General features: G+C 39.5%; 11 protein-coding genes and 1 long non-coding RNA gene across 22 annotated transcripts; 7 read left to right on the top strand and 5 right to left on the bottom strand.

Annotated features, from left to right (window-relative positions):
- The first annotated feature begins 19,454 nt into the window (after nucleotides 1-19,454).
- On the top strand, nucleotides 19,455-22,857 carry BID (BH3 interacting domain death agonist). The gene is made up of 3 exons (XM_058190528.1): nucleotides 19,455-19,619; nucleotides 20,588-20,788; nucleotides 22,051-22,857. The coding sequence occupies exons 1-3, from the start codon at nucleotides 19,470-19,472 to the stop codon at nucleotides 22,054-22,056; spliced, it is 357 nt and encodes a 118-aa protein (XP_058046511.1). The 5' UTR covers nucleotides 19,455-19,469; the 3' UTR covers nucleotides 22,057-22,857.
- A 346-nt stretch (nucleotides 22,858-23,203) lies between these two features.
- On the bottom strand, nucleotides 23,204-51,559 carry BCL2L13 (BCL2 like 13). Of its 5 annotated transcripts, XM_058190527.1 has the most exons (8): nucleotides 49,387-49,427; nucleotides 47,180-47,361; nucleotides 44,493-44,594; nucleotides 43,905-44,061; nucleotides 38,981-39,050; nucleotides 37,751-37,894; nucleotides 33,090-33,147; nucleotides 28,310-28,462 (listed from the first exon to the last, which is right to left on the bottom strand). In XM_058190527.1, exons 2-8 carry the CDS (start codon nucleotides 47,298-47,300, stop codon nucleotides 28,449-28,451), a joined length of 666 nt encoding a protein of 221 aa, XP_058046510.1. In that variant the 5' UTR covers nucleotides 47,301-47,361; nucleotides 49,387-49,427; the 3' UTR covers nucleotides 28,310-28,448. The 5 variants fall into 5 exon arrangements, with proteins under 5 accessions (XP_058046506.1, XP_058046508.1, XP_058046509.1 ...); XM_058190523.1 differs by lacking the exons at nucleotides 33,090-33,147; nucleotides 49,387-49,427 and adding an exon at nucleotides 51,426-51,559 and having other exon boundaries at nucleotides 23,204-28,462; XM_058190525.1 differs by lacking the exons at nucleotides 33,090-33,147; nucleotides 49,387-49,427 and adding an exon at nucleotides 51,333-51,418 and having other exon boundaries at nucleotides 23,204-28,462.
- Nucleotides 51,560-53,575: 2,016 nt separating this feature from the next.
- Nucleotides 53,576-64,943, top strand: ATP6V1E1 (ATPase H+ transporting V1 subunit E1). The gene is made up of 9 exons (XM_058190098.1): nucleotides 53,576-53,766; nucleotides 57,872-57,937; nucleotides 58,672-58,781; nucleotides 59,623-59,689; nucleotides 60,911-61,000; nucleotides 61,468-61,536; nucleotides 62,472-62,566; nucleotides 63,730-63,817; nucleotides 64,304-64,943. Exons 1-9 carry the CDS (start codon nucleotides 53,734-53,736, stop codon nucleotides 64,364-64,366), a joined length of 681 nt encoding a protein of 226 aa, XP_058046081.1. The 5' UTR covers nucleotides 53,576-53,733; the 3' UTR covers nucleotides 64,367-64,943.
- Nucleotides 64,944-66,141: 1,198 nt separating this feature from the next.
- SLC25A18 (solute carrier family 25 member 18) lies at nucleotides 66,142-83,430 on the bottom strand. Of its 2 annotated transcripts, none has more exons than XM_058190096.1 (10): nucleotides 83,365-83,430; nucleotides 80,748-80,850; nucleotides 79,553-79,675; nucleotides 78,731-78,786; nucleotides 74,476-74,566; nucleotides 74,247-74,365; nucleotides 70,965-71,157; nucleotides 69,424-69,578; nucleotides 69,019-69,094; nucleotides 66,142-68,169 (listed from the first exon to the last, which is right to left on the bottom strand). In XM_058190096.1, the coding sequence occupies exons 2-10, from the start codon at nucleotides 80,765-80,767 to the stop codon at nucleotides 68,028-68,030; spliced, it is 975 nt and encodes a 324-aa protein (XP_058046079.1). In that variant the 5' UTR covers nucleotides 80,768-80,850; nucleotides 83,365-83,430; the 3' UTR covers nucleotides 66,142-68,027. The 2 variants fall into 2 exon arrangements, with proteins under 2 accessions (XP_058046079.1, XP_058046080.1); XM_058190097.1 differs by having other exon boundaries at nucleotides 80,714-80,850; nucleotides 83,365-83,409.
- Nucleotides 83,431-87,964: 4,534 nt separating this feature from the next.
- On the bottom strand, nucleotides 87,965-189,762 carry LOC131202522 (chromatin remodeling regulator CECR2). Its single transcript, XM_058191619.1, has 19 exons — nucleotides 189,508-189,762; nucleotides 126,341-126,435; nucleotides 121,015-121,198; nucleotides 118,909-119,042; nucleotides 117,470-117,571; nucleotides 115,239-115,288; nucleotides 112,658-112,827; nucleotides 110,385-110,462; nucleotides 104,400-104,556; nucleotides 103,709-103,835; nucleotides 103,114-103,151; nucleotides 102,917-103,008; nucleotides 102,689-102,815; nucleotides 101,806-102,224; nucleotides 101,351-101,479; nucleotides 99,089-99,896; nucleotides 96,948-98,340; nucleotides 95,693-95,798; nucleotides 87,965-93,570 (listed from the first exon to the last, which is right to left on the bottom strand). The coding sequence occupies exons 1-19, from the start codon at nucleotides 189,760-189,762 to the stop codon at nucleotides 93,565-93,567; spliced, it is 4,470 nt and encodes a 1,489-aa protein (XP_058047602.1). The 3' UTR covers nucleotides 87,965-93,564.
- A 26,754-nt stretch (nucleotides 189,763-216,516) lies between these two features.
- Nucleotides 216,517-260,346, top strand: ADA2 (adenosine deaminase 2). 2 transcript variants are annotated; one of them, XM_058191612.1, is made up of 10 exons: nucleotides 216,517-216,636; nucleotides 229,391-229,716; nucleotides 233,570-233,789; nucleotides 244,601-244,811; nucleotides 245,357-245,484; nucleotides 248,265-248,355; nucleotides 250,087-250,195; nucleotides 252,832-252,989; nucleotides 255,484-255,686; nucleotides 258,385-260,346. In XM_058191612.1, the coding sequence occupies exons 2-10, from the start codon at nucleotides 229,407-229,409 to the stop codon at nucleotides 258,494-258,496; spliced, it is 1,542 nt and encodes a 513-aa protein (XP_058047595.1). In that variant the 5' UTR covers nucleotides 216,517-216,636; nucleotides 229,391-229,406; the 3' UTR covers nucleotides 258,497-260,346. The 2 variants fall into 2 exon arrangements, with proteins under 2 accessions (XP_058047595.1, XP_058047596.1); XM_058191613.1 differs by lacking the exon at nucleotides 216,517-216,636 and adding an exon at nucleotides 228,237-228,456.
- A 14,333-nt stretch (nucleotides 260,347-274,679) lies between these two features.
- HDHD5 (haloacid dehalogenase like hydrolase domain containing 5) lies at nucleotides 274,680-290,964 on the top strand. Of its 2 annotated transcripts, XM_058191258.1 has the most exons (8): nucleotides 274,687-274,946; nucleotides 280,434-280,640; nucleotides 283,542-283,654; nucleotides 285,614-285,707; nucleotides 286,863-286,896; nucleotides 287,127-287,301; nucleotides 289,641-289,829; nucleotides 290,292-290,964. In XM_058191258.1, exons 1-8 carry the CDS (start codon nucleotides 274,797-274,799, stop codon nucleotides 290,647-290,649), a joined length of 1,320 nt encoding a protein of 439 aa, XP_058047241.1. In that variant the 5' UTR covers nucleotides 274,687-274,796; the 3' UTR covers nucleotides 290,650-290,964. The 2 variants fall into 2 exon arrangements, with proteins under 2 accessions (XP_058047242.1, XP_058047241.1); XM_058191259.1 differs by lacking the exon at nucleotides 289,641-289,829 and having other exon boundaries at nucleotides 274,680-274,946.
- A 6,442-nt stretch (nucleotides 290,965-297,406) lies between these two features.
- Nucleotides 297,407-304,299, top strand: TMEM121B (transmembrane protein 121B). The gene is made up of 2 exons (XM_058190258.1): nucleotides 297,407-298,084; nucleotides 298,195-304,299. Exon 2 carries the CDS (start codon nucleotides 299,373-299,375, stop codon nucleotides 301,026-301,028), a length of 1,656 nt encoding a protein of 551 aa, XP_058046241.1. The 5' UTR covers nucleotides 297,407-298,084; nucleotides 298,195-299,372; the 3' UTR covers nucleotides 301,029-304,299.
- Nucleotides 304,300-304,303: 4 nt separating this feature from the next.
- Nucleotides 304,304-336,892, bottom strand: IL17RA (interleukin 17 receptor A). Its single transcript, XM_058190259.1, has 12 exons — nucleotides 336,661-336,892; nucleotides 328,805-328,829; nucleotides 327,664-327,810; nucleotides 323,277-323,404; nucleotides 321,615-321,741; nucleotides 320,067-320,114; nucleotides 319,830-319,990; nucleotides 317,407-317,484; nucleotides 314,912-315,020; nucleotides 314,183-314,284; nucleotides 312,598-312,639; nucleotides 304,304-312,084 (listed from the first exon to the last, which is right to left on the bottom strand). The coding sequence occupies exons 1-12, from the start codon at nucleotides 336,769-336,771 to the stop codon at nucleotides 310,646-310,648; spliced, it is 2,517 nt and encodes an 838-aa protein (XP_058046242.1). The 5' UTR covers nucleotides 336,772-336,892; the 3' UTR covers nucleotides 304,304-310,645.
- A 237-nt stretch (nucleotides 336,893-337,129) lies between these two features.
- On the top strand, nucleotides 337,130-481,858 carry LOC131202698 (uncharacterized). Of its 4 annotated transcripts, none has more exons than XR_009156200.1 (5): nucleotides 337,130-337,540; nucleotides 339,411-339,495; nucleotides 422,052-422,153; nucleotides 470,805-470,992; nucleotides 479,962-481,858. It is a non-coding gene; the product is annotated as an uncharacterized LOC131202698 (long non-coding RNA). The 4 variants fall into 4 exon arrangements; XR_009156199.1 differs by lacking the exons at nucleotides 470,805-470,992; nucleotides 479,962-481,858 and adding exons at nucleotides 424,551-424,674; nucleotides 426,377-427,415; XR_009156201.1 differs by lacking the exon at nucleotides 339,411-339,495.
- Nucleotides 339,831-953,915, bottom strand: CACNA1C (calcium voltage-gated channel subunit alpha1 C). Its single transcript, XM_058191893.1, has 46 exons — nucleotides 953,079-953,915; nucleotides 881,077-881,413; nucleotides 875,835-875,940; nucleotides 580,307-580,446; nucleotides 578,772-578,911; nucleotides 567,070-567,228; nucleotides 563,858-564,054; nucleotides 544,909-545,012; nucleotides 541,874-542,046; nucleotides 523,206-523,296; nucleotides 505,475-505,501; nucleotides 501,131-501,291; nucleotides 500,373-500,598; nucleotides 494,516-494,723; nucleotides 492,938-493,058; nucleotides 490,055-490,169; nucleotides 483,592-483,712; nucleotides 483,416-483,485; nucleotides 472,136-472,271; nucleotides 470,912-471,041; nucleotides 466,479-466,538; nucleotides 460,438-460,544; nucleotides 457,666-457,753; nucleotides 456,510-456,617; nucleotides 454,249-454,301; nucleotides 453,994-454,140; nucleotides 453,451-453,652; nucleotides 452,515-452,673; nucleotides 450,876-450,986; nucleotides 424,691-424,774; nucleotides 388,526-388,654; nucleotides 385,960-386,025; nucleotides 381,320-381,411; nucleotides 380,471-380,639; nucleotides 380,077-380,204; nucleotides 377,907-378,003; nucleotides 376,595-376,697; nucleotides 374,644-374,745; nucleotides 374,312-374,439; nucleotides 372,787-372,921; nucleotides 371,148-371,500; nucleotides 363,615-363,746; nucleotides 362,702-362,805; nucleotides 361,350-361,453; nucleotides 357,390-357,710; nucleotides 339,831-352,434 (listed from the first exon to the last, which is right to left on the bottom strand). The coding sequence occupies exons 1-46, from the start codon at nucleotides 953,125-953,127 to the stop codon at nucleotides 352,138-352,140; spliced, it is 6,390 nt and encodes a 2,129-aa protein (XP_058047876.1). The 5' UTR covers nucleotides 953,128-953,915; the 3' UTR covers nucleotides 339,831-352,137.
- An 80,014-nt stretch (nucleotides 953,916-1,033,929) lies between these two features.
- DCP1B (decapping mRNA 1B) lies at nucleotides 1,033,930-1,096,093 on the top strand. Its single transcript, XM_058191894.1, has 9 exons — nucleotides 1,033,930-1,034,144; nucleotides 1,039,070-1,039,110; nucleotides 1,048,087-1,048,214; nucleotides 1,064,102-1,064,168; nucleotides 1,068,123-1,068,258; nucleotides 1,076,164-1,076,274; nucleotides 1,077,092-1,077,922; nucleotides 1,091,403-1,091,651; nucleotides 1,093,332-1,096,093. The coding sequence occupies exons 1-9, from the start codon at nucleotides 1,033,992-1,033,994 to the stop codon at nucleotides 1,093,410-1,093,412; spliced, it is 1,797 nt and encodes a 598-aa protein (XP_058047877.1). The 5' UTR covers nucleotides 1,033,930-1,033,991; the 3' UTR covers nucleotides 1,093,413-1,096,093.
- The last annotated feature ends 19,319 nt before the right edge of the window (nucleotides 1,096,094-1,115,412 follow it).

Below are 1,115,412 nucleotides of genomic sequence, written 5' to 3'. Positions count from 1 at the left end.
CTTAAAATCCTGTCCCTGTAAAATTTAGATGAATAATTATAAAAATACTTTTTTTACCTGTTTATTTGCATCTCAAAACAATATGCTTCTTGGTTGCTGGCATACATAATATTAATGCATTTTATTAGTGTTTGTGGAATTAATTTGGATGCTAAGTATATATGAAGCAAATTGTAGATGGCTGATATGGGCATTTTATTTTGTAGAATTTTATTTTAAAATGGTCATTCTGTATTTCGAATGGTTATTTGTCACTTGTTTTGCTTTTGGCATTACTGTTTTTTGAAGAGTAGCAACTGGCAACATTTTGTGTTGGTGTGTATGAACACGTGCATCTTCAAGACAACGCTGACTTGGCAAATGCCTGAACAAATTCCTGGGGTTTTTTTTGGCAAGGATTTTCAGAAGTGGTTTGCCATTGCCTCCTTTTTAGTGCTGAGAGGAAGTGGCTGGCCTGAGATCACTCACCTGACTTCAGCGTAAGCCGGACTAGAACTCAGTGTCCTGGTTTCTAGCCTGATGCCTTTAACCACTACAGATAGTCTTTGAGTTATGATTTTGACTTACGACTTTTAAAGACCATTTGAAGCTGTGAAGCTCAGAAAGGTCTCTAAAGCAGGGCTCCCCAACCTTTCAGACCTCAGGGACCACTAAATTCCTAATTTTAAAACCCTCGGACCACTAATATGACCTGCCTAATGACCGCCTGGGTGAGTATGGTCAACTCAATGTCCAACTTGATGTCACTCATGGTGAGGGGTGCCTCGCCAGCCACTACTCGCCTCTCCCCTCCCAGCCCCTCCTCAACTGCCTGCCTGGGCCCCTTAGGGCCCCAACAGGAAGCAGTTGTTGGAGCTAAGCAGCTACCACGAGAAAGAGTTGGCAAAACAGCTGGCTCAGTTCAAATTGGATCTGACCGAGAAGGAGGCTCATTGAGGACTGGGAGCATAGGCTTTCTAAACAGAGGGAAGACCTGCGGGAGTGCAAGGCCAGATATGGGCACCTGGAGGCTCAGCAGGCTGAGATGGTCAGCCAGTTCCAGGCCATGATGCAGTCCCACTGGAACAAGGCCCTCCGGATCCTTGCCACCAGCAGCACTTCCCTCCAGCCTTCGCCCAAAGCCCCCCACCACGAGGCTAAAACAGACCCCAAGTTAGAATTTCTGCCCTCCTCTGACCCACACAAAAGATCCCGAAAGGGGAGACTTTATGCAGCAGTATATCTGTTCCAGGGGCTGTAGTTTGAGGACCCCTGATTTAGTGCAATATAAAAAAATGCAAGTAATTTTTCTGCGAACCACCAAAATGTTCTTGTCAACCACCAGTTGGTGACCACTGATCTAAAGCATTCTGCCCATTGTAAAGTATTGCACTACCTCCCCTTGCTCTACACAATCATATGAGTGGGATTTGGGTGCTTGGTTAACTTATTACTGGTTGTCAGTGCCCCCACGATCATGTGATCTTCCTTTGCAATCTTTTTCCCCTGTATTCCCCAGAAAGTCAATGGCGAACCCAGCAGGGAATGTTGCAAGCTTCTCCTGCCTTCTGAAGAATTTCCTTTCCCCTCCATAAATAGGGGGAAGGAGAAGCTTTTGTCAGGCTGCAGAAATGAAACTCAGGCCTTTCAGATCCCCATTTCATCTCCCACAAAAGTTCCCTTCCACACACACAGAGGGAAGCTGATTGCCCTCCTTCAGCAGGCATCTGTCTCATTCTATCTACTTAATGACCCAAGCAATCATTTAACAATTGCAACTGGGAGATTTGGCATTGCTGTCCTTCAACAAAGCAGTCAAAATTTGTATACCAAACCCTCCCTTGGCATCTACCGGTAACTCAGTGGTGAAATCCAAATTTTTTACTACCCGTTCTATGGGCTTGGCTTGGTGGACGTGGCAGGGAAGGATACTGCAAAATCTCCATTCCCCCCCCCACTCCTGGGGGAAAGATATTGCAAAATCTCCATTCCCACCCCACTCTGGGGCCAGCCAGAGGTGGTATTTGCTGGTTCTGCAAACTACTCAAAAATTTTCGCTATCGGTTCTCCAGAACCTGCTGGATTTCACCCCTGATCTAACTAGCTAAAGTAAAAAATATTGGTAATATATATCTTGCAAAAGAAAAAAATTCAATGGGTGAACTTGCCTCAGTGTTTAATTGTAGTTGTAGAATTGCCTACCACTTAAAAAAATTGAAAATTGTGGTTTTTTCCCTTTGAATAAAAATAGTATACACTATTTTTTGATATAATGATTAAGATGCTGTCCTAGAAGCTGGATGACTTGAGTTCCAGTCCATTAGGCATGAAAGTCAATTGAGTGTGGGTCAGTCCCTTTTTTTAAGTCCGAACCACCTCACAGAAGCAGGAGTATTAGTTGTGTTTGTTGCCTTGAATTACATGTGAAAAAGATGGGGTAAAAAACAGTACAGGTATTCTTCATGAAACAACAGCAACTGGGACCAGAATTTGTCATTAAGCAGCACAATAATAAAATACAGTTGTCCAGTAACTTTATTTCTGAATAAATCTTTAATAAAATTTATAATTATTTTTTAATATAACTTGTCCCTTAATTCTGTTTGGTTTTATAATTGTATTACTTTATTGACTTATTAACCCTTCGCTATTTTGGAATAGATAGTCATCAAAACCCCAAAGAAACAATGATTTAAGACAGCAATTGTGGCTTAGCTACAGCTTTTATCTATCATAGTGATTTCCTATGACTATGGCAAGTTTAATTGGGTAAAATTTGCTGAGCCAAAATTCCCCAGTCTTGCTTAAGAAAATTTAAGGAACTAAAATAATAAACTTTTGCATAGAGTTTTGAAAATAATTCCTTGTAAGATAGCTGTACTAAGAGCATTTAGCTCTCTTAGCCACTTTCAATTTTACTTCCAGGAATAATTTTTCTGGTACTTAGAAACTGAATCTTAGTGTAATTCTTACAGTTTATTTCCTTCATAAATCTGGTCTTTGCTACCTGAGTCATGCCGTGGAGTTTCTGATTACGATGACAAGTATGGTGACAGATTTTGCACTGTTGTCTCACTTACGTGGCCTAGCTTAATATCTGCCCTATACGATTTGCAATGTTTAGAATTGCTTAGAAAATAATGCCTGCAAAAAAAAAACACAGCAAAATTAGATGACAACAGATTATGGTGGTATTTTAAGTATTGAGGATAAAATAAATATTAAAGTTTTAATACATTTTGCTTGACTTACTGCTTTATTTTTTAAAACCATTTAAGCCAACCAACAATTAATTGAAACATCAGTAATGATAGCACTGTAAATCAAAAATAAAAAAGATCAGCAAGTTCTCATAAATAAAAGCAGGAAAAGTACCAAGAGAGAATACAAACAATCTATATATTTCTAAGTCTCATGTCTATGACTTTTAATTGGGTGATACAGTGCATTATGAGACAGCAATTTTTGAACTAAGGTACCTCCAATGGGCTAAATTACAGAATGCGTCAAAAATTTGAGACCCATGGCTCCTATGGGACTGAAATTTGGAAAATTTGTGGTCGCTTCAGTTCTGCCACACTGCCACCTGGACGTTCAGTAGACCAGACCTGGACCAGCCCTCTGGAGGTCGGATAAACTGGCCTTTCCTTTGGCCCCTGGAGATCAGGTAGACTGGTCTGTCTCTCACCTTCCACAGCCCAGATAAACTACTCCCACCATTTGCTGCTAAAGAGCAGTTATGGTCAATCTGGCAGGAAGTCAGAAGTCACTTCTGCAGCATGTAAATATTCATGAAGTAAGTTTCTTATTTACTTCTTAATTCTTTGTTCATGAAGTACAGTAGAATGATAGATAGATGGACACAAGAGGTCTTTCAGGATTTTTGTTTGAATTTGCCGGTGACCACTAGCAAGAACATCTTTTGCTATAGTAGCTAAGATTGATTTTTCAGGCCAACACCATATGATGTACTACATTGCACTTTTAGATTTTTCAGCATTCTTCATGTACAATACATTATTTTTACAACCTTGTGAAGTTACTTCTGTGAAGTTTTTTTTAAAAAAGTGACCCAGACTATGAAAACAGTTGATGTCTGGGAATTGATAATTGAGGGAGATTCAAATTGAGAGTTCCCATTTCATGCTGTAGCTTCTGCTTGAGTGACACCTTGTTCTAGCTGTTATAGTATGACTGGTTTTCTTTTCTATGAACTGCTGATTTCTTATAAGCTCCTAGGGTTTCTTTCTTGAGGACTGATTACAAATTTAAATTATTATTATTATTTATTATTTATTCGATTTTTATACCGCCCTTCTCCCGAAGGACTCAGGGCAGTGTACAGCCAAAAGTAAAAACAGACAATACAATATACAATTTAAAATACAAATTAAAAAACTTATTTTATAATTGGCCTAAAAACTTTAAAATATAAAACTAAAACCCCATTAAAATTAATATTAAAAAATTTAACCTCGATAAAATTTAAAATCGATAAAATTTAAGCCAGCCCCGCGCGAATGAAAAGATGTGTCTTCAGTTCGCGGCGGAAGGTCCGAAGGTCAGGTATTTGGCGTAAACCCGGGGGAAGCTCGTTTCAGAGTGTGGGAGCCCCCACAGAGAAGGACCTTCCCCTGGGGGCCGCCAGCCGACATTGCTTGGCGGACGGCACCCTGAGAAGTCCCTCTCTGTGAGAGCGTACGGGTCGGTGGGAGGCATGCGGTAGCAGCAGGCGGTCCCGTAAGTACCCAGGCCCTAAGCCATGGAGCGCTCTAAAGGTAATAACCAAAACCTTAAAGTGCACTCGAAAGGCCACAGGTAGCCAGTGCAGTCTGCGCAGGAGCGGTGTTACATGGGAGCTACGCGTAGCTCCCTCTATCACCCGCGCAGCTGCATTCTGGACTAACTGAAGCCTCCGAGTGCACCTCAAGGGGAGCCCCATGTAGAGAGCATTACAATAATCCAAGCGAGAGGTAACGAGCGCATGAGTGACTGTGCACAAGGCATCCCGATCAAGGAAGGGGCGCAACTGCTGAACCAGGCGAACCTGGTGGAAGGCCCTCCTGGAGACGGCTGTCAAATGATCTTCAAACGACAGCCGTTCATCCAGGAGGACACCTAAGTTGCACACCCTATCCTTTGGGGCCAATAATTCGCCTCCAACAGTCAGCCGCGGCTGCAGCTGACTGAATCGGGGTGCCGGCATCCACAGCCACTCCGTCTTGGAGGGATTAAGCTTGAGCCTGTTTCTCCCCATCCAGACCCGTACGGCATCCAAACACCGGGACAGCACTTTGACAACTTCACTGGGGTGGCCCGGGGTGGAAAAGTACAGCTGGGTGTCATGAGCGTACAGCTGGTATCTCACCCCAAAGCCACTGATGATCTCACCCAACGGCTTCATATAGATGTTGAACAGAAGGGCCGAGAGGATCGACCCCTGCGGCACCCCACAAGTGAGGCACCTCGCGGTCGACCTCTGCCCCCCTGTCAACACCATCTGCGACCGGTCAGAGAGATAGGAGGAGAACCACCGGTACACGGTGCCTCCCACTCCCAGTCCCTCCAACCGGCGCAGCAAGATACCATGGTCGATGGTATCAAAAGCCGCTGAGAGGTCTAATAGGACGAGGGCAGAGGAGTAACCCCTGTCCCTGGCCCTCCAGAGATCATCCACCAATGCGACCAAAGCTGTCTCCGTGCTGTATCCGGGTCGGAAGCCGGACTGGAACGGGTCTAGATAGACGGCTTCATCCAGGTATTGGGGTAGCTGTCGCGCCACAGCACTCTCTACAACCTTCGCAACGAAGCGAAGGTTGGAGACTGGATGATAATTACCCAAAATAGCTGGGTCCAGGGAGGGCTTCTTGAGGAGGGGCCTCACCACCGCCTCTTTCAAGGCGGCAGGGAAAACCCCTTCCAACAAAGAAGCGTTGATAATCCCCTGGAGCCAGCCTCGTGTCACCTCCTGAGTGGCCAGTACCAGCCAGGAAGGACACGGGTCCAGTAAACATGTAGTGGCGTGAAGCCTCCCCAACAACCTGTCCACGTCCTCAGGAGCCACAGGGTCAAACAAATGACCCTATTGCATTTTTATTCTAGTCTTTTTCCAAGGATTTTAAGATAGTAGATAGTGATCCTTTTTTCTCTGTCTGCTTTATCTTTGGAAGAGGGTGGCTAATTACCCCAATAAATCTCGTGACAAGGGTATGAACACTTCTAGTTTCGTTCCTCTAACCACTTTGTTATATTATTTGTGAAAGTGTGTAACCGAACAAGAAACTTAACGTTTTTTAGTAATGTGTCATTCAGGTTGTGACTTTGTGTACAATTCCTAGAAAAAGGGAATGAATGAATCACAATCTTATTGTAATACAGTATTAATTCCATATAGCTACAGTAGCAGAGTAAATAAATCCTCTGATTTGTTCTGAGTTTATTTAGGCTTGTGGGAAAAAATGAGTCAACATCTTAGAGACCTGACTCATTTTATGTAGGGTTGGTTGGTCCTAAATATCCATATTCTTGACTGAGTTTACTATGATTTTTTTCCATTGTTTCTCAAATATTTATTTATTTATTTATTTATTTTATTAGATTTTTATACCGCCCTTCTCCTGAAGGACTCAGGGCGGTGTACAGCCAAAAGATAAAAACCCAATATATATACAATTAAAACAAAAAAATTTAAAACAAAGCATATTACAAAATGGCCAACATTAAAATTTAAAATTTAAAACCCTAAAATAATAAAACCCCAATTAAAATTTAATAAAACTGTTAAGCCAGTCCCGCTTGAATAAATAAGTGTGTTTTTAGCTCACGGCGAAAGGTCCGAAGGTCGGGCACTTGGCGTAAGCCAGGGGGAAGTTCGTTCCAGAGCGTAGAAATAATGTTTCTATTCCAGGTGTGAAAGTACTTAGAACTCCCAGTCTGTTTCCCTCAATCCCACTTAGAGAATTAATAAAGCGATAGCAATAGCTCCTATTGTATATACTGCTTTATAATGTTTTACAGTCCTTTCAAGTGGTTTCTATGCATCTTCATCCAAATGACTATAGACTCCAACCATCACCCTAATTTTCATTTATATGAGAGCCAGTGTGATGTGGTTAAGGTACTGGTTTAGGAATAGGGTGAACAATTCTAGTTCTCCTTTGACATACAAGTCAGTTGGGTGACCCTGGACCTACTCTTAGTCCTACTCAGCATCTGGCTCTGGGACTTGTCTGTTGATTAAAAAAGACACTTTGCATCATGCATCGATAGCTGTAGAACTAGTGGTAAGTGCAGTAGAAGAACACATGGGCCCTCAACGAAGCAGGACAAATGCAAAAACAATAAAATGAAATGAAAAGATGAAATGAACACAAAGCAACCCTATTTCTCACATGTTGGCTTCAATGTACACATTACTCCTTTAGTTTAAAATTGTGCCTTTATGTTGATTAATCCTATTTCAAAAAGAAAATACAAATTTGGATAATTCTAGCACTTTTTTTCTAATAAGTGTGACCTTACTAATACACAGCAAATGTATTTCAACATTGTGCTAATTTGTGATTGCTTTACTTTTAAAAAAAATTCTAATTTAGAGCGATAGCTGAGAACTTCCCATAAATTCTTACTTAGAAATATAGTTCTTTGGAGAGAAGGAATTTATTCCATGTAATGCAAAACATGGTTTGTTTCTGTTTGGTTTAGCTTAATATGAATACCCATTCACTATGGTTTGTGAAGTGTGGTTTCTTTGAAAGAGGCTGCATTTTAAGCTAAACCATATTGTGGATTTGTCTGGCATAATAACTAGCTTTGGTGAGTACAATTTTGCTTTTTATAACTATTCCATGCATCATCCATTTCCTGTATCTGTATTGGTTTAGTTTCCTTTGTTAGCAATTTGTCTGTTCTGTGATGAACTGAACATGAGATACATAGCAGCAAATGGGATCAAAATGAAGCTTTGAAATACAACTTTGTTTAGAAAACTACATGCTAAATGCTGAGAGTTCAAAATTTCTAAAATTCCAAGTTTTCCATAAGAAAAGATTAGTCACATAAAGAAAATTGCAATCTCTGGAGATGTTCATTCTTACTCACTCAAAAAAATCTATCCACAGAATATTGACTAATGCTTCTCCTTCAAGTTACTTATGTTAAACAATTATTTGTGCTTTTGTTTCTTCACTTAAAAATTGTATATTTTCAGCTTTATTTGAATTTCAGGCAGTATAGACTATTGACTGCATATGATGGTTTCCTCCAGTAATTTCACTTGGAGAATTTGCAAGTCTATAAATTAGACACCTTGGGTGTATCCCAGCTTTTTCAGTTAGCTTCTTTCCATTTTTTAATGTAAAGTATTTGTGCCTATCTCATGCATACATGGAAACTCGCTGGCAAACACAGGCATATCCTATAATAATCCCTGGGCTGGATTTAGAGTTGTTATTTCTGTTATATTTATTGAGGTTTTTCTGGCATTTGGTTGGCATTCTCCTACAGATATTACACAATGCTTATACTCAAAATTAGTATTTGTGGAATTTAACAAGTAGTCTGAAGTTCTGAAATGCTGACTTCATTTTCTGATGCTTGCCATATATGCAAAGCAATCCACTGAACAAAGTAGTTGTAAACCCCTGAATTGTCAGAGGAAGTCTTTCTAAGCCATATCTTGATGATTGGAATACTCCTCTCCTTTGGTTCTCAGTATCCGCAGAGGTGCATTTAACACCTGTTCAATTACTTTACATTCCTTCTTGATTTAATTACCTCCGATTTCTTACCCTTGGGGATGAGCCTGTTAGAGTTACTGAACAATTTGGTTCTGTCAGTAAGAACTTCGTGGAATAAAAGCTATCGAAGGATGTTAGTCTGAGGGCCATTTTTTTCATTTTTTCCCCTTCAGAGTAGAGTAGAATAGAATCTTTATCGTCACTTTAAATGTACACTAATCAGCATACATTAAAATGAAATTTCATTGCATTTAGTTCTCAAAAGGTAACCATTATGCATATATCCACATACTCACACATATATGACACAAATATCACAGTCTAGTTCGGATGTTTACATATACAAGAATCCTGCGAGTTTACAAGACGGATGGCATAAAAAAAAAAAAAGCTACAGCACTGTCAAATAATTTACTATCAAATAATTTCAAAAAATTTAAACACTAAAAAATTATTTAAAAATAAAAAAACACTGTCAAATAATTTCAAAAACATCCCACAACACTGTCAAATAATTTACTAAGACTGTATTACTAATATTCTTTTCCTTACTAGTATCTATCTCTTCCCACTTATTACTGTAACCATGTTGCTTGTATCTTTCAATTTATATTGTTTTTATTTGTTTCCTAGTACGATTTGATAGCTTATTAGTAACCTTGACTATCACTAAGTGTTGTATCTTTTTATTCTTGATGAATGTATTTTATTCTCCTTATGTACACTGAGAGCATATAAACCTAAGACAAATTCCTTGTGTGTCCAATCACACTTGGCCAATAAAGAATTCTATTCTATTCTATTCTATTCTATTCTATTCTATTCTATTCTATTCTATTCTATTCTATTCTATTCTAGTCTTCCATTCCATTCTAAAGAATTCTATTCCAGAATCTAGTAGTCCTGCTATAGATACTTGAAAACCTCCTCCCAGGGTGGAGCAACAGAAACAGACCATGAAATGGGTGTGTGGGGTCTCTAACAATACTTCGAGCTCTAAGCACATAGCACTTATAAGTACTGGTAGTAAGTATCCTGAATAACAGGAAGTGACCTTCCTATAATCTTCTCGGCTGTCCTTACCAGTCTCTGTATGGATCTTGTAGCTGAGGCACTGCTGCCCCCAACAAAACAGCGATGCAGTTTGTTAAAATGCTCTCAATCGTGCCTTTTTAAAAAGTGGCCACAACAGAAGGAGAAAGATCTGCTCTCCTCATCCGATGCAGGAAATGCAAATCAGTTTTGACTCCTGGGCAAGATCCTGCAGCTTTCTTGGCAATGTTTTCAGAAGTGATTTGCTGTACCTTTCACTCTTCTGAACGAGAGTACCTGGCCCAAAGTCACCCAGCTGGATTCATGTCTAAGGCAGGACCTCAGGGTTTCCTAGAAATTTCTTTCTAATTTATATTACTTCTTTAGGGTTTTTAAATGTTTTTATAATTAATATTGATAAAAGGTAGGAGGTAAAGGAGTCCCTGAGGATTTTACTTCGCTTGTCATTGTCGACTATAGGGGCGGTGCTCATTTCTGTTTCAAGGCAGAGCCAGCACTGTCCAAATTTCCACAGTCACGTGGCCAGCATGATGTCACGGAGCACTGTTACCTTCTCACCAAAGTGGTACCTATTTATCTATTTGCATTCATATGCTTTCAAACTGCTGGTATGGCAGGAGCTGGGGTGAGGACAGGTGCTCATCCTGTCATGTGGTGCTTGGGTCTTGAACCTGAGCTGCTGGCTCTCCAGCGACAAGCCCAGCATTTTAAGACAACATGGACGTTTTTTAATTCTGATTATTGATTATTATTAATATATTTATTATTACTGATAAGTGGTTTTAGATATTTTATTCACTTTTAGCCTTATAATAATAATAATAATATTTTAATTTGTATACCGCCCTTCTCCCAAAGGACTTGGGGCGGTGAACAGCCAAATAAAATACAAACAGAAACATACACAATATTAAAAACAACCCTTAAGAAACTTATTCAATTAGCCAAAGAAATTTAAAATAACATTACACCCTGTAAAATTACAGAAAATTTAAAACCCATTAAATTCAATTAAAATTTAAAAATCAGGCCAGTCCAGCCATGCGAAATAAATAGGTTTTAAGTTCACGGCGAAAGGTCCTAAGGTCAGGTAATTGTCGAAGCCCAAGGGGAAGCTCGTTCCACAGGGTAGGAGCCCCCACAGAGAAGGCCCTCCCCCTGCAGGCCGCCAGTCGACACTGTTTGGCTGACGGCACCCTGAGGAGTCCCTCTCTGTGGGAACGCACCGGACGCTGGGAGTTAGAAGACGGCGGTGGATGGTCCCGTAAGTAACCCGGTCCTAAGCCATGGAGCACTTTAAAGGTGGTAACCAATACCTTGAAGCGCACCCGGAAAACAACAGGTAGCCAGTGCAGTCTGTGCAGGATAGGTGTTACGTGGGAGCTCCAAACCGCTCCCTCAATAACCCGCGCAGCCGCATTCTGGACTAGCTGAAGTCTCTGAGTGCTCTTCAAGGGGAGCCCCATGTAGAGAGCATTGCAGTAGTCCAAGCGAGAGGTAACGAGAGCATGAGTGACCGTGCATAGGGCATAGGGAAGGGATGCAACTGGTGGATCAGGCGAACCTGATAAAAAGCTCTCCTGGAGACGGTCGTCAGATGTTCTTCAAAGGACAACCGCCCATCCAGGAGCACGCCCAAGTTGCGTACCCTCTCCATCCAATGACTCGCCCCCGACAGACAGCCGCATCTGCAGCTGACTGTACCGGGGTGCTGGCATCCACAGCCACTCCATCTTGGAGGGATTAAGTTTGAGCCTGTTCCTCCCCATCCAGACCCGTACGGCTTCCAAACACCGGGACAGCACTTCGACAGCTTCACTGGGGTGGCAGTGAATTCCGGATGAGAAGAAAGGAAAGTGCTTGTAATCACTCCTTTTATGGCTCATAATCTTGAGAGTGAGGAAGACAACTTCTTGGAGAGGTCTTTGGATCAAAGAAATTTAAGAGGCACATTGAAAGCCAGACAAGCTTTTCCAGAGTAGCATTCTGCAGGTAGATGGCACTGTTTAAAATGATCTTCTCCAAGATATTTATAGATCATTTTTAAATGGAACACTTAGAAGAGAGCCTAGAAGGCAAGGTAGGTAAATATGGGAAAGGTTGTCATCTGCATCTCTGTAACTGTCTGGTTTGGTTCTGCAACCCAACAAGACAGACACAGACTTCAGAGGATAATTAGAACTGCAGAAAAAACAATGGCTACCAACCTGCCTTCCATTGAGGACCTATATAATCCACGAATCAAAAAGAGGGCTGTGAAAATATTTACAGACCCCTCACATCCTCGACATAAACTATTTTAACTCCTATCCTCAAAATGACGCTATAGAGCACTGTACCCCAAAACAACTAGACACAAGAACAGTTTCTTCCCGAACGCCATCACTCTGCTAAATAGATAACTCCCTCAACACTGTCAAACTATTTACTAAGTCTGCATTACTATTAATCTTCTCATCGTTCCCATCATCCATCTCCTTCCATTTATGACTGTATGACTGTAACTTTGTTACTTATATCCTTGCTATTTATATTTATATTGATTGTTTCCTAGTATGATTTGATTGCTTATTGTACCGTATGACTGTCACTGAGTGTTGTACCTTGTGATTCTTGATGAATGTATCTTTTTTTCTATGTACACTGAGATATGCACTAAAGACAAATTCCTTGTGTGTCTAATCACACTTGGCCAATGAAGAATTCTATTCTTCACTTCTTACTCTCATTTGAGGGATTGAAAGAAAAGTGTGGTTTTTTAAGCCACTTTCTACTTTGCCCATTGGGATATTCTCAGGGTACAGCCAAAACAGTCAAGATGGCAGCCACAATAATGTAATTGAATCTCCACTCATTTTTAATGTACATCCTGTATATCAGGGATCTCCAATCTTGGCCACTTTAAGACTTGTGGATTTAAACTCCCAGAATTCCTCAGCCAGCTTTCTGGGAGTTGAAGTCCACAAGTTTTAAAGTGGCCAAGGTTGGAGACCCCTGCTGTATATTCTTTATGTGAATCTTCACCTTTTTAGTAAATACTGTAGCATGCTCTTATATAGAGCCAATTATAAGACCTGAAGGTAGATTTGGAGGCGTTTGACTCACTACCATTTACCTGACGGGTTTTATCCCCTTTTCTTCTAAAATTTGTGGAAACGTGTCCCCTTATCAGCATTTTCACAGCAACACTTTTTGTTTGTAATTTCTCTTTTCCAGATAGATGATATACGGCTTTTGCAAATCAAAGATAATCCGGTTGCCTTGTTTCAGCAGCTACAATGTATCAGGTTGGATTCAAAATTACTAAGGAATATCACATGGGTTTGTCCTTTGATTCAATGCTTATTGTTTATTCAGGAGGAATTTTCTTTTTAAAAGTTGCCCAGTTTGCTTTCTTCTCAATGTCCAAGTGTTAGTGGTACTACCAGGGAACATCCCTTCCCACTAGGAACCAGTTTAACAAAGACTGAGTACATTTGGTAGCTAGGAAATGAAGAATTAAATACTAGCTGATGTGATAGTAGGGGGAAAGGAACTATTAATGTTCAAATTCAAAATTATCCCAAACCACCTCAACAAGACGGGTCTCGGAACTCTCGCCTGGATCTACCCAATTTTGATCCAATCCGTCCCGAAGCTGAACGATTTTATCGTATAGATAACCGTTAAACTCCTCGGCACGCCCTTGTAGGGGGTCCTCCCGCCCCTCCTGTTGAAGGAGAGAGCGGGTCACCCGAAACAGGGCGGCCGGGCGGTTATCTGCCGACGCAATGAGGGAGGAAACGTAGGAACGTTTCGCATCCCTCAATGCCACTAGGTAGGTCCTGCTATAGGACCTAACTAGTGTCCGGTCAGCCTCAGAACGGCTGGATCTCCAGACACTCTCTAGGCGTCTTCTCCGGCATTTCATCTCCCTCAGCTCCTCGGAGAACCAAGGAGCTGGTTGAGACCGACGCCGGGTCAGAGGCCGCAAAGGCACAACACGGTCCAAAGCTCCAGCCGGGGCCTGTTCCCAGGCCGCGACTAGTTCTTCAGTCGTGTCGTGGGCCAGATTCTTGGGAAACGGCCCACGCTCCGTCAGGAACCTCTCTGGGTCCATCAGGCGCCTGGGACGGAACCAACACATTGGTTCTATCTCCCTGCGGTGGTGGGTAGCGGTCAGAAAGTCTAGGCGAAGGAGAAAATGATCTGACCATGACAAAGGTTCGACAACTAAATCATTTAAAACCAGATCATTCAACCACTGGCCAGAGATCTAGGGTGCCTCCCCCGACGTGGGTAGGGCCGTCAATTAATTGAATCAGGTCCATGGCCGTCATGGAAGCCATGAACTCCCGAGCTGCCGAGGATGCCACGCCGGTTGATGGCAGATTGAAATCCCCCATGACCAACAGTCTAGGGGTTTCAACTGCCAACCCGGTCAGCAACTCCAACAGCTCGGGCAGGGCTGTTGTCACACAGCAAGGAGCCAGGTACGTGATCAGCAAGCCCACCTGAGTCCTACGACCCCACTTCACGTAGAGGGATTCAAACCCAGCTATCTGAGGCACAGTGGTCTCCCTCGGCTCAAGACTCTCTTTAATAATAACCGCCACCCCTACCTTCGGCCCTCGGCTGATGGAATGCTCGGAAACCTGGTGGGCAAATCTCCACTAGGGGAACCCCCCCTTCGGTGCCCAACCAGGTTTCCGTGATGCCCATAACGTCCGCGGTCCCTTCCTGAATTAGATCTGAAATCAGGGGGGCTTTATTAACCACGGACCTGGCATTACATAACATCAGCCGAAGGCCCAAGTCCTGAGTACTCTGGCCACTCGGGGCACCGGAAAATCCTGGGGGGCCAGAGCACGCAATCGCTCTTAAACAGCGAGAGCGAACCCCTGAAACCTGATGTGCCCCCCCCCTTCCGTCATATCTGCCTCTCCCACTTACCGTATTAATAGCTCGACCCTGATAAGCTGAAACGACATCCCTCCCCGCTACCTTTGGACCTATTAAGTTACTCCCGTGAACACATGTTGGACTTAGCACCTTCCCTGACGGGTTCCCCCCCATCTACCCCCCCAACCCAAACCCGACAGTTTCCCTCCCCCCCTTAAAATTCCCATTAAAACTCCCCCGTAAAAAACGATTAAAACAGTTCGTTTAAAATCCCCTAAGCCTCCTAGATTTAGCATGCCAACTCTCGGGGTTCCAAAACCCGTCCTCAAGATGTGCCCTCGATAGTGTGGAGGGCCAGACCTGCAAGAGAGGGGAATCTCGTAGGGCAAGAAGGTCCGCAGTTGAAAATCTTCGCATAAACAAAAAGTACAGTACGGTTAGCAGTCCATCCAAGCCGGTCAAGATGTCACTACAGCAGGACTAGGCTCCCTGGCTGCGAGATAGACCGTGGACTTCCAGGACTCCGTGGGGCCGTTACTCTACAAACGGCCACCACTTGCCCCAGGTCCAGATGAAACCAGCCATTCTCCTCCAAGCCAGTCCATTCGGCCTTGATGTTAAAAGTCGATATGGACCTTGATGTAAAAAGTTGATATAGGTCAGGGACTCCATACCCGGCAACTCCGGCTCTTCAGGCCTAACCTTCGTGAGGGCCTCGACCCTCCAGAATAAACCCAACAGGTGAAAAGGCCGTCGCGCCGCCAATGGCCGGGACTCCAAGCCGCCACCGCCGCCATCTTGGGCAATCCTGGGCCGAACTGCAGAGGGTCTGAAAGAGGGCCAGCCTCGTCTCCAACTCCTTCCTCGACGGGCCGGACCCTCCAGATGACTCGTCCGACCCTCTGCCTCTGCCACTCAACGACCGATATTCTCCTCTCTCCTCTCCTCTCTGGCATTGATGGAAAAAAACAACAACCCTCAGGCGTTGATAGAAAAGCCCTCAGCCCCTAGGAATGGGGGGGGCGCCGCTGCCGGCGGAACCCAGAAGCCAAGCCGCGACCACCGCGGCCATCGCCCCAACCAAAGGCCCAACAGAAGGCCAAAGGAAACGCCGAAGGAAGCGCCGAGCGCCGAGGGAAAACATCCAGCCATTCCTTCTCCGACGTCGATGGAAAAGCCCTCAGCCCCTGGGGGAGGCCTCCGCCGGCGCCACTGCCAGGACCCGGAAGCAGCAGGCCGAGGGAAACACCGAGAGAAACGCCGAGCCTACCGCACGTCCCGAGGCTCTCAACTCGGCTGGCCTCATTCTAATCGCTGCATTCTTGTATGCCAAGAAAGACCTTTGGCAGTTTGCCTAATTGGATCAAGGTTTGCAATAGGACTGAGGAATTTGTGTTGGGAGGAATTTGTTTTAATTTGAGTTGAACGACGCTGGGAATGAAATAATTCCCGAATAAAGTTTTTTTTTTCCATGGACTGAGTTTCCTACTACCTATTTCGGCCTGGGTCACAACATACAGGTAGTCCTTAGCATGCAACCATTTGTTTAGTGACCGTTTGAAGTTACAATGGCACAGAAAAAAGTAATTTACAATCAGTCCTCATACTTACAAACATTGCAGCATCTCCACAGTTATGTGGTTAAAAACTCAAGTCCTTGGCAACCAGCATGTATTTACAATGGTTGCAACATCCAAGGGTCAGGCGATCACTATCTGGGACCTTCCCAGCTGGCTTTTGAGAAGCCTGATTCACCGAATGTGACCACATGATTTACTTAAAACAACTGTAGCGATTCATGTAACAATTGTGCCAGAAATGGTCATAAAATCAGGCACAACTCAATAACCAATAGAAATTCTGGTCCCCAATTGTGGTTGTAAGTCGAGGACTACCTGTATATTTCTGCAGATGTCTTGAATTCCCAACTAATGTGTTCCTTCCAAAATATGTGACTTCCAAATGTGATGAACTAAATGCTTCTTTCCGTCTTGTGGGTGGGAATTAAGAGTCCATCACAACTAGAGGACACTATTATTATTATTTTTTGCAAGGGATGGCATTATAATTCCTTTGTCTCCTTCCAAAATGAAATTAATTTAAAAGCTATCTAATTAATCTAAGCATTCTCATTAGGTTGTCCATCACTGCAATTTAATTCATTTGCTAATGTTGGAGGGTCTTTAGCTAATGCAAAGCATCAGTGCACTTCCAGCCGAACGCCTGGTTTAAAGCTGGGATGGGCTTTAAAACATCTCCGTGTATTCTGACGTAGAAATCATATGCAGTGTCCAATCTTGTCCTAAATCCAGCGTTCTAACATTAGCTATGATCTATAGGTTGCACAATGTTCTTGCATGCTTGAAAGCCAATTTGTTCTGTGTCTTTTTCATTCATGGATTTAAATTCAGTGGCCAATGAGGAAACTTTCCGGAAAATAGGAGCGCAGTTGGCTGCAATCGGTGATAAACTGGCTAATGAGATTGACGACTCATTGGTGAACAATCTGGCACAACAATTCATAATGGGAAATGTGTCCAGTCAGGTGAGAAAGAGAAGAAACTTAGGGGTTAATAAGATAACACTGGAGGACTTTAATGAGAAAACCAGTATTTGTGTGGTTTTTTTTGAGGTTGTTTTCTTTTTGTCAGTCATGACTTCTTTTTCCAATTACCACATGTGTACCTAGTAAATGGCATTAGGTGATTGGAACTAGCTCAGTGTTCTGCAACTTAATTGAAGAATGGATTTGGAGGGCAGTTGTGTTGCTGAATACAGCTAAAAATAAAAGTTGAATTTGGATGATCTTTGAAGTCTCTCCTTATCTGATAAAAAAAGGATAGAAGACACAAAAGTTCAGTGAAGGCATGAGGATACATCCCTCAATTCATACAAGCTGGAATGGTACAATTAACTCTTAATTGTTACACTTCGTACATAATTAAGGCTTCTCTCATAGTTAATAAGGCTTCTCTCATAGTTAAGTGACCATTAATTTACATTTTATTTGTAATGTTTTTTAGTTGTAGTCTTTATCACAGCCAGGAGAAAAATCTAGCATCTGACTGGATTAGAGTTCAAGGGGCTGGAAGAGCAGCCGCTCGGTGCGCATGCGGGGTTTTGTTACTGGGGAAATGCTTATATTTGTTGTTTTAAAGAATTTTTTTTAATGTGGCCCTCTTTAGTGAAAGTGTTTGATCAGTACTGCTTTTAGGGGACACACAGTGAAAAGTGAATTGGGAGGAGGAGGAGGAAGGAAACAATCTTTACATTATATTGATAGACATTAAAAAGACTTTATTCTGCCCAACTCCTTTTAACTGCCTTCTGATTTGGAGTCAGAGAAGCCCACCTCCACTCATAAAATAAAGTGTTTCCTTAAAGGCAATAGAACAACTGAAATCTAATCAACATTTAAAAGGCTCCGGAATTTAGCACCTCAGCCCCTAGGAATGGGGGCCGCTGCGCGGAACCCAGAAGCCAAGCCGCGACCACCGCGGCCATCGCCCCAACCAAAGGCCCAACAGAAGGCCAAAGGAAACGCCGAAGGAAGCGCCGAGCGCCGAGGGAAAACATCCAGCCATTCCTTCTCCGACGTCGATGGAAAAGCCCTCAGCCCCTGGGGGAGGCCTCCGCCGGCGCCACTGCCAGGACCCGGAAGCAGCAGGCCGAGGGAAACACCGAGAGAAACGCCGAGCCTACCGCACGTCCCGAGGCTCTCAACTCGGCTGGCCTCATTCTAATCGCTGCATTCTTGTATGCCAAGAAAGACCTTAGGCAATTTGCCTAATTGGACCAAGGTTTGCGATAGGACTGAGGAATTTGTGTTGGGAGAAATTTGTTTTAATTTGAGTTGAACGACGCTGGGAATGAAATAATTCCCGAATAAAGTTTTTTTTTTCCATGGACTAAGTTTCCTACTACCTATTTCGGCCTGGGTCACAACATACAGGTAGTCCTTAGCATGCAACCATTCGTTTAGTGACCGTTTGAAGTGCACAGAAAAAAGTAATTTACAATCAGTCCTCATACTTACAAACATTGCAGCATCTCCACAGTTATGTGGTTAAAAACTCAAGTCCTTGGCAACCAGCATGTATTTACAATGGTTGCAACATCCAAGGGTCAGGCGATCACTATCTGGGACCTTCCCAGCTGGCTTCTGAGAAGCCTGATTCACTGAATGACCACATGATTTACTTAAAACAACTGTAGCGATTCATGTAACAATTGTGCCAGAAATGGTCATAAAATCAGGCACAACTCAATAACCAAGAGAAATTCTGGTCCCCAATTGTGGTTGTAAGTCGAGGACTACCTGTATATTTCTGCAGATGTCTTGAATTCCCAACTAATGTGTTCCTTACAAAATATGTGACTTCCAAATGTGATGAACTAAATGCTTCTTTCCGTCTTGTGGGTGGGAATTAAGAGTCCATCACAACTAGAGGACACTATTATTATTATTTTTTGCAAGGGATGGCATTATAATTCCTTTGTCTCCTTCCAAAATGAAATTAATTTAAAAGCTATCTAATTAATCTAAGCATTCTCATTAGGTTGTCCATCACTGCAATTTAATTCATTTGCTAATGTTGGAGGGTCTTTAGCTAATGCAAAGCATCAGTGCACTTCCAGCCGAACGCCTGGTTTAAAGCTGGGATGGGCTTTAAAACATCTCCGTGTATTCTGACGTAGAAATCATATGCAGTGTCCAATCTTGTCCTAAATCCAACGTTCTAACATTAGCTATGATCTATAGGTTGCACAATGTTCTTGCATGCTTGAAAGCCAATTTGTTCTGTGTCTTTTTCATTCATGGATTTAAATTCAGTGGCCAATGAGGAAACTTTCCGGAAAATAGGAGCGCAGTTGGCTGCAATCGGTGATAAACTGGCTAATGAGATTGACGACTCATTGGTGAACAATCTGGCACAACAATTCATAATGGGAAATGTGTCCAGTCAGGTGAGAAAGAGAAGAAACTTAGGGGTTAATAAGATAACACTGGAGGACTTTAATGAGAAAACCTGTATTTGTGTGGTTTTTTTGAGGTTGTTTTCTTTTTGTCAGTCATGACTTCTTTTTCCAATTACCACATGTGTACCTAGTAAATGGCATTAGGTGATTGGAACTAGCTCAGTGTTCTGCAACTTAATTGAAGAATGGATTTGGAGGGCAGTTGTGTTGCTGAATACAGCTAAAAATAAAAGTTGAATTTGGATGATCTTTGAAGTCTCTCCTTATCTGATAAAAAAAGGATAGAAGACACAAAAGTCCAGTGAAGGCATAAGGATACATCCCTCAATTCATACAAGCTGGAATGGTACAATTAACTCTTAATTGTTACACTTCGTACATAATTAAGGCTTCTCTCATAGTTAATAAGGCTTCTCTCATAGTTAAGTGACCATTAATTTACATTTTATTTGTAATGTTTTTTAGTTGTAGTCTTTATCACAGCCAGGAGAAAAATCTAGCATCTGACTGGATTAGAGTTCAAGGGGCTGGAAGAGCAGCATTTTAGAGAGAAGTTCTTCTGCTTATGCAGGTGATCACAACTAGACACAAGAACAATTTTCCCCCGAATGCCATCATTCTGCTAAACAAATAATTCCCTCAACACTGTCAAACTAGTTTTTAAGTCTGCATTACTATTAATCTTCCATCGTTCCTATCACCCATCTCTTCCCACTTACGACTGTATGACTGTAACCTTGTTGGTGGTATCCTTAAAATTTATATTGACTGTTTCCTAATATGATTTGATTATTTGTTTCCTATGACTATCGTTAAGTGTTGTACCTTGTCATTCTTGACGAATGTATCTTTTCTTTTTGTGTACACTGAAAGCATATGCACCAAGACAAATTCCTTGTGTGTCCAATGATACTTGGCCGATAAAGAAATCTATTCTATTCTATTTTATCACCCAGCATCTGTCTGACACCGTGAGGAATGCCATGGCAAGGATGCCTCCGGAAATGGGACAGGAAAAAGCCATGTTAATGGCCACAATGATTTTGGCCAAGAAAGTAGCCAACGTAGTCCCTATGTTGTTGCAGCAGGTGTTCAACACAACAGTGAATTATATCAACGAGAACCTCCACGATTATGTGAACAATTTGGGACCTGAGGTGATTATAGATCAAATCACAGCATTGCATTCTAGTTATATTTATCTCCAAATCAGAGGAGATTAAGTGAATTTTGTGACCTCTGCATAATTGTTAAGTGAATCACTACAGTTAAATTAATAACACAGTTAAGTGAACCTGGCTTCCTCAATGACTTTGCTTGTCAAAAGGTCACAAAAAGTGATCAAATGACCCCAGGACATTGCAACCATCATAAATATATGCCACTTGCCATTTTGATCATGTGACCATGGGGATGTTGCAATGGCCATAAGTCACTTTTTTCAGTGCTGTTGTAACTTTCAATGATCACTAAACAAATGTAAATCAAGGACTACCTGTATATGACTCCATGAGAACTCTTTGAGGCCAAGAAGTGGTTCCAATCCCTGTTAAAAGCAGATCCAATACTGTATTGTATTTTTAAAAGGCTAATTCTGTAGCTGTAAGTGGTATCCTTACATGACCTAAAACATGTCCTGAATTCGTTGAGAATTAACATTTTATGCAAAACCTCTTCAATACATTCTTAATTAGATCAGGGAGTGATGGACAAAGGTCACAGATTAAACATGGTTTATTCAGTTAATTCAACTCAATGAATTATACACCAACTATGTGAACTAGGCTTGTACTATGTCCTAGGCTCATGATGGCGAACCTTTGGCATTCCCGCGTGCCGGCCTGTGTGCACGTGAAACCATCCCGCGAGGTATGCACGGCCGTGCGGGAGTGGCGATACCCGGAAGAGCGGCAGTCCATCTCGCATGCGCAAGCCGGCACCCAAATACCCAGATACCGGCATGGAAGTGCACCCGACGAACAGCTGGCCATTGCGCATGCACACATCAACCTGGAAGGTCAGGTGCCGACCTGTGCATGTGTGCCGGAACGCCGCTCTTCTGGGTTCCACTGTTCCCATGCGCGCAACAGCCAACTGACCGACACGTTTGATCACAGGAACACGGAAGAGGAGCCGGCAAGGCCGCACATTCTTCGCAGGATGGTTTCACATGCCACAGGTTCGCTGACACTGTCCTAGGCTATAATGCAGTTGTCTATGTCTATTGTGTGATATCTAAGCACAATACAATATATTGGATCTTACAGGGGGACAGAATGTGCAATCTTGTGCCGATTTTCAGCTTGTCTTGATATATTCTTGGTTAGCTAGTTTAGAAAATATCTGAAGAACTATTTTCTTAACGTAACAATTGTAGTGGATACACCTAATTATCTCTCTCTCTCTCTCCCTTTTCTAGAACTGAACAAAAGGGATGCACATCTGCATGCATGAACTAATTTTTTTAAAAAAGTTTTTAAAGATTAAGAAAAATTGTGTCATTTTGGAATTTTTGAACTTTTCAAATTTTTGAACTTTTTTATCAACAGTAATTTACTTCATTATTCTACATAGTTGACTGAAATATGAATTGGCAACTCTCCTTTTCTACTTGAAATCTTAGGCCATTTTTTATGTCCCTTGTAGGAGAAAAGCAAAGTGGTTTATTATTCTCAGGATTGTGGTGTTATGACATCTCTCTTTGAAAAGAGGACTAGAAACTAGTCTGTTCTGCCACTTGCTATTTAAGTGAATTGTTGATGGAATATGCTTGATTTATAGTTAGAGTTGTGAATTTTTTTTAAAAAGAATGCATGTTATTCTGTTCCATTTATCTGCCATCTAAAAATTGCCATAATATAAAGTCTTAAAAAATTAAAATGTGTATTGTTTTTCATATTTAATAGACAATCAGCATTAATGCATGAGCCAGGAACAATTGGTGTTCTCAACTGAGACTGATTATCTTTACCATGGGTTTTGTGGACATTTAGGAAAGGAAATTGCCTATTTTGAAACGACACCAATACAGTAAAGGTCAATTATAATATTTGTAATTCTTTCTGCTTTGGGTTTGGGCCATTGCTGGAATACAGATTTTAATGGGGAAAAAGTAAGTGATAGCCATTGTACAATTTTTAAAGATTTGATGAAGGTCTCTGTATTTAAGTTAGGTATGAAGTTGGAAGTCAAATTGTTTATAAAAATATTACATTTTATCAACTGACTTGAAAGGTTTATATGCTTGTTTTTGACACTGTGATTTGGACTGATGTTTGAAAAGCAATCTGAAAAATTCTAGCTTATACTGGCAAGAACAATGGAATCTCACTGTTTATTGGTTGAGATATTGGGTCATTTGAATGAAATAACTCTAAATATTTAAATAGATATGGCTGTCTTTTTTGTGCTTTGATTTTTCAGCTGTGCAGGCTTTCTGATCCGAGTATGGATTATATCTGAGGAAAAACGCAACTTGTGGAAGGCTACTACGTTATATAGCCGTTCTTTTTTTACAGCTAATAAATTTTTTAAATAGTATATTTTGCTCCAGCTAATAAAAACCCACACACTTTTTCTTCAAAATTTAACTTTAATAAAATACAAATAAGGGCGTAGTCTTACTTGAGATTGGTCAAGCAAAAATACACATAATCTTTTATAAACAGTAGGAACACTTTTTTTAACACTGGAGGCAGCATTTTTCAGTTCATATAGTAGAAGCCTGTAACAGTAAGATGGTGATTATGTCTGCCCTCCTCATCGTGTTTCTTAAAATAGCTCCAGGAAAATAATTATGGTCATACAGCTTACATAACACTCTGCCTCAACACGTCCAATGCTAAGAAGAAGAGTTGTGCATCCTGATGAAACTGTTAGCACAAAGTAAAAATAGTACTGTAGTTCAAGAAGAAATCGTCAAATGGCTTACTTTTTTAACTAGCATGGGTTATTTTAGGGTTCTATGAATTCTTGGAAAGGTTTTCAAGCCATAAATACAGGCAAATCTCTTTTCCTGCGTCAATGTACAAACAAGGTCAGACAGGCAGCTTTCCAACCAGATTAAAAGTCACAATGTAGAAATGCTTCAGATATGCACAAGCAGATTCTGAAGCATCTATTTGGTAAAATAGTTGCCCAGCTCCAGCTTATTGTGCAAAACACTAAGCAAGCATGACACTTATTTTGTTTTCAAAAACTCTTGCAGGACACCCACAGCAGGTAGTTCAGGAACCAAAGGTATATTCACATGAAGGAAACGAGTATTTCAGTAGGCAGCAAAACTCTGCTTTTGCTGCATCTCAAGCCTTTTTCCCCAATGGAAACAGCAGGAAGGAGAAAGTAAGTGTAGTTTGCAGCGTTTAGTCCAACAACATTGTAGAACTTCTATTGCAGAACTACAAACTATTTTGAAGTGACAGTTATACAATGCATATAATTGAAATCCTACTGGTATACCTTTACTTTGTCTTCATTTTATTAGCACTGGGAAGGATATGGTAATGTGTTCTACAGAATTAATGACTGCAGTTCCAAAAAACCAAATACAAGTTTTCCCATCTTAACCAAGGTCTAGTCCATTATGAAGCACCAATAGTCAAACTGGAGAATTTGTCCCTTAAATTCAGAAATTAGGTAATCTATGATCAAGTTGTAATATATCAGTATTTGAAAGGGTTAATTCATAATTCCCCCTAATTCTAATCATTAGCACTCTAGCATTTTAAGTATATCATCTCACTGTTTATTGGTTGAGATATTGGATCACTTGAATGAGCATAGCTATAACTCTTAAGTAATCATCCTGGAAATGAAAGAGAAGGTATCTCAGATGTTCTGTCACCTTCTGTTCAAATAGACACGGCTGAAATTGGACAAAATGGATTGATATTTAACCTTACACTGATTAGTAGTGCTCAACTTACGACCACAATTGAGTTCAAAATCTCTGTTACCGAGACATTTGTTAAGTGAGTTTTGCCCTATTTAACGATCTTTTTTACGACAGTTCTTAGGTGAATCAACTGCAGTCAAGTAACCTGGTTGTTAAGTGAATCTGACTTCCGCATTGACTTTGCTTTGTCAGGTCTCAAAAGGTCCATCATTGCATGATCCCAGGGTACTGCAACCGTCATAAATATGAGTCAGTCTCCAAGTGTCTGGATTTTGACCATGTGACCACGGGGGTGCTCCAACAGTCATAATGTGAAAAATGGTCATACGTCACTTTTTTTCAGCGCTGTTGTCACTAAACAGTCACTAAATGAACTACTGTAAGTTGAGGACTACCTGTATTTCCTCCGTAATTTACTGTAGAAATCTGTGTAAGTTTATTTCAGAGGATGAAGATAGAGGATAAGCTGCAGCTGAAATCTATAACAATCTTTTAGCGACAATGCTTGTATCAGAACACAATTATTCAATATGTCCAATATCAGTTTCCTCTCCCCCCACACAAATCCATTAAAAAAAGTAACTTGTGGTTACAGCCAGATTTTTTTTATTTTGGGGCAGAAAACAAAGGGGGCAGTTAAACCCCATTGGAACATACTGAGGCACTTCATTCTGAAAAATGCATAATAAAGAGTACTATGGAAAAGTGCAAGTATATTTAAACAAGACTTCCCTGTAAATACTTATATATTACACCAAGTGTCCTATAGCATGTGAACACAAATGTTTAGGTGTAGCCTCTCATACATGCATATTGATGGGATGTAACTAAAACACTCCCAACTCTATCATCAAATTTGATTTTTTTACTAGTAGGTTTAATGGACAGGGAAAGGGAAAATTGTAGCTCATCTCCAAAATATGTAAAAAAGCGGCTGCTGCCATGTTATTGTTCAAGTAAAAACCTGTGAAACTTATGTTACTGATGACAATGTCACCATCAGAGCTTTCCAACACACACAAAATAACAATTTGACATAAATGATCAATTTTATTTTTTCCTGGGCCCAATTATAGCTGATGGAATAAAAAGGAATTGTCTACACATAGAAAGAAGTTACCTGAAAAGTTACATGAGCTATACAAGACATGATTTCAAATAATTTTTCCTCCAGTGGCCAGGAAACTGGAAATTGGAAACAAATGCTATTTCATGTCTATGGACATTCTCAATCATCCAGGTCATGGTTGCCCCAAAGGTGATTTCCAAAAGGCAGCTGGACTTCCTTGGTTTTTTTCCTTGAAAATGTTTTGCTTCTCATCCAAGAACTGAAGAAGTTTGGATGAAGCAAAACATTTTCAAGGAAAAAAATAACAAAGTCCAGTTGCTTTTTGAAAAAAGCATCTTTGAGACAAATGCTATTTCAGTTAACTGCCGAGTCATTTCCTTGAAGATTTTGAATTCATTATAACGAAAAAAGTAAACTAAGTGTTCCAATCTTGCAACTGAATTAACAAATTAGATTTAATCTATAAGTAATCAGATTTTAATCTATTAAATACTGGAATTTCATAGGGCCATAGTGCTTCAAGTTTAGATGCAAAAAGTGGTTTTGGAACTTGCAGAAGTGCATCACAGCACCTGTTTTCAACTTTCTAAAGCAACTTATCTTTTTCTGAGAAATAGCAAATATAGAGGGCAATCATCCATATTGCTTTAAAGCACAAGTGCTTTAAAAGAGTTGCAGACAAGTCTATTTATACTTCATGCATTTTGAAAAACAATTTTTGAATTAAATCTGTAGAAGTAGTACTCAACATACGACCGTAACTGAGCCCAAAATTTATGATGCTAAGCAAAACACGAGTTTTGCCCCATTTTATGACCTTTCTTGCCACAGTTGTTAAATAAATCACTGCAGTTCTTAGGTTAGTAAATTGTTGCTAAATGAATCTTGCTTCCCCATTGACTTTGCTTGTCAGAAGGTCGCAAAAGGTGATCACATGACCCTAGGACACTGCAACCGTCATAATACATGCTAGCTGCCAAGCACCCAAATTTTTATCATATGACCCTGGGGATGCTGCAATGGTCGGAACTGTGAAAAAATGGTCATAAGTAACTTTTCCCAGTATATTGTAACTTTGAACAGTCACTAAAGAAATGGTTGTCAGGTCAAGGACTACCTATACAGCAGTAGTGGGTTTCAATTTCGGCCACTACTGTTTTGCTTGCGTGTGACCCTTCTGCACATGTGCAGAGGTTTATGCGCATGTGCACAGATGTCCGGGTGGGTGGGCAGAGCCTCCTGCCACTGCAGCTACCAATTTGCCCGAACCGCTAGCACCCCACCACTGCTATAAAGTATTCAACTCTTGACCTTGTACTTTTTTGCTTATTACATGGAAATATTTTCTTTTTTTTTTGCATTCATCAAAATGGTGATAGGTACTTACATGAAAGGAGTGTATCTTTGATAACTAAACTGACACAATAAAGCTGGATGAATGAGGGGATAGGGACAGAGACATAACAACAGCAGATCACCAAAATGCTTAATGTACAATGAGGGAAAAAAACCATTACCTTTCTCCAAAATGCATTATACTTTCATCCTTACACAGAAGGCTTTCATTTCATAGCTTTAGCAGTTTAATCAAAAAATTTGGGAGCAATGTAGTACCTGAGGAAGCTGAGACAAAGGGGTACGAAGTAGCCTCATGCTACATGATTAGAAAACCTCTCATTCAAGAGGTGGAGGCGAACAAAGAAGCTGCAATAGCAGCTACATAAAGGAATTTTCCAGGGTTAACCATTAACTTTTCCATTGCCCTGGGATTTCCTGATCCAATTTCCAGTGTATAAGCAACATCCCCCACACACCACACCCCATTTTTTTCAGATATATTGAGATACTTAAATGTGTAAGGGAGTTCCAATATTACCCCTATAATTAAAGAGGAAGATGCAGTCCCAGGCCACTAAAAAACATGATTGTCCTAGAATTAGCAGTAAACTCATGCCCCATCTTCCTGTCACGTTACACGGATTTCTCATTTAACAGGAGGCATAGCAAACCTTAGTCAATGCAACTAATTCAGGCAGTATCTCTGAATAGAAGAGTTGACTACTTCTTCCTCAGCGTCAGCACTACACCTACGGCAACAGCCAGGATAGCTACTGCAGCAGCCCCACCGTAGAGCAGAAGTGATTTGCCTTCTGGCAAAAGAATGGGTTTCTCCTCTCCATCAGGGGACTTCTCTTCAGAATAGCTCTCTCTCGGTAATTTTGCTTCTTCTTCTGGTAGCTGTATTTTCTCAGGCTTGGGGGATTCCTTTTCACTTGAAGGAGTTAGTTGTTTGGCAGTTTTACTCAACATCAAAGGTTCAGGATCAGGATATTCCACTACGCTCCCCTCTTTGTGACCCTCAGTGGGCAAAGGTGCAGAAGGGCTTAGTCTTTTAATCAACAAGCTTTCAGCCTCTGACTCCGTTTTCAGCAATGCAGCTGGAACTTCCGGCAAGCTCAATTTTTTAGCACTTGCTTGCAGGCCCACTTCTGACACTGCTGCCTCCTCAACACTCTCTTGTATCTCTTCCTTTTCAACATGTACAATATCTGAATTTGAAGAGTTGTTTTCACTCCTTTCTTCACCACCTCCATTGCTGTCCAAGCTTTTCACTTCTTCAGGATCCATAGCTACTTGCTGCCACGATTCGGGCCCCAACGAAACTGGCAAGCTCTCTGTGTGCCAGCTCTGGCTGGCTGACAAGGAAACAGGTAAGCTCTCCGACTGCCAAGATGTTGTTACTGTGGGTGACTCAGGTGGGCTCACCTGGCCTGAGTTGTCACTAGTTAGGATGTAGATGTCATTGCTGTCTTCAGCAATGATTCCATGGAACTCTTCCTCTTCAGAATCCAAACTAAAAACAGTTCCCTGGGTGGAGGGAAAATAGCAGTCATCAAAACCATCAGAGTTCAGAACATATACTTTTAAGCAATATATATTATTTAACAGCTAGAGGAATCTGAAATACTGGTAGTACTCGCTTGGCAGTCCCAGAAGTCCTGATTTTGGTCATTTGGTGAGGACTGAACCATATTTAGATGAAGATCTCAAGCTTCTCCAGCCTTGTGCAAATGAGGCCTGGCAGCCTTGCCTCAGCTGCCTCTGCTTCAACTTTCCCCGCTCCCATCTTCCCTCCTCATCTCTTCCCTTTTGCCCACCCCACCCTCTGACCTTCATTGTCTCCTTCCTCCCACTGCTGGCCCAGGATCCAGGCACTGGGCGAAGCTGCAGCCAATGGATGTGGGTAGGGAGCACAACGGCAGAGGTTCCCTGGAAAACGATAGCAGCAAGCCCCTGCCTCCTCTGCTAGCTCCACCCTTGCACAGCGCCTGGATCCCAGGCCAGCAGCAGGAAGATGGCAACAGTCAGCTAGGAATGGCAGGGGTGGGTGACTGTAGCAGAGTATAGAGTGGAGATAAGGGGAGACAGCAGGTGCGGAGAGTTGAAGTGCTGCACTTGTAAATGAGGGCTGTTTTTTTTATCATGTGACCAACAGGAGCACTGCAACCACTTCTAAGCACTGGCCACAACTATCATTCATTCAGCGCCATCAGAACTCTGAATAATCACTGGTCAAATGGTTGTTAAGCGAAGACTAACTGTATGCAGTAGCACTTACTGATATTACAACCAAGTTCTGAATTTTAATAAACAAATTAGAAGAAAACAGTAATGTTACTACTGAATAGGCAATTTATATTCATAGAGAAAGTGATAAAACTTTGGAACAATTTTTTATGTTGCAGTGCATTTATGCAAACTCCATGATATGGCATTTAAACATAAGAATAACTTATTTGTTCTATTTGGGTCAGTACCAGATTTTCAAATCCAACCGTGTTTTAATTCTATTTACCGATCAACACATTTGAAGTGTTTTATTGGTTAACAGAGGATTAGAGGAATGCAATAATAATGCTCAAAAGCTTTAGCTGAAAAGACAAAAGCAGGTTTTTGAAGCACACAGCTTCAAAGAGCCAGGAAAAGAGCTGGATTGGTTAGAAATCCTGTGGTAGACTTTAAAGCAAATTTATCTTTTCCTAAGCTTACAGTGCTGCCCTCCACTGTTCATATGCAATCCTGAAAAAAAATCTTAATTTGTACAAGTTATTTCCAATATATACTATGTGCATGCTTAAATTTTATCCTCCACAAATTCATCTTTGCCCAGCTCTACGTTCTAATACCTTCCAAAATTAATGATAACCTCATGATCAAACAAAAAAGTAACAATGTTTCCTGTTTATTTTTTCTCAATTCTAGAAACCTATTATAAAACTTAATCACAGTTTTTAAAAGTTTTATTTACTTTATTTGAATTAAGAGAACTTAAATAATTATTATGCCAATGTAGAAAAATAAGCTAAATACACAAACTAGGCAGTCTTGTTTGCCATTAGGACAGAAACATTCATCCATTATTCAGGGAAAGCTCTTAGAACTTCCACCGATGGCCACTTTTCACATCCATCCATCTGTGCTAATAGAATGTAGCACATTCAGACAGTTGCACTGGGACTGGCCGGCAGCCATCCAGCAAGCATTTATTCGCAAATCCCCTATCATTCCTTTTCAGTGATCAAGTTGTCATATGGGCTGAATGGCCTAATAGAGAAAAGTACACATTATTCACTCATGAACGGTTCCTTTTCCTCTGCGCTCTACATGTTTCTAGGGCTGGCTTCCTCTACTCTCCCCCCACCCTTGCTTCGGCACAGAAAAATATAAAACGAATGAAGTGCGCAGTAGCATTTATAATTGTGAAAGCACCTTGTGGGTAAAAGTTCCCATATTTCTCTTTACTTTAGGACATGGCATGGTTAGATTTTCCCATCAGATATTACTTTTATTAAGGAAAACTTAAGAGATCAGAAAAAAACTCAGGAGGGATATGGATAATACATCAGGATAAAACCTTTTCCTGGAAGGGATATTCTACCACTCTCCTTTACTGAATCAGATATGCCAGGACATCAAATTCATCCTTCGGAAGAAGTGCAAATGTTTCATAAAGTAGAGTTACATGTTTAATTTGTAAATGTATGTAAATCTAGCTATTTTTTAAATTCCACATATCTACTGAAATAGAGGACCACTACAAAGAAGCTTAAAAACAGGTTAATTTTTCAGTACCACTATTTATGTTTTGTAAACAACACAATTCAATATCCCTAGGAGAACAGTACAGGTAATTCGTTTAATTGTTATACATTTTAGAAGCCAAGTTCTTGGGAAAATAGCTTTTTACTATACTAGTAAAAATATAGACATAGACATTTATTTCTATGAGATTTATTGCAAAAAATTGCAATAATGTATTTGGTATTTGACAATTTATATACATTTAATTAGAATCTCAAATACTCAAATACTTTGGCCACCTAATGAGAAGAAAGGACCTGGAGAAGAGCCTAATGCTGGGAAAGATTGAAGGCAAAAGAAGAAGAGGACGATAGAGAACAAAGGTGGCTAGATGGAGTCACTGAAGTAGTTGGCATGAGCTTAAATAGACTCCAGAGGATGGTAGATGGCAAGAAGGCCTGGAGGAACATTGTCCATGGAGTCGTAATGCGTCGTACATGACTTCGCAACTAACAACAGATCAGAATCTAATGACTGCACTCCATTTGTTGATGGGATCCCAACAGACTACTGTACGTTTACTGTAAAATCCTCTCTCAATGTCCAAAAATAAAAAAAAAAGACTGTAAAGAGGCATGGTGATAAAACAGACCTAACTGCAATTCTTATATGCAAATTTGCAGGTTTCATGGCAAGAAATTGAGGAAAATAAGGATGGGAACACAATCACCTATTCCTTATAGGTACAATATCCCACAAAATGAGGTTCTATAGGCAGTTAAAGTTTGCTAAGGAATCTAAAGCCTTTTCTACACAAGTATGCCCAAAGTTTAGAACATTAAAATATGTGTACAACAGATGTGCATGAAACCTAAAGCTGAGTAATTTAATGCAAATTCTATTTTTGAGCTCATAGACGAAGGTTGTGCAGTTCTTCCATTTCAGTTAAAGCTGCATCAAAGGCAACAGGAACCTAAATGAACCAAACTACAGGCTTTTTATTGTCTCTTAAGATGCCAGTAAAACAAGATACTGCATCCAGAGATGCCCACGGTAATGTTGCTATCTATTAAATGCAAAAAAGTATCTGTAGACTCCAGCATTAAACTGTAGCTTAACATCAGGAACTGACTATCAGCAAGACCCAGTAGGATCCATACATTTACATATCCATACATTTACATAATTGTATTATTGTCATTTCAAGTTATTTATTTTATATCCTATATTACATTTTTACCTCAATGTTTTGTTTTTAGTATTCTTAATCAACATTTCTTTATAAAAATGAATGTAAGGCAATTAACAAAAGCATAAATATTGTATTTTTAAAAAGCAGTATGTTGATCCAATCTCAGGTTGCCATTAGAATTTTCTAAGCAATTTCAGAAGTGCTGTAATCAACAATAAGAGTGATAAACATGAGAAATATCTAAATTTATTTAATATTTGCAAATTATCTTACTAAAAAACAGGGTTTTTCATATAAGTCCGCACAAGAATAAGCTATAATATAGACTTCTTTCTGTCAAATACGATACATCAAGTTGATTAAGTTCCACTATCTTCCATTTTAAATCACTGTGGTGAAAGAACAAACTAAAAAAATAAATCAATCCCTGAAAAACACAAGTAGCTGTTGGAAATATGTAGTATAAAATATTTCACATGCCAAATGAGTCAGGTTTCATACCAATTGTTTCGTAACAATATACCAATTTTCCAGAAATAAGTATCTCATTTCCATAGCCAAATTAAATTTCAGTGCATATTATTATTCTACTAGTAAGCGCACACTATCGTATCTAAATATCTTCAAAGTATATTGCTATCTTGGTTTAGCATTACTTCTAATAATTTTTGTGGTGTCATTTAGAATCAAAATCTTAAAATTAAGTCTCAAAAAACCCATAGTATTTTTAGACCCTGGAAAGTAACACAGATAGAAATAGTAATCAAGCAATTATGGTTTAAGTGGAAAATAAATGTTCTCCTTATAATTTACTTACCAGAATTTTAAACACTGCCAATTTTAGAACCAAAACAAACTAAAATAACACATCATATTTAACAATCAACCATAAAATCATATACCAGTGAAGGAATCTTGCAGATCATTCTACGAACTTTCATCCAAAAACAAAAAATACTGAATTATGCACTGCCAATTCAATTTTGTCTTTTAAATTCAAATATATTTAAATGTTCCAAAGATTTTAATGTTGCAAAGATCTGAAAAGCAGTACAACCCACGGATACCTGACAGTAGAAAAATAATGTTCAAGTAACAATATTTAGTCATTTTCACTCCTGTGATAATTCCACATGTCCTTTTCCAAAAGTCTTTGCAGCACTGAAAATGAGGAAAAGGGTGATATTTAAAGCATATATCACCTCAGTAGAAAAACCTTACCCAAGCTTATTGTTCCTATTCTGTAGTTTTCCAAGAGAAGCTTCTCATGAAACAGATGCTGCCCACAGAGGAGAGAGAGAGAGAGTGAATGGAATAAGGGAAAGGGAGTGTACATACATCAGCTTGTGCCTTAATACTGCTTTGGGGCATCTGTGAAGCTAAGCTGCTGCCAAATTAGAGTGGACATTTTTTAATTTAACCCAGGGAGAAATACTAAACCTTTCCCTTTCTAAGCACTGCTTGCAAAATAACCTTTGTCTATAAAAATGCTAAAGGGCAGGTCTCTATCTATTAAAAACATACGTTTCATCTCTGAAAATACTTGCATGCTACCTTAAGAAAAACAAACAAGATGAATGAGTCAACAGAAATCACTCCCCTTCTCTGCTTTTTAAAATATATATTTTATATATATATTTTATATATTGAGCCTCTGGTGGCTCAACAGGCTAATGCAGCCTATTATTAACAGCAACTGCCTGCAATATTGCAGGTTCAAGTCCCACCAGGCCCAAGGTTGACTCAGCCTTCCATCCTTTATAAGGTAGGTAAAATGAGGACCCAGATTGTTGGGGGGCAATAAGTTGACTTTGTATATAGTATACAAATGGATGAAGACTATTGCCTGACATAGTGTAAGCCGCCCTGAGTCTTCGGAGAAGGGCGGGATATAAATGCAAATAAAATAAAATAAATAAAATAAAAATAAATATAATGTTTGGTAACAGAATGGATTAGTGGACACATTAATTTAGGTCAATACCTACTGCTTACATAGACATGACTGAATTGCAACTACATCTCTGTTGCCCTTCAATATGTAGAAATAGTTTTAAAACCTTAATGCTGGTTTATCCTTATTGCTGACTGTTTCTCACTCTTTATGCAACTGTTATTTCGGTTCAAAAAATTAAAAGCAAAGCATTTCAGTATAAAGAAACCAATTACAAAGAAAACAAAATGAGTATATTGTCCATCTTCTGTGAGCTGAGGCCAATCTTGATTGACCTACTATTCCTCCCTTGCCAATTAAAATTAGTTAAGCATGTGGAAAGTACTAGTAGAAATAGTCTTATTTATTTACTTTTTATATCACCACACTTCCAATAAGACTCTTGGGGTATACAGCCTAAAACCATTAATTATGGTATCTTAAAATACCAAAATCGTACTATTATAAGCATCTTCAATAAAATATAACTATTAAAAGGTCTTCTAAACAGCATTTCTGACTACCCTTCTAAATATCAGCACACAATAGGGAACACTGCTGAAAAGAATTAGCTTCTGAGTCCTTCCATCTTTTGCTGAGAAAAACACCTTCAACTTCCCCATATGTGACATTTAAACTGAACAATTATGTTGTTTCAAGATGGTTCTTAAAGTACAAGCCATCTAGGCCATCATAGGTCAAAAATGGCACTTTGAACTGTACCTGAAAGCTTACTATAACCAAAGCAGAATCTGTAACACTGGTGTTGGGAGAAGCAGTTCTCACCCATCAATAAGAGTACTACTGAGTTTTGTCACCAACTACAGCTTCCTAGTAGAGCAAATTGAAATAATTTATACAGAAGGTGACAAGGTCATGAATCACTGTTATCAGGAAAGGCTGTAACTGGCACATTAGACATAGCTGAACAAAGGTCTGTCTGGCCATGGCCTCCAACTATATATCTAATAATAGCCAGAGAGTATAGATTGACAATGTCCCATGTTGTGAGTCTACTTCAGAAAATGTTACCTCATCACATTACCAATGGAGTAGACAGAGAATTAGATAGTTAATGTCAGGCCCAAAGAAACAAGAACAATACATGGAGTTACTTCTGAGTAGTTTCTTTAGTGTTGTTTGCCTACAGACAGAATCTTACCATCAACTATCTGCATAACTACAGATATGCTCTGGGAATTTCTAGGAATGGTCCATCCTTGCTCACTTCCTGCCTACCAGACATTCCCCAACTCCAATGTCTCTTTGTCCTCTGAGAAAGAGCGCCCCCCAGTCCTGTAACCCCAGACAACATTCCACCACAGTTGGGTTTTTGCATAAACAGCAACTTAGTCTTGCTTGGATGGAGCTTTCTCTAGTTTCTTCTCATTCAGACCTCAACAGCCCCTATATGAGGGATCAAAAGTTCCACTGCATCAGTGGCCTGGCCCAAAGTGAAGATCTAAGTAAATGTCAAAAGATAGTGAGAAAAAGAAAAGCCTCACAGCAAGCCACATTTGGCACAATCTCCAAACCAACCTCCCTCTTGTCACGCTAACTACTAAAACTCCCATTTAGTAAGGAATAGAACTGCTACGTCAGCACCACCAAGCCTCACAAATAATCCATAAAGTCCAGAAGATTTAGTAATGATAGTCAATTCAGAAGGATTGATTCCACCTCAGTCCTTGAATTGAAGCAAGATTTGCTCCCTTTTTCTATTCCAACATTACTTTTAGCATTTCTAAGCAGCACTATCAGTTTAAAGTCCTAATTTACAGAAGAGTTTTAGCAAAAGTAGTTATATTCAAAAAGCTTTAATAATTTCAAAAATTCTGTGAAGCAGTTATTTCTTTCAGGCATCCAACGTTTTATGAGAATGAAAAAAGTGTGTTTAGAGCTGATAACAAGTTTACTCCTTTCCAGTTAACTAAACTTGACAAGATTGTCCAGATGCTCCAAGCCCAAGTGATAGTAACATCTGTGCGCTTTGTTTATGCTTTGGCTCTACTAACTCTTTATCGTACATCTATCCATGCTGGTACAGATGCAGACCAACCCAGCACCTTTGGAAAAGGATTATCTTTAACTACAAGATGAGACTTTTGAGCTCACAACTCTTCTGGAAAGTCTGTCTGACTTGCTAGCTATCTATCCCAGTATAAACAGTCAGTTCATAAAGACAATAAGCAACCCTTGTATTTGAGTGAATGACTAAGCACTGAGATTTAATAATTAAAATAATTAAAACCAGTCATTATAAACAACGTTCCACAGTAAACCTTCCTAACTTCTTAGAAGCAGAAGTCCCTAAATTTTCATGAACAGCTATTGTGCTATATTTGTATAGCACAAATATAAATACTATATCAAATATATTGAGGAATGAAAGCGACCTGTAATCCCATCAAAATGAATTATTGAATGGGAGATATAACTGGACAATCACAACTTACAGCCAGAACTCCCTTCACTAAGTGATGTGGTTGTTAAATGATTTGTAAGTCAAGAACTGCCTGGATGGCTAAAAAGTCTTACAAATGACCCACAGCTGATGAAATAGAGCTTCGAATTACTCACTTCTAATCCAGTAGCAATTGAGTATATCATCTAATTGCAGACTTATACTGCATGTAGTAAATTAGTTCAGTGCTAAATTTTAGTGACCACACAGATTTTCTCTGATATGATTTGTCCCTGGTCTGGTCCTTTGGGATGCTCCAATGGCGAACCTAAAATAGCCATACTGCTAACCACAGCATGATTTGCTTCTGTTGGAAATAGTGTGTGACCTGCATTTATATTAGAAGCTGCATCTCTCCAACAATTTGTGGAAAAAGCTAGTAGACATTAGGATTGCTAAAATAGTATATTGGCTGCCTAATAATTCCACTGTTAACTATGGCATGAACATACAAGCAAGCCTAAAGTTTTATTTGCCTGCCAAAGGCAAACTGGAAACTAACTTTCATCAAATTTAAAATTTAAGATTGTAGCTGGATATGAATCCTGCTTCAAACTTCAGGGGTAGTTCAAAAAATGAAATTAAATCATTTGTTATACCAAGGCAGGGGAAAAAGGGAGGAAGAGGAGAGAATGAGAAAGAAATGTGTAACAAATCAAATAGAACATAACCTACATAATAGCATAATCTATATTATCAAATATAGAGAGGTTTTAAAACTACTTGGGAGATAATTTCACTAATCCCAGATTAATTCTGTTTAAATCTAGTGTTGTTCTGCCTCCCAGTAAGGAATAATCTGGGTGCCCTAAGCTCCACTTCACAACTTTTGCAAAAATAGAAGAGAAAAAGGAGGAAATGAACTGTGTTTTAAGCAGGCTTCATTATACACTCAACATTACTTTAAATAACATTTTAAATGAAACTGATTTCTTGCAGAACAATAACTATCCAATTTTTAGAAGGGTAATTTCCTAATATTTAATGGTTAATAAAATTGAGGAAAGAAAATCTTATGATGCTTAAAAGAAAATACAATTAAACCAAGGAGTTTTCCGCTCAGAATAGTATAAATATCAAATGTAAAAATGGGGAGGAAAACTCTAGAAAATATCAATCATTAGAAAATAAAAAATGAAAAAGAATTTATAGAATTTATCACATTCACAAAAGTTGGATAAACGGATAAAATGGATAAAATGGAATTGCTTCTTGCTGTTTGATACTTCTTCTAAAATCTGAAGATTAGATTAGGTTAAACGCCACAAGAAAAAAAAATTATTTAGGAATAAGCTTTGTCTCATGCAGAGACCAGTGAGAATTTTTAAAGTCAGTTTTAACAAAATCTTTGATCATTCTCTGGTATTTTCACAAAGAAAGAAAGCTATATGCTTTATGTTAAAGCCATTGTCACACTAAAATAAACATATCTGAAGCTGTCATTTCAGAAGAAATATATAGTCAAATATTTATTATCTGTCTTACCCATCCACCTTGCTGGATGATGTAATCTGCAACATAATCTTCAAGGTAGGTCACTCCAAAGTTCAGAAGTGCACCAAGTGGTTCTTGGCCCTGTCTGGACAGCTCTACCAAGAACCTCTGAAGAATCACCAGGGGAACTAAAACCTAGAAAAAGTAAGGACCAGGAACTGTAACATTGTGGCATAATGACAAGATTTTCTACATTTAAAATATTTTATGCATGTTATGCATTTGTGTGTGGGCATACAGTATTCATGCAAGCATCCCCATTATACTTATATGAAGAAAAGCCCATCAAAAATATACATATATTATTTATAAGAGGAGCAAAAGTTAAGACCTTAACATGTTCAAATCTGAAACAATATTAGAATAATACTTAATAGAATACTTGTCAATTATGTTATTGTCCAGAAGGCTAATTTATCTCATAATAAGTTTCTTCATTCATTGTTTATCAAAATTAAGTTTTTTGGTTTTTTTACATTATCTCAGAATTTCCTCCAGGCATTTGTTTTGAGTTTTGCAGGATTATTGGGTTAAAAATAGCCCCCATTTTTAAGATTACTAAATGGAAAGAAGAGTAGGTCTACATCTAATCAAAATATTATTGACACTTTAACCTAAATGACCTAGATTATTTCTCCAGTCATTTCATGAAGAAAATGAAACAATATTGCCCAAAAGTTGTTTCATTTGTTTTCTGCCACTAATGCAATGAGGTGTAGGTGAAAGCTACAGCCAACTTACAATTTTTGGGTCAGAAAGCAACAGTAATATTTCTTTGTTGATAAGGCAGTAGACTGAAAGCCTTGCCTTAAAAAAAAATGCTACTGGAATCAAACAGGACCTTTTCTGGATCATAATTTTTAGTTTGCATTACTGATTTCTGTTAATCCTTCATATCATGTACTCCAATGTCTTTACACTTCATATACATGCATTAATATGCACTGTAAACAAAACATATTAAATATGTAATGTACTTACTCAACAATAATTATTTTTCCCAACTAATTATTAGTGAATCGGAGTTGTCTCAAAGAAGATGTCCCTGAAAAGGAATGCTGTAGACATCACTAGCTAACCAAGTTAAATAAAACTGTCTGTCCATCCATCCTGAATCTAACTATGAATTAAGAAATTGGGTATTTTATGTTTCAGGTAATTCAACTGGCACTGACTCAATAGCCAGTGAAAATAAGTTTTAAAAAATGAGCTGGTCATTACCTTGCTCCATCCACTAGCATGATTTGCTGCTTCCTGCGTCCTCTCTTTATATTCCTGATAATTCACTGGTCTGAATGAGAGAAACCAAAAGGAAGATAATGAAACTAAAGAAAGGCAAAATATAACATTTTTCATGATACCTGTACACTACTAAATTAACCATATTAACCCAATCAAAAAGGCCAAAGCAGTTCTTTGGTTTCAAGAAGTTGGTCCAATCTATTAACAGCTTAAACCACACAACTGATGATAAAAATTACACAGACTTTGAAAAGCAAACAGCAAAAGCATAACACCATGTTAACTAAATTTTGCCACACTTCATGTTTTGAGCAGGTGTGAAACTGCCCTCCATTCATAAACGGACATTGTCAAAATCCTAAATATTTTAATTTGCATCCCATCATTATACAGAATTCAGGGTGCAATGACTTCCTAAGAAAAGTTAAATAGTTCACAAGTGTCTTTTTATACTCCTCAGGAAAAAAATGGAAGATTCAAATTCTGTTTTTAATAGATGGTATTTTATGTAACCTAGATTGAATTAGCTACCTTTAAAATCCATTATTTAACCACTATACACTCTAGTTAATTAAAAATCAGGTTCAAATTGTATATTTAGAAGCTGGCTTATTTACCTCCCTCAGAGAAGCCCAAATTTTCTGATTTGTATGATAAATCACAGGTATTAATACAGTTTAATAACAGAAGCAAACCACTTTGAACTCCTCCAATCATTTACATTTTTGTTATAAAAATGGATATAATTCTGCAAGCAACAATTTTATTACTTCTACAATATTAACTATCCACCACATTGTTTTCAAGGTTCTCACAGAATGACCACTTCATGATAATCTATAGAACTTCCCAAGTATCAGTATCACATGCTCCCTTGTATGAAGATAGGGACAATTCCCACCGCTCATTTCCCACAATTCATTGATTTTTCTCTACAATACAGAAGTGTTTAACCAGACCAACAGCATTTCTTCCATGCTGCAGAATGCAATTCATTTTTCCTCAAGGATTTAAACTCATTCAAAATAAACAAGCATGTCTTGACTGTATTTTTGTTAACTTCAAATTACAATTCTGCCTCCTTGTACTAAGCTTCACACATTCCTATGGGAAGACAACAATCTCATAGTACAGGAATATATAATACATGAGTGAACAAAGATGTTTCAGTTAAAATTCAATTTAGATGCATCCTTTAAAGACACAGGACACACCAGAAGGAATGCATTGAGCGTAATGTGTGGATTTGTATATCAGACATTTTTTGCTTAGAGCAATCAGTTATCAATTTAAATTCCACCATTGCTGTGAATCAGCTTTAAGCAATACTGAATCTGGATTAAGCTAACTGAACCACAGTGTTATGGCTTCCAACTTGTAGCTTGACACAACCTTCTTCTGGAATATTTTTTCCAGCTTCCCAGTCTAACCTTCTGTCCTGGGACTTCCTCCTCAGTTCTCCTCTAATAACTAAGTGGCTCTGACATTGCTTAGATTTTCCAGATTAATCAAGTTTAGATAGGTGTTGCATCGGCTGTAACATTGTATTAAATAGGTGCAGTCCTAATTAAATAAACCAAGTTTACAGCACCACCATGTATGTGTCCCAGATTATCTCGACAGCCATAGGTTTAATTATAACATCTAGTTGACATCAAGAAATGAAATATTTAGCCCTAAATTACAGTATAATTGCTGTTTTTCCAACATAGGGCTTTATGGAATACTGGAGAACATCATTTTCAGCTGTGGAAAGTATTTTTCTGACCAACTATGTTTTTCAGAAATTCTTTTTCTAAGTTATGGAAACTGGCTGTATTACAGGTAGTCCTCAGGCTACAATAGCAATTGGGACAGGAATTTCCATCACAAACTGATGTGGTCATCAACTGTGATCTCATGTGACTGAATCACTTAATGACAGCAATCCTGGCAGTCCTTGTTATTGTTGTTATTAAGCAAGAACTGTTAGGGTTGTTAAGCAAGGACTTCAATGTGGGACGAGGTACTGAAATTGTTTCCCAGGCAAGCAGACCAGTAGGTGAGAGCTATGGGCAGGTACTGTGGATGGGCACTACAGAGGGCTGGTGCTGTAGGCAGGTAGACCCAACCAAGTATGAATTCTCTATGCCACCTGGGGCTCCCCAGGATTAAAAATAGCAGGAGCAAGAGCAAAAGCAACCTATGACCTCTTGCCAGCTTCTCAACTGACTTTGTTTGTGGGAAGGTGGCAGAGAACCTTGTAAAGGACACTTAAGTCATCAGAGAATGCTGCAACCACTACAATTGCGAATTGGTTGCCAAGTGCTACAATTGCAATCACAAGACCACAGAGATGCTTGACAGCTGCATCTTTGAGGACTGATCGAAAGTCCCCCTTACACAGCACCAGCATAACTTTGAACAGTTGCTGAACAAGTGGCATAACCTGAGAACTATCTTTACTTTTTTAATTTTTTTTCCTAGAAACAATTTATGAAGACAATGTTACCTTAGCGCATCTGAGAACTTAATGAGGGAAATAAAATGCCACTTATACTACATAAATATTAATCTATATTATACAATAGCTACTATATATCAAACACTAGAGACAGGCTTTTGCTGTCTCAACAAGCTGACAGAAAGCATATATTCTTATCTGAAATCTGTCAAGCAGTTATTGTATTGTAAATCACACAGAGCCATTTGGAATTGAGCAGAATATAAATTAGGGTTTCTTCACTCTAGTGACAGTTATCAGCCAATAATTCTATTGTGATTTATTTATGTACCTGATTTTACATGAATAATGCTAATAGAGAATTACCCTAAAGTCATTTGTATGACGAAGAAGGAATTACTATAAAATGAAAAATTGTGTTGATGATCTGTTCTTAAATGTAATAAAAAGGTAAAGGTTCCCCTCGCACATTTGTGCTAGTCGTTCCCGACTCTAGGAGACGGTGCTCATCTCCGTTTCAAAGCTGAAGAGCCAGTGCCGTCCGAAGATGTCTCCGTGGTCATGTGGCCGGCATGACTCAATGCCAAAGGCGCATGGATCACTGTTACCTTCCTACCAAAGCTGGTCCCTATTTTTCTACTAGCATTTTTTACCTGCTTTAGAACTGCTAGGTTGGCAGAAGCTGGGACAAATAATGGGAGCTCACCCCATTATGCGGCACTAGGGATTCGAACTGCTGAACTGCCGACCTTTCGATCGACAAGCTCAGTGTCTTACCCACTAAGCCACCGCGTCCCTATTAAATGCAATACCATTTCTCAAATTTTCATATCATGTTTTTCAGGATAATCAGAGCAATCTCAACTCTAAATCTTCCCCTGCCATATTTGGTTCTACAGATGCTTTATAGATTGCAAAGCTTGTTTAAGAAAGACAAGAATAGTTTTTCTAGATAGAATAAAACTCCAATGCCTTTTAAAATTCTTTCTTTTACAAATTACTGCAGTTTGAAATTCCATACACTGCTGTATCTACCTCACAGACCAAAATAAAATGGAATTGAATTTGTAATCTATAGTATTATATAACACAGAGGGGTATCACATATAGCAAGTTATTGTGATACTCTTTATCTTATATTAACATTGATAGTATTAATGCACAATATGAATGCTCAGTTTTATAATATCTCAGTTTTACATATCAATTTTTTCAACAACCCAATCGAAGTACAACCAGTGTACTATATCTGATCATGCTTTGCTTTCTGAGACCAATTTGCCAACTTGTTATAACTTCTTTAATAAAGTTAGATAAAGATATCAGGCAGGAAAAGGAAACCAACAAATATGTCCTGTATATATGACAGGTTCTTGTATATGTAAAGTTTAATAGAACACTTCAATGACTGTATTATCATTGTTTATACCTGATCTATGCAAGCATAAGTAACTGATAAACAGTGTAGTTTTAGCAAAGGGATCAATTTCCTACCTAACATTAACACCTATTCATGACCTACATTACAGCAAGTTCCACTTTTCTACTTGATACCTTATTAAATGTCAGGAATGCTTCCCCTATGAAAATAGAGAAGCAATTTTAATAGAAAACGTACACCCACTATGTGTTTGGCAACATTTGTGGTTCGTAAAATACAAAGATATCAGTATTAGCCCTATAGTATAGCATCCAGTATATATTGGGGGGGGGGCGGTGCGGGGAGTCTGCGTGTGGCCCCCTTGCACCTGGTTTTCACTCTCCATGGCTTCCTGCAGCACTCTGCTGGGGCTGTTTTTGGCTTGTTTTTCAGGCCATTATAAGCTGTTTTTCAGACCATTTTTCAGGCTGTTTTTGGCTCATTTTTGGAGCCATTTTCAGCTGACAGAATGCTGTAGGAGGCCATAGAGGGTGAAAACGAGGCATAGGGGGGCTGCATGCAGCCTGTTTTAGGCACCAGAGGCACCGCAGGCCAGTCCTTTCATATTTTCAGGCCAGCCTCGCAGGCCAGATTTAAGCACCCCAGTGGCCGGATCCAGCCCACGGGCCTTGAGTTTGATACCCCTCTTCTAGACATTGATATTTGAACATAGATCTTTTAAACATTTATATTTTACTGGGTTGTACTTATAGTTGAAACATTAATATATATTGCTAGTCCATGTATGATATGTCATATGTTAATAAATAAATAACCTTTCATTTTGTTGGCCATTTTATTTTGTTGGCCACTGGGTATGAAAAATGTGCTTTCTTTGTGTTGGATCAAAATTCCAGGTTTAAATAATAGAAAAAGTGCTAGTTCATTTCCTGCAATAATCAGCAAGCACATACTTTTGAGAGCAAATCAATTAAGGTAACAAAAAGCTGTAGCAAAATTCAGTCACATCAGCATTATCAAAATTGTGAGAATTTTAAGAGCAAGTACCTTCCTGCTGAGCAAAGCAAATGAGAACTCACTTGCTAAGTAGGATCTCTAATGCCTTTTCAATGGGTTCTTTCAATTCTTGGAATACTTTCTCTCCGAGATGAGCTAAGCAGTCTTCAATTGAAGTCTCTGGGTTTGCAGGACTAAATACTGGAGATGTGTGGCAGTCAAAGCCAGTTGTAGTGAAAGCTGAAAATAAACAGCAGAATTCATTTGGCAAGAATTTATATCACAAGTGAAAACAATATATTATAAAAAGAGGAATTCATTAAAGTGTACATTATTCAGAATACAACTCAGGAAGAATACAATAAAGGTACAGAAAAATAAAAGGTAACCCATCATATAATACTAAAATAAACAGAGTAATAATACGTAGGATTTCTATTTTTATTCATGCCCGCTCAACCTCCAATGAAAATTGTCAAAACAGTTAATTTAAATCTTGTTGGATTATACCTTTATAGCAAATATTTCAAAAGCTGTGATTAACAAGGTAAATGAGTGGTCAAATCATGGTAGTGATGTTTGCTTTAAGAGTCTTTTTGGGAAGAAGGAAAAATAATACTCTTTCATAGCATTAATAATACAGGAAAAAAAGTATACCAATATGTACAGACCTTCCAATATTTCTTCATCAAGATGTTTCAATTCTTCCTCAATTTCGGCTTTAACTTTCTCCAAGACCTCTTTTTCTACAGCTTGTGAGAACGTAGATGGATCTGTGCACGGATGAGCAGCGAAGATCAATCACTAGTACATATATTTGCACTAAAGCAAATGTACTCTATTTTATCATAAACTTAGAAAGTCAAGGTTGTTTACTTAATACATGGAAAAATTTAAGCAAACTTTTCAAACAGCAAAGCATAACTGAAGAGAACTAATCATAAGGAACACTACACCTATTATTGAATCCTTTTACATTTACATTAGTGGGATAGTGCTGTAAATACATATTTAATAATGAAAACTGGAAGAAAACTAAGACTAATTAAAGTGAGGTCTTTGGGGATCAATACCTATAAATATCCGCAAAGCTGAGATATTTAATTTCCAGGAAGATTATTTATTTTTATTTATTATTAAATTTTTATGCCATCCACCTCACCAAAGCAACTCTAGGCCGCTTACAGTCCTACAATTAAAATACCATATAAAAAAATTAAAACAATAAATACAAACCATACATCTGAAATTCATTTAATCAAGATAGAAAGGAAGGGAGCAATGTGTGCATGGGGAAGGGGTGGGGTCTGGCTAAATCCATTAACCAACTCCAAGATACCACTTGTCAATTTGGGCTCCAAGTCAGCTAACAGAACCAGATCTTCAAGCCCTTCCGGAAGGCCAGAAGGAAGGGTATAAATCTCACTCAGGGGGCAGGGAGGGGAATGGGGGGACGATGACAGGATGTTCTAGAGTCAGCCTTCCATCCTTTATAAGGTAGGTAAAATGAGGACCCAGATTGTTGGGGGGGCAATAAGTTGACTTTGTAAATATACAAATAGAATGAGACTATTGCCTTATACACTGTAAGCCGCCCTGAGTCTTCGGAGAAGGGCGGGATATAAATGTAAATAAATAAATAAATAAATAAATAGAGGGCAGGTGCCACAGCCGAAAAGGCTCTTCTCCTGGACTTTTGTCAGCCAAAATTCCTTGATCGATGGGGGCCTGCAGTATGCCTTTTCTGTCAATTTGGGTGGGGCAGACTAATCCCATCAGGATGAGCTGGTTTCTCAGATAACCTGGGCTCATGCCACAAAGGGCAGGGTGTTGGCATTAAAGGCTTCCAATACCCTGAAGTAGACCCGGAAGCAAACTGGCAGTCAATGCAGCTCACAACAATGGTGTAACATGGGCAGCCCTAGGAGCACCAAGAACTGCCTGCACAACTGTGTTCTATACCAGCTAAAGTTTCCAGATATTCTTCAAGGGCAGCTCCATGTAGAGTGTGCTGCAATTGTCCAACTCAAGAGATGAAGAGGACTTGAGTGACTGAGCGCAAGGACATTCTTAGAATAATGCACATATTAATTCTTAGAACAGTTTTATTTACATTTACTATTTAAATAGTATACTCTCTTAACTAGAATATTATATTATTGTTATTTTTTCCTTCTTATTCATGAAGCTGTTTGCAGAAGAAAACATGCTCCCCACCTCTAGAAAATTAAAGTGAAAGTTTCACTAATCCAAGTGAAACTTTCTGACTGCCGCAGACTGGTGCATATATGGCAGTGTCTCATTTCACAAAAAGTGCTTTTTTTTTTTTGCTATGAAGAAGAAACACTGATTCTTACGTAACTACAAATTTCTGCAACAGTACTTCCATTTTAGGAGGTCAGTGAGAAGACTGAGACTACAAAGTACCCTTTTTCCATCATGGCACCAATGCTCTAGAAAGGTTTTCCTCTAGAACACAGATTGGCTCCTCAGTGGTTGATTTCTGGAAGTTACTAAGATCAAACTTTTCTGCAGGACTTCAAGGAATGGCCATCAGCATTTGGATACTTATTCATTCATTTATGTCCCAAAGGTGCTTTTTCAGGAGGCAACTGGACTTTCTTGTTTTTTGTTTTGAGGATGTTTCACTTCTCATTCAAGAAGCTTCTTTAACGGAGAATCTCCACAGACATACTATACATTCACATACTTATTCTTTGTGCATTAATTGCTGTTTTTGGTTATGAACCTGAGGTGTTCTATTCTTTACAACAAGTGTTATTGTGTTTTGCTATGTTATCTGCTGCCATGATTCTATAAAGATTTGGCACCATACAGGTAAAATAATATATAGAACAACATGCCCTGTTTCAAGGGGTTTATAAAATTTCTTATTGTAGAGCGGTACTAAAATAACATTCACATGCACAATACTGTCCAAAAAACTGGAAATGAACTGTTAATGTTCCAGAATTGTTTGATGGTTCACATTTACAAAATATGTATTAAGGATATTTTTTTCTCTAGAGATAAAGCTAACTCTTATGATTACTACCATAAATGATTTAATAAGTTACACATTACTCATATGCTTAACATTTAGAATTAGTATTAAAATTAAATGTTGATGACCAGTCCCAATGGGAATGAATTACTTACTAAAAGTAAAATTAAGACCCTTTCAAATATACACAATGCTACTTAAGTTAAAAATACCTATAACTACCTTTTTTTCTCAGCACCAGACTTTGGTGTATTACCTTATCATTCAGTAAACAGTGTTCACAATTTACATTTTAAAAATATTTTAAAATTCCATTTATTACATATTTAACTGCAACTGAACTGAATATCTTACCTTGAGTAGACAGAGAGGGCTGTTCCTGAGGCTTTTCCTGTGACAAGAGACCCAAATAACTGAGGACAACATATTTTGTTTCATAATGAAAACCTACAGGTACAGCAGTAGAGGATGCCATTGAGTTGGCTTCCAAAGTTCCGTAGGATTATGGTCCACGTAATGTTTTCTTCGTTTATAGTCTAAGGGAAAATACAATTTAATTTTTGAAATTTGCAATTATATCCTGATTATTTTCATAAGCACAATTATGTCAGCACACATTTATTATTAAACTGCAGGTTCACATATCAACATAAATATCTAAGGAAATAAAAAGTTATATAAACTTTATAGCAAGTTGTCAAATTTATCATTATATGTATTTTAGGATCACCTGATTTGCTAACAGGACTTGTGAAAAAAGATCTTGGAATAGCAGTAATAGACTGCAAACTGAATATGACTCATAGGTGTGACAATGGTTTAGAAAAAGCAAATGCAATGTTAGATTATATTAAAAGAAGTATTTTATTCCGCATTGGTCAGACTTTATTCCAATAAGACTGAACTACCTGTAATAAATAAATGAAAAAAAATAGAGTTTAGGATGAACTGTTTATTGAGCTGGAACATCCCTTCATTACCATGTTTTTCCGAAAATAAGACCCTGTCTTATATTTGTTTGAACCCTGAAATAAGTGCTTGGCCTTATTGCCATGCGCTCAAAAGCCGGATTGGGCTTATTATCAGGGAATGTCTTATTTGTGGGGAAACAGGGTAAATATGTTCAGTCAGGGGCTGGACATCTACGAGTCATGGATACTTTAATTTGGATTTCTGCATGGAATGTTATAATGTAAACAGCTCCTTTGAACTCTATTCTACTATAAAATCCTCTACAGATTGACATAGCTTTACTAAGCTGAATAACGTAACAAGAAATTCCATCACAGATTTCTGTTTAGAAATTGATAAACAGGAAAAACATACAAATAGTATGAAAGTCACTTTTTTATGTTTACTATTTCTAATATTCACACTTTCTTACTGTGGGATTTTTTTAACTGCAATAACATGAAATATAGAAGCACTGGAAAAAATGTGCATTCAGTTCAAATAGCCTTCTTGAAAATTAATAAGCAACTTGAGATCTGAAATGGTCCTTGGCAAAGTATACTAGTGGATTTCCTAATTTGGTTTTTTGCACCTATACCAGCCTCTAAAATAATACTTCATTACAGAAATTGTAATAGATATTAGGGTCCTTGTAGATGATTAATGGTCTTTCCCCACTTGCCTTTCAATATTGTACAAACAATTCCTACTGTACTTAATTTTGCCATATTTCCATGTTTCTCTTATCCTCAACCGTGGTAAGCAACCTTATATTGTGGTTACAAGTATTGGTGTTAAAGAGTTTTTCTAACAGCAACTGATGACAATTTGCAGATGTACACAATCTGCCTTGCTTTGCCACAGATGAGAGTTACATGACCTATAAGGAACAGGGTAAGTTCAACCCACTGATCACTTTGGGATTGTCTATTCATATCTGCATTCTCTTCTCTTTAGATTTTAGGTGTTTGCCTCTGACTCATTCCTTCCCCCCCCCACCTCCCCGATAGGGGCACAGAGGGCACAACTTCATTGTATCTCAGTGTTCCCCAAAGCCTGCTGAATAGTTGATCAACAACTAGAGGAACTAAATAGGAAAGCAGGAAAGTCAGCTCTCTGATCAGTGCTTGAGAAAGCCCTTTACAGCAATTAGCTGCCTGGAAATGTTGGTTTAGACAGTCTGTACAACTGATAAATTGCAAACAGCCCAAGAATTCCCTGCCAAAATACATTTAAAAAACAGATGTTATGTGAACTATATTTCAAATTTCTAATTAAATGGACAGCATAATATATTTCAATAACACTATCAGCTATTATTCAAGTTATTTTGAAATTTTGTAAAGATAAATCTAATCTAGCCATGTTTGTCATTCTATCACTTATTTTACAGAAACAGTCTTTAGATACAGACGCTCCTACCATAATTTGTACTATAAAATATGCAAATAAATTGATCAGCTGTCTATTTTTCTATAGGAAGTAAATTAGTAATCTGTCTGCAGCTTTAATCTTAGTAAGACTGCTTTCTCTTCTAGCCCTTAAAGCAGTTATCTTTTTCCCAGAATTGTGTATCTATCCTCCACATATAGACTGAGTTCTAGCCTCACCTTAACATGAAGTCAGCTAGGCGACCTCTTACCAGTCACTCTCTTTCAACCCTAGAAAGCAGTCAATGGCAAACAGTTTGTGAAATCTTGCTAAGAAAACTGCATGAACTAGTCCAGTCAGTTGCCAGAGGTCAACACTGATTTGAAGGCATGCATAAACTTATGTGCAGACACATAGTTAACTATTTTATAACACAGAAGTAGTCCTCAGTTAATGACACCAATTGGGACTGGAATTTTTGTCACTATATGTGATTGTAAAGCAACATACCATGTAATCACATGACTTAGCAGTCAGTCATTTGAGTTTAAACCAAAAATCATGGATAATCAGATTGACAACTCCAGAAGTTGAAAAGAGTTCCAATACCTAAATAATTCAATTAGTGTAAGTTAAAAAAAACCCTATCTGCTAGTTCTCAGTTTAATAGTGTATATAATTTTCCTATATGACTATATAAAGCTAATTAACATTATGAAGGAAAGTGAGGTAGGCAAAAAAACCCTTTAATGTCTAAAGGATCAATTTAAATATATCAAACAGTTTGAGAAGAGAAATCTGTTGCATGTTTTACAATGATTGTAAAATGATTTGTTACAATTGTAACAACTTTTGGGATGTTACAAAATGACTACAATAGGGAAATGGCCAATCACAAAAAAAAATCTATTTATAAGAAAGCAAATATATGAAGTTACTTCCCACAACACCTCTAGATTTTTTAACTCACTTCTTCTTGGGATAGGTGGCCTTATATTGTTCATCATTTTTATTTAGGCTGAGCACGAGAGCTCAGCCTCTATTCCATTCAAAACTTTATACCCACATTCAGTTATCAAGTCACAAACAGCAGTCCTATTGGTTTTTGTCCCTTTTCTGCCCATGCAATTTTATTTTTTTTTTGCCTGCAAGAGTGTTCTGTATCCAACTAATTATGGTCAATTATTTTGTCTGTCTTGTGCTTTCTTCTAACTAAATGGGTTAGAGTTGTTAAAGAGATAAGGAAGATTACTTTTAGGGAACCTGAAAAAATTGTTATTTAGGCAAAAGGGTGGACAATGGAGGAGGAAACCAGCAAAATCAGACTTGCAAAGTTCTGTTATTATGGCCAATAGGGTTTTTCCCCCCTTTCTTTCTGCTGATTTCTTGGTCTGGTCTACCTGGAGGCCTTGATTAATGGTTAACAGTAACCTCTGCAAAGGTATGTACTGTATATACTCCCAGCATAATCACCAGGATATCCCAACCACCTGATTCTGTCTCTGCCAGACAAAAACTTTTAGGCCACAATATTTTTAATCCTTGTGGCAGGCAAAAGAAGGAACAAGAGCTGTCCTATCAGCCCACAAAGTGGACCGTACCCACCTAACCAGATGATAGACTATGTACCCCCTTTTCCATTCCATTCCTTCCCTTTAAGTAAAAAAAGATATTTTTTTGGGGGGGGCTCCAAAGTCTCCCAAATGGCTGCAGCTCACAGAAACCCGGCGGGGGGGTGTGACTAAGAGGAACCCCGCCCTTCCCACCGAGGCCCACTGAAGGCCCCAGGCCGGGCCAAATTCCACCTGCTGAGCCCAAACGATGCTCCCACCCTCAGCACAGAACCGTGACTACTAAACCCATGCTCCCCAGCTAGCTCTGAGGAGACCGGGGGCGCACAAGAAATGAAGAGAAGCGTTTGGTGACTGGGAAGGAAGTGGGGGTCTCAGTGGCCCTCGTAGGGCGACCTGAGTAAAAGTTGGGAGGGGGAAAAGTGGGGGGGGGGAGAGAAAGGGAGAAAGATGATAAGGGAGTAGCCCTCTCCAACGCACCCGCCTATGTGGGCTCCGACCTCCCACCACGGCCTCCTCCTCCCTCCCGGGTCAGTCACCCCCTGAGCGCGCGACTAACCGCCCAGCACCCTCGGGACAGCACGCGACCAAAGAGGAACCACGCGCGAACGAACCCTGAGGCAGCTTTTCCTTCCACTCCCCTTCTGGGAAGTGAACCGAGGGGGGGGGAGGTAGGATGAGGCTTTCCTGCCCGTTCGGCTTCTTACCTGAGTCTCGCGAGGATAAGACCAATTTAAAAAAAAAAAAGAGGCAGAGGTCAAAGCGAGGGAGGGCGCGCGCGTCGCTCCCTCGAAAGTGACCCTTGCCGCCTGTCGGGGCTGCGCGCGCAGCAACATCCTCCCCTCCCCTCCCCCCCACCCCCGTCACTCCTCCAGAAAAGCAGCTGCCGTGGCCGCCATGCCGGGCGAGGGCAAAAGAAGGGTTTTTGAAGGCGGCGGGCGCGCACGAGGGCGTGTGACGTCACCCGTGGTGTAGCGGAGGAGGTGACTAAGCAGATTCACGCCGGGACCTCTCGCTTGACGAGAGGATTTTGAGATCGACGTGGTTAAACGCTCGGACATAGAGATAGGAAATAAATAGAGTTGTACAGTGCGGTACTTCCCCCCCCCAATAGTCTCAACGGGCCAGCTTCATACTTGGACGATTTGTTGGTTTATGTCATAGTTTTTGTAGCCTATTCCTACCTTTAGATTTTGCGTCGTGGACAATAAGGTGCAAACGCAGTATAGAAGCTAAAAGAAAAGATATGCAATTAACACACAAACACACACATACCATGACACTCCTGGTTACAGGCAAAATTGTTGTAAAGCAGTGGTTCTTGAACTTGACAACATTAAGATGTTTGGATTTCAAATCCCAGAATTCTCCATGGTTGAAATCTACATATCTTAAAGTTGCCAAATTTGAGAAACACTGCTAAGTTTTTCAGGTTTTTGGAATAGAAAGGCTACTCAAACCTACAGAAGCAAGACCTCTGAGTCCCCAGGTTATCTTCTGGCCTACGGTGTCTCTTCAATGCTCCACAATTTGGGAAACCTGCAGTTTCCTGACCATCCCCAAGGATTGCCCCACTCTAAACATATTAGCAATCCAGCCCAGGAGCCTCCTGGTTCAAAATGGGTTATAAGTGGTGTGCCAGCCAATACGGGAAAACCACTCATGACAGCAATCTAAGTGTGCAGCTTAAGTGCTATCTGGGAAGACCTCCAGATCACACCACCTCTCCTCCATTCAGAGGAAGAGGGTTGAAGTTTTGCTGCTTACTGACAAAAGACAACCAGGGCTTGGAGTGATTCAGTGTATTTCATCCCATCCGGACCATGACTGACTCTGGATGAAGGTTCAAACTTTCATAGTATTCCTGCTATATGACCTGCATCTGCCTTTCTATTATTCAGGCATTAAAAAGCAACAGATGGTTTTTTTCTACTTTCCTCCTACAACAAATCTACATATCTCACAAGGGGCTAATTTTAATGGATTTTAGATTTTGAAAAGTTTTTAGAAGAATCCATTCCTCAAGCAATTAACAGAGCCTTTACAATTTCCCTATTTATTTCCCCCCCTTAATTATGAAACTTGGGGGCATCTTGGAAAGTTGGTAATTAGCAACAGTTTTGCCAATCAACTTGCACTACTGTAGCCCGATTCAATCTTAAAAAAAATAAAGGTGGGGGAGCGAGGAACTTTTGGACAGCCTTTCATCGCTTTCCTTAATCGAGACAGGTTATCCGACATGAGCTGGAAAGGATCTGTATACTGCACGAATCAAAAAGAGGGCTGTGAAAATATCTACAGACCTTTCACATCCTGGACATAAATTGTTTCAACTTCTACCCTCAAAAAGACTCTATAAGACACTGCACACCAAAACAACTAGACACAAGGACAGTTTTTCCCTGAATGCCATCACTCTGCTTAACAACTAATTCCCACAACACTGTCAAATAATTTACTAAGATTGTATTACTATTATTCTCTTCCTTACTAGTATCTATCTATCTATTACTATAACCATGTCGCTTGTATCTTTCAATTTATATTTTTTTTATTTGTTTCCTAGTACGACTTGGTAGCTTATTAGTAACCTTGACTATCACTAAGTGTTGTATCTTTTTATTCTCGATGAATGTATTTTATTCTCCTTGCGTACACTGAGAGCATATGGACCAAAGACAAATTTCTTGTGTGCCCAATCACACTTGGCCAATAAAGAATTCTATCCTATCCTAAGGCGCGCTCTTCCTTATGACAATTCCGATGTCCCTGAGTGAAAGATGCCCCTTCCGCGTTGATGACGTCACTGAGCTCGTCCCATTGGTGTAACGCGAGCAAATGAGGGGGCGGGGCCGGGAGGACGTAGAATGTCAGCTGCCTCAACGCCCGAGAGTGACCTAAACCGGATCTGATTGGGGCCTTCAATCCCTTCAGCCTGCGGGAGTGCCGGTTCGAGCGGACGCTTCTCCTTCTCTTCCCCCCCGCGAGCCTTCGCTTCTCTAGCCCGCGTTCAACATGGCGCTGAGCGATGCCGATGTTCAGAAGCAGGTACGGCGGAGGGTGGGGGTGGGTCCCGGGGGACGGGGGGAGCCACCTGCGGTTCTCAAGATAAAGCGGGACCGCAGCGCGGGCGGTGGTCGTAACCGGTCAATGGGCTTGTAAAGCAGCCCATCCGGCTGGGCTCGGCTGACGGGACGCCGGAGAGGTCCTGCAGCCTGGATCGCAGGCAAGGAGGAGCGGAGAGTCAGCCGAGGAGGGTGCCCGTTAGCCAAGCGCAGTTGCTGCACAGGGATCCCCCTCGGGAAGGGGCATCGTTTGGGAGCCCGGCTCTATCCCAGATCCGTCTATGATTTGAGGAGAGAAAGAGAAAATCTTCCGCTGCGAAATGTCTGTGGAGATTCTCGGTCACCCAGGTCAGGAGTCTGCAAACTTGGCTCTTTTAAGACTTGTGGACTTCAACTCCCAGAGTTCCTCAGCCATCTTTGCTGGCTGAGGAACTCTGGGAGTTGAAGTCCACAAGACTTAAAAGAGCCAAGTTTGCAGACCCCTGACCGAGGTCATGTTTGTCCCTAAGGTGCTTTTCCAAAGGCAATTGGACCTCCTTGGGTTTTCCTTGAAAGCTAAGAATCGATGACCTTCACAATGATAACGAGCAAGAGGACAGCAAAGAATATAAACCCATCTATATTCCCCACCATTCAGTCAGAACTAAGGAGCTTCTTGGATGAGAAGCCAAATGTTTTCCAAGAAAAAAAAAAAGCCCAGAAAGTCCAGTTGCTTTTTGAAAAACACTTTTTGAGACTTTCCCGTTGTAAGCTCTGCATAAGGACAAAGATGTATTATATTTGACTCCATTTGGAAATGAGCAAAGTTAGTTTTAAGTCTCATTTGGGTTTCATCCTTTGGGATTGGCTTCTGAATAAAAAAAATGCAGCATTTAATGCATTATATGTGCCATGTAATTTTGGTTATATTTTCACAGGAGCACAACACGTGATTCAGAAGTGATTTAAGAGTTTGTTCCCAAATTCTGTGCACAAAATTGAGAGATTTCCTTTTTAACGTTTTGGGACTCTTAAAGTAAAAAAAATTTTTTACAGCATTGTCACAAAATTTATTTTCTTGAAACAGATACCTGTTGATGAGAATAGACTGAGAAGAAAATAGTACAACACTAGACTTTTCTGTGCCTATCAATTAACCGGCAATATCATGCCGGTTAATTCTGCAAATTGATATAGTTGAGCAATGGCTTCTCTAATTGAATCCAAATAACCTTGTTAATTCTGCTAAGTTTTTGACCCACATGGAAAGTGACTGCATTTTATTGTCATGATTGTGAGTTATAGAAGTTTGATGCTAATGGATACTGTCCAACATCTGACCTTGAATTTATGTCCTTGGAGAGTGAAGGATTGTTTTAGAAGAAGACATCCCAAGAATGTCTTTTGGGCAAGGCTGGGAGAATAGATAGAATGTCAACAACTATTTGAATTCAATCCTAATTACTTTTTTAAAAAATTATCTGGTGTTCTATTCAGAATTGTCAATATGGAGTTCTGTATGCTATGAAGGTTAGAATGAAATTTTGAGATGAGGGGAGATGGAAATAGAGATATTCCTTCTGAGTGGCTTAGATTATATATAAATCTGGAAAGATATAAGAAATATATAAGGTAAAGATTGCTTCTGTTAGGGATTATACTTTCATTAGAAGGGACACACTAGAATTCCAGTAGCGATTTATTTCACAATAAAGAACCCCCGTAAGGAAAACAAATGAGGGTTGATTGATATTAGATACGTTTGTTGTGGAATCTTGATAAGCACAGGGAGAACTGTAAAGGGTTAATTATCTTGCAGTTAACTTGGACCTAAACTGTGCAATATTTTGTACACCCAAATGGACACCTTGAACTGGGCTTGGAAAGCAACTGGCAACCAATACAGTTGTTTATACATAAAGATGATAGACACTTCCACCTGATCGGCATGGGTTTTAGGGCAATTTTGGACCATCAATAACCCATTCTTGAGATTAAGAAGTTTCAGCATCAACTATATATATTTGTAAACCATCCAGAGGCATGCAAGTATGATGGGTGGTATAGAAATTTGATAAATATTCCTGTAATGTTATATATGGGTTTGATGCTCATTTGTAAGATGTTTCAATAACAGTGACTTTATATGGAGCATAATTATATTACTTCTGAATATAATATTTGATTAATATATAAAACTAGAAGTGACTGGAGTAAATCTTGTCCTAACAATTTACCAGGAGAGAGCTAAACTGCAAAAGAGCAATGAAGGATCCTCATAGCATGGAAAGGAAGAATTGAAAAAGCTAATAATGATTAATGTTCACATTCATGAGAAAACAGGAAGTTCTGTCTCCACTGAAGGGTTGAGAGAAGAACAATCTTGTGAAATTCTGGCATTCTGTTTTTAATTGGTCCCACTGAAGCATTGTTTGATACCAGTATTTATCATTACTAATGCAAATGTTGATAAAAATTTAATACTGTAACTGCATATGTGTGTTACTTCATGGCATATAGAAAACAAAAAGGTACTGCAGGAAGGAAAACATAGTTTAACATGTGAATATGTGTAGGTGCAACTGTCCCTTCATAGGAATGAACTTGAAAATTCAGGCCATAACATAACTGCTAATTATTAAAACATACTGAAAAAAAATAATGGTTTTTGCTTAATTAAGAATGTTGAGGACATCTGCAAGAATATCACTTTTAAATTCATACTGGCAGGCTATTTTTTAAAAAAGTTGTAATTTCCCTGCAATATGGTGGAATTTTACATGATACAATACTGCATGTGTGATTTGGTTGTCCTTTAAAGCTTATCTTGTTGACTGTAAATAATGTCCTTTAGAGTAAAACCAGCCTGAGCTGGGTTTGAGTTGGAATAGTTCACCGACTGTTGCAATGAGCCGGCTGATACTGGTAAAGCAATGTTCCCTTGCAGTCCATGAACTGGCCGTACTTGGTTTGCATAAATGTCTTCCTCCTTAGAACTGTTGATGTCTCTTTACTCTCACTGAGTTTTTTAACCTGCACATGGAAGATTCTAAACAGATCAGGCTATTTATCCATCAAATAATTAAATCCTTTGAAAGCAAAATGGAAATATTTTGTACCCCTAAATTCCTCAGGGAATTTAAGTATACCTGAGTAGTAATCATTATTTGCTTGTAATATTTACAACAGGGTAGATATTGTCTGTTCCAAAAACATAAATGCCTGCCTATGATGTACCAACCCACACCGTCTTTATGTGTTTAGTAAATGCCACCTAGAATCGTGTACCAGGCCACAGTATGTAATTTTTGTTTCCCACTTTTATTTATTTATTAATTATTTTTACAAGGATCTCAACATATCCAACACAACTTCCTCCTCCTATTGTCCACACAACCTCTTTGTGAGGTGAGTCAGGCTGAGAGGGTTACTGGTCTAAGGTCATCCAGCTGGCTTTCATGGCTAAGATGGGACCTGAATTCATGGTCTCCTGCTTTCCAGCTTGGTGCCTTAACCACTAGACCAAAATGGCTCTCTTTAATTGTGAGTCGCATTCATCTTTAGGGCCCTGTTGCTGGCAAGTGGAAGTAGGCTGGTAACTACAGCAAGTATTTCCTGCTTAAGAACTTCTCATCAGTGGTGGGTTGCTACTGTTTCACCCCGGATCGGGTGAAGTGGTAGCGGCGGCAGGAGGCTCCGCCCAGTACGCAGAAGCATCGGGCGCGAGCACCCATGAGCAAACCAGTAGCAATGGGTTTTGAAACCCGCCCCTGCTTCTCATCTCTGGAAACTGATGAATCTGTTGTTGAAAGGTTATGTTACAGGATGAATTTGGTTTCCCCTGTTCTTTTCCTATAAAATATTAAATTAACTGCCAGCTGAAATAATAACCCTATCTCTAAAACTGTAAAGCAATAGTTTCAGTTCTTGAGCTTCTGTGAACAATAAATACCTATAACTACAAGGTATCCAGTTAATAACAAATTGGGATTGGAAAGTCTTTTTATTATTTTTAAAAAAATACACCGCTTGTGAACTGGGAAATTCTGTAATGTTCAGCAACAAAATACATCTGCTAATTTCCATGAAAAATACCATTTTTCTTACAGATTAAACACATGATGGCTTTCATTGAGCAGGAAGCCAATGAAAAGGCAGAAGAAATAGATGCTAAGGTAAATGAAAAGCATTCCAATGTTTCCTGTGTGAAAAATCCCATAGAGGGCCTGTGTGGTTTCTTCAAATACCTAAAATTTGATTGTGCCCTGCCAAGTTATAACTTTAAAAAAAATCATTTTATTTAGCTAATATGTACTTAAAGCAATTATATTGTATTTCAACATAAGTGAAGGATATTTGTTTTAAAAACTCATTCTGTTCTGTCCCATGTATTAACCTCGCCAAGTATTTATTCCAAACTAATATGCATGAAATTGCAATTTAATTGATTACTTTGTCTTTTTGGAAGGCAGAACTTATTCTATATCAGGGGTCTCCAACCTTGGCAACTTTAAGCCTGGAGGACTTCAACTCCCAGAATACCCCAGCCAGCTTCCTGGGAGTTGAAGTCCACCAGGCTTAAAGTTGCCAAGGTTGGGGATCCCTGTTCTATATCACTAATGGTAACAATTTGAAGCCAGCATTTTAAAAAAGCATTAAAATGTGACTTTATATTAGCTAAGCAAACTTGCTGGTGTGAACTTCTAAATCTACCTTAGGATATATAACTATTGTAAAATTATTCCTATTGGGGTTTAGTTTGTTGGAACTGATTTTGATTGCTAGCACACTGTATATTGTTAATGAATATTAATTACTATTCCATTCTTTCAGAATTCTAGTCAATGCTTTAGGTTCTTCATATGACTAAATCTGTGGGGTTTGCTTGAACCTGTCTGCTTCCTTGTAGGCTGAAGAAGAATTCAACATTGAGAAAGGTCGACTTGTTCAGACACAAAGGTTGAAGATCATGGAGTACTATGAAAAGAAAGAAAAACAAATAGAACAGCAAAAGAAAATGTATGTAATGGAAGATGTCAAAGCTGATTTTAGACTGGAAAAAAATAAAAAGAACTAGCCTTGAGTTTAAACTGATTAGTGAAAGCATGCAAAAATTTGTTTATTGCTGCCCATTTCCAATGTTTACTGGTTTATATGATTTTTTTTCTTTTGCTTAAGACATTTTTTTAAAAAATGGTGACTGTGTGGTGCAGGGGTGTCAAACTCACGTCATGGCAGCATCATGTGACGTATTGGGATTTTTTCCCCCTTCACTAAACCGAGCTTGACCAGTGTGTGATGCATCAGACGTGCGGGGCGGGAGTTTGACAGCCTTGATGTAGCCAATGATGTAGAAAATAACTTGAGGTAAATGCTTTCAAAAGACTATTTGTATATCACTTGTATAAACAGAATGTTGTTGTTTACACTTTATGGCTTGATAAGTTGATAAGTTACAGACAATAAAAGTTGATAAGTTCCCACAATAAAAAAAATGAGATTTTTTTTTTCACCGCAGAAACAGTAATATTTCAGGGTACAATTTAGGTTTGCAAGGTTTCTTCATCAGCAGTACGCACTGTTGATTAAACCAGAATGTAGAATGATCATTTGGGGGATTGAGTGGGAACTGAGAGTTTTTAAAAATAGAATAAAGAAGGAAGGCTGGCAGCAAGGTTTTAGGAAAGGCTACTTCCGGTCACCACATAGTACTCACACGAGGCCTACTAAACAGGCTTTGCTGCTTGAGCATTTTGGGAGTTAGCCTGGCACGTGCTTGTGAGAATCCATACTTCGTGTCTGGTGCTTCATTCTCTGAGCCCTCTTGTACTCGGTTTCATTTTTTCCATCTGTCTTATAGTCAGATGTCCAACCTGATGAATCAGGCAAGACTGAAGGTTCTCAAAGCAAGAGACGATCTTATTGCAGTAAGTCTGGCCGTCTCTTTATAAGAATTTTTTTCATTGTTTGCTTGAAAAATACACTGTAATATTTACTTTTCTTTTTTCTTCTATCTTTCAAGAAAATATTTGTAATATATGTATTATTGTGGAGGGCAGATGTGCCAGAAATATAGAATAGTGAAATTATCTCTGCATCATTCCTTTGTTGAAGAAGGGCAATAGTTAATATCTTTTTCAGCCTATTATTAGCCAGATAGTGACAAATGTTTCCACTGAATAAATATTAGATGTTGCACAAAGGGAAAATTAAGGTTTGGGAATATTAACTCTTTGTACAGGGTATGTTCTAGTTCTCACTGAGGTTACCTACATTGTACCACTTCAGGCTAGATTTTTATATGCCTGATTGCTTTACTCTCAAAACAATTCTTTGCCTATAGAAAATATTGCTTAACACCTATATTTACTCAAGTGAAGACATAGCATTGTAATTGTAATTACCAGCACTCTTGAGTGCAACCCAATTAATTGTATGGGGACATATTAAGATGTGCAAGTTGAAGGAAAAAGATTAAGACTGCAAAATAATCCCAAATTATGCTCTACTAGAGGCATTGTCATATAGTAATAGTCACAAGCCATTGACGTAAGCAGTACTTAGGCTTTCACTTTTTAAGCTAACCCTAACCATATGTTACAAACCACCACTTAGAGAAGTAGCTATGTGCAAAAATACAACATCTGATATTTAAATAATGGCATCCATTTAATTTAAGGCATAAAGGATAAGTAAATTCGGTCTGCTGGATAACATACAGTAAATTCAAGAGACATCACGAATATGCTAATAGTAATACTAATAATCCTAATTGGAGCCAGAATTGCTGTTGCTCAGCAAAGCAATTATTAGACAAAACTTCATGTGGCCACACTGCTTTGCAACGGCAGTTCTGGTAATCCCATTTGTGATCATTAGGTGAGGACTGCACCACAAAGTCATGTCACCAGAGAATGTTGTGACTGGTTGTAAAGCTGATCTGTCCAATATGCAGTCATGTGACTAAGTAACAGTTGACCTATGGTCATGAGGTTCGTGCTTCTTCCAACCTCGGTTCTATTAGTATCATGGTTCCCCGAGAGATGTTACATTCATAAGTATCAATTGCAATGAAATTTCTCACTTAAGGCCAGAGAGAAAATAAATTTTTTCTCACTTGATTTTTCCCCCCCCTTCCCATAATATAGGACTTGCTGAGCGAAGCCAAGCAGAGACTGGCTAAAGTAGTGAAGGATACAGGCAGGTACCAAACCCTGCTGGATGGCTTAGTACTACAGGTAATGGGATCCTAGACATATAGCAATAGCCTTTAGACTTATATACCGCTTCACAGCGCTTTACAGCCCTCTCTAAGTGGTTTACAGAGTTAGCACATTGCCTCCAATAATTGGGGTCCTCATTTTACCAACCTCAGAAGACTGGGTGGCTGAGTCAACCTTGAGCCACTAAGACTCAAACTGCCAAACTGCAGTCAGGCGGCAGTCAGCAGAAGTAGCCTGCAGTATTGCATTGTAACCACTGGGCCACCATGGCTCCTATGTCAATATCGCTAGATGAAACTTATACTGTTTCTGTGGAGTTCTCTAACTGGATGTTAGTTATATCTGCCTTTACTACAGTATTCTTTAATAGTTCGTATTTGTAAAATGGCAAGCTAAAATTTGTAGAACACCTTACTGTGTATGTATTTTAAACTACGTTGAGCTTTCCAATGAAGACATAAATTCTGTTCTCTTTTATAAAGGGATTATATCAATTACTTGAGCCTAGAATGACTATCCGTTGCAAGAAACAGGATCTTCCCTTAGTAAAGGTAAGGATTTTATGTATATTAGACAAAACGGAAATGAAATAGCATTTGACACCCACCTCCCAAAAAAATCCTTATATTACGAAAACCACAGAATCAGATATCCTATTATTTCTAAATTTTGTTAAAATAACTAAATGGCGATGGTCCTGTGGTGATGCCCAGGGCTTGATCAAAGCAGCAACACAGGTTGTATTGTTCCCATGTGAGGTGCTTGATGCTCACTGAGCTTGATTATTTTCTTGCAGATATTTCATTACCCAACTAGGTAACCTCATCAGTGCTAGCAAGGAATGGGGTTTGCTCTCACTTTATATTATATTGTATCCATCCTCCAAATGTTGCTTATTCTGCTAAATGAAAACACACCAATAGGCACACAGTTCTGGTTCTCTTGGTCTCTGTAGATGTAGTATGTGCTACATCTAGCTCCCATTGGGACCTCATCAACAATGTATGTTTTATCTGCAATGCGAACAGCATGTGTTAAAAACTGAATTGGATAACCTTACTCTGTTAGATCAGTTCTCTCTCCCCCTGGCAATGGCATTCAAAAATGTTTCTTCATCATCATATGCATGTGTTGTTTTACTGGAAATATTGACAAGTGATTCTAAGCCTGCAAGGAATGATACAAAGTAGGTGTTCGTTTGCTGACCTACAAATATTTATTATTCTTACATCCCAATCCTTTTGAGAGATCAATGAATAGTTGCTGTCGAACTTTGGAACTTCCATACCAAGAGACATCAAGCTAACTCTTCTGCCTGTTGACAGGAATAAAGTTAGCAGTTTCTAACTGTTGGAGCTGGGAGCATGTGGGGTGTATGTTGAATTGACAGTAGTAGAGCTTTAGATAAATCAAATCATTTGTATACTTTTAGGAACTGGAATATAATCAAATAATTTTTTGTATATATGTATGAATCCTGTTTCAGAATGCAGTCCAGAAGAGTATCCCAATGTACAAAACTGCCACCAAAAAAGATGTTGATGTTCAAGTTGATCAGGACAATTTTCTTCCAGAAGACATGTAAGAAAGAAGCACAGCTAGGAAAAATAACTTGCTGAAACTGTTTAATATAGTGGTGGTCATTGCTTTAAATAGGGCTTGCATAAAGTAAATGAACTTGGGATTTTTTCATATGAAATGTAGTTTTGTGGGAATTTGCACTGTCCTGTACTTATTTATTTTATTTATTTATTATTTAGATTTTTATACCGCCCTTCTCCCGAAGGACTCAGAGCGGTGTACAGCCATAATAAAAACAGTACAATATACAAATTAAGACAAAAGTTAAAATAACATATTCTATAAATGGCTGAAAATTTAAAACCGTCAAATTTGACCCATAAAATTCATAAAAATACCCCAATTACAATTATTAAAATTCAAAAAGTTTAAAAATTAAGCGTATATTGGGCAGACCCAGTGGCCTTGGTCTTTCAATTAGGTTAAATCAACCATGTAGGTAGAATTGTCTGTTCTGGTCTTCATAACTCCTACCCTCAAAACGACGCTATAGAGCACTGCACACAATTAGACACGAGAACAACTAGACACAAAAGTTTGTTCCCTAACGCCATCACTCTACTAAACAAATAATTCCCTCAACACTGTCAAACTATTCACTAAGTCTGCATTACTATTACTATTAATCTTCCAATCATTCCTATCACCCATCTCCTCCAACTTACGACTGTAACTTGTTGCTGTATCCTTACTATTTATATTGTTTCCTAGTATGATTTGATTGCTTATTGTACTCTATGACTATCATTAAGTGTTGTACCTTATGATTCTTGACAAATGTATCTTGTCTTTTTATGTACACTGAGAGCTTATGCACCAAAGACAAATTCCTTGTGTGTCCAATCACACTTGGCCAATAAAGAATTGTAATCTAATCTAATCTAATCTAATCTAAAAAATTGAAACAATGATATTTAGATATTTAGGGCATCCTATTTTGGATTACTGGTCTTACTTATATACCATTGTTTCTCTTTTATTTTGGTTTTAATTCTCTGCCTACGTCCCAGATTCACTACTGTGAGATGGGGAGCTTCATAAATTGCCTTCCTCCTCTCTCTCCCTCCCTCCCATCAGACTTCTAACTGTCATAATGAATGACAGAATAGTGGGAGTGATTTCATGTGCCAGCATGTTCATTAGCATGTATTTTTCTCTTCTAGAGCTGGAGGTGTTGAAATTTATAACAGTGACAATAAAATTAAGGTATCCAATACACTGGAAAGTCGCCTGGATCTCATTGCTCAGCAGGTAACCCTAGAGATTTTTCTCTTGTATGAATGAAATGTTTTCCATTTAATTGTGCAGTCAACTCATCCAATTCTTGGGTCAGTCATGGTTTTGCTATGGGACATCATGGCAACTTGAGTATTGGGGTCTACAAGTCCACTACTACCATCAAACAACCGAAACACCGAGAAAAGCTATCTGGGGGCTACTTAATTTAGAAACCCTCCTCAGTCATGGATTTCAACCTTTTCTCTTATGTAAGCTCTTGGTCCACTATATAGCCATTTCTGGAAAGACTGTGAGATGTGAGTCTTGGCTCGGCTGTGGTTTCTACCATAAGCATTCTTCAGTATTTAGAAGTAGAAGATCTTATTGCCATCTTTTTCTAAGGTGTATGCCTTTTAGCCTACTTTTGACTGAATGACTGTTAAGCATGTTCTAGAAATTTGCTGGATCATCAAGGAATACACAGAACTTTTCTTTTTCTTCTTTTTCCTCCCTCAACAGATGATGCCAGAGATCCGGACAGCACTTTTTGGTGCCAACAGTAACAGGAAGTTCATGGACTAAATTCCCTGGAACGCTGGTGGAATTCTCTTCCACCGTTGTGCTGAGGGGAAATGCTGGAGCATTTCCAATAAAACCATGTCCCTTCCCCTAAAATGTACTACATGCTCTCTATTGTGTTACCTGAATATGTTAAATTATTAACTTTTGCATACTTGCTGTGCTTAGTCTGAGAGAAAGGCAGGAAGAACTTTTTCCAGAGAGTAGTGGTACGGCATCCAAAAAATGAAGGCATTTGCACCCTTTGAGCCAGACCAATGGGAGAAATAATTTGGGAGCTCTGTTGTCATTCTCCAGTATTGTTCTTTCCCCTCAAAGCATACCACTAGTCTGTGCTCCTTATCTATTTTATTCCTTTCCAAAGCTTACACTTCATGTGCCGATGACTGCAAACCCCACAACATCCCCAATCTGGTGCTTCCCAGGCCGGGAAAAAAGCAAGTCATGTTAACTTGGTTTTAGTCCCAGAATTTTGTTCTGTATATGTGATTGAAACTATATATATATGTGTATGTGTGTGTGTGTGTATATATACGCACTCTCATTGTGCTGAAGTTTATTAAAAATGAAAAGCATGCAATCTTGTGTTTGATTTTTTGTTGTTGTTAGAGCAGAGGACAGAGGGTTACAACCACATGCAGTTTATGAAAAAAAATGCACGGCAACTTTAGTTTGTTAGATATGGGAAGAGATTGGGGCAACCTGATGTGGAGTTAGTTCCTCGTGGAATTAAAAGCTTCACATTGACATTAGGAAAAAGTGTATTTCTGAATGTAAATGTTGACTAATTTTCTGGGAATTTGAAGAATAATCATATTTTACAAACTTTAAGAAGCTCAAACTATATGCTAAAGTACTAGATCGTTTATATCCATCTCTCTCAACTGTTTTCTAAGTACAATGTAATCCTCTTAACTCAAATTAGGATGAGAGTGTTCTGCCAGAATCACTAAGACGACAAGACCAGGTTAAATATCTTGTGCAAACCAGGTCATAATGTAAGCTATAGGAATGGGTTTAAATTTATCAGTCTTAAATAAAGCCATAACAGGATTATCTCGGTGAATTGGGCAGGTTCGTCTGTCAATAGACTGGGGATATTTCTCAAAATTTGCTGTAATTTTTGAACAGATTGAAGCTATTGCTCTTCAGACAATAACCATCATTGTTTTTCAAATTACATCCACTGAAGCAAAATTGAACTGAAAGTAGGAGTAAGATCTTTACCCCCTGAGGAGGACTAGAAAAATGAATGCTTCCCAAAAGGAGAAGATGAATTCAATTAAAGATATGCAGTCACTCATAGATAACCAGGCAGCTGAAAATAAGCTGGTTTATTTTGAGATATTGGTACAGTGTTTCCAAGTTATTAAGTGAAAATGAGAAAATAAACTATGAATGTAGTAAAACCAAGAAAACATTGGTGTGCCTTTTTGAAATCTTTTGAAGTTGAAGAGAAGTTTGATAGTATTGAATTTATTGATACATTCTGACTATGACTATCATTAAGTGTTGTAATTATGATTCTTGACGAACATATATTTTCTTTTATGTACTCCAAGAGCGTATGCACCTAGACAAATTCCTTGTGTGTCAATCACACTTAGCCAATAAAAAATTCTATTCTATTCTATTTTATTCTATTCTATATTTTATACTTTAATAATAAATATCAAACCTTATGGATGGCTATAGGATAATAGTTTTCAAGTTATTCAATTAATCGTTATGAATTTAATCTTTGTCTATAAAATATCTTGAATTTTTTAAAGCTTGATGTCTTACATATTAAAGTTTCTTAATTTAACTTAATGACTCTGATAAAATGAATATTACTCTAAAACTGAAGCATATTTTTGAGGGGGAATCTTACCTTGTTAAAATAGACTGACAGAGCGACAGACATTTTAGTGAAGAGAACCCCAGGTTTCCTTTAAGGTACGTCTTTCTTATGAAGAAAGAGGTTTTTAATTTTTCAGGTATTCAGCCTTATCGCTGGGCTTATATTTGATCTTTATCTCTCTTCACAGAATTTAAATTATTCTTTTTAAAGGTTGTTATGTATATAACTGGACAGTGAATATTAGTCTCCTTTCCTAGCCAATTCTTTACAGAGATTGATTTGACCCTAGCTTTGTTCCCCCAATCGGTTGCCGTTCCTCTATTAAAGGCTGCTGGAGGAGCAAGTTTAACTTTGGTCCAAATTCTAGGGTAACTCCAGTTTGAAAACTTGAAATAAACATTTAAAAAAAACCATTCATGGACAAAAAAACTAGCAGTAATATTCTGGATCAGCTTGTATTTAATATCCTTTTAAAAAACAGGCAGTGCTGCAGGAAGACTTTGTGTCCAATATTGGTGAATGGTAATCTGTGCAACTAAAACTTCTATACATTTTGCACCAGGCACAAATAAAGAGGTATAAAGCTTATGCATACAGTGATAGAAAGGCATAATATATAAAAACGCTTGTTCAAGTCAAATGTGGCTCCACATGAATATAAACACACAGTTTTTCTCAGCAACAGTATTGAAATGGTTTGCCGTTGCTGTCTTACAGGATGTTTTTCTGACTTCCAGTCTAGCCTAAAGCTCCTTTTGGTGGTGGTGGGAAACTATTCACAATTGGACAGGAACTGATTAGGGGTCGCAATGATGCGGCCTAGATGCATCCTTGGAGAAACCTAAAAAAAATACCATAAAGGCAACCTTGTGCTAATGTCAGATGCCTGTAGCGGGCTCCATTTGTTTTTGTTTTTTTTACAGAGGCTCTAATTTTGGAGAGTGTTTTTAGAACCTTCTTTAAAATGGAGCCCCCCCACCCACACATGGGCTCGCAACAATAGTGCCTGCTTGCAGAAAATACTGTAGCACAGGGTTGACGTGGGTCACCTCAGCTGGGAGCCTTTGCGGGGGGGAGGGGGGAGCAGATAACTTGGGTGCTGCTGGTCCCTGGAGTTGGCTAAGGAACAGGCAGAGAGTCCTGCAAGTACCTTGGGTGACTGAGTGAAAAGAAGGCCTCACAGCCCCTGCGTGCCGGTTTGGATAATGCCCCTTTGGGTGAGAAGCAGACCATGGGATGCCTCGGGGTAGGGGAGACTTGGAAAGCCTAGGGCAGGTGGGCCTGAGCCTGTCCTAGGTCTCTCCTCCCATCCTTGAGGTATCCGTGCTCTGTTTAACAACTCATGCATTCATTTAATGGCCTCATCAAGGCAAGCAGATAGTGGAAGTTATTAAGCAAGGCCACCTCACTTAACAGCTGTCACCACTTGCAACTATAATGGGCAGGCCCCATTATGGTCTTAAGTTGAATACTACTTGTATTGCATTTGCTATTTCAGTTGTTTTTACAGATACGATAGCTTTCAAATATGCTTACAGTCAAAGAATGCTCTATTAGATGTAATTAATCCAATGAAGATTTACCCAGAATGTGTGTATTTAGAAGCACAATGTCTTATCTTCTAGTTCGCCGAAAGTCATCTGCTGAATAAAAAAAAAGAAGTAATGGTGAATTGCTGGGATTGGTATTCCTTCTAGGCCATCTTCCTGGATGGTGGTTTATGAACCACAAAAATGCTCACAAGATGGTTCGGTTGATTTTTCAAGTGATTGGCACTTGAGCAAATTGAACCCAGAGTCTTCTTCAATTGCAAGATGGCCATTATTGGAAAAAACTCATGATCCATTCTCCAATGCCAACGAAATAGACTCCTTGGGCTATGCCAAAGAGGGGAGCTATCACCAGGGCACGACATCCTGCTCCTTTCATAAAAGCCAAAGGACCCTCATGAATCCAGATCTTCCTGCAGGTTAAATCACACAATGAGAGAATTTCAGTAAAGATATCCTGAGTAGCAGCTGTTGTTCTCAGAGACAGAAGTGCATCAAACATTAGTGCTTTTCATATTTCAAAAATTATTTAGGATAGGTATTCTGGAACCCAGAGCATCACATGTGCAGCACTTCTCTTTAAAGCAGCTGTGTCTCTTTTTCAGACTTCCAAGTGAATCTGAACAAAGGTGCACCTTTTAAAATGAGTTGACTCATTAAATCAGGCCTGTCTTTTTTAAAGGCTCCCACAGACGTCTGAAAAGGGCAGTAACCACATTGAAGTGATATCATTGCTTTTGCTCCTATGCATTCCAAAAGTGCCACAGCATTTGTGCAGAAAGGCAGAGATTAATTTTGGTGAATTTCCATCACAGTTTTGCTTTTTTGCAGGCAACAGTTGGGATTTGGGGCATGGAAGATGCAATATCTGTTGTTTAAGGAATGGCATTAAGAGTTTTAAGGATAGCACAGAACTATCTTTGGAAACATGCCCTCCACCTCCCATCTCCACCCCAAAGTAAATGTAAACTCAAGGGCAGATTCAAGAATATTCTGTGTGAATTGTACGGTTAGGAAAAAAAACACATCTTTATCAGTTAACGTTTCGTCAAATGATACTGAGTGATTGCTCACACCCAGTTGCAGCCATTTTGTGAACCAACAGAACATCCACAGCTTATTTGTTAAATTCCAAATGTACCCACTAGTCCAGACAAGTTGCAATTTCCAGCCTTGGTGTAAGGGGAATATTTTTCAGAGATCAAGTGTTTAATGCTTAAGCAATGGTTCACAGAAAAGGAATCCTATTTAATTCTGTTTACCTGGCACAGTCAATGATTCCATTGTAGGTATCTTCTCCCAGTCCCTTCTGCAGAGTTTGGATGCGAGTTTTTAGAACTGTAACAAGATAAGTTTGTTAAATCTACGCAGAGAAAATTGATCTAAAGATTTACACATCTTTACAGATACTGCATAGCAATATCTTCAAGATTCAGATTTTATTATTGGCTTATTTTTTTTTCTGGACAAAAGCTGCCCAATTAAACAAACCTGCAAAAATGCTCATCTCCGATTAGAATTTTACTACAGTAGTAACTATGTGGTGCTCTCTTTTCCTGAACTGCCCCAAACTCTTCGTTTTAGATATACTAGCTGCTAATAATTTGTGATAGGATGAAGATAAGCCTTTTTTTTTTTTTTGGGTAGTAGCATCATCTAATACTCACCATCCAATGGTGTTACTGCAACTGCAGCCAGAGATCCCGCTGCACAGCCAGACAGAAACGAATGAAAAAAAGATGCTTTTTCTTCAGAGGTCCTTTGTCCCAACTTGTTAAGGTTGGCAAAGAGTGGAAAATAAATGATGGAAAAAGGGACATCCCTATTGAGAGAAGTAGAATATTTTAGGTAAGCCTTGGGAGAGATTTTCATATTTCTCACTGAAACAAGTTGCTAATTTTGCTTCATTAGTAACTCAAGAAATTAAGACTAACTTTATATTTATGAAATGTAATTTCCAAGCCACTGATATAGCAAGAATATTGGGGTTTTATTGCCTACTTTCTTGGAAGCATGTAATCCAGTGTGTTTTCAAATCATGTGCTTCCCCTCATTTCAGTGACTCAAGTTACAGTTCTTCCTCAGACAGGTAAAGATTTTATGCTATTCTCAGTGGAGACTTATTTCATTGGCTAATATAGATGCCAAGATTTTAACAGCCCCTTTAGCACTTAAGCTACACCTTGTTTCTTCAGCTATTATACATCCATTTCAAGACGGATTTATGTACGACCCACACATTTCCCATAATATAAAATGTCCAATGTTTACATGTGCTTTAAATAATATATATTGATGATGAGAAGGCTTTTGATAGGTTTTCTTATAAATTACTAAAATAAATTTTGACTTGCATTGGATTTCTTCAAAAGGTTATATTTAGTATTAACCTATTTTATTCAATCCCAAAATCATGTATGATTACTGATGGGTGATCATCTTATTGATAGAATTTATGTTACAGTATATAACAAGGGTTCCCTTTTCATCTTTTCCTTTGTAATTTGGCTAGCATATATTACAAACTTTGAAAATATCAAAGAATAACTTGGGAAGACAAAGCATAAAATCTCAGGTACATTTTATAGACAAACTTGAAAATCAGACTTGATGCCTTTTGATTTTACCAATACTTTTGAAAAACATAAAGATCACCATCATGTACTGTGTAATAAAGGGCTATGTTTGGAAGACTGAGAGACTACTGAAAATTTTAATGAAGGCATTTATTTAGACTTCTTCGCAGAAAAAGAAGGAAGCATAATAAACTGCCCAAATATTAAATTGTTTAACAGTAACAGAATTGGAAGGGACCTTGGAGGTCATCTAGTCAAACCCCCTGCTCATGCAGGAGACCTATACTAGGGATTCAACTATCGAACTGCCGACCTTTCTGATCAACAAACTCAGCGTCTTAGCTGCTGAGCCACCTAGCCAGGCTATTGTGAATTGTTATAAAAGATCCAAAGCTCACATAAAACTTTACAAAGCAGTCGGTCAAGTTTCATGTGTAAATTTGGATCCTATTCATTCCCATCATCCAAACCAGTTCTCCAAAAGCCAGTTGTAGGGAAACGGGACTCCAATTCTGAGGTGAATGAGAGGTTTTTACGAGTGTAAAAGATAATGTTGAACCCAATTGAGTTAGACCATTAGAAGTTGCTACCATAGAACTTATTGAAAATGGAGATTCACACACACTTTTCACCTGAGTAGGGTGGCCCCAAGCCCTTTATACAGGCCTGCTATCCCCTGGGTGCGCAGCAGTTCACTTGCAATCCTAGTGGCAGAAGGGCGTTTGGAGGCCGCCATATTTCCAGTGGTGTAAGGCTGTCCTTGTGGCGGATGAGAAGAGGCAGCGGTTGTTTCCTCCAGCCCCAGGGCTTTCTGCTGATGAACAGCTGAAAGGCAGAAAGACCTATCTTTTACCCTACCAATAGGCAACTCTCTTTCATCTTCTGCTGAATTCTTTGAAACAGAAGATGGTTTCATATTGTTTCTGCACCACGTTTGCAAAAGTTTTCATAAAAATTCTCTCCAAAAATTATACATATATCAAATCATGAACCCTGAAGGCTGGATTATTAAAAATTGTGGGTCTTACACAAGCAGATCTTCAACATTTCTGTTGTGTCTCGTCCGAACTCACCACAGCCGGGGCCTTCTTATCTGCTTCCGAACACGGAGAAATGTCCTAGTATGCCTCCCGGCCCCAGCCCTGGCTCCATGCCCAGACAGGCTGAAGAGGAGGAAGTATCTCCAGCCCCCAGCTCTGGCTCCATGCCCAGGCAAACGGAGCAACTAGACCCCTCGCCCTCCTCCACAGCATGTGAGCCTGAGGGAGGTCAATTGCCAACAGCTGCAGACTGGAGTGACCCTCGCGTCAGAAGACTTGATAGACGGAGGCAACAGAAGGAAGGGAGGGGCAGGCCTGGATAAGTGCTGAGTCATAGAGCCACACCCCATGGCCTATATAAAGGACCTGCTTTCTGGCATTCTCTGAGTCAGGCAAAGTCTAAACATATCTTGCTGAAGTCACTTTCTGGTCTCCTGCTTGCCCTGAGGACTTTGCTAGGACTTTGGCAGAGCTGCAGAGGCACGCCTGATTCGGATTTCCCAGACCCGGCCGTCAGCGGAGGAGTGGGACACGACAATTTCATGGGTAAAAATAAGGAAAATAAAGTCTTGGTTGAGCTAAATGCAATTCTTGGTGCGGTCCCATGGGTTTCCCCAGCAATAACATAGACGTAGTTTCTCAGTTTTTAAAAACCTCTCAGTCTAATCTATAGTTAAAAAAATTCTAAGTGATTGTTTGTTCGTATACTAAGCACATGACTCTGCTTAGTTCCCAAAGTCAAATAAGTTCAACCATCTGTTCCCATTCCTTCAGGCAGTTGCATATTCCTATTTGCCTACAAGCTTCATTATGCAGTGTTCAATCCCCTGGTCTATCTGTCTCAAACTGCCATATTTTTTGGTGTATAAAATGCACCTTTCCCCCCACCAAAAAGGTGAAAATCTGGGTGCGTCTTATACTTCGAATGTAGCCATGCCCAGCTTCTCAAATGGAGGTTTCAGAGGCAGAAAAAAGCATCAGAAAAGAAGCTTCAGAGGCTTTTTTTCTGAAGCTGTTTCGGAGGCTTTCAGAGGCAGAAAAACAAGTTTTTTCTGAAACAGAGTTTCAGAAGTTTCAGAGGCAGAAAAAAAAAGCAAAAAAAAAAAAAAAGCAAGGCACAGAGCTCACAACCAAGGAACCTGTTGCTAAAATTCACCTCTGGGAACAGCTGATTGGGGGTATTCCAGGAGGCCGATCCACCTGCCAATCAGCTTTTTTCTTATTTTCCTCCCAAAAAACTAAGGTCCTCCGAAAAATATGGTATATTAATTTGCTGCCTGTCCACCCTGAAAATTTAAAGACAGATGTTTTTCTAACAGTAGCTAAGACAGACACCATGTCTGACAATATGTCATTTAGGATCAGTTAGACTTCACCTGGAGATGTGAAATGGGAAGTTGTGCTCCATAAAAAACAGTCTGTCTCAACCTGGTGCCCTCAGATGTGTTGAACTTCAGTTCCCAGAATCCCTAGCCAAGATGAGAAAGGTTGATGTAGAGTCTGTTTTTATCACATGTATCACTTATACGTGCATGTACTAAAAACAGCAGTGCCTTCCTCTGGGATTTAACTTTTAATAACCCAACAGAAGGAAATGAGCGCTGGGAAACAGCCTCCCCCAAATTGCTGCCTTCTAGTTGTGTTTGACTGTAAGTCCCATCTTTCATGCCAAGATAACCCCTCATCATTGGCATTTGGTTATATCGTATAACCTTCTGGTCTCTCCAAAAGTAACTCTGTAACTGTACAATTGCAGGAACTGATACTGTTCTCAGACAGCTTCTGTGCATTAGAAATGGCAAAAGGCAATGTTTGCCATTTGTAGTGATGAAGCTCTATAGAGCTTGGTGGATGAGTTATTTTATCACTTGTAGGAAAGTACTTCTTTCTACCTCCTAGCTTTTGGTTCGGATCAGACTGTTGTGGTTCGCCAGCAGCCTGCGGAGCTTGTAACGGAGTCGGACAGCGATGAGGCTGGGGAAGGCCCAGATGAGGGCTCTGCGTCGGAGGCTGAGGTGGGGCCAGGGCCATCGGGGAGTGAGGTGGGGACTCCAGAGCCTCCAGAGACTGATAGTAGTGAGGCAAAGGAACAGGTGAAGCCCATGAGAAGAGCTGCCAGAAGGCAAGAGCAGCTCAAGCAAAGAGGACGACGTGGGAGTAGGGCCAAGAGATGATTGGCCCCTCCCATAAGGCTTAAAACAGACCAGCAACGGTGTTTGGGCTTTGCCAGAAAACAATGTTGTAGCTGCGTCTTCTTGCATTTATTTTGGTATCGGTGTCTTCTGAATGTTTGCCAAGAAAGGCCTTTGACAGTTTGCCTAATTGGACCAAGGTTTGCGATAGGACTGAGGAATTTATGTTGGGAGGAATTTGCTTTAATTTAGTTGAACTACACTGAGAATGAAATAATTCTCACCTGTTCGAATAAAGTTTGTTTTTTCACTGACTGAGTTTCCTACTACCTGCTTGGGCCTGGGTCACAACACCCATTGCCCATAGAGGTTTGGCTACAGTGGCATCATGATGAGATGTTTTAATTTTTTGAGTCTTTCTTAAGCATAACAGAGGGATAAATGCAAGACTTACATCTCCCTCCATGATAACAATTTTTTTTTGGGTCTCTCTGGAATTCAAAGGGCAAATATTAGAAACATGAAATGGGATATTGACTGGCTGCCATTTTTTTCCATTCTCAGTTGGGAAGGTGACCTGGTTGGCTCACTTTTTGTTGGTATTTCTGTGGCTGGCAGATAAGAAGATAAAAACTGCCCTAGCAAATATGTACATTTATGTATGCCACAAGCAATTTTGCTACAAATATGAAGCCAAATTGGGTTTTGTAACTTTTACAGTTTATAGTATTGAGGTACTCACCTAGCCGTCCAGCATCCTGAAGCTGAATTTTCAACATTTCCATTGGGGATGTGACCACCACCTGGCATGTCCCAGCTCCGCAGCCAGCCAGCATTTCCCTGGCCAATGACAATTCTTTTCTGTTAAGAATAGCACAAATGTACAGGACCAGTTCAAAAGCGCAGATGGAAACGATGCTCAGACTGGAGCAAGATTATAAACAAGAGAACAAATGCTCTTTTCCCCATACCCATCCACGGAGAGCAACTGTCGGAAGAAATCATTGGCTGCCAACTTGATCGCTTTTTCAGGAGTGACAAGAGTGAGGTTTACAGCAGCTCCTTGGAGAGAACAAAAGAGGCATTAAGGAGCCTTGATAATGACTTTGCTGGCTCATCCCTACTTCAACAGGAAATGCTGATCACTTTCTCTTGCACACAAGGATCCACAAAAGCAAAATTGTTTAAATAATACAAGTTTCAGTTATTACTTGATATATATATATATGTCGTCTACATATCTGAGCCAGAGTTTGGGTTTGTGATCAGATTTTTCTAGAGCTTGGGTTTCAAAGTGTTCCATGTAGAGATTGGCAATGACAGGTGAGAGGGGTGATATATATATTTGTTTTCTGAGGTTTTCACGGGTGTTTGTATGTAGGTCTTTGGTTGTTCGGGTTTTCTCCCGTGTAAAATTGGAAATGTCTTGGCAACGTTTCGACGAAGTCTCATTCGTCATCTTCAGGCTTCAGCTTCGTGCTTCTGGGAGCAATGTGTGATCGCAGCTGTTTCTTCCTTTTAACTGCTACTGGGGGTTTGAACTGATTGGGTGGGAGCTTGGCTGTGCTCTGATTGGATGGAGGTTTTTTTGTGCTCTGATTGGCTGGGGGTGTGTCCTGTTTGGGTGGGGGTTTGGTTGTGCTGAATTTAGTCTGTGTTGCAGGGGGGATATGAGCTGGTGAGCTGCATAGCTGTTGTTTGGCTTTGTGGTCGTGCTACATCTTCATAGTGGGTGTCAGTCTGCTGCATGTATGGATTGGAGGGGTTTGAAATGGCTAATGTTGCAGCTGCGGTCTGGCTTCTGGTCCTTGGTCGTGCTTCATGATCAGTGTGGGTTTGGGTCTGCTTTCTGGGTGGATGTGCGGTGGTGACATCCTGTGTGGACCTCGTGAGTGTGGGTCTGGTGTCATTCCTCGTGTTAGGGACTCGTTTGTCAATAAGGACGGGTTTCCAAATGGCTGGTAGGCGGGAGGTATCATCTCGTTTGTTCATGCTGTGTGGGCGTTTTTCTATCTCAATGGCTTCTCTGATTATTCTGTTGTTAAAGTGTTCAGTTTTGGCGATAGTTCTGGTCTTTTTAAAGTCAATATCATGTCCTGTGTCTTTAAAGTGTTGGACCAGGGGAGAAGTTGGGTGCTCTTTTTGAATGAGTTCTTGTGTTCTTCAATCGTGCACTTATTCTTCTGTTGGTTTGTCCAATGTATGTGGTGGGGCAGGCGGTGCATGGGATTTCATATACTCCTTGATTTTCTAACTCAATTTTGTCTTTGGGGTTTCTTAGGATGGTGGATATTTTTTGGTTTGTGCAGAATGCTGTCTTGATGTTGTGTTTGTGGAGGATCTTGCTGATTCTGTCTGTGGTGCCTTTTATATATGGGAGGAGGGCTGTGCCGTTTTCTTGTTCTCTGTCTTGGATTTTAGTGGGGGGTTCTTTTTGGATTAGCTTGGTAATCTTATTTCTTTGGAATCCATTGGATGTTAGTACGTTAGTGAGAGTGTCTAGTTAGGTTTTTAGGTGTTGTTCGTCAGCTAAGCATTTTGTTCTGGAGATGAGTGTCTTGGCTCTGAGTTGATCTGTGCTGGGTGGTGGTGTGAGAGTGCGTGCAGATAGCGGTTTGTGTGTGTTTTCTTCTGGTAGATGGTGTGTCCTAGGGAGCCATTGGGTTTCTGTAGACTAAGACATCCAGGAAGGAAGTTGGTTGTTAACTTCTGTTTCCATGGTGAACTGTATTTTGGGGTGTAGGCTATTGAGGTGTGTGAGGAAGTTGTCAAGTTTTTCTTTCCCGTGTGGCCAGATTATGAAGGTGTCGTCTACATATCTGAGCCAGAGTTTGGGTTTGTGATCAGATTTTTCTAGAGCTTGGGTTTCAAAGTGTTCCATGTAGAGATTGGCAATGACAGGTGAGAGGGTGATCCCATGGGTGCTCCTTCTACTTGTTTGTATTTTTGTCCATTATAGATGAAGTATGTGTTGGATAGGCAGTGGTTGGTCAGATCTAGGATGTGCTTGGGGGGGTTATATTTGTTTTGGATAGCTGTCAAGGCTTCTTTGATTGGCACTTGGGTGAAGAGGGATATGACATCAAAGCTCACGAGTAGGTCGCTGGGCTGTAAGTTTTGTTTCTTTATGATCTCTATGAACTGGAATGAGTTTTTTACGTGTGAGGTGATGGATTCTGCATAGGGCTGTAGTTGTTTGGCGAGAAATTTGGCTAGGTTTTGTAGAGGTGAGCCTATGGAGCTGACTATGGGTCTAAGTGGGGTTCCTTCTTTGTGTATTTTCGGGAGACCATAGAGCTTAGGGCATCTGGATGATTTCTCTCTGGGAATGGATTTCTTCGCTGATGGGGGAGGCTTTTATATATATATATATATAGGAGCAATTTGCTCCTAGAAGCACGAAGCTGAAGCCTGAAGATGACGAATGAGACGTCGTTGAAACGTCGCCGAGACACTTCCAATTTTACGTGGGAGAAAACCCGAATAACCAAAGACCTACATACAAACACCCGCGAAAACCTCAGAAAACACACACACACACACACACACACACACACACATACATACCCATCTTTGTATATTCCAATCTTAAATAAACATACCACCACAATAATAAGCCAAATGCAACACTTAATATCACTTATTCAGAAACATTAAGTCTCTGAGTCTAATGCAACTCCTAGAGTTTTCCATCTGGTTTTCTTCCCAACAATTCAAAAATACCATTGTCATCTTGTTTCAGTTCCCAGTGTAGCCCTAGGATTTGTGGGTGGTCTCTCATCCAAGTATTAACCCTTAGTTTTGGAGATCAGATCACCGAAATGCAACTAAGTGTTATCCTCTTAGGGCTTCAGGAATTTTTTTTTTTTAAATAAGTACCAATTCTATAATAACTGTTTAAAAAGGTCTTGCAGCATGTCCAGATTTTTTTCATGTTTCCAATTCAGTCTTGAAGAATGGAGATAGGTTCAACTCAATCAACTCAGTCAACTTTGTATGGATTGTCTGTGTTGAGTAGCAAAGAGAAGTTGGCAGGGGTGAGAGCTAGAGCATTCCTATTTGATGATTGTGAGCTTTCTGAATGCTGTTGGTTTGGCACTTACAAGATACAAGATGGCCTGCTGGCCTTACCCAGCCAGGTCCTCTGTGAGTTCTTAGAACTACTCCCTTTCCTTACCAAAGCAAGCTTTCTATACTTCTGAAAATGTTGCACAGGTTGGCTTTAGAGATCATGGGGAACCTTCTCATCATTCATGTCTTACACCTACAATTATTTTTTTCTTTGCTGCCCCAAAGATAGTCTGAAACAGTGAAGTCTAAAAGGGATTATCTCAGATGACAGTCCACGTGCTCTAAGACGTAAGGCTGTCAAATTTTTATGAAAGGAACCAAGAGATTTAAAAAAGGAAGACAATGAATGGCATAAAGCTAGTTTCCAGAATATATTCTCAGAAATGATGGATGGTGGCCAATGATCCTAGTACCAGAACAAGCCCGAAACTCCCAATGAAATACTGTTTGGAAGATTAACTCTTGAACTGTACAGCATTTGTCTTTGAATAAACTTTAATAGAATGCAGCATGTACTTTTATAGTACTTTTTTCTTGAAGCTACCTTTAATTACTACACCGGAATTGGCAACCTAGAATCTTCCAGATGCTCTTGAACTAAAGTTTCCAAAGGTTCACCAGATGAGCTGGAATTGACAGGAATTAAGAAAAAACATTCTATATATGTTATTTTTAAATTCATGCAATGTTATTATTTCATTTCCAATTTTCAACCATCATATATATATAAGGTAAAGGTAAAGGTTCCCCTCGCACATTCGTGCTAGTCGTTCCCAACTCTAGGGGGCGGTGTTCATCTCCATTTCAAAGCTGAAGAGCCAGCATTGTCCGAAGACGTCTCCATGGTCATGTGGCTGGCATGACTCAACGCCAAAGGCGCATGGAACACTGTTACCTTCCCACTAAAGGCGGTTCCTATTTTTCTACTTGCATTTTTTATGTGCTTTCGAACTGCTAGGTTGGCAGAAGCTGGGACAAGTAACGGGAGCTCACCCCGTTATGTGGCACTAGGGATTCGAACTGCTGAATTGCCGACACACATATACACAGACCACATTTCAAATCACGTGTTTTACTTTAAATTGAGATATTGTAAAAAACAAACTATTAAAATTTCAAAGCAAAGTAAAGCCCTTCCATTTCTATAGGAATTACCTCTATAAATGCCAAACAACCCTTCTGAACGTATTGTCTTCACCAAACAATCTTGCCTAGAATATGAGAGGGAGAAACAATTACAAAAACTAATTCAAAGTTGGGGTTCATGTGTGTAATTATTTCTTGTTCACTGTTCTTCCATAATGTTTAGAATAGAACAGAATTCTTTATTGGCCAAGTATGATTGGACATATAAGGAATTTGTCTTTGGTGCATAGGCTCTCAGTGTACATAAAAGAAAAGTTACATTCGTCAAGAATTATAAGGTACAACACTTAATGTTAGTCATAAGCTACAAATAAGCAATCAGGAAACAATATCAATATAAATTGTAAGGATACAAGCAACAAAGTTACAGTCATACAGTCATAAATTGGAGGAGATGGGTGATAGGATATTCTCCTTAGGGTAGCAAGACCTTCTTAGCTATGGACCAAGACTGTTGAAAAGCTCAATTACATTCAGCTTTTAGTAAATATGCAGCAGGATTATTTTTCATTATTGATTTTATTTCTGAATGATGGCAACATTATATCATTGACACTCAGTTAATGAGACTTGCTAGCAACTGTGGGAAATGTAATTTTCCCCATCAACTCTACCATTTTTCCCAATCTTGTGCTTTTCAGAATTGCTGGGTCTGCAAAATACAGGTTAGAAATTTTGAGTGTTGCTGCTTTATAAGATATATTAAAAACATTATGGGTAAAGAAAATGGAATTTTGAGGGATACTCAGTAGTGTTAGGAAATGCATCAATAGAACTCATTTTCATTCCTTTCAGCTCAAAGTGTACTATTCTGTACCATCACTCACGCACATGCCTGTGTAGACTGCTCGTCCTTGCTGATTCTGGAGACGGGTTTTGGCCAAATCAATGGGGAATACACAAGTCACCCCCACAAGGCCAGCTATACCTCCATTGATTAATTTTGCTGGAAGGCTGGGAAGAAAGAGGAGATATAGTTACCAACATTTGTTAAAAAGCATGAGAATGCTTTCAAATCCCATTCCTCTTCTGTGATGTTCACGGAGGCATACTTTGCAGATTTTGATGATGGTATAGTAAAAAACAGACATATTTAAACATACATAGGGGGAGAGCCTTCTCTGTGGGGGCACCTACCCTCTGTAATGAGCTTCCTCCTGGACTCCGTCAACTTCCCGACCTCCGGACCTTTCGCCGTGAGCTGAAGACGTATCTATTCTTTCGAGCAGGACTGGCATAACATGGGTTTTAAATTTGGATTTTAAACGGGGTTTTATATCAGGTCTTTTATAATTTTAATTTGGCCATATTGAATAAGTTTTTTAAATGGGTTTTATTGTATATTGTATTGTATTTTATCTGGCTGTTAACCGCCCTGAGTCCTTCGGGAGAAGGGCGGTATAAAAATTAAAATATTATTATTATTATAATAAATGCAACATAAATGGTAAAGGTTTCCCTCGCACATATGTGTTAGTCGTTCCCGGTGCTCATCTCCGTTTCAAAGCCAAAGAGCCACTGCTGTCAGAAGACGTCTCCATGGTCATGTGGCCGGCATGACTCAATGCCAAAGGCACACGGAACGCTGTTACCTTCCCACCAAAGGTGGTTCCTATTTTCTACTTGCATTTTTTATGTGCTTTCGAACTGCTAGGTTGGTAGAAGCTGGGACAAGTAACAGGAGCTCACCCAGTTACATGGCACTAGGGATTCGAACCACTGAACTGCCAACCTTTCAATCGACAAGCTCAGCATCTTATCCACTAAGTCACCGCGTCCCTCAAATGCAACATAAATATTATCAAATATTATAGAACGGGAGAATGTTGGCCAAAGCAGTTCCAATCATTGCAGATATTATTAATTTCCATTCTTAGGAAATTTACAGTAGATTGTGAACCCTTTGCGCTCCTTCAGTTAAATTTTGCTCTTTATCTTCAACAACTTATTTCTCTCAATAGTGACAAACATCACATGAACAGAATCACTGACCTTTGAAAACCAAGCATCCGAAGGCACTACTGACCTGATCTTCTTGCTTGTCATTTTCCTTGGCTGGTGGCTGCTGCTACTACAAACCCAGGAAATCCTTTGGCATTAGGGAACACTGTCTTTGCTGTCTTTATTCACTGGGGACAGAAAACAATTCCTCTTTCTTTATTGGATAACAAATCGCACAGTTCAAGAATAGAATTCGATGTTCATCGCTCGATCAAGTTCCGGGGATTTTCAGGAAAGTTTGCTGAAGAAATGTGGTTCTTTTCTCTCATTCTTTCCCCTAACCAGCCAGTTTATACTAGATACTTTCCCTGTCTCCTAACGACCTTCCCTCACGCTTACGTATGAATGCATCTGAGGTCTATGGAGCTGAAAAATAAGCGCTCAGTAACATTAGAGCAAAATAAGTTGTGATCTTCAGTTAGTTTACTCAAGGTAACGTCAAGTAGGCTTCCGCTCTGCAAGAGGGATGCAAACACCAAAAATTTCAAGTAGTTACAATTCAGTAACATCTGTTGAAAAAGACATTTCAGGGAACCTCAAGCCACTGTAGGATTTCCCTGTGAAGCAGTGGAAGGGGAAGTAGACAAGCATCCATCTGAAAAAAGAGCAGAAGGCTTGCAACTATTACTCAAGCGTGGCTTTTACCTACCATGGTAGTTAATGCAAAAATAAGAACTAGAACAGCTAAAATATTTAAAATATTAATATGAGTCCTTCGGGAGAAGGGCGGTATAAAAATCGAATAAAATAAATAAATATTTGTGGTTTGTGATTTTTTTTTAAAAAAAGACTAAATTATTTAAAATTCTCTAAGTCTATCCTTCTACATATTTCCCAAATCACTGGAATTAATAAACTGGATCACACCCAACTCTAATTCATGCTAGGTTTTTGGCTAACGTGTTCTGTACCTCCAGACGTTGCATTTATTATACCACATTTATAGTCCAGTGTACTATTTAGCTAATTATAGTTTAAGCATGGTTGACATCTGAACTGAGTTGGTGACAGTGTTCATATTTGTAAATTATGATTATGATCTATTCACCATTGTCGATCGAAAGGCCAACTCTTGTATAATCAAGGTTTAAATATTTTTTTAAAAAACTAGGCTAAATAACTTTGGTTAGGCAATGTTTTTGTGCTTTTTCCTTTCTTTTTTATTAATTCAAAGGTTGAAATTGTGGTTCATTAGATAAGTCATTAACAGCTGGATTTACAAACAGTCATAAAACATGATTTCTAAGCCATAAAGATGGAGTTCTATAAAACAGCTTTGCTGGCTGAGGAATTCAGGGAGTTGAAGTCCACAAGTCTTAAAGTTGCCAAGGTTGGAGACCCCTGCTATAAAACATATTAAGCTAGAACCAAACAACCTACCATAAATGGGTGCAAAAATCTATGCAATCTGTGTTGCATTCTCTGAAACCAACCAGTGTGCTAAATGTAGAGTTGAATAAGTATTTTTGTTTCAGACAAAAAATAGCATCAAGAGAAAATGATGGTATTTTTCTGGTTTCAACTGGATATGGTACAGCTAAAACAAACAAACTCACCCCGGGTTTATTTATAAACTTTACTATGCTGTTCAGTCATTATATAATTTTTTTCCAGCAGCCCTACAAAAGGTGTTTTTTTTTGCAAAGATAGTACAACATATACAAAGGATGAATCATATAACAGAAAAAATGTCACCAATAGTTGTACAATTAGTCATAATTCTTATGTAAGCATTTTATATAGCTTTGGAATTGCAATACTAACACTGAAAAAGTAAGTTTGCATGATGCGTATTATTGAAGTTTTAAACTTCTAGAGCAATCCATCTCCATGCAACTGTGCAAAAAAAAATAATTCATAGCCAGCCCTCATATACATTAGTTGTGGCAAAACAAACTATCTTTACATATTTTGAGTGTTATTAAAAATGGTAATGCCAAACCTACAAAAAGTATTAAAATATAACTACTCAATTAAAAATATGAAATGTCCATCTGCAATATAAACTTTAAAAAATAGAAATATCATAAACCATTCCTGTGAAATTGACCTGATTTCTCAAATCCACAATCTTTTCCTCTACTGTAAAAAAAACCTTATTCAAATGTCAAAAATCATACATAAAGTATCCACTGCATTAATCAGATATAAATGCATCCTAACTTTCTGGAAGCTGTTATTATTAGCTGCTGCTCACTCATTCACATGCATTTCCTCATCTATAGAAAACTTCAAAATAAAAGAGTTTCAGTATTTGGTTGGCAGAATACTTACAACCCTTAGTGCAAATATATCCATACAGTGCTTTATAGAGCACAAATGCAGTTTTAATTATACATATAATACACTTCAGACACAAATGTTTAGAAACTACACGAAGTTTTTGAAGTAATTATCCCTGTAGCAATGTTAGAAATACATGGCTATAAACTATCTCCTCCTAATTCACATTAATTTCACTGAAGAAATGGACTCTCCCTCTCCACTTACACTAATTAGCATTCTCACTAGTTTGAGTAGACCATTCATCCCCAAATTCATTTGCACAAAGAATGCCATGAATTTGTAGATTGCTTTTGGAATGATACATACTGAAATACCTTATGAGTGAAATGTAAAGTCAGTAAAGTTGGGAAGCTTACCTTCCTTATTTTCAAGCAGTTGGGTTCCTCCCTTCCTCCTCTCTCATTTTTAAGCATCTGACTCACATCTGGAATCCTTAAAAAAAACCACCACTCATGCCTCTTTTAAGGGATTGTCCACAAATTCCCAGTATTATTATCTGAATATACATAGGAAACCATTTTTTTCTTTCTCGCTGTTCATCTTATTTTAGGTCCAGCAAAAAAAGGAACAAACTCCAGCTCAAGCTTTTTCCATCAGATGAGGACAGTTTTAAAAAACTGCTGTACATTTCAGTTCATTTGGTCAAGCTCCAATTTCTCAAGCAAGGTTGTATCGACTGATAACATTATATTCCATTAATGTGGTATCATGCAATAAGATTTCATATCCCCAAATCAATTACAGATCAGTGAACAATTAGGGGTCTTCCTTGACTCTTAGTGGGCAAGTACAGCCAAGGAACATCTATGATCAGTAAGACTTTTACATAAGATTCATTAAGACCATTTCTAGACCAGGAGCTTCTTTACATGGTGACTCATGCCACATCCTGCATGTGGGCAAATGCAATAGGCCTAAACTTGAAGACTACTCAAAAATAGCTAGTCCACAATGCGGCCTCCCACTGCAAGCTGTACTAGTGACCAGTAGACTTCCAGATACAAGTCAAGGTGCTAGTTGTCACCTATAAGGCATATACTGTAGCTTAACTATTGGAGGGACAGTCTCTCTTCTCTTTCTACTTATGCAATAAGCTTGGACAGAATTTAGCAATGTCACCTGATGAGAACCAGGAAATGTACCTTTGCTGTCATAGTTCCTAGTAATTTAGGTATACCTTAAAGACCAAGCTTTTGCTCCTGTATCTGATCTAGAGTGGGAGGTTACAGGTTTTTTTTAGTGGATGTTTGTTCCACAGGAATGACTTTCCTTTTCTGATATTTGATGTTTTATATCCTTGTTTTTATTTTGCATATACCCAAAGCCAAGGGGTTGCGCAGCCTTTGAAATATGAAAAAGGTGGAAACCAAATTTGTAATATACAGTACAACCAACCCCCTTCAACTGGTGGATTTAGAAAGTCAGTGCTTCCAAACTTGGCTCTCCATCAGCATTAAGAATAGTAATGCATTACAATTTTAGCAACATTTAAGAAACACAGCAGTGTTTAAAAGGTAGAGAAGATACCAGCCACTGCATCAGCCAGTCTGCATAGAATACAGGTTTTAATTATATGGTATGTTTGGGTATGATGTATCCAAAATGTTTTGGGCTATGAGTATCCCAACCTGCCCTTCCCCCATCTAGCAGGATCTGTTCTCAAAATCAATCCAGTCTTTCAAGAGGCTAAACACTTTATTTTTGTTTACTATACCTTGTGGCACAATTGAAATATTTCATTTTAAAAGTGTTTTGGGATTTTAGTTACCATAGTTTTAATTTTGTAAATTTATTTAAAATATTTTTAAAATGCTTTGAAATGAGATGTTGAAGTATAAGGTTATCCAAGGGCATGTTTTAACTACTTCCTCCTCAGCTCACAAAGATTCAAGGCCAAAGTAGATTAATTACTAAAACCCTTTTGAAACTGATACACAATCTTACCACTTTCAAATATATTTCAGTTGAAGTTATCCTTTTAAAAATTTCTCAAGTAATTTTGTCTTTCTTGAATAGATTTTGTTGCTTAAAGGCCATTGTGAAAAGGAATAGTATGAGTTTAATCAGTAATGTTTAAATGAGATAAGATGGATTACTTTGGATATTTGTTTTTGAAATTATTTTCCGTCTAGTAAACACAAAAATCTTTTTTTTAAAAAAATCCATGTCAATTTTATATTACATTTTGCTATATCCATAACATTACAAAATGCTGTTTATCAATTTACTGCCATTAAAATAATATGGGGTAGAAACTGGGAAAAGCTTTGCCTTCAAAAATGACTTTGGAAACAAAAGAAGCAAATGGATATTTTGACAAAATGTATTAAATGCAAAAACTAGTAAAATATACAGTACACAAATAGTCTATGTTTTATTTACTGGGGAACTGAAAGCATGCCCAATTAAACAGACTTCATTTAGCTATTAACAGATGTATCTAAGATTTTCCTTCTGTATTTAGTGTATGTATTGTAAGTATTTTTAAAAAAATGAAAATGAGGGTGAGAAAACAAAACCTTTTTAAAATTAATTCATGAGAATCATTTACAAAAAGTTAGAATTTTAAGATTAACAACAAACTGGTCAGCATAAATGTGACCCTTATCTGACAATTGAAGAATAGTCTAGCTGTCTAAAATAACTTGGGGTAGATTTTAATCAGTTTTCTGGTAAAGGCCAAAAGTTTTTCTCTTAAAATTGCTAATCTAGGACTTGGAACCTATGAATCTTCCTTTCATAATGTTAAGTCACATATTTATGCATACATACATGTTATTTAAAATTGTCCTTTTTTTCTCCTTCCAGAGATTGATTCTCAGAGATTGCCTGGACAAGTACCTGCAGTTATGCAGGTAATATGTAAGAATAGCAGTAAGTCATAAATTTGAAAAAAAAATGTAAAAAAAAACAAGCAACATCTCTGCAAGACCCCAGGAAAAAAAAAGCTAAAATTTGTGACACCAATGTAACATGAATACCCTTGTAGTAACTCTCCCCACTCCCTAAAAAATACGGTCCTAGAGTACAAAACAGTTGTAAGCACTAAACAGTTGTCCAATGCAGTTTTAAAGCTAATTGTTTCCTGTCATCTCCTATTAATCATAGTAATTGGATAAGAACTTGGTATTAGTAATTGGACAAGAACTGAAAGTTTGGCAAGTGTTTTGATCTTAACTAATAATAGGAAGCATCTGATGGAATGGAGAGAATTGCTATAGTGAACATTTTCACGTAACAACCTGGCTGGAAAAGCCAATGCAGAACTTTCTCATTGTTACCAGCTGCTATGTGGGTGCAAAGGAAATTTGCAGTAGAATCTTTTTGAAGCTTTTTGTACTGATTGCATAGATAGAAGAGCAGGCCAGTCTGGGGTTCCACTTCAGTAAGTGATCTTCAGCAACAACAGATCCCAAGTGATCTTAAGCGTTTTGTAAAAGTAGTCCTTACAGGCACAGCGTAGACGCCTTTTAACAGCAGCTAATATTAATATCAGTGCATGGGAAATGCATTCATTGGCAAGACTTCTTTTGAAGAAAAAGACCCTTTGAGAACAACTGGTGATTGCATGCAGCCTGCTCTATGCTAATGAAGAGCTATGGAACACTCCTATGTTATGCCAGGCAGGCACAGAATTCTTGAACCGGCAAAAAAAGATTGCAAACTTTTTACAGTCCCTAGACGCGAAGGCTTTACAATGGAGAGGGAAAAAGGAGACAGCACGTGATTTGCTGGCTGGGCTGCTGAAGAAAGGGGGGCAGAGGCTGCTCCACCCAACAGGAAAGGAATCACTGCCATAGGCAACTTTGCCAAGGCACTTGAATATTACAGATCTCTTTGGTTACTTTACACAGATGTTACGGCTCTGGCTTTTTAAACAATCATCACTCCCGTTCCTTCCTCATTAAGTCTTCCTGAATGGATGCTGGGTGCTGTTTCTCCAGAGTAAAAAAACAAAACAAAAAACACCTCATGTTTAATATTAGTTTCTCAGATGTGATCCAGGATTCCTGTTGTGGTGGATTTTTTCCCTCAAAATGTCCCCCTCCTTTTCTTTATTCTGCAGGAACTTTCCAACTGAGAGCACTTTGGTTTTTTTGCAAACTGGTATAATTATCTATTTGTCACACAAATCTGCTGAAATTAAAGATTTTTCATATGATATTTTATAAACAACTCAACATAATTGCTAAAAGAATATATTTTGAAGGACAACCAAAGTACTAACTGAAACAAAGACTCTATAGGCATATATAGTTGGGTCAGCTTTGCTATTCTGGCCTCAGTAATTTGCACCATTTTACCTCCTGGAAAGGGCAAAACTAATAATTCCCTAAAATCGAAAACAGTAACATCCAAATCTATGTCTGATGAGAAGAAAATAATGCCTCGATCCATTGTAGAAAACAGCTCCAGTTGCTCTCTTGCAAATCCTGCATTAAGTTGATTTGACAATGTTAAGAAATGTCCAATTTACTCTAAAATTATTAACACTATACCTCCTACATTTTGTAAGACAGAAATTAATAAGAATCTTGTAGCAGGATTTTATCACTCAAGTGGCCAAATAAAATTTCCCAGTAATACAGATCTGTTAGCTCAGTGGTAAGTCGCATGGTTTTGTTTTTAAAAAAATTCCCAGATTTAATTCTCAGCCTTTCCAGGCAAAATTGTCTAAAGTAACTATTTTAGGAAAGGCTACTGCCTGAAAATCTAGAGACTGTGCCAGTCTCTAGAGATAAAGGTGAGACAAACTATTGCTCTGATTTACATAAAGCTATTGTTTAATATTCCTAGAGATTCTCATTCCCATTCCCCACACACACTCTCAGATACACACAGACCAAATACTATTTTAAGAACATATTTTATACAAAATAACACATTCTTATGGAAATAAAATCTAAAGATCTCTAAAGATCAAAACTCTTTTTTTTAAAAAAGGAACCTTTAAAAATGATCCAAACACACATTATTAAACTAGCTATTGAGGTAACAGTCACTGCCAGGGAATCAGTAGGACAAGAGAAAATATAAACAATATAAAAATAAATAGTATTCCCTTTTCCAGTATTGACCAGGAAAGTTCAAACCTAGCTCTTTGCAGTTTCCAAAGAGGAAAGAAAGGATCCCTGATACTATAGTCCATGGACAAGGGAATTGACCAGGGCTTTTCAAGAGCAATGAGCTCCAGGTGATAAATAAAGAGGATGATATGTGGATCGTTGCTTTTATCCATGGTGTTGTCTCTAAACAATGGGCTGATGGTAGCTTCTGCAACACAAGTTCACTCTGTGCTGGGTGGAAAGTTCATTGTTGTGCATAGCCCAGACTATGTCAGTCTCTTGCCAGGGTTTGTTAGATATTTTCACAGCTTGATGGTGAGAGATCTCTTACAATAATGACTCATAGTTCTGTAGACTTAAAATTGTATTGATGCTTCATGGAGACTGGGATTTGATGTGCAAGGCTTCCAAGACCAAAAATATTATCTAGACGCTAGCATTCATAAAAAGAAACATTCCCTTTCTCTGACTTTAACAGACAAATTACATTCTTTACAATCTTAATTACAATAAAATAGCTCCTTTCTACCCATACAATACTTGACCCAAGACACAATATTTTAGGAATGGTTATGACTGATAAAACATTGCCAGCTCAAAATCAGAATATTGACATATTTATACCACAAATATTTTCCAACAGCTGGCCTCCATTTGTTTTTTCCTCCCAATTAGATAACCTTTTTTCCTTTTATTTAGGATGGAAAAATTCAGCTGTGTAGATAAAAAATAAACAGGGCAATTAACAATGGAACAATTGGATACTTTAAAATGTAGAAAGTTTGGAGAAAAAATATTTCTATTCCAGCATTATTATTTTCAATGAGGTTCAACTAACAACTGGCAAGTCTAATTTGTAACCTTAGGAATCTTACAAAATGCTTCCCATTTAAATTTTTGGGTACCTAAGTAAAAAAAGGAGAAATCAACCTTATTATTGTGCTTTGTTGCTAAGTAATTCTTCTAGGATCTAGCATCAAACTATTATGAAAAAGCAAAATACCAGAATAAGCAGGTCATATAGTGAGTTATTATCTCTAACTTGCAATTTATACTTCTTGGGAGAATGAATAATTGTCACAACATCTAGAATATGATATAATTTAAATAAAATTGCAGCTTAGTGAAAAATTTACATTTTATGCTCAGCTAAGATGATGGCTAAATGTAAAGTTTATATAAAGGACAAAAAGCTTTTGTTTTATTTTGATGGCATAATTGATCATGTAGTACAGCCTTCCTCCAAATTGGTACTTTTGGCCATGTCAATTGAGAAATTATTGGAATAGTAGCTCCATAAATCTGGAGAACATCAGTTAGGAAAGTCTGCCTTAGAGGTAACGGCTATTCTCTTGATATCCAGGACTGAATGAATTCTGCACTATAGGACCCGCCAATTACACCTGGCAGATCTGTGCTCAAGTCACATAATTGTTCTACCTTTTTACAGCTTATCAGCATCTCAATTCTCTTTAAAAGTATGACAAAGCAAACTGTTGACAAAATCTTTCTTAATAAAAACTCCTCTGACTCAAAAGATTATCATCTGGTTCTAAGATGGCTTTAGCAGCTAAAATATGTCTTTGAAACTCAGTGTGAAGAGCAGGCTAACCTATAGCTTTTCTTTCAGATTCACAGTACGGTGAGGAAATTATGTATTCAGATATGCTAGGCTTTCAAACCCATCACTGCTTTCAAGCACCCTTGAAGCTCGCCTTTCTCTTACTTGCACTCATTAAATTATCTTTGTCACTGGCATACGTATTCATGCAGACCTGCTACTAAAGTCTCCTTATTGGAATCTCGTATCTTCCATTTTCTAGGTATAATTTAAACATCCCATTTTGATGTGCTTCTACATATCTATTGCTACTTCTTCCCCAGAGTGCCTGCCTAGTCTGACATTATAAACTGTCAACTTCTATCACTGCCTCATAATTTCACCACTGCAAATTTATACATATAGGAAGTTACGTCCAAATCAGGGGAAATAGTTTATATTTTCTTTAAAAACTGAACATAGTAGTAAAAGTGAGTATTAAAAGATGCTTTATACAATGCTCACACTTCATTGTGAGGAAAGAAAGTCCAGCTTCCTTAACTCTTATAAAGGCCACTACAGGGCATAATTTGGTGAAAACTCAGAGAACCCAGAAGTTGGGCCTTCTTCCTAGTTCCTTCCACCTGTGCTAGATAGAATTTGAATTCAAGCAAAAAACTAATTACATTCTCTGGTGATTAAGAACTCTTTTCTTAAGGCTGTTTACTTAAAATTTGTTTGAAGAAAAATGCAGTGGGACTAATTACATAGAACATATTGTAACATTGACTTACACTGAGAAAATGTTTTTAGTAAAATGGTAATAAATCTTAAGTAGGTTCAGAATGATATACTAACAAAGGAGTAACCTGTCTTTCCATCTATATAACATAATAATTCTTCTTCTTTGAAAGCCAAAAAATCCTGATTTGGGATCAAAGAAAAGTAAACTATCTTACCATTATTCTCTTCCATCAAGGTGTAGAATTCCGAAGCTCATTAAATTAACAGCTACCTCTTGATAAAAGAGAACTTTTAACTTGCTGTTAAAACAATAATCACTATTGAATAGGAAACACCAGTTGGAGTAAAATATATATAACTAACAAAATACTAATGCTAGTAAATAATACCAAAGGTTTATTTTAAAATTCTAACCATGAGTAAGGAGGAAAAACCCTCAAAATACTAATATGTAAGTAGTTATTTTGGGGAGCAGAGGCAAAACACATTTCAAGTAGTGATTACATGAGTCAACTTTAAACACCAAGACTTTTCATTTTGAAAAGCATTATTCTAAGTGATCCCACAATCTTATTTTCTACCATACTCTATTCGCAAAGGTTTAGAGAAAAGCAAACAGGATTTAAAAAAAAATATTTCCACATGAAAAGCAAAGATCTTGCACAGGTGAAATATTCTGCGCCCCATCTAACTGGTAAGCAGACAAAGATAGGTTGGAGTAAGAAGATTATTGCGTTAGATGGCTCTTTCATCACAGCAAGCATTAAGGCCTGAACCCATGATCAGACAAGCTCTAGCTGTGTTATTCATTGATCTTGACTGTACAAAATAATTTATTATTTGAAAAGCAAACCTTTTTTAATGAAATAAAGCCAAAATCCTAATTCATTGGCTCCTTAGGAGTAATTAGAAATCACATGCTTATAGATATGACAGATTACACTGTAACCCTAAATGCTTATGGAGGGATGGTTTTAAGTTCATCCAAATAAGCTGATTGCAGACTTTTTACAGCAAAAAACCCTGCTTCCTTGTTTTGAACAGTTGGGTCTTCCCTTTCTAAGCATGCCCCATAATCAACCAATTTGTTTCAAAGACTAAAATACAATGCCTTTGAAATGTGTTTCCAAACTAACATACTAGAAGAGATGAAGAGGAAGAATAGGATGCTTCAGAATGCTAACTAAAGATGGGCTTTTTAAAATCTTACATCGATTTTATACATTCTTTGCCTACCAGTTTATAAAATTAGGTTATTCTCTTTAGTTTCTTAAAACTAAAAAATAATTAAAAATAATTTGTATGCCGAAGTTACATGGATGAATAAGGTATATGTAAGAAAAGACATCTGTCTTTTCTTTCAATATGTTTCTTAGGAAAATTACTGCCCTTAATAGTTGTATTAGCGGCTTAGCAGACAAGATGCTAGCTGTTCTTAACTGCATCAGGTCATCTGAAATGGTTTTGACTGTGAATCTGCTTGTCTTTAATTTGGTTTTGGGACTGCAACAGGGATGGGACAAAGAACATTTTTCTCATTTCTGCATTGCTTGATATGTTTGGTATGAAGTCACTCCAGGTAGAACACAGCAGAGAAATTTAAATAAATATTGGAACTTTTCTATTTAGTCACAAACAATGGGAGGAGTAGGGGCTAAGGGATGAGGACAAGCACTGTCTTACCCCGTATCTTTATACAAAATCCAATTAACAATGGAAAAATTATATGTCAATAGAACATTTTAACAATCTCTGGGAGAAGTGTTTACCTTTTCAGATTCATTAAGTTAGAGCAAAGCACCATATTAGACCAATCCAAGCGATCACACTGAAATGTAAATATTTTTGTAACAAATTCAAGTATTATCATATAAATCTGCAATGCTACTTTCATTATTTTTGCTTATAGCATGATGTATTTGGCAGATTTTCTATAAGCCGTTTGCAAGTAGGTTTGTTATTATTTATTTACTTAGATTTGTTGGCCACCAAACTCCAATTCATTGGTTGATTCAGAAACTTATTTGTGAAGGACTGAGCTAATATGTAAGTTGTCCTATGATACCTGAAATTATTAAATGAATTGTGTGAATGTATAGGTGATTTCATAGTTTCATTTTCATCTCTTCTAGCATACATGCTTCAATAACCATATATAGAATCAAATGCTGTCTGTCCCCAAGAACATATTTGGATCCTCTTATAATGCTCAAATTTAAATGGAGGAGATCTATTTCTGAGTTGCACTAATCAGAGCATGGGGCCAATGATGCTCAGATAGTTTAATATGCATCATTTCTTGTCTAATATTAATATCCCTGGGCTTTACTAAAGATGCTTCTGTAAGATTTCTTCCTATCTTAGGATTTTAGAGACAATGGTTTCAATATTGACTGACATATGGGTGAATCTCGGAAATGATGAAACAAATGCTACATCTTACATAAAAATCCCAATATTCTGAAAATTCCAGTTCCTTTCATCCTACAGCAGTACTGCACACGATCCACGGGCAGGAGATCTAACACTGTGCTTTCTCCTGAATAAATGTGATCCATTAGTAAGTATTCCTCAAATCCAAACTACCAGTAGGCAGCACTATCACATTGTAGAGGAAGAATTTTGCCGTTTCTACATCTACCTTCTTAAAAACAAAAACAGTGTGACATGATTGTAAACATCTTCTGATCATCGCAGTGCTATGCTTGCACATGTTGAGTCTACAACCTCAATCCTAATCATGTACAATACATTCACAAACAGAATTTTTTCTTTTGTTTTTTTTAAAGGCAATAGGTTAAAAGGTTAAAAAAAATTGTAAACTGGATTCCATCCCAAGCACACATATTAATACAAGTATTATCCTCTATCTCCAGTCTTTCACCCTGAAAAATATACCTGAGTTTTAGCAGTTAATGAAAGTTTCAAGTCCTTCAAACTTTCCTTAAACCCTGAATGAAATAAACCCTCTGATCAGAAACAAAGCCCTAATTTGAGACCCTCTCTCTTGATTCGCTGTGGGACTGTTTGTGACAAGGCATACTGCTGGCTCAGATTCGGGACAATTCCACTGTCAATTGGACTCTGTGTTGCACAGTACCATGGAAGCCAGATGATGCTAGGAAAGAAGGTAAGAATAGAAAGGATGCTCCCTTTGTCCATATCTATTCATATGTGGCTCTATCTTCTGTGTATTCTTCCTTAGATTAGCTCTAGAAAAGATAAATGAAAGCAATTAGTACAAGTTTCAGAAAGGTTAAAAACATGAAAATAAAAAAACAATTAAAAGGATACTACATAATATCACAAATATGTGAGTTTTTGACTTGTCCAGTTTTGGCTTGTAAAACAGGAGCTTCAGATGCATATGAGGAGGATAGCATTACAGACTTCCTTTATAGGGGATGCAAACAGCAGTGTTAGGGTTTGAGTTTAGTGGCATCCCATTTATTAGAGGAAAAGCTGCTAACCTGGCTAACTATTTGCATATTTCCAACAAAAGAGGTTCAGTAAATGTACTCAGGTATTTAAGGCAGATATCCTAAAAATTAGCCCTACCGATCTCAGGTATAAAATTATATTGTTATTGTACAATCCAGATGGCTTTCAGACCAACAATAAATCTAACATGGCATTAGATTATTTTATACCAATTTAACTCAAAGTCCTTGACAAATCACACAGCAGCAAAATCATTACCCTGGAAAGAAATATGTTGAGAATGGCCCAACAGCAATTTTTTATTGATTCAATAGTAGGCTGGATAATTGTAATTCAAGCCTTGCTTTTGTCAGCAGCTTATCAAGTTTCTTTTAAGCATGCTACAGGCTCACTCTTTCTGTCTGCTTTAGCTTTACTCTAAAACTTGTAACTATGATATAAGGATTCTAATGATAGGTTGCCTTACAAATTTGCTATGTGGATTATCAAGAGGCACTGTGAATAATCGGAAATGCAATATCAACTCGAAGATTTACTGTTCCTCAGTAGGATGTTGAGGATGGATAAGCGATGAACATTGGCAGTGTATGCCAAGAGTAGATAATCCCAGAGGGTCACCTAAGGCATGCAAGGCACTTCAACTGCCCAGTTAAACGAGCAGGTGCCTATGTTGACTTGCAATGATACAGAAGATGCTGGGCATGGAAGATTACTTTACTGATAACAGTAAAAGCATAATTTTACAAAACAGTAAATCACTCCTGTTCATTACCAAGAAAAAACATGGATAGGAAATACGATTACTGTATTTTTTGGAATATAAGACGCACCTTTCCCCCCAAAAAAGAGGTTGAAAATCTGGGTGCGTCTTATACTCCGAATGTAGCCCCTCCCAGCTTCTCAAATGGAGGTTTGAGAGGCTGAAAAAAAGGATCAAAAACGAAGCTTCAGAAAAGAAGCCCCCAAACAGAGCTTCAGAGGGTTTTTTTCTGACGCTCTGTTTGGGGGCTTTTCTGCTGTTTCGGAGGCTTACAGAGGTAGAAAAAAGTTTTTTCTGAAACAGGGTTTCAGAGGCAGAAAAAAAAAAGCAACCAAGCAACCTGCTGCTAAAATTCACCTCTGGGAACAGCTGATTAGGGGTATTCTGGGAGGCTGATCCACCTGCCAATCATCTTTTTTCTTATTTTCCTCCCCAAAAACTAAGGTGCATCTTACACTCCGGTGTGTCTTATAATCCGAAAAATATGGTAATAATGACACAAAATTATGGGCTCCTCAGTTTGGATGGCAACATGCTGCTGAGGAAGGACTGAGGGCCTAATGCTATTTATGATGAGGCTAAATTAAAACTTTTGGGATGTCTAGTTGATGATGTTACCATGCAAGGAAATAAAATCCAAAGCTGCGAAATGGGAAATGGAACATAAGAAGCACAAACATAGAAATGCTCCACAGAGAGAAAGATCATGTGAATCAACTATGCAGGGACATCTTAAGCATCAGTGAACTGAGATGGACTGCAATCACATACAAATGTATAACTTTGGCTTTGGATCATTTACCCCAATAAATAAATGAACAAGTACAATGTTTTTAATTCATTTAACTGGGTTCTCATGTTTTCAGTCATATTTAGCAGAAATAATGAAAATTCAAAAAACTTTTAAGCATCACTGCATAAGGTAGTTGAGAGTCAACTGGATGATGCATTCAATCAATCAATCAATCAATCAATCGCATATGATCTTTCTAGAAAGCATCTTATTTACTAGATTAATAACCTTAGCAAAATGCATGCAAGTTGACCTTTACTTCCCACTTAGAGAACTAGAAATCTCAGATCTTTCATAAGACGACACTATCTTCTAAATGCTATTGTTTATTTGTACTTACCTGATCTAGAGGCAATGCTGGTGGTTTTCGTGGTTGCAGCTCTTCCAGAGTTGAAGTTGATGTAGGCACCTTTGGGAATGGAGTTTGTGGCTGATGTATGTGCATTCTGAAATCACAGAAATACAGAGAAAGAACTATACCACAAAGCTTTTCACATACCTTTTCATAAACATCTTTAATCCAAAAATAATTAAGGCATGGCCACATGTTAAGATTTCATGCAGAAGACAGACAGCTAACCTGTTTGATTGCTCATCTGTTTTTAATTCATGTGTCAAGATATTCTCTTGAACTTTCTTTACAAGTGGAGGACACTGTATTTAGTGGTTCCACTGCAACTTCTAAGGATAGTCTCAATAAACAGTGTTTTATCAGTATGACTTTGAATCCTGGCAGCTATGCTGCAAGCTGCCCCAAGGCTCCATTTTGTCTCCAATGTTATTTAACATCCCACACAAAACCTGAGAAGGCCATTGGAGTTCTGGAGCTAGACAACATTAAAATGTTGAACACCCATCTTCATAAGACAGACTATATTTCTGAAGCAAAATATGAACACACTTGTAGAATAAATGAAGATTGTTTAAGGGGCCTCTGGTGGCTCAGACTGGTAAGACAGTCTGTTATTAACAGCAGCTGCTTGCAATTACTGCAGGTTCAAGTCCCACCAGGCCCAAGGTTGACTCAGCCTTCCATCCTTTATAAGGTACGTAAAATGAGGACCCAGATTGTTGGGGGCAATAAGTTGACTTTGTATATAATATACAAAAGGATGAAGACTATTGCTTGACATAGTGTAAGCCGCCCTGAGTCTTCGGAGAAGGGCGGGATATAAATGCAAATTAAAAAAAAAAAAGTGACCTCTGTACAGGTAATCCTCAACTTTAGACCACAATAGGGACCTGAAAATTTGTTGTTAAACCTTGTGGTCATTAAGTGAGGCGTCATGTAACCACTTTCAATTTTACAATCTTTTACATTATGTGACCACAACTTGTGACCTCCTGCTGGTGATGATGCCTATAATTACATTGTTTAGTTCTTTTTAAAAACCTCTCTTTTAACAAGGCCTTCCCTGTATGAATATTTTTGGCTTCATTTTTGTTTAGTTTCTCTCACTTTTTAAATTATGTTTTTGAAAATACTGTTTTAACTTACTGGTAGCATTTTAATAATTCATTATAAATAACTGAAATTTAAAAAAATGAGAGTTTATATAAGATTATATTTAGTAACAACACAATTCCACACTTACCCTGGTGTTCTGTACATATCTGTACGTTGCCTTCCCAGGTTAGTTCCACATCCTGCTTGTTCCATCATTAAGGCCTGAAAGTGTCCTACATTCTCATCTTGGCAACGGTACAGAGGTCCTTCATGCGCAAGGCCATTGGGCTGACTGGTAGCTTGATGATGTGACAAGTGAGCATTCACTGTTGACCCATAACCTCTGGCCTGGAAGTGGGCAGCTGGATGTCGTGGTGCATATGGTGATGCTGTCTGCAGCATGATGCCATGGGGTGCGAAAGGGCCAAATCCAAATGCAGAAGAACTCACAGACGGCAGGGAGGTGCCGTACAAATACTCTCCTGCCGCAACTGACCTTTGCCTCTTGGTTGTGGCGTTATGGTTGTCCAAATCAAGGAATTCTTTGGGACTCTCAGGCCTTTCTTGGGGCTCCTCTGCTTTCTCAGATTCAAGGGACAGTTCTTGTCCGTTGGCTGAATCCTCTTTGGTGCCTGCTATGTCTATTTGATTTGGGGAAGCCAAAGTGGCGCTAAGCACTTCACAGTTCTGCATGCCACTGCCCACTGTCCCTCTGTCTGAGAAAGGTGGTCTGGCCATAGGGGACTGGGTAGGTGAATGCCCAGTGGGGCTTGATGGGTGAGGGAAAGGCTTCTGCCAGTCTGAATAGCTTTGTGGACAAGTATAGTAAGGAGGCTGCTGGTAGTGATGATAAGGAGGTGGCTGAGGATGGTAAGGGTATGGCACTCCCTGGTGAGAACGATAGCGAGGGTAAGTGCCATGGGAACTGTTGCTAGCATGAAAGCCCCGAGCAGAAAAACGCGAATGTGATATAGAAAGGGGTTTTGCTCCCATTATAGCACTAAAACCCTGAAATCCAGAACTGATGTGGTATTGTGTGGCTGAATTTGGATATTCCATGTTGGGCATATAAAGAGGGGCAAATTGGCTAGAAGTGCCCCCTATTGGATTTCCATCCATACTAGCAGGGCTACTTGTACTCTGTCCCATGCAAGCCACAGTTGCTTCTAGCAGATTTCCACCTCCAGTGCAACCAGGCTTTTCTATTATATTAGCAGGTACACCTTTCTCTTCAGTATCACCAGATGACCCTTCACCTATAGCATCATTTTCAGGCATTGGTCCTCTCTCCATAACTGTTACAATATCACCTAGACAACTCTGAGATACAGAACTTGTATAGTTATTCTCTGCTGGCCATGTGCCCTTGTTTTGCGTTGCTTTTGAGCTGTTCTTAGCATCAGAATTATTTCCCTCCACTTCCTGTGTTAAATTTTGCCGGGAACAGTCCATTTGCAATGGGACTTTAGAATGAGGTAGAAGCTTGGGGTATGTCTCTTCTGGAAGACACTCCGCTTTCTGATTCACTTCTGCTGGAAGCTCTAATGCACAAAGAAAACAGAGGCAGTTTAGAGGAAAAGATTTAATTCAATCTTCTTTTATCATATGAATTGACACCTCTAGCATATATACGGGGTTCTAATTCTCAGTATCTGAGGCACAATATTAATTTAGGAATTAATATACTTCACAATTTGTTTAGGAAACAAATTTACAAGCTTTTCCAGTTTATTATTAATGTGCATGCATATGCGTACATGCAATGCTACACTGTAATAAAGAGGGGCAGGGAAATTTAATGTGAAACTGCCTTAGTGGATATCAGAACCAAAAGCCTAATTCCATTTCTTCAGTTAATATCACATTTGCATGCTGCTGAGTGTCATACTATCACCAGTTGTAGAAAGTTGTAAGTAGAACAAGAATATAAGGAATATAATATATAATATATCTCCCAAATTTCTTTCACAAGAACAGCAGATAAAAAGGAAAGGTCTTATACAAGTCTTACCCAAATTATAGCTCTCCAAGTGTGTTAGAACTATAGTTTCCATGGACTATGCTGCTCAGCTCAATTTGCTTCATTCCAATGGGGGAATTAGTAGCATATTAATATTCAATCAGTATTTATGCATGGTAAAGCATCAAAGCTGACAAATCCCAAAGAAAATCCAAAGGACAACAGCAGTTTCTAAATAGATCCACCACATTATATAACAGAGCAAATACCCCCAAAACAGCATGCAATAGTCACCATTTAGCCTCAATGAAGCAAGAATATATAATTACCTTGATTGTTCTCTGAATTAATTGTCTGGCTGCCATCTTCAGAATTCCCATTCCTTAATACTGGTTTTGGAAGCTGAATATTAGCAGTTGCTGCATGAGTTAATTGTGGGAATGGTCCAGATAAATGTGAGGAAGGAGGCTGATGTGGGTGATAAGGCACGCCGGGTGGGCATACCCGGGAGGACAGCTGCTGCATGGCAATCATCTCTGGACTGTCCATCATGGAATCCCCACCCTGGGCTCCTCTCTGAATCTGAGCGATAGATCCAAATAATGAGGCAGGAAGCTGCTGCTGTATTCTTTGACTGGAGGCTTTTCCTGGATGACGGATATATCCTGAGGGGGGAACTCCATGAGGTAGGAAATTAGACTGCTCAGACCACTGATTTGGGGGCAAAGGTTGTCTCACGGTCCGAGGATCCATTATGTGGCTCAAAGCATGGGGCAATATAGGAGAGCAAGGGCCGACAGGAGATTTCTTGTCTATTCCCAGGGCTATCTGATTTGTTGCATCATGGTTTCCGTTCCATACAGCAGGATATTTATAGGATCTGTATATATGGCCAGGGGGAAGCTCTGAGGTCTCTCCTTGTCTCATAGGAGGTCCATTGTGTCTTGAAGAAATAAATCCAGGCTGGAATTGCCCAGAAGAATACATATTGGCATCTGAGGGTGGGCCACTCATTCGACCAAGTTGCAAAGATGTAGAATGTGGTCCTACTGTGGAAACATGCATTGGTGCAGCACATCCTTGCTTCTCTGGAGCTGGAAGCCGAGATCCTCTATGATCATTCAGACCAACTGTAGGCTGGAAAGAAATATCATTCTTACCACGGGCATATTGCACAATGAATTTAAAACATAGACATTTCAAAAAAATACAGAGTAGATTGGACATCTGTTATACTCAGTATTATGCAAGGAATAGTTATATACAGCCTCTAAACCTGAGCTTTAGAATAGCTAATGTACCCATACATACTCAAGCAGCAGTTGTTACCAAAAAGAATGAGAATGTTCTTTACATAGGTCTGTCTATGTAGAGACCTTCAGCTGCCCAGCTTTTCCTGGAGTCAGGAAAACTGAAAATTTAGTGTCATACATTGGCCATTAATACATTTCCAAGCCTGATTAAGCTTCAGTATTAAATTTTAATTGGCTTGAAATCAAGTTATCTTAGATGCAACCATTATTTGTGTGATCTTCAATGTATACTTGTAGTCCAGTTAGTATGTCCATCAGTAACATCTTAAGTTATTAAAACCAGGATTCCCCCAGAAGGTTAAAAAAAATAAGAATTTGAAACCTTTAAAATTATAAGCAAAGCTTCCAGAATCTGAGAGGATAAGAAAACCCCAATCAATGGATAGAATATAACTTGCAGAGGCCTTTCATCCATCTCAGAAACTCTAGTGTCATCCACTTCTCACAGCAATAATATTTTTCTATTTCTAATTGCAGAGCAGGTGCAGATGAACAATTATGCAGCATCACAATTAGTGTTCGGGATGGACTTGTTATTTCTACCCATCCAACCTGTAGATGTTTGTAAAATGTCATCCCTAAGACTTCCAAATCTATGGTAACTTGGAGGAATCTAGGCATGTATATGCATGCATTGTGTGTATGAGTCTGAGAATGAATGAAGTGGTCTACCATTAAACCTGCCCACTCCTGTGTAAGTCCCTCAGAAGATTTCCTTAAAAAAACAAACTCCTCATACTGGAAAAACATCCTCCATCCATCCTATACACCTTGAAAAATCTTTCTATCCTTCTTCCTCCTGCCCTTTGTTCATTTATTTTGGTACATTAAAAACATACAACTTTAGAAAAAAGAAAGAGATCTACAAGCAGTATAAAATTGAATAAAATTAGATCAGTACTGCAAACAACATTTATTACACTGATTTTAAAACCAGTATTAAGATCAAGTCACTTAAAAAGCCAGTATAATATGAATGAACAATCGATAAAAGGTTTTGTCCAGCTTCAAAATTCTATCTTCATTAACAAATCAAGCAGAAGCTAATGTATTGAATTCTTATACTAAGAGAAACCCAAATTTTGGATGTCCTTAATGTTGATTGTCTGACTTGCCTTCACACACTCATCCCAAAATCTTGTAAATATAAAGAAATATGCAATTATTATAAAACCATAATTAGCGAAGTAGTCGTTTCTCACTTGTAAACATAAAATAGATAATTACTTATCAGAGACTTACGTTTTCAGACAGAAGCTTGGCTCACATGTTTCTTACCTGCATGGCAAAGTGCTGGTGCTGCTGACTTGGCTCACCAGGATGTGGTTCTGGTACTCGTGGTGATCCATATGGTTTTGCTGGATCAGATCCATGCAGAGAATCAAATGTTCCTGGAATAGGTGGTCTCTGGACAGGAAAATAAAATTGTCTATGAGACTTGACAGGAGATAAAACAGAAGCAGCAAAAAATGAAACAGATACAGAAAAATAGATGCATTCCATCTTAAAACATTTTTTTCTGATGCTTCAGCTGCTGTACCTACGATCTTCTTCCATTCTTCCAAAGCAATAAAGATTACCTCATTTTTAGATAGCAATGGAAATACTAAAAGACTGTGGTAAAAAAGGATAATATAACAAGCAAATGGAAAAACTGAAGTTAAGATTGGGTGCCAAATATTATTTCCTCTGTGCAAAGGGGTATTTTCTTCTCTTGCTAGACTGATACTTACTATGTGCCCAGAATGGGATACACAACTGGGCATTCCACCATAGTGATGTGAATGCAGAAAGCCTCGGCCATTAGAAGATGGCATCTTTCCAGACAATTGAACTGACTGACTACTTGAATCTTCTGCTGAGGAAGAAACGGATAATGAGGAAGAAATGGGAACACGATGTTTTGCTTTATGAGGTGGAAGTTTTCCTCCATTTTGTACATGTGGTTGTTTTCTGCCTGATCCTTCGGAATCTCTGGATCGAGTCCAAACATTTCCTGTACTGGAACGTATGGTCCGACGGCATCTTTTCTCACGCTTCACATCCTCTCTGATCCAAAACTCATCATCTGTGTCTCCATCTTCTCCAGGAAAGTGCTTCATCATTGCCCGATGAAAGCACCTCTCTAAGTTATAAGCCATTTTAGTATAATCTGTATTTAAAAAAGCGAATGAATAGTCACATGGGTACAAGTTTCTTGGTGTTGACATTTCTAATTAGACACTACACACAGAATCTAGATTATTCGCTATTTGTTGGGAGGAAAAATAAAGACTAATGCCTGGTGAAAAGCATATAGGAATAAATGGTCAGGATATAAATATTTATTACCATCACAGTTCCCAATCCCTTTTGTAATGGTAAGTCAGTGGTTTCCTATTTCTACTTTACTTTCTGTCACTCTATCCACATCATTGATATCAGCTAAAGAGAAAAAATTTTTTTGGAAGTAGTTTATTTTTATAGTATATGTACAACATGCATATTTTATTTTTTCATATATTTATTGTGAATGAATACTTATGAGCTTCCTCCTCTCCTATCTATGACATTATATGGGGTGTTTTCCAACTTACAGGCATCTAAGTGAGATAATTTGTATTTCTATATTCTTACCACTATTTTCACCATTGTATTTAAGGCAGTTCCTGAACATAGTTTTCATATCACCCACAAATTCCTCTTTGGTGTAGTATTGGCCTCCATTTAGCTTTTTCTCTATACTGGAAATATCCATAGGAGCCTGAAAAATATCACATAGGGAAATATACATCCTCATATTTTATCAGATTATTATTATGGCAGATTCTATGCTATCCATTTATAAGAAAATGTATTGTTTACCTTAATGATCTGGTAGTAATTTGGAGCATATGATTCATCAACTGGCTCTAGGAATGGCCAGGAGTCCTTGTGAGCTTTTACAATATCTAACACTGTCAAGAAATAAAATGGAATACTGTGTTATTCATACAAACAGGAAGTCCATATTTTATGAATAAACAGATTTTCAGAAGCTTAAATCTGGATTTGGAGCTGACCTTTGTACATGGCAGTGAATTCATCATCCAATTCAAAGCTGTGAAGATGAAATGCAAAAATAAATACAAAGAACCTAATCTTTCTGTCAACTCTGGAATTTGATAAAAATTAAGCATTAAATATTCAACTCCAGGCAACATCAATTGCCTTTTCAATACAAATAATTCCATTCATTTTCTATAACTCTTCCTTCCTGTCTGTTCTTCTTTGACTATAAACTAAGACTATAAACCATGAAAAATGAAAAACCCATAATCAAATAAAAGTATGATTAGTAATATACAAATAAGTAAACTGGGTGTGTAACATATCATGGAACTTACAGTTGTTTAGTGCAGGGGTCTCCAACCTTGGCAACTTTCAGCCTGGAGGACTTCAACTCCCAGAATTCCCCAGCCAGCAAAGCTGGCTGGGGCATTCTGAGAGTTGAAGTCCTCCAGGCTGAAAGTTGTCAAGGTTGAAGACCCCTGGTTTAGTGTATCCTTAGTTACTTAAGTTACTTAAGCTTAAGACATTCTTTCCTGTCTCTAACATAAGAAGTGATGATTGCTTTATAGATGATTATATATTTGTATTTGTATTCAATATACTTACAAGTCCTTAGTTTTCTCTTCCCTAGCTGGTGAACTGGGATCTAAATGGGAAAGCTCAAGGGGAAGCTCCTTTCCCTGGGCCAGCAGCCATGCCCTCTCTTCTCGAAGTTTCCTTCTCTTGGCTCGTTCTGCTCATGGAGAAGAAAGTCATTACATTCCTAAAGAAGCTTTCTTGCCCAAAAATCCAAGGGGCTGCTCAACTGCAGGAAGGCAAATTTAGGATTAACAGTAACTTACTTTCTTTTCTTCCTATAGAAAAAAAAGTCTACAAATACTATATATGCTAAGTAGGCTATTTTATGGAATAAAGAGATATGTTAAAAGAACAATAGAAAATAAATGTAGGAAAAATGATTAAAACTGGATGATTTATCTCAATGGTAAAAAAAAAGTTAAAATTCTTGTCTCCTAGGGAGACAACAAATCATATTTTGATCTTACCACTTGCTATACTGAAAAGGACCCATAAAAATCTCTTGAATAGAGCAGTGAGTAATAAAATAGGATAATGAGGCCAGTAACGTAAGAAAGTAAAGGAGTCGAGTCTGTTTAAGTCTTTCACCTTCACACCTCACAACTTCAGCATAAGTGGTTGAAAGCCTACTTTTCCCTACCCACGACAGATGTTTTCAAGCTCTCCTTTAAAAAAAAAAAGGAATGCACATTTTATTTCAATAAGCTGATCCACATGCCTTCAACAGCCTTGACTTTTTCTTCCATTTCTCGTTTCCTCTCCTCCTTCAGCATTTGCTCTTGTTCCTTTTTCTGAACTGCCAAAAGGATCTGACGTTCTTCCTCTTCTTCTCGACGTCTCTGCTTCTCCATTCTACTAAACACGACTGGGGTCATCTGAAGAAAGTCATGCATCTATTTAGTTATTTTATTCCTATTTTGTTGCTGTCCAAAGAAGTGATGGTGAGGTATATAGTTCACTGAATTTTATCCTTAAAATAAAACTGTGAGGAAGGTTAGATGTTAATATGCCAAGATTAGTTCTAAAGTACCTCAAAGCCACTTCTGCCCTTGCATCCAATATCCTAACCCAATATCCCACTGATTTTTTCTGTCACTAAAAGCAATTAGAGTTGGTATAACAGTTTCAATTATTACCTCAAGAAAGTCTCAAAGTTGCTTATTTTCAAAAGGCAACTGGACTTTCTTGTTTTTTCTTTTGAAGACGTTTTACTTCTCATCCAAGAACCTTCTTTGGTTCTGACAGAATAGTGGGGAATGCAAGGATTGTGGGAAAGGAAGCTCTGACAGTATTCTCTCAGAGCTAAAGAAGCTTCTTGGATTAGAAGCAAAACATTTTCAAAAGGAAAAACAAGACAGTCCAGTTGCCTCCTGAAATAAAAGCACCTTTGGGACAACCATGACCTGGATGAATGAGAATCTCTACACATTTTTATTTCAAGAAAAATTAGCAGATTTCAGTGATCCATAATTTGAAAATGACTTAAAGACAGCAGGGTCTTTGAAAATAGGACAGAAACTTCAAGTACTATATTCAGAATGTGGTAACAAATGTATGACCTGGGTAGAGGTATTATTAACAGTAGTAGGTCACCAGCAAATTGCTGGTTTTGAATAGTAGAGCTCTTTAGATTTTGACTCTTAATATATTTTTCCTTTATGCATCCGCTCATACCTGAAGCATTCTTGTGTATGATTTCCTTGCCAAATGGGATAGCTATCTTGAAAGGCTTTTTCAGTGGGCCTTTCACTGTATTTATAGAAAATATTCTACAGAGATCCTGGTAGTAACAAATTTTAAATGCAGTTTTTTTATCGTTTTCTCTGGTCTTTTAAATGATGTAATGAGTAAATAAAATTGTAGTTATATGCTTTTAATTCCTTTCGTCTGCAGTTGTTATTCTGCTTGAATTGTTCTTATTTTTTAAAAAAAGAGTGCTATATATGATTCCATTCTATTTATTTTTCTTTAAATTTGCTGTTTTGTCTTCTTCTTCTGCGCATGTCCAAGATGGCGGCTTGCTGAGATCTCGGAGCGGCAGGATGAGAGACTCCCGGCCGACGGAACATCTTGGCCGTCGACCTGGCCGAGTCTTCCCCCAGGTCCAGTGATAAGATCATTGTGGCAGCCGCGGGAGATTTTTCGTCCTCTCAGAGTCCGCGGCTGCCGAGAACGAGGCTGGGGGAGCGAATGGTGACTGGCGGTGGCCATTTTGGCGCAGGGCCTGGATGGGGCGGCGTCTCGGCCGAGAACTGCCGCAACGGAGTTGTTTCCTGGCATTTTTGTCGGGAACGACGAATGGTGCCCTCTGGTCCACCGTGGAGGGCTGCAGCGGGGGAGTCGGCGGAGGAGACAAAAGAGGCTGAGTACTGCCGCAGCAGTGTTGTTTCCCGGCTTCTTTGCCGGCAACGACGACGGCGCCCTCCGGTCCAGCATGGAGGGTAGCAGCGACGGATTCAGTGGAAGAGGCAGGCCCAGTAAGGTCCCCCACGTGGAGAGATTGTCTGAGGGGGGGTGCCGAGGCCACAGCTGGGGTGGTGAAGATGGCCGCGGCATCATCCGGGTGATTATCCTCTGGGTGATGATGGTGGCGATGGAACTCCCTCGGCGGTGGATTCGACTAACCACCTCCTCTTCTCCCTTTCTCCTCGATATTTTTTTTTCCATCTGGACCTTATGTGCTGTCTGCTTGCCTGAGGTCCGGACTTTTGGACCAAATGGACCAGGTTGGGAGGGAGGTGATAAGAATTGGTGTGCTCAGCCATGGAGTATTTTCCCTTCCTTCCTCCCCCTGGACTCTGGATTCTAGACTCTGTTTTTGGCGTCTGGACTCTGGGGCTTGGGGGGGGGGTTAGACGGTCAGGACTGCCAGTTCAGGGTCGTGTGATCTGTAGGACCCGGTTGAGGCTGGATTACTCCCTGGGGCCTGCCTGGACCTGCTCCCCTCCCCCTTCATGTGGAGCAGTTTGTAGGGTGGAGAATGCTGGTGGCAATGACTTTTTTCCATCAGCCTGAAGGGGGCCTGCCACGGAGGAGCTGCTATCCTAATGACATCAGACGCCGGTTCTTTTAAGATTGGCTCAATCCGGACTGTTGTAACATCGAGGTCGACTGGGATGAGCTCATTCATATGCCGATTCGCTTTATATGCGTTATTCTCCGACCGAACTTCTTGGCCTGCGGGATTCCCCCATCTCGCGGGAATGGCCTTCCTTTTTATCGAGGGCCTACCTCAACGAGGGGTCTTGGGACCCGGAGAGGTGGCATGCGTCCAAGAAGAACCTTTGGGGGTTTTTAAAGGTTTTTTAAGGGGGGGAGGGTAGTAACGGGTGTTGGGGGGAACCCGTCGGGGAGGGAGCCAGTTCCTGCGTGCATTTCTTCAATAGGTCCGAAGGTAATGGGGGAGGGTTATGTTCCTATTATTGAGGGTGGTTCCATCTGCACGGTAAGTGGGAGGGGCAGATATGGCGGAAGTGGGAGACCATATCATTCTCCGGGGGGGTGCATTCGCTGTTTAAAAGCGATCGCTCGCTCTGGCCTCCCAGACTTTTCCCGTTCCCTGAGTGGCCAGAATCCCCTGGGCTTGGGCCTTCGGCTGATGCTGTGCAATGCACGGTCCATCGTTAATAAAGCCCCCCTGATTCATGATCTTTTACAGGGGGGGTTGGCGGACTTTATGGGCATCACGGAAACCTGGTTGAGCATGGAAGGGGGAGTTCCCCTTGTCAAAATGTGCCCACCGGGTTTCCGGGCATTTCATCAGCCAAGGGCCCAAGGAAGGGGTGGCGGGGTGGCGGTTGTTATTAAAGAAAGTCTAGAACTGAAGGAGACCACTGTACCTCATATAGCCGGTTGCGAATCCCTCTTTGTGAAGTGGGGTCATAGGGCTCAGATGGGCTTGTTGATCGCGTACCTGGCTCCTTGCTGCGTGACAACAGCCCTGCCCGAGCTGTTGGAGGTGTTTGCCAGGGTGGTGGTGGAGACCCCCAGACTTATGGTCTTGGGGGACTTCAACTTGCCATCGACTGGCTTGTCATCAATGACGGCTCGGGAGTTCATGGCCTCCATGACGGCCTTGGACCTGATTCAAGTAGTTGATGGCCCTACTCACATTGGGGGAAGCACACTGGATCTGATTTTTATCTCTGGACAGTGGTTGAATGATCTGGACTTAGGAGATCTAGTCATTGAGCCTTTGTCATGGTCAGATCATTCTCTCCTTCGCCTGGACTTTGGGACCGCCACTCAACACCGCAGGGAGACGGGACCAATACGTTGGTTCCGTCCCAGGCGCCTGATGGACCCGGAGAGGTTTCTGATGGAGCTTGGGCCGTTCCCCGAGGATCTGGCCCATGGCACGGCTGAAGAACTAGTCGCGGCCTGGAAACTGGCCGCGGCTGGGGCTCTAGACCGTGTCGTGCCTTTGCGGCCTCTGACCCGGCGTAGGTCTCAACCAGCTCCTTGGTTCTCCGAGGAGCTGAGGGAGATGAAACGCCGGAGAAGACGCCTAGAGAGTGCCTGGAGATCCAGTCGTTCAGAGGATGACCGAACATTAGTTAGGTCATATAGTAGGACCTACCTAGTGGCATTGAGGGAAGGGAAGCGTTTATACATTTCCTCCCTCATTGCGTCGGCAGATAACCGCCCGGCCGCCCTGTTTCGGGTGACCCGCTCTCTCCTTTATCAGGAGGAGCGGGAGGACCCCTTACAAGGGCGGGCTGAGGAGTTTAGTGGTTATCTACACGATAAAATCATTCAGCTTCGGGACGGGTTGGATCAAGATTGGGTAGATCCAGGGGAGAGGTCGGAGACTCGTCTTGTTGAGACTGTTTGGGATGAATTTGACCCTGTGACTCCTGAGGACATGGACAGGTTGTTGGGGAGGTTGAATGCCACCACATGTTTACTGGACCCGTGCCCCTCCTGGCTGGTGCTGGCCATGCAGGAGGTGACACGAGGCTGGCTCCGAGGGATTATAAATGCTTCTTTGTTGGAAGGGGTTTTCCCTGCTGCCTTGAAAGAGGCGGTGGTGAGACCCCTCCTCAAGAAGCCTTCCCTGGACCCAGCTGTTTTAGGAAACTATCGTCCGGTCTCCAACCTTCGCTTTGTGGCAAAGGTTGTAGAGAGTGTGGTGGCATGTCAATTACCACAATACCTGGATGAAACTGTCTATCTAGACCCGTTCCAGTCCGGCTTTCGGCCCGGATACAGTACGGAGACGGCTTTGGTCGCGTTGGTTGATGATCTCTGGAGGGACAGGGACAGGGGTTATTCCTCAGCCCTGGTCCTATTAGACCTCTCAGCGGCTTTTGATACCATCGACCATGGTATCCTGCTGCGCCGGTTGGGGAGTTTGGGAGTGGGAGGCACCGTTTATTGGTGGTTCTCCTCCTATCTCTCTGACCAGCTGCAGACGGTGTTGGCAGGGAGGCAGAGATCGACCGCGAGGCGCCTCATATGTGGGGTGCCGCAGGGGTCGATTCTCTCGCCTCTCCTGTTTAACATCTATATGAAGCCGCTGGGTGAGATCATCAGTGGTTTTGGGGTGAGGTACCAACTGTACGCTGATGATACGCAGCTGTACTTCTCCAACCCAGGCCACCCCAACGAAGCGGTTGAAGTACTGTCCCGGTGTCTGGAAGCCGTACGGGTCTGGATGGGGAGAAACAGGCTCAAGCTCAATCCCTCCAAGACGGAGTGGCTGTGGATGCCGGCACCCCGGTACAGTCAGCTGCAGCCACGGCTGACTGTTGGGGGCGAGTCATTGGCCCTGATGGAAAGGGTGAGCAACTTGGGCGTTCTTCTGGATGGGCGGTTGTCTTTTGAAGATCACTTGACGACCATCTCCAGGAGAGCATTTTATCAGGTTCGCCTAATTCACCAGTTGCGCCCCTTCCTGGACCGGGGTGCCCTATGCACGGTCACTCATGCTCTGGTTACCTCTCGCTTGGATTACTGCAATGCTCTCTACATGGGGCTCCCCATGAAGAGCACCCGGAGGCTCCAGTTGGTTCAGAATTCAGCTGCGCGGGTGATAGAGGGAGCCGTTCGTGGCTCCCATATAACACCGCTCCTGCGCAGACTGCACTGGCTACTTGTGGTCTTTCGGGTGCACTTCAAGGTTTTGATTACTACCTTCAAAGCGCTCCATGGCTTAGGACCGGGTTACTTACGGGACCGCCTACTGCTACCGATTACCTCCCACTGACCCGTGCGCTGTCACAGAGAGGGACTCCTCAGGGTGCTGTCCGCCAAACAATGTCGGCTGGCGGCCCCTAGGGAAAGGGCCTTCTCTGTGGGGGCTCCCACCCTTTGGAATGAACTTCCCCCGGACTACGACAACTACCTGACCTTCGGACCTTTCGCCGCAAGTTGAAGACCTACCTATTTATTCACACAGGACTGGCGTAGAAATTTTTAAATAAATTTTTAGCAATTTTAATATTCTGATTTAATTTGGGGTTTTTATGTTCTTAATAGTTTTAATCTGACCTGATGTTTAATAAGATTTTTATAATTGTTTTTACTATGTACATTGTATTATTTTTATTATGGCTGTGAACCGCCCTGAGTCCTTTGGGAGAAGGGTGGTATAAAAATCTAAATAAACTAAACTAAACTAAACTTTTGGGGTGGTCTATACAAAGCATACACAAATAAAACCCATTATACTGGGCATTCCCATTGTAAAGAGATTTCTTACCTCTGGATGTATTGGCTTGATGTTTTGACTATCACATATCCACCTGGGAGTAAATTCTGTCTGCTGCAGACGCTTCTCCTAAAAGGCAGTAAAATTAGGACCAGATCAGAAAAGTCCCTGCTATAGTTTATTACAGGATTCTAGAGTATAGAAATAACTTCAAAATTCAATCTTTGTCTATCAGAAATGATAGATCTAATATTTCTGAAAACAGATAAAGAGCAAAGTCCAAAATACCACTGGTTTAAAATACTGCTAGGATTGGCAAATATCTTCCACAACTAATGTGCACCAAGATATCCTGCAGTCTAGTCACATGCTGTAAGGCAGGTCTCTTTGCCCATCTACTGTATTTCTTAATTATTACATTTATTACTATGAAAGAATGTGTCAAAACAAGAAAAATACATTTTGCAGATATGCATCTGACAACAACAAAAAAGCATGCTCCCTTTGTCCAATAATTGATATTAAGGAAATGGGTCTGGGGGGGATAATGCAATTATCCACCAAGAATGCACAGTATTATTTACAGGAGGTTATATAATGCTTATTCCTCAAAATATCTTTATATCATTTATTATATACACTTTTAAAGACCTTCTACTTTAAGGCTAGGGAGAAAAGTCTAAAGACGTATTAGCTGAGTATTTATTGATGTTTCTGAAATTCAGAGTGCTGGTATATAAATACTCCATGAACCAAATGTTATTTATTAATTACTTACATTTTCTGTTTCTCTTCAAAAAACTCAATCCTCTATCTTTTTCTCTACTGAGTGCATATAGCAGATTCTGTGAACCCTATACTAGCTATTAATCTTTTGATATAGGTAGTAGTTGACAGTCATTTAACAAAAGTTCAGAGTTACAAGAACACTGAAAAAAGTGACTTAAGACTTGTCATCAAAATTATGACTGTCACACCATTCCTTGTAGACATGCAATCGCAATTTCAGTGTTTGATAACTGGCTCACATTTATGAGTGGTTGCAGCATCCTGTGGTCACAATTGCAATTTACTACCTTCCCAGCCGGCTTTTAACAAGCAAATCCAATGGGAGGGTGCCAAATTCACTTAAAGATCATGTGACTTACTTAATGACTGAGTGTGTCAGGGTTCCAAGGAACACCCCCAATGAAATAATACTCCGAGGCCTGAGGTTCCTCAAAGTTCCAATTTATTAGAGATGTCATGCTGGCACATCTGGGAAAACCCGAATTTGAAAGTTTCCAGGTTTTCTCCACCCAGCTAACAGTTCACAGCCCTGCCCCACACTCACAAGTTCATCACATAACCCAATCAACTCTCCAGGCAGTCTCCAGCAGATGCAGGCAAAAGTGTTCTTGAATACAGAATGTTGTTAAGACTAACTTTCTACCGCTCCAACAAACCACCCCTCCCAATTAGTCAGGCTAAAATATATGGCAGTTAGGAACTGTCCTCCAAAACTGACAGAGAGATTTACTTAACAGCCATGGTAAAAGGGTGGTAAAATCAGGTCCAGTCACAAGAGGACTCACTTAATGACCACACTGCTTCACAACCAAAATTCTGGTCCCAACTGTATTCATAAATTGAGAACTATCTGTACAAGGTGATGGTTCTGACCTCTAAAGCCCTTTACAGTTCGTGCCAAAATTCCTACAGGATGACCTTCTCCAATATCAGCCTGAGCTATTAGAACATCTAGGAAAACACTACATATAGTCCCACATTTCAATGCTTTGGAGCTGAAGCTAAAGACATGCTTTCTTTTGGCAGCACTGGTGCTTTAGAATATCTTCCCAACAACGATACCAAGCTAGCTGACTCCCAGCTAGTTTTTAAGGAAACATTAAAATTTGAATTATTTGAAAAGCTTTTTTTCCCTTAGATTTATATTTATTTATTTTTCCTTATTCCTGATTCATTATTCTTACTTTTATTATTATATTGCATGGTTTTTGACTGTTTTAGACTATTACTGTTGTGACTGAAATTGATTTTAATCTGTTCATGTATATGTTATTTTTTCTTTGCTACATAGTATGTAAGCTGAAAGTCATTTAATTATAGCAGAGTAAAAGTTTATCAATAAACTTTATTAACCGTGCTGCCACTCCAATATTATGTATACACTGGACATTTTCCTTCATTTAACTATTTGTGCAAAAAATACTACAAATTGGGAAAATTAATATCATGTGAATAATTTAGCAAAACTTTATATTGGTTGTCTAATCTGATTCCCAGCTACTTCACAAATATATATTTAAAAAAATATTTCTTACCTTTTGTGTAATCATATTGCAAATCTCTGGTAGGAAATCTTCACTCAGGAGTTTATAAAGCTGCCTTTCTCTTAAAGATGTTCTCTCTCGGAAGCTTTCTGTAACCTGCCTCCACTCCTCTTCTGTCTGGCATATTAACCACCATGTTCCATGGCCCAATCCTTGAGAAACTTTCATAATGGGATAATTTTCTATTAATCTGACCATATGATTAATCATATGATTTATATAATTATAATTCAAATTCCTCTCTCTCACATTTTGCAAATTCATTTTATACTTTTGTGTACAGGTGGTCCTCACCAATCACGATTTAGACTGGCAACTGTCACTAAAGAGAACAATCATTAGTGTGATGTCATGTAGTTGCACTGATTTACGACATCAGTTCTGGTGGTGGTCATTAAGTGAATCACCATAGACTGTTAAGTGAAATGCCACATGACTGCAACTTCTGTTGACTTGGCTTACCAGAGGACAACTGCAAAGGCCACAAAAGGTGATCATATGACTGTAGAGAGGTTGCAATGACCATAGCCTTGGGAGCTGGTCATAGGTCTTGTTTTTCAGTGCTGGGATAATTTTGAACAGTCACTGGACAAAGATCCATAGAATTTCTCATGACAAATGGAACTGAATTCAGAATTTTGTTTTGATCATTCCACTCCAAGTGTGAGCATACATGAATTCATTTTCATAGCACTAATGATACACAACTTTAACATGGGCATAATGAAAACAATCTGGGGATCTCAACTGATGAGCTGTTTAAGGGAGTTAGATTATTGCCTCCAAGAGTCAGAAGCTCCACTAGCAAAGGATGAATTCAGCTGAAAGGGATAAGGATTCTTCTTTCTCAATGACATAAAAGGCAAAAATAACATGCTCATATATATTTTGCCTCTTGAAAGAAAGTACAGGTAGTCCTCAATTTACATTTAGTGATCGTTCAAAGTTACAACATCACTGAAAAAAGTGATTATTCACACTTATGACCTTTGCAGTATCCCCGTGGTCATATAATCAAAATTCAGACACTCGGCAACTGATTCATATTTATGACCTTTGAAGTGTCCTGGAATCATGTGATCACCTTTTAAGATTTAGTGACAAGCAAAGTCAATGGGGAAACTGGATTCACTTAACAAACGTGTGGTTAACTTAACAACTGCAGTGATCCAGTTAATAACTCTGGCAAGAAAAGTCGTAAAATGGGACAAAACTCACTTAACAAATGTCTCACTTAGCAACATAAATTTTGGGTTCAATTGTGGTCATAAGTCAAAGACTACCTGTATTGTAACATTAAACAAATGAATATTTTTAGTAATAGAGCAAGCAAAACAGCCTGCATCTTTTCACTGTCAATTTCCTTTTTTTTAAAAGTGGCAAGAACTTTATTACTAAACATCCAAGAAATACTTTTCAACTTATTTTCTAACTGTAAAGGTAAAGGTAAAGGTTCCCCTCGCACATATGTGCTAGTCATTGCCAACTCTAGGGGGCGGTGCTCATCTCCGTTTTAAAGCCGAAGAGCCAGCGCTGTCCGAAGACGTCTCCGTGGTCATGTGGCCGGCATGACTCAACACCAAAGGCACACAGAACGCTGTTACCTTCCCACCAAGGTGGTCCCTATTTTTTCTACTTGCATTTTTATGTTCTTTCGAAACCGCTAGATTGGCAGAAGCTGGGACAAGTAACGGGAGCTCACCCCATTACACAGCAGCACTAGGGATTCGAACCGCTGAGCTGCCGACGTTTCGATTGACAAGCTCAACATCCTAGCCCCTGAGCCACCGCATCCCTTTTTTTTAACTGTACAGAATGAAATGAAGAGAACAAAGAAGGCCTCTCTTCCAAGCTGCATTTTTTATTACTGTATTTTTCGGGGTATAAGATGCACTCCCCCCCACCCAAAAGTGGGTGGAAATGTCTGTGCATCTTATACAGCGAATGTTGCCAAAGCCCTGCCACCCACGGCCCCCACCCTTCTGCCTCTACCTCCCAGCAATTTGCCCCATTGTAGCAAACAGCCTGGTCAGCTTCAGCAAAGCCTGATTTAGCACGAGCAGCTGATTGGCGGTTGAATCTGCCTCCCGGAATACCGCCTATCAGCTGTTCCAGACTACGGGGATTGTCGCCGCCCATTGATGCTGCCGCCTATTGCCGCCTCCGCATGTCCCATTTTCAGCCCATTCCAGGCAGCGGGGATCGCCGCCACCTATCCCTGTCACCTGGAATGGGCCAAAAATGGGACACGCGGACCCTGAAAATGGGACACACGGAGGTAGCAATAGGCGGCACGGCGATGGGCGGCGATGATCCCTGCAGCCTGGAACAGCTGATAGGCGGTACTCTGGGAGGCAGATCCAACTGCCAATTAGCTGCTCCTGTTAAATCAGGCTGTGCTAAAGCTGACCAGGCTGTTTGCTATAAGGAGGCAAATTGCTGGGAGGCAGAGGCAGATATTTTTTTCTTGTTTTCCTCCTCAAAAGTTAGGTGAGTCTTATAGTCCGAAGCGTTTTATAGTCTGAAAAATACGGTAATAAGAACTCAACTATAACCCACGCATTCTACTCACAATTTCTGGACTGTGCTTCATGAACAAGTGCATTCGCTTCTTCTTTCTCTCTGCAAAAAAAGGAAAAAAATGCAAAAATTATAAAGAGCAACCTTCAACAAAGGACTATACCCAGGACTAGAATAAATTACACTGATACTAAAAGCCCACAGCAGCTTGTAGTTATATTTTAGCTGTAGAAGACAAAACACTTAGACTCTAATCCTATGGAACTCAATATTCATTATAAGTCTTTCATAGTCTTTAAAAAACAGTAGTTATAATGGATTAGAACAAATTTTGAAAATGTAGGGGTGCTTTTCTTTCAAATAAATTCAACCTCAGAAACAAAACCTGAGACAAGCATGATAGGACAATAGTAATGTAATGCTATGAAAAAGTTCCATTAACATCCTTGCCATTGCTTTCTGGGTTAGGTGAAATTGAGAAAATGTCCAAACTACTCAATTATTCAGCTGGTCAACTCATAAAAGATTGATTGATTATGAGTCCATCCACATTGCTGCTGGTCACCTTTTTCCTTTTCCCTTTCCTGATTATTGACTATGTTTCTGCATAATGTTTCCAAGTTTTATAATTTAAGCCATGTGATTTTCTGCCCAAAGTGAGAAATTTGAATTGATTTGTTCAATAATCCATGTATTTGTTTCCTGGCTAATCACTGTATTTTCAGTAGTCTTCTCAACACCAAAGTTCAAAAGCATCAGTACACTTTCTGTTTTGTAATTTCAACATTCTCTTCAATGGAATGTCACAGGCAAAACCACTGCATACACAATTCTGTTTTTTGTAGGTGTAAACATAACCCTGAATCTGAATACCTTTTGCAAGACCTTCATGACTAATCTAGCAAATAGTAGTCTGTGGTCTACTTTCTTGAGTGTTGGTTCCTTTGCTGTCAATAGATGATCTTAGAAGGAAAAAGCAATCCACCACTCCAGTATCTTTATTGTCAATTCTGATTGCTGAATCGTTTATCAAGTTTGCTTTTCTTTATATTTTGGTTCCATTTTTTCATCATGTTCCTCGAGTTTCTTTAATTAGAACTTGTAGTTCACTTGCATATTCGACTATAGGAACAGTGTCATCAGCTTTGGATGACCCTGCTAGGATTATATATTCTTGAAATATACTCTGAGTATTATTTACTCATCCCCCCACCCCAGAAATAGCCCCTTGTCACAAGGAGGCAGCATAGGAGAATCTGAGGGCATATGGCAGATGCCTATGGAATCTATGGGATGGAAAAGTATTCTTACTTGCCATAGCTGCCTGAGAGGAAAGGGGAGATTAGGGAGGAAGAAAGGGAAAATATTACTTACTTAAATTACAAAAATGGCATACTTTCTTTCATTCATTTATTATACCTTAATGAAGGTTATCTTTTCTTTTATGTACACTGAGATCATATGCACCAAGACAAATTCCTTGTGTGTCCAATCACATTTGGCCAATAAAATTCTATTCTATTCTATTCTATTCTATTCTATTCTATTCTATTCTATTCTATTCTATTCTATTCTATTCTATTCTATTCTATTCCACCACTAACTTTCTACATATATCCTCCAACTTTGCCACAAATATTTAATTATAAGAGCTGAAAAGTATACCGTATTTTTTGGAGTATAAGACGCACCAGAGTATAAGACACACTTCAGTTTTTGGGGAGGAAAATAAGAAAAAAACTGATTGGCAGGTGGATCGGCCTCCTGGAATATCCCCAATCAGCTATTCCCAGAGGTGAATTTTAGCAAAAGGTTCCTTGGTTGTGAGCTCTGTGCCTTGCTTTTTTTGTCTTTTTTTTCCTGCCTCTGAAACTCTGTTTCAGAAAAAACTTTTTTCTGCCTCTGAAAGCCTCCAAAACAGAACTTCAGAAAAAAAAGCCTCTGAAGCTCTGTTTGGGAGCTTCTTTTCTGAAGCTCTATTTGGGGGCTTTTTTTCTGAAGCTCTGTTTGGGGCTTCTTTTCTGAAGCTCCGTTTCTGATGCTTTTTTCAGCCTTTGAAACCTCTGCTTGATAAGCTGGGTGGAGCTGCATTCGGAGTATAAGACGCACCCAGATTTTCATCCTCTTTTTAGGGGGGAAAAAGGTGCTTCTTATATTCCGAAAAATACGGTAATTTATTTTGTTCTGTGATTTGTATACAGTATAAATGTACTTTGATGAAGCAAGCATTGTTTTTATTACTGAGGTGTGCAAATTAATATTCCAATTATAATATTCATTTACCTTAAGATGTTCTCCACCATTTTTTTTCGTTTTGGAGGTCGCCCCCGTTTTTTTACCACCTTTTCAGTAATGTCTGGAATATTTTTGTGTATCCCGCATTCCCTGGAATATATTGAAATGATACATAAAGTAGCTTAATACATAATAATGGGCCTAGCAAAGCAAGAAGATAAGAAGTGATCACTGACAATGAAAAGGATTGAAGTAGCAGCTGTGAGCCAAGCTAGGAGACAATAACTCTAAAGAGGAGAAAGTATACAGCCAGATTTGGTGAAAAGTTAATTTGAGCATAACCCAACATTATGTTACCTTTAAAAAATTGCTTCCTTGGAAGGAAGTACAGGTGCTATCCCATTCAAATAGCAACTTTCTTTTGTGCTACAACAGACTGTGTTTGAAATTAGTTACTCTAAATCAGGGGTAGTCAACCTTTTTATACCTACCGCCCACTTTTGTATCTCTGTTAGTAGTAAAATTTTCTAACCGCCCACCGGTTCCACAGTAATGCGCCGTGCATCGTTGTCTGCGTATGCCTCTCACGCATTGTGGATTGGGTTGGGGGGGCACCGGCTACCAGCTCTGCTTGTCTGTTAAAGTTGGGTGGTGTAGGGGGAGATTCGCGAGCTATTCTGGGACGAGGCTCTTTTGTTTGCCGTTGCACTATAGCGCCATTTAGTTTCCCTTACGTAACGTGAACTAGACTTATGCGTGGGCGATACAAATAGTATATTTTCAGAAATTTAAATTGTCATGGAGAATTTTATGAAAACCTAATGAAAATGTTTTTAAATAATGCTATGAATTTTTTTTAAAAAGTCAATTAAATTAAAAAAAGGAAAGTGCTTCAGTATTGGACAAAACCCCTACCGCCCACCATGAAAGCTGGAGCGCCCACTAGTGGGCGGTAGGGACCAGGTTGACTACCACTGCTCTAAAACATGGGTGTCAAACTCGCCACATCACGTTGCCATCACATGACATTTCGCAATGTTTTCCCCATTCGCGGAGCTGGGCATGGTCTGCGCTTGACTCATCTGGCCCGCGAGCTGCCAGTTTGACACCCCTACCCTAAAAGGACCAGAGTACTTTAGTGGCTACAGTTGAGCTTAAATTAGGAAACATGGATTCTAGCTCTACCATAGTTTCATTCATTCTTCACTCATTCAAGAGTGAGCAGACTTGGGATGGTAACTTTTCAAGCTTTAGTTCCCAATCTGGAACTGAAATGGAACTAAGAGTGGGCTAATTCGGAAGTTGTTGGGAAAATAAGCAATACAAAATGGTGAAGAATTTTGAAAACTGTACTACTCTAAAGATAAGAAATTTCATAAATATTTGTATACTTGTTGCCTTTGCAAAAAATAGTTTCTTTTTAAATGTTTCTTTTTCCTGGTATTCCGATCCCCCCTGTTTTCCTGCAAGCAAGAACAAATCTGTACCTGTCAGTTATTAGGTCTCCATTTGATTTCACAGGTTCCTCTTTGTACATTCGTGTGCCATAAAAATACCAGTAGAGGGCACCATTACTATCCTCACCCAACGGTTCCACTCGGAGGCTGTCTGCATCTAAGCCCTGTGTTTGAAAATAAAGTAATAAATGTAAGAGTTTAGAAGTTTCTTGTATTCATGTTACTCCTCACCACCGGTCTTTGGAGTAGTAGTTATAAAGATTCAGATCTCGGCTTGTCCCCAAAAATGATCAACTGTTCAACTGACAATGAGAGTTATGTGCTTTAAACTATTCATGAGAAAGAAACTAATTTAAACTTGCTAATGCCTAACAAAAAGTAGCCTCTTATACCTTTAATAGTGAAGCAGCAGGTGGGTGCTCTCTCTTCAAGTGGCAGAATTCTAAAGTTCCACAAAGGCAAAACCAGGCTTCACGCTGCAAGCAGGTGCATCTTTTCCTACCACAGCTTGGCAGTAACAAGAGAAGCCACACCTGCTTAACTTATCCCTCCAAAAGCTTTGAAAGGGTCTCTCCCGATATAATGGTTGCCTGCAGAAGTCTGTTTTAGGGATTATTTCCACTGAAGCATTATGCATAAGGAAACAGTCAGGCAGAAGTGGTTACACTTGTATTTTTTTTTAAAAGATAGTATTCTCCAAACTGAATTCCTACTGAAAATGTACAAGGATATTGAAAATGTCCCATTCTGTTTTTCATGTAGATTATATTTAGAGGCAAAATTTTAAGTGTTGCTAAACTAGTACCCGTGGATGTGATATCTAGCTAATAAACTCACTGTCATCTGTAGAATGTAGAAACATGCAAGACAAGCATTATAGCTCTCTAGCCGCCACAAACATCTCCATGTAGTTCATACTACTCTAAATACCTCAAGGGCTATAATCCTCTAAATTAGTATTTGGATAGCAAACAAATGCTATGCTCACATGTTTGCTTCTTCATTCTCGTCACTATTTTCATGCACAGGGTTTGGTACTATATACTTCCTACTTTAATCAAGCCATGCGCCTTGTCATTTCATCTGATCTCCCAATACAGGATTCAAATAACAGTTTGCCTATTGCAACGTTACAGCAAATTAGAAAAAGATGTTTTAAGCTCAAATTAGAGAGAGGGTATGAATATAGCACTCATTCATGATCTTCCAAATTACATTCTGAAGCCATGGTGAGTTTATAAGCAGATATCTCAATACATATGCCATTCTGGAACCAGCCTCAACAATGTTAGAGCTTTAGAAATGGTATTAACTCACAAAAACATTTTTTCCAAAGAAAGTTATTATCTTCAAAAGCTATGTCTCTTTATGCAAATGTCATTAATTAATTGCACAGTTGAAGGCTAAAACTGTTACCTTGAGTCTACTTGTTATTACAACTCTAAAAACCATTTACGGTAGATCTTTTTAAAAGGCTCACTTCAAGCTTTATAAGCATTAGCAACAATGACTGTGTTATACTAAAGAGAGTTCTTCAGGTCATTGGCATATCTCAATGGGTAACTAGCTCTCAAGGACAATAGCAGTTCAATCTCCTCAATTCAAACCAGATTATAAATATGTTTCACCTCCCTCACCCTAGGAGTTCAGTTTGAAAGAATGACCCAATACATACACAAAAAATATAATTAGAGGCTATAAGGAGACAGGAACAGAGATTTCCAATGTCCAATGTCAGGTATGGTCATTACTAATTATATACAATGGGGGATCCAAAACTGTTGCAATGGATCTTATCTGATAACCCAAAGAATGTTATCAAAGATCCTTGAATGTTATTGAAATACATAAATCCTTTGACTAAAACAATACTTGGGACACCAACACAAACCACTGAGCTGGCTAAATACACTAACTAAACTTTACTATTACTATAGTATTTTAAAGCATAACTTAAAATTTAAATCCCCAGAAAACACTTAAAACGTTTACAATCAGCTTCTCTACATTGTCCAACTTGGAAAATAATAGACACCCAAAATAATCTAACCTTTTAAATAAGGTTATTGGCACAAAGGAACATGGAACATTGTTATACTGTATGTATAATCCAGCATCTGTCATCATCCAACATACCTTAAGCAGGTCAAAAACATCATCAGCATCAAGTCGGTAATCACAAAGACGATGTAGTATCTCCACACGGGTACGTAAGGGAAGTTCCTGAAAAGTACATTCTCGCAAGGGGTTGGGTTTTCCTTCTTCCAATTCCCAGCGATAATTGATTATATCTTCAAGATAGCCATGAAATGTCTGGGTTCTAATAAAGATAACAAATGGTCATACAATTACTATACAGAATTTGACCTATCCATCATTTCACAGATGATTGCACATAGAAGGCAAGGAAAATACTTCCAGGTTATTCCAGTTCTTTGTGCAAAATTAAACAACACGTTTGAGATTTTTTTGAAGAATAATTTATCTAAAGTATGATACAATTTATCTTTAAGGAAGCAGAAAGATCTAAAGCTCATATAAACTATTTGATAAACTGAAGTTACCAATGATAAATGACTGGATTACATAGTCTATAAAATATTATTAGGAAATAAATTCTAAAAAAAATACTTCATCAGAAAGAAAAAATAGTGAAAATAATTAATTTATATAATATTTAAAACTGATTATCTTAAGAATTAAACTAAATAATTCAGAAAAAAGCTTTCTATTTGATTCCTCTACATATTATACCTATTAATGAATTTTGACTTTAGGATGCAAAATAAATAAGCCAAAAAAATGATAGCAATTCAAGGAAAATAAGATAAAATTCTTACATTTAGCCATTTGAATATTGTTCCATGACAAGAGAACAGAGCTTGCAAATGATGTTGAAAGGTTTTTAAACTAATTGTTTATAATAAGAAAGAAGGTGCTAAAATATTGTGTAAACACTGGGATACAGAGAGGACCTTAGATACTTAAGAGCTAAAATTACAGATTGACTTATCTGTTAAATAAATATTCTCCTTACTGAATGGTAATATACCTAAAAAACCAGTTAAACTTTGACTTACTATAATCTCTCTCTCTGTGTGTCTCTCCCTGTCTCTCTCTGTCTCTCTCCCTCACTCACTCCCTCTCTTTTTTTTCCTGGAAACATATGCCTTTGGGGGGACATATTAAATTTTTAAAATTATTTTAGTACAATTTATAATACCTACTTGTGCTTTTCTGTACATTAAATCTATACCTCTCTCTAGTTTCTAAGATTTCTCTCCTCTAAGCTCACTTTTGCTATCAAAACCAAGATCTGAGAGGAAATAGTGGGCTTTTCCTTTTTTTAATTGTTGAACAGACTGATAGGCTTAAACAAAGAGATGTGCTATTTTCTTTAGTTTAGCTCCTAGAAGTAAGCTGTGATATTAGTATGACCTGTTTAATTTTTATTACATTATATGGATTATAGCATAGGTGTCATTATTTAATAGGACATCTCCATACTTTTTCAAATAAAACTAAATCAAATAGAACTTTTCATCATTTCTGCAACTCTCAGAAACATCACTATATAATATGAATTAATTTGGAGCACACTCCTATTCTAAACCATGATATTATTGTTCTAATGTTTATTCAATAGTGACCAGTCAAAATGTTTCCCTTTCTCATCTTTTGAACATGCTGAATTTTTAAATCCAAACAAATAACAGAAACAATGTTTGCACAAGCATGATTAACTTTAAATTCATATAACAGGATCAATCAAAGCAACTAAAAAATTACGAAGTATATTTGGTATGTGGTACTTCTGGCAGGAGGAATTCATCAGTTCACATTTTCAGCTATCGTCCTCAATTGTTATTTTTTCATTAGAATAAAACTAGATAATAAGAGAGAAGGTGCTATAGAATTGGAATTTTAAATTTACACTTTCATTTAAGTAAAATAATCTATATTTTAAAGGCAGCACTGCACTCTTCTTATTACTAAACGTCATTTTCACAAAAATGAAAGAGTCACACTTCCATAAACAGTAACATTTTTCTACATATAAAATTCAGTGATTTATTATCCTCTGAAACTGCTGACATCAGCAATCCAATTAAGACACTCCAGGTGATTTCCTCAAAATTTCAAAACCCTCAATGATAAATGACATACACTCTTTCCAAAGCTACTATACTAGTTAAGGGGGTCATCAATGTGATTGATCTAAAAAGAAATCTAATTACAGGACCATTTTTAACTTGGAATCCTTATGTAACCAATTAATTAAAACATTGCTTCCATGTGTTAGGATAGCATTAATGCTCCCGCCCATGAGTTGATCAAACTGCAAACTATTTATGTATTGTTCTTAGTTGCACCTGGAGCAACAATCAATGGACATTTTTATTTTAGTTAAATGTGTTTTAAAATCCAATTAATTCATTAAATTTAAATTATATTATAAAACCGCATGAACAAACAAAATGCAGAAAGGAAAAAAAATACAATATATTGCAACAACCAATTGCAAGAAATAAGTTTATATTAATCAAAAATCCTTAATAGCGCTTTTTAAAACATGGAATTCCCATCCCCATTTTAATAATTCCTGAGAAAAAGCACATCCTTTTGTTAACCTTGTTTTTAACCTTTTTATAATCTTTTAATTTCCCCACGTTTTATAAGAGCAAGTTTAATCAACTGAGGTAGACTAAGACAACAGCTGAATAAGCACATTGCTTTCATATATATATCATTTCAGAAGTTTCTACTGGAATAGAAAAAAAATCTTAATTCAAATAATATATCCCTTGAAATTAGAAGAAGATACATATAACATGTCTCTCTCTAAAGGAAGAGTGTTTTTCAAGTAACAACAATGGTCAAAAATGCTTTATTCTGATGTGCTTGGCAATATTTTTTAGGAATTAGAATACAAGAGTTTAAGTGACCTAAGTCAGATATCATTAGTAGGTCAGAAGAAGCGACAACTGAATCAGGAAAAGGGGAAAAATCTAAGGACTGGTTCATACTCTCTTCCCTACAGCAATCCATCAAGCATTGTCAAAAAAAACAGCCTGCTTCTGATTAAGGTCAACCTAATCTGAGTTACTGCCACAGGTCTGACCTCAAAGAGCAACAATGGAGTTATTTTCTTATCTTTGGTTGGGGGTGGTAGTGTTAGGGTTGCCAAATGGAATTTCACACAGAAATGATTTATAAAGATGAATATAGAAAAGATTTCCCTAACATGCCATTGTAGGTACAACTAAGAAAGAACAGGTGTTTAATTGATGAACATGTGTTCACATGCTCTTCAGGGTCTTCATAAAAACTACCTTTACTTTAGTTTTTAACTTTTAAAGGATTCTGAGATGCCACTCTGTGCCTCAGTAATAATCCTTTATTACTAAATGAAAATAATCCATTTTCCTTTAGAGAAGCCATGAGTTAAACAAGGTTGCTCCCTTAGACTCAGAGAAGAGAATCATTTACACTGTAGATACAGTAAACAGACAGTCTTTTACTTACAACCATTTGTTTAATGACTGTTCAAAGTTACGATGACACTGTAAATAGTGACTTATTACTATTTTTTTACACGACCTTTGCAGCATCCCTAAGGTCACATGATCAAAATTCAGCCTCTTGGCAAACAGCATGTATTTATGACAGTTGCAGTGTCCTGGAGTCATGTGATCACCATTTGTAACTTTCCCAGCCGGCTTCCGATGAACAAAATCAAAGGGGGAAGCCAGATTCACTTAACCACCACATGATTCAGTTAACAACTACAGTGATTCACTTAACAACTGTGGCAAAACCCATTTAACAACTGCCTTGCTTAGCAAGATAAATTTTGGGCTCAGTTGTCATTGTAAGTTGAGCGCTACCTGTATTACATCATAGATGCTATCTATTTCCAATGTATATATTCATTCACTCACTTACGGCTCACTCACTAGATAGAGGAAATCTTGGCAAATGGAATTTTGGATTCATAAACATTTTCACTATTCCTTTTTGTTCTACAATGCTCTTTATCTAAACTATTCTGTCACCATCAGATACTAATGCCTGAACACAATTGTCAGCAAAACAAAAAGCGGAATCAGCATCACATATGAGGCTGATTCTTTAACTAGTAAAAGTCCAGATAGAGTAGTTTAGAAAAGTCAACTATCAGTCCATAAATATTTGAAAACTGCCATTTTCAGTGAACACTGCCACTTACTAAAAGGATGAAAAGAGTCTCTTTCATCTTCCCTCTCCCTTATTTATCCTCCCTTAAACAGCAGCCAAGAAGTTTCTAATTGAGCTGTACTACTATGGTACAGAATATACAAGCAAGACAAATCTCACATACCTGTTACTTTGAAGTGAATTAACAATTTCCTTTCAGACTTAGATCTACGTATAAGCATAAAGCTTTTCTATTTGCATAGCATTAAACAAGGAAAAGCCATATAATAACAGCAGATATCTGAGGAGACTTAGAGTAGGCTTTGTGCTACTTATCATACACATAGCAATCATCTTTTCAAATTTTTAGAAATATTAATTAATTTACTCATCTGATGGATGATTATGGACCAGAATCAATAGAATTGTTAAATAATTAAAGAAAAAAACTGCGAACAGCGGCATTTAATATACAGCAAAGTCCAGTACGATGTTGTTAAATTAATGTCAACAGAGGCAAAAGAATATTAAAGCAGGTGGTAAGTTTTCATATCTGGATTAATACAAAAGCTAAGAATGGAAGGGTCAACAAATGAAATAGTGAATGGATAGAAAAAAATTGGATTGATCTGATTATAAACAGTTCTTAGCAGATTGCGTGTGTTATGTATGTTTAAATTAGGTCCAATAAATTTAAGATTTCCAGTCTAAGTATTGCTCCAAGGGTTCCAACCACAATTGGTATAATAACAGATTTCTTTTCCATAAGGAATCAACTTCAATCTGTAAGTCCCAATATTTCAATATTTTTCCCAATTGTTATTCCTCAATCCTAGCATCACCTGAGATGGCAAAATCAATGAACCGGGCTTTATTCTTTTCAATAACTGTTATATCAGGCATTATTTTTACAATAGATTCCAGGCACAACTGAGACAAACTTATGCAACATCTGTCTTTTCACAGACTGCAAATGGATGATCAGCAACAGGGGGAAGCCCTATATTTATTTGATGGTCTGGTTGTTTAATTCTAGACAGCCAGAACTAAAAGAAGCTTGTTGAAAGCATCCAAATATTTCAGACCTGTCTGAAAGTAGCAGACAGAATCAAAGTAAAACAGTAGTTCTCCATATTCTAGGGGGGGGAAGCTAGAATTCTCTTTATACTTTTATTTAGAAGTGAAGTCTGCAAAAGGCTTATCTATTTTTTCCAGAAGCATACAATTGGGACGGGGGGAGGGGATATTTCTTAATTTTAGGAATCTGTAGAATGAGACTACTCACGTAATATCACTGCGCTGGTAGCAGCCCTGAAGAAGACTAGCAATCAGGTCACTGATGAATTCCACATCATCATTGTAAAGAGCTGCTTCAAGTTCCTAATGAGAAAAAAAATGATTAAATAAATTTCTAAATTCCTGGTTGGCTGGTGAAAAAGGATTGGACAATTACATGCAACTACAATAATTAGTGTAAGAATCATAATTTTTATTGTTTTTATACTTTGCACAACATTTCTTTATCCTCAGTATCAACATCAAGAGAAGAACCTGGGGGAAAAATGGAAATGGAAGAAAAAAAGCATTGAAACATGAATGAAAACAGAAGGATTGCAAAGAAAGAAAATCTGAAAATTACATACAGTATTAGAAAAGAGGTCTCAAACATCACAGTGTAGAATACATTACTATTGTACATTAGGCAACATATATTTATATTCATTAACCATTAATAATGTAATTTTAATTTATTAATTATGTTATTAAGTTAATTATTCATAAGTACCATATTAACATTTGTTGCATTATTGTATGTGAATAAATGTGGTCTATCAATCAGTATATTTTATATAATGTGGCCCACAGATACAGTTGAGAGTTTGATATCAGTGTTTTAGAAAACAGATTAATCTCCCAGCATGATTAATGGAAATGAATATGAATATGGAATTGAAATATTAAATTTATATACTGTTCAACTCCTAGCAACTCTAGACAGTTTACATATTGTTAAAAACATTTCAAAAAAAGTACCAGTACAAGAAACAAAGGAACAAAGATGGCAGACAAAATAAACCCAGATGAGTACAAGGAAAAGGAAGAAAAGGGGTGTCTACTATCTCTCCAAAAGCCTGTGAAAAGAGCCACATCTTCAGGGCTTTTTGAAATGCCAGTAAGGTAGGGCTTTCAAATTACAGTGGAAACCTCATTCCGGGGCTGGGGGGTATGCATAGAGAAAGTATGCTTCTGGGATCTGAAACGGTGGCACTCTTTAATTGATGGAACAAATGTGATAAGAGTGGTATAACAGGAAGAAAAAATGCATGAAAATAAGTAGAATGTTTACTGAAAGTTCAGCATTGAGCAGCGAATAAGATACCCTTGTATACTTATGGATAAATGTATAAAGAATGCTTGTAGCCTTATGGGTTGGTTAACAACATGCAATAACATAATTCTGCAAGCAGATTATGCTGTATTGTAGCTGGAAAACCTGAATGATTTGATCATATGACGGAAAAGATGTATCTAAAAATAATATATCGAAGACCATCTTTGCATTTATGCCAACAAAAATGGAGTAAGAAAAAGCAAAATGCTGAATAATCAGAGTGGGTGAATCTACTTTGGTAGATTATCTACAAAAAGGATGAGGAAGTGGTTGGAAAAACTTTTAAGAAGAGAATATGATTCTGCATACTTTGTTACATAGAAATGAGAGTTGGTATGATAGGAAAAATCATCCTAAAATTTGGTAGCGGAAATGATAAAACCAAAAGGAAAAAATAAAAAATGAATTGGTAATCAATTAATATGGACAGAATATAAAAGTGAGTAATTAATGTCAAAGAAGGATGTCAAGATGTTCAAAGAAATGAAAGAGCATCAATTTGCAGAACAAGTGCAATAGCCTGAGAATTAAAAATAGACCAAGAAGGTTTTGGGTGTACAGTGTTGATGAGAGTCTGAAAAAAGAGTGGCATGAATTATAAAGAACAGAAAATAATATATGAATGTAGGAAGATGGACATAGAGAAATAAAAAATGATTTGCAAGCATAACTGAACAAGGATAGAATGGAATGAAAAGTATAGTGAATGCTCTAAATAGATTTGGTTAATGTGTTTTTTTCTCTTTTATTTCTTGCCCTATTTTGCTTCTTTTAAATATTGTTTTTCTGTGTCTTGCACAATATTGCTTTATTTGAAAGAGATTAACATGAGAGGTATGTAAATTTGTTATTGTTGATATTACTGTTTTATGTTAAAATATCCAGTTTTATAGACATTGAGGCCAGTAGTGGGTTTTGTTACCGGTTCACTCGGGCGCGCACATGCATGCGCAGAAACGTCGAGGCAAGTGGGTGGAGCTTCCCGCTGCCGCCACTACTGGATTGCCCGATCCAGGGCGAACCAGTAGCAACCCACCACTGGTTGAGGCATTCAGTTAGAAACCTGGAGACCATGAGTTCTAGTCCCACACCTTGGACACGAAAATCAGCTGGGTAACTTTGTCCAATCAGTCTCTCAGCCCAACCCACCTCACAGGTTTGTTGTTGTGGGAAAAATAGGAGGAGGAAGGAGTATGAGTATGTTCACCACTTTGGGTTATTTATAAAAATAATAATAAAAGTGTAATTTTTAAATATGTGTAATTATAAAAATAATAATAAAAGTGTAAGAAAAAGTAAATAAACATAATAAATTATTACTACGCATGTCTTTAAAGTTTTCATCCTATTTATCTTCAAATCAATAAAGTTTCTCTTGCATTGTGTTTTTTCATTGCTTTCATTTTGCCTTCCCAATGTCCCATGTTAAACTTCGTTTGTTTAAGGATGTTTTATAAGCATATGCATGAACAAAAAACAGCTCATACATACGCTTTCTAAAATGATCTTCCTCTTCCCATCCCTCTAAGCCAGGGATCTCCAACTCCTGGGCCACAGCCTGTTAGAAAACAGGCCACATAGCTGGAGGTGAGTGGAAGGTGGATGAGCAAGCAAAACCAAAACCAAAACCACCACCACCACCAGTCCATGAAAAAATTGTCTTCCATGAAACCAGTGCCTGGTGCCAAAAAAGTTTTGGACCACTGCACTAAGGAAATACACTTGAAAAACACTGAGGAAAAAACTCTAAAACTATCTGTGGCCAGATTTACTCCCATTCTTTTCCTAAACTTATGGATTCTAGCGTATGTTTGCAGTTATTTTTAAAGAATACTTAATGACAGATATTTGGTTGCAGATGTCCCACTGAAAAATATGGCATATATAATTCTGTAAATCTGATTTTTAAAATAGAAAATTCTAGACTTTAGGACAGGGGGTGTCAAACTCGTGGCGTCACATTATCATGTGATGTATCATGACTTTTCCCTTCACTAAACCGGGGGTGGGCGTGGCCAGCACGTAACGCATCCAGCTTGTGGGCCACAAGTTTGAAACCCCTGCTTTAGGATATACATGTGATATGTGGGTAATATTTAAATCTCAGAAGCCAAGAGTTTCTCACCCAATGCCAGATGTCAGATTTCAGTGCTTTTAAAAGTCATCATGTTCTCAGCATGATCAAAAAGTCAGAATGCTTACCTGCAACCGTAGTTCTTCAAGTGGTCATCTGTGCATTCATACAGATGGTTGGTGCACCTGTGCACATCAGAATCTTCTAGAGCTGTGCAGACCATTTTAGCAGAAGCTCACTCTCTAGCACACATGCTCCTGGATATTGTTTCCATCCGTCCCCTCAGTTTTTCAAGTTCATCAGAGCTGCTCTTAGGAAAAAAGGCTCCTTAGCAGAAGTATCTGCAGAGGGGAAGTCGTGTGAATTATGTAAATGCCAGATGACCACTCAAAAACTACAGTTACAGTTATGCAACCTGGTTTTTCTTCTTCTTCATGATCTTTGTGCATCAGGCATTTGACCCTCAACCATTGTAGCCAAGTTGACAGGAGTTCCTGCCTGGAGGGCTATAATATGAATATGAGTTCTCAATTGCCCAATCACTTTTGTAGCTGCTTTTAATTACATTGTTTACTTTTGACTGTATGCTGTGCAGAGTGATGATTGTTTGATTGGACAGCCATATAAATCTTAAAAATAAATAGATAATCACAATGGTGGTATGAACAAAGTTTTAATCATGTGAGATTAGAGGACTTTCCTGCTAATGTAAGAATTCACTCTTAATCTGATATGTTGCGTGAAAAAATATGATTGTGACTAAGTTACAGCAAGTAAGAAAACACTTGACATAAGAGAAGGTCCAAGAGTGGAGTTAAAAGAGAGATCAGCTTAGAATCCCTACGTAGCCACAACTGGACTAGATCCAACCCTCCTTGAATTTCGTTGACCCTTACTTAGAGTTGGGAAGATTCCTGTGCATAGGCTTTTTAGCAATAAATCATTTTAATTGGATGTGTGGATTTGATCTGTCATACCTGACAGCTACAAGAAAGGCTGCTAAAAAATATTGGAACCTGGATAGATCTGAATATAAGGAATTCCCTCTCTTGGAAACTGAGATAAGAATGGACATATTTCCTAATGATCCAGGAAATAGAGAAAAGACATATGAAATTATAAAAGTGAGCAGTCTATATTAAAGCAGCCTATATTAAAAACTCAAATTTTATGCATTTCAAATGTGTAGATAATAAAGTATTTCAATAATTTTAGATGGAGTTGAGTAGAAAGTAGCAAACGCAATAGGTATAAAATTCTGAAACAATTTTAGGAAATAAATTGATTCTGATGCTAAGCATCTGTTTCTATGTTAAGTATGAAAAAAAGATTGAACAACTATAACAGTGTTTATCTCATTGGCCTGACAAGCCAAAGGGATTTTAACAAGGGAAGCAGCATCGAAAGTCAGTAGGCAATATGTATCTGTCAGAAGAGCAAACATTTGCTAGTAAGTATGGCTTATCATGTATTTTCCTATTCATGCTGAATAGGAAAATACAGATTTAGTATTCTTTTTTAGATGAGCGAGGAAGTATCAGAAAATGGGAGAGAACTGGATGATAAAAAGTAACAAATATTGCGAAAAACAATAGGAGGACTACAAGACAGTGAAACACTGGAAAATCTACTGTAAGAGATAGTTCTTTGAGCAAACAAATAGATCAAAAGCTCAGATCAGCAACACAGCGTAACAACTTTCATGTTTATTAAGTGCACAAAAAAATTGTAGTTTCCTGCTAATTCTTTGGGTGACAAATTTATTGCAAAGAACAGTCCTCTGTGTGTGATTTTATAGTTTTATATATTACTAAATATCTCCATCTGCTCAGACAATCAAGTGAATGACCTTGATGATGTTGGTTAAAAATTGGAGGAACAAATAAAAACAATACTGCTGTTGATGCCAACCTAACCAAAAAGACATGATTGATACTTTCCAGAAGAACGTTCAAGGAAGCAATAAGTAGTAGTGATGTAAGATTTTAAATTCCCCCAACATCTTGCTGAGAGACAGTATGCCAAGCATAGTCTAGAGGTCCTTTCCTTCTAGATAACATGGACTTAATTATTCATGGGGATTACATTCTAGTATACTGTACAATTATGGATAACTGAACAGCCTGAATTGAAGGGTTAAGTATAAAGCCTCAAAAATGCTTGGAAAAAAAAATCACAAAAAATAAAAACCAAAATCAAAATTGAGAATGGTGTGCTGCCTTGGCCACCTCAGATGTTGTGCTTCCCTTCTTCTTTTAGCCAAAATAAAGAATACAGAATAAAGAAACATACATTTTCTTAACTCCACTGCTGGAGTTAGCTGGCCTTTGTTCTTTCTTTTCAGGACATGTGCAATCCATGTTCAATATAGGCTTGATCATTCAATCTCCTGTAGTATTGCTGAACATCAAAAAGTGAAGCTTCCTTGGTTATTTTGAAATTCAAAATGTTTCTCATTTCTGATGAGGAAATGACGTACATTTGCTTCTAGAACAGACTTATTCATGAGCATTGAAGACTTGCTATTTTTTTGTTTGTTGGCCACCCATCACCATGACAGTTTTGGGTAGTTAGCAATTATTAAAAACATAATAATGGTTAAAAAAAAATCTAAAAAAAAATCAATCTCTCTAGAGTTTAACAACTTCACAAGTTCCAGCTAATGATCCCATGCTTGGGAACACATTCCTCTCTTTAGGGCTTTCCAAAAAACAGTACTGCTGGGGCTAACATAATCTTGGAAGGAATGGTCTTCCAACAGAAAAGGCTCCTTTTAAGATCCCCAAGGGGAATGTTATACTTTATACTTTTTGGATTCAGCAACTGTTAAGATTCAGTGATATATGTGCCTTCTCACGCCCAATGGTATTTCTCTCCTGCTCATGTGATACTGTAGAGGCTGTAATAATTTTTGAATACTTGAAACCAGACTTTGATGACTTGTAAACCAACACCTTCCATTACAAATCACTTGTATAGTGGCAGTGTTTTTCAGTGATTACTTAATGACTCTGGGCTTGGTTTTCCTTCAAAAGGCTGAGGGTCTTTTCCATCCATTTCAAACTAAGATACTAATGTTACTTTTCTTTATGAAGTAGACATGGATTCATAATAACATAGAATAGATACTGTACAATCCAGACACTTTGCATTCTCTCTCAGGGACAAAACTTTATGTAAATATTTACCACTTCCCCCAGTAGGGATTTCAGTGTGTGTTTGCTCATTTTCACTGCGGAGGAAGTAATATCAAGTAATATTAGAATGTTATAGATCACTTTGCTTTTGTTTATTTTATTTATTTTATTAAATAGATTTATATGGCTGCCGAATTCACACAGGGTGACTCCAAGGTAATTCAGTGATTATTGTGAAATGGGGATGGACAACTCCAGCTGCATATTTCTGCATATATACAAAATGATGGATCAGAATCATGCATGGAAAGCAGTGGACACACCAATCTATTTACTAACTAATTGTGGTCCATATTTATCAAGCACAAATATGTGAAACCATGGAAAATAAGATACAGATACACCTGGATCTTTTACTTCCTAATGAGAGGACGTTGTTTGGATTTATCATTTAACTTTTTGAAAGCTGATGGCACTTAGACGATAGGCCTTAGACGATAGGCCTTAGACGAGAATGCATTGTTGGCATTGAAGCTGTTTCAAATGAGTGCTATGCCACAGATAGCTTATTGACCAAAAGCAAGAAATAATCATTTTTTAATATATTTATTTATTGCCAAACTCCATCATGAGTTTGCACTTTTTTTTATAAATCCAGAACCATCAATTCAGCCCTATAATATTCTGCAATTTCTTGTTTCTGCCTCCCTAAAGTAAATAAAACAAAGTGTCCATTCATTAGTGCCACTTGCTACCACATGAGGAAATATCCTCCTACACTAGACAAAATTCATAATAATGAAAAACTGAAGTGAGGTACCCAGGAACTCTTCTGCTAAATAAAGGAAATTTATGGAAATTAGCTGAAATGAAACTGAGGGGACAGGTGGGAACAAATGTGTGCTAGAGGTGACAGTTCTTCACAGCTCTAAAAAGTTCCAGTGTGGGCTCTGCAGAGGCACATCGTCCATGTGTGATGCACAGAGACTATGAAGAAGAACCAGAAGTAATTATAAAAACAAATTAAAAACAATTAAATTTGTGTAATTTATACAGGATGCATTTTTGATGGTACACAGACACTTTTCTTTTAGGATAGCCATTCTTATAGTTTCATATATTCAGTGGTGTTTCACAAGCAATGCATGCCATCTAAAGACAAATATTAAGGGTGCACAGAAATACCCAACCAAAGCCTATATATGCACATACACCTCAAGGAGTCATTAATTTGCACTCCTTCCAATTTCTTTCACCATTTATGGAGCTTCAAATTATAAATAAGTAAATATCTCTTTTTAGCAGCTGGCTATAAAGGCACAATTGCTTTTCCACTTCTAGTCTAACTAGTTGTTCTTTTTAGGATTTGTCCCACATGGTTGTGGGCCCCCCAGTTCTTTTTGCACCACAATCGCCTAGTTCTTATTGCAAAGCTAACAACATTAATCAGCTGGATTTTTGCAAAGCCTGATGCTGATTAGGGCTGAGAGGAAGTGATTGGTCCAGCTGGTGTCATTGCCTAAGGAAAGAGTAAAACCTGGCTTGCCCCGCTCCTAGTCCACCACTTAACCATTACACACCATGATGGCACTCTTATTCTAGTATACAGGTGTCAAACTCACCACGTCACATTGCCGTCACATGACGTCTTTCCCATTTGTGGAGCTGGGGTGGGCATGGCCTGGGTGTGACACATCCGGCCCATGGGCCGCCAGTTTGAGACCCCTGTTCTAGTACTACCTCATAATCCTTGGGTAATCACCTACTCAGATGCTCCAGTTTATTCATGCACTTTGTCAGATAAAATAAGGGACAGAAATATTCTGCTTTCTAAACTTCCCGATGGAGTCAGGGGGAAAAAGAAAGATATTGTGAACACGGCTATTAATATAAAATTTATGACTTACATTCCCATGCATTCTTGTGGTTTGCTTGTTTCTTTAGTACATGAGTAATTCAGTCTCAATGGGACCAGAAATCTTTAAAATGTTTTCAAGAAACAAATTTTGAAATTCCTTTTCATTTTTAGGAAGGATGGCTAGGAGCAGAGGAAGCCCATTCAAATGGACACTGCCTACTCTAAATGGCAGGAAGACGATGAAACAAATTTACATGGTTCCTGTACAGCAGCGAGGTAGTAAGTCACTGCATGTCTATGTTGTCACTGGACTCTTTCTCACAATAGACACAACATAGGCCTTGGAAAAATAAAGCAAACCCTGCGAACATAACATCCAATTTATGCTGCCCTGGTTCTCCCACCCCCCCACCCCCCCCCCACCCGCTAGCATTCTACAGGTGTTTATTCAAACCTTCCAAACAGGTCCTCAGAAAGCACCTCTATTGCACAGGTTGGGATTCCAAGCTCAGCATGGCAAGAGTCACTGGGTAATTGATTCCAACAAGCGCATATAAAGTCCAGTTCACAATTCAAACAGGTCAGCACACAAGGCACCAAATTGGACATGTTGCTCCAGCAAAGCTCAAGTCCTCAGGGTGGGATTAAGTAGGCAACGTGGTGTGGTGCAGTCCTTTATAAAAGGCAAGGTTGCCTCCTCATGAGTAGCTTAGCTAACCGGCATTGTGCCCATCACGTCTCTGCCCTACATGTCCTTGGATCAGGAGGAGATGTGGACTCCATCTCCTCCTCATTGCTAATGGGTGACAGCTGCTTTCAGTCCTTGCCTTGAGCCTCCTGGCCAACTTACTGCAGCTGTGGTTCACCTAGCTCAGGCTCAGCCTGTTCCTCAGATCAATCCAGCTGAGGCTGCTCCGTCAGGCTAGCACTCTCCAAGCTCCAATGCCGACCAACACTCAGCTCTGGGCTTTCCTCTGCCAATTCAGACTCATTCCCCAAATTCTAGAGACAGGTCCAGGGCGGATCCATGACACATTTTATACAAGTGTGTCTTCTTGTCACCTTGAAACCATGCATGGTAGGAAAAGAAGACAGTCTGGGTTACTTTCCCAGTGGGAGATTAGTAGACTAGAAGTATGTGACAGGCTCCCTCCGTTTTCTGAAAGCTTGGCACTTAGAAATCAGGTAAATACCAGAAAAACATATCAAATATTCAGAAAATTTGATCTAATACACAAATATTATCATCTTAGAAAATATAAAAATATCACAATATATGAATATGCAGAATATGCTAACCACTGCAAAAGCAAATTTAGCACAACATTGGAAAAGAGCCTTGCCAATAATACCAGATTGGATGATCAAAATTGGAGAATATACTGCAACAGTAAAATTAACAGTATATATCCACAGCAAAAGTCTAACCAAATTTAAGCAAGCATTACACACCAGGGCAAATATAGGCATTGGGAATATGTGGGGGGGGGGGGAAATATGAAACCAATGGTTTATTCTATTGCCACTATCTAATATAATCTTTTCTTCCTTGTATTTCAATATTGTAATAATAAAATGTATTTTAAAATAGAAAAAGAAAAAACAATCTCAGGTAAAAGGATGTCTTTGGGGTTTTTGTAGAAAATCATGTCTGAGTAAGAGTGAGGGAGAGATGACCCCACCCCAAGAAGTGGGGTAGACTCTCATCAATCCTTTGTTTTTCCCCTCTTCCCCCTTGAACACTAAGCTATGAGCTCAAAAATGTAAACCTTGCCAAAATGCTTTGAGGTAATAGCAGAAAAGTACAGGAATCAGCGCAGGATGTATAAAGTACCGAAGTGGTAGAATGAGGTCCAAAGTGGACATATGTAATCTCTCTTCCACTCCTCTATATACTATTCACAGAGCAGTAGCCAGGAGAAAAAAGCCACATTCTTTCTTTCTTTCTCCAGCTGGCGTCACAGGTCATTAAGGAAAAGCCTGTTTAATGTCTCTCCTTCCCCCCTTTTCTTCATGACAATTCACTTGAAGATTTCCAATGGCTATTGGGAAAACATATACTGTTGATCCACCTGTCCAAAGAAAAGAATGGCCTGCAACATAGCTAAGATAAAGATAGAAAATACAGTAAAAGCAGCAAAAACAATTATTAACCATGTGATAAATTTAAAATCCATAACAGAGTAATAACTTTGTCATTTATTTGGGATAAACCCAATAATTACTCAGCTATAAAAAGGTGTATACAAGGTTGTAGGGTAAAGAAGCTATTTACAGTTTATTGCTTATTAAATTATGACTACACTGATTCCCTAACTGTGGTTCAGGAGCAATCCCTATCCGTATTTTAGAGTTGAGAATTTACAGGAAGTACTTCAGTGAACAAGAAAATTAAAATGAATGCCTAATGAAATTACTACACATGATGAGTTAGAATTAGATTGACATTTAAATATTTCTAAAAATGTCCCAGAATGATACAGAATGGCAACAATCAATTTGTACATGTCATGCTGAGTATTAAAGAAGTTGAAATCTGAGGGTACTGATGTGGGAAAAACTAGTATAGTGAAATAGCAGTATAATGTAGTAGTGGTCTGGATCTTCATATCCTGGTCCTACTTCCTGCTTTGGAATAGCAGCATGATGATTCCTGCTGACACCATCTTCCAGGGACTGCCTCATTGGATGTCCCCTCTTTTACTGGTGAAAAAAAAGGGCACTTCCAGCCTGCTAATTAATTGATTAAATATGCTCCCCCCTTGTAAGGTCCTGGCCATATAGCTATGTAAGCCTATGGAAAGAACAAATCCCTAGATTTTCTTTAGCTTAATTATGGCTGTCAGTTATTGCAGAAGAATTAACTTTTCTTTGTCATTGGTCATGCATTTTAACTATTATTAATTTGTAGCATTCAGATGTTTAGGTGAAACCACTATAAGTACAATTAGAAAGTTTCCATCCCTTTAACAATATGGCAGGGGCTAGGTTATTCTTCAAGTCAAACGTTACTATATTTCCAATACTAAAAGCTTGAAAACACATTTGGGAAACAATGGGATAGAAATTTAATTGAAAATGTGATACATGATACTTTTGAACAGTGGTTCTCAATCTTTATAGTGCTGCGACCCCTTTAATACAATTCCCCATGATCTGGCGACCCTTTTAATACAATTCCCCACGATACGGTTGGCGACCCCAACCGTAAAATTATTTTCGTTTTGAATTTATAGCGCCTGAAGCCATATTGGCTAGCGATCTGAACCACTTGCGATTGCCTTGAGGACGGAGGCATTAAAGCGGAGACTCCTCCCCTGTTAAGTTTATCGTGCCTGAAGCCAGATTAGGCTAGCGATTGGGAGTGATGGCAGCTGGCTTGAGAGGGAGACATCAGAGCAAAGATTTCTCTTTTTTAATTCATCGCGCCTGAAGTCGAATTCGGCTAGCGATTTGAAGAGCCTGCAGCTGGCTTGTGGAATCAACCATTGGAGCGCGATTCTTCGACTCACAAGTATACTTCCCATATTTCCGATGGTCTTAGGCAACCCCTGGCAAATCGTCATTCGACCTCGAATGGGGTCGCGACCCACAGGTGGAGAACCGCTGCTTTTGAATAATCCCAGTCTGAAAACTACAAATAAGTCTCTTCTCTTTTTTGAATGAATGGATGAATAGGGATTTCAATCACATCACTACAAATCACAATTTTTTAAGCTACCATATTTGAATTATAACAAAAGGAATTTGGACTGACAAAGTTTAGGGCAGGAGTGTCAAACTCGTGGGCCAGATGCATCATGTGCTGAACTGGCCCATGCCCGGTTTAGCGAATGGGAAAAAAGCTGAAATACGTCACACTACCATGATGATGCGAGTTTGACATCCCTGGTTTAGGGTGTCAAGATATCCCATTACAACAACATCTAATTTCACAACTTGGTTCAGACACGTCAGCTATGATGAAAACTCATGACTTATAATTAATACAGAAATGCATATTGATGACTCCAAACTTACAAATTGTTTTAATAAATACTGTTAAGCTGAATAGCAATTAATTGCAAGAGCTTTGCTATAAACAAAGTTGAAATGTTCCATACTGACAATCCAATGACATAACTGCAGTATCCCAACTTCCTCAGTTGTTGGGGAGTGAAACAGAAGTTGGTACTTGTATTTAGAATCCCAAATTATCTCTTAAAGTAGGAACAATCCACAGGAAGCTCAATTTGCAATAGTTTTCTCTTCTAAATTTATCTCGTTTTCAGATAAATTTAACCATACTGTATTAGCTGCTTTCAATAAAAGTGCTTTATGGCTTCCTGAAAAAGAAAATTCCTCTGCTGTTTCCACTAGAACAATACATTACTATCTCAACACCAAGGATAGAAAGTGATACAGACATTTAAATCTATTGTCATTTCAAGAAAACTGTTTCTTGGCATCTTTTCCATGAAGAACAAGTGATGCTGAAGAATCACTCATTACCTTACAGAAAAAAACTCAAAATTGTTCTAAAAGGCAACATACATATATATGTTTATTACATATTACAATATACGCATATTATTAGAAACCAAATAGAAGTTGAAAAAGGAAGAAAACTGTTTCTTGTTGGATTTACTTTTAATGACATGTCTATTTCCAAATTTCACAGCTTTGATTCCTTCCCCTAGCCTTTTTTAAACTACTCATGCGAGGCTATTTAGATTGCATTAGATCAAGGGCATAATATTACAATGGGGCTTAGCTGAGGTGTGAGGTAATTGCTTTGAGACAAAGAGAAGGTTATAAACGGAAAGCAGAAACCAAGAATTTCCCCCCACTCAAGGATATGCAAGACTTTTTTTTATAACAGAATGTTGCTTGTTATCATGAATGATAAGGAGAATGAAATGACTTAGCTAGTCTCTTTCGAAGAGTAATACAATTGTATTGAAGTTTTTTTAAAAAACTTGAACACTTGACATGAAACAGCTAAAATAGAATCCTTTATTGGCCAAACTGCCTCACCTAGAAAAGCTACTGCACCAAGTGTACTGATCATTAATGTGCCCAAGGACACACTTCTTTTAGCCTACAGACAAGATGTGAGTTCTACTTTTTCCTTCATATTTTTTCTATTATCTTTCTCAACTATTATCTTTCTCAACTGTATACTGCACGAATCAAGAAGAGGGCCGTGAAAATATTTACAGACCCCTCGCATCCTGGACATAAACTGTTTCAACTCCTACCCTCAAAACGACGCTATAGAGCACTGCACACCAGAACAACTAGACACAAGAACAGTTTTTTCCCGAAGGCCATCACTCTGCTAAACAAATAATTCCCTCAACACTGTCAGACTATTTACTGAATCTGCACTACTATTAATCGTTTCATAGTTCCCATCACCAATCTCTTTCCACTTATGACTGTATGACTATAACTTGTTGCTGGCAATCCTTATGATTTATATTGATATATTGATCATCAATTGTGTTGTAAATGTTGTACCTTGATGAACGTATCTTTTCTTTTATGTACACTGAGAGCATATGCACCAAGACAAATTCCTTGTGTGTCCAATCACACTTGGCCAATAAAATTCTATTCTATTCTATTCTATTCTATTCTAAAGAGATGTGAGATATGGTTTCCAAAAAAATAAACTACAGCTCTTTCAAAGAAGCATGAAGTAATACTGATGGGAGTTTTTAATTATCCTCACACCTCTTGAGGGACAATCTATCAAAAGTGCACTTTCTAAGAAACTCCCTGACCTATTATGCTAACAAGTTTTTAGTCAGAGAATGGAGGAAAGCACAAAGGAATTAACTATCCTTGAATTGATCAGACTCTAGCCAGCAGAAAATATCAGGTAAATTCTATAATTTATTACACCCATTCCTATAATGTTAGAGAATATTTAATGAAGTATCCCATGATATTCTGATTAATAAATACAACTTTAAACTGTATGGCATATCCATTGCAGGTATAAATACAAAACAGATGATCCCAGGATCTTTCCAATTTCTATACTTAGATGCCTCCTGGGTATCTAGTAGAAGTTTTCCTAAGCTTTTAAGCCCACTGGCAACATGTAAATAGGATCAAAGCTATAATATTTTGGAAAATTACACTTCCTAGCATGGCAAATGAAGAAAACAAAGTGGCAATGTTTTCATTGTGCTGCTGGATTGTCTGTGGCTTCCATTTTATGAGCACAAAAAACAACTTTCTAATCTGAACCCAAACATTCAAAAATTCCTGTAATTTGTTTTCCAAAAATTCTATTTCAAGACTATATTAATCTTCCTCACATATTCAAACCAGATAAAAAGTATTTTCAAATTTGAATAATTCAATGAGATTATCCATTATAAGCAATAAAATTAGTTATAACCTGAGTTGGTATGAATATATTCTAGTGTACACAAATAATCCAGAATCTATTATTTAACCATTTGTTTTAATAAGACAGATATATATAGTCACTGAAGATTGTTTGCATTATGTAATAAACTAAAGGAAAGATCACAACCATTTGATCATTCCCACTGAAATTTCAGAGTTCATATTTTGCATCTAACAAGCCCTCACTAATTTAGCTAGCATTTCCAGAAACAGATAGTCTTCAACTTACAACAGTTCATTCAGTGACTGTTTGAAGTTCCAAGGCGCTGAAAAAGTGATTTATGACCATTGCAGTGTCCCCATGGTTACGTGATTTACATTTGGATGCTTGACAACTGGTTTGTATTTTCAAAAGTTGTCCTGGGATCATGTGATCTCCCTTTTGCAACCCTCTGACAAGCAAATCAATGGGGAAGCCAGATTCACTTAACAATTCTGTTACTAACTTATCAACTGCATTGATTCACTTAACAAATGTATGAGAGAGGTCCTAAATTGGGGCAAAATTCACTTAACAAATTTCTCACTTAGCAACATAAATTCTGGACTCAATTGTGATCATAAGTCGAGGACTACCTGCACAGAACCATAAGTTACTTCAGACTTAAGTATAAAACCAGTGGCATGCTGGAGTCAGCTTGGATCAGCTCATGAGAGTCAATTGACGAATTGTCTGGAATTTAGTAAACAAATGGATCCCAGAGGTGAGTCTCAATACCTAGTACACCAATTGCTGCAGCTTGGTGGCAACAATGTGAATTTAGCAGCATAGTATTGTATAAAACTTTAAGGTATTAAAGCTAGTGTGAACTTTAAGGTATTATCATTGATTTTTGTTCCTTTATTCAAGGGATATTTTGGGCATGGTGTCTAGAGATGCCTCCCACTCAGAAAATTGAGAGTTCAATTCTAGGAGTTTATCAGGGCACTAAGAGAAAATATCTGCTGTAAACTCCAACTCCATTCAATCATGCTGACTTCACCCCAATAAAGAGGGATTGCAGGATTGCAAGAGAAAAAAAAATCAAGTATGACATAATATTCTCCAGCTATTTTCCATATAGCCCAACATTTGCAACTTTTGTTCATTTAGTTCATCTATAAAGAAAATGCTCTGAACAAAAATATAAAAATCTACAGTAGATTTTTATATCACAATTCAATCACTAAAAACAAACCTAGGGCTGGAATACAACTGTCTTTTTCATCCTTACAAAATAATGGCTTTTATACACAAGCTGTTGTACATAGTTGACAAATTATTATGAAGCCTTGTACAAAGAATTGTATAATTATTTCACTCATTATGCTAAGCTGTTCTAGTTTCTAATAGTACTGTGCATTTTCATACAAATTTGGCACAGACAAACTGCTGGATAGAAAGCTACTAGTTGAAAACCAAACACTAAATCTTAAAGTAAGAAAATTTAAGTATCTAAATATATTCAAATTAATAAGTTCCAGGGACATTAAACTGATATTCAAGAATATAAAAAGTATGAACAAAGTTATCTTTCTGTATATTAAAGAGCAGTTTTTATTTTATTCTAAGAAATAATAATGACTTAAAGAATGTTTTGCAGACTTTCTATGAAATCCAGATATCAAAGGTATCCTAGCAAACATATAAGATCTATTAAGCCATCAGCAAAAACAGGAATTAAAATGATTTTTTAAAAATTCAGTATCAGCACTTCTATCTGAAAGATGGACCAGCTAAGCTTTTGATAAAAATGATGCAAGTATCTTTTATGATCAATTAGATACTATGTTTCTAATGCTGGTTTCTTAATTCCAAGTAAGATTTACTATTTCCTGTTTTCCTGATGCTCCTATAGTACTGCTTTGCTTCACTGAGCCATCATGCTACACAGGATGCTAGTAAAATAAAACCAAACAAACCCCAACCCTGTTGCTTAGTGACCAATACCATGCTCTCACAGCAGCTGACAGAAAAAGCAGGATTCTCATAGGAGTCATATTCTGCTAATCATAGCTGGGAAAAACATGCTTGTAAGGAACTGTTTGGAACTGTATAGAAACTGAGGCAACCAGGACACAGTTGACTATCAGAAATGTCCCTGGAAAGGTGAAACTGACATACCAGATTAAGTTGTATAAAGCTTCAGCTGTCACCTGCTCTTCAAGCAGGAGCTCAAGTCCAGAAGGACTCCCAAATTGTGCACCTTGAAGGGAGAAGTGCTACCCCAATCAAGATCAAAGAAGGAATATCCCCAGATGTGGGTGGTCCAAATACCCACAGTCACTTAAGGTTGATTTAGACTTACCCACAACTGCCTGTAGCTGTTGCTGCACACCTATGTTGTGACAGGGTTGATGTGTAAGTGGAGATTGCAGAGGTCTACAAGAGGGCTGACACAAACAACTCCTGAATCCCAACTGTGCATTGTGTGAAGGTACATGCCTGGCAAGCTGATTGGTTCTGATTTCTTGCTGGGAGGCAGGGGAAGGTAAAGCATTGAAGCATGAAACCCTAAAATTTGCTGACATATAAAAGGAACTCCTATGCAACCATCCCCAAATGACAGATACATATGACAGACACATATGTTCGCTCAGGTACAGTGTTGTAGAAGTTTGCTCCAACTTTCAGTCCTGGTAGGTTTAAGTTGGAGAAGGTTTCTCTCTACTAAAATCCTTACAGCCTCCAGACACTGGGGCAGAGCCGTTATAGCATCATCTTCACTTGGCTGGCTCAGAATTGAAAGTTATAATTGGGTCCACCTGATGATACCAAATCCCAAACTGTAGATGTTGAAACTGAGGGGAAGAGAGTAGAACCTGAAGGTCTCCTCGCAGGAGGGGCCAAGAGAATGATCTCTCCCCTGCAAACAGCATATACAGGAACCAGTCCTACAGAAGAAAGACAATTACTATAAAATGATGCTCCCAATCGTGAACTTATGGAGCTGGCTCAAGAGGATACCATAGTCATCAATATCAAAAACCACTGAGAGATCAAGGAGCACAAGAATGAATACACAACCTCAATCCTAGCTCCTTCATAGGTCTTCAACAAGCCAAGGTTGGCTAAGTACTAAATCCCAGCCTGACACCCAACTGAAACAGATCTGGATAATCTGTATCCTCCAGGATTCTCCTCAATTGCAAACAAATTAGCTTCTTAATAATCTTTCCCGAAAAGAGAAGGGCCTCTTGTAGAAGGGGCACACTACCACATCTTTCAAGGCAGGAGCTATCAAGAGAAATTGACATTAAAGTCTCAGATCAAATGCGGGTTACCTCCCTGGCTGCTATTTATGATCCAGGAGAGGCCCAGTTAATAGGTGGCAAACTGACAGCGCAAATAACCGTTGTCCATTTTCCCAGAGTCACTAACCCAAAGTAAGATCACATTCCAGGCACCTCAGGCTGCCCTACCTATTCAGAATCCAAGCTGGAGTGAATCTGAGTGACTTTATCCATGCCTGAATCCTCACAGTGGCCCAACAGATATTCCAAGAGGTCCTCCCTATCTGAAACAAACCCCCTGAATGGCTAACAGCGGACTCAGAGATGGAGAAATGTTTATCTCCTTATTACCACAAAGTAATCTCTAAAATGGGCTATTTGCCTGTTAAGACTCACTTCCTCAAATGGTACCCCAGGAATCTCTCGACACTTCATTTGTCAGAGGCCATTGCTTTAGAGCCTTTCAAGGAGCCTGGGGTGTGTGTGTGTGTGTGTGTGTGTGTGTGTGTGTGTGTGTGTGTGAAAATGGCCTTTTCCCTCCCACCCCCAGGCCCTCCGGAGGTCGAAAATGGCCTGTTTGCCAACTTCTGATGGGACCAAAAGGCCCGTTTTTTGCTCTCCTCAGGCTCCAGAGCCTTTCTAGGATCCTTGGGAGGACCAAAACGGCCTTCCCCACACACACCAGGAGGTCCTCCAGAGGCCGGAAACGGCCCATTTGCCAACTTCCTGTGGGACCGGAAGTTGGCACATGGGCTGTTTTCGGCCTCGGGGGGTGGGGGTGGGGAAGGCTGTTTTGGTCCTCCCAAGGATCCTAGAAAGGCTCTGGAGCCTGAGGAGAGCAAAAGACAAGCCTTCCCCACCCCCACCAGGCCCTCCGGAGGTAGGAAACAGCCTCCAGAAGGACCGAAAATCAGCTGGCCAGCGCAGCATGAGTGCCGGAGCTGAGCTCACGTGCCCACCAATATGGCTATGCATGCCACTTGTGGCACGCGTGCCATAGGTTCGCCATCATGGGACTAGGGCCTTGGTTGAATTACTATCCTCAGGAAATGCTCCAAGTTCTCTCTGGAACCCTGCTGGATTAATTAATCATTGGAAGGAAATATTGAACAGGGCCTGTCTCCCTACAAGTGTGACACCAGTGGGTTGAAAGGTAACTAGCAAGTCATCTGTCCATAGCAGCCTCTGGTATATGTTAAGCCCCTGATGACTTGGGATAGATAACCATGGAGGGCATGAATTCTATGTCACTGGATAGCAGATAGAAATCACCATGGACCAACCAACAATCTGGCAGCTGGGGTAGGGATGCCACTGAGCAACATGGAGTGTGGTACACCAGCAACTATCCCAACTGTTTCCTTAAGCCCAATTTCAGTCAGAGCATCTCCTGTTTGGCTATCTGCAGAGTCAAGCCCCTGAAAGCCTAATGATGAAAAGGGTCTTCTCTTCTGTCCCTCCCCATGGCTCTCAGCTGTATAGAAGATGTGGCTGTATAGGCACATTTATGAGAGATGTCCCCCATCCAAGCCTAATGAGGTTTCAATAAGCCATGCCAGGTGAGTGTTGTCATTCTAGATAAGATCATGGATGAAGACAACTTGATTATACAATAGATTGATTTTATATCTACCTGGCATTTAGAAACAACAGTCAAAATCTAGGGTCATGAAGAATCTGGTTGCCAGGCATTAAGAGTAGAAGTCAAAGGCCAGACAGGATTGCTTTCAAAAACCAGGAGCATTGTTGCCAAGTACAGTCTGGCCTTGGATTCTCACCATATCTCTTTCCCCATCTCTGTTGAGATGGTCATGCTTGTGCCCTCAGCTCCCTTCTTCCCACCTTCTCTGCTACACTTCCTTCACAGGCACAACGTTGCACATACACATGTGAGCCCCCAGCAGCCCACCCCTGATTTAAATCTTAAAATAAACAATTTTGAGAGGTTAAAGAAATGTACTTTAAAATAGACAAATAAAAAGAGTTATGGAAGATTTTTTTTTATACATGATAACTGCTGCAAAATTATGCACAAAAATGAAAGACTTTGAAATACCACAGTGGAGTCTGGTAAAGATTACAGAATTAGCAGAGAAGGCAAAATTGACTTGTTTGATTAGAGAAAGGACAATTACTACAATTACTGAGACTGGAAACCCTTATAGAGTTTTTATTAAAAAAAGAAAAAATGAACTTGTGATTTCTTGTACTTTTCTTATTTCTTTCTTTCAAAATTGGGGACCCCTAGTCTAGGGATTTTAAAGTCTAATGGGAGTATTTTAAGCTGGCTTACTTAACAAGTCAAACCCAAAGTTTTGACACAATATTGTAAAAACACTACATTCAGCTACTTCAGCACTATCATTTCTTTAATCCTAGTAATAAAGCAATTTATGGAAGTAACGTTTTTAATTAATAGATTCTCTACACTGTGAACTAAAGAACTGGAATTCTTTGCATTCTGGGCTATAAAATTTTCCAGAGTCAATCAAACTAAACTATGTTGTTAGACCACATTTTTCATGGAATTTCAAGCAGGTTTCATCATTCCAAGGTTTATAAGGTTTGTTTTTCAGTGTGATTATTGAAAAACAGGAAATTTATAGCTTTCCCTGACTGGTTCCAATGATTTTTTATTTATGTTTTTTTTTTGGTGGGGAGGGGAGAGCAGAATGAGAAATTATAGTGAAATGAGAGACAAGCATTTCTTGTTCTTCACTATACCCCTAGGTGGCCAGACTTCCTCCTGTGAAGTGAACAGACAGGAAGAGCAAGAAACAGTTTTGCATTGCATGTGCACTGTTTTGTTCCTGGCCTCTCAGGGCTTGTGAACTGTTGATCCTGTGTATATTACACTGTGTAGGATCGGTATGAAGCCATTGAAGATAACAAGGAAATTGCCAACTATTATGTACTGATGGCAGGAATATAACAACGCTATAAAAATAAACATTTATTGCAGTGCTTAAGCTTTCCTTAAAAATAAAAAGAATTTATAGAAAGCTTAAAAGGAGGAAAATAAAGTGATGAAGCACCATCATCTACCTTAGGAATTCCATGTCTGGAATACCAACTAGTTTCTACTAAGTTTGTATTTAAATTTCTCTGCTTTCAGTAAGCAGTGGCCAGAGACAACCCAACTGATTTATAAAAAGATTTAACAGGTAAGAAATTATATAGATTATAAAATTAACTGTGAAGTCACTATATTTTATGGAGCTGGCTGGTACAGTACTTACTTCCAAAAGGAATATTTTAGTTGTATTTTAGTCTCTTCATTTCTGCCCATTCTTGAATAGGCTTTAATGCCTCCTCATGTTAACGTCACTATATATTTACAAAACTGGTTTCTTTGGATAGAATCTGCCTATCTAGTAAGATCTAATTGGGTGGGAGGGGTTGCAATGGATCCTGAACCTATGGGATGTCAGTGCCATAGACTAACAGGTTAGCCTTCTCTGCATCAGCCCCCTCTTCTCAAACAGCATGTTCCTTCAAATAAAGAAAACCCTTTCATTGTTACTGCCTTGGCAGGCCATTAGGACTTGGCTTTTCAAACAGGCTTCTGGATGTAAAATTGGTAATTGAATTACTCTTGCAATTGTTGGAGTTGTTTAAAAATCTTACACAAATTATAGATGCAAAGACTGAAAATTATTTATTAAATTTTATAGTCACCCACCTCACATTCATTAACTTTTCTCACAAAAACTGTCGTATTATTATACAAAATTAAACTATTCCTTACTTCTAAACTTGATTATTTTATGCTTGTTTCTATTTTGCTACCTAGCTTGATCTCTCCCCCCCACCCCATTTTTTTTCTGTTCAAATCAATCATGTCTGAATTTCAGAGATAGCCTGACAAGTCTGCAATTTTCTTTGCTGGTTTTTCATAAGTGGTTTGCCATTGCCTCCTTTCTATGGTTTAGATTTTAGAGAAAGTGAGTAGCCCAAGGTGACCCAACTAGGTTTGTGCGTAAGGGACTAGAACTCAGTGTCTCCTAGTTTCTAGGATGCCTTGATTATTATACCAAATTGGCTCTCAGCTTAATCTAAAGTCTTTCTATTACTATTAAGATTACTATTAATCCATTACTACAAATTTATAAGTATTTCTGTTTTCTATAAATCTCTACTTCTGTGTTTGTATCACTATATGTGTTATACTATGTCTTGCCAGCTTGGCTATTTATCAAATTTCTATACCATTTCTATACTATTTATCAAATTTCTATACCTACATCCCATAGGTTCAGGATAGACACAAATCTTATTTTCCCCGATCTTCAGCATTTGTAGCCAATCTCAGTCCATTTGCATTTGAAAACCCTTTTCACTTCTCTACAGACTTGCGAAAAGGGCTCTCCCCCCCCCCAAGTACTCACAGCCCTCTCTCTTTCTGAAGTTGGTTTGTGGAGATGTGAGCCTAGACTGCTGCAGGCAATGGGCTTGTTTTGGGTCACTTCTTTTGCAGACTCTGGTTAGTTTTGCAGTTCTAAAACTTACAGTTTTGTTCCATTGACCTGGGACTGGCAATTGAATTGACGTTTCTTCCTCCCCCACCCCTCTCTGTTGTCTTCCAGGCTTCACCACTTTTATACCTTGTTTGGTTTTTGTTCCTTTATAATGGAACAAAATCTCCAGTTGAGGAGAGGTTGGACCCGTTTTAACTCTTCCCAGCAACACCAAAACTCTGAATTCCAGGAGAGAAGAGAAAGACAATAGCTGTGTAACAGCTCCAGGAACTTTGGAAGATGCAGCTTATCTTGACCCCTTTCAGTCAGGATTCAGACCCTAGTATTAGACCTAGTATGGATTATACTTCTAGGTGACCTATGACAAAAGGGGGATGTAAGTGATGTGTCCAACGTTGCTCCTCTTGATCTCTTTCAATACCATCTATCTTGGTACTCTTCCTGACCAGCTCTAGAGGCCTGGGGTTGATGGCACTGTTTTGTGCTACTTTCCTCCTCCTTCTGGGTTATTTTTTAATCAGTGGCTTCTGCTTTATATGGTGCTGCAGGGCTGGGTGCTCTCTCTTCTCCTGTTTACAATCTACAGAAGCAGCTAGGTGAGATTTCATCAGTATGCTAATGATCGCTGTTAGTTGTGAAGTTGGGACCCATGGACAATGTTCCTCCAGGCCTTCCTATCCACTACCATCCTCTGGAGTCCATTTAAGTTCATGCCTACTACTTGTGACTCCATCCAGCCACCTCATTCTCTGTTGTCCCCTTTTTCTTTTGCCCTCAATCTTTCGCAGCATTAGGCTCTTCTCCAGTGAGTCCTTCCTTCTCATTAGGTGTTCAAAGTATTTGAGTTTCATCTTCAGGATCTGGCCTTCTAAAGAGCAGTCAGGGTTGATCTTCTCTAGAACTGACCGGTTTGATCGCCTTGCCGTCCAAGAGACTCACAGTCATCTTCTCCAGCACCATAGTTCAAAGGCTCAATTCTTTGGCACTCAGCCTTTCTTATGGTCCAACTTTCGCAGCCATACATTGCAACTGGGGAAACCATAGCCTTGAATATATGCACTTTTGTTGGCAGGGGGATGTCTCTGCTTTTTAGTATGCTGTCTAGATTTGTCATAGCTTTCCTCCCCAGGAGCAAGTGTCTTTTAATTTCTTGACTGCAGTCCTCATCTGTGGTAATCTTGAAGTCCAGGAAAATAAAATCTGTCACTACCTCCATTTCTTCCCCTTTTATCTGCCAGGAATTGAGAGGTCCGGATGCCATGATCTTAATTTTCTTAATGTTGAGTTTCAAGCTAACTTTTGCACTCTCCTCCTTCACCTGCATCAAGAGGCTCTTTAGTTTCTCTTCACTTTCTGCCATTAAAGTGGTATCATCTCCATATCTGAGGTTGTTGATATTTCTCCCGTCAACTCCAACTTTTGATTCCATCTAGCCCCACCTTTCTCATGATGTTAAACAGGCATGGCGACAGTTTACAGCCTTGCCAGACTCCTTTCCCAATTTTGAACCAATCAGTGGTTCCGTTTGCAACAATAATGATAATGATACCCAACTTTATATTTTCACCCCAAGTGTCCTAGAGGTCCTGTCTCATTGTCTGGATGGTAAACAAAAAGCTTCAGCTCAGCCATAGCAAGATCTACTGGCTTTGGGTATTGAGCACCCTAGTTCTGAAGGCCTTCCATCTCTTATTCTGTATGGAGCTGCATTACTCCAGATAGCAGGTGGCAACTGTGGTTAGGAAGACTTTTGAACGGTGTACAACTGTGTTGGTCCCAAGAATGAAAGCCCTTGCTCAGTCATTCATGCCCTGGTCACCTTCAAATAGCACTCCCGCAACACACACTACATACGGCTGCTCTTACAGAGCATCCAAAAGCTGAAGCTGGTGCAATATCAAGTGGCAATGGCATGGATAGTTATGGATGTCTGTTGCTTGGCACATGTGACACCTATGTTTTGTGAACTGCACTGATTGTCAATATGCTTCTGGGTTCAATTCAAGGTGCTTGTAGTAACTTATGGAGCCTTTCAAGCTATGGAGCTTGGTTATTTGTGGGCTTGCCTCTTCCTCAATGTATCTACCCATCCTGTAATATCAAGCAAGAGAAGCATGTTACAGGTCCTGTCTATTAGAAAATGTCATTTCATTGAACATAATTCCCCTAGAGATTAGACTTGACTTGATCCTACTTTCTTTACGTAAGGTGTTTGCAAATTGGTTCTGTTGCCAAACCTAGATCCCCAGAGTGAATGGTTGAGCCCATATCTTGGATAAGTTAATTGTATTGGTTGATTTTATCTTTGCTCCTATACAGCAGTCCCCAGGTTAAGAACATCAGACTTAAGAAAAATTCCTAGGTATGAATGGGCTTCCTGCTATTAAAAATGATAGACAACTTAGTCATTCGAGCTGATTAAACACTGAAGTTATGCAATGCTTTATGGAATTACTGAAGCCGCACGTTTTAATATACAGCCCGTTTTCAGCAGTTCCTGAAAGCATTGGATGGCTTCAATGTTTCATTGGCTCGAAGCACAATGCTACCCACCATTTTTAGTAATAGGCAGACCATTGGTAAGTACAAAACAGACTCCATTTATAGTCTTATTTTTACTGACTACATTGAAACTCCTAACAAGAAATGTGTGTATGTACTGACAGTAGTATATACCTGATAAATATTCCTGAATCCCTTCTATTAATTCTAGGAAAGAAAATCTTAAATTCATACCAGAGAAGGGGCCAGAATCCACTAAATAGTGTATTTTTTCATTTTGTTTTTAAACTATCACTCTTTTCATTGTAGGATAGTCATGAAAGACCAGAGTTTGCATCTTGCATTCACCCAGCCCCTCAACTGGCCATAATATTCAAATAAGGCAAGTTCCCTCTTATGTTTGTTAGACATCTCCATTTCCACCATTCCTTGACACTGCAATCATTTATCAAGTTGCTTCATGTATTGTTAGGGAGAAGAACTCATGGGGTGGGAGTTTGCTTCATCCTTTTGTTAGAGCTCCACAGGATCATCCTATAGTCTCCAGCCAACTGCTGAGAATTGACAGAGTATGGAGTAAAAATTCAACAGGCCATCTTTCATCTATATGCTGATCTTGCTACTTGTTAATGATATTCTCCAGTGAACAAAACATATACATGCCCTTATCATCAATCTGGATGCATAGGTATGAAGGAATTTTTGCTTTATTGTCACCATTTACACCACACACCTATTTTTCCAGCCAAACTTCCAATTCTCTATTTAGAAAGAGATGCCGTTGACAGCCGTTTCCTGCTTTAGTTTTAGATATAAGAGAAGTGATCCTACTCCAGCAAATAGTTTATTTCCGCTACATTAATTCAAAGTACTTGTTCATATATTAACTATATAAAAGATAAAAGCTTAATTGATTATCTAGAACTAGTATTCTTTTCAAACTAATGTAGTGCTCATTTTGATACACATTATTTCTCCGCTGATCTTCCTCATAATTTGAACAAATTATTCACAAGTTATTATGTTATTTACAAGCTTAACTAGTAAACACTGAAATAAAAACAAATATATGTCACAGTTTACAATACAAGATAGTTTTAGATAAAAGAAAAAAAAATTAACATACAGATGTTTTAATGTTGTGAGAACGGGCAACCTGTCAGCAAGAAAGGCTGAGCCTTAATAGAAGATACTGGTACAGTTCAGACACCAACAATACTGGCCTCTTTATTGTTGTTCAGTGTTTGTACAAACATATTAGATAGAGACAAATCCCCAACATTTATATCTGTGGAAGAGGAATAAATAATAAATTTAACTTGGTTTAAAAATCCATCTGATCAGTCATAGATATTTACTTAACACATCTCACCCTTTATTACCTATATTAATTTGACCAATTTACTAAGAAGAAATTATGTCTTTTCAAATACTTTATTTTTAAACTGATTATGGCAGCTCACAAGGAAAAGTATAGGGGAAAAAACCCCAGCTAGATTAAATGCATTAATTACTAAAAGCAAACAAAACTGCTTTTAAAGCTTGCTGCTAGAAAATGAAATAGAAGCACTAGTTTAAATAATATGGAAACACATTGTTAGGTGAACTGTTGAGTCCCCAGCTGATTAAAGAGGACCATCAGCTCCTTGAAGCATCTACTGGCAGTATATTGTATGCTGGCTATACCTTCAACAAGAGAAGACTTTGAAACTGGGAGGATGAGGAATGTGCATTGGCAGGACTGCAGGAGATGTTTTCCTCACAAACCGATGCAACTGGTTGCGGAGGCAACCGAGGTGGAGAAAATTTGATTTCCCTCTGAATGACAGGTGTGGGGGGAGGTGGGCAATCCTTCTCAGACCCAATCTGGAGCCTGGGATTGAGATGGGTAACTGGGTAACAACCCAACTGAGGTGGGTGAATACTGTGATATCTGCAGAGAGGGGAACCTGACCTGTTTGTAGAAGCTGCTAAATCCTGAGGCAGAAGTGGCTCAAAGGACTCTGGCTAATTAGACAGCTAGGCACTGGATGTTGAATATCTGGGAGTTGGGGACTGATTTATCTCTTTTTTCCAGAACCAGTTCCTGTGTTTGTAGGGGTGGGAGTGGGGCATCTAGGCCTTAGGCTCTTGCTTTATGGAAGTGCCCCAGGGCTCATTCCTTTTCCTGCTCCTATTTGACATCTACATAAAGCCACTGGGTAAATTTATCCTTTGGCATGAAATAAAGTATCATTGGTATGCTAATGATACCCATTTATATATCTCTACCCTCAACTGCCCAAGTAATGCCATTAAGCTTCTGCCCCAATACTTGTAGTCTGCAGAAGAATAACCTTAGCAGTCAGAAGACATGGCAAAAACTTCTTAATCTGACAACATATAAACAATAGTTACAATTAGTCCAACCAACTGACTAAACGAAACCCCAAAATGCTATAGAATTCCCAGAAGCTTGGTATTCAGCCATCAAAAGTCACATACAGGTAGTCCTTGACTTATGACCATAATTGAGCCCAAACTTAAGGTTGTAGCTCATGACTATTGTTAAGCGGGTCACTATGTGACTGTGTTCAATGTTTTTTTGTGATGGTCATTACAAATGCTGTGGTCTTAAGAAAAAGCTGTGGTTACTAAGCTAGCACATGGTGTTTAAACGAATCTGTTATGGGCATTTTCTGTTCGAAATCAGAAATAAACTGCAATTTCTGGCAAAAAAATGTCATAAATCAGAGTCACATGGCCATAGGATATTGCAAATGGCCATAGTTCCATGGGAACTTCAAAACCAAATCATAAGTAGTCCTGGATAAGTCTGTCATGTCAAATGGTCGCTAAGAAACTGATCATAAAGAAAGAGTATCTCTAGAGATAAATCACATTTATACAACATTCAAAAGTGACAATAAAAGACCTTGGGAGAAAACAAAAAGACTAGAACACATCCCCTCTAGCAGCCAGCATTCAGATAACATTAACAACCTTAACACTGTGATGATTCGCTTAATGATCGCCATAAAAATTATTGTAAAATAAGGTGCAAACTGACTTATGATTACAACAATTACAATAGAAATTTGGATCCCAATTGTGGTCATGAGCCAAGAACTACTTGTACTCTAATCAAGAAGAAAAATAACCAAATCAAAGCTACTATATATACACAGGTAACAAGCCCCAAGGTCACTCATATGGATGATGTTACCACATTGGCTAATGAAACAACTGAAAGTAAATAACCAAAGTTCAAAGAGCAGCAAAAACTCCAAAACGTAGGCTTTACCCTAGTAACAAGTATCTGTTTGGAGTCCTCCATCTGGAGAGTTTTCATCGCTGATTCTGGATGAGATTATACTGCCTCACCAACCAGGTAGGAGGCCAGAAAGACAAATTGCACAACTCCATCTTGGGTCCATTTCTGGACTATGAGGCCTTATTCATAGCCATTTGTGCCTTTGTTACCTTTTACCTGAAATATCCAACCATACTCTGTCCTGAAATATCACTCAGAAGCCACAACTGTTCCAGTATAAAGCAGTGTAAGTAGTTATGAGTACATCTCATTACACCTATAGAACACTGCCAGTGGGCTCCTGATCATATCGTGGGCTCCTGATATCATATCGCAAGATCTCAAATGGACAGCTAACATCAAAAACATCATTAAAAAAGGACAACAAAGAATGTTCTTTCTGCGCCAACTCAGTAAGCTCAAACTGCCCAAGGAGCTGCTGATCCAGTTCTACAGAGGAATTATTGAGTCTGTCATTTGCACCTCTATAACTGTCTGGTTCGGTTCTGCAACCCAACAAGAAAAACACAGACTTCAGAGGATAATTAGAACTGCAGAAAAAATAATTGCTACCAACCTGCCTTCCATTGAGGACCTGTATACTGCACGAATCAAGAAGAGGGCCGTGAAAATATTTGCAGATCCCTCGCATCCTGGACATAAACTGTTTCAACTCCTACCCTCAAAACGACGCTATAGAGCACTGCACACCAGAACAACTAGACACAAGAACAGTTTTTTCCCGAAGGCCATCACTCTGCTAAACAAATAATTCCCTCAACACTGTCAGACTATTTACTGAATCTGCACTACTATTAATCGTTTCATAGTTCCCATCACCAATCTCTTTCCACTTATGACTGTATGACTATAACTTGTTGCTGGCAATCCTTATGATTTATATTGATATATTGATCATCAATTGTGTTGTAAATGTTGTACCTTGATGAACGTATCTTTTCTTTTATGTACACTGAGAGCATATGCAGCAAGACAAATTCCTTGTGTGTCCAATCACACTTGGCCACTAAAATTCTATTCTATTCTATTCTATTCTATTCTATTCTATTCTATTCTATTCTATTCTATTCTATTCTATTCTATTCTATTCTGAATGCAATTAAGTGTGTTGGTGATCACCCAACAGGGCCTGACTATTTAATCATACTGTTTGCCTGCACTTGTCTCCATTAGTGCAGTAAAATCTCGGAAAATTAATTCTGATCCAGCTATTAAGAAGCTAATCAAGGAAAGAAGCAACTTAGAACTAAGGAGAAATTTCCTGACAGAACAATTAATCAGTGGACAGTGATGTAATGAAACGCCCCCCCACCAACCTGCCATAAGCAACCAGTAAACGATTGGGACAGATAGGCCGAATGTAATTCCGGAAACTGAGATCCCCAAACCTGGTCCCGGAAATAGGGAGAGTGCCTGTCGGACCTGTCCCAACAGGAGAGTCTCAGTCAGGTCCCCATAGGTGAGAGAACCAGCAGATCTTAGGCCCTGCCTGAACCGACAGTCACTAGTTGTCTTAACCACTGTCCGGAACGTGTGTGTGTGTGTGCGTGTCAAGACTCCAGGAGACCGCACCTTTCCGTCGCTCCAGAGGTACATATGCTGATGCTGAAATGGAAGAAGAAGCCCCTCCGTCTTGTCAAGGGCAATCCACGTCCACTCCCAGTCAAGGATGCAGAGCAGAAGCTCCCGAGGCTAGAACAGAAACCTGTGGGCCGGCAAGGCCAAATCCGAACGCCCCGTGGGACCCTCCGGCAGCCATTGTTACCTGTTGACATAACGGCCCTCCAAGGGCGGTGATGTTCGGAAGTACCCCGAAGGGAACAGCTCCGCCCAGGGTCCAAATGCTGTACAGGTGGCCAGGACCAACCTTGTTCCTTGAATGGATCTGGAACTCAGGTGAGCAGGAGAGGAAGTAAAAGGGCGTCCTGTGGGACTTTGGCGATGGACTGAGGTAATAGCCAAGAGCTGGAAGAGAACCTAACGAAGGCGTCACCCTGACTGACTCCCCATGTGTGGCAACCAGAATGTCAGAGTGGTGGAGCTCAATAGCCTTGGACATCTCAGAGGCCAAAGGGATGCTGACTGCAGAGTTCCCAGGCTCCGGCCTCCTGCCTGGGAATGGGACCAGGGAAGTGTGATGGGCTAGCCTGGAGCTGTGGACATCCTGAGGCCCTAGCGTTTCTACACCTCACTCCAGCCCCCTGCAGAATGTATAAAGTATTTGAGCTTTCTGGCCAAGCTGAAGACTTGAGATGGCTGCCTGTGTCCAGCTAAGTAAGGTAAGAATAAAAGCCTTCGGAAGGGATGGGCATGGCCGTAAGGTCACAGCCATATCATCCAAGGGGACCTACCCAAGAAGGTAGGACCTGAATGACTGCAAAGCCGTAAAGGCTGGAGACCAATACTGGGAACGATACCCTACCCCAGTAATGGGCAGCTAGATTCAAGGAGAATCTCGAATGGGAACACTGACCATCTTTCATGCCTAGTGAGGATGTCCTGTACAGGAATATGGCTACAGTTTTGTAATGCATGGGCTGTTGGCAGGCTCAAACGGTCTCAAACCACTGGAATCTCCCCCCAGTCGGGCCAAGTGGTCCAAGAGCATGCCAATGGTATCAGTGGTGCATGAAGCAGCATACTAACTGAAGGACTGAGGCCTCAGTTCCAATAGATCCTCAACCTTAAGGGGAAGATCAATTCCAAACATCAGCCTGTCCCCCAAACAGAAAGGTCAGTGCAAGGCCTCCAATCCTTGCTACCATTAAGGGCTAACATCAGGCCCTCGAGGAAGGAGGGAAGTGAAGATAGCATCGGTGGCCACCGTCCTGTTCCAGTTGTCAAGCAGGACTGGACAAGCACTTTCTCCCAAGGTGGATTCAAGGAGTAGCTGTTGGATAAGCACTGATAGCTCAAGACCTCCCAGACGCAGTTGGAAATCTGCTAGAAGTTGCATTCCAAACTGAATTGTATAACTGGCCCAATTATCTGACAAGTTGCCGCCTACTTAATGGTTAAAAAGGAGTGCCAATGTTCCTACCATTTTTATTTTTCAGAAGGAAAATCTGTTCTTGAAATCTGGCCAACTGGCTCATATCGCGCCTGTCCTGGCGACCTGTATTCATATGCACCTCAGCCTAAGGGAGACTGGCCCAGATTTAATGTAACATTCCCGCCAAACTCTGGCACTGCTCTTGGGGAAACTGGGAAGACCTGCTCGAAAGGAGCTGTCCTGTGCAGCTGCAATAGTGCTGGCATTGCCATTGATGAAACGAGGCAGACTGGCTTGGAAGGAGTTCTCCTGTCTTGGCTGCAACGGCGCTGGTGTTGCCGTTGATGAAACTAGGCAGACTGGCTCAGAAGGAGCTCTCCTGCCGCAACTGTCCTGGTGCTGCCATTAATAAAAAAAGGCAGACTGGCTCAAATGAGCTTCCTTGCCACCCTGGTGCTAGGTGCTGCCAGAAATAATGATAGGCAAACCGGTTCTATGAGCTCTCTTGCCACCGCTGTTGGGGCAGTGAATGCAGACTTTGAAACTGGTGTGCAGATTGGCTCAAAGGGAGTTCTCCTGCCTCAGCTGTCAGGGCTCTAGTGTAGCCGATGGAGGTGATTGGCAGACTGGCTCTAAGGGAGCTCAGCAGTTGCAGCTGTGATGGTGTGTTAGCGCGTTAACTTCCTGCAATTCAAAGGAGCCCTCCTGTCGCTCCTGCAATGCTGCCCGGCTGCCCCGTTACCTGTATAGATGGGCAGACTGGCTCATGTGAGCACTCCTGCCGAAGCCACCATGGCGCTGAGTGTCGACACCACTGAAGTGAGCGGATAAGACAGACTGGCTCGGATAGAGCATTCCTGCCGCGGCTGTAACAGCGCTGGGCGGTCCCCTGCTCACAGAGCTGGAAGGGAGGCCCTCTGTCGTGGCTGTATGGAGCCAAGCGCTATGCCACTTCTGTCAGTAGAAACAGGCGAACTGGCTCTCAAAGAGCACTCCTGCAGCAGTGATAATGGTGCCAAATTCCTCAGCCACTATCCACTTCAATTCAGGCAGACTGGCTCATCATGAGCACTTCTGCTGCGGCTCTTGAATGCACCCATGCGCTTGCCGCTATCAGTATGCCTGGATGATACCAGGCAGGGACTGAGTCCCCCTCTGCCTCCGCAGAGTAGTGCCAGGGGCAGCCCACCGAAGGCCATGCCCTCTCCGCTGAGCGCAGGATTGGCAGGGACCTCGGCTGATAATCAAGCCGGCAGGATCAGTAACCTCCAATATCGCTTCCTGCGATCTTTGAGCCTCGCTTGGTAAATTATTTCCATTGACTTGATTGAAGTAGCTGAGCCTCATATTTCTCTGTCTTACTTGTTGGAAGACTGAGTCGAAACGGGGGAGGACCCAGACAGAGAAAGCATGGCCAAGAAAGATTGAAGTGAATCAGAGTATTACCCATTCCTGGATGATCTTCCCCGACACAATGGAGAACAACGCAGACCACACAGAAAATATTTTACCATTTGGAACTGGGAACATAATCTTTTAAAGCATGATGAACTTTAAACCATAGAAAGATAACACCTCCACTTAACTGACATTGACTTTTGGCAACATGATTGTACAGTTTTCAAGCAATAATGAAAAATTATTTGCCTAGCCTCAGATTTCCTCATCTACGTTCTCTGTTTCCCCAAAAATAAGACATCCCCTGATAATGACTGAGATGGTGTAGGGTTTCCTGCCTGGGCAGGGAGTTGGACTAGAAGGCCTCCAAGGTCCTTTCCAACTCTGTTGTTATATTATATATTATATATAATAAGCCCAATCGAGCTTTTGAGCGCATGTGCTAAAATAAGCCTCCTCCCGAAAATAAGCCCTTCCCAAAAATATTTAAACGCAGAGCTGGAAATCAGGTAAGACGGCAAAAAGAGCCGCATTTTTCTCCATGCACCCCAAAATAATAAGACCTCCCAAAAAATAAGGCCAAGCGCTTATTTCAGGGTTCAAAAAAATATAAGACAGGGTCTTATTTTTGGGGAAACACTGTATGTATTAAACACTTCCAATCTTGTTCAGCTTTTTAAAATCAATCATGGTGGGTTGAAATATATATATATATATATATATATATATGTATGTATGTATGTATGTATGTATGTATGTATGTATGTATGTATGTATGTATGATGTATGTATGTATGTATGTATATATATATATATATATATATATATATATATATATATATATATATATATATATATATATATATATATATATATATTCTGCCTATTTTTTAAAACACAAAACTAAGATTTAACAATTGCAAATAAGAGTTTAAGTTGCGGCCTCATATTTTTCTCTCTGCAACATAACCTAATTCTTGAGTCCAGGACTGGCAATGAGACCTATTAAAATATATGGGGCATGACTACCACCCATGTAGGGAATGAGTTACATAAAGCCATTAAAACTCTCAGAATGAAGCCAGAAAGCCTTCAACTTCTCACCCCCACCACCTTGCACATCATTATTTTCCTTGGCTTACTTCCAAACAGAGGGAAAGTACCAACTGGCAGCTGTCACACCGAAGCAAGGTTTCAGCATCCCCTCCTCCCACTACCCTTTTACCAGGGATTTTGGATCCAAATGACCCATTACAATTTGACACAGCTGCAAGAAATGGGACACTTCTACACAGCATGACAGAGAAGTTGGGGGCAGGGAGGAAATGAAAGCTATTTGGAAGCTCAGAGCTCCAAAATTTGGCATCAGAGTCTCTTAAGTATTCTGCCAAAGCAGTAGCTCCATATATTTTTTGCTGCCTTACTACTTTTCAGTCCTTCTGCAATCCAGCCATATAAACAGTTTAAGCCATCATACCCGAACAATCCATTTTCAAGTCACAATGCACAATGTTTCTAAATAATTTGTCAATTTCATTTCAAAAACTATGGCCTCAGTACCGAAAATATAACAGGCAAGCTAGTTTCCAATATAATAGTTGAAGTTTTATAAACTACTAGCTGGATACCTGTACTTCGCTACGAAACTATGTGATGGGGCTTGATAAATCGACACTTACAGCTTCACAATTAATGAGTAGTTACTATCGACCTCTCCTCTCCTTCTGCCCCTTGGCCTTGTCCCACAGAACCCTATCTTATCCTATCCCCCTTTTCTCCCTCAGCCTTGCCCACAGAAACCTCCCCTATACTATCCCCTGGTTGCTGCTGTGAAAGTAAAACTGAAAGTGAAACTCCTCTGCTTATATTTTGCATTTGGAACAGATTTCTTTTCAGGTGGGGAGGGGGAGTATAACTCTTTAGCATCAGAGCATGGAATAAATTTCTTTTTAGGTGGGGAGGGACAGTAGAACTCCTTAGTATCAGAGCGTGTTAATAATAATATAGGAAATACTAATGCTCTGATGGTCATTTCGAAAAATACTTTCTTAATGAGCACCTCAAAGCCAAGAGGAACATATGTGGCAAATTTCAAGTTTGTAGGCTTCTTCGGTTCTGGAGATTTCGTGATTATAGCATGAGTGGTTTTTGCTTTTATATATATAGATACTACCTAGAATATAAAGATAGATGACACCTTGGGTGTGGGAGGGGAGATTACAAATGTTTTCCATCTTTAGCATTTCATGGCCTTCTATAGCTAGGCTTGTATCTTTTGGAACCAGTTTTCAGGGGAAATGATGCAGTTAATGAACAGAGAAGGCAATTGGTGGTAAATTTACTAGAATTTCAAACCAAACTATTATTTTACATAGAAAACAAAATTTATCTTCTCTTCCAAAACAATTTGTATTCAGAAATGTAGGCCAGTGGCCCTCAACCTTTTGGGCATGTTTTGGGGACAGAGGTTTTCCGCGGACACTTCACCTGCATCCTGTACGCTCATTTGCGCGGACCAGTTTCTAGCACACTGCAGTTAGTGCCAGTCCGCAGCCTGGGAGTTGGGGACCCTTGATCTAAGCTATACCAAGAATAATGTACGTTTAACTGCATATTCAGAAGTTACAAGTATGTGATAAACCTTGGAGATAAATCCATTAGAATGTAAAGTTTTTAAACAGTTACATCTGGCTAAAGTTATTCTCAATAAAGTAGAATAGGATCTACTAAGCCAGGGGTCGGCAACCCATAGCTCCGGAGCCACAAGTGGCTCTTTGGGCCCTCTGCCAGGGCTCCCTGTCCCATCACTGGTTCGCCCTGCCCCTCTTATTTCTTTTTGGACTCCAGCCCGAAGCGGCAGGAAGCGAAGGCTGCCTTACGCGTAAATGTGGCATGAAGGTAGGTACAGGGCAGCTTCGCTCCTGCACTTTCCTCCCCCTCTCCTCTTGTAACCCCCTGGCCCGCTGTGGCTGAGCTGGGACCGTGTGCACGCACAGAGAGACCCTCCGTAAGCGAGCTGCTACACACCCCATGGGCGCCTTTCGTGAGCTTTGGCGCTCGCTTGAGGAGGGTCTCCCTGAGCATCCACACGCTCCCGGCTCAGCCACAGCTGTCCCGGCCATTCTGAGAGGAGGAGGGGGAAGAGGGTCACTGGAGAGTGCAGGAGTGAAGCTGCCCTGTACCTGCCTTCGTGCCATAATTGCACATAAGGCAGCCTTTGCTTCCTGACACTTCAGGCTGGAGTTTCCCTGTGCGTGCAAACACTCCTGGCTCAGCCACAGTCGGCCAGGGAGTTACAAGAGGAGGGGGGAGGAGAGGCACCCGAAGGGAGAGGGGAGAGAGGGACACACACACAGAGAAACATACAGAGTGATACACAGAGAGGGGGGGAGAGAGGGGGGAGAGGGAGAGAGACACAGAGGGGAGAGAGAGGGGGAGATAGGGAGAGGGAGAGACAGAGAATAGTTTTGTGGCTGGGTAGGCATGGCTAGGTGATCATGTGACTGGGTGGGAGTGAGTGACATCGAGTTGGTCATGCCCACCCAGGTTTTGTGGCTCTCAGTGTGTTTTTTTTCCCTGTAGAAAACAGGTCCAAGTGGCTCTTTGAGTGTTTATGGTTGCCAACCCCTGTACTAGGCAATCATTCTGATAAACTCAGGAAAAGAAAAGTGTATTCTTCATACTATCTCACCAGCTTTTCACAATGAAAAGTTTTTTTGAAAAGTATCAAAGTCCATCGTTAATGATGCTAGAACAGTCTTAATTGAAAAACAAAAAAATAAACAAGCAAGTATATAAAATCTCAGCCTTAAGTTCTTCCAAAGATTTGCCAAAGGTTTTTTTTTTATTTCCAATCGGAACTGTCTTGAATAACTTAGAATTAATCAACAAATTTCTATAATTTATTTCTACAAATATCATTGGTATTTAACACCAGAAAGGTTGTCAAGAATGTATAAAGGTACTTCAAATGAATGCTAGAAATGCAAATGTAAAGGAATTTTTATCATTTATGGTGGACATGAAATATTGGAGTAGGATTCATATCCTAGTGCAGGAGATAAAACCAGAAACTTTTCTTTTGGGTTTAATGGAAAAAGACTTGGGGGAAAATTTGGAACTTTGATGTTATATATGTTGCCGGAAGCAAGACTACTTTATGCACAAAAATGGAAGGACATTTCGATCTCCACAATGGACAAATGGCTGCAAAAGTTGATGGAGTTAGCAAAGATGGCTAAATTGTCTGCTTTGATCAAAGATCTACTTGGAAACCATTTCTGGACTTTGTGCGGTGGGAAAAAAACCTTTGATTTTGGGTTCACTGATTAGATAGATTGGTTGTTATAGAAATGGCTACTTTATACTATTATGTAAAAGTAAAAATTGAGATTTGATGTTACCTTATTTTACTGCACCAAAGGTAGTTGGAAGACAATGCCTTTTCTTTCTTTTTCCCTTTTTTTCTTTTCCCTTTCCTTTCCCCTCCCCTATTTTTCCTATTATTTGCTTTTGTATTTTTGTACCTTATATTATAAAACTAATAAAAAAATTTAAGTTGTTAAAAATTATGTTCCTAGACCAGTTATATATGATCCCAAAGGTTAAAGACATGATAGAAATGAGATATAAAATGTATGTCCCTTTCACTCTTTCAAAAAATATTCAGTATGAAGTAGAGCTTTATTTGTATATTTGCACACTTAGGGACCATTTGTGCAATCCATCCACTATAAAGATTTGATAGACCTGCTTGATGATAAGGGCTCCACATCTGGATGAGTAACTAACCTTTGCCCCCAGGCTCTTTCTTGAAACCTTGAGACCTATTTAATGATACTACCAAAGCTCAGTAGCACAACAGTCATTTGTCTAACCTAAAAGCAGCATAACAACAAATATATAATCAGCAGCTAAGATAATACTATAAATCAACACTGAATACAACTTCAATAAAGAATCTAACAAGCTCTGTCATATTCTGAGACTCCCATGCCCAATGACACTGTCATGTCTTCAAGGCCTTATGAAAAGCCAACAGGGTTGAACTAGTCCGATTTCCACGGAGATGATGTTCCAAGGATATGTGTCAGGAAGAAAAGGCTTTCTTCCTGGATCCTATCAGATGGCACTTTCTAATGGAGAGGATCCATAGCACATTTCACTTGCCAGATCTGATGGGATGGATATGCACAATCAGGGAGAGGGGTTTCCTCAAATAACCTAGTCTTATGCCACAAAAGTCATTATAGGTAACTAACAGTATCTTGAATTCAATCTGGAAGCAAAGCTACAACTCGTGGAGCATAAGTATAACACCCACTGCTTGGGGATCGCTTGTAGCTTCCAGATGCTCATGCACATTGAAGTAGTCTACTCAAGATTAAAACATGAGTGACTATGGGCCTGCCAGTTGAGGAACAAGCACAATAAGATCATAAAACTGCAAATTTGAGCAGAACATGGCTGTGCCCTGTTCAGCTAACATAAGTCCTCAGTCCAGGAAGATTCCCAAATTATGCAGTGGTTTTGTTTGGGAAATTAGAACCAAAGATTGAAAGTTCGCAGAACAAATTTGGAGGCCTTAGAAGTCAGAGCTATTCAGTCTTGCTAGATTTAAGCTGAACCCTGTTTTTTCCCATCCCAAACACCACAACCTCTAAACACTGAGACAGAATATGCACAGCAATACAGGGACGTCAAGATGAAAAATATATGAAAATATATTTTTGAAATATATGGACACAACCAATGAAGTACACAGAAATCAAACTGATTATGATATATTATTGATAGATGACTTCAGTTATTTGAGCTAAAACATGTCCATGGGCTTACTGTGAAACAGATCACAAAATTCTCATGTGCAAGTTCCAAATTAAGCTAAAGCACATGAACAAAGCCAGCCAGTACCCACAATATGATCTTGAACTCACCACTTTTAAGGGGAATGTCAGGAATCATTTATGAAATCCCAAATCTCACTGATAGAAAAACAGAGAAAAAAATCAATGGAACTCTTGAAGTTGGATGTGAAAACATTGCCAAAGACCAAAATAAAGAACAAATCAAACTAGATGTCAGAACAAACAATGGAAAAGAAAGGAAGAGCCAAAGCCAAAACAGACAAAAATGTGCCTCATTGACCATAGAAAGGCCTTCAGTTGTGTTGACGAGCTCAACTTGTGGAATGTCAGGAAAATGGAAATAAGAATATAAAATAACCTTTATTGTCATTTTTTCCTGTGAACACACTGGCACACATTAAAAATGAAATTCTGATGCCTGCTCTCAAAAGAAAATAAGCCGAAAAGTTGAAAATCCATCCAAGCTAATAGCAGTATCGACAGAAAGTTTTAACCAAGTTTCCGTTGCACGGATGACACAGCAGTTTCTCACCTGCTGGTTTGTTATTAACTCTAGCTTTCATGTAAACCATTTTAGGCTCTTAGGAGCACATTAGCAAACAAAATAGATGGTAGTGACAATCTATATGGATTAGTCTTTAGCCCAAATGTTAGCCCTCCACGTTTGCCTTGTTTCTTCTTTCGATCACATCACCTCCACCTCAGAAGACACTCAGCACGGGAGAGAGACTTCCCTGTTTCAAAGGTGGCTGTCCCCACTGCTTCTGCTGCCCAAAACGTCATAGAGCACAGCTGATTGCAGCTGATCTCACACCTTCAAACCCATCAATACTTCTGCTGCTGGCACCTTCAACCAAAGCAATGCAGACTCTGCAGAACTGCTTTAACAATAGTTCTTCTCTTGCTAAATATTACCAAATCCAATATAAACTGATGGCCATGTAACAGTTTGGTAATACATTTCCACTTTCTTGTCACAATTCCCAAAGTATCACTTAAACCGGGTGGCACTTTCATCTCCCAAACCCCAACACTCTTGAGAGTCGAAATAGCCACAGACAAGGAAGAATGCTGCCATTTTAGAATAAATCTCATTATCTTCATCCAAAATTTATACAAGAAACCACAGTCTACTCAAAACATAATGAAACAAATTGGTTTCAGGTCAGCAAAGGTGTAAGGTAAAACTGTACAGCAGACTTTCTCCTTATTTATACTATGTTGAGGGATGATGGATTGAGTCTGATTTTAAAACTGGAAGAAGTAGTAATCTGTGTGATGCTCATGATACTACTCTGATAGTTGAAAATGAACACAGTGAAAAAAGTGGTCATAAAATTAAATATAAAGATCAAAATAGTGACAACAACTACAGAAAGTAGTCTTAGAATTGACAAGAAAATGCTACAGTGGTGCAAAGCTCCCTTTTACCAACAAGAGTAAAAGAGAGAGAGAGAAAAAAGCCAGACTAGCATGGGTAGGATCACAATCACAGTCATCACTACTTGTAGGTTATTTAGTGGAGTTAGAAATGTATTAAGAATGTTATTTTCTAACTGTTAGAGTGATTATGATCATGAATAAGACTGTGTGAAAGTTAGAATATGTTTATAATTGTAATGAAGATTGGATTTATAAGTTGGTCATGGATATTTGTATTAGTTTTAATAGAATACTGAATTTATGGATCATTAGACTAAGAATTGTCTGATACAAGAATAAGGCCAGAATTATAATCATAAGTCATGCTGGTCATTAAGCAGGTCACCACATCACATTTTATGACCTTTTTACAGAACTTGTTAACTGAATCACCACAGTTGTTAAGAGAATCCATTGTCTTGAAGCAACACTGGTTTCCAACATCAACAACAAAACCTGCTGTAAAATGCAGTCACATGATGCGGGAGGGGAACCATCAGAACTTTGAATCCAGGTTTTAAGTAGACCTGGAGAGATCTGTCATATGTTTTGAATGGTCATTACACAAACAGTTGTAAGTCGAGGTCTACCTGTATTGGAGAAACTTTAATTAATGCATCTAGTACGGTGAACTGGGCTCATGGGCTTAATAGTCACTGTTACTCTTAATTTTCTATAAAATTCATAACTGTTTCAAAAACTGCATTATACAAAGTCTCACTAAATCAATTTTATTTTTGATTTTTTTTAAAAAAATGAAATATTTCTATGGGGCTATTATTTTGATTAACAAATATCTGTTAACAGCCACAATCTTGCTTTTAAAAACTTCCAGAAAGCTTTTAATTACAGAGGCACCCTTTCAAGCATATTCTGATAACACTGCTTTCCAGTAAACCAAAAGAAATTGACCACATTAGAGAAACTTGCTACAGTGAATGGATCTGTTAAATTAACATATTTTCTGTCAACCAAATCAGCTGCCTCTAGTACCATTGTTGCCAAGACAATAGAGACCCCGGGAATGGGCACCCATTTTAAAAGGAACACGTCTATTGAAAAGGGTACACTCTGGAGGAATGAGCTTGTGTGTTTAGCTGGATTCATTACTGTAAGGAAGAAAGCTAGTTGCATTGTTCTCACAGGGAACATAGATGCAATCATACTACGCAGCTGGAAAAATATAAAAGCAATATATTACAGTGTTTTTTACCTATATCTTTATAACCTAAGTTTAAATGTATCTCTTATCAAAGTAATTTGTAATAATTTCCTCTCAAAAGATTTATGAAAACATCTTTAGACACTATGAAGAGTAGTCTTCCCCCTCCCCCATGTCCTACCAAACAGGCACTGAACAGATGCCAAGCGTGGAGTGCCATCAATATACAATTGCCATGTTAGGGAGAACAGAACCCTTAAGAATTAGGCTTGCTCAGCAAACAAAGCTTGACTGCCTTAACCCAATATATTATTTTGTACTGAATTAGACCTTCTCTGAGCTCTTGTTTGAGGTAGTTGTTTGATTCACATACAACTTTGCTAAAAATTATGTATATCTAAAAATAATGCAAATTTACAAATTTTAATGTGGGTTTTAATTGTCAAAAATTAAACTGGAGATTCTGTGCTGAAGTTTCATTAACTCAATGTATTTCAGCATTGAAGTTTAACTTTTATTATCCAAACTGATATTTCATACTAAAGTTCAATGAAAATCTATCGCAATATTTTCATTCTTATTATATCTAATGGGATATCATTTGTCAATTGAGTTAATAAAATTACAAGTAGAGCCTTCACACAATTCTCAATGTAGCATTACTCAGTGAGAGAGAATGCATTCTATGTATGCTTAAAGACACATTTCTTATCTTCCATTTCCAAGTCTTATCTGCATCATAATTTTCATATAATAACTGGCAACATAGTAGCTCAGCGGTTAAGATGCTGGGCTTGTCAGCTGGAAAGTCCGGAACACAAGTTTGAGTTCACAGTACCACAAGGGAAGAGTTCCCATCCCCGTCCCAGCTCCTGCCAACCTAGCAGTTTGAAAGCATGCAAATGCCAGTAAATAGGTACCACTTCAGTGGGAAGGTACAAGTGCTCCATGATGTCATGCTGACCACATGATCACAGAAATGTCTTTGGACAACTCTGGCTCAATAGCCTTGAAAAGGAGATGAGCACTGCCCCCTAAAGTTGGCAATGACTAGCAGAGTAAAATCCACAGGGACTCCTTTTACCATAAAATGACTAGCCCATATACCTGTGATGGCAAACCTATGGCACATGTGCTACAGGTGGCACACGAAGCCATATCAGTGGGAATGCGAGCTCAGCTCCGGTGCACATCCATGCCGGCCAGCTGATTTTCAGGCCTTCTGGGCCGACCAGAAGTAGGGAAACAGGCCTTTTCCTGCCTCCGGAGGACCTCGGGGGTGGGAGGAGGCCCGTTTTTCTCTCTCCCCAGCCTCTAGAGCCTTTCTAGTAGTCTGGGGAGGGCGAAAACAGCCTTCCCCACCCCCGGAGGCCCTCCAGAAGTTGGCAAATGGGCCGTTTCTGGCCTCCGGGGTGAGGCCATTTTCACCCTCCCCAGACTCCTAGAAAGGCTCTGGAGGCTGGGGAGAGCAAAACATGGGCCTACCATGCCACTGCATGCCAGGAGCAGGGGGGGTCGTGCGCGCACACATGGGGCAGGGTGCATAGAATTATGGGTTGGGCACATGTGCACGCAACCCCCCCCCCAGCTCCTGGCATGCGATGGCAAAAAGGTTAGCCATCACTGCCATATACTATTTCTGAGTTATGGGAAGCCAGCATTAGATCTTTCATGACAATGACAAGACAATATCAAGAATGTCTAAACCCCTGGGAAGCGAGAAATATTGCAAGTATATGTAGTTCTGATTTTCTTCAAACATATATTGTGTATAACTTTAAAATTTAAAATGATAGAAATTTATTGTTAAATATGTAAACCAGTCATTGATGTTAAAGATGGAACTATATAGAGTATCTCCAGGATAAAATATATATATATAAAGAAGATATTTTTTGGAAGACTTGGAAACCATTCGTGGACTATGCGCTTGGAAAATTGGACGCTTCGGTACCTGTACCTCGAGAACGGGGATTTTGGCAATCATGAGGACATATCCGAAGACCCAAATCTTCCTTTTTTTTATGTATAGCACAAGGGTGATATAATGTATTTTCTTTTTTGTTTGTTGGAAAAAAGTAATTAAAAAATTATATATATATATATATATATATATATATATATATATATATATATATATATATATATATATATATATATATATATATATATATATATATATTTTATCCTGGAGATACTCTATATAGTTCCATCTTTAACATCAATGACTGGTGAAAAGTACAGCTGCGTGTCGTCAGCATACAGTTGGTATCTCACCCCAAAGCCACTGATGACCTCGCCCAGCGGCTTCATATAGATGTTGAACAGGAAAGGCGAGAGAATCGACCCTTGAGGCACCCCACAAGTAAGGCGCCTCGCGGTCGATCTCTGCCCCCCTGTCAACACCGTCTGCGACCAGTCAGAGAGATAGGAGGAGAACCACCGATAAACGGTGCCTCCCACTCCCAAACTCTCCAACCAGTGCAGCAAGATACCATGGTCGATGGTATCAAAAGCCGCTGAGAGATCTAATAGGACCAGGGCAGAGGAACAACCCCTGTCCCTGGCCCTCCAGAGGTCATCCACCAATGCGACCAAAGCTGTCTCCGTACTATATCCAGACTGGAAACCAGACTGGAACGGGTTTAGATAGACAGCTTCATCCAGGTATTGGGGTAGCTGCCATGCCACCACACTCTCTACAATCTTCGCAACAAAGCGAAGGTTGGAGACCGGACGATAATTTCCCAAAATAGCTGGGTCCAGGGAAGGCTTCTTGAGGAGGGGTCTCACCACCGCCTCTTTCAAGGCGGCGGGGAAAACCCCTTCCAACAAGGAAGCATTAATAATTCCCCGGAGCTAGTCTCATGTCACTTCCTGTGTGGCCAGCACCAACCAGGAGGGACACGGGTCCAGTAAACATGTGGTGGCATGTAACCTCCCCAACAGCCTGTCCACGTCCTCGAGAGCCACAGGGTCAAACTCATCCCAAACAATCTCAACAAGACGCGTCTCCGTCCTTTCACCTGGATCATCGCAATTTTGGTCCAAACTATCCCGAAGCTGAACAATTTTATCGTATAGATAACCACTAAACTCCTCAGCACGTCCCTGCAAGGGGTCATCCCGCCCCTCCTGATGAAGGAGAGAGCGGGTCACCCGAAACAGGGCGGCTGGGCGGTTATCTGCCGACGCAATGAGGGTGGAAACGTAGGAGCGCTTCGCCTCCCTCAGTGCCACTAGGTAGGTCTTAGAATAAGACCTAACTACTGTCCGGTCAGCTTCGGAACGGCTGGACCTCCAGGTACTCTCTAGGCGTCTTCTCCGGCGTTTCATATAATTTATCATTTGTTAACTGAGAAAATATATTTAACGTAGAACCAAAACAACAAACAAAAGCAAAACTTTATTACCTAATATTAAACACTGTTTTATTAAATGAAGGTGTATTCCATCTCATCACAGAACTTTTCACCTTCATTTGATTTATCTACCAACGCTATTCTCCTTCATACCAAATTAACTCAGTATCTTTTTATAGAAATTTAAAGTATAACTATGTTGAAAGTATTTAGTAATGGGAAAAGATAATCAAATCCAAATAAATCATACTGCAGTTCTGATATAGTAACACATTATTTACCCACTAATACTATACTCTGATTCATATAAACTGAAATTTGCAAGTCTTAAAGTAAACGCTTCTACTCTAAAATGAAAAGAAAAGAAATACTCAGGCATAAATTAATACTTAAGAGCTACATGCCTCTGTGAAAGCTTGGATCATTGTAAATTTCACTGTGAAAGAATCTAGCATAATACTAGAAACTATATTTAAATATTGCTAATAAAATCACATATAATTTTAACCTAACTCCATAAATGTGACTTGCCAAGAAGAAAAAAGGGAATAGGGATATTTTTTAAATTTAAAATGTAAAAAATAAAAAATAAAGAATCTGGAAAGAAAAGCACACAAAAAATTATTAGTCAAAGATTTGGGAAAAGTATACAGCAACACAGATTTCTCAGATTATTTTTACTACTGTGTTTTCCCGAAAATAAGACCCTGTCTTATATTTTTTTGAACCCCAAAATAAGGACTTGGCCTTATTATCAGGGGGGTCTTATTGTTTTGGGGTGCAGGGGGCAATGAGCGTGGCCACCTCATGGCTGCTGCTGTATTGTGCTGCTGTGGCAGCCCAACACAGCTGCTCATCAGCTGTTCGCTGGGGCAACCAAAGGTGGGAATCTCCCCGGCATTCTTGGCACTCACCCGCCTTCCATCCATCCATCCATCCATCCATCCATCCCCCTTGCCTGCAAACTCCCACCCCGCTCCCACCTTTCTGCCGGGCAACCCCCAGCAGCCCAAAATGCCCAAACCCTGCACCCGCCTGGCGCCCTTTTCCATAGCACCTCTTTAACAAGGGGGTGGCATTTGGGATGGGGGAGGAGCAAGAGGCGTGGAGCGAGACGGGGCTCGCTCCTCTTGCCGTATCTTCTCCCCCCGTTGTCGGGGGCCAAGGAGACGCGAAATGCACGTCTTACCTGCCTTGAAGCTCCGTCGTGTGTCTCGCTGTTGTCTGCAGGCAAACACACAGGGTTAAAAAAAAACCCTTCGCACATGTTCAATCAAACTTCTCAATCTCACAAGTATTTTTTTTACTCTATGTGTTTGCCTGCAGACAACGGTGAGACACGTGACAGAGCAGGTAAGACGGATCCACACACCCCTATGGTACCATAACAGCAGTTTGGCTGCTTCCCTTCCCCGCCGTCTCTTTGTCGAGTGGGGTGGCAGGTGGGGCAGGTCCTCTTGCAGTCTCTTCTCCCCCACCTCGCTGGGCATGGCAGGGCTTCCTGCCCCAGCCCAAACTGGATGCAATTTGATGGTGGCAGGTGGGGAGGGCAGGGGCCGGGGAGATCTTACTTGCCTTGCAGCTCTGTCGCATCTCACCATTGTCTGCAAGCAAACATGTTGTAGGATAAAAAAAAAACTTCTGAATTCAATCAAAAACTTCTCAAACTGCCAAGAAGTTTTTTTTTACCCTATAAGACACGCGACGGAGCTGCAAGGCAGGTAGGACACATCTCACATCTCCCCAACCCACTCCTCCCCACCTGCCATTCTTAAATTGCATCCAATTTGGGTAGGGGCAAGAAGCCCTTCCATGCCCAGCGAGAGGGGGAGAAGAGATGGCAAGAGGAGCGAGCCCTGTCTCGCTCCATGCGTCTTGCTTCTCCCCCATCCCACCGGCCACTCCCCTCGATAAAGAACTGGGCACTTTGGAAAAGGGAGCCAGGCGGGCACGGGCATTGGGCATCTGGGGCTGCCAGGGGTCACCCGGGGGAGACGCAGGAGCAGGGCGGGAGTTTGCAAGCGATCGCTTCTCCTTGCCTTCTCTTCCAAAAGTGCTCCTCAGGTGCAGCCACTTCTGCAGCAGGAGACTCACGCCCCGCGCTGGCCTTCCAAAGAGTACTGTAGCAGCAGCTATCCACAATTTTTTAACCCTTATTTCATCCCGACTCACATGGCCTAGTACGGTCGGGATAAAATAAAGGTAAAAAAAATTGTGGCTAGCTGCTACTACAGTACCCTACGGAAGGCCGGCGCAAGGCATATGGGGCACATCACTTGGCCTCCTGCTGCAGAAGTGGCCGCAATTGATGGCAAAAGTGGCCGCGCTTGTTGGAGGCGCCAGCCAGAGCAGCACTCATGAGGCAGCTGTTCTGTGGACGGAACCGCCTGCTATGACTGTCACCATTAGGTAAGGAGGGTGCGAGGTGTGTAGGGTGCATCGCTTGGCTTTCAGCTTCTTTGGCAGCCGTAATTGGCTGCAAAAACGGCCGTGCTTGCTGGAGGAGGCCTGAGCAGCACCCGCGAATCAGCTGTTTCGTGAATGGTGGCCAGAGTGGCTCAGCTAATATGATTAAGGGGCCGAGAAGCTGAGGTGACCAGGGAAGGGAAGGGCTGCTTCCTGTGCTGGCCATGCCCACTCCTTTACTAGGGCTTGTTTTCAAGGGAGGGGATATAATTACGCCCACCCCAAAAATCAGGCTTGGCCTTATTTTTGGGACATGTCGTATTTTTGGGGGAACATAGTATAATTTATTCTTCTTTTACAAATATTAACCAGTTTATAGATCACAAGAGAAGGGAGAACACAGATATATGGAAATCAAGTTCTTGAATGTACTATTTATTGTGAGTTTCTTGATACAGATGAATCAGATGAAAAGATCTACTTAATCTGAGACTACAGTCTACTGCAGTGGTTCCCAACCTTTTCTTGTTTGAGGCACAACCTTTTCTTGTTTGAGGCACCCTTGGAAAGCCTTTCAAAAGTTCCCGGCACCCTTATAAGGAAATAGATATTTAAAATCTCCGTAGCTCAAAAGTTCCCGGCACCCTCAAAAGATCTCACGGCACCCCTTAGTGCCGCGGCACACTGGTTGGGAACCACTGGTCTACTGCCTTTTAAGGGAAAAACTATTCCTTTTCCACAACATTTTGGTCTCCATTTATCTTAGACCTCTTACTATTTTTACAACAGGCCATCAACCAGGTGACTTTCTCCTGCAATCTGATCATACTGCAGATTGTGCACAACACAGTTGATCCATGTAAAATCAATTTTACCTTAAAATGGAATGTCCTGTACATGCACTCTGTACATAACTACCGTACTAACAAATTAGTATCAAAGTTCAGATGTGCTTACACCCAGGACAATAGGTAGACCATACAGCTTTAGTTAGCTGCCTGATATCAAAATTAAAGCTGAATCAAAAGTTATCTATTTTGGCTGAAATTGAAGAGTGGCCGAGAAATTGTCTACAATGAATGAAATCTTAGAAGCAATATTCTATTATCAACCAGTGTTCTTTGCAGTAGATAACAGCTATTATTTCGCCATACCCAAAACACAATGATACAATTTTGATGGGAGCTTCATTAAATAATTGCAGCCCTTATGATTTCGATAGAAGCCACAATTGCTACAATATCAAATAATAAAGCAATATTCTATTCTTTAAAACAAATTGACAACATTCATGATAGCCAATACTTTAGTAAAGGCAGGTATGGAATCTGTATTGTAAAGTATGTATTTCCTATTCCTATTTCCCTACCCAATGATCTGGAGTGCTATAAATGTTTTAAGGAACCTGATTTTTTAAGACTTTGGAGTCTTGGAGATGGATCTCCAATCTTCATTAAACATTTTTTCCAAGCATTCTAAACTATCAAGGGAAAAGGTCCCTAATGGCTCACAGCAACATGAAACAATGCATGAAATTAGGAATAGGAAAGTACAAATTTCCTAACCCAAATTCTCTCCCTGTTTGTTCCACATACCAAAAAGATAGGGGACAATCACCTTTTTTTCTACATTTTATTTATTTATTTATTTATTTATTTATTTATTTATTTATTATTCATATTTGTATACCGCCCTATCTCCCGAAGGACTCAGGGCGGTTCACAGGCATATAAAACACTTATATACAAATTAAAATAAACATTAAAAAACTTATTCTAATGCCCAATTATTAAAAATAGAAATATAAATATTAAAACCAATTTAAAACCCCTATAAATTTAAAATCTAAGCCAGTCCTGCACAGATGAATAAATGTGTCTTTTATTTTGTGTTTAACCTCAATGGTTTTAATTCAATAGGTTCATGTTATGAAATGGTAAATTAAAAAATCAGTTTTGGGGGTCCTTTATAAACCTTATCATGGAAATAAATGGAATACAGGTAATCCTCAACTGACAGCCATTCATTTAGTGACTGTCGAAAGTTACAAGAGCACTGAAAAAAGTAACTTGTGACCGTTTTTCACATTTACAATTGTTGCAGCGTCCCCATGGTCACATGATTAAAATTCAGATGCTCAGCAATTGGTTCATATTTATGAGAGTGGCAGGCTGGGCCAGGCGATCACCTATTGTGACCTTCTAGAATAGAATAGAATAGAATAGAATTTTATTGGCCAAGTGTGATTGGACACACAAGGAATTTGTCTTGGTGCATATGCTCTCAGTGTACATAAAAGAAAAGATACGTTCATCAAGGTACAACATTTACAACACAATTGATGATCAATATATCAATATAAATCATAAGGATTGCCAGCAACAAGTTATAGTCATACAGTCATAAGTGGAAAGAGATTGGTGATGGGAACTATGAAACGATTAATAGTAGTGCAGATTCAGTAAATAGTCTGACAGTGTTGAGGGAATTATTTGTTTAGCAGAGTGATGGCCTTCGGGAAAAAACTGTTTTTGTGTCTAGTTGTTCTGGTGTGCAGTGCTCTATAGCGTCGTTTTGAGGGTAGGAGTTGAAACAGTTTATGTCCAGGATGCGAGGGATCTGCAAATATTTTCACGGCTCTCTTCTTGATTCGTGCAGTATACAGGTCCTCAATGGAAGGCAAGTTGGTAGCAATTATTTTTTCTGCAGTTCTAATTATCCTCTGAAGTCTGTGTTTTTCTTGTTGGGTTGCAGAACCGAACCAGACAGTTATAGAGGTGCAAATGACAGACTCAATAATTCCTCTGTAGAACTGGATCAGCAGCTCCTTGGGCAGTTTGAGCTTACTGAGTTGGCGCAGAAAGAACATTCTTTGTTGTCCTTTTTTAATGATGTTTTGATGTTAGCTGTCCATTTGAGATCTTGCGATATGATAGAACCCAGAAATTTGAAGGTTTCTACTGTTGATACTGTGTTGTCAAGTATTGTGAGAGGTGGAAGTATGGAAGGGTTTTTCCTAAAATCTACCACCATTTCTACGGTTTTGAGTGTGTTCAGTTCCAGATTGTTTTGGTTGCACCACAAGGCTAGTCCTTCGACCTCTCGTCTATATGCGGATTCGTCATTGTCTCGAATGAGACCAATCACTGTTGTGTCATCTGCGAACTTCAGTAGCTTAACAAATGGATCATTGGAGATGCAGTCATTGGTATACAGAGAGAAGAGAAGTGGGGAGAGCACACAGCCTTGGGGGGGCCCTGTGCTAATTGTACAGGTATTTGATGTGATCTTGCTTAGCTTCACCTGCTGCTTCCTGTTTGTTAGGAAGCTTGTGATCCACTTACAAGTCTGTTCCGGTACCTGTAGCTGGTTTAGCTTAGTTAGAAGAATGTCTGGAATGATGGTATTGAATGCTGAACTAAAGTCTACAAAAAGGACCCTTGCATAGGTCTTTGGAGACTCAAGATGTTGTAGGATGTAGTGCAGAGCCATATTAACAGCATCATCTGTTGATCTATTTGCTCGGTATGCAAATTGCAAGGGGTCTAACAGCGGATTCGTGATGGTTTTCAGGTAGGAAAGCACTAGCCTTTCAAAGGTTTTCATGACTACAGATGTTAGAGCAACTGGTCTGTAGTCATTTAGTTCCTTGATGGTGGGCTTCTTCGGCACTGGGATGATGGTAGAGCGTTTGAAGCAAGAAGGAACATAGCACATCTCTAGTGATTTATTGAAAATATGGGTGAAGATGGGGGCCAATTGGTCAGCACAGACTTTTAAGCAAGAAGGAGTTATCTTGTCTGGGCCTGGCGCTTTTCCTGGCTTTTGTCTGTGAAATAGGTCCTGCACTTCCTTTTCTGTGATCACTAGGGGTTGTGAACCCAATGAAATGGGGTCAGTTGTAGGAGGCTTGACTGTTCTGACAAGCAAAGCCAATGGGGAAGCCAGATTCACCTAACAACCGTGTTATTAAACAACTGCAATGATTCGCTTAACAACTGTGGTAAGAAGGGTCATAAAATGGGGCAAAGTTCACTTAAAAACTCTCACTTAGCTACCCAAATTTTGGGCTCAATTGTGGTTTGAGGATTACCTGTAATCTAATGAAACTTTGTAAAAAATGGTTTTATTGTAATAATATAACTAAAAGTTTCTTCACCTCCCTGGACTCTGCCTGCACCTCCCCAAGGGAGGTATACTGCTTGGGAAAGGCTGCAATAGGCAGTATACTCCTGTAAACTACAAGATGCTCCATTTACAAATGAAAAACCTCTTTGGTTCAGCTTCAAGAAGCAGTAAAGTAGTCACAGCCAATTGAGGCTTGGGCTGATTGTAATGGGCATGCCCAAAATGTACTTTTCCCAGGATAGCAGCAAAGTAAAGCAAAATATATTATGGAGTATTTAATAAAAGCCCACTAACTATGATAGCATTCAATTGTTGCATATTTCTGTGTTTCCAACTACTGCCTAGTAGTGTGTAGTTCCACATAATCCAAGGGAACTATTTTGTTATGAAAGGCTACACATATTGTTTGAATCTGTGGTGGATTTCAAAAATTTTCGCTACTGGTTCAGTGGGCATGGCTAGGTGGGGGATGTGACTGAGTGGGTGTGGCCAAATTGATGTCACTCATGCCCACTCAGTCACATGACACCCCCCACTAGCCATGGCCACTGAACCGGTAGCGAATTTTTTTGGGAATTTCCACCTATCTACCTCTGCTCTCCCTTCGCCAGTCGCCGTTTCCCCTCCTTTAGCGGCCCCGCCCTAGCCCCGCTTACTCCCCCACCACCGCCTCTTTGTTCAGGCTGCTTACCTTCCACGGCAGCTGGTCTACAGTCCGAAAGGCAAGCTGACCGGAGTTTTCAGCAGCCCTCAGCCAGCCACCGCTGCTGCAAAGCAGCTGGCAAAGAAGCCTCCCAGCTGCTGCCCCTTTGAGAGCCGCTTTGTGGCTGTGGCGGCTAGCCACAGGCCACCAAAAAATACCAAAGGTTGTGGAAAAAGCTGCTGTTGTCGCCATGTTCTTCGCGCATGTGCATCCCATTGGACTTCAAGGTAATGGGATGCGCATGCGTCAATGAACATGGTGGGCAGGGCAAGCGAGTGGCAACTGGGGGACCGGTTCGGGGGCGTGGCTAGCCGACTATCGCTACCAGTTCAGCAACCTTGGCCAAATTTCCACCAACGGTTCGCGCAAAGTAGTGCGAACTGGCTGAATACCACCTCTGGTTTGAATGGAAAACCAAGATGAGACACTGATGCAAAATAAGACGAGCTGATGCACATGGACATGGACCAGTATTGGCTCTAGCTGTCTTTCGGACAGGCGTTTTGAATTTCTGAACTGTGCTGGTTTTTTTAGCCTGTATGTTTCACCACAAATTAAAGGGAAACTATGGTAAAAAGTTTCAGCTGTGGTGTTTAACGATAGCTTAGTGCAGGGGTGTCCAAACTACGGCCCGCGGGCCAACTGCGGCCCGCGGGTCAGTTTTTATTGGCCCGCAGCAAATTCTGAAAATATAATTGAATATGGCCCGCCGCCTTCACCATTCTGCCCGGCTTCCCAGGTGGGGTGGCCTGGTGCAATAGAAGGTTGCGCAACGTCTCGGGTAAAATATGTAATAAAAATCGTAGATGGCTCCTGTTTCTGTCCGTGCCTCTCCCGCCCCGGCGGGGGGCTGTTGCAAAGGGGGTGGGGGCAGTCCAGCCGCCGAGCAGCAGGGGGAGCTCGCGCAGCAACGGAAAGGTGGCGCCTGCGTAGCTGCGCCGCCAAAATGGGCGACTCTGAGGATGAATTTCGGTGGCGGGATCCGCTGGGGCGGGGGGGGGGGGGAGCGGTGCGCGGGATAGGCACAGGCGCTGCTCCCGCCGCCGCCCCGTCCCCCGTCCCCCCGGAGTGCGGACTGAAGCGAGGCGGTGCCCCTCGGCTGCCCGGGCGGGAGGGGCAGGCGGAGGGGGACGGGGGGGCGCTGGTGGTTCCGGGCAAGTTCCGCTGGAGGCCGGGCCAGGCGGGAGGCGGCCCAGGGCTGGTGAGTCAGGCGGGAGGCGGGAGTGGGGGAAGAGGCTGAGGATCGCCGCCTGGGAGCCACTGACTGCCACCTGCTCTCCGCCTAGAGACGGCGGCCACGGAGGCCGCCGCCCCGGTGCTCCTTCAAGGGCCGGAGGCCACCACCCGCGGCCCCAAGGTCCGGGCGGCCCTACTCCTTTTGGAGGCCCCGGCCGCGCCCCGCACGCCCCCGCTGCCCACCAGCTGCTGGAAAGGGGCCCCGGCTAATGCGAGGCCGGGCTGGCTGTGGGAGCTGAGCTCGTTTACGGGCACCCCGGGCGTAGCTGCGCCGCCAAAATGGGCGACTCTGTGGATGAATTTCGGTGGCGGGATCCGCTGGGGCGGCGGGGAAGCGCGCTGGATAGGCACAGGCGCTGCTCCCGCCACCGCCCCCGCCCCCGGAGTGCGGACTGAAGCGAGGCGGTGCCCTCGGCTGCCCGGGAGGAAGAGGCAGCGGAGGCGGACGGAGAGCCGCTGGTGGTTCCGCCAAGTTCCGCTGGAGGCCGGGCCAGGTGGGAGGCGGCCCAGGGCTGGTGAGTCAGGCGGGAGGCGGGAGTGGGGGAAGAGGCTGAGGATCGCCGCCTGGGAGCCACTGACTGCCACCTGCTCTCCGCCTAGAGACGGCGGCCACGGGAGGCCGCCGCCCCCGCTGCTGCTTCAAGGGCCGGAGGACGCCAGCCGCGGACTCAAGGCCTGGGCGGCCCTACTGCTTTTGGAGGCCCCGGCCGCGCCCCGCATGCCCCCGCTGCCCACCAGCTGCTGGAAAGGGGCCCCGGCTAATGCGAGGCCGGGCTGGCTGTGGGGGCTGAGCTCGTTGACGGGCACCCCGGCCGTAGCTCCTGGGAGGCCGATCAGGTGCGTGGCTGCGGCGAAGCGTCGGGCTCTTCTCCGGGGTCCTCCCTTCCCCTTGGGGGCAGCTGAGCCGTCGCTCTTTTGCGGCGTTTCTGTCCCCGGAGCATCCCGAGGCCGAGTTCGCCTTCAATCCAAATATTACATTAAAAATCAACATAACACAAACACACACGTACACAAACATAGAGATACACATGCACATATATATAACTCACACATATAGTATACTTAAGCCTAAACTGTGCATAGGGACTACCCAAGTGATTTCTGACAGGTTCTCACACTTTTGACTGGTCCTCACACGTACAACTATCTTTACATTTTGCACCCTATCTTGTAACCGTGGTGAAGAGAAGCAGTTGTGAAATGAGTGATATGGTTGTTAAAAATGCTGCAATGGGCATAAATGTGAGGATGGTCATAAGTGTGAGGACTGGTCAAAAATTACTTTTTTTAGCCCTCTGAGTAGTTTCTATGCCCATAGCCACATCCACTCAGTCACATGAGCAGTTAGCCACGCCCACCAGTCACATGACCACCAAGCCACACCCCAAAATAAGCCACGCCCATCCCCCCCCCCCCCCCGTGGCCCGGGCCTTTGCTTATTTTTCTGTATTTGGCCCTCACTCAAAAAAGTTTGGACACCCCTGGCTTAGTGGTTACAAAAAGAATTGGGGGAGGAGGAGAATGAGGGTTCTGTTTTTTCTTAAGACTACCAGTCTAGACTAATACAATAACAATTGTTCCACCTACTTAACAAGGGTTTATGTCTGAAGAACATTATCCAAGCATTCTTAAATTTACAATATTTCCTATGTCCTACATACACAATGGAACAAAAAAAAAACCTCATTGGGGGAATTTATCAGCAAGAAGTCTACTAAGAACTATGGGTCCAGAAATTAGGCCTTATAACAATTCCAAGTGTTAATTCTGTATTATCTCATGTAATATTTACAAATTATGGTAGTATCAGTGGTTAATACACTTGCTTATTTTGTAATATGCTATAGGCTAGTGATCTCAGTTAACGTAGGATGAAAAACCAATCTCTGCAAAAGAAGGTAAACACATACAAATGTGCCTTATAATATAGCAGCAAATCAGATAATATTAGAAGTCAATCAGTTGTGCAGGACATTCTGGTTCTAAACTCATAAGTTACCATAACATATACAAAAAAAAAAAGGCACCAAATGTGTGTTGTTTTCCTATTAGCAGCAAGAAATCTGTACCTTCAAATTAAAGGTGTTAGATTTATTAGAATTAGAAGGCAGACTTACTCCAGAATGACTTGAGGCAGCCTAGGTAATTTAAAGAAACACAATAATTAGCATATCATAGTAAAATATACATGGTATTACTGTGGTATCTGCTGTCATAATAAGCAGATCATACCATTCCTATCCAGCATACTTTGACTCTTCGGGAAACACAATTAACACACAATTTTATGATTTTCAGTTAGGCTTTCTTTAACTAGTAACTAGTAACTGAGAATACTAGTAACTAGTAACTGAGAATAACACTTCATGTTTTTATAGAGTCCATTTCAAAACACTAATAATTCTATAAACTTGGTAATATTGAACATACAATTCCTATTGATATTGCCATATTAAGATGATAAAGAGTTATTCTAATACTATACAAGCCAGGAAAAACTAAATAGGCCAGTAGAGCAATATAAAGAAAAAAATAAAGTAAAAAGGTTCCAGGAGGCAAACAAAAACTCAGGTGCGTATAAAAATTTTTGCAAACCAGGAAGACATAGCATTTAAAATTAGGTACAAGTAATAGAAGCAATAAATCACTGAAATGATATCACTAATGGCCATTTTTTAAAAAAATATTTAATGGTTTTCCAAAAAAAAATCCTCCCTGTTTCTGACAATCCCATACATCATTCCTATTTTCTCATCTTGATTAGGATGTTACTACCGGTATATCTTAAATAAATATCCTTGAAATTCGGAAGTATTCAATGTTTGGGTTTCTTCTGGGAATTTTCTGAAACATATAATATTTTTTTTAATATGCAATATTCTTTTTGCACATGCATCTCTCTCATGTCCCACTGAACTTTTGACCTGGTCAGAGCTGAACCACCTCCTCCCCTCCAAACCCACAGCTGCGATGTCTTGAAAAAAGGGATCCTGAGTCGCGTGAGGCAGCTGCCTCTGCTAAAGCCAGCATGGGGGCTTGGCTGTTCAACATTTTCTTCCCATAACAATACCCAGAGCCTTGTCTGATGGATGCACTGCTTTATTTAAGCCAACCAGCTTCGTAAATCCATTCCCTTCTTCAGCCTGTCTTTAAAGAGTAGTCCAGGAAAAGAAAAAAAGGACATCTGCTTCACACATTCTGAGATATCCAGCTGGTGGATGAAGTGCACATCTGGAAAGATCACCATCTACTAGTCTAGTAAGCATAATGTTGTGGACTGAGAATGAAAAAGACAAAAACCTGGACAGCACAGATGAAAATCCATGTCAAGTTTCTTCTCTAAAAAGAACAATGAAGCATATCAGTATATAGACTACTAGTAATCATCTCATCTGGGGTAAAACTTATAAATTCAGAACCATATTTTTTTTAAAAAGTCCTTTGTGTCTTACGACTGCAAAGAAATGTGACAGTTTACTTTCCTTTCATACTGACATTTAGAATTAGAAATAAATTGTTTTTAAAAATTGGCAAAAGAGTTCAAAAACATCTAAATTATTATATGCATGTGCTACCAATAACTGATGTGAAATATACTATCTGTGCATTATTCTTTTCAAGCTCATGTTTTCTGAAAATAAATTAGTGCAACACTTAAGTCTATTAGGGTAGGTGATGGTTGCAACATTTTCACTGTACCTTCCATCTAACTGTTTTGCATTTCTATATATTGCTATATATACAAACTAGTTTGTTTTTTGTTCATCCCTTTTTCTTATATTATCTATTTTTCCTAAACTGGAACACAGCAGTTATGCCCAGGTTGTAACTTCCAGCATTCCTAGCAAGCAGTGATTGTAGAGCTTCAGGTTAATTCTGGAAGAGTCAAGCTCATTATATTATACTTGGCAGGACAAGTCAGATGTTTAAAAGTGGAACATCAAAAGATGGGTTGGCTCATTCAGGGAACAGCAACAACTAGCTAACCTTGTCTGGGCTTGGAAGCTAAGCAAGGTCAAGTATGGTTGGTGCTTGGAAAGACGACAAACAGGGAATCTTAGGATTCTACACTCAAATAGACTGGTAAAGCCAGAAAAGGTGGAAGGTAAACCACCTACATATTTCTGCCCCTCCAGAATCTTCTACTTTGACATATGGAAACAAAGCATAAAAGTATATTTGCTTAACTCTCTGATCATAAATCTACGAAATAAATGTTGCAATTGATCATCGTTTGACAAGGCAATTGCCCATCTTTAAAATTTAAGGATTAAAAATTGTCCATCTTTAAAATGCTTTCTTCTGATAAAAAATTGTGGATATATTAATGTTAATTTGTGGGGGGTGGGTTTCCTATGGCTCCCTTTTTGGTGTAATTTAAAGGTTGCTATTTAGCCCAAGATAGCAGTATGAGGTATAAGAATCAGGAAGTAAGGCACTTTTCTGAGAAAGTTGCATGGATCAGATCAGACTACAGACCATGCTATTTTTGTTTCACAATACTAAAAAACCTAATGAAAACAATGGCAAAAGATTGTGAGATTACCCTCATTGTCCTACATAATTTATCAAGTATGTGCTCTGGAAACTAGTATAAAATTCATGCTGATTATGTGAGGGTACATCTCACAGAATACAAATGAGGAATTCAGAAAAACAGTATACATGCATGGGCAAAACACTCTGGAAATGTCCAGGTACTGAATTTCTAAGCCCCGAGTTCAAAAGGTACAATTCTGAAGATAACACTCCTAGGCTGGACAAACAAATCGGGAAACACTTTAAGCCTACACAAATACTACAAACCTCTTAGTAGTATTTAGCAGTGCCCATAATCTAAAGCCACCTCAAATTATCAACTACTAAGAATGTGCATGGGTAGGTTATAATTGTCCACATTGATTGCTTTTATTGTCAAACTTCCCATGCATCTTCCTAACATTCTTAAGCTATGGAACAACACGATCAAAATCTCTTACAAATCAATATGCATATCACATATAGAAAAACTATGACTCATACATATTTGTTGAGAAGAAATTGTGCATATAAATGACGTGTCCTCTATCTCAAGAAAATAGGTCAGCAACTGATAATTAATCAAAATTTATATGAAAATAACATATCTTGATATATAACCAATGTTTCTTCTGATAATACTGAATGCAAGTTTACAAAAGGTAAAAAACCATCAAAGTTGCTTAAAACTCTTGAAAACATGTCACAATGAAAAAAAATCTTATACAGATAGTCCTCAACTTACACCAACTGAGCCTAAATTTCTGTTGTGAAGTGAGACAGTTAAGTGAATTTTGTCCCATTTTACGACCGTTCTTGTCACAATTGTTAAGCAAAGCATAAAAGTATATTTGCTTAACTCTCTGATCATAAATCTACGAAATAAATGTTGCAATTGATCATCGTTTGACAAGGCAATTGCCCATCTTTAAAATTTAAGGATTAAAAATTGTCCATCTTTAAAATGCTTTCTTCTGATAAAAAATTGTGGATATATTAATGTTAATTTGTGGGGGGTGGGTTTCCTATGGCTCCCTTTTTGGTGTAATTTAAAGGTTGCTATTTAGCCCAAGATAGCAGTATGAGGTATAAGAATCAGGAAGTAAGGCACTTTTCTGAGAAAGTTGCATGGATCAGATCAGACTACAGACCATGCTATTTTTGTTTCACAATACTAAAAAACCTAATGAAAACAATGGCAAAAGATTGTGAGATTACCCTCATTGTCCTACATAATTTATCAAGTATGTGCTCTGGAAACTAGTATAAAATTCATGCTGATTATGTGAGGGTACATCTCACAGAATACAAATGAGGAATTCAGAAAAACAGTATACATGCATGGGCAAAACACTCTGGAAATGTCCAGGTACTGAATTTCTAAGCCCCGAGTTCAAAAGGTACAATTCTGAAGATAACACTCCTAGGCTGGACAAACAAATCGGGAAACACTTTAAGCCTACACAAATACTACAAACCTCTTAGTAGTATTTAGCAGTGCCCATAATCTAAAGCCACCTCAAATTATCAACTACTAAGAATGTGCATGGGTAGGTTATAATTGTCCACATTGATTGCTTTTATTGTCAAACTTCCCATGCATCTTCCTAACATTCTTAAGCTATGGAACAACACGATCAAAATCTCTTACAAATCAATATGCATATCACATATAGAAAAACTATGACTCATACATATTTGTTGAGAAGAAATTGTGCATATAAATGACGTGTCCTCTATCTCAAGAAAATAGGTCAGCAACTGATAATTAATCAAAATTTATATGAAAATAACATATCTTGATATATAACCAATGTTTCTTCTGATAATACTGAATGCAAGTTTACAAAAGGTAAAAAACCATCAAAGTTGCTTAAAACTCTTGAAAACATGTCACAATGAAAAAAAATCTTATACAGATAGTCCTCAACTTACACCAACTGAGCCTAAATTTCTGTTGTGAAGTGAGACAGTTAAGTGAATTTTGTCCCATTTTACGACCGTTCTTGTCACAATTGTTAAGCAAAGCATTGCAGTCGTTAAATGAATCTAGCTCTGGTTGTCAGAAGGTCACAAAAATCCCCTGGCCCCAGAACACTGTAACGAATCATAAATATAAATCAGTTCCCATGCATCTGAATTTTGATCATATGACCGTGGGGATGCTACAAGGTTGCAAGTGTGAAAACTAGTCGTAAAGTCACTTTTTTCAGTGCTGTTGTAACTTTGAATGGTCACTAAATGAATAGTTATAAGCTGAGGATTACCCATATTACATTTATTTTCCTGATAAGATATATATTCAAATTGTTCAATACAAAAATGTTTATTTTCTAGAACTTTAACCATGAAATAAGAGAGTTGTATAATGAAATAACATTATCCACAGCTGAAGTTCTTGAAGCAAATAACGATATTGTAAAAACATATGTAATTTTTCAGTATGCTGATCCTTAACAAAAAAAAATGCAACTCTTTCCATCTTCAACATATAAATTATGATGGATCACGTAAAGATATTAATTGATCAAGTGGTGATGTGAAGCTTTAGTCTGACAATCTTCCAACAGTAATTCAGTCCTTCACTCCATTACTTTCCAAGTATTTGTACGCTTGTCCCATCTATATATTTTCCAGGAAGAATTCACAACTGAATTCTCCTAGTACCCTCTTTTCAAATCATTCTCTTATATTACCCCAATATATTTCAATATAGAAAACCAGCATAAAACTCTATTCATTACTTTGTCTCAACTTAGTTTCATTAATAACAGCTATTTCACAGAGCTCTTATTTTAAAAATATTATATTCAATATAAGCAAATATAGATCTGTAGGTATGTTTTTAATAAAAGTGAATCAAATAAGAACTGAAGAGGTGCACCACAAATCTTCCTTCTTCATCTCCCTCTGAAATGCATAATCCCTCCAGACCACTTTAAATGTTCCCACTTGGTATGGAAGTTGAGGAACTAGAATCCAAACTGACTTATTTGTGAAACAAACCAGATGCCACTTCAGCCTCCAAAGGTGAAAGGCTAGTACAATTGCCTTTTATCATTGTAAATTCAAGATCTTTCCCCTTGCTTCGTATGCTTGTACAGGGAAATTTCTTTTAAGAGTCCACATCAATAGGTGAAGGAGGAGCTCTTTTTGCTAAGGAGTACTATCACTGGAAGATAATTTACTCTTTCAGAAATTTAGCACTGCATAAGGGATTCTCTCCTCCCTCTACATTCACATCCTGTTAAAGGGGTTGTAGGAATTCTCACATCCTGCTGTACTCAGTATCTTGGGAAAGAAGATTCAGACTACCTTTGAAAATCACAAACATGTCACAGCAATACTTAACTCACCAAAGATGAACTCAAGCCAAAACTAATATTTAAGGCCACAATAAAATTAAACCTGAACATACATCCTTGTATCTACATTCAAAATACACAGCAAGACATTATACTCACAATCATTAACTATACCTTACTGCTGAGTCTGACTATGTCAATCACAATTACACAGGTTACAAGACAAAATAGATTTTAAAATTAGACGTAAAAATACTGTGCTAATATAATTCTAACAGTATATTTTATTCCCTGCACTAAATTTTGAAAATTAGCTTACTATTAGTACATACATGTGCTGCTCAAACACATTTCAGCAGGGACACATGAAACACGTGTGCTACAATAACTAAACATTAGAATGTATTGTAGCTTTTATAAATAGCTTATGCCTGATAACACACAACTAACAAGGGAAAGTTACAAAAAAACCCAACCCTGAATATATTCTTTATGTGCATAAACAAGGTAACCCAGCCTCAACTTTCTATGTTGCTTTTCTTATCATTCAACTAAGAATAATTTTTCTATAGATCACAGATCTGAGCCTCTAGTAAAGCTACAATTTTAAACAACCTTTAGGGGAGTAATTCTTATCTTTATTCCAAATGCTATCCATAGAGTACATACAGTATAATGCTAGTTTAATAAATAGCTATGTTAAAATAGCAATTTTATAAATATGTTTACATTTCACTGACTTTGTCTTAGGCTATGAAGAGAGCCTAACAGGATTTTATCATACACATTTTAAAAGTTGAAAAGAAAATGAGACACTAAAGTTATTGCATCTGTTATAAACAGATGGTTAATCACATTGGCCTAAGCTACTTAAGATCTTGGAAAATGACACAAGGCCTCTGGGAGGTCTGCATACACATATCCTGGTCATATTCTTCCATTTGACCTAATTACTTTTGGTATTGTTAAAATTGTTCAACAAATCAAATAAAACCACTGCCTCAAGCTCATATACTTTCTACAAGTCAAATTAAGTGCACAGTGTTATATTTTTAAGACTGTATACTGGACAAACATCTGAGCAATGCTGGAAAAACACCCTTTCTGAACCCTGGAATAGTAATATTGGATAAGACAAAATTCCAGGTGGTTTTTTTTTAAGAAAAAAAGCAATAGGTAAAAGTAACTTATCTAATGTAAAACTTGCAGTAATTCACTATTAAATAATTGTGGTTATGCATCTTATTAGCTGCTAAGCAGATTTCCCAACTTCAACTGAATGAATTTATTTCAATGTGCTCCTTTCCTCTGAAAATGAAGTGTAAACTCCAGAGAACCTTAAAAGAGAGAAAAGGAAGAGAAACACACCGCCTGCTCAATTGCCACAAAGCCTACAGCTTGATTGTCACAAAACCTGGAGGGAGCTTATAGCACCACCCTAGCAGGCATGGAGAAACAAAACTCTCCTCCCTCTTGCCCATCTTTTCCCTGCAGGAATAATGGAAGCAAAGCAAACGCTTTTCAAACCCCTTGGACTGATCTCAGGCCACCAGAGAGATAAGATGGAAACTTTCTATCTTTTGAAATGGAAGCCTCCTTTTAAATACCTGGTAGCAAAACTTTTTTTAAAAAAAGCAAGAGCAGCAAAATGGAAGACTTTAGAATCAGAGCCAGTCTCCTCGTCTCTACAGCTTGCTCAGTGAACTGATAAAGAAGAGATAATCAAGATACACACACAGAGGCATTACTTTGCTTTTCAAAAGGCGGCTGAAGTCTCCACATCGCTCCCACACATCCTGGCTCCGAACAAATAAGGATCCCTTGGGGTTATAAAGAAAGGATCCTCCTCGCCAACTCTGACACTTCATTGGTGGGGGGGAGAACCGATGGGATCAAAACCTCTCCCAACCAAGAAATAAGCTTTAAAGAAAGAAAAAAAGAAGCGATACAGTAATACAAAACAGAAGGGAAACTATTGTTTGGCGCTGCTCCGTATCTGCGAGAGGAGGTTTTCCCTCTCTCCATCCGACTGCCATAAAACGACTTGCCCACTTTATAGCGTTTCGCAGGTCAGTGTTTCCGCACGTTTTCTCGGGAGCAAGGCACCCTCCCCTCCCCCTTCCTTCCTTCGGGGGGAAGAGAGTCTTTCGGCTACCCTCTTGTCATTGTTCACACCGACAACGACGACGCCTCGGCGGCACCACTTTTTAAAAAGGCGTTCCAAAAGAAAAAAAGAAAAACCCCACTGAAGAAAAGGAAGACCACAACTTTTGGGAAGAAGCAGCCCTCCCTCCCTTACCTACCCGCCTGATCCCACGCCGCAGGGTGGGGGAGGGGGTGGAAATGTCCGCGATCCTGACCCTCCCCTCCCCCACCGCGCGGCATGGGGACAGGCGGGCAGGCGTTTCAGGAGCCCCCCCCCATCCCCATCCCCCCCTCTTGCGCCGCGAGAAGGGCAGAGAGTATTGATTGTCCTGCCCTGTCGCTTCTCCTTCGGCAGAGAGGCCGGCGGGTCGCTCTGTGGGCCGGCCGCTTCTACCGAGCACGCGCCCGGCTCCCTTCCCTTCGGAGCCCGACTCACCTCAATCTCGAAATCCGGCAGGCGGAAAGCGGTCCTGAAAAGCGAGCAGAAGTGAGCGATGGCCGGCACTTCCCACCAGGAGCGGAGTTCGCTCAGGGCGCTCGTCTCGGCGGCCGATCCGGCGGCGCCGGCCGTCACCGTCGAGCCCTCAGCTCCTCCGACCGCGGCTGAAGTAATAGTCGCTGCCACCGCCGCTGCCGCTGAAGAGACCCCTCCAGCTCCATCGCCGCAGCCTCCGTCCTCCTCCGGACACATCTCGCTCCGGGCCGGCGGCGCGAGATGCTTTCCTCCCCCGTCCTGCGACCGAACTGCCCTCTTTTCACCCCCTCAGCGGCCACGGCTGCCCGCTCTGCGCCCGCTTCTCGGCATGGGGTTCCTCCGGGTTGGCGCCTCCTCGCCCTCCGCTGCTCCTCCTCCTCCACCCCGCTCGCTTGTGGGGTCTCTAGGGCAGGCGAAGGCGGCGCTGCTCTCGGCGGGGGCTGCCGCCGCAACGACCCATTTCTTCTCGCCCCCCCGCCTTTGACCTCAGCTCGCTGCCGCTGCAACTGTTGCCTGGTCCGGGCAACGGTTTAAAAAACAAGCGCGCACTCGGCTAAGCATTCGACGCCGGAGAAACAGATGGGGCTCCGGGGAGGGGGGAGGGGCGCGAGCGGCGGCGGAGGAAAGGGGCGGGGCGGGGCTCCTACGGGCGGGGCGTCGTGAGGAAAAGGGATCTTCGACTCCTGAGGAGGACCAGCTCGGCCTTAGATCAAGCCCCTTAATCCTGAGGAGGCGGGGGGGGCGCGAGGGGGTGAATGGGAGAGAAGGGGACCGGACGTCTTCGAGTAGATAAAGGGGCGGAGCCTGGGAGCTAACTTTTTTTTTTAAGCGGCCGCACGAGCCCTGGAGGAAAAAGGCGGGGCCTGGGATGTAAATAAGGTTTCCGCGAGAGCCGTTTAAAGAGTGCTGAGCGCGAGAGAAAACAAGGAACCGGCTCGGCGAAACCCTTCGCCCACGAGGCGGAGGCGGAGTCGCTCTTTATCATAACAACAGCCCGGCTCCGCCTTTTTCACCGGAGCTGCCAATGGCGGAGCTCGTGGTGGGCGGGGCCAGCACGATGCGGGATTTCTATGGCTGCGGAGCAGGAAGGGCGGACCTACCGTCGGCAAAAGGGAACGAAGGGACTGGCTGGGCTTCGGCTCCCGGAGAGCACGTGGCGGCCCCGGCTTTGCAGTATGGGTGGAAAAAGTCTCTGGATGCCAGTTTGCGCAGAAATTCATTGGGATTCGCTTGCAAGTGAACGTGCCTGTTTAGATACGGAGCAACCGTGTGAACAGCGTTCCTGAAGCCCGCTGGTTCTTTCCTGGATGTAAAAAAAAGCAACTTGATTCCAGGATTCTCGGCTGCTTAAAATGAAACTGCGAAATTGCACGATGTCCGAAGACGTCCTCGCTGCTTCCGCCGGGCTTATTTATTTATTTATTTAAAAATTACCCGGACATTTGCAACGTCTTTATTTTCCTCCTTTGAATTGTCTTCGCATTTTACCTTGTTTGAACTACATGCTGCGCTCATCCTCTCGCTCCGTTTGCAATAATGGGCGCTGCTTACAGCGAACTGTGTTTTATACAACTACGGTCGGGAAAGTGGATAAAAGGTAGATTTAAAAAAAAAAAAATCTGATCTTTACTTTTTTCACTTTAGGGACCCCCTTCTCCCCCACCCACCCGCTTGCGGATTATAATCCAAGATGGGATCGCCCAACGCGACTCTTGGATAGTGTTTCCTTTTGTACCGATTGAAGTGAACTCTCGGGGCGTAAAGAAGTCTAAATAGAAAATAAAAGTATTAAACTGACAAGTAGTGAGAGCCGAAACTCACTCGTTGATTGAAGTGGATTTCAGCGCTTTTTACTGCTGTGTTGTGATCTGATGCTCAATTCTGCAAATGTGAGAATTAAAGTTCCATCACTGTGTTAAAACATACATTTTTACCTATATTCAGAGATCTGAATTTCCTGTAAAGCTAGTTTGTTACTTGTTTATAATCATTTTACTCCAGAAACTATTTGCTGGAAACCAATTTACTGGTTTATAGTAGCTTCAATGCACCAAACTTTGATTCTTTAAAAAAAAATTTCCTTTGTAGTGTAGTGTACATTTGAATTTTAAGTATGTTTAAGTGGTTTTTTTTTAATTGATTGAAAATAATGCTCCAGGGTTTCAATTTGTACCTTAGTTCTCCAGATAATCGGTGTAAAATTGCGTTAGTTTTTTGAAAAATCAACATTCCTCTATATCCAGCAAAGTCAATATGTGACACTGCTGAGAAGACTTTGAACTAGAAAAATGAGTATATATTTTCGGAAGTAAATCTATGAGGTTAATTCAGATTAAAGATTAAAAACTCACACAAACAATCCAGAAGAAAGCAGTAAGAAAGTACTGGTCTTTATGTGAAGAAAACTAAATAGATATGTTCCTTTAAATTACCAGGAGCCAAGCTCAACTTGATGTAAACTATATTACTGTACAGATTCTTTCATTGGGTTGCTTGACAAATTATACTTTAAAAACAAACAACCTCAACTTTCCAGTGTTGATAATAGTCTCCATTATCTTTGACAAATTGTGTGAAATGGGCAAAGTACAACATGACTAGAGGACAACAAACATCCTACCCAGGGGGAAACAATGACCCTGGGACTACAGGCCAATCAATCCTATATTGATTCCTAGAAGATTCCCGAGCAGTAAAGTAATTAATCAGTATGCATTTGGAGAACAATGAAGTGATTAACAGACATTGAAGTTGTCAAGCACAAGTTTTTCCTGACTCAATCTTTTCTCCTTTCCTTGGCAGACTATGGACAAATTTTAGACAAAATGCAAAGCATCTGATGGAATGCCCCCATGACATTCTGATTAGCAAGCCTGTCCATTACACATGACCTGGATGATATGACCATTAAATAAGTTAAATAACTTCTTAAGGGGCATAAAAATTATAAGTGAAGGACATTCCTCAAGAATTTTTCACCAACTTGGGGAGCTATCCCATGGAATGCCACATATTTATGTTAATAATGTAGATGCAGAAGTGGCAACAATAGTCACATGTTTGGTAGATGAGACAAAAGTGGGTAGAATATCTATTAGAATATCTAATCTTGATGGGTCAAAAATAGACTGCAAATAAAAACAAAAGACAAGTGCAGAGGTATTTAGTTAGGAAACTGAAATAAAATACGTAACTTTAACATGGAGCAGATTTGACTAGGTAACAATAGTTCTCAAAAAGATTTTAAAATAGTCAACCGCACGTAGTCTTCAACTTAACAACCACTATTTCTGTTTTTAAGGGAGACATTTGTTAAACGAGTTTTGCCCCATTTTACAATCTTTGTTGCCACAGTTGTTAAGTTAGTATCTTGGTTGTTAAGTGAATCTGGCTTCCCCAATGACTTTGCTTATCAAAAGGTCACAAATGATCGCATGACCTTGGGATACAAATATGAACCAGTTGCCAAGCGTCTGAATTTTGATCACATGATCATTGTGATGCTGGAAAGGTCATAAGTGTGAAAAATGATCATAAGTCATTTTTTTCAGTGCCGTTGTAAGTTTGGTCACTAAATTAACTGTTGTAAGTCAAGGACTACATGTATTCATATTCTCTATAGTATGGTTTGGCTGCAGAAATGGGCAAAGTTGGTTTTTAAGCTGCATTCAAATGATATTAAGGTTTGAGAAATGGGTTGGAAGTAACAAAATGAAATGTAATAGAGGCAAATACATCAGATCAAATGCACATTGTGCAAAAATGAACAGTGTGATATGATTGAAGCTCCACCCTCCCCTGTAGCCAAATATTGTATCATTAAAAATCTAGTTTCCAAAATAAAAATATAATCCACTATATTCTGCCTTGGTTATCTCCACGTCTTTGTTTTTTGTATATAATTTTTATTTAAATTTTTTATATTTCATGAAAAGATTAAAGGATTATGGAAACGGAAAAAGAAAAGAAAAAATAAGGATTTTAAAGAATAAAAGAAAAATGAAAGACAACAAAAGTCAAGGGGAAAAAATCTAAAACTTCTTTGCAGCAGTTACAATTATGATAATTTCCATTTCCATTTTTCCAATATCATGGTTCCTTTCTTCCCATAACCCGCCCCCCCTTTTGATGAATAAATCCCCAATTCATTTTATTCAATTTTGGCAAAAAGTTCATAAAGAAGTTCCAGTTTTTTACAAAAACAACTCTTGTTTTTTTCTTGCAAAAGGTGATAAGATGACCACGGGAGGCTGCAACCATCATAAATACATGCGAGTTGCCAAGTGGCTGAATTTTTATCACGTGATCACAGAGATGCTACAACAGTCACAATTGTGAAAAATGATTATAAGATTTTCAGTGCTGTTGTAACTTCAAGCAGTCACTAAAGTGTTGCAAGTCAAGAACTACCTGTAATACGGTAACTGTGCTGTAGTTACCATATATAAAACCAATTTGTCCATGAGTGTTTTGTAATTGACTTTCCATAAGTACTAATAAAAAAAAATTGATTTCATCTGAATATTGACTTTAAAATTTCATCATCATATTTGTGTCTCAAGCACTTTCCAAGTGCTTACCTCCCAACTCCAGTATTGAGTCCAGTTCTGGGCAACCATACTTTGAAGGAAGAGCGAGACACATTACAACAATTTCATAGAGTTATAGGGTATAAAAATCAAGAGTATTAGAAATTAATTTCACAAAGGGAGTTGGAAGGAATTGGGCATACTGAAAAGAGGGAGGAGTAAAATATAATTGCCTTTTCCAGTACTTGAAAGGATGTCTAAGATCTGTTCTCACATTCTAGAGCAGTGTGTCTCAACCTCAGCAACTTTTAAGAAGTTTGGACTTCAACTCCCAGAATTCCCCAACCAACATGGAGAATGGCCAATTACATATTGCCCACTTAAATATAAGTCTGAGGCATTAATTCTGTTCTTCCATTGGCAGGATTGTAATCCTGCTTTACTTTGAAATATTTTTCTAATAAGGTATTTGAAAACTTTATAATTTTATATCCTGGCAGAGATGAAGTTTGTTTGACTAAGCTCCATGAAAAAGTTTTCAATACGTATTTTATCTGGAAAGTTATTTTTAATGAAATAAGCCTTTCTCCTGGAAGTACTTTTTATTTCAGTACAATGTAGCTCTTTGGAGCACCATTGCAACTTGTTTCATACATTTATTTCTTCCAATTATTGCCTTTATAGCATCGGTGATAATTAAAAAGTAAACAGGTGTTTTACTCGGGTGTTAGCAAACTGGGTAACTGAGGTGAGATGCAGATACCATTGGTTTCAAATAATATTGGGGGCATATGCATAGTCTGAAACAAAATAAATGCTTAAATTTGCTGTAGTCATATCAATAATGCTTTTTCCCCCTTCCTCTGCTTTTGAATCCAGTGAATGTCAACAGATATAACAGGTGAGATTATACCTAATAGAGATTTAGCTTGTCAGACGAATGCATGTTATATTATCTATTCAGCCTTGCAAATGTCAGAATAATAATAGGGTAGATCCTTCTGAGAGATGGAATGAGGTGGTGAATATGAACATGGTCATAATATTTAAAATAAATGATGACATACTCTAGTAGGAAAGACCTTCTCAAAATGTAAGATGAAAGGGTAATCCAATGGTATTGAAAAGCAGCAAATTTTTAAAAAAGAAAATCACACAATATATAATTACCATGTGGAATTCATTATTCGAAGATATTGTCAAGGCCAAGAGTTTAGTAGGTTTGGGGGGAAAAGCAGACATTTTTATGGCTATTGAGACCATCTGTGGCTAGATGGGATGAGAATCCTTTTTGTTCAAGGGAAATAAAAGGGAAATAAAATTTCCCCTCTTTTAAAGCACAGAATAACAATTTACTGATGGTAAGGATTAGAAAGCAACTTCCATTTTCATGCAGATTATTCAGTAATTGTCCATCGGGATATGTCAAGCACTTTTTAAAAATAATCTGTGTGATCCTGGCAGCTGGCCGCAAAGGGATGCTAAATTAGCTGGACCATTGCACTGCCATATGATGTTCCTATTATGATAAGATATATTTGTGCTGGTCTGGGGATGTGGATAAACAATTTTATTTATTTGCAGCTATTATTCTGCCACTGTTTCTCACTGATTATATACACGGCATGTGTTTGTTTGTGTGTGTGTGTCTTTTATCCCAGAACAATCCAGCTTGAGACAAGTGATTTGTTGGTCACATGCACACAAAATGACAGGCTGAAGTGATCATGTCCCTATTTCAGGAAACAGTTGACTGGCATTCAACCATAGTCTGGAAGGCAGTTGCTCTCTTGAGTATTTGTATTTGCCTGTTCTGAATTAAGCCAGCTGTGGCTATAGTAAGTGAAGTATATATACACTGCCTGTTACAATATGGGGAAAAATTACTGCCTAAGAAAAATATGGTAGGGAAAGAACCTGAAAGGAAGAAAGAAAACAGGATGGACACAAAGAAGAAATTCAGAGATCTCCCTTCTCTCTTACTAATTTTGTTTCTTTCTTTATGTCTGCCTTTATTATTTTTACAAATAGATCAAGGTGGCGAACATATGCAGCATGCCTTCCTCTTCCCATTTTAATATGTGCAGTCCTTGACTTATGACCATAATGGAGCCTGTCCATCATGGTTTTAGGTTGTGATGATCATAAAATTACAATTATGTGAGAACTGAGTCACAGGAAAATAGAACTAATCTTGCTTACTGAGGCAGTAGATATAGCAAAGGATATGAATATAACAGGTTGCTGGAGTTAGGGGTCTTACCAACCTCTTTAACATTTTAAATCAGTAATTCGCATATAAAAGTCAGCTGAGCCAAAAGTTGAAATTAATTCTAGGATTCCTTTATTTACTGAACCCCACAGCCTGCTGTAATGATAATCTCTATGATTACTATAGATAGCAGATGTGGGTTTCTGGAGAACCGGTAGCGGAAATTTTGAGCAGTTCGGAGAAGCAGCAAATGCCACCTCTGGCTGGCCCCGTCCACAATCTATTCTCTTCCTCCCGAGTCCCAGCTGATCAGGAGGAAATAGGGATTTTGCAGTATCCTTCCCCTGCCGCGCCTGCCAAGCTAAGTCAAGCCATGCCCACAGAACTGGTAGTAAAAAAAAATTAATCCCACCACTGATAGATAGGTACTGTAGTTCCAGCCTAAAGTAGCTGAGGAGATACTTTCTGTTTTTGTCATCCTTTTAACTTCCTAGATAAGAGAGCTCTCTAGGAAGTTTGCTTCTCAGGCATTTAGAATTCAGACTTCAGTCACTTCCCCCATCTCCCTTTCTTTGCCAGACAAGGAATATGATTTCTTGGCAGAGTCTCCCTGTCTTTCACATCCATCCAAATATTTTAGCTTCTTCCCCAGCTCCATTTCCTGTGCATGCTCTATGTTACTCCACATGGTTTAAAGAGATGGGAAAGTTCAAAATTGCCCACACTTTCTACACTCACAATTAAAGACCAAGAAGGCAGATTTTTACAGATTAATTTTGGTCCTAACTGCATCCACTCTTTTACCTTTCATTAAAATGAATAGCCCATTTTTCCTCTGCAGCAGAGTGCACATAACTGTTGATATGGATGGCTCATTTTTCAGTATAAGGATAAAGTTAAACCTTAAGACAAGGTTTAAGACAAGCAAGGAAGTGCAATTTCATAACTGCTTTGTACCGCAAGCAATTCTAAAGTTGCAAGTGTACTATCTCTGGGGAAAATAGAGTATTTAACATAAAAGCTTCTGTCATTGTGGTTTTGTGTTGAATAGCAAATATCAGATAGGAAATGTGTCCCACTGTATCTACTTCAAATTGATCTCCAGAGTGAAAAATAGTTCATGTAAGCAGTGGTAAAACTATAAATTAAGAGCGAGAAGCTTAGGGGGATTTGGGACTGACTGTGTTTGTCTGATTCATGGTGAAAAGGGATTTAACTCTAGTTCCATAGGGAAGAATAGTGACTAATCTGCTTAATCATCTACAGGTTCTTCCTGGAATCAACTTATTTTATTTATTTATTTTTGTCACACAGTATATATAAGCATAAGCCTGAGATAATTATATAATATATAAGCATATATATGAGTATAAGTATGTAATAACTATATTAATTGGATATAACGAAGAAAAACAATAGGAGAGGAATGGTAGGCACATTTGTTCTCTTATGCACACCCCTTACAGACCTCTTAGGAATGGGATGAGGTCAATGGTAGATAGTTTTTGGTTGAAGCTTTTGGGATTTTGGGAAGAGACCACAGAGTCAGGTAGTTTATTCCAAGCATTAACAACTCTGTTACTGAAATCATATTTTCTGCAATCAAGATTGGAGCAGTTAACATTAAGCTTAAATCTATTGTGTGCTTGTGTATTGTTGCAATTGAAGCTGAAGTAGTCTTCGACAGGAAGGACATTGTAATAGATGATTCTATGAGTTAAACTCAGGTCATGTCGAAGGCGGCATAGTTCTAAATTTTCTAAACCCAGGATTTCAAGTCTGGTGGCATAAAGGTGATAAAATGCTGTACAATCAGGCCAGAAATGCACTAACAAGGGAGATAAGAGCAGCAAAAAGAAGCTACTCTGAAAAGCTAAAGAATCAATTTTCAGCAAATGAACCAGCAAACATGTGGAAAACTCTTAAAAATATCACCGGCTATGGCAAACCTCCTTCCCAGGCTGAAGGTAATCAACAACTGGCAGATGACCTGAATGAGTTTTACTGCAGGTTTGAAAGGAAATTACAGCCACCTATCTCCACAACCCTCATCTCAGACACACCAACAACAGCCAAGCCTCCTACAACTGACCCCATTTCATTGGGTTCACAACCCCTAGTGATCACAGAAAAGGAAGTGCAGGACCTATTTCACAGACAAAAGCCAGGAAAAGCTCCAGGCCCAGACAAGATAACTCCTTCTTGCTTAAAAATCTGTGCTGACCAATTGGCCCCCATCTTCACCCATTTTTTCAATAAATCACTAGAGATGTGCTATGTTCCTTCTTGCTTCAAACGCTCTACCATCATCCCAGTGCCGAAGAAGCCCACCATCAAGGAACTGAATGACTACAGACCAGTTGCTCTAACATCTGTAGTCATGAAAACCTTTGAAAGGCTAGTGCTTTCCTACCTGAAAACCATCACGAATCCGCTCTTAGACCCTTGCAATTTGCATACCGAGCAAATAGATCAACAGATGATGCTGTTAATATGGCTCTGCACTACATCCTACAACATCTTGAGTCTCCAAAGACCTATGCAAGGGTCCTTTTGTATACTTTAGTCCAGCATTCAATCCCATCATTCCAGACATTCTTCTAACTAAGCTAAACCAGCTACAGGTACCGGAACAGACTTGTAAGTGGATCACAAGCTACCTAACAAACAGGAAGCAGCAGGTGAAGCTAAGCAAGATCACAACAAATACCTGTACAATTAGCACAGAGCCCCCAAGGCTGTGTGCTCTCCCACTTCTCTTCTCTCTGTATACCAATGACTGCATCTCCAATGATCCATTTGTTAAGCTACTGAAGTTCAGATGACACAACAGTGATTGGTCTCATTCGAGACAATGACGAATCCGCATATAGGCGAGAGGTCGAACGACTAGCCGTGTGGTGCAACCAAAACAATCTGGAACTGAACACACTCAAAACCGTAGAAATGGTGGTAGACTTTAGGAAAAACCCTTCCATACTTCCACCTCTCACAATACTTGACAACACAGTATCAACAGTAGAAACCTTCAAATTTCTGGGTTCTATCATATAAGATCTCAAATGGACAGCTAACATCAAAACATCATTAAAAAGGACAACAAAGAATGTTCTTTCTGCGCCAACTCAGTAAGCTCAAACTGCCCAAGGAGCTGCTGATCCAATTCTACAGAGGAATTATTGAGTCTGTCATTTGCACCTCTATAACTGTCTGGTTCGGTTCTGCAACCCAACAAGAAAAACACAGACTTCAGAGGATAATTAGAACTGCAGAAAAAATAATTGCTACCAACCTGCCTTCCATTGAGGACCTGTATACTGCACAAATCAAGAAGAGGGCCGTGAAAATATTTGCAGATCCCTCGCATCCTGGACATAACTGTTTCAACTCCTACCCTCAAAACGACGCTATAGAGCACTGCACATCAGAACAACTAGACACAAGAACAGTTTTTTCCCGAAGGCCATCACTCTGCTAAACAAATAATTCCCTCAACACTGTCAGACTATTTACTGAATCTGCACTACTATTAATCGTTTCATAGTTCCCATCACCAATCTCTTTCCACTTATGACTGTATGACTATAACTTGTTGCTGGCAATCCTTATGATTTATATTGATATATTGATCATCAATTGTGTTGTAAATGTTGTACCTTGATGAACGTATCTTTTCTTTTATGTACACTGAGAGCATATGCACCAAGACAAATTCCTTGTGTGTCCAATCACACTTGGCCAATAAAATTCTATTCTATTCTATTCTATTCTATTCTATTCTATTCTATTCTATTCTATTCTATTCTATTCTATAAGGTATTTTGCTGTATTCGGAGGAGTGGAGTACTCTTCTTGTAAAATATTTCTGGACACGTTCAATTGTATTGATGTCAGAAATGTGGTATGGGTTCCAAACAGTCGAGCTGTATTCAAGAATTGGTCTAGTAAATGTTTTATATGCTCTGGTTAGTAGTGTAGTGTTTTTGGAGAAGAAGCTACGCAAGATTAGATTTACAACTTTTAAAGCCTTTTTTGCGATGTAGTTACAGTGGGCTTTGGCACTTAGATCTTTTGATATGAAAACTTCAAGATCTTTAACAAGGTGGGGGTAATCAGTAAGTAATGTCCATCAAGCTTGTACTTAGTGTTTAGGTTCTTTTTTCCAATATGTAAGACTGAGCATTTGCTGGTTGAGATTTGGAGCTGCCAAATTTTAGACCATTCAGATAAGAAGTCCAGGTCTTTTTGGAGGATAACTGTATTGTTGGTGGTGTTAAATAGTTTGACATCGTTAGCAAACAGAACACAATTACTTGTAATATGGTCGCAGAGATTATTAATGTATAATATGAAGAGTGTTGGTCCAAGAACACTGCCTTGGGGAACGCCACTTTTAACAGGAACAGAGTTTGATAGAGCATTGCCAATTTTGACCACTTGTTGTCTGTTTGATAGAAAAGCTGTTATCCAATTGTGGAGGGGTCCTGAGATGCCGTAGGATTTTAGTTTTAGGAGAAGTTTATCATGTACTACTGAGTCAAAAGCTTTACAGAAGTCTATGTAGATTGCATCTATTGCTTTGCCCTGATCAAGATTTGTAGTCCATATGTTTTTGCAATGAAGAAGTTGTAAATTACATGATAAATTTTTTTTGAAACTAAATTGTTTATTAGAGAGTAGGTTGTTTCTAGATGGAGGCTAATGGATTGGTTGATGATAGATTCCATTACTTTGCAGGTGACACAACAAATAGAGATAGGTCTGTAATTTTCAGCTAGGCTGGGGTCTCCTTTTTTGAAGATAGCGATGATCGTGGCAAGTGACCAAAGTTTGGGAAGGGAACTTCCTTGTAGAGATGGGACTACAGAACATGATGGCGTTCCCCAACCAAAGAATTTATACTAGTATTGATGTTGCTAGTTTGTGATTGGGATTTATGAAAAACTCTTTCCGTGCTGCCAAAATTTAAGAATGCATTTGCCTTTCTAATATTCCCATAAAGCACTAGGCTGTCATTCTACTGAAATAAATAAACAGTTGCAGCGGGGTTTGAAGCTTTTAAGTTGGACTGGGTGTGTCGATTTTTGCTTCTGCTTTCTATTTCTGCTTCTATTTAGATAGTGCGATAATGGGAGGGGGGATATAAATTTAATACATATATACCATGTTTTCCTGAAAATAAGCCCCAGTCTGTTTTTATTTGACTAATATAAGCCCTACCCCAAAAATAAGCCCTAGTGAAGGGGGTTGGTCGTGGCCAGCATAGTCGTTGAGCTTCTGTGGGCCACCAGTGTCTGGCTGCAGTCCACACAGCACAGGTATGTTGAGTATCTGTGCAAACAGCAGGTGAAAGAAGAGTGGGGGAGGCAGGTGATCCGGATGCACCATACAGGTTGCGGGAAAGCCAAGTGGTGGTGGGCTGGAGCAGTGACCGGCCATGGGAGGCTTACTTTGGAGCCCAAAAGAAAATAAGACCTGGTCTTATTTTCGGGGAATACAGTACATTTTTCGATAGAGATTGCATCCCCCAACCTAAAATCCCCAGCCTTACTGTTAGGCATCATGGGAACTATATGCCATCTCATCTATAGTATCAAACTGGGGAAGGTAGATGAAATTCTGATATCTGATAATTATAAAGCAATGATGTTGATCTCATATAGATCATCCCTCCTTGGAGTTGGTGACAACAGATGTTTTGAATCTGAAGGGAGAAATTTTATATAAAAATCCATGCTCTTTGGTATTAGCCTTTCAATACATGAAGGTATGGTTTCTGTTATAGTTACCAGATGGAATAAGGCATAAGGATGTAAGTTGAAGTGTCTAAACGATTACCCTTGTAATTTAAAAAAATAATAGCTACTAAATTATGGCCCATGTACTTCTTTCTGCTTTGTAGACTGACCCTTTGAAGATGATACTGACTTGTTACATGAAAAAGCAATATGTCATTATCCCTCCTCTGAAAAAAACAAATTTTGCCTAAAGGGAGACAATGGAGTGACACGGGATGGAACTTATAAAACATCAGAAGGAACTAATTTCCAAGCCTTTCATTCACTCTTTTTTGGTATTTACAGTTACCAGAACACTAGTTATATACTGCTTAAAGGTAAAGGTAAAGGTTCCCCTCGCACATACGTGCTAGTCGTTGCCGACTCTAGGGGGCGGTGCTCATCTCCGTTTCAAAGCCAAAGAGCCAGCACTGTCCGAAGACGTCTCCGTGGTCATGTGGTCTGCATGACTCAACGCCAAAGGCGCACGGAACGCTGTTACCTTCCCACCAAAGGTGGTCCCTATTTTTTCTACTTGCATTTTTATGTGCTTTCGAAACTGCTAGGTTGGCAGAAGCTGGGACAAGTCACGGGAACTTACCCCGTTACATGGCAGCACTAGGGATTCGAACCGCTGACCTGCCGACCTTTTGATCGACAAGCTCAACGTTCTAGCCCCTGAAACACCGCATCCCAATGATACACCTGCACAATTTTCTTCCATATTTTCCCTTGGTACATCCACCCATGTATCAATTCAACCAATTACATGCATCTTTCCTTCATTCAAAAATTGAAAGTATGATAGAAAGAGGGAAAGGCTGTTCAGCCCACACGCACACATTTCTTTCAGAATTGAATTTTATCTTCGTGTCATTCTATCCACTTTCGATATTTTCTCTGGCTCCTTCTGTCTCTATTTTTGACTTCTTTCCTCTTTGTGGTTCTCTATGCCCTGCAATGCCCTACCATCCACATATTTCTAAAGACAATTTCTTCAAGTTGTTTATATTATTTGTTAGAATAACTGATTACAAGCTGGTTTAGGGAAAGCAACAAGAAAAGCTTGGGAGAGGCTAAAACAATGGAGAGTAGTAAAAACAATAAAGAGTATTTGGGACAAAATGAATATTCAGATTCTGCTTAGGTTCACTAAATATATACATTTGTAGGTGTTTAAAAAAAAAAAAAGATCCAGTTTGGTGTAGTGATTAGAAGCATCAGGCTATGTAGCAGAAGACATTTATTGTAAAGTCTCTCTCAGGGATTTTGGGCCAGTCACTTTCTCTTAGTCCTACAAAGAAGGCTGTGGCAAAGCCCTTCTGAAAACTGAAAAATGTTGCCCAGAAAACTGTAGGGACTTTGCCTAGGCAACTGCCAGGAGGCAATATGGACTTGAAGGCACACACACAAGAAAAAGGGTATTTGAAACCTCTAGCTATAATAATGTGTTTGTATAAAATTATTTCCCACTCTTCCGTGAATATTTATTTATTTTTATTTATTTATTTATTATTCATATTTGTATACCGCCCTATCTCCCGAAAGACTCAGGGCGGTTCACAGGCATATAAAACACTTATATACAAATTAAAATAAACATTAAAAAACTTATTCTAATGCCCAATTATTAAAAATAGAAATATAAATATTAAAACCAATTTAAAACCCCTATAAATTTAAAATCTAAGCCAGTCCTGCACAGATGAATAAATGTGTCTTGAGCTCGCGACGGAAGGTACGGAGGTCCGGAAGTCGACGGAGTCCTGGGGGGAGTTCGTTCCAGAGGGTGGGAGCCCCCACAGAGAAAGCCCTTCCCCTGGGCGTCGCCCTGAGGAGTCCCTCTCTGTGAGAGCGCACGGGTCGGTGAGAGGTATCCGGTAGCAGTAGGCGGTCCCGTAAATAACCCGGCCCTATGCCATGGAGCGCTTTGAAGGTGGTTACCAAAACCAAAAAAAAATATTGTATGAAAACCAGTACAGAATACTATCAATTTAAAATTCAGTTGTGTACTTTACTATATACGGAAAGAACATCTGTACAGTAGAAATAGTTAAGTTAAAATTAAAGCATGGGATGAAATTTACGCTCTCTGTGAAGTAAATGTCTACGTAAATTAGGAGCAGAGAATTCCTCAATTTAATGCAGATTGTTATCTCCACAGCCAGTTCTGAAACAGAAAAAACTTCACTGCCAGATATAAAATGCAGCTGGATGCCTTCTCCCTTTCATCTTGTATGGATAGGCAGAAAGCCTGCTATCCCAAGTTGAGGAACCAATTTTACTTATAAAAAAAACCTTTGAGACCTCCTGTCTAAACTCTCAGAAAAGAGGTCTTGGAGAAAAAGCCCAAGCTGATCTGAGGCAAGAACAAAGTTCCATCATAAGTACAACTGGGACAATAGAGTATTTTCCATTTCTATGTGTTGTATTCTAAATGTGACATATAAATTGAAAGGCATCATCATATGTGGCAGATGTTTGATGCTGCCTGAGGATGCAGAAAGACTATGGCCTTTATAGCATGCATTAAGCATTATGTTGCACTTTCTTCTGAGCCTGAAACATCTGGACTGAATTTGACCTAGACCCGTGATGGCGAACCTATGGTAAGCATGCCACAGCTGGCACGCAAAGCCCTTTCTGCGGGCACCTGAACCATCACCCAGGTTAGCTCCACTGCTCATGCGCGTGTGTGCCTCCCACCGGCCAGCTTTTCGGAATGCAAGGGGGGGGCGTATGTGGGATATGTTTTTGGGCCCATGAGGCTGCACAACCCCCCCGCCTGTTTTTGGGCCCGAGAGGGCTGCTAGGCCAAAAACGGAACATGGGGCGCAGCACGTCCCCCCCATATCCAGTTAGATATGACAGGATTTAAAAATGGAACTTTCCCTCCCTACTGAAAAACCCAGTTCCACATTTACTCTTATTCATTTTGTAATCCAACTATGGTATTTGTTTCCTAGGCTAACCATGATAATCTCAGGAGTCTTCTCTTAAGACCAGAGTCACTACATTGCCAATTTGGACCCAATCTGTTTCACCATGTTCTACCTATACTACAGATACTATTGTATATAGGTTTTGCATGAAGACCATGAGATATTCCAGGACGGGGTGTCAAACTGGCGGCTTGCAGGTCGGATTCTGTCGTGTCCCACTCCTCCGCTGACGGCCGGGTCAGGGAAATCCGAATCAGGTGTGCCTCTGCAGCTCTGCCAAAGTCCTAGCAAAGTCCTCAGGGCAGGCAGGAGACCAGAAAGTGACTTCAGCAAGATATGTTTAGACTTTGCCTGACTCAGAGAATGCCAGAAAGTAGATCCTTTATATAGGCCATGGGGTGTGGCTCCATGACTCAGCACTTATCCAGGCCTGCCCCTCCCTTCCTTCTGTTGCCTCCGCCTATCAAGTCTTCTGACGCGAGGGTCACTCCAGTCAGCAGCTGTTGGTAATAGACCTCCCTCAGGCTCACATGCTGTGGAGGAGGGGGAGGGGTCTAGTTGCTCCGTTTGCCTGGGCATGGAGCCAGAGCTGGGGGCTGGAGGTATTTCTTCCTCTTCAGCCTGTCTGGGCATGGAGCCAGGGCTGGGGCCGGGAGGCATACTAGAACATTCCTCCATGTTCGGAAGCAGATAAGAAGACCCCGGCTGAGGTGAGATTGGACGAGACACAACAGATTCTTCACATGCAGGCCATGCCCAACCCAGCTCTGCAAAGGCAAAAAAGTCATGATAACATCACGTGACGCGACCAAGTTTGACACCCATGTTCTAGGATTCCCATTTTTCTAACCACATTTCACATTGGGATGGGATCAGTGCAATCAAATGTCTTTCTATAATCAATAAAGCACATTCTGACTTTTTTATATTCTTGGGCTTTCTCAGCTATCCAGCATGGATCAGCAATAATGTCCTTATCCTTTTCTAAAGCCAATTTGAACATCTGGTATTTCTTTTTCCATGTAGGGTTGTAATCTGTGTTGGATGAATCTAAGTATTATCTTACTAGCTTTTGAAATTAATAACGTACGATAGTTTCTACACTGTGTGAAGTCTCTTTTTGGCATTGCAATGTAGATTTACCTCCTTTAAATTGTTGGCTGCTCTACTCTTTCTACAGCTTACTTATGGGCTTCCTCACCCAGGCATTCATTCACATACAAAATACTACACAACCAGAAGAAGCAGCCACAACAATGCCACTCACAAATACAACAAATCATTCTCATTACCCTTAATTACCAAGCTCAGATAAACATGACTGAGCTTGCTTGCTGCATAAAAAATAAAAAGGGGGATTCAAATGAACATCTCTCATGCTGAGTCTATGAAAAGGATAGACCCATTATATGGCTATTTAAGCCCCAGTCCCAAAGGTCTACCTCCCTTATCAAATAGGTGGAAAATATGCATGGAATGATTACAATTCACACTCTTAAAAAAGCATTTTCTCCTGTTCAATTGAATTAATCAGGGGTACCATATATAGACTGAAGAAATCCAGATAGTCATTAGATGGCAGCAAAGAGAGACAGAAAAGTGATCTTTTTTTTCCTATCTAATAGTCATGTGGATTTCTTCAATCCATATACAGTTCAGGTAGTCCTCAATTTACCATCACAATTGGGTCCGGAACTTCTATTGCTATGCAAAGCAGTCATTAAAAGTCAGATGCATCAAATTTTATAATCTTTTTGCCACAGTTGTTAAACAAATCATACAGTCATTAAAGAAATCCAGTTTTCCTCATCGATTTTGCTTGTCAGGAGCCAAAATGGGAAAGTTGCAAATGGCAATGCTACAGCCATTGTAAACACATGGTGGTTGCCAAGTGCCCAAGTTATGATCAAATGACCGTAGGAATGCTGCATCAGTCATAAGGTGAGGACCGGTTATCAATGACTTTTTTCAGCACAATCGTAATTTCACATGGTTGTTAAGCTGAGGGCAACCTGTACCAAGCAGTCTGTTCAAACACCTCCTAAGGCTTGCACATCTTAATCCACTCAGGAACCTTAGAATAAATTGGATGTGGTGATCACAAGGGCTCTCTTGGAAATGAAGCATGACTGATAATATAGTTCTTCTCGTTGTGTATCTCTATCAGGTTGTCTTAGTCAAAAAAATTTTTATAGGTGCTTTGTAGCCCAGTGTTGTCATCCTCAGCAACTTTACAATGGGTAGACTTCAACTCCCAGAATTCCTCAACCCATCTACTAGCTGGGAAATTCTAGAAGTTAATGTCCACTATTTTAAAGTTGCTAGATGACCAATGTCATTGCAGCCTGCCACAAGCAGATTTGTTTTACCTTTAGAAAAGATCTGAAGGCCTGGCTTGGCCTCCTTCATCTGTGGCCTCAAAAGGAATTGCTTTCACGACATTTATATCACTTGTCTATGTTGTGAAAGTGGTCAACAATGCCCAGGCTGTCCCATCATGCCATGTCTATGATCTGAAAGAAAATATGTGCCGTTGGGCTTTCTAGCATTTGGTTGGATTTACTTTGTGGCTTTAAAGAGACAAGATGCTGAAAGCTGGCCTTGCCAGCCTCAGTCTTGGAATAGGTTGCTGGCATAGCTACTAGCGCTGTTATTCCCAAACGGCCTTCTGCATTCCGCCTACATGGGTACAATAATTGCTGACCATAACTAGCTTCTGTAACAGGCTCCTGCTTAGCATATCTTTTATTCTGAAGCCTGGCCCCCAGAAAAGTTGAGGATTTAAGCCTCCCTTTTCTCCGCCTGCTTGTCCATCCCTTATTAATTAACTCTTCTGTCTGCAGGATTTCCCAGCATGCTGGCCTAGCCTCTCCTTTAAGCCAGAGAGACAAAACCAGCTGCTGCCCCAAGGTGGTCTGGGCTCTCTTACAATCTGTGCTGTTTTCTAGCAGTTATTTAGTGCCTCTCTTGGGTTTTGTGCGCCTCCCCCCCAAGCCTTTTTCTCCTTTGTCTCTTTATCTAAAAGGGGGAAGCCACAAAGTGCCTTCCCTTGTGTGAGGATCTGCCGATCCTTGTTGGTCCATCTCAAGATTCACGATGGGGGCAGGGAGAAGACAGGAGCTAATCAATTCAGAAAATCATTTGGGTGGCAACTTCACACGTGACAGGCTATTTTCTCCTGCTCCACTGTTATCCAACTGGCTGAGCAAAGCTCTGGGGAAGAAGGGCCGCTCCTGTGTAACCACAACTGGATCTTTCATCAGCTGGGCTTAGGGAATAACCACTAACTGGAGGGAGGAAGAGCTTTGAGAGGGGATTGGCTCCTGCTATTCCCTCTGATTAACACTTGCCTAGCACTAGGGAACACTTTCCCTGAGATTCTTCTGTTGAGATGTATTGAGAATATGTGAAGCTTGCAGGGCAAACCAAATAGAAAACACAATCAGATGAACTAAGTCTACTTACAAACGAACCAGCAATGACTATGATGATTTAACTCATATAGATTTCACAGAAGACAACGTTGGTAAAGCTCTTCACAACTTAAAACCATCACTTTCTATTGGACCTGACGGTCTATGTGCATATTTCTTAAAAAAACTTTCCATTAATATAGCTGAACCCCTAAGTATTATCTTTGATAAAGCTTTCACTACCAGTTCTCTTCCCAAACTTTGGTCACTAGCCACAGTCATCCCCATCTTCAAAAAAGGAGACCCCAGCTTAGTCGAAAACTACAGACCGATCTCCCTTTGCTGCGTCACCTGCAAAGTCATGGAATCTATCATCAATCAATCCATTACCTCACACTTAGAAACTAACAACCTACTCTCCAACAAACAATTTGGTTTCAGGAAAAAGTTATCATGTAACTTACAACTTCTCCACTGCAAAAACATATGGACTTCAAATCTAGATCAAGGCAAATCAATAGATGCAATCTACATAGACTTCTGCAAAGCTTTTGACTCAGTAGTACACGATAAACTTCTCCTTAAACTAACATCCTATGGCATCTCAGGACCCCTCCACAAATGGATATCTGCTTTTCTGTCTAACAGACAACAAGTGGTCAAAATTGGCAATGCTTTATCAAATCCTGTTCCTGTCAAGAGTGGCGTTCCTCAAGGCAGCGTCCTTGGACCAACACTCTTTATTCTATACATTAATGATCTTTGTGACCATATCTCAAGTAATTGTGTTCTCTTTGCTGACGATGTCAAACTATTTAACACCACAGACAACACTTCTATCATTCAAAACGACCTTGACCATCTAACCGCTTGGTCTAAAATTGGCAGCTCAAATTTCAACCAGCAAATGCTCAGTCTTACATATAGGAAAAAAGAACTCTAAAACTAAGTACATACTAGATGGACATTACCTTACAGACGACCCCCATCCCGTTAAAGACCTTGGAGTTTTCATGTCAAATGATCTAAGTGCCAAAGCCCACTGCAACTACATAGCAAAAAAAGCTCTAAGAGTTGTAAACCTAATTTTGTAGCTTCTTTTCCAAAACACCACACTACTAACCAGAGCATATAAAACATTTGCTAGACCAATTCTAGAATACAGCTCACCTGTTTGGAACCCTCACCACATCTCTGACATCAATACAATTGAACGTGTCCAGAAATATTTTACAAGAAGAGTTCTCCATTCCTCTGAAAACAACAAAATACCTTATCCCACCAGACTTGAAATCCTAGGCTTAGAAAACTTGGAACTCCGTCGCCTTGACAAGACCTAAGTTTAACTCACAGAATCATCTATTGTAATGTCCTTCCTGTCAAAGACTACTTCAGCTTTAATTGCAATAATACAAGGGCAACCAATAGATTTAAACTTAATGTAAACCGCTTTAATCTAGATTGCAGAAAATATGACTTCTGCAACAGAATCATCAGTGCTTGGAATACTTTACCTGACTCTGTGGTCTCTTCCCATAATCCTAACAGCTTTAACCAAAAACTTTCTACTATTGACCTCACCCCATTCCTAAGAGGACCATAAGGGGCGTGCATAAGCGCACAAACGTGCCTACCGTTCCTGTCCTATTGTTTTTCTTTTCTTCTTCCTATATATGTTTATATGTGTATATACTATATAATCTTTTTGTATGATGTTGTGACAAAATAAATAAATAAATAAATAAATAAATACTTAATTATCAACTACATTTTTAGAATCCTGCAAGCCTGAAAGTACGAGTCTTGCTGTGTCATTTACACTCTGAGAAATCCTCTCTGAACTTCTTTCTCTGCCTATTATCTAGTTTTGGCTATGCCAGGGGTCTGCAAATTTGGATCTTTTAACAAAGCTGAAGTCCACAAGTCTTAAAAAAGCCAAGTCTAAAGAGCCCTGGGCAATGCTTTCTTGTCTGACTATTCCCTAGGCCAGGGGTGTCAAACTTGCAGCCCACAGGCCAGATGCATCACACGCTGGCCACGCCTACCCCCGTTTTAGCAAAGCGGGGAAGTTGCGATACTTCACCCCAGGAATTTGACACCCCTGCCCTAGGCAGTATTTCTTTACTCCCAACTTTCCAGTTTGGGTCACCACAATATAAATAAGATGTTGGGACTCTAGAAAAGATGCAGAGAAGATCTGCAATGGGGAGTAGGGGGCTGGAGGCTAAAACACATGAAGAACGGTTGCAGAAATCGGGTGTGCCTAGTCTAGTGAAAAGAAGGACCAGGGGTGATATTATAGCAGTGTTCCAATATTTGAAGGGCTGCCAAAGATGAGATCTAGTTGGAAACCTAGTTTCCAAAGCACCTGAAGGAAGGCAAGACAAGAAGCAAGGTTGGAAACTTATCAACAAGATGTTCAGCTTAGAACTAAGGAGAAATTCCCTGACAGTGAGAACAATTAACCAGTAAAATGGCTTGCCTCCAGAAGTTGCAGATGCTCCATCACTGGGAAATTTTTAAGAAGAGATTGTACAGCTTTTTGTCTGACATGGTATAGGGTCTCCTTCTTGAACAGGGGGTTGGGCTACAAGACCTCTGAGGTACCTTCCAACTCTGTTATTCAAAAGCTTTCTCACATACCATTACATGCCCCACCCACTATTCAGCTGCAAACAATACCGTCTCTGATCTGACCAGTTTCTTTGACTGTCACTTAAGGTCCTTCCCATATGCCATTACATGGTGGCTCTGGTGGCAAATCTTGCCCCGGGGGCGTATAATACACTAAGGTGCAAAAGGCCATTGCAACTACCCATTTCTTGGCTGAGCAGGAACATTGGCATCAGTTTTCCCTGGTGTAAAGAACAACCCTCAGTCTTCCTATTGCGGTAACACCTATATTTCTTTATTTCTATGATTTTTATCCTGCCTTTATTACTTATAAGTAACTCAAGACAGCAACCATACATCATAATTTTTCCTCCTCATCTTTTTCTCCACAACGGACAACCCTGTGAGGTGGGTTGGGCTGAAGGAGAGTGACACTAACTCAAAGTTACCTAGGCAGCTTTCATGTCTAAAATGGGTTTAGAACTCATAGTTTCCTGCTTTCTAGACCAGCACCTCAACTGCCGTGCCAAAATCTAGAAAACAATTAGAGACAGCTGACTACATATAACCCAACTAAAAGTAATTTCATTATTCTGATGTTGCCCACAGGCCTTTAGATCCAACCCACAGGAAAATCTGTCCCCATACTAAATTAGAAATGGTATATTTTTGATAAGCACGGTTACTAGGATGGAGGGGGGAGGGGCTTTGTGAATGAATTCCAAATGGCAATTCTAAGCACAAAACCAGCTCACATTAATGTGAATTTATAATTTTTTTTCCTTAGGCCTAAGTACTACATCAAGAATGGATTTTAGGGCTCTTCTCTTATACCTCCACCACCTACCCCCCCCCACCTCTGCCCATCACCATAATCCCTGCAGGCCAATTTGCCTGAATGGTAGGGCACATGATTTGAAGGATGGGAGAAGATGACAGCTTGGAAAGGATTTCTTCTCACAAATCCCCCAAGGGCAGGGAAGAAATGCCCACTCAGCCTCTTTTGAGGTGGGCTCACAGGCAGAATATTCTCAAATAATTATCTGGAATCATCTTGTATCTGTTATAATTCAGACAAAGGGAAAACTGAACAATGCTGGATTCCTCTTCCCCCCCCCCCTAGGTAAAGGATTAAAAAGAGTAAAGACTGTAATGTTGAGCCCCATTATTTGAAAATAAGCTTCACAAAAATCCAGGATAACAGCTATTATTTATCAATAATGGGACAAACAAGAATAAATAAAATTTTGACCAAGTCCAATAGTAAAACCAACATGGCTGCATGGTCTTTTAACAACAAATGTTTGATGTAAAACTCTGGATGACCACTAAATGGCAGCACACATACAAAAAAAGCTCCCTAATTCTTTGCCGCCATCTGGTGATTGTTCTCAGTTTGCAGTCCAGTTTTAATAAGCCCTAGTTAGTAACAACACAACTTTGTTTCTTCTTAGAAGTAGATCAGTCGTTTCATCCTGTGAAACCAAGTCATCTTGTGTTTATTTGGGTTTGGCACCCATGAACAACAACTAGCAGTCAGAAGATATGATGAAAGCTTCTTAATTTTACAATACATGGACAGATTCAACCATCATTTTAACTGGGAAACTGAGCATCTTAGATCAAGCCAAGTTCAAAAAAAGCACCAAAGAATTCCTAGAAGCCTGGCACTTAGACAAATCAGCCGACAACAGGCACATAGAGATAAATGATACCTACATACCACTCAAAAGAGACACTCAAAAAGTCAAAAAGGAAACAAAAAGACTAAAACGTCTTCCCACTAGCAATCAGCACCCATATGAGCTGAGATTAATAGTAAAATAAAATTAGACCAACAATCAAGAACTAAACAATGGTTGATAGTTCCAGTCAAGGAACTACCAATGTAAACAAACTAACAGCAAACAACTTAATCAACCTAATCCCATCAACCCGACAGGGCAAGCCACTAGTATATAGAATAAGAACAAACGCTACTCCTTTGTAGCACTGATGATGTTACCTACTTTGGTAATGAAACATCTGCAAGAAAACCACAAGCTGAGAGAGCACCAAAGACCCCACAGTTACTTCGGTTTGGAAGTCCCTTTGAAAATTTAATTCCTGTTAAAGCAACTAAAAGCAATTGAATGTTTCACTGCTTGCAGCCCATGGGAACAAGCCGTCTTGTCACATTTGGAGAGGCTGGTGCATCACATTAATTGCTCCCTTTGGAGACCAGAAGCCCATATCCATGCAAGGTCATCATTTGGCTGACTGACAGGGAAGTGTCAAGTTTATGTGGGCTAATCCCTTTTAGCCTTGTGCAGATGAGACGGTGAATGTGCCATTGTTCATTGTTACGGAGTGCAAAAGCCATTTGCTTCCATGAAACTCCTACTCAGAATTACTTGAAAGATCTGCCCCACACTTAAAAATAAAAATGCACTCTGAAAACGGGCCACAGGAAGAAAGGACAGGCCTGTGCTATGCGCTTCGACAATTCGCTTTGTTTTTTCAAACTTTCTTGGGAATTGTAAGGCACGCCTATGTACAGATAGTTCTCGACTTACAAGCACAATTGAGGCCAAAAGGTATGTTGCTAAGTGAGGCATTTGTTAAGCGAGTTTTGCATCATGTTACAACCTTGCTTGCCACAGTTGTTAAGTGAATCATTGCAGTTGTTAAGTTAGTAACATGGTTGTTAAGTGAATCTGGCTTCCCCATTGACTTTACTTATAAGGGGATCACCTGACTGGTCACTGCAGCCATCATAAATATAAGTCAGTTGTCAAGCATCTGAATTTTGATCACATGACCACGGGGATGCTTGCAACAGTCATAAGTGTGAAAAACGGTCATAAATCACTTTTTTCAGTGCCTTTGTAACTTTGAACGGTCACTAAATGAACTGTTGTAAATCAAGGACTATCTGTGTATTCTCAGTTCCACCCAAAGTATAATTCCTGTTATTTTACCCCAGTCGTATAGAAACTAGTAAATGTTTGTAGTGTAAAATGCTATTATTTCCAGAAAACATGGATTTTTAGGTTGAACTTACTCTCATTCTGTTCTATTAGCTTCTCTCAGAGATTATTTTCATGAACGGAAGTCTGTTTGCTGTAGGATTCCTGAACACATTGGGATCAAGGATAATTAATCTGCTGATCATACTGCTAGAGTGGCAGTTTGTCCAACTATTATACATTCAAAAATCTTTCCGGTGGCCTTATCTTCTCCGCCACCAATGCTCATTTGATGACACAACAGTGCAACCCCTGAGAACACAGAATATTATTATTTTTCATCCTTTAAAAACAGCAACTGGGAAGCTGTTCCTATTAAATGTATTTTACACAAATAAACCAGAATAGTTTGAGTATTGATTCTTTTGAACCTTGGTATTGGAGAAGACCCCTGGGAATTCTGTGGACTGCTAAGAAAACAAACAAATGGATTGTTGAATGAATCTAGGTAGAGTTCTCATTCATGGCACAAATGACCAGACTATCCTACTTTGGGTCAAAGTTTTCTGGAGAAAGTTCTAATTCTGGGAAAGGTAGAAGGAAAAGAGAAGGAGACAACCATCAGCAAGATGGATGGACTGCATTACAGTGGCAATGGCTGCATCATTAGAAGATCTGAAGGACCAGGCTAGGAAGTGATGCTCATGGAAAAAATCGTTTATCTATATGGTTGCTAGCAGTCAAACAGCAATTGATGACATATAATCGATAAAATAAACATGATGAAAAGAAAGTTCCACTGATCACGTCTGCACAAATCTGGAAGCATAAATATGGAGGGGAGGAGCATGCAGGGGTGAAATCCAGCAGGTTCTGACAGGTTCTGGAGAACTGGTAGCAGAAATTTTGAGCAGTTCGGAGAACTGGAAAATGCCACCTCTGGCTGGCCCCAGAGTGGGGTGGGAATGGAGATTTTACAGTATCCTTCCCCTGCCACGCCCACAAGCCACACCCTGCCCACCAAGCCACACCCACAGAACTGGTAGTAAAAAAAATTGGATTTCACCAATGGGAGCATGTCATTTATTTATTTAAAACATTTATATAGCCACACATCTTATCACAAACTGAGTAACTCCCAATAAAAAAAATAAGATAAAAATAACATTAAAAGTCATAAAACTAAACACATAAATCAAACCTGGCACTGAAACAAGTTTTATGGCATTATTTGTGTAATTATATCATGGCTTTGTGATACAATTGTGTTTTTGCCTCCGTAGGATCTCTGTTTGGGGAACTCTATATTAAAAGGAAAAAATTATCTGGTGCTTTAATACTTTTATAATTGCCTTGAATAAAGTAACTTTACTTAAAACCACTTCCTCTTTTTATAGATGCTTGTGAAAATCCAACTGATTTATTTCAAAAAATGTCATAGATTTAGTCTGTTTTTAAAACACAGAAGAAATTATTTTATGTTAATTTTAGTAATTATTTTTCCCTATAATTTAATTGGGGAACCTTTCTATAGACAGCCAATTATTGTCTGGTTGATGTACTCTTGATGGCTACCAGCACAATTATCCAGTGCTATGTATTTTTTGTATCTTTAAAACTACGGTAATTCAAAAGCTACTGATCTACCTAGCTCACACATGGACTTGTTTGTTACAAATATTACGTCTGTCTCCAGTATATTTTGATATTCATCTCCATAACAATCTTGCGATGTAGACTGGGAGTTCCGGTGACCAGGGAGAGGATTGTAAACCTGGTTCCCTCCAATAACAGGCAGGCATTGATCTAACATCTTTGGCTTTCAAGGTAAAACCATGCGTGTCGCATCATTTTATCTCTGCTGCATGTAAACTCTTCCATTGTGGTTTCAAGGTCTATTGATCATATTTAGAGAGATGCTGCAATTTATATACATTTCATAGATCGGATTTTAATTAAAGTCATGATGGTCCTTTCAGATAAAAAAAATAATAAAGCAAACCTGGAATTCCCATTCAATAGCTAGTCAGAATTCAATTGTTTCTCCCATTTTTATCCATCTTTGGTTCTGAACTTTTGAATGGACGTCAAAGGCATGAAATCCTATCAGGTCCAAAATGATTTATTGCCTGAAGTTTGCAAATCAGGCTTGTGTTTGACAACACAAATCTGAAGCTGAATAAGTTATCGTCATGTAGACATGCAATTAGTTCAATATCTTGTGTGAACACTTATGCCGGATTCAGTCAATAACCCTCTGTTGCTAACAGGTGAATAGTCTGCCAGGAGAAAGACCCTGAACTGCCACCTTGAACAGAAACAAATTGCTTACTGCTGGACCAGATTCTCATGGCGGTTCTTGCAGTTAGAAATAAGGAAAGTGCAGCAAGAGAAAAAGACTGGCAGGGGCACATTTGGAGAAATGCAGCAGATCTGTAGAGGAGGCGGGGTTGGAAGTGGGAGCAGGTGGAAGTTGTTTACAGTATCTGCTCTGCTGTTAAGGGTGGCCCAACAGACTGAAAAAAGCAGCTGGCTGCAGGAGGAAGGAGATCCAGAGGCTTTCTCAAGCAGTACTTTTCAGGTTTGTAACCATAGTACAGCCAGGCAACCAGAGGACGCAATCTTCACTTGGGGAATAATCCTCAAAAAACCCAGGGTATGTTTGTGTGTGTGTATGTTTGTGTGTGTGTGTGAGCCTTTTGCCTCTGGTAGAGCTTACCAAGTATCTGAAGATGTGCAAGACTCAGCACATAAATATATTCTTGGGCAACAAACTTTGTTGGAGGAGGCAGAGATCCAACACTTAACATTCACACACGCTTTGTTAATTGTAATCCAAAATTAGATTGGTAGGTTTTTGGAAGGCTTTTTTTTGGGGGGGGCGTTTTAAGATGTTAGGATGAGTCAGCTGTTCAGCCTATTTATAATTTGGGGGGATTGTGAGAGACCAAGATCAATAGGCAGTTAATTTATAACATTGTGTGATGAACACGGTGTGCCCATATTCTACGTGTGGCCAAAATGCACAGGCATGCCCCAGCAGAAGCTTTGATAAGTTGTTTGCAGGAGGAACGTAAATCCCTGCTTGTTCAAAGAGGCAGATCACACCTTTTTATAGATAGAAATGATCTTCAAGCTTGAGATTCTCTAAATCAAATTTTGTTATCTGTCCATTTAAGTACCATTGTCACAGTGGTGGGTTTCAAATTTTTTTACCACCGGTTCTGTGGATGTGGCTTGGTGGGCATGGCATGGCTAGGTGGGTTTGGCTTGGTTGCGTGGCAGGGGAAGGATACTGTATAAAATCTCCATTCCCTCCCCACTCCAGGGGAAGGTTACTGCAAAATCCCCATTTCCTCCCGATCAGCTGGGACTCGGGAGGCAGAGGTGGTATTTACCTGTTCTCTGAAGTACTCAAAATTTCCGCTACTGGTTCTCCAGAACTGGTCAGAACCTGCTGAAACCCACCTCTGCTTGGTCAAATTAGTTGGTAATGCTTAAAAATTCACGCCTTGGTTTAGATTTGACAGAATGGTGCCACCTCTAGCATTCCAAGCTAATTAACTTTTCACTTTGACTAGCTGATGTTGAAATATAAATATAAATATACAAATAGGATGAAGACTATTGCTAACATAGTGTAAGCCGCCCTGAGTCTTCGGAGAAGGGCAGAATATAAATGCAAATTTAAAAAAAATGAGTACAGGTAATCCTTTTTCAGCGATTACTCGTTCAGCAACCATTCCAGGGGTGAAATGCTCCCAGTTCGGTCTGGATCGGCCGATCTGGTAGCGATGGCAGCGGGTGGTTCGGAGAACCGGTAGCAAAAATCCCTGCCCCCACCCACCCATGCCCACCCAATCACCTGGTCGCCCGCTTGTCACTTCTTTCCGGCTCGCTCGCTTTTCCCACCTGAATGGTAGGAATAGGTTGTAAAAAATGCTTTTAAAAGGTAAAAAAAGGCTCTGACGATCACAGCTGAGCCACGAGATCGTCAGAGCCTTTTTTTTTTACTTTTAAAAGCATTTTAAACACATCACAGTGTTCCTGCATGTCACGTGATTGGGATTCAATAACTTGGCTACTGGCTCACAATTATGATGGTCATCACGTCCCATGGCTTCTGACAAGCAGCTAATGGGAGACCCAGCAGAAGGCTGCAAGTGGCAATCAAGTGACCAGGGAAGAGGTGACCGAATGGGCTTTGTCTAACAGCTACAACTGGAACTGTTGCAACTCCTGTCACAAGTTAGTGCGGTCATGAGATGTTGCACTTTACAACCATCTACTATAATTGATCTGTTTGATACTAGATTGGTACGGAAAAGCGAAGTAGTAAAATAAAGATTTCCTAAGACAGCCTTTAGCAATTGCAGCTCCACAGATGAATTAGAGTTCCAGCTATGTGAATGGCCAGCCAAAGAGCATGCAGTAAAGTCTCATTTATGGTAGGTTATATGTTCCATAAAGTTGCTGTAAATACTAAATTAGCAAATACTGAACCCCTTCTCCTAGAGCATAGGTCTTCGAACCTGGCAGCTTTAAGCCTTGTGGACTTCAACTCCCAGAATTCTCCAGCCAGCTATGGATTCTGGGAATTGAAGTCCACAAGTCTTAAAGCTGCCAAGTTTGGGGACCCCTGCCCTAGAGAGAATTCAGGGTTAGGTTCCTGTGTGATCATACCATTTTTGTCAATCAATCAACCACTCACCGTGTTTTCTGTATGGAGTCTAGTCAATTGTCTTTTTTTGCAATGAAATTGCTATAGTAAAAGTAGTTTCCTGCCACGACTGCCCCCATTTTCTAAATTTAAGTAATTGAATAACAAATGAGTTTTTTTCCGTACATACAAATAATAATTGTTTAGAATGTCCCTAACTTCCAGACTTTAAATATCACTCAACTCAAAAAAAAGTAGATTTTCCGCGAGAGACATTTTCTGGTATGTGTGTGCTATAGCGTCCCTCAGCAAGGTCACTAAGAAAAACAGTGACTCAGGTCCCTGGAACTAGGTGGCGGGTTATTACCTGTTTCCAAGCTACATGTGATGCAACTAGGTTGTCATTCTAAGTTTTGCAGCTGACGTCTTATCTGATTGAGATAGGTAATGAGACCAGAAATTGTAGAGTCTAAATAAATGGGGTTGTAATTGAGGGATTTTCAGCTTGAATCCGTAAAAATTTTCACATCTAAGGCTGATGTACAAACCCCATGCAGTGAAGACCAAGGTACCATTTTGGTATCTAAACGAGATGATCATAAGGCAATGTGGGTGACATTTTTAAACTTAGGCCATCAATACCTGTCTCCTTTTAATTTTAATTTAAGTGTTTGATTTGCATTTGTAAGGGGCCAGTCTATGATCAAAAATTATCTCAGGTAACCATAAGATGTTGGAAGAACCTTGAGTGTACTCACATAATTCACTGAACTACTAGCAAATAGCCACATGTTAGCCTTGCATATTGTGTGAACCCAGCCTGTGTAATCAATTTGTAGTGCAATGTACTAACTTGGAAAGTTTGCTAAGCTGAGCAAGATATAGGTTACCCATGGATGCATTGTGTGAATATTGATACTGATTGATACTGGGAAAAACTTGTTTTTACTTCCACTTTGTGTCCCCAATCTGATCTACCCTCTCTTATTCCCATGTCTACTTTTAATCTGAAAAATGTTGGCCACATCCTGATTATCAGACTTCTATAGCCAGCTAACATAGCATATAAAGCAGGATTATTGTTGACAAATTTATTCAAAAGGCTGTTAGATTATTGTTTCCAATACTGTTTCAATTACAGATATTTGTACTGTGGTTTGTTTTTCTTTTTAGGCAAACAGAACATTCACCTATGCCCAAATTTATGAGTGGCAAAAGGCAAGAGATTTTAACAGCACTCAAGAATATGTTGTGAAATACAAACAGATTTTCACTAAAAAGCTATTTCATTGTTCACCATGCATAATCCTACTCAGCAAGTATAGTGAAAGGCCAAGGGCAGATTGCTGTAACCTTTTGAAGAGATTCAGGATGGATTAGTAAACTTTTGTTTATTTACATAGATAATGTTGGTTTGCTTTAGAACTTACTCTAAAAAGATAAGTCACCAAGAATGACTTATCGGATATGATTCTAATTAAAATTACCATTTTTTTTAAACTTCCTAAATGGCGCTTTTACATTTTTGGTTTCTGCTTTCCGGGGTTTTGTTTGATTTCTTTTTAGTTTACTGTAGGGATTCATATTTTCATACGTAGCTCACTACCCTGAACTGGTAATCGGAGGAGCAGATTTAACTCAAAGAGAGTAACTTTAAATTCATGAAATTAGCCTGACCATCTTATGGTTATGACCGTGAGACTGATATAAAGAGGTAAATATAAGATGGGGATAAGAGATTGAATTTGATTTGCCAGACTTGCCCATTCAGTTTCAAAAAGGCAGATGATAGTTTTCTCATTTTATCTGATGGCCATCTGAAGTTATCTCACTGGGAATTGCGTTTAATGACTGCCTAAAGAGTTTGGTTAGCATTTGCCTTTTTTTTTTTGATCTGCAGTCTAACTTGTCCTGGTCTGAAAAATGTTTTAGTGTCCTGGTGAAAGAACTGGAGAAATTGCTAAAAAAAATAAGGAAAATGATCGGGTGGGTGGAATTAGTTCCCATTTGAAGGATTGTTTAAACTATAATGTTAAATTATAATCATGTCTTAACCAGACCAAGAAAACCATGGTTTGTTGTTGATTTTTACAAAGTCCCAATTTTTATCAGGAAAATGGAAAGAAGAATCATTCCATTAATAGCAGGTCTCCAAATTGATGCTATCCAGATATATTGCAACTCCCATAATTCCCAGATAACAGGGGCATTTTGGCGGTGGGTGATTGAGCTGTATTACTAGATATCTTGGAGGTACCTGGTTAGGAAACATTACTTCATTGAAGTGTTTCTCAACTTTGGCAACTTGAAGATGTGTGGACTTCAGCTCCAAAAATTCCTCAGCCAAAATGTGTGGATTTTATCTCCCAGAATTCCCCAGTTGGCCAGGGGACTTCTGGGAGTTGAAGTCCACATATATTTTCAAATTCCCAAGGTTGAGAAACCATGCTTTAGTGCAAGGGTCTCCAACCGTAGTAACTTTAAGACTTGTGGACTCTGGGAGTTGAAGTTCACAAACCTTAAAGTTACTAAGGTTGGAGACCCCTGCTTTAGTGTGCACAGGTAGTCCTTGACATACAACAGTTCATTTAGTGACCGTTCAAAGTTACAACAGCAATGAAAAAAGGTGACTTATTTCACAGTTACACCCTTTGTAACGTCCCCATGATCATGTGATCAAATTTCAGAAGCTTGGCAACTGGTTCATACTTATGACTGTTGCTGCGTCCCAAAGTCATGTGATCACTTTTTGAGACTTTCTGACAGGCAAAGTCAATCGGGGAAGCCAGATTCACGTTAACAATCAGGTTACTAGCTTGTCAGCTGCAGTGGTAAGGAAGGTCATAAAATGAGGCAAAATTCACTTAACAAATGTTTCATTTAACAACAAATTTTGGGCTCAATGGTGGTCGTAATTCGAGGATTTTAATTTGTATCCATATTCTTTCCTCCCAAATGCTCATAAATTACTACTGCAAAGAGAAAAGATTTCTCCTGTTTCTCTTTCTGTGAGTATCCATTTCCTTTCATGTGCTACTGGTGGCCAGTGGTGGGCAGGTAGGCTGTAAGTCCCATGGTGCAGAGAACAGCAGAGAATGGGGATTGCAAAGTGATTGTTGGCTTTGATTGAAATGCAAAGTGGTTGGACAGAGGGGCTTGGAGGGGGGTAGGAAAACTGCTCACTCTGCCTTCTCCAAGCCTGGCTGCTTTAGGGTAAAACCCCTCATCTGAAAGAGGCCTTTTGTGCCCAGCCCCCTGGCCCTCTTGTGTTGCATGCCAGCAGGTAGCAATTGTTAAGATCAACAGTGCAAGGTCAGAGTGGAAGGAGGCAAAAATGACTTCTGTTGTCATACAGAACAAGAATCTTCAGAGGTCTTGTCTACGGCTGGCTTTCCCAGCTTCAAAAGGGACTTTTCTGCTCATTGTTAGCTCCTTTTTGGAGGAGTTAAGATGCCCGTATCAGCAGAGAAGGAGGAATGCAGAATAAGAAAAGGAAATAGGCTTATCTAGTCCTGTTTGCTATCCTTCCTGCCATGGATTTGATCTTATTGAGTTTCATGACATCTCTCTGGTCTATTTGGATTTTTAGGTTAAGACTTCTCATTCCCTCTCTTTGGTACTCATAATCTCTGCATAGGTGAACATATAATTATAACCTCATACAAATTTAGGATCATGATTAAATGCTTGGCTTGCCCAGCATCTATATCTGGAGTGCTGTAGCAATTGCTTTAATAGTTCTATCAGAAAGTAAAATCCAGCATTCCTGCAAATAACAATAATTAGTAGTTGTCTTATGCTTTAATTATATCTTATCTGGTGCTATAAGAGATTTTGCTGGTAGTTCATCCCAAATTGTTACATTGCCTTCATTATTTAATTTTAAGTTTCACAGTATGGCCCTCCAACTCATGCTTTCTAAGAGGCTAGAGATCTTGTCATCTACCGGTATCTTAGATACATTGTTTGTTGTTTGAAGATGATTCCATACTGCAATACTGTCTAAGATTCTATTTAAAATACTTCATTTTCTCTAGGCCTTCTTTAAGAATGGGTTACCCATCTGCCTAGGCAGGCAGATCAGGAAATGCTGGTGATTGCAGATTTAGTCAACTAGTAATATTGGAGCAGTGGTACAGATCAGCTAAAAATGCGTTTGGGAAATGACATCTTTAAAGTCACTTTTTTACTAAATCATTCTGCTTTGGGAAAGTTTATGTACTCAGAAAAGATGTTTTTGAGGGCTCATTCCAAAGAGCAAAACGTAAGCCCTCTAATGGTTCCTTACCGTGAACTATTTTAATTAAATAAGCATGCAAATCTTTTGTTGCAAAGTTTGTTGACAAGATGATATCATGAACCCAAGATGTTTGAATAAATGTTCCATAGGTATTTGAGCTAAAGAAACAATTGGAAAGATATGCCTAAAAACAGTGGCCGTTTTAGATTGATAAATGTCTAAAATGTATGATTTCAATTTTGGCTGACATTTAGGTAGTGTAAAGGCCTATTTCAGTAAACCTAATCCAGCCCACTGAAGTTTTTCCTATTAATTGCTGCTATTTTTTTCTAGCTTACTAAGCCATGACATGATTTTACCTTCAGGATAAATGGACAGCTGCTGCAAACGGTGTGATAATGTATCCAGATTCCTTCTCTTCAGGAAATACAGGTAGTTCTCAACTTGTGACCACAATTGAGCCGCAGATTTTGGTTGCTAAGCAAGAGAGTTGTAAGTAAATTTTGCCCCATTTTACAATCTTTCTTGCCACAGTCGTTAAATGAATCACCGTATTTGTTAAGTCAGTAACGTGGTTTTAAGTGAATCTGGCTTCCTCATTGACTTTGCTTGTGCCAAAGTTTGCAACAGGTGATCCCACAACCTGCAACCGTCATAAATATGAGTCAGTTGCCAAGCATCTGAATTTTGATCACGTAACCATGAGGATGTCATGAGTGTGAAAAATATCACAAGTCACCTGTTTCATTGTAACTTTGAATTGTGGGAAGTGTACCCCAGGGGTCAGTGCCAGGGACCTCATAGCACCAGAAACCTCAGAAAAGAGTGCCAAGAGACTCAAGCCAGCCCTTCCCCCTTTAAGAAAACCAAGAAGCACCAGCTGAAAGAAAAACACAGAGCAGCCCTGCTAACAGAGCTTGGACAATAGAAATACTTAAGTAGAGCCATTAAGATAAGGGGAATCAGGCTAAAAATAACTCACCTGGAACTCCCCTTTTCCTCTTTCTTGGCAGAATTAACCCCCAGGATAGGAAAGACAAAGCCCCAGGAACAAGATTAACCCATTAGATGGACATTTCTTCCAGCAGAATGGTCACTAAATGTACTGTTATAAGTCGAGGATTATCTGTACTTCTTTTTTGGAATTTTATTTCCCAGCACTTAAAATAGAACATAGACTCATAGGGCTGGAAAGGATCTCGGAGATCTTCTATTCCAACCATGGGTGAAATGCTCCCGGTTTAGACCGGATCGCATGATCCGATAGCGATGGTGGTGGGTGGTTCAGAGAACCGGTAGCAAAAATCCCTGGGGGCCCCATGCCCGGCTGACCCGCGCGATCATCAGAGGGTTTTTGTTTTTTTTTACTTTTAAAAGCATTTTTTCTTCGGCCGAAAAAATGCTTTTAAAAGTAAAAAAAAAAAGCCTCTGATGATCGCGCGGCTCAGCTGGGATCGTCAGAGGCTTTTAAAAGCATTTTTTCTACAACCTCTTCGGCCAAAGAAGTTGTAGAAAAAATGCTTTTAAAAGTAAAAAAAAAAAAGTTGGCCACGCCCAACTGGTCACATTACCCCACCACCACCAAACCATGCCCACAGAACCGGTAGTAACAAATTTTACATTTCACCCCTGATTCCAACCCCCAGACCTTATACCATTCTGGTCAAATGGTTGTCCAGAATTCTGGGAGCTGAAGTCTGCCAGGCTTAAAGTGGCCAAGGTTGGAGACCCCTGCTTTGGAGAATAAGTCAGCCCCACTCTTCTCTGTGACAGCTGGTTAAGTACTGGAAGACAGTTATCTTGTCCACTCTAATCCTTCTCTTCGATAGACTAGACCAGGGGCCTAAAACCAGCTTTGCTGGTGGTGGAACTCTGGGAGTTGAAGTCCACAAGTTTTAAAACAGCCAAGTCTGCAGACCCCTGGGCTAGACATACCTAGCTCCTCAAATGTTCATTATATGTATCTTTTCTTTTATGGAGCGTATGCACCAAGACAAATTCCTTGAGTGTCCAATCACACTTGGCCAATAAAGAATTCTATTCTATTCTATACGATTATATATTGTACAATACACATGTTGAGACCTTGGAAAAAGTTCAGAGAAGAACAATTAAGATGATCAAAGGCCTGGAGACTAAAACATAGGAAGAATGGATGCAGGATTTGGGTTTGGCTAGTCTAAAAGAAAAGAAGAATTAGGGGTGACATAATAGCAGTATTTCAATATTTGAGAGGCTACTACAAAGAAGAGGGGGATCAGATTATTCTACAAAGCTCCAGAGGGCAGGACAAGAAACAGCAGTTGGAAACTAACCAAAGAGAGAAGAAACCTGGAATTAAGGAGAAACTTCCTAACTGTGAGGACAGTTAACCAGAAGAAACTAGACAGCCACTTATCTGAAATAGTATAGGTTCTCCTGCTCAAGTAGGGGGCTGGACTAGAAGTCGCTCCAAGGTCGTTTCCAGCTCTATTCCTATTCCATTCCATTCCATTCCATTCTATTCTGCCTCCAGACCCTTTATTATCTTCTCTGAACAATTTCAAGGGTCTCGACATTGTGGTGACCTTTACACATTATTTCAGGCGTGGACTCGTTACTGTGGTATAAAATGGTATTATCACTTCTTGTGATCTTGATGCTATCCTTCTATGGATACAGCCTAGGAATACATTGACTTTTTTGGCAGCTGTAGCACATGGCTGGCTCATGCTTAACCGGTGATCTGGTAGGACACCTAGCTCTCTCACACACACAATTACTAATGTTGAGTCGGGTACTGCTTATTCTGTACTCTACATTGTTTTTTCCGGGCTAAGTACAGGACCTTCCTTTCCTCACCACTGAACTGTATCTTGTTAGATAGGGCCTAATGCTCAAGTCTTATCAAGATCCTTTGGAATCTTGAGTCTATCTTCCAAAATGTTAGCAGTTCCCCCTCCACTTAGTGAAATTCGTTGAGTTCCCCTTAAAACTATATTTTTTCTTCTACTAGATTTTTTGTGTCTGAGATGATTGGACAATAATTGTGTAGGCATCACTGCTTCATGTTGCCTGATGCCTATGATAGCTCTTGTAATGTAAGAAATGGGTTTGTCCTCTATTCCACTCAGCTTACTATTCCCCCCATTAAGGGCTTGCATGAGGCTTTACTACTTTCTTAAATATTATAAATCAGTAAACATGCATCTGAATATAGGTAGGTCCTTGACTTACAACAGTTCATTTAGTGATCATTTGAAGTTTCAACAGCTCTGAAAAAAGAGATTTATATCCATTTTACATGCTTACAATCGATGCAGCATCCCCACGGTCACAGGATTTACATTTGGATGCTTGACAACTGCTTCATGTGATGGTTGCAGCGTCCTGGGGTCATGTGATCACCTTCTGCGACCTTCTGACAAGCAAAGTCAGTGGGGAAGCCAGATTCACTTAACAACCGTATTACTAACTTAACAATGGCAATGATTCACTTAACAAATATGGCAAGAAAAATCGTAAACTGGGACGTAAAAATTCACTTAACAAATTTCTGACTTAGCAACATAAAGTTTGGGCTCTATTGTGATTGTAAGTCGAGGACTACCTGTAAGCAGCCTATTCAACACAGTCCATTCAAAATGTTATTTTTACTTCTATATCCTTTATATAACTGAACTGTTAGATGTCCATTGTGTTAGATTCGGGCAATAACGAGGCAGGAGACCAGATGAGTGACAACAGCTCTTCAGTTTATAGTGAACCCAGCAAGCATATGCGGCAAAACCCCTCTTTATATACAGTTCTAGTCGAGGCTTCAACCAATCAGCATCGTGCTATTTCCCGCCCAAGTTTCCCTCCAAAACTTTTAAAGATACATTACACTCCTTCCCTCCCAGAACGCATTGTACCCATATTTACATAATTTTAGCATCTTATTTCTCTACGTAGTCACGCAAGTAGACAGGGCGTCTCCTAACTCTTTCGGACCTGCGCAATTCATTCTCTGGGAGTGAGTCGAGCTGGCCGGAGGGACTGTGAGTTCCTCCCAGCTCCTCCTCTAGGCCATCCGGCCCTGGATTATTGGCAGCGTCGTCCCTGCGGTCGTCAGGAGGAACCGGTTGGTGTCGCTGGACTTCATCGGACCCAGATAAGTCCCGCGTTTTTTCCGGGTTTGAGTCAGCTGTGGATTCAAACATGTGGTAGTCAGGGCCTGACTGATCTGTTTCTGGCTTATTTATTATCCGTCTCCTTATTTGGTCTATGTGGCGCTTCCAAACCCGGCCATCCTCCATATCTACCAGATATGATTTGGGCCCGGTTATTTCAAGGATTGTCCCCTTTAACCACGTTGGGCCCTCACTATAATTGTGTGCCCATACTGAGTCGCCTACTGTCATTTCTCTCATTTTACCGTGTGCCCCCTTGTACCCGTCTGGGGTATAGGCTGGGTTTAGGCGGTCTAATGGGCACCTCAGCTTCCTTCCCATTAATAACTCCGCCGGGCTGCGGCCAGTTGTCACACAGGGGGTTCTGTGTTGGACGGCTAGGAATGTGTCTATTTTTGTTTGCCAGTCGCCTGGCCTTATCCTGGATAATGCTTCTTTTCGCTCCGAGCAAGCGTTCTGCAAGTCCGTTCGTCGCCGGGTGGAAAGGCGCCGAGAGGACATGTCTGATGCCCTCCTCCGCCAAGTACCCCTCAAACTGGGTTGCCGTGAATTGCGGGCCGTTGTCGGAAACTAGGGTGTCAAGCAATCCATGGGTTACAAACAGGTGTCTCAGGACTGAGATCACGAACTCGGCCGTCGTGGATCTCATGAGAATGATTTCTAGCCATTTGGAGTAGGCATCTACTACCACTAGAAAGGTTTGCCCGTGGAACGGGCCGGCAAAATCGATGTGAATCCTAGACCATGGCCCCTGGGGTTTCTCCCACTCTCGGATTGGGGCCGTAGGGGGTAGTGGCCTAGACTCCTGGCAGGCTTGGCATTTCCCTACCCTGTCGCTAATTTCCTTCTGACAAGCAAAGTCAGTGGGGAAGCCAGATTCACTTAACAACCGTATTACTAACTTAACAACGGCAATGATTCACTTAACAAATATGGCAAGAAAAATCGTAAACTGGGACGTAAAAATTCACTTAACAAATTTCTGACTTAGCAACATAAAGTTTGGGCTCTATTGTGATTGTAAGTCGAGGACTACCTGTAAGCAGCCTATTCAACACAGTCCATTCAAAATGTTATTTTTACTTCTATATCCTTTATAAAACTGAACTGTTAGATGTCCATTGCATCAAGACTCCTTGTGCTGAATTGGGTCCAAGGCCGTGAAGCACTAATGCTAATGTAGTTGAGAGGCAGAGAGGCGGTGATCTATAAAAGTCTAGGTGATCCAGTTCTGTGGATGTATAAGGTAAACGTAAAGGTTCCCCTCTCACATATGTGTGCTAGTCGTTCCCGACTCTAGAGGACAGTGCTCATCACTTTTTCAAAGCCGAAGAGCCAGCGCTGTCCGAAGACGTCTCCGTGGTCATGTGGCCGGCATGACTAAACACCAAAGGCGCATGGAACGCTGTTACCTTCCCACCAAAGGTTATCCCTGTTTTTCTACTTGCATTTTTTATGCGCTTTTGAACTGCTAGGTTGGCAGAAGCTGGGACAAGTAACGGGAGCTCACCCTGTTGCGCAGCACTAGGGTTTCGAACCGCTGAACTGCGGACCTTTCGATTGACATGTATACTTCTAAATAAATCATAGTGAATAATACTAATTTTTGCTTAAGTAAGCATGACAATTGTAGTTTTTCCATAATTCATTACCATTTTCATGGCTTCCTCCTTTATTTAAAGAGTGAACAGGAATTCTATGGTCTGATTGAAACAGTAAAGGCATTGCAACTGCTAGTATATCTACTACTTCATTCTATGTTGGAAGATTAGTTTTCACACACAGCCTACCTATATGTTCTTGAGAAGCTCTTTTGGCTTGTGAAAGAGCTTTTGCCAAGCTCAAGGAAGGAAAAAAATCACCCGTAAGTAAATTGTGGGGGTGTCTCCCAAGTGAGTTTTTAAGGACCCTTTGTTAGAAAGGCGCATTATTGTGGGCTGGAAAATCCCTTGGAGAAATTATTAAACCCTTAAATTAAGATTTGAATCTCCTTTAGTTTAGTCCTTTAGTTTCAAGCAGAGAACATGTTTTTGAAAAGAGGTTTCTCTCGGACTTTTCCAGTTGTTTCCTACCATGTTTCCTCGAAAATAAGATCTCCCCTGAAAATATTTAACCGCATGCACAGTTGGTCCCCGTCATTTCCTCTGGTTAGGGTTAGGGAGACAGAGCTGGAAATCAGGTAAGACTGCAAGAGGAGCCCTGTCTTGCTCTGCAGGCCCTAAAACAGTAAGACCTCCCCCAAAATAAGGCCAAGTGCTTATTTCGGGGTTCAAAAGGGTCTTATTTTCGGGAAACACGGTATACTTAAGAAAATTTAGATTTAAAAAAAAAAATTGCATTTGTGTCCATGTTTTTCTAGGTGTACCCCTGTAGCAATGAAAGTGGTTGTTCAGAGTTTCGGAGGTTGGCTGATCCTCTTTTTCAGTTGTGTTTCCTTATGTGTAACCGTCACAATGACTAAAAGAGAGGAGCTGCTTCATATGGAGGACACCCGGCGTACAGGTGGCAACCTTCTCCTAAGTCAACAGGAAGAAAATTTCAACCACAAGCTCATGCAACTGAAAGAAAGAGAAATAATGAACGCTATGGATACTGGGAAATTTCCACCGGCTATGCATTTCTTCAAGGCTAAAAAACTCATTGAAAAAAGTGCTGTGTTCCGCATCTTGAAAAATATGCCCAAAGGTAAATCATTCCTGATTTCCTTAGTATCTCCATGAATTTCATGCTAAGTAGATAATTTGGTTGGTTATATTGTTGACCGTGGACTAAAATCAACTCTACAAAGCAGGGGTCTCCAACCTTGGTCCCTTTAAGACTTGTGGACTTCCATTCCCAGAGTCCCTCAGCCAGCAAAGCTGGCTGAGGAACTCTAGGGGTTGAAGTCCACAAGTCTTAAAGGGACCAAGGTTGGAGACCCCTGCTACAAAGTAAAGGAATAGCGACTATTATAGATAATCCGCTTCTTTCCAACTATAAATCTTTTGCTTTAAAAAAGCATCTTATCAAAATTAGTTGCAGAGTTGGGTTTTTTTTCTTTTTCTTTTTTTTTTACAATTTTAGGTAAAATTATTATTCCAGCTTCTTTGAGTGTTCCAGTTAAGCTACAAACTAGGGACTCAAATACTGAATCTTTTCTTTTGATATTTACATGACGTTAGTTTATTATGCAAAACAAAAAATAGAGAACTATTAAAAAAGATGCTGAGACTCTAGAAAGAGTACGGAGAAGAGCAACAAAGATGATTAGGGGACTGGAGGCTAAAACAGGAAGAACGGTTGCAGGAACTGGGTATGTCTAGTTTAATAAAAAGAAGGACATGATAGCAGTGTTCCAATATCTCAGGGGTTGCCACAAAGAAGAGGGAGTCGGGCTGTTCTCCAAAGCACCTGAGGGTAGAACAAGAAGCAATGGGTGGAAACTGATCAAGGAAAGAAGCAACTTAGAACTAAGGAGAAATTTCCTGACAGTTAGAACGATTAATAAGTGGAACGACTTGCCTGTAGAAGTTGTGAATGCTCCAACACTGGAAATTTTTAAGAAAATGTTGGATAGCCGTCTGTCTGAGATGGTGTAGGGTTTCCTGCCTGGGCAGGGGGTTGGACTAGAAGGCCTTCAAGGTCCCTTCCAACTCTGTTGTTATTATTATTATTAGAACTAATCTACTTCTCTGTGCCTAATTATATTCACAAGTGATAATGGCATAGTGATAAGTGACAATATTTGACAGTTACAGATTTCCTTCTCCCCCTCCCTCCATTTACAGCAATGAAGACTATTCATTTATTTATTTAGTGAATGGCATATATCAGGCCTGTCAAACTGGCGGCCCGTGGGCCGGATGCGTCGTGCCCAGACCACACCCACCCCAGCTCCGCAAAGGCAAAAAACATCGCGATACGTCATGTGACGCGATTGAGTTTGACACCCCGTGGTATATATGGATTAGCAATAAAAACAATATTCTCACATCTTTTCGTGGGATTGTACTTGACCCCTTTTACTGCTTGTCTTGCTTTCAGTCTTTATCAGTTCATAGGAATTAAATACAGTTACTTTTTGATGGCTGATTGTAGCTGATCTGCATCTTTGGAAGGCTTATGAGGCATTTGCTTCCAACAAGCAAAGTCAGTGGGGGGTGGGGTGGGGCGGCAGAAACCAGGTTCATTTAACAACTGCAGTGATTTGCTTAACAACTGTGGCAAACGCTGATACCTACCCTCTGGGACTTTAGCATTTCTCTTATATCTCTCTGTAATACAGGTAAGGGTCTTTGCTGTCTTAAAATCCCAGGGAACAGTTCATAAGGATGGAGTGCAATGAATAAGGAAGTCTTTTTACTCCGTGGCTTGGCCTTTCCATACAGCAGGATTTTATAAAGTTGGTTATCAGATAACGTATGCCAAAGGTCCACAAACATTTTGAAGACATATTAATCCCAAATGATAAATAAAGATCCTGGATCATTTTAGTATCTAAACTGGAACATTCTCTATTTAACCAGGCAATTTCCCCATTACTAGTTATTTCATATAGACATTGGATTTGTTTAAGAACTATACTATATATCAGGGGAGGGGCAACATATAACTTGTGGACTGAGCCAGCCTTGCTAGGAATTTTGAGAGTTGCAATCCACAGGTTACAAACTTGCCATAGTTGCCTACCCCTGCTATATATTCTCTGGGTGATTCACCGAACAAGTTCTAATTTTCACCTTTGTTCCTGGCAAACTGGCTTGAGAATTCTGGGAGTCAAAGTCCATATATCTTAAAATTGCTAAGGTTGAGTCCAGAAATGCTATTTTGAAATTATGTTTGTTTATTGGAATGGGCACACAGCCATCCATTTACCAAGATACTCTGTTTGGGAACAATAGTCTCAACAATAACTTTCTGCCCTGCTTTTCCTCATGCATGATCCTACCGATATACTACCCTATTCCCCTGAAAATAAGACCTCCCCTGATAATAAGCCCAAATGGGTTTTTGAGTGTATGTGCTAAAATAAGCCTCCCCCAAAAATAAGCCCTTCCCAAAAATATTTAAATGCAGAGCTGGAAATCAGGTAAGATGGCAAGAGGAGCCCCATCTTGCTCCACGCACCCCAAAATAATAAGACCTCCCCAAAAATAAGGCCAAGCGCTTATTTTGGGGTTCAAAAAAAATATAAGACAGGGTCTTATTTTCTGGGAAACACGGTACGAAGATTTTGCATAGTAAGTATTTGCGTTATGACCACTGACCGTGATTGTTGTCATTTTTTGTTTAAAATGTTTACTTTAAGACACATCTATTCATGTGCGCGGGACTGGACTAGGGTTTTAAATTTTTAAATGACTAAATTTTAGCTTTGGTTTTAAATTGGGTTTTATTATTTATATCTTATTTTAAATATTTGGCCTTTATAATAAGTTTTTTAGATGAATGTTTTATTTTGTATATTTGTGTGTTTTTATATGGCTGTACACCGCCCTGAGTCCTTAGGGAGATAGGGCGGTATAGAAATACGAATAAATAAATAAATAAATAAATAAATAAATAAATAAATAAATAAATAAATAAATAAATAAATAAACTTTACTTTTTGTTAGTTGTAGAATCACTAAACGTAAGATTCTGAGATAACTTTGCAGATCTAATAGTCCAACTTCCAGCCCAATGTAGTGATCTACTATTACAGCATCTCAATAGATGCTATCCAATTCCCAAAGCATTCAATTCTATTGATAAATTTTACCCTGAAAAATATCCAGGTTTGAGTTACCAGAACTCGTGATAGTTCATGGTAGTTTTAAAAATGTGGTTTTCTTGCATTCTTGTCTCACATTTGAAACATGATTGCCTTCATATACATTTTATCCAAGCCTTTCATGAAATCTGTTTTTCAGTAAACTTGTAGTGAGATCACAACTTATGAAGAAACTAAGCAGGAAAGTAAAATCTTAGAGACAATAGCAATAGCACTTAGACTTATATACTGCTTCACAGTGCTTTTACAGGCCTCTCTAAGCAGTTTAAAGATTGCCCCCAACAATCTGGGTCCTCATTTTACCCACTTCGGAAGGATGGAAGACTGAGTCAACCTTGAGCTGGGCGAGATTCAATCTGCACTCTAACCACTGCGCCACCACAGCTCAACACCATGAAAGCTGTTCCTGCACCATCATTCGTTCACTGCCTACAGTTAGATAGGCAAATATTGCTTATTTTAAATAAATACAGCCTTTGTTTGGTAAAGACGAAATCTTTTGGACAATGGTGCAATCTAAGCATTGTAGCCTTTGCACAGTGTTATTGGCTAAGGTTTGTGTTTGTCATTTCAATTTAGACTTGTACTGGGCCAATTTAGCTTTACGCAGTATTCCTCTTCCTAGCTTTCTACTGTTTGAGACAATTCAGCTAGTCACTTATAGGCTTCCTCACCCACACTGGTCAGATCACTATATTGCACTGTGTATAGATAGCTTCTTTGTCTTGACAAAGCAATTCAGTGGTCTTGTTTTCCTTTGTCCACTTGCTTCTTCCTTGCTGACAGGTGGCCTTTTGCATGTTCACGACTATGCTATCCTGAATGCTGAGTGGCTGATATTCAAGGCGACTTACCTGCCTAACTGTTACATCTGCTTCTGTCCGAATGAGACTGTTCAATTCAAGTTTTCAGAGTCCACTCCTATAAAAAAACCTTCTTGCTCCACCTGGTCTTTGCTCAAGACCTACCGCAAGAACCTGAAGGATGTGCGTGGATTTGATAAGAGGTGGGTGAAAATATTTCTGATTGATTAGAAGCATATTTACACTATTATGTTGCTTCTTCCTTCCCTAAATTGCCTCTTCCAGATGTGCTGGGACTGCAACTCCCTGAATGTGTAGCTAATATGTGTCAATCTGAAATACAAGAGATTGAAGAAAACTGGTCTGGAGCACTATCTGCATAATTTTAAAGATGGAATAGTTGTTCTGCATGTTTATTCCATCAGGGCCTCTTCTTTTAATCTAGAAGCCATCATAGTGCTTCAGTGGAGCAAACATTAAGTTGAAGTTGTTTTAACCATAATACTTAACTTTTGTACAATGTGTTCCCTGATTGCTCAGGGTGCCTTACCTGATCTTTACTATGACCCTACAATTAAAAAAATGTGGAGTTGGGTTGGCTGATAAGACCATATGTTAATCATCCATCTAAAACGTCTTAGTGAATTAATGAGTGAAGACAGAAAATTCAACCAGCACTTCTTTGTAAATATGTATCTTGCACCCCAAGCACATACTTTACATGTAGAAGATTAAACGTTCAGATCTTGGTATCTCCAGTAAACCTATCTAAAACTCTGGGTAGTCATTGCCATTCAGGATCAATATTATTGGACTAGGTCAGGGGTCTGCAAACTTGGCTCTTTTAAGACTTGTGGACTTCAACTCCCAGAGTTCCTCAGCCAGCTTTGCTGAGTTGAAGTCCACAAGTTTTAAAAGAGCCAAGTTTGTAGACCCCTGGATTAGGTGAATTACTATTCTGACTCACGATAGTGGTTTAGATGTATTAGTTCTTTATTTTTTCAATATAAGGAGTATTGTTCATAAAAAAGCTTCATTTGGAAGGCATGGAAGTAGATCTGTTTCAAAATCCAACCAGCATTCAGATAATACCAATAGAGGAATCAATCTTAAGGCTGCTGGGACAGATATGTGGTTTTAATTGCCGATACTAGAAAACCTAATAATGAAGAAGCAACCAAGCCTTTCATAATGCCTTATGTTTATTTACTATGTGAAAATGGATTTTTGGCTGTCTTGTTTCTCAACCTTGGTTGTGGAGGGCATCTGCACCATGTTTTGAAGACTCTCCTACCATGCCAGCTTCAGCCCTCCCTCCAAGACCTACATGGTTATTGAATACTCTGGATTCTGCATTACTGTCGTCAAATTTCATTTCCAGTTCCGTGGCCAGATTTCATCATCTTATTTTAAGAATGATTCCTAAAAACTACAGATTGATGGAACTGTGTATGTTTTAAACAAGGAAAAAGTTGATAAATCTCATTTCTGTCTGTGATGCAGATCAAAGCTAATTGTGTACCCATCCCATGTACAAACACAAAATGATACATTAAGTTACAGAATGGGAGATTTTACTTAGAAGCAATATCTACAGTTTATATGTAGTAAGCACGGGTAGGTTCCGAAGCAGGGGTGAAATGCTCCTGGTTCGGACTGGATTGCCGGATCCGGTAGCGATGGTGGTGGGTGGTTCGGAGAACTGGTAGCAAAGATCCCTGTCCCCCCCATGCCCATATGAGCTGCGCGATCATCAGAGGTTTTTTAAAAAATTTTAAAAGCATTTTTTCTTCAGCCAAAAAATGCTTTTAAAAGTAAAAAAAAAAGCCTCTGATGATAGTGCGGCTCAGCTGGGATCATCAGAGGCTTTTAAAAGCATTTTTTCTACAATCTCTTTGGCCGAAGAGGTTGTAAAAAAAATGCTTTTAAAAGTAAAAAAAAAAAGTTGGCCACACCCACCCAGTCACATTACCCCCCCTCCAAACCACGCCCATAGAACTGGTAGTAACAAATTTTATATTTCACCCTCTCCGAAGTTATTGCTTGATGGGTTAAGGGGCAAAAATATAAGTAGGAAGTGAGTCAAGGACCTGCTGCAAATGAAAGTCTTTCATGTTTCTGCCTATTGAATCTCAGTTACTTGATTTATGAACAGGGTAGACAACATATGTCTTCCAGAACAGGGGTCTCCAACCTTGGCAACTTTAAGCCTGGAGGACTTTGCTGGCTGGGGAATTCTGGGAGTTGAAGTCCTCCAGGCTTAAAGTTGCCAAGGTTGGAGACCCCTGTTCCAGAAGACCTTTGAGTTTCCTTATTGCACCTTTTATAATTTACAGAGATTCTATAATTTACAGAGATTCGACCGTTGCATTTGATAGCAAACTGCTAATTCGCAAATATACATTTCTCTCTCTTTTCAAAAGGATTTAATTAATGTATTTAAGCCTTTAATTAAGCCTCATTAAAAATTAAACCTTAAAAAAAAGAAGAGACCGACCACTGTTACATCAAATATGCAACATGCATTTTGCATGAAAGTTGGAGCTGAGAAAATGGCGTGTCGTTTCCCACACCCATCAGAATCTGCTGACTCTGGCAAGTATTTCACATTAGCTGAAATCAAGCAAGAATAGCCAATTTATTCATTCCTGCGAAAGCCAATTTACATTCATATATACATACCCATCATGCAGTTTCTTTGTTTGGATAAGCAACTTAATCCAAAACACAGGGAAGGAATAATAAATAGTAAGCAAAGGGAACGAAAGGCATGAAATGAGGAAAAGGAAAAGTAGTACACTTCAATCCAATATATAGGAACATGAATTTCCCCTCCCCATATTTTCTTATCTTTGTAACTCATCCCATCCTTGATTTCATGCTGCACCTTCGAAATGTTGCCTTTTAGTTTTCAAGGTTCTCTCGTCTTGAAGATCTTACCAACTCCATCCAGCCATGTTTCTGTTTCTTCTTCCTCCCAAGGAATTTGTCTTTGGTGCATACCAAAGTATACATAAAAAGACAAGATACACTCATCAAGAATCACAGGGCACAACACCCAGTGACAGTAATACGGTACAATAAGCAATCAATACATTCTTCCTTCGTGTATTTGTTTTGCAATTCAGTTCTCGTTCATTCTTACTGTGTGGCCAAGCCATATCAACACACTCCTTTCACACTGATCTGTTTTCAGTCTACATTCATTCTTCAGCCATTCATTCTTGACCCTATATCTCTTTTTGTTTTATCCCACACCCTTCTTAAGTACCCCATTCCTGCTTCATTCAACTTTAGAATAGCTGCATTCAACTTTAGAATAGAATAGTACTTCTTTATTGGCCAAATGTGACTGGACACCCAAGGAATTTGTCTTTGGTGCATACCAAAGTATACATAAAAAGACAAGATACACTCATCAAGAATCACAGGGCACAACACCCAGTGACAGTCATATGGTACAATAAGCAATCAAATCATACTAGGAAACAATCAACATCAATATAAATCGCAAGGATATAAGCAACAAGTTACAGTCATGCCGTCACAAGTGGGAGGAGATGGGCGACAGGAATAATGAGAAGACCAATAGCAATAGCAATGCAGCTTTAGTGAATAATTTGACCGTGCGGAGGGAATTATTTGTTTAGCAGAGTGATGGCGTTCGGGAAAAAACTGTTCTTGTGTCTAGTTGTTCTGGTATGCAGTGCTCTGTAGCGTCATTTTGAGGGTAGGAGTTGAAACGGTTTATGTCCAGGATGCGAGCGGTCTATAAATATTTTCACAGCCCTCTTTTTGATTCGTGCAATATACAGGTCCTCAATGGAAGGCAGGTTGGTAGTAATTGTTTTTTCTTTTACGCATCTGCTGGTATTTCCAGCTCTCATGCTCATGTACCCAGCCAGTTTTGCTTCTACTGACAAACAGGAATTCCTCGCAGCAAGGCTGTATATCATCTACTCACTTTCTGCCAGCATTTGATTGTCTTCAAATTTCCCCATCCATTTTCCTGCCCATAGTAAACATTCTGTGAAGGAATTAAAAACCCATCATATCTGTTTGGTTCATTTTATCTCAGAGACACTTTCTCTTTTCTGAAGAGAGAAAGGAGAACCAGGGCAGCTTGCTTCTGCAAGGATAAAATTTTGCTGAGATTAAAATGTTAATAGAAAAACAGGTAGTCCTTGACTTATGGCCAGTGGTGGGATTCAGCCAGTTCTCACCACTTTGGTTGTTAACTTTCTGAGCAGTTTGGTGAACTGGTTGTTGGAAGAAATCATTAGGGCAGAGAACTGGTTGTTAAATTATTTGAATCCCACCACTGCTTATGAACACAATTGAGTCCAAAAGTTCTGTTAAGTGACAGTTGTTAAGTGACTTTTGCCAATTTATGATCTTTCTTGTTAAGAAAGTTGTTAAGTGTATCACTGCAGTGGTTGAGTTAGTAACATGGTTGTTAAGTGAATCTGGCTTTTCTTATGACTTTGTCAGAAGTTTGCAAAAGAGGATCACATGACCCTGGGCCATTATGCAACGGTGATAAATATGAGTCAGTTGCCTAGCATCTGAATTTTGATGACGTGACCATGGGGATGCTGCGACAGCTGTAAGTGTGAAAAATGGTCATAAGTTAGTTCCTTTTTCCAGTGCTATTGTAACTTTGAACAGTCACTAAATGAACTGTTGCAAGTGGAGGACTATCTGTACTATCATACTGAACACATATATAGGTCTTTAAAATGCAATTCTATGCTATTTTAGTGAGGTTTAGATACTGGTATAATATGACTTACTTTGAATAAATATTATCAAGTTGCCCAAAATTGTGTTCATTTTTTTAATTAGAAAAAACCTGTAGTTTAAAATTCTCTCCGATTTTTTGTTTTGTTTTGTTTTGTTTGCCAAATCTTGTGGTATCTCCTTGCTGAACTGAAGGAGAACTGTCTTTTAAAACTATCCTTCTTGGCCTTTCCTTGTAGCTTATACTTCAGATAACTTTGTAAAAGATGCCTCTCTTCCTTTCATCCATTCCTGGTTTCTAGGGTGATGTTTGCTATGTCCACTACATAAACAGTTCTTCTCAGAATAGACCTGAAATGGCAGTTACTACCACATATAAACTAGTAGAAAATGCTGCTGTGCCTGCTATGGTTCATTTCCTTCCTATTATGTTGCATTGTTTATGGAGTAGTTTCTTGCATTGCCTAATCTTTTGTCTGCTAATGTAACGAAAGACCCCCATTGTCATGCACAAGAGGGCAGAGTTAAGGTTGCTGTGGAAACCTTAAATTTGAGTTCCTTGACTGGTGGACACTTAAGAAAGAAAGAAAGAAAGAAAGAAAGAAAGAAAGAAAGAAAGAAAGAAAGAAAGAAAGAACCCTGAGCAAATTAGGGCTATTGGATTTTTAGCTTCCTTCCCCACTCTTTTAATCTAGTCCTCCCATCCAACTTAATAAGGGAATGAAACGTTACCTGCAGTTGAAAGCATAGGCAGGACTTCTTGGGCAGGGAAACAGCAGCTGACCCTTTAAATGTGTGGCAAAGAGAATTCATTTTGTGCTATCCCATCCTGTCTGTTTGATCAGACCCAGTGCTGCCTCCATTTGTGATAATTGACAGTGCTATTTTTTGTAAATTGTAGGAGCACAAATATTATTACAATTCATAATAATGACGGACATGATGGGGGAATTCAATCTAGATCTTGCTTGCTTGTGAAAAATGTATATTTTTCATCAGTCAAGCTCTGATTAGGAAAGGAACCAAGCATGAACTACTTATAGCAGGGGCCACCAACCTTTCGGACTTCAAGGATCACTAAATTCATAATTTTAAATCCCATGGACCACTAATATGATCTGCCTAATGACCAGCTGGATGGGCGTGGCTAGGTGATCATGTGACTGGGTGGGCGTGGCCAACTCAATGTCACTCATGTTGAAGGGCATCTCGCCAGCTTCTACTCACCCCTCCCAGCCACTCCTTGCCTCCCTGCTCGGGCTCCTTAGGGACCCAACAGGAAGCAGTTGTTGGAGCTAAGCAGCCACCATGAGAAAGAGTTGGCAAAACAGCTGGCTCAGTTCAAATTGGATCTGACCGAGAAAGAGGCTCAGCAGAAGCACATCACTGAGGACTATAAGCATAGGCTTTCCAAACAGAGGGAAGACCTGCAGGAGTGCAAGGCCAGGTACCGGCGCCTGGGGGCTCAGCGGGCTGAGATGGTCAGCCAGTTCCAGGCCATGATGCAGTCCCACTGGATCAAGGCCCTCCAGCTTTTTGCCACCAGTGGCCCTTCCCTCCAGCCTTTGCCCAAAGCCCCATACCAGGAGGCTGAAGCAGACCCCAGGTCGGAATTTCTGCCCCTCTCTGACCTGCACAAGAAGACCCGACGGGAGAGACTCTCTGCAGTAACACAACTGTTCATTGCACTTATACGGCCCGGGGCCATAGTTTGAGGATCCCTGATTTAGTGCAATATAAAAAATGCAAATAATTTTTCTGTGGACCACCAAAAATTTTCTCATGGACCACCAGTGGTCCACGGACCACCAGTTGGTGACCACTGTTAGATTCGGGCAATAACGAGGCAGGAGACCAGGATAGTGACAACAGCTCTTTACTATATGGTGAACCCAGCAGCCAGTGCTGGGAAAAACCCCTCTTTATATACAGTTTAGCCGGAGGCTTCAACCAATCAGCAACGTGCTATTTTCCCGCCAAAACTTTTAAAGATACATTACAACCACTGACTGATAGGACCTGGTCACAGTTGTCATAGTGAAGGAATGGTGGTCTAGGCCCTGGATGAAGCCCTGGTTTATTGTGAAAGGCTTGGATGGAGCGACAGCATGAGCCAAACTTGATTTGCATATTTCTCTGTCATATAATGAGCATATTTGCATGTTATTCACTGGTAGGAGATGATAATAAGTCAAAAGACACTAGACTGGCACTTCTTATGATGAAATAAACTGAAATTACTCATTCCAAAGAAAATGATGAAAATTGAACACTGAAATCTGTATCAAAACAATTTAGAGGCCTTAGAACAAATATTTATGAGTGTAGAAATTGTTCAGTATTCAAATTCATTTTCGGTAATAGAATCTTATGTTTAGAAGGGATGTTAGAGGTCATCCAGTCCAGTTGCTTTCTCAGAGGACGATCCACTCCAGCATTTCCGACAGCCCATCCAGCCTTTCTCTACCTGAAAACTTGCAAATGAACTTACCACCTCATGTGGCAGCCCTTTGGGCTTACAACTAATATAGTCAAGATGTTCTTATTATCTAAATTTGACAATAAGATTGCTAAATATCAAGATATAAATTGAAATGAAATGTGGTGTATTTAATGGCACAATCAAGTTAGTTGAAGAGTTAGTGGGTCCATGTGCACACTGACCTTCCATATATTTCTGTGGCACAATGTGTTTTTATGAATCTAGCCTGTATTTCTAATTTATGTGAACTATATATATAACTTATATATCATTATGTGAATCGGGTGAAATGTAAAAATTTTTACTACCGGTTCTGTGGGCGTGGGAGGGTAATGTGACTGGGTGGGCGTGACCAACTTTTTTTTTTTACTTTTAAAAGCATTTTTTCTACAACCTCTTCAGCCAAAGAGGTTGTAGAAAAAATGCTTTGAAAGGATTCTGACGATCCCAGCTTAGTTGCCTAATCGCCAGAACCTTTTAAAAGCTTTTTTTTACAGCCTCTTTGGCCAAAGAGTTTGTAGAAAAAATGCTTTGAAAGGGTTCTGACAATCCCAGCTGAACCATGCAATCATTAGAGGCATTTTTTTTTTAATTTTAAAAGCATTTTTTCGGCTGAAGAAAAAATGTTTTAAAAAGTAAAAAAAACACCTCTGATGATCGCTCAGCTCAGCTGGGCATGCGGGGGGTGGGGAGAGGGGGGCAGGGATTTTTGCTACCGGTTCTCCAAACCACCCACCGCCATCACTACTGGATTGGGCGATTCGGTCCGAACCGGGAGCATTTCACCCCGATGTGAATCCAAAATGTAGAGTAACCCAATAGCTAAGTTTTACTGAATGTTTCCGAGGCAGCTTTCAGAAAGCAGACATTAGTGCTATCTGCATTTTTACACCCTGATGCTAATCTCATGAAATGCTAATTCTTGCAAAAGAAGAATTAACCAAGTGAGGGAGAAGCAGTCCCTGGATTAAGTAGTTGGTGCCTTCTTCATAATGTCTTCTAAGGCAGGGGTCTCCAACCTTGGCAACTTTACGACTTGTAGACTTTAACTCCCAGAATTCCAATGGCTGAGGAATTCTGGGAGCTGGCTGAGGAATTCTGGGTGGTGAAGTCCACAAGTCGTAAAGTTGCCAAGGTTGGAGACCCCTGTTCTAAGGCTTCCCAGGTGAAGGGCAGAAATGCTGGATCTGGGATACCGATCAGAGGTGGACTTCCTGCTGACCTGGTACCAGTTGGATCCTAAGCATTTCAGCTGCTGCAGCAAGGCCCATGAATCTGGCCAGTGGTTTCTTCTAGGGTTCCACTTTTAGTTGTACAATTCTCAGTTTTAGCAAATCTTGATTGCTAAACTTCGCTCTGAACATGCTGTCTTCTCCCTTCTCTATAATTGTATGATATAATATGATTGTTAGCTGTAATAACAAATCAGCACCCCAGTTTATTTGTTTGCAACATAATCATCTTTTCTTTGGATTCTCATGTTCTTCTTTGGATCCGAGTATGGTTATGGCAATTGATCCACGTGGAAAGGATTCCTTCCCATATTCAGCATCGGAGCGTTTACGATCATTGAAGACAGCTACCATACAGTACTGTATTTTCTCTCTCTCCAGATTAAGCACAGCCAAGGTTTCCAATCTTTCCTTATAATCTTTTCTTACCAGGCCAGTGCTCTTCATGAGTGTTCTCCTTTGGACAAAGTCCAGTGCCCAGAACTAGACACAATGTTCTAGATACTGTACATTATAGAATGAGCAGAATGGAATGGAACAATGATTTCTCATGATCTTGACCTTGTATTTAACACTGACATATTGTTGGCTCATATTCAACTGGTGCTCCATCAAAACACCTTTCGCAAATACCACGTTGCCCAGCTTGGTGCCCTACATCCCATAATCATGCATTTCCTACCTAGATGAAGGAACTTTTCTGCCCATTATTCCAGTTTGCCAAGATTTTCCTGAATCTTGAGGTTACTCCCATCTACTTTATTCCACCTTGACAAATTAGATCCAATCCTGTTTATCTTTTCAAGATCATATTTTCTCTCCCCACATGAAAGTCATTAATAAATAAACTGAAAAACACAGAGCCTAGATAGTGTTAAGCTGACAAAATGGATGCCACTGAGTGCTTGGAAAATCTAATTCTTGTACACAGCTATCTTTAAAATGCCTCAAAAGAGAATATTAAGGACTGTATGGTAGCTCAGTGGCTAAGACTCTGAGTTTGTTGATCGAAAGGTCAACAGTTCAGCGGTTTGAATCCCTAGTGCCGTGTAACAGGGTAAGCTCTTGTTACTTGTCCCAGCTTCTGCCAACCTAGCAGAAGCTAGATTCGAAAGCACATAAAAATGCAAGTAAAAATAGGGAACACCTTTGGTGGGAAGGTAACAACGTTCCATGCGCCTTTGGCATTTAGTCATGCCGGCCACATGACCACAGAGACATCTTCTGACAGCGCTGGCTCTTCAGCTTTGAAATGGAGATGAGCACCACCCCCTAGAGTCGGGAACAACTAGCACATATATGTGTGAAGGGAACCTTTACTTTATACACCTTCCCAGTTTTTTTTTCCTTTTAATTAATAAGGATCACAATAGCTGCAGCACTAGCAAATCTTGAAAAGATAAACTGGATTGGGTCTGGCTAATGCTTGGATGAGAAATTACCAGGAAATACCAGAGTTATAAACTGCACTGGGAAGTAAAAAAAGTCATATCCCCTTTTTGAATCTTTGCACCTGTTTTGTGGCTAGTTCAGTTTTGGTTTAGCATATTCTGGTTCTTGGCCATCGTTTATGGATTATAGTGAATCTAGTAATTGTGATTAATTCACTAAAACAAGTTAAGTAACCTGAAATAGTGGGATGAATGAATTTATTATTCAGTCCAAATATACATAGGACAGAATCCTAGCCATAACACCTGAAGCAAACATGCTAAATGTCCACTGGAATTTATGGCAGGGGGGGAGAAGGGCAGTTAAGAACTATAAAACATAAATAAAGATTAAAGAATATATATGCTTAGTGATTCTGAAAATGGAAATTTGTTATAACTCCAAACTTCAAGGAATGGTTGTTGGAAAGGTGTCATTTATTTCTTTGGGAAATTATTTTCAGATTATTTATTTGATTATTTTCTACCATCAAAAGATGCAGATGTATGTGCTACTATGGCAGAGCCAGAGATGTAATATTTTGCAATAATATTTTCTGTTGAACATATTATGTAATGTATTCATTAGTAAATCAATGACTATTGATAAGTATAATATTTAAGAGATATTTTTCTTCATTTTACTTTTCCTTATTAGTATATATTTTAATTTGTTTGCAGTTGTCTTTATTTGTTTCTTCTAGGTTTGAAGTTTATTAATTGTGTCTGCATAAAATATTTTTTTTTTAAAAAGTGATTGTGCAAGAAACTGATCTTCAGAGTATCTAAAAGATTACTTGTAGGGGTAAAATTCACTTATTTTCCCTACCGGTTCGCAAATATGTGAATGTCATCTGCGCATGCGCAAAGCCTTCTGCGCATGCGCAGAGGCTGAAAATCGTCGCTAAAAAAGGGATGTCATGACATCTGCATGGGTGGGCAGGGCTTCGCGCAGTCGGCCCTACCATATCATGCGATCCAGTAGGAACCGGCTGAATTTCACCCCTGGTTACTTGATCTTAAGCTTGTGTCCAAGAACAAGAGATTTTGTGATGATTCTTCAAGTCAGAAGTCAAGCTTTTTGTGCGCGTTGTTAAACTGCCGCTTTCCCTTTCTCTCTCCCTCTCCAGTTTACTGAGGAACCTAACACTAGTAACAGATACTCCAGAGGAGACCTACCAAACTCAAGCTATCATCTGGCAGAAATTCGAAAATATCTTTAAGACCGCTTCTGGCATTATTAATTATGCACCTGTGTTTAAATCCTATTGGTATCAAGGGCTGATGGAGCTCTATACAGATAATGTGCAATATGTTGAAATCAGAGTTATCCTGCCACCGGTAATACATACATTTCTTCTTCTTCTCCTCCTCTTCCCCCTCCCCTTCTACATCTCCTGCTTTTCTTCCTGTCCCCCTTTCTTTCTCCTCTTCCTTCCTTTTCCTCTTTCCCTCCCCTACCCCCTTCCCCTTCCCCTTCCTCCTCCTCCTTTGATCTGCGGGGAGGAGAAGAGAGAGAGGGAGAGAGAGATGGATGTTACATCACATATGTGAATTCTACTACCCTTCTTGGAGAAGGGGAAATCTATTTTTACAATATAACATGTACAATGTACCCTATCTAGTGCTTTTATTTCCAGGAGGCAGTAGATAACTGGTTTTGTCTTATACTGGGACTCATCATACCTGATCTTATTCTGTGATTGGAATAAGAATAAGAGTCACCAGTAGCTACATACATCCAGTGAGTCCAGATTTACCATGAAATTAGTCGTATACTGCCTCCTGGTGATCTGTGTTAGCAAGTGGTTACGTATGGTGTATATGGTTTTCCTGTAAGAGCTTTTTTCACATGGTTTAAACTTTTGTTCTTGTTTTGCCCACAGATATATGAGCTGGATGGAAGGGTCCATGATAAATTTTGGTCTGTGGCAGTTTTTGAAGAAGTGGCTCAGAAATTTGTAAAACTTCATCCTGGTTTTGTGGGTGCAAAACTTATATATACGACCCTCCGGTAAGGGATGTCTAGGTAGCTTTGCAACTGGGGCAGGTCCATACATTTGAATTTAAGTAACTAATATTAACCAGCAAGGTAGAAGAGCACAATTATACTGGCACTGAAAGGCCTGAAGGACCAGCTGAGATTAGATCCTTTTGGAAAAAAACATCTGTGTGGCTGACTCCAGCTTGATGGCACATAATTAATCAATCAACCAATCTTTTTTTTTTAAATTAAAATACCTTTGGGTAATGACTAAAAATCCCACCATACTCTTTATAGCTATCAACCCAATGAGTATCTAGAGATATGTTTCTTCCTGATGCCCACTAGGACTGTGAATCCATAAATCCCGAATTACAGAACACCCATATCATTGTGGCCAGTGGGAAGGGAAATGGGCAACATTAGGGGTATCACAGCTTCCCTGTTCTACCATAGCTCTTTTCTGGATGAATTTTTAAGGCCTACCAGTCTCCTGCCTTCCTTTCCTCCAACTTACTTCTTATTCCCCTAGAATAGAAACTAGGAACTAGATTAATGGATGGAATTTGTGCGTTTGATGGAGAATGTTAAAGCAGGGGTGAAATTGAGCAGTTCTGCAGGTTCTCAAGAACCTATAGCGGAAATTTTGAGCGGTTCGGAGAACTGGCAAATGCCACCTCTGACTGGCCCCAGAGTGTGGTGGGAATGGAGATTTTGCAATATCCTTCCCCCAGGAGTGCATGGCTTGGTGGGCGTGGCCCACAGAACTGGTAGTAAAAAAAATTGAATTTCACCACTGTATTAAAGGGAAGAAGCTTGATGGCATCACAATGAGCATGTAGAAGAATTTCAGGTGTGAACTAGGTGTTTGGTCCTATAAAAAGAAGCCCTTTGGCATGTTTCTCCAATTTGGTATCCTCAAAGTTATTTGTGAGATTTATAGTCTAACACAGGGGTGTCAAACTTGATTTCATTGAGGGCCACATCAGGGTGGTGCCTGACCTCGGGGGTGGGCATGGTCAGCTCAACGTCACTCGTGTGGGGGGGCGCCTGTGGAGGCCTGAGCGCTCTGCCAACGAAAACGGGCTCCTGAGCTTTGTTTTCGGCCATGACGGCTTCCTGCAGCCCTCTGCCACAAAAAACAGAGCTCCAGTGGTGGGGGAGCATTTTCGCTGATAGAGGCACCTCAGGCCGGTCCTTTGCTGTTTCCAGGCCGGCCCTGCAGGCCACGTTTAAGATGCGGACCTCAGGCCTTGAGTTTGACACCCCTGGTCTAACACGTCAGGGGCACCAATATTGATTGACAAGGCTGATGTGAGTTAAGTATTCTGTTCCAAAGGGAGCCTGATTAAATATACAGTCACATCTTTAATAATAATAATAATAATAATAATAATAATAATAATAATAATAATAATAATAATAATAATAATAATAATAATAATAATAATAATAATAATAATATTTTAATTTATAGACCGCCCTTCTCCCAAAGGACTCAGGGCGGTGAACAGCCAGTTAAAATACAGAAAACAAACCCATACAATCTTAAGAACTACCCATAAAAAACTTATTCAATTGGCCAAGCTAAAATACAATTACACCCTATAAAATAACTAAAATTTAAAAACCCCAATAAATCAATTTAAAAGTTTAAAAAATTAAGCCAGTCCAGCAAGACGAAACAAATAGGTTTTAAGTTCGCGGCGAAAGGTCCTAAGGTCGGGCAGTTGTCGGAGTCCAGGGGGAAGCTCGTTCCACAGGGTAGGAGCCCCCACAGAGAAGGCCCTCCCCCTGGGGGCCGCCAGTCGACATTGTTTGGCTGACGGCACCCTAAGGAGTCCCTCTCTGTGAGAACGCACCGGTCGCTGGGAGATTGAAGCTGGCAGAAGACGGTCCCGTAAATATCCCGGTCCTAAGCCATGGAGCGCTTTAAAGGTCGTCACCAATACCTTGAAGCGGACCCGGAAGACCACAGGTAGCCAGTGCAGTCTGCGCAGGATAGGTTCTTAGGATCTTAGGTGGTAAGGGAACTAATTCCTGTCTGAGGAATTCTGGGAGTTGAAGTCTACAAATCTTAAAGTTGCCAGGTTTGCAGACCCCTAAGTTAGACCACTCCTGGGGTGAATGCATTAGTATACAAGTATTGCCTGCAGATGGGATTATCCCTGAGTATATACCCTATAGATCAGGGGTGAAATGTAAAATTTGTTACTACCGGTTCTGTGGGCGTGGCTTGGTGGGGGAGTGTAATGTGACTGGGTGGGCATGACCAACTTTTTTTTTACTTTTAAAAGCATTTTTTCTACAACCTCTTCCGCTGGGAGGTTGTAAAAATGCTTTTAAAAGCCTCTGATGATCAGGCAACTCAGCTGGGATTGCCAGAGGAGCTTTTTAAAAGCATTTTTTTACAGCCTCTTTGGCCGAAGAGGTTGTAGAAAAAATGCTTTTAAAAGTAAAAAAAACCCCAAACCTCTGATGATCACGCAGCTCTGCTGGGCATGCGGGGGCGGGGGTTTAGGGATTTTTGCTACCAGTTCTCCGAACCACCCACCGCCATCGCTACTGGATCAGGTGATCTGGTCCAAACTGGGAGCATTTCAACACTGCTATAGACGTAACTAAATAAATAAAAAGCCCTTGTCTTGTGACATTTTTCTCCCTGTTGTTGGAGAACTGGTTAGGTATTTATTCTGTTTTTCAGGCATCATATGTGCTTAGCCAAATATTTGCTCAGCACTTTTTAATCAAAGCAACAGCATCCACAACCATTTTTTTTCTTGATATTTTTTCCTGCTTTTGCCTTGCAGAAAGCAAAACAATTCTGTGATCGAAGAAGCCATTCTTACAGCCATGGACCTCAGAGCTAAGTTCCCAAAAACTGTGGCAGGGTTTGATCTGGTAATTCCTGATATTTCTCATAGGTTTTATGTTTTATTTCAGAAGGACTAGGCAAGGGGATGAAATAATGGGGAGCTAAAGTATTTAAACTGCATCACACGACTACCTTAACCCTGCATTGAAGCCCAGACCCAAAGCTCAACCAGAAAATCCACTTTTTCTTTATTGTTAGATTACATTAACACAACCTTGCAAGACTGAAAATGTTTCTCTCCTTCTTCCCTTTTACATGTCATCCTTGACTTACAACCACTTGCTTAGTGACTGTTTGAAGTTCCAACCGCACTGACCATTTTTCACACTTGTGGCCTTTGCGGCAGTAGTGAAATATAAAATTTGTTACTACTGGTTCTGTGGGCGTGGCTTGGTGATGGGGTAATGTGACTGGGTGGGCGTGGCCAACTTTAATTTTTTTTACTTTTAAAAGCATTTTTTCTACAACCTCTTCAGCCGAAGAGGTTGTAGAAAAAATGCTTTTAAAATGTTCTGACGATCCCAGCTGAGCCATACGACCATCAGATGCTTTTTTTTTTTTTACTTTTAAAAGCATTTTTTTGGCTGAAAATGATCGCGCAGCTCAGCTGATTTTTGCTACCGGTTCTCTGAACCACCCGCCGCCATCGCTACCAGATCGGGCGATCCGGTTCGAACCGGGAGCATTTCACCCCTGCTTTGCAGCCTCTCTCTGGTCACGTGATCAAAATTCAGGTGCTTGGCAACTGGCATATGTTTATGACAGTTGCACTATCCCAGGGTTATGTAATCACAATTCATGACCTTCCCAGCTGGCTTTCAACAAGCAAAATCAATGAGGGCAGCCAGATTCACTTAACTGAAGTGATTTGCTTAATAACTGTGGCAAAAAGATCATAAAATGGGACAAAACCTACTTAACAATTGCCTTGCTTAGCAACAAAAATTTTGAGCTCGATTGTAGTCATATGTTCAGGATGACCTGTACTCTCTGAAAAACTAGGGAGGGTCCCTAATTTCCAGTGCCAGTTGTTTGCAACTGATGCCATACTACAGGTAGTCCTTGATTTACAACAGCTCATTGCATGACCATTCGAAGTTACAACAGCACCGAAAAAAGTGACTTATGACCGTTTTCCACACTTATGACCAAATTTACATTTGGATGCTTGACAACATATTTATGACGGTTGGGGCGTCCCAAGGACATGTGATCATCTTTTCTGACCTTCTGGCATGCAAAGTCAATGTGGAAGCCAGATTCACTTAACAACCATATTTAACAACTGCAGTGATTCACTTAACAAATGTGGCAAGAAAAGTTGTAGAATGGGGCAAAACTCACTTAACACATTTCTCACTAGCAACATAAATTCTGGGCTCATTTGTGATCATAATAGCAATAGCACTTAGACTTATATACCACTTTACAGTGCTTTACAGCCCTCTCTAAATGGTTCACAGAATCAGCCTCTTGCCCCCAACAATCTGGGTCTTCATTTTACCTACCTCAGAAGGATGGAGGGCTGAGTCAATCTTGAGCCAGTGAGGATTGAACTGCCAAATTGCTGGCAGCCAGCAGTCAGCAGAACTAGCCTGCAGGACTGCATTCTAACAAGTGCGCCACCACTGCTCATTATAAATCAAAGATTATTTGTATTAATAGAGTAGATCTGTTTGGTTTTTTTAATGGTAGTTATTGATACATTAATAATATCTAAGTATTGAATGCTGATCCAGAGCACTGCTCTTTTTCAGGTTGGTTGGGAAGATGCTGGAAAGTCTCTCTTGGAGCTGAAAGAAGTTTTAAATTTGCCAGGAACTAAAGGAATTGAGTTGCCATATTTCTTTCATGCTGGTGAGACAGGTAAGCACAAATACATCACAGTGCACCTTTGAAGTGCAATAAATAACTAGGAAATGAATTTTGCAAACTTCTTTGTAATTACCTCTGAGGCAGAGGTGAAATTCAGCAGGTTCTGACAGTTTCTGGAAAACTGGTAGCGAAAATTTTGAGTAGTTCACAGAATTGGCAAATACTATCTCTGGCTGGCCCCAGAGTTGGGTGGGAATGGAGGTTTTGCAGTATCCTTCCCCTGCCATGCCCACCAAGCCACACCACGCCCACCAAGCCACGCCTACAGAACCGTTAGGGTAAAAAATTGAATTTCACCTCTCCTCTGAGGTGAATCTTTTGAACACAGCAGAAGGTTATTTTAAGTAAATATACATCAGTTGTTATGTCCTCCTTGCCTCCGTCCGAACGATGGCTTAATTAGCCGGCTCTTATCAGCTCTGGCAGCAAAAGAGCCAGTGTCTGCCAAGAGCCCTCGTTAGCTGCCAAGACGCTGGTGAGTCACAACCTTCAGCTCTAGTCAATCCGTGGATTTGCCTGATACAAAGAGACACACCAGCTCTTGATGCCTTTTATATCCTGTGGGGTGTGGCTTTTATATCCTGTGGGGTGTGACTTCCTAGGCCTGCTCCTCCCCTGCTTCTGTTGTTCCGTTCTCTCCTGCCTACGAAACCTGGGATTGAGCCAAGCCTGATTGCTGTCAGCTGGGTCTGCAGGCGTGGCCTGGGGGGGGAAGAGTCAGGAGAAGGAGGCCTCGTTATCTCTTTCACTTGGCCTGCTTCTGGTTCCTGGAGCTGATCCAGGGAGGCCTGTGCTTCCGAGGTAAGTCCTGACGGCCCTTCCCCCTCACTGTCCAAGTCACTTTCTGGCAGCAGGTCCGGCTCTGAGTCACTTTCTGGCAGCAGGCCTGGCTCCAAGGCACTTTCGGGCATGGGGTCAGGTTCGGGGGCGGGAGCCACAACATCAGTATATGACAGTGGTTTCAAACCTGTGGTCCCTAGACACCTGGGGGGGCCAAGATGTTGTCACAAGGGATCTGTGAAGGCTTGAAGAAATGTTATGATTTAAATCTTGGGAGTCAAGGGCAGGGGTGAAATGCTTCTGGTAGCGATGGCAGCAGGTGGTTTGAAGAACCGGTAGCAAAAATCCCTGCACCACCACCCCGCACTCTGCCCATGCCCAGCTGAGCCAAGCGATCATCAAAGGTGGTTTTTTTTACTTTTAAAAGCATTTTTCCTTCAACCAAAAAAATGCTTTAAAAAGTAAAAAAAAAAAAGGCTCTGATGATCGCGCAGCTCAGCTGGGATCGTCAGAACCTTTTAAAAGCATTTTTCCTTTAACCTCTTTGGCCGAAGAGGCTGTAAAAAGTGGTTTTAAAGGGTCCTGGCGATCAGGCAACTCAGCTGGGATCGTCAGAACCCTTTAGAAGCATTTTTTCTACAGCCTCTTCAGCCGAAGTGGTTGTAGAAAAATGCTTTTAAAAGTTAAAAAAAAAGAGTTGGCCACGCCCACCCAGTCAAATTCCCACCACACCAAAGCCACACCCACAGAACCTGTAGTAACAAATTTTACATTTCACCCCTGGTCCAGCATGGTCCATGGCCACAAAAGATATTTAAAAGGGATCTGTGCTGAACTCATCAATGCTAAGCATCAGATTGCTCTTCCCAGAAATTCTCGCACACTTTCCTCTCCAAAATACAGAAGGATATAAGAAATCCAGGGTGACAAAGAAGACAGGACAAGTATGGGGATCTTAATAGGTTGATCTTGGAAAAATAAAAATGGAGATTGAGGAACATTCTGGATGTTAGGATTAAAAATTATATCTGATGGCAGAAAACTATAGGTAAAACATGGAGTTAACTCTGGTTGGCAACCTTACTTAGCAGACTATATATGTGCAATTAGCCCATTGCAGCAGTCCTCAATTTATGACCTTAACCCTGCCTGGAATTTTCAGAGTAAGTCATGATGGTCATAAATTGAGACTTGACTTGAGTTTATGCTTCTTCTTTTTTTGCACAGTCATTAAGCAAATGCTTAATGTTTGACAACTTGGAGCAGAGGTGGGTTTCAGCAGGTTCTGACCAGTTCTGGAGAACCAATAGCGGAAATTTTGACTAGTTCGGAGAACCGGTAGTAAAAATTCTGACTGGGCCCGCCCCTGTCTATTCTCTGCCTCCCGAGTCCCAGCTGATTGAGAGGAAATGGGGATTTTACAGTATCCTTCTCCTGCCACGCCCACCAAGCCACGCCCACCAAGCCACGCCACGCCTACCAAGCCACGCCTACCAAGCCATGCCACACCCACCAAGCCACGCCCACAGAACCAGTAGTAAAAAAATTTGAAACCTGCCACTGACTTGGAGCATATGACTTCAGCTGAGTTTCATGAAGAGTCTGGCTCCATGGATAAAATAGGTATATGATACCATTGTGATTTAGTTTGAGTCCCTGAGACGCTAAAAACCATACACCTTGTGAGAATTGTTCATGCTCCTCTTCAGAGAATGCCACAAGGCTTTTCCACATTGCGTTGGCGTTTTTTCTTTCAGAATAAAATTTTGAGAGAGTTCTACCATGATGGCCATCCTTTTGTAAAGTCATATAATAACTCTTCTTTTTTTTTCTTCTATATTACTCAGACTGGGAAGGCACTTCGATAGACCAAAATTTGTTGGATGCTGTGCTAATGAACACCAAGCGGATTGGTCACGGATTTGCCCTTGCCAAGCACTCAGAAACTAGGAGGTGGGCATTGAAGGAGAATATTGCTGTAGAAGTCTGTCCTATTTCTAATCAGGTATTGTTCAAGAAAAAGAGTGCTGAGCTTTGCTCTAGAATATTCTGGGATAGGAAGAAACGGGGAGATTACTTCATGTATTATTTCCAATCCTTTTACAGATCTCACAGGCTTCCATAGAAAATGAAAAATACTAGGTTTGATTTGGAAATATTCCTGTCAGCCCAGAAAAAAAAAGAAAGATAAAAAGACGGAGACTGAGGAATGTTCTAGATGTTAGGAATAAGTTACTTCTCAGACAATCTATGTGCAAATAGCTCAATTCAGCAGTCCTCGACTTAGAACCTTAATGGAGCCTCAGAATTTTCATTGTTAAGTCATGATGGCCATAAGTCAAGGCACCTGTGTGACCTGACCCAAATTTGTGACTTTTTTTGTGGCAGGCATTAAGCCAGAATAAAAGAATATAAAGAAGAAAAGGCCAGAAACCAGCAAAAATGTTGTAAATAGTGGTCACATGACTGCAGGAACACTAAAGATGAGCTGGTTGCCAAGCACATGAAATGCCAAGTCATGTGACCGCAAGGGGTTTGTGCAGCCACCCAAACTGGGTCGTAAGAAACCTTTGGGGGGATCTGTCATAACTTTAAACAGTTGCTAAGTGAGTACACCAACAAGATATTAACAGACACATATTGTTGGCTAAAAGGAGCAGTTAACTTTAATAAGGATATTGTATTCATGGTGGAATCCACTCTACATGGTGGAATACAGAAACGGGAAGGAAAAAAACACTCGTCATCCTATAATAAGGAGATTAGAGTACCAGTTTTGCAATCATGGAAGATCAGATTAGAGTTAGAAACAAAATACCACTTTTACCCATGCTGTCTTTGTTTATTTATTTATTTATTTATTTATTTATTTCGATTTTTATACCGCCCTTCTCCCGAAGGACTCAGGGCAGTGTACAGCCAAGTAAAAATCAATATATAAGCATTAAAAAGAAGTTAAAAAGAAATATTATAATGTGGCCGGAATTTTAAAACCATTTAAAATCTTAAAACATAAATACTCCAATAAAATTTCAATCCAGTCCCGCTTGAATAAATAGGTGCATTTTCAGCTCACGCCGAAAGGTCCCAAGATCAGGCAATTGACGTAAACCGGGGGGGAAGTTCATTCCAGAGCGTAGGAGCTCCAACAGAGAAGGCCCTTCCCCTGGGGGCTGCCAGCCGACATTGCTTGGCGGACGGCACCCTGAGAAGGCCCTCTCTGTGTGAGCGTACGGGTCGGTGGGAGGCACAAGGTAACAGCAGGCGGTCCCGTAAGTACCCGGGTCCTAAGCCATGGAGCGCTTTAAAGGTGGTAACCAAAATCTTGAAGCGCACCCGAAAGACCACAGGAAGCCAGTGCAAGCTGCGCAGGATTGGTGTTACATGGGAGCAACGAGTTGCCCCCACTATTACCCGCGCAGCTGCATTCTGGACTAGCTGCAGCCTCTGGGTGCACTTCAAGGGCAGCCCCATGTAGAGAGCATTGCAATAGTCCAAGCGGGAAGTGACAAGGGCATGAGTGACCGTGCATAAGGCATCCCGGTCAAGAAAGGGGCGCAACTGGCGCACCAAGCGCACTTGGTGGAAGGCCCTCTTGGAGACGGCCGCCAAATGATCATCAAACGACAGTCGCCCATCCAAGAGGACACCCAAGTTGCGCACCCTCTCCGTTGGGGCCAATAACTCGCCCCCCACAGCCAGCTCCTAGCACTCAGTGGGATAAAAGAGGCAAAGAGTAGAAGTCACTGAGGGCAGCTGGATTTGCTTAACAATCGCATGATTCATTTAACAACTGCAGTGATTTGCCAAACCACCATGGCAAAAAAGGTCATAAAATTGGACATGACTCACTTAACAACTGCCTTGCTTAGCAAAGGAAATTCTGGTCCCAATTGTCATAAATCAAGGACTATCTGTAAAGAAGAACTGAGAAGAAGAGAAAAAAACCAAGAATCTGAGAAAATAAAGAAAAAAGTCCAGAAGGTATAAAATATCTATCTAAGATACGTTGATTCACTTACAGTTGTTTCCCGAGTACTGGTTAATTTTCTGGAGAGATTTTTACTGCTCTCTTACTACTGGTTGAATAAACTCAACCATTTACAAAAGTAAGTATTTTTGTTGCTGACCATATTCAAATAGCAGCTCTTTTGTGCAGAGACAAGCCCTCCAGTAGTGGGTTTCACTTACCTTCGTTACCGGTTTGGAACTGTGAGCACGCAGTTAACCCTAACCCTAACCTTCGGTGAATGCGCAGAGCATCTGTGATGCTGTCTGGGCAGGTGGGCGGAGCCTTCCGCCACCAGCACCGCTACCAGTTTGCCCGAACCGGGGCAAACCAGTAGAAACCCACCATTGAAGCCCTCCTTGTGACAGTGATTTTGTGTCGATCTAAATAAGTTCTCAGAATTCTGAATGTTTCTTTGTGCCAATGGCCTCACAACCAAATGCAGGCTTCAATAAAATAACTCTTGGCTTACGTGTTCTTCTTCTTCAAGGTCCTGAAACTAGTATCAGATCTGAGAAACCATCCTGCTGCTTTTCTGTTATCAGAGGGTCATCCGATAGTGGTTGCCTCCGATGATCCGTCCATCTTTGGAGCAAAGGGATTATCCTACGACTTCTATGAGATGTTTATGGGTATAGGAGGGATGAGTACCGATTTGAGAACTCTGAAGCAACTGGTGCTAAACTCTTTCAGGTAAGTGCATGGCTTTTGTATGCTGAAATTTATGGACAGACAAAAAAAACCCCCATCATCTATGTACAAACATATGTCCAAACAGAGCAATAAATAGGGACAATTTTTAGAGCCAGCTGAACTTTTCATATATATCACAACCCTAGTGTTGTGTCTGCGGGGGAAGGGCCATCTGGACTTACCTCAGGAGCACCGGCTTCCCTGGCTGAGCTCCAGGAGCCAGAGGCAGGCCAGGTGGAGGAGATAACGAGGCCTCCGTCCCCTGACTCTTCCCCCCCTCAGGCCATGCCTCCAGACCCAGCTGATGGCAATCAGGCCTGGCTGGACCCTAAGTTTCGTAGGCAGGAGAAGCGAGAACAACAGAAGCAGGGGTGGGGCAGGCCTAGGAAGTGCTGAGTCATGGAGCCACACCCCACAGGATATAAAAGCAGCGAGGGCTGCTATGCCTCTTCATAGCAGGCAAATCAACTGCTTAACTAGAGCTGAAGTACTGTTTGTTGACTCATCGGCATGAAGGGAGATAACAGAGACACTTGGCAGACGCTCGCTAGTTTGCTGCCAGAACTGATAGTGCCGGCTAATTAAATCATCGCTCGGACGGAGGCGAGTGGGACAGAACACCTAGTTTATATCAACATTGAATTTAGAATCAACAAAATTTGGATAGGAAGCCCAAATATGAAACCACATCTATCCTGCCACAATAGGGTTGTTGTTTTTTTGCATAACCCCGCTTTTTGTGTTTATTGTGCCCATCACCTTCCTAGAGTGCCAGTCCTACTAAAAGTCCTATTAAATTCAGTAAGATTTATTTTTTATTACATCTGCCAAAGCATAATGGTGCACATATTCCCCTTCTCTGTCTCTCTCCTGTTGGTACGGTACCATCTCTGCTTCTGCTCCTCACTCTCTGAACCTCCGAAGCCTATACTTAGGTAAAGTTTTAGAATGAACAGGGCATTGCTCTCTGTTCCTTCTAGATTCTATTTACCTAAAGTATGTGTGAATCCTCAACAGGCCAACCTTTTGTCTTGAAGGCAAGGGATTTTTTAACCTTTTGGGGCCTCCATCTGCCACACATCCTTTTAGCAAAAACAATAGAATGGATGGACTCAGCAAGGGCATCTAAAGGATCTTGGATCAATTCCTGAAGGCTGCTGGCTCAAGCCCAGCATCAGAACAAATGTACGTGTCCCAGGATAACCTTGCAGGATCCAATCTGGGTCGGTCACCAGGACCAGAGGTTTAGTCTTCCAAGCTTTTGGACTTGTGCTGGAGCCCATCCTCATGGAACGTGTCTCTAGCAGACACTAGACACTCAGTTAGAGAGAGAAGCTTATTTATTTATTTATTTATTTAATCATATTTTTATACCGCCCTATCTCCCAGGGGACTTAGGGCGGTTTACAGCCAAGTAAAACATACATATAAATACAAGTTAAAACCCCAATTTAAAAAACTTATTAAATACGGCCGAATATTAAAACCACAATAAAATAATAAAACCCCATTAAAACCAAATTTAAAATTTAAAATTCTAATCCAGTCCTGCACAGATAAATAGATGTGTCTTAAGCTCGCGGCGAAAGGTTCGAAGGTCAGGAAGTTGACGAAGTCCTGGGGGAAGTTCGTTCCAGAGGGTGGGAGCCCCCACAGAAAAGGCCCTTCCCCTGGGCGTCGCCAGCCGGCACTGCCTGGCTGACAGCACCCTGAGGAGTCCTTCCCTGTGAGAGCGCACGGGTCGGTGGGAGGCAATCGGTGGCAGTAGACGGTCCCGTAAGTAACCTGGCCCAATGCCATGGAGCGCTTTGAAGATAGTTACCAAAACCTTGAAGCGCACCCGAAAGGCCACAGGTAGCCAGTGCAGTCTGCGCAGGAGAGGTGTCACATGGGAGCCACGAGGGGCTCCCTCCATCACCCGCGCAGCCGCATTCTGGACCAACTGGAGCCTCCGGGTGCTCTTCAAGGGGAGCCCCATGTAGAGAGCATTGCAGTAATCCAGACAAGATGTCACGAGCGCATGAGTGACCGTGCATAGGGCATCCCGGTCTAGAAAGTTCCATGAGGATGGGCTCCAGCATGAGTCCAAACCTCACAAGACCCCCTTGGTCCCGGTGACCGACCCAGCTTGGGTCCTGCACCAGCATCAGAAATCTGATCAGCCTTATAGACAGTAGTACAACAATGACTCAAACTTTTCGTCCTGAGGCTGGGGCCATAACAGCTACTTTATTAAGAACTTCTGCCGAGTTATAATCTACACTCTTTAGTCAGGGACAAAATATTGGCATTTGTTGTTCCATTATTTATCCCTGTCCTGCTTCTTTATCTTTTTTCCCAGTTCTAAAAGACACCTCACTGTCTGTCCATCTATCCCCCCCAAAAAAAGGGTTATGGGTAATGGATTCTAGCAGATTTGAGGGGAGAAATCTACATTAAGTGGTACAGTTAAGGATGGCTTCATTTTTCCTCATTCACATGAGTAGGCAGAAAAAAGAAAAAAAAAAGAGAATTGGCTTTAATGTGCCATATTCTGCCATATTCTGTCATATTCTGCCATATTCTGTTTATTCAGTATCTTCTATTTGAATACAAATGTGTTGAGTTTTAAGATTATGACTTTCGGGGCGGGAGGCAGGGGGGCTGCATTTGGTTCTTCAAGAGTATCTTGCTATCTTTGAGTCTTTTCCGTTTGTAGATACAGTAGCATGAAACTTTATGAGAAGAAAAAAGCCATGGCCGTTTGGCAAAAAAACTGGGACCAGTTCATAACCAATTCTATAGTTTTGTGGAGAGAGGTTGCTTTGTAAAAAGCCACAGTAGAGGTTCTATACAAAATCTTGCTTCTCCCAGGCAATTTGATCAGATCATTGCTCATTTAACAAGCCAGCAAAAATAATTGAAATCAGAATATACTCCATAAAGGTGGATTTTATTGTACTGAAATTGAATAGAAGATGTGTTCCTTTCCCCACTAACAGAAGAAAGTTCTCTAATTTTTAGTTATATTGCTAATTGTTGTAGAATTGTTGTGGGTAAACAGGAGGCAGGAGTATTGGGTACAGGTAGTCCTCAACTTATAACCATTCCTTTAGTGACCATTCAAAATTACAACAGCACTGAAAATTGTGTCTTACAACCAGCCCTCACACAACCAACAGAACATCTCCACAGTCACATGATCATAACTTGGTTGCTTGGCATCCATGGGGGTCATGTGATCACCATTGGGGACTTTCCCAGGTGGCTATGGCAAACAAAGTCAATAGGAAAAAGCAGAATTCGCTTAAAGATTGTGTGAGTCACTTAACAACCATGGCAGAAAGGTTGTATAATTGGGCATGAGTCACTTCAAAACCACCTTGCTTAACAACAGGGATCCTGGTCTCAATTGCGGCTATAAGTCAAGGACTACAGTACCTGTACAGTATTTTTATAATCTTGACCAATTATTTACCTTTTTAAAATTATGAAGGATAAAAATCTAACGATAATATTGATTTTTATTATATTAGCTCTGTATTGTTCAGAGTGGCTCACGATGGGAACCGCCCTAAATCCCAGTAAAATAAATAAAAGAATGAAGGAATGATCAATCGCCTATAGATATTTAACACAGATTAATATGCTTGGCTCTAATGGTAACAATTGCTGCTTATTACTTTTGTTTATCAAACATGTATCCTATGAATTATCAGAAGAGAAATGATTACCTGCATTTTTGGGGCTAGAAAAATGCAGAAATACAATTAAATGCTTACACATATGCTTCATTTTAAAAAGCCAATGTTTAAAAAATATGCAGCCTAGTTTTACAGCATAGAAAAGGTAAGAACCTTGTTGACTTTCAGACAATTAGTGATGTTTGCAGTTTAATTCAGATATATCTGAATGATCACACATTTCTCCCAACAATTATACAGGTGTAATATCAGTGGTAGGATTCAAGTAATTTAACCACCGCTTCTCTGCCCTAATGATTTCTTCCAACAACCAGTTTGCCAAATTGCTCAGAAAGTTAACAACTGGTTCTCCCGAAGTGGTGCGAACTGGTTGAATCCCACCTTGTAATATCATTTATTGAATGTATCTATTTCACTTTATACATAATCCAGGTGATTTTCAAAAGTTTAATAGAGTGCAGTATAGGAATATTAGACACACTACTGTCTAACAATATTTCTATCAGGACACAATACCATTAAGATAAAGAAAAACTTTGGTATATTGACCAAGTCAATCAGTGAGAATAGTAGCTATTAGAAACAAGAGTTGAATATGAACTACCAGTATATTTGTTTTTTTCCTTTAGCAGCAATACAATTTTTTAAAAAAATATTTTCTTAATTTATTGATTACCAAATTCAGGATTTATATATATGTTTGATGACTATGAGAAGACTTGATCTATAATTAATATCTTCTTGAATTCTGTTTAACTAATCAGATTTGATTTCACTATAAGTACATACATAAAGCACATTTTTTTTCTAGAGGAAAAATATTGGTAAAATAGTAACAGCAGAAAGTTTTAGGCATTCTTTTTTTTATGTATCAGAGATGAATGCTATTCATGTGGTGTCTGTTTATACTTTATATATATTTTATAAATATTTATTTTAAATCTTCCTTTGTTAAAATGCTGATAATTATGAATTCATTAAACATGTAATGGAGCATGTAATTAATCATGTAATGGAACATATATGAATCTATGAATCTTACTCTAATAAATACTTCTACCATATACTGTGCTGTGAAAATTACTGTGAATTAATTTTCTCCATGCAAGCAATAAAATTGGACTTTTGGAACAAACTGAATCATAAACTAATGCTGTTTTCTAGATTTGCAAAAGATAAATTTATGCAAAAACCAGGAATTTACAATTTAGGTTAATTAATATGCTGTGCAAATACAGCTTTTGGAACTATCATGGAACAAAATGGGATCTTTGCTATTATAAATGTTAAGCCATGATTTGTACAATGATGGTTTATTAAACAGATCACCTTTGATTAGATTAGAGCCAGTTCTACAAGGGAATTATTGAGTCTGCCATCTGCACCTCTATAACTGTCTGGTTTGGTTCTGCAACCCAACAAGACAGACACAGACTTCAGAGGATCATTAGAACTGCAGAAAAAACAATGGCTACCAACCTGCCTTCCATTGAGGACCTGTATACTGCACGAATCAAAAAGAGGGCTTTGAAAATATTTACAGATATCTCACATCCTGGACATAAACTGTTTCAACTCCTACCCTCGAAATGCTAAAAATATAGAGCACTGCACATCAGAACAACTAGACACAAGAACAGGTTTTTCCCAAACACCATCACTCTGCTAAACAAATAATTCCCACATCACTGTCAAACTATTTACTAAATTTGCACTACTATTAATCTTCTCATCGTTCCCATCACCCATCATTCCCATCACCCTTCCACTAAAGACTGTAACTTTGTTGCTTGTATCCTTATGATTTATACTGATATTGTTTCCTGATTGCTTATTTGTACCCTATGACTATCATTAAGTGTTATATCATTAAGAGTTAAATTTGTACCCTATAACTATCATTAAGTATTGTAAGTGTTGTACCGTGATGAAAGTATCTTTTGTTTTATGTACACTGAGAGCATATACACCAAGACAAATTCCTTGTGTGTCCAATCACACTTGGCCAATAATAATTCTATTATATTCTATTAATAGAATATGCTAAGCAATAAACATGAGTTCGCCTACCCCAATGCTTAAGATTTTGCCAAGAACAGCCAAAAACCATGATGGCATCAATACAATAAAACCCCTCCAATGTTCTCTAAAACCAAGATTTTAGTACTAATTCAAATCATGTAATTACAAGTTTTTGCTTCTTTAATCTATTATTACAAAATTACATCTGTGAATCATGATTTTGTTGGAAGAAATATCCATCTGGTTCCGTTCCAAGCTGGGAGAAAGACACTGGAAACATGGAGGCTGATTGGAAAGATGGTTTATTGATAAAACAGAACCACATGGGTTTATGGTTCTGGGCAGCTGACAAAATGGAGTTGAGTGTGGGGGGTTTTTTATGCCTTCTTTTGGGCTTTGCACTTGAGCTTCCTGTTCCTATGCAAGAACATATATTCTATTGGCTGTAGTCAGATTCCTATGGAGCAGTGGTGAAATGCTCCCAGTTCGGACTGGATCACGCGATCCAGTAGCGATGGGGGCGGGTAGTTCAGAGAACTGGTAGCAAAAATCCCTGCCCCCACCACCACCCACGCCTTGCTGTTTCTCTTCTCTGTCCCTGAAGCTCTCGGTGGTGATACAGCTGCAAACGGCCTTAAATGACTGCCGTGGCACTTCAAAGGGCCGCACTACAGCTGATCAGCGCTTTAGGTGGCTAGTAGACTGGTGCCTCTATTTTTAAAGAAGGTAAACTGCTGCGCTCCAAAAAAAAGGCAATTAGTAGACCAGTGCCTCTATTTTTAAAAAAGGTAGACCAGTGAACTCCCCAAAAAGGCAAGTAAACCAGTATGGCTCTGCTAGACTAAAGCAAGCCTGGTAGACCGGTATATTTCCTGATTAGAAAAAAGAAATTTTTTGGTCAAAAAATTTACAGTGACTCTGAAAGAATCGAACAGAAATGGGCTGGAAGCCAGATTGGGTGAGATGCAGCTGCTTTTACATTGTGTGTGAGTCAGTTGTGTTGTGCTGTGTTGTGTGCGCATAAAGTGTGAAAGTTGGTTTTTGGTACCTCTTATTGTTTTGTATACTTTATTATTTTTATTATTTAGTGTTATTGGCCACACCCACCCAGTCATCTGACCACCAAGCCACACCCACCAATTAAGCCATGCCCACAGAACCGGTAGGGGAAATTTTTAGATTTCACCCCTGCTATGGAGTCATGTACGGGTTATGTAGGGGTCATAGCTCTAGAGGCAAAACGCAAATCCTAGATGTTTGTCTGAGTTCCCAGGTTTGGTTGAAGTTTGGACTGCTCTGGGGGCGATGCAGGGAAGGGGCTTGTGTTCTGAAAGGGTGTTGGGCAATTCCTATTGTGGCTTAATAGCTTTCATTCTTTTTTGGATCCTTTGTTCAGATTTTGCTGCAGGGAGTTTCAAAATATCCTGTCTTGAATGGATTACCAAATCTGCAGCCTCCTCAGTTTCTGCTTGGGAGCAGGGAGATTGGGGCTGTTTCTGAATAGGCTGGGCCAATCTTTCTTAATGGGCACAAAATATCTGCCGGGGTTATTAAGAAAGACTGAGTCTGCTTCCTGCCTCTAAAAAAAACCCCCATGTTTCTCCATTTCTCATTTAGGGAAATATAATATGCTGCCTTTTTTTCAATATTCCTCAAAATATTTCATTCTTCTAGGAGGGGTAGGCGCTGACTTTCTACACTTCAGTCTGAAAATTTAATGTGTCAGAATCAGAATCCATTTTTGATGAGGCTTCCCTGAAAACAGCAATCCAGTATGCATCATAGTGATAACTGTGATGTGCAGTGATTATTACACATATAATCCCCCTTTCAAAACATTGTTCATTACAACCAATCACAGTCTAGTATGCAAATAAGCTAGATAGGTCAGGAAAAGGAACAACTATTTCATGTCTCAAGATAGCATGGAAGAGAAAACTGAATTAGATCAAAAGGTAAGTTGGAATCATAGTTTCACTATAAGTAAGGGAAGGACTTGGAATTGTAGGCAAAAAATGGCTGCAAATTAGAATGAGTCAGTTAGATAAACCATAGGTGAAGGTAAAGGTTCCCCTCGCACATACGTGCTAGTCGTTGCCAACTCTAGGGGGTGGTGCTCATCTCCGTTTCAAAGCTGAAGAGCCAGCGCTGTCCGAAGATGTCTCCGTGGTTATGTGGCCGGCATGATTCAACGCCAAAGGCGCACGGAACACTATTACCTTCCCTCCAAAGGTGGTCCCTGTTTTTTCTACTTGCATTTTTTATGTTTGTTTGTTTGTTTACATTTATACCCCGCCCTTCTCCGAAGACTCAGGGCGGCTTACAATGTATAAGGCAATAGTCTCATTCTATTTGTATATATATATATATATATTTTACAAAGTCAACTTATTGCCCCCCCAACAATCTGGGTCCTCATTTTACCTACCTTATAAAGGATGGAAGGCTGAGTCAACCTTGGGCCGGGCTCGAACCTGCAGTAATTGCAGGCTCTGTGTTCTAATAACAGGCTTCTCTACTGCCTGAGCTATCCCGGCCCCTAAATGTGCTTTCAAAACTGCTAGGTTGGCAGAAGCTGGGACAAGTAACGGGAGCTCACCCCATTATACGGCAGCACTAGGGATTCGAACCGCTGAGCTGCCGACCTTTCAATCGACAAGCTCAACGTCCTAGCCCCTGAGCCACCGCGTCCCTAGATAAACCTTAGTAAGATACTTTTCAGGATGTTTTTTCGATCTGATCTGCTTTTAGTCCCAACCTCCTTGCTGTTCTATACCCCCCAATTCTTTCAACTGTAACTGATGAAAATTGCAGATACAATAATTTCATATTTTGATAGATGTTACAAAAGTCATACATTATGTTCTACTAGTTCATAATCAATATATGCTCATGTTCCTTAGGACAAGAAATATTGATTATTGGTACTGCCTGATTTTTCAAAATTTTATCTTGGATAAGGGAAAAATAGAATGAGACTATTGCCTTATACACTGTAAGCCGCCCTGAGTCTTCGGAGAAGGGCAGGGTATAAATGTAAATAAAAATAAATAAAAATAAAATAAAATAAAATAAAAAAATAAAACCATTTTGTTAAGAAAACCACTGGCTGATCTAATCTGCCAAACTAAACCTCCAACCTGCTAGCAGAATGTAAGATTCCTAATTTATAGGTCCCCAGAATCAAGTATATCTATGAGGATCCTCCAGCTTGCTATTGTGGATATTGAGGTCTTCTGCTGATTTATACCACAGTTGGTAAACATGAGATCCCAGAACAGTTTGCTATTCCTGGAACGGCAAAGGTTGTTCAAAAATTGCCTTCAAGTTGTAGTCTTCAAATTGAGAGAAGATGAACAGTTGTACAGGTAATCCTCAATTTATGGCCATTATGTTCGGCGACTGTTCGAACTTACAGAGATGCTGAATGAAGGCCAGTCCTCAAAGTTCTGGGCGTTGCAGTGCCTTCATGATCAAAATTTGGGCCCGTGGCAGCCCACCCTCAAAACGGCGAGGCAGTTCAAGTCCCCCTACCCACTTATTTTCCCTGCCCTTTTGCCCCCTTGCACTCCATGGCTCCTGTCAACCTAACTGACCTTTGCCATCTTCTTGCTTCATTGCTGACCCAACATGCTGGCCTGGCCTTTGAAAGGTCGTTGCTGGCTGCATGAGTCTTTTTTCCTCAGGTGCACAGTGGTTTCCTTGTGAGACCTGAGGAAATGGCCTCACGTGGTCAGCAGTTGTTCCACCAACAGCCAAGGTGGGCCAGTCTTAGCAGCAGTAGGAGAAAGGACACAGCAAAGATTAGTTGATGTGTGTGTGTGTGTGTGTGTGTGTGTGTGTGTGTGTGCAAAGCAGTAGGGATCTCAAAAGTGAGGGGGGCTGGGGTGATTGGGGCTTCCTGTAAATGTCAGCTTCACATGGCACTCCTGGGAATTTGGTCCCAGGGCGGCTGGAGTTTCCTGGGGCGGCTGCTTGCTTTGTGTTGCTGGTCTAGGGTTGGGCTTTGCTCTGTGAAATGGCTTTGACGGGACAGAGCTTTCTGCTGTGATGCAGCTCATGGGCTTGTTGGAGCCCCACAACAGCAACATGCAAGAAGTCCCCAAACAATAATGTGTCAAATCACAGACACAAGGTTCTGGGGCAGCTTGTCACCACACAAGGCAGGGCAAATGTGCCCAAAAGGCAGAGATGGAGGAGAGATAGGATAGGTGGGCGGGTGGGAGTTGGAAAGGAGGCAGTCCCTTACCTTGAGGCTTGGGCCTGTGAGGAACCAAGCCTGAAATGACTTAGAATGGGGTGGGTACTTGTTTAGTGACCCACGACTATTAGTTAATGACAGCAATGGGCAGCTCATGGGCTTGTTGGAGCCCCACAACAGCAATATGCAAGAAGTCCCCAAACAACAATATGTCAAATAAATCCACAGACACAAGGTTCTGGGGCTGCTTGTCACCCGACAAAGCAGGGTACAATGTGGCCAAAAGGCAGAGATGGAGGAGAAGTAGGGTGGGTGGACGGGTGGGAGTTGGAGTGGAGGCAGTCCCTTACCTTGAGGCTTGGGTCTGTGAGGAACCAAGCCTGAAATGACTTAGAATGGGGTGGGTACTTGTTTAATGACCCACGATTGTTAGTTAATGACAGCAATGGGGAGTGGCACTGTTGGTAAGTAATTCAGCCACATGATATCACACTTTACAACTGTCTTGTTAGCGACAAATTCCGGCCCCAGTTGTGGTCGTAAGTCAAGGATTACCTGTACACGTTAAGAGAGAAACGTCCCCAACACCAAGAGTCGCCCCCAATCTGAAAAATAAAATGCGAACCCCACTAAGCCTATATGCTTTTATAGATAGCAACAAAAACAAATAGCTACTCCTTCCTTCTGCTTTATTAGGAGAATCTACTCTGTAGATGTAAAAATAACAAATTGTTTGAAATTACCGCCTGGCCCAGTGTGTGCCCTTTAGATTTTGGTAGCGATATTTTGTGTTCTCTCCTAATCTTGTCTCTTCAAGATGCTTTAGTTTTGTGCTTTCTTGCTCTTTCTGCCTCTTCAAGATGCTTTATCCCTAATTTTAGAGCCCAGCAGGGTGAATAGTTATATTGTCAAAGGGCCCTGCGGTGTTTTGCCAACCATATTGTGTTAACCCACTCTACCGCGAGAGTAGAGATCGCTTGACTGCATATCTTCTTGTCTATGTTTTCAAAATTGATACCTTGCCTCACAGGGGCAGCTTTATTTTGATAATAAATAAATGCAGTCTCCTTTCCTCAGTATTATAAGTAAGCTGTTCTGGGGCCTGATTTCAGGGTGAATATGATTTGTGTGAGCTCCTTCAAATGAAATCCTTCTGCAGGGAATGATGTCCCTTTGCTGAATGGCTCTGACCTCCATTACGAAGGAAGCTGAACTCTTTACTAGCCATGTGAAGAAATGGGAATGAAATTGGTCTGATCCTGAAAGTACAAAAGGTTTTATTTATTCCCTGGAACATCAAAGAAATCCTCCCAGAATGATATTCTGAGATAACCCAAGGAGGGTTACCTCATGCCATTTTCACTTTTTTTTTAATATCGATGTGATCCATGGGCAGTAAATGCTTGAGGCAATATGTGCCGAACAGAATGGTTTTATAGGAAGGAAATATGCATCTGGAACTCTTATTATCAAGAATTGATTAATTCATTAAATTTGTATAGTTTGAAGGCCTGGAATTATGGAAGTATTGATAAAAGATTTCCTTTCCTGCTACTGCATTTAACATTTGGCAAAAAAAGAAGGGAGAACTGGAAGACACATGGAATAAAAAAACAGTAAATAGAAAAATCCATGTCATTAAAAAAATAGAATACTGAAAAAGAATCCTAAATTTATTCTGTAAGCTATTGTTTCTTAACCTCAGCAATTTTAACAGAATTCTGAGAATTAAAGTCCGCACACTGTTGTAGACGGTTTTTTCTTCATTTATAACATTTAAAACTGGCAGTGCTTCTGATAGGAAATTATTTTATGGATTTTCTATAACTTTATATACACTATTCAGTTAAACATTTTAATTCAATATGTGTGTCAGGCACAGTTACACATTTACAACTACCTTGGATCTAAAAGGCGCAGTTATAGTGCAAGCATGTATATGCTAAATACCATTAATTTCAGCAGTGTTTATTATGCCACAGAGACACAGGGTGAAGCCTGCTGAATTCAGAAGCATTTTTATCTGAGTAATGAGATGCAGAAGAGTGCTTCAAAGCATTTTATTCACTAAGATGTTCAAAAGGCTTAACTTTGGATAAATTCTTACAGCAACTAAAATGTGCTAACTTCTTTTGAGCACCTCCTTTGCAAGTAACATACAACATTTATTGTAAAAATGAATATATAACTTTAATTTAAAATTAACAAAATGACTTTCTGATTAAGTTGTATATTTGCTACTAGCATTTCCATTTTTTCAGTGAAATATCATTAGTTTTCAATAGTATCAGTTGTTCCTTTTCAGTATTCACTATTTTGTCCTTTAAGTCTATAGAATAGAATAGAATAGAATTTTTATTGGCCAAGTGTGATTGGACACACAAGGAATTTGTTTTGGTGCATATGCTCTCAGTGTACATAAAAGAAAAGAAAAAGGAAAAAAAATACCTTCATCAAAAGTACAACATTTACAACACAAATGATGGTCATAGGTTGCAATTTAACCCTTAATGATAGCAACAAAAAGTTACAGTCATATACGTGTTCCTAGGAGCTGACACCAAGTTAATGACACAATCAATTTACTGTAGTTCTTTACATGAAGGAGCAAAGGTTTATTCATGAGACTGGTCCTTACTAGCTTATAAAAACACTTGGCCAGTAGCAGAGTGCTAATTTATATTGTACTGCACTTTGGTATCAATAAATTCATGTTTATGGCACAAAAGTGACCTCTTCTGGATGAGCAGAAGAACTTTGGGACTGAATATCTAAATTACTGCACTTTAAGGTTGGTATCCCACATACAATTTACAACCATTTAACCACCGCTCAAAGTTACAATGGTACTGTTCTTGTAGTTAGAGGACTGTCATAGCATCCACATGGTCATGTAACCCAAATTCAGGCACTTGGCAGGTGTTTGATAGGTGCAGCATCCTTGGTCATGTGGTTATGCCATTGGCAACCTTCCCAGCCAACATTCCACAAGCAAAGTCTATGTGAGTGGGGGAAGCTGGATTTGCTTAAAGACTGCATGATTCACTTAACTGCACTGATTTACTAAACTGTGGCAAAAAAAGGTCATAAAATCAGATGCAACTCTCTAAAAAGAAAAACTGGCTTTAGCAATGGAAATTCTGTTCCCAATTGTGGTAATAAATCAAGCATTACCTGTATATAGTAATCAAAACAATAGCTTCACCTGAATTAATGCAGGAGGATTAACAAGAACAGAAGAAAACACCACATCCACACCAAGAATTATAATCTAAGAATTATGATCCTAAGAAGTATTTAGATTTGCTGACACTTCAGAATGATTAGGTTTGAATAACCAGTGATATTCCTGCAAGATAGTGTAGATCCAAATGAATCTGATACTTGGCACCTGTTCAATACAATTCTCCAACTTCTGAGCTATTTAAGTGAACTTCTGATGGCTACTTTTTGGGTCCAAACTAATACTTGCAATTTTCCTTTTCTTGTTCCGGACATTTACTGGTTTACTCAATTTACATGGCTACCCCCAAGTTACAGGTGGGACCCTCTAGGTATCTTAAACTGGATTAAAACTGACAATTTAAAAAAGTGCTCAAAACAACATAAAAATAAGACATTTTATCTCAATCAATCCCATTTATAACTTTGTTTAAACTTTGTTTAACTTTGACTGTAATTTTATTACATGTATCCTTATGATTTATACTGATAGTTTCCTGATTGCTTAATTGTACGCTATGAGTATCATTAAGTGTTGTATCATTAGGTGTTAAATTTGTACCCTATGAGTATCATTAAGTGTTTTAAGTGTTATACCTTGATAAAGGTATCTTTTCTTTTATGTACACGAGAGCATATGCACCAAAGACAAATTCCTTGTGTGTCCAATCACACTTGGCCAATAAAAAAAATCTATTCTATTCTATTCTATATACTCCAGAGCAAACTTTTTCAACCTTTTGAGCTCAGAGGAACCTTTAAAATATTTTTTCAGGTCTTGGGGAAGCCCTGAACACTCCAGCTCAAATCTAAGACAGAAGTTACAAAATTATCACATTTCATACGTTGTCCTCTACAAATGTATTAACAGTTAAACTGAAAGTATCAAACATACTCTTTTCTGACTCCTTTCCCCACCCCTTGCCTGCTCTGTGGATTGATTCTGCTTCTGGCAAGCCCTGGATCTCTGGCATCCACCTCAAGGCAAAACAGCCCCCTGGGCTGCTGCGCCTGCAGAAAGACAGGTGTGCACCTGTTCCTGTTAGTACAGAGCCCAAACCTCCTGTGCTCACCCCTCCTGAGATGGAGCCCCCTCCCCTCACCACTGGATTTGCAGAAAGGTGGGCAACATCTCAGCAAGGAGAGCCCCAGTATGAAGTTCCTGGCAGCATCTCGCACTCTTTGTCGGTGCTGTTTCACCATCTGCTGCTCCATCCCCTCCTTTCCTCCTCCTCTTATCTTCGTGGCTTTCTTAGCTCCCTTTTAGAAGCCAGACACAGGCACGGACAATATTAAAGATAGAACTCGAGGATTTTTTAAAAGAAAACTTTTTTCAGTGCCATTGTAACTTCCAACAGTCACTAAATGAACTGTTGTAAGTCGAGGACTACCTGTAAAGTATTATCTCCCTGGGAATGCTTAGTGACCTCTCGTGGAACCCCAGTTGTGAAATCCAGTTTTAAATTCAATTTAATTTCCACATAGATTAAATAAACTTATTCTTAAATTCATATGCCTGACAGAGCCACCATCTTTTAATTACTATTATTAGCTCTGGGCTCTCCTTATCTTCTTGTTGTTGTTAGTTGCGAAGTCATGTCCGACCCTCACGACCCCATGGACAATGTTCCTCCAGGCCTTCTTATCCTCTACCATCCTCTGGAGTCCATTTAAGCTCACACCAACTGCTTCAATGACTCCGTCCAGCCACCTCATTCTCTGTTGTTCCCTTCTTCTTTTGCCCTCAATCTTTTCCAGCATTAGGCTCTTCTCCAGTGAGTCCGTCCTTCTCATTAGGTGGCCAAAGTATTTGAGTTTCATCTTCAGGATCTGGCCTTCTAAAGAGCAGTCAGGGTTGATCGTCTCTAGGACTGACTTGTTTGTTCCCCTTGCAGTCCAAGGGACTCGCAAGAATCTTCTCCAGCACCAGAGTTCAAAGCCCTCAATTCTTTGGCACTCAGCCTTTCTTATGGTCCACCTTTCACAGCCATACATTGCAACTGGGAAAACCATAGCCCTGACTATATGCACTTTTGTTGGCAGGGTGATGTCTCTGCTTTTTAGTATGCTGTCTAGATTTGCCATAGCTTTTCTCCCCAGAAGCAAGCGCCTTTTAATTTCTTGGCTGCAGTCCCCATCTGCTGTGATCTTGGAGCTCAGGAAAATAAAATCTGTCACTACCTCCATTTCTTCCCCTTCTATCTGCCAGGAATTGAGAGGGCCAGATGCCATGATCTTAGTTTTGTTAATGTTGAGTTTCAAGCTAACTTTTGCACTCTCCTTCTTCACCCGCATCAAGAGGCTTTTTAGTTCCTCTTCGCTTTCTGCCATTAGAGTGGTATCATCTGCATATCTGAGGTTGTTGATATTTCTCCCAGCAATCTTAATTCTTAATTTTAATCCTTATCTAGATATGTCCAATAAAAGACTAGAATATTAACTATAACCAGAATAATAACCAGTATAGGGTTGCTTGAGTTTGGATTCCTGCACCAAAGAATGCTGGATTCAAAAGCATAGACAATGTTAAAGATAGAACTCGAGGACGTGTTTCAAACAGGTGGGTGGCAAGAGAGCTGAGAAAAATGTAAAGGCAGAAAAATGATTTGCAGATAAGAGCTTAGCTGAGCAAAGGTGAATTTCAAGTCGAGCTGTCCAAGGTCAAGCTGAAGATGTACGATAATGCCAAGTCAAGGGAAAGACAAAGTCTTTGTTAATTAACATGCCAGGGTCATACATAACTGGATTCCAGGCAAGAGTCACAGAACGTAAAGGCAGGTGCTCAAGTTTCTTGCAGCAAGGGAAAAGTTTCTGAGAGGCTTAAATATCCCTGCCTGACATGCACAGCTGTTGCCAATCTTCCCTTAAGCTTCGCTGCTTAGTTCAATATCTTGCTGTTTACTTGTGAGTTGCACACTTCAGCGGAATGCAGAGATCCTAGGAGGAATTGCCAGGAAATTGGAGGGGGCCCCCCGCAAATGAGTGACTGAAGTAGCCTGCAGCTGACTCTGAGGGTATGATATCCTCACTCCTTTGCTCTTGCTTTGCTCAATAGAATAGAATAGAATTCTTTATTGGCCAAGTGTGATTGGACACACAAGGAATTTGTCTTGGTACATATGCTCTCAGTGAACATAAAAGAAAAAATATGATGTTAAAGGGAAGTGAGCTATTTTTCATACAGTATTATTTTACCAAAAATATACATATTTTATTGAACATTTATTTTCTAGTTACCGTCTTTTGAAATTCAAAAAATCCCAACTAGCAAGTGCCACTTTTTTCTGCCCAAATAATTCACATTTTGAATTTTAATTTGGGGGTGCGGGGATTATATCATTGTATGCTTCCCGGTTTATGTTTTAGTGAGAAACCTAGATCCTAAATCTTCCTTTAGTCTGAATCACGATTAGATTTCTGAAACTGGGTAATTTATATTGCCGCCAGCGTTAAAAACAAACTAACCAAAACAGCTCTACGTAAATAACTAATTATAGCCGGAGCTCTTCCGGAATGACTTTGCATTCTGGGAGATGTAGTTTGGGGTTAGCCAATCAGGAACGCATAGCGTTGAAGGACATTAGAACTACAAGCTCCAAAATGCATCAGACAAACTACAATTTGCAGGCGTCTGCGCTCTCAAACGAATTGTGCACAAATTTGTGAAAGCTCTTGGAGAGGAAGGAAGACTGCTCGATTTCTTGTCTGCAAAGACCGTTTGTTTGTTTGTTTGTGTTTCTTTCTTTCTTTCTTTCTTTCTTTCTTTCTTTCTTTCTTTCTTTCTTTCTTTCTTTCTCTTTCTTCCCTTCTCTCTCTCTCTCTCTCTCTCTCTTTCTTTCTTTCTTGGGGTGTCACTAAAAATGTACTAATGTCCCCTATGTGATGTGCATTGCCTGGTCGTGCGCTGGTTGTAGAGTTGTGCAGAACGGTGGGAAGCCGGGAATAATTAATAAAAAAAAATAGTTCCCATCGCCAATCTCTTTCCACTTATGACTGTACGACTGTAACTTTGTTGCTGGCAATCCTTATGATTTATATTGATACATTGACCATCATTTGTGTTGTAAATGTTGTACCTTGATGAAGGTATCTTTTCTTTTATGTACACTGAGAGCATATGCACCAAGACAAATTCCTTGTTTGTCCAATCACACTTGGCCAATAAAAAATTCTATTCTATTCTATTCTAAAGGGAACTTGGAAAAGACATTGATCTAGTGCAAGGGTCTCCAACCTTGTCAACTTTAAAGACTTGTGGACTTCAACTCCCAGAATTGTCCACAAGTCTTAAAGTTGACAAGGTTGGAGACCCCCTGGTCTAGTGACTTTCTCAACCTTTATTTTTAGTGGGAGAGAACAAACGTTTCCACACCAATCTGGAGAAAAAAGTCCTGGGAAATAATGCATTATTTTATTGTGCAAAAAAATATAAATTGATAGTAAAGTTATTTCTTTCTTCCCTGTTACTCCAAAGTAGGGGTCTCCAACCTTGGGCACTTTAAGATTTGTGAACTTCAACTCCCAGAATTCCCCAGGCACGCTGGCTGGGGAATTCTTGGAGTTGAAGTTCACAAGTCTTAAAGTGCCCAAAGTTGGAGACCCCTGCTCCAAAGGATACATTTGCGGGTGGACTTTAGTTATTAAAAGATGCTGTGCATGCAAATCCTTTTTTTTAATTTCTGCCAACCCTTCACCCCTTTTCCCCAGGCTTGGCCTGCAGATTTTTCTTTGAATCCAGAGTTTCTCAAACTTGGGTGGACACTTCAACTCCCAGAATCCTCCCAGCGAGCAGGGCAGCGGCTAGCTAAACACATCTTAGGGTTTAGGACCTGTATACTGCAGGATCAAAAAGAGGGCTGTGAAAATATTTACAGACCCCTCACATCCTGGACATAAACTATTTCAACTCCTACCCTCAAAATGACACTACAGAACACTGCACACCAAAACAACTAGACACAAGAACAGTTTTTCCCGAAGGCCATCACTCTGCTAAACAAATAATTCCCTCAACACTGTCAAACTATTTACTAAATCTGCACTACTATTAGTCTTCTCATCGTTCCGATCACCCATCTCCTTCCACTTATGACTGTATGACTGTAATTTTGTTGCTTGTATCTTTACGATTTATATTGATATTGATCGTTTCCTGATTGCTTATTTGTTCCCTATGACTATCATTAAGTGTTGTACCATGATGAAGGTATCTTTTATGTACGTGAGAGCAAATGCACCAAGACAAATTCTATTCTATTCTATTCTATTCTGAACGTATATTTTCTTTTTTGTACGCTGAAAGCATATGCACCAAGACAAACTCCTTGTATGTCCAATCACACTTGGCCAATAAAAAAAAAATCTATTCTATTAAAAGTTTGACAAGTTTATTTATTTATTTATTTTATTTATTTTATTTTGTCATAACAATATATGTAGGTATGGTACAAAAAGATTATATAATATATAAACACATATATGAGTAAATATAAGGAGGTATAAGCATGTCATAACAATATATATATATATAGGAAGAAGAAAAGAAAAACAATAGGACAGGAACGGTAGGCACGTTTGTGCGCTTATGCACGCCCCTTGTCAAACCCTGTTTGTTGTTTTAAATTCCACTGGGTTTTGAAGTCGACGATTCAGACGCAAAAGCCTTGGATCAGAGGGGGCTCCTTTTGGGTGGCTCGTGAGATCCATCCAGCGATCGGATCTCAGATTCTGCGGAACCCCTTTCTAGGGATCCTGCCTGGCGGGATTCAAAAGAGCCGCTACGGGGCGAACCCTCGTCCACGTTCCCCTGCTTAAACCCCTACCCTCCCTCGGCCCGCGAGCAGCGGAGCCTGGGAACTGTAGTTCCTGGCTCCTCCCAGCGCCTCCGGCTCCCTGCGATCCATGTGATCTGGGGCGGCCCGGGCTCCCCCCAGCCCCGGGCAGGGACGGTCGGCTGGGCAAGGAAGCGAGGCGGGCGGGCGGATGGCTTTGCGCTGCTGCTGGCGCCCTGCGAGCAGAGCCGCACTGGGAAGGGCGCTGCGAGCCGGTGTAGCGGAGCAAAGCAAGGCCGGGTCCGGCCGCTTGTCCAGCCTTAGCCGCGGCTTTGCGACCGCAGCCTCCGGGCTCCATCAGGTGAGCGCGGAGCCTCCCGGGCGTCCTCCCGACCGCTTGTGCCTTCGGGTTGTTTTTGTGGTTTTTTTGGGGCCGGTGACCTTTCCAAGGAGAGCCAGCCGTGCAAAAAGGCGCAAGGTCTTCCCCACTTTGGCCTGCCGGGCTTCTCTTTCCCAGCTTTGACGTGGTGGTGGGGGGATTCCCTGGCCAGGATTGTAATAAAGGGGGATTCCCTCTGAAACTCAGCTCAATCGTAGTTGTTTGGTGACCTCCAAATGCTATTGGCCATTGCACTCACACGGCCAACCTGGAAAGGGGATAGATAGATAGATGATTAGAGAGAGAGAGAAAGAGAGAGATAGAGAGAGAGATAGAAGGAAGCCGGTCCTGTTACAGGTAGTCCTCGACTTAACAGCGGTTTGTGGAGTGACCCTTCAGTTTACAACAGTGGTAGTCAATCTGGCCCCTACCGCCCACTAGTGGGCGTTCCCAGCTTTCATGGTGGGCGTTAGGGGTTTTGTCCGATACTGAAGCACTTTCCTTTTTTTTAATTTAATTGACTTTTTAAAAAAAATTTCATAGCATTATTTAAAAACATTTTCATTAGGTTTTCATAAAATTCCCCGTGACAATTTAAATTTCTGAAAATATACTATTTGTATCGCCTGCGCATAAGTTTAGTTCACGTTATGCAAGTGAAACTAAATGGTGCTATAGTGCGACCGCAAAGAGCCTCGTCCCCGAATAGCTCGCTCATCTCCCTCCACACCACCCAGCTGTAACAGACAAGCAGAGCTGGTAGCTGGCACCCCCAAACAAAACCCAATCCACGATGCACGAGAGGCATGCACAGATGACCATACACGGCTCATTACTGTGGAACTGGTGGGCGGTTAGAAAATGTTACTACTAACAGAGATACAAAAGTGGGCGGTAGGTATAAAAAGGTTATATAAAAAAAATCCTGGTTTACAACATCAATGGAGGAAAAAAAGAAAAACCGACCTGTGACCGTTTTTCACACTTTGCAACCCTTGACAGCAACCCCAGGCCCGTGGACCGACATCGGTCCGCCGCAGGCCAGCAACCGGTCCACGCAAACCAGGGTAGTCCCATCCGTGGGATGCAGGTGGCATGAAAATCTGGTCCCTGGTGCCAAAAAGGTTGGGGCGGGCTTTTAGAGCCATCTCCCTGCTTGTGTGATCAAAGTGCAGGCGCTTGGTCACGGACTCATATTTATGACGGTTTGCGGTGTGGGGAGACGTGATCCCCTTTTGCGACCTTCCGACAAGCAAAAAGTCTTTGGGGAAACCAGATACACTTAACAATTGTGTTACTAATTTAACAAGTGCATGGATTCACTTAACAGCTGGGAGCGGGAAAAGTTGTAAAAATGAGGCAAAACTCACTTAACAAGCGTCTCACTTAGCAACAGAAATTTGGGGCCTTGGTTGTGGTGGTAAATCGAGGACTATCTGTATTAAGTGGGTTGGCTTAAAATTCACTTTCGTGGCAAGACGGGTGGAAAGGAATGGTTAACTCTGAGTAACTGTGAGTTTCTTATTGTAGGGGTCTCCAATCTTGGCAACTTTAAGCCTGGAGGACTTCAATTCCCAGAATTCCCCAGCCAGCAAAGCTGGCTGGGGAATTCTGGGAGTTGAAGTCCTCCAGGCTTAAAATTGCCAAGATTGGAGACCCCTGTCTTATTGTGTCTGCCTTGTTAATAATGCATCCAGCTGGTCTTAAGAGCAGCCTGAGCAGTTGAAGGTGATTCTGGTGTCAAGATTCCTTGTTTCACTTTGACTGTGATTCTCAACTGTAATAGTGTGAAGGTTACTGGAAGATCATCTTGTAAAACGCTGTCAGATATGCTTCCCCGATCTGTATTTCAAGAGACAACAGCCCATATTCCTTGGCTTTCCTGTGGCCCTTGGGTTCTCTTCTCTCTGTATACCAATGACTGCATCTCCAATGATCCATCTGTTAAGCTACTGAAGTTCGCAGATGACACAACAGTGATTGGTCTCATTCGAGACAATGACGAATCCGCATATAGACGAGAGGTCGAATGACTAGCCTTGTGGTGCAACCAAAACAATCTGGAACTGAACACACTCAAAACCGTAGAAATGGTGGTAGACTTTAGGACAGGGGTGTCCAAACTTTTTTGAGTGAGGGCCAAATACAGAAAAATAAGCAAAGGCCCGGGCCACGGGGGGGGGGGGATGGCGTGGCTTATTTTGGGGTGTGGCTTGGTGGTCATGTGACTGGTGGGCGTGGCTAACTGCTCATGTGACTGAGTGGATGTGGCTATGGGCATAGAAACTACTCAGAGGGCTAAAAAAAGTAATTTTTGACCAGTCCTCACACTTATGACCATCCTCACATTTATGCCCATTGCAGCATTTTTAACAACCATATCACTCATTTCACAACTGCTTCTCTTCACCACGGTTACAAGATAGGGTGCAAAATGTAAAGATAGTTGTACGTGTGAGGACCAGTCAAAAGTGTGAGAACCTGTCAGAAATCACTTTTTTCAGCCGTCTGGGTAGTCCCTATGCACAGTTTAGGCTTAAGTATACTATATGTGTGTGAGTTATATATATGTGCATGTGTATCTCTATGTTTGTGTACGTGTGTGTTTGTGTTATGTTGATTTTTAATGTAATATTTGGATTGAAGGCGAACTCGGCCTCGGGATGCTCCGGGGACAGAAACGCCGCAAAAGAGCGACGGCTCAGCTGCCCCCAAGGGGAAGGGAGGACCCCGGAGAAGAGCCCAACGCTTCGCCGCAGCCACGCACCTGATCGGCCTCCCAAGGAGCTACGGCCGGGGTGCCCGTCAACGAGCTCAGCTCCCACAGCCAGCCCGGCCTCGCATTAGCCGGGGCCCCTTTCCAGCAGCTGGTGGGCAGCGGGGGCGTGCGGGGCGCGGCCGGGGCCTCCAAAAGCAGTAGGGCCGCCCGGACCTTGAGTCCGCGGCTGGCGTCCTCCGGCCCTTGAAGCAGCAGCGGGGGCGGTGGCCTCCCGTGGCCCTTCGTCTCTAGGCGGAGAGCAGGTGGCAGTCAGTGGCTCCCAGGCGGCGATCCCCTCAGCCTCTTCCCCCCCACTCCCCGCCTCCCGCCTGACTCACCAGCCCTGGGCCGCCTCCCGCCTGGCCCGGCCTCCGAGCGGAACTTGGCCGGAACCACCAGCGGCTCTCCGTCCGCCTCCCGCTGCCTCTTCCTCCCGGGCAGCCGAGGGGCACCGCCTCGCTTCAGTCCGCACTCCGGGGGGACGGGGCGGCGGCGGGAGCAGCGCCTGTGCCTATCCCGCGCGCCGCTTCCCCCCGCCGCCGCCCCAGCGGATCCCGCCACCGAAATTCATCCTCAGAGTCGCCCATTTTGGCGGCGCAGCTACGCAGGCGCCACCTTTCCGTTGCTGCGCGAGCTCCCCCTGCTGCTCGGCGGCTGAACTGCCCCAACCCTCTTTGCAACAGCGCAGAATGGTGAAGGCGGCGGGCCATATTCAATTATATTTTCAGAATTTGCTGCGGGCCAATAAAAACTGACCCGCGGGCCGCAGTTGGCCCGCGGGCCATAGTTTGGACACCCCTGCTTTAGGAGAAACCCTTCCATACTTCCACCTTTCACAATACTAGACAACACAGTATCAACAGTAGAAACCTTCAAATTTCTAGGTTCTATCATATCGCAATATCTAAAATGGACAGCTAACATCAAAAGCATCATTAAAAAAGGACAGCAAAGAATGTTCTTTCTGCGCCAACTCAGTAAGCTCAAACTGCCCAAGGAGCTGCTGATTCAGTTCTACAGAGGAATTATTGAGTCTGTCGTTTGCACCTCTATAACGGTCTGGTTCGGTTCTGCAACCCAACAAGAAAAACACAGACTTCAGAGGATAATTAGAACTGCAGAAAAAATAATTTCCACCAACCTGCCTTCCATTGAGGACCTGTATACTGCACAAATCAAGAAGAGGGCCGTGAAAATATTTACAGACTCCTCGCATCCAGGACATAAACTGTTTCAACTCCTACCCTCAAAACGACGCTATAGAGCACTGCACACCAGAACAACTAGACACAAGAACAGTTTTTTCCCAAAGGCCATCACTCTGCTAAACAAATAATTCCATCAACACTGTCAAACTATTTACTGAATCTGCACTACTATTAATCTTCTCATAGTTCCCATCACCAATCTCTTTCCATTTATGACTGTATGACTATAACTTGTTGCTGGCAATCCTTATGATTTATATTGATATATTGACCATCAATTGTGTTGTAAATGTTGTACCTTGATGAACATATCTTTTCTTTTATGTACACTGAGAGCATATGCAGCAAGACAAATTCCTTGTGTGTCCAATCACACTTGGCCAATAAAAATTCTATTCTATTCTATTCTATTCTATTCTATTCTATTCTATTCTATTCTATTCTATTCTATTCTATTCTATTCTATTCTGCTCACCCCCGCCCCACTTGGTGATTTGGTTATGGAGGCTATTCTGCCCTGTTGATAGGAGCTGAGAAGCACTAAGCTGAAGAAATAATTGCTAGGAAGAGAAATAAAAACTATAATTTTTATTCTCATGTCCACACTCCCTTCTGAAGTTACTCTACAGATTTCTGGAGTTACTACACAGATACCTCCAAGTGACTTCCTTACAAAGATCTGTTACCTAAATGTAAAGGTTCCCCTCGCACATATGTGCTAGTCGTTCCCGACTCTAGGGGGCAGTGCTCATCTCCATTTCAAAGCTGAAGAGCCAGCACTGTCTGAAGACATATCCGTGGTCATGTGGCCAGCATGACTCAATGCCAAAGGCACATGGAATGCAGCTACCTTCCCACCAAAGGTGGTCCCTATTTTTCTACTTGCATTTTGCACGTGCTTTCAAACTGCTAGGCTGGCAGAAGCTGGGAAAAGTAACGGGAGCTCACCCCATCAGGCGGCACTAGGGATGCAAACAGCTGAACTGGCAACCTTTCAATCGACAAGCTCAGCGTCTTAGCCACTGAGCCACCGTGTCCCTTACCTACTGATACTTCGAGGTCCCAAACTATATTGTGAACATGAATGGGCCTGGGTTTCTGGAATAATTTACTGGACCTTAACATATGTATCTCATGCTTGACTTTTTTTAAAAAAAAAAAAATCAAGAACAGCCCATTTCTTTGGAAATGAATTGGTTCCTTGAGAAGCTACTGTTTTAATAATCAGGGGTACTTTCTACATCAGCTTTTTATTGACTCTGCATGAATTTTTAGTGTTAACTTTTAAGTAGCATTCTTGATCGCTTCCTTGAATGTATGCTAGAGAACGGCTGAAATGTATTAATTAAATAAATGATTGGAAATGTTTAACTTGACCTTGTTTATCTTTTCTTGGAAACGTAGCCTTGATAAAGTTCTTAAGGCAACTTATTCTCACTGTTGTTCTTTAAAACTTAACATTGCACCTAATCCCAATTCCCTTTGAAATTTTGTCTACTGCAGCTGAAATCTCCTTCATTTGGATTCCTTTTTGATATTGATGGAGTGCTTTTACGGGGCCGGTTAGTCATTCCCGCTGCGAAGAAGGCATTCCAGAAACTAACAAATGTGAAGGGCCACTTCCGTGTGCCAGTTGGATTTTTAACCAATGCCGGGAATTGTTCTCGGGATAGCAAGGCTGAGGAACTGACAGAAGCCCTTGGATTTAAGGTATCAAGATTTATTTATTGTTTGAATTTATTGTTTGAAGATGACCTATGTTATATCAAGTCAATGGCTGACTACAAGAGTAGAGTTCTGAAGTTCTAAGAAGATCATTCTCTAAGTCTTGTGCAGGATTTTTGTAAGGAAAAAGAAACCCATAGTGTCTGATTCTAAACTTAGAGCAAGAACGGACAACTGATTGCATCAACTTATTTTGGACTGCAGGTTTTCTCTTCCCTTGTAATTGGCCATTGGTATCTGAAGTTGGTAAGACTTGATCCCAAACTCATAGGCTCAACTAACAGAAGCTCACTATAGAATTGGTTTAGTACAACTAATGCTGCATATATTAGTTTGATCTAGTGCTTAAGTTACCAGGCTAGAAATTGGAGATCATGAGTTCTAATTCCGCTTTAGGATAAAAGCTGGTGGGGTGACCTTGGGCCAGTCACTCTCTCTCTCAGCCCAAACCACTTCGCTGGGTTGCTATTAGGGGGAAAATAGGAGGAGGAAGGTATGTTGGATATGTTTACCGCCTCGAGTTATTTGTAAAATTAATAAAGGTGGGATACAAATAAACAAACAAACAAGCAAATAAATAAATAAATGATAGTCCATTTTTTGGATATTATTCCTATTTATTTGTTTATTTTATTTAATTCATTTATTTTATTTAATTGTATCCCTACATTATTATTTTTAGAATAATAGACTCAAGATGGCGAAGATACCTACAGTAATACTCCTTCCTCTTCTGATTTTCCCCACAACAGCAACCCTGTGAGATGGGTTGAGATGAGAGAGAGAGAGAGTGACTGGCTGGTTTAAAGTCATCAAGATGGTTTTCATGCCCCAAGTGGGACTTGAACTCACAGTCCCCTGATGTCTAGCCTGGTGCCTTAACCACTAGACCAAACTGGCTCTTTCTTATTTACAAGTTGATGCATAAATAGTATAGGTAGTACTCAACTTACAACCATTTGGTTAGTGACTGAAGTTTCAATGGCACTGGAAAAAGTGATTTAGGATCGTTTTTCACACTTATGACCATTGCAGCATCTCCATGGTCATATGATCAAAATTCAAAAGCTTGCCAACTGGCTCATATTTATAACATTGAAATGTCCTGGGGTCACCTGATTACTTTTTGTGACCTTCTGACAAGCAAAGTCAATGAAGACTAACGTAACAACCTCAGTGATTCACGTAACAACTGTGCCAAGAAAGGTCATAAAATAGGGCGAAACTTGCTTAACCTCTCTTGCTTACCGGTAGCAGTGAAATTTTGGGGCTTAATCGAGGACTACCTGTAGGTACATTTTTTCCCCTACTTCTGGATAGATTAAAAGTTAAAAGAAATAAAAATATGAAATATGTCAGGGTATTCTTTCAGGTGAAATTTAGCTATGCAAGGTCATAAAGAGATCCGTATTGGGAGTGTAATGTGTATTTGGGATTCTCTTTCCATCACTAAAATCTTCATCAAAAATTGAGCAGTCTGCCCTGTTTAGATGTTGCGCTGAAGTTCTAACATAATATTTCCATGGAACTTCATTTTGTGCTGGATCTGATAATGGTTCAGTTCTGTAAAATAATCTCATTAACCTGAATTTGAAGTCTAGGAAAAATAAATAAAGTATGTGTGCCAGAAAAAAAAAGGGAAGAATATACTGTAGTTAATCAAGTTTATGCATGTTTTCTGTTCCTATTTATTATTATTTTTCATTTCAATGGACCAAGAGTTCTCCAAGGAGATTATAAAGCCAGATATATAAATTCATGCATGCATGAAAGATAATAAAACCTTAAAAGTCCTCCATAAATTACACAACAAAAAGAGCCATCATGCTAACATAATAACAGGCACATCAGCCCAAAATTGCCCCACATCTCATATTGCTGGAAGAAGAGGAATAATTTATTCCAGTCCTAAACAAATAATAGTGTAAGCACCAGGTTAGCTTTTGAGGAAGAATATTTGAAAAGTGGGTTGCCAGGAATAGAAATGCTTTCTTTCTTGTAACTAAGAAGGAACGCACATATAGGGAAAGATCTATGATGGTGATTCAAATGTCTGCATATAGGAAGAAAAGTTCCTTGAGATAATCTGGCTTCAAATTGTTCAAGACTTTAAATGGCAGCATCAATACTTTGCATTGGCTTGGGGAAAAAATTGGCACCCAATAAAGTTGATGAAATAGTGACATTGCATAATCATATTAGCCAGTCCCGAATTTGGATAAGCATAAATTTCTGAGCGACCTTTAAAGGAAGCTCTATGGTCAATGTGTTATACTAAGTCCGTGATGGCGAACCTATGACGAACCGTGCCAGAGGTGGCACACACAGAGACCTCTCTGTGGGCATGTGTACTGTCGCCAGCTGCTCTTCCGGGTTCCGTCGTGTGCATGCGCGCTGGCCAGCTGCTCTCTTCCAGGCTCTGGCGCATGCATGCGCGCCCTGTGTGCAAGCATGTGACGGAGCCCGGAAGAGAGCAGCTGGCTAGCACGCATGCGCGCCGGAACCCGGAAGAACAGGTGGCCACTGCATGCACTCCAGTTTCGGCACTTGGTGTCGAAAAGGTTAACCATCACTGTGCTAAGTCAACCAAAAGATAACGGCAACATGTGTATCTAGACCTATCTAGGGGCAGCTAGTAACTAGAGTATCTCCTATTTATGTATCTATTTATTTAAACAAATGTATAAGGATGCCCAATTCTATAATTGGGTGGGTTATCTTTCCGTCAGTTAAAATGTTGGATCTAGGAGTCTTTCAGTTTTGAAGCTGGTTTTTTCAGTCCACTTTAGAATGGGATGGAAATAATCTGGGCATTAACCAGGCAAATTATTTATGATGGCAGTCTTTGGTTGGTTAGCTATCGTGTCCTTTGCCTTTCTTTTTCAGGTATCTCCCGAATGGGTAATCCTTTCCCATAGCCCACTGCAACTTTTCCACCATCTCCATGACAGGTGTGTGCTCGTGTGTGGACAAGGTCCTGTGGAACAAAATGCCAGGGAGTATCCTTTTCGGTTTCCAAAATCTTTCTGTTCCTTTTCCTCCCACTTCCTTAGTTATATGTTGAGAAGCACTGTTGCATAATGGGTACAACTGCATGTATTTGTTCGGTTTCTATCAGGGGTGAAATCCAGCAGGTTCTGACAGGTTCTAGAGAACTGGTAGCGGAAATTTTGAGCAGTTCGGAGAACTGGCAAATACCACCTTTGGCTGGCCCCAGAGTGGGGTAGGAATGGAGATTTTACAGTATCCTTCCCCTACCATGCCCACCAAGCCACGCTCACCAAGCGACACCCACAGAACCGGTAGTAAAAAAATTTGGATTTCACCACTGATTTCTAGCCTGTTTTCCCATGGAGAGTTCAGAACAGCAGACATGAAAATTTCCCTTTAATGTTCTCCACACAAAAACAAGTAAGTTGGGGGCAATACAGTGAGAGGCGCAAATCATGCAATTAACTCCATGGAGGAATGGCAACTTAAACCTAGACCTCACTGGTTCTGGGCCAATACTGTAGCCCCTGTGCTACTTTGGAATGTGGGATATAGTGAGGAGAAGAGGCTGAAGTCCCATCTCACTCAATAAGATTCAAATACTCTTGTGGCCTCATCCGTCATATGGACATGAGGAAGAAATAAGATAACAGTGTGAAGGTTTGAAGAACATAGTTTTGCATAACTTGATTGGTTGATTGGTTTTGTGCCATCAAATTGTTGTCAACTCTTAGTGACAACGTAGATTTTTTCCATGGTGATCTGTCCTTGGCTGGTCTTTCAGATCTTGCACTCTTTGCCACTATAACTTTGGGTAGCCATTTTGCTTTTGGTCATCTTCCCTTTCCTTTCTACTGTACATTCCCAGTATTGGAGTCTTATCTAAGGTGGATTATTATATCTCCTCTGTCCCTAATAACGGGACAATTTTCACCGAATTAGTGATTGTTGATGGTAATTGATTAATCTATACATCACTTCTATGTAATCATGAGGGAATCATTATTGAAATACACATCAATCCCAAAACAATCGTGAAAGAAATGGTCATGTATCTCTCCTTCCAAATGGGGTGTTAAGTTCAAAATAGGTCGTGGTCTGCTTGTAAATTGAAAAATGGTGCACAGTTTGCATCAACTGAAAAGTCTTGTCAGTTGAAATTGACAACAAATGGCAACCCAGCAAGAATAATTATACGAGGTAAACAAAGTTGGATTGTGGGACTTTGGTTACCATTTAATGCATTTTAAATGAATTCTGGAATGAAAGGATTTCAGAAGCAATGATTGCAAAGCAGTGGTGGAATTCAGATTTTTTTTACTACCGGTTCTGTGGGCATGGCTTGGTGGGCGTAGCTTGGTGGGCGTGGCAGAGGAAGGATACTGCAAAATCTCCATTGCCACCTCAGTCCTGGGGGAAGGATATTGCAAAATCCCCATTCCTATCCCACTCCTGGGGGAAGGGTATTGCAAAATCTCCATTCCCACCCCTTTCTGGGGCCAGCCAGAGATGGTATTTGCCAGTTCTGTGTACTACTCAAAATTTCTGCTACTGGTTCTCCAGAACCTGTCAGAACCTCCTGAATAACACCCCTAGTTCAAAGATACTGAATTAAAACTTACAACCATTTTTATCACGGTTGCTCTATGGACATGGTTCCTAAGCAAATCTGGCTTCCTTAAATGACTTTGCTTGTCAGAAGCCAAATGGGAAGGTCACAAATTACAACCACTTGACTACAAGATGAAGTAACCATTGTAAATGTTGCCAAGTGCCTGAATTGCAGTCATAAGACTGGATGGATGGTGCAATGGTTGTAATTTTGAGGATGGTTCATAACAAGTTTTTTCAAGGCTGTCTTAACTTCAAGCTGTTGTTAAACAAGTGGTTGTAAGTCAAGGACTACCTGTATTTCTGATAATTTTTCTTTGGGGGAAAAAGTGCTATTCCTTGACCATCTGAAATAGCTTGGGATTTCAGCATATTCTCACCATTGAAGACATCAGGAAAGCATTTCCTTTGTTGGATATGGTTGATCAGAAGCGGCGGCCTAAAGAACTGGCAAGTATTAACCTGGGCATAGAAAAAAAGTGATGTAGGGGCGAAATATAGATAAACTTTATGTCCCTATAAAATTTACAACGTAATAATATGTGTAAGGTAGATAGCATTCTAAAAAGCAGAGACATCACCCTGCCAACAAAAGTACGTATAGTCAATGCCACAGTTTTCCCAGTTGCAATGTATGGCTGTGAAAGTTGGACCATAAGAAAGGCTGAACGTCAAAGAATTGAGGCCTTTGAACTCTGGTGCTGGAGAAGACTCCTGCAAGTCCCTTGGACTGCAAGGTGATCAAACCGGTCAGTCCTAGAGATGATCAACCCTGATTGCTCTTTAGAAGGCCAGATCCTGAAGATGAAACTCAAATTCTTTGGCCATCTAATGAAAAGGAAGGACTCACTGGAGAAGAGCCTAATGCTGGGAAAGATTGAGGGCAAAAGAAGAACGGGATGACAGAGAACGAGGTGGCTGGATGGAGTCACTGAAGCAGTAGGCGTGAGCTTAAATAGGACAGGAAGGCCTGGAGGAACGTTGTCCATGGGGTCACGATGGGTCGGACACGACTTCGCAACTAACAACAAAGGTAGTTTCAACTATCTTATTTCCACATGGACAAATTCATTCTGCTGGGAGAATTTTATTATACCTAATTTGAAGCAGTGCTGATAGAAGAACATTATCTGCCTTTAGACAAAGTTAGCTTTTTCAGATAACATGCACTCCTATTTGTCCGTATTCTGTCAAGTCGAGACAGCCTGCTGACCTCCCTCAGAAATTAATTGGTTGGTTTGATCCCAGCCTATAGATATCATAAATTATAGAGGAAGCCCATACGAAGCCAATTAATGCCGTTCCTTTGTATCTATGGTATAAGAAAAGCTCTTAATGAGATCAGGGTTAAGGTTCTGGAACAATGAAGTCTCAGCTGAGTTGAAGCTAAGTCTTCTGCTATCTTCACTGTGTCATTTCTCATAGAATGGAAGTCTTTTGTTCAGAAAAAGGAAATGTTGGGGATGGAATTTCTGGGAGGGAAATAAGATCCAGCTGGACCTCTCTTGCTTTATGGACAATATAATTTGTTTCTAAATTTGATTATTTTCTCTGGCAATACCTTGGCTCATTTGCTTAAAATTTATTTCTTTTTTTTTTTAATAGCCTCCTCCAACCATTGACTTTCCCACCATAGAAGGTAACTATTGTTGGACACCTTTGCAGTTTTAAGGATACAGTTTTAAGGATACAGTTTGTTCTTCTTAGGTCAGACGTAATTTATGGTCTTGATCAGGCTAAAAATAGCACTAGAAAAATAGAAAAAAAAGTTGTGGACAATCTAATGAATACCATTGTAAAAAATTTAGAACATGTGCCATGCAGACATGCCTTTTTTAAAAAAAGTTGTTTGGCTTTCTCCAACTTTAGGAATAATTCTGTTGGGGGAGCCAGTAAGGTGGGAAACTTGTCTTCAGTTGATTATTGACATACTCCTGAGCAATGGGAATCCAGGAGTAGATTTCGCTTCTGCGCCATATCCACATATACCCATCGTTGCTTGCAACATGGACCTCTTATGGATGGCAGAAGCCAAGATGCCAAGGTAAGCAAAATAACTTGTGGGGGGTGTATGTCTCAATTACATTTTTAAATCTTTTTCTCCCACCCATCCAAATATTATTAGCATTCTTGATAAATCTCTTGCAGAATTGGCCAGTCTCAATTAGCTTGCATGAGTTGGGAGCTGACTGTTATGCATTAGACGTTGTAATTTAGCATTATTTTAGGAAGGGAGCTTTTTTTTGATCCTTTATTTTTTATATTTATTATATAAAAATAAATAAAATAAATAAAAATAAAATATATTTATATTTTATTATACATCTCAGTCAAATAGACCTGCTAGTGCCATTCTATGGTGGAAGCCCTGCACGTAGTGGAAACCACTGAAATGTCTCCATTTCACCTTTGACTGAGCAACAATAGCAATTTTATATGATTAATAAGTATTGAAGATTGCTGAGGGAGCCAGAGAAACTAACATAATAGTATTTCCTAAGCTTCTCCTATTATATCCAGTCTTGAAACATGACTGATGGCCATCAAGGGTAGATAATTCCGTTTCTCTTATTTCTTGCTATGTTTACATTCCTCTCTCAATTTAGCTGCTATTCTACCGCCAAAATTTTTTTTTTTTTTTTGCCAATTTCAAAATAAAGTATTTTCTTGTGAGTTGGTGTTCGTTCACCCGGCTTCAACATACAGCAGTCCAAATCACTGCTCCTGCTCTAAATCTTGGTCTGGTTGCCCCAGCTTAATGATGGCCATTATGGCCCCTGCCTCCGCTGCCGAGTCGAACCTCTCCTTCTTCACCGTCTCTACAGGACAGATCTGGTTCAAAGACCCCTCAACAGCGGTTTATCAGCCCGGGAATTCACAAAGCTTGGCAGAGCTCGCTCTTCCCCGATTGTCTTGCTGCGACGCTTCCAGTCGAATCCCTATTATATCCAGTCTTGAAACACGACTGATGGCCATCAATTCTCTAGTATCTCACTTAAGAAAATAATACTTGCAACAATGTAGTTGGCAAGAACTTTTAAGAGTTGAAGGAAAAACCTAGCCTAGACTCTTAGGATCTTTGATCTTCCAGTTTCTCTTTATTTGTTTGTTGCAATTTGTGGCTTGCTTAAATCCAGGAGATACAACTAGAACAGAATATGGCTGCCTAATTTTTAACTGGGGCTATATAATTATGGGCCTGAAAGTACTATACTCTTAGCACCTGTGAACCGGCAGGCTCAACTTAAGGGGTTGATGTTTGTCTATAAAATCATTATAGTTTAGAATTCTAGTATTGAAAATATCGCTTTCCTTTATATCATTCAACTTGTGCAGTTAGATTGCTTGGTGGGCCTTGCTTATGGACATACCAATAATGGTTCACAATGTGGTAGCCAGGAGTTGGGATTTTGGAGTAATAGCCCCATTATGATGCCTTTATGTCCAGGCATTTATGAGTTAACAAATTGTTGGAAACTTTCTCCTTCCTCTGGAGAAATCCTAAATTTTATATATTGGGAGGGGGGGAGTTCTGAGAGAACGTTTTTGTTGTAGCCTAAAGGTAACAGAGCAAATCACTAACAAGGGAGCACCAGCAAATCTTGAATTTTGCAAGAGCAAATGTCAGTGACAGGTGAACATCCCGGTGTATGCCACTTGATAAGTAAAAACAAAAACACCCTGGAGTTTGCCAACAGTATCTAAGCTATCTTCTAGGCCAGTGGTGTCAAACTCTTACTTCATTGAGGGCCGTATCAGGGTTGTGTTTGACCTTGGGGGCACAGGGGGTGGGCGTGGCCAGAGTGGGTGTGGCCAGTTCGACATCACTTGTGTCACGACGACTTCCTGCAGCTCTCTGCCAGTGAAAACAGAGCCCGGGGGTACGCATAGCCCCCCAATTCCATTTTCAATCACAGTGGCCTCCTGCAGCCCTCTGTGAGCGAAAGCAGAGCTCAAGGGGCGGCGCATACAACCCCCCTCTCCCCGAGCTCCATTTTTGCTAGCAGAGGCATTGCGGGCCAATCCTTCGCTGCTTCCAGGGCGGCCCCATGGACCAGATCTAAGCACCCCATGAGGCATAGCAAGGCCTTGAGTTTGATACCCCTGTTATAGGCAGTGTGATGGAAGTAGTTTGCTTTTTTAGTTATTTTCGTCCCAGTTTAGCCAATAGTTCTGGGATTCTTAGCTGATTCTCCCTGGAAGTACTAATTAGGGCTGATCCTGCCTCCATTCCAGTTGCTGTGGCCAGTGCTTGGACATTGAAATATGGTATCTTAAATCCAGAATACATATAAGGCAAACTGTTGTACTCCAGTCAGTCAGTCAGTCAGCATCTATGTTGACTTCCTTTCTCCCTGCCCCACTATCTTTTCCATTGGCAAGGTTTGGCCATGGCACCTTTCTTGTCTGCTTGGAGAACATCTACAAGAAAATGACTGGGAAAGAATTGAAGTACGAGGCCCTGTTAGGCAAGCCCAGCACTGTTACTTACCGCTATGCTGAACACGTCCTTAAGCAGCAGATGGAGAATTGTGGCTGGTCATCCCCTCTTCACCAACTCTATGCTGTTGGGTAAGCAGGCCTCCTATTTTTAGCTTGGAAAGAGGAAGGTTTTGCCACAGTGCAAAGACCAGTGAGAAGTATTGTGTTGCTCACTGTTGGTTTGGGTTGAGAAAACTATATGCATCCAGCCATTGTTTGTAAACCATGGCTTGCGGCTAAGCACAACGCACAGCCTGTCAGTGTGAGAACCTAGTCTCTGTTCCTGCTGCTGATCTTGAACGGAGTATCTAAGCAGTAAAGTGCATGGTTAGGGTATGGAGAATTGTCTCAGGTGGAGACAAGTCTACTAATGAGGTTTTTCCCTTTGTAAATATGTTAATGGCTGTTATTGGAATTGGGGAGTTTTGGTTACAACACAACTGGAAGATAATATGTTGGAGAAGAATGATTTAATGGTTGGCCAAAATCATATATTAACTACTATTTCTCCCGTCCTCACTACTGTGTTCTTATATCTTGACTCTACTATAGGGACAATCCAATGGCTGATATTTATGGTGCCAACCTCTACCACCGCTACCTCCAGGCTCAGGCTGAAGTCAATGTAACTGCTATGGCAGCCGAGAGGGAGAAACATCTGGAGACCCAGAGAGACTGCAATATCTCGGTCAGCTCTGTAAAGAGCTGCCACTCTATACTAGTTTGCACCGGGGTCTACAATCCTCATGGAGACATCCCTACTGACCCTCAGGACCTCCTGAAGACTCTGTCCCATGGGCATCGTGATTTCCATTTTGATCCATCCTTGGTGGAAGCTTCTTACGTTGTTCATGATGTGAATGATGCTGTGGAACTTGTATTTCAAAAAGAGAATTGGAAACAAGAGTGACCAATCTATTGCCAACAGCATCTGATGCAGGGATGCAAGAAAACTTGGATCTTTTTCTTGTTTTAACACGTGCCAAAATGAAAAAAAAATTCTCCAATTCCTTTTTTCTTTTTGGAGGGATTGTACTAAACAATTTTTCGAACCCTGAAATTATCAACCATTTAGTTTAAAATTAATCTCCTTTGCTAATGTTGACTTGGCCATAGAGGTATAAAGACTTCTTAATTGAATGGATCACTTGGTGATCCCATAGGATTGCACTGTGAGATTTTAAAACTCTTCTTTTTGTCTGAAATACAATCAGCCGTTGAATAATCCCTTTGTGACTTTGTTTCCTCCATTTTATTATTGGAATGGGGGATCCTATCTGAATACTGTAATCCAGTATCATGAGCGCTGCTACAGGAAGTCCTTGGATTACAACAGTGATTGAGACTGGAATTCCATTGCTAAACATTGTTAAACATTGCTAAACATACAGTCCCAGCTGCTGCTGTTAAGTGAGGATCACATGGGTCATTTAGTGAGGACGTCACATGATTGCGACTTCTAACTTCCTGCCAGCTTCCCCATTGATTTTTCCTGTGGGAAGCCATCAGGTAAAGTTATAAATTGCAATCACATGACCACAGGATTGTTGGTCAGAACCCTGAGGACCTGTCATATGTCCCCCTGCTTCAGTGCCATTGCAAGTTTGAACAGTTGTTGACCAGCAGTCATAACCTGATGACCGCCTGTACACTTTTTTGGTGTGCCTTTTTTCCACACAATTTAATATGACTATCATGTTAAATGTGCATCGTAAGTTCATTTATAATAGATGGGGTGCTTGGAAGCTATGGAACTTCTTGTCACAGTGGGAATGCTACTTTATGCCATACAAATTAGAGGATCATAATAGGTAGGTACCATAGTAATCAATTCAGACTTTCTTCATGACTACCCCATTTTACTAGTCCTTAAATATTTAACTCTACTTGCCATAAGGGGACTAAGACAGAGGTGGGTTTCAGCAGGTTCTGACCAGTTCTGGAAAACCAGTAGTGGAAATTTTGAGTAGTTTGGAGAACCGATAGTAAAAATTCTGACTGGCCCCAGCCCCATCTATTCTCTGCCTCCCAAGTCCCAGTTAATTGGGAGGAAATGGGGATTTTGCAGTATCCTTCCCCTGGAGTGGGGAAGGAATGGAGATTTTACAGTATCCTTCCCCTGCCACACCCACCAAGCCACGCCCGCCATGCCCACCAAGCCACACCCACAGAACCGGTAGTAAAAAAATTTGAAACTCACCACTGGACTAAGCCCTCCAAATTGTACTTTTGAAGGTCTTACATGTATGCTCTTATAGACCTATCATTTCTTACAAAAGATAAGGTAGCAAAAATGTGAGAAGTGCATCTTTAAAAAACAACACTTAATTTAAATAAGTTGGAAAAGAAATTTATCCAGGATCATCTTTTTAAGAGTAATTTACCTTTTTAAAGAGTATTTTCTATGGAAAGATTATTCTAGATATAATGGTTGCATCTAAAACTAATAAAATTGTATGTATTTGTACAAACATTTATATATATATAAATATATATGTAACTCTTGGCACACGAAAACAAATATATATATGTATATATATGAATATATATATATATCTATATGTAGGTCTTTGGTTATTCAGGTTTTCTCCCGCGTAAAATTGGAAGTGCCTTGGCGATGTTTCGCCGAAGTTTCGACGTTTCGACGAAGAATGAGACTTCGTCGAAACGTCGCCAAGACACTTCCAATTTTACACGGGAGAAAACCCGAATAACCAAAGACACACACACACACACACACACACACACACACACACACATATATATATATATATATAAACACACACAAACACACACACACACACACACACACCATGTTTTCCCGAAAATAAGACCCTGTCTTATATTTTTTTTGAACCCTGAAATAAGTGCTTGGCCTTATTTTTAGGGAGGTCTTATTATTTTGGGGTGCGTGGAGCAAGACGGGGCTCCTCTTGCCATCTTACCTGATTTCCAGCTCTGTCCCTAACCCTAACTAGAGGAAATAGTGGGGACCGGCTGCGCATGCGGTTAAATATTTTTGGGAAGGGCTTATTTTGGGGGGGGGCTTATTTTAGTGCATGCACTCAAAAGTCTGATTATTTATTATTATTATTATTATTTATTTGATTTTTATACCGCCCTTCTCCCGAAGGACTCAGGGCGGTGTACAGGCAGAATAAAACAAGCAATACAAAATACAATTAAAATGCAATTTAAAAAACTTATTAAATTAGCCTGAGAATTAAAAAAATTACCTTACACTAAAAACCCCATTTAAAATTAATAAAAATTTACCATTTAAAATTCAATTCAAGCCAGCCCGCGAATAAAAGGTGTGTCTTCAGTTCGCGGAAAGTCCGAAGGTCAGGTATTTGGCGTAAGCCTGGGGGAAGCTCGTTCCAGAGTGTGGGAGCCCCCACAGAGAAGGCCCTTCCCCTGGGGGCCGCCAGCCGACATTGTTTGGCGGATGGCACCCTGAGAAGTCCCTCTCTGTGAGAGCGTATGGGTCGGTGGGAGGCATGTGGTAACAGCAGGCGGTCCCGTAAGTACCCGGGCCCTAAGCCATGGAGCGCTTTAAAGATCGTAACCAACACCTTAAAGTGCACCCGGAAGGCCACAGGTAGCCAGTGCAGTCTGCGCAGGAGCGGTGTTACATGGGAGCTACGCGGAGCTCCCTCTATCACCCGCGCAGCTGCATTCTGGACTAACTGAAGCCTCCGAGTGCACTTCAGGGGGAGCCCCATGTAGAGAGCATTACAATAATCCAAGCGAGAGGTAACGAGCGCATGAGTGACTGTGCACAAGGCATCCCGATCAAGGAAGGGGCGCAACTGCCGAACCAGGCGAACCTGGTGGAAGGCCCTCCTGGAGACGGCCATCAAATGATCTGATTGGGCTTATGATCAGGGGATGTCTTAACGTATATATCCATATATATATGTATGTATGTGTGTGTATATATATGTATGTGTATATATATGTGTGTGTATATATATGTGTGTGTGTATGCAAAAAACCCCTACCTTTATTATTTTTACAAAAAACTCAAGGTGGTGAACATATCCAACACACTTTATAATAGTTATGAGGATAGTAATAGTCGTAGGAGCATGTTGCTGGGGGAAGATCTGGATATTTTCCGAGCTTGCTTTTACCATCCTTTCTCCATATTACGTTGATCAGTAATTGGTCATTTAGTTTAAAAAATATTCAAATTTGGGCATGTACACCAATACTTTATTTTCAATAGAAGGAATAAGAAAATAAGAGAAACTTACACTGTGGAATTCAAGATGGCTACACCAGGTTTCTATTTTCCTACTGTGCCTGGGACAAAGGAAGTTTGGTGTTATCTTTTAATACAGACCTCCTGTCTGCTCCTAAGACCAGGGGTGAAATGCTCCTGGTTCGGACCAGATTGCCCGATCTGGTAGCAATGGCGGTGGGTGGTTTGGGGAACTGGTAGCAAAAATCACTGCCCCCCCCAATGCCCAACTGAGCCGCACAATCATCAAAGGTGTTTTTTTTAACTTTTAAAAGCATTTTTTCTTCGGCTGATCGCCTGCCTCAGCTGGGATCATCAGAGGCTTTTAAAAGCATTTTTTTTTACAATTTCTTCGGCCGAAGAGGTTGTAGAAAAAATGCTTTTAAAAGGCTCCTCTGGCGATCCCAGCTGAGTTCCCTGACCGTCAGAGGCTTTTTTTTCTTTTAAAAGCAAAAAAAAGCTTTTAAAAGAAAAGAAAAGCCTCTGACGATCAGGTAACTCAGCTGGGATCATCAGAGCCTTTTAATAGCATTTTTTCTACAACCTCTTCAACCAAAGAGGTTGTAGAAAAAATGCTTTTAAAAGTAAAAAAAAAAAATTGGCCACACCCACCTAGTCGCACTACCCCCACCACCAAGCCACGGCCACAGAACCGGTTGTAACAAATTTTACATTTCACCGCTGCCCGAGACCCATCCCTTGCGTCTTCATCCCCCATTTCCAGCTGTTCAGGTATATTGGTATAACTGATTGAGTCATCAAACTGGAATCTGATTTACTTCATTGGCGAATCCTGTCATTCACAAGCCCCTCCCCCAAAGCAAGTGAGGGATGGAAAGATCACAAGGATCTCTTAGTGAAAATTGAAATAATGGGGGAATAGAGAAAAATACCTCAAGAGATAGATGCTCTTACCCAATATTAAGGGCTAATGTATAATTTATGGGGTTAATTGTCTCCCAAATAGACCTTCCCTTTCAGAGCTTGTAATATTTGTATGAAGTGTCAACACCCTTTTAAATCAGGGATTGCTTACCACAATCTTCCCTCTAAGCCTCTTGCTTCCTGTAAGAAATTTCTAGTCGTGTATGTACTTAGGTCACCCTATAAGGAAGGGTATATAACATAATAAGAGTTGGAAGGGACCTTGGAGGTCTTCTAGTCCAACCCCTGCCCAGGCAGGAAACCCTATACCATTTCAGACAAATGGCTATCCAACATTTTCTTAAAAATTTCCAGTGTTGGAGCATTCACAACTTCTGCAGGCAAGTTGTTCCACTTATTGATTTTTCTAACTGTCAGGAAATTTCTCCTTAGTTCTAAGTTGCTTCTCTCCTTGATTAGTTTCCACCCATTGCTTCTTGTTCTACCCTCAGGTGCTTTGGAGAACAGCCCGACTCCCTCTTCTTTGTGGCAACCCCTGAGATATTGGAAGACTGCTATCATGTTCCCCTAGTCCTTCTTTTCATTAAATTATAATCTACAAGGAAGAACATGCAGATAGTCCTTGAATTACAACCATTTGTTTAGCGACCATTCAAAATGACAATGGCACTGGAAAAAGTAAGAAATAGTCTTCCCATTTATATTGACCTGCCGAATTTTGTAACCAGCATGTATTTAAAACAGTTGCAGCATCTCGGGTCATGTGATCACCATTTGCAACCTTCCCCAGTTGCTTTCAACAAGCAAAATAAATGGGGGAAACTGGATTAATTTAATAACTATGATTCACTAAATTGCAGTGATTTGCTTAATCAAAAAATTAATCAAAAAAAATGTAAGATTGATCATGACTTACTGTATTTTTTGGAGTATAAAGCGTACTGGAGTATAAAAACCTTAGTTTTTGGGGAGGAAAATAAGAAAAAAGCTGATTGGCAGATGGATTGGCCTCCCGGAATACCCCCAATCAGCTGTTCAGAGGTGAATTTTAGCAACAGGTTGCTTAGTTGTGAGCTCTGTGCCTTGCTTTTTTTTTTTTTGCTTTTTTTCCCTGCTTCTGAAAAAGGCATTAAAACTTTTTTTTAATGCCTCTGAAAGCCTCTGAAACAGCTTCAGAAAAAAAACCTCTGAAGCTCTGTTTAGGGGCTTTTTTCTGAAGCTCCGTTTGGAGGCTTTTTTTCTGAAGCTCTGTTTTGGGGCTTCTTTTCTGAAGTTTCATTTCTGATGCTTTTTCCAGCCTCCGAAACCTCTGTTTGAGAAGCTGGGTGGAGTATAAGACGCACCCAGATTTTCACCCTCTTTTTTTGGGGGGGGAAAAAGGTGCGTCTTATACTCCAAAAAATACGGTACTTAAGAATCACCTTGCTTAGCAACAAAAATTCTGGTCGTAATTGAGGTTGTAAGTCAAGGACTACCTTGTCATGTTTTAGAGTACAGGACTTGGAATTATGGGTTTAAATTACAGAACAGTAGATTCCAACCTAAATTTCTCAGAATACAATCCAAGGATAAGATGGACAAGACAAGGTGGCCACAACCTCTCTCTCTGGTCCTGCAATTCTGGGGAGCTGCCGCAAGTCCTTTGAGCATAGGAGGAGGTCTGTAAAACATGGCCGGGTGTTGTGTTCTGGTGTTGAATAAAAGGAACCAGTGAAAAGGCAGAAGAGGGGCAAAAGTGATACAAGCTGAACAAAATGGAAAATAGGAATCGGCGATTGGAGAGCAGTGCTTGGAAAATCAGCAAGATGAGAGCTATTGAGCTTGAGAGAGTGTTCAGCAACCATCTTGGCATGTTAATTCTGGCTTTGCGAAGCCGCTTAGTTGTCTCTGGAGTGTCATCCATCCACTCCCCCTGAAACAGCTATTTGCACTTTTAAAGAGGAATCCAATTGTCTTACTCTCTTTGTCTCCCTCCTGCACCTGCTACCTCCTGACAGATTTTGTGAGGCATAATTGTGGGCTTCGGAGTGTTTTATTTAAAACACCACCCCCCTTCTTCAGTCTCTCTCTTCTAAAGAAAGATGGCTCTTGATCAACTGGAGAATAAAATTTTCACCCGCTGAGAGAGAGAGAGAGAGAGAGAGAGAGAGAGAGAGAGAGAGAGAGAGAGAGGTCTGTTTTTACTATTTGTTAACAACATTTTGGCTTAGAGTTTCTGTTCTGCTGTCCAGCAGTCCCAATTTTTTAAAAGCATGACTGATATTAGAAGAATAATTACGATGCATTATACCAAATAATTTAGATAATAAAAGACATTCTCATCTTACTGTCATTTAATATATTACCTCTGGACCAAAAAGTTAGAATCTAGACCTTATTTTTTTTCTTTTTAGTTTGCATTAGTTTTTATTGTTATACATTGTAATATTTAATAAAATGACTATTACAAAATCGGTAGAAAAGCCCACATATGGGCCATGACATTGTGAGGTAAGTTTTTCTTAACCTTGTTTTTTTGGCAGATAGCCCTGCCTGATGTCACTTTGCAGCAGATTCTTTCCAGATATGAATTTTGTACTGAAGCATTTGAACACATTACAAAGCCACATTTGCGTTTTGGGGGTGTTAGTCTAGCAATGCAAGCTTCTACAGCAGGGGTGTCAAACTGGATTTCTTCAAGGGCCGGATCAGTATTGTAGTTCTCTGCAGGCCGGTTGGGGTGGCATGGGGAGAAGGGACGGATGCCTTCTGCAGCACTTTGCCAGCCAAAACAGGGCACAGGGTGCCACGCATGGCTCCCCCGTGTGGCTCCTTGCCAGAGGCACCGTGGGCCGGTCCTTTGCTATTTCCAGGCCAGCCCCGCAGGCCAGATTTAAGCACCCCAGATGCAGCCCATGGGCCTTGAGTTTGACACCCCTGTTCTACAGAGTCCAGTTAGATCTGAACTTTTTTTTTTTGCTTCTATTAAGGTATGTTCATGAGGGGTTACCTAGCCCAATCCCAGAGCAAGAATAAGTCTCCTCCCTTTGAAGCTAAACAATCAGAAAGAAGTTTGCTGGAAGCTTTTGTTCTGCTGAAGAGCATTGGGCTGTCTGTGGGGAAGAAAATAGAAGCCCCACCTCAGATTGTAGGATGCCAAACTTCTAACTACAGAGATTAATTACATAGCCTGGTGTTAAAGTTTGGTTTTATTCTATTGTGCTCTGGACCAGGGGTCTCCAACCTTGGCAACTTTAAGACTTGTGGACAGCTGGCTGAGGAATTCTGGGAGTTGAAGTCCACAAGTCTTAAAGTTGCCAAGGTTGGAGACCCCTGCCATAGAAGGCCTAAATTTCTCCTGACTGATTTCCAGATGCTGGGCTTTCTTAAAGGGCCAAAAGGATGCTGCAAAAAATAGCAGCTCAGGATGATTGATATTGCATCACGCCAGACTGTCCCGGCTAGGTGAAGACATGGTGATAAAGACTTCTGCCCAAAGCCAAGGGCAGGAATAAATGTCCTTCTCAGAGAACGTGAGAAGGTGGAAGAAGCCCCTTTTGGACCCTTGGGCTTAAAGTGTGTGAAGTAGAAGGCATCTAATGTAAAAGTCACCCTTCTCCATCTGATACCCCCCTCCTCCCCGACTTTCTCTGAAGATGACCTAGGAACTGTAGTCCGATCTTGGAGAGACAGGTGTAGTGCTTTAAGTCATCAGGCTAGCAACCTGGAAGACTGTGAGTTCTAGTCCTGCCTTAGGCACAAGGCCAGGTGGAAGACCTCGGACCAACCAACGGCTCTAGGAAATTCCCTTGTTAAGAAAACTGCAGGGACAAGTTCAGATAGTTGCCAGAAGTCACAGTTTGACTTGAAAGCACATGTGCGCACGCCCATGCACCCAAAAACCAATTGGGGGTGGGGGAGGGGTCCATGTTGGACAAGAGTCTGTCCCAACAACCCTTCTTTAATTCCCAAAGTCATGGGGGGGGGCATACTCAGGGTCTCAGACTTCCTTTCTAGCTAGGCAACGGTTTTCTTGCCCCCTCCAGCAAGTGACTCATGTGCTGCTGTCACAGGCCGCCCACCCAGTTGTTGCCAAGAAGAGCTCTGGAAGAGGAGGGGGGGGCTTTGCTCCCAAGTGTCCTCCTACCTGCGGCCCGCCCCTGCCCGCGTCCCTCGGCGGCTCGGCAGCGGCTTCCTCAGAGCAGAGCCAGCCCTCGCTTCGCTCGCCCACGACCCCCAAAGGCCGCCTCTCTCTCTATCCGTCGGCTCTGCCTCCTTTTTCCCCCCTGCCTTCTCTTCCTCTTCCGCGCGGATCCGCTCCGGGTTTCCCCGGATCCCGACGATCCAGGCCGGGTCTCCGCTTTCGCTCAGCCTCGCCCGCCCAGCGCTCGGGCTCCCCGAGACTCGACTGCGCCTGGCAGGGTCGCTGCTTTTTTTTTTTTTTTTTTTTGTGGCCGCCCGGGCGGGAGGGCTGTGGCCCGCCGGCCGGCCCGTTCGCCTTGGGCCGCGGGGTCAGGCCGACCATGCACCGGGTGGTCTCCAACCAGCGCTCGGTCTCCTCCTCCTCCGGCTCCTTCCAGGCTCCCCCGCCGCCTCCCCCCGCCGCTGCCGGGGATCTGCAGCCGCTCTTTCTGGGCGGCGGCGGCGGCGGCGGCGTCAGCAGCACCAGCAGCTCCAGCGGCGGCACCCGGAGGGGCAGGCGGGGCTCGGTTTCCAATTCGGCTTCGACCCGGACCCGGAGCAGCAGCAGCAGCGGCGGCGCCAGCAGCAGCCGCGCCCCCACCACCAACAGCAGCAGCAGCAGCAGCAGCGACCGGAGCAGCGAGGAGGACGAGGACGGCGAAGGGGAAGAAGCCAAGCCGCTGGTGCCGGCGCAGGACCCCGCTTCGCCGGTGGCCGTCGTTGCCATTCCCGCCGCCGCCGCCGCCGCCGCCGCCGCCTCAGCCTGCCCCTCGTCAGGCTTCAGCAGTTCCTCGTCGTCGGGCTGCACCATGACCGCCGGCGAGCTGTACGGGGCTCCGCTGGCCGGGCCGGGGGCGGCGGCGGGCCCGGCGGCCGGCCTGCTGTGGGCTGGGGGCTTCGGCGCCGGTCCGACGGGGCCGCGTTGGGGCTACCAGGCGCTGTCCTTGGTGCTGCTGCTGGGCCAGGGGGCGCTGCTGGACATCTACCTGATCGCCGTCACCGACTTGTACTGGTGCAGCTGGATCGCCACCGACCTGGTGCTGGCGGCCGGCTGGAGCATCTTCTTCTGCCGCAACAGCCGCGCCCGTCGGCGGGAGCGCCCGTTGGGGGCCGGAGGAGGCCACCCGCCGCCCCCGCCCTTGCACCCGCTGCTGAGCCACGGGCCCTACGGCGGCAGAGGCGGCGGGGCGGGCTCGGGGGGCAAGACGGGGGCCACTCCGCGAAGCGGGGACTTCGCCTACGCCCACTTGGCCTGGCTGATCTACGCCATCGCCTTCACGCCCAAGGCGGCCCTCATCCTGGGCACCTCCATCCTGGAGCTGGTCGAGCTGCGCCTGCCGCTGGGCGCCACGGGCTTCCGCATCACCCTGGCGCTCTCGGCTCCGCTGCTCTATTGCCTCCTGCGCGCCATCAGCACCGACCCCGGCGGCGGCCAGCTGCTCCTGCCGCCCCAGCCGCCCCCCCAGCACCGCGCCTCCGCCGCTTTCCTGGCCACGTGCTTGGACCTGCTGGACAGCTTCACCCTCCTGGAGCTGCTGCTCCTGCAGCCGGCCCGGCCCGCCTTGCCCCTGCCGCCGCCCGTCCGGTACGTGCTGATCGCCGTCTATTTCTTGTGCCTGGCCTCGCCCGTGCTCTGGCTGTATGAGCTGAGCGCGCCGCGGGCCCCCGGCGCCGGCCGCCTGGCCTTACACTGGCTGCTCCCCGCCGGACTCCTGGATGCGCCGCTGCTGGCCCTGCGTTGCCTCCTGCTGGTCCGCTACCAGCAGCCGCTCTCCATCTTCATGCTCAAGAACCTCTTCTTCCTGGCCTGCCGGGCCTTGGAGGCCATGGAGACCTGCTACCTTCTCCACTCTGCCAGCGGGCAGGGCGGCAAGGGCAAGAACGTGCCCGTCCTTTCCACAGGCGTCGGGGCTGGCCAGCTCAGCCACTGCATCTCAGAGAACGACATGGGGCCCCATGGTTACGTCAACACACTGGCGGTCACTGCCCAGAGCTGAGGACAACACGAAGGGGTTTCGAAGTCAGACTGGGGGAGGGGGCTTCCTTCATCCTGCCCATCCATCCTCTATAAACTGTATTCCTTCTTAATCCAGTTTAGGTACCCAGCCCTCTCTGGTTATTTTGTGTTTATAGCTGTCCAGTTATTTAGACCTCCTTAAGGAGATGGCATCCATTCAGTTGTTCCACTAAATGTACTACTTCTCCATGACTGTGTTGGTCACCTACTGAATGCAACTGGAAAGTGGTTGTTCTTCCAACCTGTATTTACTTTGTAGTCTTTATACCTTTCTTCCCCCACATATTTGTGAAGTTTCCTTTTGGTCGTCTTAATTATGAGCTCTCCTTGTCATTGTTCACAAATCCACTCCCTATCTCAGTTGGCTTTCTGAAGACTCTGCCACACAAGTACTTCCCTGTAGATACTTGGCTGATAATGTGAACATTGGCTTATGGTGATTCCATCAGGGCAAGGATGCCCACGCAGCAGTAGTCAAGATGGGTAGAATGCTTTATGAGAAGCAGAGAACCCATGTAATTTGGATCTCTTGTTGCATTCTTCATGCTATTCTTGCTTCACTCTCTTCTCTACTCAACCATTTATAATCATAGGCATATATAACTTTTGGAAATGTATACAGAAATCTCTTCTCCAAGGGAATAGGTGCATTCCCATCCCATTCCCAATTAATCCCAGTAATGAATCCACTAAGCCTAATGATGGCAGCAATAAGCTTTTTCATCAAAAACAAAATCATCCCCACATTTAGATTCCCAGGTCCTAAATATTTTCTTTCCAACCCTGACCCTATTTATTCTATAGATTCTAACATGTGGTTTATGTGCTGTGCTACGGACTCCTTTTTGCTCATCTCCTATAATTTCAAAGAGGAGGAGGCAGCGACTTAGTCTTATCCTCCAAAGAAAGGGGGAAATGTACATTATTTCCATTTCTTCACCTTGTCAGGTTTCCCACTCACCTGTCCTTGCTGAGGTGCCTCCTGCCATCAATGCCTACAATGAAGGGAGAACTGGGGACAAGCCAACCATCCTGTGGCATGCTGTGGCAAGATCATGAAGCTTTGCCTGATATGTTCTTCTAAACTGTTCAAATTGTCCATATGTACAGTATTTTAGAGTGTCCCTCCTGCAGCAGTGGCTAAAATCTATTTTGGGTTGAGTCAGACTCTTGGTAACATCATGACTGTATCTACGTAGTTCTCTTGGCAACCAAACAAATGCAGCTTCCACATTGCCTTCTTCCTGGTTTTTTTTAAAACACTTCCCAATCTAGCCTACCTGCCTGGATTTCCTAATGGACTTAAGCATTGATGGCAGTGCTGACTAATGAAAGAAAATAATTATTTTTTGCTGATGCTATATTGGAATAGTTCTATGAATAAGGATATGGAGGGGATTTTCCAACTGAAAAAGTGGAAGATCCTGATCAGATGGTCCTCTGATATAAACATTATTTCTATGTCAGGCATGTGAATTTTAGCAATTTCCCTGCTAAATTTCTACCCGTAGATTCTAGGGTTTGTGCGGGTGGGGGTCTTATGGATGTGAGTTATCACCTGCAGACGGAACAACCTGGGCACAAAAATACCATCTCCTTGAGAGTTAAGCCATTTTTCTTTCTAAATGTGCCTCTCCTCAGCATTGCTGCTCTAAGGTGCTCTAGTTGTACCAGCTGCTTTGACCAAGGGCAAATCAAGGACACAATTTTTTTTCTTAACAATTGTTTCCTTTTCTACATGCCCTTGGCTAACAGTGTGGAGGAAAAATTCAGCATTGAGATCCCAAACATCTATAAGAATAAATCAGTAAGATTCACCTCTCAGGAATCTATTGCAGGTTCCTTTTTTTCTTATGGTGTCAAAGGATTCAGCCACATATGTACTGTAGGCTTTTTTTTTTGCACAGTGCCCTTTATTGCTTTTATCTTGTCCTCTCCTCTTGAATGATAAGATTCCAAAGTGTTTCAGACTGTATGATACCCTTGATCATTGTAACTGACTGTCCTGGACCTTGCCTTCCTCAGCATGCCTGCCTTTTGAACCCCTGGCTCTCTCTCTCTTGTGCCGCCTTTTAAAGAAGTTTTTCTTTAAAATCACCAATACCTACTGTTCTCCTTCCTCACAGAGATAAGAGTCCATTTGGGGAAAGTTCCTGGAATTAGGGTGCTGCCTACACTCTTATAAGAAAGGTGTTCCCCTTTCCTTTGCTGATGTCTACCTCTGTGCTTGAAACTTATTGCATCTAGAGAGTGGCCTGAATGTCCATCTCTCGATTAACAGCTAACTCACCGGTGATAACAGGGTCTCTTAACAACCTCCAACTGAGGCTTTCGGGTCTCTTGGAATAAGCCTTGTATGATTTCAATAAATTGGTGCTCTGTTTTGAGGACAGCCTTCATTCAGGTCTATTAAGTTCTACTTGCTAAAATGTCCATTCGAGGCAGGCCAAATAAATTGGGATTAGTCTTTTTGTACTTGATAATCCATGAGTGTGACATAGCTTCTTCATACCTTCAAACTAATTTGATAAAGGATTAACCTGCAAAGATCACTAGTGAGAACTTGGATGTCTTAGCAAGAGTTCTAACGTTTCATAATGCAGTCAGGTTTCAACAGGGCTAGATAAAGCTCCAAATTTGGATGAGGCCCCAAAGTGGATTTAGAATAACCTGTTTTTCAGTCACCCATGTTTTTTAAACATTTTCTTGCACACTAAAGGCTTAGAAATGGTGGTAGGTGCAGTGATTGGCAAGAAAGAAAATTATTCACCTACTTACTTTTTCTTAATACCTACTTTTTCAGAGAATCAAATTATTGGACATAATATGGAAGAAATGTAAAGTTACATCTTTCTCCCTATAAACTGGCTTGATCAAGACTATTCCACAAAAAGATGTAAAATGTCTATGATGGTGTGTAGGGGAAGCACTGGTTTCTCCCTAATTCAGTAATGTTCTTTGCAATTAAATTATCAATTATGAAAAAATGAATAAAGGACCTGATCCTCCAATATAGTTTTAAAACTACACTTTATTTTTTCTTCTATAATTTATGAATAAAGGTTTCTATTGGGTGTTTCATTATGTAATCCTATACAACAACTCTTAGAATGTTTGCTAAACTTATTATTACAGGATTGAAAATGGTTTAACTCTCTCACTAGTGCTTTATTCTGGTCTCAAAGCAGAGCTTTTGAAAAACAGTGGTGTAAAATTTTGGCCAGAGGCCTTCCCTTTAGTATTTCCTTTCTATTTGTCTGGACAATCTTGGTGCTGTGATTGTGATTGTGAAGCTTAAGTACTGTGCACTCTTTCCCCTGCCCTTTCCTGAACTATGTGATATTTTAAATGGGGATGCTAGTTGCCTACTAAAGAAATACCACATTTTATTTGCTCCCCCAAATATCATTAGAAAACAACACAATATCATCATGCAACTGCTGCCTTTTGAAGCAGTTGGGCTAATCTTTTGTAGCATCAATCACTTCATATTTCATAGCACTGGAAATAAGTATTAAACCTCAGCCCATATTGTACCTTTTACAATGATACACACTTATTAACTGAAATAACAATGACTGCAAGTTGTTATGTTTAAGTTTAAGTAGGCATTATTGAAATGATAGCTGACTGCAAGCTAGCATTCACATTTGAACTAGAGTTACCTGTAGGAAGCTATGTCCCATACCCTTTTTAAGGGTTTTAAGCAGCAAACTTCCAGTGTATGACAAGGGCAGCTATACAAGCAACAATACCATAGAAAGTAAAACAGTTATATAGCCCAGGAAACTTAGCATCCCCATACACTTAACAGAGTATTAAAAATAAAAATAAAGATTTTGTTCTTAAAATAAAAAGAACGTATTTTGGCTGATATCTGGTTAAATATTTGCAATTCAGGTATGATAAAAATGTATCACTTATCCTCCCAATTTTAAATTAGCAAAACGTCAGAATTCAGGCAATTCCAAATCTTGTATCAAATACAATACAACATGGAGACAAGATGCTGACTTATAGTTGGCAATAGGCTGGATATTTATTGGCTCTATTGTTTTCTTTTTCGCTGGCAGATTTAAAAACATCTCTTATGCCCTGGATACCTATCAAAACATGCATTGGGAATTTTCAGTTCTTCAAAATTTGAGGAGGTAGCTGGTGTGCAGTTTTCCATATGTATATTTCTTTACTATCCACCTGCCAGGATGACTTTGGACTATGAGAAATCTTGTGCATTACCTCTACAACTTGACAAGATAAAATGTTTGCTTTGTGGCTTAAGATAACATGTAGACCTAGCCATTTTCACTGCAATGGATGCATACCAGTCAAGGTCTTATCATTTTGTAATGGTACAAATCTTAATTAGAGCTTGTGCTAATCTCCACTGCAGTGAGTAGAGGTTAAAGCTTCACTTGAATCATGATCTTAGTTTGAAGGCCACAAAAGAGCTTCAAATTCTTAACTTTTTATATAGCTACAGAAAAGATAGAAAGGTACTGAGGATAGATGCATTTAGAAAACTCAGAGGGAGTCCAGTTTAGCTGTTGCAACAGATACACATGGTATTTCTAACATTCCACTGGTTATTTCAGATTTTAACTGTATAATTACAGGTAGTCCTCGACTTACGGCCACAACCGAGCCCAATTGTTAAGTGAGATAACTGTCACTGCAGTTGTTAAGTTAGTATTAAGGTTATTAAGCAAACCTGGCTTCTCCATTGACTTTGCCTGTCAGAAGGTCACAAAAGGGGATCACATGACCTTAGGACATAACAGCAGAAAGTTGAACCAGTTGCTAAGCTTCTAAATTTTGAACGCATGATCATGGGGATGCTGCAAAGGTTGTAACTGTGAAAAACGGTCATAAGTCACTTTTGTCAGTGCTATTGTAGCTTTGAATGGTCACTAAATGAACCATTGTAAATCAAGGACAACCTGTAGTTTCTGGGCAATGATCATCAGAGCAGATTACATTAAATATATAACAAAGTTTAATGTTTCAAGATAAATTTTGCATCTTTTAACAGCTATTTAAATTTGATATGAAACTTGCTAACAGCTACAACCATGTAAAACTGGTTATGAAATACTGCCCTAACAAAGAAAATGAAGAATACTCTTGTATTCCATCATTTCAGGGCTACTGTAAGAAAAGAATTGTTACATAAAATATTCTAAACTTTGTTTAGAATAACATTCTGTTATTGTGAACTGTCCATTGATATACAGTATCTCTGAAACGCAAAGTACTTGGAGTATTAATCATTCCATTGATTCTTCCTATTTCTAATATATAGATAATTCAGCCACAATGGTATGTCGACTTATGAGCAACTATGAGTTAGCCATAGTTTTTTTGACTTAGCTAACTGACACTTGCTCTTTAAATATTTAGGTAAAAAATGAAACAGGTTTAGCATCTGTTCAGCATCCTGTAACTACTCATTTCCAAGCAGTAGCAAACATGCAAATGCAAAACAAAACAATCTGATTAATGCATGACTAAAAATATGGTTACATTTATTTGCAAATTTAAATTAAGCCAGCAACGCTGAAAAATATAGTACACAATTTAATTGTATAATAGAAGCTACACTGGAAAAGACAGAATGTAAAATTAAAATAACCAGCTTGAACATCAGTGATAAACATTGAAAGATACTGCAGACTAATTTCCAGTAGGCTAGAAGGTCATTAGTTGAAAAACACAACAGTCCTGCTCATTTGCCTTAATATATTGATGTAATTAGCAAGAAAGCAGGTTTCCCAATGTATGAAGAGCATAAGGTAATCAAGTTGGGAAATTACTTTTCCCAAATCCTCCACAGCGGCTGCTATTTAACTGAGTTTGAACTGAATTAACCCCATGTACTTGGATCTTTTAATAGCCTTTTCAATTCCTATATAGGCAGTTGGGTGTTAAAGTTGCAATGTAAGAGTATTCAACAGTATAGGTAGTCCTTAATTTACAACCCTTCGTTTAGTGACCGTTCAAAACTGCAATAGCACTGGGCCCCACACTTAAAATTGTTGCAGCATCCCCACAGTCACATGATCAAAATTTGGGCACTTGGCAACTGGCATGTATTTACGATGGTTGCAGCATCCCAAGTCATGTGATTGCCACCTGCATGCGACCTTCCCAGTCAGCATTCAACAAACAAAGTCAATGGGGGCAGGGGTAGCTGTATTCACTTAATGATGGCTGTGATTCCCTTAACAACTGCAGTGATTTGCTTTACCAAAAAAAGCAAAAAAAGGCTGTAAAATTGAGCATGACTCACTTAACAATTGCCTTGCTTGGCAGTGGAAATTCTGATCCCAATTTTTAGAATAGAATAGAATAGAATTTATTGGCCAAGTGTGATTGGACACACAAGGAATTTGTTTTGGTGCATATGCTCTCAGTGTACATAAAAGAAAAGAAAAAGGAAAAAAACCTTCATCAAAGATACAACATTTACAACACAAATGATGGTCATAGGTTGCAATTTAACCCTTGGTGATAGCAACAAAAAGTTAGTCATACGGTCATATTGTGTTCTTAATTGCAAAGAATTGTGTTGCAAGTTGAGATCCACCTATATCTGAAGAACCTATGCAAAAACAAAGAGTTTCTCTGGATTCTTGAAGCTAATTTTAAAAACAAGTCTAAATTTTGAATCAAGCGATAGATGTGTTTTCTGCACACTAAATAATTTCTGGCAGAGAAGCCTCCAACTCCCTCTCTCATCTATGCACTTGTACACTCACGCACACACATACATACACCCTTTTAACAACTATTTGCTTTAACTTGTCAGGGCAACTGTCAAGTTTGGGAACCATGCATGTTTTTATTTGTTTCAGAGGCAACAGACTTTTGCTATGAAATGCTGTCTCTGTTGCTGCAAATAACATTCCATGGAGAATCCAAAAAGGTAAAATTGAAAGCCACAGCATCCGCACAATTGCAGCTATTTCCTATATCTGACTTTTACTTTTTAAAATTAAATTTATATGCCACCCATCTCCCTGAGTAGGGCGACTCTGGGTGGTTTATAGAACATAAAAAGATAAATAGAAAAGCAATTAAAGATTTAAAACTCTGCAAAAAAACTGGAACCAAGGAGGTGGATGACATGGGATTGAGGTCTTCTTACCAGGTCAAACAACCCCGTTGGGGCCCCAGGCCAACTAGTAAAACCAAATTTAAATGCCCTTCTGGAATGCCAAAAGGCTGGGAGTAGTTTTCACCTTCAGTGGTACAGTACAGGTAATCAATTTACAACCACAGTTGAGCCCAAAATTTATGTTGTTAAATGAGACATTTAAGTGAATTTTACCCCATTTTACAACCTTTCTTGCCATGGTTGTTAAGTGAATCACAGCAGTTGATTAGTTAGTAACCCGGTTAAGTGAATCTGGCTTCCTGATTGACTTTGCTTGTCAGAGGGTTGCAAAAGGGGATCACATGATTTTGCAACTGTCGTAAATATGAACCAGATGCCAAGTGTTTGAATTTTGATCACATGATCATTGAGATGTTGCAAACGTCGTAACTGTGAAAAACGGTCATGTCACTTTTTTCACTTTTGTTGTTGTTGTAACTTTGAACGGTCACTAAACGAATTGTTGTAAGTTGAGGACTACCCGTATTCCACAGGGTTGGGATCACAGTAGAAAAAAGCTCTTCTTTAGCCCACCTGCTTAAATTCCTTAGCAGACGGAGTCTGTAGCAGGCCTCTTTCGCTGACACAAGTGGGCTGGGCTAGTCACACTGGGCTGGATCCATGCCATATAAGGCTTTGGTAATAACCAACACCATGAACTGGACCTGGAAGCAAACTGGTAACGAATACAGCTTGTGCAAATAGCAGTGTTATACATGTCACCTAAAGGCCCTCAGAACTGTCCAGGTCGCTGCTTTCTGCATCAGTTGTAGCTTCTAAATACTCCTCAAAGGTAGCCCCATGTAGAGAGCATTGCAGTAATCCAACTGAGATGACTAGGGCATGACTGACTGTGGCCTCAGGATCCAAATAAAGGGGCAACTGGTGCACAACTCAAGAGGCTCTCCTAGATACGTCTGTCACCTGCTGTTCGAGCATGAGTTGCGATTCTAGGAGAACTTCCAGGTTGTGCACCATGTCTGTCTGGAGTAGTATAACCACATACAGAACTAAAGATGATAAATAACCAGATCCTGAGGTCCCCTGCCTTCACAGCCACTCCGTCTTGACAGTAATAAGATAAATGCAGATAATACTATGAAATTAAATGACAGAGGTGATAGAAAACACTTCTTTGTATAGGGCAAAACTGGCTGACAAAATTCACTGCTATAAATTGTGACTAGAGTTACTAAACTGAATACTTATAAAAAGAGACTGGCAATTCTTGCTGATTTGACTTACAAAACTACAAAATTCACAGATAATCTGCTATCAGCCACAATGGAAAAAATGGTACTGGGCTAGACAGTCTTTTTCATGTCATCTAAAGCTAAAGTTTTTTCTATTTTAATACTTGCTACTTTCAGAATATTTGGCAAATTCTCCTGATCTTCTATGGCTATGCCTGTATTCTTAAGAGGCAATTTATATCATTATAGCACACTGCTATTTAGCTTAGATCAGATGTTGCACAATCCAACAAACAGCCATTAACTTATATACAGTACTACAGTAAAACTCTTGTGACTGTTTGATACTTTGTGGCCTTCAATTGGGCAAAATGGTGCATCATAGAGCAATAATTTTTGAATCAACGTACTTTAAATGGACCAATTTACAGAATGCATCCAAAATCTGGGATCCATGATTCCCTGGGATTGAAATTTGACGTTTTAATGCCATACTTTCCTGACTGTACTTTTCAGGAAACTATGGGTTGCATGACACAAGGAAAGATGGGAGGGGCACATACTTACCCTCTTTCCAGCCTCCCTCTGGCCCCTACGCCCAATTGGCTGGTAGCAAGACCTGACAGACAAGTGATCACTGGCAGCTTTGAAACCATGGTCAAAATTTTAAATCTCTTAATGGCAGTGGCTAGTAAGGGTAAGAATGAGAGGGTAAGTTGGATGCCTGCTGGTAAAATAAGGTTGGTTGAGGTGAGCCTTCTTCCTCCCTGGAGAGAGGGATCCCTTGGGGATATGGCAGAATGAGGAGGGTGCAGTTTTCCTTGTGGTCCATGACTCCCATAGTTCTCCCTCTCCACAACAAAGTGGCAGGCAGTTCCACATGTCAGATGAGGGCAGGAGGAGGGGTTCTTCTGACAATTGTGAACGGAAGGGAAAGGTGCAAGGCTATATTATATTTGGACAGGACAAAGGAGAGACTGGGATGCCTGCCTCTGGTGTGCCAGTGATAGTTGAGCCCTTGAGCCCCCTTCCTCTCTTTGTTCTCCCTCCCTCTAGCAAAGTGACAGGTTCATGAATCAGCTGAGAAAGAGGAGGGAGGAGCTTCACCAGGGCTCTCAAAGGTCACAAGGGGAGGGGAAACAATGCAGGTCTATATTACATACTGAAAGAAGAATGATCCCATCAGTCATGGATTGTCTAGTTGTTTCAAAAAGAGAACCAATTCCCCCTTCCCTCTCCCAAGTGACCTTAGCTACAGTTTTTCTGGATATCCTGGAAAAGCAACTGCTGCTGAAGACTTTTTAGACTACTTAAGACATCTGCAGTAAGATGCCCAGCAGACCAATATCCTTCCTGTTCTTGGTTCTCTTCTTCCTCCGGTTCAACAGCGCTATCAGAAGGGAAAGAAGAACATCTGGAGATGTAACCCTGATCGGACTGTACCGACTGTCTCTGAACTTTGGAAGCCTCATCAAACAACAGCTGTTGCTGCTCATTAACACCTTCTTGGCAAAGGGGCATATCAGAGGGGATGACACTTTGTTGATAGAGGGAATACATCAATCCCTCCAGTTGTTGCCTCACATCAGCTGGCAAGGCCTGGGGATCTGAGGATAAATGCTCTTGAAGAATGACATGATTTCTTCTTGGGACGCTAGCTTCTATCATGGGCACGCTTTGTAGCCAATCTTCATTGGTCAACAGTTTATGACTGAGTATCTCATTTTCTTCTGCAAGGGCAGCTGGCTTGACCACCTGAACAGAAGGTATCTCAGCAGGAGTGACCAGAGTGTGGAATGCTAGATCTTCTTGTGACAGATGCTGAGGTGTCAATTTATATGCTCCCAAGTCATCTTCATTAACCAGAAGATTGACTAAGCAACAGTTATTGGGGTCAGGTTCCTTTGGAAGCAGTTGCTTCTTAAGAATTCCTTTTCCAGGGGATATTAATTCTTCAGTGAGTTCCCCACTCAGAGGTTGTAGATCATCTTCATCCTCACTGCAGACACATTCACTTGTAAACCAATCTGGATGCTCAGCCTGCCATGTCTGGAATTTCTGCAAAGCCTCCTTTAGCTGTTTGCCACAGGGGCTTTCAGTGTACTTTTCAGGTGAGATGGCTGGAATCTGATGCATTCGCCCTGGCTCAAATTTTTCAAGATCCTGGATTAAGAAGTAAATTTCCTCAAACTTATCCATCAGCTGATATTTGGAGATGACGTGGAAAGGGTCTGGAATGTCACTCTCATTGCTTATGCCCTCAAAGTAGCAAATTAAATACAGTCCAAAGCAAGCTGGCTGCTTAAAGTCTGGTAAAATCAGATTCAGTGCTGGAGTGAACAAGTCCCCTGTTGGCAGCAGATTATCTTGCTTCAGATGTACACTGGATTCCTTGTGCCCAAGCATAGCCTGCCACTTGGCTCGAGTACCCCGGGAACACAAGATGATGATCTTCGAAGACAGCGCTTCCATTTTCTGTTTCTGCCGAGTAAGCCAGCACACTGCTCCCATCTCAGATATCTGGTGTTCATCTAGCAGGTCTAGGATGACCTCCGTACCACACACGGTGATCATGAACTGAGCAAATTTCAACACAATGTCTACATAGAGTTTGTGATCAGCAGAATACACAATCCAAACGGTACGTGGCTTGAGGGGTGGAGAAGGTTGTAACATAGGGGTGACATCTGGAAAGTCAAAAAGTTAAATATATAAAAGTGTAATATTACAGTTACTGGCCCCCCCACCATACATGGAAAACAAAGAGTACAAGAAATAGGATTGTTCATGTATACATTACTGCACTTAATATTAAAACAATGTTCAAGATCATTAGCTTCAATTTAGCCAACTAAACTTTATCTGCAGTACCAGTGATATAGATGAGAGGTATTTTATTTCAGAAAATTGCAATCCTTGATGTAGAAATTTATTTCTCCTGCAAAAGAAGTTGTTTCAAAGCAGTAGTCCTTGACATTAATATAAACATTGCCCAGATGATATTCAACCACAGAAATAGATGAACAGTTAATAACTCTATAAGAATTGACTTTGTCTGTGTTTGTGTGCATGTGACTGAAAGCACATACAACACTTTTAAGAAAATAAAAAGTCAATACTGCCCCCTCTAAGAGCTGAATCTAACCCATGTATCTAGATTATAATCAATGCTGAGTAATAAAAAATAAAGGTTCTCTTACCTTGGAGTTCAAAATCACAGTTTTTTGCTGCAGAATTTAATTCTAGGAGGGAAAGAAGAATATAGCAAATGTTAAAGAATATAACTTTGATTAAAAACATTTAGATACTTTTGAAAAAGAAGGGATAACAATTCAATGACCTTCATCTGAGACTCAAGTGCAAGCAAAGAAAAGCAGAATCTTGAATAAGAATTTAAGCTTTCCTTGACAGAACTGGGGAAAACATAAATGAAATGCTAAAAAAATGGTGTCAGATTGACCATGAAATTAAGATGATTGGCTCTAATTAACAATGGGTAGGATAAAACTTTCCAACTGAATCACTGAATCAGTGCTGGGATTCAATCGGTTCTGTCCGGATCGCGTGAACTGGTAGTGGCGACTGTGGGAGGCTCCGCCCACCCACCCAGACGTAATGTGTGACTACTGCACATGTGCAGAAGGCTGTGCGCATGTGCAGAGGTGGCGCGTGCGAGTGAGCGCACTCACATTTGCGAACCGGTAGGGAAGGTAAGTGAATCCCACCTCTACTTTATATTAATAGGCTAGCTAAATTTCCCCAAAAGGGCTGAAATTGAGCTTGAATTTAAGCCAACACAGGTGTAAGAGCGCTGCTAATTTCCTCTTCTTCCTTGGCAGTTTCCCCAGTGTCAGGTGTGCCTCCTTTCAGTACTCAAGAAAGAAAAACCCCAACTCCATTTTCATAGAGAAGGTACTTTTACTAAGTATGAACTGAATGCAAGCAAAGTAAAGCAAGATCTGAGAGAATAGGTGCAAAATTCACATATAAGAAATATCCCCCAAACCCTCTTCCCTTAGTTCTGGTTAGTAATGTCCAAGCCACGTTCCTTCAGAGGAACACGTGGTGTGCATCTTCAGATGGCTCCATCCCTATGCACGGACGGTTGGTCTTGACCATTATCTGCACGCTTCCCCACTGCCGAAGAATGCAGAGGGAAACTTCTAATCCTCTTCTTGTCATAAGTACATAAGTGCACTTATGACAAGAAGTGCATAAGTGCACAAAAATGCGTACCGTTCCTGTCCTATTGTTTCCTTTCAATATATGTTCCTGTATATAATGTTGTGACAAATAAATAAATAAATAAAATAAGTGTCTCCACCAGCTTGCTTCCTATAGCCAAGACAATCCCCCCCCCCGTTTCCATGACAGCCGTAGCTAGCAGACCAATAAATGCATAAATCAGTAGAGAGTAAACAGAGTAATAAAGTAGCAGCATGCGGAGGCTGACACCCAGACTCTATCCTGTTCCTTCCCTGTGGATTAACATGGGTTAACAGGAGGGGAGACAAAGGGCAAAGGAAGGAATACTTGAAAATTAAGCAGAAAATTAAAACTCTGACCTGATTTTTTCCCAGAGGTTAGATTCTTCCCAGCCTGCAGTGCTTTACAAGATTCAGCTTGTCTGCCAAACCTTGAAAGTTTTTTTGGGGGAATCTTCCAGGGTGAGAAATTTAAGGTCTGCTGCCCCTCTGCACAAATTTGGTCCAACTCTACACCATTCCAAGAAAATTATTCTGAAGACAAAACACCACTAAGCCCCATTTGTAGAACCCACCTTACCTTTTTGTCTTCGAGTAAGGCAGATTGCGGAACCAATAGCTGAACCAATTAACAAAATGCAGATGATGGTGTGGATCCAAGGTAGTCCCACTGAAAATGTATCTGAAAAATAGTAATCATAATAAACAATGATAGGTACAAGTCATCAAAGCAGGTAATACTGTGAAGCAAGGGTCTCCAACCGTAGCAACTTTAAGACTTGTGGCTGAGGAATTCTGGGAGTTGAAGTCCACAAGTCTTAAAGTTGCCAAGGTTGGAGAGCCCTGCTGTGAAAAATGTCTTGATGGTAGGAAAGGCCACATTTTTAACAATAATGGACCAGGAAATAGTAGAACGATTTATTTTATTGGTTCTGCACAGAAGCTTTTGTGATATTTAACATTTCAAATTCCAGTCTTCAGCTCAGTGCACTCTCAATGTGGTATAACAGAGGGCACATGTATCACACAACCTGTTACTGTATCCACCAAAACATTAACTTTCAAAAGAAAGTTCCTTTTGACAGGGCTACAGTAGGGCAAGTTTATGCAAACAAATTTTTTCTTGGTTCTGCTCAGGGCGCTCAACCCTAAATCCACATTTTGTAGTACAAAAGCAACAACATACTCTGAAGTTAGATATATTTCCATACATGAATTAGGTGAGGATCTCCAGTTCTTAAGATCCTAATCTGTACAAAAATCGACTCTTTTCTAACTACATCAGATCACTTTAAGAGTATATATGTACCATTTATTTCAGGTTGATCAGTAAGACTTAAGGCATCAGCAGAAGAACATGGGATTAAAAATGAGTCCCTCTTACAGTCTGTAGCACAATCAGGAAAGAGTGGCTGGATCTGGTGAAAAAAGAAAAGAGAAGATAATTATAGCAACTAGTTCAGTGCACAATCAGCCACCAGATTTAAAAAGTAAAAACAAAAGCTTATGTAGGACTATTTTCTCTTCATTACATTATATAAATAAAATGTAATATATTATACATTATTAGACAATACAATGTACACTAATATATTAATATAATTATATTACTATACAGTATAATGTAATATATTATTATATACTATAATATATATATATAATATATTATATATTGTTATACAATATAAGGAAACTTTTCTTTTTATTATTTTTTGTCCCTTCGGGTCAGTTTTGAATGCTTGTGATTGCTTGGATGGGTCTCTGCAGTTTTCTTGGCAAGATTTTGATAGTAATAATAATAATAATAATAATATTTTTATTTATAGACCGCCCTTCTCCCAAAGGACTCAGGGCAGTGTACAGCCACAAATAAAATACAAAAAGAAAACAACAATACAAAACTAAAAACAACCCTTAAAAAACCTATTTAATTTGGCTACTTATAGATAAAAATATTCCCTCTAAAATTTACTAAAAAATTTAAAACCCATGAATCAATTTAATAATATAAAATTTAAGCGAGTCCAGCAAGACGAAATAAGTAGGTTTTAAGTCTGCCAATGCCTGCTTCTTCCTAGGACTCAGGGAGAGGGACTAGCCAAGGTCACCCAGCTGGCTTTGTGCCCAAGGAGGGACTAGAACTCTCAGTCTCCTGACTTCTATCCTGGTGCCTTAACTGGTACATCAAATATGTTCTCAATATAAATAATACAATATTTATTATTACTATTATTGATGATTTCTGAATAAAAGGTGATAAAGATAATACACCAAATATAACTGTAGTTGAAAAAAAAAGAAAATGCGGATAATTGACATGAAAATACCAGGGAATTGTAAAACAGAAAGAATTGGAGATGATTAAGGCCTTTTTCAAGGCCTGAAAAATTGAAATTGAAAGATTATGGTATGGCCTGTCATCGTTGCAGAGGTTATTGGCACAATGGATGCCATACCCCCCAAAAAATCTTAAGATAACACTTAGAAGATCTGTACACCGACAAAATTTTGATTTGTCAATTACAAAAGACCATCTTGCTTGGATCTGTACATCTACTATGCCGATACATTATGATTATCCTAGGTTCTTGGGAAGGATTTGAAGCATATGGAGGGAGGGTAAGCATAACCTGAAGAACTGGCAAATGTAACTGTAAAACCAACTTAGCATCTGGATGCAACAAAGTTCTGTAGAGTTAATACTAGATTAACATCTGCCAGTCTGCTTTTAATTAAAAAAAAAGCCTTTAAAACCATTAAAATTGAGTGGGACAGTGATCTGGCAGATGCCAAGAGAAACATCCACAGGCACACTGATGTTCATGAGCTACTCCTAGCTAAGAGTCAAGCAGATGTTGTCTGAAGCAAAGAGGAGCATGCAGCTAATTTTCCCTTAATTCAGTTCTGAAATGAAAGGACTCTTTCTCTTTTTGATGTTTCTCCTCCAGTTTCTACCACTTCAAAGGAACATTTCTTACTTTAAAAGACTACAGATGCCTAAAGAGATAAAAGGAAGGAGATCTCTAAAATAAGTAAACCAACACTATCATCTATATTGCCACATGTTAACAACTCAGGATTCTATTGACTAAGTCATGAGTACCCATATCCTGATGTTTTAGCAGGTGGATTAAAAAGCTAAGCAGTGGAGGGCCTACTCAGTATTTGGATGGGAGGTTATTAGAAAATCCCAGCACTGGAGATAAAATTGGGTACTCAAAAAAAAAAAAAATTATCCACAGAAGAAAGCAAACCAGTTTTTTTTTACTGTTGTTTCAATGGATTTGTCTATTTGGTCACCAGGAATTGAGCTTGACTTTTGGAGAACATCCTTATCTCTACTTTTCTCCCCTAACCACCAAGGTAATCTTTGACCTTGAGGCTAAAATTTCTGTTGTTAAGCAACATGGCTGTTAAGTGAGTTTCACCCCACTTTACAATCTTTTGTGCCACAGTTGTTAAGTGAACAACTGCAGTTGTTAAGGGAATCATACATTTGTTAAGCAAATCTGGCTTCCCACATTGAACTTCGCTTGTTGGAAGCCAGCTGGGAAGATAACAAATGATAAACACACTGGACAGTGCAACTGTAATAAATACATGCCAGTTGCCAAGCACCCAAATTGTGATCATGTGACCATGCAGATGCTGCAACGGTCGTAAATATGAAAAATGGTCATTAAGTCACTTTTTTCAGCTTCGAATGGTTACTGAACAAATGTTTGTAAATCACCTGTAACTGAATGTGACTATTAACATGGAAGAAATTATTCTTTTGTCAGAAGCCAATAAAGCCAAACCTACCTCCACTTTGTATTTGCAACAAATCTTCAAGTTCCTTTCCAGCTTGACTGTTACATTAAGGCGCTGCTGCAGACCCTTCTGCAGAAATCAAGAGGCACAGTTGAGACAGGACCAGCAACAGCAGTGTGATCTATCTAAATATATTGTACCTTTGGGGTAACTAAGCGGGCTCAGAAATAGAAATCAAGGGGCCAATTGCGTGTTATCATAAAGCAGTGAATGGATTCAGGACAGCTCCTGTGTGGATGTGAGGGGCAGCTGTTGTAGTTGTGATGCACTGGTGCATTTTTCAATAGCTATGCTAACATGAAATCAAGTAGCACAGCATAATCTGGAGTGGTTGATCACATACAAGCTACTTGACTATAGTTCTGCTGCTTCTTTCACATGACTAGGAAGAAAAAGCAAGAAATTGCAGCTTCTTCTATTCCATTATTCTGAAGTGGTTTCTTCTTTTCCAATAAAAAGCAACACAATTTCCTTGTTTGCTTGGAAGCAGTTCTGGTTTAAAGGAATATTAAGAAAGCAGATTTTTGCCCAGCACACCTTTCAAACCACTTAAACAAAATTCCCTTAAAGGAAAAAAAAAGTAGCATAAAATTCTAGATTCTGACATGGTAGAAATGCAAAAGCTGTCTCAGTCTTGTAAATAAGCAGATGTCTAGCTCTCATAATTTGCTATTTATATAGAATTCACATTTTGTAGTAAACCATGTTTTTTTAAAAAGGCTCAAATTCCAGACATGCTAGCTGTTGGGCTTTTGTTACTGGGAAGACAAGGGTTCTGAAGTAAGTAAGTAAGTAATGGTAATGAGGAATTGCTAAAATAAAATTAAATGCCTGGAGGAGAAAACAGAGTGGAGCAAAACTGATTACCTCTGAAATGTTTTCCGTGGCCTTCTTGCACTCCTTTTCATCTTCCCGAACACTGATTACGTGGATAAAATAGGTGGCTGGTATCTCTGCAGGGTCAAAGCTCACCAACACAGAATGATCATCTAGACTTGTTCCATTGATTCTGGGTTCCCACAAACTCCCTAAATGCAGAAAACTCATCAATGACATCAAATGGCACTGCTCATGGATGCACCCAAACACCTGAAAAAAGCGTACCTATTCGCAGACAAGGTTCTGTTGTTTTCATGATAGGATGCGAGCAATCTGCAATGGAAAAAATAATAATAATCCAGACTGCATCTGTGTTCTGAAAGACAATACTGGCTAAACTGACTACTTCAACTTGCAAGTAGTTCAAAAAGAATTATGTTGAAACGTACGCAAGCCAACTGTGATAAGATTATTGGGCTAAAACTATTACTTTACATCACTAGAAAAAAATGCATTAAAGTTACAGAAGATGTAATGCAATTTTTTAAGAAAGCACATTTCATATAGCTTCAAAACGTTCATGCCACAGGCTCGCATTGCATCATCCAGCAACTTCAACAAACCTCCAGCAATGTAGTACAGGCTTTTTTATCCCTGCTTGGCACCCCAGGTCCCAGCGCTATTGTGGATTCAGATAAGCCAGGCTTAGTGCAGCTGGAGGAAGTTTAAGAGCTATGGATGTGCAGAGACAAAATGACAGTAGTGACAATACTACTCTTGCCTCTACTCCATCCCTTCATAGGCTTCCCAGCTGAGTGGCTTTAAACCACTCTAAACACTTTAAAGTGGCTTTAAACCATTTTAAGCAGGGAGGTGTTCTGAAATAAGCAGCAGGTTTCTTTTATCTGGTTCCGCTCTGCTCAGAACTAGTTTGTTCTCCAATTCCCTAATTTTTTTTTTTTTTGGAGTAGCAGCATTTTTCTCACTGTGTTTCCTTTAAGCACTGCAAACTGCAACTTTGGATGTGCAATTTTCACACTATGTAGGCTTTGTTTATCAGTAAGCTCTTCTTCATATCCTGGAAGTGCAGGATATCCTAGTGTCAATTGGCGCAACCAAGGATTCTTCATTTACATCTCTTTCGATTCCATTATTCTGAAGTGGTTTCTTCTTTTCCAATAAAAAGCAACACAATTTCCTTGTTTGCTTGGAAGCAGTTCTGGTTTAAAGGAATATTAAGAAAGCAGATTTTTGCCCAGCACACCTTTCAAACCACTTAAACAAAATTCCCTTAAAGGAAAAAAAAAAGTAGCATAAAATTCTAGATTCTGACATGGTAGAAATGCAAAAGCTGTCTCAGTCTTGTAAATAAGCAGGTGTCTAGCTCTCATAATTTGCTATTTATATAGAATTCACATTTTGTAGTAAACCATGTTTTTTTAAAAAGGCTCAAATTCCAGACATGCTAGCTGTTGGGCTTTTGTTACTGGGAAGACAAGGGTTCTGAAGTAAGTAAGTAAGTAATGGTAATGAGGAATTGCTAAAATAAAATTAAATGCCTGGAGGAGAAAACAGAGTGGAGCAAAACTGATTACCTCTGAAATGTTTTCCGTGGCCTTCTTGCACTCCTTTTCATCTTCCCGAACACTGATTACGTGGATAAAATAGGTGGCTGGTATCTCTGCAGGGTCAAAGCTCACCAACACAGAATGATCATCTAGACTTGTTCCATTGATTCTGGGTTCCCACAAACTCCCTAAATGCAGAAAACTCATCAATGACATCAAATGGCACTGCTCATGGATGCACCCAAACACCTGAAAAAAGCGTACCTATTCGCAGACAAGGTTCTGTTGTTTTCATGATAGGATGCGAGCAATCTGCAACGGAAAAAAAAATAATAATCCAGAAAGACTGCATCTGTGTTCTGAAAGACAATACTGGCTAAACTGACTACTTCAACTTGCAAGTAGTTCAAAAAGAATTATGTTGAAACGTACGCAAGCCAACTGTGATAAGATTATTGGGCTAAAACTATTACTTTACATCACTAGAAAAAAATGCATTAAAGTTACAGAAGATGTAATGCAATTTTTTAAGAAAGCACATTTCATATAGCTTCAAAACGTTCATGCCACAGGCTCGCATTGCATCATCCAGCAACTTCAACAAACCTCCAGCAATGTAGTACAGGCTTTTTTATCCCTGCTTGGCACCCCAGGTCCCAGCGCTATTGTGGATTCAGATAAGCCAGGCTTAGTGCAGCTGGAGGAAGTTTAAGAGCTATGGATGTGCAGAGACAAAATGACAGTAGTGACAATACTACTCTTGCCTCTACTCCATCCCTTCATAGGCTTCCCAGCTGAGTGGCTTTAAACCACTCTAAACACTTTAAAGTGGCTTTAAACCATTTTAAGCAGGGAGGTGTTCTGAAATAAGCAGCAGGTTTCTTTTATCTGGTTCCGCTCTGCTCAGAACTAGTTTGTTCTCCAATTCCCTAATTTTTTTTTTTTTTGGAGTAGCAGCATTTTTCTCACTGTGTTTCCTTTAAGCACTGCAAACTGCAACTTTGGATGTGCAATTTTCACACTATGTAGGCTTTGTTTATCAGTAAGCTCTTCTTCATATCCTGGAAGTGCAGGATATCCTAGTGTCAATTGGCGCAACCAAGGATTCTTCATTTACATCTCTTTCGATTCCATTTTTTAAATTCTTTCAGATGAGCTTCAGATTGCCTATATTTTTCCCCCCCAAGCAGGTAAGTGCCAAGCACCTAAATTTTGATCATGTGACCACAGGGGTGCTGCAATGGCTGTAACTTGGTGGTTTGGATATAAGGACCATTATGTCAATGCTGCTGTAACTTTGAACAGTTGCTGAACTGAACTGGTCATTAATTGAGGATCTGAACAGACATGAGGTGGCCCCTGTAATGGTTACCCATTGCTTACCACCTCCCAGATCAAGTACTGCAATGTACCGCAGTATATAGGGCTGTCTTTAAAGACTAAAGAGAAGATACAGTTGGACAGAATGCAGTGATCTGCTTCTTAGCAGGTTGGCAATATAACATTGGCTCTGTAGGTATACATTAACTTCCATTAAGCCTCCTGGTAATATTCAAAGTGCTGTTTTGATATATAAAACCCATTATGGCTCAAAAACCAGATATCTGCACGATTGCCACCTTCAGCTAGAATCAAGCTATCTGGTGCTTTCATCCTCAACACTGACAGGTGTTGAGAGTCATGCCCATCAAGTTGGGAATTTATGTCCATACATTTTAAAGTAGCTGAAGTTGGAAAGCACTGATCTAGAAGTTGGATTGTCAGTAAAAAAAAATAATCTGTAAATAAATATATCATAAAAGTGTCCCTTACTTGGTACTGTGAATGGCTTTGATCTCCTGTTATAGTCCCCTGGAGTACTTAATTTGGGCAAATGATAGACAGTTACTTGGTATATTTCGCCTGGTTGTACCTCAAAACGGTTAAAAGAGAAATTCCACTGAAACAATATAAGGAGAAATATTTTTAAAAGCATGGAGTGAATCAATGCAGTGATTTATAATACTGACCTTGTATGAAATTCTGTACTTAGGTCTCCTATACAGAAAAAAAAATTCACAAGCCAGATCTATACAAACACTTAGGCAGAGTAATTCATTTTGTTCAGATCTAGTTATTTGGACTTGAATGATCCCTTTCATCACAAGCATTTTCCCTGATTTGGGGAAAGAAAAGTAAGGAGTTGTTTCTCCATAGAAATTTTCCTCATAGAAATTCATTCCTTTCACCAAATGTGGAAACATAACATATTCTAACACAGGTATTTTTTCTTCTGATTTCTTATAATGAAAGGGAAAGGAGGATTCTCTTCACAATGCAGAATCTTGTAAACAGGAATTCATATTATTTTATGTACAAGGTACCTAATAGAGCTCTATCCTAAACAAATGTTAGCTTTTAAAAATAGTCTAAAATAGCGGTCTCCAAACTTTCTGGCTTGGCAGGCCAGCGGATGGGAGGAGGGGATGGTTCCATGTGAGTGGTACATGCACACATCTGCCACTTGCGCAAATGGAACTGTGAGCATGAATGCCCACCACTCATGCAAGTGGAGCTGTGTGCCCACACGCACTCAACTGCCACTTGCCCGGCCTGATTGCAAATGGGCTGTGGCCCAGTAATGGGCTGCAGCCAGAGGTGGGTTTCAAAATCTGTTGCTACTAGTTTGCTCGTAGGCACGTGCGTCCGGGAGGGTGGGCGGAGCCTCCTGCTGCCACTGCTATGGTTTGCCCAATCCAGAATGAACTGGTAGCAACCCACCACTGGCTGCGACCCTGGAGTTGGGGACCCTTGGTCTAGGAAGTGAATTCAGACATCACACTCTCTTTCCCATATTTCTGATAAAACACAATGGACAGTGACAAAACTATGATGTTAAACAATGGATTAAAAGATTTATAGGCTGGCAACAGGAGTCATGAGAGAGAAGAGCATTCTGAGGTAACCAATTATATTTGCTTCCCATGAATTTTTTTCAGTCTGTGTGACCTCTTATTCCAGGATATCCAGAAATATTTAATCTATGCTGTTAAAAGAGAAGTTGCAGCACTGTGTTCTAATACCTCCTTAAGTTGAGGAACATAACATAGTTGGTGCTTTTACACCAAGCAGAAATAGAAGTAACAATAACCAAATGTATAAATTTAATTGTTTCCCTGCTTGAAGCCTGGCCTTTTCTCATCTCTTCTCCTGGAACAAGTCATATTTATTTTTTCTGCACTGCAGCATAAAGTTATTCATATAGTTATTCCAACACTGGCATTTTACACATAGTAGAGTCACCAAGTCATCTATGCTTGTTGTACGTAATTCTGTCCATGTTATTCTTTGGCTAGCAAATGTCATACTTTCTTTAGCCAGTATACTGTTATTTATTTACTTTACTAAATGCACCAGGCTGCCCAAGTCCATTACAATTCTATTGGATACTAAGAAGGCAAAGTATAAATCTGTAAAACTTTCATGATCGCTTACCCGGCCTCCATTGTCTGGACGGACTTGGAATGTCAAGTTATTTCGAAAGTCAAATTGAGCACAAATCTGGCGGTTATTGCTTAATTGTACTACAGCCAATTCCGCTCCTCTGAGGTATATGATGCTTGCTATTGTTGAAGAGAATGAGAGACATAAAAACATTGGTAGAGATCTCTCTTTGTATCCTTTGATTATGCTGCAAGCTAAACCATAAGATAATTTATAATTTAGAAGCAGCGTGCAAGAGGTCAGAAAAAACTTTTAAAAAAGTATTTCTCCCCTCCACCCACTGTGCAAAATTATGTTATAGTGTTCAGTCCAGGAGATGGAGAATCATGGATTAGAAAGACCAATATCACAATCAGCATAAAGAAAACAAAGATTTGTTCAAACATTTTGATTTTATTCTATGAAAAGAAAACAATAGATACTGACATGCTATACAGGCATTTTAATATTCATCTCCAAATTACTCTAAATTATTCTGAACTGTTGTTATCCCAAAGGAAAATTAACCCCTTCCCCAATAATTTACCTTTAAAATTGGAAAGTACGGGGCTTCCGGTGGCTCCGCTTCGTTAATGGCGGGCTATTTTAGTCCGCCAGTTCTGTGTGATTCTGTAGAGCTGTTTAGACAGCGTTAATCTGCTGTCAGCAGCTTGTAAATCTCTAACCTCGGGCAAAGAGGGGGAGGTGAGCATTCGGGCTGAAGTAGAGCCCTCAAGGAAAGCCCCAGGAAGATTTCTGGTGGTTTGTTGGGAACGCTCCTCCTATAGCTCGAAAAAAGCTCCAGAATCCAAAACGCTTCTGCAGATGGCAGAACAAAACGCAGCGTCCATCTCCGTGACTGATGGATTACTGAAGGATTGCTAACACGGACAGAGCTGAAAACAGGAGTGCTGGCATTTGATTGTAAGATGATTTTAACTCCCTGACAGAGAAGGTATTTGTATTCAAGCGTGGAGATGATGAAAGATGGCGTTTTGTGTATTGAAAGTGAAAACTAAGCTAAGCGAAAGCTAAGGAAATGCTTATTATAATTGCTGGCGTGGAACCTTTAAGAAGAATATAACAAGATATTTTTTTTTAAAAAAATGGATTTTTTTTAAAATCTCTTTTTTTTAATTATCTTTTTCTTACAGTGTTTAAGAAGAAAAGCTTATTGAAATTTTTTTTCTTTTCTTTTCTTTTTTTTTTCCTCTCTCTCCTTTTCTTCTTCTTGGTATTACTTAGTTTTAAAATGGCCTTCAAGCAAAGAGATTTAACCACTTCTAAAATATTGGAAATTTCCTCACTTCAGATACGGAAATTGAAAGAAGATATTAAAGACAGTCTAAGGAATTTTTTACAGGAGCTTATGGAGGCTCATCTTTCAGAAATAGATCAAAAATTTAATGAAATGGAGAAAGAAATACTGGATTTTAAAGATATGGTGGAAGAGCAGAGGAGGGAGATGAAAAAATTAAAGGAATCAATTACCCCATTATTGTTATCTAGTATTCAGACAGAAGAAAGACTGGATGAACTTAACCAAATTAATTTAGATTTGCAAAGGAAAATAGATGAAGTTCAAATTAATTTGAATTTAGAAAATAAAATAGATGATATTCAGGTTAAGGTAGATAAGGCAGATGAAGAAAGGGTTATATTACAATATAAATTAATGGAATATGCTATAAGGGTAAGAGAATCTAAAGAGGAAAATTTGAAAGAGATTTTTATTCAGGCCTTTGCTCAGATAGAGGGAGTGGGACCAGAAGATTTTGAAGTTAATATTGAAAAAATTTATCGTGTTAATTCTTGGTTAGCAAGGCAGAAGTGTTTACCGAGAGATGTGATTATTTATTTTACAAATAAGAAGATTAGGTATGGAATTTTGCAAGCATTTTATAAAAATAAATTTCAAATATTAGGACAAGATATAATAATGATGAAGGAAATTCCTCCTAAAATGTTAAGAAAGAGAAAAGAATTTGCCTTTTTAGTGGATGAGCTTAAGAAACATCAGATATATTTTAAATGGGAGGTTCCAGCGGGTTTAACAGTGAATTATAAAGGAAGAAAGTATTTTCTCAATACAGTTTGTAAAGCACGAGATTTCTACACTAATGTATTAAAGATTGGGAACTCTTTATTAATAGATGTTAAGTTGAATGGTGAATAGATGATGGAAAAAGTGTAAGACAGAAAAGGGAGGAGAATGTTTAATTCTATTATATATGATTATGATTAATTTTTGTAAATGGTTTATTTTGGATATAAATGTGTAATTTTAGGGGTACTATTTGATATATTTCAGGTATAAAGGAATAGGAAGATGGAATATTGTTTAACTTTGGAGGATAGATAGTAAAATTTAGGAATTTGGATTAAATATTATATTTAAGAGATGTATGTAATGTTGTTATATGGCTAATTAGAATTTAATTGTTATAATAGATATATTTTGGATAAGTTATAGGTGTAATTTTAATAATGTTATTTGATATAAGCAAGGTAAAGTGAAGATTTTAATTATTACAATTGATATATTGGATATTTGTAATATTATTTGATGTATATAAATGTCAAAGATGTGAAAAGATGGACTATTGTTTACCCTTGAAGGTTGGACAGAAAAATTTAAGAAATTAAGTTGGAAATATGAACTATTTTTGAGAGACTGCTTAAGGAAGAAAGACATTTTAGAAGAACCCTTGGTGAATATTGGAAGATGGAACGTTGTTTTGATATTGATTGATGAAGGTTGGATATTAAAAACTATGTACTTTATTCAAGAACAAACACTAACTCAATCGGAAATTTCTGAGAACTCTAGGAGTGGAATGGTCTGATATATAATGGATTGGAAGAAATGTATTTTCTTTGTTTCTGGAAGGGGAGTTGAGGTTTTAAGGAGTGACTATGGATTATGATTTGTGTTATATTTTAATTTTGTTGTTAGTTTTATACCCTGTATTCGGTTCTGGGAAGTCCCGGGTGTGGGGAGGAAGGGAAGGAGGAGGGGGATGAGGTAGAAAATGGATTGATGGTCAATGTACAAAGATGATCGAAGACGTATAATTAATGTAAGATCGGAGCTGCCTGGCTACCACTTCAGAATGATGGGAAAGAAGGAAGTAGAAGAGAGAAGGAGGTAGGAAAGAGAAGAGGAGGAAGAGGAAAAGAAGGAAGAGGGATAGAAGAGGGATAAGAAAGGAGTAGGGAGGAAGGAGGAGAGGATGTAGATAAGAGAGGGGGAGGATGGTTGTGGAAAGTAGAAGAAGGTAGAGAAGGGAAGAGAATTAAAGGAAGGGGTTGGTGACCGGGCAGGTCCGATTAATTGTATATGATGGTACATTAAATATGTTATTGAATATGAATGTTAAAATAAAACTTTTTTAATAAAAAAAAATTGGAAAGTACAATGGATTCACCACAAACATAGTAATACCGTGTTCCCCTGAAAATGACCAGGTCTTATATATATTTTTTTGGGGGGGGGAACTAAAATACCCACTAGGTCTTATTTTCGGGGATGTCTTATTTTGCGCCTGCCTGCCCACCCGCTTCCTCCCACCATCTGCTTGCCTTCAGCCACAACGACTTACAGGGCTTCCCAGAACAGACTCACTTTTTGCCGGATGGAGAAATGACGAAGGATGGAAACATCATCTATTTGCAAATGGGACATTTTGAAACGGAGCAATTAGTTCCATTTCAAAGTGTCCCATTTGCAAGCAGATAAAGTTTCGCCTTCCTATGGGCGAGAAGTGCGTGGTGGAGCCAGGGGCACAGAGGGCAGGCAGCCAATCCCAATCCACTGCCCACTCTGTCCCACCATCTATTGGCTTGCCTGCGGACAAGCCAGGGCAGGCACCAGTGTCGAGCATCAGGATCACGTACCTCCCCCTTCTGCCTCTGCTATTGCCTTCTGCCGAACAAACCTCCCATGAGCCTCCCATGAGCTAGGCAGCTGTGCAGCATGTCCAGATCGCCCGTCTCCTCCCCCGCCTCTGCCTCCGTGCTCAGACTTATCTGCGCTGTGCCAAGGGGTTGGTGGCCTGCAGCTGCTGCTGGAATCCATCCTCCCAGGCTTATTTTTGAGGTAGGGTTTATATTAGGTCCAGCCCAAAAAAATCAGGCTAGGGCTTATTTTCAGGGAAACATGGTAGCTTTTTCTCTGATTTATAAGGAAGTATCTGAAAATCAAGGTTATTTTTCTTTTGAGTAACTATTAAATAAATTTTTTAAAACATCACCAGTTCATATTATTACTAAACTCCCAAACCAGCCTCTAAAACATGATGGAGATAGTTTTAGCTACTATAACTTGTCTAATAGATAATGCTACATTTTTTACATGCTATAAACAGTGCAGTTCTATATTGATTTCTTCCTCACTTACCATCAGTAGCCACTTTCCACTCTATCTTCAGCACAGGGACCAATTTCCCATCTTCAGCCAAAAATGTATCAATAAATACATCAACAGAACTTGGGGCTGAAGGAGTCCATTTCCAAGAAAGGAGCCAGCTCTCATCCACACAGTAATCTACAAGTTTGATGGAAATTAATTCAGTCCCACTTTTGAGATAACAACTGACTTTCCTTTGGACTATAACATTCTAGCTATGGTGCCTCCTCTCAAACTTTCAGTGCAGCACAAGCTATCAAATACTATCTGTTGCATTACAATACTCTTTAGAAAAGCTAAGAGAAATAGAATTAAAGGATGAACCAAAATGAGTTTACACATTATAAATGTCCACACTGAATAGTCAACACTCCACATAAGTTTCTATGCTTCTTAGCAAAATGTGTCTTCTAATATTGACTAAACTTCTAACCTAAATTATCTCCAGATGCGCATTTCCTAGAATTTCTAGCCAGTTCTGATAACTCTGGAAGATACCAGGTTGAGAAAGCCTACTGTAAAAAATATAGATAAAAAATATGTAAGATGTAGCTGGACACATGCTATTTAGATTAAGAATTCCATAATAGGTATAAATATGGATCATTTAGAATATTGTTACATTTTATTCCAGACAAAAATATACACTTTAGATTAATTTTTGGAAAAACAAGCTTATTGTATATTTCTTGATTTAGAGAAAGCATATGATAACAGAATAGAATTATGGAACATTTTATATGAATATGGAGTTGGCTTCATGCAGTAAAAGTAATGTATGAGAAAAATAAACCATACATGTAAATAAATAGAATGGTTAACATTAAATGGGAAGACACAGATGTGAGAGATATTCTCGTTTGTTTTAATATATTTGTAGATTCATGTATAACAAACACTTGTGGTGGATATTAGAGGTGGTTGGGGATTTGAATGTATGTGTCTTTTCATATGCAAATTATATTGATCCTGAATTCAATTGAACTAAACATGAGACATAGCTACCTCATACTAGCATTCCTCCTATTGAAATATCAGTCAATTATAAAATGTTGCACAGAACAGAATTAGTATTACAGTTCTAAAATAAGCAAAATTAATTAAGGGGAAAACAAAAAAAAAGTGCACCTACTGTTTCTCACAAGGCAGCGTAAACCCTACAGGAGAGAACATAAAATATGTTATAAAAAAAAAGTCTTAAGAGTAATGGAGATTATGAATGTTGCTTCACCTCAAAATGGTATTAAATTTTATCTGTAGTTTTTCTCACATATATTTTCAACTCAAAAAGTCCCATCCCCCATTTAACAGATGCTAAGCTTAACAGACACTTATTTATTAGTCTACTAAGCTGGGTATTTATTAAATGAATTTTCACCTGCAACCACTTTAACATATTTAAAAAGAATGTATTTTTCTTTGTCATACATGTGATAATAAATGTATTCTAATTTAATATGAGAAACAAATGTAACAAGCTATGTTTCTGAATCATTATATACAAGGAAAGTATTATCTTGTTTATATGCAAATACTCCTATAAAAATAGGCAGAATAGTTAACATAGATCACAAAGATAAAAATGGTTGACATTTATTTTCCTGTTAATTCTATTTCTGTATGATTTAACTGTATATTGAAAGTATTTTTTTCCCCAAACAGATTAGGGTGACATCTTCCCCTTTTAAATTCTAAGGGTTCAGATAAGTAGCAGAAAAGTAATCAAAATGTTTTATCGTAGGAACAAAGAATGACAAACATAAGAAATATAGGTACTTTTAAAAGGGATGGTGTTTTGATTGCTTGGTTGCAATTACCATTTTGATATTGTTGATTCCCCCGCCCCTTATGGTGCCCAAATTCCTAGGGTAATTTTATGCAAAATACTAAAATCTTTAGCTTTTCTATCCTTAGGAAATATTGAGTGTGGCTGAAATGATTATTTAGTCAATCTGTGCATAGCCCCCTAACCATTAAAAAAAAAAGCAAAGTTACCAGGACACCATATTTTAATATGTCAGTAAGATCCTATTTTGGTCTTAGTATATGTAGGGAATGTTTGCTTCCTTGACAAAATTTCCCAATTGTCATTTCATGAAAAAATCTATACTGGAAGAATCATTCGCAGATATATGGAGGGTCAACCTAAAATACCACGTCTCCAATAACGTTCTGTCACTACTTCTACTATAGTGGTGTTCAAAGTAAACATACAGTTATGATGAATATGATTTTGAGAGCTTATTCTGTAAATGAGGTCCTATAACTGTTACTGTTCTGTATTGACACATACTTCCTGTATGTTGCGCCAGCTTTTCAAAACTGTGGTTAGGGATGTTTGCATATCTGGCCTTAGTCAGTCGCGTCATTGCTGTGTGATTTCATCCAGAATAAGAAGAAAGAAAGAAAGAAAGAAAGAAAGAAAGAAAGAAAGAAAGAAAGAAAGAAAGAAAGAAAGAGGGGGGGGATAATGGAAGGGAGGGAGGGCGAGAGGGAAAGAAGGAAGGGAAAAGAATTGTATAAGCTTCTGTATGTGGTTGAGAAAAGTGTCAATGCATCTTCTTCACAATCTGTTTTAGGATAGGCTTGGCAGATAAACAATAAAATAACAGAAGTTAGAGTTTATATACACTGAGCACATAGGTGTTCTTATATGCTTTTATCTATATTCTGAAATTCCCAGTTTGTGCTAGATTCCTCCTAGAATTCTCACACTAGTATATAAAATACTCAAAGTTAGAATCAAATTATAGAATTTTAGAATCAAATATTTGGGCTATTATTTCAAAGCTAAAAAACTACCCCGACCATTAAATGGAGGTGTAGTCTACTGTAGTTTGTATCTCTTTATTGCTGTCCAGTGGTTCTCTGCCTTCCTATAGCTCTAAAAGGCAGTAATATTTCTTTAAAAAGGAATGCAAAACAATGTAGTTACATGTATGTGTGTGTATACACACACACACACACAAACGCAAATAATACTGCATGCAAGTTATTTTGAGGAGTTTGATTTTTATGTTTGTACAGAACACCTTTGATAATAACTATAATAATACAGACTCAGGCATGCAATGTTATCTTTTGGTTTAGTATTAAGATCCTTATTATGAAATGCAAACACATATGGAGAAGTCACACGCTTGCAGGGCAGTTAAATATGTTACTTTGGGAGGGGTCATTTCCTGGAGTGGTGGTTTATTCTAGGATCCCTCAACTCCTTTTACCACCATTACCAGCAGCACAAGAAGCTAGAGAACTATTTCCATAGCACTTATCTGCTATAGATGAACTTGTTAAATATGCGAAAATGAATTGTATTTTAAAAAGATCAAATAACACTTGTTCAGATTGATTATGATTTATTCAAATAATAAAAAATGCAGCTATTGTATATACACCAAAGATAAATTCCTTGTGTGTCCAATCACACTTGACCAATAAAGAATAAAGAATAATTAGATTGAGTCATATAAGAAAACTTTAAATCTTCCTGAAATTTCTCAAATCTTTAAAAATTACTTAAAGAAATATAAGACGTTGTTCTAGCAGGAGTCCTTTAAGAAAAAAAACCCATTTGTTTTATAGTTTATTTTAATTTTTAGAAATTTGCAGATCAAGCTATTATTTAAAAAGTTTTATTGACTAGCTTTGAATTCTGGAAGATTTTAAGGAATGTTAAAATCTTAAAAATAAATTAAAGTTACTATCGATTTTAAAAAAGGTAGTCCTCAAGTTATGACCATTTGTTTAATGAGTACGAAGCCTCATTAAAAAGTGACTTATGACCACTTTTGTGATCATGTGATTGCAATTTGGGCAGTTGGCAACCATCTCGCATTTATGAAAGGTTGAAGCATTCTGTGATCATGATCTGCAACTATTTTTGCAATTTTCTGGCAAAAAAAACAACACAACACCATTGGGAAAGCTGGATTCACTTAACTGTGTGATTTGCTTAATAACCTCTGATTTGCTTAACAATCTTGGGAGTCATTTAATAAACTGTTGCAAAAATTGTCATAAAATCAGGTCTGATTCAACTTAATGACCATAATAAGATGGAAATTCCAGTCCCACTTGTGGTTATAAGCTGTGGTCTATTTGTACATTTCATTTGCTCTTCTTAAGAATCAATTCAGTCTGTATCAAATCAGTTAATTCAGTCTATATTTAAATGTAATATGGGAATAATTTAATTTAGCCATTTTCATCCTCAAAATTATAAAAGGCATTCTTCATTATTAAAATTATTGTGATTATTTTTCCAATAATTCACTGGTTACGATACTCTGAAGCTTATTTTTGTTAATAGGTGCTACTAATAGGCCACTTACATGAGTAAACATAATGTTGGAGGAAGTAATTTACAATCTTACTGATGAATATTTGCAACCCTGAATTCATACTGTGAACTCATGTGAATACTGAAGCCATATTTACTAAAATATTAAATCCTTTTATTTTTAATTAAATATATTTAACTTAATTATATATATTAATTTCAATAAAACTGAGTGTAAATGTATATATTTGTCATGAAGTAATTGGAGAAACATGACATTAAGCAATATTACTCTAACTAGATCACTCCATTTACTGAGGGTATGAAAAAATGTTAAGGTCATAATTAATCACACAATCACTATCTCTACTTTCTATATACATTTTCTTCTGACACAATTGTTCCCTTCTCACCATATACATTCAACATAGATGGTCATGCAAGAAAAACATGGACAAACTGCACTATCATCATTGGTTAAGAAATTTACTATGTCTGCATCCGGAAGTTAATAATCTTGGTTTCCTACTATCGTACAATTCATAACAGATGTGTTGACTGCTGTTTTGTGGAACAACTTTTAACTGCTTGAATGAATTAGTCTTGCCTCATTTTAGAAGACTTACTTTTTCGGGTGTGCATTACATTCTCAATATTCTAAGCACAGGTAGCCCTCAATATAAGACCAAAGTTATGACAACACTGAAAAAAATGATTTACAACTGTTCCTTGCATTTACAACTATTGTAGATGCATGCCTTCTATGAATTAGTGAAGAGCTGGCTTTCCCCTCAGGCACTAAAGTTGGAGCCCAGGGATTGAAAAGATTAATGGGTTTATTTATGGACCGAGCACCTGGTTTTTCTCAATTTTTCTCCTTTTCTTTTCTTTGTGAATTACTGTAGTTCTAATATTTGTGTTTTTATCACTGTTGATAGCCCCCCAGAATTGTGTGCTACAAGATAGGTGGCCATATAAATCTTTTAAAGAAATAAATAATGCAGAGTTAGTAAAAACATGAGGACTATACGAAACAAAAAACTGAACAGAATATCCGAAGTACATTTCAGCTGTATTATTAGAGTTTATCCTGCTCAGGACATGGCTATACAAATAAGTCCTCGATTTACAACTTTGACTGTTCAAAGTTACACCATCACTGAAAAAAGTGACTAATAACCATTTTTCACACTTACGACCATTACAGCATCCCCATGGTCATGTGATCAAAATTCAGACACTTGGTAACTGATTCATATTTATGATGGTTGCAGTGTCTGTGTGTGTGTGTGTCACCTTTTCTGACCTTCCAACAAGCAAAATCAATGGGGAAGGCAGGTTTACTTAACAACTATGTTACTAATTTAACAGTGCAGTGATTCACTTAACAACTGCGGCAAGAAAGGTTGTAAAATGGGGCAAAACTCACTTAACAAGTGTATTGTTTAGCAATAGAAATTTGGGCTCAGTTGTGGTCATATGTCAACTACCTGTATGATGATCCCCAATCAAAATAAAACAAATTAAATACATGTTTTGTTTCTGAAGACTTTTACATAAGCTGTATTTTACATAACTGATTAATTTTATTGGCATTTTTACTGAACACAGACATACATGTGTCTATGTGCATTGAATGTATGCTGGATATTTGTTTATATTAATTTTTTGAAATGCTATTGCTTGTATTTTTGTACTAGAAATGTAGAAGAAATCCATTTTCAGTCAAAATAATTTCCCCCCCAAAAAATATGGTGAACAAGGAATATATTTTTAATACATCTCTTTACAGCTGCTAAAAAGAAGCCTTCCCTGGACCCGGCTGTTTTAGGTAATTATCGTCCGGTCTCCAACCTTCGCTTCGCGGCGAAGGTTGTAGAGAGTATGGTGGCATATCAGTTTCCCTTACACCTGGATGAAACTGTCTATCTAGACCCGTTCCAGTCCGGTTTCCGGCCCGGTTACAGCACTGAGACGGCTTTGGTCGCGTTGGTGGATGATCTCTGGAGGGCCAGGGATAGGGGTTGTTCCTCTGCCCTGGTCCTATTAGACCTCTCAGCGGCTTTCGATACCATCGACCATGGTATCCTGCTGCGCCGGTTGGGGGGATTGGGAGTGGGAGGCACTGTTTATCGGTGGTTCTCCTCCTATCTCTCCGACCGGTCGCAGACGGTGTTGACAGGGGGGCAGAGGTCGGCTCCGAGGTGCCTCACTTGTGGGGTGCCGCAGGGGTCGATCCTCTCGCCCCTTCTGTTCAACATCTATATGAAACCGCTGGGTGAGATCATCAGTGGCTTCGGTGTGAGGTACCAGCTGTACGCTGATGACACCCAGCTGTACTTTTCCACACCGGGCCACCCCAACGAAGCTATCGAAGTGCTGTCCCGGTGCTTGGAAGCCGTACGGGTCTGGATGGGGAGAAACAGGCTCAAGCTCAATCCCTCCAAGACAGAGTGGCTGTGGATGCCGGCATCCCGGTACAGTCAGCTGAGTCCACGGCTGACTGTTGGGGGCGAGTCATTGGCCCCGATGGAGAGGGTGCGCAACTTGGGCGTCCTCCTGGATGAACGGCTGTCTTTTGAAGATCATTTGACGGCCGTCTCCAGGAGAGCTTTTTACCAGGTTTGCCTGGTGCGCCAGTTGCACCCCTTTCTAGACTGGGATGCCCTATGCACGGTCACTCACGCCCTCGTGACGTCTCGCCTGGATTACTGCAATGCTCTCTACATGGGGCTCCCCTTGAAGGGCATCCGGAGACTGCAGTTAGTTCAGAATGCGGCTGCGCGGGTTAGAGAGGGAGCCCCTCGTGGCTCCCATATGACACCTATCCTGCGCAGGCTGCACTGGCTACCTGTGGCCTTCCGGGTGCGCTTCAAGGTTTTGGTAACCACCTTTAAAGCGCTCCATGGCATAGGGCCGGGTTACTTACGGGACCGCCTACTGCTACCGAATGCCTCTCACCGACCCGTGCGCTCTCACAGAGAGGGACTCCTCAGGGTGCCGTCAGCTAGGCAGTGCCGTCTGGCGACACCCAGGGGAAGGGCCTTCTCTGTGGGGGCTCCCACCCTCTGGAACGAACTCCCCCCAGGACTTCGTCAACTTCCGGACCTCCGAACCTTCCGTCGTGAGCTTAAAACACATTTATTCATCTGTGCAGGACTGGACTAGATTTTAAATTTATAGGGGTTTTAAACTGGTTTTAATATTTATATTATTTTTAATAATTTGGCTTTTAGAATAAGTTTTTTAATGGTTATTTTAATTTGTACATAAATGTTTTTTATTTGCCTGTGAACCGCCCTGAGTCCTTCGGGAGATAGGGTGGTATACAAATATGAATAAATAAAATAATAAAATAAATAAATAAAAGGCAAATATTATCCTGGGATGCAATTAACAGCAAAACAAAGTCCAGGTAATGAGAAGTAATCGTTCGCTGCTCAGACCCAATTGGAAATACCGGACATCAGCTCTGGATACTGTAGTTTAAAAAACAAGTAATAATTGAAGCAAGTTCAAAGGAGTGCACCTAAGGATGAACATCTGAAAACTGCACAAATAGAAACAATAAAAGGATCTGTTCATTATTTGACTGAAGAGTCGCCAGATAGCAGTCTTCAAATATTTAAGGGTATGTTATAGGGGAGGGAATAGATTTCTTTATTGCTCCAGAATAGAACTACAGCAGTAGATTACCAAATTAAATGTTTATTATGCTCCTAGACCAACATAAATAATGGATTAAAACTGCAAAGGAAGCAGTTTCAAGCTAAGCATTCCTGAGTGATTTATTTGGGAGCCTGTGCAACAGTCACCAACGGGTAGTGAGTTTTCCTTCTAGTGGGTTAACTTTCATTGGAGGTCTTTAGAACACTGTCACAAGTGTTCTAGTGAATTTTATAAAGGGTTGGACCAGATGACCTGTAATTTCCTTTCCAGCATTCAAACAACACCTATGGCCGAAATCAGAAATAATAGCACCCTCTATGTCAGGGGTCTCCAACTTTGGGAACTTTAAGCCTGGCGGACTTCAATTCCCAGCAAAGCTGGCTGGGGAATTCTGGGAGTTGAAGTCCGCCAGGCTTAAAGTTCCCAAGGTTGGAGATCCCTGCTCTATGTCACAGGTGTCTAATCTTGGCAACTTTAAGACCTTTAGGACTTCAACTCCCAAAATCCCCCAGTCACCCATGCTTAAAGTATACATCTTAAAAGTAGCCCAGGTTGGACATCCCTGTTCTATGGTATTATTGTACCAATGAAAATAATAATTTTAAAAAAATGGTATATGGTGTTGTTATACCAAAGGGAAACAGATTGAAAAAAAAAAAAAAAGGCAAAGAGCAAAACTGCAAGATCCGGAACCCCTGGACAAATCAAAGATCAAAGGCCTGATCCACAAAAACACTTCAGAAATAAACCTGGCACCGTCACCTGCAGTCAACGCAAAGGGACCCGAGACAACCTTGCCAAGGGAGTTCAAGGCAGGATCCGAGTTCCGGAACAGCCCCAAACGTTCCCCAACCGGGTGCCCGCCAAACGTTCACCGCCGAAGGTGAGAAAGGCTGCTTATGACACGCGTCTTCTCCCCTGAATCACAGCGAGTTTCGCTTGGGTGGCAAGACGCGCGTCTCTCCCCGCCCTTGCTTGCTTCCCACGCGCATCAAGCAGCACTTAACCAGCTGTGCGGTCGCCCGGGCCCGACTTACCGGCTGGGAACAGTTGAAAAGTGGCGGGGCGCTGAGGAGAAGCCTTAGCCCTGAAAGCCCAGGGAACAGCCCCGCCACCAGCACCAAGGACCACCAAGCATCTCCCTTCATCCTCCTCGCCGCCCTGTTCCCGAAGCGGGACCACCGGCCTCATCGACCTGGCCCCGCCCGTCTCTGGCTTCCGGGACCAAACTCGAAACGGGACGTTGGGGAGGAGTCTGAGGAAGCTCACCTGAGGCGGGGCCTAGGCGGGCGGGGCGTGGTCTCCCAGAGAAGGAGGGGCTTCTCTCGGTGAGGAGGTCTGCGAACGCGCGTTACCTTGAGGCGAGGATGTATGTGTGGGAGGGGCTTGCAGGGAAAGGTGGGCGGGGCTCCCCCTCCTCGGGACCATCGGTGAGGAGACAAGCTGAGGAAAGGAGGGCGTGGCCGAGCGCGAGCGGTGGCCGTTAGTTAGCGCGAGTCTGTGGGCGCCGGTTAGCTTTTCATAGGGCGTCGGTGCGAGCGCATATTGGGGGGGGGGGGGGAAGAGGCGAGGGCGGTTGACAGAGAGATTATTGCCAGTATTGGTTTGTGTGGGTTGCTGCTTTGATATTGATGCTTTTGCAGTGGAAGCTTCAGGCCGGGGAAACTTAAGCCTTCCTTTCTTCCCCGCCAGACCCCACCGTCTCCTTCCTTTGCTAGCCCTCATGCCTGACAGAAAAGCCGCCACCCCCCCCCGCGCCCCCAGTCCTTCTGGAGTTCAAAAGCTAAAAAAGATAAAGAGTTAAAATCGAAAACAACTGAACTAAGCCCGATTTCCTGAGAAAGAAGTAAACTTTTTAAGAAGAAGCCGTAGAAGAAAGCCCCGAGAAGTACTAAAGAAAACAGTCCTTAAGATAAGGTTAGTCCGCTACAAATGAGTGCTTTGTCCTGTGGGAAGGGGACGATATGATTTAGTGTGTAAGTTACCAAAAACATCTTCCTAATCAGCCTGAATAATGGGCCGGAAAGTACTGTCATAGTGCTATTTTGCGTACAGAGAATTAACAACAGCAGCAAGTGTCCCTTAACAGACAAATGGGTGTAAAAAGAAAAACGGTATGAAGCAAATTCTGACCAGACTATATACCCTTTTCTACAGAAAAAGTCCCCCCCCCCACTTGAAGCAGACATTCTCTGCTTTTTTTAAAATTAGGATTTATCTTTCTTTTGGAAATTCCAGTTGTGAGGCTGTGGGGAACAATATTTTTCCTCTTTATTTCAGCCTGTTTTCCTTCAATGCCCTCTCCCAGTTTTGCCTTTTTTCTGTAAAAGATCAGTGTGGTAAGTTATTTTATTAACAGGCATAATCTTTTATGAGCTGCAGGTCACATTTGCATTTCATGGAGGCTACAGTTATTGGTGTCTAGCATTCAGCATTCACGATTTTGTATTATCTCCAGTATCAGTTATGATGGTTATGTGCCACTTCAGGTATCAAAGTAAATTATTCAGAACAAACATGAAGGTGGTCTCTTTTCAGAGCTTTTTATAATCAGCTAGTTGTCTATACAGCGCTAGTGATTTTTACAGTTTTATGTATTTGTAACAGGAGTTTTTAAGTAAGAAAAATATTATTAAGACAAGGCACAATAGAAATATATAAAATTCTGCATGGTAGAAAGACAATGGAAAAGAAGATTTTTTTCCTCCTGATATAAAAGTAATATCCATGATTATCCAATTAATCAATGAAGCAGAATTTTCAGATGTTGGACAAATAAGGATTTACTTTTCTTACAACATTTAGTTAAATTATGATTTTCATATTGATCATTGCCAACCTGAATGGCTTCCATATATTCATGGTATTTACATTTATTAGTAACTACTACATATATGGCTATGTATTATTTTCATTGTCTGGCATTGTGTCTCACCATACAAATTGCTAGGCAATCAAAGAACGAGTACACTGTTGTGCTGATATCTGGCTGGTTGTGATCTTCATAGACATCTGATTGATCAATATGGAAACAGAATGCTAGCTGAAATATGCCTTTGATCTTGATCCAGCTAAGTTCTTCTTATGTTCTTTGGCAAATTGAAAGAAGTCCAATACTGACTGATACCTTACTTACCTCAATGACCAACATAGAATATATACATTAATTATTTTAAATGATAACATGTATTTGGAAACAAACCAAACTCCGTGTGTTTCTTACAATGCTACAGATAAGACTATTAAATCTACACATTTCACTAATCTAGAACAAGAATTGGTTTTGATTTACTATATAAACTTTTTATTGGGTCCTCAAATTATTAATAGAGTATTCACATACTTTAAACTAGCATTTCAGGAGTCTTTAAATATAGGAATATATAAGTAAGACTATTTCTTATGCAATAATTCTATCAAAGTAATATCAAAACATATTTCATATTTTTTATAAATGTAGAGTTAGAAGCGGGCATTTTCTCCATTGTGCCCAATCCATTTGAGAGATGACCTTCTTTTGCTTGAACAAGGTTGTGAAGGAAGACTCTCCTTAACTGTATAATTGGTTCCATTATTTGATATTTTTTGCTCTTAGGAATTTTTTTTCCAATAATCAACTGGAGTCTGGCTTCTTGTAGCTTAATTCATTACAGCTGTCTTCAAATTATGGATGTGTGATTCATTTCTTTAAAGATAAATGCTATTGAATTTTATTTTTTTCCTGCCCCTTTCAGTTTTACATTCTTATAATAACTTGCATCTTTCATGTAATTTTTTCTTAATTCAGTGAATAGCATTTAGGACTGTAAACATCTTGATGGCCATATGATATGTTCCATGTAGAAAATTCCCTGAAGTGTTTATATAAACAGGTATGTACAATTGAGCATATTTTCCTGCAGTATAGCTATTCTGAACAACAGGGAAGTTTGTTGCTTAGTGGATGTTTTAGGTTCAGTTTTTAAATGTAGCCTTTAGCATTTTAAATAGAAAACTATGGGAAATAGTTTTGTTAAATTTTGAAGAGTTCTTATAAATCAAGATCCTTGATATCTGATTCTGATTTATCTCAAATTATTACTTCTAATAATCTCTCTCTCTCTCTCTCTCTCTCTCTGTGTGTGTGTGTATGATAATGTCTTCTATTGTGACTGTTGAATTGCCTTTTACCTGCAATAATTATATTTTTGGTGGTAGCCAATTAAAACTGATTCTGTTTGCATTGATGGGACTATTATAGATAAGAGTGGGGTGAATACGTTTATAAATAGGTGACAATATCAGGCAAATTGGTCAGTTTGCAGTAGATTCCAAGAGGAAAGATTATATTTAGAAACGGTTAGGATAAACCAATAATGACATAGTTAAAAAATTTATTAGTAATTTTTAAAATAACATAATTCCTTAAATAAAAATGCAGTCTTACAGATATATACATTTGTCTCACACCAAGGCAATTCTCTGGCTCACTTCTTAACAATTAATTCTGTTTATTTAAAATATTTGAAAAGAGGGTGAGACTTTGTTTTTCACCTATGGCAGGATTGCATGGTTACAAAGTATACACTTTTATTTTACATGGGCAGTGCAGCCTTCTTGATTTCAGTTAAGTTCTTTAAAATTCTGAAATTGTATGTGTGGTAAACAGTTATACCTGGGCACATCTCTAAAACAGTATGAGCATTTCAGGTTAGAGAAAAGGGAAATGTGGAATAGACATATATCTCTTAACTGACTTACATTTTGAGAATCCAGTTAATTCACAAATCCAGACACTGAGAAAAAACTACATGCAAAAGGCTGTATCATGTAAATAAATATTTATAACTGATGGTCCGAAAGGCAGACCTTCAAAATTATTCTCCAGCCTACCTTACAATGAAATTAGAAAAGGTGGCTAATATTTTTTTTCAGGATCAACTCTCTTAGCTTAATGGGGTAAGGATAAATATGGCTCTTCCTGTACTGTGCTAAGCTGAAATCAGAGACAGTGATCTATAGGTATAATACCCTACATTATGTAGTTTTTAAAGTAAAATTACATAAATTGTTATTTCAAAAATTCTTATCTTTCTAAATTACATTCATTTAGGAATAAATCTTCCCATCCTCTATACATACATATTGAAGAAAGGCACAAGGTAGCCTCATCATCCAGACACTTTGAGATAATCAAACATATCTGCAATAGAGGCATCTTTGACATAGAGATAGTATTATAAATATTAAAATATCTATTGGTAGAGACATGCAGCATGTTTATTTTATGGAAGAATGTTGATATGGAAGCTCTGGGTATGTGAGGTTATAATATGCCTTATTTATGTATGAATCTCAAATTCATAATTATAGAATCTAGAAATGTTTTCTTTTTTAGATGTACAGGCCTTGTAGGACACCTTTTATCCAGTAATGTTATAGGAACTAGTTGGAAGAATTCAGTTATTCTAATTCTAATGTAGTTGTAATATAGAAGATTAATAAAATAAATATTGTTTTATCAACTTGCCCCTATTGACATAAATTTACAAAATGATAGCTTATTGATAACAATGGGTCAAGAACTTCAAATTGTCCTAAAATAGAAGACCACATTATTAGTCTAATTGTTTAATGTAATATGAGGATTTTCTTGGAATAGATCCATGGTATATACACTGAAAAGGAAGCTGAGATCTATTTTGTATTGTGCTTGTTGTTTTTAAGCCTTTGATTCTGGTTAAGCTAGTGCAAACACTAAGTCATGAACATTTTGAATTGCCCAGGTACTTATATTAGAACTATGTCCAGAGAAGAGATAGGAAATTAAGGCAAAAAAGGGGAATGAAAACAACTTAATTATATTTAAGGATATGATCATGCACATCTTCTTGAGTTTCTTGGAGGAACATAATTAAAGTGTAATGAATAAAGTCAGAAAAAATATATGTTTAATTTTGCATGCACAGGGAGAAAAGAGAACACAAGCAAACTTCTATTTGGCCACGTTTTAATCATTCAGAGAAGTTACCACTATGTTTTTTTCACTGTTCTCCAGAGCCTGTTTGCCCTCAGCCCACTTCTCCACTTTTAGGGATCTGGAAGACAACAAACAGATCCTTTTTTTGTCCTTTTCCAAAAAGTTCTGGAATGGTTATAGGCTTTGATTGCCAAGTATGCAGTGGTGAGTTGCTCCTGGTTCTGACCAGTTCTTGCGAACCGGTAGTAAAAGTGGTGGGAGGCTCTGCCTACCCGCCTGGAGGTCATAATTGACAATCTGTGCATGTGTGCGCTCTGGGTTGCGAAGCAGTAGTAAAGATAAGTAGAACCCACCCCTGCAAGTATGCCTAACAAAGTTATGGGAGAAGAGGACCTATTTGTGTATCTTGGTCAACCATACACATTCAGTTACACATAGAGAGGAAATGGGCAGCCTTGGGTTTTGCCTTCCCATCTAAATATTTTATGGAAGTTGTTTCTAATTGGACTACAACATTAGCAGTTGTAGCTAACTAGTTTGCCTGGGAACAATTTATAGTTCAATTTATAGTAAAAGTTCTCAGAAAATGTAATTGGAGGATTTTTTTATTTTTTTTTTCATTTTGGAATTGGTCTCACATCCATTTATCAGTCAGCAATGATGTAAGATGATAAATCTTCTCTAGTGATTGAAAAATGAAAATGTGAGATTTGTTCATCTGCAGCTTTGGTCCATAGCACATATGTGCCCACTATAATTAATAAGTAAGCCAGCAATTAAATATATAAATAAATATTCTAGACGGTTCTTCAATAGGTTTTTCTGGGTTGTAGGATTCTGTATTTAGCCCCTGCAACTGTGAAATGCCTGTCCGAAATAAATTGTCACCAGAAGCAGAGAAATAATATAGATTGTCTGCTGTGAGCAGAAGTAGGTGGAAAAGGGAAAAGCAGTATTGGAAAGCACATGCTAGGATCTCAAGGGGACAGAGTTTGCTTTGTCTACAATTCAGATGTTTACATGCTTCTTTCTTCTTTTTGTCAGCTTGGTCTTTTTATTTTTATTTCATTATTAAAATCTGTGAGAATTCTATACCTCAATAGGTTTTTTGTTTTTAATAAGCTGGAATGGCTTGTCTGTGCTGGAAGTATACATTACTGATCTAAATTTTCTTCTTAATAAGTACTTGGGCCAAATACATATAAAAATCAGCTTTTTTATTTATTTTATTATCTTCAAAAACGTAACTATTTTCATTTTTAAGTGGAGATTTAAGTTTGTAAGCCGTTTAGGAAGATTATTTTTGAATAATTAATGCATTTTCTGTCATAATGAATAATTTGTTTTATCTAGATTTACATGCTTAATTCAAAGTAGGAAGGGGGATTCAATAAATTAGTAAATTCATACCAATAGCATGATTTGAATGGTATTTTTGAGTATTGGTAGTACAAAATGTAACAAAGAATGTGCATGCCTATAGCACAAGATAGTGAAACAGCATGTTAAAATCTATACAGTGATGTAAGAAGCTGAGGTGAAATAACTTATTTGATTTCAGTTTTAAATATTATTAAATGGAATAACCAGCATATATATCTCAACTAGGCTCTTTTTCTGTACTAATCTCCACTTTCAACTTGATTTTGGCAGAAGATTATGATAGAAAGTGCCTGGTAGTCTTAATAGTCATTAGTTAAGAGTTTGGGAGAGGAAGTTATCTGATAGGACTACCAGATCTAATGAAATCTGAAATCTACCAGAAATCTGATGACTGCTAGATATGAGCAAATAATTTGAAAATTCTGTGTCTGCTGAATCTGGTGGTTTTCCTATTTTCTGACAATAAAACCATTTCAAAATGGCATTATTGATATTAGACTCCAAAACTTTCTGAACAAGTGCTGAATAAATGGGATTTAAAAAAAAACCTAGTTTAGAAATACCAGTAGTTAAACCTAGACAGTGATAAAAGTGGGGAGAGGGAGCAGCCTGAATGGTGAATATAAGAAAAGAAATAACTTTTGTTTTTAAAGAAATTCTCCACTCTTTGGTACTTTGGGGGTGTGCTATTACACCTGATCTTGTACAACATCTTGTCAGCGTTACTGTAATAGGAGCAGGACTGATTTTTCAGAGTTGGCTATTCATCAACCTGCACTATTTGATATGGTACAGGATAAGCCGCATGTAAAGACATACTGTGTGCTGTAGTCCCTGTAGCATATGCTAAACCAGGAGCCAGTTTCTCTGAAAAAATATCTGTCTTTGTGTTTAGGTTACATTATCATTCTCCCTTCCATATTTCTCTGTGCAGCAGTCATTTCAGAGGAAGAAGGGGATCTGATCCAATCTCATGTGTTCATGAACTCTTGATTTTTATCATATTTCAGACTTGTAACATGTATCAATACATAAAATGTGGATAAATTTCTTTTCCATTGTAAGTTAAAGGTGACTATATCCAGTCAATTTTGGTATAGGAAATTGTAAGATATTCAGTAACCTTATGTACTGTATTTTGAAACCCTAATTTAATCCAGAATATTGTTTCATTATATCATTTAGCAATAGCACTTAGATTTATATATCGCTTCACAGTGCTTTACAGCCCTATCTAAGCAGTTTACAGAGTCAGCGTATTGCCCCCAACAATTTGAGTCCTCATTTTACCGACCTCGGAAAAATGGAAGTCTGTGTCAACCTTGAGTCAACCTTGAGCCAGTGAGATTTGAAATGCTGACAGTCGGCAGTCAGCAGTCATGATAGCAGCACCAATATATTTTTGATCCCAGACCTCTCCCTACCACTTACATTTCCTGATTTCTATTGAACAAATAATAATAGAAGTACCTTCCAGAAATATAATTCTGATTATAATTTTATATCCCTTCATGCAATAAATACCTTTGGTTACCATGGCTTGCAATGCCTATTAGATCAATAGTTAATGTTCTCTATTCTTGTAACAGTTCCCTATATACATTTCTGTTAGCATCTCATCTTTTTCTGCAAAAGGATTTTGAAGGCCTATATAAATATTAAACTATAATCTGTTTTCTAGACATTGTAAAATATTATTTTAATTGTGAAATATAGTCATTCATGTGTAATAGGCTCAGTTGTTCAGTTCCATAATTGTTTCATAGTTTTTTTAATGAAAAATCTTATTCTTTGTGTGTGTGTGTATACACACACATATTTTAATCTTTTAACACAAATATATAGAAAGCAGTGTAGAACATGGTTCATATACGAGGGCGTTAGAGGATAGTGTGTGTTGATTTTTAAGTAAGTATCTAAGAAACTTTGATTTATCTTAGTAACTCTGATCAGTTAGTGGAGTTTGTATTATCTAAAAGTTTCTTCTGGGTTGTCAAATTATATTTGTAGATAAATATGAATTTTTCACAGAAAGATCTCAAACTCTAAGTCAGAAAAAGACACAGGAGGCTGGCTGAGACCCATACAATTGTTATATTGGCATCAATTTAAAGAAAGCAATGATACATTGCTTTGAAAATTATCAAGAAATGTAAAAAAATGCATTTGCCCTTTTTTGTTGTTGTCTTCATAGTCATCAATGATATGGGGCCAGGGGTAGAAAACAAACCAGAATAGATGCAATCCTGTACATAGTGCTCCTTTGGCTGCTTCCTCAGACAGTGGGAGTTTGGTTAATAAAGCAGATTGGATCCCTTGCAGTAGCAGCAGTATCTGCATCATCATAATCAGAAACTTCTTCATCATGTGTGTTCACCTGAAGAGGTAGACGATGCAGAGAAATTCTGGGGCTAAGGGAACTCCTGCTCTGGATCATTAATCCCTGTTCCCTCCCATCATTTAAATCATACAGCAGAAGGAAGAAAAAGAAAAATAGATCCAAAATAATTGATCTGGTGGAATTACCAAGCTGGCTGGGGAAGATGGAAATCTTGGTATTTGCAATCAATGTCTTTAGTTGTTGCACAAGTAGACAAACTCAAGAGTGATGCTTGCATTTTCCCTTCTAAGAAACAGCCCAGTCTTTAGATTCTGTAAAGCTTCCAGCTGCAGTGCAATGATTGTATCCAGCATATAAGCTCAATACGAAGGGAAAAGAGAACATGTTATAAAGTCAAATCTTTTTTTCTACTGTGCCCCAAACTTTGCCCCGCTTAAAGGAGGCAGTAGCTCTTTGCTCATACCCATTTGAAGTTTCTCTCTTTCTAAATTACAGCCATGTGAGCTGAACTGCCAACTACCCACCAGCAAAATGTGCTGGCACCAGCAAACTTCCCTTTTATCCACCAATTTCTTATTTAGATACAGGATACAGTTTTATTTTTACTGATCAATATCTGAAAGGGTACAAATTGGGACTAATATGTTAGTGTTCATATATACTGATAATTTTCAGAAATGAACCAAGTGTTGCTACCAAGCTGAGTATTGAATTGTTTTTCTTTAATTGGAGATGTAACTAATATCCCAAATGCATAATCATGGCAAAATAACTTACCCTAAATATTATCCCTTTTCAGATCTTTGAGCTCTCATAGTTCTTTTTTTTTTTTACATAAGCACAAAATAAGCACCGTACCTTATGTAAAGAGTTTATTAATGCTCTTCCCTAGGCTTTTGGAATGTTATCACTTATTTTGACTGTAACTTGCATAAAAATCATTATGCATATTCGTATATTAGAGAATATACACAAATGAATAGTTCAGATAAGAGCCTTAGCAAATATGCAGAAATTGGCGATATAAATAGACCCTATGCTACTCGATCAGTATAGAAATTATTCCTTTTGATCAATTCATAAATGACATATTCTTCACTATCATCTGGAGAATATGCTTCTTTATTCTTTTTGTATAGATCTGGCACTGTTCAATAGTCGTTACTTATGCCATCACTTATTGCAGCTATGTTTTACCTGAATGTGCAATGTCATAATTTTATTCTTATACCAAGTAAATAAAGCAATTTGGCATTTGCAAAGACTGGGCAAAAGGTGCTTATATACCACAGGAGATAAGGAACTAGCACCATATATGACCAGTTACACTGGTACTATGCTACCTGTGGATTTCAATTTTGTAAATAAAAGATCCTGGCAACACCTAGCTGACCTTGACTGATCTAGGAAGCTAAGGAGGAAAACCTTGGAAGTATTACTGGGAAGTTAAAAATATTCTTGAAAGAAGGCATTGGCAAACCACTTGCTTATCACATAAAAATATGTGTGTATCCATGTAAGTCACCAGTAGCTGAGCTTGACCTGAAAACATCTTGATGTTGGTAAACAGAACGTTATCACAAGTAATAATTTTGTAATTGCATATTTTAACCCTTTTCACAGCTGGTAAAAAATAATTCAGCTAGTTGTTTTTAATCTTTTTCCTTGTTCATCAGAATTTGTAATATATATTTATATTGGGAATGAGGATTAGTATACATTTTAGGACTAATGCATATACTATGCATTATATACTATGCGTTAATATATGTGTATATATTACAATTTCTTGCCAATTGAGTGCTTATACAATTGAACTAATTAATGTGAACTAATTCTGGTGAAAAACTTTAAGCTGTTTCTGAGATATCTAAGTAGCAATAGAGATTTTTTAATATGCTATCAATGCAATATTAAAAGCCCCAGAAAATTTGGGAAAAGTTCATGATGATCTGAAATAAATTTGTACACAAACATTAACCTTTTCTAGCCCTACAGTATGCTTCTATGGGAATATTATATTCAATAAAAATCTACAATAAGCCATATTGTAGATTCATAGCATTTGGTCTTGAGATTCATATTGTTCATATTCTACACAATGTAATGTATCTTTGAGCTTTAGATAATGTGAAGTTTTACTTCTTTTACTTTGTGAAGTTGTGATGTTTCATCTATTGTAGTTGAACAATAAATTAATTCTCTCAGTTAGTGGGTGCTTGTGGAATTCTTTATTATAGCCAAAAGTCAGCAATTTAAATTAACCCACAAGAACATGTCTGCTTTGGCTCATATGCTTTTGCAATTTCTTTACCCAAGGTCAAAATTACAAATAGCACAGTTGTATTTAGAAGTATTTCTCATTAAGTTTGAATTTACTCCAAGGCACTGCAACCTAGTAATCAAGATGCTGATATGAACTAGCCCCCCATGATGATATCAAGGGGAAAACTAGACAAATAACTAGAAGGAAAGAAGGAATTTAATACTCAGGCAGATTTTGTATCTTTGTGTTATAGGCAATATATTTATTGACTGATAGTTCAGGGAAACTATTTTATGATTAACATGCACAAAGATTTTAGTGCAAGAGTTATCAATAATTATGAATGTTTTGGATATTTAAAAACATTTTGCAGGGCTTTTGAAACTTTCAATAGCTAAATTAATGACTATTATGCTCATAGTAAAGGTAGGGTTTGTTTGACTTTGAAGAACGGAGTATAAGTACCCTAAAGAAAAAGAATAGGTACATTGCAGAAAAGAAAAGAAAAGGAATGTTCAGATTCTACTACTTTAATATAGTAGAAGAAATTTAGTTTTGTACTGTGAAGATAGAAAAAGATGTGTAGTATGGCACATTGATGCTAAGTATCTAAAATTATTTATTGTAGGATATTTTTGAAAGACTGCCGTTTAAAGAAATCTCAGTAAACTGATATGCTTTCACACTTCTAAATGTACTATCATTTAGAAACAAATGGTAAAATGAATATGTCAGATTATGAGAATAATGTATTTTGATTTCAGAATATATTTATCAAAGTTTATAGGCTTAAGTTTAGGCTGGATGGCATATGAATGGATACAGAGCTGGCTTGAACATGATACTCAACAGTGGTTCCTTCAGATTGGAGTAAAATATTGTATAGGGTAACTCAGAAAGATTGGTGGAGGACTATAGATGGCCTTAGGAAAAAACAACTTAATAGGAATATAACGGCACTCTTCAAATACCTGAAAGAACACCACATAAAAAAACTCTGGATCAGTTTTCTCATTTCAGAGTGCAACAGATGATATAATAGATTTAAGCTATAGGAAGACAGATTCAAAATAAATTTTAGTAAGAATATCCTAACTGTTAAGAGCTGTTTGATGATGAAACCAACTACCCAGAAAGATAGTTGCTTCTTCGGATGTGTTCCAGTAGATAAATAAAAACATCCATTTTTCTGAAACAGTTTAATTTGGATGTCTGCATTAACCAAAGGTTATAATGATTTCAATGTTCAACTTTATAATTCTGAAGGGGGCTCTATATGGTGTATAAAGAGTACTCTAAAAAGCACTCTAGAGTAGATTTTACTTGATTTAGAAGAAATCTGAATTTCAGTATTCAGAGAATCAAAGATTATTATTAACATGTTGGATTCCTACTGACTGACCTTTGTTTCTTGCAAAATAACATTTCCTATGAGTAGCATCTCCAAAAACTATTCATCTTCTGTGAAGGAAAGTTGCTTCTGTTAGAAACTGTATTTGAAATATTTACGTCAAATTGCCTTTGGCCTGTGATTTATGTATGTTTTCCTCATCAATGAATATACATCATGATGCATGTACCCCCTCCCCTTTTGAGACCTGTGTGGTATAGAGGATTATATTATATTGAGCATGTGGGCCTGCAGAAGAGTTTCCAAATTTTGAATTGCAAACTATGTCTATAGTTTTAATCCTGAGCAGCATATAATTACAATATTAATCTACTCAAATTATTCTGCTAATTCTCAAACAAGTGGTTGATGTTGAATTATGCCAAAATGCTTTCCTTATGATCAGGAGGTAGGTAGTAATAGATATGCTCAAACATTTCCAAGTACTAAATTGTTGCATGTATGAATCTGTGAACTGAGGCTACAGAAGCGCCTGGCGCCTGTTTTTAAATATTTGAAAGGAGTCAACATTTCTTCCTTTTTTTTTTTGTATGCTACCATATCAGGTCTTTCTGTGTTTGTTTTTTGTAATTTTATGAATTATTCTCATTCATTAAGGACTTGTAAATTCAGTTCTGGAAAATGGTAATTATATTCTAAGTTTTTCAATCAGTTCATATAATACAATATAAAATTCTTGTCTTATTTATTCATTATGAGATTTTTGACTTATATCAGACTTTTAATCACAATCTCTAAATACTTCTTGGCATGTAACAGTTATTATGTTATTCTTCATTTTATAGTTATGCATATTCCTGTTTCATATTGGCCATGTGTTACAATAAATGTTACATTCTTATTTATTTTCTTTAATCTGTTTCTTTCCCTTTTATTTTACCATGAAAAATATTTAACTAGACTTCTGAGGTACACAAGTGAAGCTTCTCTACACATACAAATTTGGTTAAAGGTATACTATGCCCTACTGAATTTATAGAAATTATTCAACAAACTGCTGACAATCATTATTTGATGTCATAACAATAATCTCTGTAATATTTGCGGCATATAATAAAAAGAAGATACTCCCGTCCCAGGTTGCTGATGCCAGCTCAGTTTACAGGATTGGATATATTTGATTATCCTAGCATATGGAATTATTCACCTTTTTAATTAGGAGAATCACTGAGAGAAACTATGCAAAAGAAGAAAGTGGATAAGAATCCAAGCTTCAAAATGCAAGATAGTCTTCCCAATTCATTATCATGCATGTTTAAGAAAGTGCAGACTAAGGAAAATGAACACAAGATATGCAAAATCAGTTAATGTTCAACCTATCAGTGGGTTGCAGGATAATTACTTAGCACTAGGTACACTTTGTTCATTATACAAATTAAAAATGAAAAAAAATAGTATACCCTTTCCCCCAACCACATGTAGAAAAGCACTTAAAGTTCAAAGGTAAAGCTTGGCACACTCCAAATACGAAATGATTTACTTTACATGCAGCAAAATATACAAGAATTGTTATTTTTTCCCCTTAAACAAACTTAATTCATATTATATTTGCTTGGCACAATTGCTATTCAGTTTAAAAAAATAGTTGAAAAATACTGAAACTGACCTGAATTCAAGTATTACGGTTTCTTCAACAGAAACATTATCAATGCAATAAAACATCACACGGAATATATTGAAATATAACTCCTTCTCACTTGGTTGTTTTTGTTTGTTTTTAATCCCCTTGTTTTGTTTTTCTATACAGTTTTAATGCCAGCACAATTCACACATTTTATTCAAAATTAATATTATTGCATTGTTTTTGCATATCTTGTGGAACAGAAAATGCAAAGAGTTACTGATTCCCCTTTCAAAAGCAGAGACAGTGATTTATTTTTGCACTCAAATCACCCCAGATAAAGCTCTCCTTCAGTTATAACCAGGAAATGGAGAACTGTATCAAGTTGCACACTTTCAGGTGTGTATTCACTTGCTCACTCATTCACCCAGTCCTGCTCATTCGTTCACACATTGCAAATATACCTAGTACTATAAAGAATCCAAATCAATCATTCATATGTGCAAGATTATATCAAGTGCATTGCCTACTATCTTTAAATTATAAAACAACAACAAAAAAGGAAAATTTCATTACTTCAAATAAAATTACAAAGTCTGGTATACATTATGATTGGCAAAACTCCTAATATCATTAGCTTCTACCAAATGTCAGTGGAGGAAAACAAAACCAAAAAAACCAAAATCAATGTTAAACATTTGTGAAGGTGAAAACAAAAAGGCAGGTGATTACAAACTCTGTAAACACTCCATCCCTCTCCCTTAAAAAATAAAATACAATAAAATAAAATATCCAAAAATAAAAATTGGAACATGCTTTCAAGAAAATATTAAATAGCAAGAACAAGGAGAGATCTACATATAAGCCCATCACCACCTCTCTTAGAAATGGGCGGGTTGCCTGAACTCCTTTTGACAGAGCTGGCTTCATGCTCTTGGAGCCATTGGCACAGCTATCTGTCTTGAACTCAATTTGGCAGAGATGACTGCCTGAGCTCTGATTGGTTGGCAGAGAAAACTGCCTGGGAGTCTCTGCATTTCCATCAAGAAACATCTGCAATATTGCCACCTGCATCTCCTATCTTGCAACTTCTGCTTCCTTCTCCTCAGCAATGTGTGGGATCTGTTGCAGAAGTCTATTCCACTTGTAGATCAGAAGGGTCTTGGCTTTATGGAGACAGTGAGGCTCATACAGAACATGTGCAAAATGATTCCTATTTGTACAAGCAGAATTGAAAGACACCCGCTTGATACAGTGTCCTTTTGGCTACGGCCATCCATAGGAAGTTGAGGTTTTCCTTCACATTCAGGAAGCAGCTGTTGTTCCTTGTGCAGGGACTGAAAAAAGAAGGGAGCTGACACACTGCCTTTTATTTCTCCTGATTCTTCCTTCACGGACACATGCTGGGGTTCCATATTCACTCCTGAAAAGCTCTTTTATACCACCCAACTCTGCAATTCTTCCCGACAGAAATAAATGAAGAATGCTGTTCTGGTTACTCCTGGTCACGAGAACAGTGAGGCACTTCTGAAACAAACCCATTAGGAACATTGAAACAAATTAAAAAACCAGCATCACTTTCAGCTTCAGCAACTACAGGCTGCTGATATAAATCCTGGTATCCTTAGATTCCTCTGGACTTTTCCTAGAATCTGGGTTTTGGGCTGCTTCTGTTTCTTCGCCCATACAGTCCTGCCCTGGGTCCCTGCAGTTAACAAAAGGCAAGAGGTTGCCATTGGGGCTTGGTTTGCTGTTACCATTGAGAATGTTGTCCGCAGCATTCTCCATCTCTTCTATTGTCAAGTCACAGGCATCAGCTAGTTCTTGGGTGGTAACCTCAATGAACTTTGGATCTTGAGCAAACTGCATCAGTCCTTCCGAAATCAAGACCTTTGATAATCCAGGACATCAAAAACAAGGAACAAAAGTGGATATCAGTATTAATATCACTTTTATAGAAAGGATCAAAGAAATCAGTGAAAGAAAAAAAGATACAAAACACTTGATAAAATTTGGGGAAATGAATTTATATCTGAAAATTCAAAAAAGTCCAGTGAGATTGTTTTATATATAAAATCACAATTGAATCCATGTCTTTAATTGACAGATGCTGGATCTGTGGCTGTGAAAGGGGAGATGCAAAAGATTAAATCTATTTGTATTGGGTTATATGTACCACATGATGAAAAAGAGACATTTTTTAGATACTTGGTGGATCAATTGTTTTTGTTTTCATACCAGAATTGGTATACATTGGGGGATTGGAATGGGTACCCCTTCTTCAGTTAGATAGAACATATACTAAGGGAATTAAATCTAATCAGGATAAATTATAAATATATATATATTTGATTGACAATTTGGCATTGATAGAGTCACAAAAAAATGAAAAATTCAAGCGAATGTACTTTTTTTCAGAAAAACAAATCTTTTTCAATAATTGATTTGCTACGGATTTTTTAAAAAGTGGCTAAAATATAGTCCAAGTAGACATGTTATTAAAAACTTTTTCTGACCACAATCCAGTTAAGTTTATACTAAAGGCAAAATCTACCATTTTCAGATGGAGATTAAATGAAGCATTAATTCAAGAAGACTGGGTAGTAGAAACATGTAAAAGAAATAAAATGAGGTTTTTAATAGCAACCTTGACAAAAATACAGAATTAAAGACTGCCTGAGATGCAAGTAAAGCTGCAATGAGGTGTTTTGTTTAATATAATTCTGAAATAAAAAAATCACAAGAAAAATGTAAACTACTCTAGAGGAAATTCAAAAAAAAGTTGAACTGCAGAAAGCACCAATAGATTCCCCCATTGTATATCGAAGAAAACTTTTATAGCAACAACTACGGATGTTAACTACACAAGAAATAGAAACCAAATTAATGAAATTACTGAAACAGAAAAAAATTGAATTTTGCCAACATACTAGAAGATGGCTGGCTTATAAACTGAGAAAACGGGAAAAAGATTCAAGAAGATAATACAACTCTAGTAGATAATGCATTATTCAAATGTATGTAAGAGACAGGAAATCTCCTTGGAAGTATCAGAGATGGATAATTATTTGAAGAAACAGAATTTACCAAATCTTACACAAGCTCAGAAACAAATTATGAATAGCCCAATAACAACTTTTGAAATCTCAGAAAATGAAAATTAAAACAGTGTAAACAGATTTTTGAGTTTATGCTGGAAATGTTTTGAGGATCAACTTTTAATTCCACTTAAAAAAGTGATGCAACTAAAAACTTTAATATATAACTTGCAGTGCCAGATTCCTGGAAAGAGGCAAATCTTGTTCTATTACCAAGGAAGGACAAGATTTGGTTTCTAATAAGATTTATAGACCAATTTCTTTCTTGAATAATGACTATAAAACTTTTACAACAATATTGGAAGAGAAAGTAAAAGATTTTAATGAAAAACACTGATTTTAAAATTGAGGGTAAGGTTAAAAATACTAGGGATTATACTAACAACATGAATTGTATGTTGTTTCAGAATAACTATTAAAGTATGGAATGACATTCAGAAAGACTTGGGAGATAGGATAAACTACAGTTCTCACTATTGGGTTATTAAGATGAAGTTTTAATTAGGATGTTATTTTTATTTCAAACTATATCAGTATTGACAACTGATTCACCCTTTAAACAATGGAACAAAGACATTTCTAGAGTTTTTTTTTTATTTGCATTTATATCCCACCCTTCTCCGAAGACTCAGGGCGGCTTACACTATGTTAGCAATAGTCTTCATCCTATTTGTATATTTATATACAAAGTCAACTTATTGCCCCCAACAATCTGGGTCCTCATTTTACCTACCTTATAAAGGATGGAAGGCTGAGTCAACCTTGGGCCTGATGGGGCTTGAACCTGCAGTAATTGCAAGCAGCTGCTGTTAATAACAGACTGCATTATATTGTATGACAAGGTAAGAAATCAAATATAAATTGTTGCAAGATCTGAAAGAAAGAGATGGTTTAGGACTACCGGACTTAAAATTGTATTTTGAGGTATTTTGTTTGGTGTCTATGAAGGAATGGGTGACTTTACGGAATAGGTTTATTGGAATTAGAAGAACATGAGATGAAATCTGGGCGGCACAGCTATCTTTGGTCTGGTAAGGGTTAATATAAATTTTAAAAATCACTTTATTAGGCATGTCATATTGAGAGTTTGGAATAGGTGTAAAGTAAAAATGTGCCCTAAAATCTCTTTATGGCTGTCACCACCAGAAGCCTTTTTTAGAAGAGATATTTTAGTTATACTAACTTCATTTTAGTTATGCTGATTTATTGGTTGTTACTGAAAGAGAACCAAGATTAAAAACAAGAGAAAAGTTGAAAAAGAAAGGATATATTTGTCAATAGTTTGCCTATGCCAGTTGGCAGAAAGATTTAAACTGGATAAAAAAAATGTTTTTGTAGATGAAAAAACAGACTGAAAGCAATTACTGATTTCTCATTGCCAAGTTATATAAATAGTTGTTGAAAATGGACCAGTAGGATAAAGATAAAATGTATGTGATTAAATAGGCAAAAACTATGGATATAACACTATGCTTGATTAATGGTAAAATATGTGGACTAAAGGATTGAAATTTTATTGAAGTATAATTTTAAAGAATTTTTTAATAAAATGACATATTGATGGTATTTAACTTCTGAAAAATTATCAAAGATGTTTAAGGGAATATCAAATAAGTATTGGAAAGGTAATCAGTGTAAAGTTACCTTTTATCACCTTTGGTGGACATGTAAGACTGCCAAGAAGTATTGGGATCAGATATGTTATTTGATTCAGAAAATATAAAAAATGGCTGTAAAATTGAAATCTGAAGCTTTTTTTAGGTATCGTGGATAAACATTTTGAAAGAAAACATGGGATAGATGACAACAGCATTGATATATCAAAGATGGAAAGATACACAAATTCCCACAACTGAATTGATAGAGATGGCTAAACTGACTACTTTGATGAAAGACAAAACCTATCTAGTTTGTTTCCTAGTTTTGCACTTCTTGTTTAAGAAAGATAAAAATGAAGATTTGATTTTAGGATTTGATAGTTAGATCTGTTATGATTATGGAAATAATGCCTACTCTTATTGTTATTATTAGACATATGTACTGTATATTATTTTATATTTATATTTAAATTTAAAGTAATAGGTTATTTTGTCATATAATTCTAGTATTATTTTGATTGTTTAACTTGTATATTTTAATATGTTTTTGTGTTTTTTTTCAGCCTAGCCCTAGAGTTAGCAGTTGCTTTATTATATGTTTATATCTGTACTGAAGAGATTTGGAAGACAACTTTTCCTTGTTCTGATTTTTTTTCCTTGTCACTTTTTAACATTATTTCCTTTTTGGTCCCTTCCCCCTATATTACTTTTCTGCTCTTGTATTTTATCTCTCTTTGAAACATAATAAAGTTGATAAAAATAATTAGTGATAAACTTTGGCAATTATACAGCCTTTGTTCTGAAGCCTACTCCTCTTCCAAAAATTATTTGAAGAATGGGGACTTCTGGAAATAAGGTCAGAAATCATTTGAATGAGATCATAAAAACGAAGACATCACTTGGGATCTTTAGTCCACTTGCTAGGTTTAAAAAAAAAATCACTTGTGTTGGTTAGAAGTTACCGTATATACTCGAGTATAAGCCGAGTTTTCATACGTTTTTGTGCTGAACTTATCTTCTCTCGAGTTTTTTTTCGTTTTCACATTATACCGGCGGTAGCGAACTTGGCGGGCTTTGCTTTAGCTGGGAAGCCCTGCGGTGCAGTGAGAGGGCGGGCGGAGAGCCGCCAGCCTTCTCGGCCGAGGGAGGGAGGGTTTCGCCGACCGGTAGGTGCCTCATTTCCCACCCTCGGCTTATACTCGAGTCCCCAGTTTTACCCCAGTTTTTGGGGTAAAATTGGGGACCTCGGCTTATACTCGGATCGGCTTATATTCGAGTATATACGGTATATGTTTTGGGTCCCCCCCCCAATTTTTATAGTAGGGACTGAGAAGAATCCATTTTTTTTCACAGTGTAAACTAATGTAACACCAAGAAACCTTCCGGCTGTAGTAAAAGTGCAGTTGTTAATTCACTAGTTCTACGCCATCCAATTAGACTGGTGTGTATTGGGGATTTTGCTTTAATTGACAAAGATAAAATATATTAATCAAATCAATTATTTACCTTGGACTAGTCTTCCCATTTCTATCAGCAAGCATCCTCTCTGTACTGAATTATTTCTTTCCATATATTTATTGTTAATGCTATTAGGAAAAAAATAGCTATCAGGTAAAAACTGAAGGTTCTATCTGATGAATGGGACTATGAATCTTGCCTTTCAACTATGATTGTAGTCCTATATATCTGGCCACTTTGATCTTGCAGACTTAGCATGCTCTGTGTTCTTTTGATTAAACAATAACATCTCAGAACAACGAAAGCATGCCTTCTCTGTAGCAGCACCACTGTGCTTTTGCTCTCTCCCAGGCCCATAATGAGGAAAAGTGAGACCTCTTGCTTCATTCCATTTGGTCTTCAGGTTTGTCAACTTTTATCTTTTATTATCTTATTGTAATTTCTTTGGTTGATCAGTCAGCTGCCCAGAAACTTGGTGAGTCAGGCAGCATACATGTTTGATAAGAAGCCTATCATTAAAGTTACCAACTTAAGAAATAATTAGCTAAGTATATCTTACTGTTGTCTATATTTGCATCATATATATTTATATGAGTGTGTACAAATACATAATTATTAATTAGTGCTTATCTAAAAATTCACATGTGGGAGCTTGCTCTTCTGTTTACAACTATAACTGACATCAACTTACCGCTTCAACAAGGCTGTTGGCACTACCGTGGAATTGCCTGCCACACTCTCTTGTCTGACTGGGAACTATAAGGGAGACTGGCCTGGCTTTTCGGGTGCTGCTAGAGCTGGTGCTATCACAATATGAGGAGCTGCAGTATATTGATGGGAAGCTATTATTGAGTTTCTCATTGGATTCCTCCTTATCAGGCCACAATCCTTTATCGTGTTGTTGTGGCCAGTCTTGTGTACAATGTGTTGCAGAGGGTGTGGAACAGGGTCGAGAAGATCTAATTGATGAATGACTACTTTGAAGAGGAGTCCGATCTGCAACTGCTAGTGCCTGTAGACAGAAAACATGATAAATTAGTATGTCAGCAGCATGGTGATTCAGAATATAGGTGAAAATGACCCAAATATTTTTGAAAAAAAGTTCAGTTTAACTTGGGAGCTGGTTGTAGTTGGATAATGATATTCCTTTAACTATATTTCATACTGACAACATCCTCAATCTTACAGAAAACTAGAATACGGATCAAAAAGAAACTTTTAACAAAAATGAATGAATGTCTGCTCTTCACCTATTTGTAACTTGAAACTTGCTAATTGAACAAGGATAATACATGGTTCTCATCGTTCTTGTGTATACCATAATGCCATTTAGAATTTGATGGACAGTTTAATGGATTTTAAGATAATTTATGTATACTTTATACATAGGAGTGATTCTATCATTGTTTTGGGAATAGAGAAGAGTGCCATTCATTTGAAGCTCTAGTGTGCTTGCTGGAAAGTTGTGTTTGGATAAAGTAGCACCTCTATTTAATATATAGATAGTCACCATGATTTTTGTGACAGATTATTATAACAGATATTTCTCACTGTATTGTTTTAGAACATTATAACATCATGCCCTATTTTAAATTATCCAGTTCCATGATTTTATTATACCCTTTGGCCAATATAAAGTAAAATTATGTCTGAGTGAAAATTGTAGCACAAAATTTGCCCATATAAAATGACAGATGAATTACTTGCATTTAGTAAAAATTAAGCCATATTAGATATTGCATTTCTGTATCAATAATTATTATCTAGTAATTTGAGAAGTAAAAAACTCAGTGGCAGGTAGTTTAGTTTAAACCAATAGTTGACTAATAAAAGTCAAACTTAGACTTCAACTTTGATCGGACCTGTTTGAAATCATAGTGTTGTGTTAATGGAGCTATATAGGAGTTAGGCTGGAGTTTAGCCTCCAAAAAATTTTGATGACTGCTGGGATCCAACATCTGTCTTTAGCTCAAATACACACACACACACACACACACACACACACACACACACACACACACATATATATATATTTGTTTTCTGAGGTTTTCACGGGTGTTTGTATATAGGTCTTTGGTTGTTCGGGTTTTCTCCCGTGTAAAATTGGAAGTGTCTTGGCGACGTTTCGACGAAGTCTCATTCGTCATCTTCAGGCTTCAGCTTCGTGCTTCTGGGAGCAATGTGTGATCGCAGCTGTTTCTTCCTTTTAACTGCTAGTGGGGGTTTGAACTGATTGGATGGGAGCTTGGCTGTGCTCTGATTGGATGGGGGTTTTTTTGTGCTCTGATTGGCTGGGGGTGTGTCCTGTGTTGGTGGGGGCTTGGTTGTGCTCAGTTTAGTCTGTGTTGCAGGGGGATTTGAGCTGGTGAGCTGCATAGCTGTTGTTTGGCTTTGTGGTCGTGCTACATCTTCATAGTGGGTGTCAGTCTGCTGCATGTATGGATTGGAGGGGTTTGAAATGGCTAATGTTGCAGCTGCGGTCTGGCTTCTGGTCCTTGGTCGTGTTTCATGATCAGTGTAGGTTTGGGTCTGCTTTCTGGGTGGATGTGCGGTGGTGACATCCTGTGTGGACCTCGTGAGTGTGGGTCTGGTGTCATTCCTCGTGTTAGGGACTTCTTCCCTGGTCCAACACTTTAAAGTCACAGGACATGATATTGACTTTAAAAAGACCAGAACTATCGCCAAAACTGAACACTTTAACAATAGAATAATCAAAGAAGCCATTGAGATAGAAAAACGCCCACACAGCATGAACAAACGAGATGACACCTCCCGCCTACCAGCCATTTGGAAACCCGCCCTTATTGACAAAAGAGTCCCTAACACGAGGAATGACACCAGACCCACACTCACGAGGTCCACACAGGATGTCACCACCGCACATCCACCCAGAAAGCAGACCCAAACCCACACTGATCATGAAGCACGACCAAGGACCAGAAGCCAGACCGCAGCTGCAACATTAGCCATTTCAAACCCCTCCAATCCATACATGCAGCAGACTGACACCCACTATGAAGATGTAGCACGACCACAAAGCCAAACAACAGCTATGCAGCTCACCAGCTCAAATCCCCCTGCAACACAGACTAAACTGAGCACAACCAAGCCCCCACCAACACAGGACACACCCCCAGCCAATCAGAGCACAAAAAAAACCCCATCCAATCAGAGCACAGCCAAGCTCCCACCCAATCAGTTCAAACCCCCACTAGCAGTTAAAAGGAAGAAACAGCTGCGATCACACATTGCTCCCAGAAGCACGAAGCTGAAGCCTGAAGATGACGAATGAGACTTCATCGAAACGTTGCCAAGACACTTCCAATTTTACGCGGGAGAAAACCCAAATAACCAAAGACACACACACACACACACACACATATATATATATATATATATATATATATATATATATATATATATATATATATATATATATATATATATATATATATATATATATATATTTTCTGAGGTTTTCACGGTGTTTGTATATAGGTCTTTGGTTGTTCGGTTTTCTCCCGTAAAATTGGAAGTGTCTTGGCGACGTTTCAACGAAGTCTCATTTGTCATCTACAGGCTTCAGCTTCGTGCTTCACGAAGCTGAAGCCTGAAGGTGACGAATGAGACTTCGTCGGAACGTCGCCAAGACACTTCCAATTTTATGCGGGAGAAAACCCGAATAACCAAAGACCTACATATATATATATATATATATATATGTATATATATGTATATATATATATATATATATATCACACACACACACACACACACATACATACATATATACATACATATATATATATATGGACATTGTTAATGACATCCTTATGCCACTCATGAATCTGTTACAAGGCAGGTTAATCTGCAAAATCTGGGAAAGATTATATTACAGTGTTAAAATATGGTGTTATCAGATTTGGTAGCTGGAAGAGAAAATTATCACTTCAAAAGCAGACTTTTTCTTTTTTTCCCCTTCTTCACTGTGTAAAATCCACTGTGCAAAATCCCACCCAAACCCTGATTTGGGTTTTATAAAATAAACACCCTTTATATTTTTCTTCATGAGCTATAGTAAACTTTGTCTCTGAAAACATCTCAGTCTTCCAGGTGGGTGACATTTTTTAGATAAGTGATTCAGTTAAATCTGTTGTATTAAGAAATGAAAACACCTTTAAGATGCTTGTAATACTTTATCAAGGAACAAATATATTATGGCATGGGTGTTTGTAGCTACAGTCCATTTTATCACATGCAGTTGATACCATAATAATTTGTTTGTTTTCAATTTTTGATAACTCTTGTGCTGTTGGGAATTTGCTTTAGGAAAGTATGTCATCAAATATAAAGGAAGATCTTACGCTCTAAACAGTCTTCAACTACTTTTCCAATTCTGTAGAACAGAATCCAGTAGTGATATTTTAAGCAGATAGCTTATTATTTATAATATTAATTTGATGTTATTTTCACTAATAATCTTTTTATTAGATGTATACATTGTACATTAGATACATATATCTTATTAAATGCATACATTCAGGTCAGAAAATTAACCATACCATTTATGATCAAAAGATCAGATTGTGTACCTTATTTTTTAAATGCAATATGATTCAAAGGATAGCAGTTTCTAGATGCAAATAATCACCTGGCGATGTACTAGATGCAAAGGTAATATTGTTTTCTGGGGAACACCTGCAATCTGATTTCTCTGTCTCTTTAGACACTCCAGATGGAAGGATGCTCTTCGACCTAGAAAGCCAATTGCACAGTATGAAAATAGATTAGTCCAACTGCATAATCACTGAAAAGAGAGCATTAGCCTATGAAGCAGACACAGATACCAAATATAGGTAGCCCTTGACTTATGACTAGTCACTTAAGCGACTGTTTGAAATTACAATGGACCTTCACAGAGCTATTATGATACAATTTCAAAGTTCTGATGGCTGCCTCCTCCCCCACAATCATCTGATTGCATTTTGGGTGCTTGACAACTAGCCTTCATTTAGGACTGTTTGCAGTGTCCTGTGTCTTGTGACTGAAATCAGCATTTACTCCTAATTGCTGACAAAAATGGCCACTGGGTACAATGAGTTTGCTTAATGACCATGGAGTTTGTTTAATAACCACAATGTTTGCTTAATGATCACAGCAAAAACATTGTAAAATTGTTTGGTGACCTATTTAACAACCAGCATGATTTATAACTATAATCCTGGGCTCAATTATGATCTCATGTTGAAGTATCACTGATAGGACTCTGTTACTTGTAGTAAGGACTTGTCAACTAGAAGAGTATTGCCATGTTCTGCAATTAAGGCTCCTGTTTATATTTTTAGCCCAACTCTGTGAGTCGAGGCAAAATAGTTCTCTCTGTGTGTATGTGGGGGGGGGGGGAGAATATGGCATTTGTAGAAGAAAATCACAGGCATAGAAAAGATTATGAATTTCTCCTCAGCTATTGGGTTTTTATGTTAAGCTGACAAACACAAAATTTGGGTTTACACAGTTCTTAATTAAACATCGTATATATTTATATGGTCTATTTGTCATTTGGATAATAAATCTGGACTATAAGTAGAAACTTACATTGCAGAGCATTTTGCAATTTCTTTTTCAAAAATGTGTATTATCTGCAAAACGTGAATGTCAAGAATAATCTAGATAGAAACTCTCCTTTTACAGGATTTCCCTGTAATATATATATGTCTCCAATTATAGTTTGAAGATATACAATGAAGACATAATATTTGTTTATTTGAAAACAAGGGCTGTCCTAACTGAATTGCAAGTTTTAATTCAATAACAGTTCTTGAGTAGTTGAATAATGTTTGTGATCCTGGATAAATTGACAGAATCTCAGTATATTCCAAAATTCTGGCAGATAATAGTTAAAAGCCATGAAAATATGTATCAGCTGTGTAATCTATTTCATGTTTGCAAAAAATGATAGATGTTTAATAGATTGCACAATTTTTTAAATGTCAACAGTATTACTTAGTGATGAGGAATGTAGAAATCCAATCTTTGGAGGTGGCTGGATGTCTTCTTTGCTTTCTGGGAGAGTTAGCTGTCTGTGTTCATCATCTTGGTATGATAACCTGTAATTGAAAATGTCATGTTTTTCCAAAATATACCAAAATTAGCCAACATGTTGTACAGTTCTTAAAGAGGAACACAGCCTCTTCTATCAGATTTAATTATGTTAATGTCAAACCATACAATGTAGGATTAGTGGTCTAACCCTCAAATCTGCAGATTTTGCCTCTCACTTCTGTTCCACTTACCAAGCTGTTACTCGTATCGTAATGGAATGATGAAGTATTTTAGAATGATATTTTTAAAATGAGTTTCTTTATGCCTTAGTTTTCAACCATTTTTCTTTTTTAAACAGCCTACCATACTAATTATACTCACAATAGTATAGTTAGGAATACATCAATAATTCATCCAAAAAGTTAGGAATATGTGGAAGCAGGTTTTTATAACCTTCAGCAATTGACAATCCAAGTGTCATATTCTTCTCATTATAAAGAACTATAGAAGAATCTGGGGACTAGTTAGTGGTAAAATCAGAAATAATTCCTTTATGGGTATGATATACACATGCCTAGATTTATGACTTACCTATTTATTTTCATACTACAGCACTAAATTATTAATTCAGGTACAATGCTAAATTATGATTTGTCTGCAAATACTTCACTTGCGTGTTCCCTCTTCTTTTCCCTATCCTTGTATATTTTATTATTAGCAAATTACAATTTAAACTATGGTATAAATATGTGGAAAAAGTTACTAATATATTTCTAACCTGGAACTATTGGAAAGGCAAGACTGTTGTGTTGGAATGTTGTGATTCCATTCGTAAAATTCTAAAACAACTTGTATACTATAATAAAATACTCACATTTCAGGTGATAATAAATTTGGTTCACTACAATATTCCATTTCTTCATTTAATTGCTCACTGTATGTTTCTTCCTCCTGAGGAGCTTCCTCTTCACTAACAATTGCTACTTGGCTGTCTCTGGAATAGGATCTAATAAGCAAAAAAGATCAGAATGATTTATGGATAATGAAGAAAATATAGAAATGCTGCAGTGGAAACACTGATTCTGTTGCATTATTTTTAAACAGGTCCTGGCAAAATTAACTTACAAGAAAGATAATAATGATAAATATTATTGTATTTATCATTTATCATAAATAAATGATATAATATATAATAGAAATATAATAGAAATATAATAGAAATATAATATAAATAAATGACAAGTTAAAATAGGGAAAAAAATGGTAAGTGAACATCTGTCTACCCTAGACGAGTTCAAATCACCAGGACCGGATGGATTACACCCCAGGGTTCTGAAGGAACTGGCAGATGAAATCTCAGAACCACTGAACTATATCTTTCAAAGATCCTGGAGCACAGGGGAACTTCCAGAGGACTGGAAAAGAGCTGATGTAGCTCCCATCTTCAAAAAAGGAAAAAAAACAGATCCAGGAAACTACAGACCTCTCAGCCTAACCTCAATACCAGGGAAGATTCTGGAAAAGATAATCAAGCAACGAATCATCGAACACCTAGAAGCAAACAAAATAATAACCAAAAGCCAACATGGGTTTGTCAAAAACAGATCATGCCAGACTAATCTTATTGCATTCTTTGACAAAGTGACAAAATTAGTAGACCAGAGGAATGCTGTTGATATAATTTACTTGGACTTCAGTAAAGCATTTGATAAAGTAGACCATAACCTACTACTAGATAAAGTAGAAAAATGTGGGTTAGACAGCACCACCACCAGATGGATTCATAACTGGCTGACCAACCGCACTCAACGTGTAGTCCTCAACGGAACTACATCCACATGGAGGGAAGTATGCAGTGGAGTACCCCAAGGCTCTGTTTTAGGCCCAGTACTCTTCAACATCTTCATCAATGACTTGGACGAGGGGATAGATGGGGAACTCATCAAATTTGCAGATGACACCAAGCTGGCAGGAATAGCCAACACTCCAGAAGATAGGCTCAAGTTACAGAAAGATCTTGACAGACTTGAACATTGGGCACTATCTAACAAAATGAAATTCAACAGTGAAAAAAGTAAGGTTCTACATTTAGGCCAAAAAAACAAAATGCACAGGTACCAGATATTTGATACCTCGCTCAATAGTAGTAACTGTGAGAGGGATCTTGGAGTCCTAGTGGACAACCATTTAGATATGAGCCAGCAGTGTGCAGCAGCCAAAAAAGCCAACACAGTTCTGGGCTGTATAAACAGAGGGATAGAATCAAGATCACGTGAAGTGTTAATACCACTTTATAATGCCTTGGTAAGGCCAAACTTGGAATATTGCATTCAGTTTTGGTCGCCATGATGTAAAAAGGATGTTGAGACTCTAGAAAGAGTGCAGAGAAGAGCAACAAAGATGATTAGGGGACTGGAGGCTAAAACATATGAAGAACTGTTGCAGGAACTGGGTATGTCTAGTTTAATGAAAAGAAGGACTAGGGGAGACATGATAGCAGTGTTCCAATATCTCAGGGGTTGCCACAAAGAAGAGGGAGTCGGGCTGTTCTCCAAAGCACCTGAGGGTAGAACAAGAAGCAATGGGTGGAAACTAATCAAGGAGAGAAGCAACTTAGAACTAAGGAGAAATTTCCTGACAGTTAGAACAATTAATCAGTGGAACAACTTGCCTGCAGAAGTTGTGAATGCTCCAACACTGGAAATTTTTAAGAAAATGTTGGATAACCATTTGTCTGAAATGGTGTAGGGTTTCCTGCCTGGGCAGGGGGTTGGACTAGAAGACCTCCAAGGTCTCTTCCAACTCTGATATTATTATTATTATTATTATTATTATTATTATTATTATTATTATTATTATTATTATTATTATTATTATTATTATTATTATTATTTAATATACTTTACTTAGAACAGCTTATATCCTGCGACAATACCTCTAACACCATCAAACATCTACATCTGCCTATCCCAAGTCCTTGATAACAACTTGATTGGCGAACAAAAATGCCAAATCTATCCTGAACACGTGGCTGCCTGTGCAACGAACTGTAATATATTAAATTTATATACTATTGGACTCCCAGCAACTCTGGACAGTTTATAATTGTTAAAACTTTTAAAAATAAAGAACAATGTGAAAACTTGAAAATAGCACAAGACAAAAGAGTAACAATGGCAAAGAAAATAAACCTAGAGGGGAACAAAAAGGAAAAAAGGAGTGCTAGTGTTCTTTTTAAGGTTCTTTAAAATACTAATAGAGTGGGAGTTATTCAAATTTTGAGGTGAACCTTATTCCATGTAGCATTATTTGGAACCCAGGATGTGCCAACCCTGCCAAATTGAATTGGCCTGGCAAATGAGATAAAGATCTCATGTCTGGAAATTAATTTGGAAATGGGGAAGCAAGATATGAAGCATCTGCCTTAGATTTCCTGTTGTTGTTGTTGTTGTTGTTGTTGTTGTTGTTGTTGTTGTTATTATTATTATTATTATTATTGAAAAAACAAGTCTGAAAACTACATTGATATCAAATGGTCTGTTAATATTGCTCGAGGCTCATGTACGTAATTGCATTTTATCTTGTTGGTAGTGTAGCTTTTAAATTGTTTTGCTTCCAGCAAACCTACACATCATCTTAAAGCACTTATTTTGCCATGACTGTCCTCTGACTGGTATTTGGTGATTCACATGCATTACCATGCTTTAATTGAAATAGCTGTCACTATTTTAGGAGTAAATCAGAGGGGCGGGCGGCTAAATTAATGTTTTCCAGGTTTCTATTTTTTTGCTATTTTTTTTTAAAAACAAGCTTATTATAAATGCAACTGTGATTCAGAAAAACAGCACAAGAAGAAAAAATTGACCCCTGCCACACTATTCCAAACAGACTGCCAATTCACATCATAGCATTCCAGTAACAATTATTTTTTTATTAATTAGATGTGTGTAATCATTACTCTAGGTGGCAGTATATCAAATAAAAACCAAGCAAAAAACATTTGAGTACATTTAAGAGACCATAAGAAGTAATGCAATCCACAGGCAACATATCAACAACACAGAGGCAGCATCAATCAATCAATCCCAGAAAACTGTTTGCTTCCCAGAAAACAGGATCATCTCTCATTCTGACAATATTTAAAGGAAAAGTTCTTTTAAAGCTTTGTGTATGGTGAAGAGAATTGGGGCTATCTGAGCTTTGACTGAGGTGGGGTGGGATAGGGATTATTCCAAAGTGAAGACATTGGCATAGAAAGGCATTGCCTCAGGGAGGAGATCTGAAACATGTCCATTCTGAGACCCAAAGGCTAGGGACAAGTGGTCTTGCAAATAAGTTATTAAGATTGTATATACCTTCTAGTTTGACTGTAACATTAACACTGATTCAATGTAATTGAAATAAATTTTGGATAAGTAATCTACAAAATTATTCTAAGTTTGTTGTTTACAATACAATAACCTCTTATTTATCTGTGTTGTAGAAATATTGTTCTCCTCCCTTACCACACCTGAAAACTAAAATTTAACATGATTTGATAAATGAATGTTTATACAAAATACAGATGAACAGCAAGATCACCTCCCTTCCTAATGTTTCATAATAATATATCCTAATTCATTGGGAAAGCATGGGAAGAAAAAACGAAGACAATCAGGAATAGAGATGGAGAGAAGGAAAGTAAGTGGTATTTTTGGAGTGCTATGGTTTTGCAGAGTAAGGCAGAAATCTGGAGCACAGATCTATTTGCCTAGCCTTTTAAAATTATGCTTCAGAAAACAGGGCAAAGATTAGTCAAATTGCTTTGCTATGAACCAATGTAATCTCATAAAAAAAATATTAACAAACAACATTTCCTGTTAAACAGTATGATTTAAAAATAATTAAACTACAGAGGATCTCAATGACATTTTACATGAATTTTTCTAAGTACAGTATACTAAACTAATTGTTAAGGGTGGTTTCTGCCAGTTTAAAGTAAATGTTTCAAATTAATTAAACGGTCAGATTTAGACATCCAAAGCATTTCAGCAATACTTTTTCAGCAATCCCAATTTCATCTCAATATGATAAGCATTAATCCTTTTAAATCTTCTTTTCCATGCCTATTTTGTCAGGATTGAAAGAAGGCAAGAATAAGGACTCTTTGGTTCTATTTACCTACAAGTTGAATTCACTATGAAAATAATTTTTATTTTATCTATCACAAAGGTATTAGGTCTTTCATCTTCTCCTAAGATGCAGTGTTTATTCATTGCCAATTATTCTTGTCCTCTTTCTACATGGCCTAAGACTATTTATTCTGAAGGAGCACAGTAATGAAGGTTGAAGAACACACAGAAAGAAAAATAAAATGAACCTTTTAAATAGGCACAGAATGATCTTGGTTATATTTTTCATACTTTACTTTTCATACTTTAATTATATCACACATATCCTCAATATTTGCTTCTTTATATTTAATATTTTAAAAGGATTTATGGGCACAAAGACCTCATAATGGATGGTTAATTTAGAACAGATAAAAAAGTACTTTTCCTGCATATGCTTAATTATCTCACAGAATTAACTAACAAAAAATATTGAAATGACTCTGCCCCTAGGGGACAATCTCTGCTTCCAAGATTACTCTGGGTCATCATATTTTGGTTCCACCTACTGCTTTTGAAGTGGTAGTTTGATAACTTCAGAACCCATCACCCAAAGATACCAAGATAGAAATAATTTAAATCAGGGGTCTCCAACCTAGGCAACTTTAAGCCTGATGGACTTCTTTTCCATGCCAGCAAATTCAACTCCCAGAATTTGCTGGCTGGGAATTCTGGGAAATAAAGTCCACCAGGTTTAAAGTTGTCAAGGTTGGAGATCTCTGATTTAAGTAGTCCAAAACTCCTGCCTGTGTTGTGTTGAGGTGGAGAAGAGTACAAGTCCTTCCTGCCCCCCCCCAAATCAATTAGGAGTAAAACAAAATTAGACTTTCTTTTCCACTTTGAAAAAGGGGGAAAAAACTCTGCCAAAATAAAAAAAAATAGCATGCAAAATGCAGCATGATGAGTTTACGAAGCAAAGAAAATGCTAGAAGATGCTTGTCTGATGTAAATAGAAACAGATTTTTTTCTTGCCAAGTTTTGATACTGCAGAGATTTCAGCTGGGATTATAAACACATTATCTCCATGCTTACCCTGATGAATGGATAATTGGACGCACTTCACTAGGTTGCACAAAGAAAAGAAAAAAAACTTTCAGCATCATGGAGAAAAAAAAATCAGAAAATTCCTGGCTGGACATCTACCTATTTGTCAAATGCATTTTCTGTTTCAATTTCCATTTTCCTGGGATTCCCAATTTTAGTCAGTTAGCCCCATGCTTTGATTTAGAGCCCTTTTAGTTGGAGAATCTGGAGTAATCTAACTCTGTAGACGGCACCTCATCTGTGGGTGAGGATTCAGTGTCCTTTCCTACTTGGAATATGGACTTGTTGGCTGCCATTTGCAACAGATATCCTTAAATAATTCTTATGAAAATTCGTAGCAATTTTTATCCATAAAAGTTCGATAATCAAAAGGTAATAATCCTGCTAATAATAAGTGAACATGAGCTAATTCCGTCTTTCCTACTCTACTGAGCCAATTGGTCAGTCTTTATTAAAAACATAATACAATATTAAGATTGACATCCATCAAAGCTCTTCTTAGATTATGAAGCTGTTATATTTATTATGCTGCAGACATTAACTTTCTGGGCCAAATGAGGAAGAATTACCGTAATAGAAGTTTGAGTCTTGGAATTTCCTATGCAGGTGGTCCATTCAGAGTTGTTTTTCCAACTGGAAAAACTGGGAACCTACTAAGTAGATAAGTAAATGATACCAAGAAGCCATTAGGATAGTTTACTTGAGTACTTCAATTTACATTCTTGGGTTCTATTATAGGATCTCTTATACTATATGGTGATTTTGCTTAAAATTTTCTCAAATAAAACATTGTTTTGTAATGTGTTTGGAATACACGAATACACCTCGAATAGCCAGTTTGGTAGTGGTTAAAGCTAGAAAGCAGGAGACTGAATTCAAGTTCCACTTTAGCCATGAAAGCTTGCTGGTAAACTTTACAGCAGTCAATCTCTCAGGCCCACTCACCCTCACAGGGTTGTTGTGGGAAAAATAGGAAGAGGGTGTGCTGGATAAGTTTGCCGCCTTGAATTATTTGTAAAATAATAAAGGTGGGATACAGATAAATAAAATAATCCAAAAGTTTTATTTACAAAGGAGCACATGGAAAGGAGATAGGGCTGAACCTTATTGGATTAGGACTAAATATTGTCTCAATTCATTTTTTCAACCATTAGGTTTTTGATGGATGTACTTATTCCTAATTCTTTATTAAAATTTAATGTAATAATTTATTTGCTGTATATTTGAAAATATATAACAATTTAAAATTAATTATATTTTGAAATGTATAGAATAGCCATTTTCATCATCTTCTGGGAGGGAGTATCGGGCTGGTTCCAAATCCCGTTGCTACCAGTTCGCTTCTGTGTATGTGCACGCGCTTGGCGCTTCTGTGCATGTGTTGCGTTTCTGCGCATACACAGAAGTGTCCAGGTGGGTAGGCAGAGCCTCCTGCCACCACCGCTACCGGTTCACCTGATCTGGTGCGAACCAGTAGCAACCCACCACAGGAGTGTATATATGTGTTGTGACCCAGGTTCCTGGACCCGGACTCCTGGACTCGGATGATTCAGAAAGTGAGGGAGAAGACCTGGCAAGGCCTGCTTCTTTTGGGCCCTCTCCCTCCCTCCCTTCCTCCCTCCCTCCCACCCACCCAAAGGGAGGAGGAGGGGCCGGCAAAGCCTGATTCTCCCGAGCCTTCTTCTGATTTGGCAACGCCCCAAGAACAGTTTTGGAGTGATGCAAGACTGCGCAGATGTGACCGGTGCGCGCAGCAGAGGAAGTGTTCGGACAAAGCCAAAGAATGATAGTCATGCAGTGACATCTGCAGAGACTATAAATAGGAGGCGGGACTTCCTGGTTTTTTGTCTTGGACACAGCAATGAATTTGCGTGGGCAAACTGTATCAATGGAGGGAAGAATATATTCGTGAGTAATTCTGGCCTTATCTATAATTTCCTCGTTATCTCCAGGGACTTGGCAGGCCCGTGGGTAGACGTGGCCAGGACATTTATCTATGTAAATAAATTAGAAAAGAAGGCCTTTGACTGACTCTTTGTTGGGAGTATTGGGGGAGGGAAACAACAATATGTATGCATGTATGTATATATATACATAATGGCTCAAATTTCTGTTATATTATTATATATTTCTCTTTGAAGTTCTATGTACAATTACAATGATCTATTAAACTGGCAAATGATAGAAATATTGCTGCTGTTAACAGTCTTTACCTTTTGCAACTGAACTTCCAAGGAACTTCCTGGATCCGTACAGTGGTGGAGGAAGGGGTGCTGTAGCTGTCCACGGTGCTGACGATGTTGGAATAGCTTGGTGGATTAGAAAAGCGACTCAAGGCAGTATTGTTGGCATTATTGATGTTAGCATTGGAACCTGATGAGGAGTAACTACTTGGCGTGAAGGTGGAATCAACAAGCTTCTCATGGGATGGGGATTCAGTATCTCCTTGGTTGTTGCTAGATCTGTTGATGTGCAAAGGGCGCTGAGTAGTGAATGTCTGAGGGAATGAGCTTCTGCCATCACTTTGGTAATAGCTGACATGATTTCCAAACAAACCACCAGCTCTCTGGAAGCAAAATAGAAGCATATTAATGAATGAATAAAAGCATTACTACAGAGGTAGTAATGTATAGGAGGTTATAAAGCAAATATAACAACTGGGTTGATTTATGATGGTAGCTGTGGCAGTTCCAGTTGCTATTAGGCAAATCCCACATGGTCATTAGGCACAACAACATGTGACTGTCATTTGTGATTCCTGCTGGCTTCATCCATTGACTTTGCTTGTCAGAAACCAGCATGCAGGTCACAAATGGTGATCATGTGAAAGCAGAATGCTGGTGGCCAAGTGCCCAAATTGCAATCATGTGACCACAGGGATGTTGCAATAGTTGCAACTATGAGGACCAGTCATAAGTCTCTCTATTCATTGCTGCTGTAACATCAAATGGTAATTAAACAAATGGTTGCTAAATATGCTATAATAACATATCCTGTTGTATGCATTCAGCAATCCATTTCATAGGATGCTTTTTGGGAGCAGTACTTGCAAATAAATATATGGCTCTTAAAACTCCAATGTACAATGTCTTAGTTTCCCTATTCCACAGCAATGTACTTGTCATATAGTGAGGATGCTTCTGTCTATCAGGAATAGAATAGAAATCCTTCATATCCTCCATTTTTGGCATTCATGTTCCTGAGTTATTATACTGGGAACTCAGCAAGCCTGAACTGAGTTCCCATCAACCCTTCATTGAGGGGAAAGTGAGCTAAGCAGAAACCACCTTAGAGTTACTTGATTTCTACAATAGATTCCTTTAGGTTATTGTTTGCTTCTTCAAAGCTGCAAAGGAAGAGGAGGGGAACGGAGAGAGATGAATGAAACCTGTGCCTGTGTATTGGTGAATGTTTGGGTGTATACATACTTGTAATTTCACAACACAGCAAGTAATATGGTACTTGGGGGCTGTACAATTCTGCTTTAACATGTTGGGAATGTAGAAACATAACATTAACAGTAGTGAGGGAAAGAATTTAATATGTTGTATTAATCACATTCCACTAGGAAGGGGACACAAATCTTTTAAATCTCGGGTCTATGCACTATTTCTGCCAATCCTCTCTATTGATTCTATAATCTTTGATTTCTCATAAGAAGTAGATACTGATGATGTTTGTTAATTGCAGTATAAATAAATTTGAAATGCCTTTTTAAGTGATCTGTTTTTTTTTATTCTTAGTTATATATTTTTCTATTCATCCTGTACTGCATATACTTCAGTCTATGAATCTGACTGAATATTTTTGGATCATTCTGCTGCATACCAGATTTATGATGAAAGCACTTACCCTGAAAATATCATCTTCAGAAGCAGCAGAAACAGCTTCTTTCATGGCCTTGTCTAATTCCTCTTCTGCTGTTAAGTCTCCAGATATTGCCCTTCGAATCTCTGGTCCAATGTCATGTAATGTGCGCAGACCAGCCTAGGAAATATTATGGTTTAGCATACTGGTAGATAAAAGAAATAAAATTGATCTTAAAATACAGTATTTATTGACATTGGTTCTTAACAACTACTAAATCTCAGTGTAATTGGATGGTGTAGTGCTGGCTATTTTGGGCACGAGTAATTTAGCATAAACGTATTTGTGCTAAATGCTATTTCCCTATTAGCTGATTCATTCTGCAATTCTAAATTGACCAAAAACCTTTTGTAGAGTTTTGCGGTAATAGTTTCCCTGTATCTGAAATATGAAAAAAGCAATTCAGAAAAATCCATCTGTGACAATGGGACTCAAAAGACTGTAACTTACAACTTTTTCTCATGCCGTGAAGCTATTTGGTCTGTTCTGAAGTTTAGAGAAAACATGATGAAAATGACAGTGAATATCTTAATAATAATAATAACAGAGTTGGAAGGGACCTTGGAGGTCTTCTAGTCCAATCCCCTGCCTACACCATTTCAGACAAATGGTTATCCAACATTTTCTTAAAAATTTTGAGTGTTGGAGCATTTATAACTTCTGCAGGCAAGTTGTTCCACTGATTAATTGTTCTATCAGGAAATTTCTCCTTAGTTCTAAGTTGCATCTCTCCTTGATTAGTTTCCACCCATTGCTTCCTGTTCTACTCTCAGGTGCTTTGGAGAAAAGTTTGATTTCCTCTTCTTTGTGGCAACCCCTGAGATATTGGAACACTGCTATCATGTCTCCCCTAGTCTTTCTTTTCATTAAACTAGGCATACCGAGTTCTTGCAACTGTTTATATGTTTTAGCCTCCAGTCCCCTAATCATCTTTATTGCTCTTCTCTGCACTCTTTCTAGAGTCTCAACATCTTTTTTACATCTTCATAAACATTTTCTAAATTTCACTAGATTTTTTGTAGGATCTATATGATGGATCCTTGAGATGCTACTTGATAATAGAATAACTTCATAACTTCACTTCCTCATAATTATGCTCTAAATATTTGGTCTAAATATATTAATCTAGAAGTAAATTTATTTGTTATCGAGATACCTTATTTCCAGCCAGTGGTTCTTATATATACAATTTTAACAAAAGGCCCTATTTATAATTAATTCTAATAACTAAAAGATATGTTAATGATAACTGGTTAATGATAAATTATTTAACCTAACAATTTATTAGGTTAAATAAAAATGCTTTTAAAATTGGGGCTGGGGGTCACCATCTTGAGTTTGTAACATCAAAACTAATTATATCTATATTTTAAAAGAGATCTTTGGTAGGAAAGATAATGAAATTGCTGGGCTGATAGTTTCTGTGAATGCCATAATGCTAAGCAATATACAGAAGATCCACTTTTGACTTTCTTTTTTGTAAACCTCATGCTGTGTATTCAATACTTACCTGTAGAGAAAGAGCATTACGTTGTGAAGGTTTGCCCACGAGACCCTGTTCTTTGCGTTTTTTGAATTTCCGGAAATACTCTTGAATCAGGAATGTGGCATAGAATTTTCCAACTGTAACCTCATCATCTAGATGGCAAACATTTGAAAAAAAATCAAATATTTTTTATTTTTTATTTATATAGTTTATTTGCTTTTGTAATTTACTAACAAATTATTAGTGCCCTACTATTTTAAAAAATTAATCTTCCAGCCTATATTCAGGAAGTGCAGAGTGCATTATAGATTGGAATTGCTATTAAATAAGAGTATGGAAAAAAAAGATGTACTCACCTCCTGCTGGGGGTACAACCTGATCCAACAATTTCATGCTAGTGCGCTTCCAGATTTTCTTAATGATTGCACGCAACTCCTCATTGGCTTGTTCCAAATTACCTATAAGAAGAAATATTAGTAAAAAAAATATTTCAGTTCTTATATGAAGCAGTATTTTTATCTGGTGCACAGATAAAAAGAGAGCTATTTAAAAATAAGAGGCCATCTTATAATAGGATTCTTAGTAACTCTGATCCTATTAAATCCAATTAAATGAAAAAAATGACAGTTTGTCTTTTGGCCTATTATGACTTGTAAAATACAGTGATAGATTGGTTTTTGAGGCTGAAGGAGAAGCCTGATTTAAGTTAATGATCCTACAAAGGTTGAATGGTATTCAGGGAAATTAGAATGTAAATTCCCTTGAACAGAATTCAATTCAAATGCAAATCTTTATTGTCAGTGCACAACATACGTACAATGAGATTGGTTGAGCTCCCTCAGTGCACCCCCTCCAGCACAATACAACTCACATTGAAGACAGAAAATCCCTAATCCAATAAATCATATTAACAAAACACTCAGTCCTATTGCAACAGAAGAAAGTTTCACAAGTAGAAAAAATATATTTTAGGAACTAGTAAATTTTTTTTAAAGGATTCTCTACAGCTGGAGTTTAGTAGGGGCTACTTCAGGTGACAAAGTTGTATCTATATAGAAAATTTGAGTGGATCATAATTCATATTGTACCTATTCAAGTAACTGTTAATTCATCAAATATCTAGCTATAGTCTTCTATATTATGACCTTAGCTTTATGATACTGCAGTACAACACTTGGAAGACAATGGCGTGATAAATACAATTTTAACTATGAGGTCAATTCAGAATTGAAACTGTTTGCATCTTCTACATATTAATATGTATGATAATAATATGTATGATGCCTTATGCACGGTCACTCATGCCCTTGTCACTTCCCGCTTGGACTATTGCAATGCTCTCTACATGGGGCTGCCCTTGAAGTGCACCCGGAGGCTGCAGCTAGTCCAGAATGCAGCTGCGCGGGTAATAGTGGGGGCAACTCGTTGCTCCCATGTAACACCAATCCTGCGCAGCTTGCACTGGCTTCCTGTGGTCTTTCGTGTGCGCTTCAAGATTTTGGTTACCACCTTTAAAGCGCTCCATGGCTTAGGACCCGGGTACTTACGGGACCGCCTGCTGTTACCTTGTGCCTCCCACCGACCCGTACGCTCACACAGAGAGGGCCTTCTCAGGGTGCCGTCCGCCAAGCAATGTCGGCTGGCGGCCCCCAGGGGAAGGGCCTTCTCTGTTGGAGCTCCTACGCTCTGGAATGAACTTCCCCCCCGGTTTACGTCAATTGCCTGATCTTCGGACCTTTCGGCGTGAGCTGAAAATGCACCTATTTATTCAAGCGGGACTGGATTGAAATTTTATTGGGGTATTTATGTTTTAAGATTTTAAATGGTTTTAAAATTTCGGCCACATTATAATATTTCTTTTTAACTTCTTTTAATGTTTATATATTGAATTTTTACTTGGCTGTACACCGCCCTGAGTCCTCCGGGAGAAGGGCGGTATAAAAATCGAAATAAATAAATAAATAAATAAATAAATAAATATAGAAATGAAAACCTGCCTCAAGAAAAGTTAATTAAGCTCTGTGAGACACAGAAAAAAAGTGTTATGAACAGAAATTAATTTGGATAGAAATATACATCTGTTCCTTTCGTTTCTTGCCTTTTTATTGTAAATACTTACAGGTATTCCTTGGTTAACAATCACTATTCACATTTTCAGGGATACTTTAATTTGGATTTATTGGATTTATCAATTAACAGGTAGTTGGCCCCCCACAAATCTATGTTTCTATTATTTTATGGCACGATAACATATATGCTATAAGAAACTTATTAAGAATGTATTTCTGCTGCATATTGTCTTCTTACCTTCTGTTTTGATTCTTAGTGCTGTTCTTACTAGTGCAAATAAAGTTGCATTAAACATAACAGTTCCATCACTATTCAATGGCATATTCATAGAGACAAGACGCTATGAGGGAAGAAAAAGAGAGAAAAACAATATTGAATTATGTGGCCTATACCATAACAATTCATATACTGTTTTCCCAGTTTCATTTTATAGTAATTGTATTAAGAATTATAATTACAACAATAAAGATTAATACAAACTGAAAAAACTAATATAATAAAAAGAAAAAGTGGGAGATGCAAAAAAGGAAACAAAGAAACAGAAAAGAAAAATAATATATTAAGAAAAGACAAGAAATATATAATTTCTCCTTCATCACAACATCTATAAACAATTTTAATAACTTATCAACATTTCTTAAAATATAACAAATACTCTTTTTCCCATATCCTAACCCTTATCTATAAATAAAGTTGATGTCAGCAATGTCAACCCATCAGCATTGATAAAATCACCAGCAGTCTCATGATGAGAACTAAGGAGAAATTTTCCTAATATTTAGAATAATTAATCAGTGAAACAACTTGCCTCCAGAGGTTATGAATGCTCCAATACTGGAAGTTTTTAAGACGAGATTGGACATCCATTTATCTGAAATGGTATAGGGTTTCCTGCCTGAGCAGGGGGTTGAACTAGACCTCCAAGGTCCCTTCCAACTCTGTTGTTCTATATTCTGTCGATTGCAAAAGTCAGCTTTATTTGGAATAATTTACGTTTTGCAATGGTATCTTCACAACCATCAAATAATAACACCTATCTATCCCAGATCCTTGAGAAGGGTTTGCTAGATGGATGCCAAATCCAGTCTAAACATCTGGCAAATGTAAGCTATTCCAAGTAAAGCTGACTTTTTCAATTGATAAATGTTTTTTTTTTGGTCAATCTGATGGTGTTGAAGTAAACACAGCATGTATTTTAAAGTGTACATTGTGCGGGATTAATTTTAATAACTATACTAATACTGAAATAATACTAATATTCAGAAAATAATTATTAAAAAAAATATTAAATGTTAACAAAAGGCAGTCAGCTAAGCAAAAGTTTGCTGTCTAAGAAACCAGTGCACATTTCATCATAATAAGAGCTATTAACTGCATAATAGAAAATCTAGAAATCACAAGCTCTGAGTATTGATCTTATATTGAATGACAATTCCTATTGTCCTGTTAATATGACCAATGGTCAAGGTGAATGGGGTTTGTCATCCATCAGTATATAAGGAAATGTAATGCAAAACAGTAACAGGAAGGGAACAGAAACCTATCATACCTTGCAAGCTACCCTGTGAGGACAGAGCTTTCCAAAACCCAAAGGAGGTTGTATCCGACGCAGGAGCGTTACGACATCTAGATGTTTGATACGTCCTCTACAGGAAAAAAATTAAAAAAGAAGGCTTGTCAGGCAAAATCCAAGCATATTGGTGGCTTCTTTGGAATTAGGTGTCTGATTATACCAGTGTTCTGGATGATTTCTCCTAGCAATTTTATGTAGATGTTGAACACAGGGAATATAATAAGTAACCTTATAGGAACCATAGAACAGTTGCTTAGGCATCAATATGTTTCAGTACTTCCTTTTGGACAGAAAAGACCAAAAGCATTGCAAAAAGGCATTTCTGTGAGGGAATGCAGCTGGCGTTGCTATCTGCATTTGGGAAAAGCAGGTGCAGCCAAGCAGGTATGCTTCCCACCTTCACTTCCTGAATAGACTCAGCTTATCCCTTATCTCAAATGGCAGTGCAGGTATTGCTTGACTTACAACCACAATTGAGCCCCAACTTTCTGTTGCTAAGCAAGACAGTTGTTAAAAGCTGTTTTGCCCCATTTTTGACTTTTCTTGCCATAGTTGTTAAATGAATCACTATAGTTGTTAAGTTAGTAACATGGTAGTTAATTGAATTTGGCTTCTTCGTTGACTTTGCTTGTCAGAAGGTCGCAAAATTTGAGTCAGTTGCCCAGCATCTGAATTTTGATCAGATAACTATGGGGATGCTGCAGGTATTGTAAGAGTGAAAAAATCCTAAACTATTTTTTTCAATGCCCTTGTAACTTTGAGTGGTCATTAAATGAACTGAAGGACTACCCATAAATGTTTACAGTTCCAGAAACTTGAGAGGAGATGAGCTCGTTCATTTTCATCCCTTCATTCCCCCATTCACAATTTTCTCATAAGCACTGACACTGGTGTTCCAGATGTTTAGCTAATCGAGCCAGACCCGTGTGTTTTCAGCAATGTGCATATATATATATAGGCAGTCTTACTCCACCCAGGCCCTTAGCCTACAAAAGTATAAAAGAAGAAGACAACAAGTAGACAAGAAAGCGAGAAGTGATGTCTGGAATGTATGACTATTATAGCAAACAGGAGAGGTATCAATCAACTGCAAAGGGCTACGAGCTACTGTAAGCAGCCCATTGTGATATGATTCCTGCCTGGAGCTTGGCAGCAACCATACTGTATCTGCACCTAGTCAACAAGTGCAGGAGCATTTGGAGAGAGGCAAGGGTTGTATGCCACTTTACAGACATTAAGGCTTTTACTTGGCCAATCTAAGGACAATCTTTGAGGGCTTATTTACATGGCCAGATCAATTTGCAAAGCTTAGAAGGGTGGGGTTAATTCAGGGGAATAGGAAAGATGTGTGTTACTATATTGTATTTTGTACAGTTATGAACTAAGCTATGGGATGTCCAATCTCTGGAAAACAAGAACACTCACAAATCCCAAAGTCTGATTCCATCATAAGGTCTGGAGTTGGTGATACCGAAACCTACTGAAAATCTAGGACAAGCAGCAGGTCTGCATTTTCCTCATGCAATTTCTGGCAAAGTCAATTTACCAAGTAAATAAAAGGAGTTTCAGTACCTCCTGCCGGCCAAAAGCTCAACTTAACTCAATCTAGATAGTTAGTATAATTTAGATGAATGCAGAGATGTGAAGCCACCACCTTTTCAGTTGCCTAGGTGATCAAATAATTGACATGATGGGGAGTGTGCTTAGGAAGCATACTATTAATGACCTTGATTTGTTTCTATATTCTTTTATAATATTTCATTTATATCTATATCTATATCTGTATCTATATCTATATATATATAGGGTTAGAAATTTTCTGAGTGCACTGAGGTAGTCTGGACTCAGTCATTTTAACTGGTTCTGATCTCCACCTTTGTAAGGAATTGTACCAGTGATTTAGCCTGAACCTAATAAAAAAAAATGATCCATCCTAGAGAGACTTTCAGACTATCAGTTCCACCCAAATAGAATACAAAATCCAGCATGTGCCCTGCTATACGTGGATTGGATATCATTTGTCTTGCTTGTCACAGAAGACATGAAATTCTAAGCAGCTCCTTAATAGAAACCTGAGTAAATGCTAAACTTTGTAGGTAGAGGTACTCAGAGTTCCTTTCTTTAAGTTGTATGGCTGGAAACTTACTTGGCTTCAGGATCATACTCTGCCCAAATCCGTTTAAACTCATCCAGATGATGGGGACCCAGAATGGACCAATCACGGGTTAGGTAATCAAAATTATCCATGATAACGGCAACAAAAAGGTTAATGATCTGTAAATAAGCACAAAAACATTCATTCTATGAGAAGGTATTTCATGCCATAATAATTTATATTTCAAGATCTTTTTCAGACAAAGCTCTTCTACAGTGCTCCTCTTGAAAAACAATACGTAGACAAGATCAAAAGGTGCTAAAAGGGGTTTTGGAATTTGCATATGGCTCAGGGATCACTACTTTGGCTCCCCTGACAATTTTTTTTTTTTGGTTAAAAAATGCAAATCACTACACAACTTTTATAGATCGCCATAGCTACTTACTAGAAAGGCACAAAGCATGTAGAAACTGATGAAATAAAACACAGCAAAGCTGCTCCCGCAGGGATGTTCACCTTCAGTAGTACTGTTTGGTTCCACAGAATCAGGGTCACACTTCTTATCAGGTAGACATGCCAGCATGATTTCCTGCCAAGCTTCACCAGTAGCACATCTGTTGAAAAGGGAGTGCAGTGGAGAAGAAGGTGGCTTATCATTACTGGTATGGGGGTTTAACATTAAGTACTCAGCAAATAACTCACAAGATAATTGTGTCTACATGGCTCAGATGTCTGCACCATAGAGCAAGTCATACTTCATAAGCAGCCACAGACGTCTGATAAAATGTCTTTTGTACCTGATAGTTTGGGTGACTGGTCTACACAAAGTATTTTGAGATTTGGAAAGTATCAGACTTATGCCTCATAAAACAGATATTAAATTCAGTGGAATTAAAAATCAAAGGACTAGTACAATTTGGCCTCTGGGAGAAAAAGATTAAATCATTTTCCTAAAATATGATTAAATCAAATACGCTTTGGGGTTAGCAACATTTTGTGATTGGAAGATTTTTTATTTTTATTTTTTCAGTGTTGCCATCATGGAAGAAGGCAGGGCCAACATTTAGGTCTTACTGGAAGATTAAAAAAAAATATTTTTTTTTTAGGATGAGTCTGCTGGTTTAGGTTTAATAACTATTCTGAAGATTTGGTGCCCTTGATTTTTTGAGTTCCTATTGGAAGCTACAACATTGTTTTTTAGTAATGAAAAATAAGACACTGAGACAACACCATCCAGGGGACTTTGGGGCTTTTATATGGGTTGCTTGCCCTGGCATCCCTTGTTGCGACCTACCTGAAAAGCAGGAGCACAGCTTGGGGAAATGTTTGAAAGTTGTTGTTCCGATTGATTTCTGTAGTATCATTTAGTGCAATTTTACCAAACACCTAATAAAAGAAAAAGTTGATTCAAGGTAATGTTTCATTCCACAAGATATTCCTGTATCTGATAGTCTTAATATTCTCATTCTAATAAACTTATAAAATATATCCTACGCTAGCTGGATACCTGTGCTTCGCTACGAAACTATGTGATCAGGCTTCATAAATTGACATAGCTTGAAAATTAATGAGTAGTTATGATCGGCCTCTCCCCTTCTCTCTCTCAGCCTTGCCCCTCAGAAACATCTCCTATCCTATCCCCTTCTCTCCCTCAGCCTTGTCCCACAGAAGGCTTCCCTAGCCTATCCCCTTTTCTCCCTCAGCCTTGCCCCACAGAAGCCTCCCCTAGCCTACCCCCTTCTCTCTCTCAGCCTTGCCCCACAGAAGCCTCCTCTATCCTATATTCTTGTTGCCGCTGTGAAAGTAAAACTGAAAGTGAAACTCCTCTCCTCTGCTTGTGTTTTGAATTTGGAACAGATTTTTCAGGTGAGGAGGGAGAGTAGAACTCCTTAGCATCAGAGCATGTTAATCATAATATAGAAAATACTAATGCTCTGATGGTCATTTTGAAAAATCCTTTCATAGTGAGCACCTAGAAGCCAAGAGGAACATACGTGGCAAATTTCAAATTTGTAGATTTTACGGTTCTAGAGATTTCGTGATTATGCCATGAGTGGTTTTTGCTTTTATATATGTAGATACAGGCAGTCCTCGACATAAAGCAGTTCATTTAGTGACCATTCGAAGTTACAATGACACTGAAAAAAGTGACTAATGACCATTTTACAACTATTGCAGCATCCCCATGGTCATGTGATCAAAATTCAGACACTTAACACCTGACTCATATTTATGATGGTTGCTGTGTCCTGGGGTCATGTGACTACCTTTTGCTATCTTCTGACAAGCAAAATCCATGGGGAAGAGAGATTCATTTAGCATGTTACTAACTTAACAACTGCAGTGATTCACTTAACAATTGTGGCAAGAAACATCTCAAAGTTTAGGGGCCTCTGGTGGCTCAACAGACTAAGCAGTCTGTTATTAACACAGCTGCTTGCAATTACTGCAAGTTCAAGTCCCACCAGGCCCAAGGTTGACTCAGCCTTCCATCCTTTATAAGGTAGGTAAAATGAGGACCCAGTTTGTTGGGGGCAATAAAAGTTGACTTTGTATAATATACAAATGGATGAAGACTATTGCTTAACACAATGTAAGCTGCCCTGAGTCTTCGGAGAAGGGCGGGATATAAATTCAAATAAAAAAAAAAAAGTGGGGCAAAATTTACTTAACAAATGTCTTACTTAGAAACAGAAATTTTAGGCTCAAAAAGTCGAGACCTACCTAACTGTATTTGCATGGTTCTGATATCTCAATTCAACATTTGACATCTTCCCACTCCACTGGATGTACATCTGATTGACAATCTCCCTCTATATTACACTCTGATCTAATCTTTTTATTTTGGGCTTAAATCTTAAGGTATTCACCATTCACTATTCCAATTTGCTCAATAAACATTTTGCAGACTTTTCATTTTGCTTCAATAGGTGCTCTTCTTTATATGTGCAAATGATATTAATAAAAATAGTAAATTATTTTAAAATGAAATGCTGGCATTATAATACAGGGCAAAAGATTAGTTGTATAAAATAAGAGGGCTAATTATTCTGTCTCTTCAGAAACCATCCTAAAATTGCTTGGGGAAATTAAAAATGTTGTGCCAAGAAATCCTGTATGTTACTATACTCTTTAAAATATTTATAAGCAAGGTCTTATGTAAAGATTAGTTTTCTCAATTTTACCTTCAATAAGTACACTATTTTCAAGATTTTCAAAGATCAGTATTCCTTTTTTGTCATGAAATTAATGAAATGTTGGAAATGTGAAAAACATAAGGGACATCTTGGGTTGGCATCTTGGATTTCAAATGGTATGGCTGCTTGATTTATTAATGCTTTCACTCTCCTGAATTGCAAATTTCCCTGATTCCAACTTAGCCCAGTAGCCTGATGATCTACTAATAGTTGAACTGTTGCTGATTATCTTTTCTTCATTTTCACTCTATGCTTTCTTCTTTTTTCTATTTCTCTTACTTCTTTTGGGCAATAGTAAATGCAGATTATGAATGATGTGATGGACTGTAGAAAGGAGTGGATTCTTAGGAGAGAACAATGTATTCCAGAAGAGGAAGAGGCAACTCAGTCCAGCTATTACCCATGAGAGAAAGAGGGTGAAGCAGGGGTGAAATCCAGCAGATTCTGACAGGTTCTGGAGAACCGGTAGCAGAAATTTTGAGCGGTTCGGAGAACCGGCAAATACCACCTCTGGCTGGCCCCAGGGTGGGGTGGAAATGGAGATTTTGCAATATCCTTCCCCCAGGAGTGGGGAGGGAATGGAGATTTTGCAGTATCCTTCCCCTGCCATACCCACCAAGCCACACCACACCCATCAAGCCACGCCCACAGAACCGGTAGTAAAAAAAAACTGAATTTCACCACTGGGGTGAAGGCAGCCCCTTCTTATTAGTTGACAGTGTATTATTGTAGATGCAGATAGTACAGTGCTTATTCTGGCAAAGTTTTGCCTATAGATGTGAAACAATAAAGAACTCAGCTTGGAAGAATCACCACATGTTATTCTTGGTTCGAGGCCTGGCAGATGGTAAGATAGGAAATAATTCTATAAATAATAAAGACAGACTGAATCTGTTATGCTCGTCCTGGTACTTGAGAAAAGTGGTTTGGAAAATACTGCAAGTTTAGAGCATCTGCACATCCTTCCATTTTCTGAAAGAGTTTTCTGTTCCTAATAACCTAAAAAGGAATGTGGGTCTTAAAAGTAGAAGTATTCTGGAGATTTATGTAGCCTAATCCATGTTACCTTAGTCGGGTAATGAAACATCTGCAAGCAAACAGCCAACTTTATTGAACACCAAGGACTCCACTAAACTATTTTTAAAAATTTGATCTGATAAGTCTTTGTGAAAATTTTAGGCTCAAATATCCTGAGCTATACTGGAATCAAAAATATTAGGTGAGTCATGAAAGTGCTTTGAGCAATACAGCTAGTTCTTGACTTACAACATTTCATTTAATGACTGTTCAAAGTTACAACACCACTAAAAAAAGTGACTTATGACATTTTTTCACACTTAAAACCACTGCAACATCCCCATGGTCACGTGAACAAAATTTCATATTTATGATGGTTGCAGTGTCTCTGGGTCAAAAAAGTTGTAAAAAGGGTTAAAATTCACTTAACAAATGTCTCATTTAGCAACAGAAATTTTGGGCTCAATTGTGGTCATAAATCAAGGACTATCTGTACATCAGCACCTCTAATGTGCCACTGCAAATCCTTGAAATCTCCATGTTTGTATACTTCTAGACTAGAGTATGCATCTAATATATTATGCATCTAATATAGTTTATGCATCCCTACTGTACATCCTTACTGTATAAAATACGAATATCTGCAGCCTTATAGGGGATGAGCAATATACCAAATTTGTGATGATGGAGTGGAGCAGCAAACTAGTCACTCAATCACTTGTACTGATCAAACAAACACAAAAAAACACAAGACGATTTGCTTCCTGGTCTAAGGCTAGGCAGTAATTATCACTAGTTGTGTGGATAGGAGACAACGCGCAGAGAACAAACTAGAAACTCCTATCATGGGTGTCCATCTGGCAATCTGGTATCTTATGTAAACTATTTTATTTTGGGGTTCATATGCAAAACCTTTGGAAATTCTGGTTGAATTCTGCACATATTCTGACAGTTGTAAGTGCTGACAGTAACCAGCTTTTTAAAAGAGAAGTGCAAAACAGTAATGCAAATTAAGCATCCAAACCAGACAGAGCTTTTAAAGGGAGGTTCTTCTAAGTCAGTTGCCTGAGGATCCCTGGAACTCTCTGGGCTCAGATTCTCCAACTCACTAGTTAGTAATGACAGTTGCAGCTGCTCTGAGTGGGCGCTGGGAGTTACTACTGCAAGAGGACAAATTAAACTCTCTGAGGCAGGCCATATTTTTCATTTCAGGAAGCAAGAAGATAAGGCAGAGTTTCTACGTGGAGAGATTTCTTTTGTCTTTTAGACTCTGCACATAATCACGGGTACCACTTTGGCTAAAATCTACTTTTTATTTTACTTATTAACAATATGAAGAAATGGTTGCAGTGCTAAAAAAGAAAAAAGCATGAAAGCAGATTCTTTTTCTGACCGTGTTTACTGAATCTTTAAGTGAGGGTTGGGCTGAGGAGAAAGGACTGGTCCAAAGTCACCTAGCCAGGTTTCGTGCTAAAGGAGGAATTCAGTTTCTAGTTCCTCACCTTTAGTCATTACACCAAACTGGCATTACTGTTGTTAACTAGCACATAAAATAAAATTGACACTTTTATTTTAGACTCCCTGACTTCATCTTCAGGTAATAGGCCTCCATATGACATAGTCTTTGAATTCACTTGAAGATTCTTTTCCTAAAAGTTTCTATAATTCCCTTTCCATATGCTTGCAACAGAAAATATTAAAATCTTAGAAAGACACTTACCTGCATTCCAATCACGGCGTAGATAAAAAACAGCATCACTATTAATAGAGCCACATAGGGGAGAGCCTGGGAAAAAATCAAAAGCAGGTAATGATGAATCATATATTAAGAAAGCTAACTTTTTGGAACTTGGGATACAATGTTCCAATATTGAAAGCACCTAAGACACCTAAGACCAGAGGCAAATATTTCTTCGACTGTACAATCTGCAGTAGAATGCATATGGATGCATTTACATGACAATGCATCAGAAAGTAAAACATTAGATGATCTTGTGCATCTCCCTTTAAAAACTTGTGTGCACATACTATCATTAATGTAAACTATTTATTTCTCCACTAGATGACTCTACTGATCCACTGTTGTTTTGCCATAACTAATCCTTCTAAAAAAACATTCCCTTAAGTCCTTACTATTTCTTTTCACATTAATTTTTTCTTAGAAAAAACAGTGCTTGCTGCCTATTGTCTATCAGATCTATAAAACAATTTTTCTTTATTTCTAAAAATATATATATATATATATATATATATATATATATATATATATATATATATATATATATATATATATATCTCCAGATGATGATTTCAGCATTTGTTGTAATAAGAATTTAGCTACAACTTTAACCATCAAAAACACTTCTCTATTTAAAAATTTTATGTGCCAACTGTTACATTAATAATTTTTAAAAGTAACATCATTGTTAAATTGTTAAAAGATATAGTAAAAAATTTAGAAATGAGGAATATAAAGAATGAGCCAAAACTATCTAGTTCAGAAATATGGATCCAATATTTTGAATTGCAGTATTTTGGAGTAAATATATATGGGAAAAATGTTATCATAATTCACTGAAGAAATTATTTAAGCTCCATTAATTTTATTTCCATCAATGGGCATGGAGCTTTACAAAGAGAAACTGTGTTGAAAAAAGTAGTCCAGTAGATATTGGACTCTGGTCATCATATTTCAGAGGTAATGGAAAAATATTACTTCCTGAAATTAGAATGAAAGTGAACGTATCATTTTGTTCCACTCAGACAATCAAATTTCATTTATCTATAATTGTCTGAGATACTTCTAAGAAGTAATAATGTTATTCAAGAGTTGAATCCCTCTTGCAGCCACTATGTTTCTTCATTACATGGGCACTTATAAATGTTATAAAGAAGTACAGGTAGTCCTCGACTTACAAGCACAATTGGGACCAGATTCCATTGTTAATCATGGCGCTTAAGTGAATTGTGCCTGATTTTACGATCCTTTTTGCCACGGTTGTTAAGCAAATCAGTGCAGTTGTTAAGAGAATCCCAGTCATTAAGCAAATCCTGCTTCCTCCATTGTCTTTGCTTGTTGGAAGCCAGATGGGAAGATTGTAAATGGCAATTACCATACATGACCCTGAGGTGCTGCCACCAGCTGCCTGAATTTGATTATGCCTATGGGGATGCAGCAGTGATCATAAGTGCAAGGACTGGTGGTAACTTACTTTTTTCTGTGTCGTTATAACTTCAAACGGTCACTAAATGAATGGTTGTAAGTTGAGGACTACGAGTATGTAGGATTGACCTGGGAATCTAGAAAGTTCAGCAAGAGATCCATAGAGAATAAATCTGAAAGAAACCCTCTGCAGGTAGGGAATTGGTATACTGCAGAAAGAAATCAATAGGTTTGATTTGGACTGGAGACTGCTAAATCTGTATTTGGATGGGACCTTTTCTGAAGTCTCAGATCTGTCTTCTGGTCAGCTGTATTCTTTTTATATATAAAATAATGTATGTCATGTTCTTTTATTGCTTTATATGATAATTTGCGATTAAAGAATTGTTGTGGAGTCAGGGGACCTTGAAATTGAAATAGCTCCAACCACAGTGGGATCTCAATTTTGTGGCCACCTGCATAGATTTCACCCTTGCATCCATGATTTTATGTCAGCTGGAAAACAAGACCAAGATATGCATAAGGGTTTGGGTCTCTTGCCATGTTTGGACTGAGTCCAGTTGCCAGTAATGGCCATAGATCAGCCTTCCCCTACCTGGTGCTCTTAAGATGTGTTGGGACTATCACTCCCATCATCCCCAGCCAGCATGTGGTCCAACACATCTGGAGGGTGCTATATTGGGGAATGTTGCATAGCTGAATGATTCCCCAATTGCATCAGCAAGCTGACCTGATGGACGGAAAGTGCACCTTTATTTTAATGTAAAAACAATTTTACTATAAAATTGTTGTATTCACTTTTTGCCTTAACACTTGTATTGACAGGAATAAAACTCTCAGTTTAGGGTCCAATAATTTTGCAATTGGAAAAGTGTTTGACTCTTACAAATTTCTTTTTAAAAAATAACTGTTTATGTTTGAGATTCAAAGTCCTCTACCCCACCAGGCTTCATTCCATCCATCCATCCATCCTAATTCTGAGATTTATGGATGTAGAAACTAATTTATCCTGGGCAGAGACCATTCAGAAATTGTTGCTGTATCCCATATGTAATGTAAAGAGCAGACTGAAATGTGACTGCTGCCCTGAGGTAAGGCCACATAATGCAGAAGGAAGGAATACCTGGAAAGACTTGATGAACGTCCAGAGCAGCGTGCGGATGCCCTCCCCTCGACTCAAGAGCTTCACCAGACGCATCACACGGAAGAGTCGGAAAAAGGTGATTGAGATGCGAGAGTTGTCCTCTGTGTTCTGGAACCCATTGGCACAGAGGGCAGTAGTTACAACAGCAGGTGAAGAAAACCCACCCTGGGCCACAGAAAATGCGACTTCACAGGAAGAGCTCACTGCACTGTTCCCCTGTCTTAGAAATCCCCCCTCCCATCTTTTACTACCCTAATCTCTTCCCTAAATCCCTATGATAAGTCTATATTCCCCACATCCTTCTTTTCAATTCATTGTAGTTGTTCAGGAGCGTTTCAAATATTATTCTCCTTGTTTTAACAAGAAGAACTTGCCAGGGCTCTTGCTAGTAGTGTGAAGCCATGTTTGCCTACCTCATTGATTAAAGGGTCATAACAAATGGCCAGGCAGAGCGTTTGGGTGCGACATTATTTAGTCTGCGGAATTTAGGCATGCAGTTACATTTTTCTCCACAATATAATGAAATTATATTTTACAATGACATCAGTATAATGAAATCATAGAAGTGTAGCTATAGTTTACACCGTATCAGTGATTTTAAAAGGAATATTGCAGATACTTGGCTCATTAAAAAAAAAACACCAGTGCACACACAAATGTATTGTGTTGTTTGATTGGGAGAAACAACGATGATTACCCAAAATACTATAAACAAGCTGTTACATTTGTGTAAATATTACACATGTCAGATAGGATCCTTCCTCCATTGTACTGAAAAAACTGATACCCCACATTTGGGGACTTTGGAAGGAATGGGCAATTAAATGAAATCCTGATACTCAGATACAGAGTAAGCAGGCTATACAAAATGTGTTTCATTTTGTTGCATGCTGAATAAGAAGTTCCTAATCCAAAAGGAGATAACAATTTTTAGCCATATGGACTAACAACCCAGCAAAAAGCATGCAATCTAAACTGGAATAAGGGACCTTCTCTGTTCCCTTCCCTGCAGAAATTCCACAAAAATGGATGCATATGTTGTATATAATGTCTGAAGCATGCTTATATGGGGTTTCTTCTTGCAAGGGAAAGTCCTAACTTTAAAATATGTTCACTTTATCTCTGATATACTTAATCTTAGCAATATGAGGAGCAGAAGCCATTTCAAAGTTTGCTTCTAAAAGGAATACTTTTCAACGTGTACTGCATTATAAAAATAAATTGAGTTAGAAAGATCCAAGATGAAACAACACTAGTGCTTCTTGTGTTTTTCTGTAGTTTCATACTACATCTTCGCTTGTTTTCCCTGTCCCCAATTTTATTTCTCATGACCCCTGGGTATTTCCCACAGCCTGTCCACTGGCCAGATAATATAGTTATTTTGGCCTGCCACTACTGTTTAATAGTTCCTAGAGTTTAAAATAGCTTTTTTTCTAAGTGGCTTCTGATGTTCTCATAGTTTAGTCCCTTAGCACAGAACTCCTCCATACTATTCCCTTTGGGGCTTGTGACTTACATGGACACTGCACTAAGCCAGGATAAGCCTGAATCAAATGGGGTCAACTAGTTTCCTTTGGCTTTTGTGAGAAGGCTCCCTACTAAACAGGCTGCTGGTAGGGAATTGGGTAATGGTGTTACCAAACCATACAAGATAGACTAGTGAAGGATGAAGAGTTTTAGTACCCTAAGATATGGTCTACTTCTACATATGCTGTAGAACACTGGCAGATTTCAAAGGAAGTAATAGCACATTCTTTCTTCTTATGCTCTATAATTTTCCATGGCTTCCATCAAACCAACAGTTTAATGCTCTCTCTCTCTTTCTGACCTATCTGGAAACAGTGCAGATCACCTACCACCCAACAAACATATCTCCCAATTTGAGCTACTCACCACTTGTAGTGACCATGAGAGAACAGGTCCTTTGATTTCCTGTTAAGAATTTAACACTAGCTCTTCTACCCTGTATTTATGTGTCTATGTGCATATACACAGAGTTTAAATCTTGAATTATATACAAAACTGTATATAAACAGTTTGCAATTTTCTGGTTTTTTCTGTATAATTTATGTGTAAAATGCATCATTTTCCTTTTTTAAAAATGAGGCGCATAATTAAGATGCTGCGAATCAAACCTATGTTTTGACTTATTTAAAACGCATATAGGTTTTTATTTTGGTGGTATTTTTTTTCAGCAGGCTTGCAGAAGTCAATGACTGGTTTTAATACTTAGAAACATTTCCTGAAATATGCATGAAAATAATCATGGTCTAGAATTAATGAATGCTTGCTGTTGAAAGTAGGTTGTTCAGTTTAAGAAAGGGAAAAAATGCTATGATACATGCAGTTCCCAAGTCTGACAACCAACTTTGTTCAGGATATAGAATTTGCTGAATTAAGTAATGTAGTCAAGAAAAAGGACATTAACTGACTTTTTAAAGTGAACCAATGTGGAACTGTGGAAAATACAATGTCCTTTAGAATCATATTATTAGACCCACAAATGATTCTATTACTTTCACTTCCACTACTTAAGGGACACTTTATGCTATTGCAACTTTATTGAATTTGGTTAAGAGATTTCCATCGTTCCCTACCTTCATTTCAGAGCCATAGCCATAAAGCATTACAACATGTCTTATCTAATCATGAGGAATTTACCACAGGCATTGCAATGTGAAGTTATACTGAGATGAAATAAGAGAAAATAACATTAGCGTCTCCAGGTAATATTCATCTCAACCAACCAATAATGATATCACAGAATGGTAATATCTTAAAGCATAATATGTGCTTAATAAGCTCTTGTTTGCCTGTTAACATTATTTCCTGGATGGTAGGAATGGGTGTTTCAAGCATATTGTCCACAATTTGGAAATGTGAACAAAAAAAGGGGATATCAGTGGTCTGGCATACAGTAAGTCAACCACACTAGTCCAGTTCAGTCAGAAGTATATTTCCTTCTCTCTTCCCTCACCTTCAATTAGAGATCCTTCAACACGGTGAATTAATCAGGGTGTAGGTGTGACACTGTCTTGGGCAAATGAGCTGGAAGGATTTGTTCACACAACTAGAATTGTACTGACCACATCTCATATTCTATGTGGGTCTTTATTGTCTGATTTTATTTTTGTACGAAGATATGAATATTAGCTTTCTTCTCTGTTTGAATTTATTTTGCAAGCCAATCCACTTGATTCAAAGAGCTCATTTTTTAACAAACAAGAAATCCGAAAAGGGTTCCTGTTCTCTCTTGGTAATAACTCATTTTATGGTAGGACAACAGATAACTTGATTGAAGAAAAAATCAAGGATGCACATGAAATATAAATCATGTGCAGAATAATCAATACCAGACTCTACAGATGGATACACAACATGGAAGTTACATGCAGAGATAACTGGGCCAGGTTTGGAGACAGAAACCTTAGTAGTTAGGGTGGCAAGAGAATAAGGCATGTATTAGGAGATTAGGAGAAGATGGTTAGGTTTTTGTCTAGGAATGCACACAGGGACAACAAAAATCATAGCAAAGAAGGAAGGATATAAAGAAAAAAATAGGACCACACAGTAGAAAAGACACTATAGATTCTCTGGAATGCAATGGATCAAATTCAGCCATTGTTAAAAGAGTCCTCTTATGGAATTCTGCAGATTGCACACATTCACACAATTGTATTGATAGGGGTTATGAATTTTAATTCATTGTTTTACAGATATACAGATAATTGAATCTATCAAAAAGATATTGCATAGTTCTCAGATTAGTTTTATATTTCTTTTCAGAAAATATATTCCTTTAGACTCTAAACTTATAGCTATTTTCTTGGAAAAAGAAATCATGAAGTCCAATTGTTTTAGGAATACAACTATATTAACTGAGGTGATAGAACTTTCCCTTGTCTAATCTAATTTCTTTCTCAGTACCAAGAGCACAAATGTTAGAATAAAGTAAAGTTTCAAATCTCTGGACCTTCATTCATCAGACTTAAGGACAACAAGAGACAAAATTTTACTTCAGACTTAATTTCCACAATGAATATATGCCACTGTTTCCAAAGCAGTCCAGACAATTGATACTATCTATATAATTTGTGTAGTTACCTGACAATTTTAACATTAGTTAAATAATGATGCAAAAGGCATAAATGTCACTATGAAAATTCAATTTTAATGGATATTCCATCCATAAAACTGAAATGTTATTATATTTTTTTAAAAAATGACATCAGGATCATTTTTACTGCTGGGTTTTCCAATTAATTAATATTAAAATAAAGCCAAAATGTTTTCTTATATATAAGAAGTAAACAATCTCCACATGTTCTAGAGTAAAACTTCTACAATCCCTTGCCAGTGGCCATGCTAGTGGGCTGATCAGTTTTATGTCTAAACTATTTGATTGTTGGCAAAAGCTAAGAGGTCTTTTGATGTAACAGTATTCTTACCTTTCTACCAAGTAAAGTTTCTGATGTCTTTAATGTGGTTGATTTTTATTTTTGTGTAGCATTCAGTTTTGATTACAATCTTATAAAAAATCTGAAGACATGTCTTATTTGACTTATTTAAACTTATTCCTGACTAGAAATGTACAGGATTGAATGTTACATTTTTTTAGATTACAGAAAAGGCCCATCTGCAATATTAACCAATCTAGAGCAGATAAATAGGTATGATAGTTATCTTTAGTTTACCTTTAGCAGTTGTCAATTAGAGGCTTATAACGCTGACATTTTTAACATGGTTAACAGTCATTGTATAATTTATCATTCATGAAATTGTCTTATTTTAAAAAATTATATTTTAAAAATATTGGCTATTTCCCTTTTCTGTGCCATATTTTGGTGATAAACTGATAATCTTAGATCTAAAGTAGCTGAACTCTGAATATAGTTCAGATTACATTTTTATAATAATCGGTTTTTGAATAATAAAGAGAATAAACCAGCCCATTCATCACATTTTTATAAATAGAGAATTTTATTTGTATAGTCTCAAAAATGTATGTGCTGGGTTTTTCTATTATTGAGAATATTAACATGTGTTCTCAATTAGGTTTGTTTCTGTCCAAAGTAGTATTTCTTATTGTGAATGTATTAAATGTATTGGTAGACCTCATTTTATGACTGCCTCATTTCATGTTTGCACTTATAACAATGAAAAAAATAACTTTTGGGCCAATCCTCACATTTATGATCTTTGCAACCTGTAAAGCCAAGGAAGACTGTAGTATAGATCATAAACACAACTACACTTTCATTGAGCAACTGCTTTGCTTAATGACCCAGTTGCCCATCCCAACTGTGGTCATTAAACGAGGACGATCTGTACAGTCTTAATTGTCTGCTAAATGTGACTGAGCTGTACTTCTCAGATGCAGGATTTGTAACTAGTTTTGTTTAACACCAATAAACAATGAAAAGTACTACCTGCATTTGTGAAAGATCTATGAGAGATGCACTTGCTAAAATGTTTGAGATTCTGAATATCAATCATTGTCAAGGAATTACAGTGTTTATAATTACCTGATTCATTTGTCAAGCATTGTAATGATCAACGGATTAGTGTTACATTTTTCCTAGTAAGAAAAAGCTACATATAATTGCAAAATTCAGCTTTTATAAAAATAAACACAATCCTTGGTTATGTTTCAACATTCTAAATCACTATTATTTCTGAAAATTGCTGCTGCAAATGTATTATGTATTGTGGTGTGTTTGTGTGTGAGTATAAATAAATTCATGTAATTTCTATGCTAAGTTTCCCATGTTGTTTCAAATGAAGCAGAAAGTGAATATATCAACGTGTTTGGAAGAATGGAATGACAATGTTTTTCTTCAAACGATCTCCCCCATACCTACAACAAAGCTTTACAGAATAATAGTTTTAAAATATTTCTAGGGACGGTTTATTAGCATTGGCTCTCTTAGTGAAACTATCAGAGATATGCATATCACAGTACATCAATAGTTATAATCTAAAATATAAATTTCATACAAATGGATTTTTTTCAAAATAAAAAAAACAAAATATAGATTTAGTAACATTAGTATTTGATGGTTCCAGTTAAAGTAGTAGATCTGCAATTTTAGCAAACTCTATTATCCATCTTTTATTGAAATTTAATGCAAGTCAGGCTTCAGTTCAAAAATAAAAACTGTATCCCTGCATTTCAGGCACTAATCTCAGACAGGGTATGCTGGGTTTTCTTAATTTAATATTGCCTGGAACAATTAAGAATTGCTGCATTTTGTTATTGTATTGATTACTATATGACAGAAATCTTGCTAACACAGGATAATTTTCTTATTTAATGTGAAATTGGTCTTAAACCCAGGTGTCTTTTTCTTTCCTTGTAAGAATTAGATTACAAAAACAGAAATGTAGAAAGTAGATTCTTGGAACCCTAGTTTATGTAAATCTCTAATATATCCTATCTTATAAAATATGATCCTAAAGCTCATTAAGAATCCATAACTACCAGAAAGTTTCGAGTCTTTGTCAATGGTATCTTATGTGCTGATCCTTTTCCATCTTCTTGGCTATGCTTGGAGTTCCAATTGTGAATTTAAATAGTCACTTGCTCTTTAACTGGACAGAGATTACTCATGAAAAATAATGTTTTCCCATTATTAAAAAAATGAGATTGTTCTAATTGCAGAAGAGGACATAATACTTTTATGTCTCTATTATTCTGATGGAAGGCAGTGCTTATATAGTGTTCCCTATATGGGTAGACTAACTACAGTAATAATTAACTTACAGCCTAAGTTTTAAGTACTAAGTCAGATTTTATCTCATGTTTGTATAGAGTTTGAAATTATGATATTTTAACAATTACAATTTATTTCTTATTGCATAATGTTTCTTAAACTGGGAATGGTTGTGAATTTGTAAGTATCTAAAATGGTATTACAGGTAGTCCTCGACTTACAACAGTTCATTTAGTGACTGTTCAAAGTTACAATGGCGACATACAAAGTGACATGACTATTTTTACACTTACGACCTTTGTAGCATCCCCATGGTTGTGTGATTAAAATTCAGGTGCTTAGCAACTGGTTTCATGCTTATAACTGTTGCTGTGTCTCAAGGTCATTTCATCATCTGTTGTGATCTTTTGATAAGCAAAGTCAATGGGGAAGCCAGATTCACTTAACAACTATGTTACTAACTTATCAACTGCAGTGATTCACTTAACAACTGTGGCAACAAAGGTCGTAAACTGGGGCAAAACTAAAAAAATGTCTCACTTAACAATAGAAATTTTGGGCTCAGCTGTGGTCGTAAGTCAAGGACTACTTGTACTATCACATAAGCACAGGAATAGCTCAGAAAAATTCCAAGGATTGCTGAATAAATTAGAGAAAGAAAATATTCTCCAGCAGGGCGGGACCAGCAGCCAGGCATGGGAGTGACTCGGTCTGTATCCAATGGGATCGAGTCTGCTAGTTGAAAAGCACCTCCTCCTCCTGGTGCCTTCCAGCTTTCAGACTCGATCTGATTGGGAACAGACGCACTTCGGAGCTGCTTCCCTTTGAATTCATCGGAAAGTAAGCATTTCTTAAGTAATTAGGAGGGCGATTCAGCCCTATTTATTCCTTCCCAGCTGCTGGTATAGGGGTTGAGGCTCCCATTGTAGGTGAGCTCTCCCCCTCCCCAGCGAGAAAGGGCGATTCAGCCCGATACCGCTGGGGACAGCATAAGAAGCTGCTGGAAGAACGGGGAGGCTGATAGGCCTCAATTACGCCTCCCCGTGGCTGGCAAATTCGGCGGCTGCCGAATTTAAAACACAGCCGCGTGGCGGCTTTAATTAAAATTAAGTTTGGGCGCTCCCGGGTGCTTCCCGATCGCCTCGGCCTACCCATAAAAGGGTCTAGGCCGGCCAGCCTGCCCCTACCTGAGCTCTGGGGCGTCTTTAATCAGGCCATTGATGGGCCTATTTTCCAGTCACCGGATCTTCGTGGGCGCTCCCGGGCTTCATTCCCGATCGCTTGGTGACTCAGCAGGGCCTCTGCGTCGATCTTCGACTGGCTCTCCGGCTACCCACTGAGGCCTTCAGTCTGTGAGTATGATTACCTTCTTAGCCACCTCCGGTTTTTACTAGCCACGTGGCAAAATACCTAGTAGGCCCTAGAGAAGGGGAAAATTTCCCCACTGAATTTTTATTTAAATGGTAATTTAATTATAATTTGTCCTAGGTCAAAATTGTAATAGGCCTTGGCTTGGGCCTCTAAAGGCTCATAGGCCTCGCATCCAGGCCTTGTCCACGTGGGGTTTGAGGCCTAACTATCGGTTAGGCCTTTCAAGATGGCCGCCGTTCCTCCAGTCCGGCCTAGTAAAAGGAAGCAACATCAGACCAGTCCAAGCCCAGGGCCTAGTGCTTCGAGCTCTCATGCACCCACAAGGTCAGAGACACTTCAATCCTCCATTTCTAAGCCCCAAAAGGCTATTTCTAAGACTTCTGAAAAGAAGGCCCTACAACGCCAGAAGGCTATGGATAGGGCCATTGCTAGGGCAGTGAGGGAATCTGCTGATACTATACAGGAACAGCAATCCACCTCCTTACCAGTTCAGCCTCCTGTGCAGTCTCCTGGGGCTCCATTAACTTTATCTCCTGATATATCTGTAGACTCATCCCAACCTCTGCCCAATTCTGATTTATTCTGTCCTATTTCTGTATCTGAAATGGAGGTTTTACCTGCAGCCCCGCCAGTACTTGAGTCAGCAGAGGTTCCTTCTAGTGCCACTATTCCAATGGGGCCTGTGAGTCACCAGGCAGTTGCCCCAGTGGCTAATGACCCTGCAGTTATGGCAGAAATGATTGCAGCTGCTGTTCAGAGGGGTATTACTGCTTCCAGGCAGGCAAGAACCCATTCATGGGTTTCAGAATATGTAGCATCCCAAACTAGTCACGATTTGGTGCAGGACTACTCCACAGCTCAGGCCGAAGATTTCCAGGCTCATTCTCCATCTCGGCCTCACTGGGGATGAAGGGGACCTTAGGGATGAGAACCTCTCTGAGGATGAGGATTTGGTTCCAGACCAACCCTCCTTTGTGGGTCTCTTCAACCCACAATTATTTCGGTCTTTGCTACACAAGGCCAAGGTCACTACCCGGCTGGGAGTGGCCCGACCGGCCCCAATTCCCACCTCGGAGACCACTGATCCACCCATGGACTTGTTTTCAGTTCCGGTGGTCGAGTCAGAAGAGGTGCCTGCCCCCAAACTCTTTGTGGAAGTAGTCGATAGGCAATGGAACACTCCTATAACTGGTCCTAATCCTAATGCCTTGGACCGTCGCTTGTATAATTTGGAACCTAACTTCCTTAAATTACTGCAAATCCCCACAGTTGATGCCCCAGTAGTTGCATTAGCAGGGCCATCTGTGGTCACAGGACCTCCAGAGGAAACCCTTCGCCCGGAAGATAAACGTGCCGAACAAACCCTGATTAAAAGTCATCAGGCGGCTGCCTGGGCCGTTAGGGCCTCTTCCTCGGCCTCTTTCTTTAATAGGGCGGCCCTTTTATGGTTAAAACAGTTGCGTGACCGTTTACCAGTCACTGACTCCCGGTCACATCAGGACTTAAACAAGATTATAGCTGCCATCGAATACTCAGCCGATGCCACCCTAAATGCTTCTCGATTTGCTGCCAAATCGATTGGTTCCACAGTATCCTCACGCCGCCTTCTCTGGCTTAGGCGTTGGCAAGCCGACGCCAAAAACAAATGGAGGTTGGCCTCAGCCCCTTATTCGGGGACCTCACTCTTTGGAGCAGCCTTGGATCCTTTACTTATAGAGACCAAGGACAAGCGCAAGATCCTTCCAAGCATGTCCCATTCAGACCCCAGACCAACCCCATATTTTCGTCCCTTCAGAGCGGCTGATTCTAACTTTGGAAACTCCAGAACCCAAAGACCCTTCTCCCCCAGACAGGGTAGACAGGATAGGCAGGATAGACAGGCAGGTCAAGGTCAGAGGGGTTCCTTCAAGCGGCCCTTTCGGGGGGGGAGAGGTCGCCCATTCAGACGCTCACGTTGACTGCTTGCCCGTCCCTCCCATTGGGGCCAGACTGGCGCTCTTCGCCAGCCAATGGGAGGAGTCCACCACGGACTCCTGGGTCAGGGAGACAATCAGGTTCGGTCTATCCCTGGAATTCCTCTCCACCCCCCCGGGCCATTTCGTCAGGTGCCCGTTATCTTGCAACCCAACGAAACGGCTGCTCGTGGCATCGGCCATAAAACATCTTCTCTCAATTCAGGCCATCCAAACGGTGCCACGAGATCAGCACGGTCGGGGGTTTTACTCCCGACTGTTCATAGTTCCAAAGCCCTCGGGGGGATGGAGAGCAATCCTCGACCTGAAGGCTCTGAACCGCCACATAGTCTACAGGCGGTTCAAGATGCAGTCACTCCAGTCCATCTTGGAGAGCATCAGGGAGGGGGACTTCCTCACGTCAGTAGACCTGACGGAGGCATACTTACACGTCCCTATCCTTCCGGCTCACAGACGATTCCTCCGCTTCTGCCACGGGGGTCTCCATTACCAATATTGTGCCCTTCCATTCGGGCTCTCCTCGGCCCCCAGGGTCTTCTCAAAGCTAATGGCCGCTCTCACAGCGCATCTCCGGGCTATTCCAATCAGAATCCAGGCTTATCTGGACGATCTCCTTATTCAATCTCGATCAGAGACCCTGGCGGCAGCGGATTTGTCCACAACCATTCAGGTTCTAGAAGCCCACGGCTTCTCGATCAACAAGGCCAAAAGTCACTTACATCCTACGAATCGAATCCAACACTTAGGGGCCATCATAGACACGATAGAGGGCCGGGACTATCTGTCACAGGAGCGTCTCACCAATTTACAGAATCTAGTCAGGGGGGTAACCAAGAGACGCCTTATTCCTTTAAAGACCCTTTCCCAACTCTTGGGGAAACTGGTCTCCTGCATCGGCATTGTACCTTGGGCTCGTCTCCACTGCAGGACACTGCAGTGGTTTCTACCCCTATCAAAAGGCACACACAGCTACGCCACCAATACTTGTCCAACTTCCACAACAAGTCAGACACTCTCTTTATGGTGGATCTCCCCAGCCCTGTCAAAGGGCAGAGAGTTCAGGAACCCCAACGCCTAATCTTGACAACAGATGCCAGTCTTCATGGCTGGGCGCCCATCTGGGATCAAACATGGCTCAGGGTCAGTGGTCCCCAAGGGACCTGACCCACAACATAAACTGGTTAGAACTCAGGGCCATTCATCTGGCCTTACTATCGTTCCAGGACATTGTTCTCAATCAAGACATTCTAGTATTAACGGACAAAGTGGCGCAAAGGCTCATGTGAACCACCTGGGGGGAACCCATTCTCAGCCTCTCTTGCAAGAGGCAGTGCAACTGGGTCTCTGGGCGGAGGCTCACCTGAGGTCCATACGGGCCTCTCATATATCAGGGGTGGCAAACACACAGGCCGACTGGCTCAGCCGAGTCTCAGTCGACCAGGGGGAGTGGCGACTGAATCCGGATATGTTCCTCGAGATCACACTCCGCTTCGGGAACCCGCTGGTAGACCTCTTTGCCACTCGAGACAATCGTCAACTGGATCGGTTCTTCTCAAGGTACCCAGTCCAGGGGCGGAGGGCATAGACGCCTGCGCAGCCCTTGGCCCCCCGGCCTCCTTTATGCCTTCCCTCCCATTCCGACAATACCCAAGGTTATCAGGAAGATGCTGAGGGAACAGGCGGAACTCATCTTGCTGGCTCCACACTGGCCTCGGCGCCCGTGGTTTGCGGACCTGGTGGCTCTCTCAGTGGCTCCCCCGTGGAAACTTCCTCAGACCAAGATCTCGCTCAGCCAAGGGCAGCTGACTCATCCGGACCCTCAGTGGTTCAAGCTGACCGCCTGGCGCTTGAGCGGAGCCTCCTGAGGAAGAGACATGTACCTGCCAACGTCGCCAACACCATCCAGGCGTCTCGTCGTAGTTCCACCATTCGCATCTACGGCTCGACGTGGCGCACCTTCTACACCTGGTGTTCAAGCAAGAACATAGACCCTACCAACTTCTACGATCACTATCCTGATCTTCCTTCAACACGGATTGGAACAAGGTCTGGCAGCGAACACGCTTCGACGACAGGTAGCTGCTCTCTCTTCTATTTTAACTTGCGGTGCTAAACGCTCCCTAGCCCACCGGCCCCTCATCCGTCAATTTCTGAGGGGAGCAACCAACCTTTGTCCTCCGGTAGTCCACAGGTATCCATCTTGGGACCTCACGAAGGTTCTAACATCCCTCACCAAGGGCCCCTTCGAACCTTTGCGGGAGTGTGGCCTGCAATATTTGACATATAAGGTGGCCTTTCTAGTAGCCATTACTTCAGCTCGCAGAATTTCTGAACTTGCTGCCCTTTCCACCAGGGCGGATCTCTGCGTTTTTCACTCAGATAGGGTGGTCCTCCGGCTAGATCCTACCTTCCTGCCTAAAGTTAACTCACTGTTCCATAGATCACAAGAGCTCATTCTTCCCGACTTTTCTCCAGATCCGGTACACCGGCTGGAAAGGTCCTGGCATACCCTAGATGTCCGGAGAGCCCTCCGTATTTATATCAAGCGTACCGCCTCTCTCAGGAGGACGGAGGCTCTCTTTGTGTCCTTTCAACCAACCACCATCGGCCTTAAGGTATCTTCCTCTACCATCGGTAGATGGCTTAAGGCATGCATTGCCAGAGCATATCAGATTCAGGGAATTCCTGTTCCAAGTCGCATCACTGCGCATTCTACTAGAAGCGCGGCTACTTCAGCTGCGTGGGCCACTCAGGCTCCGTTAGAGGAAATCTGCAAAGCAGCCACATGGTCTTCTCCGAATCCATTCATACGCCATTACAAGATCGATTCCTATGCATCTGCTGATGCGGCGTTCGGCCGCAGGGTTCTCCAAAGGGTCCTAGAAGGGGGTTCTAACCCGGACCGGGCGGATCCCTCCCGATAGGACTTGCTTTGGTATGTCCCATGCCTGGCTGCTGGTCCCGCCCTGCTGGAGAATGGACATTGGTCCTACCTGAATGTCCTTTCTCTGTTGGCGGGACCAGCAGCCAGCCCCTCCCTGAACGCCCGGTTCCTGTCTTCTATGGAGGTCATTCGGGCTCTCATGGTCATATGCCGGGGGGGGGGAGGGCATAATAACATATTCTTGCAGTTCCTGTTTTACAGCTCAGTGCGTCGGTCTGCCGCATCATCCTCATCCGAAAGCTGGAAGGCACCAGGAGGAGGAGGTGCTTTTCAACTAGCAGACTCGATCCCATTGGATACAGACCGAGTCACTCCCATGCCTGGCTGCTGGTCCCGCCAACAGAGAAAGGACATTCAGGTAGGACCAATGTCCATTCTTATGGAAGACTATATCATACTCTGAGCTCTAATTATATTCAGGGACCACAAAAAACTGACTAATTGTTCCTGAGAATGGGAAATTAATAGCAAATTATACCAGAAAAAGAATCAAATTGACTTAGAAATATTAAATATAAAACAGCTTCCATGCTTTAGATTTTCATCAGAAAAAACAATACATTAAAATTTGACAGCAGAGATATTGTGTAATAGTGATTTCCAACATTAACCAGCATAATAGCTTTCATTAAAATGTTCTGTGTAAACAGAACATTTTACATAGTACAAGCTCTCTGGACTTACAGAGTAAATGGCTATTCGTGAGAGTGAAACATAGGAATGCTATGGTTAACACAAAAGGTGAATACCTTACTAAGATTGTCCGAGGATATCATATTGTAACATATCATATCATATATATATTTTAAAGACTATACATGGGACATAATTAGTCCATAATATTTCATATATGTACACTAATAAAAATGTTTTTGTTGTTATTAAACACAGCCTATATTGCCACAAATACACATATTCTGCTATTAAAAGATTATAATCCGTCTGGGCATATAGCTATTGAATCATTACCATTGATCAAAGTAACATATAGAATAAATACTGAATTCAGTTTAGTACTTTCTCTTTTTATCCTGTGATTGGCATTAATGTTTTCAATTGATGGACAGTATTTCACAGACCTAAGGTCTACCAAGCATCCATTTGCATATGTAGCCCCTTACTTGGGCACAGTATGTGCAGTCCACATAGATTCCTGGACCAGGATATAGACCAATTCTCACAGGGGAAATTAAATTTTTGATATGTAACAGAATAACAATGTTAGAAGAGTCCTTTGAGGCAGAGTGCTGGCAGAGTGCTACAGGAGGCCATCCTGTCTCCCCACTGGCCGGCCCACGGAGAACTACAATGCTGATTTGGCTCTCGAAGAAATCCATTTTGACACCCTACTCTATACCATTCCAAACAAATGGCTGTCCAATTTCTTCTTAAAAATGTTCAATTCATATCCCTCCAATCCTTCTCTTCGATAGGTTAAACATACCTAGCTTTCTCAACCATACAAAACAAAAGAAAAATTCACAAAAATAATGCATTTTTGTTTTGTTTTGTATGGTTGAGGGAGCTAGGTATATCTAACCTATCGAAGAGAAGGCAATGAGGGACATGAATTGGACATTTGATCTATATAATCCCATATTTAGCTGTGTTAATAATGTATATATTATGCTCATGCTTACTCCACTAATTCAATATTAATTTGTATTCATTTAAATTATAAGTAATTTGTTACCAAGTACTGTATGTAAAGAATGTTCTAGTATTTGTGTTTTTTGATGGCATATATTTAAAGACTATTTATCTTATAATTTCAAATTCTACATATTTATACAATTCATAGTTTTTTCATTTGCTTATCAGTTCAGCTTCTCAGTATAGCAGATTGATGTTATTATGATAGATTCACATTGACACATAGCAGAAAGTTCAATTTTTAACTGAATTCAGATAGCTAAACGTGTTTTTAGTTTTTAGACTGTATTTAATATTCTGCTCATTAGACACAATAAAATGGAACTGAGATAGCATAGCTGAGTTCATAGTGATCTAAAGAAGTTTGAAACATATTGGTTGGCAATGCTTTCTGATATGTTGTGCTCCTGTTTGTAGCAAAGAGATGGTGTCTGGGTTTTGCTTTTTAAAGGTCTTTTCTAAAATGGCATTTTAAACCCTGTGGCTGTGACAGTGTTAAACTGACCTGTCATATTAAATTCAAAATTTGAATTTTGATGGAAATATTATTGGAGCTATAGTAAAAAGCTCACTTAAAGAAAAATAAGTATAAGAAACCAAAATAAACAGTAAGTATGGAAATGCTATTTTAGAAAATTGTATCGTGCTCAGTTCCAAATAATGTCTGATGCATTAATTACATAATTTGGTGGAAAAATACATCAGTTATTTCCTATGTGCTAAACTATCAAAACCAAGGGATGAGAAAACATTTTTTTCATTTTAAATTTCCATGTCATTCCAATTATTTGACTGACTGGAATAGGTTAAAAAACGGATTAAAAGTTTTAACTATTCAGACAGCACCTATTCAACTATGGGTACTTTTTTAGCCATGAGAGATAACTATTAGTTTACCTTGCTTTAATAGAGGATTGGATGGAACCATGCCTGTTTATTATATTTATTTATAGTATAGCATTAAATGTGTTCATGGCATCTGAAAAGTCTCTAGCTCAAAGACTTTGCATTGTAAGAACAGACATAGGAAAATAGCAACAGAACAGAAGAGAATAGCTAATGTGAAGAATATGCCACGTATATCAATTATGTTTAGAACTTCAGAGGATATTGAGTTGGGTGATGTCTCAGAAAACTACAGGAAAAATGTGTTTGAGAAGCATATGGAGGAAGAAAGAGAAATGAATTTAAGGGTGTGTTCTGGGAGCCAATTTCAATTCCAGAGGGAATGAAGAGAGAATGTTGTTATTTCAGGGTGCAAAGCCTTTGAATGATGATGGCAATATAGCTGAATGGATGAGGAACGGTGTGAAACTATGATTTAAGAGCAGAGAAATGGAGGAGGAGGAGAGTATAAGCTTTGGAAGATAAAATAAAAACTGGGTGGATGGATAGATCTGCAAATGAGTAGAAAAACAATGTACTCTAGGGGTTTAAGAGAGGTATCAAATGAATAGATCAAAAAATAAATAATTTGGCAGAAGAATAATATTGAATCAGTGGGTATATATATCAAGATGAACAATTAAAGATATAATTACAATAATGAACATAAGAGATGACCACAGATATTTGTAATTGGCAATTAAGGATAAAAATGGATCAAGCTATGGCTTGGAAAGATTAGGCTCCCCGCTCCTCCCAAATGGCTTTTATACACTTCATAGGAGTATGTAAATGACTACTGTTAGAGCATTATGTTTGGACATCATCGTATAGTTTATTAAAATCTAGAAAACTATAGTATGTGGTCTTGAATCAGCCCTCTATATATAAGTATCAGATTTTAGTCTCTAATAGGACCATATTGCCATCCTCATTAAAAGATATATATAATATAATATAATATAATGGTCCTATTAGATGCATTCAAGTAGTGCAACAGGGCCCAAATTAAGGTAACAGTTGGGTTGCAGCCAAATCTATTTCAATCTATGCAAAGGTTATGTGATGCAATGAGTTTCAGTATATAAGTATACCGAGTTATTTGTCTAGGAGAAAGCAGCATTGTATTAACTTTGGTCTTCCCTTAAGTGTATATATGTTTATGTGTATGTTTATACATTTTCAATAATTGATATTATGATGCATTTTCAGATAATTTTTCACTCACAGAAAATTAATTTCCTATGTTTTAGGATCAGGCAAGATTTCTCAACAAGCCAGTAGTTAATAAGATTTATATGACTCCTAGTACAATCCAAAATATTCAAAAATAATTTCCATTGTATTCAGTGAGACTTACTTCATTCATATGTAGGGAATATGCACATTGCCCAGGGTCACATTTGAAATCCTACAAATATGATAAATAAATATTACATAGCAACTGCCAGAGGATCTTTTTCTGATATTTGCATGGTGTCCTCTGCAATCCAGCAGTTATGCATTAAAGATACCTTGAAAACATATACAGCAAGGACAATACAAGTAAAAGACACCATGGCATAAAGGGGCATTTGAGCTGATTTGATTTCACAATGGAGGACAATGTGCCAGAAATCACAGACTGATAATGGATGTAGGAATGTAGCTTTAGACAGATTTTAGATTAATTTGTTCAGTATTCTAAATACAAACATACATATTTATTGCCTACCAAAACTGAATAGATGTAGTGATGAAAATTCTGAATTTTGAGTTTAAAATACAAATTATAATACAATGATAACATATTTTACATCTTTTTAAAGCATTAAGTATGAAATTGTTTAATAATATCGAGATCATTCATCACTTCCAAATAGCAATGTAATGGATATTTTTACTCAAAAGTTAAAATTGTGTCAAAATTGTGAAATATATTGAAATGAAGCCTAGGTGTACTGCTGCCACTTTCCAGTGAAATAGTTTTTCAACTTGGTAGTATACAACAGATATAATGAACCTATGGTTATTTTTGAAAACATAGTTCAATAACTTTGAATGTCTTAGCTTCTTCATAAATGTATGCTGATTGTCAAGCACCTGAATTTTGATCATGTGACCTTGAGGATACGGCAATGGTCTTAAGTGCACAGACCAATCTTATGTCACTTTTTTCAGTGCCATTGTAACATCAAACCATCACTAAATGAATGGTTTTAAGTTAAGGACTAACTGTATAATGTCATAGCTTAACAGATATGGCATATATCAAGAACATTTGGCTTTAGAAAAATTCAGGTATATAGTCTGTTACAGTGTCATCTTTTTATGTTAAGGACCTAGAAATAAAATGATAACAAGCGAGCTACAGTTGATTTATCCCACAAAATTAAGTTGATTTATAATTGTAATGCTATATTTCATTGTAGAACATGTATAATTTCCATTCATTTTAATGATAAAAATACTTTTTAAAGGCTGCAAATGAAATGCAAGCTCAACCAGTAAAATGAAATTGCTTTGAAATAGTCTTCCCTACCGTGACATCCTCCAGAAAAGTTGAGATTACAACCTGTTGACCATACTGGCTGGTAAATCTGGAAGTGACAGATATCTGGAGAGTACCAGATAGGATGGAGCTCAATTTTTGATATGTGCTATAGGGAAAAATTGAATAGATTCTCCTCTTGTGTTTTCCCCACTCTACTTATTAAAATGTAAAAAGTGAGAAATACATTTTGAAAAACTGGATAGTTAGTATTTAAAATATTAAATATATTTAAGCTGTACGTTGGCTCATGAAAAGTTAGTACATTTATACTTCATTTTACTACATTCTTCACAATTTATATTTTTATTGTAATATACTTTGAGATTTTAGATCAGAAGCAGTGTGCATTTTTTTAAAAATAAGTAAATGATTCTATTACTTTTTTAAACAGTTACTTATATATTTATGACTTTTGAAAAATAATCTTGTAGCATTACACACTCGGAATAAATGTTTTTTCCATATAGGAAACATGAATTTTCTTAGATCAGACTTTGACAATCTAAGGTCCTTCCAGTTGTGTGAATGGGTTTGGATCCAATATTAAGTTCCACAAACATTGCTAGAGCTACAGACATTCTTTCTTGGAAAAAATAAGTTTAGCTACCACACAATAAAATAAAATTGGTGATTTCCATATATTATGCAAGAAGCATGTTTACATTTAGTAGCTTGTTTTGCATATTTGAATCAGTTTCTAATAATATGACACTGCTTAAAGTCTCATTGCTGGATCATAGGAATTCCTATTTAATTTCCTCAGACATTGGCAGTGCTCATACATTTGTAAGATCTTATAGATGAGAAATGTTCAATTCTGCACTCAATGCCTTTGCTTGACTATTCTTTGTAGAATAATCTATCCGATACAAAAACAAACACAAATCATAACTATTCTCCCAAATAAGTAACTCATTAAAACTCCAAAGCAACATCCAATTTGAACATGCACATAAACACAATACATAGATATCGGAAATAACGTAATCATTAATGTGACAACGCAGTGAGAAGAATGTCAAAAGAAGCTGTGGGCTGCTCCTGTCCTTTGCTTGCTATATATTGGAGGACTTTGCTCTTCTCACACCAGCTTTGCAAGAAGTATTTTTTAAAATAATGTTCTCGTGGAACAAAGCATTCACACATATGTAGAAAGCAAAGATTTCTTTCCAATATCAGCTCTACAGCAAAGGACTGGAAAAGTTAGAAGATAAAATACAGAGTACCAAAGAGATGAGCGGACAGAGCAACATAGATAAGTGCAGAATCTGAAAAAAAAGGCCAAGGGTTAGATGCATGCCGTCCTTCCACCAATCTTTGTTGCATCACAAGAGTGGGGCTGTTTTAGGCCACAATCCTCAGGCCACCTACTGGGGACTAGTAAGAGAGACTCCAAGTCAGTCAACTGAACCAATCAGTTGACTATACTAATTACTGCCATATTTCAAACCAGCCTACATTCAATATCAATGTCATTTCAATCTTAAAAGCCATTTTTAGGGAAACATTCCCCATTGATTTCTGTAGAAATTACACATAAATTGGTTTGTAGCCAGAATCTCACCCAGGTTTCCAAAATCATTGAGATTTTGATGCAAAGAGCGCTACCTCTTGTCCTCAGTGGACCTGTGGCCTTAGTGTCAAGTTTTCAGGTTGAACCCATAGCTCTGTGCTTTCATAAACTCTTGACTGTTGCTGAAAATTGGCTGACAGACATTTGGCCTGACTTAAATGAAAAAGGTAAGGAGGTCATAAAAAATAGGAATGGAGAAAGGGAGGGAAGAAAGATGTACAGTACCACTGGGAATAAATGGAAAAATGAATTTCTAACATTTGTGTTGATATTTCTGGATTTATAATATATAGATCTCTTATTTGCCAGGAGAACGAACTGGGAATCTATTTTCCACAAATATTTGGGGGTTCAATTTTTGTTATGGTTAAAATCGAGCAAGTGTGCTGGGAATGAGTGAGGTTGTATTGTAATATCATCACTTGGGCACAGGATTTCTCATTCCTGTCCTAATCTGAAATAAACCAGTACCAAATGAAGAAAAAGACAGGGTTTGACAAAAGGTTTTTAAAAATTGTATTTGCTTCTGACTTTAGAATCATTTCAGAAACCTCCCAAAACTATTGGTAATATAACTCTCAATTTTTTCTAGGGACACATTTAAATGCTACTTAGGATATTTATAAAACTGCCTCTTCTAAGCAGTGGTGAAATCCAAATTTTTTTACTACCAATTCTGTGGACGTGGCTTGGTGGGCGTGGCAGAGGAAGGATACTGCAAAATCTCCATCCCACCCTACTCCTGGGAGAAGGATATTGCAAAATATCCATTCCCACCCCAGTCGAGGGGAAGGATACTGCAAAATCCCAATTCCCTCCCCACTCCTGGGGGAAGGATATTGCAAAATCTCCATTCCTACCTCACTCTGGGACAGCCATAGGTGGTATTTGCCAGTTCTCCAAACTACTCAAAATTTCCGCTACCGGTTCTCCAAACTGCTCAAAATTTCCGCTACTGGTTCTCCAGAACTTGTCAGAAGCTGCTGGATTTCACCCTGCTTCTAAGCTTGTAGCAATAATTGGCTTTGTGCTATCATTATAGGAATCACAGTTACAAATGTACAGCTGTCCCAATGCATGGTCTTAGTGACACTATCTTCTCCATGGACATGGGTTCTCAGTGACGGCACAATCAGAATACGATGTATGGAGAAGATATTGAATTTCTGAACTGGCAGCAAATCACAGCCACCAAATCTGCTGATGCTTTTTTGACGGTATATCAAGAAATTTGATTTCCCCAGGAATAGGCATTTTTAATAGCTTCAGTAAAGCATTAATAGGCTTATTAGAAAGCAGAGAAGGAATAGATATTCCTAAATATCTAGGGGACATCCTCATTGCTCTCTCATTTCCTTATAATCATTTCTGTACAGTCATTCCATTAAATCTAAGGATAAACTGCTTTCACATTATAAGTAGCTAGGATCAGGCCCTAAAAAAAATCCACTAAATACATCATTGAAACTTAGGATCAAAAATAACACATTGTATACCTTCTATTATTCTTTTCAGCATACAAGCTCACTTACTGCATGCAAACAATTGAAGCTAAGACACAGCTGGCATCAAATTAGAACTGATATGCTCAAAGTCTTACATCCTTCTTAAATGCAATCATACATATATCTGAAATATATTATTCAAGCTAAGGATAGCTACACAGATGCATTCACAAACCTTGCTAGCCATGCAGGAATAGAGAAACTTTACTTGCCTGTCACAGAGCATCCATACTTTTGCAATTACAAGGACATATAATCTCAGCACATATAAGCAGTGCTTTCATATGTGCCTGATGGAGAATATCTGCTTTATTCAATTAAGATAAGGGCACCTTTTTACAGGTTATTTTTTCAAACTGCACTCAATTAGTCTCAAAAAGTCAGAAAAATTTGACCGTGGACAGGTATTCTTTATATATCCCTATACAAGTTGATAAAATGTTTATGTCAGCCCTGGAGGCCATCTTTTCTTTTGGATCTTCAGGGCTGACAAAGTTAGTTCTGTGGGAAACTGGGAGGGGGGTTTGCATGGAGTTGGTAGCCATAGCAATATTATTTTCTTAAAGTCAAGCCTGCACCTGGAGTGGTGTGACTGGGAGGCATCTTCAATTGGGATGGTGGATTGATAAGACCATGTGATGGATATGTGGGTGCAGGGGAAGGGACTTTGACGTTCTTTTGGGTGTGGAAAACCCGGGAGCTTTCAGGTTCCATCTCTAACAAAATGAAACTTTGAGAAACTGCCTGCTTCGGAGGCTTCATTGGTTGAGGGTGTTACTTAGAATCCTGACATTAACCCGAATCTCCTTTAAAATAATCTCAACCCAGCTCACCGCTTAGCGGAGTTGCTGTCCGGAGTCCTGAATCCCAAGCGCTAACCCAATCGCCAGGTGGTGTAAAGAGTCAGGGAAGATGGAGGAGAAGATGGCAACTATGGAGGGAACCATGTGGAATAGATCGGAGGTCGCTCAGCTGAAACCTTCCTTATACGGCGAAGCTGTGGGAGCCGCCCTGCCCCAGGAGTTGGCGACACTGCAGGAACCTCGGATGGGGATGAGCAGAGAGGAGGCCTTTGAATGGAGAACGGTGAGACCTCCTGAGCCCAGCGATTCCCAGGAGTGGGGTCTCCCACTGCCAACACAGAGCCGGTCGCTAGTGGGTCTCCTGGAGTGATTCAACCAACTCAGCATGGGCTGCATTGAATAACCTCCTCCCACCATCCACCCTGGCTGGGTTCTGGCTCAACCTACGTTCACCTTCCCAGGCCCTGGGGCTGCAAACACCCAGAGTGGAGCGTCAGCTTCATTCCGCTCAATGTGAAGCGGATCATGCCTCAGCCTCCCCATTGGGCCCAGTTTACTGGGATGACAGCTTTTGCAGGAGTCGCCACAGTGCCGCAGCAAGGCCCGCTAGGGCATTCCAGCCAAGGTCTGTGGGGAGAACCATTGGGGCTGCCAAGACCCAACACCCCCCATACGCCAACCAGTCCTCAGATTGCCTCCTGCTGACCAGATCCCCCTGGCTGGGCCTTTTACCCCGGTCAGGGGTAGATACAGTATCAGTGGATGCTAGCTGTGGCACCAGCCCCATAACCTGCCCAGCCAGCAGCTCCTCCCCCACAGTTCAGAGTGACGTTCGACAGATTCCCCAGGGAAGCTGGCCTATTTCCTCAATTGGATTTGGTCCCACATCAACCATTATGGGGACCAATACCAGACCAATTGAGATATAGTGTCAGCCATTGCTGATGGCATGAATGAGGGGGACACAGCAGATTGGATAGCCCAACTACACGATGAAGGAGTCCCAAGCTAGAGGATGCTGACGAGTTTGTGCAACTGCTCCGGGCCCAATTTGAAGACACGGCCCATAGGGTTAGGGTTAGGTCAAAGCCCAGATCAAAGCCCTGAAGCAAGCGGGCCGACCACCAAATATTTTGTCTGGGATTTCCAGAGGCTGATTGGAAAACTGAGAGACTGGCCTGAACGCCTCCTCATCCACCACTTCAAAAAGGCCCTAGACTAGGACCTCAGCCAAGCTTGTGGGATCAGGGGAGTTCTGGGCTGTATACAGGACTGGTACAATATAGCCGTGGCAATAGACTTTGAGTTCCACCCGCATCGCAAGCATACCCAGGAGAAATCAGCCAAGAGGACCCTGGGTCACCAAATCCCTTCAAAGGGATTCCAATCACCATTGGAAACAATCAAGTTCTTCCAATGCAGCCAGCATGGGCACAGACCATCTGAGTATCTGGACCCTGCCCCAGTACCTCAACTCTGAACACCATTGGCACCCCGGGGAAGGAGGACTGCAAGGAAGCTGCCAGACAAGGGGAGAATCGCCCAGCAAGCCGTAGAGGTTCCTCTCCTCCCAGCTGGGAGTGAGGAAACTCCAGCTTTGGAGACCCCTCCAGGCTCTGCCAGTGGAAGCAGCAATAAAGAAGACCCAACGGTAAGTGAAGCCATCCGCCCCTTCACAGTCAAGACCCAGATAGTAGTGCCAGAAATGGGTCCAGCAGGATGTAGAAGCTGTCATAGATACTGGTTGCACCAGGTGCCTGATCAGCCTCCCCACTGTCCAACAACTAGGAATAAACACGAAGCCCCTAGTGTATCCCATATGCTTTGAGCAAGTCAATGGGATGCTAATAGGCGGAGCTCCAGCCACTTTAGTCGCAGAGCTCATTAGACTGGAAATGAGTCACCACAGGGAGCTTATCCGGTTCATAGTAGCTTCCAAAATGACTGAATCAATTATATTACGGCTTGCTTAGCTAGACAAATGGGCCCCGACCATCATGTGGGAAGATGGTTACCGGAAACTGAGAATAGGCATTGGGCCACTGTTACCAATTCCGCCAGACAATTGCCAAGAAGCAACAACCCCTGGCAACCACAGCTGGCTAGAAAAAGCAGCAGCTACAGACTGATTCCCTGGCTGGCCCCACCTGCCCAAGGAGTATCGGGATTTGACAGATGCCTTTAGTGAACAAGACTGCAACTCCACACACACACACACAGCCCAACAGACTGTATGATTGAATTTGTGTCGGGAGCCAAGTTGCCAAAGCCAAAGATATATTCCATGACTCCAAAAGAGATGGCCGAATTGAGAAAATACATCAACACCAATTTGGCCAGGGGTTTCATTCAGCCCACAAAATCCAAAGTGGCAGCCCCCATTCTATTCAAAGAGAAAAAAGACGGGGATGAGGCTTTGCATTGATTTCCATGGAATTAATGTCATGTGCATGGAGAACATATACCCCCTACCCCTAATGAAGAACATGCTAAGCCACCTAGCAAAGGGTAAGTTGTTCACCAAGATAGATTTAAGAGAAGCCTACTATCGAATACGAATTTGAGAAGGAGATGAATGGAAGACTGCATTCAACTGCCCTCCGAGCAGCTTCCAATTTAAGGTCATGCCGTTTGGGCTTCAGGGAGCCCCCACAGTCTTCATGCATAATTAACAAAGTGCTGCATGAGCACCTGTACAAAGGGGTCCTAGTTTACCTGATCTACATTCTCATATTTAGTGAGACGCTGGAAGAACACATTAAACTGGTACGGCAGGTACTGAAAAAACTCTTAGCTGCAAAGCTCTATGTGAAGCTTTCTAAGTGTGAATTCCATAAGACCTCCCTCGACTACCTGGGCTACTGAGTGTCAAGCAAGGGGATTCAGATGGATCCAGGGAAAGTGAAAGTGATACTAAACTGGCAACCCCCTCGCACACGCAAGCAACTCCAAAGCTTCCTGGGGTTTGCAAACTTCTACAGGCAATTCATTCCAACGATCACAGAAGTAGCCCTGCCCCTAATGGAGCTACTAAAAACAGGGCCCCCTCCAGCGAAACTGTGCTCAACTGCTGGCCTGGACATTGCTGTCAAAAAGTATTCGAGAAACTGAAGTGGCTCTTCACTAAGAAGCAAATTCTTCAGCACCCCGACCCTGAGAGACAGTTCATCATCCAAGCCAACAGCAGCGATGTGGCAGTGGCAGCAGTGCTTCTCCAGAAGGACCCACAGGATTGGCTCTTGCCTTGCACATATGTGTCCAAAAAACTCACCGAGATCTGGGAGAAGGAGGCCTGTGCAGTCTATTGGGCTCTCCTCTCCTGGAGATACTTTTTGGAAACAAGTTAGGTGCCTTTTAAGATCTGGACTGATCACAAAAACCTTGAAGCCCTAAAGACACCCCAGAAGCTCTCCCCCAAGCAAGTCTGAGGGGTGCAATCTTTCTGGCGATTTAACTTTGAACTAAAGTACATTCAGGGAATCTGCTAGCTGACACATTATCAAGAAAACCATCATTTGATAGCCAGAGGGAAGAAATTGTCTATGCCATCATCCTCCCCTCGCAACAAGCAGCGCAGTTCACCACCAGGGGCCAAGCCAAACACCAAACTGATCCTGTGCGGGGAAAACTGACAGCTCCACTAAAGGCTGCGCTCCCAGCCAACCAGTGGTTTAATGACAACAGAGACATTTTAACCCTGAGAGAGGCGCTAGCTTGGAAGGGGTCCAAACTGTATGTCTCCACCAATTTCACAGCGCAGGCATGATTCATGACTGGCCAGTCATTTCAGTTTCCTAAAAACTCTTTACCTGGCCCGAAGACAATTCTGGTGGCCGAAGATGAAGGTTGATGTGGAGGACTACGTAAAGAGTTGTGCCACTTGTGCCACCATGAAGATGAGACCAGGGAAACCTCCTGGACTGCTCCAACAAGTGGTTAACCCCAGCCGACCATGGGAGGAAATTGCCATGGACTTTATAGTCAAACTTCCGGGGGGGGGAATACAGTCATTTGGACTGTAATCAACTTATTTTCTAAGCAAGCCCATTTCCTGCTTGCTCGGGATTACCCTCAGCCATGAGCTGGCTAAAATGTTCATCAAGCAGATTTATCGGCTGTATGGAGTGCCCCGCCGGATGATCTCAGCCTGAGGCGTCCAGTTCACTACCAGGTTCTGGAGGGAGTTCCTGAAATCTATTGGATCAACTCAGAGGCTTATCTCAGCTTTTCATCCGAGCACGAACGGAGCTGCAGAATGGACAAACGCAATACATGAGCCATGCAATACATAACATAAGATGTTATGTGGATTACCAACAAGAAAACTGAGCAGATCTGCTGCCTTTCACAGAAGTGGCTTACAACAACGCCGTGCATATCAGCAGCAGATTGACCTCCTTTCAGATCACCAGCAGCATGGACTTTGTTTTGATGCCCGAGCTGCCGAGAGCACCATCCTCCTCCATTACTCTAGCCGAATGGATGGAGTCGTTAAAGAAAGGCCATGAGGACACTAAAAAGCGCTGGCGGAAGCCACAGAAGCATACAAAAAACAAGCTGACAAATACCGATCTTTCCAGGCCCCCTTCCATGTGGGAGATTGAGTTTACCTATCAACCAAATACATTAAATTGAAATTACCTGGGATCTAAATTCTTAGGGCCTTTTCTGATAGTGAAAATAATTAACCCAGTGACAGTTCAGCTTAGTCTCCCATGCATACTAGGGAAAGTATATCCAGTCTTTCACTGCAGCTTGCTGAAGCCAGCAGTCAATTCAAGACTGAGACCACAGACCCGACCAGCACCCAAATCCATAGTGGTGCAAGAGGAGACCCATTATGAGGTTAAGAGAATTTTAGACTCTAGATTATACAGGGGTCGATTGCAATATTTAGTTCATTGGAAAGGATAGCCTTTGTCTGAGGCTACTTGAGTTAAGAGCTGGGATGTAAAGGCAGATAGACTAGTAAAACAATTCCATGATAAATTCCCTGATAAGCCAAAGGATCCTACGTTCTTCTCATTCCAGGACACGATCATTGGTTTGGGGGGGGGCAGCCTGTCAGCCGTGGAGGCCACCTTTTCTTTTGGATCTTCAGGGCTGCCACACTTAGTGCTGTGAGAAATTAGGAGTGGGGTTTGCATGGAATTGGTAGAAGTATTTAGCCAAAACATCCCAGATGTGCCAATATGACATCTCTAATAAAACAGAACTTTAAGGAATTGCCTGCTTTGGAGTCTTCATTGGTTGGGGGTATTATTTGGAACCCTGACAGTTTATTTTGAAAAAAAGATTCAAAAGTAAAATGTGAAACTTATACATTTATATGTGAGTGCTTTCTACTGTGTCTATTCTATATTCTCCTCTACTGCTATTTCTACATTGTTAATTATTATTGCAATAATTATGTTCTTTTATATGTAATTACTATTGCATGAACTCTATACTATACTTATAGGATAGCTATTTGCATTATTACAACATTTCCTCTTTACTATTACTATATGCTGTAAGATTACTAGCAACACTTCTTACAAATCCTGTACTGCCTTATGTCTTAATTCAGGGGTGTCAAACCCACGGCCTGTGGGTGGGATGAGTCATGCGCTGGCCACGCCCATCCCCATTTTAGTGAAGGGGGAAAAAGTCGCAATATGACACGTGACAGCGCAAGTTTGACATCCCTGTCTTAATTCATCTCTCTCTCTGGGATTCCTGCTCTGTTGAATAGCCAGTCTGTTCACTCCCTCTGAAGGAAAAACACCTTTTATTCAGCTGCTTTTCTTGTTAGCTGGTGGCTGCAGACTTTCCAAAACATGAAACTCTTGCATTCTCCTTCTACACCTGTTTCAAGGTTGCAGTTTTATTGGCAACTCTGCCTTGCTGATGCTGGGGAAAAGGCTCAAATGGGGGAGGGGGGCTGGGGGGGTGGGAAGGCGGCAGCCTAGCTGCCTATAATTATTCTAAACAGCCTGCTCTTTCACATACCTATAGTTGCTTTTGCTATAGATTTCAAGCATGTAAGTGTACAGTGCTCTAAAAATAACATAATATGAAATAAGGAAGAAGGGTTAACAAAACACTAGAGTTTTTTCAATAGATTCTTAGATTTGAATTCTGAAGTTTTATTATTTTTAAATCTATTTTTATTTTTTCTGTTCTGTTCTGTTCTGTTCTATTTTGTAATGGTAGAAAATATATATAAAAGATCTCCCTGTAGATTAACAAGCCTCTTTTATTACTCAAAGAGAGGAGTTATTTTATTCAGGTATGAATTAAGAAATCAGAAATACTAAATATGTATCAATGAAGAAAACCGTTCTCAATACTTGTAATCAAATCCCTTTTAAAGACTCTATTCAAAGTTACATCTTTCAAATGTCATACTATTGTTACTTAGAAGTTGCATTCCAAAGGTCCTATTCCTAAATTCATAAAATATTAAAAATCAGTTCTCCCAAATGAAATAGTTCTTTAGAAAAAAATAAAGCGAGAAACTCCAATTTACTACCATTTCTCACAAAATAGGAAGCCATGGGCAGTTTGCCTGCAATACAGCACTTTAACCACTGAGCACTGAAATAAGTAAAGATTTCAGTTGTTTTATTGTTTAGGATATATTATTCACTGTTAAATTTTAAAAATCCTTTTTAATTATGACACAGCCTGGCCATACATGCAGCATGAACTTCTACTGAAAGCCATTATACTGCCTTCAGATGACATTGAAAAACAAATCATCTATCAATGGTTTGCAACTGCTCCTGTTTTGGGAAAGAAACCCACTGGATATCTTAATGGCTGATCAGAGTGGGGGTTCTGCCCTGTCATTCAAATGCATAGTCCTATTCAGTGCATTATACATTTGTGCAATTAGAGAAGCATCACTGCTGTCAAGCAAAGAGCAAAGACAATTTGGACAGCATGTGAGCTGGTGTTTTACTGCTATAATGTCAGAGGTTGAAGGCAACAACCTATAACAGTGATGGCGAACCTTTTCAGCATCGAGTGCCAAAAAGGGAGCATGCGCTCGCTCGTCTAGGCCGCAACCCGGAAGAGGAGCTGCCCAGGGCGCATGCCCAAAAATGAACTTCTGGTTTTGGGCGCACACATGCGCACTGGCCAGCTACCCTTCCAGGTTTCTGGTGCACATGCGTGTGTGACGATCAGCTGGCTGGCATGCATGCTCCTGCAGAAAAATGGAAAACCAGCTCTTCCAGTTTCCGGTACTTCCACACGCAAAAAGGCCAGCTGATTGTTGTGCGTGCGTGCGCGCCAGAAACCTGGAAGAGGAACGGGCACCACCAAATGTGCCAGGTGACATGGCTCTGCGTGCTACTTCAGGCAGATGTGCCATAGGTTCACCATCACAGACCTATAACCAAAGTATATTCTGGGTATTATCCAGCAAAGAGTGCATAACCAGGCAGACATATAACCCCTTAATTAAACAATAATCAATAAGATGCAAGAAAATAAAATGAAATCAAAGGCTAAAAAAAACCAAGAGATATCTAAACATTAGGAATCTAAGCATGTGAATTTGTGAGGCTTTTTTGAGAAATAACATCAGAACTACCTACTTCCAAGTAAAGTTGCATAGGTTGGATTTAAATCTTGTATTGAAGGCCTTGGAAGGAAGGCAACAACCTTGTAAACATCTTAACTTTAGTAGAAACTACCATGGCTTCTTGGGTAAAATTTGGTTTCCAACTGTTGCAAAAGGTAAACTGAGAAGATACATAGTAGATTGCTAGTACACTGCTACCCTACACTCAGAGACCTACACCAGGGGTGTCGAACTCAATTTCATTGAGGGCTGCAACAGGGTTGTGTTTGACCTCGGGGGGCTGGGGTGGGTGTGGCCAGGGTGGTTGTGGCCAGCTCAGTGTCACTCATGTCGGGGGTGCCTTTGGTGGCCTGAGTGCTCTGCCACCGAAAATGGGCTCCCAAGTTCAGTTTCTGGTTGCGATGGCCTCCTGCAACCCTCTGCCAGTGAAAATGGAGCTCGGGAGGGCCACATGCAACCCTACCGAGCTCCCTTTTCCCTGGCAGAGGCACAGCGGACTGGTCCTTCACTGTTTCCAGGGCGGCCCCGCAGGCCAGATCTAAGCATCCTGTGGATCCAGCCCCCGAGTCTTGAATTTGACACCCCTGACCAACACCTTTAAAAAGTGGCACACAACTAATATTGGATTTGTTTTTGTGGCGATCCAGTGATTTCAGTGGAAATTTGTGACAATACAGTTCATTTGAAATGAATGTAGCTAAAGAGTAGTTTCATGTGTTCATAATTTATATTCATGCACTAAACATGCACATGCAGTACATGCACATCTACTCTAATGCAAGAGAATTACATGCCAAGCATGTTAGGTCATCTAGACAATTACAAATGCATCCACATACAAGCTCAATTATACTTTTAAGGCTTGTGCACACATTGTCTACCCAAAGTGGATGTCATCTGCCCTGTGGAAACTAGTTTCCCCAATGAAGTCTCACTTACCTCTAGTGAATTAGCTCTAGCTCATCTTAGAGCTAGCGTGCTGCTCCCTAAAGGTAAGCAAAGCAGTTTAACAAGGAGTAAATTTAATGTGTGCACAAGCCCTAAGGGATACACTTGCATTCAGATATACAAACAGGTGACTGTTAAATGATTTAGACTATTTGAAATATCCTCCAAAGTGAAACAGATAAAAAGGAAGTAAACACATAAAGAAATATAACGTTGACTTATTTCACACACACACACACACACACACACACACACACACACACACACACACACACTTAGATTCTAGCCCTATTGAATTATGATAAATATATTTGCAGAACCATTCCTATATACCAATACTGTACATGATCTGTTCTATAGTCTAATTATACTACAGACTGAAATCTCAGCACATCACAAATACAGATTGTCAAGTGTTTTGTTTTTTTAAAATTACTAGGAAATTCCTTGTTTCATAAAGAAAAATTCTAGGGTTTCCCAAATCTTTTCTAGACTTCTTTTTCCCAATGCTAGATTTATAATGCTTATTTTTTTACCCAAAGCAGCAGCATGCCACAAACTGATTAATTTTCAGTTTTGCAAGTTCATACTTTTGTTTTGTACTGTATTCAGTTTAATCCAAATTAAAAAAAATCAGGATAAACATTCATATTGAAATCCATAGTGAAAGGTGTAATTTCACATAATAAGAATCTAAAAGACTATTTTTTAAAAATTATTCCTTCTGCGTATATTTTAACCTAAAATGCACAAATGAATTTTGACCCTGTGTTGCGTAATTAATTAATTAATACTAATTCATAGTTTTACCTGGAGAAAGATGTGCAGTGCAGTGCAGCTGTTGAAGGGTAACAAAAGTGCATGTCTTCCAAGAACACTGTTAGAAATGTTTCCAAAACGCATTTCTCCAGATGCAACTCTGAATGGAGCACTAAGGGCTTCATTAGCATGCCTTGCCAATCCAACAATGAATTATGTGTGTGTGTCGGGATGGGGGTGAGCAAATATGCTTCCAGTTACTAAAAATGGAGATTATAACAATGGAAATTTTTTCACAGTGGATGTATACACAGGACAAAAATGATCCAGATTGCATGCCATAACAGCTAGAAATTATAGTCCAATAGTTAAAGGGCAACAGGTTGGGGAAGGCTAGTATATAAAAGGTATTTCTGAATTATATAGAATTATTTTATACTTTCAGGAATTGACTTATTATTTCTAAGGAAGAACAGAGCATGTTTGTTTTAGAAGCCACTTTCTACCACTTTCTAGTATTGGAAAATAGTTATCTATTGCATGTGTTTCCCATTTTTCTATCATGGAGGTCCTAAGATTCTCACATCCAGATGTTGATTTTTTATCTGTTTTTTTGGAACTTTGAGCTATGAACAATTCTGTTTTGTTCATTGGTTTCCTAATTAGCAGTCTCAGCAAAACCTTTCTGCTCGATCACTTGGTAGCAAACTGCCAATAATTCCTTGTCACCAGTTTTTATAACTTTTGTGTTTTTGATCTGCTGTGTTTCAAAGGACTCACAACTGTACTGATATATTTTAGTTTAGATTTCATGTTGAAGGTTCTGAAAAGTATAATTACTTATCTTTACATGTTTTGCTCATTTTTGTTTTACATTTTTGAAGCGGATTGGGAAATCAGAAATCTGTGTAAAGACTGGAATCGGGAGAAGATGGAAAGCTGCATTTCTTCCTTCATTTTCATATTTTTATGCTCTTAAGAATTAAGTATAGTTCTGCACATATGGCAAAAATAAGAAATGGCTATGGCTAGATCTCCATATAAGATTCAATAAATGAATTTGAGATGAAATTAATAAATTAAGCTTTATGATGAATTGAAAACTAACTGTAGGTTTATTCCTTTTTTTCTGAACATGCTTTCTACTATTTCAGGATAGTTTTCAGATAGTCATAAATAATTCCCTTTTATACTCCTCCTCAAAGCTATGCTTTTAGCTTACTCAAATTTGCTGTAGTTTTTGTGATTTTCCTACAGCAATATTTCTTAAAATCCATTAGATGGAACATCAGTGTTTCCTGAATAACGCCAAATCCAAAATAAGTATTTTATGGAGTTTGGATCCATTCAGTTTAACTAGTCATAAAAGTTCTCTGTTCATGAATAAAGAAGAAAAATTGGCAGATTTCTTCTCAGTCTGAAGCTATTTGCAAAAAAGACTAATAACTTTAAAATAAGTTATTAAGAATATAAGCTTTAAGTTAAAAGACTCTGACAACTATAATCCTGCAATATATATCTGAAAGGTCATTTTCATACTTAAATATTCCAAAACCAAATATTGAAATAGGCTGAAGGTTACACTATTTTTAAGATGTTTTTTCGCTCTATCACTTGAGGTAATATATTGTGATGTATAAACTCATATATCCCATTAAGAATTGCAATTGATGTATTAAATGTAAGGGAATTTTAAAATTTTAAATGTAAGGGAATTTTATGAACACATATTTATTTATTCCCTGTTTTTTTAAAAAGATAAAACATCAAAGATGCATTTTTTTCAAAATTGTTAAAAAGTTTTAAGAAATACTTTTTTCCATTATAATGAAATTTAGTTTCAACTGAAAAACACTTTAATGCATTCACACCCGTGCACATATACATATATACACACTTGTGTGTTTGCGCGCGCACACACACACTGATTATATACATCTGACTTTTTTACCCTTGCCTTCTGTTTTTCTGGTGATTAAATGCCTTTCAGTCAAATTGTCTCTGCATGGCAAAGTCCGTGCAGATGAGACTTCACAGTGTTCCTATCTAATGCATCTATCACCTTTCATGACAAAGTAATTAATGCCAAGAAAGGCTCATTTTATACAAACTTGTTACTTTTGCAACCATTTTTAGAGATCCGCTACAGACTAATTTATTTAGTTAGTGCAGGCTATATATGATATCTGATTTTGGAATCAAGTAAAAAACTAATATCGTGTAGTCTATTCAGAAATGTTCCTTTTCTTCTTCCCTCCACCCACCATTCCAGTTTGTGCAGAGCAAGCCAGCATACAGGCACGCAAGACAGGCTCACAAACCATGAGCAAAGCAAAACTTTCATGGTAGGAACGACAAACAAATGATGCAATTGGTAAGTGAAGGGGGAAAGTTTTCAATTTGTTCTGCAAAAAACAATGCCTATTTGTTGGGTGGCTGGGTGGACTGCCACAGAGCAGGATTATTTTTGAAGGTACAAATTGATATAAAGGGCAATTCAGTTTCTTATTCTATAGGAATATGTGCAATACGACTTCAAACATTTCAGAACAAACTCCATCTTTAATTGATTGCAAATTATCAGTGCATCAGATATGCAAAAAAGTTAGAAGAAATTCAAAATAGCTTAATAAGAAATGTTAGAATTAAAGCAAAGATTAAAAGAGAAACTTCAAACATGCCAGGTAATAAAAAGACGTATGCAAAAATTTTAGGGTCTGTATAGTAGAAGGGTATTCTTTAGAGGTGAAGTGGAACCAATATTAATGTCATCTGACCTTCAACACTACTTGGTACTGGGAAGAAAAACAACCCTACTCAACTTTTCTGCTCTATAAATAATTTTAACTTAATCAATCTCTGCTGTTCCATATTTAACTAACCTTAATTAAATGTATTAGTGTCCTGTACTATTTAGAAAATAAACTCAACATTCCTAGCGATCCATAAACCCTCTTCCCTCATGTTTTTTAGAAATTCTTAAAAGGCAGTTTTATTTTACCGGGATTTCAATCCTAATTAGGATTATTGGTGTATACATTGAGGCCATTTATTTTTTGTTTCAATACTAGTATTATTAAAAGCATTGCTACTTTTAAAAATAATTTGATTCCTATGATTACTTATTTATATTATAACCTGTAACTTGCCCATAGTCTGTTGTTTTGGGTGGGCTATAAAATCTGCACAATCTGTCAATCAGTGTCACATTTCACATATTTTCCTGCTAAATAATGTGGCTGTCCTATGGAGAATGGAACGTATGTGTGATTAATCTGTCTGATCTTAGGTCCAAATCAGAATTTTATCTGGAATGGGAATTAGCTCAGTAAAATTTACTGAATATTCTGAAATTGCAAATATTATTGGGGTGGTGTTATAATTAAATAATGGATTTTGCCAAACATAATTCCCTCAGTTTATGATAATGAATAATATCTCTATAACTGCAGCTGGTCAAGATCTCTGTAGATACTCACACAGAAGCAATGCCGAATAGTGAACAAATCACACAGATAATGTTCGCAGTGCCAAAATATTCTCTGAGCTGGAATTTAGCTGGTACTAATGATTTTTTAAAAAAATTTAGAGTAATTCCTCCACTCATGAAGTTTTTTTCCATGAATAATTGGGAGACAAATAATGTAATTTCATTTAATGTGTAATATGTTATTATAGAATGTTAGCTTAATTGTTAAGTCTTGTGGATTCAAGATTGAAGAAAAGAACTTGGAAAAATAAAGATCTTTGCAATTGTTTTTCCATATCTGGTTCCGACTATTCCACCTCGAAAGAGTTGCCCTATAATTCTTTGTGAAGTGGCAAGTACTTCATTGCCCTAGGAAATTTAACATAGTTTTGGAAAATCAGTCTCGACTATTTCTACAACTTCCCAGGACAGAAACTTGCTTATTATGCATTCACTCCACAAACTTTTCATAGATTTTTTTTCTACTATACAGTTTTTATTCATGCCAGGCTGATTATGAGGGAAAGAAAATGATGCAACAGTCAGAAAATCTCCAAAGTTGTTCTAAAACATAAAGAAACAAGCATAAACAAAAACAGAAGAAAATAAGCAATCCTTAAAAAAACTTTAAATAAAAAGGGAGGGAGAAAGAAGGGAAGAGAGTAAAAAAAGAAGAGATTAAAAAACCCAGAAAAGACAAATGAATATTAAGAGCAGGCACATTCATGGACAGACGCCAGCTACTTACGGTCACCTCGGTGATTGCTATATCAACAATGCTACCCACAACAATCAAGGCGTCAAATGTATTCCATGCATCACAGAAATAGTGCTGCATGTGTCAGGGAAACCAAAAAAGAAAAAAGAAAAAAGAAAAAAAAGAAAGAAAAAAGAAGAGAAAGAAGAAAACAAACAGGAGAGAGAAGGAAAAAGGGTATAAAAAACCCAAAGAAAAACCAAAACAAACAAACAAACAAACAAACAAATAAATAAATAAAGCATGAAAGAGGGAGAGAAGAGAAAAAAATAAGGAAAGAAAGAGGTTATGTGGGCATAGTAAAAACTCTCTTACCACTCTACAGTACTGGTTGCTCATACCTCTGTAACATGATGGAGGGTATCAATAAAAAGCCTGGTTAGTTAGAAAGTTACACTCAAACATGTCTGGTTTGGTTTGGTTTCATCTTTTGGGGAGGGGAAAAAAGCACACATACCCCAATCTCTGTGCGCCTTCACCAGCCACCAGTTGTGACCAGTGAAAAGAAAGGAGGTCTTTAACCCTCCTCCTTTTTTCCCCCCCAGGGAGAAGGACGATGGCAAAGTCAATAAAAGCATGACTAGAGGGAAGAAAACATAAACCAGAAAAAAAAAAGAAGATAACAAGTAAAGAAGAAGAGGAGGAGGATTTGGTGGCATCCTAAGGAGGGTAGAGTTATACTCACATTAGTTTCACTGAGAATGACGTCTATAATGCTGCCAATTACGATGAGGAAGTCAAAAATATTCCAAGGATCACTAAAGTAACCCTACATAAGGGAGGGGCAGGCAGGATGGGGATTAAAAAGGAATGTTAGACAGACAGAAACAGTTCAGAATTGGCATTAGAATCACTGCCCTGATAATGCCAGGGGCTGTAGAAGAGCAGCTAGGACCAGGTGTTTCCACATAAGCACACAAGTTGGCATTACTCAAACATGTAACCCCATTGAAAGCAAAGGGATCAAGTGTTTGTGTAAGGACTACCTGTGTGTATGCAAATTGGGGTTAGATTAATTCTGACTAATGTGAAGGAGTCCTTCCTTTACTATTTTGTATTTTCTTTTGGTCTTTTTATGTTTCATACCACTGATTTGTGGGTGGTTCATTAGAGAATAGCACTAATAGGAAACAAGTTGTTCCCACAGATGAATTCTAAAAGATTGTCTAGAGCCTAAAACAGAGCATTCTTTATATTCTGAGGATAATAACCTCATAATGGCCATTGGTTGCATTGTGCTCAGAGTCAATTAAACTATAACTGACATAAATCAGCTGTATTTGGGATACCCTGCAGACAGAGGATAACTGAGTAGAAAAGAACTTTCTTGATTATGAAAAAATGGATCTTTACCAACAGCTTACGTGGCTTTAAGGCCTACTGAAGTCAAGTTTCTCCTTTTATACAGACAATAACAGCTGTCATCGTTCATCCATATACTTTCATATTTATTTAATTTATCCATTACTGTAGCATTAGATCCACTTTAATATTAAAATGAATTTGTGTAAGGTAGGGTTTAAACTAAAGATTGATATCTTATAAATCCTGAGGTGGAATTTACTCTGTTTTTAAATTAAAAACTTGGGTAAATTTCTAAGTATTTCAGACATTTTTGCAAGACTTGCAAAAATTCTTTTTCACACATTTATATTTTAAAATCATCTTCCCACTTTTCTCTTATCCTATTAAATAGTGCAGGGGTCTCCAACCTTGACAACTTTAAGCCTGGCGGACTTCAACTCCCAGGATTCTGGGAGTTGAAGTCCACCAGGCTTAAAGTTGCCAAGGTTGGAGACCCCTGAAATAGTGATTTCTGCTTGTTTACTATTTTGTTCTAATCTGATTTCCCTGTTTCTCCAGCTGTGATCAATTTTCAAAGAAACCAAACACAAGTGGCAAAGGAGATGTTGTTCTTAGTACAGGAAACTACAGGTCATGGGTGAAATGTGAGCCTGAATTCCCAAGATTTTTTAAACAAAAAAAAAAAAAAGGGGGGGGGGAGGGAAATGAGAAAAGCAATTAGTTCCAACCCTGATGAAAAACCAGGTTTAGAAATGTTATGAGGAAAGCAGTTAGAATTCACAGCTAGGCTATACTCTGAATCAAGATTGGGTAGTTAGATTGCAATCCAATTAAATATCCCTGGATTGAAGAGCTTTCTGATTTTTACTCCTCAACAGTTGGAGGAACTGTTAAGAGTGTTTTGTGGGGAGAAAGTAAAAGAGAGGGTGAAATTAGAAAGAAAATGCATTTTTGAAACATACATAAGGAAAATTTCCAGGTAAACTTTGAAACATCATGGGCTAGTTTGAATTCAGCACTTTAATTATGGAGGAATAATTTTCTATTTATTATCCCATTAAAACAGAACTGAGTGCATTGGGAATGGAAGAAAGCCTCAGTAGAAGATACATCATTCAATATTCTGCCTATAAATTTAGAGGTAAATGTTAAAATTAGTGTCGATCGTCGCCAGCATCTCTAGGAACTAGATCAACCTGGAATAAATATGGAATTAGACATTTACATCAAAGAAAAAAAATGAAGATTAAAAGGCACAGAGATTTTGAATAATAACATAATACAAACATTCAATGCATACAAGACCTTCATGTCCTCTTATCACCAACAGATGAAAGTTTTGAAAACTAAACCAAACCTGTTTCAATGAAATGTGGGTAGCCACATTTTTGGACACTAAACCATAAACAGAATGTATACTTTTTAAGTCTTTCTAGCATATTTCAAATGATTCTTAAGGGCCAAATTAGATGTGATTTAAAATAAATGTCTTGTTTTATTTTAAAATCAAATATCCATTGCAGTGTCAAGTATCCAGATTGAAATTAGAACAGTTAATTCTCTTCCCTTATTCATGCCATGTAAGTAAAAAGCTGCCATTGTGAATAGTAGAGTCAATGGACGTATAATTTCAGTTGGGACTACAGAGATATGAAGGTTTAACTACCACTTCCCTCATGTCTTTGCCTCCATCTGGATTCCCTACTCCTTCTCTCTCAGTTCTAGCTATTTGAAATTAGCAATATCCATGACAGATCTATTTAGTTTATCTCTCAAAGCTACATATACCAACTGTAATTTTTTTTTGGTATACAGTTTTGAAACATTTCATAATTTTACAAACTGCGCCCAGTAAAACACAAAATAGTCTACTGTGGCTACAATTATTATTGTGTACATTTTGGTAAGGTTTTCATGACAAATACTAAATTACTTATTACATGCTGTCTTTACTTATGCCCCAAAACAAAACTTGAAATTAATACTTCTACATGTGCATCAGTGTAACCAATAAACCACAATGTTCTTCATAGGAATAAACTTTACTAGTCTTGGACCTGATTGTAAGTCTTATTAATTTATTGATATACTGGTTTTTAGGAAATTAGACACTGCTAGGAAAAATATTTGTATATTTATCAAGCTATTGATGTTGAATCAGGGTTTGTTTTGAATCAGGATTGGCAAGAAAAAAGTCACTGTTGTTGTACCAAATATAAACTATTTATATTTAGATAAAGGAATAAGGATTTTAAAAATAGCTTTAATATGAGAGAATGAGTCTATTCCCACTGAATATTTTAGAATTCATGGCCATCCACATTATGCCTTTTAATCTTTTGAGTTCTTGGCTGTTGGCTAGGGAGATAAGTTTTTTTTTTTTGCTTCCAATCATTATTAGGCTATTATTTTACAAAACAAAGTTTCATAATAAAAAAAAGGATAACTAAAAACTAACCAAATTCAGAATAAAGCAGATCTTGGTGATTTCAAGGGGATTTGCCAGATTTTCTAGCTTTACCAACTAAGATTACCAACAATATGTTGGCTCAGTCATTTAGTGAAGTAAATACATGAGGTTTTAAATGAATCCATTACAGTAAAGTTCTGCTCCATTAGAATATAGATCTAAAACTCAGGATAGACCAAGATTTATTTTGTAGAACTTAAGCTATTTTCTCAAACCAGCATCTCTTATGCAAGAGGTATCTATCACAGAACTACAGTATTCTGAGTTCATAATAATCAAATAATAGTTTAGTGTTGTAAAGCTTCCTGTCTTTTAGTTTCAGCTTTTTTTTACTACATACCATTGTGTAGTAAACATGAACAAGCTGAAATAATAATAAAAAATTATAATTTGATTGAAAGTAGGAACATTTAGAAATGGGGCAGGCAAACTTTTAATGACAGAGGTTGCATAATAATTTTGCCTGGCAGGGTTAAGTGAAGCCAGGATTTTCAAATGAGTTTTCTTTAAGTTTGGGGAGGGGTTTTTGTTTTGCTTTTTAATGCTGACTAAGATTCTTTTAGGACTTACAGTACACTTTATTTTGTTTTAATGTTTCTCACTTCAAAGTGGCTAGAAACGGTTACTTTTAGCAAGTTGAATAGTAGCTTTGAAGAGTCCCCAAAAAGGATTTAGAGCCTGTATGGCGCCCTGGTGCCCCATGTTGCCAAATCCTGGTGTGATCAATCCTGAACTCAGCTCTCCACCTAAATTTCCAGAAAGTCTGGATTTTAAAAAAATTGCTAAGCCTTGTTGGGATAATATATTTATAACCACTATAAATCAAGTAAATAACATATTTTGCAAAACTCTTACTATTCTTTACTATTTACTCTAGTCTACTTTTCTATTTCTTTATTATTTTACCCATTGAAAAAATGTTCTTTAAAGGAAATTTCTTTTTAAGTATGTTAGCTTGATTTTGTGGCTGACAAATTGCTATCAACAGTTACCAAAAACTCATTGAAAACCAAGTGTCTGAAACTGTTTCCTGGGCCACATGATTTATCTCTATGTAAGAGCTTTAGAAAGGGAACCGCTTATTGAAGCAATGACTCCTCAGTCTAGGAAGGAGGAGGCATTTTCCCATCAGAAAATTTGTTGTGAGTTTCTTCTTCTCCCAAGAGAAAAAAAGCTAGGGAGGGTTTAACGGAAAACAAATTGATAGCATTGTTTATTTTTGCAACTGAAATGGTTAGAGTGAAACAGTTAATCTCCCACCCAATGGGAATCCTCTTGCTTTCTTGTCAGAGGTAGAGTTAGGTTATCATTCTGTTTAAAATTCCAGAAGAGTTCCCAGACCTCAAGCAGGAATTCCTTTATGTTACAGAATGCCCTGACATTTTGTTTTAACTCGAGAGACAGGAGGCTAGATAGTTTTTCCTCAGAAATAATAGTTTGGCTTCACTGTTAAAGACAATCCTTTTTTTCTAGCAAACCATTTCATAATCAATTAAATATGAAAAATCCCATCAAATGTACACAGTAGGTGGGTGGTATGGAATCTCATTTGTGCAAGGAAAAAAGCACCTGTCAAACCGGCCCTTGGTTTCCTTGCCTACCCTCAGCTTATCCTTCGTCTACTCAAAAGTTTTCTTGGTCTTTCATGCTGAGTGGAGAGAATAAAGTAGATAGGAGTGCAAATTTCCTCATGTTTGTTCTATTTGTTCATGAAGTATTTCATGAACCTGTCCAGATAGCCACAGGAACCCATGAGCCATGTCTGCTTGTTGCTTATGTCAACAAACAACAAAACCTGTTAAAAGAAGCTCTCATTTAGCATCCCTTGGCTAAATACCATCCCTACAGCCCATTTGAAAATCAGCAGCATTCATCAATAAGTCTCTCTTTCTCTGTTTGGCTGCAGCTCACAGTGCCACAATAAAGCCCTTCTTCCCTACATCTATTTATTTATTTATTTAGTCACAACAGTATATATAAGCATAAGCATGAAAGTAACTATATAATATATAAGCATATATATATAAGCATAAGTATGTAATAACTATATTAATTGGATATAATGAAAGAAAACAATAGGACAGGAATGGTAGGCACGTTTGTGCTCTTTAGTTCAGTAGTGTCCACAGGATAGGATAGGGTCAAAATAGCAGGTGACATATGTAAACTAGGATGGTATTTTAATCATGATGCTGCCACCTCCACGTTGCTTTGATCTTTCACTGATCTCATTGTCCAATTGATCAGCAATCAACTAGTAAGAACAAACTGCAGTGCAATTAAACAGTTGAAATGACTATTTTCCTTAGGACTATTTCAATAGGAACTGGGTTTAAGGTTTTTCTTCTCAACCCCACCTATCTTGTTCAAGATAGTTTTTTTTTCTCTCCTACTATGAGTAAGTGAAAACTTCTTTCTTGTAGGCATCAGGGTGATGGGGAGAGTGAGCAGGTTGTAGAGTCTGGCTGGCCACTGTGACAAACAAAACACTGGACTAAGATGAGCCTTGACATGATCCAGTCAGACTATTCTTATATTCTTTAAGCTGATCTTTCTCAATCCAACTATGCTTTCCATTTTTGATAACCCCAGGCAGACTAATGTAATCAAAAGTCTGAGATACTTGTCAGTGAATTTCCTTATTCTAGAAAAATAGTTCTAAATAGTCCTAAAAAATACATTCTCGTTATTTTGTTGATATTCTGCAGCAATAACAGTTAGATTTGTATTTTATTTCATTTTACTTCATTTGCATTTTATTTAATATTTAATGTTTTAATTTTGGAAAGTTAAGTACCCCAACTAAAAATATTTAAATTTCGTACATTTTTGTTATTCCTTAAATGAGTTAGTTGAACAGCGTTATCCTGTGCAATTCATGTTTATGTCACCAAAAAATGTAATTGAAAGCAATAGTTGTACAGTATATGTGGTAACTGGCAATTATGAGGCAGCAAAAGATGGCTTCAGCCAGGTTCACTTCAGAGTTGAAGTGAACCTGGAGCTTTCAATGGGTGCGTTACTCAGAACACTGACAATAACTGGATTTCATTCTAGCCACTGTGTATCTTGGACTCCACTTATTAATAAAAATATAAAGGTGGAGCCTTCCTATCATTTTTAATCTTTCCAACCCAGGCCTGAATTAACTGGGAGAGTGCTGATCACTTAATGCAACTAAATTATCCCACTGTTCTTGGTCTGCAATGTTTTGGAAATTTTTCAATTTTTATTCCCAGAGTCAATGAATTCTGTTGTTTTATAGAAATATATTCGATAAGTGGTGCAAAAGTTTTATCATAAATCCTTGACATACTTGTGTATCGTTTACACACTAGTTGGACCTTATGGTACTGGCTAATTCCCTTCCATGTTGCATTGGCTTTGAAGACCCATTTATTTTCTTTCCTGTGGGTGTCTTGACAAGTTTTTATGTGTCATTATTATGAAGAGATTTGGTTATGCACAGGGGTAAAATGCTCCCGGTTCGGACCGGATCACGCGATCCAGTAGCGATGGGGGCAGGTAGTTCGGAGAACTGGTAGCAAAAATCCCTGCCCCCTCCCCCAATGCCCATGCCTTGCTGTTCCTCTTTTCTGTCCCTGAAGCGCTCGGTGGTGATATAGCTGCAAACAGCCTTAAATGACTGCCACAGCACTTCAAAGGGCCGTACTGCAGCTGATCAGCACTGTAGGCAGCTAGTAGACCAGTGCCTCTATTTTTAAAGAAGGTAGACCGGGGCCTGCAGGTAAAAGGCAATTGGTAGACCGGGGTCTGTTTTTAAAGAAAGTAGACTGGGCCTCTCAGTAAAAGGCAATTGGTAGACCGGGGTCTGTTTTTAAAGAAGGTAGACCGGGCCTCTCAGTAAAAGGCAATTGGTAGACCGGGTTCTCTATTTTTAAAGAAGGTAGACTGAGGCCTGCAGGTAAAAGGCAATTGGTAGACTGGGGTCTGTTTTTAAAGAAGGTAGACCAGGGCCTCTCAGTAAAAGGCAATTGGTAGACCGGCGCCTCTATTTTTAAAGAAGGTAGACCGGTGCCTCCCAAGTTTTGTATACTTTATTATTTTTATTATTTATTACTATTGACCATGCCCATTCAGTCACCTGACCACCAAGCCACACCCACCAATTAAGCCACGCCCACAAAACCAGTAGGGAAAATTTTTAGATTTCACCCCTGGTTATGCAGCTTTTCCCTTTTTTTTTCTGGCTCAGTGACTGATATTTTCTTGATATCTTTCAGTGAGCAGAGTTTTGTTACCTCCTTCTTTGAACACTAGGAAAGCCTTTAGGGTGGAGTGCCTTTCTTGGATCTCTCTGATCATCTGATCGGTGGCACCTCATTTTCTCCTACCTACTCTGCCATACCAGCTTGTGATAAAGATTTCCTTTGAAGCCTCTAGTCTTGGCTCACTGCCTAACTAGATGTGGGGAACATGTTCTGACACCTCCAAATTTTATTTTTCTCCTCATCAAAATCGGTAACACTATGCATCTTGACAGGTGTAGAGCAGATTCTAGGATTTTGTATACCGAGACGTATTTTTTGTATCCAACCATGATTTCTGTCATACATCTGCAAATTCAGTTTGATCCTCTTTTCTTCTGACATACAAGCCTAAATCTTAACCTGTCATGTATCCTACACTGAGCTGCTTTCCATGTTAAAATGTATGGTATAGGGGATTGCATTTATAGTTTTGCTTGGGAACCTAATTTGCACTGGTGGATGTAGTGATTGTTTCTTCCCAATATTGCATCACTGCAGCATATATCTCATCATCTTCTGCTGACTGCCAATTGCCAGAACAATGGCAGTTCGAATCTCACCAAGCTCAAGGTTGACTAAGTCTTCCATCCTTCCGAGGTTGGTAAAAGGAGGACCCAGATTGTTGGAGGCAATAGGCTGACTCTGTAAACGTCTTAGAGAGGGCTGTAAAGCAGTATATAAGTCTAAGTGCTATTTGCCATTTTATTCTGTGTTTTCTTTTGTACAGTCTGCTTTTGTCACTACTTTATGTTCATCTCATATTATCTGTGCACAGTACCTGAGGCTTTCTCCTAAATCACATTTCTTTGAATTTCTCTAATTCTTGGATCTTCTTGTTTGGTCAGTAAATCTTGAATAGTCATCTATAGAAGATAACAAATATATAATTTTCCATCTAGTATATTTGTATTGACCTACAAATATTGCTGTGAATAAACTCTGAGGGTTCCTTTGTTTCTTTATCTCTTCTTTTGGAAAAAAAATGGTCCTGTATCTTGTCCTGATCCAATAGCAGGGTTGTTATGATTGATTTACATGTGGTCATATTTTCTTTTTTTTCTTTTTGCATATTTTTTTAATTTTTATTTCTCATAAGCATATTTAAGTATACAGTCTCTTATCCAACATTAATCATTGATCATTCATCTTATCCTTTAACTTTCATTTTTATTTGTTCGGGGCTGTTCTTTTATCATTTCTTTTTCTTTGTTTTACTACAACCTTTCCTCTTCTTCTTCCCTCCTCTTTCTTCTTCTGTTCCTTTCTACTTTCTTCATTCCTCCTCTCCTCCCCTTCTACTTCCCCTCCGGTTCCCCCACTCCTCTCTTCTTCCTCCCTTTCTATCCCTCTCTTCTACTCTTCTTTCCCCTCCCTTTAATTTTTTAATATTTTTTAATATTTTAAATTTTAACTGGGGTTTTATTATTATATGGTTTATAATTTTAAATTTTAAACTTTTAAATGTTGGCCATTTTTTCTAATATGCTCGGTTTTAAATTGTTGTTTTAATTGTACATTTTTGTGTTTTTTATCTTTTGGCTGTACACCGCCCTGAGTCCTTTGGGAGAAGGGCGGTATAAAAATTTAATAAATAATAATAATAATAAATAATAATTCCTCTCCTTCTCCCTCTCTTCTATCCCTCTCTCTCCTTTCCTCTCTTCTCCCCTCCTTCCTGCTCCCTATTGCTCTCTCCTTTCCTACTCTTTTATTGTATCCATTTTCAATTTAATCTAGAATGATATTTGAGCAGCCCCACATGTGGTCATATTTTCAAGCCTTTGGCTTAATTCTCCAATTTATGTTCCAAGCTCTTGTGCCAGAGATTTAAATAGTTGTTGTGTTGTTGCTCTAATTTTATTTTCTTCAAAATCCACATCAAAAAGTTCATATTATCAAAGAATATATTTTATAACTAATTCATCATATTGGGTTATATCGCTTTGGTTTCTTTTAAATCCTTCTTTATATCCAGGGAAGGGACATGGTGGCTCAGTGGCTAAGACGCTGAGCTTGTTGATCGAAAGGTCGGCAGTTCAGCGGTTCGAATCCCTAGTGACGCATAATGGGGTGAGCTCCCATTACTTGTCCCAGCTTCTGCCAACCTAGCAGTTCGAAAGCACATAAAAAATGCAAGTAGAAAAATAGGGACCACCTTTGGTGGGAAGGTAACAGCATTCCGTGCGCCTTTGGCATTTAGTCATGCTGGCCACATGACCACGGAGATGTCTTCAGACAGCGCTGGCTCTTCGGCTTTGAAACGGAAATGAGCACTGCCCCCTGGAGTCAGGAATGCCTAGCACATATATGCGAGGGGAAACTTTACCTAATGGCTTGCCCTTGCAGTGTTGGTGTGAGTGTCCTTGGTGGTTCCTAAATTTTGTTTGCCATTATTTGCTGTTAGTATGTTGATAGTTCCTTGACTGGGATATTGTATACTGCTTGTTTTTTGGTCTTGTATTAATCTTGCCATTAATCTCTGCTCATATGGCTTCTTTTGATCAGAATGTCCCTTTTTCCATATATTAGATCAGTGTTTGTCAACCTTGGCCACTTGGCCAAGCAGTGTGGACTTCAATTCCCAGAATTCCCCATCCAGTTGAAGTCTACACCGCTTAAAGCGGCCAAGGTTGAGAAACACCGTGATGAATAAGTGATATGTAGCCATCCTGTGTACTGGAGAAAGACAAGAGTAATCTCTCCTCCTGAATTTTATTAGATTGTACTCTGTCCTTTGCCTTTCTTTCACTGTTGTGGATTGATTCCATTCTCTTTGGAATATATGTACGCTGGCGATTTTGGTTTGTCTTTCTTGGGGTGCTTGGCATACAGATGAGCCACAGTGCTGTTGGTCTGAACTTAGTTTTATGATTCTTCAGAGATACTTGATCTCTTTCAGAATTACAGAATTCAAAGTCAATTATTATAAAGATCTGCTCCACATCTTTCATTTCTAAGAAAGAAACTACTGTTTCATCGATTAAGAATTTAGAAGTAAAGCAATTAGCATTTCATGTTGGATTCTTAGGTCTTGCCACATCAAGCATTTCATTCATATGCAAATCCATGTTTTCATATCTTAGTCTCTTGTTACAGTACAGAAGTTCCTCAAAAGATGTATTTTTGAAATGGTGGATTTTTCATCATAAAGGTTAGAAAGATTCCTCAATACCCTCAACTAGTTCTAAATGACATTGAAAGTAGAATAATTCATTATCAACCATATTATTTGTGAGGCATCCTATGCTCTCTAATACTTTCCTCTATCCGTGAGTCTTTCCTCTTCTAGCATGTTTGCAAACCCTTGATCATTTTGACCAGACAAATCAGGTCCTTTCAGCTTTTATACAGACTATCTCAGGAAAAAATCTGCTGCTTTCCTTCCTAGTTTTTAGGTGCACAAAATGGTGAACAATTTCTTCATCTTTCTCTCAGTCGGGGAAAACGGCCGTCAGGACTGGGTAACTTCTCCTCGTTGGACCGAGTCTTTTAAATTGTTGTTTGTGGTCCCCGCCTCCTCCTATTTCCCTCCAGCTTTTTCAACTCGGTTTGCTAAGGACCAGCAGCGTTAATTGTTACCTCAGACTGGATTTTCTGGTTTGGAGGTTCTAAGTTTGTGGTTAGTTCAAAAATTTTTATTTTTATTTTTTCCTCTAGCGATACTTTTGAATTTTTTAATTTTATTTTTCTATTTTTATTATTTTTTTATTGGTTTGGAGCGGTGAGAAGGGACTGGCTCCTGAGCCCGCTGAGGGCCGCCCAGGCGATTTCGCCAGCTAGCCAACATTGAAAACAGCACTCACGGGCTTGCCCCCGAAGTGCGAAGAGCTGCCGGAACAATTTGAAGGGCTTCGGAGCGGCTCACGGGCTTGTCCCCGAAGCGCTCCTGATTGGCAGCTAATTTCGCTCTCTCTCTCTTCCTCCCCGTCTCGCTCCCGCTCGCGGCAAGGAAAACTCAACGGCCGCGCCAGAAGCCGCGAGGCGAGCAGCACACCCTGCCTTGCCTCAGAAGTTTTTTTCTGTGTCTCCTTCCTTTAAAAAAAAAAAAAAAAGGCTGCAGGCGGACGGAGGAGTTCAGTGGATTGCTTTTTAAGCAGTTGGAAAATAATCAGAAAAAAAAAAAGAAAAATAATAAAGAGAGAGAGAGAGAGAGAGAGAGAGAGAGAGAGAGAGAGAGAGAGAGAGAGAGGGGAGCTTGGAAGTTTGCCGCTGGAAACCTAGAAACAGCACCAACGAAGCAGCGGCAGCCCCTCAGGGAACCAGTGGATCAAAGGAAACTGTGAGTAGGCTGAAGCGGCCATAAATTGGCGGGAGATTTTCAAAATGGCGGACGCCTGTAATACCCAGCCAGCCTTGCCTGCTTCCACCCAGGAGGACTTAAGTCTGGAGGACCCAGGGGAGGGTCCATCTACAGCCCCTCAAGTTTCCCCTTCCAGGGGGCAAAAAGTATCCAGGGCCAAGGCCAAGAAGGGGGCACGGGCTGAAGAGAGGTGCCATAGGGTGCTAGAAAGGGTCTTCACTAAGGCCTCCAAGAGGGCTCACCGGTCCCCTTCGCCAAAACAAAGGGGGAAGCAAAATGCTGGGGCCCTTCCTGATCCCCAAGGCCCAGATCTATTCTCCCAGCCAATGCAGGGGTCTGGATCCTGATCTCCAGACAGGTCTTCCCCCTTGCCTACGGGTCAGGCTGGAGCTACCCCATTTTTCCGCACTCTTTCTGAGATGGAACTTCAGAATTATCCTGGTTCCCTACCGGCTCAGCCAGCTAATGTGTCCCAAGGAGTTGGAGTTCCTTTGCACCAAGCTGATACCAGATTGCCCCAACTACCAGTGTTTCAGCTTCCTGACTCCTTTAGTCTAATGATCCAACAGGCTATACGTCAGGAGTTAGCTCAATCCTTTCAACGAAGAACTATGTCCTCTTCTTCTTCCAAATCCTGTAGGGGGGAAAAGAGGAGAGACACTTCTAATTCAGCATCAGCTATGTTTAGCTCTCAATGAGAAAAATCACTTGAGGAGGACAGCCAGGCCTCAGTATCCGAAGAAGAGGATACTGGAGAGGCCTTGTCAGAGGACGAGGGTCTTGGGCCGGACCAGCCTTCATTTGTGGGGCTCTTTAAACCCCACTTGTTTCGTTCACTCCTGTTCAAAGCCCTGGCAACCACGGGTTTAGGTGGTGTTCCGGCCTCCCCAGCTAATCCTCCAGCCCTGCCTAGCACTTCATCTAACCTGTTCGTGGAACCCACGGTGGCTGCAGAGACTATCCCTGCACCTAAAATGTTTGTTGATGTGATCCAGCGTCAGTGGTCGCATCCGGGTTCGGGTTCTAACCCCAATGCCACAGACAAAAAGTTCTATAATTGTGCTCCAGATCTTGAGAACATCTTGCAGGTCCCCACCATGGATGCTCCGGTAGTGGCACTAACAACAACCTCGCACGTCACGGGTCCAGAGAATGAGGCTCTTTGTCCAGAGGATAAAAGGGCTGACCAATCTTTGGTCAAATCCCATCAGGCCTCGGCCTGGTCAGTCAGGTCCTCCATCGCATCTTCATTTTTTAATAGAGCATCTATTATGTGGCTCAAGCAGCTTCAGGGCCGTTTACCAGCATCAGACGTGAGGGCTCATCAGGACCTTAACAAGGTGATTGCAGCCTTAGAGTTCTCCGCCGATTCGACACTGAACGCAGCCCGTTTTTCAGCCAAAGCAATCGGGTCTACGGTCACATCCCGCAGACTCTTATGGCTTCGCCACTGGCGAGCGGACACCAGAAATAAATGGCGCCTAGCTTCCTCCCCCTATGCGGGCACACACTTATTCGGCGCCTCTCTAGACCCGATCCTAGTAGAAACCAAGGACAAGAAGAAGGTGTTGCCCTCTCTATCTCAACGAGGGGAACTACGACAACAGCCCTATTTTCGCCCCTCGGCCTCCCCGGCTTCTTCTTCCTTTTCCTTTCGTGGCCAGGAATTCGGAGGGTCGGGGTTTCGACGAAGATTTTCATTGTACAGAGGAAACTCCCAACGGGCCGATCAGGTTAGAACAGGGGCCAAATTCACGGCCCGTAAACCATTCCGAGGGGGGCGGGGTAAACAGTACAACCGTTTCAAATAGTCCCGCAGCAGATCTCCCCATTGGAGGCCGGCTGGCTTATTTCTCTTCCCAATGGGATCTTTCCACTTCAGACCGTTGGGTCCGGGATACCATTCGACAGGGTTTGGCCCTGGAGTTCCTTTCCACCCCCCCGACGGTTTTCGTTCGTTGTCCTGTTTCCTATCGCAGCTCTAGTGCTTCCCTGGTGGAGTCTGCGGTCAAACATCTGCTGGCTATCCGAGCCATTCAATTGGTCCCTATCGATCAACATAAACAGGGCTTCTATTCCAGGCTCTTTGTAGTAAGCAAACCGTCGGGGGGCTGGAGGGCTATTCTAGACCTTAAGGCCCTTAACAAATACATTGTGTACCACCTTTTTAAAATGCACTCGTTACGTTCCATCTTGGAGTGCATTAGGCAGGGAGATTACATGGCCTCTATTGATTTAACGGAAACCTACTTACATATCCCCATTAGACGAGATCACCGTAGATTCCTCCGGTTTTGCTTCAATGGCTCTCACTATCAATACCGGGCCTTACCCTTCGAGTTGTCCTCGGCCCCCAGGGTCTTTACGAAAGTCATGGCGGTGCTAATGGCCCACATTCGGGGGATTCCGGTTAGGCTTCAGGCCTACCTAGACGATATTCTCATTCTGTCAACTGCTAAGGAAACGGCAAATAGAGATATCTCTTTGACCATTGAAGCACTACAATCACACGGGTTCTCGATTAACTGGGAGAAGAGCCACCTTATCCCCTCCACCTCCATTGTCCACTTGGGTGCACAAATTGATTCACAAAGGTCGATGGTCTATCTGTCGGCGGAACGTCAGTTTAGTTTAGCCGAGTTAGCTAGCATCTCTAGGGTATCACGGTCTGTTCCCTTGAACCAACTCTCCCAACTCCTGGGGAAAATGGTGTCGTCATACGATATTATTCCATGGTCTCGCCTCCACAGTCGGCCTCTTCAGTGGTTCCTCTTGCCACACCAGAGGAAACGGTGCAGTTCATCCAAACGATGGGTGAGTCTTCCACGGGAGGTGGCCGACTCTTTGGCTTGGTGGAATCCGGAGGTGGTGGCCAGAGGCTCGGTCTTCAGGGAACCAGTGAGGGACGTGATCACCACAGATGCCAGTCTATCGGGCTGGGGAGCACATTTGGATCAACACCTGGCCCAAGGCAAGTGGTCTCCCTCAGAAGTCCGTCACGGCATCAACTTTCTAGAATTGCGCGCCATCCGCCTGGCACTTCTAGCCTTCGAGGATCTCATCCGGGACAGGAATGTCCTTATCCTCACGGACAACGTGACGGCAAAGGCGCACATAAACAGGTGGGGTGGCACTCACTCTCGCTCGTTAATGACGGAAACTCTCACCCTCGGTCATTGGGCCGAATCCCACCTGCGCTCATTGAAGGCGGAACATATTGCGGGGACGGACAATTGTACAGCGGACTCCCTCAGCCGCCAGACTATCGACCAATCGGAATGGTCCTTGTCCCCGGCAAATTTCCACGAGTTGTCATCCCGCTTCGGACTTCCTCTGGTGGACTTATTCTCCTCCGAGACCAACAATCAAGTACTTCGGTTTTTTTCGAGGTTTCCCTCTCGGGGAGCGGAGTCAGTGGACGCCCTGCGCAGCAGATGGCCTCCGGGCCTTCTCTATGCCTTCCCACCAATCCCACTGATTCCCAGGGTAATACGGAAGCTCCTCACGGAGAAGGCAGAGTTAATATTGGTCGCCCCCTTCTGGCCCAGGAGACCCTGGTTTGCGGACCTGATGACCCTATCAATCCGAGAACCGTGGAGGATCCCGGACAACCAGGTGTCTCTCTGCCAGGGACCAGTTCTACATCCAGAACCGCAGTGGCTATGCCTAGCAGAGATTGAGCGGAGCATCTTAGCTAAGGCAAGGGTTCCTGATCAGGTTATCCCCACCATGCTGGCATCTCGCCGTGACTCTACCAAAAGGATTTATGAGGCCACGTGGCGCACATTTGAGGGGTGGTGCTCATCTCAAGGTATAATAGCCTCTTCGGCTTCGGTCTTGGACATTCTGGCTTTTCTCCAGCACGGTCTAGATTCTGGGCTGGCGACCAATACTCTCAAGAGACAAATAGCGGCGCTTTCCTCAGTGCTAAGATGTGGTTCTCTTGTATCCCTTTCAAAAGAACCTCTCATTCAACAGTTCCTCCGGGGGGCTACTAATGTCAACCCACCTGTTGTCCACCGCTTCCCATCTTGGCGATTGAACGCGGTTCTCAATGCTCTTACTAAGTCGCCGTTTGAACCACTTAGAGACTCCTCTCTTCGGTTTTTGTCACTAAAAATCTCCTTTCTGATAGCCATCACCTCGGCACGCAGGATTTTGGAATTGTCGGCCCTATCAATTCGTCACGACCTCTGCACCTTCTTCAACGATAGGGTAGTGCTCCGTCTGGACTCTACTTTCCTCCCGAAAGTTAACAGTCAATTCCATAGGGCACAAGAAATCGTACTGCCTAATTTCTGCCCTAATCCCAGACACCACTTAGAAAGGGTGTGGCACACTCTAGACGCGCAGAGAGCATTGAAAATTTACATTGAACGGACTTCGGCCTTCCGTAAAACAGAGGCCCTATTCGTATTGTTCCAACCACTTTCTCTGGGTCAGAAGGTGACCAAATCGGTTCTGACCAGGTGGATTAGAGCTGCAATTGCCACAGCATATGAGAGTCAGTCTCTCCCGGTGCCGCGAAAGATTACGGCACACTCTACCAGGAGCGCAGCCTCTTCTGCCGCTTGGGGAGCCCAGGCTTCAATCGAGGAGATCTGCAGAGCGGCGACGTGGTCCACTCCCTCTTCGTTCATTCGACACTATCGGGTGGACTCCTATGTGTCGGCTGACGCTGCGTTTGGCAGACGTGTCCTGCAGATGGTTTTTTCTCAACAATGACAAGCCACCATCAACCCTCCCGCTAAGACATTGGGACTTTGGTATGTCCCAGTCCTGACGGCCGTTTTCCCCGACTGAGAGAAGGGAACGTTGTCTTACCTGAACGTCCCTTCTTGGAGAGGGGAAAACGGCCGTCAGCCCCACCCAAGGCAACTGTCTATTCTGGGTTCAGGGGCGGGAGGGCACTAATTCTCTCTCATTTCAGTCAGACACGACGGCCTACAGTCGGATCCTCGCCGAAAAAGCTGGAGGGAAATAGGAGGAGGCAGGGACCACAAACAACAATTTAAAAGACTCGGTCCAATCAGCAACGAGGAGAAGTTACCCAGTCCTGACGGCCGTTTTCCCCTCTCCAAGAAGGGATGTTCAGGTAAGACAACGTTCCCTTTACAGGAATTTTTACTTTTTCTGTGCTGATCTTACGTAATTCTATTTGGAGGAAGCTCTTTATGTTCCCGAAAAATACCTTCCTGAAAAATGAGATTCACTTAGAGTAAAGACTATGGAGGTAGATTGTCTACCTACAACTAGAAGGAGATTTGTTTGTATTAAATACAAAACCTAAGCAGACCAGCCTAGCACCTGGCTAGCTACATCCTACCAGAGGAGAGTCAAGGGAAGAATACTCCATGTGTGAATAACTAGGGAACAAAAGTAGAAAAGAAAATCCTGAGATTAGCAAGAAAGAGCAAACAGAATAACAAATAAAGATAGAAATCCTAATTCTACCCATACCTCACTGCCACTTATGGTCAGTAGGTTATGAGATGCTGAGAAAGGGTGCATTTGAAGTCATGTTGTCAAGAGAAATAAGCATTATTACTAGATGAAGCAGATTTGAATCCCTTGGATCCTGGTTAAAAAACAGCATGCAATCACTTCTTTACTAACATTTCGCACATTCTGACTCATTAGTCTAAATCAAATACATGAGTTCTATGGAATATTACTAAGTATCAACAGCAACTGACATCAAGCAAAGATAATGCATGCTTTATTAAAGTCACGAGACAATTTAGCCATGGCAATAGATATGAAATTAGCATTGCCAAATGGAAGAAAGGAGAAAAAAAATCTTCAAAGCTAAAGCTACCTGGGGATCATAGCAGACTGTTAGAAAAGCACAGTCTATACACAATATTTATTAGTTTCCATATTACAGGGTTTTTTTTTAAAGTCAGCTGCTGCAATTTGACTACCTTATGCTCTTCTGAAGGGATGACTCAGGAAATGAAAAATGCTCTACAATATTCAATTCACTATTTAGTAAGGAAAAGACACAACTCCCATCTTTGAAATCAGTCTCAAAGCATATTTTTCACTTCTCCCAAAGGCGGGGTCCCCCCCCACCCGGAAAAAAAATCAGCCAAATTTTTTCACCATGATATAGAACTACAATTCCACTTGGAACAGTTTGTTTATTCCTATCCAGTTCTTTAGTTCTGAGATTACTTTTGGTGGGTCTCTTAAGTATTGTAAATGTATTATAATAAAACAAGAGTACTGGTATGGCTGATTACATTGATGAAGCCTCAGTCCATATCTCTGTATAATCAACAATTTCTCGTACAAGTTATTTGGGAAAAAATATAGGTTCAATTCTAAGAGCATTAGTACCAGGAGGACAATAGATGATGGGAAGGAGCCTTTATTCACCATCAAACAGAAGTATCTAGTGAGGTACCACTACACGTGGTAGTAGTCTAGTATTCTTCAATAATCAAAATAATTTTAGAAATGGAGAGGGGGGACACCAAGGGAGGGTTATTCTTAAATATTTTTATTAGTGACTTAGTTGGTGAGATAGTGGGATGTTTACTATATTTGTTAATATCACAAGATGCATTTATAATTTATAATTTAAATTCTGATAGTCTCTTCTACTTTTAAGGTAGTGTGGATAGAATTTTTACTATTTCTATATTAGAGGCTGAATTAACAAAGGTAGTCCTTAATTTGCAGCCACAAATGAAGCCAGAATTTTTGTTACTAAACAAGGTGGTTGTTAAGTGAGTCATGCCCACGATGGGGTTTTTTGGGCCACATTTGTTAAGCGAATCACTGCAGTTGTTAAATGAATCATGTGGTTACTAACGGAATTTGGCTTCCCCTATTAACTTTTGTCAGAAGCTGGTTGGGAAGGATGGAATCTGATGCCACAAGTGCTGAAAATGCATGCCATGATCACATGGCCATGAGGATGTTGGGACAGTCATAAATGAGAGGACTGGTCATAAGTCATTTTTTTCATTGCTGTTGTAACCGTCAAACCGTCTCTAAACAAATGGTTGTAAGTTGAGGACTACCTGTATTTTAAAATTAAATTGATAAATTAGAAAAGACTGATTTCAAAAATAATATTTATTGATCACATTTTTCAACTGCCTCCCACTCTGGTGGCTTTACAGACTAAAACCAGAATGAAACAATACAGAACTAAGCATAAAACATAACTAGAGGGAAACCTCTGAAGGATACAACCTAACTTCATTGCATTCAGTATTAAAAAGGGACCTGCCTAATCATCTCTATCCGGGTTTCCAAAGGCAGGCAAGGTGGAAGCATGCAGACCTCCGGAAGGATGCTGTTGCAAAGGGCCGGAGCTATTTCAAAGAAAGCCTCCTTTCTGGGTCCCTTTAACTGATGGGTCTCAGAGCAGGTTGACCCTACTGGAGCGAATAGGACTGCCAGTTACTAGAGAGGGCATGGGGTCCCTCAAATATCTAGGCTTTATATCACTGTAGGGCTTTACAGGTGATAACCAGTATCTTGGATTGTATATAGAAACCTGTGGGGCTCACACAACAGGCATAAGGGCACTGCATTCTGGACCAGCTGTAGCTTCTTGGAGACTTCCAAGGACAGATGAACATCACACTGCAGGAGCCCAATCATGCGGCATGAATGACTATGAGGAGGGGGCCTCTTGGTCTAGGAAAGGGTTCAACCTGAGCCTATGCAAAGGCCTTCCCTGACCACAGCTGCCACTAGACAGGTGAATAGACAGCTTTTCCAGACAGAGGAAGAGTCGGTTCTCGTAATAATCTAGCTGTGAATATACAAGTCACTAGTCTTATGTGGGGAAAGCTGGAGTATTCTCAGAACTCACTCAAGGTTTTGTTCTCCTCTTTGATGCATTTGTAGCAAAGCGAGAGCAAGTTCTGACAGAGGTCCAGCTTTGGATATACGAGTTTCATGTGTATATCATAGCTAAATCACTGTTAGGTCTATCCAGGCAGAGTGGAAGCGCAGTCTAGCAGCATCAAGCTATGTGCAGTATGTGCAAGCCAAACATACAGAATCGAAGTTAGATGGCTATAGGAAATAAGTTTTTAATACTGCCTGAATGACAATCCCTTGCTATTTATTCCAAAAGAAGCTTTGCAGCACAACAATTTAAGTATCTAAACTCTACAGCCAACCAATATTGAGGAATATTCAACAAGACTAATTGAATAACTTACATTACTATAAATCTTATAAATAAAGCTATATCTGACACCCATTGCTAGATTTTCCTTGCCAAAGAGAAGCATACCTGCTTAGGTATAAAAGTGGAAGTATTAATGAAAAACCTGGCTGAATAATGGCTGCTATGAAAAGGCAAATGAAATTTTGTAAGGTTATTAGAAAATGAACAGAAAAATATGCCTATATTTGTACAGATTGTTATTGCGATTTTGCAAATCCAATGAAAGAGGTCCATTGGAACTCATGGAATATATCTTTTTCTAGTTCCTGTTCCTGTTCCTGGCTATGCCTGCATGTAAGACTCGAGAAAAATGTGACTGTTTTGAGGGGCGTGCATAAGCGCACAAATGTGCCTGCCGTTCCTGTCCTATTGTTTTTCTTTTCTTCTTCCTATATATGTTTATATGTTTATATACTATATAATCTTTTTGTATGATGTTGTGACAAAAATAAATAAATAAATAAAATATGTTTCCTGAAGAATCTCTTTCAAAGAACAGCCCTATTGCTAAGCCCACCTTAAAGTTACAAAGCACATTTGTAACACTTCCATTTTCCTCGGTTCTGTAATGACATTTATATTGTCCTTGTATCTTCCTTTTTTTATTATAACTTTCATTTCCCCCAGCTTTCATTCTTCTGTCTAGGAAATTTTCTATTTCATTCAATATATTTAACAATACTTTTCTTCCTTTAAAGATGCTGTACAACTTACCTCTAGTCTTCATATAATTGTTTATATTATATATAATTGTTTATTTCTGTTGTTTTCTTTACTCCTTTTTATGACATTTAATTTAATTATTTTACTTTCTCTGTATAATGCCCTATTTTCAGGGTCTCAGCTGGATATTTTAAATCACTGTGATAATGAGCTCAAATACATATAAGTGTTGCCTTGTAAACTGATCACTAGAATCAACAAAGCAATTAATAAATGCCATTTTCTATATCCTAAAAGAAGCGCATTTAAAAAGAGTGGGTATCTTTGTTTTCATAGCCATGAAATTTTTTGTGTGGAATCTTCTAAGGAAGAAATTTTGGCAGGCTTCAACACTGTCACTGTGCATCCCTGAAAGAATCTTGCTGTTTACCTTGATTTGCTGCTTTGCTAACCTTGTGGGCAATGCAGAACAATGAGACTGCCATGGGAAGCAGGATCAGTTATGCGGATGCAGATGATCAAAGAAAAAGGTGAGAAAGAGGAAAGCAACCTATCCTGCTTCATGGTCTCTCTGCATCACAGATATGGGTGACTGGCAAGCTAAACTTACTGGAGATAACTTTGTTTGACTCTAGAATAGAATAGAATGAAATGGAATAGAATAGGAATAGAATAGAATAGGAATAGAAATAGAATAGAATAGAATAGAATAGAATAGAATAGAATAGAATGGAATGGAATGGAATGGAATGGAATGGAATGGAAAGGATAGGATAGGATAGGATAGGATAGGAATAGAATAGGAATAGGAATGGAATAGAAATGGAATAGAAGTAGAACAGGAATGGAATAGGGATAGGATAGGATAGGATCGGATCGGATCGGATCGGATAGGATCAAATGCTGCATTAGCAAGTCCCCTGGGATCCAAAGAATAAAGCCTGATGAAAGCAGAAGATTGGTTTAAGATGGTACTTCTGTGTTTCTCAAGTATGGATTTGCCCTTCACAAGAACTGTAGAAGGAAATGGAAATGACCCTGGAGATTTTCATGAAGAAGAAGTTGAGATACAGGTATTCCTGAACTTATGATCACAACTGGGACCAGAGTTTCCCTTGCTAAAGCAAGGCAGTTGTTAAGTGAGTTGATCTTATGACCTTTTAAGCAAACCACTGCAATTGTTAAGTGAATCATGCAGTCATGAACCGAACCCGCTTTCCCCCACTTTTTTCCAGGGCTGTAAGATTAAGAAGAGTGAGAGATTCCTTTCTTTGTTCAAATTAACTACAATGTTTGGAATATAAGGGCTCTGATATGGAGGCTCAACTCTGAACCATGTAATTTCCTTTGATGCCCTTTCTAGCCCACCATCAAAGCATTGGTCATCACAAGAGAAGGATTAAAAAAAATAGATCTATGATGCAAAAGAGAGAGCTTTTCAGGTTGGGGCTCTGCAAACTTAATTTACTGCTTTGTAAACAGCATCATTTCAATTGATGGTCATGTAATGATAGGGCAGAGCATGCTACCTGTGAAATGATAGAAAACACTTTCATGTCAGTCAGAAAAGATGCATCAAGAAGATGGCAGATTACATGAAGCCTTGCTATGTTTTTTCAGTCTCAAATCAAGTGCAGAGATACAATGGTCACTGGACTGGCCATGCAGGGGGCAATAATAAGAACAGCTAAAGAGAAAAAGGCTAAGAGTAGCAAAACTCTCTGAGGACCACCTACCCTTGTGAGATAGTTGTAGATGTGAGCATACGGTCACTTTTCATGTTTTCCTTTTTGAAAGTGACCTCAAGAAGATATTAGTACTTGTAGACAGTTGAATAGTTTGGACTAAAGAAGCCAATTTTAAAATTGAATTTTGAAAAAACTGGTACTGAAAACACTGTCCATGAGCTCAAAAACCAAACCATTGTAGGCAGCACTGAACTTGTCCTGGTTGATGCTTAACCTTCTTCTTTTCTTAATGATCCACTGAGTCCAATGGATGCTTACTTGGCAGGAATTTATTTATTATTATTATCATCTTTTATTTATTTATTTATTTATTTATTTATTTATTTAATTTGTATACCACCTAGTGCAACTAAGTTCCTGGCAGCTTACACCAACAAAATGTATAGTATAATGAACATCCAGAGTAATAATCTGCTCACTAACTCCCAAACAATATAGTATGATATATAATATTCATAGAAATCAAATCAAGTAAGTACCAATCACAATTTACACACTATCCAAATATACTGCTGGCAAACAATCAAATCCCTCTAAAAACTATTGCTGGAGGGCCTACTCAGGCTTCTAGAACTGCAGCTGTTTCGGCCTCAACTCTTCCCTCACAAAGCTGGTGAGCCAGTACTATCTAGGAAGGCTTTTTCAAATGAGTCTGTATAGACCTTGAGTCAATAATGATAATGAGTCAATAACCTGTTTCTCCCAAAATACGACATTCCCTGATAATAAGCCCACTCGAGCTTTTGAGCGCATGGCAATAAGGCCAAGTGCTTATTTCAGGGTTCAAAAAAATACAAGACAGGGTCTTATTTTCGGAGAAACACGGTAGCAGTATTTTGAATTGCACTTGGAAAACTGTTGGCAACTCATACACAGCTTGCAAAATAAGTGTAACATGATGTGGCAATGAGCAATAGTCAGCAAGTGAGCCATGGAATTTACCCTTTTTGCAGTTACCGCTCTGGAGTGATGTTTATTTTGAACCATCCACCATAAAACCAAGTTCCATTTCACGTTCAGTCACAATTCAGATGATGTACTTAGAATATTTGTTGATCTAATGTGCATCACTTGACTCTTACTGCCCTTGGGCAAAATTGCTAGAAAGAGCAGCTTTGCTTTGTAGAAAATACTGAACGTAAGATCAGACCTAAGAATAGAAGAATAGATTTCCTAGATCAAGCCATGGTCCAGCTTGGTCCAGCATTTTGTTTCATTATGGCCAAACAGATATCCCTTTTGTGCTTCTAAGCAGATGGAGACAGTTTCCCATTCCTGTCAACATTTCCTGCAAGTGATATTTGGAGACATGCTGGCTCCAAACCTGCGCAAATTGCCCTTGTGAAACTTGTTCTCCATCCATTTATCCAGTCGACTTTTAAAGCCATCCAAGTTAGCAGCTGTCACAATGTCTTCTTGCAATAATTCCATAGGTTACTTATGTGCTGTGTGAAGATATGCTTTCCTTCATTCTAAATCTCTCCAGCTAGTTTCATGGGCTGATGTTTCTCCTAGTGTTTTAAAAAAGGTAGATAAATTCTTTCTTCCCTGTTCTCCATGCCATCCACAATTTTGTATGTTTTAATCATGTCTCTCTTCAGTTACCATTTTTCCATATTAGAGTGTTCCAAATATTCTGGATTTTGCTTGTAGGTTACTGTAGGTTTTCAAACTTCCTGTTAATTCTGCTTGTCTTCTTCTGCACTTTTCCCAATTGTATGACATTTTTTTAAAAAAATGATGAACAGAGCTGCATATAGTATTCCAGATATGGATATACTAAACCCTGGTATATGGATGTTACAATGGGAGTTTTATTTGCAATAGTTTTTATATTTAAACTGAATTTGTCTTTTCTAAAACTGCTGAAAACTGAGTTTTTCAAGATCTTTTTGGGGAGGGAGGGTGTCTCTGAACTCTCTGTAACTAACACGTAAATGTTAGGGAAAAATATGTATTTTAACATTTTTGTGTTAAAAAGCATTCCTGCTGTTAGAAAATATATAAATAACCTATAGAAAATTCACTTTTTATATATTGCACGATTTCATTTTACACATAGTCCTTGTTTAGCAACTGCCTCATTTAGTGACTATTTGCAGTTATGGCAGTGATGAAAAAGGAATTTTGTGACCAGTCCCCACATTTAGAACCATTGCAGGTCTATAAAATAAAAGAAAGCTGGAGGAAGATAATAAGTACAGTCATAATTTCACTTAGCGATCACGTCACTTAATGACCCAGTTGCTGGTCCCAGTTGTGGTTATTAAATGTGGATCACTTGTGCTACTATTGTTAGAAGACCATTTAAACTGTGTGAGTTTGTACTCATTTTATACTAGCCTTCTGCCTCAAAGTCTGCCTCATTATGAATTTAAAGCAATGAATGATATACAGGGTGTATCAATGGTCAGGTTCCCAAGACAATCAGAATATTACTTTTTTCCCAGAGAAAATGCTATAATATTTAGAAGTGTTCAAAGGTCATGTGTCAAATGATTAAGGAAGTGTTTACAAGAAAATGGCAACCAATCCAAACATTTAATGTAATGTATATTGCCCATGGGGCCTGACTTTTTTGGTACATCCTGTATATTAGGGGCTGCTTTTCAATCTTTTGGGCTCATGGATGCATGTGGACTATGGGGAATTATTGTGGCTGCAATTCACAAAATGATTACCACAATGTTTTATTTATTTCAGCAATACAACTTTTTTAAAGGCTAGGTACTGGTTCCAGATGAATATGTACTTCTAAGAGTTTGTGATGAAATTGTTGGAAGGAACATTTCTCTCTACTCAGCTACTGTATACTGCTTTGCTTCCTTTGTGTTCTGGAGGAGGAGGATACAGGGAATAGACAAAGCAAGACCAATTTCCTTACTGTCTCAGTTGCGGCCTCCAATTGGGGGCATTTGGGGGGCAAGTTTACAAATGGGGGGGGCACTTCATCTCTGCTGGGCTTTGAGGAAATGCTCCTAGCTTTGTCAGTTCAATGCCCATTATTCCTTGTCAATACCCTAGCATTATACCAAGCCAAAGTGACCCTGGAGGCTAGGTGCCGTACCCACTGAGTAGTCCAGGCCACCTTCTCAACGCCTTATTACTTATGGTTAAGTGGAGAATATTCTTGCTTTTTCTACAGGCATCCCATCTCCATTGAACACTATTGTCGGGCAAGCAGGGTAGGTTTAATTCCTTCAGCCCCCTAGCCTTCTCCGGTGCAGCCTGCGCACCCAGCATTGCTGAATAAATAGAAAACCTTGTTTCCCTTTCCAACTTCATCAATAAGCCTAATACTTGATGAAAACTTTCTCCTTTCTTCCTGCCTTCTCTTTGTGGGAGAAGCGGCCACATTTTCCTTCTCCACCATCCCAACACAGCTGTTACTCTTTCTCTTTTTATTTCAACCCTCTTTTTTTGAATCGTACAAGCCTTCCTGGTGCAACTTCCTAACTCTTCTCTCTTTGGTGTTCACCTTACATCACAGCAGTCTTTGCTTTTCAAAAAGAGCTGAATAGATCGTGTTCAAGAGAGTAATTTTCAGCACCAGGAGCAAATATCCTAGTTATGCCCTCAAATTAGTAGTTACAAGTTGGTGCTGAGACAATTCTCGTGTTCCCATGGGTGTCCATTGGGGTGCGTGACATTTTACAACTTGTATATTCTGAAGAATGAGAGAAATGCTGTATTTTTAAAAGACATGATTCTGTCTGTATGCTCAATTTAAAAATGGAAGGCTATTCCAAGCACAGATTGAGATTCCAGTCTAGACAGCAACTGCTCGAGACCATTTCCTTTAGATTGTGGAGGAGTATGGGAGATAAAGCTGACTTTATTACCTTTTTAAAAATCTCCTCCAGTCTGCTTTTTGACCCCCTAGGAGCACAGAGAGAAACTTTGATCGACAACATACCTTGGGTTTGAAGGCAATTAACTTCAGAACCATCTCAACGGTGAAAAGGCCAGTGAACAGCATGTTGAGGATGTTCATTGCTTGTTTGAAGAGGATACTTTGACCATAGTGCTGAAAACAAATCCCCAACAACTCATTATTCCAATTTGCATTGTGAAAAGTGGATTGTTTTCTCCTTTTACCAGTTCTCTGTCCCCTCTTCTACTCCACTTCTATTTCCTTCTGATTTCTTTATAATTTAATGAATGAATCATTAAAAACATATTTCATTTCAAAACCAGCTATGATACAGAGAACATAGTTTTCTAACACAATATTATGGGTTATCTAGTTGAAATATGATAATACGATTTTATCCTAGATCTAATTAATTAAAAAAGAAAGGCCATGTCCTCAGAGCAGGCAATGCTTGACTTATGACTGGCTGCTTGGCGACTGTTCAAAATTAGGATGGATCCAAAAAACGGGACTTTCAACCCAGGTCTGTAGTAGCAACAGTTAGACTTCCATTACAATCATGTATCCAAAATTTGGGGACTTGTCAACATGACCACATTTATGGCCATTTGTAGTGTATTGTGGTCACATGACTGCATTATATGATGTTTTTTCTTCTGTTTTTTAGCAAAATGCACATATAACAAACAGTTCGCTTAACAGCTATAGCATTCACTTTACAACTGCTGGGGTTGTTTAATGACTGCAAACAAACAACATAAAAACAAGTTGGTTATGTTACCAACCCGTTTTATGACTATCATGATATAGGACTATAATGGACAGGCTCTGTTACGGTCATATATAGAGGAGTACTATTATACTTGTGACCTATACTTGTCCTCAAAGTTATGACTGCTGCTTCCCCCATCACATGACTGGTTTTCAGGCATTTGTCAACCAGCTCACATTTACTATTGGTTGCAACATTCTGTGGTCATGTTACTGCAATTTGTAACTTTTTTTGCTGTTTTCCAACTGAAAAATGGCAAAAAAAATGGCCACTGGATTCATTTAACAACATGATTTGCTTAATGACCCCATGATTCGCTTATAACATAGTGACTTACTTTATGATTATTGTAAAAAAATTCAGTGTGTGAGTATGTATGTACACACAATTTAATTTTTTTTAAAAATAACATTTTTATTGTTTTTGTATGTTGTACTTAGGAAATACAGTTGCTTTAAAAAAAGGTATGCAGTTGATACAATTTAATCTGCTTTTGTAGAATGGGATAAATTAATACTTTCAGATAATTTTAGTTCTCTCACAGTAAAAAATTCTTCTTGGTTTTAATAATGTACTTATTTTCCCTTGATGATTAAAGAAACTACAGGAACTGTGCAATTTCTAGATCATGAATATTGCAGTGAATTCAATATTAGCTATGATATCATAAGACTTTCTTGGGCTGTATGCTGTCTTGAATTCCATTCCAAAAAACTGTTTCAGAAAGCATGAGATAAAGACACTTATCTTCAACTGTTTAAACTTTAAAGCAAGCAATGCCATTTCCCAAGATAACATGGCAGCTGCAGTAGTTAGCTAGGTGAAGATACATCTGTTTTAAAGATTTCTTTGAAGTAAATTATTTCTGAAGCTTTGCATAGCCCTAGCATTTTTTAACTTCCCACCTACCTGCATGGCCAGGCAAATAGTGTTCAGCAAGATGAGGACGAACATCAGGTATTCAAAATAGGTGGAGTTCACCACATACCATACTTTATATTGGTATTGGTTTTTGGGGATATATCTTCGTAGGGGCCGGGCTTTCAGGGCATATTCTACACATTGACGCTATTAAAAGAAAGCAGTAGATTAGAAAAATAAATTCTACAATTATAGAATTTAGCTTGGTCAGATATAATTATAAAAATTCTTGCTTTAGGAGAAATCATTTTCTAATGGTAAGTCTTGTGGTCCCTTAATGACCAACACATTGTTTTGGGCCCAACATTTTATGTAGCATAGACCAATTTGTGAGAAACAACTGGTAGAGCAATTGTACCTCATGAAAGTTCATGGAATTTTGAGAATTCCATCCAGTATGATCTTTGATGACTGGAAATTCTAGATGTTGTAGTCTTACTAAATCTAATAACCTTTAATATTGCAATATTGTAATTATTTACTTTGGAATAAACCACTGATCTCAGGATTACTGGTCTTTTAATGTGTATTAAAATACAATACGGATACTCCAAAGTATACCAGTGCAACAGGAACAAAAAACTTGCTATCTTCCAAGAGGTCTCTGTGGAATCTGACAGTTTTATTTCAGTGATGAAATTTACCTTATACAAGCACTGTCACAATGCACATATAACAGAAGAGGAGCTTGCATTGTGATGCTTGTTTTATCATGCGTAGCCCTATATCTTTCTTTTATTTTTCTATGAAGATAATGAAATATTCTAATAGTGCATGGGTAAGTGATGTTTTTCAGCAGGCCTAGCACAATTCCGTAAGATTTATAGTAGGGGAGTACCACCTTCACCTTACATTCTAATAAATATTTAGTTGGATGTTTGAATTGTATCTTGCAGGATTTTAAGAACCACATAATGGAATTACCTGGTTCTTGTCAAGCTCACAGTTCTTATATTCCTGTTCTCCTTGCTCTTGAAATGTGACGATCACGAAACCAACAAAGATGTTCATCATGAAGAAAGCAATGATGATGATATAAATAATGAAGAAAATTGAGATCTCCACCCTGTGGTTATAGATAGGCCCCACATCTTCCATATGGGAATCAATAGATCGATACAGCAGTCTGGAAACAAAAAAAAGGAAACAGAAACTAAATACTTTCAGACAACCTAATTGGTAGGCCTTTTTTAAAGATCCTTTCTAAGCACGAAAGCACAAGAAAATAGCCTTCCGAATGTGCCATTTCAAAGTTTCCAGATTTCCAGATATTGAGTCTTGTGACTATGTCAGAAATGAGACAGTAAAATGAAATGAAACATTATTTTCTAAAGAACTTTTGAAACAGGTAGTGAGTTAGCACATCATAACACACTGAAATACTGACTGACAAGTCAAACAAACGCTGAAAAAGGCAAATTATTTTGCATCCATAAAATATAAAGAAATAATGCCTTATATACTCACTCTGGCCAGCCTTCAAAGGTTGAAACAGTGAAAAGGGCCATCATAGCTGTTAGGACATTGTCAAAATCAAATTTGCTATTCTCCCAGCTTCGGGGCTGGATCATTGGTTGAGACACTTCTCCATCCTTGTAAGTGATAAAATTGCCCCTATGAGGAGAAGGAAAGTAAGGGGGATTGGGGGAAATAGACACAAAAGAAAATTCCTTGACAGCGGTTGACATGGAAAAGAGGTCAGACAAACGATCATGAACTTACTTGCATTCTGCTTCTGTTTGCTTGGAACTATCAGTGCAGCTGTACAGTTTGCCCTGGAGGAAGATGAAAGAGAAGAATAATTTAATTATAGAGCAGAACACAGAGTTATGCTTTCATTATTGCTTCAAGAAGAAAAAAATGTGCTTTCTCCTCTCTTCATCTATTGCTGTTTAAAGTTTTATCAGCTTGAATGATATTTCCCGCCTTACTGCATTCTGTATGGATCGTAGTCTATGTTGCCAACAATTGTACTTTTGAACTTAAGCTATAAACTTTCATTCAAGGCAACACTCGTACAACAGAGTTAAGAGTCAAACTGGGATAGGAATAAGTATTTTATCATACAGTTACTTCGTAACTCAGAATTCCTTCTATTAAAAAGTTATTTTTCATGTTTAAGTACATGGAAAGATTAGTCATCAACAAAACTTATTTCCAGCCATTTTCCAAATTATTTCAAATATGCAAATCCACCAAAATGTGAACTAGATTTGGCATGTGCATTACATAAACATACTGAAGATTTTCACTTTATCTGAATGGGTATGAGAGGAAGGGAATAGATTGAGAGGGAAGGAAAAGTCTAAGAAAGTTGTGATTTGAAAAAGCTGATGTGGTTCTCAAAAAGAACAAGATTAACAAGATTGTTACATAACAAAACACAACATTTGCAATGATAAAGGGGTATGGAAAAAATGCAGATACATCAACGATATTGATGTAAATTAGATTTAGTTAGATTTTCTTTGCTTTTTCATATTTTATTTGCTTAATTTCTTTGGCTTATAAATTCTAATTCTTTTCATACTTTGTGTAACTTTTCTTAGTCCAAACAGAAATAGTTTATCCTGTATGTACAGATAGTCCTTGATTTACAACCACAATTGACCCTTCCATTGTTAAGCATGACAGTTGTTAAGTGAATTGTGCCCCCTTTTATGATTCATTTTGCCAAAGTTGTTAAGCAAATCGCTGAAGTTAAGTGAATCATAAGATTGTTAAGTAAATCTGGCTTCCCCCCATTGGTTTTGCTTGTTGGAGGCTGTTACAAATGGTGATCATATGACCACAGACGGTGCAGCTATCATAAATATATGCCAGTTGCCAAGTGCCTGAATTTTGATCATGTGATCAGGGAGATGCTGCAATGGTTGTTAAGTGTGAAAACCAGTCATAAGTCACTTTTTATAGTGTGCCACTGTGACTTCGAATGATCACTAAATGACTGGTTACAAATCAAGGACTACCTGTAACTATGATTATAGTAAGAATAAAAAGGATAAATGGATAAGGATAAGAATCATATAGTGATATATTGCACCCTAAAGGACAGTATCACTGACTTAGTATAAAATGATATATTTGTATTAGAATATTAAACAAAGGAGACTTTGGAAGAAACCAAAAAATCATAGCAATTCTCTATGTGTTTAGTGTACTCTGAAAACTGGAATACACTATAACATTATACATGATTATTATATGAATTCATATAATGAAATGAAGATTTCTTAATCTAAGATCTGATGAAGCCAACTGAAATGTTCTGAGTTTTCATACTTTGCATGTACCATTATTGCTGATATTGCAAAAGTAGTTTTCAGATAGAAAATACACTGAAGGCAGCTCATTGCTAGCAAAAGCTTCCACGTTTTTCAAACCCATATTCCAATTACTTTCAATAACAGCCACAATATTAATATCTGCCCTGTGTGTACACCTGATTAACTATGTAGGTTGATGAGATCCATATGGAGGACTTTCCAGCTTCTGGAATTATCCCTAGCTTCAGGAAATGTTCATTCATGTGTGCACTGAATGCACTGAGAGAACAGCTGGGCTGATTCTGCTCATCTTCACTACTCAACAAAATTCAGAGAAGGTTCCCACATCCATCCAGCTGCAAACATAAAATCTTCCCTCAAATTATCATCAAGTGTGGCACAAGGCCCCAAATCACATTCAAATAGTATTTGGGGCTACTTTTGCGGAGAATTATAGTGACATCGAACATATTAGTTCAAAAGTTGAACACCACTAGTTACTCCCTGAGTGTATATTATGAACTGAAGTGCCCAGTAACTCTCTCAGATTAAACAAGTCAGTTACTTTAATATTTTGTGATGATCATTCTAGACAATGTAGAGCCCCAGGCAGTTTTTCTTTTCCTTTTCTCCCAAATTCTTCCAAATGGTTCTATTGGATTGTCATATTTTTCAACCTTCAATGAGAAAGTGAGGAACAGGTCCTGTGACATTTACCTTGAACAACTGAACGCCAATGCAGGCAAACATGAACTGCAACAAGGTGGTCACGATCACAATATTCCCTATGGTTCGTATGGCTACAAATACGCATTGAACCACGTGCTGCAGATAAAAATCAGAAATAAAAACAAGTTGAATTTTTCACTTTTGAGTCGTTGAAGTATCAATCATTCTTGTCATCTTATACATCTGTGCAGGGTCACTTAGAAGGCAAAAATCCACTGGCTACTTAAGACTGATTAGGGAAACAGAAAGGAGTAAAAGCATCATTAAGTCATAAATGTTTCAAATAGATAGATTGTCCACTTTCTAAAAACTTTATCAGCTTTTTACCATTTGTATCCAAAGTGAAATAGTATCTTCTAACGTAATGATTTCGGGGGGAAGAGGACCTATAACTTAAATGAGTATGTTGCCTTTGTTTAGAAGACAAATGGCCACCCTTAAGCTGCACTGGAGCCCATAACAATTTTTGAATGGGACAGTATTAGAGAAAATCTGTACCATCATGTAGCATAGCCAGGCCTATGCTATACTTTGCTCAGATTTGCCCTTCACATTGTTTGTAAACCACCCAGAGTCATTTAGGTGAGATGGGTGATGTAGAAATGTGATAAATAAATATAAATATAGGTCATTGTTACACAGAGAAATTTCGTGCCGCAGAGCAGGGGTATCAAACTCACGGCCCACGGGCCGGATGCATCATGCACTGGCCACGCCCACCCCGATTTAGTGAAGGGGGAAAAGTTGCGATATGTCACATGAGTTTGACATCTCTGCCCTAGAGCATTTGCAAGTCAAATAATTTAATACCAAATCATTAGGCTCCAATACTGGCTCCAGTCCGATAGTATCCCAGGAAAAAAAAAAGGGCAGACTCTATTTTTTTACCATAAACATGAATGAGATTTATATATAAGATACAGTAAATAGAATTGTACTCTTATGGGCACTATTACCTTGAAAACAGGGGGGGGGGAAAATCACCCACTGTTAAGAAGGAATCCTGCCTATTTGAACAAAGCAGATGGACTGCCTTTACACTCCTTGCCTAGCACTAAGAAAAGACCGCAAGCTGATTTATTCAGAGAAGTAGCATAAAGCAAGAGAGCATTTAATCTTTCATGGACTGGAAATGATTTTCTACCTTTAAACCCTTCGCTCTGTTGATTGCCCGCAATGGTCTGAGGACTCTCAAAACACGTAATATCTTCACCACATTGATTGCGCTGGACCTAGAGAAGAACATTGAAGATCAGGATTTACTATCATTCTAGGCATTATCTATGAGCTGAAAATTATGTAGTGAAATAGATATGACTGAGCACAGAAAGCTAATATTATAGTATGTTTACTAGCTGATATGCTTTCAAATAAAATGTACAAGACATATGAAAGAAGATTTGTAAAAGATTCATATATCTTTTTCCCTGGAAAAAGTTTCCCTGGAACATTTCTACTGAGTTGCTTAAAACTGTAATATAAAGCTGGCAGTATGTACTGGTATCTTTATATTAGTTAAAAGTATATTTAATCTTTTCATAGGAAAATGTTGCACTTATTTAGAATGTCTTCAGTTTAATCATTTATATATAACTTTATTGTAATACCTTATTCATAAAATGTGTATTGGCCTGGCAGCAGAGATGTTATTCTTTTTACCATTGCATGCCCATGTTAGGTTTTGAGGATTTTGTTTTAAAAGTATGTATATTATTCTAAATATATACATGAATTCTGTTCATACAGTCTTTCTACTACATTCTATTATTATCATCATCATCATCATCATCATCATCATCATCATCATCATATTTTAATTTTTATACCGCCCTTCTCCTGAAGGACTTATTATCATCATCATCATCTACTATTGTAGCTTAGATGCTGCATACTAAGTCTCTAAAGGGGAAGGAGCTGTTAGGGAGAGGTGTATTAAGCTGTATAAAAATATCACATTGACCAAGAGGGAAGAATGACAACTCAATCTGATAAATGCATAGCAGACATAATTAGAAAAAGGGGTGCCATACAATAATCATCACGAGGCACTTTAAGATAAGGGCTCTCAGAAGCATTTAACCAAATTACTAATTCAGAAAAGATCAGTTCTATAGTTATTTGTCTTCTGAAAGATTTTTTCAACATATAACTTGGCTCTGTTAAACACAAATCCCAGCACAGGCAGAACTTCCTGGCCAGTCGCAAAGAGGCTCAAAGCTACTGGAAGAGCTAGATCAGGGGTGAAATGCTACTGGTTCACACCCATCCGGGAGAACCACCAGTTTTGGTGAACCGGTAGTAAAAAAAATGCTACCGGTTCATCCGAACCGGTGTTTCCGATGATCAGCTGTGCCGCGTGATTTATATTTGCTAGAAAGCAGGAAATCCTGCTGTCTAGCAAATCTAAATTGCGCAGCACAGTTGTTCCCCCCTTCGCTATTCTACTTATTTTCTTAAGCCTCCTTTCTCCATGCGAAGCGCGCATTTGGTGTGCACTATGCATGCATACGTGCACAGCATGCGTTTGGCGCACACTGCATGTGCGCGCAAAGCATGCATTTGCACACTGCGCATGCAGCGTGCATTTGGCACTGCACATGCACGCACTGGCGAACTGGTGGCAAACCTCGGAGGATTTCACCACTGAGCTAGATTAATGAGTTGAAGAAGCTTGCTTTGGGAGTTGTGTATTCTTTGAAAGAGGCTGAACTCTTCTTTCTTTCTGCTATTTACAACAGCAGCCTGAGAGTTTTCAGACTGTGTGAACTTGAAAAAAAGTTGTACTAACTTTTAGGAATCAGATTAATTATGCATCATTACTGAAGTTTTTTATTTCACTATAAATCATACTATCTGCTCTTAATTAGGAATCCATGTTTCCAAATTTGCTTATACTCTTTTTATCTTCCTTGCCCATTCTTTCATACCCTTTCTGCCTCCTTGGCAAAACATGTGACATCATCTTTTTCTTTTTCAGCTCCCTAATATTGGCCTGTCACTCTGCTGACCAAATAAGTCGCTTATCTCAACATTATGATATAGTAATACCCTCTTTAAATTCCCACGCTGATTTATTCTAGCCTTCAAAGTTTTCAGTAACTTGAACTTACATTTCTTATCCTACCACACCAATGTCCTGATATTGTCCTGCTCATAAACAATTCTCAGCTTTATATCAATCTCAGCCATACAAAATTCTCTTATTCCAAACTTTTGCACCATTCAGTGCTTTTGCACCACCGCTGTGTGTGCTTGGTGTGAATGTGTTATATTGAACACCAGTACAATGCTGCTTCTGTTTTTCTTCAAATCTATTCTCAAACCCTATGATGGTTTAAGTCCTTCCTCCTAATTCCTATTGCAACCAAGGCTTCAACCTGAGTCAAATGCATAATAATGAAACAAGCAAAATTGTTTCTTTTTTTCTTTTGCTTCTGCTGCATTAGCTCCTCTTTTATTTCTTCTATAATGTTATAATATATATAACTTAGTACACCTTGGCTCATGGTTTTGTCCTTGGACTATGTCAAGTGCTATAACATTTGATTATTGCCTATCGCCAGAATATAATTTTATTTTAAGATAGCTTAGAAACCGATTTGAAATCCAGTATCAGACTAAACTATAAACAGCATGTTGTGGCTTAATCATTCTTCATACAAATATACAAAGACCCAACTATTTTGAAATGAGAATGAAAATCAAACATGTAAAAGCATGAGCAAAGGGTGATCTTATACAGAAGAAGAAGAAGAGGAAGAAGAAGAAGAAGAAGGAGAAGGAGAAGGAGAAGGAGAAGGAGAAGAAACAATTTGCAGGGAGAACCTTCATCTGGCTTGTGCCACAACTATGTCTGCCTTTCCCTGATCTATCCATCTTCCATATGATAATTGGAAAGATATGATAGCTTACTCACTGGATCCCGAAGGAGATGAGAGAAACGCTAACCACCAGAAGGTCCAGGATGTTGAAGTAGTTCCTGCAGAAGGAGCCTTTGTGAAGGAAAGCCCCATAAGCAGTCATCTATAGGCAATCAAGATTTTACTGTTAGAAAATGTCAAAGATTTTCAGAGCAACCAAAAGGAGGGTAGAGGAGAAAAGCTCTATACATTTGAGCACAAAGTTTCACATGAAGAAGGCAAAGAGGAGTAAATGTGTTTTTCAGGAAATGGCATGCTAAAAAAACTTGTTAGTAGCATCTGGTCCAATTAAGTTGCAGCTTACTATTTATTGCCTTTCGAATATACTTTTCTTTTTGTTAGCTTTCAATGTGACTGACATTCATTCTAGAATTTCATAAAATGTACTTTCCCATATGATTATTATTTAAATGGAAACTTTTTTCATAAATCTCCTTTAATGAAAATTAGTCTGGTGATCTCAATAGGAAGAAGGATCTTTTCATAGTGCTACCAGATCCATATCCTTTAAACTTTTAGAAGGGTCATCATCCTGCTTAATCTCTCTGACTGAATTGAGGATTATATCTCTGCTGCTTTCTTACCAGCAGGCATGTTTTTTATCAATACAGTTTAGTCTAGAGGTCTCCAACCTTGGTCCCTTTAAGACTTGTGGACTTCAACTCCCAGAGTCCCTCAGCCAGCAAAGTCTGTTGTTATATTGGTTCTATAACACGAGGGATCTAGGTTTCCATGCAAGAATCCCAAGTTTGATTTTTATTATCAGTGACAACGTAGATATATCTGAGTCAATATTTGCAATCACTTATAAAATCTAAATGTACAATTAGCAGTTTCAGCATGATTTTTTTTTTTTTTTACCAGCAACATTCTCTTCCAAAAAAATAAAAATTTCTGTAATTCAAAATCTTGGGGCTGTTTTTAATGGCTTAGAATCTCAAGGAATGCCTTCTCCATATGAGCTTTCAAGGACACTTCAATAGTTTTTGTGAAGTGAGAGTGGCTTTGGGGCTTTGTGAAATGTGTTCCCCAAGGACACACACTTGGCATGTATGTTGCAGCTTTTTTTGACATCAGGCTAAAACATTCCTTTTCCCAGGCATTTCATTATTTTTAGTCCCTTTGATCCTAACATGCATACATCATACTGGGGTAGAATCTTTTTCATATTTTTCCTGTGCCATGATAATAACTTACTTGACTGTTTTGTCTGTTTGCTTTGCATTTATTTAATAGACCAAGACAATACAAATCTCAATCCTGTGATTTGATTTGATTTTGAAATGTTTAAAAAATAATGAAGTGTGGCTAATCTGCTTACATTTCTTTTTGCTGATATACCTAGTTGCTATATGGAAAGCATTACCTGCACACGAATTTTAGCATGACTCCTTAAATGTATCAGACCTGGAAATGTCTTAAAATAAGGATACTTATTTGATTTATTTATTTAAATTTAATATACGGATTGCAGCATGAGGAACAAACAATCATAGTTGCATTTTCAATTCTTGCAGCCAATCCAGAATGCACTGCATTAAAATTTTGTAATTTCCTCTACTGGATTAAAAAAACCCACATTAATCTGAGTGGTAGAAATTAACATTTAACATTCTCCGTATCACTGCAAGATAAATGGGTCAATCACAACTGACTGGAGCAGGGGTCTCCAACCTTGGCAACTTTACGACTTGTGGACTTCAGCTCCCAGAATTCCTCAGCCAGCACATGTGGCTGAGGAATTCTGGGAGCTGAAGTCCACAAGTCGTAAAGTTGCCAAGATTGGAGACCCCTGGACTGAAAGGTCTTAAAGGCATTGGATATTTTGTACAATAAATTTTGACATGAACATGCACATGTGATGGACAAGATCAGAATACCAAAAGAATACTAAATGCTATGCATAAATTAGTAGAAAAATTAAAACTATCATATTTTCTGCTATTTAGAAATGTATGTTTAGAGCTCATGAGGATTTGCTTTCTAGATATAGTGCCCAATTATTTACTGAATTGAATCAAGTGGTACAGTAAGCCCAGAAGTAATTATATACTTACTTACTTTATATTTTTCCTAAGATTACTTTTTAACAAGATGGTAGAAACAAATATCAAATTTCTAAGAAAAAAGTGTCACTGCACAAAACTCAGACAACAGCTTACTACATATTTTCGGATCCCCCTGAGTCAAAATCAAATAAAATATACTAATTGTTAAGTGTTGTTTGCACAGCTTATTTTATAAAATAAATAAGGCAAAGTTCTAAGAGCCTGGGTGCATTCTCGATTCGTATTACACATATTAACATGTATTAATAGTTTCAGTTTATGTCCAATCCTTTAAAGGAGAAATCTGAAACAAACTTTAATTCCAGATGGGAAGAGAGAGGTGGAAAGAGATCTATTTTGCAAGGACATTTTTAAAAAGCATCAAATTATACTCAGCTCTGATTGAAAATTTCAGGATTAATCAGTTTAATATTTTTTCAGATAGGATATTGTGTAATCAGGCCATTTGTTTTCTTGTATTTAACTAAATCAAAGCCTAGATTCTCCCCCTCCCCAGTTTATTTTTAAAACGAGAATTTTGTTATATGGCCCAGGAAGGTTATAATATTGGTGATGTTTTTTTTTTCCTGGCCAATATCTCTTTTTTCTTGTTTGGTGTGAAGGAAAGCTTGTCTTAAATTTAAGCTTTTTTTTCTTTAAAGGGTGTAAAGTATGTGTGTAATTGTAATTATGACCTTAACCACATCTTCTATTAACTGTAGGGCAATATTACTTGGATATAGTTATACATTTTATATAGGTTGGTGGAAAGGTGAATACCAGCGGTGAAATCCGGCTGGAACTATCCGGCTTGCACGAATGGGTAGCGCCAGCAGCGGGAGGCTCCTCCCACCTACTGGGATGTCATTATGTCCTTTTTTTTATACTCTGCGCATGCGCGCTCCCATTCCCAAAATGGTAGTAAAAGTAAGTGGATTTCACTGCTGGTTAACACTTTACCAAGTAATGTTGAAAGGCATTCTTGGGTGCTTTTATATTAGCAGTAACAATGAATACCAGTAGTCCTCAACTTCCAATCACAACTGAACCAAACATTTCTGTTGCTAAGCAAGAAAGTTGTTAAGTGAGTTTCACTCCATTTTTAAATCTTTCTTGCCACAGTCCTTAAGTGAATCACTTCAATTAAATTAGTAACATAATTGTTAAGCTAATCTGGTCTCTCCATTGACTTTGATCATTCAAAATTCACAAAAGGTGATCACATGATCCTGGGCATGGCAACTGTCATAAATATGAGTCAGTTGCCAAGCATCTGAATTTTGATCACATCACTACGGGGACACTGTAAGGGTCGTAAGTGTGAAAAACGGCCATAAGTCACTTTTTCCAGTGCCGTTGTAATTTTGAACAGTCACTAAATGAATGGTTGTAAATCATTGATTATTTGTACTGGGGGATAATAAAATTGCTGCTAATTACATCCATCTTGACCAGTGGTAACATTTAGACCAGGGGTGTCCAAACTTGGTCCCTTTAAGACTTGTGGACTTCAACTCCCAGAGTCCCTCAGCCAGCAAAGCTGGCTGAGGAACTCTGGGAGTTGAAGTCCACAAGTCTTAAAGGGACCAAGTTTGGACACCCCTGATTTAGACCCAATCCCTAGAGAATTCTCCCCATGCATAATAATTTTGGAGCATGACTTAGGAAAAAAAAACACCTCATAGTGATATAAGTAGTCCTTGACTTACAATCACAATTGAGCCCAAGATTTCTGTCGCTAAGTGAGGCAGTTAAGTAAATATTGTCCCGTTTTATGACCTTTCTTGCCACAATTGTTAAGGGAATCACCGCAGTTGTTAAGTTAGTAACACGGTTGTAAAGTGAATCTGGCTTCCCCATTGACTTTGCTTGTCAGAAGGTCCCAAAAGATGATTACGTGACCCCGAGATACTACAACCGTCATAAATATGGGTCAATTGCCAAACGTCTGAATGTGGATATGTGACCATGGCAATGACCATGGTCATAACTGTGAAAATGGTCACAAGTCACTTTTCAGTGCTGTAATAACTTTGAATGGTCACTAAATGAGCTGTTGTAAGTTGAAACATAATGACAGCCAAAGGCTAACCATAATAATTGTAAAATGAGAGGGATCTTATTTTTGTTTTCCCTATTGTGCCTGTCAATGTTTCAATGTACTTTCACGTAGCCTCCTGTATGTCTATTTCTCTTGGGAAATCACATAGATATACAATTACACAAATCTTCACAATTGGAAATCCTTTGGAATACCAACAGATGCTATAAGCTTGGACTATGATGAGGTTGTCTTACCCATGGAGCGATAGCAGCTGCACGGCTTTACTCCTGTCTCTCAGATTTAATATCTCTCTTAGTTTTTTCTAAGCTAAGAGAAGGTTATTGGCAGGAATAAACAGGGAACAAGGCAATATTTGAGGCTTTTCTTTTGTAGCATTTGGGGCACGTTGTAGCTTTGTGAAAGTTTAAGGGGAATTGCTGTGGATATACTATGTGGAATTCAGAACTACACCACATATTCTAGTTATCTGTGCTCTTCGGTATATGAGTGCAAAGTTACAAGACCGAAGGATCTTTTACACATTGATGCTGTTAATGTTAAGGAAGAACAATACTGAAAGCTGATGTAATCTTCAGTAGCTGTGTTGACAGGAGATCTACCTCAGTTTCTCTAGCCACAGCCAGCTTGCTTACTTACTTAACTCAGTTTTCTGGACTTCAATGTCATGCTGGATTATAAATTTATCATCCAAGTTTGGAATCAGTAACACCAAAAGGTTAAAAGGTGATGCTGTAATTTTGGTTTCAGGATGCTAGAAGAAACTCAATCAGAGGTTTCCTTTCTAGACTTTCTTCTAGAAAGTCTCCAGCATTCTAAACAATCTAAAATCTACCAAGGTGGCATAATTTATCAACCAGTTATCAGTGGCCTGATAGGGATTTAATAATTTCCCCCGCCTTTTCATTTTTTTGCCGTTTCAGAGTGGCTAAAGTTTGCTCCTGTTTCAATAGAGTATGCTGCATTGGCTATTTCAGCAATTGTAATTTAACATAGTAGGCCCCATTTAATTACAATTCCATTTTTTAAATACATATATTGAAGGAGTCTTGGCTTCATTTGTATTTGCTCAGACTAGCAAATTGCTAGAACTTCCTGGTCTATTAGATGGAAATTCCGCTCCCTAAAGCCAATTTAGCTCTACAAGACATATAAAATAGAAATTAAACTCTAAATCAGGGGTGTCCAAACTTGCAACTTTAAAACTTGTGGACTTGAACTTCAGCTTTGATGGCTGAGGAATTCTGGGAGTTGAAGTCCACAAGTCTTAAAGTTGCCAACTTTGGACACCCCTGTTCTAAATAGTCTGACTCATGTCAGACCCTGTGTTGCCTGAGTTTATAATGACAGGTTATAATGTGGATTTTTTAAAAAAGTTTTTTGTTTTAGGGTTAAGAGTAATACAAGGATATTAGGAGAGCTTATCACAAAGAGTCCTTTTTTGTTGGTACATGGTTATTGCTTCCTGAAATGAAAACATGTGGTGTTCCAGGACATTTATTCTTCTCTGAGCTTCCTGGGTAATTTGGTTGCTATATACCAAGGACTAACAGGTGTACTAACAAATGAGACTGTAGTATTTACAATGGATTAGTTTCTAAAACATGCACAATCACAACTGAGCGACAAAGGACACCGATCAACAAAGAAAACTCTTCGGATTTAAAGCAGTACAAAATGACAAAGCAGAAAGCAAGAGGGAGCACAGAAGGCTCAGATTGGTTACCTTAAGAATAATTTCTAATGTAAAGATACTAGTGAAGATATAATCTGCATTGCCTAGGATCTGAAAAATAAGCACAGTTGGGTTAGTGATCACTGAGCATGGCCAAAACACAAACAGGTGTGTGGGTTAGCAACAGAGAGCAGCAGAAAAGTAGTGGGCTTACAAGTGAGAAGCTAATGGAAGAGGAGATGGGGACTTTACCTTCAGGGCAATTTCAATGGTGAAAATGACAGTAAAAAATATATCAAAATAAAAAAGAACCTGTAAAACAAAAGGGAAGGGGTTCAGGGAGAAGGTAGGTAGATGAGTGAATACTATAAAACTAAATCACAATATAAAGTCAAAATGAATAGCTACGTTAAGGAGCTATATTGGTGAGTGACTGCAACTTTTTAGTGAAGGCAATGATCAGGCTATAAAGCAGGATGTTTAAATAAGAGTTGTTGTTTGCTATTTTGTCACATGTGCTTTCATGAGAAAGCAAAGTACTATTTCTGTCAAACAGTATTTTGTAAATTAAACCCCTGACCAGAAAATTTAAATATACTTGATTTCTGGTGGAAAATGTATGCTTCCTTTCTCCCTCCCTTCCCAAAAATTATTATATGTATGTAACTCTGTTTTATTATCAAGGGAAACACATTCTGAAAGCCAAGCTGCCTGAGACTTATAAAGCCACACCTTAACTGAGGTTTTTTTTTTTGTTTGAAAAAGTGATCCCAAGTATAGCTATCATTCAAATCAGTGACACTTACTCTGGGGTTACCATAATTAAGATTAGGCTGCAAAGTGTAATATAGCTCTCTCTGATCCTCAAGTAGGAATAGATTTGATTGTATGTAAACAAAATGCCAAAGTAGAACTGAGTTAGATTTGTTCCCTTAATGTTGTTCACTATAATGTCAAATATACAACGTTGTGTTCCTTTTAACTTTATAGTTAAACTGATTAAACTTCACAGGTTTAGTGTCTCTGAGGGAAGAACAGGGACTCATCATTTCACAAAGAAAAAGCTGATTGGATGGAATATATTTGAAGATATGTGAAGTTGTTAAATAATGCCGGAAGAAAGGGGCTTTCGCCCAATTGAGCTTTCTTCCTCACTTTTAAGCTTTATGGGCAAAATTCTATGCCAGCATAATTAAACATGACCGGATTAATGCTCAGTTTAGCATAGCACAATGCAGTTTTGGAGCTATTTTGTTGAGTTCACAACAATAGTTCTTAATTACTTTATTTAAACAAGATTGGAAGTGGCTCTATTTTTGTGAATTCAGTAAATGTACAGTAAATAACCAATTAAATAGCTGGACAATATAATTTTACATCATTACAAAAATTAAACAATACGGGTCAAGACACTGCAATTTGAATTACTCTTATGCCGTGCCTATGAATTTAGAAATACTTCAAAACAACAGCCCTGAAATAATATATGACCATACAAGATTTGCAGCTGCTTCTCTTCCTGGAATGAGATGATACGGGAGTTTAAGGAGGCTATCTTGAATTGAAAACAATTTTAAGGATATGTCTAGTGTGTTAAAAAAAGTATGTATTGAATAGAAATTATTATAAAAACATCCGCAAAAAACAAATCTCACTTGCTGATTGACAAGCAGATGTTTATTCAGTTTTAAATCATATTAAAATCAAAATAAATCTCCATTTGATGAAAAGAGATTGTTTGAAGAACTGGCCACACTGTTGAACAATTTGGAAAATATCACATTGGAGTATAGATTTGGTAAGAATATTAAAGAAATCTTATCCAGAATCTGCTATGGAATCTACTTCATGTTTACAGCAGGAAAGGCCTGCATAATTGAATACTCTTAATCTTTCCCCTCATGTGCTCATTTTCCAGCATATCAATATTAATGAATCAATTAATTTGTACATGTACAGTATGTATATGAACCATCACATACATTTTTACCTGCTGATACCACTTTGCAGAGACAGTATAATTCAATATTCTGGCAGAAGGTAGAAAGAGGAATGAACAAAGCTTTATATATTGGGAAGTTAAGAGAATTTGGACTAGAGCCAAATTCTGCATTTTGTCAGTCTTCCTAGGCTAATACTGAGCCCAGATGTTCTTTTCTGAGGTCTGACTGACTATTGATGCATGCATAGAACTTTCAAGCTTCCCATTAATTTTAGTGTAGAGATCGGCTGCCTTAATAATATTTCTGGGCACTTTTACATAGCATAAAAATATTGGTAGCTTTTTAATTTACAAACCTGTTTCAACTGACAAGATAACTAAATATCATGTGCAACTTTTAAACGTCATGATTCTTTAGAGCAGTGTTTTTCTCAACCTCAGCTACTTTAAGATGTGTGGATTTAAGTCCCAGCAGTCCCCAGCTAGCCTGAAGAAATATAGCTTTCAAGGAGTATCTTTCCATAGAATTGAAATTGCAAATTATGCTTAAAAGTGGGAGAAATCTTCCCCCTTGTTTTTATGCATGTTTCTTCTGTAAATTCAGTTCCACTGAGTTCAATTATGTTTATTTTGAAGTAAATGGAAATAGAAATGCTCACAATTATCAGGTTATTTTATGTATGATTACACTTGTAATTTCTGCTGTATAAATATTGGGAATTATTAGCCCATTAAATTATATTTTTGTCACATGATTCAAAATACCTTGATAATGCAGCATAGTTTTGCTTTTTACAACACATTCAGATAACACTTGATACAGACTTCTTGTTACAGTGAATATCATTTTACAGAGAGAATCATCAGTAGATAATTTCCCTGGATTTTCCTTACTGTAAACAGACTGAAATTTGCCCTTTTCTGGATGGAGTGTTAAATTAAGTACTGGGTGTTTCTGAAAAAGGAATGTTATAAAGAGAACAAGAGGGTTGGAAATATTGATGATTTCTTGTTATCTAAATGATAACTTTTGAAAATATTTCCACTTATATTTCTGCTTTCATTTTCAACACAGATCAAATTCTGAAACAAAGATTTTGGTATAAATACCTCTGAAACTGCCAGATATAGCAGAAGTGAATATACTGTCCATTTACAACTCTTCATACCCAAAATACAGTAAAAGTAACAACTCTCTTGAAGAGAGCTAGACTACTGTACTTTGTAGTGGCTTGCCCTTGTCTTCTTCTGGTGTAAATTTTTGACTATTATTAGTCTTGATTATCTCAAATCCAAGTATGAATTTAGTCTGACCTTGCATAGATTGTCAGATTAGTCAGATCTGTTGCCAACTGCTGTGGGTCTAGAACGTTTTAAGTGTCTTTCAAGAACAAAACAAAACATGTTTTGGGGATACAAGGCTGCAGGGAATGATTTAGATCAGTATTTCTCAAATTAAGATGTATAGACTTCAACTCCCAGAATTTCCAGCCAAAGAACTGAAGTCCACATATCTGAAAATTTGTAAGATTGAGAAACACGATTTAGATAATATCTGCTCAAGCACATTTATATTACATCAAATCTGAATGCAGGATGATATGTTTAACATACAGGATGCCCCAGTTCAATCCTTGGCATTTCTAAATCTGGCTGTAAAAACATTTGCTAGACAATTTATAGGGTGATATTTTGAGGTAAAAACATTGATGAGCTGTTTCATTACAGGGAAGCTTCCTAAGGAAGGATTGAAAAATAGTTTGCAATGTAATCATATGTAAATCTCCTTGAGGTTAATTTCATTGATTTCAGTCAGAGTTACTCCTGGTCGGTATGTTTAAGTGGCAGCTGTAATGGCCATTCTTCATTCTAGGGATCCACTGAAAATATAGTTTTATTGGAAGGGTAATGGATCCTTAGAAGCCTTTTTGAGGTTGATTCCCTAGAACAGGGGTCTCCAACCTTGGTCCCTTTAAGATTTGTGGACTTCAACTCCCAGAGTTCCTTAGCCAGCTTTGCTGGCTGAGGGACTTTGGGAGTTAAAGTCCACAAGTCTTAAAGGGACCAAGGTTTGGAGACCCCTGCCCTAGAAAACCCACCTTTTTGATGTCATTTGTTTATTTATATACTTTTGACCACATAAACTTTGCTGAAGTAAAAAACTCATATAAATATAACAACTCAACTGCTTAATTTAATATGAATTCTAGATTAATTTACACAAAATTATGTGTGTGTGTTATAAGGTAGTCCTCGACTTATAACTGCAATTGACCCCAAAATCTCTGTTACTAAGCGAGACATTTGTGAATTTTATCCCATTTTATGACCTTTCTTGTCACAGTTGTTAAGTGAATTATTGCAGTTGTTAAGTAACACAGTTGTTAAGGTTTCCCCATTGACTTTGCATGTCAGAAGGTCACAAAAGGTGACCGCATGATCCCAGGTCACTGCAACTGTCGTAAATATGAGTCAGTAGCCAAGCATTTGAATTTTCATCACTGACCACGGGGATGCTGCAATGGTTGTGTGATCATGTCACTTTTTTCAGTGCTGTTGTCACTTCAAACGGTCACTAAATGAACTGTTGTTAGTCGAGGACTACCTGTATTGACTTGATAGCTCTTTCTGTTTAGGCACTAATTTAGACCAGGCAGCATGAGAACCTGGTAAGCATTAATCATCTGGCTTCTGAGCCTCATCCTGAACAATCTGCAGAGCAGTGAAAAAGTGGAAGGCATACTTGATTTCTAACTGAGTAATGCCGAACTGGATCCTCAGCTGCCAGAGAGATGCTGCTGAGCAAGATGAAAAAAAGGATCAGGTTGGTGAAAATATTGTTATTAACAATGCGATGGCAGTGGACTCGAAATCTGGAAGAAAAAAAAAGAGAGAGAGAGAGAGAGAGAGAGAGAGAGACTCTTACTTATCAGATATTACAGAGATCAATGTTTTATCTCAACCCCTCGATTTCTTAAGCTTATTTGTAGGCCAGATGCCAACAGAAACAGAACATTTGACCATATAAATTTTCATCAACAATCTGAAGTAAAACAGCCCAGTCACAAACTTGCCACCTCACTGAAAGTATTGGGATGAATAAATCACGAATGGATTCCTGCTCATGACTTTCAACCTTCTGCAGGGAATAAAAGATGAAGTAATGATTGTGACTTATGATATCTGTGATTGTAAACATATTTTGGCATTGCAAATCTGAGCAGGACTTTGTGACTGAACTCGCCTAAGCCATAAGGGTGTCTAACTGAAGATCCAAGTAGAACGATTCAAATAAATCAATAGGGTTATTTTTTAAAAAGAAGATAAAACTATTATGCCAGGCGACATGGCTCCATGTGCCACTTTGGACATGCGTGCCATAGGTTCCACATCATGGCCCTAGGTAGAGCTATTTGATTATGATAATAGCCTTAAGATTTTGCTATGAATGAATGTAGAATGATTACTGGAAAACATTTACATATTGTTTCTAATTCCCCCCATCTCTTATTTCTACTCTTCTCGTATTATATCAAACCATTTTGCTGAAAATTCAAGGAAGATTTTTATGGCTTGGAGACAAGGCTGCCCTTCCCTTAAGCCCCAACCATTTATGTGATCAAGGCCAGTTTCATGGCAGCAAGCTGGCCCTTGGGCTAGATTAAGAGCAGAGCTCTTATTCATTCATCTCTGATATAAACCAAGCAGCTTTTTTTCCATAGAGCAATTCTATCTTGAGATACAGATTGTTTTTCTTTTCCATTTTCTAGAATTTGTCTCTCATAACATTCTTGGTGATCAGTGATAATATAGGAAAATACATTTTCCTATATCATAGAATTATCCTCTGAGTAGACTTGCATTGAACTAAACAGACTACAAAACATACAACTACCCACACTTTCTTAAAAGCATGTTATTGGGACTGTTTTCATGGGGGCACCAGTTCATACAAGAAACAACATACTTGTTGTTGGGACTGAAAACGAAAAAAGCGCTGGCTTCCGGCATTGGCACCGCTTTCTCCTTAAGATGCAGTTCAGACATAGGGCGAGGACGAGGTCCAACGGGCATCTCCGGTTGTTCTTCTTCATCATCTTCTCCTAAAAGGCAAAGGTCTTCATTTTTAGAATTATTCGTCATAAATAGCCTAGTGATTTACCTCATAAAGGATATCTGATTGTATCTCAGTCTTAAAAGTAAGAGGTATTCCAACCTATCCCAAACTGGGGCCCACTAGTAATATATCTACTTGTATAACACAAGTACTGCTCCAGCATTCTGACCAGCATAAACCATGTTGGCTAGATGTCATGGAGACTCTCAATCCCAAAGGTAGTTTTCAAAAGGCAACTGGGCTTTTTTGATTTTTGCCTTGAAAACCTTTCACATCTCATCCAAGAAGCTTATTCAGTTCTCAGAACTGAAAAAAGGATAACAAGTGAAATATTTTCAAGGGAAAAACCAAGAAAGTCCAGTTGCCGTTTGAAAAGCATCTTTGGGACATGTTGGCTAGAAATACTGGAAGTTGAAGAAGGTCAGGGAAGACTGTTTTTTCTCCATCTTGGGCTGATCTCAAATTCTTCTGCCAAAATCAAATTATCTCATAATTTGAGAGGTCAGAGGAGGCTATGTTTCGGCCTTGATAGAATGAAAGATCCTAACTTCTGTGTTTAAGATTGGAGTCTGAGGGAATGTGTACCTCTATTGATGTATACTTGATCCTGAACAACTGTGTAACTCCTAGCAGAAATGGAGACTTTGATGCAAAAATCAAACTTGATCTGAACCCTTGGCAATTCTTTGTATGTGGAAATTAATTTCAACCCAAGAAGATAGTGAGAGAGACCAGTGCAGAGCTCTTAATTCAAAAGGATGAAGTTCTGTGCTAGACTCTCCAAACAGCTGCAAGGCTAAGTAAATCTTACCAGACTATTGGGTTTCCTGTATAGTCTCATATCTATTCATATGGTTTCAAATAATGCAAATACACACCCGCACCCAGAATTAAGTGCAACTTGTATAATTATTTATTTCTAAAATTCAGTTAATCAACTCAATTATTTCTCATAACAGCTAATGTACAACTCACCATAGACTGCAAACATTACATAAAATCAATCATCAGTTGAAATATTTAATTCAAAATCAAGCATTGCTGAGAAGCAGACTCATTTTTTAAAATGTCAAACTTCAACAAACAAGGGAACTTTTTAACGTTGTGTGTAATGAATGGGGAGATCATACTCCAGAAGTTCAGATAGAAATAATTAATCATTCAAAATTAAATCTGCCAATCTAGAGCACAGAGTGGCAAAGCCAGGGAACTGAGCAATCAGTCAGAAGCAAGAAGAGAGGCAACCTCTCCCTCTCCAGTTCCATCCTGGCTTCTGTTTAAGCAAGAAATACGCCCCAACCTGGGAAGGGCTTGAAGAAGTTACAAGGAATTAGATCTCTGGAAAAAGGCTAAATAGTTGTACATTAGAATCTTTAAAAAAAATTTTTTTTACCATGCATCTGTTGGATGCAGAAGTATGTCTCTTACTCCTATTTTCAAATCTGTATGAGCAACCACCCATATCTGCTTCTGAAATCCATGCAGGTAGTACTTGACTTAACAATGGTTTGAAGGCACAATGGCTTTTAAAAAAATGATTTGTAACTCGCCCTTGAAGGTACAACTGTTGCACCATCCTTGCAGTCATCTGACTGCAATTCAGGCCCTTTGGCAACAGGCTTACATTTATGAAGATTGCAGCATCTTGCAGTCACGTGACCAAAATGCAGCAAAGCAAGCAGTTAGGTGTGCTTTTGTACAGCACATGTTACACCTTTTCTGCAAGAGCTGCATTGGTTACCAGTTTGGTCTAGTGGTTAAGTCATTGGGTAAGAAGTGGGCGATTGTGAGTTCAAGTCCCACCTTAGCCATGAAAGTCAGCTGGGTGAGTTATTTTCTCTCATCTCAACCCATTTCATGGGGCTGTTGTGGGGAAAACAGGAGGAAGGAGGTGTGTTAGATATGTTCATTATCTGAGTTGTGGTCAAAATAATAAAGGCAGGATAGAAATGAATGAATGAATAGCAATTCTGTTGTGCATTCTGGGAATTTTATACTTTTATACTTGTATGAATTAGTGCATCCAAGTAGAGTTACCTAGAAAGCTTTTAGACATGTTAGCCATCAATCTTTCCCAACACTTCAATATGTATGTATGTATGTATGTATGTATGTACATGTATCCATATCTATCTATCTATCTATCTATCTATCTATCTATCTATCTATCTATCTATCTATCTATCTATCTATCTATCTATCTATCTATCTATCTACATATACATATAGATACACACACACACACATACATACATATATTGCTGATAAAGAAATAAAGGGAGACTAGTATAGATCTGTTTCAAGCTTTTTAGCTTTCATCAGCTAGCCATGGCCTTACTCGGATTCAAGCTTATATATATGAGGCAAACACCTGACGACTTAATACTGCACAGAATATTTTTATAGCAAAGGTACTTTTTCTTCAAAAAAAAGGGAAGAAATGGAAATATTGTTTGCTTAGAATTCACACAAGAAAAATAATTTACAAGCAGATACTTCTGAACAAAATTCTTAAAGAAAGAAAAGCTCTAGGTCAGGGGTAGTCAACCTTTTTATACCTACCGCCCACTTTTGTATCTCTGTTAGTAGTAAAATTTTCTAACCGCCCACCAGTTCCACAGTAATGGTGATTTATAAAGTAGGGAAGTAACTTTACTTTATAAAATTTATAAAGCAGAGTTACAGCAAGTTAAAGCATATAATAATAATTACTTACCATTTAGTTTTACTTACATAATGTGAACTAAACTTATGCGCGGGCGATACAAATAGTATATTTTCAGAAATTTAAATTGTCACAGGGAATTATGAAAACCTAATGAAAATGTTTTTAAATGATGCTATGAAAGTTTTTTAAAAAATCAATTAAATTTAAAAAAAGGAAAATGCTTCAGTATCCGACAAAACCCTTACCGCCCACCATGAAAGCTGGAACTCCCACTAGTGGGCGGTAGGGACCAGGTTGACTACCACTGCTCTAGGCATTGTGGATATCTACGAATAACTCTTAAGGAAGAAATGCGAAAACAGTCCCATGAACGGCCTGTGGGGCATACAGGAAAGGTTTCAGCAAACACTTCGCAGAATCAAATGAGCAAACCAACAATAACACACATATGACTCAACATACACTCCAGAGCTGCCATTCCAGTAATCAGTTAAACAGAAATGTTTCACAATGATTCGGAACCATGGTTGTATTTAACAAACCTCATGGCTATCTTTCTAGCAATTCCCAAAGCTAGCAATTCAACCATAATTCTATACTTGTATTTATTTATTTGTTTCTTTCTTCTGAAAGCAAATCTCTTTAAATAATAGGTGTGGGTGAACCAGCTCATCTCTGAATTTCAGTTATGCAGTAATTGCACAGAAAGAGAGAAAAATAGTCTTTTAAATACATCATATTGTGCAAATATGTAGACTAAAAAAACAAAGAGAGCTTTGTTAAGTGCTTAAGATATAAAGTACACTAAGTGATACTACATAGATATACCCATGGAGTTTTCTTGGTAGCAGTAAAAAGATAACTGCCAAGATTTTTCAACATCCCAATCCACTTTACAATCCTGCAATTTCCAAAAAGTTTTCCATTTCGAATATAGAATAGAAAATAGAATAGAACAGAACAGAATAGAATAGAATTTTTTATTGGCCAAGTGTGATTGGACACACAAGGAATTTGTCTTGGTGCATATGCTCTCAGTGTACATAAAAGAAAAGATACGTTCATCAAGAATTCTAAGGTACAACACTTAATGATAATCATAGGCTACAAATAAGCAATCAGGAAACAATCAACAACAAATATCAATCAGAGCTGAGCCTACTTAAACATTTGAACTTAGCTATGATCACCCAGGTGTTACTACTATCTGCCAGGACAATATTTTTTCTTTTTTGTCTTGTATAATTGTTGTGAGCTGCCACAAGAGCAAGTATTGCATACAAAATAAAGAATGGTAAGCAAACAAGTCTTTTAAAGAAAACCTTTGGATTTTGACCGCAGCTTGGCATTTACCTTTTCTGTAATAGCTACACTCTGAACCAATATCTTCATTAAACTATCCATTACAGCACAAAACCCTTTTCATGGTCACTCATTGCCTATTCAAATCTTACGAGCATCTATATGTATATGACCTACACCCGCCTTCTCAAGGTCTGGCCCTTTAATTTATTATTTACTATTAGTACATTACATTTATTACAGCCATCCACTCTAGCACACTCAAGAGAATTTAGGCAGATTATTTTGAAGGGACTTTTTTTGCTGTCATTAATTTCATTTGTTTTGTTTTGTTTTGACCATCAATTGAGGATCAGTTAGGTGATTAGATAACATATCAGCAGCTAAGCAGCTCTGGTCCCAATACTGAATCTGCTTTGCCTTTGTATTTTCCTTCTAGTTTGTAAGTTGATTTCTATCTTTCACTCTCATCTGATCTGCTTAAACAGCAAACCTCTCTAAAGATATAGATTGTAAATTCTAATTGCAGCCACTCTAGCATCACCATAAGTCTTCTCCTGACAAGAAGCTTACATTCATAGCTGAGCTCTTTAGTGGCAGTTGCAAAAGCAAAGAGGCAGAATTGGGAAATTGCATCATAAGTGCCCACAGGACCTACTACCAGTAGTAGAAGGGTTTGAAGCAGCATTGCAATTTAAAGATAAGACAACAAAACAAGAAATTAGTAAGAAAACGTGGAAGAATATGCACCCATAAACAGCTCAGTGAAATGCACAATACGGTCTAACACAGACTTCGTGTCTATCTCTGAAGAAAAGAATAGATCTTGCTAAGTTCTTGTATTCAATTCTTGAATACAGCTCATCTGTCTGGAACCCGCACTGCATATCGGACATAAATACAATCGAGAGAGTCCAGAGATATTTCACAAGAAGAGTCCTCCACGCCTCTGCTCGCAATAAAATACCTTATGCCACCAGACTCCAAATTTCAGGCTTAGACAGCTTAGAACTACGCAGACTTCAGTCTGACCTAAGCATAGTACATAAAATTATCTACCACAATGTCCTACCTGTCAGTGACTAGTTCAGCTTCTACCACAACAATACATGAGCAAATAATAGATACAAACTCAAGGTAAACCGCTCCAAACTTGATTGCAGAAAATATGACTTCAGTAACAGAGTGGTCAATGCCTGGAATGCACTACCTGACTCTATAGTTTCTTCCCCAAACCCCCAAAACTTTAAGCTTAAACTGTCTACTGTTGACCTTACCTCATTCCTAAGAGATCTGTAAGGGGCGTGCATAAGTGCACCCGCATGCCTACCGTCCCTGTCCTAATATTCCTTTTTACTTACTCTTTTCATGTATCCAAATTATGTTTATACTTTTACCTGTTATCGTACATACTGTATGATTGACAAATAAATAATAATAATAATAATAAAAGTTGTAAGATGATATACAGGTAAGCAAACAGCCACAATAGAAAGTACAAAGTTTACAGACAATACCCTCCCTCCCTCCCCCCACTTTCTCTTTCTCCGACTGTAGGGAATTTGGCTAAAACATTTGTATTATAATAGTGATGCCAGATGCAGGAGAACTTTAAACCTTAATGTCAGACCCAGCTATTCAGATGTAACCAGGGTCTAATTAAAAGACAGAGATGAGCTTGAAAACAACCAGGCAATGACAATATGGGTATCAAAACAGATAGAAGATTTTTCTCAGCATCAAATAAGTGCTCATACACAGAGTCCAAAACATGATAAGACTATGTGGAAATCTTAAATATCCATTGGCTCTCCAGACCTCTGATATATTTAAATTACCAGTGTCTAGGGGAGTATTGGGCATTTAACAATAAACTTGCTGATGCAAGAAAAAAACTGTTATTCAGATAAAAAGCACAGTTACAAATCAATAGAGCTGAATAGTAAGATTTGTCAGATTAAAAGTTTCCAGCTGTGGTTCTACTATGAGAAGTCACTTTCCTCTGTATCTATGTACCAACCCAACTTTCATCAAAGACAAGTCAGAGATCAAAGGCTCTGAAGTTTTACTGAAATTTAATTTTACATTACAAAACCAAGGTGTCCAACTGAATGTGGTGAATGACTAGAGCAAACAACTCTGTCCTAAGAATTTGATAGTCTATTGTTTGAAATAAATTAATACTTTTCTGAATGTAATTCATTTTCCCCCCCAAAGAAAAAAAGTCCACTTTCCTAGAGGAATATCTTCTGTAGTTTCAGTGGGGAAAGGCTGCCAGAATGCTAATAATTGCATTGGGAAGTGGGAAGAAAAAAGGTGTAGTAGCTTTAGTCAATACTGCCTTGCTACCTATTTCCATTGAACACAAAAATATAAGTCAGGCCTTTGTAGAGCCAACTTCCTTCATAGATGTCTTTAACTGGAGGTAGCAGTTTTAATTCTCTTTTTATCTAGTGTTACTCAACAAGATATCTGAAGAAGAGACCAAGAGGGACCTTTGCAACTGAGTCGTATATGAGTAGATATGGGGTCCTCATTTGATACAATCAAAAAGCCCAAAGGAAACAAAAAAAAACCAAAACACCTTCTCAGCACCCATATAAGCAGAGATTAATGGCAAGATTAATACAAGACCCCCAAACAAGCAGTATACAATACCCAGTCAAGGAACTATCAACAAACTAACAGCAAATAATGGCAAACAAAATTTAGGAACCACCAAGGACACTCACACCAATGCTGCAAGGGCAAGCCATTAGGTAAAGGTTCCCTTCGCACATATGTGCTAGTTGTTCCTGACCCTAGGGGGCAGTGCTCATCTCCGTTTCAAAGCTGAAGAGCTAGCGCTGTCCGAAGGCGTCTCTGTGGTTATGTGGCCAGCATGACTAAATGCCAAAGGCGCATGGAACACTGTTACCTTCCCACCAAAGGTGGTCCCTATTTTTCTATTTGCATTTTTTACGTGCTTTCGAACTGCTAGGTTGGCAGAAGCTGGGACAAGTAACAGGAGCTCACCCCGTTACACGGCACTAGGGATTCGAACCGCTGAACTGCTGACCTTTTGATCGACAAGCTCAGTGTCTTAGCCACTGAGCAACCCACTCCTTTCTAGCACTAATGATATAATGATGATTAGGGGACTGGAGGCTAAAACATATGAAGAACGGTTGCAGGAACTCGGTATGTCTAGTTTAATGAAAAGAAGGACTAGGGGAGACATGATAGCAGTGTTCCAATATCTCAGGGGTTGCCACAAAGAAGAGGGAGTCAAATTATTCTCCAAAGCACCTGAGGGTAGAACAAGAAGCAATGGGTGGAAATTAATCAAGGAGAGAAGCAACTTAGAACTAAGGAGAAATTTCCTGACAGTTGGAACAATCAATATGTGGAACAACTTGTCTGCAGAAATTGTGAATGCACCAACACTGGAAATTTTTAAGAAAATGTTGGATAGCCATTTGTCTGAAATGGTGTAGGGTTTCCTGCCTTGGCAGGGGGTTGGACTAGAAGACCTCCAAGGTCCCTTCCAACTCTGTTATTATGTAATGTTATTATTATGATATTACCTAGCTGAATAAAGAAATGTCTGTGAGAAAACCACCAAGCTCGGAACATAGCAACAGTTCAACTTTGAGCTACAAATATTCCTTGTGTAGATGTTGCCCTCTAATAACTTTGAAGCTCAAAATTGTCCTTTCTCTTCCAGATAAGCAGTGAAAGCACCGGATAACCAGAGAAGAAAGGATGCAGTAAAAAGGGCTGGGAAGCTGTTCCTTCCTATAATTTTGAAATATAAATATATATATTGGGACTAAAAAAGAAGCGGCCTCATTGGAATCAGCAATATTGCATTCAGATGGAAAGTTTGCCCACACCCATTCTTTCCTGCTCTTAATTCATTCTTCAGTCAAGCTCTGGAGAAATAAAAAATAAAATGTGGCGCGCCGGGTGAAATCATTTTCTTCACAGCTGCTCTAGGACAGGCAGAACAGATGATAGGATTAATTCTCCATTCAACCTACTGTCCTTTTTCAGGTAATATGGCCAACCAATGTCACAGGGCTATTTGGAGTTCAGATTAATCCTTTCCAGCCTGTGGAATCCAGTGATTATTGGATTTAACCATCCACAGGATACCCCTCTTGTTAGGTTCGGCCAATGAAGAGGCAGGAGACGATACAAGTGACAACAGCTCTGTAGTTTATTGTGATCCCAGCAAAAGCCAACAGGCAAAAACCCCTCTTTAAATAGTTTATTGGCTGAGGCATCAGCCAATCAGCAACGTGCATTTTCCCGCCCAAATTTCCCTCCTAAAATTCAAATACATTACACCTCCAACCTGTTTAAGCACATTGTACAAATATGGCCCTGTTACCACTGTCCAAATCTTCAAAAGCAAACTGAGCTGTGATCATTTCCATTGCTGCAAACCTGAAGCAATAATTTGTTTCTTGCAGCTGCTCGAACGGAGGTTGAAGGACCAACAGCTCGGTCAGTGCCTTGCCTTACCATCACGTTATTTGTTTGTCTAAATTTCTTGAAATATAAGCTATTCAAATATTTAGGGAGTTGAAAAATATATCTACAATTAATTCCAAATACTGTAGACGAACAGGATAATTTAGCTTTGGCCATTAATTCCTGTAATGAATTACCCTTGATCTTTGTTTATACAATGAATTGCTGATGATAGACGGTTGGAAAATAAATAACCAAGATCAATGCTAATCTGACTAATCTTTTGAACCACCTGTTTAAACTACAGATCTACAAAGGATACATTTGGGATTTCCTGAAGCAATCCTTCCATGTTTTTAAAAACGTATCTTTTAGTAAATATCAAATAGGCTTTTTAAAAGTCAGATTAAAAGTGTATAAATGTGCAAATGTGTAATGTGCAAAGCAGGAGTGGGTTCTACTTACCTTTACTACTGGTTTGCAAGGGGAGCGTGCACGTGTGCTCACTTCGCTCACTTGCGCTTCTGCGCATGTGCAGACTGTCAATTATGGCGGGTGGGCGGAATCTCCCACCCAGTGGTGGGTTGTCCCCGGTTCGGACTGGTTCGGAAGAACCGGTAGTAAAATCAGCAAGAGGCTCTGCCCACTGACCATTAGAATAGAATAGAATAGAATAGAATTTTATAGGTGATATGCGCATGCACAGAAGAGCACACACAGGCGTGAGCAAAGTGAGCATGTGCGCATGCAGGGGCACGATGCAAACCAGTAGTAAAGGTAAGCAGAACCCAGCCCTGCTCCTGCCGCTTTTACTACTGGTTATACAGAACCGGACAGAACCAGGAGCAACCCACCACTGGTGCAAAGCCATCAAATATGGTATATAGTAGATTTTTTAAAAAACCTATATCTCAAAGATTTTTTGGTAGCAATTCCAAAATGGTTGATCATATTTTATTGTATTGTGAATTTTACAAAGGTCTTCTGTAGGAGGTTATTTGGCCTATTTTAAAAGCTAAAGGAGGAGATTACCAATAGATACTTCTAAGTATGTACAAATTTTACTTGCAGATAAGAATCCTAAGATTACAATGGCAACAGTCAGATTTTTTTTGACTATAGCTTTAAAAAGAAGGCTTTTAGTAACAAATCAATGAGCTAGAGTTTACATGTATTGTATATAATATTTATTAAATATTTTATTTGTTAAACTGTTTTATCAAATGCCAAGTTTAGATTAGGTTTGTAACTTGCTTTTGGGACTTTTGGTTATAAATAAAATTATTTGTTGGTGTTTTATGCATTTGCCCAATGAGTTATGAAAAGAGTTACGAAGACACCAAGGCTCGGTTGCAGCAAGATCACAGAAATTATAGGGTCAGGGTAAAGCCACAACCACTGAATCTCTATGGCCCTGTATTAACTTTAAGAGCTTGGCTGGCCTGAGAATTCTAGAAGTCCACACATCTTAAAGTTCCCAAGGTGGAGGAATATTTATGTGATCAGAGAAGAATGACTTGAGCAGGATGAGGATGAGGCAAATTCCCACCAACAGGAAAATGACTATAAACTATGCAGAGCTTCAGCGCTGCAGATGAGAAGAATGCACCACAGCTGGGAAACAGCCCTTTATACCCTCATCTGTGTTTGACTTGGCTAAGAGTGAAGATCTTGTATAAAAGTGTTCCAAGTCCACTACTAAGTAGGAATAGGCTTCCAAAATAAATCGGATCTTTTGATCCTTATCTTCCTGGTGGTCAAATGTATCCATACATTAGTTTACATTAAACTATTTAAACGGGATGAAAATATACCTGTAGGTTAATTATGTTACTAGAGATCCAAGTTGACCAGAGAAATCTTAGGAGTTTCATATTGAAGAGAGACTGGCCAAGCCAGGGGGAAGAGTCAAACAGTGACTTAGTCTAGAGGGCAAAGTCTGATTTAAACCTTTGAATGCCACTGAAATTTAGGTAATCTCACCCAGGTGCAAACCACTACTTTGAGAAGATTCTGGGGTATAGGCTTGAGCAATAAAAAAGCTAAATGAACTCTTCAAATGTGTTGTTTACACCTGACATATACTAAAGCAGTGATGGCTAACCTTTTCCAGACCGAGATTTATCCCTCGTTGTCTGCTAGCAGAATAGAAAAATTAACTAATTTGTTCAGATTAGTTTAATTTCCACTTTATTCTGGCTTCAGAACTTGACGCATCGTTGTAATGCTGTGACCACCTAAAAAACAAGTGTGCATCTTGTGTAGCGGCACACACAAAACAAAACTGTGTTTCCTTTTAAATGTGAAACACATATATTGTGGCCTGGATGTCTGGCTAAACTGAAACCTGGAAAAAAGTGGCTATTTTGGATTTTTACCAAGAAAAAAAAATCTGTTGGCATGAGTATAGTGTGTATTTGGGTGTCTTAGAGAGATAACAGGGCATGGCAAATTTATCTAAGCTTAGTTTCCCTTCCACCACTTTTGAGGTGTGTTGATGTGTGTTTGTATGTTGAAAAAAAAAATCAAGATTACCACAACAATGTGAACAAAGCTCCATCACTGTTCTAGCTGCCTGTTCTATCGATGGAAAAAGATGGCTGAAATGTAGTCACATACTCTTGGTTGCCATCTTATGCTATTTTATCCTTCCCTGAGGACACATCTGGTCATTCCAGAAAACGGGCAAGACAGTAAATTACCTGGTGTCTCTGCAGTAGGATAGGGATTTTTCTCTTCATTTTCATTTGGCTGATATTCATCTGTGTTGCTCTGACCAAAAGAGAAAACAGCCATTCTTTAGTTGTGCTTATTTATTAATTCATAAAAACAGTCAACAGTCATCTCAAAGCAAGGTGGATAGTGGAAAGCAGCAAACCTTATTAGAAGATGGAGATTCTCCATCAGCTGTAATTGATTTCAGCTCAATTTTTTCCTCCTTTGTCTCTGCCTCCATAGCTGGCTTTTCGGGCTCCCGTTTCTTCTCAGGACTGGCAGTCCTACCAATTTAGCAGACACACAAAAAATCAACTAATGATTTTTTTTTATGACTTCCTTGAGTAGCGAATAGCCCAATAGACAAGCACAAGAATATTCACTTACCTTCAGAAACATTTGCTCCTCTCAGAAACAAATAATATTAATAATCATGTGCCTATCAGACTTTCAAAAAAGGATTGCATCCTGAAATAATCTAGCGAGTTAATAGAAGGAAAGTTCATCATTCACTTTCCAACCAGTGGTCCCAATTCAATGATGGTGAACCAAAATGTCCAAAGTTCAGAAAAGGCCTGACTTGTTTCTGCTGGTATGTCAGTCACTCACTCACTCACCCCAAAGAAAAGATGGACAATTCTCTCCCTCCCCCTAAATCTAGGCCATATTGAATAGTGGCCCTCAGCAGCAGCGCCGAAGCGGGGCCTGAAGTTGAGGCCTGGGCCTCAGTCTTAGTGCCACCACTGCCACTCTGTGAGTATTAGGGAATGGCGCAATTTCACCCGTGGCCCAGCCCTCCCCAGGATCTGCCATGTACTGTTTAGGAGTATGGCTCTCTTGTGTAACTTCCAGAGGCCATGCAAGAGTTCGCCCCATTCTCACACAGCCTCCACAGCCTCTAAAAAAACCACACAAGAATGAGTGTGCTTAATGAGAATAGCTCTCATGCGTGGGTGAGCACTAGCATTTCACCCAAGACATTGTGGCATGTCATCTTTGGTACTTCACCATTACTGTCCTATCAGTTGTACTTTGTTTGGCAGCTACCTCTTTCCCAAATTACTTGTGGAGGATCTTCAGCCTGTAATGAAAATAACTTTCCTCCATTAATATAGATATATATATATATGTAGGTCTTTGGTTGTTCGGGTTTTCTCCCGTGTAAAATTGGAAATGTCTTGGCAACGTTTCGACGAAGTCTCATTCGTCATCTTCAGGCTTCAGCTTCGTGCTTCTGGGAGCAATGTGTGATCGCAGCTGTTTCTTCCTTTTAACTGCTAGTGGGGGTTTGAACTGATTGGGTGGGAGCTTGGCTGTGCTCTGATTGAACAGGACACACCCCCAGCCAATCAGAGCACAAGAAAACCTCCATCCAATCAGAGCACAGCCAAGCTCCCACCCAATCAGTTCAAACCCCCACTAGCAGTTAAAGGAAGAAACAGCTGCGATCACACATTGCTCCCAGAAGCATGAAGCCTGAAGATGACGAATGAGACTTCGTCGAAACGTCGCCAAGACATTTCCAATTTTACACAGGAGAAAACCCGAACAACCAAAGACCTACATACAAACACCCGTGAAAACCTCAGAAAACAAACAAATATATATATATATATATATATTTATTTATATAAATATATATATAAATATATATATATATATATATATATATATATATATATATATATATATATATATATATATATATATATATATATATATATATATATATATATATATATATATATATATATATATATATATATATACGGGGTTCAAGCTAATGCTAACCTTGCTTCAGTCTGTGCAAAAGCTACTTAAAGTTTCAACAGACATCCAAGATATGTAGATATGTCACCTTTTCTGATCTTTATTGCTCAAGCCAAAAGAGCTCCCATGTATTGACGTTAAAAGATGAAGTGCTTGAGGAGCTATTTTGCAATTTGTATGACTGGCTTCCTGGAATAAACTGAATAAACTCTTGGTGAAGAATACTTATTTTTCTTCAGAATATCTTCCATTGTATATCTTTAGCTAGAAGGAGCACGGTGGCTCTTGCGGTTAGGACATTGGGTTGGAGGTTAGCAAGCCCACGTTTGTGACCTGAGTGCTGCTGCTGTGGGGCAAGAGTGAACTCTCGTCCTTTGCTCCAGCTCCTGCTGGGGACATGAGAGGAGCCCCCAACTGGGAGTCCCCCAGGCAACGGTGATGTCACCGGCTAATCCTTTCAGCCAGGAAGTTCCTCGGTGCTTCTGACATAAGTGCAAAAAACCTTAGCTAGAAATATCGTACCAAACGAAGCTCTTGTTCTGGACATGTTTTTACTCTCAAGAAAAAAAAAGGCTAACATTTTTAATGCCAAAATAGACAAACGTTTACCTTGCTAGTTTTTTCCTTTCTTTTCTCCCGTGTAAATTGGAAATGTCTTGGCGTTTTGAAGTCTCATTCGTCATCTTCAGGCTTCAACACTTTAACAACAGAATAATCAGAGAAGCCATTGAGATAAACGCCCACACAGCATGAACAAGCGAGATGACACCTCCGCCTACCAGCCATTTGGAAACCCGCCCTTATTGACAAGCGTGTCCCTAACACGAGGAATGACACCAGACCCACACTCACAAGGTCCACACAGGATGCCACCACCCCACATCCACCCAGAAAGCAGACCCAAACCCACACTGATCATGAAGCACGACCAAGGACCAGAAGCCAGACCGCAGCTGCAACATTAGCCATTTCAAACCCCTCCAATCCATTCATGCAGCAGACTGTCACCCACTATGAAGATGTAGCACGACCACAAAGCCAAACAACAGCTATGCAGCTCACCAGCTCAAATCCCCTGCAGCACAGACTAGACTGAGCACAACCAAGCCCCCACCAACACAGGACACACCCCAGCCAATCAGAGCACAGAAAAACCCCATCCAATCAGAGCACAGCCAAGCTCCCACCCAATCAGTTCAAACCCCACTAGCAGTTAAAGGAAGAAACAGCTGCGATCACACATTGCTCCCAGAAGCACGAAGCTGAAGCCTGAAGATGACGAATGAGACTTCGTCGAAACGTCGCCAAGACACTTCCAATTTTACGGAGAAAACCCGAACAACCAAAGACCTATATACAAACACCGTGAAAACCTCAGAAAACAAATATTGCACCTCTACGGGAGGAAATCCACCATCTGACCAGGACCTATGAAAACTAGAAGTCCAAGAGCTTCCATTTTATGTGACCTCGCATTCCTACGAAACTGCCGCGATCAAAATTTAATCCCCAAATGCTTCCAATTGAAATTCCACTCCAACTCTGCAGCCACCAAGCGCATCCTAAAAAGAACAGAATTGGCCTTAATCAGAAATGAACTTCACACAAAAAGATTCCTCCTAGATCAAATCAACAAAGATCTCCTCACACTTCACCTCAAACTCAGCAACAAGATGCACCCTGCACTTTGGGACAAATCCAAAACAACTTGCCGTCTGGAGGCGAAACACAGACCACCCTCAAGACAGACACGCACACCAACAAACTCCGAAGACTACAAGAGCATGAAACAAACCCCTCCACCCTCACAGCAACACATGAAACAAACAGTGCATAACATCTCAGATAGGATCCTCACCAAAGCTGAAACCGATGTCCTTTCCAAAGTTCAACTTTGCAGTCACTCCCAAATACATCCCCACGAAACCATTATATGCGGAGTTGAAACCAGCCTGACCAAAATCAACCCCGATGATGCTAACAAAATCAGACTCGAGATCTCCAACATCCTCTGCAGCAGCAAGCCACCCAAAAGCAACTTACCCAAGAGGAACAGACAGCACTACTTAACCTGAAAAAGATACCAGCATAATAATCCTACCAGCAGACAAGGGCAACGCCACGGTGGTTATGAACACATCTGACTACCAAACCAAATTAACCAACCTACTCCAAGACCCTGCATACAAGCCCCTAAAACAGACCCCACCACCTACCTAGAAAAACCACTAGATCCAAAATAAAAGCCTCCCCATCAGCGAAGAAATCCAACAAAGAATCATTCCCAGAGAAATCATCCAGATGCCCTAAGCTCTATGGCCTCCCAAGATACACAAAGAAGGAACCCCAACTCAGACCCATAGTCAGCTCCATAGGCTCACCTCTACAAAACCTAGCCAAATTTCTCGCCAAACAACTACAGCCCTATGCAGAATCCATCACCTCACACGTAAAAAACTCATTCCAGTTCATAGAGATCATAAAGAAACAAAACTTACAGCCCAGCGACCTACTCGTGAGCTTTGATGTCATATCCCTCTTCACCCAAGTGCCAATCAAAGAAGCCTTGACAGCTATCCAAAACAAATATAACCCCCCCAAGCACATCCTAGATCTGACCAACCACTGCCTATCCAACACATACTTCATCTATAATGGACAAAAATACAAACAAGTAGAAGGAGCACCCATGGGATCACCCCTCTCACCTGTCATTGCCAATCTCTACATGGAACACTTTGAAACCCAAGCTCTAGAAAAATCTGATCACAAACCCAAACTCTGGCTCAGATATGTAGACGACACCTTCATAATCTGGCCACACGGGAAAGAAAAACTTGACAACTTCCTCACACACCTCAATAGCCTACACCCCAAAATACAGTTCACCATGGAAACAGAAGTTAATAACCAACTTCCCTTCCTGGATGTCTTAGTCTACAGAAAACCCAATGGCTCCCTAGGACACACCATCTACCAGAAGAAAACACACACAAACCGCTATCTGCACGCACTCACACCACCACCCAGCACAGATCAACTCCGTAGCCAAGACACTCATCTCCAGAACAAAATGCTTAGCTGATGAACAACACCTAAAACCGAACTACACACTCTCACTAACGTACTAACATCCAATGGATTCCAAAGAAATAAGATTACCAAGCTAATCCAAAAAGAACCCACCACTAAAATCCAAGACAGAGAACAAGAAAATGGCACAGCCCTCCTCCCATATATAAAAAGCACCACAGACAGAATCAGCATGATCCTCCACAAACACAACATCAAGACAGCATTCTGCACAAACAGAAAAATATCCACCATCCTAAGAAACCCCAAAGACAAAATTGAGTTAGAAAATCAAGGAGTATATGAAATCCCATGCACCGCCTGCCCCACCACATACATTGGACAAACCAACAGAAGAATAAGTGCGCATTGAAGAACACAAGAACTCATTCAAAAGAGGAACCAACTTCTTCCCTGGTCCAACACTTTAAAGTCACAGGACATGATATTGACTTTAAAAGACCAGAACTATCGCCAAAACTGAACACTTTAACAACAGAATAATCAGAGAAGCCATTGAGATAAACGCCCACACAGCATGAACAAGCGAGATGACACCTCCGCCTACCAGCCATTTGAAACCGCCCTTATTGACAAGCGAGTCCCTAACACGAGGAATGACACCAGACCCACACTCACAAGGTCCACACAGGATGTCACCACCGCACATCCACCCAGAAAGCAGACCCAAACCCACACTGATCATGAAGCACGACCAAGGACCAGAAGCCAGACCGCAGCTGCAACATTAGCCATTTCAAACCCCTCAATCCATTCATGCAGCAGACTGACACCCACTATGAAGATGTAGCACGACCACAAAGCCAAACAACAGCTATGCAGCTCACCAGCTCAAATCCCCTGCAGCACAGACTAGTCTGAGCACAACCAAGCCCCCACCAACACAGGACACACCCCCAGCCAATCAGAGCACAGAAAAAACCCCATCCAATCAGAGCACAGCCAAGCTCCCACCCAATCAGTTCAAACCCCCACTAGCAGTTAAAAGGAAGAAACAGCTGCGATCACACATTGCTCCCAGAAGCACGAAGCTGAAGCCTGAAGATGACGAATGAGACTTCGTCGAAACGTCGCCAAGACACTTCCAATTTTACACAGGAGAAAACCCGAACAACCAAAGACCTATATATATATATATATATACGGGGTTCCAAGCTAATGCTAACCTTGCTTCAGTCTGTGCAAAAGCTACTTAAAGTTTCAACAGACATCCAAGATATGTAGATATGCCACCTTTTCTGATCTTTATTGCTCAAGCCAAAAGACCTCCCATGTATTGACGTTAAAAGATGAAGTGCTTGAGGAGCTATTTTGCAATTTGTATGACTGGCTTCCTGGAATAAACTGAATAAACTCTTGGTGAAGAATACTTATTTTTCTTCAGAATATCTTCCATTGTATATCTTTAGCTAGAAGGAGCACGGTGGCTCTTGCGGTTAGGACATTGGGTTGGAGGTTAGCAAGCCCGCGTTTGTGACCTGAGTGCTGCTGCTGTGGGGCAAGAGTGAGCTCTCGTCCTTGGTTCCAGCTCCTGCTGGGGACATGAGAGGAGCCCCCAACTGGGAGTCCCCCAGGCAACGGTGATGTCACCGGCTAATCCTTTCAGCCAGGAAGTTCCTCGGTGCTTCTGACATAAGTGCAAAAAACCTTAGCTAGAAATATCGTACCAAACAAAGCATGAGAAGCTCTTGTTCTGGACATGCTTTTACTCTCAAGAAAAAAAAAGGCTAACATTTTTAATGCCAAAATAGACAAACGTTTACCTTGCTAGTTTTTTCCTTTCTTTTTCTTCTTCCTCCTCCTTTTGAGCAGATGTCAAGCTTTCGGCATCAGCAAGATTGTCCACAGCAATGGCCAAGAAGACATTCAGCAGGATATCTATTTGTAGATTCTTTAAAGAAAATATCGGTGAATATCTATGAAGCACAATCCTGTGAAATGGTATTTAGAATGTACCACATGTGATAGGCAACATGAAGATAAACATTCAAATTAATATAAATAGTTTTAAGGGTGAATGCATAAATTATTTCATATATTTCACCAAGAATAGCAGACACAGCAATGTTTCCCAATGCATTGGTGAGGCCATATAAAAAAATGTTCATCAAGAGTAAATGTTTAAGTAAAAATTAGCATTTTTAGATCCAAATTACCACACATGATGATTACACAACTGAAAAAAGAGGTGGCATTTGGCTAACTTCAGATGGTCAGTACTTGGAATATACCTTCTCTACAGTTTTATGTATATACATACATTAGGTATGAAAGAACATATTGGATAGCAAATGATTTCCAATAGTTTTGATTATTTGGCTTTGTCCCAAGAAATATTAATAATCTTAAGAACTTTGTTTAGTGTTTGGTGCCAAGTTTTCCAAGTCTGGCCTCGTTTCCTCTTCCCTCCAGGAGGTATCCAACGTAGTGCAATTTTGGGATGCCAGTCTTCAGGCATAAGTGATATATGGCCACCAAACCACATATGATGTTCATTGACAGTTCTCAATAAGTGTTCTGAATCTGATCTTTGTAGTACCTTCTCATTAGTGATGTGGTCACAATGTGAGACATGGAGCATTCTTCTCAAGCAGCATTGCTGCAAAACATTTAACTGTTTAATCAACTTCCATGTTTCACAAGCATACATTGCAGTTGGTATGACAACACTCTTGAAAAGAATTTTATCTTTGTGGTAATACTTATGGCAGTCGTAGACCAAATTGGGTGCATGCCTTGAAATATGGCTGCTGCCATTCCAATTTGATAGTTAATGTCCTTATTTATACCTTCATCGATAGACATAATGCTAAGTAAATGCAAATGTAATATCAGTAAATTGTTGGACTTGTTCTGTAACCTGGCTATGGACTGTTATAGGCACATTACCCTGAGCACTTCCGACATGCATAAACTTGGTTTTCTCAAAATTTATAAGTAAGCCAATCTTGTTGGCCTCATTATCTAAACTGATGGTCATTTCTTGCAAGCACCCCTGTTTTCACCAAGCAATGCGATGTCATCTGCAAAATCTAAATCTGTTAAATGAGGTGTTGCCCACGGGATGCCAAAGCTAGAGTTATCCATCGCTCTATGCATAACAAAGTCCATGGAAAGGAGAAACAAGAATGGTGATATTATATATCCTTGTCTTACTCCTGTATCGATGTTAAAGAATCTGTGTTGCCAGATTCCATTCGTACACAGCAGCTAGAGTTATAATACAGGCTATTAAAGATGTTGATAAAACACTGAGGAATACAATAAGGCTTTACAATATTCCATAGTGATTCTCGTTGAATAGTATCTTTTTGAAATCAATAAAATCGATTACCATTGGCTTCTGATATTTCTAGAATTTTGAAATTCATTATTTAAAAATTTAAAAATGAAATTAAAAGATGCTTGCTCCTATGGCAAATCTAGACAGTGTACTAAAAAGCAGAGATATCACCCTGCCAACAAAAGTGCATATAGTCAAGGCTATGGTGTTCCCAGTTGCAATGTATGGCTGTAAAAGTTGGACCATCAGAAAGGCTGAGCGCCAAAGAATTGAGGCCTTTGAACTCTGGTGCTGGAGAAGATTCCTGCAAGTCCCTTGGACTGCAAGGTGATCAAACTGATCAGTCCTAGAGGAGATTAACCCTGACTGCTCTTTAGAAAGCCAGATCCTGAAGATAAAACTCAAATCCTTTGGCCACCTAATGAGAAGGAAGGACTCACTGGAGAAGAGCCTAATGCTGGGAAAGATTGAGGGCAAAAGAAGAAGGGGACGGCAAAAGAAGGGGAATGAGGTAGCTGGATGGGGTCTCTGAAGCAGTAGGCGTGATCTTAAATGGTCTCCGGGGCATAGTAGAGGACAGGAAGGCCTGGAGGAAAGTTGTCCATGGGTTTGTGATGGGTTGGACATGACTTTGCAAGTAACCCCAACAACAAATTTAAAAATGTACTCAAAATGTGGTCTTAGAATAGAATAGAATAGAATTTTTTATTGGCCAAGTGTGATTGGACACACAAGGAATTTGTGATTATTATTATTATTATTATTAATAATAATAATATGTGATAATATAATAATAATATAATAATAATATATTATTAATAATACATAATAATAATATTATGTGAGCATTAAGGTATGTCCTGTCCTGTTTAGAACTCCCTGTGTTACATTGGATCCTCTAAAGCAGAATTGTCTGCCTTTCCCTTATGAAAAGCATAAAAACCTTTCTTTGATGAAGGGATTGGCAGCTGTTAATGGCGAAAGCAGTTTTGCTAGGAGCAAACCTACAGGTCTGAAATTTATCCAAGGAACTTTTGCTGTCCTTGTGACTTTCTATCCATTTTCCCACTTGAAGAAGAACAAACCAGGAAACCAACTCTCTCTACTCTGATAAGAGTCTCTTTTCCTTTCTGCTTGCTAAACATTGATGTTTTTAATTACCTGATCCAGAAGGAGCAATAGCTGAGCTAGCAGGAGATGGCAGAGAGGAAGAAGAGCAGCAGGATGTAGCCTCAGTCAGTACAGACCATTTTATCGTACATGAGTCCTAGCTGGTGCTTAACCGTATCAATTGCCAATGCTGCCCTATTGTTAATTCAAACTATATTCAAACGATTTGCAATAGAGAAACACTCAAGGATACAGTTTCCACAGATGAAGAGGATGATGAAGTAAATACAGACCAACATGCCTGGAAAAGAGGGGCCGCCATAAGCCATGATTCCATCATACATCACCGAATTCCAGTCCTCCCCAGTCAGGATCTAAATGACACATTCCCGCCAATGGAGGGGGGGATATATAGTTAGACAGCATGCAGAACACCTGCAAAAAAGCCTGTTACAAGAAATAACACCATCCTGTTCTATTTTGAAGAAACCTACCTGATCAGTAAACTCCAAGGTATTGACTCAAATCTCCATTTGAGTTTCAAGATACAAATGGAAAGATGTTCTGCACAGATGGGTTGGGTTAGATATCCACCAACTCAGGCTGCAGAGTAGAATCTTAGTCTACATAGATTATCCAGTCCATCCCTCTGCTCAATCTATAAACTGAACTACAGATTATCGTCATCCAACCTCCACTGGAAAATCTCAAACAAGGGAGATCTAGCACAATTCTAGACAGATTATTGTTTAGCATCTTTTACAGTTAGGAAATTACGTCTCATATTCAGCATGGATCTCCTTTCCCTTAATTTTAGTCAATGAAGAGTGCATTGGGATTAATACCTCCCATGATCTAGATACAATGCTTTTGTTATTTCAGCCTCCCAAAAAATTGACTTGTTTTGTTGTGCTGCTGTCTCATACCATGTGTTTATTCTGATCCACTGTAACTTCTTGATCAGGGGTCTCCAACCTTGGCAACTTTAAGACTTGTGGACTTCAACTCTCAGAATTCCTCAGCCAGCTTTGCAAAGTCTTAAAGTTGCCATGGTTGGAGGCCCCTGCTCTAGATCTTTCTTATGAATAATTGCTGCCGGCCTAGATCTCCCTAATCTTGTACTTATTGTAATATTTTGTATTCATATTCAGCCCACCTTCCCTAGGTTTGCCTGCTTTGGGAAATATTGCAACATTTAAAAAAAAAGTTCTAGCGATTAATGAATATTAATTATCTTTCTGAAAGTGTTTAGTTCAATGTATTTATTTATTTATTTATTTTATTTTATTCAATTTTTATACCGCCCTTCTCCAGAAGGACTCAGGGCGGTGTACAGCCAAGTAAAAAATCACAGTATAAATATTAAAAGAAATTAAAACAAACATATTATAAAGTGGCCGAATTTAAAACATTTAAAATATTAAGATATAAATAACCCCAATAAAATTTTAGGCCAGTCCCGCTTGAATAAATAGGTGCGTTTTCAGCTCACGGCGAAAGGTCCGAAGATCAGGCACTTGACGTAAACCAGGGGGAAGCTCGTTCCAGAGCGTGGGAGCTCCCACAGAAAGCCCTACCCCTGGGGGCCGCCAGCCGACATTGTTTGGCGGACGGCACCCTGAGAAGGCCCTCTCTGTGAGAGCGTATGGGTCGGTGGGAGGCGAAAGGTAACAGCAGGCGGTCCCGTAAGTACCCGGGTCCTAAGCCATGGAGCGCTTTAAAGGTGGTAACCAATACCTTGAAGGTAGGTTGGTACAGACATAAGAATCCTCTTCCATTGTTACTTAAGGGTGCATTATTTTTTTTTAAATAGACTGAAAGAAAACGGTACCTGAAACACAGTGAGCAATGACTGTGGAAAGTTGTCAAAGGTGCTTCTCCTGGTCTGCATCTCATCAAAGTTAAACTTGCCCCCAAAGAGCTGCATCCCTAGGAGGGAGAAGATGATGATGAAGAGGAAGAGGAGCAGCAGCAGGGAGGCAATGGAGCGCACTGAGTTGAGCAAGGAAGCCACCAAATTACTCAAGGAATTCCAGTACCTGGGGAGCCAAACAAAAAAACAAGCAGGTGTTTCTTGTCTGTGTTAGGTATTTCTTTGAGGAAAGCTGCCATGAAAATGTCTTTTCCAAAGAATGAATTAAGAAATGAATAATTCAGATATTCCTCTAACACAGGGGTAGTCAACCTTTTTATAGCTAACGCCCACTTTTGTATCTCTGTTAGTAGTAAAATTTTCTAACCACCCACCAGTTCCACAGTAAAGTGCCGTGTATCGTCATCTGTGCATGCCTCTTGCGCATCGTGGATTGGGTTGGGGGGGGCGCCGGCTACCAGCTCTGCTTGTCTTTTACAGCTGGGTGATGTGGGGGAAGATGCGTGAGCTATTCTGGGACGAGGCTCTTTTGTTTGCAGTCGCACAGTAGCGCCATTTAGTTTCACTTATGTAACAGGAACTAAACTTATGCATGGGCGATAGTATATTTTCAGAAATTTAAATTGTCACAGGGAATTTTATGAAAACCTAATGAAAATGTCTTTAAATAATGCTATGAATTTTTTTTAAAAAGTCAGTTAAATTAAACAAAAGGAAAGTGCTTCAGTATCGGACAAAACCCCTACCACCCACTATGAAAGCTGGAATGCCCACTAGTGGGCAGTAGGGACCAGGTTGACTACCACTTCTCTAAAATATACAGTAGAAAACTAGCGACCACAGAAATAAAACACAAAAGTTCTTCCCAATTTCTGCACCTTGAATACTTAGGACATATATCAACATGCAATCATTTGTAGAAATGTCCAGGGAAGAAATAGCAGACTGAGAACAGTTCTGCAAAAAGTGGAATTGAAGACTGCAGCAGAAGGCAGAGCCAGAGAATAGACTGGCTTTTTGAACATTCCTCTTTGGATAAGGAGAGGACTTGGGATTGCCCACAAGCTTCTCCTTGTGAGACTGCAAGATAACAGTCTCCAGCAACTGCAGAGCTCTGGAAGATGAGGTAATCTCATGCAGAACAAGTGACCGAGAATCTATGGAACCAGGGGGACCTAGATCCTACACCAATATGTCTCCATAAACTCCATTCATTAAGACGGAATCTCATGTCACTTGGACGGTCCAGGGTGGAGATGATACCTCACTCTATGCTGTTGAATGACCTCACCCAGCAGCTTGGTGTATATGTTAAATAGGAGTGGGGAGAGTGTTGAACCCTGCATCACCCCGTAAGCAAGGGCCATGGAGAAGACTTCTCCTCCACCCATCAACTCTGCTTGGAACTATTCCCAAAGAAAGCATAGAACAAGTGTAAAATAGTGCTGCCCATTCCCAGCCCCTGACTGAGTCCAGAAGGATGTCATGATCAAGAGTGTTGACAGCTGTCAGACTTTCAAGGTAGGTCAACTAGGAAACCAAATTATGCATTCTACTTTTATTATAAGATCCTTCCTTCCTTCCTTCCTTCCTTCCTTCCTTCCTTCCTTCCTTCCTTCCTTCCTTCCTTCCTTCCTTCCTTCCTTCCTTCCTTTCATATGCCACCCATATCGCTGTTAAGTGACGTATAGTAACAGTATCTGAAGCCTGAATGTGCTTCTTCCCTCATCTTCATGATAATTTGGTTGGGTCTTGTCTGAGAGGCTTACTCAGGTTATAGTTCTGGCCTAGATTCAGGGTTTTTTTTTTATCAGACCTTTGCCCTGGTTGTAGCTTTTCCTCCTGTTCCTCAACATTATTACTTCTTTCCATTACAAAAGCTGGTGAAAAATCTAGGGGAGCAAGCATGGATACATTGCCCCATCCCATCCTGTCAAACGTCATCCACTAATGCGATCAACGCCTTTTCAATCCTATGTCACAGCCTGCAACATGATTGGAAGCCATCCTGTTAATTAGCCTCATTCAGAGTTTTTTGGAATTGCTGAGCAACCATTTTCTCAGTCACCTTCCCTCAAATGTCTCCCAAAATCATGAGTTGAGAACTTCATTGCTAATCTGGCCAGACAATCAAGGAAACCAAGAAGGGAGGTTGACATGCAGTACTGCAGTAGGGAAGCTGATATAATTCCAATAGCCCCAACTGACTCCTAGAGCTGAAACTAATAGGTATCTTATGTGTCTGGGGACCAGTACTCTGGATGCCAAAAGAGAAACTTGGGTGACATAGCCACACCTCACCCCTGACCTGGGTTCTTGATTGATGCCACACTTGAAACGCAGGTGGGCACATCTCCAAGAAAGGAACACTCCCTTCTGGGCCCAATCAAATCTTGGTGATATACACCAGGTCAGTCCTCAGTGATCAGCTCACAGATGAAGGAGGCCTTACTACAGATTTTGCTTTGAGAGATTACCAGAGTATACACTTTCACAAAGAGAATGCAATGAGGTAAACTGGAACATAAACAATTATAGTATGCCCCCATATACACCCTCTGTGCTGCCAACACTCTAATGCAAAACAGTGACTGAAAACACACTGTACATAACATTGCTAATGCTAGAAACCAGATTTGCCCACACAAATAATTCCAAGAAGTCAGAGGGGGAATTATAATGAAAAGAAAAACTAATTCCATATTTGATTAAACCCAAATCAAAAGACTTAGTCTATTATAACTCAGCTCTTTATAAAACCTCTAATATTAGGAGGTTTCTGCCCCTTTCCCTGTTATTGTATTATTCACTTTCTATAAGCCAAAAGCTCTTATGTTGAAATTATGTATCTGCCTTTTGCAATCAGCCATTTTACCAATTATGATGATAAAGAAGAAATGCAGAACATTACTTTATGATAACTAAGTCTGCACACTCTAAAACCATTTGTGATCATATAATTCTCAATGGGTTTTCTATTTTTACAGTCTGTGATTTACTGGGTTTTAGTTCTATTAGAATCATGATTTTATTTTCTATTTTAATGTAGTTGTTTTGTGTGCCACTAGAGACACAGAGTTATATGGCTGCAATATACACACAGTTAATAAATAACCAGGAATAATAGCCTTCATTTCAATTATGCCACCCAAAATAGCTTGTTCGTTGAAAATTGGACAAATAAATAAACAAAATTAAAATAAAGGCTTATGGATACGGAAGAGAGAGAATACGGATTTGCAAGGAAAGAGAAAGAGGAGATAGAGTTCTCTTTTGATATATGATCTAAATTCAGGAAATCTTTGGGGCAATTGAGACCATCCAGGGGCGGGTTTCAAAACCTGTAGCTACCGGTTCACTCGTGGGCACGCCTGTGCTTGTGTGCGCATGCACAGAAGCATCCGAGCGGAGCCTCCCCCCGCCGCTGCTACCAGTTCGCCCGATTCAGGGCAAACCAATAGCAACCCACCACTGAGACCATCTATAGCCAATCAATAGCTCTAACAAGATCACTGAGTGACTATTTAGATAGTTCGTTTGTTTGAGGCGATTCTGGTCCCATATCAGCCCATCATGGTAATGTAGACTAAGAAACCAGTGTCATGTAGGCCCAAAATAACTATATAGCAGAGTATAGTATGACTGTGCTTCTATCTACCTCCTTTTATCTTTGTGTGAAGTAGGGAGCAGTTTGTCTAAATTATTTTCTTGGCCCAAGCTCAAGACCCTCTGATTGTTGATTTGGTAGTGGAACTTCTGCCTATTTCTCAAGGCCACACCTTAAAAAAAGGAGACCTGGAGTGTGCCCATTCTGCTGAACCTTGTGAGACATACACAAACAACTGGGGAAAGTCAGTTCCAAGCAACATGGTTTGTTTTTTTTCACAAAGTCAGCAGTATAAAATCTGGTAAATTTAAAATTTTCTAAACATTTGATTAATCCCTTTATTATCTCCAAGAGTTCAAATTACAATAGGTGTTATAGCTAACACACTCTTCTAAAGTCTTTTAAAAATAAAGGTATACAACAACCTTTACACAGGATAGAAGTAGTTTGAGAAATAGGACTTTGTTAGCTTAGAACAATAAACAGCATGTATGCCTTAGAACTTTTTATGTAGTTGAGCATAAATGTTTTGCTTTACCATGTCCTAACTGTCTTTTCTAGATTTCAGACTATTTCCAGGCCCAATTCAATTTTTCAGGGGTTATTTAGCTTGGGACCAAAGTATCTGAATTATTTTGTAGTCCTTGCTTGACAATCACAATTGGGACTGGCAATGCTGTTGCTAAGAGATGTGGTCATTTAAGCCAGCCATCATAGCATTATGACTTGTGATTTTACTGCTGGTTTCTCCATTGACTCTTCATCACAAGCTGGTTGGGAAGCACACAAATGATTGTGGGATGCTGCAATGTTTGTAAATGCTCACAAATTGTGAAGTGCTCAATTTTTGATTTATTTTGACAGCTGTAAATGAGGACTGGTAATTTCAGACGGGAACTAAGCACAGCAGTTGTTAAACAAGGACTACCTGTACGCTTCAGAAGCCCTTGTGCATTGGCCTGATCAACTGAGGCCTTTCAAGTCCTGCTGCTCCACCTCCCAAGTGTCCTCCCAAATAGGATTCTATTATTATTATTATTATTTTATTTACACAAAATGACAGTATACACAGCAAACGAGATAATTATGCTGGATTTTGTATCACAGATCACTAGTCGAACACTTCCCAAGCGTTTAGAACTGCGTGATGTATCGGCGGATTATGCGAGCAGATCCCAGTAAGGTGACCTTCTGCAGCTGACCAATGGTGATCTTATCAGCGCCAATTGCTTTTAACTGCTTGCCTAGGTCTTTAGGCACAGCTCCCAGTGTGCTGAGTACCACTGGAACCACCTGCACTGGTTTATGCCAAAGTCTCTGCAATTCGATTTTCAAATCTTGATATCTGGTGACTTTTTCAAGTTGTTTCTCATCAATTCTGCTGTCACCAGGTATAGCAATGTCATTATTATTATTATTATCATCATCATCATCGTCATCATCATCATTAAAATTTATATAGCAACCCATCTCACAAACATGACTCCGAGTGGTGTACAATAACTAAAATAACTAAAGGACTAAAATAACTGAGCGGTGTATAACAACCAAAACCAAGTCTAAATAATCACAGAACTATTACAAATAAATACAAATAAGATTGTAGGGCAATGGATTAACATCCTATATATAATGTAAATAACTCACAACTTCCCTGTTTCTAGAGGATCCCCAAAGCTGCTGGAAAAATCATCGTTTTAAAGGATTTTTGAAAGGCTGATCGGATTGGGGTTAAACTTTACCTCACAGAGTGAACATTTATTTTTAGTTTTATTTATTAAATTTATATGCTGCCCATCTCATTGCCAAGTGACTCCATTCTTGATTTGTCATGTCTATTTATTTTACCTTTCAAACCATCCTAATTTTATGAGGTTCTTAGCTGTTTTATGTCGCATTTATATTTGACTGTGATTTTATTTAAATCCATGTATTTCTTGCCCATTGCCCTGGCCTATCTTATTTGCACAGCACCTTACAACACAGTGGGAAAAAAAAGTAATGAAAGGGCATAAATAATTTAAAAATTGTTTCCACATCACCAGTCAAAAAGCAAGAAATGACTTTCAAGGAAAGAATGATTCATGCAAAGGAGTGGCAGATTCGTAATTTGCCTTATTTGTTTGGAATAACATTTCCAAGTAGAAAATGGTCGAACTTCCTTTCTCCCCTGTCAAGCCCACATAACATTAAAAAAAAATCATATACCTTGTGATTTTAAAGATCCTCAGAAGTCGTACACATCTCAGCACGGAGATGCCAAGTGGGGACATGATTTTTGTTTCCACTAAGATAGTTTCCAGGATTCCGCCACACACGATGAAACAATCAAAGCGGTTGAAGAGAGACACAAAATAAGCCTGAAGACCCAGGCTGTACATCTTCAGCAGCATCTCAGCCGTGAACAAAGCCAGCAATACCTTATTCGCAGTGTCTCATAAAAAATAAATAAACAAATAATGATCATTATAATGGCACTGAAAGACTAGTTCAACCCAGGGAGCTGCAAACTTGGCTCTTTTAAGACTTGTGGACTTCAACTCCCAGAGTTGGTGTCCACAAGTCTTAAAAGAGCCAAGTTTGCAGACCGCTGGTTCAACCAAAAGATGCTAAGAACTCTATACTATCATACAAATAAATCATAAAGTGGCACTATTTAAAGAAGCACACAGAACGTGGAATATGGGATTGAAAATATTTTTTATTATTTTATTTTCTTCTTGATGCTTAGTAAATAATTGCAAAAAACAATCGAATATCAAATGTTTTGAGAGGATATAAATAAGTTCATTTAATTGAAGATTGGAATGGTACAAAATGCAGACATATTTTATGCACTGATAATTAGTTTTGACATTTTGTAATTAATTCTTTCTGGGGCTTAAGTGATCAAATGGTTTTACGTCATGTAGACTTATTGCATTCAGTTTATGTTCGCACAACACTAACTCTCTGCCTCTTCTTACCTTGGACTTCAGTGAGCCAGTCTGGTTGATTGTAATGCTCAGAGGCAATGGCAAGTGTGTTGAGAAACACCAGGAAGATCACAAGCCAGTAGAACACATTGGATTTGACAGCAGCTCGACATTTTCGTCTACAGAATCGATTCCATCTACGCCAGTAGCGGCTTGGAAAAAAGGAAACAAAAGAGAAAAACTGACCATGGTTGCAGGACATTCCGATCTGCCTCATGACCTAAGGACTACTTTTTCTCAAGAATGTCTGTGATAAATAAGTTTATAAGAAGAGGCAAATAAAGTCACGTTTGTAACATTATCCCCAAACAATCCTCACCTTTTTCTTTCTTGCAGACTTTTATTTTAATTTCGGTATTCCTGAAGAGTAAAATGGTTCGGCGAGAGACTACACAAAATATGTTCAAATTGTCCTACACAATATTATCATACATTGGAAGGTATACTTATATATCTTATACCTACTTATTTATTAAATTTAAATACTGTCTCTCTCATTAATATATTGAACTGGAACTTGTTAATTTATTGAATAAGAGTTTTGTAGAAAGCGGCTTTCTAGCCTAATAAAGATTACTGAGCATAAATTTGCCGTTCTTAACCACTGAGGCTTTGGCATCTTAGCATAAATAAGCATAAATTACCATAAAATAAAGATTCAAGTTGATCATTTCCTTAGGTGATGACTGGACAGTTTGGATATACTAGATACTGTTTGAGAAATTGTGGTGAAGATTATTTTTTTTCTACCATTAAATCCCTTTCCTTTGCTTTATTGCATAGAACTTTTCTCTTTCAATGGCTTTCAACGAAGGACCATAAGTTTAAATAAAGATTTCAGAACTTTCATTCTTGTGTATTTGCCTCTTGAAATAAGACAGGCTGGATTCACTTGGGACCAGCTAGTGGGAAACGTGCGTGAAATTGTCCTACAAGATGCATATGTTTTATTTTGTACCATGTTGCTGCTAAGATTTGTATGGAGGAGCTCCAACAAAAACTGCTGTTAGAAGTGGGACGAAGAAGCCGATTCTTGGTTTTTCCTTTCTTCTCATACACCTCAAAAGATGCAAGGCTACGGATTCAAAACTACAGCTTCCACCTCTGTGGTTAGTTAGAATTCAGTAGTTCAGTTTGTGTAAATATGACTTCTTATGCTTAAAATGAGCATAATGGTTATTAGGTTACATTCCAGTTGTTGAATTCTCCTTAGGCTTTCCCACCATGAAATAATAATTTCCCAATTATCTAATATCCACAGGCTTTATCTTTGATTACAGGAATTGACCCTTTTCTGTTCCTGCTGAATATAATTTTAGCCATATTGGCTTTCATGATCAAGGTCTATAGTAGCTCATAACTCAACAACAATAACCAAAGAATTCTCTGGATCAAAATTGTTTTGAAGAATTCTATAGCAAGGTTACAGTATCTTCTCTCTTGTACCCAGAGTAATAATACTCATTGCTGAGATGGGCTACGAACGCAATGTGATGTTACAGTTTGCTTTTCTGGAACACATGTGCCCCACATAAGAGTCAGAGTGACTTCAGACAGTAATTACTAATAACCCCCTCCAAAAAAAAAGAAAAGAAAAGAAGAGCTAATTATACATCTCCTATTCTTCAGAATTTAGCTTGCTTAGCAACCAGTTTCCAAGCAACTGGTGCCTAATCTAGTCTTGTTATATGATGCATATTTAAAGGATGCAGCTCATCTCTGCCCCCTTCTATCTTGTCTCTGCCCAGTGATAAGAATAAGCAGCAATTTATTTATTGATTTAAAGCATTTATATAGTCGCCCATCTTTTAAACAACTGTGGGTTTCTCCCAATGAAAACATTCTAGCTGAACTGTCAGTAAAATAATACAGTAAGTGAATTTTCCAGCAGTATCTTATCAGACAGTCTTCTGTATTTCTAAGATAATGTCTTACAACAGCATATGGTTCCTAAATTGCTGTCTGCCGGGTTTTTCACCTGCCTTTATATTTTTTTAAAAGTTTGTTTATTTATGGATGTTTCTCTCTAAAAAGTAAAATGCTAGCTTGTAGCTATCCTCTTTATTTATATGGATGCTTTTGTTCTCAAAGGCATTCTTAAAAGATCACAGATGGCTGCAGCCTTAATGTTTTGTGTTGAAACACATTCAGCAGCTGTGCTCTCTGTAAGAAAAGTAATCCAGGGGTTGTGGTTGGCTGCTAAAGGTGCATTTCTTCCATGTCCATCCCCGCCTCCCAATTTTAACTTTCCTGCCCAAATCTCTGGAAATTCTGGTGGTTTCTTATCCAACTATTTCTCAGATCTGATATTATTAGCTCAGTTTTTCTCAGTCTTGGCAATTTTAAGTTATATAGAATTTTTCAACCAGCTGCTGTGGCCTGTCGGCCAGTGGCTCCTCCAGCAGCCAAATCAGAGGAGGAGGAGGTGTGAGAGTCATGGTCAGCATCAAGGCAACCTGAGAGCTTTAAGGGGGAAGAGGGAATGGAGCTGGCAGAGAGGGAGAGAGAGACAGAGGCAGAGCCTGGGCCCTCAGATGGAGCATCAACAACCCCCAGGTCTGGAGGTGGCTGATGAAGAAGAGGAGATACAGCTGGGCCCAGTGCCTGATGCCCGGATGCGCAGAAGGCAGAAGAGAGGAGAGCAGTGGAAATATGTGGGCAGATCCTTGGGATGGAAGAGCCACCACTGCTAGCAAAGCCCCATCCTAGCTCTGGGGATAAAAGGCAGGGGGCGGAGATGAACAGATGTGGCAGACAACTTGTCGTATCCCACTCCTCCGCTGACGGCCGGGTCAGGGAAATCCGAATCAGGCTTGCCTCTGCAGCTCTGCCCAAAGTCCTAGCAAAGTCCTCAGAGCAGGCAGGAGACCAGTAAGTGACTTCAGCAAGATAAGTTCGACTTTTGCCTGACTCAGAGACTGCCAGAAAGCAGATCCTTTATATAGGCCATGGGGTGTGGCTCCATGACTCAGCACTCATTAAGGCCTGCCCCTCCCTTCCTTCTGTTGCCTCCGCCTATCCAATCTTCTGATGCGAGGATCACTCCAATCAGCTGTTGGTAATAAACCCTCCTCAGGCTCACATGCTGTGGAGGAGGGGGAGGGGTCTAGCTGCTCCGTTTGCCTGGGCATGGAGTCAGGGCTGGGGCAGGGAGGTGCTCCTTCTTCTGCAGTTTGTCTGGGCATGGAGCCAGGACTGGGGCTGGGAGGCATACATTCCTCCGTGTTCGGGAGCAGATAAGAAGGCCCCGGCTGCTCTGAGGGCGGGCAAGACACAACACAACTATTCATTTTCCAGCCGGATGGACTTGTTAGCTTGCGTTGTGAGAGAAACTATTTGCCGGGGCTGCTGGTGCTCCTAATAAAGGAATCTTTGATTTAACTACAGAGGGTTTGTCGTGTTTGGGGACCTGGGTGAGAACACCAGCCATATTGGCTGGAGAGCTCTGGGACTTGAAGTCCACAAATCTTAAAGGTTGTCACTGGCTTAGCTTTTTGAGATCAGCCAAAGTTGGCTGGTACTGCCCCTCACTGGGTAATAGTAATAGTTATAAGAACAAATAACCATTTGTCATGTTCAAACGTATCAAAATATTACAAAATCTAAGTATTTTAAAAATGCTGAGTAATTATTACATAGACAATTAAAGAAAATATAACAATATTCTTCAAAAACCCTCAATTTTGTTCCCCATTAAAAACAAATTAAGTTAAACAAAAATATGGGTTTCCAAGGAGAAAATGTGGGCTTTGCATGTTTTGTACTTAAGATTCTTGGTCTATGAGGTTTTTTTTAAGGTTCTAGGAAATTTGTGGGTTTTTTTGTGAACGAAGAAGTTCCTATTACTAAGACAGGCTTTTTAAAAGAGTTGCTCGTAACATGTTTTTTAACTCGTATAAAACCTGTACAGCTTTTTTTTATGACTTCGCAGAGGATTAATTTTTTTTAACACCTTCTGACTATTCAAGAAGAAATTTGGAGTAACTCTGATCCCAGTTACTGACATTGCTGTGTCCTCTTCATGTATTCCAATAGCCATGTCCCTTCTCACATTTACATGATATTTAAATTACATTACTGTTAACAAGATCATATAGAGTCTGGTAATCAACAATTTAATACTTCATTAGATTTTGTCTTCATTAGATTAATATAAAGAATAATTAATTGCTGATTGAATGGGAAGATTGAATAATCTTACTGATCACAAATGTTAGTCAGCAGAATATTTATGATAAGCAATTACTATTCACAAGAAGATCTATGAGAATTTCCTATTAACAAGCATCAGTAGAAGTGGAGAGAACATTTTTTTTGAAAAATTGAAATGCTTACCTAAACTTAGATTTAGAAATCCGGTGCCTGAAAGGAAAACAAATCATTATCATAAATACATGCTGTAATTTCTCAACTTCAACATAATTAAAAAAAGAATGATCTACATAGCTATTAAAACTAGCTTTGCTACTATTTGTCCTAACACCTCAATACTTTAATGTAACTTGTTTCTGCTTATATGTCAGGTTTGAGAGAGTGTCTGCTGGGGAGGGAAGAGCGAAATTACATGTGTTATGACATCATCACGTAAATTATATTCATTCATATCATTACACATGTGACCCTATCATGCTTTCTCTTGGTCACTATTTATTGTATATTAACTAGATTCAGCCATCTCAGACTGGTATATACTATAAGGCCCATGCCACATTGGGTCATCATTTCAGCAAATAAGCAATGGGAATCCGAGTGATTTCTGAATTCCTGTGTCAGCTTTGGAAGCCATACTAGGGCGAAGTATCCTGCTGATTTCCCATTAATTTTGCTTTTGGGGAACTGGCAGAGAACATTGGAAATCACAATCACTTGACCATGGGTGACCATGGTGTCGTGGTGGCACTGCGCTGGCCACAACTTTTTGAAGACAACTATTCCAACTCCAATACTTGAATTGTAATTTCAAGGAGTAATAGGTCCTGGATTTTGGATCCATTCTTGAAGTTTTGTCTATTTGTGGTGCCTTAAGTTTCCCCTCTGATGCACCATTTGGATGAACTGAAGATTACAAATAAACATACAGGAGAGGTTTTTAGTAGTATATAGATAGTATGAAACTCTTTTCTTGCATCCAGGTTTAGTAAACCAGCTGGTAGCAAAGAAAGAGGCAGAATGGGCAATAATGTGAGCCACAGCTATGGAACAAATATGATGAACAATCAAGCTAAATGTGCTTGCACTTTCTTTAAAAATACCATAAGCACTCATGTAAATCTGATAAGCTCCAGAAACTAATTTACTGAGTTCTAAGCTTATTGTCCCTCTATGGATTAGAAAATGTGCTAGTTATTTCATAACCAATGGATCCTAAAAAAATGAACATATCACCATTTGAGGCTAAACTTTTAAAAATGAGTACATCTTTCAAGTGTGGTCCTATGTACACTTGATCATACAAGGGCTAGTAATTTTACACCTACCTACCCTTATTGTGAGAATAACAGGAATCTATCAGCTCTGGAGAAAACAGAAAGAACTGTAACAAATGATTCCAACAATGGGCCAAAAAGAGTAGTAGAGAAATAAACTCTCTGAAGAAAAATATCTATGTTGCTAGATGTTGAACATGATTTAACCTGAAATTCTCAAGAATGAAATGTGATAATTTGGGTAATGTTGGCATGCTATTTGATCAAGAAACATTCCCATGAGGAAAAGTAGATGTCATAAATGTGATGAAGAAGTAATAGGTCTTTAGTAATCACATTTCTTTTTAAAAAATGGCAGATATCACAAAAAACGATTTTTTATAGTTTTAAAAAGCAAACAATAAGCAAGTTCCCATTATTGCTTACTGCCTTTCAATGTGAAACACTCAAGATTCAATAGTGGGGTTTTATAAACCATTTACTGATTGATTATATGTCATCAAGTCGGTGTCATTTTTCAGCTATTACATAGTTTTTGTCTAGATATGTCCCCAATCTGATCCTTCAGGTCTCCCAGTAGTACATCCATTGCATCCATCCATATAATTGAGTCCATCTACCTTGTTGCTGGTTGTCCTCTTCCATCTCTTTCCATCTTTTAAATGCTATAGATCAGGGGTCTCCAATCTTGACAACTTTAAGACTTGTGGACTTCAACTCCCAGAGCTCCTCAGCCAGCAAAGGTGGCTGAGGAACTCTGGGAGTTGAAGTCCACAAGTCTTAAAGTTGTCAAGGTTGGAGATCTGCTATATATGTCTAGAGAGCTTTTCCTAATGTGTCCAAAATATGTTAATTTGAGCCTGGTCATTTGTACCTTGAGTGAGAATTCTTGATATGTTTGTTGATCCATTTCTTGTATCTTGGCTATACATGGCATTCTCAGGAGTCTTCCCCTGCCTCAAAGTCCAAAGGCATCCATACTCTTTCTATCCTGCTTCTTCAAAGTCCACCTTCTACTTGCATTGCATACATCATTTTCATCTCTATAGTTGTAATGTATCTTTAAATGTTTTGGCGGGAAACAAGCACGTTGCTGATTGGTTGAAGCCGCCGGTTAAACTGTATTTAAGGAGAGGTTTTTCCCCAGCCCGGTTGCTGGGTTCACCATATAGTAAAGAGCTGTTGTCACTATCCTGGTCTCCTGCCTCGTTATTGCCCGAATCTAACACTGGCGACGAAGGTGGGATCTCGAGGCTAAAAGCACCAGGAACGAGCTGAACGCACGAAAGAACCGAACCCAGCAAATTCAGGGCGGAAACGCAGAGATGGCCAGCTACACACCGCCCGCGCCGTTTGACCCATCCAAGGAGAAATGGGGAACGTACATGACCCGTTTCGAGAGCTTCCTTGAGGCGAACGAACTGCAAGGAGTTCCAGATAACAGAAAAAGGGCATATTTCCTGAGCCACTGCGGTCCCGAGGTCATCGACATCGCAGAAGCCCTGGCAGAGCCAACGCTGGTACAATCGGTATCGTGGCAAACTCTGCAGAACCTATTGAAGAACCATTTCGCGCCAACCCCATCCAAATACGTGCAACAATTTGAATTTGGAGAGTGCAGACAGCAGGAGGGCGAGTCCATCAGCGAATACATGGCCGCCCTACGAAAAGCCTCTAAATATTGTGGGTACCGAGATTTGGATGAGGAACTGTTGGAGCAACTCATCCGTGGGGTCAGGGACATTCGTTTGCGAGGCGGCTGCTATCAAAAAGCAATCTAACGCTGGCAAGCGCTCTGGGCGAAGCCAGAGCTCATGAGATGTCCACCCAAGCGGCGGAAACCCTACAAAAGCCGCTCACACTGGTGGCGGCGAAATCAACCCGGTCCACAACGAAGAAATCCAGACCGAATCAGGCGGCGAGGATGAGGAAGGAGTTTTCCACACGGGAGAAGGGGCAAAGAAGACCGGGATGAATGCGGAAGTTGCGGAGGGCAACACCAGCGTCAACAATGCAAGTTCAAGGGCGCTACATGTCGGCGGTGCGAGAAGAAGGGCACCTGGCTCAAGTCTGTCGAGCACCCCAACCTTCCGCCGAAAATTCAAACCAACCAATCAGAGCGCTGGATCGGCAAGGCGACCCGTGATTGGTCAAAACAAAAGGCGCGAAGTCAAATCGAGCGACCGTGATAGTAGGTCGTGCAGCAACCCGCGTGAGAAGAAAATCTTCACAAAACCAAAAATCGAAGGAGTGCCGTGCCGACTGGAAGTGGACACAGGGTCAGCGATCACAATCATGTCCTGGGACACTTTTGCAAAGCTTTGCGAAAATCGCCAAACGCAAACTGCAAACACAGCGGCTAAAGTTCAAGACTACCAAGGGAATCGCATCCCTGTTGAGGACAACCTCCGTCCGCGTCGAGTACGGACCACACAAGAAGACCCTGCCCATCACGATAGTCGAAGGGACCCTGCCAAGTTTGTTGGGACTAGACTGGTTCCGAGCATTGGGCATGGGGTGACTGGCATCTACAGAAATGACTTTAACCTAAAGGACACACTCATGGACGAATTCGAAGATGTTTTCAAGGACTGCCTGGGCAAGTACAAGGGACCCCTATTTCCTTCAATTTAGACCCCAGGTAGCCCCATACGGTTAAAAGCAAGGAGGGTCCTTTGCCCTTAAACCCAAGATTGACAGGAGATAGACAAACTCATCAGTCAGGGATACTGGTGCCAGTCGATCATGCAAAGTGGGAGACGCCAATCGTCACCCCAGTGAAACCAGATGGGTCAGTTAGAATCTGCGCTGACTACAAGGCAACGTTAAACAAAGCCTTGCAAAAGCGCTTACCGGTCCCGTGGTGCAACACTTGCTGCACTCGCTGGGGCAAGGGCACGTTTTGCCAAATTAGATTTGGCCCAAGCCTATCAACAACTGCCTGTAGACGCCAACACAGCGAAGCCCAGACAATTGTGACTCACAGAGGTGCTTTCAAGTGTACCCGGTTACAGTTTGGGGTGAGTGTGGCACCTGGTCTATTTCAAAATTTAATGGGCGACTTCTGCAAGGGCTCCGGGGTAGTCCCTATTTTGATGATGTATTGGTATCAGCGAAAATTTAGAAGAATTGGGGGCGTTTGAGAAAAGTTTTGGGCATTTTCGGTCAGCGGTCTAAAGGTTAAAGTGAACAAATGCCAAATAGGGGTAGAATCCGTAGAGTTCTTGGGCTACAGAATAGACAAGGAAGGAATCCACCCACTGAGAGCAAGGTCAAGGCAATAAGAAAGGCTCCAGCGCCCAAAAACAAAACAGAGCTACAGGCATTCCTGGGTCTAGTGAACTTTTACGCGGTCTTTTTGAAAAATAAGGCAACCGTTGCCGAGCCGCTACATAAGTTACTGGGAAAGAATACTGTTTGGTCTTGGGGAAAGACGGAAGCTAGGGCTTTGAAGCAGTAAAAACCTACTCTCGGCGATAGCTTACTGATCCAGTATCATAGCACAATGCCATTGGTATTAGTTTGCGATGCTTCCCCTTACGGGGTGGGTGCTGTGCTCAGCCACAGGCTTCCAAATGGCACAGAAGCCCCAATAGCCTTCTACTCCAGAACGATGTCCTCGACAGAGAGGAACTATAGTCAGTTGGATAAGGAAGCTCTAGCTATAGTTTCAGGGGTAAAAAAGTTTCACGAATAGAGACTTTGAAATTGTTACAGACCATAGACCACTGTTAGGGTTACTGGCTGGCGACCGTCCAACGCCTGTGGCACTTTCGCCCCGATTGACCCGATGGACTATCTTTTTAGCCGCCTACTCCTATAAACTGCAGCATCGGCCAGGAAAGAGTTGGGGCATGCGGACGCGTTAAGCAGATGCCCACTACCAGGGCGATCGAGGACCCCACTCCGGGACGCCCATACTGTTAATTGACTCTCTGGACTCTGGCCCAGTCACGTCTAAGGAGGTGGCTCGGGCGTCATACCGGGACATTATTTTGAGAACTGTACTTGGTTGGGTACAAGAGGGTGGCCGCTGCGCCGGGCGGCGTTTTAAAGAGTTTGTAAAGAAAGCGTGGGAACTTTCGGCTCAAGGGGTGCCTGCTATGGGGGATCAGTGGTGATCCCAGAGAAATTGAGGAAAAGGGTGTTGGATCTCCTCCACGAGGTCACCCAGGGATCGTGAGGATGAAGGGTCTAGCGAGAAGCTATGTGTGGTGGCCTTAATGGACTCGGAAATTGCTGAAAGGGTAGGAAATGCCAGGCCTGCCAGGAGTCCAGACCGCTACCCCAACGGCTCCGGTTCGGGAATGGGAGAACCCCCAAGGGCCCTGGTCTAGAATCCACATTGATTTTGCCGGCCCCTTCCACGGCCAAACCTTCCTGGTAGTAGTCGATGCCTACTCCAAATGGCTGGAAATCATTCTCATGAGATCCATGACAGCCGAGGCCGTGATCTCAGTCCTACGGCACCTATTTGTAACCCATGGGTTGCCCGACACGTTAGTATCCGATAACGGCCCGCAATTCACGGCAACCCAGTTTGAGGAGTACTTGGCAGAAGAGGGCATCCGGCATGCCCTCTCGGCGCCTTTCCACCCTGCGACGAATGGCCTTGCAGAGCGTTTCGTCCGGAGCGCAAAAGAGGCATTGTCCAGACTCAAGCCAGGCGACTGGCAAACAAAAATCGATGTTTTCCTGGCCGTCCAACACAGAACCCCCTGTGTCACAACCGGCAGAAGCCCAGCAGAATTATTAATGGGCCGAAAGCTCAGGTGCCCACTAGACCGTTTAAATCCAAACTATACACCGGAGGGTTACAAGGGGGGACTCGAAAAAACAAGAGGAATGGACATAGGCGACCGAGTGTGGGCACACAACTATGGTGAAGGCCCGACATGGGTAGCAGGAAAAATCCTAAACATAACAGGTCCAAAATCATACTTGGTGGAGATAAAAGACGGCCGGGTATGGAGGCGCCACATAGACCAAATAAGAAAGCATGGCGAACAATCCGAATTAGACGAAACAGGCCCTGACTATACAATGTTTGAATCCACAGCTGACTCAAACCCGGGGAAATCGCAGGACTTATCTGAGTTCCAGGAGGTCCAGCGACGCCAACAGGTTCCATTAGAAAACAGCAGGGACGACTCGGCAAATAATCCAGGGCCGGATGGCCTAGAGGAGGAGCTGAGAGGAGCAAACAGCCCCTCCGCTCAGCTCGACCCACTCCCAGGGAATGAATTGCGCAGGTCCGAAAGAGTCAGGAGACGCCCAGTCTATTTGCGTGATTACGTTGAAAAATAATATGTAAATATCATGTAAATATTGGTAAAGTGTTTTCTGGGAGGGAAGGAGTGTAATGTATCTTTAAATGTTTTGGCGGGAAACAAGCACGTTGCTGATTGGTTGAAGCCGCCGGTTAAACTGTATTTAAGGAGAGGTTTTTCCCCAGCCCGGTTGCTGGGTTCACCATATAGTAAAGAGCTGTTGTCACTATCCTGGTCTCCTGCCTCGTTATTGCCCGAATCTAACAATAGTTATTCATCACGGCATCAGAATATCATTTCTAAGATGTTTATTGCTACCTACTAAGTGTTAATCTGTAACATATGTGTGGCTTCCTTACATGCATATAATTAGATGTCTTTGCAGTCTCATTTTTCCAAGGGCATTCCACAGCTTGACATGGTCAACACTATCAAAGATTTTTCTATAATTAATGACACAGGTATTGACATCTTTTTAGCTTTCTCGATTATTCAGTGTGCATCTGCAATAATGTTTCTTGTTGTTTGGCCTTTTCTAAAGCCATATTAAATATCTGGCCTTTTCTAAACATCTGGCATCTCCCTTTCCAGGTAAAGCTCTAATCTGCATTGGATGATTCTAAGCATTATTTTGCTATCATGGGAAATTAAGGATAATGTCCAGTTGTTTGCTTTTAATTCTATCTCTTTGGTATTCTTCCAATCTGCTGGCCATTGTATTATCCCCAAATTTGCTGGCATAGTTTGGTTAGAATCATTACAGATTATTTTCATATTTCTGTAGCTATTCTCTCAATTTCTATAGACTTCCAACTTGGTAATGATCAGAAAGCCAGAGTAACTTCATATTTTTATTAAGTTCTAGAGAACTTTTAAATAGGGACTGTCTTGAAATATATCTTGGGTGCCGAATTTCGGTATACCCATTCTGTCTTTGATATTCTTTGAATCAATTTCTACTTGTTCATATGTGTTCTTCAGCAAATCAAAAGATTTATTTATTTATTTTATTTTGTCAATCATATATAAGATAACAGGTAAAAGTATAAACATAATTTGGATACATGAAAAGTAAGTAAAAAGGAATATTAGGACAGGGACGGTAGGCATGCAGGTGCACTTATACACTTATGATGGAAGATGAAATTTTCTTTTGAATTTTGAAATCTTTTGGAAAACTTTTCTTGTTTTTCCATGTCTGTTTCAGTGTCTTTACGGATGTGTCTTTATGTTGTGATACTGCTTCTTGTTTCTTGAGCTCCGTGAATTTCTGTTATGTTTCTTCCTATAATCTCTGTGTTCTTTGGCTTTGGTTTCCTTTTCCTTTTTGGCTATTTCCACGAGAGCTTATGCTACCCAGTTTGCTTTCATCTTTTTTCTTGATCTTTGGCAGTGTTTTTTTTACATTTGTCCTAATCAACTTATTTGATTTAATTCGATAGTTCCTCTGGCTTCTTATCAGTGAGCTTCACAACTTCAACTCAATTCCTGATGTTCTCCTTGAAAATGGTGGGTTGCTTAAGATCATACTCTGGAAACTGGAACATTGTCATAAGATCACTGTATTCAAGAATATAGATAGAAGAATTCAGAAAAAGCATGGAGAATAGAAGTATAGTCCGTATTGTCAGGCCCAAAGAACCAGAAAGACAATGTGAAATGAACAGAGTTGTTCATCTTCAATGTTGCCTACCTATGTACAAGAATCTTACCTGACTAACTACATTCTCTTGGGAATGGTTAGATAATGGCTTCAGGAATTCTTGGGGAGGAGGTTTGGCCTCTGTCGCTTCCTTCCCTACTGTTGTGACCCAGGCCCAAGTAGGTAGTAAGAAATTCAGTCAGTGTACAAACAAACAAACTTTATTAGAACAGCTGAGAATTAATTCATTCTCTGTGTAGTCCAACTAAAATAAAGCAAATTCCTCCCAACACAATTCCTCAATCCTATCACCCACCTTGGTCCAATTAGGCAAACTGCCAAAGGCCTTTCTTGGGAAAAGTTCAGAAGATGCCGATACGAAACAAATGCAACAAAACAAAGCTATCAATGTTGTTTTCTGGCAAAGAGCTCAAACACCGTTGCTGATCTTTTAAGCCTTATGGGAGGGGCCAATCATCTCTTGGCCCTACTCTCGAGTTGTTCTCTTTGCTTTAGTTGCTCTTGCCTTCTGGCAGCTCTTCTCATGCGTGCATTAGGAACAGGCTCCTCCTGTTCCTCTGCCTCACTACTGTCAGCCTCTGGAGGCTCTGGTGTCTGCACATCACGCCCCGATGTCCCTGGCCCCACCCCTGCCTCCAACACAGAGCCCTCATGGAGCCTTCCCCAGCCTCCAGGACTGGCCCATGCTCTTCCTCAGCCTCATCGCTGTCTGACTCCGTTGCCAGCTGCGCAGGCTGCTGGCAGACCACAACACCTACATAGACTCCAAGCTCACCAGTCTTTTCACTCTTCCCCTCACTGGAGATTCTACCACACTATTCTGGAATTTCAGGGTTATTTCTTTTCTATATAAAAATGCAGATTTATGAAAAAAAAATCTAAATAAGCCTTAAACTATTGCTACATTGGGATAGAGCGAGAGAGCACAGGAAGAGTAAATGGATCAAAGTTCAAATAGATCTCTCCACAATCTGCCAATGTGTGAAATGAACGTTATGGTTCTACAGTGCTATCTTTGGGGTATGAGATAATAGAAAATAAGACTGCATACAGCAAAATCAGAAAATGAAGCAAGCAGAGATCTGAGGTAAAAGAAGGTTTTCACTATTCCGAAGCAGTCTCCTTTAGCTGGAGTGAGAATTCCTTTTTGTATTGTTGCATCGCAGGAGAGCGTAGATCAGAGAACTCTAAACAGATCCATCAAAATTATCAGGCCCTAGAGACCCTTTAAAATTTTAAACTGGTCCTCATTAGAAAAATGAAATTCAAATCATACACTGCCCCACTGGGTGAATATAATGTAGCCTTTTTTGCATCAAAGCAGCTGAGCAGTATTTTGAAAATCTTTTTATCTAATTAAGCTAATAGATGTGACTGTTATTTCACTTTTTATGCATGTAGTAATTTTATTGTAGGTTTTAAAAGCTGCAGCTAATAGTCTCCGTCATGCCAACAGGTTATTTAATAATCCTCTCCCCACCCCTAACTTTACATATGCAGCAATGACATTTTTTTTTAAATCTGCTTCTCCTGGTGCAATTTCTCACCAAAAAATTGGGTACAGCTTCGATCATTCTGTAAAACTGTAACTTATTTTTGGTGGGTTATCAAGCACCGTCAGGCATCGATGACCCACCTCATACAATGTTTATGTGTTAAGGGAAGTAGAGTGCTGGAGTAAATCAATTGTTAATTCAATCAGAATGGTCTGTGCACCCCTTCAGAAATAACTGCTTTTGGCGTATATGGGCACACCAGAAACATCTTTTCCTGGGACTAAGGTAAAGGTAAAGGTTCCTCTCGCACATATGTGCTAGTTGTTCCCAACTCTAGGGGGTGGTGCCCATCTCCATTTCAAAGCCGAAGAGCCAGCGCTGTCTGAAGATGTCTCCGTGGTAATGTGGCCGGCATGACTAAATATCAAAGGCATATGGAACGCTGTTAACTTCCCACCAAAGGTGGTCCCTATTTTTCTATTTGCATTTTTTACGTGCTTTCAAGCTGCTAGAAGCTGGGACAAGTGACGGGAGCTCCCCCCGTTATGCGGCACTAGGGATTTGAACTGCTGACCTTTCAATCAACAAGCTCAGTGTCTTAGCTACTGAGCCACCATGTCCCTTTCCTGGGACTAGGAGGTTACAGATTGAATCCAAAGTTTTGCCTAGTCCTAGTCCTTTTTATCTGGTCCTCTCTGGAGGGTCTTCATGTTTAATTAAAAAGTAAGCAAACACACAGGGTATTGTTATGCTAATAATGCTATGGTTATGAGAACAATCCATAATATGTTTCCCACCACAGGCTTAGTTAGTGGCCCAAAAGGGGTGAGGAAGAGTTAAAGGAGATGATACCTTAGGAATTTGAAAAAGTCCCAATGCATCTCACAGATTATGGTTTCTTTAAAAAGGGGTGTGTCAATTTGTACTCAGAGGACCTTTGGCCTCTGCAAGTCCTTGAAGAACCATTTTTATACTGACTAGCAGGGACTAGCAATATTTTATGCCAGGGGACACCACTGCACTATTGTGTTCTTTATCATTAATTAAAAAAATTAGTTAAGTAAACAAATGTCTTTTTAAAAAGACAATGTTTTGTAAAATCTCACACAAAACTGCAGAAATCTTGGATATGCAACAAATGTTGGGCAGTTTAGCTACTTTTACTTAATTATTAAAATGATGTGGGGGTTTGTGAAACATGCTATGAACACTTGGATACGAGAATTAAAATGTTAAAATAAAATAACCAAAGCAAAGCTACAGTATAGGGAATACTTCATAAAAGCCATTGCTGTTGTTAATACCCTATAAGGAGACGAAATCTGAGAACTAATTTCTCATTAATTTCCCTTCCAATCCAGTAAGTGATATTCTGAGATCCATAAAGTTAAATACAATCAATCATGTTAAATAACAAAACAGGATTAGCCAGGAGTCCTTTTCACTCTAAAAAGTAAAAAGCGCATTTATTTTAGAAGCCCAGGATTTGTTCACCATGAATATAATCTCATTTAGTTTACATTGATTATTTCCAAAATAAAGGTATAATCCAGCCAATGTCAAGAACATTCATTTAACAAAGTTAATTAAGTCTATCCCATAAAATAAACAGACGTAACTTTCTTCAATTTCAATTGCATCTGTTTGTGTCTTTTTACATATAAAACTGAGAAGGGTGATCTTAACATTGTCCACATTTCCTCCAAAAGCAATAATGCTTTTAAATCATTTTAGATTTTGGATCGAATCATCTTAGCAAGATCTCCTTTTTGTAGCACAATGTACATTGTTTTACTAATATCTAAATATGGTAAAGGGGACGCGGTGGCTCAGGGGCTAGGACGTTGAGCTTGTTGATCGAAAGGTCGGCAGCTCAGCGGTTCGAATCCCTAGTGCTGCTGTGTAACGGGGTGAGCTCCCGTTACTTGTCCCAGCTTCTGCCAACCTAGCAGTTTCGAAAGCATGTAAAAATGCAAGTAGAAAAAATAGGGACCACCTTTGGTGGGAAGGTAACAGCGTTCCGTGTGCCTTTGGCGTTGAATCATGCCGGCCACATGACCATGGAGACGTCTTCAGACAGCGCTGGCTCTTCAACTTTGAAATGGAGATGAGCACCGCCCCCTAGAGTCAGCAATGACTAGCACGTATGTGCTTTACCTTTAAATATGGTAAATACAGCCTTAGAGTTTTATTATTTATATAAAGAATGTTCTTTCTGCGCCAACTCAGAAAGCTCAAACTGCCCAAGGAGGTGCTGATCCAGTTCTACAGAGGAATTATTGAGTCTGTCATCTGCACCTCTATAACTGTCTAGTTTAGTTCTGCGACAGACACAGACTTCAGAGGATAATTAGAACTGCAGAAAAAACAATGGCTACCAACCTGCCTTCCATTGAGGACTTGTATACTGCACGAGTCAAGAAGAGGGCTGTGAAAATATTTACAGACCCCTCACATCCTGGACATAAACTTTTTGATCTCCTACCCTCAAAACGACACTATAGAGCACTGCACACCAGAACAACTAAACACAATTTTTTTTCCTGAACACCATCACTCTGCTAAACTAATAATTCCCTCAACACTGTCAAACTATTTACTAAGTCTGCACTACTATTAATCTTCTCATCGTTCCCATCACCCATCTCCTTCCACTTATGACTGTATGACTGTAACTTTGTTGCTTGTATCTTTACAATTTATATTGATATTGTTTCCTGATTGCTTATTTGTACCCTATGACTATCATTAAGTGTTGTACCTTAGAATTCTTGACGAACGTATCTTTTCTTTTATGTACACTGAGAGCATATGCACCAAGACAAATTCCTTGTGCATCCAATCACACTTGGCCAATAAAAAATTCTATTCTATTCTATTTCACCAAACAATGCTCTAACAGCATGGTATATAAGTAGAATCCACTGCTAGCCTTTTTCAGATCAGGTGCGTGTGACAGAGGCAAACTTTGATTTGAAAATCAAATGGGATCCAAAAAACCACAATACTTTCTTTGATCAAGGCGCTGTTAAGCTTGACAATTCAAGCTGTCCTTTAAAGTTATCTATTGCCAGATTCAGGTTCTGGTGTTCAAAGGGAGTCTCAGTAGGACTTCTTCCACCAGATAGAAAAGCACCGAATAAATTGTCCAGAAAAAAAGATGCTGAAAGCTTGGTGATTACTTCTAATGGAGTAATTCCATTATTGATAAGATTTTCAAGACATAGCATTTATGAATCCTCCCCTGTCCGCCCTCAAGGTTTCTCACATAGAAAGACAGCTTTGCAAACTACAATTCCTGACAAACTGTTATTGCAGAAGAATTAAGCAAGCTGAGCTTGGTGAGCATTATTTTTTTTTAGTTCTGATACTGTATTTATATATTATTCTCAAACAAGATTTCAGCAAAAGACATAGCTGAGCATCTCTGTAGGATAGTAGACTGCACATAATTTAAACTACCCCGAAAATAAGACCCAACCAGAAAATAAGTCCTAGCATGATTTTTCAGGATACTCATAATATAAGCCCTATCCCAAAAATGAGCCCAAGTTATGATTGTCAGCCAGATGGATGCATTTAGTACCATGTTTTCCCTAAAATAAGACCTATCCAGAAAATAAGACCTAATGTGTCTTTTGGAGCAAAAATTAATATAAGACCAGATCTTATTTAGGGGGAAACATTGTATGTAGAACAGATGAATTAATTAGTTGATTTGAATATTGTATCAGTCTAATTCCAGGGATCTGAAAATAACCCCTAACATAGCATTGCTCCAGAATTGTGGCCCAGCTCATATATACTGTAACAATCAAGTGATTGTATAAGGCAAATGACTCTTTAGACACTGCATAGATCTGTGCATGGGAAAATCTTGCTTTCTTCCTGACCTCTGGGTCAGTGAAAAATACTATTTTGAATCATGATGAAAAGCATTTATGTAAGCTAGTTTTTATCTCATTTGGGAAGAGATTACATGCTTTTGGCTTCAAAATACAATTCTGTTCCCATGGTTTATATTTTTGCATATAAACTCTTTCTTCCTAGTTATTTTACAAAATGATCTTTGTCACATTCTCAGTTATTGTTTTTTTCAGACAACCTTCTGCAGTTATTCCAACTGACTATTTCTATGTAAAATTTGATTTCTATTTGAAACCTGTTTAAAAACATGTGTCCAAGGGAATATGATGGATTCTTTTCAAGGTAACACATTTTATTGAAAAGTGTAAGCTTTTGAGAATATGCTCATTTCATCAGAATGAAAGGTTATGACTTTTAATGGTATTTGTCATCCTGAAAAGGATATCCCAGACTCCTCCTGGTTTTTGACTGTTATAAACAACCATAATTCTCCTCCTACAATGTATAAAAGATCTACGAAATTTTGGGACAAAATAAAAACCACAAAAACCACAAAAATGACAACTATGACTCCTTCTTTCAAGAAGTTAATTCAATCTGTTTTGTGACTTTCCCCTTTCTAATATCTAGCATCAGAAGTCCCTATCTATCTATCTATCTATCTATCTATCTATCTATCTATCTATCTATCTATCTATCTATCTATCTATCTATCTATCTATCTATCTATCTATCCATTCATCCATCCATCCAAAGGTGACTCTGGATGGCACACAACAGGCAGAGACAACAACAGATACAAAAACAACAGGTATTAGAAAAAATATATAAAAATCCATATTTTTGTGGATCCACACCCCAGGGAACTTTAGTTTACCAGCTCACAGCATCAACAGGGTACCTAGTAACCACTCCCTACCACACTACCACACTGTCACATACACAACATGCAAAGGCACCCCTCCCCTGCTGCAGACAGGGGCATCCTTCTCCATTCAACATTGTCAATTCCTTGTCCAATTCTTACCCATCAGAAGGGAATCAACACACTTACATCGATTAGCATCCAAGGACATCCCTCCCCTGCTGCGGAATGGGATAACCTGCCACAGTTAAATTGCCACAGCCAATTTGCCACTCATTCAACCAAGCCAATCCTGGTTCTCACCCCAAGGAAGGGATGCACAGTGAGAAACCCATGAACTAGTTCTGTGCGTATTCAAGAAAGAGAGACTGAGATGAGATTATAGGATCTGTGCCTCCCTTTCGCCTGGGTTTTCAACTGTTCATTATGAAGTAGTTAAAGAACACTGTAAACAACAAGAAATGCAACCACAAGGTATGATCGCTGTGAGTGTCTGAGTTTTTCTAAATACTTCTGATTTTCAGAAGTAGCATTAAACATAGGCGCCATCACAGCAAACTCTGATTTTATTACAATTGTTTTGGTACAAACAGAACTTTGACCTAAACAAAGAGAGGGCCACTTATGCACTTCTAATTTGAAGAAATGCTCAAGGTTGTGCTATGCTAGCAGTAAATAGCAAATGTATGTGTCTAAACTATACTTACCTTCATATTTTTATATGAAATGAAGGATAAAGCTTGTATTTTGTTTTTGTTGCTTAGGTTGGTGAACATTTAACATGAAACATAATTTACTTCTAACAAATCTTAATCTGGGACAAAATATGCTTCACCAAATACACTTTATGCTATCTGTATCTCCCATATATTTTTATGTTTCTCTTAGCATTCACACTTTTTAAAAATAATTCTCTGGAAGATACAGGTAGTCCTCGACTTACGAGAATTCAGCCCAATGTTTCCATTGCTAAGTGAGACATTTGTTAAGTGAATTTTGCCCCATTTCATGACCTTTCTTGCCACAGTTGTTAAGTGAATTGCTGCAGTTGTTAAGCTAGTAATATGGTTGCTAAGTGAATCTAGCTTCCCCCTTGACTTTGCTTATCAGAAGTTCAAAAAAACAACAGGTATTAGAAAAAATATATAAAAATCCATATTTTTGTGGATCCACACCCCAGGGAACTTTAGTTTACCAGCTCACAGCATCAACAGGGTACCTAGTAACCACTCCCTACCACACTACCACACTGTCACATACACAACATGCAAAGGCACCCCTCCCCTGCTGCAGACAGGGGCATCCTTCTCCATTCAACATTGTCAGTTCCTTGTCCAATTCTTACCCATCCGAAGGGAATCAACACACTTATATCGATTAGCATCCAAGGATATCCCTCCCCTGCTGCGGAATGGGATAACCTGCCACAGTTAAATTGCCACAGCCAATTCGCCACTCATTCAACCAAGCCAATCCTGGTTCTCACCCCAAGGAAGGGATGCACAGTGAGAAACCCATGAACCAGTTCTGTGCGTATTCAAGAAAGAGAGACTGAGATGAGATTATAGGATCTGTGCCTCCCTTTCGCCTGGGTTTTCAACTGTTCATTATGAAGTAATTAAAGAACACTGTAAACAACAAGAAATGCAACCACAAGGTATGATCGCTGTGAGTGCCTGAGTTTTTCTAAATACTTCTGATTTTCAGAAGTAGCATTAAACATAGGCGCCATCACAGCAAACTCTGATTTTATTACAATTGTTTTGGTACAAACAGAACTCTGACCTAAACAAAGAGAGGGCCACTTATGCACTTCTAATTTGAAGAAATGCTCAAGGTTGTGCTATGCTAGCAGTAAATAGCAAATGTATGTGTCTAAACTATACTTACCTTCATATTTTTATATGAAATGAAGGATAAAGCTTGTATTTTGTTTTAGTTGCTTAGGTTGGTGAACATTTAACATGAAACATAATTTACTTCTAACAAATCTTAATCTGGGACAAAATATGCTTCACCAAATACACTTTATGCTATCTGTATCTCCCATATATTTTTATGTTGCTCTTAGTGTTCACACTTTTTAAGTGAATCTAGCTTCCCCCTTGACTTTGCTTATCAGAAGTTCAAAAAAAAACAAACTGATCACATGACCCGAGAACACTGCAACCATCGAAAATATGAGTGGGTTGCCAAGCGCCTGAATTTTGATCACGTGATCATCGGGATGCTGCAACAGTCGTAAGTGTGAAAACCCATCATAAGTCACTTTTTACAGTGCTGTCGTAATTTTGAATGGCCACTAAATGAACTATTGTAAGTAGAGGATGGGATGTATTATTATTATTCTTAAGGGAGAAAAGTGGATTAATTTTAGCGTCCCTTTAATTTGCTCTATGCAGTCTGAAATTCCTGAAAGAAGCCTTATCGAAAGCAAATGTATAGTTTAGTCAAGTTTTGAGAAATTCTTCTCAATGTCACTTTCTATGAATATGAATGTCAGGGTTTTTTTATAATAACAACAACAACAGAGTTGGAAGGGACCTTGGAGGTCTTCTAGTCCAACCCCCTGCCCAGGCAGGAAACCCTACACCATTTCAGACAAATGGTTATCCAACATTTTCTTAAAAATTTCCAGTGTTGGAGCATTCACAACTTCTGCAGGCAAGTTGTTCCACTGATTAATTGTTCTAACTGTCAGGAAATTTCTCCTTAGTTCTAAGTTGCTTCTCTCCTTGATTAGTTTCCACCCATTGCTTCTTGTTCTACCCTCAGGTGCTTTGGAGAATAATTTGATTCCCTCTTCTTTGTGGCAACCCCTGAGATATTGGAACACTGCTATCATGTCTCCCCTAGTCCTTCTTTTCATTAAACTAGACATACCCAGTTCCTGCAACCGTTCTTCATATGTTTTAGCCTCCAGTCCCCTAATCATCTTTGTTGTTCTTCTCTGCACTCTTTCTAGAGTCTCAGCATCTTTTTTACATCGCGGCGACCAAAACTGAATGCAATATTCCAAGTGTGGCCTTACCAAGGCATTATAAAGTGGTATTAACACTTCACGTGATCTTGATTTTAGCCTTCTGTTTATGCAGCCCAGAACTGTGTTGGCTTTTTTGGCAGCTGCTGCACACTGCTGGCTCATATCTAAATGGTTGTCCACTAGGACTCCAAGATCCCTCTCACAGTTACTACTATTGAGCAAGGTACCACATATCCAGTACCTGTGCATTTTGTGCAAACAAGAAATGATGGACAGCGGATACTGGAGTATTGCTTTTGTGCAGAGTCATAGGAATAATTTTCTGATGCATTTATAAGGTTCTATGGAAAAGTCTGACGGAAAATGTGAATCACTCCAAATTCACTTTTATTCTTTTTGGAAGAAACACTTTCAGACAAAGATAGTTCTGATCTCATCCAGGCTCCCTCTTGGAATCAAGAGGATACCAGCATACTATAAACAGAGTCAAACTCACGCCAATCGTGCGCCGCAGTTTTCTCCTTCAATATCGCCTCCAGCCACATTGTCGGTGTTCACAGATTCCGTCTCACTGGTGGGCATGCTCACTGCAAGGGTCAGAAGAAAGAAAAAGAGATAGGTAGTTGGTAATTAGTCCGTCCTGCATAAATGAGCTTTACTATCAGCAAAAGCACCAGCTTAGCAGAAAGGCGCATATTAAGTATGAGGAGGAAGCACGAGCAAGTGAATGGAGTTTTAAGATTTAGACCTATGTGATTGAAATAAAAATCTCAGGTAAGGCCTATAACCTCCAGATAATGAAACAAATTTCAATTGTCAGTTTATACGTACAGTGTGTGTGTGTGTGTGTGTGTGTGTGTGTGTGTGTGTGTGCGCGCGCACGGGCACAGACACGCAGGCACAGACATGCACACACACATACACATACAGCTAATCCTCATTTACCAACTGCGATTGAGACCAGCAACTCTGTCACTAAGCACTGTGGTTGTAAAGTGAAATATCACATGACTGCACTCAATTTACAGCATCAGCTCTGTTGCTAAGCAATGTGGTTATAAAGTGAAATGTCCCATGATGACTGCATGATGACTACAACTTTAAGGACTGGTCACAAGTCTGTCTTTTCAATGCCATCATAACTTCAAATAGTCGCTGAACAAATAGTTAGTAACGGAGACTACCTGTATATTTTGAGATTTGGGGATTTAACACACTCTCCAGTTGCATACTTGACTACTATCTCTGATTGTTGACTCTTACGAGTTGCAAAGATAATGATGAGCTTTTTCTTCAACTATATCAGCACCTTATAACTAACTATTCCTTTGGCATCTTTTCTGCTGAACAGTGACATAAAGGCTACCATCCATCCATCCATCCATCCATCCATCCAATCACATATACAGTGTTTCTCAACCTCAGTCACTTTAAGATGGGTGGAATTCAACTCCCACAATTCCCCAGCCAGATTTACTTATAGGTTATATTGAAGAGTTCTAATGTCTTAACCATTAGACTAGTGTTTCTCAACCTTGGCAACTTTAACGTGATGAACTTCATGGTTGGCTGGGGAATTCTGGGAATTGGAGTCCACCGTCTTAAAGTGGCTGAAATTGAGAAACACATCACATATCATGCCCTGCACTGACTTGTGTTTAAGAATCTTATAAACTATCCTATAAATGACAGGCCAGATGTTATAATATTAAAGGAAGAAATAGCACACAAATCTATGATAGCACGAGAAAAAGTACATGTTGAACTCTGGGTCATTAAAACAAGCCTCATTCCAAATTTATCTTACCATTCAAATTATCTCTGTGTCTGCTGCCTACCCATGGCTTGTACCCAAATGTGCCTCAGCCGGCTTGCACTTCCATCCTATAGGCGGGGGATCTGACCAATAAAATTAGTGCTTCGTGATACAATTTTCAGGTATTAATCTATTCTCATATTTTCCAGTGTATTTGTTTTTTTCCCCACTGTTCCCCTATAGCAGGCCTGTCAAACTGGCAGCCCGTGGGTCGGATGCGTTACGCACAGGCTACACCCATCCCAGCTCCATAAAGGCAAAAAACATCACGATACGTCACATGATGCGATCGCATTTGACACCCATGCTCTATAGTATAACAGTCTTCCTCCCATGTTTGCCTGTTTTATTAAAACAATGTACCATAGATAAAGATGAACATTTGGACACTTCATAAAATATCCTATTTGTGGATGAAACGAATAATGTATTGTTCTGCACTTGCTAATTTGAATAGGGCAGGCCATGCCCCATGCATTTAATTCACAATGTAGGTATGAAGCTTAAACTGTGAGACTAAGAGATTAAAGGATAATTCATAAATCTTTATGAAGATGTGTGTATCATCTAGAAATTACAACTGCAGGTAAACTGCAAACTATAAAGGTAAAGGTAAAGATTCCCCTCGCACATACGTGCTAGTTGTTCCCGACTCTAGGGGGCGGTGCTCATCTCCGTTTCAAGGCCGAAGAGCCAGCGCTGTCTGAAGACATTGCTGTGGTTAGATGGCCCAACATGACTAAATGCCAAAGGCACATGGAATGCTGTTATCTTCCCACCAAAGGTGGTCCCTATATATTCTACTTGCATTTTTACGTGCTTTCGAATTGCTAGGTTGGCAGAAGCTGGGACAAGTAACGGGAGCTCACTCCATTACGCGGCACTAGGGATTCAAACTGGTGAACTGCCGACCTTTCGATCAACAAGCTTAGCCACTGTGTTCCCTATTTTGTATATAAGACACTGTTATTCTTGATAAAGTGTAGCACGTGTTCCAATATTTATCAAAAGTCTTAAACCTTAACATAATTATGTGCTTATTGTAGTTCTTTTTAAGTTGGTCATTTAAATAATTTGGATGCATCAAATTCTTAATATTTTCTCATACTGTAATATGAATACACAGCTAGCATTATTAGATCCTTATCAAAGGCTTTCATCGTTCTTTAGATCTCATTCCCTGCTACACCTCAGCTACTTTTTTTCATAATAGTTGCAGAATATTGGCAATGGGCTCTTTAATGAGATATAAAGAACATTTTGTTAAGGTTTCAGGTTGTGTTTAATAGATTAAAACAACATTGATTTTCATCCCTTGCTCAGTGTAAGGGATCTTGTTAAAGTTAATTGCTGACAGAGTAATATAGGAAATTCACGGTAGACATTAGAGTGTAAAGCGATCAGTTCTTACTATGCATACCAACTTGAAAATCCTAGGTTAATGCAGTGTTTTGCTGTGATAGTCAAAACATTCACCAAAGGGTGACACACATAGTAAACAGAGCAAAGTAATACAAGGAGCTTGAAGGAGGCCAAAATCTTATATACTCAACTCCAAAGTAAACTGTGTGATTTTTAAGACTGGAAAGAAGCTTAAAGGGGAAAAAAAGAAAAGGAAAAGAAGAAACTAAAAAGAAAGGGGTAGCCAACAGACAGAAAGCAAGGAAGGTAGCTGATGAAATATGTTGGTCAATCAGAGCTTTTCTATCAACACCAAGGAGTTGAAGAAGGAGCCAAAACTCCAAGCAAAAAGTGCCAGCTAAAGGCTAAACCACATTTACTTCCTAAATGAAATAGGGTTCTTAATAATGATTTTATTTTAAATCCTGAAGGATCAATGAAGAGAGGGATGTTGCCTTATACATTGTAAGCCTCCCTGAGTCTTCGGAGAAGGGCGGGGTATAAATGTAAAAAAAAACCAAAAACATAAATAGTCCTTCTTTTTCCTGACGTGGAACAGAAATAGAAAAGAGTAAGAGAATCATTCATGAAGTTCTCATGCCTTTTTCAACAACTGCTCCAAAGTGAAACAGGAAAAATGGGGGGACAAGATGTTCTAGAAGGCAGGAGCAGAGAAGGCCCTCTTCCTGGATCCCGCAAGTCGGAATAATCAGGCTGATGGTATCCACAGCATCCCTCCTCTGCCAGCATGAGTGAGGTGGGGTGAGATGGTTCCTTAAGTAATCTAGACCCATGCTATGAAAGGCTTTAAAGGCAACCATCAACTCCTTGAATTGCACCTGGAAGCAGATCGGTAAACAATGCAGCTCACTGCTGAACAGCCAACCAACCGATCACTATGTTGAGGCTCTCTCTTTGCTGTCCATACAAAGAATTCAAAGAACAAATAGATGAGATGGTAGCTCTTTTGATTACCTATCCCAATGCTGCTTCAGGGCAGGGACCAGGGTATTATTTAAATTAGGCAACTACAGGTTCTAGCAATAATTTGTCATGCTAAATAGGGACGTGGTGGTTCAGTGGCTAATACGCTGAGCATCTTGATCGAAAGGTTGGCAGTTCAGCGGTTCAAATCCCTAGTGCAGCCGTGTAACGGAGTGAGCTCCCGTTACTTGTCCCAACTTCTGCCAACCTAGCAGTTCGAAAGCACGTAAAAATGCAAGTAAAATAATAGGGACCACCTTTGGTGGGGAGGTAACAGCGTTCTGTGCGCCTTTGCCGTTGAGTCATGCCGGCCACATGACCACCGAGACGTCTTCTGACAGCGCTGGCTCTTCGGCTTTGAAATGGAGATGAGCACTTCCCCCTAGAGTTGGGAACGATTAGCACATATGTGCGAGGGGAATCTTTACCTTTACCTTTACCTTTACCTTAACCCTTCAAAATGAGAAATATCGAAGTAGTTGCTCATCAGGATATACCAATAAAACTTAAGAAAAAGGTTGCATTATTTCAACACAGATTTAAAAAGCATGGTATGAACCACAGCAATAAAACAGGAGTTCTCAAATTTTGCAGTGTCATCATAACCCCCTAAACTTTCAAACGGAATTGACATTTCTCATTCCAGTATGTTAATATTGCACACTCAGAAATTTGATTGAAACAATAGAATTTAACTAAAATGAAATTGGAATACTTGAGAATTGCAGTGGTTTTTTTGAGGCGGGGGAGAAGGTCCACACAAAGAACTCCTTTTAAGCCAGATGATATTTTTTAATCATAAAAGGTTGGATCATTTGATACTACTCAGAAAATTAAAGATATAAAGGGAAATAGCTTGAGATCCTTGAGTGTGGATAGCAAACATCTGGTAATATAGATAATTAAAAGAAGGCTGAGGTCTTTCCTAATTAAGGAACAGCAGCCACAACCTCGAAAGTGCTGACTATAGTTTTGTTTAAAACTGGACTGATGTAATACAATTTTGTCCCCAGAGTTCTATTGCACTGAATTGGCATATGTACATATAAACATCTAGAAGGATTATCATCCATAAATGCACAATTACACATATCAAATTCTATTAAGAAGGAAATAATGACTTATATTCTTCATTAAGTCGCAATATTTTCAATACAATTAGAGCTGGGCTGTGGGTTCATACTTCTCCCACTCTGCCTGCAGATGTTGGCTGGCTGGAAAGCCGGGAGCATAGTCCCGTCATGAGTTTGGCTTGCCCTCTTCATGAAAAGTTCAAAACTTGTCAGATGCCTTCTGGACCTTCTTTCTTTCCTGTTCTATGTGACATTTTAACAGCTGGTCCTCGGGAACTGTATAAAACCAGCTAAAAAACACCCCAGTTGCATTACCCAGAGCTAAAGAAGCCAGTTTTTGCTTCTCTCTAGCCAGCCAAACCAATCTTTTTTGTGATAGATACATCCATAAGCAAGAGAAAGGAAATCACTATTTTCTCTTGGTTGCACATCTGAAGAAATGGTTAAGCTTAAAGGAAAAAAAATGCTTAAGGGCAAGAGAATATTATTCACTGAATGAACCTTTATTTCAAACACATGTTTAACTTCACATTACGCTTGCCTTTCGGTTACAACATATTAACACCCATATTTCAGTTTGGGTGATACTGTTTTCAAATCTGGATGACTCATTATATTCAACTGACATAAGAGGATTATTTACTTAGGTCTCATTGAGTTCTAGTTGATATCTATCCAGCCGCAACTTCATTACTGGTAAGTGCTTAAGGCACTATACAGTATTTCAGAAGGCTTCCCGTTCAAAATTCATGAATCCTCACATCTGCTAACTATGACATTTTCAACGTTAAACACTCTTCTAGTTGCTTAGTTGGGGCTAACAGGGTTGAACATGGTCTCCTCAATGCTTTAAAACAGCAGTAGCTCCACACTGCAAAGGTCTTTAATAATCCATAAACAATCTAACTCCCTAGTTCTGTAACATTAAGTTCAATGAATATTTTCCATGTCTCTGAATAAGATATATAAACAAATCATAGCCAACAAGCTAACTATGCAGAAGTGACTGGGGGATCTTAGATAAATGATCTAGCAGTTTCTCAAATGACCACGTTCTATAAAACCTGGAGAATCCACAGCATTCACAATGAAAAAATCTGTCAGTAAACATGATTTATTTTGATTAGTATTCACTCATCTGGGGTAGATTTATACAATTATCTTTTGCCACATCAGAGATAAAAGTAGGACCAACAATACATTAATCTAATTAATTAAATAAATAAATTGGAAACAAATGAAACAACTACACAAGAGAACAAAATCATCTTTCTTTGGGTATGCATTGACGTTTGAGCTTGTGGAAGACTGTTGCCAAACTGGCAAATGATGTGCTGTAGCCCTCATTGGTTCTTACTTATTATGTTACAGTTACAGCAGTTAAAAACATCTTCAACAATATCATTTTTTAAATAAAAAAAAAATAATATCCTTAAAATTTATCACAATGCTAAATGCAGTAAAAGAATTCCTGGAAATGCATATATTTTTATTTATTTTATTTATTTATTTTGTCACAACATCATATAAAAAGATTATATAGTATATATATGAGTAAATATTAGAGGTATATATATATATATATATATATATATATATATATATATATATATATATATATATATATATATATATATATATATATATATATATTTGTTTTCTGAGGTTTTCACGGTGTTTGTATATAGGTCTTTGGTTGTTCGGGTTTCTCCGTGTAAAATTGGAAGTGTCTTGGCGACGTTTCGACGAAGTCTCATTCGTCATCTTCAGGCTTCAGCTTCGTGCTTCTGGGAGCAATGTGTGATCGCCAAGACACTTCCAATTTTACACGGGAGAAAACCCAATAATATATATATATATATATATATATATATATATATATATATGTATATAAATATATATAAATATATATATATATATATATATATGAAGAAGAAAAGAAAAACCATAGGACAGGAACAAAAGCGGATATTTGCTTCCATTCTGTTGGGAATGAGATCTTTTGGCAGAGAGATTTTAAGTTTAAGTTTTAAGATATGAAAGAGTAGGAACTATAGCCTAGAAAGCATGGTACTTGCAGTCATATTATTGCCTCTCTTTTGCCTCCCTTCCCCTTGTACTTCATTCCTATAACTCTGGGAGTGTCCGGGCAGGCTAATTAATGCGCATGTTTGTTCTCTTGTTCCTCTGTGTTTTGTGCTCCAACGTCTCCATTCTCTAAGCAACAGTGGAGGCCATCTTGATGTCTTTGGTGCATGTACAAGATCTTGATCAGTTTCCCAGAGCCAGTTGGGACCCAGCTAATCAATAAACAGAATATCCAAGGATGATGACTCTAATCTGCATTTGTACTATACATACACACTAATTTTAAGAAGAGCTTCCCAACTCTTACCTTTTCAATCAAGGTATTGAAATTACTTGCCTCCAAAAATGTATCTGCTTATTTGAATGTCTAATCGCACCTGTTATTGAAAGTATCTACTATGGCTCTGGCTCTGCCTACAATTTGCTCCAGCTGTTTTTTTTTTTACCTGGTTCACTAAACATGGATTTGTTTGTAGTTAGCTGTCCAGCTTTTTACCCCACCAGCCTCAAAAAGCACCAGCCATTACTGATCATAGCTGATTTACAATAATTATTGACATATTGCATTCAGAAGCTGAATAAAATTAGCACAGCATAGACTATACCGAATATAATTATCTTGAAGTATTCATCAGATAAAATGTCTCAGATGCTTAAATGATGCTGATAATCTTCAATACGATTCTGAAGATACCCACAAAACGTGGATCGTAAATGAAGATTTCCACTTTGAACACAAGAGCATGACGCTGCAAAAGCAACAGAAACAGAGACATGCACCAAAAGACTGCACAGCTACTACAACAGAGAAACACACAAGTGTACAGAGGGGATGAAGACAGAGAACATTGGAACGTTACCATGAGTTTCTGTGGAGTGACTAAACCAAGCAAACTTTCCTTTCTTCTTATCAGCTGGAGTGTTTTCTTTCACAGACAAGATGGTCAAGTACCAGGAACAAGACATCAACAGAGAACATGCAGCCAGGGACAATCAAAAGAAAAAGAAATAAGGAACTCAGCTTACATGTAGGGCAGCCACCTCTATCTTTCATGGTGGGAATTAAAGACACAAAATGAAAACAAAGGCATATGGACAATAAAACATTGTAACAGAGGGCACAGTCTTTTATCTAACAACATCTCCTTCCACCTGGACTGAGGAAACGCCAGAGATACCAGGCTATTAAACTGAAGTCACAGATGCTAAGAGTAGAATTGCAAAATTCAATAGAGCAAGCATAGTCTAATCCAACAGCATAGTTTCTTACACTAATTTAGGATATTACCTACCAGAAGGATATTTTATTTTTACATCAAAGACAATGTAATGACTTCTCTAAGCCTACCATAAATAGTCTGTATTATGCAGATGATGACTGGGTGGCAACTTAAGAGATGCAGAAAACTAACACTCTGTGCCATCTATTCCAGGTCTGGTGGACCTATGCCTCCCCACGCAGCCTTGTAACTGTGATCTGTCTCTTAAGAGCTTCTTAGCCCTTGTCACAAAGCCATTTTTAGTTAGTACCACAACCACATTTATCCAAAAGAGGGCAATGTATTTATTTTCCCCACCTTTTTATCCTTATAGCAATCCTGAAGACAAGCTTGAGAAGGAATGTGATTGATTGATTGGTTGGTCAGTTAGTAACTTCAATGGGATTTGAAGCTGGATCAAAACATTACAGTAATTGGCTTTCCAAGAATGCATTATCTCTAACCATTCATTTTCACAAGAAAATCATTGATAAACGTTTCCTAAGGCAGCAACAGTCTGAGTCTAGCTAGTCTTTGTAACTTCAGCTGGAACAAGTAATAGCATAGTGAAAAAAAGAGACAGGTTTATTTAGAAGCATTTGGAATCAAATACAGGTAGTCCCTGACTTACAACTATTCATTTAGAGATCAAAGTTATAACAGCATGGAAAAAAGTGTGGACTTATGACCAGTCCTCGCACTTACCATCTCAGTATCCCCATATCACACGATCAAATTTGGACATTTGGCAACTGGCGTGTATTTATGAGGGTTGCAGCGTCCCAGGATCATGTGATCATCATTTGCGACCATCCCTGCTGGCTTCTGACAACCAGGTCAATGGGGGAAGCCAGGTTTGCTTACCAATATCATGATTCACTTAACAACTACCTTGTTTAGCACTGGAAATACTGGTTCAAATTGTGGCCCTAAATTGAGGACTATCTGTAGATGAAATATTTGCCTGTGCATATATGTTGTTGTTATTATGTTATTATTAGAATTCTATTCTATTCTATTCTATTATTGATCAGATAGTTGTACAATTTCTGATTTTTATTATTCAATAAAAATTGATTTAAAAGTCATTTTCTGCTTTCTGCTTTTATATTGTGAGATGTTGCAAGCATTGGAAGAAATTGAGTACAAGTACTGTAAATAAAGAACCGTTCTCACTTGACAATAATGTTTCATCATGAAAGGTACTTTAGAGCAGGGGTCTCCAACCTTGGCCACTTTATGACTTGTGGACTTCAACTCCCAGAATTCCTCAGCCAGCTTTGTAAAGCTGGCTGAGGAATTCTAGGAGTTGAAGTCCACAAATCTTAAAGTGGCCAAGGTTGGAGACCCCTGCTTTAGAGAACAATCCACTGGTGCTCCACAATGCCAGCCACTTCTTTTCCAGAAAGTATACTCAAAAGTGGAACACCAGTTCCACTACACTTTATTTGTTATTGCTAGATTTATATCCTGCCTTTCATTTAGGAATTCAAAACAAAGCATATAGTGTTCTCCTCTCCTATTTTCCATCACCACACCTAACTAGAGAGCTAGGTTGGGTTGAGAGTGAATGAACTAATAGAGAATCGCAATAATTTCCTCCCTGTAACAGAGAATCATGGAAAGTCTGTACAAGTTGAATACATTCCCCTGGATACAACATTTACATTCATAGCGGTCCCAAACCCCACTGCCTCTCTGCAAGAGTGTTTGGTCTACTGCTGTGTATGTGCCTCTTTCACAATGGCACTGATAAATCCAAAACCCTTACTTTCTTGTTGGCATTCATACATTGCTATTTCAGTCAGTGTTAGGGATCCTGTCAGATCTCCAAAACTACAATTGCTCAGTGGGAAAGACATATAAATGAGGTACCTGAGGAAACCCAAAGATAAGGAAAAATGTCAGCCCTTCACCAATAGATGAAACCACCCGAAAATTGGGATTACAGTGGCAGATTAATGCACTGTTGTATTTCAGCTAATATGCTATCACATATGAACATATTATACTGAATTTAAACCTTACTCTTCTATTCTGTAGCTCTTTAAAAATGAATGCAGAATAAACTGAGTTATACCAAATCATTAAAGCTGCTCATTACACTTATACGTCACTCTTCAAAGGGATCAAAATCAGCTCCAGTACAATTCTCAGAAGGTCTCCCAACCAAGCAATTTCCATATTGCTGAGTCTATTTTAGATGTAATTGTAAGACTATATATTATATGTATCGAAACATTCCCTAGGACAGGGGTCTCCAACCTTGGCAACTTTAAGACTTGTGGACTTCAACTCCCAGAATACTGGGAATTCTGGGAGTTGAAGTCCACAAGTCTTAAAGTTGTCAAGGTTGGAGACCCCTGCCCTAGGATGACTAGAATCTCTGAAAGCACATGCTAGTTCTTGCCTATAGCATGCCAGACAGTGGGTATTTCCCAGACTGTTGAATGAATCTAAGTGCTATCTATTTATTTTTTCAGACAACAGAAAACTAAATAAAAACCAGCAATATCTGCTTCCTCCACTGTTAGTTCCTATTGTGTCTTCATACCTTCTATTCTGAGTTGTCCCTGGATACTGATGTACAAGGCGGGTTAAATCTTTGGTTAAATCTGCTAGACTTCCTGCCGAAGGTCACCAGCTGATGGTAAACCATTGAAAAAATCACAATAATGTTCCGACTGCTGGACAATTCTGACAGAGGGCTAAATTTGAGTCTGAGTACCCTTACCCCTTGTCCCACCCCGCAAAGCCCCTGTAATATTTATTGTGAGATGAGTCTGGGACCTGCTTGGTAAAGCAGGCGGAGCTTTAATCTTTAAAGTCCTACACGATTCAGCTCCTAGGTACCTTCAAGACTACTTTCACCCTCACTGCCATTAATATGGCGAGGTTGATATCTGCACAAAATTGGAAATGCAGAGAGAACCCACAGGAGGCAGAAATAATCAACAAAATATTGACCTGTGCAGAAATGGACAGGTTAACAATGGAGCTCAAAGATAAAGATGAATCGGAATTCTATGTAACCTGGAATACATTTTATAAATGGCTAGAGAAAAGGAGAAACGTAGGGTTAGAGAATTAGAAACAAAGTGAAGAAAAGGGGAGGAAAAAAAATAATATAAGAAATATTAGATAGGAGTAAACAGGATTTGAATAGATATGAAGTGAATATGTAACTGGAGTGTGATTGAAAATACAAAAAGTATATATGGAATATGCATTACAATATTATATTGTAATCTATATGAAAGAAAAAGTGTTAAAAAAGTATGTACCAGACAAGTCGCACCATGTCTAATGTTTTTAAATTGTATATTTAATAAAATTTATTTTTTTAAAAAGACTACCTTCACACAGAAGTGCTCCATCCTGTATGTTCATTCCTGTTGGATATGCTTTGTATCTGTCATACTTATGAGGTGAAGAAGGATGAAGGCTTTGAAGTACCAATTCTCTTTTGCAGCTCACCTTAAGAACTTGCATCTTCTCAGCAATAGCAAAAGCACTTAGACTTATATACTACTTCACAGAGCTTTTACAGCCCTCTCTAAGCAGTTTACAGAGTAAGCTATTGCCCCCAACAATCTGGATCCTCATTTTACCCACCTCAGAAGGATGGAAGGCTGAGTCAACCTTGAGCCTGGTGAGATTCGATCTACCAAATTACCGGCAGTCAGCAGAGTAGCCTGCAGTACTGTATTCTAACCACTGCACCACTGCAGTTCTTAATCTTATCAGAAGTCTGGTTTGCATTTTATTTATTTCATTTTATGTAATTCCAGCAAATTATATGGTGTGCGATTAAAAAAAAACCTGTAATGGTTTGCTGAAGTAAAATGACGAGCATAAAACAAATAAATAATAATGAACCGCCCAACCCTCCAGCCAAAACCAACAATTGCCTCCTACATCCTAGTATCTTCATGGAACATCCAGACGTTGGGTGTTGCCTGAGTGCCAGCAAGGTTGGTGCTGACCTAAGCTCAGGTAGAACACTATTCCCAAAAAGAGGGGCAGTTACAAAGGAGACATTGCCTTGCCATCATTTCCTAACTGAACTACTTAATTCCCCCCCCCCCCATTCTTATTCTTATGTTAACTAATCCCTTGATTAAGGCAGCGTGCAAACTTGAAAATAACTAAATTTACCAAGTAGAGAAGTGGCTGTGCCACATGTGAAATGACCACTTGCAGAAGGGTTTGAAGCAGCCAAAGCAAGCCTTCCAAAGGACATGGCTGTCTCAATGGTTTAAGAGTGGGGGCTTCCTTAGCACCAACACACTCTTTGAAGTGGAAAAACTCTTAGAAAACTCTGTACAGCCTAATTTTGCACCTTGGAATAAAGAGGTTGAACAAGGATTTTTCTAATTAAATGGTTTTCCTCATGCTTTTTCAGGAGCATAATTTTGGCTTTTGTGCCTCTTTAGATAGCTGGATAAACAGCATCAAATTGTATTTTATAATAGGCAAGTTTAATGCTTTGAGAGTAATTGCTTTTTGAAATTTGTAAATATGTTTGGAAGCATTTATAGAGCTGGAGAATTGCTAATATTATTATCTTAGTTTAGGCCTTGTGCGTGCAAGAGTTATACGAGTATGCCTCAAACATCTGTCAAATTAAGTTTTAACTTTAATATATACTATACTATAACTAATTTATAGATATCCGTTTAATTTGGACACATTCTTAGAGCAGAAGTTTGTGTTTTATTGAGTGAATAAAAATGAGTAATGCTACAGCATAATTCTGCAGCCCAAACTTTGCCTACTTGTATTTGAAATCAAATACAAACTTCAGCACTCTTCACACCTGCTGCTCTTGAACATGTCCATTCCTCCTTTCTGCTTATTTTGAACGTTCTTCTCCCAGGCTTCTTCCAAGTTCTCTCAAAGAAAAGAGAAGTGTCTTTATACAACCTTACTTCCTATTCTCTGCTCTTTGTATCTTGCATCTTCTAATGCTATCTCCAAAACGAAGATAGCATTAGAAGATATGGTCACTAATCTTCGTGGAGACCTCAAGACAGGGAAAGAGTGACCATCAATACTTCTTTTTTCTGTGAGGAAAAAGGCATTAAGTAGCTTTTAAGAAGCATATACAAAAGCTGTACTAGTTTTTTTTATTTATTTTTTATTTATTTTTGTCACAACATTATATACAAGCACATATAATGAAAGAAAACAATAGGATAGGAACGGTAGGCACTTTGTGCACTTATGCACGCCCCTTATAGTCCTCTTAGGAATGGGGTGAGGTCAATGGTAGACAGTTTTTGGTTAAAGCTTTTGGGAGTTTGAGAAGAGACAACAGAGTCAGGTAGTGTGTTCCAAGCGTTAACAACTCTGTTACAAAAGTTAGTTTGGTTAGTTTGGTTATAACAGCTATATTAGTTATTACAACAATTTTACTTGAGTAAAATGAATTTTTCAATCCACAATCCAGATCACAGAAGGGGAGCAATCATTTTTGAGATTTTTTTTTAGTGTTTTGAGTATTTTGAATAATCAGATTCTTTAGGCAGTAGCTCATTCCTCTTTCTTTTTTTTGTCTTCTGTGTAACTGCAGTGATCATGTTCATCTGGATTGTTTTTACATGATCTTGACTTACAACCAGTTGTTTAACTATAGTTTGGAATTATTATACTCTTAGAAAGGGATGCGTTATGGCTTTCATGTTACAGCACCATCTCCCACGGTCACCTAACCGCATCTCACGTGCTTGGCAACTGGTTATATTTGACCTGTTTTTTGCTCATTTCTGGCAAAAGGGAGAATTGACTTACAGTTATGTGATTCATTTAACAACCAGATGATTTACTTAATGACTGCCAAAATGGTCATAAAATCAGGACCAGACACATGATACCTTGACTTATGACTGTCACAACTTACAATCAAAATTTTGATCCCAATTTCAGTTGTAAGTCAAGGACTACCTGTATTTTCCATTTAGCGGGAAACTAACTCATTTACGTTCCTTTGGTAGAAATCAATCAAAAGGCTAGAAAGCAGTTTTAATTCTTTCTCACTTTTTTTTTTACATTGCTTTCCCTTGGCAAGAAAAAGTGTGGAAAAATTAAGCAAAACGATGATAGCCTGAAGGACCTTCATTAAACCTCTAATTTTACACACATTTGTTGGTTCTTCCTTTTGGATAGCTTCAGGAATAAAAAAGTCATTCACATATTTTAGCAGCTATGAAACTATTCATTAAACTGTAACACAAGGAATTGCTATGATTTTAAGCCTAGTGACTTAAAATCTTCCTTCCTTATTCATTTCTATTTTTTCTAAGAAAATGGTAAATCTTTGCTTTGTTTCATTCCAGCACAGATTAATAACAGCTGTAGGATTTAGAATTGAGTGAGCATAGATAGGACTGTAGCCTTCTTTCTTTGAAAAAAAATTATCTACAGTTTATGGTACAAACATTGTGAATGTTGCCATTGTTACCAGCAATTCCATCACTACTTCAATCACTATTCTTATATTGCACAGTGAGGTTATGGCTACATAATGCCTGTTATTAAACACAAAGCTAATATTTTTGTAGTTACATACTGAATTTCTACCACCTTGAGAAAGAAAAATAAGCAACGTTGCACTGTAACCTTTCTCCCGTTGTTGTTTTTAAACAGCTAATAAATTCTAGAGGATATAATAACATGATTTGTGTTCAAGGAATAAATATCCATATTAGTCAACATTCTAGTTCCTTTTCTTTGCTATTTTTTCTTTACACAATTGAATTATGTGGCTGCTGAATATTATTTATTTAAGAAAACAGGAGAATAAATATTTATCTTAAATATGCCTTACCTTAAATATTTATCTTATTTAATAAAACAAGGTTTCTAAAATATTATAACAGCATTTGCTTCTCCATTAAACTGGGTGTAGGAAACTGAAATACAAGGGATTTACAAACCTAATCTAGATCATGAACATACGATTGCTATGGTCATAAATGTGAGGACTGGTTATAAGTCACTTTTCCCAGTGCTATCATAACTTAAACAGATGCTAAACAAATGTTTGTAGATCAAGGATTACCTGTACCTGGCAGGTACTTTTATATCTTCAGTAAAACTGAAAAACATAGTGACCTTAATGACTAGATTATGGAACTGGCCTGGGCTTATTTTCCCTTTTTAATTGAAAAATTTGCATGATTTTGAAGTAGAGATAATGCATTCTAGCAACTAAATCAAACTTGAGATTGCACAAGCCTTCCCTGTGAAGTATGAACACATTGTAAATCTTCCCATTCTTTAAATGCTCACAAATGAATTTGAACTCAGTTGCCTGAAAGGAAAGCCAAAATCATCAACCAATCAATGTCCCATTCCCTGGGACGTTAGGTCCCCTCCTGTTTGTAGTTCATACAGTGTGCATTTGTTCAGTTGATTGAAAAAAAACTGTAGCTGTGAGAAAAACATTACTAGCTGCAAAGCCACTTTTTCTCCTCTTTGACTTAATTACTGTCATGCTGTATGCATTATTTCCAATGAGATGTAACAGCAAAATAATTTTTCTTGTTTGTATTTTTTTCAAATTCTGCCTTTCTGTTAGAATAGTCATAGTCTAGTCTAAATAGTTTAAATAGCTGAGAAATTTCTAATCCAGAAGTATTATTTTAAGAAAACAGGAGAATAAATATTTATCTTAAATATGCCTTACCTTAAATATTTATCTTATTTAATAAAACAAGGTTTCTAAAATATTATAACAGCATTTGCTTCTCCATTAAACTGGGTGTAGGAAACTGAAATACAAGGGATTTACAAACCTAATCTAGATCATGAACATACGATTGCTATGGTCATAAATGTGAGGACTGGTTATAAGTCACTTTTCCCAGTGCTGTCATAACTTAAACAGATGCTAAACAAATGTTTGTAGATCAAGGATTACCTGCACATGGCAGGTACTTTTATATCTTCAGTAAAACTGAAAAACATAGTGACCTTAATGACTAGATTATGGAACTGGCCTGGGCTTATTTTCCCTTTTTAATTGAAAAATTTGCATGATTTTGAAGTAGAGATAATGCATTCTAGCAACTAAATCAAACTTGAGATTGCACAAGCCTTCCCTGTGAAGTATGAACACATTGTAAATCTTCCCATTCTTTAAATGCTCACAAATGAATTTGAACTCAGTTGCCTGAAAGGAAAGCCAAAATCATCAACCAATCAATGTCCCATTCCCTGGGACGTTAGGTCCCCTCCTGTTTGTAGTTCATACAGTGTGCATTTGTTCAGTTGATTGAAAAAAACTGTAGCTGTGAGAAAAACATTACTAGCTGCAAAGCTACTTTTTCTCCTCTTTGACTTAATTACTGTCATGCTGTATGCATTATTTCCAATGAGATGTAACAGCAAAATAATTTTTCTTGTTTGTATTTTTTTCAAATTCTGCCTTTCTGTTAGAATAGTCATAGTCTAGTCTAAATAGTTTAAATAGCTGAGAAATTTCTAATCCAGAAGTATTATTTTAAGAAACTATATAATGCACCTTTTATGATTAATTTCTAAAGGCTATTGTCATAATGTCGTATTATTGCTATATTACACCTATGATATTATGACAATGATTAATCTCATCATCCCCAAATTTATCCTCACAACTATTGTTTCGAAGATCTAGTCTTTAAAATGTCTTGTGCTGGTTAATGACCACAATAAAGCAACCTAACCTAACCAGTGGTGGGTTTCAAATTTTTTTACTATACCAGTTCTGTGAGCGTAGCCTGGTGGGCGTGGCAGGGGAAGGATTCTGTAAAATCTCCATTCCCTCCCAATCATCTGGGACTCAGGAGGCAGAGAAAAGATGGGGGCGGGGCCCGTCAGAGGTGGCATTTACCGGTTCTCCGAACTATTCAAAATTTCTACTACCGGTTCTCCAGAACTGGTCAGAACCTGCTGAAACCTACCTCTGAACCTAACCTCTTATTATACAGTAAAGACAAACTTACACAATCCATACTTAACGCACATCAAAAATGCTTATGTAAAATAACTCATGTCACTCTATAAATATTTCCAAAGCTCAGGGCCAGACAACAGCAAGGACCGCTGAAATACAGCGCAACAAGGGAGCCTGGATAGAAGCAAAATCAGCCACTCTTTGACTTGGATACGGTGATTCAATACAACAAATGTTATTAATGGAGGAATCAGAGTTCTCAAAATGCAGGTCATCAATACCCAAGAAAGAAGATCAAATTGTGAAACATTCTGAAAGGAATAACTACTTATTTAATATTCATTTATTTAACATGCTGTTTTTGACACATCTAAATATCAGACTCTGTGGTTTCTTTCCCAAATCCCCAAAACTTTAACTTTAGACTGTCTGCTGTTGACCTCACCCCATTCCTAAGAGGTCTGTAAGGGGCGTGCATAAGCGCACCAGCATGCCTACTGTCCCTGTCCTAATGTTTTCTTTTATTCGTATCTTTTACATGTATTTATAATTATGTTTACACTTGTATCTATCATAAAATACTTGCTTGATGAAAAAATAAAATAAAATAAAAAAATAAATGTGCCATACAGTCCCCTCTGAACTTCTGCCAAAAAGTAGATCACCATACAGATCGAAAGACAAGGCAGCTATAATTGTTGCCATTTGAAGCACATTCTTCTAAGCATTGCGTGGCAAAAGAAGGACCACGTCTAATTGTTCCTTTCCTAATCACCTCCAGCAGCATTATGTAGAAGAGCAGAATACGAATTAAAAATAAGTTAGCTTCTGGCAACCAAAGAATATCTTTCATTTTGATACAGGGACAGGTCAGATAACCGATTGAGCCTCCCCACCTCATATTCTGGCTAATTCTTGATATACTATAAACTTGATAAATACCTTGAGAAAATCTGCAACAGTTCATCTTGGTGCTGATTGGAACAGTGACATCATTCAAAGCAATATTACCTTCCCATCATAGGAAAGCAAGGTTCATAATGTGGAACTGATATTTCTCTAACAACATGAATTCACAAATCATACAGATGATATTTTGATTCTGATTCTAGAGATATTATTCTCATAATGCACATAGTATGTTAGGTACCTATTTAAGTTCACAGGGCCATTCTGGTACTGTATTAACTTTATAGATAGTATTGTTTTTATATTTGGCCTGAAACATTTTGGAAAAAGGATGTTTCAGAAATGTTACAAACACCAGCACAAGACTGAGTCGAGATAATTATTTCAAAGGGAAAAGGATGAATTGCAGTTCAGTAAACCTACAGAGCCCAAAGCACATTTTAAACCACATCTCTAATAAAATGTATATGCCAGTTTTCCTTTGTAATACACAATGCCAAGCAAAGACATGGTCCTTTGGAATCAATAGTAATTATATTGACTTCTTCATCTTCCCCATCCTATTTTTTATAAAGCAATATTTGATTCAGAAGGAAAACAACATATTTTAGCTCATGACGTTTCTCAAAATGCTGAGCACCTTCAGAAGTTATCTCTGGCTAGGAGCAAAAAGGAAAACAGGAGAAAGTTTCTTACTGTTTCGGGGCTTTTCCTCATCCATGCCTTCATCCTCATTTTCTGGATCTATATCTTCTGCCTGAGTTATCCAATCTAGATATCCCTTTAGGTCTTCCTCCAGTTGTTGTTTCTCTCTTAGTTTCTGAAAGTCACCTCGAGCTTTTGCTTTTTCTCTCTCTTTAGAAAACTCCCTGGTGAGAAGGAGGGGATTAAATTAAAAGAACAGAAGAGAGCGAGAAATAGAAAGAAAGAAAAAAGAGAAAGAGAGAGAAGATAAGATAAGAGAATAACTTGAACTGCCCTTAAAATATTATTTTTTTTGGTATGATAACGTAGCTGCTCGTGTTAATTTAAGCATTGTGGTTCCTCAAGATATGGTATGTTGCTAGGTTTTAAAACTGCTAAAGTGAACTCTCTGTGCTGCTTCTCAAATTACTATTGTACCTTGAGATGTAGATGTTGTTGTTAAAATCTCCTACACCTGATGCAATATTACATTCAATACAATACTAGGAATATAAGGAAGATTTGTTTCTTATATTGTATCGATTTGCTGTCTCAAGTTTTCTGTCCTATTGTTTGGTTTTTGTTCCATTGTCAGGATACTAATCATGAGAATTTTAAAATAGAACATTACAAGGTACTTTATTTAATTCTTAGGATCAAAAGCATCTCAGTGAATTAATTAATTAGGAAAGAGCTTTGCCAATAAAATAAATAGACCAATTACAAATGTGGAAAAACCATAAGAGTTTGTCTACTAAAGCCCACATTTTTGTACCAAGGAACAGTAAAGAAAAGGTGGACAATAAGAAAATCTAGTCAAGATTTGGTGCCTTTTTCTGAGCAGCACTTCATATAAGTAAGGTGAACAGTATTAAAGATTATTTTTTTTATTAAGCCAAGAATATTAAATTTAATTTTTTATGTCTGTGGAGTCCAATCTCTTGTAATGTTGCCCTGTATTATCCACTAGAAAATTCAACCTAGGCTGTATTGGCCCTGCAATATTAAACATTATTATTTAAAAATGTCTTTTAATAATAATAGTTAGAAGATTTATGCTCAATACCAGAAAGAATATTGACGTTAGGCTTCAGATTCCTTTATTACAATATCAGATCTACTACCTGATAGTAATTGTCCTGGCTTTAAGGACTATATTTTACATATCTTGTAATCTTTTATATTATAGAGTCAAAGACTGAACATGAATTTTTTTAAAAAAATATAAATAATTTGATTTGCTTGGTGTTCCTGCAAGAGTGATGGAAATTTACATCCAGCAAAGCAGATATTTGCCATCTACTACATATGGGGTTCTGTATATATTTTTTTGCATAGGAGCATTCTACATGGGAAAACCATTATATTAATATACAAAGGACATCTTTCTGGAACATCTAATACAGAGCTAAAAATGTTCTAATGATGGTAGTAAACTGGATATCAACGTGCGATCAAAATGCATCTACACAAAATTCTCTTTTATTTGGCATTTTGTGAAGTAATTTCAACTTCCATTCCTTCCTACATCTTTGTGTGTCATACGAGGGCCGAATTGTGTTTAGCTTATATAGTACAGGTTAAAATAAAGCAACACAGTTTATTTGGTTAATTCCTGGTTTGTTTCATCTGCATGTCTTTTGCCAACATCCAAATCTCTAGCTGAGGTACACAACTATTTCGCCAATCTGTTTGCAGGAATTTTCTTAGGAACCAATGATGGTTATGCATTGCTGCTTTGTGCTCCGTGTTTCATCTGTTCTGCTTCTGTGTGAATGACCCCTCTTATCATGGGGACTCTCAACAGGCACTTTGGGCAGGCATACATATTCTACCTGGAAGAAGCACTCTTGAAGTTGCAGTGAGCTCCAAGCATATAAAGCTTTATACTGTAGATCAGGAGTCTCCAACCTTGGTCTCTTTAAGACTTGTGGACTTCAACTCAAAGCTGGCTGAGGAACTCTGGGAGTTGAAGTCCACAAGTCTTAAAGGGACCAAGGTTGCAGACCCCTGCTGTAGATCACAACCAGTTCCTTAAAGTGTGCATGAAAACCATAAGAACCAGTAGAGTTGCTACAGTAGTGGTGTTATGCGGCAGTAATGTTTCTGTCTTGGAACCATGTGTGCAGTTGCACAGTTTATCAGCTGAAGTTTCAATGGTTTTAAGGGTATTGAATAAACTACATTACAATAATCCAATTAGCAGGCGATAAGGAGGAACGGAGATTATTTCACAGAAAGCAAAGTGTAAGTAGGGTGAAGACTGAGGATGAGAGAAGAGTTTGGAGAGAAAGCCATTGGACCACAATTTAATCTGGGAATCAATCTATGTTTATTTTCAAGTACTATTAAGTACTATTCAAGTACTATTTGTCTTGCAATTTTGGGATTTGTAAAAGAGAACAAACACAAAAACAAACCAGGAATAATACAGAATGCCAGGTTTAGCTAAATTAATAAGGCAGGTTTCATAAACCAACTTTAAACCGTGACACCAAATTCTTCTCTTAACATCTATGTGTTCTTGGTATTCCAACATTACTGTTACACCAAACTCTAATTTAGCACTTTTATAGGCCAAATTGATTTTACAATGATCCTCCGGTATTGCTAGTTTTTGGCTGTCAAGCTAAGAAAGCAAATAATATATTCCAACCGGTAAAATATAAACATAGAATACACAGAATTATCATTTTAATTTACAACGTTGAGCCCAAATTCCTTTTCAATGTAGGAATCTAAATTAATGCAAAGAAGATGGTCTCGCCTCAGTTTGAATACATGTAATTTCTCTCTAGTGACTAGTTCCACTGTCATGAATGTTATCACCTGCCAGCCTACAATAGTGCATTCTAACTACTGTGCCATCATATAGAGTTTGGCCAAAAACCATTGATATTTTTAAAAGAAATGTATATGCTGAATCAACACTTACAGTATATCCATAACACCACCCCAAAGAATAGAAAATATTAGTGTAGAACCAAGGAAAATAAATAAATAAATAAAAAACAATTGAAAAACCTTTTTTCCTTTTTATTGCTTACCCGCTAAGTACACCGAGAACCAAGTTAAGTACAAAAAATGAGCCTATGATGATTAGTGTAACAAAATAGATCCAGGGCCACTCCCTTCCTATGGCATCATTGACCTGGAAGAGTGGAATGATAATTAGTGAGAAAAAGTTAATTCCTGTGCATTGCAAGTCTCCAGTTGAAGGGAACCTCAGCCACCAGCACTGAATTTGAATGTTGGGTGAGTTAGTTATGAAGACAAGGCAGATAGGAGCCATGTGTGTAGGAATGCACAAATTTTCTAAGTTCTCCTACTCCTGATGGAGGTATTATTATATAGCCCTACTGTAATATGACTTCCCTTAGATGTATTAATGATATGTAAATTTTCATTAAACAGACTCTTTGCTTGGGTTTATGACGAACTAAGAAGCTTGGTGACGTGGAAGGATCCTGATCCTGGAGTCTTGCCTGCAGCATGAGGAGAAGAAAACACCAAAACTAACAGCTTACCCGCTCAACACACCAAGAACCAGATTAAGAACGAAAAAGGATCCAAAGATGACCAGACTGACAAAGTACACCCAGGGTAACTCATAGCCCATAGCGTCCTGCATCTGGAAAGATGGAGGGTAGTTAGAAGACAGAGACAGAGAGCAGAAATGGTTAGGAAGAGAAGACAGAGGTGTTTACACATCAGGCCCATCTATCTGACTCAGAGACTTGGAAATGTTATAGTTGTTATTTATTTTGAGTTATTTTGAAGATCTAGTGGCTCAAGACATTATGGGAGATCAGAAAGAGTGCATGAGAGTTCAATCACATTATAGAACTGGAAGCATTCTTATTTACATGTCTTTATTTAAATAAGGAAAAAGAGATGCCTCTTAGCAATAACAATTCATTTTTGGCAGTTAAAAAAATAGACAACGATGGATGAATAATGCAACACAAACAAATATTCAGTAGGTTAATATAGCTTAATGCAATACATTAAAAAATAATAACAATAATAAACAAGAGAAATCTTGATATTGTTTTATTTTTTTAAAAAAAATCAGTTTCTTAATGCGGAGTTTAATTGTGATTTATTGGAGACCTTTCTTTTGACACAACGATGCTATTTTTACTGTTACTAATGTCCTTAAGTGAGAACCTTAAATTATGAAAATATTATGTTCAAAACAGCCACTCTCTTCACATTAGAGTATATTCTGTACGTACCTTTAAAAAATAATTTGTAATTTTGTCAGATTTCCTTTTTCCAAAGGATACATTTACATATATTTTAAAAACATTTCCTTTTGGCCTGAAAGGGGCCAATCCAAAACATTTATTAATATCCTCCAATAATTCCTATATGAGTTACTAGCTGAATGCAATATATAGCATTGAATTTTTAATAATACTTCACATCAGGTCCAGCATTATGAGGAAATTATAAATCATAATGGCTTCAGGCGCCACACATATCCAAACAAGCGTATGTTTCCGCAGTTTCAACACCCATCTTGGTTGTTAAAAGAAAAGTAAAATGTGACTTTTCTTTGAATTTCTTTTTGGGGTACAAATATATAATCCTGTCTCTGTTCTATAGAAACATATGATTAATATGGCAATTGAACTGATTTGTTCCTTCAGTTTCCAATAACTCCATGGATTTAAAGACAACACTCTAAGGCAGGGGTCTTCAACCTTGGCAACTTTAAGACTTGTGGACTTCAATTCCCAAAATTCCTCAGCCAGCTTTGCTGGCTGAGGAACTCTGGGAGTTGAAGTCCACAAGTCTTAAAGTTGCCAAGGTTGGAGACCCCTGCTCTAAGGGGTAGCATCTAAAACTATTATGAACAATGAATACTGATATTCTGCGGAAACGTTTATCTCATTGGGGGGGTTCCTTTTATAACGGAAAGCAAAGGATTGGGAAAATGATACTAATGTGCGACTGGTAAGTAAATGAAAGGATATCTACAAGATATGACACAAAGATGGTGGCTGTGAAAGTGCAATCAAAATGACCTATTTTTTATATGGTTCCACCTATCACAACGATTTTTTGACTTCAATTGCACCGTCATAGCCACCATCTAGATTTTATTTTATCATACCCCGTGAATAGCTCTGAGTGAACAAATAGAGGATCTGATAGATAATCTACTGGATTATATTAAAGACCCTAGTATTCCTTTTCCTTTTTTTAAACATATAAGCCCCATGGATCTTTAAGGGTGTCCTGCTGAATAGCAGACACATAAAACAACTTTTCCTCTGGCTAATGTTGCATTAAGCATGGCCCTAAGATGCCTTCGCGCATATTCATGCAATATTACCCCCCCCCATCAGATAGATCAGAATGGAATATCAACTCAACAGGAAAACTATAATGTATTGAGATGAGCTACAAATAACAGGATCTTGCAAGTCTTTTATAGGAAAGAAAAGCACTATCAGAAAGAGGTTTTAGCAAGTCATTCCTGGAATGGAGCAGGGATGAGCAAATGATAGCTTTACAACCAACGTAGCTATGTGATATGTACCCATCACATAAGCCAATTTTGAATCTGGTGCTGTTAACCCGCTACTCTTTATTTCTGTTGCTAGAGAAAAATTATGACCACCAATGTGCACTAAGCAGAAAAAGGATATCACAATATCACATACGCTGGAAGTTTCAAAAGCAGAGGAAGATTTCCCATTCTGCTATTTCCATGCTTCAAAGGCTCCTCTGATGATCCCAGCTGAGTTGCTGATCATCAAAGGCTTCTTTTCTTTTAAAAGCATTTTTTTTGCCTTTAAAAGAAAAAAAAGCCTGTGATGATCCCAGCTGAGCTGAGTGATCATCAGAGGCTTTTTTTTTTACTTTTAAAAGCATTTTTTTGGCTGATCACGCGGCTCAGCTGGGCATGGGGGGGGCAGGGATTTTTGCTACCAGTTCTCAGAACCACCTGCTGCCATCGCTACCAGATCAGGCGATCCGGTCCGAACCGGGAGCATTTCACCCCTGCACTGGACTATTTTTAGTGGAATTGGTTGAAGCAAATGTTAAGTTTGGGATGGATTTCATTATTTTTACTTGCACAGTTTGCATTCTTGTTTGTACTACAGTAAACTATTACTATTAAGTATGAGATTTTGATCTGGCTTTTGTAGAGGTTTGTATCATCTACTGTTGTTTCTTTTTAAAAGCACAGGAAAAATCCACTTACAGCATTTTTTAAAAAAGGAACAGAGCAAAAGAGATCACAATGCAACCACTTGTTAAAGTCAATTTTGGAATGCCGGTGGGTAGAGGGTATAGTGACCAGACGTCCCGCTTTTGGTAGGACAGTCACGCTTTTTAATAATTTGTCCCGTGTCCCGCGGCAATTCCAAAAAGTCCCATTTTTTTTTGTTTCACTCCCATTCTGAAAATGGGATGCGGCAATGCAAGAGGACGAGGCGGAGAAGGGGGAGTGGCGGAGAAGGGGGCACGAGAGGGAGGAGAGACGCCGGTTGACTTCACCCAAGAGGAAGAGGAGAGCCGAGGAGAGCCGAGCCTGCCTGGAAGAGCCGAGAGGAGAGCCGAGCCTGCCTGGAAGAGCAGAGAAGCAGCAGCCACTCCTCCTCCTTCAGGCAGATGGCAAGACACAGCACGCATGCACAGCACCCCCACCCCCGGTCAATGGTGTCTCGCTTTGCCATCGCTGAAATCTGATCACTTTAGTAGAGGGTGGAGGTGAGGAAAGAGATAGATGGATAACTTGGAGCAGAAAATCTCACATTCTGGGTGCTGCAACCAAGGTCTTTGCCCACATTTACAACAATTTCATGAGAAGATAGCAGCGAAGGAGAGAAAAAGGCATTTCCTGCTGACCTTAATGAATGGCCAGAAAACCAAGCTGTCTATTACGGGACTATGAAAAGCAACAAAAATGTTTTCCACTGGCAGTAAAACCATATTTTTTTTTGCCCAGCATGTTTGTAGAGTTATCAGAATATTAAAGATGAATCAGAGTCACTGCCATAGTAGCAGAAAAAAAAGGAAATCACTTTTGCTGTTCCACAAAAATAATTACCCATAAAAACAGGTTAATCTCAGATATTTTTCAAATGGTTTTCTTTGCTTCACACGTATGCTTCTATACATACTAAGAGGAGAGCCAGTTTGATATAGTGGTTAAGGTATCAGGCTTGGGAAATTGGGAGACTGTGAATACTAGTCCGGTCTTAGGCATGAAGCCTGCTAGATGACATTGGGCCAGTCACTCCCACTCAGCCCTAGAAAGGAGACAGTGGAAACCACTTTAGAAATCTCTCCAAGAAAGCTGCAGGGACTAATCCAGTCAATCATTAGGAGTCAATAGTGACTTGAAGGCATAAAAACAAAACAAACCTACTAAGAGTCTCCACAAGGAATTATCCATATCTCTGGAGCTCTAGATGGGAACTCTAGTGATTTACTGAGCTCCCACTCTTTCTTCTGTTTCTCAAGACTGACTCAACATTTCTGGGAAACTAGGGTGCTACTAATTACCTCTGCAGGCTGATCAGGCAGTTTGTGTTGCTATTCAGACAATCATTTGAAGAAAACCAATCACAGATTACAGTCTAAGTAGAAATTCATGATTAATAATTGCTTGATTAACCACAAACTATATAATCTCCCTGAAATTTCATGGAAAGAATTGAATTTGCTCTTCAGATGGGACAAACCCACCATTTTTTCCCGATGATGAAACAGCAGAAGTAGAATCAAATGCCACAGATTCTTGTGGGGATTTTTTTTTAATGTTGGAAGAGATCATCCGGATAAGGATTAGAAAGACCATGACAGACAATTGCAAAAATCCGGAGGGTGCCAGGATCTCTTGTAATCACCTCCAATATGTGCAAGCACTGCACAAGTGTGAAAAGACAGGGCCTTGACTGTCCAATTGGACTAAAAAACACTACTCAGATTTGCCATCAGACTGTCATTTGTAAAAAGATGAATATCTAGCAAATGAGCATTTAGTAGCTTTCGTGTGCTTTTCAAAGGAGAACAAGTGAGTCAGAGAGTGAGAAGCAGAACATTGGAAACGCAAATGGAAGCGAGCAATAGAGCGTGAAGGACTCAGTGACATTTCCCCTTTCTGTGATGTTGTCTTCGTTTGTTGTGTTTTGTTGGGTTTTAGCATCATCAAATGGAAAGTTTTCCACTCCACTGAGGATCTCTTGCAATAGCCCAATCATGCTATCATATTCACTAAAAGCTGCTGCATGTTTTGCAGTATTGATCTGCTGTTGAAGCAGACAGTAAACTTCAAGCACACTAACATACCTCGAGGAATGGAGTAAGAACTCTCAGAAGGATCCTGGAATGCCCCATGTATGTCTAATGGTTGTATTCTCAAATATGAATATGCCCAGGATTGGACCAGTTGCTTCTTGATAAAATTTACTAAAGTGCATCAGATTAAATACACAGAGACAATCCAATTTGCATTCACTGGATGTATGGCAGGTCTTCTTAATATTCTACTTTCTTATAATTTAAATTATTTTAATCAAAAGAAGAAGCAGTTCCAAAAGCAGAAGCAGACTAAAAAAAACAACATACTCTTTAAGCATCACAAATATACATTGTTAGCTCCACCCAAATAAATACATTTCACCAGTTTCCCACAGACAGCTTGCCTGCTACAACCTAAAATATAATAAAAATTTGCATGGCAGCATGTCAAGTATTGCAACAGATAATGGGGATGCCACCAAGCTGGCCATTCATCTCCTTCACCAGTTTGAATATATAATCTAACTGTTTTGATATGATACTGTTCTTAGGTATTGCATTGCTATCTGGACATTCTGTTTTTTATTAAGCTGGTGACCTTTGGCTTTAATAAAAAAAAATCACCCATTCATATAATGGGTGGATATTTTCTGCTATAATCTACAATTGTATCTTGTGAAGGACAAGGTAGGGACAGCACCTTGCTGTTGTTCTTGCCATTGGTAATCAAATTGGATTATGTGGACTTTCTTTGTGGCTGAAATTTATCTACATTTCATACGTCTATTTGAAGATTCAAATATTTTGCCTTTTCAGTCTATCCAAGAGTAGCATGAAGTGCTGAAAATCAGAAGTCTGTTTCTTTAAGGCAAGGGTGTCCAAACTTGGCAACTTTAAGACTTGTGGACTTCGCTGGCTGAGGAATTCTGGGAGTTGAAGTCCACAAGTCTTAAGGTGCCAAGTTTGGACACCTCTACTTTAAGGGATGTTTTGCATGTAACAGATGGAGGAGATTGTGTGATGCCACATTAAATCTATAAAAATGCCATTTTGGCCAATCTTCTTTATTTTAGTTTGCAGAATTAGATTTCCCCCCCCCAAAAAATCAAATTCCATTAATAAAGAAATGTTTCCTAGAGCCCAGGGGCAATAATCAATCTAATGAAAATGTAAGCTCTTACCACAACATCACTTGAATTTGTCTGCCAAATTGGATGGCTATTTCCACAGCACAAAAAACACTGTACTCCATCTTAAGACCCTAGTGGTATATTCTAGCTCCAATTAATATCAATATCCTTACAATTCCAGATGTAAACATATTTATATAGGTACAAGCTATATGCGACCATCTTGGGATATTTCAAGACGGAAATAGAGACAATTTCTGAGTTAGAACTTTCAAGATAAATATGCTTGAGAGCCAGTTTAGTCTAGTTATTAAGGCACCAGGCTAGAAATTGGGAAATTTGGAGGTCTTAGGCAGGAAGCAGGTGAGGGACCTTGGACCGGTCATTCCCCCTTAGCCCTAATAAAGAGGCAATGGCAAACCTCTTATGAAATCCTGCCAAAAAGCTGTAACGACTAGTCCATGGAGGTCACCAGGATTCAACAGTGTGATTCAAAGGCCCAAATTAATAAATAAGCATGCTTGGAATTAGGGTGACTAAAAAGAATGTGCCTTGCAGTTACAGTTACCCAAGGCAGAAATGAATTACAGTTCAAGCTATGAGAGAAAATGAATGAGATTTTGCTTATAAAGTAGATATCAACATCAGAGATTAAACTCCCCCCCTTTTTTTGGCAAGACTTGCATTAATTGTTTAGGCCTTTCCTTGGTTCCTTCATTATATGGTAGTTTAACCTTTGCAGGATAATAGTCATTAGCAGGATAACAGTCATTACAAGAACAATGAACAACTCAGTGCAATTAAATGCTATCCATTAAAGGGGAAGATGCTACTTTGCATAATATATTTCAAACCAATGACACCCACTGTTTGAATTCATATAGAAAGACATGGGCATGTTTTTTTAAAAAAAATAATAATAACCAGCATTGGGATGCTATATATGTATTTACAATAATAATTGTCAATTTATCACCTTATGCATAAATTGCAAAGGCAATTTATCTAGATAGATTAACCTAGGTAGAGATGGTCTGACATTCTCCTTTAAGGACAACAAATTAAAAACAAAAAGTCAGCTTGTCAGCAAGATAATTTGGCACCCTGCCAGCTGCCAGCAATAGCTACAGGAGAATTAGAGGGGAGCTGTATATTCAGTCACTACAACTACTTTTCAAAGTGAAACAAGGCAAGAAAGGGAAAACCCTAGTAAAATTGCAGAGAATTAACCAAAGAATGTTCAGCTGATCCATGGATTAACAATGGCTTCTGATGGGCAGAAATCCTCAACAAAGCATTATACCAGAGGTATGCAGCTCCATAGCTATCAAATCTGAAAATATCTATCAAAAACACAGTTTTACTATCAGAGCAGCCATCCCCAACCTTGGCGGCCCGGTTCGGGGTGGGTGGGGGAGAGGGGAACTGGGCTGCACGAGCGGTGGGCACACACGTGCCAGTGTCCACCATGCTGTCGCTCGTGTAAATTGAGTTGCGTGTGCACGCTGCGACCAGCCACTCGCGTGGCCCAATTCTGAATATGCTGCAGGGGTTGGGGACCCCTGTCTTAGAGGATACATTTAGCAATTTGCCAAGCAGAGGGGAACAGATACTCGCATCAACATTTTTATCTCCAGCAAGACTGGATTTTCAACATCAACATTTGAAAACCTTCCCTATAAAACTGGTGATGGAGAAGACTCCTGCGAGTCCCTTGGACTGCAATGCGATCAAACCGGTCAGTCCTAGAGGAGATCAACCTGACTGCTCTTTAGAAGGCCAGATCCTGAAGATGAAACTCAAATCCTTTGGCCACCTAATGAGAAGGAAGGACTCACTGGAGAAGAGCCTAATGCTGGGAAAGATTGAGGGCAAAAGGAGAAGGGGGCGACAGAGAACGAGATGGCTGGATGGAGTCACTGAAGCAGTAGGCGTGAGCTTAAATGGACTCCAGAGGATGGTAAAGGATTGGAAGGCCTGGAGGAACGTTGTCAATGGGGTCGCGATGGGTTGGACATGTCTTCACAACTAACAACAACAACAAATAAAACTAATGATTCCCTCTTTCCCTGCCATTAAAATGCATCCCCACTAATTTCAGTTATTTTTTTTTTGAAGGACGTTGAAATCTGAAAATTTTGAGGTGGGTGGCCCATATCAAAGGTGGCTGATTCTTTTAAAGGCCCCCTTTGGCCCTGAAAAGTATCCAAAGGATCAACAGGATATACATAAACGTGTCCATCCATCCTACTATGCTTGCAATACATTTTATACATTTTCTAGAAGTAAAGTCAAGATTGATTTTCATTTTTCCTGGAATATTGGACAATAGATCTGACCTGTCCTTTGTAGTTTAAACTCTTTTCTTGTCTTTTGTCGTCTGGATTGTGAGATTGTGTGTGTGCATGTGTGTTTGCCATCATTATCTGTTTCTTATTAAACATGAGTCACGCATCCTGTAAATGATAACTACTTGAATGTAAAATAATGTCTTTCATGGTTGCCAATGTTAACAAAAATGCACAGACTATGTACACCATCATAAAACAAAGGCTATTTTTTTATCTCATATTGCTCTGTGGAAGGTTGTGTCTGCTTATCATGGAGAAAGGAAGGGACTGTAGTGCCTTCTTTTCTCTTCAAATGACCCCACTACTGACTCTGGAGCAGTGGTGGGTTGCTCCCGGTTCAGACTGGTTCTTGGGAACTGGTAGTAAAACCGGGGGAGACTCCGCCCACCGATCCCGACATCATCAGGAAGCTTCTGCGCATGCGCCAGAAGCAAGTGTGCATGTGCGTGCAATCCCGCTGCAAACCAGTAGTAAAGGTAAGTAGAACCTACCCCTGGAAGTTTAAAGGAGCAACCACAGCTTGGTAGGGAACACGAAGAGAGGTTTTCTTCTTCAGCTGAAGCTGCAGACTTAAGGCATTGTTCTTTTGTTTTGAAAGCCAAGGAGCGTGGAAAGTTTTCCCACTGAGCTGAAGAGCTAAAAACTAAGCAGTCAGCAGGCAGGAAAAGAGCAGCTCAGCTGCAACAGCTAAACCCAGAGGAAAGGAGGATGGTGAGACCAGGAAGTAGCTCAACAACAGTGGAGCATTAAACCAATGTGATCAGTAGAGGGTTCCTCTTACCTTCGCTACCAGTTCGGAATTGGGAGTGCACACGCGCGGACCTTCTGAGCAAGCGCAGAACCTTCTGCGCATGCACAGAGTGTCCATGATGACGTCTGGGTGGGTGGGCGGAGCCTCCCCGCCACCACCACTACTGGTTCGCCCGAACCGGGGCAAACCGGTAGAAATCCACCACTGCATGTGATCCATCAACAACAGGTCTCCCTGGAGGCCCATCATCAGCTTTGAAGGACAGAGGCAGAAAGGGGTCATTGAGTCTACCATGGAAACCTATACTATGCCTAGCCTGGCAGTGATATATAGCAGGGGTTTCCAACCTTGGCAACTTTAAGACTTGTGGACTTCAACTCCTAGAATACCTCAGCCAGCAAAGCTGAGAGTTGAAGTCCACAAGTCTTAAAGTTGCCAAGGTTGGAGAGCCCTGATATATAGTATATATGATGATATTATTATCCATTCAGTTGTGTCCCTCTCTTGGTGATTCTGTGGATCAGGTCTCTCCACATCTTCTGATCTTGCACTACTGTGAGTTTTTCTATGCTGTGATGGGTGTCAATTTTGATAGTATCCAGGCACTGTGTTCTTTGGGAACTTGGTTTCCTTTTACCACTAACTCTTCCAAGCATAATTGCTTTCTCCAGTGAATTCACTTGCATGGTATGTCCAAAGTAAATGAGACACTGCAACTGTCATAAGTATGAATCAGTTGCCAAACATCTGAATTTTGATCATGTGATCATGGAGATGCTACAATGGTTGTAAGTGTTGAAAATGATCATTATTCACATTTTTCAGTGCTGCTGTAATTTTGAACCGTCACTAAACGAATTGTAAACGGAGGACTACTTGTATGGAAGAAGCTTCTCCAGAACCACAGCTCAAACGAGTCAATTTTCTTCCTATTTTGCTTGTTTAAAGTCCAGCTTTTACAATTCTAGGTAGCTATAGGGAACACGATAGAGCGGACTAACCAACATTTGGTTGCAAGGCTGATGTCCATGCTTTTCCAGTATATTATTCTTCACATATAACCTTGTTGTATTATAAAATGTGATATTCAAAGATACATATTGTTGCTTCAACTGAATTGTGTTCTCAGTTTTCTTAGAATTAGATTTTCTTATCAGCTGTGTTAATTTCCTACTATTCTAATGTTTATACATTTTGTACTTTGATGAAGGTATCTTTTCTTTTATGTACACTGAGAGCATATGCACCAAGACAAATTCCTTGTGTGTCCAATCACACTTGGCCAATAAAAATTCTATTCTATTCTATTCTATTCTATTCTATTCTATTCTATTCTATTCTATTCTAGTCTAGTCTAGTCTAGTCTAGTCTAGTCTAGTCTAGTCTAGTCTAGTCTAGTCTATTGACCTGGAGACTCAGAAAAATCTTCAGAATGAATTTGCTTACACTATATTTGCCTAGTAGGTTATCTTAGCTGGAAGTATAATAATGTTTTAATACAAAAGATTACTTCCTTCTCTGCATCATCTCTTCAGAAAGTGCTATCCACAAGACTCAAGGTTATTTACACAGAAAGCTTGATTATTCCTTCCTTACCTGTTATACAAACTACTAAGTTTGTGTCTAGGCTGCTTATCAATTTTGGTTACTTAAAACTCTTTTCATCTTCTTAAGAGTTTAGGAATCCATTCCAAAAATATAAAGTATAGCTACACACAAGAAATGATTGTTTAGGATTCTGAATCTCCAAATATGATTAAAAATCCAGGAATATTTACTTTCTACATGGTTGCTAATTAAGATGGAGATTTGCTGGCTTTTCTCTAATGCCGCTTTATCCCTCCAGTCCCAGATTTTCATTTCCCAAAACTGAAAATACTATTATACATATATATGCAAAAGCACAAACGTGTATATTATTCAGTGATTTACATAAGCAATTTGAATATTTGACAATAACAATCATAAACAGTAAAATAAGCTTTCAAGTTACCATCCTATTTAGTGATGATATTTTCAAACTTTAAGATATAACATAAAAGCTAGACCATCTAATAATTACCCAAGCACATTACAAGTACAGGCAGTCTTTGACTTACAACCACAACTGGAACCAAAATTTCCATTGGTTTTTAAATGAGATGTGTCCAATTTTATGACCTTTTTTGCCATGGTTGTTAGGCGAATCACTGCAGCCCTTGAGCAAATCTGGCTTCCTCCATTGACTTTACTCATTAGAAGCTGTCTGGGAAGGTTGCAAATGGTGATCAGTTTTACCATCGTAAATACATGCCAGTTACCAAACAGATGAACTTTGATTATGTGATCATGGGGATGTTGCGACTCTTTTAAGTGTGAGGGCCAGTCATTAAGTCACATTTTTCAGTGTTGTTGTAATTTTGAACAGCTGCTTAAAGGAATGGTTGATGTTGTGGTCTGCCAGCAGCCTGTGGAGCTGGCAACAGAGTCGGACAGTGATGAGGCTGAGGTGGGGCCAAGGCCATCGGAGAGTGAGGTGTGGACTCCAGAGCCTCTAGAGACTGATAGTAGTGAGGCAGAGGAACAGGAGGAGCCCGTTCCTAATGCACGCATGAGAAGAGCTGCCAGAAGGCAAGAGCAGTTCAAGCAAAAAGGACAACTTGGGAGTAGGGCCAAGAGATGATTGGCCCCTCCCATAAGGCTTAAAACAGACCAGCAAGAGCGTTTGGGCTTTGCCGGAAAACAACCTTGGTAGCTTCGTCTTCTGCTTTGTCTACGTCTTGCATTTATTTTTGTGATTTCTGAATGTTTGCCAAGAAAGGCCTTTGGCAGTTTGCCTAATTGGACCAAGGTTTGCAATAGGATTGAGGAATTTGTGTTGGGAGGAATTTGTTTTAATTTAGTTGAACTACGCTGGGAATGAAGTAATTCTCAGCTGTTCCCATTCTACGCTGGGAATGAAGTAATTCTCAGCTTATTTTTTTTCACCGACTTGAGTTTCCTACTACCTACTTGGGCATGGCTCACAACAGTTGGGAGGATTACCTTCCTTATGATTAGTTCTCATACTTATCACCGTTCCAGTGTCCCTGCAATCACATGATCGTGATTTGGGTGCTTGGCAACTGGCATGTATTTATGATGGTTGCAGCATCCATAGGTCATGCGGTCACCATTGGCGACTTTCTCAGCTGGCTTTCAACAATGATGAATTCAATAGAGAGAGGTAGATTTACTTAACCACCACATGATTCACTCAAAGGTGGCAAAAAAGGTGGTAAAATAGGATGTGGTCACAAGATGACTCACTTAACAACCGCATCGCCTAGCAATAGAAGCTCTGGTCCCAATTGTGATCATAAGTGAAGGACTAGTTGTAGTATATTCACTTCAAAATAGAACGCACGGATCCAGAAGTTGGGAGAAAGGTTCCAGGTTCCTTTTATCGCAACCTTTTGGGCACCAGGGACCGGTTCCGTGGAGAGAGGTTTTTCCCACAATATTGTGTCTGCGGGGCCCAAGCCGGGCCTTCTGGCTGAGAGTGACTCAAAGAGTGAGGGGGAAGAGCCGACAGGGCTTCCCTCTGCAGAATCTTCCTCTCTGGCTCCACTCCAGGTCCCAGAGGCAGGCCAGGTGGAGGAGGAGGAGCCAACACGGCCTCTTTCCCCTGACCCCTCCTCCTCCTCCCTGGCAGAGCTCCAAGAGCCAGCTGAGGGGAATCCAGTGTGGTTAGATGCAAGGCAGCGACGCCAAGCGAAGCGTGTGCAGCAAAAGGAAGGAAGGGGCCGGCCCAGGGAGTGCTGAGTCACGGAGCCACACCCCACAGGGTATAAAAGTGGGAGGAGCTGCCTTTGGGCTCCGTGACAGACAAAGACTGACTTCTGGGAGCTTCGGCTGTGTTATTTTGTGATTCAGACTTTGACATCTATTTATTCCTGAACTGCAAATTAAGGTGGTTTGAGGAGAACTTGGCAGGCACTCGCAGGTTCGTTGCCAGGACTGTTATCTGTTGTTGGAGTAAATTACTGGCAAGGAAAGTCAGCTCGCATGTCTAAATTACTGGCAAGGAAAGTCAGCTCTTGTGGTCGGGAGGGGACATAACACACGGACTGGAGGGGGTGTGGTTTCACATGCTGCCTGCATCCCATGGATGGGGCTTCTCTTGTTTGCCTGGCTTGGTTTCAGGCATGCAGCGGACCAGTACCGGTCCATGGATTGGGGGTTGAGGAGCCCTGTTTCATTGTACATGAAATAATTCTATATTTTCAGCATATGCGTTTCTTTACATGGTTCAAAATAGAGTTATATCAGTTTTGAACAGCATAATGTACAACTCCCAAAGTATGTTGCTGTCCTAACATCGGTGTTATTTGGTCTTATTGTTCTTGCCTTCTTGCTGATTAAATCCTGAACAGTAAATCTTAATTCAAGAATCCTTGAGGGGTATAGGGTGAACATGATAGATAGTATATTTATGTTGGCTACAGCTTGGATTAAGTTGGCTTGACTCCTAGTGACTGTACTGACATGTTGGTTTCTTGGCAATCATATAGTAGCAGTTTGTCATTTGTTCTCAGCAAGAGAATGTCTTTAAGTTTTAGAAACTTGCAACACTTTTTTTCTCATTTCTCTTAGTAAAGGTTCACCAATTTATAGAATATTGTCTTATATAGATCACTGCATCCTATACATTGTGGGCAGTGGTATGATTCAAATAATTTAACAATCGGTTCTCTGCCCTAATGACCGGCTGGGTGGGTATGGCCAGGGGGTGTGACAGGCAGCACTTGGCCTCCTTCCCTCCCCTGGAAGCAAAAACAGGCTGTGGGGTGTGTGTGCTGCCCCCCACACCCTGTTTTGGGCCTAGTAGGACTCCCTGCAGATTCCTGGGAGCAAAAACGGGCCATGGGGGGGGGGCACACCGCACCCCCGTGCCCCATTTTGGGCCTAGTAGGCCTCCTTGCACTTACCTGGGGGCCAAAACAGGGCACGTGGGGATTTCTGGAAGAGGAGGGGAGGGGAGGGGCCACCCAGCAATTTAATAACTGGTTCGGCCGAAGTGGGTGAACCGGTTGAATCCCACCACTGATTGCAGGCCAAGAGACAAAAATGAAAACTTATCTGGATATGCAAAATTCCCATTTTGAATTCTATTGTGGCACTCTACATTTCCAGTATTGGGTTACAAACACAGTACTAGCAATGCCTCTTCTTATTTATAAGCCCTGATATTTTTCCAACAGATGTATTTTACTCATATTTTATTCAGAGCTGACTGAAGCATCAAGGGAGACTATAATGTGTCCATGTTGTTTTTAAACAAGAGAATTCTAGTGGGTTTTTGCATTTAGCTACTTTTTGTTTCAAATCCAAATTCCCTCCTACATTATTCAATATATAGATGAAAATAGTAGACACATAAAGTTATGGGCATACTTGGGGAGCATCCCTTACTACTACTACTACTAGTAGTAGTAGTACTACTACTACTAACTACTACTAGTAGTAGTAGTACTAACACTACTACTATGTCACACCTAGTCCTTCTTTTAATTAAACTAGACATATCCAATTCCTGCAAGTGGTATTCATAAGTTTTAGCCTCCATTTGTTTATTAGCCATATACAAATATATGTATGGCTAATAAGAATAAACATGCTTCCCTGAATTATTTGTCTCCATGTAATCTGGCTGAGGAAAAAGTTTCCCAAGGCGTGAACCTGGAAATCCTTCCCATCACCTGCCAAGTGCTCCTCTTAATGGGAGAAACTAAAAATTAAATATGCACTCAACAAAGCTATGACCTCCTGGAGATTCCCCTGGACAGTGTTTCTCAACCTTAAGATGTGTGGAGTTCAACTTTCAAAATTCCCCAGCTAGCCTGCTGGTTAAGGAATTCTGTGCAATCAAGTCTACATATCTTAGAGCTGCTGACACTGAGAAACACTGTTCTGGGGTACAGTTGGGAAAAAAAGGTCAAGATGGAAGCCACAAAGGTGTGATTGAAATCCTGCCTCTTTTTATGTGGGTCTTCATCGATCACAGCTTGCAGACCTCTCCCGCATAACCTCTCAGCATCTCCATTGAATTGTGGTCTCTCCTTACACCATGGTTTGCTGTCTTTTGGAATAAGGTAAAGGTAAAGGTTCCCCTCGCACATTTGTGCTTGTCGTTGCGGACTCCGTTTCAAAGCCGAAGAGCCAGTGCTGTCCGAAGACGTCTCCGTGGTCATGTGGCCGGCATGACTCAACGCACGGAACGTTGTTACCTTCCCACCAAAGGTAGTCCCTATTTTTTCTACTTGCATTTTTTACATGCTTTTGAAACTGCTAGGTTGGCAGAAGCTGGGACAAGTAACGGGAGCTCACCCCGTTACACGGCAGCACTAGGGATTCGAACCGCTAAGCTGCCGACCTTTCGATCGACAAGCTCAACGTCCTAGCCCCTGAGCCACCGCGTCCCTTGTCTTTTGGAATAAATATCCATATTGGCACCCAAATTATTTTCAAGTAAGAGTGAAAGGATCAGGTGGGAAAAGAATTGGAAAGGAGTAAAATAATATAGCGTATAGTAAAGAGAAAGAGAAGAATATTGAAGACATCCTTCCCGCCGCAGGACACTGGATAAGAATTTCTTTTTTGTTGTTGTTATGTCGAGTCACAGAAATGTCTTGTTTTGTTATAATTGTAATGAAACCATGGTTTAAATTAAGTGAACCCGCCTGGAATAAGCATGAAATACCATGCTCCTCAGGAAATTCACTGCAATCGTCCTTCTCATTTGGGGAAAACCAATTTCCTTTTATTTCCCCGCAGAAGCATCAAGCCATGGTTTATGATTCTGGTGTGTAGGGGAAGCATAAACGATATTTCCTGAAATATATTCCTTATGATACAAGTACGGTATTAACAGTTAGGCTGAAAAAAGCACCTTCTTTTCCAATTAACTTTTAGAACACATTTGTTCAATGTTCACCAATAAGTAATCCATTACATTTAATTCCCGTTGAAGAAGATACAATATACTCTATGTTTTTGGGGAAAACCTCTTGTTGAATAATTTTGACTTATGGTTTAAAAAACTGTAGTCCTGCTAGGCACTTGGAAATCTAAACAAAATAAAACAAAAAGATATTTGCAGATGAACAATTCTGCCCCCACCCCCAAGACTTCATTTCTTTCTAACAGAGATGGGTGTAATTCATCAGCGCTGATTGTATGCATTTTTTCTGTCCTTGACTTATATATTTTACAAACGTGCAAAATTTGCTGTGATTTCTTCTTCTTTTTCTTTTAAACAAGCCAATCTCCGAAACCGATGCTTTCTTATTAAATACATGGGGAGGAAGCATGCAGCGAGCTGTGTTGTGCAAAGCAGACAATTCCTTTGCGTGTGAAGACTGTGCTAATTCAAGCCTGTGTACTCTTAAGGATAAAGAGTGAGAAAGCATAAACACAGCTGGCAAAAATTGTGGGGTGATGTTTCTGGGTATAACTTTTTTTTTAAGTGGTGGGGGGCTGTGTGTCAATATCACTGCCTTCCTCGCCGCATCTCGCTCGGTAGGTTTCAACAGGCTGCAGAGGGATGAGAGAAGCTCACAGAACATGTCAAGGCTGTCAGGAAAGTAAATTATATCTATTGCCTATTTTCTTCCCCAATTTGATTTCCTGACAGGAGTTTCCAGGGCAACTGTGGGCTTCAGTTTCAAGCTTTCCCAGTGAAACTCAAGAATGCAATTTCAAAGATGTTTGGAGGATGGGAGGGAATTTTACAGGTAAGGTCGCCTATGTCTGCTCTATTGGATCTTCAAGCTTGTTTCCTATCTTTTTTTAAGCTGTTAACTACTCAGCAACAGGGGGAGCCAAACTGTACGTGCAAGCAAGGCAGCTGCTTAAGCAGTGTTCCTTTGAGACAAAGCACAATCTCCACTGTATGGCCCTGTAGGATCTTTTGCAATGTTACAAGGATATGGGGGCAAAACCTTTGCATAAACTCTAAAGCAGACTTGAGCCTTTTACAGCTCTCAGGCCACCTCCATTTGGCTGTCCCTGTCTTGCCTCAGTGTATTGCTTTCAATCTGAAGGCGACTGCTATTTTCCCCCCCCAAATTTACATATATACATTCATGCAGTACCTTCACAGACCTGTTGGTTTGGTTCTCCATAATACTCTCAGTGTCTGATGTGATTCCTTGGAAAAATTAATTGCCCACCCTGCTCCAAAAGAAGAATTCTTTAACCCTGGAGGCTTATCAGGGTCAGAGCAGAACAGTGTTTTCAATCTTGTCAACTTTAACATGAGTGGACTTCCACTCACTCCCAGAATCCCCCACGCTGGCTGAGAAATTCTGGGAGTGGACATCCACGCTTCTTAAAGTTGCCAAGGTTGAAAAACATTGGGACAGAAGGAATGAGGTCTGAAATCATTCTCACTTATGTCAGACCTAGAATACATTATATTCTGTTTTTTTACTAATTATAACTGCCATGTCTAAATGAAACCTATGCCATCCCATAGAAAAGGCTTCAATAAGAAGAGTGATGCCTGCATATTTGTGTGTGTGTGTGAAAAGAGAAAACAAGCAAGATGTGAATGGGGTTTATTTACATCGTAACATTATACCTGCCATCTTGCCTACCTTGAAAGACTGCACCAGGGGTCTTCAACCTTGGCAACTTTAAGACTTGTGGACTTCAACTCCCAGAATTCCTCAGCCAGCTTTGTAAAGCTGGCTGAGGAATTCTGGGAGTTGAAATCCACAAGTCTTAAAGTTGCCAAGGTTGAAGACCCCTGGACTACACCATACCCCCACTGGGAAATGCTGCTGAGGAAACTCATTCGCTTTAAAGTTATTTTTGCTCTCAGTTCTAGGCTTGATAAATAACTATTTCATTCAAAATAACGTTTTAGAGCCTGTATGAGACAGTTGTGATTGGATGGATAAAGCCTCAAGGACAGAGTGTTGAGAAGTTTAAAAACCGAAGAGCATTGTATGAATCAGTACATGGACATTGTGGAACCAAGATTGCAGACATAGAAAAATATGAGAGAAAATAAATGACAGTGTAAATTAGCTTTCACTATATTTCTCTCTCGTTCTCTCTTTTTTAATCTCACAATTTAATTTCTTCGGCTCGCTATTTCTTACTCTTTTCTGTGCTTTACCTAATTTTGTTTACCCTAAAATAAATTAAGCTCAAGCTGGGTATATATTTGGTTATTGAATTTTATCCTTCGTCTTTATCTTGTAAGAATTCTAGGAAGAATGCAGCAAAAATGCATAAAACAAATGAATAACATGTTAGTAGAATATTAATGTCAAAAGGAGTGTATCTAATAGCAAGAGGCCATCATTCTACCTCTTTAATGCACTGCATTAGTTTGACTTAACAGTTAAGGAAGTGATTTGCATGACAACAATACAGTAAGCAGCACAATGGCATGACAATGCCCACCTCATGTCCTGACCATGGCAAAAGAGGGGTGCATCTTCTTGCCTTAAACTAAGTTCATACATACCCAGTAGAGTACATCTGTCCAGCCCTCCATGGTGATGCACTGAAACACTGTTAACATGGCAAAGGCAAAGTTGTCAAAGTTGGTAATGCCATGCTTGGGTCCCTCCCATATGGCCCTACACTCAGAGCCATTCTGACACTGCCGTCCATGTTGAGATACTGGAGCACAGGGAGCAGGTTCTTCTTCTGCAGGTGTATCTTAAACAATGGAGAGAAAGAGAGAATAATCAAACAACTGAAATAGTGCAATGAAGTGGCAAGTAAAAGAGTTATTGGGTTGCAAATGGAGACAAGGGATTTAAGTCACCGATTGTGTTGCATTGTATCTCGAAACACTAGACACATTCAAAACTTGAGTGTTATCACCTACACAAAGGAAAGGCAATTCTGAATTTGTAAATAGGCACGCTGAGGGTTTTTTTTTAAAGTATTAAAGTGCTCTTTAAAATTTTTGGTACGATTTTTTTTTTCAAAAAAGGTTTTTTATTTTCCATAATAATTCCAACAATTTGAACAGTGTACAGTGCAATCACTTATCCAACAATCGATCCTATACTCAAATTATGCTCAATCAAGCATTCATCTTTTTTGCTTGACGGAGAATGCTGATGAAAACTACACAAAGCTGTCTAGGTACTCTTAGTAAGAATCCCGCCAATTTAGAAACAAGAACTAGAAATTTTTTTGTTCATTCTTGATAGAATTAAATGTAAGTTTCATTTTTACTGATTTATTTGTTGAAAAGACTACTTTTTTAGTAAATGATTTGCTCAGAGGAGGATCCCTAAATTTCTCTTCCAGCCATTGGGGATGAAATAATACTTTATAATGAACATTTTGTTACACTCTTTTTGGTTTTACTATGACAATATTTTCTCTACGTAAAGGACTTCAAAACTATATAATTGGTAACCCTATGGCCTTTCCTATATATCCTTTCCTATTATTAAAAGCTAAATGTAGTCACTTCAGCTGAACTCTTCTCCTTTCCTCCTTCTACTCCTCCTTCCTCTCCTTCTCCATCCTAAAATTCTCCAGATATTGATGTTTTACAGACAAACAGCAATATGCTGACAGTGCCTGCTTTGATGTTGCATTCTGAAGCCACATTCATGAAATTCTCTGCTTCTGTTTGGGTTGCTTTATGTCTCACACGGCCATTATGACTGCTACGAAGCCAACATGGTTTTTACCTCACCAACTAGATCAATTGGGAAAAGGGAAAGGTCAGTGTGGAAGGAAATAGAGATATATGTCTGCGTGTGAGGAAGGGGGCTGTTAAAAAAAGAAGATCCAATTCATTTATTTTGGCATTTTTGTAATGCTAACACAAACACGCACATCCCTCAGTTGCAATCCTTTCACAAAATACACAGAAGTTGAAATTAAAGTTAAACAAGGCAGGTACATTTATGTCTTCAATTACATAGTCAACCAAGTTGCAAACATCTCTGCTAGACCAGGGGTCTCCAACCTTGGCAACTTTAAAAGTTGTGGACTTCAACACCCAGAGTTCCTCAGCCAGAAAAGCTGGCAAAGGAGCTCTGGGAGTTGAAGTCCACAAGTCTTAAAGTTGCCAAGGTTGGAGACCCCTGGTCTAGATTACATAAATTATATGTAGTCCGGAAGAGATGTTTGGTGACTGAAGATGTCTGCAGGGCAGAGGTGGGTTATAGCAGGTTCTGACCAGTTCTGGAGAACCAGTAGTGGAAATTTTGAGTAGTTCGAAGAACTGGTAGTAAAAATTCTGACTGGCCCCGTCCCCATCTGTTCTCTGCCTCCCAATTCCCAGCTGATTGGGAGGAAATGGGGATTTTTGCAGTATTCTTCCCCTGGAGTGGGGTAGGAATGGAGATTTTACACTACCCTTCCCCTGGAGTGGGGTGGGAATGGAGATTTTACAGTATCCTTCCCCTGCCACACCCACCAAGCCATGCTACACCAACCAAGCCACACCCACATAACCGGTAGTAAAAAAATTTGAAACCTACTATTGCTGCAGGGTATGATCAAAAAAGTTAAGATGGCAGCTGTGATGGTAGGATTGAGAGTCCATCATTTTTAATATGCTTTGCACATACAATGCCCGATAAAAAGAGGTGGAGCTTTGATCCCATCATCACAACTATCAATTTGACTTTTTTTTAAAAAAAACAACAACTCATTCCCTGTGGATTCCTTGGGTTATTCACACGCTTACCATCACTCACTTATATTACCACAACAGTTTGCATGTGCGGCTGCTTTGGAAGTCAGGAGGGCAAAGTCCTATAGACAATGTTTTGGATAATAGTCCTTTCTGCTTAAAGGCCAGATTAATGACTTCATCGTAACAGAAGGATTATGGTGGGTATTGGGATACTGAAGAATAATCATCACCATTTGTATTATTATTTCTTGGTAATTATTATGGTGTTTTTCTGCTGCATGTTATGTTAGAACTATTTTATTGGTTTAAAGTGGTTTTATATGTCTCTATTTTATGGATATAAGCCATCAGGAATCTGTCAAAGTTCTCCAGAGCATAAATATAACAAGTAAACAATTATCACTAATGTTATGAATAGTAACTGTCATAATAGTAGAACATGACAGTTGTTGTTTTCAATATTGCCAATTTGAATCCAAACCGATAAGCTAATGACAAAGCCAAAGTCCCTATGATCAACTTCAAGACCTTAATTGCCAAAGGCAATGATCCATCTCATGGAAAATACTATAGAAATGTGATTTGTTAATACATAAGTAAATAAATAAACCAGTTTTCCAAACTGATTTGGCGGATGATGGGAGGGGGGAAAAGCTTGTAAACATGTACAGAAGTAATCCAAATTCATCTAGAGGCTTTCAATTTATTAAAAATACAGCTGACTTGCCACTTCAGAAATCTGATTTCAGTCGAGTTCCAAACATCTACTAAAATCTTATTTAAAGAATCTTTATTCTTTTGAAAAATAACACAAAAGGATAGTCCAACTTCTGTTTAAAAGATGGCAAATATTTGCTAGAAGTGTCTGTAGCTTGGATATTGCCACAGAAGAACCCTTCATTTTAGGAAATTTCTCCCTGAATTCAAAGAGGTCAAACCAGAGTAAGTGAAGTTTAAGTGTTAGTTAATTATCACATTTGCATGGCATTGTTACACATTACATCCATCTTCCACATACATTAAGGGCTACGCCAAGATGGAGGTCACTACAGTGCATTACTTACCTGTGGCAATCCCTGTTAAGTAGCATGTTTTGTGCATCTTTCCCATGAAGAGCTCCAACCCAATGATGGCATAGATAATTATGACAAACAGCACCAGCAGGGCAATGTGCAGCAATGGGACCATGGCCTTGATAATGGAATTTAACACCACCTGAAGGCCTATAATGACAAAGATAGCACGGTAAGAACAAACCAGTATAGTTAATAGAAGAAAATACATGGCGGTCAAAACTTTGTAGAAGAGCAGGCTGAGCTGGAAGGTAGAGTTAAAAAAGTTGTTAAGTTTGGAGTCATTGTGTTGCCCCAAGAGATTCAAGTCCATCCCCCTGTGAATTCCACTGACTTTAGCTTTGACTGTTGGTTGACCGGATTCTTGTACAGTATCAATAATAAACTTTTCTGTGCTTATTCGCACCTGACAAACTTCATCTGTGAATTTATAATCGGACTTGATATCTCGATATTTTTTATCTATTGTATTTACAAAAGGGTGCATGCATGATTTCAGCAGTGGAATCTAGTCTATAAATTAAACTGATTGTCTAACATTTATCCCATTTTTTATTTTACTACCTAAAATGGTTTTTTTTTAAACAGAAATAAGGACAAAAGTATTACAAAGGGTCCTGGTTTATAGATGGACCAGGTAAAAATTTAGTTTGTAAGCCACACTGTCTTACAATATTTCCACATTTTCTTCATCTACAAGGAAAGTGTGGTGAATTGATACTCCCAGATTAAAACTTTAAATGTAAAGTTTGCTTGTTTTCTGCTTTTAGAGATTATGATGATTATTTATTACTGACTGTCTACTGACTATATTTTTTATCGTATACCAAAATTGGCACAACAATATGTTTCTGTAAATTCAGACTTTTTGTTTCAAAAATTAACTGAATAAGGATACCACATCACTTTTTACTTAGAAACAGCAAACAAATACAATGTAACAGCAGAGATGTGGGGTTTGGTGGTTTTAGAAAATTAATTCTATTCTTTGAGGAATAACTTTATAGGTTTTGTGATAGAACAGTAAATGTGCTCTTGTTTGCAACCTTTATTCACAGATAAAAAGGCTATTGTAATAAACATTACCATATTATTGTATCATTAGTATAGGAAATAAATAGAATCTAATAGTCACAGAAATGACCAACAATTATATGCTTTCTTAGATAGTTTTTGACCCAGATATTGTTATCAATTCAATGACTCCCTATCAAAGTGATCTCTTACCAGAAATTTCAAAATACAACACCAGTTCTGAGGATTAGAGCATCAATAAACTGCATAGATTAGTTTTATAAAATTTCTTGAAATGTATATACAAGTAATGCGGTTATATTATCTTCTCCTTAGAGTGTTGATATTTCCGATAAGCCTCTTTCTTGGAATTATTATCCTCTATTATGTGGTGCATTCAGACTAATATTCCAGTGTTATAGTTGGAGGATGTAAGAGAAGAAGAAGCAGAGCCAGGGGGTGGAATCAAGAGAATACTTAGCCTAGCATCATTACATGTATACAAATGCTCCAAGTCCAGTCTCCCTCCCAACTTCAGTTGACTCTTATCTAATGCTAATTTAGTACTGACCATTAGTGGACTAAACATTTGTGTATAGGCTTGAGCAATAAATCTTTTAAAATGGAACTTATCATATAGTCCTAATTCTTTGCGCCTTACAGGTTTGTGGTGATTGATGGAAAAATGCAATTTGAAATCTGTCCAGAATATTGTACACTGATATTTAGTACAATTGCAAATCCTCAGACTTGGAAGGGACCTTGGAAGTCATCTAGTCCAAACCCCTGCTCTCACAGGAGACCTGTACTAGGGATTTGAACAGCCAACCTTTCTGATCGACAAGCTCAGTGTCTTAGCCACTGAGCCACTTTACCTTTATGCACAAAGATGATTCATGGGCAAGCCATCTTTTATCCTGTAGAAACTGGACAAGCCTAAAGAGAAAATCTAAATCCTTAAGCACTCTAAAATACCAATCTTTGAATTTTAAATTGGTGAACCTAGAATTGATGGTATGCAGATGCTTTGGTCATTAAAGTGACAAAATTAGCTACTGCAACTTTGGCCTAATTTAAGCACACGAGCAGAGTCTTCTTTCTCCATTTAACTATTCTTAACTTTCATCCAAACCTAATTTGGAGCTGATATAACTTCTGAGAGCACCAGCTTGGTGTCGTGATTAAGGCATCAGGTTAAAAATTGGGACATAGTGAGCTCAGGTCCTGCTGAAGGCAGAAAGCCAGCTGGGTGACTTTGGGTAAGTCATTCTCTCAGCTCCAGAAAGGAGGAGGCAAGGACAAAGTATTTCTGAAGAGATTGCCAAGAAAACCTCATAGGTCTTGTTGCCAGGAGTCAAGACTCACTCGAAGGCAAACCTCCTCCCTCCACAATCCCTCCACACAAAACTTGTATCCTCCTTCCATCTTCCGTAATTTGTATCCTCACTAACCAATGTTATTCATTCCAAGATCTCTTGTTGCTGCTGGAAAAGAAATTTAGATCTAGTCTTAGCTCTAATATTTTTCTTTCTCACTTGTCAAATTTATTTATCTACATCCAGTAGTGTATGTTTTACTATTTCACTTGTGTTTAAATATTCTATTACTAAACAACTAACTCCTGCCTGAGTGCATTCATGACATTTATTAGAGTTTACTCACTTTTTTCTTGGATTATATTTTTTAAAATTATTAATAACAGAGCCATGGATCTCATACTCTAAGCATTATTAACAGCAATAACAATAAACATGTATTACTCAAAATATTGCCAAATGCCATTTCAAGCTGATTATTGTAATCTGGCCTGCTGTTAAATTAAAAAAAAATGAAATGAGATTGAGGTATGCTACATTCCTCACAGTATCAGCTTGTTTTGACATCAGCTCTCTTTTGTAATGGCACTAATATTACTAAAGGTACAAGCTAACAGTAGGTATCTAAACTTAATGCCGGCATGGTAAAACTAGGAGTGATATAGTACTGGCATACTGACAAAGGCACTTTCTTTCTTTCTATCTAATCACATAGATCTCAATGGCCCATTTGGAACACGGTCTCGACATCCTTATTTCCTATCCGACCTTCTCAAAATATACTCATTTAGAATTCACTTTATATTGCATTTAATTTGGATATATAACTCAAGATGGCAAACATACACAGTATTTCTTCCTCCTCCTGTTTATCCACAACAACAACCCTGTGAGATGGGTTAGACCAGTGGTGAAATCCATTTTTTTAAACTACCGGTTCTGTGGGCATGGCTTGGTGGGCATGGTGTGGCTTGGTGGGCATGGCTTGATGGGCATGTCAGGGGAAGGATACTGCAAAATCTCCATTCCACCCCACTCCAGGGGAAGGATACTGCAAAATCCCCATTCCCACCACACTCTGGGACCAGCCAGAGGTGGTATTTGCCAGTTCTCCGAACACTCAAAATTTCCGCTACTGGTTCTCCAGAACCTGTCAGAACCTGCTGGATTTCATCTCTGGGTTAGACAAAAAGAGAGTGATTGGCTAAAGCTGGGGGCTCCAACCTTGGCAATTATAAATGCATCAGAAAATTATTCCTATGACTCTCACCAAAGCAATACTCCAGTATCCATTGTCCATCATTTCTTGTTTACACAAAATGCACAGGTACCGGATATGTGGTACCTTGCTCAATAGTAGTAACTGTGAGAGGGATCTTGGAGTTCTAGTGGACAACCATTTAGATATGAGCCAGCAGTGTGCAGCAGCTGCCAAAAAAGCCAACACAGTTCTGGGCTCCATAAATAGAGGGATAGAATCAAGATCACGTGAAGTGTTAATACCACTTTATAATGCCTTGGTAAGGCCACACTTGGAATAGTGCATTCAGTTTTGGTCGCCACGATGTAAAAAAGATGTTGAGACTCTAGAAAGAGTGCAGAGAAGAGCAACAAAGATGATTAGGGGACTGGAGGCTAAATCATATGAAGAACGGTTGCAAGAACTTGGTATGCCTAGTTTAATGAAAAGAAGGACTAGGGGAGACATGATAGCAGTGTTCCAATATCTCAGGGGCTGCCACAAAGAAGAGGGAGTCAAACTATTCTCCAAAGCACCTGAGGGTAGAACAAGAAGCAATGGGTAGAAACTAATCAAGGAGAGATGCAACTTAGAACTAAGGAGAAAGTTCCTGACATTTAGAACAATTAATCAGTGGAACAACTTGCCTGCAGAAGTTGTAAATGCTCCAACACTGGAAATTTTTAAGAAAATGTTGGATAACCATTTGTCTGAAATGGTGTAGGGTTTCCTGCCTGGGCAGGCGGTTGGACTAGAAGACCTCCAAGGTCCCTTCCAATTCTGTTATTATTATTATTATTAAGGTTGAACGGCTATAATTCCAATAGTAACTTTGGGATTGGGTAGGCATAACCCAGAGAGGTGGTCCCCTGACTTTTCTATAGCATAGCAATAGAAATGTCTCCTTTACTTCATGCTCTACATTCCAGCATAACTTCCCACGTTGCTGCAGTTCCAACTGATGTTCTCAGCAGTTGCTGAGCACGCCCTACAAGTCCATCTCTAGTAGAACTGCTTCTGGCTTCACTTTACTTCTGAAAGTTTCCTCCCTTTGGTACCACATCAAGAATTAATTATGACATGATGGTGGCCAATTGGCAAGGTTTGTATGACCCTTTTTTGTGCTCTGCAGTATCTATCACTGAAGTATCAGATACTTAACGTTTCTTTAAAGGTGATATAGCATCCAGACAGCTATTATCAGAATGGCTTCTTCACCTTCTATCCATCAGGAATAAGACTCTACTGCCATATACCATTGAAGCCCTTCATTGTGTCACTCATAAAGTTATTTACAGCTTATAAAAGAATATCAATTTCAGATGGTGATCTTGCAAACATAAAATTGCACTGAGGGATCAGTATATTATGTCAATATTTATTTTTGACCAAAGACAGTAAGATTTATTATTGACATGTTTTGGCAAAATATGGAAATATATCTTTCTAAGAGACTATTGAAATGATGGGTCTAACATCAAACACAGTGCTGTCAGTGCTACTGTAGACTGTTTCCTTTCCCACAAATCTGTAGAATGATGTGCTGGCTCCCAGAAGCATGAAGCTGAAGCCTGAAGATGACGAATGAGACTTCGTCAAAACGTCGCCAAGACACTTCCAATTATATATATATATATTTGTTTTCTGAGGTTTTCACGGGTGTTTGTATGTAGGTCTTTGGTTGTTCGGGTTTTCTCCCGTGTAAAATTGGAAGTGTCTTGGCGACGTTTCGACGAAGTCTCATTCGTCATCTTAAGGCTTCAGCTTCATGCTTCTGGGAGCAATGTGTGATCGCAGCTGTTTCTTCCTTTTAACTGCTAGTGGGGGTTTGAACTGATTGGGTGGGAGCTTGGCTGTGCTCTGATTGGCTGGGGTTTTTTTTGTGCTCTGATTGGCTGGGGGTGTGTCCTGTTTGGGTGGGGGCTTGGTTGTGCTCAGTTTAGTCTGTGTTGCAGGGGGATTTGAGCTGGTGAGCTGCATTGCTGTTGTTTGGCTTCGTGGTCATGCTACATCTTCATAGTGGGTGTCAGTCTGCTGCATGTATGGATTGGAGGGGTTTGAAATGGCTAATGTTGCAGCTGCGGTCTGGCTTCTGGTCCTTGGTCGTGCTTCATGATCAGTGTGGGTTTGGGTCTGCTTTCTGGGTGGATGTGTGGTGGTGACATCCTGTGTGGACCTCGTGAGTGTGGGTCTGGTGTCATTCCTCATGTTAGGGACTCGTTTGTCAATAAGGGCGGGTTTCCAAATGGCTGGTAGGCGGGAGGTATCATCTCGTTTGTTCATGCTGTGTGGGCGTTTTTCTATCTCAATGGCTTCTCTGATTATTCTGTTGTTAAAGTGTTCAGTTTTGGCGATAGTTCTGGTCTTTTTAAAGTCAATATCATGTCCTGTGACTTTAAGGTGTTGGACCAGGGAAGAAGTTGGTTCCTCTTTTTTGACTGAGTTCTTGTGTTCTTCAATGCGTGCACTTATTCTTCTGTTGGTTTGTCCGATGTATGTGGCGGGGCAGGCGGGGCATGGGATTTCATATACTCCTTGATCTCCCGCGTAAAATTGGAAGTGTCTTGGCGACGTTTCGACGAAGTCTCATTCATCATATTCAGGCTGGTGTTTACAGCTTCGTGCTTCTAGGAGCAATGTTTGATCGCAGCTGTTTCTTCCTTTTAACTGCTAGTGGGGGATAGAACTGATTGGTTGGGAGCTTGGCTGTGTTCTGATTGGGTGGAGGTATGTTCTGATTGGCTGGGGGTTTGGCTGTGCTCTTGTTGGATGGTGGGGTTGGCTGTGCTCTGATTGGATGGGGGTGTTTTCTGTTTGGGGGGGCTTGGTTGTGTTCAGGTTAGTCTGAGTTACAGGGGGATTTGAGTTGATGAGCTGCATTGCTGTTGTTTGGTTTTGCGTTCGTGGTCGTGCTACATCTTCATGGTGGGTGTCAAATGCTATAATATATATATTATAGCATTTGATAGGCAGACAAACCTTACAACATAACCACAAAATATAAATTTAAAAGAAGACAAAATAAATGTATGTCTTGCTACAATGAAAAGAAAAGGGATGAATGGGTCACTCTTTCCTTACGATCACCTATTTTCCTGCCTTTTTCATATAATATTGTCTCACCTATGCTCATCAATCGATCAGTCCTTTTTCCTAGTGTCTAATTTAGAGTGTAATCCACCCAAAGATTACTGCAGTATCATTAAATCCCTTTGATTTCAATAATAGGTATGCAGTGGAATTCTTTGGAAGATTTTCCTTGGATGACCAGTTAATCTCAGTGTAGAAGACTACAATCTTACATGCTGAATAAATTTAAGACCTCGATCCTAATTACATTTATCAGCCATAATGAACATGCTGAGACTTGTACCTGGGTAAATATACACAGTACTTTGCTGTAACTGCTAATTAACCTATTTTTAAATAACCACTGGTATTACTTCTAATAAATGCTTGACTTGTGTAATGGCGGAACAATCACATTTCTTAATTCTTGCCAAACAATACAACATACGAAGTCTGAATGCCCTGTTGAATTTTTGAACTGAATGCAGCATACTTCTAGCCCAGATTTGGAATTCATATTCAAATGAATCTCCATCCCATATGTCACAACACACTCCAGGCCAATGCTTCCCAACTGAAACAGCTTCCAATTGTGCAGAGTTCAACTTCAAGAATGGCTACGCTTGCTAAGGACTTAAGTCTAAACATTTGGAAATTCCCTGGCTGGTAAACATAGCTCTATACTTTGACAATATGAGCTTAGATTATCTTTTTGACTATTTTTTTATACACAAATTCAACTTTGGCAACTCTAAGTTGAGTTCTTCCATACAGAATTGGATATTTCCTCCTAAATGAGAACATCTACCACACAAAGAGCCCTCTGTGCTCCCAGTTTAATGTTTCTATAAATATTGCATCATTAAGTGTTAAATTTGTACCCTATGACTATCATTAAGTGTTGTAAGTGTTGTACCTTATAAAGGTATCTTTTCTTTTATGTACACTGAAAGCATAGGCACCAAGACAAATTCCTTGTGTGTCCAATCACACTTGGCCAATAAAAAAAATCTATTCTATTCTATATTAAAAACAAAGAATACATGGGTTTTTTCCCCTTTCAGAATATGATAAAAAAATACAGAGATTTAGATACTAGAATCGTAGAGTATTTGGGATAATAAAGCCAATATAGGCATGTTCCACTCTTCATAGATTTTAATTGCAGTTTCTCCCATTCATGCCTCTACCACCTGGATTTGTTTAGTTTATTCTCTAGAAACATATCATTGCTTTTCAGAAGGCAATTCAACTGCCAGTTTGTGCTTCAATGGCATATTTAATGCCCACTACATGTGATCAAACAGAACTGCTGATAACCCAAATAGCTGAAAGCAGCATTTTAGAAATGCCCTTTTGGTGAACAAGCAAGGTGTTTTATTTTCTTAATCATCTTCTGACACAAACTCTACTTATTGTTCCCCAATAAACAGTTGTTTAATTGGTAAAGGCTGGCAGCCATTCCTGTTGTCTGTGTATACTCTATGTAGTTTTATGGCTACTTTGTGACAGAAAGTGATAATATGTACATTTTATTTCCATTATAATTAGATTTTTTTTTGCTTATTATCCATGGAATCACAAGATAAAAATATATTTCCACATATGAAATCTGGTGCCAAATTGCCCCAAATCGCTCATACTTTGTAAAAGTCTACCTGGAACAATTCCTGCTTAGCTTTTTGATCACAGTCAAAGCAAACAAATCTTAGAAAACAAGCTGGGCTTTGCTATTCAGAAAGGGGACAATGCAATAAAAACTAGTGTTCCTCTAAATGAATTTTATCTATCATTAGTTATGTGATATAGTTTATCTGACTATATGTCATTTGACATTGAATGAATAGAATAGAATAGAATTCTTTATTGGCCACACAAGGAATTTGTCTTTGGTGTATATGCTCTCAGTGTACATAAGGAGAACAAAATACATTCATCAAGAATAAAAAGATATAACACTTAGTAATAGTCAAGGTTACTAATAAGCTATCAAATCAAACTAGGAAACAAATAAAAACAATATAAATTGACAGATACAAGCAACATGGTTATAGTAATAAGTGGGAAGAGATAGATAGTAGGGAAGAGAAGAATAATAGTAATACAGTCTTAGTAAATTATTTGATAGTGTTGTGGGAATTAGTTGTTAAGCAGAGTGATGGCATTCGGGGAAAAACTGTCCTTGTGTCTAGTTGTTCTGGTGTGCAGTGCCCTATAGCGTCGTTTTGAGGGTAGAAGTTGAAACAATTTATGTCCAGGATGTGAGGGGCCTGTAGATATTTTCACAGCCCTCTTTCTGACTCTTGCAGTATACAGAACCTCAATGGAAGGCAGGTTGATAGCCATTGCTTTTTCTGCAATTCTTATTATCCACTGAAGTCTGTGTTTGTCTTGTTTGGACCCCTGATTTGATGCCATTATATGCGAAAAGAAGAACACGAGCCTTCAACATGGAGATATTGTTATCAGAGCAGCAACAGACTGACTGCGGCCACAAACAGGTGCAAGATGAACAGTTGGACAGGTAATGGTAGAACAATTCAGTCCATTCCAAAACACACTTGAACATTTGGCACAGCTCTCATGGGTATGTTCGTTATTAAGAAAAACAGGGGCGACCAGATGGAATGAAAAAAGTAAATAATGTTAATATTTTAAGACATTATCTCACGTATCCTTCCATCAGAACCAAGCTTTGAAAACTCTACGATCTGTTGAGAAAAAAGTGAGGGGAAAAATAAAAATAGTCTTTAGGGAAGAGTCTCTAATACTTGTAGAATGATCAAAAGCAAAAATGTACCTATAATTCATTGGAAGAAACACAGAGACAATAAGGCAACAGTTCAGTTTCCGCAGTAGATAAAAATCCTTTGTTTCTGCCAAACAAAGTGATTTATTTCAGTCAAGAGAGAAAGCAAGGATATTCAAATTTAAACAATATAGAAATAACCCCAACAACCCATCCAGATTTGGGATGAATTCTCTCTACCCTGCAGGAACCTTCAATCATAAAACTTCCATGGAAGTAGTTATTTTGAGGCTTCCCTCATTAGGTTCAGTGGCTTTCTCTGGAACATTTAGAAGATGGGGAAAAGTGGCAAAGTTTTGTGAACATGCTTGGATTAGGAAGCTGGTTACCCAAAGAGAGGAAGTGGGTGAATTGCTGGTCCTGAGAGCCTGCAGTTACAGAAGTAGAAATAAAGGAAGGAAAAGGATGGAAAATGTTTTGAATGGCCTTTAGCCAATCAAAGCCAATATAATCTTCCAAAACCAGTCTGGTAGTTGCTTAATACTTGCTCCTAGTCTTGAACGATAGACAGCAATTCCTCTAGACAGGGACAAACATCTTGAGTAAGGGAAAAAAATAAGTGATCTCCAGGGGTGGTCCTTAGGATTTAGTTGGAGTAGTAGTCAACTGTATGATTTCAGGAGTTGAGGAGGCATCAGAAGTGATCCAAAAGTAGTAAAAGCCCTAAGGTGGAAGGCAGTGGATGCATAGCTATCACTGAAGGCAAGGGCGCTTGTGGCAAGCAGCTATTATTCTTTATGTCTTGAAGGACTTCAGCATGTAATATTGAGCTCCATTTTTTATACACTTCGATTTTCACAGCATCATCATTGGAGTGTTTAGATTTACATTTTTCTGATAATTGAATCTGATGTTTCAAGTGTTAATAGACCTTGAAATGTAGGGTTCACTTGGGACTCAGAGGTCTATCCATAACTTCTAAGGTTGCTGTAATATCTGCCCTCTCTACCGTACATGACAAGGCATCATCACATATATGCTTAAGGAGTGCATGTGTAAGGGGTGAGTCTCCCTGGCGTCTCCCTGGTGGCCACATAGTGCTTGTGAGAGGAAAAGTGAGAAGTCCAGTGAAGTAGCACTGAGGATGTTACCTCATTGTTGTAATTTAACAACCAAACTCAGAGAGCACCAAGGACTTCACAAATTACTCCTGAGCTACAAATATTCTCTTCTGTTGAGGAGAAAAGTAGCAGGTGGTGCTATATGCAACAGAGAAGAATGATACCATCATACTAAAGAGGATGAAAAAGTACTTTGAAAATGTTTGGTGATTATGTAACCATCTAAAACCAAATATGGAAAATCCCCAGAAATTGAAGGCTGACAATCTTGCTAGAGTTGAGCTGAAGCCAATTCTTCTTCATCCAAGTTCCCAGAGCCCCAACAGCATTCAAATATCAAGATAGAATCTCCACAGCATCTTTTTGGAGGCCATAGATGGAGATTCCAAAACCTGGTATCATCAGCATACTGTCAGGTGAGCTCTGTTAGCGACTTCATGTAGATGTTCAACAGGAAAAGCAGTTCTAGCTTATGTTGTACTATCCCTACCTACATTTTCTTACAACCAGATGTGAGAGATTAGAAATGCAGTATAACAAATAATGATTTGAGCTAAGTAATTAATAAAAAATCTTAAATCAGTTGAATGGTGATACAATAAATAAAAATAAAATAAAATAAAATAGCAGACAGGAAATATTGCTCCTATCACCTCACTGTATTAAAAATGATCAATCAAATGTCCAGACTTTTGAGAAAGAACAGTCTAATGCATTAAAGAACAGGCATGAATTGCATGGGGAGATTTCTTCATCCGGTCATTTGTGAGATTATTAATAAGCATCAACTTCAGAGCCAGCATCTCACTTGTCGAACTGATTTGATTTACAATGGATTCATTATAATGATTTCATATTCATTTTGTATGACTTTAAACTGATATATTATTTCATATCCTGCAGAAATAGCTCAATCTCACATGACCCACAAAGCATTCCACTCTTACAAGAATCTGTTTCTCTTACCTGACATTTCGACTTTATTCTTTTTAATTATTTGATGAGAATAGTAACCTCAGCTATGAGCATCATTTGCTTAGCCCTGAAATTAATTTTCACATTATGGATGGAATGCTTCTCTAAATTATTTCTTTCGGGGTCTTTTTCACAGGATCAGCTTTTGCTCCTAAAACCACTACCACCACCACCAACAACAACAACAACAAAATGACTTGGTTACTTACTAGGAACTCCAGATACCAGCCGTAAAGGGCGCAGTACGCGGAAAGCTCTAAGTGCTTTAACATCAAATCCAGCACCTTTACCTCCCAGTGAATTTACCCCATCTGCTTTGGTTGCTTGTTCTAAAATTGCACTAAAAAGCCTGCGGAAGAGAAAGGAATGAAAAACAAAACAAAACAAAACAATAAAATGATTAGTATACAGTATGGAGAAAGAAGCAATCAAGGTCCTTTATACAATGCAGAAACTCCTGCATAAGGAGATCAAACAGAACAATCATATTTCTTCATGATATGTACAATGATGATATAGACAAAATGTACATGTGCCCTGTTAGAAATATATTAGTGGACAGCCATAATATAAATGTCCAGACATGCTTTGAAGATTCTAAAAAGGTTTAGAAGAATCAATATCAAATTTAACAGAATCAATCTAATAGCAATAGCACTTACACTTATATACCACTTCATAGTGCTTTAGAGCACTCTTTAAGTAGTTTACAGAATTATCATATTGCCCCCAACTATCTGGGTCCTCATTTTATCGAACTCAGAAAGATGGAGGCCTGAGTCAACTTTACAAATACATTAATCAATTCACATACTTTTGACTGTAATCTGTACCCTTTCTATATTTTAAGGCAGTGGTAGTCAACCTGGTCCCTACCGCCCACTAGTGTGCATTCCAGCTTTCATGGTGGGCGGTAGGGGTTTTGTCCAATACTGAAGCACTTTCCTTTTTTTTAATTTAATTGATTTAAAAAAAAAATAGCATTATTTAAAAACATTTTCATTACGTTTTCATAAAATTCCCTGTGACAATTTACATTTCTGAAAATATACTATTTGTATCGCCTGTGCATAAGTTTAGTTCACGTTACGTAGGTGAAAATAAATGGCGCTACAGTGCGACCGCAAACAAAAGAGCCTCGTCCCAGAATAGCTCGCGCATCTCCCCCCACACCATCCAGCTGTAACAGACAAGCAGAGCTGGTAGCCAGCGCCCACCCCCAACCTACTTCATAAATCACCATTACTGTGGAACCGGTGGGCGGTTAAATTTTTTTACTACTAACAGAGATACAAAAGTGGGCGGTAGGTATAAAAAGGTTGACTACCCCTGTTGTAAGGCAATGTTTCTCAACCTTGGCAATTTTAAAATATTATATATGTACTTCAACTCCCAGGGGCCAACCTCAACCTTGGCAGGAATGGTGTTCCACAGGGTGGTGTATCAACTCCAAATATGTTTATCTTTAATGATGATGATATGTATGGGATTCTGATGCATACAAAATGCATACTAAATGCATCTGAAATACTTCAAACTCTAAGCATCCATATGACAGCTATTTCTTAAAACATAGAATCTCTTAAAAAAGGCAACAGTAGGGATCGGTAGGTAGGAAGAAGTGCTATTTTATCTATGTATTCGTCATAGTAATATACTATAAATTTTCAAATATCTTTGTGGATTTTTTTTTGAAATAAAACAACAGCAACTGTTTCCTAAAGATTGAAAGATAAATACTCACCCTACTACCACAATTATAAAATCTAGTAAATTCCAGCCATTCCGGAGGTAAGCATTAGGATGAAAGAGAAGTCCATATGCTATTACTTTTAAAAATGCTTCCACTGTAAAAATTATGAGAAAGAGATATTCCACTCGTTCCTGCAGTGAAAAGAAAAAGAAAACATGGAACATGGTGGTTAACTTTGGAAAATTACATCATAGGAGAAAGAGAGGGCTACATTTCCAAGTCAAAACAATTGTCTGTCATTTCCCGCTGTTCTTGCTAAATGCAAGCCAAATAATTTCCATATAGCTGTGTACTCTGTAGGATTTTGGCTGTCTAAAACATTTGCAATACTTTCTAATCCAATGCCTTCCACACATATTTGACTTCCACCACTCCTATAATCAATGGAGCCAGTTACAGTGAAACAACATTAAAGACAAAATACAGTTATTTTAATTTGGTTAATTTTCAAATTTAAATTTGCACAAACAAAACCATCGTATGCACATCAGGAACAAAATTCATGAAACGATGATCTGGGAATCTACTTTGAGAGAGAAAGGAGAAGAGAGAAATAATTTAGAAGTACATTGATGATCCCCATTGTCGTCATCATCCTACCACATTCTCTCTTCTCTCTGTAAAAGTGTACAGGATAGTTCACACCAGGGGTCTCCAACCTTGACAACTTTAAGACTTGTGGACTTCAACTCCCAGAATTCCTCAGCCAGCAAAGCTGGCTGAGGTATTCTGGGAGTTGAAGTCCACAAGTCTTAAAGTTGCCAAGGTTGGAGACCCCTGGTTCACACACACATATGCTCAGAGAGTGGTATATATTCCCCAATGCTTCTTCTACAATGTGCTTTCACTTTGGGTGCAAAATGAGTTCCGCATGAAATCAGGTTAATGGACCAAAATGCAATAAACTCCTTTATCGGTCAGGAAAGGGGGGGGGAAATTCTCCTACTCTCCAGGAGATAGCCCCAAACCTGAATGAAAGCAAACCACATACTATCAAGACTGTTTGATTATATTATGCCGTATCCGTGACTTCTGTTTGCTGCAGAGCTGCTGGTGACTTTACTTTAGTGCTCAAGCTAAGGCTATAAAAATATGGGTGGCCATTAAATGGCTGTAAATGATATAGGTTTCGTGAGTGAGCAGGGGGTTGGATTAGACCCCCAAGGCAGTGGTGAAATCCAATTTTTTTTACTACCTGTTCTGTGGCTGTGGCTTGGTGGGCACGGCAGGAGAAGGATACTGCAAAATCCCCATTCCCTCCCCACTCCTGGGGGGAAGGCTATTGCAAAATCTCCATTCCCACCCCATTCTGGGGCCAGCCAGAGGTGGTTTTTCTGGTTCTCCGAACTACTCAAAATTTCCGCTATTGGTTCTCCGAACTGCTCTAAATTTCCGCTACTGGTTCTCCAGAACCTGTCAGAACCTGCTGGATTTCACCCCTGCCCCAAGGTCCTTTTCAACTCTTGTTATTCTGTTCTGTTAAACTGTTAAGAGATTTTGTATTGCTCTGCTGCCTTTAGCAGTCATTTGAATTTTTGAAGCTAGGATATGACTGCCCTATTCAAATATTCACATGATCAGTTGCTTCTGCTGATTGCCAGCCAGCCAGCCAGGACAGGTTCCTAGAAATAGGGTAGCTTCCTGTTTGGATGTGTGAGCACAGGAACATTCCCTCGAAAGCAACACTGCCATGGATATTAATTCTAGGATACCTGGTGATCCTATTTCAGAAAAAAACAGTGAAGCCAAGGAAGAAATCCATAACATTAAGGACAAAACCTTGGTCTTTGCTGAGAGGTGCAAAGCAGATGTTTCCAAATCTATCTGCTGCAGGCACTAAAGAAGCTGCCATTTACATATGTTCTTAATTCTTAATAGGCTCTAACTCCTCAGGGAGAAATAGGACAGCTGCTTACAGGAGAACAGCTGGCTGATTGCTGATCACGCAGTTGTCCGTAACCCAAACCATATGATATCAACTTCAAAATACAGCAAAGTTTCACTGGGATCAGATGTCAATCCAAGATCATGGCCCTTAATAAAAGCTAAAAAAACAAAAAGCTCAAAATTTGTATTACTAAGAGTTTGTCAAGTTGCAATACAAGTTTCAAATTATTTGCATTTTGCGATTGGCTATTAGTAAGTAAGTATCTATTCTCAGTTTACAGATAGATTAAGGAAAGGTGTATGTTAGTCCATTGTCGTTTGCAGATCAAAGCCTAATTTGAAATTCAGATGTTTAACTTATCAATTTAAGGAGCCATAATTATTTCAGGAAGCTAGAGATAGGAAAATTGAGGTGCCAAGATCCTAAGCGGTTCTCCAAACCCTTCTTCCTTTTGGGGGTGTAAATCTATGTGTCTGGCCTGGAGGCTTATGCGTATCTGTGTCTCCAGAGATGCTACCTCATTATTTTGAGACGTGAGCTCTACAAACTGCTAGAGAAGATCTAAAATAAGGACAGAGCATTTGTATGCTGTTAATCTGGATTTAATATTAAACAATCCCTGTATTTGTTAATGTCAGAATATAAAGCTGCTTTTGTAACCTATAACATTGCAATGGAAAAATCTGAATGGCAGTTCCATTCTCAGGAATTGTAATTAACGTTACATGGTGTTTCAGGGAAATGATTTAAAGCCTGTAAACACAGAGAGAATATGCTTATTCTCTGCACTATCTCAATCGTACTTCATCTTTCTCTGCAAGGAAGCAGGTGAAATCTGTATTTCCTCTCTTGCCTTGTCAAAGATACACCCTAGCCAGCAAACTACTTCCAGATATTGTCACTGAAATACAGTTGATTAAAAAACCCGATCACCATTCTGAGATAGTCTTCAATTATGTTGGACAAATGCCTTACATTGCTTTTTATGTTAGGCTTTATTCTTTCCACAGGCTCCTATCATTCACTCCAGAATTACTGTTCTACTATTCCAAATATAGCAGAATATCAACTGAGTCCTTCCATTCTTTCTACTTTTGAAAGTTTCCCCATTTATCTTCAATATTTACATTATTTTTGTCTTGCTGTCTTTAATAATAGTATATATCTCCAACTCAGTATATATAATAGTATATATAGCCAACTCAGAAAGCTCAAACTGCCCAAGGAGCTGCTGATCCAGTTCTACAGAAGAATTATTGAGTCTGTCATCTGCACCTCTGTAACTGTCTGGTTTGGTTCTGCAACCCAACAAGATAGACACAGACTTCAGAGGATCATTAGAACTGCAGAAAAAACAATGGCTACCAACCTGCCTTCCATTGAGGACCTGTATACTGCACGAGTCAAAAAGAGGGCTGTGAAAATATTTACAGACCCCTCACATCCTGAACATAAACTGTTTCAAATCCTACCCTCAAAACGACACTAAAGAGCACTGCACACCAGAACAACTAGACACAAGGACAGTTTCTTCCCGAACGCCATCACTCTGCTAAACAAATAACTGCTTCAACACTGTCAAACTATTTACTAAATCTCCTATTAATCTTCTCATCATTCCCATCACCCATCTCTTTCCACTTATGACTGTAACTTCGTTGTTTGTATCCTTATGATTTATATTGGTATTGTTTTCTGATTGCTTATTTGTACCCTATGACTATCATTAAGTGTTGTACCTTAGAATTCTTGATGAACATATCTTTTTATGTACACTGAGAGCATATGCACCAAGACAAATTCCTTGTGTTTCCAATCATACTTGGCCAATAAAAAAATTCTATTCTATTCTATCTGAACACTCATTGCAGACATTTTGTTGAGTTCATTTGCTAATTTATTTCATGTAATAAATATTTGTTTTGTGGAAGGCTCAAGAATGGGTTCCATGCTAGGATGCTGATTGGGACTTGGGGACTTCAATGTCATTCTGTATGAACTGAAGGCATGTAGTAAAATACAGCTACTTCTCGATTTATGACCACAATTGAGCCCCAAATTTTCATGGCTAAGCAAGACATTTGTTGTGAGTTTGCCCCATTTGAAGACCTTTCTTGACACAATTGTTAAGTGAAGCACTGCAGTTGTTCAGTTAGTAACACAGTTGTTAAATGAATCTGACTTCCCCATTGACTTTGCTTGCCAAAAGGGGATCACATGACCCTGGGACCAGGGGAGACTGCAATTGTCATAAATACAAGCCAGCTGCCAAGTGTCCAAATTTTGATCATGTGACCATAGGGATGCTGCAATAGTTGTAAGTGTGAAAAACTGTCTTAAGTCATTTATTTTTAGTGCTGTTGTAACTTTGAATGGTCATTAAACGAAGGATTGTAACTCAAAGACTACTTGTATTATATAATGCAACCCATCAGTGTCCAAGAGAGAAAATAAGAACTGCCCAAATGGCAGATTAAGTCATATATTTAATTTTTAATATATTCACACCTATCAATTTATCCTCAATAGTTAAAGGCAAAGGTTCCCCTCACACATATGTGCTAATCCCGACTCTAGGGGGTGGTGCTCATTTCCGTTTCAAAGCCGAAGAGCCAGCGCTGTCCGAAGACGTCTCCGTGGCTGGCATGACTAAATGCCAAAGGCACACAAAACAATGTTACCTTCCCACCAAAGGTGGTCCCTATTTTTCTACTTGTGTTTTTTATGTGCTTTCGAACTGTTAGGTTGGCAGAACCTGGGACAAGTAACGGGAGCTCACCCCATTACGCGGCACTAGGGATTCGAACCGCTGAACTGCCGACCTTTCAATCGACAAGCTCAGAGTCTTAGCCACTGAGCCACCACGTCCCTGCCCTCTATAGTGAAAAGCACACTATTATATAGAAAATCTCTGGCTCTGTTAAATTCTCTGTTTGCCAACGAGAAGCTGTCATATCACCCTCCATGTTCCAAACTACAATTCTAAACTTATCTCTGGATTGAGTATTTTTCTGTAGATAATACTTTCCTCAACTGGAATAATAGGAGAATGAAGAAGATTACCTCATCTTCAGCCGTACTTCTAAGATTAACTTCGTTTATTTATTATTTTTGCAAACATCTCAAGGGAGCAAACATCTCCTTCCTCCTCCCATTTTCCCCTCAACAACAACCCAGTGAGATGGGTTGGACAAAGAGTGAATGAGCGGCCCAAAATCACCCCCACTGGCATTCATGGCTAAGGCAGAACTTGAACTCAGAGTCTCCTGCTTTCTAGCCTGGTGCTTTAACCATTAGACCAAACAGGCTCACCAAGTTTCTTCCTTAGTAGCAAAATAAAAACTAATTGGAATAAGGCCCTGATCTATCCAGATTGTTCACCCAATCACATTCATATGCTAAAGTGTCAATGACTAAGGAAAATCAATTTTCCCCATTTTTATAAATGTTTCTACTTAAATCTCTGAAGTTCTAGTATACATGATGCATAATAAATGTCTACAGTATTTCTAGGGATGAGTACATCCCTAGAGATCTACCACCAATCGCCCACATATTAATGGCTTTTAAAAAGCTGGCAATCTGGCTGAATATGTTTGTTAGCACTTATGATGCACTTATTTCTGAGATATCATCTTAAAATAAACTGAAAATGTGCAGTTGTGATGTATGGCAACTATACGCCTGTAAAAGAGTTGGATGATTAAGTTAATACACATGATTCAGCATTCCACTTTTCTAGTTCTAAGTAATATATGCCTCTTTTTGTCATGTTCCTAATGTTTGTAACATTTTTCAAGGCAACCGAACTTCCTGGAGCAGAGAGGCCCAGATTCAGGCTGTACCACTGGATGCTAACCTATCTACTAAAATAGGGGTCTCCAATCTTGGTCCCTTTAAGACTTGAGGACTCCAACTCTGGGAGTTGAAGTCCATAAGTCTTAAAGGGACCAAGGTTGGAGACCCCTGTACTAAAAGACTTACAGTATCTAATTCAACTTTTCTAAATGATATTACCAAGGCTATGTTAGGATCCCCCCCCCTTTTTTTTTGTTCCTTATGTAATTAATAGCAACCATAAAAAGAAAAAAAACCCTATGAAATATTTATTACAATAATCAGTCTAGGAGGATGAACTGATAAACACGTGACCCACTATACCAAAATAAAATGCTGCAGCATTTGGAATCCTACAGTTTGTCTTGGCAGATTTGGAAGCTAATCAAGAGTCTGGCCTGGTTAATCCTTCCTTGGAAGATCTTTAGGGAATATCAGCGCTGTATGGTAGATTGGGAATTTTTTTTAAATCCTGGAAGGGGCTGATGATAAACACAATGCTAGTGCCAATAAAATTATCTGAGTGGTCCATGAAATCACCAAGTAGAAATCTGCAAAGCCAAATGTTGTGGGAAGGAACATTTTGGAGAATTCTAGAATGTTTGCTCCTCCTTTGAACCATGGCAATCCAGCTGAATGGGGTTGGGTAAGTCCAGCAGTATTTAGGCCCCATTCTCCTCAGACTGATGGTTAAAGCAACCTGGCTCAGAAGCAATTTACATTGACCTTGTACCATTTCCAATTTTAGCTGAATTTATAATTCTTTTAGATATGCATCATCTCTTTCCCTGAACATGAAAATCTGCTTACAATCTAGTCATACTGTATTTGAATACCATGGAGTCTTGTACTACCCTAAATATTAAAATAAAGTATGGCACAGATTTTGTTCATAATTCCATGTCACCCTATACCAAATAGAAATTATTTTAGCTTCACAAACTATTAGCTTATCCTAAAAATCTTGGAGCACCCTACTTTTCCTCAGTTTTTCCTTCCTCTTCCTTCCAGTGAAGGAAAATTGCTTACTCAACATTTGGGTTTTTAAAAAAAAATACTCCAGCATACTCATGAGTAATGAATAATGAATTGAACTGGAAACATGCTTGGCACATAGCAATTTGAACAGATGGCAGGTGGATCAAGGCAGTCATAGAATGGACCTCACTTGAGAAAAAGCATCCACGAAAGAGACCTAAAACAAAATGAATCAATGACATCAGCAAGTATTGCGGGCTCAATTGGCAAAAAAAAGCTCAGGACCGTATTGGTTGGAAATATGCAAAAGAAGCCTTCATCCTGCAGTGGATTGACAATGACTTGATAATGATGCAGCGGTGAAATCCAAATTTTTTTACTACTGGTTCTGTGGGCGTGGCTTGGTGGGCATGGTGTGGCTTGGTGGGCATGGCAGAGGAACAATACTGCAAAACCTCCACTCCCACCCCACTCCAGGGGAAGGATACTGCAAAATCTTCATTCCCACCCTACTCTAGGGGAAGGATACTACAAAATCCCCATTCCCTCCCCACTCCTGGGGGAAGGATATTGCAAAATCTCCATTCCCACCCCACTCTGGGACCAGCCAGAGGTGATATTTGGCGATTCTCTGAACTACTCAAAATTTCCGCCCACCAGTTCTCCAGAACCTGTCAGAACCTGCTGGATTTCATCCCTGTAATGATGACTCATGAGTAAATTAATACACTGTGTATTTTATTATTACTGTTCTTCAACTGTAATGTCCTGTACTTCTTCAACCTCAAGTATGTCACTGTATTGATAATATTAACTGTTTATTGTAGGGACTGGTATTATTTTGCCACAAAACTAGATCTCAGAGTTGAATCAAAGGATGTATTAAAATATTGAAGAAATGTAACACATTCAGATAGATTGGGGATAAAAACATCTATAAAACCTAACATAATGCAATTTACTACTTCAACCCGGGATGAGTGGGTGGTTGAGGAGAGGGAAAGAGTGCAAGATGAATTCCATTTTATTTAAATGTCTGTGTTCTTCACCAGAATTTCCCGAAATGTTCCCACTGAATATTATATCAACTTATTTTAGCACTAACCAATTGTGTGAGATGTATTTTAAGAACTCTGTGGCAAGGAGCAATTTGTAAATGGAAAAAAAATTAAGAAAGTAGCCAAGAAAAAGAACTTGATGTTACAAATACTGGATTTCTCGATTAAATGTTATCAACAAATGCTGGATTTATTACGGGAGAATCCTTTTTGGTGTGATTATGTTAACTCACAGTTAACATAAATTCGGTTGAATAAAACTGATCTTTAGTAATACAGAGCCAGAAGGGGATACTTATAGAATCAACTCTATAAAACAGATTCTGAGACAGATTTGTTGATACTGGGTTGCTTCCAAACACATTCTGTTGCTAAGGAGACATGAGGTCCAGGGTTTTTTTTTTGGTTTTTTTTAAACCAACAAAGGATTTAGTAGATTTTTTTTAAATCCAGGAGACATTGTCAATGTAGTAAATAACAGTCTTTCCTTTTGTCACAAATAAATTTACAGTACCTCATATGGTCAAAATGAAGTCAAAAGGTAGCAAAATGAATCAAGGAGGGATATGGCATAAGAATAATGATTTGAAGTATTATATCTACCAAGCCTGCTTAAATAAAACATGTTTTTGCAGCACCACAGACCCCAGTTTCTAGAATAAATATTTATGAAGGTTTATTGATTTATGAAGAATGAGACAGTCATTATGCTCTCTGTGATGCCCAGGTATGGTCCACTTGTGAGTAAATCTACCTCTACCCAGTATCAATTTTGGGAGCAAATAAAAGCTTCCATTTGCTGCTTATCATATTGCTCTTCCATCAAAACTAAACCAAACAAAACCATTTTTAAAAGTTAAGAACATCAGTGAAAAGACATGAAAACCTTCCCGACATAGGTTCAATTTTCCATACAGAGTAGTCTTTATCTGGTGGAAATAAGAACCATTTCAAATATGAATTAGTGCCTATTGATTCATACACATATTTTGTGCACAGAAACGATAAAAGAACAAACTAGATTCTTTCGGAACAAAGCCTGGAGTAATCTTTCAACACTATTTATTTAAAAACTGCCGAAGTCTGTTTTTCAAATATGACAGCACAGGTAATACGCTTATATTGATTGCTATTATCTGTCATTGACATAATATTTACTATTTTACCTGAAACCAGATCTATAGACGTGTATGCAATGCTGAATTTCTGAGCAATTTAATAGTGTACAATGAAATGAGTAGAAATAAGAGTGGATATATTTATGACATCTAACTTAAAATGAGTTTTCTGCCTGCTCAATTATATAAGATTATCAAAGTTCAAAGCTGAAAGTACTTCATCTATAGAATCAGTAATCCTTGCAACCTTCTCTAAAACACATCCATAAGATTATCCCCAGATAATGCATTTGGCAAAACAGCATTGCTGCAAATTCTGCCAATTTCACCAATCGTTCCTTCATTATGGGTATTTCAGACACTTTCCATCTTTATGCATATAATACCGTAATCTCACTGCAGTTACTATGCATAAAAACCAATCTTCCACAAACCTCTTTTTGTTGTCTGTCCATTAGTCCCAGAGAGAAAAGATCTGGTTTCAGCTGAATACTAAAATTAAAAAAACTCTAAATCACTATAGAAGAGCCAAGGTGGCGCAGTGGTTAGAGTGCAATACTGCAAGCTAGTTCAGCTGACTGCTAGCTGCAGTTTGGCAGTTCAAATCTCACTGGCTCAAGGCTGACTCAGCCTTCCATCCTTACAGCTGACTCTGTAAACCACTTAGAGAGGGCTGTAAAAGCACTGTGAAGCTGTATATAAGTCTAAGTGCTATTGCTAGCAATTGCTATATGTGTTTGAATGCAAACATTTCTATTGTTTTTTTACAAGGCAACCAAGCATGATAAAATGATTCTTCAGGTTTTCCATCTTTCCAACATCAATCTGAAGTGCCTTCATACATTCTATACTAGTTTTTCTGGTATCATATACCAAAGGGATGTCATTTAAACATTTTTTTCTTTTAAATTGTAACATAATATGGAAGTTCTTTCAATCACGTTTTCCCATTGTTCCATATGTAAATTATAACCAAAATTCTTATCTCATTTTATCATACATTTTTTAATTTTTCTTCAGTAGGAAGGCATCTCCACTGAATTGTGGTTCTCTTAGCTTATTCAAATAAGTGAAGCTATGGATGGAGTTTCCCATGAATTAATGGAACAAGCTACAAAAGCAGAGTTCATCCACTGTTTATTGTGGGTTCCATCATCTGGAACTGGATGCAAAACAGTGGTTCACAGGGAAATATAGAAATTTAGGATTTAACGTATTAAATATGCAATTAGAAAATACATTATTTTTGCTATGATGTGGGATCAATCAATCAGAATAGAGCTGGAAGGGACCTTGAAGGTCTTCTAGTCCAACCCCCCTGCTCAAGCAGGAGACCCTATACCAGGGGTGTCAAACTATGCGTCATGCACTGGCCAAGCCCACTCCCGGTTTAGCGAAGGGGGAAAAAGTCACAATATGTCACTTACGACACAAGCTTGAAACCCCTGCTCTATACCACTTCAGACAAGTGACTGTCCAGTCTCTTCTGAAAAACCTCCAGTGATGAAGCACCTACAACTTCAAATATTCATATGAGTTGGTTTGTTCTATTTCTAGCATTGTCAAGATCATGACTAGAAAGGAAATCACAACTATTACCCTTTCCACATGCTGTAATTCAAATCATCTCTATAAACGTCTCCTGCAAAGCTACGGTATTAATTAAAACAAAACAAAACAAAAATATTGGCTATATCGTTTCCAGTAGAGTATTTAGAATTAAGGTCCAGCATTCCTATTGTGACATGCTCAGGCTGGGAATTTATTTTTCTCTAGCAAAACAGGCCTTGTTTTTTATTTTTGTTTTTTAAAAGGAGGGTATAAACAACCACATGCAACTACATTTAACATGTAGCTTGTCAGGTTTCCAGGAGACACTCATTATTTTCTTAAAGAAGCTAAAACGTGAATCCACATTTCTATTTTTTTGCTAAATAACCAAAGATTAAAGACTACACCCAGACATGCTCTTGATATTAATTGCTGTTATGAAAAGCCAGCAAAACACTGGTAAGGTTAGAACAACAACATTCAGCCCATTTAAGGTCTGCATGTCTTCTTTTCTTTATCAGTTTTAAAAAAAAACTCTGAAGAATTTGTTTAAATCTAATCTGCTTTTATATGGCACTGACATCTGACACAGCACCATGATGTGCATCATGATTCATTTGCCTTGTTTAATAAGTTGTTACTTCTCATGCTTAGATGCCTGGGTTCCCTGATGCGGTCAATTAAGATAAGTAGGTACATCATAACACATTTTGGGTCATCATACTTCTTAATCAAGCTTTAAAAAAAAACAAAAAAATCCACCTTTCTACAGCTTATTGCTGTATTTTTATATTGTTGAAACATTGTCTATGGCGGCTACTTAGAAAACTGATGGAATCTTAGCAACACATACTCTACTGGAGTCCACTGCACTCTTTTTTAGATCTACAATACTATCCTGGGACCATGTGAGGTGGGTTAGGATATCACGGAGCTCCAGCTACTCAGAGAAAGAAATTCTGCACATGATTTTGTTGCTCCGGCATCTGAGTATTGAGAAGCAGTAAAGTCATTGCCCCGCATGATGCTGCTGCAGATCCCAGGGGGAGGGCCAAAATCTACTGACAAAGTAATAATCCCAGAAGGGTATGGCTAGCTGATGAGAGCTAAATAGCTTGAAATAGATCTATACTTGTCTCCCTTTATTTGTCAGTAAATATAAATTTAACACAAAATAGTTTGTCGTGAAAGCGACTGCCTGTGAGGGCTCCTGGATTGGGGCTGAAAGGTGAAAAGGAAGCGGTATTCTCCCTCCCATATTTGGGTAGACCAGGTTGCTTCAACAGAAAAAACCCACTTAATCTTTCCCCTGGTGTAGCTGACAAAGTGAGGAGAACCTGTGGCTTAGAGGTTAATATATCTGCCTAATATGCAAGCAACCCCAGGTTCGAATCCCAGAAGGGCATGGCTAGCTGATGAGAGCTAAATAGCTTGAAATAGATCTATACTAGTCTCCCTTTATTTCTTTGTCAGTAAATATAAATAGGAATCAAGGTAAGGGAAGAGTTTCCACAAATTGAGAAGCAGACCATCAACAAGCTCTAAAGCAGCATGTTATTTTAAAAAATATTCTCTTCTCTTGATACAGCAAAAACTCCACTGGTAGCACCTTATGGGCAACTTCACATGTAGCATTCGGAACATTCCAAGATGAATTCCATGCCACTCTGGTCCCACGATGTTCTTCTTGTTCGGCAGGTAAGCCTCAGTTCAGTTGTATGAATCTGAGATTGCTGCATACACACACACACAAGCTCAGGGTTGGACTGTGGAATCCTTGACGCTCTTGCAGCTTGGTTGTTCGTTTGCAGATGTTTTGTTATCCAACCAGGTAACATCTACAGTACTAAAAGGGAGTAGGGAGTGAAGTTCTAGAAGGGAGAAGGGAATTACTGTATACAAACAGAGAACAAATCCCATTCCCTTCTATTACCGAAGATGTTACCTAGTTAGATAACAAAAACATCTACAAGCAAACAATCAAACAAGCAAGCACAGAGAGCACTCCACAGAGTTTTTGCTGGCTGAGTTCAAGGACCTTTCATCCCATGCAATTCTGGATCCATCTTAATCTGTTTGCAGTCAATAGGAGGAGATAATTAGGGAGTGAAACACCTCAAATCTGTCATTTGAGTACCTTCTCAACCCAGAGCTGTCTTAATGCATCGCCCTGCTGGGCACTTGCCTTTGGGCCCCACGATAATAGGGGCCCTATACTAATCTGTGTATGTTAACCCTTCAATGCATCTTGTATCATACAAATACTGCAACGTATTTATTACATTCTACTGCATTTTTAAATTAATACTAACATGCAAAATATATGTTTAATTTTATCGACCATTTACATTTTTATTCCTGTGAGTAGTTGTCATATGGGCCCCAGTACACTGCTTTGCCCGGGGCCCATAATGCTGTTAAGATGGCCCTGACTCAATCTTCCCACAATTCCTTGATAATAGGCTTTAATATACATCCACATATTATACAGATATACCAGAGAATTACAATGAGTTGATAAACATTGTCTTGGCTTCTATACAGATGTCCCTATGTGAAAAATATCTTTGTCAAGACAAGAAGCTTCTGTTATCTTTTACACTGTTGACTGCAATGTTCCAGAAGAGCTGATATAAAGAAACAAGGAAATGTGTGAATAGCTATACATAGCACTCCACCAAAGCAAGTATTTTTCAATTTCCTCAGACATACATTTTATATTAGAGATTACCTGAATTATTGAATGATTTATGTTTCCAGAATTTTAATAATATGTTCCTGAGAAACTCTGGGAAAGGAAGTAAAGAAATGCCTAGGTGAACAGTGGTGTCAAGACTCACACAGCTGAGGAAGACTAAAGAAGTAAGAATTAGAAAGAGTTCAGATTTTTATATATTTTAATCTATCGACCAAACTGTATAATAAGTTTTTTAATTTATTTTTAATTGTACATTGTTTATTTTTATCTTGGTTGTACACCGCCCTGAGTCCTTTGGGAGAAGGGCGGTCTAGAAATCTAATAAAATAAATAAATAAATAATAATAGGTTTAATGCTAATCTTGGGGTAAATACAGAAATCTTAGAAACTGTAAGAAGAATTTCCAAGGTTCATTTATAATGAATTCATTGAAGCAAAACCAATAAATGGTTGGAAAAGCTTCTTCCCAGGAAATAAGTACCCAACAGACGTCGCTTCTCTCTCTTGATTACGTCTAATTTTTCTTCTTACTTTCTCAGTCAGCCAACAAGCTCTTACAAGTAGCTGAAGACAAAATGAATAGAAATCATACATTTGAGTCCATGAAGTGGCAATGTTAACAATGAAGCAGGCTTGCTTCTTTGCTTTTATTGCATCTGTAGTTGCTTATTCATAAAGCCCCTTTATGATATTCATTCAATTTTCACTGATCGCAAGACTCCTTATGAGTAAAATCTAGTGTGATAGCTAGGTATAACATACTATAATGTTATCTGGGATTCTTTGGGACTTGTAGAAGCTGATGAAATGGGTAGGGTTCTCTATAGGATAAACACCACCTGTGGAGTTGATTTCCCCTCTTGGCTCCATTGAGGAAGTACAAGCAACTAGGTATGAGAAGTGGTGAGAGTTTTTTTTGACAAAAGAAGAGGTTACAATAGCCTTGAGACAAAGATGCACCTGCTCCTGGAGAAGCCATCTTTCCAGCTACCCATATTGGAGAACTATCAACCGATCTTCAACATTCCATTAAGACAGTGTTATATGAATGGGCATTTGTTTAACTATGGTTTTTATATATATATATATATATATATTTTATGAATGGGCTTCTATGATCTCTGCACTGATATGTGACCATTTTGGTATCACATAGTTACATCATGATGTTTTAATCACATTATTGTGAATCCCTTGGAGTTGTGGGAACTTAGTGGTATATAGATACTCATAAATAAATAGATAAATTTATTTTGTGGCTGTGGTTTGGGTTCTTATATCTCTCAGTTGATTTTTTAAAAAAATAGAATTCTATAATACAGTGCTATTGTATGTGTGCAGGACAACTCATCATATCAATGAAGAAGCGACTCATTCTGTTAGGAACATATTTACTAACATATCTGCAATTCTAAGACAATAAGCTCATTCATGTCACAAAACTAGAATGATCAGATTAGAATGTTGACAACTAAGGGGCAGCCAAGAGCTGCTGCATCAGAAATAATAAATGAATACACATCTTGTATATGACAATGATATTCCAAAAATCAGAGACCATCTTTTATATTCATGGGTACCTACTAAATCTGATGCACCACAGATATGGAACAACATCGTTTGACCTTAATTCATGATGTTTAGAACCATTCACTCAATCATTCTGTCATGGAATAAACAAATTATGTGAAAGAATGTGCTCAGGAATGTATCTATTGCTAAACGATTAGTAAGGCTCCACAATGAAACAGTTTTCACCTTCAGATTTCTCTTTCTTTTCCTCCTGTCAATCTCTCCTTAGCATCCCACTGTTTGCTTACTAAAAGAGCATTTTATATGTGCCTATGCAAATGAGAGTATTCAGCTGAATTGCAGTCATACTTGTAATTATTTTATTTTGCTTGTGAGATTTATCTGCTGCCTTAATACAAGCAGACTCTGGGCAGCACACAGTAAGATTTGTTTTTATACACTGCCGTATGCAATAGTAATTTATCCTTATTATGTGTTTTAAACAAAATGCTACTGTTACCAATATCATTTAAAGCATTGATAGTGACATAAAAAGACAAATGAAATAACACCTAAAATAGTTTTAAAACAAGCAGAAATACGATAAACTATGTAATCATATCCAGTAGTTCCTTATCCTTACCAAATGGCATCCCATATTAACAACTTGGCTTGTCTATGCAATCTATACGTCTTTTCATATAAAGAACACTTGGCAGCTTCCATAATACCAGGAGGAAGTAATAGTAATATGTTTTAAACCAGTACCCTCCCTTCCTCAGTTTACTTATAGTACTGAATTTCTGGTCTGCATTTGTCCACATTTAGTAGTTAACAATACATCTGAGATACCCAAGAAAGCCAAATATTTTAAGCTAGTGCACATTAGAATGTTTAACTTTTGCCACAAGTAAGGTAGCTCATGCTTAAAAGGTAAGTTATTTTAAAACTGCTTATTGGCAAGGCACTGTCTGGAATTAACGTCTGTGAAATCATGTACTACAACAAACTAAATACCTTGGAGCTATTTTCTCTCAGCTCATAGAGTATGCTAACTTCTTGTTTCTTTGGAGTATCCCTGGGCTGCATCTGCTTTAAAAATGCTAGAGGGTAAATCGCACATTGCATTGCAAACCTGGATTCCTAACCCACTTGTTTGTCTAATAATGCTGGCAAAGGAGACAGTGGATAAGTGGCCATTATGTTTAACCCTTCTACTTGCCAGGTTTATGTCCCACACCATTTCCAGCTAGTTTCCAGCTCTCACAATACTAGACAACTCAGTATCAACAGTAGAAACCTTTAAATTTCTAGGTTGTATCATATCGCAAGATCTAAAATGGACAGCTAACATCAAAAACATCATCAACAAAGGACAACAAAGAATGTTCTTTCTGTGCCAACTCAGTAAGCTCAAACTGCCCAAGGAGCTGCTGATTCAGTTCTACAGAGGAATTATTGAGTCTGTCATTTGTAGCTCTATAACTGTCTGGTTCAGTTCTGCAACTCAACAAGAAAGACACAGACTTCAGAGGATAATTAGAACTGCAGAAAAAATAATTGCTTCCAACCTGCCTTCCATTGAGGACCTGTATACTGCACGAATCAAGAAGAGAATATTTACAGATCCCTCACATCCAGGAAATAAACTGTTTCAACTCCTACCCTCAAAACGACGCTATAGAGCACTGCACACCAGAACAACTAGACACAAGAACAGTTTTTTCCCGAAGGCCATCACTCTGCTTAACAAATAATTCCATCAACACTGTCAAACTATTTACTAAATCTGCACTACTATTAATCTTCTCATCGTTCCCATCACCAATCTCTTTCCACTTATGACTGTATGACTGTAACTTTGTTGCTGGCAATCCTTATGATTTATATTGATATATTGACCATCATTTGTGTTGTAAATGTTGTACCTTGATGAACGTATCTTTTCTTTTATGTACATTGAGAGCATATGTAGCAAGACAAATTCCTTGTGTGTCCAATCACACTTGGCCAATAAAAAATTCTATTCTATTCTATTCTATTCTATTCTATTCTATTCTATTCTATTCTATTCTATTCTATTCTATTCTAGTTTTCTTCTTAATCATATACAACATTAGGGGGAAGTTAAGCATCTGGGAAAATGACCCAAGGTGACCTTTTTTAACAAAGGATGCAGATAGTCCTCGACTCATGACCAAAATTTGGACCAGAATTTCCATTGCTAAGTAAGGTAGTTGAGTTGCACCTGATTTTATGGTTTTTATGGTTGTTAAGTGAAACATGGCAGCTGTTAAGTGAACTACATAGCTGTTAAGCAAATCTGGCTTCCTCCACTGAGTTTGCTTGTCAGAAGCTGGCTGAGACGGTCACAAATGACAATCACATGACCTGGAGACATTGCAACCATCTTAAATCCATGCCATTTTTTATTTATTTTTTATTATTTGAATTTATATCCCGCTCTTCTCCGAAGACTCAGGGTGGCTTACATTGTGTTAAGCAATAGTCTTCATCCATTTGTATATTATATACAAAGTCAACTTTTATTGCCCCCAACAATCTGGGTCCTCATTTTACCTACCTTATAAAAGATGGAAGGCTGAGTCAACCTTGGGCCTGGTGGGACTTGAACTTGCAGTAATTGCAAGCAGCTGTGTTAATAACAGACTGCATTAGTCTGTTGAGCCACCAGAGGCCATATTTTGATCACGTGACCATGAGGGCTGCTGCGATGGTTCTAAGGGTGAGGACCAATAGTCAGTCACCTTTTTCAGTGCCTCTGTAACTTTGAATAGTTGCTAAGTGAATGATAGTTAAGAACTATTTGCAATTAGTAGGCATTAAAAAAGACTCATCCCCAAATCCACGTGAGATTTGCAAATGCACTATTTGCAATTTTAACATAATTCTATAAAAATAAAAATTATTAATGATAAATAAACACTCTTCAGATTCATCCCCTTCTGTGTCATTGTTCAAAGAGCAAAAAAGATCCTCGACTTAGAACATTCATTTAGTGACCATTCAAACAGCAGTGAAAAAATCATCCCCATGGGCACATAATAAAAATTTGGGGATGCTTGGCAATTGGCATGCATTTAGGACAGTTGTACTGTCTTGGGGTCATGTGATCACCATTTGTAACCTTCCCCGCTGGCTTCCGACAAGCAGTCACTGGGGGAAGCCAGATTCACTTAATGAGTGCAGTGATTCACTTAACAAATGTGGCAAAAATGATCTTAAAATGAGACAAACTCACTTAACATCTGCCTCATTTAGTGACAGGGATTTTGGGCTCAATAATGGTAACAAGTTGAGAACTGCCTGTATAAGAAGGATTTGAGTAGGGGGCAGTGGTGGGATTCAAATAATTTGACAACCGGTTCTCTGCCCTAATGACCAGCTGGGTAGGTGTGGCTCAATGGTCATGTGATCATGTGGGCGTGACCAACTCAATGTCTCTCATGTCAATGGGCGCTTCGCCTTAGTTGTTACAATGTAATAAGGGTTAATCAGAGAGGCAGTTTCTGTAAGCAGGGCAATAAAGATTGGGCTAGAAACACCACCAGAATGTTTCCTTCCTGCCTTCCTTACAGGATTAGCCCTGTAAAGTGGAAAAAAAAAATAAGCAGTTCTCCCAACTGCTTAGAAAGTTAACAACTGGTTCTCCCGAATAGGTGTGAACCAGCTGAATCCCACCACTGGTAGGGGGAAATCCTTAAGTTAATCTTGACTTCTGATGACTCTATGGAGACATCCTTGGAGAATTTCTTTGGCAACATTTTTGGAATTGGTTTTTCCTTGCCTTCTTCTTCCTGGGCCAAAGGTTAGTTCCTGGCCACATGACTTTGTGCCTAAGGCAGGACCAGAACTCCCAATTTCCTGTTTTCTTGCCTGGTACCTTAACACTACATCAAACTGGCTGCCATAAGGAGGATTTATCTAAAATTATTTGGGTCTTTGAAAATGTATAGTTGGGAAAACCAATTATCTCAGGCAACATGTAGTCCAAGGAGGACAGGTTTGTTTTCCCCCTTCAAACAAACAATATATTCTAAGAGGGATAATATTTTTGGAAACTTGCAGCAATGTCAGGGAGAGCTGAAGGAAGGAAGGAAGTTCTCTGTTCCTGTTGTGCCCAGGTGAAAGAAAGAAAGAAAGAAAGAAAGAAAGAAAGAAAGAAAGAAAGAGAAGAGAAGAGAAGAGAAGAGAAGAGAGAAATCATCACCTGAAATCTGCTTGTCTGCTTTCAGAAGACATTTGGGAACAGACCAAGCACTGGGTGAAATGGCTCAACACCATATCCAGCAAAGAGTTGAAGAAGAAAGTTACCAATTTCTTTTATGGTCTCGCCCTCCTCAATGACATTGAATCCTAACTGCAATAGAACTTCCAAAGCAGTTTTACAGGATAGAGGAGGGCAGCAGAGGTACCTTTCCACCTACACAGAGTGAAATTCTTAAGATACTTTTGGATTTTCCCAGATATGTGAGGTTATTTTTTAAAACATAATAATAAAAACCCCATAAATGCATTATAAAATATTATGCTTTGGCTAAATCGAATTTCTAAAATTTGATGCATAGAATAGAGAAGAGACCATAAAATATATATTCAAAATGTACCAACCCTTTAAGGGAAAGTAAGATAGAGGGAAGGACTAATAATGCCCTTTCAATAAAAATGTTAATTTTCTGATAATACAAGCATTGCAGCAAGTTGTGATGCATTGTAAACCAATCTTCCCGCATAGCCTTCAGTAGACACAAAACCTACTTTGTACACATTTAAACTTCATTTTGCACATTTGGACCAATGGTAGAAAAGAATCGCCCATGATTGGCAGGTGCAAAATTGTCTCCTTGATCTTCATTTTTCTTGCTGAAGAGCTTCCCTTTTTCGATAGGGAGCTTAATCTATCCATTTCTGAATAATGCAGAGGCAGTTTCCTCTCTTGTATTCTTGTGGCATTGAAGATATTTTAATTTACGTTTTTAATCTGCAGGAATTTTTTCTCTCAGCAGTTGTCTCTGTCCAGCAGAACAAATGTCTTGGGGAGACCTTATTTATAAATGAAATGATATTTATGTTCCCTTTTGTAACCTCTCCCTTCTTGAGATCTCTAGCTTATCTTCGAACCCTAAAGCTTCATTCATTTGCTTTGTATTGGGGTCATGGATCTTTTTGTCTTGCTCAAGTGACCTTTCAATTCCATGAGTAAATATAAAGGACATGTTTAACATTCTGCGCACACTGCTCCTTGTGAACGGAGAAAAACAGAACTAGACAGAAAGAAAAATAATAAATCCTTGCAGATTTCACCATCACGGTCACAGTCCTTGTCTCTTTTTCTCGAACCAGCTATCATTTCAGAAACTGCATAAAACTGTTCATAGCAACTCCACTTATCAAAGGAAGAGGCAACACAAGAGCATGAACATGGGTTTGATAACGGAAAAAGGATCAGTCCTCCACTGCCCTTAAGAAGCCTTAAGGACAGCCAGGTTCTAGATGCTTAGAATACAGTATTCACAAATCAATACAGAATATGAGCTAAAATACATAAGAAAAGAAATACATGGAGAGTTAAATAGTCAACCGAATTAAAGGGAAACAGTGTCTTAAAAAGAGATTTTTTATATATATAGATAGGGCATACCAAACAACAGGTGCTTAGATTAATTACAATATGTTTATTAATTCTTTTTTTTTGTCCAGAGAAAATATTAGTGTATTTAAGTATTCAAAGGATATGTGTCAAATGAGCAAGGGAGTGTTTAAAAGAAAATGGCAGCCAAATTGGACATTTAATTTAATTTATATTGTATACTGAATATGGGGCTTGACTTGTGGTGCACCTTCTGTATATGAGAAATACACACACACACACACACACACACACACACACACCTTTTCATTACATTTTTCTCTTGGTCATCATAACCATGCTCTGATGTGAACTCGGCTGAGAAATAAATCACACAGATCTTGATGGCTGAATTGGGATTAAATGCTGTAACTCCTCAGTCTTAATCTGATATTCCAACAAAGCTGATTCTAATTTTGAAAGTAATCAAGAATGATTGTTTATTCTAGGAAATTCACCAGAAGTGTCACGGTGAGACTGACTGGAAAATAGCGGGCTCTGACGAGCCTCACGAAAATCCAGCCAGACAAACCATTGTCAGGGTGTGTGTGTGTCTTCGGACTGGAACCATTTTGGAGGGACGGAGAAGAAGGAGAGGTGCCTCGGAAGACCTAGAGGAACAGACAAGTTCCTCGAAGGGTCGGAGGCAGATCTCTGAACTGGCAGCGGGGGTGGGGGCCATTAAAATGACTGCTCTGAAGCTGAGGCAACTGGACTAAGATCTGTGCAGGAGTGATGTTTGAATGGAGTGATTAGCCAACTCACAGGTGATTTTTTTTTTAAAAGCTTAAAAGAGGTCCCAGCACAGAAATAAGTGGCTAATTGGCACTTGAGAATTTTAATTGGAGGAAGAAGAACAAAGAGGAAGTTAAAGGACTAAAGCCCAAAAAAGAAAACTTTCTACCTGGATTTAAAATTGGATTTGGAGAAATTGGATTTAAAGTGGAACTTGGAGAAATTAAAAACAATAAAAGGAAAAGAAATTGAAGAAAAAGTATTTTTTATGTGGATTTAAATGTGTTACTTTGTTGTTTTTGGATTTGTGGATTGGAGAGAGACATCTGCTAGTGGAAAGAAAGCCCTACAACGATTGCTTTGAAAACTGAGGGAACAATAAGGATTTTGACTACCATGAGAAATTTTAAGGAGTATTTGTTTATGTTTAAACAGCTGGGTCTTGACTTTGAAAGGAGGTGAAAAAAAACAAAGCCTTAAATTGGAATGAACTAGATAAATATTGAACTGGATATTATTTGGAAATAAAAAGAAAGAGATAGAGACTACATGAACTGGAATCTAAATTAAACATAAATTAAAATAAAAAAATTTTTGAACTGACAATATGGAGCAGTGGGAGTATGAGGAACTAATGGCGATGCTTAAAAATGTGCATGAAGCATTTAAGGGTAATAAAGAAGCAGAAGCCTGGTTAGAATACACAAAAAGGGAAAAAGAGAATATAAATGAGAAGCAAGAACACAATGTTGAAGGAAAAATAACTGAAGATAAAAAGATAGATAATTACACTGAGATTGCGAGTGACCAAAAAAATGGATGGGGGAAAATATTCCTCAAAAAGAAGAGAAGGAAATGGGAAAAGACTGGGTAAAAACAGGGGGAGAATTATGAGAGTAATAGTCTTAAAAGTTAGAGAATGGATTAAAGGGAAAAGAAACAATAAATATAAAAAGAAAAAGAAAAGGAAGAAGATAAGAGAATGGGATAAAGGAAAATAACTGAAGATAAAAAGATAGATAATTACACTGAGATTGACAGTGACCAAAAAATGGATGGGGAAAATATTCCTCAAAAAGAAGAAGATAAGAGAATGGGATAAAGGGAAAAATAATGGAGAGAAGGAAATGGGAAAAGACTGGGTAAAAACAGGGGGAGAATTATGAGAGTAATAGTCTTAAAAGTTAGAGAATGGATTAAAGGGAAAAGAAACAATAAATATAAAAAGAAAAAGAAAAGGAAGAAGATAAGAGAATGGGATAAAGGGAAAAAATATTGAGAAGTGGAATTTTGGAGAGGCCAAAAGAAAATGGTTAAAAGGGGAAAAATAATGGAGAGAAGGAAGGGAAATAAAGCATTTGTTAGTTGATATAAGGGAATTGTGTTAATAGTAGAAATTGTATGTAAGAAGCAAACAAGATGAAATATATTGTTTATTGTAAAATGGATCAGCAGATGGAATATGAAATGCAATCTGTTTTAATTTTAAAAATAACTGAAATTAAGATATAAAATTGAAATGTTAGTAAATGATAAAATAAAATAATTAAATTGATGTTAGAATAAGAAATTAGGAATTAAGGAAAACAAGAGGTGGAAGGTTAACTGAATTAAAAGGTTTCAATATAAAAAATGGAATAAGATGAAATACATTATTAGTAATCAAAAAATGTGCTGGAGATTTTGAGAAACATATTCAATAAATGGAGAAAAAATCGGGGTTGCTCGGATACCATTTTGGAAAATATTGAATTGAAAATGAATACAACAATGGAGAGAGAATGGAAAGAGGAGTAGAGAGATAGAAGGAGGGGAGAAGAGAGGAAGGGGAGAGGGGAATAGAAGAAAGGGAAAAGGAGAGGAAGAAAGGGATGGGAAACAAGAGTAGGAGAGAAGGTCAGAAAGGGAGGAAGGAAGGAGGAGTGGGGGAAAGGAAGGTGAAGTAGAGAAGGAGAAGGATAGGAGGAAAGAAGAAAGTAGAAAAGGATAGAAGAAGAGAGGGAAGGGATAGAGAGGAGAAGGTGGAGGATTGCTGTAAAATAAGGAAGATGGAATGATAGAAGGGCAGCCCCAAATATACTTAAACTTATTAGGATGAAGAATGAACTAATATGAAAGTTAAAAAAGAATATATATGATTAGCAAAGGATAAGATAACTAGTTGAAATAATGCTAAGAAACTAGGAATGGAGGGCAGATGGTGATACTGTGTATACAATAAACATAGAAGTATTAAGACAAGATAAAAAAGTAGGGAAAAAGAAAATTTTGGCAGAAATTGAAACTATGTAAAGTGCATTTGGATATGATAACTTGTATAAAATATGATTCGGTCAATAGTCTGTTCATAAAATATGTATCTGAAAGAAAAAATCAATAAAAGGATTGTTTATTCTTTATTTTATGCATTCAACTCCAGCTTTTTTGGAACAGCTCACAACCGTTTCAAATCACAATTTACTTGTTCATTAAACCCATTTGCTTAAAAACACAACTATAACAAAAAACAGAGCTAGGAACTCCAGAAACACACTAGAAAGCAGATCGGAATGGATCTGCCCCATTTAGTGGAGAAAATATTCTGAACTATTGACACAGCTATCAAGTTAGCTCTTGTCACCTCAGAAGGAGAACCTGTTTCCAGTAATTCTCAACACACCCCAAATCTCTAAAACATGTCCAAGGTTCCATATAGATATTCAATAAAATGGAAGGTCAAGACCCATCCACAAGCAATGCTGTAATCCAAAAACTCAAGTACAGGTCCAGAATGTCATTAGTTAAAATAGCCTTCATTCCACTAGACTATTCTTGCCAAAGGTCTATAGAATATATAGGTAAGATTATATATACCCTCTTGACAGTGGTGGGATTCAAAAAATTTAACAACCGGTTCTCTGCCCTAATGACCAGCTGGGTAGGCGTGGCTTGGTGGTCATGTGACCGTGTGTGGGCAAGCCCAACTCAACGTCACTCACATTGATGGATGCTTTGCCTTAGCTGTTACAATGTAATAAGGGTTAACCAGAGAGGCAGTTTCTGTAAGCAGGGCAATAAAGGTTAGGCTAGAAACAACACCAGAATGTTTCCTTCTTGCCTTCCTTAAAGGATTAGCCCTGTAAAGTGGACAAAAACAAAACAAGATTTCTTCCAACAACCAGTTCTCCGAACTGCTTAGAAAGTTAACAACCGGTTCTCATGAATAGGTGCGAACTGGATGAATCCCACCACTGCCTGTCCAATACCAAGCACTGAGTACCTACCAGGCTGACCAAAGCTTTAGCCCCCAAACTAAACCTGAAACCAAAATGAGACATATTTAAAGAGTCACAGACCCAGTATCTTGTAAAACTGTCTCTAGTTGTGACATATTCAAGAAACAATACTAAGAACTGCAGAAATGAAAAAAAAGTGGGATATGACTTATGGATAACAGTCTTGCCTGGGAATATGTAAAAATAGATCAATTTAACTTTTTTACACGTTTCTTTTTCAGATTAAACAGGAAGGCTAATAAGACTTCACTGGTACAAAACTATGTAATGAGATACTCAGTATTAATCCATACCGCATAGACTTTGGGGTAATGGGAGAATTTAGTAGCTCATTTTGCTAGCATTCACAAGTCTTTTCATTTTATATAACTGAAAAATTAAAATATAAAGCAAAGTTCATAGCTTTAATAAAACAGTAATGATGCTGATCAGACAAACCACATTTCCTTAAGTGATTTCCAAATTATGAATCAAATCACATTATTATTTTTGGAAGGCTTTTGCAGACTACTTCCTTTCCACCCACATATATCCTTAGTAATATCTTCTTTTGTATAAGCTACGTGTTATTAAAAATTAGACTGAGAACTGATCTAAACAATTTGTGCTAATTGGCAAAGTTGCAAGCAAATCAGCAATTAATGCTTGAAAGCATAGCAGTCATTTCTGGCTGGGGAAACTTTCATTAGGAATGCTGGCAGATTTCCTTCATCACAAACTAAAACAAAATTTCTTGATAAATACTTTGGTAAAAGGATTGAAATTTCAAAAGCCTCTCGTTCATTCGGTAATAAATGTTATCTCTTATTTTAATACAAAATATATGCCAACTGAACTAATGCAAAGTCAAGTGAATGGTCTACTTAGCCCAGGGCTGGCAGCTCCAAAGTCATTCTTCTTCTCCATTGTGCATTTGTCAGGTAGCACCAAGAATCATGAGCACAGGCACCCTATTATTTGTAAATTAATAAATATTGCATCTAGTTCTGGGCACCCTACTTTAGCATGCACACTGAGCAACTGAAAAATGTGCACAGGAGAGCAACCAAGGTGATAAGAGCAAACTCTTAAGAAGAGATGGGTGGGAGAAAGCACTGGGTATGTTTAATCTGGACAGTTGTCTTAAATATATGGCAGATTGTCATGCAGAAGATGGGACAGAATTGTTTTAGAGTCGTTCCAGGAGACAAGACAAGACATAGTGGGTCGAAGTTTGAGCAAATTTCATTTGGGGATCAGGGTTAATTTCCTGGTGGTAAAAGCTATTCAACAATAAAACAAATTGCCTTGGGAGATGGTAGGCTCACCTTTGATAGAAATGTTTAAAAGTGGCTGAATGGATATCTATTTTTATTTATTTATTTTTGTCACACAGTATATATAAGCATAAGCATGTCAGTGATGGTAGTGTATGGATTTCTCCATGGGCAAGGGTTGAACTAAAACAGGAGTGTCAAACTCACGTCGTCACGGTGTCTTTATTTGTAGTATTGGGACTTTCCCCCTTTGCTAAACTGGGCGGGGGGGAGGGGGAGCACGTGACGCAACTGGCCTGCAGGCCGTGAGTTTGACACTCCTGAACTAGGTCATCACCAAGGATAGTTACAATCCTTAGAGTCTATTATTTGGTACCTTTTCTAGCTGTGTCTCAGACTAGAATCACTGGAGCCGTAGTCTCCTGGTTATAAATATAGGTGCCCTCCAAGGTAAGTATGGAATCTGGGAGACTGGATGCAGAGTCATAATAACTTGTTAAACTCTTAGTATGTCATTTCTTAGACTTAGACAATATTCAATACAAAGCAATTTTATGCAATAACCAAGACAAATTCCTTGTGTGTCCAATCACACTTGGCCAATAAAAATTTCTATTCTATTCTATTCTATTCTATTCTATTCTATTCTATTCTATTCTATTCTATTCTATTCTATTCTATTCTATTCTATTCTAACAAAGTATCTATAAATAAATATCTTTCTATAAAAGATTACCTTTCTATGCTTTGACATGTAAACCTATCCCAGGTCAAGAAAGTGACTTTCCTGTCTTACGCTCGACTGCCTTGACTTCAGCAAGTTAAAAAAAGGAACAGGTTGCTAAAGAAGAGACTGGCTGTATTCACACAGGTTTAACTTGGTCAAATAAATACTTAAGGGTTGCATTGGCACAATATGTTAAATTTGGCTAGGTTTAATTTAGATTGATTTTCCTTTGTGACAACTTTTGTATGATCTTAGTCCATAGTTCAATGAATTGTGCAAATGCAGAAAATAGTGTGTGCAGAAAGGACAGGACAGGATTTAGCTCAGTGGTGAAATCCAATTTTTTTTTACTACCAGTTCTGTGGGTGTGGCTTGGTGGGTGTGGTATGGCTTGGTAGGTGTGGCTTGGTAGGCGTGTCAGGGGAAGGATATTGCAAAATCTCCATTCCCACCCCACTCTGGGGCTAGCCAAAGATGGGATTTGCCAGTTCTCCAAACTAGTTAAAATTTCCACTACCGGTTCTCCGAACTGCTCAAAATTTCTGCTACCGGTTCTCCAGAACCTGTCAGAACCTGCTGGATTTTACCCCTGGTTTAGCTGAAGGGGTCATGCCAATTGAGATCCTCCTAATCCAAGCAAATTGGGGAAAAGCATCTCTGACCAGAAATACTGTCCCCCTCCAGACCACCCTAGGAGTAGATAACAATGTTCATATTGTCCCATTGCACTTCATCCTGCAAATAATGACAGAGAGGGTGCAACCCGAATCAGGCGAAACACCAGCACTGATGCTTTGAAGGAGATGCAAGTTACTTACAACCACAACTTACAACCACAAGTGGGGCAAGAATTTTTGTTGCCAAGTGAGGCTGTTGTTAAGGGAGTCCCGCCTGATTTTACGACCTTTTTCATCGCAGTTGTTAAGATAATCATGTGGTCATTAAACCAATCTAGCTCTCCCCATTGCCTTTGCTTGTTGGAAGCCAACTGACAAGGTGGCAAATGGAGAGCACATCATACCAGGATGCTGCAACCATCACAAATACATGCCAATTCTCAAGCACCAGAATTTTAATCACATGATTGGGGATGCGCCAAAGGTCATAAGTGTGAGGATCCGGTTGCAAATCCCTTTTTCATTACTGTTGTAAATTTGAACTAAATTAATTGAATGATTGTAAGCGAAGGACCACCTGTACTTTAGAAGCCACAGGAGGAGATTCAGCACACCTTTAAAAAAAAAAAAAACTTAAATTGCTTTTTCCCTCAGCTCCTGCAGCTGCCTTAGAAGAAACTCCTGATTATCTCTACCAGTACAGGTAGTCCTCAACTTACACCCCGTTGTGTCTGCGCCCCCCGAGCCGGCCCTGCTGCCAGAAAATGACTTGGAGCCGGGACTGCTGTCAGAAAGTGACTTGGACAGTGAGGGGGAAGGGCCGTCAGGACTTACCTTGGGAGCACCGGCTTCCCTGGCTCAGCTCCAGGAGCCAGAAACAGGCCAGGTGGAAGAGATAACGAGGCCTCCGTCCCCTGACTCTTTTCCCCCCCAGGCCACGCCTGCAGACCCAGCTGACGGCAATCAGGCTTGATTGAACCCTAGGTTTCGTAGGCAGGAGAGGAGGGAACAACAGAAGCAAGGGTGGGGCAGGCCTAGGAAGTGTTGAGTCATGGAGCCACACCCCACAAAATATAAAAGGCGGCGAGAGCTGCTGTGTCTTTTTGTAACAGGCAAATCCACTGATTGAGCTGACGTTTATTCCTGGGTGACTCACCAGCGTCGTGGAAGATAAGGGAGGCTCTTGGCAGACGCTGGCTATTCTGCTGCCAGAGCTTATAGTGCCAGCTAATTAAGCCATCACTCAGACGGAGGCGAGGGAGGACAGAACACAACCGTTCATTTTGTGACCATACAAAGTTACAATGGCACTGAAAAAAGTGACCGTTTTTCACATTTACAACCATTACAGCATCCCTGTGGTCATGTGTTCAAAATTGAAATGCTTGGCAACTGATTCATATTTATGAGTCAGGTCGCAGTGGGGTCATGTGATCACCTTTTGCAAACTTCGGACAAGCAAAGTCAATGGGGAAGCCAAATTCGCTTAACAACCAGGTTATTAATGCAATGATTCCCATGACAACTGTGGCTAGAAAAGTCATAAAATAGGATAAAACTCACTTAACAAATGTCTTGCTTAGCAACAGAAATTTTGGGCTCAATTGTGGTCATCAGTCAAGGACTATCTATACCAGGGGTGGCTGAGGAATTCTGGGAGTTGAAGTCCACAAGTCTTAAAGTTGCCACGGTTGGAGACCCCTGATCTATACAAGTAGGCACAGCCATTCTGCTTTGGAGGGCGGGGGGAGAAAGTGGCTGTACAAGACAGCTAAGAGCAGACTCCAAGCAGGTACATAGAAATCGACAAAGCTATTTTGACAGTGCAAAAATAGGAGTGTCATATTTCTGAAGCTCCTCTGTCAATAAATTTGTGCAACCCCAGTAGCCAGGACTTGCAAAGAACTGAAGGATAAAATAATTTTAAAATGCTTTTCTCTAGTTGAATATTAACCTTTTTTCCTTTCCCGCTTTTCACATGACTAAAGAGAAGCAGATTGAGAATTCATGATCCTCAATGGGACCTCCAATTCCTGTTAATTTTTTTTAACCACTATTTGAACAAATTGAACTTTTAAACCGATTCAAGAAAGAGTATTTTTCTGAGGCAACAAATCCTGATCTGAGTTTGATATGCTTCCTTCTACCAAAAAATGGCAAAATGTCAGGTGGAATAGGATGCTGAATTTTCTGTATGTTTCAATTGCTGTATCTTTAATACTGTATGTTTGTAACAAGATGTGTAAACTTTGCACTTTGGGCTGCAGAGAAAAAGAAATGCATCTGTTATTCCCCACAGCCCAGGGTCATTCATTGCTATGAGACTGGCAGCTTTATCAAACAAACAAATAAAAACGAATAAATGACGAATAAATAAATACTATGCAGTTACGGTTCATGGCTTACAGGTATGGTTAGGGTTAGGGTTAGGGTATGGTTATGCAAAACAATATATTACATTCCTCAAGACTCAAATCACATTGAAGAAATTGGGGTGAAGATACAGTCAGTGTCTGTCTCTATCTGTCTATCTCTCTTATCCATCTATCTATCTATCTATCTATCTATCTATCTATCTATCTATCTATCTATCTATCTATCTATCTATCTATCTATCTATCTTCTATCTATCTATCTATCATCACTTTTGAAAACCATCCATTTCCCTCAAGAGGGACTCTGGGTTGTGTACTAACATCTTTCAAATGTTCTGTTCCCAATCCTCTCACCACCACGTAGAGAGGTGTGATTGTGATGTTAGGACATAAGCCTATAAAATATTGAAGAATACAACATGTAATTAGAAACTGAGGAAAATAACTTAAGAACGTAACAAAAGTAACATTGTTTGGTTTGTACTGTGGACTGTTCATGTTGCATGTTCAGTTGGTTAAGAGTGCCAGAATAGAAACTGTCTCAGAAAATCTTAACAATTTTTAGAAAAAACTGGAGGAGGTGAAGATTATGTAGCTATTGGTGAATCAGTGTTCTTAAAGCCAGCTTTTTGCATGTTTTCCTTGCATGCTCATTCTAATTCTGTAAGTAATATTCAATGGTATTCCATCATACCATCTATTTTATTTTAATTTTCTCATTTTAGTTCATTCCTATCAAATTATCTGTCTTGCCAATGCAAGACAAATGCTCTTTATTGTATTGTTATTTCCTGTCAAATACATAATGCTTGCTGTATTTCAAACATTGACTTCTTGCAATAAATTAGAATAATCTAACAGAAATAATGCTTTTTTAAAAAAAATCTATTGCTGTAGCAGTACTTAACTTAGCCTGAGGAGCTCATTAAAAATGCTAGGGTCAAGGATCTTCATATTTTATGTGTTTATTTTTAGTTTCAGATAATTTCGTTTAGCTGCATTTCAATCAATTCCTACAGATTTTAGACCAACAATACATGGGCAGCAAAATTTGGGATTATCTAATCAGATCTATACTTGAATACTGCTCACCTGCCTGGAACCCTCACTGTATTTCAGACATCATTACATTAGAGAGGGTCCAGAGATATTTTACTAGAAGAGTACTCAAATCTGCTAAAAAAAAAATTCCCTATACCACCAGACTTGAAATTTTAGGTCTAGATAGCCTCGAACTATGTTGTCTACATTCCAATCTATGCTTAGTTCATAAGATTATTTACCAAAACGTTCAACCTGTAAATGAGTATTTTAATTTCAACCATAATAATAAACAAGGGCTATCAATAGATTTAAACTCAATGTAATTTGCTCTAATTTTAATTGTAGGAAATAATGACTTCTGCAATAGAGTAGTAAATGTCTGGAACACTCTACCTGATCCTGTTGTTAGTCTCTCTAATCCTCATACTTTTTACCTTAAACTGTCTACCGTGGACCTTTCATGTTTCTTAAGAGGTTCCTAAGGAGGCGTGCACAAGCGCACCAGCGTGCCTACCATCCCTTTCCTACTGCTCCCAATTATATGTAATCAATCTATGTGTTTACAGCTATGTTTTGCCTATTTATATCATTTTTTTGTGCCAATTTTTTTTCATATGTCCATGTCTATGTCTATACTGTTACTTGTTTCCTTGTTCTTGTTGATAAACAAACAAACAAACAAATAATCATCTGGTAATTAAAGATATGGAAAACTCCTAAGTCTTTGTTTCTGTCCTAGGGTTCTTTAGATTTCTACAGCCCAGATTTGGTATGTCAACTTCTTTTCAAGCTGAATTCACTTGAAGGAAATGGCTCATAATTTTGAGAATACTGGGGACGGATCTGATTTGGATGCCAGTTCAATGTAGAATCATTTCTAGTGAAGAAAGAATCACTGTTGTTGCTATCAGGGATTTTTGTTATCTTGTGAAACCTGACGAAGTTACTGGATCCTCCTAGATCTGAATTTGGTTACTTGTGCGCTAGATCCTAGTTTATAAAAAAGTAAGGTTCTATATTTAGGCAAAAAAACCAAAATGCACAGGTACAGTATATGTGGTACCTCGCTCAATAGTAGTAACTATGAGAGGGATCTTGGAGTCCTAGTGGACAACCATTTAAATATGAGCCAGCAGTGTGCAGCAGCTACCAAAAAAGCCAACATAGTTCTAGGCTGAATAAACAGAGGGATAGAATCAAGATCAAGGGAAGTGTTAATACCACTTTATAATGCCTTGGTAAGGCCACACTTGGAATACTGCATCCAGTTTTGGTCGCCATGAAGTAAAAAAGATATGGAGAGTCTAGAAAGAGTGTAGAGAAGAGCAACAAAGATGATTAGGGAACTGGAGGCTAAAACATATGAAGAACGGCTGTAGGAACTGGGTACGTTTAGTTTAATGAAAAAAAGGACTAGGGGTGACATGATAGCAGTGTTCCAATATCTCAGGGCTGCCACAAAGTAGTGGGAGTCAAGCTATTCTCCAAAGCACCTGAGAGCAGGACAAGAAGCAATGGGTGGAAACTAATTGAGGAGAAAAGCAACTTAGAACTAAGGAGAAATTTCCTGGCAGAACAATTAATCAGTGGAACAACTTGCCTCCAGAAATTGTGAATGCACCAACACAGGAAGTTTTTAATAAGAGATTGGATAACTATTTGTTTGAAGTGATGTAGGGTTTCCTGCCGAAGCAGGGGGTTGGACTAGAAGACCTCCAAGGTCCCTTCCAACTCTGTTATTCTGTTATTCTGTTTCTATTTTCAGTTTATTCAAATAGATATAGAAAGTGTGAGTGGTTGGCTCTGGGAGAAAGTCAGTATCTTTCTGCTGAAGGGGCCTCTGTGAACTTAGTAGTTTCTGACAACTTTCATTCAGGTTCTGATTATTTCTTCCTTGTGAAGGTTACTAAGAGGGTGGCAACAAAACAGCTGGAGAGGAAACTAGATGAAATGTAGGATTTGGGTCCTTTTGAGGATGTAGACCTGGTTGGAAGATAGAAGTGGCTTGGGTCATTCTGGTCAATGACCTCCACCAGAAACTCAGTGTGGGAGTCAACCAGGGGTGAAATCCAGCAGGTTCTGACAGGTTCTGGAGAACCAGTAGCAGAAATTTTGAGTAGTTCCGAGAACCGGCAAATACCACCTCTGGCTGGCCCTCCGCCCTGGAGAGTGGGGAGGGAATGGAGATTTTACAGTATCCTTCTCCTGCCATGCCCACCAAGCCACGCCCACCAAGCCACACCACACCATGCCCACCAAGCCACGCCCACAGAACCGGTAGTAAAAAAATTTGGATTTCACCACTGGAGTCAACCCTTTCTGACCCTGTTACATTTGTCAGCAGCCTCTGATGTGATTGACTATGATTTTATTCCAGATCATTAGCAGGGAATAAGCATTAGAGATATTTTTTAGTAGTAACTTCACTCCTGTCTCAGGGGTATTTCTAATTCCTGGGTTTGAGTGATAGTATTTGTGTCCTTAAGTATTCCATGATATTGTTCCTCAGGCTTTGAGTTATTTAACATCTATGTGAAACCACTGGGATAGATCATTTGCTGATTTGTGGGTAAAGCATCACCAATGATACCCAGTTATACACCACCATTCAGAGATGCACCTCTATAACTGTCTATAACTGTCTATAACTGTCTATAACTGTCTGGTTCAGTTCTGCAACCCAACAAGAAAAAAACAGACTTCAGAGGATAATTAGAACTGCAGAAAAAATAATTGCTACCAACCTGCCTTCCATTGAGGACTTGTATACTGCACGAATCAAGAAGAGGGCCGTGAAAATATTTACAGACCCCTCGCATCCTGGATATAAACTGTTTCAACTCCTACCCTCAAAACGACGCTATAGAGCACTGCACAACAGAACAACTAGACACAAGAACAGTTTTTTCCCGAAGGCCATCACTCTGCTAAACAAATAATTCCATCAACACTGTCAAACTATTTACTGAATCTGCACTACTATTAATCTTCTCAAAGTTCCCATCACCAATCTCTTTCCACTTATGACTGTATGACTGTAACTTGTTGCTGGTAATCCTTATGATTTATATTGATATACTGACCATCAATTGTGTTGTAAATGTTGTACCTTGATGAACATATCTTTTCTTTTATGTACACTGAGAGCATATGCACCAAGACAAATTCCTTGTGTGTCCAATCACACTTGGCCAATAAAAATTCTATTCTATTCTATTCTATGTGGAGGCTCTAAAGATGTGTATGGGGCAAAATCGGTTCAAAACCAACTTTACTAGTTGGCAATAGCCATCCCAGTGACCTCATAACATATGCTCTGGTGGTTACTATGCACAGGGCCACATGCCCTCCTGAAGGAGGATTTTTTTTTTGTCTGATGTGATTTGAGGATTTTCCTAGAGTTGTGGCTCCAGCTTAAACAGAAGATCAAGGGACTGTCCTACTCAATGTCCTGACAACAATAGCTCATTCCCTCGTTACTACTTGCTGAAATACCACAATGCATTCCATGTGGCTTTGGAGAGAACGTGAAAGCTACAGGTAATACAAAATGAGGTTGACTGAGTTCCTGAAGGGTCATCATCAGATAATTCTTATTTTGAAGTTGCTGCACTGATTTCCAATAAACTTCTCATTCCAATTGAAAGTGTTGTTTATCAGCTTTAATGTTCTTTATGGAACAGCACCAGGATATATCAGGCAAAGCCTTGCCAGAATTGAATCCGCCCCTATCATCCAGGTTACAAGGCTTCATGGTGATGACCCCAATTTCATGGTACATTCTGCCCAGAATTATCAATGACCTCTGTTCTATAGATATTTAAAAAACAGATCAGTATGGCTGGCCCTTAAGTTAAGTGAATGATGCCTTTTATATAGCAGACATGTTTTTATTGTTGTTGATTGTTATAAATAAAACAAAATAGTCTAAAATTGTCACAACTGTCTGTCTGCTCACCATGAAATAAACAAAATATATTGGCTTTATATGCGGTTATATCACATGATCTCTTTCCTGGCAACTGGCCACCTTCTGAATTTTTTCACTCTAGATAAGAAGGCCCTCCATCATCTATAAGCCACAGGTCAAAAACAAAACAAAACAAAACAACAAAACAAAACAAAAAACCAACCCCAAGGTAGGAATACCAGCAAGAATGAATTTACAGAGAGGAAGTTATGCTTGCTGACAGATGGCATCGTTATTAGGAAGGGTTGAAACCTGAATTTTATCATGCAAAGATAGACGTTGGTACTGAACACAGAATTCTGACATGACCAAGTTTCATTCTTTTAGGTATTATTAATGAAGCTTGGACAAAGTTTGGAGGTTGGAAGTAAGCTCAGCAAGATTTTTCTTGATGTCTGTTCTGGTCTAGGCAAGGGAGAGCAATCTGACAAAATCAAGCTCTCTTCCTGGAAACAAAAGTTTTAGCTTAGAGGAATAAATCAATCACAAAGCTATCTTTCATCTGCTACTCCAAACAGCACTTCTTCTCAGGTGTATCTGTGCAGGATGAAACAAGAATAATGTACTGCCTCCAGATTGAGAGCTGGAATATCCAAGTATTATTTTTTTCTTATGTTTAAGACTCCCTGCCCCCTTAAATACTTTATAGACGGGCCTTAGTTTCTAATACAGTGTTCTGAATGAGGAGCAGGGCATTGCTCTAAACACAATGTGGATAATTTGGTTTGGTTTGAGCTTATTTGTGATCGAATGATTCTGGTTGGGGATTTATCTTTCTTCTTTAAAAAATACTTTCATGCCTCTGTTGCTTTGTCTTTTCCCACACACTGGGAATCCTGTCTCTCCCCTGCTTTATTCTTGCCTTCCTACTCAAATGACGAGATGGTGACGCAAATAAACAATTTCGATTGTCATTCAGTCAGACTTCAACAACAAGACCATAAAACAGAGCAATCAGACAAATTTCTTTAATTCTAATTAGTTTTCTTTCTGCAATCATTCCTTTAATAAAAAGTTCAATTAGGAGTAATGGATGCCATTAGCTGTGTTGTATTAGAAACTCGGTTTAGCCAGATCTGTCATATGGAAAACAGAAGCAAAAGGAACAAACAGGTATTTGAACACTGATGACTAGAATGAGCCTAAATTTGTTGTGGTTATAGTTGAATATATATAAATGTCATCTAAATTAGTCTAGGTTCTTTCACTGATGCTCTTTTGAGTATTGGTCCTCAAATAATATAAAATTACAGGATTAATATGAGTAACCTTTTCAATGAGCTTGTGTATTCCATTTAAGTCATTGTCTTGAATTTTAAATACGCTATTAATGCAAGCAGAAGACTGGTGAAAGGTACATTCCACATCAAATCTAGTAACTGTATGAAAAATCTACTATGCTTAATTGAATTACTGTATTTTTCGGTGTATAAGACGCATCTTTTCCCCACCCCAAAAGTGGCTGAAAATTTGCGTGCGTCATATACTCCAAATGTAGTTTTTTCGAAGCTTTTTTCCAGCCCTAACGAGGCGCTGGGGCGCTAGTAAGTGAAGCGATCTTCCCAGCTTTGCTGGTCCCTTGACTCTCCACTGTGATTTAACGAGGCGCTAGAGAGTGAAGGATCTCCATGCTTTGCTCTGACTCTCAGCTGTCCTTTAGAAGCTTTTTTTCAGCCCTAACAAGGCGATTTCCCTGTGCTTTGCCTACTTTTCTCATTGCTGCTTCCTTTCAGCTGTGCCTTAGAACAGGGATCTCCAACCTTGGTCCCTTTAAGACTTGTGGACTTCAACTCCCAGAGTTCCTCAGCCAGCTTTGCTGGTTGAGGGGCTCCGGGAGTTGAAGTCCACAAGTCTTAAAGGGACAAGGTTGGAGACTCCTGTCTTAGAAGCTGCTTTTTATCCCCAAATAGGGGATAAAACCCAGCAAACTAGTGTGCTGAAGCTGACCAGACTAAAAACACTAGCCAGATTCCCCCCCCCCATTTTACTCCCCAAAAACTAAGCTGCGTCTTATACTCCGAAAAATACGGTACCATAGAATAACAAACCTAAGGGTCAGAACCTTGGAATAAATTAAATGCAGTATCTTATTTTTATTCTGAGGGGAAAAAACACTTAAGAAAGGTGCAGTAGTGTCTAACAAGGAACCCTTTATTTTGTAGTTAATAAAGAGACATGTTCGTTCTGTAACTTAATTCAGGAAGAGTTAAGCATTTATCTTAGCTTCCTTTGTTTTTGTGTTATTCTCTCTTTACTGAATCAATTTTTTTGGTGACTGCTGCCTAACAATATTGTCTGTGATGCACCCTTAATTATGTCTAGCGACAATCTACACAAGCCAAATTAGGCCCGGTTTAGGCTTAGGCTTATTCCACCTATTTGGCTGGAATCAGTAATCGGTGGCATTCTTGAAGCTTGATCAACAGGTGAGAGATTTGCAAGAGAAGTAAGGAAGTAAACAACTGGGTACCAAGAATCTGTCTGCAGATGACTGAATCTGGGAGAAATCAGAACCAAAAGGTAAGAGGTTCCTTGGCGGGATCAAGGAGACTGCCCAGTCTGCTATGTCTATGGGTGTGGGAATGGAAAAACTGTTATTTCTTTCTGCAGAACTCCCATTGAGTTGATGACTTGAGTTTTGTTCAGTTATTTGTTATGTCGATAACATTGTTCCAGTGGTGGGTTGCACCTGGTTCAGACCGGTTCTTGCGAACCGGTAGTAAAACCGGGGGCAGGCTCCGCCCTCCTACATGGAAGTCATCATAGACAATCTGCATATGCGCAGAAGTTCGGCACGTGCATGAATGAAGAGAGCGTGCATGCGCGATCCCGTTGCGAACTGTAATAAAGGTAAGTAGAACCTACCCCTGCATTGTTCATATATTGGTATGGCAATAGAAAATATGAGAACAGTTTAATGGAAATATTAAACATTATTGATAATAGCATTATTTAATTTTTTTCTAATTTAATAACAGAGGAAGGGCTCTTTGGCTCCAGTTGAAGAGTCTGTAAAGTCTAGCCTGATAAAAGCACTTGATTGCTGCAACGTTGCTCTCAGCTCTAAATCCATATTCTATTTGTAAAAGTCAGTGGAGGCATTTTGCAATATAATCTGCACAGTACAAATGCAACACTCATCAGCTCTGACCTAGATCTAAAAAAAGCTGTCACATCCAATATTGCAAACTAAACCAGCCCAGTTAAGAATTAGGGTCTATGAGCTGGTTTACAGGCTCCTCACGTCTTTTATACTTTCCACGCAAAGCATATTCCAAGCTTTTCTCACAATCGCAAAATTTAAAATATAGGTCAGTGTCCCCAACAGTCTTAAAAGGCTTATAGAGTGTTACATAGAAAAAGAAGAAATCTGGGTCCCTCTCTTCTGTCGATACAAGTCCTGTGACCGTGTAGGCGGCAGGCTTGGATAATTTGCTGATAGTGCAGCATCCTTTGTCAGTACTTTATGGGTCTAAGTATTCAGACTTGCTTACTTGGTTTGGCTGAGCTCCTTGACACAAAGAAAAGGTATACGGCAATCCAAAATTCTTCCTTCCATCCAAAATCACTTTTTAATATTGTGGGAAAGATATTTTAGTTAAAAAAATTATTCATGCTATGAGCTATTCATAATATTTTGAGTAGTTGTTCAGTGAGGTTTGGATACTAATAGAGTTGCCAGTGAAATTTCTCCTAGATCAGGAGAAGAAAGGGAGAAGACAATTCTTAAATCTTAGGAGCTTCTAAGTAATCCACTGTGGCTCATTGTAACTCATGTGCCGTAATCTGTTTTTATCTCCAGTATTTGCCAAAATAGTCTCTGCCTACTAAGTAGTTTTTAAATTAAGGGCAATTCTCTCCATTCCCCATTCTCAAACATTCCAAGTTACAGGCTTCTTAGTGGTACAAGATAATTGCATGCAGTGACTGGAATACCACATTAATAGCTGCATGCCATTCTCTTAGGCAGTGAAAACTAGAGGGCTTGTATATAACTGCTTAATTTTGTTACAATTCTTCTAGGCATTCTCAAACATTTGAGAATGTTTGAAAGGAAGGAAGGATCCCTTTCTTAGTGTGGCCCTGACGCCCCCCACACTTTGAAAATCACTGTTTTATAGTTGTTGTTTTTTAATTTGAATTTATATCCCGCCCTTCTCCGAAGACTCAGGGCGGCTTACATTGTGTAAGGCAATAGTATAGACAGCCACAAAAAAAGCAGTAATTCCCACATGAAAACACATACCATTCTTTTAAAGTATCATTCCTGATTTCGCCTGTGGGAAAGCTAAACAACTTGTATTATGTCAAATTACCAACATAGATTAGGTTTGGGAGGCAAGTTTTAGAATCTTCTAGAAAATTCCTTTCATCCGAACCTTGTGAGAACCTTTGATCTCTGTTTAGCCCATATCCGAATCCCTAGTCAGGGGTTGATCAGTAATACTTGTACTCAATTCTGTTCACATCCCAAATTAAACAAGCTTCAATGTTGGAAAGCTGAATGAGCATACTTAAGACTGCAAGAAACTTAGTCTATGAGACCTTTGCCCACCACTGTGATAACAAGACTTTCAAAGCAATCAGGAGAAGCAGAGATAATTTTTAGCTCTCTGTAAAGCTGCTGTATGCCATGAACTACAGAAATGCAGCCTGGAGTTATGAACACTGAGTCTTGCAGTCAGGAAATACAGTATTTAAAGAGGTTTCAGGTTTGAATAAGGATCTCTGCCCAAACAAGGGACTGTTGTAAAAACTGTAGGAGGTCAATTAGATAGCCAGTTTCCAAGCTTTGGGCAAATTTGAACAGGGAAAGCTTACAGTGTATGGAAGATATCCCTAACAAATCCTACCACCAAATCAACAGTGAACATTTAGGTAACGTAATAGCATCAAGAAAAAGAAATAATAAAACTAAAAGTCTTTGGGTTACTGATACCTTAAGAAACTAGAAATTAATTATTTGATTCACATGACCAGCCAATTTACAAAAGTAACTCTGGACATCTTACTGTTGTTTAGAAGCATAAAAACAAAGCAACAGAAAAGAAAAGAATCACCCAGAAGAGAAAAACAGAAAATAACAGACACTAACCACTGCATGGTCCATTGAAGTTCTTTCATTTATGGATAGGACACATCTCACTTTGGCCCAAAGTTTGGGGAACAACCCCAGAGATTTTATGGCTTTAGTGCCCGAATCCGGCCGCCGCGAGGCCTCAGGGGCCAGGTGTTCGAAAAGGACACCTGCCGGAGCAGACGGCGGGGTCTCCCAGCCGACATACAGGACTGTGGGGACCGATGCTGGCGCGTCCTAGGCTCGGCGGGGTTCGGAGGCCACAGGCGCGGCCATTATTTTGGTCGTCGCCTGGGCGCGCTGTGATGACACGGGGCATTGGATTTATAACTGCAGCAGCCTGGTGGTGAACAGGAGCGGAGAAGAATTGAGGAGGAGAAGGGAAGGAATATCGGTGGCGTGGTGGACTGCTCCGGTGCGGGGGTTTTCTCCCCTGCGGTTGGAAGGAGCACGAGTTATTCTGGAGAGGAGAACTTAAAATAAGAAGATTACGGTTTTGTGGAGCTCTGGAGAGAAGAGGTGATGGAGAAATTTAGGAGGGAAGGTTTGAGGCCCCCTCCTTCTGGGGAACAGTGGTGGCGTCCAGCTTCCGCCTTCACTATGAGAATTTTGATGACATCACTTCCCTTGACTTCCTGGTTGACTAACTGTACTCTGGACTCGTTGCTCCTGTGAGTGCCCCTGGTGGATCCGGAGGAAATTACAAGGATACTGTGCTTGCCTGAGGATTTTGATTCTTTTTTTTTCAAATGGCAAAGGTCAGAGACCAACTGCTGGAGAGATGGAAGAATTTTGGAAAAGTTATCTAATATGGACAAGAAACTGGATGATTTGCAAAGAGGCCAAGCGGAAATAAGAGCAGAAATTGTGACTATCCAAAAGGATTTAAAGGATACTCAACAAGTCTCAGCAGAAAACAAGCAGAAAGTGGAAGGTCTGGAGGGTGAGATCGGGCAGTGCAGAAAAGAGAGGAGGCGACAGGCAATGCTGTGCTTGGACTACAGATGGATAAAATGTCTTATTTCCTTAGGTTTCAAAATTTGGAAGAAGTGGACCAAGAAGACTTGAGAGATGTTGTGACTAAATTGTTGGGAGAATTTCTTGGGAGAGGTGTTGATTTCATGAATTGGGATCTGGATCGAGTTTATAGAGTTAATTCACAATATGCATACGCATGCAGTTCCCAGAGAGGTTCATGTCAAATTTGTGAGAAGAGAGGCGAGAGATGAAATTCTTAGAAAACATAGGAGTGGGGCACTGATTTATAGGGGCAGGAGATAGCCATTCTGAGGCAGATTCCCAGACAGGTGCGTGAAAAGAAAAGAAATATTATTTTTGTCAAGCAAATTGTACCAGAAGGAGTGGGCTTCAGATGGCTGATGCCAGAGGATTGATGATTTTCCGGGAGGGCATTACGAAAAAATCAGTACAATTGCGGAGGCTACGGCCTATGGAGGAACACAAAGCCTTCCTGGAATCAGATGACCCAGGAATTGAAGAAGGGGAGGTTATAGATCATGGGGCTGAAGCGGCTGCCGCTGTTGCGGCCCTGGAGTTGGGTCAGGCTGAACCCAGAGTTCTGAGATCCAAAACTAGGAAGTGATAAAGATATTTGGGATTGTGTTGGTTTTCCTTATTCTCTTTTGTACGATATTCTGTTTATTCTTGACTCTTCTTTATTACGTATTTAAAATTTGCAAACTTTGCTACTTCGTGTCACCTGCTTGCCTTATGGCTGTTGTATGTGTTAAAAAATTTGAGTAAAATTCTTATTTTAGATAAGAAAAATGAAAATTTACCATACCTGATATGTATTTGTATAAACCTTTTTTGACTAATAAAAACTTTTTGAACTGAACAGAAAAAAAAAAAAAGAAGAGTCTGTAAAGTCTAGCCTGATAAAAGCACTTGATTGCTGCAACGTTGCTCTCAGCTCTAAATCCATATTCTATTTGTAAAAGTCAGTGGAGGCATTTTGCAATATAATCTGCACAGTACAAATGCAACAAGCTTCAATGTTGGAAAGCTGAATGAGCATACTTAAGACTGCAAGAAACTTAGTCTATGAGACCTTTGCCCACCACTGTGATAACAAGACTTTCAAAGCAATCAGGAGAAGCAGAGATAATTTTTAGCTCTCTGTAAAGCTGCTGTATGCCATGAACTACAGAAATGCAGCCTGGAGTTATGAACACTGAGTCTTGCAGTCAGGAAATACAGTATTTAAAGAGGTTTCAGGTTTGAATAAGGATCTCTGCCCAAACAAGGGACTGTTGTAAAAACTGTAGGAGGTCAATTAGATAGCCAGTTTCCAAGCTTTGGGCAAATTTGAACAGGGAAAGCTTACAGTGTATGGAAGATATCCCTAACAAATCCTACCACCAAATCAACAGTGAACATTTAGGTAACGTAATAGCATCAAGAAAAAGAAATAATAAAACTAAAAGTCTTTGGGTTACTGATACCTTAAGAAACTAGAAATTAATTATTTGATTCACATGACCAGCCAATTTACAAAAGTAACTCTGGACATCTTACTGTTGTTTAGAAGCATAAAAACAAAGCAACAGAAAAGAAAAGAATCACCCAGAAGAGAAAAACAGAAAATAACAGACACTAACCACTGCATGGTCCATTGAAGTTCTTTCATTTATGGATAGGACACATCTCTCACTTTGGCCCAAAGTTTGGGGAACAACCCCAGAGATTTTATGGCTTTATGGAAGGCCAGCAGGATTGGAGCTATCCAAATCTTGGGTGAATGAAGGTCGAGATGATAGGCTTAACTCTGCAGTTGCTACATGTAATGCTTGTAATGTTTTGCATGCTGGCTTGAATTCTTGCTTATAGCATGGCTTTGTTCTTGTTTGAGAACAATCTGGAATTGAGGAGCACTTAGGCTTAAAAAAGAAGATGAAGATTGTCCAATCAAATAATTAAGACGAATAAGCCAGCAAAGTAGAAAAAGAAAAGCAGAAGATAGTTTGCGGTCCTGAAATACGCAAATAGACTTCAGCCACATGCAAAAGAAAACAGTCTCAAAGGCTTCAGGAGAAGAAATAGGGAAGCACTGAAAAGAAGACAGGATGATGGATCCATGATAGACAGAAGGAAAGTAGAAAATGCCAGAAAATGAAGAGCTGTGGTACTTAGTGTTTCGCTACAAGGAACAGAAACAAACTGTACTGATCGTACCCACTGGAATATACTGTCTGCAAGGAAGACAGCTAAGATTTATCAAATTTCCTGACAATTTATCCTTTCCTGCTAATCCCCATCAGGATGGCTATCGGTGTTTCATCCTTCCCTTTGAAGATCTAGGAACAAAGCTCAAGCTCTTGAGGGTTCATGGAAGATGACTGGGAAAGGTTGGATTTTTTTTTTTTTAATGAATGAGAGAGAACAGGTGAATGACAGGTTACTGAAATAGTGTTGATTTCTGGGGCAGTGATCCGAACTAGCTAGGTGACAGGTGACTCATGTTGCATGACAAGAGTTGAATTCTTAAGAACTGGAAAAATGTATTTAACCCAAATGTGATGATCTTGATCAGAAAGTTTTTAATCGATTCTACATTATTGAAGATATTTTCCAAAGTTTTATTTGAAAACAGGCAAATGAAACTTACAGCGGTTTAATCAAGTAAATTAAGTACCATAATATGCTATGCACTATATATTAAACTCATATTAGATAATTAGTGTTCCCTTCATGGATTACTGCCTTGTTGTGGCGAAGGGGCTTGCGTAGCTCAATGAAGCTATGAACTATGCCATGCAGGGCCACCCAAGACGGACAGGTCATAGCAGAGAGTTCTGACAAAACATGATCCACTGGAGAAGGAAATGGCAACTCACTCCAGTATCTTTGCTATGAAAATCCCATGGACAGTACCAAAAGAAAAAAAGATTTGATGCCAGAAGATGAACCCCTCAGGTCAGAAGGTGTCCAATATGCTATTGGGGAAGAGTGGAGGGCTAGTACTAGTAGTGCCAGAAAGAGTGAAGAGACTAGGCCAAAGCCGAAAGGACACTCAAGCTGTGGATGCATTTGGTGATGAAAGGAAAGTCCGATGCTGTAAATATTTTTTTCTCCATAGGAACCTGGAATGTAAGGTCAATGAATCAAGGCAAGCTGGATGTGGTCAAACAAGAGATGACAAGACTGAACATCGACATCTTAGGAATCAGTGAACTAAAATGGACAGGAATGGGTGAATTTAATTCAGATGACCATCAGGTATACTACTGCAGGCAAGAATCCCTCAGAAGAAAAGGAGTAGCCTTCATAATCAATAAAAGAGTAGAAAAACAATACTGGGATACAATCCCCAAAATGACAGAATGATCTCAGTTCGAATCCAAGGCAAACCATTCAATATCACAGTAATCCAAGTATATGCCCCAACTGCTGGTGCTGAAGAGGATGAAATTGACTAGTTCTATGAAGCCCTACAGCACCTTATAGAATTAATACCAAAAAATGACTTCCTTATCATCATGGGGGATTGGAATGCTAAAGTAGGAAGACAAAAGATAACCGGAATAACAGGCAAGTCTGGCCTTGGAGTATAAAATGAAGCAGGGCACAGGCTGATAGAATTTTGTCAAGAGAATACGATAGTCATAGCAAATACTCTTTTCCAACAACCCAAGAGATGACTCTACACATGGACATCACCAGATGGTCAACACAGAAATCAGATTGACTATGTGCTCTGCAGCCAAAGATGGAGAAGCTCTATACAGTCAATAAAAACAAGACCAGAAGCTGACTGTGGCTCAGATCATGAGCTTCTTCTTGCAAAATTTAAGCTTAAATTGAAGAAAGTAGGGGAAAGTGCTAGGCCACTCAGGTATGAACTAAATCATATCCCTGATGAATATACAGTAGAAATGACAAATAGATTTACGGAATTAGATCGGATAGACAAGAGTGCCTGAAGAACTATGGATGGAGGTTCGCAACATTGTACAAGAGGTAGCAATTAAAACTATCCCAAAGAAAAAGAAAGACAAGAAAGCAAAATAGCTGTCTGAGGAAGCTTTGCAAATAGCTGAAGAAAGATGGGAAGCGAAAGGCAAGGGAGAAAAAGAAAGATACACCCAATTGAATGCAGAGTTCCAGAGAATAGCTAGAAGAGATAAGAATACATTCTTAAATTCTACTCTCTGGAATGAACTTCCCCTGGTTCACAGAGTATAATTATGCAAATAGTTGCTTTAGTCTGGCAAGATTCTGTCTATAGGTGAAGAATCATAAAGAAAACTACTCTTAAGCAACCCATGTGCCATTCTTCATTCTTGGGGCCTGACATAATCTACTTTTTTATATAAATGCTTATTTTTTTTATTAAAACAACATAGATGTTTTATTTTTAATTCTTCATTGTTATTCACTGAGTGTTGATTAATTGTGACAGGCTCAAACTGAATGTACAAATAAATTTAAAAAGTACTATTACATTTTGCTAAACCTTCTGTTCCGAAGGCTAAACATCCCTTGATCTTTTGATTTATTTTCTAGTCCTTTTATGATCCCTTTTGCTCTTCTCCAATACTGTTCTGGTTTGTTTGAATCCTACTTGAAATATTCTGCCCAGAATTGGAGACAATATTTGAGTTATAGCCCGAGTTACATTGACAATTTGTCCTATAATCTGGAAACTCTGTTTCAGTTAATGCAGTTTAAAATTGTATCACACTGCTGACTCATATTCAGTTTGTAATCAACTACTCTTCATATTATTTTTCACAAGTCCAGATATTCTCACTGCCGCATTCGTCTTCATGCTTTCTATTACCTGAGTGAAAAAATCTTGCATTTGTCTTCATTAAAATTTCATTCTGTTATTTTCAGCCCATTTCTCTAACCTATCAAATTTACTTTGAAGTTTATTTCTATCTTCTCCGATATTTGCTATTCCATCCAGTTCGGTTTATCTGCAAATTTGATGAACGTTCTTTCTTCCTCCTTTTCCAAGTCATTAATAGAAATGTTGATGAGTTAGAAGGCTCAGCACCAAACCCTGTGGCATCCTATTCAATATCTGATTTGTTTGATGAGGAATTACTGAGCATTCCTTGAACATTCCTATTCTTCCAGTTGAATGTGTTAATTCTGCAGAGACTTTTGAGTGACAACCCAAATCTAAATGTATCCAGCCTTAATTATGTGGAGTCTTTGGTGCTCTCTGAGCTTGGTTGTTTTCTTACAAACATTTGTAAACATTTTCTAATATTATTCTCCACAATTACCAGTCTTTTATCTCGTGTAATGTACCTAACCAAATGTACTATATCCTCAGAAAATTCTGACAGGAGGAGCACTAGCTCTAGTGGAATATGTGTGGAATTGTAAATAACCTTAAAGATTTTCCAAGCCTGAAATCAACCCCTTGGCTCTCAACAGTGGTCAACAATAAAAAGATCAGCTTAGTCAAAGGAAAGAGAAAACAACACCTGAAACAACAAAAATAATCACAACCCATCTCATGTCTGTTTTTCTAGACCCTAGAAAACAAGAAGAGAACATTATGATGAACAAATGCCATATGTTGAAGCATAAAGATAACCATTCCTCCACATTTTCTATCGCTCTCTTTTCTTCCCAGTATTCCCTACACCAGGGGTCTGCAAACTTGGCTCTTTTAAGACTTGTGGACTTCAACTCCCAGAGTTCAAAGCAGAGTTCAGCTTTGCTGGCTGAGGAACTCTAGGAGTTGAAGTCCACAAATCTTAAAAGAACCAAGTTTGCAGACCCCTGCCCTACACTCTCTCACTCTCTCTCTCTCTCCTTAGAAAAGCATGCTGGTTTCACAAGACTGTCACAGGACATTCTCATCAACCTGATTTCTGATCAATGGCTGTTTGAGAATTAGACTCATCCACTCTGGCAATTATCTGGATAATGGGCATACATCCCCAGGACATCCATTTTCTTTGATCACCCTCAAAAATATGCTTTCAAAATATCAAATATACTGTCTGATAATGGTTGGAGTTCCTGCTGTTTCCTTCGCTAGCGCTATCCCATTCTGCACTGCAGAAAATACATGAGTGCTGATTTGTCCATTTCTAAATCTGCAAGAAAAATATTATCCAGCAGCATAATTGAACATCAGCAGAGCACAGACAGCCACCGAACAGACCTTGGGAAAAAATATGCAGAAATACACAAGACTCATGCCAGCCCTTTGAGGTAGGCCAGACCATTAAACTGATCCTACAAGTTTGTCTGGAAATATATTTATTGATGCAAACAATAGCAATCCTTCATAGTTCCATTCTCTCCATCTTATATCCTGGGGACTGAAAGTAGAGACAATCTGTGCTTCTTTCTCACACGTTCTCTGTTTCCCAGCCATAAAGCATGCTTTTGTTTTTTGACTGTTTCTGTATAATTTCTCTCACATCATCTCTGGCTTTCTACACTGAATGAGACAAAAAATGCACGACATCCTGAATCAGGCTTTTAAATTCATGGCTATGTTAACAATCCTTGGTGCTAGAAATGAATTTAGAACATTCCCAGTTCCAAACTATACACAACTCAAGGAAATCATCACTGAATTCTGTAGCACTTTCTTTATATATAGTAGGTGGACATATACAGTATATAATTTTTCTGTTGTTTACTGAAAAGCAGAGACAGTTGCAGTCTATGCCTTCTTTAAATGCAAAGCAGAGAACAGAGTCACATAACTGGGCGATATCAAGTCAGGGAACATTGTTCCAACTATTTAAAAAAAACCACCCAGGATAATAATATTGGCTCAAAGAACAGCTGAATATTCTCCTTCACACACAACAGCTTTCTGATAATCATACAAAAGAGGTGGGTGCCATAGACATTGTTGAGCTAATTGCTGTTCTTTCCCTTATAATTTTCCACAAGTTGCTCCCCTCACCAAACGATTCACTACCTAAAAAAGCAATGTTTGTGCATATAACAATTCACTTCTTTTGCTTCACTCCCATCCTCTCGATCTCTCTTTATTTTGAATTATCGTTTATCTGGTAGCTTAATTAGCTAAGTATGAACATTTTGGGTGCTTCAAGGAAAAAGAACTGTTATGTGTATCTGTTGGTAATTAAGTGGATTGTATTTTACCTCACTTTAGAATAATTTATGAATATATTGCTTTTCTAAGTATGGTATTTGAAATGTTATAGAGACTAATCATTGGCTTTCTGAGGCGCACAAAATGAAAATGAAAATTACTCCATTGGCTTTAAGAGTACAGTGAGTTTACTTAAGACGCCATAAGAAAGGTCATAATTAAACTTATTAAAAATAAGACCACAAAGTTCCTGTCCAGTTTCCATCAGGACATTCCTTACAGAGTTCTTAGACACCTAATTTCCCCTTTTCCATTAAGGTGGCACCATCCTGATAAAGTGTAACTAATTCCAATACTTACTTCTCCTCCTGAAGCATCATTACTCCATAAACAAGTGCAGTTACTAGGAGACAGACAACTATTCCAACTCAAAAATGGCATTTACAATGAAGGGAACATCTCACAAAGTAGGGCTTCAGGAGAGCTGTGCAAAGTAAACTAGTTTTACTATGCAGAAGAGATTTGCTATTGTAGCCCTGCTAGATATGTCTTCAGATGAGGAGCAGGAGGAGGAAAAAGGGGAGCCAAGGGCATCTAACCTAGGATCTTGGCATAGCTGATGCCAACAGTGGTGGAGCCAGTGCCCACTGTGGTTGAGGCAGATCTAGCAAGCCCTGACAACATCTTGTCTGCACCCACTTCTAAGCTTCTTAGACTTAAAAGGTCAGACACTCAGACCTTTACGGAGGTTGGTGATAAAAATCTAACAGCAGATAACTGAGTCCCATAGGGTGGGAAAGCTTGCTCAAACCCTAGCCAAACAACAAAATTAAGGCCAGAAATAGAATTCTGGGGTTAAAAGCAGCAATAACTTGTGCCGTACTGGCTTAAAACAATGACAGCACTAAAGCTCTGCTAAGCTGCAGGTGATTCAGAGAAGTGCTTACTATAAGACAAACAGGACCATGTAATATCTTCAAGCAGAGATCTAGAAGCACTGCTGGATCTATAAGCTTGGTTCTGTATGTTAGGTGTTCTCCCTTGATGGATTTGGGAATGAAAATTTTCCTACTGCAGTGGACTTGTTTGATCTGCATCAGTATGCCTTTATCTTGGGCAATGACAGTCTGAGAATATATGTTTCTCGAGAGCTATCATTTGGTTATATGTGGTCTATGTATATATTGGCAGTTAATTCCCAATGACATTTTAGTTTCTCAGTCTTAGATTTATTGCCTAAGCTAGTGAATCTTCTTCCAAAGATCTCAATATTTTTATAAAGTTGCTGGGCCTTATAATATTTAACATTATTGGAGAAGGCAGTAGCAACCACCAATTACCTATTTTTAATTATTTACTATTGTGGATTTTTCTTGCAATTGGAATTGATTATTGCATATGAATGTTTACAATACAAACATTGTGTACAGCCGACAAAATGTCATTCTGGATTGAGGAAAATAGGGTTGCTATATTTTATCCTGATAACTCTGTCATGAAATGAAAAGCATTCTGTTGATTCGCACTTGATTAAACAATTGTGAATCTTTTACCCTCTAAGAAGCCTTTGGACAAGACTAGCATCTGGTGAAAAGAAGGGAAGAAGAGAGGAAAAGAAATTTGGCAGTCTAAAAATCTAAATGAAAAGCTTCAGTTTCATTAAAATGGCTTCGTCTGCTGTCTAATGAATGCTGGCTGATGATGCCCCTGGTGCTTCCTTCAATCATTAGAACTGTACTTGAGATCTACTGATTTTTCCCAAGGCTTAATCTCTCACATATATTAACAATGGCAGGTATGAGAAAGTGTGCTGGGGATAGAGAGGCAAAAGAGGGGAACTGGGACAGACAATTCATGCACAAAGAGACACTCAGTGGGAAAAGAAACAAGTGGGCAATGCAGCCAGCAGCAGTACCACAAAGTCTTCTTCGTCTCAGTCTTGATTCTGGTAAAGATTTAAAAGGCAAACTAGAAACAGGAGTTCTTACATACGTGGAAAATAGAAGAACGATGGCTCCTATCAGTTGCAGTTAGGAAATCAACTCTTCATAATCTGAATAGCATCAACAAAATGACATTTCTTCAGCCCTAGATTGTATTGCAGAAATGGGAAAAAAATTTAAAGTAATTACAGATATTTGTAATTATAGATATTTGTGGGAAAAGATCCTGTATTCTATTCAGTTCTGGGGAGAAAAACAAATCTGGACTGTAACTCTTGAAATTTCCAATGTATGATTTATGTGAAGGTAGTTCTCATTTAGCAACTTGATCATTAAGTGAAGTGGTTGCTAAGGAAACTGACTGTGCATATGAAGTTATTTCAGTTTTCCTTTGCTTACAGACCTGCAAAGGTTGTAAACGCAAGGAGTGTTTGCAAAGTTACTTTTTTCATCGGTGAACCAATAGCAGGGTGGCGGGAGGCTCTGCCCACCCAGCCAGATGCTTTTGCGCATGCACAGAAGTATTGTGTGTGCACGCACGCGTGAACCGGTAGCGACAGGTTTTGAAACCAACCCCTGCCCTCCCCCCAATATCCTGACCTATCAATCTTGTATTTTGAAGACAGTCTGATTACTACAAGCCAAACAAAAACTTATATGGTGCATTCTATGACAGCTGGAATATGTTATGCTGTGTTTTAGAATGTTTTCAAATTCACCTTTTCCTCTATAAAAAGGACATAGTTACTTGACATGTAAATAGACACTTGCAATTAATAAGGACTTGTTCTGTTTAGTTTTAAGCTTTCGAGTGTTTCAAAATCTCCCTTCCAAAAGTTAATTTTAATGAATGTCATGTTGAAGAATGATATTTGGTACATCCTGAGGATTTATCTTTAACATTCATCAGAATTCTGTTAATCAGAAATATTAAAAATCAAACCAAATTTTAAAAAATCAGGGTTATTACCTTTCAACAGAAATTTTAGAAAATCTATTCTTACACTAAGTAAGGCAAAATTAGCTTGATGTTTAAAAGCCCAATAGCACAAGCTTAAGCCCATCAATCTGAAAATCGCACTTATTCCCTATAGCTTTTGTTATACTGTTACCTCATGCCTCTCACCGACCCGTACGCTCACACAGAGAGGGACTTCTCAGGGTGCCGTCTGCCAAGCAATGTCGGCTGGCGGCCCCCAGGGGAAGATCCTTCTCTGTGGGGGCTCCTACCCTCTGGAACGAACTTCCCCCTAGCTTGCGCCAAGTGCCTGATCTTCGGACCTTTCGCTACGAGCTGAAAACGTATTTATTTACTCGCGCGGGGCTGGCTTAAATTTTAAATTTTTAAATTTTAAATTTCTAGATGAATTTTAAGGGATATTTAGATTTTAAATGTTTTAAATTTCAGCCAATTATTTAATAAGTTTTTTAATTTTGTTTTAATTGTATATTGCTTGTGTTCTTATCTTTGGCTGTAAACCGCCCTGAGTCCTTTGGGAGAAGGGCGGTATAAAAATCTGATTAAAAAAAAAATATGAATGCTCTTATAGAAGGGCATTCTAATGGGGATTAGTAATATACAGAAGACTCAACCCTAGAGATATTTGGGCATATGCTCTATTGAGCATCCAAGACCATACATTTATAGACAATAATTTGGAATTCAGTGCGAGAAAGGGCTGGACTGCAAAACCCTTAAACATTTGCTTGAGCAATGGACAAATGTTGTTCATATCATAGACAAATTCAAAAATATTTCTAAAAGTCATATTGCTTCCTGGTGGTCAGCAACATGTAAATTCCTAGAGAAGATAATAGAATCTGCAACTGATCTTTATTTATCTTGGCAAATGTCTACAGAGTTTCTCAGTCATCCAGGTCATGGTTGTCCCAAAAGTGTTTTTGTCCCAAAACCAAACTTTCTGTTTTTTTTTCTTTGAAGGCATTTTGCTTCTCATCCAAGAAACTTTCCCACCATCCAGTCACATCTGAAGAAGCTTCTTGGATGAGAAGCGAAACGTCCTCAAAGAAAAAACCAGAAAGTCTAGTTGCCTCTTGAAAAAGCATCTTTGGGACATTAATATTGGCAGTTTCCCATTTTTTATTTTTTTTTGTAGAGAAAAAATGGAGATTGCAGAGAAATTATAAATAGCAAACTTCTATCACTGAGGTACAATATTTGTACTAAGGCAAAACATGATTGGTTCATTTTACAATTGAGCGCGTCCAGAAATATTTCACAAGAAGAGTCCTCCACTCCTCTGCTTGCAAGAAAATACCTTATGCCACCAGACTTGAAATTCTGGGTTTAGAAAATTTAGAACTACGCCTCCTTCGGTATGACCTGAGCATAGCTCATAAAATCATCAACTACAATGTCCTTCCTGTCAATGATTACTTCAGCTTCAACCACAACAATACACGAGCACACAATAGATTCAAATTTAAAGTGAACCGCTCCAATCTCAATTGCAGAAAATATGACTTCAGTAACAGAGTTGTTAATGCCTGGAATGTACTACCAGACTCCATGGTTTCATCCCCAAATCCCCAAAACTTTAACCTAAGACTGTCTACTGTTGACCTCACCCCATTCCTAAGAAGTCTGTAAGGGGCATGCATAAGCGCACCATCGTGCCTACAGTCCCTGTTCTAATGTTCCCTTTAGTTGTAATCATTTTATGTATTCAATTCATGGTTATACTTACCGTATATACTCGAGTATAAGCCGAGTTTTTCAGCACGTTTTTTGTGCTGAAAAACGTCCCCTCGGCTTATACTCGGGTCTATACGGCTTATACTCGAGTTTTTTTTTTTTTAAGCCCCTCGGCTTATACTCGAGTATATACGGCTTATACTCGAGTTTTGTTTTTTTTTTCTTTTTTTCACATTTTACCGGACGGCGCGGGGAAGCCCTGCCGGTGCAGTGAGAGGGCGGGGCGGGGGAGCCGCCAGCCTTCTCAGCTGAGGGAGGGAGGATTTCCCCAACCGGTAGGTGCCTCATTTCCCACCCTCGGCTTATACTCGAGTCCCCAGTTTACCCCAGTTTTTGGGGTAAAATTGGGGACCTCGGCTTATACTCGGATCGGCTTATATTCGAGTATATACGGTATATATATTATTTAATATGTATTTGACAAAACAAATAAATAAATAAATAAATGAATAAAAAAAATTTGGCTTTGTATAAAGTAGTTCTCAGGTTATGACAGCAATTGGGACTGGGATTGTCATGCTAAGCAATGCCATCATAAAGTGTGCTGTCATGTGGCAGTATCGTTTATTGATAAGAATCCAGGTAGCCCAAGATGCATGAGACATTAAGTAGGAATCAGCAGGAATCCCAGGTAAGGAGTGTGGGGATATCACAGGGGGGTGTAGGGTGATTTTGGGAGATTCAGCACAGGTCAAATGTGGGTTGAAGAAGGGGAATGCTTTGGTGAGTCAGTCAAGGGAAGGTGGGTGTGAGTTTGTGCGAGTATACAGAATCCAAGGGAAGAATGGAACGAGTATAGGCGAGCACACAGAAATTGAGAGAAGGAAGATTCACCACAGTGCACAGGAGGACCAGGTTGGGAGAGATTTATCACAAGATACTGCAACCATTGTTTAGTGTGAGCAGGTTGACAAATGCCTGAATTGCAGTTGTAATGGCTGGAACCTCAAGAACCTGTTGTAACCTTCAGCGCTGTCACAACTTCAAACAGTTGCTGAACATGTGATCAGTAACGGATAACTACCGTATCTATATTAGATAAATCCAGCTGTTGCAGCCCGAAAAAGCCATGTTTACAGCTCGGTAGACTGTGAGCACTTACCCTGCTGTGGTTTATTTAAAAAATGAACAAAGAAACCATAGCTTAATATGATATAAAAGAGCAACCTGTGTAATTGCATTTTGACATATTTTATTACGTTACTCTGCTATTGCCATAAAACGTATGTTGTGTTCATTTTGTAAGGAGTTACTTCATGAAGAAATAAATGCGGTGAGACTGGTGCTTACATCTTAACACTGGTTCTATACCTGGGCTAAAGGAATTAGGGGCAGTTTGTGTACATGAAATAAAACAGCCAATTAAATCCTTAGTTAGAAGAGCTCTACACCTGCATGTGGTGTCTGTTGACAAGCAGGCCTGTTTTGTTGATGTCCTTGGTTCTATTCAAAATAAAAGACTGTGGAGGCTACAATAATGAATTAGTGGTGAGATCCAGGCTTGGAACATCACTTTTAAAAGCCTAATTATTACTCTGTTATCTGTTCCCAGAATAAAGAATCTTCAGGGTCACAGCACGCTGATGAAAAAGTGCCTATGTTTCCTTGGAATAAATTAACAGGAAAGAAATGGTGACACCGGCTACTAAAACATGCTCTGCAATGACTACTTAGTTGTCCAATAGCAGTAACTCCATAGAACAGAGGTCTCCAAACTCGGCAGCTTTAAGACTTGTGGACTTCAACTCCCAGAATTCTCCAGCCAGCATAGCATAGCTGGCTGGAGAATTCTGGGAGTTGAAGTCCACAAGTCTTAAAGCTGCCAAGTTTGAAGATCTTTGCCATAGAATGACCATATTCTTATTGAACAGAGTTATGCATTCATCACCATTAAATTCACCACTAAATTCTAGGTTTTAACGAAGAATATGATGCTTCTGTGACTAAATACATATTTGTTTTATTCCTCCATTCAATCAGCCAAAGTTGAGCTGCAGAATCTCCAAGATCAGCAACAGACATTATTAACTTCCGTGATTTAGCCCCACACAAGACATCCAAAACAAAACCACAAAGAAGAGGGAGTCAAACTATTCTCCAAAGCACCTGAGGGTAGAACAAGAAGCAATGGGTGGAAACTGATCAAGGAAAGAAGCAGCTTAGAACAAAGGGGAAATTTCCTGACAGTTAGAACAATTAATAAGTGGAACAACTTGCCTGCAGAAGTTGTGAATGCTCCAACACTGGAAGTTTTTAAGAAGATATTGGATAACCATTTGTCTGAAGTGGTGCCTGGGCAGAGGGTTGGACTAGAAGACATCCAAGGTCCCTTCCAACTCTGTTATTATTATTATTATATATATTTTATATAATAATTTTATATTTTATATTATTATATAACACCTTCTGAAATCTTACAAGACTTCCAAACTCAGCCTTGAGAGTCTTTGCAAATAAAAGAATCTCATGAGATTTATCAATATGAAAAGATTTCAGGTCTTAAGAAAAATATTTTTAAAACTGCATGACCACATATACCATTTAACATCACCTAAGTGGAAGCCATATAGCCAATCTTGTCCCACATTTATCATTCTTTGATTTGCATCTCAGCATTCTATCTTTTCTCCCTCCTTGACAATAAAAATACATCAATAATTATATTCTATACTCTGTGTGAATGTGGAGGTAAACAATCCATCTCCCACATATTACAGTGTACTTTAACACGTACGGTGGAAGAACTTATGCAGGTGAGAGAAAATGCTGTCGATGTGACCTGATATTGGATGAATGTCATTTAGTTTTAATCCTATTTATTCTATACACTTTTACACGTGCCTAATTTCTATGACCTATTTTATATCCCTTTTATTTGCTCAGTATTGAATGTCTCTAATTTGTAGGTGCTTCTGACGCGAATAAAGAAAGAATAATTATATTATAATAGTAATACTATTATATTTATATGCTGTTCAACTCCCAGCAACTCTGGGATATTTCTCACTTTTCTATAATACTCCAAATCAGCTGCTTAAGGCATCTTTCTTTGTTTAATGACAGGGAAGAGCCCTCTGCTGTCCCCCTGTGATGCTGTTGCCAGGGGATGAAAAAGAGAAAAAGCAGATTGAGACAATATGGGAAATCTACCTACAGCATTTGTTTGTCTGCCTAGGGCATAAAAATGTCTCAGATATATAGACTATATTCAATCTGTATTGAAGCAAGGAAGAAATACGTACAGTACTAGGTTTCTGAATGTATATCTTATTCTGCCTGAAAAACCTGTATCTACATTCCCCACAATCAATTTGATTTAAGTAGGACAAATAAGCCCCAACAATGATATTAAACAGTATCACTACATTTGTATCTTCTTATTACAATTGCATATACCCTTTATGACCCTTGTTATGTATAAGAAGCAGGAAGGGAGGACAACTATGGTGTAAATCTGCATTAAAAGACGTGGCAGGGATTTGCATTAATACAACAGTATGAATAAACTTACTGGTGTGTGTGTGTGTGTGTGTGTGTGTGTGTCTGTGTGTGTGTGTGTGTGTGTCTGTGTCTGTGTGTATTCTGGAAGCAAAGCTCAGTGCCCCAATGCAAGGTAGTTAAGAAAAAAGAGATGAACAGCCTGTGAAGTCAAAACTGTAGGGAAATATGCAGGTCCTCTGTGATTTCTTCAAGTGACAGTTAACCCTTTTAAGAAGCAATGTTCTCTGTCTAGCAGACAGATGCTTCTGACCTTGGATTGCTTCAAACCGTCTATGAACTTTGGCTTTTCGTTTAGTCTTTCCACTCCATAGGGGAGCCATCTTAAAAGAAACGTAAGTTCTGCTTATAGCCTGCTCTGAAGAGTGAAGCTAATCTTCCCAAGCCATTAACACAGTAGGATTCAGAGGCTGAAACTGTTGTGTCACAGACAAGTCAGATGGAATAATTTTTCCGTGATGCTGCTTCCCAAGGCAAACATCAGTTCATCAGGGAAACCAGCTACAATTGGGCAATGACTTTATGAATGGGACAGTAAACGCTGCCATTTATTTATTTATTTAGTAAATTTATTTAGCCACAAACCTACCCAGGGGAATTCTGAGCGGCAAGCAGAAATAAAAACTTATGCAAAATATATAAATCTTTTTTTTTAAAAAAATGGATACATCTGGATTTGGGCAGTTTAAATAGGGTAGTTTTAACCTCCTGTCGTGTGAATCTCTCAGGTCAACCCGAATTTTGCTTGGCAAAAACACATTAGGCCTGATTTTTAACCAATGTTTTTGCTGCTGGTGGTTTGTGTGTTAATATCTTACCTCTTGTTTTAGTGCCTTGTAAAATTTCAAGTTCCTTTACTATTTCAGATAAAACCTCCTCAAGTGCCCATTTTATAGAATAAATTAAAAACAGAAAATATTTGGGTTTAGTTTAAGAGTTCCGGGAACCCAACCAGTTTTTGATTTATTCAATAACCCTGAACAAACAAACAAAGGCTTAACACTGTCTCTCAGCTTAAGCTCTGCTTTCTACTACACCATTTTTGTGGAGATATATTTCAAGTAATTCAGTTTTCAATTAAATTTCAAGATGCTGACCCTAAAAAAAATGTGGGTCAAGGCTCCTACAAATCACATTATCAACACGCCAGGCAAAAATCACACCCATGCGAGACCTCCATTCACACTGTGGCCTAAGTGCCTGGGGAGAAGACCCAGGTCTAATCAACTTATTAACTTATTATTAACTTATTAGAGGAACCCAGTTCAACTTAATAAGTTTAAATGAGGGTCTTCCTTTAAATTTGAAAGTTCAAGATATCAAAACAGTTTATAATATTGATATTATTCAGCACAAAACCAAATGTGTTAGAGAACGTTAAAGAAGAGCTGATCTAAAGAAATCCACAGACAAGACTGTAAAATGCCTTATGGAACACACTATTTTGAGTGGTTGACATGAAAAGGATTTATCCTGGGAAGGAGTTCTAGAATTGTTTGTTTGTTTGTTTGTTTATTTATTTTGTCACAACAGTATATATAAGCATAAGCATGAAATAACTATAAGATATATAAGCATATATATAAGCATAAGTATGTAATAATTATATGAAATTTGGATACAATCAAAGGGAACATTAGGACAGGAACGGTAGGCACGTCGGAGTTGTAATAGAGAATGCCCCACATACAGCTATCATTTCTCTTGCAAATGAAGCACAGAGAAAAGCTGAAGTTTACTACATAGATCAAAAGTCCTAGTGCAGGTCAAATGTACATTCAATTTCTAAGTGAGAAAAACCAATGACCTTATTTCAAAGAATCTGTAACTGCAGAACCACCTCCAATCAAATATAGTATATGTCTATCTTGCTCTCTTTCATTCTTGCGACCTTCAGTCTTTTAACAGCAAAGGAGGAAAGCACATAGCTGCCATATACTTTCACGGTAAAACATTGGAATTCTTTATTAATTTGTCTGATGTATAACTCTCCTTTTCCGTCTGTTGTAACTGTGATAGAAGAGAGTGAGAAAGAGAGAGAGATTCATCACAACACTGTGTTTCTCTAGCTCAGGGGTGTCAAACTCACGTCATCACAGTGATGTCACGTGACGTATTGGGGCTCCCCCCCCTTCGCTAAACCTGGTGTGGGCGTGGCCAGTGTGTGATGCATCCAGCCCACGGGCTGGGAGTTTGACAGCTCTAGCTTCTTCCAATTGGTCATTAGCTTCACCCTACAACTATAAGCAGCATTTTCAAGTACAGCATCTGGTGACCATCTTCACTTTCCCTTCTTCAGGAAACAACTAGGTAGTCAATAGGGAAGTGCTAAGCATGGCAGCTAGCTAAGCTTTGCCCTTCTTGGTTTTTCCTTTGCTGCAAATTATTTTCATGTCAAAAGAAAACAAATAGTAGATTCCTGGCAATCTGCAGGAGAGCAGTAAAACCATACCTCACAGAAACTGTGAAGGACAGGAAGGTGGTAAATAACTACGGGCTGCACAACTTCCAAAAATGCTGCAAACCTATTTTTTGCAGCTTTTTCTCTGGAGAACTAGTTAATTAGCTATACTTACTGAATCCCACAAAATCACATATGGGAGGGACTTATATGTTTTATCTCAATTTTTTTACCGGAAGAGAAGAAAAGGGAATGCATGACTGGAAACTGCCAAAGCAACTGACTGAATTTTTCAAGACAGGTAGGGAAAATTTTTTATTACGGAATTACATTCTCAAAAAAATATCATTAATATGAAAGTACATCCAAGCAGAAGGACTCCCTATCCCAAAATTGTATATGGGGGCTTGTTGTAGCAGTAAGTTGTGAAGAAAGGTTCCACCTAAACCTTGGTGCAACTCATACTTAACAAGACAATATCCCTTATTCATAACTGCAATCTGAGTCAAGCCTACACACACACACACATTTTCTCTCCCCATACTAATAAGGATTGTCTTGCATTAATTAGAATACCAGGAAGGGAGCTATTGTTCTTTCACTTCTGATTGCACTTGTGATTTATGCAGTTGTGTGTTTTTCAAACAGCTATCATGTTGCTCATCAGGAATGAAAATATTTTAGAAATATAGGCGTCTACATGCAAATCTGCCTTAAGTTTACTACTTAAGCTCTGCGAGACATTTTTGTGTGGCTGTGGGGAGATATACACTGACATTTTACGTTCCAAATGCAAGAAAGAAAAGTGAGAAGCACAACATCTTTATTTTATAAATGCTATTGGTACTTCCAAGTTTTCTGAGTGATTAAGAAAAGGATAAAGCTTTCTACCGAGAATTCCTAAATGCATTTCCACAAGCTGCGTTTGGAAGAATCAAAGACAATTAAATAACACTTTAGTTTCTCTTTTATGTTCCAAGAAGTATCAACTGGAAACTTATTGATTGGCATTCACCATCTCATCCAGGGGTGAAATCCAGCAGGTTCTGACAGGTTCTGGAGAACCGATAGCGGAAATTTTGAGTAGCTCGAAGAATCGGCAAATACCACCTCTGGCTGGCCCCAGAGTGGGGTGGGAATGGAGATTTTGCAATATCCTTCCCCTGCCACGCCCAAGCCACACCCACCAAGCCACGCCCACAGATCCAGTAGTAAAAATTTTTGGATTTCACCACTGATCTCATCCAACTTGACTCACTCAGATTACTCTAAGGTTCTTTGATTTAACCATTTGCTGCTTCAAAATGAGCAGAGTCAGGAGTATTCTTTACTACTAGTTTACTCTTTCCATGCTTTTTACATGTGTATATCACGATGATATAATATTGACTACTCCCTGATTTAGATATCTAGGAAAAGGAATTATTTTATACTCTATAAGCCTTTCTTGACATGGTTTCCCCTAAGCAATGTTCCCTCCTTTCTTTAGTATGTGTCATAGCCACATCATCAGCAAATGCTCTGCAAAGGGACTGTTTACTAGAGCCAAACAGCCCATGGAAAATCTGTTATCTGCACTCTGCTTCCTGAGGTGTTACCAATAACAAACAACATGACATCTGCTACTTATCGGCAATGAAGGATAGATAGGCAAACTATGAAGTAATACGATAATTCCAAGACAACCCTCTACCAGACTAATTAGCTTTCCTCACCAATCCTGATCATTGCTAGCTTCCTTGTTATTTACGTTACCCGAATAGAGGAAGTAGTTTTATGCCCAATGAACTTGTTGTGGCTCCCGCCCCCGAACCTGGCCCCATGCCCGAAAGTGCCTTGGAGCCGGGCCTGCTGCCAGAAAGTGACTGGGACAGTGAGGGGGAAGGGCCATCAGGACTTACCTCGGAAGAACCGGCCTCCCTGGATTAGCTCCAGGAGCCAGAAGCAGGCCAAGCGAAAGAGATAACGAGGCCTCCTTCTCCTGACTCTTTCCCCCCCAGGCCACGCCTGCAGACCCAGCTGACAGCAATCAGACTTGGCTCAATCCCAGGTTTCGTAGGCAGGAGAGAAGAGAACAACAGAAGCAGGGGAGGGGCAGGCCTAGGAAGTGCTGAGTCATGGAGCCACACCCCACAGGATATAAAAGGCAGCAAGAGCTGGTGTGTCTCTTTGTATCAGGCAAATCCACGGATTGACTAGAGCTGAAGGTTGTGACTCACCAGCGTCTTGGCAGCCAACGAGGGCTCTTGGCAGACGCTGGCTCTTTTGCTGCCAGAGCTGATAAGAGCTGGCTAATTAAGCCATCGTTCGGACGGAGGCGAGGAGGACATAACAGAACTCTTGTTATTGGCCGTGCAAATTCCTTTCTTTCGTTTGTACTAGGGTAGCATGGCCTTGGCTTTGTGGACGGAGACCTGGTTTGTAGCAAACTATGTTTGTTTGTTTTTTTGCAAACAGACCTTTCAGTGGCTCTCCTACATAATAAACCCGTATGTAATTGAAAAGATGGAGATGGCCAGCTTTATGCTGGATGCAGTGTTGGTGGTGCAATTAAGATTTCTTTGCTACAATCCTCATGTATTAAACTGCTTTGAGATTCCTCACAATTAGAGTCATCATGGGTTTTCCTTTGTCATCTCCTAAGTAATGCCTGTGGTGGTTTAATGGCTAAAATACTTGACTTGGACCAGTATTCCCTCCAATGAAGGGAAATCATCCTGTCATGGTATTTTTCTACTGTCTTGATCAGGGAAATTCAGGCTGTAAAAGTACAAAGGGTCCCATAGCAGATGTGAATCAGAGTAACAAATTAGCTCGGTATCCATTCTATCTTACTCTGGCTGAATTGTGGTGCTCCAAATTTCCTTTATTTTTGTTTAAAAAATGGAACAGTGCACGGTTTTTAGATAAATCCTAGGTTATGCCTTTACTATAATATATCTTATCTTCTGGTCCAGACTATAAAGTGCCAAGTCTTCCATAGTGCATTATTCCCATTACAGATGAACATTCAAACAGCCTCTGTTAACAGAAACGTGCATCTTGCCCCAATCAAAATATTTATTTAAATGTCAGGAGCCAAAGAGAGATAGGTATCTTCTTTAGCAAGCAGTCCTTGATACAGTATATCTGTCATTTACAATGTGCTCCCAGGAAAACAGCCTCACATATGGGTAATTAATATTCATTTAATAAAAATTACATTTTTGTTTAGTAAAGGTTGACCAAAATCAGAGTTAACCAAAATATTTATATTTAATTTGGATGAAAACATTGATCACAGAACACTGGCAAAAGTCAACATTGTTCGTTCACTTCTAGTAACAATAGGCACATACAAATGCATAAAGGTTTTCTTGCTGTTATTGCTATGTATCAGATTTAAACTTAAAAGCAAAGGCGTTCTTCATAGCAATTAGAAACACAGGGTGCCACTCTATTACCAGTTGCAAAAAATGAAAAGGAAGAAATATACTCCCAGGACTTTTACAAAGCTATGAGTCCTTCGGGAGATAGGGCGGTATATAAATTTAAATAATAAATAAATAAATAAAATAAATAAATAAAAAAGTGATTCTCCTGAAATAGGGGGTGAGATGAAATGGAACAGAGAATGCAACCAGTACTTTACTCTTACAGTAATGGATTTTAGAATCTATGGACACATGGAACAGGAGAATATAAAAGTATGCATTTAAGAGAAGAGCAGGCAGCGCTGGAGGCGGAGTTAAGTGCATCATCAGCTTAGAGTCTTCGCATTCCCACAAGTGCTGCAAGTCTGATCCCTCCTGAATTCCGCTGACCCTTATCTGGCATCAATTTAGTGCTGCACATTAGTTGGCCAGGGTCTTATGTATAGGCCTGAATAAACCTTCAATGCTGTAACCTCACAAAGGGTCCTGATTCTTTGCGGCTGACGTGTACCGGCTTCAGGCAATTTAGAATGGTGTACTATTGGTATACTATCATAATATGCAGGTAGCATGAGGATTGATAAAATGAGGTTGTGATGCGTGAAGGGGTTTCTATTATGTTCAGGAAAAATCACAGAACATTTCAGTTATGGTATCAGTGGAGCTAGAGCAGGGATGTCAAACTCAAGGCCCGCGGGCCGCATCCGGTCCGCGTGGTGTTTAGATCTGGCCCTTGGAGCCACCCTAGAAACAGCAAAGAACCAGTCTATGGTGTCTCGGCCCAGCCCACTGGGTGCTGATCTACAATCTGGTGGCAACTGGCAGCATGCTGGAGGCAGCCGTGGCAGCCAGAAATGGAGCTAAGGGTGGGGTGGGGTGCATGCAGCCCTCTTGAGCTCCATTTTCGCTGGCAGCATGCTAGCAAAATAAAACTACTAGCAAAAATGGCATTTGATCCCAAGGCAAAGAGGCATCGAGAAATGTTTCCCCTTTGAGCATCCAAGAAGGGATAGGAAAGGAGAAAGGGAAAGAGGAAAGAAAAAGAAAAAGAAGGAAAGATGGGAGGAGAGCAAGGAAGGAAAAAGAAGGAAATAGAAGAAGGAAGAAGGAAAGGAAAATGAAGAGAGAAGAAAAAAGAAGAAAAGAGAAAAAGGGAGGGAGGGTCTGAGGGAAGTCCTATCTTAACACTTGGCCATCAGCAGCCCTGCTGCCCTTTCGCCATCCCCTTGTCTCCTCCTCCTGACCTCTCCTGGTGGTCTCCCATCTTTTTGCTGAGGATGCTTTGGTTCCAAAGCTGGTCTCCTTGCATGGAGAGGAAGTGAGCCTCTCTCTGACCTTTGCTCTCTGTACACACTATGAGCAACCTGGCCAAGGAGAATGAGCACAGCAGCAGCAGCCTTGAGGAGGAGGTAAGCGCAGCTAGGTACCCCCTTGGGGAAGCGGGGCTGGGCTGGGCTGGGCTGTGGGGTCCTGGTGCTCTGGGAGGTTGACGGCCAGGCTGTGTAGTTGCCTTCCACTGCCAAGGGCTCTGGACAGCCTGCGCCACCATTTGGGGATCCTCTGCGTAGCCTGAGAGGGACAGCGAGGCTTTTCTGGAAGACAAGGGTTTGGCCCTCTCCCTGGTCACACCTTCCTCTGTTGGAGACAATGGATCCCCCCCAGCCCCGCCTGAGTGCCACAGCTGCTCCCGATACAAGTGACATCGAGCTGACCACATGCACCCCTGCCATGCCCATCTGCCCCCCTGAGGTCAAACATAACCCTGATTCGGCCCTCAATGAAATTGAATTTTACACCCCTGAGCTAGAGTTACACATATAGTTGCAATTATGGCAATTGTAAATGTGGCTATATATTGCACTGGAGAAAACACATTAATATGTTTGACATTTAGAAATTTATAAAGGAGCCTCCCTCAAAAGACATATGGGCAGAATATGGGCAGTTATATTAACAACAATAACCAAAATTGAAAGAAAAATAATAAAATACTATACTATAAAAAGTTCCATTAGGAAGACATGAAAATAAAATAGAGCATATCAACAACTTAAAATGTTTGACCTCAAAGTGATTTTAAAGATCAGCGTCAGTTGCACAATAATAGAGGAGAATTCTACAAAATAACAGAAAAAGGCTGTTCTTTAGGTTTACAGTAGAATTATCTTTGAGAAGAGCCACTCCTAAAGACTTTAAGACATGGGAAAACTGGCATTCCTACCAGGGGTGGGTTCTACTTACCTTTACTACCGGTTCGCATTGCGCTCGCGCGCTCTTCTACGCATGCACAGATTACCTATGGTGACGTCCAGGTCAGTGGGCGGAGCCTCTTGCTGATTTTACTACCGGTTCTTGCGAACCGGTCCAAACTGGGGGCAATCACTGATTCCTACTAATATTATAGTAATGAAATCTACTTCTGGTGGAAGCTTTTAGGTCACTGATCTGACATATGTAATGATACAGAAAGCCAAGAAGTTAGTAAAGCAAAACCATCATGACCTGACTATATCCAGAAATAAACAAGGTGATAAGCAAAGAGATGCTGCTGAAAGGTAACCAAACTGCTATGAATACATTTATCTTGTATTCAGTCTACCCATATAATGCAGCATCTTCAAGATGTAAGCTTTGCTTACCCTTGGAAGATAGTAAAGGTTTCACTGAATTCCGAGGATCTGAGATAAAGGTAATTAGGTTTAGAGCTTGCTTATTTTAATTTTTCTATCAAACTATAACGAGTGGTGGTTTTTTTTTGTTTTTTTTTAAAGTTTGATTGAGACTCTGTGCCCCTTCTGTCTTGGCAACACAATATATGCTGCACAGTTGGAAAGAGAAGAGAACTTTTGCTCATTCGTTTTACCAATCTTGTGGAAAAGACTAGAGCAGAAGAGCATTTAGAATGTCAGCCTGGTTTCAAGGCATGTTAAATTCAAGCTCAGACACAAAGCAAGGATTTTCTCAGAGCAAAAAATAAATAAAAAATAAAATGGTGCTCCATTAAGTGATTATTGAAAAGTGCCAGGGAATGACTCAGCGTCTGTCTGAAAGGTTTGCATGATTGACTTCAAACGATTGCATATTCTGTGTTACTTTGAATATTAGTTTAAAAAAAAAATACTGGGGAAAATTACCAGAGAGCTACTGTATTTGTGCTGGTTTACTGCTTCAAAAACAAGACGATTATAAAAGGGACTTTAAAGATTAGCAAATTATTGTTACTTAGTTTGGCAAGCCAGTTTCCCCAACCAGATGGAGCAGACAACTATTCCCATCATTCTCAGTTAGCATGCTAACTCAAATTAGGCAACATCTGATTAAAAACCCCGACAAAAAGCTATGGCAGCTAAACAAAACTAAGCGAAACAATTAAGTTAATTTAAGTTAGGAGGAGATGTGGAATAGGCAAAAAGAGTGCTTTTTCACACTGGCCAGCATTAGCCACAAGACTGTTAAGAAAACTGGATGTAGTCAGTCTTCATGATTTAAGCTCCGCTGAATAACATTTCTACCTTTAATACTGATTTACACTGTTTGCCTAGTGATTTGTATATACAGATTGTCCTTGAGTTATGACCACATTTGAGCCCAAAATTTATGTTGGTAAGTGAAACGTTTGTTAACTGAGTTTGTCCCATTTTACAACTTTTCTTGCTACACTTTGTTAAGTGAATCACTGCAGTCGTTAAATTAGTAACACGGTTGTTAAGTGAACCTGGTTTCCTCATCGACTTTGCTTGTCAGCTGGTCACAAAAAGTGATCACATGACCCTGCCACCGTCGTAAATGTGAATCAGCTGTCAAGCATCCGAATGGAAATCACGTTATCATGGGGATGCTGCAATGGTCATAAGTATGAAACATAGTCGTAAATTACTTTTTTCAGTGCCGTTGTAACTTCAAACGGTCACTATGTGAACTGTTGCAAATTGAGGATTACCTGTATTTGTGTGTATGTAATTATTATTTTTAATAATAGTCTTCTAGAGCAAGGGTCTCCAACCTTGGCAACTTTAAGCCTGGAGGACTTCAACTCCCAGAATTCTCCAGCCACCTTTGCTGGCTGAGGAATTCTGGGATTTGAAGTCCTCCAGGCTTAAAGTTGCCAAGGTTGAAGACCCCTGTTCTAGAGTCACACATATGAGGTTGGCAGTCATTTAAATCCAATAAATAAATACATACATACTGCAATCAGATTTGGGTAAAAGAGTAAATACAGATGTTAATTCTGGCTACATAGCTTCAACCTTATGGATCACACTGGGATATAACACATGATTTTCACACAGTTGAACTTAAATCTACAGGGTTTTGTTCATGTTACTCAAATGGTTATTCAAATCTATTGGCATGTTAGCATTTGCTAATTTTTTAAACATTTTTACACACTAAATCATTATGCAAGAATACATATCCTGTAAAAATAGGTATATTTTTAAATGAATATCTAAAGCAACATTTTAGTTATCTATCATGGCAGGGTTCCCAATGTCTCATATCTTCGCTTAGCACTGGAATTATTCTTTGAGAAAGCTTAAAATGGATTGACAATAGTTTTCGGCTGCACATGACATGATTCAGACAGACAGCGTGGTATGAGTTTCATAGCAGATTTGACTTACTACTGATTGCTGATTTCATCGTCTGAGAAATTATGTAAATTAAAAAGTAGTGAGGGTAGCAGGATGTTGGCAGTCGTTGGAGAAGATAGAGACAAATATAGAAGTCTTTACACTCTGTATTTTTAAGTATAGAACTAATATTTTTATATGTCAATGTGACAAAAGAGTGTGCAAATATAAGCACAGTATCAACAAAACAGAGTTGACTGTGGCTCATTATAGGATGCGTTCACAGCATTGTCCTATACAATATAAAAATCAACCCTTTAAAAAGGATCATTGTTTCTGTCCCAGAGCCCTTGTGATGTTCTTTTAATAAAATTATAATACAATGGTTTTAAAACTGGTTTGCTCAGAAGCAGGAATGAAGCAGAATCCTAAAAAGGGAAGGGTTGAATACTTATCTGCCATTCAGTCCGATCCAATTATGAATGAACCCAGCTAGCTTTAAAATCTAGTTGGTATCATAATGGATCCGTTTACATCCTATCTCCATTGTCCTCTTCTTTTCCTCTTTTCTCAAATGTATTAAGGGAGAAACAAATTATATTTTCTTTGGGATTTGGAAACTTCCATGAAAACATGCTGAAGATTTTATTAAATTCATCAGAGATGCTAGACACCTTGGGAAAAAATATTTTTATAGATCTCAAGATCCTCTGAATACGAACTTGCCCCATTCTTTTCATTACAGGAAATCCTCAACGTAAAACCATAATGAAGCCTGTCGATTACTGTCGTGATGTTGGGACAATTGTCGATGTTACAGTGTTTTTTGAAGTCAATAAGTGACAGTCGTAAGTTGTTCACGATAGGCCCAGTTTTACTGAAAACCAGAAGTGACACTATTAAAATGTGGTCATGTCACCATGGAACACTGCAAATGGCTGTAAATGTGGCCATGTTGCTGAGGGGGCAATTGTCGGAACTTTGGATCCAGGTTGTAAATCCCCCTTTTCAGGTAGGTCATAACTTCGAACTGCCTCTAAGCGACTTGTTGAAAGTCAAAGACTATCTGTATATTAATAAAATAAAATGGGTAGTGGTGGTTGTGCCAGAAGACCGGGGGAACCAGCGCACACACCGGCAGCAAGTAGGTCGGAGGAGACAGGCGCTTGCACTGATGGCAGATCCCTGAATGCTCGGGTTGAACTCCAGACCGTTGTCTTCGCTGATAGTCCTGAGGTGGTTGTTGTTGTGCAGGATGGACCGGGGGAGACCAGAGCACTCACCAGCAGCTGCAGTGCTGCTATGGCAGCCTAAAGCCATGAAGCAGTAAAAGAAAGCCCCGCTGAACCTGCTTCTCATAAGACTGGTTTCCTAAATTCAAATTGGTAGGAGAATCCAAGCTGAGAATGCTTCTAGCTCAGATCTGAGTTGTCAGAGTAAAGTTTTGTACGTCTCTCCAGGCTAGACTGAGTCAAAAAACTGGGGCTCAACTGAGCAGAGGAGGTGCGGCCAAGAAACTTTAACAACTAGGTCTCTGGGCAGAAAGACAGAAGTCAACCCATGCTTGGTTTTCTCCTAGCAGCGCACTGGAGAATAGGGAAGGACATCAGAAAGAGCTCTTGTGAACTTCTCTCCAGACCAGGGGTCTCCAACCTTAGTAACTTTAAGGTTTGTGGATTTCAACTCCTAGAGTTCTTCAGCCAGCAACGCTGGCTGAGGAACTCTGGGAGTTGAAGTTGACAAGCCTTAAAGTTACTAAGGTTGGAGACCCCTGCTCCAGACCATTCACTGATGTCATCCAAGTTCTAAGGATTATTTCTAAACAATATGAAGGAAATGACATTGCCTGCCCTAAGTTGGATATGTTCCAGATTTCCACAGAAAGTGAATTCTGAATGTTTTAAATAACTCTCACCACTATATACACCTATGGGTATTGACATGGCTGAGATCATATTTCTATCACCACAGGTCCTAACAGGAGAGTATTTTTGAATACCAAAGATCAGCTAAGATTTTCTAGGAGAGGGTAGGAATGATTAATGTTACAAAAGTATAGTACAGTGTGAAGTGACTATCTTTGGAAGACCCCCTGTGATTCTGAAGCCAATGTTTTCAGAGCTTAGATTGTAAAGCACATTAGTTTTGGGGGGGGGAAAGCAAATAAACGATGCCACAATTGCATGCATTAATGATTAATCCTACTTGCCTTATTCTGGCAGGCAAGCCTGTTGTTTAAAGAAAAAAGCAATAATGTCTTCATCAGACACATTACAAACCTCTCAATTCAAATATGATGCTTTGGCAGCATCCATTAATCCAAACTATAGACTGAGCAACTTTAAGCTACGATGATTAATGTCAGGAATCATTTATGTCCAACAGTTTCCTGAACAAGCTATACTATCATTACTGTTTCTTTTCTGTTAATTAACTGTCATGCATACACATTATAACCTTCTATTGAACAGTACGGGAAAGGAGTCCTGTAAAGAGTTGGGAACCACCTTGGTTGAGAGATTGTGAATATTATTAAGAGAAGCAAAAACCTTCAAAAACTGATGACAATTATGGTGAAATTACAGGCGTTTGTACACTTGTAAATCTTAAGGAAAGTACACAGTGCATCAATATGATATGCTCCTTTCTCTGGGAAATCTGGGCTGAGTTTAAGTGAGGTGCATGGGTGATCCGGGCTGATTCAAAAGTGCAGAAATAATGAAAAAGGGCAATCAGCGACGGAATAATTATGTAATGTAAGAGCATGCATTTTATGTGTCAATGGATTGGTGACCTCACCCTGCTCTAGCAACAGAATGAGGGATTAAAAAAGTTTTCAATAGGTCAGCAAAAGAAGTCGGAGAATGAAGAAGCCTCTAGAGCAGTGACAGTGAACCTTTTCAACACCAAGTGCCCAAACTGGAATGCGCGTGCATGTGTGCACACCAGAGCGCCGGGAACCCGAAGACTGGCTGGCCGGTGCGCATATGTCTGTTTTGGGGGCATTTTTTGGGCCATTTTTCGGGTTGTTTTCAGGCCATTTTCCAGCACTTCAGCATCCGCAATGAACAGCTGGCCCAAAACCAGCTGGCAATGCCTACAGAAAGGGCTCTAGGTTCATGCCATAGGTTTGCCATCATAGCTCTAGAGGCAGAAGCCAGAAACTTGTTTTCTTTCCTTTCTTCCACTTCTCTCAAGATTTAGATTTGTAACTTCTTGATGATGATACCTTGTATTATATTCTCTTAGAAAGTGATGACAGTGTGGTCTGTTTTACAGATAGTCCTCAACTTACAACCATTCGTTCAGCTACCATTCAAAATGACAAATGGCCCTTAAAAAGTGACTTACAACCAGTCCTTGCACTTAACATTTGTTGCCACCTCTTCATGGTCACATGATCAGTATTCAGGCACTTGGTAAACAGCATGTATTACCAATGGTTGCAGTGTTCTGGGACTATGTGATCGCCATTTGCAACTTTTCCAGCCAGCTTTGGACAAGCAAAGTCAATGTGGGGGGAAGCTGAATTACGAACTGCAGTGATTCGCTTAACAACCATGGCAGACAAGGTCACAAAATCAAGCATCACTCACTTAACAATAGAAATTCTGGTCCCAATTGTGGTCAAGACCTATCCGTTTAATGCTTGACTGGAAGAATTCAACCACTCTGGCAAAATGAATTATTACTTTAATAATAATAATTATTAATCTTGCTCAGGTTATTTCAGGCTCCGTTCTGAGACAATTGAATATATCCAATCGTATTCCCAAAGTTTTCCCTTTCCTACTCCAATTTATCTGACCTGCTGCATCAGAGATGATGGCAGAACCAAGAGAAGGAAGTCTCTTTTCTCTCTAGTGCCTTGCATAAGTTCCATCTGCAAATCACTTAAGAGCAGTAGCAGAAAATACTAGTTTCCCAGTATGTTACCTGCTTTGAGAAAATCAGATATCCCAAAGCTACCATTGCATGGTTTATGGGAAGATGTATTGATGGTGATGATGGGTAGTTAACAAGGAGAGAAGAGGAAAATAAGGAGAAAGGTCAAATCACAGCTGATGGAAGACTTGTTCATTTGCATGCCAGCTCAATGACCAAAGCAACTCTAGGTAGCTTTCGTAATCAGGTTAAAACAATCATGAAAAGTAAAAGTAACAGGCAGTTAATAACACATCGCCACCTATGCAGGAGAATAATCAGCTCTAAGGATTAAGCCATCAGAACAAACCAACAGAAAATAGCTTGCAGTACCTTCTCCCAGGGCTTGGTGGAAAAGACAAGTCTTTGGAACTTGATTAAAGCCCAACAGCCTGTACAAACATTATAAGGGGGCTGATCCACAGACAGGCATATCTCCTGGGTTCTATGAGATTACTGGAGGGCTAACTAAAGTTAGTCCTTGACTTATGACCATAATTATTTATTTTATTTATTTTATTTTTATTTTATTAGATTTTTATACCGCCCTTCTCCCGAAGGACTCAGGGCGGTGTTCAGCCAGATAATAAAAAACCCACAATATACACATTAAAACAAAAACTTAAAACCAAGCATATTACAAAGATGGCCGAAATTTAAAAATTTAAAACCCTAAAATAATAAGCCCAATTAAAATTTAATAAAACTTTTAAGCCAGTCCCGCTTGAATAAATAAATGCGTTTTCAGCTCACGGCGAAAAGTCTGAAGATCAGGCACTTGGCGTAAACCAGGGGGAAGTTCATTCCAAAGCGTAAGAGCTCCAACATAATCGGGAGCCGAATTTCCATTGGTAAGCAAAGTGGTTGTTTAAAAAAATCCTGCCTGATTTTTCTCATAGTAGTTAAGCGAATCACTGCTCTTCTTTAATCACATGATCATGAAGCTTATCTGGCTTCGCCCATTGAGTTGGAGGTTGGGAAGGTTGCTAATGGCAATCGCATGATCCCAATAACAACTACATGCCAGTTGCCAAGCGCCCAAATGTTGATCATGTGACCATGGAATGCTGTAACACTTATAAGTAAAAGGATCGGTTGTAAGACACTTTTTTTCGGTGCAACTGTAACTCTGAACGGTCACTAAGCCAAAATTAGTAAGTCAAGGACTTTCTGTATTCCAGATTCCATGGGTCAGAAGAAACAGCAGGAAAATGGGACTGAAGTGCTTTGTTCATGCTTTGGTAAGTTTTTGAAACCAATGAGAATTGTATTTCTTCATCAGAAAATCTTGGATCTTGGAGTTCTAGTGGACAACCATTTGGATATGAGCCAGCAGTGTGCAACAGCTGCCAAAAAAGCCAACACAGTTCTGGGCTGCATAAACAGAGAATCAAGAACACGTGAAGTGTTAATACCACTTTATAATGCCTTGGTAAGGCCACACTTGGAATATTGCATTCAGTTTTGGTCGCCACGATGTAAAAAAGATGTTGAGACTCTAGAAAGAGTGCAGAGAAGAGCAACAAAGATGATTAGGGGACTGGAGGCTAAAACATATGAAGAACGGTTGCAGGAACTGGGTATGTCTAGTTTAATGAAAAGAAGGACTAGGGGAGACATGATAGCAGTGTTCCAATATCTCAGGGGTTGCCACAAAGAAGAGGGAGTCAAACTATTCTCCAAAGCACCTGAGGGTAGAACAAGAAGCAACGGGTGGAAACTAATCAAGGAGAGAAACAACTTAGAACTAAGGAGAAATTTCCTGACAGTTAGAACAATTAATCAGTGGAACAACTTGCCTGCAGAAGTTGTAAATGCTCCAACACTGGACATTTTAAAGAAAATGTGGGATAACCATTTGTCTGAAATGGTGTAGGGTTTCCTGCCTGGGCAGGGGGTTGGACTAGAAGACCTCCAAGGTCCCTTCCAACTCCGTTGTTGTTGTTGTTGTTATTAAATTTACATTTTCTCAACATCATTGTAGTAACTAATGCAGATCTGCAGGAAAAGCAAAATCCTGCCCTCTTTTACAATGAGTACCCCCACCTTAAACTTGATGGATATTGAGGATTGAATAAATATCACAGCCCCTTTCATTTCCCCACACACATACAGGGCCTTTCTATATTATCTTCTTTTAAGTCCTGAGCCCAAGAAACCAGGGGTGAAATCTAAAAATTTCCCCTACCGGTTCTGTGGGCAGGGCTTAATTGGTGGGTGTGGCTTGGTGGTCAGGTGACTGAATGGGCGTGGTCAATAATAATAAATAATAAAAATAATAAAGTATACAAAACTTGGGAGGCACCAGTCTACCTTCTTTAAAAATAGAGGCTTCAGTCTACCAATTGCCTTTTACTGAGAGGCACCGGTCTACCTTTTTTAAAAATAGATTGCCTTTACCAAGTGCCTTTTTTTGGCAGGCACCGGTCTACCTTCTTTAAAAATAGAGGCACCAGTCTACTAGCTTCCTACAGCGCTGATCAGCTGCACTTTGAAGTGCTGTGGCAGTCATTTAAGGCTGTTTGCAGCTATATCAGTGGTGGGATTCAGCCAGTTTGCACCACTTCGGGAGAACCGGTTGTTAACTATCTGAGCAGTTTGGCAAATTGGTTGTTGGAAGAAATCATTAGCGCAGAGAACCGGTTGTTAAATTAGTTGAATCCCACCAATGAGCTATATCACCACCGAGCGCTTCAGGGACAGAGAAGAGGAACAGCGAGGCGTGGGCAGTGGGGGGGGGCAGGGATTTTTGCTACCGGTTCTCTGAATTACCTGCTCCCATCGCTACCGGATCGCGTGATCCGATCTGAACTGGGAGCATTTTACCCCTGCAAGAAACACTAAAAGGTTAACTCAAGCAAAAGCAGCTTTAAAAAAGCCAAATAATGTAGCACCATAGACAAAGAATCGTGTTGAAACCTCTGTAAATGTACACGGATTTTTTCCAACTATGCCATGTTGTTGTTTTGAAAGCCCCACTCACTTTAGAGATGTGGCAGAAGATGATTTTTCAGCATTAATACAATTCTAAAAGCTTTTAGGAAAATGGGGGAGGGATTGCACCCATCTTGCAAAATTCAATTAACTATATCCTGCTAGGATAAAAGGAAACTGATCATTCCTCTCTTTTTTTTAATGCCACATTTTATTTAATATTAACAATTAAAATCCCAAGGTCAAAACCTTGTTCCAGTTACAAGACAACAGGGCACAAAAGCTGGCAAAAATAAATACTTTTACCGAACATTTTCCTAACGAGGTGAAAAATCTATGTGAAGGGTTGGAATATCAGCTCCAGAAAGCCTAACATCGTTCTTATGCAAACTTAGAGATTTGTTTATCAAAATACTCTGTAATGCAGTTATTTATCAAAATACAGGAAACTGTATTTTGGCTTCACAGGGGCTTCTGTGACTTTATTCAGGGATGGTTTTATGCATTTCTAGCAGGAGGAGGAGGAGGTACTATACAGGGATGGGTTCTACTTACCTTTACTACTGGTTCGCATCGTGCCCTCGTGCACACGCTCTTCTGTGCATGCGCAGAGCACTTTTGATGACGTTCAGGTCAGTGGGCGGAGCCTCCTGCCAGTTTTACTACTGGTTCTATAGAACCGGTCCAAACGGGGGGCAACCTAGCACTTGTACTATAACAGTTATAATGCATGATACTCTGAGAGAGTGAGAGGTAGAGAGAGAGAGAAAGGATCTTAGGGTTTAACTAAGTGCATTACAATGTTTTATATGCAGATAGTCTTCGACTTACAACCATAACGAAGCCTGCCCATCAGTCGTAACTCATGATACGACTGACCCACAAAGTCAATCGTATCTAAGTGGCTCAGTCACATGACTGATCTGCATTTTATAATCTTCCTGCAGTGGTCATTAAGTGAATGCTGCAATTGTTAAGCAAACCTATGGTTCACTATGGGCTTGTTTTACTGAAAACTGGAAGTAAATGTTGCTTTTCAGCAAAATTATAATAAACCAGGGTCATGTGATTGTGGGACCCTGCAAATGAGGGCTGGCTGCTGAGCGCCTGAGATGCAGTCATGTGGCCATGAGGAGGCCCCAACTGTTGGAACTTTGAATCCGAGTCCTAAATACTTCCAAATAGGTCTGTTGGAACTTATAACAGTTGCTAAGAGACCACCAGTTGTAGGTTGAGGATTGTGTGTATGTGTGTGTGTGTGTTTTAATTTTAAACTGCTTTTCAGGCAATTGCTTGCTACAACTATGTAGCAGAGTTATTATCGGTAGATCCCAATATTGCTTTCATTTTAGATAGTGCTTCTGAAATACACAAAGATAGTCTAGAAGTATGAAGCTGTAGTAAAATAAAACATGTCTAGTAAGGATGGACTATATTAGTTATGTAGAGAATAGATGTTGCTTTGTTTTTAAAAACCAGGCTCAATTAAGGACTACCCTGTGCAAAAAGATAAAGGCAAGCTTTTCTTGCTTTATGGGAATCTGCTACTGTATTATATGACTGAAATTTACATCCAAGAATTCATGTTAGCAAAAAAAATAATTAAAAAAAATCGCTATTATGTGCCAGCGTAATCAATTTGCACCAAATGCTTGGAAATATGCCAGGACTTCTTCCTGCCAAAATTGCTTGAACATTTCCCACAAACCCTCTTTCTGTCCTCAATTGTGCATTTAACATCGTGTAGTATAATATTTTCCAACCCTGGCAACCTCTATATATGTGTAACTCAACTCTCCAAATTCCCCAGACAGCAGAATTATTCCTGAGATTTTTGAGAATTGAAGTTCATACATCTGGAAATTGTGGGAATCCTTGGAGTAATGTGAGTGTTCTAAATGTGGGTCCTGTGTCCTAGTTACTTCTGTATTTGCAATAGCTACTGATGTAACTTGGGTCAAAATGACCACTAACATCTCACCCATTCCCCTTTCTCCAGAATGGAAAGGAAAAAGATGTACCTAACCTAGAAACAGAGTTGGATCAGTGGTGAAATTCAATTTTTTTTTGCTACCTGTTCTGTGGGCGTGGCTTGGTGGGTATGGTGTGGCTTGGTGGGCGAGGCAGGGGACGGATACTGCAAAAACTCCATTCCCACCCTACTCTGGGACCAGCCAGGGGTAGTATTTGCTGGTTCTCCAAACTACTCAAAATTTCCGCTTCCGGTTCTCCGAACTGCTCAAAATTTCCGCTACTGGTTCTCCAGAACCTGTCAAAACCTACTGGATTTCACCCGAGTTGGACATATTATAGGTGTGAAAGATTCTACAACACACACTTTAACCTGTGTGGATGCTGGCATCCCGGTACAGCCAGCTTACACCATCGCTGACTGTTTGGGGCGAATCATTGGCCCCCCCAGGGGAGGGTTCGTAACTTAGGCATTCTCCTGGATGATCGGCTGTCCTTAGAAGAACATATGATGGCCGTCGCCAGGGGAGCTTTTTATCAGGTCCGCCTGATTCGCCAGTTGCGTCCCTTTCTCAACCGGGATTCCCTTCGCATGGTCACTCATGCCCTTGTCACTTCCCGCCTGGACTACTGCAATGCTCTCTATATGGGGCTCCCCTTGAAAAGCACCAGGAGGCTCCAACTGGTCCAGAAGCGGCTGCGCGGGTGATAGAAGGGGCACCGCGATGCTCCCATATAACACTGCTCCTGCGCAGCCTGCACTGGCTGCCGGTGGTCTTCCGGGTGCAATTCAAGGTGCTGGTCATCACCTTTAAAGCGCTCCATGGCACAGGACCGGGTTACCTTCGGGACCGCCTATAGCCTCCCATCGGCCTGTGAGCTCCCATAGGGAGGGCCTCCTCAGGGTGCCGTCAGTCAAACAATGTCGACTGGCGGCCCCCAGGGGGAGGGCCTTTTCTGTGGGGGCTCCAGCCCTATGGAATGAGTTGCCTCTGGGGCTGCGTCAACTCCCCGACCTCCGGTCTTTTAAACGCGAGCTCAAGACTTTCCTATTCCACCGTGTGGGGCTAGCTTGAGGAAATTTTAAGAGGGGTTTTAGGACTGTTTATTTTAGTGTTAATTTTAAATTTGCCCAGTTTATAATTAGTTTTTAATATGTTTTTAAGCTTGTCTATGTACTAGTTGTTTTTATTTGGCTGTTCACCGCCCCGAGTCCTTCGGGAGAAGGGCGGTATAAAAATCTAAATAAATAAATAAATAAATAAACCTACGACATACAATGTAATAAAAAACACTATTTGTAGTCCTCACTTAATTATGATAACTGGGACCAGAATTATCATTGCTAAGCAATGGGATTGTAAAGCACAATGTCACATGATTGCATCTCTTAGTGACAGCAATCCCCACACACGATATTGCTGTCATTTCAGTAAGAATGGTGGATTGTTAAGTGAGGGCCTCATGTGAACACAACTTGCAACTTTCTGTCAACTTCCAAGAAGGAAAGTCAATATAGATGCTGGCAGGAAGTGGCTAGTCCCAGGTACAACAAGCTTTACCTTAGGTGACTTGCAAGCAGACTGATGGTAGATTGAGTGCTACAGAGTGTAGTAGGTAGGGGGATAAGTGCTGCAGCAGGAATGTGGGTGGATGGATTTATTTATTTATTTTTATTTATTATTTAAATTTGTATACCGCCCTTCTCCCGAAGGACTCAGGGCGGTTCACAGCCAAGTAAAAATACACAATACACTATAAATACAATTAAAATACAATTAAAAAACTTATTAAATTGGCCACAATTAAAATTTGGAGATAAAACCCATTAAAAACCCATAACTTAAAAAAACTAACCCAGTCCAGCGCAGATAAATAAGTAAGTTTTAAGCTCATGCGAAAGGTCCGAGGTCCGGAAGTTGACGAAGTCCTGGGGAGTTCGTTCCAGAGGGCGGAGCCCCACAGAGAAGGCCCTTCCTGGTGTCGCCAGACGACACTGTCGCGCCGACGGCACCCTGAGGAGTCCTCTCTGTGAGAGCGCACGGTCGGTGAGAGGTATTCGGTAGCAGCAGGCGGTCCCGTAAGTAACCCGGCCCTATGCCATGGAGCGCTTTAAAGACATTCACCAACACCTTGAAGCGCACCGGAAGGCCACAGGTAGCCAGTGCAGCCTCGCAGGATAGGTGTCACTCGGGAGCCACGAGGGCTCCTCTATCACCACAAGAGCTGCATTCTGGACTAACTGCAGCCTCCGGATGCCCTTCAAGGGGAGCCCCATGTAGAGAGCATTGCAGTAGTCCAGACGAGACGTCACAAGGGCGTGAGTGACTGTGCACAAGGCATCCCGGTCTAGAAAGGGGCGCAACTGGCGCACCAGGCGAACCTGGTGGAAAGCTCTCCTGGAGATGGCCGTCAAATGGTCTTCAAAAGACAGCCGTACATCCAGGAGAACGCCCAAATTGCGCACCCTCTCCATCGGGGCCAATGACTCGCTCCCGACAGTCAGCCGCAGACTCAGCTGACTGTACCGGGATGCCAGCATCCACAGCCACTCCGTCTTGGAGGGATTGAGCTTGAGCCTGTTTCTCCCCATCCAGACCCGTACGGCTTCCAAACACCGGGACAGCACTTCGATAGCTTCATTGGGGTGGCCCGGTGTGGAAAAGTACAGCTGGGTGTCATCAGCGTACAGCTGGTACCTCACACCGAAGCCACTGATGATCTCACCCAGCGGCTTCATATAGATGTTGAACAGAAGGGGCGAGAGAATCGACCCCTGCAGCACCCCACAAGTGAGGCGCCGCGGGGTCGATCTCTGCCCCCCCGTCAACACCGTCTGCGACCGGTCGGAGAGATAGGAGGAGAACCACCGATAAACGGTGCCTCCCACTCCCAATCCCTCCAACCGGCGCAGCAGGATACCATGGCCTGCATGGATAGTTGGTGCTATGGGGTGCGGGCAGGGGAGTGGTGTGGGCATCCACCTCATACCCCATAGAAAGGCTCAAGAGAAAAAGTGATGGGAATGGGGGTCACTTGCAACCTTACCTGCTGGCTTGACTTCATCAGAAACCAGTGGGGAAGGTAATAAATGGTGATCATATGAACATAGGCTGCTGCAACCAATATGTGAAAAGGTTGTCAAGCATCCAAATCATGATCCTGTGATCACGGGTGTGCTGTGTCAGCTGAAGCTTTGAAGACCAGTCATAAGTGACCACTGGTTCAGTTCCATCAAAACTTCAGTTGCTGAACGAGTAGTCATTAATGGAGGACGAATTGTATTAAAATTCGTAGTCCCATGATGTTCATGTATTCTACCTCTCTGTCTGCCACCCTCACACACGTATTAGAAATCTCAGCAATCAAAAGGATTGCCTAAGTAACAATGTACTTAAGAATGTGGCTCTAAAAATTATGAGAATTGTTGTCAATGCACTAGGATTACAAAATTTGCCACCATACCTCACAATCCTTTTTGTCCCCTGCTTATGTTTATACTAATTTACTTTAGGCTATGGGGGGGGGAGTAAACCTTGTCTAGAGCTAGGAAAGCCTGTGGTCTATTTCAGGGGTCTCCAACCTTGGTCCCTTTAAGACTTGTGGACTTCAACTCCCAGAGTCCCTCAGCCAATCTTAAAGGGACCAAGGTTGGAGACCCCTGGTCTATCTATCATTATTCTCTCTCTCTCCCTCCCTCCCTCCCTCTCTCACACACACACTCACACTCGCACACACCCTTTGAGATCCCAGCTCTGTACACTAACCTGTTTCGAATTATTTTGCCAGTGACTCTTGGGCTCTTATCTAATAACACCACTTCTAACCCTTTTGTTTGTTTCATAGCTTTTGCTATTACTATATTAGAAACAGCAACTGTTGGCTTTCAAAGCAGCACATTTAATTCTTTCTCTTGTTTGGCTTTGTTTCAGTTCCCCTCCCCCTTTGGTTGCACCCCCACACATACCCCTTTAACACCAAAGCAGCTGTGAAGTTATGCCACCCCTAATTATTCTGAGCAGTGCCAAAATGGAGGCTCCTCTGTCAAGGGAGATGGCAGTTTAGTGCAGAACATGACAGCATCATCAGTAGGTGGGCACAGTGGAAAAGGCCAGCATGCTGTCTCTGTGATTACTGTCATCCATCTCAATTCAGGCAGAAAAAAACCGAGCGTGCTCCATCTTTGCTTGCTCCTTCTTTTTTTTCCCTTTGCTTTTTTTCCCTTCTTCTTCTTTGTTCTTGTAGCTGCTGCTGGTGCTGCTGCTGGCTGCACTTCTCTAAACAGACGTTCTGAGATGCACGCCAGCATAAAACCCCCTTTAGCCCCTTCAAGGCTGTCGCCTCCTTTCCAAGGCCACGCTTGACCTTTTAAACTGCGGCTGTCAAACACGCGCATGCTAACACTCTTAGAAAAGAAAACTTTCGGCAAGGGCTTTTCTTTAACAGAAGGAATTTGCTGAAATCTTTATTAAAGCCATTCCAAAATATCAGCTTATAGGATAGAGAGGGAGAGGAAAAGACATGGCAGATTGGGAAATAGTTCATTTAAATAGAAGAGAATAGAAGATAACTCAGAGTTGAACCATGGAGATCATGACATTCTGATGATGTCACCTAGTTGGATAATGAAATGCCTGCAAGCAAAGAATCAAGTTCAGACAGCACCATTAGTTTATGTAATAAGATAGTTGCAGAGGTCACCCTTGGCCAAGAACAGTCTTCTATTGTCTCCAGGAAACCTCAGTAACATATAAAAATGGAGGTGAACCACACAAAATGTCTTCACTTTGATGTCACTAATGGATCCTGGTCCCACCCTTCCTTTGGTTAGCTTTGTGCCTGATTATAGTATATAGGATGATAATTAAATTCAGTTGTAACAAATAGATGACCCATTCTCCACATTTTTCAGAAAAAGAGCAAAGTCACTTTCTAGCTGTTATGGGCCAACCATTCAAGTGGCCATTGCCCAGAGTTCTCTTTTCCAATCAAGTCATAGATATTATAATTGCCCACATTGGTTCTGGCTTTACCTCCAGTTGACAGAGGCACTAACATGCACTGACAATCCTAAACTTTCCCTTTGATCATGAAAGGTGGGTCTTATCTCTTCCCCAAGCCCTGATTTCAGAAGTCTTCAATCTTCATGTGCACCAAAACAAAAAATGGCTTTTCCTGATAAATCCAATATTTTACATACTTAGCATGAGACAATCTGTAAATAATCCATTTTGGTGGTGCTGAGGATAGGTATCAGTATCAGGTTTGAAGTTCGCTTATGTTGTTCATCAAGATTTAAGCCTGTCTCGTTGCCTCTAGTTATTCTGCTTCTGTGGCCATCATTTTTTTGTCTATCCATCTGTGCAAGCATTATTTCTCCCTAAAGTAGTATCATATTATGTAAAATGCTGTTTTAGTATTCTGGAACCAAGGCATGCTGTATTTATACTGAATAATACAGTATAGGTGTACAATTAAACTCATACCACATTTTCTATAGACATTTTCTGTGAAGAGAACATACCCTGACAGATTCAGCTAGGATTTTAGACCCAAGCCAAACTCCAAAACGCTATGGAATTTCTGAAACCTTGGCACTCAGATAAATCAGCCATCAATTCACACAAAGATAAACCACATTTACACAGCATTCAAAGAGATAATAAAACAAAGGAAAAACAAAACAAACCAAAAACTAGAACTCATCCCTTTCAGCAGCCAACATTCAGATATTGTAAGGGATCGACATCAGTCAAAGAATATGTCCATCAAATTTAGAGATCTTTGAATATGATAAATTATATTGTGTAACAATGGGGTATCCCAATAACTCCTATGTGCAATATTTATCCCATATGAGAGAAGGCAATAAAAGGAAAATAAACACATACATGCCAAATAAGTAAAACAGAGCTGCAATTATTATTGTCAGTACCAGCTGGCCCTCATTCTAGAAACATGATTACTAATAATTAGTCTAGAGTTTCCTTTTTCAAGATGGTTAGAAAGAAAAGTATATTTCAGCATTCATAGTAGCACAATATTAAAAGAAGCTGCTACTTTCTGTCTCCATAAGATTTAAGGTATGACAAGTTCACTTAATGTTGCCATAGATACAAAAATCTTTTTTTCTCTTTACAATGCCATGGTAACTGACTCTAGTACGTGCGATGGAAAGCCTCCTGTACACTCTACAGTGGAGGGCTCTTGTGTTTTGCATGTGTATTTTAAACCAATTAACTCAGAATTATGCTTAATTAATTTCCGTTTAAATATAGGTACTGTCAGGACACTGCTGAAGACGTTGTCCCTTCCATTTTAGACTCCTGTGGTCTCAAAATCTCAACTGATACAACCTAATCTCGCACATTGAAAAGAAGTAACACAGCTTTTAAAATGAGAGAGAAAATTCTTAGACTTAATACTCTGGAGGATGGGGAAATGGTACAAGGAAGAAAGTGAGAATTTTGGGAAACAGAAAGATACAGAATCACCATGTAGGGCAGGGCCAGATGAAGATGAGGTTGAGCAATAGAAACAAAAATTTGGAAGCCACGGAGATTATCTTGACTGTGAAGTTTCTATTTATTAAAATATACAGTCAAAGATCAAATAATGACTCTGGATCCAAACGCCCACCTGCCTGGACATCATCACGGATGTTCTGTGCATGCGCAAAAGGTTATGTGCATGTGCAGAAGCACCACGCGTGCACGATCACAGTTCCAAACCGGTAGCGAATGTAAGTGAAACCCATCACTGTCCTTAATGCTTTTACACAGCTCTGGATCATTTCCAGCTCAGAGAAGCTGGCCAGCTGCTGTTAGGGTGAAGAAATGGCATTGGAGCAGACTGGAGGGGCCAGCTGGGCTGATACAGTTTAAATCCAGTTTTGTAAAACTGGGAAAAGAGACAATTGACTGGAAAACATATTGTATGAAAAGGAAAACTATACTGAAATGAAATGACTTCTTCCAAAGCCTTGAACAGTACAATGCCAAGATCCTCAAGCTGAAATGGCTGAACTGCTGCTCCCTCAAACTGAGGACTCTGGTCTGGAGTCCCTATGACAATATATTCACTGAGAATTCTCAACCATAATGCTACGCGGAATGAATTAGTATCTAGAAGAAATTAGGCCTTGTTTTACAAGAATCTGGACTTGTTTTGCATAATGAGCTTTGAAGTTTACTTGACTCAGTTTACTCTTCTAGAACTTGAATTCTTGCAAGAAATACTGACGTGGGTTGAAATCTCATCCAGCTGAGCTTTTATATGAAATGAAACAGGATGTCAAACTCTGTGTGGTGACCTTATATGATGAGCCATGAGACAGGCAATTTGAATCTCTTCCTCAGCAAGGAGAGTTTGAAATTCATTAGATTCCTTCTCGATTTCCGCCATCTTTTTCTCTGTGCTGGTGCAATGACAACTAAAAATTCTCATTTGAATGTGGAATTTGCTTGGCAACAATATTTTCCAATCTCTAGTGTGTTTTGGCTTGTTTTTTTGTTTTTTTATAAGACACTTGACTTTCTTCCTTAATGCTTCTGGGTTGCTTTTAATTCAAGATTAATCCTTCAGGAATCCTCCAACTACAGCATAATTAGCTTTAGCTTCAATCTAATGGCTTTCTATAACTCAGCTTTGAAGAAAGATTTCCAAAGGCTGAAGGCTCCAGGTCTAGGAAACTGGTTTATAGCTCCAATGAAATAAGAGTTCCTGAAGAGACCTCCCTACAAATTTAAATGAAAAGCTGCTACAGTCTAGTGGAAAAATAGCAAATACCACAGTTGATATCTGTTTAGGTTTTTAGTAGTATTAAGTTTCTAAGTGTTCACCTAACGAATAGGTTAGCTTGGTTGCTCAACAGTGAGACATTGGTGAAGTGGCCACAGGAATGACTGCATATTTATTTATTTATTTATTTATTTATTTATTTATTTATTTATTTATTTATTTATTATTCATATTTGTATACCGCCCTATCTCCCGAAGGACTCAGGGCGGTTCACAGGCACATAAAACATTTATATACAAATTAAGATAATCATTAAAAAACTTATTCTAATGCCAAATTATTAAAAAATATAAATATAAATATTAAAACCAATTTAAAAACCCCTATAAATTTAAAATCTAAGCCAGTCCTGCACAGATGAATAAATGTGTCTTGAGCTCGCGACGGAAGGTTCGGAGGTCCGGAAGTTGACGGAGTCCTGGGTCTTTTGAGAAGAGCTCATTTTCCTGTCCCTGTCCTTTCCACTTTCTATAGAGGGATGATTGAAAGTATCCTGTTGTACTGTATTACTGTTTGGTTCAGAAGTATTACTGCTCCAGGCAGGGAAACTGTGCAGAGAGTGGTGAGGATGGTGGAAAATTGAAAGTTCACTTCCTTCTATCCAAAACATGGCATATAAGCACTGCTTGATCAGGATCAGTAGTATTGTCAGGAACTTTACACATCCTCTCAATGGCTGGTTTTCATTGTTGGTTTCTGGGAGAAGCCTTAGTGATATCCAAAGCAGAACAATCAGATTCTGTAACACCTTGGTTCCATATAATATCAACCTTGCTAACTCTCAAAACTGTTCTTTCTGCTATGTATTCAAAATGGACTATGATTAATAGCAATAGCACTTAGACTTATATACCGCTTCACAGTGCTTTACAGCCATCTCTAAGCGGTTTACAGAGTCAGCATATTGCCCCCAACAATTTGGGTCCTCATAACCACGGAAGGATGGAAGGCTGAGTCAGCCTTGAGCTTGGTGAGATTTGAACTGCCAAATTGCAGGCAGCCAGCAAGCAGCTGAAGTAGCCTGCAGTACTGCATTCTAACAACTGCGCCACTGTGGCTCATAAAAGTTTTGGTGTCATTTTTGTATAACTTGCCATTTTTGATGCTGCTACTATTATTATTATATTATTCTTATTTTTGGGATGGTGACATTGTTCAATGAGAGGCATTCCTTCTTTCGAGAGTGGGGCATTGGTATTTCTTTTTAATGTGTGCCGTTGTGTATAAAAGTAAGTGACAATAAAGGTTATCTTATATTAATTGCATCAGTGTTATAGATAATAAAAAGAAATTTTGCTCTCTTAGGCTTAGGATTTTACAACAAAAACTAAACTTTTCTCACATATAATGCTTTAATAGGTTGTGGCGCATCAGAAAGCTGACTAGTCTCAGAAGCTAAGCAAGGCCAGCCTGGTCACTGCTTATATGGGAGATCATCTCAGAAGAAGATTACTTCCTTTTTAGGGAGAAACCACTTTCATAGAACTGGGAAACCTGAACGGATAGATTTAGCATGACTCAGTCGAAGGAGGCCTGTCTTGGGGTCAGAGAATCTTACACAGACATTCATTGTCATAAAAAATTGAGTCAATGGATAACTTTAGACCAGTGATCTCCAATCTTTCCGGCTTGGAGGACCAGCGGAGGAGGCGATGGTGGTGGGACGGGGGGAGGGGATGGTTTTACATGCCCATGCCACATTCACAAATTCAGCTTTGTGCATTCGCACACACGCTCGCCCACCACTTCCACGGCCTGGTTCCAAACAGACTGCAGGCCGCCAATGGGCCACAGACCGGGGATTGGGGACCCCTCTTTTAGACCATAAAAGGCCATACACAATTCCGTGATTTGCTTACAAATCATCCTTGAAAGTTGTTATGTAACCATCCTATTAAAAAACATGTTTTTTTTAAAGTTAGAAGACATCCTTCAGTGTATGAGAAAGGCTTGGAAATTGTAGGCTGCATCCAGACTTGTCAGGCTTAAAGCAGACCATTGAAAGATATGGTTTTTCAGAAAGTCTGGATGAACTAAGCATCACTTATTTCTGTAGATATACTATAATCTTAGATCCAACCCTGCATTTCTTAGAAAAATGTAACTTTTATCAACTGAAATGTCAGTTTTTAGCATGATATAGCTTGTTTCTTTGATATAAGCAGAAACTGTGATAATGTAATGTTTATAGTTAAATGTCAGAAATAATGTACTTGAAATTCTATGTGAGTACAAGGGACTCTCTTAATTAGAGATCTTCGCTTTCACACAATAGCATAAGCATGCTAGGGATAAAGCAGAACTAGTGTTTATGGCATGTTGACCAAAATGTCCCATAAGTGACCAGTGCTGTCCTTATAGTTACTATGAATGTGGCATGTGGAACAGACACCACAAAGGCAGTAATTTAGTTTACATTTTCTCTGTATTAGAAGCATTATGTGAAATTGTTGATACACAAACCCAATGACGGATGGCAGAAATCAAGAGTTATTGGCCAATCCAGTGATGAACCTAACTCCTGGAAGATTGCAGCCTGGCATTTAAGAGGAATAAGCAATCAAATGCACAAAATAATGAATGGGGGAAGCTGCCTTTAAAAAAAAATCTGATGCTGCCAGACAATTGCTTTAAGTACAGACAGAGAAGGAAAAAAAATACAGATTCTTGGAAAGAAAAAACTTGAGTTTTTACGGTAAAGCAAAGACTTTCTACACAAAGTTGCAATATCCCTTGCCCTGTCTCACTTGAATCCTTTCTCATCATCAGGTTTGTTGTTCTGGATTTAGAAAATGAATGGATGACAAGAGTTGTCCTTTGGGAGTGGGGACCAACTCCTTTTGTTAGCCATACTGCTTCCCTTATATTATGCCAGACCTTTTCCCACCTAGAATGGTTGTGAACAGAAATGGCAGTTACATTAAAAATTAAATTGAAGTCTCCTATCATAAGAATCTCTTATCTCCCATCATTTCATTTGCAGCACATAGTATTGTTGAGTTTCCACACATATCTAATCTATAAACCAAAAGGCTGGGGTTATATAACACGCTAAGCCAAAGCTTTTTTAAAAAAAATCACATTATAGCATGCACCATGGAGAGGTTAAAATGAAGTCTACTTGGAATACTCATGGGAGTAAATTTTAAAATTGTACTTCTAGATTTTACTTCTATTAGGTTTCCAGTTTTCTACTAGCTTGAAAGAATCCCAGCTAGCATCTGTCCTTACAATGAAAACTGTCTACAGTGGAGATAGAAACATGTTGAATGCACTTTAGAAACAGTAATGGTGATGTGATTTCTTCTTTTAAAAACAGTTTCACTACTTTTAATGTTTGAGAAGCCAGATGCAATGTTGTTTCTTGACATGGCCATTCCAGGAAGTGAAGGAAAAGTAGACTGTGTTCAAAGAATCTGATCCTGGTATGTATTAGATGATTTTATTTTATTTCTTTAAAGGAAGAAGGCCATTATCTAAGGAAGGCCTTTTCCATTATCTCTGAAAGCTATTTTTGTAAAAAGTAGAATTGTAACCTGATCCCAGTACCAGTCTCGAGAAGTTTCAGTCCAATTTTTAAAATAGGTTTTCTCCGGATCTAAAATTTGTCCTTAAAACAGACTGTAAAATAAAGCACATTTATTTTGGTTCAGTCCACTAAATGCTAGTATCCCATCTATGATTCTGGAAATAAAATTCAAAGCACTATTGTGAAATGCCAGAATTACATTTGGGTTACATTCTTCTTACTGGAAACACAAGGCCCAGAGGTGGGCAATTATATCTGTATTCTGATCCACAGGGTCTGAGTCAGGTGTACCACCAAAGAGAGCTAGTTTGGTCCAGTGGTTAAAGCACTGGCCTAAGAATTCAAGAGACAGTGAGTTCTAATCCCACTTTAGTCTTGAAAAGAGTATTGGGCATGATTAGAGCCAAGGTGGGGCAGCGGTTAGAGTGCGGTACTGCAGGCTATTTCAGCTGACTGCTAGCTGCAGTTCAGCAGTTCAAATCTCATCAGGCTCAAGCCTTCCATCCTTCCGAGGTAGGTAAAATGAGGACCCAGATTGTTGTGGGCAAGAGGCTGACTCTATAAACTGCTTAGAGAGGGCTGTAAAAACACTATATATATAAGTCTAAGTGCTATTGCTATTGTTGCCTTACATTGCATATGAAAAAAGAGGGAATAAAAATCTTTTTTTTAAAAAAAGAACAAGAAAATACAAATAAAAAGCTAGGACTCAGCAACCAAGCCATTGATTGATTATGTCCCATCAAATCTTTTTCAACTATTACCCTGTTTCCCTGAAAATAAGACATCCCCTGATAATAAGCCCAATCGGGCTTTTGAGCACATGCGCCAAAATAAGCCTCCCCCCAAAAAATAAGCCCTCCCCAAAAATATTTAAATGCAGAGCTGGAAATTAGGTAAGAGACGGCAAGAGGAGCCCCATCTTGCTCCACGTGCCCCCAAAATAATAAAACCTCCCTGAAAATAAGGCCAAGTGCTTATTTCGGGGTTAAAAAAATATAAGGCAGGGTCTTATTTTCGGGGAAACACAGTAGTAACCACATCGCTGATTTACTCTCATGACAGTCTGTTCCTAACCTCATCTTCCAAGTTTTCCAAAGGTGTACCCATCACCACAGCAAGTCCATCCCCCTTGCTGCTGGTTATCACCATTTTCTCTTTCCTTCCACCTGTCCCAGCATTAGAGTTTTCCCAAATGCTAGGTCTTCATATAATATGTCCACAGTAGGATAAATTGAGGCTGAACTTAGCCAAAAGTAGCCAACAAAACAAAAATAAAAATGTCTACTTGGCCATCTAATTCTATCCTTTTGACTTCTTCCTAACTACATAACATCCTGAAGCAAAAAGTTGCCCATCAGCTAGCTAGGCATCCTGTCTTGCTATTCTCTTGCAAGCTATTTCAGCCTGGCAGATAGTGAGCTGTTTTGCAAGTAACAAGTGATAAGTGTGAAGCAGCTGTACCCGATAAACTGCCAAGAGCACAGCCTTTTTCGTCTACTGAATGCAGGAGTTGTCAATGGGAAGTGAACTGGGACTTGATAAGCTTATCACCCAGGAATTACCACTTCAAATGGTCACAGGGAATTGGCCATATAAACTGCTCCACATACTGCTGTGAAAAGCCAGACCTGCAATATTCAAGGACAGGGTCAGGAAGAAGGACATGAAGGTGACTAATTTGAAAAAGACCATGGCTTCAAATGTTTATGTGGTCTATACATGCAATGGAAAGATGCCTATATTCCCTTACAGTCAATAATACAATCTCCCCTGACTTTTTGTTCCCCTATCCCATTGTGTCTGATTTTCAGATACTGCTAGACCAGTTTCTGCCGTTTTCTTGGCAAGTTATCAGAAGAAGCTTGCCATTGCCTCCTTCCTAGGGATGAGAGAAAGTGATTGCCAAAAGTCATCCAGCTGGTTTTTATACCTAAGAAGGGACTAGAACTCATGGTCTCCTGGTTTCTAGCCATTATATCAAACTGGCTCTCATCTGACTGTAAGCAATCCTTAATCCTGAGCTGTCCCTCTGACATCTGGTGAACAGCTACTCAACTATCTATTTCTCCAGTTCTGTTGAGGTGATTGCAGTCAATCGTTCCCTGACACAGAAAAAGGCAGTCAGATTTTCTCAGTGTTCTGAATGTGATTGGAAGGAATATGCATCGTATTCACCATGAAACAAACACTTCTGAATGCCACTAATATTTATTTCATACGTTTCTCATTGAGCCTTTTCACAATATAAAGCTGTAAGTGAGCTGAATAGTTCCATGCAATCACAGAGCTTAATATTCAGAGTGAGAAATGATCTTCTTCTAAGTGGGTTCTGCAAGCATTTTGTTCCTATTTTGTAGCCTAACTAACAGACTTTTACAACCATACATCATCACCATATAAACCAACTAAAACACCTCAAAACATCTTAAGTAAACCAAAGAACCCAGTAGCTCAAGAAGAAAAAACAGGAGTCATCTCTAAGATACAGTGTTAAGGATTATAGCCACTATCCAGGACAGACAACCAGATTAGAACAGTGTGTCCATGAACACCAAGTAGAAGTCAGAAGACACAACCCCTTAATTTTAGAACACATGGACAGTTTCAACCAACAAAACTATGACTTATCCTAGCTCTTGTATCAGAAATACATTTAATTGGGATAGTCAATAAATATTAGGGCCGCGGTGTGGCTCAGGCTGTAAGAAGCCTGTTATTAAACACAGCTACCTACAATTACTGCAGGTTCTAGTCCCACCAGGTCCAAGGTTGACTCAGCCTTCCATCCTTTATAAGGTAGGTAAAATGAGGACCCAGATTGTTGGGGGGGCAATAAGTTGACTTTGTATATAAATATACAAATAGAATGAGACTATTGCCTTACACAATGTAAGCCGCCCTGAGTCTTCGGAGAAGGGCGGGATATAAATATAAAAATAAAAATAAATAAAAATAATTATAAATTTTACAAATTAAAAGCATTTCCTAAAAACTGGCTCTTCACCCAGGCCATGGGCAAACATGGTTGAACCTCCCTTTTCTTCTTTTGCTTTATCCCCATCCGACTTTGTTATCTGCCATCTTTGTTCTTTGTTCTTTTGTGTTGTTTACTTGTTTTAATGATTTTAACAATTTGGAAACCTCCCAAAATCACTGGGATCAGGTGACATATAAAGGCAATAATAAATCAAATACCCAGCTAAGACATTTAATCAAATCACTACTCAGTTGGAAAGTTACAAATGGCTCTCAGACAAATATTACAGGCACTTCAGGTGATCCGAATTTTGTTTCATAGGAGTGTATCTTCTCAGAGAAAGTTTCAGAAGGATACAATAGGAGAATTATTTAATTAAAAAAAAAACAGACTCGAAGCATCTTCTTAGTACTTTTACTCCAGACAGAATGATTAAATGATAAGAGGATATATAATACTGGGCTGTGAGCAGATTCTCTCTGGAAATTACATCCTATAAACAAAAGCTGAACTCTAGATTTCTTATACAGTATGCGTATGCGGTATTTCTCGCATCAGAATTAAGATGTACGGTGTTAGACATTTAAAGAATACACACATCTCCTGCTCGGCTTCTAAAGATTTGGCTTGCCCCAAATACAAACATTTACTTTTGTCACAATTAATAATACCAGAAGACAACAAAAGGAGCATGGTGACTACTTACACCAAACTCAAGACAGAGACCATGATAAACATATCTTGCTGTCACTATGACAACTCAAGGAGAAAGCATTTGTTTTGTTTTAAATGTGTTCTAACTGAGCAAAAGAAATTATTTCTGAAGCCTGAAGCTACTACGGAATCTAACATCCTTGGGTGCTTGCTACCTCTGAGAATAAATTATCTGTTTTTCAAGCTTCTTGGATCCCAAGTTTGAATAACATTAAAATCTCCATACAGCAGACCAAACGTGAACCCCATTGGGGTTGGGAAGAGAGCAAAAAAAACACCCCACAGTATTTGGATGCTCGCTCCTTGATGACATGCCAGATGATCAGGTGAAAGAATTCATTCCAGAGTTTTTGGAGAGAGACTAAAAATACGCAGAGGATAAGATGCCAAGGCAGTGACTTAGTCATGAGGAATGTTGAACAAAAGTGGGGAAAGCACTAACATGCCACTTAGAAAGGAGAAAGATAAAAGGCTGGGTGGGCAGATACAAGTGGAAAAGCAGCCTTGACATGATTTATTTCATATTGGCGTGGGGGTGGGGTGCAGAATGATTACAAATAAAGATCAAAGAAATAGTGGTCATGAAAAATAGTGTGACTATACCAGAACTCTCCAAAATCCTATGATAACAAAAGCTTCGGGGTTTTGAAAGAAAGAAACAGCTACCTGGGATGGAAAAGTCAGTTTCCTTCCAATCACCTATATCCATGGTGACCTTATTTTATCTATTTTGGGCATAAATAATTTCCTGCCTTATAAATTAAATCCAGGACATCTAAAGAAGTGGAGCATTCCATGCAAATATATGAACTACCATGGCTATTATTTTCTCATCACGTATTATTCTGCTGCTCTACTTTTTTTTTTTTTAAGAAGATGTAAAAGAAATCCCAGAGCAAAACACTAAACGATCACCTCATTTTCAGCAACCTGCTTACATGCTTTTTATTTTGCTTTTGGTGATAGTAATCAAAAGCCTTCATCCAAGGGTAAACAGGACTTGAGATGTACAGCTGATTATCAGCAAGAAGATAAAAGATAAAGCAGGTGCTTTCAGCTAACTGCATCGTTAATTAAAACTTTTATCTTTGCCATGCTTCCAAACAACCACCTTTAATCAAATTGTTAAACCAAAAGACTAATAAGAGATTAAAACATATGTCAGAATAAAATGACAAGTGAAATATTGGTCAGCAGGCTGGATCTCGGCTTTACTAATAAATCTATGGAAATCATGTTTCATTTTCTGCTGCGGATTATATTTCTCAAAATGCAAAACTAAAACAATCAGTGGTTATAGATGAAATGGTCCTGTCTTTCGTAATAATTTCCCATTCTTCTTTATTTTATTAGGGAGCTCAGCATACATTTCTAAAATCCCCCACCCACCCACCCACACATCTACTGCTAGGGGGATTAAGCAGTTAGCTGCAATCCCTTTATTGAGAAAAATAACTATTTCAGAAATGGCAGTTTTCCAGATCTCTGCATTACAAATATCCAATAAGAAGATTAAAAAGATCCAAATACAATCAAATGTATTGCCATATACCTCTTAATTATATAATGTTGCTACTTTGTTAGCTAGCCGGCAATCAGAAATAACCGAGGCAAACATAGTTTATCTTGAAGAATCAGTAAAATTCACTGAGGCATTACTGAATGACTAATATTTTGCTCTAAATATTTATTTTATTTATATAGCTGTCCATCTCACCAGAAGTGAAATGGACAGCTATATAAGGCAATATACAAGCATAAAATAAAATGACAAAAAAAAGAACTCACTATAAAATCAACCATTATTTAAATATGGGCAATCATTATTAAAACAGAAATCATTAAAAAAAAACATAGTATACAAATCACAAACAGTGAGAGTAAGTATGGTAATCACATATCAACCTCAAAATGGAACCAGATTACAGGCTTTGTGTCTTAAAAACAACGGGACCTGCCTAATTCTGTTCTTGTAACTTGCTTGTGCTTCTGTTCCGGAATCTAAATAATTTAGAATGAAGTTTTTCAGGATCCAACCTGAGTTGGTCACCAGGACCAAAAGTTTTATTCTTTCAAGCTTACGTGCTCAGGCTACAACCCATCATCCGGGAACTTCTCTCTCTTCAGAATACTGAGCTGATCTATGTGTTGAATTTATATTGTTCCTGTTTGTGTGTAGCTTTTAGTTGTTAAGTAGGATGTTAATGGCTGGAGAGAATGAACCTTTGGCCCCAATAACTGACCCAGATTGGATCCTACAACATTATCCTGGGACATGTATATTTACTTTCATTCCTCAAATTTTTCAATCACCCCCTTTTAAGAAATAATGAAAGCTGTACTTTAAGTAGTTGCAGCCATACCTGGATTTCATTCCAGTCTGAAGATGGGATTTGCATGTGGAGTCAAGCCAGATGCTTTGAATGAAATACTGTAGGTGGAATGTTCCACCATGTTCCTACTACAAATGTACTAAGACTCCAACTCTTAGAATTTCCCAGCCAGATGCTGACTCGGGAATTCTGAGAGTTGCACTGGTGACCTATCTGGAGAGTATTAACTTGTAGAAGGATTTATCTGGAAAATCCCAAAGCCTAATAGTACTTGCCAGACATAGAGGTCAATGTTGCATATCTCTTGTTTGTTCATCTGGACAAATTCCAGATGTACATATTCATAGCGGTGAGTAAACCCTCTGGATTAAGGTCAGCCTTAGGTTTAAATCCTGATTGGATGGCAGCGGGAGGGGGGAAGGGAGGTAAACTTAGTTCAGTGGTAAGTACAAATGCTTGGATTGCAGAAGGCCTTATTAGATCCCTGCCAGTTAAAAAAAAATCATTAGAAAATAGTAGGTGAAATGGAGGACCTTCGCTAAGAACCTGACAATAGTTACCAGCCTGAGTAAAAATGGACTAGATGAAAAATAGAGTGATTTTGAACAATTCTACCATAGAGGTAAGAAAATTCACTGAATTGTAAACCATATGCTGTAAGACCACACTACTTTTACAATTTGCTAACAAAAAACCCCCACCTACTCAGGAACTTTAGATAATATAAAATGCAATGTCTGTATTAATAGGAATGCTCCTATATTCCATACTAGGGTCACTAAACTAGATGCCAAGTTCTTTCCAGTTGTAATCCAATCCTACTTGAGCATCTGTAAGGTAGCTCCAAGTAGAATCTGCTGCCAAAGTCTTGCCAGTATTTGAATATATAGTGTCCCCCCCCCCACCCCTGTGAGGACTCTGCTAAGGCTCCCCTTCTGCAGAAGCAAATAGGAGATTAGTTCCTTTGTTGTAAAATATTCAAAACACCTGCTAGGACCTGCTCTTTTAAACCAGCATTTAGGGCTTTAAAGAAGCAATAAGAACTTCCTTGAGATATCTCCTATTTTGCTTGTTTTAATGGTTGTTGATAAGATATGTATATGGGTTTGTGTATACATTTTTATTGTTTGAACTACTACTGTTATGCAAGATCTCAATATTGTTACACAGATTTGTGAGCCACTTAACTTTGTTTGATTGAATCAACATACAATATCATAAATAAATAAATAAACCAAAACAAAACAAAAAACAAAACAAAGATTGGGTTCAAAGCCTCTGTTTAGCTACTGTTTCACAACTAAGCCACAACATGTGAGTTCAGACAACTTGCTACATCAAAATCAATGAACTGTGTTGAGTTTAGTGTGATGGTGGGAACCCAGCTATACTCCCTAGATTATTCTGATTAATCCACAAATCAAGAAATGAAGAATGGTTCTAGGATGCTCAATAAAATGTGTTCTAATGACATGTTGGAGAATTATGGTAGCAAGATGTCTGACTAATTTGTGCTAAGCAAGAGTGTAAAAATTAAATGCTTTCACATTCCAGAAAAAGCAAATATAGGTAATCCTCAATTTACAACAGTTCATTTAGTGATCATTCAAAGTTACAATGGCACAAAACAAGTGACTTATGACTGTTTTTCACAAAACAGTTGTAGCATCCTGATGGCCACGAGATCAAAATTCAGACACTTGGCAACTGACTCATATTTATGAAGGTTGCAATGTCCCGGAGTATTGTGATCACCTTTTGCAAACTTCTGACAAGCAAAGTCAATGAGGACTTAACAACTGCAGTGATTCACTTAACAACTGTGGCAAGAACGGTTGTAAAAGGGAACAAAATTCACTTAACAACTGTCTCACTCAGCAACAGAAATTTTGGACTCAATTGTGGTCATATGTTAAGGACTACCTGTACCTACTTTCATAGGAGTTTCATTGATTATTGTTCGAGCCTGAATTGCATGTAAATTGCATTTTTGCAAATCCATTACTTCGCTATATTTTGGATTCTACCACGAAATTTCAGGACAGTCATATGAGCATAAAAATCCCTGGCTAACTGATTATCAACCTGGAAAAAGTTGATCATGATAGTTTAAGCTAGAACCCCATATTTTTACTCCCATTTGCAGCTATTGAAATTATTGTGATTAACCATAGCAGCCCACTTACATGCATTCACAAACAACTTACAATCACAACTGGGCACCCAATTTCCATTGGCTGAGCAAGGTGATTGTTAAGTCAGTTGCACCCGATTTTATGACCTTTTTTTGCCATGGCTGTTAAGCAAATCATTGCACTTCAGTGAATTACATGGTCATTAAGCAAATTCGGCTTCTCCCATTGAATTTGCTTGTCAGAGCCAGCTGGGAAAGTTGCAAATGGTGATCACATGAGTGATCACACGATCACAAGACGCTGTAGCCATTGTAAGTACATGCCCATTGCCAAGCACCCCAAATTTTTATTATGTGATTGTGGGTCATAAGTGTGTGGACCTCTTGTAAGTCACTTTTTTTCAGTGCAGTTGTAACTTGGTTGCTAAATGAATAATTATAAATCAAAGGATTAGCTATACAAAGATGTGAAGTTGATTGGCTTTACAAATAAGACTAACTGGATGAGATACACTGCATGTTTAGCCTTAGCTTTCTATCTTCAAAAAAGAGAGATTAATGCAATTTCATAAGCATCCAGACTACAAAAAAGTATTTTATGTATTAAAATAAGATAAACAGGTACACACATAGACTGGGTGAAACCAGGCTTAATAGCAGTAACTGTGAGAGGGATCTTGGAATCTTAGTGGACAATCAGCAAATATGAGCCAATAGTGTGGGGCAGCAGCCAAAAAAGCCAATGCAATCCTAAATTGCATTAACAGAGGGATACATTCAAGCTCAAATGAGGTACTAATACACTCTATAAACCACACCTAGTAGTAAGATCACACCTAGAATACTGCATCCAGTTTTGGTCACCACGCTATATAAAAGATGTTGAGACTCTAGAAAAAATGCAGAGAAGAACAACCAGGATGATTAGGGGACTGGAGGCTAAAATGAAGAACAATTACAGGAACTAGGGCATGGCTAGTCTAGTGAAGAGAAGGACCAGGGGAAACATGATAGCAGTGTTCCAAAATTTGAGGGGCTGTCACAGAGAGGAGGGGATCAATCAATTTTCCAAAGCACCTGAAGACCAGACAAGGAATAATGGATGGAAACTGATCAAGAAGAGATTCAACCTAGAAATAAGGAGAAATTTTCTGATAGTAAGAACAATCAACCAATGAAGCAGCTTGCCTCAGATGCTGTGGGAGCTTCATCACTTTCAAGAAGAGACTGGACTGCCATCTGTCAGAAATGGTGTAGGATCCCCTGCTTGGGCGGAGGTGGGTGGGTGGGGTTGGACTAGATGACCTACAAGGTCCCTTCCAATTCTGTTAATCTGTCAGGTGCAATCAATAAAAACACCCACCTTGAAAAATGTCTTTATTGTGGAGACAAGCAGTAGTGGTTGAGCTATAGCATCATTATAGCACTGCAAAAGTTTTCAAATTTAACTGCTAGTTTAAAAAAAAAACAACCAACAGTCTAGCAGCATATTTTCAGGTTCTTAACATTTATTCAAAGGCATAAGCTTTTGTGAGATAAACCAGTCTCCTATTTTGGATGACAATAGATTACACTAGCACTTCACCCTCAATGCTTTGCAATATCGAACTCTCCAATTTACATGAATTTGTATAAGTCGTCTGCATATTAAAACTACTATTCCAACCAGGGTCAAGGTTGGACTGGGCAGGGAATTAATATACCACTTACTTTTTAATAATTAAAAGTATAATTAAACATTAATTATTACAAGAGGTTCTCTAAGCATATTACAGTCACCACTTACCCAGCCTGGCATAAACCGGGCAACGTGAACATGCTATCCAAATTCACTTCTGCTTTGCCAAGGCATACCTGTAGCCAAGGTTTTGAGAATGCTCTGTCTTTTTAAGTTGCTTGTGACTCCTAACCCTCCCCACCAGGCTGGTCTTTGACTAACAGTCTAAGAACTACTGCATTATTTCAATGGCAGAATTCTGCTAAGATGCTCAAACATCAAATAGGTTAAAAAATATTCAATATATAACACGTTACTTTTTCTGAGAGAGAAGGAGTAGAATTTAAATTGCAGACTCATCAAAAGAATAAAAAACACATAATTCCCAGTAACATTCCCAGGTTTTATTGGGAAGATTGAGAACTTTAGAGTAGTTTTTCCTGCCAGGGTCAGAATGAATCCATACCTTTGAATTAAATTTAAAAATGCCAAGCATCTTGATTTGATTGCATACAACATGGAAAGGGAGTGGGAAAGAAAATTTTAAACATGAACAAAAATATATACCATGGATGGGCCTACCCCTGGCCTGCTTGGAAAAATGCAACTACACAAACACCGATTCTAAAAAATTCTGGCCGGTGGGTTAGAGAAATTGCTTTAGATTGAATATTGATTTCCTTGGGAAGCAAGAATAGTACAGAATATCATGTCTTATTGTGCTGTAACTTTTATATGCTAATAAAATATCTTTTATACTTTTTTCCTATGTTAGAAAAGATCCAGGATAAAAGAAATAAAGTATATGTTATTTATTTACTGTCTTATTCCCGTTCCAGTGTAATGTTCAAGATAATAGAATTCTATTTGATATGATACATATCCAGCATAAGTTGTTGAAGGTTCTGAAAGCAAGCATTTCTGTTAATTTTTAATGGACTTGCTTGTATTGTTATATAGCAGAATTACTATGAATAAATTTTTAAGTGTTACATGCCTTTCTTTTTAAATATCCATGTTGTAGTATTTCAGTTGTGAAACACAAAGCATCTCACTTACCCCCCCCCCGTCTTGACACATTATTATTTACCAGTATTATACTCCTACCTACCAAAAAAGAGAAAAATTTTTTTTTTTAATTTCTATTTTTTTAAAAAAATGCAAGTATTCTTTTGATTACATCCCCTTTGGTGCTAGATAGATGATAACTCACTAGCTAGAGCACAGGTGTCAAAGCCGTGGTGTCACAGTGCCGTCATGTGATGTATTGTGAAGTTTTTTCCCTTCATTGAGCTGGGGTGGGCATGGTCTGCGTGACACATCTGGCCTGTGGGCTGCCAATTTGACACCCCTAAGCTAGAAGTTAGATAGATAGATAGATAGATAGATAGATAGATAGATAGATAGATAGATAGATAGATGTGTGTGTGTGTGTGTGTGTGTGTGTGTGTGTGTGTGTGTGTGTGTGTGTGTGTGTTGGAAGAAATATCCATCTGGTTCAGTTCCAAGTGGGAAGAAAGACACTGGAAATCTGGAGGCTGATTGGAAAGATGGTTTATTGATGAACAGGACCACGTGGGTTTTAGATACTGGGCAGCTGACCACATGGAGTAGAGAGTGAGAGATAATTATATGTTCTTTTGGGCTTTGAACTTGAACTTCCTATTCCTGTGCAAGAATATGTATTCTATTGGTTGCTGTTGGACTCCCATGGGGCTATGCAAGGGTAATAGCTGAGGCTGTCTGAGGTAAGTTTGGTTGAATCTTGCTGGGTGATGCAATGTCCTTAGGAAATTTTGAAATGCAGTGAGCCCTGCTGCTAGATGGGTAGAGGGCTAATCCTATCATGTCATGAGGGGTCATGTCTTAATCCCATCACCCTGGAGCTGGAGATCTTTTGTCTTGTAGATAGGCGGGCCCAGTCTTTCTTAATGTGCACCAAAATATCTGCTGGGGGCAGGGAGCTGTGGTTCTGTTTCCTTTAAGATTTTTATTTCTCTTTTAGGGGAAATATTTTATCCTGCCTTTTTAATATTTTCTAAAATATTTCATTCTTCTTGGAGGGGTGGGTACTAACTTTTGACAGACCAACAGACGATGCACACAAGGTCCAAGATCCATCAGCTCACTCAATTGGTACATGGCTACCTCAGAATGGCATACATTTTTGCATGTGTCTGTGTAATTTGGGGACACGTCTTCTGGACCTTGCTCTTAAAGCCCATCTCCAATTGCTCCAACATTTCCACTTTTCTTGGTTTGAGGGACAAATACGTAAATAGTTTCATGCTGGGCTTCCGGTTTGGCTCCGCTGTGTTAATGGCGGCGATTTCAGTCCGCCCGTTCTTTGTGATTCTGTGAGAGCTGTTTAGACAGTGCTAATCTTCTGTCAACAGCTCGTAAATCTCTGCCCTCGGGCAAAGAGGGGGAGATGAGCATTTGAACTGAAGTTTGAGCCCCCAAGAAAAGCCCCAGAATGATTTCTGGTGGTTTGATGGGAAACGCTCCTTCGATAGTTCAAAAAAAGCTCCAGAGTCCAGAACGCCTCTGCAAAAGCAGAGCAAAACGCAGCGTCCATCTCCGTGACTGAAGAGGATTACTGATAAATTATCAACACGGAAAGAATCGAAAGCAGGAGGGCTGGCATTTGTTTGTAAGATGATTTTAACTCCCTGACAGAGAAGTTATTTGAAGAGTGGAGATGAAGAAAGATGGCGTTTTGTGTTTTGAAAGTGAAAGCTAAGGAAATGCTGATTACAATTGCTGGTGTGGAACCTCTAAGAAGAAAATAACAAGATTTTTTTTTCTAAATGGAATTCTTTTTTTTAAAAAAAAAAATCTATTTCTTTTTTTATTATCTTTTTTTTTACAGTGTTTAAGAAGAAAAATTTATTGGGTTTTTTTTTTATTCCCTCCCCCCCCCCCTTTTTTTTTTTTTTCTTCTTCTTCTTGATATTACTTAGTTTAAAAATGGCTTTTAAGCAAAGAGATTTAACCACTTCTAAATTATTGGAAATATCTTCACTTCAGGTACGGAAATTGAAAGAAGATATTAAAGACAGTCTAAGGAATTTTTTACAGGAGCTTATGGAGGCTCATCTTTCAGAAATAGATCAAAAATTTAATGAAATGGAGAAAGAAATACTGGATTTTAAAGATTTGGTGGAAGAGCAGAGTAAGGAGATGAAAAAATTAAAGGAATCAATTACTCCATTATTGTTATCTAGTACACAGACAGAAGAAAGACTGAATGAATTTAACCAAATTAATTTAGATTTGCAAAGGAAAATAGATGAAGTTCAAATTAATTTGAATTTAGAAAATAAAATAGATGATATTCAGGTTAAGGCTGATAAGGCAGAGGAAGAAAGGGTTATATTACAATATAAATTAATGGAATATGCTATAAGGGTAAGGGGTTTAAGAGAATTTAAAGAGGAAAATTTGAAAGAGATTTTTATTCAGGCCTTTGCCCAGATAGAGGAATGGAACCAGAAGATTTTGAAGTTAATATTGAAAAATTTATCGTGTTAATTCCTGGTGGGCAAGGCAGAAGTGTTTACCGAGAGATGTGGTTATTTATTTTACAAATAAGAGGATTAGGTATGGAATTTTGCAAGCATTTTATAAAAATAAATTTCAAATATTAGGACAAGATATAATAATGATGAAGGAAATTCCTCCTAAAATGTTAAGAAAGAGAAAAGAATTTGCCTTTCTGGTGGATGAGCTTAAGAAACATCAGATATATTTTAGATGGGAGGTTCCAGCAGGTTTAACACTGAATTATAAAGGAAGAAAGTATTTTCTCAATACAATTTGTAAAGCACGAGATTTTTATACTAATGTATTAAAGATTGGGAATTCTTTGTTAACAGATGTTAAGTTGAATGGTGAATAGATGGTTGAAAATGTGTAAGATAGAAGAAGGAGGAGAATGTTTAATTTTATTAAATATGGTTATGGTTAATTTTTGTAAATGATTTATTGTGGATATAAATGTGTAATTTTAGGGGTACTATATGATATATTAAAGGTATAAAGGAATAGGAAGATGGAATATTGTTTAATTTTGGAGGATAGATAGTAAAATTTAGGAACTTGGATTAAATATTATATTTAAGAGATGGATGTAATGTTAATTAGAATGTAATTGTTATAATAGATATATTGTGGATGATATAGGTGTAATTTTAACAATGTTATTTGACATAAGTAAGGTAAAGTGAAGATTTTAATTATTACAATTGACACTTTGGATATTTGTAATATTATTTGTTGTATATATAAATGTTAAAGATGTGAAAAGATGGACTATTGCTTACCCTGAAGGTTGGACAGAAAAATTAAAGAAACTAAGTTGGAAATATGAACTATTTTTGAGAGATTGCTAAGGAAGAAAGACATTTTAGAAGAAACCTTGGTGAATATTGGAAGATGGAACGTTGTTTTGATATTGATTGATGAAGGTTGGATATTAAAACTACGTACTTTATTCAAGAATAAACACTAACTCAATTGGAAACTTTGAGAATTCTAGGAGTGGAATGGTCTGATATATAATGGAGTGGAAGAAAAGTATCTTCTTTGTCTTTGGAAGGAGTGGAGGTTTTAAGGAATGACTATGGATTATGATTTGTGCTAGATTTTAATTTTGTTGTTAGTTTTATACCCTGTACTCGGTTCTCGGAAGTCCTGGGGGTGGGGGAGGAAGGGAAGGGAGGGGAGGGGTAGAAAATGGATTGATAGTTAATGTACAAAGATGATTGAAGATGTATAATTAATGTAAGATCGGACCTGCCTGGTTACTACTTTAGAATGAAGGGAAAGAAGGAGTAGAAGAGAGAAGGAGGAAAGAGAAGAGGAGGAGGAGGAAAGGAAGGAAGGAAGAGGGGAAGAGGGAGAAGAAAGGAATAGGGAGGAAAGAGGAGAGGATGTAGATAAGAGAGGGGGAGGATGGTTATGGAAAGTAGAAGAAGGTAAAGAAGGAGAGTAAAAGGAAAAGGAAGGGGGTGGTGACCAGGCAGATCCGATTAATTGTATATGAGGGTACATTAAATATGTTATTGGATATGTTATTGGATAAGAATGTCAAAATAAAACTTTTTAAGACAAAAAAAAAATAGTTTCATGCTCATGTAGCATTGTTGGCAATTCAATAAAAAGGAAAACAATGGATGTCTTCACTGTTGCAACAGCATCTGTTTCCATAATACTGTGAAAAAATTAATCAGTCTGATTGATTTCTGCAAGGCTAGGTGGATAAGATGTTAGGAATAAATATCTGCCTCATCCCATGATTACTATTATACTCTTGATTGGGGCGGATGACAACTATAGTCCAACCAGCTGAAAGGCAGCAGGACACTTACTCTTATTTAACTAGCATATTGGCTTTATTAAAAAAAAGAATGAGTATAAAAACCACACTGGATGTGGCCTAGTTCTCTCCCTGTATTCTATTACAGAATCTCATCAAGGCTTGTAATGAGCAGATCTGAAAGGGGAAAGGTGATTTACAGAGGCAGTTGCATCCCTTTGGTTGCCACCTTCTTAAAGATGCTGCTTCTCTGAGGCCAGCTGCAAAATTCTAGGGAAAGATCTATTAATAAAAATGCTGAGAAGTACGGCATACAGTTCATGTGTGCTCCAAAACAACTTTCCCCCTTCAAATCTGGATCACTGGGTAGACAGAGTACCCCGCACTCTACAGGAAAAACACTGCTGATCCATGCTATATAATGCAGTCTTGCCAATCTGGCCCCTTCGGGCAGGGCTGGGCTGCTGACTCTTTGCATGCATCTAGTCATCTCAACTTACATCCTAGGTTGCATTTTTTTCTCCTTTTTGAATAAGAGACAACAGCTAGTTATCCTTTTTTCACCACGTTGAAGCTAATGGGAGCTCTCTGTTTAAGATCAAAAACAGAGTTTATTTAAACAGCTTGATACTCCTTATATAATGGAAAACCGCAGTACAGTTTGCGTCGCATTGTTCTGTAATTCTTCCATTTCTTTTTTGCTCTGTTCTACTTTCTTGAAAAAGGGACTGCAGAAAATATAACGTAAGGCACTTGGGAAATGTAGAACTTTGAAACAATGGGAATTTTCAAGCTGTTGTCGGATCAGCATAATCTATATAAACTTTGCTAGCTTACAGGTTTGGAGAAGGAGAGAAAGCATAATTTAAAATACCTACAGCTGCATTTTTTTAAAATAAAAAAAATCTTATTTGGACTCTGTAGAATTAACTACTTCTCAAGTGTGGTCTGCAAACATGACCTACAGATCAGATTACAAATAATTTCTCATTCTCTAAACCTCTAACTAGGGCATTCAGATGACAAAAAAAGCACTCTGGGTTATTTATGTAACTATCCACTTATGAAGCAAGGAACGTCATCAATTGTATTTAAATATTTATCATAAGAACAATTTACAATGAAACTATGGGTGGCTAGCCTGTCCAACTAATATATAGGTAGTCCTCGACTTATAACCACAATCGAGCCCAACATTTTTGTTACTAAGTGAAACATTTGTTAAGTGAATTTTACCCCATTTTACGACCCTTCTTGCCACAGTTGTTAAGTGAATCACTGCAGTTGTTAAGTTAGTAACATGGTTGTTAAGTAAATCTGGCTTCCCCGTTGACTTTGCTTATCAGAAGGTCACAAAAGATTATCACATGACCCCAGGACACTGCAAGAGTCTTAAATATGAGTCAGTTGCCAAGCATCTGAATTTTGATCACGTGACTGTGGTTGTAAATGTGAAAAATGACCATAAGTCATTATGGTCCATGGTAATGAGCCACGGTGGCACAGTGGTTAGAATGCAATATTGCAGGCTACTTCTGCTAACTGCCAACTGACTGCAATTTGGCAGTTCGAATCTCACCAGGCTCAAGGTTGACTCAGCCTTCCATCCTTCTGAGGTCGGTAAAATGAGGAGCCAGATTGTTGGGGGGCAATATGCTGATTCTGTAAACCGCTTAGAGAGGGCTGTAAAGTACTGTAAAGTGGTATATAAGTCTAAGTGCTATTGATTCTTCTTTTTTTTTTTAATTGAAAAAGTTTTAAAAAACAAAAACATTTTCCCCCCCCTTTTTCCCCCTCCCTCCCAGAAAACCTCCTTCCCCCCTCCCTTCCCGCCCCCCCCCCCGGCTTCCAGGGTCAATCACAAGGTATTGTTATACATAAACCAAACATAGAGTAAAATTTTCCCTTCTAATCCAATTAACCTCATCCAAATCTTTTCATCTCCCAACCCCCTCCCCATTACATAAAATAATACTTCCTAATTATTCAAAGGCAATCTGATATTTCTTAATCTGATATCTGTTTTGTAGATAATCAATCCATTTTTTCCATTCAATTAAATATCTTTCCTGCGTATTGTCTTTTAAAAAAGCTGAGATTTTAGCCATCTCAGCCAAATTAATGACTTTCAATATCCATTTAAGTGCTATTGATTCTTGATGAAGGTATCTTTTTTTATGTACACTGAGAGCATATGCACCAAGACAAATTCCTTGTGTGCCCAATCATGCTTGGCCAATAAAAAAATTCTATTCTGTTCTATTCTATTCTATTCTGTCACTTTTTTCAGTGTTGTTGTAACTTTGAACGGTCGCTAAATGAACTGTTGTAAATGGAGGACTACCTGTTCATGGTCATGCCCAAGGGAGCTTTTTCCCAGCTGATGTTGGTCCACTAGTCGCAATCCTACCTGGCCCAGCATGCCCTGCAATAGTATCTCATGCCTTGACCACCATGTAGTTGGCATACTGCAAAACTCTCTATGCAGGGCAGTCTCTGGAGACAACTTGGAAACTGCAAGCAGATTAAAATGCAGCAGCCAGACTGCTGGAAGGTAAATTCCATTACAGGTAGCCCTCGACTTAAAACAGTTCATCTAGTGACCATTCAAAATTACAACGGCAATGAAAAAAGTGACTTATGACCATTTTTCACACTTAAAACCATTGTAATAGTCCCACAGTTAGCAACTGACTCATATTTGTGACAGTTGCAGTGTCCTGGGGTCATGTGATCACATTTTGACAAGCAAAGGCAATAGGGAAGCCAAATTCACTTAACAACCGTATTACTAACTTCACAACACCGGTGATTCACTTAACAACTGTGACAAGGTCGGTCGTAAAATGGGACAAAATTCACTTAACAGCTATCTCACTTAGCAACAGAAAGTCTGGGCTCAATTGGGGTCATAAATTGAGGACTACCTGTACTGCAGGATTTTGAGGTTGCTGGGCTGGGAACCAAAAATCTTCTGGATTCAAATCAAAGTATTGGTCACTGCTTATAAAATCCAATTTAAATTACATACTTGCAATACAATCAGATGCCACTTTATGTCTCTTGAGTCTGCGTATTTAATCTGAGCACCACAAAAAGGTCTGCTGAGAATCCTTCCTCCACAAGAAATACCTAGAACCAGGATTAAATGATAAGCTTTCTTGAATATGCTTCCCAGAGCTCTGTGTGAGACCCTCCCTCTTTGCATTCCCCACAGGCACCCCTTGTTTCGCAACCACCATTAACAATTCAGTCACTAAGTGAAAATGCAGCTGTGCTTATCTTACTTCCGCTTTCCTTTGCTTTGCAGATATGGTCGTAAGATTGGCAGAAAAGTTATTTTTTCCTCACTATTGTAACTGCAAGCAGTCGCTAAACGAGGCAGTGGCTAAACAAGGTCATCTTAAACATTTAAAAATGTTTAAAACATGTTTAGTCCATTTTAGGGCAGGGTACTAATTGGTTGACTGTGGGTGCTGTAGTGCCCAGAATGTCAGAATTGGGGTTGAATACAAATACAGTAAATAAATATTATCATTCTAGGTTAGAAACGTTCATTGAGACATGTCTGAAAGTTAATACAATTGGACTTATTTTCTTATTGGTTTGACATGTTTCACTGCCCGTCTAAGCGGCTTCTTCAGTCAAAACAAGTCGGTTAAGGGGATCCAAGTAGGCCGAGAGTCGTTGGAATGTGCCAACTCCTAAAATTCTTAGGGGTGTTCCTGCACCAACCTCAGGGCTTCTTCTTCCCCAAAATGTGTGGCAATATGTCGATGAAGATTCTCAGTCATTCAGATAGAATTGTCTGAAAGTTCAGTCCTGACAACTCGACTTATTTTCTTGTTGTCTGGAGATGTTTCACTGCTCATCCAAGCAGCTTCTTCAGTCTGAAGAAGTTGGTTAGGAGAATCTGAGTAGGCAGAGAGTCATTGGAATGTGCCAACACCTAAAATTGTTAGGGGTGTTCCTGTACCGACCTCAGGGCTTCTCCCCCAAAATGTGTGGCAATATGTCGATGACGATTCTCAGTCATTCAGATAGAATTGTCTGGAAGTTGAGTCATGGCAACTGGCCTTATTTTCTCCCTACCTACTCAGATTCCCCTAACCAATTTGTTCAGACTGAAGAAGCTGCTTGGATAGGCAGAGAAACCAACAAGAAAATAGGTCCAGTTGCCATGACACAACTTTCAGACAATTCTACCTGGATGATGACAATCTTCATCGATTCATTAAGATATGTGCTTCCTAGGGTTTTAGTTTTAATTTACAATAAATGAAAAGGATGCAGCAATTGCATCTAAGCAAGAGTTGGAGTTAGGATTATATTTCTTTTTTCTTAGAAATACTTCATGGCTAAGATTTTAAAGAAATAACAATTATACTCTTAACAAAAACAGATACATAACAAAGATGTCATGAACGGAATACTTTAACCATGCCATGTCTTTTCAAAAGAAAGAGTTTTATCAAGATGTTGTTTTTAGCCCTTTTTTTTAAGCCATCTTTTAAACTTGGCCATGCCTTATCTGCATTTTTTAAATTAAATTTTCATGATTCCATCCAATCTCATTGTGGGAGGGAAATGCGGAGGAATTGCAACATACCTTAGTTTTGATTGGCTACAAGAAAGTGCAAGAAATGAAATAAAGCAATCTGAACCAGTATACAGTCCTTTTGTGCCCACAAGAGATCTAAGTCCCACACTCCTTGAATTCCATTGACTCTTATCTACTGCCAATTTGCTTTGACCATTAATAGTTCAGATTCTTGTAAAGAATGTTAGAATACAATAAACCTGTAGTCATTTCAACCACCTTGCTTCCTGATTTTTGACAGTTACAATACAATGGACACTCACCTACCTCAAAACAGGAGAAATTATTTCTGACTAAAAACAAAAGTGCTATTAACTCATTTTTATAACATTTTATTCAACTTTACAGCAGGGCTCTAAATTCAGAATTGCAACAGGATCTTTGAGTTCAAAACCAAGACATTTTGCTTGCTCTACTTAGGAGCAAAGAGAATAATTCATTTGCATAATCAGAAATAAAACCCTCTAAGAAATGAGTCTTGTAGTTTATAATATTTCACAGATGAAATTAAATACTAGTAATTTCCCAATTTCATATACCACAAATTTCTGACAATTTGCTTTTGTACCCGCATCTACAGTATGTTGTGTTATTTTATTCTGCAATGGAGTATCTTGTTCTTGGTTATTGTTTTAAAATTAAATTCTGCCTTTATTTTTTAATCTAAATATCCGCAGGGGGAAAAAAGCATAATTGACTTAGAATCAGTTAAATGAAGTTCAATTTACATTTTTCAAATGGAACCTTAGGGTTAATTTGCATTCCCATTCCCTTCAACAATGTACAAAATAAAAGAACATTTTTCACATTTTAAAAATAGTCCAAAGATTGCTGCCAATGACTTCCCTATTATATATTGTGGAAGATCTACTTTGTACATGCACCCTCAATCATAAAGTTGGAAGGACCATCTAATCCCCAATCCAAATTAAACCGTAACAGATAACTGTTTATGCCTGAAAACATCCAGTAATTGGTTTCATTGTATCTAAATCACTCTTATTGTTAGGAGCATTCTTTTTCTAACATTCAACTGGAATCTCTCTTCCTGCTGCTGCTGAACTTCTGCATTTCATAATTTGCCACTTCACCAACAATTCTCAGCATTCCTCAATTAGTTTTAATCAACATTTGCTGGACGAAGTCCAGTCCTCCTTTATAATCCTGTTCTTTAAGCTCAACCGGAAATGCCAAACTAAAGTATATGAACAAAATAGCACTAAAACCATGCCATAGATATGCAGTAGAACTACACGGGGGCAAAAAAGTATAGAAATAATCATTTGGCTCCAATCCCGCATAGATTTAGGCTGTTTATATTCTATACAAATCAGTGGGATTTTATTGGCCTATGCATAAAACTGAACTTCCTTAATGCTACTAATAGAATATCTTTTCTCCTTGTAAAATATTTCAGGCAGAATAGAATAGAATTTTATTGGCCAAGTGTGATTGGACACACAAGGAATTTGTCTTGGTGCATATGCTCTCAGTGTACATAAAAGAAAAGATACGTTAATCAAGGTACAACATTTACAATACAATTGATGATCAATATATCATAAATCATAAGGATTGCCAGCAACAAGTTATAGTCATACAGTCATAAGTGGAAAGAGATTGGTGATGGGAACTATGAAACGATTAATAGTAGTGCAGATTCAGTAATTAGTCTGACAGTGTTGAGGGAATTATTTGTTTAGCAGAGTGATGGCCTTCGGGAAAAAACTGTTCTTGTGTCTAGTTGTTCTGGTGTGCAGTGCTCTATAGCGTCGTTTTGAGGGTAGGAGTTGAAACAGTTTATGTCCAGGATGCGAGGGATCTGCAAATATTTTCACGGCCCTCTTCTTGATTCGTGCAGTATACAGGTCCTCAATGGAAGGCAAGTTGGTAGCAATTATTTTTTCTGCAGTTCTAATTATCCTCTGAAGTCTGTGTTTTTCTTGTTGGGTTGCAGAACCGAACCAGACAGTTATAGAGGTGCAAATGACAGACTCAATAATTCCTCTGTAGAATTGGATCAGCAGCTCCTTGGGCAGTTTGAGCTTACTGAGTTGGCACAGAAAGAACATTCTTTGTTGTCCTTTTTTAATGATGTTTTTGATGTTAGCTGTTTATTTCTTTGAATCTTCAAAGTATATAGATGGATGTCTTACTCAAAACGTTGCCTCTTAAAACCAGGAATTGACTCATAGAAAAAGGTGGGATTGGGAGTAATTATTGGGGAGCTGCTAAAAGGAAATTGCCACAAGAGATAGCTAAAGTGCTCCTATTCTGGATTCCAGCCATAAAACATGACCTTTTCTAGGATGCTCATATGCTTAGGGACCACTCATATAATTACTTATTATCACAAACAGAAATGGCAATATGTTTAAAATAAAACGGAGACATAAAATGCAGCCTCTAACAAGGGCATGATCTAAATCAGAATCTTGGCATAGGAACAGGAGAGCTTTAATCTTCCATGTACTATCTGCATTGAGAAAATAGATCCTGTATATGGTGCTGGAGAAGACTCCTGCGAGTCCCTTGGACTGCAAGGCGATCAAACCGGTCAGTCCTAGAGGAGATCCACCCTGACTGCTCTTTAGAAGGCTAGATCCTGAAGATGAAACTCAAATGCTTTGGCCACCTAATGAGAAGAAAGGACTCACTGGAGAAGAGCCTAATGCTGGGAAAGATTGAGGGCAAAAGAAGAGGATGGCAGAGAGCGAGGTGGCTGGATGGAGTCACTGAAGCAGTCGGTGTGAGCTTAAATGGACTCCAGGGGATAGTAGAGGACAGGTAGGCCTGGAGGAATGTTGTCCATGAGGTCGTGACAGGTCAGACATGACTTCACGACTAACAACAATAACAATATATTCTACCGTACTAGAACCATTTTTTACTGATGCAAAGAGCAGAAGAGGGCCTCAAATCACAACTGGAATCATATTTCAGAACAAAGAACTAAATTCTGCTCCAAACTGAGCCTGGCTCTCAAACCTTTGTGATTCAGGTTTAGTTATTGATCAGATTTCATTACTAATAGTGGGTTACTTACACATTGTGTCCTTGTGCCTTGGACCACTTGGTAAAATTTTGCCCTCAATGAAAGAATCTCTTGGATTTCTCCTTAAAGTTGTTTTTTCTTAAGGTATGCAAGTAAGTAAGTAAGTTTGGAGATCAGTTACACAGTTGATGTACTCTTCCTTGTGCAGGGCTGATGCTGCCTTTTGCCATACAGAGGTCAACACTTAGAAAATGAGTTTACAATTAAATACATAAAATACCCAGCAGGTGTGGGGTTTTTGGCAGCCATTTTTTGGGGGGAATTCTAATATTGGTTTTATGAACAGTTACATTGTCATAAGGAAAAGCAGTAAAAGAGGATCTTGAGGTTTAGTTTCCACCTAGTCTATTACAAGCGGATTTGAAATGTTAAACCTTAAATGTTAAACCTTAAAAGCAAGATATAATAGCTTCATATACATAGTAACAATTAATCACCAAACAGTCAGAACGGAAGCCTTCCATAAAAACTTAGCTAAAACCACCACCACCATCACCTAGCAGCATTTTTTTTAAAAACTGTCAATCAAGCTCTGACTTGACAGTACCAGGCTCTCAAAGATGGAGATGGATACGCTTCAGGGAGCAAAGCATTTTGAAAGAGGGTCTCATAATGAAACAGGCAGAGTTGTAAGTTTTCACAGATTTAACATCAGCAAAAGAGAAGATTCGGAGCAAAAATTTCAGTTTTAAAGGAAAAATGATAGAAATAATCAGCCTATGCTCAAAGACTGTTGCAAGGTAAATCAATTAACACAGGGCTACCAAAATTTCATGGCCCACATTTTCAGAATGTTTGACTTGGTTAATTTTTGTTAAAATGGGAGACCTGTGACATGATAAAGGTTTCCTCAAGCTGGAAAAAATGACTATCTGCTGGGGATTGTATAAGAAACATGACAATGAGGTTAACTTTCCTGACTCAATTATTTTCTTGATTAAAAGCTATTCTGGAGTCCTTGAGTCCTTCGGGAGAAGGGCGGTATACAAATTAAAACATCATCATCATCATCATCATCATCATCATCATCATCATCATCATCATCATCATTATTATTATTATTATTATTATTATTATTATTATTATTAGTGCTCTCTGAGCTTGGTTGTTTTCTTGAACATTTTTCAATGCCCAGTTAGGTAAGTAAGACGATACATCTTACCTTTCCTTCCCTGCAATAAGTTTGAAAAAAGGAATATCAAACTCCAGACCAAACCCCTTTTAACTAAATCCCAGAAGCAAAAAGGTATCTGAGTCCAATTGGGACAACAAGTCCAGCCACCCACTATCTACTGCAGAAGACAATAGCCTACAGAAGGGACTCAATTGCAATACAAAGCCGATCAGTTGGAATTCCTTGCAGCCTTAGAAGAAGCATTTAAAACCACAGGACTTCCTACAGAGATCTATACAATAGACATACAATCATACCACAAACTTAGAAGAAAACTCTCATCTATTATCATCATCTTCTTTTATTCGGTTTTTGGTTTTCTGGTGGTACTGTAGTGGGGAGTTGATAGAATATGTCCAAGCTTTTTTGTAAGTTCTTTCGCTGTATTGAGGTCCTCAATAACAATACAGATGGTCCTTGACTTACAACAGTTCATTTAGTGACCATTCAATGTTACAATGGCACTGAAAAAAAGTGACTTATGACTGTTTTCCCCACAATCGGTGAAATATCCCCATGATCATGTGATCCAATATGATCCAAATTCAGACGCCTGGCGACTGACTCATATTTATGATCATTGCAGTGTTCTGAGGTGAAGCGATCACTTTTTGTGACCACCTGACAAGCAAAATCAATGGAGAAGCCAGATGTACTACAATGTAATACAATGCATATAATACAACTTTGTCTCTCTGATCTCTTTTCCCTAGGGACTGGAGTTTGTTAACATGAAGCCTTTTTTGATTATCCAAGCCTTTGCTCTCTTTTCCCAGGAGAATAGGGAGTTAATAAATCTTACTTATAAAATTTTATTGCTAATAATAATTCTAATAACAACTACCAACATTGCCAAGCCACAAGCAAGAATTTAAACTCCTTTTCACTGTAACTGTAAATTTGTCTAGTGACAAGACAGATTTTAGTGATTACTGCAAAGATCACAGATAGGATGAAATATGTTAAGCTATTTCACAGAATAGAATATACTAGTAACCTGGAGGTGTGCCAATGGCAGTAAAGTTATTTGAGAATAACTCTGCCCTGTTCTTAGCTGTTCATAAAACCAGTATTAGTATGTGACATTTTTCTGTCTAAAGATGATACTTTCTTCTTGTATGTACAACATGCAAATATATTTCTTTCAACACAAGAGATGGGCAGCATCACACCTTATACCTGAGAACAGGTTTAATATGAAGCACAAGATAGGCTATTGGCATTCAAAGTAAGTTCTTCAAGCACTCCGTTGGTATTCCCTGCCAGCTGCCTTAAATGGCCATGCATTCTTCTAGTAGAACTAAGTTTTGTTTTGTTTTTTAAAAAAAGAATACTTGCACATCTTTTTTAACCACAGTATCAAGGCTTATTTACCTTTTCTGCAACTGTAGAAAATTATATTACTGGCAGTCCACCTCTTATAGGAAATGTTTTGAAAGTGTGGAACTGATTCATCTTCCAGCTTGTTCTTAGCTATGTGATCTTACTGGATAATCTTGGATAAGTCACTGTCTTTCAAACCAATAGACAAAACTGGATAGGGAATGCTATGTACACTCCTTTTTGGTCCTGGAGGGACCAAATGATAATATGATAATGTATGTTTTTCCCACAAGTCCAGATTAACTGAGCGTTGATCCATTTGGTTGCAAAGGGAATTGACCGGCCTGTTTCTTGCCTGTACCTGATCATCATTGGCAGAGAAAGAGAGACTGGTCCAAAGTCATCCAGCCAGCCTTTATGCCCAAGGTGGGACTAGAACTCACAGTCTCTTGGTTTCTAATAATGGTTCCTAAACCATTAGACCAAACTGGCTCTCAAATGTATGATATAAATACAAATAACAAATGCACTACTTATGGGCCACAAAACTGAAAAAGCCTCATTCTGTGTCACTTGATCTGACCTTCGGAGTATAAAGGGGGAAAATATAGCATGCTCTAATCGGTAGCATTCCATGAAAGAACTCAATTGATCGTCTAATGGAAACACTTAGTCAAAAGTTAGGAAATATTTTCATAATTGAGGATCACATAATACCATAATGGGCAGAAGCTAGACAGGGAGAGAGAGAGACTTAGAAGTAACTGAGCCAACTTTTGGCTCTCTCCCTTTATATGTGCTCATTGTGATTTCAGCACTATATTTCTATTATATTAAGTCAAGCTAAGAAGTTGTGACAAAGAGATAATTTAATACTGGACTCTCAGAAGACCCAAAAAGTGATTATTTCCTGAGTTCAACCATCTATTCAAAGCATTAAAAAAATCCTGAAGATTTAAGATATGTATGCGCACTTATAAGAATCTGTAATCTAAGACTATGACTTGCCATTATAGTTACATTTAACTGCAAAATCAATTGCAGAGTTAGAAATACAAAATGAATAAAACAATGATCTCCTAGGCTGTCAGCTTGAGTGACTAAAAAGAAAAAAATGTATTTAATACAGAGGACTACCCTATTGATTGTGCTTTGAAACTATCTAGACTATTGCCTTATACATTGTAAGCCGCCCTGAGTCTTCGGAGAAGGGCGGGATATAAATGTAAATTTAAAAAAAAAGTCTTCTAATGACGGACTTTCTGTACAGTTAGCTGTTTGGTCTCAATGTCAACATTCCTGCTCTGTAGTTTTGTTTACATGGTTTTCAATAATGGGAAATTTTATGGTTCCTATATTTCCCAATACAATAACAATGGGAATTTAAATTCATGGTTCCCAACTGAACACAAATGGGATGATTCCCTTAATTTCAGTAAGTTGCTTCAAATAAAAAGGCCAGCTGCCATGAGACAGCCATGTCACAATTGGGCTGATCCAACAAGGTCTGCAGTGACCAGATGAGAGGGAGGAACAAAGCAAGTACTGTGGGAATGTCATAAATGTAATATTTCACAAGAAGAGTACTCCATTCCTCTGCTCACAACAGAATACCTTATGCCACCAGGCTTGAAATTTTGGAATTAGACAATTTAGAACTATGCAGCCTTTGGTCTGACCTAAGCATAGTACACAAAATTATGTGCTACAACGTCCTATCTGTCAATGACTACTTCAGCTTCAACTGCAATAATTCCCGAGCACACAATAGATACAAACTTAAGGTAAACCACTCCAAACTCGATTGCAGAAAATAAGACTTCAGCAGCACAGTGGTCAATGCCTGGAATACACTACCTGACTCTGTGGTTTCTTCCCCAAACCCCCAAAACTTTAACCTTAGATTGTCTACTGTTGACAGTCTTGAGGGGCATGCATAAGAGTACCAATGTGCCTACCATCCTTGTCCTATTGTCCCTATTTATTCGTATCCATTCATGTATTCATAATCATGTTTATACTTATATCTGTTATCTTATATGTGTTTGACAAATAAATAAATAAAAAATATATACACTGGTACCTTGGTATTTGTGCTTAATTGGTTCCGGGAAGCAAGATAAGTACTAAAAAGGATGAGTAGCAAACAAGCCATGTTATTTTGTACGTGACCCTTTGTTTTGGCTGGGAAGGACGTCCTATCTATCTCTTTTTCTATGTCAGTGACCTTCCCAGCATGGCCAACTTCCTGTTATTCTCTGCAGCTGTACCCTCACTTCTTTTTGCAGCACATCAAGTACCAAACAAAGATGAGTAGTGGGACATTTTCATCTCCAAATGTTTTGAGTACCCAAATTCAATGAGTTTTGAAGCAGTAGAGTACTGAGGTACCACTGTATCTTTATTTTAGTAAATCAGTTGCCATAGCAATTATTTGTTGACATTATGATTAGCAAACTAGTCAAGATGATGTGGGGAATACATCCTAGATCATAAGCATGCTCTCCCATTAAGCAGAGCATATCACAAGATTCAGTCCTGTACTCTGCACTAATCAAACATGAAAAAGACCCACAATTGAGTGGAATAGTTAAGCCTCCTGAAGACAGAAATACCATTTTTACATATTTATACAGTAGAAAAATGAACTGAAAGTAACAAAACATAATTTTAACAGAGACAAAAGTGACGTTCTTAATTTAGGAAACAAAAACCAAAAGCATTAAATGTATACGGTGGGGAATTCCTGGGTAAATAATAATAGATGACTTGCAAACTAAATATGACTCAGAATGTAATGTACTGAAAAAAGCTGCATCAATTGAATAACGTTTCAAAATTATGGGAAGTAAAATTTCTATTTTTTTCTCTTATGAACAGACACCACTAATTGCTATGTTCAGTTTTTGACATGACATTGTAAGGAGGAGTCCAAAAATGGAACAGAGTCAGAAGACAGTAACAAGAAATTAAGTCTCAAGAAAAGAAAAAGAATGTGTGTTTGGCTTTAAAACGTGAAGACTCAGGAAGACATGATAACCCTTTTCAAATGCATGAATGTATGTCATTCAAAAGAATTGCAGAATGTGGAACATGAAATATAGGATTTAAATTACCAAAAAACAAAAAATCCAATTGAATGTTTGAGGAGAAATCTTACTCCCAGTTCTTGTTCCATCGAACACTCTCAAAGAGATTTTTTAGAAAAGATTTGAAATTTTGTCACAATAGGTTTTCCAATGCAAATGTGAAGTTGGATAATGAAACATCTGCAAGCAAACAACCAAGAGCTTCACAGATCAACCCCGAGCTACAGATAGTCTCTTCTATTATAACCAACAAATTGTTCAGATTATTTATTGATTGATTTACTTGTTTGACACTTAATTCCCAAAGGTTTTAAACAGCTTACAAGAGCCAGTGTGGGGTAATAGTTAAGATGGTGGACTATGAAAAGGGAAATCTAGTCCATCCATTTTAGAGAAACTCACTGAGAAACTTTGAACCAGTCATTCCAAGGATTACTTTTGCCACCTTTAGATGATCAATTCATTTTGTGGATTTTCCCCTTTGGTTTATGGATAGTTTTGAAGTTGTGTTTCTCCAGCAATTTTCCATTTCGGTCTATAACCAACCCCAGTAAAAAGGTGTTTCTCTTTTATATTGAGAAGATTAGAGACTGAGCTGGAACATTATTAGAAAAACAGAAAGACTACAAAAAATGATTCAATCATCTAAGGATGAAAGAAGTCCACTTCCATGGATCACCTATCTTGCAGCTATAGCAGATGAACACTGAATCACAATTTGACTAAAAGATCATGAAAAATATTGCTTGTTAGGACAACATGAAAAACCAACAGTGGTTGAACATGCATCGCTACATAATGGGCCTAATTTAAAATCACACTGTATTAGCAATCATGTCAAATCATCATGCCTAGAGAAGCTACTGAGATTTATAAACATCTCAACAATATGAAGGTTAAGGTTGGTAAAGTTTCCAGCTTTACGTCACACCCAAATAAAACAGCCCTTAATTAAGTAACACCATATAGAATCTACAACAGTCTGTCTCACCCAAAAGACTAATAAGCAGTAAAGTGTTTAAGAAACAGACCAATAAAAATAAGTTCCTTTGGAATGTCTTCAGAACAGACCATTAACAGATTTATTTGGGGAAAGGACCAATCAGAAGCTGGCTTTCTGGGGTTCCTGTGATATGAGCCAATTAGAGATGAGCTCTGTTACAAAAACAAGAATTTCACCAGTTCTTGATTAGATACCTTTGAGCTGCTAAGAAGAGAGCTGCAAGCAGATCACTTTATCGCAGAAGATGCCAACCACAGTTGCTGGCAAAAAAAAAAAAAAGTCAAGATACCAGATAACTAGACTATGATGTATTAGCCTGAAACCTTTGGATTGATGCTGGCCTGTCAGTCTCAGTCCAAGCTACATTATAGTTTGTTAGCAAGTGGTGGTGGTGGTGGGAATAGATCTTGTACTGCACTTAGTACAAGTGCATATCAAATTTTTAGAAAATTAAGACATAAGCCAACAATATTAAGATTCACTCAACATATTAATTCAAATGGAATTGCCATTGCACTGGAATTATAAGAACTATACAGTCATATTTTAACAAGGTCCCTGGAAACTATTTTTCACAATTGGCCAAGGCCTCATTCAACTAATTAAAGTTTTTCCTTCTGTTCACAACCAGCGGATAATATTGGCAGGAGACAACAGATCCGGAGACACAGATCTGATAAGGCCATCCTAGAGGGACAGTCAGGTGAAAAAGATAATCTCTGACCAATGAAAAAATCTTTAAGCCTTTCAACCTCTACTCTTTTAAATAGTAATTAATATAGATAGTGAAGAGTAGCCAAGGGCTCCCTCAATTTGATATTAGATGAGTGGACTACTAGATAGTGATAAAATCAGTAATGGATCTGATGCCATCGTGTGAGAGAGCAAGTTTGAAGCTCCTTGCTGTCTTCTGAAAATAAAGAAAGCTACATGGTGGTGTACTTACTGAGAATTACTTGAGTTGCTACAACCTGTCCTTTTGACTTCTTTTCTGTTCTAATATCTTTATTTTAGGCTCTGGGGGGACAATTCCAGCACTGAATATTCAACTGCGTTTCTTTCCTTAAACCTACACTGTATTTAATTTACAAATTTAAAAAAATGGAATAATCTAATTAGAAACTCCAGCATTTGCATATTATATCAAAAATGCAAACCGTCACTGAAGCATTTTCAAAGGAATTATGGAATTGAGAGAACATGGCAATTCCTAGAAATTTATACTCAGTTCTGAGATTCTTTGTTCACTCACTGAGTCACAAACATTCTGGCCATACTTACTATTGCACAAACAGGTGGCGTCCTTCTATAAACCAAGTCACAGATAACAAATTGCTAACCTCATATCAATACTTCTATTCCAGTTGATCACTGATATTCCCTTTTCATAAAAAGTAATAGACTTTCTTCTGAAGTCACAGCCAGTTCACAAAAATCTAGGTTCTAGGCACAATGGACCACAAGAATGAACTAATTTCCAACTTGCAGTACGATGTGCATGACAGTACAAACTGTAATATCTGCGCAATTTGTTTTCACACATTTTTTGTTGTTGTGTCCGTATGGATTTGCTTGGGTATACATGGGGCAATTTTCTGAATCAACACAACTCACTTTGTAGGAGATATGGATGGCATAGAAATTTAATAAATAAATAAAATGAAAACCTCTCTATGTAAGGCACATAATTAGAAAGGAAAGTTGCAGCCATGATGCTTTGTGGACAGGAATAAATTGATCAGAAAACTATCAAAGATGTTTCCTGTCAACAGCTACTGTTCCTTCAGTGTAGATTTCTGCTTATGGTAGAACAATTTGTAGCCTTTTTCTATACTAAGGAAAGGTAAGGATGGATGTGATGTCTATCCATCCTAAATTAGCTTTTGTGGGTATCTGCCAACCGGCAGTGTCTCTAATGGGGGCCGTAACAATACAATTGGAGCTATACCCTTTGCATGTGCTATTACATCCAGCTTAGTTCTTTGACCATTCCCTGCAGCAGTGGTCCCCAAACTTTCCAGTTTTGAGGACTGGCAAGGGTGGGGGGAGAGGAAATTTCATATGAATGGCAGGTGGCAGGTGCCACTCGAGTGCACAGCTCCATTTGTGCAAGTGGCAGATACTCACCCACCTCTTTCATGGCCTGGTTCCAAATGGGCCATGGCTCAGTACCAGGCCATGGCCCGGGGAAAGGGCATCCCTGCCTTACGGACACCACTGGTACCAATGATTGCTACTACCTCAAATCTATAACTAATTCCTGTATTACTGTTCCTTACAAAGTGAGGAATAATCATTAAATGACCAAGAACTAGATTTTACACTGGAGTGGGGAACATGAAGGTCATAATTGGTGAGGTAGCATAAAGTAGGCAAATCCAGAAGTTGCAATTTCATTTCCTATATCTCAACATTGGGCCTCTGGTGGCTCAACGGATAAGTCTGTCTGTTATTAACATAGCTGCTTGCAATTACTGCACGTTCAAGTCCCACCAGGCCCAAGGTTGACTCAGCCTTCCATCCTTTATAAGGTAGGTAAAATGAGGACCCAGATTGTTGGGGGCAATTAAGTTGACTTTGTATATAATATACAAATGGATGAAGACTATTGCTTAACACATTGTAAGCCGCCCTGAGTCTTCAGAGAAGGGCGGGATATAAATTCAAAAATAAAATAAAATTATAAGAAACCATTTAACCATGTGATTCTGAGATACTCATCCTTGATTTACATTCAAAATTAGAATCCAAGAGTTCTATTCTATTCTATTCTATTCTATTCTATTCTATTCTATTCTATTCTATTCCAATGACTGAGATCTGAGGAAGCTATGAAAGAATAAATTATTGAATTTGTGCATTTGTATTTCCATGTTTGACATGGAAGGACCTAGAATGACAATCCTATATCAGATTTAAGAATATTTTTTGTAGTGTGTTGATGCTGTTTTGTTGTGAGCTGCCTTTTCAAAAAAGTAGAGGAGTTAAAAGAATTATGCCATTTTTCTCTCTCAGTGAGGCTAAATGAATACAAACCCACTATGGGGAAAACAATTTAAGACACAGCTAATTTTGAAGAAGTATGTGCTCAACCTTGTTAGCTGGCTTACACCTATCTCTGGTGAATAGATTATATCACAATGGGGAAAGAAGGCAATATGACCTACCTTTTTCATTACCTAAGAAACAGCTATGGGAAAAAAAGGATGACAAGGAATTGGTACAATGTCATTTTTGTCACAGATAAAAATAATTAAGGTGCAATATTTTGGAGGAACAAGAACTTTCAGCAAAGGGGGGGAAATCAACTAATGGAGTATTAACAACAAGATGATTCCTTTTATATATGTTGCTACGAGTCCAACTTCTTTGTACCTCTGCATTCTTTGGTGCTTTGAAGAACAGACTATTCCTGCTTCTCTGACTCATGTATCTCCAGGCAGTGAGACTTCTGACTCACTTACATAGTCAAAGATTCAGATTAAGGGTACAGCATAGTTCTAAAAATAAAAAGAATACATCTTAGACTAAAAAAAAGGACAGAAATAAATGATACTCCTTAGATTCTGCCTGATCTGGACAAAAATTGGCTAAAAATGGAAATGCGATGGTTTCCTAGTTCCACTTAGAATGTTTTTTTTTAATTTCTTAGAATAGAGGTACAGTATGTGAAAATGTCTGAGAGACTCTTTAAATTCCATTGAACTTTGGAAAAATGGCTTGCTGGATTAAGGCTGGAGGAATTTTGATAATAACAAATATGTACAAAACATGAGATGGTTTTCACAATAATAGACTCCCACCCCACCCCCCAAAAAGGAAAAGAAATAGTTCTTTTGCCAGTTCTCACCCATCAATGTGTTCATTGAATCTGGACATATTTTACTTACAACAGATTCTATTCTAGTTTGTTAAATAAACGTGTTTGTAAATAGTTTACTGTTTGTCTCAACCTGACTGGGGAAAAAGAAGGAACTGCTTTTTTATCTTCATTATTATTTATCTTCATTATTATTATTAAATTTATTTGCCGCCCATCCCATTTCAAAGCAACTCTGGGCGCTAACTCGTTATCCTTGTATTGTAGCCTTCAGTCTCCTAATGTACTTTAGACGTTACAGCACCCAGAATTTCCAACCAGCATGATCAACCTAAGTGACAAACCAAGTTTTCAATCCACAATCTGCTAATAATTGTACCCAAGGTTCCCCACGCAAACATTCGTGGAACAGATTATGGTTCTCAAGTACTGTACTAAGAAGATATACCAATAGTAATAGCACTTAGACTTATATACCGTTTCACAGTGCTTTGCAGCCTTCTTTAAGCAGTTTTATAGAATCAGTCTATTCCCCCAACAATCTGGATCCTCATTTTACTGACCTCGGAAGGATGGAAGGCTGAGTTAACCTTGAACCGGTGAGAATCAAACTGCTGAATTGCTGGCAGTCGGCAGTCAGCAGAATTAGTCTGCATTACTGCAGTCTAACCACTGCGCCACCATGGCTCAAATTTATCTCAGTAGTGTGTAGACTTGTATAGAACTTGAAGTAGAGGAATTTCATATTGATAGATTAGTAAATTTGGCTACCTATAGAAAATACACATTTTCATTTGGCATTTTACTTATATTGTGAAGAGACTCTTGAGTCATTTTATAAATGGCCTTAAAATTCCCATAATATTAAATGTACATTAAATGCACATTTGAATTTAGCACTACTAAAGCTGTTTAATCAATTTGCAGGCAGTGCCAACTGCAAGCTAAATAATTACATACTCCAAAAGGTATTATTTAAAAGAAGATAATGTATGATTTTGGACAAAGAGATAGTTCAATTAAATTTTACAATGAAATACTTCTAAAATGGTCATGAAATGGGTTCAATCACTTTAGCTTTTTATATATTCACTGATATTTTTTATACGCTGCCAAAGAGTGCAATTACTTCTGATTGCCATGGCCTCTGATGAAGTGGTGAACTTCTGATCTCAACTTATTGAGATGTTTGTGCGACAATTTGTTTTGGGGGTCTTTTGTGAAAATATATCCATATTTATGATAGAAAGATGCCAATGCCAAACAATGAGTATACCTTCACAGAAACTACATGCAAGAATAGAGCTTGACTCGAAGGAATCTAAACTATCTTTAATATTGATTAGCAGTTATTAAATCAATTAATGTGTATTTATTGTTTTGTCACGTCTATGCCTTTCTCTGAATGTTTTTTCTGGCAGATGGTGTATTTTATAACCAATGCAGCAACCACATTCCACTAAAGTCAAGAGAAGTCCGCTCCTCTGGGTTTAACAACTGAGGTGCGCATGCAAGTATGGGTATTAAAAATTGTTTTAAAAACTGCAGGTATCTGTTTCATTCTGTTTTGCCTGATGATAGAAAGCAAGAAAGAAAGAGAAGAACTGTAAAACAGGAGGAAGTGCCTACCGTTCCTGTCCTATTGTTTCCTTTCAATGTATGTGCTTGTATATAATGTCGTGACAAACATAAATAAATAAATAAATAAATAACGCAAAAATGATTTTTGAACTTTTGTTCCTTTCTCTCTCTTTATTTTTGGAACCAAGCAATAACCATGATTACTATCACAGAAACTAACATGGGACTTCCTCTGGATCAGCTTTATATCGTATTCTATTGCTTCACCATACTGGAAATAAATATAAACTGAAGGGTAATAAATCAATAATACCGTTCCTCCTCTCAGCTATTTTATTTGTGTATCGTTGCAAGGCAGCAAGCCAACAAAAAATATCCTTTAAACTAGACAACATATCTCAAACAGATCTAAAGTGAATGAATACATTGTGAATGGTCTTTGTTATGCTAAGAACATGTCATGTTATGCTAAGAACTCCCTTGAGCCTACCACCTCCTACATAGCAAGGGCAGTGTCAGCTAAGGGAGAGCTTCAGCTTTAATAGAATGATCCTTGCAGTATAGCATCTGATAGCACAGGAGTATCAAACTCGATTTCATTGAGGGCTGCATCAGGGTTGTGTCTGATCTCCGGGTGGTGGGTGGGGAACAGGGTGGGCGTGGCCAGCTCGACATCAATCATGTTGGGGGCACCTGTGGTAGCCAAGTGCTAAGGCAGGACTTCCCTCAGATCCTCCCTCACTCTCATTATAATTTATTTCCTTCCTTCCTTCCTCTTCTTTTTCCTTCTCACTTTATTCTCCTTTTTTCTTCCTTCCCCCCTTTCCTTATTTTCCTTCCTTGCTCTCTTCCCCATCTTCCCTTCTTTTTCTTTGTTTTTCCTCTTTCCTTTTCTCCTTTCCTGTCCTTTCTTCCATGCTCAAATGCAAAAGGAGAAACATTTCTCCTTTTGTTTTGTTTTAAGTTTGCTTTGCTAGCCCTCTTGCAGCCCTCTGCCAGTGAAAATGGAGGTCAGGAGGGCCGTGCGCTGCCCCCCTGGGCCCCATTTTTGGCTGTGATGGCCTTCTGCAACCCTCTGACAACAAAAACAGAATGCAGAGGGTGCCACCCTCTGTCATGACTTTGAACAGTCAATAAGTGGATAGTCATAAATCGAGGACTAACTGTATACACAATTCCACATACTACTGAACAAAACTACTTTGCAAACTTGTCTGTTAAATTATCCATACATTAAATATGTTTAATCGGTACAGCATCCAAATATTTTTCAGTCTTTTCTTTTTTCATTCAAATTAATGTAAGCATTTGCTTAGAGTTGACAATACATGGCTCCTCCAGTTTGTCATATAGATCTAAATAAGCCTGTATAGGTTAACCTTTAGTTTTGTCCCTAAATATTAAAGGAATAGGAATTTAGTGGCTATATCAATTTTATATAAAGAATGAAGAATTAAAGCCAGACAATACTCTATCAATAGGAACTATGCTAAGAGCCAGTTTGCTATAGTGGTTAAGACCTCAGGCTAAAAACCCAGAAGACTATGAGTTCTAGTCCTGCCTTAGGCACAAAGCCATCACTCACTCTCTCTCTCTTGGTCCTAAAAAATAGACAATGGCAAACCACTTCTGAAAAATCTTACCAAGCAAACTGCAGGGACTTTTTCGGGTACTCTACAAAAACTGGACATGATCAAACAGAAGAAAAACTATTCTATGGCTTGGTGAAAGAAGAATGAATCTCATGGCTAATTGTAAAATGTCTTTTCTTAATTTTCTAAATATGGTGCACACAACTCCTTCCAGTTCTTCTCCACAGCAGTTCTAGGAGATCAACTTGACTAAAAACAGAATAACCTAACCACAGTCAGTTAGTTGTTGCTTTGAGTCAGGCTCAACTTTACAGATAAATGCTTACAGTTCTACCCAGGACATTCCTGCATCCAGCTTCTACATATGCAATTCAACAACACTGGAATTATCTTAGGTTCTAAGTTTTACTTTTTTAAAACTAGGAACTGAGATCACATATTGCACTATGACCTGGTTTGCTGAACAATGTCTTGTTGAGCCAGCTGCTATGGATTGTTTTAATATTTTGAACAAAGTTGAAAGCAAATAAGCTATTTTAATATTATGTGTAAATCCAAAAGGGTGTGTTCAGAATGCCTGTGAGCTTTAATTAAAAATTATTATCAGGGACATAGCTCTTGATAAGCAATACAATCTGCATTGGGAAAAGAAAAAAACAACCACCCAAAAGAATCTAACTATAAAGTATATAGGAATGCATAAAACTAAGAATAAATTTAGAGAAACTATGCCAAACAACCTGCCAATTTTTACTAAAGATTACATTTTGGTGCTTGGAACTGCAGAATTTCAAAGAGCTTTTTATTGGTCAGGGGATATCACTTTAACACCATTTTATCTAGTCAATTTCTCAAGAGAAACATTTGGTTTGTAGATATCATGGCAGCTGTCACTTTCTCATCAGTTTTATTGCAGCCTTAGGGAATTATAACAATTTTTCAAACTTTGTTAGAATGCTGACATTTAGAAGAGGCTATTAGAAAAGATCATGACATGTTTTGTTCAGAACATTTTGGTGTTCTAGCTTTAGGTCTCAGAATCTAAATATACTTGAATGTTAGTCTTTCAGGTAGAAAATGCAAATTAAAATGAATAGAAAACTTTCCAATATAAATCACTGGAAGCATAATAAGTCTAATTAAGTCGCAATGCTCATTTACAATTTTTCTTTATTGTTATGTTTTTTATTCTTTCCTGACTTCTCTATTATTCTTTACTCCTTTCATTGGACTTACGTGCCCTGAAATACATGTTATCAAAAGAATATGAAAATGGTAAAACTGGGCAAATGCTCATTTTTTTCAGTCTTAAAAAAAATAGGGTTCAGGATTGGAATGGGCCAGATTTCTGGGTGTTTTTTTTTTGTTTTTTTTTTTACATTTATATCCCGCCCTTCTCCGAAGACTCAGGGCGGCTTACAGTGTATAAGGCAATAGTCTCATTCTATTTGTATATTTACAAAGTCAACTTATTGCCCCCCCAACAATCTGGGTCCTCATTTTACCTACCTTATAAAGGATGGAAGGCTGAGTCAACCTTGGGCCAGGCTTGAACCTGCAGTAATTGGTTGGACACTGGTTTGTCTTTATATAACTCCCTTGGATATGAATGGAAGAAGCAGTCATTCACAGAGATTTATCATAATACACAAATACAGACATACATACCCATTCACATTCAAACCCATTCGCCACCAACTACCCACCCAAGAAATCAACACCCTCGCCAACCATTCTGCTCAAAATACATGGATCTACTGAATGACCAGGACATTCTTTTAACAGCCACTGCAAAAAAAAAAAAAGTCATAAAATCAGGTCTGAATGACTTAATTTATGACCATCATGACATACACTGAAAATCCTGGGGTCTGTTACACTCCAACGAATACCATTCATTTCACAAAGCAGAAATCATATTTTACTCTCTCTTTTTGAACGATTCGGTGTTGTGATTCCTTTGTATTCCTACCCTCTAACCAAAATAATATCCATGGCCTTAATATTTCAGCCTCTGTTTGGAGTTTAATCATGCACAAAAATGTTGATTTGTTCATATAGTCTTCAGACAGGGCCATTATCCTTTAAGTACATTTTAAAAATAGCTTATGAAGGCAGATATAACCAGCCTGATTCACTATAAACTCTGGCGCTTCCAGATGGAAGATGCCCATTACTACAAATAAAAAGATGGTGCACAGATATTCTGCCTTCTTCCCTGATTTTTCTGGGGGAGGGAGGGAGAACTATAACGAGGTTTTAAGAAATCTGATAGAAAATGGTGCAAAAACATAGGTTATAAATGGATTCCAGTTTAAATAAACATATATTTCTTTGATTCTTTTTGAGAAAACTACATTCTATCCATAAAAACCAATTACTGTGGGCAAAATGTATAGCTTTATTAGCTGTTTTTTTAAAAAAAATAATAACATTTAAGACAAAGCCACTATTAAGATATATCAATTTTAAAAATTCATTTGCAAGCTTTTGAATCTACCATAACTTTTCATTAGACAGGATGAAATCTGAAGACTGACGTTGAACCTGTAAGTAATTTTTAGAATGTTTATTTTTTTTCAATTGCTTTGCCTTTTCTTCTTAATACACAGGAGGAGAGCAACAGCTGTCAACTAAGGGAATACGATAAGCATTGTCTTCAACCTCTTCATCCAAGTCATTAATAAAAAAGCTAAAAAGTCATGTGCTCAGGATCAAACATTGCAGCATCCCACCTGATACTTTTCCTTAATTTCATGACAAAACCTAATGAGCATCCTGAGTACAAGTACTGAGTCAGCTAAGTAACCAATTAATTCATGTGATATCTAGCTTAAATTTAACAAGGTTCCTAAAAAGGTACAGGTAAAGATTCCCCTACCACATATCTGCTAGTCGTTCCTGACTCTAGGGGGCGGTGCTCATCTCTGTTTCAAAGCCGAAGAGCCAGCGCTGTCTGAAGACGTCTTTGTGGTCATGTGGCCAGCATGACTAAACAACAAAGGCGCACGGAACGCTATTACCTTCCTACCAAAGGTGGTCCCTATTTTTCTACTTGCATTTTTTACCTGCTTTCGAACTGCTAGGTTGGCAGAAGCTGAGACAAGTAACGGGAGCTCACCCTGTTACGCGGCATGAGGGATTTGAACCGCTGAAGGTTCAAATAACAAGATTATTAAAAACAAGGTTCCTAAAGTTTAACAAATCTTTGCTGAAATCAAGATATATTATGACTGCAGCATTCCAATAATCTACTCAGAAATTTACCCAATTAAAAATGTGGGTTTTAATTAATCTGTCAAAATTTGTTCTAGACAAATGTATCATGACTGCCAAAGTAAACCCTGCAATGTATTCAAGGTGTTTACAGGCCAGTCATTTTAAGGAATACTTTATAATATTCCATGTATCGATATGAGCCTAGTTGGTTTAGACTTCTCTAGACAAGAAGTTCCCAAACTTTCTTGGAGGTTTTTTTTTTAATTCAATAATTTTTTCACAGTATCCCTAGGCCAAAACTATAAATTACCTTGAGCTAGTAGCGTGCAATTTTGTAGCACCCTTCTGTGTTTATTATGGCTCCCCAGGATGCTGCAGCACACAGGTTCTGAAACTTGGCCCTTCCTTTGCTGTTTGAAGATGGAGAAAAATTAAGTAATTCTGCCTTTCTTTTTTCTTTCTGGTAACCTGTTAGTATTTTGCCATCTTTAACTGAGCAGAAAAAAGTAAGGATTCTTTTTGTTCTTACATTAGCCTTTCTGACATTTATTCCACAACTCCAGGCTATCTCTGTGCAATCTTCCTTAGAGATCAAAGTTGAATCCGACTTGGATTTCTGAACAGCTTTAAAATTATATTAAAAATACAAATTAGATTTTTAAAAAAATGTTTTTTGAACAGGTCTGGGACATTTTATTATCTGTCCTCTTTTTCTATTGCTTCTGTTTCTGTTGAAGAAGTATTATTTTGACTGGTATTCCAATTACAAGAATTACCAGGCCTCAGTTATAACTATTTCTTCATATTTCCTTTTTGTGTGTGTGTGCGCGCACGCCAGTGGTGGGTTTCAAAGTTTTTTACTACCGGTTCTGTGGGCATGGCTTGGTGGGCGTGGCTTGGTGGATGTGGCAGGGGAAGGATACTGTAAAATCTCCATTCCCTCCCCAATCCAGGGGAAGGTTACTGCAAAATCCCCATTTTCTCCCAATCAGCTGGGACTTGGGAGGCAGAGAATAGATGGGGGCAGGGTCAATCAGAATTTTTTCTACCGGTTCTCCAAATTACTCAAAATTTCCGCTACCGGTTCTCCAGAACTGGTCAGAACCTGCTGAAAGCCACCTCTGGTGTGCGAGTGCGTTTTCCCCCCCTGAATGGTTTAACAGGCCCTATCAAAGCTGGTCATATTTTTCTTTCTATAGGACACCAGTTTTAAATATAATCCATACTTTAAATTTTTGTTTTTAACCTCCACAAGGTTCTCTTTATATGATTTCTGATCATATAGCCATGCTTTAGCCAAGCAAATTTCTACCAGACCTTATGAATTGTAATTCATCTTGTGCCAATATCACAACATTTGAATAACCCAGTATAGATGCTAAATGTCCGGCTATCTCTCACCAACAGCATTTCTCATGCCTAGAGAATGATTTTCCTTTAACATCTTTTTCTATTGCCTTGAAAGAGGGTTCAACAGAAGCAGCCTATGCAGTAAATTAATCCAGGGTGGAGATTTTTAAGGCTCTTTCTATACTTCAGTTGGTGGAGAGGGAGCCAGGAAGGAGAATTTTTCTAGTGCCACCACACTCTTATAAATCTGCCTGTTGTCATTAATCCAGATGGTATATAGGAAGGCTGTCAAAAGGGAACTATTCCACGGATCCTTAGATTTGTGCTGCTATTAATTATGGATTCCAGATTGATGATATGTGGCTATGCATTAATTCTATATTATTTTTGCAAGTCCTCTGAAATGCTGCAGTATATAAAAGCCTGTTAGTAAGTAACTAGTGAGAAAGATTGCTGGATCACGCAGGATTTTAACTTCCTTCCCAGTTCTTCGTGATGCACTAGCACTTAACTCTAGGCAGTTTTGGTTTCCATATGCATTATGGAAGAAAGGTAATTGTCTGCAGACTCAAAAAATCTTGCAAATTGCACTGCCACACGCTCTTATCTCTGGTCCTGGAAGCAATTGGCTTCAAAAATAAATGCCTCCAGCCATTTTTGTTCCTGGTTGCAATAAATTATCAACTAGGACTTTGTCTTCTGGTAAAGTAGAATTTCATCCCCGCTGGTCTTTGGGGATTATCCTCCTGTTGCAGTGTCTCTTTTGATTCCCCCAAATGTTTACATGTTGTTTCTTCTGCAAGGGTTGCAAAGCTGTTTTCCAGGTCCAGAGATATAGAAAATATTAAACGTCTGTTGCTTCTAATTATAATTCTTGCCCACTGGGCCTTTTCCTTTGATTGTCTCCCTTATGAATAGCTGCTTCTTCTGCAGCTCCACATTTGGTCTAATAAATCTTAATCCTTTCTTCGAAGATGAACTGTAGCCACTGATTGACCCAACATTATAATTGGTTAAGGCACCAGGCTAGAAACAGGAGGCTTATGAGTTCTACTCCCACCTTAGATATGAAAGCTGGCTGGGTGACCTTGGGCTAGTCACTCTCTCTCTCAGCCCAACCCAGCTCAGAGGGTTTTTGCTGCAGGAAAACCCAGAGGAAGAAAGTGTGTTATCCATCTTGAGATATTTATAAAAACAATAAAAAACAGCTTTTTTATTTATTTATAAAAACAGCTGGTCCACCTGGAACCCACACTGTATATCGGAACCCACACTGTATATCGGACATTAACAAGATTGAGCGCATCCAGAGGTATTTCACAAGAAGAGTACTCCACTCCTTTACTCACAATAGAATCCCTTATGCCACCAGGCTTGAAATTTTAGGCTTGGACAATCTGGAACCGTGCTGCCTATGGTCCGATCTAAGCATAGTACACAAAATTGTCTGCTACAACATCTTCTTGCCTGTCAACGACTACTTCAGCTTCAACCTTAATAATACACGGGCAAACAATCGATACAAACTCAAAGTAAACCGCTCCAAACTCGACTGCAGAAAATACGACTTCAGGAACAGAGTGGTCAATGCCTGGAATGCTCTACACGACACCTGGAATGTTGTTACAGCCTCAAACCCTCACAGCTTCAATCTCAAACTGTCTACTGTGGACCTCACCCCATTCTTAACAGGTGCGTAAAGGGGGCGTGCATAAGCGTACCAGTATGCCTACCGTCCCAGTCTTACTGTCCCCATTTATCTGTATTTACTTCCTTTGTTCATGTTTATGTTCATACCAGTGTTGGGATTCAAATTTTTTTACTACCGGTTCTGTGGGCATGGCTTGGTGGGCATGGCAGGGGAAGGATACTGCAAAACCTCCATTCCCACCCCACTCCAGGGGAAGGATACTATAAAATCTCCATTCCCTCCCCACTCCAGGGGAAGGTTACTGCAAAATCACAATTTCCTCCTAATCAGCTGGGACTTGGGAGGCAGAGAATAGACGGGGGAGTGGCCAGTCAGAGGTGGTATTTACTGGTTCTCCGAACTATTCAAAATTTCCGCTACCGGTTCTCCAGAACTGGTCAGAACCTGCTGAATACCACTTCTGGTTCATACCTATACTTGTTATCTTGTACATGTTTAACAAACAAATAAAATGAATGAATGAATAAATGAATAAATAAATGTGGGATATAAATAAATAAATACATACATACATAAATACATACATACATACACTCTTTAACCAAAGCTCGCACTTATAAATTTATGCTAGATCTTTTTTTTTCCCCAGCAGGAACAGAAACAATACAAAATTACTGCATTTCATGATTACAGTCATGTCAGCTTATCTTCACTTCAGGCACCATGGTAGAATAGCTTCTACTTCTTGTTAAATGTTTAACGACTTTAGCATTTGAAAGCTCCTGCTAAACGCTGCTGCTAATTTCTTGCTGCGTCTCCTTCTCAGTTCTAATATGAGAAATTCTGTACAGCTAATGTTATCAAACAATTTAATATATTACATTTCTTAAGTTATTGAACTAGAGATATGACTGCATCCCAAAGCAGCATAGGAAAAGAAATCTGAGTGATGATGTGGTGGGATGAGGCTTGTAATATTCTTATTTTTCATTGTATATGCTGGGTAGGAAAATAAAATCGTGTTACAAAACCAGAGGCAAAATATGTGCATACTTTTTATTTAGAGACTTCCACATTTTTTGGCTAAAGAATATACAAAGATATCCGCTTTTACAGACTTTTCTAATCAAAAAATGGCAATAATAATTCACCAATAGTTACCTCATTCACATACCCAATCATAAAAATCCAAATATGCTTTAATGGCCTATTTTAAAATGTGAAAGACAGAAAACAAATTGAACTTTAAAAATACCATTCCTTCATATGTGGAACTATTTACTGAATACTTTATATATAGTAAGTGAAACTTATGTAACAACCAACATGATCAGATGTTTAAAAATAGTCTAAGCACATTTTGTTAAGCTTGTTTTGAGACCAGTTACTTCATTCTTTACATAATAGACGCATATATGGTGTGTGTAGTTGATGAGATAATTAGTTTTGTTCTGTTCTATTAAATCCTTTTTTGCTGATCTAAGATGGCCATCCTGTCGCTGAAGACTAAGTTAATCTAGGAAAATAGAATCATTTGGATTTGCTTTTCCAGGCTTCAGACAGCATAGGACAGGAGTTCAAACTTGCGATGTCACGTTGTCGTCACGTGAAGTATTGCAACTTTCCTCCCCCTTCACTAAAATGGAAGTGGGCGGGGCCAGCGTGTGGCGCATCTGGCCTGCAGGCCGTGAGTTTGACACCCCTGACATAGGACAATCATGCTAGAGCATTCCATGAAACAAGTCAAAAGGAAGATTGCTGTCAGATTCAAAGGACCAGGATCATATGTTAAGTTATAGTTCAGAAGGATTATTTCTTAAGCCTATACATAACAATCTAGTAAATTAACACTCAGTAGTAAATTGGCACTACATAAGAGTTAACAGAATTCAGAAAGGACTGTACTTCTGTATACGTACATATCTTATATTCTGCATACTTTCTGTACATGTATACATGTATACTGTACAAACTAGACTGTTCTGTTTCTCTATGTCATATACAGTAATACATGTGGGTATATACTTATTTATTTATTTATATTTTTGTCATGTTTAAGTAGTGCATATTGGAGGTGGTGACCCTTTGAGAGCTGTATGCAATGAAATTTCATTTTAATGTATGCTGACTTATGTACATTTAAAGTGACAATAAAGTTATTCCAAGTCTAGTCTTGGATTGCTTATGGCAATGCAATGACTCCAGACTGATTACTCTCTTAACTCCACTCTTGGCTCTGCCTCTTTTTCTCCTATAATTGTCTGACTTTGACTACAAAATAGCAATTCTTTAACATTCAACATGCTAATTATCTCATGTTTACCAAATGGCAAGTGCATCTTCCTAGGTCTTATGCCATTACAGCTCAGGCATTATTATCCTGCAAACTCAGAACTTGGCTATGGAGTAATAACAGCCAGAACTCTGTTATCTGTGAGAGAGCTTTGTAACTGCTAACAAAAGGTGTTAGAATTACCTTTAAAGCCCTTCATGGCATGGGACAAGAGTATGTGAAGAGCCGTCTCATGTCAATTACACTGATCCAGCCCACCCAGTCACACAGGGAATACATGCTGTGAATCCCATCGTTCAAAGAATTTTGCCTGGCGGGATGTAGGAGAAAGGTCTTCTCTGCTATTGCCCCCACCTTTTGGAACATCTTATGATAAGGCAAACCCCCATTCTTCTGGTTTTTGGGAAGAATATTAGGACCCGACTTTGCCAATTAGCATGGGAGCCTAATTATGTAATGCAGCCCTAGGGATGGCTGGTGGCTTTAGGGCAATCCTTCTGCCTTATTAATTTTTATAGTCTTCTGAATTGTTCAGCTTTGTTTTTTGTTTTCATTCTGGTTTTTAAACTGTGCTTTTAGTCCTGTGTTCATATCATTTTATAGAATAGAATAGAATAGAATAGAATAGAATAGAATAGAATAGAATAGAATAGAATAGAATTTTTTATTGGCCAAGTGTGATTGGACACACAAGGAATTTGTCTTGGTGCATATGCTCTCAGTGTACATAAATCATTTTATTATATTGTTGTATTATATTGTTGTAAACCAGTAGTGGGTTTCAATTTAGTTTGCTACTGGTTCGCTCGTGTGCGCACATGTGCAGAAGCATCCAGGTAGATGGGCGGAGCCTTCCACCGCTACTGGTTTGTCCGATCCGGAGCAAATCGGTAGCAACCCACCACTATTTTAAACCAGCCAGAATCACTTAGGTGAGATAGGCAGTGTAGAAATTTAATAAACAAACAGAGACATAACATAGGAGGAGCTTGTGATTCTTCATAACATTATCTATTATTCTACAGCTCCTGGGTTGGGTTGATTCTGCACACCAGGAACTCTAGAGGTTTGCCTTAGAGTAAGACTTAGAGGTAGTTGGCAGATACCTTGCAATGATCTTTGTTGCATTAAAATAAAATTAAAGAATCAAAATACTTCAGTATTATTATGCTTTATTTTAGCAGAGAGCTATGGACTGAAGACACTTCCAAACTGAACCATCTTCATATGTCTAGCACAGTACACCTGGAAGTTATCACCAGTTATTCATGGTGTGATTAAAACAGGCAACAGTGACCAGACTATGCTAGTAGGTGCTTCTTCCCAGAGGTACTGCTCTCCAATCGCCAGTTAATTTTCTTTTGCTGTTACAGTCACTGTCCTAGTTGCTAGGGGAAGCTGAGATTCAAAGTACTCTTCAGAAATCAAGCATTGTGCACAGACGGCACCATTTATTTATATTAGCCCACCTAGTGTGTTAAGCAATATGAATGTGCAATCTTTCACTTGCTTCCTCTCTGTGATGCATTAAAGACACATTTAATCCTGCCTAGTGTTTTCTACTCCATTTGGCAAATATTGATTGACCCCCGCATCCCTGATGACGCACAAACCAACATGGTTCTGCCTTGTCTTGCCTCCCATACTCTTATCTACAGCATCAATGATCCCGTGTCTAAACTCATTTCAATTTCAGGAGCATGCCTGTTTTGCTGCTTAATTTGAGTGCTCTCTGCCGAACAAGCTCTACAACACTACAACACTCCTAAAGAGTGAGCAGTTTCAACAGACAGGATAGCTTTGTTGCTGTGCAAAGCATTGATTCTGCAAAATAAGAGATATAAAGGAATCTATGTAGATATATTTAGATTTATAATAATTCTTATAAACTTCGGAGAAAAAAAATGTGGAGAACTGAAAACTTCCCCTATAAACACCTAACTCAGTAGACAGGAAATTCTGGAGCCTGCTTTTGTGTTGTTGCTTTACTATCTTGTTAAATTGTTTAAAAAAAAATGGGTGGGGAGTATTGGCTTTATGGGAAAAATAAACCTCCAGCTATGGCAAGAAAGATACACGCAGAAACCGAACCTAAATATGCTTTCAAGAATTTTCCAACTTATACTTTAAATACCACAAAAGTAAAACAATATGATACAGTCTTTCTTGAAGTTCTCAGTGCTTTTCATGTATAAAGTAAAGGTAAAGGTTCCCCTCACACATATGTGCTAGTTGTTCCTGACTCTAGGGGGCTCATCTCTGTTTCAAAGCCGAAGAGCCAGCGCTGTCCAAAGGCATTTCCGTGGTCTTGTAGCTGGCACAACTAAATGCTAAAGACACACAGAACGCTGTTATCTTCCCACCAAAGATGGTCCCTATTTTCCTACTTGCATTTTTTTATGTGTTTTCGAACCGCTAGGTTGGCAGAAGCTGGGACAAGTAACGGGAGCTCACCCCATTATGCAGCAATAGGGATTCGAACTACTGAACTGCCGACCTTTTGATTGACAAGCTCAGCGTCTTAGCCAGTGAGCCACCGCATCCCTTCTTGTATATCACATAATAAATAAAATCATATTTGTAAAAGGTCCTTCAACATTTCACAAATGAAAATAAGGGCAAGATTGTCATTTTAATGCCTTAATTTTTTGTGCTGAGAATCAGGGGCCTCAAATTTACTATTGTTTGTTACTGAAAGTTGCATGCCATGTAAGACAGCATTCATTTACTCTGCAGTCCCCTTAGTTCTGTTGAATACTATGCATTCTGGAGCAGGAAGAAAGTAATGTTCTAAAAGACGTTGTAATCTATTTGAAAAGTTACAGTGTTTAAAATAAATTCTACCTTCATGTAGAGTTCATACATAGCCCTCACACTGACATTTTACTATAAGCATCTTGAAACAGGAGTTGAACCTTGAGGAATTACCAATTTTAGAAAACTGGTATCAGGAAAAACAGAGATTATATACACATTTTGTATGAATCGGTTTTGTCCTTTATAAATCGTGTATTGAAGATCAATTGGAGTTAAATATCAGAAAATATGATGGTAAGAATAACTGGATGATAATGGAACCTTTGTTCATCTATGTAAAAATGAACGGCCTAAAATTGACTTAAATTGAAATACGTAGACTTATATACTACTTCACAATGCTTTACAGCCCTCTCTAAGCGGTTTATTGAGTCAGCATATTGCCCCCAACAATCTGGGTCTTCAATTATCTTGTTTAGAATTGCCTAATATATTTTCAGATCTTTTTAAAAAATGTATCCCAAATTCCATGAAAAAGGTAAATGTCCCCTGAAGATATTGTACTCTATCCTTCCTGACATAGAGAAAAGCAGTATTAACATGGAATATTTGGGGGGTGGGGGGTGGAGACAACTTTAAAAGTGCCAAATATTTAACCTTATTGCATACAAAATTCTTAAAATGAACTCCTTTTGTCTAATTGCTTCGTACAATTCTATGTAGGTTAGAATCCTTGCGTTCCACATACCATATAATATGGTACATTTCTTCAGCACTAAAATTAAAAGAACCAGAATGTTCTAGTTTCCCCACAACCTATCAATTAGTTTCTAGATGCAAATATCTAAAACAACAAAATATATTTTCTGAAATAGATTAGGAAAATTATTTCACTGTTAAGTTCTTAAAGAGAAAAACAGTAAAATTTGTAGTTAGAAATATCACACAACAGGCTACCTAAATCAGTTATAATAATTGTAAATTCCTAAAAGTTCTAGTTTATATTATGATTCTGTATTACGCTTTAGAAGTTGATTGATACACGAATACGGTCCACATATTATGGAAAGCTTTGAAATAGTTCAGTGTATTTGAATTCAGCCAACTATGTTCAAGAAACCATAAATACAACACATAATGTGTAAACCAAAGACCAAATGTAACATGTATCTGAGGATAGTCTAAGACCATGATGGTGAATCTGTGACACGCAGAGCCCTCTCTGTGGGCACGCGAGCCATCGCCCCAGCTCAGCTCCACAGCACATGCATACGCGCTTCCCGCCGGCCAGCTGGTTTTTGGGTCTCTGCCGTGCATGCTAAGGGGTAGGTGCATGTGGGAGATGCATGTGCATGTGTAGGGGGTGGGGTGCATGCGTGGGGTGAAGCGCATGTGTGGGGTTGCACACGCATGTGGGGGCCACCTGTGCATGTATGATGGGGCAGGATGCAAGCAGGGGTCAAGCATGCATGTGCAGTGGGAGGGGCATGCGGGTGTGTGTGTCACACACGCATTGTGTTATGGGTATGTGCGTGCAAGCCTTTTCGGGACTTAGTGCCGAAAAAATTAGCCATCACTGGTCTAGACCAGGGGTCTGCAAACTTGGCTCTTTTAAGACTTGTGGACTTCAACTCCCAGAGTTCCTCAGCCAGCTTGGTCTAGGGAAAAGGTGATAGGGCAAATCAACATAGAGGTAATATAAGGGGTTAAGCAATAGAGGAGGATAACTTGATTACTTTCGGAAGTATGAATGTTCTCAGATGAAGCAAGGATCTCCTACCAAACTCCATCTTAAAATGACTGAGACATTGCAGCCCAAGATGATTTTAGAAAATAAGATAATTCCTTAAGTCTGTCTCTGTCTCTCTCTTTTAGTATGCTTTCCTCCAAATAGCAATGATGCACCTAGCCTCAGGCAGAGATTTTACCCATCATATGCTATCTAATTCTTTTTTAATTGGAGATGCCAAGTAATGGGGAATTTCTGCAAGCAAAACGTATTCTCTATTAGTTGGTTATGGTGTTATTCCAAAGGGGGACATTTGGCAAATGTCTGGGTTTTTCAATTGCTTTAACGTCCTTAAATATCTTTTTCAGAACGGTTTCAATAACTTCATACTTGTCCTGAATGAAACCTTCTCCCCTTTTCTCAAAATATTTAAGAACTTTGACACACACTATCTGCACTACTTTGGGATCAACTAAGGATCTGATTGAGTTGGAGCTATTTATTTACAACTCAGTTATTTTTTTTCTTTAAAAGACAGTGGCTGTGAATTTCTTTGGCTGAACTGTTTTCCTATTAGTAAGAAATCTCATCTCACCCCAATCTTGGCTTCTGGCCTCAGGTCCACCATAACTTTCTTCCCCAACAGAAAGGCAGCATCTGGTCAACTTGTGTCTTCTTAAATCAGGGGTGTCAAACTCAATTTCATTGCGAGCAACATCACGGTTGTGTTTGACCTTGGGGGGGCGGGCAGGCTGGACGTGGCCAGGGTGGTGTGGCCAACTCGACATCACTCGTTTTGGGGATGCCTGAGGTGGTCAAGCACTCTGCCACTGAAAACAGGCTCCCGAGCTCTTTTTCAGGTGTGATACCCTCCTGCAACCCTCTTCCAGCGAAAACTGAGTTCAGGAGGGCCACACACAAGTTTGACACCCCTGTCTTAAATATTGTGCAGGTAATCCCCCACTTACAATCCTTTATTTAGTGACCATTTGAACTTACAGTGGCACTGAAAGAAGTGACTTATGACCATTTTTCCACAGCACTGGAATATTCCCATAGTCTCGTGATCAAAATTTGAACTTTGGAAACTGGCATGTATTTATGATCTTTGTGGTTTCCCAGGCTCAAGCGATCACCTTTTGTGATAAGCAAAGTCAATGGGGAAGCCAGATTCACTGAACAACCATGTTACTAACTTAAGAACTGCAGTGATTCACTTAACAAGAAAGGAAAGACGCAAAACTCACTCCAAAACTGTCTTGCTTAGCAATGGAAATTTTGGGCAAAACTGTTGACGTTAAGTCGAGGATTTCATCAATGCTGTTAACCAGTGGTGGGATTCAGCCAGTTCGCACCACTTCGGGAGAACCGGTTGTTAACTTTCTGAGCAGTTTGGCAAACTGGTTGTTGGAAGAAATCATTAGAGCAGAGAACCAATTGTTAAATTACTTGAATCCCACCACTGCTATTAACTAACAGAAGTTAACTTCCCCTTCCCCTTCTAGTTATTGTTGCAGTATACCGTCACAATCACACATATTTAGGAAAAGGTTCTGTTGCAACATAACTAAGATGCATTTTTTAAAATCTTTGCAAACCACAGGAGTCTTTTTTTGACAAAAGCAATAAAGCAATAAACTTTCTTTTAAACACTTCTCAAAGTATTTGATTTTTTACAACAAGTATATGAAATCAACAACTTCATACTGTGAGAAATGGAATTGTTCCTGTAAAGAATATAGCCTAAGTAACTCCATATTGTACTCTTACTATAACCTGAATTAACCTGAGCTATTTTAGCAGTGTAAACATTTAATAAGGGGAAGTTTGTATAATGCCTGGTCTGAGGAAACAAGCCATAAAAGGATGCTTGTGCCTGTTGAGCAGGACAGGGTGACCTAAGCAAAATCATATTCCATTTAATTGTTCAGTAAATGACATAAGGGGAAAGTATGATCTCTGGGGGACTTACCAGAGGAAGAAGATGGTGCTGAATAAGCCAGAAATGTTATGTAATGTGTGAAGAACAGTGACAGGTGGGGGCATTGTAACTGCCCTGATGATTGCCTGAAAATGTATTTAAGCCATGTATTTGGAGCTGTCAGACGTTCTCTCCCTTGCCGAGAAACCCTTTGCAAATTATATTTTGATATATATCTTTTTATATTTTGATATATTGAATTATATTTTGATATATATCTTTTTTGAATAAATCTGCTTTAACACTTGTTTATGGTTTCCGGTTTCCATTTTACTTCTCACACGTACAAATACATTGAATGAATAGGAGGAGGACAGCCACTCATTTTATGAATTCAAGGTAGATTTGAGAAAAGAATTTGAGGGTGAGTTACTCCATGGCTGAGGGCAGGATATTCACTGGATTCTATTCTTTGCGCTCTTGCTCATTTGGAGGAAAAAGAGTTATGCAATGACTGTCTAAAGTAGTTCTGTGCGTTTTGAGGTTGCCAGAAACAAAATCAATTATAGGTTGGTTTCAAACTGCACCACCAAGGTCAGTTTCATCCCTCAAACTGATTGGGGAATGAAAATATTGATAGTGTGGAAATACTTTAAGATTAATGTAATATTTACCATATTGCACCTTCCCTAAACATTATGTTAATGACATTGGAATATATCCCTGACACTCACAGACACACATGTTTATCAACAGGAATTAAGGGTATATGTTGCTCTGTTCGCTCAGAATAATCCCTTGACGGAAGGTCCAGTTCTGATTTCTTTTTGCTTAGCCTCAATCTACAGTGTTCCCTACTGGATTAAAATACTCTTTTAAAAGGGCCAAACTTGTTCCCTGTGCTACAGTAATTAACATAGTTACACAAGGCACAAATTGGACACAATGGCAATTTCTGATTACTTCTAAAATCACAACCACAAAAAAAATGAAGGTTCTTCCAAAGAATAAAAATTCAGCATGGCATATGTGAGAAAAGGCTTCCCAAATTGCCATACTTGAGCTGGGAAAACTAGAGGAGGCTTTGTTTGTTATCTTTAGGAGCATAAACTAAATTTTCAAATTTTCTAACCCCCTCTTCTCTTCTACTCAATCACATGATAGAAGAAGGTAAAAAAAAAATAAAAGGAAATGCCTTCCACTTGACAATTTACAAATATATGGCATTTTAAACCAGGATCTGATAGTCAAGTAAAAAAAATAGAATAGAATAGAATTCTTTATTGGCCAAGGGTGATTGGACGAGCAAAGTACATGCACAGAAGGGCAGCCGTATGTGAGGTAGGCGTATGCACGCATGCAAAGTGAGCGTGCGCGCGGCGAACTGGTGGTAAGCATATCTGAAACCTACCACCGATATACACCAATAGGAGAAGGTATTAGGAAAGATGAGAAGGATAATATCAATACAGCCTACTACATGGGTAAATATCTTTAGGCCTAAATCAGTACTATGGGAATTAGGTGTTCAGCAGAGTGATGGGTGGGGGAAGGGGGACTATCTTTGTGTCTAGTTATTTTGGCATACAATGCCCTATAGTGGTATCCAGAGGGGTTGAAGTCGAGACACTTTATGTCCAGGATGTGAGGGTCTGTAGATATTTTCTCGGCCCTCTTTTTGATTCATACACTGTACATATCCTCTGTTCTGTCCCCCTTCGCCTCCGTCTGAGCGATGGCTTAATTAGCCGGCACTATCAGCTCTGGCAGCAAAATAGTGAACGTTTGCCAAGTGTCTCTGCTATCTCCCTTGACGCCAATGAGTCAAACAGTACTTCAGCTCTTAGTTAAGCAGTTAATTTGCCTGCTACGAAGAGGCACAGCAGCTCTTGCTGCCTTTATATCCTGTGGGGTGTGGCTCCATGACTCAGCACTTCCTAGGCCTGCCCCACCCCTGCTTCTGTTGTTCCCACCTCTCCTGCCTATGGAACCTAGGGTCCAGCCAGGCCTGATTGCCATTATCTGGGTCTGGAGGCGTGGCCTGGGGGGGAACAAGTCAGGGGAAGGAGGCCTCGTTATCTCTTCCACCTGGCCTGCCTCTGGCTCCTGGAGCTGAGCCAAGGAAGCCAGTGCTCCCGAGGTAAGTCCTGACGGCCCTTCCCCCTCACTTTCCAAGTCACCTTCTGGCAGGAGGCCCAGCTCCAAGTCACTTTCTGGCAGGAGGCCCGGCTCGGAGGGTGCAGACACAACATCCTCAATGGAAGGCAGGCTGGTTGCAATTTTTTTTTAAAAAAAACTCTTTTTATGAGCACAATCAATGACAACTCCTAAACACAATTGGTACCAAAAATGATCGTTTAAAATAGTTTATTAAGAACACACAACAACAAAGAAAACATGTGTATTAGACTTAGAGAAAAGAACCGGACTTCAAGAGAATAAGGATAAATAAAGTAACAATAGTTAGCATAATCTAAAGTGAAGATCAATCTTTCCAGAAAATACTTTTGAAGGAAACCAGATGTTTGCCTTGAATACAAGGAAAGTAAAATCAAATCGTATCTACACACAGCATCCAGGCATCTGTATTCGTTGCTCGTTCCTGGAAGTTTTCACTACACAACTACGGGGTGGGTTTAAATTCTTTCCTTCTCCAGAGTCAATGGCCATTCCAGGGGGAGGTCTAAAAAACAAAAGGCCCAAACAAACTCGTCTCTTGCTACTTAACCTCAAGAAATATTTGCCTATTATAGCAGTAAGTTCCTGCATTGATCTTACTTGAAGTTAAAAGGATTAGTCTACAATTGTGGGCATGCTGATCTTGTAAAAATATTTAGCATTTGAACTACTTGAATTACTACAGGTTGTCTCTTACAATGCTTATTATGAGTCTTTCAAAACAAACTAGCACATTTGCTAAAACAAGGAAGTTTTAAAACTGTACATGGTAAATGCTTCTGCTCCAGCTTGTGCTAACAGGTCTGATAATTGCCATCACCATTTTAAAAAAATGACAATAACATGTTTAGAAGAAGATAAAATGTAGGGACAAAGAAATTTTGGAAACAACAAACAATCTAAGCCCCAGAGCTCACTGTAACAGCATTTCCAAAAAGGCATTAAGAGTTGTTAACCTAATTTTGCAAAGCTTCTTCTCCGCTAACATTGTACTACAAACTAGGGCATACAAAACCTTTGCCAGACCAATTCTCGAATACAGCTCATCTGCCTGGAAGCCACACTGTATGTTGGACATTAATACAATTGAGCAGGTCCAGAGGTATTTCATGAGAAGAGTACTCCATTCGTCTACTCACAATAGAATCCCTTATGCCACCAGGCTCGAAATTTTGGGCTTGGACAATCTGGAACTATGCTGCTTACGGTCTGACCTAAGCATAGTACACAAAATTGTCTGCTACAAGGTCTTGCCTTGTCAATGATTTCTTCAGCTTCAACCACAATAATACACAACCAAACAATCAATACTAACTCGATTGCATAAAATACGACTTCAGCAACAGAGTGGTCAATGCCTGGAATGCTCTACCTGACTCCATTGTTACATCCTCAAATCGCCACAGCTTCAATCTTAGACTGTCTACTGTGGACCTCACCCCATTCCTAAGTGCTCCGTAAAGGGGGCATACATAAGCACACCAGCGTGCCTACCATCCGAGTCCTACTGTCCCCATTTATTTGTACTCATTTCCTGTGTTCATGTCCATGTTTATACTTATACCTGTTATCTTGTACATGTTTGACAAACTAAATAAATAAAATAAACAAATAAACTTGACTGGGTAATACTGAGCACATTCCCTATTTTCAAAATTCCTTATTCTTTTACTGCTTTTCATTTTAGATGTATGAGTTGGTTTTTTTTTAAAGTATGTTTTGTCAAGTCTTATTAATGTGTTTTCTCTTCAGGCATATTCCCCTGTCTATTTTTCATGCTTCTGTTAAGATACATAATACAATTTATCTGCTTTTATGATATTTAATAGTTACTCATTTTTCCATGCCCACTGACCACTATAATCCTTTGTCCATTTCTATTAACCACATGTTTAAGCTCAGCAGTGATAGGAGAATCTCAGGATGCATATACAAACAATCTTGATTTTTGCAGTATCCCCACCCTGAAAAATTCTGCTGAAAGAGTAGAAAAAAATAGAGAAGTGAACTGATAGAGATTTCTAAATAACAATATGTGCATGCAAATTTGTGTAAGAAAAAAAAATATACAATTCCGTCACCTTTTTTTCTTTTCTTTTTGGGGATGATAGCAATTAAGCAAACTTAATGTTATCTTGTAAATACCAGAAGAGTTCTTTATTTTTGCTCAAATAAAAATGTCTTATATATACTAAATGTACTAAATGATCTGTGCTATTAATCAGTCAATCAGAATAGAGCTGGAAGGAATCTTGGAGATCTTCTAGTCCAACTCCCTACTAAAGCAGGAAACTCTATACATTTCAGACAAGTGGTTGTCCAGTCTCTTCTTGAAAAACCTCCAGTGATGAAGCATCCACAACTTCTGAAGGCAAGCTGTTCCACTGGTTATTTGTTCTCACAGTTAGGAAATTTCTCCTTAATCCCAGGTTGCTTCTCTCCTTGATTAGTTTCCTTCTATTGTTTCTTGTCTTCTGGTGCTTTGGAAAATAAGTTGACATGACCCCCTATTCTTTGTGGCAACCACTCAAATCCTGGAATACTGCTATCATATCACCTCTAGTCCTTCTTTTCTCTAGACTAGTCATATCCAGTTCCTGCAGCAGTTCTTCATATGTTTTAGTCTCCAGACCTTTAATCATTGTAGTTGCTCTTCTCTGCACTTTTCCCAAAGTCTCAACATCTTTTTTGTAGTGTTGTGATCAAAACTGAATGCAGTCTTGCTAAAGTTTTATAAAACAGTATAAAGCAGTACAGATAAATTAAGCGGTACTTAATTAAGAATATATATATTTCCATGATTCTCTCACCTTCCTCAAATTTATAGAGGTTGTATTCTCTAATATCACTCAAGCAAAGAATTTTCTGAAGAAAAATAAATCTGAAACTTACATAGGCCCACATATAAGGATGGAATACAGCTTGGTGGTATTGCTAAATGGAAATAAAATACATTCTATTGACAAAAGTTTGAAAAGGGAGAAGCAAGCTTATCCCATGATATACAGTGTAAAAATATTAAATTATTGTGTAAAGTTCTAAATTGTATGATGATACTGATAGCTGCAGTATATCTCATTTCATAAATGTTCATTATCTATCTATCTATCTATTACCTATTTTAATACCACTGACCTAGAATAGGAACAAATTTCTTCTCTACTTCTAACTAAGATCATTATAAGACAGACAATATAATTCTTAAGTTTCCAGTAGTTAAACAGATTGGGATATGACAGATTTTATGACTCTCGTATTAACAACATTTTCATGTGGCATCCATCATTATAAAAATGAGAGATTTCATTAACAGCAGCTTACTTCATAGAATTGGCAATCTGGTAATAGACTATTTGTTCCATTTTCATCAGTGTAGGGAAAGATGTCTCATTTGCGTAGAAATCTCCCCGTACATGCATTGTTTATCAAGTCATGGCAAGTTCTGTATAATGGCCAATTATGCCAATGGCCAAGATGAAAATACTTGATTAAAACCACTCCTTAGTTGTAAGCAGTATTTCCTGGTTAAGCTGAATATGTTTTGCGATAGTCGTGTTCCCATTACTCCAAGCCTCTTTTAACTCTAGGACTAAATAAAAGACCTAGCCAAAAATGGATATAAAAATGGGTTCGATTATTCCAAGTTCAGTTCTTCTATCTTGTACTGTAAAGATGTGCTAAATGTATAAAAATAGAAATACTTTTCATCAAATATGATAGTTAACACACAATCCAAAAGCTCAAGGACAGTGGCCAAAGATAGCCTTTAGATTGGATAAAGGACAGAGAAATAGGAAAATACACCTAATAGGAAAATACACTACTGTTTTATTGTTAGGTGTCTATAAATAATACATCTAATAGGAAAATATCCTAATAGAATAGTTTTTCTTACACATTATACTTTGGAATAATGATTCCCATTAAAGTTTCATTCCTACTTTATTTAAAATATGATCATTGAAAAAACTGTAGTATGTTCAAGTTTCCTTAGTGAAATATTTAACTAGAAATACTAAGAAACAATAAAGAATATTATGAAAAGTTAAATATTCAAAAATATTTGCTGGACAATAATGTTTTTATTATAATACTTAACTGTAAAAATTATTAGTAACTTATTCCCCTAGGTACAATTATCCCAGTATGTCAATTCATATATTGGGCTTTGTTGTCCAAAAATATCCAATGGCTTATTATTTATTTCACAGCACTGGCTGCTCTGGCCATCAATTTTATTGAGGTTATGCTGAAAAAGTACCGGTATAAACAGCAAGTGTTTTTGAGTTTGCAGGCAGTTATATAGTTTCTTTTCTAGGGATAGAAGAAAGATTATAATTATTCCTTTGGGCATACAATTCCCTTTTTGTGAATCAAGGTCTTTTGACCGGAAAATCTAATTCCATTCAATTGTATTTATTTGAAAAATTCTAGATCTCATGAACATGTGTTAGCATGTAATTTAGACCTCAGCTATGTAGAAAATAGTTATATTTTGAGTCATGAGACCCAGCGTGGCTAGTCAAGGTGTCATTTTAGGAATGGTGGGTCCAGTTCTAATCTACTCGCAGCTACAGAGGCGCACTGGGTGACTTTTGAGCCATCATTCTCTCAGCCCAACTACTTCCAAGGCGGTTGTTGTGGCAGAAACATAGCTGCTTATAAGAGTATCCAAATAAAAATGCTATACAAGGTAATCTTTATGTAATTTATATGAATAAGACACTGAGTTTTATTTTGAAATCTTTATAATTTCTGCAATAGCATTTAAAGCTATCTTGTATACTTTGGGACACCAGAACTCCTAAATCAATAGCGGCAAGAAAGGCGTGACTTTTCTCTGACATCCCCTTCTTATAATAAAAGAATGGATGATCTGGCTCTGAGTTCAAATATGCACATTTAACAGCAATATAGAAGAAATTATGGAAAAGATTATTAGAATGGAGCATTAGATATATGATCAAATCCCAATTTGCTGGGTTCTTACCTATAAAATTAGTATATATGAGATATAATCCAGTAGGTGGTGCTAGAATTTTTGCTGCCCTTGACATATTCTTGAAGTAAAAGAAATTTCAGACCACATGTTTTATAAATACAGGAGCCCTATAATTACGTTAATATTTCAGAATCCAGAATTATAAGGCCACACACAGTTCTAGAATTTGGGGAAAAGTTAAACATTATGTAGACTATTTCAAATTCCATTTTTTGAAGCAAATCCCAATTGTGCATTTTTGTATCAGTATAATTGTAGAAACACAATTTGGATTGAAAAATCCGAATGATTATTTAAATGGTTATTTGTTAGTGTGGTGTGTTGGTACAAATAAAAAACAATTTTGAAAAGAGTTACCAAGAAAGAAAGAAAAAAAGAGAGAAAGAAGGAAGGAAGGAAGGAAGGAAGGAAGGAAGGAAGGAAGGAAGGAAGGAAGGAAGGAAGGAAGGAAGGAAGGAAGATCTTAAATGAATGGTCTGTCTTCAAAATTCTAGCTCCTTCTCCAATATTCCATCTCAAAGGTCATGGTCAAGGTAAATATTGAATAATTTTGAAGCCGCTCATTGTATGAAATATAATCAAGCACATTTATGAGACATCATCAAACTGATTTAAAATACCAAAACAGAGGCAAAAATAACATTAGCTCATGTTAACATAAGAAGCTACCATTCCTATTAGCCAATATTATAACAGAGTAATAGAGTAACAGAGACTGTCAAGAGAAACAATTTTTCACAGTCTTTCTAGATATCAAAATTAGAAACTCTCACTAGTTTTATATGTACAACTTCCTGGAACTATGTAACAAATAGTACAGTACATCATATATTGTATCTTGCAAAGGAAGAATTCATGCCATTTTTTTTAGGCTTACATATTTGATTTGGATTTTTTTTTTTAAAAAAAGCCATTTTCTGAGGAAAAACACTTTCTAAAGTAGACAAATAAGAACGTATAAGGATTACATATAAGTTTGTGATGATGCACTTATATGATTTAAAATGTTATATCCACATATCAGCCTGATTGTGCTAATTATTGTTGGCTACAAAAAGATGAAATTTCAGAGGAATAGATTTTTAAATGAATTAAAATTTAAATGAATACATTGTTAAAAGAATAGCACAAGTTATTCTTCCTCTATTCACTGCTATACTGATCTTCAAACTATAGCTTTACTATTATTTTTTTGAGAGGCAGCCTTTAAAAAAAAGTCAGAGAAAACTCAGGCAATAAATATGCTGATGTGTTGCCAAAATACAAGATGTCAAATGAGGGTTATGGGAGGAAGCATTATACATGAGCCAGACTGACTTCCTGACATCAGTGGGAAACAAACAACTAGATTTGATTATAGCTTCTGATAATGGATCTGAAATTGGGTGTTTTATTTCATAGATTTTTTTTAAAAAAACATGTTTTTGAGAAATGTAATTTGTTTCTTTCATCATTTCCAATTACTCTTCTTAAAACACCATTTAAAAAAAAGATTCAGAATAAGAACATGGTGGGAATCTGAAGTTTAATTTCTTATAATTTTCAGTTTGAGAATTCATTGAAGAAACATTTCCATGAAATAGTTAGCATGCGCAATGAAGCCATTGCTGTATGAAGAAGCTGAACACAGAATATCAATAAGACCCTAGTAGTTATTGATTGTAACACATTCATAACCTTAATTGGAACATCTTAAATCCTGCTTCCTCCTCTATTCATCTTCATAATGTCTGTGAATTGTTCTTGAGCTTACTTTTTATTGATTTATTTTTATTCTGACTTTATAATTTTTATAAATAGCGCAAAGAAGGAATTTATACCTAGTACTTCTATCTCCTCCTATTTTCCCCAATATAAGAAACCTGTAAGGCAGGGGTATCAAACTGGTGGACCACGGGCCAGATGTGTCACACGCAGGCCACGTCCATCCCACCTCAGCGAATGGGAAAAATGTCACAAACGTCACGTGATGGCAAGGTGATGCCATGGGTTTGAAACCTGTGCTGTAAGGTGAGTTGGACTGAGAGAGAATGAATCTCATTGTTTCCTGATTTCTGGAGCCTTAAATATTAATCCAAACTCACTTATACAAGTAAGTTCTTTCATTTTACCTAATTTATCCAAGTGTACAAATTTTATGTAACTATTATTTATAATATGCAGACTACTTTGTAGGTATGGGGCATAAATAAAGGGAATTCTGACAAACCAAATGCATCTCTTAGAAAAAATAAATAGGGGAACCATTAAGCAGATTTGTCCTTTGACTGCACATTTCCCAGTTTCGCACTTAATTTTAATTTTGTAAGCATATTTTACGTGATTTCCTAAAAGTATATCTTGGCGGATAAGCATCAATTTGAAGTTGAAGCAATGGCAATGTTTAACCAAATATTCTTACACTGACTTAATTGAAATTCAGATTTTCTGTGGCACTATATGTCATAATACAAAGATAAAATATTTCAAGTACCTTTCAGAAACATAATGAAATCACCATGATGTGACAGCACACTGCAATATGCTGCTATTCAATTACTAAGAAATGTAAGATGGGTGAAATTTGAGATTTCTGCTCGCCATAAAAAATAGCGAAGTATGTGATCCACAGTAAGAATTATTTTAACCTTTAATAATGTTTTAACATTCTAATCAAAATTCAAGGGCATTCTCATCTCTTAACAACTGTAGACTTTGAAAATGCAGCAGGAAGCAAAGCCTCATCACAAACGCAACTATCCTCTGACCTGGGACACAATGGCTACATTTGTGGCATCCAGAATGATAATTATCGTATCCAGAGACAATGCATTTCAGCTGCCACATAGAAATTATTTCAAATAGTTCCCTCTATTAAGTCTTTCTATGAGTGTTCCCAGATGTGGACTTTATTGAGCAAAACGTGTACCCCACATTTTCTCATTGAATCTAATATCTTTTTTTTTTTTTTTGACAAAATCAATTAAGGAGGAAAAGATGAAAGCACTTTAAAAAAATGGAAAAATGGAAAAACACTTTTCCATTAAAAAAAAAAGTCTCCTAGAGCAGACCCATGTAAGTAGTATAAATGGAACTGACTATCTGTTTTTGTACGATTTGTACACAGAATACATACACAATGACATTGATATTGCAAACATATACTCTGCGCAATTAAATGAGGACTTTGCATCCATGGTGTAGGTCAGACTACAGCAAGAGTAGTGGGCGAGATGCAGGCAACAGTATGATGGAATGGGAATGGGAATGGGAATGGGAATGGGAATAGGATAGAATGGAATGGAATAAGAATAAGAAGAATAGAATAGAATAGAACAGAACAGAACAGAATAGAATAAAATAAGAATAGACTAGAATAACAATAAGAAAAGACTAAGAATAGAATAGAAGAATAGAATAGAATAACAATAAGAAAAGACTAAGAATAGAATAGAAGAAGAATAGAATAGAATAACAATAAGAAAAGAATTAGGATAGGATAGGATAGGATAGGATAGGATAGGATAGGATAGGATAGGATAGGATAGGATAGGAATTACTTTATTTGGCCGCGTATGATTAGACACAAAAGGAATTTGTTTCCAGTGCAGAAGCTGTCAGTATACAGTATGTGCAAAACAACATAGTAATAATAATCATAACAATGATATCAATAAGATGAGGTAGTAGAGAAGGATAATAATAATACAGCCATACCACTTGGGCAAATATACTTAGACATTAAGACTAAGTAAAGATCCTAATTTGCAGAGAACAGAGCAAACACCCTCGGATTAAAGAATACTCAGAATAGCATAAGGAAAATATTTCTGAGGGCTAGACATTAGACTGAATACAAAACTGAATGGTCAGTACAGAAGACATATGTAAGAATGGAAACCAGTGAACAGAACTAAAGGGGCGAAAAGATTTCGGAGTGCTAGATATTAAGAACAAAAGGCTTTTAAGAACAAATGTATCAGAAATCCTTCGGGAACTGTACAGGTTTTTATATTTTGACCCCTTGGGACAAGTCTTAAGTTTGTGAAAGAACATTGCCACATATACAGGCATACTTTGTGCTTTTGTCCCAAAGAGCAGAAAATACAGGCTATAACTAAAAATGAGAAACTGTTCATATTTTTTTTTAAAAAGAAGATAGTAAAATTATTGTTCATGCCTAGCGAAAATGGGCTGAAATGTGCTTGAGAAATTCACCCAGCACAAGAAATTTATCTCAATTATTCATATATTTGATGTTTTATTGTTTTTTTTATAGTATTGGATCATCTCCAACTGAATAGACAGGGTTTGGTATTTTTATACATACCATAACACCAAGACTAGGGAAAGCCTACAAGATGGGAAAGAAAGTTATTTTAATTATTTAGAGAAAACGTTAGTTGGTTTTCACATTAACTTAGCTACTTGGTGCAAAGTCAGGTGATACATCTAAAAAACAGAATTCCAGCATCACTTCTGTCTTAAGCAAGCCTTTATATTTGTCCTTCTTTACCTTTCCCTTGCATCTTGTTCAGTGGTGAAATCCAATTATTTTTACTACCGGTTCTGTGGGTGTGGCTTGGTGGGCGTGGTGTGGCTTTGTGGGCATGGTGTGGTGGGCGTGACAGGGGAAGGCTACTGCAAAATCTCCATTCCCACCCCACTCCAGGGGAAGGATACTGCAAAATCCCCATTCCCTCCCCACTGTAGGGCCAACCAGAGGTGATATTTTCCAGTTCTCCGAACTACTCAAAATTTCCGCTACTGGTTCTCCAGAACCTGTCAGAACCTGCTAGATTTCACCCCTGAACTTGTTCTGGGGAAAAATATCTATGCCATTTGTCTGTATTATTTCAGTTTAACTCTGCAGGGCCAGACACTAATGACTGAACAAATGTAACTTGAACCCTACTGGGTCATATTGTTGTTCCATCTAATAGTATTTTGTGTATTGAAAAATGGTTGGTTTGATGTCTCTGGAATACTCAAAGAAGACAGTCTCTTACTATAAAGGACAGATTACAATATCATGGATTCTGATGGTCATGAGGCTGTCTAATTTTAAAATAGGGTTGAGGAGCCTTTAGTTTTGACTGTCAGAAGCTACAAAAATCATGTTCTGTGGAGCAGGGGTCTCCAACCTTGGAAACTTTAAGACTTGTGTACTTCAACTCCCAGAGTTCTTCAGCCATCAAAGCTGGCTGAGGAACTCTGGGAGTTGAAGTCCACAAGTCTTAAAGTTGCCAAGGTTGGAGACTCCTGCTCTGGAGTATAATCTGTTGAGGCTGCATATTAGAAGGATCAGGACCATAACTAGTGGCAAACACAGAACAAAACATGAGTGGATTTAATTAATCTCCCTTGTAAAGGAAGCTAATCCATGTCTTTCACTATCTTTTATAGTAGAATATACCACAGGCCTGGTTTTTTTTTTTTTTACTAATCTACTAATTATTAGTAGATTAATAATTTACTAATTTACTAATTTACTAATCTACTAATTTACTAATAGTTCCCATCACCAATCTCTTTCCACTTACGACTGTATGACTATAACTTGTTGCTGGCAATCTTTATGATTTATATTGATATATTGATCATCAATTGTGTTGCAAATGTTGTACCTTGATGAACGTATCTTTTCTTTTATGTACACTGAGAGCATATGCACCCAGACAAATTCCTTATGTGTCCAATCACACTTGGCCAATAAAATTCTATTCTATTCTATTCTACTATGAATCAATATCTTTGTGCAAATCTTTACATCCATTCAGGTGATTTTTAAAAAGTTATCTAGAATATAAACAAAATAAGCCATGTAGATCCTACGAAATGTAGAGCCCTATATCTATAGATTAACTTTTGAAAATACACAAGCTTATTTTTTTAAAAAATCTGCATCACAGCATGGATGGACACATTAATAACAATTCTTGGTAGTTTCCTACTACAGTCTCCAGTATCCATGATGGAACTTAAATAATTCTGAAATATTTATGAATATATGAGACAAATAGTGTCTACAAGCATTAAGGGAAAAAGAGAATTCCCCAAAGTTGCCAGCTATTAAAACTGACCACAAAATCGATGAACAAATGGAAATCTTCAAAAACCGAAACAGTACCAAGAGAGTTTCATCTCAATACACACTTTGTTGATATCTGAAGACATTTAGTACAAATGGACTGTCATCAGAATGGAGTATGAAAATGATACAATGCAGATAAAATTCAGTTTCACATTAGATTTACAATCATTGTACCTCCTCTTGTTGGTGGTACAGATTAAACATTTTCTTAAGCGGATTTTCTTTGCTGGACTGGAACAAAGTTTGTTTGTTTCTTAGTGTAGATGCAGTTATATTTCATATGGTATTATTTTCAGTGGTGAAATCCAATTTTTTTTTACTACCAGTTCTGTGGGCGTGGCTTGGTGGGCGTGGCAGGGGAAGGATACTGCAAAATCTCCAGTCCTTCCCCACTCCTGGGGGAATGATATTGCAAAATCTCCATTCCCACCCCACTCGAGCCAGCCAGAGGTGATATTTGCCAGTTCTCCAAACTACTTAAAATTTCTGCTACCGGTTCTCCAGAACCTGTCAGAACCTGCTGGATTTCACCCCTGATTATTTTCCTTTATAACCATTTATGACATAGATCTCAATTAAAGTTCCTAAGTTTTTCCTTCAACAAATGTTCTGTGCATTTATTTATTACAATAAAAACAGATACCGAACACTGACATGCAGTAATGAAGAAAGTTAATCATTACCTCAGCTTAAAAAATTCTAATGTGTTTTTCAAGATACCTAGGATTTCTGCACTTTACAAGGAAGCTCTTGTATGTGTCTCAGTTAGATGTAGGGGGCTACCATTGTTACTTACAACAGTAATTGAGTCGAGAATTATGATTGTACACCATGTTGGTTGTTAAACTTGCCTGGTTTTACATGCTTTTTGGCAACAGTTATTAAGTGAACATGTTGGTTATAAAGTGAACCTCAGTCACTAAGCAAATGCCACGGTTGTGAAGAGAATCCATTTTAACCAATGAGTGGGTTTTTTGCCAGAAACTGTAAGTAAAAGCCAGTTTCTGGGGGGGGGGACCTGTTCATAAATCATGGTCACATGGTCATAGGATGCTGTAAACAGCCCCATGTTGAAGTGATGTCCCGGTGGCTGGAGGCCGTACGGGTCTGGATGGGGAGAAACAGGCTCCAACTCAACCCTTCTAAGACCGAGTGGCTGTGGATGCCAGCATCCCGGTACAGCTAGCTGATTCCATCGCTGACTGTTGGGGGCGAGTCATTGGCCTCCACGGAGAGGGTTCGCAATCTGGGCGTCCTCCTGGATGCACGGCTGTTGTTTGAAGATCATGTGACGGCCGTCGCCAGGGGAGCTTTTTATCAGGTTTGGGCTTTCCTCTGCACAGTCACTCATGCCCTTGTTACGTCCCGCCAAGACTACTGCAACGCTCTCTACATGGGGCTCCCCTTGAAGAGCACCCGGAAGCTCCAACTGGTCCAGAATGCGGCTGCGCAGGTGATAGAGGGAGCATCTCATAGCTCCCATGTGACACCTCTCCTGCGCAGTCTGCACTGGCTGCCGGTGGTCTTTCGGGTGCAATTAAAGGTGTTGGTTACCACCTTTAAAGCGCTCCATTGGAGAGGACCGGGTTACTTATGGGACCGCCTACTGCCACCGGTAGCCTCCCATCGACCTGTGCGCTCCCACAAGGAGGGCCTCCTCAGGGTGCCATCGGTTAAGCAATATCAGCTGGCGACCCCCAGGGGGAGGGCCTTCTCTGTGGGGGCTCCTGCCCTCTGGAACGAGCTGCTTCCGGGGCTTCGTCAACTCCCCGACCTCTGGACCTTCCGCCGCGAGCTGAAGACTCTTTTATTCCATCGCGCAGGGCTAGCCTAAATATAATTTTTAATGGCGATTTATTTATTTTAACTTTTAGGCCACAAATTGAATTAGTTTTTTAAATGGTTTTTTAACTTGTATTATATGTATTTTTATTGGCTGTTAACCGCCCTGAGTCCTTCGGGAGAAGGGCGGTATAAAAATCTAATAAATAGATAGATAGATAGATAGATAGATAGATAGATAGATAGATAGATAGATAGATAGATAGATAGATAGAGAGATAAATAAATAAATAAATAAATGTGTGCCAATTGCTGAGCACCCAAAATGCAATCACATGACCTCAGAGAGGCTCCCTGGACACCAGAACTTCAAATCAGAGTCATAAGTAGCCTTTTTTGGAGCTTGTCATAACTTTGAATGGTCTCTAAGTGACAGGTTGTAAGTTAAGGACTACCTGCACATATAAATAGTAGCTCTTTCCACGTGGGCTTCTAACTAAATTAGCTGAAGACAAGTGGAATTTGATAGTTGTCTGTCCCTTGGCTAACCGTGCCCTCTTGCAAAGAACTTACATGCAAACAACATGAATGTAGGCATTATGTTGAAACTGTTGGTTTTAGCCAAGTCTTTTTTGTGAAATCTAGATATATACGATTTGTATAAAGGCATCACTGTATACATTTGCACCCAAAATTCCTTTGCTTTTCATAACTCCAATAATATTTTCTTTCCCACATCAAGGCACTTGCTGACAAACCAGGTGAAAACAACCAAGCAGCAAGGTGGATAGACAGAGTTAGGGTGGCAATGAAAGCCAATGGAAGATTTAAAAGAAAAACTTAAGGAAGGATTGTCCTGGAGAAAATCTATGTGATCACTAGGGAGTCGAAAATGACTAGATGGCACTTAATTATCAATCATTAGAAGACAGTCACAAATACAGATAATCCTCATTTAGTGACTGCCTTTTTATGCGATCATTCAGTTATGATGATTAAAATAGTAACTCTGCAGCCACTGCTTGAAGTTAGAACCTTTGCAGGTCGGTAAAGCAAAGGAAACTGGAAGTAAGTTCTTAAGCACAGTCATGGTATCACTTAGTACTTCACTTAGTAACTAGTTGCCAGACCCGACTGTGGTCATTTAAAGAGGATTACTTCTATTTAATAAAATGTACTCCAAGGGATTCTCATTTTCTTCTACATCTATAAGGTTATAAATATTTTCAACCTTACAGATAAATGCTCCAACTTTATGCATTGTATCCACATAGCTATGAAGGTTTCAACCTTATATTAATCATCAAGATTTTTAGTTGTTATGAAACTAATTATAGTTGTTATGAAAATAATAATAATCATAATTGGTTGTGATAACTATCTATCTATCTATCTATCTATCATTAAAACTAATAGTGTGTCTGTTTCAGGTTGATATTTTCAGAATTTTCTCCTCCTCTTGGGTTTGTATAATATGTCATCTATTAGTTGCTCCACTTATCCTTCTTGATGGGGAGAAACATCTACTGGCTAAAAAAAAAATCCTATTTAAAGCAGCTCGTTGAAGTCATGAGAAATTTTCTGGATGATTAAAACTCTGCTTGCAAAATTGTTTTCCTTGGGCTAAATTCAACTTAGTGTCTATTTCCATTCCCTTTTTGTAGAAAGAACACAAACATATTAGGCCTCAAGGCTTTATCATAGAAAGTTCTCTAAATAAAGCTTTTTCTCTCTGTCTTTGTTTCATTCTCTATTACACGCATATTAACAAAATCCAGTTTTGCCAACTGCCTTGAGTGCATACAATTCAAGACAAATCAGATCAAAGATGATAATACAAATTGTAATAACGATTTAAGGAGTAGTGTTACCACCCCATTAAAAGCTGATGAAGCATTCAGCACCTTGTGTATTTTAGACTCTCCTTCTCTGTTTCAGTGCTAATATGATAATTTTGATAATTAAAATGTTAATATGCCGCAGAAAAGAGCTAACAAAAACAAAGCCATTTGGGGACTTCATCCAAAGTGGAAGGAATCGAAAGCTGGTTTGAGTGCAATGATAGCAATAATTTTAGAAACGGAAAATGAGAGCGGACTTTCAGCCTTGAAACTAATAGATCTCTTATTTCAGGTTTCAACCTTATATTAGGTTCAGCTGTGAATAATATTCTTTTCAGCTTAGTTCAATATATTTTCAACCAACTGAATAGTGACTGTAATAGTAGCAATGACACGGAAGACAAAAGTAGATGACTGATAAAAAGCTGACTCCAATTGCTGCTCTCTTGGAGTCCCATCAAACATGGTAGCTCTACTATAAGGTTACACAGTCTCTGAATGGTTTCCTTGCCCCACATGAAGGAGAGTTGAAAGAGATGTAAATATTCTACTTAAGTTTCAGAAATATATTGTCTTGGAGTGGCACTCATTTCCACCAGAATCAAGTGCTCAATGAGAAGTCATGGCAGCTGAGGAACAATCTCTTTCCAATTTGACTACTATCTTATTGGGGATGGTTAGACCTCAGCAACATTCTTATTTTGAACTAAGTTATATTCCTCTTTCACCAACTGACCCATTCGTACAGCTGTCGATACTTCCAGCACAGATTTCTAATCCTGCTCCCAACTCAACCAGCTCATTGCAATTTACAATATTCAATAGAACACAATACATATAATAAATTAAACAATATCAAACAATTGTAAATTTTGTATACTTATCATTAGGTAATAACTTGTTCAAAAACAAGGTAAATGCCATACATCAATTAAGATCAAAACAATATATATAAGTGTGTTGTATATATTTGTCGTAAATGTAAAAATAATAAAAGTAGTCTACAAACAAACAAACTTCAATATTATCATGAAATCTGCATAGATAATTGAATTAGCTTCTGTGGAGTAAGTTGTAAACATATTCCGTGTGGTAAGTAATAAATATCTGGGACACTTAAGATATTTGAGGGAAAGAAATTCCAATGTGTTAGGGCTTCCACCAAAAAGGCCCTACCTCTAATAGATGTAAATCCCTCTCTTTCCAGCTTAAACTTCTCATCCATTTCCTAGTCACTGGCTCTATTTGTGCAAAAATGTGTCTTCATTCCTTACAGCTAAAGGGTTCTGATGCTGAGACTCTGCTGTCAGAATTGAGCCTGAGGGAAAATTTCAGAGATCTTAAGATCATTTGAGGACTAATAATAATAATGTGAATGTGAGCATTGTAAAATTGTATGTTCTGTCAACTTGAGAGAATACAGCTTTAGTGCAAAGGCAAGCATTTTATAATATATTTTACTAGAAGCTTTTAAAGAAATGGTTTAAGAGTTTGGCGAATAATAATAATCTTCCCAGGATGGTGCCAGCACTCAAATTTTCCCTTACTTAAAAATATGCTTTTAGCAAGATGAATGTACCAGAATGCAATCAGAAATTATGACTCCATTTTTCTAAAGAAAATTATCAAGATCGAAGTAGCATTGCCACATTTTTCTTCTGTCTAGGCTCCTATTCTACATACTGAAGTACCTAAAATCTGCCTGTTGAAGTACAGAGCTAGATAAAGCTTTCTATTTATTACAGCTGTACGGCATGTATCCTGATCATTCTGATTAGCCAGAAAAAAATGAAGGGGAGAGACATAGTGTATGTTATAGATTCATCATGAAATTCAGTGATTTTCAGGTAATCGGAAAAACAAAGCATTTTTCTTCTCCTTTTTCTTCTCGCAGAAACCTTGAAATACAGGTTGTCCTTGACTTATGACCACAATTGAGCCCAAAATTTATGCTAGTAAGTGAGACACTTGTAAAGTGAGTTTTGCCCCATTTTAGAATAGAATAGAATAGAATTCTTTATTGGCCAAGTGTGATTGGACACACAAGGAATTTGTCTTGGTGCATATGCTCTCAGTGTACATAAAAGAAAAGATACCTTCATCAAGGTACAATACTTACAACACTTAATGATAGTCAGATTTAACAATGATACAACACTTAATGATAGTCATAGGCTACAAATAAGCAATCAGGAAACAATATCAGTATAAATCGTAAGGATACAAACTTTCTTGACACAGTTGTTAAGGGAATCGCTGCAGTTGTGAAATTACTAAGACAGTCGTTAAATGAATCTGGCTTCCTCATTGACTTTGCTTGCCAGAAGGTTACAAAAAGGGATCCCATGACCTCAGGACAAGGCAATCGTCATAAATACGAGTCAGTTGCCAACCGTCTGAATTTTGATCACATGAACCATGGGGATGCAGCCATGGGTTTAAGTGTGAAAAATGCTCATAAGTCACTTTTTTTCAGTGCCATTGTAACTTCGAACAGTCACTAAATAAACTGTTGTAAGTCAAGGACTACCGGTAAAACATACATTCATATCTCAGGGACTTGCAAGCTGTTCTATAATCCACTATACTCAACTACCATCTTTTCATGCGCCGATGGCATGAACAATGTTTCAGGGAAAGCAAGGAGTAATCAAGGGTAATCAGACAAAATAGGCAATGCTATGTCCTTCAAACAAATTGAGATATTTGTTTCTTCAGGTTGTTTTAGAGCAAGGGCGTCAAACTCACGTCATCACAGAAGAATCACATGACACATGACTTTTCCCCCCTTCGCTATACCAGGCCTGGGTATAGCCAGTGCATGATGCATCCAGCCAGTGGGCTGGGAGTTTGACAGCCCTGTTTTAGAACAACCATGACATAACCTCTACCTGTTGTTAAGAAAGCCATGTTTCCAGTGCTGGATATGCAACCCAGTGGTGGGTTTCAATTTTTTTTACTACCGATTCTGTGGGTTTGGCTTGGTGGGTATGGCATGGCTTGGTGGGCATGGCTTGGTGGGTGTGGCAGGGAAAGGATACCATAAAATCTCCATTCCCATCCCACTCCAGGGGAAGGTTACTGGAAAATCCCCATTTCCTCCCGATAAGCTGGGACTCAAGAAGCAGAGACTAGATGGGGGCGGGGCCAGTCAGAATTTTTACTACTGGTTCTCCAAACTACTCAAAATTTCCGCTACCGGTTCTCCAGAACTGGTCAGAACCTGCTGAAACCCACCTATGATGCAACCAATACTTCCAAAGATCTGTGCCAGGTATATAGGACATTTTCAAACCCTTCAGGAATAGAAACCTATAACCTATAGAAAGCTTCTTAAAAGCCTGGCTTATATGGGTTCCTAATCACTCGGAAATTTGTAAAAGAAATCATACCAGAATACGTTGCTTCTTTCCTTGATCAGTTTCCACCCATTGCTTCTTGTTCTACCCTCAGGTGCTTTGGAGAACAGCCCGACTCCCTCTTCTTTGTGGCAACCCCTGAGATATTGGAACACTGCTATCATGTCTCCCCTAGTCCTTCTTTTTATTAAACTAGACATACCCAGTTCCTGCAACCGTTCTTCATATGTTTTAGCCTCCAGTCCCCTAATCATCTTTGTTGCTCTTCTCTGCACTCTTTCTAGAGTCTCAACATCTTTTTTACATCGTGGGACCAAAACTGGATACAATATTCCAAGTGTGGCCTTACCAAGGCATTATAAAGTGGCACTAACACTTCACGTGATCTTGATTCTATTCCTCTGTTTATGCAGCCCAGAACTGTGTTGGCTTTTTTAACAGGTGCTGCACACTGCTGGCTCATATCTAAATGGTTATCCACTAGGACTCCAAGATCCCTCTCACAGGTACTACTATTGAGCAAGGTACCACATATACGGTACCTGTGCATTTTGGGTTTTTTTGCCTAAATGTAGAACCTTACTTTTTTCACTGTTGAATTTCATTTTGTTAGATAGCGCCCAATGTTCAAGTCTGTCAAGATCTTTCTGTAACTTGAGCCTATCTTCTGGAGTGTTGGCTATTCCTGCCAGCTTGGTGTCATCTGCAAATTTGATGAGTTCCCCATCTATCCCCTCGTCCAAGTCATTGATGAAGATGTTGAAGAGTACTGGGCCTAAAACAGAGCCTTGGGGTACTCCACTGCATACTTCCCTCCATGTGGATGTAGTTCCATTGAGGACTACACGTTGAGTGCGGTTGGTCAGCCAGTTACGAATCCATCTGGTGGTGGTGCTGTCTAACCCACATTTTTCTACTTTATCTAGTAGTAGGTTATGGTCTACTTTATCAAATGCTTTACTGAAGTCCAAGAACATTATATCGACAGCATTCCTCTGGTCTACTAATTTTGTCATTTTGTCAAAGAATGCAATAAGATTAGTCTGGCATGATCTGTTTTTGACAAACCCATGTTGGCTTTTGGTTATTACTTTGTTTGCTTCTAGGTGTTCGGTGATTCGTTGCTTGATTATCTTTTCCAGAATCTTCCCCGGTATTGAGGTCAGGCTGATAGGTCTGTAGTTTCCTGGATCTGTTTTTTTTTTCCTTTTTTGAAGATGGGAACTACATCAGCTGCATCAGATAAGAATTTACAAATGAAACTTCTTGTTTTTGCTTCCTTTCCTATGGTTTAACCTAGGGAGTTGAAGTCCACAAGTGTTAAAAGAGCCAAGTTTGCAGACCCCTGGGTTAACCAACACCTTGCTTTCTGTTTCTCAAACTTGGCACTAGATAATATTGATGACATAACTGGCATTCCTGGTCTGAGAAATTCTAGTTCTCAGATTAAACTTCCACACCAGTCTGTTCCCAGAAACCATCCCTGTTCTGAGGGGAAGTTTGGACCTGGCTGCCACATAATCTATAACAATGTGAACTAACCAATCTTAAGGTAACAAAGTCCTTTAAATAGGCAGCTGCATGTGCATTTTACTCTTTTGACATGGAATCAAACCAGTGTGAATATTTTTTCGTTCCAACTACAAAAAATACAAGTATAACAATGGGAGTTCTCTAATAATAGTGAAAGGGACCTCAACGCATTTCATTGGCTTGATCATGCTTTATCTGACATTCTGCAATAAAAATAAAACTCTAATGAAAGAAAGCTGTTCTCCTTTACTTAAAAAGCTGTTGCAAAGCCTCATGAGTTTTATCTGAATGAAGTAAAAAAACTATTTCCCATATATTGATTAAAAGTAGGTAAAGGTTCCCCTTGCACATATGTGGTAGTCGTTCCCGACTCTAGGGGGCGGTGCTCATCTCCGTTTCAAAGCCGAAGAGCCAGCGCTTTCCGAAGACGTCTCTGTGGTCATATGGCCGGCATGACTAAATGCCAAAGGCGCACAGAACGCAGTTACCTTCCCACCAAAGGTGATCCCTATTTTTCTACTTGCATTTTTTATGTGCTTTTGAACTGCTAGGTTGGCAGAAGCTGGGACAAGTAACGGGAGCTCACCTTGTTATGCGGCACTAGAGATTCGAACTGCTGAACTGCCGACTTTTCGATCGACAAGGTCAGCCACTGAGCCACAGCGTACCATATATTGATTAGGCATAGCCAAAAGTGAACATGCATAAAAATTAATAGTTGTTAGCATGCTTTCTATTATATTTCATTTCACAACCTGGTATCACTAAGATTTCTTCCTGGCATACCGCAACAGTCATATTGCTCAAAAGGTTTTGTGACCTCACATAGGATGGGCGAGGGGAGGGAAGGACTAAACAGAACACATTTAATTGGTTTGGGCACAGTGCTCCATCTTGCTTTGATATGATGAGAAGCTTTTCTCTTTTTTTAATCTAAAGCAGCTAGAAGACGTTAGAAATTTTCTCCTACTTTGTGGATTATCAAAATTCATTTTGCTTAATTCTGACTATGGCTTGTTTGAAAGAAGCTAATGTAGATCTATGGGCTATGAAACTGGTTTGCTTCAAGGAAATCGTACTTAAGATTAGTGGCTGATTAGGATCCACCTGCAGCCGGGGGGGGGGGGGGAATGAAGATAGAGCCCAAATGATAAGAAATTATGGTTAAGCATTATATGTGAATACTCCCTGAGATATATGATTTAGCAGTAAAAATTTATTATGATGTATGGATTTATTTATATAAATTGATAGGCCTATAACACAAGAGAACGATAGAAGATAATTTAGCTACATCTTAATAATCTAATCCGCAACACCACTGACGTTGTTGTATAGCTGAATGGTTCATCAGCTCATCACTACTCACATTAGCAAACATGATTCAGCTTCCTTCACAGTGAATGCATATAGGTGGTAGAATAATGCAAGTTAGCTTCCGTGGTTCCTTGAAGCTAGCCATACCATAAATCACGCGCTAATCCTTATTACTTTGCCTTTCTATTAAAATTCCCTTCGGGGGTCTGAATTTCTTACACAGGTAATTTTGGCCCACTACTCATTTTCCAATGAGTTATGTGCTGAAATATTTGTAACTGTCACTCTCGTGACAGGATATGAGCATTTAATTATAGACCATCTTTCCTCTTTACACTAAATGCCTTTATCAGCCAGCGGTGCTAAAGCTCAAATTTCTGCAAGACAGTAGAAGGGGGAAAAAAAGCTTCATAATGGTTTTTCACATGCATTATTTCAACAAGTAGCAAGATGTACAAACAAATGAAGGATAGGGTAGGGAAGGGAAGAGAAGAGAAGAAAAGCTTCATTCTCTTTTCAATTTAAAAATCAATTGCATGGTCATAAAAATGGAATACGATTAGCAAGCTTGCAGTCTGAAACTTTTTATGTCCTCATTGTTATGAGCAATGCTAATCTAAGAATCTCCTTCTCTGCATTTTCAGGGGTCCAGCCAAGTTCTTTGCAAACAGGTACTTTGAGAATAGACATTTTGAAGAATTTGGTGCAAAAAGAAATTTCTTGCGCCCGAAATGGGCCACTTGGTTTTGCACAGAGTGGAAAATAAGGATGAATTTGAAAGTATTTCTTGAGCAAACCATCCAAGAAATACTACATGAAACTGAAAGAATCTGGTAAGATTTACCATAAGGATGTTACACACAGCTATATAGAGAAAGTCACAACCTACTGATCAAGCACATTCATTAACATGCACAATGTTAATGAACATTTTGGAACATGCAAAATGTTCCAAGTGTCAAGGTTCCAAGTAACACCTCCAACGAAATCAAACTCCAAAGCTTGAAGTTCCTCAAAGCTAACTTTTATTAGAGATGTCATATTGACACATCTGGGAAAACCCCGAATCTGAGAGATTCCAGGTTTTCCACACCCAAAAGAAAGTTCAAGACCTTGCCCTTCACCCACATGCCCACCACACATCCAATCAGGTACCGTCCTGAACAGAAGATATCTCCTCAATATTCTCAGCAGAGCTTCAGGACACAATGGCCTTGCCTTTCTATAAAGAATTTTATTTTGACTACATATCTTCTTCACTCTGTACAATCTCCCCTCCCAGTTGCCCACAGTAGAATTTGTAGCAGGCCTGAAGCCTGAAGGCACAAAGGTAGAAAGATGGCTTTCAGGTCTGACACCAAGTTCAGTTCTTAGATCTGAAACACAGCTGCCAGTCATGTTAGTGTACATCAGGTCACATTAAATAGTATCTGATATAAGTATGCCAGTGTTGTGGCTCCAGCCCCACCCCCGGGCCTGGCCCCCTGCCAGAGAGTGACTCAGAGAGTGAGTGGGAAGGGCCATCAGGGCTCCAGGAGCCAGAGGCAGGCCAAGTGGAGGAAGTAACGAAGCCTCTGTCTCCTGTATCTCCCCCACCCAGGCAATGCTCCCAGACTCAGCTGTGGACAATCAGTCCTGGTTAGATCCCAGGTTTCATAGACAAGAGAGGTGGGAACAACAGAAGAAGGGGTGGAGCAGGCCTAGAAAGTGCTGAGTCACGGAGCCACACCCCACAGGGTATAAAAGCAGGAGGGGCTGCTCTACTACTTCGTGACGGACAAATCAAACTGACTGGAGAAAATTTGAGCTGAACTATTTGACGGAGCATTTGGCTTGGAGTGCTGTTGACATGCCGGCATCAAGAAAGATAAAATAAAACCTTGGCAGACGCCCGCTGGTTTGCTGCCAGAGCTGATAGCTGCCGTGGACTAAATTGCCGGCTAATTGAGTCATTTCACGTGCCTCCCGGACCGAGGTGAGGCGACAGAACAGCCAGGTACATCTGAACTCAATTGCCAAAAAGGAGAAGTCCCTACATAGAGTCGCTCTGGAGGAGGAAACGACATAGGCCAGACTCCTGAACTTGTTATCTACAAGTTCCCAAGTGATTCTTGTAAAATAGGTGATCAACAGTAAAGAAACAGCTGGGCCTATTCATGGAGTTTTTCTGGTTCCTTGCACCTAACAGAATGTCAGCAGGAGAAAACCAAACAGTATCTATGATGGTATAAGCAAAGATCTGTATGTTTTTGTGTGTACCTTGTACATTGTTGGTCCAACACTCATTCCTCTGCAATGTTGAAAAGACAACGAAACTCCAAACTTGACAATACTGGATTAGCAACATAGGTCCCTTTCCAGGGATGGGCTCCACTTACCTTTACTATTGGTTCGCAAGGGAGTGCATGCGCAGATCGTCCATGATGACGTCCAGGTGGGTGGGCGGAGCCTCCCACCGCCATTATTACCAGTTCACAAGAACCAGACAGAACCAGGAGCAACCCACCACTGTCCCTTTCCCTTTAGGAAATGGCTCTTTATCAAAGCAATGAGACATCGATCATTATTATTCTAGGTGATCAAAGTTTAAAGATGTGATTAAAAATTAATCATTTTTATAAATAATTTCCTATATGCATTGCAGTGTGGTTTTATTGTTCCTCTTTTTTCTTTGTGTTTTTGTACTAGGCTGCAAAAATCACCCAAACTACTAAATTGCAAAAAAGTGATACAGAAAACTTAAGCAGTTTGCTCTATCTAGAACACCTAGTTTTATCTCTCCCAAACTAATATTTATATATATTTCTTTCAGTTTTAGTGTTCCTTAAAATGATTATCTGTGACTTTATTTCTTTATAGAACTTTGATATTTTGTAGAAGCTCATATAAATTGTGCAAAGCAAAGAACACCAGGGATACCAGAAAAATTCTATGAAGAGCCAACAAAAGACATGTTCAAAATGTATTCTCATTTTAACACCGCTTTTTACTAACTAAATCCCTTTTATCCACTCAACATTTTTTAAAAAATCTGATTCTATCCTTAAACATCATCTGATAATGTAACTTCTAAATTAAAAAAAAAAACCATGGAGGTAAATAATTTTGTTTAGTGTCTTCCTCTGCATTAGAAGAACAAGAAGCTAAAGAAAACAAGATGAGTCCCGTAAAGGTAAAGGTAAAGGTTCCCCTCGCACATATGTGCTAGTGGTTCCCGACTCTAGGGGACGGTGCTCAACTCCGTTTCAAAGCCAAAGAGCCAGCACTGTCCAAAGATGTCTCCATGGTCATGTGGCCGGCATGACTAAATGCCAAAGGCGCATAGAACGCTGTTAATCTTCCCACCAAAGATGGTCTCTATTTTTCTACTTGCATTGTTTACGTGCTTTCGAACTGCTCGGTTGGCAGAAGCCGGGACAAGTAATGGGAGCTCAGCCCGTTATGCCCAATTTCCTCTACATATCCCAAACAATAGGTGGCTAGTGCTCTTTAGTTATTAATGACTTGACTGAGATTATTTTGTTACTATCAAGGCTAAAACCAAGAATGACACCTGGTGGTTCTTCCAAAATAACTTTCTTATTTCATGAAATATTGCCAAACTGAGCAATCTACTATCTGCATCTACAATTCACTCTGTGTCACTATTAAGGAAGAACTGTCTTCACCCTGAATCTCTCACACATCATATCTGGACTAAGTTGCCGCTTATTCTTCTGGAATGCACCTCTCCCCTCCCCTCCTTACTACATTCCATCACTATAAACTAATAAAGTACAAATACAGGAAAATGCATCAGTTCTAACATTGTCAGTAAGAAACATGAAAGTGTATCTGACGGTTACCAAAATGAAGAACAGGTAAAACCAGACCTGCTGTTGTGCCTCGTCCTCCCTCCTCTCCTCAGCTGGGCCCCTCCCATCTCCTGCCGGGCCTGCTATCAGTTTCAGAGTCTGATAATGAAGAGGAACGGCCTGGCATGCCTCCAGCCCCCAGCCCTGGCCCCATGCCTGGAGAGGATGTCAGGAATGAACAAACAAACCTCACTCACATGCAGCCATCAGAGGAAGTCAGCCACAGATTGGAATTGCCCGGGCCTGCTCCTTCTGACCCCTCCCTTTCTCAAACAGCAGAAGACAATCTAAAGTGGGAGGATCCTCGCTTCCAGAGATCTGAGAGGCGACGTCAGCAGAAGGAAGGGAGAGGCAGGCCTGGATAAGTGCTGAGTCATGGAGCCACACCCCATGGCCTATATAAAGGACCAGCTTGAGTCAAGCAACTTTGAATCAAGCAAAGTCTCATCTGGTTTGCTGAAGTCACACCTTGGATTCCTGCCTGCCCTGAGAAATCTGAAAGGAATTTGGCAAAGCTGCAGAGGCTTCGTGGCCACGCTTGATACAGACTTCCCAGACCCGGTTGTCGGAGGGGGAGGGGGACACGACACCTGCCTGCTCAAAATAAGAAGCTAAGCAGTCCATATTGTAGGGTGAGAAGGAAAATTCACCCCAACATGGTTTGGATATTGTTTCTACAGTATATACCTGTGATGGCGAACCTATGGCAGGTGTGCCCAAAGTGGCATGCAGAGCCATGTTGCCTGGCACATGCAGTGTCACCCGTTCCTCTTCCAGGTTTCTGGTGCGTATGCGCTCATGATGATCAGCTGGCCTTTTTGCATGCAACAGTGCCAGAACCTAGAAGAGCTGGTCTTCCATTTTCCTGTGTGAGCATGCGCACTAGCCAGGTGATCGTAGTGTGCGCATGCATGCCAGAAACACAGAAGAGTAGCTGGCTCGAACCAGAAGTTCAACAGCTGAAACCAGAAGTTAATTTCCGGATACGCACATGCACCCTGGGCAGCTCCTCTTCCAGGTTGCAGCCCAGGTGCATGCGCTCACTTTTCAGCACTCTGTGCCAAAAAGGTTCGTTATCACTGGTATATACAGTCCTTCAATGCACAATTCTGAATTCTTTGGCTCGGGCTCTCTATTTTCAGTAAATATTACTCATCTATGGTTCTTGGAGGTCTCATGAGCTTGCTGGCGGCTCATTTTTGCTTGCCAGGTAAAGCGTGACATTTTTCGAGCTTCTGACAACAATTTTATCAAGAGCTCAAAGTTTAGTTCTCTTTCCCATCTCGTAGCTGAAAAACGGAGTGTATATGAAAAACGAAGCAAGATATGAAACTCTTGAGATTTAATAGGCCTGCTGGGACTAAGGAAAACAGTTTATTAAGGAAGGAAGAATAAATTTCATTTCGACATTGATGATGTCAGAAACCAAGTCAGAAAAAGATATTTTTTGACAATGTCAACACAAAAGAGATTGTTTTTGGTGCTATTAAAATTACAAAACATTTATAGTTGATAATAAGATGATATGGGGGCTAAATTGAATGATGGATAAGGGAACTAGGTATGTTTAGCCCAACAAAAGAAGACTAAGAGAAGACATGACAACAGAGTCTTCCAACATTTGATGGGCTGCCAGAGGGAAGAAGGTGTTGATTTATTCTCCCATAGCACCTGAGGGCAGGACTAGAAACAATGGGTTGAAGCTCATCAGAGGCCGATCCGACCTGGAAATAAGGAGGAATTTCCCAACAATGAAAAAGATTAATCCATGGATTGCCTCCTGAAATTGTTGTGCTTCAACTCTGGAGGTTTTCAAGAAAAGATTGGACATTGTTTCATCTGGGATGATATAAGGACTCCTACCTTGAACATGGGGTTGGACTAAAAGACCTCTAGAATTTCTTCTAGCCCTACGATCCTATGAACCTATCACAATATCTGCTTCTCCAAGAAAAACCCACCAATAACGCTGAACTATGAACAAGATCTCCTTTAAAAGGAATTCTACATTTTGACCTGAGTATTTGGCACTTTGGAGGAAAAAGCTAAAACCTTTCTAGTTTTATTAGCTGCAAAATCCCAAAGTCTTATATTGCACAACACATCTAGTATAATATGTACACCATATAATATGTACACCGGGAGCATATGCACCAAGACAAATTCCTTGTGTGTCCAATCACACTTGGCCAATAAAAAATTCTATTCTATTCTATTCTAATATTGACTGAGACCTATACTGCTGCAGCAACTCTTGGAGATACCAAAGATTTTTGTAATCAGAAAGTTGTTTTTTGTGGAATTTATCCCCAGATAATTAAACTGCATTTATGCTAAGCCTAATAAATTGGGCGTTATGTTATCTACTGCTGCTTGCTGGTTAAGCTCTCAATTTAGAACTTAATAGAATGTGATCTTAATACTTGCTTTCCGTATTTTCAATTATTCAACAGTGCTTTGTACCTGAAATTAGTTTGCAATCTCGGATTTTTTTGCTCCCAAACAAACTACACAAGATGCGCTGTCCTTGCTCTAAATACACTCTGTGGCACAGTATAATGAATGGTACATGTTTTCTGTTTGGTTGGTTACTTGAAGCACATCTCGATAGGATATGGCTGAACAACAGCAAATAGCCAGACACCAATATATAAGGGTTTTCAGAGGAATGTTTTAACCTGGTCCAACCTTCAGCAAACCATCATTACTAATGGTCTGCAGGGGTGTCAAACTCAAGGCCCGCAGGCTTGATCCAGTCCATGGGCTGCTTACATCTGCCCATGGGGCCATCCTGGAATCAGCGAAGGACCGGCCTGTGGTGTCTCTGCCAGTGAAAACAGAGCTCGGGGGGTCGTACGTGGTCTCTCCCTGGTCTCACCTACCTCCAATGGAAACAACGGAGGTCTGCCCAGGCCACCACAGGTGCCCCTGATATGAATGATGTCGAGCTGGCCACTCCTACCCTGGCCATACCCACCTGCCCCCCCCCCCGAGGTCAAACACAACCCTTGATGAAATCGAGTTTGACACCCCTGATCTAATGTGTTCAACAAAAGCTGGACAACTATCCATTAGGGTTGGTGACCAGAAGATTGGTTCCATGGACTTTTAAAAACTCTACAATTCTAGAAATAGCCTGCATTAAATGGGAGCAATATTTTATTTATTTTATTTTATTTATTTATTTGTCAATCAAAGATAACAGGTAAAAGTACAAACATAAAAGTAAAAACATGAAAAGAGCAAGTAAAAAAGGAATATTAGGACAGGGAGAGTAGGCATGTGGGTGCACTTATGCACGCCCCCTTACAGACCTTTTAGGAATGGGGTGAGGTCAACAGTAGACAGTTTAAGCTTTAAAGTTTTGGGGGTTTGGGGAAGAAACTACAAAGTCAGATAGTTAATTCTACGCATTGACCACTCTGTTGCTGAAGTCGTATTTTCTGCAATCAAGTCTGGAGCGGTTTACCTTGAGTTTGTATCTATTATTTGCTCGTGTATTGTTGTGGTTGAAGCTGAAGTAGTCATTGACAGGTAGGACATTGTGGTAGATAATTTTATGTACTATGCTTAGGTCAGATTGAAGTCTGCATAGTTCTAAGTTGTCTAAGCCCAAAATTTGGAGTCCGGTGGTATAAGGTATTTTATTGCAAGCAGAGGAGTGGAGGACTCTCCTTGTGAAATATCTCTGGACTCTCTCGATTGTATTTATGTCCAATATGCAGTGCGGGTTCCAGACAGATGAGCTGTATTTAAGGATTGCCGCTAGCTCAGTATCATCTCCTCTTAATTAACAGCAATTTTAAGTCTTTACCAATCCTGGGGACTGAATTTGGAGCCATGTGCAGGCCAATCACATCCCCTACCACCAAAGTATGAACATGTGAACACTAGAAGCCTATAAGGAACCATGATGGGAAAGGAGAAGCACCACAGGTTGCAGAGGGTTTTGTGTGCTAACCAGCAGGTTTGCTGACTGGTAACATCCCTTCGCCATTGGCTGAAATTGAAAACTCAGAGATGTATTAAAATAAAAAGTGACGAGGACTAGACGCCGCTATTCTAAGCACAGATGTGGACCAGTATTTGTGCCCAAGGTTTACTTTACAGTCAGCTATTTATCGAGTGAAAACAAGTATTTTAACTACTACCCATGATCCAGTAGCACATTAGTATAAATAGCACTCTTTAACCATAAACTCTAATTATCTACAGCAAAAGTTATAACTATAGCAGTCGCAATAGCTGTGCTGACTCAATTCATGCAAGGGGCCTTGAACTCTGACGGGAAAAAAAAACGCTTGAACTGACAGGGGGCAAATTGCTTGATTTCATTTACAGCAAAGCAGTAATAAGAGCTACCTATTGCTTGGCAAAGGGCTAGCAGCCAACTCACTATTACAGGCATGCTCTGGCATTCTGCCAGGACAGTGGTTAAACAAGCAAGCCAAAAGATGGGTTCAGGCTAGCTGGAAATCCAATCTCATTATCTTAAAAGGCAGAGGAGTTTTGAGAGACTGGGACAAAGAAAAGGGAAAAAAAAAGATTATGATTGGGATCTTGTATTCATTATTTATATTTTCAGAAATATACGCTCCAGAGCAGAGGTTGGCTGAAATTAAACTGTGTGCAAAATTCCTATTTTATCTGGCTTTATGCAAAATGAAAACCAATACTAATGACATACATCTGATCTGGATTGAAAGTTGTACACAACTGCTATCCACGTCTCTATTCAACTATAATCAGTCCTATATCTACATTCAGAGAAGAAGCTAGGACAGGGTTTATTAATAAATGATAACTTGTGGAATCTGTGGTCTGATCCACACATAAAGCAACTAATTTGGGTTCACACATGACACTAATAAAAAAATCAAAGCCACCATCTTGTGACTGAATGTGATGATGTGGGAACGAGGCCATTATCATCTTTTCTACAGAATCTTTTCTACAACAAATACCAACGTTATCAGTACCGTGACCGATGCATGGGATAAAATGGGATAAAAATTAGGCCTGTGCAGTTACCTGGATTCAAAAGGAAAAAGGTGAGTTGGGACATGCGTGGGCATGTAGGCATGTAGGCTGCACCTAATGAGAAGTCTTTAAAGACATTTTACTTAAGGAGATGCCAACAGATATATTGTATTCTGTATGCCCAATCAAACTTTAAATCACTATTCTCCCTTCAAATCAGGATCATTGCACCATCCCAAAAAAATATTAGCAAGGTTCCACATTTTTTTATCAATATCAATTTTTATTCCTTTCCTAAGGTTATTTAAGTGTGTTTCAAGGAAGGAAGGAAGGAAGGAAGGAAGGAAGGAAGGAAGGAAGGAAGGAAGGAAGGAAGGAAGGAAGGAAGGACTAAATACCATATAAGATATGTCATCATTTACTATATTCAGAATAGACTGCTCGTTTACAGAAGGTAGCGAGGGTTTACTGGCCTACCCTGAAGACAAAAATACTTACAGCTTCTGAAAAAGAGAGAGAGAGAAAGAGAAGCAAACATGAAACAATAAAAAAAATGTTATCGTATCATTTAACTTCCTTACATCATGTCTCCTGAAAAAGTGCCTTTAGCAATCCTTAAAAAAAAAATCCCCTCGATTTGTAATAATGTGTCATATTCTTAGCTTCCTTTTGGTGCTCTTGTGTCATCAATACAATCTATTTTAAGAATTATTCAAGCTATAGATTATGATTATTATTAATAATACAGTTTTCATAGACAGCATTACACCTCCTCAAAATTTCATTATGTTAATTGCAGTCTTCCTACATCATGTTGGAGAGATGTAACTGAACTGGTTCATATTGCCATCTCTGTTTAACTCATTTTACATGAACATTTTTGTGAACATTGGAAATATATAATTTTTGGTTGTTAATTCCAATGTGGCCTTTATTGAGCATATTTTGCAAAACTTACACAGTGGGGAAAAATGTCAATATACAGGTAATCCTCGACTTAAGACCACAATTATTACCAAAATTTATGTTGGTAAGCAAAACAGTTGTTAAGTGAGTTTCAAGGGCCTGAATTTTGATCATGTGACCATGGGGAGGCTGCAACAGTCATAAGTGTGAAAAACAGTCACAAGTCAGTTTTTTCAGTGCTGTTGTTGCTTCGAACAGTCAGTAAATGAACTGTTGTAAGTTGAGGACTACCTATATTGGAAAACTAAAGTACAATTTAGTATTTTTTTAAAGTATAGGAAATAACGTTGGCTGATGGAAACATGAATCCAAAAGCAAAAAGTCTTTCAACTAAGCATTGTTTCTTCACACTTGTTTTTTGTATTTCATAGATAATTCCCGCATGCCCAAATGCTGTTTTGGATGTCCCATATAGGGCTTTAAAATTTAGCATCTCGCCTCGGTATTAAAAATATATCTGTATATATTTTCAAATTACCCTTTTAAAAAGTATTTATCTCTGTGCCATTCTTTCATTGCTGTTTATTTTGTACCTATGCTGGGAATGATTATGCTACAATCTGGGTCTCAAGGTGACATCTATAATTTAGGAGTATATATTCTCATTTCCAGTTTTGCACAAACTCAAACACAGCTATTAATATCAAGGGCATTCTCCCTTTTATTTCATTTCTGCTTTGCCCTGATTTAACAAAAGGAATACACAGAACTGAAAGCCTTATATTAAACACAGTGGAGAAAATGTTTCCTTGTGACTCGTCCTTGGGAGATATCTTTCCTGGAAATGCATCAGAAGAATTCCAAATGTTTCCCCCCCCCCCATCAAAAGTCCTGTGTAGAATTGAGTGATGGTAGAAGTGAGGGCCAGAAGCTTAATTTATCATTTGCAATGAAGAAACAGGCCATGTGGCTTTCATGTGGAAGGAGGAACTTCTTTAGCATAACAGAGAATATACAATGTTAAAGGCACTGAAGCCGTAAGACTTAAATTTTCCAAACCCTGAAAATACAATATCTAGCTGGAATTTAAAAAGAAAGATAAAGCAATGGATCACTCTAGGTTAATGTTCTACCAGTAGAACATGCTTGCATGCAAAAGTCTCTGGATTTAATTCTGGTATGTCCCGTATGAAACAGTAGCTAGTGGAAGCAACAAACATAACACTGAGATAACAATTGATATCCATTAAAAAATAATCTCAAAATATTGGCTGATGGTGCTAGAGCCAGTTTTTATAAGGGATTAAATCACAGTTTTATGTGTTCAACCATCAGTGCAAAAAGGAATTACTGTACACGTAGTCCTCGACTTACAGCAGTTCACTTAGTGACTGACTGAAAAAGTGAGTTATGACCATTTTTCACAATTACAACTTTTGCAGCATCCCCATGGTCATGAGATCAAAATTCACATGTTTGGCAACTGGTTCATATTTATGAACCATATTTATGACGGTTGCTGCGTCCCATGGCCCTATGATCACCTTTTTATGACTTTCCGCCCAGCAAACTCAATGGGGAAAGCCAGATTCACTTAACAATCAGCTTATTAACTTAACAACTGCAGTGATTCACTTAAGAAGTCTGACAAGAAAGGTCATAAAATGGGACAAAGCTTACTTCACAAATATCTCACTTAACAGCATAAATTTTGGGTTCAATTATGCTCGTAAGTCGAGGACTACCTGTAATCACATGGAATTGCATTGCTGCCTAATTATAAGTAATGACAAATGAAAATAGAGGGAATTAAGATTAGACAATATGAGTACAAAGTTAGAGCTTTTGCAGATGATGTAGTGGTTACTTTAACAAATCCTATAAATTCAAGTAGATTTTTGTTGGAAGTAATTGATAAATATGGAAAGGTATCAGGATTTAAAATAAATCAGAATAAAACAAAAGTGATAATTAAAAATATGTCTATACAACAGAAACAAAAACTAGAGGAAATGACAGGATTTGAGGTGGTAAAAAAGGTTAAATACTTAGGGGTTTATATTAGCTCATCGAACAAGAAACTTTATAAGAATAATTATGACTTGCTATGGCAAAAAGTTCAGAATGATATGAGTGTCTGGAAAAAATTGCAGTTATCGCTATTGGGAAGGATTGCGGCTATTAAAATGAATGTGTTACCTAGATTTTTGTTTCGTTCCAGATGATACCAATAATTTAAAAGGATAAAAATTTGGAAGATTGGCAGATTGGGATTAATAAATTTATATGGCAGGGTAAAAAGGCGAGGGTTAAAATGAAAATAATACAGGACTCACGGGAAAGAGGTGGTTTAAGAATGCCTAACTTTAAACTATATTATGAAGCAGTAACCCTTTCAGTAATAAGTGACTGGTTTAACTTAACAGAGGAAAGAATTTTGAATATAGAAGGTTATGACTTGTTATATGGATGGCATGCGATTTATTTTATGAAAAAAGTGGATAGGGCTTTTAAGAATCATGTGTTGAGAAGTGCTCTTTATGGTCTGGAAAAATATTCCTATAAATTAGATTACAAGATTCCTATATGGGCGAGCCCTAGACATGCAATAGAGAATATAAATATAGAACAGAAACAGGAAATGATTACTTATAAAGAACTTTTGTATGCTGAAGGAGGTAGATTGCAATTAAAATCATTACAGGTATTAAATGAAGAAGGGAGGAATTATACTTGGTTTCAATATGGGCAAATAAGTGCTAGATGGAAAGAAGATCAAAAAATTGGTATAATGCAAAGGGAGGAAAATTTAATAAAGCAAATTAGAAATCAGACCCAGGAGCATATAAAGAGATTGTATAATGTGTTGCTTGAAATAGATTCGGAAAAGGATTTGGTAAAGGATTGTATGATAAAATGGGCACAGAATATTCAGGAACCAATAATGTTGGAAACATGGGAGAAAATCTGGGTTAGAAATGTTAAGTTTACACAAGCACAGAATTTAAGGAAAATTTTTATAAGATGTTTTATAGATGGCACTTAGATCCCAAAAAATTATCATGTATGTATCCTAATATCCAAGCGAAATGTTGGAGGTGTGATTGTGATGATGCTACATATTTTCATATTTGGTGGACTTGCAAGAAAATTAAGGTCTTTTGGATAAGAATTTGGTGGATTATTCAAAATGTACTGAAGAAGAAGATAAAGTTCCTGCCACAATTTTTCCTTTTGGGAATTATAACGGATTGTACAGGGATTGAGACTAAATTGATTCTGAATTTAATAACAGCAGCAAGACTGTTGATTGGACAATACTGGAAGAAAGAAGAGATACCTACAATAGAAGAATGGATATTGAAAGTTATTAATTTGGCTGAGATGGCTAAAATCTCAGCTTTTTAAAAGACAATACGAGGAAAGATATTTAATTGAATGGAAAAATGGATTGATTATCTACAAATCAGATATCAGATTAAGAAATATCAGATTGCCTTTGAATAATTAGAAAGTTATTTTATGTAATGGGGAGGGGGTTGGGAGATGAAAAGCTTTGGATGTGGTTAATTGGATTGGAAGGGAAAATTTTATTCTATGTTTGGTTTATGTATAACAATACCTTGTGATTGACCCGGGAAGCCGGGGGGGGGGGAAGGGAGGGGGGAAGGGGGTTTTTTGGGAGGGAGGGGGAAAAAAAGGGGGGGAAATGTCTTTGGTTTTTTTTAAAACTCTTTCAATAAAAAAAAAAAGTAATGACAGAAAGCAATGAAACAATACATAATTGGCACTCAAAAGAGAGATCTACCACTGAAAGTCTCCATAGTATTGAGGATTGTAAAGGATTCCACAGGGGGTTTTACGTTGACAAGTCAGAACTTTGTACTAATGAAATTACTTAGAGGCAAAAGACTAAGACTGAAATGTGGGTCAGAACAGAGTACTAATCAGAATAGTCCAGATAAACTATGGTATTGTTTCCTGGGTGTGAAAAGACTTCCACTTTTCAGAACAGTGTGTGTTAAGGCAACCTGCCGAGCAAGGGCAAAAAAATCTGTTTTCTTTGCTGGATTATCTGATGGAATAGAATGGTACAAAAGCAGCAGAAGGCTGCAACTGCAACACTTAGTTGACCTATTTGATCTCTCATGGTTTGGTGGACCTGCAAAAATTCTTCTGTTGGCATTAGTGACTGAAACAAGGCACCGCATCCCAAAGGGTTTTGACCTAAGCATAGTACATAAAATCATCTACCACAATGTCCTACCTGTCAATGACTACTTCAGCTTCAACCACAACAATACACGAGCACACAATAGTTACAAACTCAAGGTAAACCACTCCAAACTCGATTGCAGAAAATATGACTTCAGTAACAGAGTGGTCAATGCCTGGAATGCACTACCTGTTTCTGTAGTTTCTTCCCCAAACCCCCAAAACTTTAACCTAAGACTGTCTACTGTTGACCTCACCCCATTCCTAAGAGGTCTGTAAGGGGTGTGCATAAGTGCACCTGCGTGCCTACCGTCCCTGTCCTAATATTCCTTTTTACTTACTCTTTTCATGTATCCAAATCATGTTTATACTTTTACCTGTTATCTTATATATGATTGACATAAATAAATAAATAAAAAAATAAATAAATAAATAAATAAATAAATAAATAAATAAATAAATTATAGTTAAACCGAGGAACACTGACAGTGGTGGGATTCAGCCAGTTTGCACCACTTCGGGAGAACCGGTTGTTAATTTACTGGACAGTTTGGTGAACTGGTTGTTGGAAGAAATCATTAGGGTAGAGAACCGGTTGTTAAATTACTTGAATCCCACCACTGAACATTGACATCCCCTAAACTCTGCTGAAGATGTTACCTAGCCTGGTAACGGAACGTTCGGAAACCAACCCACAAGCTCAGAGAACGAACCTCCACCCTCATCTTACACCCGAGCCACGTATATTTGCCACCATCGCTCAGGATCAGAATTAATAGAAGCACTCATGGTAGAACAAAAATGGTCCACGTGGCAATGTTGCTTCAGTAACAATCCGATCGCTACTCTAACACAGCCCTCAGCGCTGATTCACTTCCTTGTTCAGCCACTGCAAACTACAAATTTAAAGAGGCTCTGAGTTTTTTGGTTTGGTTTTTTTTTGAAATATGACCAATTATTTGTAATTTAAATTAATAATTTGAAGAGCCAACTCAAACAAGCCTCTCTAGCTGACTGAGTTGAAAAAAACTGAGGCTTGGCTGGGAGGAGGAGGCGTGGCCAAAGATTTTCCAACTCAGTCTCTGGCCAATCAGATGAATTGAAGTCCGTGCTTGGACTCTCCAAGCAGCACACAAGAGAATTAATAGAAGCACTCATGATAGAACCAATCCGGGATTCAAGACCATGTTCTCTACCAACATCAAGGATCCAGATGTTACTGAGCAAAATACTATCAACACAACTCCAAATCAGGATGTTCATAACTTCAAGCATAACTTCAGATCAAAGCTAGAAGGGTATAAAGTCAGACTATTGTCAGAATTTGTTCCAGTGCCTTACCATTCTCATATATGGCTTTTTATGTATATCCAATCTGCATAGCATCATAATCGCCAAGATCTCTCAATGGTTTATAATGACAATATATGATAACAGTATATAATAATTCCAGAAATTAAAGCACGTTCCATAATACCGTTTGTTCATTTTTGATGCTTACTCTTGTCATCATTTCAAATCTTTACCAAATAAAGAATCATTTTATACTTTTATTTTGAACCATCAAAAGACAATATTTACTAAATAAAGGAAAATCTACATTCTCCAGTTGGCTTCGAATATAATGGTCAAAATGTTTCTCTGAATTTAACTCTCAAACTGTTGACAAAGCCTGTTTTTTCTAAAGCAATGTGGAAACTGACATAATTTATTCTGTTTGCATCAGTTTATGTCACTTGTGTAACTGAATAATTTACTTGTTGACATCATTTACATCAATGTGTGTTATTTCAGTAGAAAGATGTAAAATGATGAAATGTCATAAATTTGGATTCAACTTCTTCCCCCAAACCATCTATTAAATGCATGAAGACACATTGCATCTCAGAAGTAAAACTATTGTACCATTCAGTATGAGAAGGCACAACATTTTGAACAGATTATAGTCCCTAGCTCTAAATAACCTAGCAGCAATGAACAAGCAGCCAAATTAAACCTAACTGGAAAATAACATCACCTCTGTATTTATTTTAGAGGAAAATTGGAGTCATTTGCATTTGTAATAGCATTCCTCAGATTATATCAAGACCTGTATATGCACCAAGCTCCCGATATTTCTAAATATGTTTGTTTATACTGCTAACAAAAACTCTGAAAGGGAAGAATGATTCACAGCAAAAGCCTGACTGTTTGTTGAATAAATATTTAAGTCAGAAATCATGTGAGAAAAGGCTTTACTGTTGATCTCATCATAATACCCATAAGAACTAATATTTTGGTCTTGTTCATCAGGAACATGTTGAAGAAGCTATATTAATTCTTCCTAACATGGGTATCTTCATTGACAAATTTAACAGTTCTAGCTAGAATGCTTTCAATTCTATATTTTTGGGAAAGATTAGACCTGACAGCTCTTTCATCCCCTGGTTTCTGTTTTTAAGAACTGTTGTTAGCTGGGCAACTCTTCAATCATCCAATAAAGAGGAACATTTTAATAAGTAATGTACTTTATTTAATCATTCTCCCATTTCCTACTGCAGTTATTGAAGAACTGGCCTCTCAAATGAAAATCATTTGAACTCAATGATGTCTTACAATTTAATTTGTTGATCAATTCTAAAAGCTCTTTGCTGCTATTAATAACTGACAAAGCTCTGCCATGTATATCCAGGTGGGGGGAATGTGAATGAAACTCTCTCTTGCTTCTTAAAAAACATCGTACCAGATGTTTACTATTTAACTTTTAGCATATTATGTCTACCCATCTGGAGAGTCAAATATACAGTGGCATTGAGAAATCAATATAAAATTTGAATAAGAATGACAGCATGGCTTTCCACGAGATACAGTACAAGTAGCCCATGACTTATGACTGTAATTGAACCCAAAATTTTGGATATAAGTCGTGATGGTCAAAAAGCAAGTCACCACATGATTGCACCCAATTTTACAACTTTTTCGCAGCGCTCACAAATTGAACGTTAATTTTGAAACTGACCCATGTTGCCGCAGCCATTTTTTCCTTTCTCTGCTTTCCACACAGTATGGACGGGAGGGGGAGGTTTGGAATGTCAGGCCAGACAATAGCAACTTATCGTCCTGTGGGAACCAAGGTCATCTCAAGAGGTGCTGGTTAGAGACTTGAAGGAGATTACCAGGGAGATGCCGGAACATCTAATTGGACAATGTGAGCTGTGACAAGGACGGAGGGGAATATCTATTGTTTAACTGTACGAAAACCACGGGAAACAGTTTGAGTTGGTTTTGCTTTCATGTCTGCTGAAATGATGTACTCAAGAAAACAGTTTTTAAAGAGATCTGATCGTCTCGGAACGCTGGCTTGGTTGGGTTCGTCAATCAGAACCTTGACATGAACACTATGGTCATAAATTACCAGCTACTTAATATTTTCTACTGAGCATACTAAGAGCATAAGGAAACAGAGGTTCTCTTATTAATAGGCTGGGAACTGTTGCAAAATTTGGCATCCTAAACATTTAACATCAGCAATCTCTTTTCTGCTTTAGGTACTGCTGGGGTACAATTTATTAGGCACTAATATCATATAAAGCCTTAGTAAGACCATATCTAGAATACTGTATCTTGTTTTGGTCACCGAACTATAAAAAAAAAGATGTTGAGACTCTAGAAAAAGTGCAGAGAAGAGCAACCAAGATGATTAGGGGACTGGAGGCTAAAACGTACAATGAACGGTTACAGGAACTGGGCATGGCTAGTCTAGTGAAGAGAAGAACCAGGGGAGACATGATAGCAGTGTTCCAATACTTGAGGGGCTGTCACAGAGAAGAAGGGGTCAATGTGTTTTCCAAAGCACCTGAAGACCAGACAAGGAATAATGGATGCAAACTGATCAAGAAGAGATTCAACCTAGAAATAAGGAGAAATTTTCTGACAGTGAGAACAATTAACCAATGGAACAGCTTGCCTTCAGACATTGTAGGAGCTTCATCACTGGAGGCTTTCAAGAAGAGACTGGACTGCAATCTGTCAGAATTGGTGTAGGGTCCCCTGCTTGGGTGGGGGATTTGACTAGATGATCTATCTACAAGGTCACTTCCAACTCTGTTAATCTGTTAAGATTATTGCTGCGTTTGCTTCAATCCAAAACTGGTTACCACTACATTCTAGAAGCAAGTAAGAAGAAAACTGCAAGTAGGAAGCTACAAGATGGCAATCGGTTGCTATCTTTTGCACTTAATTCTTTAGGTCCTGCCACTATGTGATTTCTCCTCGTCTTTCTTCCCAACAGATTGCATCTTTCTTAGGTCTACTATTTTGACAAGCATCTGCAGTATCATGCAACATTTTGGTGAATTTTCATTTGGTGAACTGATGTGTTGTAGAAATAGCAGAAGGGCAGGAAAAGAAAAATGCATCTTACAATTTCCCAGCTGATGTATCAGCCATGCAGATAAAGACCCCAGAAAGATTGTGTTAGGACTGGCAGTGTGAATACAAACCAGAAGAGTGAAAAGGAAAGAAAGGAAAATAGTGGGTCTGATCATGAAATTACATTATTGTTCCAGCCTCAGAAGGTCCTCTCCAGTGTCTTGCTGGCTCCTTTCCCTCTCATTTATTAATCTCCTTAATGCACTGAACAAACAGACTTTAGAATTATAAAACAGGCAGTGGGCCCTGTCATTCCTCTGACCTATGTTTTAGGCTTCATACAATCCACCAATGGCACATATGCATACATATATTATATACGTTTACTCGTACAATTACTGATACTGGAAAAAAGGTCATCTTGACAGGAAGGTGATCTCATGGTATATAACAAACTTCTATTACAATAAAAAAACGATATGGGAGTTGGATAAGAAAAAAAAATTAAACCCGTTAAACAAATGTGAGATACTTTTTTGGGGCGGGATTTTTTTGATCAGGAGCCATTCTCTAATTTTCTCTGCCCCAAACCTTCAGTTCAGAGGTGGGTTTCAACAGGTTCTGACCAGTTCTGGAGAACCGGTAGCGAAAATTTTGAGTAGTTCGGAGAATAAATTTTTATTCAGTAATAAAAATTCGGACTGGCCCCACCCCCATCTATTCTCTGCCTCCCAAGTCCCAGCTGATCAGGAGGAAATGGGGATTTTGCAGTATCCTTCCCCTGAATTGGGGAGGGAATGGAGATTTTACAGTATCCTTCCCCTGCCACCCCCACCAAGCCACGTTCACCAAGCCATGCCATGCCCACCAAGCCATGCCCACAGAACCGGTAGTAAAAATTTCTGAAACCCACCACTGTTTCAGTTGATTAATATTTTATAAGGGCCAATAAAATAACATTCTTAGGTTCCTCCTTGGTTGGCCCAAATAAAGATATTATGACCCAACAATTGACTAATTAATTAAACTAAGCATTTAGATTTCTACCAAGCATGAATAAATGCAAGTAAATGTATATTTTTGTACTTTAAAATATTAGGCTACTTACAGATTATTGTAAAGATGACTGAGATATTTGTAGGGCTACCACTATATACTAAACAATAATTTTCATCATGGTTTGGGTAATTCACAATAAATAGATAAAATATCTACAGACCCCACACATCCTGGACATAAACTGTTCCAACTCTTCCCTCAAGATGACGCTACAGGGCATTGCACGCCAAAACAGCTAGATATAAGGACAATTTTTCCCCCCGCAGACGCCCTCCTCTGCTAAACAACTAATTTCCACAACACTATCTTATGCCCTGGGATGGCAAACCACCTAGTAGGGTTTTATTACTACTATCCTTCTCATCTTTCCTATTACCTATTTCCTTAGATTATAGACTATAACCTTGTTGTTCATATCTTATGATTTATGTTGATTGTTTATTTAGTATCTTTTGACTCTCACTGAGTGCTATATCTTATGATTTAAGATGGTCGTATTTTATGATCATGATTTATCACTTGTTGCTTGTATGTATACAGAGAGCTTATGCACCAAAGACAAATTCCTTTTGTGTCCAATCACACTTGGCCACTAAAGAGTTCTCTTCTCTTCTCTTCTCTTCTGTTCTAGCCTAGCCTAGCCTAGCCTAGCCTTGTCATGTCATTTTTTTACATAGCATGCTAAAGCAAAACCAGCCTATTGTTATCTGTGAATTTAGCCAATATGTAGAAAGTCATTTCAGCATTTAATATCAGTATGCGAGTAGTAAGACTTATGTGCTTTACAGATTTTAAGTATTTTTCTCTCTGCTATGGATTTTCAGTTTGACTGATATTAAATATTTGGTAGAAAAAAATAATATATTTTTTTACTTAACACAGATGCTGTGACATGGCCTTTTGTAAGCTAAAGCCCTCTTTATTAAATTGGTTAAATCATCCTTTCCAATTTGCCTTGGAACTATTAGACGTACTAAATGCAGACTATTAGACGTACTAAATGCAGTTAACTGGCACTGTATTCTCTAATATTTGGAAGGTATCAATTTATATCTGAAATAAGCTGAAATAGACAGGATTGATTTGCAATCAGTCGAAACAATTAGCTATTAAACTGAAAGGGAGAGCTATAGTTACATTACATCTGTACAAGACCTCAAATCTGAGCATAAAACAGAATAAAAAGAGAGAGATTACTTCACCAGGTTTATTTCATGCTATACCATGGTTTCTTTCAATCATGAGTGAATGAACTATGCCCTAGTTCATACATAAGCTAACAGCAAATTAAAAATATACAGTGGAAAGCAAAGCAAAGCTGGCTGAGGAATTCTGGGAGTTAAAGTCCACAAGTCTTAACATTGCCAAGGTTGGAGACCCCTGCTCTAGTTCTCAACACCAGTTGAACACCAATGCAAATGATAAAACAGTATCAAATGAAAAACCAAAACACATATTTGAACACACTCAGGATTCTCCATTCAAAAATACAGTCTCAATCCATCATGTATGTTAAGTATATAACACTTCAGCACATACTTCCTTATTGCATTTGCTAAAGTATAATGAATGCTCTAAAAGTCAAATGCTGAAGGGACATGCTCTTGCATACATCCAACTGGAATTCCTCTCTTTGAAGAAAGCTTTCCGTATGTAAAAATTTTTTTTTAGCTAAAATGGTATACATATCAACACTTAATAAAAAATATGGCTATGCAACCAGCATCCATCTTAATAGATTTAAACACACAGTGTTAGGGGCAATAACAGTTTCCTCACTTTTCTAGGGAACTCCTTGTTTATAATCACCTCGTATAAAAAGTGAGAAGGGTAATCCAACTCCCTTCCAATAACACTGGGGCTGCGGTGTGGCTCAGGCTGTAAGATAGCCTGTTATTAAACACAGCTGCCTGCAATTACTGCAGGCTCGAGTCCCACCAGGCCCAAGGTTGACTCAGCCTTCCATCCTTTATAAGGTAGGTAAAATGAGGACCCAGATTGTTGGGGGGGGGCAATAAGTTGACTTTGTATATAAATATACAAATAGAATGAGACTATTGCCTTACACAATGTAAGCCGCCCTGAGTCTTCGGAGAAGGGCAGGATATAAATGTAAATAAAAAAATAAAAAAAATAAAAAAACAACAATGAATTAGATAGCGTTTGCCTGAATCAGTTCAAAATATTATCTTGTTTCTCAGGGCTTAAAAATGCTTCATTCCTCTTTGTCTAGGAAACAATTCTTGCATACCTCCTTCAAGGTCATCTTCCTTACTCTCTGCATGTTAAAACCATTAGATTGCTGTTCACCAATCTGTATGTTGCATAACTGTCTACAATCTTGCTATGTGAGGGATCCTTCATGCTCTTTGAGCTTGGTTGTGTTCTTGCAGATATTTCTTTAGGCAGTGAATTGAAGCTGTTACCTAGTATGGGTAATGAAATGTCTGCAAGAAAGCAACCAAGCTCAGAGAGCACCAAGGACCCCTCGTTTCAACCCTGAGCTACACGTATTCTCCTTTATCCGTATCTTATTATGCTTATGTCCATGAACAACAACAGGGTCTATTTTTAAGAATACCTTAAATCCGCCATCAATAGAAATTGATATAACTAGGATTAGCGGAAACAACTTTATTACAGCCTAAAAGCAGCAAAGCATTTCTTTTGCAAAAAGAGACTATTGTCCATCGTCTTAAAATATCCCACTTTTTAAAAACCATAAGGCAGTTTCAAATATTTATTTTAGGTTTCAATACAGGTTGCTGTATGTGAGACAAGTAGAATGATTACATTTTTAAAAACCATAAGGCAGTTTCAAATATTTATTTTAGGTTTCAATACAGGTTGCTGTATGTGAGACAAGTAGAATGATTACATTTTAAAAACCATAAGGCAGTTTCAAATATTTATTTTAGGTTTCAATACAGGTTGCTGTATGTGAGACAAGTAGAATGATTACATTTTAAAAACCATAAGGCAGTTTCAAATATTTATTTTAGGTTTCAATACAGGTTGCTGTATGTGAGACAAGTAGAATGATTACATTTTAAAAACCATAAGGCAGTTTCAAATATTTATTTTAGGTTTCAATACAGGTTGCTGTATGTGAGACAAGTAGAATGATTACATTTTAAAAACCATAAGGCAGTTTCAAATATTTATTTTAGGTTTCAATACAGGTTGCTGTATGTGAGACAAGTAGAATGATTACATTTTAAAAACCATAAGGCAGTTTCAAATATTTATTTTAGGTTTCAATACAGGTTGCTGTATGTGAGACAAGTAGAATGATTACATTTTAAAAACCATAAGGCAGTTTCAAATATTTATTTTAGGTTTCAATACAGGTTGCTGTATGTGAGACAAGTAGAATGATTACATTTTAAAAACCATAAGGCAGTTTCAAATATTTATTTTAGGTTTCAATACAGGTTGCTGTATGTGAGACAAGTAGAATGATTACATTTTAAAAACCATAAGGCAGTTTCAAATATTTATTTTAGGTTTCAATACAGGTTGCTGTATGTGAGACAAGTAGAATGATTACATTTTAAAAACCATAAGGCAGTTTCAAATATTTATTTTAGGTTTCAATACAGGTTGCTGTATGTGAGACAAGTAGAATGATTACATTTTAAAAACCATAAGGCAGTTTCAAATATTTATTTTAGGTTTCAATACAGGTTGCTGTATGTGAGACAAGTAGAATGATTACATTTTAAAAACCATAAGGCAGTTTCAAATATTTATTTTAGGTTTCAATACAGGTTGCTGTATGTGAGACAAGTAGAATGATTACTTTTTAAAAACCATAAGGCAGTTTCAAATATTTATTTTAGGTTTCAATACAGGTTGCTGTATGTGAGACAAGTAGAATGATTACATTTTTAAAAACCTTTTCACGCTCTTTTCTTCTTTTCCATTCACGAAAACAAGCAGTATAGAATCAACGTTTTCCTTAGATTTGTTTTTCTGTAGGGCAAAATAATCCATTTGTCCCAGTTGGTAGCAGTGATGTTATATTTCAGCCCTGACATTTGGCCTCATAATGCAATCTACTTTATTCTCAGTGCTATGTCATCATGAAGCTGACTGTTAGCCAATGTTCTTCACCCATCATTTTCAACAGACCCAGTGCCTGGGTGGCTTACAGACATCAGCAAATGTGACAAGACATATTGATGTTTCAATCACAATCCCATAAGACCTATGCTTGATAAATGAATATATCTGTCAAGCTGATTTTCACTAGGTAGAGAACTTCAAACATCAGATTAAGACTCACATGATAAAACATAGAAACTTGCACTAATACTTAGACCGGGGTAACATTTTAAACTAAGCCATAATTTTTGTGATCATAGTTTGCTGTATATTTCTACTTCTGCCTTAGCCATGAATGCCAGCTTGGGCCAGTCACTCTCTCTCAGACCAATTCACAACACAGGGTTGTTGTACTGGGGACAATAGGAGGGGCTAATATGTTGGATATGTTCACTGTCTTGAGTTATTTGTAAAAACAAAAAAGGTGGGATACAAGCAAGTAAGCAAGCAAACAAACATACCACAATTGTTTCTAACATTTCTAAGACAAAACGAAATGAACGAATCTATTAACACATGCTATAATGGGTCAACTCTACATAGAAAACCAGCATATTACAGATAGGGGTACACTACAAAGTAGCCTTCTTCAAACAGGGCACCCCTCCATATGTATTAATTTGAATTCCCAGAGTTTTCAGCAATGGTTGTCTAGCTGGGAAATTCAGAGAGATGAAGTTCATATTTCTCTAAATTAGCGGACACTGCTAGACATTTCTCTTCAATATCACATTTTCTCTGTAGTCAGAATTTTGTTTAAGGAGAAGCATTAAATCACATGAGATCAGTAGTACAGTATGACATATTTCAGCCCTGACATTTGGCCTCATAATGCAATCTACTTTATTCTCAGTGCTATGTCATCATGAAGCTGACTGTTAGCCAATGTTCTTCACCCATCATTTTTCAACAGACCCAGTGCCTGGGTGGCTTACAGACATCAGCAAATGTGACAAGACATATTGATGTTTCAATCACAATCCCATAAGACCTATGCTTGATAAATGAATATATCTGTCAAGCTGATTTTTATCAAAGCCTATTAAAGAACGATTCATTTGAAACTCCTGTTTCTGTTCAATAGCTGATTTTGCATCATATTACCTTCTTAAGACTAGCAGTAACTTAAACAATTATAGCTGACTAGCCTTATATTTGTAGGACATTTAAACCTTAAAGTTGCCATTAATATCGAAGTATTGCCTATATTGCATATACGTTACAATTAAATTTTCCTTCTTTATTATATTCCCCTATAGTTGCCAAACTCTTTCTTCCATTCCTGTGTAGTTTTCAGAAGAAACTAACAGAATAATAGAGTTGGAAGGGACCTTGGAGGTCTTCTAGTCCAGCTCCCTGCTCAAGCAGGAAACCCTATAATATTTCAGACAAATGGTTGTCCAATCTCTTCTTAAAAACCTCCAGTGTCAGAGCACCCACAATTTCTGGAGGCAAGTCATTCCACTGATTAATTGTTCTAATTGTCATGAAATTTCTTCTTGGCTCTAGGTTGGTTCTCTCCTTAATTAGTTTCCATTCACTGCTTCTTGTCCTGCCTTCAGGTGTTTTGGAAAATAGGTTGACCCCTCCTTCTATGTGGCAGCCCCTTAGATACTGCAAGACTGCTATCATGTTGCCCCTAGTTCTTCTTTTTGTTAAACTGGACATACCCAGTTCCTGCAACCATTCTTCGTATGCTTTAGTCTCCTAATCACCTTTGTTGCTCTTCTTTGTACTGATTCTAGAATCTCAGCAACTTTTTAATATTATGGCGACCAAAGCTGGATGCAATATTCCAAGTGTGATCTTACCAAGGCATTATAAAGTGGCATAATAAAGGATCTTACCCCAAACATGACCCAAGTTTGATTATTAAAATTTATACTGAATTTTTTATTTTCCAATTTCCCACCCAAAATATATTGATTTAATACAATTATATTTTAGTAATCATTTCCAACCAATGGCCAATCGCAATTCTCAGACTTAGTAGAATGGTTAGATGGCTTTTCCTTATCACAAGGCTACTATCTGAAGCACCCATTACTGATGGTCAAGGGTATAATAGGTGTCACTGAATCAAAGGAAAACAAACTGATAATAGATCTCTCCATTAGCAAAAAAGAAGACAGATGGAAACTGGTGTCTTGTGATTGAACTAAGTTTTTAATAACAGCAGCAAAAGGTAGAGCTCGGGATCCAAAGAGCTACCTGGCGGCTTGTGTTCCCATTCCCCTTTGACAAACACATTTCAATATAGTTATCATAAAACGAATGCTGCAGAAGCTCCTTTAAACCCCTGGGTGACACTGGCTGGAGTAATTGCAGCAAATTTAAATACAAATTTGAAGTCCTACCCATCTACTGGAATTGTTGACCTAGTTCCATGGATTCTGGATAATTTAATCAAGTGTGGAAAACCAAGAGCTCAGAAGGAAAGGGTGAATGTTGCATGCAAAAGGTTCAAAATTCAAATCCGAGCATCTTCAGTTCAAAAGATCAGGAAGTATTTAGGAAATTGATAGGTCAGTGCCAATTACAGTATTGTAGACAGCTCTATGCCAAAACAGCGCGGCATCCTATATACACATTCATCAGTACTTCAAAGCTGATTTTTATCAAAGCCTATTAAAGAACGATTCATTTGAAACTCCTGTTTCTGTTCAATAGCTGATTTTGCATCATATTACCTTCTTAAGACTAGCAGTAACTTAAACAATTATAGCTGACTAGCCTTATATTTGTAGGACATTTAAACCTTAAAGTTGCCATTAATATCGAAGTATTGCCTATATTGCATATACGTTACAATTAAATTTTCCTTCTTTATTATATTCCCCTATAGTTGCCAAACTCTTTCTTCCATTCCTGTGTAGTTTTCAGAAGAAACTAACAGAATAATAGAGTTGGAAGGGACCTTGGAGGTCTTCTAGTCCAGCTCCCTGCTCAAGCAGGAAACCCTATAATATTTCAGACAAATGGTTGTCCAATCTCTTCTTAAAAACCTCCAGTGTCAGAGCACCCACAATTTCTGGAGGCAAGTCATTCCACTGATTAATTGTTCTAATTGTCATGAAATTTCTTCTTGGCTCTAGGTTGGTTCTCTCCTTAATTAGTTTCCATTCACTGCTTCTTGTCCTGCCTTCAGGTGTTTTGGAAAATAGGTTGACCCCTCCTTCTATGTGGCAGCCCCTTAGATACTGCAAGACTGCTATCATGTTGCCCCTAGTTCTTCAAAACCCGTCACTACCAGTTTGCTCAGAGGCACGTGGATGTTTACGCATGTGCATGATGCTTCTGTGCATGCGCACAATGCTTTTGCGCATGCGCAGAAGCTTCTGTGTATGCGCAGAAGCGTGCGGGTGGGTGGCGCCTCCAGCCGCCACTACCGGTTCGCCCAAACTGGAGCAAACTGGTAGCAAAAATCTCTGCCCACCACCCCCATGCCCAGCTGAGCCATGCCAAAAAATGCTTTTAAAGGCTCCTCTGATGATCGCGCAGCTCAGCTGGGATCATCAGAGGCTTTTAAAAGCATTTTTTACAACCTCTTCAGCCGAAAAAGTTGTAGAAAAGTTGCTTTTAAAAGTAAAAAAAAAAAAAGTTGGCCATGCCCACCCAGTCACATTACCCCCTCCACCAAGCCACGCCCACAGAACCGATAGTAACAAATTCTACATTTCACCCCTGAGCTAGACCTCATTAATACATAACCTTCCCTTGCTGTTGCTTAAACTCTGGGAGAAGAGAGAAATTGTCCAATGATAGCAATCTCTTTTACCTGGGGTCAGTTGGAGAAGGATCTGTCTGATATAAGCATTAGGACTTTTTAAAATAAAATTTTATTCACTGTAGCCATGTTGGTATTCTCCTTCACAGTCACATTCTTTGCTATCTAAATGGAGAATGTTAAGGCTGAAAACTTCTGGCCACTCTCCAGAATGTGAGCCATTGTGTTGTTTACCTCTGGTGGAAGAAAGAGGCACAAGGTATCTGAATATCAACTTTTTAATATTATGGCGACCAAAGCTGGATGCAATATTCCAAGTGTGATCTTACCAAGGCATTATAAAGTGGCATAATAAAGGATCTTACCCCAAACATGACCCAAGTTTGATTATTAAAATTTATACTGAATTTTTTATTTTCCAATTTCCCACCCAAAATATATTGATTTAATACAATTATATTTTAGTAATCATTTCCAACCAATGGCCAATCGCAATTCTCAGACTTAGTAGAATGGTTAGATGGCTTTTCCTTATCACAAGGCTACTATCTGAAGCACCCATTACTGATGGTCAAGGGTATAATAGGTGTCACTGAATCAAAGGAAAACAAACTGATAATAGATCTCTCCATTAGCAAAAAAGAAGACAGATGGAAACTGGTGTCTTGTGATTGAACTAAGTTTTTAATAACAGAGATAGGCTACTTAAACAAGCTAGTACTTCCTATGAACTCTCCTGAGCTACAAGATAACAAACTTCCCATTCTAATACCAGTTAGATAACTATTTCCCACTTGTGGTCTTAATTAGGTGCCTAATATCTAGTAGACACATAAAAATGTAGCTAGACCAGGGGTGAAATGCTCCCAGTTCGGACCGGATCGCCCGATCCCGTAGTGATGGCAGCGGGTAGTTCGGAGAACTGGTAGCAAAAATCTCTGCCCCGCCACCCCCCATGCCAGCTGAGCCGTGCCAAAAAAATGCTTTTAAAGGCTCCTCTGATGATTCCAGCTGAGTTGCCTGATGTCAGAGGCTTTAAAGCATTTTTCTACAACCTCTTTGGCGAAAAAGTTGTAGAAAAATGCTTTTAAAGGCTCCTCTGATGATTCCAGCTGAGTTGCCTGATCGTCAGAGGCTTTTTTCTTTAAAGGCAACCCCAAACAAACCACTTTTAAGTCTCTGATCAGGCAACTCAGCTGGAAAACATCAGAGGAGCCTTTTAAGCATTTTTCTACAACCTCTTTGGCGAAAAAGTTGTAGAAAAATGCTTTTAAAGGCTCCTCTGATGATTCCAGCTGAGTTGCCTGATTGTCAGAGGCTTTTTTTTCTTTTAAAGGCAAAAAACCCCCCAAACAAACCACTTTTAAGTGTCTCTGATCAGGCAACTCAGCTGGCAAACATCAGAGGAGCCTTTTAAAAGCATTTTTTACACCCTCTTCAGCCGAAGAGGTTGTAGAAAAAATGCTTTTAAAAGGCTCCTCTGATGATCCCAGCTGAGTTGCCTGATTGTCAGAGGCTTTTTTTTCTTTTAAAGGCAAAAAACCCCCCAAACAAACCACTTTTAAGTGTCTCTGATCAGGCAACTCAGCTGGAAAACATCAGAGGAGCCTTTTAAAAGCATTTTTTCTACAACCTCTTTGGCCAAAGAAGTTGTAGAAAAAATGCTTTTAAAAGTAAAAAAAAAAAGTTGGCCATGCCCACCCACATTACTCCCCACCAAGCCACGCCCACAGAACCGGTAGTAACAAATTTTACATTTCACCCCTGAGCTAGACCTCATTAATACATAACCTTCCCTTGCTGTTGCTTAAACTCTGGGAGAAGAGAGAAATTGTCCAATGATAGCAATCTCTTTTACTGGGGACAATAGGAGGGGCTAATATGTTGGATATGTTCACTGTCTTGAGTTATTTGTAAAAACAAAAAAGGTGGGATACAAGCAAGTAAGCAAGCAAACAAACATACCACAATTGTTTCTAACATTTCTAAGACAAAACGAAATGAACGAATCTATTAACACATGCTATAATGGGTCAACTCTACATAGAAAACCAGCATATTACAGATAGGGGTACACTACAAAGTAGCCTTCTTCAAACAGGGCACCCCTCCATATGTATTAATTTGAATTCCCAGAGTTTTCAGCAATGGTTGTCTAGCTGGGAAATTCAGAGAGATGAAGTTCATATTTCTCTAAATTAGCGGACACTGCTAGACATTTCTCTTCAATATCACATTTTCTCTGTAGTCAGAATTTTGTTTAAGGAGAAGCATTAAATCACATGAGATCAGTAGTACAGTATGACATATTTCAGCCCTGACATTTGGCCTCATAATGCAATCTACTTTATTCTCAGTGCTATGTCATCATGAAGCTGACTGTTAGCCAATGTTCTTCACCCATCATTTTTCAACAGACCCAGTGCCTGGGTGGCTTACAGACATCAGCAAATGTGACAAGACATATTGATGTTTCAATCACAATCCCATAAGACCTATGCTTGATAAATGAATATATCTGTCAAGCTGATTTTTATCAAAGCCTATTAAAGAACGATTCATTTGAAACTCCTGTTTCTGTTCAATAGCTGATTTTGCATCATATTACCTTCTTAAGACTAGCAGTAACTTAAACAATTATAGCTGACTAGCCTTATATTTGTAGGACATTTAAACCTTAAAGTTGCCATTAATATCGAAGTATTGCCTATATTGCATATCGTTACAATTAAATTTTCCTTCTTTATTATATTCCCCTATAGTTGCCAAACTCTTTCTTCCATTCCTGTGTAGTTTTCAGAAGAAACTAACAGAATAATAGAGTTGGAAGGGACCTTGGAGGTCTTCTAGTCCAGCTCCCTGCTCAAGCAGGAAACCCTATAATATTTCAGACAAATGGTTGTCCAATCTCTTCTTAAAAACCTCCAGTGTCAGAGCACCCACAATTTCTGGAGGCAAGTCATTCCACTGATTAATTGTTCTAATTGTCATGAAATTTCTTCTTGGCTCTAGGTTGGTTCTCTCCTTAATTAGTTTCCATTCACTGCTTCTTGTCCTGCCTTCAGGTGTTTTGGAAAATAGGTTGACCCCTCCTTCTATGTGGCAGCCCCTTAGATACTGCAAGACTGCTATCATGTTGCCCCTAGTTCTTCTTTTTGTTAAACTGGACATACCCAATTCCTGCAACCATTCTTCGTATGCTTTAGTCTCCTAATCATCTTTGTTGCTCTTCTTTGTACTGATTCTAGAATCTCAGCAACTTTTTAATATTATGGCGACCAAAGCTGGATGCAATATTCCAAGTGTGATCTTACCAAGGCGTTATAAAGTGGCATAATAAAGGATCTTACCCCAAACATGACCCAAGTTTGATTATTAAAATTTATACTGAATTTTTTATTTTCCAATTTCCCACCCAAAATATATTGATTTAATACAATTATATTTTAGTAATCATTTCCAACCAATGGCCAATCGCAATTCTCAGACTTAGTAGAATGGTTAGATGGCTTTTCCTTATCACAAGGCTACTATCTGAAACACCCATCACTGATGGTCAAGGGTATAATAGGTGTCACTGAATCAAAGGAAAACAAACTGATAATAGATCTCTCCATTAGCAAAAAAGAAGACAGATGGAAACTGGTGTCTTGTGATTGAACTAAGTTTTTAATAACAGAGATAGGCTACTTAAACAAGCTAGTACTTCCTATGAACTCTCCCGAGCTACAAGATAACAAACTTCCCATTATAATACCAGTTAGATAACTATTTCCCACTTGTTGTCTTAATTAGGTGCCTAATATCTAGTAGACACATAAAAATGTAGCTAGACCAGGGGTGAAATGCTCCCAGTTCGGACCGGATCGCCCGATCCAGTAGTGATGGCAGCGGGTAGTTTGGAGAACTGGTAGCAAAAATCTCTGCCCACCACCCCCCATGCCCAGCTGAGCCATGCCAAAAAAATGCTTTTAAAAGTAAAAAAAATGATGATCGCGCAGCTCAGCTGGGATCATCAGAGGCTTTTTCAGCCGAAGAGGTTGTAGAAAAAATGCTTTTAAAAGGCTCCTCTGATGATTCCAGCTGAGTTGCCTGATCGTCAGAGGCTTTTTTTTCTTTTAAAGGCAACCCCCCCCCAAACAAACCACTTTTAAAAGTCTCTGATCAGGCAACTCAGCTGGAAAACATCAGAGGAGCCTTTTAAAAGCATTTTTTTACAACCTCTTTTTTATAGAAAAAATGCTTTTAAAAGTTAAAAAAAAAAGTTGGCCATGTCCACTCAGTCACATTACTCCCCTCCACCAAGCCACGCCCACAGAACCGGTAGTAACAAATTCTACATTTCTCCCCTGAGCTAGACCTCATTAATACATAACCTTCCTTGCTGTTGCTTAAACTCTGGGAGAAGAGAAATTGTCCAATGATAGCAATCTCTTTTTTTTTTTATTCAAAAGTTTTACAAATTTTTTCCCCTTTCCCCCTCCTCCCCTCCTTCATAGCCCCTCCCCCGACTTCCCGGAACGAGCACAAGGTATAGTTAAAAGTAAAACAAACATATGCTAAAAAGTTTTCGTCCCAACTTAATTATACCCCTACAATCATCAATTGATAGCAATCTCTTTTATCTGGGGTCAATTGGAGAAGGATCTGTCTGATATAAGCATTAGGACTTTTTAAAATAAAATTTTATTCACTGTAGCCATGTTGGTATCCTCCTTCACAGTCACATTCTTTGCTATCTAACCGGAGAATGTTAAGGCTGAAAACATCTTGCTACTCTCCAGAATGTAAGCCATTGTGTTGTTTACCTCTGGTGGCACAAGGTATCTGAATATTCAACTTTTTAAAATTGCTTATCCATAACAACAATCCATAACATAAAATAAAAAGTGCGTATAGTCAAAACTATGGTTTTCCCAGTTGCAATGTATGGCTGTGAAAGTTGGACCATAAGAAAGGCTGAGCACCAAAGAATTGAGGCCTTTGAACTTTGGTGCTGGAGAAGATTCCTGCGAGTCCCTTGGACTGCAAGGCGAACAAACAAGTCAGTCCTAGAGGAGATCAACCCTGACTGCTCTTTAGAAGGCCAGATCCTGAAGATGAAACTGAAATACTTTGGCCACCTAATGAGAAGGAAGAGCTTAATGCTGGGAAAGATTGAGGGCAAAAGAGGAATGGGACGACAGAGGATGAGGTGGCTGGATGAGTCACTGAAGCAGTAGACGTGAGCTTAAATGGACTCCAGAGGATGGTAGAAGACAAGAAGGCCTGGAGGAACGTTGTCCATGGGGTCGCGATGGGTCGGACATGACTTTGGAACTAACAAAAACAACAATCCATAACAACATGCTTTCCTCCAATCACCAATCAGATAATGAATATCACGTTAATAAAGTCGGCGAAGACAGCATTTGCAGCAAAAATGGTTAATTACATTAAACTTTGTTTTATCTCTTGCATACAAACCATCCCCCGATGTGGCATAGAAATTATTATATTTACCATATTCCAAACAGTTGAAGAACATTTGTATACTTATATTATTACATTATTGCCTTTCTCCACTCCAGAAAAAAACCAAACACACAGAACAATGAACATTTTAGCAAGAAATAACAGAAGCAGGAGAAAGACTATTCCATTTCAACACTCCAGTCACAAAATTGAGATCTTAGTTTCTGTTCTGACATTAACTTGAGTTTTAAAAAAAATAGAGACATCCATGCACATGTTAAGTATTTATACAGTATTCATTGACAGTAGTATAATGGACTTCACAGCTGCTTTTTAGCATAATGACAAGCCAAGCATATTAAAAAGAAATGCTTCATACAACCACCAGAACAGGGATGAAATTCAGCAGGTTCTGGAGAACAGGTAGCGGAAATTTTGAGTAGTTTGGAGAACCGGCAAATACCACCTCTGGCTGGCCCCAGAATGGGGTAGGAATGGGGATTTTGCAGTATTCTTCACCTGGAGTGGGGTGGGAATAGAGATTTTGCAGTATCCTTCTCCTGCTATGCCCGCCAAGCCACGCCCACCAAGCCACACCCACAGAACCGGTAGTAAAAAAGTTTGAATTCCACCACTGCTCTAGAATATGTAACCTGTTTCACAAAATGTCTTAAGCCATAATGTCTTTTTGGCTGGAAATGTTTGAATGTAGTCAGTGGTGTCTTTTAAGCAAATCATTGCCCAGTGTGATGCGTGTATTCAGATACCAAACTCACCGACTCAATCAATCACCACTCTCCCCAGTAGAAGAAAATGACTGTCGTGTCCCACTCCTCCGCTGACGGCCGGGTCAGGGAAATCCGAATCAGGCTTGCCTCTGCAGCTCTGCCCAAAGTCCTAGCAAAGTCCTCAGAGCAGGCAGGAGACCAGAAAGTGACTTCAGCAAGATAAGTTCGATTTTGCCTGACTCAGAGACTGCCAGAAAGCAGATCCTTTATATAGGCCATGGGGTGTGGCTCCATGACTCAGCACTCATTAAGGCCTGCCCCTCCCTTCCTTCTGTTGCCTCCGCCTATCCAGTCTTCTGATGCGAGGGTCACTCCAATCAGCAGCTGTTGGAAATAAACTTTCCTCAGGCTCACATGCTGTGGAGGAGGGGGAGGGGTCTAGCTGCTCCGTTTGCCTGGGCATGGAGCCAGGGCTGGGGCCGGGGGATGCTCCCTCCTCTGCAGCCTGCTTGGGCATGGAGCCAGGGCTGGGACCGGGAGGTGCCCCCTCCTCTTCAGCTTGTCTGGGCATGGAGCCAGGACTGGGGCCGGGAGGCATACATTCCTCCGTGTTCGGGAGCAGATAAGAAGGCCCCGGCTGCTGTGAGAGCGGACAAGACACAACAATGACCCTTTCACAAACATGTAGAAATCCTGTCTCATGTATCATAAAGAGCATGCTTATGCAGAAAACAAAAACATATTTATGACCATGTCTGACAACAGAAGTTCTAATCAGAAGCTCCAAGTTAAATCAAAATGGATTTAAAGAATTATAAGAGGGTTCACACCTTGTAGAAGTCATGTTTGTTTTTTTCAGAGCAAACAAAAAACACAAACTAGCTTAACCACTAAAGTGACAGAACATATAGGTAAGTGCAAAAACAGCTTAAAAAGAAGCATGAAAATAACTTTGCTCATAGATTCGACAGATGTTAACACTCTAAGGCAGGGCTTTTCAATGTTGGCAACTTTATGATATGTGACTTTTAAGTTCCCAGAATTCCCCAGCTAGCATGGGAAAACTCTCCTCTAAAATGTACTTTTTTTTCCCTGCAAATATCTTTGCTACAAATGGCATTTGGAATGATTTTAAACTCATCTGTCTCTCTCTCTTTCCTGCTGTTGACTTTTATAATTTCTCCTGGGGTCTTCTGGACAATCAAACCGAGAAAGGTCATTTAATAGAGCACTCGTGTTTGTGTATCGGATTTAAAATAGACACGAGGAAACAAGCATAAGTGAAGCGCTGCCGTTGCTCAAAAGCAACAAAAAGTTTCTGATTTTCACTTAAAATACCAAAATAATTATTTTATTTTATTAAACATCAAGATTAGAATGCCCGCATCTATCTATTCTCTGGTAAGCAACCTGGAGAGTTTGTAACCTAAACTGTTGCCATCTATTCCCTTCTTGGCCACAGAACACACATGACACATATATAATACAGGGAAGTACATGCTTGTATACTTATGGATTTTTCATTCATGTTCTCTGCTGCCCCCTGCCATCCAGAATAGTGAAATTTAGCACTGATTTAAAGGGATACCACATACGACTGCTAAGCATTAACAGACACTGACTAATTACACATCTGGCTGTGTCTGGCAACATGCCAGGTGTCCACACTCATCTGCAGAATGACTGTTTCATCTATTAGTGTATTTTTCTCGAACGCATACTAAATATGTGGTTTAAACCTGCAAGTGTGCAGGACAGCCTCATTGAAGATCATTGATGATCAGCCTGCTTCTTGGGGTTCCATTATTTTTACTCTTCATTAGATCTAGAATTTAAACTCTATCGTGTCAATCTAAATAATAGGGATTTTAAAGTATGGAAGACACTTTATTTCTTACTGCGCTGCTCCGTTTCAGAAAGCCATCAGATTTCAGTTTAAAAGTACCTTATAATGTTTTGCCTGTCAACTTTCTGGTATACGCTTCATAATAAGCAAATACAAGTAACCTAAGTTGTTCTTCAGTTTCCATGAATGGCTATGATCACTGATTAACTACAAGCAAAATAATTTGTCTTACAATACCTCAGTGTATTGTAATAGAATACTATACAACAATACTATACAACAGTGTAGATTTTAATAGTCTTAACCAACTCTATAAGGTGATGGGAGAAAATTCCTGGAGTTGTAAACTCAATGTATTTGGAAAACTACAACAGGTTTGGAAAGGATAACATTTTAAAATAGAATAGAATAGAATAGAATAGAATAGAATAGAATAGAATAGAATAGAATAGAATAGAATAGAAGAGTTGGAAGGGACCTTGGAGGTCTTCTAGTCCAACCCTCTGCTGAGAGCATACCAAGACAAATTCCTTGTGTGTCCAATCACACTTGGCCAATAAAAAATTCTATTCTATTCTATTCTATTCTAAATCTGCACTACTATTAATCTTCTCATTGTTCTCATCACCCATCTCCTTCCACTTATGCTTGAATCCTTATGATTTATACTGATATTGTTTCCTGATTGCTTATTTGTAGCCTATGACTATCATTAAGTGTTGTAAGTGTTGTACTTTGATGTAGGTATCTTTTCTTTTATGTACACTGAGAGCGTAGGCACCAAGACAAATTCCTTGTGTGTCCAATCACACTTGGCCAATAAAAAATTCTCTTCTCTTCTCTTCTCTTCTCTTCTCTTCTCTTCTCTTCTCTTCTCTTCTCTTCTCTTCTCTTCTCTTCTCTTCTGCTTAGGAGGAAACCCTACACCACTTCAGACAAATGGTTATCCAACATCTTCTTAAAATTAAAATTCTCTATTTGCATAATTTATATATCTTAATCTAATGATCTATGTCCAATATAGGCAGTATTTGAGTTAAGAACAAGTTCCATCCTAAATCTGTCTTTAACACAAATTTGTATGCAAATCAGAATTCATACTTAGGAACAGACCGCCTTTTATTAAAAATGGCAGACGGCCGTTCTCTTCCTGGAGTTAACAAACTGCTGAAGACATGCAATGTTTTCATGACCCTTTGCGAGCTACTGAAAAGAGGCTATATATTAAAAATAGTGGTTTCAGCAGTTCATGAAAACATTATACAGCTTCAGCAGTTTATCAGTTCGAGGAAGGAAGCATGCATTCTGCCATTTTTAGTAATAGGTAGCCCATTCGTAAGTACAAATTGCCTGTAAATCAAACATTCTTAACCAAGGAACTATTTGTATAAAATTTCTAAATTGTGCAGAGTTTAAAAATTAAGTCAGACCAATAATACATGTAGTGCCCTAATAATATAAGACATAATGCTTTTAATCTGAAAAGCTTTGTAATTTGGGAAAGGGTGATTGGCAGAGGAAAGGACAGATTAGATGGTCTATGGTAGATTCCAAAAGCATTAATCTAATTGTGAAATATTTCTGCATTGGCAATCAGGCTTTGCTTCTAAATAAAGAACCAACTTTATGGGAACTGGATTTGAAAACAGTCTCATAGCTGTTGTTGTCATGCTGCTGCCATATACACTGTGGTGATCCAACCTGCCTACTTTAAGTCCATAGAGAAATTACAGGTGTGTGGACACTCACACAACTCCACTATGCAACCCAGCAAGACAGACACAGACTTCAGAAGATAATTAGAACTGCAGAAAAAACAATTGCTACCAACCTGCCGTCCATTGAGGACCTGTATACTGCAAGAGTCAAAAAGAGGGCTGTGAAAATATTTACAGATCCCTCACATCCTGGACATAAACTGTTTCAACTCCTACCCTCAAAACGACGCTACAGAGCACTGCACACCAGAACAACTAGACACAAGAACACTTTTTCCCCGAACGCCATCACTCTGCTAAACAAATAATTCCCTCAACACTGTCAAACTATTTACTAAATCTGCACTACTATTAATCTTCTCATCATTCCCATCACCCATCTTCTTCCACTTATGCTTGAATCCTTATAATTTATACTGATATTGATTGTTTCCTGATTGCTTATTTGTAGCCTATGACTATCATTAAGTGTTGTAAGTGTTGTACCTTGATGAAGGTATCTTTTCTTTTATGTACACTGAGAGCATATGCACCAAGACAAATTCCTTGTGTGTCCAATCACACTTGGCCAATAAAAAATTCTATTCTATTCTATTCTATTCTATTCTATTCTATTCTATTCTATTCTATTCTATTCTATTCTATTCTATTCTTTACAGAAGGCTCAAACATTTGGGAATCTAAATGTTCATATTTTATATTTGTAAATTATTTATTTGAGAGACTGATTTCTAAGTGGGAAACAAGAGATTAAATTAATAGAATAGAATAGAATAGAATAGAATAGAATTTTATTGGCCAAGTGTGATTGGACACACAAGGAATTTGTCTTGGTGCATATGCTCTCAGTGTACATAAAAGAAAAGATACGTTCATCAAGGTACAACATTTACAACACAATTGATGATCAATATATCAATATAAATCATAAGGATTGCCAGCAACAAGTTATAGTCATACAGTCATAAGGGGAAAGAGATTGGTGATGGGAACTATGAAACGATTAATAGTAGTGCAGATTCAGTAAATAGTCTGACAGTGTTGAGGGAATTATTTGTTTAGCAGAGTGATGGCCTTCGGGAAAAAACTGTTCTTGTGTCTAGTTGTTCTGGTGTGCAGTGCTCTATAGCGTCGTTTTGAGGGTAGGAGTTGAAACAGTTTATGTCCTAATATGTAGTGAATTAGTCTATAAGAATTTCCAATGAAGTAATTATTAATTTTATGTAGCAAACACAATTTTTGGAGCATTTTAAAGGCTACCAAATTGCCTAATTTGATGGATCATAATTCATTTCATCATTTGAAAACTTTTGTGATAATAATGTGTTATTCTCTCAGGTATTGGACGACTATTTGTTCTACTTTTTAGAGGTTTCGAATTATATCACATTGCACCGGATTCATACTTTGTCATGATGGAAGTGTCAAACTGAAATCAGATTTTTCTTGTGGGAGATCCATATATAAGGAGTACATAGACATGGATATGCATTCTGCGAGAAGAGAATGAGACCTAAATACCATCTAGTGCAAAATTATTTTCCTACATGACCAACTAATTTAGTTCTCTGATTCTCACATCTATGAAAAGTACACTATATATTGTATACTGTGAGTGAGTATAATGTAAAGAAGCAACAAATTGAGAAAAAAATCTTCAAAATCAGGAAATGAACACAGGATTTAACTTTATGGAATGATATATATATAGAGAGAACAGGATTCTGAGTGCTGTATGCAACTTTGAATGTATGGCTTCTTAATTCTCAGCAATGAATCTACCCTGTTTTCCCAAAAATAAGACCCAACCGGAAAATAAGTCCTAGCATGGTTTTTCAGGATGCTTATTGATTGATTGATTGATTGATTGATTGATTTGATTTGATTTGATTTGATTTTTATACTGCCCTTCTCCCAAAGGACTCAGGGCGGTTTACAGCCAACATAAAACACAATTATAAATTTTGCTTGTAATATAAGCCCTACCCCCCCCCCCAATAAGCCCCAGTTAAGATTGTCAGCCAGTTGGATGCATTTGGTATCATATTTCCCCCAAAGTAAGTCCTAACCAGAAAATAAGCCCTAATGTGTCTTTTGGAGCAAAAATTAATATAAGACCCAGTCTTATTTTTGGGGAAACACAGTACTTGTCTAATCATCTATTTGCTTTGGAACATGGAGCAGCAAAAGAGTTAAATTACTTTGTCTGGTAAAGATCATTGACAGCTTTGTCTGGTAAAGATCATTGAAAGCTCATATATAGGGTTTGAAAGCAACAATATTTTTTTCATTAATTGTTATTGTTATTTACCAATTTACTCGCATTTGATTTTTTATGACCTGATGAACATCAGTTCATTAGGATCACCTGCCAGTAATTGGTCTGAGTTCTTGGAAGTTCATGCTTATGTTATCAGTGATAACATCTAGCCATCTTATTTTCTGGTTGCCCCTTTTTTAAATTGCTTTTCAATTTTCTAAGCATCATAGTTTTTTCATACAACTATTTGTTCATTTATTCATTTATTTTCTATAGCTGCCCATCTCAAACAAGTGACTTTGAGCAGTAAACAATCATAAAATCAATTAAAACCAAGTACAAGCATTATATCAGACAAGGAAAATTTCCACTATGTGTCCAAAATATTTATGGTTTAGATTCCTGATTAGTGCAGTACTAAAAGCCGAATGCCTCTAATACCAGGAGCAATAAATAGTAATTATGACTAGGAACTTTTGACAGCCTGATTCTCCTTGTCCAAATCAAAATAATTCTGGAGTCATTAAGCAAATTGTTTTGCTTCAGGTTAAGTTCAATTCATAGGCATATGCAAAAATCAGAAAGAAATCTCATCATATACTGGAGCATGTGAACCTATTTAATTGGGGCTCAGACTACAGCAGATTCCTTTCTCCACATTCAAGTTCAAGTATGAATATGTATTAAGTATCTTTCCGAGTTGCTTCAGAATTTCTTCTCTTTTTTAATTTGGAGCTTTCAGAAAACTAAACATGCATCATCTGGAAAGTTGCACAAAATCTTTTGGTTATCAAAAGGTTTCTAAGGATAAATCCATACCACATTTTATGGAAGTCTAGTTTGTCAAAAATGGGACGTGGTGACTCAGTGGCTAAGATGCTGAGCTTGTCGATTGAAAGGACAGCAGTTCAGCAGTTCGAATCCCTAGTGCCGTGTAATGGGGTGAGCTCTCGTTACTTGTCCCAACTTCTGCCAACCTAGCAGTTCGAAAGCACGTAAAAATGCAAGTAGAAAAATAGGGATCACCTTTGGTGGGAAGGTAACAGTGTTCTGTTCACCTTTGGTGTTCAGTCATGCTGGCCACATGACCATGGAAACGTCTTCGGACAGCGCTGGCTCTTTGGCTTTGAAACTGAGATGAGCACTGCCCCCTAGTGTTGGGAAAGAATAGCACATATGTGCAAGGGGAACCTTTACCTTTACCTTTAGTTTGTCAAGGACGCATCGGATCCTGTACCAGAAATTCTTGTATGAAATCACAGGTGCAAAAATTTTCAAGGAAGAGCAATACATATGATACTAGAAGAGCTGACTCACAACCAGCATTCTCAGTTGTATTAGGAAAAACAAACCAGAAGCCAAGCTAGAGGTCAAAGGCAACAAAAGCAAACAAAATCCGAGCAGAAGCCAGCAGAAAGGAATAAAGAATAACCAATCTATATCAATGATTCCTGGAATAAGAAATCTTTTTACAATTCATCATACCAATGGCCAATCTGGCTGAGCAAGGCAACCCAACAAACAACTGAGGATATTTCTGAAACAAGCAGATCTATTGACTTTCAGATGCACAAAAGTGGTCAGACAGAAAACCATCCATCCTACTGGTAGTCTTATGACCACAATTGAGCCCCAAATTTCTGTTGCTAAGTGAGACAATGGGTTAAGTGATCTTCTCCCATTTTACCACTTTTCTTCCCACAGTTGTTAAGTGAATCACTGCAGTTGTTAAGAGAATCTGGCTTCCCCGTTGATTTTGCTGGTCAGAGGAGGTGATCACATGACCCTGGGACACCGCAACTATCATAAACACACAACAATTGGCAAGCACCTGTATTTTGATCATGTGACCCTGGGGATGCTGCAGTGGTTGTAAGCCACTTTTTTCAGTGCCGTGTAACTTTGAATGGCCACTAAGCAAAAGGTTATAAGTCAGGGACCATTGTACATTAGATCAGTTACATATAAATAGAACAGTGTACCATTCTGTACCAACGTTTGCAGTATAAAATCACAAGTGTATGTTACTTTAATGTATTGCCTTTTAGGAAACTAAAATATTTGTTCCAAATGTGTTATTTAGTCTTATTTGTAAGAATAAGAATGTTATACAAAAGGAAACACGGAGCATAATTGACCCACCTGCAGCTTTAGAAGTACTTCAGGGAAGAAGGAATTATCTGCAGGAGGCAATGCCTGAACCAGTACCAAAGAAGCAAAATGAAGATCCCTTTGTGTCTATTTAGTTCACATTATCATCATTCTAGGTTAACATCACTTTACTTGTTGGCAACAACCTGAACTAAGTATGCTCAACGGAAGGCATTCCAGACCAGTGCCGCATATACAACTCTGCATGCTCTGAATTCACATTTTGCCCTTTGAATTCAGACTTCTGCAGAGCCTTCTGATTTCGTTATTAAGACCTATAAGCATACACAGGTAGGCCTCAACTTACGACCATTATATTTAGTGACTGTTCATAGTTACGACGGTGCTGAAAAATGTCAATTATTATGGTCCTCACACTTACCACCAACACAGTGTACCCACGCTCGTGAGCAAAATTTAGGCTCTTGGCAAGCGGTTTGCATGTACGATAGTTGAAGCATCCTGTAACCTTCTGTCAAGCCCAAGAAATCAGGAGTCAAGGTGGTTCAAATGAATGCAGGTTTACTGCATGCTAACACTCTCTATGGGAATCTGAACTGCTAACCATCAAAGTGTATAGGCAGTAGGTAAGAGTCAATGGAATTTAAGGTGGGCTGGACTTAGATCTCTTGTGGTTATGAGACTTGAGACTGATGACATACTTGATCCCTCCCCCTCAGGCTGAGCTTGGCCATCTCCTATACCTTCCCAACCAGCTTCCAACAAGCAAAGTCAATGGAGGAAGCCAGATTCACTTAATGACCACAGGAAAAAAAAGGTTATAAAATCAGTCAGGACTCACAAATGAGCAATGAAAGTTCTGTTCCAAATTGTGATTGTAAGTCAAAGACTACTTGTACCAGCATTTAAAAGGAATATGGCGAACACAAACAACTTGTTCACATCAAAATCAGATTGGAAGAAATATCAGAGGAAAGGCTTCTATATCTCCCCCCCTCCTCCCCCATATGGCTAAATGGCTTCATGTTAGGATTTCAGAGTTGATTTGGGAATCCTGCCATTGATCTACCATATCTCTATTAGCTGTGATATTCCTGCTCATTTAGATTAAGTTGCAGACTGTTTCTTCACTGGATCTTTTTAGCTATTGGTGATGATGCAAAGTCTCGTTACCTGACTTGCAGTGTGAATCTGGCATGCCAATAACACATTCTTGTATTCCACACATGGTCCAATCTACTTCAAATTAGCAGTCCAGGACAGTAGTGGGTTTCAATATTTTTTACTACCAGTTCTGTGGGTGTGGCTTGTTGGGCGTGGCGTGGCATGGCGTGGCATGGCTTGGTGGGCGTGGCAGGGGAAGGATACTGCAAAATCTCCATTTCCTCCCAATCAGCTGGGACTTGGGAGGCAGAGAATAGATGGGGGCGGGGCCAGTCAGAATTTTTATTACCGGTTCTCCGAACTACTCAAAATTTCCGCTACCGGTTCTCCAGAACTGGTCAGAACCTGCTGAAACCCACCTGTAGTTCAGGATGGAAAGGAAAATTGATTGTTCATTGCTTCTCTTTTGGTTAGGTGGTTCTGGCTGCTACTGAAGTTATGTCAAAATGGTGTGTGGGGGGAATGCCCCCCCCTCCCTCTCACCCCCTTTTCTTTACATTTCCAAGATCAATAGCAAAAGAGAGACGTTTTGGGAAAATTACATTCCCCCTCTCCCTGCTACTATCATTGCTAATGCCAGAGCCCAGCAAACTCTCCATATTACTGAGTGAAAGATTCATAGAGGGAAAAGGAGGCAACATTCTTGCAGAATCCTTGGGGGGCGGGAAATGCTTTGCCCAGCACTTATGGGAAAGAGGTTATAAAATACACAGTTTCAGAAAGTGGAAAAATAATGGCAGTTGCTCCCTGACCACTACTTAAACTAGAAGCCTCAAAGTCAGAAATTCAAGGACACAACTCTGATACAGTATTTTTTATTGTGGATATTAGAAATGTCCTCGATATGAAGAAACCCAGTTACTGCAAACTCTGGGATTTGAATCCTAAAATAGCAGTCATCCTTTTCACCCAACCCTTTTCACCTGGTCTTCCAAATGAGAAACCATTTTCAGCAGAGTAAAGTGTGGGCATTCTTGCATTGTTATTGTAAATGAACCAATCTGGTGCTGGCCTTATACGAAGGAGCCCAAATAGGAAACGGGACCAGATGAATTAATTTTACTTTATTGTAAGATTCATTAACAGAATCCTTCAAGTCTGAAGGTACCTTTCTTCACTCTGTTTACATCACAAAAAGAGAAGGAGTCTCTCTTCTGAAGCACATTCCTGCTGTAGGCTAAGCTGCCTTTTATCTGACTGTTCTCTTGGTTGCATCTCATTGCCCTGTCTCCAAGCTCATTCCTGCATAGCATTACAGGTTCAGAGCTTTCTAAACTTTACAACCACCCCCTTTGATTGCTGAGACTGACACAGTAGACCTTAAGGAACACTGGAGTCATCTGGGACCAAACAAGTGGGAGTGTGGTTTGTGTCAATTCCCAGACAACCTCTCAAAGTCCTGTAGCTGCAGGTAATCCTCCTCAAATAGATGAATAGCAAGCTTCATTCATGGAAAAGGCCTTGGCTGTCAGAAGCAGCCTGAAGAGAGATATAAATTACTGTTGTGGTTCGCCAGCAACCTGCGGAGGCAGAGGTGGGGCCAAGGCCATTAGGAAGTGATGTGTGAACTCCAGAGCCTCCAGAGGCTGACTGTAGTGAGGCCAAGGAACAGAAGGAGCCTGTTCCTAATGCACACGAGAGAAGAGCTGCCAGAAGGCAAGAGCAGCTCAAGCAAAGAGGACGACTTGGGAGTAGGGCCAAGAAATGATTGGCTCCTCCCATAAGACTTAAAAGACCAGCAACGGCGTTTGGGCTCTTTGCCGGAAAACAATGTTGATAGCGTTGTCTTGCTGCATTTGTTTCGTATTGGCGTCTTCTGAACTTTTGCCAAGAAAGGCCTTTTGCAGTTTGCCTAATTGGACCAAGGCTGGTGATAGGATTGAGGAATTGTGTTGGGAGGAATTTGTTTTAATTTATTTGGATTAATAAAGTTTGTTTGTTTTTATACTGACTGAGTTTCCTACTACCTACTTTGGCCTGGGTCACAACAATTTCAAAAGTTGCACCTTGAGAGAATAGAGACACAATCCATAGTACTGAACCACAGTGGAGGGCTGCATCCCTGCGACCATATATTTATGCCTGTAATTGGTATAAATTTCTCTGGCCGATGCAGCTAGGCTGGAGTTGCGCGGAATAAAGCAACAGGTAAAGAATCGGAGAAGGGAGGAGGCAGGTTACTAGAAGCAGTCAGTGCCTACCGCAAGATTGCTTTAAGATTACCAGAGCAGCAATCTGGTACCTGGGTGAGAAGAGGGGGCTGTAATGCAATCAAAACTTGAGGCTCAGGGTTCTAAAGTCACTCGATGAAGATGCAAGATACACTCTGCAAGATTGTCAAGATGAACTCCAGCAAACAATGAAAGAGAATGGCAAGCTTGTTTAAAATCTGCCAAGCTAGGTGTCTCTCTTCTACCTACTGAGTGCTGCTTAAATCCATCAACCAGGGCACTCATGCTTCTGCCAGTTCTTAATCCTAGCTGCTCGCTGCACTACTGCTTTTGCAACCTGAATTATCTCCACTGCACAACGTAAGTGAAAGTAGTTCTGGCCTTCAACATCTCCAGCTGTTTCCACTTCTTAAGAAGAGTTTCTTCTTAAACTCCTCCCTTATTGAGGATTATAATTTTCCTGTCTTCCTTGAATCATGGTTTGGAAGAGGGCTCTCCGGTGGCTGTCCTGACACCACCTGGCATTACTGTGATGGGGGCAGTGATGGTTTTTTTTACTACCGGTTCTGTGGGCATGGCTTGGTGGGTATGGCAAGGGAAGGATACTGTAAAATCTCCATTTCTTCCCCAATCCAGAAGAAGGTTACTGCAAAATCCCCATTTTCTCCTGATCAGCTGGGACTCGGGAGGCAGAGAATAGATGGGGGTGGGGCCAGTCAGAATTTTTAGTACCGGTTCTCCGAACTACTCAAAATTTCTGCTACCGGTTCTCCAGAACTGGTCAGAACCTGCTGAAACCCAAACCCCAATGGGGGAAGTCCCAGATGAAAACTGCTGCTGCTTCTCTTATGGACAGAACATGGATCAATAGGTGGTGCAGATATTTCGTCTACAAATCTATAGAGGCAAGATCTATACCTTTGCAAGAAGGGGAAAGACTGAAAGAAAAAATAGCATTTTGAAAGGATAATATTCTCAAAAATAGTTATGATAACAAAGGTCTGAAATAGGATAGTTCATTACCCTTCTTAAAAACAATAAAGTCCCTTTTTCAGTATAAAGAAGACTGGAGTACAATTTTCTAAAGTAATACTGTCAATTGCTCCCCTCTTTGTAAAAGGGGGGAATGTATAAGATGTAACTCTGAAGAAGCCTTAGAAACAGCATGGCAGATCTGAGTAGTGTTAGCCAAGAGCATTACGCAGCAAAATATTTAGTAGAGCCTACGGTTATTATTTATGGAAGTCTGTGCTTCTTAAAAATGAGCAGCCAGTCCCTGAATGACTTATATGGGGGACGTTAGGGTCACAGATACCCCTTGAAGCGTTGAGTCTAGTGTCTATGACTGTGATGTGATGTGCATGCAGACATTACCAACATTCAGCAAAAAAAATAAATAAATCCTGAGCATGGAAGGTAGATGTTTCTTATTTGAAAGATTGGAGATATTTATGTGAGTAGAACCATGGGCAGCAGTGATGAAAGAGACTTTCTGCAGGCTCCATTTGGTTTTGAACCTGGTCCAAGATGTTGTACGGGATGAGATTAGTGAGATGGAAATTAAGAGTTCCCAGCTTTAAAAAATGTTATGCCACAAGGAACCAGCCAAATATCTGTTAAATCAGAAGGGCAGAAAGAAAAACAGGTATCAGTGGAGCTCGGGTTATGTTCTGCTTAGCTGTAGGAAAAACAGTGTTCAAAAATCTGTGTATTAATGTTGTAGCTACACATATAGTCAGAATTGGTAAACAAGTTCTATCATGGAATATATATTTCATATATTCAACTTCATCATGATGTTACATCTGCCAAATATGTGAATAGGGTGTACTTAAAACCATGATGTTTGGGGTGAGTGAGTTAGTGAATGGCTTGGTGTTATTGAGCTGACATATGGAAGCTCTAGCTATGATAATTAATTTGTGATGGCTCATTCACAAATGCAAATCATCGTGACTTCGTATGAGCAGAGCTGAGTGTTTTTGGACATTCCAATTACTGAAGAATATCAAAAAAATCCAGCGACCGCACAGATCTTCACCATGATTAAGAAGCACTACAAGTAGTCCTTGACGTACGACCACAATTGAACCCAAAATTTATGTTGCTAAGTGAGACAATTGTTAAATGAGTTTTGCATCATTTTACGACCTTCCTTGCCACAGCTGTTAAGTGAATCACTGCAGTTGTTAAATGAATAATACAACAGTTAAGTGAATCTGGTTACTCCACTGACTTTGCTTATCAAAAGGTGATCCCATGACCCAATCATCATAAATACGAGCCAGTTGCTAAGGGTCTGAAATCTGATCACGTATCCATGGGGATGCTGCAGCAATCATAAGTGTGAAAATCGATCATAAGTCTTTTCAATACCGTTGTAATTTAGAACAGGCACTAAACGAACTGTTGTAAATCAAGGATTATCTGTATAAAAATATTCTTCCAGATTTGGACTGGGATTAAGTCTGAACACTGGAATGGGCATTAGGTTGTTAAAGTCCATGCCCTAGCCAGCACAGAACTACTGCTAATCCCAACAACTAAATATTCCAACACATACAATACATATTGCTTATTTGACTTTTCAACTTAAAGTTTTGGTCTTGTTCAGCAATGCTCTTTCTTTATGTGTATCTATGGTGACTCTTCTAGCTACCCTTCTTGGATATATAACTTAAACTCTAATTCATTATTACAACACTAAGTGTTTTGAGACTGTTTTGAAGTGTTTCTCTGGTTTTATACCAGAGAGATAGTTCCAGGCATGAAGGAGGAGACTTCTTCCTTGTCACATAGGCTTTGAATCTTAGATGGAGGTTGACTCATTCCCAAAAAGTCAATAATCAAAACATTATAATGAGCCTTATCTTCATGGGTCATCATTGGAAGGAATTATCTTTTCAAGCAAATGCTATTATGTACCTACACAGCTAGACAGTAGATTTTTAACTTCTCTCTTTTCTCCCATATACTGTAACTCACATACTGCGGTTTACCCAGTGGTGGGATTCAAACAATTTAACAATAATTTCTCTGCCCTAATGACTGGCTGGGTGGGCATGGCCATGGTGGGCGTGGCCAGGAATGTGTGACAGGTAGCACTCGGCCTCCTGCACACCCCCGGGAGCAAAAATGGGTCATGGGGAAGAGACACGCCGGGGCCCCCCGTGTGCTGTTTTGGGCCTAATAGGCCTCCTGCAGCCTCCTGGGAGTGAAAATGGGGCACGGGGGTGGGGGTGCACAGTACCTCCCATGTCCCATTTTGGGCCTAGGAGGCTTCCCTGAAGCCTCCTGGGAGTGAAAAGAGTCTGCCGGGGGTGCCGCACCCCCCATACCCCGTTTAGGGCCTAGGAGGCCTCCCTAAACTTATGTGGAGCCGAAATGGGGTGTGGGGGGACTCGTGGAAGGGGTGGGGTGGGGCCAGCCAGCAATTTAACTACCGGTTCACCTGAACTGGCTGAATCCCACCACTGGGTTTACCTACATTCATATAAACAATGCTATGGGCATTGTTGTGTCCTGCGTATCAGCCAATCCGAGCACCGCTCAGTCTGATTGGCTGAGACGCAAGCAACAGAAGAAGCGGGAAGCCGGGAGCGTTGTGATTGGCTCCCCAGTTGACAGTTCGCAGTTGCTGAGAGAAAAAACGTTCGTTCCTGTCAGAGTCAGTTCTGCTCGTTGTGTTGGAGCACCGTTTTGCTGTTAGTTAGAGAGCTCAGTTGTTGATTCAACGTGCCTCTGTGTTATTTGAACTCAACAGGCATAATCTCAGTATCCCCATTTTTAATATATATATACTGATGTCTATAAAGACAGACACCAGCCTGGATTCTGAATATTGCCCACTGATAAGTCCTCGCAGTTATGACCCGGACTCTGCTCGCCTGTTGCTAGCCGCCGCTGATTGGTTAAGCCGCGGCTAGCAGAAGAAGCAGGAGCCTACAGGATCCTGATTGGCTACTTCGGCTTGACAGCTAGCTATTTAAGCAGCTGTCAAGCGAGGCACGCTGAGGAGAACCAGCAGAGTCAACTCGTTAGGAACTAATGTTAGGTTCAGAGTTAAAATAAAGTAGTTGTTGTGACCAAGCCTGGACCCGCCTCGTTTGTTCTCAGTATTGAACACCCACAATGCCAGCTTTCTTACAAATCCATTTTAAATACTGATTTATTTAAATACCGAAGGGCCGCGGTGTGGCTCAGGCTGTAAGAAGCCTGTTATTAAAACACAGCTGCCAGCAATTACTGCAGGTTCAAGTCCCACCAGGCCCAAGGTTGACTCAGCCTTCCATCCTTTATAAGGTAGGTAAAATGAGGACCCAGATTGTTGGGGGGGCAATAAGTTGACTTTGTAAATATACAAATAGAATGAGACTATTGCCTTACACACTGTAAGCCGCCCTGAATCTTCGGAGAAGGGCGGGATATAAATGTAAACAAAAAAATAATAATTTCCAAATAGGATTCCCAAGTCAAATTTTATTTTCATTTATTTCCTTGAACTGTACCATGCCTTGTTACTTAAATTCAGTATTCAACGTTAAAACAAACAATGTTACTGACGCTGATTAACAAGGAAAAGGAGGGTGAATGAAATGTATCTCTAAATATGAGAGATTGAGGACCTAAATGTTGGCCCCAGGACAATGGATTTTTCAAAGCCTGGGAGTATAATATACAGGACAAGGTCACCATCTGTATGACTAGGTAAGCAAACTTTGGAAAGTAACTGTGTTTTCAAATAAGCTTGTCCTTTTAATCTAAATGCCCGTTAGTTAGTTTCATAAGATGGACAGCTGCTCAGCAATTCTGAGCTCAAAAGGTCAAGCTCAACCTGTAATGTTGCTTGGTTGGCAACTGGCAACCAGAGCAGGTTTTTCTTTTTCAACTCACAGAGTTCTTGTATCTTGCATAGGTTAACTGATCATGCATTTTGGGCAAACAACAACTTCATGCATTTTGGACAAACAACTTTGGACAATTTCCTGCACAGGGCCTGCTGCAAACATCAAGGCTTTCAGCTTTCAATTAAGTATATAATAAAGGTTTAAAACGAAAAGCTAAAGATTTTTTCTTACAATGTGAGCTGCTGTGTGTAGCTGGCAGAACCCAATTAAAATCAACAATGCTGTTCTCAAGTACAAATACTGCTTTCAAAAACAAATGAACTACATTCAAATACATGTCCTCAAAGCAAACAGTTAGCTTTAATTTGGACGTTCCCCCTCCTACTTTTAATCTCTTGTTTCACCATCATTGGCTGCCTTTTACTTAATTGGAAGTTTAAAATCCCCAGAAAAACTAACATATGTTCTGCAGTTCCAGAGTGGCATAAACAGCAACATCCTACTTTATATACAAATGAAAGAATTTTGAGGAGTGCTAATGCCTCCTGTTTCAGGTTACTTTATCACATGTGCTTCCTAATTCCCTGAATTCAGAACTGAAGAAGATTATGGCAGACAGCGAAATCTCTATCTTGAGTGAAAAAGAAGAGAGAAAAAATTAACTGGAAAAGACTTCACTACTGGGTCTTCTATACTGCTGACTCACTTGGTTGCAAAGTCTTTAGAGTCTGACTGATGGGGAGATCTCTCTCTCTCTCTCTGTCTCTCAATTTATTGCTAAAAAAAAAGAAGAAGAAAAGGGAATCTGGGCACTGAAAAATCTTCATGGACCCTGTAGTGGGATTCAACCAATTCGCACCACTTCAGCTGAACCAGTTGTTAAATTTCTGGCTGGCCCCTCCCCTCCATGCCCTGCCACGTCTAGAAGTCCCCATGCGCCCTGTTTTTGCTCCAAGGTAAATGCAGGGAGGCCCACTAGGCCCAAAATGGGGCATGGGAGGGTGTGGCATGGACCACCCCACCCCCACCCCCCCGGTGGCCGATTTTTGCTCCCAGGAGGCTGCAGGGAGGCCTTCTAGGCCCAAAATGAGGCACGCCACAGCGCCCCCCCACAACTCGTTTTTGTTTCCAGGGGGTTGCAGGAGCTTCCTGTCACATCCCTGCCCACACCCATCATGGCCATGCCCACCCAGCCGGTCATTAGGGTTGTTAAATTATTTGAATCCCACCACTGCACAGACCCAATTAATTTCAATAACATTATAAATATCCAATAGTTAGAATCAGAAGGATGTTTATAATGCAACTTAATATAGTTTCGAGTTTGGTAGCTAGATATTTGTGAATATGTACGTGCACATATCTGTGCAGTTTGGGATTTATTTTGAGAAATGAGAACTGTGCAAACACTATAAAATGAATAAATAAATAGGCCTTTTATTCACTGAGATTCCTGAGTAAGAGCCAAACCAACCAAGAACAGGTTTTATGTTTCTGATCACACTACCTGCAACTGTACCATTGTACGCTGTCAAAATCCACACAGGTGTTACGTATTTTTAGGGGGGATGAGGATAGTGAAATGTACCTCCAAGGTGGGATCAAAATCTGCTCTGTTTCCAATTATTGCATACTTTCAGGAAAACTTTGACTGCTCTTTGCATAACGAGTAATTTGCTTCTAGATCAGGGGTGTCAAACTCAATTTCATTGAGGGCTGCATCAGGGTTGTGCTTGACTTTGGAGGCTGGGTGGGTATGGCCAGGGTGGGCATGGCCAGCTCAACATCACTTGTGTCGGGGGCGCCTGTGGTGACCCGAGCGCTCTGCCAGCAAAAACGGAGCTCAAGTTCTATTTTCGCTGGCAGAGAGTTGCAGGAGGCCATCGTACCCTCCCAAGCTCCGTTTTCACTGGTAGAGGCACCATGGGCTGATCCTTCGCTGTTTCCGGGGCCCCCCGCTGGCCAGATCTAAGCACCCCGCGGGCTGGATCTGGCTTGTGGGCTTGCATTTGACACCCCTGTTCTAGATCACACAAGCATGCCAAAATATGGAAATGGAATTTATTTATAAATACAAATGTGGACCAAGTTTTGGGTGAAGTTCAGTTTGTTCTCATTCAAATACTTTATTTGAGGCAGTGCTTAAGTCTTTTTTAGTTTTGCTTTGAAGCATCTCAGCTCTAATTGCTTCAACATTATATCAGTTGTCCTTATTGTTTCTTGCTCCTTTGTAGATTAGACCCATGAGAGATAGCAATCAGGGATAGTCTGATTTTTATACAAAATAATGTTCTGCCATGACACAGCCAATCAGTTCTGCCTATTTGATGACATCTTTGAATCGTAAATAAATAAATAAAATTAGAGGGCAATCAAAAGAGCTAACATATACACATTAAATATATCTTTTTCAAAAACAGAACAAAACAAAACAAAAATCCCTGAAAAATACAAATGTGAGCCAAAAATGTTTCTGGCTTTCAGCTTCATCATTGGCAAACCATCTTATAGAAATCTTAGGGTTGTTGTTTTTTAATATACTTGTTAGAAATATTTTGATAATTTGAAAATATTGTTATGAATTTCTGTTTAGATATATGTGCATATGTATATGGTGCATGCCTTCACATTTTAGAACTAATGAAGATTGAAGTTGTCACCTCGAATAGTTTGACAAAGAGCACTAACTGAATAGTACTTGGTATTTAGTCAAGCATACAATATTTGGGAAAAAATAGAATCTGCATAAAAACTAAATTTACTATACATATTTCTGATGTACTGGTATTTTCAGTTGTAGCGGTTACACAGCAATCAAGCCCTCCATATTCATGCAGAAGTATTATGTGCCATTCTTATAATTGCATACAACATTGTACAAACACTGAAGAAATGAGACAGAAATAATAAAATTGAGCAATCTGTGAATTTTAATCCTGCTATTTTGCCTTCTAATAGTAGATTTTATCTCACTTGTCACATTTCTTGAACCTGTGTTGCTATTAAAGCTTCCTTTTATCTCAAAAGGAAGGCTTGGAGCAAATTAATAACATGTCAGGTACAAACCTGTAAGCCAAGACAATTCTCCAATAGCAACCCACAAGCTACCTGAGCTGGAGTGCTGGGAATGAAGTTGATGTTTAAGTCTAGCTGGTGGCTACTGCATTCGTCAGATCAAAAGTAATCAAAAGTATGTCAAGCTCTGAGGAACTTCTAGAAACACAGAGGCAGGCAAACATAAAAACCTAGGCAGTTCATAGAAAAGGGCTGAACAAGAAGCAGAAACTATGACGATGATGGCGACCCTTTTTGCCATCACGTGCCAAAAGCGTGGGGAGCATGGGGGGAGGTCACGTGCGTGCCCACACATATAATTCTATGTGCCCCATGCCCACACATGCGCACACGACACCCCACCATGCTCCCCCACACTTTTGGCCCAGTGGGCCGTTATGCCCATTTTTTCCTCTAACTAGGCTTCAGAGCCTTTCTAGGAGCCTGGGGCCCCCCCAAAAATGGATGGTGGGGAAGGCCATTTTTTGGGGGGGCCCCGGCTCCTAGAAAGGCTCTGGAACATGAGGAGAGGAAAAAACGGGCCTTCCCCACCTCCACCAGGCCCTCCAGAGGTAGGAAAAAGACTGTTTCCCTATTGCAGGTAGGCCCAGAAGGCCTGAAAATCAGCTGGCCATGCACATGTGTGCCGGAGCTGAACTCGCATGCCCACCAATATGGCTACGCTTGCCACCTGTGGTTCACCATCATGGAACTATGCTTTTTCCTGCAAAAAGCTTTTCCAGTCTCCTATTAACCTCTGCATATCTTATCCCCAAGCTGGTTTCCTCCAGCAACTGAGGAGTAGAGACAATTGGCCCAGGAGGGAGAAGATAAGCAGAGATAAATAGTGATGCAGCTAGCGATTCCTACTTCCTAGTGAATTTATTTGTCTGTGATCGCTTAGCTTTCTCTGCTTGTTTAGGAGAAGGAAATGTTTCAGAACCACCAGCTCAGATCTGAATTTCACTTGGCAGCTTTTGATATGAGATACTCTCAGAGGAAGTCAACAGGGGAACATATGGTAAATATGTTCATGGATTGTACTACTTCAGATTGCAAGAAAGAGAAGACAGAATGTGTGGTCCATATTAAGAAAGGAGGAAAGATATTGTAGATATAATAGAAAAAGGCCTTTTCCCTTTGATTCTTAGTTTTCGGGATACAAGGAATGGTTATCCCAGTACAAATTATTCAGTCTCTCGATCCCACTGTGCAGCTATAGTAAAGGTACTACTGAGTAGGATTTGCTAATGACACAGGCTGATTCACAGAGCTTCTCTGATGTAAGGAGCTCATGATGTAGTCTGTAAACACAGAGATACTCAATGGCATTTCATGGGGTCTATAAATCTGTCCTCAGTCTTTAAGCTGGAAGAAATGCACTAGTTGCCTGGATTCAATTGATGATTTTTTCATAATTTATTTGAAAGAACTACAATGAATCAAGTCAAACTTTCAAAGTCCCAATATAACAGCTGAATTTTTCATGCAATATCTCAGTTGGAATCTGGGGCATTTCCACCAATAATAACTGATTGGAGGAGAGTGTGTTACAGGGGTGCTATTTGGCGGGTTCTGACAGGTTCTGGAGAACCAGTAGCGGAAATTTTTAGTTGTTCAGAGAACTGGCAAATACCACCTCTGGCTGGCCCCAGAGTGGGGTGGGAATAGAGATTTTGCAATATTCCTCCCCCAGGAGTGAGGTGGGAATGGAGATTTTGCAGCATCCTTCCCCTGCCATGCCCACCAAGCTGTGCCCATAGAACCGATAGTAAAAAAAATTGAATTCCATCACTGGTGTGTTATCCAATGGAGGAAACATCACTAGTAAAAAGTAGCTTGTGGGACTTTTTCCTAAAGTATAATAGTGTAATACACATCAAGGGGCGCACCGTGGCTCACGTGGTAAGACGCTGAGCCTGCACTCCACTGAGGTCGACAGCTCGGCAGCTTGATTCCTGTGAGCAAATAAACCACGTAGGGACAGGAAAGGAGCCTCCCCTAATTGCCTACTTGCATTCAGGTGTCTCACGGGTAAGATAACACCGCCCAAAATATTTCCTTTCACAGCGGTAGCCAGCCACCTCGGTGATCCCTGGCTAACACATGCCATACGCTAAAAAAAAAACTCCACACATCAAGGGAGCTCACTTATGAGCAGGAACCGCAACAGTAGTCATACATTTTGCACAATGGTAGTTAATGAGTATTCAGACCCATTGTTACTGGGAAGTTCTGCAGTAATGCCTTGAATACGCATGGTTTTATAATTTATATATGCGTATATAGTTTGTATACACATTTTATAATGTAGTATTACCTTTTCTAAAGTGTATAGTACACCTTTTGTACTGAGACAGGCTGCAAGCAAGAAGCTAAAGGACTTTTGGGCATTAGATCTACCCAACTGTATTGTAATTTCCTCCATTTTTATTGAATTGAAAAGTGTGTTTTCTGGACTATGCAAAGTATTCAAAGCCTTGATAAGAATTGTGGCCTAGGAAAGATCAATAAGGTAGAGTCCCCCAAGTTCGATTCAACTGCATTGGGTAGAGACTAGGAACTTCTAGAAGTCTCCTCTTTGTTCTCCACTAGTCTACATATCGATTGTATCCGCTCCAAATAATTCCACTGAATGTGTAATTTTTGCCTAAAGTCTGTACTTATCCCTATGTCAGGCCTAGAAACCATACTAGGCCTTAGGTTTCCAGACGCTGCCACATTTCTCCCCTGAGGGGAAGAAGGGGGGTTGAGGGGTATGGTAACATTCTTCAAGCGGTCAAAGTCGGATTGTGTTCACATCTGCAGAAGGAGTGGCAAGAAGAGGTTTCGAATAAAGTGGAAGAACGTTGGACCATGTGACTGGCAAAGGGGTTGGGGGGGGGTGGGACTCTTGGGGTTTGTATAACTGGGAAAAGAATCCGGAAGTTTCAGTTTTGGAATTTCACTCATCCTGTGCCAGTTTCCTTATGCTAGTAAAGAACTTTGAAAGACAATGGCTTCAGAGGTTTTTTTTATGCAGAGGAGGTTTTTCTGGAACCTTGACACCCTACTTTGATGGGGTGCTTCCTTTTGCCAATGCTCTAAACCAGCACTGGGTAACATGAAAGTCTAGGTCCGTGATGGCAAACCTAGGGCACGCATGCCACAGGTGGCACACAGCGCCCTCTTTGTGGGCACGTGAACTGTTGCCCCAGTTCAGCTCCGTCGCACCTGCGCAAATGCCTCTCGCTGTCGTGTCCCACTCCTCCGCTGACGGCCGGGTCAGGGAAATCTGAATCAGGCGTGCCTCTGCAGCTCTGCCAAAGTCCTAGCAAAGTCCTCAGAGCAGGCAGGAGACCAGTAAGTGACTTCAGCAATCCAGATTAGACTTTGCCTGACTCAGAGAATGCCAGAAAGCAGATCCTTTATATAGGCCATGGGGTGTGGCTCCATGACTCAGCACTTATCCAGGCCTGCCCCTCCCTTCCTTCTGTTGCCTCCGCCTATCAAGTCTTCTGGCCGAGGTCACTCAGTCGGCAGCTGTTGGCAATAGACCTCCCTCAGGCTCACATGCTGTGGAGGAGGGGGAGGGGTCTAGTTGCTCCGTTTGCCTGGGCATGGAGCCAGAGCTGGGGGCTGGAGATATTTCCTCCTCTTCAGCCTGTCTGGGCATGGAGCCAGGACTGGGGCCGGGAGGCATACTAGAACATTCCTCCGTGTTCGGAAGCAGATAAGCAGGCCCCGGCTGTGGTGAGATTGGGCGAGACACAACACTCACTGGCCAGCTCGGGTGCATGCAGGGGGCCGTGCGTGCATTGCATTTTGGGGTTTTGAGAGTCCGCTTTGGGCACTTGGTCTGGAAAAGATTAGCCATCACTGGTCTAGGTTGCTTGCATTCCCAATAGATCATTTTTTCACCTTCTGAACCCCTCTCCAGTCACAATTGTCAACCATCAGTGTCGCAGTTTCCCAACATGAGGAGGAAAGGCATACACAGAATGAAAGATGTAAATCTAAAATAGGATTCCAAATTCGTCCCAAAGGTGCTTTTTTTCAAGAGGTTTTTGTTTTTCTTTGAAGGTTTTTCTTTTCTTATCCAAGAAACTTCTTCAGTTCAGATTGGATGGTGAATGGAATGGAAACTACCAGCTGCAAGGGATATAAATCCTTCCATTCCCCACCATCCAGTCAGAGCTGAAGAAGCTTCTTGGTTGAGAAGTGAAACATCTTCAAAGAAAAACAAGGAAGTCCAGGTGCCTCTTGAAAAAAGCACCTTTGGGACAACCATGACCTGGATGACTGAGAACCTCCATAGACAGGATTTCAAATGCCTTCTAAATCTAAATAACAGCATCCTTCAAATCTGAGAAAGATGATTATGAACTAAATGACAATATTCATATTACACAACACATCTTGTCTCCAAGTCCTTCTTCATATATGCCACCAAGCATGAATCGCATTTCTTTCCTCAGTTAGCAATACCCTACTCAAGCTTTCTCTGTATTTTTCCACCGAGAAAAAGGAAAAATGAACTTAGTAGCCTTCGTTGGCCCCAAAGCTGCGCAACAACTTTGTATCTATATCACAAAGAAGCAGATAAAACAGGCACACCAAACGTTGTACTCATTAACATTTATGTTGCCATGACAGTAAGCTGTTGCCAGGTAGCTAGGAACTAGGAGAAGAGTGAGAATTAGCAAAGCCTAAAAATAAAATCACCAGTTGTTGTTGTTTTTTTTTAAAAAATCCCACCGCCCTATAGATGTCCTTGTATATAGCAAGAACAATAATTAGTTTCTCCCTTTACTTTGTTTTTCAAAGACAAGATTTGGTAATTCTGTTCTCAACATCTATGAAAGAGAGGCAAATATCACAATGGGGCTTATATACAACTAACAGGAGGAAGGAGAGCAATTGAGCATTTTTCTTCACCATCCTCAGACTTTGTAGAGATTCTCAGTCATCCAGGTCATGGTTGTCTCAAAGGTGCATTTTTCAGGAGGCAACTGGACTTCCTTGTTTTTTCCTTTTGAAGACGTTTCGCTTCTCATCCAAGAAGCTTCTCATCTTAGCACCTTTGGGACAACCATGATCTGGATGAGTAAGAATCTCTACAGACTTTTAGCTATACAATTTGGGATGAATACCCTTTGAATGGTGTGGGAGTAGGGATGGATTTCCAGAGAAAAAAAATGTAGACTGCAGGAACCAGGATCACTACTCAGGTGACCCTGAGGACACAGATAAACCTCCAAGTGCTTCAACGACTTTCTAAAAGGATGCAGATGACCATTCTGTCTGCAAGGAATATAAATCCTTCCATTCTCCACTATTCTCTTGGATGAGGAGTGAAACATCTTCAAAAGTAAAACAAAAAACAAAAACAAAGTCCAGTTGCCTCCTGAAAAAGTACCTTTGGGTTATCCTCAGACTTACAATTGAGGGAATCCAGTGGGGATCTACTATCCCTGGTGTAGTCTTAAGATTTTTTAAGCATTTCTATGTATTACCCAGGTACAATATGGGTCACTTTTATTTCTTCTTCACTTTTCTTTTCTTAGGGTTAGACATGAATGCACTAAGCCACATTCACAAAGGACGAGAGTGTGTAAGAGAAAGAGGAAACTCGATTCCTCCACCAATCTCTATTTCCAGGAGCTTTGATTGATTGGAAGTAAACATTTTTGGCTTTCTGACAAGGATTTAAACTACAGCACTGGATAGCAATTAAGTCCAGGCAACCAAACTAAATAGCTGCTTGAAGAACTGGGAAATTTACTAAGTCAGGCAAAGCCAAATGACATTCTTCAATTACTATCCACATATATTCTGAGCAACCGGGTGTATTAATTACCAAAACCAATACATTCTAATAAGCGTAGCCTTGACAGGTCTAACAAGGAAGAGAAATGTGTAAAAAAATAACCATGAAAATAGATGGGTGTTTATCAAAACACGTTGTGTTCAATGAGACAGTCAATTGGATTATGAGAGCCAGCTTGGCATCTATATACCAATATGACTCTTGTTGTTATTACCTTTAACTGGGTGAAATGGTGCATCATATGACAACAGTTTTGAACCAGGGTACCGCAACTGGGACCCACCCATGACTCCCAAGGAAATTAAATTTGGGGAAATTGTGGCTACTTCAATGGGACTGGCTGCTGCTGCAGTCATGTGACCTTCATTTTCAATGTTCCATGACAGTTTCCCAGTCAGTCTTGCAATTCCTTTCTCCAGGGGTGGGTTCTACTTACCTTTACTACCAGTTTGTAATGGGGCTTCCTGATGACGTCCGGGTCAGTGGGTGGAGCCTCCCACCAGTTTTACTACTGGTTCTTGCGAACTGGTCCAAATAGCTTAACAAATAGCTATATGTTTTCTTTATGAACTTTCCATCTGTCCCTGTTAATATCTGGTCTAATTCTGTTAATTCTTTATAGAAATCATACATTTTAATATCCTTCTCATATCTAGATTGTATCTGCACCAGGGGTAAAATGCTCCCGGTTTGGACCGGATCGCCTGATCCGGTAGTGATGGCAGCAGGTGGTTCAGAGAACCAGTAGCAAAAATCCCTCCCATCCGCCCCAGCTGAGCTGCGTGATCATCAGAGGTGATTTTAAAAGTGTTTTTTCCTTCTGCCGAAGAAAAAAACAGTTTACTTTCTAAAGTAAACCTGAGATTCTTTATTTTGAATTTCGGAAATTTCAGTCAAATATTTTGCACACTAAGTTGTAAAATCATCAGAGACAGCCATAAACTGAGCCACAAACTACCATACACAATGGTTAAGACCACTGTGTATGAAATGCAGCATTCATTATTTGAAAAGACCGCTAAACTATGATGTGACTGCTAAACTATGATTAAACTGGGATGGAGACTCCCATCAAAGACATGACGGGAAGAAATTTCCACTAGTCAAATGATAAGGCCTAGGGTAAACATCTATTATTCTGTTAAACTTCCATTAACTGCACATTTTACCTCCTATAGCATAGGTTCTTCTTCCTATATTTAATTCATTTCTTTTTTTCTTCTTCACAGGGATCCAATTCAAAGAGGTGAAAAAGCAGACTCAAAAGAAAATGTATGAATAAGATTATCCATTATGCAAAGTTTGAATTGTGTTTGAAATAAGCAATCAGCATGTCCCAATTCAATGGAACATGTTCACAGGATTAAAAAAAATGAAATGAAAGAGAAGAATTTAAGCATTGGCCTGGATAAATTTTCAAAGTAACCCAATATTCCTAGTGATTCCAGTAGATCTAACCTGGCTTAAAAGTAATTTAAATTATTGCAGCAAATTTCCACCACTCCAAGCATATTTCTGATTTAGTAGCATAGGAAGAATTGATATTTCTCCACCTATTAATGGTCTTTTCCTTGTTGTCCCCTCCTCCCTCAATGTTTATGTATGCAACTAAAAGCAATTTTAATTTTTTGTTTTGCCTCCTTTTCAATCGATCTCAGGCTAAAAGATGGATTTTGTTTCATTGACGGAGGAAGGAATGCAATTTCAGTAAAGCTGAACAATATTGCGGTGTGAATATATTTACATATTGCTTGAGAAAATATTCATGTTACATAAGGCGATGTTCTGAAGACTCAATTCTTCTGCCCAATGGCTGAGGATTTATGCAGTTTTTACATACATTTATTTCTTCTCTTGGAAGATCCCTATGGCTGAAGAACAGTCTATACGTAGGGAAAAAATATATTAAAAAGTCATATTTGTTACAGTAAATGTTATGTCAGTTGTAAGCATAACATTTAAGTCTACAAAATAATGGATATCGCAAGTTCTACCAAGATACGAAATGACAGTTGCTACATTTAAAAAATGTGTTTGATGCTTCCCAGAACTGTTTTCTACATGCAACTAAAAATTGAAGAAGCTGGTTTGCAATGTCAGTTAGTATCATTGTCCTGCTCCTCAGCCAGTTTCTTTGAGAAAAAACTAACAACGTCTTACAAAAAAACCCAAAAAAACGGAGTTGTCAGAGAAAAGGCTGGTGTGGCAACCAGCAGAGCTTTTCAATTTTTGCTTCCCTCTAGTTTTAGGAGATCTAGGGCTGAACTGTTTCTCTTTAAATGTCATGGACTCAGCTAAGTATACATAAATATCCATAGGCAAAAGGGTTTACCCTAGTATTAACTTTATTGTGTGTTCAGACTTTACATCTCAGAGCAGCTTAAATTCAAACAACCTCTTTCCTTGTGGATATTTTAAAAAGAGTATTTCTGCCAGTCAGCCCTGTTCTCTTGTCATTTTATATACACAAAAATTCACCTTTCTCCAGGGCATTTTGTGGGCAGCCATGGAAGATAATACTTTAGAAAGACAAATATTATGATAAAAGCTTAACACATGCGCTGATGAAATGGAAACTGAGAATGCAGTTTCTGCGCCAAAGGTACCATATATACCTAAATTAACAACAGACAAAGATTTCTGTACACAGAATCTTTCTGCAAAAATCTACCATGCCAAGGATATAAAGAGGGCATTAGCGAGCACAAAGGCATATACAATACATCCAGAATATTATTCCCTTTCAACTTAAGTAATACTATTCATAGTGCAGAAAAAAGTAATAAGAAACAGTAAACCAAAGAAATTCAAGTCACGCCATAAAAAAAAGGAAACGTAGCTATATCTATTTTACACAACTACTATACACCTCTCCATATTGTCGACTTTGCAACTCCTCTTTGGTTCCAACAAATGTGCTTTCACCGTATTCATTCATTATTGCATTGCCCTTCTTTACATTCCCTGTCTCATTTTTAAGGAAAACTCTACCCAACCACAACTTCTTCAGTATTCCCTTTCCTTTGGACTTTTTGTTCTTTCTTCACACATTTGTTCTGCAATTCAATCCAGATTAATACTATATGTATTACAGCAAACTCCTCAATATAATTCTGTCTTTCTGGTCACTCACTTTTCTATTAAATCCACATTCATACAGCATCCATTCATTTCTGACTTCACTTATGCAACCAAGTTTCCTTTTTTTTAATGCATCTAATTAACATAACTCAACTTTGGTAAGGTAATTCCATTCACTAGGTCTCACATAAATCCTCTTTCTTTATGTCAATTTTCCATTCATTCTATCAGGAGAGTAATCTAGCTTCAAATATTTTGCATAGAAAATTCATTCTTCCTTTTCCTGCATTCTACAGTATCCCAGTTCTATTCCTACTTTTTATTTATTTATTTATTTATTTTGTCACAACATCATACAAAAAGATTATATAGTATATACACATATAAACATATATAGGAAGAAGAAAAGAAAAACAATAGGACAGGAACGGTAGGCACGTTTGTGCTCTTATGCACGCCCCTTACAGACCTCTTAGGAATGGGGTGAGGTCAATAGTAGAAAGTTTTTGGTTAAAGCTGTTAGGATTATGGGAAGAGACCACAGAGTCAGGTAAAGTATTCCAAGCACTGATGATTCTGTTGCAGAAGTCGTATTTTCTGCAATCTAGATTAAAGCGGTTTACATTAAGTTTAAATCTATTGGTTGCCCTTGTATTATTGCAATTAAAGCTGAAGTAGTCTTTGACAGGAAGGACATTACAATAGATGATTCTGTGAGTTAAACTTAGGTCTTGTCGAAGGCGACGGAGTTCCAAGTTTTCTAAGCCTAGGATTTCAAGTCTGGTGGGATAAGGTATTTTGTTGTTTTCAGAGGAATGGAGAACTCTTCTTGTAAAATATTTCTGGACACGTTCAATTGTATTGATGTCAGAGATGTGGTGAGGGTTCCAAACAGGTGAGCTGTATTCTAGAATTGGTCTAGCAAATGTTTTATATGCTCTGGTTAGTAGTGTGGTGTTTTTGGAAAAGAAGCTACGCAAAATTAGGTTTACAACTCTTAGAGCTTTTTTTGCTATGTAGTTGCAGTGGGCTTTGGCACTTAGATCATTTGACATGAAAACTCCAAGGTCTTTAACGGGATGGGGGTCGTCTGTAATGTCCATCTAGTATGTACTTAGTTTTAGAGTTCTTTTTTCCTATATGTAAGACTGAGCATTTGCTGGTTGAAATTTGGAGCTGCCAATTTTTAGACCAAGCGGTTAGATGGTCAAGGTCGTTTTGAATGATAGAAGTGTTGTCTGTGGTGTTAAATAGTTTGACATCGTCAGCAAAGAGAACACAATTACTTGAGATATGGTCACAAAGATCATTAATGTATAGAATAAAGAGTGTTGGTCCAAGGACGCTGCCTTGAGGAACGCCACTCTTGACAGGAACAGGATTTGATAAAGCATTGCCAATTTTGACCACTTGTTGTCTGTTAGACAGAAAAGCAGATATCCATTTGTGGAGGGGTCCTGAGATGCCATAGGATGTTAGTTTAAGGAGAAGTTTATCGTGTACTACTGAGTCAAAAGCTTTGCAGAAGTCTATGTAGATTGCATCTATTGATTTGCCTTGATCTAGATTTGAAGTCCATATGTTTTTGCAGTGGAGAAGTTGTAAGTTACATGATAACTTTTTCCTGAAACCAAATTGTTTGTTGGAGAGTAGGTTGTTAGTTTCTAAGTGTGAGGTAATGGATTGATTGATGATAGATTCCATGACTTTGCAGGTGACGCAGCAAAGGGAGATCGGTCTGTAGTTTTCGACTAAGCTGGGGTCTCCTTTTTTGAAGATGGGGATGACTGTGGCTAGTGACCAAAGTTTGGGAAGAGAACTGGTAGTGAAAGCTTTATCAAAGATAATACTTAGGGGTTCAGCTACTTCTTTCACAAACATCTTTCACAAACTTCTTTCACAAACACAAATAACCTTTTTTGACACTACCCAAAAATGGCCTATCCCAGTCAACATTTTTGTCTTTCAATTGTACACAATGAAATCAATAATGCTTTTAGGTTTATATTTATTCTTTGCCATGTTTTTTTTTTTTTTATTCAAAAAGTTTTACAAAATTTTTTTTTCCCCCTTTCCCCCCCTCCTCTCCCTCCTTCGCAACCCCTCCCCGACTTCCTGGAACGAGCACAAGGTATAGTTAAAAGTAAAACAAACATATGCTAAAAGTTTTCGTCCCAACTTAATTATACCCTACAATCATCAATTCCTAACTTCCCCAAAAGCAATCAAAATAATACATCATAATCATTCAAAACAGTCTGATAACTCTTAGTCTGATATCTACGTTGAATATAGTCAATCCATTTTTCCATTCCTTTAAGTATCTTTCTTGTATTGTCTTTCAAAAGGCTGATATCTTCGCCATCTCAGCCAAATTGGCAACTTTCAATATCCATTCTTGTATTGTTGGTACTTCTTTTTCTTCCAATATTGTCCTATTAGTAATCTTGCTGCAGTTATTAGATTTAAAATCAATTTAGTCTCAATTACTGTACAATCCGTAATAATTCCCAACAAGAAAAATTGCGGCAGGAACTTTATCTTCTTTTCAGAACATTTTGTAAAATCCACCAAATTTTTATCCAAAAGGCCTTTATGTCCTTACAAGTCCACCAAATGTGAAAATATGTAGCGTCATCACAATTACATCTCCAACATTTTGCTTGCATTTCTGGATACATACACGATAATTTTTAGGATCTAGATGCCATCTATAAAACATTTTATAAAAATTTTCCTCAGATTCTGTGCCTGCGTGAATTTAACATTTCTAACCCAAATTTTTCCCACGTTTCCAATAATATTGGCTCCTGAAAATTTTGTGCCCACTTTATCATACAGTCCTTTACCAAGTCCCTTTCAGAATCTATTTCAAGTAACACATTATACAATCTCTTTATATGCTCCTGAGACTGATTTCTAATTTGCTTTACCAAATTTCCTCGTTCTGCTCTATACCAATTTTTTGATCTCCCTTCCATCTAGCATGTAATTGCTCATATTGAAACCAAGTATAATTTTTCCCTTCCTCTCTTAATACTTGCAGAGATTTTAACTGCAAATTACCTCTTTCAGTATACAAAAGATCTTTATATGTAATCATTTCCTGCTTCTGTTCTATGTTTATATTTTCTACTGTATGTCTAGGACATGCCCATATAGGAACCTTATAATTTAGTTTATAAGAGTATTTTTCCAAACACATGAAGGGCATTTCTTAGCACATGATTTTTAAAGGCCTTATCCACTTTTTGTCATAAATTAAATATGCATGCCATCCATATAACAAATCATAACCTTCTATATTCAAAATTCTGTCCTCTGTTAAATTAAACCAATCACTTATTGCAGAGAGAGCAGCTGCTTCATAATATAATTTAAAATTAGGCATTTTAAACCTCCCTTTCCGAGAATCTTGAATTATTTTCATTTTAACCCTAGCTTTTTACCTTCCCATATAAATTTGTTAATTCCTTCTGCCATTCCTCAAGATTCTTATCTTTCTTAATTATTGGTATCATCTGAAAGAGGAATAAAAATCTAGGTAAAACATTCATTTTAATAGCAGCAATTCTCCCAGCAAAGATAATTGCAATTTTTCCAAACAATCAACTCCTTCTGAACTTTTGCCATAAAACCTCATAGTTATTCTTATACAATTTCACATTTGATGACGTAATATAAACCCTAAATACTTAACCTTCTTTACAATTTCAAATCCTGTTACTTCCTCTAGTTTTTCTTTCTGTTGTCTGGCCATATTTTTATTATCACTTTTGTCTTTTCTGATTTACCTTAAACCCTGAGACATTCCCATATTGATCAATTATTTCCAACAAAGATTTACTAGAATTTATAGGGTTTGTTAAAGTAATCACCAAATCATCTGCAAAAGCTCTTAACTTATATTCATACTGTCTAACTCTAATTCCTCTATCTCCTTTACTTCGTATTTTATCCAATAATGGTTCTAGAGTTAAAATAAACAATAATGGTGATAAAGGACATCCCTGTCTTGTTCCTTTCGCAATCTTAAAAGGTTCTGTTAAGCTACCATTGATTATAATCTGTGCTGTTTGCTCTCCATAAATTGCCCTAATTATTCTTAAAAAACCATCTCCAAATTGCATCTTTTCTATTAATTTAAATAAAAAATCCCAATGCAATCGATCAAAAGCTTTCTCTGCATCGAGAAAAATAAATGCTGCTGGAATAAAATTTTTCTTTTCTAAGTACTCCAGTAAATTAACAATCTGCCTAACATTATTCCTCATCTGTCTCCCTTTTATAAATCCAGATTGATCATTATGAATTCTTCGCTGCAGAATCAACATTAATCTATTAGCTATTATTTTAACAAAAATCTTATAATCATTATTTAAAAGTGAGATTGGCCTATAGTTCCCAGGTTTAGAACAATCCTGTTCCTCTTTTGGTATCAATGAAATAAAAGAGGTTCTCCATGAGGGGAATTCTCCTAGTTGTATCTGATTAAATAATTCCTTAAGTGGACCTAACATCTCATCCTGTAAATTCCTATAATAACTAACTGTAAGCCCATCCGTACCAGGAGTTTTCCCCATTTTAATTGTTTAATTACCAAAATAATTTCTTCCGAGGTTATAGGCCGATTCAATTCATCCGTTTGTTCTAAAGTTAAATTTTTAACCTTATATTCCTACAAATAATTATCAATATCCCTATTCAATATATTATCTTTAAGATATAAATTTGTATAATATTCTAAAAAGCTTTTTAATTTTATCCTGTTGATATCTCTCTTTACCTTTGTATTCTATTTTTCTATAGTACGTTGTTTTGTCTTTTCCTTAAAGTGTATGCTAACCACCTACCAGGTCTATTTGCGTTACAAAAGTATTATGTTTGGCATATTGTATATTTGTTGCCACCTGATCAGCCATTATCATATTAAATTGATTCTGTAGTAACTTTATTGCATCTTTAAGTTTTTGATCATGTGGTTATGTATTAATAATTGTTGTTTCTTATAGATTTCCTCTTCTAAATACCTACGCTGTCTTTGTTGCTTATTTCTCTGTCTATTATTAAGATATATTAATACACCTCTCATAAAAGCTTTACTGCAGTCCCAAACCATTTCTATCGATGTTTCATTATTCAAATTATAATCAAAAAATTCTTTCATCTGCTTTTTACATTGATTTACATTATCCTGATATCTAAACAAATTTTCATTTAATCTCCAAGTTCTTCTACCCTCTTTTCCATATTGCAATTCCATCCAAACAGGACTATGATCAGACAAACATCTTGGAAATATCTTAGTTTTCTTCACCCTAAAAAGCAAATCATTAGAAATTAAAATAAAATCAATACGTGAGAAGGATTGATGCCTATCAGAGAAAAAAGTATAGTCTCTTTCCTCCAAATTCCGCAGTCTCCATACATCTCTTAACTCAAAATCTTCTATCATATCAAAAAAGGATTTAGGCAGCTTTGCATGTGCAGGTATCTTCTTGGAAGAAGTTCTCTTGTCCTTTCGTGTATCTATTACTCCATTCCAATCTCCCAATATAATACACGATTTATAATCCCATAGATCAACTTATCATATAACATTCTATAAAATTTTTCTTGTTGCTGATTGGGTGCATATATACCAAGCAAGAGAGTCCTTTTGTTTCTATTGTAAGTTCAATAGCAATATATCTTCCATAAATATCTGCCTCTATTAACTTGGCTGGTATATCTTTTCTCAAATAAACCACTATGCCATGTTTTTCTCCAAAGCTGAAGCAACAAAATGTTTACCTAACTTTGAGTTTATTAGGTACTTTTGATCTGATAATTTAATATGCTTTCTTGTAAGCAAATAACATCATTTTAAATTGTTTCAAATAATGAAATATTTTTCTTCTCTTCTGAGCTGAGTTCAAACCATTGACATTCCAAGTCAAGATTTTATTTGCCATTACTGGGCTGCTGAAGCCTTTGGGCAATCAACTGAAGATCGTCCTCCCGTATCTTGGCCGTGCTCCTCCCACCGCTTCTGTAGCAGAGTCCTGAACTTTACTTTGAGTTTGTTGCTCCTTTTCTTTACGCTTAAGGGCTCCCCTCGTCAGTCTTTGTTCTTGTGGTTGTTCCTCTGATGGTAACATCACTGGAATCACCTCAGCTTCCACACCCATTTGAGTCTCTTGAATTCTTTTTCTATTATTTCTATTTCAAATTTCAGCACTGTAGAAAGAAAATCTTTGGCCTTAAGCACTGTGTCAATACGATATCTTCTTCCCTGATAATACACTGTCAAGCCAACTGGAACCTCCCATCTAAATTGAATCTGGTATTTCTTAAGTTCTTGTGTAAAAAATGTAAAGTCTTTTCTATCCCTTAACATCTTGGGAGGGATCTCTTTCAAAACCTTCAACTCCTGTTCCCTATTTTCAAGTTTTTCTGAAAAGCAACTTGCAAAATTTGATTCCTCACTGTTCTTTTCAAAAAATAAACCACAATGTCTCTAGGAAGTTTCTTTTGCCTAGCAATCCAAGAATTAACTCTATAAATTTTGTCAATTTGATAAGCAACCTCTTGTGGATCAAGTTCAATAAATTCAGCCAGAGCTTCTGATAAAAAATTTTTTAAATCTTCCCCTTTGTCTTCATTCAAACCTCTAATTCTCAGAGCTCCTTCCATCATTCTATACTGCATCACCACCACTTGATCTTCATTTTTATCCAATTTGATTTGCATTCCCCCCATTCTATTTTCTATTTGTTGATTTGACTGAACAATTTCTTGCACCTCCTCCTCCACCACCTCCAGTCTTTTTGCCAAACCTTGAAAAGCCATTAAGATATCTTCTCTTATTTTTTTATTATTCTCTTTTATTTCTTCTCTTATTTTCTCATTATTATCCATAATCTCCTTAAACCTTTCTTCAGACACTTTCCCTTGCTCTTTAATCAGATCTTCTAAAGCTGGTTCAGAACCCCTTCTGCCCCCAGTCTTAGGTGGTTTAGTAGCCATTTCAGTTTTAAAATTCACAAAATATAAGTCTAGAAACTTCTCTTCCTCCCTTTAAGTATAGGAGAGCTCAGTTCACTTCATTAAAATCCACACATAACATTTCTTATCTTCTTAGTTGCACAGACTGTTTAAAATTCCATTCGTCATTTTCACTCCCGTTCAGGCGCCATCTTAGAGTCAATTAGAACAAAGGAAAAAAAAATTCTCTTTTTTAGAAAGTAGAAGTCAGGAAATCAAAAATACTTGCAATCCAATAATCGTCCGCTTGCACTCATTCCGTCTGCTTAAAGAGATCCATAAAGATAAGACAATTAGCAGAGATGGACACCTTCTTCTTTTCCTGCTTTTGCAGACACGCACTGAAGTCGGAGATGGCAGAAATATTTATGGGACCCATCGACCCTTCGAAGCTCTGCTTAATTAAAACAAAGCCTCTGGGGAGGTCTACCAACATTCCTGCGCTCTTATCTTTCCTCTTTCATCCAGAGAAAAAGATTAAAGCCGGCTTTTCCTGGCTTTTACGATGTTCAGTGCGGAGCCCCTTTAATTAGGGCTCAGCGAAGAGGTGGAGCCACCCGGAAGTCTTTGCCATGTTTATATATGAAAAAATTCATGCTCACATACAACAATCTAAATTACCATAACTGATATTTTCTGACCTTCATTTGAATTTTTTATCCATAATTAGATTTACACTTTCACTTGTGTTTATTCACCAACTTCATTTCATAAGAGCAGGACATTTTTCAGTATTAAACCATTGTTCTTTCTCTTACTTTCACAGACACACAGATCACATAACTGTACTCATTAATTCATGTTAATTACTATTTGCTCTTCTTACACAATCTTATATATCACCATCTCATATATCACAATCTTCCTTCAGCAGGCTGCCCATAGATATTAATCTTCACCAAAATCATGTCTTTGGTCACTCAAGGTTTCACATGTCATAGAAGCAAATTGAATTGGAAATTGCAACAAAAAGGCTGCACACCACTAGGACCATAAAACTCTGCCACTCCTTGATTGCTTGTGGAGCACCTTAAAATCCAAGTAGACCATTTCCTTCTGAAAATCACTTTCTCTGGCATTAATCTGTCATATTGCCATCAAACCTTCTGCAAGCTCTCTTATAAGCAACAGAAAGAATCCCAAAAGCTGCATTTTTCTCAGGCAAGCTGTTGCTGCATCAAGTCTTCTGAGGTGGTCTTTGAATGGTGGTTTCAGAGAGGAATTTTTGTTCCTCAGAGATGGCAGGAATGAAACTGGAGACCTTCTGGAGAACCAAGCAACATGTTGTAACACAGTCGTGAAATCTATTTTTTTAATATCGGTTCTGTGGGCGTGGCTTGGTGGGCGTGGCTTGGTGGGGGTGGCAGGGGAAGGATCCTGCAAAATCGCCATTCCCACCCCACTCTGGGACCATCCAGAGGTGGAATTTGCTGGTTCTCTGAACTACTCAAAGTTTCCGCTACCGGTTCTCCAAACTACTAAAAAATTCCACTACCGGTTCTCCAGAACCTGTCAGAACCTGCTGAATTTCACCCCTATTGTAACAGTAAACTACAATTGGAAGAAAAACAAAATTCTGCACATATGTTCCTCAACTCATGTGACCAGGATGTTTCTCTTCAATAGTACTGTAGGAAGTTAGCAGCCACCCCTCTCCTAGGAAAATGATATATTTTTTAAATTTATTTTATTTTATTTCATCAAGCATGAATTTTATGACAGATACAAGTATAAACATAATTATAAATATATGAAAAGGATACAGATAAAAGAAAACATTAGGGCAGAGACGGGAGGCACGCTGGTGTGCTTATGCACGCACCTTACAGACCTCTTAGGAATGGGGTGAGGTCTTCAGTAGACAGTCGAAGGTTAAAGTTTTGGGGTTTGGGGAAGAAACCACAGAGTTAGGTAGTCCATTCCAGGCATTGACCACTGTTACTGAGATCGTATTTTCTGCAGTCTAGTTTGGATCGATTTCCCATGCGTTTGTATCTACTGTGTGCTCTTGTATTGTTCTGGTTGAAGCTGTAGTATTCATTGGCTGGTAGGACATTGTAGCAGATGATTTTATGTAGTATGCTTAGGTCAGACCAAAGACGGCGAAGTTCTAAGTTGTCTAATATTTAATATTTTAGGAAATATTAAAAGGGCAGACTATTTCCCCTAAAAGGGAGGCAGAAACTCAGCCCCCCCACACCTTTGTCAATGGGCCATTAAGGCCTGGGCCAGTCTATTCTACATAACAAAGATCTATCACCTTCAGGCAGAGCCATAGTAGGAATTGCCCAAAGCCCTTTCATTACATCATCATCCAGCAAGAGTCAACCAAGCCTGGGACTCAAAAGACAACCCACAAAGTTACCCCTGCATGACCTCATGGGAATCCAACAACCAATCAGAACACAAGCTCAAATTCAAAGCCAAAGAGAGAGTATAAAACCAGGAACTCTCAGCATCTCTTCCCTTTTTTCGCCCAAGATCTCCAAGGCATGTCATCCTGTTCATCAATACACTTTCTTTCCAACCAAATTCCATGAATCTGGTTACTTTTCCCCCACTTGGAACTGAACCCAGAAATATATTTCTTCCAACAGTACAATACCAAATTATTTGAGCAATGAAAATGTGGGGTTTATTTTTTCCTATGAGGAAAAAAGAAATGATGCTCCTTATTACTCAGTATGATGGATGAGCCAGGATATTATTCCCTTCACAATGACATTCTTCTTGGAAACAGGAGAGCTGGCTGAGGGACTCTGGAAGTTGAAGTCCACAAGTCTTAAAGTTGCCAAGGTTGGAGACCCCTGGTTTAGAGGGTGTGAGGGCAAAGCTGACTGAGGAATTCTGGGAGTTGAAGTCCACAAGTCTTAAAGTTGCCAAAGTTGGAGATCCCTGGTTTAGAGGGTATAAGGGCAAAGCTGACTGAGGAATTCTGGGAGTTGAAGTCCACAAGTCTTAAAGTTGCAAGGTTGGAGACCCCTGGTTTAGAGGGTGTAAGGGCAAAGCTGACTGAGGGACTCTGGGAGTTGAAGTCCACAAGTCTTAAAGTTGCCAAGGTTGGAGACCCCTGGTTAAGAGGGTATAAGGGCAAAGCTGGCTGAGGGACTCTGGGAGTTGAAGTCCATTAGTCTTAAAGTTGCCAAGGTTGGAGACCTCTGGTTTAGAGGATATAAGGGCAAAGCTGACTGAGGAATTCTGGGAGTTGAAGTCCACAAGTCTTAAAGTTGCCAAGGTTGGAGACCCCTGCTTTAAGTAACCATAACAGGCATACATGGAATTCTTACTTCAGGCTGATCTGGAGAAAGCAGGAGAAATAGCAACCTTAAAAGAAGCCAAAGCTCAGACACTAACAATACCTGATGTTCCTTTTCTCCTTGACGGATCCTCTTGGGAAATCAAAATATCCATCCAGTGGATAGTTTCCAGAGACGCAATGTTTGCTAAAGTTAAAAGAGCATTATTTCAGCCTGCACTTTCCAATTTGTATTTCTAAAACGTAATTAGGGCCTCTTTTGCTTCGATCCAAATAACTGCATATATGGTGGTGCTGGCTAGCAAGTGTTATGAAGATGAGCAAAACGTAAAACAAAATGCCTTTATAAAGGCATTCTGCTCTTTGTGCCAAGCTCAGAACGCCACGTATCTTCATAAAATATGACTGGCGAGAAGGAAATTATTTCTCCAAATGAGTACCTTGTTGAAGTTTGCTTTCTGTGCTGTGCAAAGATTTACTCATTTATTGACTGATAATAGAAAAATCTACAATGTAAACATATAATTTACAGGACCTGTATGCACACTCATTACTGTCACTGATTTCCGGCTCAATATTTCCTTGCATTTCTAAACCTGACAGCTCTGTCCCACTAGACATAAGGCACAGAATTTTATATAAACGGCGGAAGAAAGAAGCAGGAGAAATTCACACTGTCAAATTCAGTGTAACCACAGAGAAGGAATTTAGGGGTTTCATACTAAATGTTGCTAGATAAAAGGTCAGATGAACAGGGAAACAATGGATAAATGCGACAATTATTTGCATAGCCATGGCATGATTTTCGACCAAATTCTCTACAATCCACACAACAATCTTAACCACATTGTAATTACAATGCTTAGGAAGAACTAAGCTTAGATGAAGCCAGCAATTCCATTTGATGGCATACTTCCTAAAAATTCCTAAGCTGGTGAAAAATGCAGCAACATTTTCTATGGCACTCAAGGATAGATGGCTTCTTGATAAGTTGCAGTTCTTGAGACGAAGAGGAAACCTCACCTAAAGTATCAAAAATCTGAATATGAGCTTGGGCTAAAATTGCCACCCTATTTGATTTAAAATCACATTTTCAAGATAAATAAATACATTTTATTCTAACCAAAAGATAAATGAAATGTTTCAAAGGTTTCTGTACTTCTCTACCTTCAAAATTTGTCCATTTCTTGCATTGTATCATCTATATACTATCACAACTACAAAAATTGCATAGGAAAAAAACACTGCCAGCCACCACCACCCCAAATTACAATCTGAGGAACTTTCGATCTTTGTTATGTTGCTTGTATATTTTATTTTTCCCCCAGAAGCTCAAAGCAGCTTATACGGGAATTTCTAGAATCCCAAAGCAGCTTATAGAGGAATTTCCCTTTGATTTAATCGCACAAAACAATCCAATCAACAACAGTCTGAGCTAAGTGTATGTGATTGGCTGAAGTTGCCCAGTGTGTTTTCATAGATGAGATGGTTTTCACACGAACCTCTTAACCTGTACACATGTGACATCATCACAACAAAGGGGGGATTCAGGAGAAAATGACTGCAGCAAATGAAAGAGCTCAACAGAACATCCTTTATGTTTAGCTAAAATCTGCCATGAATTTATTCCCAATAATCTTCTGTTTACCAGCCCCGTCAAGCAGATGGTGCATCTGTGCATTTTAATTTAGCTTAGTATTATAAACCATTTTATGAATAAGTGATGGACAAGAATAGGCGATGTGGTCCTCTGCAAATGTTTTGGACTTCAATTCTCACCAGCTTTTATCAGCACGGACAATGTAAAGAGACTGGTTGAATGATAATCCAAAATATCTTTATGAAATCGTATTATTGATCTCTGGTGATAGATAACAGTTCTGAAACAATATCTCAAACAGACTGAATGTGTTCCTCTTGTTTAACTGAGCTCTGACCTCAGCTACCCTCTATTTCTTTGAATTTAATAAGGCACAGTCTGACAGATACTACAAGACACATTTCTAAACTGGCTGCCATCTTAGAATAGCAGAGATTGCCAATTTAGTGTCCTTCAACTGCTATCAGCTCCAGTTAACAAGCCCATACAAGGAACAGAGGGAGTTGTGGTTCAAAACATCTGAAGGACACCTAGTTGTTTATCTCAGGGTCAGAAGCAGTTTCTTTTAACAGGATTTATTGAAATAAAACAGAATGTGGTTACAAAACTCTTATATCCCTGGACTGCTTTTAATTTGGAATTTAATTTAGCTAGTTAACGACAGAGATCTTTTTATTCTTCTCCAAGCTGTCTCTATAGAAAATTGCAAGAAGGCTATTCTCTTAACTGATAAACATGATAGCTGTGTTCCAATATCTCAGGGGTTGCCACAAAGAAGAGGGAGTTGGGCTGTTCTCCAAAGCATCTGAGGGTGGAACAAGAAGCAATGGGTGGAAACTGATCAAAGAAAGAAGCAACTTAGAACTAAGGAGAAATTTCCTGATAGTTAGAACAATTAATAAGTGGAACGACTTGCCTGCAGAAGTTGTGAATGCGCCAACACTGGAAATTTTTAAGAAAATTTTGGATAACCATCTGACTGAGATGGTGTAGGATTTCCTGCCTGGGCAGGGGTTGGACTAGAAGGCCTCCAAGGTCCCTTCCAACTCTGTTGTTATATTAAATAGTGAAAATCTCTCCGGTTCTGAACATACCATTATGTACAGGTTCAAATATTTCACACCCAAGTGGGACCAAAGCAGTGGTGGGATTCAGCCAGTTCGCACCTATTCGGGAGAACCGGTTGTTAACTTTCTAAGCAGTTTGGAGAACCAGTTGTTGGAAGAAATCTTACTTTGTTTTTTTCCCCCTTTACAGGGTTAATCCTGTAAGGAAGGCAGGAAGGAAACATTCTGGTGTTGTTTCTAGCCTAATCTTCATTGCCCTGCTTACAGAAACTGCCTCTTGGGTTAACCCTTATTACATTGTAATAGCTAAGGCGAAGCGCCCATCGATGTGAGTGATGTTGAGTTGGCCATGCCTACACAGTCACATGACCACCGAACCATGTCTACCCAGCTGATCATTAGGGCAGAGAACCGGTTGTTAAATTATTTGAATCCCACCATTGGACCAAACGTAAAAAGGAGAAACCACACCTGTCCCTTGCATGGCTGCAACATGTTCTTCTAGTTGGGGAAAAAATGGGAGGAGCAATAATGGATAAAGTGTCTATTACTTAATCATATGTAAGATTGAAATATGCATTCCTCCTCATGGAGGGGAGCTGAATTTCCACAACAGGCAGTTCTTTCAGCAGATTCCAGAGATAAGAGGGAGCTAAAATCCAAATAGAGAGCAGAGATGCAGCATGGTAAGGTAAAGAGGATATGGTGTCTTAGTCCAGAGGTCTCCAACCTTGGCAATTTTAAGACTTGTGGACTTCAACTCCCAGAATTTTCCTCAGAGAGTTGAAGTCCATAAGTCTTAAAGTTGCCGAAGTTGGAGACCCCTGCCTTAGTCAGCTGGAGAAGGCTGCATGCAAATGTTTCTTTGCTTCAGATCTGAAAATCCTACTTGAATTTCAGCAGATTTTCAGCTCCTAAGATGATCCTCCCAAGGTCTTCCCAACCCCAAGGTACCTTTTCCTTCATACCTGGGAATCCATCCATTTTGTGACCCAGGAGATTACTTGATGACCGCAACTGGGATTGTGTTCATTGAGTGAAATGGTCACATAACATCTTGCTTAATGACCGTTTCACTCAACTATCAGGTTTCCGGTCTCAACTGTAGTCGTAAGTCAAGAACTACTCATAGACATGACCTAAACGGCATACGGCATGGTCATTTCATGGAATTTTAAATTCCAATATACTTTAGAAGGAGGCCATTAATACTTAAAGAAGTCTGAAATTGGTTATAAAATATGCAATGTGGATGTATTTCATGTACAAGGAACAGGTTTTCCCAAGGCCCAGTGAGTGGTAGACCAAGCAGGCATTTGAACCCACACAGAAACTTTGTAAACTGGAGACTGTTAACTTTCACTGAAGGCCAAAAAGCATGTGATCTTTAAATCATGTTCAAAGTGAAATCACTTTATTTTCTTTTGTACTTTGTGCTGTGCATTTTTTTATTTTTATTTTTTGCTATGGAAAGAAAATTTCCAAATCTCTTCCTCCTCCTCTGTCCATGACAGAGTTCTACAGCCAATGTATTAGATCCTACATTGCCCGTGGCTGATACAAACTATTAAAAGCTTTAAACTACCCTGTGATGACCCGGGGCATGACACAATGGCAACACAGTCAGAGAACAATATGAGTCCCTTTATTATCACCAACTGTGCTCCCAATGTCCCTTTCAACTCTCCGGCCTGGAGAGAGCTCTTCCACCAACCTGTAATAATCTTTGGCTGGCAACACTTCAGTCCCAAATGTTGTAAGCAGAGAACTTCTAACAAAAAATCCAAAGGCAAGACAAGGTAATTAATCCGGAAGGGCAAGCAGAATAAGGAATTCCACAAGTCAAGTAGCACAGCAGTAAATCAAACCAGTTGGGAGGATGCCAGGCTTCACCAGATAAACTCAGTATTTGATCCCAACAACCACCCCTCCCATTTGCCTCTACTTTTAAACTCCATCAGCAGCTGTGCCTTGTAAAGAGGATCAGGTCCCTTTCATCCCTCGTAAGCCACGCAACCCACCTTGTTCTCTTCTCTGTTCCTCCCTGCGCTGCCTAGGATGAGGAGGGGGTGGACCTTGGTCTTCATCTGAACCCCCTCTCCCTTGTTCTATCTCTCCCCTGCTCTGCCCAGCCTGACTTTGCTCTTCCCCAGTTTTTCCACAGCCAATGGATCTACTCTCTCACTCTCTGTCAGCTGTTCCTCTTCCCCTTCGGATTCAGACTCCGACAGGGGCATTTTATTTTATTTATTTATTTATTATTTAAATTTCTAGACCGCCCTTCTCCCGAAGGACTCAGGGCGGTTTACAGCCGTATAAAAAACAGTATACAAACATTAAAATAATTTAAAACGAAATATTTAAATTTAGGCTATTCCTTAAAACCCGTTTAAAATTCCCAATTAAAACTATCAGGCCAGTCCTGTGCGATGAAACAACCATGTTTTCACTCGCGTCGAAAAGTCCAGAGATCGGGGAGTTGGCAAATACCAGGTGGTAATTCGTTCTAGAGGGTTGAAGCCCCCACAGAGAAGGCCTCCCCCAGGGGTCGCCAACCGAAATTGTCTAGCCGATGGTACCCCAAGGAGGCCCACCCTGTGGGAGCGCACTGGTCGCTGGGAGGCCATTGGTCGCAGTAGGCGGTCCCGTAAATAACCAGGTCCCATGCCATGAAACGCTTTAAAGGTGGTATGACATACCCTGTTTCCCTGAAAACAAGACACAACCATAAAATAAGCCCTAACATGATTTTTCAAGATGCTTGTAACATAAGCCCCACCCCAAAAATAAGCCCCAGTTAAGATCATCAGCCAGATGGATGCAATTAGTATTGTATTTCTCCAAAATTAAGACCTAACCAGAAAATAAACCCTAATGCATCTTTTGGAGCAAAAAATAATAATATAAGACCCGGTCTTATTTTCAGGGAAACACAGTAGGATCCTGTATACTTACCCATAGAGGAAACCTTTCTAGGTTATTTCACCTAAAAGCATGTTTGGGTAGAAAATCAGTAATGGGTTGCACATTTCAGATAAAGACAAGAATGCACTTAAAGACAGGAATTAAGAATGTCTCATTCTGAAAACACATTACATAAAAAGGGCTGTGAATACAAAGAGTATGTTTTAAGAGTGAAGCTGATCTCAGTAAGACAAGAAGAGCATCACAAATAAGGCAATTAGTCACACTGAAAGGGAGTGCCAGCTGAAACTGCATTTTGAGAAGTGATTTGAGGGAGTGTTAAAAAAAAAGAGAGAGAAATAGAATTCAGATTTTAAAAGATTTTAAAATCGCTTCAGATTTCTTTTCCTAATTTAAGAACTTAAGGAGAGCCCTGCTGGATCACAGGGAAAATCTAAATCCAGTAGCCTGTTGATCAGAATTGCCCATCAAATGCCCCTAAGAAGCATGCAAGCAAAGGATGTGGGCAGTGGGTCTCTTTTGCCGAGATTCCACAGCAATTAATATTGAGAGGTCAGCTAACTCTAATCCCAATATAAAAATTGCCTAGCATCTCTTCATGAAGTTGATGAATCCATCTCTTTATAAAGCCACCTAAATCTATCAACCCAAAGATGTGATGTTAAAATCTATATAAGTATATATGAACCACTGTCCAATGCAGCAGAAGACAAGCTAACAACGATCATCTGTGAAATAAGTAATTTCCAAACGACATGCAGAATTTCCTTTGCTGTAAGATAGTATTTAATAAGAAACTAAGAAATAAACAAATACAATAAATTTAACTGTGAGCCCCAAAGCCACAACTACAGTATGAGCAAGCTTCCTATAACTCTCTTTGCCTCTCACACTAAATGCCTGAATGCAGAGATACACAGAGACTATAAACTAATTGCACTTGTTGGGAAAAGTTACATGCTAGAAAATATGGTGCAAGCTTTTGGCACAGCACTGACATCTTGAAAGTCAACCAATTTTCCCCTTCCGCAACAACTGAGAATGATGATGATGATGATGATGATGATGATGATGATGATGATGATGATGATGATGATGGTGGTGGTGGTGGTGATGGTGATGATGATGATGATGATGCTGGCAGCAACCCATATCAACCAATAGCACCAGTCAATGGTATTTGTGATGCCTTTTTGAATGTTCAGTTGACTGAATTTCACATTTAATGAATAAAGAATAATAATAATAATAATAATAATAATACCACACACCCAGCCAAATATATTTACTAAATATAATAAATATATAATAAATATAATATAATAAATATATAATAAATATAGACCTAGGCAATTGGCGCTGACAAGATCACCATTGGTCAGCTGCAGAAGGCCACCATACTGGGATCTGCTCGCATAATTCGCCGATACATCACGCAGTCCTAAACGCTTGGGAAGTATTCGACTAGTGATCTGTGATACGAAATCCAGCATAATTATCTCGTTTGCTGTGTATACTGTCATTTTGTGTAAATAAAATAATACCACACACCCAGCCAAATACATTTACTAAAATATATGTACTAAACATGGGGTGAAATAAGCAATCCATCTTTCCCTTTCTTTGTGAAGGGGATTTTTGTTACCCCCAGTTCTGGGAGCAGAGAACTGATGGAATGTCGAATTTGTATCACTCTAATGATCCTCTATTGATTCCCAGCATTCTTTGCATGTTCTCAGCATTCAAAAGTTGGCAGTAATGCAAATGATTAGAATGTCTGAGAGACTGCAGGTGAGTAGCAATAGCCAGGGTACAAAGCAGAAATTGCTGGATCCGAGGGGCTGGAAAGCACAGTGGTATGGGTTGTCTTCATTAATTAAGGAATCTTTGCAGAGGTGGGTTTCACATATTTTTACCACCAGTTCGCCCCGCCCACACTCGCTTCGCACGCGCACCTTCCACGCATGTGCTTTGCTTGTGCGCGCGCCTTCCGCACATGTACCTGGCCTCAAAAACGTGGCTAAATAGGAAAGCATAGTGCTGGGGCAGGTGGGCGGGCCCACCTGTGATCGCCACTACTGGTTCACCCGAACAGATCCGAACCAGCTGAATACCACAATTTTGTTGACCATAACTATCAACATTTTTCTTTAATTACCCTTCTTTAACTTTAAAGTTACAAAAGTTTCTTCCAGTAACTGAGAGGCTCTCTCAGAGAAGACAGGATTGACTTATTCACCAAAGAACCAGAGGGCAGGATAAATAATGAATGGAAGATTGTTAAAGAGAGAACCAACCTAGAAGTAAGGAGAAATTTTCTGACAGAGAAAACAATTAATTCAGCTTGCCTCCTGGAGTTATAGAATAGAATAGAATAGAATAGAATAGAATTTTATTGGCCAAGTGTGATTGGACACACAAGGAATTTGTCTTGGTGCATATGCTCTCAGTGTACATAAAAGAAAAGATACGTTCATCAAGGTACGGTTCATCATTATGGGTGCTTCGTTGCTGGAGATTTTCAAAAATAGACTGGAGAACCATTTGACCAGAATAGTATAAGGTCTCCTACCTTGGGCAGGGAATTGGACTAGAAATCAGGGGTCTCCAACCTTAGTAACTTTAAGGTTTGTGTACTTCAATTCCCAGAGTTCCTCAGCCAGCTTTGCTGGCTGAGGAACTCTGGGAGTTGAAGTCCACAAACCTTAAAGTTACTAAGGTTGGAGACCCCTGGACTAGATGATCGCTGAGGTCCCTTCCAGCCCTATGATTCTATGTTCTAAATATTGAGGGGAATAAAGTGAAGGGCCGTGCTTGTCAATCCCCCAAGAATGGGGTTAGTTAAAAGTAGTTTCCTTTAGAGTTCAACAATAGACAGAATCTAGCCAGACTAAAGCAACTAAAGCAACAGTAGACATACTTGGGAAAAGCTGGGGAAGAGCCATTTTAACCCACTTTCTGCCAACCAAACATTCCAAGATCTGCTGTCTGTTTGTCTTCTGGAAAGCAGTCCTTCTTGGAATCTAGATAGCATTCCACCACAGTGCTGGTTTAAAAGAACACTTTATTTTGAAGATTTGCTTCAAAACTTAAAGTAATTTCTTATCCAGAACAGTGCTTATTTCTCCAAACCATTTCAAGTGCTCCTGTTAAGGGTCTTTCTTATCTAAGTCAGTAGTTTATTATTAGAAACTGCTTAAGTGTTCAAATCCTTGCATTTTATTTTCAAAATCTGTTTAAGTACTCAATTCAGTACCCTGTTCTTTTTTTCAAAATAGTCTTTTACTTTCAAATTTGTATTGTTGTGTTGTGCCCAAGCCAAAATTCAAGCAAAAACCAATTGCATTCAATCTTTTATATTCCATAGAAGATAGGAAACTATAAAACCAACCAGAAAAACACAGGTGTCACTGTGAAATATGTTTTTGTGATTTTTAAGTGCTCCACAATGGAATTTCACGATCTAATGAGGCGATTACAAACTGTCAAGCCTAAGGAAAATTCAGAAAGTCAAAAGAGTTTAAAAACCTCTGGAGCATTCAGGAGTTGCTGGTCCAATCCCCAGAATGCTGTGATAAACATGTAAGTACTTCAGCTATTTTGACATTTGCTGCGAATAAACAGCTTTTAGTAAATTGAGAGAATGTTTTTTGTCGCTGAAATGACTAAGAAATATGTATGCACAAAATGATTGTACGTACCTCTAAATGGGCACAAGCCTATCACATTATTCCAACTAAAGAAGAAATAGCCAGCAAAGGAATTTACATATAGAAGAAGTGGGGGGGGGCAATACAGCTACAGCTAGCTTATACCCACACCTCTCACTATACGTCTCTATTTCCTTCTGTCCTTACAAACCATCCTTCCTTCATGAATGAAGGCAAATATATGTGTCCCAGGATAATAATGCAAGATCGAACTTGGGTCAGTCACCGGGACCAGAGATTTACTCTTCCTAACTTTCGGTTCTCATACTGGAGCCCATCTTCAAGGAGTTGATTGAAGCGTGGGAAACAGGCCCCTTGTCAGTTAACAGAAGTGCTGAATTACCACCAGTTTATCAAATACTTAGGAGCCGAGGGCTTGGCAGCACAAAGAAGCAACAGCCAATCGCCAGCCATCAACATACCAATCAACCAATAGGAAGGCACCACATAAACACAACTCACAGAACAGCCCAAAACCCGTATTTCAGTAAAGAGGAATTCCCCGAAGATGGGCTCCAGCATAAGTCCAAAAGCTCAGAAGAATAAATCTCTGGCCCCGTTGACCGACCCAAATGAGATCTCAGAACTTTCCTTCCTCCATGGCCATACATGGACAGTCATTGCTTGGTTACACTTAGTCTTCATTGTTCCATTGTGGCAGAGTACTTTACCTCCGTTCTGAATATTTTTTTTATTGGTTCTATGTTTTTGGCCTGGAAAGACTAGAATGCACATTGGGAGGAGCATCTGTGAAAGAGATGAATCCTACATCCATCTCCTACACAGCTGCTTCCATTTTTTAGCTCCTGATATTTTGGCAAGTATCGCTTAACTGGGCTCAGCTCTAGATCTTGACAGATGGACAAGCTAAGAAAGGAAGAATTGGCCTCTCAGAGCATCAAGCCTTAAGCTACCATGATATTGCATTTTCCTACTTCCTTTATTTTCTCTCTGAGTATTTTTAGATGGTTAACCTGTTTGGAAAGAGACCTGTTCTTTGCAAGTCCCCAATAAGTGCAAATATGGTGCTACATAGATAATTACTATAACATAGAGAATGCAATAATTCTCATTGAATGAATGGGTGCTTTTCCTCTTGTGTCCTGTAAACTCGGCTGGCTGTTGCCAGTCTGACTACACAATATAAAATTAGAGAACCGACGAGGGAAGAAATTGAGAATGAAACATGCCTCTAAGCCAATTAGAACAAATTGGAAGGTTTTTCAGCTAGATATATTCTCCATCTTTCGCTCTCCAATGGATGTAATTCGCAACAAATTTTGCATGCACTGGAAATCCGAAAGCAACATTTTCTATGTCAGGTTTTTCAGGTTGAATACACAAACACCTTATGAGTCTCTTGAGACAAAGCTGATTTGTGACTTCAGCTTCCCTCTCTGCCAAGAAGGTGTTCCAACCATCATCTCTTAATGTGGTTGATCTTCTAAGCACAGCAGAATTCACTGGCTTCACTTTCAGTCACTGATCAGTAACACCTGGGACTCTGCTATATAAAGGATGAGTGGGATTTATCCTTACGTAAACAGTTAGGGTTTTTTTTCTTGAAAACATCAGTAACTTCCAACAATATAATGGTATGCATATTTACCCTGAGAAAACTCACTGTATTCAATGGAGCTTGCACCTAGGTTAAGCATGCATAGACCTCAGCCTAAGACAGTCTATGGACATGGGGACAAAAATCTATTTTTAACTGCACTGCATATCGGACATTAATACAATTGACCATGTCCAGAAATATTTCACAAGAAAAGTCCTCCACTCCTCCATTCGCAACAAAATACCTTATACCACCAGACTTGAAATTTTGGGTTTAGAAAATTTAGAACTACACCGCCTTCGGTAGATCTAAGCATAGCTCATAAAATCATCTGCTACAATGTCCTACCTGTCAATGACTACTTCAGCTTCAACCACAATAATACACGAGCACACAATAGATACAAACTCAAGGTAAACCGCACCAAACTCGATTGCAGAAAATATGACTTCAGTAACAGAGTGGTCACTGCCTAGAATGCACTACCTGACTCTGTGGTTTCATCCCCAAACCCCCAAAATTTTAACCTTAGACTGTCTACTGTAGACTTCACCTCATTCCTAAGAAGTCTGTAAGGGGCGTGCATAAGAACACCAGCGTGCCTACCATCCCTGTCCTAATGCTCCCTTTAATTGTATTCATTTTATGTATTCAATTCATACTTATACTTATATATATTATCTAATACGTACTCGACAAAATAAATAAATAAATAAATAAATAAAATAAAAAATAAAATAAAATAACCAAGAGGCAAAGAATGCATGTACGCCTCTATGCTTTAAAAATTACACTTTTATATTTTACATACCGCAGTATTCCCTAATTTGGTGTCCAAAAATTTAAAAAGTAATAGTGGTCACATTGATGCATCAGAGGGGAAAAAATAACCCTTGTTAATTGCTGCTAAAGAGACTAAAGACACACAGAAATGTGCAAGCTTCAGGCTTCTGCAAAATCCTCCATTAGGCAGGATGTTACTAAGGTTAGGCGACCCAGGGAAAGCAAAAAACCAACCAACTCCAAAACATATAAAGAATGAGATTGGATGTCAACAGCCAGGGATTCTATTTCTAGGATTCTTCTATCTTAAGATGGATCTTGTTGACAAAATGTAATGGACAGCATTAGGGGCAACAGATGTCAAAGTTCAAGTTATAATCCTGGATAAGGCAAATTGTTTCTTCCCCCAGCTCTGAGGAAACAAAAGCCATTAGCTCCCAATCTGTTTTCTACCAGCAGTAAAACTCGAATTCCTGGCTTCAGAGAAAAAAAGAAAAAGAAGGGAGGGAGGGAGGGAGGGAGGGAGAAAGAGAAAGAGAGAGAGAGAGAGAGAGGAAGGAAGGAAGGAAGGAAGGAAGGAAGGAAGGAAGGAAGGAAGGAAGGAAGGAAGGAAGGAAGGAAGGGAGCTTCTATCCACAAAGTTATGCATCATCACATATGTTCACTAGGTAGACAGTCATTTGGGGGCAAATTATGTAATCATAGCAAGTAATTGGAGAAATTGAACTTTCTTCCTTTTATAGGCAGGTGTCATCCGGCACAGATGCTTAAAGAATTTCCAAGGCACGTAGAAAGCATAAAAACCTATCTACACTACATTTTCTGAATATTCTTCTCTTCTTCCCATCTGAGCCCCTGCCCCTACACACCCACACAACAGAGCTCAATCTGGCCCATCTATGGCAAATCAATGGAAGTAAATTTGGTCAAAAATACTGAGCAAGCATTACTTTTGAACCATTTTTAATGTGCAACTGATCCAAAAGAGAGTAAACTCAATTGCTTTGGTAGTGTGATGGATTCCCAGAAGGGACAGAGTGCTTTCCAGTTGAGCAAGAGATAGCACAATGTAGTTCAAGGGTCTCCAACCTTGGCAACTTTAAGACTTGTGGACTTCAACTCCCAGAGTTCCTCAGCCAGCTTTGCTGACAAGATGGAGCTCCTCTTGCCGTCTTACCTGATTTCCAGCTCTGCATTTAAATATTTTCGGGGAGGGCTTATTTTCAAGGGGAGGCTTATTTTAGCACATGCGCTCAAAAGCCCGATTGAGCTTAGTATTAGGGAATGTCTTATTTTTTGGGAAACAGGGTAGTAGTTCCCAGAGTATATGTTTTATGCTGCAAGTAATCTGCTTTAGTTTCGTATTTCTGTCTATAAGTGAGGAACAACAAAGGAAACTACTTAGAAGAGACTCAATATGACATTCTTGGGGAGTAGTCAGAAGCAGGTGATTAATCCATCATAGCTATTATACACAATTAATGCAGCAAAGTGTAACTCTCTTGCATTTTTGTATTTAATGGCTCCAGGACTCACAGTTTAAGGATTGATATATTATAGTTAGGCCATGCTGTGTTTTGCTTGTGTGCAACTGACAGATTGGATGCCAAATTGTGATTTTAATATAGATTTTATGTGTTATTTATTATTTTATTCTAGAATTTTTAACGGGATATTCCTTGAGTATTTTTAACTTGCTCTGGTCTCTGGATCTTTGACTATAATAAACATTGACTTTCTTGGGTTTTGGAGCCAGACAGGTTGGGTGTGCATACACAGACACGCAACAGGCTAAAAAAAAACCAGAATGCAACACTCACTGAGTTCAACTCATCCCTGTTATATGTTAGCTTGCTGTCTATCAGAGTTCCTTCTAGGAAGCCAACAACTATAAATGGTTTGTGCAGATATTATTGAAGTGTTTTCTGGCCACCTGGTAACATATGAAATCCTAACAGCTTTTTTTCATTTTGGCATAGCATTTTCAACTCTTTAGTGGTTCTGCTATATTATTTAACTATAAGGCTCGCCTGAAGCCATAGAGAAAGTCTATAATAGAGGTCAGTACAGAGGTCTGTAAAGAGACTGGGGACATGATGGCTCAGTGGCTAAGATGCTGAGCTTGCTGAACGAAAGGTCGGCAGTTCAGCAGTTCAAATCCCTAATGCCCTGTAACGGGGCGAGCTCCTGTTACTTGTCCCAGCTTCTGCCAACCTAGCAGTTCGAAAGCATGTAAAAATTGCAAGTAGAAAAATAGGGATCACCTTTGGTGGTAAAGTAACAGCGTTCTGTGCGTCTTTGGCGTTTAGTCATGCCGGCCACATGACCATGGAGACATTTTCGAACAGCGCTGGCTCTTTGGCTTTGAAATGGAGATGAGCATCATCCCCTAAGAATCGGAAATATGTGCGAGGGGAACCTTTACCTTTTACCTTACAGAGACTGGACCATCTCTTGGGGATTTTGTTTCTCCCATTTCTTCCATAGAAGAGACTAATTTTCAAGTGGAGAGTCTGTCGTGTCCCACTCCTCCGCTGACGGCCGGGTTGGGGAAGTCCGTATCAAGCGTGCCTCTGCAGCTCTACCAAAGTCCTATCAGAGTTCTCAAGGCACGCAGGAGACCAGGAAGTGACTTCAGCAATCCAAGTTAGACTTTGCCTGACTCAGAGAATGCCAGAAAGCAGATCCTTTATATAGGCCATGGGGTGTGGCTCCATGACTCAGCACTTATCCAGGCCTGCCCCTCCCTTCCTTTTGCTGACGTCGCCTCTCCACTCTCCGGAAGCGAGGATCTCTCCAGCCTCCAGCTGTTGGCAATCCTAGCTCATGACTGGCCTCACATTCTTCAGTCTCACATGCTGTGGGGGAGAGGTTTAGTTGCTCCGTTTGCCTGGGCATGGTGCCAGGACTGGGGGCTGAAGGCACGTCAGGCCCTTCGTCTTGCTCGGCCTGTCCGGGCATGGTGCCAGGGCTGGGGCCTGGAGGCATGCCAGGACATTCTTCCGAACTATCAGCGTCTGGCAGGAGATAAGAGGGGCCCAGCTGCGGCAGGGGGAGCGGGCGAGACACAACAGAGTCCATGGTTGAGACTGTTTGCATGTAGTACCACAAAGCTATAGTTGTCTTTTCATTTCTACATCTGTTGCAGGTGCTGTGGAGATAAATCTGACCTGGCTTCTTCTGAACATCCAAAACAAAACAAAACAAAACAAAATACAGATAAATCCTTTCCCAATCATGAAAAACCTCTTCATAAAAAGATTTGTCACCTCATTCATTAAGAGCTTCATTTCAGGAGTGTTCAGTCACCTTGATGGAATCACTTCTCACAAGGTAACAGCCTAGCTACATAGAAAAGGCCCCATCTCCCCCTCCTCCCTCCAGCAACTTAATAACAGTTACAAAATAACACACGAGAGTGGAAAATCTTCACAACTCCATCTAGCCCTTTTGCGATGACTCATCTCTCAGATCTATCCTCCCCTGTGACCTGCTCTTTCAAAATGCAGTCTTTTGCTAAAATAAAGAGATTATACAAAATCTGGTGTAAACACCAGAGATAGCTGGATCGTCAGGTTCTGTTTGCCGTACACGGCCCTCCAGTTACCAGCGTGACTTAATGAATGCTCACTATGACTTGCACCGGAAATAAAAATGAGAAAAATCCAGATCCAAAATGTAACACTTTGTTTCCTTTGACAATGCACGTACACGGGGTTTTAGGAACACCACCATAAAAAAGGAACCATTAACTGCTTTATGCCCCTGCGAGCATGTTATGTCCTGCATAATCTATTTGCTTACAGATTATAAAATTGTGTTATCTGTTGTTTTGGCAGAAGTAAAGATTCCGGTTTTTATTACTTTTGGAATTACCAGGAACAGGTTTTGGAAATATAAGCTTTAGGAAGTGGAAGATGACGGCTCTGTGGATTAAATGAGATGTTCTCAGGGTTCAAAATGGGACTTAAAGTCAGAAAACTCAATTCAGGGAGAATTGGCTATGTCAAGGAGGGCTGGTCATACGATCAGAGTCAGGCAGCCTTTTTTTGTGACTGGAGTGGCAGTGTGGCACAGAAGAACAAGTATTCTGCTGCCACTCAGTCTGCTCTGTATAAAGAGATGCTTTCCAATGCTGAAGCAATTTTCAATTATGTTTATAAGGGCTACTGCCATCTTGTTCAGTCCAAAAGGCAAAATGGCTTGGGCTGAAAGGCTTGGATGAGTAAAAAACCATGTAGTATCTCCATGGAAATTTTTTCCAAGTTCTAAGATAGACATTGACAACATGGCTCTATGAACCATTTTTATTGAACATTAAAATGGGGTGGTGTGTCAGAAACCGATCTTGCTCAAAGGGATTCTTTTGTTACTGGATTCTCTCCCCAGACAAAGCTGACAGTTTTTTTCCCCGAATGCCATCACTCTGCTAAACAAATAATCCCATCAACACTGTCAAACTATTTACTAAATCTGCACTATTATTAATCTTCTCATCGTTCCCACCATCCATCTCCTTCCACTTATGACGGTAACTTTGTGGCTTGTATACTTACGATTTATACTGATATTGATTGTTTCCTGATTGCTTATTTGTAGCCTATGACTATCATTAAGTGTTGTAAGTGTTGTACCTTGATGAAGGTATCTTTTCTTTTATGTACCCAGACAGCATATGCACCAAGAAAAATTCTTTGTGTGTCCAATCACACTTGGCCAGTAAAAAAATTCTATTCTATTCTATTCTATTCTATTCTATTCTATTCTATTCTATTCTATTCTATTCTATTCTATTCTAGTCTTCTCCTTTTCTTTAGCTAGGTGTTTGAACTGCTTTTGTCTTGAAAACTGGTCTTCATTTGATTCTTGCATTAGGATGCCAAATGGTTTGACGTAAACAAAAATTGCAAGCAATATGCACAAGTATTTTGGAGTCAGCACTGCGAATATGAGAATAACAGGAAAATAACAGAAACAGGACTGGGCACAATCTCAGCTCTCTAAGAGTTCTGAAAGCAGAAGCCATTTGCTGAAAGGTCAGGCATTGTGCCATAATGAAAGCCCAAAACAAGATCTTCACTTCTGGGATCAAACAAACCAAACTAAACCCAGGCTCAAATTCAAAGCAACAAAAACAGAACCCCCCCCCCCAGATCATTCTTCTGACTATCGCCCAGCAAAGATTCGGCAATAAATCTACAAACTAGCTGAGCTCAGATCAACGTTTGATATCTGAAGAGAACAGAATAATATCTCTTCATCCTGCATCTACCAAATGCTTTCCTTATACATAGGAGAAGCTTCAAGTTCTGCTTACACTGTCATTGCTATGTTGCTAAGGTAAAACTGAGTACCAACCATTTATAGGAACCAATCACAGCCCACAAAGGTGGAGTTAGCTGGGCTGCTTCTTCAGAGAATAGTATCTTCTGCAAGGCATAGCTTGCTGTTTAGGAGTGGCAAGGAACAGTAGAATTCCCGGCTAGGCCACGGCATGACATTCATTTGTCTTGCCTCATTTCCTTTTATCCCTATCAGAATCAACAATACTGTCTGAGCTTGGAGGTCACCCACTATTTAAACAATACAGCTGGTCTATATTGAGTAAAAAAAATGATTTGCACAGTTCAACGTTGTCTATAGCAGGGGTGTCAAACTCAAGACCCGGGGACCGGATCCGGCTTGTGTGGTACTTAGATCTGGCCCGTGGGGCCACCCTGGAAACAGCAAAGGACCAGCTTGCAGTGCTTCTGCCAGCGAAAACAGACTCCCAAGTTCAGTTTTCGGCTGCCACAGCCTCCTGCAACTCTCTGCCAGTAAAAACAGAGCTCGGGAGGGCCATGTGACGGCCACGTACTGCAACCCTCTGCTAATGAAAACAGAGCTTAGGGAGGGCCACACGTCACCCTCCCGAGCTCCATTTTCACTGGCAGAGAGTTGCAGGAGGCCGTGGCAGCTGAAAATGGAGCTTGGGAGCCTGTTTTCACTGGCAGAGCACTCAGGCCACCACAGGCGCCCCCCAACAGGAGTAACATCGACCTAGCCATGCCCACCATGGCCATGCCCATTCCAGGCCCCCAAGGTCAAACACAACCCTGATGCGGCCCTCAATGAGTTTGACACCCCTGATCTATAGTGATTGGAGGCAATTCCCAGGGTTCCAAACATAGGTCTTACCCAGAGCTATGAAAACGTGTCATGGGTTGAACCTTCAACCTTTCTCATGTAGAATATGTTCTTGACCCCCGAGTCTATCATTTTTCTCAGTGTCAGAGAAAAGTATAGCTCAGTAATGAATAACATGCATTCTCCCTAGTTTTTATGAAGCTTAGTTCAGGTTGGGTCTAAGTAATAGAGTGGCTCTGATTTTTCATTCATTGTAATTTTAATTATTTTACATTTACAACTGGATTATCTGATGCTTATTCCCCTAGAACTGATCTTTGCTTACTTCCTATGCATATTTACATTGCCCTGTGTAACTATAGAACTGCTATTTGGGGTTCTGTTATACAACTGGAACAACTGTACCAGCTATCTAAATAAATGTAAAGCAATGGGCCCAAAACAAAAAGGCAGGTACTGTAAAGAATTACAAAGATGACATGGGCCAGGAATAGAACATTAGGGCGGGGAAAAACTAAAACTAGTTCCATCTTAACTCTCTTTGGTATAAGAAGGAGAAAGGGAAAATGGTGCCAGGGCTTCAAGGTTGATGTTAGCCATTTGAGGTGGCCAGCATCAGCAGACAGACCCCCACAAGTACAGGTACAAACATTCATTTAGTGACAATTGGAAGCTACAATGGCCCTGAAAAAAGTGACTTTCACACGACTGTTACAGCATTCCCCATAGTCACATGATCAAAATTCAGATGCTTGGAAACTGGCTTGTATTTATGACAGTTGCAGTATTCTGGGATCATGTGATCATCATTTGTGACCTTCTGACAAGCAAAGTCAATGGGGAAGCCAGATTCACTTAACAACCATGTTTCTAAGTTAACAACTGCAGTGATTCATTGGAAAGGTCATAAAATAAAACTGTGGCAAGAAAGGTCATAAAATAGAACAAAACTCACTTAACTGTTTCCCTTAACAATGGAAATGTTGGGTTCAATTGTGATTTTAACTCAAGGATTACCTGTAATACTGCGACTTTCCTTAATTGATATAGCTATAGCTATAGTACTTAGACTTACAGTATATACTGCTTCACAATGTTTTACAGCCCTCTCTAAGCAGTTTACAAAGGCAGCATATGGGCCCCAACAATCTGGGGCCTCATTTTACTGCCCTCAGAAGGATGGAAGGCCGAGTCAAACTTGAGCCAATGAGAATCAAACTGTTGAACTGCAGGTAGCTGGCAGTCAGCAGAAGTAGCCTGCAGTACTTCATTCTAACCAATGCGCCACCACGGCTCTTATTACCAAAAAGCCCGACACCATTTTGCTTCCCTCTGTCTTGCACCTTTAAGTTTCTAATATTCTCTTCCTGTAAATCACTTTTAGTTAGCTGTTGTTGCATCCCTTCTCCAAGGTCACCTGTATGATTCTTTACAAGTACATTTTAACAGAGGATAGCTTCATTTTTAGAATTGGGTCTGGAATAATGAATTAATAATTTGATTTCTGTTAATATAAAAAAAAATCACGACCACACTTTGAAATTTCCAAACATAAAACAACAATAATGAAACTAAGGGAGCATCTGCATCAGTGGATGCAAAGACAGATACACAATGAGGCATCTGCTTTCCACCATGCATACAAACACACAAATTAACCTGCACTAAAGGGAAAGGCTAGTGCAGGGGTCTGGAAACTTGGCTCTTTTAAAATTTGTGGACTTCAACTCCTAGAGTTCCTCGCCAGCTTTTCTGGTTGAGGAACTCTGGGAGTTCAAGTCCACAAGTCTTAAAAGAGCCAAGTTTGTAGACCCCTGGGCTAGTGAGACCAGTGTTTCTTGACCTCAGCAACATGAAGATCTGTGGACTTCAACTCAGCATGCTGGCTGGGGAATTTTGGGAGTTGAAGTCCACACATTCTGGGAGTTGAAGTTCACATTGCTGAGGTTGAGAAATGCTGAGTGAAACACTGGCAGAGCTTATTTTTGAGATATGGTATCTTAAGTAAAGAGAATGTTCCATTTGGGAAAATCTTTTTTTTTATTGCACATACATAGGTAATCATTTCATTATTTTTATTCAATTTGCAGGCAAAATAAATTAATTACAGCCATGTCTATGAATGTATGTTTATATTGTATGTTTCTTCCAGGAATCTGAGAAACAAAACAGAACCCAAATGATTCGTGCAAGCTATACAGTTTAAATGATACCAGCTGTATAATGAAAATTGACTCTTTATACCCATGTTAGTTTCATCTTCCCTAAACACTTGTCCCTAATCTAGACTTCATTAGGAAAAACCTTCGGCATGACCTGAGTATAACTCATAAAATCATCTGCTACAATGTCCTTCCTGTCGAAGACTACTTCAACTTCAATCGCAACAATACACGAGCACACAATAGATTTAAACTTAATGTGAACTGCTCCAATCTTTATTGTAGAAAATGTGACTTCAGTAACAGAGTTGTTAATGCCTGGAATGCACTACCTGACTCTGTGGTCTCTTCCCAAAATCCCCAAAGCTTTAACCAAAGACTATCTACTATTGACCTCACCCCATTCCTAAGCGGTCTGTAAGGGGCATGCATAAGAGCACCAGCGTGCCTACCATCCCTGTCCTAATGTTCCCCTTGATTGTATCCAATTTGTATGGTTATTTCATGCTTATACTTATATATACTGTTGTGTTTGACTAAACAAACAAACAAACAAACCCCAGAAGAATTTAGGAGAAAACCAAAAGTGATATTGTTTTAATAGTACTTTTACAGGTAAACCTGTCTTAGCTATCGCCTTATTTATAAACATTTGCAGTTATGGTGGTGATAAAAAAGTAACCAATCCTCATATTTATGACCTTTGCAGCTCTACAAAATAAAGAAAGCTGAAAATCATAAGCACAGTTAGGCTTTCACTCAGCGACTGCTTCACTTAATTACCTGGTTGCTGGTCCCAATTCTGGTTGCTAAACAAGGACAAAAATGAAGCAAAGAACGATGCCGAAGAACAGGAAAGTGAAACTGAACAGGATGGAAACTGAACAGGATGGAAACTGAACAGGATGGAAACTGAACAAGGAGAGATTCAACCTGGAAATAAGGAGAAATTTTCTCTGACATTAAGAGCAATCAACCAATGGAACTGCATGCCTTCGGAAGTCGTGGGAGATTCATCACTGGAAGCTTTCAAGAAGAGACTGGATTGCCATCTGTCAGAAATGGTTTAGGGTCTACTTGGGTGGGGGGTGGGGTTGGACTAGATCAGCAGTCATCAACCTTGGCAACTTAAAGATGTGTCGACTTCAACTCAGCATGCTGGCTGGGGAATTTTGGGAGTTGAAGTCCACACATTCTGGGAGTTGAAGTCCACACATTCTGGGAGTTGAAGTCCACACATTCTGGGAGTTGAAGTCCACACATTCTGGGAGTTGAAGTCCACACATTCTGGGAGTTGAAGTCCACACATTCTGGGAGTTGAAGTCCACACATTCTGGGAGTTGAAGTCCACACATTCTGGGAGTTGAAGTCCACACATTCTGGGAGTTGAAGTCCACACATTCTGGGAGTTGAAATTCACATTGCTGAGGTTGAGAAATGCTGAGTGAGACACTGGCAGAGCTTATTTTTGAGATATGGTATCTTAAGTAAAGAGAATGTTCCATTTGGGAAATTTTTTTTTTTAATTGCACATACATAGGTAATCATTTCATTATTTTTATTCAATTTGCAGGCAAAATAAATTAATTACAGCCATGTCTATGAATGTATGTTTATATTGTATGTTTCTTCCAGGAATCTGAGAAACAAAACAGAACCCAAATGATTCGTGCAAGCTATACAGTTTAAATGATACCAGCTGTATAATGAAAATTGACTCTTTATACCCATGTTAGTTTCATCTTCCCTAAACACTTGTCCCTAATCTAGACTTCATTAGGAAAAACCTTCGGCATGACCTGAGTATAACTCATAAAATCATCTGCTACAATGTCCTTCCTGTCAAAGACTACTTCAACTTCAATCGCAACAATACACGAGCACACAATAGATTTAAACTTAATGTGAACTGCTCCAATCTTGACTGTAGAAAATGTGACTTCAGTAACAGAGTTGTTAATGCCTGGAATGCACTACCTGACTCTGTGGTCTCTTCCCAAAATCCCCAAAGCTTTAACCAAAGACTATCTACTATTGACCTCACCCCATTCCTAAGAGGTCTGTAAGGGGCATGCATAAGAGCACCAGCGTGCCTACCATCCCTGTCCTAATGTTCCCCTTGATTGTATCCAATTTGTATGGTTATTTCATGCTTATACTTATATATACTGTTGTGTTTGACTAAATAAACAAACAAACAAACAAACCCCAGAAGAATTTAGGAGAAAACCAAAAGTGATATTGTTTTAATAGTACTTTTACAGGTAAACCTGTCTTAGCTATCGCCTTATTTAGTAAACATTTGCAGTTATGGTGGTGATAAAAAAGTAACCAATCCTCATATTTATGACCGTTGCAGCTCTACAAAATAAAGAAAGCTGAAAATCATAAGCACAGTTAGGCTTTCACTCAGCGACTGCTTCACTTAATTACCTGGTTGCTGGTCCCAATTCTGGTTGCTAAACAAGGACAAAAATGAAGCAAAGAACGATGCCGAAGAACAGGAAAGTGAAACTGAACAGAATGGAAACTGAACAAGGAGAGATTCAACCTGGAAATAAGGAGAAATTTTCTCTGACATTAAGAGCAATCAACCAATGGAACAGCATGCCTTCGGAAGTCGTGGGAGATTCATCACTGGAAGCTTTCAAGAAGAGACTGGATTGCCATCTGTCAGAAATGGTTTAGGGTCTACTTGGGTGGGGGGTGGGGTTGGACTAGATCAGCAGTCATCAACCTTGGCAACTTTAAGACTTGTGGACTTCAACTCCCAGAGTTCCTCAGCCAGTTTTGCTGAGGTCCCTTAATCTATTGAACAGTGGAAAACCCAATCTGCCTGTCCTCCAGAATTCTCTGGACAGCATGGCATCACTGAGACGGTTGGGCGTAGAGACCAATATAAAGTTGAGAAAAGCTACTTTGAAATATAACCTCCTCCTTGTGTGACTATCAGGAGCAGATCATATGGTGCCTGTCACTGTACAACGTCCTGCTCTCTTATGCCCTTAAACTAAGTACACGTTAATATTTATCACAGTGCATATGTGATGGGAAGAAGCCATACTTCTGGGTGTATGTCACTGAATTACTTTTAATTCTAAACATTAATGTGGGTCTCATGATTGTCAGATGCAAAACCAGACAATTAGGCAAACCTCTCTTGATCAGCAGCATACCGTTATCTAAACAAGACTGCAGAGACTGCACTGTTTCTATTTCACCAGCCGCTCTCAGAGTTCTTAACATTTCCACACATTAAGTACCGTTTTTCTCTTCTTGTCTGTTCTTTGTTTGCAGGAAGGGAAAGGTCATGGAAGAAGGATCGATGATGGGGTCCTTCTATCCGGTCTGTTTTCCCTCTTCTCTAGGGCTGAAAAAAGATGTAGCTCTCAATCCATTTCTTCATAACCACCAGCCCGCCTTCTATTGAGGACCTATATACTGCACAGGTAGGGCTGAGAAAATATCCACAGAACTCTCACATCCTGGGCATAAGCAGTTTCAAGACCTCCCCTCGGAGTGCTGCTACAGGGCATTACATGCCAAAAATAATTAGACAGCAGTTTTTTCCTTCATGCCATCACTCTGCTGATTCCCACAGTACTGTCTTATGTCTAAGGATATTTAGCCATGTAGTTGTTGTGATCCAGCCTGCAGAGCTGGCAACAGAGTCAGACAGTGATGAGGCTGAGGTGGGGCCAGGGCCATCGGGGAGTGAGGTGTGGACTCCAGAGCCTCCAGAGACTGATAGTAGTGAGGCAGAGGAACAGGAGGAGCCTGTTCCTAATGCACGCATAAGAAGAGATGCCAGAAGGCAAGAGCAGCTCAAGCAAAAAGGACAACTCAGAAATGATTGGTCCCTCCCATAAGACTTAAAACAGACCAGTAACTGTGTTTGAGGTTTGCCGGAAAACAACGTTGGTAGCTTCGTCTTCTGCTTCGTCTACGTCTTGCATTTATTTTTGTGACTTCTGAACGTTTGCCAAGAAAGGCCTTTGGCAGTTTGCCTAATTGGACCAAGGTTTGTGATAGGACTGAGGAATTTGTGTTAGGAGAAATTTGTTTTAATTTGAGTTGAATGACGCTGGGAATGAAGTAATTCTCAGCTGTTCAAATAAAGTTTGTTTGTTTTTTCACGGACTGAGTTTCCTACTACCTACTTGGGCCTGGGTCACAACAGTAGTACAGCGTATTACTATTATCCTTCCCATCTTTTCTACAACCTTCTCTTATTGGTATCATTATTATGGTTATATTACTTTTGTTGTTTGTATCTACACTGCACCGGAGACAAATTCTTTGGGTGTCCGCTCACACTTGGCCAATAAAGTGCTGTGCTGTGCTGTGCTGTGCTCCGCTCCATTCACACTGATAATTGGAAAGACATTTATCTTAAAGCAAACACTTTGTTTTTTTTAAAAAATTAAGTGAATTACATAGGGGAGGACACAAGTGAGGAAAAACACCCAGTGCTGCTCCATTAATATCAAGGGCATCACCCCAGTCTATTGCATTATCATTGGCTTTCAGTGTGCACTTTGTAATAGAGCAAGTGCCAAGAATATTTGATAGGCACAAATGGAGGTGGGGAAAACCGAAATAAGAGAAACAAACATCTCATTTGCCCATTTAGAGTAATGAGCATAAATTTAATGCCTTTGTGCATTCTCTTGGGTAAGCCTGAAAAAGACAATGCGCACAAAGGACATAAATAAGCGGTACCACACGAATGAAGATGACTGTTTAGAGAGCTACATAAAATGCTCAACTGGGAAGAAAGACAAGTTCCATGTGGAGTCTTGACTCAATAAAAAGCATTCGGGAAGTTTAAACATCCTCCTTCAAAGCCATCCACTTTTAAACATTTCATCTTTGCCTTTCTTATACACAAAACTGCTAAAAATGTCAGCCTACCCTTTGACTGGTGGCAATTTGGGGGGAAAAATATATGAATAGGAACAGAAGCCTTGAAGCCTAGAGGCTGGAAGAGATGAGAGACATATTTTTATTATCCCATAATTCAGGTGCTTCGTGACTTAATCAACCCATCTGGTTGGACCCACTCAGTTGCTTCATGACCTAATGGACCTCATTTGGCTTCAACTGGATTCTAGCTACCTCTTTGGGTTCTCATGTTTATGTTACCGTAAGAGGATTCTAGCCACCTTCTATCTATCTATTTTTCTATTATCTCTCACTTTTTGAAGCATCATGGTCTCCTCTAGAAAGGCTCTTACCTTTCATTACATGTCCAAATTCAATTTTAGCTTCATCATTTCCAATGAGCAGACTAGTTTTATTTCAGCTAATTCTGGATGGCGGGTTTTTTTTCCTTCTTGAAGTCTATTCCCAACAATTTTCTCCAGTGTTGCCGTTTTTCGCTCAGCCTTCCTGATGGCTTAGCTTTCACAGCCTTATGTTACAACTGAGAAAATCACAGTCTTGAAAAATACATATCGCTATTATCAGTGTGATGTCTCTAAAATTTAATCATTTGCCTAGATTTCCCAAGTAGCAGACATCTTTTTATTTTATATCAACACCTTTTGAGCTTAGAAAAATTAATTTCTTAGCACTTTTCTCTACTGATCTGCATTCAGTTGACACTCCTAGCTTTTCTTACTTCTAATTTCCCATCCTTATCAGCAGCTGAGGGGCCTGGGAGATTTGTTTTTTTTCCTTATAAAATTTTCAAAACTGGTAGAACCTATTAGCTATAACATGAAAATGTCATAGCAGAGAAAAATGGCTCCCACTCACATTATCACTTGCTGTATTATTCCAATTGGAAAATACTACTATACCTGAAATCTTTAATCCTAGCTACTCTTTCTAAATATATTGTGATTGTTAGTAACAATCACAGGAGAGCATGCACTGAAAACATTTAACCAAAGCCAAAATATGGCCTATTTGATTCCGGCATATTATACAGAGTGAATCAAACCAATTGGGCCTTATTAAATAACCATACAATTAAGGCCTCAGGGATGAACCAAGTACCTAACACCAGAATTTTTTTAAAAAAAGAAACAGATATCATACTTTCACTCTGTGTAAAACAACTTTTGTACAAAGTTTCTTCCCACCCTTTTGGATGGTATATATCTTCCTCAATTCTAAATCTCCTATAGAAGCCTGAGGCTTCTGAGCAGTTCCTAGTTCAGTGATGGCTAACCTTTTTACCATTGCTTGCCAAAAGTGGGGGGAATGTGGGGGGGGGGGTCACGTGCCCATGCCCACACCCATAATTCTATGTGTCCTGCCCCTTATGTGTCCTGTCCTGCATGCTCATATGATCCCCCCCATGCTCCCCCCACACTTTTGGCACAGGATGGCACAGCGGACCTGGTAGGCCCATTTTTCGCCCTCCCCAGGCTCTGTCCAGAGGCTTTCTAGGAGCCCAGGTAGGGCAAAAATGACTTTCCCCACCCCCATGGAAGCCCTCTGGAGGCCGGAAACAGCCTGTTTCCAGATTTCCAATGGGCTCAGAAGGCTCAAAAATCAGCTGGTCGGCACGTGCATGTGCATCGGAGCTGAGCTCACATGCCCACTGATAAGGCTCCATGTGCCATCTGTGCCATAGGTTCACTATCACAGTCCTAGTTCCTTAGTTGTTCCTAGACTGCAGTCTTCTGGACAGAGCACTCTGATGTTAGTCCTGGGATTTGTTAGAGCCACTCTCCCAGTTTAGGGGTCATAGCTCCAAGAGCTCCTACCACCACTGGGATCACTTTGGCCTTCATTCACCGCAACCTCCTTCAGGCCCTGGTATTTCTCCAGCTTCTCATACTTCTTCCTGATGTTGCTGTTACTTGGCACTGCTATATCTATCTCTCCTTCTGTCTTCTGGTCCTTGTCTATGGGCATGATCTGGAAGTCCCACGGGATCTTAGCTCTGTTATTCTCCATGACTTCCTGTGGGATCTCCCTTCTGGACCAGGCAGGGTCTAACCCACTGTGCAGATGTTCCTTTATACAGTACAACTACTAAGTTGCTCCATTTAGTGTATGTTATTCCTGCATACATCTTACATCCTGCCACAACATTTGTACTGTCTCCATAGTCTGCATCTGCCCTATCCTGTGTTGCTTCTATGGATCTGGTGCTTAGCGCCTGTTCTTGTCATGCTATGATTAGCATCTCAGTGTTGTCTTTCAGTCTAGCCCTTTCCAGCCACTGGTGGGATTTCCCAAAGTCTGCCAATTCAACTATCTGTACATCCATGTAGGATCTTATCATGTCACTTGCTCTGCTTGATCTTCCTCCCATGCCTGCAGCCACCTCAAGCATTCTCTCAGCAGCTCAGCTTTAGGTGCTGTCTTCTTGATGTACTCCTGAATGCTCTAGGCTTTCATCCTAGGTGTCCATCCTTTTTCTGTCTGGTATGCAGTCTCTGGCTACTGGACTTGGGGTGGAATCCTCTGTATATTGTGTGGAAAATCCAAGTCTTCACACTGGCAACTTCTGTGTCCTCTTTTGGCCAGCTCATTATATTGGCAGGATATCTGATGACTGGCAGGGCATATGCATTGATGACATGGTTCTTCCCATTGAACTTATCAGGACCTGCCTTATCCTTTGATGGTACATTGATGCTGCTATCTTCCTTGCCTCCCAATAGTAGTTCCTGTGTGTCTGTGTATGTGTGTACATCAGAGGTGGGTTTCAGCAGGTTCTGACCAGTTCTGGAGAACTGGTAGTGAAAATTCTGAGTAGTTCGGAGAACCGGTAGTAAAAATTCTGACTAGCCCTGCCCCCATCTATCCTCTGCCTCCCAATTCCCAGTTGATCAGGAGGAAATGAGGATTTTTGCAGTAACCTTTCCCTGGAGTGGGGAGGGAATGGAGATTTTACAGTATCCTTCCGCTGGAGTGGGGTGGGAATGGAGATTTTACAGTATCCTTCCCCTGCCACGCCCACCAAGCCATGCTATGCCCACCAAGCCACACCCACAGAACCGGTACTAAAAAAATTTGAAACCTACCACTGGTGTACATGTGTCTGTGTATATAGATAGATACAGATAGAGATATAATTCTGTCCTTCTCACTCTTTTTAATATAAGAGAATATGTAATATATGTAGTTCAAGGTTAAACTGTTGGTTTCTTGGTGCTTTCTGTGTTGGGTTTTTTCCCCCTGCAAATCTGTCATTATCAAACTAGGTATAATCAACAGTGTAAGAGAGTGACGATGCTACTTATCTGAAACATCTACAAGAAAAAAACCCAATACAGAAAAACATCTGTAAGAAAAAAAGCCCAATACATAAATCACCAGGAACTACACACATATACACATATACACTGTACACATATACAACACATCTATTTAACAATTGTCTCTAGAATTTGGACCAAAAAATAGAAATGCAGTTTGCATATGCTGAATATAGAAACAGGTCTGTGAGTTCTGTGCATATTGGAATCTGGTAAAAACCATCCTTAGGAACATCACGAAAATTCCTGAGGATATTCAATTACATGATTTGGAAATCATCATGAAATAACAAATTATACTAATTGTTAGGTTCGAATCTGGTAAAAACCATCCTTAGGAACATCACGAAAATTCCTGAGGATATTCAATTACATGATTTGGAAATCATCATGAAATAACAAATTATACTAATAAGCATCTCACATCTATCCTATGCAGAGGTTTATATGTTCTCCAGTCCTTCCTGTTTCAAAAACTAGTGAAAAGAAGCTTGTAAACAACAAACTAAACTGGAAAAAAAAACACCACAACAGAAATACTGGATTCTGCTCTCTGTTGCTAGGCTCCCTGTCATGTGTAGATACTGCAATGAAACAAGCTTGAAAGCAGATGCAGATATTTGTCCTAATGAACTTAACAACCTGATTAAAATCAAGAGATGGGCAAGGCTATTTCAACAGTTTGGTCCAAGCTGCTCAAAATGCAATTCAAGTTTTTTTATTATTATTTGAATTTATATCCCGCCCTTCTCCGAAGACTCAGGGCGGCTTACATTGTGTAAGGCAATAGTCTCATTCATTTGTATATTATATACAAAGTCAACTTGTATTGCCCCCCCCACAACAATCTGGGTCCTCATTTTACCTACCTTATAAAGGATGGAAGGCTGAGTCAACCTTGGGCCTGGTGGGACTCGAGTCTGCAGTAATTGTAACTGCAGGCAGCTGTGGGTTAATAACAGACTGCATTAGCCTGTTGAGCCACTTCCCAATTGTGGATCTTACCCTGTTCGGGTCACTGACGTTCTTTTTTTTTTTCTCTCAGCATCATTCTCTGTGATGGTGTTTAACAGGAGAACATGCCGCCATTTTGGAACATTTTGGAAAAGGATCTTTCATCACCTTCATGAAGGTGGTGCCCCTAATCCAGTAGCAAATTAGCCCTGCCCTGAATGGTAGAAAGGCAAAACATGGGGTTTTGAGTCCCTGAAACTATTCTCTGAATCCTTCGCAAAAGAATTATCATCTGAATACCTGCTGAATCAAGAGCTTTTACTTTAGAGCAGGGATCTCTAACCTTGGCAACTTTAAGACTTGTGGACTTCAACTCCAAGAATTCCTCAGCCAGCAAAGCAAAGCTGGCTGAGGAATTCTGGGAGTTGAAGTCCACAACTCTTAAAGTTGCCAAGGTTGGAGACCTATGCTTTAGAAGATGGGTGTCAAACTCGGGGTGTCACATTGCCATCACATGATGTATTGCGACATTTTCTCCTTCGCTGAGCAGGGGTGGGCGTGGCCTGCATGTGACGCATCTGGCCAGCGGGTCGCAAGTTCAACACTCCTGCTTTAGAGCGACAGTTAAGAGGGGCCACGTTATTGAAGATACAAGAACAGAAGATGGTGGCTCTCTTAAAAACCATGTCTACATCACATTTATTTTTTAATTCTTCTGTGGGATGGAAGGATAAGAAGAGTGAAAACAACAAAATGTGTGTCACGATGACATAAATACTTGGGTCAGATTTGGTACATATGAGCAGAATTTGAATCATGGTGTCATAACACATGTCATTTTGGTGCACTCTAAGCAGATATCCATGACCTGAAATCCTACCAATTTAATTTGTTATATCTAAATGGCAACTGCACTCTAGTCCAGCAGCATAACAGAGCTTATGTCAGTGTGATGCACAAATCCACTGCCTACTATACTATCCTTCTGACTAATTCTTTTTATGCACAATTTTTATTTAAAGTTTTAAGGAGGCCATAAAAATAACGTAAGCTAATACAGAATAAAGAAAAAAAGGGACAGAACTGAAAAGACAAAAGTACAAAAAGGAAAAAAAGAAATAGAGGCTTCAGATTTCCTTTGCAGCAAATATGATTACAAAGTTATCTCTTATATTTTGTGTATTACAAAAAAAGTTTACTTTTTTCTTCTATCCTTTTTTTTCCCCAATCAAAAAAAGCACAAGTCATAAGTGCATTTTTTTCTTTCTTGCAAAAGCTTTTAAGTTTTCCAGTCTGTCATAAATGTAGATATTGTCTTTTCTCTAATCACGGAATTCAATTTAGCCATCTCTGCAAATTCCATCGTTTTCACCAGCCAATCCTCTATTGTGGGTAGGCTAGGATGGGACTGGCTGGAGAGGTGATCAATTGTTACTTGCAGAAGGAATGCATTCTTCTGGGACCAAAGGAGGCAGTAAGACTAGGTTTATCAGATGAAATCCAGATGACCACTTGATAGGTACAAAAAGTTTTGGAATCCCTTTCAGGCTAGTGCAGATCTTGTAGCACAGATTTGTAGCCCAAAAATCAGGCTTCATCTGAACAACAACAACAACAAAATCCTTCTCCAAGAGAATAATATAACTGTCTGGAAGTATCAAATACAGGTAGTCCTTGACTTACAACAGTTCATTTAGTGACTGTTTAAAGTTATAACAACATTGAAAAAAGGGACATGACCATTTCTCAGGGTTACAACCTTTGAAGCATCCCTATGATGATGTAATCAAAATTCAGATGCTTGGCAGGTGGGTCATATTTATGACCATTGCTGTGTCCCAAGGTCATGTGATCACCTTTTGCAACCTTCTGATGAGCAAAGTCAATGGGGAAGGCAGGTTACTAACTTATCAACTGCTGTGATTCACATAACAACTGTAGCAAGAAAGGTCGTATAACGGGACAAACCCCACTTAAGAAATGTCTCATTTAACAACAGAAATTTTGGGCTCAATTGTGGTCATAAGCCAAGGACTACCTGTATTCTACTTTTGGTAATAGTTAAGATGCTGCTCTTACAAGCTCAGATGCATTTGAATAATACTAAGTACCTCCATCCATTGAGACTGAGCTTTGGGCAAGATATAGAACTGAAACTTTCCTGGTTGCCTAGGTGGATGGTGAATCTAGAAATTAGCATGATAGAGCAGGGGTCTCCAACCTTGGCAACTTTAAGCTTGGAGAACTTCAACTTCCAGAATTCCCCAGCCAACAAAGCTGGCTGGGGAATTCTGGGAGTTGAAGTCCGCCAGGCTTAAAGTTGCCAAGGTTGGAGACCCTGTGATAGAGTATTGCTCTGCTAGTTCTCCTGCATCTCTTGGTGGCTTTTGATACTTTTAATTATGGTGCCCTTCTGGACCATTTTGTGGGATTTGACCCTGGAGTAATATTTTATTACTGTTGCTTTAGTCTTTCCAATCAGATTGTGTTCAAAGATGGTAATTTGAGACTAGTGTTCAACCTGTGTCCCAGATGAAACTATGACATCAGGATCTCTGATGCTGAAAAGTACATTAGTGGCCAAAATTGTGGAAACCTTTTGGGAAATGTATATTTTCTAAAACTAGCTAATAACGCCACTTTTCTTTTGGAGTAGTACCATAAAATTGTATGTCAATGGAAAGATAATTTAATCAAGAATGTAATGCAATAACTTTTATGAAAGGTTTGCTATTAGAATAGCAATTACAGGATAAAGAAGAAAAGGGAAACACGTAGAAAAAATATGATATACAAAAATTATCACCATAGAAAAAACAAGATATACAAAAATTATCACCATGTCACTTAATACTTAGTTGGATAAACTTTAGCATGAATTACGGCCTTACAACACCTTCCCATGGAGTGAACCAAGTTTTTTAGTTCTGCAGCTATTATCATGTGAAACCAAGGTTGAATGATTGCTTCTATTAAGTGGGTTTTATTGCTGGGTCATTTCTGACTAACAAGTTTCTTTAGTCAGCTCCATAGTTTTTCAATTGGTTTAAGATCTCGGCTATTCCCAGGCCATTCCAGCAGTGCAATATGATTATCTTGAGACTCCAAAAAAAAAATAAAGTGGTGTTAAGGTAAAGGTAAAGGTTCCCCTCGCACAACCGTGCTAGTCGTTGCCAACTCTAGGGGGCAGTGCTCATCTCCATTTCAAAGCCGAAGAGCCAGCACTGTCCGAAGACGTCTCCGTGGTCATGTGGCCGGCATGACTCAACGCCAAAGGCGCACGGAACGCTGTTACCTTCCCACCAAGGTGGTGCCTATTTTTTCTACTTGCATTTTTATGTGCTTTCGAAACTGCTATGTTGGCAGAAGCTGGGACAAGTAACGGGAGCTCACCCCGTTACACAGGAGCACTAGGGATTCGAACCGCTGAGCTGCCGACCTTTCGATCAACAAGCTCAACGTCCTAGCCCCTAAGCCACCGCGTCCCTCAAAAATACCTCAAAAATACACTTTTCCCAAAAGGTTTCCACAGGTTTTGGCCACTACTGTACATCTTGTCTCCTAAGCCATTTAACATCACCTCAAACCACTAGTAGAGGTTGCTCCGAGTTCGATAACCAATAATCCTTTTTTGAAATGTTTGAATACTCATTTGATTTATAGGCTGCCTGACTCCATCATGATTCTGACATAAAACAATAACATAAAATAACCCCTGGAAAGAAACACTTTTGACTGAACTCCCAAAAGCTGCCCAGAGTCGCCTTGTTGTGAGATAGCTGGCAAATAAATTAAACTAAATTAATAATTAAATACATAATTAAATACCGTTGACAAATAATATTTGCAAATCATCAAACTCACACACAGAGCTTGGATTAAAGCACAGTTCAGAAAAGCATCTTGCTATTAAAAAGGGTTATATCCCACTGGACAATCACTGCGTTCAGTAGTTTATTTTAAGTAGTCTTTTGTATAGATGTGTGAGACTGGTTTTTTTAAGTCATTTGGCCTGGAAATAAGTACCATATTTTCGGAGTATAAGACGCACTCCCCTCCCTTAAAAGAGGATGAAAATTTTGGTGCGTCTTATACACCGAATGTAGCCCTACCCACCCACCGGCCCCACCCTTTGGCCTCTGCCTCCCAGCAATTTACCTACTTGCAGCACAGCCTGATTAGCACAAGCAGATGATTGTCAGTTGGATTGCCCTCCCGACCCTCAGCTGTTTCAGGCCTCCCCTGCTTGCTGCAAGGAAGCAAATTGCGGGGAGGCAGATTTTTTTTTCTTGTGCTAATCAGGCTGTGCTGAAAATGAAAATGAAACTAAAGCAGGTTGTTTGCTGCAACAAGGCAAAATTGCTGGGAGGCAGAAGCAGATTTTTTTGTTTTGTCCAAAAAAGTAGGTGCGTCTTATAGTTCGGAGCATCTTATACTCATATGGTATATGAATCCTGCTGGTTGGAGAAGCCAGAACCTTGCATCATGTAGAGTATTTGGAAGCACTAGTATCTTGTCTGCAGAAGGTAGAGTTGAAGAGCAAACACTGACTCATTCTTATTGTTGCTGACAATTAGGAACACATTACCAGGCTGCATTTCTGAACTTGAGGAAAGCTAAATCTGTTTCTCCATGTGTAGCAGAACCTTAGAATAAGTCAACAGGCACTGGTGTGTGTGTGTGTGTGTGTGTGTGTGTGTGTGTGTGTGTGTGTGCGGATGAACCTGATGGCTCTTTTGACCTGTCTTTATTTCAGTTATACCTAGCACTCTAATGGATTAAAAAGAATAATTTACACTGTTATCAATTCTATTTCATCTTTACCACAGTTAAATGCTCTCACTATTGATCTCAGCAATTGCAGCACATAGAATATTTAGCTGCTAAATCATGCAAAAGGTGCTCCCTTTTACTTTGCATCAATTACAAGCTGTCTGCATTCAAGCCAATTAATTTTACCTAGTGTTGCCGGAAGTGTGCCAGATCTTCCAAGGAGAAAGATGTACACCGGTGTCTCTTCTCTGCCAGCTATACAGCATTTCTAGATGATTTCTTGTGCATGAAGAAGAGATGGAGGAGTCCGTCTCTCTGCCCTGATCCATTGCTCTAATGGAACACAAAGTCTTTGGGACAATGACTCACCATAATGTTAGGAGAAGATGCCTCTGGATGTTAATGCCCAAGTATTGGACACAAAAAGTCTTGATGGATAGTAAAGGTCAATATTCATGGATACCTATGACAACAACCCTTGGATTTGGAGGACTGACCAGCAAGAGGACTAAGTGGTTAAAGGTATGAATCAGTGGTGAAATCCAATTTTTTTACTACCGGTTCTGTGGGTGTGGCTTAGTGGGTGTGGTGTGGCTTGGTGGGTGTGGTGTGGCTTGGTGGGTGTGGCTTGGTGGAATGGAGAAGGGGAATGATACTGCAAAATCTCCATTTCCACCTAACTCCTGGGGGAAGGATATTGCAAAATCACCATTCCCACCCCACTCTGGGACCAGCCAAAGGTGGTATTTACCGGTTCTCTGAACTACTCAAAATTTCCGCTACCGGTTCTCCAAACTACTCAAAAATTCCGCTACCGATTCTCCAGAACCTATCAGAATATGCTAGATTTCAGCCCTGGTATGAATGAAATGAAAGAATAAACAACTGTTATAGCTCTGTGTACCTAGATTTGAAGGTAATCTAATCTGGATTTTGTTTGTTCATTTATAATATCTTTTATAGGCCACTCCATTCCATTTGTCTCCAGATAGTTTACAAAGGATTCTATGAACAAAGTAAAACTATGAAACAATCTCAAAAAAAGCCATAGGAAAAAGGGAAAATCAAAATAGGACTGAAATCTCAAATAAAAATCAATCACCAGAATGCACCCTTTAAGGGTGTCACAAACAATCAATTCCAAAATAAGATCAGGTAATAAATATAAGCAGGGGAATGTGGGTTTCACTGTAAACATCCCATGAATCTGTAGTAGGTCAGATAGTAAATAACTGGGATAAATAAGAAATTAACAAGAACTGAGGGACTAAAACTTATATTGCAAAGTATGAACTGGTCTCCTCTAGGTCAGCGGTCCCCAGTTTTTCTGGCTCTATGGACCACCGGCGACAGCAGCAGATTGGGGGCAGAAGGGAATAGTTTTGCACATGCAACCTAGTTCCTGTGCATGCGGAAATGAAGCTTTGTGCAGTGGCCCACTGCTTACACAGCCCGGTACCCAATGGGCCACAGACCCATTGGGAAGTGTTAATACCACTTTATAATGCCTTGGTAAGGCCACACTTGGAATACTGCATCCAGTTTTGGTTGCCACAATGTAAAAAAGATGTTGAACCTCTAGAAAGGGTGCAGAGAAGAACAACAAAGATGATTGGGGAATTGGAGGCTAAAACATATGAAGAACGGTTGCTGAAATTGGATATGTCTAGTTTAACGGGGAAAAAAGACCAGGGATGACATGTTAGCAGTGTTCCAATATCTCAGGGGCTGCCACAAAGAAGAGGGAGTCAAGCTATTCTACACAGCACCTGAAAGCAGAACAAGCAGCAATGGATGGAAACTAATCAAGGAGAGAAGCAACTTAGAACTAAGGAGAAATTTCCTGACAGTTAGAACAATTAATCAGTGGAACAACTTGCCACCAGAAGTTGTGAATGCTCCAGTGAAAACCACACTGCTTATGTCCACTGCAACATCCCATTAGGAGATGACACTGTCTGATAGCTTTAACAATATTCTTATCTACCTACTTTGCCTGTCAACTTCCCTTAAATATCCCAAATGTAGGCATTACAGGTAGTCCTTGACTTACAACAATTCATTTAGTGACCATTCAAAGTTACAATGGCACTGGAAAAACGTGATTTATATCTGTTCTTCACACTTATGACCACCGCAGCATCCCCATGGTCATAGGATCAACATTCAGACACTTGGCAACTGAGTCATATTTATGACAGTTACGGCAGTATCCTGGGTCACATGATCAGCTTTTGACAAGTCAATGAAGAAGCCAGATTCACTTATCAATCATGTTATTATGTTAACAACTGCAGTGAATCACTTAACAACTCTGGCAAGAAAGGTTATTAAATGTGGCAAAACTCACTTAACAAATGTCTTGCTTAGCAACATCCATTTTGGGCTTGATTCTGGTCATAAGTCAGGGATTACCTGTATCATTCCCTCTGCAAAAATGAAAGGTAACAATATTGTAAAATCTGCAGGAAGATGAAGTGAGCCTGCCAAAGACTTTCGGAGAATTCTGATTGAAAGAAATAGGTGAGACAAGCAAATTTGGGGATTGTTGTGTGGCTTTATGTTGGCTAGAAAGTGGACAGGCCAGAGTTTTGCTCTTCCATGTGTCCCTGAGAAAAGTATTAAGGTCAGAAAAAAATAATAATTTCTGAGTCAGGGGTCTCCAACCTTGGCGACTTTAAGCCTGATGGACTTCAACTCCCAGTTCCGGGAGTTGAAGTCCGCCAGGCTTAAAGTTGCCAAGGTTGGAGACCCCTGTTCTGAGTTACACACAACATGCAAAAAGTGAAATAAGAGATCTTTAGCATGAATCTAGAATTGATAGCTGGTTGTTGGATTCTTTGCAATGCAAAGAAAGCATGCATGAGAACGGATGAAATGTAGAGGAAACAGTTCAACGCTGAGCAGAGTAAGAACAGGATGTATTATGTTCCTTTGGTTGTTTAATGCATTTATGGATAAATGTATAAGCTGTGCTTCTAGCAAAGTAAGACATTTGTTTTCGAAATATGAATGTATGCATTTTTGTTTTGTTCTGTTTATAGCTGATGCCATGTTGTGTGATAATGTTTGGTTTGATTTGTCACCAAGTAAAGCAGACAAATTGTAAGACAATTTACATTTGCAAGAATTTTCACCTTGTAAATATGTAAGCTTTTGCCATGAGTAAATTCATAAATTCTTCCCTTTTGGATCATATTAAAAGCATGGAAATAAGTTCTCTGATCATCCTGCATTTTTCTATCTTATTTCTGTTGATTACTGTTTGTTGTTCCAATTCCATGAGCATGAAGGGATTGGCCACAAGTCACTGATAATTGTATACAAGTCATGGGAAATCAAAAGATCGTTTACATCTGCTTGTTATTCCCTGTGTCTTGTTTCAACATCAGATTTCTTTATTTTAAAGTACCTTGTGTAATTCAAGACATACGTTTTCCTACAATTATATTGGGAAGAAATCAGTAAATTGCAGTAACTCTTAAATTGATCAAATTTTGTTAATTTCTAACAAGAATTAACATCCACATGAATCATTCATAACATTCGCCACGAAAAGCAACTGGTTGATATCAGAAATGCATGAATATTACAGCAAATCCTAGTGTGATACAGGTAACCCTCAACTTATGACCACAATTGAACTTTAAAATGTTATGCGAGACATTTATTTAGTGAGTTTTGCCCCGTTTTACGAGCATTTTTGCCATAGCTGTTCAGTGAATCACTGCAGTTGATAAATTAGTTACCCAGTCATTAAACGAATGTGGCTTCCCCATTGATTTTACTTGTCAGGGCACAAAAGGTACCCACATGACCTTGGGACACAGCAACGGTCGTAAGTATGAACCAGTTGGCAAACATCTGAATTTTGATCACATGGTCATGAGGATGCTGCAAAGTCATAACTATGAAAAATGGTCATAAGTCACATTTTTGTCAAGGGCTACCTGTACTTATGTTATCCATTTTTTCCCCAGTTGTGCTTTTTCATCTGCTTCTATGTCTTTTAAAAAAAGAATTTTGTAAAGCACTATATAACACGGTGGTATAGGATGACAAGACTCATACTATTGATCATAGATGGGAGGGAGAAAAACAATGTTCACATTAATGGTAAAAAAAAACAACTAGATGTACAATTATGGACAGTAGCAATTAGATTTCTGCAGTGCATCTCATTCCAATGCAAAAGATGCTTTGGAGTGAACAAGGATTTAAAAAGAGCCATTTCGGGATACACTGTGACTCTGAAAGCAGCCGTATCTTTTCCTAGAAAAAGATGAGTTTGGTTTAAAGATTAAAAAAACTACATTCATATCAGTGGTGGGTGTCAATTATTTTACTAACGGTTCTGTGTGGGGTGGCTTGGTGGGCGTGGCCTGGCTTGGTGGGCGTGGCTGGGGAAGGATACTGTAAAATCTCCATTCCCACCCCATTCCAGGGGAATGATACTGTAAAATCAGTATTTCAGCTGGGACTCGGGAGGCAGAGAATAGATGGGGGCAGGGCCAGTCAGAATTTTTACTACCGGTTCTCCAGACTACCCAAAATTTCCGCTACCAGTTCTCCGGAACTGGTCAGAACCTGCTGAAACCCACCTCTGATTCATATCTCCAAAATATCTTTTGGTCTCTGAATTCAAGTGCTGCACAGCCTTCGGCACAGATATCTAATGTCATGCTTCATATGTTTAACTATTCCTTTACATTCAATTTAATTCAGAATAGAGCTGGAAGGGAACTTGGAGGTCTTCTAATCCAACCTTCTGCTCAAGCAGCGGACCCTGCCTATACCATTTCAGACAAGTGGCTGCCCAGTCTTTTCTTAAAAACCTTCAGTGGTGGAGCACCCACAACTTCTGAAGGCAAACTGTTCCACTAGTTAATTATCCTCACTGCTAGGAAGTTTTTCCTGAATTCCAGGTTGCTTCTCTCCTTAATTAGTTTCCATTGTTTCTTGCCTTCCCTTCTGGTGCTTTGGTAAATAAGATGACCTTCCTCTTCTTTGTAGCAGCCCTTCAAATACTGGAATACTGCTGTCATGTCCCTCCCACCCATCCTTTTCTTTAGACTACCCGTACCCAAATCCTGCAACCGTTCTTCATATGTTTTAGACTCCAGCCCTTTAATTTTCTCCACACTTGTTCCAAAGTCTCAATATCTTTTTTGTAACGTGGTAACCAAAACTGGATGCGGTATTCCAGGTGTCATCTTACTCAGTCTAAGTGTGGTCTTTTATAAAGCGGTAATAATACTTCACATGATTTTGATTCTATGCCTCTGTTGCTGTCTGAGGTTGCACAGAGTTGTCTTCGAAGACTCAGTCCCTTGTTGGATTCCTGTTAGCCAGGTGCAGAACTGTCTCTTCCTTGCAGTCAGTTGCAAACTCTGGGCCTAAAGGAATTAATTTTGTTTCTTTAGGTTATGATTTAGGCATATCAGCCTCCTGAAAAGTGTTCCCTGAGGTCAAAAGTCCCTCAGGGATTGGGGCCAAGATGTTAGTTGAGCCTGGTATGTAGTATTACGATGTGGTGAGTTTTGTTTGGAACCTTAGTTGTATTGCATTGTATTGTTTTTGTTTACATTGCTCTATTTTAAGTGTGCATGTATTTTTATCCAGCCAGAGTCATTAAGGCTGATTTGGGCTGCCTTATAAATTCTATAAATAAATATTCCTCGGCAAGCACCAACTGGGGGAAATTTTCCCATAGTCAGTTTTGTCATTTTCCCACTCCAAATTCAGTCTGCTTTCTCCTCCTCAAAAGTGAATGACAAGAATCCCATCTCCAGCTAGATCATTAACAACTGGAAGAACAGAACAAACCAAGCAATGATGCCTACACACAGCAGTAATTGCAGCAGCATCTTGAGGACGTATAGCGTTTACCCAGAAACACATCTGGACAAAACGTGGTACTCAAGCATGGGCAAGAATCTATGTAAGTGGTTAAGTCAGGAATTTAGAACCAAGGTTATTTCTTTGCACAGGTTGGAGTGTGCAGATTTGGTCCACAGAAGTGATCTGGATGCTGTTCTAAGTAAGAACAACAGTGTGCCTCTATACTCCAAGCACCATATAACAGTACCATTGTAGGCCATTCCAGGAAAGGGAGAGTGGCAGGGTGAAATCTAAAAAATTTCCCTACCGGTTCTGTGGGCGTGGCTTAATTGGTGGGCGTGGCTTGGTGGTCAGGTGACTGAATGGGCATGGCCAATAATAATAAATAATAAAAATAATAAACAAAGTATACAAAACTTGGGAGTGCACCGGTCTACCTTCTTTAAAAATAGAGGCACCGGTCTACTAATTGCCTTTTTTTGGGAGCACACTGGTCTACCTTCTTTCCTCCTACAGTGCTGATCAGCTGTACTGCGGCCCTTTGAAGAGCTGCAGCAGTCATTTAAGGCCGTTTGCAGCTATATCACTACCGAGAGTTTCAGGGACAGAGAAAAGGAACAGTGAGGCGTGGGCGGGGGGTGGGGGGGGCAGGGATTTTTGCTACCAGTTCCCTAAACTACCCGCCCCCATTGCTACCAGATCGCGCGATCCAGTCCGAACCGGGAGCATTTCAACCCTGGAGAGTACCATATGAATCTGGAAGGAACCATATCCATGAGAGCCAGTGCATCAACAGAGATCCCCAATCCTTCTGAATCAAGGAGGGACAGGACCAGAGGTGATAGTCAGACGGTTTGAACCGGTTTGCCAGAATCAATAGTGTAAATTACGAGTGGAACCACCCAGCCTCCCCGGCTCTATGCCATCCTATTTAGGCACGTTTTTTAGGCTGGGCGCATGCGCGGAAGGTGTGAGCGCCAGCAAAATGCATGCACGGAAGGCCGGGCGCATGCGTAGACGGGGTTCACATTTGCGAAACAGTAGGGAAAGTAACTGAATGCCACCCCTGGACAGGACATTCCTTCTTGAGCAGAATGAATAGATGAGCCATAGCAAGTTTGGAGGAGATGACTAGGCCTACTTATACTGTAGGGCAGAGGTCTTCAAACTTGGCAGCTTTAAGACTTGTGGACTTCAACTCCCAGAATTCCCTAGCCAGCATAGTTCAGCATAGCTCATTCTCTCAGCATAGAGAATTCTGGGAGTTGAAGTCCACAAGACTTAGAGCTGCCAAGTTTGAAGACCTCTGCTGTAGGGTTTGATATGTTAAAGCCTGCACTATGAATAGTACTCATTTCATGGAAACTATAAATTAGTGCTTTATTATCTGGGATTTTTTTTTAAAAGATATACATCTCTTTGTTTCTTCTTTCCCACTATTAACTGAATGTTCATTTATTCTGATGGTCACAGCCTCCACTTGTGCAAATGTAACTGTGAAACTGGAGTTGGCAAGCTAAATCAGACTGGCCTATTCCAACCACAGAACAGGAGGCAGGCAGTGAAAAACAATTAGAATTGTCTTCATTTATTTTACTCTGACTTATGGCTATCCAATTATTTTTTCTGGCTTTTCTTTGATTAAAACCAAAATAGGTGGTGGTTGTTGTTTTTTCTTTCCTTCGTGAGATGCAACTGGCGGTTCATTATTTAGACGAATAGCAAAATAAAATGTGAATTATTATTCTGGTTGCGATAGGTTGTCCTAAAATTAGAGCTAACCTTAAGAATAATGTTTTCAATATCAGCTGGAATCTGGAGTGCCCTAAAGTTTTTGCTGCTATTTCAGGGGCCATGTTTCATATCCTTTGCCTGCAGCTGCCAGGAGAGGAAATAGAACTGTATACTTTAAAATCAGACTCAACTTAATGTTCTTGACTTTCAAAGCAGAACTGGTTCTTTCTCATGCCCTCGGTTTCCTACACTGAAGCACATGGCAGTCTAAGTTCTACTCCCTTTGAGCTCTTTATATGTTTAATCTTACTGATTATTTATTAACTCCTCTTTCCATAGGAACCCAATGACATATAGTCAACTTTAAAATAAAATAAAATAAAGCCGCACAGCACATTATAAACCCTATATTATGTTTCCCAACTATTTATTGCATTGGAATTAACTTCCTTTATGGCTTTTGCAGCTGATTTGAGGATGTAGGAAATGCTATACTGCCATGTTTCTCAACCTTGGCAACTTTAAGACAGGTGGACTTCCACTCCCAGAATTCCCCAGCCAGCATAGCTTTGAGAAACACTGCTATACTGTATCAGATAAAGGGTTTATCTTAAAAGTTCTGCACCAAAAAGGCCCAGAAGGATGTAAATGTACTAATAGCTTGCTGCTTTCATACCTTCTCTTAGCTACTGATATTTAGAGCAGAGGTCTCCAACCTTGGCAACTTTAAGACTTGTGGACTTCAACTCCCAGAATTCCTCATCCTATGAAGCTGGCTGAGGAATTCTGGGAATCAAAGTCCACAAGTCCAAAAGTCCACAAGTCTGAAAGTTGCCAAGGTTGGAGATCCCTGATTTAGAGGGTCGCTGTGTCTTTGATGTTGGAAGTAATGCATTGCCAACATGATTACTAGCAACCTGATATTGATTTTACTTCCTATAGATCTGTAGAATCCACCTTTTTATCCCCAGTAGATCTGTAGAGCTCGCTTTTAAAAGCCATTCAAATGGGTTTTAAAAAATGATGTGGGGCTATCGTTTCATCTCATCGAAGTGAATTCAATAATTTAATTAGATAACATTTGAAGAAGCACTTCCTTTCATCTGTCCTATATCTTTTAATAGACAAGCCCCAGCTTTCAGTAGCAAGGTTGCTAAAGAAAGGAGGCAAGCAGGAGAAAAATTAAATACAGTATCAGTATAAAGTATTGTTTTATGTTGGGCATGGTTCACTTTCCTTTTGAAGATATTGTCATCCCTGGAATGAGATTGCAATTTTCATACGGTAATGAGAAATATCAGATGACACTTCTCCAATTGTAGCCGGTAAACAGGCAGTAGATTCTGATACTGGTTCCATCAGCATTTTGGAATATTTTAATTTCAGTGAATTCAGTATTTTCAGTGCTTTAGCAATTAAATGCTCTTTTGTGAAAATTTCTCATATAGAACCATTCATCTAGTTCTTGCAAAAAAAGATTTAGCGGCTCGCATGTCCATGCATAAAATTTAAAAGGTGAGTGGCAAAGTTTCTGCATCGCAGCCTAACCTCCCTTATAGGAATATTATTAAAATTATTATTTATTTAAAAATAGACAAACATTATGCAAATAATTACATACTGCAAATTAGAATTACTTAACCATTTTTCTTGAATATAGGAGTACTGTCTCTCAAGTAGCAATGGAATTCCATATTTATTTAGTCTTACCAAGAAGAATGTAGGGTGGTGCACAAATTTGATTTCATTTTTTTTTACTCAGATGTCCATATAAGGCTATTTCGCTTCATTTTTATTTCCTGATTTTATATCTTGACACCCATTAGGATGAAAACAAAGGCAAACATAATTCTTCATGCAGCTCTCCATGCAGCGGTGTCCCTGAGCAACTGGCACCCAGCCCAGCTTCTAGATTTGTTCTGTGACCAGTGATGCTTTTTCAAGAATTTATCCACCCACCTCAAATTTATGGGATTAAAGTAACACTAGTTTGTCTAATGGAGTGTGAGCTTAAATGCAATAATACAAGAGCAACCAATAGATTCAAACTTAATGTTAACCGCTTTAATCTAGATTGCAGAAAATATGACTTCTGTAACAGAGTTATCAGTGCTTGGAACACATTACCTGACTCTATGGTCTCTTCCCATAATCCCAAAAGCTTTAACCAAAAACTTTCTACTATTGACCTCACCCCATTCCTAAGAGGACCATAAGGGGCATGCATAAGAGCACAAACATGCCTACAGTTCCTGTCCTATTGTTTATTTGTGTTTTTTTTCTTATATATATATATATATATAAGAAATATATATATATATGATATATATATATAATGTATATATTATAATAACATATAATGTTTTCTGAGGTTTTCGCGGGTGTTTGTATGTAGGTCTTTGGTTATTCCCGCGTAAAATTGGAAGTGTCTTGGCGACATTTCAACGAAGTCTCATTCGTCATCTTCAGGCTTCAGCTTCGTGCTTCTGGGAGCAATGTGTGATTGCAGCTGTTTCTTCCTTTTTAACTGCTAGTGGGGGTTTGAACTGATTGGGTGGGAGCTTGACTGTGCTGATTGGATGGGGGTGTGTCCTGTTTGGATGGGGGCTTGGTTGTGCTCAGATTAGTCTGAGTTGCAGAGGGATTTGAGCTGGTGAGCTGCATTGCTGTTGTTTGGCTTCGTGTTTGTGGTCGTGCCACATCTTCATAGTGGGTGTCTGTCTGCTGTATGTATGGATTGGAGGGGTTTGAAATGGCTAATGTTACAGCTGCGGTCTGACTTCTGGTCCTTGGTCGTCCTTGATCAGTGTGGGTTTGGGTCTGCTTTCTGGGTGAATGTGTGATGGTGATATCCTGTGTGGACCTCGTGAGTGTGGGTCTGGTGTCATTCCTCGTGTTAGGGACTCGTTTGTCAATAAGGGCGGGTTTCCAAATGGCTGGTAGGCGGGAGGTATCATCTCGTTTGTTCATGCTGTGTGGGCATTTTTCTATCTCAATGGCTTCTCTGATTATTCTGTTGTTAAAGTGTTCAGTTTTGGCGATAGTTCTGGACTTTTTAAAGTCAATATCGTGTCCTGTGGTTTTAAGGTGTTGGACCAGGTAAGAAGTTGGTTCCTCTTTTTTGACTGAGTTCTTGTGTTCTTCAATGCGTGCATTTATTCTTCTGTTGGTTTGTCCAATGTATGTGGTGGGGCAGGCGGTGCATGGGACTTCATATACTCCTTGATTTTCTAACTCAGTTTTGTCTTTGGGGTTTCTTAGGATGGTGGATATTTTTTGGTTTGTGCAGAATGCTGTCTTGATGTTATGTTTGTGGAGGATCTTGCTGATTCTGTCTGTGGTGCCTTTTATATATGGGAGGAGGGCTGTGCCGTTTTCTTGTTCTCTGTCTTGGATTCTCTGTCTCAGACCCATAGTCAGCTCCATAGGCTCACCTCTACAAAACCTAGCCAAATTTCTCGCCAAACAACTACAGCCCTATGCAGAATCCATCGCCTCACACGTAAAAAACTCATTCCAGTTCATAGATATCATAAAGAAACAAAACTTACAGCCCAGCGACCTACTCGTGAGCTTTGATGTCATATCCCTCTTCACCCAAGTGCCAATCAAAGAAGCCTTGACAGCTATCCAAAACAAATATAACCCCCCCAAGCACATCCTAGATCTGACCAACCACTGCCTATCCAACACATACTTCATCTATAATGGACAAAAATACAAACAAATAGAAGGAGCACCCATGGGATCATCCCTCTCACCTGTCATTGCCAACCTCTACATGGAACACTTTGAAACCCAAGCACTAGAAAAATCTGATCACAAACCCAAACTCTGGCTCAGATACGTAGACGACACCTTCATAATCTGGCCACACGGGAAAGAAAAATTTGACAACTTCCTCACACACCTCAATAGCCTACATCCCAAAATACAGTTCACCATGGAAACAGAAGTTAACAACCAACTTCCCTTCCTAGATGTCTTAGTCTACAAGAAACCCAATGACTCCCTAGGACACACCATCTACCAGAAGAAAACACACACAAACCGCTATCTGCACGCACTCTCACATCACCACCCAGCACAGATCAACTCCGTAGCCAAGACACTCATCTCTAGAACAAAACGCTTAGCTGACGAACAACACCTAAAAACCGAACTACACACTCTCACAAACGTACTAACATCCAATGGATTCCAGAGAAATAAGATTACCAAACTAATCCAAAAGAACCCCCACTAAAATCCAAGACAGAGAACAAGAAAACGGCACAGCCCTCCTCCCATATATAAAAGGCACCACAGACAGAATCAGCAAGATCCTCCACAAACATAACATCAAGACAGCATTCTGCACAAACCAAAAAATATCCACCATCTTAAGAAACCCCAAAGACAAAATTGAGTTAGAAAATCAAGGAGTATATGAAGTCCCATGCACCGCCTGCCCCACCACATACATCGGACAAACCAACAGAAGAATAAATGCACGCATTGAAGAACACAAGAACTCAGTCAAAAAAGAGGAACCAACTTCTTCCCTGGTCCAACACCTTAAAGCCACAGGACACGATATTGACTTTAAAAAGACCAGAACTATCGCCAAAACTGAACACTTTAACAACAGAATAATCAGAGAAGCCATCGAGATAGAAAAACACCCACACAGCATGAACAAACGAGATGATACCTCCCACCTACCAGCCATTTGGAAACCCGCCCTTATTGACAAATGAGTCCCTAACACGAGGAATGACACCAGACCCACACTCACGAGGTCCACACAGGATATCACCACCACACACGACTTTGCAACTAACAACAACAATAAGTTTGTCTCAAAATATTTCTCTATGTAGTATGGAGAAGAGGGAGAGAATAGTGAACATCCTACGACTTTGGAATAATGGATTTACAGCCAAGAGTTTATAATCAATGCAGGTATATTGCACACATTGCCAGACACTTAGCATTTATGCCCTTATATTCTCTACTCATAGTGATTCTTTTGCAATTCCCATAAATCCCATAGGTCAGCATAGGAAAAAAAATGAGTGTTTTTTACAATATATAATTGCATTTATGGAATTTGCTATAAAAGATATTTTGATGACTACTACCTTAGTTGGATAGAAGGGAATCGAGCCCTTGCTCTAATGAGGAGTGCCACAGGTCTTGGTCTTCCCGACTGTATTATTTAATATCAGTGAAAGTAATGGACTAGATCACCATTGATTAAAGTGAGATATCAGTATGCTAATTATACTTAACTATGCATCACCATTCCAAGGTGGGCTGGAGATGGCTGAGGAAGTCTTGAATCAGTGCTTGGAGACTGTAAAGGATAAACCTGAGAAAAACAGAGTTATTTGGCCCTTTAGATCTTGACTATGTGATAACATTTGCTCCAATGGCTTCATGTGATGGAGTCATGCTCCCAGTAAAATAGCTGGCCCGTGATTTGGAAATCCTCTTGGATGTATAGCTCCTGCTCAAGCAGCAGATGTACGGTAGGTCATATCTGAGTGAACTTTGCTCAGCATAACCTTACCTGGATCAAGAAACTTTAGTGACTAATTCACTCTAGTCCAGGGGTCTCCAACCTTGGCAACTTTAAGACTTGTGGACTTCAACTCCCAAAGCTGGCTGAGGAACTCTGGGAATTGAAGTCCACAAGTCTTAAAGTTGCCAAGGTTGGAGACCTCTGCTCTAGTCTATAATCATCATATCATGGGGCTACGGTAACATTTTCTAAGTTTTCTAAGCTATCTTTCGTGATGACAAGGAAACTGTACAGAATTCCAGAGTTCTAAAAATTCTAAAATATAGAATCTTGAAGTAGATGATTTTTCCCAGTTATAGTGGGTTAATTAAAGTGGAATCTCTTTGAAATGCTTTTTCTCATGTCTTTCTGCATCTGGACTAAGATGCAGAAAGATATGATTTATGAGATAAACGTTCAAATACCTCATCCCTGACTTTCTCGCTATTTTTCACAAAGAGAAACTAGATTTGAGAAAGATAAATGCCTCATGATGTCACTATATGCATTTCCTAATATTCACTTGAAATGAGTATTTAGGTGGGAGTAGAAGATTGCAGTGACTCACACAATGTGACATCATGTAGTATGTTTTTCTTGGTATTACGGAGAAGGAGGTGGAAACTTGATGGGATATTATATTATTTCTAGTTTGGTCCTTTCCAACTAAAACTTTATTTTCTCTGTGTGTGTGTCAGTTCATTTCCTGGAAATCAGAAATGATGTTTTTATCTCTCATAATGTATTCATGAGACTTAATTTGGAGTTGGAAAAATCCCAGGCGTTGTTTTTGGTTTTTTTTAGTTTATTCTTGTCATTTTGGATTTTGAAGAAACAGGTTAGGAAAAGCATTGATGCTTTTGAATTTTGGTTTCAGAGAAGACTCCTGAGAATACCATGGACACCCAAAAATCTGGCAGGCCTGGAAGACCAGGTTAAGGATAGATCATCAGGGAAAAAATCTATGAGAGATGACAATGACTTGATAGCACATAATCAATCTTGCATAAAGTATTTTCCATCTCTATAGGACTGCTATATATTTCAGCAATGGTTAATTCATCCACTGTACTGACAATTCTATTAGTGCCAGTACCAGTCAATTCCTTCTAACTTTTCAATTATTTTAGGGATCTTACATTATAATTAATAATAATGTTCCTTTTTCAGCTTCCATTTATCTACCCAAATAAAATAAAATCTTCTGAACAGGACCACCTTCCTGTGGTCAAGGTAGTTTAATACTGGTATGAAATTAATTTGATTGTGGATTTGAATGTGTCAAGCAATGGAGAAGAATGTACTGGAGATACAAATGAAACTGGTGGACATTTCATTGTTTAAAGGAGATGTACAATTATTAAACCGGAAAACTGATTTGGATAATGTTCTGTTACTGGATGTACAAAAGAGGACTGTCAAAGTCTTGAGGGACTTTATGAGAAATGATTTTTTAAAAGAACAGATTTTACTTATTGGATGTACAAAAGAAGTCTGTCAAAGTTCTAAAAGATTCTTGGGACAAAAATAAAGATAATCAGAAATCAAGCTCTGGGACTATATTTGATGGGATTAAAATTAATCTTTTTAAAAGTACAGAGAAGGAACACAGAGTTGACTTATTTGATCACGTTTAAAATAGAAAATTAATCATACCTGGCTCCCCTTATTCAACTTCTGCTGCTAAAGAATGAATGACCAGGCTTCAGGATTTTGTTTTTTAATTAAGAGATGAGTTATGGGGGTAAAAAAAAGAGTATAGGTTGCACTAAAAGACTGTAATAAGCTACTAAAATTGTTTTTACTTCCTGAAATGAAGGGGGAGGGATCAAGATATTTAATTAAATTAATAATTTTAAAAATAGGAGGAATCTAAATACTGAAAAACACCAGCTGGCATTTTGAATTTGCACACTGTGGATGTCCTGCACCACAGCTTGAATAACCCATCATCTTTATCATTCTCAGTTATTCCTGGAATTATTATCCACTGAAGAATGGGCTGTATGATACTGTACTACAGAGATTTCGCTCTGCATACAATAATGGTCACAGATGAAATCCCTGTTACACTGGTTAGGCTGCAGGTTGGGGATGATCTGTAATAGATCCCACCCAGGTACCGAAACATATTTTTCCAAATTCAAAGTGAGACCTAACAATGTCATTTCCATCTGTTCCAAGAAGGGTTTAGGCAATAGATGAATCAAGTGGAGAAAGATACCTAGGAAGCTTTTCAGAGAAAACAGCCTGAACATCAATAGAGAACACTCCTCCCGTGCAAGTAGATTCAATATCTCTGTGGTGTTCCTCTTTCAAGGCAACCTTTTCATGTGAAAGCAAAAGATAAACACTTACAAAAGGAATTGCTGTCAATGGTGAATGGTGAACTGACCAGGGAGAATTTATGCAATTTTCTCAAGACTGTCAAAGGCTAACCTGCCACAAGCAGCTGCATTTCTTAAAAGAGTCCATATTTACACCACTTACTATAAATGGCATTTCATATTTTACCCTCCCCCCCAAAAAAAATTGTTTGAATTAAGAAAGGGTAATAGTAGCTCAAGCAAAAAGGTCTGGGTTCAGTTCTAACTCGCTTTACTCCAATTGGCTGAAACTTTTTATTTATTTATTTATTTGTCAATCATATATAAGATAACAGGTAAAAGTATAAACATAATTTGAATACACTAAAAGAGTAAGTAAAAAGGAATATTAGGACAGGGACAGTAGGCACGCAGGTGCACTTATGCGTGCCCCTTACATATATTTAAATATATTTGTATACATGTATATAGTTACATATATTTAAATATGCACAGTGACTTCTCCTCTGAGTAATCAAAGCTCAGCTAAGATGGAATGGAGGTCTAATTCAGCAGAAGACAATGTCTTACGTTCTCAAGAAAGGACTACTTTATTGTGTTCAACAAGTTCGTTGAGTTTGGTAGATTTTTTTAAATATATACATATACATGTGTGTGTGTGTGTGTGTGTGTGTGTGTGTGTGTGTGTGTGTGTGTGTAATGTAAGAATATAGATTGCAGTTTCACACTTCCTGAATTCAGGAAATCTCCCCCTGGGAATCTCCAGACTAAAAAAAAAAAAAGACAGATGCAGCTTTAGTTGTCGTAAATCATTATTTTAAAAGATGCAGGAATTCACATGTTGGAAACCATCTTTCTGAGGGTTTAAAAGCATTATGTAAAAGTATTTTTTATGCCTGAATATTTTTCTCATAGCACTGAACTAAGGATGTCGGGATTTCTTTCATATTATGGTAGAGAAAATGTACTACAGGATGAGTGTTGCGGGACACGTCTCCAGCTGTCATTTTCCAACGCTGAGCCTTTGCTAGCTCTCTGGATTACTGCAGCTCATCAGTTCCTTGATGCTGAATGAAACTTTTTTTCTGAACGTAGAGATCAGTTCACAAACTCCCAAATTATCCCAGTCTGTGTATTGAGTTGAACATGAACTGCATCTAATCATGCAACCAAGCAATTGCCTGTTTTATACACCACACATCCAAATTGATTTTCCATCCATGTATAGCACATTTCATTGTATGCTAAAAATCAATCTGGCAATGTGACGGAAAAATCAGATGACCGCTTGGTCATGTAGCGGCTCTAATATATATTCAACTTGCCATGCAGATAGGATCAATTTTGAGTAGCTGATTCAGATTTTGAAACTGGGAGTACAGAAAACACAATTAATCTACTTCATTTTCTCCCAAATGATATATTTTCTAAAATCTGCACCCATCCATTATTGTTGTTATTAATCAAAAATATGTTTTCAAGCGTGATGACAGTGCTCAATAGTATTCAATGCACTATAACAAAGACATGGAAAAGGCTAATATAATGCTGTGTATATTATTTTGTGTAGTAAATGATGATGAACATATCTTTTCTTTTATGTACACTGAGAGTAGGCACCAAGACAAATTCCTTGTGTGTCCAATCACACTTGGCCAATAAAAAATTCTATTCTATTCTATTCTATTCTATTCTATTCTATTCTATTCTATTCTATTCTATTCTATTCTATTCTAAATTGCTTCTCACCACATACTGCATGCCTTTAGGAGAGCAACTGTGTACAGGGGTAAAGATGTTGCATCCTCAACTATCCAAACTCACTGTTTGAGTTTGGGACAATCACTCTTTCTTGGCCCAACCTACCTCATAGGGTTAGTATGGTGGGGAAAGTGAATGGAAGGAGTGCTGTATAACTACTTTGAGTTCCTGAAAGAAAGACAAATATAAATCTAACAAACTGATTTAATTCTCTCCTCAAATATTTGTTACTGCTAACAGCAGATGTGGAACTGATGAACACTAGAGTACAAGAGTGTGTAAAAATTATGTAGTAAAAATGTATATAATTTATTAGCAATAGGACTTAAACTTATATACTACTCTATAGTGTTTTATAGCACTTTCTGAGCGGTTTACAAATGTCAGCATATTGTCCCCAACAATCTGGGTCCCCATTTTACTGACCTCAGAAGGATGGAAGGCTGAGTCAACTGTGATGGACAGTATTTTAGACAGGAAAGGGGTTTTCATTCCCATGTTTTTAGGCTGAACCTTCAACAAGAAATGATCAATCCACTACAATTATTGTAAGGCTCATAAAACGGAATAAACTCCCATAGACTCTGTCCTGATTAAGTGCACAATCCAGGATCCAAATCAAGAATCCTTTGTGCATGCAAAGCATGTAACCCACTACTGACATGCAGCCCACTTCCTCAATAAATTATTGAGTAAATTAGCTCTTCGACTACATTCTAGAACATGGAATGTTACCTATCTTCATTCTTCCTGCATCAATTTACCTTGCAGACAGAACTTCATACTGGTACAATGTGGTTCACCTAAAGCCATGATAACGAACCTATGGTACACGTGCCACAGGTGGCATGCAGAGTACTATCTGTGGACATGCAAGCATTGCCCTACCTCAGTTCCAGCGTGCATGTGTGTGCCTGCCAGCTGATTTTCAGGCATTCTGGGCTGTTTCCAGCCTCTGGAAGGCCTCCAGGAGGTGGGGAAGGCCATTTTCGCCCTCCCCAGGCTTTTAGAAAGCCTCTGGAACCTGGGGAGGGCGAAAAATGGGCCTACCGGGCCTACCATGCCATCGCATGCCAAAAACAGGAGGAGCATGGGGGTGTTGTGCACGCATGCACAGGGGGGCCGTGCGCAATGAATTATGGATGTGGGGTCACACACGTGCGACCCCCATGCTCCCCCCACTTTTGGCATGCGACAGCAAAAAGGTTAGCCATCACTGACCTAAAGGGTCATTCTATGCCATCCATAGTGTGCAAAAGCACAAATACCAATCGATCACTATCAAAACAACCACTGGGACAAAACAACAAGCAACTAATAAGATCTCAACAGAAAGGTGTAAAAGGAGATGCACTGTTTGCAAATAATTTTAGATAAAATGATTGCTTCTGAATAAAAAGCGGTGACTTATTGCTTATTGCTATAATAATGGGAAATCCCAACATGCAAAATTTTAATAAACCCCACCCATAAGAATATGGCATCATGTGACTAAAAATCTCAGTTAGCATGCATATCCCATTACCTGTGATCTAAAATAACTTTAGTTGCATAAACTAAAGGTTAGGGAGATTCATGGTTAAAAAGGGGTTTGCTATTTTGGCAAGCCAGAGAGTGACTATCACACACAGAAGTTCCCCACTTCAGTTCCCTCCACCCTCCATGAAAAGCTCACAGCCACCAAGTTACTGGCAGACAGGCAGAAAGCCTGTCCTAAACCCCAGCATTTTCTATCATTGAAAGTTTAACAAGGCAGAGCAAAAAGCAGCTGTATGGATGCCAACCCAACTAGCTAGGGAATTGCAGAAACACTACAGTTTGGAAAGTGCTGTAGGAATCAGGCATCTGGGTCTTGCTAGTGCTGAATATAGCTTCTACAGCAAAAAGTGTTGACATCACAGTTGGATGTCAGAAGACTCAAGTTCAACAATCACAAAAAGTGACCCAGATACAGCAATCAAATTACACTTGCTATGAAGGGTCACAGTGTAATGTCTTCACATCCGAAAATGGGATATTGCAGCTCACAATTATATTTATATAAATTCCATTTTCAAAAGAGAGAAATCAGACAAATACAAATGGTGTAGAACTTCACAAGAGTAACCAGTTGCCAGAAGCTCCATTATAACTTTCACTTAAATTTTCCTCTTACTGTTCTGTCTGCCAAATAGTAATGGAAAAAATGAAAGCTAAACAGTTTTAATTACCAGAACATTCTCTTAATTCAAAAAAGAGGCAAATTGATTACCTAGGCCGCACTAAATACATAAGACCTATGAGGCGATATTTTCTTTCTTATATTTTGTGTTTCTACTCATTCCTATTCATTCCTGATTCTATCTATACCAGGGATGTCAAACTCAAGGCCTGCGGGCTGAACATAGCCTGCAGGGTGCTTAGATCTGGCGCGTGATGCCTCTGCCAGTGAAAACGGAGCCCAAGCAGGTTGTGCGCAGCCCCCCAGGCTGTGTTTTCACTGGCAGAGGCCTAGAGAAGTCATGGCCAAAAACGAAGCCTCGATGAGAGACATCGAGCTGGTCATGCCCACCCTGGCCACACACCCCAGCCCCCCCCCCAGAGGTCAAACACAACCCTGATACAGCCCTCAATGAAATCGAGTTTGACCCCCTATAACACTATTTTTGATCAATCATCACTAAACAGTCATTTTTCAAAATGTTCTATTCCACTTTTGCAGCCATATTATTTTATCATCTAAATATGTTTTCCTTTCCTACCCTGCTAAGAGAAATGTCACATATACTTATATATTATATATGCCTGTGTGTGTGTGTGTGTGTGTGTGTGTGTGTGTACACACGTATATATAATACTAGCTGGACGTCCGTGCTTCACTACAAAACTATGTGCTCGGGCTTGATAAATTGGCACTTACAGTCTGAAACTTAATGTAGAATGTGTAACTCCGTAGTATCAGAGTGTGTTAATATAATGCAACTGGCAATTGGAACAGAGGGGGAGGGGGAGTAGAATCCTGCAGCATCCATCAGTATTCATCTGGTTAGCATCCTGTGTGTGAGAGAGTGTGTGTGTGAGAGAGTTGAGGGGTGTTTGGAAACTCAAACAATATTTGCTGTGTGAGCAAGGAAACAGGAAGGAGGCTGGGCGTGGCTTAGTTCAACTGTTCTGTAGTAAAGCTGCTTGCTGCTGTGAAAGTAAAACTGAAACTGAAACTGAAAGTCCTCTCCTCTGCTTGTGTTTTGCATTTGGAACAATTTCTTTTCAGGTGGGGAGGGGCAGTACAACTCCTTAACATCAGAGTGTGTTAATAATACAATAGGAAATACTAATGCTCTGATGGTCATTTCGAAAAATCCTTTCTTAGTGAGCACCTAGAAGCCAAGAGGGACATACGTGACAAATTTCAAGTTTGTAGGCTTTACAGTTATGGAGATTTCATGATTAATGAGTGAGTGGCTTTCGCTTTTATATATATAGATATAAGTATATGTGGCATAATTACTGCGGGTACTAATAACTAAAGCTCACTAATTTAGCTTCTTCTTTTTTCTGTTATCTCATCTAAAGAAGACAGGAAAGGCAAACCATTTCTATAATATTGCCAGGGAACATGGATGTAATCCCCAAGAATTGAACAACAGAATCAAATGTTTATTTACTTTTTACATGATATAAAATTACTTCCAGCACTGTTAATGTAAATGTAGCCATGTAGTTTGGGTTTTTTATTTTTTTTGTATTATTGTCTTTCACCTACTAAGGCACCTGTGTATTTCACCTAAGGCTCATAACAGTCAGCCATATTTTATGTTTTCAAAAATGAAGAATCAACTGTTCTTCATTCACCAGCTGTTAGGAGGCTTAATTGCAACTTGAGACCATTTCATCACTTGGGAAAATCTAATTGAAATATATGAAGTTTACCTCCATATTTCATCTTAAGAGTACACGATAGGCTCCATAACATGATTATTATCTGTCATTCTTTTTTTTTTTGCTTAGCTTACCTTTTTCAGCACTGAAAAGTTCTAGAAAACTCCAGAAAACCTTGCATGGTATTCACTGATATTAAGTTGAGAGGTATTGTCCCAACATGGATTTTAAAAGAATCCGGGTTATTTTAAAACTACATAAAATGAAAAATGAAAAAAACCGTATTGAATCACCCCATCACCGCAATATTCTATTTCGATTGTTCTAAATAAAACGTATGAAAAACAGTTATTTTTTTTAAATGAATACACAAACTGATGGCAAGCTCAACATACTAACACAATCGTTTTGTTATAGCTCATGAATTCAATGCGTCCACGGCGCTAGACCAACACCAAGGAAATCCAAAACTCAACCCTAGAACAGAGCAAACATCTCGGCTGGGCACAAAACAGCCATCACAAAACAGCCACTCAGCAAGGCAGGGAGGGTTAGATGTGAAATCTCAAAGGCACTTCAAGATGGCAAGAAAGCAAGATACAACAATTCCACTAATCTACTTTAGAAAGTACAGAACAATCCTTAGAAAAAGAATGAAAGGAAGTAACTTTCATCAACTCGTATAAGTCTTCAATACAAATGCAGAAGTCTTTTTATTTTATTTATTTATTTTGTCAGATACATATTAAATAATATATATGTATAAGCATGAATTGAATACATAAAATGAATACAACTAAAGGGAACATTAAGACAGGGACTGTAGGTATGTAGGTGTGCTTATGCACGCCCCTTACAGACCTCTTAGGAATGGGGTGAAGTCAATAGTAGATAGTCTTAGGTTAAAGCTTTGGGGATTTTGGGATGAGATCACAGAGTCTGGTAGAGCATTCCAGGCAATAACAACTCTGTTACTGAAGTCATATTTTCTGCAATCGAGCTTGGAGCGATTCACTTTAAGTTTGAATCTATTGTGTGCTCGTGTATTGTTGTGGTTGAAACTTTTCATTTAAAGAATCAAAATTTTGCTTTTATCACAGACAAGACTGTGTACGGTAACTTTCACAGCTAATGAAAGTTGGAGTCGGAATCTCTTCTCTCCTAGAAAACATAAACAATCAGCCTAGCAAGATGTGAAACAAACTGTTGAATCTCATTAGGTTATCATCATGGTATTCACATCAACCAGACTTGGTAATCTCACTCCAACAACACAGACCTATTTTGCTCTAACTGCCTATGTTGGACAGCTATGATTATGTTATTTTGGAGGCCAGTTATCTTCCTTTTAGCGCACAGTTGCTTGGAAAATATGGTTCTATAACAATTGCTCTACAATCCTATCCTGCAGGCTAGCCTCAATTTTCTCAAACTGACAAACTTTTTCGGCTGCATGAGGATGAGGACCACTAATCTTTGCATAAGGTCATACATATGTGGAATCTTTCAGTGGTGGGTTTTGAAAATTTTCGCTACCGGTTTGGTGGGCGTGGCTAGGTGGGGGCATGCAACTGAGTGGGTGTGGCCAACTTGACATCACTCATGCCCATGCTCACTCAGTCACATGACCACCCCACCTAGCCATGCCCATAGGAAAAGGTAGGAATTTTTTTGGAATTTCCATCTATCTATCCCCGCCCTCCCTTTGCCAGTCATCCCCGTTTCCCCTCCATTAGCAGTCCCAGCCCTAGCCCTGCTTCCTCCCCCACCACTGCTTTGTTCAGGCTGGGATGGGATGAAATGACATCCTGGTGGGTGGGCGGAGCCTCCTGCCGCCGGTGCTACCAGTTCGTGCGAGCTAGATAGAACTGGCCGGATTTCACCACTGTTTTGCTCCAAAACCAGAGACAGACCACATAGAGAACTGCAACTCCCTTATGGAAACCAAAAAAATTATCCCCAGGATGTTGAACCTGTATATATGAAGCCAGAGTTTTTCACACATAGTTTTTTTTCCTGAATTGTGGTTTGGTTTGATATTAGCATGATGGCCACTTCATTAACCAACCATGGTTTAAAAAAGCAGGGCTTAGCACATACCAGCTTCAGATTCTTAATGTGTTTAAAATACAAACCTAATTTTTAAAAAAGCAAGGTATTTTTTTTATTATTTACATTTATATCCCGCCCTTCTCCGAAGACTCAGGGCGGCTTACATTTACTCTCACTTACACACCCTCATTGAAAACTATAACGCATGAAGCAACTAACAGCTGATAGCACATGAATGACAGCTTTAATGACTGTCCTCTGTTCTTCCTGAATTTGTCATCCGTCTGTCTTCTGTAAAATGGATGCTGCAGCAAAAATTGAAACGTAATTCAAATGGAGATGGAAGATGGAATACTTTAAGAGAACAAGTGTTATATCAGTACGTGCCCTAGATCCATACGAAATCAGACTATAAAGATTATATAACAAAATAATGATTTCTTTAGGGTACATAAACTGGTGTGATCATGAAAAAAAAAAGAAAGGTTCTTATCACTTCATAATTAAGTTACTCGTCTTCTCAAAAAGCTCAGTTTTTTCCAATTGATGGCCTTCAACTCGCAAAATCCCAGGCTTGCACTGAAGTTAGTGAGGAGAATAACAGAATAATGAGTTTGTGGCAAAATACCTTGTCCCCAGCCCTTTCGATGTACAGTATAGCAATTACACATAATTTCTAGTAAAATTATTATCCAGAGAGGCCCCTGAACTACAGTACAGCTTTTGAATGAATTTCCCTGTTGTAATAACGAAGGCCCCCCAAACTAAGCCATTTAAATCAGGGGCCTCCAACCTTGGTCCCTTTAAGACTTGTGTACTTCAACTCCCAGTTGAAGATTCTGGGAGTTGAAGTCCACAAGTCTTAAAGGGACCAAGGTTGGAGACCCCTTATTTAAAGTGTGGGAGGGGGCAGAGTTACATGCAGGCAAGACATCTCCTTTTAGAGCAAAACTTCCTTGACTTCTAGCTTTAACGACTCCCTCCTCTTTCTGCTCCCACTTCATTGCTAATCCCCTTCATCTTCTATAGTGCAACTGTGGCCAATTCTCTCCCCGATGCAAAAGCCATCTGCAGATGGAATTCTGTCGCCCTCCAGATTTCAACCAATGCAGCATGTCCAACAATCATCACAGCTCAGAGATAAAAATTGCACAGGGTAGGGTTTCAGTTTGCATCAAAAATCTGTCAAAAAATTATCCACAGTTCTCACTGCAGAACTGGTTTAGGTAAACACCAGGTCGAGATTAATTTGGAAACTTCCCATTAGAATACAAGCCAGAAATATTTCTTCTGTTATTAAGGACAGATTAAGGATAGAGCGTTGTTTTCTAATGAAGCCATAATTTCACAATCCAATATAAAATGCCAACTGCACTCACCTTCTGTACTCACAATTACTACCAACCTGCCTTCCACTGAGGATCTGTATTCTGCACGAGTCAAAAAGAGGGCTGTGAAAATATTTACAGACCCCTAGCATCCTGTACATAAACTGTTTCAACTCCTACCCTCAAAACGACGCTATAGAGCACTGCACATCAGAACAACTAGACACAAGAACAGTTTTTCCCCGAACGCCATCACTCTGCTAAACAAATAATTCGCGCAACACTATCAAACTAGTTACTAAATCTGCATTACTGTTAATTTTCTCATTGTTCCTATCACCCATCTCCTCCCACTTATGACTGTATGACTGTAATCTTGCTGCTGGTATCCTTAAGATTTATATTGACTGTTTCCTAATATGATTTGATTGCTTATTTGTTCCCTATGACTATCATTAAGGGTTGTACCTTATGATTCTTGACGAATGTATCTTTTCTTTTATGTACACCGAGAGCGTATGCACCAAGACAAATTCCTTGTGTGTCCAATCCCACTTGGCCAATAAAGACGTCTATTCTATTCTATTCTATTCTATTCTATTCTATTCTATTCTATTCTATTCTATTCTATTCTATTCTATTCTATTCTATTCCCACTGGTTGAGGGAGGAACCCATAAATATAACCCAATGAATGAGTGTATTATTCACATATACAAGATTCAAACTCTGAATTTCTAGGTACAACAGGAAAAATTCTTGGATTCACTCACTATGTGAGAGAACTTCCTGTGTACTCTTATCAATGCCCAGAAAATATTTTGTTCACTACAGAATCCCATTACAGAGAGATCTCGCTTACTGACCTTCTCACTTAGCAACCATTTGAAGTTATGACATGACCGAGGAAGTAATTTTATAGCCACATTCCTTGCATTTATAATCCGTCTGGCATCACCACATTCACGTGATTGACGTTTGGGCACTTTGTAAAGAGGAGGGATTTATGATGCCTCACTTAACAATGAAAGTGAATCACTTAACAAATGCAATGGGAGGGACTTCGTAAGTCTGTCACAGTCGTATGATGTTTCACTTAGTGATGGTGGTAATGGAGTTGCCGGTCCCAATTCTGATCACTAAGCAAGAACTACCTTTATTCTAATCTATTTATTCCATTTTATTACCTATACTTAAGATTACCATCCAACATAACTAAGGAAGTAGTCACATCAATTGATATCACACTATGTATCCTTTGGACCCAGTTGCAATGAAAACTGAACAGACTGTGCTAATAAATAGGCTGTCATCTAAGGAGTTGTACTCATGTGAATATAAATTTACTACATGTCAAGAAGCAAAATCTTGTCCTTTTTGTTCTTGTTTAACTGAGCATTTTCACAAAAGGAAAATCCTCTTTTTTTTCCCCCTACTAAATTGCAACTTAATCTTTAGATACTACTAGATTGAGGGAAACCCTCTCCCCACATACATAAATCTACAAGCTGGTGGTGTGCAGACACTATATTTCACCCTGTGGTTGTTGTAGAAGTGTCATAGTTAGTAATTTCAGAAGGTAATTTTCTTCAATGAAACAGCTTTTCTTTCCAATGGCATTTGATTTCCATGTCTAAAGAACACAGTACGTATTTCTGAAGCAGTTTTTTCTATCTCAGTCATACCTGCTGTCTCGCCCAGTGCTTTTCAAAGACAAATAAAATATTGACATTCAACGAATGGGAACTTAGTAGAAAGTAACAGCAGAGGAATGGATGACAGCTATCTGAGAGCAACTGTAAAATATGTGCAACCTGAATGCCATAGAATTTGACAGGTACAGTATGTAGACCAAAAGAATAACCTATGGAGATTTTACAACCACACAGAAACATCAGAATTGGATCAAAGTGATCAGCCTTTGAAAATTATAAGGTGCCCATGTCAAGTACTTTCCTACACATGAAATGCACATTTTATTTTAATGAATGAATGAATTTGTAAACTTCGTTTGTTCTTGATACATATAAATGGTATTTTCTTCCCTCCTTTTCTCTGCAGGTTTATCCCATGTAATTGAACAGACTTCGGGAACAGGTAGGGAGGTATCTAGCACCACACTTCCTTGTGCTGTTTTATTTTAGTTCTTCATTTAAAACAACATTTCTGGGTTGTCAGAATTGTATGGCAGCCATACAAAGCTTCTCAATGTGAACAGTTTAATTTAAAGCACAGCAGCATTAAGAAAAAGTAAGGATAATTTTTAAAACAAAAAGAACAATGAACACATTTTGTATCACAAAAATCCATGGAAAACCAGAATATTTTAAGATCTGCTTAAAAGTAAAGAAAGAAAAACGACAAGCTAACTTGCCCAAGGATATAAATTCTACTGTTTGTTGGGGGGATGCGGTTGTGGAAATAACACCAGAAGACAAATGCATCCCATATTTCTCTTAACCAAGTTTATCTTTCTTACTACCAAAGAGAAACTTGGTTAATAGAAACCAAGAACATCAGCTAAAAGCAGCTTCCAATAGGAGGAAGCAACCTTTCAGATATTCTGGCCCAAATCATTAGATATCAGTTATAAACATGTGGCTAATGCAAGGTTGTTTACAACTATAACAAGCTCCAACCACCAGAAAATAGGAGGCAGGCTTAGGTATATTCGGCATACAGTATGTATGTATGTATGTATGTATGTATGTATGTATGTATGTATGTATGTGTATGTATATGTATATATATATGTATGTGTGTGTATATATATGTGTGTGTGTGTGTGTGTGTGTGTGTGTGTGTGATAAAATAACAACCGCAATAACACTAAGAGATATCAAAGAGAATTCAAGCTAATTTTCTCCATTTTCCAATGCTTTTGAAAGTGTTAGAGTACTTTCACAGGCAACTTCTAGACTGTTACAGTTTAGAGCTGTAATGGAGAACCTATGGCATGCATGCCAGAAGTGGCACACAGAGCCATCTCTCCAGGCATGTGAAACATCACCCGTTGCTCTTCCGGGTTCCGGTGCGCCGGCCAGCTGGTCTTCACACGCGCATGCATGCCAGAAACCAGAGGAGCAACCACCCGGTGCACATGTGCATGCCAAGAAGATAATCTTCCAGTTTCCGTCACATGCATGCGCACCAGCCAGCTGGTCTTTGCATGAGCACCAGAAGACCAAGTGGCCGGTGCGCATGCACGCGCTAGAAACCGGAAGATCATCTTCCTGTTGCGTACATGCACACTGGGTGGCTGCTCTTCCTATTTCTGGCACGCACATGCGCACTGGCCAGCTGGTCTCCACGCTCACATGTATGTCAGAAACCGGAAGATCCGGGCCCCATTTTGGCACTTGGTGCTGATATGGTTCGCCAACACTGGTTTAGAGGTACTGTATTTAGGCTGCCTATATCAAGGCAGCCATTAGAAGGCAACAAAGAGTTAATTTTTGTCATATCTCTCTTGCCATCTACTTGTCATCTTGATTTCTGCAGCCTAGATATGATACCACTAAACAAATGAAACATCTCTTAAACACATATTATAAATGTTCACATAATCATTGTATTAACCACATTAATAGTGTAGTTTTCTGCAATTTCCCACAATCAGTTTAACAAACTGTTCATGATTAAGGCCACAATCAGTGTCACATTTTCAGTATATTCAAGAAGAAATTTATTGTTTTTCTTTCTATTTTTTTAGAGTATACAATATACATTCGTAAGTTGCTGTTTTATTCAGCAGATCCTATTTTCCTATCATACTGATCAGTATTTGTAGACACAATTATTCCAGTATTCTTCTCTTGCCTTTCTAATAGTCATCACAAAAACAATTGGATATTACTGGGACCAAATCACAAATAAATTTGCTTCCTATAATAATGGAAATTCTTAACAGATATTTTATAGGTTTACAGATCTGTCATTCTTCCTCCAACTTATCTCTCCAAGAAACTGCTTTAAATACAACCACAACTTTAAGTCTCTTATCTAAAATTTATTATCAAACTAGCTTTTGGGATCTTTGTTTTTTTTCTTTTGCCAGAAGAAATTACAAGTAGTCCTCAACTTACAACCATTCATTTAGTGACCAGCTGATGTTACAACAATGCTGAAAAAATTGACTTAGAACTGGTCCTTGCATTTACGACAATCACACTATCCCCACAGTAACATGATTGAAAACTCAGGTGCTTGGCAACCAGCATGTATTTGCAACAGAGGCAGAACCTAGAGGTTATATGATCACTTGCCCCGCTGATTTCCAAGAAGCTAAATAAATGGGGGAAGTTGAATTTGATTAATAACCACATGATTCACTTAAAACCTATGGCAAAAGAAGTTGTCAAATTGGGTCTGATTCATTTAACAACTGCCTTGCTTAGCAATAGAAATTCTGATGCCGTAAGTTGAGGACTGCCTCTACATACTTAAAAACTGAAATGCAAATGTATGTCCTACTTTTCTATAATAAGCCTTGCCCATATGGAAACAATGGCATTACCACTGCATTTAGAGAAAAAAATTCAAGCAACAGAAGAAAGGGGGAAAAAAATCAATTACCACACATCAAATACACCACAAGTCCTATTGTCAAACATTTGAACATAACACTAAGACTGTTTAGTAGCTGAAATAAATAATCCTCCATTGCTTGAAGAAATATAAAGAACATAGGCAATGTTCCAACAACACACACACAAAACACAAAAGTGAGGTTTAATCCAAATATCAAACAATCCAAGACTCTATTGCCCGAAATCCATGCATATATCCATGACTACAAAATGAACACATGGCATGTCAACCTTTCAAATGCCTTTTTCTTGAGTTCCAAATAAGATCTTTTTTTCTGCCAAAGCCATAAGCGTAAACCAAGACTTACCAGATTGGAATTGGTGGCATTGGAATCGTCTTCTGGAAAGGGGATATAGATAGCTAAGGCCACACAATTGGCAAAAATAGTCAGTAAAATAATAATTTCAAATGGTCTGAGGAATGGAGTTAAGGAAGATAGTCAGTTTCTTAAATCGGAGCTTAAATCGTATAAACTAATTACGCTGGAAGGGAAAAAAAGGTTTAAAAGGATTCTGTTTAAAGAAGACTGTTCTAATTTCTTTGTATTTTGAAAAGAAACACCTGGCTTTAAAGTGCTTTTTCACCTTCCCAGCCAAATTTCTTCTTAATATGTCAAAAGCACAGAAGGCCAGTCGCGTGCCAGAATACACATAGATTCCTTAAGCTTTTTTCCTTTGGCCTTTATTTAAGCTGAAATTTATATATTTCCATCTTTGCTGTGCTGCTTTGAGCAAACCGCTTCCAGCTGAATCTCTTATCTCTAACTGCATTTGCAATGCAATTTCATCCTCATCTATCACTTCAGAAAAGCAACTTTTAGAACGCATCAGGGTTATGTTTGACCTCTGGGAGGCTGGAAGGGTGTGTGTGTGTGTGGCTGGGGTAAGCATAGCTGGGGTAGACATGGCCAGGGTGGGCGTGGCCAGGGTGGGCATGGCCAGCTCAACATCACTCGTGTCAGGGGGGCACCTGTGGTGGCCAAGTGCTAAGGCAGGACTTCCCTCAGATCCTCCCTCCCTTCCTTCCTTCCTTCCTTCCCTCCCTCCTTCCTTCCTTCCTCCCTCTTCTTTCCTTTCTTTTCCTTCCCTTTTCCTTCTCCTTTCTTCTTCCTTCCCCTCTTTCCTTATTTTTCCTTCCTTGCCCTCTTCCCATCTTTCTTTTTATTTCTTCATCTTTCTTTTTCCCTTTCTCCTTTCCTATCCCTTCTTGCCATGTGCAAATGCAAAAGGGGAAACATTTCTCCTTTTTTGTTTTTTGTTTGTTTTGCTAGCTCTTTGGCAGCAAAAAGCTGTTTTTGCTGGCAGTGCTGCAGGAGGCCGTCGCGACCGAAAACGGGGCCGGGGGGGACGCACACACCCCAAGCTCTGTTTTCACTGGCAGAGGTACCGCGGATCAGTCCTTTGCTGTTTCCAGGGAGGCCCCGGGGGCCAGATCTAAGCACCCCATGGGCCGGATCCATCCTGTGGGTCTTAAGTTTGACATCCCTGCTCTAGGGACTTTAAAGAATATAAGGATTTTAAAAAGAACTACGTCTCAGAAAGGTTTACATACACAGGCAAGGTTACTTTAAAGGGCACTTTTAACCTATGAAAATATAGGTTTAGTTAGATTTAGTCCTGTATTTTGGAATTAAATAAGTTTGTGACCTTATTCTATATGGTAGATCTGCTCTACCGTGTTTTTCCGTTTTGGTTGAATTTGTATACATGATGTTAGGGAAAAGCAAGATATAGCAATGTGTCACTTTGACCCATTTGCTTTTTTGGTAGTTTATAACAGAATATCTGCATTTAAGAGGAAAACCGGCCTAACTCTCAGAATTTGATTTTGGCTTCCCCTGTCCAAATTTGTACTGTTTTTTCTGTAGTTCTGTATAGTAGAGATGGATAAAACCAAAGAATCTGGCACTGCAGAAGTTCAAATATAACTTCCTTTCCTATAGCATTGTGTTTTTACACTTTAAGGTCAAATGCACGAATATAAATTGCAGTATGGCAGTTTCTGGGAACAGAACTATATAAAGACAACATCATGTGGAAAACAATATATCAAAGCAGATCTGGAAATGACAGCCGTTAGATGGATGCAAATACAGTACTTGATGCAGAGATTCAAAACAAGGGTGATTTGATCAATTCTCCAAACTGAATTGATTATTGAATCTAATTAAGTGGTTCTGCATCAATTCAAACAAGCTGAATGTTTCTGTAAATACCCAGAACTCATTCAACAATTCAGTTTTAAGCTGAGTGGACCTCAACCATTTTCCAAATTAATTTGAACCAAACTGGATTACTTTTCTGAATCAGACTGATGAATTCTTATAGAATGGAGTAGAGTATGTGCCCAAGTAATCAATCTATTCATTTACCATAGAGCATATGCAAAGTAAATAGGTTTCTTGCATATGATTGTGCCACTTTTTGCAAGCTAAAGACTGAAAAATAGAACTGTGGAAAGAAGGACATTCTGAACTAGAGAAAGCAAGCAATTAACGTTTGGTTCCAGAGATGCATTTTGCTCCAGTTCTTTTAGATAGCTCGTAATTTTACATTGACCTGCATAATAGCTTAACCATTCAAAATCTCTGTTCAACTATTTCCTTTTTATTAAAATAGATTATAACGCTTTTAAATTTTGCATAGGAACACATTTGAAAGGGTTTAAGTAGGGGTTGTTGTTTTTTTTTTAGTAAAAGGAAATATAAGTTAATGAATATCCAAGAAATAATTACTATACCGAGAAATTTTACTATGTCTTGATTTGAGAGAGAGAGCATTTTTATATAAAGCTCGTTTTTATCGTTTCATAATAGTTTTACATCTGTGACACTATTTCTGCATCTATGGAGAAGTTGGAGAAACTTATACAGGGTTCTCAGAGGCATCTGGTAAGTCAATCTAGGCAGAAGGCATTAGATTAAAGTTTCATGAGTTCTATTACTTTATATCTCAAATTAGTGGCAAAATACTGGTCATCAGAAGCACTGGGAGATTGTTCCTTTCCTAAAATGATGGTCATCTGGAGCCTTCCAGTTGGGCTGGGATTACAATAACATGGTTATTGAATCCTGAAAGTTTTGCCTCAACAAAACTGGAAGGCAGGAGGTCAGGGACAGCTGTATAATACTGTTACACACAATGTATAAATGCATGTATAATATTGTTACATATACAGGTAGTCCTCGACATATGACCACAGTTGAACCCAAAATTTATGTTGCTAAGCGAGATGCTTGTTAAGTGATTTTTTTTGCCCCATTTTACAACCTTCCTTGCCACGATCGTTAAGTGAATCACTGCAGTGATTCAGTTAGTAACATGGTTGTAAACTGAATCTGGCTTATCCAGGGACTTTGCTTGTCAGAAGGTCCCAAAAGGTGATCCCATGTCTCCAGGACACTGCAACCGTCATAAATATGAGTCACTTGACAAGCGTCTGAGTGGTGATCATGTGACCACGGGGATGCTGCAATGGTCATTAAGTGTGAAAAAGGGTCATTTCAGTGCTGTTGTAACTTTGAACGGTCACTAAGTGAACTGTTGTAAGTGGAGGACTACCTGTATACATTGTTGTACAGTGCCCAGAGCCACTTCCAGTGAGATGGCGGTTATATAAATTTCATTAACAAATAAATACATCAATTGCAATATAATCACCAAATGGATTTTATTTGCCAGCAATTAATGACTGGCTTACAACTATTCATTTAGCAACTGTTTGAGCTTACAACAGTACTGATAAAGGTGACTTAGGACCGGTCCCTGCACTTATGACCGTTGTAGCAACCCCACACTTACATGATCAAAATTCAGGTGCTTTGAAAACCAGCATGTATTTATGATGGTTGCAGTATCACATGATTTCCATTCGCGACCTTCCCAGGCAGCTTCTGAGAAAATCAAAGGAGGGGAAACCAGATTTGCTTAATGATCATGCGATTCACTTAACTGCAGTGATCTGCTTAATAACGGTGGCAAACAAGGTCGTAAAATTAGGCATGACTCATTTGACTGGCTTGCTTAGCAACAGAAATTCTGATCCCAGTTATGGCCATAAATCAAGGACTACCTGTAAATATGTAATCTGGCAAAGGATCCCCTTTCTGAGCTGCTGGGAGGATTTCAGCTGTTTCTGTGTTGTGTTTTTTCCAAAAGAATATTCATCTGCAGAGACTGACTTAAGCGTATTGTTCAACCATTTCCAGATCTCATCCCTGTACTCTCCTATTTTGCAACACATCCATCTGTTCAGCCAGTGCAAATCTCTTCCATTTATCAGGCCTTCGCTTGTGCGAACTGCCCGGAGATGCACAGCTACTCAGATGCCAGGCAAATAAACAAATATCAGCTCGGCCCCCTTAAGTTAGCCATCCATCATGGGATGCCAAACATGGAGTTTCTTTGTCCAGGAAAGTAAGATATAAAATTAATCCAGAAGATCAAACAATTGTAGAGGGGGGAAAAGAAAGAAAAAGGAGACGCTGGAGGATATCTTTGAATTCTGTAGTGACAAGTCCATTTTTAAACTCCCCTAATACTGAAGGAAAATTGTTTTAAATACTCTGGTAAAACGATGAGGTTTTCAATTTATCCCTTCTGCTTTGCTTAGAGGCATACGACTCATAAGAAATTTAATTTCAGAGCCACCTACATTCTTGTATTTAAATCAGAATCTGGTTTAATTTTTTTAAAAAAATAGAAAAAAGATCTGGGTCAGATCGTCACTGGATCAACTGGGTCTTTGTAACAGGGTTTATTGTTCAGTTACAGATAAAAGTCAGGAGGAGCAGATTGTGAAGGATCACAGAAAATGTCTCTTTTGTTAGCTAGCACCTGGTCATCTCGTTTCCTACCCAATCAAGACAGAAATAATACATCTGAAGATTAGTTTTAATTTTGGGGTAACCTGTTGACTCTGTGTGTGTGCGTGCGTGTGTACACACACACATACAGATGTTGGTTGATTCAATCATTAGATAAATAGATTTCCACAACAGGGATATTTATTTATGTAACATAGTATTTTTGTTAAATATAAAGGGGGAAGTTTACTAGTACACCTGTTATGTAAGGGGAGTGGAATGTATTAGATTTTTTTATGTATCTTTCAGCTTTCAGCTCAGGTGGGTTTTTTCTTACGTTTAATGTTAGATGTATTTTTTTTTATGTTTAATGTTAGATATTTGGGGTTTTTTTTCTTTTTTGGTACACTTTTTTTCCTTTTGTTGTTAGTGTTTGTTAGCCTTTTTTTCCTTTTCCTTTTTCTTTGTTTTGTCTTTGATGATAAAGGAATAAATAAACATGTTCGTTTGTTTTTTAAAAAAAGACAGAAATAATACAGGACTCGAGTATAAAATGGTCAAGGAAACATGCCACAATTTCCATTCATCTATAAATAGCCATGTCTTGACCTCCATAAATCTGAATGAAACCAATCCCAGCCTATTCCATCTGATCTGCATCTCCTCCCCCTAATCTGCAGGCTCATTTACTATTCCCAATCAAACCTTATGCAACCTGATGATTTGCCAGTTCCCACATGACTACACCAAAAAAGGATATTTCCATTCAACAATACTGATACATGCCCTCCGGATGGGATTTTTCAATGTTAAACACAGCAGTGCCCGGGGAGGACGTGTAGCGGTCGTGGTACCCTGTTTTTTCTGTTTCCCATACTGTTGCCGTTTCCTCTGTGTGGAGCTAGCGGTGGATATGGTTGCGTTGCCAGCAGCACCCATCAACTTCGCCTGCCTGGCAGCATCGATAGCAGCCTGCCAGGAGAGAGCTGCACCCGGAGTAGGGATATGCTCAGGTGCCAGCCCTGTTGCTGCATTGGCATTCATGTTGGCATGAGCCGGACGGGGACTCACATAGTTGGAACCTAGAAGTAAGAAAAATAAAAGATCAAAGATAAAGCTGAGAAAGACAGCACAACCTGTGGCTTAAATTATTCCACAATTATGTCCGGCCCAAATCCAAGAATGGTACATGGCAATTCTTCCAAGCTGAGTTCTTTATTGTTTCACACACACACACAATGTTGCCAGACCGAAGACTTTAGTATCTGCATCTACAATATACTCTGTGTACTATTAGAGAGGGGCTGTCTTCACCCTCTTTCTGTCACACAAAATATCTGAGCTGGGTTGCCTCTTACTCCACTGGAATGCACCCAGGGGTGGGCTGCTGGGGGTTCACAAGGGTTCGGGAGAACCTCTAGCTAAGATTCTGTGCAGTTCAGAGAACCCCCCAAATCCCACTCCTGGCTGGCCCCACCCAACCCCTCCCAGGAGTCCCCACACGGCCCGTTTTGGATGCAGGTAAGTGCAACACTAAAGATGCTCATCGGTCTTTACCACGCAGCTGTAGGACACTCTGATCATTGCATGATTCACCTTGTACCTGCTTACAGGCAAAGACTTAAAGCCATAAAACCAATAATTAAATCAGTGAAAACCTGGACGGAGGAATCAGAATTAAAGCTACAGGCATGTTTTGACTGCACTGATTGGAATATTTTAAAGATACCTCTGCAGACCTGGATGAACTCACAGATACTGTAACATCATATGTCAGCTTCAGAAGACCTATGTGTACCTACAAGGAACTTATGAATACACAGTAATAACAAACCTTGGTTTACACCTAAACTTAAGCAGCTACGACATTCCAAAGAGGAAGCCTACAGAAAAGGTGATAAAATGCTGTACAATCAGGCCAGAAATGCACTAACAAGGGAGATAAGAGCAGCAAAAGAAGCTACTCTGAAAAGCTAAAGAATCAATTTTCAGCAAATGAACCAGCAAACATGTGGAAAACTCTTAAAATATCACCGCTATGGCAAACCTCCTTCCCAGGCTGAAGGTAATCAACAACTGGCAGATGACCTGAATGAGTTTTACTGCAGGTTTGAAAGGAAACTACAGCCACCTATCTCCACAACCCCATCTCAGACACACCAACAACAGCCAAGCCTACAACTGACCCCATTTCATTGGGTTCACAACCCTAGTGATCACAGAAAAGGAAGTGCAGGACCTATTTCACAGACAAAAGCCAGGAAAAGCTCCAGGCCCAGACAAGATAACTCCTTCTTGCTTAAAAGTCTGTGCTGACCAATTGGCCCCCATCTTCACCCATATTTTCAATAAATCACTAGAGATGTGCTATGTTCCTTCTTGCTTCACTGGAATGCACCCAGGGGTGGGCTGCTGGGGGTTCACAGGGGTTCGGGAGAACCTCTAGCTAAGATTCTGTGCAGTTCAGAGAACCCCCCAAATCCCACTCCTGGCTGGCCCCACCCAACCCCTCCCAGGAGTCCCCACACGGCCCGTTTTGGATGCAGGTAAGTGCAGGGTATGTGTGGAGGCTCGGGGCAGGCAAAAAACAGGCCTACTGGAAGTTTGTAGGGCCTCCAGAGCCTGGGGAGACTGTTTTCACCCTCCCAGAGGCTCAAGGAAAGCCTCCGGAGCCCCGGGAGGGCAAAAATGCACCCCCTCCCTTGTGGTGCAGGCGGTTGACTAGGCCACACCCACCATGGCCATGCTCACCCAGCAACCAGGCAGAGAACTCCTTGGTAAAATTTTGGGATCCATAAGATCCTGGGGATCCATCTCCTCACAACATGCCCTCACAATTTTGCCACAAGGACACAATACTTATGTTATTTCACAAGAACAAAAAACGAGGATATGCAAATTAGAATATTTTTGCCCCTATACAAAAAGCTAGTTCCAGTATCGACTCACACTGGTGGCTCAACAGACTAAGCAGTCTGTTATTAACACAGCTGCTTGCAATTACTGCAAATTCAAGTCCCACCAGGCCCAAGGTTGACTCAGCCTTCCACCCTTTATAAGGTAGGTAAAATGAGGACCCAGATTGTTGGGGGCAATTAAGTTGACTTTGTATATAATATACAAATGGATGAAGACTATTGCTTAACACAATGTAAGCCGCCCTGAGTCTTTGGAGAAGGGCGGGATATAAATTCAAAAAAACAATAACAAAAACACTGTATGGCCAGGAAATAATGCAACTCAAAGCGTGTGCCATCAATATTAAAACAAGAGCACAAACACTGAAAGAGATGCACGTAACCAACTTCTTAGATTTTTAATTTATTGTTATTGTATTCTTAGACAGATGAATTTGCAGGGGGAACACTTATGATTTTCTGCCTCAAATGACCCAATCACTTGTCTGATTTGGACAAAGTGTATAATCTTAATTTGGGACAGATGTTCACCATTTACTAGTCCTCATGAGACAAACAATATGGCTTTGCTCATGTCTGAGCCAACTACTATTCTATGCATGGTTTTTATTCAGTTTGCAGCAGTAGCTTTGAAGATTTGTAGCTCCAGAACTTAATTTGTCACCCTAAGTCTTTTGTAATAAAAATGTTAGTGCTCAAAATGTCTACTTGACAGTCTAGGAAAAAGAGCCCAGATGTTGTAACAATCTGTCTCAATACTCCAGTTTCTACATTACACATTAAAAAGTAAATCTTTGGCTGAAATGATGTAACCTTCTTCCTACTGAAATGACAATGGAAAGAAGAAAAATTTAAGTGGCAAGAAAACAAACCTGTGGAATTGGACATGCAGTGAAAGTTGACAGGACATTTCATTGCACTTTAATCACATAACTTGGCATAAATCACTTTTGGAGGGTTGTTGTTTTTTTTCCTCCACAGCCTTTCATAACGATTCTGGGATTACACAAAGTAACTAAAAAAGTAATCCAAACTACTTCTTTTGGAATGTATTTCCCCTCCTCCACCTCCCCAGTTTAATTTGCAACCTGGTATTTTCCGCTGATGTTTAATTTTCTGGCGCTAGTGAGGCTACAGGAAGAATGTGTAAAGAAATTAGGTTACGTTTAGCTTAACAAAGAGAAGTCTGAGAGGAGACATGATAGCAGTCTTCCAATACTTGAAAGGTTGCCAGAAGGAAGTGGACATCAAATTATTCTCCATAACACCTGAAGGTAGGTGGAAGCTTGTCAAGAGGAAAATCCAACCTGTAAATGAGGAATTTCCTGATAATAAGAACTATTAACCAGCTTGCTTCCTGGAGTTGTGGGTCACTGGATTCCAACCTTGGGCAGGGGTCTGGATTAGAAGATCTCTAAAGTCCATCCAGCCCTATGATTCTATAGATCTCCCATGCAAGTTATTAACCCAGATGCTTTTGAGATCAGTTAATCTTCCACACCTGGTAACTAGAAAAGAATCAAAATAATTAATTTGCTTGTTTGGGAAGGTAAGCCAATAAACCAAGATTGAAGGGGGGAAAAAGATAAAATTGCTATTAATTGTAACTATAATTTGACTTATTATAGAGTACAGTACTCCAAAGTACAGAGAATTCATAAATAAGTACATCTGTAATTATACATCCAAATAAAATATTGTCAATGTGTCTTTATTTACAATTCTTTTTCTGGGTATTGATTATGTTGATTATCACATTTAAAATGGAATGGGACCAGATTATCCCCCCACACCCCGCTTCTCTCTCCCTCCCTCCCTCCCTCCCTCCCTCCCTTTAAACATAGTTATCTAGTGGGGCTAGGAAATGCACACATTCCATACTGGTTCCTGCCTTTTCCCCACTGATATCCCTATGCCATCATTTTCCTAGGCTTCTGATAGGATTTAAAAAGCTGGATTTAAAAAGCTTTGCTGGCTGAGGGACTCTGGGAGTTGAAGTCCATAAGTCTTAAAGGAGCCAAGTTTGCAGACCCCTGGGTTAGAGCAAGGGTGTCAAACCAGCAATGAAATGCACTTATCTTCACTACCAGTTTGGGAATTGAGTGCACACACCTCTTCTGTGCATTCACAGACTCTTCTGTGCATGCACAGAGGGTCAAAAACAGGACGTAATGATGTCCTGGTGGGTGGGCGGAGCTTCCCGCTGCTGGCACTACTGGTTCACTCAAGACGGATAGATCCGGCCGGATTTCACCGCTGTGTCAAACTCAATTTCATTAAGGGCCGCATCAGGGTTGTGTTTGACCTTGGAAGGTGAGGGTATGGTCAGGGTGGCTTGATGTCATTCATTGAGGGTCCAGTTTTGGCCACAATGGCCTCCTGCAGTCCTTTGCCAGCAAAAATGGAGCTTGGAGAGGCCACACAGGGCCCACCTGGGCTCCATTTTTGCTAGCAGAGGCATTTCCAGGGTGGACCTGCGGGCCAGATCTAAGCAGCCGGCAGGCTGGATCCAGTCCACAGGCCTTGAGTTTGAAACCCCTGGGTTAGAGAATGCCGCTGAAGTTGCTAGGATTTGTATTTTGTCACTGGTTTTATTTAATACTCTCTTGGTATTATTATTGTTAAATTAACCATGTACATAAGATGGGTGTCCATACAAGACTTTTAAATAAATAAACAAATTATAATTTTCTAACCGGAATATTTAGATTTCTACCATGGGCCTCAACATGATTTTATGGAAATCAATTACACAAACAATTTTTTGTCTCTAGATTTGAAGATGGAAATGTACCAGTATATTGATCAAAGCATCTTTAATAAACATTCTGTTAGCCTTAATTGTCAAATATACAAGGAACCTTTATTCTTCAAATATGCAGTCTTAGCTTCTCTTCAGTACTTTGTCTTATCTAATATTTTGTGTTGGTTTAAATCTGGTAATGTTTCAGTTCTGTATGAAAAATCCCACACATCTGCTTTGAAGTCAGCTGCAATACTATTGAGCATGTCTTAAGAGCAGAGAAACGGCACGCTTAATTTTTAAAGAGAGAACTTCTAGTTCAAGCTTACACAGGAACAACTTGAATTATAATTCTATAATCAAGCAGAACAAGAAGAATTTCCAATATTTTTTTTCACATGCAGCTATCCCTGCTTCTCTTTTTCATTGGCAGCAGGGGGAGGGTTGTAGTAAAGTACTGGTGGGAGCAATGCCCTCAAGCCACTCTTGATTCTTGCAGCATTTTTGGAATGTGAATTGCCTTTGCCTCCTCCTTCCTAGGGCCAAAGTGCCCCAGCAAGCTTTATGTCTAAGGCAGTGATCTCCAAACTAGACAACTTTAAGACCTGTGCACTTCAACTCCCAGAATTTCTTAGCCAGCATGGTTGGCTGGGGGATTCTGGGAGTTGAAGTCCAGCAGTCTTAAACTTGCCAAGTTTGGAGACCCCCTGATTTAAGGCAAAACTTAAACTCAGGGTCTCCCCCTTTCTAGCCCAATCCTTTCAACCACTACTAGACCAAACTGTGTCTCACAGTGTACTAATCCCCAGTATATATGTGTTGCACTTCAAACCTTGAAGTAACTTGATTTGGATTCTACTGATAATTTTCATGCGTGCATAAGAGCACCAGCGTGCCTACTGTTCCTGTCCTAATGTTCCCTTTGTATCCAATTCGTATGGTTATTTCATGCTTATACTTACATATACTGTTGTGTTTGACAAAATAAATAAATAAATAAAATAAATAAATAAAATGTAGTCCTATCATAGAGTTCAGAAGACAGCAAATGGGAAAAGAAACAAAATAGAGGACTGTGAGAATGCAATGACTCAACAGTTATCTTAAAAACAGTAGGGAAATTAGAAAAACTTCACATTTTAACTATTTAGGATATTTCAGATCAAAACTAACTTAAATTCTCCTTCAAGTCTGATCCTGCACATGATCATAATACTGCAGAGGAAGACAGCCAGTGCTGTCTGAAGACGTCTCCGTGGTCATGTGGCTGGCATGACTCAATGCCAAAGGCGCACGGAACGCTGTTACCTTCCCACCAAAGGTGGTCCCTATTTTTCTACTTGCATTTTTTACGTGCTTTTGAACTGCTAGGTTGGCAGAAGCTGGGACAAGTAACGGTTGCTCACCCCGTTATGTAGCACTGGGGATTCGAACTGCTGAACTATCAACCTTTCGATCAACAAGCTCAGCGTCCTAGCCTCTGAGCCAAGGTGTCCATTAACACACAATGGTGGCATGGTAAATAACATTCTTTGAAAAAAAAATGCATGTTTTCTGTTTTTTTAAGATTATATGTATTGATACAACATGGTAAAATAAACTTTTCTACTGAAAAGAAACAATTCTGGTACTGGCCCTCATGAACATAGATTTTCTATTCAACAGAAATCCACACTCAATATTAAAGAGAAAAGGATATTATAGAGACCATATGGAATGAACTCAGCTAGGACAGCAAACAATTTTCTCAGCAGGTAACAGACCATGCACTAGAAAATCACATTTTGTAAATTACAAGGTCTACCTCTACTTAAACCAACCAGTCCCTAGCTGAAGTGACCTTACTGTGGAGTTCCTCTATCACACAATTTGAAATTATTGTAGAAGTTTTTGTTCAATGCTGAACCAGATCATGCCTCCCACTGTAGTATATTTCTAATATTTTTATTATGAAGATAGATGGTCTGTAGTATGTAGTTATAAGCCTACTTAGCTATTCCATCATCCCATGTAGGAAATACATTCCATTTGTCTAAGCATTGGTTATCATTTTCACTTCAGAAAAGGTATTCTTGAGGGCTTCAGGCTCAAAAGGAAGATAAAATGATGAGAAAACTCCTTTGAAGGATCCAGTCATTCGTCCCATGATTTTAAAAGCAACTATTAAGCCAAACAAATAGTCATTTTTCCAGGCAGATTAATCGCAGGCCTGTGAGTCAATATACAGTGGAAAAAGACCAAGGACAGGAAAGTAAATTCTGAGGAGATTAATATGTATTGAATGAAAATGAACAGAATGTCCCTTCCCCCCCCCCCCCCCGGATGACTGTGAATTTCATCTTGTTTATCTAGAGCTGGAAGTAAACCAAAGAATGTGAATCTAAAGGAGGGTGGGGAAACTATACCAGTGATGGCTAACCTTTTCCGGACCTAGTGACCAAAGCCTGTGTGTGCATGCGCAAATGAGTGTGCACCTGCCCGAACCCCCAAAATGCAATGCGCACAAGCCCCCACAAGATGCATCCCACCCCCGCACATAATGGTGGGAGGTGAGCACGCATGTGTGGCAGAGCTGAAGTGGGGCGACAGCTCGTGTTCCCACAGAGAGGGCGCTGTGTGCCACCTCTGGCATGCATGCCATAGGTTTGCCATCGCAACTCTATGTTGTGAATTTAAGCTGTGTAGAGGGTCACTCTTTGATGGACAATGACCATATCTTGTACAGAGGCCAGCTGTAAGTATCTTAAATCTAATTAACCAAACTTAATAAAAATAAAAAGGTAAAGGTTCCCCTGGCAGTTGTGTCCCGTTGTAGGGCACAGTCCTCATCTCCGTTTCCTGGCCAAGGGAGCCAGCATTGTCCTAAAACAATTTCCTAGATCATGTGGCCAACAATGCTATATGCCAAAGGTGCACAGAACGCCTTCCCACCAAAGTGGTACCTATTTATCTACTTGCAGTTGCATGCTTTTAAACTGCTAAGTGGGCAGCAGCTGGGGCGAGTAGCAGGAGCCCACCCTGTTCCACAGAATTTTGGGTCTCAAACCCTGGCTGACAGCTCTCCAGCTGACAAATCAGCGGTGAAATCCGGCTGGATCTATCCGGCTCCCGCGAGCCAGTAGGGCCAGTGGCGGGAGGCTCTGCCCACCCACCGATATATCATTACATCCCATTTTTGACCCTCTGTGCATGTGCAGAAGAGGCCGCGTGAGCATAGCAAGCGCGTGTGCGCTCACGCTCACATTTCCGATCCGGTAGCAAAGGTAAGTGCATTTCACCACTGTGACAAATTCAGTGTCTTTAACCACTAAGCCATCATGCCCACTCTAATATAAAATTGATGCATATAAATACACAACTAAAAGAAAACATTTTACCTACATCGGGAATATGCATTTCGTAAAAGTGGTTAGTTTCCTTCAAACCAGCAGTGATTACTTACTCTGTAGAATCACAACTACTATGTTCTTTTGCACATGCTCTTTCCAAACTGTCAGTAGCCTATCTGAAAGTCTGTCTGTGCCAAAGATATGTGGTTTTCAGACCTGTTTTTCCTACCTCTCTATGGACCATATTGTAGAAAATATGCCGATTCCACAAGGGAAAACCTTCTGCAAACTCTGTGCAGTGTTTGAATGAATTTGTCCTGCCATTATTGCAACTGTATACCAGCATATAACTAATAACGTAACAATGACCCTAAAATAGAAGTCCTTGATTTATGATCGGTCACTTAACAACTGAAGTTATGATGGACTTCGAAAACGCTACTTACGGCTTGTCCTTGAAGTTGCCACTACTGCAGCAGCACCATCTCCCATGGTCACGTGAGCACATTTCTGGTGCTGGGCAACTGGCTTGCATTTATGATTGATTGCAATGTCCAACTGTCACCTGATGGCAATTTGCAATGCTTTGTGTCATTTTCTGACAGAAACCTGCAAAAAACGCCTACTGAATATACTGGTTCGCTAATATCAACCATATGATTTATTTAACGACCATGTGATTAGATAAACAACTATGATGACTTGCTTTATAACTGTCTTAAAACTGGTTGTGAAATTGAGCCAATCATGTCGTGTCTTGACCTACGGTCACAAAAGCTTACGATCAAACTTCCAAACTCTATTGTGACCTTATGTCAAGGACTACTTGTATTAGCATAGAATTAAGAAGTATAGGGATTAAAACCTATAGTATACTTTATAGGAGAGACCTATAAAATTACAATCTGTAGTCTAAACGATGTAAGTAATGAAATTAGATAAACTATAGATTTAAGAAGTATTAGGACTTATAAGACACTAAGAATATATAAAGTTATGCTAACTTATATTGAGTCTTGTATTGTACAGATAGTCTTCAACTTATGACTACAATAGGGACCAGAAAGTTGTTGTTAAGACGTACGCTAATTAAGCGAGGCATCATATGACCACACCCAATTTATGAATTTTCTATGGTCATTAAGTGAATTACTGTGGTCATTAAGCAAGACATCATGTGACTGAGACTTGTGACCTTTCCTGCTGGCTTCCCCATGGACTTTGCTTGTTAGATGCCATGCAAGTCACAAATAGCAATCACATGACCACAGGATGCTGTGGTTATCATAAAATGCACAAGTACCTGAATATATCCAGGCATACATTGTGCCAAGTACATGAATCATGATCACATGACCTTGGGGATGCTCCGATGGTCATAAGTGTGAGGACCCATCATTTTTCAACACTTACGATCTAATCAATTGCAAAAGGACAAGGAAAAATCAAGATAAAACATGGAATGGTATTGTATATTTCAAGAGGAGGGGGGGAAAGGAGGACGGAAGAAAAGAAGGAAAGGATTATAGGATATATTGAGCTATGGGGATTTATACCATTTTATGTTTTGATCTTGGCTGCAAAATGATTGCCAGAAAGTCCAAAAAGACTGGACACGAAAATAAAAGAGAAAAAATAACCTACAGAACACTTAGTCACACTCTCAATTCCCTCTCCTTCAAAAATATATCTAATACAAAATATTTCCTAAATTTACTCATATGCTATTCGATATTTTTTTTATCTGATACTTATTTTAAATATAATCAATCCACATTTTCCATTCTAAAATATATTTTTCTAGTGTATAGTCTTTCAAGTAAGCGGAGATTTTTGTCATCTCTGCCAGATTTGATACTTTGAGTGTCCATTCTTCGATTGTAGGTAATTCTTCTTTCTTCCAATACTGAGCAATCAAAAGTCTTGCGACTGTTATTAAGTTCAAAATCAATTTAGTCTCTATAGCTGTATAGTCCATAATTATTCCTAGTAGAAAGAACTGCGGAGTAAACTTAATCTTCTTTTTCAAAATATTCTGCATGATCCACCATACTTTAATCCAAATGGTAATAAGTAGCATCTTCATGATCTCCAACATTTAGCAAGATCTAATATGTGTTTCTTGTAAACAGGTAATGTCATTTTTAAATTGTTTCAAATAATGAAATACTTTCCTTCTCTTCTGCGGTGAATTCAGGCCATTAACATTCCAAGATAATAGTTTAATTGCCATTATCGGCCAAGGAAACTTTTGGAACACCAGCCGCAGATCACATTTTACTTTAGGCCTTGCTCCTCCACTGTTTCCGTTGTAGTAGTTGCCAGTTGTTGTTGTGCCTTCATCTCTTGTTCCTTGCGTTTAGCAGCAGCTCTTATCAGCCTTTGTTCTTTTGAATCTAAACCCGTCGTAGGTATTTCCAACACTTGTAATAAATCTTCTTCCATCACAATCTGTTCTTGTACCTGCTTCACTTCTCTTTCCTTCACTTCAGCCTCCTTCTTCTAGCTTCCAATGGGGAAGACTTCCAACTTTTAATACCTCAACATAAAATTCTCTTGCTTTTCCAACTGTATTGAAACGATGTACTTTCCTGCATAATATACTATTATACCAGTTGGAATATCCCATCTATATTCAATCTGATGTTTTTAAGTTCATTCACCAGGAAGGCAAATTCCTTCCTAGCCCTTAACATTTTGGTGGAATTTCCTTTAATATCAAAATATCTTGACCAGCAATCTGAATCTTCTCCCCCTTATATGAAGCTTGCAAAATCTGATTTCTCACTGTTCTGTTTGTAAAATAAATAACAACATCCCTTGGCAACTTTTTGCCTTGCTATCCAAGAATTCACGATATATTTTATCAATTTGATAAGCCACATCTGCTGGACGAGCTGCTAATATCTCAGCAAATACTTCAGAAAAATTTCCTTAAATTCTCTTCCTTATTTTCTTTCAAACCTCGAATTCTAAGAGCAAATTCCATATTTCTATATTGTATCAAAACTATTTCATCCTCTGTTTTTCCATTTTACTTTGAAATTCATCCATTTTATTTTCTAATTTTAAATTATGTTGCTTAATTTCTTCAACCTCCTCTTCCAATAAAATCACATTCGTTGCCAAACTTTGTACTGCCATTACAAATCCTTCTTTAACTTCTTTATTTCCCACTTGAATTTCTGATATCTGCTCTTTCATTTCAGACATCTCATCAGTTATTACTTTAAATTTTTCTTCTATAAAGCCTTTTAAGTTCTCTTGTAACGCCTCTAAATTCAATGTTCTAGTCTCTGCTGTATGAGCTGGAGGCACCAGCTGATAAAGTTCCAGAGCTCTTTGTTACAGTAGACTTTAATTGTTTGGCTGCCATCTTCTATAAAATTATTTATTTATTTCCAACTTAATATTCACTTTAAATCTTCTTAACCTCTAAAACACAGTCTTTTAAAGCAGTATTTAAAAAATCTCCCTAGATTCTATCAGCAGGCAGCAAAGAGTTAAAGCAGCAAGTAACATGCAAATTACCAACTGCAGACAAACGCTGAAAGTATCACTTTCGCTTTCCACTCGTTAACTTGTTAACAATTCGCCTCCATTTTTTACTGTTTTCAAGCTTGTTACTTGCGTTAGCAGCAGCTCTTGTCAGCCTTTGTTCTTTTGAATCTAAACCCGTCGTAGGTATTTCCAACACTTGTAATAAATCTTCTTCCATCACAATCTGTTCTTGTACCTGCTTCACTTCTCTTTCCTTCACTTCAGCCTCCTTCTTCTAGCTTCCAATGGGGAAGACTTCCAACTTTTAATACCTCAACATAAAATTCTCTTGCTTTTCCAACCGTATTGAAACGATGTACTTTCCTGCATAATATACTATTATACCAGTTGGAATATCCCATCTATATTCAATCTGATGTTTTTAAGTTCATTCACCAGGAAGGCAAATTCCTTCCTAGCCCTTAACATTTTGGTGGAATTTCCTTTAATATCAAAATATCTTGACCAGCAATCTGAATCTTCTCCCCTTATATGAAGCTTGCAAAATCTGATTTCTCACTGTTCTGTTTGTAAAATAAATAACAACATCCCTTGGCAACTTTTTTGCCTTGCTATCCAAGAATTCACACGATATATTTTATCAATTTGATAAGCCACATCTGCTGGACGAGCTGCTAATATCTCAGCAAATACTTCAGAAAAATTTCCTTAAATTCTCTTCCTTATTTTCTTTCAAACCTCGAATTCTAAGAGCAAATTCCATATTTCTATATTGTATCAAAACTATTTCATCCTCTGTTTTTCCATTTTACTTTGAAATTCATCCATTTTATTTTCTAATTTTAAATTATGTTGCTTAATTTCTTCAACCTCCTCTTCCAATAAAATCACATTCGTTGCCAAACTTTGTACTGCCATTACAAATCCTTCTTTAACTTCTTTATTTCCCACTTGAATTTCTGATATCTGCTCTTTCATTTCAGACATCTCATCAGTTATTACTTTAAATTTTTCTTCTATAAAGCCTTTTAAGTTCTCTTGTAACGCCTCTAAATTCAATGTTCTAGTCTCTGCTGTATGAGCTGGAGAGGCACCAGCTGATAAAGTTCCAGAGCTCTTTGTTACAGTAGACTTTAATTGTTTGGCTGCCATCTTCTATAAAATTATTTATTTATTTATTTCCAACTTAATATTCACTTTAAATCTTCTTAACCTCTAAGAAACACAGTCTTTTAAAGCAGTATTTAAAAATCTCCCCTAGATTCTATCAGCAGGCAGCAAAGAGTTAAAGAGTAAAAGCAGCAAGTAACATGCAAATTACCAACTGCAGACGGCAAACGCTGAAAGTATCACTTTCGCTTTCCACTCGTTAACTTGTTAACAATTCGCCTCCATTTTTTTACTGTTTTCAAGCTTGTTACAAAGTATCGGGGAATCGGCTTGGCTACTTGCATAAAGTTCTCCCACTTTCGTTCTGTCCGGTATAATCCTTTATTGTCCAAAATAAATCTCGGCGTTTGGTCGTGGTGATTGGTTCCGCCAAAGCAGAAGAATCCTCGGATCTGGAGCACTTCGGGTTACTGGAGGGAACTTAACCCTTCAAACCCCTTTTTTCTCAGGGGCTTTAGGGAAATTCAACCTCTGCCCTCAGCTCACCACCTTCTCCTTCTCCCGAAGAGGGGGTTTTCCGAACCGCTGGACAGCAGATTTAAGCTGTCCTAGCGATTCCACATAATCCAGAGGTTGGTGATCGTAAAGATCACCGCCATCACCTACGGTGCCAAACCGGAAGTCCGACTCAACAGTTATCTTAAAAACAGTAGGGAAATTAGAAAAACTTTACATTTTAACTATTTAGGATATTTCAGATCAAAACTAACTTAAATTCTCCTTCAAGTCTGATCCTGCACATGATCATAATACTACAGAGGAAGACAGCCAGTGGTGTCTGAAGACGTCTCCGTGGTCATGTGGCTGGCATGACTCAATGCCAAAGGCGCACGGAACGCTGTTACCTTGCCACCAAAGGTGGTCCCTATTTTTCTACTTGCATTTTTTACATGCTTTTGAACTGCTAGGTTGGCAGAAGCTGGGACAAGTAACGGTTGCTCACCCCATTACGTAGCACTGGGGATTCAAACTGCTGAACTGTCAACCTTTTGATCAACAAGTTCAGTGTCCTAGCCTCTGAGCCAAGGTGTCCATTCACACACAATGGTGGCATGGTAAATAACATTCTTTGGGAAAAAAATGCATGTTTTCTGTTTTTTTAAGATTATATGTATTGATACAACATGGTAAAATAAACTTTTCTACTGAAAAGAAACAATTCTGATACTGGCCCTCATGAACATAGATTTTCTATTCAACAGAAATCCACACTCAATATTAAAGAGAAAAAGATATTATAGAGACCATATGGAATGAACTCAGCTAGGACAGCAAACAATTTTCTCAGCAGATAACAGACCATACACTAGAAAATCACATTTTGTAAATTACAAGGTCTACTTCTACTTAAACCAACCAGTCCCTAGCTGAAGTGACCTTACTGTGGAGTTCCTCTATCACACAATTTGAAATTATTGTAGAAGTTTTTGTTCAATGCTGAACCAGATCATGCCTCCCACTGTAGTATATTTCTAATATTTTTATTATGAAGATAGATGGTCTGTAGTATGTAGTTATAAGTCTACTTAGCTATTCCATCATCCCATGTAGGAAATACATTCCATTTGTCTAAGCATTGGTTATCATTTTCACCTCAGAAAAGATATATTTGAGGGCTTCAGGCTCAAAAGGAAGATAAAATGATGAGAAAACTCCTTTGAAGGATCCAGTCATTCGTCCCATGATTTTAAAAGCAACTATTAAGCCAAACAAATAGTCATTTTTCCAGGCAGATTAATCGCAGGCCTGTGAGTCAATATACAGTGGAAAAAGACCAAGGACAGGAAAGTAAATTCTGAGGAGATTAATATGTATTGAATGAAAATGAACAGAATGTCTCTTTTTTTTCCCCCGGATGACTGTGAATTTCATCTTGTTTATCTAGAGCTGGAAGTAAACCAAAGAATGTGAATCTAAAGGAGGGTGGGGAAACTATACCAGTGATGGCTAACCTTTTCCGGATCTAGTGACCAAAGCCTGTGTGTGCATGCGCGAATGAGTGTGCACCTGCCCGAACCCCCAAAATGCAATGCGCGCACGACCCCCACGCATGCATCCCACCCCCGCACATAATGGTGGGAGGTGAGCACGCATGTGTGGCAGAGCTGAAGTGGGGCGACAGCTCGCATTCCCACAGAGAGGGCGCTGTGTGCCACCTCTGGCATGCGTGCCATAGGTTTGCCACCGCAGCTCTATGTTGTGAATTTAAGCTGTGTAGAGGGTCACTCTTTGATGGACAATGACCATATCTTGTACAGAGGCCAGCTGTAAGTATCTTAAATCTAATTAACCAAACTTAATAAAAATAAAAAGGTAAAGGTTCCCCTGGCAGTTGTGTCCCGTTGTAGGGCACAGTCCTCATCTCCGTTTCCTGGCCAAGGGAGCCAGCATTGTCCTAAAACAATTTCCTAGATCATGTGGCCAACAATGCTATATGCCAAAGGTGCACAGAACGCCTCCCCACCAAAGTGGTACCTATTTATCTACTTGCAGTTGCATGCTTTCAAACTGCTAAGTGGGCAGCAGCTGGGGCGAGTAACAGGAGCCCACCCTGTTCCACAGAGTTTGGGTCTCAAACCCTGGCTGACAGCTCTCCAGCTGACAAATCAGCAGTGAAATCTGGCTGGATCTATCCGGCTCCCGCGAGCCAGTAGGGCCAGTGGCGGGAGGCTCTGCCCACCTGCCGGAACTTCATTATGTCCCATTTTTGACCCCCTGTGCATGTGCAGAAGAGGCCGTGTGAGCATAGCAAGCGCGTGTGCGCTCACGCTCACATTTCCGATCCGGTAGCAAAGGTAAGTGCATTTCACCACTGTGACAAATTCAGTGTCTTTAACCACTAAGCCATCATGCCCACTCTAATATAAAATTGATGCATATAAATACACAACTAAAAGAAAACATTTTACCTACATCGGGAATACGCATTTCGTAAAAGTGGTTAGTTTCCTTCAAACCAGCAGTGATTACTTACTCTGTAGAATCACAACTACTCTTTCCAAACTGTCAGTAGCCTATCTGAAAGTCTGTCTGTGCCAAAGATATGTGGTTTTCAGACATGTTTTTCCTACCTCTCTAAGGACCACATTGTAGAAAATATGCCAATTCCACAAGGGAAAACCTTCTGCAAACTCTATGCAGTGTTTGAATGAATTTGTCCTGCCATTATTGCAACTGTATACCAGCATATAACTAATAACGTAACAATGACCCTAAAATAGAAGTCCTTGATTTATGATCGGTCACTTAACAACTGAAGTTATGATGGACTTCGAAAACGCTACTTACGGCTTGTCCTTGAAGTTGCCACTACTGCAGTAGTTGCCACTACTGCAGTAGCACCACTACTGCAGCACCACTACTGCAGCAGCACCATCTCCCATCTCCCATGGTCACGTGACCGCATTTCTGGTGCTGGGCAACTGGCTTGCATTTATGATTGTTTGCAATGTCCAACCGTCACCTGATGGCAATTTGCAATGCTTTGTGTTGTTTTCTGACAGAAACCTGCAAAAAACGCCTACTGGTTCGCTAATATCAACCATATAATTTATTTAACGACCATGTGATTAGATAAACAACTATGATGACTTGCTTTATAACTGTCTTAAAACTGGTTGTGAAATTGAACCAATCATGTCGTGTCTTGACCTACGGTCACAAAAGCTTACGATCAAACTTCTGAACTCTATTGTGACCTTATGTAAAGGACTACTTATATTAGCATAGAATTAAGAAGTATAGGGATTAAAACCTATAGTATACTTTATAGGAGAGACCTATAAAATTACAATCTGTAGTCTAAACGATGTAAGTAATGAAATTAGATAAACTATAGATTTAAGAAGTATTAGGACTTATAAGACACTAAGAATATATAAAGTTACGCTAACTTATATTGAGTCTTGTATTGTACAGATAGTCTTCAACTTATGACTACAATAGGGACCAGAAAGTTGTTGTTAAGACGTACGCTAATTAAGCGAGGCATCATATGACCACACCCAATTTTATGAATTTGCTATGGTCATTAAGTGAATTACTGTGGTCATTAAGCAAGACATCATGTGACTGAGACTTGTGACCTTTCCTGCTGGCTTCCCCATGGACTTTGCTTGTTAGATGCCATGCAAGTCACAAATAGCAATCACATGACCACAGGATGCTGTGGCTATTATAAAATGCACAAGTACCTGAATATATCCAGGCATACATTGTGCCAAGTACATGAATCATGATCACATGACCTTGGGGATGCTCCGATGGTCATAAGTGTGAGGACCCATCATTTTTCAACACTTACGATCTAATCAATTGGAAAAGGACAAGGAAAAATCAAGATAAAACATGGAATGGTATTGTATATTTCAAGAGGAGGGGGGGGAAAGGAGGACGGAAGAAAAGAAGGAAAGGATTATAGGATATATTGAGCTATGGGGATTTATACCATTTTATGTTTTGATCTTGGCTACAAAATGATTGCCAGAAAGTCCAAAAAGACTAGACACGAAAATAAAAGAGAAAAAATAACCTACAGAACATGCATCAATTTCTGTCCTCCACAATGCTCCGATCTGTCCTTCCATCAATTTTGCAGGAGGTGAATTTAGTTGTATTCTACTGCCTGGACCGCGTGGATTCACACTGCAGCTTCACTCTAGGCCACCCAGGGGGGTCAAACTCGATTTCATTGAGGGCTGCATCAGGATTGTGTTTGACCTCAGGGAGCCTGGGTGGGCGTGGCCAGGGTAGGCGTGGCCAGCTTGACGTCATGTGTGTCATGGGCGCCTATGGTGGCCCGAGCACTCTGCCAGCGAAAATGGGCTCTCAAGCTCCGTTTTTAGCTGCCACGGCCTCCTGCAACCCTCTGTCAGTGAAAACAGAGCTCCGGAGGGCTGCATGCGGCCCTCCTGAGCTCCATTTTCACTGGTATTAACATCACGGGCCGGTCCTTCACTGTTTCCAGGGCGGCCACATGGGCCAGATCTAAGCACCCTGTGGGCCAGATCTGGCCCCAAGGCCTTGCGTTTGACACTCCTGCTTCAGGCAAAGATGCTCTAATTTAGCCTGTGCTTAGACTAAATGCCCAAAACCCAGGGGGAGGAATGGGGGGTTGCCTGCTCTATATATTACATGAAAAAACATAAAATGTTTAAATGATATTTTATTATTTATTCATGTGGCACAAATTTGCTACATATTAGGATGAGTTGAAATTGCTTTAATGGTTGGTCTTAGTTTATATTAATAAAAAAACAGAGTAGGTTTCAAATGTTTTTTTCAATATTATATTTGCGTTAATCACTTCTATGGTTAATTGCCAAAATGGTTCCATTTTTCTCCTCTATAGAGATCATCCCTTAATGGCTACTTTTTGAAATCTTCCAAAAATATGCGTACTTTGAAAAATTAACCTTGGCTTGATTTTCACCCACACTTAATTGTCTCACTACATTATCCAGTACAGAAAATTGGTTGATTGGGGTTTAAATATTTGATTTGCTTATATTTTCCTCCTCTCTGACTTTGCTTGTGGTTTTGCGTCTGTCCATGTCTATGTGGCTACATTCATATTTTAGTAGCATATTTCTCCTCACTATTTAGCATAATCCAAGAAGAATATGATATAATGGGAGCCTTTGATTTGGATTTGCTCCTGAACTGCCTGATGTAGTTGGCCCTAGGCACTCCATAGCTGCAGATCCTAAATGAATCGTATTTACTCAGGATACCATTGCTTCCTTTAGGAAGAATTGTAAAAGTATTTCTTATTCCAAAATGCCTTTCTTATGTTTCCTAAAGTCAGCTATAGCCCTATATTCTTGACTGGCCTTCAAACTTAATTCCCTATTTGTTCTTTGGGTCTCACCTGGGCTGAAGATATTAACTTCTAACTTGTTCCTCATTGTTCTCCACTGGGCCTAATTTACAGCTCTTGATATCTGATTCATAGGTCACTTCAGACTGTTGGTTATGATCTAGCACTGATAAAAGTCCAGCATTTACCAGACTGTGGTTGTAAGAATACAAGGTTTATATAATCTGATCCTGCTCTCAAGTCTATTTCAGTATAAAAATTATAGTACTCAATTTATGAGAAATTAGAAAGAAATTCAAATCTAATCATCATCTTAATCACCATGGGACAACACTCCAAATGCTAACTCAAATTCAAAATTTTGATATTTACAGGTATCTAAGAGCAATAGCACTTAGATTTATATACCACCCCATAGTGATTTACAGCAGGGGTCTCCAACCTTGGTCCCTTTAAGACTTGTGGACTTCAACTCCCATCTGGCTGAGGGACTCTGGGAGTTGAAGTCCACAAATCTTAAAGGGACCAAAGTTGGAGACCCCTGGTTTACAACACTCTGGGCAGTTTATAATGTCAGCATATTGCCTCCACCAATCTAGGTTCTCATTTTACTGATCTCGGAAGGATAGGAGGCTGAGTCAACCTTGAGCCCCATCAGGATCGAACTCCAGATTGTGGGCATGATATAGTGCATTCTAACCACTATTCCACCGGGGCTCTTTAAGACAGGTAGTCAACTTATAACCATTTGTTTAGTGAAGTTACAATGGCACTAGAAAAAGTGGTTCTTGATTGTTTTACATACTTACAACCATCCCCACAGTCATGTGATCAAAATTCAGATGTTGGCATGTATCAATGACAGTTGTGTACTGGGATCATGTGATCACCTTTTGCAGCCTTCTGACCAGCAAAGTCAATGAGGAAGCCAGATTCACTTAACAACCATGTTACTACTGCAGTGACTTACCTAAGAACTTGGCAAGAACAATCCTAAAATGGGGTAAAACTACTACCATTTAACAACTATCTTGCTTAGCAACAGAAATGTTGGGTTCAATCATGATCGTAAGTTGAGGATTATCTCTAGATGCGGGGTACATGTCCCACAGTGTTCAGTAAGGGAAATACTGTGACACCTTCAACATTTTGTCTCCTAGTCTCCTGTCAACTCCATGAGATTGATTAAACCTGAACATCAACTCCACAGAAAGACTAAATTATACTTCATTAGTAGGTTATAAAAACAGAATCCTGCTTGTGCTTTTCCTGAGTCTTTTCTTAATAACTCTGTTCCCAGAACTTAAGAGTTTCTGCCCTTTTTACTTACTTACATAACAGTGTCTGAATATTTGCTTCAAGGCCACCTCTCTGACTCGTTGTGTTCCCAAAGGAAAGGGATAGGCAAGTAATGCAATTATTCCAGCAATGAGATTCTACTGAGGAAATGGCTTACTTTTAAATAGAATCACTTCCTTAAGAGCAGATGCTTGGATCACACACCAAACTCAATTATCAGTCAGATTTCCAGGCTCAATGGAGCAGCTAAAAGATCCTGATGATATGAGCAGGTTATCCTAACCTCATGACATCTCTTAAACGATGTTTTAGCTGTAATCGCACACTATGTGCTATCATCAACTGGACTTTCATCAACTGATACAGCCATAAGTGTATATCAGTTGACTATTCTATAAGCCCAAATCCAAAATTTTCCATTTTCATAATCTGTAGTTTTGAGATTGCATCTCTGAATACACTTGCTTATCAGTGACCAAGAACTAGGAATTTATTTTTTTTTGCAGATAGATATTGTATGTTACAAGATGCTTGTAAATCTAGCACCCCTGTATCATTTACAATATTCAGACCGATTATAAGAACAATGCAAGTATCAAGTCATTTCTCTGTACAAGAGGAACCCTATTATATCCCTGCTGCCAACTCCTACCTCATTTTTAATGATGTGGAAGGTGGAGCAGTCATCCTCTTAGTCAACTAAGACCTCAATCAAAATGCTGAGGTAGCCCCGATGTCTCCAGCATGGCCCTTCAGATAGAAGTCAGTTTACCACGGATGAGGTATTAATTAATAATTTGCGGAATGACTTTCTTCTGACGGAGTTCAAATCCCTCAGCAAATGCTGAGTTTTTACATCCCTCTGGAAACATGAGAGGAAATGCTTCAATATGGATTTTATCTTCAGTTGTTAAGGGAACTAGGCTACGTGCTAGTAAAACAGAGACTGGAAGAAATTAACAAAGAGACAGCTTGCTATCGGCTACACAAATATTACAGCAAGTAACCAGAGCTCTCAAATTCTAACCGGGAATGTAGCTTGAGCAGTTCATTCTCCCTAAATCCCATGGGACATCTGTTCAATAATATTCTTTTTTCAGCAATAATGAAAGGAAGATTCAGGTACGTATAAATCTTCAGAGATCAAAGTTTCCTTTTGGCTCAAATGCCACTGAAACACTTAAAGGACATCCAGTTTCCTAGTAACTCTTATTAGGAAAATCTTAACACTACAATATTCCTCCTCATAAAGAGCATTCTGAATAGTCTTTGAATTCTGTATTACATATCCTCTGGTTCATTTATATCCAGCCACCATAATCCAAGTTGCTAGATTTTGCTTCTCCTCCTGTTCATTCAGGTACCAGGAACATGACTTACATTACTTATTTTGTGATTGGGCTTATGCCAAACATCAAAGTCTCTTGTTCAAAGTATTCCTATTGTATATTTTGTTGCAAATTACATGTGCCATTCAGTTCTACATCCAATTTTTTTTTTTTTTTTGTTTACATTTATACCCCGCCCTTCTCCGAAGACTCAGGGCGGCTTACAGTGTATAAGGCAATAGTCTCATTCTATTTGTATATTTTTTACAAAGTCAACTTATTGCCCCAACAATCTGGGTCCTCATTTTACCTACCTTATAAAGGATGGAAGGCTGAGTCAACCTTAGGCCGGGCTTGAACCTGCAGTAATTGCAGGCTTCTGTGTTCTTAATAACAGGCCTTACCAGCCTGAGCTATCCGGCCAATGTATCCGGCCAATTGCATCTGTAATAATTTTTTTTAATTTGTCTTCCCCATCTATACTTATCAGTACTTCCAACAGAATGAAGTTAGTAAGTAAATTCTATTTTAGAGGAAATGCTGGTGCCTTGCATAACCCACTAAGTTTAACTGCTGCCAAGCAGTAATCCTCACGTATATTTTGCTGCAGTAAGATCGTGCTAGCACCATGGCACAGACTAGATATGGCTACAACCATCACTGCAAATCAAGGGCTGTCTTAATCAGCACTATTTTAAAGGCAGATAATTTATTTTTTTATTTGTTTGTTTGCTTGTTTGTTTCCAAGTAAGGCTACATTTGGAATATTACGTTCAGTTTTGGTCGCCACGATGTAAAAAAGATGTTGAGACTCTAGAAAGACAGCAGAGAAGAGCAACAAAGATGATTAGGGGACTGGAGGCTAAAACATATGAAGAAGGGTTGCAGGAACTGGGTATGTCTAGTTTAATGAAAAGAAGGACTAGGGGAGACATGATAGCAGTGTTCCAATATCTCAGGGGTTGCCACAAAGAAGAGGGAGTCAAACTATTCTCCAAAGCACCTGAGGGTAGAACAAGAAGCAATGGGTGGAAACTAATCAAGGAGAGAAGCAACTTAGAACTAAGGAGAAATTTCTTGACAGTTAGAATCAGTGGAGCAACTTGCCTACAGAAGTTGTGAATGCTCCAACACTGGAAATTTTTAAGAAGATGTTGGATAATCATTTGTCTGAAGTGGTGTAGGGTTTCCTGCCTAAGCAGAGGGTTGGACTAGAAGACCTCCAAGGTCCTTTCCAACTCTGTTATTATTTTATTATTTATTTATTTATTTTATTTTATTTTATTTATTTTGCTGATTATCAGAGTGCTTCACAGCTTCACCAGCAGTCCATTATTCTCCCTAGTAAAGATAAAGGTAAAGGTTCCCCTCGCACATACGTGTTAGTCGTTCCCAACTCTAGGGGGCGGTGCTCATCTCCGTTTCAAAGACATCTCCGTGGTCATATGGCTGGCATGACTCAAGGCCAAAGGCGCACAGAACACTGTTACCTTCCCACCAAGGTGGTCCCTATTTTTTCTACTTGCATTTTTACATGCTTTCGAAACTGCTAGGTTGGCAGAAGCTGGGACAAGTAACAGGAGCTCACCCCGTTACACAGCAGTACTAGGGATTCGAACCGCTGAGCTGCCGACCTTTCGGTTGACAAGCTCAATATCCTAGCCCCTGAGCCACCGCGTCCTCTTTATTCTCCCTACCCAGTACTTAATTGGCTTACAGATAGCTCGCCTGGCCATTTGTGTACGGGAGTTATATACAATTTGTACCTCCAGCAAAAGGGAGAAATTTTTCCAGCAAAGCAAATATCCTTTTTAGTATGCTAGAAAACAGGTGATGGGGAAAAAGATTAATTTGGAAAAATCCCATTTACCTTATCCTGCTTAATATTCAAGAATGGCGTGTTTTGGGGTAGCTTCACTTAGGTCATCTTAGTTTCCACTTTAAAAGCAGGTGTGATGGCAGAATCCTTCACCTCAAATTAATTTCGAACGATCTGTCAAGATGGCAGATTTATAGGAACAAATATTGCAAGTATGAATTACCAATAAGGACTCGCAGATCTTAAGACACGTTAAATAATTACTAGCAGTAACAAATGGCTTTTTCTCGAAGGCTGGCTAGAGCAAACAATTCAATTAGAAACACTAACCTACTGCAGAAATTGGAAGGAATCTGGCTAACTCCCTAAAGAAGTATTTTCAAGAACTTTGTCAGAAACAGTAGAAGCTAGAATTTATTCTGAAAGGGTTTTAAAAAACCACAGAAAACTTAACAATAAACAGATACATCTAAACAAAGATTAACGAACATCAGCATTTGTTTTTAAAGAAAAACCCATCTGCAGGCTGTCAAACAAGGCAGGAATAATGACGGCAAAAATAAAAATCACCTTTTGCCAAGTGACTACTTATTTAACATATAATCTACTTTTTAAATTGGATTATGGCTTCATCTTTGGTAGAAGCAAAAAATAAGGAAGAAGAGCACCCTACTGCCCAGCCCAACAGTGATCTAGCTACAAAGAGCTGACAAAAGCAGAAAATTCACTGAATCTACACTCTTTCTCTGTGAAAAGGGTATTCAGGCCTTTACCCCATGACAACAATTAACTAATTTGATTTGAGTCATCAGATTAGGTTTGAATTTAATCTAGGACAGAGGTGTGTGTGAGCTGCAGAGAGAAATAACAAAAGAGCAGGTGGGCACCTTAAAGAAAAAGTTGGTAAAAAGAAACATAATTGGCTTCTCTTCTACTCTCTTTCTGTAGTCCATGATTACTTTTTTTTTATCTTTATTTTTTTGAACATTTTAAGTTTACGTTCAAACATTCGAGGTACAAAATAAGCAACTTTTACCTACAGTCCATTTTTATCACAGTCCCATCCTTGTGGTTGTTAGGAGTTGAAAACTTCTTGATGTCACAAAATGAATCAATCACAAAATGAATCAAGAGTCCATTTTTATTGCTGTCCCTTGATACTATTATTCCCAAGCATTTTTGTGGTACCCATTCTTTGGAACATCACTCCCCCAGTTCTTAAGATTTCTTCCAATCCTTTTGGCCTTAGGAACGCCCTGAAGTCTGCCATTACATGTGAGAGACTGATAACAATGGATAACTTCCACATTCTTCTCTGTAGAATGTGACCTAGTGATAAACTTCGATTATGATGATGGTTAAATTTGTTTTAATATAGTTTTATTGATTGATATTGTATGTGTCAGTTTTGGAAGGCAATTTTCTCTTTTGCTTCTTAACTGCCACATATTTTAGCTGGGGAAGTTGGGAGGGGGTTGTTGTTAGAGCGGTAGAAAGTTAGTCATAACAACATTCCGTATTCAAGGACATCCTGCATTTGATGGAGAGTGCCTGAAGATTGTATCCAATTGAGTGTGAAGAGTTGATTGGACAATGTGATGAACTTGTGGGGCAGGGCTATGAACTGTCAACTGGGTGTGGAAAACCTGGAAGCTTTCAGTTTCGGGTTTTCCCAGCTTTGCCAACATGACATCTCTAATAAATTGGAACTTTGAGGAACCTCAAGCCTCAGAGTTTTATTTTGTTGGGGGTGTTCCTTGGAACCCTGACAGTATGTTTATACAGGTCGTCCTCAACTTACAACCACAATTGAGCCCAACATTTACACTGCTAAGCAAGACAGTTGTTAAATAAATTTTGCCTCATTTTACAACCTTTATTGCCACAGTCGTTAAGTGAATCTGGTTTCCCCACTGACGGGAAAGTCACAAAAAGTGACCAGATGAATCTGGGACACTGCAGATGCTTTAAAGCGCTTTAAAGCGCTCCATGGCTTAGGACCGGGATACCTTCGAGACCGCCTTCTGCCGCCGATTGCCTCCCAACGACCTGTGCGCTCCCACAGAGTGGGCCTCCTCAGGGTGCCGTCGACCAAATAATGTAGGTTGGCGGCCCCCAGGGGGAGGGCCTTCTCTGTGGCGGCACCAGCCCTGTGGAACGAGCTTCCTCCAGGATTACGACAACTACCCGACCTCCGGACCTTCAGACGTGAACTGAAGACTCTATTATTTCAGCGTGCGGGACTAGCCTAAGATAAAATGTTTTAGCATATTTTAATGGGGTTTTTATTGGTTTCTATTGTTTTAGTGATCAGGCCATGATAATATTTAGTTTTAACTGGGTCTTAATGTTTATTTATTATATTGTTTTAATATGCCTGTGAACCTCCCTGAGTCCTACGGGAGATGGTGCGGTATATAAGTTTGATTAATAAATAAATAAATAAATAAACTGTCATAAATATGAACTAGTTGCCCAACATCTCAATTTTGATCATGTGACCATGGGAAAGCTGCAACAGCTGTGTGAAAAACAGTCATAAGTCACTGTTTTCAGTGCCACTGTAACGGTCTCTAAATGAACTGTTGTAAGTCGAGAACTACCCGCATATCTGTTTTCACCAGTTTCTATTTGATTGTTATTTTTCACTGTTGTGAGCCTACCAGAATCGCATGGATGAGAGATTGACTGCTGTATAAACTGAATGAATAAATAAAAAGTTATAAGCTCTTTTTTTAAAAAACCCAATACAACCTCTTGAAAGTAAAGCCAGAACGCTTCCTGGAAAAGAGTTTTCTTACACCATTAAACCAAAGAAAAACGGCACTTTATAGAAGTTCATCACCCTCTTTGATTTTACACTTCCTGTACATTCCCCATTAGTTCTCCCACTTTTCTTCTCATCATAAGAAGAGATTGGACAACCATTTGTCCGAAATGCAGTGATGGCGAACCTCTTAGAGACCGAGTGCCCAAACTGCAACCCAAAACCCACTTATTTATCGCAAAGTGCCAACACAGCAATTTAACCTGAATACTAAGGTTTTACTACCTAAAATAATGATAAACAGGGTAGAGTTCAGCTAATTGTTCTAAGAAAAACATGATAAATGCACTTTTATGCCCCTTCATTTTTTTTCTGCTTTTGAAATATTATGTTTGGCAACAATAAAAAAGAAAAACTTTTGTAATATCATTTCTCTCTTCCCCCACCACCCGTCTTTCCCTCCCCCCTCTTTTTTCTCTCTTTCCCTCCTGTTTCTCTCTTTCCCTTCCTCTCACTGTTTCTCTCTTTCTCTCTCTTTCTCTTTCCCTCCCTCTTTCCCTCCCTCCCTCCCTCCCTCACTTTTTCTCTCTCTCACTGCCTGTTTCTTTCTCTCTCTCTCTTTCCCTCCCTCTTTCCCTCCCTCCCTCCCTCCCTCCCTCACTTTTTCTCTCTCTCACTGCCTGTTTCTTTCTCTCTCTCTCTCTTTTCCTCCCTTTTCCTCCCTCTTTCTCTCTCTCTCTCTCTCTCTCTCTTCCTCCCTTTTCCTCTCTCTTCCTCCCCCCTGGGTGGGGAAGGAACCCCTGAATTGGTGCTGGGTGGTAGGAATTTGACATCCATAGGCCAATGAAGCTCAGCTGGCCGGTAGGGAGGTAGGGCATCCCAATACAGGCAGCTCTGCAGGAAAAGCATCTGGGAGGCCAGAACAAGATGAGATGATGCAAGGTCGCATTGAGGCTCCGTGTCGTAATGAGGTTCAGGAGGAGGGGGCCCCATCTTCCACATTGTGAAGCACAAGAATGAAAAAGTTCACTCAATCAATTCAATTTCATGAGATCTTTTTCTTTCGCAAGAAATTGGAATTGGTTGAGTGAATATTTTTTTTTTAGTCCCACAAATTTTTGTTTCCCTGCAAACGATGGCGAGATATGTGACAGAGCTGGGCTGGGGTGACAGCACGCATGCCCACAGAGAGGGCTCTGTTTGCCACCTCTGGCACGCGTGCCATAGGTTCGCCACCACAGGCATAGGGTTTCCTGCCTGAGCAGGGGGTTGGACTAGAAGACCTCCAAGGTCCCTTTCAACCTGTTGTTCTGTACTGTTCTGTTCTGTTCTGTTATTTGTTATTTGAAGCAGGGGAAAGGGGGAGGGAGCTGCAGTATGTCTTTTTGCGGGTTGCCATTATCAGCCATCCATCTGGAGGCATCCCAAATCTGCCAACCATTTAATCTAAAAGATATTGATTTTGGCTACTGTCTTTAGATAAATTCATAGTCTGCTTCCAAAACTTAGTGCTGTGCTATTAAAAATTCTTAGGGAGTATATCAATTGTGACACCAACACAATACCGCAAACCATACTGCTCTGCAGAAAAGTAACTACAGTATATTCTTGCAGCTTGGCTGGCTAGTGCACACATATAGGAGCCAGCTGGCTTAAATTCCAATGCTGGCCTTCAGTTTAACTATAGAAGGAATTCAGATATTAAATTCAGTGTAATATGTGCATATGCAGACACACATATTCACTTATTTATATATCACCCGTGTACGCTGCTGCACTCCAGTGGTTCCTCAGCAACACAAAGGTTAAAACATCCATAATCCAATAAAGTTTTAAAATATAAAAAACGCCCAAATCAAAAATCTGAAAAAGCAATCTAGATGGACAATCTAAAGGAAATATGTCAGGCTCCAAACATTCTATGGAAGTCAGGCCCCAAACCAAGAATGACATGTGATGGTTTTTCCAAGCTGAGTTTTTTTTTTGTTTCACATCACATCATTTTGTTTCACATTCACAGAATAAGGGTTCTATTATCTTCATCTACAACATACTGTGTGAACTATTAAGGAGGGACTATCTTCACCCTCTTTCTCCCATGCATAAAAGCTGGATTGAATTGCCTTCTCCTTCTTCTGTGGAATGCACCCCTCTCTGCTGGGAATACACAGCCCAGATTTCATCACAAATGGAAAGGATCCTCTTCAATTGCTTCTGGAAAGAAATTGAAGTCAAAGTTGGGGTTACTCCAATGAGAGTGCATTCCAAAAGGATGGTGCTCCTACAGAAAATCTCCATGCCTATCAACCCTCTGAGATAGACCGAACTAATTCTATTTTTTTTAATACAGTTAACAGAATCCTGCAAGCCCGAATACATCCTCCCGCTCCCTGCCTTTATCTGTATGAAAATTAGGGATGGTCAAATGTAAGAGGTTGTCTCAAATTACATTTCTGCTTTGGACTCAGATTTCATTATCTGTCCATTGTCTTGGGTTGAGGTTTTCCTGCTTTCCCTCTCAAGTTAAATCTCAGCCCATCACATGCCTTTATCTCTCATACCTGCCCAAAGTGGGGAGCCACCAGTTGCTTCTCCCAGCAAGACAGGATAAGTGGAAATGATCCAACCAGCTGAACATGTACTTAGCTAAGCTTTAGAAGGCTCAAGAGGTTCACTAGCACTTTATATTGCACCCAGAAGGCTGCAGGACCCACAACTTAGGTGTAATGTGCTGTGACAGGTAAAATACTGGATAATACACAGACCAGACACAGATATATTTGAGAGCAATGAAACTTATGTGTAGCCTTCAAAGACAGCCCCAACAGAATGTGTTGCAGTAGTATATCATCTATACTATTGTTGCAAATCATAAGATGTCAGGTCTCATGATGTCAAATCATAAAATGTCACAAAATATAAGCGTTCCACTATTTAATTTTGTCAGAGTATGAATATTCATAAACTGGAAAAGATCAGCCAATGAATAGGCATAGCAACTAAGTCAGCCAATGAGGGCTGTTTGGGAGCTAAGACAGACTGGAGCCAGGACATGTCTTAGTCTGCAGCTACTGAGTCTGTGCAGAGAAACTGAAACCAGTCTGAACTAGTCTGCTGCTGGAACTGAAAGCAATCTCTCCTCTGCCTGTGAATCTGCTGTTGGTATTGTTGGAACTTATTTCATGTATTATTGTGTATATAAAGAGAAGTTAATGAATCCTGCTGAACCAATTATCTGTGTGTGCTTCTGGATTTGATTTTTGCAAGAAACTCTGACAATTTTTAACAGGAATTAAGGTACATATGAAAAATTATTTATTAAATTCCATATTTTAGGGCCAAGTAATCTAAAATGCTGCATAAACTGGCTATATAATCTGTAGAATAATATTATGTAAACAACTAATGTAACATATGCCTTATGCAATATTAATTATATTAATTCTGTTATACCAATTTAAATAATGAGGGCATCCCCTGCAAACAAATGTGATCACAAAAATTACAATTTTTATCATTAATTTTTTCATTATTTAAAATATAAAATATTTTTGTGCATGTCACCAGCAATCTACATCAAGTTAACTCTTAAAAGGGAAGAACTTAAAGTAGTGGTGGCATATACTGTAAGAATGTAAGATTTGGTTTGGTTTGATAAAATATTGGACAACATAGTATTACAGGCAATTTTCAGAAGTAAATTGAATTGTATTCAGTGGAATTTACAGAAAGTAAGTATGCATAAAGATAAAGCTTTGCTTAAAAACTATGTTAATTATATTCTTGGTTTTTAAACTTATTGGGTGTAAAACAGTTTTCAACAGAAATTCTTATTGTTGAAGTAGCACCCGATCTGCAATTCCATGTCTGAAGATAACTGTAAAAATCAAAGTGAGAATGCTCCACAGTTTGTTACTTACTAAAACACAATCCAGACATACTGTGAAAGTTCAGCTTTATTAAGGTGACCAATTGTCCGCCTTTAGGGAGGACAGTCCTTCTTTTGTAAGTTCTGACCTCTCTTGAAAAGTGTCCTCCTATGTCCTCCTTTTAGATATTTGAAGACTAATCTGTAAATCTCCATATTCAATCGATGCCGATCCGATCCGTTGCGTGTGATGTGACATATTTGTATTTGACATGACGATTTGTCAAGGCTTGGTACAGTGTGGCGAGTCGCGATTACAAGATGCATGCACTCCACAAAGAATTGTTTTGAGAGAGTGCACCACGCGCAAGTGGCTTTGTTTACTTCTTACCGAAACACGACACGGAACACACGCACGCATTAGACGCACTTCTTTCTCAGTGAATATTCAACCATACATAGGTGAGCACAATAATTCATGTTTTATTAATTCAATATCTATTTAATAATTTCCAAATATGTATGATTTTATTTACACGTTTATTCGCTTATGTTATTGTTTCAGTTTTAATAATTAATTTTATTTATTCATAATGAATGTGCTTGCATTGTTCATGTAGCTCTATATTTTATTTTTAATTTTAAATTTCATTTAGGGATGGAAAAATTAAAAAAGAGGAAATGCCATTTCAACGTTAAATTGAATAAGGAATTTCCATTCCTCATATCAAAGAAGGATAACATTGTTTTCTGCAATATTGGCAGCGGAGAATTTTGTATTGCAGTTGGGCAGAGCAGCTATTACGAAACACTTGACCACCAAGAAACAAACAATCATCAGATGCATCTGCTTCCAGTTGTAAAATCACTAGTTTTTTTAAAACTTCAAATTATTCTGAAGATGAAAAACAGCTGCAATGGAGGGAACATTTGCATTTCATACCATAATTCACAATCAAAGTTTTCGTAGTATGGATTGTACAACTACATTATTGAAAAAGTTTCACAATGCTAAATTTTCATGCGCCAGGACAAAATGCGAGGCTATTATTATAGTGTATTCTGTATTATTGTTGCAATGAATAAAATGTTTCTTTTATTTACAATATTTTTTTCTTCAATTTATTTGTGTCTTCCTTCTCACTGTAAAAAAGTTGGTTACCTTAGCTTTATGCCAAAACCAATTGCCATCAAGGTACAATATAACAGGATAGGCATTCACTACTGCAAAATTTCTGCCACAGAATGAAAAGATATGTTGTCCATCTTGTAAGTTTAATTAAAATGGCTGCATTAGTATCATGGGATTAAAAATTCTCAGAACAAACATAAAAATTGTGCTGGAGCCAAATAATTTGTTGAATTATATGAAATTCAAAGGGCAGAATCAATTAAAGAAACTAATGTAAATCATCAAGTATTAATCAGCAGTGGGCCAGATCTACAACAAAGGAGGTTCTACAGTCCACAAATAAATTGTTGTTAAAGTTCCTATGGTTTAATTAGATATTTAAAGTTGCAATTCCATATGGGTTGACTTAAATGTTTATATTTGGCCACCTAATGAGAAGGAAGGACTCATTGGAGAAGAGCCAACCTTTCCTGCTGGGAAAGATTGAGGGCCAAAAAAGAACGGGACAATAGAGAACGAGGATGGAGTCACTGAAGCAGTAGACGTGAACTTAAATGGGCTCCAGAGGATGGTAGAGGACAGGAAGGCCTGGAGGAACATTGTCCATGGGGTTGCGATGGATCAGACACGACTTCGCAACTAACAACAACGTTTAAATCTTAGTGTTTCTATTACCAATGAACTGCCCAGAGTTGTTGGGAGTCAGGAAGCCTATAATGTCTTCTTCTTCTCCTCCTTCTCCTTTTCCTTCTCTTTCTTTTTGAGATTCTTTTCAGCTATTGTAAACTGCAATGACTGTTTTCATGGCTTTAGAAGGAGAGAAGAGAAGCCTTTAAATAAAAAATAAACCTTGAAATTGAATCTTGTGATTGCTATTAATTTTAATGTGGGACCATTATGGTGAGTGCCCGGAATGGCTTCATTCTGCCAACTGGAGAAAGGAGAAGTATCTTACGATCTATCAGATGCCAAATAGAATTTGATTTTTAAAAATTCCTCATTCCATTCTCTAAGAATGGCATGTTGACAAACCAAGGGAAGATGAGATCACCAAGAACACTACAGATGTACGAACTAAAATGTGGACTAATTGCTTTTCCTTACATTGTATGAACAATATCACCTAACAGCTGCTGAAATAAGCATTGTGACATTTATCTAGTTTTCATCTGCACAGCAGAGAGACTGAAGATAAATGTGCAGGGATTTTTTTTTTACACAACCATCAACATTTAAGAATAGCTGGGGAACAAAGGTTGTGATAGACACATAGCTAAGTCTGGCTGAGGACATTTTGTTCCCTGATGCTAAGTACAAGAAGGTAATCCTTACATTCTGGGAACAAATGTTGAATAGCAGGCTAAATTGGTTATGGGACAATGCACTCCATCACACCAAAAAATAAGAGGAAGTTGAGAGAAGACTGAACAGCCAATATGGCACACGTTCTTTCCTTCTACTAGGTTAGAGTTACGTCCAGGTGATTGCTCTCCTTGCTTAATGATAGGGACACCTTAGTATTATCATTTCTCCATTAGACTTCCTCTACCATATTTGGCATATCCAGGACAAGAGTTTTGCTTAATAATCCAGCCCAATGTGAAACAGGAGGAAGAAGAGAAAGGGAAAATGGATGGGGGCAAAAAAGAATAGATTGGCTAGAGGTTGCCTCTCCTCCTTTAAGTTAAAAATTAAAGAACCCTACAGAAGTCATTTGGAGTCCAAAATGCTGTTTATAACAGCAGCCAGCCAAATTGTTTTTGACAAACCAACCAGAAGCGTACTATGAAAAGCAATTGCCAACTCTCTTTTCCTTTCCCACCTTTTGACATTCAGTAATAGGCAGCTCTGGATTTGGAGTGTCCATTCGGTTATCTTGGCTAATAGCCATTGCTAGACCTTTTATGAATTTATATAACCTCTTTCGAAAGCCATCTGAGAGTAAAGCTGCCTGTTACATGCAAATGTGTGTAACAAAACACCAATTATCACTTCAGCTGGTGAAAAGAAGCTTCTTCAGGGATGATTTTCAGCAGGGAATTAAGATTCCACAATGGGGGAATTTTCTACTACACTTCCATTCCCGTCCTGCCCTACAACCGACCGCTTTTTCTCCCAGGAGACCTTCTTTAGACCGACACCTGGGAAAAATTGGACCCCGGAGTGTCACTTTTCAAAACCCGATTTATGATATCCCGAGTGGATGCATTCCTTCGTTGCGACTATTAGAAATCAAATATGTTTGATATAAGCATACGCTTCTTGTTTTTATTTATACTGTTTACAGTTTTTTAAAAATGGACTATCAAAATGGGAAGCCAAAAAGAAGGACAAGTTTGAATTCACCCATACCGGGTGGAAGGGTTTACAAGGTACCATTCTCTGGAAAAATCCATTGTATGAGTCTCACTGAAACAAATGGAAGAGGTACAAAATTGTGATTTATGCCTAGAAAGGTAGAAAGAATAGAAAAGCATGCTGAGTGTCCTTTTACTGATGAAACAAGACACTCAGAACAGGATAGATAATCTTAATATATGGCACAGACCATTTAATCCCTTGTAACCCAAGAAGAGGGTTCCCCTTTTTGAATTTCTTTCAAATCCTCAAAAATCCACAGTTCCAAGATTTCTGTTAGTGTTGAAGTATTTAGCATACAAAATATATCAAGACAGAGATCAGCATCATCAACATGTTGTTACAACCCTGAATTGTTATCCTCATCATGGTTTGCCAATACTGAATTTATTTATTGCTTCTGTCTCAATCAAGAGAATCCCATTTTTCTTTCAAAAAAATATATATCTGTTCTTGCAAACAAAATAGAGCAACCAGTCAGGCAGTCACAGACCCGGTATTTCTTTTCTGTTGTCTCTTTCCAGTGAGATGGCTCTGAAACGCTGCTTTTTAGTTTTAAATGAAATGCATTTTTTTTCTCTGATGTACCACATAATCTCGATTTAATTATTTACCAAGCAAGGCGTCTGAATGCTGTGCTATCAGTAAAGGCAAATGATATTCTCACTTACCGCCTAATTTAGCTTTCTGCAGCTCCGGCTGCAACACCGCAGGTGCTGTGATGCCCCCTCCCCACGGCCTTTGATAGGCAGATCAGTGACCAATCACTATCTCAGATTTCTCCTCACTCCAGAGCTCTCCCCTCTGTTTTCATCTCCATTATTTTAATATGGTCCTTTCCAGCCTGTATTTAACCTGTTAACTGGTTGTAGTCAACTTAGAATACACCTAATGCCTTGTCCAGAACAATTCTCTTATAGGTAGAAAACAGCAGGACTTTCACAGCAGACCCTGGAAACAAAAGTAGTTCAAACAGGGGACTCTCAGGATTGGCAGGATTGGTGAATCAATACTGTGTGGCAGATATTTGAATTCTGCATAGAAACTGGATCATCTTTGAATCATCACAGGAAGGAAGGAAGGAAGGAAGGAAGGAAGGAAGGAAGGAAGGAAGGAAGGAAGGAAGGAACCGAGGGAGGGTGGATGGGAGGGAGGAAGGAAGGCAGGAAAGAAGAGAGGAGGGAGGAAGGAAGGAAAGAAGGGAGGTAGGAGGAAGGAAGAAAAGAAGGGAGGGAGGGAGGGAAGGAGGAAGGAAGTAAGGCAGGAAGGAAAGGGAGAGAGGGAGGAAAGAACGGAGGGAGGGAGGAAGGAAGGAACGAAGGAACGAAAGGAGGTGAGGGAGGAAAGAAGGTTGGGAGGGAGGGAGGGAGGAGCTAATGGAATAAGATGGGTTGATAGAATGCTATTAAAAAAGCAATGATGGCATGAGAAAATTATGTTCATTTGGCATCTCAACAGAGGTACATTTTAATGCATTTCATGTGCAGGGTTGCTTTCACTTACAAAAGCTGCTGGGAAGCAGGCTGATAAAGACATGCTGCCTTTGAACAATTAATTGAGAAAATACATACATACAGCAAGAAGACAGACATCTGCAGAGCCATTTGGATACACTGTAGCAGGCAGACACAGCGATCAATATATTTTCATCTCCACATACAAATTGGGGAAAAAATGCCTAAACCACAAATTTTTCCTTCCATTGTATTTCCATCCCCCAAAACTATCATTCAAGATTGCATTGATGATCAAGTTGGTTGCAATCAAATGTGAACAGGATGCCTTACTTCTTACACAGTGTTATACATGTGGATTGTAGAAATTCTTCCTCAGTGGAGAAGAAGTTCAAACTACTGGGATCTCCTCCTCCTCCTCCTCCTCCTCCTCCTCCTCCTCCTCCTCCTCCTCCTCCTCCTCCTCCTCCTCCTCCTCCTCCTCCTCCTCCCAAAATTAAAGACATGTCAATTTACGTAGTTGCTCTGCCTGGGATTAAATCTGTATTTTCCCCAACAGAACCTGGAAACAGAAATTCAAAAAATGCACTTTCTATGCAAAAGCTACCTGAGAACTTTCTGGATGGAACCCATAGTCTGCAAAATACTTAGGATATAGGAAAAGTAGATACAGAGAGTTGAGAAGTAAGTCCATGCCAAGGAAACTGGCAACAGTGGAATTTCCCCTATGACATTGACCAAGACTTCATTGGGTGGCTCAGAATGCTGGCAGGTTGAATGGATTCTGGCACACAACTGAGAAGGGACTGGCAATTTCAAGCACTACAGAACAGAACAGGCAGTGGCATTTTGAAGAAAGATCCAGGGGGTTGGCATTCAACCACACCACCCTCTCATTCCTTAAAGGCTCAGGGAGCTGGCAACTCCAGCAGATAAACCTGCATAAAAAGCCATGGCAGTTTCATCCTGGATGAAACTTGATGGATGCAACTGGGTTGTTTGATTATGTGCCATCGATTCATTTTCAATTCCTAGTTGACCACATAGATTTTCTCCATGATGCTCTATCCCTCACCTGTTCTTTCACGTCTTCCAACTATAACTGAGGCTGTCTTCTCTTTTCTTTCATCCTTGCCAGCATCTGAGGCTTTTCCAGCTCTTCACATAATGTGTCCCAAGTAGGATAGTGTAAACCTGTTCATTTGTGCCATGAGAGAGAATCTGAGGGTCGATTTGTTCAAAGGTTTTCTTGGTGTTCACAATATTCTCAGGAATCTTCTCCAACACCCAAATTCAAAGGCAATCACAATAGCAGGTGAATCAAATACTTATCTAAGCCCAGAAGGTTCGGGAGTTCCAGTTAAGAACCAAAGCTCACAGCCATGACCTTAAAAGGCACCAGCAGGAAAAAGAAGACTGCCTGAACCTTCATCAATCCATGCAATGGCAGACTTGTGTCGTGCCCCTGTCGGAGCCTGAATCTGTGGAGGAAGACGAGCAGAACTGGAGCTGACAGAGATCAAGGGGGAGGTTTCATTGGCTTCGGAGGAATGTGGGGAGGAACATGCCAAGCGAGGCCAGGGCCTTTCAGGCTTGTAGACAGGGAGGAAGGGGGGCAGGATGACTAAGAGAGGCTAAGCATGAATATGAGAGACAGAGCTCAGGCGATGAGCAAGGACCACCCCCTCCTGATCCTTGAGCACGGAGAGTGAAGAGAAGGTGAGAACAGCGCAGACTCACCTGACTACTCAGGAGGAGAGCGCCCCGCCCCTCTTCACAAGGAACACCTGGGGACTGAGACTTAAGGAGGCGCTGTGAAGAGGGGCATTGGTTGGCAACAAACACTGAATTCATGGAGTGTTGAATGCCGTTGCCGATGGCTGAAGTTTCTTGGCTTTCTTGCTTTCTTTTGGGCTTCCTGGAGTAATTGCCTCGTTCCTTTGCTTCCTGGACTCATTGACTTGCCCTGCTGGATTTCTTGCTTTGCAGCTGTTGTGCCCACAGTGTTGTGCTGGACTACTTGCAGTCAGAGGCTGCTGGAGGTGCATGTGTGTGTGTGAGATCACTTTGTTCTGGGACTTGCCAAAAACGCGGGAGTGTTTGGGGAAATTTGGAGCAATAAAGGGGCAATTTGAATTGTCAGCTGCATTGCCTCTGTGCCCTTGTTCACAACCTGTTCAGACTACACCGGTGGTTCTCAACCTGTAATCCACAGACTTGTGGGGGGGGTGCGCTGTTGTCACAGGGGATCTGTGAAGTCTTCAAGAAAGGTTATGATTTAAATCCTGAGTTAAGTCTTGGGGGTCTATGGCCATGAACTGTGGCCACAAAAGGCATTTAAAGAGAGTCTGTGGTGAAGAAAAGATTTGGGCTCTGGGGAAAGGCTCAGGGGGAACTAATAATAATAATAATAACAACAGAGTTGGAAGGGACCTTGTAGGCCTTCTAGTCCAACCCCCTGCCTAGGCAGGAAAGCCTACACCATTTCAGACAAATGGCTATCCAACATCTTCTTAAAAACTTCCAGTGTTGCAGCATTCACAACTTCTGCAGGCAAGTTGTTCCACTTATTAATTGTTCTGACTGTCAGGAAATTTCTCCTTAGTTCTAAGTTGCTTCTCTCCTTGACTAGTTTCCACCCATTGCTTCTTGTCCTCCTGCCCTCAGGTGCTTTGGAGAATAGCTTGACTCTCTCTTCTTTGTGGCAATCCTTGAGATATTGGAACACTGCTATCATGTCTCCCCTAATCCTTCTTTTCATTAAACAAGACATACCCAGTTCCTGCAACCGTTCTTCATATGTTTTAGCCTCCAGTCCCTTAATCATCTTTGTTGCTCTTCTCTGCACTCTTTCTAGAGTTTCCACATCTTTTTTACATCGTGGCGACCAAAACTGAATGCAATATTCCAAGTGTGGCAACTGTACATATAGAATGGAATATAGAATATAAGTAGGCTTCAACTTACAACCATTTGTTTAGCAAGCATTCAAAGCTACAAGAGCACTAAATAAAGTGACTTACAACAGGTTCTCATACTTGCAGCCATCACAGCAAATCACTAGACACATTATAAAAATTCAGGCACTTGGCAACTGGCATTATATTTACTGTATGTGTCCTGGGGGGGGGTCATAGAATCACCATTTGCAACCTTCTCAACAGACTTCTGATAAGCAAAGTCAATGAGGGAAGCCAGATTCACTTAATAACTGTGTGATTCACTTAACAACTATAACAAAAAAAAGATTGTAAAATCAGGCACAACTCACTGAACAACCACCTTCCTCAGCAATAAGAATTCTGGTCCCAACTATGGTTGTAAGTTGAGGCGTAACCAGTATGACTACAGGTTACAGGATGGCAAACATTGCTGGACTACAGAAAAAGGAGTAACAATACTGAGAACCATGTAAATTACAGCATAAGCTGAAATAGTGCATTGATCAGAATGCACTATTTCTATGGGTTAACAATCTCTAGAATAATGTGGTTGGAATCTCGTATTTTAGTGTAAGTTCTTCATTTTGCAAACATTTGGTAATTAAAATCACTTAAAGGTAAAGGTAAAGGCTCCCCTTGCACATATGTGCTAGTCGTTCCCGACTCTAGGGGGCGATGCTCATCTCAGTTTCAAAGCCAAAGAGCCAGCGCTGTCCGAAGACATCTCTGTGGTCACATGGCTGGCCTGACTAAATGCCAAAGGCGCATGGAACGCTGTTACCAAAAGTGGTCCCTATTTTTCTACTTGCATTTTTTATGTGCTTTCGAATGCTAGGTTGGCAGAAGCTGGGACAAGTAATGGGAACTCACCCCATTACGTGGCACTAGGGATTCGAACTGCTGAACTGCCGACCTTTCGATCGACAAGCTTAATGTCTTAGCCACTGAGCCACCGCATCCCTTAAAATCACTTAGGTTACAGTAATTGTATCTCCTTCCTGACTCAACAGGCCCACAGGTTTCTCTGATCTGTATTTTAAAAGGTGCCCAGATTTAAAATTCAGTAATTTGAAAAAACTGTATTAACAAGTATGCATAATGAAAGAAACTTTCTGGCCATCTTTAAATCCTTCCCCCACAAATATTTGGGGCACAGAATTCCTACAGATCTTGGAAATGTTCATAAGTTTTTGTCTCCCAAAGCTTAGCCACTTTTCTTAACAGTATTGGTCACAGGATTATGGTTATAATAATTCTTTTCACAAAGCACATTTAAAAACCAGGTAAACACCTGACAAATATATCCACACATATTTTTTTTTATTATTACACATACCCTGCCCAGCAGGGTTAATATATGTTAGGTATAAAGCAAGATTTACTTCATGTTTGTCATCTAATCCCTAGATATAAAATATGACAGTAAAATCATTACAATTAAACTCAAAATTTAAAGCAATGCCATTACAATTAGTTAACAGGCAAATCACATGGTAACAGAGGTAGTTTTACCATTTTTTTAAAAAAAATACCTGGCATACCTGAGAGCTATGGGAGATGCTCATGTCCTGCATTAAGCTACCCAAATTTTTGCAGGAACAGACATTTTCAAATGGACTCTCTTGCTGATCTAATAAACCTGCCAAGTTTACAATAGAACAGGTAGTTCCTCAGAGAAATGGGATCTTAACTTTTTACCACCTTAACAGTCGAAGACAATATCTTAAATGTCTTCATTGGACAAGTGACAACTTAATGAATACCTGGTATGTGATCACTTTACCGTAATCTGTTAGCTCCAATTGCAATTAGCAAAAAATTTTAAGAGGAGTCCCAACTACAGCATCTTGCTAAACTTGGTTTATTTTTAATCTTGATAGTTATTTGTGAGATTTTTAAGCTCCCCAAAGGGGTTTTTCAGTGGGGTTTTTCCTGGCTTATATCAATAGAGTTTATGATTCAAAAATACTGGGCAAAACCAGAAAACAGATTATCTCACCATTTAATTTGAGAACTTACTATCAGCAGTAAGGCAATTATATTGTCCTATCTCAGCTCAAAAATCTCTAATGTATAAATTCCATAGGTAATAAATAGAGTTTTTAAATCCAGTCCTGTTCCTATACTTACTATTAATCCAGCAGGATGAAATTATCTACTATCTAGCCCCCCAATATGTTGTCTACCTGGTTTCCCCGAAAATGACATCCCCTGATAATAAGCCCAATCAGGCTTTTGAGTGCATGCGCTAAAATAAGCCTCCCCCAAAAAATAAGCCCTTCCCGAAAATATTTAAACGCAGAGCTGGAAATCAGGTAAGACAGCAAAAGGAGCCCCATCTTGCTCCACACACCCCAAAATAATAAGACCACCCCAAAAATAAGGGCAAGCGCTTATTTAAAGGTTCAAAAAATATAAGATAGGGTCTTATTTTCAGAGAAACACATTATTGTAAGAAGGAAATATCTTTTTATTTTCTCTATTTTATTTTTCTTACTTGTTTGGAAGTTTGGAATTTTATTGCTTTCCACATTAAAGCCACAAATAAACTAAAATAGTTTCCCAAAACAAAACAATTCCACAAACTGTTTTCAGTTATCCTATCTTATCCTGTCTGTCTGTCTGTCTGTCAATTTAGCAAACTTCAATTGTGTACAGTTAGAAGGGAACTTAATTCAGTCCAAAACTTAAAATTAAAAGTAATTAAACACATAATGCTAGATATAAAATATGTTATAGTTTAACATTCCATCCCCCCCACATGAATTATGCCTTCTTGGTGTAAGAAGGAAGGAAAATGCATCTATATAGCCTGATTAATAGAGACAAGTTTTAGGCTGAATTTTGGAATAATTATTGTAATATGGACATACAGTTTCTAATCTGATGGAAGTTTGTTCAAAATTCAGAATTCCCATTCTAAGTGTAAATATGGAAAGAAGACAGATTACATTATACTTCTACAATTTATGTAAATTACTTCCCAAGCAACGTTTATAACAAGATGGCATTTCCCAAAGCAATTCAATCCTCTCGTGAAGAGCATCTGGGAGTTCCTGTTTGAGATCTCACATATAGATTGACTTACAGTATGATGATGAGCGATTTCTCAGTGATGCTGCCCCAATTATGTAACACTGTCCCATGGGCCTTGTGCGGTCTTGCTTTCAAATGACACGACATGAATTCTCATCAAGGTATTTTCAGGGTAACAATTATTCCAGCACTTTGCCAATAAATTTTATTTTGGTTTGCCACAAAATGCTGAGTATAAAAAATATTCATATATTATTTTGTTTATTGAATAAACTGAGTATGGAGAAAGTCTGAGAACTGTAGTTCAGCAACATCTTGAGCGCCAAAGGTTCGTCATACCCGTCCTAAGCAGTAGTTCCATTATAGTCTTATTCAACTTCCTAATCCAGGCACCAGGCGGCTTTCCTATCCTTGGATCGTCTTCCTCTGTTAGTTGCCTAGAATGTTGTAGCATCCTTATCTGCTTTGTTTTAGCTTCTGTCCCATTTCCTGGCAGTACTATTCTACTTCTCTCTTTCTCTTTGCATCTCTGGGCATATATCTCAGTTCAGATCCTGGCTGTGGAGCTGTCTGGGTTCTTACGGCTTTGATTGATTTTCAGCTACAGTGCTCCATCACTGACATTTCCATAGGACTATAATGGAAATCAGTAGACTGATTCATATAACACTTTTCTGTCTTGTTATACATGGCTGTCCGTCCTCAAATGAAGGAAGTAATCTATCAATTGATTAGAAGGAACCAATGCCTAAACACAGTTTCCATGCTGAAACAAGTGGTTTGTCATTGCCTTCTTCTGGTATGCATCAGAGGTGAGTTGCCCCTGGATCGGACCAATTCTTGTGAACCGGTAGTAAAACTGGGGGCAGGCTCCACCCTCCCAACTGGATGTCATCATAGATGATCTGTGCATGCGCAGAAGTTCGATGCGCGCACGAGCAAAGCAAGCGTGTGTGCGTGATCCCATTGCGAACCGGTAGTAAAGGTAAGTAGAACCTACCCCTGGTATGCATGTATGTATGTATCAGATGTGGGTTTCAGAAAGTTCTGACCAGTTCTGGAGAAACGGTAGTGGAAATTTTGAGTAGTTTGGAGGACTGGTAAACACCACCTCTGACTGGCCCTGCCCCCATCTATTCTCTGCCTCCCAGCTGATCAGGAGGAAATAGGAATATTGCAGCAACCTTCCCCTGGAGTGGGGTGGGAATGGAGATTTTACAGTATCCTTCCCCTTGAGTAGGGTGGAAATGGCCCCTGCCACACACACCAAGCCACGCCCACCAAGCCATGCCATACCCACAGAACCGGTAGTAAAAAAATTTGAAATCCATCACTGGTATGTATGTATGTATTTATTTATAGTCAAAGACAAAATTCATTACACCATATAAATAAACATAGCACAAGATACTATTAGATAAATTTCAGATGATCACACCCAAAGGAGATAAGGCAATAAATTTTGTATTGCTGCTTCGTCCTTCTTCTATCTTTCCCCATGAGGCTAATGCAGAGGAAGAAACTGTTAGGACAGCCAACCAAGCGATGTTTCTCCTCGGCCCACAGAAACCAAAGAATCAGTTACCTTTATTGGCTTATCTGAGCAATAAAAAAGGAGGGTCATTGTTCCTCTGTCTCCAAAGAAAACAGCAAAGTTTTGCTCTCCAGCAATAGTGAGAAACAATTTGCTTTATACTTTCTGTGTTCCATCACTTCTGTGCTTCCTTGGCCTTTCAGTTATGTTTTATGATTGTCCATGATTGCACTATTTGAGGTTATTATATAGATTATGCCGATGTTGGGAAAACAAAAACAGCAATATCCTGGAAATAGTTACTTCTGCTAAGGAAACAGGGATTATTTTTGTGTCTTGCTAAGCATACAAAGCAAGAGCTTGGAAAGAGATCTTGGGGGATGTTGGCAAGATGGCAGTTGTGTCAACATGACTGAAGACCTGCCCCATTTGTGCATGCATCAACATGGCATGAACAAGGGCAAGATTTCAACCATATTGCTTTAGCCATTCCCTTGCATTTTTGCCATTCTCTGCCATTTACTCTAGGAATGCCACAGAATAATGTTAAAGGAAGAAAGAAGTTATAGAAAGGAAGAAGAGACATACAGGTTGTATGTAGGCTATCTGCAGCATGATTACCTGCTTCCTTATGAACCATCTCATATTTAGCCATAGTGAAAAGAGAAGAAGTCGAATTACAAGTGGTCCTCAACCACAATTGGTAGCAGAATTTCTTTGGTTGAGCAAGGCAATGGTTGACTGAGTTGCACCTAATTTTATGACCTTTTTTGCCATGGCTATTAAGCAAATTACTGCAGTTGTTAAATGAATCATGTGGGGTTGTTAGGCTAATCTGACTTTCCCCCATTGACTTTGGCTGTCAGAAGCTGGCTAGGAAGATTGCAAATGACAATCATGTGACCCGGGCACTCTTCAACTGTTGTAAATACATGCCAATTGCCAAGCATCTGAATGTTGATCTTTTTTTGAAGTTTTCAGCTGTGATGGCCTTCCACAACCCTCTCCCAGTGAAAACGGAGCTCGGGAGGGCTGCGTGACACTGTGGGCCGGTCCTTCGCTGTTTCCAGGGTGGCCCGCAGGCTGGATCTGGCCCCTTGGCCTTGAGTTTGACACCCCTGATCTACTCTGTACAGGGAGGCTCTGTATTGTTGCAGTATTATAATTATTCAGCTGCAGTGCAGATCCTACCATGTAGAGCTGGCCCATCGTCTTCCCCAGCCTCCTCACTGTCCAACTCCGCTGCCAGGTCTACAGGCTGCTGGCGAACCACAACAGTGGGATATGCACTGCATCCAGTCTTAACTTTGGCAAGCTAGTTATGGCTCGCCAATTCTCAGTGGCAAAGCAGCTACACTCAATTCCAGGGAAACTTGTTTTATTTTATCCAATCATGAAGTTTTGTTCTGTGCTCTCTGCATAGTGAGAATCTCCAGTCTCTTTCCAGATATCAGTTTGTTTCTGAAATAGGGAATACAGGTTGTCCTTGGTTTACAACAAGTTCATTGAATGACCGTTTGAAATTACAACGGCACTGAAAAAAATGATCTATGACCATTTTTTACATTGACATCCATTGCAGCATCCCCATGGGTCACGTGATTAAAATTCGGATGCTTGGCAATTGGTTTATATTTATGACTCTTGTAGTATCCCGGGGTCATATTATCCACCTTTTGCAAAAGGTTGCAAGCAAAGTCAATGGGAAAGCCAGATTCACTTAACAAACTGTGTTATTAGCTTAACAACTGCACTTAACAACGGTGGCAAGAAAGGTTGCAAAACAGAGCCAAAGTCACTGAACAACTGTCTTGCTTAGCAATTGAAATTTTGGGCTGAATTGTGGTTGTAAGTCAAAGATTACCTGTACTGTGCAAAAAACACCTACTTAAGAAATGCAAACTCACCCTGGCCGCAAAAAAGTATTGGGCCAAAATCAAAAAATGGCTAGAAAAAATAACGGACCAACCATCTGATTAGAAACCAGAGACATTCTTGTTAGGAATATTTACCAGACATTATACCCAAGACATAAAATACTTAATCTTACATATCATAACGGCTGCAAGAATTTCATGCGCACAAAATTGGAAAAAAAGGCAATACACCAACAGAGGAAGAACTGATAAAGAAAATCTTAGATTGTGCCGAGATGGACAAATTAACAAAAGAAATGAAAGAAAAGGAAGATACAGAATATTATGTAACATGGGATAAAAGGTACAAGTGGCTGGAGACTAGAAAAACTGAATAGTGATGAAAGGGGAGAAACAATAAGTGCAAGATGTATGTAAGATAGTGTATAAAATGTATAAATGTAATATTATAAGTGATAGGAAGTATAGCGTAATAAGGGATAATGGGACAAGGAGGATATAAATATTATAAAGGGAATTGGGAGAAAACATAAATGTTAGGAGATCACCGCTACAAAACAGTTGTAAAAAGGGAACGTACATTATGTGGTTTGTGTTTGTTATGTTGTGTTGTTATAAATAAAAAACTTGTTAAAAAAAAAAGAAATGCAAACTAAATATTGAACGTTAGGCAGCACCAGTTGATATCGCCCCTCAAATTTAACAAGCTGTTTTCTTCAAGCTTTCTCTCTCTACGCGAAGTGGAGGAAATCTTTTACCTGTTTAGTCTAGGAAGGACTGGAAGAAAACATGCATAGTCTGGAAGTTTATGTGTAACATTTCCCTCCTGCAGTTACATGTCTCATCTACGGGGGCATTCCATAAAACAAAGTCTATGAAAGAGAGTCAGCTGCCGCATCCACAACTTACTTCCCTTCAAATAGTAATGAAAAATTATGAAAGCTACTTCAGCGGCACCGAGAACTTGGAAAGTCAAGCAGTTGACTGCAACACCCCAAAGCTGCCCTTGCATGAACTTCCTAAATCATTTGACAGGACCCTATATGGATAGAGTTTTCTTCCATTAAAGGCATTTACTAACTGCCGGAGACATTAAACAGAAGTGGGTGTGTGGGTTGTTGGGTTTTTTTGGTGGTTTTTTTTTTACCCAAAGTCAGTGCTAGCAATAAGTTGCATTGCTACGGATTCCTGAAGGAAATAATTAAAGCACTATCTAATTAGCTGCACCACATTGCAGCATTGCAAACCCGTGGGGAGTTTTTTCTCCAAGAAGCTGGGGAATGAAATTAGGAAACAAAAATGAAGAAGCAAATCAAAAGAAGAAAGTGAAACAACTAAAAACTTTATGCTTCGCTAGCCCATCAGACAGAAAGATTTTTTGGGAGGACAGAAGGGGGATAATTCCATAGAAAGCCACATTCTTTGAAGAATCAACTCATCCATCATTCTAGATCAAAGTAAGTATGTGCGTAAAAAGCTAATTCACATAAGCAAAATATTTATTCATTTATTTAAATTTATATAGCCACTCATCTCAAATGTATGACTCTGGGCGACTCACAGTAATAAAACACAAATAGAGAATATAAGTGAAATCATTACTTTTCTTCCATTATTAAGAAAATTGCAGAAAATGTCATGCAAATTCTCCATATTTGCATGAGAGGGAAGGAAATTGGTGTCCTCCAGATATACCCCAGCTACAGCTATTTTGACTACACTATGTGGACTTGATGGATGTGAAATGAAAAGATTAAAAAGTATCAGCCTTTCTATACTACACTGGATGTAAAATATGACTTGCATACACAGTGGTTTGCAAACATTATAGATCAGGGGTCTCCAACCTTGGCAACTTTAAGACTTGTGGACTTCAACTCCCAGAATTCCTCAGCCAGAGTTGAAGTCCACAAGTCTTAAAGTTGCCAAGGTTGGAGACCCCTGTTATAGATTACTAGTATTTAGAACAGCGTTTCTCAATTGAAGATGGGTGAACTTCAACACCCAGAATTCCCCAACCAGCATTGCTGGCTGAAAGCAGGCCCAGGGTTCAAGGATCTTGACCTACTTGAATACTGGGCCTTATTCCAAAAAAATGTAATTCAGTGGTGAGAAAAGTAAGGCCTTACACTTAGACAAGAAAAATTAAATGGACAGGGATAGAATAGGTAATACCTGGCTCAACAGCCTGGTATCAAAATCTAAGCCAGCAATGTGCTGCAGCTGCCAAAAATGCCAATATAGTCCTAAGCTATAATATCGACAGGTATTATCAAGGTTGTATGTATTGTTAACACTGCTTTCTACTGCTTTGGTAAGACCACATTTGGAATACTGCATCCAGTTTGGTCACCACAAAAAAAGACATTGAGACCCTAGAAAAAGTGCAGAGAAGAGCAACAAAGATGATTAGGGAGCTGGGGGCTAAAGCGATGAATGGTTGCAGAAACTAGGTATATCTCTAGTCTAATAAAGAAAGGGACTGGGGTGGCATGGTATTAGTCTTCCAATGTCTAAGGGGCTGTCACAGAGAAAAGGGGATCAACCTATTCTCCAAAGCACCTGATAGCAAGATAAGAAGTAATGGACGGAAACTTATCAAAGAGAGATCCAACCTAGAACTAAGGAGAAATTTCCTGACAGTGAGAACAATTAATCAGTTGAACGGCTTGCCTCCAGAAGTTGTGGGTGCTCCATCACCAGAGGTTTTTAAGAAGTGATTAGCAGCCATTTGTCCAGAATGGTGTAGGGTCTCCTGCCTGAGCCGGGGTTCTGACTAGAAGACCTCAAAAGTCCCTTTCCAACTCTTTTATTCTGTGTTCTGTTTTGCTTTGCACACAAGATCAACTATGTATTAAATAGCTCTGCTTGCCAATATAGTATAAACTGAGTATTGTGCACTTTTAAAAGTGATGAATTGTTACATAAGCTTTTAGGGACTAAACTTGGAGGTAGGAACCCCCGGCATTTAAGTAATGTGTAAGTACACTACTTGAGTAAGTAACAGACCAAGTTGCTGAGAGAGAGATCAGAATCCCTCATATTAACTCTGAGCTTTATTAGCAGAGATTATCAGTTGTTAACTTACTTGGATTGAGCAAAAACTCAGAATGAAGGCTTTTGATTCAGCAAAATGAAACAAAAAAACAAACAAACAAGAATCTGGAGAGACCACAGATTATATGCTTTAGAATTCAATGTTGTTCACAATGACTGATGGAAAGAGAAATTGCTCAGGATTTTAGGGCCACAATTACCAAAAAAAAAAAAAAAAGGAATAGATATTTGCAGCATTTTTGAAGCCATCCAGGCACAAACTAAACTTAAGGGTCAATCACATTTGCAGGCTGTGACACTGAAATGCTCTGCAGGGTCAAGCAGTGATGCCAGGCCTCAAGAGGGGAGAACCTCATTACCACACAAAAGACAAATGCAAGATACATCAATCATCTGAACCGGTCCTTCCTTCAAAACACTAAAAGTGATTCTCAATTTAAGATTATTCGTTTAGTGACCATTCAAAATGATGATGACCCCAAAAACAGTGGTAGGTACAAGCGGTCCCCATACTTAAAGGTAAAGGTTCCCCTCGAACATATGTGCTAGTCGTTCCCGACTCTAGGGGGCGGTGCTCATCTCCGTTTCAAAGCCGGAGAGCCAGAGCTGTCCGAAGACGTCTCTGTGGTCATGTGGCTGGCAGGACTAAACGCCAAAGGCACAAGGAACGGTGGTCCCTATTTTTCTACTTGCATTTTCTACGTGCTTTAGAACTGCTAGGTTAGCAGAAGCTGGGACAAGTAACGGGAGCTCACCACGTTACGCGGCACTAGGGATTCCAAACCGCTGAACTGCTGACTTTTTGATCGACAAGCTCAGCATCTTAGCCACTGAGCCACCGCACCATACTTACACCACTGCAATGTCTTCACGGTCACAAGATCGTGATTCAGAAGCTTGACAACTGACATGTATTTACAATGGTTGCCATGTTTCAGGGTCTGCCTTTATGACCTTTCCAGACAGTTGCCAAGGAGCAAAGTCAATGGGGAACCATGTCACCCACTTAACAATGTGGCAAAAATGGTCATAAAATCAGATGCAGTTATGCGATATCTCGCTTAACACCACCTGGAGAATTAAGGCCTGGAGGAATGTTGTCCACGGGGTCACGGTGGGTCGGACATGACTTCGCGACCACCAACAACAAAACAATGAATTTTCCAGCCCCTATTATGATTGTAAATAAAGGACTATCTACACAAAATTGAGCCATTTTTCCTTTATTTTTCTTCTAGGCAGACAGGAAAGTCTTCCCAAATTGATGCCAACTTAATGTCTTATGGTTCAACTGATGGGCCTCTGGTGGCTCAGCAGACTAAGTCTGTCTGTTATTAACACAGCTGCTTGCAATTACTGCAAGTTCAAGTCCCACCAGGCCCAAGGTTGACTCAGCCTTCCATCCTTTATAAGGTAGGTAAAATGAGGACCCAGATTGTTGGGGGCAATAAAAGTTGACTTTGTATATAATATACAAATGGGTGAAGACTATTGCTTAACACAGTGTAAGCTGCCCTGAGTCTTTGGAGAAGGGCGGGATATAAATTAAAAAACAAACAAACCTGTAAATTCTTAGGTTCAAAGCTTTAGACAAGATAACCGGCCTATGAAATACTTATTAAAATTTCTTGCCTGGAATTCTTTACCACTAGCCAACTAAAATACCAGTGAGGGTCCTTGGTGCTCTCTGAGCTTGGTTGTTTATTTTTGCAGATGTTTCATTACCCAAACTAGGTAACATCATCAGCGCTAATAAAGGAGAGAGGTTTGCTCTCAATTTATATCACAGAACTGCCAAACAAGCTAACAACAACCGAAGAATCTCCAAGCCCACCCCCACCAACACTTTTTTTTTTTTATTCGCATTTATACCCTGCCCTTCTCCGAAGACTCAGGGCGGCTTACACTATGTTAGCAATAGTCTTCATCCTATTTGTATATTTATATACAAAGTCAACTTATTGCCCCCAACAATCTGGGTCCTCATTTTACCTACCCTATAAAGGATGGAAGGCTGAGTCAAGCCACTAGAATATAAACTGAGAGCAAATCCCACTCCTTACTAGCACTGATTGCATTACCTAGTTTGGGTAATGAAACATCTGCAAGAAAACAAGCAAGCTTAGAGAGCACCAAGAACCCCTCATTTCAACCGTGAGCTACAAATACTCTCCTTTGTTGTTACCACATATAGGTGTCAAATGCTTTAAAATACTAATTTTATTTTATTTTAATATGGATCCATTGAGGACACTGTTATAAAGTTCATTTGCTAGCTAGGGTTGAACACAGAGTTTTACTTCCATAAAATCTGGACCAACATAAAAATTATATAGTATTTAAAAATATAGGTACGTAAGTATAAAAATTCAAGGAAAAAGCATTGCAACAGCAAGGAAAGAGAGTAAACCAAGGGGAGGGAGAATGGTGGTCGGAAATAGTATGAAATTCCCCCATTACACCATTACTGGCCTGTACTTAGTTCAAATTCGAGTGTTTATTAAAATAAGCTACATTAAGCAAGAATGGACCATACCATATGCTGGATTTTACAGGGAATTTGAAATATTTTACAAGATGCATCACCTATTCACACCCCCAGCTGTGTCTAATTCTTTGTCCTGCTTTCCGATTGGGTAATTAATATGGTTTATGAATCTGTGGGTCTGTTGCACTGCTGTATACCAAGGGACCTGTCAGATAAATCAATGTTTTTTGCCAGGAGTTAAAGACTCAGCAAAAGCCCCACAATCTAGACTCTGTCAACACTGCCGCTGTGCTAACTTTCCACAGGGTGCTCAACAAAATTATAGAGGGAATATGAATCGTCCTTTGCACAGCTAATAAAGGCTTCCCAGTCCTTCAAAGCTTGCAAAAATGCATAATCTCAGCAAGAACATGCGAATTCCAGATGTATGCAGAGCACTGAAGGAAATCTTTTTAGAAACCGAGTGGAGGAGGAGAAAAAAAAAAGGATGGTTTCCTGACAACACTTTCAGTTCCAATCACATTTATATTTTATAGCCGACATCCTGCTTTTGATATTAAAATACCTTCAGTAAATAAGTTAGAACTCTTCATCAGCCTCAGCTGAGATGAACATGAATGAGAGACTGATTGATTTTGCATTTTCCCAGAGGTGACTAATGTGCTCATCAGCCATGAGGGGAACTTATTTTTAAAGCTTAGTGCTGCCTGAAAATCAGGTCAGTTTAAGGTACCATATTAAGAAGTGAGTCAGTCAGGAATACAGACAAGGATCCTGGACCTCAAGCCTAAGGGCCATGAATGGGTACAGTGTTGTGACCCAGGCCCAAGTAGGTAGTAATAAACTTAGTCCGTGGAAAAACAAACTTTATTCGAACAGGTGGGAATTACTTCATTCCCAGCGTCGTTCAACTCAAACAAATGCCTTCCAATACAAATTCCTCAGTTATCTAACAAACCTTAGTCCAATTAGGCAAATTGCCAAAGGCCCTTCCTGGCAAACGTCCAGAAGCCACAAAAACAAAGACGTACACAAAGCAGAGGACAAAACAGAAGACGCAGTTACAACGTTGTTTTCCGGCAAAGCCCAAACACAGTTGCTGGTCTGTTTTAAGCCTTATGGGAGGGGCCAATCATCTCTTGGCCCTACTCCTGAGTACTCCTAGCAGAGAGCCCTACTCTCTGCTTGAGCTGCTCTTGCCTTCTGGCAGCTCTTCTCATTAGGAACAGGCTCCTCCTGTTCCTCTGCCTCACTACTATCAGTCTCTGGAGGCTCTGGAGTCCGCACCTCACTTCCCGATGGCCCTGGCCTCACCTCAGCCTCATCACTGTCCGACTCTGTTGCCAGCTCCGTAGGCTGTTGACGGAGAGAGGCACCAATTCTTATTCTCCTTTGCTGTGAAATCTCTTGATCCATTTACTCTTATTTTCTTGTCTAACTTCCTACACATCTGGAAGTCAATGAGCACTTCCCACAATGAAAGGAAATGATCTGTACTAGAATTACAGATAGTCCTCGATTTACAATCATTCATTTAGTGCCCATTTTGGTGCTGAAAAGAATGAGTTACAATTGGTTCTCGCACTTATGACTATCACAGCAGTTACACGACCAAAATTTGGGTGCTTCACAACTGGCATGTATTTAGGATGACTGCATTATCCTGAGGTCATGTGATCACCATCTGTAAACTTCCTAGCTAGTTTACAACAAGCAAAGTCAAAAGGGGGAAGCCAGATTCATGAAATGTGTGAGTCACTTGAAAGCAGCAAAAAAGGTCGTAAATTGGGGCACAACTCACTTAGCGATGGAAGTTCTAGTCCCAATTGTTGTTGTAAGTTGAGGACTATCTGTAATGCTACTTAACTTATTCTGGAGTCATCCGGAGTTATGAAAATAACAAAAGATTAATTTAAGATTGTTGATGCCACCGAATTATTGAGAATAGTGAAAAGGAGTTTGCTCAGAACTTGATAGAACCAATTCACGTGGGATAAAAATGCTCATAAACCTAAATATTCCAACCTTTAAATGAACTGATGCCAATCGCTACTGCACAAATGAAAATGTTTACTGCTGCTGTTATTTTACTGGTTTACTGCTGCTATTTCGGATAGTCCCGCTTTCTGTATTACTGTTTTATAACTATATATATATTATGTATTACATGAAAAGGGGAAAAGGGGAACTCACTAAATCATATCTTCTACAGTAAACAAAGCTAGACTTACACATCTATTGCCATAATGTTAAATAATTGAACCCCAAATATTAAATATGCATGTGAAATTATATGTAAGGAGTAATGCAGTCCATCTGTCTAAATCATCCTCTGAAAGGACTCCCAGCAGTAAAATGTTCAAATATTTTTGAATATTTTGAATATTTGAAAGAGCTGCTAGGCCATTGTGTAATTGGCAGAAAATGGGTTGTCTTTCCAAATTCATAGCATCTTTATGCTGCTGTCATTCAGACTCGATTGATTGATTGACTGATTTTTTCCCCCCCAATTTATATAACTACCATCTCACAAAACAAGTAATTCTACAACAGGGGTGACAAACTCACGGCCTGCCGGCTGGATGTGTCGAGCGCTGGCCATGGCCACTCCCGTTTTACCGAAAGGGAGGAAAGTCGCGATACGTCACGTGATGACAACGTGATGCTCTGAGTTTGACACCCCTGCTCTACCACATGGCTATTTAATCTATTTCCAATATTCTTTTGTAGCTTCTAACATAATAAAGTAAGAGAAGGCACATAGTAAAATCTCCTGCAGTCCAGCTCAGCTCCTGGTGATTTAATGGACGGGACCATGTACTTTCTCTGGCAGCAATGTCAAAACTTTTTGCCACACAAAAAGATGTTTTTTCCATCTAGCCTACATCCTTGAATTCTCTGCCAGGCTCCTATTCAAACCCAATCTTTCCGAGTTTGAAATTCCCTGAAAAGGTCAGTCGACCGCTTTCAAAAGGCAATCTTCACCAGAACAAAATTAATTAAAAAAGCAAAGCAGTATAGTTTAAGTAGTACAGGTAGTCCTTGAGGTATGACCACAATTAAGCCCAAAATTTATGTTGCTAAGTGAAACATTTGTTAAGTGAGACTGTCCTGTTTTACGGCTTTTCTTGCCACATTTGTTAAGCGAACGACTGCAGTTGTTAAATTAGTAACACTGCTGTTAAGTGAATCTGGCTTCCCACTTGACTTTGCTCGTCAGAAGGTCACAAAAAGAGATCACATGATCCCCGGGATAAATGTGAATCAGTTGTCAAGCATCTGAATGTAAATCATGTGACCATGGGAACGCTACAACAGTCATAATGTGACAAATGGTCATCAGTCACTTCTTTCAGGGCCGTTGTGGCTTTGAACGGTCACTAAGTGAACCATTGCAAGAAGAAAGAAAGAAGACAGGAATAGAGAGTAAGAAAGAGGAGGTGAAGGAGAGAGAGGGATGGAGGGAAGGAGAAGGAGAGGAAGATAAGTTAGGGGATAAGAGTAGGAGAGAAGGTGAGAAAGGAGGGAAAGGGGAGACAAGTGGGGGAGAGGAAGGGGAAGTAGGAACGAGGAGGGAGAGGAGGAGGAAGAAGGTAGGAAAGGAGATGTCACGGTTCCAGAAAAACCTCTTCTGCATAAAAAAACCTCAGAAGCCATTGTCAACCCCCCTTCTTCCCCTCAGGGGAAAAATGTGGCAGCGTCTGGAACCCTAAGGCCTAGTATGGTTTCCAGGCCTGACAGGAGAGGAAGGAGGGAGGGAAAAGAGGAGAAGAAGGTTTGTTGTAAAACGGAGGGAAAGAAAGGGTAGAAGAGCAGCTCCAAATGCAATTAAAATGTTTTCTTTTTGTGCTGTCTTTAGAGAGAATATGTATGATTATCTATGAATAAGAAAATGTACACTTACAATATGTGTATAAGAAAAGAAAAAAATAAATAATAGAATAGAATTGAATTGAATTGAATTTTTTATTGGCCAAGTGTGATTGGACACACAAGGAATTTGTCTTGGTGCATATGCTCTCAGTGTACATAAAAGAAAAAATACGTTCATCAAGGTACAACATTTACAACACAAATGATGCTCAATATATCAATATAAATCGTAAGGATTGCCGGCAACAAAATTATAAAAAAAAACCTAAATGAACTGTTGCAAGTTGAGAACTACCTGTATTGTGCAAAGCCTTCATGAGGAGCCATCCCGTAAACCTTCGTGCATGAAGTACTATGTGACCATTTCAAGAGATTCTTTGCATCATCTGCAAAGCTGGACTCAACCTTCCATCCTTCCGAAGTGGATAAAATGAGGACCTAGATTGTTGGGAGGGCAAGAGGCTGACTCTGTAAACTGCTTAGAGAGGGCTGTAAAAGTACTGTAAAGCGGTATATAAATCTAAGTGCTATTGCTATCTGCATTTCCATGCACACAAAAACATCTCTGCCGCTACCACTTTCCAAGCAGGGCTGTTTGCCCAGCTCTGTATACTCAACCACATCACAAGAATCAATGTGGCATTTTGAGCCCAGCATCTTCAGTAATTTGCTGCCATCTCTATTTTATTTTAAAGGGAGAGACAGATGTCCAACAGATGTGAAATAATAATTTGTTTCATTAATTATAATTTTAATCTATTGAAATGAGACATTGATATTAACACGGTCTTCGATCAAAACAGGTAATCCGCGACTGACCCAAAATTTTGCTTGCGAAGCAAGACAATTGTTATGTGAGTTTTGTCCCATTTTATGACCTTTCTTGCCCCAGATAAGTCAATCATTGCAGTTGTTAAGTTAATAACATGGCTGTAAAGTGAATCCAGCTTCCTCCTTGACTTTGCTTGTCAGAAGATCACAAAAATGATTTACATGATCCTGGGACAGTGCAACCGTCAAAAATAGGAGCCAGATGCCATGCATCCAAATTCTGATCACGTGACCATGAGGTTGCTACAATGGTTGTAGCAGCACTTTTTTTAATCCTATTGTAACTTCAAACAGTCAGTAAACAAATGATTGTAAGTCAAGGACTATCTGTCAAGCGTGGGAAAATCAGAAGTCCAGGCAGTTCAAATGAATATAGCAAGAGCACTTATATACTGCTTCATAGTGCTTTATAGCAGGGATCTCCAACCTTGGCAACTTTAAGACTTGTGGACTTCAACTCCCAGAATTCCTCAGCCAGCAGAACTCTGGGAATTGAACTCCACAAGTCTTAAAGTTGTCAAGGTTGGAGACCCCTGCTTTACAGCACTCTCTAAGCAGTTTAATGAGTCACCAAGTTGCTGCCAACAATCTAGGTCACCAGTGTCAAATTTGATCGTGTCACGTGATGTGTTGCGATGTTTTTTGCCTTTGCGGAGCCGGGGTGGGCATGGCCTGCGTGTGACACATCCGGCCTGCAGGCTGCCAGTTTGAACTGATCATCATTTTACCAACCTTGAAAGGATGAGTCAACCTTGAGCTGGTTAGGATCGAACTCCTGGTAGTGGGCAGAGTTAACCTCCAATACTGCATTTTAACCACTGTGCCACCATGAGAAAGATTTATTGCAAGCTTATGCTCTCTATAAGAATCTGAACTACTAACGGTTAAAGCAAATTGACAATAGATAATAGTCAATGGAAATCAAGCTGGGGTGGACTTAGATCTCTTATGGGTGCAAAGGGACTTGAGACTGATGACATGTCAACCTAGTCATCTCCTACATTACCTGCATTCAAGTTGCAGATATTTCAATTCCTTATTCATGTGCCTATACCAATGTTTCTCAACCTCAATAATTTTAATATTTGAGGACTTCAACTCCCACAATTCTGGAAGTTGAAGTCCACACATCTTAAAATTGCTAACGATGAGGAACGCTGTTCTATACCAGTGGTAGTCAACTTGGTCCCTACCGCCCACTAGTGGGCATTCCAGCTTTCATGGTGGGCTGTAGGGGTTTTGTCCAAAACTGAAGCATTTTCCTTTTTTTTTAATTTAATTGACTTTTTAAAAAAAATTCATAGCATTATTTAAAAACATTTTCATTAGGTTTTCATAAAATTCTCTGTGACAATTAAAATTTCTGAAAATATACTATTTGTATCGCCCGCGCATAAGTTTAGTTCACATTATGTAAGTGAAACTAAATGGCGCTATAGTGCGACCACAAACAAAAAAGCCTCGTCCCAGAATAGCTCGCACATCTCCCCCCCACACTACCCAGCTGTAACAGACAAACAGAGCTGGTAGCCAGCTCCCCCACACACACAAAAAAACCCAATCCACAATGCGCGAGAGGCATGCACAGACGATGATACACGGCGCATTACTGTGGAACCAGTGGGCAGTTAAGTATAAAATTTTACTACTAACAGAGATACAAAAGTGGGCGGTAGGTATAAAAAGATTGACTACCCCTGCTCTATACTCTTAAACGTTCATAAACAACCACTGACAAAACTGTTGCTACAAGCTTACTAGTTTGTAAACAATCTGTTAAATCCTCTAGTGCAGGGCTGTCAAATTCCCTGTTTGTGGGCCGGATGCATCATGCGCTGGCCACGCCCATGCCCAGTTTAGCGAAGAGGGGGAAAGTCCCAATATGTCATGTGACAACGCCGTGACGACGTGCGTTTGACACTGCTGCTCTAGTATTACAGAGTGCACTGATATGAACAGCAGGTCCACATCCAAGCTGCTTTGACCTATTCCTCATTCAAGATTTCTGAAAAATATATGCACCTTGACTTCTTAAAGTAAAACAAAAAATAATCCAATTAATTGGTGTAAGATGTATACTTCTGAGTCTCCAGCAAATGGTGGAGATGCAATGCAGTCTTAAAACATTTGAAGTATTAATGTACTATTGATTTTTTTAAAAAAAAAGTAAACTATAATAAAATGCGGGTGTATAATGATAAGAGAGGAGAAGGTAGGGACAATAATCTAGGCCTGAACTGTATTCTAATATCAAAACCCACAAACACACAAAGCAAACTTTATAGATTCCGGCAGAGGTGGGTTTCAGCAGGTTCTGACCAGTTCTGGAGAACCGGTAGCGGAAATTTTGAGTAGTTGGAGAACCGGTAGTAAAAATTCTGAGTGGCCCCACCCCCAACGATTCTCTGCCTTCCAAGTCTTAGCTGATTGGGAGGAAATGGGGATTTTGCAGTAACCTTTCCTTGGAGTAGGGAGGGAATGGAGATTTTACAGTATCTTTCCCCTGCCACGCCCACCAAGCCATGCCATGCCCACCAAGCCACACCCACAGAACCGGTAGTAAAAATTTTTGAAACCCACCACTGATTCCAGGTTAAAAAATATAAATTCCAGTTTACCAGGTATATTCATCATTTAAAATCAAACCCTGCAATGTAACATTATAATGCAAAATATTATAGTATATAGCTCTACGGGCAATCAAAAATATGTTTCATGTAATTTATAGTAAGAAATTGAAACATAAGATGCTGCAATTTCAAAATAAATCTTAGGAAGCTTCATTATATCAACTAAGTGCTCTGCAGAGCTAGGACATTCTTCAATTGCAAATGTAAATAAATAATGGCAATTACACTTCCTTTAAATAAATATTAATAAATTACCTAAAGCTTTTCTTCCCGAATGAATAAGCCATGTTCTTGAGACAGACATCAGGAAAACCCAATGTGATGTATTAGACAGTATAGTGGTTTCCAATCTCATACCTTTGAAAGTGTTGGGAGTCCAAGACATGTAATACTGTTTCTTTATAGTTGTTGTTCACCACAGAGTCTTTTCAAAGAGACGTGCACAAATCCAATGAATAAATTCCCACAATAACCACAACACTCCATGGCTGAAGTCTCAAAACTCAAGGCTGAGCCAGAGAATTAGAAATCAGATGGAAACACTTGTCTAAAAATCCAATGCAAGTCACGCTCACCCCAATGCATTTCATCTCGTAGGACTGCAATGGGGATAAAACTGGAATAATTTGCATACATATGGTGTTTCAATTATTAGAGAAAAAGTGGGATATATCAATGTGTTCAATTTTCCCACCGAGAAGTTTCCATGGTATCCTTCTTACTACCCCTGTCTCCCCTTTGAAAATTTAACCGAAATGTTTTCCATGTAATAGCAGTAGCAATAGCACTTAGACTTATATACCGCTTCTAGTGCTTTTACAGCCCTCTCTAAGCGGTTTACAAAGTCAGCATATTGCCCCCAACAATCTGGGTCCTCATTTTACCCACCTTGGAAGGATGGAAGGCTGAGTCAACCTTGAGCCGGTGAGATCTGAGCTGCAATCTAACCACTGCACCACCTCGACTCTTCAATAATTTACAGGCCAATGCAATATTGCATGTTTTTGACTCATTTATTTAATTGGGTTCTCCTTATCTAACGTTAGGATTTCTGTAGAGAACAGATCATGTTTTGAGTCATATTTATGCAGAAGTATTAAAAACACAAAAGGGTTCACACACTTATAAGCACCACTGATAGATTGATAGATAGATAGATAGATAGATAGATAGATAGATAGATAGATAGATAGATAGATAGATAGATAGATAGATAGATAGATAGATAGATGCTCAGAATGATATATTAGATAGATAGATAGATAGATAGATAGATAGATAGATAGATAGATAGATAGATAGATAGATAGATAGATAGATAGATAGATAGATGGATGCTCAGAATGATATATTAGATAGATAGATAGATAGATAGATAGATAGATAGATAGATAGATAGATAGATAGATAGATAGAAAGATAGAAAGATAGAAAGATAGATAAATAGATAGATATTTATTTATGATAGCAGTGGTGAAATCCAATTTTTTTTACTACCAGTTCTGTGGGCATGGCTTGGTGGACATGGCTTGGTGGGCGTGGCAGGGGAAGGATACTACAACATCCCCATTCCTTCCCCACTCCTAGGAGAAGGATATTGAAAAATCTCCATTCCCACCCCACTCTGGGACCAGCCACTGGTGGTATTTGCCGGTTCTCCAGACTACTCAAAATTTCCGCTACCGATTCTTCAGAACCTGTCGGAACCTGCTGGATTTCACCCCTGTATGATAGTCACAGTGGGTGGAAACACTTAGCCAAAAAAGCTAAGCAAGGATCATACTGGTTATTATTTCTGAAGAAGACTGCCAGGAAAAGTCATGGCTGTAGACCACACTGGAAAGTCTAAAACTATCCCAGAAGAGAGTGAAAGGGTGGGTGGGTAGATAAGTAGATAGACAAGACAGCCAGAGAGACAGGAGTGCAACTAGGAAATCTTTCTTAATCCAGAACACAGATTATGAGATCAGCCAAAAGGGTTATGCACTGACAATTTCGAAATAAGTACATTTCCGCCAGCTCATTTCCCAAATGACTTGAGACTGGCGCTCTCCCAAGCCTATCTTTAGAACACCTCTCCCTACTAGGGAAAGTAGATGAACAAGAAATCTTCTTCACTTGTTAATGAGCCTTCTTGGAATATTTCCATCAAGAATGATCAGATACCAGGTGCCCTTTCTAGCACAAGGTAAAGATGCTTTTACAGTATTCTCCCAGAATTGCTGTTACATTTTGACCCTGGGGTAAACAAATGGGTACCAGTCAGATGGTTTGAACTTGTTAGCCCGGCCAGAGAGGTCAAAAGCAATGGATGATTGGGATTATAGACCAAACCTCGGGAAAGCACCAGTTTAGCTATATCCTTGTCCCAAAGGTACTTTTTCAAGAGGCAACTGAACTTTCTGATTTTTATTTTTATTTTTTCTTTCTTTTCTTTTTCTTCCTTTTCTTTTCTTTTTCTTTCTTTTCTTTTTTTCTTTTTTTCTTTTCAACAGTTCTAAGAAGGCTCCACACCAATGGGAATCGCTCAGGTGGTCCTGATGCCACAGATAAACCTCCAGGTTTAACCTCGTTCAACCTCTGAACGACCTCGTTCAACCTCTGAACGACCCGCTAAAAGAATGCAAATGACCAGCTTTCTCCAAGGAGTATAAATCCTTCCATTCCCCACCATCCAGTCAGAGCTGAAGGAGCTTCTTGGATGAGAAGCGAAACGTCTTCAAAGAAAAACCAGAAAGTCCAGTTGCCTCCTGAAAAAAAGCATCTTTGGGACAACCATGACCTGGATGACTGGCAATCTCCATAGACAATTGGCTATCCTTGTTTTACTGCCACTACCAATTGAATAGAGGATGCAGTGGCTCAGAGGCTAAAATGCTGAGCTTGTCGATCGAAAGGTCGGCAGTTCAGCAGTTCAAATCCCTAGTGCCGTGTAACGGGGTGAGCTCCCATTACTTGTCCCAGCTTCTGCCAACCTAGCAGTTTGAAAGCAGGTAAAAAATTCAAGTAGAAAAATAGGGACCACCTTTGGTGGGAAGGTAACAGTGTTCTGTGTACCTTTGGTGTTGAGTAATACCGGCCACGTGACCACGGAGACATCTATGGACAGCGCTGACTCTTCGGCTTTGAAACAGAGATGAGCACCGCCCCCTAGAGTCGGGAACGACTAGCACATATGTACGAGGAGAACCTTTACCTTTACCTTACCAATTGAATGTGTTTTACTTACAGTGTAGATAGTCAAAAACAGTGAAAGCCAAAACAATGCCTATTTGTAAAATATCTAGGAGTAGATACCCCAGAAGAATCAAATATGGATTTTCAGTAAATAAGTCATGTAGAACCAATTTCTGTATTGATCAGATATTATTTATATCATCCATACAATTTGGTAAATATCAGTGAAAGCATCACTCTAAAACCTGTAAAATAGTCTAGGTACACTTCCATTTACGATCTTAGGGCCACTCCCAAATCAATTCATTTTATAATTGCATGCTGTCATCTCTGAGCACACTGAATGAAATGCATTTCACCTACTGCAACATCATACACATTAACTGTTTTAGTATACGTCAACTTAAAAAGTATATGTTACACAAATGGAGGAAAATAATTTTCTCCTAGTTTAAATGGATGTGTTTTCATGGGGCAAAAAGTTTAGTCTTCTCTAAACAGAAAATGTTTAGACATCTAGCAGCGCTAAGTAAACAGAGGCTTAACATACTTAGATTTCTGAGTTTAAAAAGTGTAGAGTATATGTTGTTACGCAAACTGAATAATTCTACTTCCTGTCCTGCAGTGTACAGATAGCACACATAGTCCTCCACACATAGTGCAGTAAGACAGCATGGAAATATTTCGGGGGACTTTAAGGTTCTCCACACTTTTTTTTTTTATTTGAATTTATATCCCGCCCTTCTCCGAAGACTCAGGGCGGCTTACACTGTGTTAAGCAATAGTCTTCATCCATTTGTATATTATATACAAAGTCAACTTTTATTGCCCCCAACAATCTGGGTCCTCATTTTACCTACCTTATAAAGGATGGAAGGCTGAGTCAACCTTGGGCCTGGTGGGACTTGAACTTGCAGTAATTGCAAGCAGCTGTGTTAATAACAGACAGGCTTAGTCTGCTGAGCCACCAGAGGCCCACTTCTAGTCTTCCCAACCTTCAGATAGACATATATGATCTCACACATCTCAATTCCTCTACTCACACAACACTGACAGTCATCAAACATTTAAGTCAATATAAAAGCTCTCCCTGCATGGTGGCACTTCCCATGTTTTAATTTGGATCAGACTTCAATCTATGAACAAACGCAAGAAGTTAACTCAATTAACGTACTTTTACATATTTGATAGAGACAATTAAAAAAGGAATAAGGCCGCAAACAGGCTAAAAGCAGGCCACAGAAGACAGGAGGTGAGGAAAGAAGCGGGGGGAGGGGAGGGAATATAGAAAATGAGAAAATAGATGAATAATAAACAGAAAAAAGTTGGAGGGTAGGAATGAAGAAAAACAAAAGGGACTGAGAATGCAAGAATGACAAGAGGTGTGACTCAGAAGCAGATGAATGTTGTGAAAGGTTTATAGATTACATGTGAGACAGAATTAAAAGAAGGCGAAATTGCAAGATTTTGATGCTCAGTGATCACTTTCTATCTCAGCCAGTTGTTTTCAACACAAGATTTTATCTTGGTTGCAGTTCCTCCCCAAGGCAATCTTTCCCCATCTCTACCTCTGGAAAAAAAATCGTCTTTCACTTCCCGTTATTTCTTCTGTCTGCAGCAGAGAAATCTTTTGCATTCTAGTTCACATTTATGGCCATCATGTTGTGTCCATATATGGATCTGGAATTTGAATGCAAGAACAACAGTCACCGAAGTGTAAGTGGGTTCCAGGGTGAAAAATCAAATCTTCTGCATTTAAACCTTGAACTATAGAGATTCCTGTGGTCTGAAATAAAATTTATGGGAAGGCACATGAGCAACAGCCTAGAAACCATGACAGGTTAGATTTCAAAATTGGTATTGCAGAAAAGTTTTTAAAAAACGCACACAGAACAAAGAACACAGCTCCGTATGATCAATCAGACTGCCATGCAGAGACAAACTCTCCAACAGTTACTTCATGCTACATAAAGCAAGTATTTTAAGATGAATCATGCATTGGAAAAGCTTATTTTGTCTGGCAAAATTGGAAATAAAATTCCAAGGAGCATCACTTGTGCACCAATGAAGGATTACATGTTTCAAAGGCAGGCTTTGCAAATATACTTTTATATCCATCTGATAAATACAAACTTTTTTTTTCCTTTTACCTTTCATCTTCTGCTGAATAAACAATCTGCAATTTGATAAGCAACATAAGGGCAGCTTGGTCCCTATAATATACATAGGAAGATTTGTTGACTTAATAACTTTATAAAACCACATTTATTTTATAATTATGGTGCCATGTTCAGGCTTTCAAATAGTTTTATTCTCTAAACACCCAAAGGCACATTTTGTATATTAGAATCTAAATAATTTGCACTTCTATTTCAGAGCATAAGTTACACCACAAGAGGCTTATTATGGAAATAAACCCCAGTGAAAACATTTTTACTGCATGAGTAAAGATGCAGTAAACATGTTGGAGAGATAACTGTTTGGAAGCAGGAGATGGTGTAAAAGATTATGACTGTTCTGGAGAATTCTCATCTTTTAAAAATGGTTGATGCCAACTTCTTTTTCAATCAGCAGTTTTCTCTAAGACTGTTCTTTCAATTTTACATTTGCAAAATTAGAAATTCAAATCAAATATTCATCTCACCAAGCTTATCTAATTCAGGAACTTGCATTTCTGAATCCTGTTTTTAAAAACTTTCCAATACTGCAAGTATATTACAGCCAGTGTAATATATGTATATAAATAATATACATTTATTATATAATGTATATAAATTTAAATAATAATAATAATAATAATAATAATAATAATAATAATAATAATAATAATAATAATAATAATAATAATAATATGTAGTCCTCGACTTACAACTGTTTGCTAAATAACTGGTCAACATTACAATGGACTCCCCAAAAAGGTACTGTACTCATGACTCTGTTCCAAAGTTGTGACATAGTCATATGACCTCATTTTGGGTGCTTGGCAACCAGCCTGCATTTATGTCCATTTGCAGTGCCCTGTGGTCATGTGACTACGATTTATGATTATGATGATTTGGAGGAAAAGGGATCAGTGACTGAATGATATTCTCAGCTGGTGGAAGCCATAAGCATTTTAAGAATGGTTGCAACAAAGGTGATTGCAGGTAGACTTTAAGCTCTTTTTTTGCGGAATGGCCAAGATATGGAGGTGTCTGCCTTCTAAATAGCCTCCTCTGTGAATCCTATCTATACTCTAAATCAAAAAAGGAAAAAAAATCCCGAAGGGAAAAAAACCCAAAAACAACTCACCACTGCAACTACATCGCCGAAGAGGCTTTAAGAGTTGTAAACTAAATCTTACGTAGGTTCTTCTCCAGAAAGATTACACTACTAACCAGAGCATACAAAACATTTGCTAGACCAATTCTCGAATACAGCTCACCTGTCTGGAACCCACACCTCATTTTGGACATTAATACTATTGAGCGTATCCAGAAATATTTTACAAGAAGAGTTCTCCACTCCTCTAAATACAACAAAATACCTTATGCCACCAGACTTGAAATCCTGGGGTTAGAACATTTAGAACTACGCCGCCTTCAACATGACCTGAGTTTAACTCATAGAATCATCTGTTACAATGTCCTTCCTGTTGAAGATTACTTCAGCTTCAATCGCAACAATACACAAGCACACAATAGATTTAAGCTTAATGTGAGCCGTTCCAATCTTGATTGCAGAAAATATTACTTCAGTAACAGAGTTGTTAATACCTGGAATGCACTACCTGACTCTGTGGTCTCTTCCCAAAATCCCCAAAGCTTTAACCAAAGACTATCTACTATTGACCTCACCCCATTCCTAAGAGGTGTGTAAGGGGCATGCATAAGAGCACCAGAGTGCCTACAGTTCCTGTCCTAATGTTCCCTTTGATTGTATCCAATTCGTATAGTTATTACATACTTATACCTATATATATTGTTGTGACAAATAAATTAATAAATTAATTAATTAATTAATTAATTAATTTGGCAAGAAGTGACCACGTGCTTACATCAAATAACTACCTGAATACGTTGGATTAAAATCTTGAAATAAACATTTCCTAGAGATACTGTAGGTCCTGCAGGAGGGTTCAGAGGTAATGATTAAAAATAATAACTACACAACTGAATTACAGTGAATAAAATCAGAGCACTAAACAATCTCAGTAATTGTTATATTTCATCACAGGTTAAAAACCCTACCCAAAAAAAGTTCTTTTAAAAAAATGACTCATATAGATTTGCCATTTCCTTTCTTACATCCCAACACATTACAGCCTTGGAAGAACTGAGCTCTGCATTTTCCATCTGAATTCTTAAATTCCAGTGAACTTGGGGAGGGATAAAAAATGAAAAAGGGATAAAATCTATGGAACTGTGGATTGCTTGTTTTGTGGATTGCTTGCAGAAATATTTCAGCCTGTCTTTTAACCAGCAAAGGTATTTTTCAGTCTGGAAATCAAAGCAGAGAAAGAGATCGTCTTCAATAAGGAAATCAGTGCATTTTCCTTTCTTTTTTCCTTTTAACTTATCACAGAATTCTTCATGAAGGCCTTAAGGGATTTAAATACAGTGGCCACTAGAGGAGAAATTGTAGGGGAACCAATTAGAAGAAACCTTAGATAGTTGCCTAATCTAAATAAAGGCTCTGATGTGCATGCTAGCTATTCCTTTTAAGGCTTTGCTCCTTGGATGCTATACATCTGTGATTTTAAAAGGATTTTAAATTATAGCAGCAGCTCACTTCCACAGTCTGATTTTAAAACTGCTATATAGGATACTTTCAGTTTGCTGCAGGTTTTACTACTTATTTCTTTCCTCTTCTTTTATTGATCTTTTTATATTGAACTTTTCCCCATATGTTCTGAGGGAAAAAGCAGTTAATAACGCTAGTTCTTGTAGTTACATTCTAAGCAAAAGACCCATTCTGGTTTTATTGCAAATAAAAGGGAGGAGATTCCCTTATTCTATCTTTGTTCCCTCAAACCAAAAGACAAGATGCCAAGTATATCTTACCCTTTTCAAGAATCTCTTGTTTTTTAATTCTAATCTTCATCATTGCCACCACTACCATCACCACCAGATGGCTGGGAATCTCAGATATACCGTCAATATTTAAACTTCTGAATGTTGTTATTAAAGAATGGGGGCTGAGTACCTAACAATAGCCACCTATGTAATATTACAGCAAGCAAGATTCAAAAGTCTATTTGTGGGTATATGATAATGAATGACAGAAGAAAAATGAATTTCAAATGAATTTGTTGACATCATACATCATACCTCAAGATATGGGTTCATTTTAGAATCTGGCCTTCTTTAAACAGTTGTATCCGATCATGCTAGGACATGCAACAAAGTCCAACTCAAAGTCTTATCAAAAGTTGGTGGAAATTCAATTGGAGTTATTTCTGGGTGAACATTTATTATTTATCACATTTCCATATATATTATCTTTTTTATGGATACCAAACAATATTCCAAAGGAATGACTCCAATATTAGAGAAACAAGAAATGTCTACCCTAAAAATAATGCTGTCAGTTTCAGATCAAGGAATGTTCATTAGTAAAGACCACTGTAATTTCTTTTCCCCGTTTCTTCTCTATTACAATTAAAACAGCAATATCAGCTAAGAAATTCTCAACATAACAGGTAATTCCAAAATGCTAAATGCCCTAATGGATACATTACGTCAGGATTCCCTGAACCATGGCCTATTTAAAATTGGGCTCCATGAGTGGAGGGCCGAAGCTCGCATGCACAGCTCAACTTGTGCAAGGAGCGGGCCGGGGAGACACTCGTGCATGTGCGCCAGCCCGCCACTTGTGCAAGTCGAGCTACATGCAAACGTGCCAGCCCACCACTCACACAAGGGCTGTGTTTCATGTGCATGTGCCAGCCTGCTACTCATGTGGCCCAGTTCCCCTCTCCTCCACCCCTCCAATCCAGGCTGCCAAGCTGCAAAGATTGGGGACTGCTGCATTAGATTGCAACATTAACTTAACATTGTTTACAAGCTGCTTTGATTCTAGCAGGTTAAGGCACCAGGGTAGAAACCGAGAGATTGTGACTTCTAGTCCTGTCTTAGATATGAAGGCCAGCTGGGTGACTTTGGGCCAATCACTCACTCTCAGCCCAATTTACCTCACGAGGTTGTTATTGAAGGGAAAAGAGGAAGAAGTTGATGCACTACGTATGTTCACCATCTTGAATTATGTGTAAACACAATAAAGGTGGAGAACATAAATAAAATAATGCCACTACTGAACTATCTCTGAAAAGTAGAACATTGACGTAAGACAACATCATACCATGTAAGAGGCAGAATCCATAAGCATTTCACTAACACAGCACATTTGAACCCTGAGTTAAGGTTAGTAGAAAAATGCAGCAATCATTTTATTAGATGGATTCGTTTCTAGGGAACTCACTTTGTAATACAAGGCGAGGGAGAGGGGAAGTCAAAATGTTATGTTGAAACTAACAGTTTTAATGTATAAACGTAAGATGACTCAATCTTAAACTGCTTAATTAGTATCAGTCAGGAACTTGTATGGTTTGATGGTCCGTAACATAAAGGTTCCCCTCGCACATTATGTGCTAGTTGCTTCCGACTCTAGGGGGCGATGCTCATCTCCGTTTCAAAGCTGAAGAGCCAGCACTGTCCGAAGACGTCTCTGTGGTCACATGGCCGGCATGACAAAACGCCAAAGGTTCACGGAACGCTGTTACCTTCCCACCAAAGGTGGTCCCTATGTTTCTACTTGCATTTTTTACCTGCTTTCAAACTGCTAGGTTGCCAGAAACTGGGACGAGTAACAGGAGCTCACCCCGTTATGCAGCACTAGGGATTCGAAATGCTGAGCTGCCGGCCTTTCGATCGACAAGCTCAGCCTCTTAGCCACTGAGCCACCGCATCCCTTGATTCTGCACAACTCATTAAAAAAGGTGAGAGTACAAATCAATCAATCTTTATTACGGTCACAGACCAGCAAATCAGATTATATGCCTCCGGTATAGTGTTATGGAAAAAATACCTTTCCTGACTTGAAGACAATATTAAAAATGGTAATAATTTCCAGAAGAAAAAAGACAAAACACTAATAATGATTGCTGCCTGAGGAATTCGAGTATGAATCTGCTAAAACAGGGTGAGCTGAACAATGTCCGGTGATGAATTGTAAGCCATTTGGATGCCTTGGCATTAATCAACAGGCGGCTTTAAAAGATCCTGTCTAGGTGGAATTGATGACCAGCTGCAAGTGCTCATTTGTGTTAATTATTATTAACTTGCCTTGAATTATATGCTGAGAAATAGATGTTCTATCAGGGAAGGAAAAGGCAGTAGTAAACCTTGGGGTCATTTCCTACCAATAATGGCATGTCCACACCATAAACTTGTACCAGTTTTAAATTACTTGGGCCATCTTGGTTCCTGGTTATACTGTGATCAAGATTATTGAGAACAGTAGATTAATGAAGCTATACATCCTTGGTATCTGTTACAGAAATAAAATCTCCAGGGTTCACTTAGGTAGAAAGTATGGTTTTAAATCAATATAAGCCTATGATTTAGATGTGCTGTTGGCTATACTACATCAAGAACTTCTTACTATAGCTCTACAAACACTGAGCACCACCTTATGGCAAAATCAGAACCCAGGCAGCACCTTTTTCGTAATCCTTTAATCCAGCATGTAAAATAGTTCTTTCTTGGCTACCACTTCTCCCCAGCCCCACAACCCATCCCCAGCTATCAATGTCACTGTCAACACTATGTAGCCAAAATCTGTAATGCAGCCATACTATACATAATTTGAAACCATGTTATTCCATCTAAATGTACTGCTTGATTTGAAGATAATCATATTCACATCTAGTTTCCTGCAAACCAAGTTTCCACCTTCAAATGTTTTTTCCTCATGTTATTTCATTGTGCTTCTGTTAAAGTACGAAGCTTAATACCAATCTGTATCTAAGAGAATATATAATCTCACTAACTTGAATTAAATAATTTGCATACTTGTTTCTTTTTTTAAAAAAAATATTCAAGTTTTTCAACGGAATTATAAACAGCACACATTCTTATTTAAAGAAGAAAAAAGCAATAAGAAAGTGAAAAAGAAATATGGAAAGAAGGAAGAGGAAGAGGAAAAGAGGCATGCCATATTTTTAAAAAGAATTATTATATTTTACCTTCTCTAAGCTTATATATCATACTTTCCTTCTTTTCATAAAGTATCCTTTTTAATCCAAACCCCAAAATCACATTCATCGTTCTCTTTTTTCAGCAGAAAGTATCTAAACAGCTTCCTCACTAATAAATTTAGTTATTGATCTTTCTCTAGTCAAAAAATGTTGCCATCTCTGCTAGTTCTGTCATCTCAATCAACCAGTCCTATTTTGTGTGTGTGTTTTATGGGCCATTCCCAGCAAACATTCACATAAAACATCATACTGAACAATAAAAATGAATTATTGGTCCTTGGAGAGATACAATGAAAGATGATTAAACAAAGAACTTAAAAACTAACTTAAAAACAAAACAAGGATAACTTCAAGCAGTTTCTTCTAGTACTACTACTACTTGTTGTATTAAGAGAACAAGCTAAGTTAAATCTTATTGACAGATTTTCAGGAGCAATATACATATATACATATATACATACATACATATGTATATATACATACGTGTGTGTGTGTGTGTGTATGTGTGTGTGTAAAAACTACAACAGGAGAACATCATAAATAGAGAGTACATTCATTAATTAAGAAAAAAAGCATATTTAGCTCTCATCAAAACACTTCAGCTTATAGCCAGAGAATTACTCTGGCTGAGAAAATTAAATAAACAAGGCCTCCTCTATAGATAATTCAATGCTATGGCACAAGTTTTTGTGGCAATCTAAGGAATCATTTCTCTGCTAAAGAGTGACGGCAAGTGTAACGTAAGACAGCCTTGTACTTTCAAAATAGAATTTTCTAAAAATCAAAAAGGATTGCTGGATATTCCTTCTACTTCAATTTTCCAATCCCCTTTTTAACTCAGTTGCTCTAATTATACTAATTTATCCCAAAACTGGTTTTGGATTTTGTTTTTCACTATGCCTTGGCTTTGGCCCAAAATCAAGGGTTCCGAGATAATTGGGGGGGGGGGAAGGTGCAAAAGGACAATATTGCTTAAGACAGGGCAAGTGTTAGTAATGAAGATTCAGAGGTGTTTAAACAAGTTCCTCAAAAATGTTTTATTTTAGAGATGATCCCTTACTCATTAATATTATTAGCCTCAGCCTCTTGATCAGGAAAAAAAAAATACAAATAATAGGCTTTCCTCCCATATTTTCCACTTTAAAAGTATTGCTTTTTTTGCCTTGCAGCGACAAAAATTAATCTGCAGTGAGAGAGAGAGATGTCAAACCTATTCCATACGTATTATATAATCATTGCAGCTGGTAAGTACTGTAGGGAGTTCAGTTCAGTTGCCATAGTATTTGGCATATTGCTATGGAGCTGAGTTTTGATCTACTTATCATTTACCATTGGCAGCAGCAAAAGAGACCCATATATTCTTGCCTGGCAGATACATATGGGCTTAAGATGGCAAATGCAAAAATAGAACCTTGCACCAAATTAAACATGATTGTAGATTTCCTGAGATGTTTGTTACGGTGAAATTCTTGCGATTTTTCAGCTCTGCGTGTTCGCCACCAGCATCCATCAAACATATCTTTAGTACTCAGATTTCCTCCTCCGCTATTTTTTTTTCAACAACAAGGAGAAGAGAGGTCATGCAAACATGCTTTCGGTTCCGATATAATGAACACAGCAAGCCACCTTAGAGGAGAAACTGGTTTGTTTGTCTCGTTCAGTGCAACCAATTCTGGCCGGTTGGTCCTTCAAGTGAGGGTGTACTACAAATTCCATCTGGCAAGGAATGATGGGAGCTAAATAGTACTGGACTGGGCCACACTAGGTCTCAAGCACTTTCCACAGGTTTGGCTACCCAAGAGCCAAGCAATTTAAACAAACATAAATTAAGGAACACTGTAATCAAGGCACCATCATCTCATCCAAAGGTTGTTTGCCTGTGACACTCACACAGGGTGTCTCTCTGCTTCAATAGGGGTGAGATGAGGAGGCAGAAATCAAAGGCTGCAGCAATGAACCAGGAGGGTTGGTCTTCCCAGGGGACAAATCAACTACCTTTTGATAAATAACCCCCCCCTCCCTTAAAACTCTGTGACCTGGCTGTGGTTTAGACAACAGAGATGTGGAAACAAGGATGCCCACAAGAAACACACAAGCAAAGAGAGGTGCACTTCAATTCCTAAACTAATGATTTTTAGCGCTTCCATCCAAGAAAGAGGGGCACTGTGCCCACGGTTCAAAGGGCAGCTTCCTTAAGAGGTGTTGCAGGAAGAAGGGAGAAAAAGTTTTGAGTTTTCTCTCTTCTCCCCTTTTAAAAAATGCAGCTATTGTTTCCACCATGTTGCTGAAAATAATGTTTTCTGATTAGGGCAGTGTTAAAAGAGTGTAAGTTTTCTTTTAAAGTATCCTCTCCTGAAACCACCACCCCCCCAAAGAAAATAGCATCCCTAAACTAGAGTTTCTGTTGTTGTTTATCTATGAACTGCCCAATGTTTCAGGGTCTCACTCTTGACTGTAAAACGGAGCATAACAAAATAAAATCACAGCCCTCCCGTTTTGCAACTGGGAGATCTCAGCAAAGGGAAGAGAGCCTCAAAAGCATGCAATTTATTATTGCTTGCCATTGCTAGAGCTGGTCTCCAGGTTAGGGTCCCATTAAGTTGGGGGAGGTGTTATTCCCATGAATGCAGGGGGAGAGGAATGTAGGGAAGAATCAAGAGACTCTTTTCTGAACAAGGTTTTTGGACTGTCCCCTGTCCCTCACCCCCCTAAGTGATGCGGCCACAGGACAAAAAGACTGTCAAGTGGATCAAGTCTTGCTCCAAAATAAAAGAGTTACCATTCAAACACACACACACACACGTTCTTCCTTTTCAGGCAAATTTAAGGCGTATCAAACTAGGAGGGCACCGCTAGGCACCCCTCCAAATAGCTGGGCTTTCGCATCCATCCTCAGAGAAGGGTGAACCTATGCCATCCAGGAGAGTTAAAAGTTGAAGGGGCTGAAAGCAAGTATTGGCTTGGCTTGGCTTGGCTCGCAGATCCTGGAAAGGGGTGTGAATGGGGTGAGAAGCGGGTTAACCTGGCCCGGGATGCTGCATATTGCCATTAAAAATAAAAGCTTGGCAGGGCAAGAAGTGGGCGGGGGGGGGGAAACAGCAAAGCGGTCCAACTCTTGGATTCGGCCGCCACCATCCTTCCCTCCATCCCTGCCACCCCCGCCGGCTGTCTCCCCCCACCCGCCACCCCACGCCACTCCACTCCCGAGGAACAACTTTCCTCGGCTGAATCTCGCGAGCCAAACCTGGCTAAGGCGTGAGAAAGAGTGGGAGGAAGGGCGGGGAAGCTGAGGTTGGCTCGCATTTGTTCCCGACGCCCCTCCGCTTCGAAGATTTCTACGTGAAATGTCTCTGCTCGAGCCCACGCTCGCAGGAACATCCTCCCCCCTCCCCTCCACTCTCCCGCTTTGGCTCCTCCACTCTTGTACAGCGACTTCTCTTAGCAGGTGAAGCGGCAGGGAGGGAAGGAGGGAGGGAGGGAGGAGGGGAGAAAAGGATGCTTTTTGGAGGGAAGGACGGGACGGTGATGCCCTCCCTTCGCAAACTCCCTTCGCCCCCCTTACCTTGGTGGTTTTCTTCTGGAATGTACATCCTCTTGTTTTCATTGACCATTTAAAAGTAGAGGAACGAGGGGACCAGTAGCAACAATAATAATAATCACCCAAGTCGGAGTTCTGGTTTTTAATTCCTCCAAATCCCAAACAGCCGAGATCGCTGGCGGCGGGTGGGTGGGTGAGTGGGGGGAAGCAGTTCAAAGAAGAAACCGGAGCTGCTGCGGCGATTAAATTCCCCCGCTCGGTTATTACCTGATTCCCATGATTGCATCAAAGCCCAACAAACCCTGATTCGCTCCAGTATTGCCTCCTTTAGTACAATTGCAAAGCATCCTCAGAAAACATCCGGGCTCCCGCCCAAGAAATTCAGCGCACCGGCGGCAGCGGCAGAGGCGGCGGAGGCGACCGACTCGAAGAAGCGCTGGGCTCTTCCCGGTCTCCCGCTCGCTTCTTTCTCCCCCTGGTTCTTGGCTTTGCAAAGCGGAAAGCTCCGGGGGCAGAAAAGCAACACCGCCGCCAAAGGGAGTGGAAAAGAGGGGCGAAGGAGCATCCCCCCGAGAAGGGTGGGGAGGAAGAAAAAAAAAAGGTCCGGAGGATGCAAATGTCTCTCTCGCCCAAGTCAAAGATCCAGGAACTAGGAAAGACGAGCGAGAGAGCGAGCGAGCGAGCAGGCAGGCAGGCGTGGGGAAAAGGACCGGGAAGCAGCGAGGCTGGAAAGGCGGTGGCGAGCAGCTGCTTCTCCTCTTCCGAGCCAACGCCGTGCGCTCTGCTGGCAGGGAGCTTTTTCTGCAGAGAGGAGACGGCTAGTCCCAGCCCCTCAGTCCCTCGGCAGAGCGATCGCGCCTCCCCTCCCTCCTGCCTCCCTCGCAGACAGACAGAACAGCTTGGACAGCCTGCTTTGAACTGTTCCAGATGTTGGCAGCGGCCGGGCAGGAGCGCGTCGCCCTCCGTCCTTTTGCCGGGTTTTTTATGATTATTATGATGATTATTAGTTATTAATTTATTTATTTTTAGGGACCGGCAAGACTTGAGCGGAAACTTTAACCTGCTTCCGCGGCCGTCCGCCTTTCCTCGGCTGCGTGAAGCCGGGGCCGCTTGTGCCGCTGGTCCCTTTCCTACAGACAGAATGACGTCAAGAAGGCGAGCGGGATCTGGCTTGCCTGGAAAAAAAGTGGGGAGGGGGATGTGGTAGATGGAATATGGGGGTGGGAGGGGGAGATTGGGTGGGGACCCCCGCGGTAAGAGAGTTCCCCCCCAAAAAAACAGGCCGATTCACCTTACGCTGCGGAGGCACACATAGCCTCCCCTTCTCTCCACCCAGCCCCCCCGTTTCATTTTCTAAGCGGCTTTCGCCCCCCACTCCACCCCTCCCATGTTCAAAGCCACCCGCAGTTTTTTTCCGCCTCCATGTCAAAGCGCGAGAATGATGTGAACTGGCTTCTGTGATGATTGGGGGGTGGGTAGCGACACGGAGTAAACCTTGGGTAATCTAACTACTGTACGCGAAAGAGTGTTAAGACGGGGTTGGCGACGGGCGTTGAGTGGGAGTCCGTTTTGCGAGCCGAGAGGCTGGGTGTATGTACCCTGGCCGTTGGGCTCGGCAACCCCCCACCTCCCCGCGCACCCCGAGCAGAGGAAGCGCAGCTGTTCGAAACGGATTAAGCGGAGCGGATTAGGCGCACGGCCGAGCCCCCCACCACCACGCCCCGGATCGGAGGGGGTGGAGACGGGAGGAAGATTTGTCCCCCCGATCCATTTTCCCGAGCATCCAACGCGTCTCCCCATCCATCCGCTGGCTGGGAAGGCTCTTGGGGCGCGTCCCCAGCTTCCCCACTCCAGGCGAGACCGCGGCGATGGCTCCTCAACGGGAACCCAAGCAGGCGGCCTTGGGCGGTTTGTGGCCGCCTGATCTGGGGCTCTGGCAAAGGCTGCCATGTTAAAAAAAAAACAAAAAAAAAACAAGCCAGGCGAAGCGGGATCGTGCCCTTCGTCTGAGCAACGGCGCCGCGCTCGCTTCTTCCGGACGGCCGCCGCTCTCCAACCCCATCGATCGGAACAGCTAATCTGGTCGGATGGGGCGCGCCTGACCCGGCCGTGTCAGACGCCTGTCCGGGTGTCTCAATAGAGACAAGTGTCGTCCCCGTTCTCTACGGGATTATTCGAGAGAAAGTCCGGCAAAGCCTTGTTTCCAAATGAAAGCACGCCTGGAAGGGCCGGGCAAGCTCCATGTAACCCGGAGAGATCGGCGGGTTCGAATCCTTCGTAGAGGTCTCCTGCGTGCGCAGGGGGTTGGGCTAGATGACCTCCAAGGTCCCTTCCAACTCTTGTTACTGTTACCTATCTTCTATGCAAGACGTGAAATGTTTTGGAAGGGGGGGGCGAATTTTAATTGCTATTCTTAACGCGGTGGGACATGCAGGCGCTTTTTGATTTGCGCGATTGATTCGGAACAGCCGTAGCTAAACGGGGCACCGATAGCATTTGCAAAGGAATCGGTTCCTGCGCTGGAAGACGGGCGGCTAAAGGGGCGCATCGGGTAAAGGGGGGAGAAGGGCGGGGAGTGAGTTGTAAGGGAGGATCCGCCAATGTGCTGGTGGGTCAGGAAAGCAACGGCCTGCCAACGCCAGCAATGGGGAGAAGAGAACCGACTTTCGAGGGTGAACTTTTGTCGGCGAAGTTTGCCACCTGATGTCGCCTCGCCACGAGGAATGGATGACAGCAGTTGAAGGGCTGAAAACCCCCAAACCGTCGACTAAAACGGGTCTCCAGCCTTGTAACTTTAAACTTGGCGGACTTCAACTCCCAGAATTCCCCAGCCAGCAAAAGCTGGCTGGGGAATTCTGGGAGTTTAAGTCTGCCAGGCTTAAAGTTGCCAAGGTTGGAGAGCCTTGGACTAAAACGTCCTGAGAAATGAAAGAGAAGAAATTAAAAGAAATCTAACGGGTGGGGCCGGTCAGTTAAATTCCTGGCCGTGTCTCCTCTCAGAAGATCTGCCCGATATGTGTAATCCAATTCTCGCAATTTAATCAAAAAAAAAAGCCACCCTTTTCTCACTATTCTTGGTGGTGTCAGAGAAGATGGAGGGGGAAAAATGTAGGAAAAATCAGTTTTTGGCAGTGGTAGGATTTAAATAATTTAACAACCAGTTCTCTGCCCTAATGACCAGCTGGATAGGTGTGGCTCGGTGATCATGTGACTGTGTGGGCATGGCCAACTCAACATCACTCACATTGATGGGTGCTTCCCCTTAGCTGTTACAATATAATAAGGGTTAACCAGAGAGGCAGTTTCTGTAAGCAGAGCAACAAAGATTAGGCTAAAAACAACACCAGAATGTTTCCTTCCTGCCTTCCTTACAGGATTAGCCCTGTAAAGTGGACAAAAACAAAAGAAGATTTCTTCCAACTGGTTTTCCTGAATAGGTGCGAACTGGCTGAATCCCACCACTGGTTGTGGGGCTTAAGGAGCTACAACAACCATGGATAGCTGTAATCATAATTAGTTGAGCAAACTAATTATGTTGAGCAAACCACACTTTCTGAAGACTCGCAAAGAGGTGGATGGGAATTAAGCCCAGCACTGAGGAGAAGTCACAAAAAGTAAGATTTAGTGCTGACTAAGTTAAGATGGATTTGCTGCCAATGGACACAACATCCACCAGTTGTCTGTCTGTCTGTCTGTCTGTCTCTCTCTCTCTCTCTCACACACACACACACACTGACTAACAAACAGAATGCTTGAGGCAGTACAGGAACCACTTGAAGGAAGTGAATAGGAGCTGCGCAGATCCAGAACTTGATCATAGTCATGATGATGATAGATAACCATTCCGTTGTGTCTAACTGTTGACAATTTTATGGGCCAGGTCTTTCCACATCTTCCGATCTTGCACTATTTCTTTTGAGTTTTTCTATGTTCTGGCAGGTGTCAGCTTTGATGGTATCCAGCCATCCTGTTCTTTGGCGGCCTGGTTTCCTTTAACCACTAACTCTTCCAAGCATAATTGCTTTCTCCAGTGAATTCCCCTATATGACACAGCCAAAATAAGTGAGACGCAGTTTTGTGATTTTACCTTCCAACGATATGTCTGGTGTTGTGCACTCCAGTACTTGCTTGTCGGTCCCCTTTCCTGTCCCAAGGAATATGCAATAACCACGCCTCAAACAAATTGATATTCTTCTTGTCTTGCTTATTTAGGGTCCTACTTCCACAACCACGATCATAGCCATAATACACACCAAAATACCACACTTGGCATCCCACACTATGGGAACCATATTCCTGTTGCAATATCTTGATCCATGGATAATGCTGGGATGTCCATAAAGACAGAAGAGGAAACCAACCAACCAGCAGTTTCCTAACTGCTCACCTATTATATGAGCAAAGTATCAAATACTTAAGTTAAACATCATATCTCTTACATTACGTTGCTATCTTTTTTTTTCTTACATGACCTCTGCCACATCATGGCTTTTTTCCTTTCCAGCATTTTTCCTTCAGTGCTCCTTTTCCTGCTTTGTGGAATTTTATTTGCCCTCAATGATTGCCACAAAATGCCCAGGATCATGTTCTCATGATAATTCCAAAGGAGACAAATTTTTATTGGGTTAATTGCCCAGGATGGCTTTGCAAGATAGTTGGCTTGTTCATTCTGATGCATGCATACAAACACACACACACAATCTTTAATACATAAAGTGTTGGAGATGCATTCCAATGGGACTGCCGCTTTAAGCACATCATGGCCTGACCACACCACAAGAGAGCAACAGTGATTGGTAAAGAGTTAAAAAATTTTCCCGTGGTGTTTCCATTATCATCTGTCACTCAGCTTCTTTGTCCAAGACAGTGTTTTTCAACCTTAGCAACTTGAAGATGCATGGACTTCAATTCCCAGAATTCCCTGGGCAGCATGCTAGCTAGGGAATTCTGGGAGTTGAAGTCCAGACATCATCAAGTTGCCAAAACTGAGAAACATTGACTCAAGAGATAATTAATCTAAGCTCACTTTCTTCCGTCTTTCTTCCCAAATACGCATGAATGAAGTATATGCTCCTGGACCCTCTTCCTGGTAGGATGTAATTAGTTAGAGGCTGACTTTAGCTATCCCTATGATGCATTTCTGCAAATAAATCTCTTTTCTGTTATAGTTATAAATCCTTGGTTAGATTCCCATTCCCAGGAATGTTCTGTCTGATATACACAACATAAGGCTTCAACCTTCAACAGCAAGAGCAAAAGCCACCAAACTACCACCAAGGATCAGAAGAGCATGAGTACTATCCTTAGAACAGGAGGGAGAAGAATCCTGTTTCCTTCAGATGAAGTTGTCGTGTCCCACTCCTCCGCTGACGGCCGGGTCAGGGAAATCCGAATCAGGCGTGCCTCTGCAGCTCTGCCAAAGTCCTAGCAAAGTCCTCAGGGCAGGCAGGAGATCAGAAAGTGACTTCAGCAAGATATGTTTAGACTTTGCCTGACTCAGAGAATGCCAGAAAGCAGATCCTTTATATAGGCCATGGGGTGTGGCTCCATGACTCAGCACTTATCCAGGCCTGCCCCTCCCTTCCTTCTGTTGCCTCCGCCTATCAAGTCTTCTGGCGCGAGGGTCACTCCAGTCGGCAGCTGTTGGCAATTGACCTCCCTCAGGCTCACATGCTGTGGAGGAGGGGGAGGGGTCTAGTTGCTCCGTTTGCCTGGGCATGGAGCCAGAGCTGGGGGCTGGAGATATTTCCTCCTCTTCAGCCTGTCTGGGCATGGAGCCAGGGCTGGGGCCAGGAGGCATACTAGAACATTCCTCCGTGTTCGGAAGCAGATAAGCAGGCCCCGGCTGTGGTGAGATTGGGCGAGACACAACAGAAGTATAACCCCAACAGCTGCATTTTTCTGTTCAAGGAAAGTAGAGTAATTCAGAGAAAATATTATAAACAATAAGTTTCTTTATCTCCCTCTTCAAGAGGACCAGGAAGGAACCAATAGCTCTAAGAAAACAATGAGACCAAGGCAGGGATGGGATTCAGCTGGTTTGGACCAGTTTGGGCGAACCGGTAGTTATGGCCAACAGCTGGGCCCACTCACCCACCCACCCCGGTGCCATCCCGTCTTATACAATTGCCGTGGTTTTGACGCAGTGTGCATGTGTGTGTAAGGTGCATGTGCAAGCAAAGCTATCCTGTCCTATACAATCACTGTGTTTTTGACCCAGCAAGCATGCGCGTGTGCTCACATTTTCAATTCTGGGTGAACCGGTTGTTAAATTATGTGAGGCCCACCTCTGGACCAAAGGTGTATTTACCTAGAAGGAGGAGCCACTTGGTGTAATAGGGTTACTTCTAGGCCAGTGTGCATAGATTTTAAGTGGTCTTTGCAATTGGCTTTAATAATCTACATGGCCAAGCTGGCCTTGAGAAAGTACCGTAGCATCCCTTGAGTTTTTAAAAGATAACTGAATAATTGAAGTAATGGGGCCAGGGGAGCGGACACTGAATTCTATTGTACCCAAATTTTTATTTTCACGTAATTGTGACTTTCCCCCATTTGAAAAATGCCTTCTCCACTTTCCACTTGTCCTTCTCTGTGAGACTTTTAATAATATTCTCTTTTGGATTTGTTTTCCTTTTCTAGCTTCGGTATAATTCCATTGGCCTTAAAGAATGAGTCAACAGAGAATTCCAAGCATGATTCAGTAGAACAACTGTCTACTGAACTCACTCAGGAGATATTTAGGAGCATAGGGGTCCATCTGTATAGGAGTAAGACACCTTTTGATCCCTTTAGTTGATAAAATTTGTCAACCATCAACTACCAACCACATTAGCGCTTCTGTCTGCCAAATAACGCATATACAATGACATACGGAATCTGTCCTAACATACAAATCTTTCCCTTGTGATTCTTTACCTGCCGGATTCCCACCATGGAACACAGTTCAATTTTTGTCCAAAATAATGGACAAAACTCTGAAACTGGCAAACCTAGGGAAAAATCCCAAACAGACATATTTTTTTTTACATGCTTATTTGTCTCCTGGTTAGGTTATATACAGCCTAGGACAGGGGTCTCCAACCTTGGTCCCTTTAAGACTTGCTGGCTGAGGGACTCTGGGAGTTGAAGTCCACAAGTCTTAAAGGGACCAAGGTTGGAGAACCCCGGCCTAGGAAATACCTAGCAGTTAAAAAACAATAGTCTGAACTATTGAATGGTAGCTCAAAGCTTAGTGAGGACCAAAAAGGTACCTGAACCCCAGCCAACCAACTCTAGACATTTCCAGCCAGTATTTTACTGAATTGTTTCGGTCTAGACCCATGATGGCGAACCTATAGCATGCGTGCCACAGGTGGCACGCAGAGCCGTATCTGTGGGCACGTGAGTATTGCCTTAGCTCAGCTCCAGCATGCCGGCCAGCTGATTTTTGGGCCTTTTGGGCCCAATGGAAGCCAGGAAACGGGCTATTTCCGGCCTCCAGAGGGCCTCCAGGATGGTGGGGAAGGCCATTTTTGCCCTCCCCAGACTCCAAGAAAGCCTCTGGAGCCTGGGGAGGGCGAAAAATGGGCCTTCTGGGCCCACCAGTAACCTTTTTGCCATCGCAAGCCAAAAGCAGGGGGAGCGCGGGGGTTCACGGGGGCAGGGGCACGGATGCGTGTCTCACACACACACACACACACACACACACACACATGCTCTCCACATTTTTGGCATGCGATGGCAAAAAGGTTAGCCATCACTGGTCTAAACCAGGGGTCCCCAACCTTTCAGACCTCAAGGACCACTAAATTCATAATTTTAAATCCCGAGGACCACTAATATGATTTTTTTAAAAAGATAAATAGTATTTAGTGCAATATAAAAAAAGCAAATAATTTTTCTGCGGACCACCAAAATTTTCTCACGGACCACCAGTGGTCCACGGACCACTGGTTGGTGACCACTGGTCTAGACCAGGGGTCTGCAAACTTGGCTCTTTTAAGACTTGTGGACTTCAACTCCCAGAGTCCCTTAGCCAGCAAAGCTGCAGAGAAGCCCAGGATAATTTCAGATGTATTCTGTGCTGATAACAAAGGAAAAACCTGAAAGACTGATGATCTGGAAATACATTTAGAATAGGGGGGCCGTAGTACAGCACAGACCAGGTGTTTGATTTTCAGAACAACACTGAGAAATGTATGGAGGCAAGAAATAAAAGATTACATCTGTTGACTTGGGGAAGCATGATAAAATGAGTAAACTTGAATTATAATCAGTTTCACTTCAGCCAGAATATGATGGCTCAGTGGCTAAAGATATTGAGCATGCTGATGGCTCAAGTTCAAGACTCAAGCACCACGCAATGGGGTGAGCTCCAGTTACTTGGCGCAGCTCCTGCCAACCTAGCAGTTCAAACACATGCAAATGCGAATAGATAAATAGGTACCACTTAGATGGAAAGGTAACAGAAATCTGTGCGCTTCGGCTTGTTGGAAATTATTTGCAGAGAATTGTAGATACACTCTATGATGCAACAAGAGATACTGTCTGAAAATTAATCTATCAAAGGCCAAGTGGCTATGCTGGGCACACTCCATCCACTTTGCAAATTCTTCAAATTATTTCAGTTCTGACCACTTGCTTCTGATGTAATCTGTAACAGGCAGGCATGTGCAATTCTCAGAGTGCCTTCTGCCATCAGTGCACTCTGCCTACCAAATCAAAAGCCTGACTAGTACATCATTTATATTCCCACAGTTGTCAGATCTGTCATCATATGCTTGCCCTTCACATTCGCTAACTGTCAGCCTGCCATGAACTATGGGGGAAGGAGGGAGCCAGATGGGGGGTGGAGAGGCCACCAAGTCATCGTACCTTCCAGAGACACTATCTCAAAGTCTAGGAATGGAATGCAATGGCTCACCAACCAGCCCATCATTGAAGAGACGATTCCCAGAACAATATATTCAAATATAATTGGACAATAAGGGACCAGCGGAGGAGAGGAACTGAACAGGGAAAGTTAACCAGAAAATTTAGGCACACGAATTTCAGTTCTAGCTTTGCTCTACTGTAATCCACTTGGCTTTTAGTAAAAGTATACCTTTCACTACAAATGGACTCAAGAGTCTTTCTTAACTAAAGGACCAAGCTGGGACAAGTCTGACAACAGTAGCCAACCATTCTGAAATATTTTAATAAGTATTTCTGACTCCGACTTCCTCTGAAAGTCACCCCTTGTTCTTTATTGGAAGTAATATAAAGCTATCATAACTTCGTTGTTTTTGATGGCTTTATCCATTAATAATTTATCTAATACTTTTTTTAAAAAAATAGCTCAGATTGGCAACCAGCGCCATCAATTTAAGAATAGAATTAATGAGTTCCAGTAGCGACAATGCACTGTATGAAGTAATCTTTGTTTCTGAACGTTCCACTTCATTTTTTTTAATATTATCCCAGATTCTACTATTTTAAGAAGAGACAAATCACCTATTTTTCTGGTTAGAAGCATATTTTTTCCTACGTTTCTCATTCTCCAACCCCTTCTCTAAATAGTTTTTTGATTTTGATAGTCAAGCATTAGACAAATGTTTTATTATTGACCTTGATATTATTGGTGAGATGCATTTGAAAATCCATTTTTAAAAGGCTTTATAGTTTGGTTATATTTCTTCTGAACAAGAGACTTCCATCATCTGAAGGAAAAGCTTTTTATAAGAACTTAAGGAAAAGTTGCTCCACGTGGAACATCTAAACCAGCAATGCTTGTACTCTGCTGCATTTAAAATACATTAGTAAAAGGGTGTAGGCCTTAAAAGAGTTTCAGTTATTGTGCTTTTGAGCAATAAAAAAGAAATAAGCCAGAGAAAGCTCTGTGATAAAGATATTACGAAGGATTTTTTTTAAAAAATGAAATACAATAGCACCTTTTTTCCCTTCCTTAAATAGTTTTCCTCCATGGCAGTTTTTTTTTTCAAATGGCTACTGCATATTTCATCTCCCAATTCTATTTTTAGTAGATTATCTTCAAACGCTATTAGAAAATTACGCTTTATATTATAATGACAGAAGGGTAGTTATATCAGAGAAAGAGAAAGCATGTTATGGATCTGGAAAAGGAAAATATAGTTCTTCTTACTGTTGGACATTTCTTGCAGTTTGTTTTTTTAAAAAATATGGATAATAGCTACCTGTCCAGTTGCACCTTCACATCTTATGTTTTCAGTTGTAAAGCTCAAACTTTAGGGGAAAAAATACTTTCCCATTCCTTCCAAGACAATTATAGTATACAGTTTATACCAGGGGTGTCAAACACGATTTAATTGAGGGCCGCATCAGGGTTGTGTTTAACCATGGGGGGGGGGGCAGGAGTCCGAGGCCAGGGCGTGGTCAGGGTGGGCATGGCCAGCTCAACATCACTTGTATCTGGGGCACCTGAGCAGGGGTGGGTTCTAAATTTTTTTTACTACTGGTTCTGTGGGCGTGGCTTATTTTGTGGGCATGGCTTGATGGTCATGTGACAGTGGGTGTGGGTAGGCGTGGCCAACTCAGTGTCTCTCATGTCCAGGGGTACCTCGCCTGGCCCCTCCCCTCCCACCATTCTTGTCACATCCAGCCTCAACGTATCTATAGTTCTGCAAAAATGTTGCTCACCTTTTTTCACCTTTATTATCTACATACTATAGATCAGGGGTCTCCAAACTTGGCCACTTTAAGACTTATAAACTTCAGCTCCCAGAATTCCTCAGCCAGCTTTGCTGTCTTAAAGTCTTAAAGTGGCCAAGGTTAGAGACCTCTGCTATAGATGCACTTTCATGGACCACTGAAAGGAGGAAATGGCTCACATGCTTTGCCTAAGAGTGTGATAGGCAACAGACTTTAAAGGGGCTGCTAGAAAGAAGGGAGGAGGAGTATTTTCCAAAGCAGCAGAAGGCAAAACAAGAAGCAATGGATGGAAACTCAACAAAGAGAGAAGCAACCTAAAACTAAGGAGAACCTTCCTGACAGTGTGAACCTATATAGGTTTCAGTCATAATTTCACATATAAAATAGCCATTCATGTAATACAACCTGCATATTGTTCAAAACAATCATTAGTATTATGGCTGATGTTTGACAGCAAGCCTAAAATCCCCATTCCCTCCCCACTCCAGGGGAAGGTTACTTCAAAATCCCCATTTCCTCCCCATCCCACTAATCTGTTCTGGGAAGGAATCAAACTCCCCCCTCTTCATTTCCCAAATAAAATATCCCAGATAATTAAGGAATAATCAAGCTGCTAGCAAGGGACCTGCCTGGAATTCCACATTCCTGCCAGCTGCATAAAGGAAACTTTGTAAGCAGAGATCATAGAAAGTGGAAGCCGGAAGTTCGGCTCCATTTACAAACAGGCAAAAAATTCATTCAAGACAGGATACTTCACAATGGAAATCGCCCAAACCTTTTTAGAAACACAAAGCCCATGTTACACAAACCCCAAAACTTCAAAAACATTGAACCATATAAGAATTCCTCCTCTTATCCTATTTGTTATTCAGCTGACCCAGAAAGGAGCTTCTAGCCCCTCTGTCAATTTAAAACTTTAAATAATATAAAAATTTAAATAATAAATAAATAAATAAATAAATAAATAAATAAATAAAAAAATAAAAAAAAAAAAAAAAAAACGACAGTGTTTCCCCTATACCTTTCTTCTTTGCCAAGCGATTTCCTGGCTGAGAAGCCAGCCAATCAATTGGGAGCTTTCTTGGCTTCTCAATTTAAAGGGACGGTGTCTTGTTTTTTTTTTCCTCTCTTCTTCGACAAGTGAGTCTTGATTTTTTCCTTCTAGCCGATCAGCTGGGAGTCGGGAGGCAGCAATAGATTGGGGGCGGGGCCAGGCAGAATTTTTACTACCAGTTCTCCGAACTACTCAAAATGTTTACTACCGGTTCTTGCGAACTGGGGAGAACCGGTAGCAACCCACTACTACACCTGAGATGGCCCAGGAGGGTCCCCCCAAGGCTCCATTTTTCCCTGAGGCAGCCTCCTGCAGCGCTCTGCCAGTGAAAATTGGTGTGGCCCCCCTGAGCTCCATTTTTACTGGCAGAGGCACTGCGGGCAAGTCCTTCAGTTTCCAGGGCAGCCCTGCAAGCCAGATCTGAGCACACTGTGGGCCAGATGTAGCCCACAGGCCTTGAGTTTGACACCCCTGGTTTATACTATATAGCAGGTGTCTCCAACCTTGGCAATTTTAAGCCTGGCGGACCACCTCCCAGAATTCCCCAGCCAGCTGGCTGGGGAATTCTGGGAGTTGAAGTCCTCCAGACTTAAAGTTGCCAAGGTTGAAGACCCCTGCTATATAGTACCATGTTTCCCCCCAAAAAAGTCCCTGTCCTTTATCTTTTGAACCCCAAAATAAGAACTTGGCCTTATTTTCGGGGAGGTCTTATTATTTGGGGGCGTATGCAGCAAGACGGAATCCACTTGCCGTCTTACCTGATTTCTAGTTCTGTCTCCCTAACCCTAACCAGAGGAAATGGCGGGTACCAGCTATGCATGCGTTTAAATATTTTTGGGGAGGGCTTATTTTTGGAAAGGGCTTATTTTCGAGGGAGCTTATTTTAGCGCATGTGCGCAAAAGCCCAATTGGGCTTATTATCCGGGGATGTCTTATTTTTGGGGAAACAGTATATACTATAAATTGTATATTCTAATATAGAATTATAGTATCGTGACATATGTAAGATAAGTAAAAACCTTATTGGGAGGGATGACCTACATATTGTTTTATGCAACCCTACAAAGTACACAATTTCACTATGACAGGTTTAGGCAGAAATCAGAAAAGCAGTTTTTGAATAAAACATACTTGAATGATAGAGGAATTGACCAGTTTTAACTGAATAAACTATTATGTAAGACAGCTTGAGTTTCTATGACTATTGGAGAAGAAAAGGTCAGCTATAATCTATTCAGGCTTCCCAGCATGAAACCAATGTACCAGCTGCTCTATGGCACTATGGCACTATGGCACATACTGTATTATCACACACACATATATTTTTACATTTACATCCAACTTTAGTAGGCTTCTCCATTTAGCTTATTTATTTATTTTATTTATTTTATTTGATTTTTATACCGCCCTTCTCCCGAAGGACTCAGGGCGGTGTACAGGCAAGATAAAACCAGCAATACAAATATACAAGTTAAAATATCATTTAAAAAACTTATTTAAAATTAGCCTGAAATTAAATTATCATAAACTAAAAACCCCGTTTAAAAATTAATAAAATTTCCCATTAAAAATCCAATTTAGGCCAGCCCCGCGCGAATAAAGAGATGTGTCTTTAGTTCGCGACGGAATGTCCGAAGGTCAGGTATTTGACGTAGACCCGGGGGAAGCTCGTTCCAGAGTGTGGGAGCCCCCACAGAGAAGGCCCTTCCCCTGGGGGCCGCCAGCCGACATTGTTTGGCGGACGGCACCCTGAGAAGTCCCTCTCTATGGGAGCGTACGGGTCGGTGGGAGGCATGTGGTAACAGCAGGCGGTCCCGTAAGTACCCAGGTCCTAAGCCGTTTAGAAGTAAACATCGCATGAAGGGGAAGGAAGGTACAAATATAATATTTTTAATTCCTTTGCCTTGTTGGGAAAGCAGATCACTGTCATTTCTTAAATATGCTTACCTGATGCTGATCATCTTTCATTTGAATATGTTTAATTCAATTATACAGGAATTTGATCTCACTATTTTACTTAACTAGAGCTGAATATGGGCCATCCCCCACGCTCAGCCATTTTCATTGGCTAATGTACGATTCCTTTTAAAAAGTACAATATTAGATTTAGTCCCCCTTTCTGACAGAACAACACTATTAATTCAGACTTAGTATATAATTTACTTTACCCCTTGGGCTTTTCTCTGTGGTACTATTACCTAATCAGTATTCTCTCTGTTTTGATGCCTGTGATTACTTTTCTCTGTCTGACCATTTATTTCAGATGCCTCATATTTTTGTTGACTTCGGTTGAACCTAATATTTCTAAAGCAGCCTTCCTCAACCCAGTATCTTGCAAAAGTGATGGACTTTCTACTCGCATAATTCACCTAATGTACGTTCAATTTTGCAGTTATTTAAAGAAGTCATTATACACAGGCTCACAATCTAACAGATATAATCCAAAAGGGAAAGAAGAGCTAGGAAAGAAATGGAAATCAAACACTTGAGCTGCGGTTTCTTTTTTTAGCCAATGAATGGAACTTAATTGGTAAACCAGGGTTGGGTTTCACTTATCTTTGCTACTGGTTCGCTCGCATGCACACCACTTCTGCGCATGCGCAGATCGTATTTGATGACGTCCGGGTGGGTGGGCAGAGCCTCCCACCGCGGCTGCTAGCGGTTCGCCTGAACCAGGGTGAACCGGTAGCAACCCACCACTGTGGTAAAACTCCTTAAAACTCCTGTAGTATTTCTAAGTCAATAATAGAGGATACTCTCCTTCAGTTCTCAGCAGCATTAAGGAAACGAGGGAGACGGAAAAACAGAAAGGATGTGTCTGTATTTTTTTTTTAAGTAATAGAAAAGGACTATTTATATTCTGATTTAACAGTTCAGAAAATTTGGGAAGCAGAAAATGAGAGGACAATTTCATGTGAAATGGTTTTACATGTGTTTAAGATGTATGGACTTCAACTCCCAGAATTGCCCAACCAGCCATATTGACTGAAGAATTCTGGGAGTTGAAGTCCACAATCGTAAAAGTTGCCAAGTTTGAGAAACACTGCCTTAGATATTAACTTCTAGCATCTTTAATGAATTGCTAAACTCCAGATCCAATAGAAAAGTGAGGATAATTGTTACAAATAACATTAAAATTATAGTATGAACAATGTATGTAATTTATGTAACCTAATTCATAATGTTTAACTATAAAAAGATTTCTCACTACCCCAAGCAATCTGGTTCTTTCTTATTAGATTGTTCTATCTGCTTGATAATTTGCCATGCTTCAGAATTTAGCATATTTGCTATAAACTGAGTTTTCATTTTTGATAAATAGTTCTAGGGAAATATCTCTCTAATTTTAAAAGAAAAATATATCCTGTTGCTTAATCTTTCACATTGCTCTGAAACTTTGTATGTTATAAGCTACCGTGTTTCCCCCAAAATAAGACCTGTCTTATATTTTCTTGAACCCTGAAATAAGTGCTTGGCCTTATTGCCATATGCTCAAAAGCCCAATTGGGCTTATTATCAGGGGATGTCTTATTTTGGGGGAAACAAGGTATATGGGTGAGCTGTTTTAGAAAAAACAAAATAGATCTTTAGACATACACATGAATGCATTGATTCAGAATAACAAAGTAACAGTTATTCAAGTTCAGCTCAGTTTATAAAGGTTTTGCTTCTGCAAGGCACAAGATGTAAGACAGTATATCAATTGTTAAAATTCAATAGTTCAAGTTTTACACTGAAAGACTATCAAAAATATCAAATATCACTATTCATGTCTTGTTCAATCATGTGCTCCATTTATATTAATGGAGACTTGTGTACAAAGTTAGCACCCACACCTCTCCTAGAAGAATGAAATAGTTTGAGAAATATTTAAAAAGGCAGGATAAAATATTTCCCCTAAAAGAGAAATTTAAAAAATCTTGAGGGAGACAGAAGACCTTCAGCTATATTTGGTACCCATTGAGAAAGACTGGGCACCAAATAGACAGCCTATCTACAAAACAATAGCTCTTTAGCTCCAGGGTGATGGAATTAAGAGATGACTCTCCAGGACATACCGTATATACTCGAGTATAAGCCGAGTTTTTCAGCACGTTTTTTGTGCTGAAAAACGTCCCCTCGGCTTATACTCGAGTATATACGGCTTATACTCGAGTTTTTTTTTTTCTTCTTTTTTTCACATTATACCGGATGGCGCAAACTTGGCGGGCTTTTGCATTAGCGCGGGGAAGCCCTGCCGGTGCAGTGAGAGGGCGGGGCGGGGGAGCCGCCAGCCTTCTCGGCTGAGGGAGGGAGGGTTTCCCCGACCGGTAGCTGCCTCATTTCCCACCCTCGGCTTATACTCGAGTCCCCAGTTTACCCCAGTTTTTTGGGGTAAAATTGGGGACCTCGGCTTATACTCGGATCGGCTTATATTCGAGTATATATGGTAATAGGATTTATCTAGCAGCAGAGCTCACCACATTGCAAAATCACCTGGGGACATTGCATCACCATCCAGGCTTCAAACAAATTTCTCAGACAACCTACAAGGTTAGCTATGACCCCTACCAAAGCCAATAGAATACATGTTCTTGCTCAGGAACAGGAAGCTCAAGAGCAAGGCCCAATAGAAGGTATAAATAACCCTCATTCTCAACTCCATGTGGTCAGCTGCCCAGAACCACCCGTGTGCTTCTTCTTCACCATTAAACCCTCTTTCCAGTCAGCCTCCATGTTTCCAGTGTGTTTCTCCCAGCCTGGAATGGAACCAGATGGATATTTTTTTTCCCAGCTCTTGCTTAACGGGAGTCACAGGAAGCAGCCTTAGACCAGTTCAGACGATTTAACCATCAGCCCAGTATTTCAATCTCCAAAGACGTCTCTTCCCCAAAATTTCAGCTAGACATGGCAGGAAATTCATTTGGGATCTTTTGCATGGAAAATATATGCCGTCTGGCTGAGCTGTTCTACTTCCTTGACTGTTGCAACTGCTTGAAGCTGGCTATTGGAGACGTGAGACGGTCAGCTTACTTAGCGCTCAAAGCCCCATGCCAGCATAGGGTCAATGTCAGCAGTGTAATTTATATCAGGATTTATGCCACTAGACTAGCAACTGTGTTTTTCTTTTTTTACAAATGATATACAGGACATTATACATTTCACCATGGCAACATTTCTAATTTATACCCAGATAATGCAGTTCACCTGAATCTGAAGATTACTTAAATCATACCTGCAATTGCCACAGAAGCTGTTCTTCTCCTACACTCATGCCAGCTTGAGGCTAAACTGGTTTAAGATACTGTAATCCTGTCTAGACTGGACAATTTGCAAGATATTCAGTCTATAGACTTCGATTGTCTCATATTAGAAATTCTAATGGTCCTGCAGTCTCTTGGTTTCCTTTTTCAGAAAAGCAATTGCAATTTGCCAATATATGTGCATAACACAAAAGATACAACACATATTTATTTATTTATTTATTTTTCATATTTTTATACCGCCCTATCTCCCTAGGGACTCAGGGCGGTTAACAACCAGATAAATTATACCTGCAATACAAGATTAATACATAAAAATGCAGATATATGGACATACAAATTAATACATAAAAATGCAGATATATGGAGGCACAACAAACAGCTTTTTTAAAAAAATGTTTCCAGCAGTTTCTTGATGTTTTATGCATCTTCTTATCTGTACTGGAGAAATAATATAGTGGTTAAAATCCTTGCTTACTATAGAAAATGTTGCTGGATTGAAAACTAATACAACTCTTTTTAATACATATGCACTTTCTTTTCTTGAGTAGTTTTCCCCAGAACACTTTCTTTTTTATATATAACATAAGAAGGTTTTTAAAAAATAATAATATAAGGGTAGTATGTTACCCTGTTTCAAGCCACTTGAGGTAGAAGTACTTCACTCCTTCTAGTGATCACAGAAAAGGAAGTGCAAGACCTATTTCACAAACAAAAGCCAGGAAAAGCTCCAGGCCCAGACAAGATAACTCCTTCTTGCTTAAAAGTCTGTGCTGACCAATCGGCCCCCATCTTCACCCATATCTTCAATAAATCACTAGAGATGTGCTATGTTCCTTCTTGCTTCAAATGCTCTACTGTCATCCCAGTGCCAAAGAAGCCCACCATCAAGGAACTGAATGACTACAGACCACTTGTTCTAACATCTGTAGTCATGAAAACCTTTGAAAGGCTAGTGGTGTCCCACTTGAAAACCATTACGGATCCGCTGTTAGACCCCTTGCAATTTGCAAATAGATCAACTGATGATGCTGTTAATATGGCTCTGCACTACATCCTACAACATCTTGAATCTCCAAAGACCTATGCAAGGGTCCTCTTTGTAGACTTTAGTTCAGCATTCAGTACCATCATCCCAGACACTCTTCTAATTAAGCTAAACCAGCTACAGATACCTGAAGTGGATCACAAGCTTCCTAACAAACAGGAAGCAGCAGGTGAAGTTAAGCAGGATCACATCAGATACCTGTACAATTAGCACAGGGCCCCCCCAAGGCTGTGTGCTCTCCCCACTTCTCTTCTCTCTGTATACCAATGACTGCATCTCCAATGATCCATCTGTTAAACTACTGAAGTTCGCAGATGACACAACAATGATCGGTCTCATTCGAGACAATGATGAATCCGCATACAGACAGGAGGTTGAACGACTAGCCTCGTGGTGCGACCAAAACAATCTGGAACTGAACACACTCAAAACCGTAGAAATGGTAGTAGACTTTAGGAAAAACCCTTCCATACTTCCACCTCTCACAAATTTCTAGGTTCTACCATATAGCAAGATCTAAAATGGACAACTAACATCAAAAACATCATCAAAAAAGGACAGCAAAGAATGTTTATGTCCAAGATATCCAAGTTTATGTCCAAGATGTGAGGGCTGTGAAAATATTTACAGATCCTTCACATCCTGGACATAAACTGTTTCAACTCTTACCCTCAAAACGACGCTATAGAGCACTGCATGCCAGAACAACTAGACACAAGAACAGTTTTTTCCCAAACCCATCACTCTGCTAAACAAATAATTCCCTCAACACTGTCAAACCAAAAAACTAAGGGGGAGAAACTGGCTACTCAAGAAAAGAAAAATAATAATTGAAATCATAATTCTAAAAAAAATTGGCAGATTTTGAAGTAGCAACCCTAATTGAAGATCTTAACCACAATGCTATTTTGCAGTGCTGTAAAAGCGGTGCATAGAAATATTAGAATTTTGAATATTGGCTAGATTGAAGGGATCATCCTCTCGCTGCAACTTAACCAATGAACTGCTGAGGTTAATCTGAAAAAAAAATCTGTGGTTCTACCCCAATCAGACAGGAGCACTTCAAGATGACATTATAGGAAAAAATTGTACTTTGAAAGTTGAAAAAAAATTAAAAGAAATGCAGGAAACCTGTCGTGTCCCACTCCTCCGCTGACGGCCGGGTCAGGGAAATCCGAATCAGGCTTGCCTCTGCAGCTCTGCCCAAAGTCCTAGCAAAGTCCTCAGAGCAGGCAGGAGACCAGTAAGTGACTTCAGCAAGATAAGTTCGACTTTTGCCTGACTCAGAGACTGCCAGAAAGCAGATCCTTTATATAGGCCATGGGGTGTGGCTCCATGACTCAGCACTCATTAAGGCCTGCCCCTCTCTTCCTTCTGTTGCCTCCGCCTATCCAATCTTCTGATGCGAGGGTCACTCCAATCAGCTGTTGGTAATAAACCCTCCTCAGGCTCACATGCTGTGGAGGAGGGGGAGGGGTCTAGCTGCTCCGTTTGCCTGGGCATGGAGTCAGGGCTGGGGCCAGGAGGTGCTCCTTCTTCTGCAGTTTGTCTGGGCATGGAGCCAGGACTGGGGCCGGGAGGCATACATTCCTCCGTGTTCGGGAGCAGATAAGAAGGCCCCGGCTGCTCTGAGGGCGGGCAAGACACAACAAAACCCTTACTTTATTGGGGAGTGGGGGATTAATAGAGGGTGATGTTTTCTGCTCTGCAGAAATATTTGCTTCCCAATTCTGGTGATGAAATAGTGAGATTAAGCACTCAGTTATAATAAAAACAATTGTTTCAGATCCTTTATTTATTAGGGACAGTTCATGATTTTGGTTGTCTGTTTTTGGAAAAGAGTAAACTCTGTAAAATGTTTGCTTTCTAAGTGATTCTTGAGCTAAAATCCTAAGAAATAGGATTTATTTTCACTCAAATAAATGTCTTGACTTCTAGAAAATGGTTTACTTCAGAAATCTGCAGTTATATTCCAACTTTCTCCTATTTATACCCTTTCTTTTTCTCTACAGGTCTATAAATAGCAATTACCTTCTTGGCTTTTGAGACTAACAATTACATTTATGGGTGGTGATTTTTTTTTTTACTCTAATAATTGGGGCATAGATTTTCCACTTCAAGTATTACCTAGTCTGCATCCTGTATATCTTGTATATTTCACTACTGCTATTCTGGAAACTTCATCCTAATCCATTTTGTCTCAATATTTCACTGAAATAAAGTTGTGATAAGAGTGCTTCAAATAACTCAAATAACATTACACAATCATTATCAAAACACCAAAAGGAACTGCTACATCACATTTATTTGGATGTGTTAAAATATTAACTGTACATCTGTGTGCTTTATTATACTTCTGCTCCAAGGACATTCAAAGCTCCATTTATAGAGACTTTAAAAATGTGTTACGCACAAATTGACAGCATGCAGTTAAAAGAAGTTTTGTCAAAAGCTATAATGAGGCAGTGAAAAGCATTACATATTAAATAAGTTGAAATGATCTTCAAACGAGGCATATAAGCATTTATGCGATAGGTTAATTTTTAAAGATAATCCCTATCTTAAAAAATAGGGGTTGGTGAAAAATGTGATTAGCCTATTTGGTCTTCCATGATCAGGAGTCTCCAACCTTGGAAACTTTAAGACTTATGGACTTCAACTCCCAGAATTTCTCAGTCAGCAAAGCTGGCTGAAGAATTCTGGGAGTTGAAGTTCACAAGTCTTAAAGTTGCCAAGGTTGGAGACCCCTGTTCTAGAGCAGTGTTTCTTAATCTTGGCCACTTTAAAATAGCTGGGTCAACTCCCAGCAAGATTTGCTGGCTGGGAAATTCTGGGAGTTGAAGTCCACCTATCTTAAAGTAGCCAGAGTTGCGAAACACTGCTCTAGATCAGGGGTCTCCAACCTTGACAACTTTAAGACTTGTGGACTTCAACTCTCAGAATTTCTCAATCAGCAAAGCTGGCTGAAGAATTCTGGGAGTTGAAGTTCACAAGTCTTAAAGTTGCCAAGGTTGGAGATCCCTGTTCTAGAGCAGTGTTTCTTAATCTTGGCCACTTTAAAATAGCTGGGTCAACTCCCAGCAAGATTTGCTGGCTGGGAAATTCTGGGAGTTGAAGTCCACAAGTCTTAAAGTTGCCACAGTTGGAGACCACTGCTCTAGAACACAAATCCAAGAAAAAAATGGCAGGAAATAGAAAGAGGAAAAATAGAGGAAGAGCAACCAAGGGGGAATGATGAACAATCAAAAGATCCAGGAAAGAAAATTTAAGAACCACGAGTAGCGTGTCATCCAAGAATATGTATTTAGGGCTTGAGAAGGCGTTTTGTGCTCAATGCTGTCAACACCACTGTTCATTAATTAACAGTCCATCAGCACAATGTGAATATTAATTAGTTTTTCAGTGGGTTATCGTTCTCCTTAAAGTACTAACCAGGCCTGTCTGACTGCACTGTAAAACGTTTTATTGACTTTAGTACAAGATTTAAATCTCAACACGTCATGATTTGTAAACCAAGGTTTGCATGCCCAGCTATCAGTGTTTTTTTCCGCAGGCAGAGGTTAAGCCAATCAAATAGCCTGGCAAAATGGTGAAGCCAGTCAATTTAGTCCACTCTATTACTCATATAAATTTGTAGATGGTTTAATAGAAAGGAAAATAATTTTCAGGAAAATGCAATGTTGTAATGAAGGCAGAAATATTAAATTTGGATAGTATGAATAAATTAGCTGTATAGTATATTTTGCACCCTGAAAGGGAAAGATTAAGTATCTTGTCCTTCAAAATGCTGGTGATTCACAATGTTCTAAGCACAGATTTTAAGCATAATTAAACCTGATAATTTGTTAGCACAAAGTAGTAAATATAACATGGTTTATGTGCTTTTAGTTTTCTGCCTTCATATGCCCTTGCAAATCTGCTTGATTCTTCTTCTCTTTCCTATTAAGACTCATATCTGACCCTGTCATATGGCAAGGTGAAATGCTCTGCTTCATTTAGCACCATATGTACAGATGGAGCTGGGAGTACCTGAATGGAATAAACTTGGATTCTGCTTCATGCAATAAAACATCTTAGGCTGGCACTCTCCTGCCTCTTGGTGAGCTGCCTCTTACATTTGAGAATAGGTTGAAGGGGGTCGCTCATACTTGCTTATAATAGGCAGAATCAGTTCAGCTGAAATATCATGTAGCCAGCACGTTTAACCTTGCATTGGTCATCTACTGGACCACATATTTAAAAAGAGCAAACACAGGACAAACATGAGCATTTGTTTCCCCAAGAATATGCTACGGCCATTGTCTGAAGCAGGGGTCTCCAACCTTGGCAACTTTAAGACTTGTGGACTTCAACTCCCAGAGTTTCTCAGCCAGATTTACTGGCTGAGGAACTCTGGGAGTTGAAGTCCACAAGTCTTAAAGTTGCCAAGGTTGGAGAACCCTGGTCTGAAGAACACATATATCCAAGGTTCTTCTGAAACCTACCAATTGGTTGGTTGCTGAATTCAATGTCATCAAAAAAAACCTGAGGCTTTGATGATATGGCTGTGTCCACCATAGTAATTTTTTTGTCCCCCAAACCTATGGACCATAAAATAATGACTACTTAACTTCCATGAATGTCAAACCAACATTTTCTGGGGGTTTTTCCCCTATTGATTGATTGTTCTGTTGATTCCTAGTGAAATTCTATTCAGACATGATGATGCTAAAAAAGGTTAGTGCTTCAGTTTCTATGTGTTTTTGATCTAATCAGTGGTTACTTCTAACTTCGTCATCTTCAAAGCTTTGTTTCCATCCTTCACTTTGGCCTCCAGATTTCTTTTCAGCAAGGTCCATCTCAAAACAGAAAAGTCTTTTTCTTCTTTTAATTTCATTCCTTCAGCTGCTAACCTGTGTCTCTTGGAGAAGATTTTTCATGGTGAAAAGGAAGATCAAAACATAATAAATAAACAAAACCCACTGACAGCCCCCATATGTCAAACTGATCCTTCCTTGTTTTAAAATCCCAGCCAGAACCTAGTCTGGCTAATCATGTTCTTCCAGAGTTAGGCTCTCTAACTTACAATCCCAATGTGTCAATCCCTTTGACAATCCAAATTATATTTCGCTATCTCCTAGTCATTTTTAAAGTGTCAGCTTGAAGTCTTCTTCCATAGCAACTGTAACCAAGGCAGATGCACTGTTTCATGGGCAATAAAGAGTAGCAGAACCGGATCTTCTCCGTCCTATTCAGAGGCGATTTATCTCAGCTTAAAGATCATATTCAGAAATTCAAAACTTCGCATTGCAAAAATGACAAATAGACAACATTACTTCATCATTTAAAAGATTGTCCTCTTGAAAACAGAACGCATGTGCATGTTAAATTGGGACAAGGTTTCAAGTCCCCAATCTAGGACAGCAGTCAGTACAGAACTGTTCGATGTATGTAAAGGATAGGTCCACATATTGTATCATCCTAAACCAATCCTTTAATAAACTAAATGGATAGAAGAACATCCTATCCTTTAAAAAGGACGTGCACTCTAGAGAATGACACAGTGCTAATTTACCATAAAGGAACTCTTGTCTATTGCTGAAACATAAAAATAAAGCAATGCATGCTTACTTTGTCATTCAGGGTTATTTGGAGTCAGGAATTAGTTGTTTCTCAGAGACAGGAAAAGTATTGTCAGTGATTGTACATTGGATAAGACACAAGAAGAGCCCATTGGCTTGAAATATCAAGTCTGAATAATTTAAAGCAATGTTGGCTGGGGAATTCTGGAAGTTGAAGTCCACACATCTAAAACTTGCAGTCTTTAAGAAATAGTGTTTTGAAGTGTTCATTCTTTGATTTATGCTTCATTAGATTAAGTATCACATTTCATAAATTTTTAAATCCCTGAAATGTTTTTTTTTTTTTTTAAAAAGAACAAAGATGGAAATAATGCCTCAGGTCCTTTCAGAGCTAAATGCTATTTTTTATTTTGGAAAAAAAATACCTTGTTTTATAAATGCGTATGTTTCAGCCACCCATAATTCTCATTCTTTCTCTCTCTAAATTTATGACTGCAGCAGAGCCCAGGAAATGTTTACCATTATCCCACCTGCCAAAAAAAGAGAGAAGAAGAAAACAAAATGCCAACGCACCATGTCATAAATGTTGCTAGCATTTTCCCATGATCAAAGCCGACTGACCATAATTCACAGGGAGAGAAGAAGGTCCCTGATAAATAGCAGGGTACAAGACTTGTCAGTTGTGCAGCGCACAACAAGAACAGCACACCAGCATAAAAGATGGTGTTCATTCCCTCGCTGAATGCAAAAAAACCAAACATAACAAGAAGGCTGTCACAACAACAACAAAAACAACAGCAAGTCTGTCACCTTCAGTGGCTTCTCCCAGTTTGTCTCCAGATGTTTAGGAAGAGGCAGCTGCAGAATTCCCCTGCTGAGGAAGGACAATTTGGCTGGGAAGTCTCTGAATTGGGATTCTTATCAAAGAATATTCTTGAATATTTCTTATTCAAATAATTCTGAATTGGGATTCTTATTCAAATGATTCTTATTTGAAGGGCCCCAACTGGAAAAAGTTGATTTAAACCTCGTTCTGCCTCAATCATAAACAGCGCAATTTCATATGCAACTTCATAAATTGCAAATCTTAATATGGTTTGCTTGTCTGCAGCTTCAGGTGTTGCCATAGCATGCACTAGCCAGTTTGGCTTGCCTGTGATTTACGGCTTATTCAGCCAGTTATGGTTTGTTCCAGTAATGGGTTTCAATTTCAGCTGCTACTGACTTGCTTGTAGGTGTAGGAATTTAGCACCCACCCCCCTCCTAGAAGAATGAAATATTTTAGAAAATACTTAAAAGGCAGAATATATTTCCCTGGATGAGAAATGGAGAAACATGTTTTAAAGACAAAGCAGCTTCCTGACCCCCCCCCCCTTTGTTAATGGGCAATTAAGGCTTCAGCCAAGCTCATTCAATCCCCCCACCTTTGTCAATGACCATCATTTGCATCATAATAGAACCCATCTAGAACAGAAACTCACCACATGGCAAGGCTCAGGCAAGCTTGAGGGACAACCTACAATGTTAGCTAAGACCCCTAGACCACCTGGGAATTTGACAACCAATCAGGATACTCTTCCTGTGCCCCAGAAAGTTCAAAGCTCAGAAAAAGCATAAAACCAGGGAGCACACAGGATCTCAGCCCCTTTTCTGTTCAGGATCTCAAGCCATGTGATCCTGACCACCATTAAACCATCTTTCCAAGCAGTCTCCATGTTTCCAGTGTCTTTGTCCCCACTTGGAACTGAACCCAGATGGATATTTCTTCCAACATAGGCGCACGCAAGCCCTTGCGTGCAATGCTTCTGCACATGCGCAGAGACGTCCAGGCAGGTGGGCAGAGCCTCCCGCTGCCACTACCAATTTGCCCAATCCGGGGCAAACCGGTAGCAACCCACCACTGGTTTGTTCAGTCTACCGCAGTTAAGGAAGTCAAACCCTAGCATGTTGCATGAACACAATCAAAGTGAGGCACATATATAAACAGGTATAAAACGCAGAGCAGGTTTTCACACCTAAAAGTTGATTTTCTTAACTTTCTGTAGTACTGCTCCCGCTCCAATTTTCTTTTTTTTCCTTTTGACATCAGTTCTCTGACAAGAACTCAACTGAAAATAAAACTGCCTGGAGGAATTGGCTGTGTTTAAAAAAAAACAAGCAAGAGACATGGTAAAATTTTAATATCCTTATGTCACTATTGCTTTTTAAAAACTAGACTTTGAACCCAATACACTGCATACCAAATGCTGTGTCCAGTGTTGTGCCCATCCATACATAAGGTAAACATATTTATCATTGGAAAAAGGTTTTGATTCAGTGGCTACTTTACTGTGGTAACAACAGCAGCAAGTCAGAAGCAATCTAGCCAAATGCTTAGTAATTTAACCAGTAGGGATTAGATGATTATCACTTACATTGCATGCTCTGATAGCCATAAGGCCATGCTGAGCTCTGGGTAACTGGGCACAATTCCACTTAAATCAATGGAGATGCATCTGATTAGCCTCAATACTGCATTTAAGGCTATCACATCCTGTTTCTCTGGTTAAACTACAAGATAATTGAACAGTGTAGCTGGAGATATAAAATACATGCCATAGGTGATCATCAAGTCAAATTCTGCTTTGTATTTCAAGAAAACTGGCAGAATATTATAACTGGCACCGCTTCTTTATTGCATATCAGGGAATCTTAACCTGGGGACTATGGATAGACTTCAGGGGAGTCTGAATCAGGGGTGAAATGCTCCCGGATCAGACTGGATCGCACAATCCGGTAGCGATTGTGTCCAGTAGTTCGGCAATCTGGTAGTGATGGCGGAGCACAGCTCCGCCCACCCGCCTGGGTGTCATTACTTCCTGGTTTTAACCAGGTGTTTAACAAGATGTTTTGCGCATGCGCAAAAGGTCTGCGCGCACATGTGACGTGCGCGTGCACTTCCGAGCCAGTAAGGAAGGTAAGTAGATTTCACCCCTGGTCTGAATGGGAAAAAATTGTGTGTGTGTGTGTGTGTGTGTGTATGAGAGAGGGGGAGGAGAGGGAGAGGGAGAGATGTTTAATATTTTTTTAATATTTTGGTACTGTATTTGTGTATAAGATGTTTCCTTTATTTTAATTTTTGCATTTAAAAAATGAAATGCTAAACTTAAAATTTGTTTTGAGAAAGGGTTTTGTAAATTTCATCAGACTCTCAAAGGGTCCATGGTATGAAAAGGGTAAGAACCCCTACCCTAAACTATGTCCCGCAAAGGATGAACGCCTCTTTGTTCCCAACCACCAACACTAAAGCTTAAACAGAAGAAGCTAGCTGAGAAGCAGCTTATGATATGTGTAAGAATCTCACTGCCTAGATAAACCGAATAAAAGAAATGAATATCTATCTATCTATCTATCTATCTATCTATCTATCTATCTATCTATCTATCTATCTATCTATACATACATACATACATATATACATACATACATACATACATGCAGTGGTGGGTTGTTCCCGGTTCTGTCCAGTTCTATACGGTAGTAAAAGCGGCAGAGGCTCCACCCACCCACAATATATATCAATTATTGTGCAGATAATTGCATTATCCAGTAGAGTCCTAAGTACATATAGATGGGAATACAAAGTACATACAGTTGGGAAACTTCTGCGCATGTGCAAAAGTGTTCCCATTATGCTCCCATTGTGAATCAGTAGTAAAGATAAGTAGAACCCACCCATGTATGTATGTCTGTATGCATATATGTGTGTGTGTGTGTGTGTGTGTGTGTGTGTGTGTTAAGTGTGTATGTGTGCAAGAGTGTGTCAAAGTGATGCTTCAATTGATCACTTCCAGTTTCTTAAACATTGACTCACCTTTTTAATCTGTCTTAAAGATTAGAAGACGTTAAAGATTAAAAAAAGATTTGTAAAGTTTAGTTATCAATCCATTGAGCTTTATTGCAGACATTAACATGTGCTACGTATTTATTTTATCTGTTGCAGAAGCATTCTCATGGGCAATTTTGCAAATTTTGTACTTTGTATAAAAAAGGCAGTGTTAGTTCCAAACCCTAGACTGTGCTGAAATAGAATCTGACTGCTGATTCCATGGAGATTACAGAAATAACAAAATCACTGATACCATCACCCAATCAACTGAGAGTATTACAGTTTATTGCTACAGCCATCATGTAAAACGTAACTGATTAATTAGTGCAGTTTATTGTAATAATCATTAATATAGTATTCCAGTGGAGAATACAAAAGACAACAAGAAAGGTATTCTTTTCATACAGAAGGAAAAGCATATTAAAATAGCATGCTCTCCTGATTACACAAATTTTAATGTCCATAAAAGCATATTGCTCCACATAGGATTGCATTGTATATATTCTTTTACATTTCCACCGTGGATCCTTGTCCTTGTTTTCCCAAGACAGGGCAAGATTGTCTGATGAAAAATATGGGTTTAATATATTTCAATTATTGTGCAGATAATTGCATTATCCAGTTGAGTCCTAAGTACATATAGATGGGAATACAGTATAGTAAATTTACTTAACATTTAGAAACAAACATTTACTGGAGTGCACTGAATAAATCCATGGAATAAAATGGACCATGTTACAAACCAACACAGGATGACATGCAGTCTGAGAAAAGTGCATGATCATAAAAAGCAAACGATCAGTTTCTTTCTTTCTATTTATGCCCAATGTCATACAATCAGGGGTGGTATTCACGTACTTTCCCTACCAGTTTGCAACTGTGAGGATGTGCATGCACACGGCCTTCCGTGCATGCGCTTTGCTCACATGCACGCCTTCCACACATGCGCCCGGCCTTAAAAATGTGCCTAAATAGGACTGGTATATATATATATACCAGCTTTGGCTTTGAAGCCAACAGGCAAAGTAAATAAGGAGTTTTCCGCTCAAATCTCTCTGCCTTTTTCCCCTTCCATCTGTGAGATGCTGAGCAAGCTGATATGTTCGCAGCTGGGGGGAAATGAGGTTCATACAGAGCAGGGTGATTTATTATTGAAACATGCAGAAATTAGCACATGAAACAATGCCTGATGTCTCATACAGAACTTTATTCCTCTCTCCATTACTCTCGCTGGTTTATATTCTTTTAGCAGACTTATCATTAACAATACATTTTCTGAAAAATAATGTTCACTGCGCTTAAGGAAAAGTAGAGGATATCCTGGCCCTCCAGATTATTTTGGGGTTACAATTTCTTCAGGTGGTTGAAGCTTTAAGAGTTGCTGTCCCCCAACATCTGGAAGCACCTAGTATTATTTTCATGGTTGTTCATATGCTTTTAACAATAACTACTAGACAATAAAAAGTAAGAGCCTAAAAGTTTTCCAACTGCATATCAGGATATAATACCTGGTACCAAACAGGAGGAAAAAATGGCCTGCCTGTTAGTTTAACAGCTCCTTAATATCCCTAAAATGAACCGGTGAAATTTTTAGCATCTCCTAAAAGATTGGATACAGTAGGTGACTGAGAAGTTGTCCATGTCATCTTTCTGTTGATGGTCCACCAATTCTGGATGCCTGACACTGATCAAGAGGACAACAATAAAGATTTCTAGTTATATCCAATGTTTCTTGACAACAATATGGAACTGAGTTTTGTCATTACCTTCTTTGGTGGGCAAAAGGAAACAGTTTAAATCTCAGGGGACCCATTTTAGGAAAGTACCCTAATCGCAGAGATCATACATATGGAAGAGTTTGTCAGCAAAGATGGGTTTTGTGAGTATTGGAAGTGGAAAAGACTGCAAGAAATGACAAGCATGAAGGCAAGAACTAGAAGTGCACTAATTACAAAACTAATAGTAAGTAAATCCAAACACTGAGACAAAAGTCCAATTTTTCTCTCGGCAATTTTTCTGTACAAAACCAGGAAAAAACCCCAATTCAATTCTCTAATAGCTTCACTTTGTATAGTTGAACAAGTCTGGAATTGGCTGTAACTGGCATAATGATATTATATGGAAAGGCCCTTAAGATGAATATTATATGGGTGGGATGATATTATGTTGGACAAGGCTGGATTGACACATTTGAGAAGGTAATAGTAGCAGTGTAGTACTATTGATCCATGTAGGATGGGGTTACCTCTAGAAAATATTTGTTTCTAGTGCAAGTAACACAACTTTTTGTAAGATTACCCAACATAATGTCCAAACACACATAGATAAATATATTTTGTGCCTTAATGCTCACTCTGTTATGGATAGGTTCTTTAATATCTCTCTGCAAATTGATCTCCCAGTCTGAGATGATAGCATGTATGGCCGCTTTTGGTAAACTGAAAGTGATGAAGAAATTAAATATGTCATTAAAGTAATAATCTGTTAGCTGTGAGGTTTTATTCAAAGTCACATGGGAGTGGTTTCCATGAATACTTATGCCCTTCTGATGTAAGAATATGGTAAGCAATTCAGCAGGGCTGTTTTGAGAGTTTTTCCTAAGTGCTAGGAACTATTGAATCTGTCATCTGTACCTCTATAACAATCTGGTTTGGTTCTGCAACCCAACAAGACAGACACTATGGATATATCATTGGTTCAGGTTTTCTTAGGCCTCACAGCCGGGAGAACTTGACTTGACTTTTTTCAGTGCTACATGACAGACATGATTTATAGTACCCATAGCATTGCTCCCTGAGTTAGATGCATAGTTATGCATAGTTTTGCTTTCCCTGAATTAGGCCCCTAACTTTTAGTTAGTTTTGCTTTCCCTGAGTTAGGTTTCTATTCAGGTAAAATGTATGATTTCCTGAAAACCATGTGGTATTTTGCTAATACGTATACTCTAAACGCTCGCTGATTGGTAGTATTAACTTTCTATATGCTAATTCCCTCCTTGCTGTAGTTACCCCTCCCTGCTAAAACTGCATAATAAAAGAGACTGTTGCGATCGGAGGGGAATTCCTTTTACAACCCCTTTCTTCGTGCTCTCTCATCTTAAGAAACTTCTGGTGTGGTGTCTTTTATTCGGCTTCTTTCGTCCTTGTGAGGACCCACTAAATTGTCTCAGCGAGGGCTGAGACCCGTTCCTGCGGGAACCCAGGACAACATCAACAGGGAACCTTGGACTACAAATAAGTGTTGCAGACCAACAGCAACATCTGGGGGCTCGTCCGGACCTGTTGTGTTGTCCAGAGGCGCGATCGTTGTCTAGCGGTGCGTCACCTTCACCCTCATTGCTTACCCGTCGGGGACGCGACACGTGCACACGTAAGTAATGGGCTCCTCGAACTCGAAAGTCTCATCATGGCATAGGAATGAGCTTTACTCTCTGGTGAAGAAGGCTAATTGTTTGCAAAAAGTTAATGGCACCACTGTCTATCCTCTTTCTAAGAAATCTCTTACCTCTTTTCTATCCTATGTTCATGAAAAGTGCCCTGCCTACCCGGAGGAAGGTACTCTTAAGAAGGCTACCTGGACGCGCTTGGGAAAATTCCTCCATGACCACCCTCGAGCTCCGCCTGATATTCTAGTGACTTGGCGGGCCATTACGGCTGCTCTTGGCACCCTCTATCCTAATTCTCCTTCTACTGATTCGGCTGCTCCGCTCTCTTCTACTACGGATGAATCCCTACCAACGGTCTCTCCACCTCCGTATGAATCTTCTTCTGTCTCTGTAGCTGCCTCTGCTCCCCCTGCAGACACAGCTCTTTCTCCTTCTGCAGCGTCTCCCCCCCCGCCGGAGGATACAGACATAGCTGCAGGCACTCTTTCTGCCTTGGTTGCCCTTTCTTCTCTTTCTCTAAGAACTGAACCCCCGATATCGGCTTACCCTTTAAACCTCAATCCAGCAGGAGGGGGACAGCCGATACATGAGAACATCAATGTCCGGGTGCTTAAAAATTTAAAAGAAGCTGTTACTTCCTACGGCATTCACTCTCCGTATGTAATGGGATTGCTTGACTCTTTAATAGATCCTTATCAAAAAATGACTTAAAAGGATCCACCATCACAGTCATGATTTAAACTGCTGAGTTTTTTCAGACAAGTTCCCCAGGTCTGTAAATGTTGTTTGATGATGTGTGTGCTTGTGTATGTATGTATGTGATCATTTTCAGACCTGCCTAAGAATTGTAGAGATAATTGTGATGCTTGATTTGCATGGAATGTGTGTATGTGCAAAACTCATTGAGAAGGTGTGAGATTTCTGTGTTGTCTTTTGGATTTGCAAGAAATGTATGCATGTGTGAGAAATTGTCTCTGCATGTGTGTGTGTGCATGTGTGTGTGTCTTTATGTGTATCTGTCTGCATAAATTCCGTATGCAAGCAGCCAGGTACTTTCGGAAAAATAAAAAAATGTATTTTTCCTTTTGCAAGCAAGTGAGTTACTTTTGGACATTTTTTTTTTCTCTTCATATGCATGAGAGTGTCTTTTCAGTGAGTTACTTTTAACTTTTTTCTCTGCCCTCTGGCTTATCTTAACTACTCCCCCCTTTTGTTCCTTGCTGTGCCAGGGAAAAGGGTGGGCTACGGGGGAGAACCATTCACCCCCACTCCATTTTTTTTTCTTCTCTCTCTTCTTTCTTGTCTGAGAAGGGAGGGACAATTAGGCTCTCTGGAAGCATTGCTTTTGCAAAGAGCTATGTAAAAACTATGCAGATATATTTTCTTTTCCACCCTGAAAACACTTTTGATTTTACCTTTTAACCATGAAAACACTTTTGATTTTAATTTTTAATCATGCATACAATTTTGATTTTGCTTTTAATTTTTATTTTTTATCTTTTCTGGAACTTTTTGAGGTTTAACCTGCCTGATTAAACCTATATAAATGTTTTCAAAGCACTGAGTTGACTAAAAATGTTTCATTTAGCTTTGTATTTTTGCAGCTGTTAACATACATAATAAGAGTTGGAAGGGACCCTTGGAGGTCTTCTAGTCCAACCCCCTGCCCAGGCAGGAAACCCTACAGCATTTCAGACACATGGCTATCTTCTTATGTATGGATGCATTTTTTTTTAAGCGTAGATCTGCTTTTTGGAAAATGCACTCAGGTTTTCCACATAAACAGACTCACCCTAAAGCTTCTGCCATGTTTTTCTTTTTTGAATCAGACTCAGTGTGCCCCTTATTTGCTGTTTGTATTGTTTCTTTTTCTTTTTTAGCAGCACAATATGTGCCCTGTTTTAGGAACTATTTCAGAGATGAGTTAGAAAGTTATAGGATGTGATAAGTTAGAAGGTTGTGGTTTGTTTTTGGAAGTTTTTGATAGCATGGATTTTGTTAGTGACCAACTTCCACACATGAATAAAAAGGGTGGGAGTTGGGTTTTTATTGATTGATTGTCTTTTTCTCTGTCTTCCACATAGTACCTTTCAACCTCATCTTAGACAGTCTATATGTTACTCAAATAGTACAAACTATTTTTCAATCTTACTTGTCCCCTTCTCTTGATTCTAATCTCACTTCTCTTTTCACAACTTTACAGTCTCTCATTTACAAACGTACACATCCCTATTTTGTTATGTAGCAGACGCTGCGGCCTCTGCCTCCTCTCTTTTGATACTTTCTCCTGTCTCTCCTTGGGACAGTCACTCCTATTTTCATCAAAACAAAAAGGCGCTCATGAAACAATTTGGCTTCACGGCTGCTGAGGCATCTGATCATACATCAATGCCCTACTTGCAGCCGCCAAGGTAACTCTCTTCCGATGGGGGTCAACCCCAGAGGAACAGTGGCCTGCCAAATTTGGCAAATGGATGTAACTCAATATCCATCCTTTAACCCTTGGAAATACATTCATATTTCCATTGATACATATTCAGGTTTCATCATGGCAACCTTGCAAAGGGGTGAAACCGCAAAACAAGTTATTAATCATTGTATTCGGACTTTCGTAACGTTGGGATGTCCAAAAACTCTAAAAACTGACAATGGACCAGCCTATACGAGCTCTGCCTTTGCACAATTTTGCCATCACTGGTCAATAATCCATAAATTCGGCATTCCTTTCAATAGCCAAGGCCAGGCCATTATAGAGAGAGCGAATTTGACTCTTAAACAGGCCTTGGACAGACACTTGGGGTCAAAAGGCATCAGCCCCCCGACACTCCCAGCGTTGCAAAATGTATTAAATGTTTGCTTGTATTCATTGAATTTTCTTAATCTAACTGGATCTCCTGCCTCCACTGCTGCCTCGAGACATTTTTCCGCTCCTCCCCTCCCCTCTTCTCGTCCTCTGGTATATTATAGGCATCTTCCGGATCCAGCTTGGAAAGGTCCAGCTCAATTGATTACCTGGGGAAAAGGCTACGCTGCAGTTCAATTGCCTGATCGAGTCCTGTGGGTTCCGGCTCACTGTGTCCGCCCCTGTCATCTCAATCAACCAAAAAAGAAAGATGAAAATCCTTCTGATCCTATCACTGATCTCTCTTGCCTCTTCTGTCTCTAATGCCTCTTCCTCTCTTCCTAAATGTACTTTCCTTGAACGTTTAAGTGCTTATATAAGAGTTCCTCATTGTAGAGTACAAACACCTCTTGGGGTCGTATGAACTTGTTTGCAGACAACGCCATCCCTTGCTGCATCCAGCTCAGTGGATATGGCTAAAGAATGGATATCCAATCCATCCCTCTAACAATACTTACATTATATCTTCTCCCTGTTCCACTTCTCTGTTAATTTTTAACATCTCATCTGAAGACTACAGCACTTATGTATGCTCCCTGTTTTTCCCAAAGCAAGAAAGATCTTTTGACATGAAAATTTCTCTTCTCTCTGCTACTCATTTTTCCCCTGGCGTATCTCGCTCCTTGCCCTCTTCCCACGTTTCTACCCCTGCAGCTCTCCGTTCGCAGCGCTCCTTATCCGGAGCACAGCAGAACCTGCATCGTCCCGCGAATTATACTTGGACTATTTTGGACTTCCAAGGAAGCGTCCTTCATTCCATCTCTAATCGAACTCTGTGGCCTTGGTTTCCTGCACTCTACTTTGACTTTGCTGAAATGCTGGTCGGCGCCCATGGATTTAAACATAAAACAAAATGTGATCCTTCCCCTCGGGACGTCTGGGCAATTGGTCCAGGCCTGTATATCTGCCCAGGACATCTTTCTGATCTCTCCCACCTAGATGAATGTGGGACCATCTCTGATTGGTACTGCAAGTCCTGGCAATGTGTGTCAACCGGAAAGATTTGGTGGACTGCTCCCTATACTACTGACTATATCAAAGCTATACTAGGCCCTGATAACAATTTGCCTTGGAATTCCTGCTCCAATTGGGCCTGCTGCGGCGTTCACCTCAATCCTATGACTATTACTTTTACATCTCATGGAAGGAGTCTTCCGATTACTGAATGGCTTAAAGGGAAAAGATGGGGGGGAAGGTCGAGAGATAATTCCGAATACAGACATCCAGGAAATATATTCATAATTCGTCTTACCATGTCCTTAGAAACATCCCCACCTGTGGGCCCAAACAAACAAGTCAATTCGCCCTTTTTACAGCCCTTGATTAAAAGCAACAATCCATTGGTGTCCTTGGTCTCCTCTGTGCATGATGCCCTTGTAGCAGCCCGTACTTTTCCTAACAATGATAGTAGATGTTGGCTGTGTCTGTCTTCTCAACCCCCTTTTTATGAGGCCATAGGTTCCGCCCTACCTTTTACCAATAGCACCTCAGATACTGGTTGCAGGTGGTCTAACTCTTCTATAACGGTATCCTCAATTGAAGGTCAAGGTTGTTGCCTTGGGTATGTACCCTCTAACTTTTCTCACTATTGTATTAATGCCTCCTCGGATGCCTATACTTCCTGCACAATATACTTGTCCAAAGAAAGGCTAGGACTTGACACTGGAGGGTGGACTATAATACACACTACTCTATCAACTGTAGATCTTTCCAAACGTTTAAATGGTCAGTTTTTTATTCCTTCCAATGGCTCTATTTGGGCCTGCTCTACGGGTGCTACTGCATGTGTCAGTGGAGACATTTTACACACCAAACACGCTTTTTGCATTCAGGTTTATCTTCTCCCTAAAATGTCTGTTTTTTCCAATAATGAGTTCTTTTCTCGCATGGAAACACCCCAATACCTTCCACGAACTAAACGGGAGGTGGTTACTACTACTTTGGCCCTTCTCCTGGGCCTAGGAGCCACTGGTGCTGCAACTGGAATCGCAGGAATGGTTGTGGCTGACAAAAACATCCGCAGACTCAGTCTCAAACGCATTGAGCAATCTATGGTTGCCCTCCAAAATTCCCTGACCTCTCTCTCCGAAGTTGTGTTACAAAATAGAAGGGGTTTGGACTTGCTGTTTTTAAAACAGGGCGGTCTGTGTGTAGCTTTGAAAGAAGAATGTTGTTTTTACACTGAAAGTTCTGGTGTTGTGCTTGACTCTATGGCAGAATTAAATACCCGATTGAAAGATAGAGAAAAAGAGCGTTCTCAATCCCACACGTGGTATCAGGGAATGTTTAATCTCTCTCCCTGGTTGACCACCCTCCTCTCTGCCCTAGCTGGTCCTCTGATTTTGTTGCTCCTTGCATGTACAATTGGCCCATGTGTCATGGGGAGAGTTCTAGCATTCTTGAAACAAAGACTAAACAGTATTGGAGATGATGTCCTCTTACTAAGGCACACTGTTGAAAATGAATATAAACAACCTCTTTTAGAATTAGCCTCTGAGACTGATGAAGACTCTGAATCGGGAACCATTCCTTTGAAAAAGCGTACTGGCTCCCTGCGGGCTCTCCCGGAGGGGGGATCCACTGGGGATGTCATAGCTTTAGAAGAATATTACCCATCTTAAAAAATAAAAACAGAGGACATATGGATATATCATTTACCCATCTTAAAAAATAAAAACAGAGGACATATGGATATATCATTGGTTCAGGTTTTCTTAGGCCTCACAGCCGGGAGAACTTGACTTGACTTTTTTCAGTGCTACATGACAGACATGATTTATAGTACCCATAGCATTGCTCCCTGAGTTAGATGCATAGTTATGCATAGTTTTGCTTTCCCTGAATTAGGCCCCTAACTTTTAGTTAGTTTTGCTTTCCCTGAGTTAGGTTTCTATTCAGGTAAAATGTATGATTTCCTGAAAACCATGTGGTATTTTGCTAATACGTATACTCTAAACGCTCGCTGATTGGTAGTATTAACTTTCTATATGCTAATTCCCTCCTTGCTGTAGTTACCCCTCCCTGCTAAAACTGCATAATAAAAGAGACTGTTGCGATCGGAGGGGAATTCCTTTTACAACCCCTTTCTTCGTGCTCTCTCATCTTAAGAAACTTCTGGTGTGGTGTCTTTTATTCGGCTTCTTTCGTCCTTGCGAGGACCCACTAAATTGTCTCAGCGAGGGCTGAGACCCGTTCCTGCGGGAACCCAGGACAACATCAACAGGGAACCTTGGACTACAAATAAGTGTTGCAGACCAACAGCAACAAGACACAGACTTCAGAGGATAATTAGAACTGCCAACCTGCCTTCCATTGAGGACCTGTATACTGCACCAGTCAAAAAGAGGGCTGTGAAAATATTTACAGACCCCTCGCATCCTGGACATAAACTGTTTCAACTCCTACCCTCAAAACGACTCTATAGAGCACTGCACACCAAGACAACTAGATACAAGGACTGTTTTTTCCCGAACATCATCACTCTGCTAAACAAATAATTCCCTCAACACTGTCAAACTTCACATTAGGCCGCATTACTATCGCCATTGGTCTTCTCATCGTACCTGTCACCCATCTCCTCCCACTTGTGATTACATGACTGTAACTTTTTTGCTTGTATCCTTGCAATTTATATTGATATTGATTGTTTCCTAGTATGATTTGATTGCTTATTGTACTGTATGATTGTCACTGGGTATTGAGCCCTGTGATTCTTGACGAATGTATCTTTTCTTTTTATGTACACTGAGAGCATATGCACCAAGACAAATTCCTTGTGTGTCCAATCACACTTGGCCAATAAAGAATTCTATTCTATCTATTCTATTCTAAGGGAAGGTGCCAAGTAATTAGAGAAAGCCTATGATAAACCCTGGCCATATTGTATATTCTGTATACTGTAAATTCTGCCCATGTTGTGAATTCACATACATCTATGCCTTGCTTTTATTACCAGAGTGAAATTATGCCCGTGCAGCTTCATATACATGCAAAGGGAACTTATGAATGGATTATATGAATGTCATTCAACACTTAGATGATATGAGAAATACAAATGACTTGCATTTCAAAGTCGCAATGATGTGCAGAATTTATGCAATTTGTGCGTCTATTTAAAGTGGAAATTTAAAATGTGGGCCTTTGGCTGTCGCAGAAATTGATAATAATTTTTGCCTTTCAGAAGGGACTTTGACTTCTTTTCTCCCTTTAGTTTAATCTGTGGAACTGTTTTACAGCAAATCAGACTATAAATCCAACTAGCTGATTATCTATAAATCAGTTCACAAAACATCAAGCCCACTCAAAGATGCTTCTCAGCACAGTCTAGGTTCTCAGAGTGCCCAATCACATATTCAAAGAAGAGTAGGAGAGACCCTAAACGGGTCTCATGTTATTGTTCATGTTCTTGTTTCTCAATCTCATGTTATTATGCCTCAATAAATGTATTATTCAGAATCCTTCTGGAGATACTAAACACTGGCCCAGAGGTGGGTTTCAGCAGGTTCTGACTAGTTCTGGAGAACCGATAGCAGAAATTTTGAGTAGTTCGGAGAACCGGTAGTAAGAATTCTGACTGGCCCTGCCCCCATCTATTCTTTGCCTTCCAAGTCCCAGCTGATCAGGAGGAAATGGGGATTTTTGCAGTAACTCCTGGAGTGGGGTGGGAATGGAGATTTTACAGTATCCTTTCCTTTGGAGTGGGAAGGGAATGGAGATTTTACAGTATCCTTCCCTTGCCATACCCACCAAGCCACACCCACCAAGCCATGCCATGCCACACCCACCAAGCCACGCCCACAGAACCGGTAGTAAAAAAAATTGAAACCCACCACTGCACTGGCCTCAGAATTTTATCCATAACAATTGTGTTCTCTACAACTGGCCTAGCCTCGTCAATAATGCTCAGTCCCTCCCTATTCCACTTATGAAATAGGACAGGGATGTCAAACTCAAGGCCCGCAAGCCAGATCTGGCTCATGAGGTCCTTAGATCTGGACCGTAAGGCCGGCCTGGAGACAGCCAAGGATTGGCTAGTAGTGCCTCTGCCAGTGAAAATGGGACCCCGATCTCCGTTTTCGGCTGGGATGGCCTTTTGAAACCCTCTGCCAGCGAAAACAGCATGCAGCCCTCCCAAGCTCCATTTTCACTGGCAGAGGCTTGCAGGAGGCCGTCCCAGCCAAAAACAGAGATCAGGAGCCCATTTTCGCTGGCAGAGCGCTCGGGCAACACAGGTGCACCCACAACAAGTATCGTGTCCCACCCCCCACTCCGACGAACGAGTCAAGGAAGTCCGTGGCAAACTTGGCAACGAAGCCTCTGCAGCTTGCCAAGTCCCTTCGAGGTTTATCAGGGCAGGCAGGAGTCCAAGTTGTGACTTCTGCGATAGGGTCCAGTATCAGCAAACTCGATAAGTCTTTGCTTGACTCAAGGTTGGAATGCCAAAAGCAGGTCCTTTATATAGGCTGTGGGGTGTGGCTCCATGACTCAGCATTTATCCAGGCCTGCCCCACCCTTCCTTCTGCTGGCATCGCCTTTCAGATCTCCGGAAGCGAGGATCCTTCCACTTTGAATTGTCTTCTGCTGTTTGGGAAAGGGAGGGGTCAGAAGGAGTAGGCCCAAGCAATTCCAATACCGGGCTGGCTTCCTCTGACGGCTGAGCCAAAGGAACACACACCATATGAGTGAGGTTTATCGGGCTTGTTTGTTCACTCCTGGAATCCTCTCCGGGCATGGGGCCAGGGCCGGGGGCTGGAGGCATGACAGGCCGTTCATCTTCATTATCAGACTCGGAGTCTGATAACAGGCCCGGTTGGAGACGGGAGGGGCCCGGCTGAGGAGAGGAGGGAGGACGAGTCACAACAACAAGTGACGTCAAGCTGGCCATGGCCCCCCTGGCCGTGCCCCCTCCCGCCTCCCCCCGAGGTCAAACACAACCCTGATGCGGCCCTCATTGAAATTGAGTTTGGCACCCCTGAAGTAGGAAGTCATTGAACAGTCCTTGCTACCAGCTAATTTTTAGTAGTTCAGCTCTCTTTTTGAGAATCAGGCTGCTGAACTCCCGTTTTGCCCATCTTGAAAGGCTCAAAAAAAGAGACATGTCCTATGTATAGATACTCCTCGATTTATAACAGTTCTCTGAGTCACAAATGAAGGTAAATACAGTTCATTTAGTGACCGTTTGAAGTTACAATGGCACTGAAAAAAGTGGCTTATGACCGTTTTTCACATTTATGACCGTTGCAGCATCTCCATGGTCACGTGATCAAAATTCAGACTCTTGGCAACTGACTCATATCTACGACGGTTGCAATGTTCGGGAGTTATGTGATAACCTTTTGTGACCTTCTGACAAGCAAAGACAATGGGGAACCCAGATTCACTTAACAACCGGGTCCCTAACTTAACAACTGCAGCGATTCACTTAACAAATGTGGCGAGAAAGGTTGTAAAATGGGGCAAAACTCACTAAGAAATGTTTCACTTAGCAACATAAATTTTGGACTCAATGTTGATCGTATGTCAAGGACTACCTGTGATGGAAGGATTCATATAAGCAAGACCACTTATTTTACACTGTGCTGTGTTTCCACAATATCCTTCCTGCAATATCCTTCAATATCGTTCCTGTAAATGACTACTTCAGCTTCAATCGCAATATTACAAGAGCAAAAAATAGATTCAAGCTAAATGTCAACCGCTTCAAACTTGATTGCAGAAAATATGACTTCTGCAATAGAGTTGTTAATGCTTGGAACTCATTACCTGACTCCATAGTCTCTACTCAAAATCCCAAAATCTTCAACCAAAAACTGTCTACTATTGACTTCACCGCATTCCTAAGAGGACTATAAGGGACGTGCATAACAGCACAAAAGTGCCTACCGTTCCTGTCCTATTGTTCCCTTCATTATATCAAATTAATATTGCTGATGCATATTCTTTACTTATATATATATATATATATATTTGTTTTCTGAGGTTTTCACGGGTGTTTGTATGTAGGTCTTTGGTTGTTCGGGTTTTCGCCCGTGTAAAATTGGAAGTGTCTTGGCGACGTTTTGACAAAGTCTCATTCATCATCTTCAGGCTTCAGCTTCGTGCTTCTGGGAGCAATGTATGATCGCAGCTGTTTCTTCCTTTTAACTGCTAGTTAACTGCTAGCAGTTAAAAGGAAGAAACAGCTGCGATCACACATTGCTCCCAGAAGCACGGTTGAAGCCTGAAGATGACGAATGAGACCGTCAAAACGTCGCCAAGACACTTCCAATTTTACACGGAGAAACCCAACAACTAAAGACTATATATATATATATATATATATATATATATATATATATATATATATATATATATATATATATTCTTCATGATATGTTTTTTTTTACTTATGACAATGTTTGTGTATACTGTTGTGACAAAATTAAATAAATAAATAAAAAATATCCATTTCGTTTTCAGAATTACCGGTAATGCCTAAATTCAACCTGCTCAGAATTATGGCAAAAAAGGGGTGGCGCTATAGTTAAGTAGAGCCAAGCAGTTTTCTCAGACAGCCAATACTAAGAGGAAGCCCATAAAACGTTGGAGGACAAAACAATGCTAGTAGCTGTGTTTCTTCTCAGTTGCCTTTCAGTTTTCAACTGCAATGAGTAGGGCTTCCCCAGCATTACAGCTGAAGAAGAATTCAATTGCTAGTCCATTGTTTGTGCACTGAAATAAGAGACAGCATCTTGTTCTTTGTTTTCAGTAGTAAAAAATGCTTTGGCTCAGCTATGATCCAGAAAAGATTTTATGAAAATGATCTACTAAAAGTTTTGATTCTCCCATTAACATGAGCCAATTTAATCAGTGTAATCAATTTTTTATTAGGTTATGGAAATGAATTGAGGGCAAATCATTTTTTAGGTCAACTCCAGCCTAGTTGGAGGCAATTTACACCACACAGTTCCATATAAACGTTTCCTTACTAACACATAGAATTATAGAATCACAGGGTTGGAAAGGACCTTGGTGGTCTTCTTGTCCAACCCCCTACCCAAATCCAGCAGTCCTTATACCATTCCAGATAAATGATTATTTCTCAAACACCTGAAACAGTTTTTTTTTCCTTCCAGGATTTCTATCTATGGAATCCCTCCTATTCTTATTGTTAGTTTGTTGAAGCCAGCTCTCTTGAAGACTAAAACACTACTCTGATTTTGTTCGGTTACCTGTGCCTGCATTCCTACAACTTTCACTCTCTCAATCACTTCATCCCTATTAGTAAAAATTAAGCCCAGTGTAGCTAACCCTCTAGTTCTCTCATTCCACATTTTGGACGACAGCTTAGTTGGTCTTCCACTCGCTGCAGAGTTTGGTTCCCAGTTGATGTCAGGATAGTTAAAGTCAAGGGTGGGATTCAAATAATTTAACAACTGGTTCTCTGCCTTAATGAATGGCTGGGTGGGCGTGGCCATGGTGGGCATGACCAGGTGGTGTGGCAGCCAGCACTCGGCCTCCTGCACCCCTCAGGAAGCAAAAATCGGCAGCGGGGTGGGAGGGTCGAGATGCCCCCCATGCCCTGTTTTGGGCCTAGTAGGCCTCCCTGCACTTACCTGGGAGCCAAAATGTGGTGAGTTGGGACTCCTGGAAGGGGTGGGGAGGGGCAGGGAGTGACCAGCCAGGATTTAACTACCAGTTCACCTGAACCGGCCTGAACTGGCTGAATCCTCATATATATGTTTATATACTATATAATCTTTTTGTGTGATGCTTATATATATTGTTGTGACAAATAAAATAAATAAATAAATCCCACCACTGGTTAAAGTCGTCCCTTACTACAGTGGTGTATTTCCTGCACACCTCAGTTAACTGGTTAGCAAAAAAAAATGCAACTATTTCCTCTGCTTGGTTGGGTAGCCTGAAGTACACACCTATAACAGTGTCATTTCTTAGAAATGTACGTGCATGGAACATGCAAGCAACTTGTTAATTTACTTTATTGCTTAGATATATCAACAATCCAGAAACTGTAACCTTCTAAGCTAATGGGCACATTTGGTTATTTAGTTGTTATTATTTTTTACGAGATTCAGAGGCTACCTGACACCAAGCGATGCTAGGAGGTTTATGCTAAAAAATAGAAAACAATAAAAAAAATATGCATTTGGATAAAGACGCTGCCTACAACAGAGAACACAACTGACAAGATTCTGCCAGCAGGTCTAGGATAACAGCCAAGCTTTTAAAGATCTCAGAACATCTCTCAGATGGGAACCAACAGCTCTCTTCCAGAAGGAGACCCCATGACAGAAAAGGCACACTCCCAGGGGTGAAATGTAAAATTTGTTACTACCGGTTCTGTGGGCATGGTTTGGGGAGGGTAATGTGACAGGGTGGGCGTGGCCAACTTTTTTTTTTTTTACTTTTAAAAGCATTTTTTTCTACAACTTCTTCGGCCGAGGTTGTAAAAAAATGCTTTTAAAAGCCTCTGACGATCAGGCAACTCAGCTGGGATCCCCAGAGGAGCCTTTTAAAAGCATTTTTTCTACAGCCTCTTCGGATGAAGAGGTTGTAAAAAAATGCTTTTAAAGGGTTCTGGCAATCCCAGCTGAGCCACATGATCATCAGAGGCTTTTTTTTTTACTTTTAAAAGCATTTTTTTGGCTGAAGAAAAAATGCTTTTAAAAGTAAACAAAAAAAAAACCTCTGATGATTGCACGCCTCAGCTGGGCATGAGGGGGAGGCAGGGATTTTTGCTACTGGTTCTCTAGATCACCCGCTACCATCACTACTGGATCGGGTGATCCGGTCCAAACTGGGAACATTTTACCCCTGGCCCAATCAATAGCTTAGTTAGACCAAGAACATCTTATTGGCACACTGGCAAAATGGTTGCCATGATCAGTGCAGAAAGAAAGCCTGTAGGTGTTTGAGGAGCCCTGAGTTATTGTTAGAATGAAAGGTCACGTCCCAGGCTGGTACTCTGTACCATGCTAGCTTTCCACCTATGATAAATGAAAAGAATATAAAATGATAAAAATAGGCAGGGCAGTAATTCTTGCAGTCCCAAGGAAACCTTGATGGGTACATTATTAACTCCCATTTACCATGTAATACTACACGTAATACTGGAATATTGCATCCAGGTTTGGTCACCACAATGTAAAAAAGATGTTGACACTCTAGAACCGTGTTGGCAAACCTATGGCACGCGTGCCAGATGTGGCATGCAGAGCCCACTCTGTGGGCGTGCACACTGCCGCCCCAGCCCAGCTCAGATCGCATTTCTCCATTGCATTTCACTCAATCAATTCCAACTTGGGCCTCTGGTGGCTCAGCAGACTAAGTCTGTCTGTTATTAACACAGCTGCTTGCAATTACTGCAAGTTCAAGTCCCACCAGGCCCAAGGTTGACTCAGCCTTCCATCCTTTATAAGGTAGGTAAAATGAGGACCCAGATTGTTGGGGGCAATAAAAGTTGACTTTGTATATAATATACAAATGGATGAAGACTTTTGCTTAACACAGTGTAAGCCGCCCTGAGTCTTCGGAGAAGGTCGGGATATAAATTCAAATTAAAAAAAAAAACTTCTCGCGAAAGAAAAAGATCTTGCGAAGTTGGAATTCAGTGAACTTTTTCACTCGCACGCTTCACAGTGGGGCAGGCGGGGTCCTGTCCTCCTCCTGAAGCCCATTACAACACAGAGGCACAATGTGACCCATGCGGCTCTTTCACCCCTCTGCTGTGGCACCCTGTCGCGGCGCAGGGAGGAAAGAGCTGTCGCCCTGTCATGGCGGTGGCAATGGGTGGAGTTTTAGTGCGGAAGTGAAGCGCCCCTATACTTCCTTTTGCATGGCAGCAGCATTCCGCCTTTGTAGTGCTACAGTTGCTGTTAGCACCAGCAAAGAGGGCTGGAAGAGAACAGCAAGGGTGGATCTTGTGGGGTGGGGGCCATCCCCCAAGCCTGGCTATCCTCCTTCCGTGTTGGCAGGGCCAAGAGAAAGAAGTGGGGGCATGACATAATGGATTTAAAATGATGGAATAAACAGGGTAATAAGATAAAATATTGTTCTAGAATGACTGTTAAATTATAGAATTATAGAATAAAATATAGCTGATTCAAGGATTAATTGATTAAAATATTTGATTCCTAATTGGATGATAAAATGTATGATTAAATAAATTAATGATAACTAATTGTTGTTTGCACAAAAGAATTCTAACCCACACACCGACACATTGTATTTGGTTGGAAGATCCTTTTATGTTTGTATGTCTTAAAAATAAAAAAACTTTTTCAAAAAAAAGAAAGAAAGAAGTGGGGTCATGGGGAAATGCTCCCTTCCCCTGGCCAAGCACTGAGTGCAAAAGTCCAGCAGGAGGGGGGAAGGCTGGCCCAACAGAAGTGCCCCCATTGGTGAGTCTGATGGTGGAAAGGCCTAGCCTGGCTCTCACAGCTGTCCAGCTGTTCAGCACCTTCACACATGAGCTGCTGCTTTTGAAATGAGCTGCACCTATCTTTGAGGAAGGCAGGCAGCGATGGCTGGGGTAAGGATGGGCAGTGGAGGTTTGGGTCTTCTTCCCTCCCCCTCCCAGCTTTCTTCCCTAGCCTCGTTTTAAGGGGAGGGGGAAGCAAGGTGGGACCATAGTAGCTAAAAGGCTGTGAGGGGGGTTAGGATTTATTAAAGATGGGGATGGGGAAAAGATGCCATTCCTTTCCAAAGGACCAAGGGAAAGTGGAATAAAAATAGGTGTGTGTGTGTGTGTGTGTGTGTGTGTGTGTGTGTGTGTGTGTGTGTGTGTAAATAAAACCTCGGGATAGCTTCAGCCACAAACAACAGCTGCTATTATTTTTGCTGAGAGCTTCTAAGCTACATAGCATTCTTTAATAAATACTAACAATAACAAACCATAATATATAGGATTAAAGGAAGGAAGGTGAAAACAGAGGAAGGGGGAAGGAAGGAAAGAAGGAAGGAAGGAAGGAAGGAATGAGGATGTGATGGCCCTCCAGAGGCTACTGACCTACACTCCCATCATTCCTGAGTTGTGCTGTTAAAGAAATCCAGTGCCACCAGGGAGAAGTCGTGAAAGAGTGTTTGAAATTCCTCACAAAACCTCATTATTCAGCTTTAATTGCCATGTTGGCACTTTGTGATAAATGAGTGTGTTTTGGGTTGCAGTTTGGGCACTTGGTCCCTAAAAGTTTCGCCATAACTGCTCTAGAAAGAGTGCAGAGAAGAGCAACAAAGATAATTAGGGGACTGGAGGCTAAAACATATAAAGAACAGTTGCAGGAACTGGGTATGTCTAGTATGATGAAAAGAACAACTAGGGGAGACATGATAGCAGTTTTCCAATATCTCAGGGGTTACCACAAAGAAGAGGGAGTCAATCATCAATTGTGTTGTAAATGTTGTACCTTGATGAACGTATCTTTTCTTTTATGTACACTGAGAGCATATGCACCAAGACAAATTCCTTGTGTGTCCAATCACACTTGGCCAATAAAATTCTATTCTATTCTTCTATTCAAAGCACCTGAGGGTAGGACAAGAAGCAATGGGTGGAAACTTATCAAGGAGAGAAGCAATTTAGAACTAAGGAGAAATTTCCTGACAGTTAGAACAATTAATCAGTGGAACAACTTGCCTCCAGAAGTTGTAAATACTCCAACACTGGAAGTTTTTAAGAAGAGATTGGATAACCACTTGTCTGAAGTGGTGTAGGATTTCCTGCCTAAGCAGGGGGTTGGACTAGAAGACCTCCAAGGTCCCTTCCAACTCTGTTATTCTGTTCTAATGTTGGGGACCCAATTCCTAATCGGTCACCCTTGATCCAACATTTTCCTTCTCCAATCTGGACTTCATTGTCTATTTGGATTCCTCCACTCCTTGATATTTGATTTTCTGTTTCCTGGAGCAACTAACTCTCCGTTTTGAACCTTTCTTGTTGATTAATAGTTTTCCAGACCGCCCCATTGCTTTAATTCAGCTACACACAAGTTCCCCGCATTGCAGCCCTTCTTAGCGCCTCTTCTTTTGAAATGCATATGTTGTCCTTGCTACTTGTCTTGACTCTAATCATCCTTTCAGCTACAGGAAGCTATTTAATTCTTATGTGTGACTGTTATATAAGGGATGAAATAAAAACACTAAAAATGACCTTGCTTTCCAGTGGAGAATGACAGCATTTGTTTATTAAATGGCAGGTTAATGGATTTTTTTTTAAACTCTCAATATCTCAGGAAGACAATACAATTGTATATCAGTAATAAGATTTATTTAAATCTAATTGATTGAAGGCTGAATATCACTTGTACATTCTTTGATCAGTAGATGGCCACATATGTATAATCAAACACACACACACACACACACAGAGAGTACTTCATATCAGACAAGATACATAAATGTCAGCCGGGAGGTCTGTAATGGGTTGAAGAACTTCATTTAAAGAGTGCTCATAAATGGTTCTGAATTAACCTAGAGGGAACTATCAAGTGGAGCTCCCCAGGGCTCTGTCTTTGACCCAGTGTTATTCATAACTTTCCTCTTTTCCATTATTCATAAAGAAAAGTAGGTTTATTAAATTTTCAGGAAACACCAAGCTAGAAGATTTAGCTAATACATAGAGGATGAATTCAAGATTCCTTATAATATGCTATAAGGTAAATTACCAAAGTTTGACACTGACAAGCTTGTAATAGAATGCTGCTCAACTATGGCAGATGTAGAATGGTGCATCTGGATAGGACAGTTCAGTGGATATAGGATTGGATCAGCTTGGTATGACATAAATGCCTGCAAAAAACAGGGATTCGTAAACTGAACAAATGATCTAGAAGCAAACCAAGTAATAACCAAAAGCCAACATGGGTTTGTCAAAAACAGATCATGCCAGACTAATCTTATTGCATTCTTTGACAAAGTGACAAAATTAGTGGACCAGAGGAATGCTGTCAATATAATTTACTTGGACTTCAGTAAAGAATTTGATAAAGTAGACCATAACCTACTACTAGAAAAATGTGGGTTAGACAGCATCACCACCAGATGGATTCGTAATTGGCTGACCAACCGCACTCAACGAGTAATCCTCAGTGGAACTACATCTACATGGAGGGAAGTATGCAGTGGGGTACCCCAAGGCTCTGTTTTAGGCCCAGTACTCTTCAACATCTTCAATGACTTGGACAAGGGGATAGATGGGGAACTCATCAAATTTGCAGATGACACCAAGCTAGCAGGAATAGCCAACACTCCAGAAGATAGGCTCAAGCTACAGAAGGATCTTAACAGACTTGAACATTGGGCACTATCTAACAAAATGAAATTCAACACTGGAAAAAGTAAGGTTCTACATTTAGGCAAAAAAACCAAAATGCACAGGTACCGTATATGTGATACCTTGTTCAATAGTAGTAACTGTGAGAGGGATCTTGGAGTCCTAGTGGACAACCATTTAGATATGAGCCAGCAGTGTGCAGCAGCTGCCAAAAAAGCCAACACAGTTCTGGGCTGCATAAACAGAAAGATAGAATCAAGATCATGTGAAGTGTTAATACCAATTTATAATGCCTTGGTAAGGCCACACTTGGAATATTGCATTCAGTTTTGGTCGCCACGATATAAAAAAGATGTTGAGACTCTAGAAAGAGTGCAAAGAACAGCAACAAAGATGATTATGGGACTGGAAGATTTCTTGAGGTTAGAACAGTTAAACACTGGAGCAACTTGCCTGCAGAAGTTGTGAATGCTCCAACACTGGAAATGTTTAAGAAGATGTTGGATAACCATTTGTCTGAAGTGGTGTAGGGTTTCCTGCCTGGGCAGGGGGTTAGACTAGAAGACCTCCAAGGTCCCTTCCAACTCTGTTGTAATTATTATTATTATCTCTTTTCCTGTCTCAAATAATGTCATTACTCCCACAAAAGTACAGTGCAGACAGTTGACTTGGCAGTGGCAGTCCTAAGATGGATCCTCAACTCACATATAAGCATTTACAAGTTGTTCCTTTATCCACAGGATATGCCCAAATTACTCCCTTGGAGATAATAACCACAGTTTAAGAATAATCTAGAAGTTCTAGTGGACCATTATTTGTATATAGGCAAGTGGTGTGACATAGCATCAGAACAGACCAATGTCATATTGGATTGCATTTTCATGCAAATTGCAAGAATTAATCCCATTAGAAATAGGTCTATTTTACTTTGTGGTTGCTAAATTGGAAGTACTGTGTCAACTTCTAGGCACCACACTTTAAATAAGAAGAAGCTGGAACGGTACCAGAGGAAAGCTACAGGATGGTAAGAAATATGGGGAGGGGAAAGCCCTGAGCATCTTTAGCTTGAAAAACTGAACACTGGCAGCAGAAATGATAGTAATCTTTGAATATCTAAAGGTTTATAATATGTAAGATAGAGCTGAAATGGAGAGCAGGACAAAGAACGAAAGGCTGAACTTTAAATAGCAATAGCACTTTAGACTTACATACTGCTTCATAGTGCTTTACAGGCCTCTCTAAGTGGTTTACAGAGTCAGCATACTGCCCCCAACAATCTGGGTCCTCATTGTACCAATCTCAGAAGGATGGAAGGCTGAATCAACCTTGAGCCAGCCAGGATGGAACTCCAGGCAGTGAGCAGAATTTACTTGCAATACTGCATTCTAACTACTACTTAAATGAAGGAGATTCAAGATTTAGGAGGAATTTCCTCCTAAAGTATGAATTGTTAAGCAACGGAGTCTTCTGCCTACAATAGTGGGGAAGTCCCCTGTATGATAGGCAATCCACATTCTACATTCCTAACAGTATAGGTTCATCTGCTGTACCATTTGCACCCATTCTTGGACTGGAAAGCCCTTCAGTCATTCTTAGTCTCCTAGAGTCGAGTAAAAGGGAGATGGATGACTATAAAAATTGAGTAAATAAATATAAAAAGCACTGCTGCCCTTGAAGACCACCCAGAAGCTACAACTGATCTAGTACGCAACAGCATAGGGAGTGGTGGAGATTTTGCAATGTGTTCATTGTTTCATGAGTTGGTTACCAGTTGACTTCTAGGTGTAATTCAAGGGACTAGTTATCATGCGTACAGTAAGGACTAAAAAGTAAAGGTTCCCCTCCTCTCGCACATATGTGCTAGTTGTTCCCAACTCTAGGGGGCGGAGCTCATCTCTGTTTCAAAGCCGAAGAGCCAGTGTTATCTGAAGACATCTCCATGGTTATGTGGCCGGCATGACTAAATACCAAAGGTACATGGAACGCTGTTACCTTCCCACCAAAGGTGGTCCCTATTTTTCTACTTTCATTTTTTACGTGTTTTTGAACTGCTAGGTTGGAAGAAGCTGGGACAAGTAACAGGAGCTCACCCGGTTACAATGCACTAGGGATGCGAACTGCTGAACTGCCGACCTTTCAATCTACAAGCTCAGCATCTTAGCTACTGAGCCACCGCTTCCCACAGTAAGGACTGCTTCTCTTCAAATGCTTCTGCCCATCTGCTGAGGTCAAGCAGAGTAAACATGATTCAAGTCAATCCATCAATCTAATCACGTCATCTGGCAGACCCAGGGAGTATGCCTTTTCAGTAGCTATGGCTGCCCTCTGAAATGTCATCCCTCCAGAGTTCTGTACCACTCCTGTTTTAATGACTTTCCATAATATGTTCAAAACGTGATTGTTCGCTCAGGTTTTGTAACAGGATGGTTGTCAAGTCATCCTCCCTTTTGTGATAAAGAGATGGTCTTCCAGTTGGGTGAATTCTGGTTTTTGTTTCAAAGGTGCTTTTCCAACTATTTTTTTTCCCCTTGAAGAAGGAGAAGACCTTTCGCTTCTCATCCAAGAAGCTTCAACGGGTCTGGCAGGATAATGGGGGCAATGGAAGGTTTTGTTCTGGTTCCTGCCAGAACTGATGAAGTTTCTTAGATGAGAAGCAAAATGGCTTCATTCTCCTCGCTGTCAGGGTTCAGATGGATGCCCTAATTAAATCATGAGCCTCGAGCCAAGCTTCAAAAGAAATCCAGTTGTTTATCAGGAGCTTCAAGTCGGCACATTCCTAAGTGAAGCCAGCTCTGACCCTATGTAATTTACGCCCCAATTTATGACCATTTTCCCCCTTCCCCCCAGGGTGTGTCATCAATCACATTCACCAATGGAGCAATTTCGTGGGTTGTAGAGGTCACCTCCCCTCTGGCTGCTGTAGGTAACCCTGGGATACAGCCTTGAGAGAGATAAGCATGGAATAAGCATTTGTCTTTGGCTGTTGTGCTGTTTCACTGGTTTCCCATCCCCCCTGGCCTATGGCAACTTGAGAGGACAAGAGGGATGCTTTGCGAGTTGACACTTGGGGGGAAAAAACCAGTCTAATTGCTTTATGAAAAAGCAACTTTGAGACAACTACTGTATATACGGGATGACTGAGAATCTCTGTAGACGTTCTGTTTTTTATATATGTTGTTTCCTTTTAATGGAAGCTATCTACAATCGTTGAGGAATGAGATCACACTGAAAGTTAAATAAATGAATAAATGCATGAATGAAACAACAAATAGATGTAAATCTTATTTGTCAAACTTGATAAAACAAGAAATATCCTAACCACATGCCGTTTTACACTTACCCATATTTACAAAATGTCATCATCAAATCACAAGAATAAAATAATTTGCTGTTCTTCCTTAGCTTCTAAAGACCTTTATTTGCAAAATTGCTATTTTATCATGAGGTGTTTTTTTTTTAAATTAACCATGTAAATGAGCTGGCCAGGATCTTGTTTGCGGCTGCTTCTACCTGGTGAATTTGGACTTATAGGATCCTGGACTTCAGTCACAAACTCCTTTGATAGCTGTACCTGATGCAACTGATGACTTAAATGCTTGTCCAAGCATTTGTTGAAGTGTGCTGTTTTTAAGTGCTGCAAGACTCGAAGTTTTACTTTGTAGACTAAACAATTCTAAGCTGCCCAAACCCATGGGTGTTTTTTATGACTAGCCCAGATCCCGCCTGACTTACTTTAAGTCTAGAAAAGCTGTTCTGTGTTTAAGGTTAACTTTCAAAAGCTCATATATCATTTATCAGCAGGGTATTAATATTTGATCAACATAACTGGGATTCATCTGGTACAAACAACTATCACTGGCATTCTCTGAATTTTCATCTTCATGTGAAGCTCCTAGGAGCCTACATACAAAACATCCAAGTTTTGATTTCAGTTGTTAAGTTGAGGGAGAAACACTCCAGAAGAAGAAACCTAAAAGATTTTCCTTCAAAAAAAAAATCAATCTGGAAATATTAATGATTATCCGCAGAGAATCAAATGCTTAGCATGCACACCAGATACCTGCAGGCATCTGAGCCCCCTCCCAGGGCGACCCAATTAGCTGAATGGTTATTTTTCAAGAAGCTGCTGTTTTCCTCCGGTCTTTTGGATGAACAAATGTCCTAATTTGTGAGGGTGGCCTTCCTTTTCAAACAACATACTCTCTGTCCATTAGAAGCACAGGAAATGTTCAGGCAGCAGGCATCTGTGCGATGGAGGAGGCCACGTGGGCTGGGGGGGGGGGTGGAGGAACATCAACAATCTTGTCTTCAACCCTTTGCAGAATTGTCACTGCTTTATATAATTCGCGCAATCCTTTTGGTTTTCTTCACAGGATGCTCTCCAAATGCCCCCAGGAACGGATTTGTATGCAGAAAGTCTATTTTATGGATTGGAATCTCCTCTGATACAGACACTGTCTCTTGGCAAATAGGGCCGCAAATCCTGCAGTCCATTTTTCAAGTGTGAGAAGCTGTGAGGGGAAGACATCTACTGCAGGAAAGCACTGTAAGGAAGAGCCTAAGAACAGTTTCGCGGGGCCGAACAAGGACTCTGTTACCCTAACATTCTGCATCCGCACGGCCAAAGGCAGAAATCAAGCAAAGTATGAAGGTCAAGCTGCAGAAAGAGTCAGGGACCAGGAAGTCAGATGTCAAAATAGAATGCAGAAAAATGAGTTCTAACGTCTTTTGCCCATTTCCCCCCCCTAAAACTTTATTAAAATTTGAAAAAGCCTAATACAGAAAGAACAGAGTTTAAAAAAATGGTGGGGAAGGGTAGGGAAAAACTGGGGAGTGCAAACAAAAAAGAAAAAACATATAAAAAAGATAACTTTTGACTTTCTTTGATACAGATTTTTTTTTTTCATTTTAAGACCCTGTAATCCCTTTTATTGCGGCAAATGAACAGAACTGAGCATTTACTGGCTGGATGCCTTTCCTGATGCCTACGCAGAGTTCACAGCAGATATTTTCTCTTTTTGCCCTAATAGAGAAATATCTGTTTTTGCCTAGGACTGAACTCTCAACCTTCTGAGTGGGATGCAAGCATTTTTACCTCTAGGCTCCTGCACCATTCACTTTCTTTAATACAGATAAAAACCTAAAAACCAAAGACCAGGCATAAACCATAACAAACAATATCTTTATCATCATAAACCAATGTAACCATCAAAACCCAAGGTTAAAATTTCATTTCTTCCAGTTTCAAACCAAAATCCAAGAGTAGTTGCCAAGTAGAAAGGAAGCTAAAGATTTTTCTTTAATCAAAATGGTCAATTTAATCGTCATCTCCTACCTACTCCATTGATGTCAACACTTTTTGGCCAGTTGTACATGAACCAGTAGGGTAGAAAAATTTAGTGGATGAGATGTCATACTCTATAACAGGGGTGAAATCCAGCAGGTTCTGACAGGTTCTGGAGAACCGGTTTAGTGAAAAACCGGTAGCGGAAATTTTGAGTAGTTTGGAGAACCAGCAAATACCACCCCGGCTGGTCCCAGAGTTGGGTGGGAATGGAGATTTTGCAATATCCTTCCCCTGCCACGCCCACCAAGCCACACCCACAGAAGCATTAGTAAAAAAATTTGGACTTCACCACTGGTCTATAACCATATTAAGAGAAACTGAATCAATGGATTTCTGATTTTATCAGACAAGATAGCAGTGGCTTGATTTCTAACAATGTATTATTTTTACATTCAATGCATATACCTGCCTAGAAGAAAGAGAAGGGTGGATATAAATCAATGTAATTAGCTTAGAGAATTATAGGCTCATTAAACTTGAGTCCTTTGTTAAAAAAACATTTTGATGAAATTTAACACTGGATCATAAAGGCTGACAACGGCAGTCTTGAGAGAAACAGCAAGCATGCATCTGCTCACAGAGGCCTGTTGGCATCTGCAGAGGTGGAAAAAAAACTAAGGCAGGTACCAGAAGGCTGAAGCTCAACCCCACATATGGGGCACCAGTTGCAAGATCCCAAAGTTGCTTTTTCAAGAGACAACTGGACTTTCTTTGTTTTTCCTTGAAGACGTTTCACTTCTCATCCAAGATGTCTTCAAGGAAAAACAAAGGAAGTCCAGTTGCCTCTGGAAAATGCACCTTTGGGACCACCATAACCTGGATGACTGAGAATCTCCTTAGACATTTGCAAGAACATTTGAAGGACTGAGAGAAGCCTGGTTCACACACTTGCTGCCTTCTGGCATTAATTACTCATGTATCTCTCAGTTCCGTGTAAACAGCAGGAAAGAAAAATGGGGTGTCATTTCTTCAGACCACAAAAACTAAAGATCTCCTGGAAAAGAGATTGGCAGTCTGCTCCTGCCAATTTGAAGTTCTCATTGACCTTCTACAGTAGCTTGGATAACCCAGGATGCTCCAAAAACGTTGGACTTCAGTTGCTATCCTTCCCCAGCTTTCTTTTTCTTTTCTTTCTTTCTTTTTTCTTTTCTTTTCTTTTTTTTGTGTGCTAGAGAATCATTCTGTATGAGTTCATTTAAGAATGGGAAACTCTCTAAAGATTTGCTATGGATCATAATTCATAAGACTGAAATTATTTTTTTATTGAAAAAGCCTTCAGTTTTGACTAGGAAATCCTGTGCCACTGACAGGGCTCTAAAAAAGCTATATATTTCTACATTAGAGTTGTGTCTGTTTGCAATACAGAAATAGAACACTGAGGTTTGCGAAATAGAAAGTCATTTGATTTTGCTATCCTGTATACAGTGCTGGTGTTTTGTATTTCCTAAAAAAACTAGATAAAAATTAGCATTCACATAAACTGTCTGTGCACTTCTCCTTATTGTATAACTAGAACTAGGCCACTTAAAAGGGACAAGAGAGGGATAAAATATGAAGTTGGCAAGCTCCTAAAGTACTTTCTTCAAAGCAAAATAGATTTAGTACATGAAGGTCAGACTCTAGAAGAAAAGTCATTTCATTCATTTTAAATGGCCATAATAACAGAATGCATTTAACAAAATGCCAAAGTATATCAGGCTGCAAGAAAGTATTACTTTTTAAATTTGTAAAACAATTCTTTTCTTCCTCCCTTTCTCCCTCTCCCTCCCTCTCTCTGTCAGGAAGAAATTATCTATTTAGAAAAAAATATTTTTGACACCTTAAGCATATTGCTTCTCCAACTAACGACTAGCCTTGTGGTGCAACCAAAACAATCTGGAACTGAACACACTCAAAACCGTAGAAATGGTGGTAGACTTTAGGAGAAACCCTTCCATACTTCCACCTCTCACAATACTTGACAACACAGTATCAACAGTAGAAACCTTCAAATTTCTGGGTTCTATCATATCGCAAGATCTCAAATGGACAGCTAACATCAAAAACATCATTAAAAAAGGACAACAAAGAATGTTCTTTCTGCGCCAACTCAGTAAGCTCAAACTGCCCAAGGAGCTGCTGATCCAATTCTACAGAGGAATTATTGAGTCTGTCATTTGCACCTCTATAACTGTCTGGTTCGGTTCTGCAACCCAACAAGAAAAACACAGACTTCAGAGGATAATTAGAACTGCAGAAAAAATAATTGCTACCAACTTGCCTTCCATTGAGGACCTGTATACTGCACGAATCAAGAAGAGGGCCGTGAAAATATTTGCAGATCCCTCGCATCCTGGACATAAACTGTTTCAACTCCTACCCTCAAAACGACGCTATAGAGCACTGCACACCAGAACAACTAGACACAAGAACAGTTTTTCCCCGAAGGCCATCACTCTGCTAAACAAATAATTCCCTCAACACTGTCAGACTATTTACTGAATCTGCACTACTATTAATCGTTTCATAGTTCCCATCACCAATCTCTTTCCACTTATGACTGTATGACTATAACTTGTTGCTGGCAATCTTTATGATTTATATTGATATATTGATCATCAATTGTGTTGTAAATGTTGTACCTTGATGAACGTATCTTTTCTTTTATGTACACTGAGAGCATATGCACCAAGACAAATTCCTTGTGTGTCCAATCACACTTGGCCAATAAATTCTATTCTATTCTATTCTATTCTATTCTATTCTATTCTATTCTATTCCAATATTGAAAGGAAGAAAATGGGAATCCACATCTTGATAATCCTCATTCTTCTGTCAAAATTCAGTATCTAAGCCACTCAGCTTGTATATATTTATTTATTTCATTTCATTAATATGTTATCTTATAGAACGATGTGGCGGCCTAGAGGTTAAGATGCTTGCCTCCCACTCAGAAGGTTGAGAGTTCAATCTTAGGCAGTGACAGATATTTTCTGTCAGTGCGCAAAGAGAAAATATCTGCTGTGAACTCCAGGTAGGTGGCAGGAAGGGTACCCGGCCAGTAAACACTCAGCTACATTCAGTTGCCCCAACTCCACGTCAACTGAAAGGATTACAGGATCATAAAAACAGAAAGAATGCTATCTTCCCTGAAACCTGACCTTTTTCTTTCATGCACGCTGTATTTTATGGTTACTTTTGAACCTCAGTCTTCCTACTCAGAATTAAAGATTGCTGCGTTATATTCACTGCCTTGCTAAGAATGTTCTCTGCCTATGAATTGTCTTCTCTTGATATGCCGGTCTTGCACAAGGTTTTAAACATATATGATGGCATGCTTCAATCATAAGTTTTCTTTTATTAATTGAATGGGCAGAATACAATTCTAACAATATGTACTGTCTGGTTCCTCAAGAATAATTGATTCATCCATCAACATTTTAACGTTGAATATAGCAGTCTTTAAAAATATAAAGAAAGAACTGCAATAGAAGAAAATAAATAGAAATAAACATTTATTTATTTATTTATTTATTTATTTATTTATTTATTTATTTATTTATTTATCATATTTGTATACCGCCCTATCTCCCTAGGGACTCAGGGCGGTTCACAGGCAAATAAAAAAGGTACATATAAATACAAAATAAAATAACAGTTAAAAAGCTTATTCTACATGGCCCAATTTTTTAAAAAACAATATAAATAATAAAACCCATTAAAACCAATATAAAATTTAAAATCTAATCCAGTCCTGCACAGATGAATAGATGTGCTTTAAACTCGCGACGGAAGGTTCGGAGATCCGGAAGTTGACGAAGTCCTGGGGGGAGTTCGTTCCAGAGGGTGGGAGCCCCCACAGAGAAGGCCCTTCCCCTGGGTGTCGCCAGACGGCACTGCCTAGCTGACGGCACCCTGAGGAGTCCCTCTCTGTGAGAGCGCACGGGTCGGTGAGACGTATTCGGTCGCAGCAGGCGGTCCCGTATATAGCCCGACCCTATGCCATGGAGCGCTTTAAAGGTAGTTACCAAGACCTTGAAGCGCACCCGGAAGGCCACAGGAAGCCAGTGCAGTCTGCGCAGGAGAGGTGTCACATGGGAGCCACGAGGGGCTCCCTCTATCACCCGCGCAGCCGCATTCTGAACTAACTGAAGCCTCCGGATGCCCCTCAAGGGGAGCCCCATGTAGAGACCATTGCAGTAATCCAGACGAGACGTCACGAGGGTGTGAGTGACCATGCATAGGGCATCCCGGTCTAGAAAGGGGCGCAACTGGCGAACCCGGCGAACCTGATAAAAAGCTCTCCTGGAGACGGCCGTCAAATGATCTTCAAAAGACAGCCGTTCATCCAGGAGGACGCCCAAGTTGCGCACCCTCTCCATCGGGGCCAATGACTCGCCCCCAACAGTCAGCGGTGGACTCAGCTGACTGTACCGGGATGCCGGCATCCACAGCCACTCTGTCTTGGAGGGATTGAGCTTGAGCCTGTTTCTCCCCATCCAGACCCGTATGGCCTCCAAACACCGGGACAGCACTTCGATAGCTTCGTTGGGGTGGCCCGGTGTGGAAAAGTACAGCTGAGTGTCATCAGCGTACAGCTGGTACCTCACACCGAAGCCATTGATGATCTCACCCAACGGCTTCATATAGATGTTGAACAGAAGGGGCGAGAGAATCGACCCCTGCGGCACCCCACAAGTGAGGCGCCTCGGGGCCGACCTCTGCCCCCCTGTCAACACCGTCTGCGACCGATCAGAGAGATAGGAGGAGAACCACCAATAAACGGTGCCTCCCACTCCCAATCCCTCCAACCGGCGCAGCAGGATACCATGGTCGATGGTATCAAAAGCCGCTGAGAGGTCTAATAGGACCAGGGCAGAGGAACAACCCCTATCCCTGGCCCTCCAGAGATCATCCACCAATGCGACCAAAGCCGTCTCAGTGCTGTAACCGGGCCGGAAACCGGACTGGAACGGGTCTAGATAGACAGTTTCATCCAGGTGTAGGGGAAACTGATATGCCACCATACTCTCTACAATCTTCGCATGAGCGGGTTGGAGACCGGACGATAATTACCTAAAACAGCCGGGTCCAGGGAAGGCTTCTTGAGGAGGGGCCTCACCACTGCCTCTTTCAAGGCGGCTGGAAAGACCCCCTCCAACAAAGAAGCGCTCGTAATCACCTGGAGCCAGCCTCGTGTCACCTCCTGAGTGGCCAGTACCAACCAGGAGGGGCACGAGTCCAGTAAACACGTGGTGGCATTCAATCTACCCAACAACCTGTCCATGTCCTCGGGAGCCACAGGGTCAAACTCATCCCAAACAATGTCAACAAGACCACCCTCAGACGCCCCATCTGAATCGCCGCAATTTTGGTCCAAACATAGAGCAAATTATACTGTCTCTAATTCTGTTAACCAACAACAAAAAGATGCTGAGGCCATATAAAGAGTGCGGAGAAGAGCAACAAAGATGATAAGCATTCTGGAGGCTAAATCCTATGAAAAATGGCTAAAGGAACTAGGTAGGTTTTTTCAAACAGAAGACCAAGGGAGACATGACAGAGTCTTCCAATATCTGAAGGGCTGTCATAGGGAAGAGGATGTTGATTTATTCTCAATAGTACCTGAAAGCAGGACAAGAAGCAATGAGTGGAAGCTCATCAGAGCGAAATCCAACTTGGAAAGAAGAATGAAGAACTACTAAGTCGCAAAACAACTTGCCTTCCAGAATCGTGGAAGATGGATACTCCATCTCAGGAGTTTTTCAAGAAAGGAATCATTTGTTTGAGTTGTCATGAGGACTCCTGCCTTGTGCAGGAGACTGGACTAAAAAACCTCAATCCTATGATTCAATAACTCTGCACCGGTGATGACGAACCTATGGCATACATGCCCAAAGTAGCACATGAAGCCATGTCGCTTGGCACGCGTGGCCTTGCCTGTTTGTCTTCTGGGTTTCTGGTGCTCATCTGTGCACAATGATCAGCTGTCCTTTGCACGTGCAGCAGTGCCAAAAACCAGCCAGCTGATTGTCGGGTGCGCATGTGCACCAGAACCCAGAAGTTCGGCTTTTCCAGACTGCGATCTCTTCGCGCGTGCAGCAGTGCCAAAAACTGGTCTGTGCATGCGCGCCAGCCATCTGATCGCCGGGCGTGCATGCATGCTAATACTTGGAAGTTCAGCTTTTCCGAAGCACGGCCTCAATGAGCGTGCGTGCATGTACCATTTCTGCGCAACCTTTTCGGGACTTTGTGTCAAAAAGGTTGGTTGCTCTACACAGTCCCAGAGAGATGGCCTTAACTGAAGAAAACCGTTACTTTTACATCCATCTTGCAAAAATTGTAATCAGTTCCTGTCACAATATTTTTGACATGGCTGTACAGCACAAACAAGATGCATTCCCCAGAATATGTTCTGAATTGAATCTAAGCTTTATATCTCTCTGTTTGACTATTTCAGAATGAAAGCTATGAGCAGTTTCTGACTGTGCTGCAGATTGTTGTTTGCTGAACAACTGCAGGGAAGAACAGCTGAACTTCGGTGTGAGTGAAAGGAATATATAATCTTTTGCTTTTAATAATATATGCTTTAATGCTTACAGCTTATATTAATCTATTACTTTCTCTTTTTCTGAAAAGGCATCTCTTAGATGCAAGCTTTCTAAATCTAGTCTTTAGAGTCTTTTTCCTCAGCCAGGAGGAGGTTCGTGGGTTTGAAGAATTGGCTGAGATTTCACGCTTAACCTAAAATGTGGACTCAAACGTTTCTTTAAGTTCAAATTTCACTCTGGGAATTTTGAGGCCATGCTGCTGAAAACATGAGAAAGGGACAGTTGATACTGATGATTATGCTTCAAAATTACATTGGGAGGATAACCAGCAACTTCTAATAATGTAGTTTCATCATTCTGTTCCACCAACATCCCAAGAGAGATGAAGCAAAGAGAATCTGAAGTGGGAGACTAATGAGGCGGGCAAGTCCGTGGTCTGTAAGAATTTGTACAAAGCTGTCAATTTTCCTAGAGATCAGTGATTCACAAAGGAACAGAAATGAAGGGTACATGGGCACAACAAAATGTTTTACCACCAATATAGCTTGGTTTTTGGTTATTCTGTAGGAGGCATCAATTTGTATCAGCTTTGTCCCAAAGGTTCTTTTTCCATAGGCAACTGGACTTTATTTTTCTTTGAAGACATTTTGCTTCTCATCCAAGAAACCTCTTCAAGGTCAGAACTTTGATCAGAACTGAAGAAGCTTCTTGGACAAGAAGTGAAATCTCTTCAAGGAAAACCGAAGTCCAGTTCCCTATGGAAAAAGCACCTTTGGGAAAACCATGACCTGGATAACCAAGAATCTCCATAGACCTTTAGCAGCCTTGCAAGATAATCCAGACAAGAAGCATATCCAGGAATACTCTCTCTATCTTTATTGTAAGATTAACAGAACCATGCAAGTCTGAAAGTACATTTCTCCCCTCTCTCCACCCCCACCCCAGCCTTTAGAATCAAAAACTTTAGGCAGGGTCCCTTCTAACATGTTTGCCATATCCTCCATTCCTTCCATGGTCTCAGCTGTCTCTTAGCTGACTAACGTCTAATCTGTAGCTCTTCTTCCTGTCTCCCAAGATCATTCTCACATACCATTACAACCAGATCCATTTGTGACTCATCTTGCCCTACTACAGAGAAAGAGAGATATTAATAGATAGATAAGAGAGAGAGAGAGATGGAAAAGCATTGTAGCTTTAAATCTGGGAGCTCCTGTAGCTGTCAACCATAACTAAAAGTATGAACCTCTTCAGAGGAATAACCAGTGGCGGGCTGCTGCCGGTTCAGACCGGTTCGAGCGAACTGGTAGTTCTGACAATCAGCTGGCCCCACCCACCCACCTCGACCTTATCCTGTCCTATATTTCCTTCTTTCTGGCTCAGCTGATTTGCACAGCACAGCTGATTTCCATGCCTCCACTGTTCTACTTACCGGGGCTGCCTTAGAAGGTAAGCACTTGAGCTTCAAATTGCTGTATTTTGAACACTGTGCGCATGCGCACACTCACAGAACCAGTTGTTAAACCGGTTGCAGTCCACCACTGGGAGTAGCATTCTCTGCCTATTGAACATGTAGTTCAAGAATTAGATCAGATTTCTAAGTAAACTATGCATTTAGGAAACATTTGGATGAAGTTACCGTTGAAATTAGGTGCCTCATGCAAAGTTAAATTTGAGCTCTTGGCTGTCTTTCTCAGCCAAACTGGGATTTTATACTCAAGAGCAAAACTATACTGCATGAAAAATATTGCCTAACCTTTCCCTATCTTTTTATATCCATGTGAAAATTGTATGCATTTGAATCACTGCTTTGCCCTAGGATTACATAAAGGCCAAGGTCAAACGGCTTCATTTATTTAAAAAAAAAAAAGAGTTACTGATGCCTAGCTTTTGATAAAAATTACTTATGGAGAAGCCATGATGTTTGATGTTTGTTCTATGCTACTAGTTTTTTTAATCTGAACGAGTGACATTGAGCTGGCCACGTCCACCCAGCACCCCCAAGGTCAAACACAACCCTGATGCGGCCCTCAATGAAATTAAGTTTGATACCTCTGCTGTAAGGGAAGATCTTTACTACTTACAGTTAAGCTCTGAACTATTTAATTGGGTCATTTAAAATAACTATTAAAATTAATATCTGCTGAAACCAGTGGCAAAATTCAACACCTGTATTCTAACCTTGAATAGCTGAATTGATTTCACTTTTTACTGAATGCATGTTTTCTCCTTAGTTTTTGCACTGAATCTGTCAAAGGGCTTACTGAGCCCCTGTATAACTCTGATTCCTGCGATGATACTTGTTTTATCTCAATTTTGCATCTTGGCTAGCAGGAGTCCAGATTGTATCATGCTCTGGCTAAAGTAGAACAATCTCTAACCAATACCTTGAATTTCAACATGTCCATGTCCATGTTCTATCCGATATATTAGGTATGCACTTCTTGTTTGTTACGTTCAGTATTCTTCTAAGACAGTTCTCAGTTGCTGCTTCACCCGAACCATTTCCATGGCAACCAAGTTCATCAGGATAACATGCCACAGGATTTGTAAAATCTGGTATTAACATATCCATTTTTAAAAAGTTTAAAAAAAAAGAAAGAAGAAGAAATGAAGGCTAACTTCTCCCTGATTTAAAACATGATTGTTTGTCACATTATATCATCTGAAAACAGTTATGGACAGATATATTATTTTGGTCATAGATTTGTTAGAGGCTCCATAGCTGCTCTCTACTCTTTACATATCTTATTAAACACAGCAAAAGGGACATCTGCAGCCATTTCCTCCTACATAATGTTTTTTAAAAGCATTAAGGAAAATGTTAGTATCGATAATAATACATTGTCAGCTTAGTTTCAGTGAAGTCCTTTCTCATCATTGTGCCTTTCGAGTTTTTAGAGGCTGTGAGGGTATTAAGAGGCAAATGATGCATAACAAATGTTTTTAACTGTTTTATGCAATTCAGCCTTTCTTTTCGTAAAATTCATAAAACGTATCATTACTTGATGGTTGATTAAAGGTAATATTCCCATTATTAGCTCATGTTTTCTATAAAGAAATGAATTTCCAGCCATTTTAAAATCAGAATTGCTCCCAAGTGCCAATGTTTCGTGAGAAATTCAATTGCAATAGAATTAGAAAGTTTGTGAAGACCTGCATCCAAATGAGAAATAAAAGGCTGTCTAGATAGATTCAGCATCCAAAACAGGAACAAAAGACATTTTGAATAGCTTCTCTTAAAAACACTTTTTTCTACAAATAAGAACATCCAAGGAAACATTTATTTGTGATCCAAAGATTCTTAACAAAGACAATAGTTCCTTAAATTATTGTTACATCTCAAACAAGCAATGCTACAATTAATTTATTTGCTGCAATTTTAGCTCTTTGTCTTTTTATTTGATTTTTTGATCTAAGTGTATCTCCTCTTGAGCTTATCAGCCTTATTACTAAAATTTAAGAATTGCTGATTTAGAGAATTTAACATGACATGAATTTCAAATAGGTTTTTTTTTTCCTCATTAGGGAAACTATCAGGTGGGATTTCTGGGGTAAGGATTTCTTTCTGTCTTTCTCCTACCTGAGCTGGGTTTAGTGGGGGCAGGCAGAGCTCCCTTCTGAAAAAGGGGACCAAATTAAGTCCCACTTGAGGACTCACTCCTAAACTATGTTACTGTCTCTCCAGAAACCAAAATTGGGTCTGGGTAGCTGTGCAAAAATGTCTGTGCAGAACAGGAATGAAAGCAAGTCTTTCATTTTTCAATGCAAGTTTTAAAACACATTATTGTCTATTCAAATATCAGAAGTGAAGCAAATTGATTAAATGTCCAACTTAAACCACTTTCTTCAAACACAGTCCACAAATTTTGTTTTTGAAGAGAAGAATAAATTACATCTTAGCACATTGCCGTTTTTGGGATCCCACAACTGATGGTGATATGATTATTTATCTATCTATCTATCTATCTATCTATCTATCTATCTATCTATCTATCTATCTATCTAATCTAACCTATCATCTATCTATCATCTATCAATCATCTATCTATATCTATCATCTGCCAACCATCTGTCAATTATCTATCATCTATCCATCTATCTATTCTCTCTCTCTAATCTATCATCTATCTATCATCGATCAATCATCTATCTATGTTTGTCTGTCTGTCTGTCTATTTATCTATCATCAGTCAATCATCTATCTATGTTTGTCTGTCTATCTATCTATCTATCTATCTATCTATCTATCTATCTATCATCTATCTACTCGCGAAGATTTCCCAAATTGCCATAGGCAGGGGGATGGGAAATCACGCCTCGCAGCTGCACTGAGGAATTCACACATCAGTCAAAACAAAACACATCCTAGCCACCCAAAGTCAAGGCCATCTACATGGAGACCCGCAACAGCCGGAAGGAGTGACTGCTATGACCCACTAATTGCTTTATTGGGGAATGTGATTGGTGACACACCTTGGGGGGAAGGGGCAACAAGGTCAGAGGCAAGGCGCAAACTGGGTGAAGTCAGAGCTGGCTTCACTTAGTTCGTGCCGACATGGCACTCCTAATACACAACTGGATTTTTCTTGCTAAATGACTTGGGGCTCTTGCTTTTATTAGGGCATCAGTCGGAACCCTGACTCTATCTATCTATCGATTGATCGATCGATCTATCCATCCATCCATCTATCATATTTCTATACCACCCATCTCACTTAAGAGACAGCGGTCTCACTTATATACTAGGAAGAAAATGAGAGAATTGTCCTGGAGCCAAGGGGAAAATTTGGTATACCTGGGGTCATGCCTCAGGACAGGATGTATGAAGAAGCTGAAGAAAAATTAGTTAGTTTTAGTGTAGACAAAATAGTGAACCAGGAAAAAAAAATGGGTCTTCTGGGTCCACTAGTTGCCCATCAGGTACATCAAAAGAAATGTACACATGATTCCTGAAAATTGACAGCTTTTCAAATCAGTTGTTTCATCTTAATTCACAGACAACCCACAATGAGATCTGATGTGACTGGAGTTTTTCTACAAAAAAAAAATCCCCCTAAGGAATGACATGTAGGTTAGAACTCACATTGCTTAAAAAACTATATCAGTTCCCGTGTTCTGAAGAGTGTGAAGATTTTTTACATTTTCAAATGAAGTTGTTGTGGTTGTTATTTTTGTTGTTCTCTTGTAAAATTAAATTGAGGTGACAATTAAAGTAATAGAGCTGAGATGCTGCCAGTGGAGCAGCAGAGTGAAGATGAGGAGACTTATGCCCTTGGGGTGGAGATTTCTCCTTAGGAAATCCTTGAGACTTGCTATAGATATCGGGCAAGGTATTGTGCCAGTAAATTCCATCTGACTGAAAGATGTCATAGCACTAGCCTCACTCATCATCATCTTTGGGACAGTCATTAAAAATGCCAAATCCATTCTAAACATCTGGCTCAGACGTGAAATGCTCCCAGTTCGGACCGGATCGCGTGATCTGGTAGCGATCGGGGCAGGTAGTTCAGAGAACTGGTAGCAAAAATCCCTGCCCCCCCCCCCATGTCTCGCTGTTCCTCTTCTCTGTCCCTGAAGCTCTCGGTGGTGATATAGCTGCAAAAGGCCTTAAATGACTGCCGCGGCACTTCAAAGGGCCGCACTACAGCTGATCATTGCTGTAGGCGGCTAGTAGACCGGTGCCTCTATTTTTAAAGAAGATAGATCGGTGCCTCCCAAAAAAAGACAATTAGTAGACCAGTGCCTCTATTTTTAAAGACGGTAGACCGGTGCACTCCCAAGTTTTGTATACTTTATTATTTTTATTATTTATTATTATTGGCCATGCCCATTCAGTCACCTGACCACCAAGCCATGCCCACCAATTAAGCCACACCCACAGAACCGGTAGGGAAAAATTTCAACTTCACCCCTGATCTGGCTGATATGTGAACAACTATAATTGCAATACAGGAAACAACAAAACAGAAGAGAAAGAACTGTAGAAAATCACAAAATGCAACTACCTGCAAGCAGAAGTAGAGCACCTATGGCAGGGGTGTCAAACTCAAGGCCCAGGGACCGGATCTGGCCCACAGGGAACAGAACTCGCCCTGGAAACAGCAAAATACCGGCCCATGGTGCCTCTGCCAGCAAAAATGGAGCTCCTGAGCACTATTTTCACTGGCGGAGGATTGCAGGAGGCTGACACAGCCAAAAATGGAGCTTATGTGGGCTGTGGGAGGCCCACCCGAGTTCCGTTTTTGCTGGCAGAGGGTTGCAGGAGGCCGTCACAGCTGAAAACGGAGCTCAGGAGCCCATTTTCACTAGCAGAGCACTTGGACCAACACAGGTGCCCCCAACACTAGTAACGTCAAGGTGGCCACGCCCACCCTGACCACACCCACCCTGGCCCTCTAAGGTCAAACACATTGATTTAATTGATGCAGCCCTCAATGAAATTGAGTTTGACACCCCTGACCAGGGGTGAAATGTAAAATTTGTTATTTCCAGTTCTGGGGGCTGGTGGAGCTGGTGGGGGGTGGTTAATGTGACTGGGTGGCCATGGCCAACTTTTTTTTTTTTTTTACTTTTAAAAGTATTTTTCGGCCAAAGAAAAAATGCTTTTAAAAGTTTTAAAAAAAACCCTCTGATGATCACGCAGCTCGGTTGGGCATGAGGAGGCAGGGATTTTTGCTACTGGTTCTCCAAACCACCTGCCGCCATCGCTACCAGATCGGGCAATCCAGTCCAAACCGGGAGCATTTCACCCCTGCCCCTGACCTATGATAAAAGAAAGTAAAGACAGTAGCAATAGTACTAAGTGCCTTGGATGCAATTCCAAGGCTCTTAGAGCACCATGTGAATACTTGACAAAATTACCATCAGTCAATTCCAAAAGGCAGTTTTACTTGGAACAGCTTACATCCCGTGACGATACCTTTAAGAACATCAAAAAAACATCTGCCTATCTCAGGTCCTTGGGAAAACCTCAATAGGTGGATAAAAATGTCAAATCTACTGTAAACATTTGCCTGACTCTGCCTCCAACCATAACAATAATCAGATAGTAGAGGATTGACCGACAATCAATCCACTAGATTCAAAGATCATCGGAGAGGAAAAATTCACATAGGGTAGCTAGATTAAATCTACACCTTTCTGTCATGTGCTCCTTGACATTTGGACGCTATTAATATCCATGCTTTACATGTATTAATTTGTCCCTAATCTTTTCCTAATGAAGCAGAATTAACATGTAGCATTTAGTTTAAAAAGGTAGTATGGAAACTCTATCTATTTCTTATTCATGCTCAGAAACTCCCAGAGTAGGTTTTTTTCCCACCGCGATTTGAAGAAACCAGAGATTAAGCCTGGTATATTTTGCACGTAAAGCGAACACTCTCTTAATTCTTCATTCTAGATATTTTGATGACTATTTTGTAGAAAGGAGCAGTGAAGCTCATGTGACTGTCTTTTGTAGAGAGGATGGGGTGGAATCAGGGGTGAAATGCTCCCGGTTCGGACCGGATTTCCCGATCCGGTAGCAATGGCAGTGGGTGGTTCAGAGAACCGGTAGCAAAAATCCCTGCCCGCCCCCCATGCCCAGCTAAGCCACGCAATCATCAGAGGTGTGTTGTTGTTTTTTACTTTTAAAAGCATTTTTTCTTCGGCCGAAAAAATGCTTTTAAAAGTAAAAAAATGATGATTGAGTGGCTCAGCTGGGATCGTCAGAACCTTTTAAAAGCATTTTTTCTACAACCTCTTCGGCCAAAGATATGTTCCAGGATGTGAAGGTCTCCTTGCTTTTCTAGAGATGATCAACCACTTTGTTCACTGACTAACACAATTTGCAGAATGTCCTCTGCACAAATATTTTGGGTCTTTGATTGGAATGCTTAGCGCAAAACAGTTTTGAGGTTGGCTGTCTATCCTGTAACATAAACTCACCAGGATTTAAAGACAAGAAAGGAGTTCAAATCCCAAAGTGTTTGATATCAGCTTCATAAGGTGAGAAGAGGAACAAAACCTCCCCATGCACAGCACATTCCACACACACAGAGAGAGAGATTATTCTTTTCGGGTTTTATGTCTGTATATATGTTAGGCCTCCCAGCTGAATTTTCCTCTGACAGCTAATCCATCGGAGGCACCTCCCTTTGTTGCTTCCTAGGTAGCATCTCTTCCCCTTGGCCTCCAAGGTCATCCACACATTCCATTACAGTGTACCTGTTCATATACAGGTCTCATCAGTAGTGGGCTTCAAAAAATTTTTACTACCGGTTCTGTGAGTGTGGCTTGATGGGCATGGCAGGGGAAAGATTCTGTCAAATCTCCATTCTCACCCCACTCCAGGGGAAGGATACTGTAAAAACTCCATTCCCTCCCCAATCCAGGGGAAGGTTACTACAAAATCCCCATTTCCTCCCGATCAGCTGGGACTTGGGAGGCAGAGAATAGATGGGGGTGGGGCCAGTCAGAATTTTTACTACCAGTTCTCCAAACTACTCAAAATTTCTGCTACCGGTTCTCCAGAACTGGTCAGAACCTGCTGAAACCCGCCTCTGGGTCTCATGCCCACTGGGATTTGGCAAAGCAAAGCATCCAGATATGCACATGTCATTCTGCAGAACACGATGTTCCCACTGCTCTAAGAAAGACAGTTGATCCATGTGAACGTGCCTTGCAAAATGCTGCTTTGAATGCTTTCCACGCTCCTAATATCTCCACAATGGAGTTCTTTATAACACACAAGAAAACGGTGATTTCTGAGAAACGACATGCTATACTGCCTTAGCAACAAGGCCAGCTCTGAGAGAGGGAGATGCCCACTCAGGAGGAAGCAAAAAAGAAAATCAGCAGCTTTTATTGAATAGTGTGCGTAAAATATCTCACAGACTCCTCCAACCCTTTTAAAATTGTACTGTACTGCTATTACAATCAAATCCAAATTCTTTTTCCCATTGCCTTTCCCTAAAAAAGGAACAGCGCACTCTTATTCCCAACACGCTGGGAGACTAGACAATAACACTGGATTGCTCTGCAATGTTATTACACACTATCACTCCCCACCCCTGATCTCTTAGGTGGTACGATGTTGTCGCTCAGAGTTCACTCAGTCTCAGGCCCTCTTCAGGTTTTTTTGTGTGCTATTAATAAAGCAGTGCTGTACAGCAGGGGTCTCCAACCTTGGTCCCTTTAAGACTTGTGGACCAACTCCCAGAGTTCCTCAGCCAGCTTTGCTTTGCTGGCTGAGGGACTCTGGGAGTTGAAGTCCACAAGTTTTAAAGGGACCAAGGTTGGAGACCCCTGCTGTACAGAGTGTGCCTCTGCAGTGCGCGCATTGGCAGGACAGCCTTTTACAATGTACGTCACACGTTTTTTCAAATCACCAATTTGCAACATATAAAGGTACGAGGTATAAATAATGCAAACCCAAAGCACCTATGCAAAGTTATTCTGTGAAGCAAGAGAAAATACGGACCTCGCTTATGGATGGCCACTGTTGGCAAAAGGGGTTGGAAAGAATTCCCAAGTTCATGGTTGTTGGGTTTTCCCTACCTTATTTATTTAACAAAAGGGGCAGAAATACATCTTTTCTGTCAAATTTTAGATGTTGTTAGTTGCGAAGTTGTGTCCAACCCTTCGTGACCCCATGGACAACATTCCCCCAGGCCTTTCTATCCTCTACCATCCTCTGGAGTCCATTTAAGCTCACGCCTACTGCTTCGGTGACTCCATCCAGCCACCTCATTCTCTGTCGTCCCCTTCTTCTTTTGACCTCAATCTTTTCCAGCATTAGGCTCTTCTCCAGTGAGTCCTTCCTTCTCATTAGGTGGCCAAAGTATTTCACTTTCATCTTCAGGATCTGGCCTTCTAAAGAACAGCCAATGTTGATCTCCTCTAGGACTGACTTGTTTGTTTGCCTTGCAGTCCAAGGGACTCTCAGGAATCTTCTCCAGCACCACAGTTCAAAGGCCTCAATTCTTTGGCGCTCAGTCTTTCTTATGGTCCAACTTTCACAGCCATACATTGCAATTGGGAAAACCATAGCCTTGACTATACGCACTTTTGTTGGCAGGGTGATGTCTCTGCCCCTTCATGGATAACTGCCTTGTTGTGGTGAAGAGGCCTGCATAGCTCAATGAAGCTATGAGTTATGCCATGCAGGGACACCCAAGATGGACAGGTCATAGCAGAGAGTTCTGACAAAACGTGATCCACTGGAGAAGGAAATGGCAACCCATTCCAGTATGTTTGCCATGAAAACCCCATGAACAGTACAAAATTTTAGATGAGCCAGCTTTAAAAAACAGAGAGCTGGATATCTAACATTTTGGCTCATTTATTTTGGCCTTGTGAGTTGTTATAAAATATAGACCAGTATTTTTTTTCATATGGACCATTGTTTCATGGTCATAGGTATAGGAAATCATCACTCCGGTGCTTACCTCCCAACCAGTTTAATATATTTATATGGTTGTCCATTTCACAGCAGTAACTCTAGGTAGCAAACAGAGATTAAAATTGAAAAACAGCCCAAGAGTATTAGCTAAAAAAAAAACACCTGAAAATTGTCAATAAAACACAACCAAAATCTAAATCATTTTATTTTTTTATTTTTTTATTTATTTTGTCATACAGTATATATAAGCATAAGCATGAAATAATTATACAATATATAAGCATATATATACGTATGAGCATGTAATAACTATATTAATTGGATATAACGAAAGGAAACAATAGGACAGGAACGGTAGGCACGCTTGTGCTCTTATGCACGCCCCTTACAGACCTCTTAGAAATGGGGTGAGGTCAATAATAGACAGTTTTTGGTTGAAGCTTTGGAGATTTTGGGAAGAGACCACAGAGTCAGGTAGTTTATTCCAAGCATTAACAACTCTGTTACTGAAGTCATATTTTCTGCAATCAAGATTGGAGCAGTTAACATTAAGCTTAAATCTATTGTGTGCTCGTGTATTGTTGCAATTGAAGCTGAAGTAGTCTTTGACAGGAATATTTACATATATTCACATATTCACATATTCACATACATATTCACATACATATTCACATGTAAACCACAACCCAAGAAATCAACCAGCATGACTCTCTTAACAATCAGGGTCAAATAGCCAAGGGAACAACCAGGCCTCTAATGTCTTTAGAAGGACATCCTCGAGATCCCTAATATTAAAATAAATAGAGGAAATTGTTTAAGGCCACCAAATCCCACAAGATGAGCTGGTGAGGGACAAAACCAGGATTAGGAAACACATTAGCTGGGTTCACTTATTTCCTTCTTTCATTTTTCTTATTTATGATCTGTTGCATAAAACACAGTTGGCTATGTTTATAGAACACGCTAAACCTCAAACACGTTTATTTAACGATATGTCATAGTTATGAAAAGCATCCTACAGCAAAGAATGTAGACATGCAAAGCAGGCCCTGTTGAAACCAGGAGTCTTCCTGTCTAGGAAAGGAAGGGACCAATCTGAATAACTGTGCTAATATTTTATTGCCAGATTATTCTCAAATGTAACTCTTACCAATTGCCACATGGGAAAAGAATATGTAAAAAAAGTGAATTCTTAATTCAAGAACATCCTGCTATTATGTAGGAAGACTTTATAGCCACCTATAATTCTGTGACACATTAATATATTGCAAAACAAACATTTGATGTTTGCACATATTTATGTTTATATTCAAAAGATATATATGCATGTGCATTTGTATTCATGCATGAACACACGCTGGAATGCATATTTTTGCTCCTTGAGAAAATAAAGAATTACCAGAACTGCAGTAAGAAAAGTACATGTTGTGTGTAATGGATCGTTGAGATTTGATGGATCACTTTCATTAAGGGTTTTGGGAAGGATACCTGCTATTGTAATATCTTGTGTTTAGCTTTTATGCAGGAATGTGTGTGTGTGTGTGTGTGTGTGTGTGTGTAAATAGAATATTGAAAGTGAACAGGGCTTAATACATATTCTTACCTATGTTGAAAAGATGTTTTCAAAGTTGGAAGTGCTCAGTATTTTAAAAAATAAGTCTTAGTTGAAACTTACTATTTTCTACTTAGATTCAGGGCAAAGACATAATTCAAAACCATTTCTCCCTGTGAAAACAATCCTTTTCAATATTCCAGAGTGCACAGCTAATACACACTTATGAATCACAGTTACAATGCTCACAGAGTTGTAACAGAGCATGTACTGCCCACCTGAATAAAAGAAGTCAGGCTAAAAAAAATGTGCTACAGTCCACAGGGAATGCTGTAGTGGCATTGCCGGAAAACCAATTGATGCAAGGGTTTCAGAGTAAACAAAAAGAAGAAACAAGTTATCCCATTCCATTCCATCCCATCCCTCAGCTAACATGTCTAGAGGAGGATTTTGAGAACTGGTGCACCTTCATCAATTCCTACAAACCATTCCCACTTTATTTTAATTCCATGAATGTTCAAGTCTCATAGCCCTGTGTCGACTTCTGGAATTCCTAGTGAGCACCTTCAGCCAATCATTCCTCAGTCAAGAATGTCATTCATTGCATTAGGAATGACAGAACTGCAGAATAACAGAGTTGGAAGGGACCTTGGAGGCCTTCTAGTCCAACTCCCTACTCAAGCAGAAGACCCTATACTATTTCAGTCAAATAGCAGTCCAGTCTCTTCTTGAAAACCTCCAGCAATGAAGCATTCACAACTTCTGGAAGCAAGCCATTCCACTTATTAATTGATCTCACTGCCAGGAAATTTCTCCTTAGTTCTAGATTGGATCTCCCTTTAAAAATCTTCCATCCACTACTTCTTGTCCTGATTTTGGAGAATAGGTTGACTCTTCTCTGTGACAGCCTCTCAAACACCTGGAAGACTGCTATCATGTCACCCCTAGTCTTCTTTTCGTTAGACTAGACATACCCAGTTTCCTGAAACTCTTCATCATGTTTTAGCCTCCAGCAGTGGTGGGTGTTGTGTCTCGCCCAATCTCACCACAGCCGGGGCCTGCTTATCTGCTTCTGAACGCTGAAGAATGTCCTAGTATGCCTCCCGGCCCCAGCCCTGGCTCCATGCCCAGACAAGCTGAAGAGAAGGAAATATCTCCAGCCCCCAGCTCTGGCTCCATGCCCAGGCAAACGGAGCAACTAGACCCCTCCCCCTCCTCCACAGCATGTGAGCCTGAGGGAGGTCTATTGCCAACAGCTGCCGACTGGAGTGACCCTCGCGTCAGAAGACTTGATAGGCGGAGGCAACAGAAGGAAGGGAGGGGCAGGCCTGGATAAGTGCTGAGTCATGGAGCCACACCCCATGGCCTATATAAAGGATCTGCTTTCTGGCATTCTCTGAGTCAGGCAAAGTCTAAACATATCTTGCTGAAGTCACTTTCTGATCCCCTGCCTGCCCTGAGGACTTTGCTAGGACTTTGGCAGAGCTGCAGAGACACGCCTGATTCGGATTTCCCTGACCCGGCCGTCAGCGGAGGAGTGGGACACGACAGTGGGTTTCAATTTTTTTTACTACCAGTTCTATGGGCGTGGCTTGATGGGCATGGCATGGCTTAGTGGGCATGGCTTAGTGGGCATGGCTTGGTGGGCGTGGCAGGGGAAAGATACTGTAAAATCTCCATTCCCTTCCCAATCCAGGGTAAGGCTACTGCAAAATCCTCATTTCCTTCCGATCAGCTGGGACATGGAAGGCAGAGAAGAGATGGGGGTGGGGCCAGACAGAATTTTTATTACCGGTTCTCCAAACTACTCAAAATTTCCGCTACCGGTTCTCCAGAACTGGTCAGAACCTGCTGAAACCCACCTCTGGCTTCTAATCATCTTTATTGCTCTTCTCTGCACTCTTTCTAGGCTCTCAGCATTTGTTCTTTTTGTTCTTGTAGACCTCCAAATCCCTGCTCTAATGGAGCTGCAGAAGACAAAGCTCTTATGGTGTTGAGCTTTCTAAAGTTTCAAAAACCCTTCTGTCATGGTAACCCCTAGCTTACTCTGCTTCAGAATTGATAATCGCTTATTTTATTTTTACTCAAGCCTAAGAACTTCCAGAATTTTGTGAATTAACAAACACAAACAGAGACGAAAGATCTGATTCACCAGGGTACCATTTCAGCAAAGTTTGTTATTACAATAAATCCTGATAGTAATAAGGCAATAAAAATCTCACTGGTGAATTTCCCCTGAAAAGGGCTGGGGGCAGGAATCATAGCTGGCAGTTTAATGAGAAAATAAATGAGTTCACTGGCACTGGAATTTCTTCCATAGCTGTGGCAAGTGAGGTTGAATAAGGGGAACCCTGGAATTGCAGAGAAAAGTGAGAAAGTTGAGTTTTTAGAGTTTATTCTGGTTTGCTGTTGACTTCTTGTAGTAAAAATAGTAACAATAAATAAATAAATGTATGTAATTATTCTTGTTGTGACCCAGGCCCAAGTAAGTAGTAGGAAACTCAGTCAGTGTAAAAACAAACCAACTTTATTAGAGCAGCTGAGAATTAACTCATTCTCAGCGTAGTTCAACTAAACTAAAGCAAATACCTCCCAACACAATTCCTCAGTCCTATCACCAACCGTGGTCCAATTAGGCAAACTGACAAAGGCCTTTCTTGGCAAATGTTCAGAAGACACCGATACAAAATAAATGCAACAAGACAAAGCTATCAACGTTGTTTTCCAGCAAAGAGCCCAAACGCCGTTGCTGGTCTTTTAAGCCTTATGGGAGGGGCCAATCATCTCTTGGCCCTACTCCCGAATTGTCCTCTTTGCTTGAGCTGCTCTTGCCTTCCGGCAGTTCTTCTCATGCGTGCATTAGGAACAGGCTCCTTGTTGTGTCTGCGCCCCCTGAGCCGGGCCTGCTGCCAGAAAGTGACTTGGACAGTGAGGGGGAAGGGCCGTCAGGACTTACCTCGGGAGCACCGGCTTCCCTGGCTCAGCTCCAGGAGTCAGAAGCAGGCCAGGTGGAGGAGGAAACAACAGAAGCAAGGGTGGGGCAGGCCCAGGAAGTGCTGAGTCATGGAGCCACACCCCATAGGATATAAAAGACAGCAAGAGCTGCTGTGTCTCTTTGTAACAGGCAAATCCACTGATTAAGAACTGAAGTTTGTTACTCGGTGACTCACCAGCATCGTGGAAGATAATGGGGGCTCTTGGCAGACGCTGGCTATTCTGCTGCCAGAGCTGATAGTGCCGGCTAATTAAGCCATCACTCAGACGGAGGTGAGGGAGGACACAACACTCCTCCTGTTCCTCTACCTCACTACTGTCAGCCTCTGGAGGCTCTGGAGTCCGCACATCACTCCTCGATGGCCCTGGCCCCACCTCTGCCTCCGACGCAGAACCCTCATCTGGGCTTTCCCCAGCCTCCAGGACTGGCCCATATTCTTCCTCAGTTTCATCACTGTCTGACTCCATTGCCAGCTCCGCTAATTATCCACTATCACTTATGGTACCTGTCGTTGAGGAAGGCACAATAATGCTTTGCTCTAAAGCCCATGACAATTAGATGGAAAATAAAAGTATCAAGGATGTTGAATAGATGGGAACTGCGTGATGTATTTGCTGAGAGGCTAGCAGCTAAAGAAGATGTACCTCCAACGAATTTTCCCAACATCAATAGCTCCAGCATGCAGAGTCCTATCTTACAGAAACAAAGGAAATGGGAATATGCAGTCAGAGCCAACAAAAGTATCTACACCGTTTTCCATTCTTACTTGATTCATTCATGCAATTGTCATGGCAAAAAAAATATTGAACTTCAAAGAGTTCAATGAAGGAGAGAGCATCCACCTATGTGGATTGGCTTAGAGCTTGGGAGTCAAACTCAAGGCCTGTGGGCCAGATCCAGCCCATAGGGTACTTAGATCTGGCACATGGGGCTGGCCTGAAAACAGCGAAGGACTGGCCCACGGTGATTCTGCCAGCGAAAACAGGCTCCCAAGCTCTATTTTCGGCTGCTGCCACGGCCTCCTGCAACCCTCTACCAGTGAAAACGGAACTTGCGGCCCCCCCAAACTCCGTTTTCACTGTCAGAGGGTTGTAGGAGGCCGTGATAGCCGAAAACGGAGCTCGGGAGCCGGTTTTCACTGGCAGAGCACTCGGGCCGCCACAGGCGCCACCTACAGGAGTGACATTGAACTGCCCATGCCCCCGGCCATGCCACCCCAAGGTCAAACACAACCCTGATGAGTCCCTCAATGAAATCGAGTTTGACCACCCCTGGCCTAGAGCAACTGTATCAATGCAGAACTCACAGTTCAAAGAACAACTCCCAAATCTAAGAAAGTAGGAGAACCTGTCAAAAGTGCATCTACTCCACAAGAAGGCTGACCCGCTAAGCAAATGCAGAAGGTTTGAGAAGAAATCTTTTGAGAAACACCAAAGTTCTGCTGAAACAATGAATTTGCTTTTGATGCTGCTGATCAAAAATCCTCAAAAAACTCAAAAGGAATCCACAGGCTTGCAATTCCACTATCCAGGTCTCAGTACTAGCCAGCTAGATAACTTAAGCAATTTTCTCCAAGAACTTGATTAGAATATGAAACGAGATGGAATCCCAACTGTCATTTTGATCTAGAGATCAGTTCCAGGACCCTGGTTACTGTCCCAGAAAACCATTTTAGTACAAAGGCTAGGAAAAACAACCTAAATCCTTTCACCAAAATGGCCTGTGGACAAGTTCTGTTGTCACAAAAGTTCTTTTAGTTCTGAATTTGGAGGATGGAATAGGACAGTTACAGATCATACCTGGTTCAGCATTTGCTAAGTTTTGAATAAACTATTTTAATATATTTGCACACATTATTTTAGTATATATTTTAACATATTTAGCATATTTTTCTAGTAGAGGAACATCAGCCATGCTAAGAAGCAACCTATTTTTCTGGAAAAATCACTATCAAGCATTATGTATTTGAATATAGAATAGAATAGAATTCTTTATTGGCCAAGTGTGATTGGACACACAAGGAATTCGTCTTGGTGCATGTGCTCTCAGTGTATATAAAAAGACAAGATTCATTCGTCAAGGATCATAAGGTACAACATTTAATGATAGTCATAGGGCACAAATAAGCAATCAAATCATATTAGGAAAGAATCAATATAAATCAAGGATACAAGCAACAAAGTTACAGTCATAAGTGGGAGGAGATTGGTGATGGGAACGATGAGAAGATTAATAGTGCAGACTATTAACTAGTTTGACAGTGTTGAGGGAATTATTTGTTTAGCAGAGTGATGGTGTTCGGGGGAAAAAACTGTTCTTATGTCTAGTTGTTCAGATGTGCAGTGCTGTATAGCGTCGTTTTGAGGGTAGGAGTTGAAACAGTTTATATCCAGGATGTGAAGGGTCTGTAAATATTTTACCAGCCCTCTTTTTGACTTGTGCAGTCAATATTATATTATAATATTATAATGAATTTGTTAATAATCAGTGAATTAGTAAAATATCAAGACTTTCTTTGGCTGAGAATAGATTAGAACCTGGGTCTTTTTACTTCAAGTCCTGAACCTATTTAGAATTTTTTTTTTTGACAAGGTAGTTTCAGGATTCTGAAAATACAAAATTCTAGCATTCATGATTTAACTACATGGTTAATAGTTTAAAATTAGTTAAACTAGGGCTAGCATATCGGGTTGCTGATCTGTTAGAAATCTTCAACTCTGGACTACCATCTGGTGATTGCTGGTTGTTTGCAGCCCAGATCTAGCAATCCTAACATAAACATTTCCATGTTAGGTTAAGGCCTTAAGTAAGTTTTCAGCAAGAATTACAGTATTATTTTGTAAGCAGCAGTTAAGAACAAAGCACTAGAGGGCAGTATTACCCATCTGCGTACTGTATAAATAAATATCTGCATTTTATCTGAACCTCCCTCCCACAACCTTCATGAGTAGTTTTTCCCAGTATGTTCAGTTGGTTTGGCCAGAAAAAAATAATAAAACGAACAATCAAATAAAACAAAGGAGACAATTTACCCTACATCTGTTTCATTTCTGTTGAATCAGTATTTACTAATATATATTGCACAATTAATTAAGCCGTCATCTAAATGTCTAATTAGTTTTACTATTTCTGTTGAGTGAATAGGAAAGCAGACAATTGGAGAGCCATAACATATTGGACAATTGTGTTTTAGAATATGTATCTCTTCCACAGATATGCGTGATGATTTCTGGCTCACTCCCATGACCTTGGTTGATCTTTTAAATGCTAATCAGAAATTAATTTTAGTATTTGGATAGGGGACTGTAAAGGTTGGAGATGAGGGGGAGGGAACCCAAGAAGATGCCAATAACTATGTGGTCTATGTAGTTACCAGATTTTATTTTTTCTGTTTAAAGAGAGAAAGCTCTAATGACATGTGGTTAGGCAATCAGAAAATACTCCTTTTGATGGTTTACATAAGAAAGCTATATATTAGTATGTCATAATTGAAAACAGTTGTTTGGTGATGGTGGTGGGACAATTATCTATTTAAAATTGGGAATAAATTGCTTAGTTAGAACTACTGTATCTCAGCTTTGGAAAATACAATCTTGAAGAATATAATTTTTTTTATTGGCCAAGTGTGATTGGACACACAGGGAATTTGTCTTGGTGCATATGCTCTCAGTGTACATAAAAGAAAAGATACTTTCATCAAGGTACAACACTTACAATACTTAATGATAGTCATAGGGTACAAATTTAACACTTAATGATACAACACTTAATGATAGTCATAGGCTATAAATAAGCAATCAGGAAAAAATCAATATTAATAAAAATCATAAGGATACAAGCAACAAAGTTACAGTCATAAGTGGAAGGAGATGGGTGATGGATACGATGAGAAGATTAATAGTAGTGCAGATTTAGTAAGTAGTTTGACAGTGTTGAGGGAATTAGTTGTTTAGCAGTGATGGCGTTTGGGGAAAAACTGTTCTTGTGTCTAGTTGTTCTGGTGTGCAGTGCTCTATAGTGTCATTTTGAGAGGAGTTGAAACAAGTTTATGTCCAGGATGTGAGGGATCTATAAATATTTTCAAAGCCCTCTTTTTGATTCGTGCAGTATATAGGTCCTCAATGGAAATTGCAGCAAAAATAATTTAGTAAAGAAAATAATTATTTTCTGCCACTTAATGGGTATCCATATTTTTGCATCCAGATACAATGCCCCCCCCCACCGGTTTTTTTGCCATTGCCTCCTTTCCAGAGCTGAGAGAAAGTAACCAGCTCAATGTTACCCATCTGGTTTTGTGTTTAAAGCAGGACTAGAACTCTGGTCTCCCAATTTCTAACCTGGTGTCTTAACTACCGCACTAAACTGGAAAATCAAAAAAGGGAACAATGCTGTGTTAATCTTTTTTTTCCACACAATTGCAGGGTCCTTTTTTTTAGATTGTGAAAAGAATCCCCCTGTGTTGGTTGCGACACGAATTAACCAACCAGCTTGTCGCCCAAGCCTACGTTAGTCTATGATGACAAAAAAATGAGGACACATCTGGGAGCAGTTTTTCCAGCTACACATTTTATTAAAAGCCATTGGCTCTAAGATTAAAGTGTTCTGTATTTCTTTTAATCTATTTTATTTTTAAAAAAAGTTGGAAAAGGTTCTCCCAGACTCCTCCTCACCTCTAGTTTATAATAAAAGAAGTATTTCCCCAATATTATCAATCATTTGGAAAATGCTAAAGTAAGAATCCCAGAAACTTAGCAAATTATGAAAAAATGAGGGAGTAGGAAAAATATCTAACATTTGCAAAAAAAATAACTTCAACAGGTCTTGGAAAATAAGTTTAGAGGGTCAATGATGACCATAAATTATACATTTTTATCTTCTCCCTTTTGTTTGTTTGCCTTGACATAGAAGCAAAGATTTGTAGTTAAATTTTGAAGAAAAAAGAAGTTGGAACAACCATCCCCTGACACACCAACTTAGTATTTGATTTAACCGCCAAATACATGTAAGAGTTGCTAGTATTTTAAGCAGAAATCATGGGATGAGCAGGTCAGTTGATTTGTCCCTTCAACAGGTTTAGGACAAGTCAATTCACCCACCCAGCAGACAAAAAGTTTTTCTAGATTATTAAAATATCTCATCTCAGGCAGGGAGGCTGTCCTTTCTTTCGGTGCTGAAGACCAACCTTTAAAGCAATATTTCTGGAGCTCAGCAAATTTAAGAAGTGAGGACTTGGTAATTTTAAGAAGTGTGGACCACCACTTAAAATTGCAAAGGATGAGAAACAGTGCTGTAGAGCAGGGGTCTCCAATCTTGGCAACTTTAAGCCTGGCGGACTTCAACTTCCAGAATTCTGGGAGTTGAAGTCCGCCAGGCTTAAAGTTGCCAAGGTTGGAGACCCCTGCTGTAGAGCAAGATCAAATAACTTCAGGATTATCTATTGTTGTGTGGTGGCTATCAAGAGTTATCTCCTACCAATCCATTAATCTATAGAAAAATTAATACAGCGGAATTCTGGTTCATTTTCAGCTTAACTTTTTGTAAAACAGGGCAGTGTGCATCAGCCTATTGGCATGGATTATTTTTTTAAAAAAACCCAAAAAAATTATGGACTTCAACTCCCAGAATTCCTCAGCAGACTGAAGTCTTCTGAATAAAGACTGCAGTCCTGGCAACAAGATATCAAGATGATAGGAAACTCTCCAGTTCCTCCATCCGAATCTAACGTGAACGAACATTCAATAATGTTTAATTTTCTCTAATCTTTGGGGCAAGAGAGCTATCCTCCTATTGATCCTCTCATTTGGCAGTTGCAAAGAATTTTGCGTCCTAGATTAAAATCAGTCTCGCACGGAGTTGGGTTTTTTAAATTAGCTGGAAAAATACTTTAAAAAAAATAAATAACTAGTGGGAGGGAATCAAAAGCCAAGACTGGCGATGGGAAAGCTAGAAGGGTTGCCAGTAGCAACAATCCGGCGCTAACGGCAATCGGTGTTCGATTTGCCGGGGCTCCTTATCCCCCCTCTTCCCCCCCCCCCAGTTTTGCGATTGCTTGCGATCGGTGGAAAAAGCCGTCGTGTTCAATCTATTTCTCGGGACTTGATTAGCTGCGCCTGCTCCGAACGCGGAGAGTTATTTTTCTCCGAGGCAAGATGGCCGCGTCAGTGGCTGGGGCTGCCCCACTGGGCAAGGGGTTGGACATCAGCTTGGCGGCTCTCCAGCGGCACGACCCCTACATCAGCAGCATCTTGGACGTGGCCAGCCAGGTGGCGCTCTACACTTTCGGGCATCGCGCCAATGAGTGGGTGCGTGAGCAAAGTGCAATCCCGGGACGGTTGGTGGGGAAGTGTAAGAAAGACGGAATAAAGTGTAGCTGTCGTTCCCGTACCGTAAATCCCATAGTATAGGAGCGGAAGGAGGAGGAGTCTTTCAAGCCTTTACGTGGCATCCACTCAAGCGGAAAGTCCCGTAAACCTCCTAAACGATTATCCCTTCGCTTTTAACTAGAGGTCATTTTTTTTCCTCTTCAGATTTGCCTTGCTTATATTTTGGGCAGAGAATCGTTAGGATCGTTGCCCTTTTTTTTTTTTTTTACCGAAATGGTTAATAGAGGGAGCCTTCTTCCAATTTAATTCCCTTTTATTCTTTGTAGGAGGTATCTGACAGTTCTTTTCCTGCCTGGGCTTATTTCAAAAGGGACAAATGAGGCGTTATCTGCACAAGGTCTAAAAATGAAGCACATGTCAGTTTTGCTTGCAAGAAATCCCTTTCTCGCATCAGGGAGCACTTTCTGCTGATGAGCTCCAGGGATCTGCCAGCAGAGCTACCCTGGCTGCCAAGATAAGCAGAGAGGAACTGGAATAAGGAGCGGAGAGGGGGCAGCCTGCCAACAGCCAAAGTTACATGCCATGGCCAATGTGCCATTCAAAACAGACATACCCGCAGTCTAGCACCAACTTAAAAAAGCCTGAGAATAGATTTAATCTGTTCCCAGAATAATTAATAATGTGGATGATCCAAAAATCAGTGTCCTAAATCCCCCACCTCCCATCTCCTCAATAATATAAGATTATGGTGCAGAACAACCCTAGCCAGCAGAGGTGGGTTTCAGCAGGTTCTGACCAGTTCTGGAGAACCGGTAGCGGAAATTTTGAGTAGTTCGGAGAACCAGTAGTAAAAACTATGTCTGGCCCCGCCCCCATCTATTTTCTGCCTCCCAAGTCCCAGCTGATCGGGAGGAAATGGGGAGTTTGTAGTAACCGTCCCCTGCCTTGCCCACCAAGCCACTCCCACCAAGCCACACCCACAGAACTGGGAGTAAAAAAAATTGAAACCCACCACTGCTAGCCAATCTATTTTTAGTGCACCCGGCTTTTAGTCACCTAGTATTGGACTGTCCAAATACATTGAGGTTAATAACTGATGATTGGGATAGGTGATTTTCAGCTGGCAAGGAGGGGAGTGCCTAAAAGGGAGCTCCTTATGGCAAAAAAGCTTCACCGCACATCCTCAGTAATCAGGTTTGGGCTAGATGAGAGCCCCAGGAAAGGCTGGCCTGGAAAGTAAACAAATCCCTATAATGGAAGGATTTTTATTTTAATTGATGATGTGCCATCAAGTCATTGTTGACTCTGAGCATCCAAGTGAATAGATGTTCTCCATGATGAATCCTGCAAGAACCACTTCCATAAGGGTGTCAAGAAAACCACATGGGTGTGTCTGCATAATTCCTGGGAGCTGAACTTGACTTTGTTTATTTTATTCGGCCTGTATTATTTAATAAATAGCTCAAGGCAGAGAACATTTATCCCGGTGGGGCGGGGTGGATTGAGAGTGAGTGATAGCCCAAGATCACCCAACCTGCTTTCATGCCTAAGGCAGGACTGGTACTCACAGTCTCCTGGTTTGTAGCCTGGTGCCTTTAACACTAGACCAAACTGACTCCACCAGTTGCTACCAGCTGTAGTAAGGCAAAAGCTTTGACTTCAGATTGTTGCCTATTTCCAAGGCAGATATGATAAATGTATCTTTCAGGTCAGACTTGGGCATTTTATGGTCACATCTGGCCCTTTGGCTGCTTCTGTCTGGCCCACTTGAAGTCATTTGTAAATTGGAAATCAAATGCAAATAAAGGGTACACCATACACACAATACATCAACATTGGTTTTATTTTAAAGGTGACTGCTATTTCCCCCCCCCCCAATTACGTATGTGCTTGCGTGCATGCCTACTCACCTTCACAGCCTTACGTTTTGACCTTCCACAACAGTCACTGTTTCTCATGTAGCCCCTTAGGAAAATCAATTGTCCACCCCTGTGCTAGGTAGAATACACTGGCCTGTCCTTCCACAGACATTGGCAGGATACAGTGCTTTGTCAAAATAATGAAATCAACATCATGTTTTGGCAATGTAAGCACTACCTTTTTGTCTGATCAGTGCAACATCATGAAGCACAAACAAAAGGGACAAAGCTTGTGTGGGTAATGGTACAACATGACTTGACATTTGTGTCCCCTTTCCTCCCCTTCTAGCACTTTGAACTGGCAGGGTGAGGGATAATCTTGTTTCCAGCCATCCCACTCAGAAGGGTTTAATTCTAATTTGGAATTAGTTGCTTTTCTTACCCTTTCCTTTTTTTAAAAAAATATACCTGCAGCCGCCCTACTTAATCAGGAAAAACCAATTTCCATTTTTTTTCCCCTGTTCAGTCATATCTGATTCTCAGAGACTGCCTGCACAAGTCCTTGCAGTTTTCTTGGGCAGCATTTTCAAACAATTGCCATTGTTTCCTTCCTAGGGCTGAGAGAGGGTAACTGGCACAAAGCCACCCAGCTGGCTTTGTGCCTAAGATGGGACTAGAACTCATGGTCTCCCAGTTTCTAGCCTGCCTTAACCACCACACCAAACTCCCTCTTCCAAATTAACAGTAAATGGACCATAACTCATCTACATATTAACACTGTCCATTTGTTTTGGGGAAGCTCTTGTCAAACAGATATGAAGTTTATAGGTCAGTGCATATACCTGGCTCTCCTTTCAGGGTCAGCTTATTACTAATTTTATATCACTTCATTAAAATGTTTCAAGTGGTTTTTTTCCCCCCGTTGTTTATGCCACTATCTCTTTTGTTCATTGATTTACATAGCACTCAGTGATTCTTCTCCTTTTTATTTTCCTGATGACCCTTTCCTGATACTTTCCTTGATTCACCACACCACCAAACTTCTCTTCACGTTCTGGAATACGTTAAAAATATTTTGCCCATTAAATTCCAAAAAATCTGACTCCTGAGCCTGATTACATTACAATTGAACTATTTGTGCTTTTATTGCACCCAGCATTTTTGATCACCCATGCATACTAATTCCAAAATCCAGAACTAGACAATATGTTTGTTAGCACTGACCAAAATGGGAGGGAGTGGGGAAAGGAGACATCTTAAGAGTTCTCCAGAATTCTTCAACACTGGTTGCTCTTTCAGGTCCTTGTAAATGATACAATGATCGCTTGTTTTATCTTGGACTCCGTATGAATTAAAATTAACTTTTTTCCCCCTTTCCTGAATTATATGTACTAAATTGGAAACTCCAAAGTTCACGGTGTTTCCAGGAACAAGCTTCCATCCTCGGTTGGCATTTTTAATATCTTGACTCTTTAACTTCAATGTATTTGACGGTATTTGAACGTATGTGACTTGTTGAAAGTTACATTTCTGAAATAAGGTTTGAAATCATATCTATATGAAAAATGATGATAAGGTTTGAAATCATATCTATATGAAAAAATAATTAGCGTGTATTAATAATATAATATAGCTATCTTTAAAAAGTGGAATATATGTTAAGCATATTGCCGTATATATGAGTTGTAAAGCTCTGGGTGTCCTGTAGATGGCAGCAAAGATGCATAGTTTCTATATATTCTTGCTCACATCCAAATATTTTTCCAGCCCGACACAATCTGCCTATTCTATATATATATACTGCTGTGTAGATTTTTTTTTCTTTTTACATAGCCTTTTCAGGATAGCGATAATATTAAATTCAGACTAAACATTCATTGGGTAGGGCAGCGGTCCCCAATCTTTCTGGCTCTGTAGACTGGTGGTCGGCGGGGGGTGGGGAGGGGATGGTTTCGCATCCTTGTGTTTGCCTGCTGCTTGTGATTCCCAGTGGACCGGCTTTGGACTTGGGGACCCCTGGTATAAAATATATAAAAATATTGGTATCCACACTAATTCTTTTAACCTGTTAATGCTTTCTACTTCGCTTTGCATAATCTTTTTCCTTTTTTATATTGACAGCTATTATGTGAGGCTTTATTAAAACCTTTTTAAATCACTGCACAAACTTATTTATACCCAGGAAAATGAATTTCTGTCTCTTTGTTGATATATTTCTGTGATCAGGTATCCTCCATGCTTTCAGAAATATGGTTTGTCAATATAATGGTTTTGTCAAATGTGGTTTGTCAATATATGTACAATTACATTGCATATGAATTTGATTTAAAATTTAAAATGTGGAATATTGGTTAATTGTATATTTTATTGCAGATATTGTTAGTCCTATCACTTTTCTGATGCATTTTAAAATCAGATGGATAACAAATGTCTTGTTACAATTTATAAGTCAATAATAAAGCATACCCCATAGGAATTCCTTACCGGCACCAGGTGTTAATTTGGTAATGAAAGCATTCTTAGGAATTGTTAGTATTTCCAGTTGTTTTCGAGACTATAGAGAGTCTTAGTACAGGACATTTATCACAAATATTATAATTCAGTAAAATCCTCAAAATATGGAAAAATGGCTGCTATCACAAAATTAATTAAAAATTGTCCTTAATTCCCCCTAATGAAGGAAACATTTCATTTTAGGAGCATTTACTCAGCCCACAAGTTTTAAGATTGTGACTACTGGGGAAGAAAGTATACTGTATATTTGGAAAAAGGAGAATTGACTTAGAGCAGGGGTCTCCAATCTTGGCAACTTTAAGCCTGGAGGACTTCAACTCCCAGAATTCTGGAAGTTGAAGTCCTCCAGGCTTAAAGTTGCTAGGGTTGGAGACCCCTGACTTAGAGTACATGTGCTAAAAAGGCAGTGGGATCACTTATAAGAGTAAAAACACAAGTTTCCTGTCTCTACAAAATATACTTTTTAATAGCTTGATTGCACTTTTGCACAACTTCATTAAAACAACTAAAACAATTTTAATTTGATTTTAGGAGAAGACTGATGTGGAAGGAACACTATTTGTGTATACAAGGTGAGGCCGTTAAAATATTTTTGTTTTTCTGATTAAAGTTGTTAAGTCATTCCATTCGCAACAGCAGAAAAGAGAGAGCAAAGAATTGAATTGTTTGAATCAACAGTCGCACATTTCAAAATGTTATTTTCCTCTGGTGCAGTTATCAAACCACCAAATAAAATACCCTCGCTTGGGCGTTAATAGGATGAATCGATATTTAAAATAACCTGCTCAGCAAATTTATTATATCTTGGGACGAAATCCCTCACGGTATATCTTGGGACGAAATCCATCCCTCCTTTTAGAAAAAGAGTAACATTGAAAGAATAAATTTCTTCCATGTATTACATAGCAGACAGTGGAAGATTATATTTGTGTGCCTCTTTGTTTGGTGTAAACCTTTGCTGTGTTTGAGGGCCATGCCAGGGGGTCCTTACTAACAACCCAATCCTCCTCCGCAATCTTGATGCCATCATTCATGAGAATAATTTTTTTCCTCCTCTGAAGTGAGAACTCTGCCTCCAGGCATGGAAGGGGATAGTTGAGGTTACCAGATCTGGCTGCAAAAATCAGGGCAGCCGGAAATTAATTTTTCGTGTTCCTTTGCTGCCATCTAGTGGCCATCCAGAGGGTTACAGCCTATAGTTGATATTTGAGGGGAAATTGCTTCTGAGCTCACGCTACAGGTGATCCACTTACAACAATTCATTTACTGACTGTTTAAAGTTATAAGGGCACTGAAAAAAGTGACTTATGACCACTTCCCCACACTTAAGACTGTTGCAGCATCCCCGTGGTCACGTGATCATATTTCAGAAGCTTGGCAACTGACTCTTATTTATTTATTTATTTATTTATTTATTTATTTATTTATTTATTATTATTTTGCATTTATATCCCGCCCTTCTCCGAAGACTCAGGGCAGCTTACACTATGTCAAGCAATAGACTTCATCCATTTGTATATTATATACAAAGTCAACTTATTGCCCCCAACAATCTGGGTCTTCATTTTACTTACCTTATAAAGGATGAAAGGCTGGCTCAACCTTGGGGCTGGTGGGACTTGAACCTGCAGTAATTGCAAGCAGCTGTGTTAATAACAGACTGTCTTAGCAGTCTGAGCCACCAGAGGCCCTTTATGATGTTTGCAATGTCCTGGGGTCATGTGATCACCTGTTAGTACCTTCTGACAAGCAAAGTCAGTGGGGAAACCAGAGTCACTTAACAACTAACTAGTGTCACTAACTGAACAATTGCAGCGATTCACTTAACAACTATGGCAAGAAAGTTCATAATATGGTAGCAAAACTCCCTTAACAAATGTCTCACTTAGCATCAGAAATTTTGGGCTCAGTTGTGGTTGTAAGTCGAGGACCACCTTTTATTTGTACCCTTCACTATAGTGGGAAGTTTGGAGCTTCTTAAGCACAAGCTCCCCTCCCCTCTGTAAAACTCCTGTTTGCTTTGATCCAATTCACATTTTACATTTCCTATATTTATTTATTTAAAACATTTATGTAACTGGATAGTTTATAATAGACCCTGAGGGGCTCCCATTCAAAAATTAAAGCTTTTTTTTTTTTGCAATGAATGTCCAGTGTGAGTCGCATGCCAAAGGTACTGTGACATCTCTCCCTCCCCCGTCCCCGTCCCCTGCAATAGTGAGTTTCAATTTTTTTTAATACCAGTTCTGTGGGTGTGGCCTGGTGGGTGTGGCATAGCTGGGTGGGCATGGCAGGGGAAGGATATTGTAAAATCTCCATTCCTTCCCCACTCCAGGGGAAGGTTACTGCAAAATTCCCCTTTCCTCCCGATCAGCTGGGATTCGGGAGGCAGAGAATAGATGGGGATGGGGCCAGTCAGAATTTTTACTACCGGTTCTCCAGAAGTACTCAAAATTTCCACCAACGGTTCTCCAGAACTGGTCAGAACCTGTTGAAACCTACCCCAGGTCTCCCCCCATGTGACCTGCTTAAAACACCCTTGTAAGAAAACATTCACAGTAAACTATATTGATCCTGAGTGGCAATGTGGCGAAGCCAGACACCTGTGACCAAATTGTTTCTATTCACTACCCGTAGCTCAAAAGATAGTCTGGCATTGCATACTGAAGGAATAAGTCATAATAAGGAAAGTAATAAGGAAATCAGTCTCTATGTACATGCATATAGCTACACTTTCTACACAACATATATGAATTGTACAGTAAATGTTAATGAACATTTTATTCTGGAGGTGGTGTTTTTTCTAAATTCTAGTTTGACCAATCATATTGTCTCTTGCCCCTCCCACCCCAAACATAACCCACTTTCATTTATAAACTAAATATCTATAAATCTCATTTTAAAATACTGCTTGTAAGGCCCTTTAATTTTTCTGTATTTAAAGGAAAGTGGAAATATTACAATAAATAAATCGCAAATGTGACATTTTGTTTTTATCAGAATTTAGGTTATGTAACTAGGCGTCGACTGCAAGTCGCTAGGAATTTTGGGATTGCAGTGGTTAATAATCAAAGGAAGGAAGGACACCGAATGCTTAAGAGTATCTGAGTTTGGTTTTTCGGCAATATCAGCTTGGAGCTGATTCAGCCTGAAGCGAGGCACCATTTTAAATCTAATAAATAAAATAAAATGATCCCCATCCTGTTTGCTTTGCTTATGAAGTATTCACAAACAAATATTTGTAAAATTCACACATTTTGTTCTGGAAAAATAACTGGTTCAGCGTGTTAAAAATAGAAGGCATGGTGATGACAGATTGTATCTTGCAGCTGTGGCTATTTGGATAATTAAACTGGATTAGAGATTGCTGCTGCTAAAATTGAGGAGCAGACAAATGCGATTTAAAATATTAGAAGTTATCCTATTGGAGGGGACAATTAAACAAAGTGAACAAGCTGCAGATAGGACGATGTCCCGATTGTTATTGTGTTTGGTTTCTTTCAGCTCCATTTTTGTTTCATTTTTGTTTTTGTTGCCTTGTTTCATGTATTGTACATTCCGTCTTCTGGGCTCAGAATGTCCCCTGGGACTCTCAACTTGAAACACTTCCCAGATATTGTTTCTTTTCAGTGGTATTAAATTTGGCTTCGGATTAAAATGTCCCACTAGTTTCAATTGCTGTGTGCTGAAAATGTACAGGGGGGAAAAAGGAGAAATGATGACAGAGCATCTATAGAATAAATTTCTTCTGTATCAGCTCTTGTATTAACATAGTAAGGCAGTTGGCCTGCAATCCTATAAGCCATGGGTAAGAAATAAGGCTTATTCTAAATAAAAGCCATAGCTTTATGCTTTACATGGGGGAGAAGCAAATGAATAAACTGGAAGGAGGCTTCAAGGTTTTGTAAATATAAATTTGGGGACAATGCAACAGTATTACTTCTGCAAAGTCTTTGCTGGGATTATGCATACACTGCTCTTTTAAGGTATGCCGCTAATAATTATATAAATTAAAACAACATTTAGGTCAATCCCCCCCCCCAAAAAAAAATACCATTCATTAAAGAAACTACTTTTTGAAAGATGATTCAGCGATGATATAAAATCTTGAAGTGGTTGGGAAATACCTTAATTATAATCATGGACCTTTGTTGGTTGGGTCAAAATTTTGGGGTGACCCTTAATTTCATAGATGGGGCTCTTATGCAGCAGTTGGGCTTTCATGTACAACCACTAGAAGATTATGCAGTTGGAGATTATCAGTGGCAGGTCTCCTCACATCAGGGCCCATTCTGCATATACTGGAGAAGGGAAGGGAAGGGAGAATAGAATAGAATAGAATAGAATAGAATAGAATAGAATAGAATAGAATAGAATAGAATAGAATAGAATTCTTTATTGGCCAAGTGTGAATGGACACACAAGGAATTTGTCTTGGTGCATATGCTCTCAGTGTACATAAAAGAAAAGATACGTTCATCAAGAATCCTAAGGTACAACACTTAATGATAGTCATAGGGTATACATAAGGTATACAAATAGGGTAAAAACAGTTCCTTTGTAGCTGAGAATAAATGACCATGAAGAATCATTTCTATATCTATATTTGATTGCTTTCTTGTACAGTTCCAATATTTGAATGACAGACTAGCTACAGACACATAATCTTGGTATTCACTAGGAATCGGGGATTGTTTGTTTATCCTCACAACAACGCTAATGCCGCGGGATGCAAACCTTTTACTTTTGTTCTCCCCTTTCTATGCTGGAGAAGAGAAGAGAAGGGAATGGAACCTCCTTCATCACCCCACCTCCCAAAAAGAAGATTTTGCCCAATGTTTTTAGGGGGGGGGGAACATGTTGCACACCAGTGGTGGGTTTCAAAATTATTTACTACTGGTTCTGTGGGTGTGGCTTGGTGGGCATGGCATGACTTGGTGGGCATGGCTTGGTGGGCATGGCAGGGGAAGGGTACTGTAAAATCTCCATTCCTTCCCTACTCCAGGGGAAGGTTACTGCAAAATTCCCATTTCCTCCTGATCAGCTGGGACTCGGGAGGCAGAGAATAGATTGGGGCGGGGCCAGTCAGAAAGTGGTATTTACCGGTTCTCTGAACTACTCAAAATTTCCGCAACCGGTTCTCCAGAACTGGTCAGAACGTGCTGAATACCACCTCTGTGGCATACCAAGCATGTGATTGTGCGATCATTCTGCTACTTGGAGCCAGATCGTAGCTATGTAAGCAACAATATCCCATGTTTACTCAAGAGTTGGCCACTTTAAAGCAGTTTCTGGACAACAATCTGAAGAAACTATTTGCCCTCTTGCATTCGTTGAATCTACCCCATAATTTTTGTTAATGAAAAAGAAGATAATTTTTCCTTGAAACCAGTTTATGGCTTTCGACTTCTCAATTTTTTAACCATTAGAGCACATTATCCACTGCCTCTTTTTTTCGAAACTGCTGGGCCACCTTCAGAAAGCACATGTTTTCACTTAAGTTGGACTTGAGAGCAGCTTGCAATTCAATTTGAATGAAGGAGGATCATGAATATTTAACAGTCTTTGACCCTTATTACAGACAAGTTTGAATAGAGCTTTTTGGTCTAGTTAATTGCCCTACTGTCTTTTCCAAATTCATGAATGAGATATTCTGGACAAATATGTCTAGTTTACTCAGATGACATTTTGATTTATTCAGAGGATCGTTGCATCTGCTCGTGTCAGGGATATGTTAAAGCATCTATGCAAATACAGGCTCGGTGCCCAGTTGGAAAGTGGCAGCTGATCTTCCAGCATAGGACACAAGGAATGCAGATGGATCTGGCCAAGGGGCAACCTATTCTTACATAGCAGAGACCTAGAAATGTTAAGGCTGTCCAACTTTGAGGGGTTTTGGCCAAGTTTTATAAGTGCTTCTTTCTAGATTTTGCTAAGTGTACAAGATGACTAACTCAGCTTCTGGAAAACGATGGCAGTTTTAAAGGTCTATCTACTCAAGAACGAGCATCTTTTCATGGCTTGAAGCTTCACTTGTCCTCCCAGCCTCGGCTCCACCATTCAGATCTCAGCTGGCCCTTTATTGTGCCTAGTGATGCCTTGAATTCTTCTTTTGAGTTATGGCTGCATTTTAGTCGAGACGTCTCCTCCTGATTGAGTGGAACTGATCATAAGAATTTGGAACATCACAGAAAGCTCAGAAAGCCTCACTCAATATCTGACCAGGTGGGAAGAAGTTTTCTCTCACTTTAACTCAGTGGTGAAATCCAATTTCTTTTACTACCGGTTCTGTGGGTGTGGCTTGGTGGGCGTGGCTTGGTGGGGGTGGCAGGGGAAGGATACTGCAAAATCCCCATTCCCTCCTCACTCCTGGGGGAAGGATATTGCAAAAACTCCATTCCCACCCCACTCTGGGGCCAGCCAGAGATGGTATTTGCCAGTTTTCCGAACTACTCAGAATTTCCGCTACTGGTTCTCCAGAACCTGTCAGAACCTGCTGGATTTCATCCCTGCTTTAACTTCATGTAGAGAGTCACAGAGATGTCCCTTGAAAAACTATGAAGAGGCAGTTTCAACAATATCTTTAAAAACATGCTTTTAGCCCAGAAACAAAATATTAGGATGCTGGGTCTGCCTTAACTCTCTTGAGTATAAGACGATACTGCAAGTCAGTCTTTCATGATTCTGTTACTATAGCAATAGCACTTAGACTTATGTACCGCTTCGCAGTGCTTTATAGCCCTCCCTAAACTGTTTACAGAGTCAGCATATTGCCTCCAACAATCTGGGTCCTCATTTTACCCACCTCAGAAGGATGGAAGGCCGGTCAGGATGGAACGCATGGCAGTCTGCAGAATTAGCCTGTAATGCTGCATTCTAACCACTGCACCACCATGTCTCTAATGTTGGCACCGATATCAATAAATATAATTCCAATCAAACCCGTGGAGTCTGTTTTCCTGATCTGGCCTACTTTGAAGGACTGGTTCTTTTACATTATTGCTGTTCCTAGTTCACAAGGTTAACTGCCAGATACTTCTGTTGTGCAAACACAAATCTGATGTTCTCTATGCGCCCTCTCCTATCACAATTTTGAGGTCTGGTAAATTTAGCTCTCCCTTCTGGGAAGGGATATTGCTGAGACACTGGGGTGGCAGATAGTGAATCTTTTCAATCAGATTTACTTATAACAAGAGGATCTGTTTGTCAAGGTTCCAACAGATGGCTTCCATGGAACCAAGCAGATTGATTCTCCTTTTTTCTGTGGCTGAAGCACTTTTTCACAATGGTCATTTTTATGTTCCCCTTCCCCTCTGGGAAGAGGTGTAGCAATTTAACCATGATAATATGTACAGAAATAACTCTGAAGAAGGAATGCAAGAGCAGTAAAACTCTCAGGAGCCCTAGGTTCAGTCCTGAGAAAGAAATAAGAGTGAGAAAATAACTCAGGGGGGATAATCTTGAGTTTCTTCCACCCCCCCTGTTCTTTCTCAGAATTGAACTGATGTTTTATTTAAGTGGTCTTGCATTACTTCTTCATGGTTATCTCTATACTTTACAATAACATTGCAAGGCATGGGGTTGTTTTTGAGTTACAGTATCTTTGGTTAGAGATTTCTAGTTGGAAAGGACAAGAGAAGATGTCCAAGACTAGTTTTCTTCGTGTCATGTCTATGATAGAGTCGAGGATGTCTCTGCTAAGCCTACCAGTTCTCTCCAGCTATTACGTTCCACCATTGGACAATTTCCCTGGACTTTATTATTGATTTCCCAGATGTGCAGAGTTTTATGACCGTTCTACTGATCGTGGATCCATTTAGAAAGGTGGCTCATTTTATTACTTCTAAAGAGCTACCATCTGCTCTGGAAACCGCATAACTGCTTCTAAGCCACGTTTTCAGGGGCTTAGTAAATGGTGTGACCTCATCTCACCGCTCTCAATTTACATCTCAATTCTGCAAAGACTTTTTTCAATTACCGGACATTAATAGTCATCTGTCATCGGCACATCACCAAGAATTGAATGGGAACATCGTGCAGAATAATGCAATTTTAAAATAATATTTGCATTGCTAAATATCCTATCCGTAGAACACTTGGACAGACTTGTTGCGATTTGCAAAATTTGCATATAGCAACTCTGCATTCCTCTACTGCCATGGCTCCTTCCAAGCAAAGTGTGGCTTTCGCCCACACTGTTTTTCCTCCAAACTCCTGCATTGCTTCTTTGAGCTTCTGATTTTCCAAAGGGAAAGACGCAGCATATCTCAAGGGAACAGTTAGATTTGGATAAGGCAGGGGTGAAATGCTCCCAGTTTGGACCAGATCGCCTGATCCGGTTGCGATGGCAGCGGGTGGTTCAGAGAACCGGTAGCAAAAATCCCTGCCCCCCCCCCATGCCCAGCTGAGCCGCGCGATCATCAGAGGTGTTTTTTTTTTTTAAACTTTTAAAAGCATTTTTTCTTTGGCCGAAAAAATGCTTTTAAAAGTTAAAAAAAAGGCTCTGATGATCATGCGGCTCAGCTGGGATTGTCAGAGGCTCTTCGGCCAAAGAGGTTGTAAAAAAATGCTTTTAAAACCCTCTGACGATCCCAGCTGAGTTGCCTGATCATCAGAGGCTTTTAAAAGCATTTTTTGCAACCTCTTCAGCCGAAGAGGTTGTACAAAAAATGCTTTTAAAAGTAAAAAAAAAAAGTTGGCCACACCCACCCAGTCACATTACCCCACCTCCCACTAAACGCCCACAGAACCAGTAGTAACAAATTTTACATTTCCCCATCGGGATAAGGGTAGGCGATGCTTATAGGACACAGAACTACAAGTGGGGACTTCAGTGGAACTGCTAAGAGAGAATTAGTATGGTTTTTCATTCCGTTTCTACCTTCTTCCCATCAGTCCAAGAAACTCAACTCAAGGGTGTGTGTTTTTTTTGGGGGGGGGGGCTTCCCTGTGAGAGCTCAAATCAGCCTGGCAGGCTTTCATTTGAAATTGTCCACTATTGCAAAATGCAGCCTTTCAGTTTTAAGATACGGAAGAAGGTTTGAAATATTTAAGTCACTGGAAGGGCTATCCTGGCATAGAACGATTGTGGGAAGTGGAGATGGGCAGGTAGTCCTCACTTAACAACCATTTGTTCAACAACGAAATTATGGTGTGTCAGCCTTCCCAGATAAGCCAGACAGGAAAGATGACCAATTCTGGGAAACAAGCTGTTCCACTATTTAATTGCTCTTTATTCTAAATTTCTCCTTCGTTCCAGGTAGAATCTCTATTTAATGAGCTTCCACTCATTGCTTCTTGTCCTGCCCTCGGATGCTATGAAGAATAAATCAACCCCTTCATCACTTTGATTGCCCCTCAAGTACTGATATTTGAGGCAGTAGCTCTTCGTCGAAGTTGAAATTTTTGAGAGAATAATAATAATTTCTTCAAACTCTCAAAAATTGCTGATTATAAGTGTTGGTCCAGTACTTTTAAAAATATTTGTCATACTATAATTGAATTATTTTTAGTAGATAGTTGATGGTTTCAATATTGGTCATTTTCAGATCAGCTTCGCCCAAGTATGGATTTACCATTATGAATAGGCTGAGCATGGAAAATCGGACAGAACCCATAACAAAGGATCTGGATTTCCAGTTGCAGGATCCTTTTCTACTCTACAGAAATGCTAAATGTGAGTAATTTACTAACACGTGAACAAAATGAGCTGTTATATAAAATGGCTTTCTTATGCACTGCTTCTAAACTATCTCATCTGTTTAGAAAAGCATATTTCAGTAGTTTATCAAGGAACATATTTCAGTACCTCGTAGAAGAGATTGTGAAAAAAAAAATTATAAAGTTTTTTCCCCCCTTCTTAGGCTGCAACTCTGCAGTCCTCTACATCAGGGGTCTCCAACCTTGGCAACTTTAAGCCTGGAGGACTTCAACTCCCCAGAATTAAAGTTCCTCCAGGCTTAAAGTTGCCAAGGTTGGAGACCCCTGCTCTACATCCACATAAAAAAATAAGTCCTACGTCAGAGAATAGGACAAATTTCTGCAAACAACCGTTTAGAAAGTATTTTAAATAATACTAATAATTACACTGCATATTTTCTATAGTTCTATAGAAAGGTCCCAAAATGGAATGCAAAGGAGGTGTTCAAGCAAGTAGGCTCAGTTCTGTCAGTCAGTTCTCCTAAATACTGGATTAGACAAACGATAGTAAAACTTAGAAAGGTAAGTTGTCCTGAAGAATGGCTGACTTGCATTCACCTCCTGATCATGAAAGCAATTATATTCAGGAAAAAGAGGACTTGTAGAATAGATATTAATAGTCCACACCAGGGGTGTCAAACTCGATTTCATTGAGGGCCGCATCAGGGTTGTGTTTGGCCAGCTCAACGTCACTTGTGTCGGGGGTGCCTCTGGTGGCCTGAGCGCTCTGCCAGCAAAATTGGGCTCTCAAGCTCTGTATTCGGCTGCAACAGCCTCCTACAGAGCTTCCTCTGCCAGCAAAAACGGAGCTTGGGAGGGCCACCTACAGCCAGTCCATCGCAGTTTCCAGGGTGGTCCGGCGGGCCAGTTCTAAGCACCCCGTGGGCCGGATACCCCAGCTCTATGCAGAGGTCTACACAGATTAAGAAAGCTGCTGTTGGAAAAGGTAACTGGAAAACAGGCAAGGAGATACAGGTAGTCCTCGACTTATGACCGCAATTGAGCCCAAAATTTCTGTTGCTAAGCAAAGCAGTTAAGTGAATTTTGCCTTATTTTGTGACCCACCTTGCCACAGTTGTTAAGTGAATCACTGAAGTTGTTACATTAGTAACACAGTTGTTAAATCAGACTTTCCTCATTGACTTTGCTTCTCAGAAAGTCACAAAAGGTGCTCACATGACCCCGGGACACTGCAGCCGTCATAAGTATGAACCGATTACCAAGCATCCAAATGGCAATCACTTAGGGCCTCTGGTGGCGCAGCAGACTAAGCAGTCTGTTATTAACACAGCTGCTTGCAATTACTGCAAGTTCAAGTCCCACCAGGCCCAAGGTTGACTCAGCCTTCCATCCTTTATAAGGTAGGTAAAATGAGGACCCAGATTGTTGGGGGCAATAAAAGTTGACTTTGTATATAATATACAAATGGATGAAGACTATTGCTTAACACTGTGTAAGCCACCCTGAGTCTTCGGAGAAGGGCAGGATATAAATTCAAATTAAAAAAAAAACTGACCATAGAAGGCTGCAATGGTCGTAAATGTGAAAAATGGTCATAAGTCACTTTTCAGTGCCATTGTAACTTTGAACAAATGATTGTAACTCACTAAACAAATGATTGTAAGTCAAGGAGATTCTGTATGCGCTTCAGTCTCTCCTCAAGATTCTCCCTCCCAAAGGTGTTTAAAAGACAAATATTGTTATTTATGATTTGTATTTATATTAGATAGAGATTTCTAGAGACAGAGGAAGATAGCAGGAACTGAACAGTCTTTATTTCAGGATTATTCCCATGTAGATGGATAGGTTGATGTGATTGCACGACCGCTTTAAGAAAGAATATTAAGCTGTCTTCAGATCTTTATTAAAGATTTTAAGAGATAATTGTATCTATGCAAAATATAAATAACAACTATAGAATTTTTAAGGATACTTTGGGGAATGAGGGAAAGACTATAGAAAATTATTTTTGATTTGAAATTTTTAAAAGAAATATTGTTACTTATGATTTGCAATGATATTAGACAGTGATTTCTAGAGGCAGAGGAAGATAGCAGGAACTGAATAGTCTTTATTTTAGGACTATTTCCATGTAGATGGATAGGTTGATGTGATTGCATGACTACTCTAAGAAAGAATATTAATGACTGCCTTTAGATCTATACTGAAAGTTTTAAAAAGAGAGTTGTATTCATGTAAAATATAGATGATGATTATAGGAAAATTTTTAGAGATAAATTTGGGGAATGAAGGAAAGATTATAGACTAAGAAGGGGAGGAGGGAAACGAGTATTGAATTGGAGAATAGATTTTATTTAAATTTTATTGGCATTGGATACAATTTTTATGAGAAAGGTGCAAAAACTACTAATTTGAATGAAGGAGAAGGAAATATATTGTATAGACGGAACTTGAAATGTGTTTCAGGGTATACCGACTGACAATCTGTTCACAAAGATGTTTTTTTACATATGTTTATAAAAATAAAAATAAAATAGTTAAAAAAAAACCAAATGGCACTGGAATTCATTTTAGTAATACATGGAAAGCCTCCTCTTTTAAGGAATTTTATGGAAGAGGACCCCTAACAATTTTGAATGAAGTTTATAATGCCATTTGGCTGGCATATCAACTCTTGAAGAAGTTGAGAAAAATTAAATTGTGCGGTGGCTAAGACACTGAGCTTGTCGATCGAAAGGTCGGCAGTTCAATGGTTTGAATCCCTAGTGAGCTTCCGTTACTTGTCCCAGCTTCTGCCAACCTAACAGTTCGAAAGCACGTAAAAAATGCAAGTAGAAAAATAGGGACCATCTTTGGTGGGAAGGTAACAGCGTTCCATGCGCCTCTGGCATTTAGTCATGCCGGCCCCATGACCACGGAGACGTCTTCGGACAGTGCTGGCTCTTCGGCTTTGAAACCGAGATGAGCACCGCCCCCTAGAGTTGGGAATGACTAGCACATATGTGCAAAGGGAACCTTTACCTTTAGGTGACTAATATTTCAGTAGGAGAAAAATATATGTAGTGAGAACGGAATTGTGGAATACATCCAAATAAGCAGGGATTAACACCAGGCAAACAATCCAGCAAAAAACAATACCTTCATCAAGGATCTACCCAAAAGAAAACCAAGCACCACCACCACTGGCAGGGCAAGTTTATATATATAAACAGAGAGCAAATCTGATGTTACCTAGTTAGGTAATGCAACATCTGCAAGCAACAACTAAGCCCAGAGAACACCAAGGACTTTACAAATCTGTTTTTCTTCACAGATTTTCTACTCCTAAATATATATTAAGTAAAATGTATTTAGGACTGGTGGTCCCTCATCCAAGTTACTGTATGACACTACTAGATTTTCAAGATCAGTCAAGGTCAACTAAGGTACTGCTATCCTAGCGGGTTCCAATAAAACAAAAAGATAGTAATTAAGGGCTTTTTGTTTTATTTTCTCATGTTATGAAAGAGCTGTTTATATAGACAAAGAGCTTGACAAATACCTCAGTTTAATATGCTAAGATATAATCTTCTGAAAGCAATCTTGTTTACTTTTATTGTTAATTATTTAGAATATATTGTTTGCTGTTTTCCTTCAGCGAACATTTTCCTATTTCAATTCAAAATGTTTATTCAAAAAATAGTTTCACTTCATCTGTAAGTACAAATAAAACTCAATAATAGGTATTTTCTTGGTCTAGCTAACTATAGCTGGGAAGCAAAATTATTGCTTACTGTAAGAAAATTACCTTTTTATGCCCTTAAATAGGCTAGTACTTAAATTCTTTGAACTCTATTTCTGTTATGTATAATTTTGACTACCATTCTGTCTGCATTTTAATGCTGGTTAACCAGTTCTTTATATTATATAGTTCTCCTGTGCCTGGATTAAAACCTGGATTTTAAGGCGAGGTGGATGTAACTCTGCTCAGAACATATTCTATAGTTAATAATATTTAGCCACGGGAACACTGAAATCAGCAATATTACTTTAGTTCTAAACCATACTTGGATTAGAGTTATTTCAATAGTTGATCCAGCTGTTACATTTCCAAATTAGTAGAGATGATTGATGGATTCTTAAACAGCTGTCTTGCATATGCTTTTTTTTCTTACTCAGTTTTTTTATTCCATAGCACGAGCTTGTTAACCTCACATTTCTCCCAGAATGTTATTTCAAGTTGAGAAGTGTCACACAATAATAGAGTTCTCTGGTTGCCGTCCGCACAAAGTTTTTTGAATAGCAAAATGATAACCTTAGTGAATAATCAACGAGATGGTTTAGCAAGCCATTTTTAATACATTTCACTTGGATTTCAGATTAGGTTAATTTTAGGTGGGTATTAGGTTCGTTTTAGGTGGGTATTATGAGAAGTAAAATAGGTAGAATATACAAGACTTTTTCACAGCCTTCCTTACGTAAGTCCGAGCAGCATTAAAATTGTCAGAGTGGAATATTTTCCAAGCAAAAGCTCGGAGGCTAAAAAATTTTAATTTTTAATTAATTTTCAACTAATCTTTCAAGGCACATACTCAAAGTCCTCAACTTACAACCGCAATTGAACCCAAAATTTTTGTCGCTAAGTGAAACATTTAAATTTTGCCCCATTTTTATGACCTTGCTTTCCCCAGTTGTTAAGTGAAACATTGCAATTGTTAAGTTAGCAACATGTTTGTTAAGTGAATCTGGTTTCCCCATTGACTTTGCATGTCGGAAGCGAATCACATGACCGTGGGACACTGCAGCCCTCATAAATATGAACCAGTTGTAAAGTGATTAGGATTAGGGTGCCTGAATTTTGATCACGTGACCATGGGGATGCTGCAGTTTGAAAAATGATCTTTTTTTTTAGTGCCGCTATCATTTTGAACAGTCACTAAATGAACTGTTTTAAGTTGAGGACTACCTGTAGTACTCTTCAACTGTGGCAATTATAGGTATTCCTGCTTAAGACTAGAACTCAAGCTTTTCCCTTCCAAAATCTCAAGATCAGTGACACCATCTAGAATTTTAAAAATTCAGGTACTGTAAGGGAAAACTTCTTGGCATCTTAAAGAACTGCTATGTGTCACCGCAAACATGATAGATTAACTAGTCTCAGCAGTATTGTGTATAGTGATAAAAATATCAAACCAACGGATGTTTTGTTTCCTTTATTTCTCTTGCATATATATATATATATATATATATGTATGTATGTATGTATGTATGTATGTATGTATATATGTAGGTCTTTGGTTGTTCAGGTTTTCTCCCATGTAAAATTGGAAGTGTCTTGGCGACGTTTCGACGAAGTCTCATTCGTCATCTTCAGGCTTCAGCTTCGTGCTTCTACATACAAACACCCGTGAAAACCTCAGAAAACGTGTGTGTGTGTGTGTGTGTGTGTGTGTGTGTGTGTGTGTGTAGGTCTTTGGTTATTGCTCCCAGAAGCACGAAGCTGAAGCCTGAAGATGACGAATGAGACTTCGTCGAAACGTCGCCAAGATACTTCCAATTTTACGCGGGAGAAAACCCGAATAACCAAAGACCTACATACAAACACCGTGAAAACCCCAGAAAACAAATATATATATATTTGTTTTCATAGGTTTTCATGGGTATAGGTATGTAGGTCTTGACGTATTTGGATCTTTTCCCGTGTAAGGTTGAGAGTATCTTGGCGATGTTTCGATTACGTTGTCGTCGAAACGTCACCAAGATACTCTCAACCTTAAACAGGAAAAGACCCGAATATGCCAAGACATACACACACACACACACACACACACACACACACACACACACACACACACAGTATACATATATATACGGTATACATATATACCGTATACATATATATATACATACATACATACATATACACACACACATACACATATATGTATGTATGTATGTAAACTGTGTTACCTCGACAACATGTGAGTTTATACCTAATTCAGATGTAGAGATTTTAGTCTACAACTTCATGCTTAATACTGTATCAGAGTAAAACTCTGCCATGTTAGAAGAGATGAATTCAAGAGCCTAAGATAACAAAAGTATGCAGACTGTCAGCAGTTAGCACCAGTTTTGCGTCGGGTACTTTTTTCCAGCTTCATTGTAGAGTTTCTAATCCATGTGAAAGATTATGTGATGGAATTTTATTTTGTTTAGGTTTTTAAAGATATGAAGAGTGATTCATACGAGCAATTAATGCATTTAAAAGTGTTTCCCCTTCATAAAGTTCAGCACATAGGTAACATTTCAGTTTGTTTGAAAATTTGAGGGATTGTGGTGTTGGTGTTGGAATATACTACTACGTGGGAGAATTCTAGACATTTCTTAAAGATAAGATAGACCACACTAAGCAGACAGTAGTAGAAGTTGGAATACCGCTTTATTTTTAAGAAGGATACTTCAAACGTCTATTTGTGTTCTATTCTGCCATTGAATCCTTACAGACAAAAGTGATTTTATGCAACAAGATAAAAATCAGTCAAAATTTGGTGTGACTTTACTTACTAAGTACTATTGAAATATGAAATATGAAAAAAACTGTAATATTTGAAAATCAATCTTTTCTTACATCTTTAAAAGACACGACTGCCATTCCTTAGGCTGTTGTTACGTTTAAGTCACAAGCTACAAATTGCAATTTTAAATTTAAAAAAGAATAAATTGGAAGGGCTTGGAGAATGGCAAGCTTCAAAAGAATAGCCAGATTTTTTTTTCTGCAGAGAAAATAAAAACAAAACTGTACATGGAATTGATGTACATGAATTTTTTAATCTTAAAATGTATAAATTTCCTCTTTTGAATTAGATTATAGCCTGTACATTCTAATCCCAAGTATATTAGTCAATGCAAAACAATTCTTTATTTTGATATATAGCAGTATATCTCTCTTACTATAATATTGTAAAGTCTATAATTTATTTTCATATTCCCCTAGCAAATTCACTGTAGAATCTTCTCCGAATAGAAGCGCATTCATATTAATTAATATTTTGATTTGCTGAGCCGGGATTGCTCTGAGGACAACTATTAGAAAAGATATAATCTGAACTTTAAACCTGGCTCTTCACTACCCCAAAACAGAATTTGAACCAAATATATATATATGTATGTATGTATGTATGTATGTATGTATGTATGTATGTATATATGTAGGTCTTTGGTTATTGCTCCCAGAAGCACGAAGCACGAAGCTGAAGCTGAAGATGACGAATGAGACTTCGTCGAAACGTCGCCAAGATACTTCCAATTTTACGCGGGAGAAAACCCGAATAACCAAAGACCTACATACAAACACCCGCGAAAACCTCAGAAAACAAATATATATATATTTGTTTTCATAGGTTTTCATGGGTATAGGTATGTAGGTCTTGACGTATTTGGATCTTTTCCCGTGTAAGGTTGAGAGTATCTTGGCGATGTTTCGATTACGTTGTCGTCGAAACGTCACCAAGATACTCTCAACCTTAAACAGGAAAAGACCCGAATATGCCAAGACATACACACACACACACACACACACACACACACACACACACACACACACAGAGTATACATATATATACGGTATACACATATATACCGTATACATATATATATAATACATACATACATACATACATATACACACACACATACACATATATGTATGTATGTATGTAAACTGTGTTACCTCGACAACATGTGAGTTTATACCTAATTCAGATGTAGAGATTTTAGTCTACAACTTCATGCTTAATACTGTATCAGAGTAAAACTCTGCCATGTTAGAAGAGATGAATTCAAGAGCCTAAGATAACAAAAGTATGCAGACTGTCAGCAGTTAGCACCAGTTTTGCGTCGGGTACTTTTTTCCAGCTTCATTGTAGAGTTTCTAATCCATGTGAAAGATTATGTGATGGAATTTTATTTTGTTTAGGTTTTTAAAGATATGAAGAGTGATTCATACGAGCAATTAATGCATTTAAAAGTGTTTCCCCTTCATAAAGTTCAGCACATAGGTAACATTTCAGTTTGTTTGAAAATTTGAGGGATTGTGGTGTTGGTGTTGGAATATACTACTACGTGGGAGAATTCTAGACATTTCTTAAAGATAAGATAGACCACACTAAGCAGACAGTAGTAGAAGTTGGAATACCGCTTTATTTTTAAGAAGGATACTTCAAACGTCTATTTGTGTTCTATTCTGCCATTGAATCCTTACAGACAAAAGTGATTTTATGCAACAAGATAAAAATCAGTCAAAATTTGGTGTGACTTTACTTACTAAGTACTATTGAAATATGAAATATGAAAAAAACTGTAATATTTGAAAATCAATCTTTTCTTACATCTTTAAAAGACACGACTGCCATTCCTTAGGCTGTTGTTACGTTTAAGTCACAAGCTACAAATTGCAATTTTAAATTTAAAAAAGAATAAATTGGAAGGGCTTGGAGAATGGCAAGCTTCAAAAGAATAGCCAGATTTTTTTTTCTGCAGAGAAAATAAAAACAAAACTGTACATGGAATTGATGTACATGAATTTTTTAATCTTAAAATGTATAAATTTCCTCTTTTGAATTAGATTATAGCCTGTACATTCTAATCCCAAGTATATTAGTCAATGCAAAACAATTCTTTATTTTGATATATAGCAGTATATCTCTCTTACTATAATATTGTAAAGTCTATAATTTATTTTCATATTCCCCTAGCAAATTCACTGTAGAATCTTCTCCGAATAGAAGCGCATTCATATTAATTAATATTTTGATTTGCTGAGCCGGGATTGCTCTGAGGACAACTATTAGAAAAGATATAATCTGAACTTTAAACCTGGCTCTTCACTACCCCAAAACAGAATTTGAACCAAATATACCACCATCAAGTAAGAATTTAATTTTTGTAGAACACATTACTGTGACTCCTTACCTCCGGGTGGCATATAGAAGCAGCTGAGTTGAGTTTCATGAACCATCTTGCCTGCATATTTCACCTCAGGTTCCCCTGGCTGATGTGAAGGTAGTGGACGATATGCTGATGTTGCTTTCCGAACGAGGGTCTGAAACATCTTCTTCGGAATTCACAATCCAGATAGATAAAAAAACAGAATAATAGCAGGAACGGTTCTCTAACTTAACGCCATGCAAAAAAAAATTGCTATCTGGTCAAAGTAGTCAGATTGCCACAAAATATGTGATAATAGCCAAATTGGGTTAATGCTCCTCCTCCTCGCCCAAATACTATTAGGAAGGCACTTTAAGTAAAGTTTTTTTTTTCTTTTTAGGTTTTTCCTTCCAGACTGTTCTTTAAAGCCTATGCCTTATGGTTGCTCGCAGTCCTTTTCTCCTTCAGTTAGTTTTACAGGAAAACTTATACTGAGAAGTGGAGTTAATGGACTCCATCTGCCTGTCAGTTCATCACCTCCCTGAGCCATGGAGGCCTCTGGTTGTCATACATCATCACCACCGTGGCAGTTTCTGATAACATAGCCTTGTTTTTTGAAGATAGAGTTTTTGGGTTTTTTCTGGGTTTCGCCTAGTAAGAGAACATATTTTCCCCAAGCCACAAGTTGTGTATATAAAGATATCGGAACCAGAGCAATTGAGTTATGACATAAGACAAGGGAATTAATTGAGTCAATATACAATGCAGAACATGCAGGGGCATTTCCTGATCCTTTTACATATATGCCTTGATATAAAGGGTTTGTTCCAGGGCAGCGCCTTCACATATTTTCCAGCAATTAAAAAAATAAGTGAAGGATAGCATCCCCTTAAAAGGAAAGGCATGCAGTCCATTTTGTAATGATGCAACCTTTCTAGTGAAATTATCTGGAGGTTGCAAGTGGCTTCACAGACTGAGCTCAGAAGATGGTAAAGAGGCTCAGTTATTTGTTTCTTGGGAACATAAATCATGCAGTGGCCAACACAGCCTTTGCTTTATTTTAAGGCTTCCTAGATTGATGAATGCAAGTGTATCTCTTCTCCTCCAGACAAGAGAGAGAGAGGGAGGGAGGGAGAGAGAGAGTGGGGGGGAGTCTTCTTGTAAAATATTCTTTCTAATTGTATATCCTAACAGGCCTCTGGGCTTTCTTTGAAATTGTTTCTGTTTTTGAGAACAGGATTTAAAGGACCTTTAAATTTAAAAGAACACTTTGCTCTTCTGAATCTTGGGATATATTGATCAATGGTCTTTTCACCAAGGAGAAGAAGCCACAGTGCAGCATTATTAAGTCAGTGCCAGGGGTGGTATTCGCCTACCTTCGCTACCAGTTGGCAAATGTGAGCATGTGCACGCTTGCTTCGCTCACGCACGACACCTCTGCGCATGAACAGGACCTTCTGCACTTGCGCAGAGCGTCAAAAACGTGATGACGTATGAGCAGAGCCTCCCACAGTTGCCACTATCAGTTCATTCGAACCGGTTAGAACCAGCTGAATACCACTACTGGTCAGTACATACTTTTTGTAGCTGTGTATTTTCTTCTACTTACGGCCACATATCCACCACAGATTTCCTGATTATATAGAGAGATTTCTAATCTATATCTGGTTATATTTGAGCAAGATGGACTTGACTTGTTTCGTGGCTCTGTTTTAAGTCCTTCTTTTTGGATCCAGAATGTGAACTATGTTAAGTGGTATTTGGCACCCATTAGAAAATATGCAGCTACACCTAAGTGTGAGCAAGTGCATTGCAAAATAATAAGGCTCTTCATCACATAAAACAGGAGAAGATGTGCCCCACTGATACTTTTGAGCTTCTTAAAGAGATGAGAAAACGTGGAAGGGTTACTTTTTATGTGGAGTACAGATAGTTCTCAGGTTACAAGAGGTCATTTAGCAATGGTTCAAAGTTACGCCAAACCCCCAAAGTTACTTATGACCCAGTCCCAAAGTTAGGTCTGTCGCAGCACTTCTGCGGTCATTCATCCTTGTGACTGACTGCAGAGATGCTGCAACATGTCCCCCCACTTTCTATTTCTTCACCATCCTACCCTGTTGGGTCCCCTAGGCACTGGGTCTGCTTTGCCACTCCACTCCTCTTCACCCATCACCAATTGCTCACCTACCTTTCGAAGCTCTCCAGAGCTCCATCACTGGGCCACATAGCAGAATTCCACCAGTGGTCATCACTGAGGGATGGGGAGGCTGGTGACTAGCAAGGAAAGGAAAACCCAAGAGCTTTGCCAACATCTCAGAAAAAAGACAAGTGCTTGTGGAATTCTGCCATGTGGCCCAGCAATGGACTGGCCTGTCCTCCTTCCGCACACCAATCTTCTAGAGACATCAAAAGGTAGATGAGCAATCGATGACGATGGTGGTGGTTGGAGGGGTGAGGAGGAGGCCCAAGTGGCTGTGGAGACGCAAGGGGTGGGAAGCGTAACATGGGGTATCTTGGGTTGGGGAAGGCCTTGAAGGCTGGAGGTAGGTGGACTTGTGCCTGGGCTAGAGACTCTCCTACCCCTGAGGCACTTCATGTTCTACTGAATGACCCGCACATTTATTTAACAAATGTATAGAGGGTAGTAGAGATAGGGACTTGTTAAGTGAGGTGGTTTAGTTAACGCCCTCCCAATTTTTGATTGTAATGGGTAGGCTCCATTATGGTCATAACTCGAGGATTCAAATCTCACCAGGCTGAAGGTTGACTCACCTTCCATCCTTCCAAGGTGGGTAAAATGAGGACCCAAATTGTGGGGGGCAAACAATATGCTGACTCTGTAAACCATTTAGAGAGGGCTGTAAAGTACTGTAAAGCGGTATATAAATTATTATTATTATTATTATTATTATTATTATTATTATTATTATTATTATTATTATTATTATTATTATTTGCATTTATATCCCGCCCTTCTCCGAAGACTCAGGGCGGCTTACACTATGTCAAGCAATAGTCTTCATCCATTTGTATATTATATACAAAGTCAACTTATTGCCCCCAACAATCTGGGTCCTCATCTAAGTGCTATTGTTATTACCTATATTACTAGTGAGTTCTTAACAGGAGATGAAAGATGGAGAGTTCATCTGTAAACTAGTATCCTCTTCTGGCCAAAGGGAAGATTTATTTGTTTAATAAATAAAACAGAAAGATCAGCCACAGTTGAGAAACAAGTGTCCCACTGTCTCTCCAACTCACAGAAGTGGGTTCTGGTTTATGTTTTCTTGCTTGTCTGAACATGGAATAAGCTTGTTCTCACTCCTAACAAAATGTTTTTGCTTTGTCTGCTTTAATAGGCGCAAGAGTCCCTCCTGGGAATACAATATGGTCGATTTTTCTTCTTCCCTTTAGACCTACGTTAATGGGTAGCGTACTGTTTGTTCCAGATATGACTTGCGTTAATAGCATCCTTTAGATATTGTTCTATTTTAAGAGAGTCCATTTTTTTCAGTATTTTAGATCTGTAGCCCCAAGCAATTGGATGGCTTGATTTATGTTATGATAAATAGAAAGGGATTGATTCATACCTTGTGTGGTTTTAACATTATTGGAAAAAGTTATAGGGAAAGATGTTAGAAACATTTATTACAGAAATAAGCTTATTCTTGGATTTCCCAAGGACCTCATAAATAACAATGAAATTTTTTTCCTATATCCCCCATCTTTGTATTCAAAAAGAATACAACTAGCAGATGTCTCTGTTAGCATAGACTTGCTCAGCTCATGCAGAAACATCACGTCTGCTTTTCCATATGGTGACTGGGCTCATATGTTGGATAGAACCAAGGTTTATTTATCCATGATTTATTGAATAAACTACAATTAACTTATAGTTTGCACAGCAAGCTAAGCAACAAATCATAATTTTTAAGTCGCAGTAATTGATTCACACAGCATTCTAGGCCAAAACCAAACTACATCGTCAATGCAATATTTATATCCGGCCATTGTGAAAAAGCAATGATATGCTTCCCTGTTTGTTGTGTTCATAGACTTGTCCTCTAATTTGGTATATATTTAGAGGTACATTTGATATTCCTCAAATTATACTTCTGCTTCACATGGATAAGAAAGGAGGCTTTTGATGTCAATTATCTGTTGGCAAAATTCCAGTTAATATCTTTTTTAAAAAATCAGCCACTTTTTTAATCTTCTATGAAAAAGATATTTTTGATAAAGGTATATCAGCAACGGAAGAGATCTCTGAAAAGGTATAGCTTATGTTCTAGAAACCAAACCTAAACCTAAACCTAAACCTAAAACTCAAACTCAAACTCAAACTCAAACTCAAACTCAAACTAAACTACTTTAGGGCAATACAGAGCCCCTCAGTGAGGCTGATGGGCAGTTAATAAGTTTGATAAAAAAACATAAAGTAAACTAAAATAAAATGAATACAGCCCTAGAGTTAGTGGAACCACTTTTTATTTCTTTTGTTATTTAATTTATGTATTTTATAATTATTTTATTTTATTTTATCTGGAAGAAGCTATAGTAGGAAAACTCTACCTCATCCTCCCCAAAAGAAGTAGCTGGAGTTTTTTTTTTTCTTCAGCAGGAGCGGTTGTTTCATAGTTCCTTCAACTGATTAGAAAGAAACTGTATATTTTAAAAAGCATAGTGGGGGTTTTTTTCAGCAAGTACTAGAACCTGGGCCAACTTTGGATTCACAAACTAAGCAAGATTGGGTGTAGTTGATACTTGGAAGACAGATCACTGGGGATTCCCAGGACTGTAGACTAAACAAACAAAAAACAACAAAAATTAGTAGATAGGGGCAAAACACTTCTATAGTGTTGTCAAGAAAACTGCATGGATGCATGGTTAAAGTCATTGCATAGTCAGGGACATTTTTTTTCTCTTATTACTTAATTTCTTTTTTTAAAGAAAAAGGCATGGAGCTTTTGTCGTTTGTTTGTAGCTGCAGTATCAAAGAATCCTCAACCAAAGAAAAATGCAATTATTTTTTCAGGCGAAACACCTCCCTCTTGCAGTCTTATGTATATGGGTGAGCAGACAGGATTGCAGAAGGCAGTACGGGAGAGATGGAGAAGAATGGACAGGCTGGGAACTGTCAAGCGAAGTGGGGGAAGGCGGTGAGGATGGAAGAGGATGGGGAAGTTAGGGAGACACTGGGAAATACTGAGGAGGTAAATTTGGCAGAAGAAGATAGCGAGCGGATAAAGAAGTTTGGAGATAACAGACGGAGGCAAACCATAACATAGGGACAGAAAGTGGTAAACAATTGTGTATCTCTAACTATCTATCTATCAAGGGATGTGGTGGCCCAGTGGCTAAGATGCTGAGCTTGTTGATCGAAAGGTTGGCAGTTCAGCAGTTCGAATCCCTAGTGCCGCGTAATGGGGTGAGCTCCCATTACTTGTCCCAGCTTCTGCCAACCTAGCAGTTCGAAAGCATGTAAAAAATACAAGTAGAAAAATAGGGACCACCTTTGGTGGGAAGGTAACAGCGTTCCGTGCGCTTTTGGCATTTAGTCATGCCTGCCACATGACCATGGAGACGTCTTCAGATAGCATTGGCTCTTAGGCTTTGAAACGGAGATGAACACCACCCCCTAGAGTCGGAAACAACTAGCACATATGTGCGAGGGGAAACCTTTACCTATTTATCTATCTATCTATGTGTGTATCTATCTATCTATCTATCTATCTATCTATCTATCTATGGAAATTTTGGACTCAGTTGTGGTTCTAAGTCGAGGACTAGATGTAGAAATATATGGGACATTTTAGCCTGATCCTGCGAAGTTTTTCTAATTGTTGATGTAACGTATATTGGTTTTTTATGAGATTCTACTATGAAGCTGAGATTTGTAGAGTTTGAGTAATATAACTGTAATAATGAAGTGAACATGGAGCTTGAAATGTTTTAAAAAATGGAACAATAACAATGGAACTCATTTAACAGGAAGCACATAGAAATTTCAGGATTTTTTTCCTCTTCTGTACAGATGGATATATTTTTAAAACATAACCTTGGGCTCTATTATTTCATTTTTGTAACAAAGCCTTTAGGGCAGGGATGTCAAACTCAAGGCCTGGGGGCCGGATCCAGCCTGTGGGGTATTTAGATCTGGCCCGCGGGACTGCCCTGGAAACAGTGAAGGACATGGCCCTCCTGAGCTCCATTTTCACTAGCAGAGGGTGCCAGGAGGCCATGGCAGTTGAAAACTGAGCCCATTTTCGCTGGCAGAGTGCTTGGGCCACCACAGGCGCCCCCGACATGATTGATGTTGAGCTAGCCACTCCCAGCCTGGCCACGCCCAGCCCAGCCCCCCAAGGTCAAACACAACCTTGATGCAGGGCCCTCAATGAAATTAACTTTGACACCCCTGCTTTTGTGTCTGTATGGATCCTAGGATCATTTTAAGGAATAAAGATTATGCTTCATAGTGTCACTTTGATTTGCAAAAGTGATCGTTTCCCCTTTTAAATTGAAAAATAAAATAATGGGGACGTAGAGTATGGTAAGTATTATGATGGCTTTCAGAAACAGAGGAAGGCTCATAACCGAGGCAGAGTATGATGGATGGCCGAAATTCATGGATGAAGTCTAGTCGTTTTCTAACAGAATAGTTTTCAAAGCAGATTAGCTGAGCGTGTTCTGGAACTATGAAAGACATTACTATAAAGATAACGGTTCATTGTGAACAGCAAAGTGGGAGACCTTCACTCAGTCAGCTTGGTCTGGTTGCTAGAAATGTTGTGATTGCACGTTTACATCATATAAATAAGTAGTACATGGAGTAGTAGAACAGAAACTAAAATGCAACTGTTTGAATTTTATAGTCTTATTTTTAAAGCTTTAGAACCTCCTCTGCAAGCAACATTCATTGATTCTTGCTAATGCCAAAAAGGGCAGCTGGTGTACATGAGGCTCTGTTGTTCATCATTTGTGTTTGATGTGCGTTTACAGTGTCCATTTATGGAATTTGGTTTTACGATAAGGAAGAATGCCAAAGAATTGCAGAGCTGATGAAAAAGTAAGTGCCAGTTGGCAAAGACAGACTGGCGGGGTGGCGGTGGAGGGGCGATGGTAATCTTTTTTTTTTTCAATGTTATGTCACTGTTACTATAATACAATTTTTAATATTAGCCTCTTTTAAACTGAGATTGCTGACGTAGAGACATCGAACGTATTAAAGGAGAACATCAACCAAAGTTATGGTCTTATGAATGTTACTACACGGGAGTAAGTCCCTTTGAAAATGTTTATGGAGATTTTCAGTCATCCAGGTCGTGGTTGTCCCAAAAGTGCTTCTTGGATTAGAAGTGAAATATCTTCAAGGAAAAACAAAGAAAGTCCAGTTGCCTCTTGAAAAAGCACCTTTGGGTCTCTTTGAAAACATGACACTTACTCATGAATCAATATACATACTATTGCATTATAAAAAAGATCGTTTAATTTTGTTGCCTTGGAGTAGAAAAAATATTCCTGGCACACAATGATTTTTGATTTCATTTTTAATGGTTGGAGTAGCTGTTGATCTTTGATAAATGCAAAAGTATGTGTATTGTACTTTGTATTTATAGTTGCGTTTTATATATATATGGGTTTCTGAGTAAGTCTAAGTGGAATGCAATAAATATTATTGCATAGAGATGCTCCCTCTTTCCAAATAGATCAGGTTCCTTGTGTTAATTTTTCTAATATGGATACACTTTTTAAAATGCATTTAAAGTTATGGATAACCATACAACATACAAACAGTCACAGATAGCCCTGCAGGCTCTAACCAAAGATTCAGCATCTTTTTCCTTACAGGGAAGAACCAGATGTTTCCAGAAAACCCACTAAAAATATATGAAGGAAACAGGTTCTGTCATTTCCTACTTCCTAAGGATATGATATCCAGCAGGAGAGATTGTCTGACATAGTAGTTTCAGATAGCTATAATGAGCCAGTTCTCCATGAATGTCCCCTAGGCAACCAAGTCCTCAAGTCCCCAAGTCATACCAGCCAAATAATCATCTGTAATCTTGTGGTAAATGAGTTCAGTAGGTCTCATGTCAAATAGCAGAGGTCTTCAAACTTGGCAGCTTTAAGACTTGTGGACTTCAACTGCTGGCTGGAGAGTTCTGGAAGTTGAAGTCCACAAGTCTTAAAACTGCCAAGTTTGAAGACCTCTGTCAAATAGTTTCTTTGGCCTGTTGTTGAACTGGCTCCTAGTTGGGTTGGATGGCCTCACGTTCCCCTATTTATGGGAGTAAGCAGGAGACTCTCTCTCTCTCTCTCCCTTTCTCTCTCTCCATTCAATCTCACATTCTGCTGCTCCTCCGTCCTCCTCCTCCTCCTCTCCATATTTGTGCGGTGGTTAGAATACAGTATTGCAGGCTGACACTGCTTGCTTCAATGAGTTTGATCCTGATGGGCTCAGGTTGACTCAGCCATTCTTCTGAAGTTGGTAAAATAAGGACCCAGATTGTTGGGGGCAATATGCTGACTCTAAACTGCTAGTTTAGAGAGTAAATCACTATGAAGCTGTATATAAGTGCTGTGGGTATTCTTCTGGTGCCATGTACCATCCCCAACATACATTTCCCAAACTCGTTTTGCCTTAATTCATGACATTCATAAACTTCCTTCCTGCAGAACGTACCATGAAGTTGTTTTCAGCTACCCCTTTTCAAACCTTTATTGTTACAACATTCTTTTTGTAAAACGGGGTATATATATTCCATTACAAATGAGGATAGATTTATGTAAATTAACTGTAATATCACTAGTTTTTTTCCCATGATATTTCCTGATTTCTAATCTTAAATTGTTGTTTTCGGAACTTCAGCATGCTTGATTAATCATGCTCAGTTCAAATTTGGCATGCATTGTTTTTGCCAATACTTGTATACACCTTTCTTTTTGGTTAAGGATCATGTTCCATTTTCTCATCCTTTGGTCACTTTGAGGAAATCCTTTCTGGTTCTCCTCTGCTTTGTATTTCATATCCTCAGTAATTACATGCCATTTGCAATTTTGGCCTTCACTGCACATATCAAACTTCAAAGCCTGTATGAATAAATTAACACAGGCCCAATAGAACTCTTTTGGGGGAGCTGCCTGCTTATTTGTCTCTATTATTAGAACTGTCATTCTTGTCTTTTTGCTTTCTGATCTTAAATGGTTGTCAATCCATAATAGGTTGCCATGGCAACATTCATCTGAAACAGATATTTGGATAGCTGGCAAAGTATGTGGCGGGGTGAGGGGGACAACCCTGTCTTGAGCCATAACTAATAGAGGTCCCAAGGAATGGTTGTATTGGTTCTTTTCAGGCACCAACAATGAGCAGAAACTTTTTTTCGATTTGTGAAAGCTTAGAATGGCATGCTTGGTTAGCACAAAGATAAAATTAAGCATGATTAAATGTAAATTAAATGAACATGATAGAATGATTAATTCTATGTGTGTGTGTACATATGTAAATATGCACATGCATACATATATATTGTTTCTTTCTATCATTTTAAAAAATACAACACATCAGCAAAATTTAGAGACCTCTAGGGACTGTATTCAGTACTTTGGGCTTTGCAATATCGCCCTCCCTTAAAGACTGACCAGCTTATAACAAAACTACTGATGTATCTTGCATGTGGGATGCATTAATAATATATTCCCCCCCTTGGTACCTGTATGTCCTAAATTAAAGTATTACTTTATGTCTGAACACTGTTTCCCACACACACATACACACACCTGCTTTCCTAACTTTCTATGGTAGGAATCAACACCTTTAGAGATAGAGAAGTTTGAGCTTCTGGACCATCATTCTTATTATAGAGAAGGAGACTCAAGAATGAGATTACATTTTCTGCTCTGCCCTTTGCCAGTGTGTCTTACAGAGAAACCCTCTTCGCCATTACACCAAGCCACGAGACAGCAAGAAACATTCTAACTTCTCTGGAATAGAGATATGCAGAATACTCTATTTAATTCCCATTTAGGGCCCCCTGACAGAGGTAGAATTTCATATATCCATCTTATGACAGTCTTTACTTTATCCTCAGTTGATTCCAGTGCCCTGCTGTAACAATCCCAGTTTTGTACTCAGCAGTATTTCTGCTGTTTGTGAGATCTTCAAATCATGTGGAAAGGTCTTTGCTTTTGTTTGGTGTCTGAACTGTAATGTTGCCACACCCACTTAAAAAGTCTAATGGGCTCAGCCACACAGGGTATGGGCTGTAATTCATGGAAATTTATTCCACAGCTTGTTAGTTTTGAAGGTATCACAGACACAGCATTTTTGTAGCAAGAATGTGGTGGAAGATGATATTTATAAATTCTTTGTCCATCAAGAATATTATATAATAAATCATAAGTAACAGGTCGGCTAAAAGCAATAACAAAATAATTTTGAGAAGAAAGAAAGTCATCCCCCCCCAAAAAAAATATACTGCATCGTCTTAATAAATTATGTTTGGAAGCCAACCATCCTGCCATTGTTGATTGTTAAACGTAGCTCAATAAAAGACTAGATAGGGAATATTTATATGATTGTAAATACATTCAGTGCATTGGAAAAGCAGCGTTTCATCCTAGTTAAGTTATGCCGTGGTTCAACCAACGTACTGTGTGTTAACATTTTCAGCTCTTTGAAGTAATTATAAAGTAGCTGGGGCAGGAAATTGGTCATTTACTAGTGCTTAAATATTTATTTGCATCTATTCACCAGCTTAGAACCTCCAGCCATCATAAAATGAGCTGTGACTGAGTTGGGGAGACTGGAGTCTTTTAAAGCTCAGTTGCATAAAATTGGAGAAATCACATTATCAGCCTTAATAACTTTAACTTTAGCCTTAACTTTAGCTTTTTATTTATGATAGGTTTAAAAAAACAGCAACCCTAAAAAGTGTTCTTAATGTTCTCTAAACTATTTGAAGTGATTAGAAATTAACCCATTTTCTCATTCATTATTGACTTTACCTTCCATTTCCAGTTTAACTCAGCAAGAACAACTGAAAGCACAACAGGGATCTGGCATAGGAATTTCACCAGTCAGCCTCAGCTCTGGTGACAGGAAAGACATGGATATCTTACAGATGCTCACCAGAGCCAAAGATGAATACACAAAGGTGGGGTTTCTGCTGTTTAAAGTATTGTATTTTCTTTTTCATGTGTTTGATATATCCGTTCTTTTTATGTAGCCCTTTTCTGCTACATTAATTTGTAGCTATAGCTCACAAGAGTTTCTTCTTTTCTCTAATTAATTAATTAAGCTAGTGTTTTACACTATGCATCTAAGCCAGGTATTAGCAAGTATCATCTTTAAGCAAACGTCCAAATTGCATTGCAACTCCCAAATTTCCCAAGGCTTGTAGTCCAACACCTTGCAGAGTGGTTTAGGTTGGGATGAGCTGCTCTAAAACAATTAAGCTCTGGGAAATTATTCAGATATGAGAAGCAACTGATGCTTAACAGGGATGAATCTCTCCTGCCACCCCAATCTTTTCCTTTGATAAATATGGCATAAAAATTGGGAAAGGCAAATATGGATCATTTTTTTGTGCCTGACCATCATAGTACTTGTCAATGCTGCTAAAAGCCACATTAGCAAGGACATATTCCTCAATTTACGACCATTGATTCAGCAACCATTTAAAACCACGATGGCACTGAACGAAGGAATTTACGACCTGGGCCCAAAGTTATGGCCATGGCAGTGTCCCAACCATCACATGACAAAAATTTGGGTGCTTGGCAGCTTTATGGACGCTGCAGTTTTCGTCATCTCCATGTTTTTTTCTCTGAGTAGGCCACCCTGCACAGTGAGGTAGCAATAGCAATGGCGCCTAGACTTAAATACCACTTCACAGTGCTTTACAACTCTCTCTAAGCAGTCAGCATATTGCCCCCAACAATCTCGGTCCTCATTTTATCGACCTCAGAAGGATGGAAGGCTGAGTCAACCTTGAGCCGGTCAGGATAGAATTCCTGGAGTGAGCAGTGAGTTAACCCTGCAGTACTGCATTCTAACCACTGCGTCACCACTGCTCTATACTTCGCAGTGTCAGTTGCAGTATCAGGGCTGGGCCTAAAATAGAAGCCCAGAGTCTATAGCACTCTCAGCCAGCCGCCACCACATCAAGGCCTTGACTTCAGGACTAGTGTCACTGCTGCCACTAAAAAATACTGACTCGTGCCTTTCCTTTTGCCCCGTTTCTCAGTACACTCCAGGATCTGCCATGTGCCACCATTCATGTTCAGGTGTGTGTTTTTTCTTGCTGCTGAGAGACTTGCACAGCCTATCCAAGGCAGTTCATGATTCCAACCAGACTTTCTTTCCTGAAACTGGATTGCAACCGTCCTGCAAGCCTTGCACATTTAGAGAATGAGATTTCCAAAGCACTGTGAGAATGCAGCCCCCTGCCCACCTGAGGCACCCTGTTCTTTGCCTCAGCAACAGCTGTGTCTTTGCAGAAGCTATAACCAGTGGTGGGATTCAGCCGGTTCGCACTGGTTTGGGTGAGCCGGTTGTCAAATTACACCCACCCATCCAGCTATAAATGTGGAACCTGGGCGCTGCGCTGCAATGGCGAAACGGGCAATGGAATGGTGGCCGCGAGGGAAGGCCATTTTCCCTCTTTCTTCTCTCTGCACCTCCTCCTTCTCTTGTGCCGGCTTCTCCATTTCCTGTTTCTCCATTGCAGTGCAGCGCCTGGATCCACTTTGATACTGGGGGTGGGTAATTTAACAACAGGTTCTCCCAGGGTCAGGTTGACTCATCCTTCATGTGCGACGGAGCTGGAGGACAGGGATGGACCACATCTCCCACGACAGCCAATCTGACGGGCGAACCGGTTGTTAAATTATTTGAATCCCGCCACCGGCTACAACCCCCTGCTCCTTTGGTCACCGGAGAATCCAGGCTTTGTGATTCAGGCCATTTTTTGGCAAAGGCGCTGTAGACTGATCTGGGGAAGATTGAAGTGAAAACAAGATGGGAAGAGAAAGGAGGCTGGGCGGAGACAAAAAGGACAGAGAGCTTTGAAAAGAGAGAGCAGAGAAAAATGAATGGGAAGCAAGTAAGACTATTAAAGCCTCTCATTTCTGCTCCGTAATTTGTTCTGAAGAACCAATGGCAGGCAGCTATCTCTCATAGAAAAAAAAACTCTATGGGAATAACCGTAGAAAGCAATATGAAGATGATTAAAGAAGTCACGTGGGCAAATCGTGGATATTTCTCTGCTTTTCCTATCCCTCCATTTACTGTCAGTTCTTAATTACCAGCAGCACTTGAACCTATCAACAAAATTTGACAGAGTTTTCATGGGGGAGCAGGTTCTGGTACCCCATTTACAAGTTAAGTTTTGAAGTCATTAAGTCCTTCAAAGAAAACTCATTAATTTGTTCAAAAAAAATGGCCCTTTGTTGTTATCCTTCATGTGAAATGATTCATTTGAATTGAAGTGATTTTGAAGCTGGTTATCTTTAGCTGTGGCTTGCTTAAGTTCAGGTAGTTTTACTAGGAAAACAGTTCTAATAATACCAATAGTTATTTCATTCCAAATGCAGATTGTTAGGATTACCAAGTAAGAGAGCCAGAAATAAGGATTTAGACCAGGGGTCTCCAACCTTGGCAACTTTCAGACTTGTGGACTTCAATTCCTAGAATTGAGTTGAAGTCCACAAGTCTGAAAGTTGCCAAGGTTGGAGACCCCTGATTTAGACAATAGGATGTTGGTTTTCATATTAATCTATATACCATATTATCAATTTGAACAGCCCTTATTGAAAAGGCTATTTTAAAATCTAGAAAGATAGTGATATCTGCTGAGATAATATGCAACAGCAGATAAACTATAAAGATACTTATTTGTCTCCTTATCCTGAAGAGTATATGGAAAAAACATACATACACAACGACTTTTCCCTTCCATTGTGTACTGTGTATCATTCAGGACACTTGTTTGGAAACAATTTATCTGAAGAACAAGTCAATCTATTTCTGTTGCTTAGCTTCTCCACCTAAATTTCTTTATTATAGCTGGTTGCCAAGGAAATATTAGGCCAAAGAAAAATTTATCTTCGGCAATGCAGTGAGATGCAGGAACAGCTGTCTTGTCAAAGCTGAAGATAATCTGCATTAGGGTGAGAATAGGTGATACGTTTTACAGTTTCCTCTGCATCAAATGCCATCATGCTTCAAACTTACTTTGCTTCTCAAAATAGTTATTTTTTTCATTTCATCATTTTGAGAGCAAAGATCCCATGTGTTGCAGTCAGCTTGTCCAAGCGGGGGGTGGGGGGGGGGGGGGAGAGAGAGAGAACACTGGGAACAGAAATAAGAAAATTATTGAGGTTTTATTAGGGAAACGCAGCATATATGTTTTCTTTTTTTTTCTTTTTTTATTCAAAAAGTTTTACAAAAAAATTTTTCCCCCTTTCCCCCCAACCCCCCTCCCTTCACTAATACCCTCCCCCCTCCCCCCTGGCTTCCCGGAACAAGCACAAGGTATAGTTAAAAATAAAACAAACATATGCTAAGAAAATTTTCCCCAAAACTATTATACCAATTTTCCCTCTCTAGCTCTGACTTCCTCCTAACATAACCAAAATCCTTCAAAAAAATAAAAATAAAAATTAAGAATTAACAGTAGTAAAATATATAAATCAATAGAACAAATTAATCCTAAAGTATTTAAAACCAGCTAAAGCATAAAAATCCAATCCAATTCAAAAAATATGTCCCTTATAACTTCTATAACCATATAATTTTCCCCCCATGTCTTTCTTACATAAGATCTTTTGAGAATATTCTATTTAAAATTTAGTGCAACACCTTATAAAATTTCAATACAGAAAATTACAATATCTATTCAACTTTAGTCCTTCCTCATCAAAATCCAGTATAGATCCAAATATCTAGTCTTTTATGATAAAACATATAATCAACCCATTTTTTCCAGATCTTCCTCACAAATTGTCTTTCCGGGACACTAATATTTTTGTCTGTTAATATTTTTAAAAAACCTTGTTTCAAGGATAATACTTTTGTCTCAGCATATATGTTTTCTTAATGATGGATGGATGGATGGACGGACGGATGGACGGACTGACTGACTTTCTGTTGCACTTTTAAGCAGACAGTTAATGATTTAATGTTCTCCAATGACTTTTAGTGAAAGAGCAGAAAAGGACACAGTGTACTTTGATCAATAAATAACATCCATCCACCTCAGACTATCTCTATTTCTTTCCTTGATTTTAGCCAATAAAATGAAGTTTATGCAATTATTAAGTTTTTATCTTTTCCTCTAAGAACTCAAAGTAGCAAACATAACACTCTCTCCTCCAGCATTTCCTCACAACAACCCTGTGAGGTAAGCTGAGTGAATGTTAGCGACCGACCGAAAGCCATACCATGAGTTTCAATTGCTAAGGATGGACTGGAAGCTGGATTTTAGTCCAATGCATTAGGTTCTTAAAATGAGCTTGCTAAACAATGAACAAATTTCATTTCTAATATAGAAATTTTTGTGTGAAGCCTTGATGAATATTTAAGGTCATCAAGTCTTATTAATTTCAAGTTACAATGGACATCCCTCCCCCCCCCCCGTATTTATTACCCAATTCCAGTGGTCACATCCCCCAATAATATGATCACATATCAGGCAATAGGCAGCTAGCCTGCATTTACAGCTGCTTACAATTTCCCACTGGACCACATTTTACGATGGTTTTGCCGAAACCCAGCATTAACTTCCGATTTTTGGCAAAACCAGCTCATAGTAAACCATTGGTTTATTTAATGGCTGCCACAAGGTTGGTCACATGGGTGTCTTGATTTACAACCATCAAGACTTATAGCTGTGATGGGCAGGTTCCATTATGGTTGTAAGTTGAGGACTAGCTGTATGGCTATTCCACCTTAGAAAGCAATCCTAAATGCTCAAGCACTGACTTAAGACAGTCTTACCCAGGCCTGTCAAAACTGGTGGCCTGTGTTTGTGATGCGTCCCACACAGGCCATGCCCACCCCGGCTGTGCAAGGGGCAAAAAATGTGATACGTCACAATACGTCACGTGACGCAATTAAGTTTGACACCCGTGGTCTTACCCATCTTGGTGCTTTCCACACGTTAGATCACAATCCCATGACATATAACAAACTATGCTGTTAGGAATAGAATAGAATAGAATAGAATAGAATAGAATAGAATAGAATAGAATAGAATAGAATAGAATAATGGGAAGGGAGGGGAGGGAAGGCAGGGCAGGGCAGGGCAAGGCAGGGGAGAGGACAGGAGAGTTGGAAGGGACCTTGGAGGTCTTCTAATCCAACCCCGTTTAGGCAAGAAACCCGACACCACTTCAGACAAATGGTTATCCAGTTTCTTCTTAAAAACTGCCAGAGTTGGAACATTTACAACTTGTAGAGGCAAGTTGTTCCATTGATTAATTGTTCTAATTCAGGAAATTTCTCCTCAGTTCTAAGTTGCTTCTCTCCTTGATTAGTTTCCCCCCATTGCTTCTTGTCCTGCCCTCAGGTGCTTTGGAGAATAGCTTGACTCCCTCTTCTTTGTGGCAGCCTCTGAGTTATCGGACACTGCTATTGGTTTTGTTCTGTGAAAAATCATGTGGCTGTAGTTTTCCCTCCTCCCATGAATGAGATTAAGGAAGGCTGAGTTTAGGAGTCTGTTCTTTGGGATGAGTATTAGCATAAAGCCAATATCTCCCTTATGCTTCTGGCCATTTCTACATCGGAAAAAATGTCTTATGATTGGAATTAATAAGCTGTCAGAGGTGCCTTTGAGAGTTTTTAGGCTGCCGTTCTGTTCATTTTAAAGTCCAGGTGTCTTCTTTTTCAGGGATAGATAATCATTATTGAAAAAATGATTTAGTTTTTGTCAAGACAAATAATGAGGGAATTTGGGAATAATGATTCTCGAAAAACTTGCAAGGCCTAAAAATAGTGATACCTCAGCGTGAAGTAGGAGACCAGTAACAAGGTCTGCTTTTCTGTTCCTCTGCTTTAAGCATCTCTAGAAAAGAGAGGTTTGTTTGGGCCATCTGTTGATATGTCTATGCTTCTTTTACTCCCATAACTGAGAGGAACCTCCCTCAGAATCTACAGTACATCCTTTAATCTGTTTTTTTTCCCTTCATTTTTTTCATCATCAGACGCCACTCACAGGAGCAATTTTTATATTCAGCTTCTTAATCTCATCATTTTAGTTTCCTGGATGCAAAATAAATTGCTGCAGTAATGAGAGTTCATTTTAACTTTTGGATACCTGAATACAAATTTATCCCAGAGTTCCTGCTCTATAATTCTGAATCCTGAGTATTTGAAGATTTATTTTTCTATGTTTCTGCTGTTGTGAGTCTTCCAAAACTTCTGAATTCTTTTCTGCATCTTTCTACCATCTGATGTTCCGTGACACTTAAAATATAGGATAAGACCATTTCATTTGTGATGGCCCATACTGTGTATGGAATCTCATCTCAAGAGAAAATGAGAATGTCAGTTATTTTTCCTCAAAGCTCAGCGTCTTTGATTTGCCTGGATTTGAATAGAGAAGTTTTTAATTTTGAGATAACCGTCTATCAGATTTTATAATTTGTACAGTGTTGCATTTTCCCTTTTCTTTTAATATCAGATTGTATATAATTGAAGTCAGTTGAATTTAAGTTTCCTAGCAGTATAGAGGTTTTGCTAAAGGATCAATGATGCCTTAAAAATCTTGGGTCGAATAGCATATGTTTACGTATCTTCAGAAGCTGTAAAAATCAAGTAATAACATCTGGAAGCTGAAACTACACTGGTTCAAACATTATGACTTGCATTAAATGGGCCCCTTGCCCTTAGTTTGTTTTACATGTACATTGCATGCAAACTGAGGAGATAATCAGGAATACAAAACCACATTTATAAAGTTTTTTATGTAAATCAGCATTGCACTTACGTTATGGATTGCATGTGCTGCTTCTTCCTATTGTGTTCCTTTCAAGTTATCCTTGATTCTCGTGGTCATTTTTCAACCTGACAGTTGAAATTTCTCTTCTGAATTTAACTATATTTGATTCCAGTGATGGTGTTAATCATAACTGTGAGAGGGATCTTGGAGTCCTAGTGGACAACTATATAAATACGAGCCAGCAATGTGCAACAGCTGCCCAAAAAGCCAACATCGTTCTAGACTGCATAAACAGAGGAATAGAATCAAGATCATGTGAAGTGTTAATATCACTTTATAATGCCTTGGTAAGGCCACCAGTTTTGTAAAAAAGATGTGGAGACTCTAGAAAGAGTGCAGAGAAGAGCAACCAAGATGATTAGGGGACTGGAGGCTAAAACATATGAAGAACGGTTGCAGGAACTGGGTATGTCTAATTTAATGAAAAGAAGGACTAGGGGAGACATGATAGAAGTGTTCCAATATCTCGGGCTGCCACAAAGAAGAGGGAGTCAAACTATTCTCCAAAGCACCTGAGGGCAGGAGAAGAAGCAACAGGTGGAAACTAATCAAGGAGAGAAGCAACTTAGAACTAAGGAGAAATTTCCTGACAGTTAGAACAATTAATCAGTGGAACAACTTGCCTCCAGAAGTTGTGAATGGTCCAACACTGGAAGTTTTTAAGAAAATATTGGATAACCATTTATCTGAAGTGGTGTCAGGTTTCCTGCCTAAGCAGGGGGTTGGACTAGAAGACCTCCAAGGTCCCTTCCAGCTCTGTTATTCTATTCTATTCTATTTCTATAATGGGTACAAGCTGCAGCTATCTAGTTTTTGTTTCAATATAAGAGAAACGTTCTGACAGTAAAATCTGTAGAAACTATGAAAGAGGGTGTTATTAGGGTATTTGTTAAGAATCACTATTTCTGAGATTTTAAAGCAGAAGCTGGACAGCCACTTTTCAAGGGTTGGGCTTGATCTTTGCAGTCCCTTCCAATTTCACAATTCACAGTTCTATCGATCTTGAGATAAAACATTGCTTCTTTGAATAAAATTATACCTTTTGTCTATGTGTTGCAGTGTAAAACATGTTCCGAGCCAAAACAAATGACCAGCTTTTCTGCCCTATACCACAATCCCAACTTGATCAAGCCAATCCCTCTAAAGCCCAGGGAAAGTCAGAAAGTCCAGGTATGCCGGCATATTTGTATTCGTGATAAACCAGCCTGTGCGTGTCAATTGATTTTATTTCTTAAGTACAGTGGGGTTTGTTTTAATATAAGCCCATATAGAATAATCTCCAGGAGATCTGGACGTGTCTTCAGTTGCATTCAGATTGATAAAATAAAACCAGTGGCAGATTATGAGCTTGATTCAATTGGGGGGGGGGGGTTAAGAGGCTTCTGCTGCTTAGCTTTTTATCAGGGAGTCACAGATCCTGCATCCTTGGTGGAAACAATTGTGATGTCATAACAGGAAAAATATAGGCTGCTTGCTCTCTGTCAGGTGCAAGGAACCAGAAAAACTTGGGAGTAGGCCAAAGAAGTTTCTTTACTGCGATTCTTCTATACGCAAGAATTTTGCCAGATTAACTGCATTCTCTTGGGAACAGGCAGATAAAGGCCTTCCTTACCTGTCTGGCATCCGTTGCTTCCTCCCGCGGAGTGATTCCAAGCTGGACCCCCTCTTCACTCCCCCTCTGTTCTATCCAGAAATTCCACCACAATATCACTGTGTAAGTGTGAGCCTAAGGATCGCGCTTATGGTCACCAGAAAAATGTGACCTCACTGCTTTGTGTTATGAAAATCTAGTCATGGCTAGCTGAAAGCAAGTCAATATAAGTAGGGGATAACTTCAGTCTCCCACATGCCATTTCCCCTCACAACTATCTATTCATTTCCCCGACCCCATCCTAATTTCTGGTGAGGGTTTGTTTCTATTGATTGTTGCTAATGCAGCTGGTCAAATCAGATTTGGTTTTAACTATTCTTCCTTTCCTTCTTGCAGAACACAGACTCCGAGCCTCAGCACCTGTCCCTTATGACTCTCTTTGGGAAGCAGGAAAAATCAAGCCTATACCAAAATGTCTCAGAGCCATCTCAGAAACCCCACCAAGATCATTTTCCTCCAAGGCAGGGAGTCGTACGCGCTTTCTCGTACGAGGAACCCGGAAGACACTCGCCCACAACAGAGAAGCAGCTCTGTCCGGCCATTCAAAAACTGATGGTGCGCGGGCCGGAGCTTCACCCAGTCTCCGAACTTCCGGAGAACCGCCTCTGCGAGAATGGCAGCCAGCCTTTCATGGGGGAAGCTTTCACTGGGCTCTTCCAGCCTGTGACTTCACAGAGCATCGGGAGTTCTCATCCCGCCCAGAATACCGCTTGCACAAGGAGCCTGCTCCAGCAGTTGCAAGGCCAGTCCGAACAGATGACTAAAATGGAAGCGAACAGCATAGGATTAGCAAATCCAGCTGCCCCAGCCTTCAACAGGACTCCGGCCATCTCCTTGGTGGCCCAGGTAAACAGTGTAATACAGCCACCCATGATGTACTTCAATGGTTCCCTGCCAAGCCAAGCTCTTGGTAAAGAACAATCCAAACCTCCTAAGCAGTCACATCCTCTTCCGGGGAACCACTCTGGAAATTCCGGCATAATTTCACCTCAGGAGCTGTTGAAGAAACTGCAGATAGTGCAGCAGGAACAACAGTTGCACATAGCCAGTCGGCCAACCTTAGCGGCCAAGTTTCCTGTCGTTACTCAGCCCTCCGCCACTCTGAAACCTTTGGATTCTTGGATGGACAAGGCTTCGGCTACAGAAAAGCAGCCCCCTCTTCTTCAGGTAAATCAGCGATAAATGTGATAGCACTAGTGGTAAAATTTGTTACTACCGCTTCTGTGGGCGTGGCTTGATGGTGTAATGTGACTGGATGGGCGTGCCCAACTTTTTTTTTTTTACTTTTAAAAGCATTTTTTCAGCCAAAGAAACAATGCTTTTAAAAGTTAAAAAAAAACAACCTTTGATGATTGCGCGGCTCAGCTGGGTATGTGGGGGGGAGGGCAGCGATTTTTGCTACCGGTTCTCTGAACCACCCGCCGCCATCGCTACCGGATCGGGCGATTCGGTCTTATCTGGGAACATTTCAGCCCTGGATAGCAGCTAAAACAGGTGAGCAACTATGGCCCCTTGATGACCTGTGGACTTCAACGCCCAGACTTCCTGATCCAGTACGGCTGTGTCAGGAATTCTGGGAGTTGAAGTCCACGTTGTTGTAAAGTGGCCATAATTTCCCACCACTGATCTAACATCTGGGATTCTTCAAATTGTTTGTTCTGTTTTAGCAATATTTTTCGTTTCTCTTTAAAAAAACATAAGCAGATCTTTTTCCAACACAAGGGACAATGCACCACCAACCCTTTAGCCACATTGCTGCTTTGCAAATACTTCTGTCAGCTTATTGATTTAAAGCACAGGATAAGCCTTAGTGACTTTCCAAGTATTCAGAAGAAGGATTTAAAAATCCCAGGAGTGCAATTGGGAGACTTTCCCCCCTACAGATGAGATTATCTATAGGAGAAAAAAACGTAATTTTGTTGAATAACAGCATTGGATGCCTTAATTAGTTTGTAAATGCATACATAAATACATTTCAGGTATTCTAAAGTGAACAGTACAATTGCCAAACTGTTTTTGCATGACTCTCGCAATGATAGAAATATAGAGTTTGAAGGAACCCTACAGGTTTCACCTAGTGGACTGTTTTCCAACTATGGCAATTTTCAGGGGTATGGAATCATAGAATTCATAGAATTCATAGAATTTCACTGCCATGAAGGGGAAACACTGATCCAGTTGAATCCTCTGCTCACTGCAGGATCTAATGCTCATCCAACCTCTGTTAAAAGTCCTATAATGAACTCACCATTTTATAAGACAACCTCTTCTATTGGCCAACAGTGAGGAAGTTCCTTCTGATCTCTAGTCTAATCCTCTTTCCTTGCAATTTTCACCAATAGAATAGAGTAGAGTGGAGTGGAATGGAATGGAATGGAACGGAATGGAACGGAACGGAACGGAACAACAGAGTTGGAAGGGACTTTGGTCTTCTAGTCCAACCCCCTGCTTAGGCAGGAAACCCTACACCACTTCCACTTTAAGATGTTATCCTACATCTTCTTAAAAACTTCCAGTGTTGACCATTCACAACTTCTATAGGCAAGTTGTTCCACTAATTAATTGTTCTAACTGTCAGGAAATTTCTCCTTGGTTCTAAGTTGCTTCTCTCCTTGCTTAGTTTTCACCCATTGGTTTTTGTCCTACCCTCAGATACTTTGGAGAATAGCCTTCTTCTTTGTGGCAGCCCCTGAGATACTGGAACACTCCTATCATGTGTCCCCTAGTCCTTCTTTTCATTAAACTAGACATACCGAGTTCCTGCAACTGTTCTTCATATGTTTTAGCCTCCAGTCCCCTAATCATCTTTGTTGCTCTTCTTGCACTCTTTCTAGAGTCTCTAAAGACATATTTTTTACATTGTGGTGACCAAAACTGAATGCAATATTCCAAGTGTGGTCTTACCAAGGCATTATAAAGTGGTATTAACACTTCACGTGATCTTGATTCTATCACTCTGTTTATGCAGCCTAGAACTATGTTGGCTTTTTGGGCAGCTGCTGCACACTGCTGGCTCATATTTAAATGGTTGTCCACTAGGGCTCCAAGATCCCGCTCACAGTTGCTACTATTGAGCAAGATACCACATATATGGTACCTGTGTATTTTGTTTTTCTTGCTTAAATGTAGAACCATAGTTCTAGTCATGTCTAGATAGAATAGAAAACCAGCCCTTTTCCTGTGTGATGGTTCTTCAGATTCTTGAAGGCTGCTATCATGGCTCTTTGTGAACTAGACATATCCAGATCCTTCAACCATTCTTAAAAGGGCTTGATTTTGAAATTGGTAGCCCTCCTGTGAACTGGCGTCCATTTGTCAGTGTTCTTGTTGAACTTTTCAAAAGGCATTTTGAAATGATAATACGGTCCCCTTCCAACCTTCCTGCTTCCGTCAATACTAAACAGTTTGAAACTCCTCAGAAAGTCCATGTCTGAATAATGGGCTTTGTATTCTTAGGAGGAATTGGCCTTTGATTGTATTCATTTTCTTACGATCTGCCATTTGTCAGACCCAACCTAGCAGGTAAACAGCCAAGTATTTCTTTACAAGCAAAGTTGGGGAAAGGACTTATTCTCAAGCGCTGTAAGTTGAAGTAATGTGAAAGTGTGAAAGCACAAGTGAAGTGAAAAACAACAATTGAACAGATGACTCATTTTCTGTTTAAGGATTTTTTTTAAAAAAAAAGGATGCTTATGATATTTTCATTGGAATTAAATGGAAAAAAAACAACACCTCAGGACAGCTTTGTGACTTTAGGTATTTGATAGATAATAAAAAATACCTCTAGAGCAGGGGTGTCAAACTCTATGTCATTGAGCACCGCATCAGGGTTGTGTTTGACCTCGGGGGGGGGGGACGTGGGTGGCCAGGGTGCGGCCCTCCCGAGCTCTGTTTTCACTGGCAGAGGGTTGCAGGAGGCCATGGCAGCCAAAAATGGAGTTCGGGAGTCTGTTTTCACTGGCAGAAGCACTGCAGGCCGGTCCTTTGCTATTTCCAGGGCAGACTCACAGGCCAGACCTAAGTACCCTGCAGGCCAGATCCGGTCCCCGAGCCTTGAGTTTAACACCCCTGACCTAGAGAGTAGACACTTTTATTCCATAATCAGGATTATGTTGAGGAGTTGGAGATCTTTATGTTTCAGGAATCCCTTGCAGGATTCATTTCCCATGATGCAGCATTCCCAATTTGTGGGAGTAGATTTGCCCCATAGTAGGAGGACAGACAACGGGATCTCCTACCTGTAGTGCCTAAGTTCTTCCCATAGGTGATATGGTAGAGATTTATAGGTAGTCCTTCATTTACAACCATTCATTTAGGGACCATTCAGAGTTTGCAGCTGGCATTGAAAAAAATGACTTACAACATAAGTCCTCGCACTTATGATCATTGTAGCATTCCCACTGTCACATGATCAAAATCTGAGCCCTTGGCAGCCAACCTGTATTTAAGATGATTGCAGTGTCTGAGGTCACATGATGGCCATTTGCGACTTTCCAAGCTGGCTTCCAACAAGCAAAGTCAATGGGAGAAGCCGGATTCACCTAACAACCCCCTTTAACAACTGCAGTGATTTGCTTAACAACCCGTGGCAAGAAAGGTTGTAAAATCAGTGTGACTCATGTAACAACCACCTTGCTTAGTAATGGACATTCCGGTCCCAATAGTGACTGTTAGTCGAGGACTGCCTGTACTTTACATAGAAGAATGAAAAAGATAACCGTAGAGACACTTTGGTTGTCTGCTCCTGATTATATCATTTTCTATGAAAACCAGGCTTTGCTACTTGTAAGCAGTTTACTATGCTCTGCAAAACAAAATTATCTTTTATTCTGCTCTTAGCACTGCTAAAAATGCTCCGCAATTTTTCATGGGCAAAAAGGCAACTTTTGTCAGAAGTCTGTCTTCCAAAACCAGCCAGATTGGCCTTTGCCAGGGCACCTGGAAAACACTTGTTTTCTGGTACATCAACAAATATTGCTGAACACACTCCACGAAATTATTCTCTCCCTATCAGGATTCCCAAGACTTGGTTTCCCAGGTCATCAGTAAGATTAGCTACCTATTTTATTTTATCTTTCTATCACATTCCATATTTATCAGCCATAAAACCCAAAAGCCATGTCCAAGCATAAGGAGAAATGCCTAGTTTCAAATATCTTATCCCCGTTACGCAGCAAGATATACATTTACAAGATATGCTTCACCCTTGTTAAGGACAAACGTTTCCGTCAAATAATGTTGGCAGATTCACATTTACAGATGTTCAGGCAAATAAGAGCAGACCTTTGATAATAAAAACGTTCCCAGAATCTGTTCCCTAGAATTGTTTATCTTAGTGAATTGCATCTGCTCTCACAGTCTTTCAGAGGACAGTAGACCAAATTTTACAAAGCCTGCCTGGTGTTGCCTGTTGCCTAGACAACATCTTGAATATTGAACTGAACAAACATGCATTTAAAGAACTCATCATGATTTCCTTCAGTGACTAGTGTCTGTTGTTTGTACTTCCTTACGAGTTGGCATCTCATAAGTCTCGTTTCAAATTGGCTTGTATTACATCTCCATATGGCTTCAAAACCATAATCTGTAGAATGAGTCTCAGCAGAGTGGAAATGCATGTTACTGGAGCAATTAACCAAAAGAGAACATAATTGGATTTGAATTTGTCCAGAAAATAGACATATCTGATCAAATTTAAATCAGATGCATAGATACGGTATGGTTAAAAAAAAAGTAATCTCAACTTAAATTCATTTAAATGGATTCCGTTGGGCCTTTGGTCAATAAGGCATTAAAAATATATTCAAGTTACATGAAGAAACTCAATTTTTCACTTATGTTCTCATAGCGAAGGATATATACCATGTGCCTGACTTGGCTCTTTGCAGTGAGGAGAATGAAACAGATGGTGAGTGAGGAGCTGAAGTTTTAGGGATTATTGACAAATTAAAAGCAAGCAACTCACTGGATCCAGATGGCACCTACCTAAACATTCTTAAAGAATTCATATGGGAAATTGTTTATTCTATTTTAGGTATTTCAGATGTACAAATTACTAAGAACACGCATATTAGCACAGTGTCTGGGGGGGTGGGAGGCTGGAAAGTGGTCAATTTTTAAAAAGGGATTGAGAGTACGTTCAAAAATTACAGGCCAATACAGAGATCTGATTTGGTGTAAAGATACCAGATTAGAAACTGGGAGATTGTGAGTTGTAATCCCACTTTAGGCATAAAGTGAGCTGGGTAACATAGGGCCAATTCCTCTCTCAGCCCCAGAAAAAGAAGCACGTCCAAAAACATGGCCAAGAAAATTGAAGAGACTGTTGTGAGGCATGAAAGATCACTCATGAAAGTCCCATTAAGCTAAAAGATAAAGGTTCCCCTCGCACATATGTGCTAGTCGTTCCCAACTCTAGGGGTTGGTGCTCATATCCGTTTCAAAGCCGAAGAGCCAGCGCTGTCTGAAGATGTCTCCATGGTCATGTGGCCGGCATGACTAAATGCCAAAGATGCACAGAACGCTGTTACTTTCCCACCAAAGGTGGTCCCTATTTTTCTACTTGCATTTTTTACGTGCTTTCGAACTGCTAGGTTGGCAGAAGCTGGGACAAGTTACGGGAGCTCACCCCATTAAACTAATTTATTGCTAATCATGCTTATGCACAAAAATCTTCTCAGTTAATGGTTACAACCTGCTTGGCTGTTCAAGCAGGGGTCAAAGGAATTCAATGGAGATTGGACTTTGTTTGCTTGTGGCTACATTGGGATTCTAGACTGATCCCTCATTTATCTCTGTCCCCAGATTCTGCTACTCCTTCTCCGAGGCTTGTCTAAACAGTTGCCAGGAGTCAACATTGATTTAAAGGCACTCCAGCACCCCTTCCAAAAAAAAAACAAACCCCACATACACAAATATGGACAAAGAAAAGATTTCCTCTCAAGTGTGTTAATTCTTAAGAGTCCTCAACCGAACTAAAATTCTGGCAAGTTCAGAACAGATGAAAGGAAGGGCACTAAATACAATGTTTAAATTAGCAAACTGGTTGCCGTCCGATGTGGTGATGTTCCTCTTAGGAAATTTACGGAAGTTGAGCTTCCAATGACTATGCATCTTAGTGGCAGTAAAGTATTTGTTGGATCACAGACAGAGTAGCCTTAGATAATGGTTTCTGGAAGCAACCAGGGAAGAACACAATAGTTTTCCTGTCCTGTTGGTGAGATTCTTAAATCAGGTTGCTGGACTGTTAGTCAATTTATTAGTCTATTAGTCAGATCCAGTTGTGATTTCTGATGTTTAGTTCTAGCAAGGTGCTTTGGAAAACTCTCCATAGAGAACTTGGCAGGAAGAAAAGCTTCCTCCACAGCAGCGGTGAAAAACCGCTTCGGACCAGTTCGGGCAAATCGCTAGGGATTATGGACATCAGTTTGCCAAACCGGTAATAATTACCCCTCCTTGGCCCCACCTACGCCCTACCGGTCACTGCTCATTTCTTCTGGCTGCTCAATATTCCACAGAATTCAAAGTTAAATGCAGCAGAGAGAATGCTAACTTTTCTCTCTCCATTCAGAATGGAGCTGCTGCAGCCTGTCCCTTTTAAATTAGTCCCCAGGAGGGAGGGGGACGGGGGCGGGGGGCGGGCGGAGCAGCTGGAATGGAAGCCATTTTTGTGAAAGGCAGGAAAATGGGGAAGGGGATTTTCCTGCCTGTCATCCATGCCTCAATCTCAGCACAGACTGAGGGAAGGATGGTAGGCAGGAATATTCCCCTCCTCATTTTCCTGCCATTCACGACAAGGAGTGGCTGGGAGGGGAAGGGCTGGTGAGGAGCCCCTCGATGTGAGTGATGTCGAGTTGGCCATGCCCACCCAGTCACATGACCTCCCCCAAAAAAACAAGCCACGCCCATAGAACCAGTAGAGGAATTTTTTTTAATTTCACCCCTGCTCCACAGGTATATGTGGATATTGGCTTTTGGGGGGCACAAATAGAGTTGAAAATAGTGGAAAGAAACTCCCCAAATAATTGCATGTAATTTCAACAGTCAATGAACTCTTATTTTGATTCCCTTAAACAATAAAAAATAATTTCTTAGTTTCAGCAGTTTTATTTTATGGACATACTTGGAATATCTGATAGGAAATTATTTTCTCCCAAGGTTTTAATTTAGTTGAATGGAGAATATACTGTGCATGCTCAGTTACCCTAAAAAATCCCAAACTCCTTTTTTTGAGGGACAATTTAAAAGAACTATCACTTGAAATCAGAAGACCTTGGGTAAGAGATCTGTACTGTAGATCTGGCTGTACTATGGGGTATTAAATATAGTTTTTATTTAAGTTTTAACAATTGTAAGAACTGACAAACTAAAGTAGAACAAGAAAGAGACAGGGAGAATAAAAGAAAAAGTGCAAAAAAATGGAAGGAAGGTTAAAAAAGATATTAAAAAGATACAAGAAATGGCTTCTTATCTTCATAGCAGTTACAGTATTTTATATTTTAATCTCTAAATTACATCATGACTCTCTTCTTTCTATAATCTATGCTGTCTAATCATCAAAACATAAACCACAAATTCAGGGTTTTTTTTCTTTTTTTGTACAAAAAATGTATAAGTAGTTTCCTGAAAATTCATTCCTGAATGCCCATATATCTCCCAGGTTAAAATTTCTCTATCATACATGAAGAGCCCCTGCATCCATTACTCTGCCTGGGTTGTGGTGGAATATTGTGTGTAGTGGAAAACCAGTTTGGCCCAGTGGTTAAGCTGCTGGCTTATAAACCAGGAGGTTGTGAGTTCTAGTCCTGTTTCAGCCATAAAAGCCAGCAGGGTGACTTTGGGCCAGTTACTTCATCTCAGCCCACCTCACAAGGTTATTGTTGTGGGGAAATGAGGGTATGTTCACTGTCTTGAATTACTTGTAATAAAGGCAGGATAAGAAAAAAAATCAAAATATTCCTATGTTTTGATAACCTTTCAAACATTCTTAGGCCGAAAGAAATGCTTTTCTAGCTAAAGCTGCCTATCAATTTTTCTTCTTTAATTACAAAATTTGTCTCTTGTCAGCAGGGGTCAGTAGGATGAGCCGGCCATCTGTGTGGTATTTCATTGCTGTCTCCCAGTGTTCTGACCATGATAATGTGGTGTGATACACAACCTGCTTTCCAAAAGAGGCTGTAGTTCATAACACAGCAGGTGCTGCCAAAATATGTAACTGGAGGCCATAGGCAGCCAATCCTGGTCTTTAGACAAAATGAATTAACACTGTCTAATGAATTGAAATGCGTATCAAAGACCAGATTCGGCAACTAATGCACTTTCTCATTTAATTTAACGTGATGCTTGGCATCTTGGACTCTATGACTGAATGCATTAGTACAGCAACATTTAATATTTTTGAATTTTTAAACCTTCCATCAGTCTTTGGTTTGATGTAGTCGAGGAAATACTGCCTTTTGTAGACAAATGAAAAACCTCACGCTATCTCTAAGAAAACAGCTGGTTTTAGAGAGAAGATGTCTGAAATTAATTTGGATTTTGCAGTTTCCCAGCTAGCTTTTGTTCAGCCTGTTGAACTTCAAGAAAGTGATTGCATTATGACCCTAATTCTTGATGATAGATAAATAGATAGATAGATAGATAGATAGATAGATAGATAGATAGATAGATAGATAGATAGACAGACAGACAGACAGACAGACAGACAGACAGACAGACATAGATAGATATAGATCGATCTTAAATGCTGATATCCAAGAATTAGGGTCATAATGCAATCACTTTCTTGAAATTCAACAGGCTGAACAAAAGCTAGCTAGGAATCTGCAAAATCCAAATTAATTTCAGACATCTTCTCTCTAAAACCAGCTGTTTTCTTAGAGATAGTGTGGGATATATTTATTTATTGCTTGGTTAAGGTCTTAGCCTGGCATTAGAGACACAGACCCAAATTGTAGTCTGCCCCCAAGCACAGAAACTGACTTTGCGTAGATGTAAAAATAGGAGAAAATGGTACGTACATCATCTTGAGTCCTTAAACGAAAGGCAGGGTATAAATCTAATATATAAAATAAGGCATGAATATGTAAATGGGGGGGGAATTCAAAAATTTTTACAACCGGTTCTGTGGGTGTGGCTTGGTAGGCGTGGCATAGCTTGGTGGGTGTGGCTTAGGCGTGGCAGGGGAAGGATACTGTAAAATCTCCATTCCCATCCCACTCCAGGGGAAGGATACTGTAAAATCCCCATTTCCTCTCGATCAGCTGGGACTTGGGAGGCAGAGAATAGACGGGGGCCGGGCCAGTCAGAATTTTTATTACCGGTTCTCCGAACTACTCAAAATTTCCGCTACCAGTTCTCCAGAACTGGTCAGAACCTGCTGAAACTCACCTCTGCTGCATTTATGTACATTAGAAAGTTGTAGCATTTTGTATTCCCTTTAATTCAGAGAGTGCTATTTTATGAAACTCAAATTTTATTCAGTTTGGATTTTTAAAATTCTTACAAGTCTTAAGCACTGTTTCCAAGGGTATGGACAATGACTGCAAAAGGTCAAAAACCAGAATAGTCCCTGTCATGGTGAGGTCAATATTGCTCTGCATAGTTCATACCATGCCCAATAACTGACAGATTTCCTTACACTGGGCAGAGTTGTGCAAATTATATTTACTTATACTGTATAGGTTTTATTGAAAACATAAAATTTGCACCATCCAAAGCGCAGAATGTAAATGTCAGCGAAGGTGTCCACGTTTGACTCTTAAAAGGGAAGAACAGCATCTTGGAAATGATTTTTTTTGTTCTTTCGAAATCTTTGCAATTTGTATTTTTTTTCCCCCGGTACTCTTGAGCCTAAACATTATTGGCTGGATAGCTCATGTTAGTATGAGAATTTCAGCATCCTAGACCAGGGGGTCTCCAACCTTGGTTCCTTTAAGACCTGTGGACTTCAATTCCTAGAGTCCCTCAGCCAGCAAAGCTGGCTGAGGAACTCTGGGAGTTGAAGCCCACAAGTCTTAAAGGGACCAAGGTTGGAGACCCCTGTCCTAGACTGCAATCCCAGATATCCAAAGCTGCAGTTTGGCCTTTGTTGACATGTTAAGAGTATTTAGATGTCAAAACTGCTACAACAGTAGAATCCACAGCCGGATGAATTATTGTCATGGCTTATACTTATAATCTAATGTTGACATATAGGGCAGCCACCTTTATACAGGTAGTTCTCGACTTACAACAGTTTATTTAATGATTTCTCACAGTTACAATGGCACTGAAAAAAAGTGACTTATGACTGCTTTTCCACACTTATGCTGTTGCAGCATCCCCATGGTCACATGATCAAAATTCAGATGCTTGGCAAAGGACTCATACTTACGACGGTTACATTGTCCCAGGGTTATGTGATCACCTTTTACAATCTTCTGGCAAGCAGAGTCAATGGGGAAGCCAAATTCACTTAGCAACTGTGTTACTAACTGAACAACTGCAGTGATTCACTTAACAAGTGTGGCAAAAAGGTCATAAAATGAAGCAAAACTTTCTTAGCAACTGTCTCACCTAGCCACAGAAATTTTGGACTCCACTGCAGTTGTAAGTCAAGGACTGACTGTATCTAACATGTCCTCTTAGCCAAGAAATGCTTCTGTCACCTATTTGTGTTCTTGTCGTGTCCCACTCCTCCTCTGACGGCCGGGTCGGGAAAGTCCGTATCAAGCGTGCCTCAGCAGCTTTGCCAAAGTTCTGTCAGAGTTCTCAGGGCAGGCAGGAGACCAGGATGTGACTTCAGCAATCCAATTTAGACTTTGCCTGACTCAAAGAATGCCAGAAAGCAGATCCTTTATATAGGCCATGGGGTGTGGCTCCATGACTCAGCACTTATCCAGGCCTGCCCCTCCCTTCCTTTTGCTGACATCGCCTCTCCACTCTCCGGAAGCGTGGGTCTCTCCAGCCTCCAGCTGTCGGCAATTCCAGCTCGTGACTGGCTTCACATTCCCCAGGCTCACATGCTGTGGGGGAGGGGCCCAGCTGCTCCGTTTGTCCGGGCATGGTGCCAGGACTGGGGGCTGGAGGCATGTCAGGCCATTCGTCTTGCTCGGACTGTCCAGGCATGGTGCCAGGACTGGGGGCTGGAGGCATGCCAGGACATTCTTCTGTACTATCAGTGTCTGGCAGGAGATGAGAAGGGCCCAGCTGCGGAGAGGGGGACGAGCGAGGCACAACAGTTCTAGTTGTTCATCATCTTGTATGAATAAAGGTAAAGGTAAAGGTTCCCCTTGCACATTTGTGCTAGTCATTCCCGACTCTAGGAGGTGGTGCTCATCTCCATTTCAAAGCCGAAGAGCCAGTGCTGTCCACAGACATCTTCATGGTCATGTGGCCAGCATGACTAAACGCCAAAGGCTCATGGAACGCTGTTACCTTTCCACCAAAGGTGGTCCCTATTTTTCTACTTGTATTTTTTATGTGCTTTCAAACTGCTAGATTGGCAGAAGCTGGGAAAGTAACAGGAACTCACCCAGTTAGACAGCCCTAGGGATTCGAACTGCTGAACTGCCGACCTTTCAATCGACAAGCTCGGCGCCTTAGCCACTGAGCCACCGCATCCCTCTTGTATGAATACATCCAATCTATTTTCAGAGGATCACAACAAAAAGTAGCCTTTCTCCAATTAAATAAGTTATTTGGCCCTGGCCTGTTGTTGGCCCTGTTGGCCACCATCTTCAGCCTTGTTCTACTCTTCAAAGCAGAAATGAGTCTGTAATCCCAGTTTTATAGAGTATTGCTGCCTCCAAGATATGATACTATCTTCTCAAGGTGATTTCAATCCAGAAAATTGGTTGCTTTTTATTAAAGTAAAACCTCTTTCCTTCAACCTAATTGTTTTTAATGCTGAGATTAGTGTTAATCAACCTCTGCTTTGTGTGTCTGTGAATTGAGTTCATGTAGTCATTGAATTAATGTATAATTCAACCGCCCGGCCGCCCTGTTTCGGGTAACCCGTTCCCTCCTTCACCAGGGGGAGCGGGATGACCCCTTACAGGGACGTGCCGAGGAGTTTAGCGGTTATCTATACGATAAAATCGCTCAGCTCCGGGATAGCTTGGACCAAGATTGCGATGATCCGGATGAGATGACTGAGGTGCGTCTTGTTGATGTTGTTTGGGATGAGTTTGATTCTGTGGCTCCCGAGGACGTGGACAGGTTGCTGGGGAGACTGCATGCCACTACATGTTTACTGGACCCGTGCCCCTCCTGGCTGGTGCTGGCCACTCAGAAGGTGACATGAGGCTGGCTCCGGGGGATTATAAATGCTTCTTTGATGGAGGGGACCTTTCCCGCCGCCTTGAAAGAGGCGGTGGTGAGACCCCTCCTCAAGAAGCCTTCCCTGGACCCAGCTATTTTGGGTAATTATCGTCCAGTCTCCAACCTTCGCTTTGTGGCGAAGGTTGTAGAGAGTGTGGTGGCGTGGCAGTTTCCTCAGTACCTGGAGGAAGCTGCCTATCTAGACCCGTTCCAGTCCGGCTTCCGGCCCGGGCATAGCACGGAGACAGCTTTGGTCGCGTTGGTGGATGACCTCTAGAGGGCCAGGGATAGGGGTTGCTCCTCTGCCTTGGTCCTGTTAGATCTCTCATCGGCTTTTGATACCATCGACCATGGTATCCTGCTGCGCCGGCTGGAGGGGTTGGGAGTGGGAGGCACCGCTCCCACCGAGTGGGAGCTGACTGTTGGGGGCGAGTCACTGGCCCCAACGGAAAGGGTGCGCAACTTGGGCGTTCTCCTGGATGGACGGCTGTCGTTCGAAGATCATTTGGCGGCCGTCTCCAGGAGAGCTTTTTACCAGGTTCGCCTGGTCCGCCAGTTGCGCTCCTTTCTAGACCGGGATGCCTTATGCATGGTCACTCATGCTCTTGTCACTTCTCGTCTGGATTATTGCAATGCTCTCTACATGGGGCTATCCCTGAAGTGCACTCGGAGACTTCAGCTAGTCCAGAATGCAGCTGCGCGGGTGATTGAGGGAGCACCACGTTGCTCCCGGGTAACACCACTCCTGCGCAGTCTGCACTGGCTACCTGTGGTCTTCCGGGTGCGCTTCAAGGTTTTGGTTACCACCTTCAAAGCGCTCCATGGCTTAGGGTCCGGGTACTTACGGGACCGCCTGCTGTTACCACATGCCTCCCACCGACCCGTGCGCTTTCACAGAGAGGGTCTTCTCAGGGTGCCGTCCGCCAGGCAGTGTCGGCTGGCGGCCCCCAGGGGAAGGGCCTTCCTTGTGGGAGCAGCTACCTTCTGGTACGAACTTCCCCCCAGTTTACGCCAATTACCTGACCTTCGGACCTTTCGCCGGGAACTGAAAACTTATTTATTCATTCAAGCGGGACTGGCCTGATTTTTTAATTGCTAAATTTTTAAATTCTTAAATTTTAAATTTTAATTGTATTTTATTGGGTATTTTATATGGTCAATTTGGACGGTTTTAATTTCGGCCTTTATGGAATAAGTTTTTTAATTGTTATTTTAGTGTGTATATAAATTGTTTTAATGCAGGCTGTACACCGCCCTGAGTCCTTCGGGAGAAGGGCGGTATAAAAGTTTAATTAATTAAATAAATAAATAAATAAATAAATAATTCCTTGTATATTGGGAGCAGGTCATCTCCCCGCAGCGGATTCCCGCTACTATAGCTCCATCCCTGCTGATGTCCCCAATGGTATTTAGCCAGACTGCCCCACAGCTGCCAAAACCAAGTGAAAGTGGATGGCTGCCAGTCATGAATCAAGAAAGTACTTCTGGATCAGCAAACCTTCTTCTGCCTCTACAGAACTCAGAAGCAACCATCCCAAAGACCAACCCATTAACCAAGTTACAACTACAGGAAACGCTTCTGCATCTGATTCAGGTAGGACATCCTCAACTCTTAACCACCTATCTTCGGTTGATTGTGGTGTTTGTACATATGAGATAAAAGATTTGGCGTGAAAGCAAACTTTGTTGTTGTGCATCAGTTGTACAATGTAGTCGTCTTACTGCTATTGTAAGATGCTACAATGGAATTACAATGCAGTTATAACGCTGTTGATAGTTCATGCAGAAAATTCTTATATATTGAAATCAACAGTTGGTTTTGGAAAGCCACATATTCCTATTATGTATTCTATGAAATTAGCTAGAAAACATCATCTGATTGGTCTGTGTCTGCTCGATGAGGTTTATAAAAGAGAAGTAGAATTTGGATTTCCCAGTATTATCCTTAGAGTTTCCATTTGGGTATCCACTGGTACTGATGTCTATGGAAATGTTTAATCATCTAGGTCAGGGCTGTCAAACTCCCAGCCCACGGGCCGGATGTATCACATACTGGCCATGCCCGTGCCTGGTTTAGCAAAGTGGGGGAGTCCCGACACGTCACATGATACCGCCGTGACAACGTGAATTTAACACCCCTGATCTAAGTCATGGTTGTCCCAAAGATGCTTTTCCAAAGGCAACTGGAACTGTTTGCTTTTTTTCCCCCCTTGAAAACGTTTTGCTTCCCATTCAAGAAGTGAACTGAAGTGCTTCTTGGATGAGAAGCGAAATGTTTTCAAGGAAAAAAAACCCCAAGAAAGTCCAGTTGCCTTTTGGAAAAGCACTTTTGAGACGATCAGTATCAACATATTCACGAAGACTTCTCATGATGTTTGCATAACTTTCCGAGCAGGTAACATCACATAATAAAAGTATTATTTAAATAAATAAATGGAAAGCTAGCATTCCAAAAATAAAATATCATCCTTTAAAATCATGAGGCCAGAGGCATTCCTTAAAAAATTTAGACTATCTTAGAAAATAAAAACAGTAACAAAGCTTTGCCCAAGGCCTAGGGTTATTATATCTGGGCTGCAAAATTTTTGATGAGCACTATATGGTGGCAGCAGAGAGTTATGTAATATTTTAACTTAAATCTGGATTTTTGCAGCCTAGCTATGATAGTTATACTTAGTGGTGGTATTCAGCCAGTTCTATCAGATTCGGGCAAACTGGTAGCGGTGGCTGCAAGAGGCTCCGCCCACCCGCCTGGACATCATCATGTCCTGTTTTTGACATTCCGCACATGCATGGAAGACCCTGTGTGCGCACTCACATTTGCAAACCAGTAGCGAAGGTAAGTGAATACCATCCCTGGTTATACTATCCCCCCAGTAAAAACATATTCACATATGTTTTTAAAGGTATTCATTTATTAAATTTATATGCTGCTCATCTCACTCTCAGGGTAGCTTACAACATGATAAGTTAGGGAGAAAATCACATGGATTATTTGTCTGATCTTTGTGTGTATGTTCTGTTCTGTGTGTGACTTTTGCCAGGATTTTTTTTTTTAGCATTTGTGAATATCTGTATGTAGTTTAAATAATTAATGTTGTTTTCCACAGAGAGTCTATTTATTCTGTTTTCTCTGTGTATAAGTGTGTGTGTTTTAGGGCTACTTCATCAGAGCTGCTGACATCCTCATCCCCCAGAGTTGTTTTTTTTAAAAAAAGTGACATAATGATTTCCTTGAGATTCTTTTTAACGAATGTGTTGTTTGTGTTTTCAGAATGACGACAACTTCCTAAACGTCATCTATGATGCTTATCTAGGCAGCGTGAGAAAAGCAGCACTGAAAAAGCCCATCTGAAGCATAACATTTTAATTAAATGTAGCCTGGTTTTCATGTTTGGAACAGCAACAGAACGGAAGAGGTTTTTAACCTCCCGCAAGACTTTAAATTATCTTCATTGGAAGCGTATCTTGTTTGAAGAAATTAGTAAATGGGATTATTAGTGCCTTCCTGATTACAGTGTGAAAACAACATCAAAATAACTTATATTGTGGCTCCTTAAAAAAAAAAGGTGTAGATTCTACAAAAGCCACTGCATTCATTAAAATAACAAAAAACAGTTATAATGGTGTCATCTGCAAGCTCCTCCCCTTTCATCTGTGCATATATCATGATGTGTGTACCCAAGGCATGGGACGTGTTGCATCAGGGCTTTTTTTGTCCTTTGCTTCCCACCTGGATGCCACTTCATTGACGGTATGCTGGCTTGTATAAAGATCAATACGGTTGCTTGGGTTTTTCCAGGTTTGGTGGGTTTTTAAATGTATAATGGCTATTAATTATGTAGGTACTGAAAGGCCCTGCATGCTTCAAAAACTTATTCAGAGAAGTACTTCAAACTTCATAGGAACGCAGAAAATACTTGCTATTTGTTAAAGACATTTTGTTCTTTTCCCAGGCTTCTGCGAGAAAGGGGGGGAAAAAAGGATAACGCTTTCAGGAAACCACTCCTCAGCTCTTAAAGCAGTAGCACCTTTTTTCTGGCTTGGGCAGAAGTCTGAAAAAAAAGTGGAGATACTCAATTAATAGAGAGTTGCTGGGTGGCACAAGGTCTGAAGGCTTCTTCTGAATTCTTTTTGGAGTATGCACAGTTTGGCTGGGAATGCCTATTGCTAGAAGTCACAAGTTTTTCTACTTTGAACTATTTAGAAAGAATAAATATCGAATACATATTTATTGGCCACCAGGTGGCAGGATAGGTCTGTTGTCTTGTTGTATCCACTTTTAAACAGATGATTTCTACAGTAGAGCTGCAATTTTATTTTCTATCAGCTGAACTACCAGCAAGTTGTTCAGAAATCAGCAAAGTGTACTTGATCCCAGAGGATTTCTTGAAGGTAGGGCTACTGCAGACGGGCTACACAAATCTGGAGGGCAGCAAACCATTTAATAAAACTTTAACTCTTTGATAGCATCAAGCAATTATTTGAATTTTTGTGCCCCAGATCTGGTATCTCAAGTAAAGATAATGAGTGCATATAGTACATCAGCCTTGTTAACACGTTTGAAGACTCTAGGCTAGACTCTAAGCAGTTCTTTTTGTCCTATCACTTCAGTGTCTCATAAACAGACACCATCTGGCCCTATCCCCTGCAACTTGGTAACTTAACTGGAAAGTGATTTTCATGTTATTTAAATGGGGCTCATATCTTGAGTTATGGCAAAGGAGAGAAGGTTTAGGGCTATCAGATCCAGGCATCAGGAAAAGGGTACAGAAAATTTTCACTGGATTTTTCAGTCCCAATCTGATAGCCATAAAAAGATTAGGGTAAGATTTATTACCATAATAAACTTATATGCCATGATTTCAAGAGGCCATAGATTTTTATGTCTGTTATTCTGTGTTTTATGAGAGCTCGCCAGTTGCTAAAGTATCTGAAAGCCAGAGTCAGTTAAGAGAAATACAACATTCCCGTTTAAACTATAGATTTTTTTAAAGACGCCATTTGGATTATGTCAAATGCAGTGAAGCCCAAATTTATCCACAAATTATGAAAGACGTAAGATTGTTCCCTTTTTAAAAAAAAAAAGAAATTATAAGTAGGTCTTTTCTATTTTATAATGATTATAAAATTATAACTCTTCAAAAATAAATTTGTGGTTTCCACTATCCCTACTTTGTGATGTATAAAACTGTTGCCTTCCACCTGCATTAAATTATAATTCCCAAACTTCCCAACCTCTACAGCAGGGGTGGGGAACCATGGTCCTTTTATGACTTGCGGACTTCAACTCCCAGAATTCCTGAGCCATTCTGGGAGTTGACATCCACAAGTCATAAAAGGAATGTACAGGAATGTAAAAGTTGTAGCAAATCTATCCGGAGGAACTGTGAGAAATAGGCCAACACTTGTCTGAAATTCTTTTAAGGGATGGCTGCATTGTTTTAAATTATTAAAACCAGGACAAAGAATGAATAGTTTCATTTTTTATTGTATTGTTCCATGAACAGATGGGCAATGGTTTGGTGATCTATTTGTAAAGAAAATAAAATGAAGAACAAATATTTATGTGTCATCTCATTTCTGCATTGTGCTTTTTGAGATTTTTCATTTTAAATATTGAGTTTAGTTTTTTTAAAATATACTGGATATAAATCCATTACCCAAAGGATACAGTGTTACCCAATTTAGTACATGGTTTACTTCTTTTGAAGAGAGGTGTACCTACCAGTCAGTCCTGTCTCCTGGTAATCTCTTGGACAGGTCCCTGCAGTTTTCTTGGCAAGATTTTGGAAGTAGTTTGCCCTTTCCTCCTCCTTTCTAGAGTTGGGGGGAAATGACTGGTCCAAGGTCACTAACTGGATTGATGCCTAAAGTAGGATTAGAACTCACAGTCTCCCAGTTTCTTGGAGCCTTAACCCCTGCATCAAACTGGCTCTGTAGTTTAACATGAGACATTCCTAAAATCTGAAATCAATTATTCATTCTGCTTGTCAGTTGTAAATTATTTACTGTGATGAATGGAAGTTCCCTATTAGGAAAATAAAAGCATTTTTTTTATGAATTGAGTCACTATTTATTGAGTCATTATTAAGAATAGCTTTTGTTAGTACCAAGATGTCAGAAATTCCACACAGAATTTCTAAGACTGGGAAAATGACAGAGAAGATGACAGGTGTCCTGTTCCAGAGGGGAACAACCACAACCAAGAAATCCTGGGCACTGCATTCGTTTTAGGAAGTAGTTGAGGTGCAGAGAGGAGAACCTAAGGAAGAAGCTTAGGAGGAAAGGTGGAAGTTTTAGGTAGTTCAGCCTGGGGCAGTAAAAATTGCAAGCAGGCATGATAGTGGTATGCAGAAGACAGAGCAGAAGACAGAATATGAAACAAAATTGTTTCAATTGCAAGGAAGCAAATTTGGGTTGAGGAGCAAAAAAAGAGAGAGAGAGAGAGAACTCTGAAGGTCATCACACTGAGCCACATGCTTTTTAATACTTGTAAAGGTTCCCCTCGCACATATGTGCTAGTTGTTCCCGATTCTAGGGGGCGGTGCTCATCTCCGTTTCAAAGCCGAAGAGCCAGCCCTGTCCGAAGACGTCTCCGTGGTCATGTGGCCGGCATGACTAAATGCCAAAGGTGCATGGAACGCTGTTACCTTCCCACCAAAGGTGGTCCCTATTTTTCTACTTGCATTTTTTACATGCTTTTGAACTGCTAGGTTGGCAGAAGCTGGGACAAGTAACAGGAGCTCACCCCATTATGCGGCACTAGGGATTCTAACCGTTGAACCACCGATCTTTCGATCGACAAGCTCAGTGTCTTAGCCACTGAACCACGGGCATCCCTTTTAATATTTTAATACTTGAGCAAATGGAATATATGTTCTCTTTCTAATATATTTCATTCTGAGAAATGAGAGCCTGAATTAAATCTCAACGCTGGCAATGTTTAAAAACCTCCAACTGAGAATCCACCACCTCCCTAGGCAGTCTACATATATATTGATAAATATTGTCACTAACTCTCAATTCACTAATTGCTATCAACTTCCCATGAAATTGTTGGCTGAAATGATTAGGAATAGAAAATTCACAGAAACGACACAGCCACAGGTTGCCTGCCATTGCTGAATCATTTTATCTTGGGCATTGGGCATAACAAAAAGGAAAGTTTAAATTATTAGACTAAATTATAAATCAGATGATACTTGCCATTGATCAATTCTATTAGCAAGCACCAATTTTAGAGAATTGTTAGAAGGCAGGAAAGATGCAAAAGTGGCCCCATTAAATGATTTCATGAATAAATCTGACTCTTGAAGTAGCTTTTATTTATTTATTTATATATTTACACATTTTAGTATATTTGGTTTAGTTTATTTGAAATAATCCAAAAACAGAACTAAATAAATGTAATATTTTTACAACAACCCATAAAAGGTATTTTTTTCTACTGCCTCTTAGATTTAAGAACTCCAAGGTTATTTGGTCTTAATGTGTGCCCATGCAGAAAATTTGCTCTTGCAGGATCCTGGATAGTGGCCATATTGCCTCTGCCAAATTTCTCCAAAGAAAGATTATTCTAAGGATTCTGAGAAGTCAATTCGAATGCCATCAGCAGTTCCTTCCTATTCTTATTTATTTAGGAAACAACCTGCTTCATCTTCTGTTCTCAAAGACCTACTTGTAATAATCAACTTTGTTGCCTGCCTCTGAGCAAATTCCAGTCTTTTTTTATCTATATTTATGGGCAGCTTCCAAAATTAAAATCCCTTATCTTCATTTTCCTAATCTCAGTGCATAGAACACAGAACATTATTTGCGTAAAAGGAAATAAGTTTAGCTGCCTTGGGAGGAAAGCGTTATATCTATAACAAAGATTGCATTATATATTTCCAAAGATTAGAAATGATAGTCTTACATCAAATAAAAAATTAGTCCTGGGGTACATTGAGGCTTAAACTTTTATCAGATTTATTATGCTGTAAATTTGCAAAATGAACCAGTACATGACTTGTTACAAGATTTACAACTTCTTGGCCTCTGTAGGGAAGATTATCTGTATTGTGATCTCAATGTCAGATTCAAATGTACATAATATAAATGTATTGCTAATGATGGTTGGCAACGTATCTTCATATGTAAATTTTTGTTTTTTATGTCAAGCTTTGTAACTCAGGTCCTGAGCATCAACATCTGTCAAGTACAAACAACCAGACTGACACGTGTAGAGTTCAAACTAGTTACTTTATTGTCTCTGCCTATAATACAGGAATTTCCCAAGACTGGGAGCTTTCATCTGAGAAAGACCAGATAAGGCGCAAAGGCATTCAGGCGCTCTCATGTTTTATGTATCAAGTCTGAACTAATTCTCTGCTTGACCCCCAACTTGGATAATTGGTCTCCAACAACATCTCCATAAAATGTACCGTAAAATATTTTAGATGCAGATGAGGATCAACATCTTGACAGGAAAGGTGGCTATGAAAATAAAAGAAACATTATCAGTTTCTACAGTATGACAAAAATAATATAGACACAGAAATTAAAAACGGTATATTTTTCATTGGCCAAGGTATATGTAGTGGTCTACTACTTCTAGTTCTTCTCCAGATACATTTTCTTTCTTTCTTTGGTGAATTTATTAAACATAACTTGGTTCTTTTTCAGGTTTATTCTCAAGCCAAATGGTTCTCCTGCTTTGTGCAGTTTTGCATGTATCTTTGTAACTCTTCTGGGTCGTGTGAAAACAACAATGTCATCTGCAAATCTTAAGTGATTTATAAAGGCCCCACTGATTTTTATTTCATCTTTGCCCAGCCTAATCTGCGAAATACTTCTTTAATGCAGGGTGAGAAGAGACTAGGTGATATTGTATCACCTTGTCATATGCCTCGTTCTGTGTAATTGATAATGCTAATGTGTAACTCCAGGACATACTTCAGATGTACTTCTACTGTGAACTTCCTTAAAATAATATTGGAAAACAGGCACCTAAATCAGGTATCATGCTCTATATATGCTCTTATAGTGAAATGTATAACAAATGAAGAGAAACAATAACTACAATACAGTATTAACTATCTCATGAGCTTATTTCCTATTGAGGAAGTGAATTCCAAGGCATGTGAGCGCCTATAAAAGAAGCTTGCCATTTAGTTGTGGGCCTTCTTGAGATATTCATATCCAAGTCTAGAAAGGCTTTATTTAAACTTTCCATTGTCTTTCTAAATCTTCTTTTCCAAAGTGATCCCAACTCTGAAGTTATTTTTGCAAAGGACTGTTTCAGCGATTTCCATCAACTTCCACCTTGTTTAGATTTGCCCAGTTCAAATGTCTTAAAAGTTTCACTTCAAAGTGGAAAACCTTGAGTAGACATTCATTATATTAGAGCTCCCTCTTGTGCTTACAAAAAAAAATATCTGATACATTCATAAGAAAAGAAAATTTAACAGATGACATGCAAATTAAACCAAGCTGGTTCCAAGACAATGAACTAAAATTTATTATCACATTTATTACTTTTATACATTATTTAATTGTATCCTGTCTATTATTTTTAAAAATAATTCAAAGCAGCGAACATATCCATCACTTCTTCCTCCTATTTTCCCCACAAAAACAATCCTGTGAGATGATTTGGGCTGAGAGAAAGAGGCTGACCCATAGTCACCCAGCCAGGTTTCATAATACAAATAGGATAATAATTAAAATAAACAGTTTTGAGATTGGTAAGATCCTTAGTTGTATAACTATACAAAATGTCCAGTTTCTTTTCTATCCAAGTTTCTCTTTGGGTTTTCAGGAAAAAAAGAAAAATACCAAATCAAATCAAAGCTACCCTATCTGCTTAAACAATTCTCGCAGTGTTGGCCAGATATAATTTGTAACTATCCTTATCCCTCTTAGAAGTTTGTAGTTCTGAAACTGTTAAAAAAGATTAAACAATTGATCAGTAATAAAGGAAAAAGTAAGCAGGGTCGGAAAAGGCTGTTCTCTTGAATTATGAAAGTCTAAACTGTTGAATTCCCGAATTAAAGAGAAAAGTTCAGAAATTTAAAGCAGATATAAGGAAAAAGTAAGATTATTCAGCAAACTAAGCTTTAATTAAAACCTGAAAATTCAGATTGGCTGCTCTCGTTGGTCACTAAGTACTGTAAAGCCATGAATGGTTTTCAGAGGGTATAATCTTGAGGATTTTAAAGTCTTGGCTCAGCTTTATCGCTTCCTCAGAAGAAAATGGTTCTTCTGCCAAGTTTCTGACAGTTCATAATAATGATGAATGATTTTTTTTCTAGTCAGGAAAGAAAAAACGTGAAACAATTTCTCCTTCATCTCCAACAAGTTGCCATTTTGAGACTCCCTTGCCATCGATTTCTTAGTATACATTACATTCAGACCAATCTGCTTGGATAAGTGATCTTCTCTGGCCTTAACAGCAATCTATCATACGAGATTATTATTTTTTTTAAGTTAAGCTGACATCAAGGTAGCTAATTGTGCATGGAACAAGTTTCTGTCTTATTGCTCCCCAAAATTTGTGAGGGCCATAAAAGAAGAAGGGGTGCCTCAGGGTGAGGAGGTATTGGGAGGCCTGGGCAAGTGGGCTGGGCCTGTGCTAGGCCTCCCAGGGCCTCCCCCATTCTTGAGGCAGCTTGTGCTCCACTTAACAACTCACACAGTTGTTTAACAACCACTGGGAGAAAACAGGAGTGGGGGGTCATTAAGCAAGGAGGTCACATAGTCACATTGCTTAATGACCCTTATGACTTGCAAGTATTGTCAGTGCATATAGTTCGTGACTGGGAAGACATGGTGACAAGGTCAGCCAATGAATAGGCATAGCAACTAAGTCAGCCAATGGGGACTGCTTGGATAGACATGGTAACAGGTCAGCCAATGAGGTCTGCTCTGCTGAATTGAAACTGAAACTGGAAGGAGCCTGGGGTGGCTCTGCATTAAGCTCTGAGCTCTGAAGCCGCAAACTTGTCTGGGCTTGCATCTCTGCTGTACTGCTGCCTGTGTGTTTTGCTTGTAACTGCTACTATGTTGAAGAAGAATCTATATTGGTATTGTACATTTATCTTCATGTATTATATGTATATAAAGAAGTTAATGAATCCTGCTGCATCAGTCTGCCTGTGTGTGCTTTCTGGATTTGATTTTTGCAACAAACTCTGAAAACTATAACAGGGGGGCTGCATTATGCTGATAAATCAAGACCACCTATACATTTTTAATCCCCCTCCCATATGCTGGATTGTTATTGTTTATATTATTATATTATATTATTATTATTGGTCTGAATTAGAAAGATGAGAATTGTACAACAGAAATATGGGGAGGAGGAGAGGAACTGAAAGCGTCGCGAAGGGTGGGGAAGTCCTGATATGTCACATGACACCGCCATGATGACATGAGTTTGACACCCCTGATCTAGAGCATTCCTTCATTAGTTAACTGAATGGGGTAGTACAATAGCGTCTTTCAAGAGTAAGACGAGGAGGAAAGAAAATTTACAGATGCAGGTTTTTTTACCGTAGCATTTAATTTCTTTAGCAAATGTCACTCATGGCATGAAATAATGAAATGAAATGAGATGAGATGAGATGATGAAATTCTAACTAGTGTTATCACAATATTTTCCTCACATATTTCAGTTTACCTCAGTTAAGCAATTTGTTTCATCTTTGCATACAGTATCCTGCAGTTTTAAGTATGGGATTAAATCTGCTGCTATTGCAGCTGCAGAACGGGTTATTTTATCTACTTGACCCAAGTTGTTGGGTCAAGTAGATAAAACACCCAACACACTAAGCCATAGAGCCATTTGTTTAGCTGTATGTTTAGAAATCTAGTCATTCCAATTTATGTACTGTGATTATGGCTTAAGAAGTTGTGCAAATCTAGGCAGTTGTGGCTTACCTAATCAATAGATTAATAGAACCTAGCTATTGTCATTTTGTGTGTTTTGCTGTCGATACGCCATAAAATTGGCTACTCTTCCATCCCACCCCTGACAGAAATGGCAGAAAATGGTGTCCTTTCACAGCTATTTTATGCAACAATTCCATACCTTTTGTGATTCATCTTGTGGATCAGACAACTATAGCTACAGCGGCTTTCCTGATATGTATATGTGGATGACTGGCCTTAAAGATTACACTTCCAATGCTTTTTTAAAAAAACAAAAAAACGAAAATGATAATATCAGATTTGGCAATAACTCACTTGGGACAATAGGGCAGTAGTTCTCAACCTGTGGTGCACGGACCACCAAGGGGGGGGGGAGTTGCGCAATTAAGGGTGAAATCCAGCAGGTTCTGACAGGTTCTGGAGAACTGGTAGCAGAAATTTTGAGTAGTTCGGAGAACTGGCAAATACCACCTCTGGCTGGTCCCAGAGTGGGGTGAGAATGGAGATTTTGTAATATCTTTCCCCTAGGAGTAGGGGAGGGAATGGGGATTTTGCAGTATCCTTCCCCTGCCACGCCCATTAAGCCACACCCACGAAGCCCAGCCCACAGAACCGGTAGTAAAAAAAATTGAATTTCACCACTGGGCGCAATGTCATCACGGGGTCCATGAAGGCTTGAAAAAAATGTTATGATTTAAATATTGAGTTAAGTCTTGGAAGTCCGTGGCCACAAAAGGTATTTAAAGGGGGTGAAGTAAAGGTTGAGAACTACTGGTTTAGGGGGAAAAAATATGCCTCCCTGATCCTTTTTGGAGGAGACTTTAAGAGTTACTTCAAACCGGAGGATCACATTTAGAAATACCTCTGCTGTTATTCAGATAGTTATTAGTATTCAGACAGATAATTCATAGATATTTAGAAAGGCCCACTTTGAATCCCTTTGTATTTTCTCCATTGTGCATGGGCTTTCAATTTTGTTGGTACTCACATCTCATTAACATGACTTTTCTTTCCCCCTTGCAAAAGACAGATGAGGACACAAAATGAGGAGGCTTTCAAGCTGATGATTCGCTGACTCCTTGGATGCTTCCCACTAACTCAGCCTCCTCCTGGGATTTCTTGCTTCTCCATTCAGCCTTTCAGACACTTCTTAAAGTACAAAGCAGGGCAACTGGTACACACCATTTTTAAAAAATTAACGTTCCTTTTCACTGGAAATGAGCTGGCATGAAAAAATGGGGAAGAAAGCAAAACGGATCCTGTCTTTCGTGCCACGTGAAGTGATGGCACAGAATAACAATTTTCACTGTTGTGGAAGAGAGCGTGCATTAATCTATTGTAACCCTGCACAAAGGATGTTCAAACCCCGCTATACCTAGATGAGTAGCTCAACGCCCCCAACCCCAGCCCATTTTTGCATACGCCAAAACACCCCCAGATTGCATTACTGAATTTTTTATTTTTTACTTTTTTTTTGCAAGGTAAGAGGCAAAATAATAAAATAGGTAAAATGTGAGTCATTGATTAGGGTTTTGATTGTGCCAGATATGTCAAGTGATAGAATGTTCTTAGGAAAATGGGACTCCCAGAACATCTTAATGTCTTCATGCGAAAACTGTACATTGGAAAGGAAGTCAGAGTCTAGATGAAATATGGCAAAACAGACTGCTTCTCGTTGGCAAAGAAACGAGATAATAACTGTCTGCTCTCTCATTATTTATTCAACCTGTATGTTGAGTATATTTTCTGGGAGGCTGGAATGGAAGATGATGCTGATTATTTTAAATAATCAAGAACCCATGCAATGTTTATGATGCTACTCTGATAGCTGAAAATGCAAATGATTCACACGCTCTAATAATAAAAAAATCAAAGAGCACAGTGAAAAAAAGGAGTCCATAATGCTGAGAAACGTGGAAGGACAGGAAAAGGATAATGGTTTTTAAATTGTGGGTTTTAATGTTGTAGGTGGCCCAGAGTCACTTGTGTGTGAGTTGGGTGACCATAGAAATTTGTTAAATGAATAAATAGGATAACTAGCAGGAAAGTGGATGGATTCATTACAGTGGCAGAGACTGTATGGTTGGAAAACCCGAAAGGTCAAGATGGAGGCAAATTTTCCAGGAATCTATGCTGTCTCAAAGAGTTGATAATCAAACAAATGATTCATGAAGAGGTAAAACAAATCCATTAAGATTCTGCACTCATGTCTCTAAATACTCCCAAACCGTGTCCCTCCCTCTTCATAAAATTAAAATTCCAACTCTGCCTCTTGTAGGGAAATAATTGTCTTCTGCCTACACCTCTACACTCCTCCTAGGTTGAGACCTTCAAAACATATTTATTTTGATCAAGTTTGTTGAACAACCCAGTTGGGCTGAGGAGGAAAATTACATGGGGAGGGGAGGCAGTGGGGGTGCTGTTTTGTGTATGTGGGTTAACGTTGAATTTTCTGTTCCTTTTAGAAGAGACCATTTAATTATTTCATTTCTTCATTAGATTTTTAAATCTCTGCAGTCAACTGACTGTTGGCACACCAATATATTTCTGTTAGCCTTACATAAGCACACTTAGTGTACTGTATTTTTTGTACCATAAGACACACTTTTCCCCTCTAAAAAAGTGGGTGGAAATGTCTGTGCATCTTATGGAGCGAATATTGCCTATCGCCGCCACCACCTGTCGTTGCCACTGTCTATCGCCACCACTTGCTGCCGCTCGCCACCGCTGTTTGACGTTGCCGCCTATTGGCGGTTGAATCAGCCTCCCGAAATACTGCCAATCAGCTGTTCCAGGTGGCAGGGATTGCCACAAGCTATCGCTGCCACCTGTTGTTGCCGCCCCTTGCAGCTGCTCGCTGTCACTCATGGCCATCGTTCGCCACCTAACACCGTTGCTCATGTTGGGCGGCAGCAGCAAGTGACGACAATAGGCGGTAAGGTGGCAGCAACAGGTGGCAGTGATAGGTGGCGGCGATCCCCGCCATCTGGAACAGCTGATCAGCAGTATTCCGGGAGGCCAATCCAACTGCCGATAGGCAATGGCGGTGAATTGCAGTGGCGGCAAGGGGCGGCATGTGGCGGCAATACCGGGGAACGCCAGCGAAGTCTCCAGTGTTCCCTGGTGAAGGCAGCAAACACAAAGGAGGCAGCAATAGCGACGTTTCGGGTCAGCCAGCCTGCTGATTGGCAGGGCTACAGGAGGCCGGGATCCAGCTGTTGCTTAGCTGACTAGTGATGGATGCAATGGAGCACAGCTCTGACAAGCCACGTGCTGGGGCTGGGAGGCAGAGGCAGGTTTTTTGTTTTCTTGTTTTCCTCCCCAAAAGCTAGGTGCATCTTATGGTCCAGAGCATCTTATAGTACAAAAAATATGGTACTTGTCATCCTGCATTCAGTCATGTTCAAACCACAGCCACTCTATGGATCAGAACTCACCATGCCCCTCAGTCTTTCACCACCTCCTTCAGATCTGCCATGGTCATTCTGGTGTCATCTTTTATAGAGTCCAGCTAGCTGTACTAAAGTGGCCCCTTCTCCTTTTTCCACTGATCACTCTCAGCATAATTGACTTTTCAAGTGAGTCAGTTCTCATGATATGGCCAAAGTATGACAGCCTCTGTTTGGCAATCTTGGCTTCGAGTGATATTTTTGATGAGGTTCAGTTAAGACTTCTTTGTTTGTGATTTTTGCAGTTCATGGAATGTGTCATATCCACCACCACAATTCAACAATGTCCATCCTTCTCCTATCTGCCTTTTTAAAAGTCCAAGTTTCACAGCCAGAATAGAATAGAATAGAATAGAATAGAATAGAATAGAATAGAATAGAATAGAATAGAATAGAACTTTTTATCAGCCAAGTGTGATTGGACACACAAGGAATTTGTCTTGGTTCATATGCTCTCAGTGTACAGAAAAGAAAAGATACATTCATCAAGAATTCTAAGGTGCAACACTTAATGATAGTCATAGAGTACAAATAAGTAGCAATTGGAAATTATCATTGCATTAACTAATCTGCATTTGATTGGGAGGTTTTATATCTTTTCTCTTCCAAATGTTATTCATACCAGATATTGCAGTTTTTCCAAGTGTCACATATTTTCTGATCTCAGGGCTGCAGCCACCACGGCGGTGAATTTTAAAGCCCAGGAAGATGGGCTTTCAATACAGTTTCAATGGTTTCATTGGTTTCATTGTCCGTCTGCACTATGACCTGTGGGTTCTCTGCAATCATCATTATCTTTGTTTTCTTGATGTTAAGGTGCAATCCAAATTTTTCACTTTCATCTTTGACTTTCAGAATTAGCCACTCCAGCTCTTCCTTGCTTTCCATGATCAATATTGTATTATCTGTACTGAAATATCTGTACTGAGGTATCATCCTGAAACAATTTATTTATTTATTTATTTATTTGATCATATTTATATACCGCCCTATCTCCCGAAGGACTCAGGGCGGTTTACAGGCACTTAAAAACACATAAATACAATATAAAAGCAATTAAAAAACTTATTCTAAAAGCCCGGTAATTAAGAATTAAAAATATAAAAATAAAACCCAATTTAAAACCCATAAATTTAAAATCTAGCTCAGTCCTGCACAATTAAATAAGTATGTTTTAAGCCCGCGGCGGAAGCTATATCTTTATTGTAAGGTTACTTAAAAAAATCTTGCAAGTCTGAAAGTATCCTCTTCTCCCACTTTTACTCTTCCAAAAGCTATAGAGAATCCCTTCTGATCAGTGATGGGTTTCAAAAAATTTTACTACCAGTTCTATAGGTGTGCTTTGGTAGACGTGGCGTGGCGTGGCTTGGTGAGTGGCAGGAGAAGGATCCTGTAAAATCTCCATTCCCTCCCCACTCCAGGGGAAAGTTACTGCAAAATCCCCATTTCCTCCCGATCAGCTGGGACTCGGGAGGCAAGAGAATAGATGGGGGTGGGGCCAGTCAGAGGTGGTATTTACCGGTTCTCCGAACTATTCACAATTTCCACTACCAGTTCTCCAGAACTGGTTAGAACCTGCTGAAACCCACCTCTGCTTCTGAGATGCTTTTGCCATCCCTCCTCCTTTGGGCTCAAATTTCACTTATCAGACTGTTGCCTAGGCTGCAGATTTTCCTTATGTCTCCCACAGTCATTCCCACATACTGTACTATTATAGTTTCTCACTTCAGAATGAGTCTCTCTGCTAAGTGAAATCCAAAAGAATTCTTGCCAAGACTCTATTCTGCTCAGATCAATCTGAGAGAAAGTTTGGTCTAGCCTTTTGTACTGTGTGAGCAGGTGAGTTGATCAATTCCATTCCCGTTCTTGACTAGCCTCTAAATACTCTCACAGATATAGTGAACAATGAATCTTACAGAAATATTACTGGATTGTCAACGTCTTTGAAGAGCGAGCAACTATGATGTGGGCTGCCCCAATCTGGATGAGCATTGGATGACAGCAAAGAGCTACAGTTTGCTATATGTCTTTGCTGTCTCTGAGGTTTTGTAGTTCAGAATTGATAGCTCTGAAGGTAGTATCTTGCTCCCATTTCACACTTCCCCAGAATGTCCAGTAATTTTGCATGTCTAGTGGTAGAGGGTCATTGCATGTGCCAATTCCCTCTTGCTTCTAAACTAATTAAAATTATGATCATTCTCACCCTGTTTCTCATGCTTTTTGCATTAATGTGTCTGTTTTCATAGTTTACAGTCCACCAGCTTTTTTTCCTGAGGGGAACCCCAAAGCAGCAAACAATAGAGCAGAAAACAATATAATGCAAAATGTCAGGATAATGATCAATACCGTGTGCCTGACCTAAATTCTCTCTTTTAATCAGACTGTCCTGGGTAATAGGATTTGGGGTTCAATATATTTCATATTTTCATGGTGATGGGAAAACACCAGAAGCCAAGAAATAAATTGGATTCAAAGAGCAGAGCAGGGAATATAGTACCGGTAGGTAACACAAGACAAAGCCTTCCATAAAATTGGGAGCTAAAGATTCTTTGGATGCATCAAAAGTCAGGAGGTTTGTTTAAAGTTGTGAAATTGTGATGCCATGCTGCTTTAAAAAAAAGACTTAAAGTTGGCAAGTTCTGGGCTCTGAAAGGACAGATTGATGCATCGTGTCTCCAGAAATTAGAGTAATCCTGGCTGATTTTATCTCAGCCCAGTTCCTTAAATCTGCAGCTGCTTCTGGTATATGAGGGGATTAAAAGGCCGGCAGTGGATTATGTATATCCCGTGGCTTTTGCTGTTTACGGAGTTCCCCTTCTAGGTTGCCATTCGTACAGGGTATAGATACTAGCCTCTCTTTGATACCCTTCATAGCTATGGAGCAGAGTGTTCCTTGAGATTCTAATCCAACCCAGAAGGTTCTAGTGGTCTTCTCAGGAAGCTGTTGCCCATCTAAAAAGAGGAAGGAGAAAGGACACGAGGATAAAAGCATGAAGGGTTAGATGCTTCTACATCTACCCTGATTCAAGCTTCATCCCAGCAAACCATGAAGTTGGAGACTCATTCTCTGGAACCAGGAACAACTTAAAAGGAAAGAAATGGGGTAAACCTTCTGTCTACGCAACTGATTTTGCTGCCGATAATTTGGACACAGAGGATGCTCCTGTGGCTTTTCTTCTCATTCAGCTGCCTCCTGCCCTTCTCAAGGCCCCAAATGAAAATACCATTTGAAACGTAAGTGGCCTGCATTTTTTTTATCTGTTTCTATTATTTATGCTATTTAGCTCTTCACCCTTTAAAATCTCTCAGCGCTGCTCTTTTATATCCCATCTCCTAATCAACCCTTTTGCTCAACACCCACATTTCATGTCGTATAATATAAAAGCCATCTTTTGTATCAGGATTTTCTCCCTATACATAGATTTTTCACTCCTTGAACATGCGTGGGACTTCTCAATCCCCTTTCGACTTGTTTTCTGCCCCTATCTCAAAATGGCCATTGGCGTTGATGCAAACATTTTACTCACAATTATTCATATCTTATTAAAACCATTGTTTTAGTTGAAGAACAGCTGGCACATGCTTCTCTGTCAGTTTGCATTTTTAGGTTGCAAATTCAACCAACTCAAGAAAAATAACCTGCACATTTGTCTGGCTTGTATAGAATTGCTGAAAAAAACTTTTATGTTGCACTAAAATATCATAGGAAGAGAATTAAGTCTGGTAAGGTAAGGAGAATTAAGGGGAAGCATATACACTGCTCAAAAAAATAAAGGGAACAGGATGTCTTACAGTATTTTTGTGTTCCTTTTACTGTATACTGTAAGACATTCTAGATCTGAAGGAATGAAATATTCTTATTAAATACAGTACTTTGTGTTGTGTGGGTGTTCCCTTTATTTTTTTGAGCAGTATATATCAACCTATATCACAAGTTGAGTTAAAAAGTTAGGTATGAATCAGGGGAGAAGTTATACATGCTTTGGGCAAATCATAATTTAAGCAAATTTAGGGGGAACCATGGCCCTGCTTAGAACTAACCACAGCACAAATTGATAGCCAGGGGTCTATTTTTGAACCACCAATAACCATGTTGAGGTAGGCTATTAGACCCAAAGTACTGGAATTGATGAAGAGTTTGCATTTTTTTGAGTGTATGCTTTCTATGTCTGTTCTGTCAAAGCATTTACTTTTTCTTCTTCTTTTCTCTTTGTTTGTTCCTGGCTGGAGTCTTTTCTTCTTCTGAATCTTTACTTCAACTAAGACAATGGCTTAAAAATCTTTTTCCTCACACCAGTCTGAGGGAAGGAAATAAATGCCTTTCTCTCAGCAGTTTTCTCAACTGCTGCCTCTTCTCATTAGGGCTGTCTATCTTTCTGTTTTCCTCTTTATTTGTCTCCTGGGCTTTGGAGCTGTTTATGAAGCTTCTTCCTCACAAGGCCTTTGATAGCAGACAGTCATCTTGTCTTCCTTCCATTCTGTCAAGTTACCATGAAGTTCTCTTCGTCTTACCACCAACCCATGAGTGATACAGGCTTATGCTGCCCATGTTTGTACCAGTGTTAAAATATTCTTCAAAACAGCTTCAAACGGTGCAGAAATGGCTTGAAATTTGTTACCTTTTGCCTTGGAGGAAAGTTGATGGCAATGACTGGTATGGCAGCATAGTTTTTGGCAGACTTAAACATGGATAGATATCATGAAAAAGGGATAGGGCTCAATCCAATGTACCTCTCAGAGTTGTTGTTATGGGGTGGGGGAAAGAGGAGGAAGGAGCATTACGTATGTTTTATTTTTATTTATTTATTTATTTTGTCACAACAATATATGTAAGTATCATACAAAAAGACTATGTAGTATATAAACATATATATGAGTAAATATTAGGAAGTATAAGCAAATATATATATATATAGGAAGAAGAAAAGAAAAACAATAGGACAGGAACGGTAGGCACGTTTGTGCGCTTATGCACGCCCCTTATGGTCCTCTTAGGAATGGGGTGAGGTCAATAGTAGAAAGTTTTTGGATAAAGCTTTTAGGATTATGGGAAGAGACCACAGAGTCAGGTAAAGTATTCCAAGCACTGATGATTCTGTTACAGAAGTCATATTTTCTGCAATCTAGATTAAAGCGGTTGACATTAAGTTTAAATCTATTGGTTGCTCTAGTATTATTGCAATTAAAGCTGAAGTAGTCTTTAACAGGAAGGACATTACAATAGATGATTCTGTGAGTTAAGCTTAGGTCTTGTCGAAGGCGACGGAGTTCCAAGTTTTCTAAGCCTAGGATTTCAAGTCTGGTGGGATAAGGTATTTTGTTGTTTTCAGAGGAATGGAGAACTCTTCTTGTAAAATATTTCTGGACACGTTCAATTGTATTGATGTCAGAGATGTGGTGAGGGTTCCAAACAGGCGAGCTGTATTCTTTGTTTGTTTGTTTGTTGCCTTGGGTTACTTATAAAGCAATAAAGGAGGGATAAAAAATTAACAAATAAATAAGAAAGGCAGTCACAGTTACCACCTTGCATCAATAGCAATAAAAGTCGTATTTCCAAAAAAACCACCACACTTTGATTTTTTTAAAAAATCTGAAAATGTGGAATTGCAATGGTGATTGCAGCATAATTAGTGTGGCATGACATCATTGCACTGTTGTAAGGCAAATTCTGCCCCTTTCATCCTTGAGTGCAATGTGCATACAAATACAAAAGGCACAGAGTTGACCAAACATCAGTGCAATGTTGATTTCACCACTGTGTCATTCCATATATGTCATGTTTTCCTCCCCCACCCCCACCCCCCATCCTCCATTGCTCCTGCAGTTGGGCCCTGACATCCAACAGCCTGATACCCTTAGGCCTGTTTCATTTTCTTTTTAATAAGTAGATAATTGTTCACAAAAAATAATGGCCTTATTATGCATGCCCCTTACAGACCTCTTAGGAATGGGGTGAGGTCTACAGTATGTGAGGTCTACAGTAGACAGTCTAAGGTTAAAGTTCTGGGGATTTGTGGGAGAAACCACAGAGTCAGGTAGTGCATTCCAGGCGTTGACAACTCTGTTACTGAAGTCGTATTTTCTGCAGTCTAGTTTGGATCGGTTTACCATGAGTTTGTATCTATTGTGTGCTCTTGTATTGTTTTGGTTGAAGCTGAAGTATTCATTGGCTGGTAGGACGTTGTAGCAGATGATTTTATGTACTATGCTTAGGTCAGACAGAAGATGGCGAAGTTCTAAGTTGTCTAAGCCCAAAATTTCGAGTCTGGTGGCATAAGGTATTTTGTTGCGAACAGAGGAGGACTCTTCTTGTGAAATATCTCTGGACCCGTTCAATTGTATTAATGTCTGATATGCAGTGTGGGTTCCAGACAGATGAGCTGTATTCAAGAATTGGTCTGGCAAAAGTTTTGTATGCCTTAGTTTGCAGTTCAATATGACCGGTGAAGAAGCTACCCAAGATTAGGTTAACAACTCCTAATGCTTTTTTAGCAATGCTGTTACAGTGACCACTGGCACTGGCACTGGCTGAACCAAGGTTGAAAAACACTGACCTGTAGCATCAGAGGTCCCTTCTTCATTAGGTCACACCAAACTGAGCTGAACAGCAAGGACAGAGTCTGGAATTGCACTCACAAACCAGTTGGCTTTGCTGAGCAAGTTTCATAGCCCTGCATTTTCTCTTTCCTCCCTTCTACCTCCAGAGTTGCTTGGTTTAGGCATTAGCAAATGAAAGTTAGATATTAATAGGGATTAAGTATCTAGCAAGCCCTGAGTGCCTGCTCTGACAAAGGAGGGAAATAATTATCTGATTGGTGTTATTGCTGGAAGTTTGTTATTTCACAGCTTACAAACATAAATAGGAAGAGCTAACTTGTCTAAGCAGCCTCTCTTCCAAGTGTTAATTGAAAAATGCAAGTCACTCATAGGACACAGGGGCACGACATCAATGGGGTTGATGAGTGGGGGCATTTGAAGAGGGGTTGAAATGGATGAAAAATAATAAATCCAACTTCCTTATTTTATGATAATTAGATCAGAAACCTGCAGCACATATCAAACTGATCTTGTAAGAAAAATTATATATGCATGTATGTGTATGTGTGTGTGTGTATATATATTCTGAGGTTTTCGCGGGTGTTTGTATGTAGGTCTTTGGTTATTCGGGCTTTCTCCCGCGTAAAATTGGAAGTGTCTTGGTAACGTTTCGACGAAGTCTCATTCGTCATCTTCAGGCTTCAGCTTCGTGCTTCTGGGAGCAATGTGTGATTGCAGCTGTTTCTTCCTTTTTAACTGCTAGTGGGGGTTTGAACTGCAGCTGCAATCACACATTGCTCCCAGAAGCACGAAGCTGAAGCCTGAAGATGACGAATGAGACTTCGTCGAAACATCGCCAAGACACTTCCAATTTTACACTGGAGAAAACCCGAATAACCAAAGACCTACATACAAACACCCGCAAAAACCTCAGAAAACAAATTATTATATATATATATATATAAATAAATGTGTGTGTGTGTGTGTGTGTGTGTGTGTGTGTGTGCTAGTGGATGCTTCAGGAAGATAGGAACAATTAGGTGTGAAATATCATGGGTTTTATTAAAACTGTAGGATAGCTTCCAAGAATAAATTCTTAAGAAGAATTATTTATTTATTTATTTATTTATTTATTTATTTATTTATTTATTTATTTATTTATTTATTAAATTTTTATACCGCCCTTCTCCCAAAGGACTCAGGGCGGTTTACAGCCATAATAAAAAACAACAGCAATATACACATAAAACCATAATTAAAAAACGTATTATACAAATGGCCGAATTAAAACATTTAGAATAAAACCCCAAATTTTTAAATGTTAAAACATTAAAACTAATTAAAATCCTATGCCAGTCCTGCGCGAACAAACAAATAGGTCTTCAGCTCTCGGCGGAAAGTCCGAAGGTCCGGCAATGGCAATAATGGTTTAAAAATCTTATGAAACCTGGAAAATTTTAGCCGGCATCCTACTATGCCATTAGGGCATTTAAATCTCAATCAAGTCAAAGCATTCAAGCAACCTGTTATATCAAGGATTACAAATTTGCAGCACAAATCACATGACGTAGATTTCGCCTATTGAATCTATACCTCTCCACCCTTTTCTCTGAAAAATGCGAAAATATGGACAAGCAAATGGAACTGCACAGCTTTCCCATTGCTTCCTAAATTTTCCATACCTGCTCATATGGGTGTCGTAAATGCCTCCATTCAGACTAGAATTCTAATTGGCTGAAATCCACGAGTCCTGCTGTTAACAACAGAAAGAAAATGGGGAAAGTAAAGGTTCCTTTTTTTATGATTAAATTTAGGTGCTTTTCACCTATTTTTGAGGCAGCATGAAATTGCTGTCCCCATTCTCAGCTCTTATTTTGCCTTTACTGCGCTTTCTCCAAGTCATGGCTCAAAAGTGCATCCTGATGAGTGGATGCACCACTTATGATAGGCAAGGTTTTCACATCCATCAATGAGGGCACCACAGCAAGAATAGAGTAGGCCTCACTTCAGACCATGTCTGATTTCTATATGATGGCTTGTCTGCCCTTCCTCCCACATTTAACTGGGTAGCTCCCCAGTTAAAATAAAGAAAATGTAGGAAGATATTGGGGTAGAAATATGTCAGCCCCGCTAGACAGACCCCCACCAGGAAATCAACGCCACAGGAATGCTAAAACTACTTTTACTGAGATTATCTAAAATAACAGAATCTTACAAGCCTGCTGGTATTTGTGCCATGTATGTCAATTCCTCCTCCTCCTCCTCCTCCTCCTCCCCCATCTCCATGTATCTGTGTGAGCCACTTCTAAATGTTATTTGGACATTCTGGACTTTAGGTAACAGCCTTTTCTTATCCTCATCAAGGTCATCTTTCTTACTTTCTACAGAAGAGATCTAGAAAGGAAGAAGATAGGTCTTACCCTAACTATGTATTTAGATAAGTCCTGAGTAAATGTCTTGAAAGTATAGCTGTTGGGCAAGCAGTCTCTTAAGTTCAGGATAACTGAAACTGAACAACACAGAAAAATTGGCAAACAAGCAATAAATGTTCTGCCATCTGCCATCTTCAAAATATTGCAATGAGGGAAAGTGAGGCAATAGATCTGAAACAGAATCCCCCCCTCCCCCCAATTTCCTTATGGCTTGTGTTCTGAAGATATTTTAATCAGTCTTTGAAAACCTCAGGCCTTAGGTAGGGATGGGTGATGGCCAGTGGTGGGTTTCAACATTTTTTACTACCGGTTCTGTGGGTGTGGCTTGGTGGGCAATGGCTTGGAGGGCGTGGCAAGGGAAGGATACTGTAAAATCTCCATTCCCTCCCCAATCCAGGGGAAGGTTACTGCAAAATCCCCATTTCTTCCCAATCAGCTGGGATTTGGGAGGCAAAGACTAAATGGGGATGGGGCCAGTCAGAATTTTTACTACCGGTTCTCTGAACTACTCAAAATTTCTGCTACCGGTTCTCCAGAACTGGTCAGAACCTGCTGAAACCCACCTCTGGTGATGGCCTAAAAATGAGGTTTTGTATGTTAGTTTGAATGTTTTTTCTTCTGGACATACATTGCTCTTTTCTTTGTTTTATTGATTTTACTGTTTTTAATGTTACACACTTCCCAAAGTCTTTATGAAGTTGGGTGACACAAAGGTAAAAGACACAAATCGATGCCATTTCAGATCACTGTACTTTTAAAGCCAAGCAGTGCTAAATTGCCCTTCCTTTTTTTCCAAATAAAATAGTGGAAGAGTGGTTGTTTTCAGATCCCAGCTAAGGTGGAATTGCCCATGGATATCCCTTCATCAGATAAAATAAAAGCTTGCTTTCCCTTCCTGTGTTATTATCAGCCAGAAGAGAAGCTGATTTCAAAAATAGGAGTGTGATCAATATGAATAAATAATGGTGAGGAAAACCATTATGGGAGAAATGGCTCTCATGGAAGCTGACTACAGACCACAGGG

The sequence above is a fragment of the Ahaetulla prasina genome, chromosome 7, assembly GCF_028640845.1.
Source record: "Ahaetulla prasina isolate Xishuangbanna chromosome 7, ASM2864084v1, whole genome shotgun sequence".
Lineage (NCBI taxonomy): Eukaryota > Metazoa > Chordata > Lepidosauria > Squamata > Colubridae > Ahaetulla > Ahaetulla prasina.
Note: the sequence above shows the minus strand (reverse complement) of the source record. Positions and strands in the feature narration are given on the sequence as shown.

Excerpts from the sequence above, each read along its gene's own strand:
- ATP6V1E1 (XM_058190098.1), top strand. The coding sequence starts at position 53,734 with ATGGCGCTGAGCGATGCCGATGTTCAGAAGCAG. Across the intron at positions 58,782-59,622 it reads ATAGAACAGCAAAAGAAAAT|TCAGATGTCCAACCTGATGA; the intron begins GTATGTAATGGA and ends TCTGTCTTATAG. Across the intron at positions 61,001-61,467 it reads TGGATGGCTTAGTACTACAG|GGATTATATCAATTACTTGA; the intron begins GTAATGGGATCC and ends TCTTTTATAAAG.
- ADA2 (XM_058191612.1), top strand. The coding sequence starts at position 229,407 with ATGAAAGTGGTTGTTCAGAGTTTCGGAGGTTGGCTGATCCTCTTTTTC. Across the intron at positions 250,196-252,831 it reads CTTTCATGCTGGTGAGACAG|ACTGGGAAGGCACTTCGATA; the intron begins GTAAGCACAAAT and ends TATATTACTCAG. Across the intron at positions 255,687-258,384 it reads CTGGTGCTAAACTCTTTCAG|ATACAGTAGCATGAAACTTT; the intron begins GTAAGTGCATGG and ends TTCCGTTTGTAG.
- SLC25A18 (XM_058190096.1), bottom strand. The coding sequence starts at position 80,767 with ATGACAAGCAAGAAGATCAG. Across the intron at positions 79,676-80,747 it reads ATGACAAGCAAGAAGATCAG|CCTTCCAGCAAAATTAATCA; the intron begins GTCAGTAGTGCC and ends CTTTCTTCCCAG. Across the intron at positions 68,170-69,018 it reads GGAATCATTGACTGTGCCAG|GAAGATCTGGATTCATGAGG; the intron begins GTAAACAGAATT and ends TTTAACCTGCAG.
- DCP1B (XM_058191894.1), top strand. The coding sequence starts at position 1,033,992 with ATGGCCGCGTCAGTGGCTGGGGCTGCCCCACTGGGCAAGGGGTTGGAC. Across the intron at positions 1,077,923-1,091,402 it reads AGCAGCCCCCTCTTCTTCAG|GTCATCTCCCCGCAGCGGAT; the intron begins GTAAATCAGCGA and ends TATTGGGAGCAG. Across the intron at positions 1,091,652-1,093,331 it reads CGCTTCTGCATCTGATTCAG|AATGACGACAACTTCCTAAA; the intron begins GTAGGACATCCT and ends TTGTGTTTTCAG.
- LOC131202522 (XM_058191619.1), bottom strand. The coding sequence starts at position 189,762 with ATGTGTCCGGAGGAGGACGGAGGCTGCGGCGATGGAGCTGGAGGGGTC. Across the intron at positions 121,199-126,340 it reads TACCAGCGCAGTGATATTAC|AACCCAGACATTTCATGGCT; the intron begins GTGAGTAGTCTC and ends TATCTTTATTAG. Across the intron at positions 102,225-102,688 it reads ATACAATGGTGAAAATAGTG|ATTATACTAAAATGGCTTAT; the intron begins GTAAGAATATAG and ends TTTTAAATACAG.
- TMEM121B (XM_058190258.1), top strand. The coding sequence starts at position 299,373 with ATGCACCGGGTGGTCTCCAACCAGCGCTCGGTCTCCTCCTCCTCCGGC.
- BID (XM_058190528.1), top strand. The coding sequence starts at position 19,470 with ATGGATTTAAATTCAGTGGCCAATGAGGAAACTTTCCGGAAAATAGGA. Across the intron at positions 19,620-20,587 it reads TGGGAAATGTGTCCAGTCAG|CATCTGTCTGACACCGTGAG; the intron begins GTGAGAAAGAGA and ends TTTATCACCCAG.
- HDHD5 (XM_058191258.1), top strand. The coding sequence starts at position 274,797 with ATGGCTTTGCGCTGCTGCTGGCGCCCTGCGAGCAGAGCCGCACTGGGA. Across the intron at positions 274,947-280,433 it reads CAGCCTCCGGGCTCCATCAG|CTGAAATCTCCTTCATTTGG; the intron begins GTGAGCGCGGAG and ends TGTCTACTGCAG. Across the intron at positions 285,708-286,862 it reads AGCGGCGGCCTAAAGAACTG|CCTCCTCCAACCATTGACTT; the intron begins GCAAGTATTAAC and ends TTTTTTTAATAG.
- BCL2L13 (XM_058190523.1), bottom strand. The coding sequence starts at position 47,300 with ATGGCATCCTCTACTGCTGTACCTGTAGGTTTTCATTATGAAACAAAA. Across the intron at positions 44,595-47,179 it reads GCCCTCTCTGTCTACTCAAG|ATCCATCTACGTTCTCACAA; the intron begins GTAAGATATTCA and ends ATCCGTGCACAG. Across the intron at positions 37,895-38,980 it reads ATGCTAGTGGATGGAGCAAG|GTTTTAGTTCCCCTGGTGAT; the intron begins GTAATGACCAGC and ends TACTTTTTCTAG.
- CACNA1C (XM_058191893.1), bottom strand. The coding sequence starts at position 953,127 with ATGGTCAATGAAAACAAGAGGATGTACATTCCAGAAGAAAACCACCAA. Across the intron at positions 453,653-453,993 it reads ACCTTTGAAGGCTGGCCAGA|ACTGCTGTATCGATCTATTG; the intron begins GTGAGTATATAA and ends TTTTGTTTCCAG. Across the intron at positions 357,711-361,349 it reads TGCATCTAGTACATCGCCAG|GCACTAGCAGTTGCAGATCG; the intron begins GTGATTATTTGC and ends TTCTGTCTACAG.
- IL17RA (XM_058190259.1), bottom strand. The coding sequence starts at position 336,771 with ATGAAGGGAGATGCTTGGTGGTCCTTGGTGCTGGTGGCGGGGCTGTTC. Across the intron at positions 328,830-336,660 it reads TTTTCAACTGTTCCCAGCCG|GGTTTACGCTGCCTTGTGAG; the intron begins GTAAGTCGGGCC and ends TCTCTCCTGTAG. Across the intron at positions 327,811-328,804 it reads ACGCTGCCTTGTGAGAAACA|ATTACTGTGTGGATGAGAGC; the intron begins GTAGGTGCACTT and ends TCAAACTTGTAG.